This window comes from Pogona vitticeps, chromosome 5 (assembly GCF_051106095.1).
Source record: "Pogona vitticeps strain Pit_001003342236 chromosome 5, PviZW2.1, whole genome shotgun sequence".
Classification (NCBI taxonomy): Eukaryota; Metazoa; Chordata; class Lepidosauria; order Squamata; family Agamidae; genus Pogona; species Pogona vitticeps.
In genome coordinates, this window is record NC_135787.1 from 99,590,577 (window position 1) to 100,602,716 (window position 1,012,140).

The window sequence follows — 1,012,140 nt, forward strand, 5'->3', positions numbered from 1 at the left end:
GGAAAATCTGAATGTCTCGAATAAAACTCCTGATCAACAGGCTCCTTATGGATGCCCCACAGATTTGTGTCCTTTATACATATGAGAAGGAATTTATGATCTCAGAAGATATTGTACCTTGTTATGTTTGATATAAATCTTTGTTCCTGGATAACTTATAATAATTTTGTCTTGAAAGTTCAAAAATGAATCCTTTTCTTCCTTGAAAGATTTATTTAGCAAGCAAGCAACTGAGTAATTAAAAGCCAAAAATACAAAATATACTTGCAATATACAGTATGTAAAAATCACGTTAAGTATATACTTTCAAAATTGCAGCCTTCTATTACATATTTCCCTAGTTCATATGTGTAAATAATACTTCTATGATCGAATTTTTTTTTTGATTCCATTAAAATAAAAGCTTCTGTTTAGGCAATGTATAGGTGAAACTCAGTGAATCAAAATACAAAACAAAAAAGTTTTCTATAGTAAGAGGCTGTTTTCTTAGATAACACTCAGTCAGTCACCTAAAAACAAACTCTATTGCATTACAAATTGTTATTAAAATAATTCTATCAAAGCATAAGCAAAACTATTTATAAATGAGTCACATCACATTAAATATTTCTTGCTCAATATTTTCCCAGCAGAGATGTTTCCCCTGTTTGTAAAAAACAGTTGGCTATGTATTTTGGAGATGTCCTTCTAAACATGATGGAAATACCTGTTTTTATACACTCAGTGTTTCTTACACAAAACAATTATGATGCCAAACTTTGGCTTTCCCATGGGTAAGCAATGTTGGCTGGGTTGGTACAGCTGTGTGTTGACTCAGCTACCTGCCAAGATAGCTTGAACTCGGTAAAATGCCCCACTGGAATAATTTCATTAATGATATATTTGGAAAATATAATACATTTTTAATGACAGCTTTCAGCATTTTACATGTTCTACATTTCCCAATCAAACTCCACATTTATTTTTTCCTGCCATATGATTTCCCAAAACCTATTATTGATAAGGATATTGACAAATTTAACACTTCCACTGCTCCTCAGGGAATTGAAATATCTTTTTAGACTCTGGTAGATTGAGGAGCTGCATCTCTCTCTTTCTCTCCCTCCCTCTCTCTCTCTCTCTCTCTCTCACACACACACACACACACAAACACGCACACACGCACACACACACACACACACAGAGCAGGAACAGGTGATACCTTTATTAGACCATTAATAATAGCCAAATAAATTTTAAAAAATAAAGCTTTCGTGATAATTCATCTTCCTCAGGCTATACACCAAGTTCTCATGGGCAGCTCCAAAACTGTATGTTTATCATTTGGTTTACTTGAAGGGCCACTTGAAAAAACTGCCCACAGCCAGATCCACGAATTTAGTTGTAGGCAGTTTTTTGACCGCTCCTTTAAGAGAAACTAAAAAAATACATGTTTTTTTCCTTAAGTGTATTGTTTTCATTTACGTGGCAATAGTTGAAGTCACCTGTTATTTCAAGACATTCTCCTTTTTCTCATTCTCCATCAGCTGTTCAGTTCACCTTCGCAGATTTAGTTCGTCGAATGATAGTCTGTCCATGGACCTATGTGACTTTTCCACAAAAGCTAATTCCTCTTTTATCTTCTTGTTGGATTTTATACTCCTGTTGAAGTACAGAGCAACAGAGTAGAGATGGGCACGAACCACCAAAAGGGCAGTTCATCTTGCTTCGTGGTTTGTCAAAGTCGATGAACCATAAACAATGAATTTTTAAAGTTTTTCCTGACAAACTACAAATTGGTTTGTTGGTTTGTCAGCGCAATTTTTTAGCTCGTGGCTTTCTATTTTGAAAAAAGCTGATGCCCGGCCCCCACATCATACCCCCTTCCCACTGCCCCTGTTGCTTCCCTACCTTGTTCTGCTGCCTCTTCCTTCTCCTCCTCCGCCATCCTCTTTGCAGACAGCCGCCCAGCTTCCCTCCTGGGAGACTGGCCTGCCTTCTCTGCCCATGCCTCCACCTATCTGCTGAGAGGTGGGCACATGCACACAGGTGGCCAGCCAGCTACTTCTTTTCTTTAGAAAAAATTATAGAAGCAGAGCTGTGAATTTAAGACACCTTCCAAGGGGACTTGTCTTAAAAGGTTTCTTCCCTTATTTTGGTCTCTTTGCCTCTGTATATTTAATCAGATACCTAATGTAGTGTACTGGATAGAGTTAAGGGGATATGACTCAGGAGACATGGGTTCAAATCCTTGCTCTAGCTTATTGAGAGGGTGGAACTGATAAAACTAATCTTTATCTCACTATAAATTGCTATAAGTTGGTTCCAATCTAAGGGCACGTAACATATACATTCCTAATTAGGTCTTTCACAACCAGTCTCCCCACCATGCCTACAGAGGTTTCTTCTCAGTATAAGGGGATACAGTGGTGCCTTGACTTACGAATGTCCCGGCATAAGACCATTTCGAGTTGTGACCAGCTCCGGCTGCAAAATTTTGCTTCAACTTGCGGCCAGAGCTTCGAGTTGCAAACAAAAGAGACAGGGGAAAAGGGCAGGGAATTCAAATTCTTTATAGCTTCTTTATAGCTCTTTCACCCCCAAAGGTTAGTGTCTGCACATTTGCAGAGAGGCTTTGGACTGCCTGGTGCTGCTTTCTGCTTCTGGGTGAGTACATTTACAGGGTTTTGCAGGGTGGGTTTGGTTTTGGTTTTGGGGAGGTATGTTTCTGTGGTGTTTTTTTTTTTCATTTTTTTGGTTTGTTTTTTCAAAACAATGTATCAATGGGGCTGGCTGTGGGTGTGGGGGTGTTTTTTAATTTTTTTCCCAGCCCCATCACGTTCCGATGGAGCTGGCTGTGTGGGGTGTGTTTGTGTGTTTTGGATTTCCCCCCCAGCCCCATCGCATTCCGATGGGGCTGGCTGTGTGTGTGGGAGTGTTTTTTTATTTTTTTTCCCAGCCCCATCATGTTCCAATGGGGTTTGCAGTGTTTGTTTGTTTGTTTGTTTGTTTGTTTGTTTGTTTGTTTGTTTGTTTGTTTGTTTGTTTGTTTGTTTGTTTGTTTGGTGATATTTTTTTTGGTCTGGAATGGATTAACCACTTTCCAATGCATTCCTATGGGAAACGGTGCTTTGATATACAACCATTTTGAGTTATGCCCGTCTTCTGGAATGGATTATGGTCGTAAATCGAGGCACCACTGTATTAGATCAGCATATGAGAAATGGTACCTCCTAAAGCAGTGGTCCCCAACCTTGGGCCTCCAGATGTTCTTGGACTTCAACTCCCAGAAATCCTGGCCAGCAGAGGTGGTGGTGAAGGCTTCTGGAAGTTGTAGTCCAAGAACATCTGGAGGCCCAAGTTTGGGGACTAGTGTCCTAAAGAATTGTTGTTAATAGTATTATTCTTACCTTCCATAAAAGTGTTCTGTTTATTCTTTAAACTTATTTTCTCAGTCTGTTCCCTCTTTAAGAAGTTTCTGATATGAATCAGATTATGAGCTAATACAGTGGTCTCCAACCTTGGGCCTCCAGATATTCTTGGACTACAACTCCCGGAAGCCTTCACCACCACCTCTGGTGGCCAGGATTCTGGGAGTTGAAGTCCAAGAACACCTGGAGGCCCAAGGTTGGGGACCACTGGGCTAATAGACTATCCAAAGTTTAACTGCATTGTTTTATGTCTATCTAGCTCAATTATTTTTTATAAAATGTTTGCATATGTAAACTTTTTTTTCAAAAAATATTCTAAGTTGTAACATTTTGCTCATTGTACTATATCTCTAATTTCCATGTACATAGCAAAATTGGGTAGCTCAGCTGAATTCTAGCTGACATGGGAATGTGAAATGCTTACTTGGGTGTAGTTAATTATCCAAAGGAAAAGAGCACAATGTTCATATTTATGTTTCCCCAACAAAGTGATGGTGATGGTGGACAGAAAGCATCTGCCCACTGCTGTTCCCACAGATACCTGCACTCTGAGCTGAAGCAAGGTTTAAGGACACATGCTGGCTGGAGTGACTTTTAAGAAGAGCCAAGGCAATAGCTGCAGGGCAATTATTGTGCTCCTAATCATCCAAGGAGCATGAAATAGGTTGGCACTACCAATGGAAGCACCCCGTTATTTTCCTTCATACAGACCACTTCATTAAACTTTCTTCAACAGTGGGGGACCACCTTTAAGGCTAGAGTAATCTCCATGCCAAATTAGTCCATAGACTTTGGTGAAGCTGCCAAGTTGGGAGAAGTTATGCTTGTGTTCATAGTGTAGATATTTGCCACCCACTGAGAACCAGACTGAGAAGCCATCCATTCATGAATTTATTCTATTTATTTTATTACATCATATCAGGTAAAGTTCCTTCCTGAAGACTTGAGCTGCAGCTGAAAATACCTCCAAGCAACACTTTCAAATTTAAGTGGTCTTTCCATTAGTCAAAATCTCACTCCTGCTGTTTCTCCAAAATCTCATGGTGAACATGGTAACAGCTTTCACATTATAGACTTTTAAAAAATGACTTTAAATTTAGACATATTTATTATATGGTCTAAAATCTGAGATCTGGTGTTGCGGCTCAGTGTTGGAGAGCATCTTTTATAGCGAAAAGTTCTGGCTTTAGTCTCTAGTATGTGCGGCTGAACACATTTTAGGTAGAGCAACTGGTAATGGCTTTTGATTGACACTACAGTCTCCAGGAACCAACGCCATGGCTTGCTATAAGACAGTTTCCAAAGAAGTAGCTGTGTCAATCTGTTTCAGCATGTCAGCAAAAGAGAAGGGGGAAAATTCCAAATATTGTAGCACTTGAAAGACTAATATTATTTCAGTGTGAGCTTTCTGGAATTAAAGTCCACTTCCTCAGACACTGGAGTACAAGTATATGCCTGATATGTTTATGCACATTCCCATCACCAGGTAAGGATACAGAAAACAGATTAAGTGGCAATGGTTCGTCAACACAAGAATGGGACTATCAAGCTCTAAATTAGTTTCATTAGCAAGTCCTAGCCAGAAAATTGCCAGGAGGACTTGGCTATCATAGGAATATTATGGAGGTCAGAGTCTATTGAGGAAGGCAAATGTTTCACACCCAAAAGATACTACAAAAGCAGGCTTATTCATATGCATAGTGTGCTAAGAATCTTTGATCTGTATTGAGGCCCTTAAAGATTCATTGCAAGTTGTTTATATACCAACTTTCCCTCAAGCCTCGCTTTGTTGTTCCATTTTTTTCTACAATAGCCAATTTGATGTTGATAACAAGGTGTCTTTGAAGAGTGACTTGTTCTGAAATTGGTTCATCCACGTTGCCATTTCTGCTGTCAGGTTTGTGTTAATTTATTTTTTGTTTGAGTGCAGAGACTGTCCTGTTTGTCCTGTGTAGACAGTGTGGGGGCACTGCTGGCAGAAGATGGCATAAATTACGTTAAAGAAGGAACTATAAACTCTGCTTCCCACATAAGACATGGCACAAGGCAACCTCTGTACAAAAGATGGAATGAGCACAACTCGGACATTAGGGTGTGTGTGTGTGTGTGTGTGTGTGTGTGTGTGTGTGTGTGTGTGTGTGTGTGTGTGAATGTATGCAAGTTCATAGAGAAGAAGTTATTAGATGATGCAAATAATCATGATGGTGACAATGACAATAATTAATCTCATCTGCACTGGTTTTCTACATGGTGAGAAATTGCTGTCCTTCCTTATTCCTGAGCAAAGCAGATGTTCTTAACTGAGAGTGTATAAGGTTGATAGTTGTACTATGTCCCTTTGTTTTTTAACTGTTACTGCTGACTAGGGATGGAGATGTGTGGTCATGTAAAGAGAGTTGTCTTCCATGCTTCTCTTGAGCAATGCAGTCCTTTCTGCACGTGTAGACCCACATAAGTTTAGTTTCTGCGATGAGCTATTTCTCACTTTTAGTTCTGAGTAGATATTTAGCAGGACTGGTTGTGAAAATGTGTACCATATATTCCCCATACCTGTTGCCATTTTTTACCCCTGAAAAATCCAGTACTCCTTGCTTGGGACTATATGACTTTTCCTCAGTCCTGTGAAACTATGGAGATTCCATAAAATTTGGTCACAGCTTGGGCCTTAGATACCTGAAGGACCGCCTCCTTCCATACAAACCAACTGGGCAGTTAAGATCTAGCCAGGGGTCCCTTTTGAAAGAGCCTTCCCTCAAGGAGGTAAGAGTGATGGCTTGTAGACAAAGGGCCTTTTTGGCAGCTGCCCCCGGTCTATGGAATGCCCTCCCAACTGAGATTCGTCTGGCGCCGACGCTGATGACATTTCAGCACCAGGTCAAAACCTTCCTGTTCCAGAAGGCTTTTAATTGAAATACAGTGGTGCCTTGCAAGACAAATTTAATTTGTTCCGTGTTTAATGTTGTCTTGCGAAAAATTCATCTTGCAAAATGAGTTTTCCCATAGGAATGCATTGAAATTTAATTAATGTGTTCCTATGGGCAAAAAAAAAAGTCAGAACAAAGTCAAATTTGGTTTACAAAGGGTTTATTAAGTGCTCTTTAAAGCCATACATATTGTGCAGATGATTTTAAAAATTTCAATCAAAAAACTTTAACTTTTTAAACGTCATAGAAAAACATTTAAAAATCAGCAAACATGAGGCAGGAACAAAAAACGGAAAACATTTGTCTTGCGAAGCACAGCCATAGGAACGTTTGTCTTGTGAGTCATCACCCCACCCCCACCCCTTGCCAAAACCATTTGTCTTGCGAGTTTTAGAGTATATATTTTCATTGTATTTTAATTGCTTTATCTTTTTAATTGTATATTAATTGTTGTAAGCCACACAGAGACCTTTGGGTAGAGTGGGCAGCAGAAAAGTCAAACAAACAAACAAATTAATAACAACAACAACATTGTTATAGGCTGTATATTTTTAATTGTTTTTTCGTGTTATACTAATATATATAATATATATAAAATAATATTTGAATATATCTGCTGGTCAAAACCATAATAAAGACTAGAATCAAAAATCTGTATTGGGCTAATATTATCTGCTATTAGAGATAGGCACAAATCAGAATAATGGTAATTCATTTTGATTCATGATTATTCAAGGTCAACAAATCATGAATTATGAATTTACGATTTTTTCTGACAAATAGAGGAATTGATTAATCAATTTGTTTTAACTTAAAACCCCTACAAAATGTCCCTGAAGCACCTAGAGAAACCAAATTTGCAGGCCAGCGTCTACTGAACCTCCTCTACAAGTCCTCCAAGTTTGATGAAATTTGAGCTTTAGACATCCAAGTTATACAGCCACAAAGTGGGTCCCCAGCAGCTGACTTGAGAAAACCCAGTCTTCACCAAACTTGGAGAAACTGTAAAGAAGACTCATTAGAAACTTCTCTGTGATGTTGGTGTCTCTAGGTGCCTGGAGGGAACTTTCCTATGGGGGCCCTCCTTGTGGGTGTGTAACTCGAACATCTGAAACCCAATCTTCACCAAACATGGAGGTATTGCAGGGGAGAGGCAGAGGAAGCTTCTCTGTGATTTTGGCATTTCTAGGTGCCTGGGGAGCTATTTTATAGCCAAATGAATGGATTAGTAAAAAATCACTAAAATTCATTGATTTACATTCATCAGGGGCATTGATTCGTATAAATATGAATCAACAAACTAGTGATTTTTGAATGAATTTCAGAATGAATTTGGGATTCAGTTTTTAATTTGTGCCCTTCTCTATCTGCTGTTTCTTTTTAGGTATAAGGTATAAGGACTAGAGATGGGGGTATTCATATTTGTATACAAATGTGAATATCCCCCCACAGGTGGAGCTCCAGTATGCATGGGTACCACCTTCTGAGCATTAGTATATAGTTCTCTGCATGAACCTCCACGTCAGTCCTTATTAGAGATAAGAATACCCCCCACAGGTGCAGATAATGAGGGTCTGGCCACATGAGGCCAGACCAACCACTCACCATTCTGCCGCTGCTGTGGACTCTGCTGTCCCTTCTTATCGCTCTGGAGCTTGTGATGGATTAGCCACTCTTCAACCTGGCAGAGAGGCTCATCATCCCACCTTCTGCCAGGAGCGGCTAATCTACTGTGTGCTCCAGAGTGATAGGTAGGGAGCCTGGAGCCCACAGCAACAACGGACAGGTGAGTGGTTGGTCTGGACTCAGGGGGGCCAGACTCTCATTATCTGCACCTGTGGGGGGTATGCATATCTCTAATAAGGACTGACAGGGAGGTTCATGCAGAGAACTATTTACTAGATGCTCAGAGGGTGGTACCAATGCATACTGGAGCTTCAAAGGAGCACTTTGGTGTGGCTGTGTGAATTATCATCATTAGTATTATTAATTATAAAGCAGATGATTTTGGATTCTCAAAACTAAATTACCCATGAGAGCTTCAGTTTTGGGCTTTTGAACTAAACTGTTTTCTGTTGGAATCACGATTTCTTTCAAGTGGCTTTTCTGTTTACAGGTATCTCTGCAGGCTTCACTTTGAGCCTTTCAGGGTTTGGGTTTTTAAATATATACAATATATATTTGACAAGTTACAGCAGTGTGGAAAATAGCCTTTTGGGACTGTAATTGGCCACACTGACTGGGGAATTCTGGGACTTGTCATTCAGAAAGTAACATTTTAAAATTCTGGCAGTGGCCAATATCCTATTACAAAGTAGACCCATACAAAGTAGCAATGCTGCTCCATCAGGAGTGTTCTTCTGGATCAAGTCTTCTGAAATGGCTGTGAAAGGGGCTTAAACATTTACAGAAATGACTAGAAAAGTCCCTGCAGGAAAAGATGCAGGACCCATGTGCATGTCAGAGCCAGACTTAGGCCCAGCTTCAGTACACAGACTGATGGGTTTTACCATTTAAATCTCTCAGGCCCTTATATCAGCCACTGGCAGTTGATTACATTAATTGGCATTAATTGACACCCAGAACATTAAACGGCATTGGTCACCCTGTATGATGACCTGCTCAGGGAGGCTGACAGGGGTAAAACATCTCTGTTGGTCCTCCTTGACATCTTGGTGGCCTTTGATACCATAGACCATGGTATTCTCCTGAGGAGGCTCTCCAAGTTGGGAATTGGTGGCCATGCATTTGCATGGCTCCGATCCTTCCTCGGGGACCATCCTCAGAGAGTACAGTTTGGGGAGAGGTTTTCAGCCCCATGGACCCTCAATTTTGGGGTTCCGCAGGGTTCGCTCATCTCCCCAATGCTGTTTAATATCTACATGAGGCCACTGGGTGGGGTCATCAGGGGTGTGGGGAATTGTGCCATCAGTACACTGATGACACTCAGATCTACATCTCCTTTTCACCTACTTCAGTGGATACCGTTCTGTCCCTTCAGCGCTGCTTGGAGTCTGTACTGCAATGGATGCAGGAAAATGGGCTGAGGCTGAACCCAGACAAGATGGACGTCCTGAGAGTGGGTGGCCTCACCGTCAGCGGTCTGGGGAACTCCCTCTCTTTTGGGGGGGGTGACTCTTACTGCTAAGAGTGTGGTCCGCTACTTGGGGATCCATCTGGACCCGGCGCTCACCATGGAAACTCAGTTGGCGTCAGTGGTCCGTACAGCCTTTTTTCATCTGTGGCGGATAGCCCAGCTGTGACCCTATCTTGATGTTAGGGCGCTCACCACCTTGGTACATGTGCTTGTAATTTCAAGATTAGACCACTGTAATGTGCTCTACATGGGGCTACCATTGAGGTTGATGCGGAAACTCTGTGGTGCAGAACACGGCAGCCAGACTCCTTAGTGGAGTGAGAAAATATCATTATATCTTTCCCACTCTGGTCACTTTGCATTGGCTGCCCATTCCGTTCTGCATTGACTTCAAAGTTTTAATGCTTACGTATAAAGCCCTAAATGGTTTAGGGCCTCGATAATTGGCGGAACATGTACTCCCACCAAAATCAACCCGTATCACCCAATCGAGTCAGGAGGTGAGGCTGAGGAGCCTGACACTGAGGGAGGCCAGGAAGGAAAAAACAAGAAACCAGGCCTTCTCGGTGGTAGCTCCTTGCCTCTGGAATAACCTTCCTCCGGGGATTTGTGTGGCCCCTTTGCTGGGCATCTTTAAAAACCAACTGAAAACATGGATGTTTACGCAGGCCTTCCCTCAGTTAATACTTGATTTCTTTTTCTTCTTATATTTTTCTTCTCTCTCTCTTTTTCCATCTTGAATAACTTTTCTATTGATGTTTAAAAATTTTGCTATATTTTATATGTTGCTATATATGTTGGAAGCCGCCTAGAGTAGTCGTTCAACTAGATAGGTGGGGTATAAATGCAATCAATCAATCAATCAATCAATCAATCAATCAATAAACAGACAGACAGACAGACAGACAGACAGACAGACAGACAGACAGACAGATAGATAGATAGATAGATAGATAGATAGATAGATAGATAGATAGATAGATAGATAGATAGATAGATAGATAGATAGATAGATAGATAGATAGATAGATAGATAGATAGATAGATAGATAGATAGATAGCTTGTGAGACAAAAAGTAATTAATAGTATGCCAAAAACAAACCTATTGTGCCTGGCTATGCCAGAATCATAATGTGCTATAGTTTATCCAGCCCTAATTACAATCTCACCAGTCAACTTATTTTGATTCATTACATCTAAGCTCAAAATATTGCAGAAAGCTGTAAAAGCTTATGAAAGAATTGTTACATGACTAAATGAAAGGTGTCCTCCACATTTCCACATTTTTCAAATATAGGCATTGTTTTTATGAAGAGTGGTGTAAGCACATATTATGACATTCTTACATGTGTAAAAGGAAGGTGTCCTTCACTTTCTGGCACAGTGGTTAACTGGACTACTGCAGTGAAGACTCTGTTCACAACATGGCTGGTTCAGAGTTGACTCAGCCTTCCATCCTTCCAAGGTCTGTAAACTGAGTATGCAACTTGCTAGGGGGTGGGGATAATTGAATTGAACTGTAAACCATCCATAGCGTTTAAGCACTATGGGGCAGTATAGAAGTAGGACACTTTTTCTTTTTTTCTGAATAGTTTTCCTCCTTATTTCATGCAATGGTTATTGCAAAATGAAGCACCCAGTCACTTGGTTACAAAAATATTTGCAATAGAGATGGTTAAGGATGTTCTTAAGTCACTAAGTGATAAAAATGAGATTAACAGAAGTCACTGTTAATATAACTCAACAACATTATGATGATTTAGGAACTTTTGTACTTATTAATGGCCAGAATCCTGTCAATGTTTGTGTAACTTTTTTGTAACTTGCTCTAACTAATTACATTCAAGTGACAACCCAGTGTGTATCATGGTTGCACAGTTATGGATGTGACCATAGAAATTACCAAAATATGCCTTAATATCGCATCAATTAGTCAATCTTACATAAATCACCAATAGAATTCTAGCCAATGTATGGCTATATGTATAGAAAACAGGAAAACATATATCTATGCTATGCACAATTGAAAAATAACTGTTTCAAAACTATATTGAACACTATTTAGGTTATATTGTAATCTAATATATGTTTTGAATTGTGGTGCTGGAGGAGACTCTTGAGAGTCCCCTGGACTGCAAGGAGAACAAACCTATCCATTCAGAAGGAAATCAACCCTGAGTGCTCACTGGAAGGACAGATCCTGAAGCTGAGGCTCCAAGACTTTGGCCACCTCATGAGAAGACTCCCTGGAAAAGACCCTGATGTTGGGAAAGCGTGAAGGCAGGAGGAGAAGGGGATGACAGAGGACAAGATGGTTGGACAGTGTCATTGAAGCTACCAACATGAATTTGACCCAACTCTGGGAGGCAGTGGAAGACAGGAGGGTGTGACATGCTCTGGTCTATGGAAGAGTCAGACACGACCGAATGACTAAACAACAAAATATATGTTTAGATTATATTAATTTAAATATAATAATGTATTGTACATAAATATATTTTATTTATATTTGAATAAATTTATGGTATGTCTTTCTTTTTTTCATATGGTTTGCATATGTTCTGTGGCTCAAAGGAACTTTAGAAATATTAGAAGAATTATTTCAGCAATAATAGAAATGGCATACACTTTTTCCTCAAATTGTTTTTATTGGATATAATGAAAAGCTTATGGGAAAAAACTCATAAGAAAGCTAATAGTTGCTGTTTGAGTTCTATTAACTGTTCACCAAAAAAACCCCCCCAAAAAACTCATGCACAGTTCCCAGTGGATGAATGACTAAGAAAAGTTTAACATGCTAAAGTTACAGAGAGGTTTTTTTAAATAATATATAATAATAATAATAATAATAATAATAATAATATATATATATAGGATTCATCTCCGTTTGTTTTATATTGGATCTATATAATAGGAATCATGTACTGCTCTGTATTTATTTGTTTTGTATGTCTGAAATTCCTTCCAAGAGTAAAGATACAAGAAAAGAGGGAAAAGTCCATTAATAAATACCAGTGCACATTCTTAGCCACAACTATATCCATATATAGACACAGCAATTACTATGCACCCTCCCCCAAATCAGGGCAGCTCTAAAAAGAGTGCTGCTGGAGTTGTGGCATCTATGCAGGCAGCCTTCATACTGAAGAACAACTTTTACATAAAAGGCGGTCTCCATGTGAACAAGGCTCAGCCTCTGATTCAGTCCCTCCAGCTCCATCCACTTGTATGGTGGCTTCCAGCAAGTGTGAGCTTTTTCTCCATCTTTTCTTTCTGTTATATATAATATTAAGGAGGAAAAGCCTTCGACAAAAGTCTTGAATGGAAAGCTTAACTCATCAGATGTCAGCCACTCTGTCTAAACTAAGAAGTTGTCAATGGTGAACTTAACGTCTTTGCTGATAACCTGGCAGGCAGGCAAAAGGCAGTACTGTATTACAACACGGGAAAGGGGCAGACCAGACAGATGTTGCTGCCATGTGGAACTGTTACATGAGAGCAGCTAAAAACAATATCTATCCATGTTCTTTCAAAGAGGTGGTCAGATGGTAGGGCAGAAATGAGTTTTCCTCTTCAAAGCAGCATCTCTTCTCAAATCCCAAATCTCTCAGAAAACTACTGTTCCTAATCCTAGGAAATACAAACTCTGATAGGGAATACTTAAGAGAACAGTGGTGTTTAAAATGAATCAGTCTATCAGTCTTACCTGGCTAAATCCAGGGAGGCTAACTCTCATTATAACACAGCAGCTGACAGTTCTGATTGCCTTCTGTGCAGGTACTTCCCATTTCTAGACATGTATTGTAGATTCAAGGAATGCATTTGGAAAACTGACACAAAGTTTCATCCCCACTTCAAAGGAAATTCCCTTGCCTTTATGCCAACCCAGTTTCCATTTCACATGCTGCCCATTCCACTGACAATCAAAGATGTCATCTTCCGGGAGGTTTCTGTTCCTTCTCTTTCCCAGTATGTGTTGAGACATTTCTTGACTCAGGCACTAACCCTGTCCAGGAAGCAAGCATGTTCTTATTGGTAAGTGTTGTCTTGCGTTCTTGATATGGACATTGTGCTCTTCTTTCTACGGGTTTATTTGTGAGCAGATGTGAACACAGTATCACAGAGCATGAAAATTCACAAGGACCTTTTTCCCATTTCATAGACAGAATGCCTGATCCAAAAGCCATCTTGTGGACTGTAGGGCTTCAGGTGTGACAATGTCTTAAGACATGTGCAAGTCACTTAGGACTGTCTCTTTTCATAGATCCCCTGTAACAAATGATGGGCAAGCTTGAGCAAAAGTCAAGTTCAAGGTGCATGTTCAGCTTGCCCATGTCAACCACACAAGGCGTCTTCTGAATATTGTGATAGCCGGGCCAGTCATTTACACCCTTGCTTGCCCACAGTTCCTATAGCAGATCATCTCATTGAGAACTGTCAGAAGGAGCTATTGAAGTAGTCTCATATATAAAAAAATTATTTACTCCCCTGAATAATGGTCCAGATTGTTCCAATTAGTCCTGGTGAGTTATCCGGCTGATACGACATTCCAATTAGTTAACAGAAAGTAGGAGCCACTCTTACAATAATATGCCTTTGACAAGGCACTTAACTTCTTGAACAGAGTGTTTTTCCCTGGACAACAATTTTCCGAAGGTCAAAACATGGAACAATAAAGTCCATGTTGTCTTTTTTCTTCCTTGACCTGCCTTAACTGGGTGCTGCCCTGCAGTTGTATAACGTCTGACAGATTTGGCTCCCTAGGAGCCTAAACCTTCTATCTCAAATTTAATTCATGTTACAGTATTCATTTTAATTGGAAGGCAGATCACACCTTAATTTTTGAATACTGGTCATTAAAAAAAACTTCAAAGGATCCAAGTTTAAATTAAAAAATACATGTAAACAAGGAGCTATACCTCAGTGCTGGAGCACTAGCTTTGCAGATGATCTCAGGTTCTATCCCTGGAATTTTGAGGTAGGTCTCTTAGAAAACGCTATGTGAAACCCCAGAGAGCTTCTGCCCATCAGTGTAGACAACACTGAGCTAGTTGAACTAATGATCTGCAGCAGGGAACAACTGTCAAGCCATCAGTCGTAAGCACAGAAGCAACTGGGAAATGGTCAGCCATGGGTCAGACTCTGCACTGTTGTGTTCACTAGAGGGAAGTCCAGACAGTAATGTGCATAACTCACAATTCTTGATAGATTCTGGGTGCCCTCAGTGGCTTTTATTCAGGCTGTCTTGAGACCCACCTCATTCCAGCTTGCTGATATACTAAAATGATGGAGAAGCACTTCTTTTCTCAGTAAGGAAGTAGAGATACCGTTGCTTGAGACTCTGTGACTGCACCGAAATGTTTTAATTCTTTGCACTGGGAAGATAAGCTGGCACCTTCTCTTAAGGGGTTTTGCCATATGATGAAAAACATATTGTTTGAGCAAGCTTGTTTTATCAAATGGATAATTTTATTTGATGTATCTGCTACACTTATCTATTTTTATTGTGCACATTTTAAGTTTTTTTGGGGGGGATTTTTAAAAATATGATGATTGGCTTTAATTTTATATGTCCTGAGTGGTCCATAAGCACCAGAAAGTTGGGATGCGACTTTATCTATATTGATTTCCATTTATCTATACAGTATAGATTTTTTTGGGGGGGGATTTTTAAAAATATGATGATTGGCTTTAATTTTATATGTCCTGAGTGGTCCATAAGCACCAGAAAGTTGGGATGCGACTTTATCTATATTGATTTCCATTTATCTATACAGTATAGATTTAGATTTTGATGATTTGGTTTAGATGTTATGTATAGGCCAAAGTTCAGAGAGTAAAAGCATGACTCAGAACTGAGTGCACACTGAAATATGGAACCCTCACTTGCTGATCTGGCTTGTCTTTTGTCCTTCTATATAACTTGCCAAACAGAGTGAGTAATATTATGAAAGAAAAACAGTCTGAGAAACCAGCAATTTAATGTTTCTTCTGAGGATACTCAAGTTTGTGAGTACTTGTTTCCAAGCAATGTTCATGCAATATTTATCTCAAGGCAATGCTCCAAGGGCCATGGACGGGCAAGTGAACTAATAGTTAGTGATATATTTCTAAGCAAGTTTCATTTTAGCAAGGCCAAGGGTATTTCACTTTTTGACATTTATATTTTATTTCTTCCAGAACATCAATTTAAAGCAGGTAACAATAACAGAAACATTAAAGCATGATTGCAATTAAGTTTAACTAAGTCTCTGGGCAATACATACTAAAAAAAGGCTGCCTTGTGATAGGAGTGTCAAGTTCAAATTGGTCAGGGGGCCAATTTTTTCTCTCAGACGACACTCCCAAATACTTTTACCAAGAATTTGCCAGTTCTGATGAAGTACCAGAAGATAATCTCTTTAAAAAAACAACAACAACAACAACAACAACAACCTCTTACCATACTGAATCCCTATGTTCTCTTCATCTACAGCTTCCTCCCCCACCCACATTTCTGCACTAGGACCTCTACTACATTGGCACCCATCCCAACAGTGTTGAACTCCCCATTGTTAAAGTTGTTTCCTCACATACCATGGCCTGCCCTTCAAAATCATCTCACATGCCAAATGACTATTTGCCCCCACCCACCCCTATCATGCCAGCTCCAACATTCCTGTCATCCAAATGTACTCCATCACCTCTGGCTGCAAATATGGACACTTAAAAAACATGTTCTGCTCCGCTTGACTGTACAAGGCCTGCTACTGTCCTGTTCTCTCTACCCTCATTCATAACTGCAGCACTAATGAAAAGCAGATGTGATAAGAACCTGCTGCTGAGTCAAGAAATTATTGGACTGCCCTCAGAGACCACAAGGGTATGCTAAGGACACTAGGTCTTATGGCTGAGAGCACTGGTTTATGATCACTTAATTTGCTAAAAATGATTTGTGTAGTCTTCATCATTCAGCTTCCACTCACTTTAATTCAAACCTGGACAATTTTGATTTCTAAGATTTTAAAATGATGTAAATTTTATAGTATCTTTTGCTAAAACATTGCTATTATAGTTTTCATTGCTGTTGCCTTCTATTTCTGAAAATCGTGGCATTGGAATGGCAGACTGGTTATCTAAAGCCCACAGAAATTAAGATGAGTTTTCCTACTACCATTAATTTGGATCAGATGTAAGTGTTTTATATGTTTTCACTTTATGAATATGGTAAGCTAGTATTGCACTATTGTATGTAGAATTCATTAACAGCAATGGTCTGTGATCTATTTGTGTTAATTATATAGTTAGATTAAACGATATTTCAGTTTTCAAAACTATTCTGAGGTTTAATGGTGTTCTTCACACATTAAATTCTTGAGGTGTACATGAAAGTGGATTTCACTGTCAGAGGACCCAACCCTTTTTCATGTGTTGATTTTATGAAGATGTTCTATTCATTGAAAGGGACAGTGGTGCTGGCCCATTTCTCCCTTGCTCAAAGTCACATGGCCCCTGCCAGGTAACTATGCCTTGAGCCTGTACATATGAATGAGGAAAGTCTACGCATGTCCATGCAGATGGGGTTCCCTGACTGTACTGGGTTCTAGCTCCTGAAGAAGTCTACACTCAGCAGGTTGTGATTAATGCACGAACACTGGAGATCAGAGAGGTGGAAGCTGAATCATACCATTAGGCTAAATTTTGGGAGTGGGAAATCAGGGGTGACCATTTTTCTGCCTCTTATCATTTTTGCTGCTTTGGAGAATGGCCCTACGTTGTACAGTTTGACAGAGGCAGTTACTTTCCCAGTGTAGGTAGGAGGCCTATGTCTGTGATCACTCCCTCCCTGAAAGGACAGCAAAGGTCCCCACCTGCTGCCTGAAAGCAAGTAGAAGGGGCACCTGCTTGCCAAGAAATGGGTCACAGCAATTTCAGTCTACCACAATTACCCCAGTGGTACTTGTAATGGTGACAGCAGAAGAAGAATCTGCAGCACTGCACATGCTCCCTCTGACAAGGAAGATGGTCAAATGATTCTGATGTACTGTATAGAACTGGAGTGTTCAGAATCAGGCCACATTTAAGAAATAACTACAAAACCAGCACAGGTAATTTTGCTAGTCATTCTTCCCATAGGACCTGACCCCCAGGAGCCTCAGAGTCAGAGAATTGGAGACTGCAATGCTATACAGTACAACTGAGTAGTCTTGTCATCTTCCTTGGACAGTAAGTATGCATGGCCACAGACAACACTGGCAAAATCAACCACTAGAACAGCCTTTTCTCTTTTTAAAATTGGGCACCAAGACCACCATGAGCACCATTTTTTGATGAGTGCGTGGCTCTTTTTGGTCTCTTGCAAGCTATGGGCAAGGAGTGCCACTGACACCACCACTTCCTTCTTTTGAGGAATGGAATCACCGTTGTCACAGTTCTTAGGGTGATGGAATGCCAGTGTTGTCTTATGGCCACTTCCTTCCCTGGCAGTGAGGCCATTCTCCTTCTCCTCCTCATCTAGCAATGTCGTCATCGTTTAGTCATTTAGTCGTGTCCGACTCTTCGTGACCCCATGGACCAGAGCATGCCAGGCCCTCCTATCTTCCACTGCCTCCCGGAAATGTGTCAAATTCATGTTGGTTGCTTCAATGACACTGTCAAACCATCTCAGCCTCTGTCATCCCCTTCTCCTCTTGCCTTCACACTTTCCCAACATCAAGGTCTTTTCCAAGGAGTCTTCTCTTCTCATGAGATGGCCAAAGTACTGGAGCCTCAGCTTCAGGATCTGTCCTTCCAGTGAGCACTCAGGGTTGATTTCTTTCAGAATGGATAGGTTTGTTCTCTTTGCAGTCCAGGGGACTCTCAAGAGCCTCCTCCAGCACCACAATTCAAAGGCACCAATTCCTCAGCGGTCAGCTTTCTTTATGGTCCAGCTGTCACTTCCATACATCACTACAGGAAAAAACCATAGCTTTGACTATTCGGACTTTTGTTGGCAAAGTGATGTCTGCTTTTTAAGATGCTGTCAAGGTTTGTCATCGCTTTCCTCCCAAGAAGCAGATGTCTTTTAATTTTGTGGCTGCTGTCTCCATCTGCAGTGATCATGGAGCCCAAGAAAATAAAATCTGTCACTACCTCCATATCTTCCCCTTCGATTTGCCATGAGGTGATGGGACCAGTGGCCATGATCTAGCAATGTAGGAGGTGCCATCACTGTCAAAGCACAATGTCAGGGGCAGAACCTTTACTTCTCCACTGGAACAGTGGGAGAGCTTGGGTTGCCTTTGGGCAGCGGCATAACTTCAAAGGAGAGAATAGTGTGACACCTCCTCCACCACTAGTACTTCAAGGGGTAGACAGCCTTCCTGCAATATATGTGAAAATACCTAGATTTAAAAACTGATGCATTATAAAGACACCTATGCGACATAGCTCACAGGAAGCTGGGTTTGACTGCAACCAATTGCAGTCAAAATTCAACTGTATACTTGGGAAGCCTAGATTTGCATTGTGTGAAATATACCCAGTGTAGTGGATAGAGTGACAGATTAGAACTCTGGAGACCAGGGTCTGAATTCCCACTTGGCCATGGAAATGCCATGTGGAACTGGTAAAACCACTCCTTAACTATGTTACTTACCTTGGATGCCTCTTAGGGTTGCTATAAGTCACTTCCAACTTGATAGCACATACCTAACTATTGTATGAAGTAGCTGACGGATTCAGGAGAAAAAGTTGGTATTTTTCCCCTTCCCACCTGATCATTTCTCCTTATTTCCATACTGAGCAGACACATTTCTAGAAAATTAATGAGTAGTTGGAATGCTCTGACAAATATTGTGCCCCCAGGGTGCTATATCACATGCAATGCAGCTTGCAGTGCCAAAAGGTATGAATGGAAACAGGTACCAGCATTGTAATCATTCCAGTCCCCAAGAATGGGCAAGTCTTGCCTAAGGACAATCCGCCAGCACAGGAGCAACCTATAAATGTCATCGATATCTTGTGAAGGAATGGTTTGATCATTCAACAATAGCAAGGCATATAGCAGTGAGTTAATTCTTCCACTTATAAATCTCTGTTTCATATAAATGCTATTTGGCTGTCATCGCATCACTAGAGCAACAGAAGAAATCAATATTCCATTTTTTATAAAAAGGTCCTCATCATTTCCATTATTTCAACCAAAGCATATATAGGAAAAATCTACTCAGGTCTGAAGAATAAAAGGATTCATTCATGTATCTATGAAAGCTTGGATGATTAACATGACACCTCTGCTATGATTAATACCCAAAGGGGCAACAGTCACCATTACCCATTAACTCAATGATACTTGTTCAGGGTGTGGTAAAACAAAGTGCTTTTCTCAGGCTCCATCAAGTGAGAAGGAAATCTGCATTATCCTTTATATTATTTCCTAAACATTAGCCGCACCACTCAAAAGTGGTGTCAACAGTGACAGAAAAATGCATTCCTAAACAAAAATACCTCAATTTGGGTTTCACAAGGTATGACTAGGTCTGTATGCACATTGAAATATATATCCTGTTCAAGGCAATGCAGTGCAATGCACTGAGAGTTCAAATGTGTATCTGAATGTAAAACAACCCACTGTTCCTGGTCCAGCAAGTGCTGACATGTGTGAAAATATGCTTACATTTGTGGGTCTCCCAGAGCTTGGAAGACTGTGGATGTGACGAGGGTAGTCCGCTCCGCCTTTTTCCACCTCTGTGGATTGCCCAGCTGCAACCTTACCTAGACACGGGGGCGCTCACTACCTTAGTACATGCGCTCGTAATCTCTAGATTAGACTACTGTAACGCGCTCTACGTGGGGCTCCCTTTGTAGCTGATACGGAAACTTCGGGTGGTGCAGAATGCGGCAGCCAGACTCCGCACAGGAGTGAGAAAATGCCAACATATCTCTCCTACTCTGGCCATGCTGCATTGGCTGCCCATCCGTTTCCGCATTGACTTCAAAGTGTTAATGCTTACATATAAAGCCCTAAATGGTTTAGGACCTCGATACAGTGGTGCCTCGCTTAACGAGCGCACCGTATAACGATGAAATCGCATAGCGATCCATTTGGCCGCCGGAAGCCGGGAAATGGCCCAAAATGGCCGCGCGCAGCGTTTTCGCGCCCTCGTTAAGCGAGGCGAGGGCGCAAAAATGGCTGCCAGCCATCCTGAAGCTTCGCTGAACGGTGAGTATTTGGCCTATTTGGAACGCATTCAACGATGTTTAATGCGTTCCAATGGAAATCCCTGCCCCGTTCAGCGATGCTTCAGCATAGCGAAGGTTAATCCGGAACGGATTAACCTCGCTATGCGAGGCACCACTGTACTTGATGGAACACCTGCTTCCACCTAGATCTACTCGGATCACCCGCATGAGCCAGGAGGTGAGGCTGAGGAGCCTAATGACGAGGGAGGCCCGGAAAGAAAGGACACGAAACCGGGCCTTCTCGGCGGTGGCTCCTCGCCTCTGGAACAATCTCCCTCCTGAGATCCGCGCGGCCCCCACTTTGGACATTTTTAAAAGTCAATTAAAAACATTGCTATACATTCCCTCCAGTTAATATCTGACTTTTCTTTATTCTCTCCTTATGTATTTTCTATTCTATTATTGTATTCTGTTTATTACAATATGATTTATGTAATTGTGTGTGTTTTTTATATTATTTCACTGTTTTTACTGTATTGGAAGCCGCCTAGAGTGGTCTTTTAGACCAGATGGGCGGGATATAAATCATATAAATAAATAAATAAATAAAATAAACTTAGTGCCTTATTTGCTTTTCATTGGTGGTTTAGGTATCTATCTGCAAAGCCAGAGGTTGGGAGTTTGTTTCCCCATTGTGTCTCCTGGGAGAAGAGCCAACTTGTGTGACCTCGGGCAAGCTGCACAGTCCCAGTACTATGTCCCCAGAAGAAGGGAATGGCACACACTTCTGAGTGCTCTCTACCTGGAAAGCCCTGGAAAAGGTTCCCATAAGCTGACCTGATAGCATTCAATCAAACTATTGCCATTACTATTCATGAAATCATAAACAGAGATCAAGATAGCTGTAACTGGAAGAGGGGAATTGTCAACCAATGTGAGCATCTAAGTGTCACAGCAAAAGCTTCTCTCACCTCTGGGATTATGCAGATGGTCTCACTTTGCTTGGTGACTGGTAATCAAGATGTAAGCACAGGATTCCTTTGGAATCTGATGGCATAACTTCAGTTTTTTCTGTGCAACATACTGTGTACGTGCTCTAGGCTGTCTACAACATCTGTTTCAGGTCTGAGTCTATTATTGTAATTCATTATCTACCTCTTAACATTACCTTTTGCAACCATGCCCTCCCCCCAAATGGCCCTTCCTAAATCCAGTGGAGATAGAGTTGACCACCTCCATGCTGTCACTCACCATCCTATCACTTTAGATCATAATAGTAGGCTCCCAGAAATAACACCACTAATACCTCTTGTAAGCATTTGTTGTGTCTTAGATCAGTGGTTCTTAACCTTTGTTACTCGGATGCTTTTGAACTGCAACTCCCAGAAACCCCAGTCAGGACAGCTGGTGGTGAAGGCTTCTGGGAGTTGCAGTCCAAAACTCCTGAGTAACCCAAGGTTAAGAACCAGTGTCTTAGATTTTAGTTTGAAGAAAAAGCAATAAAATATTAGTTTTCAGTGCAGGGTGAGCTGATTCTGTGCCCTGCCTCCACAATGAGAAATGATGGGAAAACCTTCCCGGGTTTGACTTGTGTGCAGATGCAAAATCAGAAATGCAGTTATAATTTTTAAAAAATACTACTCTTCCCCACTCTCGCAGGGGGGAAGTCTTATGTGACTTATGTACTTGCAGAGTCTGCTGTTCAGCTGCTCCCTGTGGACAGACAATGTCAAAGTCCCTGTATGTGTGTTTAATGCTTGAATCAGGTTTGGACTGAATAGAGGATTGTCCTTTTTGGAAGAGGTGTCATAGCCATCCTACTTCCCTGAAGTGTTCAAACTCCTACTCAATGGCAGTGTTCTCGCCCTAATTTTGAAAGGATGGTAGGGATATAGGCACACATGTAAACTAAATATCCAGATGTCCCCAGACGTATACTAGAGCAGTGCACGCTAGACCACTATTTATTATTTAGGTATTTGCTTATGGGTCCATAATGTATAAATACATTGCCTTGAATATCCCCATGCAACTAGCAGTATTGTATGAGGACCTGTGATGGTACTGGGTCCGTGTGGCCATTTCTGGACAGGATTTACATGTATGTCAATATTTTTTGCCATCTATTTAACCCTGCATGCACTAAAGTGAGTGTCTGAACTTAGCTAGCATCCAAACCCCAATCTCCTGCCTTCCTGGGACTCAGCCTTCCTGTTTGGGAACCCAGAGTGTGTTTCATGCTAAGGGTAGTCTGTTCCCAAGGTCTAGGCAGTGGCCCTGGTTGCTGGATCCCTGGCTGGGAACTTGGCTTTATTAACCTGTAGCTGGTGTGTCCCACCTGCCCTCACACAGCCATGGTGTAAATGTGGGATTCCCTTTTGGATACTGCTTCCAGAGTTATTATCCAACCCAAGTCTCCAGATGGTTGACTTAAAAAATTTTTTTTTAAAAGGACTCAAGAAACATGTTGCAGATACAGTTCTATTTAGCCAATATATTTGGGGGGTTTCCAGACAACCAAAGTGGTTTAGGTATGGGATGGCTAACTATCCACCTGGATAGTTTCCAAGCCTCCAAAGGTATTAATTGGACCCTGGTGACAGGCTGGGATGGACCTGAAAGTCATCAGGATGGCAGCTTCCTAGAAACAGATGTGAAGTCTAGTATTTGTGGTGAGAAACACCAAGGTTCATGTGTTCTTTTAACCACTGTGTTTTGGTGGCTATAATTTTGTCAGGAATTTGTTTTGAGACAGAGAGCTTTCCATGCTCAATCACTGCTTGGAAACAATTTTTTCTTTTTCCACTTGGCAGTTGAAACAATACCACAATTTACATGTGAAGCTCCAGCCTTCCTCTGCCTCTCCCCAGCCCAAGGCAGACTCTTACTGTATTGCTTGGATGACAGCTTAAAAAGATAGATAGATGGAGCTTGTTCACTCGTATTCTTTTCAACCCAACAACATGAATAATGTGCATGACCAATGGGAACTGACCCCATGACCAAGTCAGGAAAATATTGAAGTTCACATTTCCTTTACAGCCCAAACATTGGAGGCGGCGGGGTGGGGTGGGGAGACTGAAACCTAGATACATATCTGGTCAAACATGTCAGTTCAGTAATAGGTAACCAAAACAGAAAGCTCATGAAAAAAACATATAAACTTGGTATAATATACAGGCAGGGGATGCCTGTCACAAAAAACCTCCCAGGAGAATGTCTTCGTATAAGACTTTTTGACTCCAAGCACAGAATTTTGAAAAAGATTTCATACATATCTCTGTCTAGTGCCACTCCAGATCTGGGGGGAGGGAGAAAAATCTCTCTTATATCCCCAGCTTAATCTTAGGTAATGAATTGCTGTGTATTATGACAGATGGGCACTTTGGGTTCACATTAATTAGACCCTAAAATCCAGAAATATCCAAAGTTTAATCTCTCATTTACTTGTATGGTGGTGATTCAAAAGATTACTATCTTCTATGGGTGTCCCAAAGAGAAGCATTTGCCCTCTGAAATTCTACATTTATTTATTACTTTAATCCACCCAGACAACTGTACTATGTTGCAGTGGTGTGTGCTATGTACACAAATAATAACAACATACCACTATGCAGCTTTGTCTCCACTGGAAAGAATTCCTGTGGTCATTCTTACTGCTTTCATCTGTCACAATCTGTTTTGCTGAATTATATATTAAACATGCAGCTGGATGGATAGCTCAGTGAGTTACGTAGCTGACTGAGGAACCAGAGGTTGGGAGTAGAGATGGGCACAAATCGGAAAAATGGTGATTAATTTTGATTCATGATTCATCAAGGTCAACGAATAAAAAATGATAAATTTACAATTTTTTATGACGAATCGACAAAGTGATTTGTCAATTCTCCTTTGACTTTAAAAGCCTACAAGACGGCCACCCAAACACCTGGAGGCACCAACATTGCAGGGAAGATTCCCCTGACTGTTATCTACAAGCTTTCAAGTTTGGGTTTCAGACATCAAAGTTATACATCCACAAATACACCCCTAGGAAAGTTCCCCCCAGACACTTAGAGATACCAAAATTGCAGGGAAGCTTCCCCTGACGCCACAATTCTCCCAGGTTTGGTGAAGATTGGGTTTCAGACATCCATGTTACATACCCACAAAGTGGGTCCCCCAGGAATGTGCCCTTTAGCAGCTAGCTTCGGGAAACCTAACCTTAACATTTTTGTACCTCTGAGGGTGTTTCTGAGATCTGCAACTGCTTATAATAGTGTGAAATTTCTTGAGATTGTTCCCAAAGCCCCAATGAATATGGGGACCACTGAAGTGTGTTTCATCCACAAGCAAGATGTTTCGATTGCCAGCTCTCTGTATTATTTTTTTTTAATTTTCAACTCCAGAACCCCCCAAAATTGCAATGTCAATGATCCAGACTTTTCTTCATTCTATTACTACTTGATGCTTTTGAATTGTGGTGCTGGAGGAGGCTCTTGAGAGTCCCCTGGACTGCAAGGACAACAAACTTATCCATTCTAAAGGAAATCAACCCTGAGTGCTCACTGGTGTTGGATGGTCAAGCAATCTAGATGTAAATTTCAAAGGGGAAGGGCCTGCAACACAAACTAACTTGTTTGCTTGTTTGTTTGCATGCTGACCAATTAGTGGGAGTTTGTTGTTCCCAGGTAGGGAGGCTCCACCCCTGTTTCCGGCCCTCCTGGCCATGAGGTGATTGAACCACCATTGTTGGTCACCATTCCTGCACACGCTTTTCAAGATGTAACACCTCCACCCTGGCTCTCTGAGCCTGGAGACCTCTCCAGCCACGTGGGCCAAGGAGAAGGATATAGTTTTGCTACTTTTCACTTTCTGTATAATAATAATAATTTATTGTCATTGTAAGTATATACACATACAACGAAATTCACATATCTACCTGAAACCTTCTGAATGCTTATCTACGTGAGTAGAATATAGATTTCTTCCTTTTATACAAAAAGGCCTCATGAGTGTTATTTTTTAAGTGCTAGTGTTTGGTGAGGGGCGGGTATTAAAAAGGGGAACTTCTAGCTAATTCTGCCCAAACCGGCTGGCACTTCTTGCTGTGCATTTACAGTACTGGAATTCACATGAGCTTCAGTACAAAAATACTCTCTCCAACAACTGGAAGGACAGATCCTGAAGCTGAGGCTCCAATACTTTGGCCATCTCATGAGGAGAGAAGACTCCCTGGAAAAGACCTTGATGTTAGGAAAGTGTGAAGGAAAGAGGACGACAGAGGATGAGATGGTTGGACAGTGTCACTCAAGCTACCAACATGAATTTGACCCAACTCCGGGAGGCAGTGGAAAACAGGAGGGCCTAGCGTGCTCTGGTCCATGGGGTCACGAACAGTCGGACACAACTAAACAACAAACAATTACTACTATGTCTGGTGTGTCATGTACAAGGTGTCTATCAGTTTCCATCCAGAAATCCCACAAGATCCTGACTTCCTCATTTTCAGACACCTTCTCTATTTGATGTTGTCATAGGTTTTTGCAAGCTGGCATAATGTTTGCATAATCACCAGTGCACTAATTTTGCAACTCATGTCAAATTTTGTAATATGTTTGTGCAGTCTTTGGACATTCATAGATGAGATGTGATGTCATTGAAGCAACCAACATGAATTTAACCCAACTCTGGGAGGCAGTGGAAGACAGGAGGGCCTGGCGTGCTCTGGTCCATGGGGACACGAAGAGTCGAACACAACTAAATGACTAAACAACAACAACAGATGAGATGTGACATAGTTTCATATTTTTCTTGGCAGAATTGGCATTTTCTGTTACCACTAATTCCTAGATCTTAGCTTTTATCACATTGGTTTGGAGTACTTGTTCTTGTGCAGCAAAAATCAAGCCTTTGGTTCCTTTCTTCACGGTCCCCAGTTTTAGCCATACCCATGCTGAATTATGATCATGCTTTCCACCAATATTTCTCATGCAGTGGTTTATTTTTTCCAGCTGTTTCATTTATTTTCAAATTGTTATTTCTTATATTGAGCCTTTGTTTCTGTTGTTTTCAAAATATTCCCCATCTTCCCCACCTTAAGTAATTTTTCTGTAGTTGTACCAATATAATCATTTAGACTTCTTTTCTCCTCATCTACTACCTGCTGCATTTGCAGCAATCCACAGCCTCAAATTTATTATGATAAATATAATCTGTCCACATCACATTTTGGATGTAGTGTGTAATGCATGTTCATTAATTTCCAAATATTTTTGATCCAGTTCTTCTAATTCATTTGGGGTCACATCTATTATTCCAGATGGGTATCTAGTTATTGGAACTGCCCATGTTATTATCATTTATTTGTATTTCCTCCATTTAATTTTGATTTTATGATTTCCCACAGCCTTTTGATGAATTCCCTTTCTGTCAGTTCTTTAACTTTTGTGTGCACAATGTTATCAGCTTGTTGATCCAGATAATGGCTGATCTGGTATGGATTTCTGTGTATTTCCTCTTATAATAATTGATGGTTGGTGGACATAGTTGGTCTGGTTTCTCAGCTGAGACCTGTCTGGCTTGGGAGACCCTTCAGGTAGCAACATTACCACCAGCACAGCTCTCAACCTCTGAAGCACACAAATCTCCTCCTGCCTCTATAAGGCCTGTACCCATGGAGGGGTGGTGGTGGTTGTTGGGGGTGGTGTGTTATTTTGTAGTGATAATAAGAACAAGGAGAAGAAGGAAAACGATAACAACAGGAATATTGACAACAATCTTGAAAAGCAGATTTTGCTTTTCCAAATATTGTAGATGGGTTATTGAGTCTGAAGGAGAGTAGTTAGTCTCCTATTTCTGAGAATTTTCTTTTGTGTTCTGTAGGCATTCAGGACTCAATGGGGGGGGATGAAAAACCATACAATATAGAAAGAAGATTGCCTTGCTTGAGATTCAGGACTTTTTGTGCCAATTTTCATTGAGTGGATCTAGAGTAGGAAACAAAAAAGACACAAAGATACCTCGGTTCAGTTGATGATCTGCAGACATCATCATGCTTTGTATGAGGTTAACACATTGGCCTAAATCCAAAACACTGCTAATACAAGGAAAACAGTGCACTTGGAGAAATACAGCTGGCTGTATTTCAGTGAGTCAGAGCACTTGGCAGCAAACACAGGGGTCAGGAATTTGATTCCCCACAGTGCCTTCTGAGATAGGAGCCAGCCTGTGTGGCCTTGGGCAAGCTGCATGGTCCCACCCCCCACCCCTGAAAAAGGAAATGGTAAACTGCTTCAGAGTATTTTGTGCCAAGGAAACCCTGGAATCAATTTGATGGCATGCAAGTATAATTAGAAGAGTTACAACAGATTTTCCAACTGTGCCAGCAGTATGTGCATGCACTAGCAGACCATATTGTGCTACTGACATCATCTGCATCAATTGTATGCATAAATCTCATTGACTGATGTCTACAGGACAATCTCAATGTAGGAAACTTCTGCTTAAAGGTTGTAGCTGCGTTCTGTTCCAGTGATGTGCAAACACTCCTGGCAGGATGTGGCAGCTGCGAGCAGGCGGGGTAGCCCCTTATTCTGCTGTTTCGCTTAGAGGTAGAGCATAAGATCAAAGGGTTATTTTAGCCAATCCTAGTTACGATTAGGTAACTAGTATCCTATCTGTTTCTCTCATAACATACTATGTAATCATGCTAAGTCAATAAAAGAGCCCTCAGGGCGTTGCCAGTTGGCTCCACTGTTCTCCCTCTAAGGCAATTAGCCTTCCTTTGTTCCATGATCACCTACAATTGGAGCCCGAACAGGGACATCACCTTAGACAATCAAAGCAGCTCACCTTGCCCGGCACGGGCTACAGACGAGTCCTCGCATCCTCTTTTGGATCCCAGTGAGTATTAGTTCAAGATGGGAAACACTTTCCCAGCTCTTCAAAATCAACATAAGAAAGACCTGATTTACTTACTCCATAAAGAAGGCCACCATGGTGTATCTGCCTCAGTAGATGATTTAATGAGAAAAATAGGTACTCATTATCCTTGGTATCCAGAAGAGGGCAGCTTTAAGCTTTCAGATTGGGATGAAATTGGGAATAAACTGCACAAAGACCCTGTTGCTCCAGTTAAAGTCCTCCATACATGGCCTCTTTGCTGGGAAATGATTTCAAAGATCGCAAACCCTTTGTTAGCCCAGTCTTTGGCTAACCTTCCAACAGCCCCTCAGATTTTGCCACCCTCTAAGCCACCAGATCTCCATGAAAATAGAAACAATCCTCCTTCTTATACAGCTCCTACCATTCTTCCAACGACCCCTTCTTCCCTTTCTACCCCTCTCCCTCCTTGTTCAGCCATGCAGCAGATGTTATCTGATGTTATGGCCCAAGGAAGCCCGGAGGATGTTGCTGCCACCCTCCCCCTTATGTCTGTTTGTCCTGTGGTTCATGACAATCAGGGACAGTGTGTTCATGAAAGTCTTCCCCTTGCCACTTTTAAAGAGTTGAAAAAAAAAGTGTAGTTGAAAATGGTCTCCATAACAGTTTTACTCTTGGGCTGGTTGATGGGCTACAAGGAACCGGAAATCCTATTCCAGCTGACTGGAAAGTCTTGGTTAAAGCAATGTTCACTCCTGCTCAATATGTATTGTTTATGCAGGAATGGAAAGATGGTGCTGCTATTCTGGCCATGGATAATGTACAAAACAATAATGTTAAATGGAGATGGACTCTTTGTCACCATAGCACAGAAGATTACCATCCCTAACAGGGGATTGGAACAAGTGGATGACATTGTATAAGCAGCCTGGTTAAAAATCCCAGACAAAGATACCCCTTTAGGGTCTTTTGCCAACTTGTGTCAGGGTCCTACAGAGGACTATATGTCTTTCATTAACACATTGCAAAGAGCAATTGAGCAGCAGGTGGAGAATACTGAGGCTGCTGATATTCTGATGAAACAGCTGGCGTTTGAAAATGCTAACATGGATTGTAAAACAGCCGTTCAGGATATTTACAACAAGCCTAAGACTAATATTGCTTCTATGCTAAAATTATGTCAGAACATTGGGACAGAAACTCACGAGACACAGCTTTTGGCCACAGCCATGGCTACCTCCTTGAACCCTGCCCGAGATCATAAATGTTTTTCCTGTGGCAAGGAAGAGCACTTCAGACAGGAATGCAGATCAACCCCTCAAAATAATAATCTAAAAATTACCCCCAATGTCAGAAAGGTTATCACTGGGCCAATCAATGCCGGTCTGTTCCAACACCCGGAAACTCCAAGTTGGGTGGACCTCTAGCCCCGGGTCAAGTGGGGGGAACTCAGTGAATACTACCCCAGTTCAAGAAATCTGACCTGCTACTGTTAAAAGTGCCAGTCATGATCTGATCACAGCCGAAGAAGTCAACTTTCAATTCTCTCTAGCTATCTACAAAGTCAAAACAGCAGATCATGGACCAATACCCAAAAACAGTGTGGGTCTCATTCTCCACCACTCTAGTATCTCTGCATGGGGTTTATTTGTTGTCAATGATAATTTCCACATTGAGGCAGAACAAGGCCTATGATAATCAGCAGCCACACTTGACAGGTGTGCAAAATGCTGAATCATGCAGTCTGGGATGATGCAATGTCCACACTGATTGGCTGTATGTAAATGTGCATGTGTATAACTGTGTGGACATGTGGAGAAGATGTATGGATCTCTTCTAATGAATGTCATGCTGTCACGCTGCCAGTTTGTACTGCCGAACTTCTGTATATGCTGTAAATACACTTGGTGTTGGAAGAAGCTGTCTTTGTCTGTGTGAATCAACTGGGCTGTCTGGACTGGAACAAAACTCTGCTAACTTACATCAATATTTGTTGTACCAGGCATCATTGATGGGGATTATGAAAGACCCCTAATTATTCAAATCTGGTCTAATATACCGCAAGTCCTTCCTGCGGTTGAATCTATCACTCAGTTGTTGTTTCCATTAACACTGATGAGTCCTTCTACCAACCCTCATAGTAGAGGTTTTGGTTCGACTCGAGTTGCTGCCTTAACTGCTATTGAGCACTCGCAGCCCTGACTCCCTCGCTTGTTCTTAATAGCCTGATTGATACAGGAGCTGACGTTACCATTACTGCAAAGAAAGACTGGCCAGAAAGCTATCCCACCCATCCAGTGCATGGTATTTGGGGAGTTGGAGGCTACGAGAAAGCCCAGAAAAGCCTTCAGCCCGTTGCTCTGGAAAGTCTAGGTGACTCTCCTAGACAAATCACAATCACTCCTTACATTCTGTCTATTCCTTTTCCATCTGGGGTCGGGATCTCTTGAAAAGGGTTGATGCAAAATTGCGGACAAATTTATAACACAGGCCTCTACACAATCTGACACAGCCTTGCGATTAATATGGCTCCTTGGACCACCTGTTGTAGGTGATCACGCAACAAAGGAAGGCTAATGATGTGGGTGATCACAGAACAATAGGAAGACGATTAACCTTAAAGAAAGTACAAAGAAGATGACCACAGATGTCTGAGCCAGCAGAGCTTAAAAACAATGCCTTGAGAATTCTTTTTATTAACTTAGCATGATTACACTGAATGTTGTGAGAATTCAGATAGGATAAGTAAAGGTAAAGGTTCCCTTGACATTTAGTCCAGTCATGTCCGACTCTAGGGCACAGTGCTCATCCCCATCTCTAAGCCGTAGAGCCAGCGTTTGTCTGTAGACAGTTTCCATGGTAACATGGCCAGCACAACTAGACCCGGAATGCCGTTACCTTCCCACCGTGGTGGTTCCTATTTATCTACTCACATTTACATGCTTTTGAACTGCTAGGTTGGCAGGAGCTGGGACAAGCAATAGTAGCTCACTCCGTCCCATGGATTTGATCTCATGACGGCTGGTCGTCTGACCTTGCAGCACAGAGGCTTCTGCGGTTTAACCCACAGCGCCACCACATCCCTTCAGATAGGATACTAGTTACCTAATAACCACTAGGATTGGCCAGAGAAAGTCTTTGAACCTATGCCCTAACTCTAAGCAGAAAGGCAGAATGAGAGGTCACCCCACCTACTGGGAGCTGCTGCTTCTCTGCACTCACTGTAACAGATAACAGCTAATGGCCTTGGGCAGGATTTTCTCACAACCTGTCTGGGTTGATCAACGGCCATTGTCTAAAGAAAAGCTCCATGCAGTGGAGGCCTTCGTTAAGGAGCAATTAGATCAAGGACATATAGAGTATTCCACCAGTCTGTGGAATGCCCCCATTTTCACCATCAAAAAGAAATCTGGGAAGCGGTGTTTGCTACATGACCTTCGGGAAGTTAACAAGCGCATTCAACCTATGGGCCCTTTACAATGCACTTTACCTAATCCAAATCTGATACCCCAACACTATGAGTTAATGACAGTAATTTTCAAGGACTGTTTCTTCACTATTCCTTTAGCACCACAAGACAGGGAAAACATACCTTTACAGTCCCTGTGTACAACAATTCACAACCTACTCAAAGATATCAGTGCAAAGTCTTGTCTCGGCGAATGTTGAATTCCCCGACTTTATGTCAACATTTTGTGGATCTAGCCCTACAGCAATTTGGAACATCCTGATTTGCATGTACATCATTACATGGATGACATTTTGGTGGCTGGGCAATCCCTCCCCACCACTGTCTATGATTCTCTAGCTAACTGCTTAGAGAAATAGGCCTTCACATAGCTCCAGAAAAGATACAAACCACACCTCTGTTTCTTTATCTACGGCACAAACTGTTGCAAGCTACATCTTCTCCGTTCTTATCAGAACTAAAAACTCCATCTCAATTTACATTAGTGCAGTTGCAACAGTTCCTCGGGCACTTAAATTGGGCTCGTACATTTTGTGCCTTCCTATTCATAAATTGCTGCCTTTGTTTAATGCACTGCAGGGACATCAGTCTCCTGCTGACTCTATACCCATCACCAAGGCAATGAAACATGCCATACATCAAATTAATGCAGCCTTGTGATGTACCATGGTTGACCACATTCCTTCTTTTGGTCCCTTGCAGCTGGTGATCTTGAACATATCCCAATTGCCTACTGGGTTGTTGTGTAGCCCGAAGTTTAACAAGGCCATTTCTGTAGCAAAATGGCTTTTATTTAATCTAACAGTTCTCTCTGAAATGTTTACTCCACTCTGAATGCGATTACAGACCTTGTAATCAAAGGATGCCATCATGCCAAACAACTCACAGATTGGGACCTTCTGTGTTGTTACCTATTTCCAAAGCTGACCATGATCATTTAATGTCTACATCACTGACTTATCAAATTGCTTTTGCAGACTATATTGGCGACATACATTTTAATCCACCTAAAGACCCTCGCCTAACATTCATTCAAGTACCCCTTCGCTTTTCCTCTCCTTTCACTGCTACTCCTCTCCCTGATGCACGAACTGTTTTTACTGGTGGTGTGCCTACCAGAGACGTGATTACCTTTCAGCAACCTCCCAGAACCTGAAAAACCTTTTTTACTTCTACTCAGAGCTATGCCCAACGTGCAGAACTGGCTGCTGTCATCCTTGCCGTTCAAATGTTTCAAGATCAACCTTTAAATCTCATTGTAGACACTCAATATGTATTTAACGTTCTCACTGATCTCTCACATGCCTACCTTTTTCCTGCTCTGGACTTCTTACTTTCCCTGTTTTTGACTTTAAAAAACCTCCTCGCTACCAGATTGCAACCTTTTTTTGCAGCTCACATCCCATCTTGTACTGGATTTCAAGATGCTGTCTCAGAGGGAAGTCATCATGCAGACTCTCCTCTTCATTCCTTGTGTCCCCTCTTTTACAATCCTATTAACAACCATTTCTTTTTTCATCAGAGTGCTAAACAACTCTATAAACAATTTTTTATTCCGCTTTCTCAAGCTCAAGGCATTGTCTACTCCTGCTCTTCCTGTTTCATGTCTCCCATTTCCTTTCCTTTTGATGCTATTAACCCACAAGGAACAGATGCCAATCAGGTTTGCCAAATGAATGTTACTCATATTCCTACTCTTGCGCCTCTTTCTTATGTTCATCTAACTATTGATACTTTTTCAGGATACATTTGGGCTACCCCTCTTCATGGCAAGACCTTCGCCATGTCATACAACATTGTTTACATGCTTTGCAATTATGGGCTGGCCTCAAGCCTTAAAAAAAATTGTAGAACGAGCACACCGTTCTTTTAAATTTCTTCTTTCAAAACAAACAAAAAACAGAGGGATTAAGGCCGAAGATGTTCCAGATGTACAATAGCATTATTCACATTAAATCATCTAACTGTATCTGAAGGTCAGCATAAGTTGTCACCAGTAGAGAAACACTTTTCTAAAGAAATCCCCATGGAATGGCCACTGGTGATTTATGAGCAACCTTCCAACCTTCAGTGGGAGGGTCCAGCCCCTTTACTTGCATGGGGTCAGGGCTATGTTGCTGTGTTTACTCCCACAGGTCCTTTGTGGATCGCAGCTTGATGTGTGAGGCCATATCGTGGGAAGAATGAGTTGGCATCACAACCTGCAGAACCCGATTCCGGAATTCAACCCAGTAATGGCTCTAGAGCAGGACCAGATGACTGTGCGTCGCCAGAAGCATCTGGCCCGACCTGAAGGTACTTAGCCCAAAGTTACTTGGGGGATGATAAAGACGCTGAATGCTGATGCAAAAAGAGCTCTAAATCAGCAGCAGATCCCAGGAACTCATGAAACTTTTCTAGCAGCCATTATCTCACAGCTGAATGCCAACTCCGTGATACTGTTACATTGTGTTCTCATTCTTGGAGCAGTTCTCATAGGTGTCGCACAGGGTCAAGACTATTTGCATGCCCGTCTGCAATTTAACTTATGGGAAAGGTTGGCAAAAATTGTGAACGGCTCTCACTTCTGTCTATAGGAGGCATATGCTATGCATGGATTACTAAGAATTTCCTTAATTCCTCTCTGTAAAGAACCTTGCAACATTACTAATGACACTTAGTTAGGAAAATGGTTGAATGCCACTGTCATTAAGTGCACTAATTCTCCTGACTGGGGGCGAACAACAAAATCACTACCCATTGATGCCTTTTCCCGCTACACCCCTTTTGTAGCATCTAATGAAAGTACTTCATGTGCCAGAGTCATCAACTGTTCCTCTGACATTTGAATTTCTACAACCAAAGCCACATGGAATCGTACACGTGCTGTCGACATTTCTTATAACTTGGCACATATAATCCTACCTACAGGGTGGTTTTTTCCATGCAGTCAATGTACCTTTAGCTACATTCCAGCCAATCTCTCAGAAACACAATGCTGTTTTAGTAGATTAGTGATCCACTTAATGCAACCTTTTGCCTTGCAGAACTCCTCAAGTCGGCTGAGCTGAGAAAGCTTGTCTCTTGATAGCACTTGTGATGATTATGTTACTTTGTTATCCAAAGCAGAATATGTTTTGCTGGCTGTATCGTTTGTTGGCATTCCTGGCCTTGCTCTTCATGATTCTCACACTCTCGCCAACATTGCGTGCTCCTTAGCTAGAGACATTAACTGCACTTCCACTGCTATTGCCCTGCTGAATCAATAACAACGGCAACTACGTGATGCTATTTTAGACAACCACATAGCATTGTATTATTTCATGTTGCGTAATCACATTGGTTGTGAGTGTTTTGCCAATCTCTGTTACATTAATTTATCTGATAACAGTCATGCAGTAAATAATCAGCTTGCTCAGCTTAGACAGCTTACCAATAACATATGACAGGACATACTTCCTTCCTAGTGGGACAGTTTGTGGTCATGGCTACCCCACTTTGGATGGCTTCACACTGTGTTAATGTATAGAATTATGCTCCTCATACTCCTTATATGTTCATGTTGCTTTATTCAATGTATACCAACCTTCTTTTCCATGATAACTACCAGTCTCAAAGCTTCGTCCTCAGGCCTTCGTCGAAAAGATTTATGTGTGGTTCACAAATATTTGAAAGAATATGTGCCTTTGCTTAACAAACAAACAAAAAGGGGAAATGTGAGGTAGAGCATAGGATAAAGGGTTATTTTAGCCAATCCTAGTTACGATTAGGTAAGTATCCTATCTGTTTCTCTCATAACGTACTATCTAATCATGCTAAGTCAATAAAAGAACCCTCAGGGCGTTGCCAGATGGCTCTGCTGGCTTGGACTTTTGCTGCTGACTCCTTTGTTCTCTCTCTAAGGCAATTAGCCTTCCTTTGTTCCATGATCACCCACATCTCAGCATGTTTATTGTGTATACTTGTTAGAAGGAAGTGGGCAAAGACACTGCCTTAAGACTGTGTAAGTATACACAGTACAGAATTAGGTTTTGACTAGTGTGTTGGCACTTGTGCTGGAAAAATGATGCTACTGGAAAGTGCCCATAAGTCTTTCATCTTCTATGTCATAACTTTCCAAAAGCAAATTTTGTTATTCTGTAAAACGCTATGCATCCTGATAGCACCATTCTTATCAAGAACATTGTCATAAAAAGTGGCACTTCCATACGTATTGATGAAACTTGTATTACTCTAAGTAGATCTAATGTGTACAGTTTCAAGGAATATCTGTGTAATGTCCCAGGTTGTTAAAATCTGCTTGACTGTAATTCATTCAGTGGACATAAATATGAAAAGGGCCAAGTTACCTGGGCACATTTAAATGAAGATATAGGTCAAAATCCTATGACTTAGTGTAGCAAAGCACACTAAAGTGGCCCCATTGAATCAAGGGGGGGAGTGTCGAGAAGTCAAATCCTCTATAAGTTCCATTGATTCAAATAAGCCTACTCTGATTGCTGCTTACTTTAGCATAGTAAGCACATACTGTACTTTAGCATAGTAGGCCACAGTTACAGTAAGCTCATTTAAATTACTGGAACTTACTGGTTCACTGCGCTTATTGTAGTGCAATTTACTATGCTAAGCAACGGGATTTGGGCCATAGGCATAAGCATAGTATGTGCCGTTTTAGAATAAAGGTTCTCAGCTCCCACTCTCTAATTTGATGTCACATGACTCTTTGTGTTTCTCACCACAAATACTAGACTTCACATCTCTTTCAAGGAAGATGCTATCCTGATGACTTTCAGGTCCATCCTAACATGTCACCAGGGTCCAATTAGTACCTTTGGAGGCTTGGAAGTGGCTAGGTGGGACTAATATCTGTGGCACTACAAAGCATTAGGGGCATTGTAGTCTCCCAAGAGGAACCTTGTGTGGAACACAAGGGCAGGGAGATTGCAGTATCCTTAATGCTGTGCAGTGCCACAGAACTTAGATCCATCCATCCAGCCCTCCTTCAGCAGAACTCAGAAATAGAAAGATTTATGCTGCAGCAGTAAGTTCTATCAAGAAGGCTTTTTGGAGGGAGCTTAATTTATTTATTTTGTTTATTTATTTTATTTATATCCCGCCTATCTAGTCACTTAAGACCACTCTAGGCGGCTTACAACAAACGTAATACAATATAATTAAAACAATTTTAAATAAGGAGATAAACTTTGGACGAGATGGAACAGACACTGGGAGAGAGGAAAAAGAGGGAAGATCAGGAGTTGGCTGAGGGGAAGGCCTGCTGAAACATCACTGTTTTTAATTGTTTTTTAAAAATACCCAGCGAGGGAGCCGTGCGAATGTCAGAGGGAAGGTTATTCCAGAGGCGAGGAGCCACCACCGAGAAGGCCCGATTTCTTGTCTTTTCTTTCCTGGCCTCCCTCGGCATTAGGCTCCTCAGCCTCACCTCCTGACTTGCGCGAGTGACACGGGTAAATCTTGGTGGGAGTAGGTGTTCTGCCAAGTATCGAGGCCCTAAGCCGTTTAGGGCTTTATACGTAAGCATTAACACTTTGAAGTCGATGCAGAATCGGATGGGCAGCCAATGCAGTGCGGCCAGAGTGGGTGAAATGTGTTGGTATTTTTTCACACCACTGAGGAGTCTGGCCCTCTTAAGTCCCCAGAATCTTGGTTGGGGCAATACACCCATCCTTCTGGGTGACATAATTTTTAAAACAGAAACAACCCATTCCTGTTCACAAGTACAGTTGCGCTGTCTGAGAACATCAGCTGAAGTCTTGGGGAATTCTTATGCTTCTCTTTGTTTCCAGACGGTGAGACAGGTCTCTGGGTTAGGAGGAGAAAAATTAATGTGTGTATATAAAGAGTCTCTAAAGTGTGGGCAATAATTGCCAGCCATTCTTAGCTGTCACCCTGGCTCACTGCCTCAGCACAAAGGTGTTGACTGGGTCATGTGTCTGCTTGGTTCTCAACTCTTTCTGTGATACCCCAAGGAACCGCCCCCTGGTCTCATGTTTTGTCCCTGGAATGTCAAGGAATGGTACTTTCCTCACCTGGCAAGCCTAGGATACATTGCAACAACCTCTTTCTGCTCCATTTTTTCTGTACTATTTAGAAATGAATGTCAAGGATCAGTTCTGAGTGAGTCGGGGCACCTCATCTCAAATTGTTGGAGTCATGTGCTCCTGTGCTCAGAGCACAGGGCATCTATGAGAAGATCTCACAAATAGGAACATAGTTAAATGTTTTGAATTCACTCTGATCCTAAACTGAGGCCTTTGTGTCCCAAATGACTTCCCTTTTCCTCTGATCAAAAACCCCCTGTTTGCACCAAACTGCTGATTTATTGGGTGATATGTCCCTCATGCCTGTTTTTGCTTCCTCCTGGACTGGAGGCAAGCCCATTCTACAACATTTGCCTCCTTGCCTGGCAGGGGATGTGCAGTCTACCATCTAAGCCAGGGGCCTTTCCAGGTGACAGAGAAAATACATTCATGTCCACTGAATGAATGTGCACCTGTAGAGCTACACTGATTGGAGGCTGGGCCCTGATTCAGGCTATAGACCCATGTAGGTTACAGGACCAATGTTTGTCCAGAGCTGATGGTTCTCCAATAATGTCTCTGGTTTTAGCATAGACATTATTGGGGAACCATCAGCTCTGGACAAACATCGGTCCTGTAACCTACACAGGTCTATAGCCTGAATCAGTAAGGCTAACATTTCCTATTTCACAGGGGATATAGTGGCCAATCTCCAAAGAAATGGGTCCAAAAAAGTCTTGTGCTTTAGAAACAGAGTGAATCCTTAGTGAATTTGCATTTAATATGCATAAGAAAAGGAATAGAGCACCTTGGGAGTGGAAGAAAATTGGATAGGTAGACCCTTAAAGTTGACTGAGTTAGACTTTTGCAACTGAGGTGGACAACCACTTGGTATGCATTAGAAATGTATATTCTTCACCCAGTATTCAATTGACCTCAATGAAGCATTCTATAGACATTTTAGACAACACATCTCATCAATCACAGTCATAGTTGTGATGACTGGAGCTGATAGACATTGTTAGTCCAAAACAACTGCTGTAGATTATAGCAATCTTATAGATTTAGCCTGTGATGTTTATTTGTTTTTTAAATTTAACCCCCATGGTAAAGCTTGAGTAACTTACCCCTACTTAATTCAGCTTAATTTGACCCTTGTGGCACTCACCTTAAGGACAGGAGGCAGCATTCTTTATAGAACCATGGAGATGTCATGGAACACTTTATAATTAGGTGGTAATAGTATGAAGCAAGGTAACTGATTTAAGTTAATTCCAGTGATGAATTGGTAACTGTATTAAGCCAAGTGAACCATCTTAGTTTCATAACTATATCTCAAATATATGTTGTGTTGAAATGTACTTGCTTTTTCTTCAGCTCTGTGAGGATCAACATCACTTTCAAAGGAAAGGACAGCCAAGTAAATCTTACATGCACATTCAGAGATACAAATAAATCATTTGTTTTTAAAAAAACGTACAGGAGACAGAAACTGACCTGTGGTGTGGGATGCAGGGGGTGGAGGGAGGGAGACTCTTCACATTTGTATTATTGTTTGAAAGACATGGGCAATTTTCTGCCAGCATATAATCCATAGTAGCTGTTTATGCTTAGGTGTCAGGCTTTTGACATGGTGGAGAATATTATAGCCCAGTATAACATTTGGCTTTAAATTTTGGCAGTTAGAGGCCCAGCCTTCTAGATCGGCAAAGGCAACATGGTTTAACACATGAACTAGGCTTGTCCATGCCAAACGGAATACAAGCGGTCCCTTTCAGAGTCTTAATGAAATCATTAATTATGTCAGCAACTCAAGCGATAGATCTTCACACACTTCAAACTGCTTAAACAACAGAGCAGCTTTGGATATCTTGGAACTTTTGGGGAAGGGTCTTCTTTACATGGATATGGCCCGGCCTCAAATAGTTGTGCTATTCCACAGATTTCTCTTCAACCGTCCCTTGGCCTTCACTTTTCCATAAAAGAACTCAGCCGGCATTTCAACGGAGAAAGTTGACAGGCTACTTGCATGCTGTAATGGTGCCATGATGCAACCGAGGCTAACTTCTTGGACCTGAAAATATACCACACATCGTACTCAGGAGGCGACTCTTTCAATAGCCTGCTTTCATTTTTGTTAAAATTTACTCTGAGCTCCTTTCCAATATTTAAAGGTAGTTCTTAGCACCTTCCAGCACCATTTTTCTTGATATAAACATTCACACATGTTTACTTTCTTGGAGACTTTGCTAAAAAAAGATTGGCCTCTATATGTATGGGCCAGTATCTGGGCTTATGCTGAGGCGGCAGCAGGGGGTGGGGGAGGAGGAATTCAAGGAAGGAATGTTTCCAGTTAATGTGGAGAACCAGCCAGCTATATTTTCAGTGATAATGAAAAATTGGGAAAAGTTAAATATACAAAGCTCCTGTAGCCTGTGCTCATTTCACCCTTTTAATTTACTTCACTCCAGTAATATCATTGATGGAACTTTAAATGTAAAGCTATTTCTAAAGTATATAACTATCTCTTCTTCTTCAGTTATGCCACTTGTCATCTCCTTTTTTGCCTCTGATCAAAGAAAGTAAATGAAAATGAAAGTACCTGTGTTAAAATCGATTACTGTATAAGCACATCCTGGGCAATTCAACTAACTCATAACAGCAAGTTGGAAATGTTGCTTTTTGGACAATTCCCAGCATCCTCCAGGCAGCAGGATGCTGGGAGTTGTAGCCCAAAACCTTAAGTTTTTCACATTATTTATCTCATAGCCTCAGGTGTGTGGAATACAATGGCATCCACAGTTTCAGAAGAAAGAGCAACACAACTAAAGAGAGTTGTCATAATGAACAAGCTTCAAGAATGAAGAATGAACAGGGCAGAGGATGACTTCAGCCAGCATTCTCAGATACTAAGATTGCTTCTCTTCCTCCTCCAGGTGATAAAGAAGGTGAATGATCTGGCTGGCTGGGAGTGTTAGCTGCAAGCAGAGCACCCCCTTCTTCCCTCTTGTGGAGCAGGATCAGGGAAACTCATGTCCCCTTTAGCCAGTTGTTTGGATTGATCCTTCATTGTTCTAGTTGGTACTGTAATTAGCAATGTTGACACTCGATGCTTCACTTGTTTTTGGTTAAGCTTAATTGAAATTGGTGTACCCTAATTAACCATGACAATCATAGAATCATAGAAAAGTGTAGTTGGAAGAAGCCTACAGGGCCATCAAATTCAAGCCCCTGCTCAATGCAGGAATACAATGAAAGTATATCTGCAAGGTGATTATCTAAGTTTTTCTTGAATGCCTCCAGTGTTGGAGCACTCACCAACTCCTGAGGTAACTGGTTCCACTATCGTACTGCTCTAACAGTTAGGAGGTTTTTCCTGATATTGAACTGAAATCTGGCTTCTTGAGTCCATTGTTGCATGTCCTGCACTCTGGGGTGATCAAGAACAGATTGTGCCCCTCCTCTGTATGACAGCCTTTCAGATATTTGAAAAGTGCTATCAATATCACCACTCAGCCTTCTATTCTAAAGGCTAAACATGCCCTATTCTTTCAGCCTTTTATCATAAGGTTTGGTTTCCAGCCCCCTGACCATCTTTGTCGCCCTCCTCTGAACTTGTTCCAATTTGTTAGCATCCTTCTTGAAGTGTGGTGTCCAGAACAGGACACAATACTCAAGATGAGGCATAGCCAGTGCTGAATAGAGGGATAGGAATGCCTGGGTCTGAGCATGCAGTAGCCATATTGGTTCCAGATGAGCTTAACTATGTGTTTTAGTTTATCTAGGAGGAGCATCTGGAGGTGGCATACACAAGTAGGCCGGGCAGAGCAAAAGGGTGAGTTTCTGCCTCTGCAGCAACAAATTTTTGTACCTTCTAAGCATCAGTGACCTGGGTTGCCCCATTCAATTTATGCCTCTGCTTTCAGAGAAGAAAAAAGGATGTGTCTTTCAGCTCTTGCAAATGCCACTAGCCAGAAGAAACTCTCTCTTCCTTGGACAGCTCTCTTGGGAGCACCAGCGTTGACTGGATTGGGTCCATTTGGGAACGGAAGCAAGGAAGATCACAAAGCCTCTCAGTGGGCATTCACAGGAACCTCTGGGCATGCCAGTTGGAAGTGGGTTCCTCCTCCTGTTCCTTCCCCACACTGAGAAGTACAGGGCAGGAGGAACAAACCTGGGGCCTAGATGAGGTCTTGGTGGAACGCCTCTACCCAGTAGCATTAGGGAGAATGGACACTCATCTTGGTATCATCCAGTCTGTCAAGTATTTGAGGTGAAGGAGTGCCCCCCAACACCATTTCATTTCCCCCTCCCCTGCCCTACTGCACAGTTACACCACACTGAGTTAACATCTGAAGGACACGTGTGTTCATGTTATTAAACAAACAGAGAGTAGAAAAACCTGCTTGATGATGTTAAATTTAAAAGTAGAGCGCTGAAGCATAAACAGTAGTTGAAAGGGTGGATGAGGCAGCAATTATTGCAAGTTTTCACAAGGCATGCTGTGAGAAGAATGCAAGTCTTTTGCAGAAACTCATAGTAAGAAAGAGGTACCCTGAAAATCATCTCATCCAACCCCCTCCACAGTGCAAGCTCTGCAACACCAGTGACCAAACACCTTGAAGGAAATTTGCTTAACTGCCAAACAATGGCCACTCTTAGGAACAGGAAGAATTTTTTCTAATGTTTTACTGAAAACACATTTCTTTTCAATTTCCATCTGTTGGTTCTGCTGTCTTTTAGGGCAGTGGGGAACAATTCTTTTCCATTTGGCAGCCTTTTGGCTATTTGAAACATGGTAACCTGTCTCTTTTAGCCTTTTGTTTCTCACAGAAAGTGAGGAGGAATTAAGGAACCTTGTAATGAGGGTGAAAGAGGAGAGTGCAAAAAACGGTCTGAAGCTCAACATCAAAAAAACTAAGATCATGGCCACTGGTCCCATCACCTCCTGGGAAATACAAGGGGAAGATATGGAGGCAGTGACAGATTTTACTTTCTTGGGCTCCATGATCACTGCAGAGGGTGACAGCAGCCATGAAATTAAAAGACACCTTCTTCTTGGGAGGAAAGCGATGACAAACCTCGACAGCATCTTAAAAAGCAAACACATCACCTTGCCAACAAAAGTCCGCACAGTCAAAGCTATGGTTTTTCCTGTAGTGATGTACGGAAGTGAGAGCTGGACCATAAAGAAAGCTGACCGCCGAAGAATTGATGCTTTTGAACTGCGGTGCTGGAGGAGACTCTTGCGAGTCCCCTGGACTGCAAGGAGAACAAACCTATCCATCTTGAAGGAAATCAACCCTGAGTGTTCACAGGAAGGACAGATCCTGAAACTGAGGCTCCAAGACTTTGGCCATCTCATGAGAAGAAAAGACTCCCTGGAAAAGACCCTGATGTTAGGCAAGTGTGAAGGCAAGAGGAGAAGGGGACGACAGAGGACGAGATGGTTGAACAGTGTCATCGAAGTGACCAACATGAATTTGGCCCAGCTCCGGGAGGCAGTAGAAGACAGGAGGGCCTGGTGTGCTCTGATCCATGGGGTCACGAAGAGTCGGACACAACTAAACGACTAAGCAACAACAACAACCTGTCTCTTTCTATCTTCTTGTTCCTCAGTTTTACGTATGCACCCGCATCAACTGTTCCTTGAAGGACTTGGACTAGAACGTCCAGACATCCTCACCAGCACAACTAGTGGGGAAGGTTTCTGGGAGTTTTAGCCCAAGAACAGCTGGGGACCCAAGGTTGGGAACCACTGCTTTAGAGGAACACTAAAATATCATATAAAAAAAACAACCCCCAGGGCTCTTCATCAAGCTGGGCATTGCAGAACGTGGAATGGGGATTAGGAAAAAAAATAAGAAATAAAAACCATGCAGGCCAAATATTAAGCCCAAGGGATCTGTAGAGTGGTCTAAGACTAATGCTGCTGGTTAACAGAATCAGCTTAAGAGGTATGCAATTATTATATTTCAGGTGATAAAGTATGTGTTTTAGTCTCTCTCCATCTGTATACACATAGACATGTAGATGTACTGGAGATATGTACATCTCTACATGTAGATGTACATTTGCCCCAGCAGTCTCTGGCTTGCTGGAGATTATTGAAGAGAACAGAGATTTCTGCTTTGCAAGGGCTGCTAGATTCCCCCTTGTACAAGTGATAGGCAAAGAGGAACAGTGCACTGAACCACATCACATTCACCCCCAAAGCATAGTAACCCAATTGTTTGACAGTGCCGTGCCCAGAACTGGACAAAAGGTTTCAAGTGTGACTTCACTAATGTATAATAAAGCAAAACTATTATTTCTTATGTCATGGGCACTGTGTTTATGTTAAGGCAGCTCAGGAGTACATTTCATCTTCTCTAAAAGCAGGAACATCAGGCAAAAATATAAAACAAAAGCAGGAGAGAGAGACAGAGAGAGGGATGTTATGGCATCTTAAATACTAATAGCTATATTTTAATGTGAGCTTTCACGGATCAAATCTACTTCCATAGAAACTCACATTAAAATATAGTAGTTGCCATAATGTTTTATCTCTTGAAACATTCAGGAAAAAAAACAGGACAAGGCTATACGGTCCTCAATACAAAAGTTTCTTTTTTCTTTTTGTCTGATATGCTTACACAGACTAAGACTGCTACTTCTTCAAAAAACTCAAAAAAGCAAGGATCTGTAGGTATCTGTCCTGAGTTTCATCTTATCAGCTGAAGGTCATCAAGACACTTTTTGAAGCGTTTCCGGCTTGATGCTGCGATGAGACAGCAGCAGGAGGACGGAACTCCATCTCCTGGGCTGAATTCTGACCTGTTTGGGACCCCCGCTCCCCCGGAGGTTAAAACTGCCCAGAGACCTTTGAGTAGTGTGGGTGGCATATAAGTTAAATAAAAATAAAAACCACCCCAAAGAGGTGGTGAAATGGGGGAGATGCCTGTTGATCACGGGGGGGGGGAGCGGTTACCCCTGTTTGATGCAGGAAAGTCCCCAATCAACCAGCAGGTGGAAACAAGCAACTGAAAAGCTTGCTTGCAAGTTGTCTGCAACCGGCAATTGAGAAGAGATAAGCCAGCTAATTAACATCTTTATCATTGGGTGAGAAATATTTATAACTATACTGTTTTATGACTATCCCTGGACAAGACAATCCCTACAACAGAAACAGTGTCTCTTAACCTCACCATTTAAAGAGCAGCAATGAATCTGGAGAGAGGAAGAGATGCAAAGAGAAGCAAAGAAAACAAATTGGACACTAATTAGACATTTAATTATACTTCAAGTTTGGTATTACTCTGGCATTAGAAACTTAAGAAATCTTTCTCCTAAAATTATTATTAATTAAACAACTCTGGAGTTAAAGTGGTTATGTTATGGCTACAGCTATTTATAGCTATCTGCAATGTTGGCAAAAAGCCCAGAACATTGACCTTGAAGACTCTATGGAAATTCTGACTTCTTTTTTTTCCCTTCTCTCTGAGGACCGACTGAAATATAGACAAATTAACCCTCAAAAGTCTAATTCTCCAAAAGTGGAATTTTTCTTAAACTGTATCCTGAATTCTGAACTTGACTGGAACACAAGCCAGGATAGAATTAATACAGGAATGGACTGCTTCGGGGGCTGGATTACAAAAGACATTAGGCCATAAATACAAACATTGAGGGAATTATTTGATGAGCAAGTGTCCTTCTGCCTCCAAGCGGGGGTAACCGTACACGTCTGAGACTGGATTCAAGTTGAAAGATGACCAATCTATTAAAATAGACCTATGGAAGCAAGTATTGATGAAATTGGGCTGATTACCACTCAGCAACTGGACAACCTTCAATTGGATTACAATCATTTGATATTTGGGACATAATGCTACAACAAGAAAATTTTTGGGATGAAACAAAATCTACCCTTCAAGCAATTTTAGAAATAATGAGACCCCACAACAAAGAGGAAAAATTATTCAATGAGCAGTTAAAGAAGGACTATAGTCAATAGGAGACAGGGAATAATAAACAAGGGACTGAGAGGGTGGTGGATGATGTATGCCAATCAAAGGAGGGGCTGGAGAGAATCAGAGGAGAAAATGTAGGATATCTAATTCTAACCCTGGAGCCAAGGAGAATATAAGGTGTGCTAAGGGAAGATAAAGGGAGAGAACCAGCTGGTTTAATTAAAAATAGCCTGGAAGATCTATTGGAGATAGATCGAATGCAAAAAATGATCACAGATGGTACAAGGGATGGCAGAATTAAGAATAAGAATTGGGAAAAGACAAATAAGAGGAGGAATTACTAAGAAAGATGCAAAGGTGAAAAACATTAAGGTGGCCTTCAACACTGAAACACATATACACCTAATTTCTGGAATTGTAAGGGGACATATCTTACATATTACACAAGGGAATCAAATTGAAATAAGGGATCATTAATCAGGGATAAGGCATAACAAGGTAGTTAGTACTTAATTAACATATATTAGATATGATTGATAGAGATATGATAGAAAACTTGGATATAGAAATAGCTAAACAATTATATAAAGAAAATCTATATAAAATGCTTTAGATGACATTTATTATATATTAGGAACCTATGTAGTTATTATTGGTATAAAATACAAAGTGGGCTGGTTAAATTGCCTCAGAATTATATAGATTTGAAACCACAATTGCTTGTGTTAGGTACTTTATTAGAGGATTTTGAGAACACTGTATACTGTGAAAGCAATATTATGATAGTAGCCTATATTGTACACTAAAATACATACGATTGGTTCAATGTTTTAAAAATGTAAAGATTTTGAAGGGTCAACTAAGATACCAAGATGCAAAAACAAATAATTATAAGCAACCCATGTAACACGATGTTTAAAAAGCACAAACTGAATGTAGATAGACTGAAAAACTAACAAAATGTTAATTTTTTTAAAAGACACTTTTTGAAGCAAGTTCTCCTGTCTTCCACAATAGTCCCTCAAACTTCATGTAATCCATCAATCTGCTAATGAATTCCTTTACACAACACAGTTCACCAGCACAAGTCCTTGGACTGAGCTCTGTAGCATTAGACTAAAGACCTCCCTTCAGTATGACAGGTAAAGGTAAAGGTTCTCCTTGACAATTTTTGTCCAGTCGTGTTCGACTCTAGGGGGCGGTGCTCATCCCCGTTTCCAAGCCATAGAGCCAGCGTTTTGTCCGAAGACAATCTTCAGTATGACACAGGTCCATTAATGTGGACAGATGCTGAGGATAACATCTCCCTCTGTTGTTCTTATGTGTCATCATGTCAGAACCAATTCACAGTGACCCAAACAGAGTTTTCAAGATAAGTGAAATATTTAAGGAGTAGTTTTATTAGTTCTGCACGCCCAGTGATTTCCAAGAATTGGGCAAGGATTCAGAGCCAGTCCTCCAAAGTCCTAGTCTGTCATTTTGTTCACTACAACACAGTGAGTATTGTTACTAACTTAGAACTCGCCTTTTCCTTAAGCGGTTTGTGCTGGGTGGGTGGGTGTTTCAGAGTATAGGGACAAGAAAGCCTAGAGGCTGCCAAATAATGTCATCATTTCTGCTGATTTTAAAAATAAGTTCTGTAATCTGGTTTTTTTTAAAAAAAGTGCTCTAACTCAGAACTTCGAAAGCTACTTTTTTAAAAGTAATTTGTTCCTTTTACTTTTTACAGTGCTGAGTTTCTCAGTCTTCAGGTTAATTTTCATTAAAATGTTTTTTTTAATTCATAGGATTGATAACAGAATAGTATAAAAGTGATAATTCCTGTCAAAACGCTTTTAATACACTTAACATTACTTTAAAGGATAATTAGAACATGTTGCTCATTATGCTGATGAAACAACTTCTTTTCAACTTGTTGCATTACTTTTGAAATGTGAATTTGTTACACCCTTGTAACAAAAAGGAGTAACTAGTAACAGGTAACTATGCAGCTTGCAATTCATTGCTCTGAAGCTCTAATGCAGTGCCCTGAGCTCTGGCTCCACTCTGCCACTGCACCCAGTCACATCCTATATGTAATATATAGAAATATGCAGTTAACTCCTATTCAAGTTGTACTTGTAGGAACCTGACTTGGTTGACAGAGACCCAAGATTCTGCATAGCTTCCTCCTGCTCTCATCTGTTGTTTCTTAATACTGGAAATTTTAGAGAGTGAGCCAATTAGCCTCCCAACTGGCTAACTGTGATCTCATGCAGGTGTGCTGCTTCTTCCTTCCAGGGGAAGATGGGGTGGGAGGAAGAACAGGCAAAGGGAAGATGAAATGAATGGAAAGGGTTGTGATTGCAGAATTGCAATTCATCATAAAGGTGAGAGTGTGCAATAATTTCGTCAAGTCAGAATGGCCAGAGTCACAGAAGAGGGGCAGAAACTCTGGAATCACTAATAACAGATGAGCAACAAGGGGGTAAATAATTAAGAAACAAAGGGAAGATACAGGGTCCTTGTTCCAGCATCCTTCCTCCCTTTAGCAAAATATTTTACCAGGGAAGCACATTGGTGGTATCATGCAAAATAGCATTATAGAAAGATGTAAAATTTCTCTTTTGGACCACACACTCATTTTCACACACACACACACACACACACACACACACACACACACACACACACACACACACACACCTGATGGCACACAGGTGTCTCTCAGATTATCCATGGAACAGATTTTTGCACTTCTGAAGGTTTTCGTATCTCAGTAGTCCCTGTTGCAATGGACCTTATGGGAAGGAGCAGGGGAGGACTGCAGAGGAGAACTGTCTATCATGTACGTAGTCCCCGGCTGCAACCACCATGGACAGCTCACTGGGTTTAACCAGCTGGCCCAAGGCATTCATAAACTCCACTGGAGCCACACAACCTGATTTTGTTTTTTATCCCTCTGGAGTTTTGCCATGCTCCCGAGCAAATGCCAGCAGCGCTCACCATGCAGCTATATATAGAAGGAACAGACTTTATGAATTAAATAACTGAAACGTTGCCCTCTTCAGAATTGAAAGGCAATCGCCTGGTAGACACAGAGAAAGTCTACTAGTTTCTAAGAACCAGACAGCAGGTTTGGCAAAACACACTTCACTGTTTTTCTTTTTTCTTTTTTTCCTTTTTAAGAACTTAAATGTTTATAGCCATACAGCAAGAAAAATATGCGGTATAAAAACGGTTGCAGCTAAGAAAGCGGGAGCAGCTCCAGCCAGTAAAGTAAGGCCTTCCAACCAACTCCTTCACCCTTTAGTAACAGCAGGAAGTGTCTCCACACAGTACTAGGGAAATGCAGATGATTGCTGGCATTCAGGAAACCAACTGCTGATTAGACTAGACCATGTATGTGTTGAGGATCCCTTCCTAGCAGGCAAGATAGAGCATCCTGAACTTCTGCAATGGGAGGGTGACTTGCCCTTGAGTGAAGAGGTAAAGAAGATTTGTCATGCAGGTTGTTCGCTTCCTGAGCAGTGCTGTAAAACCAACACAAAGACGGAATCATACAAACACACCTATTAGTTGATTTCCCACCCCTCCCCCGCATGAGCTGGGAGAGGCATCTTTTCCTAGGCTGCAGTTCCTTGGAATGACTGGGATTATTTGGCTTGAGAGTTTCCTCCTGAGCAAACCTGTGGAGGATCAGCTGGTAAAAGCTTACTCCCCCCCCCCCCGGAGTCAAATGTGCCAAACCAGTTTGCCCAAATAACAGATAGGAAGGGCGTCCTGCAGAAGTTGGAAAGGGAGAGAGAATAGCAAGAAATGCTTTCGGTCGCTCTGCTCAAGCAAAATAGCTCCCTTCTCCCACCCCACTCCCGGCCAAGTTTGCTGAAGGCGTCTCTTCGGATTCCTCCCCAGATCTGCCTTTCATTCACAGTAGACTCTTAGAGCCATTTGATTGTATGGGGGGCGCGGGGGGGGGGGGAAGAGAAAGAGACCCAGTTCAGTTTTCGGGGGTGGGCGCTTTCCCAACTTGAGCAACCGAAGAGTCGAAATTGGTCGTCCAGGATGCCAAATTTAAACAGAACATGCTCGGAAGTGAAGCAGCGAAATCAGATAATGCTATTCTTATGGTCTGAAGTCGTGCAGCAGCCTGCAGAGAAGAGGCTTTCGCTGATGGGATCACTTCAGAGGACGCGGGCAGGCAATTATAAGAAAACGCAAGCAAAGGTGTCTTTGGAAGAACCCGGCTCAATCTTTGCCCCAAGACTTTCTCTTTTTTTCCAATTTAAAGGGAAAGGAGCAATGGGAAAAAAAAGGAGGCAGATGTATTCCCCAAAGAGCTAGAGTGGAGGTGGGACGACGATGCTGGGGAAAAGGCGTTTGGAATGGCATGGCTCGCGGCTCAGGCTTCCCTCGCCGTGTAACGTCGATCAATGACGCTGAGAGGATGGAGCGGGCCATTCCCTCGCACCCTCTATTTGCTCGAGGCGTGGAGAGGACGTGACCGTCGCCTTCCAATCAGCTCAGGCACATCCAAACGAACCCCCCCTCGTTGGAAGTCACGTGACCCCAAGGCCCATTCAAGACGGCTGGGTTCGTAGGTGCCTTCACATGCTCCTTTAAGAGAAAACAAGAGGGGTTCTTCGGCCCCACCCCAGTTTCCGTATATATATATTAAGGAAATCACCTTCTGTTTCTTCATTGATTCAAAAAGTTAGAGGAAAAAGAAACACCTGCTTTTATTTTATTATTATCATTATTATCAGCATCATTGTTTTTAAATTCTGCCCATTTATCAAACGCAGAATAAAAACTCCTCCAAGGTTGGGTTACTGGAGGAGTGTGTCAGATAGCAACCCTACTGCGGTTAGCTTGGAGAGGAAGGAGAGAGAGAAAGAAGGAAAGACAACTTTTTGAAACGACTCCTGAGAAAATCAACTTTTGTCTTGATCAGGCTGATCTGAGAAGACAGAGCAGTACTACTCAAGGAAAAGGTGAAATATTGAATTATGGGGTAACTTATTCTAAGGTTGTGTGTGTGTATGGGTACGCGTGTGCATGTGCATTTATTTTTTCCCCCAAGTATAAGCTGATTTTGGTCCTGCACGGTAAATTTTATATATCTGGCAGCATGAAATGGGAAAGGAGGAGTGCCCTATGAAAGAGGTCTCGTAATTAGGGGTGCATTGTTTCTTTGTTAAGAGTCAAGGACAATATGCTCGAAGAAACCAAGTGATTGATTAATATATAGCCTAACTCTTGTATTTGTATAGATCATAAATTTGTTTGAGTTGCCTGGATAACGTGTGTTTTAGTGTGTGGTTTGCCTTCGTAAACAGTGTAAACAAATATTGCGCCCAAACATTTTAAAATCGTAGTCCTGGTTACCCAACTTGAACAAGATGGCTTGAACGCAATGGGCCTTACCTGAGTCCTGCTAACTATACCTGCTGCTGGGTTTATTCGCAGGACAGTAATCCCACCTACCTGTGCGCATCCCTACCTGGGACTGATTCTACTTTAATAAGTCGTGTTCGTTTAAGTGGAAGTGGAATCTGATCAGATGTCACGCACTGAAATGAAGATTTTGCGCAATGTAAACATATCTAAATAGAAAACACTGAATTGGGACAGGTTTGCGTTGCTGTCAGAAAGCAATGTCTGTATATGTTAAAAAGCCAAATGACACACGTAAATGGTCGCGTGTGTTGATTATCCAGAGAATGATTTAATCACATTTCAAAGAAATATAATTCAGTCGGTAAAGTCTCCACTAGAAGCCCTACTGAAAATCAGCAGAAGCGGCCAGTGGTGCGCAGATCCCGTTCGCTTCGAGGAGATTTGCGTTAAGAGAACTTTCCGCAAGGGCTGCGATCTGAGATCGCGTTTCTGTGATAACATTCCGGTTGGGAATTTAGCCCCATTGAGGGTACACTGTAGAGGACGGGGCTGCAGACCATTGAAGTCAGACGGGATCAAAGCAGAGGACACCCATGAGCTTTTCAGGGTACCTCCTGACTGGCTGTAAAGAGGTTCAGACAAATTTTGCTCATTATGTCAACTGCAGCTTGACCTTCGTGTTCCGGCTCTCGGTGAGCCAGTAGAAAAATTATCAACTGCACCCTTATCTAAACAGGCCATGAAGCTGCAAAGCAAACCTTGGGTAAAGTTAACCAGCCTCCCAAGAATCTCAGTAGTACTCGCAAGCGTTAATCTGATCGGAACACGCGTCATCTTTTATTAGAGTAAAAACTCGAAGCTTCAATATCCTTCCCCCCCCCCCCCCCCCGTATTTTAATATCAGTTTCATCAACATAGCTCGGAGGCAGTTTCTTGCGCAAGGCATATAAAGAAGAAAGACGAGGTTTGCGCTACCTCTGGGGCGGGGCGGAGTATTTGCCTCCAGTTCCGGAGGTCAAGAGGACTCCTTCGGGTCTCACCCGGACTCGTGCTGTCATTTGGGCGCGAGATCTCAGGTGGAGAAAGTGAAGCCCGAGCCAGCCCGGCTTGAAAGGGTTAACGACATGGGGGGGGGCTGGCCAGCCTCCAGCTGTTCCCAGCTGTTCTCCAGTGCTCTGGCGATCGCGAAATACTACCCCAAACCCGGAACATTTTCTCACATACCCAGATGAAATAAAGGAAAGAGTTTTTTTTTTCCTCTCCCCCCCCCCCGTCCCCGCTCCGTGAAAATTGACACATTATTTGCAACGCCTCGCGGAGTCGGGGCTGGGTCGCCTTTCCCTCAGAAACCTCACTCCCGTCTGGGGAGGGAAGGAAGAACGAAAACTTTCCACAAATGTTGAGCTTAGTAGTCGCGTTGCAGGATTCCCACCAGGCACGGGGTGGGGAGGTGGGGGGTTCGAATGCCCGCCCTCCGTCCCTGCCATGAACGTCGGAATCGCACGCAATTAAATTTGCGCGCGTCCCCCCTCCCCGACTAAGCCCGCTTTTCAAAAGGACTCTTCCGAGGACCTTGCGAGAGGGGCGTCCACCCGCGGCTGGAGAAAGCGCGCCCCAGCGGGGAAGCGAGAGATGTAGCTGTAGGACGGCGGGGTGGCGAGGGGGGGGAGGGGGAGGCGGGTTAACTGGTCCCGAGAGGCTGCTCCGTGGAGTGTCTGAGGGCCAGTTCATGCAGGCAGCAGCTCGGCGGCTCCTCAGCGGAGAGAACGGGGGGACCCCTCTCCAAACATCTCACCCTGTGAGGTTTAGCGTTCGACAAGGGTTTGGGTTATTTTTCTTAAACGTCTGCCTGCAAGCAGAAAACTAGCATATCGGGGCTCGAGGCTGTAGCCCAGCCCGTCGCCTGTGGCGCCAACTTCTGCTTCGGAGCGCGGCCGTCCCGTTCCTTTGCCGCCTGAGGCGGCCGAGCCCCTTCTCACCAGTCCAAGCCTTGAAGAGGCCCTGGCGACCGTCCTCTCCGAGGCGGGTCCTCGGCCCGAGCGAGTTTACAGTCAAGCGGATGGCGGGCGGGCGGGGTATGAGCCGGGGAGGGGAGGCGAGGATGATTCTGTTGGCAGCTCCGCCGGGCGGGGGAGGCCTGTGGTCTCTCTGCCCCGGGCGGGACGCTCCGACTCCAACCGGGGCGCAGGTTCCCAGGGCGCCCTCTCTTCGCAAAAATGCCGCCGCTGCCTCTTCGGCTTCCTCCGCCTCCCCCAGCAGGTTTCCCAGCGGCGGCTCCTCTGCTCGTTGCTCCTGTGCTGCTGCTGCTGCCGCCGCCACCGCCTCCTCCTCCGTTTACATTGCTTTGTGTGCGCGCACACCGAGCCTGACAAGGAGGGAGGGAGGGAGCCAGGGAGAGGAGGCCACTTGTTGGAAACTTCTGACTCGAACGTGGGGTCTTGGGTCTTATTCCCGACGGAAGGTGCCTGCCTGGCTTTACGCCCGGCCGAGGCGAAGAAAGCCTAGGCGTGGGTGTTTGTGTTTTGGTGGCGGCTCCGGGGTGTCCTCCTGAACTCGCGGGTGAGCGGAGAAACTTCAGGCGAGGTGCTGCCCGCGCCTCGGTCCAGCGAGGCGCTCCGTGGGCTCGGGAGGCTTAGTGATTGGCTTGGTTGTGGGGGGGGGCGGGGGGAGTCCCCTCCCTTCCCGCTTCAAAGTCTCTCCCTCTCGCCCCATCTCTCTCTCCCTCTCATACATATATACACGCGCGCGCGCGCGCACCCTCTTTGCCCTCCACGCTCATCCGTGCTTCTCCTTCGCAGATTCCGAAGACCCGCAGCACCGCGACCATGTTCCCGAGGCTCTTCCGGCAGTGGAGTTTCGTGGTGTTTCTGCTGAGTTATTGCGCGCCTTCCTCGGGGAAATCACTGGAAGGGAACGGTCGCAGACTGTAAGTTGCTTCTTCCTCGAGCCTTAGAATGCAGATGGATGGGTCGTGAGGAGAGAATTTGGAAGCACGTGTGTTTGAAGACCTCCTGTAGCACCGAGGGCCTGAGTTTTCTCGACGTTCTCTCTCCCAAAAACACCCTGAGTTTAGTAACCCTTAGGTTACTAAATCTTAGGCACGTCTAATCTTAAATTGAGTCGAGTGAACTGACTGTCAAGTGAATGTGTATCTTATGAAGTCATGGATGAGGGATTCAGACCTCTGGATAGAAAAAGGAGAATAAAACTTCGCTTAGGTCAGGTTTAGTAAAAGAACAAGCCAAGAGTTATTTCTTGCAAAATCATGTCATACTAAGGTAATATTTTGCCTTTTTGTCATTGGTTTCCATTTTTTTAAAAAGCCTCAGTGGCTGTCGATCTTCATCTCCTTACTAAGACAGTTTCCCTTTTAAAAACATGAGGAATGTCTGGAGACACAGCATAATATTCAGAGGGATTGAGAATAATGGAGGTGAAATAAGTCTCACTCAGTGATAGTTGGCAATGCATGTGAGGAACAATTGCTGTCCTTAAAGGACATGGGTTGTGAGGTGGGCTGGAGAGAGGAGAGCCTCCCAGTATGTGGTTACATAGGTACACATAAGACTGTATTCATATTGCACACATAGGAATCCTACAATATCAAGCACACTGGGGACTTCAGATGCTAAAAAGGGGCTGTAGACATGTTGGCCTGGGTCCCAGAAGCATGGATAACACTGTGGGGGAGTATGCCTGGTACTTAAATCACAGACATTGCTTTCTCCCACTGAGGATTTGTGCCAGTTAGTATTAGTTCTGCCATTTTAAGTTAAATATGTGATTTGGAGAGACAGAGAGGATTTAAGATAAGTGAATCTGAGAAAGGATTCAAAATATCCATCCATGCATACTTGCACACTCTTAACACCATATTTGTTAATATGAATCATTTGACAGCAAACAAAACTCAGACAAACCACCCAGGTCAATAATCCCACACTGTGGTTAAATATTGATGCTGTGTCGATCTCCAGTTATCTGAGACCCTGATTTTGAGCCCTTTTTACTTTAGTTCAGTTACTCACAGGTGTGTGTGTGTGTGTGTGTGTAAAAGTAAAATCAGAAGGCTACTGTGAAGTGATAGTCATAAGACTATATATATATTATAAACAGATATGTGCCACCCTATGTATTAGCATGTACAATTACAGAAAAAAAAGTGATGCTACAGTATTTTAATAGTGGGAGGCAGATAACAAAGAGGTCCATTTAGCTAGGTTGGAAGTGGCATAGAAGAACTTTGCTTTAAAGGACAATCATTGAATTTTCTTAGGCAACAGGGATAAAGAACATACACAGAAGATAAGGCTACAGGACGTCCTCTGCCCATTAACACCAGCTGCCTGCCTTGATCAGCCCTTTGAATCCATGCGTAGATTTGTGTTGCAGCCCTCCCTTGACTAAAACGCCCTGGATTAGGACCGGTTCCATACATGATGGTCGTAATCAATGCTATCTTTCTTCAGAGGCTCCTGCTCCAACATATTGTTTCAACTTCTCTAAAAATGACTGGCAAAACTTGCACTCATATTAAATCCCATAATGAGTCATTGTTTGTGTGTTAAGGAATATTCCTGGGAAAAAAAACTACACACAATAGTAGTTAAACCCTTGCAGTATTAAAAAGAACAACTGTTTTGGGTCAAGGTTTGCTCGCATAGTTTGGTAGATTGCTTGCTGACAAAGCAGGCTGCCCAGAACAGAACTGGACCTATAGGTTCAGTCCTATAGTGCTAATTCTGTGACACTTCCCCCTCCAGAGTAATATCAATGAGTACATTGTAGGAGAGGGCTTTACATGAGTTAGTAAATATGAAAATGCCACCAAACCCACAAAGCACCTTACAAGTCTCTAACCCTTCTGGAGAGAGATCATTTCTTGGCATACGTATCCCTGCAAGCTGGATACGGGGGGCAAGCTGCAGTTCCTTAGCATGGTTTCTTTTGCGAATCAGGGAAAGAGAGCGAGGGATGGGATAGCTGTTTGAAGTTGTAGCGATCAAGACACCAAGAGTGGACACTTTTTTCTAATGATGACTGGTTAACCATTTTTCCTTGGGGGATTATCAGTATGTTTATGATGCTGAATTCATACCAGGTTCGGCCACATACATGAGATTGAACGATAGCTCTGTGAATGTGGTATTCAATGTATACAGTAATTTGTGTGGTACTTTTGGCCAGCGAGAAACCATAAGTTCTCAACCCTTCTCTCAAAATTGCTTACCGCATGTTAGCATTGCACTAACTACAGCTTGGTTTGGGGTCAGGCGTCTTTTAATCTAGCAAGTTTGCTAGCAGTCCAGAAAGGACCTCTAGTGGGTTATCGTAACAATTTGAAAATCTTTACTTTAATTGGCTCTGTATCTAAAGAATTTGTTCCTCAGCTAATACATCCAAATGATTAAGTGCACCCAAAAAGTACAGTTCGCTCTCGCTCCATATAATAATATGTATATAATAATATATTAAAGTTGCTTTACCAGTGTCAGCCCAGTAAGCTTTTGTTCCTGACAGAGAAAGATATCTAGAGGGAAGAGAGTGGACCTTTTAAGGCCACAGGTGATTGTGCCTCGGAACCATCTGTACTCACGGCCAACTCACTGATTCAAGGCAATGAATGACTTGTTTTTTGAAAAAAAAAATAACTGAGGCTATGAGTTCTGTAAATCAACAAAGATGTGAATGTGCCATGTAAATAAGCAAGCTATGCATGCTAAAGGAACAGGATTTTCACTCCAAAAAAGTGAGTGCATGTGCAAGGGATAGACAGAATAGGAAGCTACCTTAGACTGAGTCAGTTGCTCTATCCACCCCAGTTGTGGCAGCTCTGCCTGGCAGCAGCCATCTAAGGTTTTAGACAGGATTCTTTCCTTACCCAGCCTGGAAATCCATCATGTCCACTTTTGATCTTCTATTCAAGTACTAACTAGTCCTAATCCTGTTTAGCTCCTGAAATGAAGTATAATGCCATGTAATATGATGGTAATACAAATGTATGTCTGCGGTTTCTTCTTGTTTGTTGGTGCTAGAACTGCAAAGTATAAACATTAGCTGCAAGTTATCTAAAAGCGCACAACTTTTTTTGGTGCAATTTAATATTCAGTCCACGGAAGAGCGACCTTGCTGGGAACCTTGTCTTTTCCCTCCTGAAGTATCGAAGGAGGATATCCAAATGGCACCAACTTCTCAGTAACATGCAACAGCACTCTGTGGGAGATGGTCCCGTACAGTGACTGGGAGTACGGAAGAGCAGGGTTGTGCTTGATGAAGGTGGCACAGGAGACATTCCTCGTAGAATACAGGCCAGCCAGCCACACCACTGTTCTGTAATGAGGTCCCCAGTCCCTAGCCACCTCATTTAGAGTCATGGGAGGCTGACCTTGTCTTTTACACAGTTCTTTGGCCTAGCTTTGTTAGATTATAGCATTTGCCATGTTCTAGATTTTTCGTACAATCTTTATGTCTGTCAACATCAGCTAATAACATTCTCATGAAATCAGCCTGTATTTGCACACTGTCTACCAGATAGATATTGGAATTGAAATGTGTTACATGTTAGCACATTAACATTTAATTTGATCCAATAAATTGTTTTACAATAAAATTGTGAACATTTGATATCGATCATATCTTATAGCCTGACTGTATTCTGTGAAGTGGGGGGAAATGTCTAGGTTTAGATGAGATTTATAACAGAAGGATTTTCTTCCAGTGTACCATTATACTTTTTTTACACTTGATTTTTAAAAGAGTTACTATTTTAAAGAGTTTCCTTGAGAATAAAGTGCTTTTGGCTTCTGTGGCAATAACCCTCAAATCAAGAGGAAAGCAAGAACACCTCTCTAACATTAGGTATATGCCTATTAAAGCTGAAAAAGTCCCCCTGCCATTCAGCCATTGGCTGAAATGCTTTGAGGCAGCAATCACAAACTGACTGCTGAAGAAATAATGTCCAGTAGTAGAATACTGGCACATGATGTAGCTTCTGTGAGGGGGACCAGAGTCAGCTGGACAGGAAAAAAAAATCACAAATTGAGCCTGAAGTCAGAAGGCAATAATTGAGAGGAACGATATAAGAGGAGAAAGGGGGAAATTGAAAGCTGGTGGATTTACAAGTTTATTTGAACATGCCAGCCTGATCCTTCACTTCAGTATTTTGAAGGCAATCAAGCTCAGAATTTGGAATGTTAAGAGAGGAGATATTTTCTCATGAGAAAAGCCAATAGGGCTGTAACATGAGTCACTATGGAGAGATTGACAAAGATGATAAAAGTAGGCTAGACTTGTGTGGCAGCAAGGGACTAGATTCATCAACACGCTGGGTCTATTCTGAGAACACAGTCAGTAATTGTGATGGGGAAACACAGAACACAATGCCTGTGGCTATTGTAAGAACAGAATACTGCACATTTTTAGCATATATGGTAAAAACCTATGCAGTGTGCTGGTTGAAACCATACAACTTGTTCTGAGCTTACTTTTTCTTCAAATTCTTTGGTCTTCTGTGGTGTATTTTAAAAGGATTCATGTGTACATCCAGTGTCAATAATCGACATTATGCATAATATAAGCCTATAGGGCTTGAATTACAGCCTTTCTAAAATATAATTCATACTATTGCAGTTTTTAAGCTGGAAAATAGTTTCATTTGAGGATGACTCAATCACATAACTTTCACCAAAGTATTAAAATGATCACATCTGTAGGATCTGCAGGCACTGCATTGATCCCAATAATTTATGCATGCCTGTGCTTCTCTTGGTCACTACAATACCATGGTAACCTCCATGGACAGAAGCTATTAATTATAACTACAACTGCTTATAACTGCTGTTTTAACGCAGCAGCTTCAGTCATTCAGAAAAGACTATGAACATTACCTTACTAATGTTTTCAGGTCAGTATCATTATGCCCAGCTGGCTGTATAGCTTGGCAGTTTAGGGAGCCTGAGGATGGGAGTTTGATTCTCCACTGTGCCTCCTGTGAGAAGAGCCAACTTGTCTTGAGAGAGAGAGAGAGAGAGAGAGAGAGAAGTTTGCTAAAGGCTACCCAGTGAGCTCTCAGGTTCAAAGTGGAGTTTCCTACTCTGTAGTTCAGTCTCTCCTTCACCACATGCCTGGAGCAATGCAAATCATACCCAACAGTTAGAGCTTTTATAACTCCTGATAAAACTCCAGACACAATACTTTCCAATCAAGTCGCCCTTCTTATATGTGAGTCAACAGGTGCTGAGTAAACAAGCAATGAAAGATGTGTGAGCTGCCCATTCTCTATATAAGCCTTGAAAAGATGGGAAGTGCAATATTTTGGCTTTCATTTTATTATTTAAAACTACCCGAACTTAACCGTTACACAGCTAATTGCAAGTATTTGTGATTTTTAATAAAAGATGGGAAATGTTACATTGGAATGTATATTCTGAGAGCTGCCTTCCAAGAAGTAACTTTTCAAAGCAGTGGCCAAGCAGCTGTCTCTTTGTGCATGAATGTACAGCAAATTAGTAACTTTGGTATCTTGTTCTCATCACTGATATATCTTAAATCTTAGAACCAGAGAGCTGGAAGTGACTCTGTGGATCATTGAGTCCAGCCCCTGTCAAAGAGGCACCGTGGAGACTCGAACTCCCAGCCTCTGGCTCCACAGACAGATACCTAAACCACGGAGTTGTCTTCCTGCTCTTTGATGTAAAAAGTTTGCTAGGCCTAATGTACAAAGCAGTTGTTCATTAGCTGCAAGCAAAACAGCAGAGACATCCACTTCCCTGGCCAGTAGATGGTCTATCGTTTACAATACATTCATGCAACAAATAAGGTTATCATAGTGCCTCAGGGCTCTCTATTGTAAGCGGACTGGAAGGACAGCTGCATGTGGCACTCACTGGAACTGACTTACAATCCCACCTACTTTTTCTCCCCCTGCAATTCACAGTGCATCCACCTTAGCCTCAGGGAAAAAACATACATTTTTCCATAGTTAATTATTTCCCAGGCAGCCCTTAGATCACCTGTTGGACCACAATATGGTTTCTGTGGACCGTTTTTCCCTACCTCCCTGGTTATTCCAGTATGAAGTGCTTGCAAAATGTCTGGTTATACCATTGCTTAACTATCTTAAAAATTGTGAAAGTATGGGTTAACATACCCATTGTGTGATATAAGCAGCATTACTGCATAAAAAAATAAAATAAATAGAAAGCCAACACGTCCAGCTACTTTATAACTTTGGACCTGACTCCCTATGAGACCAACATCTTAGGCAAAATATACTGAAACCCAGAGGACTATCTGGAAATCACAGCTTTAGAAAGATTATTTTTTTTTCCACTGTAACCTCCAGAGTTCCCAGCTAGCATGGCCACAGTCCTTATTGTGTGAGAAATCCTGGGAGTTTTAATTTAATAAATCAGGCAAAAAACAATAGGAAAAAAAAAACAAGAACATTGTGGCAGCTTAAAGACTAATTACTATATCTTAATGTGAGCTTTTGTGGACAAAAATTTGACCTAATAAAGTAACTTTTCCAAGCTATGCATAATGTTAGACGGAAATAATACGTCTGTGCCATTAAGTCGATTTCACCTTGTGACAATCCTATACAGGATTTTCTAGGTATGGAGTACCCAGAAGTCATTTGCCATTCCCTTCTTCAGGGGGCACCTGGGACTGTGCTGCACAGGCCGGCACTTCTCACAGGAGGCACAATAGGGAATCGCCCTCCCTACCCCCTGCTCTACAACAAAGCCCTCAGCTCGCCAAGCTATTCAGTCAGTTAAAAAGGAATCCCAATATAGTTTTGGGGATAATGGGTTTGGGGAATGCTTACTCTTCTTGACTGGAAGAAAACATCTGCTAAAGTATAATTTTCCCCAAATCGTTAGGAATCGTTTAGTGACCGTTTAGCAATGGCTGTCTTTCTTGATTAGGAAAGCTCAATATGTCAACCTGTAAAATGATTAGCAAGTTGTTTCAACTTTAAACTTTTGGATTCCCTGGAAAGTGGCTAAGGAAAAAGTAGTTGTCATCCAAGATGTATTAGTTACACACCAAAGAGATGGAAGGTGCATGGCTGTTTTTCAGTGGTTAAAAGAGAAGAGTCAGGTTTTGCCAAGCTGGCTCAACAGCATTTCATTATCAATTTCATAATGCATGGGCTTTTATTTATTTATTTTTTCTTAAGCAGCAAAAGGACTGTGTCAGAATATCAACTGCTGCATGACAAAGGAAAGTCTTTGCAAGACACGCGAAGACGAAGCTTCCTGCAAAATTTAATTGATGGGGTGAACACAGCAGACATCCGGCCGGTGTCAGACGTGTCACCGAATCCTAAACCTGCCACCATTGCAAAGAACTACGCTGTCCGATTTGGCAGTGATGACGAAGGCAAAAACCTGACTCAAGAGACCAACAAAACTCAGATGTTCAAGGAACAGCCCCTGAGGACACCAGGAAAGAAAAAGAAAGGGAAGCCTGGGAAACGTAAGGAGCAGGAGAAGAAAAAGAGGAGAGTTCGTTCAGCCTGGCTGAGTTCCAGAGGATCTGGAAGTGGAATGGCACGGATCCCCCTCTTGAACATCTTTGGTACTACACATCTTGATGAAAGGTAATAACATTCTATAACCTGGAGGCAAAAGGGCAACGTTTCTGTTTGAAGGCTCCAACCAGACACTCATGTGGGAAATCTAGATGGCAGAATCTAAATGGGGCGGAATTCATTGCAAGCCCCAGAGAAAGCCAAGTGTAGCTGTGCAAGACCAATCTGGTTGTTCGATGCATTGGGCCTATTTAAGAGGGGAAGAGCCCATGATACTTAAATTTTGCTACTCAGAACAATCCCATCATGCTTCACAGTAAGGTTGTTTCCAGATCACATTTTTCTCTGCATCACACACACACACAAACTCAGAGGGAGGGAGATTGAAGTAGCTTCTTTTTTATATATATACCTATAGTAACTCACTCGACTTTTAAAGTATTTTCTCACCTTGGGAATCTATCCTTCTGAAGATTAGGAGAGGGTCTGCAGACATTATTGACACCGAGACACAGTAAATTACTCAGAAGCCAAGTGCTGAATAAAATTCCAGACTTTGAAGTTATTTGGTTCGATAGCAGCTAGCTAGCTATTGTAGTTACTCATCCAAGGAGTTGGGGAAATTAATCACAGAAAGATTTGTAATTCTCCCTTAAAATGCATTTCAGATCTATTACAATTTCTGTATTCATTAAACCTTCAGCAACATTTTTTAACACGAGAAACATTCGGGTGTTTGATTTGAACTTCACCTAAATTTGCACATATATGAGAAATAGGCTGTGTTTCCTCCTTTGTCTTGAACAGTTTACACCCTTAAACCCTTTCTGGGAGAACATGAAAAGTTTCTCTTATTAATATCTGCTGAGACTGGCCAGCCTTCTGCCATAATATTTTCCCTGCCATTAGGACTTGTTAGTTCAGTTCCAATTTTGCTGCCAGCTTGTCAAACAATTACATTGCTGCTGAAAAATGTTGAGTATTACCCTTGGGGTAGAGAGACATGTTTCTCTCATGTATGACAAGGAAGGGCTTTCAGGGGGGAAAAAAAGCTGCTTAAGAGCTGCAACTTTGTACACATTCCATAAGATCCTTTTATGAAATAATTTTGAAAGCTCTGTCTTTCATTTGCTTTTGCCCACAAAGAAAATATAAAGACATTAAATAAGAATTTGATCCTTGGGGTAAACATTTTGACACTGACATTTTCAGCATATTTACTGAGACATGCTACAAATTCAATGTGTGCTCCTTAGCCAGTGAGTATCTTCCTTATTTTGTAGGATTTGCATCCTGCCATTCCTCCAAGGAGCTTAGAGCAAATAACATGGGTTTATCCCATCTAGTCCTCACAATAACCCTGAGAGGTAGGTTACCGTGTGAGATGATAACCTGCCCTAGGTCATTTTACAAACTTGACTTCTGAGAAGGGGTTGCAACCAAGGCTTGGTATGTGTTCATACTCACCACTGGACGTTCAGGCTATAAGACACTCATCATACACCCTTGTCTAGACCAAGGAAGCCACTAAGGACCATTTGGATTTCAGTGGGAGCAAAGGCATAGATTTCAGTGAGGAGGATACAGTTTGCTGCTAAGAAAAACGTGAACATTAAATTAAATGCTCCTGTCCCCTTTGTAGGATTTTTGCCTGTCGCATGCAATAGGAAGCTATTCCCATTGAAGTATTTGCAAATTTTGTCACTTGGTTTGTTCTACAAGGGGCCTGTCAGGACAGAAAGGAACCCCGAGAAACAGTTGCACCATTTGGCGTAAAACACGCGGAGGTGGGCAGGCTGCCTCTTCCTCTCACTTTCCAAGATAATTAGTCCCTTGCTTGATGCCCTTTAATGTTTTTGCTAAATCCTGCAAAGAGCAGGCATCTCTCAACACCACGGCTGCTATTTTTCTGAATGATCCCACTACTCAATAGGTCAGAAATGACTTCTGTCCTGTTCTTGGAAACGTGATGGAATTGGCGGTGTGGTTCCTGTGTGGTCAAAGCCTACAAAACAGGCTGAGACTCTTGGGTGGTTAGAGGTGCCATGTCAGATATATCCAAACAGAAACGGTGTGGCAAGTGGTTATGTATCTGACAAAATAAGTTAAATCTGCATGGAAGTGAGCTGCTTATTCCCAGAGTTTTTACGAGATTTGTTTTTTTATGACTCAGGTTACTATGGCATTTATATCCAGGCAGTTTCTTTAACTGAGCTATAGATCAGTGGATTGTGTTATGAATATTGAACCAACAGAATACCGGGTATGTTATGTCCCCAAAGAAGTCTGAAACACTCCAACCGCTTATAGATCAGGGCTTGTCTCAAAGGAGTTTTTTTCTTTCATTAGAATACTTGATCAGCATAATAGAGCCCTGAAGGGCTTGTACATTCAAGATATTTAAGAGAGATTTTTGAGAAGAGGAAGTGATTAAGAACAAAAGCAAAATTATTTCTCTGCCAAATGGAATGTGGCGTTTTGGCTCCTGAACTTCCAAACGAATCTTTACATGATACTATGCTAATGAGTTGGCAGAAAATAGTCTTTCTACACTATTAATCAAATGACAGTCATAGAGATTAAGGAAAGATTTCCAAGAAAACAGTCCTTTGTGGTGTGTAAGGTCAGGCGCTGTCTTTTCATCACTCAGCTGCTACCGTTAATTACCGTTTCAACAGAAATATCTATTTTCCCATTCAAACGACTGATTTTAAAATGCAGTTGAATTACTTCTCTGCACACTAGCAAAGAAAAATCAACATGCGAGCCTGTTGTAGGGTAGTGCAGGAAATACACAGCATTCAAAGAAGTCCTTTATTTACTCAAATAAAAGTTTTTTAAAAAAACTGAAGAGGGTCATTCTTTAACAATTGATTGTGTGCCATCAAGTCAATTCAGACTAATGACAGCCCTTCCCAAAGTGTTCTAGTTACAATACGCTTACATGTGGTTTACCATTCCCTTCTTCTGAGGGTACTCTGTGACTGTGTACCTTGACTGGCTGGCTTTTCTCTTGGAGGCACAGTGGGGAATCAAATTCCAGACCTTAAAGCTAGCTGCTCCCATCCACTGAGCTATCCAACCAGCTGGTCATTCTTTAGAACATGACTGAAAAAAAAAGGAGGAGAAATCAGGGAAGAGAAATGGAACACTTAAAATGTTACTGAAACTGAAACTATGTGAGATACCTGCAGCTAGATTTCTCTTCTTCATTAACAACTGCATCAGTCACTCAGGCATCTAAAAACAATTCTGCGTGTTGTCTCTCTATATCACACACAGGAATGATTCTGTCCCGTGCTAAAATCTGCTGCTTTGGAGAAGTCATGCTACTTGAAATGTGTTTGGCCCAGAGCTGGGAAAAGTTATTTTTGTTAACCACAACTCCCAGAATCCCTCAGAGTAGTATGACCTCTGGCTGCCCTGAGCCAGGAGATTGTGAAAATTATAGTTCAAAAAGTAACATTTTCCAGGGTCTGGATAAGCACTTCTCATTTGTTTTTAATCATAGAAACACACAGCCTTAGAAACACTGTGTGGCGACATGTGTCCCTCAAAGAGTTGCAAAACGTAATAAACAAAAATGAAGCATTGGAAGATATATATAGGCAAATGAGATTTTATGGCTCAGTGGTATCCAGGCCATGTTCCATGTGTTATATTAATGTTGGAAGCAGCTATCTCTATTTCCATTGAGGCAATAAACTTCCTGCTAAAACAAGCCCTGTTGTTTTAGCACTGCTAAAACAAGGGGCTCAGATAGAGCTTTCTGTCATTCTTCTACATTCTTCATTTTTTTTTGCTCTGGCAAAATTTGTGTGATTCTAAGCTGAACCCTTAAAGATCCAAGTTATTGCCAATCAGCGCCACTTTTGGTTTTAGATTCAAATCTAGTTCCAGAATGAATCTCTTTGATTTGGATGCTGTTGTGCTCAGTGGGAAAAGCACATCTGCGAACAGTGTTACTCTCCTTCTGTGATCTTGGAGATGGGGAGACTTGCCACCTGCATGTCTTTGGCCCATTCAGAGCCAACTGTGGGTTTCCTTTTGGTGTTTCTTCTGAGGAAGGAGAAGTGATTTTCCCCCCTTGCAGGATAGTACTGATTTTGTGGTTCAATATCCAGCCTTTATCATGAGCATCAAAACAAAGGGAGAGTGGTTAATGGGTTGCATCCAATCCAGATGGTGGGCTGTCTGTGAACATGAAAGCCAAATGATGAACAGTTTAAACCTAAAAAAAAAAAAAAAACAGCTAATTTTGTACAAACCAAATGGCTGCATGACCATATTACTCTATCACAAATCTAAATCTTATAATATGCATACATATTAGCTGTATGATAGCCTTGTTAAGGATATTCTCATCTTAGTAAAATTAAATAAAAATTTAATAATGCCACTTGAAAGGGTCACTTCTCTTTCATTAAAGAAAGAAACAGAATTTGTCAGGCATCCCAATCCTGCACATTTCATGTACCATGAAATGCTACCAGCCTTGTAACTTAGACATCCAGACATGTTCAGTTAATCCTAATTCTCCCCCTCTCTTCTCACCCGCCTGGAGAACCACAAAGGAGCCAAAGGGAGAAAATCCACCGTTAAGAGGAATGTAGTGCATTACAAGTAGAACAAGTGGGGGCGGCACGGCATTCACTGGAGAGTCAGAAACATATTCATAGAAAAACCACTGATTCCTGCATGTTAGTTGAACAGGCCTTTCAGAGTTGAACTTTGCTTGGCTATGTCAAGGCCTTTGTTTCTATGAGGTGGCAAATTTATATGGCAGCCGCAGCTTTAATAGTTGGCTGCTTCCAGTGTGATCCAACCCGCTCCCACAAACTGGGTGATTAGTTTTAGTGCCAAATACTTCCCAAAATGTGGAGTGCAAAATGTGGCATAGAAGCATTCTGCACAAATGGGGTGACTCTGAGGTAAGAAGATCTCATGCGCCAGATGTAATTGCCCTTATATGGCTCCAGTGTGTTTTAATTTAGTGCAAACAAAGCACATTTAATGCCACCCAAAACTCTAGCGAACAGGAGAGGCTTGTGATGTTTGTAAAAGTGGCTATTAAGGCTTCTACAGGAATAGAATTTAATGCAAGGGCTCCCTGGAATGGTGGATAATAGGACAATGATATGCAGGCCAAGTAGATATACTAATTATTGTACATTTACATCATCATCATCTAGTAATATGAGGACAGGAGTCTACATTGTGAGTTTAGTGTAGAACTTCTATTGTTAGGTACCAGATGTAAACCTGTCTTGATTCAAATCAGCGGAAACATCCTCACTCATTGTCCAAAAAAGAAGGCAAGGACAAGGAACTTGAAAGTCATTCGAAAACTTGCAACCGGTTGATTGTTTCTTTCCCTCTAGATAATCCATCCCAATTCTGGTTCCCTAGGTTGTGTTCTACACCTCACTTCCTGTTTTTCAAGTAGTAAACCCAAACATAAATGGATCGACCAACAGTGGGAATATGGCAGCTGTGAAGGGGAACACATTCCCAGAAATGCATGCATAGTATACTTAAAGGGAGCTCACAGGGGTGACAAGCAGATTAAGAGAATACAGTTTAGACCAGAAAAAATATATATATAAAAGCCCAGTGGCCATTCTTAATAGGAAATATAGCAGAAAGTGACAAAGATGGCATGAACTGTCATACATAGGAAACAAAGCTCGACAGGCGTACATGGGACTTGGCTGCCTAGTGTAGATTTGGAAGATGGATGTTTTCAAGTTTAGAGCTCTGCCTCTGCTTTTGCCAGCTGGTAGATTTAACAGTATATTTTCAAGTCAACTTGTTTCTTTTCCAATCAATGTTATGGCCTTGATGGAGATTCTCCAGCTCACACCTAGTTTTGAGATTTGTTTCAGTGGAATTATATTAAATGGTCATTAAAGTGTGATGCATGGCTAATAACTATGTGTGTCTGGGGGTGGAAGTGGGGGACCCAGCTGCAAAGAATCAGCCACTTGGAATCAATCTGCAATATTTCACATTGCTAATTTCATTGTCTTGAAAGCCATGTACAGTAGAGCCTGAGCAAGAAAAAAAAAACACAGCATGAATATATCCAGTGTTCATCATCTCTTCCAGCAGGCACACCCTGTTTGTGAGACGAGTCATGTTGTGTCCAGTTATTTTGTGTGGAAAAAATAATAATTTTCCCCTTTTCTCTTGCTTTTCTTTGCAGGAGGCGTTGACATCTTCAACCAAGATCTTTGGAAAACACATTGCAGTATTCTGTAATAGTGAACATATGGAAAGTGTTAGAAATATTTATTATCTGTAAATATTGTAAATGTATCAAAATAAAACCTTCGTCCCAGATGCTATCCAAAACTGCACATCTGAACATTGTGAATATTGAGGGAATTTTTTGTGCTAAGACAATTCTTGTCACATTTACCATAATTTATTTTGTTGAATGATGTATTTATTTCAATGAACTTTTATCTTGGTGCTGCTGACTTTCTATATTTTTTGTAACATAATGCACTTTAGATATACATTATGTCTTACATTGATAAGACATAAATAAACTATTCCTGTTTTTAATCTGTTTTTAATGAGTTGCCCAAGTACAATTGTTCCAAAACTATGTTCTTCCATGCATGTGTAAAAAGGCAGTATTTTTACAATTTGTAAAAAAAAAAAGTCCAATAAAATATAATCTAATTAAAGTTATATCATGACTCAGAGAGAGAAATGTGTCCTCTAGGACTTTAAGGACAAGGAACAATCATTTCCCCCTTTACAACATCTGAAAATAGTCTTTAAACTTAATATGTTTACATTGGTTTCAGTTCCATTTTCACATTAGCTTTTAGTTAAAAATCACTTACAGTATATTGTGCTTCAGTATTTGGCACTAAGTCAGCAGAGAACTTGAAGTTGATGTCTATTCCTTGTGGAGCACAGTTCTGTGTACAGGAGGAAATGCTCCAGCCAGTCTTACATGGGAGCACAAACCCAAGTCAATGAGTGTTAGCCGAGAGTTTCCCAAGACAGAGAACAAGGGATGAAGAACGAACTAAGAAGATGTGGAGGGCGAGTGTGTGTGTGTGTGGGGGGGGAGGAAATCACTGCTCCCCAGCCTTCATCTAGCACTGAAACTCTGGCTGAAGACATACAGATGAGGCAAATGGGATTTTATGTAAGCCAGGAATCTATTGCTGTTTGGATTCTGTGATCCGAGGGACTTTCAGAGTTCTCTCATTAGACAGAAAGTTTCCCGCCTCATTCCAAGGTTATTTCCAGATGCTGCTACTTCTATTACTCAGGGATAAACTGGAATTTGGAATAGATTCTATCTCTCCCTCATAGGCAGTAGTGGAAATGAGGGAGATGAACAGATCTATAGTGTTCTTAGGTGATAGAAATGCTACACTAGTACCCCTGTGAAATCTGTGCTTAAGATGTTTCGAACATATTTTGGAACATGCTTTCTGTAAACCGTCAAGAGAGGTGGACAATTTTTAATCACTAAAAAGACCATTTAATGTTTCTTGTGCTATATTTTGTGTTGGGGTTGCCAGGTCAGTAGCTTCAAATTCCTTGAGATTTCAGGGCCAAAACCTGAGACCAGATGACGTGTCCCTCTGATGGCAAGAATCACATCTTGTTTAGGACCCAAATATTTTGTGTTCAACAAACATGCAAATACTGTCTTGCTGAGCCAGTGAACTCTGGTGCTATCTGCAAAGTGGGGAGAAGACAGGGACTGAAAGCCACTACACAGAATAAAAACAGACGTACTCCTCTGCCAGCTCACTTGCCCTGTGATTTGTCTCCCTGCCTGCAGACCCAGAGAAGCATAGCAAGTGCCCTAACTTTCAGATGGCAAGCTGAGATATATGCAGAGCCTAGTGTCTAAATGCAGAGATGATGCTGGGCACTTGGCCAGCTCAGAGGTCACTTAAGTCCAGGAGAACACTTAGTCAAAGCCTAGTTTGAAACTGAGAGCTAAAGCAAATGCTCTCCGGGCAATACACAAGAGCACGTGGATAAAACACAAATTTTGAGGAATAGAATAACATACTGTTTGAGCTTCAAGGCATGTTAAAAGGAAGAGGCAGAATCTCATTCTTCATACAGACTTCGAGTGCCCATATACATTCATCACAACTTCATATACCTGTATAACCATGTCCTTGTTTAAAAGAAAAAAGAAGAAAAAAGGGAGGGGGGAGCCGAACTCTTTTATTTATTCCTGCTAGTGTAAATCTCAGCAGCAAATTGACGCTAGTGAGGGAGTCACCTTTTGCACTTGTTGTATTAAAGTTCTATGACGTGACGCATGAGCATGAAAGACTGCATCTATTTCTGAATTAGCAACAGCTCATCTCTGAAGTTTTCATTGATGGACTGACACCAATGTAGTTCTTCCGTTTGATTATGGCTGAAGAGTTAGGGCTTGTAAGATGGTGGTATAGTTTGCACTGTGTCTTGCTTGAAAAACAAATGGAGACCCTGATTTCTTAACTTCTGCCACACCCAACTGTCTGCACATTTACTCAGAGCGGAACTGCCCTGTTCAGTAGGCAGAGTGAAGCTGAGTGCTTCCATTGGCAGGGCTGCCCACTAAAAGGATCTTACCCCTGTCCTCCTTGCCTTCTGCATGGCTCACTTCGCCTCATACTGTTGCCTGCCTGCTCTTTGTGTAAAATTTATAAAGCTCTATATACTCAAATGCTTGTTTAGTATCGTGTGACATTTTGATTGATCCTAACAAAGGTCTTACCTGGTTGTGGACTTTTAAATGATCCTGGGAAGTTTCCTGGAAATGAGGAACATGACACGGTGTTCAATATTTTATACAAAGGTGTGTACCCTTCCAGAAATACACAATACTGAGTGACAAAAGTAGAGATGGGCACGAAAACCAAACCAAAACAAAACAAAACAAACCCCACAAACTCAAAGTGAAGCAAAATGCAGAACTTTTTCCATCATTGATATTTTGTTTCATTTTGTCCCTTCAACCCAGAAAGCCCCCCTTCACGGGCCCCGGCAGGCCTTCTACTGCCCTCTGTCGCCACTGCCAGCTTGTTTTTTAAAAAATTCAAAATTCAGCATGGTTCGTGGTTCGTGGGTAAGAATGGGGGTGTTCGTATTCATATATGAATACGAATATTGCTGCACAGCTGGACTTAATGAGGGTCTGGCCCCTGAGGCCAGACTGTCCATTCACATGTCCGCTGGCAGCCTCACTCATCCTTCCAATCGCTCCTGGAGCATCGGTCGGCTAGTAGCTCAGCAGCTTTGCAGAGAGACTCATCATCCCTCCCATTGCCAGAAGTGGCTAGCCAAGCGGGGTTCCAGGAGCAACTCAAAGGAAGAGAGGGGCTGCCACCGGACATGTGAGTGGATGGACCTAATCATCCTCATTAGGTCCAGCTGTGCGGGGGTATTCGTATACCCCCATCTCTATTTGTGGGCACTGATGAACCCTGAACCATCACAAACTGCCATTATACTGGGCTGAGTCCATCTCTATTCTAAAGGTATGTTTGTCTTTTGCACATGAAGAGACTGAAATTTCCTTTTAAAACGTCTGTCTGGGAGGACGCATCTATTTGTGATGAGGCTAGTCTGTAGCAGTTAGTTGTGCAAAGATCGGAATGGGCAGTCTCTTCTTTGGGTGTTAATTTCTGCCACAGCAGGAGTAACAGAATGATCCAAGGCATGCCCAGTGCAAGGAAGCAGTTGCCACCAGAGGCTGCTTGAAAAGAAGCAAGGCCAGAACAGAGAGCCACACAAAGGTACAGCGGCAAAATTCCTCTTTGGGATCATAGAAAGTTTAATTCATTTATTGACTGATCTCTTGCAGCAGACTAGCCACCCTCTCATAGCATGCGCTTTGCAAATTACTGATGTAATGGGTCTGAAAAAATTTTAAATGGCTCATACGAATGCCCCTAAGGATTTCTTGGAAAGAAATTGCTTTGATGTAGGTAGAGACATATGATCTCCTGCTGTATTACAGCCAGTGTCAAATGTTAAAGGTCTAGCTTGTATCATTGCTTTATTTCTGACTTACACGATCCACTGTGTTCATCTTTTGGACTCTTGATTCATTAGGTTTGATTGTTGTCCAAACAGGATACTTGAGTCACTTGAGATATTTGAGAGGCTTCAAACATTTCCTTTCACTTAGAATTTAATTTTTCTTTTCAGACAAAAGGAAAGTGGCAGATGTTTAAACATCATGGGTGTTGCCTTAAAAAAACAATGGCTGAATAAGATTAAATTATTGAAAAGCTACGGAGCCATACTCGCTGGTGTCCAAGTTTATTTCAAACATGGCTTTTCAGTGAAACATCTTCCCATTCACACCCACCATCTGCGCAGAGCACTACAAAAACCTCGCAGAAGGGCAGATTTTTGAATGCTGCTCCAAAGTTCACTCGCTGGCTTGATATTCTATAGTGTGGGAAAGCCTTATGAAGTGTACAGAAATTCAGTGTGAAAAGTAAACTGGGGACAGTCCTTTATTTAAAGGATTCATCTTCAAGAGCAGGAGTAGCATGTTGAGAATGCATTGCAAATGGCTTTGGATCAACAAAAATAGAAAGAAAAAATGTATGTTTAGTGATGTCCCCCACTTTCCCCTGCATCGTGAGTTTGAAAGCAAGCATTGGAGATATTTTTATTGGACCCCAAAAAGTCATGGGCATAAGCTAACTTTTGACTTTGTTTGAGTCTTCACCAGGCTGGGCTTTACAAAGCTGGGGACAGTGGAGGAAAAAAACACAACCTCTAAAATTTCCAAAATCCATAGCTAGATGTGCAGACCAGGTTCCCTTGCTTAATGCAAGCTCCAAAATGACCTACCGCCTCTTGATGGGTTTTTAGAGCCCACATTTTGACAAAGTGCCTGATCTGCACCTCTGGCCATGGATTTTGGAACTTCTATGTTCTTAATCCACCAACCCCACTCTGTAGTGAAGATCTACACAGAGTCAAAAGCTGCTTTATGTTAGGGATTTTTTAAAATGGTTTAATAAAGATATCACCCATTCTTGCCTTCAGATTGTGTACCAGGACCACATTTTTTTTTCCCTTTCTTTTTTATTATGACTTTGGAAATTTATATGGCATATGACTAGCTAGGGCTGGTTCCAAGTCCCTGCCTAGGAGATGACGTGGCCAGTTTGCCTTCATTTCATCCTGAATTCCATTGTGCAATGCCCCCTTTGTTAAGGGCAAGTCACACACAGGAAAGCAACTTCCTGAGTTACGATGATTTGAGTCAGCAGCAAGTGACCATAAGATACGCAGAAGTAAAATGAGAAATTTCAATCCCAGGAAAAGACTTAAAAATAAAAACAGCAAGTATGTAATGCCACTAACTATAGTGTAGCCACATCTGAAAATGGTGACTGCTTGAAAAGACAGAGAAACGTTCAACAGGTTGTGTATGTATGTATGTACGTATCTGTGTGCATGTGCATATGCGCATGTGTGTGCTTTAACAAGTAAAGAATGGAGTCACGATTTTGTTTTGCAGTAGGAGCAAACATTGATTCGTTTCTGTAGAACTCAAACAACATAAATAAAATCAGTAATTCAGATACTAGTCTAAAAAAAGGAAAAATTAGACAGGCTTTTCCCCCCTCAGATGTCTTTTCCTTAGGTTGGTCAGGACTTTATGGGAGAGCACTCGCACTGTACACGTTGCTGAAAATGAGGCTGTAAGCCAGAAGAGCTACTATAAGCTAAGATATACAGTGATATCTTTTAAAACTCCCAGTCTTACTCTGGTCTGGCTCCTCTTAAGTTAGTTTGACATGGGATCTACCACCTGTTTCATTTTCCTCTCCATCTCTAAATGGAAGCTCACTGAGGACCACAGGAAATCCGTATCACCAGTGGTGGTACCCTTACTAGTGGGCTGCCAATGTGACTGGAAAGCACCTGGTCACATGGACCACGTGGAGCTCGGTTCCACACTACGGAGAAAGACTGCTGTGGTTTGCAACCCTTGGGTCTAGCAAAGGGCCCAGGAAGATGCTTATTGTAACGAGCGGCATGAAAATGGAAAGACCAAAATGGAAAAAGATATCTCAGAGGAAAAAGCCCCGTATGATGCTGCCATACTGATGTGCCATGCCCCTGCTCTTTTTGGTTTAAGAGCAGTCTTGCTGCTGTGCCATAACTACGTATGTAAGAGGAGGAGGAGGGAATTAGCTGCAGCTTTGGCCACTGCACACAACACAAGCCCTGGTGAGGTTTGAAATGGCACGAATGCACAATTTTAAAAACTCCACCAGAGCATTTGTCAGTGGCCAGCCAGTACTGGGAGGCCTCCCAGCTATTGAAAGTGCCTGAGTTGGGCTCCCCAAGTGGCCAAAGAGTCCCTAGAGCTGTGCCCTCAGGCAGGAACAGGGTTGCTGCCCAGTCAAGGAGGGGACGCTTCCCAGCTACCTTGGCACTGGGCAGCAGGCAACGTTGTTCTTGCTGGGCTGCGCGGGGGGGGGGAGGAGGGAGAAGAGACAGTTCTATTGACTCTGTTTCCACCAGATGTCAAATGGATGAGCTGCTGCCCAGGTCCCAGTACTATCAGTAGTGGTGGGAAGCCTCCCATCACTGGCTGGTTAGCAGGCTGGTGTTTGTTCTGCATTCTGCTTTAATCCAAGGAAGTGTAAAACAGATGGTTTTGCACCTGTTTCTGGATAGCTGTGGGTTATCTGTCAGATGTAGTTCCCGCCTTGGTTCACATGTGCTCCCATGTGGCTTGAAGTCCCCCAGTGGAATCCTTCCTTTGGCTTCATTCTGAATAGCAATCCTCAAGCAATCAACAAACCTACATGCACAGCCTGAGAAAGCTCCTTTCTTCTTCTTCTTCTTTTTCTTCTTCTTCTTCTTCTTCTTCTTGGCCAACAGCTCCCAGAATCCTCTGGGCAGAATGGCTCATGACCCTGATGGCTGGGGATTTCTGGAAGCTGTAGCCCAAAAAAGCTAACCTTTTCACTCTGTGCCGATGTAAACCGGCTTTTAATGATTCACTGCCATTTGGAACAGTGCTCTACTGGCACTTCAAAAACAAGCACCATTTTAATTTTGCTTTACCCTCCCAACTGCGCAACACAATGTTACCCAGTCACTGCGAAGCCCTCCAGGGCAGCAATTATGTATTGCATTTTCTGTCTGCACTCTTGATCTTCTAGCCAACCATGGCGGGTGGGGTGGGGGAGGTTTGGGATGGGAAGAAGCTTGGCTATGTTGCTGCCATCCAATCAGCAGGAGGAATACTGTAGTTATGGTATTTGAAAGTTTAAAATATCTTGTTATTCAAACATAAAACTCAGTGCTGGTGAAAGGTGCTGGAACAGTATCTCAGGATACCGTAGGCTTGTTTGAACTACAGCATGGATGCTGCATTGGCACAAGAAGAGCAACCTTCCTGTAACGTTGTGCCATGCCCAAGTGGCTTAAATGTAAACTTGAATAAAGGGGGGGAAAGGACCACCTCTAAGAAAGAGGTGGAGAGAAGGCTGTTTTAATGTAGTCAAGGACATTCTACAGCCCTTAATGGGGGCTAACGTATTTCTCAGTTTTCTACAGTACAACCTCCATGCCCAAGGCATTGGATAGCAATCACAACAGCTAATTTCAGCACCAATTAACTCCACGACATATTTAAAACAAAATAGCACCTTAAAAACACCTGAATTTTAAGATCAGAAAATGAAAACTTGCTGGAACAGTATGGCTTTTTCTTGAGATATATGTGTGTAAGACAGCAAGCAGTATGTAAACTTATACATTTGAGAAATTTCAGAAATATTGCACCATCCTTGACAAGACTGTCCTAGTCTCCCATGTCCTCAGTCTTGTCATCATTTTGAACTGATGAGGCACTCAAAGCAAAGGCCCTACTTCTCCCTCTTCTCTCTTAGCTCTCTACAGGAAAGCAGATGATTTCTCTGATGTTTCATTGTCATGGTTCCTGTGCTTTAGTTTCTTCCTTATCGGAGGTCAATTGCGGATATTGTTGAAGAGCTCTTCCTTGACTGTCAAAATCCAAGTAATTTTTCTCTCTCATCGGTTGCCTAGCCACCAGATTTCTTCTCCTAATAGACTTGAAAGCAGTCTCCCTCGGTGGGTGGCCCTCCAATAATCTCCTTGTCTTTGGCATCGGTTGGCACCTTGTAGCCCAGCTTCATGAATAGATCTTCTAGACTTGGGCTGATCCGAATCCTGGTAGTATTCCATGCCATGAGGCAAGCCTACCCACAAGGTTTGTATTTATTTGGTCTGGTGCTTAAAGAGGGATGAAATTCTCAGGTGGGGGTCAGGGGGCTGGGACTGCTGGGAAACTGGTCTATAAATAGTTGCGTCCTTCTCAAACAGTAGCCATCACAGTGTTTTCATTTCCTGTACTACTCACACCAGGCATGTCTAAAATGTGCCAAGTATATCTTGTATCTTTGTCCATTGCCAAGGAAGTATTTCCTTATCAAGACGTCACTGAGTGGAGAACTCAATCCTTCTGCAAAAGGCAGATCTCAGCCCTGAAACAAGTAAAATATTAAGAACTGTGCATTTTCCTCACTAGTGACAGAATGACGTCTGACCCATTTTTGACCACCACCCCCCCACACACACAGCCTATTGAGATCTGCTAGGTGGTGCACTGACAATTCCCCTTGTCTTTTGAATACCAGGCAGACAACAACAGGCAAGTGATCTGCCAAGGTCCCCGTGGGCCCAGCATGTAGAGCCCAATCGGGCTGCCTTCAGCTTAGTGGAAATATGATGCAGGCGCATATTCTACTGTGTTACATATACATCTTGCTGTTTTTAATTCATGGAATCCAAGTGTTGTACATGGAATTCCCTGACGATCTCACATTGAAATACTAAGCAGACTCAGGCCTGCTTCACTTCACTATGGTTTCTGCATTATGTATTTTCAGGTCATACCCAGGGACAAAGTTTTTCATGCTGGCTGCAGATTCTGAAAGTTATAGCCCAATTATTTTTTTTAAAAAACGATTCCAGTTTTTCCCTGGATGCCTGAAATAAAACAGGGAGCACTAACAACAGATGGAGGCAGGGACCACGTGTACTCAGAATCTATCTCCTGGACAGGATATAAGTAGCTTCCTTTAACTCAATCAGACCACTGGGTCCGGGGAGACCAGCATGGCTTATTTTGGCTTGCAGCCTTCTCAGAGATGGTTTCCGGGCTAGCCATTAAACTCCCATTATAAGGGAATGAGGCTTCTAGGGTGACTGCAGGGCCTTTCTGAAGCCCAAAGCTATATTAAAATTAAGAGGCCCCGTAAGATGATAAAGAATGGCATATAACTCTCACGGAAAGAACTTCATGTTATTATTGTTGTATCTAGAAACCCTTCAAAGATTCTGAGGCCATGAGCAATAGCTGACTTAGCTTGTGCATAAAGTCCAGCACAGAGTGGCTAGAACTGGAGGACATTGTAATGAGCCAAAGCAAGAAAACAAACTCTAGGCATGTTGCTGAATATATGTGGTTTGTTTGCTTTGTCCTTGGGATCAGGCAGCCTTAGCCAAAACCTAGACTGTAGTCTACAAATGAACAGAATAAGCTCTTGCTCGTTCTGTATAACCAGAAGCTAACATACAAAACAGAGTACTTTAAAATAGCATATTAAATTTTATGCAAATCACTTTTTCTCTTCTCTTCTCTTCTCTTCTTTTCTCTTCTCTTCTCTTCTCTTCTCTTCTCTTCTCTTCTCTTCTTCTTCTTCTTCATCATCATCATCATCATCTTCTTCTTCTTCTTCTTCAGCTTGGGGAATCTCCTCTGAATCTTTCTTTTGAGCCTATACCTTCAGTTGGCTATAATGTGGTGGTTTTCCCTCATTCCCAGACTGGAAAAGTTGACCAAGAAAAAAAAAGTCTGTCAAGTTTAATGGAAGTTATGCAGCAAACATCCCACACAATGTTTTGGAAACAACACACACCCCTCAGAGCCTCTTTTGATCTGTTTCCTGGACTCTTCTTTCTCACAATTCAACTAATCTTTTCCTCAGTCATTGTTAGCTAATTTACTGTGGAAAGTATTCATATACTAATGTTTTCTGTGCCCTGCCCTTCCAAAAACAACATATACCCACCCAAGATAACTGGGAACATTTTGCCATAAAAGGATAGTTTTAAAGGTTGGATTCCTGTCCTCTGACAGGCAGGTGCCCCTCAAGGCACCCAAGCCTTGAAATGCCAGGCCGTGTTTGCTTTGCAAAAAGCAGGATCTAATTTTGTGAACAGCGCACACATTCATGGCCCAGGGACTGGTACATCTCTTCTGCATGCCCTCTGGTGGTCACTCCCACAAGCTGCTATCCATTTTTTTGCACAAAAGGAGTAAGATTTTATTTGCGTTGTCTCTTGGGAAAATGAATACAAATGAAAAGACGGGAGACTTTAATCAACTTCTTCGTGCATCCCCCCCCAACCATGCACAAATGCCTCTCTGGCAGACCATGGCCACTAAATTCAATTTTAATTCAGAAGCATCCTCTCATATCAAAAGAATAAAAGAGGAAAATGGGTAGTTCATAAAGAACATAGTAGCCCCCCCATATAGTTTAATTGTCCATAGTCAGTGGCAGGATGGAGGAGCATTGAGGAACAATACATATTTCTGAGTGACAAGGTTAAGCATGTTATGGTGGCTGTAAATATCCCTGGGAGTGGGATGGACACAGCTTGTTTAAGCTTGGACTTACTATGCACCTTCCCTTCCCATTTGGTGCCACCTGTGCTTATTGTCATTGAAATGCTACCATATTTTGAGGTTTACAGGCACAGCAGGTTTCATGCGAAGTCTGCAGTGGTTAAAGAGAGTTTGGGAGCTTTTCCTAGAGTCACGGAATTGTGGAGGGGCTGAGGAGCAGATTACAGGAAGGGGCTTCTCAAGATCTAGGAAGGATCTTTTCACTCTGTGCTGAAGTTTTTCATTCTTGGAACAATCCTAAGCAAGAAGCTTTCCAGGGCTTATTTTCTGGTTATCTGTGATGAGAAAATCAATTTAATGAGTAATAGAAGGAAGACAAAAGGTGAACTCTAATGGTTAAGACCCTCCATTTGTTCTCTCACACATTATTTATTTATTTAAAATATTTTTCCCCGACCTTTCTCCTAAAAAAGAACCTAAGGTGGCTAGCATCATTTAAAAGACAATATTAAGAGCTAAAACAGTAAATTATTCAAATATTGAAGAAGAATTAACAACATTATATTTCAAATGTTAGGTAAAAGCATTACCAAAAAAAAAAAAAAAAAGACTTAGAAACAACAAAATATAAACTATCTTATTTATTGTTTCCTAGAAAGTCACTAAGGAAAAAAGCGTGCCTGAAGAGAACAGTAATGCAGAAGGATAGCAAAAATGGGGCCAGCCTGCTCTCCTGAATCCAGATGGTAGTCCCATATAACCAAAAGTATGCAGGTAACCCTCTGAATTAAAAGTATGCAAGTAGCACAAACAATTCTAGTAACTTCCAAATGACATTAATAATGATGTTCCAAAAGGTGAAACAGGTTTTGACCTTCCATTCTTAAAAAGTGGATGAAGGAGAGCACATTGGTGAAATATTGCTTGATAGGTTTTCATATTATCTATTGCTTTCAGAACAACCAAATTGAGGTTGTGATTATTGCAAAGTACATGTAAGATTTTTCTTTGTTGTTTCTGTTGCATTAAGGCTTGCATTCCTTTTCTGCCATTCATAACATTTGCTCCATTAAAACATTGGTTTAACAGCTTGGATTGCTCCAAATTGTTTCTCTTTTTTTTCCAGCATCTTCGATGCCATCTCTGTAAAGGATGCAGCATTGAAAGTGATTATAGTATGCATAACAAACATTTATAAAATTTGCAATTTTTCACATTATTTTCCTACAGCAACATTTTACAGTCACTTTTGTTAGCTCATAGGATCTTCTAAGAGATATCCTAAGTATTTACACTTAGAACTATGTCCTCTTGAATGATTTGTGCCATGATATCCATTATTTAATTCTGCATTTCTGGATAATTTGCATGTTGTGGAATGTGTTTACCTATTTTGGTCAATAAATAAATAAATATTACTTTTCTGTGGGTGGAGGAGACGGAAAGGGGGAGAGAGAGAGAGAATATGCCAATAAAATAAGGGGTGTCTTTCCTTCTCTTCAATATATGTTTCCTGCATAGCTAGTTTCTGATCATTAAAATCTGAATAACATCAGCACTTTATTTTAAATAACATTTGTTTTCTTTCAAGAACAGCAGCGGTCGTTAATGTGAACAGAGAAGCTGCAGTTTACACCTTCCTTTTTTAAAAAAAATCTGACATAGACACTGCTGAAACCTGGATCATAAATGTAGTGTATTTTGCAAAACTCTCTTGATTTTTCAACTTTTTCCTTCAAGTTTTTGAATCTGTTTAACATGTTGAAATGTCTTACTCTTTTCTGTGACTTTCAAGAACACCAGAGAAAAGCCTGACTTGTATGACTTGTATCCTAAAGTTACAGTTTTCTTTCACTTGTAGTATATCCCTATGTTCCAATTCTTCATGAACTTACTCACTTTGGTAATCACAGGAAGTTCATATAAGCCTAGCTTTGATACTAAATTACGTGTCTCAGTTTTAGTTGGTCTCTGAAAAACTGTTCACACTACTAGTTTACAGGACAGAAAATGAATGAATGAATGAATGAATGAATGAATGAATGAATCAATCAATCAATCAATCAATAAATCAATGACTATGAGGAGACAACAATGTCATTATATATACTGTCACATGTAAAAACAATGTGTTATTTTGAAGTGTTCACATTTCTGAGAGTAAATAACATGTACAAGACATTTAAAGATTTCTTTGTACTTTAGGGTGAGTTTGTTAAATCCTTTTTGAGGTTCTTCCCTATAGGTCTCTTTCCGACCTTTAAATTATCCTTCCTGTTCAGCAATCAAAGCAAAACTTTGTAGTAGGTTTCTATATAAAGGACTGACCAATTGGAAATTCATTGTGGAAAGCCATTCATGGTCATGGGTCAATTTTTCTGCCCAGAATCCACACAACACACAAAGAGAATTAGAAATTAGGCCTGAGTTAGAGCCTAGGTGGCCAATCAGCCATCTATCTGTTGTGTGTAGAATACTGTCTTTATTCCTTTATGCTTGTTTTTTTTTTAAGCAAGTATTCAAGAAAACAAAGATTAAATACGCACTAAGATTGTGATTACTGGCTGGATAGCTCAGTGAGTCAGAGCACCTGGCTGTGGAACCAGAGGCTGAGAGTTTGATTCCCCACTGTGCCTTGTAGAAGAAGAGGCAGCCTGTGTGGTCTTCAGCAAATTGTCTGCAGTTTCAGAGTGGAAATGTGGAGTTTGCCTTCAGAGGGAGGGAATGGCAAACCACTTCTAAGTACTCCATATCTAGAAAAGAAATTTACGTTGGAATTGCCTTTATAGCACATTGTTGTTGTTTAGTATCACCATCCTCATCAAGACTGTGTGTACAGTGAGAGACTGGAAAGAGGAAAGATGTGTTTTCCCATCACTTAGCTCAAAGTGATCTCATCATTTCACCCTTGAGAACAAGCACCAAGTCCTGTTCTAGTCATCACCGTAACTGCAAAGTAAACATTTTTTATTGCCAGTAGACAACTGTGCATCATTCCTGCTTGCTAGATAGAGAACACAACTGAAACTGAAAATCAGAACAAATTAGCATTGTATAGTTCTAATTGTTGCAAGCCACCTTGGGTCCTTTATAGGGAGAAAGGTAGAAATAGGGAGGGGAGAGTCTGTCATTCTCTAAGTAGAAGCTTTCATTATCTACCACAATTTTAGATGATAGTTTCCTAATCCATTCTAAAAACAAGGGGGGCACATACAGGCCTAGTAGGGGGTGTCCATTTGCCTCTGGCCGCATGGCTGCCATGCAATCAGAACAGTAAGAGGACTCAAATCAGGAAACGAAAAGACATTTATGGGCAGCAGTAAGTCCAGTTTTTCACAACAGTTGCAGATCAGAAAGCACATGCAAATTTTTACTGTGATTACTATGGATCACAGTACCCTGTGGGAAAATGTAGACCTTGCTATTGGGCAAAGTCAGGCAGCCATCTAAGACAGCAGATGCCAGGTTATGTGAAGCAGAAGTGAAGTGTTGAAATTATTTGTTCTTCACAGCATTCTCTGTGCTCCACAAACTAGCCAGTGTGTGAGGGGTGTGTTCCAACAATGGCTCCACCTATGTAGAACAATTAGAACAGCAACCTCATCCAGTCTGAGGTTGCGGGTGCATGCCATTGTTGGCATGCACCCTCAATTGTCCCAACATGGAGCCAATTCAAATTTTGGCAGAATTCCTTTTTCCCCCAGCCTCATTCTAAAGCATTTCTCTGGCACGGCAGTTTAGGTCTTGCATGTCATTGGTTTCACCCTTTTCTGAAGGTAATGCTGGTGACTGCTGTTTCCTGTGGATTTCCTAAAATTCAGCTCCTCTTCTCAGACTCTGACAGAAGCCACAAGAAAGGCTGTCTTGGTCTGGTTTATGACACCTAATTCTCTTCCTCTTTTCCATCAAAGCCTGGTGATTTATTGGTTTCTTTGAATGCATGCCAGGGATGAGTGACAAACTGGATGAAAGGAAATAAACTGAAACTCAGAGCCTGTCTACATTAGCATATAGTTATGATATATGGTTCCCTGATAGCACTGCACAGCACAGGAAAAACAACCTCATCCATTTGCGTTTCTACTTCAAACAATCCATCTTTCCCCTTTAAGAGATGACCCATATCTTTCTGACACAGGTCTAGGGCATGCAATCATTTTGGAACAATTCACTGAAATGCAAAATAATTTTTTATTCCGCCTTAGCAGAGTTAAAATAGATACGGACCTTTTAAGCACTGTCGGGATCACAATAACTTTCACAGTACCTGTGTGATGACCTACTGAGGGAGGCTGACAGGGGCAAAGTGTCTCTGTTGGTCCTCCTCGACATCTCAGTGGCCTTTGATACCATTGACCACGGTATCCTCCTGGGGAGGCTCTCTGATCTGGGAATTGGTGGCCTGGCTCTGTTCCTTCTTGGAGGACCGCCCCCAGAGAGTACAGCTTGGGGAGTGTGTTTTGGCCCCATGGAGTTTCAATTGTGGGGTTCCACAGGGGTCGATTATCTCCCCAATGCTATTTAACATCTATATGAGGCCGCTGGATGGGGTCATCAGGGGGTGTGGAGCATTGTGTCATCAGTACGCTGATGACACTCAGCTCTACATCTCCTTTTCACCAACTGCAGGAGATGCTGTTCTGTCCCTCCAGCGCTGCCTGGGGACTGTACTGCAATGGATGCAGGAGAACGGGCTGAGGCTGAACCCGGACAAGACAGAGGTACTGAGGGTGGGCACCCCCACAGTTGGGGGCCTGAGAAACTCCCTCTCTTTTGGGGGGGTGACTCTTCCTGCCAAGGATGGGGTCTGCAGCTTGGGGATCCATCTGGACCCGGCGCTCACTATGGCAACTCAGGTGGCGTCAGTGGTCCGTACCGCCTTTTTTCATCTTAGGCGGATAGCCCAGCTGCGGTCCTATCTCGATGTTGGGACGCTCACTACCTTGGTGCATGCGCTTGTAATCTCAAGATTAGATCACTGTAATGCACTCTACATGGGGCTGCCTTTGAGGCTGTTGCAGAAACTACAGGTGGTGCAGAATGCAGTGGCCAGACTACTTAGTGGAGTGAAAAAATTCCAACACATCTCACCCACTCTGGCCACATTGCATTGGCTGTCCATTCGGTTCCGCATCGACTCCAAAGCTCATGTACAAAGACCAGCGTGCAGAGCTGCTCAGCCCCCTCTGTGTCTGCAGAACCAGGCCCTGCTGCTCCAGGCTGCCTCATTCCCCTTCAACATCAGCCACCTGGCCTAGGGAGAGAGCTTTTATCCGGAGCTGCCTTTGGGGCCTGACCAGACCAGCGTGCAGAGGAAGCCAGGAACCATCGGCCGGCCACAGCCACTGGGTGAGAGGCAGTGGACTGTGGTTGGGCTCCTGCTGGATGCCAGCTCTCTTTCCCAAGAGAGCTGCTCAGCCCCCTCTGTGTCTGCAGAACCAGGCCCTGCTGCTCCAGGCTGCCTCATTCCCCTTCAACATCAGCCACCTGGCCTAGGGAGAGAGCTTTTATCCGGAGCTGCCTTTGGGGCCTGACCAGACCAGCGTGCAGAGGAAGCCAGGAACCATCGGCCGGCCACAGCCACTTGGTGAGAGGCAGTGGACTGTGGTTGGGCTCCTGCTGGATGCCAGCTCTCTTTCCCAAGAGAGCTGCTCAGCCCCCTCTGTGTCTGCAGAACCAGGCCCTGCTGCTCCAGGCTGCCTCATTCCCCTTCAACATCAGCCACCTGGCCTAGGGAGAGAGCTTTTATCCGGAGCTGCCTTTGGGACCTGACCAGACCAGCGTGCAGAGGAAGCCAGGAACCATCGGCCGGCCACAGCCACTTGGTGAGAGGCAGTGGACTGTGGTTGGGCTCCTGCTGGATGCCAGCTCTCTTTCTCTCTGACTCATTCATCTCAACATGAGCCACATAACTTTGGGGGAGGGGGAGAGAAGGGGCTTTAGAAATGTTTTATTTTATATATGTTTTAAATGTTTTTAAATTGTTATTAATTGCCATAAATTAAGAAGAGACCCACAGTGGATCTAATGGAACAGGAAGGGGGGAGGGTGTTGGAGGGGGCAGCCATTGAGGTGGTGCTGGGTAGGGGAAGGAATGGCGGTGGGGGTAGAACATGCCCGCGTAGGAGAAGAGAGGTTAGATATCTTACATCTATCCCCTCTTCTAGTTCTACCCCCAACCAGATGGTATCAGGCGACCATATCAGCAAACCCTCGGGCCACACGGTGCTGTTGATGAACGCCAGGTCAGTACAAAATAAAACTGCCCTCATCCATGATGTAATTCTGGATGAGGGGGCTGACCTGGCGTGCATTACTGAGACCTGGGTGGGAGAGGAGGGTGGTGTTCCCCTCTCCCAGCTGTGTCCGCCTGGGTACTCAGTCCAGCACCAAGGTCGCTCGGAGGGTCGGGGAGGGGGAGTTGCTATAGTCTATAGGAGTTCTATCTCCTTGACCAGGCTTCCTATCTCTTTGAGAGGAGGTCTCGAGGGCCTGTATTGTGTGTTGGGCTCGCGAGACAGGTTAGGGATTCTGTTGGTGTACCGCCCACCCTGCTGCGTACCAACAGTCTCCCTGCCTGAGCTGACGGAGGTAGTCTCGGACCTGGTGTTGAGGACTCCCAGGCTGTTGGTGCTGGGGGACCTCAACATTCATGCCGAGGCTCCCTTGACTGGGGCAGCTCAGGACTTCATGGCCGCCATGACAACCATGGGGCTGTCTCAATGTGTCATCGGCCCAACGCATGAGAAGGGCCATACCTTGGACCTGGTTTTCTCAACGGGACTGGAAGATGGTGGTTTGGATGTGGAGGGGCTGGTCGTGACCCCATTGTCATGGTCAGACCACTTCCTGGTCAAGTTTAGTCTATTAGCTTCTTCTTCCCTCTGCAAGGGTGGGGGATCTATTAAGATGATCCGCCCTCGGAGACTAATGGATCCAGATGGATTCCTGAATGCTCTGGGGGATTATCCGTCTGATATGGTCGGCGCTCCTGTCGAAGCTCAGGTCACCCTATGGAATAAGGAGATGACCCGGGCTGTTGACACGATTGCGCCTAAGCGCCCTCTCCCTGCTCGCCGAGCCCAGACAGCCCCTTGGTATACTTCTGAACTGCGGGCGATGAAGCGAGAGGGGAGACGGCTGGAGCGCAGGTGGAGGAAATCCCGCTGGGAGTCCGACCGAACACGACTTAGAGCCCATTATCGGGCCTATTTCGTGGCAATACGGCTGGCGAAACGGCAATATTTCTCCAGCCGTATTGCTTCCTCAGAATGTCGTCCAGCCGAGCTGTTTCGGGTGGTCCAGGATCTTCTTCAACCGGGAAATCCGGTGGAGGTCCTGGACTGCTCATCAGCTCGTTGTGATGAGTTTGCCATCCATTTTGAGGAAAAAATCGCTCAGATTCGCAGTGGGTTGGACTCCACAGTTACTGCAGAGTCAGAGGATGTATCCAGCGCACCGTGCTTTGGTCAGGTATTAATGGATGAGTTTCAATTGTTGAGACCTGAGGATGTGGACAGGGTGCTTGGATCTGTCCGTTCTACCACAACTCCGCTCGACCCTTGCCCATCCTGGCTAATTAGAAGATCAGCCAGGGGGGTTCGCACCTGGGTCCAGGAGGCTGTGAACGCCTCTTTGAGAGAGGGAGTGGTCCCTACCACCTTGAAAGAGGCGGTAATTCGACCACTCCTTAAAAAGCCAAACCTGGACCCAAGGCTGGTGGCTAACTACCGACCAGTAGCGAACCTCCCTTATTTGGGCAAAGTGTTGGAGCGGGTTGTGGCTGGGCAACTCCAGGCGCTGCTGGATGAAACTGATTTTCTAGATCCATTTCAATCGGGTTTCAGGCCGGGTTTTGGTACAGAGACTGCCTTGGTCGCCCTGTATGATGACCTTTGCCGGGAGAGAGACAGGGGGAGTGTGACCCTGTTGATACTCCTGGACCTCTCAGCGGCTTTCGACACCATCGACCATGGTGTCCTTCTGGATAGGCTGGCTGGGTTGGGAGTTGGGGGCACTGTTTTACGGTGGTTCCGCTCCTTCCTGGCTGACCGTGTCCAGAGGGTGGTGCTGGGGGACAGTTGCTCTGCCCCATGGCATTCATGTCATGGGGTTCCTCAGGGCTCGATACTGTCCCCCATGCTGTTTAACATCTACATGAAACCGCTGGGAGAGGTCATCAGGAGGTTTGGGCTGAGGAGTCAGCAATATGCTGACGACACTCAGCTCTACCTCTCGTTTTCCACCAATCCAGGTGAGGCGGTTTCTGTGCTGAACTCGTGTCTGGACTTGATAATGGACTGGATGAGGGTCAATAAATTGAAACTCAATCCAGACAAGACGGAAGTGCTGTTAGTGGGTGCTTCGCCAGACAGGCTGGAGGGCCATCTCCCTGCCCTGAATGGGGTTACACTCCCCCTAAGGGACAGGGTCCGCAGCTTGGGGGTGCTCCTGGACCCCAGTCTAACACTGGAAGCCCAGGTGGACTCGGTGGCCAGGGGCGCCTTCCTTCAGCTGCGGAAACTATACCAGCTACGGCCCTACCTGGACGAGCGGAGTCTCATGACAGTTACACATGCACTGGTAACATCCCGTATAGATTACTGCAATGCGCTTTACGTGGGGCTGCCTTTGAAGACGGTCCGGCGACTGCAGCTGGTCCAGAATCGAGCGGCGCGGCTGGTGAGTGGTGTGGCCGCCAGGGAACATATCAAGCCGATTCTGTATAAGTTACATTGGCTACCAGTTGCTGCCCGGGCCCAATTCAAAGTGCTTGTTTTGACATATAAAGCCCTAAACGGCTTGGGCCCTGGATACCTGAAGGACCGCCTCCTTCCATATGAGCCTACCCGGCAGTTAAGATCTAGCCAGGGGGCCCTTTTGAAAGAGCCGTCCCTCAAGGAGGTAAGAGGGACGGCTTGTAGACAAAGGGCCTTTTCGGCAGCTGCCCCCAGACTATGGAATGCCCTCCCGACTGAGATTCGTCTGGCGCCGACACTGATGACATTTCGGCGCCAGGTCAAAACCTTCCTGTTCCAGAAGGCTTTTAACTGAAATAATATTAGCTGTGGGTCCGATGGCAATTTTATATATATTTTAATTGTATTTTAATTGCTACATAATTTTATTGTATTTTAAATGCTGTAAGCCGCCCAGAGACCTTCGGGTAGTGTGGGCGGCATATAAATTAAATAAATAAATAAAATAAAATAAATAAATAAATAAACGGTTTAGGGCCTCGATACTTGGCGGCACGCATGCTCCCACCAAGATCTACCCGTGTCACTCGTGCGAGCCAGGAGGTGAGGCTGAGGAGCCTAACGCCGAGGGAGGTCCGGAGGGAAAAGACAAGAAATCAGGCCTTCTCGGTGGTGGCTCCTTGCCTCTGGAACAACCTACCTCCAGAGATTTGTGTGGCTCCCTCGCTGGGTATCTTTAAAAATCAATTAAAAACACGGATGTTTCGGCAGGCCTTCCCTCCAGTCAATTCCTGGTGCTTTCTTTCCTCCTTTCTCCATTGTTTGCCTCCATCTTGTTGTAATGTGTTTTACTATGTAAAAACTGGTTATATATATTTGTGTATTTTTTTGCTGTAAGCCGCCTAGAGTGGTCTTAACCGAACAGATAGGCGGGATATAAATAAAATAAATAAATAATTATAATAAATACCCTCAGGCCCTATAAAATAAGGTTGGTAGGGTACTGGCAAATGTCTGTTCAAAACAGAGGTATAATCAACCTGAAAAGTTCATATTTGCATTCCAGGGACATTGTTGAATTGAACTTGGATTCCAAAAGAATCAATGTGCCTTTTTACCAATTTTACCAGAAACATGAACTATTCTAGCTGCTAGAGAAGAGAGATCTGTCCACTATAATCCATTCTAAACTGTACTGCCACACTTCTCCCACCCTCCTTCCTTCCCTTCCTCTAAAGATGAGCAAGAAATGTCAGCTAGAGGTCATATATTCTGGAGGCTGTGGACATCAGCAGTGTTGTATTTCACTGCTTGAATACTGTCCTTAATTATTACCATGCTTTTCTCTCCCTCCTGCTGACATCACATTGGCTCATCCTGAAATTGTGATAGAATATTGTGCAAGGATTCCTCTCCCACACACACACATAAACTATTTCTTTAAAATATTGAAAAAGCTTTATTTTACATCAAATGCAGTTTCTATCTCAGTGAGTCCTGTAATTTGTTTACAAAGAACTTGGATAACAATGTTCTAAGGATAATCTTCCTTTTCAACTACTTTATTCATTTTTATTTGAATGTCATGTACATAGTGGAGGTCTTATCAAATGCGTGTGGGGGATCATTTTGCGACCTTTAGTCCCCAGGTTCTTGTAGCCAGCACTGCCATTGTGTAAGGTGGCTTGGATAGTATAGAGATTGGAGTGAATAAAGAAATTGTCCCACTTTTGGTCTGCATTAGATGTCCCCTTTAATATTGCCAATTGCAGTTATTATCACTTTGTAACTCATAGACAGGGCATCTTGATCCTTGTTCATCCTGAGGTGCTACTAAAAACTGGGTGGATTGTCTGATCAACACATTAGTGAGAGCATCAGTTTTCTAGGGATGTCTGCCACTTGCCTTCTTCTTCAGGCCCTTTCTCAAGAAATCACACCTTGACTCCATGGGCAAGACTTAGATCTGCCTTCCTGGAGTCAGGATAAATGAGCACATTGTGACTGGACATTTCTAGACAGTGTTCAGCAGCACTGATTATCCGTTTGCCCACAGTGCCACCACTAACTAGGCCTTCAAGTGGCATTCTATCAGAGTAGCTGTGAGTACTCTATCACTGCACTCTTACCATCACTCCAACCATTTCATCTCCAGCAGGTTCCCTGTGAACCAGAGGCCTATTACATTTATTCAGCAGAAGACGTTGCCTAGAAAGAAGTAATCATGACAATTGCCTCAACTGGTACTATATTCCAGAGATCAGCCTGGGCATAGAGGTTGCTCAGTAATCTGGAAAATCCTGAGAGGAGGGGCTTGATCCAAAGCCCTGTGGGAATGGGACTCTTCTAACGAGTCCTGAATATGAAGAGATAATGAGGCGCAGTCAGTTACACTCTCACTAGGTGATTACCTTTCCATGACAACGAAATCATACAGGACTCCCCTTCCTACCTATCCGTATTTCCATCTCCTCATCCACTTAGCCATTGTTCCTGAGAGTCCTCTTGGCATCTGCAGTTGTCTGAGCAATCTAACACCATGAGATGGGAGCAGATACACTTCACCCATGATCATTTCCATGATCTCATAAGACAAAACACTTACTAGAGGTCATGTCAGATGCCTCAGCCAAGATCAGAGGGCTTCAGTCTCATTTCTTACAAGTCTCCTTGCAAATCCTGGTGCATCAGCTACATTCCACAAAAGGCAAAAGGGGGATCTTGAACAATAGCTGAATGTTGCTTCCCCTTTACGCTTGCTTTCCCTCCAGCCCTTTTCAAGACTCTCTCCCAAGTCAGGCGAACCACCTCACAGCTACAGGGCTTCCGCTGCCAAGTATGAAGCAAGGGCACCACCACCACCCACTCGCTGCCATTTTTTTAAATGCAAGGCGCAGCAAGAGATCCGCCCTCCCCCTCTCTTTTCCACCCTCCCCACCAGCTAGATATGGATGTGTATGAAGAGGACTCATTCCAGGGAAGACGCCTTAGCAGTTTTACAGAGCAGGACCACCCAAAAGATGAAGTTCAGTCCTCACACACATCCCTCATAGGCTCCCTAATCTGCTGAGTAGCACTTCAGTCATTTTTGTTCCAAGAGTCACTCTGCCTCTCCGCTCCCACTCCCCACAAGTATGCATGTTTTCTATGGGAACCTTTTGGCAATTCTCAGAACAGATTTACTCATTCATTTAATAGCTGCAAATAAAAGTTTCATTACCATAGTTAATTATTTCACCAGTTCGGAGATGCCTGCTCTCTCAGCACATTCATTTAAAAGGGATTCAAATGCTAGCCTTGGAAAGGGAAAAACACAACAAGCCAGAGTGGCATCTCATTCCTTCTTTGTGGTGGGCTTTTTTCTTGGGTCATGAAAAGCATTTAACCCATTTGCTTTACCAACTGCATGCCTAAGCGCATGTGCCTAAATTGAAGCTTATTGAACAGAGATGAGCATTGGTTACATTTACCATATGTGTGGGCACATTTTCCACAATAAATATCATTAAAAAGGGGCCTTTTGGATTGCACCTGTGCTATCAGTCAATGCGGATTCAACAATCTCAATACAAACATTTCCTACTCAAGAGTGTTACTTCAGGATTTTACATATTGTCTAGACAAGGATCATGAAAAGTGCAGGCCACCTGCTGTTGCACAGCAGCTACAGTGAGCCTGTGTGATCCAGCCAATGATACGAAATGCTGAGAGTTGCACTCCAACATCTTGTTTCCTGACTGGACTACGAATGATGAAATCTGTCAGTCTCTCTTTCTTCACTTATCTGCACTGGACAAAAGCAATCAGGTGCAGATAATTCTAGCATAGGGAGGACCACATTGTACCTGTTTGTCATGTGACAACAACCATTTGTCACTCTGTTTGGCATCTTGTGGGGGCAAAGTGGTTCACTCTTTTTTCTGGTAACCATATGATGAACAGACCAATTTGACCCAGTTTGTTCCCAGGGCACCCCAACCTGCACCTTTTTGAGCCCCTGTTAGAGGCTTCTACTTTTTTGGTGTGAGTTGGTGCACTCTAGTTTATTCTGTTCCCAGCACTGAGAATGGACTAAAATTAAGTCCTGCAGCTCTCAAAGGCTCATTCTTGTTTGAATTTCCAGTACCATGAAATGGTTTAATAAATTAGCTGCTTCAGGATATTGGAAAATTAAACACTTCCCCTGCTCCACTACAGAGGGATTTTTTCCCCTTTGCCTTTGTGTGAAGTACTGATTGAAACTGTAGCTGCAGACAGTTTCACAAGGCAAAGCATTTATTTAAAGAGATTAATCTCAGTGGTTAAGTGTATCAGTGATAGTCTAGCACAAGCAAAACTAATAATTTCACTTCTCCTGCCACCCATCTCCCCCTGCAGAGGAGCAAGACACATGTACAATTGACAGCAGAAGGAGATAGAGGGTTGTTTGAGGTCAATATGCCATTTAAAAGTTTTTTAATGTCTGAGTGGAGTTGCAGTCTATTCTTTGCCCCAGTTATCAGGCATTTATTGAATGTATGTGAAACCAGTGCCTACATTAGTCATTTCTGTGAACCTAATGGAATACAGAATGTGTGTAGATAACCTGTCACCTGGGCACAGCTACCAGACATTGGGAAGAATATATGCAGATCAGGTATACCAATTGGTACACCAGATTGTGTTTTCTCTATATACAATCATGTTGGTGCTGAGTTATGAGTTATGGCCCACCTTTTTTTTCCTCTGGAAAGTTAATGAAACATAGCACACATGACAGAGTGCTGTCCTCTGAAGATGCCGGACACAGAGACTGGCAAAACGTTAGGAAGAACAACATTCAGAACACGTCCAAAGAGCCCGAAAAACCCACAACAACCATTAGATCCCGGCCGTGAAAGCCTTCACGAATACAGAGTGACAAATGTCAAGATTTTAGCTAACACTCTGGCCAGATCAAAAGCTTGGCTGAGAGCAGGCTTCATTCCAGGGAATCTCAGATATATACTATTTTATAATGTACAATTAGTTTTAAGTTGAACTATAAGTTGTCCCAATAAGGCAAATCTAACACTGATTTTATGCAAAATTTGTACATATGAAATTTTAAGTTTACTTCAAAAATAGTGTATTTTAACACACAAAATAAGGACTAATTACTATGGCTGGTTTTCAAAATCTTTCCATTTATGTGTGGATGGTAGATAGGATCTTTTTGTTGTACAACAAGAAACCCAGGGTTGTAAGCACTTGCTTCTGTATCACACATTATTCTCTCCCAACCTTTGCTTATTGAGACTGTTTTGAAAATGTGTCCTTGCACTATCAGAGACATGTCCTTCCAGTTAAAGGCAAACAAATTCAGTGCTTTCAAACTTGCAGTAGTTCCTGCAAAAAAATTCATTCTCTTTTCTCCCCCAAACCCTGGTACCTTTTACATGCACTCCTACTTGGCAGATTTTGCAATTTTTCTGACATCTGCAGGTTTGGGAAGCGAGAAAAACAGTCGTCTTTCCCCCTTATCCTGTGTTCTGAACATATTCACTGTCATATGTGTACATGTGGGCAGATGTATTCCATATACACCCAGAGAGTGTATATAAGTCCAAAAAAAAAAAAAAAAGAGCAGGGCTGCCTGATTCCTGTGCAAATGAATGCCAGCGCACTGGAAGAACATCAGGGATGTGGAGGTTAGAAAACACTTTTCAGCCTCCTTGCTGTGAAGATGATGGGAAGATCTTGGCACGTAAACAAATGTCAATATGAAGCATAATTACCAGCTATTAGGCTCCAATGAACTCATATGAAATTACTTTTGAGGAGTTATTTATTTAAAGTAGTTTTTGAGTTGACTTTCATGGCTATGCCTTCACAGAGTGCAGGATCATGGTATGAGGCTGTTTGGTTGTGAGACAGTGTTGAACTTGCAGTGAGGACAAATGAGACGAGCCCTTTGTCACCTCTGAATCTTAATTGGTTATGTTAGGCCCTTAACTGTATTTCAGGCCTAATCAACCCAAATTGACACGTACACACGTTCAACATCTTCATTGGCTGACATTTCATTTCTGGGTCCTATTCAAAGTGCTGGTCATGACCTTTAAAGCCTTTTATGGCTGAGGTCCAGGTTATCTCAAAAATGGTATATCCATGTACAAGCCTCCACATGTACTAAGATCCTCAAAGGGTGCCTTCTCTCAATCCCACCACTTTCACAAGCATGTCTGGTGAGGATTGGACAGCGGGCTTTCTCTGTGGCTGCTCCCAGATGATGAAACACTCTCTTTGGAGCTGCGATTGGCCTTTGCTGTCCATCCTCCCACCTGGAACTGAAAACTTACCTCTTTAGAAAAGCTTTCGGGGAGTCAGCAGGCAACTAAAATGCAGTGTTAAGACTTGATAGTTTTAAATAATGTTTTACCTATTTGTATGGTTTTAAATTTACATGAATCAATTGTATTAATGGCTATGTTTTTAATAAGTTGCCATTTTAAAATATTTTTCTATACTTTTTGGGTCTCATTCTCTATCAAGGGGAAAGGCAGGTTAAGAATTAATTTACTAACCAACTAAACAAATAAAATGGCTCTGACCCAGTCAGCTAACTTTCTGTTCAAACGTTACATATGCTATCTCTTGCAAAAGTTTTGGCTGCTTAGTTCTTGAATACCTGGATTGGAATCTAAGCAAATTCAGCTATATTTCTTGCACCAAGTTAACTCTTTCTGCTTTTTTTAAAATATGTTTTTCCTCTCTCCATCCTTGAACATCTTCTCATCCTTAATAATCTTATGACATACAAGTAAGCTACTGAAACCTCTCCACACTGTGGATAGGAGTACTTATTGAAATAAGTCAGTGCAGATGCATGTTGTACAAATAAGATTACAACTATTATATATATATATTCACCCCTTTTTTTCAGTTTGAGTTCTGAGAACATCCTCAGAGAAGCACTTGCTAATTCAAATGATGATTTCATCGCCAAACAAGAGGCTATTGATATGCAGAATATTAGTATTAGTAGTTCATAGTTTCAATGGTTTGCCAAGGCTTCTTAATTAAAGCCATGTGATGAATGCAGTCTAACAATGAATATTAAGAAAGTCAAGTTCATGGTAATCAGCAAAAAATAAACAATTCAAGAAGTGCAATTAAAGAACTATAATGGAAATATGGAGCATACTGGAAAATATATATGGACTGGAATTTTTTGGAGTGAACAGTGGGATCATAGGCACACAATGAAACTCTGAATAGGTATGTCTTAGAGCAGCTTGCTTAAGATGATGAATGTAATATGCAACAAATTTTTAAAAGTGGCTTTGGAAAGGACATTGTACAATAATATATATTCTCTTTCTACTGTATGAAATAGAATCTTGGGACCTTTAACACAGGGAAACCATTAAATAGAGGCATTTGAAATATATATGCAACTCAAGACATCAGAAATTATTGGGCTGAGAGAGTGACCAACAAAGTATTGTTGAATTTAAAAAAGAGATTATTAAAACTTCTCATTTACAGAAAAATAAACTGGAGAAAATGTGCATGAATGAGATGAACCTCTTTCCTGAAGAACGTCTGAGACAGGTTGCATAGGGCTACCACATCCAAAAGCAAAATAGCCATAAAGATGTCCAGTTTCTAGTAGGAGACAGATAAGAAGATGGTCCACAATTTTGTTTAGTTCATTTTTTAAAAAAAGAAGATTCTAAAATTCAGCAGCTTGTCCATAAACAGGATGGAAGGAACCTGAGAGCTGAAAATGTGGATGTGGAAGAAAGTGAAAGTAACACATATGTTGCCATCACTATGGTATTTTTTACACATTAATACTCTGCTAACTGGATATAGCTTTCTGCAATGCTTCATGCAACACCACGAAAGGAAAAGACCTGTCAATGTTCCTGCCAGTAGCAAAACCACACTAGCTGCACATGTGTAGTCCTGGCATTAACTTTCATGCTCTCAGCTTGGGCAGAGACGATGGTGAGCAAAATGCAACACCACCCACTACTATCAGCCACCAAATATCCAGGATCTAAAATATGTAAGAAGTGCTTTGCATGGACATCTTTTAAGACAAACACACAAAATAGTGCAAGGCTAGCTATTTCTTTTATTTATGCCTTGCTGTTTAAGAGAAATCTTCCCAGCTCAACCACATACTGTTCTCCTGAGGCAAGGACAGCAGAAGAAAGATACATTCCTTTGTTAAGAAGGTTTTGTCATGTCTTACAGTGCATCAACACTACACAGTTTTATCAACTTGATGCCACTGTGATGCTCATGGCTCCTTCCTACAGATCCTGGGAGGTGGGGGATTTTTGTTGTTGTTTTTTTGTTGTTGTTTTTTGGTGGGATACACAGAATGGCGGTATATAAGCAGCACACTTTGCTTTGCTTTTTGCTTTTCTTTGCTGCAGATTTCTCATGCACTCCCCTGAGCTCCAGTCCCTTACCAAATTAGATATCCTAAGATTCTGTAGGGTGGAGCTATGGTGGTTAAAATGGTTATCAAACTGATTTAATGAGGTAGTTTTGTATTGTTTTTTTTTTTTTAAAGACCCTCCCTTTGGGTTAATCAAACACCCTGCCAAACCTAGTTTTTCACTAGGGTATTTCCTGACAGATTTCCAGGAAAAGTCTCGATCACTGTTCCAATCCCATGGTGTAATTTAGTCGGGGTCAGAGCAAATGCAAGCACACACACTATTTTGTAACAGAAAGATGTGTTACTTATTAGCGGTCTGATGGTAACAGCAACAGAATGGCTCACCCACCTAGAACTAGAAACAAGCACTTTGCAGAGAAGACAGTTCTAAAAGTTAATGAGGGAAGCTCGTAGCTGACCCAGAATCACCAACATAAAGTTCTTCTACGCATATTTTTTTCACAGTGACCTTGCAAAGATTTTGTTTCCATAGTTTGCAGCCACAGGGCTGGGACAGTTTGGATGCAGGAGAAAGAGATTCTGCATTTCCACAAGAATCCGTCACTTCTGACATTTGGGGATTTATCCATGTGGGCTGCCAGATATGACAGTTCTAAGGCTGAACAAATATCACTCAGAACCTTTTGTACTGCCAAATTGAACAACAGACAGCATAGAGCATTTTGAGCAGGAGCACAGCCATGTGGCTAGACAATACCCAAAAGGACCTGGCCAGGGACTTGTTGAAGAGAATGAAATCGTCTTAACAGAAGTTTCCTCCCTCTCCATTAACAGCTGCACATTGGTATAGCTAAGAACTAAATTCTGCTGATATGGGCTTAGTTCCTTCGTTGCCTCTAATCCATGTTAGAGAGTTCCTGAGTGAACTATGGGCTCATGCACTATCCCTGACATATCTCCTCTTGCAGTCATGGTCAGAGCTTGAAAAGGTTACTTTGTGGACTACCATTCCCAGAAACCGTTATGAGATTGTAGGAGTCTTAATCCAAAAAGAAACTTTTCCAAATGGAGGTCTACGCTTTCCCGCCAAGTGAGCTCCTATACACCACTGCACTGATATCTGAAGGGACATCCTCTAATTAGTTTTTTCAGACCAGGAGCTGAACATCCACACACCCTTCCCACCAAGTCATAGATTCTGATATGAAAATCAAGAACCGCTTTATGATTTTTTTAAAGTGTTGGAAATGTAAAATACTATTGGGTGGACAGGTAGGGAAGCAGAAAATTATTGGAGATATGAAATGTTGAAATGTTGAAAAATGTATTTTGTGAGATATCATTTAAACTGGAATTGTGTTAATTGAGTATTATGTCTTAATTGAGTATTATGTCTGAAAGAATAAAGAAATGAAATGAAAGATAAAGAAATAAAATGAAAGATAAAGAAATGAAACATTGGATAATACATGTAATTACTGTAGCTATAATATGAGAAACACTGGAAGAAAACATGGTTATCTTAAAAAAGGACACATAAATTTGGCATGATTTTATAGTTGGACTTGAAATATGGACTGGGAAGCATAGATAAAAGAAGAACGAGAAGGTCCAATCAGGGAATGAAGAGATTAGTAACTATAGTAATTCTGGTAAAACATGTTAAGTTGTTCTTTTTTGTTTTTTGTTTTTTAATTCCAGTAGAATTGTATAAGTGGATGTAAAAGTACCCTCGTGCCCTCTGAAATTTTACCTTTCCCCTACCCATGTCCACTCCCCAAGCTCACCAGCCCCCTATCCCCAAATCCTATCCCTATTGATAATGAATAAAAAAGAAATAAATTTAAAAAGTCATAGATTCTGATTATGTGTGGAAGATTAAGAGATAACTATAGTTTCATGAGCCAGGTATGGTAACATAGAAAAACTGTTTTGGGGGCACTAGACTAGAGAAGAATCTGAGGAGTAAGTTACACCTTAGAAAAAAAGAAGGAAGGGAAGAAGGAAGCACATGAATCCATAGTTCTTCCTCAATCTTCTAAACATTTAGACTAAACCTGAATTAAGAAAAACAACTCTTCAATCATAGTTACTCATAGATCCAGTTTTTCCCCAATTTTCCTGTCATCACAAAACATCTGAAAGATTACCGTCCTCAGGACAGAAAACCTGTAATAAGACAGTCAGCTATCCTAACTTGTGGGCAACTATTGAGTTGTCCCCAAGGCAGCCATGTCTGTCTACAATAGCACAATACCTAACATAATCTATGGAAAAACCTTGCAGTCCTGCAGGGGGTGCATTGAGACTGCACATGAAGTCCTCATATCTCCAATTAGAACTGGAATTGATTTAATCCCCATGATTTTCACCATGCTTCTCATCTACACATTTTAATGCCAAATATATAAATAGCTTACGAAATAAGTCTACAAATGCTCTCCTAATGTTCTCTGAACATGAGATGTGTGTGGAATATTAGCCCAGATAGCTGTATTTGACCAAAACATGCTAGATCATGATGGATAGTTACTGTTTGACTTCATCTGATTGGAAGCATATCACAGCTATTTGATATTTGAGTGTATCTGACACCTTGGGTAGGTTTTATAGATGATGCTGGTTAAAATTGAAACAACTCAGGAGATGTCAACAATCCTAATGCAGTAGATTTCACATTGATATGATAAAACACAAATCTAGATATCAGATTGAAATGTTGGTGTTGAACCCTGAATGCCATCAATTACCCTTTGCTCTGGTAACTTCTTGCTTGGATTATTGCCATTGGTTGGGTAGGAAGCTGCCTTTGAAAATGGTACAGCAGCTTTCAGTACATCCATAAGATTCTCTAAGGTGGTTAACAGGGGTGGAGTGATCTGATCATTTATATTACACCCGTGCTTCATTGGCTTCTGGTCAAACTGGCCTCAACAGGACCAATTCAGAGTTCTGGTTTTAAAGCCATTACTGACCAGGAACTGCATTGCCTGAACTACCACTTCCATGAACGCCTTCTCAAATCTTGTGATTTTTTCAGGGTCCCTCCTCCAGGTATCCCTGCCAAGGGAAGTGAGACAGGTGTCTCTCAGGAAGAGGGCCTCTCCGTGGTCGTGCTCCAGTTACGGAACATTCTTCCTAGAAAGCTTTGCCTTGCATCTGCTTCAGAATTGTTCCACTGCCAGACATTTATTCTTCCAAGACTTTTAAAACTGTGATGTGAATGCTATGAATTTTAATCCATCTTTTTATTTTTCCTAATTACTTTCATTGATGAGGCACTATGTAGAATTTCTTTCCATAAACAAGAAATTTTACGCTACAAATTGTTGTGGATTTTTTGTTCTTGGTGTAAGTCATTATGGCATTTTAGTACCTTATTTTAACTGAGCCGCACAGGGAACATTGTTCTTGGGTGTCAACGGCTTGTATAAACACTAGAAATAACAACATCATTTCACATTTGAGAAAATGTAAATGCTTGTAAATATTCATTTCAGTTCTGATCTCAATGGTAAGAAAATGAATGTCTCCTCATCCAGGCATTGCATCCCAGGCATCCTAAGCCTTTTCAGACATTAGCCCTAACAAGGTTTCTAGGTGCAGGGAGACTATTCACTCGTAGCAGACTGTCTGCTCTGCTGACTGGTCTTTAAATTCATCTTAGCATCTCATTCTTTACATCGTCTGTCTGTTACACACACACCATTTTGCAATGATTGCTGAGAACTATGCCAGCAGTAACAACATGGGGACCAACAACCAGTTCTCAGGCGTTGGCCCTGAAATCCCAGATATTAGGATCTTGCTCACTTGGCATCTCTACTCTTTGTGCCTTCAGAAATGTCTGCTCCTGATGTGATATGCTCCTTGGACATTACTTGTGGATATCCAAATATTAAGCATGTTGTCCACAAATGGGAAGCTGGCATCCCAGAAGATGAACATACATAGCCTTCCTCCAAGTGATCAAAAACTCTGTGAAGTTGGATTTTGTATATAAAGTTGCAGGAACATAGAGTTTCCTTAAGCAGTTACTATTAACATATGGTCATCCAGACAAGGGGACCAAGCACGTGGTTTCAGAGGTAGGCTGGAAATCAGAGTCCTGTCCCCATCAATATTTTAGTCTTGTGAGTAGATGGCTACAAAGGACTGCTTTGATCTGCTTGAAGAACATCTTGTCCAACTGAGATCACACCAGCATTCCATGACTGTCGCACCTGACTTCAACCAAAGTAAAAGATCCTAACTGTTGCCCACTAACAATTTCACCCTCAACAATTCCCAGTATGGGCTCATTTGATGAAGGAATTATCACTGAGTCTCAGATTCAGGTTCCCCACCTGATCCATCTTTGTTAGTGGAGTCCTGTGTAGACTTGGTGCCATGTACAAAATGGTCCAAATAATCCTAACCCTGGTTAAAACCATACATGTGCATCGTGATATCAGTCAGTCCTTTGTTCTTGTCGGAGACTGTCCCCTTCAAGACCCAAAAATTAAATGGGTGTTACTACAGGCTGTATGGTCCAAAGGTGAAGTCTGGATTCCTATTTCACCCTAATGAGCCATCTAGGTGTCCACCACTAATGCCAGTTTCATTACCTCCTGCACTGTCCTGCCATGGAAAAGTCCACTTCTTCCAATTTGGTCGTCCAAAACAATCTCCAGGCCTCTTGCAGATCAGGAAATAACTATTTGCTATCCTGCTCAACAAGATATATCGCATTGCCTCTGTATATTTCTGCTGGTGAAATCTGACTTCTAGATGTGCTAGAAAATGGCCCAGTTCATCATGGATGGCTATCTGTAGTTTCCCAGTTCTTTCTTCTGGGTTTTGTTTTATTGCAGTTTTTCCAGAATTAGACCTGGCATGATAGCTCAGTGGTTTAGGTACCTGACTGTGGAGCCAGAGGTTGGGAGTTCCATTGCCCTCTTCCTGTTCAATTCCTGTGAGTAGAGCCAGCCTGTGTGGCCTTGGGCAAGCTGCAGAGTCCCGGGATGCTCCTAGAAGAAAGGAATGGTAAGCCACTTCTGAGCACTTCTGAGTATTCTGTACCTGGGAAACCCTGAAAAAGATGACCATAAGTCAGAATTGACTTGATGAATTATTATTATTCAAAAACACAAGGTATAGTCATTCAAAATTATAAAAACATTGACTGGTATTATATAACAGATACAAGTATTAACCAAAAACCTAAATATCTGTTAAATACCAGCACAATACGTATGCTGTTCCTAATATTGTCATTTTTGTAGCTCTGATTGTGTTATTTCTGAGATCTGCAACTGCTTATAATACTGTCTGAAATTTCTTGATATTGTTCCCAAAGCACTGAGAACTATGGGGACCACTGAAGTGTGTTTCATCCACAAGCAAGATGTTTTGATTGCCAGGTCTCTGCATTTTATTAGTTTTTCCTATTCTTAATTTTTCATTCTGGCATCGGCCAGAATTACTATGTCAACTATCCATTCCTTCGTTTTATTACTACTGTGTCTGCTATGTTATGTTCAAGGTGTCTATCAGTTTGGATCCAGAAATCCCACAAGATCTTGATTTCCTCATTTTCTGACACCTTCTCTACCTGATGTTTCCACAGGTTTTTGGAGGCTGGCAAGTTATATATAACTTGCATATATATTAGTGCACTGGCCATTATGCAATATATATATATTAGACATGATAGAACGGCAAAATTATATATATAGCATAATGGCCAGTGCACTAATTTTGCCATTCTATCATGTCTAATTTTGTAATCTGTTTGTGAAATCTTTGGACATTTGCAGATGAGGTGTGACATAGTTTCATCTTTTTCTTGGCAGAGTCAACATTTGCCCTGTTAGCACTGATTCCTTGGATCTTAGCTTTCATCACATTGGTTTGGAGTGCTTGTTCGTGTTCAGAAAAAAAAAAATCAAGCCTTCAGTTTCTTTCTTAATGGTCCCCAGTTTTATCCATACCCATGTTGAATTACGATCATGCTTTCCATCAATATTTCTCAGGTGTTGTCCATGTAGTGGTTTGTTTTTTCAATTGTTAAATTTATTTTCAAATTGTTTTTTCTTATTTGAGCCTTTGTTTCTGTTGTTTTCAAAATATTCTCCAGTTTCACTGCTTTAAGTCATTTTTCTGTGCTTGTATTTATAATCTTCATCACTTGAAAGTGATTTTATAATATTTGTTAACTTTATTCCATCTAGGTTTTGGATCTTGGAATAGAATAGAATAACACTTTGTTGTCATTGCATGTGCAACAAAATCACCAGAGTGCTATCCAGACAGTGCATCACTCATTCAGCTAAAACGCCATGTAAACTCCGTACAAAATTCCAATATAATACAAGGGCAACAAAATACATTCACATGCAACCCTACAATACGTCAGATTAAATCTTAACTGAATTTAGCAAAGTCATCGCCCTTGGATAAAAACTGTTTTAAAATCTATTTATCCTTGTTTTAATAGCTCTATATTGTCTTCCTGATGGCAGTAGTCCAACCAAAGAATGTCCAGGGTGGGAGATGTCCTTTCTAATATTTTGTGCTTTTTTAAAACAGCTGGGCCTGTACAGTTCCTCCAAAGTGGGGAGGGGACACCCAACAATCTTCTGTGCTGTATTAATCACCTTCTGGAGCAATTTTCTCTGGGCCACTGTACAACCTGCGTACCACGTGCACATGCAGTATGACAATACACTTTCTATTGAACATCGATAAAAGGACACCAACAGTCTCTGAGTGATGTTATTCTTCCTAAGCATCCTTAGAAAGTGCAATCTCTGTTGAGCCTTTTTCAGTAACTCTGAGGTATGTATGCTCCAAGTCATGTTCTCTTCAATATGGACACCCCAAAAACTGAAAAACCCTCACCCTTTCTACCCAGTATCCACTGATGAATAATGGTGGAATAGAAGCAAGTTCTTCTCGCTACTCCATTTTACTAATCGTTCCACCTTGTCCCTATACACAGACTCATACTCCTCTGAGATGAGCCCCACTACTGTTGTATCATCTGATAACTTAACAATGGTACTGCTGTTATAAGTAGAAATACAATCGTATCTATAGAGGGTATAGAGCAGGAGACTCAGCACACAGTCTTGTAGTGAACCAGTATTAAGGCTGAGAACGGTAGATGTATATTGACCTACTGTAACCGCTCAGACAAAAAAAAAAATCTATCCACATACAGGTGGAATATGGAAGTCCCAAATCCCTTAGTTTAACCACCAGCCTCTGAGGGAGGATAGTATTAAATGCTGAGCTGAAGCCCACAAATAGGACTTGCGACAGTGTATAGACAGAGCTGAATATTTGTCAATTCCAAATTTCATTTGGATGTCTTCACTAAATATACACGTGTTTAGCAGTGATTCTAACTCTGTGGAACTTTTTGCATATGTCATTTTAGGTTCTCTATGTATAAGAGATGCTTGATTTTATCTGCTTGTTCTGAAATATGGTAGCCCAATCCAATTTTATTTAATATTATTGACATGGGAATTAGTAAGATGTTAAGCAGCAGTGGTAATGACTATTACAATTACTATTGCTATTTATTATTAATAATATTATTTTATTTATTATTAATTAGTAAATTATTGTTATTGTTATTGTTACTGTTGTTATTATTGTTGTTATTGTTATTGTTATTGTTATTATTATTATTATCATTATCATTATCATTATCATTATCATTATTATTATTATTATTATTATTATTATTAGTATTAGTAGTAGTAGTAGTAGTAGTAGTAGTAGTAGTAGTAGTAGTAGTAAACACTAGGCACAGTCAACGTTATAAAAACATTGACTGGTATTATATAACAAATACAAGTTTTAACCAAAAATCTTGTATATGTTAAATATCAGCACAGTATGTATGCCGCTCCTAATATTGCCATTTTTGTAGCTCTGGTGGTGTGATTTCTGAGATCTGCAACTGCTTATAGTACTGTGTGAAATTTCTTTTTTAATTTTTTTTATTATTGTTAGTAATAAGTTATAGTCCTCTGGTCACATAACAAAAAAGAAAAAATTAAAAATTACCTATAAATACATCCAATAATTTTCTTATCTATAGTATACTAACAATATTTAAACATTTATATATGTTCTAACTGTAAATTTATTCAAACTAATAAAATAACAGCATTTCAGCCCATTTTCCAATTGATCTCCTACACCAGAGGCCAACAAGGGATTCCATACGTCTATAAATTTATCTTGTTTTATTTCACCCCTTCTGTGTGAAATTTCTTGATATTGTTCCCAAAGCCCCAATGACTACAGGGACCACTGAAATGTGTTTCTTCCAGAAGAGAGATGTTTTGATTGACAGGTTCCTGTACTTAGTTTTTCCAATTCTTTATTTTCAACTCTGGCATCCCCTGTAATTGCAATGTCAATAATCCCGACATCTTTGTTCTGTTGAGGGACCAGGACAGGCTGCTGCAAAGGTACTGGAACAATGTAAACACAAAACTTGGACTGTTGCTGAAAATTGAGAAATTATCAAATGTTAACATGAGGCCAACCCAACAGCCCATGGAGCTGCTGCTGCTGCTGCTGCTGCTGCTGCTTCTTCTTCTTCTTCTTCTTGTTCTTCTTCTTCTTCTTCTTCTTCTTCTTCTTCTTCTTCTTCTTCTTCTTCTTCTTCTTCTTCTTCTTCTTCTTCTTCTTCTTGGGGCATCCTGGGAATTTCAAATTCTACCCCAGTTCATTTAGTTAGAGCAGAACTCGGTACAGAAATGATTTGGGGTCTGATAACTGTAAGAATGGTAAAGTACTGGTGCAGAAGAAATAACTTAATGGAAGAAAGATTGCCCAAAATTTGTTTGGAGGAGCAAAGGTCAGCTAATCATGGAAATTCATGGCTGCAAAAAGCTTTTTCCAAAATTTGGTTTTACAGCACAGGCTCTAAACCAGTGGTGGCAAACCTTTTTGGGCTCGCGTGCCCAAACTGGGGGGGAAAAACCAAAAACAGCAGGTGGCGTGCTGCGGTGGCAGTGGCGGCGGCGGCAGAACTGGAAGTGGCGGGGCGGAACCAGAAGTGGCAGCAGAAGGGGGAGTTCTAGCACAGAGGTGCCTCAAGACCCCGCTCCAGATCCACTGCCAGTGCCAGCTTCTCCGGATCCACCTGCCAAACCGCCAGCACAGCAGCTGCAGCCACCTTCTCAGGTTTGGCTGTGTGTGTGGGGGGGAGCAATCTGGTGACTTATGACTCACATGCCGGCAGAAAGGGCTCCACGTGCCAGCTGTGGCACACGTGCCAGAGGTTCGCCATCGCTGCTCTAAACCCATTGTGGAAAGATACAATTCATATCTTTAAGCAAAGGTTTTCTGATGTAGGAGCTTAGATATAACCACTGTTGCATCCACAAAAACTACAAAATGGCTGGCCAATACAAAACAGTTGCACCAATTTGAAAATTATTTAACAGTCCCTATGAAAATGCAACATAGAAAAGCATATATGCACTTAAGATTTGAACAAATGGATACAATGATGAAATGTGGTAGGTTTCAGGGCATCCCTTTAGATCAGTGGTCGGGGAACTGGGGTAATTTTCCACAAATAGGGTAAAAGTGAAAATCCTGGGGGTAATGAGCAGAGCGCTACCCACCCATGCCCCCAACCCCTGCAGCCAAACCTCAAATTGTAAGCCACCTCTCCTTGTTACTTCCTTGGTTGCGGCAGGGCACTTGTAAATAGTTTCTTTCAGAGATCAGAGATTAGCCTTCTTGGTTGTTTAGGGCTTCACAGCCCCAGGCAATCAATCTGAGGCTTGTGAATGACTGCTTCTGCTGGAGATGAACGCAAGCAAGCAGGAGGAGGGAAAGGCTTCATCAAGCTTCTTTAAATGTACAGTATGTAGAAAATGGAGGGAGAGTGGGTAGGTGGCTGGGTGGATGTTTATGTGTGTGTGTGTGTGTATGTGTGTGTGTGTGTGTGAGAGAGAGAGAGAGAAACTGACTCAAAACTATGAAAAAAGGAACAGGCAAGCAAAACAGAAGGCTTGAATTAAGGCAGGAAGAAAGGGTGGTTTATTAACATGCTGTCTAGGTTTGTCATCGCTTTCCTCCCAAGAAGCAGAGGTCTTTTAATTTCGTGGCTGCTGTCACCATCTGCAGTGATCATTGAGCCCAAGAAAGTAAAATCTGTCACTGCCTCCATATCTTCCCCTTCTATTTGCCAGGAGTTGGTGGGACCAGTGGCCATGATCTTAGTTTTTTTGATGGTGAGCTTCAGACCATTTTTGTGCTCTCTCTTTCACCCTCATTAAAAAGTTACTTAATTCCTCCTCACTTTCTGCCACCAGAGTGGTATTATCTGCATACCTGAGGTTGTTATTTCTTCTGGCAATCTTAATTCCGGCTTGGGATTCATCCAGTCCAGCCTTTTGCATGTATTCTGCATATAAGTTAAATAAGCAAGGAGACAATATACAGCCTTGTCGTACTCCTTTCCCAATTTTGAACCAATCAGTTGTTCCATATCCAGTTCTAATTTTTGCTTCCTGTCTCACATATAGATTTCTCAGGAGATGGATAAGGTGTTCAGGCACACCCATTTCTTTAAGGACTTGCCATAGTTTGCTGTGGTCCACACAGTCAAAGGCTTTTGCATAGTCAATGAAGCAGAAGTAGGTTTTTTTTCTGGAACTCTCTAGCTTTCTCCATAATCCAGCGCTTGTTAGCAATTTGGTCTCTAGTTCCTCTGCCCCTTCGAAATCCAGCTTGTACTTCTGGGAGTTCTCGGTCCACATAGTGCGGAAGCCTATCTTGTAGGATTTTGAGCTTAACCTTGCTAGCATGTGAAATGAGCGCAATTGTACAAGAGTTGGAGCATTCTTTGGCACTGTGCTTCTTTGGGATTGGGATGTAGACTGATTGATCTTTTCCAGTCCTCTGGCCACTGCTGATTTTCCATTCATGATGATAAAAAAATAGTGCACTGGTCCTTTGATGTTGGGCTGTGGCACCAGGGTGGGTGACATGACCTTTAGCTTGGTTTGTTCCTTTTTGCACACCACACACAGAATGATTAACATGTTAGGAAAAGCCCCCCCCCCCCAACGCTGCATTGGCTGTCTCTAGCAAGAACGTCATTGCTAGCAGCACTCTGGCAGAGATTGATGATAATTAAATCCTCTGCGAACTAGCAAGGCACGTTGGACACCTTACTACTCCCTATACCACCCAATGGCTGTTGTGGAATGTGTTCCAGCAAAAATAGTGCACATCTTTATTAAATTTGGTGCATCCTGCTAGTTTGGCACATTGCCTGGCAGCCATTGATACTGATCATGTATCCTGCTAGTTTGGTACACAGCTTGTATAGATTCAATAAGATTTTTAATTCAAATAATGTATGATTTCTTTCCTTGCAAATCAAGGGGGTAATGTTGGTGTACATAAATTTGGGGGGGGGGGATAAAAGGGAAAAGAAGTTCCCTGACCCCTGCTTTTGATGATAGTTCGTGTGTTTGTGGAAATCCTGTTCTTGAGGACTTGGCTCATTATGTGCTTGATTGCCCCCTGTATATGGATATAAGAGAAAAATATTTTATTTTATTTATTAGATTTATATACCACCCATCTAGAACGTGTCTACTCTGTGCGGTTTACATATTTACAGCCCATCTTAAAGAAATTGGAATATAGAAGCATCCCAGAGAAATTCAGCTTGTTATTACAAACATCCAATTCACAAACAATAAATCGTTTAGTCGTTTAGTCGTGTCTGACTCTTCGTGACCCCATGGACCAGAGCACACCAGGCCCTCCTATCTTCCACTGCCTCCCGGAGTTGTGTCAAATTCATTTTGGTTGCTTCGATGACACTGTCCAACCATCTCATCCTCTGTCATCCCCTTCTCCTCTTGCCCTCAGACTTTCCTAACATCAAGGTCTTTTCCAAGGTGTCTTCTCTTCTCATGAGATAGCCAAAGTATTGGAGCCTCAGCTTCAGGATCTGTCCTTCCAGTGAGCACTCAGGTTCATTTCCTTTAGAATTGATAGGTTTGTTCTCTTTGCAGTCCAGGGGGCTCTCAAGAGTCTCCCCCAGCACCACAATTCAAAAGCATCAATTCTTCAGTGGTCAGCTTTCTTTATGGTCCAGCTCTCACTTCCATACACCACTACAGGGAAAACCATAGCTTTGACTATTCGGACTTTTGTTGGCAAGGTGATGTCTCTGCTTTTTAAGATGCTGTCTAGGTTTTTCATTGCTTTCCTCCCAAGAAGCAGACGTCTTTTAATTTCGTGGCTGCTGTCACCAGCTGCAGTGATCATGTAGCCCAAGAAAGTAAAATCTGTCACTGCCTCCATATCTTCCCCTTCTATTTGCCAGGAGGTGATGGGACCAGAGGCCATGATCTTGGTTTTTTTGATGGTGAGCTTCAGACCATTTTTTGCACTCTCCTCTTTCACCCTCATTAAGAGGTTATTTAATTCCTCCTCACTTTCTGCCATCACAGTGGTATCATCTGCATATCTGAGGTTGTTATTTCTTCTGGCAATCTTAATTCCATTTTGGGATTCCTCCAGTCCTGCCTTTCACATGATGTATTCTGCATATAAGTTAAATAAGCAGTGGGACAATATACAGCCTTGTTGTACTCCTTTCCCAATTTTGAACCAATCAGTTGTTCCATATCCTGTTCTAATTTTTGCTTCCTGTCCCACATATAAATTTCTCAGGAGATAGATAAGGTGTTCAGGCACTCCCATTTCTTTAAGGACTTCCCATAGTTTGCTGTGGTCCACACAGTCAAATGCTTTTGCATAGTCAATGAAACAGAAGTAGATGTTTTTCTGGAACTCTGGCTTTCTTCATAATCCAGCACTTGTTAGCAATTTGGTCTCTAGTTCCTCTGCCCCTTCAAAATCCAATAGAATAAATAGAGTCGTGATATTTGCTTTTAAAACTACTAGTAGAGCTAAGTATTTGGAAAATATTTGTGTAAATTGTCATAAAGATTTAGATGTATGAAGACAGCCATATGGAACATAATTTAAATGTCATATTTAAGTTTTATCATTGAATGTCAAGAGATTTTAGCTACAATTGTTTAAATAAATAATAATCATATTTACAGCCCCATATTAAAGTATTAATATTACCATTATTTTAATTCATTGTATTTTTACTGATACCTATGGCATGATAGTACTGTTGCTCTAGTGCATCGTATTAATTTCTTTTTAAAATTTGCAATGATCTGTTGATTATGCAAAAAAAGATTTTTGGGTGAGTTTCTTGTGCTATTCATCTTTAAATTTAGATGATTATTTTTTTAAAATGGAAACTGCCAGTATAGTTTTCTTGGCAAAACTGAACATTACTACTATATCACCAATTAGGTCTAATGAACCTACACACAAATTGTGTTGGTCTACAGACATGTAAAATCCATAGTCAATGTCTGAAGAAAATGAATTTTAAAAGTACAGTGGCTGGTTCGCAGTAACCATGAGGCTTGGAAACAGGTGGAGTTTGAGCATCTCAGTAAGATAAGAATTGTCTAAAGTGGGCTAGATTTCTAAATAAAGGAAATGACCTGGGTCCAGGCTAACTAAGACTTTTGTGAAATGGAGGGGGAGCAAAAAAAGAAATGAAGATAGTGCTAAGGGGCTAAACAAACCAAAAATATTTGATCACAAACACTGCACAGTGTTTCCTTCTGGATCACAGTAGCGAAAAGGATAAGCTCATTAGGGTTTGGGGCACCTGATCATGTGCTCACATGCATCCTTCTTTAATAGAACCTCAGAGGCTACAGTACATGGCTATGCATCCTTCTTGACTTATTAATTTTCATTTGGGAGAAGAAGAGGAAAAGAACAGATGCATCATTCCTATAGGGAAAAAAATCAAGAGGAGTCAGACCTGTCAAGTCACTCAACTGCACTTTCTCCCTTCTGCCTCTTCTCTTGCCTGCTCTTCATGCCAGACACTGCCTTTCAAAGTCTGAAGCCTGAACAAAGTTTGAAGCCCATCAGCCAGTCCAAAGGCAAGATACCTCTTCTCAAACTACAACTGAATCGAAGGCACATCTGAACGCTTTATCTCTGATTGCAGAATAGAAGACACTGACTGGCTGGAGGAGGAGGAACCTTCTCAGACTTTATTTGGCCGAAAGACTAAAGATTCCTTATACTACATGATAACAGAGTATATATCTATATCTTCCTTATATCTATGTGATAACAACAATTTATATACATATCTTTTATTTCAATGAGAGTCAATTTAATTTAAATCTTGTAGATTTAACTCCACAGATCCTTTAACAGAAACTTGCAGTGTAATTCCATACATGTCCAGTCAGCCGTACTGTATGTCCCACCGAGTTCAATGGAGCTTATTCTTACCGTAAGTGGGTGTAGAGTTGCAGCCTCAAAAGAACAGTCCAGTAAACGAGGCAGCCACACTATTGCCTTGATGCTCATTCAAGCAGCTTGCTTGATGGTGCTATGTCTTCACTCATAATGCTACTGTTCAGTTTGAACACAGTGAGCTTTTGTGAGAAATTAATGCTTGAGGACTCACTTCCATACTGATTACCACAAATTTTATGGAGGACAGAGGATGTAACATGTAATGACTTTGTGGCTGGGGCTATAAATTCTCATTAGTCTGCAACCACCTGATAATAGAAAGAAAGAAAGAAAGAAAGAAAGAAAGAAAGAAAGAAAGAAAGAAAGAAAGAAAGAAAGAAAGAAAGAAAGAAAGAAAGAAAGAAAGAAAGAGTGCTCCTAACTATATCAGCAGCAGCAGAGGGAATGCAACATTCAATTTCTGCACATAAGCATGGTTCTCCAGTGTCTGGGAAGGGCCCAAGATGTTTTACAGAATTTACATTTTCCATGCTGCGGTGAATTTGGAACCTCTACACAGCTAAGACAGAATAAATTTTACTTCGGCATAAACCTCTTGATCATTCCCTCCTTCAAATAGGGGAAAAGAGCACTGAGAATGTGGAAAGTGTAGAGCACATCATAAATCCAGGGACACAGGAACTCAAAAAGCTGCATAAGGCACATACGGTTTGCTATAAAGGAAGCACTGTGCTTTAATATTATTTTCTGTTTAAAAATCTACATGTGTGGTTTGGGACAAAGGCCTTTTGGTGTGGAAATCAGAAGGTTCAGGATTGGGGGAGGGGTCTGCCTTCTTACCAAAGGTATTTTTTTCCTCTAAAGAGACAGTGAAAAGATGTGCTTGGGCTTAGACAGGGCTAAAAAAAATGACAAAATGTGCCAGGTCATACACAGCACTGCAATCCGAGGAATGTCTACACTAAAGTAAGTTCCCTTAGGTCCTATGGGACTTACCTTACAGGTAAGCTTGTATGGAATTGCATCCTAAGTTTTTTCTTTTTAATTCAGTGAAGAACATATAGAAAACAAGTGTGGCGTAATTGACTGAACACTGTACTAGGATTTAGGAGACCTGGACTCAAATCCCCACTGTGTCGTGGGAACTCAGTAGAAGTGGCAAGCAATACATCTCACATACCTTAAAATCCAACTAGAGCCAACATAATGTGAAAGTGACCTTATGGCATGTAACAACAGAAAAGAGCTTTACGAATAGATTTTTTTTCCAACCTTAAGTAACATTAATGAGAATGCCAAGGATGAAAGGAGTCAATTTTTTCACATACAGTTATTGGAATAACTGTATTTATTCATAGTTTCTGTGATCCTCAGTGCCCTTATCAGCAATTCCTTAAATGATTACATCGGGATTTCCTGGTAGGTGATCTGTGTTTGAAATGTCATAGGGAGTCAGTAAACCTCTTAGTTATCCCAGGCATCTCAGTGGCTTCCAGTACTGTCAATCATGATATCGTTCCAGATAAGCTCACAAGAATGGAACTTGTGAACACAACATTATGATGGTTTCAGTCCTTCGTGGCAGGTGGCTCTCAGAAGGTGATGCTGCCAGCTTATGGAGGCACTCTATCTTGCACACGATGGAATTAAACAACAATGCAAAACCACTATGTAAGAGAGGCCACTCAGTGTTTAGGGACTTGGTGTCACTAATACAGTGGTGCCTCGCTTAGCGACGTTAATCCGTTCTGGGAAAAACGTTGCTAAGCGATAACATCGCTAAGCGAAATTAAAAAGCCCATAGAAATGCATTGAAACCCCTTCAATGTGTTCCTATGGGCTTAAAAACTCACCTTAAAGTGAAAATCCTCCATAGCGCCGCCATTTTTGCTGCCTCTTAAAAGAGGAAAAACAGCGGGTGGCCATTTTGTTTTCCCGGTGGCCATTTTGAAACCGCCGATCAGCTGTTTAAAAAAGGTTGCTTTGCCATGATTGCTTCCCCGCGATCATCACAAAGCGAAAAAACCCCATAGGGACCATCGCAAAGCGATCGCTTTTGCGATCATAAAAAGTTAGTCGCTAAATGATTTCGTTGCTCAACGGAGCAATCGCTAAGTGAGGCACCACTGTATGTGGATGACACTCATCTAATTTCCCCTTTTCATCTCATTTCAGGGAGGCTGTTGAACCATTGCCTGGCACAGCAATGACTTGAATGGGACCAATACTAACAGAATAAAACGGAATCCAGGCAGGCCAGGAGTGCTCTTGTTCAGTTAGAGCTAAACAAGAAATGCTGCAAACACAATTGTGTGGCATGGATTTTCATTTAAAATAATAAATAACAAAACTGGCAACACCTGAGACATATCTCAGTCTAGACAGGTCCCTTTCTATGCACCAACAAGGCAGCCCTTGGACAGAAGTGTCCCACAAAGTCTCTGTAGTTCCAAAGTCAAGAATTCAGAATGTTGCTGCCTCCTAAAATCTTGTCTTGTTGTCTAACATGCAAGAAGCCAAACATCTGAAATCAGTAAAAATTTAGAACTCTGGAATGAAGTCTAAAAATCATTCCTAATGTCTGCTGTAAAGAATTTGACCTCCCATTTCCCTTTGCACATATACAGTACATACATTGAAATCCATTACTGAAATCAAAGTGATTAGGGTCTAAATTTCAACTCCCTGGAGAATGGCAATGTCATGCCTGGTTGTTTTCCTCTTCCTAAACCAAAAGCAGATATCCTCTCTGTCCATTGGGCCAGTGGTCCCCAACCTTGGGCCTCCAGATGTTCTTGGACTACAGCTCCAAGAAGCCTTCACCACCACCTCTGCTGGCCAGGATTTCTGGGAGTTGAAGTCCAAGAACATCTGGAGGCCAAAGGTTGGGGACCACTGTATTGGGCAAACCCAGTTAGTTGACAGTGGTTACAGGAACACAGTTTTCAACAGACATGATGTACATCTCTGCCATGTTAGAAGAGCTATGCTAGCTTCAAATTATTCCTTCTTCTATTCAAAGTGCCAATAACAATATTTAAAATCCTGAAGAGTTAGAATCAGAATATTTTTAGGTCTATCTTCTCCCTTGCAAATCTCCCTGTCTACTGAAGGCATCTTTCCTGATGTACATTTAGTTTTGCTCTAACTGTATGTAGACTTTGGCATGCTCGTCCAGGAGAATCCTGCTTTAGTGCTTCCTCAATAGCTTTCTGAATGTTGGTGAGGACCTTTTCCAGTAAGTAAGTAAGTAAGTAAGTAAGTAAGTAAGTAAGTAAGTAAGTAAGTAAGTAAGTAAGTAAGCAAGCAAGCAAGCAAGCAAGCAAGCAAGCAAGCAAGCAAGCAAGCAAGCTAATTGGTTGGTTGGTTGGTTGGTTGGTTGGTTGGTTGGTTGGTTGGTTGGTTGGTTGGTTGGTTGGTTGGTTGGTTGGTTGGTTGGTTGGTTGGTTGGTTGGTTGGTTGGTTGGTTGGTTGGTTGGTTGGTTGGTTGGTTGGTTGGTTGGTTGGTTGGTTGGTTGGTTGGTTGGTTGGTTGGTTGGTTGGTTGGTTGGTTGGTTGGTTGGTTGGTATCCTGCTCCCATTAGTATCACAGCACTACTCTGGGTGGATTAAAATGTATAAAATAGAAAACAAAAAATAAAAATAGAGACACTAAAACCAACAACAATGACCCTAAAAAACTCTAGATGGCACTAACTAATCCCAGAGCAGATAGAGGAAAAGATGGGAGGGAAGAAGAGGAGTGAAAGAAAAAAGGGGGAAGGTGGTCTTCTGGGGTCGGTGTGGAAAGCGTCCCTGAAAAACAATGTCTTTAATTGCTCCCTAAAAGTCCACAGGGAGGGGGTAAGACAGAGCTCCTCCGGAAGCTGGTTCCATAAAGTTGGAGCCACCATGAAGAAGGATTTATGCGCCTCCCTCAAGGTGTCCACCCAGAGGAGCCTTGACTGGGAATGATCTTGTGGGTTGGGCAGATGACATTAAGGAAAGACGCTGAACCTAATCCTTGAACCTAATCCAGGACTCCACAGGCAAACAGTGGAGGGGAGGCAGAACCAGAGTAATGTGGTCAAATTTACTTGCACCAACCACTTGCTGCACTCTTGACCCACTGAAGTCTCTGGATCAGGTTTAAGGGGAGCCCCACATAGAGAGCATTGCTGTAGTTGATCTGGGAGATGAAAAGGCCTGCACCAAAGTCCTGAGAGAGTCCTTGTCTAGGTAGGGGCAAATTTGGGTGATTAGCCTAAGCTAGTTAAAGGCTGATCTGGACACGGCTGCAATCTGGAACTCCAAAGAAAGAGCTGGGTCCAGAAGAACACCCAAATTACAGACTAAACTGGAGGGGGAGTACTATCCAGCCTAGGGACCATCCCCCCTAACCTCTCAGAGGTTCCCCCTAGGAGCAAAGTCTTTGTTTTGTCTGGGTTCAGTTTAAGTCTGTTAGCCCTGGTCCATTCCAGTACTGCAATCAGGCAATGGTCCAGCATCTGGATGGCATCCACTGCAGAGGTAGTAACGGATAGAGTTGGATGTCATCAGCATACTGATGGCACCTTACTCCAAAACACCTCATGACTTCATCCAACAACTTAACATAGATATTAAACAGCATTGGAGATAGTGCCAATCCCTGAGGAACCTCACACTGAAGGGTCCAAGGTACCAACACCTCCTCTCCTAGCTGAACTCTCTGGACACAGTCCTCGAGGAGGGATCAGAGCCAGCTCAAAGTATTTTGCATTTTCAATATGTTTTGTGACTTGCCCTGAAATCTTTCAAGAATAGGTAGCACATAAATGTTTTAAAACAAACCAACAAACTTTCTACTGCCCAGTCCATCTGATTTAGCACCAACTAATGCATTCTGGAATAAGAATCTTTGGGCATCTTATTTTTAAGAAAATTCAATAACATTGCTAAAGATTCAAGCTTCATCTGTTCAACCTGTTGTTAGATAAATTAATAATATGATTCTATGATTTTTGACCTTAAAATCAGACTCTCGACATTTGAAAGAATCACCTTGACATTTCCAGCACTTCTAGACAGTTTTCAATATCTTTATTGTTTCTACACAAAGTCTATATTCCCTTCACAAAAATATTAAACTATAAGACAATATTATCAGTTGTCTCACAAAGGTTCTGAAATATCATTATGTAGCTTAATCCTGAGTCTCAGGGGATGCTCAGAACAATACATGTATGGTGCAAAGGGGTGGAAGAGGTAGGGGTCTCAGTGAAAACCAAATACCCAACGTGTGTAAGTGCTACTCAGAGGCCCCACTGGATAAACTCAATATCTTTAGGAAACAAAATGTGTTGTACCAAAACGTGTAACAACAACAGCAATAGGCATCCTGCATGTGCTCTTGTGGCTAGGAGAATAGCCTGAGCAAAATTCTGTCCATGGATGTTCCTGCCAGTGAAAGATGGCACATGACTTCTCCATGTAGCTTCGGTGCATCAATCAGGAAAAGTTCACACAGACAACAATTTGGAGATAGAGGGAATGAAATATGGCCATAACTTCATTGGTTGCAGCTGCTATAGCCCTGGCACACTGTTGGTGCACAGAGGATCAAAGCTTTAAGATAACTGTCTGCCTAATATAACCAGAGTTGCAACCTATCCAGGAGCCCTGCTGGGTCTGACCAACAATGTACCACTGTCCTCCCTACATCATGTTGTTTTCTTCTCAAAGGGAGGACAAGTGAAGCCCCAAGCCTACTCTTTCCAGGGAAATCTCTTGCGCTCTCAAAACAGACCTGAGAGAAAACTAGCTCTGTCTGGTCTGCCCACCTCCCTTAGTTAACTGGCTAGGGGAGCAGTTGTGTAGAACCCTTGTCAGCTTCATTTCCCCCAGGACTACCGCACTGCTACCCACAGAAAAGTCACTGCACCCCATTCTCCGACCCTACCTGCAATCAGGGCCCCTGATAAGTCCAGGGGTGTGGGGTATGTTATGTCCATGTAATAACCACCTTAGAACAGCTTTAGAGAACCACATATCACTCATATCCAATAAGACATACATCACTGAGTGATCCAACTTCTGCAGGGCGACACTCAGACCTAATCCAATTGTTAGTACCAACTAGAGTAGACCTGCTGAGCTCATTGTGGTATGGTAAATCAACAACATCATAAATCCTGTTGATTTAATTTCTTAAAATTCTAGTTGGGACTAGCAATTCAATATAGGGCTCACCTGGCAATCTAAGCAGATGTAAAATCTATTTTGCTGAATGAAGCTCAAGATAAGTTAGTAGTGCACAGTGCTAATTGGTTGGTCTTTATTATATTGTAAAGCTCCCTGCTTAACGTATTTCTTTTCAAGTAAAAAAAAAATTGGGATTTCAGCAAAGTTGAACAGTAAACAGAATAAACTGAACAAATCTTCTTAAGGCATGTTTAAGAGGAAGACGAACTCCTGAAAAAATGTGTGGTGCAACATAGCAACAAAGAAATCAGAGTTTTATTCCAAGGCGACCAGGTATATCATATGAGAATTGGTATAAGGAGAGATACGGTTGGGGGGGGGGGGAGAATCATGTTTCTATGTAAATGTCATTTTCCTATCCTAAGACAACTCCAAAAAGAAATACCCAGTAGCATAACTTGCATGCTCTGTGCCTCTCATTTTGCTGCTACCCTCCCCACCAAATTCACCACAAATGTCTCCATCACGGTCTTCCCTGTGGTGCTCTTGATCACCCTAACTGGGAGGGCTCTGTATCCCTGTAACTGCTCCTGTCAGTTCAGCTACTGCTGCTCTTTCTGGTGTCAGTGGAAATCAGAGGAAAAAAAACTGTTCAAATGATTCAGTTGGAAACTCTGTGGAGGGCAAAAGTGAAGCTGTTTTTTTTTTACAGCTCCTGCTTGTTTTTTGTTTGTTTTTGTTTGTTTGTTTGTATGCCGCTCCATTTGTGAAAGCACTACTCACGGGAGTTGACAATAAAATACCAAACCGAATACAGGCCCTCAACAAATAACAAATGGACTCAATCTAGTAACTATCCCATAACAGAGGGAGAGGGAGAGAAAAGAAAAATATCCACATTTTTGGTCAGCTGGTAACATACTCGCAATTACTGCAGGGGGAGGCTCTCTTGAATGACTTCCTGAAAGACATTTAACCACTTCATGAAGGCTGTGAGGGAGGAGGTCTGATGAATCTCCACTGGGAGGCTGTTCCAAACATGTGGGGCCGCTACCAAAAAGGTTCAGCTTCTTCTGGAGACCTTCTTTACCTCCCTTGGAGTGGGGCAGGCTGGTGTTGTTGGGGAGAGGCGCTCTAACAAATAACAACCATTAAGGGGTTTGTATATTAAGACCAGTACCTTGAAAGGCACGGGAAGCAGCTGGGCTAGCACTGGGAAAATGGGACCAAACTTTGCCACCCCAGTGATTAAGCTGGCTGCTGCATTCTGCACCCGTTTGCAGTCTCTGAGTCAGCCTCAAGGGAAACCCAACAATAGTTAATTCTCAAGATCACCAGTACATAGACTACAGTAGTCTCATCAAAGACAGACAGACAGACAGACACACACACACACACACACACATCGAGGTAGGAGTGTAACGGAGCAATCAGTTGAAGATGATTAAAAGCTAACCTCACCATGTCCACTATTTGATGTCCCTAAGAGAGGACCAAGTTCAAGATCACCTCAGTGCCCAAGAGGAAGGGTAACTCTTCCAGCACTCCAAACTGTCCAGGGGGAGGGCAGCCAATGACACCTCAGTTGTAATAATGTTAATTAACTGGAAGATAAATTAAATGAAATTAAAGCAGAATTAGATGCCATGATGTTTTAAATGACTTTAATAAATTTGCATTAGATTACAATTTTAACAATTTGTGTCAGCTGGTATCAGGTGCAGATCTTGTGCACAAGAGAGAATTTTAGCAGCTGCAGCTTTGCTTACAGAACACTAACAAGGCAGGTATAGAAAAGAACTGAGACTTTTAAGCGCATGCACTTGAAGGGCAGCATGAGGAGGTGTAAGCCTGATAGAGTATAATAATAATAATAATAATAATAATAATAATAATAATAATAATCATCATCATCATCATCATCATCATCATCATCATCATCATCATCATCATCATCATCATCATCATCATCATCATTAAAATCTGAGGTTAGAGAATGTGATTTTGTGAGTACCAGAATTACGAAGGTATCACATGACTTTTGGCAGAGCCACTGTTTTCTGCAAACAAGGGGCAATAGGAAAATGGACCTGTGTTAGCCATGGACAAAACACATAGATTCCTGTTTAGGCTTTAGTAGAGATGGAATGAAACCACTGCCCTTCTGGAGAAAAGTTAGACTTTAAATTTGAGCTGAATTAAGACAGATGGTGGGATTTTTACCCAGCCATTGAATCGTCCATGCAATCTGATGAAATAATAAAGATGCTAGTAAACCTGTTGCCTCCCAGAGGACATTAAACATAGGAGCTGCAATTGAAGCCCTGTAATTCAAAAGACACTTGGGGAGCAGGGGAGGAGAAGTGCAAGACATCCTGACAGCATGAGCACAACAGTTCGTGAAACCATCTTGATGTGCTCTAACTATTACTGCTTTTATAGGAACCCTATTAGTGGGTAATGCTTGGAGAACTGAGCTATGCTAGACATACCTGTTTCGGCATGTTTTGTTTTGTTTTTTTAAAACCTGAGCTCCATCTAAATGTATATTAATCTTTGCAAGAGCAAGCATACAAAAATACCAGACACTGCCTGTAAGTTTTTTGTTTGGGTTGGGGTTTTTTTTTAAGGTCCGTCTTGTAAGCAAGCTTAAATAGACACTTTGGTGCCAAATCATGTCAGTCAAATTATTATTGGCTCAAGATGTACTTTGCACAAGGTGTTAAATTCTTTACCTGCAGCATAGCGGCATTTGGAAAAGGTGCAAAAATTTTCCCTGACTTTGAGTCCTTTTTCCCCCTGTGTTTTCAAAGAAATCACCTCCAATCTCATCCATATAACTGAGTCTTGCAGTCCCAGGCAAGAAGAGCCAAACCGCAGGTCTCAGGGGGAAGAAGGCTCCAAAAAATAGAAACTGATCCACCAGAGAGCCAGAGTTAAAAAGCAATTCAAGTGACTCCCAGCAGAATGTGTTTAAATCCAAAGCAAACAAAAATACACCAATACATATTCCAGGAGTTCCCCACCCCCACCCCACCCGCTTACAAACATAAGAGACAGTTCACTGGCCATGGCCCTTCTATGCTCAACTGCGCACTACACTTACAACTGTGATTCTTTATATAGGGAACCCAATAATCCGTGTAGTATAAGGCGAAATACAGAGACTGGGAGAGTTACTTTTTTTCATACTATAGCTCCCAGAATCTCTGAGCCAACACAGCTGTAAGAAACATTCCAAAATATCTAGTCAATTGAGAATTTAAAAAGGGGAGAAGGGAATGGTAATTTCGGCTGACTCTGTCATTAGGCACATGGATGAAGCTGCCTTATTCAGCACATAGGGAGATGTTGAGAATAGAAAAATCTGGGCTAGCCAGCCCTAGGCAAAAATATTGTCCTGAGCAAGGAGTACCTGTAGCACACACACAAATCGAGTCAACCTATGGATTGTATCCATGATCCAATGGTGCACTTCCACATGATCCTGCTATCAGCCTCCACCAGACTGGATGGTCCCTCCCTGTAACGGGTAGCCATAACCTCACCTGTCCGTCACAGCTGGGCAGTGAATCATCAGCCAATGGTGTGACAGAGGGTGGAACTGAAGGGGAGGAGCTGGTATAAAAAGGGGGGTGAAGAGTGTGTGAGGGTAGATTGATTGAGTAAGAGAGTGAGATCTGGAGAGATCTGGTGTGAGAGAGAAAGAGGCCTGTGTGCCTGAGTGTCAGTGAGGGAATGTCTATGTGGTTGATTTAAAATAAGAAAGTGATTTACAAAGTGATTATCTTCCTGTGATTTACCTATTTTATTCTGTAACCAATAAACCAAATTTTATTTTTGAAAGAAACCCTTGTCCTTTTTATTTAAAGGAAAGGTTGGTGGCAGCAAGAGTGTTTAGTGGTGTGGTGGGCATTCTGAGAGGCCTGAGTAGAGGGTGACCTCAGAGTGGCTCAGTCACGTTACACTCCCTCTCCAGTGAGCAAGACCCCTGCACCTTGAAAATCTCTCTTTCTTGCTTATAATGTTTGATAGTAGGGATGGCAAGGGTCATCAAGTCCAACTTCCTGCCAAAGCAGGAAGTTCACAACTAAAGCATCTCTGAAATGTAGCCAATCTAAGCTCTGTTTAGAAACATTCAGTGAAGGAGAGGCTACCACCGATGAGGCAGTCCTTTCCACTGTCAAACATCTCTTACTGTCCTCCCTGCAAGTACAGAATGGCATTTTCACCAGCTTCAGCATTTGCTGGGATCTATCGCTGACCCACCTGCACTGAGTGCTTCAGAATCTCCTAAATTATTGGAAGGAATTATTGGATCTGTGTAGAAAACTAAGCCCATAACAATGGTTGTTCAGTGGATCTTCATAAGGTCGATGTTCAAGAACTTAGAGAGATATGGAATGGAGAATTAGACAAAAACATACTAATCTAAACAATGTAAAATTGTATCAAAATCTATATGGGATATTTCCTTAAATTTGAAATTGAGACTGATAAAAATAACAATATTCAGAGTACAATGGATTCTGCAATGGTTGTTTAGGAAGAGAGAAGTACTGCTGGAAATGCATCCTGGGCTTGACCAGCAATTCATTCATTTTGGTTTGAAGTTATCATGCTTTGAAGCTCTGGGAAGGAAACTTAAGGACTTTGGGGTCCAGATAGTTATTTCTGCCATCCTACCAGTGCTTGGAAGAGGAACTGAAAGAAAAAAGATCCTCTGAGTAAATGATTGGCTATGGAGGTGGTGTCGACAAGAAGGATTTGGTTTTTGGGACCATGGGCTAAGCTTCCTGGAAGAAGGACTGCTAGCAAGAGATGACTTGCATCTAACAAGGACTGAGAAGAATTTGTTTGCCCACCAGATGAAGAACTTCATCAGGAGGTCTTTAAACTCAATTGGAAAGGGGAGGGAGAAGCAAGCAATGAGTTAAGGGTAGATGAAGCCTTACACACAATACTGATGACATTTCGGCGTCGGGTCAAAACCTTCCTGTTCCAGAAAGCTTTTAATTGAAATAATATTAGCTGTGGGTCCAATGGCAATTTTTATATATATTTTAATTGTTCTGTATTTTTATTGTATTTTAAATGTTGTAAGCCGCCCAGAGACCTTTGGGTAATGTGGGCGGCATATAAATAAAATAAATAAAATAAATAAAATACGAGGAATGGACCAAACTGATCAAAACGGCAACAATAATAACATTAACAATAATCATCATAACAAAAATATCATAATAATAATCATAACATTTATAAAAATGTACAAAGACAAACAGGCCACAAATCACACACCCTCTGGTGTCTGTATACGAATGCCAGGAGTATGGGAAACAAACAGGAAGAATTGGAAATTTTAATTCAGGAGGGTAAGTATGACTTGATAGGGATAACTGAAACTTGATATTTTTTTAAACATTTTATTATTTTTATAACATACATACCTACAAGAAAGAACAGAAATACCTACAAGACAATAACACATAAACCTAACAAAACATACAGGCGGGGAGGTATTTCCCATACCAGCTTATCTATTATATATGTTCTGACTACAGAAATAATATATCCGTGTGCATCTGCACATGTTCTATTCCACATCCCTATTTGTATATCTAATTAGGTATCTAACATCCTAAATTAATAATAAATTTTGTAAGTTCTCTCGTCTTCATTTCCATCCATCTAACTCTCATCATAAACATTCCTCATTTCCTCTTTAAAATTACTTATCCACCATAATATCCACACAGGCCTATTCATTCCTCGATAATCTCCATTCTTATATACAGAAAACTATAATTATTATTCATCATCATTTCTGAAGTTCATAAGTCACAACACTTACCTAAACCTTAAATTCCATGTCAGGCCAAATTTGCTTATAGTATATTAGTCATGTTGCTTTACATATATATCTTAAACCAATTGATTTCTATTATTTATTCAGCAAGTAACTTCCTCCTTTCTAATTTTTATTTATCAACTCCAGTATCATCAAACTGGGATTGGCCTCTCTAATCTTGTCAACATTGTCACTATTATAATCACACATATTTAATGTCTCAATATACGTGCCTCACAAACAAAGTATCCACTATTATTGTTCATCATTATTTCTAAAATTCATAGGTTACATGTGCTTGTCTAACGTTAAAATTCATCTCTGGTTGAATTTGTTTACAGTATATTAATCATATTACTGCTTCAGCAGTATGTGGACCGAGAACTCCCAGAAGTACAAGCGGGATTCCGAAGGGGCAGAGGAACTCGAGACCAAATTGCCAACATGCGCTGGATTATGGAGAAAGCCAGAGAGTTCCAGAAAAACATCTACTTCTGCTTCATTGACTATGCAAAAGCCTTTGACTGTGTGGACCACAGCAAACTATGGCAAGTCCTAAAAGAAATAGGCGTGCCTGACCACTTTATCCATCTCCTGAGAAACCTATATGTGGGATAGGAAGCAACAGTTAGAACCGGATATGGAACAACGGATTGGTTCAAAATTGGGAAAGGAGTACGACAAGGCTGTATATTGTCACCCTGCTTATTTAACTTATATGCAGAATACATCATGCGGAAGGCTGGACTGGAGGAATCCCAAACTGGAATTAAGAATGCAGGAAGAAATATCAACAACCTCCGATATGCAGATGATACCACTCTGATGGCGGAAAGTGAGGAGGAACTAAAGAACCTTGTAATGAGGGTGAAAGACGAGAGTGCAAAAAACGGTCTGAAACTCAACATCAAAAAAACTAAGATCATGGACACTGGTCCCATCACCTCCTGGCAAATAGAAGGGGAAGATATGGAGGTGGTGACAGATTTTACTTTCTTGGGCTCCATGATCACTGCAGATGGAGACAGCAGCCCCGAAATTAAAAGACGCCTGCTTCTTGGGAGGAAAGCAATGAAAAACCTAGACAGCATCTTAAAAAGCAGAGACATCACCTTGCCAACAAAAGTCCAAATAGTCAAAGCTATGGTTTTTCCTGTAGTGTTGTATGGAAGTGAGAGCTGGACCATAAAGAAAGCTGACCACCGAAGAATTGATGCCTTTGAATTGTGGTGCTGGAGGAGACTCTTGAGAGTTCCCTGGACTGCAAAGAGAACAAACCTATCAATTCTAAAGGAAATCAACCCCGAGTGCTCATTGGAAGGACAGATTCTGAAGCTGAGGCTCCAAGACTTTGGCCATCTCATGAGAAGAGAAGACTCCTTGGAAAAGACTTTGATGTTGGGAAAGTGTGAAGGCAAGAGGAGAAGGGGATGACCGAGGATGAGATGGTTGGACAGTGTCATCGAAGCAACCAACATGAATTTGACACAACTCCGGGAGGCGGTGGAAGATAGGAGGGCCTGGTGTGCTCTGGTCCATGGGGTCACGAAGAGTCGGACACGACTAAACGACTGAACACACACACTTTGTATATTCAGCTCCAGTGTTAACAAACCAAAATTAGCTCTTGCCTCCTTTATTCATTCTTTTTTCTCCAGTTTTAAAATGCCATCTATAATATTTCTTAAAGACATTTTCTATACAGTTGACTAATTTCATGCCCATGTAGTCAGTAGTTTGATTTTGGAGCAACATAGTGTGGGATCTCTGATCGTAAATTTCTGCCCTCAGTTTTGCCCATTTCTCCCCCTTTGCATTCTTTCTTTTCGGAAAAGTCTTGAGATACATTCTCCCATCCCCGCACGCCCTTTTGTCTTTTTTAGTCATCCTTTGAAGAAAAGGAGTCTTCTTCTCCTCTCTCTGATGACCGTGGCTATTCCATGATTGATCTGTGCTGCTTTGAAACAATTTCCCTCTCTGATATTAAAGGCTGTTCATTAAAAATTGGGCTCAATTGTTTATCTTTGCTTTCAGTCTTTTCATCCAGAGTGGAAAAAGTCATCCTCAAGTCTGTTCTGATCTCCTCTAGTTGCACCTTAAAATGACTGATTATGTAAGATTGACATTCTTGAAGAAGTCCCTCGATATAATCCATTGTGGGTTGCAATGACGGGTCTCCCCCTCCTTCCATGGCCGTAGCAAACAACAGGTTAATTACTCAGATTACCCACATGATTTATTAGCTAGTCTGCACTTAAAGTCTTACGAGGGGGGAACCCCATGATTTACAATTCACCTTGTAGCCACATACAGAGTCACATAGATTAGATATGCAGAGTTATTTAGAGTTCTTAAGTCCTGACTTTATAGATTTATGGAAAGCCAGTTTCTCTGGGGGAGAGGGTTAAGAGAGAAAAAGAGCAGAATTGGTTTCATTTCCGAACTGTGATGCAGTAAGAAAACTCCGATGTTACAGTTTCTCAGGCATTAATGAAGTTATGCTGCTTGAGATCATTCCTTTTTGTCAGCTTTCACAAAGCAAATTTGATCTTTTACTTGCTGTGGCTTGGCAGCAGATCGTTAATCTCTGTTCTGCAGTCAGATAATAAATCTCAATACCTCCCCTCTCCGAGCAGCAAACTCACCATCATGGTGACTTCATGAGACAGATTGTATGTACGAAGGGAACTCTTCCAAAAAACAGACTGCCATCTGAGATTCAGCGGTTCCAAAGCCCCCACTTGCTAACAAGTCCCACTCTCCTGTGGTAACTTGCCTCCCCTTCTCCGGGGGGGGGGGGTCCCCTGACTCAGAGTAAACCCAGGGGAATCCAGAGCCTTGGAATTTCCCCTGTTCTCGCTGCTCACTGCTCCAGCTCCTACCGTGATAATTGAAACTTGATGTGATGACTCCCATGACTGGAGTACAGCAATTGAGGGATATAAACTGATCAAAAAGAACAGAGAGAATAAAAAGGGAGGTGGAGTTGCAGTTTATGTCAAAAATAAACATTCTTGCACAGAAATATAGGAGGAAGAGAGTGGCTGCCCCATCGAGAGCACCTGGATCAATCTAGTTGGGACAAAAAACAAAAGGAACTTGGTAGTTGGAATCTACTACCGACTGACCAATCAAAGAGAGGAAGCTCATGAAACTTTTGAAAAACAAATTACAGAGTTTTCAAAAAGACACAGTGAAGAAGTGATGGGAGATTTCAATTATCCAGATATATGTTGTGAGGCAAATTCTGCCAAATATGGTCCTTCCAAGAAATTTCTGGCATGTGTGGCTGATAATTTTCTCCTACAAAAACTGGAGAAAGAAACTAGAGGATTTGCTATCCTTTACTTGATTCTGACCAACAAAGATGACTTGGTGGGGGAAGTGGCAGTAAGGGGAACTTTAGGCAAGAGTGGTCATGTCCTTCTAGAATTCTTGATTTCAAAGGAAACGAAAGCAGAGTGTAGTCACACAGGTCTGCTGGATTTTTAAAAAGACAATTTGAACAATCTCAGAACAAGGATAAGTAAGGTCCCATGGTAGGAGATCCTAACAAGAGAAGGAGTCCAAGAAGGGTGGGAGCTTCTTAAAAAAGAAATTCTAAAGGCACAATTAGAAACAATTCCAGCAAGGAAAAAAAAGGGGGGAGTCAGTAAAAAAGGCCAGTGTGGCTTCACAAAAAGCTCAGGGAGGACCTAAAAACCAAAAAAAGACATGTACAGGAAATGGAAAATAGGCCAGGTCATCAAGGAAGAGTACAGACATGTAGCAAGGAAATGCAGGGATGGCATTAGGAGGGCAAAAGCTGAGAATGAGCTAAGGTTAGCTAGACACAGTAAAAGAATAAAAAAGCATCTTTCAGGTATGTGAGTAGCAAAAGACATAGTGGCACAGCTCCGCAATGAAGATGGAAAAATGATAACAGAGGACAAAGAAAAGACAGAGGTGCTGAATTCCTATTTTAGTTCAGTCTTTTCCCAGAAGACAGACTATGAACTTCCAAACAAATTGAAAGTGCATGGGGGGGGGGCGCAGGATTGCAGCTGGAGATACATAAACAAATAAACAAATAGTCAAAGAATACCTTGAACGAGTTCAGATCTCCAAGGCCTGATGAACTGCATCCGAGACTACTGAAGGATCTGGCTTAAGAAATCTCATAACCGTTATCCATTATTTTCTTGAAATCATGGGAAACGGGTGAGTTGCCAGGGGATTGGAGGAGGGCCAATGTTCTCCCTATCTTCACAAAGGGCAAAAAAGAGGAACCTGGGAACTACAGGCCAGTCAGCCTGACATCAATCCCTGGCAAAATTCTGGAAAAGATCATAAAGCAGTCATTGTGCAAGCACCTAGAAAACAAGGCAGTAATAACTAGAAGCCAACATGGATTTGTCAAGAACAAATCCTGCCAAACTAATTTGATCACATTTTTTGATCAGGTCACCTCCCTGAATGAAAGAGGGATGCTGTAGATGTAGTATATCTTGACTTCAGCAAAGCTTTTGACAAAGTGCCCCATGATCTCCTGATTAGCAAGCTAACTAGCTGTGGGCTGGATAGATCAAGTGTCAGGTGGCTACACAATTGGCGACAGAATCGTACTCAGAGTGTGATGATTAATGGGTCCTTCTCTAACTGGGAGGTACCCCTCTAACAAGTGGGGTACCCCAAGGCTCAGTCCTGGGCACTGTGCTCTTCAATATTTTTATTAATGACTTGGATGAGGGAGTGCAGGGAATGCTTGTCAAATTTGCAGGTGATACCAAATTGGGCGGAATAGCTGATACCCTAGAAGAGAGAAACAAAATTCAAAATGACCTTGATAGGATGGAGCACTGGGCCAAAAGCAACAGAATGAAATTCAACAGGGATAAGTGCAAAGTACTACACCTCAGAAAAAGAAAACAATTGCACAGTTACAAGATGGGGGATACCTAGCTCAGCAAAACCACGAACAAAAAGGATCTCGGAATTGTCATAGATTGCAAGCTAAATACGAGCCAACAGTGTGATGTGGCTACAAAAAAGGCAAATGCTGTTTTAGACTGCAATAATAGAAGTATAGTTTCCAAATCCCACGAGGTGCTGGTCCCCCTCTATTCAGCACTGATTAGGCCTCACCTTGAGTATTGTGTCCTGTTCTGGACACCGCACTTCAAGAAGGATGCTAACAAATTGGAACAAGTTCAGAGGAGGGTGAAAAGATGATCAGGGGGGTGGAAACCAAGCCTTATGATGAAAGTCTGAAAGAATTGGGCATGTTTAGCCTTGAGAAAAGAAGGCTGAGGGGTGATATGATAGCACTTTTCAAATATCTGAAAGGCTGTCATACAAGGAGGGGCAAGATCTGTTCTCGATCATCCCAGAGTGCAGGACATGCAACAATGGACTCAAGAAGCCAGATTTCAGTTGAATATCAGGAAAAACTTCCTGTTAGAGCAGTAGGATAGTGGAAGCAGTTACTTCAGGAGTTGATGAGTTCTCCAACACTGGAGGCATTCAAGAAAAACTTAGATAATCATCTGGCAGATCTGTTTTGATTGTATTCCTGCACTGAGCAAGGAGCTGGACCTGATGGCCTTGTAGGCCCCTTCCAACTTCACTTTTCTATGATTTCTGTGATTAATGTGGTATTGGGAAAATCCTTGGTATTTGCAGGTATTCTTGAATCTTAAATTATATCCCTGTCCTATGGGGTCTGACAAATGGGCAACAAAACTGGATTTTATGAGCCCATATGGTGACTAAGAGATAGTGAGAGCTTTGAAAGGTAAATATCCACCATCCACTACATAATGGTTGGAGGATCTGTTAGTACTGGCTACATTTGAACATATATCACACAGATCCCTGTTTCATGAGGACATTTACTTGGATATCTGGGAGGCCAACACTGATTTATATGCATAATTTGAAATATATGTAGGGATCATTATAACTATATTATGTTGCAGATTTATAATGGTTGTTTATGGTGAATACTAACATTATTCTATATGCAGTACTTTTATATTTTTGATCTGTTCTTTTATCTTCCTTTGCTCTGTTATGTCAATTTATTTTTATTTTTTTACATTATCTGCAAAAGTAAAAAGTAAAAAAAAAAAACCCAGCTCTAACTGTCCAGAAATTCTTTTTCATGATTAAGTTTAGAAAAATCTCAATTCTCATAATCTGAATCCATTGTAAATATTAGTTTGCATTCCATCCTCCGGGGTGACAGCAAGCTTATTCCATGTGGCAGCCCTTCAAATAATTTCCAGGCTAAATAAACCCAGCTCAGAGAGCACAGAGTACTGTCCTCTGAAGATGCCGGCCACAGAGACTGGCGAAATGTTAGGAAGAACAACCTTCAGAACATGGCCAAAGAGCCTGAAAAACCCACAACAACTATTAAACCCAGCTCTCTCAGCTGTTTGTTGCAGGGCTTGGTATCCAGACCTTCTGCCATCCTGGCCATCTTCCTCTGGACACATTCCAGCTTGTCAATATCCTTCTTGAAGTGGAGTGCCCAGAACAGGACACAGTATTTCAGGTGAGGTCTGACCAACGCAGAATAATCTAGAATGAATCAATGAATGCATGGCATCTAGAATATCTAGAATGAATGACATCAGACAGGAATTGAAAAAGGAACATATCTTAAAGCTATGTCACAGAAGTTCAATTTTTGTATCTAATGCTGAAACAAACATCAGCATGTGGAAAGGGGAGGTTAGCCTATAAAATACTTTAACTGTTAAAAACAGAGAAGTGTTTTCTTCACTCCAGGTCACTACAGAGAATTCCACTATTCAAACACCCAACCATGAAGCTCAGCTTTGGAACTCATCAAGTGCTTAGCTCACTGTTGTTTAAGGCTGGTGATGATAAAAACAGACCTCTTTTATCCTGCCTCCTCCATGCAGTCATTTCACTTTACTGCACAACACAGCTGGGTATGTTTGCCAATAGAATAAACTAACACATTGTATTACTTGCAGACGACACTCACAGTAAGATCATACACATGTCTGGTCAGAAGCTGGACCTATAATAACACTTTCTCCCAAGTAAGTGAGCTAAATAGGGTCAATTACATGTTGCTGGACTCAAATTCCCAGCATTCTTCACTACTGGCTATGCTGCAAGGTCTGGTGGGAGCTTCAATCTAGCAGCAGCACTTGGCCCACCCTAGTTGAGAGGGTTAAAGCCTTGGAAATCAAAGTGTTCACTAAATGTTTTTGAAAGCAAGAAATGAGAAGTGAAGACAAACAGTGAAAGGAATGAGTTCTTCATCTCATTGCAGTGATAGTCCTTCCCCAGCAGTGGCTCAAATCAAACATCAGCTTCCAGTATGATTTTAAAAAGGATTTTAAACAAAGGAAGTCTACTGGATGAGGTTCTAAAAAGATCACTTGTCATATGAACTTCTTAACACTTAGTGGCCTAAGGGAAAGCCACAGAGAGTGCATTCCTGCTCATTTTCTTAGCTCTCCCAAGAACAGTTGATGCAATCTACTCTGAGGTTTTTCTGGATTGTTGAGGGTAAAGATTAAATAGGAAAACTGTGTTTTATTTGCCTGACCAGTTCCTGATCGGTTCCAAGCAGCAGGGGTGGCAAACTCCTGCTCTCTGTCATGGTGTTTCTAATGTGCCATTTCATTTGTCAAGTATCTATGCATACTCCCACCTTCTGCTAGTACTCTGAGACTGTGTGACTTGTCCAAGGCCATCAACAGGCCAGTTCTGCTCCCTGGAGGCACAGTGGAAAATCAAACTCCCAGCCCCTCCCCTGTCGCCTGCTGCAGAGCTGTCCAAACATCTATGAGATCCAGATCTATTTATTTTCCTAATATCAACTCAAAGTGAAGCAACACTGATCAACAAATATGTCCATCTCAGGTAGAGAGGGAATATTCATATTCATCTCCCAGGGGAGATGAATATGAATATTGCCACCACAAACGGCTGGGCCCTTCTGACCCCCCCCCCCCCGAGAACTATCCTGATCCACTCACTGGGCTTCACATGGTCTCATTGGTAACATCGCACCAGTCGTGGATATTGCCTGGCCAGTCGCACCAGTCGTGGATATTGTCAGCAACTGAGTGGGGAGACTCATTATCTCACCTCCTCACCAGAGTGGTCAGCAGCAGAAGGAGGCGGGGAAGCACCAGCTGGGCTACTTCCACAATTGGAACGATGTTACTGACGACAGCTGTGTGCGCCACGCAAAGCCCGGTGAGCAGACCAGGCTGGGGACAGACCTCCATGACACCTGTGGTGCCACGCTTTAGATTTATACCCCCAGGGTTATTATTACAAAGCTCCCATGTCTAATCTCATCTTAACTCCAGATTATTTGTCAACTACATAAAAAACACCAGCCCAATAAAAATACTTACGGAATCTCACTGTGTACTACAGTGGTCCTCAACCTTGGGCTTCCAGATGTTCTTGGACTTCAACTCCCAGAAATCCTGGCCAGCAGAGGTGGTGGTGAAGGCTTCTGGGAGTTGCAATCCAAGAACATCTGGAGGCCCAAGGTTGAGGACCACTGGTGTACTATATCCTTTCATTGTAAGAGCCGTCCAATTTATTCCTGCTGTATGATTTCTGTTCCAGTCTGCCAAAAAAAAATCTCTTTGATTCAATGGTTGCTAAGTATGCTCAGATATCTTTGGTGAAGGACATTACAAAAATCCTGTCATATATCCATGAAAAGGGGGTCAGCTGAATTATCCCTACCCATATATGTTGAGTAAGTGAATAAACAATTTACATATTGACCTTCTGAATTACACAATGGCTTAAGTATCTAGCTGTGGATCCAGAGGCTGGGAGTTCAGTTCCCCATGACGCCTCCTTGACAGGGGCTGGATTTGATAATCCATAGGGTCCTTGTTTCCTCCTCACCTGGGAAGACCTCTGCTTTCTCAACAACAACAACAACAACAACAACAACAACAACGATGATGATGATACTAATACTAATACTAATACTAATACTAATGCTAAATACTAAATACTAATACTAATACTAATACTAATACTAATACTAATACTAATACTAATACTAATATATCTCCCTTTAGTATATAGTTGGCAAATTTTTCAGGGTGATATGCATTATTGGAATCACACACACACCCAATATCTTTTTAAAAATATGATCTCCGCAGATTTGTTCCCCCACTTTTTGGTGTGGGGCTGCCTCATCATTACCAATTTTTTGCAAATAGGAAGCAATTTCTTGAAAAAAAGAAATGCAGTCCTTTTTGCTTACCCCATGCCGCCAAGATCTGTGGTTGAATCAGCTGATATGAAAAACAATTTGGCCAACAAGAAGGTTTTGGGATGGCACCAAAGTAGTTACAATGAAAATTCCAATTGTGAAGGGTATCCTTTAGAATGGAACTTTATGAAAACAAAGAAACAAATGAGCATAACAATAAACTGATACAAAAACGGGCATATGTATACCATCTATAAACTTGCATCCCTGCATTATGAACGGGACTGCACACATTGGTATTATATTCAGTATCACAAGTCCTAATGATTCCATGGCTGGCTGCATAGCTCAGTGAGTTAGTTGTCCCAGAAGAGCCAGACTGTATGGTCTTGGGCAAGCTGCACAGTTCCAGAATGCCTGCAAAAGAAGGGAATGGAAAAGCCGCTTCCGAGTTTATTCTACTTAGAAAACCTTACACCTTTGAGACGTCTCTTGCCGCTTGGGCCAAAGTGAGGATAAGTCCCAATCAGCCTGTTGATCTGTTCACAACCTGTGATGGCCCCATAGTGGTCATGGCTAGTATGATGCCCTCAACCTGCTCAGAGGCAGCCTTGACTCATAACCATTCTTCTCCTCCAACACCAAAGCCTCAGAGACTGCCTTTACCAATTCAATTATGGAAGCTACTGGGCAGGAGGTCAGTATTATCCCTAAACTTGTGAACCAGTTTCTGATCCTCTAGTTCAGCTCAGATTGAGATGTTTCCTAGTGAGAACATAAGTCCTAGGAAATATAACGATACTCCCTTCAAGCCAAGTCTGGACTGGTGCAGCACTCATTAGCCAAGCAGGCATGTTGTTATATGCACATTACAGTGCGGTTAGGCCTACCCAGTTTACCCACACAACTCTCATTTATCCCTGCCAGGTTGGTTGTCTCACCCACAATGAAACCAAGGATGAATATAGTGAACTGACCTACTTTTTAAAAAAAACAGCACCACTCCTTTTACATACTGCCTGTTCAAAATATTTCACATATTTTACTTCACTCTAGTCTGTATGACAGGCCTCACAGACAGAGGAGGGTCTGGTGCTGAGAAGACAGTGGCTTGCTTAAGGCATCCCATGCGCGCGGGCACACAAACAGTTCATGGCTGAGTGGGATATGCAGAATTAAACATTAATGCACTACATTGCACACACCAGCTCAGAAATTTTATTACCTAATTCAAGAAAGTGAATTAAAACACTTTGTATGATCTAAGGCCAACAGTCCTGCCTCTTTCTCCCTCCCTCCCTCCCCCCCCCGACACTAGTCACTATGGTACAAAAGTAAAGTAGAGCAATTAGGATAGAAGACATAAGCTGAGATCTTAAGAGTTAATTCTCCCCTCGGACTCCTTATCTCTTTCCTCTGCACAGTTCTAGGCATAGCCTGCACCATGGGTGCCAACTGGCAAGGAACCCCCATAAAGCACCTACCCGGTGCCAGAACACAGCTGTGCTTCAGCCACACTCCCCCACTGTTTTTCCTGCCTTGTGTCTCAGGAGCCAAGTGCTGTGAGCTTTATACCAAGCAGACTGACAGCTCTTCTCTGCCAAGGAAACAAAGCCAGGAGCCAGCTGGGGCCAAGTCGGGGGAGTAAACCTGGCCCAAGACCTTTGGAAACTTGCATTTAAGTAAGGGATCCAACCAATTTCCCATTGCCATATAAACTTTCATCGCTCCTTTGCTCACCATCTCCCACACACTCTCACTAGGCTGGTGCCTGAGCAGAAGCTGCCAAAAGGTACGCGACAGTGAGATGCATTATGCACAGCATTCGCACATGACTGTAACATTCAGCAGCATTTAGAACCATCTGATGGGGGAGTTGTAAGGAGAGCTCAGACATATTATTGGACAATATAGATCCATTCGTGAGTATGAGTTGAACATGACCTTCAGGTACTTTCAGGGTATCTTGACCAGGGCTGGCAATAAGGAGCCAGAAACTGAGTCAAGGAAAGAGAGCCATGGAATCAAACAGGAAATAGAACTCGGCCAGAAGTCATCTCACTAGGAGGACGCATGAGTGAAATGTTTAGCTGCTTATCTGCAGGGCCACATGTAAAAGCCTGTGGAACTCTGAGCCATATTCTCTCAAGCAACTGAAGCCCCTTGTTTTTGATCAGCAATTGTCAAGAATTGCTTGTGAGTCCATTAGCCCCCAGCCTCTTCGTCTCTGACTCAGGCACCTCTCCAGAGTTTCCACAGCTGGATCTAAACTTGACACAGAGGAACCAAATAGTCTCTTTTTGTTTATTGAAATCTTCCAAACTTTTCTGATAAAATTACAAGCACGTCCTAACCATTGGTCTGTCATAAATTGCAACAGGACAGACTTCCATCTTAACAAGATGGAGGTAGAAACAAGATGCTTGACAGACTTCCAAAAAATGTATTTGGGACCTTTTAGGACTACTATTTTGATATTTAGTTCTGCATGTTTGGTAACCCAAGCAGGCCCTATCAGCCCCTATCAGACCACCTCAGTCCCTGCCTAACAGATGCTATAATGCTATGGTTTGAAGTTACTATGTCTATATTTTAAATCTAAATGCTGTACAGTGGTGTAAGTTGGATATATTTTGCTCATTTGGAAGAAACATCATTTCAAAACACACAATTTCCACCAAAGGTTTAATTTTTCCCATTACAGCCATTAAAAAAAATCTTTGAAGAAACATGTTTTCTTTTTTCTTTTTCCTTACAGACACTTCTCATCTAGACCCACATAAATCAGTGAGACTTGCTTCCAAGAAAGCATGGTAGAGATCAAACTGGAAATTTTGGTAATGGGATACAGGGTTCAAATGGTTGCTAAAGATAGAGGCTATATATTTATAATTTCTTTTATTAAATCATTTCTTACATTAAGTCATTTTGAGAATACTATTATTCTATGATGACCAACAGTGAAGTGTATCTCTAGTTTTAGGGTTTACAAACATATTTCAGTCCTCAGAGATTTCCAGAACTCAGAGAATTTAAGCTGTTTCAAAAGATAAGAATCCTATCTCTCTTCTGAAAAACAGAGCATCAATCCTTAACACCCAGTGATGTGCCAATTTTGAGTTTGACATTCATTCTAGTAACAGTATGAATCATGTAACTTATCTCTCACATGAACATGATGTTGGTTTAATTTTCTAACCTTGATTCCTGGAATCTGGACCCCCCCCCCAACTTTTTCCAAATACATTTCTTGGGTGAATGTTGTTTTGCTATATATGATGCACAGTCTGTTTTAATGCTCAGTTTTATATTTAGAATAGTGGACAGAAGTGTAAGTCTTATATGATTTGTGGGTGTCTGTGACTTGGAAACACAAGGTCCATACAGTGGAAGGTCTTTTGCCGTTTGGCAAATCAAATCTTAAAGCAACTAAAATGAAATTACAAGGAATGCTATGATCAAATCTCAGAATATGATTGAAAGCAATAGACTGTCATGCACATGAAATCCCAGTTGTATACTCCGCTATAGTGTCATTTACATCAGTAAGACTACACTACTAAAAACATTCCAAATTCTTACATTTTGGCTGTAGGACAAATGGAGATTGTATTCATTGTAGCAGGGGAAGTTGCCGCTCCCTCCTTACCACATTCCTGGCTCATTACTGTACATGAATCTAAGTAAAGGAGTGGGGGTTCTCTACCAAGCTTAGCTGGTAATCAGCTTATGCCTCAGAGGCAAAATGTTGATAAAAACATGTCCAAGGCATAACCCAAGATGCTATCCCAACCTGAGGAATTGATCTGAACTGTCTCAGCCCCTGAAGCGCTGAATTCCAGAGGTTGATTAAATGCCATTTCAAGATTAATATATTAAGCACTTGGCTCCAGTTTTCTTTGTCCCATAGGAATCAATGACATTCATTGGGAACCAAGCAACGTCCTACCACCCGCACAGCCATGCCCTGAATTTAATTCCTTGATCAAGCTAGAGTTATAGGCTCTACAGATCCCCATTTTCTTGTGGTGTTGTTATGTGCCATCAATTTGCCTTTGACTCATGGCAACCCTATGAATGTTCTAGTATCTGCTCCTATTTTTGCCATTAAAATATATTATTTAATGCGGCTGTGTACTATTTCTATACATCTTGCCCTACCTCACAGTTTGATTCCTGTTTCCTGCACAATGTTTCTCTTGTTTTGAGGTAATTATCCTGTTTGACCCCTGCCTACTTCCCAAAGTATTTTTCCATTTTGAGGAATCTATGTCCGTCCTCAACATCCTTGGTCACATGTTCACAAGGACTCACAACTACCTTTGGAAGAATGAATAAAACAGTCTAAATCCCATTACACAATAATACACTGTACCAAAGTGGCCCCAATGAACCATCAGAACTTACAGATGAGGTAACTCATAAAATCCCCATTGATTCACCGGGCCTACTCCACTGCAATTTACTATGCTAAGCAACAGGGTTTTGGCTAATATGCATGTCTGTGCCATACATACCTAGTACACCGCCTCCGAACAAGTTATAGTCAAGAACAGAGTGCAGGCAGAGTCAGGAAAGACCTATGGGTGTATCAAGTGCCAAACCTGAGTCTATTTAAAGCCATTTAAAGAACGATGTCTTCCCCTGCACCAGATCAACCCAGTTCAACTGAGGCTGCCCCATTAGGATGGGGATGGGGACACAAACACATGATATGAATTGGTACGATTATACCCCAAAACAACTGCCAGATTATGCGGGCAATGTAGTTGCACCCTCGGTAAGAGAATTTCCCCGTCCTGGAAGCCCCTCAAAACAACAGTTGTCTTCTAAAGCAAGGCAGTGCTTTCCCATATTTTCCTTAATATTGGTTTAAAAGGAGGGGGAAAGCCTCTGGAGGGCCCCAGGGGACTGAAAGTGGTCCCCAGATATACCACAGTTGCCCATCCCTGGTTTAGATGATAATATGAACCAAGGGAGGGAGGGAGCTAACTGAAGCCAGCATCTGATTGGTATCAAATAGGGTCATTCTGCTGGTGGAAACTGCATGGGTGAGGGGAAGTGGAAGGGAAACATACACACACATAAACTGCAATTCTTCCCCAACATAAAAAAACCCTAGAAACCTGCTGTGAGTAGCTGGTAAACCATCCCTGGCACCACCAGAGGCTGCAGCAGGGCAAAATGGAAATGCCCATGTTGCTACATCATGTTGAGTGTATGCCTTTCCAAACCATAGGAAGGAATCTAATCGTTAAGAATCCACTCTGGGCAAGGCAAATGGGGGACACACAATGTGGAGTTTAGAGACACCAGTGAGCAATAAGCAAAGAAGAATGAAAGATAACTGATCCAAAACCCCAGGGAATAATCCAGAGTGAGGTTCTGAAGAACCCTTTAATTCCATTTATTCAATGAGGTTGGATCATGTCTTCCATATTAATTAGCAGGCAGGGAGAGCTCTCTAGAATCAAAATGTCTCTGTTCTGAGTAAGAAACCACCATATCAGAAGATCCACTAAGTTTTGTAATGAAAGGATTATTTGCCAATAGTAAATTGAAATGAATAGTGCCATGTGCTATATTTTTGCATCCAGAAACTGAGACAATAATTGTCCAAATTAAAAAAAGTTTTCTTCTTTAAAGAAAGCCTTTTCTAGCTAAACTTGTCAAAAGCAGATTTTGAATCTCATGGCTTATGTAGCAACCCTCCCTTTTATTATATGCCCACCAGGCAAAATAGTTGTGAGCTTTGTGACAGAATCTGCAGTGGGGGTGGGGTATAAGCAGACTTAATTTTGTTGATTTTATCTATGAGGAGGAATCACAGAAGATCAGCCAGTGGAAAATGGGATTAAACTTGAGCATTATCATTACTTTTGCTTGTCCAACATTAATTGCTCATCTTCTAAAACATACTTAATTGCTTCTTCAGAAAATAATCATTCTGGATACTGCTATACTGGCTGATAGCCATCTTATTCTTAATCAATGATTTTAGGAACAAACTGGGCAGATACAGATTAGGGCTGTATCACAGTCCAGTTTAAGAACAGGATACAACACTTGAGGTTGGATTGGCAAAACTGTGCACATTTTATTGCAATATATTTCATGCAATGATCCAACAGTAAGTAGTGGATTTTCATATCAGTATAAAACCAGTAAGTGCAACTGCAGCAAGATCTTTCAATCAACGTTCCCTCTGATTTTCATCCTTGCTGGGTGGGGCTCTGCCCCTTGTGTGTGCGACTTCACACCATGCGTGTGCACAATTCTGCCCCTCAAGTTCCATCACAACCAGAACCAAAGGGGCTGAAATGATCTTTATTGGTGGCCGGAGGAGGAGGAAGATTGTCTGGAGGGAGACAGAGTCATGCACACTCACGCAGGCACACACCTTAGAGGGAACTTTGCTCCCAATATGTTTTCTACTATTAGGATTTCCCTACTGCAGTACCTTCAGTGGTAGGAGTGTTTTGTGATGCTATTTATGATGAGACTGCTATGGTCATCTGCCTCCTTTGCAAACCCATCCTCTTTATCTTTCAATGTTGTAATTTCTACTTATTTCTATTTCTGGTAATCATGGTGGTTTGATGTCCTGTCCCCAACAAGGCAGTGGAGCTTCTGCCTTATAGGAGGAAAGGGGCTGCTGTTGCTACTAGACATATATGTAGTAAGTGAAGGCAGCAGTCTCTCCCTTGTTTCTTCATGCTTCATCTTCTCCCGTGGATCAGTGCTTCTGGAACGGAAGGCTCAGCCAACAGATGCTGCTATTGTCTGGGGACTATGTTTGGGAAAGTTCCTTCGTTCCATTAATGGTATATCTGAACATCACCACAGGAAATCAGAACTTAAACAATAATTTAAATGATAATGAAAATAATTTAATAAAAAGAGACCTGAAGAAATATTCTCAGTTTAGAAAGGGGGATAATCCTGAGTCATTTCTCATTTCTTTTGAAAGGGCATGCTGGGACTTTAATATTATAACCCAAGAGAAAATGATCCTATTAAGATCACAAATAAGTGGAGAAATGGCTGAAATATATTCTCAGATGCCACAAGAACAAGCCAGGGATTATGAAACCTTCTAGAAACTAGTTTTTTGAGGTTTGGAATAAATACTGAACATCTTAGAAGGAAATTTAGACAATTAAAAAGCCTGAGGAATCATATGCTCAATTTGGGGCTAATCTAGTCAGATATTTGGAAAAATGGATAGAACGAGCTGGTGGGGAAACAACAGAGGATATGAAGAACATCATGGGTGTAGAACAATTTTATTCAATGCTGCCTGGTGAACTAAGATATTTAGTCAGGGACAAACAGCCAAAAACAGTTCAACAGACAAGTGAGACAGCATATTTTATAGCTGAAATTAAAAACCCAAGATTTTCTGAAATAAAATTGGGTGGTAGAACCTGGGAAGCCCAGAGATTTCCACAAGAACAAACTGGCAACTGGAAGCCATTTTAGAGACAGACCTTCAGAGCAGTACCAACAGAAAAATAAAAGCTTTGAAGGGAAGGGAGAAAAATCCCTAGATCTTGATCAAAGAAAGGTGAAAGTGTGCTTCGGATGTGAAGAAAAAGGGCATTTTATTTCAGAATGTTTAAAATCTAAGAATAAAGAATTTAGTCAACAGAAAGCAGGGGAAGTGTGTCAAAGAAGGTTTACTATGTCCAACAGCAGACAGAGGACTCTGAGGCAGTTCAAGATGGCGCTGTAACTAACACACGAGAGAGTCAGAAAAAACTGCCTCTGGCTCAGATTGTTCAATGCCACTTTATAGAAAGCAACATGGAGTTGATGAGATATTCTGGGGAAAATATTTACATTAATAATACAAAATATTTAGCATTAAGAGACTCTTGTTAGATAATTATATACCATACAGATATTATTCCATGGGAAAATATCATTCAAAAGTAGAAAATTACAGTTAAAGGAATTGGGACAGAATTGATTAATCTACCTGTAGCTAAAGTACATACTGTATAAACTATAAAGGATGGACTGGTGTGTGGAAAGTAGCGATTGTAGACTAGATCCCTACACCTTGTTTAATTGGGCTAGATTTAACTGAGCATGTCAAAAGTGTTTTGATCAATACGTGCTCACAGAGAGAAAGATAGAAATTTCTGGTGAATATAATGAGGTTCAGGAGGAAGACTTAAGTGGAAGTCAATCAACTGAAATAGCTGAAGTAGTAGCTGTAACAAATTCTCAGAAAAAAGTTTTAAACAAGAACAAGAACAGGATTCTACTTTGCAGCAATGTTTTAATCTAGTCAAAGAAGAACCAGTAACCCCTGAATTCCCTGAAAAATTTGGAGTGGACAGAGACTTATTATATAGAGAGGTTATGATAAAACCTAAAAGGGGAAGGGAAAGTATCCACAAACAGCTGGTTATCCCTTTTAAATATAGAGGGAAAATAATGGAAAAAGGATATTTAGACTCCTTTGAAGGTCATTTTGGAGACAAGTGCATAGAGCAGGGGATAGCGCAAAGTTATTACTGGCCACAGACATTTATGTGACAACTGGAAGGTGAGAGTGCGATTGATTGGACATTGCAAAGAACAAAAGTTTATGTGAGGTTAAAAAAAGGTAAAGGTTCCCCTTGACAATTTTTGTCCAGTCGTGTTCGACTCTAGGGGGCGGTGCTCATCTCCATTTCCAAGCCATAGAGCCAGCGTTTTTGTCCAAAGACAGTCTTCCGTGGTCCATGGCCAGTGCGACTTAGACATGGAACGCCGTTACCTTCCCACCGAGGTGGTCCCTATTTATCTACTTGAATTTGCATGCTTTCGAACTGCTAGGTTGGCTGGAGCTGGGACAAGCGATGGGAGCTCACTCCGTTGCGTGGATTCAATCTTACGACTGCTGGTCTTCTGACCCTGCAGCACAGGCTTCTGCGGTTTAGCCCACAGCGCCACCACGTCCCTTATGTGAGGTTACGAACTGTTAAATACAAAACCAACAAACTTGCAAGAGGGACAAAAAAGCTGAAAGACTTTAATTGTGAGACCCAAAGCAAAAGAAAGATTCAGAATAAGATTGCAGACGCATGGTCTCGAAAACCCAATGGATAACAGAAAGCAATGAGACGTGTTACCAGAAGACTGAAGAGTGAAGAAGAAAAACCTGTAATGACAAATATTAGAAGTGATACTGTAATCAAAGGTTCTGGTTATGTTCATAGGTCGAAATATAAAGTAATGCCATGCAGTGTTAAAATTAATGGCAAGTAGTAAATAAATGAAATGTAAATGTACTAGAATGCAAACTGTTCAAAATTAAAGGTTATAAAAGTGTATTAAAATGAAAAATGATTAAAAATATAAGTATATAGAAATAAATAGTAAGCAAAATTGGTGAAATGTATGATGAAAAGAAAAGTGATATAATGATAAAGATAATTTAAATATAAAGTAAAAATATTAATATGATGGTAAATGTGTTATAAGAATAAGTAGATAGATAGATAGATAGATAGATAGATAGATAGATAGATAGATAGATAGATAGATAGATAGATAGATAGATAGATAGATAGATAGATAGATAGATAGACAGACAGACAGATAGATATTGAATGGTTAAAGGGAAATAGTAGGAAGTTGTAATTGTTGTGCATGAGGGTAACCACTTAATGTTACCCCATGACACAAACCTTTCCAAGGGGCAAGGTATGTGATGGACAGCTCTGAGAACGCTCCTGTCTGTCAGGTCAGAGCTCTGATATGGGAGCCTATGACATGACAGAAGGGGCGGAACCAAGGAAATAAAAGGAGAAAGAAAGACAGTTAAAGACAGTTTAGGCAGTTAGGGCTGTGGTTGTGTTAGAGAGAAGAGTAATAGAAAGATAAAGAGATTGAAAAGATAGGACTAGGGTAAGCCTTGGAAAATTTATGTGGTTAAGACTGGAAAGAGTTAAAAGTGCTAAGAAATAAATAAATAGATGAATATATAAATACCTTGATTAAAGTGAATCTGCATAAGCAAACTTAGATGTAATCAAAACAACATTTATTGAATGAATAATAAAAGACCATCCACGATTTTCTTTATATGATTTACCTACAAACACATAAATAAAATTGTTATATTGGATAACACTGATCTAAGAGTCATATTTGGTACAGAGAGGAACATATCCTCTGGTGGCAGCGAAAAAGAGTGAAAAGTACTTGTTGTGCCCAAAAGGGAACCTGGGTGTGTAGAAAAATAAACAGGGGAACTGGGTGTGTGTGACAATTAGCATATAGTGCAAATTTGCTAATTGGACTGTCTACTATACAAATTAAGATTCCTGCATTTGAAGAACTGGGATACAGCAACCCTAAATCTGGAACCACTTTCCAACAAGGCAGCACAAGAGTGCAGTACTAATACTGTGCTGGCAGAGCAAACCAACATTCTATAAGGCAATTTTAAAATTCAAATTATAACTTTGAAACTGGACTTCAAATCAGCACCAAATTAGGTATAGATGTAGAAGACAGTCTGCTCTTGCACTGTAACACAGAGTTTGGGCAAAGCATTTTTGGTCATGATTTAAAAAAATAAAACTGTTCAGATCTCCCTATTCAGAAACAGGTGACCCTAAACCAGGCTTGTCCAACCCGCGGCCCGAGGGCCGCATGCGGCCCAGGTCAGCTCGTAATGCGGCCCAGTGCAATTTTTTATTTTTAAAGAAATTCCAAAGTTTCAACTTACACTGCTGGCGCTTGCGGGTAGAATGTGTCGGGGCATGTTACAACAGTAGAGGGGGAGAGAGGGAAGGAAGGAAGGAGTGGGGGGAGGGGACAGGGGGGCTGCGTGACTGCATTGCACCATCCCCATCAATAGGCAGACCCCCTCCCAGCCCCATAAAGCCACCGGAGTCGAAGCTGGCAGCCTATGCTGTCTGAGATCGCAGCTGCCGGCAAGCGCACTTGGAGCAGGGCTGCGAAGGACAACTAGGGCTGCCCCCCAATGCGGCCCAGACCAAATGTATGTGCGGCCCAAACCAAATTTTCATCTTCTAATGTGGCCCAGGGAAGGTGAAACGTTGGACATCCCTGCCCTAAACATTCCCAGATTTAAAATAAATCATATAAATTGAAAAGGATTGCTTACCTTGAAAGATAATGGTTGTAAGTTTTCAAAGTGGGACTCAGCTCCACATCTGGGCTAAGCAGAACTTTTAACCCTTTAAATCAAGACCCAATTAGCTGACTCTTAGTCAACCTTTAGGTCCTTCCAGGCTAAACAAGCTTATCAGCATGATGTTTACAAGAGGATTTTGTGTCTGGCTTTAAAAATGGAAACACAAAAAGAATATTAAATTTTTTAAGTATATTGAATATATTTTTAAAAATATATATTCAAAAAGAATACAGAACAAATACTCAGAAGCTCACTTGTTTAAGCTGCAAAAATACTGGTTTTTGCTTTGTGGCTGGGATGTTACTTGATGCTAACAGAGTTTTGGTGTCTCTATCCTGTCATAATTTCAACCATTCCACCCATCTTTGTCATGATACAGCTGTCTGGTAATTAAGAAAAAAAACTCCAAAGCTGTTATGTGCCATCAACTCACTTCTGATATTTGTTGACCACATGAGTTAAAGACCTCCCAAATGGCCTATCATTAACAGCTCTACTCAGGTCTTGCAAACCAACACCATCTCATGTTAGGTGTTAGGTTGTTTTCTCTTCCTACTGCCACCTCATTTTTAGCAATATTGTCTTTTCCAGTAACTGCTGCTCAGGTCTTGCAAACTAACCGCTGTGGAGTCCTTTGTTGAGTCATTTATTTATTTATTTTATTTATTTATTTTATTTCTATCCCGCCTATCTGATCATATTAGACCACTCTAGGCGGCTTACAGTAAAAACAACAATGTAATTTTAAAACTTTACAGCAGAAACTTAAATAAAAAATAATAATAATAAAGAACAGAATAAGAAAAAAGATCGTCAAGGGTTTTCTGTTGGGAAGGCCCGCCTATACATCAATGTTTTTAGTTGTTTCTTAAAAATGCCCAGCGAGGGAGCCGCGCGAATCTCAGGGGGCAAGTTGTTCCAAAGGCGAGGAGCCACCGCCGAGAAGGCCCGGATTCTGGTCTTTTCCTTTCGGGCCTCTCTCGGCGTTAGGCTCCTCAGCCTTATCTCCTGGCTCGCGCGAGTGACACGGGTAGATCTAGATGGGAGAAGGCGTTCCGCCAAGTATCGAGGTCCTAAACCGTTTAGGGCTTTGTAAGTAAGCGTTAACACTTTGAAATCAATGCGGAATCGGATTGGCAGCCAATGCAATGCGGCCAGAGTGGGGGAGATATGTTGGTATCTTCTCAGCCCACTGAGTAGTCTGGCCGCCGCATTCTGCACCACCTGTAGTTTCCGCAGCAATCTCAAAGGTAGCCCCACGTAGAGCGCATTACAGTGGTCTAATCTCGAGACTACAAGCGCATGCACCAGAGTGGTGAGAGACCCCACATCAAGGTAGGGCCGCAGCTGGGCTATCCGCCTGAGATGGAAAAAAGCGGAACGGACCACGGACGCCACCTGGGTCTCCATGGTGAGCGCCGGGTCAAGATGGACACCCAAGCTACGGACCCCATCCCTGGCGGGCAGGGTCACCCCCCAAAAAATGAGGGAGTTTCCCATGTCCCCAGGTGTGGGGGCGCCCACCCTCAGTACCTCTGTCTTGTCCGGGTTCAGCCTCAGCCCGTTCTCCTGCATCCATTCCTGTACAGCCTCCAGGCAACGCTGAAGGGACAGAACGGCATCTCCTGCAGTTGGAAAAAAGGAGATGTAGAGCTGTGTGTCATCCGCATATTGATGGCACTGCGCTCCACACCTCCTGATGACCCCTCCCAGCGGCCTCATGTAGATATTAAACAGCATTGGGGAGATGATCGACCCCTGTGGGACCCCACAATTAAGGCACCACGGGGCCGAAACATTCTCCCCAAGCTGTACTCTCTGGGGACGGTCCTCCAAGAAGGAACGGAGCCAAGCAAAGGCCCGGCCACCTATCCCCAACTCGGCGAGCCTCCCCAGGAGGATACCATGGTCAATGGTATCAAAGGCCGCTGAGATATCGAGGAGGACCAACAGAGACACTTTGCCCCTGTCGGCCTCCCTCAATAAGTCATCACACAGGGCGACCAATGCCGTTTCTTTCCCATGGCGCGGCCTGAAGCCCGACTGGAATGGATCCAGGGCATCTGTTTCATCCAGGAACGCCTGGAGCTGATCGGCCACCACCCTCTCGACTACCTTGCTTAAGAAAGAAACATTGGCGACGGGCCTATAGTTGCCAATTTCGTCCGCCGCCAAACTGGGTTTCTTTCTTATGGGCCTAATGAGTGTTTCCTTGAGGGCAGAGGGAAATCTACCCTCAAGGAAAGACCCATTAATTATTACAGTAGCCCATTCCGTTGTTGAGGGCCTGGCTGCCTTGATTAGCGAGGCCGGGCAGGGGTCCAAAGAGGAGGTGGTGGCACGACAGCGATCAAGCGTCCTGGCCACAGTGTCGGGCGATACGGGCTGAAAAGAGTCAAAAGACACCGGGCAAGACGGAGCGCTGGACATCCCAACTTGACTCACTGTATTCAAAAAAGGAGCGAGATCCCGGCGGATGGCCTCCACTTTGGATTTAAAAAATGCTGCAAATTGGTCCGGGGTAAGACTAGGGGGAGGCCTATCTCCCGGGCCAACTCCGGATAGGTCACGTACTATACGGAATAGTTCCGCCTGCTGGTTGGATGCCTCACTTATCCGGTTAGCGAGGTAAGTTCTACTGGCAGCCTTTACCTTAGACTGGTAAAGGTTAGTTGCGACCTTAACAGCTATACGATTGAAAACCGTCGGGTCCTTTCTCCATTTGCGCTCCAGCCGTCTCCTGACCCGCTTCGACACCCGAAGATCCTGGTTAAACCAGGGCGCCGGGCGATCTCTGCGGCGGAGAGGGCGTTTAGGTGCGATCGTGTCAATGGCACTAGTCGCGGCGGTGAGCCAGCCGTCAACCAGGGCCTCGACAGGAGCGCCAGCCAGGTCAGCCGTAACCACTCTCATGGCATCCTGGAATCCAATCGGATCCAGTAGCCTTCGAGGGCGGACCATGACAATAGATCCCTGCTCCCTGCGAGGGGGGAGGGCCATCTTGAGGAAGCATTTTATTAGGTGGTGATCCGACCATGACAAGGGGACCGACTCAAGGTCAGTCACCATCGGTCCACTCTCACTCCCATTGGTGGAAAAAACCAAATCTAATGTATGGCCGCCCACGTGCGTAGGGCCGTTGACATGTTGGGACATGTTCAAGAAGGCCATGGTCTCCAAGAACTCAAGAGCTGGTCCAGTGGGCTCTGCCCCCGCATGCACGTTGAAGTCCCCCAAGACCAATAATCTCGGGGAGCCCAGCAGTGCCGCGGAGACAAAGTCCACCAGTTCCGGTAGGGAAGTGGCTGGGTCGCGGGGAGCACGGTAACCCAGCAAGATCCCAATACCGTCCCTGGCCCCGATCCACACGTGGAGAGCCTCAAGACCTGGTTTTACCACCGAGGAGCGCCTAATTACTTCCAGGTTGGATTTATAAACGATGGCAACTCCCCCCCCCCGACCCTCTAGTCTGCCCTGGTGTTGGACAGCATAACCGGGCGGGCAGATGAGAGCTAGAGGGGGACCCCCCTCTCCGCCAATCCATGTTTCGGTTATGCAGGCTAGGTCTGCATCTTCCTCCAGAATAAGATCATAAATTAGCTGGGTTTTGTTAGATACAGACCTGGCGTTCAACAACACCAGGCGTAGAGTAGAGGGTTGGCTGGTCTGACTACCTCGGCACTGGAGGTTGGTCTCCATCTCAGAACAAGGAACAGCCTTTAAACATCTGTCCCTTGTTCTTCTAACACGAGTCATCCCATCTCACACTAGGTATTTCTCTTTTCCCACTTCCTCTTTTCACATAAACCATTTCCACCAGCAATATTGTCTTTTCTTGTCAGTTCTGTAGTTTCTTTATATGTGCAAGGGTAGAAGACATTCAATTTGCTCATTTTTGCTCTAGTGAGATTTCAGACTCGATGTGATAGAGCACCTGCTCATTTGCCTTTCTGTGGTATCTATAAGGTTCACCTCTCACACCATGCTTCAAATTAATTATTTTGTTCAATGTCTTTCTTTTAAATAGTAATGGATGATTTTTACCTTGGTTTCAAGTGACAATCTTTGCAAACTCCAAGCCCCCACCCCCATATTTCAAATAATGAGGGGTTATGTTTGTAGAGCAAGAGTTTGGAAATATGCTGATGACATTTCAGTGCCTGATCAAAACCTTCCTGTTTCAGCAGGCTTTTAATTGAAATAATATCAACTATGGGTGCTGATGGGAATTTTTACAGTACACATTTTAATTGTATTTTAATTGTTTTATCTTTTTATTGTATTTTAATTGTTGTAAGCCACCCAGAGACCTTTGGGTAGTGTGGACGGCATATAAGATGAACGAACGAACGAACAAACAAACAAACAAACAAATAGCTTTCAAATCTCCATTCTTCAGAGCACGCCTGGCAACATTAGTTTGCCTTAAAGGTTATGTTTCTCTGTTGTTTGTGTTGCACTACTTACATTTTTGTATCCTCATTCCACTAAGTCCAAAACAGCCTGTAAAAATATTTTGGCACAGAAGGACTGCAGCCACATCATAGCTGTTCTTGGTTCTGCCTTCTCCCAACAACCATGTTACAGATTGGGTGATCATCTTCTGGGATCCTCTAGCACTGAGTAATTCTACATACGGGAAGTTGCTGTTGGAAATTATGTCTGTATGTATACTATAAAGATTCATTCTAAAGTGTCAGGAAATTTGATTCTTTAAAAAAAAAAACCTCCAGTTTATGAATGTAGGATGCTGTCTTGTGCTCATTACCATTCACAAAGAGACACTGAGCAAGGGAAAATCTCAGAAGCTGACGCCTTTTTTTAAAAAAATCAGTTAACCAATTCTCACCCATATACAAAATAATTGTCAGGGATATTTTTCAACAAATTCTCTAGTTTTCTATTGCTTGGAGCCACAAAGTAATCAATGCTGAGAAGAAACTGCAGTGAGCAGAAAAGGGTATCCTATAGACCAGTGGTTCTTAACCTTTGCTACTTGGATGTTTTTGAACTGCAACTCCCAGAAACCCCAGTCAGCACAGCTGGTGGTGAAGGCTTCTGGGAGTTGCAGTCCAAAACTCCTGAGTAACCCAAGGTTAAGTACCAGTGCTATAGACCATCCTGACCACCGATATTCATGTTGTCAGCATTCAGGCTGCCCTTTGCTATGTAAAGCTTTGCATCCTTCTTCCTGCTGGCAATGCAGGCACAATATTGAATATAATGAGGAAAGTACCAGATGGAGATAGATATCCTATGCCAGTTCAATTTGTCAGCTAAATTAATATTCAAAAGAATGCCTGCTCATTTAATCCAATTTCACACATTGGCAGCAAATTCCATTGGCAACTCAATTGTGCATGTGGAGTCTGTAGTTCAAAGCATTTGAGGAGAAAGTGCCAAGGACAGAATTACTTTCTAACATGTGGCTTTTATAACACTACTTTGAATAATAAAAATAACTGGCCACTTGAAGGAACTGATGAGCTTTTCCATGTGTCTTCCAACGGCTGCCCCAATAACAAGGAACAGTAACATGTTAATAAGGAAGAACAGGAACACATTAGTTTTGCTGGTAGCATAATTTATTTAATTTATGTAAATATTTTTATCCCACCTTTCTCCTTAAAGGAGACCCAAGTCAGCATAAGTGTAACAAATTTTTGCTGGCCAAAAGAAATGAATAATGGAAATAATTCCTTTCCAAAAACAATGTTGCAATCACTTGTGTTTGTTTACTATTCTTATCTCTCCCCATATAATCTTTTGTTTTAGCTTCTCCCTGTTTTAGACCCTAAGATTTTCAAGGACAGGGGCATAACATTCAATGTACGTGCTAGCTTTAATTAGGTGGTGGTGGTGAGGCTGGTGGTGGTGATGATGATGATGATGAAAATTTGTTACTGTACTCCACTTCCATATAATCCAAAAATTACGGTGTTTATATTTCAGAGTAGTAAAACATTTTTCTGAAGCATACTAGAACATTTTATTGCTCCAATAACTTCATTGGCTGTTAGTTTGTAAACTTCATTACCACATCTGGAGATTACTCTTATTTCAGCATGTGCTGAACTAACCACAAGGAATTTTGGAGTTTAATTTGGTCATAAACATCAAGCTGTCTTGTTTGTGTTAAATGGCTTCTACTACTGCACACTTTGTCTAGAACTGGTCATAAACAACGAGCAGTAGCAACAGGCAATCTCAGATTGGGAGCTGGGGAGGAGCAGATGTCCTGTCTCCTGTAAAGCCTTACATGCTTATTTCCTTAGAAGCAGTTCTCAAAGGAGTGGCCGTGTTCATCTGAGCAAGCATGTCAGACAAAACAAAAAACAAAACAAACACACACACACACACACACACACACACACACACACACACAAAAGAAAGAAATTAAAACATTGTGGCATCTTAAAGACTAACTCCTATATTATTGCTGCACAAAAGCAAAGTAGCATTACATAAGGAAATTCTAAAAATGGGGATACATATAGGTTTGAGGGGGTACCTCCCTTCAGTTTTTGACTTTCTTATGAGCTGGTCATCAGCAGAAATGTTCTAAACATAAATATTGTTGCAAGAAGTGTCACCATCTGCAGTGATCAGGGCAACCTGAATGTTGATAACACCAATGGCAGCAGTCAAGATGGTCTACAGTCCTACAGCCGACAACTGCTTTGTTTTGGTGAGAAGTGGTTAACTGATGAAAAAAGGAGTCAATTTCTAGGATTTCTCTCTTCTGTAGTGTCACAATTGGGTATCCTGTAACATTCAGGCTGCTCATTGTTATCTAAAGCTTGACATCTTTTTCCCTGGTGGCAATGTGGGCACAATGTTGTGCAGCAATATCAGGACATTTCCTGGATTCTTAAATCATGGGTACAGAAGCACAATATCCCACATTCATCAACCAGAGTTTATTTGTTTGTGTGGGTTTTTTTTTTTTTTTTTTTTTTTTGGAAGAATTGAATTTTAATGTGAGCTTTCATGGATCAAGTCCATTTCCTCACCCACAAGTCCTAGTTAGAAACAGGCTTCACTGAAGTTAATATGCTTTGTTCCTAAGCGTTTGACAATAAGGTAACAATCTAAGTAACCAGTGTAGGCTCAGGTTTTGTCCAAATTGTGATCAAAATTATTGGCTCACTACTATCACTGAATCTCATATTCAGTGGAGTCCAGGTAACAATTAAGTGACTGATTTATCAGTATGTCCGCTATGAGGACACAGAGGTTTTTCTGCTGACATGTGTGTCCCTATAACCTGAAGAAAAAACATTTGTAACATGCTGTACGTGGAGCTGCTTTTGAAGAAGCTTCAATCTTGCGGTTCCAGTTAATTCACAACTGGCCAAAATATTGCCACTCAAGTTCTGAAAGAAGTAACCTGCTATTTAGCAAGTGACTTCTTTCAGAAAATGTGCTAACTTTCACAGTGTTTCAGGAGTTGGTGATCACATCTAAAACATCTCATCTTCAAAATGATTCCCTCCCTCCTCATACTTTTAGATATTACCCAATATTCCATTTTTTATTCTGTAGTAGATTTGCATCTACTACTAGGAGCAGAGCCATGATAGCCCACATGGGTATTCCCCATATGGGTTCAGACCTATCACCAGAACTTCTGCTATCAAGGCTAAGCCAAGCCCCACATACAGTATATCACAGAAGTGAGTACACCCCCTCACATTTCATAAATATTTTAGTATATCTTTTCATGTGACAACACTGAAGAAATGACACTTGGTTACAATGTAAAGCAGTGAGTATACAGCTTGTATAACAGTGTAAATGTGCTGTCCCCTGTTTTACTACCATTTGATGTGGCCAGTTGATCTCCTTTAACTGTGACATTTTACTTTGTGGTTTTATTTCTTCTGGCATTACTGCTTTAAATTATAAACTGCTTTGTAAACTAAACTTGGAAAACAAGTTTGTTCAAAGCATGGATGCAATACTGATGAATATCTGATGTCTTTAATCAGGAATAAGATACTCTACTGCTATGTGTATTTTGACTTTGTCTTTTTGTTGGGGTTTAAATGTATTTTGAAGTCAAAATCTTCAATATAATCTAACAAAATGTTTTTCACTTCAAGACAAATACCATGGACTCCGACTAAAGTAAGCCAGATGTGCAACTTATATCCATCTGGATATAATTGCAAGTGCACATCCTCATCATGATAGTCCCCATAATCAGCCTCCTTTGTTCCAGAAGATTCAAAAATGCAGTTTACCAGCTTAATCCATATCAATAAAAGAGTGAGTGGCCTGTAGTAGTAGTAGTAGTAGTAGTAGTAGTAGTAGTAGTAGTAGTAACAACAACAACAACAACAACAACAACAACAACAACAACAACAACAACAACAACAACAACAATTGCCAGCCTCCAAAAACCTGTGGGAACATTAGGTAGAGAAGGTGTCAGAAAATAATGACGTCAAGATCTTGTGGGATTTCCAGGTCCAAACTGATTAGACATTTTGAACATAACACACCAGACATAATAGTAATACATAGAATGAAGAAATTCCAGGGGATGCCAGAGTTGAAAATAAAGAATTGGAAAAACTAACAAAGTGCAGAGACCTGGTAGTGAAAACATTTTGTCTCTGGAAGAAACACACTCGAGCAGAGATGTCCAGCGCTCCGTCCTGCCCGGTTATTCTCGACTCCTTTCAGCCTGTAACACCAGATTTGGTAGGCATGGCGCTTGATCGCTGTTGGGCCACCACCTCTTCTCTCGACCCTTGCCCGGCCTGGCTAATCAAAGCAGCCAGGCCAGTAACAACTGAATGGGCCACTGCAATAATTAATGGTTCTCTCCAGGAGGGCAAGGTCCCCCTCGCCCTCAAGGAGACACTCATTAGGCCCATTGGGAAGAAACCAAATTTGGCGGCGGATGAAATTGGCAATTATAGGCCCGTCGCCAATGTTTCCTTCCTCAGCAAAGTGGTTGAGAGGGTGGTGGCAGATCAGCTTCAGGCACTCTTGGACGAAACCAATGCTCTGGACCCATTTCAGTCAGGCTTCAGGCCGCGCTATGGTACAGAGACGGCACTGGTCGCACTGTTGGATGACCTGTTGAGGGAGGCCGATGGGGGCAACATGTCCTTGTTGGTCCTCCTCGACATCTCAGCTGCCTTTGATACCATCGACCACGGTATCCTCCTGGGGAAGCTCTCCGAGTTGGGAGTCGGTGGCCTGGCACTTGCCTGGCTCCGCTCCTTCCTGGAGGACCGCCCCCAGAGAGTACAGCTTGGGGAGAGGGTCTCGGCCCCATGGAATCTCAATTGTGGGGTTCCACAGGGGTCGATCATCTCCCCAATGCTGTTTAATATCTATATGAGGCCGCTGGGCGGGGTCATCAGGGGGTGTGGGGCATCGTGTCATCAGTACGCTGATGACACACAGCTCTACATCTCCTTTACACCAACTTCAGTGGATGCCGTCCGGTCCCTCCAGCGCTGCCTGGACACTGTACTGGAATGGATGCAGTCAAATGGATTGAGGCTGAACCCGGACAAGACGGAGGTCTTGAGGGTGGGCGGCCCTTCCGTCAGCGGCATAGGTGACTCCCTCTCCTTTGGAGGGACGACCCTTGCCGCAAAGAGTGAGGTCCGCAGCTTGGGAATACATCTGGACCCAGCGCTTACCATGGAAACCCAGGTGGCGTCCGTGGTCCGCTCTGCCTATTTTCATCTATGGCGGATTGCCCAGCTGCGACCATATCTTGATCGGGGGGCCCTCACTACTCTAGCCCATGCGCTCGTAATCTCGAGATTAGACCATTGTAATGCACTCTACGTGGGGCTGCCTTTGAGGCTGACGCGGAAACTTCAAATGGTCCAGAATGCAGCAGCCAGGCTCCTTAGTGGGGTGAGAAAACACCAGCATATCTCCCCCACCCTGGCTGCTTTGCATTGGTTGCCCATCCGTTTCCGCGTTGACTTCAAAGTGCTAATGATCACTTATAAAGCCCTAAACAGTTTGGGACCTCAATATTTGGCAGATCGTCTTCTCCCACCCAGATCTACCCGGATCACCCGATATAGCCAGCAGGGGCGGCTGAGGGGTCTGACGCCGAGAGAGGCCCGGAAGGAAAAAACAAGAAATCGGGCCTTCTCGGCGGTGGCCCCTCGGCTGTGGAATGCCCTCCCAACAGAAATTCGGCTGCCACCCTTGCTGGGTGTTTTTAAAAGCCAGTTAAAAACTTGGTTATTTAAGAAGGCCTTCCCTCCAGTCAATTAAGTCTTTCTCTCTCTCTCTCTCTCTCTCTCTCTCTCTTTTTGTTTTTTTGGCTCTTCCATCTTGGTAATCCTCTCTTTAAATTAATTGTTTTAAATTGAAATTTGTAATTTTATGATTTTATATATTTTTATACTGTTTTGTTTTATTTTGTAAGCCGCCCCGAGTAGACATGGTCTAGAGGGGCGGGGTAAAAATCAAATAAATAAATAAATAAATAAAAACTTCATGGTCCCCGTAGTCATTGGGGCTTTGGGAATAATATCAAGAAATTTCACACAATATTATAAACTACAAAAAAAAAAAAAAGCCTTTGCAATATTAGGAGCAGCATACATACTGTGCCGATATTTAACAGATACTTCGTTTTTTACTTAAAACTTGTATTTGTTATATAATACCAACCAGTGTTTTATAATTTTGATTGACTGTGCCTGGTGTTTTTGAATAATAAAACCTTTATTGGCATAGAAAGCAGTAACATAAAACCAACTTTCTCCAGATCAGATTTCCCCTCCAGCTTTAGTAAAATTGAGGCAACATACCATATCCTGGTGGAGTGGACAATGCAAAAGCATATGAGCAAGGGTTTCCAAAGCACAGTAAGGCTGCAGGCCTTTCATCTTTCCCCTTGCATCTGGCAAGAGAAAAAGTCCTACAATTTTGTGGGAATGAAAAAAAAAGCAGCCGGTTGTCCAATTTTGAGGGGAATGTGAAAAAAACAATGGAGAACAGGTCTTATTAGCCACATTCCAGAATTCTTGAAATTCAATATCCAAAATTCTTTTAATTGTTTGAAAGGCTAGCTTTTGACTTAATGAACCTAAAGAATCGATATCTAAGCCAATCAAGTTCAGTTTTTTGAGAAGGGCAGTTGAAGGAGGATCAGAATGCAGCCAAAGTTGGTATAACAAGCTGTCTGGGTCTGGGCCAGAATTGAAACAATTTCAGCCCTGCCATTGTCTCCAATAAGGATAATCCAGTCTCAAGACAAAGCACCAAGTAGGGAACACATCTGGGTAACCCTAACACTTTACATAAAAACTAAGATTGTGTTCAATTGACCGGTCTATGGCATTTAACCAGATTAGAATACTGTAGCATTCACCCTTTGTTAGGTAATACGTCATGTATTATTCATGTTCTATGCTAATATGGTTGAGAGGCAGAGTTGAGAGATATGTTAAAAAGGCAGAGCCTGAGAGGAGGAGTCAGAGTTTGGAATCAGAGAGAGATGGTGAAAAAATACCAACATATTTCACCCACTCTGGCAGCACTGCATTGACTTCAAATTGTTGATGCTTACATATAAAGCCCTAAACGGCTTAGGGCCTTGATACTTGGCAGAACGCCTTCTACCACCAAGTTCTACCCGTGTCACTCGCGCGAGCCAGGAGGTGAGGTTGAGGAGCCTAACGCCGAGGGAGGCCCGGAAAGAAAAGACAAGAAATCGGGCCTTCTCAGCGGTGGCTCCTCGCCTCTGGAATAACCTTCCCCCTGACATTCGCGCGGCTCCCTCGCTGGGTGTTTTTAAAAACCAATTAAAAACACTGATGTTTCGGCAGGCCTTCCCCTCAGGCAACTCCTAATCTTCCCTCTTTTTCCTCTTTCTTAGTGTTTGTCCCATCTTGTCTAAAGTTTTTCCCCTATTTAAAATTGTTTTAATTATATTGTATTATGCTTGCTGTAAGCCGCCTAGAGTGGTCTCAATGAGACTAGATAGGTGGGATATAAATAAAATAAAAGAAAAAAAAGAAAAAGAAAAAGAGAGAGAGAGAGAGAGTTTGGGGATCTGAGGAGTGATTAGTCTGAGGAGGGATTAGTAACTTGTGATATTTAATATAGAAGATTAATACTGATACTTGGTGAATCTGAAGGAATATGCTTATGAATTATACTAGAAACTATCTGTAATCAATAAACCTGTTTTATTAAAAAGTCAGTACCAAATGGAGCTTTGTCTTTGCTAAGTAAAAAGTTGATAAAGAGATCAACTGGTGGCAGCGTGTGAAGAGAGGTTTTGGTTTACCTTTGTGAGCAGGGGCCACGAGGGGCAAACACCACAAATACCATGCAGAATTTGTGAGATAATTTTGAACTTAAAAATCTGTAAGGCCGCTGGGACATAGAGGTTACCTAGAACTGAAAAATAGACTGAGCAGTAAACCTAGCTACATTTAAAACCATTTTATGATGGGGGACCCGGGAATATTTATAATGAAAAAGAATACCGAGATATTGTACTGTTTAACCTGGTCAATATTGTTTCCATTTAGATTCCATAGAAATTGTTTCCATGACTTAGCAAAAAACAGTATTTTTAAAATTTATTCAGTTGTATTTTGTTTTTGTCCAAATACTCCACATATCTATTAATCAAGCATTTCAAACCAGGACAGATGTGCAAGATGATAATGGCATCATCTGCATAAAGCAATAATGGGACAAAATGGGCCCCCAATTTTGGAGGGTGAGCATCCGCATTCACTGAAAAAGGGGTTAGATTATTCATAAAGAGATTAAATAAGGAGTGAGCAAGGATACAGTTCCCTTATTGGTTGGAAACTGATTAGTTATCTCATCTTTCAAAGAAGATCTAACTTGACATGTTGTACCAGAATATAAGATTTTTATGAGGGAAAGAAGTCTTTTACCTATGTCCACATTTTCAAGTTTGTCCCACAACCACTCTCTGTCTACCAAGTCAAAATCTCCCTTTAAATCAAGGAAAGCTATGTACAGTTTAGAATTTGCCTCTTTCATTGTTTTATTAATAAGGTGTAGAAGTATCAGGCAGTTGTCTACTGTGGCCTTTCCTTTCATGAAACCAGTATAGACTGGTAAGTTTGTTTAGTAGATATTTTGCATAAAGCCTCCCAATTACTGATAATAAACTAATTGGTCTAAAGTTATCTGGGAGGTGGGGGTCCCCTTTTTTTATAGATGGGGTAACAATTGCATTAGCCCAAAATTTGGGAATTATCCTGGTACTGCTTAAAGCAGTAAAAGCGAGGGGCAAGTAACGAAGCCCAACAGTGCAGTTCTCATTTTAGTAAATCTGGGGGGGATGGCATCATGGCCGGCCACTTTCCTAGTTTTTAAATGAGTTATTAGTTCTTTAATATCTTCAGTGGTTACTGGTGGCGACACAGGAAGATCAGGTGACAAAAACCATCTTAGTGGTGCTATCACTGCAGGATCATGCACCTCCATCCTGGAGGAACCAACCACAACAGCCCAAAATAGCTTATTGTTTTTCTGGATCACTGCCTGTTGCAGCATGTTCCATTTACCTAGAAGAAATCTCTGCCTTTTTTTGCTTTTATACAATCTATTACATTTTATTTTAGGGAAAGATATTTGTGTAATGTGAAAATACTCAATTAACCCCTTTTGTAAACTTATTAGCTTTTAACTGCCCCTTTGAGACCAAACCGCTGTCAAATTCTTAACACTACAACAGGGATAGCTTGCAACTATATAATGATCCAGGAAAAATCAATTTCAGTGGTTCCCAATCTTTTTCAGGTTGCAACCCTTCTTTGTAATAGCCAAGTAACCTGCGCCCTCCCAAGCTTGCATTTTAATGTCCTAACTTCATCACGTCATAGAAAATAGAGGCTTCTTTCTTCACCAAAGGGCCTCTTTCTCATATGCACACATAACTGGTAGCTTTAATGTCTGGCTCCAAAAGGTCAATTAAAAATGATATAAAAAGGGCTACAACACATGACACACACACACACACCCCAAAATACTTTGTGACACCCCCCCTTGGGAACCAGTGTACTATGGCAATTGATCAGAAGGAACAGGTGGCCTCGGGGGAATGGGGAGCAGCAGCATATGAAGCCATAATACCTACTACACAAGTATTCCTGGGCCTTCAACTTTGCAGGTCCTGGCTGTGAGGATGTGGTTGCCAGCACTCTGGGTGGGCTGTTGGCGGCCATAGCTCCTGGGCCCTAGTAGGCAAGCAGGAAGGATAACATACTGGCAAGGGAGCTGGACCTCCTGAAAGGAGGAGAGGGTGAAGCTGATGCCAGGATAAAGGAGAAAGACTGGGAGGACTCAGGCACTTCCTTCAGGGAAATGGAAGGCAAGATGGAGGCTTCAGAGAAGGAGGAGGATGTGTATAGGATACCATAGGCCATAGAGGCTTAGGATCCCAGGCATTTTGCCTGCTGCACCTCTGAAATGACCTTGGAGCCTGTCTCACTGAACAGGAGCAACAACGCCCACTCTACTGAGGCACTGGCAATGAAAACACCAGCATGAGAGGCAGAGGCGGCTCCAGGTGGAGCAGAGGGGTAGGCACCAGGATCCTCCACGCAGCTCTATTGTCTGTTCTTGAAAAGTTTCCAACCAGTGGCATGGCTCACCCTCTCCTCTTGCTTTCAGAGACCAGGATTGTCAGGGCAGTCTGTGGCTTTAAGAGTGGACCTTCTTCAAAGGACATTCCCTGAGGGGTACGGTAATGTAGGAATCTTCCAGAGGGAGTTAAGGACAGTGTTCCTATTTCTGTTGGTTCTCAGTTGCAATAAAGACTGTTCTTGGTCATTCTCACATCCTGGAGTCCATGGAATTAATGCCAGGAGACTCAGCCACCAATGATCTCACCAGAACCAGTAGTAGTGCTCTACTACACCACAGGGGTTTCGTGATAATTACTCCATTTAGAATATCTGGAGACACAAGAGCTTCAGAGACTATTTGCCTTGCTTATACTCTTGTACAACATTCAGCATTTGATGTCTGCCTTGTTTACACCTACCTATTGAAATTCAGCAGGATTCTGCTGCTAGCAGGACCTGTTTCTATTTTGATATCATTGGTGGTTCATGATCAGAATAAGAAAGAGCACCCTATAATTTAAGGATAAAGTGCCTCCCTCTGGTACCATGAGGTGCCACCCGCCGTGATCACAACTTTATGGGACATACCCATCAAGGTATTTATAAGGCCCAATGCTTTGGTCCTTTGAGAATCAGATTAAAACGCAACTGGTCCAGAAGATTTTGGAGCTTAACTGATTCAAATTTGCCGTCCTCCAGCATGCTTGCTTCTCTTTTTTTGTCATATTTTCTGATTTCCTATTCAGTTTGTCTTTGATGCTATTTGAACTATAGCTTACGAGTTTTTGTGAGTTTGCACACAGCAGATTAAACATGAGTTTTGAAAAACCACACAGATAATGAATAATATTTTCCCTTGATATGTGTGTATGTGTGTGTGTGTGTGTGTGTTTGTGTGCTGATGAATAAGCTAACAATAATTGAATATTTCCCAGTTTTTCCATAGGAATTTCTGGCCAGAACCTTGCGTTGGGGGCAGGGGGGGGCGGTGAGAATGGGGGGAGGGCAGACTTACCTAGATGGCCCTAGTTGCTGCCAAGAAGTGTTCCCCTGGGCTTGGGATGCTCAGGCAGCGGGAGAAAGAGGTGGAGAATGACAGAGATTCTCCTGCCGGCCCTAATTGGCCAATAGTGAATGGAGTTCCCTTGCCAGCCTGGCATTGACTGGTAGGGAAATTCAAATGAAAGATTTGCAGGGCAGGCAGAGCAGAAAAAGAGGATTTTCACTCCAGTCTGCCCTCTCAGCTTAAATGACATACAACTGCCTCCATCCAGTCTTCTGCTCACTGACAACCCTGTTAATAAATGTCAATGTGTTTCTACGGGAAGCAATATTTAGCCCCTCCCTCTTTGCTATCAAACTTAAGTTCCAATTATTTAGTAGCCTTTAGGTTCCCAATTAGCTATATTGTACTGACAACCTTTACTTTGGGGATATCAGCACTTTACATGCATGTTTTAAATGAGTAAGCTGTACTTAGGAATACTTAGTGCTAAGTATATAAACTGCTTTGAGGTTTACCCCATTGGAACAAGAAGGAAGTTAATTCATAATTCAGACATCAGCTGTACTCTGTGCCACAAACCTATAGCTGCCCACCAGAGACCCACTAATCCCAATAGCTGTAACCTAACCTCAGAGTGGTTACTAGCTTTACTATATAAACATACATTTTTAAGGAAGAATGTGCTTGGCCAGTTTAGGCAGACTATCAATTTCAGAAATGCTTTTTGGGAGATGATTTCTAAAGATAATTCAAAATGCTACATTTAACATGTATACCTAATCAACTGCTTAGAATTTTAGAAGACTGGATTGCCCTGTACACATTTAGTGGCATCATCATCATCATCATCATCATCATCATCATCATCATCATCATCATCATCATCATCATCATCATCATCATCCCTTCAATGGGCACAGGACTTGTTGAGGTGGAGGGGCTTGCATGCTCCAATGAGGTTGAGAGCTATGGGTCTCCCAAGCCAGACAGGTCTCAGCTGAGAGGTCAGACCAACAGTGTCCACCAACCATCAATTATGATGAGAGGAAATAAATAGAAATCCATACTGGATTGGTTGTTGCCCGGGTCAACAAGGACCGCATCAGATGCTATTGTCCCTGGACATCTGGTGACAAATGGGCTACAGGGCCAAGCAGAACCTGTTGAGGAAGCAGACAGGCTTCTGCAAAACTACTGGAACAACACAAATGCAAAACCTGGACTCCTGCCAAAAAACAAGAAATTATAAAATGCTATTACAAGGCAAACCCAGCAGCCTGTGGTTAGAAAAAAAGAATGAGGTAAATCTGGAAAAGAAAACACCCAAATAGTGACATAACTAAACAACGATTAATGGACCAGAGAAGGTCTGTCATCTGGAAAAAAGTGTTTTCAGAAGTAGAACTGCAAGAACTAGAAAAGGTGGCAAAAAAAAATCAACACAGAGCAATGACCATAATAGAGAAGACAAATGGAGGGTTGAGGTAGACACAATAGTGGAAGAAAACCTATAAATAGAGGAACAACATATGGAACAACCCAAAAATTATGAGTTGACAGAATGGCAGATGTCACTGGGGCAAAGATAATAACCCATATTTGGCAAAACACAGAAAGACAAAGGCTCCCCATTTTGCACTAATTACAAAGTAAACCAGTAAAAGATCTACTGAATGATGCAAATGTAGTAATCAGAATAATCCCAACCAACATGTTGAAGTAAATAAACCAGCTCATGTATAGTGTGCGACCTATCCAGAACTGGTTCAGGTGATAGGCCTCCCCCTAGTTTCTCACCTGGCCAGTTTGCAGCCTTTTAAAAATCTAAAGTGGAGGTCATCCGCCGGGACCTCTCTCCTTTTTTAAATACAATGAGTCAAACAGAGATGTCCAGCGCTCCGTCTTGCCCGGTGATTTTCGACTCCTTTCACCCTGTGATGCCTGATTCTGTGGACAAGGTGCTTGATCGCTGTCGAGCCACCACCTCCTCCCTTGACCCTTGCCCAGCCTGGCTAATCAAAGCAGCCAGGCCGAAAACAACAGAATGGGCCACAGCAATAATAAATGGGTCTTTCCTTGAGGGCAGGTTTCCATCTGCCCTCAAGGAGACACTCATTAGGCCCATTAGAAAGAAACTTAATATGGCGGCGAACGAGATTGGCAGTTATAAGCCCCTCGCCAATGTTCTTTTCATGAGCAAAGTGGTCGAGAGGATGGTCGCTGATGAGCTTCAGGCCCACTTGGATGAGACAGATGCCCTGGATCCATTCCAGTCGGGCTTCAGGCTGCGCCACGGTACAGAGACAGCATTGGTCGCCCTGTACGATGACCTGTTGAGGGAGGCTGACAGGGGCAAAGTGTCTCTGTTGGTTCTCCTCGACATCTCGGCAGCCTTTGATACCGTCGACCACGGTATCCTCCTGGGGAGGCTCTCCGAGTTGGGAATTGGTGGCCTGGCATTAGCCTGTCTCCGTTCCTTCTTGGAGAACTACCCCCAGGGAGTTCAGCTTGGGGAGAATGTCTCAGCCCTGTGGAATCTCAATTGTGGTGTCCCACAGGGGTCGATTATCTCCCCAATGCTGTTTAAATCTATATGAGACCGCTGGGTGGGGTCATAAGGGGGTGTAGAGCCTCGTGTCTTCAATATGCTGATGACACCCAGCTCTACATCTCTTTTTCATGATGCCATCCTGTCCCTCCAGCGCTTCCTGGGGGGCGTACTGCAGTGGATGCAGGAAAATGGGCTGAGGCTGAACCCGGACAAGACGGAAGTACTGAGGGTGGACTCCCTTGGGGTTGGTGGCCTGGGTGTCTCTCTCACATTTGGGAGGTGACCCTGGCTGCTAAGAGTGGGGTTCACAGCCTGGGGGTACACCTGGACCTGACGCTCACCATGGAAACCCAGCTGGCGTCGGTAGTTCGCACCGCCTTTTTCCACCTTTGGTGGATTGCCCGGCTGCGACCCTACCTTGACATGGGGGCGCTCACTACCTTGGTACATGCTCTCATAATCTCAAGACTAGACCACTGTAACGCGCTCTACGTGGGGCTGCCTTTGAGGCTGATGTGGAAACCTCAAGTGGTGCAGAATGCAGTGGCCAGACTCCTTACTGGAGTGAGAAAACACCAACATATTTCTCCTGTTCTGGCCATGCTGCACTGGCTGCCCATCCCTTTCCACATTGAATTCAAAGTTCTAATGCTTACCTATAAGACCCTAAACGGTTTAGGACCTTGATACTTGGCGGAGCTTCTGCTCCCACCAAGATCTACTCAGATCACCTGCATGAGTTAGGAGGTGAGGCTGAGGAGCCTGACGCCAAGGGAGGCACGGAGAGAAAAGACTCGAAGCCGGGTCTTCTCGGTGGTGACTCCTCGCCTTTGGAACAACCTTCCTCCGGAGATTCGCAAGGTCCCTACGCTGGGTACTTTCAAATGCCAACTGAAAACATGGATGTACATCCAGGCCTTCCCTCCTTTCAACTACTGATTTCTTTTGCTTTGCTATTTATTTATTATTTATTTATGCCTGCACTATTTGTTATTGTTGTATGCTAATGTTTTTATGTTTTTTTAATTATTTTGATATTCTGTAAGCCACCCAGAGTGATAGAATATACCAGAATATACCAGAATATACCAGATATATGATACAGCTACCATAATAACCATGGAAATCGGTTACAAGCTGCCAAAAAAAAAAAAAAAAACTAGACAACTCCTGCCAAAATGGAAAATTCGACTCGAAAAAAAGACATATGTAAAGAAACTCAAGGAATGCAAATGGATGATATTGTAATAACAACTGAAATGATTAAGAGGCAAGTAAAGACTGTTAAAAATTGGAGTGTGCCTGGTCCAAATGAGCTGCACGGATTTTGGTTAAAGCATTTAACAAGTCTCCATCAATGAATGGCAGTACAATTTAATCACTAACTTCAAAGGTCTACAACTGAAGATTGGATGACAACAGGCCGCACATTTCTGATAATAAACAATCATCAAAAGGGCAATGAACCCAGTAATTATCAACCAATTACATGCCTTCCAACAATGGTCAAGCTCCTCACAGGAGTACTTGCAAGATCAATATATAATTACTTAACTGAAAACTCCCTATATCGAACTGAACAGAAAGAGAACTTTAAAAAGGCACAAGGCACAAAAGAGCAGCTGCTTATTGATAAAAGGTTACTGAAGAATGCAAAGAAACAAACAAAAAAACACAAATCTTAACATGGCCTGGATAGACTAAAAAGGCATTTGACTGATTGCCACACAGCTGGATTAACATCTGCCTAAAATTTTGGGATTAGTAAAAACATTCAGATGTTCCTCAAGAAAATCATGGAAAATGGAAAAGTGTCCTAATAGCCCAGATTGGGCTATTAGGTAAAGAAATTGGGGAAGTTAGCATTAAAAGAGGAATATTTCAAGGGGATTCTTTGTCACCACTGCTGTTTAACAACTCACTAAACCCCATGTCAATAATTTTAAATGAAACTGGATTTCAGAACAAGCAGGAAAAATCAATAATCTCTTATACATGGATGAGCGAAAACTATATTTAAAAAGTTCCATGGAAATAGAATCACTGTTAAACACAATGCAAATCTTTAGTGAAGAATCAAAAACAAGATGGAATAGAGTTTAAAAATATCAATATTATAAAACAACTATCAATTGATGAAAATTAAACATATCTGAGAATACTAGAAGCAGATAACATTGTGCACACAAAAGTTAAGGAAATGACAGAAAGGGAATACAGTATATTAAAAGACTGTGGGAAATCTTAAAATCAAAATTAAATGGGGGAAATACAATCAAAGCTATATATACTTGGGCAGTTCCAGTAATTAGATACCCAGATGGAGTAGATGGTACCCAAAATGAATTAGAAGAATTGGATTGAAAAGCATGGAAAACAATGCATCATGCACTACATCCAAAAAGTGATGTGGACACATTATATTTACCATGGAAAATTGGAGGCCATGGATTACTGCAAATACAGCAGGTAGTAGAGGAGGATAAAAGAAGCCTAAATGACTATATCAATTTAAACACAGAAATATTACTTAAGGCAGTAAAAATGGAGAATATTCTGAAAACAATAGAAACAAAAGCTCAATATAAGACACAACCATTTGAAAATAAATTTAAAAGTTGAAAAAACAAGCCACTACCTGAGAAATATTGATGGAAACCTTGATCATAATTCAACATGGGCATGTCTAAAACTGGGGATGATTAAGAAAGAAACCGAAGCCTTGATTTTTGCTGCACAAGAACAAGCACTCCAAACCAATGTGATGAAAGCTAAGATCCAAGGAATCAGTGCTAACAGCAAATGTCGACTCAGCCAAGTAAAAGATGAAACTGTATCACACCTCATCTATGAATGTCCAAAGATTGCACAACCAGATTACAAAATTAGACATGATAGAGTAGCAAAATTAGTGCACTGATCATTATGAAAAAAAAAAAGTATGCCAATCTCCAGAAACCTGCGGGAATATTAGGTAGAGAAGATTGATTGATTGATTGATTGATTGATTGATTGATTGATTGATTGATTGATTGATTGATTTGATTTGATTTGATTTGATTTGATTTGATTTGATTTGATTTGATTTGTATCCTGCCTATCTGGGCCATCAGTCAGAAAATGAGGAAGTCAAAATATTGTGGGATTTCCAGATCCAAACTGATAGACACCTTGAACATAACACACCAGACATAGTAATAATAGAACGAAGAAATGTCCAGATCATTGACATTGTAATTCCAGGAGATGCCAGAGTTGAAAATAAAGAATAGAAAAAACTAACAAAGTACAGAGACCTGGCAATCAAAACATCTTGCTCGCAGATGAAACATACTTCAATGGTCACCATTTTGCAGATCTCAAGAATAACACCATCAGAACTACATACATATTGCGCCAATATTTAAGTTTTTGGTTAAAACTTGTATCTGTTATATAATACTAGTGAATGTTTTTATAATTTTGACTGTGCCTGGTGGTGGTGGTGATGGTGATGATGATGATGATGATGATGATGAAGAAGAAGAAGAAGAAGAAGAAGAAGAAGAAGAAGAAGAAGAAGAATTTATACCCAGTGTGCTGTAGTGGACAGAGTAACAGACTAGATTCAGGAGGCGTGGATTTGAATCCCTGCTCAGCCATGAAAACTCACTGAGGGTGGAACAGGTAAAACCACTCTTTAAATATCTCACTTACTGTACTTTGAAGGCCCTGTTAAGGTCACTGTAAGTTGGTTCCAGCTTGATGGCATGAAACAACAAGTTACCATGGTGCCAATTAATGAGAAGAATCTTTGCACAGTTACATATCAGATCAAAAACTGAAGCAAAGCAGCAGAATAGTAGTGTTTTTGGCAGCACTTGGCTAGCTTACTACATGAAAACATGCTGCTCCGCTTCCATCTGCACTTCATATCTGCTTCCTTGCTTCTGGTCTGTTTATGGAGCATCTGGAGGGTGGGAGGCATTTCTGTGGACCTTTTCTTACCAGTCAGTATTCTTCTTTTGAACAAAGTTTCTGTTAACTTGTTCAAGGACTGCATAATCAGCCCAGCCACATGCTTAATTCACATACCTAATTGCAGCTCTTTGCAAACACATGTCACAGAGCAGCATGTGCTATGTAAGCTCAGTTAATGTATATCAGCTCCAAGTTACCCTTTGTCAAATAATTATCTGCCTCCTTGTTGTTGTTTAATAATGAGTGTACCATTCTTAAATTGATTCAAAACCTAAAATTCATAGGTAAGTCAGATTTTACAATGTATCAATGTGCTTAGAAACAAGCGGCCTTAAACATTCAGCTGGAAACAGTGCCGAAATGATATAAAAAGCTCTGGTTGCTGGATCAGATCCTAACTATTGAAGGTTATCTTCCGTGATGCTTTTCACAGTTTTGCTCAGAACCTTGTTATATTGCTGAACAGGCATGTGGTAAGGAATCTTTTTGGAAAGCGTCAGTGCTGCAAACTATCTGGTCAGCTTGTCTGATCCATGTGTGTTGCCTGGCTTCATGGCAAAAGCAACACTGAAAATAGCATCCTGACAGGATTTTCAGTTGGAAAACCACAAGAATGTGCACACTCTCTTTTTCTCTCTCATGGTATGGCTTGGCATCCTGCAAGCAGCTGGTGTCATCTGGAAAGTTACAGTATTGGAACTAATGTCCTGTGTCTCCCTTCTTCTTTTTTTTAAAAAAAGTGATTTAGAGCTCCTAAAAATAGACGAGAGGCCTACAGGCATTTATGTATGCCAGGGGAACCCCTCATGCACTCTGACCACAGACAAAGTGATGCTAAAGGCACCGGTTTTGTAAAGGTTATTTTTAAAGGAGGATACCCTTCAAGATTAAGGAAGCCGTAGCAATGAGAGAAAGGAAAAGGACAGGGATTTTCCAAATGGATGTTCTGGAGAATGATGTGGATGCCAAGGTTTCTTTTGCAGCCAGAAAGATTCAGAAATGTTACACAGGCTTCCGCCCATTCCCTCCTTTGATTTTTATTGAGAAGAATTTAGCTGAGAGAAGCCAAATTAACTGGGGGCATGTGTGTGGGCCTCTCTGTATTTCTAAAGCACGTGCAGTTGCTTAAAGAAGAACACCAGTGCTGCATATTCCAGTTAGCAGATCATGTGGTCTGGATTTTTCATACTCATTTTGCAATCGGAGTGACAAGCCTCCCAAAGGGATTCTGCTGAGATCACTTACTCCTCTCAGCAAGTTCCCTGCCTTTACATGAAAGGAAAGGAAACATTCTTGTTTTAGTGAAAGATGTCCCAAGAATACCCATCAGCTGACCAAGACCTGAACCTCTAATGAGAGCTGGAAAATAAATCGGAGCCTTCTTGAGCGCTTCTTGGTTCATGTACCAGTTTAAAATCCCAGTTTCAGAACAGAGGCCGGAAGTATCCAACTCATTCTAGAAATGGCCAAAAGTGTAGGAGCACCACTTTTTACAGGAACCCACCCCACCCCCGCCAATGAGACTCCATAACTGAAAGGGGACTCTTTTTCCTCCATGTAGAACCTTCACGGTCTTCAATGCTACAAAGATATAGGGGTCAACAATCTCACATCCCTCCATGGGTGGGGTCAAAAAGTCCTCTCAGGGTGGTCATCAAAACATGGGAGAGTGATTTAAGCACCAACCAGCCATTATTGTAGAACTACAATATATGCCCAAGTCCTTTGGTATTGAGCCCAGGTCCTATGAGGCACACCCTCAGCCTTTCAGTCCTGGAAGGATGATTTCCTTCACTCCCTTGCTGTTCCCCAAATTCTCGGTCTCCTCACCTGAGGATTCACAAAGCAGTCTGGGTGACACTCAGTTCCTTTCCATTCTTGCCGAGCTTCCTTACTCCTGGCTCCTGGATACTGGTTCTCCTGTAGCTGCAGGTTTCACTCTAGCTTTCTCAGCCACTGCCACTGTCAGCACCAAACTTGGGTTGCTATGGGTGACAATACAGGGGTTGAGGTGGCTTTGGCAGTTTTTCCTGGGCACTCTGGTTCCTCAGTTGCAGGCAGGACAAGGAAGCCACACCCTCAATCAAGTTGCTATTTCCACACCTTAGTCCCTGAAGTCAATTCTCCACTCGTCCTCAACCTCCTCCTCCTCTGTCTTTATGGCCTTAAGTGCTCCCATTTCTCTTCCCTTCTCCCACATAGGCATGGGCCTGCTGAGGTGGTCTCTTCTAAGCAAGTTATTCTGCCAGGAGTAGAGGCCTGACCCAGTAAGTCAGTCTCATCAGTTCTAGAGTGGAGGGGTCCTTAATATCTCCTCGAGCAGATTGGGTCCCATAGAGTCTACTGAGCAGTCTCCAGTCGCCCTTTGCTCCAGACCATCACCTACCTCCCACAAAGATCTATTCCATTTGTCAAGGTAACCTAGATGCTACCTAAAGAGTATGGTGACAAGTCTCTTTTTTATTTAAAACATCAGGTTGGAATGGCTCCAAAAGATGATGCCACCTGGATATATGTTTTCTGATGACAGTTCTAGTTAAACAGTTCAACCATAATAGCAAAATGGCACAGAATGAAGAGCAATGTAAGTTGTTTTGTTTAGTCGTTAGGTCGTGTCCGACTCTTCATGACCCCATGGACCAGAGCACACCAGGCCCTCCTGTCTTCCACTGCCTCCCAGAGTTGGGTCAAATTCATGTTGGTAGCTTCAATGACACTGTCCAACCATCTCGTCCTCTGTCGTCCCCTTCTCCTCCTGCCTTCACACTTTCCCAACATCAGGGTCTTTTCCAGGGAGTCTTCTCTTCTCATGAGATGGCCAAAGTATTGGAGCCTCAGATTCATGATCTATCCTTCCAATGAGCACTCAGGGTTGATTTCCTTTAGAATAGATAGGTTTGTTCTCCTTGCAGTCCAGGGGACTCTCAAGGGTCTCCTCCAGCACCACAGTTCAAAAGCATAAATTCTTCGGTGGTCAGCCTTCTTTATGGTCCAACTCTCACTTCCATACATCACTACAGGGAAAGCCATAGCTTTCACTATGCGGACTTTTATCGGAGAGGTGATGTCTCTGCTTTTTAAAATGCTGTCTAGGTTTGTCATCACTTTCCTCCCAAGAAGCAGGCATCTTTTAATTTCGTGGTTCCTGTCTCCATCTGCAGTGATCATGGAGCCCAAGAAAGTAAAATCTGTCACTGCCTCCATATCTTCCCCTTCTATTTCCCCAGAGGTGATGGGACCAGTGGCCATGATCTTAGTTTCTTTGATGTTGAGCTTCAGACCAATTTTTGCACTTTCCTCTTTCACCCTCATTAAGAGGTTCTTTAATTCCCCCTCACTTTCTGCCATCAGAGTGGTATCATCTGCATATCGGAGGTTGTTGATATTTCTTCCTGCATTCTTAATTCCAGCTTGGGGTTCCTCCAGTCCAGCCTTTCGCATGATGTATTCTGCATATGTTAAATAAGCAGGGGGACAATATACAGCCTTGTCGTACTCCTTTCCCCATTTTGAACCAATCCGTTGTTCCATATCCAGTTCTAACTGTTGCTTCCTGTCCCACGTATAGGTTTCTCAGGAGATAGATAAGGTGGTCAAGCACTCCCATTTCTTTAAGGACTTGCCATAGTTTGCTCTGGTCCACACAGTGAAAGGCTGTACTTACTGTACAATGTAAGTACCACACTGCAACCAAACACTGTCAAATCTGGGGCTTATGTTGTGGATGTGAGGTACTTCCATTCCTTTTCTCTTCACTCTTTGTTCCAGTGCAACAGTCAGTAAAACATTCTTTGCTCACTGAGCATTCTCAGTCTTTATTAGCCTGTCTTAAGTTCATTCTCTGTTTCATATGTTTGTTTTGAGGGGAGGGGATGAGGTAAACATATGTGTGCTGAGTCCTGGCTCCAGCCAAATATTTGATATTTTCTCCCGATGGCAGTGCAGTGCAGTGGTTAGAGCATCACACTAGGACTTACAAGGAGACGTGGTTTTGAATCCATGCTTGCCATGGAACATATTCAACATAGGTCAGAAGAAACTTGAAAACACATGGCAACAACAACAAATGACTGGCAATGGGTAAATTTGTTCTGTTCTTGGCAAAATGATAAATAGAGATGGGCACGAAGCACTAGTTCAGCTGTTTGTGGTAGTTAATTTTTTCAGCCTAATAGGAGTTCACTGGTTCCCGAACTCGCCTCTTCTGGTAGGCACCCACTCAGAGGCAGCACCTGGAGGAAGCTTCACAAATCTGTGGGGTTTTTTCCCTGACTTTCTTAGTATCTCTATATATCTCCTTTTCTCTTTGCAGTTGCTTCCTTTCCCCCTGCATCTTCATGTCACAGGTTTTTTCCTCTCAGTTTATTCAGTGTTCTGTTCTATTGAGTTTTTATGGAGTTATTTGGGAGCTCCTTCTACTCCTGGAGTTCTCTCCCTAAATATTTATTATTATTATTATTATTATTATTATTATTATTATTATTATTATTATTATTATTATTATTATTATTATTATTATTATTATTATTATTATTATTATTATTATTATTATTATTATTGGTTTGAACTTCTATCATTCTAGAGTTAACCCACAAGACTGACCATGGCACTATATGAGTCTCCCATTATGAGCTGGCTCAGGTGTTAAGATCATCAGGAGATCTCTCGGTCCCATCACCTTCACAAGTTTGTCTGATGGGGGCACAGGAGAGGGCCTTCTCTGTGGCTGTTGCAAGACTTTGGAACTCTCTCCCACAGGAGGCCAGAATGGCCCCATCTTTGCTGTCCATCTGCAAGAAGGCAAAAACCAACCAAGCCTTTCCTCAGTAAATAGCTCCTTTTGTGTGATTTTTTTAGATTGTTATGCATTACTGCTTTGACTGTATTTTAGTACTATTTGTGTTTTCCTTTTTTGTGTTTTCCATTTCTCACAGTGGCATTGGTTTTTCTTTTTGAATTGTATACTTATTGTTCTTAACTGTAATATTCCCTTTCAATGATGCAAGATGCTTCTTTTTCGTTCTTGGCTTTAAATCAGTGGTTCTTAACCTTTTTGAAAGAAACGCCCCCTTGAGCTGTTGAGGAAGTTATCATCACCCCCCTCCCCATGGTGATGATATCTTAGCCGCTCAGAGTGGTATAGATTTACCAGATGAGCGGGATATAAATCAAATAAATAAATAAATAAATAAATTATTTATTTATTTATTTATTTATTTAAGACACTTAAATCCAATGACCCCTGAAAACAAAATTAAATTCCAAGAAAATGAATGCCCCCCAAAAAGTAACATTTAATGATTTAGTTGCAAGTGAATTTTAAGACGCAAAAAGAAATATAAAAAGGGCATAAAAACAAATGCAGGAACTAAAAATTTCAAGACAAAAAGTCTGAAACTAAATTAAAATTGGAGGAAAATATATATTCATGCACACTGTAAAAAGGCTGCAGCCATCTTCACAGGTTTGGCTTGCTCCAGCGCCCCCCTACAGCCTCCCTTCTACTCCAGCGCCCCCACACCGCCCCTTTTAATTCTGCCGCCCCCCTGAAAAATGAAATTGCCCCCTGGGGGGCATTATCGCCCACGTTAAGAACCACTGCTTTAAATATTGTTTTTTAATGATGTTAATATCCATTGTATACCCATTGTTTTCTACCTTAAACATTGTCTTTCACTGTTTTAAGATGCCTCAAGGCTTTTTCAGGGAGAAAGGCAGGGTAAACATATTTTAAATAAATAAATAAATAAATAAATAAATAAATAAATAAATAAATAAATAAATAAATAAATAAATAAATAAATAAATAAATAAATAAATGAGTGGTGTAGGAAACAATGATGCAAATTAATTCAGAGCTCGGTAAAAACAGCTTTTAGATTACAACTTCCAGAAACCCCCAGTCAGCATGGCTTCTGGGGTTAGTGGACACCCTCAGCCCCTGGTCTTCCTGTGTAAAAGACTGAAGAGGGTTGTTGCCTGTGCTTTTGAAAACCATTTGAAATCTCCAGGAGAGTGGGACCCCCTAAGAAAACAAGACCCATAGAGGAATCTGCTCACATTCAAGCAAATACTAACAGAAGCCCCATTCTGACCTTACCCCTCAAGAAGTCAGTTACAGCCCTCTGCCCTTTCTGATGTTGATCTAATGACTGCATAAGGCTATGATCTCTTCAGACCATTGTTATGTAAGCAACTGTCTTTTCACACTTTGCAGTTAATTTGCCCTTGGGTGGATGCTATGTTCTTTCTTCAAATCAGAGTGTGTGTTTCTGTGTTTTTAACGGTGTTTAATACAACCTCTGTCAACAGGAGAGAGAGTGTTGAGGGTCTTTCACAGCTGAACAGATGCCCTTAGGGGCATCTGTTTCTCACTCTGGCTTCACTTCAGCTCTGTTTCCTCTATCTCTTGACCTCCCAGAATGCTTTTGAAATTTGGGATGCCTCTGTCCTTTTTCATCAATGTCCTGCTGTGCAGGTAAATGATTCATCACCTCTCCTAGAAACCTTTTGATTTATCTGTATTTTACTATCTCTCCCTTCCACCCCATTTGTCTCCCTGCCTCCCCTTGTTTTGTCAGCTTTGTGAATGAAAGGAATTTTCCAGTGACGGAGATTCCTGGATTCCTGTAATTTTCCAGTTAGATTTTAATGAGTGCTAAGCCTATAGGATATTTTGTTTTGTTTTGTTGTTTGACTATCCTGGTTGAATGCATCAGCCATTGGGGTGGGCTCTAAAAGTTGCCATCTGCCTCCCCTTCTTCTTCTTCTTTTGGCTAGAGGCCAACCAAGAGATTCAGGTCCCCTGGATTCATCCTGATCGATTAAAAGTCATTTAATGGCCAAGTGTGATCAGACCTCCCATTAATCAAACCAGCATAAGTGATATGGATATTTAGTTTGTCATACTGCAAATATTTGTGGTGGGAGGCTCAGGATCCAAATCATATTCATAAAGCATCTAGAAAGGTGAGTGTGGATCTGGGAAGCATTGCTGTTTGGGAGACAGTGTCATGTTGTGTTTCTTTATGCCTCATTTGTCATGAAGAGAAGTACAACTTTTCTTGTCCAGGGGTCTGCAGCAAGGACTTCTGAATGTTATCAAGGCTTAGTGTGGATGAAGTCAGTGATCAAAATCATTATATTTGGGTAGCAGAGATGGTGCTGGTTAAGATAAGAACTGAGCACTTTGAAGAGGCAAAAATGTTTCTCCACACAGATTCTTGCTTGGTGTGCTCCCCAAGAATATACATGAATTCACATGTTCTAATAATCCATGCTGGTCTGGATAGCACTGTGAGAGGAAGTGGGGATCCTGTCTAGCCTTGAGTAAGCTGCATGGTTCTAGAGTTCCCCCAGAAGAAAGGAATGGTAAACCACTTCTGCGTGTTTTACACTTAGAAAACCCTTGATAGTATCCTAGGGAAAGACTCACAAGAAAATATATCAGTTCTTTCACTGGATTTTGCTACATCATTTCTGAAGTGAAGCTGCAGAACATTGAGACTCAAGTTATAGATGTATGAAGTGAAAAATCAAACAAAGATGGGTAAGTCCTTGGAAGCTGGAAATGAGATTTGTGAAATAACTGGTCAACAAGGTTTTTTAACCAATGCTTAGTATCACATAAATGTTATTACACACACGCGCGCGCGCGCGCACACACACACACACACACACACACACACACACACACACACACACACACACACACGATTAAGCTGAGCAATGCTCTAGTGAATTCAGCAAAGAAGCAATAGCATAACCATCAGTGAGGCATGCACCAATAACAGGAATGGAGTAATATTGAAGTCCAGAATTCTTTATGCATTTGCAAAGCATGATAGCTTTTTCCCTTTCTCCTGACAATGATGACCAATGATTATCATTCTCATTGGGACATTTTTCTTTTTTCATCCTGTCTTTGCAGAATAATATGGATCATTGCCATTTGCAGCAGATCCAGAGAATGAGATTCTTCATTTAGCAGTTATTCACATCAACAGTCCAATTAATGATCTTCTGCTTCCCTGGAATGACCTCCTTCTATATGGGTGGCAAACATGTGTTATATTTATTGATCTGGACTGTGCATGCATGACCCTGAACCCACAAGGATGCCTTGATACTATTTGGCTATATTAATTCAATGCTGTCTCCATCCTATGGGTCTGAAGCCATTGGTGCCCTGTCCTTCTACCATAGCACGGGTCATAAGCTGTACCAGAATTTGGGGGGTGGGGGGCTTTTTCTTTTCTTTTCTTTTCTTCCATTCCCTTCCTTTCCCTTTTTTCTTTCCTTTGCAAGCACAGCTCCCAGAAATCTGCTGCCAGCATAGGTCAGTCACAGTAAAAGGTTGTTCTTCCAAGTCATCGCAGCATCAGCATGTGTCACACCTTCACAAATGTAAGACTATGGCATGATGTTGCACAGAGCCCTGTAGGCACGGTAGCCTGCCAATGTGTTGTCTCAAGGTGTTCAGCAGAGGGAGGTCTGGGAAAGAGAGATTCCTGGGGCCTACTTGCCTCATCTATTCAGGGTTAATTGGCTGGGGATTTGTGACTCAGAGACAAGTCTCTTTTAGCACAACTTGGATGTGTGGAGCTGTGAGGAGGCAGGAGAGGAATTTGCAGCTGCTCCTTGGCTCCCAGCCAGGTAAGGACCACACAAAATGGAATGACTGGTTTTACCATAAACGCTCGTTCCATAAGGATGAGGTACCTATATTTGTTGGAACAGGTTGTTTAAATAGGATATCCTATGATTGTGTGCAGCTCCTCCAAATCAACTCTTGTGCCTTTTCCTGTCCTCATGCATGTGCAATAGTTATGCAATATATTTCTACAAAGCACCTTGCTTCTAACATTGTTCTTTATCTTCATTACTGGTTTATTTAAAGTGTGCCTTTTTTGCTGCCTTAGGGAGAAAAAGGCCATTTTGATCAGGCATGCTCAAAAAAGTTTGGTAACACTAATGATGGCGATTTCTCAGGAACTCAGATTGCGCATGACTTGAACAAAGTTTGCTGCCTTTAGTGACTGAGTGTTAAGTCAAAACTAAAATGGATTTCCCCTCACTCAGCCCTCTCCCCTATGACATCAAGGTCAGAAAGGGTATCTCAAGGGCTTTGGAAAGGTTCTCATAAACACTGAATGTTTAAATTATGATTAAGTCATGTTTACCAGTTAATTGTGCAGTAAATAAAGCTGTGGCTTTCACCTTCCAGTCATAGCATGGCAAGTGTTAATTAGTATTGAGAAACTGGCAGCAAGCCAGTCGTTATGCTGCATGGGAGGTTGAGAGGTACATTTTGGTTATCAGTTATGTTGACATGTGCTGAGCGTTGTGGTTAGACAGCATACCCTAACCTCCTAGCTTTAGTATTCCCTGTTATGAAAGGCCTGCTGTTTAAAATACTTGGCTCACCATCAAACTCAGAGAGTCAGAAGATCAAGAGCAATTTATTTCTGTTTCCATCAGGTTTTATGGGAGCTTTTTCCCCAGTGGGAAGGCATGGGAGAGAAAGAGAGAGCATACACCAGTATTGCTCACTATATGACTACAAATCAAATACTGTGTAGCTTTCTCCTAACACTTTTGCATGAGAATGCAAAATGGTGGTCTTCCTAAGACCTGGTTTCTCCACTTGTGATAGCACGTGATTCCTACTTATCAGAAGGGCTAAAGGCAGTAGTAGGGTTGGCCTTATAGTGAGTCATAAAGGCTCCAAAAAGGAAAGACAAAAAGCAAGCAAAAATCCTTTGGTGGGGCAGGACGATGAAATGTCTTGGTTTCGTATAGTAAAATGCTAATCACAATGGTAACAAATTCATATTCAAAGTATCACCAAAGTGTGTATAAAAATGCATACATCATTATCGTACATACTGTATGGATGTCTAGTGATATTACAAAAGTTTTGGCATTTCCAAAACTGTTCATCTTATAGGGAAGATCTAGGGGTGAAAACATACCCCTCCAGCTCTTTTCTGATAATATCGTTATCTTTAATATTATAGCCCTCCACATATTCACAGGACATGTGGAGATGTTAACTGTAGGCTACCCCTGACCACCAGCAGAAACATGGAGCACTCCCTCCCTCCCTCCCTCCCTCCCTGACAAGTGATTAGTTAGGCATCCTTCAGTCTCGAAAGACTAGGTAACGTGCTCTGTATGGAGGACTTGGAACAGCGTCTAGTGTGGCTGAGGAGGCCAATTCGAGAGTGACTATCCCTTCCACACTGAAGACAAATCCAATCTGTCCGCTGTCCAGCTCCCTGGTTTTGCTGCTTTTGTGACTTCCTCTTTGCCTCAGCCTGCTGGGCAAGGGTCTCTTCAAATTGGGAGAGGCCGTGATGCACTGCCTGCCTCCAGGCTGAACGCTCAGATGTCAGGGTTTCCCATCTGTTGAGGTCTATCCCTAAGGCCTTCAGATCTCACTTGCAGATGTCCTTGTATCACAGCTGTGGTCTCCCTCTGGGGCGCTTTCCCTGCACTAATTCTCCATACAGGAGATCCTTTGGAATCTGACCATCAGCCAACCATGATAGCTGAAGTTTATTTCCTTTTATGGGTCTTAATATTAACACTTCGTTTCCAGGATTAAATACTCTTTCCCTGGCCCCTTTTATCATACCATTGTTTTTGTTTTACTTGATTGCTCTTTAAATTCTTGGCTGCTAGCTCTAGAGCAGGTTTGTCCAACCTGCGGCCTGTGGGCCACATGCGACCCAGGTCGGCTCGTAATGCAGCCCAGTGCAATGTTTTATTTTTAAAAGAAATTCCAAATTTTCAAGTTACACTGCTGCCGCTTGCGGCCAGAATGCGACCGGAGCACGTCACAACAGTAGGGGGGGGAAGAGAGGAAAGGAAGGAAGAAGCTGGAGGGGAGGAGAGAGGGGGCTGTGTGACTGCACTGCGCCATCCCCGTCAATAGGTAGACCCCCTCCTGGCCCCATAAAGCCACCCGAGTTGAAGCTGGCAGCCTCTGCTGTCTGAGATTGCAGCTGCCGGTAAGCGCGCTTGGAGTGGGGCTGCGGAGGACAGCTAGGGCTGCCCCCCCCCATGCAGCCCAAACCAAATTTTTGTGCGGCCCAAACCAAATTTTCATCTTCTAATGTGGCCCAGGGAAGGTGAAAGGTTGGACACCCCTGCTCTAGAGACTGTTGTAAGGAGTTCATCAGTTCATCAATGTATGGGACAACTGATTCAGGACCCTCTTCTCTATGTTCCTCCCCGTTCTGATGAAGTATATGTAAGGGTCCTCTATCTTTCCTACCAAACAGTAATTCAAAAGGGCTAAATTCTGTAGTTTCCTGGGGTACAGATCTACAGTGGTGCCTCGCTTAATGAGCGCACCATATAATGACGAATCCGCATAGCGATCCCTTTTTCGGGATCGCTAATGCGGAGGCATACCGACGGTCGCAATGGGCAAAACTCGCATAGCGACAATGGGTAAGCATTTCGCTTACCGATCTTCGCTTTGCGATGCCCGCGGATCAGCTGTTAGGCGGTTCCAAAATGGCCACCGGAAGCCCCAAAATGGCCGCGCGCAGCGTTTTCGCGCCCTCCCCTCGCTTACCGAGGGCGCGAAAATGGCTGCCGCTATGGAGGAAACTTCGCTGAACGGTAAGTTTAGGGCCCATTGGAACGCATTAAACGATGTTTAATGCGTTCCAATGGATTTTTACGTTCCGTTTAGCGATGTTTTCACTATGCGAGGCACCACTGTATATGTGTATAATAATGGTTGCAATTTACGGTCCCAATCATTTGGATTCTCAGCTGTGTATGCTCAAATCATCCTCATTAGGGTACCATTAAATTTCTCCACTGGCCCATTAGTCTGGGGATGAAAAAGGATGATGTGATGTGAGTAATCCCACAGACTTGCCACAGTCTTTTCATTAATTTGGGTGTAAATGAAGTCCACAAGTTGGTAATTATCTCAGAAGCGAAGCCCATGTGACACATATAGTTCATTAGCGCATCTGCCACTGTCTCTGTTTCAATATTCCACAATGGTACAGCTTCCGGATACCTTGTGGCATAATCAATTATTGATAAAATAGATCTATTCCCCCGCTTGGTCACTTTGGGTAGTGGTCTAAGCCTATTCTTTGAAATGGTATCAAGATGACAGCTTGGCCTTGGTCTTGTCATTCCCAGTCCCTTGTCTTTGGCAGGTGTCACAACTCTGACAATATAACTTGATCTGCTTCCCCATCCCAGGCCTATAGAAATTTTGAGCAATCCTTTGCTTGGTCTGTGAGATCCCTAGATGGGCTGAAAATATGTCTTTGCTCACCTTTTCTACAATTCTCTATATATATTTGGAAGGAACTACTAGTTGTTTATGTACGCTTTCCCCTCCCCTCATAGGATTCTCTAGAACCTCTCTATGTAATAGGTCTTCTTTTATACAGTATCTTTCAAGGTTCTCAGGGGTCAGGGGCCCTTCCTTAGCTTGTCTAAAGCACTGGTTCTTAACCTTGGGTTACTCAGGAGTTTTGGACTGCAACTCCCAGAAGCCTTCACCACCAACTGTGCTGGCTGAGGTTTCTGGGAGTTGCAGTTCAAAAACATCCGAGTAACAGAGGTTAAGAACCACTGGTCTAAAGCATTCACTTAAGGTAAGGTCTTCCTTTTGTTCTTTTCTGAAAGATAGATTATTAGGATTCCTCATGGTAATTAGCTGAATCACTCATTTCTCTTATTTCAAGAGGATTTTCATATTTTTCCTCAGGGGCTTCACTTTTGCCCTCCCTGGGAGCGAGTTGTTACAAAAACACTCTTCACATGCTCAGATAGATCCAGTCCTATTAAACATGGGGCAGGAATTTAATCGGATATGGCCACTTTCCAACTTCCCTTCCACCCATTATATTTAATGGGAATTTTAGCCAGTGGCAATACCACTACTTCTGCTCCAGTCCCTTTAATAGAAATATTTTCATTCTCTACCATATTTTCCTTAGGGATTATATCTGGGTGACACACTGTGATTTGAGAGCAAGAGTCTATTAGTGCAAGATACTTATTATCATCCATATAAATAACTTCACCGGAGCTACGAAGAAAATCATGGTTACATTCTATCAAGTAGCATTGAATTACCCTCCCCAAAGGAGGTTCTTGCTGTTGTCTCTCTGCCCTCACTGTTACTGGGGTTGTTATGGCAACAGTTTCAACTACCTCCGTGGTAGTTCCCAATATATCTTCTTTGGCTGACTGGATTTTTCCCCATTTTGTTCATTAAAGTCTCTTGTCTTTTGGGTCCGACATTGGACCCAAAATTGTCCTTTCTCCCTGTACCCATAACATAGTTTGTTGGCTCTGGGTTCAAAATATAGGACTTTGCTAACTTTTCCCTCAGAGCTATTATTATGTTGTTGGTGACTCAGCTCTGGGGATGAGCGCTTGCCTTTAAAATGGCTTCCTTGGGTATTTCTGAGGTATTCCTTACTATATGGGGTCCCTCTCTTCCTGTCCTCCCACACCTTACCACCAATTTTTACTCCAGAAAACCTGGGTTTTCTTAATTGAATTAATGGAATCTGCATTTTTACTTGCTTCAGTACATTTCTAGGATTTTTGTCTTTCACTAAATAACGTAAATCACAGGTAAAATAGAATAGAATTGCTCCAACCTTATCATGTTTTTCATTTGATGTAATGAAGTGACATTCTTCTGCTCCATCCATTTCTCCAAGCATTGAACTAATTTAGCCCCCAACTAAGAATAAGATTCATCAGGCTTTTTGGTCAGGGCGCGAAATTTTTGCCTCAGGTGCTCTTCATTATTTAGCATAAACCATTTTTCTAAAAGTCTCTGGCTTGCTCTAAAGGCATTTGTGAATACAAATCTGCTAAACCTCCACTTATTTGGGATCTTAGCATGATCATCTTCTCTTGCTCTTTCACATTAAAGTCCCAGCAAGCACACTCAAAGGAAATGAGGAAGAACTCGGGGCAGTCACCTTTTCTATATTCGGGAAATCTCTTTAGGTCTATTTTTGAGAAATTTCCCTCAGCATTACTGTTGTTATTATTGTTATTTTGAGATGCCAGTTCCAATTGTCCCATTTGTAATTGAAAGTCCATCTCTTTTTGTCTTTAATCCATTTCTCTTTGTCTATTTTCTTACTCAATAGCCGTTTCTCTCTCTTTTAATTCCATTTGTCTGGCCTCAGCCTCTGCTTTGATTTTTAGGTCCTGAGCTTTTTCTTCAGCCCTAGCTTTTACTCTAATTTCTAATTCCTTAAGCTTGAATTCCTGTTGCAACCTACATTTTTCACTCTTGGGAGCTTAGATCACTTTCTCTCCCTGAGGCACCCTCCTGAGTCTCCTCCTGTTCCACATCTAGAGGAACTCGACTTCCCTCCATTTCCTGAGGTAACTCTTGTGCCTCTTGAGGGTCAATTACTTCAACCACTATCTTTTTGCTTCTTTTAGGTGGCATACTTATATATGTTTATTTGAATAAGAGCTGGTTTAATCTGCAGTGATTGTCAGGCCTTGGTTTAAAATAATCTTTCTTTCTATGTTACTGTTATTATGTAGCTCCTCCCTTGGCAGCTTAAGATGGCTGCACTTGTTCTGGCACCCCACCAGCCACACTGTTCCTTGGTCTGAGACACATTCTTGCCTCCAGACACAAAACAACTTCTGATCTTTTTCAAGCCTCTGCTTGTTCCTATTACCTCAGACCTGTTTTGACCCTGGCTTCCACTTTGTCTCCTCAAGTGCTCTCTTAATTCTTGGAGCCTTGGATTCTAAGTTAGCCCACTGGGTCTGTTCAACTTCTGAGGTAACTTCCACCAGAATTTTTCTCTCAGAGTCTTTCCCTATCTTTAGTCCCCCCCCCCAAGATCTGCATTCAGGAGACCCGCTACTAATCTTTTCCACAAAAGCTCTAGTGAGTCACCCATTCCTTCATGACAGACCTCTCTCAGACTAATAGGTACCTTTGACTCAGAAAAATTCCCTTTTAAACTTTTGTTTTACTGGACTCAATTCATATCCCACTGCTGATCACCACTTGTGACGTTTACCCATGTGGCCCCTGACTGCTTCACCACACAAGGTGATCTTAACCAGCTTATTACTATTAATTATCTCTTATCACTACCTCCCTGACTATCTACCCCTCTCTCTACAATTTCTCTTCTCCACTCTCCACAACCATCCACTACTCTCTTTTTTTCTTGCCAAGCCCCTTATATCTGGTGACTCCGCCCCTCCACTCCTCTCATAGGCTCATGTAAATGAGACCCTGAATGTGATTGACAGGAGTGATGTGGGGCGACTGCCACAGGTACTAAAGTGGCAGAAGCTAAGAGTGAATCCCATCAATTCCATCTGTAAAACCAAAGCAGGAATGATGGCTTCAGCATGGCTTACTAGTACACATCAGTTATGAAAGTAAAACTGATGCCTAACCTGTCATTTCTGGGATAGTTCTTTAATTTCCCCACTATGTTGTCTCTCCCTTTATGTAATATAACAAGATGGCAATTGGGTCAGATTTTTGAACCGAATCAAGAGATCTCACTAATAGTGCAAGCCCAAGATACCAAATAACTATCTTCTTTCATTGTTTTTGCAATTAGTGCAAAATATGCTTTGAATATAACCACTGTTATGCAAAGTAGCATGTGTTTTTCTCTTTGATGCATATACACAGTGCAAGCACGACAGGATGGAGTCAATCAATCCAGTACTATACTTACTGCAAAGCAACCGTTATCACGTATTTCAGTCTTGCACATTTTATAGAAATGGCAAAAATAAATAAATAAAATCAAAGCCTGGACAGTTCACTTGTTCACTTCATGTCAGAAAAAACATATTTTTAAAAAGGTTTCTTCTAAGGCAGTGGTTCTTAACCTTGGGTTGCTCAGGTGTTTTTGAACTGCAACTCCCAGAAACCCCAGCCAGCACAGCTGGTGGTGAAGGCTTCTGGGAGTTGCAGTCCAAAAACACCTGAGTAACCCAAGGTTAAGAACCACTGTTCTAAGGGACATACCATTTTCTTTTTCCTGACATTTAAATACAAGTAATGAATAGTAAAAGTAGTGATGATGTATATAATAATTAGAGTATTTGTGGTTCATAAATATGCTCAAGATGGTGTTAATTAGGTTATTTACAACAAAAAGATTTAACATATAATCATATTTAATGAAGTTTTTTTAAAAAGTCTTGTATTATACTTTTAGTATACTGATTTTATCCATAGAATTCCTAGGAGCAACATACAGTACTTAGGTAAAGCACATAGACGTGTTTGTGAGTTCTCACATTTACGTACAGTGTAACATTGAAATTCAATATTTATGTGCCCATATTCTATGTAACACCATATGCCAGTGTGCTGTGGTGGTTGAAATTTCACAGTGGGACTCAGGAGACACAGGTTCAAATTTGCATTCAATTGTGGAGCTCACTGTGTCATTTTTGGGCCATCTCCCCTACCTCATCTCTCTTGATCTCCCTGGCTCAGCCTCCCTTCCACTTCATAGGTTTGTTCACGGAGAGCGAAATGCACACTACTTTGATCTCCTTGGAAGAAAATTATATATGTAATAAATAAAGGGAATATAGGAGTAGAAACCCAGAGAACGCTTCAATTTTGTACTTTGCCTGTAATAGGTGTGCAAGGCAGATATTGATCAAAAGCAAAATCTAGCAATGTAAGCAAGAGTAAAGCACGAATGAATATACAAGAACTCTTATTTAAACTATCCAGAAAACAAATACAGTAATTTACAATAATATAGATAAAAAACTCCATCCTTGATTTCCCCAGACAAGTCTCCAACATGCTCATATTAGCCGCTGAACACGTTTCAAACTGCTGAATGAATGCCCCTCTTGATATAGCTTGCAGCTTTTCTAACTTGAGTTGGGGGGAGGCATTTTAAAATCCCAGGTCCGTGTACCACTATAAAGTGAATTTGCAGTCATTTTTAATGGGTCTCCAGGACCTTGCTTTGAAGTGATGACTCACAAAGACGATTTTGTTGAGCCAACTGCACCATAAAAATATAGCGTGTGGTTTTGAGCAGTAAAAGGTTTTATTATCCTGCTCACTTCCTGTCATGAAGCATTGCGTTAAATTGTACTTTTAAAAAGATTAATGACCTATTTGCTGTTCTCCACGCAGTATTGGCCATTATAAGAAGGAAAGAAAAAAACATGTTATCAACATTAGTGTTAATGAGAAAGAAAGAAAGAAAGAAAGAAAGAAAGAAAGAAAGAAAGAAAGAAAAATCAGCTCAGCAAAACATATTCCATCCCAAAAATTAAATATGTTGCCTTTGTATCAACTTGCCTAATGATGTAATTCTAAAAGAGCGAGAATATTGAGGCCGTACATGACAAAGCAAGGAGATAACTAAAGAACATGCAACATATTGCCACCTGTCATGCACTTGTTAAGATGGCTGTCATCTCGGGGGGGGGGGGGCTATAGACGGACAGATGGACAGACAGACAGGCAGACAAAAACACAAATTTTAAAGAGCTTTGTTTAGGGGGAAAAGAGTGGGGGACTAAGGGAGATAAATAAAAATATGTGTATCATTTGCTAAACTTACAAATAATATAAACAGAAGACCTGTCGAAGAATTTGAAAAAAGGGAGGAAATTATTTGGATTGTTTAAACAAATAAAAGGGGTGCAGAGATAATGTTGTATAAATACGCATATAAAGGAAGATGGATGTTAACAATAAAAATGTGGACTAAGAATAAGATAGAATTTATGATGAGCAGAGTATATATTTCAAAAGGTGAAGTAAATTTAAAGCATAAAATAGTATGTTTAATATAAAGTGGAGAGTATGTCATGTATACAAATGTCATGCGTTCTTGATATGCAAGAATTGTACATAAACTCACTTCTGTTTTCACAATTCTTCTTTCTATATCTTTATTTCAAAAACATTTTAAAAATTAAAAGATGTGTGTCAGGAGAGGCATTTTTTTCTCCCTCATCACTGCTGTGAATTTCATTCATTCATTCACGACACGAGCTGACAGGGCTAGGATTGATCTTTTACCTGTGGGCCATGTTAGCCTAGCTGATTGAGCTCTTATCTCTTTCACAGCAGTCCAACTGGTCCTTAGAAGTTCTGTTTAACCTCTCTTTTCATGATTTTCTTGTGAACAAAGGGACAATGGAAGACACCTTATATGGGGGTCGGACTACTGCGCCTAATAATTGTCACCTCTGACTGCAGTGATGTGGGGTGGACATTCTTCCAGCATTTAATATTTTTTTCAGAAAATTATTCATTCTTTTAGAAAGGAAGTACAGTAGTGATGTAGCAGTTCATCTTGGAGTTATTTCAACCTCGTATGCTCCCTTATTAGGTTTGATTGGGACTTTCAATCAATCCAGCAATAGGCAATTGTTCCTTCCCTGTCTCTCATTTTGCAAGTGTTATTCCCCACTCTTTTTTTAGTCTACTGGTAGTTAGAGTGCAGTTAGTTATGCAGTTATATATTCCTCTGCAGGAAGCTGCTGGAAGCAAGCTGTGAGTTTGCTGAGAAGTGTTCCTGATAAGCAGTTGTTTATGTTCAATATGCCACTTTTGTATTGGTTCAGATCTGTGAGCAAATTAAACCTTTTAATCTTTCTCTTACAAATGACTCAGAATGAGTTATTGAGACTGTAAGTGCCAGATGATGAGACAATAAGAGATGGTCTACTCCAGGTAGATTTTAAATTAATTCTTCTCTGTAAGTCTCTGCACATTTGCTGCACAGCTAGTGGTGTTTTCTCACCAAAATCCATAACTCTGCAACGGCTAATAGATGCCAATATAATGTTACTTTTGCTTCTTTTCTGTTCTTTACAATTATAGGCATTTCGTTCATCATCCATCTAGGTTTTTCTTTTATTTTTATTACAGGAATTCCCATTGTGCTTTCTAATAATATCTCTGGTTTCAATGCACAGTTCTTTTGTTTCATGGTTAATTGAATTTAGTAATGCGAACCTGTTCCTTAAGTGGACTTTAACTTCATTGGGAATGAAATTAAACTGCAGTATACACTTACACATAAAGTCATTCACGGTTTGGGCCCACATGACTTGTCAGAGCATCTTTCCCCAATGTCATCTGCCTAACCCACAAGATTATCTCAGGCGAGAGTCCTCTGCGTTGCCAAGGGAGGCCTGTAAGTCTTCAAGGGCTTTCTTTGCAGTGGCTCCAAACTTGTGGAACCAGCTTCCAGAGGAGTTTTGCCTGGCCCCGCCTTGTGGGTATTTAGGAGGCAACGAAAGACGTGTCTCGGAGAGACTTTCCACACCAACCCTGGCTGACTGCCCATTTTTCTTTTTTGTCTGTGTTAGTTTCTGTATGATTGGTTTGTGCCATCTGCCTTTAACAGTGATTTGCTAATTGTTTTTTGTGTTTTTATCTCAATTTCTGGTTTTATATTATATTTATTGTAAACCATCCAGAGTAGTGCTTCGGCACTGATGGGAGTGGTAAACAAAAAAACCAAAAAAACAAACACACAAACAAATAAATAAGCAAGCAAGCAAGCAATATACAAAGAAGAAAATCAGAGTTTTGGAAGTGATGTTAAACTAAACTTCTCCATTTTGCATGATATGTTTAACCACGGCTTAATTATATCATAGCTTAACAAACCAAAAATTGTCCTAGATTGCCTAAACTACAGTGGGTTGAATCAAACTATCCATTATCTAAGAGTTCAGCAAGAAACTGCTGTATCATCTTTGATGTTTTATGCTTTCTACTCTACTTGGGAAAAGGCTGTAAACTGAGCAGTAAAAAATGATACATCTGCTGTGCTACTGTGTGTATGTACTGTATTTACTCCTCCACCCTTGAGCTTGTCCAACAATATTGGCAGATTATCCACCTGGAATGAATTGTTGCAGAGCTCCATTTTTTTGTTTGTTTATTTGTTTAGATCTAGCAAGTGTGTGAGGAAAAAGTCAAGTAGTGTCTCCTCTGCTTCTCAGCATCAGCCCAAGCCTGTGTCTGGAGTCAGCACAGCTGCCCAAATTGTGAGAAATTCACAGTTCTTATAGATTTGCCTCAAGACTTCACAATTCTTAATTACTTTCCATTAAATGTTTCTGACTTAATGACAACTCTTTCCAGAGTAGAGAGCACTCAGGAGCAGTTTATCTCCTCCTCCTTCTGGTGGCACTCTAGGACCAAGGCCATACAGGGTGACTTTTCACCTACAAGACACAGTAGGGAATTGAACTCCCCACCCTGGGCTCTCCAACCAAATGTTCCGACTCACTGAGCTATCCAACCCAGATCTTAGAAACATACACAAAGTTTCTCATGCCTACAATTCTGAAGCTCTCTTCTTTGGATCTGAACTCTTTATTCAAATAAAGGTGATGCCCTTCAGAGGCATCCATTTCCACTAAGGTTTATAATCCATGTATCCTCCTTCCCTCCACTCTCCGCATTAGCTATCTTGGTCCGAAAGGCTTTAAATACCATCATGTTAATACGGTTACATAAGAAAGTTATCTTCTGTATTACAACATTTCATTTCCGTTAGACATCCATGATGTAACTGATCATTCCCCAGCGCTACCCCAATACTACAGAATCAACAAACGGGAGCCTGGCATGACCTTCATATATGATTCTGGGGGTGTCCACTTTCAATACAGGCAGCTCCTAACAAAGCACCCTGAAATACTAATGTTACAAGTTTTCAGTTCATTTATATCTTGAAGCTTACATATAATGCCACCAAAATGCCTGATGCTGCCATTAAAAACTCCCTTAAGCTGGCCATTTCCCTGTTCAACTCTTTAGTCTTCAATTCTAGGCTACATTTTTTCCTATTTTTTTCTTTTCTTTTCTTTTCTTTCTTTCTTTTTGGTGAAGAAGAGAAGCTTACTAAATTCATCTACTTTACAGCATTCAGTTCTCGCAACCTGCTAGCTGGCTATCCTGCTCCCATAAAGAGGTTTTATCTTAGCTATGCTGCAGGTCTGGTGGAAAGATGTCAGACTGCAGCCAAAATGAAGACCACCAGTGCTTAATAAATGGCTTTCAACTCCATTTATAGTCAGGTTTGGCCACCATTTATAATAACCTTTGGTCAGAATCAAATTTTAAAAATTAAATTATAGACGCCAGTGGGAAAACATAGAAAGCCAGACTAAAACTTCCCCCATTTATTAAATAAATTCAACCACAAGTGCTTCAGGTTCATACTTTCCTACTCAGTGAGACAAACTACAACCAGGAATAAGTCTAGAAATGTGAGACGGATGACATCGTTACCTTAACTGAAAAATCCAAGATTTATAATCAAGTGCAGAAAACTCAAATAAGGACAGACATTTTAGATATTAATTAGCTCTTCTTCTTCTTCTTCTTCTTCTTCTTCTTCTTCTTCTTCTTCTTCTTCTTCTTCTTCTTCTTCTTCTTCTTCTTCTTCTTCTTCTTCTTCCAAGTTACTTCAGTGCAATGCAGCCAGTTTGATGTGGCAATTGTGTATTTGCTTTTTCTCTCTCTGTGTCTTTTAATAAGGTTAGGCTTATAAGGGCAGGCTTGCTGCCATTCAATGTTCTCTCTCTCTCTCTCTCTCTCTTTTTAAAGGAGTTGATTAAAACAGTGTTTATAATATTACAAGTCTACACTTAGTTGAAACACAAGCTATGATGATGGAGAGATGGTGTGGCATGGGTTTAGGAAAGTAATAGCTATTCAGAACACTCCCAATTCCATTTTTATGCCCAAACTGTCCGACTGGGATCTGCTCTTTCTTCACAGAAAGACAGTAACAAAGAAGGCCATGCTGGCCTGTCCCCTTGTCAGCTTCTGCCTTTTTCCAAATGCCATGAATGACCCAAATGCATACATTCGGGGACTCTCTCCTCAGCCTCATGCCCTCTCTCTTTGCTTTCTGTGGTGCTGATGTTGCTCAGCTGCAACATACATACAAACATTTATCCCACTGGAATGTCTACCAGAATGGCAAATTTTAGATAAATTCTTCTGGGTGAGATTCAGGCTTCTCGTCCTTACCTCACTCATGAGGTGGCTGAAGAGGGTTTCTCCATACCTTGTTTTTCATTTTAATGGCAGCTGAATGCCCAATCCTGCCCATGCTTCCCACACTTTAATTAAGGTTCAAAGAAATATGTCATAAGGTAACTGCTTTCACTAGGCTTTTTCAGAGCAGAAAGTATGAGCAGCTAGAGAAACTGCAGAGGGATCGTAGTCATCATTTAGTCGTGTCCGACTCTTCGTGACCCCATGGACCAGATCACTCCAGGCCCTCCTATCTTCCACTGCCTCCTGGAGTTGGGTCAAATTCATGTTGGTGGATTCGATGACACTGTCCAGCCATCTCATCCTCTGTCGTCCCCTACTCCTCTTGCCTTCACACTTTCACAACATCATGGCAGGTATAGTGGTCATTTTGAACAGATAGGCGGGGTATAAATAAAATAAATAAATAAATAAATAATATCAATGAAAAGCGAATCCATCCAAAAGAAATATGGAAGAGTCCTAAGGATGGGGAAGAAAGATGGAAATATCTTTCCTATGGTAGTAAAACGTTTTGGAAATTGGAGGGTAAACTATGGCACAACACTAGCTTTACCTTTATTTGAGATTTACACACAGCACTACCTCTCTCCTTCTAGCTAAAGGTTTAAAGGGAACAAGGTATATTACAAGGCAAAATGTATCTTTAAATGCTTTAAATGCTTCCAGCATTTTGGAACATCTGGTGAATGCTGAACCTTGAAGAATGACAACAAGTGCCGAGACAAATGTTCTCAAAAGTTTTTTTGGGGGGGGAGAGAAATGTCCAATTTATTTTTTCTTACTTCCTTAGAACTAGAAGGCTACTTTACAGAATTGGTTCCAAAATTTAGTTGCTTTTTTAAATGGCTGCTTCTCTAGAATGAAAAAGTGTGGAGGAACAAAATGGCATCCATACATTTGTGGTGCTGCCATATGCAGTAGCAGTGCAAGAAATTAAAAAAAATCTTTTTGGAAAAGAAAATAAAGCTGTGCTGCAACCACAACTAAAGTTGAGCAGCACCTCTGCTAAATTACTGAGATTTTCTCTTTCCCTTGAATAAATGCGGCAATTTTCCCTCCCAATTCCTGCAAATGGAATAGAAAATTTGGAGTGGCCATATGCTCACAGCTGTTATACAAACAACTCTGTACTGAGATAGTGAACACTGTACCAGATAGGACTGGGCAGGGAAGGGCACTCTGTCTTCAAAGTTCAGGGAGCTCTTCAGCCCTTGTCAGATGGCTGTGACAGCATCAAGCTATAACAAATCTTTCCTTTGACAAGTATACAATGATTTTCTCTCTCTCTCTCTCTCTCTCTCTCTCTCTCTCTCTCTCTCTCTCTCTCTCTCTCTGTGTGTGTGTGTGTGTGTGTGTGTGTGTGTAATGTGAAGCTCTCTCACCTATCCTAGTGCCATGCTATCACTGGAAGAGGAAGGTAGCAAAATGTCAGTTTCATTTTTTTTCAGCAGAAGACTTTATGCAGGGTATTTGGGTTCCCAGCATATACAAAATCTATAAAACAAACAAACAAACAAAAACCACAAGAAGGATCCAGCCTGTTTCTTGTCATTGCTTGGTAAGAAAAGAGAAGAAAGCATGTGAGCACTGCAGCTGAAGGGGTTGGTGGATTGGAAGAACTAGGAAAGTGAGACAGGATAGCACCTTTGATCTTGCCTAGGGCCTGGCAGAGCCACTTACAGTGGTTCAAAGAAAGGTGCTTCATTAAAATCTCATGAAAGCCAAATCAGAAATCAATGTGGTAAGGGCTGACAAAGAGAAATAAATGTGTACCTTTCCTCTTCTAGGAGATCTCTGTTGGGAATATTCTTTCTTTTTTCGCACTTGTTTGCAGTGGTTGACGAAATCACTGCCACTAGCCTTAGCATGAGATAAAGCCTGATGATGACATCAATATAAAAAGCTGATCTACAAGCACTTTCCAGGAAACAACTGCTTTTAAAAGCTATTACAGTCCGTTAGTTGAACAAAGTGTCCATGCGTGATAATCACAATCGATTACACATATTATTCTTGTAATCAGAGATTCCTTTTTAACTATGAATCAGACTTTGCCCATTCACTCAGGCAAGCTTTCCTGGAGATAAAGACAACTGTGTTTTCTTGTGACATTGAATTGAATACTATTGACCACCGAGGAAAGAACAATAAGTTTAATATTCCTAATAGACTACTTAAGAGGAAAAATAGTTCCTGTAACATGCATCTACGCAGGGACTGATATTTTTACCATAACTATACAGAATTTATGGGAAAGAGAGAAACAAGCAAGGATTTACTCAGGAACATGTTTTTTCTTCAATTTGAAGGAGACTCTGAAATTTGGATCTTGCTTAGTTGAAGACAATGTACACACTTCAATGGAACAATGTACATCAACTATGTTTTAGTGTTCTCCTGTGCATTTGGCCTTATTTTAGCTACTGGACTCGGTACAAACATTTTGGCTCTTGCTCTCTCCATAAAACAAAGCTTCTTGAAGAAAAACCAACTGGATATTCTTCTCCTAAGCATGACCGTGGCAGACCTGCTTACACTTCTCCTGATGCCCTTTGTGCTGGCTTCAGTCATCTACTACACATGGATCTGGGGAGATGTGTTCTGCAAAATTTTCCAGTTCTGTTCAGCTTTTTCCTTAGCTGCTAGCATCTATTCTCTCTGTGTTGTCTCCATTGCTAGAGCTCGAATCATCTTGAGACCTTATCAGACTCTAAAGACTACAACCTTGATCTTCATGCTCATCTCAGTATGGACGCTTAGCTTTGTGGTCAGTTTGCCACTGAGAATCTATGCCACAATGGAAACAAGACTTTCTACTAATATATCATTCTGTGTACCTACTGTGTACCAGCAACACTACGAAGTACTCCTTAGCCAGTTCATCCTATATTATCTCATCCCCATCTCAGTTATTGCATGTAACTACATCCGACTTGTCCTTTTCCTTCAAAAAAGCCCAGTGATGTCTGTGGTAAGTTCTCGAAATACGCGGAGGGCTTCTATAATGATTTTTGCTGCCACTGCCACCTTCTCCGCCTGCTGGCTTCCAGTTTATATCTTAGAACTATGCATCTATTTAAAGATCTATCATCATAGCTATATCTGGGACTCCTTCTATTTTGCCTGCAATATCCTCCAGTACCTTCATCCCTGTGTCAATCCTGTACTGTATGTATTATTAGCCAAGCGATACAGGGATCGGGAAAAAATATTGCTATGTTGCCAAAAAAACAGAGTGCACCCACAGATCCTCAGTGTAACAGAACCCACAGAAAGAATGTAAAAAGAGAAGCTGCTCTTGCATTTTAACTAAATAAAAATCAGATTAATTTGAAAGTGAAGGTGAATTTGGAAATGCAATATAAAAGAAAAGCAAGAGAAATTAATAATGTATGATCTGTTGAAGTGGGATCAAGAGTTGCACATTCCCATTTCTATGTGCTGATACAGTATCTCAAAACACTAAAATGTCCCATAAGTGAATCCTTATTTACGGTTAACAAGTGACCATTATCTTGATTTAGTATGTATAGGACACAAATAGACTAAGAAATTGGAAAGCTAGATATTTACAACTTCCTCTCCCCCATCAGAAAATGGATGGTAATACACTTTCAGATCTGCACCCGGCTTGAAAGTTCTTCAGTATAGATAGGATGACATCTGCACCAAGATGCTTATTTTCATCTAAAAAGCAATGTACATATAACAGATTTCTTCCACACTGTTGCGATTTTTCCTCTATGGATCAAAGCAATAGTCTGTATCAACAAAGACAGAGAATTGTTGCAACGCTAAAACTTGTTAGCCATATGTCACAGGATCTGAATCACTTTTTCTAGTTTATTTCAAATAATTGTTTGTTGAAACTATTGTTATCATCAATGTTACCTGAGTAACTGGCAAATAAAATTATTTTAAAACAGCAGAGTAAAATATTGCTTAATACACCCACAAAGTTTTGCTTCAGTTTCCCCAGAACTGCTGGATAGCTCAGTGGTTTAGGTTTCTGGCTGTAGCACTCGCCCTTATTATGTTAAGTAGTCATACATATTCATGTTGCAGGCTAATATTGCTCAGAGGTGGAGCTGAGAGATATGTAATAAAGAGGCGGAGTCAGAGAGAGAGGAGTGAGTCAGAGTGGATAGATAGAGTGTGGTATTTGGGAGATCTGAGGTGTGATTAGAGTGAAGAGTGAATAAGAACTGTCAAGACAAATAGAAGGTTGAGATTGATGATAATAGAAGTTACCTATGATTAATAATTAAACATCTGTAATCAATAAACAAGTTTTATTTAAAAGACAGTAAAGTTTGGACCTTCATCTTCATTCTTTCATAATTAATGTTGTTTTAGTGATCAACTGGTGGCAGTGGGTAAAAAGGAGTATCGGTTTGCCTTCGTGTGCTCTGCGTTTGGAGAGTCAGGCAGGGGCCACGAGGAGCGAACGCCACACTGGCCATCAAGCCAGAGGCTGGGATTTTGATTCTCCCCTATGCCTTCATGACAGTGGCTGGACTTGATAATCCATAAGGTCCCTTTCAGCTCTGCAGTTCTAATATGATGATGATGATGATTGTTGTTTTCTGTCATCTGCCACAAATATGAATAGACCTACAAAAGAGTAATAGTGATATTTAGTGTTGAAATAGTACCTGAAATTATTCAAAGTGATTTACACAAAATCTTTTCATTAATTTTAGAAGACATCTTGTAAGCAAGCCCATTGCCATTTTGCTCATATTGAAGAGGGATGGTAAAGACAGACAAAATGACTTGCATAATGAGTAACATCATGATAATTGATATGGGGACTCAGTGGCTAGAATCCCATTAGTGCTCATGGAAGGTATGCATAATTTGCTGCAGCTAAATTGATGAGGTCCTGGGGGATGTCTTGCTTAGGGAAATCCCAGCACTTCATCAGTTAGGTGCCTCAGCAAATTACACAAACTTTACACACACACCAGTAGGATTTTGCCTAATAGCTAAGAAAGTATATGAACTTTGTCTGATGATGACACAGCTCTCTATGAATAAAGGATCGAATTGTTTATATATCCCAAACCAGCAACTAAGGCAGAGATTGTACACCTTGCATCACTTTGTAGCTTCTGAATGGCTTTTACAATCTTTTCTCAAATCTGGAGGCCAGTCTCTGTCTGTGCTTGATCCTTCTTAAATGACATATTGAAAACTGAATTTTATTTCTAGAAGGCTATTGGATGGGGAAGGGGGAGGCTAGCTTGTATTTGTTATTTTATGTTTACTTTTTCTGGCATAAACAGCCTGTGTGGATTTGATTAACTTTCACTTTAAAGGAGAGACTCCACCAATGTGCACATTGGGATGCCAAACATTTCAGGGCCCCATCGCTGTGCTCAGCCACCCCAGGAGATTGCTTTCAAAACCTGTGGCAGGAGATGCAAGGGATCTGAAAGCGAAGGCAGGGGTGAAGGCAAATTCTGAGCAAGCAGCTTTCTATAACTGCATTGTGGCAGAAGGCAATGCCGTGAGACATAACAAGCCTGTCATGTGACAACAAACTCCCATCAAGGTTCAGCACATTCTTGTCAGGGTTCTCCTCTTTCACTGGGATATTTTGACTGGAGGAAGAGTGAAGCATTGATCACGGAGTTGTTGACATGGACCGACCTTCCTTCAAGTTTAACCACCCTGAAGATCATGTAATTCAACAGGCTCCGTTCCAGAGATTTAATACTATTAATGTAGATGTCTTCACCTCTGGCATTAAAGCTACACTTAACCTTTGAAATTACTTACTTACCATCCCCTGCCTTCAACCCATCCAAATTCTAGTTTTTCAAAAACTAGTCAGCTTGTTTTAGATGTAAAGGTGCAATATAGCTCACTATTTCAAATGTGCTCTTTCAGCAGCCAGCTCAGATCCATCATACAGGCCTAATTCTGCTCTGTGCCATAACTTGAAAAAGTCTGGTGTTTCTCTTAGGTCTTTGATTCCCAGCTGGATCAAAATTTAGCCTGACTTTCTCAATCTGTGGGCTAGAAAACCAAACCACAGCAGTTGTAAAAGTAACATTGTCATTAGCTTTACTGATTGACTTTCACGGTGTTGGGTGGATTTCCCAGGGTCTGTGAAACCTTGGAACATCTGGGGAAGAGGTTCCCTAAGGAGGGAATGGCTGATACATAGATGCCATTTCATTCTACAGCAGGAGGCAGCTAGAAGCCTACTCTTGAGGTGGGGGGTGCAATGATATTCAAGCTCAGGAGATATAAGAATATATATTCTTTTTATAACAAGTGCAATTGGAATGGTCTGTTTTTCCACAGGATTCAAACTAAAAGACCAAGTATGGAAGCAGTAAAACACATTCATGTAAATTTATCTCATCAATAAATTGATCATTCCAAGTTCACACCGTCTTGTAGGAATACACAAAGGAAACATGCAGTTTACTTTAAAATCCCAAGTCTTAAAACTTAACTACTCTTAACATCAGCATCTGTCCATACACACACTGTAATGGTGTTATAGAGTCAAAAGTATGAAATCTCTTAAAGAAATGACACAGGAAGGCAAGATATAGAGAAAGAAGTGCTCCAAGGCAAAAATAAAAATATATATGAAAATACAGAACATAATTGTGCAAGTATTACATGAAAATGCTGTAATTCTTTAAATTTAGAAAGACTGAGGTTATAGTCAGGCAACAATTTGTTCCATGGTTTGGTCTACATTGCGGACAGGGTGATGTGACAAACCCAGACCTACTGGGATATGCCACAGTTTCACTAAGCTGCCACCAACCATTCCCTATAAGAAGTCACACAGACCAGGGATGGATTTTTAACAAATAAAAGAACAAGGTTTATTAAATAACACACAGGGAAAAATAAAAGGATCAAGTGAATAAGATACAGTAACGTGGCTTAGTCTCAATCATACATACACACAGTTTGGTTCACACAGAACACTTAACTTGAAGCACAGACCCTGAACCTATCAGTTCTGGCTAACCATACAGACACCTGAACCTATCAGGTTGGTACTGACTGACACACAGTAGTACCCTGTCTGACACACAGACTCCCACTCAAGCTTCTTCTCTCAGCTCTTCTCCAGCTTCTTCACACACGCTCCACACATATATACAGTACAGCCCCTCCTCCTGATGTCCCGCCTTCCACTCCCCATAGGATGGAACTTTCCCTCCAAACCCATGACAGACAGGTAACATCACTGCTGTATGTAACAGGTGATTCTCTCTATTTCCTGGTGACCACATATCATGAATGAGCCCCTCCCTGGTTGATGCCAACTTTCACTTGTTTAGATCCCTTTCAGAATCTACTGTTTTTTTGTTTGTTTTTTTGTTCATGTAGGATTGCTCCATGTTGGTTTGAGTCCTGCGTGTATGATTGCTGAGATCACAACAAAGCAGATGGCATAAGCTGTTCCTTTGCTTAGGTGCTGAATGAACTTGAGAAATGGAAAGTTTCCTTCCTGCTCACCTGTGGAGGGGAAAGAAGATTTTTTCCATTTCTTTTTAACTGTTGCTAAAGCATTAGTGATGCTCTGAATGTTTTTGATGTTTTTACAATACCCTTCCAGTGCACCACTGATGTGATGTGTCAGGAGGGGATTTTGCTTTTTCCCCCTGTCTTTCTTTCCCTTTAAAGGGAAAGATTATTCTTGGTTGTGCTAAACAGGACCACTTTAGGCGCTGTGCGGTCAGTCTTTGCAAATGACATACTGCACCTCAAAGCGCTCATTTTGCATTATCTAGACCAGTGGCTCCAACTTTGGGTCCCCAGATGTTCTTGGACTACAGTACCCAGAAATCCTGGTCGGCACAGCTAATGGTGCAGGCTTCTGCAAGCGTTAGTCCAAGGCTGGGATCCACTAATCTAGACCAATCCAGGCTGGGATAATAGGGCCATTTAGTCATACTCTTACTTACTTGAGCTAAACTCTTCAGCGTTTAAAATTCACACAGATTTTTTTTCAGTTAGGCCTGCTTTCAACAGCAGTGTCTCTAAAGACACAAGATGTAAGGTTACAAAATGAAAATGCCTGACTTAATTTCATATAACAAAATGCTCTGTGTGTATTCATTAATTTCAAATTAAATAGACTCAGTTCAGCCTATCATCCATCACCATCTCTATACCATGCAGATGAATTGTTCAAACACTTCAAATGAAATAATCATACAATGAAACAACTTTAACCAGTTACCAATCATCATCAGAGACAGAAGAGACTTAATATAAATAAAGTCAGTCTCCTTAACAAAGGTAATATAATATTAGCTATTAGCAGAAATGCCAGCCTTGCCTGGATTGTTTCATTCTTATGGGCTGTCAAGTCACCTTTGACTTATGGTGACCTCCTGAATTAGTGACCTCCAATGTCACCAATCATTACAACCCATCCTCAACTCTTGCAAACTCAAGGCTGTGTCGTCCTTTATTGAGTCCATCTACTTCTTATTTGGTCTTCCTCTTTTTTCTGCTGCCTTTAACTTTCCCCAGAATTATTTTATTTTCCAGGGTGTTTGGTCTTCTCATAATGTGCCCAAAATACAATAGCTTCAGTTGAGTCATTTTTTGCTTCTCGAAAGAGTTCAGGTTTAATTTGATCTAGCACTTATTTGTTTCTCTTTCAGGCAGGCTAAAGTATTCACAAACCTCTCTTCCACCTCCCTATTTTGGACAAACTGATTTCTCCCCTTTCTTTGACAGCCAGCTTTCATATCAACACATAATAATTTGAAATACCATAGTATGGATGATCTTGGGCTTAGTCTCCAGTGACACATCCTTGAACATTTGTACAGATAGTTTCTGGTTCCTTCATCGATGACCTTCCAAGTCTCAGCCTCTTTCTGATTTCTTGGCTGCAGTCTCCATTTGGATTCCACAAGGAATACAAAATCTTTACCTGTTTCAATTTTTCCACTGTCAACATTCATGTTAGGTAGTTCTTCTGCTATCCCTTAGTCCCCAACCCACCCTTGGTGCTTTCTCTCTTCTATCTCTCCACCCCTTTTCCCTTGTTAGTCTTGTTCTCTCTCCATCCCATTTCATTCAGACTGTTCTAGACTTTGCATGGACGGAATAATCTGCCCTGGTGGTCTTTCCTCCTCCAATCCTGCTTTGTTTTGCGGGTGGGGGGTGTAAAGGGGGAAAATAATCACCATTGTCTCTGTTTTCCTCCACCCATTGTAGTCAGTGTGACAATCTGAATCTGCCTTTCCCAACCACTGTTTTACATAATCATCTGGCTTAGCAACTTCAGGCAGAGGGCCAGCCAAGATGATAAACATCAGACTGGATGTTGGAAAGGGTCCTATTTCCACTTGCCTTGCCCAGGTCAAAGTTGTTTGTGAAGCTGGGAGAGGCAACAGACAGGGGCTATCCAGCAGGCAGTCCGGCCGGCTGGCCCCTAGATAGGCAGCTTCTTCTTTTTTCCATGGGCTAAACCTTCCCTGAAGGCCAAGGAAGATGTCTTCACCAGTCCCTGCCTCTTGACTTGTGCAAGTAGCCTTACTCTGCATAATATTATGAGGTAATTTTGCACTGGAAAGAAAATATGGGTTTAGGGTCAAACTGGGTATTAAAGGAAATGAGTATTCCTGATGATTAATGTGTTTTCTCTCCACCAATGGAATTTTCTCAGAGAAGGCACATGCCATGAAAAGCAGATATCTTTCTGCACTTAAGGGAGAACCACTTCTAAATACTTGCTAAGCATATCATCTAGTTTGACTTTTAGGTATATCTAAAAAGAAGTGGCATAGCATCCTGACTATCGTTCTACCACTGTGAAATATGATAATATATTTTCTATAACCCCCCCAATTCATTTTGGAAAACAATCATTAACTGAGAAGTCTTCCTCACATGTTGTTGTCATTATCGAGAGCAGTTGCAAACAGATTACTTCTGCTCCTGACCTTCCATTGCCAGAAGCCCTGCTTCCACCACCACAATGCATTTTAATCTCCCCTCCTATCATCTCCTCTCTCCCCCACTCCTTTTCCTAGGACAGAAAAACACAACTGCTGTTCTGGGCTTTGGCTGGCCTGGAAACTTGAGGGAAATAGCTCTAGGACACTCTCATAGGGCTTTATCAGTCTCTTACCCCCATAAAAATGCAGCACTTACTGAATTTTGATGAGAGACATGAGAGAAGCTGTAACTCCTATAAGGTACACATATGGGTGGGGTTTAAGGCATGATTTGAAATGCTGTGAGTAGTATACAAATTTATTCAAATAAATAAATAGGTCTGACTCTGAACGTAATCCTGAAATGCTGCCATCCTCTTTAAAAGTCTTTATTCATTCTCCTTTCCCATCATACAGGTGGGAAGCAGTAAAGATTGCAGCTTTATCAAAACAGCCAATTTTTGTGATTTTGTGCTTAGAACTGAAGAATTTCTAGATCCAATGATTTATGCTCTATGTCATGTTGACCTTCCACCCATCATCATTACTGCTGTTTTCATTTTTTCCAAGACAGTTTGTGTGCTAATCCAAACAAACCAATAATGAGAAATGCCACTTGAAAATTAAATAATAAAAATACAGGTCTGGAGCACAAAAGCATATAAAACACAAGAGTCAGGAAAGAAACAATTAAAAATTACTCACATGAGTTACAGAGTAAGGCCAGGATCCTGTTGCCTAAAGAGAGTGGGTGGAGTATCATGTAAGCATCTCCCCTGCTCCCCATTCAGGCTCCCCATTATGTGCATATTGGAAAATCAGTAACCCAACAAGGAGCCTACTGGAGCTGGAGGTTAATGCAATGCCACATCTGTTCCAGAATTTTTAAACACTGCCTAAAAATGGAAAGATGGGGTTTGATACAGTTTTTATGAACTGTGCCCTGGTTCATTCATTCACACCACAGGCTGTGCATAAATAAAAGGGAACAGGAACTGAGGAGGACTGTGGGTAATTTATGGAGCAAGAGGAAACACCATAAGATTCTATAGCCTCTGAAACAATATCGGAGTAGTGACCAATTACATCCTGTTTTGTCTTGTTATAGAGCACGCAATGTACTTGGCAGCTGGAAGTGAATGCAAAGTATGCTGTATACAGAAGATGCCCTTGGCACATCAGTCTATGCAGCGAACTCACTTGGAATCTCTCCTTTGATCAGGAATTGTCAAGTTCTCTGTGGTGGAGAGATTCCAGAAGGGAGAGAAAATGCTATGCCTTGTGGTGCAGTGGTTAAACCGCTGTACTGCAGCCAAAACTGTGCTTACGACCTGGGGTTCAATCCCAGGTAGCCCGCTCAAGGTTGACTCAGCCTTCTATCCTTCCAAGGTTGGTAAAATGAGTACCTAGCTCGCTTGGGGGAGGGGGCAATGTGTAGCTTGCATAATTGATTTGTGAACTGCCCAGAGAGTGCTTGAAGCACTATGGGGCGGTATATAAGCAGCACGCTTTGCTTTTTTTAATGCATGTTTTATGAATAACAAGCATGAATGTGCATTAGATCTCTGTCTCAAACTTTTCCACATAATACTGGAAAACGAAAGCTGGAGTGGCCATGGAGGGAAGCATATGTGCTTTTGCACCCTCTGCGTACCTCAGTCCCCTCCCCTTGTGTTTAGTAAATGCTCAAATAAGCCTAGTATCAGACTATTCTATGCTAAGCACCTGCTTAGGAAGGACAACCCTTCCTTGAGCAGCCTAGTCTAGAATGGGACTTCGGCATGCAGGGGAAAGGGTTGAACTAAGGCTGGCTCATAACCAGTGTGGGGGCAGCCTACCTGAAATTTAGGGGTTATATACTCTCTCAGTTTTGCTCCACAAGCTGCTCTTGAGTTGAATCCTTGCCATTTTCCTACTGGGGATTCCTTACACTGATGCTTTTTTTAAAATAATGTGACTTTTGTATTTGCATTTTTAAAAATATATTTTCAAATACTCTATAATCTGCCTTGAGGCTCTCCACTGAGGGAAAGCCAGGGTAGAAATTATTAAATTGATTGAGATTCCCCCCCCCCACTTAAGGTTTGCTTATTGTTGGAGTTGTCCTACCATGATGTTTCTGCTATCTGAAGTGGCACCATCTCTTTGTTGATGAGAAGGAGAGAAGTTGAATTGTGACTCCCACATATGTACAGCCAGATATATTCTGGGGAGGAGAAGAAAGCAGAATGGTTCAGTGCCAAACTGTCCTCTCTCACATCCATATAATTGGAAAGAAGGAAGATCATGGTCTGAACTCACAGCAGCTTTTATTCATTATTTAATGTATTTACTTCTTACAGCAGTAGACTTTTCCCTCCACAGAACACTAATATCCTTTGTTAGATTACGGCTGATGCCAATATTTAACATGGGGGATATGGGGAGAAATTTCCTAAATTCACCTCCTTGCTCAAGCAACAAAACTCACTGCATGATCCTAACTCAAATATAAGATTTCAATATTTGAAAGTCCACTTCCAATTGAGTTTGTGGCCTCCCCTCAGTTTTATTGTGAGTATAGGGAGCCACCCTTTGGACATCACTGGAATGGCAAGCTTCATTACACCTTTCCATACAGGTTGATGCCTTATGAGCTTGCTTTTACGAATGTGCTGCTTATTAATTTGGCACACACAGCCAGACTTTTAAAGTGCTACCCTGAGGAATAGTATTGCATCTGCCATATATGTACTTCGCAAGGGGTGGCGGGAATGATTAATTACTGTTTACACACATTTTGACCATTTAAAAATAAAGATTGGCTATTAATTACATGCTGTGCCACACACTCTCTTGTAGTGCTCATACAATCCACGTCTAGGCCTAAACTAAACAAGCATTCATTCACGTTGTGTCATTTCCCCTTCTGAAATCCTGCAGGTGTCGATTTTTTTTTTTTAAAAAAAGAACAAATCCACCCTGTCTATGAACTGCTCTTTTGCCAGACAATATATTACCAATTGTGTTCAGTTAGAAAAAAAGGAATGTTCAGTAAAACAACCACAATCTAAAGAAGATCCGACCACCTACTGGTTTACCTACAAAAATGATACATTTAACAATATTATCTAGCTTTCAGTTGGCTTACTCACATTTTAACTATGTGAAAGTAAAAATGTTGCCCAGATATTAGGCATAAAGTTTTCAAAAACAATTAAAGAAAAATGAGACACATTGTACTGTTGCATACATACACCTAGGGCTATTATGTTTGTGAAAAAGAACTGGTGTGGGAGGAAAAGCAAATGGACTGCAGGCTACAGGGGTGTCTCACTCTAAATGTGTGATGCAAGACTGGCTATCTGTTGGAACTCTAGTGGTCAGTCTTCCCTATCTTATATGCTACCAATCAAAGAAATGAATTCTATAATAACTACAACAACAAAAAGTCCACTGCATCGCAGTTTTCTCAATGACATTTATATGCTTCCAGGCATTCTGTTATGAAATTTATAATTTAGGGTGCCTTTTAGAGAGTTACCAATTGTAGTCAACGTTGGGAGTAAGCACCCCCATAAAAATAAGTAGTTGAACATTGTAGTAACAGTGTTATTATTTTTTTGCAGTAAAAACACAGAGATAATGCATTCCTAGTAATTGTTATGAAAACCCGTGTCTTGCCTTGATGACTCCTGAATCTGCCAGCCCATGGTCAAGTCCCACTGGTATGAACTGCTGTGTTACAGCATGGAATCCACACCTCCATCTGCCTTCAGCCTTATAGCTGCAAATAAACTCAGATGTTACAAAGCAACATAAAACTCATGTGTCCTCCTTCAGGAGAAAAATAAAGTTGGGCAAACACTCCGCTGACAAATTCCATCATGTATGGTAACCCCATTATTCTGAACATGCACAATTTAGCCATCATTTACAATTTCATAAGAATTTTTGTCCTGCACTGTTTTCTCAGCCGAGGTAGGCAGCAGGAGGAAACCAGATGCTGCTCTACAGCCTTTATGCACAGAGAAGGACCTACACATGTATTGTGTGCTTGCACAAGAGCTAAGAAAGTTTGCCAGACACAACACAAAGCCTGACTTGGATTGAGTATGGAGTGACTTTGGTCTATTGTAAAGATTCTATTTCTTTAGTCCAATGGTTCCCAGTTTTGGGTCATCAGAGTGTCTTGGACTAAAACTCCTCGAAGCCTTCACCACTAGCTGTGCTGAGAGTTGTAATCAAGAAGGGATTTCTGAGAGTTGTAGTCAAGAACATCTGGGGACTTAAAGTTGGGAATCACTGTGCTAGCCAGATATCTTATCCAACAGACAGCTTTGAATGTCCGTAAGTGGCACCAAGTGTTTGAGACATGACAGGAATTCTGCTGGTGTTCAGTCTCACTGCCTAACAGCTTTCCTGCTCAATTAGATCACAGAGGTGGTTTTAAGGACTCTGTAATCCTAAGTACACCTGGGGTTGCTCAGAGTTGTATGCCTGCTGTGACAATCATGAACATGGTTCAGTATCTAGCTCAAAGCATGTGGCAGGATATACATTGTTCTTGGTTTCATATACTGACTAGGAGACAGTGAGGTATCAGTGAGAGCTCAAGATAGCACTATCACAATTGGATATTATCTGATCAAGTTTGGTGTCTTTTGCCTTTTACCCTTGAAAGTGCAATGGGTCTATTTCAGTTCTCCACCCCCAAAAGGTGATGGGTCTAGATAGTCCTCCTGGTATCTCCTGCAGAGTATCTTGCAGTTTTCACTGGTGGTTCTGCAAAATCCATTGTCTCTGCTCCAAATGGAGTGATGGCATAATATTCCCTGACCTAAAATTTAGAGTCACAATTGCTCACCTGCAAAAACCTCCATTGCCTTTGCAGAGTGTCACCCAGAAGAGCGTTTTCAAATAATGAGCAATCCTTTTGTATCAGGTAAAAATCTCAGTGAGCCCCTGTGACAATTCACATCATCTTTTGCAGATAGGCTTCTCAAATTAAGGTTGTGTTATATCATACTTAACCAGATGAACAGTATCTTATGGCCCATGCTATTTTCTAGAGTGGTATATTCAGACAGTGGTCCTCGGGGCCGCCTGTTCTATCCCACGTTGGGGGAGGGGTCTCAATTGTCTTTTATCTCTCATTCTTTTTAACATCTCCATGATGTCACTGAAGGAAGTTAGCTTTCAGCTATATGGGTGTCACACTGCTGTACCTCTTTTTTTGCCCCCATCAGCTAGTCCCAGGGAGGCTGAGAACACCCTGATGCCTAGAACTAATACATTTAAAACACAGCACTCCTTGATAATTTCCTTTATTTATTTTGTTGTGGTGGCCTAAAGTGATGATAATGACTAGTATTATAATGGCAAATAACTTAAGAATACTCTGGGTTTGTTTTTTTAAAAGTAACATTTACTTATTACTTAAGAGCATTATTTAGGGGACATCAGCTTTGGCCATATATGTTAACTGTAAAAAATAAAGAAAAAAAGGTTATACACTACCAATGATTAATTAATATGTTAATTTTTACTACTGAGTAACCACTAAGAACCATTATGTTTCTAAAAATATGAAAAGAAAAAATATATATAAAGTATTACATTTTAGCTTTTCAAATATTATCGCCATACTCTGGAACAGTTTGGAATGAATGAGAGCAAACAAGCTGAGGCGTAATCTAGATAAAATGGAAGTGCTGTGGGTAAGAGGATCTAATGATCTGTAGGGAAATGTGAGGCCATTGTTTAATTAGATTGTACTCCTTATGCAGGGCACTGTTTACAGTTTGAAGGTTTTTTTTCTGGATTTGACAACATCTACTGAAGCACAAGTGGCAAAAGTTACTAGAGGTGGTTTCTGCCATCTTCAGCTGCAGCCCTATCTGCAGAAGGTAGACCTTGTTAAAGTCACCTCTACCTTGGCCACACCCACTCTAGATTATTGGGGCTGCTTTAAAAACAGCTGATTCAGAATTCCGCCAACAGGTTAGACCATCAAAAGATAATCCATTCTGTACCTCCAGTGTGTTTTGGGCTCAATATAAAGAGCTAGTTGTTGGCCTCAAATGCCCAAATAGCTTGGGACCAGGATATCAGAAGAACCACAGGTGCCGAAATAAACCTACTTGGACTTTAAGATCAGCCATAGAGACCTTTGTCATAGATCCATTATTTAAGGTTTATAGGCTGGCAGGCAGAAAATGACTTTCTTTGAAGTAGCTTTATTGAAGGGGAATATCTTGAGAAGGTTAGCTTAAGAGCAGTGATTCCCAGCCTTGGGTCTCCAGATGTTCTTGGACTACAATTCCCAGAAATCCTGGCCAGTGCATCATGGTGAAAGCTTTTGGGAGTTTTAGTCCAAGAACATCTAGGGACCCAAGGCTGGGAACCACTTGTTCATGACAGCTATGCTTTCTCCATAATATCTACTTTTGTTTTCTCCTTTGACCAACTGTAAGGGTGGCCCGTGCTACTTAATAAACACACATGAATACAAGAATCCAGAACTGAGTGGAAAAGTCAATTCAAATCAAGACAATTTTTATGTGTACGTAACAAATCAATTAAGACAAAAGGCAGCATTTCCCACAACGTCCCAACTATGAACACTCAAGACCATGTATTTCTTCATGTGGGATCACTTGTGTAGTCAAGCATTCAGTTACCCTACTGGACTTACATGATTCCCTTTCCACCTTGGCTCCAAGCATCTTCCATCACTCAGCAGCATTTCATTAAGTGCCCTGTCATGCCTGTCAAATGGTTTAATTAATGGATGCCGCACAAGAGAACATTAAATAGTTTTAAACGTTGATGGGGTGCATGGTTGGATGGGAGAAAAGGAACTATTTCTTCTGTGAACCCGTCAGCCATCCAGGGCTACAGAAAAGTAAATGGAAACACCGACAGACTTTTCTGCAAATTTTCAACATTTAACATGAGGTAATGTATTTCTATAGCTTTAAGTCATGTGTGGCAGCTGACACCAAGGCTCCAGGGAATTCCAGCAGAAGGGTGTAGGTCTCCAATGAGAAAAGGCAAAATATTTCTAATTCAGCTAAGACAGAACCCTCTATACCTGTGTACCTCTACAGGGCCTGGCCATGTTTACAGCACCTAACACACATTTATTATCCTTAAAACATATTATCCACAAGGCATGGTGGCAATTAGTGTGGGAGACAGTAGCTTGGCACCACTCTAGCTGTTGTGGCTCCATTCTAACGAATTATGGGATTTGTAGTTTGGCAGGAGACTTAAAGTCCTCTGCTAAGGAGTTCTAATGTGCCCTCTAAACTTCAGCAGAGAATCTTGTCCCTCACCAAATCACACATTCCAGGGTTCCAGAAGACACACCTATAGCAGTGAGAGAGCTATCAAATTGCTAAATAAATGAGTAGAGTGGGATTTTATCTAAGGCTTACTTGGAGATCCATGGCTGAGGACAGTCTTGAAGTAGACACTCCCTAGGTCATACTCTCAGGGCCTTTTACAACACATATTAGAAGCAGTTTTCACTTTTGTTGGTTTATGTCAGATCAATATTTTGGTTTTAATGATCAACACCTCATATCTGGGCTTTACACTGCACTGACAGTGACCATATATGTAACAGTCCAGATTCTATGAAAGTTGATTTAAATCTCATATAGAAAAACAGAGTCTGTTGCTCTGACCAGGGATATACTGGATTCAGCCCTGCATTTTAACCTCACAAAGCAAGAGGATGCTGTTAAGCGTTGTATCTGACCCTTTTAACCTAGAGATACCAGGGGAGGAATCTGGGATATTTGGCATGCAAGCAATGTGTTCTATCACTGAAATGCAGGCTCCAATACAACTGCCTGCCTGGACTAGACAAAGATTCACTCAGCTCATCATCTATATATGCATCCACTTATTTGTTAGAATCCCTTGAGAACGCCAATAGCTGTTTCACACAAGTTTTGTACTTCAGTTTAAATATGGATGTATTTCTGATGTAACAACTACCAAAGCAGTCCAATTCTGGGCTGCTGATCTGCCATATATAAAAATGGATTAAGGTCAGTTGATACAAGATATTTTTATCCACCACCAAATTGCTATCTTCCTTTTCCTTTCTTTTTTTTTTTTTAAACATGCACACGCTTAATGTAGCGGTATTTCAAGGAAATTCAAGACAATCATTGAGAAAAACTGATCCACATAAGTATTTTATCACATCATAAAGTCATGCAGATAAAAAGGCACTAGATGCATTTCTAAATCTTTTTATCGTCCGATTACATAGCTGTATTCATGAAATTTTACAAGCTGTGTTTATGTGTTTCACTTGTAATTGTGAGTTTCCCCATTGCTTACATCTTTTTTTATTTCCTACAAAATATGGGAAGAAAGGAATAGAAAAGCTGTGTAATATTTTTATTGGCAGTGTCAGGAGCTGTCCATCTGCACGTACACTAGGTCATGTTCAAATTTTTGTCCCTTGGTGATATCCTTAAACATGTGACTCTTATGAAAATACCACATCAAATGTACACATTTATTATTTCATTTACATGCTTCCTTTCTTCCACAAGATGTAAAGCTAGGTACACCATTTCCTGATGTTTCCCCTACTGACACTACCAACTGGGTTACAGAAAGATGCCTGTATTATTGCACCAAAGTACAGTCTACATATGATGCCAAGACTTTTCTCTTTCAGATTGCAGGGAAGGGATTTGATAACCAAATACTGCCAGGAAAGCAGACTTAATCTTGATTTGGCATACTGTTTTCATATATGCAAAGAGATTTTCCTTCCATTGGGTAGGATTCAGACATCAAACTGCAGGTGGAAGTTGCATAATCCAGGAAAGGCTTAGGAGTGGATTCCATGCGCATCCGTAAACTGTGTTTACCACCTAAAGATGAGAGTGCAAGCTTCCTATTGATCTATCCATGCAGGAAGGAGGTGATATACATCCTATCCCATATTATGCTGCCTTTAAAAAAAATATTACACAAGCATTTGACATTTTGGTAAGGGCCTACAGTTAGCTCACGCCAAAAGCAATGGCTCACGTATGACGTACACCAACGAAAACGTCTATGCATTTCTGCCTCAGCTGCCTTGATTTGTTCCAAAGCTGTTTTCTTGGGGAGACGTCAGGGGAGGAGATAAACTTCACGAGGCAGATGAAGCAGCAAAGGGAATACCAGAAAGATTTTTTTCCCAGAGTTCCTTTAGAAAGCTCTTGGAATGGAGCATAAGAATAAATATGACAATTTGGCTTCTTGGTGCACTTCTTGCAAATAGTGTTAAAATGGTTTACAGCACAGTTTTTGTGACTTCGCAAACTGAAGCCTGATTTTACTAACTTCTCAGGAACGGTTGCAACCATCCACGTCTGACAAAGAGCCGCCACCTTCCACACATGATGGAAAAATTCCACGCAGACTGATCTTTAGGAGGCAGTGCTTGTGATAGAGCCTGATCCAAATGTATTGTTTTAAGTTAAAGTTTTACAGTGTGGTTAGCAGCAGGGGTAGCAAGAAATCATAATTTCTCTGTGACAGTGCAGCAGCAGCTACTGGTCACATTACATCAAAGGCAGCCTATCTCTCAACACCCACTGTGGGGGAACCACAAAGAGAGAGTCTTTCTTGCAGAGTTTTGCCAGTATACAAACACTGACAGAGTTTTGAATCTGATATAGCAGGGCTGTTCTCTTCTATCCGTAGAGCAGAACTAGAATACCTGCCCACTCTGGTTCTTTTCTGTTTGATTCTCCCACCAAGCACAGAATTATGGTGAAAGCTTTGATCGGTCTTAAAGCTTAACATGTTGTATTCAGGAACAGAACAAAGTAAAAGCAGCAAGTGACACTAGTAGTTCTTTCACAAGATAGTGAAATATTTCAGCAATATAATTTTCTTTAAAGGGCTAAGCTAGGCATGACAACAGCATTGTTCAAATTGGCACTGACACAATCACTGGTGGAAGTCTAATTTTAACAGCAAAAAAAGCCATCTCCCCTGCACTTATTGGAATTTCCCCATCCACCTCCTACCTTCCCACTGCCTAAGGCTTTCCTCCATATTGTGCACACTTCCAATGTCAGAAATCAGGGGAGGCAAACTAACAAGTTGGGTGGGTTTACCCCTTGTGGAAGAATTCCACAAATGGACCGTCCATTTTTTAAGCCTGTTGTGTGATTACATTCAGCTCTTTTGGAAATACAAAGTCTATAGCTGTTGTAACTAGCTTGGCCCCAAAGCAAGTAGCTTGTTCTCTATGTAACCATCCACTGAGTTTAGTTATTTCTTAGATTACGACATGTGAAATATCTTTGAGATCACCTTGCTTCTTTTTCTCTTCTCCAACATTAGCAGAAAGGAGGCTAATACATAAACAAATGAGTGGTTCAGAAAAAGAATCTTACACCTAAGTTGACAGAACAGGTTGCAGAATTCCTTTTAAAGCAGCCACAGAAGTGCATTTGCTATGTATGGAAAATCACACTTTACACAAAGTCCTGGCTGAGCTGTGATTATAGTAAAAACTGATTGATTCACTGAAATGGGACCCAAAATTCTTATTTGGCTTTTCCACTCCTTAGTCAAAATACCCAGTCACAGAATCCCACATTTTTTCAGTCACTCAGACCAGTGAATGGCCCAGATCAAATATCTTTGCTAACTTTCTATTCTCACTTGCACTGAGCACAAATCTCCACTGCTTTTTCTGTGAACCCTGGCTCCCATAATTCAACCACTTTGGCGATTCTGAGGACAGCCAAAGTCTCCTGGTCATTTTAAGTGATTGAGCCTACTCTTCCAGCTCCAATGGGGAGGGGGAGGGGGAATCTCTCTTTCTCCTTTCCTTCAGATCCTTGCCCAGAAGACACCACTTTCTGTGGTGAACCACAGCAGAAAAATGTTGCACTTCTGACTGCAAGGTGTCTACTGCAGATGGAAGTTATATGCATAGGTGCACTTGCCTTCCAGCTGAGTCATCGTCTGTTGCAGACAGGACTCACAAAGAGCAATACAACCACTTATGGTGTTTTTACATATTTCTAATAAAATAGCTCATCAATCATATCTTTCCAAACCATCTTGACTGCACATGCCAAGTAAACCCCATCCACACAGACGTAATTTTCATTACTGTGTGCCTCATTTGCTATCTTCAGCTGGAAGCAAAGAAACAAAGCATTTTGGCCCTTGCTCTTGCTAAGCTTCTATATACAATTTCACAAAGCTGTCGTCTCAATCTGTTTACCTTCATCCTCAACTGAAGCAATGCTTAAATACACAGTTGCCTTTATGCATGTTATCTTTTCCCTCCCTAGTTTTGTCACTCACTGAAGCCAACTGCCTGTTTCCCAGAGCAGAGGCCAGTACCTGCACTATGTACCTTGTTAAGAGTAAATCAAATTAATAACAGTAATAGCAACACGGGAGTAAATGGCATCTGGAAGAAATGATGGCTAGAGGAAGAAACCCCTTGTTCTGCAAATATGGACATTTATGGGCACAAATAAGATGGTTGTGTTTACAATCAGATCAAATTTGGCAAGTAGATGGAACAGACCAACATATTTTGTCCAAAGGTTGGGAAGTGCCTAAGTGATTCCCAGCTGTCTGAAAATATATTATATTTGAGAAAAACCCGGTGCTCCAAGCTCGTAGACAATGTGACATCTCTCGTCAGTATATAAATCCCATCATTGTGCAGAGTGCAAGTCAAATTAAGGCCAGATTTCGATGTGTTTTCTTTGAGGTAGAGCCATTCTTTGGTGGCAGTATTATAGGACTGTACCATTAACATGTCCTCATTCTGGCTAGATTTTTTATTTGACTCCAGTTCATGGATGCAACCTCCAACTATGTAGATGGTTTCCTCCACTGACAGCATCTGTTGCTTGCGGATGTGGACGCCACACAGTCCAAAGTTAGTCCAGTTGTCAGAGGTCGGACAGTACTGCAAGACACTCAAGTTGCGCTCTGCAATACAGAGAAAATGTTTAATGCAGAAATCAAACTTCAGCTCCATTCTCAGTTGGAGACCAAAGCACACACTTGTAGCTTGGTTAGCTGCTCTGTTTTAAGATCTACAGCACTCCATCCTTTTCAGAATGTGGACAAAGCATCCCTACTATCCTCTGCAGTATAACTATGATAAGGCAAGTTAAAAACAATACATGCAGTAAACAGACTTTTGTCCATTAACTTAATTAAGATCATAATGAAAGCAATGCCAGCTATTTGTTTGCTAAACTTCATATCTGAACTAACATGTTCAGGGATAACAAACTGGACACAGTTTCCAAATATTTCCAGTAACTCTTAACATTCACTCTTTGCTAACATTTGTATGTTTACTTGGCTCAGCCAACTTTTCTAAAGTGGAAAAGCCATTCTTGTGTGGGGCTACTTTACTATTGGATTTTAGCCAGTGTGTCCATTTCGGACATTCTTTTTATAAACTCAAATAGTTTTTTAAAAATTAAAAGTAAAATAGAATAAAAGTGATTTTGTTACCTTAGACCAAGAGATTTCAGTTTGATAGTATATTGCATGCTCAGATTCTCCTAATACACGGAATCTTCTCGTAACTATTTAACAATGCCCCTCCCTCCAGCAACATCTGCTCAGTCATTAAGATCTGGTGTTCTTTTGGGGAGTGTGGAGTCTTTTGCTGTGTTCCACATTGGTACAATAGTCTGTGGGGACACAGGAGAGGGCTTTCTTGGGTATATCACCCCAGCTGCAGAGTGCTCTTCCCTTGGAAGCTTGGTTGGTACTAACATTGCCCTTACGTTGGCACCAAGTTAAAGCTGACATCACTTGAGCATCTGGGCTAGCGAGAACATATCTTGTTTTTCAGCCAGTTTTACTTTGTTTGAGTTAATGGTTTAAGCTGTGTGTCAATTACTTATACTTGTTTTGGAATTTCGTTGACTTCATTGATTCCATCCTACCCTGAGATCTGCTAATAAAGTTCAGAAATATTGTAATAAATGAATAAAATAACTTTCCCAAAATTCCTACTCATATCCACAGTCATGATGATCAAGAACTTGATTTTACATATTCCATTTGTTTAAAATGCTACAATAGTTAAAAGGTACTAAACAGTCACCTGCCCCAAATTTCTTAAATTGACACTGCTTGATTTGCTTTGACTACCTTGAATCTATTTGAACTTGCAGCTGTAAAACAAAACAAACAAACAATGATTCTTTCCTGATCCCTGCCTTACCTCGGGTAGTGTAGCCTCCCATGACATAAATCTTGCCTTTGCACTCACACGCTGAAAATTCTGCAAGTGGGTTTGGTAAAGATGCCACAAAGTTCCACCAGTCATGTTCTGGGTTGTAACATTCAACATTGGAGAGGGACTGCCCACCAATTGCATAGAGTTTTCCACTGACCGCCAAGAGCTTGAAATTCGATCTGTACAATAAATGAATGAATAAATGAATAGGAGAGTAACCAAAAATCTCCATCAGGATATTCATCCAAGCTACTAACAAAAATATAATCTGTACACCTTGAGGTTTACCCTACACAACTTATCCTGGAGAAAAAGTCAGGTGTCACAGGACTACAGAGAAATGTCTTCAAAAGGCAGGGGTCCCCAACCCCTGGTCCATGGCCCGGTGCTGGTCCATGGCCATGGCAGGACTGGGCCGCAGAGATATATCTCCCGCCCCCCGCATGGACTCACCCACCCACCCCATGCACGCACAGCCTGCCACCCACATGCACAGGTGCCCTGCCCACCCGTGAGCACCCTCCATCAGCGCGCCCCACCCCTTTGTTCATGCACACGTGCGCATACACCTCCCCTCTGTGAGCACACACCCCTCCTTTGCACATGCGCACAAGCGTGTCCCTCCATGAGTGCACCCCACCCACCTGCAAGTGTGGGGGGACCCCCCTACAAACATCCCCCCCAACTGGTCCACAATTCAGAAAAGGTTGGGGACCACTGTTCAAAAGGGATCGAGGGGGAGAAAGATACTGGACATTTCTGATTGATCTGTCTGATTTTAACACTGAAGAAGATATTGTAACAGATTGTAACCAGTTTATTTAAAAGCATTTTGTTGCATGTGGTTCATAGCAAGAGCCACTTTAGATGTGTCCATTTTTAAAATTAGGTCATCTGCTTAGTGGATTGCAGAACTGCTGTGGATGTGATTTATCTTGATTTCCACAAAATATCTGATAAAACCCACATCAAATTTTATGCTGGCAACCTGGTTGGGTTAGAGAACCATTAGGTGTCTGCAACTAGGCAAAATACCACTCCCAATAATTGCTGATAATCAAACAAGGGAGGTTCCAGAATTGGGTGCCACACAGTTCTGTTTGGGGCCCAGTATCTTTCAATATTTGGATCATCATCCTGGACAAAGAGATTGAAGGAACCCTTGACACAATGCGAAACAGGACTAAAACTGACAAAGTGGAATTCAGCAGATACCAGTGAAAAATTTCTGTTCAGGGAAAGACCAATAAAAATTCAAAAATTCAAATTCAAATAAAAATTCCAGGTAGGTGGGGCTTGTTAGCCTTGGAAGGCAGCCCATCTAGGAGAAGGAAAACTCCAATTTCAAACCTCCACTGCCTTGTGGCTATATCCACCAATGGAAAAGGCTTCAGGAGTTAACCTAGAGGCAACATCCGGAGCTGGAGTCCTGGACGCAGTTCGTGACTATGTACAATTATGCTCTGGCAACTCCTGCAACGTTGTTGGAACCAGTTGTACTGGCTTTTGCCTTTCCATTGGACTATTTCAGTAACGTGGAGAGGAGGGATTTTCTGCTTGGGTAACAGTCTATTATCCTTATTATTTTACCCAGGCTTCATACTCTGGAGAGGACACAACAGCTTTGCATACAGCATCAAAATAACATGGGAAGTAGCAGTTACCGGTTATAAGTATTTGCTCAATTGGTGTAGAGCATGACACCAGGGACTACTTCCGATAGTGGGAGAGGTCATTGCACCTCACTAGGTAGATACTGCCCACCTTAAGCTGGGCAGCCCTCAACCACTAAGGTGCTGCCTTGCCATGGTCTGTTAAATTCACGGGGTGCGTGGGGTTTAGGGTGAAAGCTAACAAGCAGATCGATAACCTTGCACCATGCACCAATCATAAGAAAACTTCTGCCCTAAAGTTGGGCACCTGGAATGTTCGGACAATGATTCCTGGCTTTTCTGAGGACCTGCAGGAAATAGATGACGCCTTTCAATACAACTGTCATTGACATGGAACTGAGTTGGCTGCAGATGGCTTTCTCAGCCACACTAGATGCTGTTCCAAGTCCTCCATACACAGTCTCGAGCCTGAAGGATGCCTACACAAGCATACAATGGAGAATGCCTGGTTTGGCAATAATATACAGTTGTGTTCAAAATTATTCAACCCCCACTGAAATTGAATGTTTTGGCCATTTTGACATTGATTTTGATCATTCAGTCATCTTGCTTACATTTACATGAAAGAGGCACTTGTAGGTCAGAGAAATATAACCTTAAGTTTATAATGAAATAACCACAAATGTCTTTTCTGTGCTCACATCATTATTAGTTTTTGTTCAACCCCCAAGTGACATTCAATCTTAGTACTTAGTACAACATCCTTTTACAGTTATAACAGCTTTTAAACGTGAAGCATAGCTTGACACAAGTGTCTTCCAGCGATCTACGGGTATCTTCGCCCATTCTTCATGGGCAAAAGCCTCCAGTTCAGTCAAATTCTTAGGCTTGCGCACTGCAACTGCTTTCTTTAAGTCCCACCAGAGGTTCTCAATCGGATTTACGTCTGGTGATTGCGATGGCCACTCCAAAATGTTCCAGCCTTTCCTCTGCAACCATGCTCTAGTGGACTTGGAGGTATGCTTGGGATCATTGTCCTGTTGAAAGGTCCAACGTCTCCCAAGCCTCAGGTGTGTGACGGACTGCATCACATTTTCATCCAATATCTCCTGGTACTGAAGAGAATTCATGGTACCTTGCACACGCTGAAGCTTCCCTGTACCTGCAGAAGCAAAACAGCCCCAAAGCATTATTGACCCTCCGCCATGCTTCACAGTAGGCAAGGTGTTCTTTTCGTCATATGCCTTGTTCTTCCTCCTCCAAACATAGCGTTGATCCATGGGCCCAAACAGTTCTAATTTTGTTTCATCAGTCCACAGAACACTATCCCACAACTTTTGTGGTTTGCCCACATGACTTTTGGCATACTGCAGTCGACTCTTCTTATTCTTGGGAGACAGCAAGAAAGAACCCCCTGGGGGTTCTGGCATGGAGACCTTCATTACGCAGTGTGCGCCTTATTGTCTGAGCTGAAACTCTATACCCACATCTGACAAATCTTTTTTCAGTTCCTCAGCAGTCACACGGGGACTTTTCACCACTCTACGCTTCAGGTAGAAAACAGCAGTTGAAGTCAGCATCTTCTTTCTTCCACGACCAGGTAGCATTTCAACAGTGCCCTTTGCCTTGAATTTGCGAATGATGCTTCCTATGGTGTCTCTTGGTATGTTTAACTTCTTTGCAATCTTCTTATAGCCATTGCCCTTCCTGTGAAGACAAATCACCTCTTCTCTTGTCTTCCTGGACCATTCTCTTGACTTCACCATGTTTGTAACCACACCAGTAAATGTCTAGAAGGAGCTGAGTATCACAGTCCTTTTAAAGCTGCCTAATTGGTGCTTATTATGCTTGATTGGTGCTCGGTGACATCCACAGGTGTTTTCAATACCTGATCGAAAACACCTGAATGAACCTCTCTTCTTCAGAGTGGTAGTCTTTAAGGGGTTGAATAATTGTGGCAATGAAGAAACCACAAAAGAAACATTTACTACTGTATTATATAAACAATTGATGTTATTTTAGTTGCATTTGGTTCTTTAAAACGTCCTTGTAGGATTTCATTCTGAATACAATTCCAAATGTACACTATAGTCCCTAAACCCCTTTACAGCATTGGGGGCTGAATAATTTTGAACACAACTGTACATAAAAAGGACATCAAGACTGAAGGTGTAAAAAGAAAAAGTTAAATCTGAGCCAAATTAGAGGAGGCCAGAACAATGATCAATGACTCTACAAGAAAATATTCAAGGAACTGGGTATGGTCCAGGGAAGAGAGAAAAAAGAGGTGCAATAATATTCCTCAAAAGTCAACTACATATAAGAAACCAAAGGAACCAGTTCTCTGTTGCCCCAGAGGGCATAATTAGATCTAATGAGATTAGGTTACAAGAGCATAAATCAGCAGAAGATTGTTGGTGGTGAGCAGTTCGATTTCTCCTTGCCATGATCCTGGCAACAATTTCTTCCCTGTCAGATGCTAAGCCCATTTCAATGGAAGACTCTACAAGTGCCAGTAGGAACTTTGTCAGGAAAAATAATGGATTTAATCTCTCCTCCCCAGTTCAAAGGCTGCTCAGTCTCTCCCATAACAGGAATATATATATATAAGTACACTGTCATTACATGTCTTTCTTTCAAGTTCCTTCCTGCATCTGCTGAATGAGTAAATGCTAGAGGTGAAATTAAGACAATAGGCTATATGTCTACTAGAGCATGTGATAGTGAGCAAGAGCTTTGGGGGGGGGGAAGGGTGTTTTTCCCCCTTTCCTTTCTAGATAGAATTTTCCTTCTTTTAACAACAACATAACAATGAAAAGCATTATCCCTGTTTGAAAAACAGAACAAAAAAGTCAATAGTTCTAGAGCTGACTTTGCTGACCTTTACAATTAGGTCACTGTGTACCTCTCCATCCTCCTATAATATTTTCCAGCTGAAAGCATCTGGGTTATCTGCACAGTGAGAGAGATGTGAACAACAGCAGCAATTACTTGAGGTCACTCATTTTCAAAGTGTCACATCTGTCTTGGAATTAGTTTTTGCAAATACAGAATGGTAGACAAGGGCAATGTGAAACTGAAGGGAACCAGACATCTAAGACTGATTGACAACATGCACACATTTGCTATAAAAGGGCATAAGACACTATTTCCCTTGGAAAAATTAATAATACAATATTTGAATTTTCCAACCTGTTTTATTACTAATTAATTTGGGTTAGAATCCCAAACTCAGCTTTATGTTTGCATACTAGCATGGCACAGAATTTAAAAGCCAGTATAAATGTTACTACTGGAGGCTGTCAAAAGAGGGATTAAGAACTCTATCACTCTTGATTTAAACCACGATTGTAATAAAAAAACTAATTTAAATAATCAGAAAACTGATTTTTTTAAAAATTTAAATTATGATTTTTAATCAATTTGATTTAAATCATATCCATCCTGTGACAAACAGAGGGCTGGTTCATCTACGCATTTAGGTAACTTCGTTGCTGCAAGCAATGAATGACAAGTACCAAATGCAATCAACTGTCTCCGCCAAATAATATTTCTGATTAAAATAATATGAATGTTTATTGGTGGCATCACCTGACAGCGTACAAAGCAATAGCTTTGCTGATGCTAAACTGACCTGGATCTGGTCAGAACTTGGATGGAGATGATCTGGAAGCATATGTTATCTGTCTCGAGTTCCATAACAATAGAAAGGTGAGACATAATACTACGTGGGGCTGCCTTTGAGGCTGATGCGGAAACTCCAGGTGGTGCAGAATGCGGCGGCCAGACTCCTTAGAGGAGTGAGAAAATACCAGCATATTTCTCCTATTCTGGCCACACTGCATTGGCTGCCCATTCGGTTCTGCATCGACTTCAAAGTTTTAATGTTTACTTACAAGGCCCCAAACGGTTTAGGGCCTTGATACTTGGCGGCACGCATGCTCCCACCAAGATCTACCCATGTCACTCGTGCGAGCCAGGAGGTGAGGCTGAGGGGCCTAACACTGAGGGAGGCCCGGAAGGAAAAGACAAGAAATCAGGCCTTCTCGGCGGTGGCTCTTCACCTCTGGAACAACCTACCTCCAGAGATTTGTGTGGCTCCCTCGCTGGGTATCTTTAAAAATCAATTAAAACACGGATGTTTCGGCAGGCCTTCCCTCCAGTCAATTCCTGGTGCTTTCTTTCCTCCTTTCTCCATTGTTTGCCTCCATCTTGCTGTAATGTGTTTTACTATGTAAAAACTGGTTATATATATTTGTGTATTTTTTTGCTGTAAGCCGCCTAGAGTGGTCTTAACCGAACAGATAGGTGGGATATAAATAAAATAAATAAATAATTATAATAAATACTGAAAATACCGATCCTCCTTATCTCAAAAGAGAATGATTGGCCCCACCCACTTTTTAAAGTTTGGAAATAATAATACAGGCTGCAGCGGCTGAAATAATGATCCTCACAAGAGACCTTCGAAATGGGAAAAACAGTGACTTTGTCATAAACTGAGCATGCATGGTACAGACTTGCCAGGCAGATTATACCATGTACTATAGGGGCTAGGGAGAATTACAGGTCAACAAAAAGGTTCCAGCTATTATGGAAAGAGTAAAAAAATGGTTTGTTTTAAAGAAAGTAAAGGAGTGATAGTCCTCCAGAAAGTGGGACATTTTGTCATGTATCTCCAGGGAATTAGCACAAACTGTGAAATTACTGGTGGTTTTTTTTGTTTGTTTCATTTTTGTTTTTTGCTTTGTGACCAGGAATGGTCCTACTTTCTGTTACCAGAATTTTGGTGCCTAGATCCTCTCATAGTCTCAAAAATTCCACCTGTCTTGTCACTATACCATTGTTTGGTTATTAAGGAAAAAACCTCCAAAGACGTTATGTACCATTAAGTCACTTCTGATGTGTGGTGATTATATGAGTTAATTATGTCCAAATGTCATATCATTAACAGCTCTGCTCAGATCTTGCAAAGCAACATCTCATATTAAGTTGTTCTCTCTTCCTACTGCCCCCCCTTCTGAGCAAAATTGTCTTTTTCAGTACTTTCTGTTCAGGTCTTACAAACTAACAGCTGTGGCTTTCTTTATTGAAACAATCTGTCTCGTGTTAGGTCTTTTCCCAACAATACTGTATTTGATGGTCATTTCTGTGTTTTCATTATACAGTGGTGCCTCACTTGACAACGTTAATTTGTTCCAGCGAAATTGCTATAGAGCGAAAACGTCATCAAACGAAATTAAAAAACCCACTGAAACGCACTGAAAACCGTTCAATGCGTTCCAATGGGCTGAATACCTGCTCATCCAGCAAAGATCCTCCATAGGGGTGGCCATTTTCGGTGCCTGTAGTGCAAAAAATCAGTCCTAAAAACAGCGGGGGCATTTTTCTTCAGCCGGCGGCCATTTTGAAACCCGGGGATCAGCTGTTTACTGATCGTTGCAAAGCGAAAATCGGCAGGGAACCGATCATCGCACAGCGAAAAAAACCCATTTAAACCATCGTTTTGCAATCGCAAAAGCGATCGCAAAAACGTCAACGTTAAGCAGATTCATTGTTAAACAGGGTAATCGTTCAGCAGGGCACGACTGTATGCACATGGTAGAATAACCTCAATTTACTCATTTTTGCTCTAGTGAAAGTTCCAGCTTGACTTGACTGAGCACCAACTTTTCTCCCTTTATGGTGGTCTGTGGTGTCTGTATGGCTCTTCTCCAGCACCACATTTCAAATGAATTTATTTCCCCCTTTTTCTTTCTTTCTTTTTTTTTAACATGGTATGGATGATTTTATCCTTGGTTTCCAGTAACAATATTTGTGAACTTGGAGACCTCCATTTTTTTTTTACACTTCAAAAGGTAAGAGGTCATATTCTGGAAAACATGTACACAACATGTCCATAGAACTTTGGGTCTGATACAGCTTTTCTTCCTCAGATTGCCTACCCAAAGGAAAGGCTTTGAAAACTGGAATATAGCTTTCTAGTCTCTCATTTGGCAGAGATGGCATGTCAACATTAGTTTATTTGAGTTGTCTCTGCTAGACAAAGGCTTGCCTTCTGCACCCCCACCCTCATCGCCCTGTATCAAAACCAAAAGTTCCTTTTCGGCTGGGAATAGAGATAAAAACATAAAATTTAATCTATGCACTAGATGTGTCAACTGGAGCCCGCGAGGCACCACTGTATTATCTAGTGGTTGGATGACAATGTTGTCCTCAGTTCCATCAGCCATCTTATGGTTGTAACTTTGTAATGATCTAATAAAGTTATTCCCCACCCTTGCCTTCAGATTATGTACAAGGATGACAAGGCCTTTCCCCCCTTTTTCACTGAACTATGAAGGACTTCCTGGACAACGAATCAGAGCACCATCTGCAGCCAAAACAAGGACATTTAACACTGCCTAAATAAGACTGCAAACTGAATTCCTGATTCACAGCCTGGAAGTGACTTATTACTCATCACAGGAAGATGAATATAGGGAATTTTACTTGCATATCTTCAACAGGGAGCCATGATTAGGTTTATGTCAATGCCACGTAACAATTGCAGTGGAACACCAACCTTGTTTGCCACTAAATACTGCTGGAAGAAAAAAAATGGTAGCCTAAATAGACATTTTTAGAATATGTTGTTTAAAACTAGATTAGTCAGTCCTTGATTACCGTTTTCAGCTAACACATATTTACAACTTAGAATAAAAAACTTCAACATAGAAAATACAAGACGTTCAGAGCCCAAGCATCTTCTTTCAGGGTATAGTTAAAGAGAACGGCATAGTAGGAAGATCTGCTCCATCCAAAGGTGACAAATCAGTGCTAATCCAGCTTCCTTGCGTTTTGCAAGCTGTTCCTTGCGTTTTGCAAGCTGTTGAGCTAACTAATATGCTGTTTATCAAATGCATGCCATATTGCTTTTATTGTCCTTTAAATTATCACTAGAAAAGGACATATCAGAGCTAGCAATGACACATATGGAAGATAACTGAATTCTTCCATCAAAGATCCTACCACTTGTGAGAAATGATGATCAAATGTTTATCAAGAATAAGGCAGCACTCATATCAAAAATTTACTTTATTAAAGGGTTTATTAAAGTGTTCTGCATTTGAAAGGCTCGCTAAGTTACTAATGGCATATGCAGCTTGGAACTGGGGGCAGAGGGAGACTGGAAGAGACCCTTTCCTTGTTTAGTTAGCCCTGACTAATGCAAACTTTGTATATTCTCAATGACTACACACCAATGAGACAGTAGCTAAGAATTCAAGCTCTACTTGCATTAGTTCAAAAATACAACCGAGTGGAAATTATCCTTCTATGTCTTTCCTTCCAGATGCACCCCATTGAAGATTAAACAAGAAGACAATATTATAAATTATTACTTCTGTGCGAAGGCAGCCTCCAAGTTACTTGCTCTTTCCAGCCTCTCAGTAGCTGAAATGAGTCAAGTATTTCTAATTCTTTTTCTATTACACAGCAGCTCAAATGTACATTACAATATTGCATTGTATTGATACAGAATCCATGAGAACTTGCAAGAACGTCATCCTATCTGGCTAAATGTCCTCCCTAAATTGCCCAAGAAGATGGAATTAGGCACAGAATTTGCAAAACTGGAGGAAGTCTTGTGGGCTATTCACTCTAACCGCTTGTTTAATATGAGAAATGCAAGTCTACAGCTTGCCCAGTGGGTAGCTGCTAAAGAATCTGCTCCATGGGAGCATCTACCCTCCCTATAGGCAAGAAGTGGACACCCACTCCCATCTGAGCCTCATGGTGTAGTGGTTAAACTGCAATACTGCAGTAAAAACTTGGCTCACAACCTGGGTTCAGTCTCAGACAGACAGTTTGAGGTTCATTCAACCTTCCATCCTTTTGAGGTCGGCAAACTGAATACCCAGCTTGCTGGGGGGAGGGGCAAAGTGTAGCCTGAGTAATTAAATCATAAACTGCCCAGAAAGTGGTTTAAGCATTAAGGGGTGGTATATCAGCAGCAAGCTTTGCTATCTTTTTTTATTTTTTGAGGATGCCACCCACATGTGGGCTCTGTCCAGTCCCCAAATATTATTTCTTTTAAAAATTATTTTTATTTGAAAAAGCCCTCTAGTGGCAAAAAAGAGTTTTTTCAAGATGTGAGAGGCCCAAACTTGTTGGGTAGCTCTAGTCTAACAGTGGTTCTTAACGTGGGCGATAATGCCCCCCAGGGGGCGATTTCATTTTTCAGGGGGGGCAGTAGAACGAAAAGGGGCGGCGTGGGGGCGCTGGAGCAGAAGGGGGGCGCTGGAGCAAGCCAAACATGTGAAGATGGCTGCAGCCTTTTTACAATGTGTATGAATATATATTTTCCTCCAACCTTAATTTAGTTTCAGAGTTTTTGTCTTGAAATTTTTAGTTCCTGCATTGCGGTTTGTTTTTATGCCCTTTTAATATTTCTTTTTGAGTCTTAAAATTCGCTTGCAACTAAATCATTAAATGTTACTTTTTGGGGGCATTTCATTTTCTTGGAATTGAAATTTTTTTCCAGGGGTCATTGGATTTAAGTGTAAGTAAGTAAGTAAGTAAGTAAGTAAGTAAGTAAGTAAGTAAGTAAGTAAGTAAGTAAGTAAGTAAGTAATATTAATAAGATATCATCACCATGGCGAGGGGGGCGATGATAACTTCCTCAATGCCTCAAGGGGGCGTTTCTTTCAAAAAGGTTAAGAACCACTGGTCTAAAACATCGAAAAATTGCTTCTCATACTCCCTAAATGGTATGAAGAAAAAGTTTAAGCCAAAATTATTATTTTAAAGAAACTTGTGTGGCTTGAGGTGCAGGTAATGCATTTCAATTTGCTAATCAGTTCCACTGCATGTGCCTTTTACAATGGCTCTAATCCACAAACTGGTGTTTGTGTCAGACTGGACAACTTGCCACAGCTAACTGACAGCACATCTCAGTTGTGTGTCTACTCACACATGCAGCAATGCAACAGAGATATATCTTGGTGCCTCCCTAATTAACCATGACAATCATAGAAAAGTGAAGTTGGAAGAGGCCTACAAGGCCATCAAGTCCAACCCCCTGCTCAGTGCAGGAATACAATCAGAGCAGATCTGCCAGATGATTGTCTAAGTTTCTCTTGCATGCCTCCAGTGTTGGAGCAATCACCAACTCCCGAGGTAACTGGTTCCACTGTCATACTGCTCTAACAGTTAGGATGTTTTTCTTGATATTCAACCGAAATCTGGGTTCCTTTAACTTGAGCCCATTGTTGTGTGTTCTGCACTCTGGGATGATCGAGAACAGATTTTGCCCCTCCTCTGTATGGCAGCTTTTCAAATATTTGAAAAGTGCTATCATATCACCCCTCACCCTTCTTTTCTCAAGACTAAACATGCCCAATTCTTTTAGCCTTTCCTCATAAGGCTTGGTTTCAAGCCCCCTGATCATCCTTTTCGCCCTCCTCTGAACTTGTTCCAATTTGTTAGCATCCTTCTTGAAGTGCGGTGTCCAGAACAGGACATAATACTCAAGGTGAAGCCTAATCAGTGCTGAATAGAGGGGGACCAGCGCCTCATGGGATTTGGAAACTATACTTCTATTAATGCAGTCTAAAACAGCATTTGCCTTTTTGGTAGCCACATCACACTGTCGGCTCATATTTAGCTTGTGATTCCAAGATCCTCCTTGCTTGCTGTTTTGCCGAGCCAGTTATCCTCCATCTTGTAACTGTGCAATTGGTTTCTTTCCTCAAGATGCAGTACTTTGCACTTATCCCTGTTGAATTTCAGCCCAGTGTTCCATCCTATCAAGGTCATTTTGAATTTTGTTTCTCTCTTCTAGGGTATTAGCTATTCCGCCCAATTTGCAGGTATGAGCTGCAAATCTGACCAGCATTCCCTGCACTCCCTCATCCAAGTCATTAATAAAAATATTGAAGAGCAGCAGGCCCAGGACTGAGCCTTGGGGTACCCCACTTGTTACCTACTCCCAGTTAGAGAAGGACCCATTAATCATTATGCTCCGAGTATGATTCTGTAGCCAATTGTGTAGCCACCTGACACTTGATCTATCCAGCCCACACCTAGTTAGCGTGCTAATCAGGAGATCATGGCAAAATGCTTTGTCAAAAGCTTTGCTGAAGTCAAGATATACTACATCTACAGCAGTCCCTCTGTCTATCAAGGAGGTGACTTGATCAAAAAATGAGATCAAATTAGTTTGGTAGGATTTGTTCTTGACAGATCCCGTGTTGGCTTCTAGTTATCATTGCATTGCTTTCTAGGTGCTTGCACAACGACTGCTTTATGATCTGTTTCAGAATTTTGCCAGGGATTGATGTCAGGCTGACTGGCCTGTAGTTCCCAGGTTCCTCTTTTTTGCCCTTTCTGAAGATAGGGACAACATTGGCCCTTGTCCAGTCCTCTGGCACCACACCCGTTTCCCATGATTTCAAGAAAATAATGGATAGCAGTTCTGAGAGTTCTTTAGCTAGTTCCTTCACTACTCTCGGATGCAGTTCATCTGGCCTTGGAGATCTGAACTCTTTGAAGGTGCTAAGGTATTCCTTGAATATTTGTTTATCTATCTCCAGCTGCAAGTTAGATAACCTAATGAAAAAAATCAGTTGGACTAAAACATCAAAAAGCATTTCTTCTGAAATTCAACTTAAATCTACCCTCTTTAATTTAAATCTATTCCATCCCTTTACTGAGTTCATCTTGGGATCATCGATTATCTCTGCTGCCTCCTGAGAACCCATTCTAAACAGTCTACGTTATTTTACGGAGCAGAATTGTTCGTTCATGTTGGTGACACAACAGTCCGTTCATGCAAGTAATTGGACAATTTCTGAACCTGTTTGAGGAGGTATTACCAGTTGTCATACAAGGGACTTCTACGTGAACAAACAGAAACAGAAGGAACAATTCATCTGAGATCACTTAGTAAGACATGCAAATGACAGCTCTCTTCATGTAGCTTAAAATTCTATCTGCCTTTTCTGCATGTGCTTTACAGTGCTGACTCATGTTCAACTTGACCAACAAGATTTTGTTCACATGTTCTTTTATTAAGCCAAGAATTCCCAATCCTATACTTGTAATTTGATTTTTGAGTTATATTATTTGCCTCGATGTGGAACTTTATGTGTCTCTTTTGAATTTCATCTATTTAGCTTCACCACAGATTTCCACTCCATCAAGCTCATATTGAGTTATATGCCCATTTCACGATGTATTAAACAGTTCCTCCTAGGTCTGTGTCACCTGCAAATCTGATAAAGGATTCCTCAACCTCTTCCTCTGGGTCAGTGAAAAGAAATGTTGAGGCCCTGCAGCATCGCATGCAAAGCCACTGACTCAGATCAATGAAGAGCCGCAGATGAGCATTCCTTTATGTTTTCTAACTAGCCAAAAACCCCCACACTAGTGCTACCCTACTGCAGTGGTGGCAAACATTTTTGCACCCAAATGCCCAAACAGGGGAAAAAGGGAAAAGAAAAAACCAGCGGGCGTTGGCCGGTGGCAGCAAAACAGGAAGTGGCGGTGGAAGGGGGAGGTGCCTCGAGACCCCACTCCCGATCCGACACCAGCACCAGCTGCTCCAGATCCTGGCCCAACGCCTGTTGGAATGCCAGCACCATGGCTGCAGCCACCTCCTGAGGTCTGGCTGCATGGAGAGGGGGAGTAGTGATCCGGAAATTTATGGCTCGCATACCTACAGAAAGGGCTCTGCACGCCAGCTGTGGCATGCGTGTCATGGGTTCACCATCGCTGCCATATTGTGTACATTTAACCAACCTAACAAAGCTTTGCCAGCCACCCCCTTGAAAACTGGTCTGTTTATTCCACAGTGACAAGGTTGATTTTGGTAACTATAAATTGCTCAGTCTTCCAAGAACTGTTTTGCGAGCAGGTGCATGGCTGGCTGGGCCCAAGCATGCTGTTTGAAGACAGCACATAATAAGTGCAACCCAAAGGCTTTACCTTTTCTGATTCATTGAAGCCATCTGACTCCACTCATTCAGACATGGGTTGTAACAGTGGGCTGCTGATATTTCTTGGCTAGTGACGCGGTAGCCACCAACAATGAACAAGTAGTTGTCCAAGACTGCTGACCCATAACCTCGTACGTTGACCAAGTCTGGAGGTAGGTTGTTTGGCAGCGGTAGCCACCTCTGGGCCAGCTCGTCATACCTCAGCATGGAACATGGCGGGTCTTCCTGGGAGTGCTGGCCCAAGGGAAAGGGTCCCGTGAAGTTGCCCATGGCCACCAGGACGGCAATGCCTTTCATGCGCCTTTCTCTCAGCTGCTGCCTCAGGGTGGCAGGTAGGAGGAGGTGAGGGCGGGCCTCAGGTCTGCGAAGCACCTGGTGGTAGTGGTCAGCCATGAAGTCGAGGCAAGTGTCCTGCAGGTCTTGGAGGCCATAGATCTGGGCCAGGTGGTGAAGCTCCAGGCAGTTGGCCAGCCTGACCTGGGAGAGGAGGAGGCGCAGCAGCGGCCGGACCTGCAGGTAGGAAGCCGCCTCGACCAGCTCCTCCAGCAGGGGGCGCTCTTCCTCCCGCTCCAGCCGCGCGAGGCAGGAGGTGTTGATGAAATCCAGCACCAGCTCCAAGCCCAGCGCGCTGAGCCCCCCGCGCAGCTGCTGCACCTCCGGGGCCGGGCCCGCCGCCTCCCGCATCCCGGAGCGGTACAAGGCTCGGAAGTAATCGCTCTGCTCGATCAGCTTCCTCTTGCAAACCGGGAAGGACCGGTCGCCCAAGCGGATCTGCACCACTTCTTCCTCCGCTTCCCCTGGAGAGCCATCGTCGTCCTCTGGGCCCGGCTCCTGCGCGCGGGACATCTCCCCGCAGCCCACCCCCGGCTGCCCCCCCAACCCGCCTCACCCGCAGCCGTCCCATAAGCCACGCTCCTCCCCCTCCTCCTCCTCCCGGACTTCCTCCTCCTCCTCCTCCTCCTCCTCGGTCTCTTTCCCCACCCACTACCCGGCCGGGAAAAGAACAGGACGCCGGGAAAGCGCGGGATGCGGAGACAGCCGGGCTGCTTTTCAGTGGCGCCTTGCAGCTACTCTCCGCCGAGGGGAAAAAAGCCCTAAAAAGGCAAGGCTGCGACGCACCGGGCGGTGCAGTCTAGGGAGCGCCGCCGCTGCCCTTGCTCTCCTGCTCTCTTGTTCCCGCCTCGCCTAGCAAGCTGGCCTCACAGCCGCGCGGCCAGGAGCCCCCCCTCCCACGCACGGGTTGACAACCCCACCGCGGCGGGGAAAAGCCCGCCTTGCTCCGGCCGCCGCCGCCAAACGTTGGTGTCGGACATTCTCTGTGGAAGGGGAGAGTCGCTTGGGAGGACGTGGAGGGGGGGGCGCCTTTCCTCGCTTGCCGGAAAGCTGGTTGCCCGGGCGATGGCAGAGCTATGGCTGCGGCGTTGTGGGGGCACCAGCAGCCTGCATTAGACCTCCTCACGGTTCCTGAGGCGTAAGCCATGCTCCCGTGTTTTCTGAAAGGGTGGAAGTGATGTTCATAAACTCAGTAAACTTTGCAAGATAGGCCAGTGATCCCTGTGTTGAATGCAGGAGAAACTGAGGACCACATCATTATTATAGCCTTCAGGTGTGTATAGGGTCCTCTCAGATGTCTGAGATACCGCCTCAAACAGTTCTGTGAGGTATAAAGGTAAAGATTCCCCTTGACATTTAGTCCAGTTATGTCCGACTCTAGGGGGCGGTGCTCATCCCCGTTTCCAAGCCGTAGAGCCAGCATTTGTCTGAAGATAGTTTCCATGGTCACGTGGCCAGCGCGACTAGTCGCGGAACACTTCCCACCAAGGTGGTACCTATTTATCTACTTGCATTTCCATGCTTTTGAACTGCTAAGTTGGCAGGAGCTGGGACAAGCCACGGGCGCTCACTCTGTCAAGTGGACTTGATCTTACGATTGCTGGTATTCTGACCCTGCAGCACAGAGGCTTCTGCAGTTTAACCCGCAGCGCCACCACGTCCCTGATGTGGGCTAGTCTAATGTATTGCCAATATGAGCCCTATTATATGCATCGTAATATTATGGATATTATAATATCAGTATGCATCCACTGCAGCTATGCCGGGCCCCCTCCCTGCTAATGTTTAGAAGGCAGCTCAAAACACTGCTTTTTAGGGAGGCCTTTCACCATGACACTGCTTCATGTCACACCTCTTGCCCTGTTCATAAATACCTAGCAACCTCTGAATATGTAACAGCAATATTATGTAATCCAGATGTGAATTAGAACAGAGGCTGAGGATAAAGGCTTGCAAAAGACCATCCACTGAATTAATGGGCAATGCAAGAACCAAATTGGCTGGGTTTATTGTCCGCAACACTGTCCTCCTGGGTCAGAAGGACCTGTCCTATAGTCAGTCCCATAGGAATCCTTCACATTTATATACTGTAAATCACTGCTTGGATGCAAGTCTGCCTGACTCCGAGCCTTATGGAAAAGCAGTGTCTTTAGTGTAAGAATCAAAAGCAAACTAGCCTAGGCCCTAGGCAGTTCAGAACAGATGTGGCTGACTTTTCAAATACAGTGGGGTCTTGACTTGAGAACTTAATCCGTATTGGAAGGCGGTTCTCAAGTCAAAAAGTCTGTAAGTCAAGTCTCCATTGACCTACAGTGCATTGAAAACCGATTAAGCCTTAACAGGCCGTTTTTGTTCCATTTTGGTTTTTTTCTGGTCTGTAAGTTAAATCTCAGTCTGCAAGTCAAACCTAAATTTTGCGGCCAGAGAAGTCTGTAACTCAAAAAGTCTGTAAGTCAAGCCGTCTGTAAGTCAAGGGTCCACTGTATAGACACAGTTACCATACTGCTGTGAGCAATATTATAGTAATATGTTTAAAAAGTTACTTTTTCCAGCCACACATCAATGAATCCATCAGCCAGTGCAGATACTGGGTATGCAGGCTTAGGGAATTCTGGGTGGTTCAAGAAACTAACTTTTTCCAGCTCTTCTCTTACTACAGTAACATTCAGCTGAAACACTGCATATCCCTAAGGGGTATCCCCTAATGTTTGCTGACAATCCCTATCTGAGCCAATTGCTTGTTTATTGAGCTGGCTACATGAGGAACACTACTATATTCTCAGTAGATAGCCTGAAGAAAACACAAGTCATGGGCCAGGGTGTGGACTCACTGTTACATACAGCACTGATGTTACCTGTCTGTCATGGGTTTGGAGGGAAAGTTCCATCCTATGGGGAGTGGAAGGCGGGACATCAGGAGGAGGGGCTGTACTGTATATATATGTGGAGCCTGTGTGGAGAAGTTTAGAAAGCAGAAGCTGAAGGAGAGAAGAGAAGAAGCTGAGAAGAAGAAGCTGGTGTGGGAGTCTATGCAGAGATGCCAGAGGAACTGCTAAAAGACTTCGCTGAGTTTAAAAAACTGGTGTTTGCCAGACATGGGATAAATGCGGAACAGCTGAGGCAAAGATTCAGGTCACTCACCAAGAAACCAGAGCAGACTTTTACCCAAGTGGGGGCCCAACTGGTGAGGCTGCTAGAGAAATGGCTGTCGCAGGAGGGGACAGAGACCTTTCAGCAGCTCAAAGACCTGATAGCGCTGGAACAGTTTTATTCAGTCCTGCATGGGGAACTGAAGTTCCAGGTGAGGGAAATGAAACCGAAATCTGTGGCCGAAGCGGCAGAGATCGCAGATTTTATTTCCCAAATAAGAAAGCCCTTAGGTGAGGGGAAATCGATAGGTAAACCTAAAGAAACCTACAGCAAGTACTCTCAGGGACCAGGGAAAAACCAGCACGGGGGAGGGGCCCATGGTGAAGGGAAGCCCTCAGACACGAAACCAAGACCTCAGATTTTGGAGGGAAAACCAAAACCAGATGAGAAAGACTCCAAGTACAGCAGAAGATGTTATTTCTGTCAAGGAAAGGGCCATCTAATCTCAGAGTGTGAGAAATTGAAGCAGCTAAAAGGAAATGTGCCTCATGATTTGAGTGGAACCAAGCCAAAAGCTGTGTTCTGTGTCCAGAAAGAGCAAAGCTCCTTGCCACTGAGGGAGCCTGTTGCCATGGCTACTCAATCTGGAACAGTTACATCTGCTGATCAGGCCGGGGAAAATGGTCCTCTCGTGGAGGTCAAGTGCTGCTTACTAGTGAGAACAGATTCGCAGTTGTTTGAAACAGCAGGGGTGGACGTAGGAATACTTGACCATCAGTATAGGGGGCTAAGGGATACTTGTTCCCAGGTGACCCTGTGCCATCCAGATATTATTCCTAGGGAGTATATAATCCCGAATGAGAGCCTAAAGGTGGCAGGGATTGAGGGACAGGTGATCTCGCTGCCAGTAGCTGAGGTACCTGTGAACTTTCAAGGCTGGAGGGGAGTTTGGCGGCTAGCGATTTCATCGACTCTGCCAGCAGCCGTGCTCGTGGGAAATGACCTGGCTGAACATGTGAAACGGGTGCTAGTGATTACACGCTCACAAGCCACCACGGGGACAGTTCAGGGGGGTACTGATGAGCCCGAGACGGAAGCAGAGGGGAGTTCAGAAGCTGTGGTGGAAACCTTAACCACAGACAGCCGATTTGGCCAGGAGCAAAAGGCAGACGCCACTCTCCAAAAGTGTTTTGAACAGGTGACAGACGCCCAGCTAACACCTGAAACCCCAGTGAGATTTCGAGAGGAAAAGGGAATTTTATATAGAGAGACCCTGAGGAATATCTCAAAAGGGGGAGATGGGATCAGAAGTCAGCTAGTGGTACCTGAAAAGTATCGCCCCATGATCTTACAAAGGGGGCACTCTGACATGTTTGCTGCGCACTTAGGGGTGAACAAAACAGCAGAGAATCACACAGAATTTTTACTGGCCTGAAATAGGGAAGCAGATCAAGGAGTTCTGTAAACAATGTGATGTGTGGCAGAGGCAGGGGAATAACCGTGACAGGACCAAAGCAAAGTTGTGCCCTTTGCCTGTGATTGACACTCCGTTCAAATGCATAGGGGTGGATATTGTGGGACCTTTGCCCAAGGCCACAAAGAGGGGGAACAGGTTCATTCTCACCATTGTGGACCATGCCACGAGGTACCCTGAAGTCATTCCCTTAACTAACATTGAAACGAACACAGTGGCAGATGCCTTGGTGGGGTATATGTCCAGGATGGGATTTGCCTCAGAAATAATCACAGATTTGGGCGCATCGTTTACATCGAAGCTCATGAAACGGTTATGGCAAATCTGTGGAATTAAACACAAGGAAACCACTGCCTATCACCCAGAAAGTAATGGGTTAACAGAGAAGTTCAATGGGACTCTGATGCGCATGATTAGGGCTTACTTGGCGGAGAATCCAAACAATTGGGACCAGAAGCTGCAATCCCTTTTGTTTGCTTATCGATCAGTGCCACAAGCCAGTACCGGGTTCAGTCCGTTTGAACTTTTATTTGGGAGAAGGGTGAAAGGGCCCCTTGATTTGATCAAACAAAATTGGGAGCAGATCACCCAGGATGACCCACAAGACGTTGTGACATATATAGACTCTTTAAGGAATGACCTAAAGAGAAACCTAGAGCTAGCAGCAGAGACCCTGCAAGCTCAAAAGGTCAGAAAGAAAGCTTGGGATGACCAGGAAGGCAGGGAGAGGCACTTTAACCCAGGGGAGGAAGTGCTTTGGCCTAGGCCCTGCAAAGAGAGCAAGTGTCAGCTGGGTAGCCCAGAAATAAAATACTTGGGTCACATAGTAGGGGGAGGAGTGATAAAACCCCTAGAAGCCAAAATAGAAGCCGTTCGTGATTGGCCCAGGCCCAACACCAAGAAAAAAGTCAAATCATTTCTTGGGTTGGTGGGCTACTACAGAAAGTTCATCCCGAGGTTTAGCGAGATAGCGACTCCGCTGACCGATCTGACGCGGAAGAAGACTGATGACCGCATCCCATGGACCAGCGACTGTGAGGAGGCGTTCCAGAGGTTGAAGGAGGCCCTCATCAACTATCCAGTGCTGCGTGCTCCAGACTTCAACCGGGAGTTCATCATCTACGCCGATGCGTCTAACTGCGGGGTAGGAGCAGTTCTTTGCCAGGAGGATGAAAATGGTGACCAGCATCCAGTGTCCTACCTGAGTAGGAAACTCCAAAAAGGTGAGAGACATTTGGCAACCGTGGAAAAGGAGTGCCTGGCCATAGTATAAGCGATCCAGAAGGCCAAGCCTTACATCTGGGGAAGACATTTTATTCTGTGCACTGACCATTCACCACTGCAATGGTTAAAGACAATGAAAACCCACAATAGTAAACTTATGAGGTGGGCTTTGAACCTGCAAGACTATGACTTTGAAGTGAAGGTGGTCAGAGGGTCAGTGAACTGTGTTGCTGACGCCTTGTCAAGAAGACCCGAAGAATGAAGACGGCGAAGGAACATGGACTATGTATATATTTTGGTGACCAAAAAGTTAAATGTACAGTGGTGCCTCACATAACGATGTTAATTGGTTCCAAACAAAACATCGTTATGTGAAAACATCGTTATGTGAAGCACCATTTCCCATAGGAATGCATTGGAAACCGGTTAATCCGTTCCAATAGGAATGGATTATCCGGGTTTTTCCCTCCCCCCGTGGCTTGGATCTGACCCACGGCGGCTAACTCAGCCATGGCTTGACTCCCTAGAGTCCGGCCATGGCTGGGGTAGCCGCCGTGGCTCGGATCCAAGCCGCGGGGGGAGGGTGGTGGGATTGGAATGCCTTTCAGGCATCCCGGGCTTGGATCCCACCCGCCGCCGGTTAGGGTAACCGGCGGCGGGTGGGATCCAAACCCGGGATGCCTGAAAGGCATCCCAATCCCACCACCCTCTCAGCCTGCCCCCACAGCTTGGATCCAAGCCGTGGGGGGTCGCTGGGAGCGGACACCCCCCCACCCTGCAGCCGCCGCTTGAAGCCTCCCCGCGCTGCTTTCCCCAGCCATTCTCGGACGTCCAGGCGTCCGAGAACGGCTCGGGTAGGCGGCCCGGGCAGGCTTCAAGCGGCGGCTGCAGGGTGGGGGGGTGTCCGGAAGGTTTCCAGGCTTTCACCTGGAAACCTTCCGGATACCCCCCCTCTGTCCCCGCTGCTGGTAGCCTGCCCGGGCCGCCTACCCCAGCCGTTCTCGGACGTCCAGGCGTCCGAGAACAGCTCGGGTAGGCAGCCTGGGCAGGCTTCAAGCGGCGGCTGCAGGGTGGGGGGGGTGTCCGGAAGGTTTCCAGGCTTTCACCTGGAAACCTTCCGGATACCCCCCCCCCTCTGTCCCCGCTGCTGGTAGCCTGCCCGGGCCGCCTACCCCAGCCGTTCTCGGACGTCCAGGCGTCCGAGAACGGCTCGGGTAGGCGGCCCGGGCAGGCTACCAGCTGGGGCTGGCTGACGCTTCGGAGGAGCCGCGGGGAGAGGCCTCCCCGCGGCCCCTCCGAAGCGCCGGCCGGCATTCTCGGGGCAGGCGCTTCGGAGCAGCCGCGGGAGAGGTCTCCCCGCGGCCGCTCCAAAGCGCCCGCCCGGAGAATGCCTGCAGGCTGGCCGGCGATTCAGAGCGGCTGCGGGGAGACCTTTCCCGCGGCTGCTACGAAGCGCCGGCCAGCCGGCCGGCATTCTCAGGGCAGGCGCTTCGGAGCAGCCGCGGGAGAGGTCTCCCCGCGGCCGCTCCAAAGCGCCCGCCCGGAGAATGCCTGCAGGCTGGCCGGCGATTCAGAGCGGCTGCGGGGAGACCTCTCCCGCGGCTGCTACGAAGCGCCGGCCAGCCGGCCGGCATTCTCAGGGCAGGCGCTTCGGAGCAGCCGCGGGAGAGGTCTCCCCGCGGCCGCTCCAAAGCGCCCGCCCGGAGAATGCCGGCAGGCTGGCCGGCGATTCAGAGCGGCTGCGGGGAGACCTCTCCCGCGGCTGCTACGAAGCGCCGGCCAGCCGGCCGGCATTCTCAGGGCAGGCGCTTCGGAGCAGCCGCGGGAGAGGTCTCCCCGCAGCCGCTCCAAAGCGCCCGCCCGGAGAATGCCTGCAGGCTGGCCGGCGATTCAGAGCGGCTGCGGGGAGACCTCTCCCGCGGCTGCTACGAAGCGCCGGCCAGCCGGCCGGCATTCTCAGGGCAGGCGCTTCGGAGCAGCCGCGGGAGAGGTCTCCCCGCAGCCGCTCTGAATCGCCGGCCAGCCGGCTGGCATTCTCAGGGCAGGCGCTTCGGAGCAGCCGCGGGAGAGGTCTCCCCGCGGCCGCTCCAAAGCGCCCGCCCGGAGAATGCCTGCAGGCTGGCCGGCGATTCAGAGCGGCTGCGGGGAGACCTCTCCCGCGGCTGCTACGAAGCGCCGGCCAGCCGGCCGGCATTCTCAGGGCAGGCGCTTCGGAGCAGCCGCGGGAGAGGTCTCCCCGCAGCCGCTCTGAATCGCCGGCCAGCCAGCCGGCATTCTCAGGGCAGGCGCTTCGGAGCAGCCGCGGGAGAGGTCTCCCCGCAGCCGCTCTGAATCGCCGGCCAGCCGGCCGGCATTCTCAGGGCAGGCGCTTCGGAGCAGCCGCGGGAGAGGTCTCCCCGCAGCCGCTCCAAAGCGCCCGCCCGGAGAATGCCTGCAGGCTGGCCGGCGATTCAGAGCGGCTGCGGGGAGACCTCTCCCGCGGCTGCTACGAAGCGCCGGCCAGCCGGCCGGCATTCTCAGGGCAGGCGCTTTGGAGCGGCCGCGGGAGAGGTCTCCCCGCGGCCGCTCCGAAGCGCCCGCCGGGGGCCTATGGGGGAAACATCGCTATGCGAGTTTCCTCCATAGACTGCCTCGCTATACGAGGCAGTAGTTTCCCCCAGAAACCCCCTCGCTATGCGAATTCATCGTTAAACGAAGCATTCGCTAAGCGAGGCACCACTGTACCTGTTTATTAAACATGCTTGGTTTGTATGAATAAAGGTAACTTGATGTATTGTAAATGGTAAATGTTTAAATGCCTAATTGATATGTTTATCCTAGAGTAAGTATGGTAGTGTATGTTATTGTATAACTGTTTTTGTATGTTTTGGATCCAGGTTGTTTTTTGGAGAAAAGCACTTTAGCTTTCCCCCTACAAAACAACTTATAAAGAGGGGAGGTGTTACATACAGCACTGATGTTACCTGTCTGTCATGGGTTTGGAGGGAAAGTTCCATCCTATGGGGAGTGGAAGGCGGGACATCAGGAGGAGGGGCTGTACTGTATATATATGTGGAGCCTGTGTGGAGAAGTTTAGAAAGCAGAAGCTGAAGGAGAGAAGAGAAGAAGCTGAGAAGAAGAACCTGGTGTGGGAGTCTGTGTGTCAGACAGGGTACTACTGTGTGTCAGTCAGTACCTACCTGATAGGTTCAGGTGTCTTTATGGGTAGCCAGAACTGATAGGTTCAGGGTCTGTGCTTTATTTAAAGGTGTTCTGTGTGAACCAAACTGGTGTATGTATGATTGAGACTAAGCCACGTTACTGTATCTTATTCACTTGATCATTTTATTTTTCCCTGTGTGTTATTTAAATAAACCTTATTCCTTTGTTTGTTAAAAATCCATTCCTGGTCTGTGTGACTCCTTACAGGGAATGGTTGGTGGCAGCTTAGTGAAACTGTGGCATCTCCCAGTAGGTCTGGGGTTGTCACACTCACCTCCCTCTATTACCATCTCCACACAAGAATTGGAGGTTGTTCATGACTTTGTGTACCTTGGCTCAACCATCTCTGACACCCTCTCTCTAGATGTCGAGCTGGATAAACGCATTGGGAAAGCAGCCACCATGTTCTCTAGACTCACAAAGAGAGTATGGCTCAATAAGAAACTGACAACACATACCAAGATCCAGGTCTATAGAGCCTGTGTCCTGAGCACACTCCTGTACTGCAGTGAGTCCTGGACACTGTGCCCGGCAGGAGAGGAAGCTGAACACCTTCCATATGCGTTGCCTACGACGGATTTTTGGTATCACCTGGCAGGACAGAGTTCCAAATAGAGTAGTCCTAGAACGAGCTGGAATTTTCAGCATGCATACATTACTGAAACAGCGACGTCTACGCTGGCTTGGGCACGTTGTGAGAATGGCTGATGGTCGGATTCCAAAGGATCTCCTATATGGAGAATTAGTGCAGGGAAATGGCCCCAGAGGGAGACCACAGCTGCGATACAAGGATATCTGCAAGCGGGATCTGAAGGCCTTAGGAATAGACCTCAACAGATGGGAAACTCTGACATCTGATCATTCAGCCTGGAGGCAGGCAGTACATCACGGCCTCTCCCAATTTGAAGAGACCCTTGTCCAGCAGGCTGAGGCAAAGAGGAAGTCACAAAGGAAGCAAAACCAGGGAGCTGGACAGGGGACAGATTGGATTTGTCTTCAGTGTGGAAGAGATTGTAACTCTCGAATTGGCCTCCGCCACACTAGACGCTGTTCCAAGTCCTCCATACAGAGCACGCTACCATAGTCTTTCGAGACTGAAGGATGCCTACTAGCTACTCCACAGTATGGCTGTCCTGTCTAATAACAGTGAATGTGCCCTAATAGCCACAGAATATTTTTCAATTAATTTGAGAAGATGTAAATCTTCCATTTACAAGCATAAAAACAGGCACAGAAACAGCCTGAATTCAAATTGGCAGTTTGAGGATGGGAAAAAGATCTGGGACTTGTTGAGTATTAACCAAAATAGGAAGGAGGCAGCCTTTGTTTAGAGAAGGACTGCACTGTCTAGTATCTGGGAACATTATACAGGATTAGCATCTTGTTGAAGGGGTGTATTTGCCTCTGCTGTTCCATTACTGGAAGACTCAACCATGATGGCTGTTGTATTTGATTTCCCAAGTGGATAAAACATGCTAGAATGTGGATTTTTGAGCACTGCAGTATCACACTGAAACACATTTCCGGCCTGATTTTTCACTGGAGGCACAATATATGGTTCTATGACTCTATAAGATCACTAGGTTGATGTGCACTTTTTATTAAGAATTGTAAGAGGGAACAAAGAAGCGTAATGTGAGAGAGATAACATTTATGCAAATAAAAATGTAGTCTTCAGTTTTATTTGATGATCTGGTCAGCAGGAAAATTATTAATTAAGTAAAATTCTGTAAATAGTTGTCAGCCCAGGTTGCCCAGCTGTTGACAGAAAGCAGTGTTATTTTGTAATTATTACAAAATAACACTGAGCCATTCTACCAAGCAGGTTTCCTTTCTAGATACTGTATCACTGAGCAACTACAGAAGGGATGCATACATACCAGATTATATCATCAACTCATTGTTGATAATATAGTTCATGTTGATGATATCTGTTCAGAACACACAAGAAAATCTATTGTTTACAACAAAATTCTCAGACACAACAGCATCTGCTCTGATCTTGAATACAGAGATTTGAAATTCATGCATTTACAGCAGGAATTACTTAAATCCTAAAACTATAGTATTTTTCAGTGAAGCTAAAAAAGCAATTGACAGAGCAAGTCGAGCACATTGAAGGAAAAAACCCAGAGCGGAAGAGAAAAAAGGATGGGCTAATTCACATTGACCTTTACCTTATGTAATCATTGAAAAATACTTCAAATTCACCATGCAAATTCCATAGTAAATTGTGAAATATTGTCTAATTTAGTCGCTCACTTAGCCCAACTCCCATCACCATACAAAACTCACCTGTGATGGATTACTTCCTCAAAATGCATATCCTGAAAAGTTATTTGTGTCTACCTGTTAATAGAATACAGTATTAATGTTATCAACACCTTGAATAGTCACTACCTGTGTTAAAAACACCACTGTCACCTTGGACATTTATTACCAGGAGTTAATACGCAAGTATTACTTTTTGTTTCCCAGTTGTTCTTGGTCCTGCTCCTATCCCCCCTACACTGTGTACATTGTATAAAACTCTGTAGCCCAGATAGTGTGCTTCATGTGTCTGAAGAGGTGGGTTGTGATCCATGAAAGCTCACACTGAAATAAATGTGTTTGCATTAGAAGGTGCCACAATTTTTTTCATTGTTTTTGCTGAGACAGATTAAATGCTTATTCCTCTGGAAAATGTTGTATTGTAGAACATATTTAGGGGAACAGGAGCCAGCAATACGTTTTATTTGCTACTAAGCTGTTGGCTTCCCCCTCTCCCCCAATTATTAATGCTTGAAAGTTTGACATTTGAAAAGGCCTGTTCTCAGGTATTTCTCGAAGTCAAAAGCCAAGTCATGTTCTAATCACAGAAGGTATTATTCTCCATGGATCAAGGAGCACCAGAGTCAGTGAGGTACAGAAAGAAAACTGTGTGTTCTCAGGTGATGGCCGTGATACTCAATCCAGTTAGGGTAGCCCGCTAGAGGTTCCAGAATGGAGTCTCTTTGTCCCTGCCTCAGGTGAAGAGGTTCACTGAATAAACCCAGGGTGAGGCAAGTAGAAAACCTCCTCTGTGTGGGCTCATTCCTTTCGAGTTGTGCATTTGTGAGGGCTTTTTGTTCTGTGGAGCACAGAATGGTGTCTTATTGCACATTATGGATGTCTCTACATTCTGTATCTTACTATGTTGTTTTAATAAGGTGGATTGTAGTTTACAGCCTAATCATAAGTCAGAACCACCTTGCTTGATCAGGCCATAGCCTAATCCCACATCCTGTTTCAAGCAATGCCCGATTAGTACAGTGCTGAATTTGGCCCAGTTGCTTACCTTGTCATCTTGGGTTACCACACATAAATATGCAGGGTGCAAAAATGACTTAGTTGGTCAGAAAACACAACAATGATGATAATGATTGATGTTGAAAGGGAGAGCTTCCTCAGCATAGTGATGCTTCATATAGGTTAGTTTGAATCTTAGTTCGGGCTGCCGAAGCACATACATGTTGGTTTTTTATTCAGCTGAACAATTATGCTGTGTTTTGATATTTTGTGTTAATAAGTATCTGGGAGTAAGGAAACAAATCCAGCACCATCCAGCCAGATACCTCTGGAAGCTCACAAACAGGCTGTGAAATCATCCCACCCACCCTTAGTTCACCCCATCATCATGCTATACAGGGAATTCTGCTTGCCATTACCAAGTGGAAAATTCAATGGTAACAGATTCTGCAGTCTAAACATGCAAGGTGAGAAGAACGTCCTCCAACATTTGCTCTTTCTTCAGGAAAAGGTGAGCAGAGCACATTAAGCCATGATTTAGATCCCCTCCCCTTCATTCCAATTCCCCATTTGTAGGAGTGTGGAGGAGCATTTTGAAATGCAAGTAGCCCATGCTGTTAAAATACCAGCTGAGTCCTGAAATGATCGTCTAATAGTGGTATTGAGACAGTATGGGGTGGGGTGAAAATAATAACGCTACAAGTATAGGTTCCTATCCTATATCTTCACACAAAAAGGCTTCTTATTTTCTGTTCCTTATAATTTGACTTCTGTAATTCCTACATGTGAGTTTTAAAGCAGAGATGTGTCACCATTGAAGACTGGAAAGCTGAGTCTGATTTGGGGGGGGGGGGGGCGCTTCATACAGCATGCATCCATGTGCATCATATACCTTTATTCATTTGTCTGTTGACAGACGTATACACTACAGCACCCCCAGAAAAGCAAGAACACTCTTCCTCCAAATTATCTCTCTCTGTAAATTTCAATCTTAGCACTGAGGACTGGAAAGTTGAAACTTGATGGGACATGCTGATACTCTCCAGATGCTGAGGAAAGAGTCAGAAAGCACTGAACATTGGACAGTGCACACCACTGTATGCTTGGCATGGACAAGTTAGTAGAAAGTAAGGAGGCAGATACATGATGGTTTGAATGGATGTATGAAATCTGTGCATTGGAAATGAAGATATTTGTTAAGCAAATTGGAAAATGACATTCACAACAGTGGGGAAAGGTGATGAGTAACTTGTCAAGTTGTGCTGAATGTGATCGGGTATGAATTGGGTTCTCTCCAATTCATTATATGTGTTTTCTGCTCTACATTATGTATGAATTAATTAACCTGAAACAAAAAAACAAAAACAAAATGGGTTTCATGATTTCAGTTCTCTTTGGCTCCTTGGCAGGAAAGGGGTTAACTACCAGGCACCAGACTTCAAGAGAAAGGAACTCTGCTGCCATTCTCTCTGAATGCAAGGAGAGTGTGCAACGGGAACAGTCTTTGTGCTAGCAATCTGCCCCCATATCTATCTGCTCCCATAACCAACCTTAAAGCAGCCACAAGTCTAACAATGTAATTGTGCATGAATTTGCAAATACAGTAGGTCTTTTCTGTGTTTAATGTTGTGGAGTAATCCTGCCTGTCTTTGTGCGAACAGAATATATGGAGAACAAGGAACAGCCACATCCACAGAGTTCAGGTAAGAAAAGTGATACTGTGCTTCAGTTGAGTTTTGCAATGGCTGCATTAGTGCGTGTGTTTTAATTGTTTCCATCTTTTATGTCTTATGCTAATCCATTATGTACTATCTATTTTCCTGGGAGATGAAAGATCAAATGTCAATGTTTTTGGAAACCTTGAGATGGAGGATTGATATTTGTTATACTTACATACAGTACCTATTCGTTGCAGGCTGAGAATTAAAAGTCTGGAGAGAATCAGAATTATGAGCCAACACTTTGTTTCTTTTACACAGAAATCTGGCGGCAAATCTTCTTATAAGAGGTAATGAGATAAACATGATCCATAAAAGGGAAGTGCAGTGATGAAATAATGAATAAGACTCCAATCCAGCACCCTTGCACCTTGCCTGGAGGTAGGGTTCAGTGGGACATATCTCTGAGTAGATATGTGTGGGATTGTATTACTAAATTAATAAAGTACATCTAACCCTGCAGTAAATAAAAGCCGAAATGAAAAGTGACGGCTGATGTCAAAACCATTACTGAATAACTTAATGTAATAATTTCACATGATTATAATTATATAAGTTAAAAAGTGGTGACCGATCATAACCATCTGCTGCACATACTATTTATTCAGCAGAATAAATACTATAGAGGTAGAATATAATTATATATGACATTATGCTTGTAACAGCCCAAATAAGACACAAGCAAAAGTATTGTGGCATTTTTAAGACTAATGTACAGTATACAGTAATTTATTTCAGTATGAGCTTTTGTAGATAACAATGGATTTCCACAAAATCAATCTGCAAATCACAAAAGCTCGCAGAAATAAAATTATTGGTTTTAAAAGTGCCACAAGACTTCTCTTTGTGTTTGTTTTGCTGTTGGAGCGGTCTAATATGGCTATCTTTGTGACAACTGATCATTACTGTGTGAATTTTTTCAGTCCTATTGACTAAATTAGACTAAATATAACAAATATAAAGCCACTTGGCTTTACATAACAAATACACAGCCACTAGACACTGTTCCAAGTTCTCTATTCAGAACATGTTACCATAGTCTCTTGAGACTGAAGGATGCCTAATCTACCTAGAAGCCACTTGGCTACTGAATGGAAAAGTGTTGTCTGTATTGTTGTAACTTTTTATTTACCACTCCAAACTTATGCCATAAGAATCTTTTTGGCCACATGTAAAACTGTGCCTTTGTGGTCATCTCTTTCCATTGTTCAAAGATGACAGTTGTAGATAGGTTGTCACCATATCTTTTGAAATCTAACTTGTGATCAAAAAGACCTATCTGACTACCCTGTTCCCCTGAAAATAAGACCTAACCTGAAAATAAGCTCTATTATGACTTTTCAGGATGGTCGTAATATAAGCCCTATTCCAAAAATAAGCCCCAATTAAGTGAAACCCCGCCCTCCACCATCGTGCAGCAACCAGAAGTTGACATGACTGTACAGTGGTGACTCGACTTACGAACGCCCCTACCTATGAACATTTAGACTTACGAGCAGCTCCGCTCACAAAATTTTGCTTTGACTTGTGAGTGGAGCTTCAATGTACGAACAGAAAAAGGCAGGGGGGAAAGGCGGGAAATTCAAACCATTGGTGGCGACAAGGCCGCTTCTTTGTAGCTCTTTCGCCCCAATGGATAGAGCAGGGGGTCAGGGAACTTTTTTACTCCTGGGGTGCAGGGGGAGGAAGGAGAGGCGGGGACAGCTCCGGATCGCCGCTGGGTGCAGGAAGCCAGTGCGCTACCTGTCCATCCCTGGTGTGGGTCTACTCATGAGTAAGGCCCACGAAAGACCTGCGGTGGTGGCGCAGGAGGAGGAAAGAGAAGCAGGGCGGCTTCAGTTTGCTGCTGGGCACAGGAAGCTTTCGGTGTGCTTTAAAAAATTTTGGCATTGTTTTTGAAGTGCTGGAATGGATTAATCCTGTTCCCATGCATTTCAATGGGAAATGGTGCTTCAACTTACGAACATTTTGAGTTACGGCCACTGTTCCAATATGGATTAATTTCGTAAGTCGAGGCACCACTGTGTTTGAAAAAATATAGATTGTTGTACATGAAAAAAATAAAACATCCCCTGAAAATAAGCCCTAATGCATTTTGGAGCAAAAATTAACATAAGACCTGTCTTATTTTCGGGGAAACACGGTAGTAGAGGACAATATACATATGTAGTGTACTCCACAGATATCCAGGAGTGTATTGATACATACATTTAAAGAAAAATGACTAGCAACAATAACAAAGCGACCTAATAAATGCTCAGGAGCATCCATGACTTACAGAAAGTTGAGGGCAGCTGAGGCACAGAATGTTCAGAAATCGGATTTAAAAATTCAAAAAGAAAACAAAAACAAGAAAGGAGGGGGAGATAGACCAGATTGAGACCTTGACAGTGTATCACAGTGGTTTGTGAAGGTAGACACACACCAATCACATCCATAATGGAAGAACATGAGATGCCACAGAGTTCTGTGAAAAGTACCACCCTTTCCTGTGCATGTTCTCCTGGAACTAAATCTTATGGTGTGCATTTAAGGTTGCAATTCTAAACTCACATAGCTTAGCATAGCCAGGGTTATGTTAAGTAGCAGATGTGTAGGGATAGCTAGGCAATTTAAGTACTATAATTAAATTAAAAGATACAGTTAAGGATGTTCACAATAAGTAGGACAATTAAAAATAAATGTGACATTCTACCAATTTAAGAAATAACTGAACTGTTTTGTTTCTACTACAGTGTTGCCTGATAAAATTTGTCTATTTACTGCTTATTTTGCCAGGTCTACTCAGATTAAACATAGTCCACATAAGACCTTGGAGAACAACTTAAAGTGCCCAATAACTGTTTGAAATACAGGAAGGAATCAGTCCTTATGTTCTTCAAAGACTCTTTCATCATTCCACAAACTCCAGAGATGGGCGTGTGGGGTGACATTGTCCCAGGCAATTGCAAATGCCTTCCTCATTCCAGCACACTCGTATCCAAAATATCTTGAGTATATGCTGTGTGAAGGTTGTGCAGTCCAACAGTGTCATTAACACACCACAGGAGGCGCTCTCTGGTGGACAATGCTTCTGCTTTGGAGAAGAGACTTCTGCCAGTCTCAATCCGCAGATAAATTTCTGCTAATGGCCATGTTGGAGGTCTTTCTGCTTTTGAGCTTGGTGTGGAGAACAGACTCCCTTTGCTCACCCACTACTTTTTTCAAAAACTGTTGGATCCGACGATTCCCAGGCCTTACCATTGATCTGGAACATTCGCAGAGGCGAGGAGCCCACGTCCTCAAGTTATACACAGAACTGACAGCACAACAGTGCAGTCGGAAATGTTGCCTCCTGAAAAATGGTAAGGATTTGTTTACTTCCTCTGTAAAGAATGAAAGTAAGTAGTCGTTTCTAAAAACAATATTTTATTTTTTTACTTTCATCAAGATATGAAATGTATGTGCCAAATCTGTTTTCCTGTGCTCTGTCACATGCTAGAAGATGGCTGGGGAAAACGTTGCCCTTCATAGGTTGTCGAACGGTAACTCAAGCCAGCCCGGACCAGTTGCTCTACTGGCTAGGACTTTGGAGATTTGAAGTCTAATTCCACAAGCCAACTGAAAAAATAGTGGTGCCCCAAACAAAACGTTATAGCTATGAAACTGGGCCTTGGATCAGCACCTAATTTTGCACAGATATAGCAGAAAGTTTGCTCTTGCTCTGTACCAAATTTGGGGATGTTTGGGCAAATAACACTGTTCTTACCTCATGCAGAAGCTAGCAACCAGCAATTTACAGCCCATTGGAAAAAAAGATGAAATCCATTTATAAGACAAAATTTGCTTACCTGAAAAAGAACACATTCATTTTAGCTGCTTTTTTCATTCACAATAATTGAGCAGTTCATGGCTCTAATTCAGACATTTTAATTAGTGCTTTTACCTAAAACATATGAAATCTGCTGGCTTTTTAATAACTTTGAACATTCTAACCTGACTTATTTGCATAGCATAGCATTCTGAGCAATCAGAATGTGTCTGGAGTCAGCCAGGCAGCTATACAGAGCAGGTGTCAGAAGCCTTTCACTTTTAACCCTGTCATGGTGTTCGGTGTGAAAGAAACCATTTAACTCCTTCCTGGCCAAACATTTTTAAATCCAGCCTATGAGAATATTTGAAAAGATCCATTCAGGAGCCAGGGACATACTGGAATTCTGATGCAAATGCACCCCCTCTAAAATGTCTGGCAAAAACTCTCTCCTGATTACTGTTCCCTCTTTGCCTCCAGCTGCTTGACCCTGCATCACCATGGCTGCAATTCTTTTCAGCCAGGCTTGAGGCAATTGGCAGGTAGAGGAAAAGTAATCCAAGCAGCATTCTGCAGTTGGCTGGTTTCAGCCTCCTGCCACTGTTCTTGAGTATCTGGACAGATCCACATGATTTTCTAGATATAATCCTCCCTAAACCATTGTCAGATCATAGAACCCATTTGCACCCACAGACGACATCACAGAAATAATGGCACCTTCAGTGCATGGCATTGCAGTGGCGCAAAAATGCGACTCATGGATTCATGTAATTTTTCTGCAGGGTCATCCCCAAACCATTTTCCAATGACCATCAGTGCCCATGGACTACAAGACAGAAATCATGGTTCTCCCAGCACATGGCTTTGCGGTGACTCAGAACACCAAACCAAGGCAGAAATGCTCATGGAACCACATGATTTTTTTCTGGAAGATTATCCCCAAACCACTGTCCACTCATAGGTCCCATTTTGTGCCCATAGATTACAATACAGAATATATGGGTTCCCCAGCACATGGCTTTGCAGTGGTGCAAAAATATGGATCCAACATATGGATCCTTGTGGATCTACATTATTTGTATGCAGGACCATTCCCAAAGACTGCACCACAGGTTTGCGGTGATGCAAAAATATAGATCTGATTCACTATCTTCATGGAGCCACATGATTTTTATGCAGGATCATCCACAAGCCATTGTCCAGTCATAAGACCCATCTCTGCCCACACACTAAAACACAGAAATAGTGGGTACCTGAGCACATGGCTTTTCAGTGGCGCAAAACACCAGTCCAAGGGAGAGATGCCCATGATTCCACATTATTTTTTATGTAGGATTATCCCCAAACCACTCTTCCATCACAGGACCCATTTGTTCCTGGTAGACACCACAGAAATAATGGGTCCTTCAGTGCATAATTGCAGTGATTTAAAAATGTGGATATGGATCCACATGATCATCCCCAAACAACTGAACAGCCATAAGTCCCATTTGTGCCCATAGATTACAACACCGAAATTATGGGTCCCTGAGTGTATGGCTTTGCATGGGTGCAAAAACACCAATCCAAGGTGCAGATGATGATTATGATGGCAATGACAACAACAACCTTAGAATTGCAGAGCTGGAAGGGACCTTATGGATCATCAAGTCCAGCCCGTCAAGGAAGCACAGTGGGGAATCGAACTCCCTACCTCTGGTTTCGCAGCCAGAGACCTGAACCAAATTGTTATCCAGCAATTCTTGGATCGACATGATTTTTATATAGAAGCATCCCCAAACCACTATCCAATCACAGGGCCCATCTGTGCCCACAGACTACATCACAGAAATCATGGGTCTCCGAGCACATGGCTTTACAGTGGTGCAAAAACATGGATCCGATGCACAGATTCTCATAGTCACATGATTTTTATGTAGGATCATCCCCAAAGCACTGTCCAGTCATAGGCCTATTTGTGCTCATAGATTACAACACATAAATCATTATTCCAGACATATTCTGATTAGTCAGAATGCTATACTATGCAAATAGTTCAGTCATTTAGAATGTTCGCGTTTCCATTATACAGTGGTGCCTTGACTTACGAACTTAATCCGTATTGGAACGGTGGCCGTAAGTCAAAACATTTGTAAGTTAAAGCACTATTTCCCATAGGATTGCATTGAAAACCAATTAATCCATTCTGGCTGAAGGGAAAAAAAAAACCAAATATAAATAAATAAATAAAAAATAAAACACTCTAAGTCCCACGTTGGGACTGCAAAAATAAAAATCCAAAAATAAACATTGGAGCAAGTCCCATGCTGAGACTGCCAAAACAAACAAACAAACAAACAAACAAAAAAACCAAAGCAACACAGAAACGTAATACCCCCCAGCCCAAACCTACCCTCCAAAACCCACCCAGAACAATTTTTTTAAAAGGAAAAAGCAGCACCTTACCAGTCCAAAGCCTCTGTGGAGACTTCGAAAGCACCGGCACCCGGCTGCTTCTCCTTCCTCCTCCTGCGCCGCTGCCACACGCCCCGTCCACGGAGCCCCTCTGACCCATGCCTTTGGCAGTGCTTACTCACGAGTAGACCCACAACATTGGTGATACCTACTCATGAGTAAACCCATGCCAGGGATGGGCAGGGAACACACTGGCTTCCTGCGCCTAACGGCCTGCTCTAACTGTTGGGGCGAAAGAGCTACAAAGAAGCAGCCTCTTTGCCACCAACTGTATTTCCCGCCTTTTTCCCCTGCCTTTTCCCGTTCGTAAGCCAATGCTCTGGCTGCAAGTCAAAGCAAAATTTTGCAGCCGGAGTTGTTCATAAGTCAAATTATTCGTAGGTCAGGCCATTTGCGAGTCAAGGCACCACTGTATATGCATGGTAGGATAGACTCAGATTACTCATTTTTTGCTTGAGAGTTCAGACTTGACCTGATTGCTGAGCACCCACTTGTTTGCTTTTCTGGCTGTCTTTAGTATCTCAATCAATACATTTTAAATGACTTGATTTTTATCCCTGTCTTTCTTCACTGTCTTCCTTTCACATAATATGCATGATTTTGATCTTGCTTTCCAGTGACGTTCTTTGCTAACTCCAGCCTCTTCCTTTTAAAAAAGAATTCAAAAAAGCAATGGGGCATACAGTGGTGCCTTGACTTACGTACGTCCCCACTTATGACTATTTTGACCTACGACCAGCTCTGGCTGCAAAATTTTGCTTCGACTTGCGACCGGAGCTTCGAGTTACAACCAAAAAGGGAGGGGGAAAGGGAGGAAATTCAAATGTACTAACCATTGGTGGCAAAGAGGCTGCTTCTTTTTAAGTGTTTCGCCCCAACGGTTAGGGAAAAGGATGCAGTGGCAAGGGGAGGCAGCGGCATGTCCCTTGGCATTCCTTGCCGCCCTCCACAGGGCCGATGTCAAAGCTGCTGCTGGGTCCCAGTCCTCGGCGTGGAGGAGGAGGGCCCCCCGATCCCAGCTCCTGGAGGAAGGGTCCTCCCGCGCTGCCTCCTCCTCCTTCATGGCGTGGTGTGCCAGAGCCGGTGCCGTAGTGGGAGGCAGCATCGGGCACCACCGGCGGGCGAGTCAGCTGCTGCTCAGGGGCCCAGTAGCATCGGCGGCATCGGCCCCACGGCGGCGAGGAGCAGCGCCGCCCGACGTGGTTGCCCCAGCGAGCAGCCGCTGGAGCAGCTGCCATTGCCGGAGGCGTCGGGCACCCCCAGCTGGCTCCAGCGGCTGCGTCGGGCCTCGGCACACCTTGCCACCCTTTGCTGGGCCGATACCATTTCTGCTGCTGGGTCCATGAGCAGCAGGTGGCTTGCCCGCTGGTGGTGTCCAAGACCGCCTCCCACTCTGGCACCAGCGCTCCTTGCTGCCCTCCACGGGGCCACTGCCGCCGGCACTGCTAGGTCCCTGAGCGTAGCGGGCTCAGCTCGGTTAGAGTGAGTGTCATCGGAAGAGGCTTGGAACTGCCTAGTAAGGTAAGGTGCTGCTTTTTGCTTTTTAAAAACTGTTCTGGGAGGGTGCTGGAGGGTGGTTTTGGACTGGGGGGCTTATGTTTCTGTGCTGTGTTGGTGTTTGTTTTTTGGTGATTTTTTTTTTTTTTGCAGTACCAGTGTGGGACTTGCTCCGTTTATTTTCAGTGTTTCGTTTTTTTATTTTTATTTTTATTTTTTGCAGCCCCAGCGCGTTCCTATGGGGCTTGCAGTGTTTTATTTTTATTTTACTTTTTTGGTGATTTTTTTTTGGTCGGAATGGATTAATTGTGTTCCCATGCATTCCTATGGGAATGCATGCTTTGACTTACTACTATCTCAAGTTACATCCATCTTCTGGAACAGATTATGGTCGTAAGTCGAGACAACACTGTATTTGGAAATGTACACAACATACCCATAGAGTTTTTAGTCCAATATAGTTTTTCTTTTTCAGCTTGCTTAACTCAAAGAAAGTGATATGAAATTGGAACATAGCTTTCCAGTCTGCATTTGGTGGAGCGGGCATGGGAGCATTAAACGAGAGGTTAAAGCATGCGTATGTTTCTCCATTGTATGTGTTGTACCTACTTACACCTTTGCTTCACCATCTCATTAAGTCCGAAACAGCTCAGAGGGATTACAGCCACATCCAAGCAGTTCTCACTTCTTTGTTCTCTCAGTAACCACTATATACTGTAGATCATATGCTCATCTTCTGGAATCTTCTACCATTGGGTAATTCTATATAAGGAAAATTTCTGATTGGATTTGTGGTAGCATATGTATATTTAAACTTTTGTGTTAAAAAGCCAGGAAATTCAGTTCTTCAAAAAACTTCATTTATGAATGTGGGATATTGTGCTTCTGTACCCACAATTCAAAAAGCCAGTAAATGGCACAAAATTGCTGCATAATATCAGGCCCATGTTGCCAGCAGGAAAAATGATACCAAGCTTTACATAGCAAAGGGCAGCCTGAATGTTGACAACAGCAATGGCAGCAGTCAAGATGGTCTACAGCACTGGTTCTTAACCTTGGGTTACTCAGGAGTTTTGGACTGCAACTCCCAGAAGCCTTCACCACCTGCTGTGCTGACTGGGGTTTCTGGGAGTTGCAGTTCAAAAGCATCTGAGTAACAAAGGTTAAGAACCACTGGTCTACAGGAAACCCTCTTCTGCTCACCAACATTCACGCTTGTGTGACTCCTATTTTGTTGACATTCTGTTTGCACATCTGTGTTATGTAAGGCTGATGATGCCAGCAACTGTTCAGAAATTTTTAAATAATTCTGATTATTCCTGAAGCTCTTGAATCCCTTTGTGTGTCTGGGAGGGCTGTTGGAGTTCATGGGACACAGATAATTTTACGAGTGAGGGTGATTTTGGAAATTAAAGATACCACCCACCCCATGGACCCACAATGGCTTCCTCACAATGGAAGAGATTCTGGGGAACCTCAGGACTTTGTGGTAGGAAGGAATCAAAAAATTTCTGTTTTCAAAAACTCACCATGTTTGATGATGCCACCAACCTTCTGCAGCATAGTTCTGCAAACAGGATTTTCAGCCATTAGGTGTTGTTGCCCCACTGCCATTTCTTCACATGATGTACATAAAGTGTACATCATGTGAAGAAATGGCAGTGGAGCTGGGAGAGACTCAGGAAAGGGCAAATTGTTCTGTGACAGTCTTAAATTTTGTTATTACTAGGCCACATTTCCAAGTAAATTTTTAATATTATTATTTATTTAAAATACTTTTACCCCACTTTTCTCCCCAAAAGGACCCAAGGCAGCTGAATTTACATGTGCCAGTGGCAAAGCTCATTAGGTGAAAGAAAAATGCAATTCACACTTCCCAGCTCATAGCTTCCATGTGTAGCAACTCCTCAACACATGATATATTGGAAAGAGATGCAACCTGTGAAATGTTTTCAAAGTTTTACATGAAATTTTTACTCCTGTGCCTAATTGGCTTGCATGTTGCATTTTCCCAACTGGTGGTCCCCTTTTCTTTGATCTATAGGACTAAGTCACCTCCCTGTGATTACTCAGTTCTGTGATCCTTAGCTTCACCTTTTAAAAGTCCTCCAATTCTATCTGTTGTATTCCACAGCAATACTTTGTTAGTCTTTTGAACCAAGCTTTCAAACAAAGGGCAGTTCTGTGTTACACAGTTAAGTCTCAGACTTTAGAGCAAGATACATGCTGGTAAGATAAAAAGGAATGATTGATATAAGAGCTAATAGAGTAAGCTCATCCATTACAGAAGCCCTGAATTGGCAAAGCAAAACTCACATTTAAAGGTACTTATCCTGGTAGGTAACCCTGCCAGCATACTTAATTCTGGATTGGGAATTTTGGACCATTGTCAGCTTAGTCTAATTTATGTAGTCAAATATGTACGAACAGAGTTAAATAGGGTTACCAACTCAATAAAAAAGTTTTTGATCTCTGGTTCTGTTGCAAGAAGTTTCTGTAAAAATCAAATCTGGGCCAGTTGCCTAATTTAACTCTCCCCCCTCCCCCGGCAAATCTAGACTTTCTTGGACAAAAGTCAGTAGCATTTTAATTACTACACAAATCTAAATTATGTGTGTCATGTCAGTAAATTTGTGTGCCAGGTTGTTGACTGGCAAGTGGCAGGCTACTGTGCATAAATGCATGCTCTCCAGTAAAAACCTGTGTCCTCTGGTAACACACAAGTCTCTTGGTGTGTAGAACAGAATGGAATGTGCCTTCCTTCCTTTTAGGATAACCAGCCACTTTCCTACACAGTAAATAGAAACACGCCTGAGTTTGTGAATTGACAAGAGATGCAGCCAAGCCTCCCTTTGATAATTATGAGAGGTGCCTACAGACAGTCTTCTCATTCACATATTACATCTTTCAGTGTATAGATACTTGTAACATGCAAGTCTAGTAATGTGTGCATAAAAGGTAATGTACACATGAATAAAGGGTAATGTTTATATACAAAGTAGTCAACTAGTAAGCACACACAGGGTTTGTTACCACTTAGTTTTGATTCCATTTGTTTAATATTAAATGCTCAACTTTTAATGTGCCTTATTTTTATTATGCTGTGAGATTGAACAAAAAGCTCATCCTGTTGACAGACTATTCCAAGGATAATGTATTACAGCGCAAAGGGGATTACAACCCCTCCTTTTAGATCTATTCAAAGTTTTTTTTCATTCCCTGCTTTTAGTTTCCTGTAACTTGGCAGTTTTCTACTATGAAACCAACCACTGGAACCTTAACTGCTTGCATGTTTATTGTCCAGCATTGGAGAGCTGTATACTGAAGCCTAAAATCAACGTTGTGTTATACAACATCACAGCAGGTAAGGTATTCTCAAGAGAAGGTTGTGTGCCATTTACAAATATGTGTTAAAATATTTTTTCCAAATTAAAGGACACTTTAGAAGACAGAAATTTGGAGCACATGGGGATAGAGGACGTAACCATACTCCACACTGAATAATTTCTGACTAGCGCTTCTCTGAATTATTTTATTTAAGCTGCTATTGTTAAAAAAAAAAGGGGGGGAAAGACCTCCCTTACATCCATCTTGCCATGAACTTTTGGAATTTTTAAGTTCTTCACACTGGTACAAGCATGATGAAGTAGTGCTTTGATCCATGAAAGCTCGTGTACTATATGATGATTTTTTTAAATGGTCTACAAAAGTATCACCTATTTTTGCATTTGTATTTTATTCTGTTTGAACCACATGGTCTCCCTTACATTTGTTCATTAAGATGCATCATTAGCTCCACAAAAGTACCAGAAAGTTTGCATTATACATCAAAACAAGATAAAAGTAAAGAAAAAATAATAAAAGAACAAATAAAAAGAATAAAATGTAGTGGCACCTTAAAGACTGTCATTTTTTTTCAATGTGAGCTTTCGTGAACTTTGCATTTCCAATGTGCCTAAATTTATTTATTTATTTATTTATTTATTTACTTACTTACTTACTTACTTACTTACTTACTTACTTACTTACTTACTTACTTACTTACTTACATCCCAATCCCAAAGAAGGGCAGTGCCAAAGAATGCTCCGACTACCGTACAATTGCATTCACTTCACACGCTAGCAAGGTCATGCTCAAAATCCTCCAAGGCAGGCTTCAGCAGTATCTGGACCGAGAACTCCCAGAAGTACAAGCTGTTTTTTGAAGGGGCAGAGGAACTAGAGACCAAATTGCTAACAAGCGCTGGATTATGGAGAAAGCCAGAGAGTTCCAGATAAACATCTACTTCTGCTTTATTGACTATGCAAAAGCCTTTGACTGTGTGGACCACAGCAAACTATGGCAAGTCCTTAAAGAAATGGGAGTGCCTGACCACCTTGTCTATCTCCTGAGAAAAGCTGTATATTGTCCCCCGGCTTATTTAACTTATATGCAGAATACATCATGTGAAAGGACAAACTCCGATATGCAGATGATACCACTGTGATGGCAGAAAGTGAGGAGGAATTAAATAACCTCTTAATGAGGGTGAAAGAGGAGAATGCAAAAAATGGTCTGAAGCTCAAGATCAAAAAAACTAAGATCATGGCCACTGGTCCCATCACCTCCTGGCAAATAGAAGGGGAAGATATGGAGGCAGTGACAGTTTTTACTTTCCTGGCTTCATGATCACTGCAGATGGTGACAGCAGCCGTGAAATTAAAAGACGCCTGCTTCTTGCTTCTTGGGAGGAAAAGGATGACAAACCTTGACAGCATCTTAAAAAGCAGAGACATCACCTTGCCAACAAAAGTCCGCATAGTCAAAGCTATGGTTTTTCCTGTAGTGGTGTCTGGAATTGAGAGCTGGTCCATAAAGAAAGCTGACCACTGAAGAATTTATATTTTTGAATTGTGGTGCTGGAGGAGACTCTTGAGAGTCCCCTGGACTGCAAAGAGAACAAACCTATCCATTCTAAAGGAAGTCAACCCTGAGTGCTCACTGGAAGGACAGATCCTGAAGCTGAGGCTCCAATACTTTGGTCATCTCATGAGAAGAGAAGACTCCCTGGAAAAGACCCTGATGTTAGGAAAGTGTGAAGGCAAGAGGAGAAGGGGATGACAGAGGACGAGATGGCTGGACAGTGTCATCAAAGCTACCAACGTGAATTTGACCCAACTTTGGGAGGAAGTGGAAGACAGGAGGGCCTGGCGTGCTCTGGTCTATGGGGCCACGAAGAGTCGGACATGACTAAACAAATAAACAACAACAAGGCCTATTGAGGTGTTATATATATAAGTTAACTCAGTATGTAAGGATGTGAATGTGCTAGCCCCCACTCCCACAGTCATTGGGCTCACCTGAAAAGTGGGAGAAGCACTTGAATGCCTTGAGGCTGTCTGCATGGTGGCAAATGCTAATTCCTCAAGGTTGTGGCTCTCCTGGAGCACCTCCACATATACAAGACATTCTGCACCTTTCATGTAAGTAAAGAAGTTGGGGGGGAGGAGACTCCATAGCACGCTCCTCTTATGTGTTTGGTTAACCATTATAGAGAACCTCCAATTATATGTTGCCAAAAGAGAACAGAAGAGGATGCAGGTTTGCATAAAGTTTCCCTATGTTCACTTTTATGTGTAAGTGCAAATTTAATACATGGCTGTAAGAAATAGAAATGGAGTATCTGTCACAGAATGGGAGGGAAACTCTGCCCAAGTAATTGTGTGCGTGATCAGTCTGCTGTCTAGGTGTCAGCTCTTCAGTAGCCTACTAACTCTGAAGCCTTCCTTGGAGCTTCTGATCTTTCAGTGGGACTTGGACTGGAGAGGTCTTCAAATTCACACATATGATTGTCTTTTGTAAACAAGACACTTGACCACCCTGGTTGCAGTTCCATAAACCAAGTTCATTTGGAGCAACCTCTCATGCCATTTGGTTGCTGTGCCCAGCACATTCTTTTGCTATTAAGGCACAATTAGATCCTCTGCCGGGTTTGAAGGAAACAAAGTAAAGGTGCTGCTGTTAGAATCCAGCTTGAAAGAGCATTTATGAGTTTCCTGCATGAATGTATGACTATAATGGACAACTGTGTTTCAACAGCATTTTCACTGTGCTTGTATGTTGTTTGATGCCTTCAGCAGTGCCAGCCAAAACAAATAGAGCTTCCAGACTAAATGAATTTTAGGCATGCTACAAAGTGTAATTAGAAAGGTGTATTTGGGAAGGGCACTGCCATTAAACCAACACTTAATGTTTGGATTGTGCCTTAACAGGGGTGGATCCAGATGTCCTTGTTTTTCAGAAGCTCTCTTTTAAAGATATGAATACCAGGTCCTCTTTTAATAAAGGGGAAAGGCATGGAAGCGCAAGATTCGTTGATTCAGAAAAATGCCTGAATGCAACCACAAACTCAAGGTACCTTCCCCATGAGATCTCATCTTTCACAGTCATGCAACAGCTGGCTACAAACAGCACCAAGACAAATCCTGCAGATCAGTCCACCCAACAGACTACATCCACTACAAATTCAGGACCTACAACTGCATTACTGAAAGGCCATTTTACAGACATTATTTCAGAAAATAACCATTCAACAGCCATCTTTGACAATGCAACATTTCCTACTTTCTTATTCACCTTTGTCAAGAGATTGTCACATATACCCAGCCCAGCCCATATGAATAACAGCAAACACCTGAATGAAACCAAAGGTTATAGTGGAAGGAACAACACCTCTGATGACCAAGGCCAGACACCAGCTTGGAAAGGGAAGGAAAGGTGGAGCTGGTTGTTTCCAGTGGGGTTTTGTTCTTCGGTGACCTTCATTTGCTGTTGCACTATTTTCCTTGCAAGAGGATGCCAGAGAAAGAGGAAGGGCTGCTATAGACCAAGGCGGAGAGGAGTGTCAGCATCCAGGCAAAAGTAGTTTTTAAGAGCAAACATTCCAAAAAGAAGAAACAGCTGAACAACTTGCATTTCAAATGGGCAGATGGAGTGGAGTGACAGATGGGGAAGAAATGAAAATGTAGTTTTGTATATGTAGAAAAAATAAGCAATTTTGGGATTAGTTGCAGATATTGGAATGCCATTAAACTAGACCAGAATATCTAATATTTTAGCTTATGTGCTTTGTTTTGATAGGGATTATGATCACCATGGGATTTCACATTATGTGGGATCTTAAGATTCGTGTCGACATTACAACAAAATTTAGCATGAGTAGTTCCATTAAGGGGCCATGCAAAAAATGTATCTACACTTAGGACATGTTCAAATACAATTTCCACCTTCAGCACCCCACCCCCTGCAGTTTTTAAAAGAAACTTATGAGAAATTCTTATCCTGTTACACCTGTCAAGACATTGAGGTTGTAAGAAACCAAAAACCATTTAGTAAATTCATTGCTGTGGCAGAGCCAGAATCAAAGACTTCTTGACTCAACCATGAGGCACAAGATTACAACCAGAAAGGGCCCACCAAAATATGTAGCAACATCGGCACAAGATTATAAAACGTCAACTATCTGTGCATGGCATTCATGGCAGGTGATACGATAAAAGCCACATTGCAACTGTCACTTCACTCTTGTAGTTCAAGGAGCAATGTGCTCCCCTGTTTCATTTCTGCTTCGCTGTCTGCTTTATAGCTTACTTCCAGTGGATAAGCTTGCCCAATATTTGCATGCAGCTGGCTCCTTCCTCCCCTTTATTTCTATGCAGCGTTAGCAAGATATTAAATCCTCCCACAAGCACCTGAATAACAAGGTGGAATAGCATATTAATTCAAGGCCAAACCTCTCATTCAAATGTTCAGAATAGGATTAAACTGAGTACATAAGGAATAAAAGCATGACAGTCCTGCCTCTCTATTATTGCTTTCCATGTGAGGAAGGTGATGAGGGGTAGTGCTGTTACACTTCCTTTTATTTTATTTATTTATTTATTTATTTTATTTATACCCCGCCTATCTGTTCAAAATGACCACTCTAGGCGACATATAAAAACACAGTAAAATGTACATATAACAAAAAACCAATATACTAAACAATAACAATAGGTAACCAACAATAAACAATAGACATATTTTTCAAGATGGCAATATAACAAAAAATAGATTAAAGAAGAAGAGATTAAGTGTTATCTGGAGGGAAAGCCTACTCAAACATCCAAGTTTTAAGATGGGTCTTAAAAATACCCAGCAACGGGGGCCCACGAATCTCTGGAGGAAGGTTGTTCCAGAGGCGAGGAGCCACTGCCGAAAAGGCCCGTTTTCTTGTTTTTTTCCTTTCGGGCCTCCCTCGGCGTCAGGCTCCTCAGCCTCACCTCCTGACTCGATTGAGTGATCTGGGTAGTTCTTGGTGGGAGAAGGCATTCCACCAAATATCGAGGTCCTAAACCGTTTAGGGCTTTGTACGTAAGCATCAACACTTTGAAGATGCGGAACCGGGTGGGCAGCCAATGCAGTGCAGCCAGAGTGGGTGAGATGTGTTGTTATTTTTTCACTCCACAAAGAAGTCTGGCCGCTGCATTCTGCACCACCTGGAGTTTCTGCAACAGCCTCAAAGGCATTTTCTCAAATGTTATGTTCAAATGTTCTGCCAGGCTACTTCATATCCCAAAGCATGTAATGTCAAGTGCTACAGCCAGTGCAGCAGGCTATGAATATCCACAGCTTGTTCTGAGATAGCTTCCAATGACTTTTGACTCTTAGTACACACATTAGCTATTGCCTACTGTATTAATTCTAGGTATGCAGAAAGACAAGAGTACTTAAATGTTAAAATATATTCCTCGAAACATCCTTTACCGGCACCTTCTCGAAAGGAAATGTTAGTTTGAGACATCTCATTCTGGACATCGCCCTATACAGGTATTGCTTACCTGGTTTTATTTTCCAAAATGTGAGCAGGAGAGCACCCAAGTCCCTCCTTCTTTTTGTCATATTTTTCACATGGACGGTGAGACGTCTGTAGAGAAAGGAGCCTGTACATGAGCCAGTACTCTCCATTTGAAAAAAAGCGATGCCTGAGAAGGCAGGATCAGGAATTCCCCTGCTCATACATAGGAGAAAACCAGGCAAGCAATACATCCGTAAAGCTGCCTCAATCATTTTGATTTCATCTGCAAAAACCCCTGAATAGAATAAATGCAATCCCCAAAATATCCAACCACCTGAGAACATAAGGCTGGACCACGGTGCTCAAGTTTGCTGATATTCTGGGACAAGTTAAAAAATTGGAGGCAATGCAGTCACTTGTTTAATAGAGGTAATATTAAGGTTGTCAAGAACAGACTGAATAGGATTGTAAAATTTATTATGTACCTCTTCACGTGTATACATGCATTTCTACATGAAATGGTTCTTTTCTCTACAAGCCATCCAAGTTTAGTAGTCTCTTGACAGAGTTCTTATACTCTGACATATTCTTCTCTGTCTCTCCTTCATTTCTCAGTGCTACCATCGACTTTTTGTAAGCCAAAACTATATCTGAGTCCAGAAGCTCCTGTCTGCTGACTTCCTGAGTTTTCTCAGCAGCTTTTATTCGAAGCAGTGTGTCTAAAGCATTCCTCTCAGAGGTGCTGTTTTCCCAGATGTATTCCTCCATGTCAGCCTCAGTCTTTTCTTTTTCCCACTCTTCCATTTTCTGAAAAGGAAAAAAATGTTTTAGAGACAAAGCTGAAGGAAATGGTCAATACTTCAGAAATTACTCCAGTCATTTAGGGTGCTGCCTTTCAAGAGAGTCTGGTGGTCTTTTGAGAACTTAGCAAAATGTTCCTCAGTGAGGCTTCTCAAGGACAGTTTGATCTCCCAAACTAATTTTCCTCTGTAATATGCAGCCACATGGGTAGAAACAATCAGACCCCCCACCCCATCCATGAGACCCATCGCACAGGGGTGCTTTGGAAAACACAAGTTCCACAAAGGACAAGATAATTTAGCGGTATCCCTGATGGTAAAGGATAAGATGGCAATGCTATGGGTACAAAGTGTTTTGTCCATTCTGCTGATAATAGTGTCTTCATAGATCAAGTGTATATACTTATGCAGAGACTGACATAATATCAAAGCAAGTTCATTTCAGGATAGGTAAAGAAGTCTGTGAAGCATTTATCCTTCGCTATGTCTCAGAAACAGCTGACGAGCAAGAAGAAACCATTAAAAACTTAACTGAACTATTTGCTGTCATCTCAATGAAGCACCTTCATTAGCTGACAATCCCATCTGAAAATGCATTTGATCAACTATCTTTCAATCAGCCTATTAATCAAATATGCTTACGTTGAATCATAACCTATCTTGTCCCAAAGGGATGGTAACCAAAACTACCTCCAGTGGAACAGACTAAAAATTGATCAAAATCAGTAATGTTTCCATGACCATTCACAGCTTTATCCTAACACTATAAGGCCAGTCTGAAAGCTAGCTTTAAAAATCTGGTTTATAACTCTTGTTATCCAATGAGATTCTAGTGAGTCTTCAGCGGGAAGCAAGTTTCAGAACTGAGGCACAGCAGAGTTACACTCTTCTTTATTCCTTTGCTTCTTACCCAAAGCACAACAGTATCTGAAGCATACCGAAGGAGACTGGCTAAAGTATGATGAACATAGGCTATAATTTATGCTTGAGCAGATTTGAATACTATTTAATTATAAAAATATAGCAAAACCAAAACATTCATAGAACAACCAGGTATGACCTCGCTCCCCATATACTTCTAACTAACTGACCAAGCTTTTAGCTGGTTACCAATTAATGCTTGCTGCTTTACTTTCAAAAGTTGCCAAAGAAGCCTTCCATCCACTGTGCACAATAAATTGAGTTTACACGAGCCTTATGTTGGACCATACTTTCCATTATTCCCAGGCAGCATAGGACTCACAGGGGTTATGGCTTCTAGACAAAGGTTTCTAATCAGCTGTAAACAAGCATAAAAATTGAAACAACAATGCAGCGACTGTTCAACAGTATCTCCGCTATTCCATATCCCAGTGGTTCCCAAACTTTTTCAATTCGGGGCCCCCTTGAGTAGAAGCACCAGAGGCAGAGCCGGAGCAACATGGGGCGGACATGAGGCAAAGAAGCCAGAGCCGCACCAACACCTCAGCAAAGAGACAGAGTAAGGATTCTATGGTGCCCTTGGCTGGGTTTGGCAGCACCCTGGGGCATTGCAGCACACATTTTGGGAACCCCTGCCTTATCCTTTCATGTTTCACTAGAAACGGTGCACTTCTGAAAGTGAAACTTTGTTTTGCCACAAGGTGGCAGCAAATATTCACCAGTGTAATTCTGGCATTGAGAAGTCAGTGCTAGACTATCCATTCAAGAATTGTCATAGAATTAACACTTTCTTCTGGAAAAACTCTTTATTATAGTTGCTTCCTCCTTGTTATAGTTGCTTCATTGTCACCACTTAAACTATATGCCCCGGAGCAAAGTCTCCTCCCTGCTTTCATTCTGCTGATGTCTTGCTTGATGTTGATAATGCAAAATCCCACATATCAATCCTGTATGTTTACATATTAGTCTACAGCGAGATAGCTGTGGTAGGCAATTTCAGCAACAAGAAAAATAAAACAAAAAAATTATGGCACTTTTAAGATTAATCAATATATTCTGGTGAGAGTTTTTGTGGATTACAATCCATTGCTTGTGACTGAAGAAATGGATTGTAAACTACAAAAGATCGAACTGAAATAAATTTGCTGAGTGTTTAAAATGCCACATCAGTTCTCTGTATTTTCTTGATATATATGCCCATGCCCCTAACAAGGCTTTGACAAGTTGGAGCTCAAAAAAAGTGAAGAAACACACCACTAACTGATTTATTGCTTTCCAGTAAATGGTATAAATAAAGCCCTGGGTCCTATAGATCCTGTTTTACTTGGTGTCCACTTTGAATAGTATGTTGAATATATGGCTTGGAAATAGGCTGATTTAATTAGAATTGCTTATAGGGAATGTTTGCCTTTGACTCTGGAACAGTGAACCAGTTGTCTCAGTTGAGTCTGGATGATAAACTCTTGGAGCCCTCTCCCCTCTGGAGGTGAGCTTAAAATCCATTTGGGTGAGAAGAGGCCATACCTTTCCAAGAATCCTGAATTAGACCACACTACTGTGGTTGGATACTGACTGTAAGTTGCTCTGACTGAAAAACAAGGTCCGCATGTATGTATGCAATGAAATACAAAGACTCAGAAGCTATGATGAAGGACTTATTTCCACACAAGATGGTGATACTGATATGGAGAATTTAGTGGTAGAATGCTCAGGGTCAAATCCATTTTCAGCCAAAACAGTTCACTAGATGACCCTATACACTTTATAGGGCTGCTATGGAGTTTAAATGGAGCCAGCCCTACATAGATCACCTTGCACTGCTTGGAGGATGGGCATAATAGAAAATTAAAAGTCCAAAGAACTCTGCCTTGTCAGAAATCAGCATTACAGGATAGGGAGAGTTATAATTGATATTCCCAAAGTCTCCTTGTGAGGAAGGAGTCACTTGCAACATACAGGAAGTGATCTGATGCCTCTTTGAAAGTGGGAGGGCTCCCACTGCTGAAAAGGTGCTCCTTAAAATATCTCCTATAAAAGAATAGATTTCTCCAGGTTTTAGCTGGTGGCAAGCCTTTTACTCCTCCTTTTCTTAAGAAAAAAAATGTCACTAAACCAAATTCAAGTGGGTCTGGGGAATGAAAGTATCTTCTAAATGACTCAGTGGTGGAGCTGTGTGATCCCACTGACTTTCATGGATCACTTCTTGATGTCCAGTACTATAAAGCATGGCATCCTTCTGAATTGCTTCCATGGGTCAGGAAGCAGAGGCATGGCACAGTAATGATTCCATTTGTATCTACAAAGGAAAATTTAGATGGTAGTATTCAAGGATTTTTGTTCTAATCAATGGTATTCAATGTCTAGTTCAGCATCCTGTTTCCCAAATCCAGACCAACCAACCAAATACTTCGCCTAGAGTGGTCCTCACTGACCAGATAGGCGGGGTATAAATCAAATAGATAAATAAATAATAAATAAATATTATAAGAAATCCCAAAGCAGGATGTGATTGTAAGAGTTCTCAACTTTCTCTAATGCTGTTTAAAACCTATGCAAAATTGCTTAGTGAGGTCATTTGGAGGTCTGAAGGAAGGCATCACCAGTATACTGATTACATCCAATTCTGCTTCCCCTTTTCATCTAACCCAGATAAAGCAGTGGATAGAACTGGCGCCTGGAATCTCTAACAAACTGGATGGTGGCCAATTAACTGAAGCTCAGTCTTGACAAGACAGGAGGTTCAGCTAGCCAACAAGGGTGGGCTAGGAACTTGTTTCTAGTTTGCTTTTGTAGAAGCCCCATTTATTGTAAAAGACGTGGTCTGCAGTTTAGTATTAGGGGTTCTTTTAGACCTCATTGTGGATAACCAACTACTATCCACAACATGAACTTTCACTACTTCCAGTTAGTGCACTAGCAAAGTCCATTCCTGAAAAATATAGTTCCTCCTGTAGTTGTCTGGGCTTTCAGCCCAGAACAAATTAATCAATGCATTGTGAGGCAAACAGGATTACTTTGAATGCAATTCATTCATACTATCACCCATGTAGAAAAGTATTTTATTTTGATCCCTGAGCCAAGCTAGTGACCGTTTTCACACATTTCAGAATTATCAGCAACAAGCTAGAAAAGCTCTATTTCATCGTGTCTTGTTTTAGGAGCAATCAGTCTTTAGAGTCCTGACAATCATGTGTGAGATTGTTTGGATGACCAACCACATACACACATGCCCCCACATCCTGTTTAAGATTGTTAAAATGAAAGCTGCTTTAACCACAACCCCATGCATTACAATAATCCAAGGCAATGCCCCCAGCTGAGTGGGGAATTAGGGGTTCTCTGCATCTTATCAAGCTTCCACAGAAACACTGGAACAGGGGAGGGAGGCTAACCTCATCCTCGCCATAATGAACTGGCTCAATACAGCTGAGATGGAGCACAGTTAATAATTCTCGTGATCTTGCCTGAAACTGCTGGAATAGGATGAGTCCTTACCTTCCTCCCAACTGAAGGTGAAATGGACCACTAGAGTTGGTGCGAAGTTAAAACCTCTCTGTACCCCAGCACTGCTACTGGGAAGAAGCTTTAATATTCACCTCCCCCCCCCCCCAGAAATCAGCTAGGAAAGCAGGAAATGAAGGGAAGGCTCTTCCTCTTCCACTTTCCCCATACAGTGGTGCCTTGCTTAGTGACGTTCATCCATGCAGCAAAAATCGCTGCTAAGCGATTTTGTCGCTAAGCGATTTTTAAAAGCCCATAGAAACGCACTGAAACCCCTTCAATGCGTTCCTATGGGCTCCAAAACTCACCTTAAGAGAAAATCCTCCATTGCAGCGGCCATTTTCAGTGCCTCTAAAGCGAGGCAAAACAGCGGGCGGCTATCTTGGAACTGCCGATCAGCTGTGCGAAAATGGGGGCTTTGCAATGATCGCGGGGAAGCGATCATCGCAAAGCCCCCATTTTCGCACAGCTGATCAGCGGGGCTTTGCGATGATTGTGATCAGCTGTGCGAAAATGGGGGCTTTGCGATGATCGCTTCCCTGCAATCATTGCAAAGCGAATTTTCCCCATGGGGCCATCGTAAAGCGATCGCTTTTGTGATCGCAAAAACAGCGTCGCAAAGCGATTTCTTTGCTATGCGGAGTGATCGCTATGTGAGGCACCATTGTACTTTTAGATCTGCTAAGAAACAAGGCACAAGAGCACTGTCATCCTCATATACCTGCGTCCCAGCGGAATTCAGCTTCCACTGATGCAGGAAATGAGAAACATGATGCTTCTTCTTACACATCCAATTTCTGTGGATTCTTGATTGTTCTAAGTAGTAGGATACATAAGAGGTCCTGATTCATGTCAGAGTCAAACTCCCAGTGTGCAGCTGTTCGGCAGGATGGAGGAGCCACATATCCCCGAGGGGAAGAGGATGACTTGCCTCACATGCCTTGTGTAGCAGTGACAGCACAGACTGTGGCAGAGGAGGGCAGAAGAAAGGAATTCAATTTCCCCTCCTGCCCCAGCCTGGCTTGCTCCGCTTTTCTTAAGCCACAAGAAAGGCCAGAGGACATTTGATCACTGGTATCTTGTCCAGTGTGACCACAATTTACCCCAAAGCACACAGTGAGCTTCACAACTAATCGGGAAGTTGAACCTTGACCTTTCTGCTCCTGTTCTGCTCTACACGCCACTACACACTTGCTCTCCATTTATGCTGTTCCATTCTATTTTGTTGCTATGCTGAGAATGTCCTTACCAAGGAGAGATTTCCTCCTGCACATTTTTATCTCAGAAATTAAGAATAACCACAAGTTTAAAGCTGCCAAAAATGTATGGAAGTGTCTTCTTTCTGAAGGATCACCTCTGATCATGGAAAAAAAAAACACTCAATGTGTTGTAGCGGGCCATGAATTTTTCATTGAAATCAAAGACAATTACAACTGATGAGGTCATAAAGTATTCATGTGGAAGTTGAAAGGTAATAAAAGGGCACAGGACTTCTGTGTATTCAATACACACCAAGCAGTCACACAAGAAATATCATATGGCTGAGTCTTCCATCACTAAGTAACGCTAGAGCGAAGGACAGATGTGCTCATCTGGAATTAATGACCCCAAGTGCTGAGCTTACCGCACTTATAATCAGTGTATGGATGGCTACATTAAAGTAGACACCTCTACACCAGCCGCTGGGGGAATGTCGCTTTTAACAGCACGCTTTGCATTTAACATCGTAAAAATCTGTTTTTATGAAAGTACATGTAAGAAGCACCTAGTTCGACAGAGTGCAGCTAAAAGAATTCTCTTCTACAGCAAGGCCTTCCATACCATTTTCCAGAGATCACTAAAACTAGGCCTTGCAGGAAGAGGATCAGTGCAGGCAGGCAGGCAGGCAAGCTTTTCCTGGAACGGTGAAGTGTTTCTTCTTTTCTTGCTGTTAGAGGATGGAGGTGTTCTTAGGATGTGCTCTAAGCCAGACACTCAGTTCGTTGCAAAGAGGGGCTGAGCCTCCTTGGTGATGGAAAGAAGAATGAACTAGGGACTTTTATTTTACTTTGGGGCAGTACCAGCTAAATCCAGTTATTAATCGGAATCAATGGGGCTCACATAAAGGTGACTTTACGTCCTATTTATTTGATGGCCTAGTTGGGACTAACAGTTGGATTTAGTCCTGTACAGCCAGACTATACAGTGGTGCCTCACAAGACGAAATTAATCCGTTCCGGGGTTAATGTCGTCTTGCGACAGTTTCGTCTTGCGAGCTGCGGTTTCCCATAGGAATGCATTGAAACTTAATTAATGCGGTCCTATGGGAATTTTTTTTAAGTCACTTACCAGTTAGGGAGCTGGGGAAGCACCATCAGAGGACTGGTGGAGACCCCCATCGCCCAGATCGCCACCTTAGGAGGTCCCCCGGGGCTTCCCTTGCACCATTGGAAGACTGGCGGGGGGTCCCTCCAGGACAGCAGCACTTGCACAGGCTTGTCCAGCACCATTTTTGAAGATCACACCCTTTTCCCCTGCCTTCGGTAAGGCTCCGAATGGAAAAATGCTTTCTTTTTTTCCCCTTTTTCCATTCAGAGCCTTACCAAAGGTAGGGGGAAAGGGCGTGATCTTTAAAAATGGTGCTGGGCCGCTCGCCTGGAGGGACCCCCCCACCAGTCTTCTGATGGTGCAAGGGAAGCGCCACAGCAGCGCTTGCAGAGGCTTGTCCAGTACCATTTTTGAAGATTGTGCCCTTTCTCCCTGCCTTTGGTAAGGCTCCGAATGGAAAAAGGCTTTCTTTTTTTTCCTTTTTCCATTTGGGGGCTTGCTGAAGGCAGGGGGAAAGGACGCAGTCTTAAAAAATGGTGCTGGGCTAGCCTCTGCAAGCACATTCGTTGTGCGAAAAACACCCATAGGAAGAATCGTCTTGCGAGGCACCAAAACCCTCACTGGAAAAACTTGCCGGACCAATTTGTCTAGCGAGTTTTTTGTCTGGCGAGGCAATCGTCTTGTGAGGCACCACTGTACGTCAATTGCTCCTCTACTGCCAAAGTGTATATATTGGATAGGGACAAGCAGAAGTCAATTCCTGAGTCGTAGATACTTTTTCTTTCCATTCAACAGGAAAGTTCTAAAGTGTCCTATTTTAGATTTTGAAAGCTCACCTATGATGTTAAACCTGATATCCATGTTTGTTGGTCACAGAGTTTTATGAAAAGGCATTTTACTAGGCATCTCGTACTACAAGAGCTTTATTATTCTCTATGAAAAACAAATCACAGCCTTAAACCAGAATTGGATCTATTTGGGCCTTTCAGTGCTCCTCTTTTTCCATCAACGCAAACAAACTACAAAATGATCAGAATCCTGTTACCATCACAATCAGGACTGCTGTGGAAATTTTCTGGCTTTAAATCATGCCCTGCTCTGTTGCACAGCTCCCAAAGTCTTTCTAGGATGAAGAGGATCCTTGGAAATCTCTACAGCCTGGCAAGGGGGTGGGTTAGGAAGCTTTTCATTTCCCAAGATAGACGTGGTTTGGCCACAGCTCATGAAATCATTGGAGATTTGTGGAGTAACTTACCCAAACAGGATTCCAGCCTATTCACACATAGCATTTAAGTGAACAAATGTGTCAGAAATCAAGCATGGCTGTCATAATGGTCATACAAAGATTCTTACCCATGCTTCATGAAATAAAACTGTAAGAAGGTACACTGCATAGTCATAATTTTGTTTCTTTAAAGGGCATCTAAAAGAAAAACAAATAAATTAAGGTATACACTCCAATATTTAAATCTCTCAATTGCTTTAAATAATGGAAATGAAAATAAAGAATACCTTGGAGAACTATATCATTTTAGTTTCCTTCACAAAATGTTCAACTTTAAAATTTCAGATCACATTACTTAAGTTTACTTAATTTACATACTATTTTTCCAAGTACTGGAAAAATAGCAAAATTTGCCTAAAGCATCTGCCAGTACACAGTGCTTATAAAAATATGTTATTGCTTTATCAAAATATCCCCCGTGTGAGGGAAGGGTAAGGAGACAAAAATATAATTTTACATAATATTAATATGAGTAAGTAAAACAAAAACCATGTTTTCCATCAAATATATTCATTTGCATTTTCTATTAAGACAATAGGCAATTAACTAGGCCATTCATAGCCTTTACCATATCAGAGTTCAGAGTCCTCATAACTAAGCATCTTTGTAATATAGCGCTAGTTGCTAAGAATGGATAAAAATAGACATTAGTAGCTAAGATCTTAACTACCCACATTAGACAATTTTCTCATGTTACGATACCTGTCTGTTGTAATGGTAAGGGTATCTGTGCCCTTGCAGTACCGCTCTCCTACAAGTTTAATGAGCTTCTTCTTTGCATGGTCATCCAAGTTAAGGCTTGAAAGTTTAACCTGAAGAAAAATCAGTCTCTTAGAAAGTCCATAGCAAATGTAATGTTCAGAATATAAATTCACACCTTACATTCAAAATAAGTTGTTCAAACTTATTAAGCAACAGCAGAGTAAGAGTAAGCACATCATCTGATTCTGGTTTTGGGCCTTGCCACACATGACAATAGTTTCAGGTGAGAGTAAGAGATTAAATATTTCTGACTTCTATACAGAAGAGGAATGGACAACTGTGCTGCCCCCCTCAATGCTGTTGGATTGCAACTCCTATCAGTCCCAGCACAGCTAATGGCGAGGGACACTGGGGGCTGTGGTCCAGCAACTTCAACAGAGTTATTATCTCTAGTCTTTTTTTTTAATGATTCAAGCAGAAATTGACACACATGAATGGACCTGAAGCCCTGTAAGATTGAGGTTAAAAAAATCTTTTTAAAAAAATCACAGTTCTGATGATGACAACGACTTCTGCATTTTGGCACAATGCACTCCATACTATCCTAGCTACTGGAAACCTTGACTGTAGGAAATAAACGGAAAAAAGATCACCAAAGACTCTTAATGGGAAAACCAAAGATTGTATTTAAGCAATGAACAGCTAAAGAGGGAAAGTCTCAGGATGAAAACTAAGAGGCTTTTACAAAGTTATTAAAACAAGTACTAGGCATGAAATCCTAAGTGAAGAATAAACAAAGACTGAACATAATTTTGGGATTAAAAATAGATTTGAGCTACTCAAAGGCCCAAATCCTCTTGAACAGACATGCAAATACATATTTTTTGGAGGCAAAATGTTCCAAGTTAAGAAATCACAGACATTATCATCTGCGTACCAAGTCATACAAATCTGTTAAACTGATACTGTCTATGGTGATTTCTTAACTAGGGGAAATTTGGCCACAAAAGTGATGACATTTGTGCTACACCAGTGTGAAAACAGAAGACGTAGGCCAATGTGAGAACAATCCTTGAACATGAGATTAAAAGTCTGCTGAAATATGAAAAACTGTATTGCATTTGTATCTTGAATACAGTGGTGCCTCGCACAGCGAGGTTAATCCGTTCCGGATTCGTTTAATGCGTTCCAATCAGCTGATTTACTCACCGTTCAGCGATGTTTTGCAATGGCCGGCAGCCATTTTCGTGCCCTCCCCTCGCTTAACGAGGGCGCGAAAACGCTGCGCGCGGCCATTTTGGGGCTTCCGGCGGCCATTTTATAGCCGCCGAACAGCTGATCGGCGGGTCGCAAAGTGAAGGTCGGTAAGCGAACCGCTTACCGACCTTCGCTCTGCGATTTTCGCCCTATGCAGGCACCGTTTTGCGATCGCATTTGCGATCGCAAAACCGTCCTCGTAGAGCGAATTCATCGCTCTATGAGGCGCCCGTTGTGCGAGGCACCACTGTACTGTGTTATGATTTACAGTGCAATCCCGGCTTCTCTACTTAGAAATCTATGTGATTTTCACTCAGGTAAATGTTTATGGTAGTGATGGGAATCTCTTTGCAATCCAGGAGCTGAATTTCCTCTTAGGAAAGCCTTAGGGATACATATCAGCAGTAAGTGTAGCTTAAACAAATGAATGACCATAGGCATCTCTCTCCTACCTGGGTTTTTTCCCACTAGATGAGTTAGTCAGGTCTTGAGTCATAAAATAGTTTATAAAAATATACCTGATATGTATACATTTATAATTTTGTTCATTTTTAAGCTTCTGATGAAGGCCCTGCGAAACGCGTTAAGCTTTTTGCCACACAATAAAGACGCCACATATTGTTACCTATTCCAGACATCCTGAGACTCTTTCTCTTTGTATCTTTTGGTTTTTATTGGATGTTCCAGTTCCCTACAACTTGTTTTCCCACTAGGCATACAAATCATAATTCTCAAATCTAGACAGGCTTACTCAAGAGCAAAGATGTAAAATTTCTGCAAATTTCCATTTTTTCAAAACACAAAACAAAACATTTTCCCCTGTTTTTTCCCCAGGAAAAAAAAATGAAGTTTTTGGAAATTTTACATCTCTACTCAAGAGTGGGCTCCAGAACAAGAACTACAGAGTAAAAAACACAGTTTAGTTCCATGCAAAAGCTTCATTCAGATACCTTTCATCAGTCTCTCCAGGGACTCCACCTATCTAACAAATTTATAGCCTGCCTTATGTCACAAGTCCTTATATGGGTTACAGAGTCATATAAGAGAATTTAAATGAGAAATCTCAGAAGTGGTTTACATTTCCTCATCCCTGGCATATAGGGCAGTGGCTTCAGAGGCATTCTACACAGCATAAAGCAACAGAATTCTGGACAGAACCACTTGAGAAAGCAGGCTGTGTGTGGTCGGGAAACCACCCTGCTGAATGCTTTCTGGAATAAGATGTTCCCTAGATATACTTAACTGGCATATAACTGAAGTTCTGCCACTGCCTTCTGTGTGATATGCTAGATTATTTTATGCAGTAAATATCTTACTTAGAGACCAATGAAAAATGTGGTCCTCTGTCCTTGTAGCTAAAGTGTGATTCAAAATTTTACCTTATTCAGATCTGGGTAGGGACTGCAAGTAAACATGCAGAAGAAACGTTTCTGCTACTGGACATGACAGCAAAATTTTTAATGTCTGAAAAATTGTTGTGGCCAAAACCACCATCAACCTCATGGAGCACAGCTGTCAAACAGGGCTTCTGTAAGTGTCTTGGAATGCCTTTTATCTGTTTAGGCTGATATGCCAGTTATGACCATATCAGGATAGACAGAGCCTGGCAGCAGTTATTTATGCTTTACTAACCTTACTATGGCTATCTTGGTGTACCCTGCAGGGCTCCCACAGAAAACAATCAAAATGATTTAACTAGCTCAAAACAGATCTTTATTATATTAACTAGCAGTGGTCCATATGGTCATATGATGCCTATATTTGCAGTTCTACTCCTATTCTCTCAGGCATTCAGATTTTTCTTCTAATTTCCTACAGGGTTTTTCATTTATTGTATAATTTATCACAACAAATTAACCTATTTATTATGCAAGAGCCCACTAAACGTTACTATAGCATTTAGTACATATAGTGCATAACAAAATCAAACAGCAAGGATGACATCTCCAGAGATGGTAATGACTTTGTGCCTAGCTCAGTAGCAGGAAGCAAGGCAAAGAGAGGATCCTGCTCTATCACCATGGCATCGACGTTACCATAGCTCCTAATTTGGGGCCCTAACTACTGTTGAACTATAACTCCCAGAATCTCATTACCATTTGCCATGTTGGAGATGGAGTTACTGGGAGTTAGGGTCCAATATCTGGGAAGCATATCTGAAAATCAAAAGGCCTGGGGGCTTCTTACCATTTAATCCACAGGGATAGCAGGAAGAAGACTCTGCATCAATGTGCTTTGAGCTATGTGGAGAAAATATAACTCGAATCCATTAGGCTAATTACAGTTCCAGGCCTGGATCTGACTGACAAACCCACTAGTCCAATTTCTTTGGACACTGCCATGCAAAACTTACAGAGCTCCTCACTTGATCTAGTAGCTTAAAGCAACAGTACTGACAATTCTACAAAGGTACTCCACATACAATCCGGGGAGGTGGTGGCGCTGCGGGTTAAACCGCAGAAGCCTTTGTGCTGCACGGTCAGAAGACCTGCAGTCGTAAGATCAAATCTACCAATGGAGTGAGCCCCCATCGCTTGACTCAGCTCCCACCAACCTAGCGGTTCGAAAGCATGCAAAATGCAAAAATGCGAGTAGATAAATAGGTACCACCACAGTGGGAAGGTAATGGCGTTCCGTGTCTAGTCGCGCTGGCTACGTGACCACGGAAGATTGTCTTTGGACAAACGCTAGCTCTATGGATTGGAAACGGAGATGAGCACCGCCCCTAGAGTTGGATCATCACAGGCATCCTTCAGTCTCGAGAGACTATGGTATTGTGCTCTGCATGGAGGACTTGGAACAGCATCCAGTGTGGCTGAGAAGATCAATTTGAGAGTGACAATCCCTTCCACACTTAGGACAAATACAATCTGTGCCCCGTCTAGCTCCCTGATTTTGCTGCTTTCGTGATTGCCTCTTTGACTCAGCCTGCTGGGCGAGGGTCTCTTCAAATTGGGAGAGGCCGTGATGCACCGCATGCCTCCAGGCTGAATGCTCAGATGTCAGGGTTTCCCATCTGTTGAGATCCATTTCCAAGGCCTTCAAATCCCGCTTACAGATATCCTTGTATCGCAGCTGTGGTCTCCCTCTGGGGCGATTTCCCTGCACTAATTCTCCATACAGGAGATCCTTTGGAATCCGACCATCAGCCATTCTTGCAACATGCCCGAGCCAACGTAGGCGTCACTGTTTCAGTAGTGTATACATGCTAAAAATTCCAGCTCAATCTAGGACAACTCTATTTGGAACTTTGTCCTGCCAGGTGATACCAAAAATGCATCGGAGGCAACGCATATGGAACGTGTTCAGCTTTCTCTCCTGCCGTGCATGAAGGGTCCAGGGCTCACTGCAGTACAGGAGTGTGCTCAGGACACAGGCTCTAGACCTGGATCTTGGTGTATGCTGTCAGCGTCTTATTGAGCCATACTCTTTTTGTGAGTCTTGAAAACATGGTAGCTGCTTTGCCAATGCGTCTATCCAGCTCGACATCTAGGGAAAATGTCAGAGATCGTTGAGCCAAGGTACACAAATTCACGAACAACCTCCAGTTTTTGCATGGAGATGGTAATAGAGGGAGGTGAGTCCACGCCCTGGTCCATGACTTGTGTTTTCTTCAGGCTGATAGTTAGTCCAAAGTCTTGGCAGGCCTTGCTAAAACGATTCATGAGATGTTGGAGGTCTTCAGCACAGTGGGCAACAATGGCTGCATCATCGGCAAAGAGTAAATCCCGCATGCATTTCAGCTGAACTTTGGTCTTTGCTCTCAATCTAGAGAGATTAAAGAACTTTCCATCTGATCTAGTCCGGAGATAGACACCTTCTGTTGCAGTTCCAAAGGCATGCTTCAGCATGACAGCAAAAAAGATCCCAAACAGGGTCGGCGCGAGGACACAGCCCTGTTTCACTCCGCTTTGGATGTTAAAGGGATCTGATGTTGAGCCGTCAAAAACTACAGTGCCCTTCATTCCCTCATGAAAGGACCTGATGATGCTAAGGAGTCAAGGAGGACATCCAATCTTAGGAAGTATTTTAAAAAGGCCATCCCTGCTAACCAAGTCAATGCTTTTGTAAGGACTATGAAGGCCACTAAGAGTGGCTGTTGTTGTTCCCTGCATTTCTCCTGCAACTGTCTGAGGGAGAATACCATGTCAGTGGTGGATCTATTTGCTCGGAATCCGCACTGTGATTCCGGATAGACTCTGTCTGCAAGCACCTGGAGCCTTTTCAGCACAACACGGGCAAACAGCTTCCCTACAACGCTAAGAAGAGAGATGTCATGGTAGTTATTGCAGCCACCCATGTCTCCTTTGTTCTTATACAATGTGACAATATTTGCATCCTTCATGTCCTGTGGTACTCTACCTTCGCTCCAGCAAAGATGAAAGATTTCATACAGTTTGGTGGTGATGGTCTCTTTGCAGCACTTCAGCACTTCAACAGGGATGTTATCCTTTCCAGGAGCCTTGCCGGAGGCAAGGGAATCCAAGGCCGCTTTTATTTCTGCTAAGGTTGGTTCACTGTCCAACTCTTCCAGGACAGGCAGGCACTCAATGTTATTTAATGCTTCTTCAGTTACTACATTCTCTCTGGAATACAGCTCAAAGTAGTGTTGCACCCAGCGGTCCATCTGCTTTGCTCGGTCTTGGATGAACATGCCTGTAGCAGACTTCAGGGGAGCAGATTTCTTCTGTACTGGACCTAAAGCCTGCTTGATCCCATCATACATTCCCTTGATGTTACCTGTGTCTGCTGCTAAATGTATCTGAGAGCAGAGCTGAAGCCAATAATCGTTGGAACATCTCCTGGCAGTCTGTTGGACTTGGCTATGAGCAGCTCGAAGATCTTGCAAGTTGTACTCAGTAGGGCAGGCTTTGTATGCTGCTAGAGCTCTCCTCTTATCCTCGATGGCTGGAATCAACTCCGAGTGGGCTTCAAACCAGTCGGCCATCTTTTTGGTCTTCTTGCCAAATGTGGACAAGGCAGTGTTATAAACAGCATTCTTGAAATGTTCCCAACGTTCAGGTGCATTTGCCTCAGCTGGGCCTAGAAGGGTTTCCTCAAGCGCTTGGGCAAATTTCTCCACTTTTCTCTGATCGTGAGTCTTGCTGATGTCAATACGTGGTCTTCCTTCCTTTTTTGTGTGGTACAGTCTCTTTGTTCGCAATTTTACTTTACTACACACCAGGGAGTGATCAGTATCACAATCAGCACTCTGGTAGCTGCGTGTGATCGTAATGCTAGGAAGGTTTGAACGTCTAGTGAGGATCAAATCGAGCTGATGCCAATGCTTGGATCTTGGATGTCTCCAAGAAACTCTGTGTTGAAGCTTCATATTGAAGAACGTGTTGGTGACACAAAGACCATAATAGCAGCAAAACTCCAGCAAGCGTTGGCCGTTTTCATTCATCTTTCCAATGCCAAAACGGCCTAGACAAGTGGGCCAAGAATTGTGGTCAGCACCAACTCTAGCATTAAAGTCTCCAAGAATGAACAGTGGCTCTCTCTCAGGGACTTTTTTGATAGTAGCAGCCAGATCGTCATAAAATTTGTCTTTCACTTCTGTTGTGGATGGCAGTGTTGGTGCATATGCGCTAATGAGGGTGACCAGTCCCGCTGATGAGTGGAGCTGCAGAGACAGGATTTTTTCACTCCTCATAGTAGGTGGAACAATGGATCTCAGCAGAGTATTTCTGACTGCGAAGCCAACACCATATTCCCTGGTCTCATTCGGTGGTTTTCCCTGCCAGAAGAATGTGAAATTTTTTCTTTGACAGATCCCGAGTCTGGCAATCTCGTCTCTTGCAGGGCAACAATGTCAACCTGCAGTCTACTAAGTTCCATGTCAATGACAGCTGTCTTGCGCACATCATCTATTTTCTGCAGGTCATCAGAAAAGCCATAGTCAGAAAAGCCAGGGGTCACTGTCCGTACATTCCAGGTGCCCAGCTTTAGGGCAGGAGCTTTCTTACGCTTGTTGCATGGTGCACGCTTATCGATCTGCTTGTCAGGTTTCACCCTAAACCCCACGCACCCCGTGAAGTTAACAGACCGTGACGAGGTAGCACCTTACTGGCTGGGGGCTGCCCAGCTTAAGGCGGGCGGTATCTACCTAGTGAGGTGCAATGACCTCTCCCACCATCGGAAGTAGTCCCTGGTGTCATGCTCTATGCCAATTGAGCAAAGACTTATAACCGGTAACTGCTACTTCCCGTGTTGTTTCGACGCTGTATGCGAAGCTGGAGTGTCCTCTTCAGAGCACAAAGCCTGGGTGAAATAATATGGAGGATAGGCTGTTACCCAAGCAGCAAATCCCCCCTCTCCACGTCACTGAAATGTTCCAATGGAAAGGCAAGAGCCAATACAACTGGTTCCAGCGATGTCGCAGGAGTTGACAGAGCGACACGAACTGCCTCCGGGATTCCAGCTCCGGATTTTGCCTCGAGGTTATCTCCTGAAGCCTTTTCCATCAGTGGATATAGCCACAAGGCAGTGGAGGTTTGAAATTGGAGTTTTCCTTCTCCTAGATGGGCTGCCTTCCAAGGCTGATGAGCCCTATCCACCTGGCCTGCCCCCAATAGCGCTGAGGTATGGTCCACCCCCTAAGGTTTTCCTGCCCCTCAGGTGTATGCAATGCTGTTTGGCTTTCCTATTTACCAGATTGGAGTAAAAAGCGCTTCTAATCATGCTCATTTCAATCTCTCTCCCCCCCCCTCAGCTCAAGCAGTTAGTGAGAACAAAGGGAAGGTAGAAAATATACCTCTCCCAGAGAAAATGTGCTCCCAAAATGGATCATACCTCTTGCCTGAGTGTCCCCTTCGAGATGGGGCCCAAAGGCCCTGCACATGCTCATTTCAATCTCCCCCCCCAGCTCAAGCAGTTAGTGAGAACAAAGAGAAGGAAGAAAAATATACCTCTCCCAGAAAAGAGGTGCTCCCAAAACAGAGCTTACCTCTTGCCTGAGAGTCCCCTTGAAGACAAATTGTCAAGGGCAACCTTTACCTTTACCTTACTCCACATACAATGGAAATCCAGCTTCAGGCCAATATGAAAAACTGACATGATACCAACCGGATTCTAGATTTCTCAGAAAATATCAACTACATCGTTTTGGGCTGGCTGGATAACTCAGTGGTTTAGGGTATCTAGCTGCAGAGCTGGAAGCTGGGAGTTTAATTCCCCACTGTGCTTCTTGCAAGTAGAGCCAGCCTTGAGCAAGCTGCACAATCCCAGGGCACCCCCAGAAGAAGGGACTGATTAACCATTTCTGAGTATTCTCTAACTAAAATCCTGAAAAGGGTTGCCATAAGTCAGAACTGATTTGAGGGCATATTTTTATTTATCATTACAATCTTCCTTTTGACACAGCTCTGGGATAATCTTTCAGGAGACTGAGAGAAGAAATGGATACTTATGGGCTCTCCTAGATCTGTTAAAAGTTTGAAGGAGTCTGTAGGATTACAAGATCTGCATTTCAAACATTGAGAGGACACCAGGTTCCCCATCCCTGCCTTAAATGATCGGGGTCCCTGTTAGGGGGTCACTGTTAGTGCTCTGCGTGGGCTGTTGGCCCTCACTCAACCCCATTCAGAGGGCCCTGAGAGACAACGTGATGACCCCAGAAAGCTTTGTAGAATGAAAGCTGTCAGCTGCTAAAGGACCTGGTAACCAAGTTAATCTGGGGAAAAAAGTGGTGAAGGTTGAGCTGGAAATAAAAAGGGAAGAGAAACAGGAGCTGGAGGTCAGCGAGAGGGGACAGAAAGGGAATGCTTCCTCAGAGACAATGGGAGATAATAAAGCTACTTCAGATGAGGAAGAAACCTGGGGAGAAGCCACAGAGAAGCTGAAGTTCTACGCTGAGGGGGACTTTGAATACCAGCTGGAAGAAGGCCCCTGGTGAAATGTCTTCATAGAGGCAGAGGTAGCTAAAGGGGCAAGTGGTGGGGCTCTCATGTTTGCCTTGCCAAAGTCGCCATATCAACCAGCCTCCACCTGGTGGTGCAGGAAACTGACAGGTCACACTACCTCAACTCTGACTCTACTCTGAACCCTGGCTGGGTTGTGAGAATTTGTAAGTGCCTTAAGGATGCTTAAACCTTTTGACAAGACAATTCCAAAACAGATGACATGTACCCAGATCTGCTCTGGTCACTATGACCACAAGGAGGTGACAAACCAACAGGTGGTAAGCTGGACCATACTTCCAGACTTAAATCAGTGCTCACATAAAGAAACGTATCTCCATACAAAACACTCCCTATACTGTACAGAAAAGACAGGGAAGTCAGGGACAAGGATAAATTAGATGTTTTCAGTGCAACGTGCTCCCTTCCTATGTGCAAGGGGTTTCTTCTGTTTGGAAGAACTTGGTATTTTCCTCTTTTTTCCTAGAACAATGGATCCAAATACAGCTTTATCAATCACTGAGAAGTATGATGCAGTCCCCATTCAAAGCAGTCTCAATGCCATCAATTTTTTTAACCTTCAAACCCTCCCTGCCCAACCCTCGCAGCAGATTACGTTGGCAGAGGATTAATAGAACACCACCACAAGACAGGATTATCAATCACGTCTGATCCGATCATTAGTGCTAGGAACTGCCATATGGCTGGCTGTTTCATGTTTAATAATCAACACTCAGGCCATCTTACGTGCAGCCTATTTCAAAAGACCTATCTGGGAGAAAAAGGCACATTCTTTTCCTGTCAGACATCTAAATGAAGTAAGACATTTACTAGCAGAAGTAGCTAGCTGAGGACAGGACAAGATATTGCTCCATATCTACCACAAGAGAAACAAAGCAACATACTTCCCAGGATTATTATCAGAATTATTAAAAACAGAATCACTACATAAATGCCACAGTTGCTTCTTTAAAAAATTCCAAGCTTCTGAAATTCATTCATCCTAATTCTTCCCATCTCTCACTGGCTCCAGTCTCTTCTTTAGATCTTAACCAGAAACCTTAAGATCTTTTTTTCCTTAAAACAGAAAAGGTATATTGAAAATTGATGTTGGGAAAAAATTCAAACTCATTGTTGTTGGCAATTTAGACTGTTTTGATATGATGGGACGCACTGACAAGGAATTTTCAAACTCTGTGAAATTCCCTGTCAACAAGCCGAGAGAGATAAAACACACTTTCCAAAGCCACTTGCTTTTTGTAATTCATTTAAAATACTCAAGAGATTTTTTTTTCCTTTGGTGAACCAAAGCAGACACACAGAGCAAGCAAAAAAGCACTGCACTACAATTAAGAAACTAATTACCCAGGTAGTGCTTCTAATTCTTAAAGAAAGCAGCAGTCATTCTTCTTTGAAGCTATTATATCTTCCGTACCATTTACAGAGTTTTGTGTAACATCTCTTGGAGCTTACTTACTCTTAGAGTCACCACTCTTGCTTTAGCATTACGAATGGATGGGCCAGCAGAAACATAGTCTACAGTATCAACTTCAATGGGAAAATGCTGCAAACATTTCTCATCATTATCCAGGACAGCTGGCCATTCTGTGCAGAAGTCTGAAGAGTGAACAGGTGGAGTAAAATCACAGCAAGCTTTTTAGTAACAGCAACTGCTAGTCAGCACAAGTTAGCCTACAAAACTGCATTTCTTGATTCTATGAGAAGTAGTCAAAAAGAATGCACTAGGTCAATATGCCAATTGTTTAAATGTATAGGAAAAGCTTGAAAAGTAACTTGTGTAATAAAGGGGGTGGGGAGTACACTCCTATAAATTCACAGTTTACCCCATATACCTTTACCATTTACTTCTTTGGTACTCCATTTCAGCAGTTTTACAATGTGGGGGATAGAACTGAACCCTCAAAAATTTTATAAGGCAATAGCCAGTGTCTTGAACACTATTCCCTCAGCACCACTTTTTTAATTCTCTCCTCCAGGACTGGAGCAACTGTGAAACAATACTTCCAAGTCCCATCCCAGAGAGGCGGCCCAAAAGGATACTAAGGTTGATAGTAATGAAAGCTACTGAGAGGACCAGGAGAACCAACAGAGATGGACTCTACACCAAGATGACCAAACCAACAAGAGAGCCACATACTCTCTATGAATGGTTGCAATCCCCACTTGGGCTGTAATGTTCCAGAGCAGCTGAAGTTGTGCAAAGTTCCTACAAATTCCTATCCTTAATTTGCTTCTTAAACAGAACTCAAATGTTGAGAGGAAACAGAATAGTTTGCCAGGACTAAATTTATCTTAACAGTTCCCTGGTATTTGTCATCACTGGAAAAAAAATCCGAAGCTTACCTTTAAGAGCAGCACAGTGTTTCCTGATGGCAGCTGGCGTCAGATGCAAAAAATTGGGGATCTGAAAAAGTTGTATCAGAAAAAAAGATTCAGTCTGTACTCATAAAGCAGCGTTGCAAACCTGCAACTGCCCACAAAAAGAAATTTCCTGGGCACCCAAGTGCTGTGTGGGGATAGCTCTAAAATTAAGGTGGCCTCTCTTTCTTATGCTGCTTGATCCCAACAGCATTACTCTAACAATACAATAACAGAGGCACAGTTCACTAGAGAATAATGTCATGTGAGGATAACAGACTAGTCCCACTATTCAAGTCAGGCTCCATGTCAACCAAATGTAAACAAAGCTGAAACAAGGTTTACAAGAATCTGAACTGCTACCATTAATAATGCTGCGCCATCTGCAGAATATCCATCTCCATCTGCACCATGAGAAATCATAAACTGCTTCTTCATCTACAAAGAACACCAGGAATACTATCCGTGTTACACAGCTTCTTAACTGTCACAGATCTATCTTAGAGAATTTTGGGATTTACAAACACACAGAAATCTCTAGAAATCTCTGCTGAACAGCACTAGAGACATAGTGTTAATTGCCTAGAAGTAACTACAAGTTTACTCTGGTTACTACTAATCATTACTAAGGGTTTACAATTACTAAGAGCATGAAGACTACTAGTTTGTTCTAAGGCCATAATCATGAGGCCCTTTAAACACTTCTAAAAGAAATGTATGTTTCTTTAACATACAGACAAGCTGATTATTCTAACCTCATATTTGTGGTAGATTAAGAGATTATGTCTTATCAAATTGGTCACCGTTGCCTTATTCAATATCTTTCAGTTAGCAAAATGAAACTTTACCTTTATAAGTTCCAGATTGCCTTGTTTTGGTAGAGATACACCATTCACTGGGTAGCCCATCCGAACAGGGAGGGGCACAGCAGAAGGCTTAAAAGCAGCAGCAGCTGGGTACACGCTTGTCCAGTCTTGATCTAGTTCCATTTTTTCAGTCCTAGGAACATGATTCTAATGAAAGTTTTAAACAAAAATCCAATTTTAACAGGTATAATATATCATTATCTGCACTTTTTTGATAGAGAATTTATTTATTTATTTATTTATTCTATTTATATCCCACCTATCTGGTCACTGTGACCACAGAGTATAAAGGATAATGTTGTGATCTTGCTTTCAAAAAGGTAGCCATATTAGTTTGTCTCTGCAATAACAAAGGAAAAGTATTATGACACCTTTAGAATATATTGTAGGTGAATTTTTGTGGATTACAACCCCCCCTTTTCAGACATGGAATACCTGAACTACAGATTTAGTATACAACATACCAGGGAGGGGGACTTGTGACTTGATGTTGAGTCCCACCAGCAACTTGAATCGGACTTAAGTTTTGCTTTTGTTTTTTAAAAGACTTGGACTTGACTTGCAACTTGGGTCCATTTTTCCAAGGGAGGGTTTTTCAGAGAGTGGGGGATGAAGGGCTGAGGCACCCTCCAAGGTGTAGCTGCTGCTGGCTCCGGCCCTTCTCTTCTTGGACTCTGCAACCAGAAGAGGAGGCAGCAGCAGCACTTCCACCTTTGTCTGCCCAGGCACCACTGTCACCAGGAGGCAGCCAGGCGGCCTGGCAGGCATGAGAGCAGCACCAGTGCTCTTATCTGGAAGCTGAGTCATGGCAACTGCACTCCTTTCTTATTAGGTTGACTCAACAGCCAGATAACCTCACCCAGATGACTGAGAATCCTCACAGATAACACCAGCGCTCTTATGCCAGCACGTGACTCGAGGCTTGGGACTCAGGACTTTGACCCAAAGACTTGGTCTTGGGACTTGGACTTAAAGACTCAGGCGGGAACCCAAAGACTTGCCAACATCCTTGCAGCATACATGAGTGTGGGCACCAGTAGAACCAAGTGGAATGACAGCAGTATATTATTTATTTATTTATTTATTTATTTGATTTATACCTCGCCCATCTGGCCTAAAAGGCCACTCTAGGCGGCTAATACCATGTAAGGAAACTCTGGGTGATTACCAGCTCATTTCTTAGCATAAACATACTACTGACATTCCACTTGATTCTATCTTCATACTGACACTATAGCATGTATGCTGTATATAAATCTATGGCCCAAGTCTAAAAAAAGGATTCCAGTAGTATACCTCAGCATTTGGCAGGGCAATACAGTGGTGCCTCGCAGAACGGGTGCCTCGTAGAGCGATGAATTCGCTCTACGAGGCCGTTTTTGCGATAAACGGTGCCCGTATAGGCGGGAAATCGCAGAGCGAAGGTCGGTAAGCGAGCAGCTTACCGACCTTCGCTTTGCGACCCGACAATCAGCTGTCCAGCGGGTCCAAAATGGCCACCGGAACAGCCGAAAGGGGCCAGGGTGCAGCGTTTTCGCGCCCTTGGTAAGCAAGGGCAGGGCGCGAAAACGCTGCGCGCAGCCATTTCGGGGCTTCCAACAGCGATTTCGCACCCTCCCCTTGCTTACCAAGGGCGCGGAAACGCTGCGCCCCGGCCCCTTTCGGCTGTTCCAGCGGCCATTTTGGACTCGCTGGACAGCTGATCGCAGCCATTTTCACGCTCTCGTTCTGCGAGGGGAGGGCGCGAAAATGGCTGCCGGCATCGCTGTACGGTAAGTAAACGTGCCAATTGGAACGCATTAAACGTAGTTTAATGCGTTTCAATGGCTTTTTTACTTCCATACAGCGATGTTTCACATCGCTGTGCGAGGCACCACTGTATATTCATACAACTGGTACATCTCTTCGAAGCTTCAGCACTAGTTGATCTGTCTTCAATAAAAACAAACTATTTATTTATTTGTTCAATTTCTATACCGTCCATCTGGCTACAAGGCCACTCTTGATGGTTCACAACATGATAAAACAAGAAATAACATTTTAAATTAAATCGCAACATGGTAACAGCATAGAAATCAAATTAAACCTATCAGTCAACTTAAATTATGAAAAAAAAACTAAGAAAAAAGACTAGGTGAAAACAACTAATAAGACAGGGTGGTAGAACAGATAGCTTTTGACAGCACCTCTGTGCTCTGATAGTGCAAGATTTGCAAAAGCCTCTTTGGAACAGCCATCTTCTGAAAGATTTCTTGAAAATTCCCCATGAAGGGGCCAGGCATATTTCGGGTGGGAGATTAATACACAGGTGGGGAGCACCTGCCAAGAAGGCGTGGTTTCTGGTCTAAGTTACAGTTACATCTGGAAATAATTGGACACTGACACAATTTTCATAATTCTGGCTCTGTACAGCATCACAATGGATTTGAAATGAAATCATCAAAATACAATTGAAATGCAGACTTTCATCTTTCATTCAGCTGGTTGAACAAAAATATATGAAACACTGAAGAATTGCCACCATTTTCATACACAGTCCCCTTATTTCAGGGGCTCAAACGTAATTGGACAAATTAACACAATCATATATAAAATCTTCATCTTTAATACTTTGTCAAGAATTCTTTGCAAGCAATGACTGCTTGAAGCCTGAATGCATGGATATGACCAAATACTGGGTTTCCTCCTTTGTAATGCTTTGCCAGGCCTTTACTGCAGTTGTCTTCAGTTGTAATTTGTGATGGCTCTTTCTGCCTTAAGTTGTTTTCTTCAGCAAGTGAAATGCATACTCGATTGGGATCAGCCGACTGACTCAGCCATTGCAGAATATTCCACTACTTTGCCTTAAAAAGCTTCTGGGTTCCTTTCACAGTATGTTTTGAGTTACTGTCCATCTGTAAAGTGAAACACTATCCAATCAACTTCACTGAATTTGGCTCAATCGGAGCAGACAATATATCCCTATACACTTCAGAATTCACCTGGCTGCTTCTGTCTCCTGTCATTTAATCAATAACACTAGTGACACAGCGCCACTGGAAGCCATGCATGTACATGCCATCACACTGCCTCCACCGTGTTTTAAATCTCTGATGTGGTATGCTTTAGATCATGAGCCATTCCAAGACTTCTCCATACTTACTTCTTCCCATCATTCTGTACAGGTTGATCTTAGTTTCATCTGTCCAAAGAATGCTGTTCCAAAACTAGGCTGCCTCAAAGATTATTATTTTTTGGCTAAGTCTAATCCAGCCTTTCCATTCTTGAGGCTTATAAATGGTTTGCATCTTGTGGTGAACCCTCTGTATTTGCTCTTGTGAATTTGGTCTTCTCTTTATGGTAGACTTTGATAATATGCCTACCTTCTGGAGAGTGTGCTTTACTTAGCTGGATGTTGTGAAGGGTTTTTTCTTTACAATGGAAAGGATCCTAAAATCAGATACCATTGTTTTCTGGACGTCCAGGCCTTTTTGTGTTGCAGAGCTCACCAGTGCATTCTTTTTTTCCTCAAAATGCCACTCCTAATGTTCCTGCTACCTGTCTTATGGATTTTTCTTTTCTTTTTCTTTCCTCCCGCAGTCCAAGGATAGTCTGTTTCATTTGCATCAAGAGCTCCTTTGAACACATGTTGTGGGATCACAGCAACAGCTTCCAAATGTGAATGCCATACCTGGAACCAACTGCAGACCTTTTACCTGCTTAACTGATGATGAAATAATGAAGGAATAGCCCACACTTGTCCATAAAACAGCTTTTGAGTTAATTGCCCAACAACTTTTGGTCCATTGGAAAAGAGGGCGCTATGTATTAAATCCCCTTCACGGATTGCTGCCTTGTTGTGGTGAAGGGGCTTGAGTAATTCAGAGAAGCTATGGGCTATGCTGTGTAGGGACACCCAAGACGGACTGGAGAATTCAGACTAAATGCAACCCATCTGGAGCAGGAACTGGCAAGCCACTCCAGTATCTTTGACAAGAAAAACCCACAAACAGAAACAAAAGGCTATGGCGGATTGCCCAGCTGTGACCATATCTTGATCAGGGGGACCTCACTACGTAATCTCGAGATTAGACCATTGTAACACACTCTACGTGGGGCTGCCTTTGAGGCTGACGCGGAAACTTCAGATGGTCCAGAATGCGGCAGCCAGGCTCCTTAGTGGGGTGAGAAAACACCAGCATATCTCCCCCACTCTGGCTGCTTTGCACTGGTTGCCCATCCATTTCCGCGTTGACTTCTAAGTGCTAATGATCACTTATAAAGCCCTAAACGGTTTGGGACCTCAATATTTGGCAGATCATCTTCTCCCATCCAGATCTACCCGAATCACCCGACATAGCCAGCAGGGGCGGCTGAGGGGTCTGACGCCGAGAGAGGCTCGGAAGGAAAAAACAAGAAACCGGGCCTTCTCGGTGGTGGCCCCTCGGCTGTGGAACACCCTTCCAACAGAAATTCGACTGGCACCCTCGCTGGGTGTTTTTAAAAACCAGTTAAAGACTTGGTTATTCAAGCAGGCCTTCCCTCCAGTCAATTAAGTCTCTCAAGTTTTTCCTTATGTTATTCTATCCTGGTAATCCTTCCTTAAATTAATTGAAATTGAAATTGTAATTTTTATGATTATATATATATATATATATATATATATATATATATATATATATATATATATATATATATATATATATATATATATATAATTTATACTAATCCATTTTATTTTGTAAGCCGTTCCGAGTAGATATGGTCTAGAGGGGCCGGGTAAAAGTAAATAAATAAAATAAAAGCTATGACGCTGGAAAATGAGCCCCTCAGGTCGGAAGGCATCCGACATGTTCCTGAGGAAGAGTGGAGGACAAGGACAAGTAGCTCCAGAGCTAATGAAGTGGTTGGGTCAAAGCTGAAAGGACGCTCAGCTGCAGACGCACATAGAAGTGAAAGGAAAGTCCGATGCTGCAAAGAAAAATACTGCATAGGAACCGGGAATGTAAGATCTATGAACCTTGGGAAGCTAGAGGTGGTCAAACAGGAGATGGCAAGAATAAACATTGACATCCTGGGCGTCAGTGAACTAAAATGGACGGGAATGGGTGAATTCAATTCAGACGATTATCATATCTACTATTGTGGGCAAGAATCCCGTAGAAGAAATGGAGTAGCCCTCATAGTCAACAAAAGAATGGGAAAAGCTGTATTGGGATACAATCCCAAAAAAATGATATAATGATTTCAATACGAATCCAAGGCAGACTTTTCAACATCACAGTAATCCAAGTTTATGCACCAACCACCGATGCTGAAGAGGCTGAAACTGACGAATTCTGTGAAGACTTACAACACCTTCTAGAACTGACACCAAAGAAATATATTTTTGTCATTATAGGGGACTGGAATGCTGAAATAGGGAGTCGAGAGATAAAAGGAACAACAGGGAAGTTTGGCCTTGGAGTTCAAAATGAAATAGGGCGAAGGCTAATAGAGTTTTGTCAAGAGAACAAGCTGGTCATCATAAACACTCTTTTCCAACAACACAAGAGGCGAATCTACACATGGACATCACCAAATCGGTAGTACTGAAATCAGATTGATTATGTTCTCTGCAGCCAAAGATGGAGAAGCTCTATACAGTCAGCAAAAACAAGACCTGGAGCTGATTGTGGCTCTGATCATCAGCTTCTTTTAGCAAAATTCAAGCTTAAACTAAAAAAAGTAGGAAAAACCACTGGGCTAGTCAGGTATAATCTAAACCAAATCCCTTATGAATACACAGTGGAAGTGAAGAACAGATTTAAGGAACTCAATTTGGTGGACAGAGTGCCTGAAGAATTATGGATGGAGGCTCGTAACATTGTACAGGAGGCAGCAACAAAAACCATCCCAAAGAAAAAGAAGTGCAAGAAAGCAAAGTGGATGTCCAACAAGGCCTAACAAATAGCAGAGAAGAGAAACAAAATGCAAGGGAGATAGGGAAAGCTACAGAAAATGGAATGCAGACTTCCAAAGAATAGCAAGGAGAGACAAGAAGGCCTTCTTAAATCAACAGTGGAAAGAAATAGAGGAAAATAATAGAAAGGGAAAAACCAAAGATCTGTTCAAGAAAATTGGAGATATTAAAGTAACATTTTGTGCAAAGAAGGGCATAATAAAGGACAAAAATGGTTGGGACCTAACAGAAGCAGAAGACATCCGGAAGAGGTGGCAAGAATACTCAGAGGAATTATATTAGAAAGATCTGGATGTCCTGGACAACCCAGATAGTGTGGTTGATGACAATGAGCCAGACATCCTGGAGTGTGAAGTCAACTGTTGAAGTGCTACACTCAATATGCCAGCAAGTTTGGAAAACTCAGCAGTGGCCAGAGGATTGGAAAAGATCAGTCTACATCTCAATCCCAAAGAAGGGCAGTGCCAAAGAATGTTCCAACTACCGTACAATTGCACTCATTTCACACGCTAGCAAGGTTATGCTCAAAATCCTACAAGGTAGGCTTCAGCAGTATGTGGACCGAGAACTGCCAGAAGTACAAGCTGGATTTCGAAGGGGCAGAGGAAGTAGAGACCAAATTGCTAACATGCACTGGATTATGGAGAAAGGCAGAGAGTTCCAGAAAAACATCTACTTCTGCATCATTGACTATGCAAAAGCCTTTGACTGTGTGGACAACAAACTATGGCAAGTTCTTAAAGAAATGCGATGCCTGACCATCTTATCTATCTCCTGAGAAATCTATATGTGGGATAGGAAGCAACAGTTAGAACTTGATATGAAACAACTGATTGGTTAAAAATTGGGAAAGGAGTATGACAAGGCTGTATATTGTCTCCGTGTTTATTTAACTTATATGCAGAATACATCATGCGAAAGGCAGAACTTTCTGCCTTTCACATGATGAATCCTAAACCAGTATTAAGATTACCGGAAGAAATATCAACAATCTCCGATATGCAGATGACACCACTCTGATGGCAGAAAGTGAGGAATTAAAGAACATCTTAATGAGGTTGAAAGAGGAGAGCGCAAAAAATGATCTGAAGCTCAACATCAAAATAATGAAGGTCATGGCCACTGGTCCCATCACCTCAGTGCAAATAGAAAGGGGAAGATATGGAGGCAGTGACATATTTTACTTTCTTGGCCTCCATGATCACTACAGATGTTGACAGCAGCCACAAAATTAAAAGACTCCTGCTTCTTGGGAGGAAAGTGATGACAAAACTCGACAACATCTTGAAAAGCAGAGACATCACCTTTCCGACAAAAGTCTGCATAGTCAAAGCTATGGTTTTTCCAATAGCGATGTATGGAAGTGAGAGCTGGACCATAAAGAAGGGTGACTGCCAAAGAATTGATGCTTTTGAATTGTTGTTCCGGAGGAGACTTTTGAGAGTCCCCTGGACTGCAAAGAGAACAAATCTATCCATTTTGAAGGAAATCAACCCTGAGTGCTCACTGGAAGGACAGATCCTGAAGCTGAGGCTCCAATATTTTGGCCATCTCACGATAAGGGAAGACTCCCTGGAAAAGACCCTGATGTTGGGAAAGGGTGAAGGCAATACCTGAAGGTTAGCGATGAAAATACAAATACACCTATAAGAGCAGCTAAAGGTAGGTGGTAGTAAAAGAGGAAATAAGTGAAGATTATTTTTAAAAAATATGTCTATTTCTGTGATGGTTTAAGGAGACTATTAACTGAACAGTCAAGTGCCAAGACAAAGGCAGATTTGTCATTATTATAAAAAAATAAGGGGTGTGACAGGGAGCCATGGCAATTGAACACATTTGTCAACATTCTCCTGGGAAAAACCATGCTCACAAAAGCAATCACAGTATTTTTCCTTTGTTGCCTATTGTGTAACAAAGCACACACTCAACTCCCACCCAGCACTGAGGAAGAATTACCAGCCAGCAGTACAGATGGTCTTTATATTGTGTAGGCCTAGTAGGGTTTTGGCTACTGGAAGGCTTAGGTTTGCACTGTCAACATGCTGATGTAAAATATTACATGTCATTCATATACATCCTAGGCCTTTACCTTTTTCTTGTGTCTTTCGCGCCATGGGGGTTCTCTCTCTCGAGCTGATTTATCTGTGATGCAAGAATGTTTTAGTGGAACATTTATTTACAATTTCTTGATTTAACATCAATGTCCATTCATTATACAAAACTATGTCAGAAAAAGAGCCTCTAAAAACCCCATTTTTCAAGCAAAACTTCAAAAGCTGTCCTATACCAAGTCAGCCTACGAGCCCACTGCACTAAGTGGCAACAGGTTTTGGGGTTTGTTCCTGAATCCTACCTTGTAGTGCTGGGCAGTGAAGCGAGAATGTTCACTGCACAAAGCATGTGTTCTGCTACTAAACTATGATCATTCCCTGCTCCAAGATGTAAGACTACCAAACAGAACCCAATAGCATGAGTCAACCCTTGGATGTGACCTACACCACTGGTTCTTAACCTTGGGTTACTCAGGAGTTTTGGACTGCAACTCCCAGAAGCCTTCACCACCAGCTGTGCTGACCGGGGTTTCTGGGAGTTGCAGTTCAAAAGCATCTGAGTAACAAAGGTTAAGAACCACTGAGCCTACACCATAGCAACACACAATACTGCTACCTGGTCAAAATCCAGATTCATTAATATTTGCAGTTATGGTCAGCCATTGAAAATAAAATATTACAAAAGTACTGAGGCTGTCCTACATAAGACTTGCAACTTCCCCACGCATAAATGTGTACAAAGATTTTGTGTTGATATATTATATGCTGCCAATTAGATTCTGACTTATGGCGGCCCTATGAATTAGTGACCTCAGTGCGAGTTACTTCTACGTAGGGCAGCGTGGACTCGTAATCCTATACTACGTAAACGACATTGAGCTCTATAGGGCTTACTTGCAAGTAAATCTCGTAAGACAACTCAAGCTGCCGTTGCTGATACAGAGCGGCACCTCACCCCATACCTTTTTCTCGCCCGGTATCCACGTTCAAAGCGCTCGAGTAGAAAGCAGAGTTCTCCCTGAGCCAGAAAAACTGCCACTGCCTCCGCAGCAATCCACTAACAGCAAAACGGCCTACACGCGCCGCCGCCATGTTTGGAGCGGCGCGGTCCAATGACGTCAGCGCCGGCTGCCTCACCCTCGACGAAGGGCAGCGAAAAGAGTGCCCAAGCTACAACTGCGCGCGCGCGCGCGCGCGCGCGTGTGTGTGTGTGTGTGTGTAAATTGCTGCCTCACACACTCTCGCCTTCGGAGTGAAGATGCTCTCACGCCGCAGAGTCCAAGCCAACGGATGCGGGGGAGGGCCATTGGGGGAGGTGGAAGGAAAGTCAGTGCCTAAGAGCCAGAACTTCAAAATAGGTCGCCTAATATGTCTCAAGATTATTTAAATGCACGAAGTGTGCAAAAGATCATTTTAATTTCATAAAATTATGTTTTGTCAGTTGGCCCCTTAAGTAAGACATAAATATACTTATCTAAATACTCAAAAAAACCCTCTTTTTCCTGTTGATTACACCTTGTTCTAGCAGTCCACTACAGTACGGGGTGGAAAATATGGAGCCCTGAGGCCAAATTTTGCCCAGTTTAGTTCTGCTCTCCAGGCCTTCCCTAGTATCCCCTTGATGAATTACAGTAGCTGAATGGCAGTTCAGGTTATAGACATTCATTGTATGTGTTGCACTGTTTAAAAACTGACAGTTTTCCAAATGGGATGTGGACTTCCAGTTAACTCCAGGTTTTATTGTTTGAACTTTGCAACTTCCAGAAGATACCTGGATATAAAATCAGCCCACTGATCCACTGAAATTACCCCTGATGTAAGACTTTAGTCATAAGTTATCAGTGATCACATGATCCTTGTCTTTCGTACCCAGTTGCACACATTTCCTATGCAATCTTATTATAAGATAGACCCTTCAGTCCCATTCACAAGAGGAAGGCAGATCTTGATCTGGACATGTCCAACCTAAGTCTCATTGTTTCCAGTGGGTTTATTCTATGTAAATCTAATTCTGAATTTACTGAATTTTCTGCAGTGGTGTTCAGTATCCATTATTCTAAGAGAATATGCTGCAGGGACCTTACAAACCATTGTATGCTTCTCCATTTTTGGCATTTACAGTAAGTGATCCACATTATAAGGCTCTTGCCTGCCTCCAGCCATATGAGACCTTCTATAAGATAGCTGGATTTTGCATATTGTGTATATCTTCTGTGGTTCCTAAGTCTTCATTGGCCAAATTAGAAAGGTATTCTTAAATTACAGCAAGAAGACTAAAGTTCCATCATTATGTAGTTCAAAATGCTATTGATTATTTTAAGTTTGAGCCAACATAACAAATGACCATGATTTATTTTTGCAATTGTATCAAATGTTGCCTCCTGAATTATAGGTAGTAGAATGCTGTCACTTTGGACTTTCAGGTACTGGTGTATTCCCACCTGCCTCTTTTCCAGGTGTTGATGTTGGGTCCGTAAGAAGTACATTTTTGATGAAGTGCCGTTTGTGAGTAAAACAGGCACTGCTCATACAGCCTTACTCTCCCACGTTCTCTGTTCACATATGAACAGCACCAAATGTTTTAACTTTCTTGACTGCAGAAGTGCTGCATTCTTCTCCTAATTTTGGTCATCCTTTTCTTCTAAAACTTTGAACATCCACGATATCAATTCTAAAATGCAAATTAAAGCTGCAACTGTTGTTTTTGTTAGGTGCTGCCAAGTTGTCTCCAACTTATAGCAACCCTATGAGTGAGCAATCTAAACTCAACATCCCTGCTCAGCTCTTGTAAACTGAAGCTTAGGGAGTCAATTCATCTCGGATTTGGTCTTCCTCTCTTCTGGCAACCTTTTCCAGCATTTTTATCTTTTCCAGAGAATCTTGCCTTCTCATGTTGTGCCCAAAGTAGGACAGCCTCAGTTTCAAAATTTTGCCTTAAGGCTTGATTTGAACTAAATCTCATTTGTTGATTTTTCTGGTGGTCCAGGGTATCTGCAAAGCTCTCCCCCAGCATTATATTTCAAACAAATCTATTTTCCCCCTGTCAGCTTTCTTTACTGTCCAGCTTTCAAACTCATAGTGATCTGGAATAGAATATTGTGGATGATTTTGGTCTTGGTCTCCAGTGACACATCATTACACTTGATGATCTTTTCTAATTCCTTCACTGCTGTCCTTCTAAGCCTCAGTCTTCTGATTTTTTGACAGTAGTCTCTCTTTGGGTTGATAATTGAACCAGGGTGTACAAAATCTCTAATTATTTCAGTTTCTTCATTGTTCATACTAAAGTTGTGTAGTTCTTTTGCAGTCGTGATTTTTGTCTTGATGTCGACCTAAAAGTCATTGCAAGTCATTACTGCTTTATGCCAGTAAGATGGTATCATCAGCATATTTTCAATTGTTTTACTCCTCTGTCTGAATCTAGTCTGGTTATCTGTATGATATGTTCTGTGTACAGATTAAAAAGATAAGGAGATAAAATGTACCGCTGTCTGACACTTACCTATAGCAGTGGTTCCCAACTGAGTGTTCTTGGACTTCAACTCCTAGAAGCTTTCACCACTAGCTGTGCTGGCCGGAGTTTCTAGGAGCTGAAGTCGAAGAATGCCTGAGCCTATAGGAAACCATTATGTCTCCATATTTTGTCCTTACAGTTGTGTTGTTGTGTAGTCGTGTCCGCCTCTTCGTGACCCCATGGACCAGAGCACACCAGGCCCTCCTGTCTTCCACTGCCTCCCAGAGTTGGGTCAAATTCATGTTGGTCGTTTCAATGACACTGTCCAACCATCCCGTCCTCTGTTGTCCCCTTCTCCTCTTGCCTTCACAATAACCCAACATCAGAGTCTTTACCAGGGAGTCTTCTCATGAAATGGCCAAAGTATTGGAGCCTCAGCTTCAGGATCTATCCTTCCAGTGAGCACTCAGGGTTGATTTCCTTCAAAATGGATACGTTTGTTCTCCTTGCAGTCCAGGGGACTCCTCTCAAGAGCCTGCTCCAGCACCACAATTCAAAAGCATCATTTCTTTGGGGGTCAGCTTTCTTTGTGGTCCAGCTCTCTGTTCCATACATTACTACAGGAAAAACCATAGCTTTGACTATGCAGACTTTTGTCGGCAAGGTGATGTCTCTGCTTTTCAAGGTGTTGTCTAGGTTTGTCATTGCTTTCCTCCCAAGAAGCAGGCGTCTTTTAATTTCATGGCTGCTGTCACCATCTGCAGTGATCATGGAGCCCAAGAAAGTAAAATATGTCACTGCCTGCATATCTTCCCCAGTCTATTTGCCATGAAGTGATGGGACCAGTGGCCATGATCTTCATTTTTTTTGATGTTGAGCTTCAGACCATTTTTTGCACTCTCCTCTTTCACCCTCATAAAGGGGTTATTTAATTCCTCCTCTTCTGCCGTAAGTGTGGTATCATCTGCATATCGGAGGTTGTTGATATTTCTTCCGGCAATCTTAATTCCGGTTTGGGATTCCTCCAGTCTGGCCTTTCCCATGATGTATTCTGCATGTAAGTTAACTAAGCAGGAGGACAATATACAGCCTTGTCGTACTCCTTTCCCAATTTTGAACCAATCAGTTGTTCCATATCCAGTTCTAACTGTTGCTTCCTGTCCCACATATAGATTTCTCAGGAGATAGATAAGGTGGTCAGGCACTCCCACTTCTTTAAGGACTTGCCATAGTTTGCTGTGGTCCACACAATCAAAGGCCTTTGCATAGGCAATGATGCAGAAGTAGATGTTTTTCTGGAACTCTCTGCGTTTCTCCATAATCCAGCGCATATTAGCAATTTGGTCTCTAGTTCCTCTCCCCCTTCAAAATCCAGTGTGTACTTCTGGGAGTTCTCGGTCCATATACTGCTGAAGCCTACCTTGGAGGATTTTGAGCATAACCTTGCTAGTGTGTGAAATGAATGCAATTGTACAGTAGTTGGAGCATTCTTTGGCACTGCCCTTCTTTGGGATTGGGATGTAGACTGATCTTTTCCAGTCCTCTGGCCACTGCTGAGTTTTCCAAACTTGCTGGCATATTGCGTGTAGTACCTTAACAGCGTCATCTTTTAAGATTTTAAATAGTTCAACTGGAATGCCATCATCTCCACTGTCCTTGTTGTTAGCCAAGCTTTCTAAGGCCCACTTGACTTCACTTTCCAGGATGTCTGGCTCAAGCTCAGCAACCATATTATCTGGGTAGTCTGGGATATCCAGATCTTTCTGGTATAATTCCTCTGTGTATTCTTGCCACCTCTTCTTGATGTCTTCTGCTTCTGTGAGGTCCCTACTGTTTTAGTCCTTTATAATGCTCATCTTTGCACAAAATGTTCCCTTAATATCTCCAGTTTCTTGAACAGATCTCTGGTTTTTCCCTTTCTATTATATTCCTCTATATCTTTGCAGTGTTCATGGAGGAAGGCCCTCTTGTCTCTCCTTGTTATCCTTTGGAGGTCTGTAACTTTCCCTATCTCTTCTTTGGTGGTCTGTAACTTTCCCTATCTCCCATGCATTTTGTTTCCCTTCTTTTCTCTGCTATTTGTAAGGCCTCGTTGGACAGTTTTTATTGTTGCCTCCTGTACAACGTTATGCGCCTCCATCCATAGTTCTTCAGGCACTCTGTCCACCAAATCGAGTTCCTTAAATCTGTTCTTCACTTCCACTGTGCATTCATAAGGGATTTGGTTTAGATTATACCTGACTAGCCCAGTGGTTTTTCCTACTTTCTTCAGTTTAGGCTTGAATTTTGCTATAAGAAGTTGATGATCAGACTCACAATCAGCTCCAGGTCTTGTTTTTGCTGACTGTATAGAGCTTCATCTTTGGCTGCAGAGAACATAACCAATCTGATTTCAGGATTGCCCATCTGGTCATGTCGATGTGTAGAGTCACCTCTTGTGTTGTTGGAAAAGAGTGTTTGTGATGACCGGCTTGTTCTCTTGACAAAATTCCATTAGCCTTTGCCCTACTTCGTTTTGAACTCCAAGGCCAAACTTACCTGTTGTTCCCTTTATCTCTTCACTCTCTACTTTAGCATTCAATCCCCTATAATGAGAAGAACATCTTTCTTTGGTGTCAGTTTTAGAGGTTGTTGTAAGTCTTCATAGAACTGGTCAATTTCAGTCTTCTCAGCACTGGTGGTTGGTGCATAAACTTGGATTACTGTGATGTTGAAAGGTCTGCCTTGGATTCGTATTGAAATCATTCTATCATTTTTGGGATTGTATCCCAGTACAGCTTTTCCCACTGTTTTGTTGACTATGAGGGCTACTCCATTTCTTCTACGGGATTCTTGCCCACAATAGTAGATATGATAATCGTCTGAATTGAATTCACCCATTCCCGTCCATTTTAGTTCACTGACACCCAGGATGTCAATGTTTCTTCTTGCCATCTCCTGTTTGACCACATCCAGCTTCCCAAGGTTCATAGATCTTACATTCGTGGTTCCTATGCAGTATTTTTCTTTGCAGCATCGGAATTTCCTTTCACTTCTGTGTGCGTCTCCAGCTGAGCGTCCTTTCGGCTTTGACCCAACCACTTCATTAGCTCTGGAGCTACTTGTCCTTGTCCTCCACTCTTCCTCAGGAACATGCTGGATGCCTTCCGACCTGAGGGGCTCATCTTCCAGCATCATATCTTTTATCCTTTTATTTCTGTTTGTGGGGTTTTCTTGGCAAAGATACTTGAGCGGCTTGCCAGTTCCTGCTCCAGGTGGATCGCGTTTAGTCAGAACTCTCCACTATGAGCTGTCCTTCTTGGGTGTCCCTGCATGGCATAGCCCATAGCTTCACTGTATTACTTAAGCCCCTCCGCCACAACAAGGCAGCAATCCGTGAAGGAGGTACTTGCAGTATACAGTACATGGTCAAATACTGCATTATTTGCTGCAGGAGTAAAGTAGATACATTTACTTTTTAAAAAATTGATCACATGATACAATGCGTTTGGTTCTTTTTCTCCCAATGTTGAGGGTTTTTTTTCCTGAATGACTTTTCATTCATGATCCTGCGAAAAGCTGTTTTGTTGTCCAAAAGAATGTCAGGGTGTGACTGTGGATGGTATTTGGTAATGTACTAAGCTGGGCATGATGCAGTGGATAGTAGGAACATGTACCCCTGTGATCTTTCTCATCAGTCACTCACAAATTATTTTATTTAAAACAAACTGCTGAGTTTAGTGCTAGGTTACTTTTGTCACAATTATATACTAGTTTTGTGCTAGATCACCTCTGGACAAAAACAGATAAAAATCAATATGAAATAGAAACAACCCCAATAAACAGTCTACTCTCTGGTGTGTGTGTGTGTGTGAGTGTGAGTGTGAGTGTGTGTGTGCGCGCACTTTTACATTATGAATACTTTGGAAGACTCTCCCTTTTCCCTAATGCTGTGCACCACTTTAAACAGCTCACTGGTTTTGCCGTGGGGCATAAAAGAGCTGGGAATCAGTAGAGGGTGGTATCAAAGAAAAAGGGGGATGTGGGCTGTCTTGCAGATCAAGCCACTGCAAAGTGGGTGTGAGTGTGGACAATGGCACCTGAACCATCCACAAGTCTCTGTAGGATCACCTAATCCAAACAGAAGTTTAAAATGGTCTGTGAATCAATCCACAGCAAAACGTAAGGCAATATGACAACAAAGAAAACCTGGAATCTAGAAAGGATGCCAGTCCCAAGAAATTGGCTTGTGCAGAAGCCACCTTTGCCCTCTTTAAGTTGTCTTGAAGTGTTTTCAAACCCTATGCAAAAAGATTCAAATTTCTTCCATAATTCTTCCTTCTCTTCCGAAGTTTTAATTAATTAAAATGTAGTAGTATAATGAAATAGCTAATGATAATAATTGCATGTCTTCAAGTAAGATTCCTTTAATTAGGTGCCAGCCCTAATTGCAACATGAGCTAAAAGTAAAGAATTTGATCCTTAAAACAGCAGCAACTTTCCATTCTCCTGAAAAGTCATTGAACATTGCTGATGAATGTCCAATGTCTATTTAATGATACCAATCAACGTCTAATGACTACTTTGGTGTAGCCATCCTTCAGTCTTGAGAGACTATGGTATCGTGCTCTGTATGGAGGTCTTGGAACAGCATCTGATGTGGATGAGGAGGCCAATTTGAGAGTGACACTCCCTTCCACACTGAAGACAAATAGAATCTGTCTCCTGTTCAGCTCCCGGATTTTGCTGGTTTCAGGACTGTCTCTTTGCCTCGGCCTGCTGAACTAATACCTCTTCAAATTGGGAGAGGCCATGCTGTACCGCCTGCCTCCAGGCTGAATGCTCTGATGTCAGGGTTTCCCATCTGTTGAGGTCCATTCCTAAGGCCTTCAGATCCCACTTGCAGATATCCTTGTATCACAGCTGTGGTCTCCCTCTGGGGCACTTTCCCTGCACTAATTCTCCATACAGAAGATCTTTTGGAATCTGACCGTCAGCCATTCTCACAACATGCTCAAGCCAACGTAGACATTGCTGTTTCAGTGATGTATACATGCTAAATATTCCAGCTCCTTCTAGGACTATTCTCTTTGGAACTTTGTCCTGCCAAGTAATACCAAAATGTTTCATAGATAATGCATGGAACACGTTCAACTTCTGCTGTGCACAAAGGGTCCAAGACTCACTGTAGTACAGGAGTGTACTCAGGACACAGGCTCTATAGACCTGGATATTGGTATATGTCATCAGCTTTTTGTTAAGCCATGCTCTCTTCGTGAGTCTAGAGAACATGGTAGGTGCTTTGCCAGTGCGTTTATTCAGCTTGACATCTAGAGAGAGTGTGTCAGATCATTGAGCCAAGGTACACGAAATCATGAACAACTTCCAATTCTTGTGTAGAGATGGTAATAGAGGGAAGTGAGTCCACACCCTGGTCCATGAGTTGTATTTTCTTCAGGCTGATTGTTGGCAGGCTTTGCTAAAACGATTCATGAGTTGGTGATGGTCTTCAGCAGAGTGGGCAACAACAGCTGCATCATCGGCAAAGATGAAGTCCAACATGCATTTCAGCTGGATTTTGGTCTTTGTTCTCAATCTAGAGAGATTAAAGAGCTTTCCATTTGATCTAGTCTGGAGATAGACACCTTCTGTTGCAGTTCCAAAGGCGTGCTTCAGCATGACAGCAAAAAAGATCACAAATAGAGTCGGTGCAAGGACACAGCCCTGTTTCACTCTGCTTTGGATGTCAAAGGGATCTGATGTTGAGCCATCAAAAACTACAGTGCCCTTCATTTCCTCATGAAAGGACCTGATGATGTTAAGGAGTTGAGGTGGACATCCAATCTTGGGAAGTATTTTAAAAAGGCCATCCCTGCTAACCAAATCAAAGGCCTTTGTAAGATATATGAAGGCCACTAAGAGTGGCTGTCGTTGTTCCCTGCATTTCTCCTGTAACCGTCTGAGGGAAAATACCATGTCAGTGGTGGATCTATTTTTATTTGTTTGTTTGTTTGTTTGTTTGTTTAATTTCATTTATACCCCGCCTCTCTGGTCGTTATGACAATCTAGTAGCTGGAAATCCAGTGTGATCAGTAACAGTAAATATGCTTACAACTGTACAGTTTTTGTATTCTCGAAGGCTTTCATGGCGGGGATCTGATGATTGTTGTGGGTTTTTCGGGTTCTTTGGCCATGTTCTGAAAGTTGTTCTTCCTGACGTTTCGCCAGTCTCTGTGGCCGGCATCTTCAGAGGACTGGAGTAGGAACTCTGTCCATGCTCTGTTGCTCTTTGTTGGATAGTTGAATATTTATATCTATGGGAACAGCTTTTGTCCTTTTCAGGAGATAGGGTGATGAGCATGTTTTTGTTGTGGATGTATTGTTGTGATAAGTGGGTGAGATTATCTGTCACTGGTTGATGGGTGTCTTTAGCTGGTCTCTTTTGTGCAATGATCCCTGGTCCTTGTGGTTGGGTAGAGTTCATTGACCTTCTGCAGGCTGTATGTTGCAGTGATGGAAGTCAGGCCTTGTCCAGTTTCAGACTTTCCTTTTTTGTTGAAGCTATGCTGATGCTTATGGATTTCAGTGGCTTCCCTGTGCAGTCTAACATAATGATTGCTGGTGTTGTTCAGTACTTCAGTATTTTGAAATAGAATTTCATGTCCAGCTTGTTTTAGGGCATGTTCAGCTACTGCTGATTTTTCTGGTTGTTTTAGTCTGCAGTGTCTCTCATGTTCTTTGATTCTGGTATGAATGCTGCATTTTGTGGTTCCAATATATACCTGTCCACAACTGCAAGGTATCCGGTATACTCTTGCAGTGGTGAGGGGGTCCCTTTGGTCCTTTGCTAACCATAACATTTGTCGTATTTTTGTGGTGGGTCTGAATACTGTTTGTAGGTTGTGTTTTCTTAAAAGTTTTCCCATGCGATCCATGACCCCTTTGATGTATGGTAGAAATACTATATTTGTGGGTGGCTGTTTTTCCTCTTCAGTTTGATGTTGTTTTCTTGGTTTGATGGTTCTTTTGATTTCATTCTTGGAAAAGCCATTCACTTGTAGGGCCCAATTCAGATGGTTGAGTTCGGTGCTGAGAAACTGAGCTTCACAGTTCCGATTTGCACGGTCTACCATTGTTTTGATTATGCCTCTTTTTTGTTATGGGTGGTGGTTGGAGTTTTTGTGTAGGTACCGGTCGGTGTGTATAGTTTTTGCTAATATTTTTGTTACTGCTCGACTATCAATGGGGGAATTCTTTTCCAGTGCCTTACAAATGATTGAAACATACCCACCATAACAATGCTAGAACACTTAGTATAATTGGAGCAGGAATCAAGTAACAGTTGAAGCTCAGTGTACAAGAATTTATATTGTCTCATTATTTGAAAGCTTTTTACCACTGTTATCTGATACCTCTTCAATAAGAATAGGCCTAATATTGCAAACAGTAATTCTTGCCTTCTTTTATGTAGCTCAATGGGGGATGTTGAGCATTACAAGTGTACAGTGTCTTCAGTACACCAACTCATTCATTCTTTCTAGTCATTTAAATTGAAATAATGCTGAACTATGGATTTTGCACTTTACTGCATTGATTTTTTAAAAAATTCAGTCATAGGGTTAGTTTAATTATGTGAGCTTGCAGGTTATAAGCCGTACTAAACAATAAAACCAAAACATATTCTAACACTTTAAACTTTTTACTATGCAAGCCTAAATCTGGTTAAGATGGTGAGTCAGGCTTGCATGATAAATTTTAGATTCCACTGGCAACACAAAGTACTTGCACTGAACTTTGAATATAAGATAGATATCCAGAATGATTCTGTGAAAGCTGACATTCCTGGTTCCAATGCCAGTGGGGCAGTGATTCTTTTGCCGGCTGTAATCTGACTTTAACATGAGCTATCCAAGGTGCTGAACCCTATCACCAAAATAGATTCATCACTTTGGATAATCTGGACAAAAACATGGAGTGAATTGATTGTTCCACTGGCATTGGAGTCACCAGCTTCACTGCTTGTACTTTCCTTCCAAATACATTTTTAAAAGTGTATTTGCCACTTCCAGCAAGCATGGGTCACTAGTTGGCCAGATAAATTGGAGAACATGCTCTTGGCAATTCTGATTTTTTTTCTCTTTGGCTTTTTTCTTCAACAAGGAATCTCCAAGAAATCAGCTGGGTTGGTGATATCAATTTAGTGTATTTAAGGCACAAAACATGTTGAAATTGTCCTGCATAGGTTTCGATAAGTCCTCACAGGAATTTAAGGCAACTGAGTTTCCTGCAGATTATGTAAACTAAACTTTGCTGGTGCCAAGTCTAAATTCAGAGGAAATAAGAAAACTATGCTTAATCCACGTGTTTAGAATTTGAAGGGGGGCAAAGGGGGAAATCTGCTGAGCAAAATCATGCACTAATCACAGGCACGCTAGGAGAAAAGCCACGTTTGCCAGACACAGAATGATACTCTATAGGTTTTGTGCCAAAACAAAACGAACAAGAGAGATGTAGGGGAGGTCCTTTGGATGGGTAAGGGTGGGACTTGATCAGCCAGAGGGCAGAACCAGACAACTCTCTCACTGTGGCTATCCTTCGATCATGCCATATGGAGCAGAGGGAAGCGCAAAGAGAAAGAAAGAAGCAACATGCAACAAGAGAGGGTATGTGCTGCTTTCCATATGGTTTCAGGTTTTGTTTTGTTTTTTTGCAGTGTGCACGCATCAAATCAGGGGGATGAATTAGCAGCAGCTTTTCTCAGCAATGACCCACTGCAAACGATCAGTCATTTGCTTCGCACTCCAGCCAATTTTATTTGCTTAAAGATTTGAGCAGGCAATGTTTCTATGTCCTGCTTGGTCAATTCATTCTGAAATCATATGTTTGGTGACAGAAAAGTTTCCATGCCTTGCGAGAAAACTGAAGAACTATTAATGCATAAGAAGTGCAGTTGGAATTACTTAATGTGTGCCATATTAAGTAATACATCTGTTTAGTAATCAGTCAGTTTATTTTCTCATTAATCCAAACAAAATCTCAGGATGAGATTTGTTTTGGCAAAAGATGTAAACCTGAAATTCTCTCCTAAAATCCTCACATTCTGCTGAGGATAGGGCAGATTCTGTGGTATATTCTCTTTTAAAAGGTAAAGCAGCTATTATGAAAACTAATTTTATGGTTTGGACAACGGTGACAGAGTTTACTTGTGTTTTTATGTCAAATGCCTGGATTATTTTGCTTCTTTTTTGTAATGCACCTGAGGGTTAACTTGATCAGTATCTGTAGGAGAAAGTAATTTTTCAAAACAACAAAAAGAGGTTTCCAAAGAATTTTGTCATAATACACACCAAATGGAGACAGTGGAAATGTTAATCTTGTATTTGGGTGGAAAAGTTTAAAAGGCCCTGTCTTTCTGCCTGTCTGCAAAAGAACAGGGACTCATTGGGTCTGATGTTTGCAATCCAACTGGGGAAACAGAAAATATATAGATAGCAACCCACCAGAGTCTACTAGGTTTTCATAAAGGAAATCTGCCTATTCACTTAGTTACAAACAAAACAAAACAAAAACCCAACAAAATGCCAGTACCTACATATCGGTTACTCTGTCTCTGTATATATACACACAAATCTGCTTGAGGTTATAACTATGCAATAAATAATAGATGAAAGCTATATCCTTCCCAAGCCTCAAATGTATTGGTTTCTACAAAAATTAATGAATGGATTTACATACCTGACACAGCACTCACTTAGTATAATGGATAATGTTTCCATATCTTTGTTGTGAGTCTCAGTTTTGACAGAAACTTGAGAGAAAGAAATACATCAGTTGAAATACATCACACTGAGCACATGTTGGTCTTGCTCTTTAACATGAAGACAATTTACATGGCAGCAAACCCAGGTGCGCCCTAAGGAGACTTTGTCAAAACCAGTTTCCTAACAGACATACTGCAGTTCCCTTTTCGGTATCTCCTTGAAACAATACTATCTGAGAAACATCTCTTAAACCGGACTGAATTTGGGGAGTGAGGGCGGAGGAGGAAGTGTTGTTAGAGATGATACCTATTTCATTTCTTTGTGCTGCTGTAAATTTTTTAAACCTTAAGCAGTGTATTGAGTTGTTATGAAATGACATCCTAGTCGTGGTATCCTAGTGTGTAAACAGCACACATTTTGTGCCCTAACTTCCTTTGTTTTAGCAATTCAACTCAAATTATTCTCTCACTTCCAAGCCTTCATCTCTTCTTTTCTACCAGCTATTACTTGAGACTGCTATTATCTAAGTATCTTCTTCTGATTTAATTTCAGAATCCAGGTAACAGGTGACAGACTGACTGCACACAGTGCTGGTGCAGATGATTTCCACGATAATGCTTGACTTTTTACTGGGTGGCTGGAGAGCACAACAGTCAGAGGGGATATGCAATACCCTTTATGATTTTAAATATTGATCACGGTGAGCAATACTCCTGCTTCATTACAGAATGTCATATGGAAATGGTGAAACTGGTGGCCACCCAATGTATAACCTTTGCAGTAGGATTCAGTGTTCTGACTCCCGAGTGGGGAACATGAGTGGACACAGGAAGTCTGCAACCTTACTGGAAGTGCAAACAACTTTGAACAATATGCAGTACTCTTCTGTGGCCCTTGATCCTGATTCTTTGGTGACAAATGGATCAAAAATTCCTTCAAACTCCGAAGAGGAAAACTCGCAGGATTCTGCTTTGCAGATAAACAGTGAATCGATGCCAGGGAGTGAAATCCGCCGAACCCATGCGAAGTGCTTTTATGGCCCATACTTAACCAAAACTAGTATGCAGGGAGATGTATACAACTTTCTGGAACGGCCCAGTGGATGGAAGTGTTTCATTTATCACTTCACAGTGTAAGTACTGAAATTTTTGTATTAAGATTTTTGTATTACACTAATTTTGAAGAGCACATGAAGTGTTTTTCCAGAAAGTGATCCATTGGCTTTAAGCCTTCCAAATATATTCTCTGTGAATGGAGATCAGAGCAGATGCTACTACCAAAATAAACCAGGAATATGGGAACATACTCATCTATCTGGAAAGTTTTGGTAAACCTAGCTAAATTTTTGGCTTTCCTTTCAATTTCTTAAATGTTTTGCTTCGTGTGGAATATCAAACATCACTTTGCATTTTGTTTTAAGTACTGTTTTGTTGGTCATTCTCAAATGTATGCACTTAAAGATTTGCTTTATCCAGGAGAACTTGAAGAGAGACTAAAATCTGGCCTGTGGTGGAAAATACTTCAGTTCAACGTTTACTTAACTTAGTTAAACTGCTATTGTTTCAGTGTCAGTGTGTGCATACATGAATGCATGCAGGCATAAACTTTTCATCTAACACATGGGGATAGTATGAAAATATCAGATAGGCTGTCAGGAGTATTAGGAAAGTGCACAAGGAATTATTTTGCATTTAGAAAATAGTATTAAAATGCTAAGCATTGTTGCAGATTCATGCAAACACCTGAATGGAAAGTATGGTTGCAGCTACATGGTCAAATACTGTTGGATTTGCTGCAGGTGTAAAATGGATGAAATTAAAAATTTTTTACAGATCACATGATAGAAAATGCAAATTTGAATCTGTCCGGCCCTTTTTGCTCCCAGTGTGGGTCCCCCCCTCCCTGCTTATGGGGGGGGGTTCTCCTTTTTTTAAGACAGAATGATTCAGACTTTTCCCTGTGTGATCAGTTATTTCGTCCCAATAAGAATGAGTGTGTGTGTGATAGTGGATGGTATCCTGGTGACATACTAAGCTGGGAATGATGTTTTGGACAGTGAGAACACATGCAACTTTTCCCCCTATTCACTCTGAAGTACTTTTTATTTTTTTAAAAACGAGTGACTATGTCAGCACTAGATCACTTTATTACTATACTGATGTATTAGTTTAGTGCTACTTCACATTTGCATGGACAAAAAAGGATAAAAATTAATATGAAATAGAAACAACTCTGATGAGCAACATCAAACTACTATGCTTCCTTGGTGTGTATGTATATGTTAGTACATTATAGAGACCTTTAGCAAACTGTCCCTTTCCCCTTGTGCCATGAAACACTTTAAACAACCCACCGGCTTTATAGTGAATCATAAAAGGAGAGCCACAGATAGGCAGAAGGTGGAAAGAATTGAAGTGGGGCTGCAGGCTGTGGCACAGGTCAAACGGCATCAGATTGAGGGGCCAGTGTGGACACTGGCTCTGAAACAATGTGCTGTTGCTGTGTGATCGCGTAATGCAAACAGAATTTAAAAAATTAGGCTTGCTGGTGTAATCACTGGCTTAGGTTTTTATTTAAATATGACAGAACCTTATTGAATTAGAAATGGAATGCTGTATATTATTGGACGTGTTTTGGTTTGACTGAACCTTGTTGAATTACAAATAGCATGCTGTATATTATTGGAAAGGCTTTGTTTTAAAACTTTGAGAAATTTGTGGGAGTTATGATTCAGTCAGATTGGCGTTGCATACTTAACTGAATTGGTGTCTCAGCCATAAACATAATTACAGATTGTCGTGTCTTTTGGATAATTCAGATGGTCCCAGTTTTGATTCCCAGCATCTTTAAAAGATCTCTAGGCTGAGATGAAGCTGAATGTTGAAGGCCTGTTCCCTGTAAGAGTAGGTGGTACTGGGTTCCATAGCCCAATAGATTGACTGAATACAAGGTGGAAATGGGACTGCTGGTTCTTCTCTGCAAACAGTGTACTGAAACTGAAATACAGTGTTACTCCCCTCTTTCCTTGGTTATTTAAAATAACTTTTAAACTCCAAGAGGCTTACATAGCAAAACAAAGCAAAAACAATGAAACAACAATACTCAATAAACAAGAAGCATTAGTGATTTTGCAAACTAATAACCAGGTCTCAAACCTGAAATCATCAGCCTAAAACACACTTCAGGAGAATATAAATGTTGATATATAAATAGAATATAAATATGTCTGCAGAGCTTTCCTAAAAGTTTATAAAGGGATAGGAGATAAACTACAGGGCCTTGGCATCCTTATTGAGAAGGTCCTTTCCATTGCACTTCCCAGTGTCCTCAGCATCAGAAGAATTGGAAGAGTCTCTCTGGTTAAGCTTGCAACCTGATGTGAATGAACATGGGTCAAAAAAATTTAAGGCAACAAAACCATGGTGGGGCACTTGAGATTCTCCACCCCATTATAGCTCCATTATAAGATTTTAGGAAAGCCCTGCAGACCTGTTTGTTTTATAGGACTAAAACTCCCCTATGAATCCTGACTGTTGACCATACTGACTGAATGGTCATGCTGATTTTGGAATCTAACAATATCTGGAGGCCATAGGTTGCTTTCCGTCCATAAAACGGTGAAACCTGCATTTTAAGTTGATGAGAAATTCACTGCACCAACCTGTTCCTCCATCTCTCTCAAATATTGGAGTGACAACTGCATAAGGTCTTTCCCAGGATAGGATCCCTGGTATACGAAGCAGGACAGGGCCTTCCTAGAAAGGCATTCCATATGTTAAAGTAACATCTAAGGATAGGCCAGTTAGGGATTGACTTTGATTTAATGAATGATGTGTCATGGTCTTTGCCTTGCAATACTGTGTGGTGAGATTACTGATCTACGGTACTCAAACATCTTCAACAGTAATTAGACTTGAGTGTTACCATGGCTTCTAGTGTTATTTCATTTGAATAGTTTCTCGGGTTATAGAACACGTGACCTAAAATGAGCACATTTTGATCTTTCTTTAAAACATTTATTTATTTATTTAAGCTGCGGGACTCAACAGATATATTAAAGATATACAAGAAAAAACAATGTTCTTAGAAAGCAAATCACTCAGTGGCTCAAACCTGATGAAAGGTGTTGGTTTTCTCTGCACAGTAATGTCAATGAATAATTATGGTAGGGAACTGATGTACTTCCTTTTTCTGTAATGTTTTCTTGATGGTCCTCTTTCAACTTTTCTTTCAAAAAGCTAGTAGAAAATGACCGCCAAACAATGACAAAAAGCTGAGATGAACAGAAACCCAAAATGCTCTCCTAAACCCTAGCTATTACAACATCCAACCATCTTGATAGGTCTACACTTCTACCTTCAACAATGCTGGGGGTAGGGTTGCCAAACCCTTTGTAGGTCAAAATCCGTGCATGGCTCTTATGTCCCCAAAACATCAGTACAAAGCAAAAACAGTTGATTTCACACATGCACACACACATCTCTCTCCCCATCTGTGTCAGTCTTCTGGAATGTGCTAACACCCTCCCTGACTACCACATGGAGCTCCCATAGCAGAAGGGGCTGGCCGAGATACCACCATCACAGCAGGGGCCACCACACTGCCAACAACATCAGGGCCCTAGTTGAGTCTGATACCCATCTTTCGCAGGACACTTTCTGGAAACAAATAGTTGCACAGTATTTATTTATTTATTTTGCGAAAATGTGTATAACTAAAATTGCGCTGCTCAGATCCATGCAATTGAAGGGAGAAGTGTATATGGCTCTATTTGAACTTAATGCAGAGAGTAGCATTTATAGAAGTCCACAAAACTTAATGAAATGAGTGTACAGGATCAGCCCGCAATTAAATATGGTTAGATTTCATAGACACCAGAGACTATAATGCAGCAAATAGTGTCTTTCTATAGTAGACAGTAACAAGGAGAGTATTAAATCAGAAGAACAGGAATTGCTTATTAAACATCTAAATTAACCCTCAAAGATTGGTAAAAATATTTATTATCATAAATAATTATTATCAGGACACATAAAACTTATCTTTTATTATTGTCATTAGTGTTTGGTTTAAACATGCTGGCATATATCCAGGGAAATGTAATTGCACGAGGGTAAGGCCTTTTGTGTTAGCAGCTGTGTATTTTCACATTTAGTGCAAGTGTGGTATCCAGTACGGGTTTTGTTGTACAAGCAGCTGCACAGCTAGCTGTGCAAAGAGTTGTACAACAGTTGCATTACCACATGTACTATGGTAACCCAATGCTACTACAAAATCAGGGATTTTTCATTCTTCATCATTACATTGGGTTTAGTTCACTGTCAGCCCAGAAGTTAAAAGGTTATTCCAGTTTTATGCAAAATGTCTTAGTCTGTACCCAGGTAGTATTTATTTTTGAAAAGTAAGGGAAAAAACAGCTAAATTCTTCCCCCTCCTTAAAATTCTATTTATACCTTCTTGGTATCAAACTGAGTGGTAAACAGTGGGGCTTCTGCTTAAGTGCACATAGGATTGTGTTATATGAGAATTAATTGCTGCAGTCAACAGCGGAGGACTAGCATGTGGATGACGTTTACCACTATCAGTCAAAAGGCATTGTACAGCTATTCTACTGTTCTCCTTAATGGAGTTTTGCAGAAAAGATAACAGACAGGAGAAGCAGTGCGAAAACACTGGAAGGTGACAAGAACAAGTAGAAGATATTATCATCTGGACTCTCTTCCGCTCCCCATAAAAGCCCATTAATGGGGCAGGATGATAGCATAATAAAGGTCTTGCCTGGAAGCAGTCCAGGTGATACAAGCCTTATCATATCGCTGCTTCTTGGTGCATTTGGTCTAAGTGTGGGGTGATGACGGGAGGCAGAAGGATAAATATGAGGCTTCCTGAGAGATTGAACCCGAGCTTGTTTTTTTGTAAAACAGCCTTCAAGTTCCTGCAAGGAAGGGGAGATCATTGCTACCACTCCCCAAGGCAAAATATTGGTTTAATATGAGAATGAGGAGCTATCCCTGTGCAACAGGGCGGAAAAACTTTTTAAATTTCCAAGGCCTGTTTTCCCACCTGCCAATCTGTCAAGAAGTGACTCCCTCTCTGCCCCCCCAGTGCTTTTAAGGGCCTGAAACAAGAAGTAGGTAGCAGTGTATTTCTGGCTTTGTAAAAACACTCTTTTAACTTCAAAAAGGTGCAGCAGAGGGGCTTGCTGACTCTTGTTTGGAAAGCAAATTGCTGTTCCCCGAGGCTTCAGCATGTATACTGGCTTGGGGTGGGGTGGGGGAGGATATCCAGGAGTGGTCTGGTGAGCTGCAATAATAACAATAACAATAACAACAACAACAACAACAATAATAATAATAAAACAATAACAATAATAACAATAACAATAATAACAATAATAACAATAATAATAATATCATCACCAGCTATTTGTAGCTGGTGGACTGCGAAATGGCTATAACAGTCATTCTATTCAAACCAGCTTTCCTTTCTCTTTATTACCATTCTCCTTCCACTCTCCATATCACTGTAAATAAAATATAACAATGAACTCTGCCTGTGAGGAACGAGAGCTTGCTGAGTGAAGAGGACAGGACCTCATTTCAAGGACTATACTTACAGCATATAATCATATCTAAAGCTTAGACAGATTTCATTTCTGTAGATTTAAATATGTGAATAGTCATGGCTTAAGCCTATTTGGAGGTAGGACTTAGTTGTCTTTCTAAAAAAAAAATTGAAATATGAATTACTGGTGATGAGAGCAGATTGACCTTTCTTTTCTACATTTATATCAGAGGCATTTCCCAGCAATATTTACTGGAGAGCTGACAATTCAAGGCTTCTTGTGTACTGGAATAAATAGATTTTTAAGAGCAAAATTTGGGCCTTGTCTAGGAAAACAAAACATGTTTCAGAATATTAAGTTGACACAGTGGCCAGCAAATACTTCTCCCATTGTACTTTATTCAAAATAATAATAATAATAATTCTGTGTATCAGAACAGAGATGGTACGTAATTGTAATTTTATTAATATACACAATCATTTCACTTAAATTATTAAAGCCAAAGCAAGCAGTCCTAGTTAGGATGATTTTGAGATCATCTTCACTTAAAAGCTTTTTAGGCAGAGAGTCAAAATACACTGTCATATAGATTATTAGTGTAATTATTCCCTCAGGTGGCTGAGTGCCTATTAATTTGTAAGCAAAAATAGAGTCACCCAAAAATATGGTAGGCGCTTCTGGAGATATGGAAGACAAATTAGGCAGAAGGACACATGTTTTTGAATTACAATAAAAACACTCACACGCACATAGAATATTCATGTCAGTTGAGCTGGGGATTGGAGGGAGGAGTACAGTTTTGAAAGAAGCCACAGATTGGATGGATTAAGCAACAAGTGACATTAACTGTGTAACTAGAAAATCATTCATGTTCTTTGTGGAAGTAGAGTGCCACAGAAGAAGGGACTGGTAAACCTAGTTCAGAGTACTTTGTACCTAGGGGACCCTAGCAAAGATCACCATGAGTTGACTTGCTGACAAATAATATTAAGTAGGCATGTATGGACCTGATCCTGGAATGGAATGGCTGAATATTCCCACACAGACCCAGATTAACCATTAAGCAAAATAATCTCATGCTTAGGGCATCAACAAGGGAAAGGAGCATCACACAGGTTTTGTGTGTCCTCTTTAACAATTCACATCCATCCATCCAAATCCCTTGGCGCTCTCTCTCTCTCTCTCTCTCTCCCTCCCTCCCTCAAGAGCCAACTCCCCTACCTAAAGCAATTGAGGTTGAACTAGTAAAAACGAAAAAAGCATAAAGACTCACCTAGTGAGAACATTTGAGCAGTATAATTTAGAATTTTGCGTAGTGCAATTTAGGCAAATATTTGTTCTAAATTATACTACTCAAAAGATGAAAACAGGGTATAATCTGGAGTGTTGTTGTTTTTTAAATGTGAAAGGGTTGTTCATTATGTCCCATGCTGATATTTAATAATATGACTCTTGCACCACACTGTGACTGGTGGATATGGGACTTCTAGTTTAAGCAAAACAATAACCCAAAAATAAACTGTGAGGCTGAAATTTGCAAATCAATGGGTAATGTGCAGATGAGGAAATCTAAAATTTTACAATAGGCTTATTTTTGGAAACTCTCCTACAAAAGGATACACAGAAACACTCCCTAAGTAAAATTGTGTAGTAATTAACATGTGACATCTCTCTCACACACACACTTAGTGTACATGTGGGAAGACACCACTGAGATGATTGAGGAACAAGTACAAGCAAGGCTAGGATATACTCCAGTGGTTTATCAAAGTCAGGGTTGTTGCCATGATGTGCACTGAAATTTTTTAAACTACAGAATACTCTTTTGAATCCTCCTGAGTCTGACACTGGAACATACACTGCCTCCTTCTGGTTGACTTAGGAATGGGGAACAGTTGTCTTAAGGCAAAGACTGTGCTTGCTTTCTATAAAGCCAAACAAGCCACAGACTAGGCTACTTGGTGGCCTCCTATTGTTTTGAACTACAGTTCCTACCAGCCCGATTCATTCCAATCCATGGGCAGGATAAAGGAAATTGTAAGGCAAAAAAAATCACTTAATGTTGCAGCAGATTAGGTAAAGGTAAAGGTTCCCCTTGACATTTAGTCCAGTCATGTCTGACTCTAGGGCGCGGTGCTCATCTCCGTCTCCAAGCCGTAGAGCCAGCATTTGTCCATACACAGTTTCCGTGGTCATGTGGCCAGTGTGACTAGACACAGAACACTGTTACCTTCCCACTGAGGTGGTACCTATTTATTTACTCCCATTTGCATGCTTTCGAACTGCTAGATTGGCAGGAGCTGGGACAAGTGATGGGAGCTCACTCCGTCACGTGAATTTGATCTTACAATGGCTGGTCTTCTGACCTTGCAGCACAGAGGTGTCTGTGGTTTAACCCGCAGTGCAACCACGGTTGCAACAGCTTATTACTACACAATTACTACACAACTTTACTTTAAGCCCTTATCCTCCAGAGGAAGCAGAGGAAGAGGAAACAGAAGGAGAGCTGTGTCTGGGAAGACATTTTATTTGGTGTGGGGTTGTTTAGGCTTGTGGCCTTTTTAGGCTGGCAAGGGCATGTTTGCTCTGACCTTTGTTCTCCCTGACCACATAGTCTGAGGGGGCTGGGTTTTAACTTTAAATAAGTGCTGCCAGAAATTCTCGGATTTTATTTTTTATACTCTAACTTGGTAAATAGGAAAGACAAATAGGAGTGCATACACCTGGTAGCAGGGATGTTTTAGGAGGATCAGAACCTAGATTTAAATGTAATGTGTAGTCCCAACTGGACTTGATCCATTCACTGAACATCACATTAAGCCAACAAGTATGTAAGTCCCATTGACTTAATAATGAATAGGCAAAATATCGCTTGTTGGCCACCAGTGGCCTGAGGCCATTTTTATAGCCTCCAAACCTCACACTACTCTATGTAGATTATTCATGGCTTAATAATTGCAGAGAAGTATGAACTCCAGGTAACTACTGATTGGTAATTAATTGCTTGCTTTTGTTTTCATGATTGGTCAGTAGGGAGATAGCATGGCTTTGTTTGCACATCTGATGTAATGCTGAAAGAATTGCATGTTTGGAGGGATAATGCTGTACAGGTAGAAATCACCTTTCCCTTAATGTGTGATCTCACCATCTGTCTGCTGCCAATCAATACTGCTTGTAGCGGAACCCAAAAGATGATGTCATTCCTGCATGTCAATCAGAGGATAGAGCAGGAGGGGCAGAGTCAGAATGACAGTTGGAGAGTTGGAAGAGACAGTTAGAGGAGAGTTGGAGTGAGATAGGGATAGAGAGAAGTAGGGACAAGAAGATGTGGAGAGAGTGCTAGGGTTTAGGAATAGATAAGAAGGGGTTAAGAAAAGAAATTGAAAGATTGAAATATGTGGAACAAGCAGGAATGAATATATAAACATAATATGAGAAACACCAGTGAATGAATACATGAAACATATATTTAATTCTCCTTATGGTTTTGTTCATTAATAAAAGAATGTTTGACCAAACCCCTGATTCCGAAGTTCTATGACCAGCTCCTATATGTGTGTGGGATTTGAATTGGTATTAAGAGAATACCTGGTGGCAGCGAAAAGGGCGTATTTACCTTTGTGGAGCCCAATGATATAAAGGGCACAAGGGGGATTGCCACACTGCTCTATAGATCTTTTCCATAAACAGATTTTTCATTAATTTCATTTCACATTATTGCTTGGGACATAATTGAAAATAAAATTCTTGTTTTAATTCTTGCTTTCTCATTAGCCACATCACCATTACCAGCATCCTTGTTTCAAGTTATTTGTTGTATTGCTCATTAATACTGCCTTGCTGTGCCAAAAAACTTAAGGAATTTCTCTCTGGCTCTCTTTTTTGTCCAGTTCTAATTTAGCCACTTGGAAATACTGACAAAAATAAAGAGAAAACCAAAGCATATCTGGAAGCTTCATAGGAGAAATGTGTAGCTGAAGATATTGACTAGAGATGGGGACGAATAAAAAAATGGTAATTCGTTTTGATCCGTTATTCATCAAGGTTAACAAATCAATGAATATGAATAGACAAATATTTTTCAATGAATCAATTCATCAAATTTGTCTGAAATTTAAACAGCTATACCACTGGCCCCTGATGACCGAGAGACACCACATTTGCAGGGAAGCTTCCTCAGAAGCTTTTCTACAACATCTGAAAGTTTGGTGAACATTGGATCATGGACCCCCAAGTTATGTAGTTACAAAGGACCCCCCAGGAAAGCTCCCCTCAGGTACTTAGAGACTCCAGAATCACAACAGAGCTTTTTATGTCTTTCTCCAACAAAACGCCTACCAACTTTGGTGAAGATTGGATATTGGAACTCCGAGTCATTCGCCCACAAATTGGGTCCCCCCGGGAGAGTTTACCACACATCACAGAAGCCTATGGCATTGAGGGAGTTATATTTAGCTCCAGCAGAATGAGAGGTCCCTTTGGCAGAGGCATGTATGAGGCATCGAGTTTCTCTTCAGCTCAGCATAGCATTATATTCACCAGTGAAGTAGAGTTTGCCTTCAGGAGGACTGGAGGCAAGAGGTATTTGGCAGCACAGCAAACTTTTTGGCTCCGTCGGGCACTGAGGAAGTTGGCAGCAGGAAAACAGGCTCTTTTAGCCCTATCGGGCACTGAGAGAAAAGGCAGCAGGAAAGCAGGCTGTTTTGGCACCATTGGGGCATTGAAGTAAGTTGACAGCAGCAAAGTAGAGTGTGTTGCCCCATCGGGCACTGAGGTAGTTGGCAGCAAAGTGCCGTGTCTTGCCCCATCGGGTCAACATACTACAGTGGTTAATCCGCAGGGCCGCTGGTGAGCTGAGCTAATTTGTTTGGGCAGTTTGTTCTAACTTCTGCCTACGTACTGAGTTGGCATGGGACTTAAAGCAGAGTGTGTTGCCCCATCGGGCACTGCGGTAGTGGGCAGCAGCAAAGTACTATGTCTTGCCCCATCAGGCACTGAGGTAGTTGGCAGCAGCAAAGCGGCATGTGCTGTCCCATCAGTTAATCTAATGGTGGTTAATCCATGGGGCTGTGAGGCTTTTGGAGCCTGATCATGGCCACAAACTGAAGCAGTGCATGGGGCGATGAGGTACCACCTGGACAGGCTTGGGTGGGGCTCAGCCTGGCCCTCTTGGCATGGGGACGCCTGGACAGGCTTTGGGTGAGGCAGGGACAGGCATGGTTGGGGATTAGCAAAAGGTGGCCATGGAGGTGTGTTGTTTGGTTTTGAAAACAAAAGGAGGCAAGCAACACTTACTAGCAGCAACAATAACACCATCAGATGAATTGCTCCACCTCATAGGGAAGGTACTACTATCGGTGTCAGCGGTCCATATCTAGTCATGCTCACCACATGAGGAAGTTGGCAGCAGCAAGGTAGACTGTGTTGCCAACAAAATGTTGGCAAAGTGTTGCCAACTGTGTATTGCCAACAAAGATAGCCCTCAGAGGTTTAGAGGGGCTTGGACTAGCTGGCTGTCTTGGCATGGGTTGAAAAACCAGATCAGGTCTGTAATCTGAAGCCGTGTGATGGGGCAATGGGGTGATGCCTGAACAAGCTTGGATGGTTGATCCATGGGGCCACTGGTGAACTGAAGTTATTTGTTGTGGTGGTTTGTTCCAACATCTGCCTTCCTATTGAGTCGGCATGGGACTGAAAGCAGAGTGTGTTAACCCTTTGAGCACTGTGGTAGTGGGCAGCAGCAAAGTACTGTATCTTGCCCCATCGGGCACTGAGGAAGTTGGAAGCAGCAACATAGAGTGTGTTGCCACATCAGACACTGAGGTAATTGGCTCCAAAGTAGGCGGGAAAGCATGTCTTAATAGGAGTCAGGCACTGAGGCAATTGGCAGCAAAGTAGGCTTTGCCCATTGGGTGTGTAGTGGCAGAAATCTCCAACATTGATGAGCAAGAGGGTGGTGTTTGCCATCAAGGTGGCATACGGAACACAAACTTCCAGAAAGAATTAATTATTTAGTCAAGTATGATGTTTTTGACTGCCAGGAAGGGCTTGGGTCAGCCCAGCCCTCTTGGCAGATGGAAGCCAGGAGGACAGCTTTGGAAAACCAGATGATCAGCTCTGCAGTCTGAAGCCATGCAATGGTGTTGTTTGTTTTGTTATTGATGAAGAAAAGGGATGGTGGTTATTGTTGGCACAAGATAAACCCTGCAGTCTCAAGCCATGTGATGGGGTGATGCCTGGACAGGCTTTTGGGCCTCATTGGGGCACTGAGGTAAGTTGGCAGCAGCAGAGTAGAGTGTGTTGCCCCATCGGGCACTCTGGTAGGCTCTTTTGGCACCATTGGGCACTGAGGGAAAAGGCAGCAGAACAGACTCTGGTCTTCTTCAGCAACATCAGATTTGCCTGCAAAGGAAAGGTTTTTGCCCCAGGAGGTAACTGAGGTTGCTTTCAACTTCCAACAGCACCAGCAGCACCATCAGATGAACATTGTCAGTGCTACTAACAGCGGTTAATCCACGGGGCTGTCAGAAACAGATCAGATCGGCTCTGCAATCTGAAGCTGTGCAATGGGGCGACACCTGGACAGGCTTTGGGTAGGTCTGAGACAGGCCTAGGAAATTCATCTGTCACAGTCCCCAATGTCTAACCAGACTTGCTGAAACCTTCAAACAAACAAGGGTGCTCATTTAGAACTAGAAAGCTGAGGATTGCTTGCAACTTGGCTGCTGAGACCACCCGGATGTGATAAAGATAGCCCTCGGATGTTTGGGGGGGGGGCTTAGACAGGCACAGGTTGAAAACCAGATGAGCTCTGCCATCTGAAGCCGAGCGATGGGGCGATGCCTGGACAGGCTTTGGGTGGGGCAGAGCAGACAGACCTTTTCGAATGTAGCCCAAGTGGAAGGAGCTGCAGGATTAGGAAATTATTCAAATGGCCAGCAACGTCATTGACTTTTTGCCCCATCAGGCACTGAGGAAGTTCACAGCCAGAAAGCAGGCTTTTTGGCCCCATCGGGGCACTGAGGCAAAAGGCAGCCACAGGAGACTCTGGTCTTCTTCTTCTGCAACATCACATTTCCCTGCAAATTTATTTAAGTTTGTTCCCAGGAGACAACTGAGCTTGTCAAAGCAGCAGCAACAGCAGGAGAACAGGGTCCGACTGCAAGGTGCTACTAACGGCAGTTAATCAGGGTGGCAGCAGAAGATCAGCAGTTCGGATCCATGCAATGGGGTGACCTCAGCTCTTGTCCCTTGTTCCTGCTTCTGCCTACCTACTGGGTTATACTGCTGCTGCTGAGCCACTTGGCTTGTTGATCAGATTCGGAAGGTCTGCCAACCTACTCAGGCAGTAGCCCGAGTGGACTTTGGAGCACCGTGTTGGCATGGGACAGCCAGACAGACATTGCGTGGGGCAGAGCCCTTTTGGCACAGGGATTCCTGGACAGGCTTGGGGGGCAGAGGAAAGGGAAGAGGCAGAGTCAAAAGGAAGGAAGCAAAAGGAAAGGAGACTGCACAACTGCAGCAACATCAGCAGATGAAGAGGGTCCAAGGTGCTACTAATGTAATGGTGGTTAATCCACAGGGCCGCTGGTGAGCTGAGCTCCTGTAGTTTGTTGCAAATTCTGCCTACCTACTGAGGCTGTTGAATAGCTAGGAAGCTGGAATGAACAGTCTGCCAGTTTTGGGTGGGCCTCAGACAGGCCCTCTTTGGCACAAGGGATGCCCGGACCAGCTTGAGGGGCTTGAGACAGGCCTCGTAGGCACTTGGATGCCCAGACAGGCTTGAAGGCAGACTCTTACCTTCTTTGGGAACATCACATTTGCCTGCATTGTTCAGTTTGCCCCCAGGAGCCAACTGAGGTTGCAGAACAACAGCAAAAACAGATAAATAGGGTGGTGGTGCTACAAACGCAGCAGTGGTTAATCCACGGGGCCGCTAGTGAGCTGAGCTCCCATAGTTCCAGGTTCTGGCTCCCTGAGGCAGTAGGAAGGTGGAATGAACAGCCAGGAATTAGGAACGAAGCCTGAGTGGACTTTGAAGCACTAATTATAGCCCTTTAAATAAGCAGGCCGGCCGGCTGGCCAGAAAGAACTTGGCCCAATGATGCATCTTCACCCAACAGGATTTGTAAGGCCCTTGGGCCCGATTCTTGGCACAGAATCAGCAGCAGGCAAGCCCAAGGCAGCTGGAGAGGGATGCAGGACTTGGGGCCAATATGGCCCGAGGAGGCTGGAATTGATGCCCGCACGGGTTGCACATAGTGTGTGGGGGGGATGCCTGCACAGGTTTCACATAGCAGCAACATAGACTGTGGCATTGCGGGTTAAACCGCTGAGCCACTGGGCTGGCCTATCAGAAGATCAGCACTGCAGTTTGAATCTGTGTGATGGGGTAAGCTATGTCCCGCTGCTTTTCACTCAGCTTCTGCCAGCCTACTGGGGCAGTAGAGAAGGTTAGGAGGCCAGAATGAACAGGCACGAATAATTGGAATGAAGCCCAAGGAGGCTGGAATCATGGTGGAATACATATAAATATGCATTTCCGAGATTTTCCAGAAATGAATCAGCGGATATTGATCCTGGAGATGGGGGGGGGGAGCATGTCACACACAGCACATCTCAGGAGGAAGGAGCACATTGGTCAGGTTTGGGTGGGGCTGAACCTGGCCCTCCTGGCATGGGGATGCCCAAGGAGGTTAGGACCCTGAAGTCAGCAAGCATCATTTGAGAATCAAGCCTGAGGAAGTTGGAATGAGCGTGCAGGTCTTTTGGAAGTGGAAGGAGCTGCAGGACTCGGAAAGTCATCATAGCCAGCAACGTAGACTTATGGAGTGGACCCATTGAGCACTGAGGAAGTTGGCAGCAAGGTAGACAGTGGTGCTGTGGGTTATACTGCAGTGCTGCTGAGCTACTGGGCTTGTTATAGGCATTATTGTTGTTGCTGCTCCTGCTGTTGTTGTCCATCTTGGTACGGAGGATGCCCGGACAGGTTTGGGAGGCAGAGCCCAGCTCTCAGGGAATCAGTAGCACCAACAGGAGAAAAGGGTCCAAGCCTGGCGCTACTAACGGCAGTTAATCCGCGGGGCCACAGGGCTGTCGGAAACAGAGCAGATCAGCAATCTGAAGCCATGCAATGGGGCGACACCCAGACAGGCTTTGGGTGGGTCTGAAACAGGCCTAGGAAACTCACTTGTCACAGTCACCAACGTCTAACCAGACTTGCTGACAACCTTCAAACAAACAAAGATGCTCATTTAGAACTAGAAAGCTGGGGGAGAAGTGTTGCAACTTGGCTCATGAGACTGCCCGGATATGTTAAAGATAGCCCTCAGAGGTTTGGGGGGGGGGGGCTGAGACAGGCCTAGGAAACTCATCCTGTTCCTGTCACTCACCAGCAACGTCTAACTAGACTTGCTGACATCTTCAAACAAGCAAAGATGCTCGTTTAGAACTAGAAAGCTGGGCGGAATTGCAACTTGGCTGCTGAGACTGCCCAGATATGATAAAGAAAAGATAACGATTTTGGAGATTATGGAGGGCTGAGATAGGCTGGCCCTCTTGGCACGTTCAGGATGCCAGGACCAGGTTTGGGTGTGCCAACTGCCAAGAGGCCTGGCTGGCCCTTTTGCTATGTTTGCGGATGGGGACAGGCTCTGGGTGTGCCAAGAGGGTTGTCTGGCCCTCTTGTCATGTTCAGGGGTGCCGGGACAGACTCTGGGTGTGCCAAAAGAGGGTTTAGCCTTCAATGCCAAGAGGGCCGGCTTGGGTCTGTGCCAACCAAAGGCTGTCTGCATGTCACCCCATCATCACCATATCACCTGGCTTCAGATTGCAGAGCTGATGTGGTTTGTTTAACCTGTGCCAGGCAGGAGTTCTTTCCTCCAGGCAGGCAGAAGGTGAAACAAACAGCCCACTGGGACTATGTCACCCAGCAGGCAGGCAGGTACGACTTGGTTGGAACTTGGCCCGAGAAGGCGACTGGAATTGGCAGCTGGAGTTGGTGCAGGTTTACAGGCCAGCAGGCAAGTAGGCAGGTCTTTTTTCTTTTTTTCAGGAGGACTGGAGGGTGGGCAGGTGGGCGGGCACAGGCAGGCAGGCAAGCAGTGTGTTAAGAGAGAGACTGTCATTGGAACCCTACCTCTTTGGGTTCATTGAGGGGAAGCCCAACAAGGGAAGGTTCACTTTGGTGAACGACAGTCTCTCCACAGTAACGGGAACCAAATGCAAGTGGCATGGTTGGAGTATGTCTCCAAGTTGGGAAAACACGTGCTCGTTCTGAACGCTGGGGGGGGGTATGGAAAGGAGGTCCATGGCCACATTGGACAACTCCTGCCATATGACTAGTTTCCTAGCCCAGTAATGGAGGGGATCTGACTGGTGGGACTGAGGGGGCTCAGCCAGATATTCCAGCACCATTATCTCCGCCAGATCCTCCTCAGCTGGCTGTCTTTTCTCTGAGGCAAGTGCCAAGGTCACGACAGAACTCCAGTCATGTTGGTGCTGGATGGAGCCTTCACCAGGTGAAGTCCTCCCCTGTGGTTCGGGCAAACCACCCTGCCCTCGTAGCCTGATGTTCTCAGCCCTCCATGCAAGTGTTGTGCCCCCAATGCCCTGCGGACCTCAATGGAGAGCTCCGTTCTCTGCTCCTCGAGGTCTGAGGTGTGTGCTTCCAAGCCCCCCTTGATTCGAGGATCATACAGGCAGGCCATGTGGTAAGCTCTGTTGCTATAGACAGGATGGAGTCACTTCTGCACGCCTGCCTGCAACCTCTTCACCAAAGCCCTGGTCCATGGCAGGAGGGACGATCCTGGTGCCACAGCAGTCTCCAGGGACCAATCGAGGGCATGACCTGCCCCAGGCTTGCTGTATAACCACACAAGATATCTGTGGTTTCCAGGAAGTGCTTGAGCACCTCCACCATCTGGGAGACAGCCAGCCAATCCATGGCACTGATGCCCACCTACCTCCCCCCCCCCAGGGAGAACGGGCATGGAGGATGTGATGAATATGGAGGCAGTTTCCCAGGTTACTGTGCTCCCTGGGTATATACTGATGATGATGGAATGTCCTGTGAGATAATACATGGCACACCCATGTTGCTTATTGGTAATCATGAAATGTGGGTAAAATTCCTTCCCGGCAACCATCAACTGGTGGCTAACAGACATCCATAGCAAGGTGAGCAACTCAACAAGAGAAAGGTAAGGGAGAGGTTCTTTGCTAAAACCCAGCCCAGGCTCCCTTGGGGAGATGGTTCCGCTGTTCTTGCACTTACCTTATGGCAGGGACTGATGGATCTTTTGGAAGCACCACATAGTGTCTGTCTGATTGCTCCTGCTCCTCCTCCTTTGTCACTCCATCAGTGAAACTCCATACCTGCTCCTCCTCCTCTATCACTCCATCAGTCAAACTCCATACCCAGCCCAATTCACTGGGGGACCAGGTTGTAGGAAGCAGTGGGGGGGGGGTGAAAAGAGGGGGCAGGGAGTTTTGGTGGCAGCTGAAGGGGAAGAGGAGGAGAAGCAGAACAGCCTGGCTGGGGAAAGTGTATGGTTGCCTTTTCAATGCTGTCACTGCACCAGATTGTTAGTACCAACACAGGCTGGTAGGGTGGAGGAGAAATGAGAGAAAATAATGGGGTGTTTAGCTTAGCCTCTCAACCTTGGTGCTGTTAAATGTCAGGTCTATATCCAATAAATTCCAGCTAATACAAGATCTTATTCTGGAAGAGGATACAGACCTGGCCTGCATAACCAAGACATGGATGGGCGGGGAAGGAGGTGTTCCCTTGACTCTTGCCTGTCCTCCCGGTTATGCAGTCCAGCACCAGGGTAGACCGGAGATCAGGGGGGAATTGCCATTGTGTATAAGGACACCCTTGAGGTTGTCAGGCTCTCTGCTGTGGTGATGCCAGGCCTAGAGGCTTTCCACATGTCGATTGGGGCCAGGGATGGTATTGGGATCTTGCTGGTATACCGTGCACATCCAGCCACCTCCCTACCAGAGCTAACCAACTTCATCTCTGCTGCGCTGTTGGGATCCCCGAGACTGATTGTCTTGGGTGATTCCGGCTCTTGAGTTCTTGGAAAACCATGGCTTCCTTGGACGTGTCCCAACATGTTAACGGCCCCCACACATGTGGATGGCCACACCCTGGACCTGATTTCTCCACTGAGCAAAGAGAGTGTGGTCCGATGGTGGCTGACCTTCAGTTGGTCCCCTTGTTGTGGTTGGACCACCACCTGATAAAGTGCAACCTCACAGTGACCTTCCCTTCCCGTGGGGAGCAGACACCTATTTTTATGGTCTGCCCTCACAGGCTACTGGATCTTATTGGATTCCAGAATGCCATGAGTTGGATGCTGACTGACTGGCTGGTGCTCCTGTTGCGGTCCTGGTCGATGGCTGCCATGCCACTGCTGCCAGGGCTGTAGACACAGTCGTTCCTTAAAAGCCCTCTCTGCCACAGAGCCCACCCAGTGCCTAGGTTTAAACAGCAGTTGCGGGCTATGAAGCGGAACAGGAGAAGGTTAGAAAGGAGGTGGAACCCGATGGATAATAACTTAAAAGCTGCCAAGGTCGCGTCTAACCTTTACCTTGCTAAGGTAAAGGTTGCCAGGAAATCTTACTTCTCTGTCCGAATAAGCGAAGCATCCAATCAGCAAGAGGAACTTTTCCGTATAATACATGATCTACCTGGAATTGGCCACAATGATTGGCCTCCATCTAGCATTTCTTGTGACCAATTTGCAGCATTTTAAAAATCAAAAGTGGAGGCCATCTTCCAGAAGCATGCACCCTATTTGAAAACAGTGGATCAAGCTGAGACATCCAGTGCAGCACCTTGTCCATTGAGAATTACTCAGTTTCAACCTGTGATGCCCACAGAGGTGGACAAGGTCCTTGATCCCTGTTGAGCCTCCTCCTCTTCCCTGGACTCTTGCCCAGCCTGGCTAATGAAAGCTGCCAGGCTAGTGACAACTGAATGGGCTATTAAAATAAAAAAATGAGTCTCTTCTTGAGGTCAAGGTTCCTCTTGCCCTCAAGGAAAGACTTATTTGGCCCATTAGGAAGAAACCAAGCTTGGAGGCGGAAAACATTGGCAATTATAGGCCCGTCGCCAATGTTTCTTTCCTCAGTAAGGTAGTAGAGAGTGTGGTGGCCGATCAGCTGCAGGCTCTTCTGGATGAAACCAATGCCCTGGATCCATTTCAGTTGGGCTTCAGGCTGCACCATGGTATGGAGACAGCATTGGTTATCCTGCTGGATGACCTACTTAGGGAGGCTGATGGGCAAAACATCCTTATTGGTTCTTGATATCTCAGCCAACTTTGATACCATCAACCACAGTATCCACCTGGAGAGGCTCTCTGAGTTGGGGATCGGTGGCCTTGCTCTTGTTTGGCTTTGGACCTTCTTGGAAAGTCAGCTCCAGAAAGTTCAGCTTGGGGAGGATGTATCTGCCCCATGGTCCCTCAGTTGTGGGGGTACCACAGGGTTCAATCCTCTCCCCAATGCTGTTTAACATATATATGAGGCCGCGGGGAGGTGGTCATCCAGGGATGTGGAGCTTTGTGTCACCAATATGCTGATGACACCCAGCTTTACATTTCCTTTGTTCCATCTGCAGTGGATGCCGTTCCATCCCTTGAGCGCTGCCTGGAGACCGTCCTACAATGGATGCAGTCAAATGGACTAAGGTTGAACCTGAATAAGATGGAGATCTTGCGGGTGGTTGCTTCCAATGTCAGTGGTTTGGGGAACTCTCTCTTTTGGGGGAGTGACTCTCACCACAAAGAATGTGGTTCGCAGTCTGTGGGGGTCCATTTTGACCCGCACTTACCATGGAGGTCCAGATAGCATCTGTGGTTCAGTCCGCCCACTTACACCTTTGGTAGATCACCCAGCTGCATCCCTATCTAGACTCGGGGGCACTCACCATGTTAGTCCATGTGCGCACAGTCTCAAGAATAGACTACTGTAATGCTCTCTATGTGGGGCTTCCTTTGAGACTGATGTGGAAGCTTCAAATGGTCCAGAATACAGTGACCAGGCTATTAAATGACGTGCAAAGATTCCACCATATTTCCTCCAACCTGGCCAGCTTGCACTGGCTACCTATTCGCTTCTGCATAAATTTCAATGTGTTGACTATTATGTACAAAGCCCTAAACCATTTAGGTCCTTGATACTTCGCAGAGTGCCTTCTTCTGCCTAGTTCTGCCCATATCACCTGTTCTCATCAGGCCGGGCAGCTGAGGAGCCTAACGCTGAGAGAGGTCCAAAGGGAAATTTTTTAAAAAAACGGGCCTTCTTGGCAGTGGCCCCTTGTCTCTGGAACAACTCACCTGTAGAGATTCACACGGCCCCCTCACTGAGGGCCTTTAAGACCAATCTGAAGATATGGCTATATTGGCAGGCCTTCCCTACAGCCATCAGCCAGCCTATCTCTTTTTTTCTTTTTTCCAACTTGGATTCTGTTGTTAATTTGCATCTTATTACATATATATTTCCATAATTTCTTTTTTATATTTTGTGTAAACTGCCCAGAGTAGACGTGTTCTAGATGGGCAGTATATAAGTTTAAACAAATAAATAAACAAATAAACAAATAAATAATGTTGTTGAGAGGAAACATCATTCCTCTCACCTTGGGGCCAAGGTCCTCTTCTCAGGCTCAGCTAGGAAAATGCTAAGCTCCAAGAACTTACAGGGCCCTTGAGTGACAAGGTCATCCAGCAGCCTCATCCAAAATGCTGCCAAGGTGGTCAGGGGCAGGAGTGTCTGGAGATGATGGCGAGGCCTGCCTGGGCTGCGAAATGGAGCTGCACACCCATGTCATTCAGCCTACAAGTTCGTTCCCTTTTTAGCCATGACAGAGGTGGTTCATTTTCTGTTATGTGGGACTTTTTTCCTGAAAAGAAAATACAGAAACTATTCTTTACTGAATGGAGAAAAATTTAGAAAATGGACATCCCCTGCTTCATCATATTGTGTTCTGAGATTGACTTCTAATCATCCTCCCTACCACCGGGACCCCTCCAAGCCGCATACTTGTCTAGTTTTACTAATCAGTCCATCTGGTGGAGGTCCACCATCTTCTCCCAGATGTTTTCATTGCCCAATACAATGTGACCATCAGCCTGGATCCAAAGAGGAAGGGAGAGAAGGCCTTTTGTAGGATGTTCACACCTTAGGAGCAAGCTGCCTTATTTCAGGGTCCTGCCTGCTGTGCAGATATTTAAGGCCTGCAACAAGACAAAGGAAGGGCTGGGGATGGACTGACATTAGAATTCACAATAGAATCTTCCTGCAAGACCTTCCGTGGGCTACACCAGTGGTCCTCAACCTTGGGCCTCCAGATGTTCTTGGACTACAACTCCCAGAAGCCTTCAGCACCACCTCTGCTGGCCAGGATTTCTGGGAGTTGAAGTCCAAGAACATCTGGATGCCCAAGGTTGAGGACCACTGGGCTACACCTCCTTCAAAAGTCACCTCTTTTTGCATTTTTTTCAAAAGGAAATGTGATTGACAATCCATTTCTCATAGGAAGTGGAAACAACGGAGAAAATTCCTTGGACGCCATGGTATTGGATTATTACCTGCCAGTCTCTAACATTCCATTCATAGGCAAAGTGCTGGAGAGGGTTGCTAATCCCAGAGTCTTCTAAGAGGAGCATTTCTCCTGATGGTAGGGGGACCACAGCAATGGGTACACCTAGAGGCAGTCAGTGGGCTGTAAGTCGCCCACCTCAGCTATTCCTCTTAGGGAGGATGCTGCTGTCCCTGGGTGACTTCAGGGGTAATTTAGCTAAGCATGCAGTACCTTGGTGTGTCAGGCAAAGGCTCCCTCTCTTTCTCCTGACTGCTGTCCTTTTCCTCTTCTGATGAATCCTGTGACTGAGAGTGACGTTTTAAACCCAAGGCTGCCGTGTTCCCCAAATCATGTCTGGGAGCAGGACTAGCCTATTCTTTCAACAACAAGAAGCAAGGGAGAGCCATTCTAGGAGAGTCTGAGGTCTGAACCTAGAAGGAAAACATTGGGTGCCCCCAGAGGTAGAGAAATCCGGGCCTTTCTTTCCTTTTCTTGGGGGGTAATATTCTCCCACCATCTTCGTAATCTCCACAGGCTCCATGTCACTAGAAGAAAGAAGCAGCCACATGAAATGACAGACAAGCTCTGCAGATGGTGGCTCCATCTAGGCCAGGGGTCTCAAACTCAATTTACCTGGGGGCCGCTGGAGGCAGAGCATGGGTGAGGCTGGGCCGCATCACATTTTTCACCAAGTGGAGCAAGAGTCCGAGGAAGCCGCCCAGGAGTTTCCTTATCCCAGCTGGGGCGCGTGAGCCCTCGTCGCCAGCCACGACCCCCTCCAGCTCCTTCTCCACTACCATCACCACCACCACCAGCAGCAGGACGAAGAAGCAGAGAAGGGAGGGAGCGCTGGCGACTGCCTAGCCGGGGGAGAAGGGCACGACATTAAAATTTTTAAAAAAACCTCACAGGATTTGCCTTGCCAAAGGAGAAAAGCTGCCACCGGTACCCGCAAAATTAAACAGAGTGAGGCGGGGGCCCCCACAGGTGTGTGCACGCTCGCACACAAACACACACACACACGGAGGTCCAGCAACCTTCCTCTGAGGGCCCCCCTCAAAAAAAGGCGCACTCAGCAGCAGCAGCTACCCCCACCACAACAGAGGAGCAAGCTTTGTGAGGCGAGCCCAGGAAGCCTCCAGAGCCAAGGCAGCTGAAGCAGGACGAAGAGGAGGAGGAGGAGGATGCACCGCCGGGCACTGAGGTGGCCACTGGCTGGGCTGGTGCTGGGGGTGCTGAGAGAGAAAGAGAGCCAGAGAGCCACTTCCCTGGAAGAGGCAGCAGTGGCGGCAGCTGCTGTTGGCGGCTTAGAGGTGCTCTTCAAGGATGGGTCGGGAGCGAGCCCCGCTCTCAGGCATTGCTCAGTGGCGGCTCGGGCGCTTGGGGAAAAGGGCCAGCAGCGCACCTCACTCGCCGGCTCTCCACCAAGACAGTGCTTCTTGCACCCTCCATCCGGAACTGCAGCCTGCCAGCCAGCAGACAGGCGGGCCAGCTGGCGGGTTGCAGTTCCGGATGGAGGGTGCAAGAGGCGCTGTCTTGGGAAAGAGTCGGCGAGTGAGCCGAGGCTTTTTTTTACTCTTGACAGCAGAGGACGCGTGAGTGCTTCGGGGGGGGGCAGGCAAGACGGGGGCCACAAACTAGACCCCTGATCTAGGTCAACACTGCAAGAAATGGGACACAGATCTCCTGCTCATGAAGCACTCTGAAGACAGCAGTCACAACTCTCTTGGCTCCCTTTTTTGAGCGGCTGCATAGTGACCTCTGTTTACACTGGGATACCCTAGCTGGAGAACAAAACTCTAAGCAGGAGCAATTGAGCATGCTGCCCATAGACAACAAGTCAGGATTCTTGGCTGTTCCTGCCTTTCAATTTGCCTGAACCTCAAAAGACCCAAACCAGAAGGGGGTACCTGTCTGGAAGGGAAGAAGGGCTTCACTTCTCATCCTCAATACTGTTGGTGTCATCCAGTGAGTCTCCTTGTTCAGGGGAGTCCTGCATATCTGGTTCATCTGTTAGTTTGTTGAAAGACAAATCATTCTCCAACTCAAACTCAGTTAGACCTGGAGTATTGTGTACAGTTCTAGTTGCCACACCTCAAAAAAGACATAGTGGAACTGGAAAAAGTGAAGTGACTAAAATGATGACTGGGCTGAGGCACCTGCTTTATGAGGAAAGGCTACAGCATTTGGGGCTCTTTAGTCTAAAGCAGGGTTCTCCAAACTATGGCCCCACATGTGTGCGTGTGTGTGTGGGCATCCGTCTGTCCATAAGGGGGGCATGAGTGCGCGCGTGCAGGCAGGGGTGTGTGTGCAGGAGGGTGTGCATGTGTCTGTGTGTGCATGCATGTGGCTGCACATGTGGGTGCGCACACACATTTTTGTTCCTTCAGGCTGCAAAAAGTTTGAAAACATCCAGTGTGGCTCTCACTGTAAAAAGTTCTGCAACACCTGGTCTAGAGAAAAAGCACTTGAGGGGGGACATGATTGAGATGTATAAAATTATGCAGGGGTGGATAAAGTGAATAGAGAGAAGCTCTTTTCCCTCTCACACAATACCGGAACCAGGGAACACTCAAATTGAGTGCTGGGAGAGTGAAAACACACAAAAGAAAATATTTCTTAACCAGCATGTTGTTAGTCTGTGGAACTCCTTGCCACAGGATATGGTGATGGCATCTGGCCTAGATGCCTTTAAACGGGTGTGGCGATCACCCTGCTTTGGCTCATGTAGGAGATTATTTACATACACCAATGGGAGCTGTTGGGAGGCGGAGCCAGAGAAACTAGAAGGGAGGGGTGAGAGAGAGTTAGTTACAGTCAGAGAGGAGAGTCTGACATGAGAAGCCAGTTAAGGAGCTTGAGTCAGAGATGGGAGTCTGAAGTAGAAGTTAGTCTGTAGGAGTTAGAGCGTGTGGTATAGCAAGGAGTTAAGGTAGGCAGTTAAAAGTGTGGAACTTATAGGGAGCTAAGAGAGTTAAGAGTGAAGCAAGTTATTACTGATCTAATGAATACAGCTTAACGAGCGCACCGTATAACGATTAAATTGCATAGCGATCCGTTTTTTCGGATCGCTAATGCGATCGCACAACGTTTTTCCCATAGGGAAAAATTCGCTTTGCGAAGACCGGTAAGTGAAATGGTGGGGAAGGAAAGTTGAAAGATTTATTATTTATTTATTAATTTATTATTTTATTTTATTTATTTTATTTATATCCCGCCTATCTAGTCGATAGACCACTCTAGGCGGCTTACAACATGGGATAACACTATAAAAACAAAAGAGTTACATAATAGAAAACTTTCAACCATTGGGTTAAAACATTAGGAAAGAAAAGAGAAGGGGATCAGGAATTAACTAGGAGGGAAGGCCTGCCGAAACATCAATGTTTTTAATTGCTTTTTGAAAATACCGAGCGAGGGGGCCGCGCGAATATCAGGGGGAAGGTTGTTCCAGAGGCGAGGAGCCACCGCCGAGAAAGACATAGTGTTGCATGGCTGCAGCTGAAAAGATGACCACCCACCCTCTGCAGATGCATGTAAAATGGAGAGCTTGTCCTTATTTACCCATGGGGAGAAAGACTGTTCGACATCATATGTATTGTACTTCTACGGCTCTGGAAAACTGTAAGAAATGTCTGTATTTGTAAGATTTAAAAAGAAGAGGACTGTTTGTTGTATCAGGAGACGATCTCCTCCCCTCCCCTTTGGCCATCCATCCAACTTTCCAGGTGTGAGCTACTTGAGTCCCCATTAGGGAAGCTAGCATGGGTGCCAGGAGGACAACAGGCACAAGGTTCTGGCTGCAATGAGAGAACCCTTTGTCCCATGGTTTGGAAATGGGCTGGGTTGCTCCATTTTTCCAGCAACCGCACAGTATCCAAGCAATTGCAAACTAGCCTGATCTTTATCCATATATAAACATACCTTTTTAGGTTTCTGAAAGGGGCTCCTTTTTTTCTTTTCCTTTTTTCAGTATGGTTGGATTGCTTTTTCTTTTTTCTTTTCTTTCTTTTTTGGTTTTTGCTTGTTTATTTGTTTTGGTGCAGTTCTGCCATACATGAACATTGATACTGAACCAAAGCAGATCGCTTAGCTGTCACTATCCTAGGCTGCAGCAGGATCTAAACTTTGACCAGGTAAAAAAGAGGCTACTATTGATGAAAACAAAACTCAGCTTCCTCCCACTTCCTCTGACAATTCGGCTGTCTAATTGCACCCCCTCTTTCTGTTTGTCTAGTTTTCTATGGTGAAGGATGATGATATTGTATAACACCCAGTCAATCCTGCTTGCTGTGGGAGAGACTAAAAAGACCATGGGCTTATGCCTCCTGGCCACAGCAGTACCTCCCTTATCTGGCTTGGTCCCTCCCAAAGAACAGGAGAAAGAAGCCACCAACAAACCTTGTGTTCTTTCCCTTGTTGGTAGAAAGGGCAGAAGCCTGAGAAGGAAGGCTGCTGGCTTATGGTATCTAGTCAATTCCCTTGTGGATTGTAAATTTAAAAGATCTAAACAGACCTATTAGAAAAGGCACATATTTGGCTCTGAAAAGGCACATTACAGAGAGGAAACTGAGGCAGTCTTTCGACCTTTGTGAAATCAGGCTTCAAAGGAACTGCTTTCTTAAATCCTGAAGGCATGCAAAGCAAGCTAAGCAGCTGAATCCCAGAGTTGAGAGAAGCTCTTGCATTCAGATACTGTATGTGCTGAGGATATTCCACTTCCAGTCAGGAGCTCTTTGGAACATCTATTTTTGGTTCTGAGAATAGTCTACCTGGCAAGATTAGGAGAAGGGAAGTGCTTTCTGCCCCTTAGCTGCTTGATGTCCCCCTGCAGGTCCTGGCCTTCTACGGAATCCTAGGGACAGAAATCATCCCACTGTTCATTCCTTCCTTTCAAAGTTGAGCTTTCCCTATCCCAACACCAAAAGTACCTTCATGGGGGCTCCCTCCTCCCCATCTTGCAGCATCCCAGAGTTATATGTTTGAGCTGCTGTCATTCAAATGAGTACTTTCTCTTCTAGCTCCACAATTTAGTCTCATAGACAGGGATTTCTTTCTTATCATGTCTGGATGCTTCTTCAGCACTATATGTTTTGATTTGCTCCACTGTTGGGACACTAGAATTAAAAATGACAATGTGTAAGAAGCCATGAAGTAACAAGGGAAACCTACTGGACAAAGAGCCAGCTAGCTTTCCAGTTTTGGAGAGAACAATGTGGGCTCCATCTCCCCATCTCCAAAGTGAGAGATCAATGTGCAGTTCACATACACCAAAGGAGGAAAGCCTTCCTCTGCCCATTCCTTCCTTCCCACACTAAGGAAAAGATACCAATCCGGTACTGGGTGATTGAACCCCAATGTTGGGATTTCAGCTGGCAATCACATGCACCCAGCCAGAACCTCCACCCCACCCATTCCTTTCCTCCCCTGTAGAGAAAAAGGTACCTTACTGGATAGAAAGAAGGGCTCTGTGTCTCACTCCTATTTTCCATCTCGGTAGATATTCTCTTCATAACCACGAGAGGCTGTGACTGAGAGGGGAAAAATGCATGTTTGGTTGCTCCTACCAAAGCCCACCTCTCCCTTTATATCACTTTCAATCCCCTCCATGGATCTCATTTGTTCATTCTTTAAAACAAGGGTGTTGTTCAGATAAAAGCATATTGCAATTTAGGAAGTTAGTTTCAGCATTGGGTGCATATCACCCTCGGGAATAAGTGTGAGTAAGCCCGACAGGGAAAACCCTGTGGGGACAAGGGAGAGGGCCTTACATCTTTTCCCACTGGTGACATTTTTCACTGCAGCTCCACCCACCATGCAATTGTTTCCCACCAGCTTCTACATGCTTTTTTGTTTGCTGAAACACAGTTGGAATCTTGCACAACTGGTTGAAAAAAGGATGATGGCAAAGCAGAAGAAGTGGTGAGAGAAAAAAAAAGATACTTCTCTCCACCTGCCTCCTGCAGATTGCACCCTCCTGTTGCTCCTTCACCCAGGAGAAATAGGGATTCTTACCTGTTTGTGAACCTAAGGTGAAGTCAAGCCCTGGATTTCCTCACTACACACAATCTTAGAAGGAGAAGGGAGGAAAATTGGGTGGCTGTTTCATGTGGGGACAACCTTTGGTTTCTTATCTGTGCTTCAGGAGATGTCTGGATGTCGTATACCCTTCTTTCTTCGACACCGCTGGCTCTCCCAAACTCTTAGGGACTGAAAAATGAAGGAAGCCAAATAGTGTAAAATATAAAAATCATAGAAAATCCAAACAAGATGAGACAAAGGACCATGAGACCACTCCTGTGGTCTGTACCAGAGGCTGGGCAGATGGCTCAAGGAAACTCAAATGCTATCATGAAGGTAACTGTGATCTGCCACCATCAGCTTTTCAGTGAAGAATCAGTGGACAAAGCAACTGCTATGTAGCTAGAAAGGGTAGAAGTTGGTTTTTGGGAGAACAAGAAGAAGACATCACAATGTCTGGTAGAGCCTGGAAAGTGTAGTCCAGAAAAGAGCAAACCTTCCACTTTAATGCCAGCCATAGAATCTCCATGTCCCTATTCGTTCTTCTCTTTTCATTCATCTCCTTCTTCCCTGGCATTACCTTTGAAGGTCAGTCCAGCCTCCCTGGGATAGGGGTTTCCAGACCCTGGGAACAGTCTCCCCAAAGGTTCCCATTCTTAGCAAATTTAAGGATGCAGAACTGAAAGGAAGTCCTGCCCTGCCATCAATACGAACTCTTTTTGGTGTGTATTGCCACTGCCTGTTCCTGAGGAATGCAGTCCACCTTGCTGGTGAATCAGTTATATGGTTCCATTTCAGTGTCATTGAGCAGAACCCAGTGAGGAATCCACTAGATTGCTTTTTTGCACATATGCGAGTGAGTGTAATTTTTAATCCTGGCCACTGAATCCATAGGACTTTGGCTGTCTTCCCATCCAGCAACTCATTAAGTGGGTCTCCTCTCCCTGGAACCAGCAGTTGGGTTGAGACCCCTGTGTATGGATTTCAGGGGGAGCTGGAAAGCATGTGAGGGAAACTGAGTGGTTCTCGGCCTGTGCTTGTGATTTCTGAGCAGGGCGAGCCCAAGAAACATCACTTGGGGTGGCAGATACAGCTCTGGGGTGGTACCTCAGCTTCTTCAAGCAATTCAATCAGACCTGAGTAGTTCTTGGTCAATTCAATATGATAAGGGGTGAGTGGGGTAGCTGCTACTGTGAAACAAGATGGGAAGGGAGAGTCCTGAGACTGGGTTGCCATTAGCACAATTGCCAAAGCCAGAACTGATAGACTAAAACAGACATCCAGGGCTCCCTTTTGTGTTCCTGTGCAGATAAATTCAGGTGGAGTTTTCTCCCACCCCATCCCAAATACATTTGCGGAACTTCACTTCCCTCTGTTTCTTATATGGTTCCTCTTGTGGATCAGAGAAGGAATTGAGTCTTGAGTGTCTTGAAGGGGTCAGACCCAAACTCTGCTTCAGCCAGCTGTCATTACAGTCCCTGGGCACTCTGCAGCCCCAGTCTCCACTGCCTCATGTTGGGCACCCTGAATGAAATCTTGATGACAACAATGATCACTGCCAAGTGACTTGGCACAAACCTCAGTGTGTCTCTCTGGGAAAGGGAAAACTATCTGAGACACTCGAATGCATTTTACATTTGCAAAATGCTTTTGTTTCAACTTGACCCTTTCTTTCATTCCATGTTAATGGTCTGAGTGCTCCTCTTCCAGCACTTCTGACCATTACTTAACATGGAATGAAAGAAAGGGTCCTTCTTCCAGGTCATCCTACTCCAGCTCCCCACCCCTACCCTAGCAATGAGGTAGCATCTCATTCCATGGCCACTGGGGATCTTCAGATATATCTTCAGCTGCCTGGGATTGAATCCCAAGTTGTGAACATGGTTTTGGCTGCAGTACAGCAGGTTAACCACTGTGCCACAAGGTGCAGGGAGGAGAGCATGGGTTAGCTTGGAACCCTGTTGTTATGGCAACCATTTAAACAGCCATGGCTCTGGTATCCAAAGCAGCAACAGTCAATTTTTGAATCTATACAAGAGCTGTCACTGAAGCTAGGCCTGGTCATGAAGGTTGCCAACTACCTTTCTGGCACTGCTCTTGATAGTGGTCGCGATGACCAGATAGGCGGGTATAAATAGAATAAATAAACAAACATTCTGACAACTAGAAAATATGCTTTTGGTTACAGAAACATAGTTGCCTATGAGTGATAATCACTTCTGCAAGTGACACACACACATGCTGTTCATATTTCTTTGTTTTTCTTTTTGTACTGCCCCCCACCTTTGAAAGTGATCCTCCAGCATCACCCAGAAGTGAGGGTCTTAAGACTTTTGGACAAGTTTGAGGGGTGTTTCCTTTCCCTTTCCCATCATGAATGTTGAAAACATGGAAACTACCAGCAGGATTTGGGGATGTAGGGCAGCTGGGCAACTCAGCCAAGGAATTCTCCAGGTTTCCCACCTCAAGGGGCACTGGGGCTTTTTTGGCCCATTTGTGTTAGAGAAACATTTCTGATAACTAGATTTGTGTCAAATTATGTTCCTTGTATTTGTGGGCATCCATTTCATGGAGCAACTATGTCCTGTTTTTGAAAATATGCCCCTTAATTTCTCAGAGTTGAGAAGACTTATTTGGACTGACCAGTGTAGGGGTCATGGCAGTGTGTAACTGTCTCACTGGCGCAGAATTCTTCCTCAGGCTGTAGACAGTGAAAACCACCTTGTCAGCAGACTGATTTCTGTCTGAAATGGGGCATTGATAGGTTTTCCTTTTCTTTCCCCCCTTTTTCAGGGGATTAGCGCTCTGGGGCCAATCTCATTGTTCAAGAACTGGTGCACCAATGGTTTAGGTGTAAAGGATGGTGGAGGGCATGGATCTTTCCTGCTAACAGAAACCAAATAATGCTGCAACCCCTACCCCCCTTTTCTTGTTGTAGTGGGTTTTTTTTCTCTTGTTGTTTGGAATACTTTTCCCAAAGTTGGATTTTGTTCAAGTTGAGTAAGGAAAATACACCTCATGTGTGTCACCCCACTCCACATTCCTCCCCTCCACTCTAGCACCCACTGTGACCCCCACCATCATGTGAGCAGTCAATACTCATCCTGATCCATCTCAGAAAATGAGCCATGGCAGACCTTGGTAGCAGCCAAGGACGATTGGAGAAAAAGGTGCCATCAAACAGTGGTAGCCAGAAAGCTTCAGAGGAGCTTCTGTTGGTGATTAAATCCAGAAGACGAGTGAGTGGGCCAGGTCAGAACCCTGTTGTCATGGCAACCATGTAAATACCCACGGCCCTGAAATCCAGAGCAGGAATGGCCAGTTTTTGAATGTATACAAAAGCTGACACTGGAGCAAGCCTGGTCATGGAGGTTGCCATCTGTCCTTCTGGGCCTGCTGCTGTATTTAATAGCAAAACATCCTAACAATCAGAAAGTGTGCTTTTAGTTACAGATACAAAGTTGTCTGTGGATATTCATCAGTTATATAACTAAAATTACAATGTATTTCCCTTGAGTGGGTAGATTGGAACCACAAAGCCAGCTAACTTCTCACTAGGACTTGGCAATTTCAGGCTTCCAGATCTCCCTACTTTTGGATCCCCCCCACCCCCTTCTTTAAATCAGGCTTGGACAGCCCTTCAAGTCAAGGACACCTTCAAAAGGAGGACTGTTCCCCTGGCAAGATCCATTCAAATGGTGGTCTGCCAATGGTAAAAGAAGATATGAGACTATCCTATAGTAGTGGACAGTTCTGTCATTCAATAAAACAGAATGGCAAGGAGGTGCTAAGAAGGAACTGTCAGTGGATCACTTGCTATTGCTGCCCTCCAACATCTGTTGCTTGAAGCTGCTGCCTCTTTTGGCCTGATGATAGATGGAGCACTTGTCACCCCAGAGCATCAAGCCTTGTTTCTTTTCTATTCCCAGTACATGGCACAATGGAACCAGTGCTCAGCAGAGCTTGGAAAGACAACATTTTGGACTACAATGCCCAGAATCCCAAATGGCCATGCTGGCTGCAAGATTCTGCAAGCTGTAGTCCAAAAATTACTTCTCTATGCTTTCTTGCCCAGACTTCATGAGAAGGATGTTCTTATTGAAATGGAACAAAAATGAACACACAGGTATACAAATACATATACATATGTGCCCCTCCCTGACAACTGCCTAGAGTTACTTCTAACCTCCAGCTGACTCAATTATTCATGACATCACCTGGCAACTTGGGAGCTTTGATGGAGCTAAGCTCGCAATGCAAAATCTGCCACAGAAACCAGAGATCAGTGTTGTTTTACATATGGGATTGCTGCAGAAGAGAAAGCTAGGTTTGGTGGGTTCTGCTCCTCCATCAATGTAACACAGAGACACTTCACCTTAGGTGCCTCAAAAGACAGTTCCTTTCAACCAACATAGTGCTGAGAATAAATTTTGCTGCTAGTTCTGGTGTTTTATCAGAGACAACCACATCCAAACCTCTCCCAGTCTTTGAGATTGCTTCTGTTACCTCTGCCTTCCATCCAGTGCTATGTTGACCCTGCTGGTATTGTTTGAAACAACATAAGCCCCTTTGTATTTAATACATTATGAGAAGAACCACCTTGATGAAACTATTCTAGCATAACCTCCTGGCATAATGACTTGTTTGATTGCTATGTAAAAAAAAGTCAAGGATAATTTATTTTAGACAAAACAAAAGGAATTTATTTTGAAAAAATAAAGACATGTAGGGTGAAGGAAAAGAAAAGACTCTGGATATGTAAACAACAGCAAAAAACAAACAACCTTCAACTTCGTATTTCTTCACCAAATATATGCCTAAATCACGCCATAGAGAATACTCTCTATGGCAACAAAAACCAACTGCCTCAGAAGTCAACTCTCAAAACCAAATAGCTGCCACATTTCACCTATCTCCTTCCCTATTCATTCAACAACCAATCAGCATTCACCACCATACATAAGTATTCTAACAACCATTTGCAAATCATTGCAGCATTCTTCCCATGCATGTAATTCTACTTTTGCATACAGCCATCTAAACAATAACACACAAATATTACAAATTGTTGTTCTTAAGTTTTCAGAGAAGACTATCTTCATCAGCAGCACACTTTGCTTTGCTTCATCACATTCATTCACCATTTAAGCGAGGGGTGGGAGGAAGTAAGCAGTTAAGGCTGAGCAGAAGCATCATGCAGGTTTTTCCCCCAGTGCCAGATTTACCATGGAACATGGTGCAAATGGTGTAGCCTCCTTAAGAAGTCACATCCATCCATCCATCTTGGGCTTTTCACTCCCTCCCTCAAGAGCCCCAAGAAAACCACCTCCCTACCTAAAGCAATGGAGTTTGAACCAGTAAAAATTTAAAAAGCATAAAGACTCACCTAGTGAAAAAACTCATGTTTTGAGTGAAACGATCAATCATCGTCACCATCACTTGTTGTTTTTTCTTTCTGTACTTTGGGAGGTTGGGTGGGGATGAGGATAAAAAGAGCTGCTGGTCTTTTGGACCTATGGCTTCTCCACTTTATGTGCAAGCCAAAGAACTAGCAGCAACTGTTAAGGAATGTGAGATGGTGTCATGAGTGCTTCCGAAGATCTGGACCCAGAAGGGTTAACTGTGGCTGAGGAGAATGTGGAGAGATTGGAAACAGCTGAGCAGCCTCCACGTTCTCCCTCCACAGCAGACAGGCTTCGGGGCAGGCTTCGGAAAAGACTCAGGGCAAGAAGAGCAGAGGATCACTCTAAGGCTTTCCACAGGGACCTGCGTTCACCTAGCCCTGAGTACTAGCAGAATAGAGAGCTTTCCAACAGCTCAAGGATCTGTTTTAGGATAAAACAAGCTTCAGTGAAGCCAGAAACTTCATGGAAGCAAGGAGTCAACATCTTGGCTGGCATCCACGTCTCTTGTTCCTGAACTCTGGACCTTGACCCTGGACCTGTGCTGCTATTGAACTTTGGACCTTGGCCCTGGACTATGTATTCTGAACTCTGGATTCTGGCTGTGTATCTGACCCTGGACTTTGACTTTGGACTGCACTCTGTAAGTTTGTTTTGGAACTCTGGTTTGCATTCTTGGTATCTCTGACCTTGGACTTCGGCTATTGTAACCCCCAGGAACGTGACAGATGGCCATGGGCTGGTTTGCCATCACCACTCCCTTAGTGAATTTTCATGGCCGAGTAGGGATTTGAACCCAGTTCTCATGAATCCTAGTTCAATACTTTGTCCTCCACATTATGCTGGCGGTGAATTGATCTATTGCCTACAAATTTCACATGCTTTCAGACTAATGTTACTAAAACGTTTAGTTTTGCATCTTGGGTAAAGGTTATCTATTTAAATTTGTATAACTAAAAAGAGTGTAAACTTTGTAAAAAAAAATCCTAGCAGAGGCTGCTTGAATTGAAAGCAATATCTTCATAAATGAGCCATATGATCTCTTTTTCTCAGTAAATATAAAGATGATTTTACAAAGAAAAAACTTGTAGATATAAATACCAAGAAAGTGGAGCTAGAAGATAAATGACACTGAAGTAGGACATGACAAAGCGAAATGTGGACTTTCAAGTGGAAACACGATGTTGGAAAACGCAGCATTGAAATGGGGTGCCAAGAGATGGTGGATGGAACATGTTACCCTACTTACTCAGAAATTTCCATCACAATTGGTCTCATTTGGCATTTAATACCTCCTTCATATCTTAAAGTATCCTTTAAGGAAAGAAACATGATCAAATATCATTCAAGTTTCCTAGTAATAAATTATTTAAAATTATTTATTTCAGAAGTTGAGTGAGGATAGTTGTACGCCATTTAATGTTTTACATTAAAAACATCAAAACATAAGGCAACAATTAGTTTAGATCTTGAATTGAAAAGAAATAGGGTTCAACTAGTACAGAACAGTCAGGTTGTAGTAAGTTTTGAATACAACTCATCCTTGATGGACATCAAGATTCTTCTGTCTGGCCTGAGGTATTGTTTCACAAATTGCAAATACTGTAGGATGAAAAGTAGCATTCCCAAGGTCATGGAGAATTCGATATGGAAGCTCTGGTAAGCCACACTATTTATAGTGAATAATAAGCTTTTAACACCACTGTTGTATCACATTCCCTAATACAGTTGGAATGAGCTCTTGATAGTATGGGGAAGGGGAATTGTCTGAATGTCCTAAATGAGCCTCCTCTAATCTGGTTAGAGATGCTTCAGACTAAAATTCCCAAGCAGCTGCTCTCAGTTAACAGGGCCTTCTACATTAAATGTGATCTCTTTACTAAACCTGGTACATTCCAGCAGTCAAAGTGATGTGAGGCCAGAATTTTGAAACAATGCATCACAAATAACCATGTTAGTTATATGTGTTACTTTAGTAATGAGGGGCTAACAATGCTACTTTGAACATTTCACAACTTATATAGCTCAGTGAGTTGGAGTAACTGGCTTCAGAGCCAAAGGTCAGACTTCTAACCTCTATTGTGCCTCCACAGAGAATGGCCGGCTTGAGTAGCCATGGACAAGCTGTGCAGTCCCAAAAGAAGAAAGGACTGGTAAATCACTCTAGAATGCCTTATACCCAGAATGACTGCAATAAACATAGTCTTGACACTACATAATTATCATTTTATTCAGTTGTTTTAATTTGTTTTATTATAATGTGAATCAGTTATTCATTACTTCAGGATGTAGCTTTCGGAAGGCATTTTCAAGGCATTTGGAGCTATTTTATCCATTTTTAATTTTTTTTAAAGGATTCTAGAATCCAGAAAGTTCTACCTGGCAGAGAGACACCTTTCAGACACCAAAAATGTGGCTCACCTGGAAGAAAGGGCTCAACTGGAAAGCTCTGAGGCTGAGCTAGGCCTAGCTCCACCTGCCTTCCTGTTCAGAAAGGAAGGGCCTGTTCTCATTGCTGGAATAAACTGCTAGAGGGATTGGTTTTTTTTTTAAATTCAGGCTAAAGTCACATGGATTTTAGCCCAAGTCCAAAACCTTTGGGGTAGTGTGTGTATCCTCATCCTGCCGCTGTTGCCTCAGACTCCCTGCTGCTGCCACTGCAGGCTCCCCTCTGCCATTGCTGCTGCCACAGTCTCTTATATGAGGTGGGTTCAACAAGAGTGGGGGTAGTGAGAATGGAAAGGAAGGGGGAAGGACAAGAGGGAAAGGGTCAAGAGGTGAGGGTGGGAGGGCACAGCAACAGGTACCTGAGAGGTGGGCAAGTGAGTGAGCAAGAGGGCAGCGGGATGGGTGAGAGGACAAGCAAGCAAGGGGGCAACCAGGCAGGCAGAAAATGAGTGAGGGGGGTTGAGGGGGTGGACAAAAGGGCGAGCAGGCGGATGGGGGGCAGTGAGTGAGTGAGGTGACCTGTTGAGTGGAGGGGCAAGTGAGTGGGCAAAGGGGTGAGTGGGTGGGTACAGTTTTTTTTTCAGGAAGCTCAGTGTTTTAGCTTTTTTTGTTAAAAATCCTATCTGATAGCTGGAATAAATATAAAAAGTGGATGTGGTGTTCACATATGCAGAATTGATTCCAATAAATCGATTCCACATCCACCTGAAAATAAACAGACCTCTGACAGGGAAGCTGAAAAATATACTCTCCTGGCACAGTGCTCTGCATGTTTGCATACCTTGTGTGTACACTAAAATTCAATTCATTTTTAAAAAGGAGAACCTGGAACAACAGCTTTTTTTTTCTGTCAGTGGGATCCAGCCCAAAGCTCCACTGGCAGAACAGAAAGACTGGGCTGAGCTAGGGCTGCCTCTGCCTAACTTCCTATTCAGAAAGAAAGTGCCAGCTAGCAGTTGAGTAGAACAGGAAGCTTGGGAAGAGTTAGGCTGAGCTCAACCTCAGAGGCTTTCAGCTGAGACTTTTCTCCCAGGTGAACTACACTGAAATGTCTGTTCGTAAGACAGAACTCCCAGCATGGGGAATTATGGAATTTGTAGTCCAAACAATTTAAAAATCTCATTCCGGCTCCTGCATTTATCCCTAAACTCTGAAGCCAAGATTTTAGTGTTGTCAAGGAGTGCATTTGCATAGTTAAAGCTCTGGAAATGTCTGTTTAGGCTACCATCACACACACCTTAGTTACATCTAGAAATGTGCACAAACTGCCAGTTGAGCAGTTTGTGCCAGTTGGTTTATCACCCAAATAGGTGTTTGGTGATTCTGAGCCCTGTCTCCTCCAGCAGGTGCCCACTCCAAAGCAGAGCCTCAGTTTCCCTGCCCTGCCTCCTCTGAACCCTGCCTCTGAGTAGGCACCACTGTTCAGACAAATAAACAAACTGGCATGAACTGCAAAACCAGCAGTTGTTGTCCATCTCTACTTACAGTCATGGCTAAAAATATTGGCACCCTTTTCTATTTTTTGTCAGAAAATCCAACCCTTCTCTCAGAAAATTGTTGCAGTTGCAAATGGTTTGGTGCTCCCATGTTCATTTCTTTGGTTTGCGTTGGAACAACCCAAAAACACAGAGAAGAAAAGTCAAATCTGATACAATTACAATGAAGGATTGGTTGAATGGTTGATACAGAACCCAGATTAACTTCCCAACAAATTCAAGCTGATCTGCAGACACAGAGTACAACAGTGTCAGCTCGCACTATCCGTCACCATTTGAATTAAAAGGGACGCTATGGTAGCAGACCCAGGAGGACACCACTGCTGACACAAAGGCATAAAAAAGCAAGACTGGAGTATGCCAAAACTTATGTGACAAAACCACTATCTTTCTGGGAGAACGTACTGTGGACAGATGAGACAAAAGTTGAGCTTTTTTGGTCAAGGACATCATGGCACTGTTTACAGAAAAAGAAATGAGGCATTCAAAGAAAAGAACACAGTCCCTACAGTCAAACATAGTGGAGGTTCAAAGATGTTTTGGGGTTACTTTGCTACTTCTGCCACTGGATGCCTCAACTGTGTGAATGGTATCATGAAATCTGAGGATTATCAAAGAATTGGGGGTGCAACATAGTGGCCAGTGTCAGAAAACTACATCTCCACCAGAGGTCATGGGCCTTCCAGCAGGACAGTGACCTGAAACACACTTCAAAAAGCACTCAGAAATGGTTCCAGACAAAGCACTGGAGAGTTCTGAAATGGCCAGCAATGAGTCCAGATCTGAATCCCATGGAACATCTGTGGAGAGATCTCAAAACAGTAGTTGGGAGAAGGCATCCTTCAAATCTGAAGGCCCTGGAGCACTTTGCAAAAGAAGAGTGGTCCAAAATTCCAGTAGAGTGGTGTAAAAACTTATTCATGGTTACAGGAAGTGATTGATATCAGTTATTTTTTCCAAAGGGGGTGCTGCCAAATATTAAGTTAAGGTTGCCAATAATTTTGGCCAGTGCATTTTTGAGTTTCTGTGTGGAATTGTATCAAATTTGACTTTTCTTCACTGTTTTTTGTGTGGTTCCAAAGCAAACCAAAAAACCCCGAACATGTGAGTACCCAAACATTTGCAATTGCAACAATTTTCTGAGAGAACGGTTGCATTTTCTGACAGAATTGCAAATCAGATGTACAGTCATGGCCAAAAATATTTTTGGCCATGACTGTACACCCCATTTGGATTACTGTAATGCTATCTATGAAGATGGTTGAGAAACTTTAGTTGATTCAAAATGCTGCAGCCAGACTGCTGATTGGGGCCAGTTACAGGGATCATCAAACTCCCTTGATAAAACAACTTCCCTAGTTGCTAGACCATATCCAGACCCAATTTGAAGTGCTAGTTACGACCTTTAAAGCGTTACAGTATATGGCCTGGGTCCAGGACTTCTACCTGTTTGAAGGAGCATATCACCCCATATAATCCTCCCTTGTTTCTGGGATGTTTATGGGAGGGCTTTTCGTGGTCCCACCAACATTACAAGCACATTTGCTGATGACACAAGAGGGTGTTTTCCTTACAGTTAACACAATCAATGACCAAAAAACAACAACACAACATAGTAAAAACCCAGCACAAAAAAGAAAAACAAAATAAAACAAAAACTTCTTAACTTATTTACTGATGCTCTTGCAATCACAATCTTTAACACTGAAATTCCACATATCCTAAGAATTCTGAACAACCTTATTAAATCCTCAGGTCTTGAAACCAATAAAGGCAAATTCAAAATTCTAGCTCTAAATATGCCACACTTCTATAGGGAGAGCTTATTTAATTTAAGTGATGTATCACTTCCTTCTTCCCCTATAAAATATATTGGCATTAATATTACAATCCAATCCTCTAAGTTTACCTCTTCTAATTATAACCATTACTCCCTCACATTAAACAGCTTTTGGACAAATAATTAAAATTAGCCATTTAACCAAACAATAGATTACATACAAGAAATCTATTACATACAAGAAATCAACATTGAAGAATAGATTACAGACAAGACATCTATTCTAAAAGAAAAAAGGTTTTATTATAAGGTAAAAACAATAACAATTAACGTAAAAAGCATTTCAGTTACAAAGATTGCATTTTAGGATTTTTCAGGCATGGCACAGCATCCAGCAACACGCAAATAGGGCGGAGAAATGCAGCTGTTTCCCCCCAACCAAGATTTTGCCAGTCATTGTGATGACAAAACATGATCCAAGATTGTGGAATCTAAGGACCCCTCTCTTCTTCTTCTTCTTCTTCCCCCTCCCGCCTCCCCTCCCCTCTCTGAGAGCTAAGTATTTAGACTCTTTCCTTTGATTTTAGAACTTGCGTTTCATTTTTGCATATTCGGTGGGAATCTGGCATCAGGTCACTTCAAAGAGCTTTTGGAGCACCTCACTTGGGCTAATCTTTCAAGAAGAGAGCTAACTTGTGGATTGCCTTCTTCCCTCCTCTTTCAATCTGTAGAAGTGATAATACGTATATCTCTGTCACTTCTATGGTTATCTGGCTCTGGGTCCTGCGCCCTCCCTGTGGAGTTGCCCCTAAAGGCAGGTATCTTCACATAGACACCTCCTTTGACATTGGAAAGGTCAGGTCAGCAGCGGCAATGGCAGTCTTTATTTACACTAACAGACGCATTCACATGTGCCAGTACTTGCTTACCACAACTTTTTTAAAAATTTTTATTTTCCTTTTTATTTTAATTATTGTATAAGTTGTAATCCTGAGGTCACATAACAAAATAGAAAAAAGTAATAATTACGTATAAATACAGTTACACTTCCAATGATTTTCTTATCTATAGTATACTAATATTTTTTAACCATTTATATATCTTCTATTTCTAACCCTACAGGTATTCAAACTAACCAGCATTTCAGCCCATTTTCCAATTGAATTCCTGCACCAGAGGCCAACAAGGGATTCCATACTTCTATACATTTATCTGGTTTTATTTCACCTCTATAGAGTTTAATGCAATAGGTCAGTTTTTCCATCAGAGCATATTCCATCTCTGATGGAAAAACTGACCCATTGCATTAATAGGTCCATATTCTATTTTGAATCTTGGGCAATTTCATTACGGGCTCCTCCTAATATAATCGCAGTTAGTTCTTTCTTCACAATGTTTTCATTCCCTCCCGTAAATAACGAAAAAAGTAGCAAAGTTTCATTTGAGATTATTTTTTCTTTTGTTATACTTTCCAACCACTTACCTCAGACCAGACAATTTCTACTCTTGGGCATGTTAACCGCATATGTTCCAAAGTTTCTTTATTCCTGCACTTCCTCTGACACATGTCTGATATTTATTTATTCTATTTACTTTTACCCAGGGTATAAGTACCATCTATGCAATACTTTTAACACAATTTCTTTAGCTTGAGATGAAACTGATTTGTAAGGTTGAGAGGTCCATATTTGTTTCCATGTGTTTTTTAATATCACAGTTATCTATCTATCTATGTATATCTCAGATATTTCTATGCCACCTTTCTCTCCAAAAGGACCCAAGGCAGCTCACCCTGGGCTAGTGGTAAACCAGACCGCCAAAATATCTGGAGCCCTATCTCCCCACTTTGTGCCAAGGCCTCCAGAACTCCTGGCAGAAAGTGCAATATTAAACTGCCCCGTTTACTGCTGAGGACTCCATTTTCTTGGAATGCATCCTGCGCATGAAGAGGGGCATGTACATGGTCACTGGGAGATCGGGATCAGATGCTGTAAATATAAAGTAGCTGCTTTATTTATTTATTCAATTTATATGCCGCCCAAACTACTTGTTGTTTCTGCTCCAGTTTGGGAGGTTTAAACTGAAGAGCCATGGGATGATTACCTGATTGATCCATACGTTGGTGGTCATGATCTGCTCACGTTCATTCTAGGGCAGAAGAAAATGAAAGATTGCTATTGAACATATGGATAAGACACATTCCGAAGAAATCATATATGAATCAGTTCAATGGTTTTTGCACCAATGCACCGTTGTTCTTGTCTCCTGGTGGTTTCCTTGGCGGGGTATAAACGCAGCTGCAGCAGATGAAGTATAACACCCTTGGTTTCCTGACCCCAGTTGTTTTATCTGAAGAAAGGTCTTGGGTTTTCTCTGGTAGGCCTGGTTTAAATCCCCCCCCCCCAGGAAAGCCGCCTCCACCTCCAGAGGACTCCCTGGCCTTCCCTGCCACCTATTTCAGTCCCCAACCTGTTAGAATACCTTACCTGATGTTGGTATCATTTGAGCTGCCTCAAATGACTCTGGGAATTGCATTTCCACCTCAAGCCCAGAGGAAAAAATTGTGGGCAGTCAGGGAACTTCTTTACTCCTGCGGCGCAGCTCTGGATTGTTCACTGTTGTTGTCTCCTGATGATTCCCTTGGCGGGGTATGCCCCTCTTTTGCTGTGTTCTTGTCGTCAGTTGTCATCAGTTTCAGGCTCTTCTGCTGATCGTGACGCTGTCACGATAATACAGCAGAGGCAGCACGTGATGAACTGCCTCACTTTCCATGGCTTCATTGAAGGCTTCATATATGAATCAGTTCAATGTTTTTTTCACCAATGCACCGTTGTTCTTGTCTGCTGATGATTCCCTTGGCAGGGAATAAATGCAGCTGCATAATACCCTTGGTTTCCTGACCACAGTTTTTTTATCAGACGAAAGGTCTTGGGTCTTCTCTGGTAGGCCCGGTCTAATGCAATACTGGTTTGTTTTTCATGTCCACACAAAGAATAAAAACGGAGGTGAGATGAACCTGCAAATGCTTACCAATCATCATCATCATCATCATCATCATCATCATCATCGCCATCATCTCTGACTTCAAACCTCCACTCCCTTGTGGCTATATCCACTCATGGAAAAGGCTTCAGGAGTTAACCTTGCAAAATCCAGAGCCAGAGTCCCGGAGGCAGTTCGTGTCATTCTGCCAACTCCTGCGACATCGCTGGGACCAGTTGTATTGGCTCTTGCCTTTCCATTGTACCATTTCAGTGACGTGGAGAGGGGGGATTTGCTGCTTGGGTAACAGCCTATCCTCCATATGATTTTACCCAGGCTTTGTGCTCTGGAGAGGACACTCCAGCTTCACGTACAGCGTCAAAACACTAGATGCTGTTCCAAGTCCATACAGAGCACGTTACCATAGTGTCTCGAGACTGAAGGATGCCTATGAAGTTTTTAAGTTTGTCTCCCAAACTGTCTTGGATCCCATATTGTCTCCAAGTTGTTTATCTATAACACTTTTATAAATTACTGAAATTAACCCTGTGTTCCTTTTATTCCCTATCTCTATACAATATTTCTCTATTTCTGTTAATGGTCTATTTGAGCCTGGTGTTTTATGCAGTTGAGTTGCCAAATTTGTAATTTGGGTTATCTGATACCAATTAGTTACTATATGCCTAGTTTTCTCCTGGAGCTGTCTGATTATAATAAGTTTTCCTTGTATAAACAAGTTTCATATTCTATACATTCCTCTCTCTTTCCATTGTTTAAATTGTGTGTATTTATCTTGAAATTTAAATTTAGCGTGTTCTGATATAGGACATAATGGAAATATAGAGGGATATTATCTTATATTTCCTCCATATTCGGAGTAATTCTTTAGTAAAAGGATTCTGAATTTGTTTCTCATTTGTCAAGATTCTTTCTTTATATCTTCTCTCTCCATTCTTGCCCATTCAGGAGTCTCGCAATCTTGTATAAGTTTGATTACTTGGGCTATTTGGAAAGCTTCATAATATTTTAATAAAAATGGAGCCTTCCATTTCTACCTGGGCCAAACTTAACTGGGTTTATGAATCTCAGGGATTTACTTTTCCCTGCAATAAATTTTTCCAATATGTTTTGCCGTTGTTTTATCTTTTTCATTTCCAATTGTAGAGGGATATTTTGAAATAGAAATAGAAGTTTTGATAGGACATGAGCTTTTACTATTGCAATTCTTCTCAATAGTGTTAGGTTTAATCTTTTCCATTTTTTAATTTTTTCCTTTATAGAACTAAATACTTTTTAATAGTTCCTATAGACTAGTTGCCTTATATTTTTTGTTATCCAAATTCCCAAATATTTGAAACTTGAATAACATAGGTCTAAACCTGTTTTTTTCTTAATTTCTTTTTGTTCTAGGATAGGAGTATTTATGCATAGCAATTTAGATTTATCATAATTAATTTTTAATTAATATTTGCACTCACCATAGAACCACGTGTGGCACTTGTTAGAAAAAATATTAATATTAGAGGAATAATGGTTAGAAATAAACAGCATAAAATTAATTAATATGCTGATAATATACTTTTATTCCTAGAATCCCCAATGGAAAGTATAGAAACATTGAAACAAATGTTGGAAGAATTCAAAAGTTATACAGGACTTGCTTACCACAGCTGGCTTACCAGCCAGGAGAAATTGGCTGTGAGAATTAGCCAGCAGGAGGGCTTCTTAAATATTAACACCAACAGAGACGGTTCACATATACAGGAGTTGGTTTAAATGAACCAATTCCATATCCCCGTTAAAATAAATGGCCCTCTGGTGGAAGAATTAAACACCTCACTGCTACTAAAAAATACTCCACAATTTCCTGTCAAATTAATCCATCCTTCCACATGTGTCATGTATTCACCATTTTTACATCAATTTAAAGCATGCTAACCTGATTTACTCTCTGAACTGTGTAGGTGGCTCGTGATTTGTGCTGTGTGACTCATTCCACCTATAGAAATGCAGACAGGCCCCCGATCAATACTTCTTAAAGTCTTGCACCAACGAGACATCAATTCTTTCCTTCATCTGACCCCAGCCGCATGCTATAGGGGTATTATGAATATTAAATAGTAGCCACCACATTTTGTCTTGCAGGGAGGAGTACGAAAGGTTTCCAGCATATTAGAGCTTTGAACCTGGGAATTTGAATGTTTAATACAATATGTGTCTTGGTTGGTGATACTAAAAACAAGCTAAATAACACCACTTTACTCTGTGTAATCATGTTAGACCTTCATTTATTCTTTTTATCTGTTTGGAAAGAGTTATCTTAAATTCCAATATGCATTCTGAGAAATATTATTTTTGGGTTGGGGCTAAATCATTCTGTCTAAATACGTAAATAAATAAACAAACAAACAAACAAATAAACAAATCCTAATTAGGATCACAGAGTTACATGCAGAGTCACATGCAGATTGCTGACTGGAATTTTAGGCTGAAATAGAAAATTGAACATATTTAACCTTTGTGGTATCACAGAAGTGAAGCCTTTTATGATATCCAGGAGTGGTTTCAAAGATTGCAAAGATCATACGTGCAAAGGTCATGTGCTCATGCAACAAAAAAAGTTCACAAGTTGGAATACTTATTATATGCCATCGAGCGACATCCAGCCTATGGCACACTTTCCTCAACCTTGCACGACAGAGCATGTGAAATTATAGCGGGACCTGAGATCCCCAGCTTGTTTCCTTTGGGTCTATGTGCAGCCTGAATTGCCACCTCCTATGAGCAAGTACCAGTTAGCCTTGCTTGTATTACTTCACAAGATGTAATGTATGATGATTATGTTATAGTATTATGATTGCACACATTCCAGTGAAATAGTACCTGTTGCTTGTGTTGCTGTTTTTAATTAAAGATTGCTACATTGTAGGTTGGATTTGATATTTGGAGCAGGATGGAGATGACTGGGTTTCCTGAGAGGCTTACCTTCAGTTTCCTCTCAGGTGAATACATACCGCGTTGCTAGCAAATTGCTTGGGTTGACTTGGGCTTTGTCCAGTCATTACATTTTCTATTGGATCATTCCCTGAGACAGAGAAAGTAACCTGTTGGAACAACATCTCACTGGATGCTACACTTATCATGGCCAGGGCTTTTTCTGTGTAAAGATAAATGAATGATATCTAATTGCACATTGACTTGGAAGTGAAAAGTTCCATTGAATTTATTAGAATTTACTTGTAGGGGCACAAACAGAAGTTAGAGACCGTTCATAATTAGTGCTGAAAGCACGTTAACCTTCCAGAGAGGCCTAGAAGTAGTCTTGCCATGTGTGTGAAATCAGACTTTAAAGGAAATCAGCATTTAAATTCTGAAGACCAGTCAACAAACAAAGCAAACTAATTTGCATAATCTGAGAAGTGAGGGAAGCCATTACATTCAGATGTTCCCACCTAAGATTTTTTTTCCTCTTCCAGTTGAAAGCTATCTCTAATGCCTGCTTATGGCCTAGGAGAAATATATTGTTTTTCCTTATCCCACACAGCTTTTATATTAACAAAACTGGTCTTTATACCACAGCCCTACACATTTATATGTATTTTCAAAAGTTATTATCCTCAAGTTAGAGGACTTCTTCCCAGATAAGCAAGTATTAGGTTTCAGTCTTAGGAGGGTAGTCTCTTGTCAGTTTCTCAAGCAAGTTTTGTTTCATATACTGTAACAAGAAGTTCTTAGAAGCATCTTGCACAGGGAGGGGAGACTCTTACTGTTTCCTTGGAATTTTAGCTAAGAACGGTATGTGGTTTAAGCATCCCAAGCTGATGGTGGGGGAGTGAAGTGACCAGGGGCCTGCGCAGCAGCCCTGCTTTCTTCTGTCTTTCATTGGGTTTTTCGGGGGGGGGGGTAGATTGTGAAGAATGCTGAGAGGGGAGGAAGGCTAAGGATCTTTCACTAGAAAATGTGACAATGGGACTTATTTCTATGCTAACATGCTCAGGAACAGATTACACAAATAGAGATGGAAAAAAAAATTACTCCTAGAATATCTCTGTCGGCAGGGCCACTCCCCTTCATAAATTCCCTCCACTGAATATATAGCCTGAGGTGACACCATATTCAGGAAATTTTAAGTAATTTTCTACTTCTCTACAAACTAAAGACTAATCTGTATGAATTTACTGTTTCTTCTCTTCACACTGCCACATCAAGGTATTCATAGATTACCTAACAATATAACTGAGTGCTCACAGTGTGTCCAGTAAAGAAAATAATATTTCTGTTGAACTCTGAAACATGAGTACAGTAAGTGTTGTATGTGGTTATTTACAATTTGCTTATGGTGGGCATGTTTGCTATCAATTGAAAACACAGACTATTTCAGCCTATGACTTTGTTTTTATATGGACTCCGGTCTGATTGTTTTTGATTAATTATGTTGTTATCTCAGGCTTCAAAATTGCTGTAAAACATGTGCTAAAATTACTAAAAGAATATATTATTCAAGAGAGAAGGAAATAATGTTATAAATTGTTTTTAGATTTAACTTGGGAAAACGAACAAGAGTGCAGTCCTATAATATCATCTTCTAGTCCCACTGAGTTCAGTAGGGTTTACTCCCAGGAATGTGGGTGGAGAATTACATCCTATGTTGTGGACAGGCCCCTTGGAGAGGTGAAGGCAACCACAACTCTATTGGACCCCTGCCCTTCCTGGCTCATAAAAGCTGAGTGGATAAGAGGAGTGTTGAATGCCTCCATGCAGGAAGGTAGGATCCATGGTACGACCTGTGCTTAAAGGAGGCATTAGGAAGACGATTGTTGAAAAAGCCCTCCTTGGATTCTATGATATTATTTATTGGCCAGTCTAGAGTGGGCCATGGCTTGAAAGCTCCAGGTGTTCCTGAACGAGACAGGTTATCTAGATCTACTTAATCCAGCTTCAGACCTGGTTATGGGATGGAGAATTCTTTTGTCCCTTTGGTGGATGATCTACACTAGGAACTGGACAGGGGAGTCTGTCCCTCTTTGTTCTGCTGGACCTCACAGCAGCTTTTGATATCATCAATCATGGTATCCTTCTGGCCTGCCTCTTTGGGATGTGACTTGGGGACACTGTTTCACAGTGGTTCCTGCTTTTCCCGGAGGGGAGAACTCAGAAGGTGGTGCTATTCGATACCCAGGGGATGGGTGTCCTTCAAGGTTTCTGTTTGATCCCCTATGCTATTTAACACCTGCATGAGACTGTTGGGAGAGGTTGTCCAGAGTTTGGGGGTTCACTGTCACCAGTTTGTGGACGACATTCATACCATATCTCTTCTTTCCATCTAAATCCAAGGAAAATGTTTCAGCCCTAGATCAGTGTCTGGTGTCAGTAATAGACTGGATGAGGGCAAATAAACTGACACTTAATCCAGACAAGACAGAGGTGCTACTCTGTCGAAAAGCAGATCAAGGAATAGGGTTGCAGCCTATGATGGATGGGGCTACACTTGCTCTGAAAACACATCTGTGCAGCTTGGGGGTGTTCCTGGATTAATCTCTAAGCCTGGATGCCCAGGTTTCAACAGAGACTAGGAGTGCCTTTGCACAGTTAAAACTACTGAGCCAGCTGTGCCCGTTCCTGGAAAGGTCATAATGACGCATGTCATCGTTACATCCCAGGTGGATTACAGTAACGGATTTTACGTAAGGCTGCCTTTAGAAAGGGCTCAGAAACTTCAGCAGGACGAAAATGCTGCAGAAAGATTGCAAACTGGTGCTGGTTACAGGGATCACATAACTCTACTGATCCATTTCTGGGCACAATTCAAAGTGCTGGCTTTAACCTCTAAATCCCTCAATGGCTTGGGCCCAAGCTGTCTCAAAAATTACATCTCCCTCTATGAGCCTGCCTGGGTGTTAAGATCATCAGGGGAGGCCTTTCTCTTGCTCCTCACAGGTGCGCTTGGTGGGAACACTCTTCCCAGACTCTGGAACTCCCTTTCACAGGAAGCCATGCTGGCCTTTTGCAAGCAGACAAAGTCCTTTCTCTTCAGGCAGACTTTTCCTTTGTGACTGTTTGCCTGTCTGGGAGAGCTTTGTATTTTGGTGCTTCTAAATCTGTTTTTAGTCATGCTTTTTTTACCAAACATTTTAAATAAAATGTTATTATTTCTTTTTAAATCTTTAAACAATTTCCTGTTTTTGGGTTTTAATGTTGTGTTTTTAACCATGCAAGCCACCTTGGCTCAATTTTTTAGGTACGTAAAAGACAGAGTAAAAATATTTAAAAGAAAATAAATTTAATTTAATAAAAATTAAAAGAAAGTTGCTGCAGTCCCCAGAATAATGGTTGTGGGAAAAAGCAGAGAAGGGGAGTGTCATTACTTGAAAGGGGGGAATTATTGAAGAAATCCAGAGACTTCTCGAGAGCCTTCTTATGGGGGGAGGGGAACACCAATCAGTGTGAATGGAAGGATCACTCAAGTACGAAATAAAATAGATTGCACTAAAGATAAAAACCATTTAAGCATGAACCATTCTGCTCCAACTCCCCTTGTCTGGACAAACTGTATAATGTACAGGAGTATTGGTTCATATACTCTGTAAAGTTTGGATCTTATATTATGCAAAAATCATGGATCTGAGCTTGTTGTGGCCTAGGATTTACTCTCTTTTTTTTTGTAAACCAGCTGTGATCCTCGGATTAAAACCAGCTGACCTTTTCTGCTTGACCCTAATTTGTAATTGCACAGCTTGTTATACTAATAACAGATTGCCTTTGTGCTGCTGTTAGCGTATTTGAAGCTCTTGGTTCCAAATATATTTATCCACACTGAATCTTCTGTTAAAGTAGTTAACACCATATCTGTTTAAAATTCCTATTCCTGGGAGTTAACAGAGACTCGGAACACTTTAGTGATGCTTTTCACAGAATAGCACGGCCTGGTTTCCTGAGTAACCTGTAAAACAGAATTGTTTTGCTCTGGACAAAACACACTTAGTTAAATTGCTTACAAGAGGAGAGGACTGAATTGAGGGAATTATGCCTTGTTGTACTCACAAAAGCCTTAGTCGTTTGTAGCAAAGTGGCCACATCACCATTGCAACCGAGAGGTTTTGTTTTTCATAAAGCTGTGGCTCTCCTGCCTGCCTCTTTATATAGTATGGGTATCCAAACTGCAAACGTGTCACTTGGTGTTCTTCGTGATATGATGATCCTCCTTTATGCCTCTAACATTTTGCATAGCTTTCTTTTGACTTTGAACTTTCTCTTTCATACTTTGTTACTTAAGAAGCTGAGAAAATAACAGTAGCTCCTATCCCATCCTAGCAAGAGCGCAGAATGTAAACCCTTTAAAGACAAGCATAGCAATTCTTTCCCCTCATCTCACAATGATATGCTACTATATTTTGAACTCTTTCCATTTTAGTTTTCCCAGAGAGCATGGGTCAAATTCTGAACACTTGTTCAGGTTCAGATCATACCAGCACAGACCATCGAACAGGAAGGAATCTTTGAAGTTCAAGTAAATTCAGTACAGTAGTATTTGTCCAAAGGAGCCCTAAACTTTTGAACTGAAAAAAGGATAATTTGCATCCCCTTTTACTTTACCCTCCTTTTTGGTAAGGTAGCAGTCTGTATGAAAATGGCACACATCTTAGAGTCATCCCCAGTATGAAAGCTGCAAAGCTGCAGAAGAACTGTTACTCAGACTAAGGAGGTACAAAAAGTATTTGAAGACTTTTAAGAATAGCGGTGTGCTGCAAAGTCTCCTCTTTCCCAATGCACATTATCTTGAACATTATTAATACAGCTAAAGCAAGGTAGAAACAACAAAACTTAGACCTCATAACTCCCTAAATCCTAACTCAACATTATTCTCAGTCTCTCTCTCAGTCTCTCACTCTATTCAGCTAAGAGAAAGGAAGCTAGAATGATGAGTTTTATTCCACAGTCCCTGTCGCAAAACATAATGATTGGGGAGGCTGCTGATAAAATGTGCCCCAGGATTAGAAAGTAAATCTTGGTGTCTATACTTTATATCTCCCTCTCCCTCTCCCTCTCTCTATCTATCTACTTTCCAGTGTTTTGGGATCTTTACTAGTTAACTGCTTGTTTCTCTGAAAATTTCACAATACTGGTTTTCATCTTCAGACTTTGTGGATGCATCATTTGCTTCCATAAGATGCTTCTATATAATACTACTGCTTGTTCATTTTTATGATTATAATTGTTTCAGTGGTTTTGCTCTGGTGGATTGATAAGGTTCTTAGATTGGTGTTTGAGTCATCCTGTGCCAAGGCACCAGTGCCCCTAGATTTAGAGTGGAGGCAGGATGCTACTGGAGACATATATTTTTCTAGAGAATACAAGAAATACAATACAACTAACGTTACCATAATATATTATGGGGAGTGGGGGAGGGCAACATTATTTTTATAACAAATGCAATCATAGTTATCATTATTACCTTTTTTTAAAAAAAGTATAACTACCGTAATTATTTCTAACATCATTGCTTTGGGAGCATTTCATGGGATTTGAGGCCACTTTAATATTTTAAGTGTATTTTGAATATAAAAGTAATTAAAAAGTAACACATCGATCATACATTATTTAGATAACAGGTTTTAGTGTGCTATTTCTCACATAGCACAACAGTCTCATTTTAATGGTGATAAGGTGCTTTAAAACAAAAACAAAGTAAAAGCTTTGAAAAACAACACTGAATTACAACTCACAAATTAACTTTTTAAAAAAACTTGTTTGTAGCTCAGATTTTTCCCATTGTGACACCCGGACATGAGAACATAATTCTGCAGTGAATCCTGGAAGGTGCAAAAGAGATAGCTGAATGCAACAAAGTTATTTCTCATCCCTGTATGATGATTTAATATTTAATATAATGAATATGAATTAATTAATTTTATGCTAACAGTGTTAAACATTAGCATGAACACAATGATTCACATTTAACCCATTTTAGGTTAATAAATTCGAGTGGAGCTCTTTTTCTGCATTCCGGTTCCATATACAGAGGTTTTCTAGCTCCATCCTAGGCTTATCACTGTCTCCATGTGAAGAAGGACAATCTGAAGAGAGCATGTAAAGCGTTTCCACATGAGCAGAAACATTCATTGTTCAGGGTGACCAAACATGTAGAGAAGTGGCACATATATGGCTTAGCTCTCTGGCCGTGGAGCCAGAGCTTGGAAGTTCAGTTCCCATTGGGCCTCCTTGACAGAGGCTGGACTTGACGATCCAGAGGGTCCCTTCCAGCTCTGAAGTTCTAAGATGATGTAGATGTAGCAGACAACATGGCTAGAAGTAGAATTAATTCCTGCAGGTAACTATGAAACTATGCAACTTATGTTAATCAGTAGTAGGGATGAAAAACAAACTTGCATGTGACAGTCTCATGAAAACAGATTTTTCTGTACCTGCCAAGACTCATTGAAAGAAAACTGTTTCCCATTTGAGAGGAACACCATTATTTCTATACTCTTCCATTTATATTGGGAGCAACACAACAGCAAATGTAGCCTGCTGGTCACTTTCTGTTTTTGAAAGGGAAAAAAAATCCTGCATGAATAAATTCCTGGCATAGGTCACCAAGGCGACCAATGCCTTCTCTGTCCATAACCAGGCCTGAAGCCAGATTATGCAACAGCTACCTCAACATAGATGTTAAAGTCTAGCAAAGGAGACTCTAACACCAACCATGATACCAGCTTTAGTTCTGGTTGTTGTTCCATGGGGTGAGTAGTACACCAAGAGAATACCTATTTTGTCCCAGGCTTCTACTTTCAGAAGCATACATTCAAACCCAGGCAACTCTGCTGATTTTCATTAAAGATGTTCCAGGAGGGCATCATGCCACATATATCTGGAAGTTCCAAACAAAGCAAATCCCTTTTCCTTCCTGATCGTGCTGACTTGATCCCATAGCCTGCATTAGTAGATTGGCTATGGAAATTTTTAATGACTTTTCTACAGACGTGTTGTCCTTCTCCTGTATGAGAATAGGATATGGGCAGATACACCTTTAGTAATTGTGGACATACCTGAGTGATTGGTATCTGTCTCTCTCCCTTTAAAAACTGTATTCTTGTGGATGAAGAGGGAATTAAAGTCAAACTGTATAAAACACAGTCCTGTATATTACTCAGAAGTTGGTTCCACTGAGTTTAGTGGGGTTTATGGGACCTGAGAAGGTAAATGAATATCGTTCTGCAGCCTTAATTAATCATGAGTATCTAACAAGGCTGAAAGGAAGTTGTCATTGCCACAGAATGCAAGGCAATGAACAGATTTTCTCAGTATCAGGATTTAGCTCTGCTTTCCAGCTGTACAGAATTATGATCATAATGAGTGACAATCATAAATGTCTCTAAATATTTGCAAAATAATAACATTCTGACACACATTAAGGAAGATGCTTATCAGACAGAATAAATGATGGCAACTAGTCCATGTTTAGGTACTATGAATAGTGCATCTAGAAGTGTCTGCTGTTGAATTGATCATGATACTGAAAAAGGAAAAGGAGGCTAATTTTTAGATTAAAAATGGCAAAAGTCATGAGGGAGAGAAGTAAAATAGTGGGAGGGATTTCCATAATCTTTTTCTAGTCAAGTTTTATTGCACAAAGTTGAACTTAAATGGCAACTTAAAATCAATTTAATGTTTCAAAGTTTGCCTCTTCAAGTTTAATTGGCTTAGACTTTTAAACTCAGTAACAATTAACTGAACTTTTCCATTAACTTTTCCTTTTCTGTTAACTCTTCTATGTCTGATGAAACCTTATTAAGAATACACAGCACAATAAATAAATTGTATAAAAATAATTCAAGGACAACTTAAAAAATAAGTCAAAGCCAAATATGTTTTGACTATATGTCTTCTTCAGTGGTCTGCAATTAGACCCAAACAAAGAGAATAAATGATGGACAAATACAAAGTGAAAAACTGAACTGCTCAATTACTGTGCTAGAATAACAAGATGCAAAAATATCCATCACCAATTCTCACTAGATGAAAATGTTAACGACATCATTTTATAATACAGTGGTGCCTTGACTTACAAACATCCTGACTTGCTACCATTTCAAGTTACCACCAGCTGCGGCCACAAAATTTTACTTCAATTTGTGGCCAGAGCTTCCATTTATGAACAAAAAAGGCAAGGGGAAAAGGCGAGAAATTCAAACTGCTAACTGTTGGTGGCAAAAAGGCTGCTTCTTTGTAGTTCTTTCGCCCCAGCAGTTACAGAGTGTGTGATTGGAGGAGGCTTCGGACTGCCTGGGTTCTGCTTCTGAGTGAGAGTGTGTTTGTTTGCAGGGAGGCTTGGGACTGCCTGGTAAGGTAAGGTGCTGCTTTCTGCTTTTTAAAAACTGCCTATTCTGGGTGGGCTTTGCAGGGTGGGTTTGGGCTGGGGGGGTTATGTTTCTGTGCTGTGTTTTGTTTTTTGTTTTTGTTTTGCAGCCCCAGCGCCTTCCGATGGGGCTTGCTCCATTGTTTATTTTTGGGTTTGTTTTGTTTTTAAGCCCCAGCACCTTCGGGGCTTGCTCTGTTGTTTATTTTTGGTTTTGTTTTGTTTTTTGCACCCCAGCACGTTTCTATGGGGCTTGCAGTGTTTTATTTTTATTTTTTGGGGGGTGGGGTATTTTTTTCTTCTGGACCGGATTAATCGTGTTCCAATGCATTTCAATGGGAAATGGTGCTTCAATTTACAAGCATGTCGAATTACATCCATCTTCTGGAACGGATTATGGTTGTAAATTGAGGCACCACTGTAATCTTCCAGTTCTAAAGACATATAAGAAAATGTTCAAGGTATCGTTAACATCACAGGTAAAATTCTTGCTGTATTGTCTATCAGATTTTAGGGTTAACTGGCATATTGACAACTTGGTTCCTAACTACAGTAAAAGCAGCTCAGTGTAAACAGTAACGGTAGAAGTGACATAAAATTACAAAACAAAAGATGCAGATGAACCTGTAATCCATAAAAATGAAATTATGATTCAGAATCCCAAATATCTTCATTGTCAGGGCCTATGGGAGCAATGTAGAGGACGTATTCAAAATACTTCAGTTCTAGCTGTATTCTTAATCCAGCAACATTCTCCAGGATCTGGAACTTGAGGGTTTTGTCATTGTTTTTTCTATGGCCAGCAATCATGTTGCCTACAGCAAGGACACTTTGGGAGTTTATTTTAAAATTTTGTATTTCTTTGAAAGATTAAGTAGGGTGTACCTTTAATGCTTTTCAGAGTTCCACATTACGTTTTTGCTTATGATGCAGCAAGACTGTAAAACTGAGTATGTGAAATATGATTGAAAATGAGTTGTGTTATTTTCCTTTTCAATTACTACATTTTTCTTTCTTTTTTCTTCTTTTTGTTCTTCCAGATTTCTATTGGTGCTGGTTTGTTTAATTTTCAGTGTTCTGTCCACTATAGAACATTATGCAGAATTTGCCACTGGGACACTGTTTTGGATGGTAAGTGATCTAAGTATTGAATAAAATGGCTGTAATGTAATGCTGTGTTTAGATCTTGGATGAAAAATTGAACTAGGCAAGGCTAAAACTGAAATTATTAATTTGTTAAGTCACAATTATTAATTTGTTTAGACACTCCTGCAAGATCATCTACACATTAACATGTCCTATTGCATTAAGTGGGTCTTGCCCTTGAATAGCCATGTCAAGGCTTCTACTATGAGGCTACAGTTTTGTATTCTCTTCAGAATAAAGGTGCAACTACACTTGGAAAAATGTGGGAAATACTATGGGTTTTTGGCAAGCTGATTTGCATCCCCCCCTTTTTTTGCTCATGGATATGTGACATTAGACTCTAAGTTACACATTCAAAATACGGAAATTCCTTTAATATCTCCAATTTTCCTGAATAGATCTCTGGTTTCTCCTTTTCTATTATTTTCCTCTATTTCTTTGCATTGTTCATTTAAGAGGGCCCTTTTGTCTCTGCTTGCTATTCTTTGGAAGTCTGCATTCAGTTTTCTGTAACTTTCCCTATCTCCCTTGGACTTTGTTTCCATTCTCTTCTCTGCTATTTGTAAGACCTCGTTGGATAGCCACTTTGCTTTCTTGCATTTCCTTTTCTTTGGAATGGTTTTTGTTGCTGCCTCCTGTACAATGTTACGAGCCTCTATCCATAGTTCTTCAGGCACTCTGTCCACCAAATCTAGTTCATTAAATCTGTTCTTTACTTCCACTGTGTGTTCATAAGGGATTTGGTTTAGATTATACCTGACTAGCCCACTGTTTTTTCCTACTTTCTTCTGTTTAAGCTTGAGTTTTGCTATAAGAAGTTGATGATCAGAGCCATAATCAGCTCCAGGTCTTGTTTTTGCTGACTGTATAGAACTTCTCCATCTTTGGCTGCAGAGAATATATTCAAACTGATTTCAGGATCGCCCATCTGGTGATTTCCATGTATAGAGTCGCCTCTTGTGTTGTTGGAAAAGAGTGTTTGTGATGACCAGCTTGTTCTCTTGACAAACCTCTATTAGCCTTTGCCCTGCTTTGTTTTGAACTCCAAGGCCAAACTTACCTGTTGTTCCTTTTATCTCTTGACTCCCTACTTTAGCAGTCCAGTCCCCTATAATGAGAAGAACATCTTTCTTTGGTGTCAGTTCTAGAAGGTGTTGTGAGTCTTCATAGAACTGGTCAATTTCAGTCTCCTCAGCATTGGTGGTTGGTGCATAAAATTGGATTACTGTGATCTTGAAAGGTCTGCCTTGGATTTGTATTGAAATCATTCTATCCTTTTTTAGATTATATCCCATTACAGCTTTTCCCACTCTTTTGTTGACTATGAGGGCTACTCCATTCCTTCTATGGGCTTCTTGCCCACAATAGGAGATACAATAATCATCTGAGCTGAATTTGCCCATTCCTGTCCATTTTAGTTCACTGACACCCAGGATGTCAATGTTTATTCTTGTCATCTCCTGTTTGACCACATCCAGCTTCCCAAGGTTCATAGATCTTACATTCCAGGTTCCTATGCAGTATTCTTCTTTGCAGCATCGGACTTTCCTTTCACTTCCAGGCACGTCCGCAACTGAGCGTCCTTTCGGCTTTGGCCTAACCACGTCATTAGCACTGGAGCTACTTGTACTTGTCCTCTGCTTTTCCTCAGTAGTATTTTGGATGCCTTCCAACTTGAGGGGCCCATCTTCCAGCGTCATATCTTTTATCCTTTTGTTTCTGTTCATGGGGTATTCTTGGCAAAGATACTGGAGTGGCTTGCCAGTTCCTGCTCCAGGTGGATTACGTTTAGTCAAAACTCTCCACTATGATCTGTCCATCTAAGGGTGTCCCTGCACATCATAGCACATAGCTTCTCTGAGTCACTCAAGCCACTTCGCCATGACAAGGCAGCATTCCAATTTTTTACGTTTCATAAAAAGTAAGCAAAAATAATGCAAAGAAATAGAGGAAAATAATAGAAAAGGAAAAACCAGAGATCTGTTCATGAAATTTGGAGATATTAAAGTAACATTTTGTGCAAAGATGGACATGATAAAGGACAAAAATGGTAGGGACCTAACAGAAGCAGAAGACATCAAGAAGAGGTGGCAAGAATACACAGAGGAATTATACCCGAAAGATTTGGATGTCCCTCAAGGTTGCTGACCTTGAGCCAGACATCCTGGAGAGTGAAGTCAAGTAGGCCTTAGAAAGCATGGCTAACAACAAGGCCAGTGGAGGTGATGGCATTCTAGTTGAACCATTTAAAATCTTAAAAGATGATGCTGTTAAGGTGCTACATTCAATATGCCAGCAAGTTTGGAAAACTCAGCAGTGGCCAGAGGACTGGAAAACATCAGTCTACATCCCAATCCCAAAGAAGGGCAGTGCCAAAGAATGCTCCAACTACCATACAATTGCACTCATTTCACACGCTAGCAAGGTTATGCTCAAAATCTTCCAAGGTAGGCTTCAGCAGTATGTGGACCGAGAACTCCCAGAAGTATAAGCTGGATTTCGAAGGGGCAGAGGAACTAGAGACCAAATTGTTAACATGCACTGGATTATGCAGAAAGCCAGAGAGTTCCAGAGAAACATCTGCTTTTGCTTCATTGACTATGCAAAAGCCTTTGACTGTGTGGGCCACAGCAAACTTTGGCAAGTCCTTAAAGAAATGGGAGTGCCTGACCACCTTATCTATCTCCTGAGAAACCTATTCATGGGAGATGGCTGGACAGTGTCACCGAAGCTACCAAGATGAGTTTGATCAAACTCTGGGAGGCAGTGGAAGCAGGCGGGCCTAGCGTGCTCTGGTCCATGGGGTCATGAAGAGTTGGACACGACTAAACAACAACAACAATATGGAAATTAATCTGTTGTGTTGGAGCAGGGATGATTAACTTGTCAACTTTAGCCAGATCTGTGACACATGGCAATCTCTGCAGCCCCTAAGCTAGTTTGCTGATTTCAAATATGGTGGAAGGTGGTGTCTCACCACTTTTGTTAGGAAAAGATTCAATCACCAGTTCTGTAGATTTTTCTTTGTGGAGTGGAAGTGGAGCACCATCATGTTCTGTGTAGCGGGCAGGGAAATGCCTTGACTTTGCCTTGACAGTGAACCTCAGTGCTCATCTATTCAGATAATTCAGATAATTTTAAGCATATATTAAAACATTTTTTAAAAAATGAAATAAAAATTAAAAATGTTATGGCACCTTAGAGACTATTAAATTTCAGTGAGAGCTTTTGTGGACACAACCACTTCTTCAGATATATTAAAATGAAGCAAAACCACAGGTATATATAGGATAGCACAGGAAATGGATTAGCAAAATGACACTATTGGCACAAGTCATTGACAGTAAGTATACGGATAACATAGATATCCTGGTTTCAGTGGATGGTCCTGAAGTTCCTATGAGGTGTGAAGTAGCATGAAAGCTCACATTGAAATATAACAGTATTTAAGGTGCCACAACCTTTTGGCGTTTTTATTCCATTGAAAAAATTATATGGATATGGTTGTACAGACTAATATGGGTACTTCCTTGAAAATTCCAGATGCAAAACTGATTCTTATAGCTAATGTTAAGCTGATTCAGTGCCCCCTTACCTAGAAATAAGCCTCTGGTAGGTATTACTGGCATTGTTTTTTAAACTGGGTTCAACTTTGAAATAAAGCTATAGAAAAGGTTTCAGATTTGAGTATGGTTGAAGCCCCATCACCAGTGTGTCCTCTACTGCATTTTCTGTACTGGTCTATGGAGCTTGACTGGTAAAATAATTATCATTCATTATGGCAACAGCCATCTATGTACTCATCAATTTCTAAAGCAAACAAAAGAGGTAATAGTCAACACACCCACTGGGTCTCTCTTCTTAACTGTAATGGTTCCAAAATGTTTCTTCCAACAAACCTTGGAAACTGATTTCTCTAAATCCTCTGAATCCACTTAGAAAGTATATACCATTCCACACAAACAAATGATTCTGCCTATTCTAAATGTACTGGTTCTACTTTATTACATGCTTTTTCCAGCAATTAAGAATGAAGTTCTCTCCAGTTTCTGTTATTTGAGTTTATTTACAGTATTTTCTAACTTCTACAAGACAACTTGTCTGATTATAATCAGTGCATTTATGCTTACCTTTTTCAAAGGTTCATATTTTATGACCACAGTTTAGCAAAGCTGTCTGTTTATGAGATTCAGCAGTGGCAGGATTTTTTTTTCTAGTTTAGGAGTAAAAATTGCTGTAGATTCTTGCCATGACTAAGAAAATTTACACTGAAAAAAAGCATTCATTGCTTTGCATAAAGAACATAATAGATATTTATATTGGTTTTTTTTTAAAAAACAAGATGTGATATTGCATTTTTAAAAAGATTGTACTACCCATGTAATGTTTTTATTATGGAGCTTATACTGGTGTCAAATAAGGACCAAATCCAGCCTGCCTCCTGGTGCCATCTGGCCCTTCACCTATCAGTGGAGAGAAGGTACAGATGAGCACTACCTGTGATGAGGGCAGCAAGCATTTGTGTTTCTTAAGATTTTGGTCTGCTGTCTCGCACCTCCTAATAAATCTGATTCTTCAGCAAAACTAGTTCCTAGTGGAGGCTATAGTGTTCTTCAGCAGGCTTAATGCACATGAAGTATGTAAGCAAATCTCTTCCTTTTCATAGACTTGAGCCAGGATAACTGAAAAAAGCATCCTTCCAGAGTGCATTGTTCAGTCCCAGCCTATTCTGTCAAGCATCAAGTTACATTACTTACACTTCTACTTTGCTTTACATAGAGCAGTGATTAAGAACATTTATGCCTGTTCCTTTCATTATGTAACTTCTTACAATTGAAGGGTTTGGGGCTAAAGCCCATTTTCATTCATAGAACTAGGGTGGCATAAGGGATAGAGCATCAGATTAAGACTCAAGAGATCTGGATTCAGCTCCCCTCTTGGCCATGGAAACTCACTGAGCAATGACAGTGGTAAACCACTCTTTGGGCATCTCATGTGCTTTGAAAACCCTGTTAGGTTGCCCTAACTCAGAAGTGACTTGACAGTAAATCATGTGCCATACCATGTAATATCACACCATACCATTTTTATTAAAAACCTGACTTTGTTCTGTGTTTAAACTACAACTCTCAGTCCACAGAAGAGCTTTGAGAGACAAATCCAAGTCATGCCTAAATCAAACTGAAAGAATCAACTAGAGAAAACTCACAGAATTTTTGAATTTAGGGTTCTAACAAATCACCTCTTCTTAGATCCTTCCCTACTCAGAACAGACCCCTAAGGGGAAATGTGACTTCTGTGGATTCATGAAATGTGTTTGTTAGTTTGAGGAACTCAAATGATATACTTGCACTTTGAAATTCTGGATATTGTACCCTGCTTTTGAGCAGGAAAATGGAGTAGCACAAGACTTATTTTAAAGGCTTATTAATTAGAGTGGACCCTTGACTTACAGACGGCTCGACTTACAGACTTTTTGAGTTACAGACTTCTCTGGCCGCAAAATTTAGATTCGACTTGCAGCTGGAGAATCGACCTACAGACTAGAAAAAAAAAACCAAAATGGAACAAAAACGGAACAAAAATGGTGGGTTATGGGATTAATCGGTTTTCAATGCATTGTAGGTCAATGGAGACTCAACCTACAGACTTTTCGAGCTGCAGCCACTGTTCCAATATGGATTAATTCTGTAAGTAGAGGGTCCACTGTAAGGCCAAAAAGCAGTATGTCAAAAATATAAAATTCTAGCCACTAATATATAATAAAAACTAAATGTTACTTATCTAAAAAGAATCATAAGCACATTAATCAATAATTAAAAATTATTAAGACACATCAGAAGAATATCTCTTATCCTTGGATGAAGTATAGTGCCTACCAGGATATAAGAATCCTTCAGTTTCCTCTCCTCTCCTAAAACCCTATCTGAAGGGTTTCCTGCATTACCAGCAGGAAAAAGGATGCTAAACTTCATATAACAAAGGGCAGCCTGAATGTTGACGACAGCAATGGCAGCAGTCAGGATGGTCTACAGGGTACTCTCTTATGCTCAAAAAACCACTTCTCTGTTTGAGGAGTGGTTAACTAATGAAAAAAGGAGTCAGCTTCTGGGATTTTCTGTTTTCTTCATGTCACTTTGTGAAACACATTGAGCAGAACAGGGTATCCTGTAGACCACCTTGACTGCTGCCATTGGTGTTGCCAACATTCAGGCTGCCCTTTACTGTGTAAAGGTTGGCACCCTTTTTCCTGCTGGCAGTGTGAGCATGATATTGTGCAACAATGTCAGACCATTTCCTGACAGGTTGAATCATAGATACTGAAGTACAATATCCCACATTCGTAAACCAGAGGATTTTTTTTTTAAAAAATAATTGAATATGATCCAATGAATATGATCCAATTAGAGCTCATAAGCATCTTAACAATAATATTATCTATTTTCATTTTGTCTATTTTTCATTGTGTCTATGTTTCTGGGATTTCTCCCTCATGAGGAACATCAGTTGTGTCATTGTCTATCACCTAACAGGGAAAATTCCTTATCACTCTTCTTAGTACAAGCAATCTGCTGTTGAAGGCTAAGCTGACGTTAAACAAAATACATACTGACCTAGACTGGGCAATTGATAATATACAGTATATGAACGTTTGCTGCTAAAGACACATTTATTGTCTTCTGTAGCCACCTTGTGGAACAAGGAGGTACAGCAAGAGGGAAAAATAAATATTGAAATTAGTTTTACAGATGATGCTATAGAGCAGCTATTCTCAACCTTTTTTTGTTTTTGACCCAGTCCATAAACACATTATATATATAGTATGTACGTATGTATGTATGCATGCATCTGTGTGTGTGTGTGTGTGTATGAGAGAATATAAAAGCAAAGTGTGCTGGTTATATACCTATATACTGCCTCATAGCACTTTAGCACTCTCTGGGCAGTTTTACAAGTTGCAGGCTACACATTGCCCCCAGTGAGTTAGGTAGTCATCATTTTACAATCTTCAGAAGTATGGAAGGCTAAGTGAACCTTGGGCTGGCTATCTGGGATTAAACCCTGGGTCATGAGCAGAGTTTTGGCTGCAGTACAGCAGTTTAACCACTGCACCACAAGGCTCCTTCCTACATAAAACAACAGGTTTTCAGCCACTGATTTAATGGGTTAGCTTTAGTTAGGATTACCAATTAGATTCAGGCCCATGTGTTTAGAAACAAATTGTGTTTATAATGTGAAGGTGACATTTTGAATGCAGAAGAGACCTATGAATCAATCATGCCCATAAAAGTTCTGGGATTGGAAGTCAATGGCCAGGATCCTGTTGCTGATTTATGTTTACACCAGGGAAATTACATAAATCTCAGCAGCATATTCTTGCTCATTACCAAGGTGCTGGTTGCATTCCTGGATGTCCCCAATTATATGATTGGATGCATTCCTAGGAACATAACAAGCACCTTATTAATGAGCAGATGTTTGCCACCAAGAGATGCCCTTTTCTTTGCGTAAGCATACATTGGTATTGTCGATTTTTAATATTTGATCAGGTCTGCTTTATTAGTCACTTAAAAAATGATGCAAAACCAAACCTGTAATATTATGGTCTGTTTTGTACAGCAGTGCAGAAATCTGGTAGGTGTTCTGTGGATGCCAGCTCACTGAACATATATTTCAAATTCCCTAGTTTTGGAAAGACAATCTACAGCCTCCACCCGCCCCCGTGAAAAACAGTTCAATTTCTTGATGGATTAAGCAGAAGCAAATTAACCTCCCAACCTTTCTGTAGCCCTTCTCAGATCATTGTTCAGTGGGCAATGAATAGAGGGATTAAATATATGGCCCACATACACTGAGCTGAACTTTGGGGCATAGCTTATATGTGAGGATTACTTTCACACTGCCAGCCACTCAGCCTTTTCATGGTTTGCTATACTCTGACTTCCCAATTGTGTCTCTGTTGGTGTATGTGTATGAGATAGAGCTGGCATCATGATGTCATTCAATCAGAGAATGGCTCCACTAATGAACGACATTTTGTGCTTGCAGGAGTGATTGTTAAAGAGTTTTTTTCAACTGTGTGCATGTATGTGTCTATTCTTACTTCTGGAGGCAGTGGTAGAGAAGGAGGCTGGGACCCAGGCTGTATCTTGGCACTGACCAAATTATTTCTGTTGATATAACCTGGAGGGGGTGGTTTTCTTTCTTCCTGCACCCACCCATCCTCAAAATCTGTCCCTTGTTATTTTGATTGTAATTTTGAGGCCAAAAGGTAGAATATTAAAAGAAATGGGGGTGGGAGAGTCAATTATATTATTAATTATATTTAACATAGTTCTATACCTTTGTTTACCTTCATTGTTCTCCAGGTAGTTGAAATATAATCAAATTGTTATAAAAGTGTAATGTATATACCCATAAGTCTAAATCATCTTCTTTAATTTCAGGAAATTGTCCTAGTGGTGTTCTTTGGTGCTGAATATGTGGTAAGACTCTGGTCTGCAGGTTGCAGAAGCAAATACGTTGGTATTAAAGGAAGAATACGTTTTGCTAGGAAGCCTATTTCAATAATAGGTAAGACCTTCATTAAATATCAAAGCCTTTGTTGGCATCAAGTCCTTGGCTGTTTTCAGTTATCACAGGAATAATGTTGGCTCTGTGAACATTTGAGTTGTCAAATGCTTCTAGATAGATATTCGTAAATAAAACCGCTTGGCAGTAGTAATCATAATATATGTCCTTAATTAATAAAATGTTAGATGGCCTGAGGAAATTCATGATTCTCTTACCTTTAGCTTCTGTCCTTGTAAAGATAAGGAACATCATGCTGAACCATTTATTTTCAATTCTAGTCTTTTCTCTCTGAAACGTGCAGAAAATTGCAAGCTCAAATGCAATTGAAAAGCTAAGAGGAAAACACTGCCCGACTCAGTGGGGATTCTGCAGATGGCAATAGTAACTGAATGCACTGGAGCCTAGTAGTTTCAAAAAAAGAATTCATTGTGGTGATGGGGGTATACAGGAATAAAGGGATTTGGGGACTAAAACTGAGAGAAGAGTCTGAAATAGGCCGAAGGGCATGATCCACATAGCATGCTGCAGTGGCAAGGTTTAACAGCAGTCCTGGAGGCTGCAGCCCTTTGGGAGTATGTCCTAAGAAATCGGTGGCACTCAGCTGAGAACTAGGTGCATATGATAGAAGCAGGACTTGGCATGGATCAGCATACTTGCGTATGCTGTGGTAGTGAGGATTTAAAATGCAGATCAGGAATGGAGAGTTTCGTACTGCTGGATGGATCACTGCTTTAGGTATCTGGCTGCAGATCCAGAGGTTGTCAGTTCAGTCCTCACTGTGCCTCCCAGGTTTCAGTGATCAATAGGGTCCCTTCCAGTTCTGCAGTTCTAAGATGATTATTATTATTATTATTATTATCAGCAGTATTTATTTATTTATTTGACTTCTATGTCACCTGCACTCTGCAAGAGTCACTACTACCACTACCACCACCACCACCACCACCACCACTACTACTACTAGCACTACTACTACTAGCACTACTACCACTACCACTACCACTACCACTACTACTAGTGGTGGTGGTGGTGGTGGTGGTGGTGGTGGTGGTCCCTTAGTGTAGATAGCCTAAGACCACATATGCATTTCAGCAAGAAACTTAAATTGATTGTCCTTGTTTCAACTGTGAGAATTAGGTAACATTTGTGCTGCACTGTGGCTAAAAATATTAGGCCAATTTTCCTTAGCAGATTGCAAAGAAAGCAGTGGCACTGATGGAGTTGCAAGTTTTGAGCTGCGTTCACTGGGAGTCAATGGATCTCTACATTTAAGGAAAAGAAAGTTGTACAAGTTGTATTAAAGCAGTTCCAAAAGTGATTCTGGTCTTCACAGTTAGGGTGTTTCCTAGCATCCTAAGAACTTTTTTGTCTTACCACTCACCAGAGAACTTGTGAATAGTTAAATAATTCACATTTGATGGTTGTTGTGTGTTTTTCGGGCTCTTTGGCCGTCTTCTGAAGGTTGTTCTTCCTGACGTTTCACCAGTCTCTGTGGCCGGCATCTTCAGAGGAATAGGAGTAGGAACTCTGTCAATGCTCCTGTTCCTCTGAAGATGCCGGCCACAGAGACTGGCGCAACATCAGGAAGAACAACCTTCAGAATATGGCCAAAGAGCCAGAAAAGCCCACAACAACCATCAGATCCAGGCCGTGAAAGCCTTCGAGAATACAATTCACATTTGCTTAACACCTTAAAATGTTCAAAGCAGTTAATGTACAACATTTCAAAACATTTGCAATAGTCTTATAGATCGGATCAGTATAATTGTACCCCTTATTGCACATGCAGGAACAGTTGACAGAAAGTTGTCTGAGTAAGAGGTCAGCTACATGGGAGTTTATTGCACTCTGCTGTCCCATGCTGGAACAGTTGGAATCACTCTAAAAATGTTGACTACACAACATTTTTATTAGAGCATTCCAACTTGTCCCTAATGAAGACCAATCTGTCCCTGGTTTATCTAAGGTTGGGGTCTACTATTTATTGGGAAAAATTAAGGATCGGTCCAAATGAACAGTTTTCTTTATGTGTGATAAGGTTTATATTTCAACAGCATATATACACTGGAAACATGATATTGAAAACTGCATTGACTTAGTAATGGTGCTGAGGATTTTTGAATAGTTCTGCCATCCTACCTTCATTGAATTGCATTTCCCCAAGTGCCATGGGGATTGATAGTGTTTACTAAACCAGTTTAACTCTGAAGAATGGATATGTCTCTAGAGGTTACTAGCTTTCTCGCTCTGTTCCTAGAAGTGACTGAAATTAGGTGCCTGTGCCAAAAACTGTAGCCAAAACGTAGCATAATGATCAGTTGTAACTCTAGAGACATAAAATTGCTTTGGGTTTTTTTAATTAATGATTTTCATCATTTAAAAAAATAATAATCATTGTGGTGAAAGCATATTGATTTTCTCTCACTGTTATATGTAATCCGTCAGAAACTGAAGATAAATAAGCAGAGATGACAGAAGAAAGAATACTTTCACAATGTTATCTTTGAAAAATCCACCAATTTTGGTGGAAGGTTTCCTCCTTAAGTTTGGATGCTTTTAAAATGCATTAATGCTTTTCAATATCTATCAACAGATCTGATTGTCGTTATAGCTTCTATTATTGTTCTGAGTGTAGGATCAAACGGACAAGTGTTTGCTACATCTGCAATAAGGTATGTCACACATTGTTTGCTGCATTGATGACAGAACATTTAGAAATCTGCTGCTAGTGAGATTTTTGAGTAAAATCTGCCAAAATGTCTTAGCAGTTACATGATGTTATGACCCGACCAGATAGGCGGGATATAAATAAAATAAAATAAAATAAAATAAAATAAATAAATAAATAGCCTTCATTTCTAAACCATTATAGTTCCTGTTCCTGTTATAACACCTAAAAAGCTTTGCACCACACTATTTCTCTTGCACTAGATATGCCAAGGGCTTCGTATTCTACTGACTGTGCCCTACAGTCTAGAAACAGACAGGGAAACAGCAGAAGAAGAGAAGGGAGAAGGAGGCAGAGAAAAGGAGAAGGAAAATATGTGATTGTTCACACACATAATTCAACTTCATTACAACATTAGGTCTAGAAAGGGTGTACCAAAGCTTTCTAGAAAGAACAAGGATTTCAAAGGATTTGAAATAATGGAAGTAAGGTCGTGGTACAGAGGCATTCTGGGAGACAGTTCCAGATAGAAAGTACATCAAGGGAGAAAAAGAGGAGAAGCGTTAGAGAGCAGGACACATGTTGTCCATTACGTTTCAGTATATTTTGCTATCTCTAACTATTTGCCCAAAGGATTTGGTATTATCTGAAAGACATCCTGGGAATCAAACGTGTATGTTCATGCATCAAGATGGATGATCTCAGACTGTGTTATCAGTATCCACAATAACATTCTTGTCACCTAGTGGTGAGAGCTTCCCAGCTATTGAGAAGATGTATTCAGGCATAACAATGTTTACTAGTATATGCAGTTACATATCCCATGTATGTTGCTGTGGGGAAAGCATATGCTGTATGTACTGCAAAAGGAATCAAGATAATTGTGGAGATTATAAATTGAAGATGAAAGGCAGCAGAACCACCTGGAGCCACAAGGAGCTATGGTGGGAACAAGAGGGTGGGATGGTAGTTGCTGGTCTCTCCCAATGACTGTCCCAGTTAAATATAAATTCAAAGACAGATATAATATTAAAATGGAGAGAAAAATAATATTTCTCTTGCAAGTCAAATGGTGAGCATAAATACTTGCTATGCCTTCATTAAGAATTTGAGGAGTTTCTGGGAACCAGGTAAAATTGACCTCAGGAACTCGATCTCTCCCACATTAGCAGTCTCTACCCTGTAAATTATGTATTTGGTTGATTGTACTGGAATGCTCCCAAATCCCCTGAGAGCACTCAGAACAAATATCTGGAAACTGGCAAGAACTTTTGTGGATTCTCCATGGTAAAATATATTCAAAATTCATTTTCTTAAAGGGGGATCCGGTTTCTGCAGATACTTCGCATGCTTCATGTAGATCGACAGGGGGGCACCTGGAGGCTCTTGGGATCTGTTGTCTTCATACATCGTCAGGTATTCTGTATGAAAAGTGTATTGAGTATGAGTGAAAAGCAGTTCAGACAGGAGGAGAATTCTTCTTATCGAGCAGGTTGAAAGAATAGCATTGTTGCTTTGCATGATAATATTTCACCTGTCCTGTTTATTGAACACTCTAAAAATCAACAAAAGGGTTATATAAATAAAATGTATTGTGAAACAAAAGGCAAAAAACTATTATGTACATAATTTAGTCTGGTTCAGTGTCTATTCAGTGCTTCTTGGCTTGTCTCTTGTATTCATTAAATGGAGCACTTCTTGTCACTGTCCAGCAATAGCCTGCAAGCATTCATGGAAGGGCTCCATTTGCCCTGAAACTGTTGCAATGTCATGGTGAAATTGCTGGCTGTGCTTGTCACTCACTTCTCTGCAGTTTGGTGGGAAAAAAAATCTAAATGAGAGTGCAAAAAATGTATTTTAATGACATGTTGTATCCAAGGCTTTTGTACGCCTGGAGGAAGTTTTCCACCAACAACCTGTAGCTGTTTCTGAGAAAATTTATTGCCACTAACTGGAAGGCTTTCCATGCTGTCTTTTCCTTGCCATGCAATGCATGGTCAAATGCATCATCTCAAACAAGTTCATGAATCTGAGGACAAACAAGGACACCTTCTTTTTTCTTAGCTTCACTTAACCTTGGAAATTTTCCATGGAGGTACTTGAGAGCTGCTTGCATTTTGTCCATGTCCTTGACAAAGTTGTTCATCAGACCCAGCTTGATGTGTAAGAGTGATAACAAAATCTTCCTTTCTTCAACAAGTGGTGAAATCTCAACACTTTTTCTCCCAGGCTCCAATGACTGTCAGAGCTGCGTATCTGTTTTGATGTAGTGGGAATCTCTTGCACAACTGTCCCATTCGCAGAAAAAACAGCAGTAATTTGTGTGTTCAATCTGCAGACCAAGCAAGAGAGCAACAGCCTTCACATCACCACAAAGCTACCACTGATGTTGGTCATAGTTTATGCAGCTCCAAAGTTCTTTCATGTTGTCATACGGTTCATTCATATGGGCTGCATGATCAACTGGAATTGATGGCAAAACATTGCCATTATGCAGCAAAACAGCTTTAAGACTTTTTTCAATGAATCAATGAACAGTCTCCACTCATCTGGATCGTGAACAATATTGAGGGCTGCTGTCACACCATCAATGTTATGGCAGGCTAAAATTGTTCTGCCTAAAAAGCAAGTACTGTCAAAACCCAGTCATAGATTTATTACTAGATCCAGTCAGTGATGTGTTTTAGTCATTTGTGGTTTAAATTGAGGTCCTTTCCCATTATAACTCACTTATCCTTCACCGTTCCCAAGTCAAGGGTTGCATATACTAACCCAATAGCATATCTTGAAAACTAGAGCCAATCAACAATTTAAAGCATCATTTTCATTCTCAGTGACCCAGAATTAGTAAAGTTGGATTAGATTTATTTAAGAAGCATTTTGGCTGTAGACCAGTGTTATTTGCATCTGGCTCCAAACTTGTCCAGAATCTGTTCAGTGGTTGGGCAATGAAGGCTTTCCATCATGTTAGGATTTGAGTTGATTTGGGACAGGAGCCGGAATTTGTATATTTTTGCTTTTGAAAAACACAGTGTTAGTAGAGTTGGTTGTATCTGCAGGCAGCAAATATAAAATAAATGGTAGGCCCAGTTCAACACAACTACAGTGTATTCACTTGCTAAATCTGAATCATTATTCATATCCTTCAGTGGCACTCAAATACATTGTGTATAACTGTGTTTGGTCTCAGTTTTCATAAAATTGAAATATTTGCTGTAATATAATATCTAGCTGTAATACAATATCTATTCCCCAAAAAGCTAGCCCTGGAAACAATTCATTTTGCGGTCTTGCATATGGTCTCTGTGAATTTGAGCAGGAATAGAGTACAGTGGAACCTCAACTTACAAACTTAATTCATATTGGATCGGTGTTCGTACATCAAAACATTCTCAAGTCGAAGCAAAATTCCCCATAGGAGCACATTGAAAACCATTTAATCCATTCTGGCTGGTTTTGGTTCTTATGTAGAGGCGCCGTTCGCAGGTAGAGGCATTAGTTCCCATAGGAACTAATGCAAAGCCAGTTAATCCGTACTCTACCACTAGGGGGAGATTTTTTTCTTTTTTCTTCTTTTGACCTAAGATGAACTTAGGTCAAAAAAAGGGCAGGAAAGGAGGGAGGGAGGGAACATCTTGTAAACACAAGACCTTTTAACCAAAGGACCCTTAGCACTTTTTAGTTTTAAAAAGGGGCAGGAGAACACCTTTTAAACAGAACACGTTTTTTCTGTTCGTAAGTCAAAGTTCCGTTCACAAGTTGAAGCAAAATTTTGCAAACAGAGCAGTTTGTAAATCGAAATGTTCGCAGGTAGGGACATTCATAAATTGAGGTTCCACTGTATTCCCATATCCAGGATTAGAGACCAAATTGCTAACATGTGCTGGATTATGGAGAAAGCTAGAGAGTTCCAGAAAAACATCTACTTCTGCTTCACTGACTACCCAAAAGCCTTTGACTGTGTGGACCACAACAAACTATGACAAGTTCTTAAAGAAATGGGAGTGCCTGACCACCTTATCTGTCTCCTGATAAATCTGTATGTGGGACAGGAAGCAACAGTTAGAACTGGATATGGAACAACCGATTGGTTTAAAATTGGTAAAGTACGACAAGGCTGTGTATTGTCTCCCTGCTTATTCAACTTATATGCAGAATACATCATGCGAAAGGCTGGACTGGAGGAATCCCAAACTGGATTTAAGATTGCCAGAAGAAATATCAACAACCTCCGATATGCCACTCTGATGGCAGAAAGATCATGGCCACATTAAAGAACCTCTTAATGAAGGTGAAAAAGGAGAGTGCAAAAAATGGTCTGAAGCTCAACATCAAAAAAAAACCAAGATCATGGCCACTGGTCCCATCACCTCCTGGGAAATAGAAGGGGAAGATATGGAGGCAGTGACAGAGTTTACCTTCTGGGGCTACATGATCACTGCAGATGGTGAGAGCAGCCACAAAATTAAAAGATCCCTGCTTCTTAGGAGGAAAGGGATGACAAACCTCAACAGCATCTTAAAAAGCAGAGACATCACCTTTCTGACAAAGGTCAGCATAGTCAAAGCTATGGTTTTTCCAGTCGTGATGTATGGAAAGTGATTTTTTGGCTGAGCAGTTAAATCAATTTTTCAGCCGTTTTGAGGTGGAAACAGGAACAACCATTATTCCAGCACCTACTGTCTATAATACATCACTAGAATCTACCATTGACAGACAACCACTACTACTGCAGATTTCAGATGTGAGACGCGCTTTTCAGAATATTAACGTTTGAAAAGCAGCTGGACCAGATGGAATCACGGGACGAGTTGTTAGGGGCTGTGCTGCAGAATTAGCTGGAGTTTTTATGGATATTTTCAATCTATCCTTGTTGCAGTGTTCTGTCCCCACTTGCCTGAAGACATCTATTATAGTACCAGTCCCCAAGCAGTCAGCTATGGTATCTCTCAATGACTATAGACCAGTAGCTTTAACATCTGTTATTATGAAATGTTTTGAGAGATTGGTGCTGGATTACATTAAGGCTAGACTTCCACCTTCTTTGGACCAATGGCAATTTGCATACAGGAGAAATAGATCTACTGATGATGCTGTGTTCATTGTACTCCATACTGTATTGAGCCACTTAAACAACAGGGAACTTATGCGAGGCTGTTCTTTGTGGATTATAGCTCTTCTTTTAATACCATTCTACCAAATAGGTTGTTTTTTAAAATGATCAACCTGGGATTACCTCAGAAGATCTGTATGTGGATAAAGGACTTTCTGACAGATAGGCCACAGTCAGTAAGGATGGGATCTCACCATTCTTCAACCCTGGTACTAAGTACAGGAGCTCCCCAGGGCTGTGTGCTAAGTCCCTTCCTCTATTCCCTGTACACACATGACTGCACCCCACTGTATAACAACGACACAATTATTAAATTTGTGGATGATACGACAGTGGTGGGGCTCATAAATAAAAACAATGAGTCTGCTTATAGAAAGGAAGTACAAGGGTTAATACTTTGGTGTAAAGAAAATCATCTCACACTTAACATCAAAAAAAACTAAAGAACTCATAATTGATTTTAGGAGGAAGAGAAATGTACATTTACCACTGTACATAAATGGCGAGGAAGTGGAGAGAGTTGGTAGTTTTAAATTTCTGGGCACTTACATCTCAGACGACCTCTCATGGAATATAAATGCCAACATGCTAGTGAAGAAGGCACAGAAGAGGCTGTATTTCCTGAGAATGCTCAGCAAGTTAAATTTATCTCAGCATTTACTTCTGTCATACTATTGTAGCACCATTGAGAGTGTCCTAACCTATGGCATTCTGGCATGGTTTGGGAGTAGTTCTGTAGCGGACAAAAAAGCTCTACAGAGAACCATTAAAATTGCCCAGAATATCATCGGGCTCCAGCTACCAGCCCTGGATGACATCTTCACATCCCGCTGTCTGAGGAAGTCACACAGCATCCTGAGAGACTCTTCCCATCCTGCTTATAACTTTTTTGAACTGTTGCTGTCTGGCAGAAGATATAGAACAATTAAGACTCGGACCACACATTTTCTGAATAGTTTTTATCCCAGAGCTATAATTGCACTTAATAATGAGCTTAAAGACCACCAGTAGTGAATAGTTAGTTGGACTGTGTTACTTGGCCTGCGGTGTAGATGTTTGTATTTTTAGTGGGGACTTTTAGTGGGTGGGGAGTGTTTGGGGAATTTTATGTGTGTGCATGTGTCTGGTCTCTGAGTGTCTGTGAATTTCATTGTATGGCTATACTGTGTATATACTTACAATGGCAATAAATAAAATAAAATAAAATAAAATAAAATAAAATAAAAATGGAAGTGAGAGCTGGACCGTTAAGAAGGCTGACTGCCAAATAATTGATGCTTTTGAATTGTGGTGCTGGAGGAGACCCTTGAGTCCCCTGGACTACATGGAGAACAAACCTATCCATTCTAAAGGAAAGCAACCCTGAGTGTTCACTGGAAGGACAGATCCTGAAGCTGAGGCTCCAATACTTTGGCCATCTCATGAGAAGAATAAAGGAAAAGACCCTGATGTTGGGAAAGTGTGAAGGCAAGAGGAGAAGGGGACGACAGGGGATCAGATGGTGGGATAGTGTCACTGAAGTTACCAACATGAATTTGACCAAATTTGGGAGGCGGTGGAAGACAGGAGGGCCTGGCGTGCTCTGGTCCATGGGGTCACGAAGAGTCGGACACAACTAAATGACTAAACAACAACAATATCTAGGATATGCTGCAGGTAGGCACAAAATCAGTGTCTGCAATACACCAGAATGCTTATGGATTTCACAAAGTTTACAGTTGCAGAAGGAGATAACAGGGTTTACAAGAAAGTTAATACGACCGGTATAGCGAGATGAGATGAGTGACAGAGAGAAGAAGCAGATAGGGGAAGATGATGTAGTTGGGGAGAAGAAGATGCTATCCCAGGTTAGGCAGGTTCTCATCATTACTATTTCCTAAGTAGATCTTTGAATTATATTTATATAATACTTTATCATATTCTCTTAGAAAATTCTGTGTTATGTTAACGTAAATCTTAGTACACGCCTTCATGTTTCTGATTGTATGTTTCCCCACAAATGTATAGACATAACTTCCTATCTGCTTTCAGTTCAGATGCTTCCTAATAAAATGATGTTTCTATGGCCATCTTCTTTCCTATGTAATGTCAGTCATCCTTCACAATCTTGTTTTCAACCTTGATTCCTGCTTAGTTTCACTGCAAACCATACTATTTACCACTAGAGATGGGGACGACTCATCATTTTGGTGAGTCGTCCCGCTTTGTGAGTCATCAGAAGTTGACCACTCACGAAGCACGAAGTTGCCCCCATTAAGCGACAAAGTTATCCGTCAATTTGTGGGGAGGTTATTAAAAAACCTACTCTGATCCCACCCCCCAGTGCCACCGCTACCTCCCACTGCCACCGCTGCCACCACCACCCACCACCACACCACCACCGCCCCCTGCCAACACCCCCTTACTGTAATTGTTGCTACCATTGCTGAGGCCTCCATCAGGCATCCGCAGCTATAGCATATAAAAAGGGAAATTAGCTGACCTTTGCAAACATTGCAGCTGCGGATTCATTTAGGGTAGGGAAGCTGCAGCTGCCATCTTTGCAGCCTGGATTCCCTTAAGGCAGGCTAAGGGAATCCAGGCTGCCCTTTGCAAAGATGGCAGCTGCAGCTTCCCTACCCTAAATGAATCTGCAGCCACCATCTTTGCAAAGGGCAGCCAGTTTCCCTTTCTACAGGCCGTGGCTTTGGATGCCTGATGGAGGTTTCGGCAGTGGCAGCAACAATTACAGTAAAGGGGTGTGGGCAGGGGTGGGGGGCTAAAGTAGTGAGAGGAAGGGGGTAGGCTATGGGGGTTGGATGTGGGGGTGGGTGGCTGCCTATCGTCTTGTCAATCTGCTGATCGACGGCCAGCAGGCAGAATGGTGTTTTTTAATTACGAAGAACGAATAAAAATGGGAAAATATTCATTGATCCGTATTTGTTGGGACTTAAAATTTGATGACTACAGATTGATGCAAATCAGCTATTTTCGTCAAAAAAGCCAATCGGTTTTTATATCCATCCCCATCTCTATTTACCACTCATTTCTGTTGTGAGTTCTGCTTCCTGTTCTAAAACTCTTCTCCCAAACAAAAGGGAGATGCAGTGGTGCCTCGCTTAGCGATGTTAATTGGTTCCAAAAAACATTTCTATGGGAAAACATCGCTAAGCGAAACACCATTTCCCATAGGAATGCATTGAAAACCGGATAATCTGTTCCAGTGGGAACGGATTACTATCCTTAAGCAAAAATCGCCATAGGAAACATCGCTAAGCGAAAGGTGGTTCCCCCATTGGAATGCATTGAATAGGTTTCAATGCATTTCAATGGTTTTGACAGGTCCATTTTCGCTATTTTTAAAGTGTCTTAAAATGTTCAAAAACTGTTTAAAATGCTTGGAATAGTTAGTGCACCTTGTAAAACCTTTGCAAACTTAATTTGGCTTTGTTCTGAGTCTTCGTTAATTTTTGGTGAATTCCCCCCCCCATTGGAATGCATTGAACTGTAGGTCAAACTGTAGGTCAAACCTACAGTTCAATGCATTCCAATGGGGGGGAAATTCACCAAAAATTAACGAAGACTCGGAACAAAGCCAAATTAAGTTTGCAAAGGTTTTACAAGGTGCACTAACGATTCCAAGCATTTTAAACAGTTTTTGAACATTTTAAGACACACTTAAAATAGCGAAAACGGACATTGCTAAGCAAAACAGGGGGACCTAAACTGTCATCGCTAAGCGAAGGAAGGTCCCCATTGGAAACATCACTAAACGGAGTGCAAGTTCGCTCCAAAAACCTCATCGCTAAGCAAATACATCGTTAAACGAGGCAATAGCTAAGCGAGGCACCACTGTACAAACAAGTTCTCCTTGTCACTCAGGAGACAGAAACAGTGATGCAGGATGTGAGGAAGGCTTCCAGATTTGCAATGTGTAAGTACTCCTGGATCAGGCCCTGCTTCCAAACAGCCAGTTGGCAGACATGAACATTTTATCACCATAATCTTCTATGCTCAATGACACACATTTATAAAGAAACAGCACTTAACCTCTGTAATTCATACTCTGTCACATCCAGATCAGAGTACTGTAATCCAGTTCTTCAACAGCAGCCCCAAGACGTCAGTTCCAATACCTTATTCGTAAGGTTACCCTCAGAGACAAAACTGAAGCCACAGTTGGCTAAAAATATGGCGGCCACAGTTTTGGTTAATGCTAGTAGATCGTGTCATGTTACACCAATTGTATAACAACTTCACTAAGGGATCTTCCACTCAAGGCAACATTTCCTCCTTCCTTTCTCCCATCTGGTTGCAAAGAAATGCAGGTTTTACCACATCCATACCCTTTGAAAATCCACTTGTTTTAAAACCTTTCCCCTTTATGAAATCTTAGAGAAACCTCACAAATGTTTTAGAGATCCAATTTTCTGTTGAAGATTCTCTTCTGGGTCTTTATTTGTTAATTGAAATCCTATACAAATAAACCATGCTGAGCAATGAAATGAAAAGCAAAGAAAGTCACAAAAAAGCATTGGACTGAAACAGTCCTTGTGTCATGTGGATGGTGGGAAAAATACTGATAGGATCAGTGCAGAACTTGGCATTTTTACAAGAACAAATACTCTGTCTGGATAAGCCCTAGATCACTAAATTAATTCCATGATTAATTCAGATTGTTGATTTTGACCTTTAAAAGCCCCAGCCAGTCTGAGACCAGAACAGTTCCAGAAATGCCTTTCTCCACTATAAGACCCAACTGAACAACTTCACTCATCTTCTGAGGCTGTGCCTTGAGTTGCTACACAGTCAAAAATGTGGAGTTCTGGGTTTAAGAACCTTTTTTTCTCCATTTATATTACCCAACAGCCTCCCATTGCTGACACTAAAATAGAAGTCTTAGCTTGCAGGTGCTACAAAGCCTCCCCCTACCCATTTTTGCTTTAGTGCCTCACTCCATTGTTATTCATTTTTTCATAAGCAATAAATAAAGTTTTATTTTGTTGAGGCTTTGCAGAGTGCAAATCTTAAAATAATTTTAGGCTGTTGCTTGCTTTCTTTAGTTTTCAGGCTTCTGATTTGTTTCTGTGCTATAACACAAGTTTCTTTCCGATGACTGATATTAGTATTTTAGTCTTGATTGAAAGCAGTTTTTAATATCGTTATAAGGAAGTAGGGTACAAGTACATGTTAATAAGGAATAAGCAACTTAATAAATAATAAAGGAAATTAAAAAGTAAAAGCATTTTTGCAACGGTGTGAACTTCTAATTGCTAATTATGCTTTGTTTCCTTTTAGGAGTTGATAACCACACTGTATATTGGATTCTTGGGACTGATCTTCTCATCGTATTTCGTCTATCTTGCTGAGAAAGATGCAGTGGATGAGGAGGGGCAAACCGGGTTCTCCAGCTACGCAGATGCTCTCTGGTGGGGTGTGGTAAGTGCCTTTCTTCCTTGGATTCAATCCTACAGGGTTATTTCTCTCTGAAATATTTAGAACTACAGATTTAATCATTTTCAGTGGGTGAATGAGGAACTAGAAGCAAGATAATTAGTACTGAACTATTTCAAGAAGGCTCCCTCCCAGTGCTTTTTAAAAAGACCTCCTTGTCTGCATTCCTATGGCTCTGGGAAGGAGCTGGATTTGTCTGTCTACAGATTAAACAATTCAGAGGCAATGCAACTGAAGTCTTCAGACAGTAGAGGGATTATCATGCAGATAATAGAAAAAAAATGTTTTCTGTCACTGCAGAGACTGGCACCAGAAACAATGGGCTCAAATGATTTTGAATAAACTGTAGGGATAACATCTTGATGATATAAGCTGTTTGGTGTTGGAACAGATTGTACCAGACAGTGATGTACAGTACTGGCTTTCATAAAAACTTTTTAAGCAGAGGCTTGATGGCCACCTATCAGGGTTCAAGGTTCCTGTATTTGACAGTAGATTTCTTGTAGTGGCAGGGAGTTCAGTTTGAAGATGGTTGAGGTCCTTCTTAGTTCTGTAATTACTGTATGTAACTGTGAATTATTGATTTGAATATAATGAACATTTTTAAGAGCAAAGAATATCAAGTTAAATAGTTCTTTAATCCAACTACCCAAAATGTCTTTCAAATCTTTGGCTATTTTGTGTGGAAAATCTTGAACTTGGATCATTCCCTCCCCCCCCCTTTTTTTTGGCTGCTCTTGGGTATGTTGTAGCTTGGATGAGGAAGGTTGAACTTGAGCTAAAATGATTCCCCATCTTAACGTAGAGCCTCATGTGGTCTCTCCCACTGAGTTTTGTTCCTGGCTTCACAATTAGTCTTGTACACACAATAAAAGTAAGCCAAATGCATCTGCCCCCTCTGCCTGTGCTTTAGTTTTTTAAAAATCCAGTCAGATGAACTGGAGTCTGCTCTGAAGATCTGGCTAGGGACAGTTCTGCCTCAACTTGAACTTTGTTATTTATATAGATAAACCAAGAAGCTGTACTATAAGCCTAGGCATTTGCTAGAAAAGTGAGGGAACATAAAGTTGGGACTTGCTTCCTTCCCCAATTGAAGCCAAGTCCCATTTCTCCCCTAAAATATATGAAATATATACTAATCTATACATTGGAAGTAATTTAGTGTATCCTACTAGGATGTTAGAGCTACATTCTTGTATTTCTAAGTACCATATATGGGTGTAAAATCTAGATAGTAAAAAAAGCTGACAGGAAAAAATGATTTGTTTGAAATGTGGTGATGGAGGAGAGTTTTGCAGATACCTTGGATTGCTAGAAAGCTGAAAGGTAGCTCCTAGATCAAATCAAGCCTGAACTATGTCTGGAGGCAAAAATGTTAAAACCAGAGCTGTTGTACTTTAAGCACATTAAGAAAAGGCAGGATTCTCTGGAAAAGATAATAATGCTGGGAAAAGTGGAAGGCAAAAGGAAAAGAGGGAAACCAAATGTGAGATGGATACTCCCTAAAGAAGCCACAGGTTTGAGTTTACAAGAGCTGAAGAGGACTGCTGAGGACAGGGCATTTTGGAGATTGCTCATTCATAGGGTCTTCATAAGTTGAGGGCTGACGATGGCACTTAACAACAAAAACTAATCAGAACTGTAGACATCCACTTTCAGCACCAGACAAAGAGAATGGGCATTCTGAAAGTTTGAGCCCTAACAGGATTAGGTACATCTGGTACGAGAGAACAGGAATTGAATATAAAGTTTGGGGGAAATGTACTAATTCAGGAAACCTTTATGTGAATTATTTTTTATCAATTGAATAGGTGACAGTCACAACTATTGGCTATGGTGACAAGGTGCCACAGACATGGATTGGCAAAACGATAGCATCCTGTTTCTCTGTATTCGCCATCTCTTTCTTTGCCCTTCCAGCGGTGAGTGGAACAAATTGTTTTATATTTCAAAATTCTAAATTTTGGTAATCGTTTTTTTTAAATGATGAAACAAGGCAGAAGCTGATTCTACAAATAATCCATGTTAGGGTGTGACTAAACAGTGAGGGAAATGCAAATCAACTTGCATTCTCTCACTGTGAAGTTCCACTGGGACATTTGATTCTCTTCGATATAAGTGGCCACACAGACAGAAGAGAGAGAAAAAATCCTTCTAATGATCGTTCCATTTGAAGTGCCACTAGGTGGTGTAATTCAAAGGGACTGCTTTAAGAAGGCTTTCCATCCTCAGTGACTCTATTTCCTCATCTTGTTTTGCCCGCCACATAGCTTGTTGAACTGTAATGAATAAATAAATAAACAGGACGTCCACTCAGGAGAAGCTGTTCAAAAAGAAAAGTCTTGGGAGGTTTTGCTGCCACTGCTTGTGTTTGTGTGCTCTCTTTCTTTCCTGGTCCTCCCTTTTGAGACAGAAGGTGAGGGGAAAGGTGCTTTGCTTCAGCACTGCTTTGTATGTGTGTGTGTGTGTGTCCCTGGTTCTTCTTTCCTTTCTGCATTAGATAAAGTGAGGGGGTTCAACTCTTCCCCCCCCCCCCGTGCCAAGCTAGTATATCAATGAAATGACTCAGTGCTAAACTCGTTTATTCAGAATATATATGGGCAGTTGTGGTAACATGGGCAGTTGTGGCATTATGTTTAGGGACTGCAGGAATACTCACTCCCATGATCTGTCCCAAGTGTCCCAGAATATATATATACACACATATATAGATCAGCCAAGCTGATCTAGTACTAAACTAGTAGTATTTCTTATCAATTGATAAAAGATCATGGGAGTGAGTATTCCTGCAGTCCCTAAACATAATGCCACAACTGCCCATGTCACCACAACACACAGACATGCCTCCCTATCATTTTACAGAATGAAACAACGGTTCACATGGGGAAAAGTCATTTAGAGTTGTTCCAACTTGAAAAACGTAGTACCCTCCAGCAGCAGAGGAAAAAAACATGTCAGGAACAAAAAGAGTCAGACAGATTCAAATTGTTCTTTGTGTCATGTGACCAGTAAAAAAAATAGAATTCATCTGTTTTATACCCGCAGCAAATCCCATGGTATTTGACTGTGTATTTGCAGCCTTAGTGTTGGGAAGATGTGATTCAGGTAGGCTTTCACATCTGAAAAATCAGAGTTCAGAGAAATCCTATGTTTGAGACTAGAACGCCAACAGTAAAAGAAGGTAGTCTGATATATAAATTCTGGGTGGTTACAGGAGCTCCTGCTGTGAGACTTACATACCATCAGCCACCCTTAAGGATTTTCTTCTTCTCATAGCAAGTTATTTGCCCTCACGCACCTCATTGAAAACAAGCTACACTGTACATTTACTGTACAGTACACATAGTTTGAGATACCCAGCCTGGTGTAGTGGATACGTAGAGTGATGGACTAGGACTCTGGAAACCAAGGTTTGAATCCCTGCTCAGTTATGGAAACTCACTTGCACAATGAAACTAGTAAAACCACTCCTTAAATACCTTACTTATCTTGAAATCCTGATTAGGGTCACTAAAAGTCAGTTCTGACTTGATGGAACATAACTATAAGTAGTTTATAAGTGAGTGTCAGGGAAGGAAAGCTCACTGGAAATTCCATAACTCATCTTATTTCTTCAGCATTAATGGAAGTTTTCTTTAACAGTTATTTATCTATTGGCTTTCAGGGCATCTTGGGTTCTGGCTTTGCACTAAAAGTACAACAGAAACAACGTCAAAAACACTTCAGCAGGCAAATACCTGCAGCAGCATCTCTAATTCAGGTAAATACATGATTGTTAATATTTTAACATCCCAAGAACGGAAACTAGTAGAGCAATACTCTAATTGTGCTGGCGTTAACTAGGGAGGGATTGACTCATGATTCAGTAGCTCAGATGCTTTCAGGTTTGTGGGAGGCTGTCGAAGTGAAATTAGCATAGATTACCATGGATATTAACATTAACATGTATCTCAACCTCGGGTCTCCAGATGTTCTTGGACTAAAATTCCCAGAAACCTTCACCACTAGCTGCACTGGCTAAGAATTCTGGGAGTTGTAGTTCAGAACATCTGGGGAATCAAGGTTGGGTACCCGTGCTCAAGGTGGAGCCCTTCTTAAAATAAAGTTACAACAGGCTGGGTGAGTAGAAGTCAGCAGCAGTAAGGAGGCACAAAGCTGTTGCTGTGAGACATATTGGTGACCAATGCATCACTAAAAAAATTTGCGTAACATTTACATAAACTGACGTACACGTTTAGAAAATCATGACCATTCTTTGAACAGAAATGTTTTGCATCTCATCACAGCGGAGAAGACGGTGAGCCCATTAAGTTTTGCTATCCTGGAGTTAAGTGTCGACGGGCAACGTCATAGTCTTTGCTTTAGGTTTTTTACCTTTCAGGGAGACTTGGAGTAGGCAGCCCTTCAGAGAGAGGATGCCGTCAAACACAGGACTGCCCTCTGATAGCCCTTCAACAAAGGACTGAGAAATAGAAGTGATAGTCAGCCTTATGCAAATTAGGATATATGAAAACATCCTCATGATTATTTTTTTGCAGCCATACATATATATGTATGTATATGTATGCAAATACATACATACTTACTTACTTACTTACTTACTTACTTACTTACTTACTTACTTACTTACTTACTTACTTACTTACTTACTTACTTTTTTTTAACTTTTATTACTTTTTTACCCCCCTAGACAAAGTCTACTCAGGGCGGCTTCAAAACATAAAAACATAACAATGTAACAAACACCATAAAATCATCCAAAACATCATAGCTTTAACACTTATTTAGAGAACTGCCAAAATGAAATAACTCAGAAAACAAAGAAAGAAGATCAGCTAATTGATGGGAGGGAAGGCCTGCCCTGAGAATAACCCAAATTTCTTGTGTCATCCCCAAGAAATTGGTTCATGCCCAATAAAATGTCTCAGCCTTCAGGTGTCGCCACACTCTGCAACAGGCTAACCCAGCGGCCCCTCTGGAAAAATCATACTAAGCCACAATGCTGTATCTGGCAAGGGAGATACAACAGGAATACTCTAAGGGCGTTATGACCAAAATAGATATCTCCGGGATCGAAGCCCTTAAAAAAACACACACACACTTCTGACTCTGCAAAACCACTAGTAACAATAAAAGAACCAGAAGAACACAGATAAAACCACATACAAGGACGGCAACAAAGATGATCTTGAAACTAAGCCCTAGGAAGAAAGGCCGAAAGAACTGGACCTGTTTAGCCTTGAGAAAAGAAGACTGAAGGGAGGAGGCAGAAGGACATACATACATGCATGCATGCATGCATGCATGCATGCATGCATGCATACATACATGCATACATGCATGCATGCATGCATACATACATACATACATACATACATACATACATACATACATACATATATACATACATTGTATGTGGATTTTTGCAATACACACTTCTACAGTAACACACTTGTGCATGAGCGATCTGAAGGTAATAACAGCTGCAGCAAGCAATATGCATAAGAGTTCTGTGCAAAGCTCAAAAACTGACAGTAGAAGAATGGAAAATTCCTTCTGTGTAAGCTTTACTTTGGAAGTAAGATCATTCTATGCTTGAAGACCTTGAAGAAATTTGGATCACTATTTTATAAACATCCCTAAAGTACAGAGGATTAAAAACTGCCAGGTGGAAGTGGAGAACAGTCCTTTTGAATTTTCTAAGTGCTAGCATACATGTGTGAAAAAAGAGCAGTTTAAAATGCACTTGGATCAGGTATTTAATTGATGGATGGCAGTGGAGGAAGATAGATTCATAGTTGTAGTTCAGCCGTCCTGTTTTTATGGTGTCGTTATGATCTGGTAGTCTTTTATCTGAAGTGCATTTTCAGGACACCCTCTGACATTTAAATCAGGAAAAGCATCTCTTGTGAATGGTAGAAGCAGTGGGAAGTTCCCAGCGCAGCGGAAGTTGCTCTGAAGTTCAGTGGCTATGTCATTCCCGCTTAAGAGTCTGCTGAATTTACCAGATATCATTGTAACTTTTAAAATTCTAAATATGTTAATGAAGTAGATACTGTGAAAATAGTTGAATCAACCTGAGTGGATGCCATGCATCATAAGGGCCCCACCAGCATGGGCAGCAAAGGCCTTCTGAACATCTGACCAGTAGCAGAAAGTCTTTTAATAATAATCATATGTCATCAAGTCAATTCTGACGCATGGTGACCCTTTTCAGGGTTTTCCATGTAGAGAATACTTAGAAGTGGTTGACCCTTCCCTTCATCTGGAGGTGCCCTGGGTGTGTGTGCAATATACGCAAGGCTACCCAGGTGGGCCGTTCTTACAGGAGCCACAGTGGGGAGTTGAGCTTGCGTCCTCTGGCTCTGAAGCTGGATACCTAAACCACTGAGCTATCCGGCCAACAGAAAGGCTTTTAGAGCCTAGTATATTTATTTATTGTTTAATTAATTCCTATACGGCCCAGCCGACCAATGATCACTCAGGAGAGTTTACAGCAATAGCAGTGGTATAAAAGAAACATAACATAACATATTCAGTGCAATAACATTAAACTAAAATATCATAACATCTAAAAACACATTAATTAGCTTTACGAGGCTGGTGCTCTCAGTGACTCTTCAGTTGGCAAGTTTTGAAAAGCCTGCCAAAATAAAAATGGTTTAGAGATTTCTTAAAAGACAACAGAGAGGGAGGCTAGGTGGATTTCAGATGGCAGCTCATTCCACAGGCAGGGTACAATCATCAAGAAGGCCCGGCTCCTTGTTCTCTCCGTCTGGGCCTCCTTCAGGGTTAGCACCCTCAGTCGGCCTGCCTGGGAAGTGTGAGTAGGATGGGCAGCACCTGTTGGGATAAACCTGATCAGGCCTGCTTTGTGCCCTCATTCCCCTCATTCTGCAGAACAGAATCAAATACATGTCAAACCAAGGTATAATAGGCTGCCTACATAGTGTAGTATGGTGTTTGCACTCAGCCTTTGCCATTCCAGATGTGTTGAACTTCGACCCCCTCCCCCGAAAGACCTGATCATTAGGGCACACTGGCTGGAGATTCCTGGAGGTGGTATCTGAAATATGTGTAAGGCAAAAGGCTGAGAAGCACTGCTGTCATGCATACATGAGTGACATTATTCCATATTTTGAATTTGATTTGAGGTACTCCTGCCAGAACTGGAGTTAACTTACCATTTCATGAACTCATGACAGAGTGCAGAGGCAGCTCAGGTGCTTTTGTTGTTTCCAAACTGATGGAACACTAGCTCTTCCATTTTCCTGTTCTTCTAAGGGAATAAGTGTAGGAAAGAAGCAAGAAAGACTGCATTACATCTATATTTTTTCTCAACATCTATGGTATAAATCTTGTGCCTTGCTTTTATAGGTCAAATAACAGAATTTGCTTATACTAGACAAGTATGTAATTTTTTTCACTTTATATATGATTTTAGCAAGAATTGGTTTTGTGTCCTGCAGACTCTGTGGAGATGCTATGCAGCAGAGAAATCATACAGCTCCACAGCAACATGGAAGATCTACATTACACCTGCTCAAAACACAAAGAAAACCCCTGCACCATCTAGCCCAATTCTCAGAAGACAGGTAAGGAGGAGCACTTTTCTTTCTTACCTACATTTGTACTTCATTTATTTATTTGCTACTCTGACATTCCACCTTACCTCCAGTGAGTTCAAGACTGTGTATGCCTCATTTATATCCCTGCACTTTCAAGACACCAGGGTGTAAACAGATGTGTTTGGGGAGAGCAAAGGTGCTCAAGACAGGTGTGAAGTGGACCCTGACTTGCTTTGGTCAACATTTGTGTGTGTGGTTCTGCTGCTATAGATGTTGTCATAGCGATCTGATGAGGTCACACGATCAGGCATGCAACAATACATGACCAGCAGTTTGCCATATTGCTATGGCAGCTTCTTCAGTTGGAGCGCCACACATATAAACATTAAATAGGAACATGGAGCTTTATAATGTATGTGGCAGTTGAATGTGGTGCTGCAACAGCCAATATGCATAGAAAGTTCAGACATACACAACATCCATAAGATGTACATTAACATTGTGGGCACCCACTTCTTAGTAAGTTCTGAATGGAAAATATGCTATTTTAAATAAATTCTTTGCAAATCCTATGTTGTCCACACTTGCTTGCTTAGAAGCTGAAATCATCAGATGATACTTTGTTTTTTGTATGAGACACGGTGTTCTACTCTGCATTACAGAGCAAAAGATACAAGAGAAAAGGAAAACCTGGACGGGACAATGGTTCCACATCTATAATAAACCCAGGAGAGACAGCTTTGTCAATTCCACAAATTACATATGATCACATTAGTGATCAAGAAGACAAGAAAGAGCTGAGCTTCTATCTTGATGAACCAGGAGGTAATAACTTTTGCAGTGGCAGTGAAGTAGAATGCCAGTTTCATTTTCTCCTTTCAGTCAGTGGCATAGGTCTTACTTAGTGAGGACCTATATTTTAAGACTGCCCAGGACAGTTTACATAAGTAAACATTCTTCAATCTGAAAAGAAAAAAAAAAACCTACATATAGTAAATCATATGTCAAGGAGAAAGAGTTTAGCTCAGCTTTCTACCTTACGCTTAATGTTTCGATATGCAGGGAATGTGTATGGAGAAAAATTCACCATGTTACCCCTCTGGCTACACAACCCAATCACAGATTTACCATCTTTGTGAGGGTCAGGCCTTCTGGCAGTTTGCCAACAGACATGGACAGTTGAAGAAGTTTGTATTTCTAGATTTTAAGGGAGATGCCATAAGTCTTCTAGGAAATCATGAACATTAAAAATGTGAAAGAATCCCATTAGAAGTAAAGCTGGATCAGAGGTTTGCACATCAGAACTAGCAATGTTACTCCTGAACAAATAGGAAGGAAGGACAGGCAATAATATCTTGAAGGAAGAAATAACTGTACATATCATTCTGAGGAAGGTGATGAGGAAAAAAAACAGCAAGGGACAAATGAGAGCAGCCTGAAGCAAGATATTGTGACAGTGGGAGACTGGAGTAAGAGGCTGAAACTCTGTTCAAGTTTGTGTCATGTAAAGTAGAAGTGTGCTATGTATTGCGCCAGCATTGTGCAATTTGATTGCACAATTAATCACATGGCTTCCATCACAACTGTTGTGTGGCAGGCACACAGAAGTGCTTTGTGAATAACATGTCCACCTTGCTGAACTTTTCACTAAGGTTGTTGATTCTTCACAACAGGATTTCAGCCAGAGTGGAAGGGGTCTCTGGTCACAAGACAAATACAGTGAGAATCTATATGTTGAACATGTGATAAGCCAGGGCACGTTGCTAGATGGTACGTAACTGAGAAAGTTGACCAAATGAAAGGGAGAAAGTGTGGATTTTGGAAATGGATTTTGTTCCATGAAAGCTCCCAGGAAAATAAATCAGTTATGTCTTTAAAGCACCAAAGGATTTTGTCCATTGCTTTTGTCTCTCTTCCACTCCTTTCCATCTTTTAATTTGGTCAACATACTGAAACTAATACAGCTACTTTTTTTTTTGAACTAACTGAAAATACTGCTGCCTCCAAAAGGATTCATTAGTTGGAGAATTTTACAACATACATAGAACAGTGGGTGGAAGAGATGAAGACTTAGCTGGAAGAGGAAGAAAATGAGCTGTGAGGCATTTAAAAAAAAGGAGCCAGACTGCATCTAGATGAGAACCAGCAAATCATAAAAGCAGCAAATCATAAAAGCAGAGAATGAATGTAACCTTCAGCCATGTAATAATAAAGAAGCTGCCCCGAGTAGATGTTGTCTAGAGGGGCGGGGTAAAAATCAAATAAATAAATAGATAGATAGATAGATAGATAGATAGATAGATAGATAGATAGATAGATAGATAGATAGATAGATAGATAGATAGATAGATAGATAGATAGATAAAATTGAAAGTAGCTAATGAGTGAGATGTCAGAAATGAAAATGGAATGGGAAGATGGGAGGAAGCAGTGCTTCGTCACTGTGGCTTCCAGAAAGAAGCTGGAAATAGAAGTAAAAGATCTGAAGGCCCACACAAATTAGGCAAACATGCATCATGATGAAGCCATTGAACAGCTCCAGAAACTACAGACCCAGATAAAGGATGGCATGCAGGAGTTGGATGGCCCCTGGGCCTCCTGAGAAGAAATTTGGGCACATCACAAAGAGAATGAAAAGCAGACGTAAAGCATGGGAGCAGAGGTTTCCAGTTCAGAAGGAGCTACTGAACATGCTAGATAATCAAGCTCAGCAAGAGAAGAATAGGCTAGCTGGTAAAATTGCCAATAGTAGTAACACAGTAGCTATGATCTTGGAGTGAAAGCAATACTTGGTGTATCAGATAGTGCTGCTGGAGCAGAGCATGGGGAGTTACATTTTTAAAGTAATGCCTATAACTTATTACACAAAGAATGCTCACCCCAAAGTTTATTATCATGAACAAAAGAAACTCTTTTTAAACCAACTTGTTACATTATTTGTTAAATTTTCCATTGCTCTTTTTAAAAAAGAGTTCCTTTTTTTAAAAAACAGTCTATCTAAAGAGTAAGTAAATAGTGACAAAGAGATATGAGCCAACTCAGTGGAGGATTCTTCTAGAGATATCTTAATTGCAGTATTCCATAAAGTGATGTATCAACAGGACAATGGAATAAGAGTAGACGTCTTTGCCAGACTCATGTACTGTATCCTTCTCATCTGGTTTGACAGATGCATCAAAGGTTAATGATATGCAATCACAAACTGTGATATACCATATAATTGCAGTATGCCACTTCTGTTAAAAGATAAGCCTTAGTTTCCATTTCTAAGGAGTTTAAATCATGACAAGAGATAACCTTAATCCTGGCCTTCCTTAGGTGGGTTTTTCAATCATGAATTTTACTATCAAAACTTCTGTTGACTTCATTCTCTTGCTCCACTTATCAAAATATAATTTTTTCTTTCCACACCCATTCTTGCTCTCTTGAGTCTTTCCTTTTCCTTTGTCCACCCACAATCATACCCTTAATTACATAGCTCCATCCATTGATAGGTGATGTCAGAAAGCAAAGTATCTCAATCAAATCTTTGAATTTTTATGACTAGTAAACAACTTTGAGCAAGGACCTGAAAGTGTCATACAGTAAAATAACAAAATGCAATAAAATAACAATCATAAAAATACAAAATCACTGTCTACAACTGCAGTCTGTGTCCAGGTTGTTAATGAGGGACAGATACAGGACTTATGCACAATTCACTGCTGAAGATGATCATAAAGCTATCTGAAAGACATATGTTGAGCATGTGGTAAGCCAGGGCATGTTGCTAGATGGTACGTAACTGAGATGAAATGAAAGGGGGGGGACAGGAAAAAAGTGTGGATTTTGGAAATGGATAGTGTGTATGGGGTGTTAATTAGTCAGGCAGCATAATTTTTAAACTATTTTAAATTTATTTTCATGTTTTAATTATATTTCTGTTTTATTTGATTTTCATTATTAGCCTTTTTTGCCATTTTTGAAGGAAACCTGGGATTTAACTCTGATCCCCCACTATGCCTCCTGGGAAAATAGCCAGCCTACATAGCCTTGAGCAAACTGCACAGTTCCAGGGTGCCCCCAGAAGAAGGAAATGGTAAACCACTTCTGAGTACACTATACCTAGGAAATCCTAGAAAGGGCCACTATAGGTCAGACTTGACCTGACAGCACATAATTATTGGATAGCCAGTGCAGATAATGGAGAACAAGTATACAAATATGTCACTAGGTTGTGTGGTTCTCAGCATTGTGTACGAGATGCAGCTGCAAAGCTGTCTGCAAAGGCATTCCATGTAGAGTGCATTATAGTAGTCCAGATGCAAAATTCCTGAGGCTTGGATCACAGTGTCAGGTTATCTTGGTTTAGGAAGAGCTGTACCTGGCATATCAGGCACACCTGGAAGTAGGGACTCTTAGCCACTTTGGCCACTTGTGCCTCCTAGTGATAGATCTGGTTACTTTCAAGCTACATCAGTGTTCATTAATTGGAAGATCAAGTCTGTACAGAACAGGATATATCTGCACTTTCCAGATGTGGGAACTACTGTATATACCAATAGTGGCTCTTTGCCAGGATTTAGTGTCATTTTCCATTCATTAAAGCCTCCAGGTCCTGATGCAGCTCTTGCACTACTTCACTAAATTTAGATGCAATGATCAAGTTGAGCAGGGTGTTATTGGCATGATGATAGCATCTCGATCCAAGTATCACCCTATAAGGCATAGGCATTATTGTTACATGAGCTTTCTTGGAGCAGAGCTAGAAAATTGATGGGGTCAAGAGTGACTCTAGGTTTTGGGGAGTCCTGACCAAGACCCCTCAATGGTGTGGCCTAAAGCTGTAGGTCTTCCTTTGCTTACCCAGAAAATGTACGATTAAGCAGTGAAAAATCTACACCAGCACCTCCTGTTCTTCATTGCTATTGGCACTGAATGGAAGGGTAAGTTAGTGAGTGGCAGTTGTTGCTCTAGGATAGTGGTGCTGTGTTAACTGCTTGAGGAGCTGACCCATGATGCTGGCCTGAAGTGACATGAATGTGTCATGTGAGCATTTCCTAAAGCCTCTCTACAGCCGTTTCCTCAATCAAACTGCAATAATAGGGTCCATGTGGACAAGATGCTTGGAAGAGCTAAGAGAACTGAATGCTGGAAGAGCAAGAACACTAGTGGAACTTAGTGCTGGCAACCCTTGTGCTGTGAATGTGATTTGCAGGTGTTCATGCACTGCTGTGTATAATAAACACAACTCAGTGGATGTTGAATCATTATTTGTTCTTTAGAAAATAATGGATGTATTCTTAGACTAAGAAGATTAATGCCCCCAGGGATTCTTCTAACAGATGGAATGTATTAATCACTGCCTGCCTCTTAAAGCTCTTGTGTTCAAGCAATTACTGTTAAATTTATCAAAATTGCCAAGAACATCAGAATGATGAATGTCTGCTGGGAATAGAACAAGTGTTCTCTATTTGGTGTTAAGGTCTTTGGGTTGTTCAGTGTTCTGTTTGAATATGATGTTTTTACGATCTAGGGGGATTTCTCAGTAACAAATATGCCTATGGATTTCATAATTATGAATCCCCTCCTTATCCGAATCCATGGTTGTTAATAAAGCTAGTAATAGTAATAAAATCAACACTAATGGTTTGAAGGAAAGGGGGTGGCAGTCAGCCCAGGAAAGAAGTAATCATTGATGGACTTAGAAGCATAGGAAACTGCCTTCTATTGCTGAAATCCTGTTGCTTAGTGTAGTAAATTGCACTAGAGTAGGCCCTTTGAATCCATAGGATTGGATGAGTCAACTCCTCTATAACTTCTCCCCATCCTTTTATTCAAATATGCCCACTCTAATCATGACTTACTTTAGAATAGAGTAAGGCCCATTTGAATCAGTGGAACAGTCAAATAAATTAACTCACTAAATTCTCATTGATTCAATGGGGCTTCTCTAGAGCAATTTACTACACCAAGCAAGAGGATTCTGGCCATTGTCTCTGGCCAGTGATCTGTCTAGCCCAGTAATGTCAGTTTGGACTAGCAGTGACTCTCCAGATTCAAGCAGGAATTCCATGGTGATCTTTCACTCAACCAGTCCCCCCACTTCTTAGCTTCCAAAATCAGATAGGATCATTGTGTTCAGAGTAATACCATGGTATGCTGTGCTAGATTAGTGATAGAATGGGCAGCATTTTTAAAATTGTGGACCTTTCAAGTCTGTTATGTTTGGCCAGTTCTTCTAAATGAGGGAAACTGGAAAATAGGGTTTAAAAATGGACTGCATTGCATTCTAACAAGGACTATGTTATTTCTGCACTTTAGAGAAGTTCCTTTAACTATATCCTAACATACAGTTGTAAGAAATGTTTATGAGAAATAGTAACTCAAGGTATGAAGGATGATTCTCTTAAAAAAACCAACAACTTTACAAATATATGTCCAGAAGGTGTGTATGCCTGTGTGCATGTGTATGCATGAAGTAAAACAAGGACACCAAGAGCCTTGCCTCGTGGCTAAAACTGGATTTCTCAAAGTTTTGATCCTATACTTTGTGGTGTTTAGTTGCTTGACATTAATAAACCTTTCATTCCTACCTCATTTTTTTTTCTAGTGGTTGTAATACCATTCTGGTGATCTACAGTTTTAGTGGTAAATTTCAGATGAGAAATCAGGATAACATCTGTTCCTCTGGCAAGCTATCAAGATGGATAATGTCAAGCCATAGGGCTGTGGCCCCTGATATCATCTGGTCCTCTGCCCAAGTGCTGACAGCAGTGCCTCGAGAGGGTGTTTTCAGAGCTGGCTTTGCTGAGTGGGGGATTTCCTGGCCAAGGAAATCAAATGTGTAGCAAAGCCATCCTGACGGAGGCACTGGATAAAGAAGCATTATTCCAGGGGATGGAACTTGGCTGGGGACTTCTGTGGGCCACATGATTCAAAAGTTCATTTTTCCATGTCCAGAAGCAAAAAACAAAACAAAACAAAAAACATTCTCTGCAAATATATATCTGGCTGATCTAGTAGTTTTGCACCATAAGTATTATGTTGAATTATTTCACTGTCTTTACAAGTACATAAAATCAAGGACAGTGACATAAATAGTCTTATTCTGACCTGCAAATCTCACATTTTTCTGCAAGACTCTTCAGTCCCCTTTATCATCATCATCATCATCATCATCATCTTAGAATTGCAGAGCTGGCAGGGACCATATGGATCATCGAGTCCAGCCCTTATCAGGGAGGCACAGTGGGGAACTGAACTCCCAACCTCTGATTCCATAGCTAGATGCCTAAACCACTGTGCTATCCAACTTGGATCATGACCATAACTCAGCTGTTAGGACAAGTACTCAACAGAAATGGTATTTTTTTTTTCAAGCTGCATATGCTGGGAGCTTCTGAACAGATTGTAAAATGAATGCCACCTTCTTCTATCTTTTTCTCACTCTTGTCTGATACTGTCCCAGTCAAAGGCAAGTATACATTTAGATTAAGGAAAGCAGCTTAAATGCTGAGATGTTTGCCAGGTAGAGATGCAGAATACCTGCAAGGAGGGCACAGATTTCTACCTGGAGAAGGGATTATGGCACAGGAGGGACTTTCCATCATCAGGATAAGTGAGTGGACATAATTCTCTCAAGCAGGGAAACCATACTGAATTTATAGCAATGGGATGATTACTATTCCAGTTGCCCTGTTGCCTCAACCTGATGCAGACAAATGTGGTCCATTGCTTAAATACTGTTTTCCCTCTGTGTAGATTTAAGAGCAGTTAGAAAACATCCAGTGCTGACTTCTCTGCCTTTTCTCCAATATCAGTTTAGAAACAGCACTCTGTGCCCAATTTAATTGAGTTGAGAATATGACCTCTCTGAATACATTGCACCCTTCTTCCCCACTAGGTCTTACAAGGATGTTCAAGCAAACAGGTAGGTTGGAAAGAACATTTGGGATGTTAAAAACATTTTGTAGAAACAAGATGCAGGTTGATAGTAAATGCTCTATACAGTATAGGTAAGTTAGCTAGGTACTTGTATTTTGTACATCGTATATATACAGGGGTAGGTAGACTTGCTAATGGCTATATATACCTCTTACCATTAATCTTTCAGGCTTCTTTATGTCTGATTTATTACTTTACTGAAGCAAGTAATTCCCATATTTTTACATTTTTATTTCCATTTGTGTCTGATGTATTCAAATGTTTAACAAAAACTGGTGTTCAGTTTAATTGTTGTGATCTTTTAGAGAGAAAACAGAGAATCCCAGTCAAGGAAAATGCTGACTTTCATGCAGACAAATTAAATTATATGCATGGTGAAAAGCTGGCTACTTGTTCATGTATCTTTCGTGGGGAATGTGTGAGTGTGCATGTACACATGTGTGCATGTGTGTGTGCGTGCGCATGTGTGTACTACAGTTTCCTTGAGTATGAATGACCGTATGTTTTAGGAATCCATTAAGGTTATGCCTAGACAGGGGAACAGTTCCAGGTTGGAATGGGGTTCAGCAGTGACAAGGGGGCTTATTTGAATAGCATTTAGATCAGTGTTCCCATTCACATGGAAATGTACTCTTTGTCTCAGTTTTGGGGCAAGAGACCACATACACCATAAACAGCTGCAGTTGCTATCCTCCTCTGTCATTTATATAGTCTTTTCCCTGCCTCTTCCATGAAACTGCCCTTCCTTTGATCCCCTTGATGTTTCATTGCAAGTGACATAGTGCTGAATTCCTTTAATTTCTCTGTAACATGCAGTACTTATCTGAACAAGAGACTGCAACTAGATGGGAAAGCTGTCTGGAGTTTTCTGACACAATGCTGTTGTCTGATAAAATGTTCAGAGCAGAGACAATAGAAGAGGAGGAGCTGTTCCCACTCTACACTGCCAAAGGAGGGTGGACAACTAGTAATCTTGGCTTCTAAATAAAGCCACTGGAACAATGGTTGATCTGCCAAGACTGTGGAAAAGAGAAAGGAAAAACAATCTGAGCTGTTGTGGGCTTGCAATGGAGCCCTTTTTAAGAAATGCTTCCAGCTCCACGTGAAGCTGGGAGCATTTCTGAAGGAGTAAGCCATGCCACATTCTATTGAGCATGTCAGCTTCAACATCACTCTCGAACACACCCACCGCTGCTGGTGTAGAACAAGATGCATGCTGAAAATGGAAATGAAATGATACGATCCCAATTGCTCCAAAAACATTAGCCCCTGCCAGTGAACCAAAAAGCTCCAAATGACCAAGGAGAAAGGCCAGGATGGTCTATGATTAGCTGTACATTGTATACTCACTGGAAAATACATCAAACTTCACTGTGCCACTTGGATAAATTGCAATATAATCACATCCTAAGAGTCTGACTAGACTTTTTATCTTAAGCAAAATCATGTTCAGCATAATTATTATCATCTTATTAAAATAAAAAGTCAAAGATGCCCATTTTATGTTTATGCTGATTTCCTAAATTTAGGCAGTTCATAAATGCCTGCACTGGCTGTCTAATTTTCAGCAATTTGCCACTGAGAATCATGCTGATTTCCTTAAATGCAAACATAAATGCAAGAGGATTTAGCTCATATAATTTAAACTTTTAAAAAGCAGATTTTTTACAATTTAAAAATTGTAAAAATGGGTCACAGACCGCATGGGGAAACTTTTGAAAAAACACAGCCTACAAACAGTATTCAAGCCCACCACAAAAATACAACAAATGTTACGGTCAGCAAAGGACAGAAGGGACCCCCTTACGACTACAGGAGTATACCGGATACCTTGCAATTGTGTCCAGGTATATATTGGAACCACAAAACAAAGCATCCACACCAAAATCAAAGAACATGAGAGACATTGCAGACTAAAACAACCAGAAAATCTGCAGTAGCCGAACATGCCCTGAAACAAACTGGACATGAAATTCTATTCCAAAATACTGAAATACTGGACAACACCAGCAATCATTACGTCAGACTGCACAGGGAAGCCATTGAAATCCACAAGCACCAGCAAAACTTCAACAAAAAAGAGGAAAGTGTGAAGTTCATCAAAACTTGGCTCCCAGCTCTCAAAAATACAGCGTGGAAAAGGTCAACGAACTCTACCCAACCACAAGGACAGGGGATCATTACACACAAAAGACCAGCTAATGACACCCATCAACCACAGGAACAGATAATCTCTTCTCGTTAGCACAACAATACACCCACAACAATACACACGAATCACCCATCTACAGAAAAAAACAAAAGCCTATCCCACAGCCATAAATACTGCACCCCCAAAGCCAACTACACCAGAGCACAGAGTGCTGTCCTCTGAAGATGCTGGCCACAGAGAGTGGCGAAATGTTAGGAAGAACAACCTTCAAAACACGGCCAAAGAGCCCGAAAAACCCACAACAGCCAATTACAATTTAAATTAAAAAAATAATTTTAAAAAAATTTAAATCATGATTTAAATCAATTTGATTTTAAAACAACAACAACACTGATTTTATCCACCCTGTTGGGTTGTCAGATTGGAACAATCTGAGGTATCAGAACTATTTGTAAATATTGGTTTCAGCTCTAAAAACATTTATGAGCAATAATACTTCCAGGTAAAATGTGGGAGGAACAAGAGCAATATAATATTGAAAAAATTAATAGACTTCAGAAAGTCTAAAAAATCCTTCAATATCAGTATTTGAGTTTCTGAGGGTATAATCTTTCTGTGGGGATGTACAGGATGCTGTCAGAAGTTCTAATGCATGTTATTCTTTGCTTCCCTTCTGCTTTCCTTCTCTGGCTGTTTGTGTTTTCATGAAGGCCGACAGCTTTCTTGGTCATCTTTATCTATCTGTGCTGCAAGCTGTCCTGTTTCACCAGGTACAAGAGGGGTCATCTACATGTTGTTACATATTTTACGTGTGAGGGTTATTTGATTACAGCACAAATAACATCTGAACAACTGACTGAGTGTTTCAAAAATCTGTGTCTTGTTAATTTGCTTTGGCTCAGTCTTGCATTCATTGCTCTCAGAATGCATTTCAGATGCAGCAAACACTGATGCTGTGTGACTTGCCACCCATCTAGCTGATATGTTTAGAACAGGCTCTGTCAGTTTCCTGCAATTATTATACATCTTTATTTCAGGCTCAGCAGACAGGAGATTTAAACAGATAACCCATTAGTACTGCAAAGCCCTTACATTCTAAGGTATCTGGAATCAGTGGTATGTGGAGCCATATGATTTATCCGTTCTTGATAATGAACATATATTAAAATAACCCTATAATTGCTTGCTATTGTTGTTAAATTGCAAATTTGCTATAATTCAGGGCACAGTAGTTCTACTCAGAAATGATTAGTAAAATAAGCATTCAGTTGGAAAGTTTTTCCAGCCAACATATCAAAGGCTGCAGCACCATATAAAATTAAGAATGTTTTAAGCCACACTTGTATTTCATGGGAAAGCATACACATTGAAGTCAAATGGCTAGCTTCTGCATTGTATATGATAACAGAATTTGTGAAAAGATGGCATTTTTCTTGAAATTGTGTATTAATGTTGACAAATGAAAAGAAATGATGGACAGTCTTTAAAATGTGCAAAAGATGCAAAGAGAAAGAGAGCAATCCCTTTTTAAAGCAATTGTACCGAGCAGCTGAGTTGAGCTCACTCTCTGGCAACCTCCTTATATTTCCTGGGCTCCTACCTCCCAGACAAATTCCCTGTTTTTAGTTTAAGGAAATTCCCCCAGTGTTGTAGATTATATATCTCAAATGGACATCCAGTTAGACTCAGGCAAACTTTAAAAGGAACATAAAACTTTTCTTCACAATACTGTAATAAGGTCATGAACCATACATTTTAAGTGGCTGTCTAAGCTACAATAGCTGTTTAAATTATATCTGTTCATGCATACCCTCTGAACTTCAACATACTTTTAGTTAACATGCCGTTGCACTCCAGATATCAGCTTATCTTTCTCTTCCTTTCGTCAACCATTTCTGTACTGACTCAAAGACATCTCTCTCACCCCAGACAGCATGGAAGTACTAGTCTTTTTGGTTTTGCACAAAAGGGAACACCTCTTCTTGGTTTCCCATTCAGGTTTCCCTATTTGTGTTTTCCAGAACGCCAAAAGCCTTCTACTGGTCAAAAAAAGCAGAGCCAAGGCAAGACTGAATCTATATATTCCAAAAGCAGGCAACAGTATTGGGTGTCATGGGGTGGTGTTTCATTACTAGACCTATGCAGGCTTTAGTTTATGTTATTGCATTCAAACAAGTCTACTCCCTGGCCCAACCACCCCCACCCCCGAGGCAAACAAAACAATCCCAAGAAATCCCCATTAAATATATATCCTTTAATATAATAAATAAACTGTAAATTAACCAAATACCATTTTATTTAAAAAAATGAATCCAACAGGGAAATAGTGCAAGCACACATGCGTGCAAATACATGGCAAAATTATTTTTAAAATATACAGTTTCTCTCCCCTGAACCAATGAAGTCAAGAGAGCACATAAAGGCAAAAAATACAGTCAAAGCTCTCTCAACCAAAACTGCTAGAAAAGGGGAAGATTTCTCTTCCTGCTGCAACATGATGCCTTTTCTTTTCTTCTTTGAGTCCAGCAGGCACTAGCAGGCAGGCCAAGCAACAGCAAAAATGAAAGGAAAGGGGCAGAGACATGGGGAAGAGGGAAAATCCACAGAGAAACTGTGGAGAACACCCCCCCCCCAATCCTAAAGAGACACGCTGACACAGGCTGCCTGCCTGGAAACAGCTAACATAATTCCAAGAAATCCCCCCAAAATTTGAAAAAGGAGGCAGAAATTCAAGCTGCTGGTGCAGGCAGACAGTAATTCCAGATGAAGGACACCAGGATTTCAGCACACAGTAATTGCACTCAATGACTGGATCAAAAAGAGCTTTCCTCACCAGGTGCCAGGCTGTTCTGTATGTTCTGATTGGCTGCTGACTGTCTTGCAACAGTACTAACTGGAACATTTCTCAGGCAATTTGACAGACAAAAGGGTGCCAAAAGGTGACATAAAAGAAACATGTATCGTATTTTTCCATGTATAGGATGCCCCCTTGTACAAGACACCCCCACTTTTCTAATCCAAAATTAAGAAAAATAAGTGGGGCTTAGCAGGTCTAGAGGGAAAGGGATCAAAGCGCTGCAGGATCACTTCAATCGCTGCTTTCCCCTCCACTTGTTTTTGTTCTCTCCTCAGCTTACTTCCATGTATAAGACGACCCTCAATTTTTAGTCTAAAGATTTTATACAAAAGTATAGTCTTATACACGGAAAATTATGGTATATTTTCTGTAAACACAAATCACTTAATGTTTTAGAGGCTCTCTTTTGGCAATATCCAAAAGAACACAAACTAAAGCCTATTTTGTGCTTCGGGCCTTTTGTCTATACAACCTTCCACAGACTGTAGTCAGTTGGGGTAAAGAGCCAATGAGAGTTGGCAATAAAGCTGTCTATAACAGCTGTAAACTCCTCTGCCCCACCTTGCTCACCGCACCCCAGGGAGCAATCTGAAACAAAAATAACCGATGCTTTCAGAAGGGTACAAAAAAGTTATGTCAGTGTTTGTCACAGTTTGGACCAAGAAAAGATTTATCTCATGTGGATGGATGGCCAGGGTCATCAGTGATTAATCAGGTACATTTTGGAGAACAAATGCTACATCTATTTACTATTTTCAGGCAATGGGTAAGTGAAACCACAGGTATTGATCCTATAGATATAGCAGTCCTAATGTTATAAAATTAATGATATTTTTCTAACATACTGTTTTTCAGATCTAATATTCCAAGCTTTTAATAGGACATAGTTAAATAGATTATCATATTAAACCAAGAACTGAAATTGAAAAAATAGCACATTTGTAAAACCAGATAGAGTAACTCCACCCATTAAAGCCTTTTTCCTCAGTACTGAATCAGTTGCTGACAGTCTACCTGAATCAAAAGTTCTTGCCTTTATAAAGGCTCTTGTAAAAGGGAGTGTCACAGTTTGAGAGCAGCCTTGGGCCCCTGTGTCACCCAATATGCCTATCAGGATGGCAGAAAAGAAAGAAGGGCCTCCTGAGAAGATTTTGAAGCAAAAGAAAGAACCATATTTGAAAATAGTCACAGCAGAAGTACAGAGACCCGCAGAGAATAGTTGCTAATTCCCCACCCTTTCTTATTAACTGGTATTTGGAGTCTCAATAACTTACTCTGAGTCATTTGTAGAAGAAATATTGAAAAACATTACTTACAGTTGCTTGAAATCACAAACTTGTGTATGCTGCTTTCTTTACTGCACACATACTTAGCAACAAAATTAACATATCAACAGCAAACAAACAAGTGCCTCCGGGGTTCTCTTTGAAACCAAAGACTAGAAAGAATTATTGACTAGTGCTGGATAGAAAAACAGTCACCGCAGGCCAGAGAAGTCCCCCCACAAACTAGAGATAGCATGTGAGGTTGCAAACAGAACTCCAGCACCCCTTCTCAAATTTGCATACAACCACTTTTTGGAGTTCCATCTTGGTACACAAACTCTGGAAGTGGTCTCTCAGAAGGTGCTTGGTCAGAATGTTTGCTCTCATCTATGTGGTATGACACCAGATTATCTGAATGACACCTTTCTCTGGCAGGCCATGCACCAAGTGGGATCTCACGCCAATGTGCTTGGTATATGCATTATTTTTGTCACTTTGTGATAGGTTGATGCAGCTTCTTGTTGTCTTCCATCACCTGGATTGGCATTTCTTCATTTATCTCAGCCATTCAGCAGCTCTCCAGCCAAAGCAGTTGGATATTTCAGCTGCATCATTGAATTCAGGCTCTGTGAAATACAAAGCTAGAACATCTTTTCTGTAACAAGCCCATGACATAGCAACATCACCATTCATGAACAGATAGTACAGGCATGATCTGTACTATCCTCTGCCCAGCTTGCGTTAGTGTACCCTACATGCTTTGGGTTTTTAAAATCGGGTCTTAACTTACAATCCATGGTCCCTTTCAAATATCTAGCTACTTTTTTTAACAGATGTCCAATCATCCTGTGTTGGCAAACTAACATTTCTGCTTAGTATTCTTACAGAAGTAGCTATATCTAATCTATATCCACTATATCCACTGAGCCTCGTGGCGCAGTGGTTAAAACGCTGTACTGCAGCTAAAACTGTGCTCACGACCTGGGGTTCAAATCCCAGGTAGCCGGCTCAAGGTTGACTCAGCCTTCCATCCTTCCGAGGTCGGTAAAATGAGTACCCAGCTTGCTGGGGGGGCAATGTGTAGCCTTTATAATTAAAATTGTAAACCGCCCGGAGAGTGCTTGTAGCGCTATGGGGCGGTATATAAGTCCAATAAATAAATAAATAAATAAATAAATAGTAGTGGTTGTGAGGTACAAAAGCTTGCCTAAAGCTGTTCTGTGTTTATTATTACTTGGAAACAGTTCACTTTACTTTTCGTTTTCAGAAAAGCTGTTTGCATTTATATTGTTACACTGTGGGCATCTTGGAGGCTTAATTTATTTATTTATTTTATTTATTTATTTGATTTTTACCCCGCCCCTCTAGACCATGTCTACTCGGGGCGGCTTACAAAATAAAACAAAACAGTATAAAAATATATAAAATCATAAAATTACATATTTCAATTTAAAACAATTAATTTAAAGAGAGAATTACCAAGATGGAATAGCCAAAAAAAGAGAGAGAGAAACAGAGAAAAAGACTTAATTGACTGGAGGGAAGGCCTTCTTGAATAACCAAGTTTTTAACTGGCTTTTAAAAACACCCAGCGAGGGTGCCAGCCGAATTTCTGTTGGGAGGGCATTCCACAGCCGAGGGGCCACCGCCGAGAAGGCCCGGTTTCTTGTTTTTTCCTTCCGGGCCTCTCTCGGCGTCAGACCCCTCAGCCGCCCCTGCTGGCTATATCGGGTGATCCGGGTAGATCTGGGTGGGAGAAGACGATCTGCCAAATATTGAGGTCCCAAACCGTTTAGGGCTTTATAAGTGATCATTAGCACTTTGAAGTCAACGCGGAAACGGATGGGCAACCAGTGCAAAGCAGCCAGAGTGGGGGAGATATGCTGGTGTTTTCTCACCCCACTAAGGAGCCTGGCTGCTGCATTCTGGACCATCTGAAGTTTCCGCGTCAGCCTCAAAGGCAGCCCCACGTAGAGTGCATTACAATGGTCTAATCCCGAGATTACGAGCACATGGACTAGAGTAGTGAGGGCCCCCCCATCAAGATATGGTCGCAGCTGGGCAATCCGCCATAGATGAAAATAGGCAGAGTGGACCACGGACGCCACCTGGGTTTCCATGGTAAGCGCCGGGTCCAGATGTATTCCCAAGCTGCGGACCTCACTCTTTGCGGCAAGGGTCGTCCCCCCAAAGGAGAGGGAGTCACCTATGCCGCTGACGGAAGGGCCGCCCACCCTCAAGACCTCCGTCTTGTCCGGGTTCAGCCTCAATCCATTTGACTGCATCCATTCCAGTACAGTGTCCAGGCAGCGCTGGAGGGACCGGACGGCATCCACTGAAGTTGGTGTAAAGGAGATGTAGAGCTGTGTGTCATCAGCATACTGATGACACGATGCCCCACACCCCCTGATGACCCCGCCTAGCGGCCTCATATAGATATTAAACAGCATTGGGGAGATGATCGACCCTTGTGGAACCCCACAATTGAGATTCCACGGGGCCGAGAGCCTCTCCCCAAGCTGTACTCTCTGGGGGCGGTCCTCCAGGAAGGAGCGGAGCCAGGCAAGTGCCAGGCCACCGACTCCCAACTCGGAGAGCCTCCCCAGGAGGATACCGTGGTCGACGGTATCAAAGGCAGCTGAGATGTCGAGGAGGACCAACAAGGACATGTTGCCCCCATCGGCCTCCCTCAACAGGTCATCCAACAGTGCGACCAGTGCCGTCTCTGTACCATAGCGCGGCCTGAAGCCCGACTGAAATGGGTCCAGAGCATTGGTTTCGTCCAAGAGCGCCTGAAGCTGATCTGCCACCACCCTCTCAACCACTTTGCTGAGGAAGGAAACATTGGCGACGGGCCTATAATTGCCAATTTCATCCGCCGCCAAATTTGGTTTCTTCCTAATGGGCCTAATGAGTGTCTCCTTGAGGGCGAGGGGGACCTTGCCCTCCTGGAGAGACCCATTAATTATTGCAGTGGCCCATTCAGTTGTTACCGGCCTGGCTGCTTTGATTAGCCAGGCCGGGCAAGGGTCGAGAGAAGAGGTGGTGGCCCGACAGCGATCAAGCGCCTTGCCTACCAAATCTGGTGTTACAGGCTGAAAGGAGTCGAGAATAACCGGGCAGGACGGAGCGCTGGACATCTCTGCTCGATCCATTGTATTTAAAAAAGGAGAAAGGTCACGGCGGATGGCCTCCACTTTGGATTTAAAAAACGCTGCAAATTGGTCAGGTGAGATGCTAGTGGGAGGCCCTTCACCCTGACCAATTCCGGATAGATCGCGAACTATACGGAAAAGTTCCGCCTGCTGGTTGGAAGCTTCGCTTATCCGGTCAGCGAGGTAAGATCTTCTAGCAGCCTTTACCTTGGCCAGGTAACGGTTAGTTGCGATCCTGACAGCTATTTTACTATAATCCATCGGTTTCTTTCTCCAAGCGCACTCTAGCCGTCTCCTTATTCGCTTCATCGCTCGTAGATCCTGACTATACCAGGATCCTGGCCGAGCTCTGCTCCTGAGAGGGCGTTTGGGTGCGATCGTGTCAACAGCCCTAGTAGCGGCGGAGAACCAACCATCGACCAGAGCTTCGACAGGAGCGCCAGACAGTTCTGCTGGAATCCCTCTCATGGTATCCTGAAAACCAATTGGATCCAGTAACCTTCGAGGGCGGACCATCAAAATAGATCCATGCTCCCTCCGAGGGGAGAGCGCCATTGTGAGGTTACATTTTATTAGGTAATGATCTGACCATGACAAGGGGACTGACGCAAGGTCAGTCACCATCAGACCACGCTCATTACACTCGGTGGAAAAAACCAAGTCGAGCATATGGCCACCCATGTGCGTGGGGCCGTTGACATGTTGGGATAAGTTCAAGGAAGCCATGGTTTCCAAGAACTCAAGAGCTGGACCGGATACCTCCACCTCCGCATGGATGTTGAAGTCACCCAGGACCAGAAGTCTCGGGGACTCCAACAGTGCCGCGGAGACGAAGTCCGCCAGCTCCGGTAGGGAGGTGGCTGGGTCACGGGGAGCGCGGTAACCCAGCAAGATCCCAATACCATCCCTAGCCCCAATCCGCACATGAAGGGCCTCCAGACCTGGCTTCACGACCGAGGAGCGCCTAGTAACCTCTAATGATTTTCTATAAACAATGGCAACTCCTCCCCCCCGCCCCTCCAGTCTGCCCTGGTGCTGGACTGCATAACCTGGAGGGCAGGAAAGGGTCAGAGGAACCCCTCCTTCCCCACCCATCCAGGTCTCAGTTATGCACGCCAGGTCTGCATCCTCCTCCAGAATAAGGTCTTGAATAAGCTGGGATTTATTGGATACAGACCTGGCATTCAACAGGACCAGGCTCAGAGTAGAGGGCCAGCTAGACTGCCTACCTCGATACTGGCAGTTGGTCACAGTGTCAGAACAGTGAACAGCCTTCAAACATCTGTTCACTGTTCTTCTAACACAAGTAGACACTGTGCCAGCGCCATATCTCCCTCTCCCCGTAATCACACTGATGTTGGAGCCCTCGCTGGGGGGGCAGGCCCTCCTCTCCATGTCAGATAGAAATAAACTAAATACAGTAAGAAAAATAAACAAGTAATAGTTAAGTGAACATTAACATAAAATCAAATAATTAACAATATTTAAAATTAATCAACTATACAACTAAATAATCAGTGAGATAATAAAAAGGAAAAAAAAGAATATACATATATATACATATATACACACACACATATACATATATATACACATATATACACACACACACACATATATATACGCATACATACACATATACATACATATATACATGCTATAAACAAAATAAGCCCAAGTTTCTCCCACACACAATTGAACCTGTCCCACCACACACTGGCCGCAGATCTTCCTTCCCTCAGGGAGGCTGTTGGAGATGGTTTTGAGTTTATGGGGGCGAAGGCCCCAAGCCGAGCAGTCAAAAGCAGAGGCAAAGCAAGCAATAAAATCTGAAGGAGGGGGAGCTGATGGAGAGCTGCTGGAAACATGGCAATGGGGGTACAGTCAGAGAATTCCCCCTTAAGCATTCCAGGGTCCTCTGTTGGAAAGGCACCTCCCTTGGCCATAGGTATTGATGACTCCCAGTTCCAGACAGCCCCCCAGAAAAGTTCGCAAAAGAGTCACCACCACAAGCTGGCACCAGCTTCACTTGTCCTCAGCCAGCCTCTTGGTCCCCGACTCCAGGCTCACCACACCTCCTCCAGCTGGCGTCCACAGTCTCTCCAGGGCTTCATCATCCAGGCAGGTGGGGTCCTCTACACCTCTCCACACTGGGCTCGTCTCCGAGACCCCAGCGCCAGGCCACCAAGACAAAGAGGACCCTTCAGCTCTTCCAACCCTGCAGCACCAAAAGGAAGCTCCCACAACGCCGAGCTCCACCTCACTACAAACAGGTTGGCTGCCTCGGCCCTGATCTTCTGACTCGCACCAGCAGCCTCCCACTGCAATGTATGTAATTAAAGAAAATGAATCCCTTCAATTATTGTGCTGGAAAACAATCCTTCTCTTTCCAGGCAACTCACTGCACTCCAGACTGCCTGCCTGTTTCCATAACGGCTGCAGCCGCGGCGGCGTTGTTGTTGTGACAAACCCAGACCTACTGGGATCTGTCACACAGTTACACTAAGCTGCCACCAACCATTCCCTTTAAGAAGTCACACAGACCAGGGATGGATTTTTAAACAATAAAAGAATAAGGTTTATTTTAAATACACACACAGGCAAAATAAACAATCAGGTGAATAAAATATAGTAACGTGGCTTACTCTCACTCATACATGCATACAGTTTGGTTCACCCAGAACCCTTAACTTGAAGCACAGACCCTGAACCTATCAGTTCTGGCTAACCAACAGACACCTGAACCTATCAGGTTGGTACTCTGACACACAGAAGTACCCTGTCTGACACACAGACTCCCACAACAGCTTCTTCTTCCCAGCTGCTGCTTCGTCACAACCCAGTGTCTCACAGTGTCTTAGCATCTTCACTTCACCACACAGGCATCACATATTTATACAGTACAGCCCCTCCTCCTGATGTCCCGCCTTCCACTCCCCATAGGATGGAACTTTCCCTCCAAACCCATGACAGACAGGTAACATCAGTGCTGTATGTAACACCTCCCCTCTTTATAAGTTGTTTTGTAGGGGGAAAGCTAAGGTGCTTTTCACCAAAAAAACAACCTGAATAAAATACACAACAACAGTTATACATACCATACTTACTCATACTTACATTCTAAGTTAAACCATAGCAATTATGCATTTAAACATTTACCATATACAATACATCCATTTACCTTTATTCATACAAACCAAATTCAAAAAAACCAAGTACATTTAACTTTTGTCATCATTATATACACATAGTCCATGTTCTTTCGCCGTCTTCATTCTTCAGGTCTTCTTGATAAGGCGTCAGCAACACAGTTCACTGACCCTCTGACCACCTTCACTTCAAAGTCATAGTCCTGTAGGTTTAAAGCCCACCTCATAAGTTTGCTATTGTGGGTTTTCATTGTCTTTAACCATTGCAATGGTGAATGGTCAGTACACAGAATAAAATGTCTTCCCCAGATGTAAGGCTTGGCCTTCTGGATCGCGTAGACTATGGCCAAACACTCCTTCTCCACGGTTGCCAAATGTCTCTCACCTTTTTGAAGTTTCCTACTCAGGTAGGACACTGGATGCTGGTCACCATTCTCATCCTCCTGGCACAGAACTGCTCCTACCCCGCTGTTAGACGCGTCGGTGTAGATGATGAACTCCCGGTCGAAGTCTGGAGCCCGCAGGACTGGATAGTTGATGAGCGCCTCTTTCAACCTCTGGAACGCCGCCTCACAGTCGCTGGTCCACGGGATGCGGTCATCAGCCCTCTTCCTCGTCAGATCGGTCAGCGGAGCCGCAATCTCGCTAAACCTCGGGATGAACTTTCTGTAGTAGCCCACCAACCCAAGAAATGATTTGACCTTTTTCTTGGTGTTGGGTCTAGGCCAATCACGAACAGCTTCTATTTTGGCCTCCAGGGGTTTTATCACTCCTCCCCCTACCATGTGACCCAAGTATTTTATTTCTGGGCTACCCAGCTGACACTTGCTGGCCTTTACCGTTAGCCCTGCTGCACTTAACCTCTGCAGCACTAACTCCAGGTGTATCAGGTGATCTTCCCAGGTATTACTGAAGATCCCTATGTCGTCAATGTAGGCCACTGTAAAGTCACTGAGCCCTGCCAAGGTCTGGTCCATCAGCCTTTGGAATGTGGCTGGTGCATTTCTGAGACCAAAGCTCAGGACTCGAAACTCATAGAGACCAAAAGGGCTGCAAAAGGCAGTCTTTTCTTGATCCCTGGGATCAATTCTTAATTGCCAATATCCCTTTACCAGGTCCAATGATGAGATGAACCGACAACCCCCTATGGTTTCAATCAGGTTGTCTAGCCTGGGCATTGGGTAGGCATCAGGAGTGGTTACACGGTTTAATTTCCTGTAATCGACACAAAACCTAATGCTCCCATCAGGCTTGTCCACAAGGACTATCGGAGAGGACCAAGGACTAGAAGAGGGGACGATTATGTTCTCCCTCAGCATTTCGTCCAGCTCCTTCCGCACCTTGTCCCTATAGGGTCCCGTTACTCGGTATGGGGATACTGCCTGCGGGGGTGCATCCCCTGTGTGGATCCGATGCATCACTCCCTTCACTATCCCCGGCTTGTTGGAAAACACCTGTTGATATTTACTAAGCAGCATTTTTAGTTCTTGCTGCTGGTCTTGGGTGAGTGCAGGACTGATCTTTACCTCCTCTGGGTTGTATTTTACTTCCCCTCTACCCTCCCAGAAGGGTAATTCCGCTTCCTCACTCTCAGCTGCTTTTATCGCGAATAAAACCCTCTGTTCCCCTCTGTAGTAGGGTTTTAGGGCATTCACATGAACCACCCTCCTTGCTTGGTTCTCCTCCTGCTCTATTAGGTAGTTCAGGTCTGACATCTTGGAAATGACCCTATATGGTCCTGCCCATTTGAGCTGCAGTTTGTTCTCTCTGCAGGGCCTAAGCCAAAGCACTTCCTCCCCTGGGTCAAAGTGCCTCTCTCTAGCTTTGTGGTCATACCATGTTTTCTGTCTGACCTTCTGAGCTTGCAGGTTTTCTGCTGCCAGCTCTAGATTTCTCCTAAGGTCCTTCATCAAGGTGTCTATGGAAGTCACAACGTCTTGTGGGTCATCCTGGGTGATCTGCTCCCAATCTTGCTTGATCAAATCAAGGGGCCCTTTCACCCCTAAGTGTGCAGCAAACATGTCAGAGTGACCCCTTTGTAAGATCATGGGGCGATACTTTTCAGGTACCACCAGCTGACTTCTGATCCCATCTCCCCCTTTTGAGATATTCCTCAGGGTTTCTCTATATAAAATCCCCTTTTCCTCCAGAAATCTCACTGGGGTTTCAGGTGTTAGCTGGGCTTCAGTCACCTGTTCAAAACACTTTTGGAGAGTGGCGTCTGCCTTTTGCTCCTGTCCAAATCTGCTGTCTGTGGTTAAGGTTTCCACCACAGCTTCTGAACTCCCCTCTGCTTCCGTCTCTGGCTCATCATTACCCCCCTGAACTGTCCCCGTGGTGGCTTGTGAGCGTGTAATCACTAGCACCCGTTTCACATGTTCAGCCAGGTCATTTCCCACTAGCACGGCTGCTGGCAGAGTCGATGAAATCGCTAGCCGCCAAACTCCCCTCCAGCCTTGAAAGTTGACAGGTACCTCTGCTACTGGCAGAGAGATTACCTGCCCCTCAATCCCTGCTACCTTCATGCTCTCATTTGGGATTATAAACTCCCTGGGAATAATATCTGGATGGCACAGGGTTACCTGGGAACAAGTGTCCCGCAGCCCCCTATACTGACGGTCAAGTATTCCTACGTCCACCCCTGCTGTCTCAAACAACTGAAAATCTGTTTTCACCAGCAAGCAGCGTTTTACCTCCACAAGAGGACCATTTTCCTCAGCCTGATCAGCAGCAGTAGCTGTTCCAGACTGAGTAGCCATGGCAACAGGCTCCCTCAGTGACACTGAGCCTTGCTCTTTCTGGACACAGAACACAGCTTTTGGCTTGGTCCCACTAGAATTCTGAGGCACCATTCCTTTTAGCTGCTTCAATTTCTCACACTCTGAGATTAGATGACCCTTTCCCTGACAGAAATAGCATTTTCTGGTGTATTTTGATTCTCTCTCATCTTGTTTTGGTTTTCCCTCCAAAATCTGAGGTCTTAGTTTCATGTCTGAGGGCTTCCCTTCACCATGGGCCCCTCCCCCTTGCTGGCTTTTCCCTGGTCCCTGAGAGTACTTGCTGTAGGTTTCTTTGGGTCTACCTACAGATTTCCCCTCACCCAAGGGCTTTCTTATTTGGGAAATAAAATCTGCGATCTCTGCGGCTGCTGCCACAGATTTCGGTTTCCTTTCCCTCACCTGGAATTTCAATTCCCCCTGCAGGACTGAATAGAACTGTTCCAGTGCTATCAAGTCTTTAAGCTGTTCATAGGTCTCTGTCCCCTCCTGCGATAGCCATTTCTCAAGCAGCCTCACCAATTGGGCCCCCACTTGGGTAAAAGTTTGTTCTGGTTTCTTGGTAAGGGACCTGAATCTTTGTCTCAGCTGCTCCGCATTTATCCCATGTCTGGCAAACACCAGTTTTTTAAACTCTGCAAAATCTTTCATCAGCTCCTCAGGCATCTCGGCATAAACCTCAGCCAGGCTACCACTGATTAAAGATCGCATGATGGTCATCTTCTCAGTTTCCCTCACTGAGAAGTCCACAAACGCTCTTTCCACTAAGGAAAAGAACACCTCAGGACAATCTCCCTTGTGGTACACAGGGAATTTCTTCAGGTCAGCTTTAGACAATTGGCCTCCCTCAGAATCCCTATTATTATTATTGTTCTGGTTCATCAGTTCCAGTTTTTTTAATTCAAACGCCATTTTCTCTCTCTCCAATGCCAATTCAAATTGTCTCTGTCTCTCTCTTTCCCTTTCCTCCATTTCAAATTGCCGCTGTTTCTCTCTTTCCCTTTCTTCTCTTTCCCTTTCCCTTTCCTCCACTTCAAATTGCCTCATCCTCAGTTCATGCTGTTGGGCTATGAGCAATTTTCTAAGTTCTGGGTTCTGCTCTCCTGTGCTGTCACCCTGCACTGAGCCAAATTCATCCTCAGAACCTTGGTCAATCTGGGGGTCTTTCACGTCACCCATTTCTGACATCTGGCTTCGAGTCAAGGGCATAATCCCCCCTCAGAACAGGCTGCTTTAAAAGTCAAGCCTCAAAATAAAATGACCACTTTTTTCCTTTTTGCCTCAGAACCAGCTCTCCCTAGAGATTGCTGCTGTTCTTCAGCACTAAACTTGCAACAGTATCGAGTCAGAGCCTACCCCCCTCTGCTGGGCCTCTCAGCTGGCAAGCTAGCTCACTGTTACTACGCAGATTTGCCTCAGCTTTTTCCCGCCAAAACTAGGCTGCCTCAGAGCACCTTAATCTAAGTCTCCCCAGTTGGCACGTTCTTCTACTAGCGCACCTCCCCGTGAGGTACACCTAGAAGATTACCTACGCGCCTCAGACTGTCCCTGACTAGACCCCCCTTGCTCTGGGCACACTTGCCAAGGCTTTGCTGGACCACTGGACAACTGGACCAGTCGTATCCCACACGCTGGACACCAATCAATGTGACAAACCCAGACCTACTGGGATCTGTCACACAGTTACACTAAGCTGCCACCAACCATTCCCTTTAAGAAGTCACACAGACCAGGGATGGATTTTTAAACAATAAAAGAATAAGGTTTATTTTAAATACACACACAGGCAAAATAAACAATCAGGTGAATAAAATATAGTAACGTGGCTTACTCTCACTCATACATGCATACAGTTTGGTTCACCCAGAACCCTTAACTTGAAGCACAGACCCTGAACCTATCAGTTCTGGCTAACCAACAGACACCTGAACCTATCAGGTTGGTACTCTGACACACAGAAGTACCCTGTCTGACACACAGACTCCCACAACAGCTTCTTCTTCCCAGCTGCTGCTTCGTCACAACCCAGTGTCTCACAGTGTCTTAGCATCTTCACTTCACCACACAGGCATCACATATTTATACAGTACAGCCCCTCCTCCTGATGTCCCGCCTTCCACTCCCCATAGGATGGAACTTTCCCTCCAAACCCATGACAGACAGGTAACATCAGTGCTGTATGTAACAGTTGTTGTTCTTACTCCCAGTGATAGTGGAACAGCAACAATTGTAAAGTTTGTTATTGTTGCAGCAGAGATAAAATAAAAAGCAGCTGCAAGAGAGGGGAGGCATGGAACCTAAAATAAACAAAACAAAAAAAAAAGCGGAGAGAAAGAGACCAGAGAGAAAAAGAAAAAGAAAAACGCGTACCCAGCAGGAGGAAAAACACAGCCTCCTGCTATCGGGTCGCCATCTTGGTAATACCAAGCCATCTGGAAGGGTCCTTCCACCCTTAATGTCTCTAGAAGCTCAACTGTCTTTTGTTAACAAATATGACCCATCTGAATCCCTTTTAATTTTTATGCCCAGATAATATGTTTCATACCCTAACTCTTTGATTTCTACTTATTTGTTAAGATGGTGTGTAATCTCTTTGTACTCCTGTTCCTTTTGAGTACTACAAGTAAGTCATCTACATATGCAAGGATACAAGTGAAATGTCTATTGATAGTTTAGATACACAAGCACTGAACTATATCACCTTGCTTGAAGTCTTGTTGCAGGTAACATTTTCAGTTTCTCGTTCCTTATCTGATCAGCTTGCTTCAGTCCATGTAGCCTTTCTTTAGCTTACATACAAAATCAGGATGTTTCTGGTTGATGGAGCCCATATGACTGACTGCTCCATATGTAGGTCCTCTGCAATCTCTCCAAGTAGAAATGCATTCTTGACTTGCATCTTTCTGGAGGCTGCTACACTCAGGAGCATTCTTATTGCTGCGGTTGACAACAGGAGCACAAGTTTCATCGAAGTCTTCTCCATAATACTTTTGCAACTACTAGTAGGCATCCTTCACTCTCGAGAGACTATGGTATCGGGCTCTGTACGGAGGTCTTGGAACTGCGTCTGGTGTGGCTAAGAAGGCAATTCGAGAGTGGCAGTCCCTTCCACACTGAGGACAAATGCAATCTGTCCCCTGTCCACCTCCCTGATTTTGCTGATTTCGGGACTGCCTCTTTGCCTCGGCCTGCTGTACAAGTGTCTCTTCAGATTGGGAGAGGTTGTGATGCAACACCTGTCTCCAGGCTGAACACTAAGATGTCACATTTTAGGTTCCTAAGGCCTTCAGATCCCACTTGCAGATGTCCTTGTATCGCAGCTCTGGTCTCCCTCTGGGGCAATTTCCCTGCACTAATTCTCCATACAGGAGATCTTTTGGAATTCAACAGTCAGCCATTCTTACGACATGCCCAAGCCAACGTAGACAGCGCTGTTTCAGTAATGTATACATGCTAAAAATTACAGCTTGTTCTAGGACTACTCTATTTGGAACTTTGTCCTGCCAGGTGATACCAAAAATACGTCAGAAACAATGCATATGGAAGGTGTTCAGGTTCCTCTCCTGCCATGCACAAAGGGTCCAGGACTTGCTGCAGTACAGGAATGTGATCAGGACACAGGCTCTATAGACCTGGATTTTAGTGTATGCCGTCATACTCTCTTTGTGAGTCTAGAGAACATGGTAGCTGCTTTCCCAATGCGTTTGTCCAGCTCAACATAGGGAGAGAGTGCCAGAGATTGTTGAGCCAAGGTACACAAAGTCATGAACAACCTCCAATTCATGCGTGGAGATAGTAATCGAGGGAGGTGAGTCCACGCCCTGGCCCATGACTTGTGTTTTCTTCAGGCTGATTGTTAGTCCAAAGTCTTGGCAGGCCTTGCTAAAATGATTCATGAGTTGTTGGAGGTCTTCAGCAGAGTGGGCAACAATGGCTGCATCATCTGCGAAGAGGAAGTCCCGCATGCATTTCAGCTGGACTTTGGCCTTTGCTCTCAATCTAGAGAGGTTAAAGAGCTTTCCATCTGATCTAGTCCAAGAGACAGACACCTTCTGTTGCAGTTCCAAAGGCCTGCTTCAGGCCTTTTGCAACTACTCTTGCCTTATAGTTCCTTCTTGTGTGTCTCTTCCTTTGCAGTTTTTATTCATCTGGCAGCTTCAGCTGCCAGCATCTGATCAGTCTTCTTCCAGCTTGCACGCTTATTTATCTGTGGTGACTGTGCAAGGTATATGAGGAACCAGCACACCTTTGTTGGGTCGTAATGAGTGTCTGATGGCTTATTCTGGAGCATGTTGTGGTGCTTCTTCCAGCTCAACAGCCTAGACAGCTGCATCTGTGTCATCTTCTCTTGGTGTACTATTCTCAGTGTGTCATTGCCTTTCTGCTTCATATTTGACTCAGGTTGTAGAGTGATTCGCACAGCACCATCTAGAAGAGGACCAATACACTCATCTTTTGTTCCTCTGTTGTCTGCTTTCTTTTGTTCATAAAAATGAACCACATGCTTTACACTGATTTCACCTGTTTTTAAGTTCATCACTTTATGCATATATGAAGACAAGAGCATAGCCGACCAAAATAGTCTATTCATTTCTAGAGTCCAGTTTATGCATTTTCTGTTTTGATATATAATCATATGTCAAGCTTCCAAAAACTCTGATATGTTTTACACTTGATACTCGGTCATGCCATAGCTCAAATGGTGCTTTTATGGTGCGTTTTATCAGCAATCTGTTCTGGAGATACTTGATTATCATGACTGCATCATCCCAAAATTTGTTGGCCATATGTAGGCACGCTTCTTGTTGTCTCCAAAAGAGCTCTTAGCTTTCTTCCAGCTATTCCATTTTACTCAGGAGCATGTCCAGTTCTCCTGTGCAAAATGCCTTGTTCCTCTAGGAAAACATCTGTATGATGAAAAAGGTATTCACCACCATCTGGATTGTCTTGGGTTTTCTTTCACATGTGTTGCTTATCATGGCCAGGTGCTTCTTCAACATATTATTTGTCTCACTCTTCTTCTTCAGCAGGTAGGTGACACAGTACCTCAAGAAATCATCCACAAATTGTAGTACATATATCTATTATGACCCAGTGATGGGATATTGAGTGGTGCACAAAAGTTAATGTGTATCAGATCCTGCACCCTGGTGTTTCTTCTCTCAGTCCTTAGCAGGAATGAGGACCTAATACTCTTTTCTGTGATACCAATTATACACTTGGTTGTGTTGATTGCATCATGTGGATTTATCTTTATACCTGTAGTGAGTTTTTGTTTTTGTAGCTCAAGAATTGCTTTTGGATCTCTGTGTGCAAAGCGGCAATGACACAGCTCCATGCTGTTGCCCTCTTCTCTGAGCTTAAATTGTGTTGATCTGCTGCTATTCATCTAAAAGACTCAGTCTATCGACACCATCAGTTTAACTGCATGACAATATATTTCACCATCTTTCTTTACTGTCAACTGTCCATTTTCAAAATGTATAGAAAATCCTTTATCATCCAAAGCTGATGCACTTATTGTAGCATGTTGCATTATAGTTCAGAAACAAACAATACATAATTTATGGTATTATACGTAACTTATTTCATCTGAGAGATTACATTGCAGAATGCCATTCCCCTTTCCTTCAGTTTTCACAGAATCACCATTACCAACTTAAATATTTCAACTGGATATTTCATCAAGATTTATAAAAAAATATTTTTGTTGTGTACAGTGGCTGGTACAACTGAGCCAATGATCCAGTAACTTGGTTCCTATTCATAGATATAGGCCATGCATGCTTTGTGTTTATACCTCTTTCCAGCATTTCCCATTGTCTCTCTGTTAGATTCAGGCTTTACATATTTTCTGCAATCACTTTGTTCTTTTTATTTAAAACTAGTACAGCTGCTATTGATTGAAGAATCTCTTGGGAATGGGCAATCTTGTGCCATGTGACCCATCTCCCCACAACTCCATGCAGCTGCATGATTGTCTGTGCAGTGTTTCTCTTCTATTGCCTTTCTACTCAGTATGAAATCTGAGCCATTTTCCATTTTGGTCTTAGGGGATTCTTTTTGGTCTATGCACTTGTCCCTCAGACAATACACACACTTTTGGAAACTTAGGTTCCCTAATAGAAATTGCCTCTGATTTAGAACTGGAAAAACCATAGGATTTTTCAAGTGCTTCTAGCATCACTTTGTTAGCCTTTAATATAGATAATCTGTTTATCTGAGAGGCTTTATGACATTATTGCTTTTCTTCATTCCCATCTTCCAATTTAGCTTTTATCTATTCATTTCTTCGACTTTGCTTTTGAAAACATTTAAAGCTCTGTCAAAATATAACCTTTCTTTCCATTTAAATAAGTTAGGATATATTAACTCTCAAAATTTACCAAAAATAATTTGACATGATCAAGATCAATTTTTCCTTTCTCCTACTGAGCAAGTTTGGTTAGTAATCTTAGAAAAGAAAGAATAACTCTTTGTCTTCAGCCATTTTTAAGGTGTTTTTGGTTAAAAATATGGGGCTGTACAAATGTGATAATTCTCAATGTGAATTCTTACAAGAATTCTTGGAAGATGCAAATTCTCTAAATTTGTCTACAAAGCCCCATGGAATTCTTTTTCATGCCATGTTGTTACTTACTCCTGAATAAACATATATAGGCTGGCACTATAGGTCCTTAAAAGCAGGGGTATTTTGTTAAAAGCCTAAACACAGCTCATAACCCTTTAAAAATTTAATCCTAACATTGCTATTTATATCTGGAAATTATTGAATTTTGCAGCTGGCTGATAGAAAATCCAGTCAGTTAGTAGGTCCCTACAAACCTCTGTGCAGAATGTTTGGCAGACAGGAAATTTGAAATATTCTGCACTTTTGTTTAGGCAGAACAGAAAAGCTCTACCTTATATGTCGTATTTGGCCTGCAGGGCCAGATCATCTAGTTTACCGGAACTTTGGATGTGACTTACTTTTTTCTTTTCAGAAGGACAAGGAGACAAATCAATAGGGTTTATTATATTTTATTGTATTTTTTTGTAAGTGGTGCCATATTTTAGTATATGATTTTATTGTATAATACGACCCTAGTATCCATGAGGGATTGGTTCCAAGCCCCCTGAGGATGCTGAAAACTGTGGGTAATAATGAATGTTTATACACAGCATGGTAAAAGAAAAATCCAGAAAAAAAACCCTAGTTTCAACATGTATTACCAGAACTGGCCACTAGAAGGAGCCAGAGACCATGCTACGTATTCTTCAAAAACAAGAATACATAGCATGGTCTCTGGCCCCCTCTAGTGCCCAGTTCTGATAAATAAGAGCCTCTTGGCACAGTGATTAAATTGTACTGCAGTCAAAACTGTGCTCACGACCTGGGGTTCAATCCCAGGTAGCCGGCTCAAGGTTGACTCAGCCTTCTATCCTTCCGAGATCAGTAAAATGAGTACCCAGCTCTCTGAGGAGGGGGCAATATGTAGGCTGCATAATTAACTTGTAAACCACCCAAAGAGTGCTTTAAATGCTATGGGGTGGTATATAAGCAGAACGTTTATCTTTTCTTTGTTTCTGCATCATGAAAATATGTATTTCTAGTTTTTTCCTTTTAATATGTTCAGACCACAGATAAGTGAAACCAAGGGTGCTGATTCCATGGATACGAGGGCCCTACTGTATATTGGAACCACCCTGAGAGTGGCAACGCTAATGGGGCAGCGTAGAAATGGAAATAAGATAAAATAAGCAAGCCACAGCCTAAAGCTGCATCTGATCTGTTTTTGCTCCTTTGTGAACTTGCTTCTCCAAGGCGAGTGATGTAGGACTGAAACCGTCTGGTCCCTCAAGATGCTGTGTCCCAAGATGGGGACTCGGCCAGCTCCTCAAAGTGCTGGCACCGTCCATGTCACTTTTCCTTTCTCTCCTTCATGTCTCTAGTATCTTAGAAGCCCTTGCTGCACCTCACCTGGGGAAAGCCCATGTCATGAAGCCCACTTTAGAGGAGATTAACTGCATTTTGGCCTTGCCTATTTACTTACTTGCTGCTTATCCTAGAGTGTCCAGTTGCTTTAGGCCCTAAAATAGTAAATTTACATTGCTTGAGGCTTATGTTGCCATGAACTGGTATGCAATTGAAGATAGAACTGTAACTGTCAGGATGGCGGGCTTGATAAACCAAACTTGAAGAAGGAAAATTAAGAAATGCAGGGCTGCATTTTTCAGCTGTAAACACTGCTCACCCCTACTAGGCAGGGTGTTGAATGTATCAGACAACCTACTCATCATAAAAAAGCAGTTTTGTACACTCATGTACACTCCTTGTCATAGTGGCAGAAGTTCACTAACATTCACATACATGTTTTCACTATCATTATATCCATTACCTTTTTTAGCCCTGCAGTGCTGATACTGTATTAATATTTTGGAGATAAAGTTGTGTGCCTTAGTGCCCAAGATTTTCTGTGGACACGGTGTAATCATTCCTTTGCACTGGAGCCCAGCCTCCTTTCCCTCAACTAGACAGGTAGTTTCTTCTGGACAGCGATACTCATGTGTCAGAGGGCCTGCCTTTCAGCAGTGGATAAGGAAGCCAAATGGGATGGTGGGGTGTTTGGACAAATGAGCTATGGGGTTGCAAGGATTAAACAATAGTAACTCGTGCAGTTTGAATGGAGTCTCATGGGCAATGTGAGGCTTTAGGTTTCTGCTTTCTAATGTTTGTCTCGTCCAATTTTTTGTATAGTAAAAAAGCGCTTGGAAGGGAACAGTGGTGAAATGTCACGGGCCAACAGTTTCACCGAAGATATGGACCTCATCTCTGAAGAGGCGCCTCTGCCCGCTGTGTCTGATGTGTCACAGTAAGTACATCAATTTTTTTAAAAATGGCATTTTAAAATGTTACATGATTGTATGAATACAGAATTGGATGTGTACCAATTTGGCTGTATATTGTTTGCTAGCCAGGAGATAATTACAGCAGACTTTAACACTGAATAAAATTCAGAATACCCTTGTGTGTGTAGCAGTCTAATTGAATAATTGAGTCAGACAGTGGCAGCAGGAATTAGGTTTTCTTACCCTTCCCTGTTTCCACAGTGACTCTTCATTAAGGAGCAGGTTCTCATTGTTCTGCATATGTAAATAACTATCATTTGCTTTAATGTGTTTTTGGAGCATCACACTGACATAGTCATGCACACCTGCACAATGGTAAAACACTACACAAAATAATTGGGTACAATTGTTTGTGTAATTATATTGCAATGGACCTGGACATTCCATTGAATTAGGTTGTGCTTATATGAGCCATAATAATTAAACTGAGGTCCCTGTTTACTTTTTTTAAATTGTTTTGCCCATTCATATGAGTATTTATCATATGTGTCAGTGAAACTCCTCACCAACCCCTCCTTCCATATATAGTCATATGGAAAGTGCATTCTGGTAGTATTTCATCTCTGTGCGCTATGTATTTGTGGAAAATATAAATTAGCAAAAGGAACTAAAAGGTATAATAAGCTGTGTGTGCATGCACATAGCTCTGTAGAAAATGTGGAAATTTAAAAAAATGGGAAATTGAGTATTCCTAACACATTAGTTTCATTTCCAAACTATGACTGAGTAATTAGAACTCCAAAATATGGAGAGAAACGAAGGATGAGGAAGTCAGAAGCATGCCTCATTTGAAAACTGAGTATTATATTATTTAGCCTAAATCTAATTCCTACTCCCAGCTAGAGTTAGACCCATTGAATCAGTTGCTGTGTAGGTGAATCAATAGCTCTGTAAACCCCACTGATTCAAGAGGTCTCCTCCAGTTGGAAATGCCAGTCGTATTCAGGCCTTAGCTACCCTCTGATTCGCAAGTCTATTTTTTATTTTTATTTTTTGGTCTGTGAAGTGACCAGTCATAATAGAATGGAAGTACAGTTTTTACTGTTTTGCTCTTGAGTTATGTCATACTATTTAATTTAAATCTGACTTGGCACAGTTTGTGCTGAATGCCCACTGTGGCTTAGGGCCAAACATGGCATTAATTATATGAATACACTTAACTTGCATTTCTTTTTAATGTAAATATCAGCCATGGGAAAGACTAAGCAGCTTTGGGCCCATGGAGGGTGGGGTGAGGATATTTAACTCTTTCTATCCTTGTGATGATGCCAACAAAAACGGCCTCTCCAAAGGTGCTTTGTGCATTTCATGAGAAGCCCCAAACTAGAGGTTTCCCTTGACATGCAAATCACACTTAGAGAGAGGGAGGCAGTTTTTGATAGGAAGAGGCCATTTCATCCCTCCCCCCCTACGACCCCATCCATTGCGCTAATGCTGCTCAGGTTTCCCCAGGATAGCTATGTACAGAACAAGAAGTGTACCTATTTGCATGAATATAATCATTACCATGACCAGTTTGGACCCAAGTTAAAATAAATATTGATTTGGAGTCAGTCTTTACATCTAGTTCTGAAATTTCTTGAAATGAATGGGGGGGGGCAGAAACATGGGGGGGACCTTTTTTTTCCAACAAGGTACTTCTCAAGGCAGATGGGAACCAAGGTTTTTCTTGGAGATGGAGATTAATCGTCTTTGAACAGGATGTGTATGGTTGCATCTTACTGGCACGGTATTTTAACTGTTGCCTCTTGGTCTGTATGGGTGTCTGTCAGCTGTGGACTTCAGAACAACCAGAGGTTAATAGAGTTGTGTTTTGTTGTTGATGGGTGTATATGTATTGGAAAAGTAAATCTGGTAATATACTGATACTATACACGACAGAGCCCCTGGGGATTTTTCACTCCAAAACGATGTGGTTGGTTGCTATGCTAAAACTGGCAATTTGCAATTTTAATAGTAAGGTTGGTTTTATATCTCATGTGTGACTCAGTGGATTTCATATACTAATCTTTTGAGCTGATATAGTAAGTGTTGATTTATAAATAAATGCTTGCGCCTTGTACAGTGTGAAGGCTGGAAAATGACAGCTCTGTTTTGACTCACCCCCTCCACATCATGTAATAGAGTACAACTTCCTTTGTGCCTTAATGGAATTAAGTGGCGAGTTTTTCTGTGCCTTCTTTACCTCATTGGCGACTGCCGGCAAAGGCTGCAAAACACGAGACCGAATGGCATCAGACTGTGAGGGGGAATCACAATATACATGATGAAGGGAAAAGGGAACCATGCAGTTTCAGTCCTACATCACTTGCTTTGTAGAAGCAAGTTCACGAAGGCGTAAAAACAGTTGAGACATTGTTGGCGCTCTGGTTCATATTTGTAAAGGATTTTATTTTATTTGCTATATTAAAATGAGCTCTCACAAGTTGTGGCCTGGGCAGGCAAAGGGACAGAGGAGTACTCAGGAGATCTGGGTTCAAAGCCCTGCTTGGCCATGAAAACTCACCTGAGATAGTGGCACTGATAACCCCCTCCTTGAAAATGCTCTTATGGTCACCATAAGTTGCAAGCAACTTTATTGCCTATAGCAGTGGTTCTTAACCTTGGGTTACTCAGGTGTTTTTGGACTGCAACTCCCAGAAGCCTTCACCACCAGCTGTGCTGGCTGGGGTTTCTGGGAGTTGCAGTTCAAAAACACCTGAGCAACACAAGGTTAAGAACCACTGGCCTATAGCAACATCAAGAGACTTTGAGAGACATTATTTACTAGATGTGAGCCGTGGTTACAACTTGCGTTAGAAAACCAGTCTGGTGGTGAAGGGTCAGAGTAGACGGACTGTATTGGTGCACATGATTTACCAATTGGTCACATATTTATAGTTTAACCTTTCTGATTTTGACTGATATATTTCTGCTACTAACCCTCACTGTGCAAGTTTACGTAATTACATTATAACCACGTATGTACATCACGGTCCTTAACTACCTGTTTCTTTTTTTAAACACAGCCGTATAACCAGGTAAGCTTATATTAATGCACTGAAATCTGCTTGGAGTGTGGCAACAGTGTGGTTCGTTTTTATGCTTGATGCATTTAAAACAAAAATTCTTAGGTCTGTTAGCCCATCATGCTTCTCCTGGTCACTTCTCATCGAATCTTCGCAGCACCAATACCTGATAGGAAACATGATGGGCTTGATTTTAGCTAGGAATGAGCCTCCTTACCTTTTTTTGAATGCTGGAGCTCAGAAGTAATAGGTTCTGTGTTGTTTGAAAATACTTTGAGCTTGCTGATAAGCCTAGCCTTCTGAGAACAAGCAGCTTGCTGGTAGACTTAGCTCATTCACTCCCACTTTGCTTTTTTCTTCATGTGAGAGGCAGAAAAATGCTGGAAGGAGATGGGTTGCTATACTGTGTGAAACCAGAACTCTATCTGGTTGCTGCCAAATATGGTAGGATCAGGAGCCAGGTACCATGTTAAGGAAAGAAAGGATCAAAGCAAAAGCAAATGGTCTGTGTACGCTAGCATGCTGCTTATTCACAGTAAACTGGGGGAAATCCATGAGTCATGAGCACCTGTTACACGCAGACACAGCCATTCTCTTTAGATGTGATGTAATAAATGTTGTTAGGCATTCTGATTTGAGTTGGAGTGCTCACTAAGAAGAACTGCTGTGTGGTCAAATTGTTCTCTGTTGCCTGTACATGCTGCAAAGAGAATGTTGAGATGTGGTGGTATGTGTTTGTTTTCCAAACTGATGGCATGATTATCTCAAAGATACCATGTGAAATATGTTGCATTGTTTATAAAGTATGCATTGAGTAAAATACATATGCTTCAGGGCTTCAGTTACTCCTTTTCAATGTTTTATTGTTTCAATGTTTTAATCAACAATATAATGAAATGTTTTAAGTTTTTTAAAAAGTTGTACATTTCAAGATACTCCGGATTTACAAAAATATATTCTCTTGTTGGTAACTCTCTCACACACATCCATAGATGCCCATAGGGCAAACCAGTATTCTTATGGTGATCCTTGATCTTTCTGTCTACTTCAGGGGTATCCAAACCTTTGAGAATGAGGGCCATATCGTATCTTTTCTACATTTTTGAGGGCCAAAGGAATGTGTGTGTGGACACATGCACATACGTCCAGCCACACAGCCACACACATAGATGCACGCACGCAACCCCTGCACGCACACAAACTGAAGGGAATGGGCCGGATAAAACGGCAAGGCAGGCCAGATGTGGCCTGCGGGCCATAGTTTGGAGACCCCTGGTCTCATTATATGCCATTTTGATGCTGTTAAAATTTTGTTATAATGGGGCAAACTGGGAGCAGGTTCTTTCTGAACTTCAGACATTAAAGAGAATGATGCTCTTCTTACTCAACTATAAAAAGAAAGCTGAAAGCCCTTGTACCAGTTTTGAACAAACCACAATAGTCTCCATTATACCTGAATGTGGGGGAAGTGGTTTCTTCTAACAAACCAACTTTGCTGAGATTGAATGGGTGTTTGTTTGAAAGTGGAAGCAAACGTTTCCTGTCTTCTTCCACCATTCAAAAGGACAAGGGGCAGTAGGCACATGAGCCAGTCTGCTATACACACACATAATGAAACCTAATGAACAACAGTGTATAGTGATTGCAGATGTAAGTGGAGGAGCAGCAACAGGGAAGAGGGAGGTACTAGTCAGCATCCTTCCCAACGCCCTTCCTCTAGAGCAGTGGTTCTTAACCTTTTTGAAAGAAACGCCCCCTTGAGCCATTGAGGAAGTTATCATCGCCCCCTCCCCACGGTGATGATATCTTATTTATTTATTTATTTATTTATTTATTTATTTATTTATTTATTTATTTATTTATTTATTTATTTATTTAAGACACTTAAATCCAATGGCCTCTGAAAACAAAATTCAATTCCAAGAAAATGAAATGTCCCCCAAAAAGTAACATTTAATGATTTAGTTGCAAGCGAATTTTAAAACGCAAAAAGAAATATAAAAAGGGCATAAAAACAAACCACAATGCAGGAACTAAAAATTTCAAGACAAAAACTCTGAAACTAAATTAAGATTGGAGGAAAATATATATTCATGGACACTGTAAAAAGGCTGCAGCCATCTTCACAGGTTTGACATGCTCCAGAGCCCCCCTACTGCCCCCCTTCTGCTCCAGCGCCCCCACACTGCCCCTTTTCATTCTACTGCCCCCCTGAAAAATGAAATCGCCCCCTGGGGGGCATTATCGCCCATGTTAACAACCACTGCTCTAGAGTTCCAGATAAACAGGAGGAAGATCAAGAATAAACTCATCATGCTAAGAAATAATCACTTTACTGCATTGACTTCACATGGTACCAGTCTTCCTGACTTCTATGTCTCAGCTTCAAAGGGATGACTGCACTTGAAATTTTGCCCTTTTGAATTTCTCCATGGATTTTAGGTCCAAGGTACCTATGTCTATTTCTGAGGGGGAAACACTATATTAACAATTCTCTGTTGTTATATTTTTTTCATTTTTAAACCAAAGTTTTCAGTTCCTTCAGTTTATCTGTTTTCTCACTTTCTCTGCTATTAACGTGTGTGGATTAGAGGTATGCAAAAGTATCAGAAGCAGATACATTCATTAGTAAATCACTGCATTAAAAATAATGATGCATTAATATAGGTGGGAGCCAGCATATTAGAGTAGGATTCAGAAGCCATGGATTCAAATCCCTAGTCAGTTATGGAACCTTGTTAAAGGGATTTTACAATGGTAACATGCCAGGGGTGTTGTAGGTTAGAAGTGAAAAGTTTTTGCCTGCCTGCAGAAGGACAGCAAAGAGGTCTCCTGTGGTAGGGAGTTCCACAGTTTGGGAGCAATGACAGAGAAGGCCATCTCTCATCTCCTCACCAAATGCACCTATGAAGGGGCTGGGATGGACAGAAAGGCTTCCCCTGATGATTTTAAATCCCAGGTTTCAAAAGGGTGATGCAATCTTTCAAGTACCTTGGACCAAAGTCATTTGTACTTAGTCAGTACCAATAAAATAGATGATTGGAATACGCAAGCACAGAGAAAGCTGTGGCATATCACATGCTGCAATTTGCAATTACAGTAGTTTTAGAAATTTGCCTTGGTCAACTGGAATTCAGAATTCAGAAGGGTATGATAGCGCAAATCTAAGAAAGAGTGAATGAACACAAAACCTTCTCGTTCTTCTAACACAAATACTGAAGTAATAGTTTGTCATACCCTTCAGCATATCATCAGTGAAATGAGGATATTCCTGTGTAATTCTAATATGCCTCTTCTCACGCATGCTAAGGATAACTCGATGAGAGCAATCCTCCCTCTTAAATATTGAAGGAGGTTCTATGCCAGCGGCACACTGTACTTATTCATATTGCAGTGCCTTATATTAGACTAGAGTTGCATTTCTCTTCTTTGAAATCTGAAGAATGTTTAAAGGACGTTTATTCTTCCAGTTCTGATTCTACAGTTTATCGAATGTTGAGAATACAATGGCAATACAATGATTTCAGCTATATTGTGTAACTCATTCTAGTGAACTGTCGCTAGCTAAAAAAGCACCAGTTGCATAACAAGCGCCTTGTTAGTAGCCATTTGCTTCTATGAGTTACAGAACTGAACTTGGCCTGCAAACATCACCAACAGCATTCTGACTAATATTTATTTGATGGGTGGACAAAACGGAGGAATTAGTACCCTGGAGCAGTGCTTCCATTTACCAGCAAGTGCCCCTCAACCAAGGGAAATCAATCTGTCACTCTGAGATTTTGGAGACCTGGGAGTGGGGTATGACCTTCTATGGACTCATGCCGACACAATTTCTGAAATTCTGATGATTTTCCGGTATAGGTGCCAATTAATCGGATGTATCCTTCTGGCCTTAGAAATGTGTTTTGTGTTTAAATGCAGAAGGGTCTTTAAATGCAGACTAGGCTCTTTAAGTTAGGGTATTCATGCAATTATGATCATCATTGTTTTTAACCTGCAGAAGGGAAAGTAAAATTGTGATTCTCAGTGAGCATGTATGTAATGCTCCAGTTCTGCAGTTCTTGCTGCAATGCTCCTGGGAGGAAACCTTGAACAAGTGAGAGCCAGAGATAGCGGCTAACTGTGTAATCTGGATGTAACTGTGCTTTCCATGAATAGATGCAGGCAGCAACTGGGCAGTGGGCTTCCTACGAGGGGTTTATTCTTGCCAGGAGAACGGGACTCTGGTGCATTTTCACAGTTGATAACAAAGAGCAGCAACAGTAGCCTTTCTCCGAATCTCTGGTCAGAGTACTGCCTGTAAAGATTTCTTTTATTTTTTCATTTATAGTATTATTGTTTTAATACTTTTGTAAAGTCTTCTGGGAGACTGTACACCTGGAACCCTGTAGAATGAATAATAATTCAGCTGAGTTGCTGTTCCTTCTTCCTTCCAGATAGGAAGCACTACCAAAAGCACAGGGATTGAGTACATCTGAGTGAAGTAATTTTGATGCTTGCATCTGCTAAAGCAAACGGAGGAGGGCACTGTGATTCTCCATACTGTTGGACCACAGCTCCCATCATCCTTAGCAAACATAGCCTACAATAATGTCTCTGCAGGATGCTGGAAACTACAGTCAGAAAACGCCTAGAAGTTCACAGTTGCCCATGAAAAAGCAAGATAATGGCTGAAATCTGTTGCCTGAGTTCTCATGCAGAAGGCAAAGAGTGTAACTTCCAGCGCCTTCTAGCTGATAATTAATGAGTCCTCACTCAGATTCTTGACCATGCACCAAGCCAGTCAGTGCATGTTAATTGCCAGCTAGAAGTAACAGAGCAATAGAATTTGAGCCCCTGGGAGATTTGTGTTGTGGATGAGGGCCATGCTGCTGAGGAAGAACACTTAGCACATTTTGCTCAGTAGGGCAAATAAGAACAGAGAGAAAGGTGTGTGATTCAGATCAGGCAAACAGCATGAAAAATGAAGAGGTCCCTATTCTAGGGTTGCAAGTCTTTTCTTATTTGCCTGCATAGGTGAGCATGAACATTTTTAGGAGATTTCTCCCCTTCATGTGAGGGTACAGCAATTATTATTTGTTTTCAAAAAATCTGCAAAAGCTTCTAATGCAAAATACATTTTTGGGTGCAAAATGCTATTTTTTATGCAGCCTCATTTCCTTTTTAAAATCATGCTGCTGCAGACAGTTCTATCAGGAATGATAAGGATGACAACTGCTGCGTGTAATGGGTGCATTTTGCCACATACAAAAACAAACAAACAAAAATTCTTATTTTTTGCCTCTGTCTCAGAGGACAGGGATTTTACTCGGACTTGAGGGGCATTTCCCCCTCATGCCAGTAGCTGGTCCAGAAGCAGTTTTAGCCATCTTCACAGCTCTTGGATGCCCCACCTCTGTGACCACACAGGGGCCTAGCCCCATGACACCACAAAGGCCCACTTACTGGACCCAGGTTTGGTGCCCTAACATTTCTGGGAATGGAATGCTCTTGACCTGGCAGCACTCAGAATGGGATCTATCAGAAGCACTAGCAAACTGAACAGGGATCTAGGTAAGCGCTAGATAGGCAGACAGGTTATGGGACATGGAATGATGTCTAATCGAGCCACTTGTTCTCCTTCCTCAGTCAGGAGAAATAAACTACACAAATGCTGTGCTCTGAAATTGCCAGTCTGAAGGTTGTTTTGCCCTGAAAACGACACATGAAGTTATGTGTAACAAAAATAATACTGTTATTTGTCAGTAAAAACCATGACAAATAATGGCAGATGGCACCTTTTGGACATTAGAGGGCACCCTGTCATAATAAAACGGAGGAAATATGTCCCCTTGCCCTAGAGTATTTCGCCTTTCAGCACTCGTTTTTTATAAAACTAATCATTAAAGCAACTGTGGTTAATGTATGTTTTAGACAAGAACTCATACTATGACTGAGTTAGGTGATCACAACAGTTTGACTGAATGTTAGGTAATTTTACTCTGTTGTATCATGCTCTCTTCAGCCACACATTGGCTGAAATACAGTAGTAAGGTTGCAACTAATGTAGGCTTGTTCAATCACTTTGAATCTGATGAGTCAACACTCATGCATATTCCATTAATTCAGTGGGCCTACTCAAGTTGTGACATACTGCTAGATTTTAGCTACTGTTTACCAGCATTTTAATAAAAGTAAGTATTAATTACCTTCCATGCTGGTCTTCTCAGGTATGATCATATGGTCATATAGCTTGTACTTTGGACTGTTTGCGGTCTGGCCTGATGCAAGTTATTTCACAGTGATCACAAAATGTGTGGGGAACAGTGCTCCAGCCTGACTCTGACCCATATCCAAAGCCAAATAGGGCCACTTCTTTTGGGGGGCGGGACTGGAGTGATTTCCGGATGGATGGATGGATGGAAGGATGGATGGAAGGATGGATGGATGGATGGATGGATGGATGGATGGATGGATGGATGGATGGATGGATGGATGGATGGATGGATGGATGGATGGATGGATGGATGGATGGAGGGGTCACTTTAAGGGAGATCACTCCCAGCAAAGCAAACCTTTTGAGTGATCAGATGTGCACCTTTCTCACTACCTGATCACACCATCAGATGAAATCAACAACAGTGACAAAGCATAAGTGGTTTGAAGTGTAGAGTCAACATGTGGCTTGGTTGGCTAACTTTTGCTAAGATTGTGAGCATGCCATTTTGACCACTACATTCCCCATATGCCCAATTTTAATGGGAGAAAAGAAGGAAAGGCGGAAAGCAAAGTTCTGTGTCATACTGATAAGAGGCAAAACGCACAGGTAGTATTGATTCCAGACAGGGACAGTGCTCTGCTTCTAATGACAAGCTATATATACAGTGGTTCTTTCTGCTCTCAGAACCCATTTGCTTTATTGAGGTACATGAATGTTTTGTGTGTTATGAGGTGAGAGAGGAGACGTGTCATTAGTCAAATATGGAAGAGATTTCTTCTTCGGTCATATCCAGCAAAGAAAAACCAATGAATCAGACTGAATTTTTCTTGAGTCAGTCCCCTTTTCTGTCACAAAAAGGGGTTCTATTATGAAAACTGTCAACAAGGCAACTGAATTTTGTTCAGAATGAGGGAAAACGAGACAGCAACTCCTTGAGAAAAACAGAGAAAAAGGAAACTGGCTTTGATTCATCCATCCCTTTTGAAACTTCTACCTACACTTTAGTTGAGTAGAGGCTGAGTTATTTGTTGCTAGAACAACAAAATGGGCAGGTTACTGTTCTGTGAGGGGAAAAAAAGTATGGACTATTTCATGTACGCTGCCTTCTCAACCTCCCCACAAAAGCTTGAAGCATGTTCAGGTGAATTGTTTTTTAGAGAACCCACAAAACTACAGATCTCAGGATTCCCTAGGACAGGATTATTGCAGCTAAACTGATACTAAACTGCTGTAACTGTATAGTACAAATGCACTCTAATTTAGTTACTTTTGGAAAATAAAGAGTTAATTTTTAAAAAATTATGTGATTATAATGGCGACTAACTACATAGGAAATACTGGAACCTTAATTGTAAGTAGTTACACTTTAAAAGCAACTTTGCAAACTCTGTCTTAAATTATATCTTTCCAATATAATGTTTCATGACTTATATTTCATGTTTTGATGTTTGATCTGTCTCTGACAACTATTCTGTGGATGCATCTAACATGAGCAGTTCAGTGGTAAGCATCTACACTATCTACAGTATGTCATCTTGAAAAAGCAGAATTACAATTACACCTAATACTCAAACTTATATGTGTAACGTCCTTTGCAATGAAGAATGCTGGTGAATCTACATGCCAGAGGTGCTGTTATGAGTTAAGGCTGTTATATGGAAATATTTATGTGTTAATTTCTTAGACTATGAGCTTTATTTACATATTTAGGTTTCACCATCATGATCAAGAGTAGGAAAAAATGATACTGTCTTCAATTTTTTTTCTTTTCTAACAAATAGCAAATACAGTTTTTTCCTCTTTGTTGTGTTAAAAAGCAGGTATGTACATTAGATAAAAATGTCAGTTTCCAAGGCCCCCTTCTCCTCTGTTATGAAATTATACATTCAGTGATGCTATTACTATGTTCTCTTAAAAAAAAAACCCACACACCTCTCTGCCTAATAAACAGCTTAGCTGTTTGTATTGCAAAGGCAATTTATCTCTGGTCTCCGGGTCAAAATGAATGTATCAGACAATTGCAGTACAAAAGCTTAGTGTATGACCACTCAAGCCTACAGTTTGTGCACGCTATATTGGTTCCTTAGCCTTTCACTCCATGTGACTGTTTGACTTTGCAGTGTGCTGTAACGGCATTTTTCATAAGTTACTGATACTTATCTCCTCCTGGTTTACTTTAGCAGGCTTGCGTACAGCCAGATGCAAGCTAGACTAGATCACTGTGTTGGCGTCTACTTAGTCAGCTGTCAAAAATACATTGCTTTTTTATACTCCTCGTTTCCTTGAGTGGCAGGGAATTTTCAAGAGAAGCAGCTGCTTTAAAAGGTTATTTTCCTCATAAGAAGGCGGCCTTGGACACTTATAGCACGGATTCACAGTCTGCCTTCGAATACATGTAGTGATCCCACTAAGTTGGGCAGGATGTGTAATTAATAAATAAATAAATAAATAAATAAATAAATAAATAAATAAATAAATAAATAAATAAATAAATAAATAAATAAATAAAGCAAGCAAGCAAGCAAGCAAGCAAAGAATAGCAGTCAGTCAGCACTAGGTCTGCAAAATCATTTCTCCAACAGAACTCCAGAAGCCCTCTCCGTCCAAGACTACTTCTTCAAGAGCTGGTTGCAAAAGTTGACGTTTCTGTTCTGTCGATTATATCCACACTGCCATTTTTTTAAAAAATGAACAGTGGCCACAGGTTCATCTTCCACATATATGAACTTACACATAGAAGTTTCACTCCACCTGAAGTGCTGCCAAGACAGAGCTTCCTTTCAAGGTGTCCTCCATTTGAAAAGCAGCCAGAGTGAGCACATGGACAGCAGACGCAGCATGTACAGTACTCAGATCCCTTGGACACAATATTTTTCTCTTGGGTGATTTTAATCTTGTTTCTGCCTCTTTAAATATAACTTAACATACGCAGTTTTGTGCAAATCAGCACCTCCTTTTTAGGAATGCATGCCCCTTTTCAATGATTTGTAAATAGCAGGAATGTTGGCAAGTCTTTGGGTCTGAGCCCCAAGTCCAAGTCTTTGATATCAAGTCCCAAATCTGAGTCTGGGTTTTTGGTACCAAGTCTCAAGTCCCAAGCATCAAGTCTGAGTCCCTATTAAAAACAAGCTTTTGTCCCCCAGAAAAAAGAGAGGGGTGAGTGGGTGTTGAGTAGCAGGTTGAAGCCAAGACATTGGGATAAACCCTGAGTCAAGTTTGAGTTGAGTCTCTAGTGTGACTTAAGTCCAACTTGATACGAGTCCTGGAACTCAAGTCCCCATCTCTGATAGATAGATATCCTGTTTCTAGGCAGTGTTCAGAAGGCATCCAAAAATGTAGTCTTGCAGGAGAATCAACCATTCATGTTCATATAAGCAAGTGCCTTTTTAGTACAATATACATGCAGAGAGTTTGGACTACAGTGCCTGTAATTCCTAAACATGTTTGAATTTTTTTTTTTTTAAAAAAAGATCTCTTTGGACATTCTCATATGACCAATTTTCATTTCTTTCCTAGGGATATATTGCCTATTCCCTTTTCAACTTTATAGACCAAAATCAGTAACCTGGATTATTCTCAGATTTTATTATTCCTGTACTCTCCTCCATTCTGTCCCACCCCTCACAATTATATATGAGCAAGGTATCCTTAAATACCTGGCTATGATAACCATGGTTCTCAAGCTATCTGTCTCAGATTTTTTATCACCTTTGACAGGTATGTGATACTACAGAAAGTCCAGGCAGCTGTTGTTTTTCTCAGCCTGCTGTCAAATTTTGGATCATTTAGCTATAGCTTCATGTACCAGCTCCAAATGAATGATGTTCTAATGGTGTGTATGTCATGAAACTGAGAGCAACCCTACTTGTCTATAGTAGGTGTGAGCAAGATTCTAACTCTCCAGATTTTGTTACACTGCAATCCCCATCAGCCCTAGCCATTGGAGCTGATGGTAATGAGCACGGGGAGATGCAGTCTAATGACATATGGAGAGTTATACATTCCCCATCCCTTTTCTATAGACTCACATATCATGGAAGCATAGTGTAGACATATGTTTTCATATTTATTGGTTTTCAATATGTATTGGTGTTCAGAAATAGTATAAAATGTCTTAAGCCATCCTTGGGTAGTTATCAACACTGGAGGTGAAAAAAGCTGCCATTCTGAGGAAGCACTTAAACTCGTAATTGAATGCTAGACCACCCACAGGATGTTTACTCATTACTCATGGTCTGGTTGCAGTGAAGGCAGGAGGGTAAGCTCTAACTTTACAAGTTTGATTTCTCCTGTGTACAATGGGGTAATATTAAATTGCAAATGTTGAAAGTATTCATACATTAATCCAGGCAGTAATCAGTGTTTTTTTTCCTTCTAGAATATATGCTAAAAGTAAAACAAGAGCCCAGGAAAAAAAAATGCTTCACCATAAGCTTTCAAAACATTGCAGGCCAGTCTGGGTGCTAATTCAGAAAGTGTTTTCTGCATAAATGTATGTATGTATCCTGTCTGATTTGAAATCAATGATGTATGGGTGTCTCTGCTTCCTTGTACTGGCAGATAATGGAACATAGTGTTTACCTAGCTCACATTGGAATCCACACTCTTGGCTTTGTGACAACTTGTTTTTAAATTGCTTGTTAGACACTTAGCCCTATTCAGGCATTCTGTGTTAGAGCCTGCAATGAGGGGAGCATGCTAGCTTCGATCATGCAGAAGTGACAGCCTGAAGACAGAAAGCTGCAGTATCTCTGTAGACTCCCCATTTGAAACAGAACAGGAAAATTTAAGGTTTGGGAGAAGGTGGAAGAACACAGTGCCATGGGACCAGGAGAACCACCAGCTTTGCTCTGTCTGGGATTCCTGACCATTTTTATGTAATTCTTTTTTGTGAAGACTTTCTCTTACTGCAAGGAAGGGCTACTCTTCACAAACAAGTAAAGTGTAGGCATCCTTCAGTCTCGAGAGACTATGGTAACGTGCTCTGAAAAGAGGTCTTGTAACACCATCTAGTATGGCTGAGAAGGACAATTCAAGAGGGAGAATCCCTTACCACACTGAAGACAAATACAATCTGTCCCCTGTCCAGCTCCCTGATTTTGCTGGTTTCGGGACTACCTCTTTGACTCGGCATGTAAATGCAAGTAGATAAATAGGTACCACCTTGGTGGGAAAGTAATGGCGTTCCGTGTCTAGTCACACTGGCCACGTGACCACGGAAACTGTCTACAGACAAACACTGGCTCTACGGCTTGGAGATGGGGGTGAACACCATGCCCTAGAGTCAGACACGACTGAACTAAATGTCAAGGGGAACCTTTACCTAAAACACTGTGATAATTCAGATAAAGTCCTTTCTCAGTTGTCTGATTCAGCTTTTGAAAGCCTGCCCAAAGTAGACCCTCCCTCCCTCAAACATTTATCTTTGGCAAATTTAGAAAACTGATAACATTAACTGGAGTATCCGACATCTCCTCTTCAAACAACATTGTGAGGAAGGCATTAAAGTCTTATTGCAAAAAGGGGTTCTCTACCAATGTCTCCACCAGTTTGTGCCCAGGAGAAAGGTCAAAGTCTTCTATCTCTGGTCCTGGTGGAACTGGCAGCAAGGGCACTTGGTCTGTGTCAGTGTCTTCACCTCTTGGATTCCAGGCTCCCAGCTCCAGGAGCTCCCACAGATTGGTGTTCCTCCATGCCCCATCTCCGGCAGATGGAGCCACTTCTTCCTCTCCTTCTTATCCTTGGCCAACTCAGCCTTCTCCTCTCAATTCTCCTTCCCCACTCTTTCACCTCTTTTTCACCAAAATACAAGGCCTTCTGGGGTTTCACCCCTCTCCTCCTTCTCTGAGCCTCTTGGTGAGGGATCATCATTTTTTCCCACTTGCGGGTCCAGGTGGGAAAATCCTTTGATCCTTTTTCATTTCCACTTCCCCCACTTCTACTACACCCTCTGTGAATCTCCTCTATATATACCCAGGCTCGTGGACTCTTCTCTTCCCACCTTTTCGAGATGATTTTTCTCCTCCTACATGCTTGATTCCACTTTTCTTATTGGTCTAGCCTGTTCCTTCAAAGGAACTTGACATCTTGGTCAATTCTCTCCTGCGCTCTTTGCCTCCCATTCTCCTCTTTCTCCCAGGGGTGTAGTCGCTTTCCTGATTGGCCCGGATTTTTCCTTCTGAGATTCTACAGGTTTCTCCTATCTCTCTGCTGGAAAGGATGGCACTCAGGCCAGAATGGTATCAGACCAGCCTTCCTCCTCACACTTGTCTAGCCTCCCTTTATTGTGATACAACCTTGAGCACATGCTAGTTGCCCTGTACAGCAAATGGTAAGGGATTTCCATGCCAGTAATTGATAGTTTGGGCATGTTTTACACTGCTCCTGGGCACTGCTTTTCTTATCCCCCCCCCCTGTTGCTATTAGGTGTCCTTCATGGCAACATGTACCTGATGAGGCATTGTTTCTACTGGTGGGTGTCAAGGGGTGTAGGAGTGGTGCATAATATGAGTGTGAGGGCAATAGGCTGAGTCTACAGACAGGGATGCTGGGGGCTCAGCATCTCCCATGACAGTGAACTGTGACATTTCTAATGGACGCAAAAGATTGTTGTGGTTCTTGGATTCCAGTATAAGCCTTGACCTGACCTGGAACAATGGCCTCTGCAGCCCATGGCAAAAGAGCAATCTGCAGCAAATGTACACGTCTCCCAATGAATATGCAAGGTAGGCACCTATACTTGTATATGAGATGCTTAGCAATGCAGTCTGACTTTTCCTGCTGCAGCCAATACTGGCTGGAGCTTCCATCACAGTAGAACAGCTTTTTCTAACCCTTGTTACCCATAGGAACAAGCTTCTATACCTCTGTCTTAAGAATGTACTTCATAAGCACAGAACCAGGCTGCACGGATGGTAAGTGTTACTGCTGCATGGACTCATATCACGCCGGTTCTGAAAAATTTATGCTGGCTGCCAGTTGTTGCTCGGGTCCAATTCAAAGTGCTTACTATGACATTTCTGTTTAGCCAGCATTTTAATTAAATACAGTAGTATTCTCTAGCTGGCCATATGAGCAGCAAGATTTATTAATATTAATGTTTTAATCACTGTTTTTAATATAGGGTATTGTTATAATATTGCCTTTTTAAAATGGTTTTAATGTTTTTAAAGTTTTAACATTGCTGCACGCTGCTCAGAGACCACTGGTAATGGTGCAGCTAAAAAATCTTATAAATAAATAGTATAAACAAATAAGCAACAAAAGCCACAGCCATAGTTATTTTTAATTTAAACATTTCTATCCTGCACTTAATACACTGCTTTTCTAGGTAGGCTTCATTGTTCCAATAAAACGATAAAAATACAACATTTTAAAAATCAAAGTAAAAATGTCAGAATATGTAGCACATAATGCATTGTGAGTGACAGCTAAAAGCCAAAGGCAAACCTCAAAAGCTTGGCAAACCCACAGCATCTTTGCAATATCCAAGTTCTCTCATATATATATGCTGATATATATATATAAGTAAAACAACCATTAAGATATGGTTTGTGTGAACATGATTGCAGGGATCTACAAGCAGAGAGAGAACTTGGATATTGCAAAGATCCTTATGTTAGACAGTCACCCTAACTGGGCATTGTTTCATCTGTTTATTCAACATGCTGGCCCTATCCCTCCAGTGTTATTTTCCTTACATGGAAAACCACAAAGGGAAGAGGCTCTTGTATGTTCAGATCTTCTCAGTGCAAGATCTTGTCCCTTGATTTTCCGCCATTCTTGCTCAATTCAGAGAACACACATGAAGATGCTCTTAATTTGTTGTATTCTATGCAAGGAAAGCTGTATGGTGGTAGAATATGACTAGCACAACACTTCCTTTCTTGTGTGTTTCCTGACAGGAGAACAATATCAGACATTGTGAGCTTATCTTATACACCTGTGTACCATAAAATATTTTATGATGAATGCAATGAATGAAGAAACTTTTGTTTGCTTCTGCCCTTAGTTGGTGGGCTTTGTTAAAAATGATCTCTTTTTCTATGCCAAAATGTCTATTAATTTAAAAATGCTTGAGGCAGTTGCATTTTCTGACAAGGAAAACTGCTGGAAATGTTACTGAACTGTGGGGATGAATGTGTTCTTCTGTTGGCAAGCGTTCAAGCTGGTAATGGTCAGATGATTCAGGCTAGAAACATCTTATGCTACCTTTCCTTTCCTATGTGACTAACGGAAGAATCCCTGGGCTATTGTCGCACCTTCCCACGCCAGAATTGTCCCGTTTTCTGAAATGCTATCGTGACGAGGAATCACAACATAGCTCTTTCCATATGGCAAGGGTTTCTGATATAATTAGTGTGGTGAGAAAAATATTGCATTGTGCTGCAGCAGTTCCCACATTGCCAATATAACCATATGTCCTGAAATGTTCTCTTATTTATTTGACTTAATCATTTGCAAAGGTGGTGGTGGGGGAAATCCCAGCTGAGCCATACTTGCTAGTGTACATTCATGTGATAATGTAATCTTTGTGCACATGTGCATCATACCAAGTGGAAGGCTCTTTCTGCATGTATGCACCATGTATATCAGGGGTGTCCAACCTTTCACCTTCCCTGGGCCACATTAGAATATGTTTTGGGCTGCACATAAAATAAAATAACAGTAAGGATACCCATGATGCGTGCATGGGAAGCAGCCCTAGCCATCCTCCGCAGCCCCAATCCAAGTGCGCTTACCGGCAGTTGCGATCTCAGACAGCAGAGGCTGCCAGCTTCAACTCCGGCTGCTTTATGGGGCCAGGAGGGGGTCCACCTATTGACGGGAACGGCACAATGCAGTCACGCAGCCCCCCCTCCCCTCCTCTCCCACTCCTTCCTTCCTTGTAACTTGAAACTTTGGAATTTCTTTAAAAATAAAAAATTGCACTGGGCTGCATTACGAGCCGACCTGGGCCTCATGCGGCCCGTGGGCCGCGGGTTGGACAAGCCTGATGTAGATTGTCTGATAGGAACAGAAAGGCACATACAACAATAGTGGTACTCCTTTGAGTTTTGGTCTTTTAAGAAGGATGTGATGCATGTTATCAGGGCAAACATAGCAAGACTCTATGTGGCAAATAGTCCTTATACAGATGATCTGCAAGCTGAGTACAGCCTTTGGGTCTCATGGGAGAGTGTATTTCGCCATTTTGTTCCTTTCTATAAGTAGGAAATAGCTGTCATAATTTTTCCATCACCAGGAAGACTTTTGGGGGGGGGGGTAGAGAAGTTGCAGCCTTGTTCAGAGATGTAGGGGAAAAAAGATGTAGGGAAAAAAGAGGGAATGTGAAGATGACATTTTCCACATCACCCAGGGTTTCATACAGTAACTCTTGCAATGGATTTTGGAGGTTCCACTTTCACGAATAATAACCATGTGCTATCAAATTAATTCTGACGTATGGTCGCCCTTTCTAGGTAGAGAGTACTCAATAGTAGTTTACTATACCCTTCTTCTAGGGGCACCCTGAAATTGTGCAGCTTGCCCAAGGCCACACAGGTTGGATCTATGCACAGGAGACACAGTGGGGAATCAAACTCTCAACCTGTGCTTCCACAGCCAGATACCTAATCCACTGTTATTGAGTCTGTGACCGAAAATATATACTGCTGCTGCTTCTGCTTCTGCTGCTGCTTACTTCTACTACTACTACTAACCCACTGAGCTGTGCAGCCAGGAATTCCCAGTGTGGTATAGGGATTAGAGTGATGGACTAGTAGGACTCTGGAGAACAGGGTTCAGATCCCCACTTGGCCATGGAAACTTCACTGGGAGAGCAGAACTGGTAATACCACTTCTTAATATCTCATCTACCTTAAAAGCCCTGTTAGGGCTGCTGTAAGTTAGGTCTGACCTGAGAGCACACATTCAGAAAATGTTTTTCATTATCAAATCCTTGAGTGCTTGCAGTGGTGACCAAATGCACAATCCAGAAGATTCTGAAACATACTTTGGGGGGGGAATGTGGATTGGCGAATTATGATGATAAGCTTCTGAAGAATCCCAGCATTCTCTGGGGTGCAGTTCAGAAACTCCTGCACTGGAGCAGGCCAGGGTATCCAGTCTGGCTTGTATTTACCCTGCTGAATATGTAGTGCAGTGATTGACCTGTTTGTTACCCTGCGATAAAAGGCCTTTTTATTGGGTTGGGAGTTGTTTTCTAATGATTATAATAAAGCTGCTGTTTCATTTACTGTAACTCTTCAACCAGTGTAAGTGAACAATTTGCTGCTCATGAGTAGAAATTCATTTTTATCTTTAGCGCTGGAACATTTCGAAAAAGTACATTGTGGCCCTGGTTAAAATAACTGTGCTACAAGCATCTAATTAGAGCCTCTGAGATCACAAACCGAAACACTTCCAATTTGTTTGCACTGTGTAAGAGGCAAGGAATGTGGTGATATCATGGGTGATTATGCCAAGTGACATAAATAATGTTTCTTCCTGGTGCTGATTTTTTTTTAAAAAAAATTAAACAAAGGCCTGTTAATTGGTTTTACTATAATGAAGCCTGGATGTGAAAATTTTGTTGCTTTTGCATTTTATATATTTTGTAAAAACAAAAGCTACTCTTTGTATATATACACACAATATTCCTGCACTATTCTTTGATTCAACGGATGTTGTGGGTTTTTGAAACAAAAACTGATTGAATTTGTTTAAGATATATGACAATAAGGCGAGGATGCATGTAGGGTTGCCAGTTCTTTCTCCACTTTAAGCTCCTTGGAGATTCTTGTGAGGTGGCGAAGTGGGATAAGCCATTCTGGGCCTCTTAGATGTAGGGCAGGCTACCAGTGTTAATAATAATAATTCATTAGATACTGTCAATAGCACATGAGGGACACAGCCTGTGTCCAGTGGATGAATTCCAAGGGGGAAGACAGAAGTTGACTGAAACGTAAGGGAGCAATGGGCAACACTTAATTAAATGACTGAATATAATTTGTATCCTACATTCCATCAGCATACCCAAGGCAAAGTCCAACAACAACCAAATCCCACAGCCGGGCAATACCTTTTGTCACTAAAGTTGCTAATGTTTAATTGAACCAACCAGAATGTCACTAAATAAAGTGCAATCTTTCCTCTCCCCCAGAAGTCCAAATACAGTAGATGTTACTCAGAGTGTAGAATGGGGATGGGGAACAAAAGAAGACAGAAACACATGAAGAATTATGTGGAGGGTATAGCCATAAGGTTTGCAGCAAATGTGAGAACTAAACAATAGAAAACCAAAAGATACCATGAGACTGAAGAGAAAGGTACTTTTTAGAAAAAGTAAGCAAAGTGGCAAGGCAAACCAAGTGCCAAAAGACACAACTTTCTTAAATTGGAGGCCATTTCTACAAAGTACAAAACTTTTTGAAGAAACTGCACTGCACTTTATAGGACATGATGTAGCTCTTGGGAAGGAGGGATCGTAGTGTACTGTGCAGTGCAGAGAGCAGCCTCTAAAGTAGAAATAGTTTTGTGCCCCACAAGCTCACAGGGGACAGAAGGTTTCATTCTCCTTCCCCATTGTATTTGGAAGATACATTATACAGTGGTGCCTCGCTTAATGAGCGCTTCGTTTAATGATGAATTCGCTTAGCGATGACTTTTTGGAGTGTTTTTGTGCTCTGTTTAATGATGGTCCCTATGGGCGATTTTCGCTTAGCGATGTTGGGACCATGCTTCGCATAACGATTAAATTTTGGGGTCCCCTCTTTCGCTTAATGATGGTTTAAACAGCCTCATGTTTGCTGTTTTTTAGATGTTAGAAATGAAAAGTAACATTCCACTCTATGATAATATAAGACATTCTTTGTATGTTGGAAACATGTTCACAATTCATACTGTGTGGGAAACTTAGGCTGGCTGTTTATTATTTTCAAGCAATCAAGAAAACAGATTTGTGTGTGTGCGTGTGCATGTGTGTGTGTGCACAAACAAATGTGGTGTGTGTGTGCACGCGCATGTGTACACAAACAAACGTAGTGAAATATCCCTGTACAAAACTCATTTTCCTTTTATTGGGAAGTCAAAATGTTTTTGCATATAACATGTTTTGTTGTTCTTTCTCCCTTGGCCTCTTGCTAGGGTGCTGGTTAAATCAGAAGTCCTGTGAGAGAGGAACTAAAAATATTAACACAGAGAGTTGGGAGACAGAGTCTTAAGGCTTTTTCTTTCTTTCTTTCTTTTTTGTGCCTATGCAGCAGAAATCTTGAATGAGTTATTTTTAGCTGTTTGTTTTCCCTCAGAGGGGTAGATAAATGAAATCAGCTGTGACAGACAAGATTTCACTAGCGTGTAAGAGGCTGATAAAATGCAGAACCAACAAACAAACCCAGGTTTCAGGCAGACTAAAGATACAGCAAAAGTACAATAATGGAATTCTTTTTGGAGAAAACAAATAAGAAAACCTCCCCAGGCAGTTGGATTTGAAGAATGTCATCTAAAATTCTCATTAAATACAGCTAGCCTAAGATTATATGTTAGCTCTTTGGAAAAAAAAAGGAACAACCAAAGGTAGGTGAAAGTTGGATCTGAGGAGAGGGGAGAAAAAAGCAAGAGGGAGAGGGAGAGACAGCAACCACAGTCGACTTCAGATGGCTTGGTCCATGTCAATATATGTCTAATATCAGGGCCAAGAAGACTGGGTTGCCTGTTAGCGAAGCGGGGAATAATCCCACGGTTCTCCTTCTTTTTTCCTTTTCTTTGTTTCAACTCTTGCTCTTTCAATTGTAACATAGCTTTGAGATTGTAGTATTTTGTTCATATTGACACATTTAAGAATTGTATTGAGTGGAGGATTGACTGAGCAGGGTGGGACAACATGTGTCATATTAGAATCAATGCTGGCTTGGTTTTATGTGGCAGCTATGTCTCACTTGTTTCAGTGTGAGTGATCTCGACAGTACTGAGAACCAAAGAGATTAATTTGCATATTTTAAAATTTGCATTTCCCCTTAATAGAATCAAAATCAAAATCAACACAATAAAATTCAAATAAATTCACTAAATAAATATATGTCACATATACCTAGAAGATTCATGAAGTTACTGCTTTTAAGTTTCAAAAATAAATTTGTATATCATTAGTGCTCGATGATAAATAGTATTTCTATACCGTGAATGCACAATTTAGATCCCTAGCGCTTGCACGTACTTCACTAAGACTGAAAAGAAACAGCCACAGCAGCACCAGCATGAGCGAATCCCGATTCTTTCTTTTTTTGTGATGCACAAACAGTACCCTAACCAGAAAGATAAATAGGAAACAAGCAGAGTTTCCAGTTAGGCAGGCCGGATGACTGAATCATGGAAGTCCTAAAAAGGGCTCCCAGGGTTTGTGAGCATGCAGTCTCTTAGTCACCTGTTACTCAGCCCTACACTATACCATAACTTCAGATGTGAAAAAGGAAGAATTTTGCACCTGAGCATTTGCAAGTTGGAGCAGGCACCTTATGTCAGTTAAAGATCTGATAAAATGGAAGTTGCTGAGGAACACTGAGGTAACTGTCTGATACTCATGGCATGTCTTCAAAGGAAAACTGTGACCAAGGTAAAGCCACAACAAAAGGACATGAATGATGCACATCAGTCTTTACATATTCTGAAACCTCCAAAGTAGAAGAACGGGGAAAGAAGAATATTGTTGCCACTCTACAGTCAGTACAAAGTTACAGGATTAAATCTTAAATCCTGAAGAAAATCTGGAGGGAGGCCATTTTCAAAATGCTTCTGTGAGAAAGTCCTCAGGTCCCCCACTCCCAAATATTCTGTGTGCTGTAAAACTTCCTAGAATAGTTGGACCAAAGCTGATTGGGCCACACAGTGAAATCAAAGGTACGAGCAATGCTGCCCTACCCTGCCTATAGGTGGATTCCTTTCTGCAGAAAAAATCCATTTTTCCCCAGTAAAGGGAGGATCTACTGATAGAGCAATCTTCCCAAAGAATTGCTCTTCCCCTAAGTGGATACTTACTCCCAGTTATAATGAATCTTTTCTTGACTGTGCTGGACTCTGCTCCTCCTTGGTGCTGTGTGTGGCAGGCACCGCCTTTTCACTTTTATGACCACTCTGGCCATGTCTGAGATTGTACTCGAAGTACAAGATCAAGTACTCATCAGTCTTTCAAGCTAACAGATTCCGAAGCCATTTAAGCCTTTATATCTAAACACCACCATGATGAATTGCACCTGGGAATGGACTAAAAGAAAATAACTTTTGAAAAGTTCTATATAACTTTTTTATTCTATGTACATCTTTATAGGCAGTTCCTACGTGGTAATAACCGAACCTGGAAGTTACTCTTGCCTGCATAATGAGCAAACTATCGGTGCCTTTTCCTTCTTTTCTTCTGTGCATCACCTTTTTTTCCTCCCAGAGTGAAGACAGAGCATATTTAATTACATTGGTATAAAATTCTCTTGTCCCAGTATAGTTCTGAAGCCCTGCCTTACCTTCTGCAGCATAAAGATTCTGCTTTAAAAGTAGGGCAGGTCAAAAAGGTGTGAAATTTCAGTGACGCCTGCTAAACAAAAGGAGTTGAAGAAATATCTCCCCTTCCCCCTCCTGCTCTGGAATGAATATGGTGTTTGCTCATGGGTGTTGCTGCTATTAACATAGATTACTGAGAGATCATATTGCTTTGGAACCATTGTATGCCATCATGAGAGGAACTGTGCATAAAATGGTCTTGACATTTAGCTCTAATAATCTAGTTGCAAAGGGCAAGCAACAATCCAGTTGAGTAGAAGATGAGCTGTCATAATTCAAAACACATTGCTGAATTCCCATTCCTCTCCAACACTTAGCTCTTTATTACCTATATTTAACATTCCTTTAAAATCCAGAATAGTGACTGAAATTTTGCTGATGAGAAAACTGAGAATTTAGGTAATGGCTTGTTCCCATGAGCAGTTGTACTAAGAGGATGCAGTTGACCTTGCGTGCCTTTTAGCAAATTGGTCTTCCTCTGTCTTCTGCTGAAGTTAGCTACGGTTCCACATTGTTTTTCAACACACAGTACAATTACGTTTGACAGTAGTTGTCATTTTATGGCTGCAAAGGGATAAGACAGAAGTGAGTTGTATGGCAGGATTGGTTAGGGAAAACTAAGGACAAACTGGCAGGGAATGTGCAGATGTGTCTGATACAGTGCAAAGAGAGCCAAGATTCTGGAAACAAGAGACTAAAACAAAAAAAGAGAGAGAGAAAAGCAGGTTTTAGACCTAACCAAGAAGCATGTCGTTCTATTGTGAGTTAACCACATCTTCCCATTTCTTTTGAAAGCATCTGTTGACATCTGGAGTTGGTGGTAATTCAGGTGGCCTCTGGTGAGTTTGTATTCCAAAGCCAAGGAAGAGCTTGAGATTATATTTATGTCAGTGAGTGAATGTGGCATTGAAAATGAAGTAGATTGAATTGTGTACTTGGATAAAAATTAGCAACCGGAACAAATATTTGGTGAGATTAGGCAAAGCCATCCTGGTCAAAAGTGTGAACTAGGTCATGAAAAGATGGGCCTTTCACATCTAAGTTTAAGAGCCAAACCACAAGAGTCTCTCTTTCATGCAATTCATTTTCTTTCAGTGATTGCTGGACAAGAACCTCTAAAACACAAATGATTTGTGTTTATAAAAGAAAAGTATATAAAGTTTCATGATTCTTTTATGTAACCTTTCAGAGTCCTTTCACCCTTTTCTGTCCTAAGAAATGTTTCAACAAATAGAATTGTGAGGGCTGTCAGCAGCCAATCAGAACATCCAGGGGAGTGGGAATTTTGAATTTGTAAAAGGGTTTGTAACCTAGCCAGGAGCTATCTCTTTTTACTTCAGTCATTCTGGGTGGGATTACTGTGTGCTGAATGTGGATTGCTGCTTGTCTACCTTCTTGCTGTGCCTCTTGTGCACAGAAATACCGTGTTTCCCCGAAAATAAGACAGGTTCTTATATTAGTTTTTGCTACAAAAAACGCATTAGAGCTTATTTTCAGGGGATGTTTTATTTTTTTCATGTACAGCAATCTACATTTATTCAAATACAGTCCTGTCATCTTCTTCTGGTTGCTGCACAAAGGTGGTGGGCAGGGTTTCACTTAACTGGGGCTTATTTTGGGGGTAGGGCTTATATTATGACCATCCTGAAAAATCATACTAGGGCTTATTTTCAGGTTAGGTTTTATTTTCGGGGAAACAAGATAAGAAAAAGCCAGAGGCATTCCCCAAGAGAACCAGAAAAAAAAGGAAGTGTGAAAGTGTTTGCCATAAATATCTTATAAACCATATTCAATAAGAAAGCCCCCCCCCCATAAACTTTTGCCAACACCACTGACAGGATGCGCAGTGAAGCTCTTTGCCTTAAGTACGACTGTGACATCAATCTGTTTTGAATGGTCCTAGTTAGTTTGTGGCCACAGCACCTGTCCTGCGCAATACTGTTCATATTTTACAAGCATGCAGTCATAGTGGTGAGAAATCAGAGAAACTTGATAGAGCATGTCTGTTTTTTAAAGTTGCCTTTCTTAAGAACTTGCAATTTATGTTGCTTATCTCAGGCTCTTTTCGTACTTCACTTTTTCAATGCAGAATTCAAATATATTTTGTATGAGCCTTAAAAAATGTATAAATTGTGATTATGGTAAGCACACAGAAACATTGCTTGTACAATCGCAGTCATCCAGAATTTGGAAAACTTGCTCGTTTGAACTGCAGTTCTCCTAGCCAGCATGGCAACTGAGAGTTGTAGTCTGGAAAGTAACTTTTCAGGCTCTTCATTCTTAATTGTACCAGATTGACTTCTGCTCCTAGAAAACTGGACATTGTGTGATGAGTCCCAACCCCATGTTCTATGTGACTGCAGCTGATTCTCAGCCAAGTACGAGGCACGGGTTGTTTCATTAGATTGCATCTGCCCTCCCTTGTGCATCTGGTAGTATGTGAATCTGAATGGGCATCAGGTGAGCATTGCACTATATTAAGGTTTAGCTCCTGTTGATGTAGTGGACATGCCACTGGATTGTACAATTTCAGTTTGCAAGGAGAGACTCATATAACTGAACATTCTTCTGTACAAAAAAAGTTTCTAGTCACATTGAAGAACATTTGTCAGGGCAGAATTTTACTTCAGATTCTCTTGATGTGTTCAAACATCCCTCCCCCCCGAGAACATATTCCACAGTTATTTGTTCTTCACAAGCAATATAATTCTGCCAAAGTTCATTAGCTTAGTAAGAAAAAAAAAACCTATGGCAAATTGGTGCGCTGCTTCTTCCCTTCCAGTTGAAAATATTGAAATAACTCAGATTATAAAACTGATGAGGAAGGTACTGGAGTACAAGGTAGAATTACCAAATGTTTTGAGAATACATATGATAATATTATCAGTTTGTGACTCTGGAAGGGCTGACCCCTTGTCCTTCTGCAAATCAGATAGGTCTTTTGAGGAATGTAAAGGGAAGTTGTTTTGATTCATAATAATGAAGCAAAACAATGTTCAGGTGATCCGGGAATCCTGTGAGGAGTTCATGGGTCAGAATGTTTTACTAGTCCTCTAAAGATTTTTGTTGTTGTTGTTTGGTACTACAGTTGGCACAGTATAATACGTACATTTAAGATCAAAACAGAAGTGAAGATGCTGAAGTCTTCCCAAAATGAAATGGACACTGCCAATCATCTAATAATGACTGCTATCATTAACAGCAATTTGGGTAGATATTGGACCTGCCATTAAAAAAAATAAAGATACTAATAATGCTAGTATCAAATATTTACATAGCATCTAATTTAAAATAAGCTTTTACAAAGCATCTCACATATAATTATAGAGATAGTTTGTATTTAATGTATTTTTAGTAAATTACTCAGTTAACTAACAAGGTAATCTCTGTAATCTTTGAAATTGGTTTTAGTACCAAGATTACAGGGTTGTACTTCCTAGGTCCGTGGGCCAGGAGCCAGGGTTCAATACAGAATATTGCTCAGTTCCACTCAGCTTGTATTGCTCATTGATGCTATAGCTCATTGGAGCCTTGACACTCACCACAAAGCATGAGTCAGCGACACAGGGCGCAGCATGAATAACCATGTAAACCTTAAGATAATTCTATGTCACCATAATTCATATGGTCGTACCATTGGAATTATAAATATAATTTAAAAGTAGTTACACTGCAAAAGGAGTAATGTAAATCACTCAGGCCGAAATTTTGTTGGTGTAAATTTACTCCACACAAACTGGATATCATAATCCAGTGACACATATCTTTCATGTAATTTAAATTTAAATTTTTGTATTTCTTCCCCCTGCCACCTTCAGATTCTGAGACTCCCAATGATTCTCTTTTGTCTTTTGGAAGCTATTGAGAGCCTCAGGACAGTGGTGGTGGTGGAGAGCCTTCAATATCGGAAAATCCTGATCTGGCACTGGGACCACTGGTGTTGATTTTCCAATATTAAAGGCTTCCCCTGCCCCACCCCAAGATTTCCCAACAGCTAAAATAATACCTATGGGGCCCTGGAACCTGGAGAGGGTGGGACAAAAAGTTTTTAATTTGATTAAAGATATCCCTTACTGAATGATGACATAATCCAGTTGGTGCAATGTAAATGTATGCCAACAGGATTGCAGCCAATAAACTGCTATCATAATTTCCACCTAACTGCATCAATTTTCCAATCTCTGGCTGGCAAGAAGCACTCTTCAAGTTGCTAATGCATACTATTTGCTTTAAAGATTTCAACTGCCTGTCCAGGTGCCAAGATAAGTAAAGCAACACTATAAGAGAACCAGCACATTGTCCTCATCAGGGAAATAATCTTGCAAAAGAGTGCCACTTGAAATTCATACCACACAGGAATGTGCGGGGGAGGGAAGTAAAGCAATATATTTACAATGGCTTGAAAAATGTGTTTTACAGTGTCACTAATTAATAACAAGGATTCCACAACATCTCTTTGTAGACAGAGCAAAAGCCTGTGGCAGATTTTGCTATTTCTCATTCCTGCAAACATATGTTAAGCTGGTGTGCAGCTTTTGACATTTTTATTGACAGTACAGTTGGATTCACTTCTAGAAACATGCTGCAAAAGAGGAAAATTTATTTATTAGCGTGCATAGGATGAAACTTCATGCCCTGTCAGATGTGCGTATGGCTGGTGTGCAATGGTGAACCGCTGTTTCTGTCCTCATTTGCCTTCTTCTGCTTCATAAATAAGTAGAACTTCCTTTGTTAGATCAGACCAAATACGCCATCTGTTCCAGTATTCTAATAGCATTCAGTGACTTACTCAGAGAAAGGAAATAAGTATATGTATATGTACCCTGTTTCCCTGAAAATAAGACCTAACCTGAAAATAAGCCCTAGTGGGATTTTTCAGGATGCTCGTTATATAAGCCCTACCCCCAAAATAAGCCCTAGTTAAGTGAAACTCTGCCCTCCTCCCTTGTGCAACAACCAGAAGAAGATGACACAACTGTATTTGAATGAATGTAGATGGTTGTACATTAAAAAAAGCATCCCCTGAAAATAAGCCCTATTTTTTTGTTTTTGGAGCAAAATTAATATAAGACCCTATCTTATTTTGGGGGAAACACGTATGTATGTATGTATGTATGTATGTATGTATGTATGTATGTATGTATGTATGTATGTGTGTGTGTGTGTGTGTGTGTGTGTGTGTGTGTGTGTGTGTGTGTGTGTGTGTGTGTACGTATGTATGTATGTATGTATATGAAATAAAGATCAGACACATGTCAATTGCATTTTAACTTTAAAGAAACACTGAAAGGAAAAAAAGAAGAAGGGAACAGAAAGATGGAATGGGAGACTGGTGTGGAGAAGATGGGTTTATCCATTAATGTTTTTGCTTTCAGTTCCTGCAGTTGCTAGGTAATCATTTTCTGCTTGATACCTGTGTGCATGGGTGCTTTGATTTTGATGTGACTGTATGTACAGTATATTTGCAGTAAGATGGTTTCAATTCATAGTTTTACTGATGCAAGCATGCTTTCCTGTGTGTTTGTAAAACACTGTAAAGGAATTTGGAGATCGTACATAGACATTTTTTGCTTTTTTGCTATTTTTCAAACACTCCTCCCCCAGTGCACATGCATATATCTGTTCACACAGAAAGATTCTTGATGTAGGTGTTCAGTTACACTGCGACTACTTGCTTGTAGTGTCTCATTAATGCACACAGATGCATTGATGAATTAATAGGAGGTAGAACATGAAGAAGGGACGTGGTGGCACTGTGGGCTAAACCGCGGAAGCCTGTCTGCAGGGTCAGAAGACCAGCAGTCATAAAATCGAATCCACGTGACGGAGTGAGCTCCCGTCACTTTGTCCCATCTCCTTGCCAGCCTAGCAGTTCAAAAGCATGTAAATGCAAATAGATAAATAGGTACCATCTCGGTGGGAAGGTAAAATGGCTTTCCCTAGTCACGCTGGCCACGTTACAACGGAAACTGTCTTCGGACAAGCGCTGGCTCTACGGCTTGAAAACGGGATGAGCACCACCCCCTGGAGTCGGACATGATTGGACTAAAAATGTCAAGGGGAACCTTTACCTATTAGAACATGAAGAACCTCAAACTTGTGAATAATATGGACATGTTGTTCTACCCAAAGTTTGGAATTAAGATCAGAAAACATCTAAGTCCAAAAATGATTAGTAAATCCTATTGAGAAGAATTCCAGAAACTTCCTGCCTTAAATTTAACTCATCTAGCATATTTGTGGCAGATAGGCTTCCCCAAACTGTTCCTGTCATTATTATTGTTACTGGATTCACATTAAAGCCATGATTTATGAACAAAATCATGTAAATTTAAGCCAGCCCTGAATGTGATGCACACATTGAACTGCTGGATGGCTCCGTGGTTTAAATTGAGATTGGGAGTTTGATTCCCTGCTGTGGCTCTTTGACAGAGGCTGGATTCATAGGGTCCCTTCCAGCTCTGCAGTTCTAAAATGATGGTGGTGATGATTAATTTGGAACTACAGCAGAGTCAATCTTAAACCTTTTGTTTTCAATAGCAGCAGCCAGTCAGATGTCCATTGAATAAGTCACAAACAGGGTATGTAGGTGGCAGACTTTTATGTTATTTTCTTGGCCTTTTTATGCATATTAAGTTTTAATCCTAATTCCTACACCATAATGCATGCCCAATTGAGTTACTCCTGTTGCTTTCTCCCCAGAATGTGATATTCAGAAATATTTTGCCTGTGAAAAAGATACTCCATTCATTTATGAATAATTTGGATCTGTATTGTGAAAACTCATGTTAATTCAGGTGGAAAAACATCCAGAGCATGTTATGCAATTTGCATGAAAAAATTTTTAAAAAAGAAAAAATAGGGGTATGTTCCATTCATTTCTAGGCAGGAATAGAGTTAAAAAGATAGATAAATTTGCTGTTTGTCTCATAAAAGAATAGTGTCAGCATGTAGCCTGGAGATGGAGGTCTAGCTGCATGGGATGCAAGCCTGTTCACAACTCCGTACCATTTGCAACTCCAGATCTTGAGATCATTTTGACCTGTAAGGTCGTTCTCAATTATTGGCTCAGGGAACGGCACAAAGGCAGTATTATGCGTCTAGTCAAAACAGAGTGAAAGAGACTCTGGAACTCATCCAGTAGGGTTTGAACTTTTACTTACAATACCTCCAAAGCTTCTGTTTACAGTGTGCTAATTGCACTGAACAATCAGTATTGCCCTTTATATGCAATTGTGTATGTTGTTAAGTATTGCTTCATGTCTTACAGTTTCTGTACAGACTGCTACTTAATACCTAATGGTTTGTTTTGATCCCTTCTTAATATTCTAAGTAGGCTGCATCTCATTTCTTAAGAATATAATTCCCAGGATCCCCTGCCTTGTCATTAAGATCCTTCTGACGTTTATTTTTATCAGCTTGTTCTTCTGTACTTTCTCCCATGCTGATATGGTTTCTCCCATGATGAGCCAGATAAATCCAAAGGCTTCCATTAACACCTTTTCCTCTGGGTAACTCACTTCACTCATATACTTTTTAAGCCAGTCTGATTTCTCATGACATCTGTCACTTGTCTGTGAAACATAACAGTGAAATATATCATGTTGGGAAAGTCTTTAAGCCTATCTGGCTATATATGGGAGCAACTGCAAACACAGTTGTGTGGTATGCGTGTTAGTAAGGTAGTGCACAAAGCTTTACAAATGCAGCACACATTACCTTTGATGGCTTTGTGGATACTAAGGTAGAAAAGGGGACAGAACTGCAACTAGAAGCAGTGCTGGCTTAAGCAGTAAAGTATCTGTGATAGTCCTCTGATAGTTTTCAGAGCTTTGTAATTTGTTAATTAATTTGCTTTTTTTTGTAATTGGTTACTAGGAGGAAACTATAAACTCTGTTTACATATTTGATTTTGCAAACATGGAGGCATGGAAGATGCACTTGTAAATGCCTTATTGTTTTATTGCCTCCAAACGCAAAGCTGATCATTTGGCTGTTAGGGCCTTGAATCTCTCTATACTACTGTAAAACTTCAAACTATAACCTAATGAGGTCATCCTCCATCTAAGGCAGAGATTCTTAACCTTTTTTAGTGGTTAGCACTAAAGTTGGCACATTGAGTCTCAAAATTCATTCTCACACTTCCTTGAAACTCCTGCCAACCTAGCAGTTCGAAAGCATGCAAATGCAAGTAGATAAATAGGTACCACCTTGGTGGGAAGGTAACGGTGTTCTGTCTCTAGTCGTGCTCACCATGTGACCATGGAAACAGTCTTTGGACAAACGCTGGCTCTATGGCTTGGAAACAGGGATGAGCACCGTGCCCTAGAGTTGGACACGACTGGACTAAATGTCAAGGGGAACCTTTACCTTTACCTTACCCCTTTGAAAAAAAGTGTTCCAGTGTATTTGTTAGAAAATTACATTTATTGCAAAATAATTTATTTACTGAAAAACAGATACATATACAGGTACTGACATAAAATTAAAAGAAAATTTCATTTTTAGTTGTCAATTTGTTGTTTATTCATAATAATATTTTGAAAACTCACTCCCTCTTTTGAAAGAGTTACACTTATGTCATCACTTGCATTTAAGTCATTTCTATTTTTTGTTTTTATATGCAAAAGTGATGAAAATCTGATTTCGCACAGATTAGTGGTAGCAAATGGTAGAAGTGTCTGCAATGCTGCCTTCGCCAGTTGTGGAAATGGTTCTAACCGAGCACGCCAGAATTGTTTTATGTCCAGTTTTTCAAATTCTATTTGAATACATGTATTGGGCCATATTTCAATAAGATTGTCTTTTCTTAAATTACAGTGGTACCTTACTTAATGATTGCCTCTTTGTGATGAAGTTTTTGCGATTGCTTTTGTGATAGCAGAACGATGTTCCTATGGGGAAAATTTGCTTAACGACGATCAGTTCCCTGCTTCATGAACCGATTTTTCGCTAAACGATGATTTAGAAACATCTGATCGGCGCTTCTAAAATGGCCGCCTGCTGTGCAAAATGGCTCCCCCGCTGTGTTTTCAGAACAGATTCTCCACTTTACAGGCAGCGAAAATGGCTGCCCAATGGAGGATCTTCGCTGGACTGTGAGTTTTCAGCCCATTGGAATGCATTGAACCGGTTTCAATGCATTTCAGTGGGCTTTTTCATTTCATAAGACGATGTTTTTGTAAGACAGCGATTTTCGCGGAATGAATTAACATCGTCTTGCGAGGCACCACTGTATCATCTATGAATTAAGGTAAAAAAGAAATCAATCTATTATCCATCTTTGTTCTCTGCCAGTATCTCCCATGGGAAAATATCCACAAAAAGATGCACTCAATTGTTGCAAATGTATTACAAGTTCAGGCAACACTATGATTTTCTCATTTTCCAGAACAATTTCATCAAGCAAGGGAAAGTTTGCAAAATTACCATTTTCAGCTTCACGTATCCAAATTTTTAATTTTTCACTAAAGGGAAATATATAGCATTTTACTGTGTATAAAATGACAATTTATCCTTAAATAATTAGACAAAAAATTGAGGGTCATTTTATGCATGGAAGGCAGCCACTTTTCTTTGCCTTTTGCAAAGCCATGGGGCTTTGCAAAAAGGAAGGGAAGGCTCCCTTCAGATAAAGCAGCAATGAAAGGGCTGCATGATTTCAGTCCTTTGATCCTGAAGCCCTTTCATGGCTTCACGAAGGCTTTCATGGCTGGGATCTAATGACTGTTGTGGGTTTTTCAGGCTCTTTGGCCGTGTTCTGAAGGTTGTTCTTCCTAACGTTTCATCAGTCTCTGTGGCCGGCTTCTTCAGAGGACAGCACTCTGTGCTCTGGTGTAGTTGGCTTGGGAGTGGACAATTTATGGCTGTGAGATGGGCTTTTATCTTTTTCTGTAGATGGGTGATTAGTGTGTCTTGTTGTGGGTGTATTGTTGTGATAAGAAGGAGAAGAGATTATCTGTCACTGTGGTTGATGGGTGTCATTAGCTGGTCTTTTGTGTGTAGTGATCCCCGGTCCTTGTGGCTGGGTAGAGTTCATTGACCTTTCGCACGCTGTATTTTTGAGAGCTGGGAGCCAAGTTTTGTTGAGTTTCAAACTTTCCTCTTTTTTGTTGAAGTTCTGCTGGTGCTTGTGGATTTCAGTGGCATCACAGGGATTCATGGCTGATTTACCCACTCCCTAAGCCCTGTGAAAGGGCTGCACAATTGTTTTAGCAGCCATGAAAAGGCTTCAGGATCAAAGGGCTGCGATTGTGCAACCTTAACCTTTAGCTTCGCAAAAGGCAAGGAAAAGCGGTGGTCAAAGGGAGCCCTTGATCCCTGCTTTTCCGTTCCTTTTGCTAAGCTCCATGGCTTAGCAAAAGGAAGGGAAAAAAGCAGGGATCAAATTTTCTAATTTGGGGTTAGAAAAAAGGGGTGTGTCGTCTTATACATTGGGTCATCTTACAAGTGGAACAATATGGTATTTTCAGTAGCTGTTAGTATGTTCTTACCATATCCTTGCAATTATATATTTAATTCATTCAGGTGAGTGAAATCTGCTAAGTAGGCTAGTCAAAGTATTGCATCTCTTCTTTCAAAGTTTTGAACTACATTACAATTTTGATTGGTAAGAAACTGAATGATTTCCTCAAGCATTTAAAAAATCCTTCTTAGCATACGCCCCTTGCAGAGCCACCTTATGTCAATGTGACAAAGAAGCACAGTGAAGTCAGCACTGATTTCTTCTAAAGAAGCACGGAAGATACAATGATTAAGTGCTTGCCCTTGGATATAAATTGCTACATTTACTGCAGTAGCTAAGTGTTGTTTCTCTGGCAAAGTTTTCAGTGCAAGTGCATGATGGTGCATCATGCAATGTGTTATTGTAACTTGTGGTCCTCCTTTATTTATATATACAAAAAAATTGGGAGTGTTTGCCTAACATCACACAGGCACCATCAGTGCAAACTGAGCCTATTACATCCATTGGTATTTGATGTTTCAAAAAAAATCTTTAATGAGATTAAAAACATCAGTTCCTTTCGCCAACAACTCCAGGTGCCTTGGCCTGCTGCATTAACATTTGTGCACAACAAAGTGCATGTTTCGAGCAATTTCTCATGGTACCGGTGAGTGCATGTGCACTGATAAAGTAGGGTGGGTAGTAGTGGAGATCATATCGTTGGAGCATCTGGTCATAGCATTTGCCAGTATGTACGTACTTACATCAGCCAGAAGTACATAGTACAGCGGAGTCAAATTCATATAGAGACAGCTTTAAAATCTAGAAGTTTTTAAAAAAGCAATAGTTACCATTCGCACCACTAAAAATGCGTTCTCCCTATATCTGTGGGGGATCGGTTCCACGATTTACCATGGATGTCTGAAACCACAAATACAAGGGAACCCTATATGCAAACCTGAGAGCAGGACAAAGGCCACAAGGAGATGAGACAAAGCCACAAAGGGTCACCCTTGTTTACAGGGCCATGGCAAACTTCAGATAAATGAAACTGTGGATACTGATCCCATGGATATGGGGATCCTACTGTATTTGATTCACAAATAATATATAACAGCCACTTTCTGCTTCCAAAGCTAACTTTTGTCCCTCAGGCCTCATTCACTGCTCTTTGTCCAGTTCTCTCCACTCTCACACTTTATTTCCATAGTCTTGCTCCCTCTCATGTTTTTTCTTAGTGTTGAGGTCTCTTTCAAACTGCTGTAGTCTCTTCAGCGGGCATTCCCTTCTCCAGAAACAGAGTGGGGTTGAAATTGGGCTTGAAGCGGTGGAGGCATGGCTAGGCTCCTTCTGTTTGGGCCCAGTCCACTCCACAGAAGGCTCAAGACCAGGCTGACCTAAAAGTCCTCAGGCCAAGCTGCAGTACGTTTGTTGCATGTTTGGGGTTGTTTTTTTCAGGTATCCTGATGTCCCTCTAGTATAACAGTAATGAGAGAGGACCTCTGGACACCAAGCACCCTCCTTCCACACCAGCCACTCTTGAGCATCAGCCCACACTTTTCACACCTCTTTCCTCTCCCCCTCCCTTTTACTCTCCTCCCCATTGCTGATCTTTCTTCTCCCTTTATACTGCCCCCTCCTTCCCTCCTTTCGAGTTTCTCCCTCCTTCCCACCTTTAGAGACTCCTGAGATCTGCACAGCAGACGTAACAATCTCCGTCATCCCATTTTGGATAGTACCCCCATTCTGGTTGCCTGATGCTTGAAGGGGCTGTGGAAGGCACGGAGATCAACCCTTGCCATGGGCCAATAGGCTCCTGCTGGTGAACAAACACTTCCTATATTCTATGCCCAGCCCTACTAGATACGTATTTGAGTTGGAGATCTCGTGGAACAATCTTTAGTTGCCACTGAGTAGAGCAGTTTTTAACACTTTATGAATGAATGCATGTGAGGTTTTTGCCAGTAGAGTGTATATTTTAAAAAGTGCTTGAACAAAGAGTGCCCTGGCACAGTAGCTTAAACACATGTGAGATATGGAAGTCATATCCCTAACCCTATTAACTTGTCAGGTCCTGAATTTTATCCATCACAGCCAGCTTCATGTGTGTTCTTATGCTGGGGGTGGGAAAGGGTAAGTAGGTACCCAAAAGTTATTTTAACTATTTTGCTATGTCAGAAATACAGCCCTTAATGATTCGCTCTAATACTGCATGCCGCTCACCTGCAGAAATACAGTTTCCTCCGTTTTAATTTAAAAAATATGGTAAACCTCCCAGGACTATAGCAGTAACTGGGGAGAAATAATATTAAAAACTGCCCTGGCCTGCTCACTTTGCTAGTAAATGTTTCAATAATACTATCAATCTGAGATCCACTTATAAAAGTTTTACAGGCTTGAATTCCACTTCCATTGCAGATACCCTGAGTGCACATACGTTTTATACTTTTGTAACTCAATTTAAATATTGTCCTTTCTTAATTATTAGGAATGCTTTTAATTTTTAAAATATTAAACTTTCTGTTTTGCTCCAGTTTTGGGACAGCCGGGAATTGGCTAGTTGGATGGATAAAGAAAGGACATAAAGAACATTGAATAGTTTCCTGACATGGAAGAAGTTGTCTTGTGGCTGAAATCTTGTTGTGTAACTATACAAAGATGTAACATTTAGAGGCAAATTGCTATAAGTTAAGAAATCTTTGTAGCCATTATCTGTTGCGCAGTGAATCATGCAACTCAGTGTGTAAAAGAAAATAATAACCTTAGAACTACAGAGCTGGAAGGGACCCTATGGATCGTCAAGTCCAGCAGCTGTCAAAGAGACAAAGTGGGGTATTGAACTCCCAACCAGACCTAAACCACTGAGCTATACAGCAGTTCTATAATGTGAAGCAATTTGATACTACAAGAAGGGCCAAGTTTTATTTTTTAAATTATTTTCTTAGAGAAATATGATAGCTAGTAGTAATGTGAAATTTTGGATGAGCAAACATGCATGCGTCAGCAAGCAACATGGTGAAAAATTTTTGCTCTCTCTGAAAAGCTCCAGCGATAGGTTATATTCAGCAAACAAATATTTGGTTGCTGTGCCTCAGCAGTTTTGCTTGGGTCTGTTCTTATAGGAGACCTATATAACACCCACTGGTGTTATATAACAACACCTGGTTAGAGCATCCAACCAAATGGTGAACTGGCTGAATCAGATATTGGCTGAAATCCTGTAGATTAGCACAGTAAATCACAAGGCACATTGAATCAATGTATGGAGGAGTTGATTCACAAACACTCCCACTGATTCAATTGGCATAATCTAGTAGCAGCTTGCTATGCTAAGCAACAGGATCGTAGCCACTGAGTAAAAGTAGTTCAGAGTGGTTCCTTATCCCTCAGGTGTTCCAGCCTGTGATGGACAAATCAGGTTGTGTATTCCTTGATCTGCTTGACATTTCAAAAAGGTTCACTTAAAAAGGCTTTCAGCAAGACTTCCACATCTAATGGAGATAGGAACCAATGTGCTGAAAGTAAAATGGCTGCCAGTCTCTTATATATATCTCCTTCAAATGTTTTCTTTTCCTCTCTTTCTCCATGGTTGTAAAAGTTGTGGCACAAATTGGGAACAACTGGAAAAACTCCATTTATCCTGAAAACCTTTTCATAGTTTTATAGGCTTATTTGCTTACCACAGCGTGAGGTTTCTTCAGCTCTATGCAGCTTGATCGTTGGGAATTACAGAAGTGATTGCATAAGCCTGGCAACACTGAAGAAATTTATTACTGGAGAGATGTTTGATCACTTTCTAATTGTGAAGCTGTTGGCTTTATCTTATGTTATCTATTTCTAAGTGGATTAAATAATTTATAATCTTGGCCTATTAAGTGCTGGGGAATGCATCACACAAAGGAATCTGAAATCATGTGCTCAGAAAGATGGCAACCATTACAGTTTTAAAACAGAAATTCCCTTCTAATTATTTGCAGAAGAACATGAGACTTTTGCTCACATGTCCACAAAATATTAGAAGATTGAAAAGTGTGTGCCCGCTTATTCACCCCTTTGTAGAATGGTAAAGCAGAAGGCCCTTTTCACATAGAGTGTTGCTCACAGGGAAGGGCTCTTCCAGAATCCCAACCACCATAATATATCTTGGATATATCACAAAGTACAGAACGTCCTTCACAAGCTGACATTTTCTTACTTTGATTTTCTGCTTTCAGAGCCTCTCAGAGGGCACTCCATCCATCTCCCTCAGACCTCTTTTTTTCTCTTGGGTCAATGGAATACAGTCCAGAGAGGAGAATCTTATGTTTGCTTGGCATCAGCTCTTCAACTGCGATTACATTTGGTGCAATTCTATTTTGTGGTTTCAGGACTGGAGTAGACCGCTATTGCCAACCCATTTGCTTTGTTCATGCATGCTTTAGGGATTTTTTCCTTTGCTTGCCAAAGGTCATTCTTTCTTGGCTCTGGCTAGGATGACAAAACGTGCTCAGTCTAATGCTGGAGGGTGAGACCGGTGAAAACAAGCAATGTAACTTGTAATAGCCTCTTGATGTAAAGTTCCCTTTGTGTCTCTCTAATGTCTTAAAACATTAGTGTCAGTTGCATAACTGGCTTAGATGTCACATTTTTGTTCAACATATGAAATTCTGCCCTGAATTTCTTCCAAGATTTATCCAAAGGACCCAGTTTTGCTTTTAGAATGCCGCCAGTCCTAAAACAAAAGAGATGGTGGCTGCTCCATTGAACTGGGAGTTCTTTTGTGTTGTGCCATAATCAGAACACATTTCTAGTTCTGTGAAGAGTGAAACACACACGAACAATATTTTCCACTTTAAACTGGAAGGGAGGTGCCGAAGACTTTTGGATAGAGTTGTGCCCATGGAACAACAGTAAAAGACCACAAAACAAAACTGCTCATCCTTTGACATACATATTCCCAAGTACAGAGTTCATTGTTTCAGCTGTGTTCTGGAAACAACAGGCTATGTATGAATGTTCTTTTCTTGTGACAAAATGGTTTGGAATGGGGAAAGAGAAGAATGCAATGTTGATACAGTGTTGGCTTTTATAATTGAAAAAAAAAATAGTGAAAGATACAGCCACTGGAGCCAGGGCCACCATGCTTAATAGCTCAGAATTTCATATCTCTTTTTGAAGTTGGACACAGTGTTTTGCACATTGGCTGGATCAGAGGAAGAATGAAATAAATTTACTGGAAGAATTCAATTAAATTTTTAGGAAGTGGAGCAGACATAGCTTGTGAAGAACTATGAACAACAGTTCAGGATAATCAATCTAACCTCTCTTTAAAAATATAAGTGAAGCACAGTACATAGGAGCAGACACTGGCATCTTCAGAGGACAGCACTCTGTGCTCTGGTACAGTTTGTTTGGGAGTTGAGTATGTATGGCTTTTGTCCTTTTCAGGAGATGTGTGATTAGTGTGTCTTGTTGTGGGTGTATTGTTGTGATAAGGAGGAGAGATTATCTGTCACTGTGATTGATGAGTGTCATTAACTGGTCTTTTGTGTGTAGCGAGCCCCGGTCCTTATGGCTGTCCTCTAAAGATGCCAGCCACAGAGGCTGGTGAAACGTTAGGAAGAACAACCTTCAAAACACGGCCAAAGAGACCGAAAAACCCACAACAACCATTAGATCCCGGCCGTGAAAGCCTTCGCGAATAGCACAGCAATTGTTTAAACATTCTTGGATGCTGTCTCAGGGGAGAAATATCAGAGTTTTTACAGAATTTTCTATTATGGGTGCAGAGCTTCTCAAACTCAACTGCCATTTTCACTTCTAATTTAAAGTGTAATATACTTGGAACATTGATCTTTCTTTTTTACCAATCTTACTCGGTAAAATGTTACCTGAGATGGAGCTAGATAAATAAAAATAGAATAGCTAAAACCTACATTAATTAAAATTATATCTGAAATCAACCAACACATACTCCTTGAACTCTCAAGCTGATATGGGGAAGACAGAAGCATTAAGAGACATTGAAGCCACTATTAGTGGCCAGCAAGAATTTTGGGTTAAACTGAAAATGGCTCCTAGGAAAGCAAGAAAATAAGGCATTAAAAAACCCCTCAAGGCATTATTAGTGACAGGTGATGCCTACCAAAGTTGATGGGATATAAGTGTTCACAAGCATAGCAAATATATATATATATATTTGCTTATACTGTTTATATAAATAGAAAATTAAAAAAATTGGTTGAGAGTCATATTCCACCCTCAGACCAATTCAGTAAAAGTGGGAAGTGAAAGTTAAGGCATGCCTAGATGAAACCTATTGTTTCCCTACTTGACAATTAAAAATATAACAGCTCACTTGGCAGAACCTTTCAGCTGTCTTTAAAAGGAAATGGTGTGGACATAACACGTATTTATCAGTATAGTTTGAGTACTTGTCAATATAGTTTCTTATTGACAAAAGCCTAAAACAAGTCAACTCAGGGCATGATACCCTTTTCTGCAAAATAGATTGTGGGGGTGGGATGGGAGTGTTCGCCTTACAAGAAATGAGACTGAATGCCAGAAAGGTTGTATTTGCTGTGAATTGCTCTTGTGCTTTAGTGATTCCTCTCTGACAAACAGGGAAGTTCATTAGGTGAATTGCAAAAGTTTTGCTAGCTTCTTTTGCAAACAATTGTTTAGAGAATTCCCTATCATCCAAAGCACTATTCATTTCTTCTTCCTTAATTTTGGGTAACACATGTCCTCTTGCTCCTTCTTGACCAACAAAACACAAAAGGAGACCAAGATGGTAAAGAAGACAATGTCTAAAATACAGGCCAGAAACAGGCATTAGAGAGAGCTCATTGCTGGAGGATAGACTTTCTTAACTATTGTGAGCATCTAGTATCACATCATGAGCTTCCCTCTCCTCTGGGTTTATACAGCTAAGCTTGCTTTTTTAGGTGATTTGGGCAAAACTGGGGATTAAAGCACAGGATTCCTCTGAAGCCTGATTTCACAAACATGAGGGAACTGCCTCTATAAATCTCTGCAGCATTAATCTGCTTTCAGCTCTAATTATGGGCCATCGCTAACCTCTGTTTTTAACAGCAGCAGCAACTACCACATAGGTAATACTCATACTTTCTCTCTACTGTATCAGTTTCTTCCCACCACTCCTCAGGCATCCCTGACATAGCTCACTGTTGACCTCACTGACAAACAACACAACAGATGCCCATAAAACATTTTTCTTGTCATTTGTCTATAGCAGTTCCACTTTTTTCCCTTTTGGTCTTTGGATGCAAGAGAAAGAAAAAGATCAGAAGGATGAAATACACAAAAAGCATAATTGCAGTCATTCATGTCATACTGGAAGGACACTCACTGGAAGGACAGATGCTGAAGCTGAGGCTCCAATACTTTGGCCATTTCATGAGAGGAGAAGACTCCCTGGAAAAGACCCTGACGTTGGGAAAGTGTGAGGGCAAGAGGAGAAAGGGGACGGCAGAGGAGGAGATGGATGAACAGTGTCACTGAAGCGCCCAATATGAATTTGACCCAACTCCGGGAGGCAGTGGAAGACAGGAGGGCCTGGCGTGCTTTGGTCCATGGGGTCACGAAGAGTCGGACATGACAACAACTAAACAACAACAGGATTACTTCTGGGTATTCTTCTTGCTCAGTTGTTTTGTTCCTTAACTATATTGGATGGGCATAGTAGTCTGAGAAACGTCTTTTGGAGTCTTTTTCTTGTGGGTCTGAGCAGATGTGATTATATCAAAGGACTTGATTTTGTGGTGTGCTCAGGATGGAAGCTGGAGGCATGCAAGTATGTATATCAGTCAGTGGACTTTCAATAAAGTGTGGTGCTAAGATGTCTATGTATTTAGCCAGCAATATGTCATCTAAAGCCGTAAGGGCTTTTATGCTAGCTCAGTGTATTTCCTTCTAAGCTTCTGGAGGGAAGATTTCGAGGTTTGCCTACATCAGATTGTCTCTGCCCTTGTAATAGTGATAAAGTTGAATCAGTTGGTCATGTTCTCCTTTTCTTTGTACTTGCTGTCAGGAGCTTCGTATGGAGCTTTTATCACCTATTATCTGTAAATATCCCGGGAGATCAGAGGTGGATTATATCCATTTGCTACTCTCTGACAACACCCCTTATATTATGAGACAAGTGGCCAAATTCTGTGCTGCAGCAATGGTTATTCGTAATCAGATGTTTGGGTAGGTGATTTTAGATGGATAATATAATGCTTTTAACATAACACTGGCTGAGTTTTTCCTTATATTAAGGATATATGATGTTATATATATTAACCAGAAAGAAGGGGTTGTTTTATCATGTTTTAATGGCATTTTATTACCCTGACTGACTTTACAAAACTATAATTATATGTATCTATTTTATATTGATTTGGTTTTACTGGTCTTTGACCAAAGTATTCATTCATTCAAACAATGACAACAATGTAATACTAAATACTGTCCACAACAGAAAACAGCTACCTGTTTGCTGTCTCTCTGTACAAGTGTGAGGAGACAAATCATGTGGTGACTGGCAATGGGCATCTTCCTGTACGGCCATTTCTGTTTCTTTTCTTCCATGGACCTCCCCCATGCCTAGAAGGGGCATTTATAGCCATGTGTGGTAGCCAGCCAGACCTGACCCAGATGCTCTGCCTAGTCTGATGAGAGCAGGTACTATGGGGAGGAACAGTTAAAGAGCTAGACTGGATAGTAAGACACAGCAATGGGGGGGGGGAGAGGGGAAACGTGGTGGTCAGAAGCAGCAGATGTATATGCAAAAGAAAGAGAGTTTTGCGACAATGGCAACAGAGAGTTTGACAATGCTATGCTCTATAAGCCTTAAGGTAGATCCTTGAAAGATGCTACCTTTGCCACCCTCTGATGTCACTGCCAGTTCAGTGCCTACAGGATATGACTTTAGAGTCCTGGTCTGTATATGACATGAATCATATCCATGAAGATATACTGAAAATTTGTTATGTCTATTTTTAAGTATTCACCAGGAAATGAACAGAGACACATTGTCATTATGCCAATGCCTACTGTGAAGCTTTTCGTATTTTTGTAGCTGCTTGCACTGCCATTTGTATTTTGTAGTGTAAAACGTAGGCATGAAGATCTGTCAATCTGTCCTTGGTATGATGGATCAAACTTCAGTTGTGGGTGGATGTTGACTAGCTGACTTTTTCTGAGCATAATGGCTCAGAAGGATAGCAGAGTGAGAGATGTTTGCAGCCAGAGAGTAATTGCTTTTGTGAGCATCAAAATGAAATGATGCTGGTCATTCTAGACTTCTACAAATGTAAATATGCACTGCAACTGGATGCTTGATAATGTTTCAATACTGTCCTTTCAGGAATACAGAAACTCTGAATCACTGAGCTACTCAATTAGAGCCCCTTTTTGACAAATCTGAATTTATATCTTTAAAGTGGCCCTTATTTATAGGTTCATTGGTTATGAGCTCAGTGGAAATGGTTCGGTTTTATATTTTGTATAAAGATATAAGCAGTATACATTTTGAATAAGAGCTAATATTTGAAAACTGAAAATGTTACGATGCACATAATTTCTCAAATAATGATGAGTAGTGACCTGGAAGCAATAAAACTGATTGGCTCTTTGAGATAAATTATTCAAGAATGTCCATTAAAAAAAAAAACACAACCCTGAGATTTACACAGTGGAAGAAATGTTTCCCGAGGGCCTCCAAAATCTATTACTTGCAAATTCTTGCCGCAAAATTTAGCAATGCTACTGTGTCATAGTTAATGCGTATTTCTAAAAAGCTTCATGGAGAGCTGGAGGTGGGGAGGAATAATACAAACCTTTTTGTCAACGTAGTCGAATCACCCAAGGGTAGAACTATGTGATGAAATTCCATGCATTCACTTTTTAAAAAAGTTGATATTTAATACTCATCAAGCACCTAAAATTTTGATACTTAAAACTATAAAGCACCTAATTTTTTTCTAAGCAGTATATGGAGCTTAACATATACATAAGACAGTTCCTTCCCGCAGGCTCATAATCTGATAGAACAAGGAGGGAAGACTTGTTACAGCTTTCAATCTGGGTAAGATATGTGAATGCAGGCATTTTGGGTGTTATTTATTTCATACTTTGTTCCACTTTTTGTACAGTTGAACAAAGGGTTGCTGCCATTTTTAGGGAGTAAAATAACCAGGAGGTTGTGCTGATGGAAGAGGTGAAGGCGACGCAGAGAATCCTCGGATGAGATCTAAAGAGATTGTGTAAGACTGGGGGACTGTTCAGATGGTTTTCCCTTTCCTCACCCTTGAATTCTTTGTGCCAGAAGAGTTCACGGTTTGGAATCAGTTGTGAGTAACCTGCAGCAGGGTGGGCTGGTGACAGCAGAACATAATTAATTTCAAGCTGGTTTTCACTTTTTCAAGTTACTTTCCTTTCACTTGCCCTGGACACCCCCATTAAGGTATAGCTGTCATCTTAAAAAAAAACTGTCAGTGTTCACGCAGAAACGATTAACAGAAGATGAGTTGAAAGAAGTAGATGCAAAAGAATAAAGACTGTCAACCTCTTTATAACACCTGATTTACATGGTTATAATGTGGAAGCAGGAAGACAAGCAACCCCCCCCCATTGCACACATACACAACTAAGATTTTATGATCACCACCAGCACCAGCAGCATGTGGAGAATATACTTGCTGTAGGTTTGGTATGAAATTTTGCTGCCTGAACATTTGAACTTTACAAATATGCTATTCAGTTCTTCAAAAGACCTCTGGTTTATTAATGTGAAATATTGTGCTCCTTTGCCCACAATTCAAAATGTCAGGAAATGGTTCAGTACTGCTGCACAATATCGTGTCTGACTGCATTGCCAGAAGAAAAAGGATGGCAAGCTTTACATAGCAAGGCGCAGCCTGAATGTTGACAACACCAATGACAGCAGGCCAGATGGTCTATCATATACCCTCTTGTGCTCACTACCATTCACAAAGTGACACCACACAAGGGAAAAACCCAGAAGCTGACTTCTTTTTTCACCATTTCTCACTCAAACACAAAGCAATTCTTAGGGCAATTTTTCAACAAGTGTGAATGGTAGTGAGCACAAGACACCATTGTGAGATGCTGTTGGTTTGCAAGATCTGAACAAAGCTGTAAATGATAGGACATTTTGAAAGTCAGGGACTCATATAGTCAATGATATATTGATAAGATAACTGGAATAGATAACTGGCACCCAAATTATGCTAACATTGAGGCAGACCATCCCAAAATACAAAACAAAAAAAGAGTAATTTCAAGGCTTAAATGAGCTTCTAAATATTTATTTTCTATTTTTAAAATATATATTTTAAAATATTTTTGCATAGAAATAGAAAATTTTTAATGTCTGTTTGGTCAGAAAGATGTTATTTTTTTTCCTTCTCAGAGTTATTTAATTTAGCTTGGGTTCTCAAGCTGATACAGTGTTTGTTTACATGTAGATTATTGGCATTTATAAGAAACCCAGAAACTCAGATGTTTACTCTCTTTTAAATGGCTTTTTTCAAAATCAGTATTAGGGCCATGGATGCCTGGATTCCTTCCAAATTATGAAAAAACAGTTGGGACTAACCATTCTCTGTCAAGATAAGGAAGGTTGGTCTTTTCAATGTCTTTGATCTGTTTTATATCTGCAGACACAGAAGATCACTGGTGTCTGCACAGGGGTAAAACAGTTTTGCCTTTTAAAAAAATCATAACTTGAAAACCATTTGCCCAAATCTTCCAAAATTTGGCACAGAGCAAGAGCAGACTGTCTGCAACAACTATGCCAAATTTGGTGTTGATCTGAGTTTCAATGTTACAAATTTTTGTTTGAGTTCCCTCTAGTTTTTGAATTCTATGGAATGCAAAATATTGAGCTGCCACACAATATCTATTGCTGCAGGCTTTTGCAGCAATAATAAAAGCGGTTTTTGATGGAAGAAACTTTCTCAGATTGTTTGTCAAAAATATCTTTTGGTGGAAGACAGCAGAATGGAATATCTTCTTCTTTAAATCCATTCACCTGAGTCCCCGTAGCCCGCCACGTATTGGCTTGACAAGATTCTTGTTTTCTTTAAGAACACTGTACTCAACATCTCTGTAAAGATTCTTAGTCATCCAAGTGAGGTTATTTGGAAGCTGAGTCATGGCAACTGGACTTCTTTCTTATTAGGTTGAAACATTTCCCTACTTATCCAAGTTGCTTCTTCAGTCTGGGGAGAGTTGGTAGGAGATCCCTGATATATCCTCCTCATTGGTTTCACTTCCCCCTGGTCTGAATAAGCTCATTAGGCTGGCAAAGGAGGGTAAGTGAAAAATCCCACTTCTGCAGTCTTTCTTCACCCATTGTTGTTAAAAGTGGTATTTCTGGTGTGTGCAGTCCTGATCTTTCTGGGGATGGATGAAAGAGCAGCATGATAACTAGGAAACAGATTGTATCTAAGGCCTCTACTCCGTTTAGTAAGGGATTTTCTATACACATATGTATGGCCTCCCAGACCCCTCTCTCAAACCACCTATCTTCTCAGTCCAAAATGAGTACATCTTGGTCATCAAATGAGTGTCCTTTGTCCTTCAAATGAAGGAACACTGTTGATTCTGGTCCTAAGCTGTTGCCCCTCCTGTGCTGGGCCGTTCTCCTGTTTAGTGGCTCTTTGGTTTCTCTAACATAGAGCTCTGAACACTCTTCTTTGCATTGGACCATATATACTATATTGTTCCTGTTGTGTTTTGGTGTCTGGTCTTTTGGGTGGATGAGACTCTGCCTTAGTGTGTTTGTGGGTTTGAAGTGCATGGGTATGTGGTGTTTACAAAAAATCCTTTTCAGCTTTTCAGACATACTTGCCATGTAAAGAATTACCAGGTTTTTCGGTCAGATCTGGGCTCAAACTATTCCATTGTCCTGCCGGGTCAGGACATTGCCTTGTTAAAAGCCTTTTTTGGATATCCACAGGCCTTAAAGGCTGTCATCAGATGTCTGTCTTCCTTCTTCTTGGCTTCTGTGAAGGTGGGGATGTTTCTTGCTCTGTGGTTTAGCATCCTGGTGACTCCTAGTTTGTCTTGCAATGGGTGATGAGAGTCAAACCACAGGTACTGATCAGTGTGTGTAGGTTTTCTGTAGATTTTTATTCCTAAGCTTCCAGAAGCCAAGAAGAAGGAAGACAAACATTTACATCTGGGTCTCAGACTGTTCTGTTGTCCTGCTGGGTCAGGACATTGTCTTGTAAAAGGCCCATTTTGGATATCCACAGGCCTTAAAGGCTGTCTTGAGATGTCCGTCTTTCTTCTTCTCTCACCCCCAGTCCTTTGTCCTTCTAATGAGCCTATTCAGACCAGGGAGAAGTGAAACTAATGTGGAGGATATATCAGAGGTCTCCTACCAACTCTCCTGAGACTGAAGAAGCTACTTGGATGAGTAGTGAAATGTTTTCAACCTAATAAGAAAGAAGTCCAGTTGCCATGACTCAAATTCCAGCTATACTCAACATGAAGTTTTCTAATACTTCAGTATTAGAAAACACATCAACACAACAAAAAGCATGAGAAATAAATAAATAAACAAGCAAATTTTGAATTAGTCACTGGATACGTTTGTCCCCATTTTGAGTTGAATTTTATATCCATAGGAGAAATCTGGGCATTTGATAACAACAGCAGTCACTGTGCTAGCTTATGGATTGAAGCAATGTGCAGATGTCCAGAACACAGCCAATGTAAAATTACATAAATCCTCCCACCTTGTATGTGTACATGAAATTGGGAAAGAGATTTTTTGAAGTCATTTTGAAATGGTGATCCCAACAGATGTTTGGTCTTTTGTCAGTATAAGTTCCAGTTTTTGAAGAAGCCAACATTTCATAAGCTTCTAAATCACAGAAAGCAAATAAGCCACAACAGAATATAATGGATGGAAAGAAAGCTATATGAGAATCCTACATTTCTAGAGGATCAATTAATTGAGTTTCAATAGATAGCACTGTACTGTATTTAACTAAAATGTTGACATACATGCCCATTTGAAGTACTGAAGGAAATGAAGAAGGGTATAAATTAACAAAGAGAAGTTCAAGGTGGAGCATCATAGAGAAGTCTAGCAAAGAGATGACTAATCTGGAATCTATGCTTGGATTCCACCTCTTTCCAACATTTTAGTCAGAGTATCCTCACAACACCACACACACTGTTTTCCTGATTACCCCCCTCCCCAGCTCATATGTGTGTGCAGGTTTAGCAACAGTGAAGAGGGGGTAAGTTTTAGTGGGAAAACAACGGGAAAAGATTTTTAAAAATCCCCTACTGTAGCATCCATCCACATGGAGAGAGACAATTCTCCTCCCCTATTTTGTGTCATTTGCTTGTGGTTTTATCCATAATTACAATTTGTTTTTTTTTTAAAAATTAGTCCTTGGTTTATATATCAGAAAAAAAACGAAAGACAAATTAAAAAGACAGACAAAAACCTTGTGGCACCTTAAAGACTAACTACTACATTTTAATGTGAGCTTTTGGGAACAAGTTCACTTTTTCCAATGTAAGAGTGGGACTACATGGCAGATATTTATACATTTAGACATGAGGGCCTTGCCACAAGAGACTACTTTTTTAACAATGAGACTTTTTTTTTTCTGGGCACAACTTGTTGACAGTGTGGCATTTCTAATGACCTTTAAGACCCCCGTTAATACTCTGTTCCCCTCCCAGGAAGCATTATTTTAAATAACTTAAATCTGTGAGCTGGAATGTTGAGAACTCATTTAAACAGCTGAGAAATCTGTGTCACAACATTAAAATGTGAAATAGGGTGGCCAGCTAAATTCCATTCTTAATATTTATAAAAAACATGTGATGCCATTTGCTTTAGGAATTTGCAGAGCTTGAATTCCTCACATATCCCAATACAGTATATAAACCCCAGCACTACTTTTTGCAGAAATGGCTTGGTACACCTGGGTACCTGAAGGAATGAATCTAGCACTATGGTAATATCTCTTCTCTGAGAGCACCTGATATATGCAATGCTGAGAGTAATGAACCATGAAAAGTCTCTTCTTAGATTTTTTTCCCAATTATTATTACAAAATTATTGGAATTACGGTTGCAAAAACCGAACACCCATTCTCATGTCATATCAGCATCAGGCAAAACCCATTATTTTCCTTTAATTCTGAGCTTTTTAGCTGTGTGGCTGTTTATCCTGCTTATTTAAAAACTTTTGCTACTCTCAGATGGTATTATTTGTATGAGTTTTAGGAATCACATATTTTATTGTTTAGCTGCTCTAAGAAAGTGTTGAAGGGCCAGGTGAAAATGAGTATATCAAGCAAAAAATATGTAAGCAAAAAGAAAGGCAGTTGAGAAGGAACAACTAGAATTTCAAAATTGTACAGAAACTGTTCATTAACGTTACATTTATTCCTTTTAAAGATTGTATTTGTGCCATACTGATGACTGTCTAACAAAGTTGTAAGCCAGTTGAAAATTAATGCACTGTGTTGGATTGTAGCCTCTGAAGCAGAATAAATGGGTTTCACCAGTTAAATAACTTTCTCCACATCTGTCAAAAGAGCACAGTAGAAGGCAGTGTCTAAATCTTTTGAAATCTTTGGCTGTGCCTATAATGGTGGTCCAACAAAGTGGTGCATTGCACAGTGTGAAGTGTTTGGATTTTGCCCTTTTGATGTTAGATCTGTCTGAGTAGATGGCTAGATTTTGAGGGGATGGAACAGTCCAATTTGTTTTTATTCAAGCATAAGAATAAGATTCCTAGTTATAGACCCCTTCATGTGCCTAACTTTAACTTTAAATGGAGATAAATAAAAAGACTCAAAACAAGTGAAATAGATTTTCCCTGTTTGTTATAGGTTTTCAATTGAGTGACATCTGTCAGAAGCTATGCAGAAGTAGCCTAAATAGAAAATAAAATCTAAGCACCTCTTTTCTAAAAAGGTCATAGGCTTTGAATATTTATTTCACCTGTGTTGACACAAGCAGACAGACCAATGTGGGGGCTGGTATAAGCTGGGGGAAGGGAGGCGAGCAGGAGGAGGCTAGATTTGCAAAGCTAATCTTAAATGTCATGCAATAAAGAGTGTTCATCGACTTCATGTCCAAGAGTGATTTATCCTTCAGATCACAGCTGTCTCAGTCACTGCCTTCATCTGATCCTAAAACCATAAATGACTTCCATGGCTTTGATGTAGGGGGTTCAAAACTCAAAAGACTTTGATGTTTGTTTGAAGTTGATCACATAAAGGGGACAATGTATTGTGCTCTTTTTCATCTCAGGAGATGGGGGGGTGGAGTGAAGGAGGATGGTAGTAATTGCAAAATAGTGTGAAGTCTTTTCACCAGTGCAAAACCTCAATGGATGTTTTTGCTGTTCCTAGTTCAGAAATGAAGTATAAAACACTGTTTTGTCTTGCAAAGATTTGCTTTGTGTATACTGTTCTACTTTGTATAAGCTATTTACTTATCCAGACAGCAACATCAGTCTGAACAAATCTATACAACAGGTACACTTTCTAGATACTACTGTGAAGCTACAAGATGGACATCTTAGCACCACACTTTATTGAAAGTCCACTGACTGATATACATACTTGCATGCCTCCAGCTTCCATCCCGAGCACACTACAAAATCAAGTCCTTTGATATAATCACATCTGCTCAGACCCACAAGAAAAAGACTCCAAAAGGCGTTTCTCAGACTACTATGTCCATCCAATATGGTTAAGGAACAAAACAACTGGGCAAGAAGAATACCCAGAAGTAATCTTGTTGTTGTTTAGTCATTAAGTCATATCCGACTCTTCGTGACCCCATGGACCAGAGCATGCCAGGCCCTCCTGTCTTCCACTGCCTCCCGGAGTTGGGTCAAATTCATGTTGGTAGCTTCGATGACACTGTCCAACCATCTCATCCTCTGCCGTCCCCTTCTCCTCCTGCCTTCACACTTTCCCAACATCAGGGTCTTTTCCAAGGAGTCTTCTCTTCTCATGAGATGGCCAAAGTATTGGAGCCTCAGCTTCAGGATCTGTCCTTCCAGTGAGCACTCAGGGTTGATTTCCTTCAAAATGGATAGGTTTGTTCTCCTTGCAGTCCAGGGGACTCTCAAGAGTCTCCTCCACCACCACAATTCAGAAGCATCAATTCTTTGGCGGTCAGCCTTCTTTATTGTCCAGCTCTCCCTTCCATACATCACTACTGGAAGTAGAAGTAATCTACTGCAGGACAAACCCAGAAGAGGAGACGACCAAACTCCACTAGTTGTCCCTTTCAGCCCACCGCTGAGATCACTCACGTGCATCTCAAATGATCTCTGACAAAACCACGTCCCTCTCCCAGGCCTTTGGTGGCAGGCATGTGCTTGCTTGCAGACATCCCCTCAGTCTCAAGCATCTATTGACATGAATTGGGCTATACAACACTCATACAGAGATGGAAACTAAACTGTGCTATAACCCCAAATGCCAGCCCTACCCTCAGATTTCACATTGCTTCTGGCATGCAGCTGGACAGGCTTCAAACAGACTTGTTCATACTTATGGCACGATGATGGCTGCTCTTCTATACAACATATTCCCAATATATTGTTGGGAAGGTGTTTCAGAATAAAGAACTAGAGGATTCGTGTGTTGGTTAAGGCACAACCAAAGAAAGTTCAGTAATGGAAAAATAAATGGCGATTTCATAAGCTGGTTAGTTGGAAGCACTTGTGCCTAGCATAGCATGGTTTCCAATTATGTTCAAAGAACATTCATGCAGAAGATACTGCATATTTAAATGACATGTTGAACAGCAAAAGCAACCTTTGTCAAGGTCACTGAAGCTAATCCTTGATACTCAAGGATTATAGAGCTTTTCAAGGATTACTATAATTATCTCAGATGTGAAAAGGGAAGACTGTCAGCAATCAGTATATCCTATACAGGACATGGAACAAAATCTGCTTGACTTAATTAAAGCACCACACAAGAAAGTGACTGAATTTTTCACTTGTCATGTATCCACACAATGATCCTATGGTTCTACAGACAGAGGTATGCTCACTACCATATTGTTATGCCGAGATAGTCAAGCTGACTCGAGAAAGCCTAGACAGACGTGAACATTTCACACATGGTGGATTTACATTACAATATGTAGCAAACTATTTGGGTGAATTCCTGTAGACTAGATACTCAAACATGAATGGAACAATGGGATCTGGCCTGAGCCAAACAGCTGTCAGTAAGAAGTATCTCATTTCAGAATACATGTGCATGTTTCTGGAGCAATTGAGAATCATGGTCAATCAACATAGTGTAAAATGAAAAATCCAGATTGCCATCTGGCCAGAATAATAATAATAATAATAAAGATAGGCTCATGACAAAGGTCCGAGAGATGAACACTTGAGTGAATCTGATGCGTCACGATCAGGACCCTTTTGGCATGTATGGTCCTTGATGCTCAAATCAGACAGCTGACTTTGAGAAATGTCTTAGCTCTTCTTTTGAGACCATTGCTTTGAGTTCTTGCAAATGGAAATAGATCATTCTGGAAGAATAAGAAATTGGCACCTGCAAGGGTACTGGGGAAATATACACCGAGAAGAAGCCATATGAGGCCAATTTGTAGACATTATTAATGAAATTAATTTGATGCAGAAGATAAAAGGTAGCAGGAAGACATTTCAACTGCTAGCAGAATCTATATACTATGCAACTTTTCTCAAGGGTAATTATTTTCTTTGCTTAATAACATGAGGACATTGGAAAGCAAAAATATTTTACATGAGAACTGAGAAGTCTTGTCTAGGGATAATCAAGATCACCAAGAAGAAGTCTACAAGTGGAGGCTTACACAGGAAATTGATGCTCAAGTCTGCTGCATGGACAACATTGACTGTTGTCATTTCATAGTGTATCAGTATAGTAGTACTGTGCATTGGATTTGCAAATAAAATGCCATGCCTCATGTTTGTGGAACAAATGATAGCACAAGATTTACTGATACCAACAAGCTCAGAAGCTGAATTGAACAGAATGTGACTAATGTCCCTAACTAGATTGCATGCCTTCACTGGCTGGAATTCTGTGAGTGCTTCTGTAGATCAGGATAAAGTAGCTCCATCGAAACTGGGAAAGGACAAGATTAGACATGGGATATGAATATGAATAGCGGCACCACAGGTGTCACAGAGGTCGTTCCTTCCTCCCAGAACTGGACTGACCATTCATTGGTTGCCTCTTGTTGCATGAATATGTTGTTATTGACATTGGACCAATTTATAGAAGTAGCCCGGCTGGTGTTTCCCTGTCTCCCCATGCGGCCAACCACTCCAATGAGGAGACAGGATGAAGAGTCTCCCCCACAGCTGTTGAGCAGTTGGTTGTGCAGGGAGGCCTGGAAGCAGTGACTGAGCTACTTCCACAATTGGCGTGATGTTGATGATGACAGACATGCGTGCCACATGGTAACTACTTAATGAATCAGGTGGTTCTGAGGGGAGGGAATGAATTTCTATGGCACCTGTGGTGCTGCTATTCATATTCTTATCCTCAGGGGTATGAATACAAATAGCCCATGTCTAGACAAGATATATCAAGACATGTTGAACTGACTAGGGAAATTGAGGTATTTGAGAAGATACAGCACACCTGCCAAATGTGTTTCAGCTATCAGCACTAATCCAATGTCGCCTATGCTATGCTCTGAATTATTTTTCTTTCAAGGAAGGAAAATAGCTTGGAAATTACATATCACAACACATTAATGCTTAATTAATTAACTTTTTTATTAATTAAATAATTAAATAATTAAATAACTAATTAATTTACTTTTTGAATTGGGGAAATACCTTTAAGCTGTTAAATGTCTTAAAAATAACATTTTAAAATTAATATTAACAAGGTTTACACTCATCAAGTGTTCTTTGCATAATTATGTGTAAACCACCCAGAAAGTGCTCTAGCACTATGGGTGTTGCCTAAGTCAAAACAAAAACAACCATTTTAAAAAAATTGCCATGGTTGTGCCCTCTGCTGTATATTCATGTGTGTACTAGGCTCCCCATCCCACCCCCAAAGGCAATGGACATCCAACAGTTCTTACAAAAGACTGGATCTCTACAAAGTCAATAATAACCAGATGACTTTCAGTGAACTGTTTAGCAGACTACTTTGGTAGTTATTCCTGAAAGTATAGTCTTCTAAAGCTCATAGCCCCCTAGACTTATTCTCTTCCATGACGATATAGGTCACAATTTTCTACCATACCCATGGGACATTCACATACTGAAAACCAATGGCTTGTAGTGTCTCATATATAATTTAGTTTTTGAATCACTTTTAGAAGTTTGCATTTAGAGGAAAAAAGGTTTTGGCCTCGTGAAACATAAAGTTGGGTTAATTAGCATGGCCCTGCCCTAAGTATATCTATGTCTAGAGAAAGAGATGAATATTTTATTGTATTAGCCCTGCTGTAGAAACTGTAGAGTGCTGTGATACTTCTAAAGATCAATATATTTATTCAAGCATTTACCTGAAATTGGTTTTATCTTTATCTTTTTAGAAGGGTGTTACTAAATCATTCATAGGAGACTAGAAGCCAGTCATTTTTAGTGTTAAGAATATCTTGTGGAGGTGGTGAGATTGGCAGGTTACAGTGATTCCCATACCCATGCAGGAGAATGAGGCTGGGGGGGGGCGGGCGGGGAATAAAGAACCTTTATTAAAGACTGTACTTTAAGACTAGTATTTACAGTTTGTCTCAAAAGAAATGGATTTGAATGTAGTCTAAAGTGTTAGTAGTTCTTTACAGAACTAGTCTTTTTGGAGGAGTAATGGTTTCCTCTGCACTTGGGGGAGATGAAATGCTATATTTAAGATAGACAGAACTTCTCAACATGATAATTTTCACATATTTGGCCTCACTATTCCCAACCAATAATTGTCTTTTGAGATTTTAGTCCCGAGGGAGGGGTGGAGTCAGATGGGAAGGCTAGTTTTAAAGCAACAAAAAGAGCACTCATAGAGGAGCCGATAACAATTACAAAATTCAATCTACATGCAGTTCTCAGTAAATCTCACTGTTCATTTCAGAACTAATGGTTTAATTAATGAACTAATAATGATAATTCAACAAATTACATATTTTAAATTTTAACTATGAATAGTAACTAATTAGTCAGCCCATTTCTAATGGCCCACAGTTAATAAATTAATTGATGCTAACATCTAATGGGTAACATAACAAATTAATGTTCAAACCTATCATTTTCATTTTTCTAGCATAGAAAAATGAAGTGCAGCCATCTTCCACCCGGGAAAGATTATTTATCAGTGAACATTTCTAGGTTTCAGACAGTGTTCAGACAGAAAGTTAGAAAAATGATCTACATAGCCCAGAAGTTTGTGTACAAATGTTCTCATCAATGGTGAAACTGCTCATAACTGTCTAGTGGACTTTGGGCTTGGCTAGATGGTCAAAATGGAGCATGCGGAATCAGGCTAAATAGGGTTGCTTAAGGTTCGTTAATCTCACATAGAGGTGCATGGTTCAATCCTTGCATCCACATGCAAGGGTCAGGTGGTTTCAGATGAGGAAACCACACTGCACCTCAAGCAACTCTGCTTAGCACAATCAAGATCTTTTTTAAAAAAAAAGCTTTGTTATAGTATCCCCAATGCATCGTATCAGTTGGAACTATTAAAATGAAATGCAAAACCTTCCCCCCCAAGGTGAGCTTCCCTTTTTCCAAGGTAATTAAATGGAAAAAGGGAATCTCACCTTTTTCCATTTAATCCAAAGGAACAGCCAGACAGCCACTTGGGTTCGCTTCCAGCAATCATACACATTGAACCAAAAGGGAATGACCTAAAAAGCAGTAGTCCTTGACAGGGATCCACAGATATGCAGGTATGAACAATCTGGGGACAAGCTGGTTGGTGCTAAAAATTACATCATTGGGTCACCAGCAAAAGGACCAAATCAGCCCACCTCCAATGTGGACCAAGCAGCAGGACCAATACTTGTGTGCATGCAGGAATGTGTGCGAACGGCAAACATGTTTGCTGTTGAACTTAAGAATTAAAAAGCATTTTGGCCACGGTGACAAACACTATAAATTAAACATTAGCAGTTATGAAATGGCCATAACATTTGTAAAATAAAAACACATGTACATCTTGAACAGTTTATAATCTACAGTACTAGATGTTTCTTTACAATAATATTGCAGTCAGTTATCCATTCATTAGGTAAAATCACATAGGATATACTCAAAAGTGTCATCTGATAGCAAAAGAGTAAATGATAGAAAAACAAATAGGTACACTATAATTATGTTCTATAGCTGAATATCAGAATCAGGTAAAGAAAAACATGTTGCAAATAGTGTAAAAATTAGAGTGCAATTGTATTTTTTCTTACTACATGCTCATACCATGCAAACAATAATAAAGTCGTTATTAATGCCAATTATTTGTAGGCGAGTCTGTTAGGTTTCTAACACAGTTTTAAAATTTAAAATCAGATGCTCAGTTCAGACAACAAAACAAAAGATATAAAAATGTAGCTCTAACATGAAAATATAAGTCATAGAAATGACATTATGAAGTTTTGTCACCTTTTTAACTGGTTTTTGGTCTGGCTTACAGACTATCACAGAAATGGCAAAAACAACACAACACAAAACAAATCATTGCACAGAGCTACATTTGTGGTGTTTGCAACACGTCAGAAGTGAAAAAGGAAGAAGGGAAATCGCTCTAAGACTTGGTGAAGGATTATTAGGCAAAATAATGTGATTGTGAAGAGTGTGAGTGTTACTTCAGTCTTAAAATCTATAAATATTGTGCAAAAAAAGAAGTGTTAAGTTGGTTGAGAAATAAGTTCCATTTTTGATGTTTTGGAAAGAGTAAATAAAAGTAAACACTCAACCACAGGCTTTGTTTAATGAACCCAATGGACTTGCTTAGTTGGTAAAAGAAGTAAAAACACAGAGATGATGCAAAAAGTCATTTCAACCCATGTCGGGTTGTGGAAACTGAGGTACTGGCCTTTATTGTTCTAATGGTTTCTTCTGTTATTTAACACAATGTGTTCAGGCACAAAACAGCAGGTGAAGGACAGGATTCAAAAGTCACTCTACCTCTGTCATGTTGAGACTATGAGATTTTGGAGTCAGATTATTTTTTAACAGTGTATCATTCTTGTTTTAGAAAACATGAGTGTCTTACATTATTTGTCCTGCTAGTGGTGTTTTTCTGAACTTAAATAGATTAACAAATATGGTGTGGCTTTTTTCCAGTCCAAATTTCTAAAATCACATAATAAGCATGTTCATTGAGCTAGTGCCGTAGACATCTACTTTTTGATGTTTTTCAGTGTTATGATTTAGCTTGTGTGTCTCTTGCTGAGCATGTTTATGCAGTAGTGCTTAACTACATCAAAGCCACACCACCTGTTGAGATATGTTGAGATGGATGCCTTTGATTGGTGCAGTTGCAATTTTTTTTCATACAAAGCAATGAAATTTAATCCAAATCAAGGATGGGAAAACCTCTGCATCAAATTCATTTTTCTTAGATGAACCTTCTGTATGTTTGTCCTAGTTCCCAGGAGAGAGAATTCATTGAGAGGCTATATTTAAGGTTGATTTCAGTTTTAAGGGCCTCCAATGTGGCTAAGTGGTTACTCTTTTATGACTGAGGGTGTTTACTTGAAAATAAATACGGTATATAGAAGAGGATCTTTCCATCCAATGACACATTTGGTTCAGCGAGACATCCTTGATGATCTTTTCTGCTTCTTTCATAGCTGTTCTTCCAAGCCGCACTGATTTCCTCTGTAGAGTTGAGCTCCTTAGGCTTGTTTCTGACATAGGTACTTTGCTATGGTTGAATGAGATCTTCATCTATGAGCCTCTCTGAGTTGATTTTAAAAATGCAGTTTTTCTTTTCTGTAGTAGTAGGTGTATTTTGTATTTTTTTATTAAAATAAATAAATAAATAAATAAATAAATAAATAAATAAATAAATAAATAAATAAATAAATAAATAAATAATAATAATAATAATAATAATAATAATAATAATAATAATAATAATAATAATAATAATAATAATAATAATAATAATAATAATAATAATAATAATAATAATAATAATGCAGTGGTACATAGGCTGGTTTGTTCGAAGTACTGGGATTAGGTTTTTTTAAAATATAGCATTAAATAATTCTTTGTATTATATACTGTATGCATATTTTAAAAAAAATGTAAATAAGAGATGATGACAGGAGTGGGATCATAATCCTATAGCAAGTGACAGAGGAAGTTTAACCTTTTCTTTCCCTGCTGTGATCTTGATTAAAGTTGTTGTGTGTGTGTTTAGTCGTTTAGTCGTGTCCGACTCTTCGTGACCCCATGGACCAGAGCACGCCAGGCCCTCCTGTCTTCTACTGCCTCCCGGAGTTGTGTCAGGTTCATGTTGGTTGCTTCGCAGACACTGTCCAGCCATCTCATCCTCGGTCGTCCCCTTCTCCTCTTGCCATCACACCTTCCTAACATCAAGGTTTTTTCCAAGGACTCTTTTCTTCTCATGAGATGGCCAAAGTACTGGAGCCTCAGCTTCAGGATCTGTCCTTCCAGTGAGCACTCAGGGTTGATTTCCTTTAGAATTGATAGGTTTGTTCTCTTTGCAGTCCAGGGGATTCTCAAGAGCCTCCTCCGGCACCACAATTCAAAGGCATCAATTCTTCGGCGGTCTGCTTTCTTTATGGTCCAGCTCTCACTTCCATACATCACAACAGGAAAAACCATAGCTTTGACTATTCGGACTTTTGTTGGCAAGGTGATGTCTCTGCTTTTCAAGATGCTGTCAAGATTTGTCATCGCTTTCCTCCCAAGAAGAAGGCGTCTTTTAATTTCAGGGCTGCTGTCTCCATCTGCAATTAAAGTTGTTGCTTCAGGACTATGATGTTTTGGGAGGAAAGGTCCTTGATGCCAATGTGAACTTTCCTTCTGATGCATGTAGTAGCTTTTGAGGACTGTTCTAGAGAGAAGAAAGCAGAAAGGAATGGTGTTCACCATTTTTGTTTGTTTTAAACAGCAGGCATCCCTGCTTTACACATGACATGGCCAGACTCACAATGAAAGCATGGGTTTGCTGCAGTCACAGACAACTTGGGTTTTAGAATGAGCAGCAATTTCCATTACAGTTTTTACGGAACAATTTTGCTGTGAGCAGTTTTGCATGGCACTATCTTCAGCAAATGATGGAGATCAGAACGATCATAAGGAGCGCATTCCTCTCCCTACTAATGTTTGTTCTAGATTATTCTTCTCACTCCATTTTTACTTTGATTCTGAAACAAATGAATTATAAGTTTCTGAATACATATGTTTCTTAGTTACTTGCTAAGGACTGTCAAGTTGCCTCCTTCTTATGGCAACTCTGTGAATGAGTGACCTCCCAAATGTCTTATTAATAGCCATGCTCAGTTCCTGCAAACTCAAGGCTGTGGCTTCTTTTATTGAGTCAATCATCTCATAATCTGGTACGCATCTTTTCTGTTTGCCTTTGACTTTTCCTAGCATTATTGTTTTAACCAGTGAGTCTTCTCATAACTATGACAGACTCAGTTTTGCCATTTTTATTCTTAGAGAGAGAGAGTTCAGACATGATTTGATTTCAGGTTCACTTGGTTTTCTTTATGGCAGACCAGGATATCTGCAAAGCTCTCCTCCAGTACCATATATCAAACGATATTTCATTTTTAAATGTCCTGCCTTTCTTCACTGCTCAGTTTTCACATCTGTACATTGCAACTGGAATACAAGAGTGTGGATTATCTTGACCTTGCTTTCCAATGACACATTTTTACACTTGATGTCTTTTTTAGTTCCTCCATTGCTGTCCTTCTAAGTCTCAGTCTTTTGATGTCTTGGCTGCATTCCCTACTTGGATTGATGATTTAACCAAAGTATTCCTTAGTAGGTGACTGTTAATTCAAGCATCTCATTATTGCTTCTTGCTAAGGAAGAAAGGGTATTGTGGCATTTTATTGAAAACAAATATAAAGTTACTGAAGATAATCTTGGTCACACAACCTCTGAATGCAATTATTCCTATTTCTGTCTGTGTTTTAACAAAGGACAATGGCTTTAATGATGTGTTAACTCAATGATACATGTGGAAAAGTAAAATAAACCTATTTAAATAACTGATTACAATTAATTTCTTTCCTGACATCAGTGGGAAAACGGGGTGAGGAAGTCTCCGGACTGTGAGTCATGAAACACTGAAGCATGGAAGGTCATTTACAGGGCAAAGGAAGAATCTGGGTTGTGTAGCTTACTGCAAAGAGGTTGGATCAGGGATCTCATGGTGACATATTCCTGATATTAGTGCCAAAAGTAGTGATATTTCCTGTTTCTGTTTAATGTATTTTTAATTTGGTTATTATAGTAACACTAGAGCAACCATTCTCAATGGGGGAGCATATAGCCCTCTGGGGGCCCTTGCACATTTGGAGGGGGCCACAGACTGGAAACAATTTTTCATGCACCACCTTATGAAATTCGGTATGAAACTTATACAGTTCTGATGTGGGTTATATTTCTTTCATATTGTGTTTATGCCTGTGTCCAAAAAAAGGTTGAGCACGTCTGAGCTAAAGCTTGAATGGTTCCCGTTCTTGCTGTGGATGTTATAAGTAATCTTGGCAATGATTCCTCTTTGGTCAATGAAAACAAATCACTTTTACAGTGTTCTCCAAAGAAGTGGAAAGAAAAACAGGAGAAGAGGCTGATTGATTGATTGATTGATTGATTGATTGATTGATTGATTGATTGATTGATTGATTGATTGATTGATTGATTGCCACCTTTCTCACCATAGGGGGCCCAAAGCGACTCACAACAGATAAATTAGAAATTTGAAAGCACTATGTAAATATCACATTTAAAAAACAACAAAACATATATTAAGATTAAAACAATAAAGTTTAGAAACAATTGAAAAACATTTCAAACCTGTGAGTTGAAACCCAGCAGTGCAGAGATAGTGTACTGCTTAAAGGCCTGCCTGAAGAGGAAGGCCTTTGCCTAGAAACAGAGGGACAAGAGGGACGGGACCGACCTTACTTGTCAGGGCAGTGCATTCCAAAGCCTGGGAGCAGCCACTGAGAAGGTTCTCTCTTGTATTCTCACTAAGTTGGCTTAGGAAGGTGGTGGAACTGAGAGAAGAGCCTCTTCAGAAGATCTTAAAAATTCAGAAGGCTCATATGAGGTTATATGATCCTTCAAATAGCCTGGACCCAAGTTATATATAATGGACTGAGAAAGCACTGCAATTTCTTTAATGCTCTGTGTTCTTCAAAAATATTATTTAAATTATTAGGTGTTCTTTAATTTGGTTAATTAGAATCTAATGATAATTAGGTGTGTTGGAGATTAGAACCATACTTACTGTATGCCTCCTGTACTGGAAAATTGGTAAGTAGTTCCTCAATAGGATGTAGTTTGCCCATAATTTTTTTTTCTAGTATTGCAACAATGCTGTACAGCCCAAATAACTCCAGAGAGCATAGAGGCATACTATTGAAGTCTAGGAATGGCAGTACAGTAGGATCCCCCCTATGGGATTAGTATCCAGTAATCCATTTATCCACTATCTGAAAATACTAAATAAAAGCCTCAGATATATGTATTTCTACATATTTCCAGAGTGTGTTCATCAGACCTGTCCACTAGAGGGAACCATATACAATGCAATGTATAGCTTTCAAACTGCAGGCTTGGAACTGATCCCCTGTGGATACCGCAGTCCTACTGTATCTGGCAAATCAGCTGTAAGCAGGACTCATGAGCACTGTGGCCACTTGAACCTCCAACAACAAAGCTGCATCCAGGAGCATACCCAAGCTGCACACCTATTCCATTATTCTGTTGTTTGTATACAAACAAACAAATGAAAGTCAGAAGAACGACAAGCTGAAGCAATGCAGAAAAGTGCAAAGAAGACAAACCATGGCTAGAACTTGGCAAACTCATTTAAGGGGCTTAGTAGTTGAGTCCACTTCTTCGTAGTGGCCTCTGTGAATGTACACAAATGGGTTTATCCTGCGCCTGCGCAGGACGTTTGGAAGATTCTAAAGCTTGGGGGGGGGGAAAGGTCAATTAGTCATCGTCCCCAGCAGGGTATGAGCTCTGCCTCCTCAACCTTCCTTTCAGTTTCCTCTTTTCCACCATTCGAGTAAGACGTTAGGAACTAGAGCACTAAGGAAAGTTATTTTAGCCTTGTATTCGTGAAGGCTTTCACAGCCAGGGTCTACTGATTTTAGCCTTGCTAAATCTATCTATAAAATTTTTTTCTATATTTTACATTATTCTACTTGTTTTTCTGATGATAGAACCTCTAGTTTATCCTTTTTTCCCCCATTCTATCATCCCCCCTTACCTCAACGGTTTCCCCCCTTTTCTTTCCCCTTTTCTTTTCTTTTATGGCCCCTCGGGACTTTAAGAAGTGCTCCATTTGCCTTCGACAAATTCCACTTACAGATGGGCACGACCTCTGTTTATTTTGTCTGGGAGAATCCCATCACAGCCAGTCATACACCGCGTGCAGGAGTTTTTCCAAGGAGGCTATTAAGCTGCAGCTCCAACGACTGAAATCTTTTCTCTACGAAAAATCTCTCAACCCTGCTATGGAGGTTACAGCCCTCCCTTTGTTGAACCCTCCTTGCCAGGAGGCTGCTAAATTGGCCACTAGCCCTGTTGTCCAGTCTCTATCTAGCATGACTTTTTTACCTGTTTGTAACAGCCTCCTTATACCTCACAAAGGGGCCATTACGTCACACTCAATCACTCTTTGTTTCCACTGCCACCAACCATTCCCTCAAATAAAGCTTCAGGCCAAAGTATGATTTCAAAATAAAAAACTAAGGTTTATTGTGTACAAACGAAAGGAATGGTAAATCACTTGAATATAAATAATAAAACAATCACTATAATATTATAACTATCACACACCCACTCTCACAGACTCTCTCAATGTAGCACAGTTCTTATCTCTCAGTATCTCCAAGCCCTAACTCCCTAACTCAACCCTAACTCAACCCTAACTCAACCCTAACTCAAAGCCCTATCTGGCCCTATCTGAATCTCTCACACCATTCACTCCCCTTATATATAACAGCTCCACCCCTTATGTCCCACCCACCGTCACACCATTGGTAGATGACACACAGCTTCAGCAGTGACGGGCAGGTGATGTCATAGCTGTATGTAACACTGTTAAATCCAAGAACTCTAAAAACCACTTAAGCCGGCTTCTTCCAAGGCTCAGTCGTGGTCTACCGATCCTGCAAATAAGAAAAAAGACAAGAAGCCTAAGAGGCAAAAGGACTTAGCCAAGCCAGCTACCACACCTCTTTCTATACCTGCTATACCGATGCAGGATTCTTCAAGGGATGATATTGGGCTTTCCGACAGGGAGGAAGGCGCTATACCTCCAGCCCAACAAACTCATGATATTCTGAGCATGTCTCAGAGTTCAGGCCATTTTGGGGCTGTTGCATCATCCAACCCGGCCATAGCCCCTTTCAGCCCTCGATCTTCAGGGAGGGCAGATACCAAGACTGAGTCGGAATAGGAGTCTGTCCCATGCACTCCTAGGAAAAGAAAGGAGAAACGCAAGCATGCCTCTCCGTACCAGCCGTCCGGGCTTGAGGAGCAATATTAGCATCCAGAGGGTTTCCCTCCTTATGGTCATCCATACCCTGACCAGTACCATCACTATCCATACCAGGGTTATGGCTACCACGATCAGTCAGACTACCTGCTACCACCCTAGTACCCTCCCATAGCTCCTCCATGGAAAACGTTGTTGCAGTACCAAGGGGATGTCTCTACTCCTCAAGCTGCACCATCCCGAAAGAGACTGATGATACAGACGCCTTCCGCACCACCTAAAAGACTCAAATTTCATAGAAGCTGTGCCTCTGTACAGGCTACCACGCTGTACTCTGGTCCTCACAACCATGATACAGAACCTTTCTCTGTATCTACTCAATTGGATGCTGAACCTATACTATCAGCCCCGGTACTACAACCACCACTGTGGACTTCTCAGTCGTCTCGAGGTGCCAACTCATCATCTTCTGACGAATCCAAAGCTCCTGGTGCTGGTGCCACTGGCAATATCTCACAGTCCCCTTTGGAGGACTACACGTCATATGCACAACTTATCTTGCGCATGGCAAAGATATTAAAACTTGATGCACGAATTCCTCAAAAAGAACTGGACTTCATTTTTCATGATATGGAGCAGGACAAAATGCCTCCTCCTAGTTTGAGCCTCATGCCAGCACTCCTTACTTTGGTTAAGAACTCTTGGGATAGGTCGCCTTCAACTCTCCAAATCCCACAAAAGATTGAACACTATTACAAAACTCATGGTTCGCACTCTGATTTTCTACTGAAACATCCCATTCCCAACTCCATTGTGGTCAAGGCTACTCAATACAAGTCTCGCAGTAGATCTTCTACTATACCTGTTAATAAGGAGGGCAGAAAGATCGACTCCTTTGGAAAAAAAGCTTTACTCATTGGTGACGTTGCTTATTAGGATCTCAAACTACCAAGCTGCAATGGGCGGCTACCAAAAGCATCTGTGGGTCAAAATTCTCCCCTCGCTTCAAACCCTTTCAGAACCATTGAAGATCTCAATACCTATGCAGAGGCCAATACCCTCGCTACGTAACAAAGGCAGACAGTGAAGCATACCACTGATACCACTTCCAAATCTCTGCTTACTTCAATAGCACTTATACTACATGCTTGGGTCCAGGCGGCCAGCATCCTGGATGATACGAAGACCATGATTGAAGATCTTCCCTTCAACACTGTCGGGCTGTTCAATTCCAAAACAGATGACATAATGGATAATATCCACAAAATGAAGAAGAGTGCAAAGTCTTACATCCCATACCAACCTTATCGGTATCAGAACCACCTTCATACAAGAAGCCGTTCTAACAACTCCCTCAGTACCAGACTTTTCGGTACAGCAGGCAACAACACCATGAACGCTTCTACCAGCCGCTTCAATCCACCATGTTGCAACCTAAGCAGCAACAATATCAGGGCTCCAGACAGCCCTTCCAGAAATCCCAATGCAAGGGTAAGCCCTATTCTTAATTGCCCTGGTATCTCGACCAGACTCAGTCCGTTCCTTCCCCAATGGAAGAGAATTACATGAGACAAATTGGTTCTCACCATCATTGAGCGGTGATACACTATAGAATTCATGCACATCCCTCTGGCAAACTCCATCAAGCCCACCCCCTTCTCCTTGCCTTTACAAGAGGAAATCTCAGCTCTCCTCAGGAAAGGGGCGATAGTCATAGTTCCACCTGCTGACCCTAACAGGTTTTTGTCTCTCGGTACTTTGCCATCCCCCAAAAAAGATGGGGGCATTAGGCCCATCATGGACCTCTCACAGCTCAATGAATATATACTTTAAAAAAATTCTGTATGCTAACTCTGGACTCCGTTCTCCATCTTCTATCGCAGGGGAACTGGTTCACGACCATCGACCTCGAGGACTCTCACTTTCATATTTCAGTTCAACCGTCCTATCAAAGATTCCTCCAGTTCCAGTTCCAGCACACCACTTACCAGTTTGCCGCCCTCTCCTTCAGGCTTTCCACAGCCCCCAGGACATTTACAAAATGCATGGCCCCTGTTGTGACTTACCTCCGTACCAAAGGAATAAAGCTCTTCCTGTACATCGACGATTGGCTCCTGGTTGTCAGGACCTATCAGGAGGCCATTGCAGCCACAAGAACTACTCTTCTGGTCCTGCACAAATTAGGCCTACAAATAAATTCAGAAAAATCCCACCTAATACCATCACAACTCGTGAGTTACATAGGAGCACAACTGGATGCCCATCAGGCGAAAGCATTCTTACCACCTGAACCAATGGTGAAAATCTGTCGGGCAGTACACCTTTTCTGACCTCTCGGTACCATCACCGCTGTCAATGTTCAGCACTTGCTGGGCCTTATGGCTTCCACAGCATCAGTGGTTCCCTACACCAGGCTCAAACTCTGTTCACTTCAATCCTGGTTCCTGTCACAATTCGATCCCACAACAGACACTCAGCTGAAAAAGCTCTTGGTACCGCCACAGGTGGCAAACCAACTTGCATGGTGGGCCTGCCCCCACAACTTGTCAGTCGGCAGACCATTCCGGCTGCCTCCCCTGTCAATCCAGGTGATGACAGATGACAGCCCCTCTAGCTGGGGAGCCCACTGCCAGGAACTTCAGATACATGGACTATGGTCAAAGGGCAAAAGAATGCTCCACATAAACCGATTGGAAATGTTGGCCATCATAAAAGCCTTTCAGGCTTTCCTCCCGAGAATCGCGGGGAAAACAGTACAGCTTGTGACCGACAATACCACGGTCATGTACTACAATAACAGACAAGGAGGAACTTGCTCACTTGCTCTTCTTCACCTCACCATAAAATTTTGGGAGTGGTGTCGTACCCACCGTATTGCCCCTCAGGCAATACATATTTCATCGGCGGAGAACTACTTGACAGACTGCCTAAGCAGGCTCCCCACCAGGACGCATGACACTGTCTTCCGGAACATCTGCCTCAGGTGGGGTCAGCCGACAATAGACCTCTTTGCCTCCCATATCAATGTCAAGTGCCCCAGGTACTGCGCAAGAGCAGGCATAGACATGGCATCTCTTGGAGACGCAGTCATCATACCATGGTCTGGGGAACTCACTTACCTCTTTCCTCCAATACCAATGTTGCTCAAGACAATAACCAGGATCATCCAAAACCAAACAGACCCGATTCTCATTGCCCCATGGTGGCCGCGACAACCATGGTTCGCCCACCTGAGAGAGATAACACAAGAACTGTTCCACTTACCTGTGATACCGTCTTTCCTCTCCCAGAGCGATGGGCCAATTCTCCATCCCGATCCCTACATCCGACGACGTGGAGGATAACCCCGAATTCCGTGCAATCTTAAGTCAGGCTAGGAAGCCATCCACTTCTTGCCTGTATTGTAATAAATGGAAATCCTTCCTCAAATTCATTGAATCTAAGGGACTTACCCCACTCCCATCATCTCTCTCAACTCTAATTACCTTTGTCATGTATCTCTTTAACCTTGGGTTGGCACATTCCACCATTAAGGTCTACATTTAAGCAACAGTAGCTCACCAGCCTCTCGGATCTAGCTCCGCTACACTTTTTCCCCACCCCACACTCAAGAGATTCCTGAAGGGCCTGAAGAATGTTCGCCCCATCACAGAAATTTGTGCTTCAATGGTCGCTGCAGCTCATTCTTGAGGCGCTTACAAAGCCACCATTCAAACCCCTGGCTACCTGTAATGAAAACTTATTCTCTCGGAAGGTGGCATTCCTCACGGCAATTACATCCGCCAGGAGAGCTAGCAAGCTAGCTGCTCTCAGATCGGACTCTCCCTATCTTCAGATGCACCCTGTGAAGGTCACCTTGTACCTAGATGTGTCCTTCCTGCCCAAGTTGGTGTCGGAATTCCACGTAAAACAACCCATCGTACTTCCAACCCTATATCCATCTCCATCAACGCCGCTTGAGCGTAAGCTCCATACTCTGGATGTGAGAAGAGCCATTGCATTTTACCTCCACAGAACCAAAACTTTTAGACGTTCTCCACGTCTCTTCTTGTGCTACCATGGCATTAACAGGGGTGCACCTGCCTCTCCACAAACAATATCAAGATGGATAGTGCAATCGATACAGTTGGCATATCAGCTTGCACGCAAGTCAGTAACAGAACATCTTAAGGCACATTCTACCCAAGCTGTCTCTACATCGACTGCTCTACATCGCGGCATTCAACTTCAGAACATCTGCAAAGCAGCCACTTCGTCCAACCCTCTGACATTTGCCAAGCACTAGCGCCTCGATATCAGAGCCAAGAATGATGCCACATTCGGAAGGGTGATCCTGTCATCTCTGTTACCGTGACAGCCCTTCATCCAGCAAGTCAGCTTGCTAATCACCCATTTGTGTGCATTCACAGAGGCCACTACGAAGAAAGTTAGGTTACCTACCTGTAACCATGGTTCTTCTAGTGGACCTCTGTGAATTCGCATATCTCTCCCTTCCTCCCCGCTGTCCATCCAGGTACCATTCTATTTATTCACCCCATACGGTAACGGCGGACTAGGGAAAACTGAAAGGAAGGTAGAGGAGGCGGAGCTCATACCCTGCGCGGGGGGCGGGGAGAGAACTAATTGATCTTTTTTCCCCTAAGCTCTAGAATCTTCTGAACGTCCTGAGCAGGCACAGGATAAACCCATTTGTGTGAATTCATAGAGGCCCACTAAAGAACCATGGTTACAGGTAGGTAACCTAACTTTCTCCAGGCAGTGATTCCACCATGACCAGGATTTCAGCATTCTATGGCTTACAAAAATGCACTGGTTAACCCAATAATACATATTGCATGCTAAATTGTGCGCAAAATTGTCTTCATCCCCCCCCCCCCATTTAGAGGTATATGGATTTTTCTAAGACATTGGTGAAAATTGCTAGTAAACTCTGGACTCATCAAGGAAAGCAGTTCTTCACTTCTTTGGTGAGGTCCACTCTAACAGTTAGGGCTTTTCCTAATATTCAATTGAAATCAGGCTTTTGAAATCTGTCTTTAAAAAAAAAAAAAAAACTTTTCCTCACCTTTAAAGGCTGGTTTAGAGCTTCAGACAACACCTGCAGTTGAATCCATGGCAGTGCATTTGGCTTTAGGCAGCTTCTTGACTGGCCTTTTAAAAGAAGGCAAAGAAAATATTTTTTTTAAAAAAACACAAATTTATAACTAACATAGCAAATCAGCAATAGTCAAAAAGAATTGTTTTCACTTCCCCTGCCCTCTGCTGAGCAGACAAAGTAATTACTGTATTTTTCCGTGTATAAAATTTATACTTAAAAAATTAGACAAAAAACTGAGGGATGTTTCATATATGGAAGGCAGCCACTTTCCCTGCCTTTTGCGAAGCCACAGAGTAAAGCAGCCGTGAAAGGGCTTAAGGACCAAAGGGGTGCGGTCGTGCACATTTTCTCATTTTCTAATTTGGTGGTTAGAAAAGGGGGGTCGTCTTATACATTGGGTCACCTTATAAATAGAAAAATACAGTAATTTGCCAATATCCTGAAGTTGCTCATTTATTAATCCACTTCACAATATTGCCAGAAGCCATTTCTGTGTAAACAGTCAGACTTGATTAGATTGTTCTAATCAAGCCTGACTGTTCCTAATTGGCCCAGGCTGGCTCACTCCATGCTACTAGTGTAGCTGTACCCTATGTTACATATTCTCTTCCTGTTGCAGTTTTGTTGTGTAATGCACTGTGGGCACTGGACTGAATACATTTTGGTAATAGGGCAAGATGACTGCTCCCCCTGAAGGACACTGGCCACACGGCTAGATCCCTTCCCTGTACAGTACCAAATTCTACATAACCCATAGTCAATAAATTGTATATTTCCAATCCCATCACAAAACCTATATCTTGATTGTTTCTATCCCAAATTCCTTCTCCCTTTCCAACCACACTTTGGTTTTAGCTTGGTTTGTATGCTGCAACCTTGGCAGATAAAGCTCAGTGATTTGGAGCACCTGGCTGCAGAGCTAGGGACTAGGTGTTCCATCTTGACTGTATCACTTGGGGAAAGCAGCTGGCCTTGGGCAGAGTGCATCAGAAGAGGGGACTGGTAAACCACTTCTAAATCCTTTATACTTAGAAGGTCCAGAGAGGTCCCCAAGAGGAAAATGTAACATGGCTCAGGGGAAGGAGCACCGCCTGGTGGAAGGATCCACAAATAAGTGAAGCGCAGAGGCCAATGACAAAGCATCAACACTCCGCTCATAATTTTTTAAAGAAAAATAAACAAAGGGACATACAGGCAAATAACATAACTGGCAGAAGCAACACAAGACAGCTTGCCAGAAAAAAAAACTTTGGTACAGCCATGTACACAGGGCGCCACAATGAAGCTGTTGCACGATAAATCCTGCAACAAAAAAGTTGAAGCCTCCCAGAGGGTGGATTTGATGCAGAGACAGATCAAAAGATTCGGTAATGATCATGTGTCATCTGACAACCCAAAACCTAAAAATTTTACAAAAATTGAAATCAGTGAGGGAGAACTGGGAAATGTTTTGCTGGTGTGAGCACAGCCTCAGATTGATCAGCTGAGCTGTTTTCTGAGTAAAGACTGTGGCAATTATCTCTCCCCCCCCTTTCTAGTTATAATGCAGAATGTGATGCATCCATCTTGCACTTCAGGAAGCCTCTGTCATGTTCTCCCAGTCTTTTCCCCCTTCTTACCCGAAAAGCCCGAAACCCTTTAGCCATCCTTGTGCCTGAGATGTTCTGACTGCTTGATAATTTTGTTAGCCCCTTTTGGTAACTTATACAACTTTGCATTCTTTTTGACATCAGGAGAAAAGATTTGTACCCAGTAATTTTTTCTTAACAAATTAAATCCCAAGAAACAGTGTTTTTCTCCTCTTAATTAACACACTCACCTATAGCATTGTTTTTAAAGTTCACTTTGGGTTTGGATTTATGTTTTGAGACTGGGAGTCATATGTTGATACACATGGAGTAGTGCATCAGCATTAATGCTAACATAATACAGCAGGGAGAGACCAGACCACCCAGCAATGTCAGGGTTTCTGGGTGGCCTTACTTGACATTGGTTCTTTCTCTTGTAATCCGTAATTCTTAAATTGCTACCAAATAACTTCTTGGGAGAATATGGTCAGAATGACCCAGAAAGGGGGCTGTGGTTTCAATTTCAAAGCCACCCCAGGGTGTGTCTAATAGGGAGGGAATGTCAAAAACATCTTTGAACCCTTTTTCACCCTTCATCTGTCAATGTGAAGCTAACTGTGTTAAAGATGGCATGAATGTTAGTTCTTGAGCTTCTGGAAGAAATATCTGCTGGGTTTGCAGAGGTTTCCAAACTGTCTTATAATTGTTTGCTTGGAGAGAATTGTAGCATGTGAGGCTGCAGTCTTGCAGTACTAAGTTTAAATGACTTTGGGTTAAGCCCTTAGCATTTAACTACACATTACACAAACTACACATGTGTTTGTGAGTATGGTATGTTTAAAAGGCAAGGCAAGAGTTGGAAATTTGGACCAGAGGAGTGGAAGGCGCTTAACTTTGTACCCAGGAGTTGAGTTGCTGCTTCAAATCATGCTTCCCTTCCCCACGGTTGAAGTCTCCTTTCCTCTAACAGAGTTCCAGAAGCATTTTTGCTCTTGCAAACATTTTGGGAACCTCAGCACAGGACAGACAGCATATTTTAAAAGAGGATTTAGAACCACTTGTTAAGCATCTATTTTAGCTTCCTGCCATTTCAAGATCCCACCCCGCTCCAACTCAAAGGAGGCCTAAATATGCATAATTGCCTATATTCTAATTCATTCCTTGTTTTCTATTTTGCTCCTTAATCCTAGATTCATCATCTGCGCTCTCACATCATTCACATCAGATTGTTTGCTAGTTCTTAGATGCAGGCCTTGTTTTTCTTTTCCTAGATTACTCAATATAGCAACCTATACATTGGTGACACTATTTAAATAGTAATATTTAAAGAGTTAATATTTGATTTCGTTTCTTTACTAGTGGCCTAAGTATCCCACTGAAAAGGTTAGAAATCCACTAGTCCCTACCAGACCAGGCCCATATTTCGATGCTCTTTCTCACCTCATATCACCTCAAAAGAGGCAACTACATTAACTAACGCTCCATGATTGGGATGGTCAGAGTTGTATTATTTTGCATTAACTAGATGTACAAGTCAGCACCCCCCTCAGTAGTGCTCAATACCCAGGGGAGCTAGGACAGAATGAAAGAGAGAGTGAAGGGGAGGAAACTGACACAATTTCTAATGTGTATATCTTCCCTTTGCTGGCACATAAGACCAATATCGAATGTATTAGTATTTGTTCAGATGGTGCAACCCCTTGTGCTAATGCATACAATTTGATCCTTCTATGGAGGAGTTTGCAGCTGTTCTGTTTCAAGCTATTCCACCTGGCTGCTGTAGCAGTGAGAGGGTCCATTCAGATGGAAAACTGGCTGCTATTTGAACCATCTTCTTCCCAGACGTGGTGCCTGAGTCTGTCTGTTTTCTTCTTCCCTTCCCTTCCCACTGCTTTTTTAAAAGAGTCGCTGCTGTTGCTAGAAGACCAAAAGGTGGCGGGAAGGAGTGAGGAGTCAGCAGACATGCAAGAGGAAAATTGCTAATCTGCAATTATTCGCACCATGTTAAGGTAACTCTGCTATAGCCATGCCTCCTTCAGATCTGGATGGCTACAGAAAAGCTGCCTTAACAAGCTGCAAATAAGGCTGGTTGCAAATGTCCTAATTTCTCTCTCCTGACCCCTGTGTGGTTGGCTAAATTAAATTCAATGGGAAAATCCAACTACTTGGGTGCAAATTCACAGCAAATCAGTTTGCAGGAGATCCATTCTTACTTTTCCTGCTGTGTAGTCACAACCTCAATCTTTGACATTTTCAGTAAATGGATCATAGGTAGCTGGACTACTAATCACTACCAGAGATGGGGACAGATATAAAAATAGATTGTTTTTTTCTGATGAATATAGCCAATTCATTAAATATCCGTCAATCTGTATTTATGGGTTGCAGAGACCTCCACAAATATGAAGAGATGAATATTTACCCATTTTTATTCATCCTTCATATTAAAAAAACAAAACAAAACAAAAACACCATTCTGCCCAATGGCCAGACAGAAAGGCAGCCACCACCCCACACAGTCACCCAATACCACAGCCTACTCCCACCCCTTCCTTTCCCTACATTAGTTCTCCCCCACCCCCACCAACAGCCCCTTACCTTAATCCAAGCTGCCAAGGTCTCTTGGCCTAGTCTAAGCTCTGGCACATAAAAAAGGAGACTGGCTGCTCTTTGCAAAAATGGCGGTTGTGGCTTCATTTAGGGTAGGGAAACTGCAGCTGCCATCTTTGCAAAGGGCAGTCTGGATTCCCTTAGCCTGCTTTAAGGGAATCCGGGCTTCCCTTTGCAAGGATGACAGCTGCAACTTCCCTACCCTAAATGAATCCACAGCCACCATGTTTGCAAAGGGCAACCAGTTTCCCTTTGTACACTCGGTGGCTGTGGAGACCTGACAGGGACCTCAGCAGCAGCTATTAAGGTAAGGGAGTGTCGGTGGGAGTGGGGTGGGGGCTAATGTAGGGAAAGGAGGGGGTGAGTGGGTAGGCTATGGGAGTGACTGGCTATGAGGGGAGGTGGCTGCCTTTCGGCCTCCAGTCAGTTGATCAGTAGCCGGTAGGCAGAATTAGTTTCTGTGCTATGTGGTAAACTCTCCTGGGAAGACCCAATTTGTAAGTGAATAACTTGGATGGCTGATATCCAGTCTTCACCAAAGTTAGCAGCCGTGTTGGGGAAAGACATAGGAAGCTCTGTTGTGATTCAGGACTCTCCAAGTACCTGGGGGGGGGGGTTCCTCTTTGTGAGTATATAACTCAGGGGTCCATGATCCAATGTTTGCAATGTTTTATTCATCCTTCATGATGAAGGACTACAACTCCTTCAGGAGTTGCAGGAAAGCATCTGAGGAAGCTTCCCTGCATATTTGGTGTCTCTAGGTGGTTGGGGTCCAGTTTTGAAGCTATTTAAAGCAATGATGAATTGACGGATCAATTTGTCGATTCGTTGAAGTACAGTATATTTGTATCCATTGATCTGTTAACCTTGATGGATCACGAATCAAAATGGATCACCATTTTTTTGTTTGTCCCCATCTCTAATCACTACTGACTGAAACTTCAGAGAATTGCTGCTAGTTGGATAATACTTAGCTATAGACAAATTAATGGTCTGGCCATTGGGCAACCCCTGAAATGTTTGGCCCTGACCCTTGCTTGGTCTCACCTAGTATAAACTGACTTTGGGCATATTCGGAATTAGCCACACATGTATGCAGTGTTGAGCTTTTTCAAGTAATGCAAAATGCACTGCTCAGTAGGGGAGAGAAGTAACAACACACTTTGAAGTATATATATATATATATTTAAGGAGAAATGTTATACTTCAAAGTGTGTTGTTACTTATATATAAGAAAATGGTATGACAGAATCACTAGAGTTTCCTCACCCTGCCTTGCTGTGCCAAAGACACTCTGTTCAGGATCAAGAATGGATCACTGTGTAGAGTACTACGCCAAGTTCCAGTTGACTGTGAATGTTGTTGGCTCTTGGATTGTATTATGATAGAACTGCTGCCAGATCCTTAAGCTTAACAGTGCCACTGGGCTCCTAGTTAAATACAAATGTTTTCTTTCTGTGATTTATGGCATTCTGTCTGTGGATCTTTTATTTTTCTAGGAACTCAGTTTGAAAACTTGAGGCCAAATGCCCCAGACCGTCACACTGATAGGTTATAGTTCTGAGCAAGATATATTGGTCCAAATATTCCATCAGACCAAAGAAAATAGTTTGAAGTTGGCACTGATAAAAGCATGCAGTAGAAATACTGCTGACCCAGGTATGCAGACCGCAGCTTGCTGGAGTTAAGTACAAGACTAAGAAATTGAACAAGTGTTTTTGAGCCTAGATAATTTTATAAAGGTTCTTTTTGAAAACACTGTAACTTTTGCTGCCCAGATAGGCTGAAGTTAGTTCCAAGTTTTACTTGTCTTTAAAAATGAAATGATTGACAACATTCACATTTTATTTTATTCTACTGCTCATGAGTAAAGTTCTTTGAGCACTTCATAACACAAAATAGAAATAGGCAGAAATAAAATAAAATCACAGTTAACTACAAACATTTTACAGAGCAACATTAGTAAATCCTACATGAGAAAAAAGTAACACATTGTGGAGTTAATTACAGGCCAGTCAGTAAATGCTGTCTAAATTAAGACATATTTTCAAAGAAGAAGGAAGATATCAAACTTTCCTAAGAAGGTAGCTACATATCTGGGGCCCCACCAACAGTATGCATGAAGAAACAACTTAATGTTTCACATGCTCGGATCCCTAGTTTTTCTGTTTCGTGCATTCAAGTTCTATACCTCTCAAACATAGGATAAGTACATTTTTAAACATTCTTAAAAAAAATGAACTCGTAGGAAATTTTCCCTCATCTCCACCTGGACTTTTACAAGTTAAGCACTCATTGCCGGTGTCCCGAATGAAAGAGTGTGTTTTCATTTTCTTCCCCATTCCATTTTCTTTTCTTTTACTCTCAAGCTCTTTCCATCCCATATATAAGGGAACATGCAAAGCTGGGGATAAATTCTTATAAAAACCAATTGAAACAAATTTCTCCCCTATTCCTCCTAGAATTTCCCATGCTGCCCTGGATTACTGAATGGAAGAACTGCATGAGTGAAGTAAGATGACTCTTAAGGCAGAGTGATGCTGATGTGGGATCTAACCACATTAGTCACCTTACCTGTGTAAGAGCTTCCCTTCCTATGTTAACTCTTCCTGACATGAAATTTTTCAGACATAACAGAATAAGTACCAAATAAATGCTTTCAACATCAGATTGCACAGGAAGAACTAAGTAAATCTTAGATATCTCCATATAAATAAATGAGATTTTAATTAACTTTACTTGCTCTTATGCACTAGTTTCTGAACATGAAGAGAGTTTCTGTCCTGCTTCGTTCGGAACACAAAGTCAAACTTTGTTTGTGTGACGTATCAGATGGCATAAAATGCTTTAAGAGACCGAAAGTAACCACCTGGCTAGAGGTAACAGCTTGAGAACATGATAGCTGTGAATGAGGCAGTGAGCAGGTGAATGAATTGTTAACTCCTGCAGGCAAATGACTGGGAAAGGAAAAAAAAATGTAACTTAAAACCTGAGCCTCCCAATGCAAGCTGACAATCTTTGGCAGGATATGTCTATCAATACTACATTCAGTGGGACACCATATGGCTAGCTGCATTATGGAAAGTTTTCATAGTGCTCCTACACATTGCATTCACCTTTTAAAATAGATGCTGCTACATGCTATTAAAAAGCTAATGTTACAACATCCTTTCCTGTCTGCCAGCTGGGAGTTACATTACATGGACAGTAGCATCCAGCTTTTCAGCTCCTGTCTGGGTAATTTTAAGACACCTACATTGGATTTTGTTGTGTGTCATGTTTTATGGGACACAGCAGAATATGAATCAAACAGGTAGCAATGTCTGCTCTAAGGCCCAAATGACGTATGACATTCAGACAAGGGCAATTTCCTTCTAACCTTTTTTTTTTTTCAAATGAAAACCAGGCATAGAAAATTTGAATAGACACTGGAGAAGAAAGGAGCTGCTTAACCTTTTCATGACTGGATGCTTTTCTGTTTCATATTACCTTACCAAGCAACATTTACCTCCTTGGGGTGAAAGTGCTCTGGTTAGCTATATTCTTCCCTGCTAGGAAGAAAGATTGGTGGAAGAGATTTTTATTTGACTCTGTAAAGATGATTGGAAGTGAGAGAATTAAGTAGCTCAGCCCCACACCTAAACTTGTTTCTTTAAGATTTTGGGCTTTACATTCTGGGACCAAGAACACGCAGCTCATCTTAGTATTTGGTAGTGGTGGCAGCCCCATTGGCTCTTCACCCTTACACCCCCCACCACCACTACCGTCTCCATTTCCGTTCTCTGGCACTTAGTTGTCATGATTCGTGTTTGTTGCTAGTCTAGCTAGTCTAAATATCTCTCATAAGCAAGGACTACCACTGGGAAGGACTCCTGACTTGAGCAGCCAGCTCAGATCCTGCAGCCCAGCAGGTGTCTCCCATGGACTGGAAGGCTTGATGGTGCTCCCCTTTGAGTGAGCAGTATGTGGATGCCAGGTGGAGCAGTGAATGACAGCAATGTTGTGGAAGGCAGTGCTGTGTGTGACCTGTAGCTTTAGCTGCTATAATCAGGTGCTGCGAATGACCCGCAGTGATGTTGATGTCATTGTCAGCTGTCAGCCCAGCTAATTTCTGTTCATGGAACTACAGAAGAATGGTAGGTACTGTCCTATGACTTGCCTCAGATAACAAATAGGGTGGTGGGATTGTTGGTTGGCTGAAACGGATTATCTTGATCAGGCTCTGCTGATCAAGATTTAGCTGTGCAGCATGTTTATGACACATTGCATTTACCCTTAAGAATCACATCCATAGCCTGGGACTGTTTCTGGGTCCATTACTGACCCAAAGTGCTGTTCCACAGCTTCAGCTGATGTCACTTCCTTGCGAAATTAAACATGACTTATGCCTTACTTGCATCCTATAAGGCAGTGGTCCCCAACCTTGGGCCTCCAGATGTTCCTGGACTACAACTCCCAGAAGCCTTCACCACCACCTCTCCTGGCCAGGATTTCTGGGAGCTGAAGTCCAAGAACATCTGGAGGCCCAAGGTTGGGGACCAATGCTATAAGGGAATGCCCCTGAAAAGTGCTTGGAGGTTTCAATTCATTTTGAATACAGTTGGCAGGTTATTGTTGGGTAGAAGGTACTATAGTTGCAGCCAACTGTACTACCCTATTCAGACTGCACTTGCTACAAGTATAAATTAGCTTCCAATCGCAATTCAGAATATTAATCTTAATATTTAATGTCCTTAATGGGGTGAGCCAGAAGTCCTCAGCTGAGCAACCTCAGCCAAAATTGCGTAGAGGAGGGGAGTTATGAGACAAAAAACAGAGCAAAATATTAATAACAGTGAAAGAAACAGAATTGTTAAAACTGAAGTGAACAAAAATAAATGTTAAAAGGACATGAACATAGCACAGTATTCCGCACTCTATTAAAAGTCCTTCCCTCTGCAGCCTGATGATACTATAAACAATTTTGATGGGCCAAAAGATATTACAATACATTCCCTCTTCCCTATTTATTGCTGAGCTAAATTCCATTCCAGTGAGAACTAGGGACTGTAGCAGGAGTATATCCACCATACCCTCAGGGGAGAGATCACCTTTAACACTCTGAGGAAAGTATTATCTCACTGTACCCAAAACCCATTTCTTTAACCAATCTGCATTTTTAGAGTTCCTGTCTACTTTGTTGCAAAGGTGCAGAAAGTATATTTGTTTCTTTGTGTGTAACTTTATATTTACAACACATAGGTTGTTTCTTGGTGGAACAAAATGTACACCGCAAAAATGTACTAGATTGCAAAGTACTTAGCCAACCCACCCCATTTAATTTTCCCATATGAGATGGCATTATATATACAGTATTTGACACAACTTTTGGGAGGGTATTCCTTGATGGATTTTGCTTTTGGCTGATAATGCCAGGTGCATATAAAAACTTCTGTAAGAACTATCAGTGTCTCACACTGAAATAATGATACAATATTCAAGTTGCTTCATACTGTGTTACCTTGTAATTTTTATAGTATACCTCTAAGAGAGTAGTATTTTTATCTTCATGTTGCATGTGGAGGCCTGAGACTGAGAGAGGAAGATACCTAATGATTTCTTGATAAGGACAGGATTCAGTTTAGGGACTTCCTGATGTGTAATTTAATTTCTTGACCTCTGTACTCTTTCTAATTTAAGAAGTATACAATTCACAGAAATAGAATTTGAAGTGGAAGTAGAAATTGGAAAAGATTTAGTTAGAATACGATATAGCTAAAAGGCACAACAATATAGTGGGAAGGGTTTTTTTAAACTGGCAGATTGTGGTGGGGGTTGGGAGTTAGAAATGGATTTTTAAAGTAAAACAAATGATTTTAATGTAAAAGTCCTGGTTTGTGTCTTGAGATTGGCTGTACATGTATGAAAAGGGAGGGTGAAAGTGGTGAAAGATTTTTATTATGTGAGAAAAAGAGAACAAAACCGAAGGAAACATCTGGACAATTAATCTTTTCATTCTGCATATGCAACATAAAGAAAATTACTCAGATATTTGGGACGTGGTACCTGGAGACATAGAGACAACTTTATTGTAAGCAGAGTACTATAAAGGATCAAGCATGTAACTTGATCTTAAAAATGGGTATTACATTTTTACGTAGAAAGAACTGAGATATGTCTTAAATGAACTTGTCTAAGGACAAGGATGAGCTATAGATTTGTCTTCAGCATGTTTGTTACTATTTTTCTCAAGCAATGGTTCTAAATACATTTGTAAACCTATCTATCTGCCTTTCAAGTAAGTTCATGTCCTTGTATGAAAGATTCCATACCAACAATTATAGTCGGGCTGGTGTCCAATTACTGGTATGGGGATCCTGCAGCATCTGGTGGCCTGTTGCCTATTCCTTCAATGTATGCATTGCGTGCTAGTCAGTAATCACCTGAGTGAAAAATGAGATTGGCACAGTTCTTGAGATTTGTGAAACTTCACCCAAATCACAATTTTTTCTATATTTTTTTCGACGGGAAAAGTTTGAGAGCTTTCTCCTCCAGACCAAAAAGGACAATTAGCAGGATTTTCTTTAAATATTCTCTGCCACTCCCCAGTCACTGTAGATGATGGCAGCGCTGTTGCTGATGCTGCCAGCCACCAGAACAGGAAAAACGAGAAAGTAAAATCCTCAAGTAAGAATAAATAAATGTTGCTACTTCTGAAAACTGGATATAGCATTACATGCAGATGCCTGCAGCTAATAATTATTTACCACTATTTTCTGGAATATGGAGCAATGTAGAGAAATGTTAACAACTTGTGTTTCATGATGGTTAGTACAGCTGTGCAGGCCAGTCCTGTCATAGCCTCTGACAGAGTACTGTGAACTGCTGCTCTCCTTCTGAGCTTCTCCTCCAAACCGAAAGATTTCCTTCAAAACTGGCAGGCTCCTGACATCTCCTGAGCTTGCCATATAAAGAAGTGACAGACAACATCCACTACCAACACTAATGGGGGGGGGAGGCACCATCAAAATATTCCTCCCCAATTGGAGAAAGTCTGTGAAATGGTTCCACCAATTTCTCAGCCCATAAATAAGGTGGAGCTTTGTAAGAGGCATTTGTATGCAACAGTTTGTAATGCATGTATGTCTGGAGCACTTAATCTGATATAAGAAAAAAGCACTGTTGATCCTGATTAGACAAACATCACTCTATAATTCTGGTGTTAAATACTTCATACAGCAATATTTCAGCTTTGTGTAGATAGTAAGGCTAAAACAGCATATGATGCACAGTAGCATCATGCACAGATCCGCTGATATGCATTTTAAAACATAAGCAAAGGAAACAGAACAACTATCTGGTACCTTCCATTGCTCTCCCAACCCATTTAACTCAGGCTTTCTTTATATTATTCTTCCTTAGGTAGTTTTGGCTCACTGCCTTTGAGGATGGGAGACAATATGGAGTTTGGAACAGGTTTCACCTGACTACCTGATTGCCTTGCCTCTCAGCCCACCCCCTTTCACTGTGCCCTAACCCCACCATAAAAATGGGCACAGCAGTGGCAACCTTTGAATCTAGTACACTAGGATTATTCATTTTGAGGGCCACAGCAGAATGTAGCTCGTAGCCTTTTCACACAAAAATCCACTCCAACTAATCCCAAGCTTTTCTTCATTCAATAGAACATATGCCTATCCAACAGGGGTTTGATGAACCTTAAGAGCAAAATACAGCCAATGTGTATATGTTATAGACTGAAGGTGCAGAGTTTGCCATTTCCATCAGAACTCCAAGGAGTGAAATGAAGTCATTTTTCACAACAATATTCTGGACTGGCTCATAGAAACCTGGGCGGTTTCTACAGTTGATTCCAGCAATGTGCTAGTGCAGACCTGGGCAAAGTGCGGCCCGAGGGCCACATATGGCCTGCAACCCGCTCCTTTCCGGCCCACGGACAGTTTTGAACATCAAAACCATTTATAGCTTTTTGTCTAAAGTTGATCAGCTGCTTATCTTTAACATACTGCAAAAACCTCTTTAGTGTTTGTGAAGATTAACAAGTTTAAAATAAAAACAATCATAACATCACTGTTTCATTTTATTTTTAAGTAAAGTTGGTTCGGCCCCCAAACACAGTTCAGATTTTTCATGTGGCCCCCCTACAGAAATTATTTGCCCACCCCTGTGTAGCATAAGTCAACCTCTTAGTGCATTCTGATGGCCTTCTGGTACAGCAAAGGGAAAGTTAGATTTCCTTGTTTTTAATAACCATGCTCAGAGACTGTGGATCTCTGGCATGCCCAGAAGAAATATAGAGACGTCATATCTTGTGCCTGACCTTCTTAGCTATTGGGGCTACATTCCTGATAAAAGACTTGTAGATGGAACTACGTTCCTCAAAAGGGCCCATCAGTCTAGCATTAGCTTAAAATCCAGAGACCTAGCCCCAGCTTGGCATCACGTTCATTGGACAGTAGGGTGGAAGGGTATTGTAGAGTTTCTCATTCTGGTATGTCCTTCCATTAGAATGATAGAATTATTAAATTTCACTCAGTTCAGAGATATAGCTGAATTATTCATTAGTAAATAATTAGAGCAGTAAATCATGGAGAGACATGATGGCCAGCTTTCATTTCTTGTGAGTACTTTAGACTCACAGAAACCTTTAAAGTGTTTAATGAATTTATTTCTCATGTCACATTAATAGTTCTCTCACAGTAACCAGGTTGGAAATCACTCTTCAATTCTAAATGAGGAATTATGTGCCAAGGCTTCACTATAACATCCATTCAGTCTGTGTCTGGGTTGTTTTAATCTGTTGTCATAACCTTCTGTCCTTGAGCATGAGCCATGCAATAACTCTTGTCAACAGAAGATGAGCATAAGTTACATTTTGTATGGTAACTGTATTGCCACAGGATTTATTTTTCTGCACCGGTGTCTGCTAAAATGAAATCTCTGTCCCAGAACCGTCAAAGCAATGCACATAGCATGGAGATTACCTAATTAAAGTGCTGAGCACTGTGTGATTGGTGACTTAGCCAATGTTCATTTAGGTAAATCTCTGTTTTTCCTGCTGCAGTCACAACACCAGAGGACTTCCTGTTAATTATAAACCTGACTCTTCAATGATAGCAAATGAGGCAACCAAAATTTGGCCTGTATAAAGCCACCTTCTGACCTTTCTCTTTTATTGTGGTCCATCAATTCATATTATATTTATACAGTACTTCTGTCATAGTCAAGGGAAAGGACAGGTTTGGTATTTCCCAACCTTGTTTTCTGAACATTTATGATCCCAGTTAAATTGCCATCAGGATGTTGGGACGATCTGGCTGTGACATCTGCCACTGCATTAGTGTAAACTGGCATCAGTGGGATTGTTAAAAGCATAATACCCCTTACCCAGAGCACAGTTTGCTGTCCTCTGAAGATGCCGGCCACAGAGACTGGCGAAACATTAGGAAGAACCACCTTCAGAACACGGCCAAGAAGCCCGAAAAACCCACAACAACCAGCATAATACTCCCTTTGGAATTAAGGAAATGCCATAGCTTGAACCTGCCTTTTAATTGTATAGGTCTGGAAAATCGTTCCCCATGAAAAACATCCCCTAGAATATAATAATACTAGTGGCCAGAATCCTACTGATAACAACTAAGATAATATGTTAACTTTATATAGCTAATTGTGATCGGAGTGCCCTAACACATTGTCAGTTGGGCAAGACAAATTGCACAAACCTTACGTGAACCAACAGTAGGATTCTAGCCAATGATATAAGAAGCTGAATAATTAAGAACTGTTTAACCTATTTCCTCAAGTTCCATAAAGCCAAGACATTGGCAGCGAAGGCTTAGGCCCTGAGATGTGTGGTCCAAGATCAGTAATGATGTTGAGCAGTGACACAGATTATATGTGCTTGCAATGTACCATACACGTGTATCCTAAATATATTTATGGCTACTCATTAGACCCAGTTTATGAAACTTTTCCCTTTATTCTCCTTCCTGAGACTCTCTCAGATACTAGGGGAGATAATATGTAAAAACTTTTTTTCCCAAAAAAATTGTAAAAACTCTACTGCCAGATTCACTATCATTTTTTTGTTTGTTCAGTCGTTTAGTCGTGTCCGACTCTTCGTGACCCCATGGACCAGAGCACGCCAGGCCCCCCTATCCTCCACCGCCTCCCGGAGTTGTGTCAAATTCATGTTGGTTGCTTCGATGACACTGTCCAACCATCTCATCCTCGGTCGTCCCCTTCTCCTCTTGCCTTCACACTTTCCCAACATCAAAGTCTTTTCCAAGGAGTCTTCTCTTCTCATGAGATGGCCAAAGTACTGGAGCCTCAGCTTCAGGATCTGTCCTTCCAATGAGCACTCGGGGTTGATTTCCTTTAGAATTGATAGGTTTGTTCTCTTTGCAGTCCAGGGAACTCTCACGAGTCTCCTCCAGCACCACAATTCAAAGGCATCAATTCTTCGGCGGTCAGCTTTCTTTATGGTCCAGCTCTCACTTCCATACAACATGACAGGAAAAACCATAGCTTTGACTATTCGGACTTTTGTTGGCAAGGTGATGTCTCTGCTTTTTAAGATGCTGTCAAGGTTTGTCATTGCTTTCCTCCCAAGAAGCAGGCGTCTTTTAATTTCGGGGCTGCTGTCTCCATCTGCAGTGATCATGGAGCCCAAGAAAGTAAAATCTGTCACTGCCTCCATATCTTCCCCTTCTATTTCCCAGGAGGTGATGGGACCAGTGGCCATGATCTTAGTTTTTTTGATGTTGAGTTTCAGACCGTTTTTTGCACTCTCCTCTTTCACCCTCATTACAAGGTTCTTTAGTTCCTCCTCACTTTCCGCCATCAGAGTGGTATCATCTGTATATCGGAGGTTGTTGATATTTCTTCCTGCAATCTTAATTCCAGTTTGGGATTCCTCCAGTCCAGCCTTCCGCATGATGTATTCTGCATATAAGTTGAATAAGCAGGGTGACAGTATACAGCCTTGTCGTATTCCTTTCCCAATTTTGAACCAATCCGTTGTTCCATATCCAGTTCTAACTGTTGCTTCCTGTCCCACATATAGGTTTCTCAGGAGATGGATAAGGTGGTCAGGCACGCCCATTTCTTTTAGGACTTGCCATAGTTTGCTGTGGTCCACACCGTCAAAGGCTTTTGCATAGTCAATGAAGCAGAAGTAGATGTTTTTCTGGAACTCTCTGGCTTTCTCCATAATCCAGCGCATGTTGGCAATTTGGTCTCGAGTTCCTCTGCCCCTTCGGAATCCCACTTGTACTTCTGGGAGTTCTCGGTCCACATACTGCTGAAGCCTACCTTGGAGGATTTTGAGCATAACCTTGCTGCCGTGTGAGATGAGTGCAATTGTACGGTAGTTGGAGCATTCTTTGGCACTGCCCTTCTTTGGTATTGGGATGTAGACTGAACTTTTCCAGTCATCTGGCCACTGTTGAGTTTTCCAAACTTGTTGGCATATTGAATGTAGCACCTTAACAGCATCATCCTTTAAGATTTTAAATAGTTCAACTGGAATGCCATCACCTCCACTGGCCTTGTTGTTAGCCAGGCTTTCTAAGGCCCACTTGACCTCACTCTCCAGGATGTCTGGCTCTAGGTCAGCAACTATATTGTCTGGGTTGTCCGGGATATCCAAAACTTTCTGATATAATTCCTCTGTGTATTCTTGCCACCTCTTCTTGATGTCTTCTGCTTCTGTGAGGTCCCTTCCATTTTTGTCTTTTATCATGCCCATCTTTGCACAGAAGTTTCCTCTAATATCTCCAATTTTCCTGAACAGATCTCTGGTTTTTCCTTTTCTGTTATTTTCCTCTATTTCTTTGCATTGTTCATTTAAGAAGGCCCTCTTGTCTCTCCTTGCTATTCTTTGGAAGTCTGCATTCAATTTTCTGTAACTTTCCCTATCTCCCTTGCATTTTGCTTCCCTTCTCTTTTCTGCTATTTGTAGGGCCTCGTTGGACAGCCACTTTGCTTTCTTGCATTTCCTTTTCTTTGGGATGGGTTTTGTTGCTGCCTCCTGGACAATGTTACGAGCCTCTATCCAAAGTTCTTCAGGCAGTCTGTCCACCAAATCTAGTTCCTTAAATCTGTTCTTCACTTCTATTGTGTATTCGTAAGGGGTTTGGTTTAGATTATACCTGAGTGGCCCTGTGGTTTTTCCTACTCTCTTCAGTTTAAGCTTGAATTTTGCTATGAGAAGCTGATGATCAGAGCCACAATCAGCTCCAGGTCTTGTTTTTGCTGACTGTATAGAGCTTCTCCATCTTTGGCTGCAGAGAATATAGTCAATCTGATTTCGATGTTGCCCATCTGGTGATTTCCATGTGTAGAGTCGCCTCTTGTGTTGTTGGAAAAGGGTGTTTGTGATGACCAGCTTGTTCTCTTGACAAAACTCTATTAGCCTTTGCCCTGCTTCGTTTTGAACTCCAAGGCCAAACTTCCCTGTTGTTCCTTTTATCTCTTGACTCCCTACCTTAGCATTCCAGTCCCCCAGAATGAGAAGAACATCCTTCTTCGGTGTCAGTTCTAGAAGGTGTTGTAAATCTTCATAAAATTGTTCAATTTCAGTCTCCTCAGCAATGGAGGTTGGTGCATAAACTTGGATTATTGTGATGTTGAAAGGTCTGCCTTAGATACGTACTGACATCATTCTATCATTTTTGAGATTACTGTATATCCCAATACGGCTTTTCCCACTCTTTTGTTGACTATGAGGGCTACTCCATTCTTTCTACGGGATTCTTGCCCACAATAGTAGACATGATAATCATCTGAGTTGAAATCACCCATTCCCATCCATTTTAGTTCACTGATGCCCAGGATGTCGATGTTTATTCTTGCCATCTCCTGTTTGACCACCTCCAGCTTCCCAAGGTTCATAGATCTTACATTCCAGGTTCCTATGCAGTATTTTTCTTTCCAGCATCGGACTTTCCTTTCACTTCCAGGCACGTCCACAGCTGAGCGTCCTTTCGGCTTTGGCCCATCCACTTCATCAGCTCTGGAGCTACTTGTACTTGTCCTCTGCTCTTCCTCAGTAGCATGTTGGACGCCTTTTGACCTGAGGGTCCCATCTTCCAGCGTCATATCTTTTAGCCTTTTGTTTCTGATCATGGGGCATTCTTGGCAAAGATACTGGAATGGAATTGCCGGTTCCTACCCCAGGTGGATTGCGTTTAGTCAGAACTCTCCACTATGACCTGTCCGTCTTGGGTGGCCCTGCACGGCATAGCCCATAGCTTCTCTGAGTTACTCAAGCCCCCTCGCCACGACAAGGCAGCAATCCATGAAGGGGTTCACTATCATTTCACTATCATTAAATTGGCCATTATGTCAGCAACATAGGTCAACAGGTATCTCTTACTATGAACATACATCCTGTTTTTTATCAGCTCCTTGTCAGAATGCTGGAAAACTGTATTAGGTATGCTCAGACAAAAGAAATGAAATAGCTCCAAATTTCTGGAAATGTTGAAGCTACAGGAAAAAGACATTTTCAAAAATTTGGGGGTGGGGAGCAATGTTAGCAATAGGGCCATTTGCAGATTGAAAATCACTTTGTTGTTTTAGAAACATGAAATATAAAATTATTTGGTTTGCCATAAAATTATTAGGTTTGGCATAATACAGTTTATTCAGACAATAATAAATTGAATTTACGTGTGTGTGTGTGTGTGTGTGTGTGTGTGTCGAATTGCAAGGAACATATTTGATGTGGGTAGTTTATGAGGTATAGAGGAACACAGTAACAACTGAAGAAACCATCAATGTTTGTAAAAGTTAAAAAAGAGAAAGAATAGTATGTCTCCTCTACTTCTGTCCTCTGCAGTATGAAGCAAACATCAAGCGCTCATTCCCATAAAAAGAACTGATTAAAAAAAGAGGAGTTGAGCCAAGACTCAGTGAAAATACATGAAATGTAATATAGTCTCCTTTTCTGAGCTATTACTATCTGTGTCAGTTTCAATTTCTTCTGCTTCTTCATCTTTGTCTTCATCATAGTTTTCTTGGGTTTTTAGAAACTGGAGATTTGCCTGGACTGAGACATGCTTCTCTACCCTTTCATGTCAGTTTATTTCTTGGTGTGGTATGTGTCTTTCCAAATATTGACCAGTTTCCTTCACATAATGCAAAACGTGAAGGAATCTGAAGAAGGTGGGAGGCAAGGGGAGGTAAAGGCTGGGTAGTGCAAAAGCCTTGCCATCACATGGCAGCAGTGGATTTGGCAGAATTCCTGACTGCACCTCTGGACCAAATCCCCAAAGATGTTCTGTAGTCTAAAACCAGTTCTCTAGTCTACTACTTGTTTACCTCCCAAGTGGCAGTAGTCAAAAAGGTGAAGGAGAGGACAAAGAAATGGAGACGAACTCAAGTCCTGGTAGAATAGGAATGCCCATGACTTATTGACTACAGCTTCTCAAGGTCTCTTATATGAACCTCAGTGCAGGAGCCAACAAGCCTGTTGAGCTCCCCGCTAAAATGGATCCTACCCAGTGCCTCCCATGCCACTGGAGACGGGTAGCTTAACCTCTCTGTTTCCCCACTGCTGCATCTGCAGCCAGTCTACAAGGTCCTGGGAAAAGGCATGGAACTGTGTTTCTTGCCCCAGGTCAGAGAGGTTGGGCACTATCTGCCCCCTTGATCACCAGCCCAGTCGCCCACTTATCACTCCCCACCCATGACTGATCTTGTTTTTACAAGTGGTGATGGTGGTGGCAGTGGCAAATGTGAGGACTCACACACTAACACAACACTTTTGCATTCAGGCAAACCTCCATATGATCTTAGCCAAACTCCAAAAGAGACTATCACTTTGCCAGATTTTTCCAGAATAATCTTCATTGCCCAAGTCCAGGTTGTGTCCCTATGCCAACATGTATCTCTTTGCATCATAGACAATGGTGCACCCACAAGCCAGTACTGATGCTTGGATGCAGCCTGAAGCTTAAATGAAAGGAAAGTTAGCAAGACACTGCTCACTGTGAACTAATTTAAGCCCTGTGTGGTGATTACCTTCAATCTCCTGTCGTTTATAGTCCTGATTTGTATATTAAAAAAAAACTAATCAGTTTGCAAATCTAGAAGGAGTATTTTCCAAAGGCACTAAAAAGGAGTCCCAAGACAGGCAACCCTGCCTACAGGACCCTCACAAATTGATTTTTGGTGAGGGAGGAGCCATCCAAAGGAATGAAGTAAAGGTCTGAGCCGTTGGGAAATGTGGCAGCATGGGCCTGAATGGCTACTTCTCTGCAGGGACAAGCTGCTACTGGGCACATAGGTGCACCAGAGTCCACTCTGGTCTCTGTAAGACATCTTGATGAAGAGGGATATTATGTCCTGACATTACAGCTTAAGTCCCCAGTGCCGAGAAGACTCCCTGGAAAAGATGCTGATGTTGGGAAAGTGTGAAGGCAGGAGGAGAAGGGGACGACAGAGGACGAGATGGTTGGACAGTGTCATCGAAGCGACCAACATGAATTTAACCCAGCTCCGGGAGGCAGTGGAAGACGGGAGTGCCTCGCGTGCTCTGGTCCATGGGGTCACGAAGAGTTGGACACGACTAAACAACAACAAGCCCACCTGACCTGTCTTCTTGTAACCCTGCTACCAGTTCCCTGCTCTGAGGGCACCAGAGAATGCCAATGTGAAGGTTGCTCTTAATAGCTTTGTCACACAAATGTGATGGCTCCTAGGAGTCTCACTATTTTTCTATAGACAAATTTGCACTCCTGCAGAACAAATAGTAAAGGACCAAGGCTTGAGATGCTGGCCATGTGCTGGAACCTCACAGACTGACCCCAGAAAAGTTTCCACTGCTGTTGTATAGCAATTATGAGTAGATGATGTGATGGAATTAAGTATTACCTCAATTATTGTTCTCTCCCACATGCCCAGAGTTTCAATAGGAATAGCTCCATGTTGTATTAGGTCATGGTGGCAAGAAAATTGAACTTCTCATCCTGAAATTGAGATAGGGTGCCTGCAATGCTGATTTCATGCCTGGACCATAATATGCTGAGAAGGATATGAGAAGGATGGCATCAGTGACTAAGCCACCCATTAGGTAAGCAGGGGTTGGAGGACTCCAGGATGGGACAAAAAAAAAGGTTTGTTGTTATCTCTGTCCTGGGCAAAAGGAACTCTCATCATAGACCCATAACTTGTTGATTTACTTTCTTCCTTCTATTCCACAGTGAGTTTGTTTGTTTGTTTGTTTGTTTTGAAGTGCCTTCATTGAATTAAGGTGAATTTTTTAAAAGGATAATTACAATAGCAAAAAGGTGGTTTATATGTGCATGTGCATGTGTGAGAGAGAATAAGTGAATGTTGTGGAGGCTATATCTGTTCATGCCATGAGACACTTGACATGCTCGTGTGCAACTGTGTTAACTCTCCATTTCACTAATTTTTCAGTTTCTCTTCTGCTGTGATCAATGTGGGGGGAGGGGATTATTTACATTGGGATCAGGACAGGAATGTGTTTTCATTTGTGTTAGGGGATGTTCAGGGCCCAATGGGAACACCCTGAACCTTGCAATGCCTTCCTGATTCCCTTTTCTCTCCCCTCAGCCTTAGAGCTCTGACACCCAAGAGGTAGCCATCAGGAATTTCTACTGGGCTGGGAAAGGGAATCAATTTGGAGACGTTTCAGCTTTCTCTTTGGGACACCCTTCAAGAAACAACATTATTAGTTGTGCATTTCAGTAAATGTTTAGTTACTCCTTTCTTGAGTCAGTCAGAGCTGAAAGACACATTTTTTTCCTATCTTCCAGCATCTGTGCAATCTTAACTCCAAGATAACAGGTCTTTTCTGACAAGAGTAAATGGTTAGAACACAAAATTTAACCCAGACCCTAAAGAACAGTAGACCAAGGTGGATTCTGGACATAAGGAAATCTCCCATGTTTTGTTTTCAATAGAATTTAGTTATTTTATTTTATTTATTTATTCTATTTATATCCCGCCTATCTGGTCAGTTACGACCACTCTAGGCAGTCGTAACTGACCAGATAGTCACAATCAGAGCTGGGGCAAATGATATATACCTAGAACTGGGGAAAAAAAAACAATAACAACCCTGAAATGGTTTGGTTTTGAACGCTAGAATTGAGTGACATTAGGTGTTTCTGCACACAAATCCATTCCTGTAAACTTTCCATATTTCATTTAGGATGAGTGAATGAGAGAGAGAGAGAGATTTTGTTGCTGCAGTCATAAAAACCTGTGGGAGTTAGAAAGCCTTTCTAAATCCTGATTCCTGGGTCAGGGATCCTTTACTTCATCCATATTCACCTTCTGTCCCGTCTATGAGATACATTATGTCAGTAGCAGCTTCCCAGTGTTTGTTTTTTCTGCTGTCTATCAATAACGAACATAGCCCCAATGCTAGCAAACATCACAAAGTCAGTTAGTTCATGAAGTCAGAAGCCCTGATGGAGAGAAAGTCAACAATATTAGCCACAAATTAAAACTGACTGAACACTCAATTACTCCTTCAAGTTATTTGTTTAAACACTTCGGTACTGCAAGAATAACTCTATGGGGATGCGATTTTCAACCATTGCCTACAGCCCCTTCAGACATAGCCTGCATTTAAACCCTATTTCACATTTTAAGAAAATTAAGTTGCTATTGGCTAACATAATTTAATCTGCAATTTCACACTGGCAATGTAAACATTAGTTATAGGAGTTCAAACTTTCCCATGGGAATGTTACATTAGCTCTTTCCAACTGCTCTCTCTCTCTCTCTCTCTCTGTGTGTGTGTGTGTGTGTGTGTGTGTGTGTGTGTTTGTGTGTGCGCGCGCGTGCGTGTGTGTGCGCGCGCGCTCGTGGGCTCATGCATGCATGCGGTGATGGGAGAGCTGTTGCAAGACAGATACTTGGAAAATAATGTGACATGTTGTTCCTAGATGATCTTCAAAATAGTGATCATATGATGCTAGACTAGAGTAATGAGTTACAGAGTAAATTGCAGCACTTTCAATGTTTGTCTCCTTTTTGTACTTTCTAATTCCTACATTCTTCCTTTTACTTTTTTTTTTAAAAAGCCCTAAATAAAACAATTGTAAAGAATGATACTGATGCTTGAGTTCCCTACACGTAAGAAATATTATTTTCCTCTTTGGGACCTGAAAATAATATTGTCAAGCACTCAAAACTTGCCATACTTGGCACTTTTGTCAAATATGTTTTCAGTGTGAAATTGTAGCACAGAATAAAAAGATAACTACTTTGTATTTGTGTTTGCTGTAGGACATAACTTAATTCTTACCCAGAAAGATTTAGGATGACTGGGGGACACTGTGTATTATATTATTTACAGACCACTTTTCAAGCCATAATTGTTGCCAGAACAACCATAACAGTAATTTATTATAACATTGAAAACAAATTGAAATACAATTTTTTAAAAAAATTATTCTAAGACTTTCCATAGCTGGGTGACATGAATTTTCTGCCGGATGACCAATACTCCAGAAAGAGGACCTCCAATCTCAAAGGGCTCCAAATTTTCCCCTCTGAGTTTTTATAAAATGTGTTGTTTTCTATGTAGTATTAAAAAGTACAAGTCACCAATATTTGTCATGGAAGATGTAGGACATCAGTCAAGATGTTGGGCAAGAGCTTTTCTGTCTGTCTTTGAAAAAAGGTAAAACAGCACCAAGGACCTCTGACTGCAAATTGATGCAACTAAGTCCAGGGCATCTAGTGATAAAACTCAATAATGGCCCTCTCCAAACAGCATGCCTTGATTGTTTTGTCTGTGGTATATAAGTTATCAGCTGACAAATTAGATCTGATACTAAATAGCAGTAATATATTTAACAGTAAAACAAAATATAGCATGAAAAGTGAAAATATCAAATACTTGCCAAACGTTCTAACATACTAGAAGTAGCTCAGCACACTGGCTGCCAGGATTTACTGTGGGGTATCTTTTGAAGAAGAAAAGAAAATGGGAAAGAAATAGCTTTTCAGCTTAAATCAAAAGTAAAGGTTACAATCTCTTCACGACAGAGAAAATAAAATGTAATCTTTGGAACTGCAGAGCTGGAAGGGACCCTGTGGATCATCGGGCCCAGCCCCTGTCAAGGAGGCCCACTGAGGAATCAAACTTCCAACTCCTGGTTCCGCAGCCAGAGAACTGAACCACTAAGCTATCCAGCAGTCAGCTAGTAATCACCCTAACAGTATATTTAATTGTTAACAAAGAATGTCCATTTTTATATAATTTAATTAATTAATTTATTTTTTTATTTTATTTTATTTATATCCCACCTATCTAGTCGATTAAGACCACTCTAGGCGGCTTACAACAATAATATGAAAATATAAATAAAAACAGTCTTCAATAAAGAGAAAACTTAGGACAAATGGGACAGACATTAGAAAAAGGTAGAAGAGGGAAAGTCAGGAATTGGCTGAGGGGAAGGCCTGCCGAAACATCAGTGTTTTTAGTTGATTTTTAAAAATACCCAGCGAGGGAGCCGCGGAAAAAAATTGGTGAAAAAAAATGTCAATCCTTTGGTGTTACTAACATGTATTATATTTTCTAACAAATAGATCAAAAACTAGATTTGGAAAGAATTTTTTCATAAAGGTAGCAGTCCAGAAAATTTTAAGTGGAAGGTCTACAAAATAGATTGGACAATGTATTTTGGTTTCATATGCATCGGGAATCTACCAAGTATCAGGATAAAGCTTTTTCAGCCTTTATGATGGGAGAACAATAGATTTCTGTAAGTGCTCTGATATCAAGCAGCATGGATAATTATAGTTGGATCATCACATGCTGTGGAACACGATCAGGAGATCAAGCCAAATTTGAATCCTAAGCCGAGTTTGTAACTTATGTTAAATTTTACAGTTTTGAAAAGCTCTTCAAACTGTAACGACAGTTGCTTATTAAATAAATTCTTCCTTTTAACTCTGAGTAACAAAGGTTACCATGGTGGGTTTAATTCAAACAGATTATGATTTTATTAAGTTAACTAACATCTCCAATTTATCCAGTGATCTAAGCATTCAGATTTTTTAAATGTATTATATAATAATATCAAGATATGAGTTAAGTTTTCCTACATTATGCATTGGGGCAACAGGTAGAAAGAGATTCACCACAAGATGCTGCTTTTGACAGCAGCCACCCTTATTTGTAATTTTGCCTCTCTGTAATTGCTAATTAAGTTCTCCTCATTTGTAACTTTCTTCCATTTTATTAATATAAAATACTTGTGCATTTCATTAAACCAGTTGGTGTACAGGTTGATATGGGTTATATCTGTTCAAAATACATAAGTCAATAAGCTGTTGTACCTGAGATTTTACAGATGAATACTAGGAACTTGGTGAACATTTATTTCCACTATAAATATAATGTAAAATGGGGTGGTATAACTCTTCACTAGGATGATGTTGCTGTTGTTATTGTTCACATTTCACAGTTAAGTCACTTTGCCTGGAGCAGTCCTTGTGTGCTTTTCAGTAAAGACCTCATGAACCCAGGGGTTTGCAGACTACATATTTGAGATTTCCTTATTTAAATTTACAGTCCAAAGAATAATGTGACTGCTAACTGGAAAAGCATAACAACCAAAGGGTATCTGTTACAGAAAATCTGCATCACACAGGAATAAGGAAACATTAATATAAATGTCTGAAGGTTAAGCAGAAACTTACTTTAGGTCAATAGGTTCGTAGTTCTGATCTCTTTGTAAATTGGTGTATTTAAGTGTAATTGCAACCCTTCACAAGTCTACCCTATTTACCTAATTAGGTGACAACTGATCCTTATTAAGCATAGAATCATAACAAAGACAATAACAGGAAAATGTATCTGTAGGAGATAACAAACATCCCCTCTATTAATGCAGCAAAGAAAAGAAATCTTGAATATATTGTTGTTGTTTAGTTGTTAAGTTGTGTCCAGCTCTTCGTGACCCCATGGACCAGAATACGCCAGGCCCTCCTGTCTCCCACTGCCTCCCAGAGTTAGGTTAAATTCATGTTGGTTGCTTTGATGACACTTTCCAACCATCTCATCCTCTGTCGTCCCCTTCTCCTCTTGCCTTCATACTTTCCTAACATCAGGGTCTTTTCCAGGGAGTCTTCTCTTCTTATGAGATGGCCAAAGTATTGGAGCCTCAGCTTCAGGATCTGTCCTTCCAGTGAGCACTCAGGGTTTCCTACAGAATGGATAGGTTTGATCTCCTTGCAGTCCAGGGGACTCTCAAGAGTCTCCTCCAGCACCACAATTCAAAAGCATCAATTCTTTGGCGGTCAGCCTTCTGTATGGACCAGCTGTCACTTCCATACATTGCTACTGGAAAAAACCATAGCTTTGACTATTCAGACCTTTGTCAGCAAGGTGATGTCTCTGCTTTTTAAGATGCTGTCCAGGTTTGTCATCGCTTTACTCCCAAGAAGCAGGAGTCTTTTAACTTCGTGGCTGCTGTCACCATCTGCAGTGATCATGGAGCCCAAGAAAGTAAAATCTGTCACTGCTTTCATATCTTCCCCTTCTATTTGCCAGGAGGTGATGGGACCAGTGGCCATGATCTTATTTTTAATTTTTTTTAATTTTTTTTTATGTTGAGCTTCAGACCATTTTTGCACTCTCCTCTTTCACCCTCATTAAGAGGTTCTTTAATTCCTCCTCACTTTCTGCCATCAGAGTGAATGAATGAATTTATTTATTACAGTCGGGTGACCAGCTCATAAAACATATTTATGGCTAAAATATACAAAATGCCGTTTAAAGATGTACAATCAGTTCATAAAACATATTATGTGGTTAAAATATAAAATATCCAACTTAAAAAGTGTACAGCTAGTTCATAAAACATATTACATGGTTAAAACATACAAAATGTAATTTAAAAAGTGTACAACAAATAATTGTGTACTGGTTGTAAAATATGGGGTGAATCAAATACAGCATTTTTATAGCTATCCTTTGAACTATTGGATTGTCTAGGGCAAACTGGTTTGGACATGGTCTTTGGGTTATAAGGAGTCCTTCCTACATATTTGTAAAGATATGTAAGTATTTCTTCCCTTCGGCTGGAAACAGAACATTTCTCTATGCTCTACAATAAACCACCATCATGCTAAAACCAGTCAACCTGTGAACTCAGGAGACTATAAGGGAGCACTGTGCCATTGCTGCTGCACAAAATTTTGCTGCAGAGCATGTAATAAAGGAGTCTTGATCGGAAAGAAGTGTCTTGATGTAAAATTCATCAGGTCTCCCTGGATATCTGAGAATAATTGGGCTCAGGAGGTTGGTACGTAGATATCTATAGATAAGATAGTACAGTAAGTACCACATCAATTTTTTTGATGTTGAGTTTCAGGCCATTTTTTGCACTCTCCTCTTTCACCCTCATTACAAGGTTCCTTAATTCCTCCTCACTTTCTGCCATCAGAGTGGTGTCATCTGCATATCTGAGGTTGTTGATATTTCTTCCGGCAATCTTAATTCCGGTTTGGGATTCATCCAGTCCAGCCTTTTGCATGATGTATCCTGCATATAAGTTAAATAAGCAGGGAGACAATATACAGCCTTGTCGTATTCCTTTTCCAATTTTGAACCAATCAGTTGTTCCATATCCAGTTCTAACTGTTGCTTCCTGTCCCACATATAGATTTCTCAGGAGGTAAATAAGGTGATCAGGCACTCCCATTTCTTTGAGAACTAGCCATAGTTTGCTGCGGTCCACACAGTCAAAGGCTTCTGCGTAGTCAATGAAGCAGAAGTAGATGTTTTTCTGGAAGTCTCTGGCTTTCTCTATAATCCAGCGCATGTTAGCCATTTGGTCTCTAGTTCCTCTGCCCCTTCGAAATCCAGCTTGTACTTCTGGGAGTTCTCGGTCCACAAACTACTGAAGCCTACCTTGTAGAATTTTGAGCATAACCTTGCTAGCGTGTGAAATGAGTGCAATTGTACGGTGGTTGGAGCATTCTTTGGCACTGCCCTTCTTTGGGAATGGAATGTAGACTGATCTTTTCCAGTCCTCTGGGTACTGCTGAGTTTTCCAAATTTGCTGGCATATTGAGTATAGCACCTTAACAGCATCATCTTTTAATATTTTAAATAGTTCCACTGGAATGCCATCACCTCCACTGGCCTTGTTGTTAGCCATGCTTTCTAACGACCACTTGACTTCACTCTCCAGGATGTCTGGCTCAAGGTTAGCAACTACACTATCTGGGTGGTCTGGGACATCCAGATCTTTCTGGTATAATTCCTCTGTGTATTCTTGCCACCTCTTCTTGATGTCTTCTGCTTCTGTGAGGTCACTACCATTTTTGTCCTTTATCATACTTCGCTAACCGGATAAGTGAAGCGTCCAACCAGCAGGCGGAATTATTCCGTATAGTGCGCGACCTATCCGGAACTGGTCTGAGTGATGGGCCTCCCTCTAGTTTTTCACCGGACCAGTTTGCAGCATTTTTAAAATCGAAAATGGAGGCCATCTGCCGGGACCTCTCTCCTTTTTTGTATACAGTGAGTCGAGCAGAGATGTCCAGCGCTCCGTCTTGCCCGGTGACTTTTGATTCCTTTCAGCCTGTCACGCCTGATTCTGCGGCCAAGGCGCTTGATTGCTGTCGTGCCACCACCTCCTCCCTTGATCCTTGCCCGGCCTGGCTAATCAAAGCAGCCACGCCTATAACAACGGAATGGGCCACTGTACTAATTAATGGGTCTCTCCTTGAGGGCAGGTTTCCATCTGCCCTCAAGGAGACACTCATTAGGCCCATCAGAAAGAAACCTAATTTGGCGGTGGACGAAATTGGCAACTATAGGCCCGTCGCCAATGTTTCTTTCTTAAGCAAAGTGGTTGAGAGGGTAGTGGCCGACCAGCTCCAGGCGCACTTGGACGAAACAGAGGCCCTGGATCCATTTCAGTCGGGCTTCAGGCGGCGCCATGGTACAGAAACGGCATTGGTCACCCTGTGTGATGACCTGTTGAGGGAGGCTGACAGGGGCAAAGTGTCTCTGCTGGTCCTCCTCGACATCTCAGCGGCCTTTGATACCATTGACCACGGTATCCTCCTGGGGAGGCTCTCCGAGCTGGGAATCGGCAGCCTGGCACTGGCCTGGCTCTGTTCCTTCTTGGAGGACTGCCCCCAGAGAGTGCATCTTGGGGAGAGTGTCTCGGCCCCGTGGAGTCTCAATTGTGGGGTTCCACAGGGGTCGATTATCTCCCCAATGCTGTTCAACATCTACATGAGGCCGCTGGGTGGGGTCATCAGGGTGTGTGGAGCCTTGTGTCATCAGTATGCCGATGACACTCAGCTCTACATCTCCTTTTCACCAACTGCAGGAGATGCCGTTCTGTCCCTTCAGCGCTGCCTGGGGACTGTACTGCAATGGATGCAGGAGAACGGGCTGAAGTTGAACCCGGACGGAGGTCCTGAGGGTGGGCGCCCCCACAGTTGGGGATTTGGGAAACTCCCTCTCTTTTGGGAGGGTGACTCTGCCCGCCAAGGATGGGGTCCGCAGCTTGGGGATCCATCTGGACCCAGCGCTCACTATGGAATCTCAGGTGGCTTCCGTGGTCCGTTCCGCCTTTTTTCACCTTAGGCGGATAGCCCAGCTGCGGTCCTACCTTGATGTTGGGGCGCTCACTACCTTGGTGCATGCGCTCGTAATCTCAAGATTAGACCACTGTAATGCGCTCTACGTGGGGCTGCCTTTGAGGCTGCTGTGGAAACTACAGGTGGTGCAGAATGCAGTGGCCAGACTACTTAGTGGAGTGAAAAAAGACCAACATATCTCACCCACTCTGGCTGCATTGGATTGGCTGCCCATCCGGTTCCGCATCGACTTCAAAGTGCTGATGCTTACGTACAAAGCCCTAAACGGTTTAGGGCCTTGATACTTGACGGAACGCCTACTCCCATCAAGATCTACCCGTGTCACTCGTGCGAGCCAGGAGGTGAGGCTGAGGAGCCTAATGCCGAGGGAGGCCCGGAAGGTAAAGAGAAGAAATCGGGCCTTCTCGGCGGTGGCTTCTCGCCTTTGGAACAACCTACCTCCTGAGATTCGCATGGCACCCTCGCTGGGTATCTTTAAAAATCAACTAAAAACATGGATGTTTCGGCAAGCCTTCCCTCCAGACAATTCCTGATGCCCTCTCCTCTCCCTCTCCTATTATTTTCTCCCTCTCCTAAGGTTTCTTCTATTTAAAATTTTTTATACTATTTTATGCTGTTAGCCACCTAGAGTGGTCTTAACTGACCAGATAGGTGGGATATAAATAAAATAAATAAATAAATAATAAAACAATAATCATGCCCATCTTTGCACAAAATGTTCTTTTCATATCTCCAATTGTTTTGAACAGATCTCTGGTTTTTCCCCTTCCTATTATTTTCCTCTATTTATTTGCACTATTTGTTTAAGACCTTCTTCTCTCTCCTTGCTATTCTTTGGAAGTCTGCATTCAATTTTCTGTAACTTTCCTTTTCTCCCTTTCATTTTGTTTCCCTTCTCTTCTCTGCTATTTGTAAGGCCTCATTGGACAGCCACTTTGCTCTCTTGCATTTCCTTTTCTTTGGGATGGTTTTTGATGCTGCCTCCTGTACAATGTTACGAGCCTCCATCCATAGTTCATCAGGCACTCTAACCACCAAAGTTAGTTCCTTAAATCTGTTCTTCATTTCCAATGTGTATTCATAAGGGATTTGGTGCAGATTGTACCTGACTGGCCCAGTGGTTTTACCAACTTTCTTCAGATTAAGTTTGAATTTTGCTATTGTTGAGACCCCCTCTCAACATCAACCACCTGGCCTAGGGGGAGAGAGAGCTTTCAGGCCGGAGCTGCCCCTGGGACCGCTCCAGACCATCGTGCCTACACCCAGAAGGAGCCAAAGATCATCTGCTGGCCATAGCTCACTGTGTGAGAGGCAGTGAGTCTGTGGTTGGGCCCCTACTGGATCTCCCTCTGTGGTTACAGGCCTTGCGGCCTGCTGCTCCTGGCTGCCTCACCCCCTCTCAACATCAACCACCTGGCCTAGGGGGAGAGAGAGCTTTCAGGCCGGAGCTGCTCCTGGGACCGCACCAGACCATCGTGCCTACGCCCAGAAGGAGCCAAAGATCACCTGCCGGCCATAGCTCACTGTGTGAGAGGCAGTGAGTCTGTGGTTGGGCCCCTGCTGGATCTCCCTCTGTGGTTACAGGCCTTGCGGCCTGCTGCTCCTGGCTGCCTCACCCCCTCTCAACATCAACCACCTGGCCTAGGGGGAGAGAGAGCTTTCAGGCCGGAGCTGCTCCTGGGACCGCACCAGACCATCGTGCCTACACCCAGAAGGAGCCAAAGACCATCTGCCGGCCATTAAGAGCCTCGTGGCGCAGTGGTTAAAACGCTGTACTGCAGCTAAAACTGTGCTCACGACCTGGGGTTCAAATCCCAGGTAGCCGGCTCAAGGTTGACTCAGCCTTCCATCCTTCCGAGGTCGGTAAAATGAGTACCCAGCTTGCTGGGGGGGCAATGTGTAGCCTTTATAATTAAAATTGTAAACCGCCCGGAGAGTGCTTGTAGCGCTATGGGGCGGTATATAAGTCCAATAAATAAATAAATAAATAAATAAATAAATAAGAAGCTGATGATCAGAGCCACAATCGGCTTCAGGTCTTGTTTTTGCTGACTGTAGACAACATAATCTGATTTCGGTACTGGCCGTCTGGTGATGTCCATGTGTAGAGTCGCCTCTTGTATTGTTGGAAAAGAGTGTTTGTAATGACCATCTTGTTCTCTTGACAAGACTCGATTAGCCTTTGCCCTGCTTCATTTTGAACTCCAAGGCCAAACTTACCTGTTATTCCTTTTATCTCTTGACTCCCTACTTTAGCATTCCAATCCCCTAGAATGAGAAGAACATCTTTCTTTGGTGTCAGTTCTAGAAGGTATTGTAAGTCTTCATAGAACTGGTCAGTTTCAGCCTCTTTAGCATTGGTGGTTGGTCCATAAACGTGGATTTGCTGTGATGTTCAAAGGTCTGCCCTGGATTCATATTGAAATCATTCTATCATTTTTGAGATTGTATCCCAGTGCAGCTTTTCCCACTCTTTTGTTGACTATGAGGGCTACTCCATTTCTTCTATGGGATTCTTCCCCACAGTAGTAGATATGACAATTGTCTGAATTTAATTCCCCCACTCCCATCTATTTTAATTCACTGACACACAGGATGTCAATGTTTATTCTTGCCATCTCCTGTTTGACCGCATCCAGCTTACCAAGGTTCATAGATCTAACATTCCAGGTTTATATGCAGTATCTTTCTTTGCAGCTACTTGTCCTTGTCCTCCACTCGTCCTCAGTAGTATGTTGGATGCCTACTGACCCAAGGGGCTCATCTTCCAGCGTCATATCTTTTAGACTTATTTTTATGTCCATTGAGTTTTCTTGGTAGGGATACTGGAGTGGCTTGCCAGTTCCTGCTCCAGGTGGATCATGTTTAGTCAGAACTCTCCATGATGACCTGTTTGTCTTGGGTAGCCCTGCACAGCATAGCCCATAGCTTCTCTAAGTTATTCAAGCCCCTTCACCACAACAAGGCAGCAATCTGTGAAGGGCTTGAATGTATTACTATCCTTTTAATAGACTACATGCTGTATTTGATGTTGTCTTTTATAGCTTAGGAATTTAAGATAAGTAGGAGGATGTCAAATACAGTATGTAGTCTGTCTCCTAAGTGGATAAGGAGCTAAGTGGAATATGAGTTTGACAATAGACATTGGTTAGAGGTGAGTGATTAAGAGCAGAATTGATGAGCTGGACATCTAAGGGAGTGAGACTAACTAGCTAAATGGTGTGCTCACAAGGTGGTGGCCTTTGGCTAGCTACTGCTACCTCATCTATACATCCCTCCACCGCATGTTACACAGGGACAATAGCATAGGAGTAATGTATACGAGGTGTTTTAAGCAGCCATTTCATATACAGTGGTGCCTTGCAAGACATTGTTAATCCATTCCGCGGAAATCACTGTCTTGCGAAACCAAATTTCCCATAGGAACGCATTGAAAATTAATGCGTTCCTAGGGGAAATTTTTTTTTCAAAAAAAAGGAACTTAAGGGGTAGGGAGCTGGGGAAGCACTATGAGAGGACTGGCGGGGGGGTCCCCTCGCTGCGACCCCCGCTTTGGAGATCCCCCGCCAGTCCTCTGATGGTGCAGGAAAAGCCTCCAAAGTGCTCTAAAGCTGGCACGGGTGGTTTCGGGGCACCCCCGCCAGGGTTCTGATGGCTTCTCCTGCACCATCAGAGCCCTGGCAGGGGTGCCCCAAAACCACCCGTGCCGGATTTGGGGGTCCCCTGGGGCTTACCTTGCACCATGGGAGGACTCGCCCGGGTCCCTCTGCGCAGCAATCGGCATTTGCAGAGGCTTGTCCAAAACCCTTTTTAAAGTTCCCTCCTCTTTCTCCAGCCTTCGGCAAGTCTCGGAAGGGAAAAGGGAGAAAAAAGAGAGCAAAAAAAAAAAAAAAAAACCATTGTAAAGTGATTTCGTTGTTAAGCGGGGCAACCGTTTTGCGAGGCACCACTGTACTCGTTAAGTATTACCAAATATAGTAGCAGAAATACAGTATAATAAAATTTCCAAAATAACAGTGTGTTTTTGGCATGCGTATAGAAACTGCATAGTATCCATTTTTTGTCTTTAAAATATATACCTTCATAATAATTTCAATAATCCTCCCTTAAGAGAGAATGGTAAGTATCAATAGGCCAAGACAGGAAGTCCACAGGAAAACATGCAAATCTCTGGGTTAAGCCTTTCTCAGTCACACTGTTTTTGTAGCTAGGTCCCCCACTGTTTTCAGTAAGTGATAGCCCCTTAGCTGACCCTCATGTTAGAAGTTCTCTGGAGCCTACCATGGGAGGATATAGCTATGCCATGGACATAGCAAGTTGCACCTGCCCATCTCATCCTCCTGGCATGAAGAATTTAACTGTCAGCATCAGTCATTTGTCAGAAGTGGTAGTTCTGCTGCCAGCACTCTCTACTGTGGGCGTACCACAAGTAGATCACTATTTGGAGACTGTTTCTAGCAGTGTGTGTGCAATGTTCCTAGGTTTGAGAGGAAGTAGTGATGGTGGATGCCTATTTAAGGTAAAGCAGAAGGAAAAGAAACATTTCCATTCTTCCTAGCAAGAATCTGGTTCCTTGGTATTTGGGACCAGTCTGAAAGGACCCCACACATGTTCTTTGGGTTAGGAATCATTGGGCCAATGACTGTGTGGTTATCTTTGGGTTTGTCCTTTCTTGCTTCTTAGATTCCATTGCATCCTTCAGTTGAGTAGTCTTCATGGTGCCGCAGGGCGAGATAGTAAGAGGCCTGAGGGCCTAGAAAGGACTATGTTACCACAGTCTGTATGGTGGAGAGAGAAATGTTTAATGCACCCCTAAATCTGACACGACTAAACGACTAAATAACAACAATGTAAATAGCTTAGCAGAGAGTAGGTGGGAGTCTGATTATATGCAGTTTCAGCATTATTATTTTTTAACCAGTTGCACTGACATTTATTTTATTATTTGTGCTCTTAGAGAGAGAATGAGACAGAGGAAGGGAGGGAAGGAAACAGGGAGAGGTGGCTTTTATATATACATAAATAAACAGTTTTCAAGAAACAAATACCAGACTCCATGTCACCAGTTTCTCATCTAAACAGAAACCACCCTGGAAAGCCCCCAAGTTCAGCTAACATTAGGTCAAAGGGAGAATGCACCCAGATAGTAGTTAAGAGGCTCCATGATTCTAAGGCAAGATTAAGTGGTTTGTCTTGTTGCTTGGGGATAATCACTGCTCCGGACACCACAAAAATTGTTCCTTTGTTGCTTGTGTTCAAATGAGGGAGATACTGAAAGTAAATTATTTAGGTCAAAATTGCAGTGTCAAACATATGAGGCACACATGTTAATACTAAAACTGCCATCAAGCAAATTCCTTTGCACGGAATTCGTTCAGAAGCATACTAGCTGAATCGCATTTGAAATGCAGGGCTTCCCTCCCACCACCCAAATATTCCAACAGCGTATGCTCGTATGAGAGCATATGCTTTTTATACCAGCACAAATGGTTCTTCAGATTAATTTTTTTTTTTAAACCCAGCAATGTATTTCCTTGATAGATCTGGCAAGATCTATTTAATCCAATAATGGACAGTCAAATATCAGTGAGTGCTGATTAAGTAAGCTGGGGAATGGTGGCCTGGCCTTGCTCTTTGTCTCCAGCACCAAGTGTTCAGAAACATTCTGCTGCTGTCTCAAGAAAGGTGAAACTTTTTTTCCTGTTGAGCAACAGATTCCCACATGCTAAACACTTGGGACTACATTCTGTTACCCAGTGGAGCATGAGCATGCCTGTTACCTTGGTCCAGTAGGTTTGCGCACCCACCAATTTCACATTTCACAGACCTGAGACTAATAGATGGGCTTAGAATCAAATAAAAGGCTGTCAATGAGGGAAACAGATATTTGTAGGTAAGCACTGTTAGAAAGGTTTAAGCACCACGCGCCAACACTGTCAGTTCTCCTACATCTCCTCCTGCGCGCATATAGACATTTGTGTTCTCACATGTGAAATTCCACCTTCAGCTGTGTTTAATTCAGGATTTAATGTGGATTGGGTCATGAAAGATCTTGAGACAAGGTGTAGGACATATGTTCAAAGTTACGTTTCCCAGCATCAAAATAACTTAGACCTCTTGATGTGCACCAGGTGGTGGAGCTGTTGGGGTGAAAGATGAGAACTGAAGAAGCTGCTTCATGCTGTGTCAGATCTTATTCTGTGTAGCTCAGTTATGGACCTGTTTGGATGTTAAGATCTTCTGGAGTGGCCTTCATAAGAATACCAACAATTGTTTTTGCCTGTCTAAGAAGAAGGCAGGATAGGGCTTTCTTCTGTGTGACTCACAGACACTGAGATGCCTTCCCTTCAAAGTTGTGATCAGTTTCACTGCTTTTAAGAAGAGTTTAAAAACAGTTTTTAAAACTGGCATAGAATATCTAATTTGTATTCGCGAAGGCTTTCACGGCCGGGATCTAATGGTTGTTGTGGGTTTTTCGGGCTCTTTGGCCATGTCCTCTGAAGATGCCGGCCACAGAGACTGGAGAAACATTAGGAAAAACAACCTTCAAAACATGGCGAAAGAGCCCGAAAAACCCACAGCAACCAATGTCTAATTTGCTGAATTGTTTTAACTGTGCACTTAGAGCTCAATCAGACAGGCGTTTGCCCCACTGATTGGTCCACTGTGGGGACAGTTTGGTTTGCTCTTTTTTCCAGTGATCACATGACATAATCACTGAAGTAAATCAAACTGTCCCTAAAGTGGTCCTACTCACACCTTTTTGAGCCCCTGTCAGGGGCTTTTGCTTTTTTTTCCCCTTTTCCTTTCTTTTCTTTCCTTTCCTTTCCTTTTCTTTTTCTTTCTTTCTTTCTTTTTCTTTTTTCTTTTCTTTCTTTTTTGGGTGCAGATAAGATTGCTCTCCTTTGGTCCATTTCCAGCATGTGTGATTGCTGGTAATGGACTAAAAGTGAGTTCTCTCAGCTGTCAAGTTTCCTTCTGGTTTGAATTTCCAGTATTGTGACGTGGCTTAATAAGTGAGCCACTTTAGGATATGGGCAAATTGAACACTTCCTCTGTTGCTTGGTGGAGGAGCAGGGAAAATAATTAAAGAGAGAGAGAGACTCTAGTAGACCATCACTGATGCAGAAGGGAACGGAAGAAAATATTTTCTTTGGTTTCTTTAAAAAGTCCTGTCAAAAACTGCCTGCAGCCAAATTCACAGATGTGGCTGTGGGCAGTTTCCCGACTGACCCTTCAGACAAACTGACAAAAATATTATTTTTTTATTTTTTAAAAAGTGCCTCAGCTACCATCTACCAGAGTTTTTTTTTTTTTTTTTTTTAAATCAAACTGAAATGTTCAGTTTGCGCATATCTTGAAGTGGCTCACTTATTAAGCCACTTCACAATATTGGAAAGAACTGGGCCAAATAGGATGACTTGAGCTCTGATATGCTATTTGGATGTGAGGATTGCACGAAATGGCAGATCACACCTCCACCTGAGTCAAATGACTCAATTTAGGCAACGGCAGCCTGGTCCAAAAGAGCAAGTATAGGTGAGCTCTTTGTTGATTTTAATAGTTTTTATAGTGCAGTTATTTTTCTTTGATATTAATTATTTTATGGTTAAATTTGGATGAACTTGTTTTTACTGTTTTATGAAGATTGTAAGCTGTCTGAAGTGCTGGTTTGTAACGTAAAGGTGGGATGGAAATATAAGAAATTACTACTACTACTACTACTACTACTACTACTACTACTACTACTACTACTACTACTACTACTAATAATAATAATAATAATAATAATAATAATAATAATAATAATAATAATAATAATAATAATAAATAGGTCAATATTATCTATGCAACATTGGCTTTACAGATGGGATCATTCTCAGCTTTTCCAAGAGATGCTAGGAAAGGCAGGACCTTCTACATGGAAAGCATCTGCTCTATCACTGAGCAAACCCAACTCCATATCCTGCTGTTACATTCAGCACAGTTTCATTTATCCACCCTAGACTTTCTATACATTTTAAAAACATTATTCTTAATGCAAAAAAAAATTAAAATTAGAAATTAGAAATAAATAAATCAGTGATTACAATTCAATCGCGTATTGACACAGTTGCTTGACTGTGTATTGTTGAGACATGGCACTATATGGAGCAGTTTCAATGACCAACCCCATATTTCAGTGTTAGTTTTCCTTAGTGCTGAAATCATCATAGTTCCAGACTGAAAAATTTCGAGGCAGCCCACATTTCTGCCAATTTAGCTTTCAAGAGCCAAAGTCCCACCATTAATAAACACTCCATTTTGCACTGCAGGGTAGCTGAGACGGAACCAATCTCAGGGACACGGAACCCCAGGCAACTCAGACAAATGGCGTGCAATTTATTGCAGTCTGCTCTGCTGGCTCGCTTCACTTCCTTTATCTTACATCTTTATTCAGCCTGTAAAGATGTACAGTAGGTGGAATCTGTCAGGCATAAAGCCAGCAGGCAAGGCAAAAGTGGAGACGGCTGGCGTCGGATTGATTAAGCCTGTGCACGTGTCTGCAGAAGGCCAGACGTGAAGTTTAATCACTTGACCACATTACTTTCGTCTCTTTCCTCTGGTAGATAAACTGTTATGTGACATTTTAGCTTACGCATGGCACAGTAGTAGTATTCCTGTGAGTTACTGGGCAATATTATGCATGGTTACTTGGTAGTAAGTTCCAGTGTATTCAATGGGGCTTACACGTACGTAAGCAAACATATGGTTGGGTGCAGCCTCGTAGAAATATAAACAAATACAGATATTTCCATTCTTTCTCTAGCTATACTATTCCCTTGAAACAAATGTAGCAGATTTACACTGTTGTAGGATAGTTAATTAACACTGGCTAACAGTGTACTTCACTTGTTCATTATAGTAAGCAAATGTAGCTTGGTTCCAGGTGGTAACAAATCAATGAATGCAAACATTTACACAGATGTGTATGGGATAAATCAAACAAGTTGTTACATACTGTCAAATCAGAACTAACTTACAGCTACCCTAATAGCATTTTCAAGTTAAATGAGAAATCTAAGGCATGGTTTTACCAGTTCAACCCCTCCCCACAGATGAATTTCCATGGCAGAGCTCAGATCTCCTGAGTCCTAATCTACTCTTTCCACTATACCACACTGGGTACCCAAACATTAATGCCCACTAAAGTAGATCCAGTGAAATGGGTGGTCACGTAGGTAAAGGTAAAGGTTCCCCTTGACAATTTGTCCCGTCATGTCCGACTCTAAGGGGCGGTGCTCATCACTATTTCCAAGCCATAGAGCCAGTGTTTGTCCAAAGACAATCTTCCGTGGGCACATGGCAAGCACGACTAGACATGGAACGCTGTTACCTTCCCACCATGGTGGTATCTATTTATCTACTCGCATTTTTACATGCTTTTGAACTGCTAGGTTGGTAACTGACGTATAATATATCTCAGTTTCATTATATAGAATGTCTAAGAGTACAAGAGAGTTAATAGCAGTAGTTAGTTTGCTTTGCTTTGAGTAGAGCCACAGATGTGAATATATATACTCATACCCCTTAAAAGGTTGTTGTTGTTTCTGTTTATAGATCACCCCATAGTGCTAATGTACTCTCTCAGCAGTTTATAACATAAATATGTAAACAACACTTTGCCCCCATCCCCAGTGAGCTGGGTACTCATTTTGCCAACCTCAGAAGGATGAAAAGCTGTCAACCTCAAGCTGACTACTTGAATCTATCAGGATTGATCTCAGGTCATGAGCAGAGTCTTAACTGCAGTACTACAGTTTAACCACTGTAGCCTTAAGGCTTTTTTGTTCTCAACTGGGCAGGGTGTTAAGTTCATGTTCCCACATCTGAAACAATGGTTGACAGGCTTAGGCTTATTTTTGCACATAGTACCAGGCTTTGGCCATCTTCCCCATTCTGTGAAATAGCTGTGAAATATGGTATACATGGTGACCACTTTATTTATTTGGTAGATCTGCAATAATTGTTTTATACATTTTGTTTTCTACTTTTGTACAATAATGCATTTATTTACCATGTAACACTGATCTTCTTATATGAGAAAATTAAATTACACAATAATAACAGCCGGAATGGTGCCAAGCGAGGTAAGGCCAGCAATTATTTTATATGACCAAGATGCATGTCAACAAACAAGCAGAGTACAACTGAACTTGGCCGGCTTCCTGGAAAAAGAACTCCAGAAAGAGGGTCCAAGGATGGAGAAAACTTTGCTTCTTGTTAGCCACCCACATCACCTCAGGTAGAAGGATATTTGAAGTGCAACTTCTTCTGACTGCTTTAGAACATACAGGTGACACATGTAAAAAGGGGCTCTTACCACACTTGCTCAAGACACTTGCCTCTAAACAAGTCTTTAGATCACTTCTCCATATTCTGGGGAATGTTCATAACTCAAATTACTTGCCGGAATGCCGTGCAGTGACTCAATTCAGTGGCAGAAATCTAGCAGTAAGTCACAACTAGAGTCAGCTGATTGAATCAGTGGAACCTGCATAGGTGTGGACTTACCAAATTCCCATGGATTCAATTGGTCTACTCTAGCTGCAGCTTACTAGTGATTTGATTTCGCTAGTGATTTGAATTTGACCCAGGCTATTTCAGATTTGACCCACCTCAGTTCAGATCCAAATCAAAAGTGAAATTTGGAAGTCTGAATCTTTACATGTCTTTTTGACGTGCACTGAGAAAGCAAAATGCCCATACCTCTTTTCGTTTTTTACACAAGGATATGGAATACTGAGAAATGATAGTCCTTTCAGAAGGTATTTACAATGGCAAATTCCCCCCCCAAAAAAAGAGGTACAGGAGTTTTGCTTTGCTTTGTTGGTGCCAGCTGCCTTCAACATTGTCTTTAACACACTTAAAATGTGCTAATATGTGTACTACTTGTCAGTACCTTGTAGTAATGTTTGTGATATATGTGTGCCAATGAATACTAAGACTAAGTGTACAGTATACACTTCAAAGTGTAACTGACACATAGTAGAAATAGTTTGATATGCCTGATAGAGTAGAAACAGACAGAAGACAGAATATATGCATTAAATAAATAGCACTTGATGAAATTATAATCAAACCTAACCTAAAAAGCTAAGGCCAAAATTAGTGGGGGGGGGGCAGAGGAGATGCTCTTGCCTAATAAAATTACCACTGAGCACAACACACCCACCCACTCAATATTCAAACAACAAATATGAGGAATAAAGAAGGAAGGGCTGGGGCTCTCCCCTTGATCCCCTCTCTCCACCCTGGAGTTTTCCCTACACCCTGGAGTTTTCCCTATAATGTATGTGCCAGAAATTCTGTTGCAGAACTCTAGGGGTTACATCATCAGCAGTGGCAAATCGTGATAAAGGCAGTGTCAGGGTGCTTATGACTCACATGACATCATGGGCACCTCAAAATTGCCTGTTAAGGAAGCCCTTAATTAACGGTGATTTGCCGCTGCTGCTGCCATCATCAACATGCATAATAGAATATGAGCCACTGTCTGAATTTTCTTTTTTCCTGGTAGTCTGAATCTAGTAATTGATGAAGTAGTCTGAATTCCTTTGAACTAATAAGATCTGATTTGGACCAGATATAACCAGTTTGACTCAGGCTCGATCTAGATGGTTAAGAATCAGCCTGCTTTAGTTGAGGATTTGATCAAAACACTTGCACAAACCTCTGTAGTTAGACGGATGCTTCTGGCCACGTGGAGGGCCCCTCTGAGCCTGCTTTTGGATGGGTGTCATTAGTGGCTGCGCTGAGATGTCTAATATGTTTTGGTTGAATGTTGGAGCTCCCGAAATGAATAGCCAGTGGAGATCTCTGAATACGTAGAGGACATGTTCAGATTCAGGTCATAGTCTTGGTTTCAGGAACATCTGCTGAATCACACCAAAGGCCTGTTTTGTTTAGCATCTTGTTTCCTACAATGGTCATGGCCAACCACATGCCCATAGGAAGCCCACAAGCAGGATATAAATGCTGTCTTAGATCAAATTTGCTTTCTATTCTGGGGTTTTAGAGAAATCTCAACCGCAATGCCATGTAATGGAATTTTCTACTCATGAACATACAGTAATCGGCCAGGCCTGGTCAGGAAGAACAAGGAATATCAGGTTTAAGACAGAAGCATTCTGATAGTGTTCTTTATAGCTTACTGTATGGTTGTGTGCATCTTGCTCCAGAGCTTATATACAAAACTTTCTAGAGTGCTAAATCTGATTTGAAGTGCTTAGATGTAACAACAGGTCATTTATGGAAATCTTTCTTTGCTGAAGTTCTTAATCTAATGAAAAGGATAATGTATATGGGAGCAGGGTGGGGGTAGAGGATTTAAACAGCTAACCTTTGTGTCATTGATTGAAAAACTGAATGATTAGTGTGAAGGCTTTCTACTTCTTTTTTTTCATTTCCAAAGGCAGGAAATGCGCATAGAGGTTACTGTAGAATTTTTTTGTTGATTTCCAGTTTGAGAGGCAATGCTTTAAAATGCTGTTGCTATTTTATTTTCCCATTGCAAATAGAACTTTTCATCAGTAACTGTTACAAATTGATTTCAAAAGCTACAGAGCAAGCAACATAAGAAACTAAGAAGTTACAAGGCAACTTCATGTAGTACAAAATGTATAATAATTCTCTTTCAACAAGACTGTAATAATGCCATCAATGCCCTTCTGGCCTTTGCCAATCCAGTGAATTAGTGACCTACAAAAGGTCCAGTCACCAAGAGCCCTGTTCAGCTCTTGCAATCTCAGGGCCATGGCTTCCTTTATCAAGTCAATTCATCTCATATTTGGTCTTCCTCTTTTCCTGGTGCTTTCAACTTCTCCCAGCCTACTGGGCTCTGCATTATTACTACAAGTTGCCACATAGTACAGAGGGACAGCTCTCCTTACCTTAATCTTGCCATAGCAGTCAATAAAGAAATCTGGATTTTAAGGCAATTGATTTCCACCTCCCACCCCCAAACCAATGGTAACAGGCATTACAGGAGTGCTTTTTCTTTCTCATTTATTATAGCTGAAAATTTTCAATTGTTTGCAGCTTTATGATACTTAAAATCACAATATAGCTGCATGAAAACTGGGTGATGGTGGTATCTGCAACAACAAATGGGCTTTCCAAGTGGTATCCATTCCAATGCAAAATCCTCCCAACATTATATTTCACTTACTGGAGACCCTTCCTCACCCTGCTGGGGGGAGCATGGTGAGGGACTGGACATCATCTGGGTCCTTCCAGGTGGTATGCTTAATCATATCTTAATCTCCCTTATGTTCTTTGCAAGCCATCCCAGTGGAAATGATAGCCAGTACTGGTTGAGCCCTAAGGGAGAAAAATCATGTACAGTTTTAAAAGGAAAGGTGCAGATGTCTTAAACATTTTAAGGAAGAATGATTCATTTCACTTGGAAGCAATTTCTTTTGGGGGAGAATGTATAGATCATGCATGTGCTCTCTGGACAGAATGTTGCAAAGCTAGAACACTAGGTACTGGCAGCGGCATAGTGTGGGTTTCCAACACCTGGGGCAAGGCAAGTACTGTACTGTGGTGCTCAGGTCACAGGCCAGCTCTGTGATGCAACAGATGGGTGGAGTGGGGCACAGGAGGCGGCACCATGAAGCAGCTGCAGAGCTGCTCGAGGTCTGCACTGGCAGTGGTGGTGGGCCAGGCACTCCCTGGCAGCTTCGACTCAGACAGCCAGGAGAAGGAAGAAAAGCACAAGGAGCAGCTGTGGAAGCATGCTACACCTCCCACACATAAAAAGTCCCTGCTGCTGCCTCTCCCATGTCTTCAGCCCTTCCCATAGGACTGGTCCGAAATTCTGCTTGGAGCGGGGGTTGGGGTTGGGGAGAGACAAGGGGCAAAGCGCAGTGTCAAGAAAGTGCAAAACACTCACTCCTCAATACGGCAGGCCTGGGGCCTGTCAAAGGTTGCCATCGCACCCCTCGGGTGACACCTCTTCCCCCCCTTTCCCTCCGCCCCTCCACTCTGTCTCTGTTTGCCCAAGCAACACTGTCATGGCCACTGGAAGGACTTACTTTGGCTTTGGCCCTCCTGCATGGATGTAAGTGGAGATGGAGTGTGCCTGGCTGGTTCCTGTCCTCTTCTGGCCATCCTGCCAGGGGCTGCTCGTGCCAGCATTGCCTCAGCCACAGCTCCACGACTGCTTATCACCAGCTGTTGAAAGTGGAGCTGGGTTGGGGGAAGGTGAGGGCCCTAAAAATTGCACCACCTAAACATTTTGCACCCAGGGTGACTGCCCCAGTTTCTCCTGAAACCCAGTTTAAGGCTTTTCAAATAATGAGACACAGCAGTACTAGAAAGGGAAAAGAACTCTCTAAGGGTGCAGTTATACTGACTATAAGAACAGCTGTTGAGTCAGGTTTTGCATAATTAGAATCGATTTTAAAAATCTTGCCTACACAACACACAGCAAAGCCTGCTTCTTTTTGACTACAAATGAAGGTTATTTGAAGAGGCCAGTACGGACTTTCTAATTTACCACACAATGTCCCTGTAATATTAAATATAGTCCTTGTGGATTTTGGATGGCAGGGACATTGCTTTCTGTCTGTTTTCATTTTTTTCTTTTTTAACTTTAGCACTGCATCACTGTACTGATATTCCAGTGAAAACTGATTTAAAAGAGAGAGAGAGAAATGTAGGCATTCCAAGGGATGCCTAAAAGCTGAAGAATTTGATTTGAAAACTTATGTTTTGTTTGCCAAAGCAGTTTTAAGCTTTGGAGTATTTATATTGGAGTATTCAAGTTTTAAGCTTTGGCGTATTTACATTTTCAAAGTAGACCAGATGGGCGGGGTATGTATAAATAAATAAATAAATAAATAAATAAATAAATAAATAAATAAATAAATAAATAAATAAATAAATAAATAAATAAATAAATAAATAAATAAATAAATAAATAAATAAATAAATAAATATCTACTTGTGCGCACACACAAACACCCACACCTATATGGTTGTTGTGGGTTTTTCGGGCTTCTTGGCCATGTTCTGAAGGTGATTTTTCCTAACGTTTTGCCAGTCTCTGTGGCTGGCATCTTCAGAGGACAGCAAACTGTGCTCTGGTGTAGTTTGGCTAGGGCGTGGAGTATTTATGGCTGTGAGATGGGATGATTAGTGTGTATTGTTGTGGGTGTATTGTTTTCTGTGGATGGGTGATTAGTGTGTTTTGTTCTGGGTGTATTGTTGTGATAAGGAGATTATCTGTCACCTTGGTTGATGGTAGTGATCCCCTTGACCTTGTGATTGGGTAGAGTTCGTGACCTTTTGCATGCTGTATTTTTGAGAGCTGGGAGCCAAGTTTTGTTGAGTTTCAAACTTTCCTCTTTTTTGTTGAAGTTTTTCTGGTGCTTGTGGATTTCAATGGCTTCCCTGTGCAGTCCGACGTAATGATTGCTGGTGTTGTCCAGTATTTCAGTATTTTGAAATAGAATTTCATGTCCAGTTTGTTCTAGGGCATGTTCAGCTACTGCAGATTTTTCTGGTTGTTTTAGTCTGCAGTGTCTCTCATGTTCTTTGATTCTGGTGTGGATGCTTCGTTTTGTGATTCCAATGTATACCTGGCCACAACTGCAAGGTATCCGGTATACTCCTGCAGTGGTGAGGGGGGTCCCTTCTGTCCTTTACTGACCGTAACATTTGTTGTATTTTTGTGGTGGGCTTGAACACTGTTTTTAGGTTGTGTTTTTCCAGAAGTTTCCCCATGTGGTCTGTGACCCCTTTGATGTATGGCAGAAATACTTTGTTTGTGGGTGGCTGTTTTTCTTCTTCAGTTCTGTATTGTTTTCTTGGTTTGATGGCTCTTGTGATTTCATTTTTGGAGTAGCCATTTGCTTGCAGGGCCCAATTCAGGTGGTCAAGTTCAGTGTTGAGAAACTGAGCTTCACAGTTCCGATTTGCACGGTCTACCAGTGTTTTGATTATGCCTCTTTTTTGCCGTGGGTGGTGGTTGGAGTTTTTGTGTAGGTACCTGTCTGGGTGGGTGGGTTTTCTGTAGACCTTGTGTCCCAGTTGGAGGTCAGTTTTGCATAGGACTATGACATCTAGAAACGGGAGTTGGCCCTCTGATTCTTTTTCCATGTTGAATTGTATATTTGGGAGGATGCTGCTGAGATGGTTGAGAAATTCTTCCAATTTTTCTTCACCGTGACTCCAGATTGTAAAGGTGTCATCCACATATCGGAAACAGACTGTGGGTGCGAGGGGTGCCGAAGCCAGGGCAAGTTTTTCAAAATGCTCCATGTAGAAATTTGCTATAACCGGGCTGAGAGGGCTGCCCATGGCCACTCCATCTGTCTGTTCTCGAAAACCTTCGCAAATACATTATACCCACACCTATACACCATGTATTTGTCAGCAAGACAGTCTATGTCTGAAGCTTCAATAAAGCTTTGGATGGACCCCAGGTTCCTTTCAGAGAGAAGTCCATTGGAGGGAGAAGTGCACAAGATCAATCCAAAGAGGTCAGTTTGGGATTAGATACCAAATTTTGACTGAATTCTGTGTTCATCCCTATTAGCCATATTACTCAGGGGAGACAAAAACCAAGAAGAGTTCTGTGGCACCTTAAAAACTAATAAATTAGACAGAGATTTGTTTTTAGACAGAGTTTCAATTTACAAAATTTTCACTGCAAGATCCATAGTTATTCTGCAGCCAAAATACTTTTTTCAAAAGTAGAAATATCTGGCAAAATTCGATATAGTAGGATGAGGTGTGGCTGCTAATATGGGAATGCTGTTTTTTAAAAAAAGTTTATGTTTTAAATAGGAAGTCTAAGAGCCATACAGCCTTTGAAATGTAATCACATTGGTTGGCTTTGTTTAATAATCTCATTCCCAGTTCTGCATTAAATAGTTGTGGTTTCTACTTTTAATAATGATGCCACATAAAGATGATTCACTTTGAACAATTTCCTTATGTTTAGTTGTGCTCATTAGGAAATTCTGTGTTTCAAAGATCTTATCAAGCCTGATGACGTCTGTACTTATGCCATAATAGCAGTCTCCAGAGCCTTGCGTTTTAGCAGTTTCCAGTTCTCCCATTTCTTGTAAATCTTCTTGACTGTGCTACATTGTGTTACAGTCTTTGGTTAGCAAGAACGGAAGCCATCTTTGTGTACAGAACTTTACTTACAATTGTGAAATACACTAGGGGATAATTATTAAAGGGTGGGGGAGGACATAGGAGACGTGCAAGGGCCACTTCTTTGTGAAGCCAGGTAAAAGAATGTCTGTAAACATACAAAGTCATTCTTCAAAAAAATATAGATTTAAACACAGTGAGGCTCAAATTCTTCGGTAATCTGCAAGATATGAAAGATGGAGAAATGTAGTTTTATTTGCCTCTCCAGGTAGTCAGACTCTGACTATGAACATACCTGTTTCTATATTTTATTTCGAGCAAATGTGTATCTGACTTTACTCTGGTTAAAAGTTGGTGAGTACAATTCTCAGTCCAGTGCCGTCATGCTTCTTTGCCACTGTGCAAATGATTTATTTCCACTGGTCTCTCCACCCAGCTACTCATTCAGTTTGTACCATAAGTAGAAACCTATTTGTCCCACCTACCCACCAACTCAGTGCTGTACCACTTTTTTCATCCTGCCCTAGTGTCCTTTTTCATGTTGGCTTTTCTCTCCTCTGCAACCCAGTACTCAGCCCTTTATTCATAGGATAGAAATGTAGTTTATTTGGACTAGTACTCCAAAAATCCCCAAGCAACGTGACCTATTTAGATACAATCTTTCCAGTTATTTAAGAAAGATGGAACATGAGTAGTATCCCTGCAAAATATTGTGTTTCCACATTTTATTATTTTGGTAAGGCGTCTCCAACTTTCAGAATCCCACAGATAAATTCTTTGGGTTAAAATTCCCACAATCCACAGCCATCATGGCCAATTGTGATGTCATTTATCCAGTTTTTTAAGCTGGAAGATCAGAATTGCAAACATTCAATTTTTTAGGTCCTACCATTTTGATAAGTGGACTATAAGTCCCTGAAACCCCCAGGTAACATCTTTGGGGTACGACTTCCACATCTAGCACATCCAGTAGATATATAACCTATATCACAGTTTATCCTCATTGTGATTCAGCTTATTAGCACTATTGTCAAAAGGACTACAGATCACAGAATGGGCCGGCTTCCACGACCACTCAAAATGTAACCCATTCAGTTACTTCAGTATGCAAAATTTTGTGTTGCATACCTACTACTTGGTGTATAATTACAAAGATCTTCTACATTAAGATAGCTCTAACCCCAGGATCCCCACAGGTAAATTCAGTAGACTTCCAGAGTACTTGAAACATGTGGTCAGCGATAACTTATTTGGTCTGTATAATTTGGGAAATGGCTGTTTCATGTTTAAAGTTTTGACTGTTTCTATTGCAGGATTAAAACTCCCAGTATCTCCCAGGCAATATAACTTTGTGAGATATAACGCAGCCATTTGTATAAGCTGAGACATCAGTATTATCAATGCAAAAGCCATGTTTATAAGTCTTATAGTTTTGGACAATTGACTGTTTCAGTTAGAGAGCAACTACTGCCATCATAACCCAGCCAGCATGTTTCAACCATTTGTTTAATCTGTAATAGGGGTACTGTATTTATATAGGAATAAGAATACCCCAACACAGCTGGATGTAACAATATAACAAAGCTGGATATAACCATCCACTCACGTGTCCACTGCCACTGCCGGCTCCGCTCTCCCTTCCAATCACTCCGGAGCTCATGATTGACTATCCACTCCTGGCAGGAGGAGGGAAGATGAGTCTCCCTGTCAGGAAGATAAGTGGATAGCCAACCGGGAACTCTGGAGCGATTGGAAGGGAGAGCAGAGCCAGTGGTGGCAGCAGATGGGTGAATGGATGGTCTGACCCCAGGGGCCCAGACCCTCGTCACGTCCACCTGTGCAGGTCACGTCCACCTGTGCAAGTACCCCCATCTTTAATCTGAAACTTCAACAGTACTTGTGCAAGAGTTCAGATTTCTAGCTCTTACTGTTTTACAGCTCTTTTGAGACAAACATTCTTCTGTATTAATAAGATTTGTCCTGAACCTGAAATATCATTTTGAGTCCCTAGATGGCAGGCTTCTCTGACTAACTAAGAGGAAGCTGCAGTCAGCACTGAGGTGCACAGGAGTTCACATCTGATATTTAGGAGAGGGAAGTCCAAACAAAAAAGTTACAGTTTTTGAGTGGGTTCTTGAAGCTGCAATTTGTTTTTCAGATTGTTAGTAGACAGTATGAACTTGTGTGCTGAAGCTGGAAATGTTTGAAGAAAAGCTTTTAAAGTTGGTGTGTGAGGGAGGGAGAGGAAGAGAGAGGAAGAGGAGCCAGAGAAAGAGAAGTTAAGGAAACTTCGTGGGACTTATTGCTTGATAAGTTTGTCCAGTGGGTTAGCAGCCCTAAAAAATGTTGTCCTTCCACAAACTGTATATATATGGTAATATAGGCTCGGCCTCCAAGTGACTTCTTCCATTGAAAGGCGTTTTATATGTTGTTAAACTGCCATTTTAAAAAGCCACAAAATTCCATCTTAAAAAAAGACCACTCTAGTTTATGACTATGAGATACTGTTGCTGTGCCCACAATTCAGAATGCCTGGAATGAGCCAACATTGCTTTCCAATTTGCTTTTTTTTTTTCCATGTTGCCAGCAGGAAAAAGAATGCCAGTTTTTCATAGCAGAGAGTTGATGACACCAGTCTCAACTGTCAAGATGGTTGACTCCCATTCACAAGCAGAAACTAAACAAGGAAAGATCCCAGAAACTGACTTCTTCTTCTTCTTTGCATTAAGTAATCACAACTCATCCAAACAGAAAGCTCTAACTTGCCCCCTAACAATTTAGATAAATGTTGCAAAACACTGTAGGTCATCTCACTACAACTGTTACATGTGATGAGATAGAGTGTTCCCCACCTATATTCCCCTTATACAATTTTGAAGTTTGGGTTTGTGGAAGTCCCTGCCACTTTGTGAAATAAAATTCACAACTAGATATCACAGATAAGGAAGGATTACTTAACTATAAAACATATTGAAATGAAAATAAATCACCTGTTTTGTTACAGAAACTGAGTGGGCACCAGGGACAAACTTACAGGATGAATAAAGCTAACATATTTACTGTTTATAGATGGAAATAACTGGTTAAAATTCCTTAAATATAGTTAGATTAAATATCCTTGGTTACTGTTCGTAATACGTATGTAAGATGAACTCTCCTAGCTAAAGCTTTGCTATCTCAAAAACTTTCCCTGCAGATTAGAAGGTCCACTTTTCCCTGAGACCAGATTGCGCTGCACTCTCACTCCAGCCATTTCCTCATGAGGAACAGATGCTGTCCAGCTGACTTCCTCTGCCCCCTCCCTCAGCTCTTCCTGCTGCTTATGGATTCTACTGCCATTCATTTCTAAGGGATACTTGCCAAAGTTCCCTTTGGTGCTACTTCCACCCTTCTGGGCTCAGGTGCCCCTTTGAAACGGCACCCCAACCTCATTACACGGCTTCTTTCTCTCCCAGCCACCATCTCTCATTTCCTTCACATCTTCTTCCAGCAAAGACCTCTCATATTGAAAACCAGTCCCCTTTCTGAGCTCTACTCTGCAGTCACCAGTTTTCTTTCTGCCAACCATCTCCAGCTGCCTACCTGACCTTTTCTTTTCAACAGATTTGGACCAACTGTCAGTTGTGTTTTGGATAGCTTCTCTTTCGACTGGAGGGACCTGGCTTCAGGTTCAATTCAGTTTTATTATCTGTTCGGAGCTGTTGTTAAGGAATGAGCATAAACGGACAGACATAATTCGTTATACTTTATTTTAATGGATGTTATTGTATTTTTATGATATTGTAATTTGCAAGTTTTGTGAGCTATCATGAGTAGTAAGTGCAAAGCAATTGGAAAAGCAGGATAGAAAATGTTCTATATAAATATATAAATATATAAATAAATATGGGAGTGAGCATGTTTTCTAGTGCATGTCACACGTATTCATCATATGTATTTCACTATTAGTAAACTATTCCTTCCTGTTTCCAAATTTGTCAAAGGAAATTAAAAGGGTAGTAGAATACTTCAAAGGACAGAGAAGCCATGCCTTATTTTTTTAATATGAGGCAGAGATCATTTAAACATGATTTCTACCTTATTTTTTTTTTTTTGCTTGAAAAACACACCCTTTCATTTCTTAAGCTTATTCGAAAAGGTTTTCAATGCTGTTGTCAGACTTGCATGTCTTTTGCTGAAAACAGAACTGGTGGCTTAGGAAAAAGCTGCTATGACACCAAGCACACAGTAGTCTGCTGTCTGAAAGCTGGAGGGTTTGTGCCACAAAGGTCAGGCACCTAAGAAGAGAAGGTTTTAATTGGTTTTTGTGCTTGCCCTTTGCTGACCCATTGCTAGGCCTCTTTAACTCTTGTGGCGCAATTTAGGAAAGGGTGAGAAGGAAAAATGGAATTATTCAAGTACCATTATTCCTGTGGTAGAGTGCAGGTAGAGGCTTTAGTTACTGAGTAATCCTTTTGATTGCCTAAATAAACAATTGAGGGCTGCACATATGGTCAGAACAGAAAACAGAACCACCTCTCTTTTAATTTGTCTAATCTGCCAAATACTACATTATCTATGAACTAGACTCTGTGCATTCTAAATCCTGCTTCAGCACTTTCTTTGCATCAGCATGCTTTGCTGTAAACAGCAGACAAGAAATGCTATTGTATTACAGGGTGCACAGCTAGTCCTACCCTGCATATAGCTGAATTTCTTGTACTTTCTTTTTTTTTTTTGCTGAGAAATCAAAGGAAATGGTTGAGCCCGCCTAAGCCAGAGTATACACTGGTTTCTGCTGGATTCCACTCTTCCTACATTTTCTGGATAGATAGCAGAAACTTCTTTTAATGCAGTTTTTTCAAAAACTTACAAAGTGTGTGAGACAATATATACAAGTGAAACAAGTAACTATATATTGTCATATGTATTAGTAAGAAAATTATAGTTGGATTACTGTAATGAAAATCCAGCCTTGTATGTACCCCAAAGTAAGATATATAAGCCTTACCCTTAAACAAAGTGAAGTAGGTTGCTTCAGGAAAGGGTTTCTATGCACTGCTAAAGGTGGGAAAATATCAGTTATTTAATCATTATGGGCACAATCCAGTTTACCTTTGGCTGGAGAACACCCCATGCATTTAGTGTACGTGGCAAGAAAAGAACACCATCACCAATACCTCCATATCACATATAAGATGTCCTGATCTAGTCCGGCTCTCAAGATAAGGAGGATATTGCTTTTGGCTTGGCTCCAGACATGAACAAGGACAAGAAACTGCAGCATTCTCCTTGCCAATAAAGATTTGGCAGAGTTCTTGAACTGGCGAAAGTTGGGTGTGGATTTTATTTTTTTAGATTATGTTTTGTTAAAAAAAAAGTCCCTTTACAAAAATATTTATTTATTTATTTATTTATTTATTTATTTATTTTATTTTATTTTATTTATACCCCGCCTATCTGGCCCACCGGACCACTCTAGGCGGCTTCCAAATATAAAATCAAATAATAAAACATAGACAAATACATAATAATCAAACAAGAACAGCAGTAAAAATAAAAGGAAAAGTAAGAAGAAATCAAGAGTTGGCTGGAGGGAAGGCCTGAATAAACAGCCATGTTTTTAATTGGGTTTTAAAGGTGCCCAGCATGGGGGCCGCGCGAATCGCCGGGGGGAGATTGTTCCAGAGGCGAGGAGCCACCGCCGAGAAGGCCCGGTTTCGTGTCTTCTCCTTCCGGGCCTCTCTCGGCGTCAGGTTCCCCAGCCTCACCTCCTCACCTCCTGATCCGGGTAGACCTTGGTGGGAGGAGGCGTTCTGCCAAATATCGAGGTCCTAAACCGTTTAGGGCCTTATAGGTAAGCATTAAAACTTTGAAGTTGACACGGAAACAGATGGTCAGCCAATGCAATGCGGCCAGCATTGGAGAGATGTGTTGATATTTTCTCACTCCTGTAAGGAGCCTGGCCGCTGCATTCTGCACCACCTGAAGTTTCTGTGTCAGCCTCAAAGGCAGCCCCTCGTAGAGCGCGTTACAGTGATCTAATCTTGAGATTACGAGCGCATGCACCAAGGTAGTGAGCAGTTTGTGGTATCACACAAATCACCCAAACTGTCCAAGTTTAAGATGACCACTCCTTTATTTAAAAGAGTAAAGCAATAGATAGGTTGTTTGCATACTTTCAAAATCAGCCAGTATCTTTGTACTTGTTGTGAGTAATATGGTTTGCTTTGCTTCTCATTAAAGAAGGACACTAAATACATTTTAAAAACAATAACTCGGAGACCCTGAGGCAGGAACAGAGCTCCTCTGGGAAGGAAAGAAACTTGTGGGACTTTAAAATTTCTTGCTGATGCATCTTGTGTCAGGACAGCCTAAATCAATAAGAACAAGGAATTGTACAAGTATTCATGCCTATGACTAATCTAAACTCTTTTAATTTAAACAGATCTCCTATGACACTAACCCTAGATTAGAGAAGTAAATCTTCACTTGTCCTGTTCTTATGTACACGAAAGAGAAGATGCACATTTTTCTCCTTGCCTGCAAGAAGTTTTTTGTGAGACGTGAGATTTCACATTTCACATTTGCAAGGATTATTTTTTTTGCACAAATTAAAAAATAGAAACTGAATAAAAATAATGAGAACTGCATAGAATCATAATAGCTGCTCCTTTTTTCCGCAAACCTCTGAGAACTGGAATGAACAGATTGAGGGCATCTTTTTGAATAAAAGGTCATCAAAAGAGACTCTTAACGCTCTGCTGAAGATCCACATATATCTCTCCATTTGCAAGTTGCCTTCTAGCCACACTTACCTTTCCCACCTCTCTTTTGCTCGTAACAAACTCCCCATGAAAAAAGGGGAGGAAAAAAGAAAAAATCAACATGTTTTTCTTTGCTTTCTTAAGTGTTCAATTTGCCCATATCCTGTTTATTCACCATTTCACAATACCAGAAAATCCAGCTGGAAGGAGCCTTAGAAGCTTTGACAGTTGTGAGGCTCAATTTTAGTCCCTTCCCACTGACTGCATGCAAGGGGAATGGGCTAAACTAGAGGGCACCAACCCACACCAAAAAGCAGAAGCCCCTGACGGGCTGAAAAAGGACCAAGCTGGGGTACCCTGGGGCAAATTAGTCTTCTTGTCGTGTGGATGCTGGAAAAAGGTGTGGACTAATCTGCCCCAGCAAGGTACAGTACCAAACAGAGAACAAATGCCTGTCTGGACACATCCTTAGAGTCTGAGTAGGTCAATATGGGAGGAGGTACTCCTTCAAGTAACCTGGCCCTAGCCTGTTTAGGCATTTAATTGTTAAAAACTGCACTTTGAATTGGACCCAAAACTATGGCACTGCTCTTAGCTGTCTAGAGTACTCTCTGATAATGGTTTCATCACACAGTTGCCCTGCTTCATTCACTAAATTTCACAATTACCTTGGCTGAAGTTCAGTTGCTTAATATATTAAATCACACTAGTATAGGCTCACTGTATAATTGGGGAGTTGGTCACTTAACTCCTCTGTAAGATTCATTGTTCAAATAGGCCTACTTTACTTTACCATGGTGAGACACAACTAGAGTAGGCCCATTTGAATCAATGGAACTTACACCAAAGTTGACTCATTGCATCCCCACTGATTCAGTGAGCATGTTTTACTGTGTTTTACCACACTAAGCAACAGGGGTTTAGCTATTGTAGCATTCCTCTTTTCTTTTTCCAATGCTTCTTCCATTTTTTCCCCCAGAAAACCTTTCATGGAGCAAAAGACATGATAGGTAGACAGTACCTTGTAATAAGTAGCATGAAGAGCCATCTATCTGACAGTGGCCTTAGTAAATGAAATGTGTCATTCCCAGTATTAATTTGGAGCTTTAGCCCAATTGTTTAAAAAGGAATCCAGATCTTTGATTATTGCTTTAAGAAATAAGCATGGCCTGAAACAAGCTGTGTAGCATTTGACTTTAACGAATAAAGTATTTATTTGTAAAACAAGATCTCAGAGGTTAAAACTACAAGGAAGCAAACAGATTTCCAAGAGTCTTGGGGAAAGGTAAGCTTTCAGTGTTCAGCACAGGAGACGGTATAAACTTCCTCATGAGATTATTCAAGTGTTTCTGTAGAAATTCAGACCTCACTTCCTCTGCACTGGAGCTATTTTAATCGGAAGGTATGTATGCTGTGTCTGTAAATAGATAAATCACGTATAGTGTTAGATGTTAGATATGCCACATTCCATATGACCACTGGCATTACTCTCTCCTGTCTGCAGTTACACTAAAATTTGCACATTCTTAAAGACTACCCAAGGAGGAAATCGCATGTCAACTGCTAAAGAAGAATGTAACCTTTGTTTCTATATTTTCCTCACAGTCTTGATCTTTGACCTTCTTAAGTATGCATTTCTCGGACCACTTACACTTGGAAGAGTCTCAGTGGACTTTACAGACAAAAATGGTGCTTTTCCAGATCTAATGGTCTGAGCATGCAGTCAAAGTCACTGTGACTGAGATGCTTCAGGCACAGTAGGTTAACATCAACAATTTGCTCATGTATACAAGCTATGACAATATTGGTGTTTGTCTTATGACTAGTATCCCTTCCCATCAGGGTTTTCTCTTGTGCCCAGTTTGGCTCAAACCACAGTTTTATTTTAATTCTGTGTTTTATATCTTCAGACAGTTCTTCATCCATAATTTTAATTCTTAATTTTACCAGGAGAGCATAGAAACACTTCCTCCCATGCAGACACATGCAAGGATACATGCTTATGGCATATGATTAGTTTTTAGAGACATCTGTGTTTTTGGAATAACTTGCTGACTTTGACCCATCAAGTGATTATTATTATTAACATAGAAATGGGCCTATGTAGTAGCTATTCATGAAAACACAAACTGATGTATATTAAAAAGTAAGTAATCCTTTTGACCTGGTTTGAGAACATTGTGTTCTCATGAGAGATTATAACTGCTTTTTTGTAACCTCATATTGAACGTATCTGAGAGCAAGCCTTTGAACCTTCCCGAGAATATTTCTCAATAATTTTTGTTTGTTTGTTTGTCTGCTATTTGTTCTTGAGTTAAATCTGGAATGATATCCTTTCTGCCATCAAAGCAACGATTTCAGTGGTAACAGATGTAGGTGGTGTTGGTTATTTATGTACTTTGGGAGTACTTTTTAGGACAGTTAGGTCTACATTATGGATTTGCAGAAGTGAGCTCTGTTCCATGAAAAGCTTATCTTTTCCCCAAAGAGAATCTAGGTAGCTCACCAGATGGGAGGGAGGGAGGGAGAGAGAGATACTGTATGCTGTTATCCTGTTCTTTATGGAAGGACAATCACATAGGCCTTCCCTGTTCTAGCAGATCCCAACCCCTCCCCATTGCATGACTGATCACACAACTAGTATGAGACCAAAAGAGAGACAGCTGGAATTGGGGGACCACTTATGTGATCAACCTATCCTGGTCATATAACTCAGTGGCATACTGGCTGCTAAATTATAATGTTAAAACACAATTAAATAGCTGTGGTGCTCCTGGGCTTATATGGGGGGGGGCAGTTTGACAGTGGATAGTGGAGGTTGGCAACATTGTGGCTGCTGCCTTGGGAGGCCAAAAAGGCCTCACTTGGACCCCTGTGGAAAGTGCAGGCCTTTTTCTTGGCATTTCCCCTCTCAGCCTATCAGTGTAGTTAGGTAAGGTAAAGGTTCCCCTTGACAATTTTTGTCCAGTCGTGTTCAACTCTAGGGGGCGGTGCTCATCCCCGTTTCCAAGCCATAGAGCCAGCGTTTGTCCAAAGACAATCTTCCGTGGTCATATGGCCAGTGCGACTTAGACACGGAACGCTGTTACCTTCCCACCGAAGTGGTCCCTATTTATCTACTTGCATTTGCATGCTTTCGAACCGCTAGGTTGGCGGGAGCTGGGACAAGCGACGGGAGCTCACTCCATTGCGTGGATTCGATCTTACAACTGCTGGTCTTCTGACCCTGCAGCACAGGCTTCCTGCGGTTTAGCCCACAGCACCACCATGTCCCTATTATCAGTGTAGTTGGGTGCCTGGAATTCCCAAGCAAATTGGAGAGAAGAGATTTTCACTCCATGTGTCTGAGAAGGCTGGGGCCAGTCAGTCTTGGCCAACCTTGGCTCTTACTAAGCTTCAGAACGCCCTTCAGGGAAGGCGGGACTAACCACCTTCTCTGCTGTCCTTCCAACATCAGGCAAAGACCTTTTTATTCTAGCCAACTTTTAGAAACAGGCTAGCTGAAGAGAAAGAGGTATCTAATGGAGGTGAGGCTGCTGCGCCTTTTTTGTTTCTCTACAAAATTTTAGCGTGTTTCCAACTTGTTTTTTCTAATTTGTTTTAGACAAGAACATTCATTGATTGCATTTTGATATTAAAACTCACTGTGTTGTTTATTTACATACTTTTAAAGCTATGTTATGAGCTATATTTTTCCTCTATCGAGGCAAAGGCAGAATTTAAACAAATATGCCAAAACATTGTATCATGTGCTCAGATTGTGTAAGTGGAGGAAATGTTCACTCATTTCATACTCTTTTGTTTGTTATCATCAAAAGAACATTGTACGGAAAGGCATTGCTGTTAAGCAAGGCTATTAGCCACCCAAAAATTGCATTGTTGGTTATAGACCATAGTATGTATCCCAGGGCCTACTTAGGAAAGCAGAGTCGATGAAAGTGTATACTGGCTTAAAAGAGAGAACACCTAAATGAAGATCTTTTAAATATCCTATCTATTATATATTGCTAGGTAAAGGTAAAGGTTCCCCTTGACAATTTTTGTCCAGTCGTGTTCAACTCTGGGGGGCGGTGCTCATCCCCGTTTCCAAGCCATAGAGCCAGTGTTTTGTCCGAAGACAATCTTCCATGGTCACATGGCCAGTGCAACTTAGACACGGAATGCTGTTACCTTCCCACCGAGGTGGCCCCTATTGATCTACTTGCATTTGCATGCTTTCGAACCGCTAGGTTGGCGGGAGCTGGGACAAGCGACGGGAGCTCACTCCATTGCGTGGATTCGATCTTACAACTGCTGGTCTTCTGACCCTGCAGCACAGGCTTCTGCGGTTTAGCCCGCAGCGCCACCACGTCCCTGTTATATATTCTTACTTGGCCATTAATTTGCAAGCTCTAATTCTCATGGTATGCTATAACCCTGGTCATGTTACTGCTGGTTGTGATATACAGTTATAGACATGAGTTATGAACTACTTGAGTCACAACAACAAATGTTGCTCTGAAACAAAAATCTAGTGCTGGCCTAGAACTGCATCTTGACTTCATTGAAACATTAACCTCAGATTTTAGATGGAGGCGTCTTCTGATATGAGATTGATCAATGCATGCTGAAACCTTTGTCTTAGTCTTAGCTGTAATTCATTTTTACTTCGAGTAAAAAAGATAAATTTTAGAACCTTCTTGCCTAATCTTACTGTAAAATACATTGCTGTAACAAATATTTCTGGGAGTTTAACAAAAATGTATGGCACAGATTTCAAAGCCTACCATGTATTTATGTGCATTGATTTTTATTTTTTTTTGCCTATATGTATACGTTAATGATCAATCAAAAACAATTTTGGAAATGAGGTCAAAACCATCAAGATTGTTCTGTGCTCAGGGAAAGTTTATATGAAAGACTATCGATAATGGGGGAAACTACATGGATAAGGTATATGCAGAAACAGGATGTAACTAGTTGCAAATAACTAGTTATTTGTAACTAATATTTTTATATGTAAGGTAAATTTGTAGGTACTTATATAGTTACAGTAGTCTGGCCTCTCCAAATATCAATCCGTTCAAGTACAACCTTGTGCTGTTTTGTACTCTGTTCTGCATACTGAAGTTATGATATGGTGGATGAGAGGATAGTCTGCTTTGTGCCACAGCCAATATAGCATTTCAATTTTTAACATAACTTTTGTTACATTTAAACTCAGAAGTAACCTGTTAGTTACATTTGTAAATTGGTAACTAATATGTAGTTTTAGTGTCCAAACAGCTTGCTTAGGAAGCCATACAGTGAGATAGTTTTAGACTTAGTCAGGCTTTATGGAGACCAATGGAGATCAACAGAACATATAAGCCATGAGTAACTTGTTTCACTTATTTCAGCTCTATCATTCAAAACTTTTAACTATAATGACAAGCTGAGGACACAAGGGAAAGGAGATGAGCTAGTCATTTCCTTTGTTTCCTCCTTTTTTTTCTTTCCCTTTTTATTTAATTTGTTTTAGATTGGCTTTCGGGTGGTGGCACAAAGCCCAGGAAAGTGCAAGAACGACACAAGGTACCAGGAGAATTGCCTCTGCCATTGTTGAACAGCTGCCAGTGCTTTGCTTTCCAAAGTGCTGCTACCTTGGCATGTTGCAATATGGTCAGAAAGATGGACGGAAGGCGTAATGAAACCATGCTCCTCCCCTCTTCTTATGCGTTGCTGCTGCATCCAAAGATACTGCTTGACAAACAAATGAAGGCAAAGAGGAATGTGTTTTTAGAGGTGGAGGACTGATGAACAGGGCTTTTGAAATAACAGAGTGTAGGGGGTGCTGTTTTTCTGAGCCCCAAGAATAGCTTAGGAAAATGATCTCCTTTTTTAAAGACATGTTTGTGAAAAACCAGACAATTCCTTAATACCCTGTTTTCCTGAAAACAAGACAGGGTCTTATATTAATTTTTGCTCCAAAAATGGATTAGGACTTATTTTCAAGGGATGTTTTATTTTTTTTTAAATGTACAACAATCTACATTTATTCAAATACAGTCATTTCATCTTCTGGTTGCTGCACAAGGGAAGTGGGCGGGGTTTCACTTAATTGGGGCTTATTTGGAGGATAGGGCTTACGGTATATTTCAAGCATCCTGAAAAATCCTACTAGGGCTTATTTTCAGGTTAGGTCTTATTTTCGGGCAAACAGGGTAGCAGCGCCACAGATGCCATGGGGGCCCATTCCCTCCACCCAGAACCAGCTGGTCCACTCATCCTTCACAGTGTGATACTTGGCTCTGTTGCCATCATTGTCGCCTCAGTCACAGAAGGAGCCTGGCCATCTCTTCCCTGCCTCCCCACATAGCTGACCACTTATTGTCCGAGCAAGGAGACTCCTTATCCCACCTCCATGCCGCAGTGATCAGCTACACAGTTAGGCAGGGAACATCCAGTCAGGCTCCTTCCATGATTGGCGCAAAGGTGATGATGGAGCCAAGTGCCCTGCTGTGAAAGTTGAGTGGACCAGCCAGTTCGAGAGGGAGGGAATGGGCTGCCATGGCAACTGTGGTGCCACTATTTGTATTCATATCTATTCATATACAGTAGATACAAATAGCCCATGTCTTATCTTAATAAATGCTAAGTGTATTATCTACTTCAACTTCCATATGAAAACCTCAACATAAAAGAAAATAAATAACAACAGAGAAGCTGAGTGAGTTCTCTTATTCTGTTACATTTTTAAAGTACCTGTATAGGTATTACTAAAAGCACCAGACAGTAAGCCAATGACAAATGCAAGTAGTGAATCAGTACTTACTACTCCACAGAATAAAAAGAAGTCTTGAATAAAAGTAAGGAGCAACAATAACTAGGCAAGCACAGCTGTGTAGCAAACTACTTTGAAGGAACTCCACAAAACAAAAGCTGTCTGAAACTTTTCAGGCCTTGTTTACAAGAATTGGGTAGAATCAAAGTATTTTTAAAAAAAGGCAGTCAGCTTTCCAGGAAGTAATCTATATATTTCAGTTTGTTGATTTATCAGGAAATCTGGTCTTTGATCATCTCCCCTATTTTGTTGAACTGCGATGGAATCAAGAGAGGTTTATAGTACTTTCAATTCTTAGCACTTCAATGTTGGTGGCTCCCTTCTGATTCTAAGAGGTGGACTATTTATCAACAAAAGGGCTACCCATTCTATTTCAAGCATACAGCAGAGTTCTCTGAAGTAGAATAGTGTTATTCCTTAGTGCAGTGGTGTCGAACTGTGGCCCTCCAGATGTTCTTGGCCTTCAACTCCCAGAAATCCTGGCCAGCAGAGGTGGTGGTGAAGGCTTCTGGGAGTTGAAGTCCAAGAACATCTGGAGGGCCACAGTTCGACACCACTGCCTCAGTGTATTACAAAGACATGTCTGAGAGATGGCAGCTTTCCTGAAGCTACTCAGTGAATTCATGTCTCATTTGTGATTTTAAATCAAGGACTTTCAATCCAGAGCTTGCTTACACTCTTAGGCCCAAATTAGCATTATACACAATGTCTGGTCACACCTAACTTTCCTCTTTAAAAAATAATATTAAAAAATATATTTCATATGTGTTCATAATTTTAAATCATGCAACACTCTGATACAAAGAAAGAAAGAAAGAAAGAAAGAATCTCATAGAAACGCCTGAGGAAGCATTGTTCCATGTTGACCATGAATGTGTTTGCATTCTGTGGCACCATAGCCATCCTGTTGATCTGGAGATACACATTAATCCCAGTGGCGATGTAGTTCTGTGGGACTAAAAGTCAAATGGGTTAGAAACTACATGTCCTGTGGCCTTGTTCAGAATGATATTCTCAATAGTTTGTAGTCTACCCTTGTATGGAATGTTGGTGAAAATCTCCTCTATATCCACAGTGGCTAAGCTGGTTGATCTGGGAGGCTGTGACTAGCCTCTGGTTTCCTCAGTTATATCCCTTACATAGAATATTGGTGGGATATGTTTTGAGGATAGGACCTATATATCCAGAAACTCCAACAATCTTCTTCTTTTTTTTTTTTTTTTTTTTTTTTTGTATTCTGGGTGATAGCTAGAAAGAGCCTGGTTGAGGTTCTTGTGGCATGTCTGTCTGGATTTGGTCATATATACCTCTGGTGAATTTTTCAATGGGAATTCTTTTGGTACTCAACACTTGGGTCTGTGGATAGTAACATATAAAATGGAATGTATGATCATTGTCTCTCAGTCTCTTGAATGTAGTTCTGTTTTACTGCTCTTCTGTATCTGCCGCATTTTGCGTAGGGCAAACAGGACAATCCCTACACACGAAAATAAATGGACACAACTATGACATTCGAAATGGCAGCAAAATAATGAAAGATTGTACTGTTTTAGAAATTTCTTTTATAGAAATGGCTACACACAAAAGCCAGTTTCAGAATACTTCAGCTTCCCAAGGCAATCTGTTACAGATCTCAAAGTAATTGTTGTGGGGAAAAGAAATTACAAAGGAAAGTGTGTGCCAGGGAGGGAGAGAGGAAGTTGGAGTTTCATTCACAAATCCCAGTGTATACCTTGAGGATTAAACAAAGAGCAGGGATTCTTAACACATTATATATATTAATAAGCTCATTTTACCCAAATTCTTGAGTTTAGCTGTAGCCAAAAGTTGCATTTTTTATAAAAGACATTTCCATTTATACTTCAAAGACCAGCTGAAAGACAAGTAAATCATTCTATCATGAGGTTGTTTTAGTAGACTGTACTTCAAATATTCGTTGTTGGTGTCAATAATGTCAATATCATATTGAAAATTCATTACCATTGTTATAAATTTGTCATTTCTTTTCCTCATCTCATTTGGTTCCACTTTCTACCATCCACTCTGTGCGTACAAAAGTCATTTTCCTCACCCCATCCCATAAACAAATAATTGTATTTTGAGGGTTACAAACAAAAATGGCAGCCTCCTTTTTTCCCCCTCTAGCTCTGTAGCAGTTCTTTAATCTGGTCTTTAGAACTCTTTTTCAGTTCTTTGATGAAGGACTACTAGGAGTAGAGAGGAAAAGGAATGTTAATATACTGTCAATGTCTGTAGCAATGGGACATAATTTTTTTTCCTAGTCAGTACAAATGCAGAAGAAGTGATATCTTTAATTGACCATTAATAATATAAAACAAAATGACAAATGAAAAACAGTGAGCTTTTGATGATAAATCATCTTCTTCAAGGCTGTGCATCAAGATGTTGTGGGTAGTTCCAAACTTATATGCTGTTATTAATATACCAAATTCACATGGCTTATGATATTGAGGCGAAGTTTGCTTCTTAGGCGGAGACAGTTGCAGTATGCAAGTTGGTTTCAAGCTCCTCCTCAGCAAGCATCTAAATATAAACACAAACATGTAAAATCACTGTGTTTCTGCCTTTCACACAATGAATGTGAAAAGGAAATATTGCGAACTGGGCACTGCTCTTGGCTATATGTACATATATGTGCATTTGTTCCTCTCCTATGGTGCATTGGTTGGTTCTGTTTTCCCATTTACTTCCCCTATTTACACGAGCCTTGAGTGATGGAATAGAGTCACAAGCATATAGGCACCAGCGACTTAAGTGATAAGAGATAGCAGATAAAATGTAATTGATACCCCTCCCCAATTACCAAAGATCACAGATCACTGCTGTGCCATTTCATTACGGTCATAAATTTAAAATGGGAGGAGTCACAAGGGGTCAATGAAGTTTCACAAAAAGCTAAATTTGAATTAAATTTGAAGCATTCTCATCAGGCAGAATACCCAAAGAATTCCAAGAGAAGCAGAAAAAGATTGCCAGCACTTCTAGCGTGTGTATCTGTTGGGTGTACAGGGGTCATGGGTCTTTTCCACTTTGGTTTTAGCCTCAAGGAGGAGCAAATTTTCTTCTAGTTTTTATGTGTCTCAGAGTGGGGAGGGGGTGTTTGTGTAGGCTGCCTTAAGTGTTTTGTCATATAGATTTCTAAATATTTCCCCATGCTTGATTTCTCTGAGGCTGTAGTTTGTGTGCAGTTTTCAAGGAGGATCATAACGAAAGCTGTAAAGGTGTTCCACATTTCCCTACATTATTAACTGCTTGCACTGATGGCATTCTCTTCCAAAACAAAATTCACCCGTCTATAGTCACAGGAAAACCATCATCATCAAATGACTAACCTCAAACTGCACCTGTGTACTATTGCTCTTATCAGGTAACCCCTTTAAGAGTGCTGGCGGCCTAAAACATGACCTCTGAGGCTCTGCGTACTGCATTGCAAAGGAAGCATCCTTAGAACATTGACTCACACAAACAAACAAACAGGAAGAGACCAGGTGCTGGGCTCTTCTGAAGGCAAATAAGTCTCTCTCTTTCCCACTTTGAACCATTTTCAATAAGGGCAAACTGGGCCTCTATTATCTGAAAGAAAAAAGAAGGGAAAGAAAACAAGGTCTCAGCTGTTAGAGATCTAACATCCAACTGGTATAAGAAGGCAAAGCAAACAATCTAAAGGGATATGAATTGGTTCACATCTTCTTGTAAATTTCTATTGTGTCAATTATTTTGCTCTGTATTTGAAGTTGTTTTTAGTCCCTCTGTCTGATTTGTTTCATAGGCTAACAGAAGCCCATCGAACAGCTGTCAAAGTCATAAGGAGAATGCAGTATTTTGTAGCCCGAAGGAAATTTCAGGTAATAAATGCCAATACCAATGAGTTAAATGAGCTATTTCAGTGGTACTTGAAAAACTATGTGAAATGTGCACCAATCTGGGGGTGGGGGACCCACTTGTCTGTGCACTAAAATGTCTGTACAGAAAATGTCTACATAATGTCAATGCAAAACCATGGACACTGAATACCTCAACAGGACAGGATCATTTGTAAACCTTGTGAAATTTTGTGTCTGTTTCTCAAAGTTTGCAATTTCATTTTTGCAGTGATTGATACTATGGGCAACACAGCAGTTAGTACATTCCAAGCTTATTCTTGATTCAAAGAGTAGAGCTTTGGGACCAAAGGGAAGTAGTGCCTCATAGGTGAAGGTAGACCTTGTGGGAATGAATGATGGCTTCTAATAAGTCAGGCTTCTAAGTAAGTCTGACTCTGCCTTGTGGCTCAAAGTGGAATCTAATGGGCCTCAGAGTAGAACTAGCAAAGAATGCTCTCATCAGGACAAGGAAAAAATGGCTTCTCTCCTTGATTCCAATGTGAGTCCCTCCAGGGGGATCCCTGAAAATGACCCCCAAATCCTAAAAGAAAACTCCCCAGACCTAATGTAAAGCTTATTCCCTGGCTGGCCTCTCTGAAAAGCCAAGCTTATTGGTATCACATCTTGACCTAGAAGATACCATCACCTCCCCTCCTTTGTCTACTCAAGATGAAGGGAGATCCTGCTTATGTCACAGAGGGGAGGTATTCTGTTGTGAGGGCAGTCTCCATTCCTTGTTCTGAGAACAGCAATACACAAAGCAAGCAAACAAACAAACTCTAAGCCTAAGAGCTTGCCTTTTTTTATGTCCTTAACTGGGGAACTCTCTGGTATGTAAACCAAGCAGATGGGTGGTGGGTGGGATGGATTGTGTCTAGGATGAAACTAAATTGTATTAAATATTAAAGAAAAGAACTAAAGCACATCAAAGCAAACACTTAATGCAAGGTAGAAAAGTCACAGAGATAAGTCCTTGGGAACATGATTTAAAAATACAAAACTGATTCCAAAAAATAATAAAATGTACAGGTAGGCACTTCTATAATAACCAGCACAGCCTAAAGAATCATGATCTCTGATACAAAGTAGCCCATTCAAGCCCCAATTCTACTCGTTTATGATTGCATAGATGTGCAGCCATATATATTAGAAAACATTCCACAAGTGAAATAAAAAATAGGGATGCCCCAAACAAAAAATTATAACTGGACCTTGGATCAATACCAAATTTGGCACGGAAATTGCAGAAAGTCTTGCTTTGTGCCAAATTTGGGGATGTTTGGGCAAAGGGGTTTTGAGTTGTGATTTTTACAAAAGCAGCACTGTTTTAGTAAAAACACAAGTGACCATAAATCTACAACCTATTAAAAAAGATGAAATACATTGATAAGACCAAATTTGCGTACCTGGAAAAGAATCATTTTACCCTTCAGAATGATTGAGCCATTTATGGCTCTAAATTAATAAATATACAGTATACTCACTTTTGTTGCCAGCGGTTTAGATATTAAAGGCTGTCTGTTGCGTTATTCTGAGGGGACAGGACATTTACACTGTTATACAAGCTGTATACTCACTGCTTTACATTGTAGCCAAGTGTAATTTCTTCAGTGTTGTCACATGAAAAGATGTACTAAAATATTTATGAAATGTGATGGGGTGTACTCACTTCTGTGATATACTGTAAATAAATAACCTTAGAACTGCAGAGCTGGAAGGGACCTTATTAATCAATCATCCAGTCCAGTCTTTGTCAAGAAGGCACAGTGGGGAATCAAACTCCAAACCTGTAGCCAGAGACCTAAACCACTAAGCTATCCAGCAGTTAAAGCTGTTTATAATTAGTGGTTTTGAAAGCCTGAAATGCTCTGAAATTTGCTTAAATTTCCTTAAAATTTTGAACTTCTAAACTTAGCTATTTGCATAGCATAGCATTCTGATCAACCAGAACATGTTTGCAGTCAGCAAAGCAGCGATATATGGCAAGGGTCAGATGCCTGTCACTTTTAAACCTGCCACAGCATTCAATGTGAAAGAAAGCCTGTAACTTCTTCCTGGCCAAACATATCTAGTTCCCACCTGTGAAAATATTTTTAAAAATATTTTTAAAAGTAGATAACAATATTTTACAACTCACTCGTTTTAAGCTGTGAAATTACTGGGTTGGTTCATGTGTTTGTTTTCCTTTCCGTCTGGGAATGTCTCAGGGTTCCATGATTCCCCATACTATTTCACATGTACGTGAAAAACCTGAAAGAGGTTGTCCAGAATGTTGTGATCTGGTACCATCACTGTACTGATGAAACCCAATTCCATCTGCTTTTTAAGATCTTATTCTCCTCCACGACTGTGTAGGTCACAATTTTCTAACATACCCATCATATCCATGGGACATTCCCACACTGAAAACTAATGACTTCCAATGTATCATAGATAATATAGTTTCTGAATCAATTTTAGAAGTCTGCATTTAGAGGGGGGAAAAAGCTTTGGCCTCAAGTGGAATATGAAGCTAGGTTGATTAGCATGGCCCTTCTCTAAGAATACCTACATCTTTGAGGTGAATTTGCTTGGCTGTCCATGTCAGGAATGCGTCTCCTTAGAGAAGTCATTCCACTAGGGGAAGAAGCTAAACTGTAGTTCCCAACATCTGCCACCTTTCTATTCTAGAGTAGGTGAGATTTAGAAGGTGCATGAGCGGGCAACTATGGGCAAGCTTCTGTCTGTAGATTCCCACTTACTCAGTTAATTAAGCTTAAAGCTCTTTAGCTGTGTTCTTTGATCCATGCACACTGGCCTTACTAGGTAGAACACCCAAATAACCAAAAACAGCAAGCAATGCCATTGTGGCTAAGGCACATTATTTAGGCACTATCACCCTTGCCCCCAAGAATCACACTTGGGTAAAATATAGAATATTTATTTTAAAAGAATAAGAAGTTGTAAAACAAAAGAAATACAAAAATATACAATTGTACTGGTTAAATACAAAGCATCTAGGTATTAAGTAAGCTCCTGTAAGACTTTCCCATAAAACAATAAAATACTTACTAGGAGCTTTACTACTGAATTACTAGGCTATTCTAAGTAACCATGACTAAGTCTCCAATCAGTCGGTGAAGGCTGTAAACCTGTCATCCATGTTTTTCTCCTTCTCCAATTTACGCAAGCACACACCAATCAACCTCTCTTTCTATAACTGAAATTAAAGTCTCTGCTCCATGATGATATCCAATCATCATACAGTCCTTTGTCCACAAGTCCACGCCCACCTTGTAACTTTCCACAGCTCCTATCTCTCTTTCCCAGGCTGGTAAGCTGGTACCCCATTAGCAAGGAATGTTATGGTTATCAGTCCTGAGAAATGGCCTTGACTCTACTTCACAGGAACAATTAGATCTCTGGTTGAGATGAAACACCTGCAAGGCTTGGGAAATAAACACTCCAAAACCCATATCCTCACAGTCCACTACTGGGAAGATTGGCAACTGTCTTGAATGTCTTCCACTGGTGAATCATTTTCCACTTTAAATTGTTTGGAAATGGCCTTATAACCCTTCCCAGATCAATGGGCAGCAACAATTGCTTCTCTATGATCATTGCTGATATCTTTCTTCCTTGGCATTGTATTAACACACACTTGAATGCTCCTGACTAGCAAACTGCTAAAACCTTGGCTTTTACAGAGGTGGTCACATTTGCTGATGATCACTTACTCAAGGGCATTTGGTTAGCTGCACCTGACTGCTATTTAGCCTCTTAGTTCCTACGGAAGCAGTAAAGGTGTACTTAGTTTTTCACACCTGGCTTCTCCATTTTGGCTTTATTTTTGTAAAATAAGTCAAGACACAGTGTAATAAGTCATGTGTTGTTGTTCATCTGAGGTTGTATTTACCTAATTTTTAGACCCGCCAAGGGCCAGATGATTTTTTATTATGTCCTGATGTGGAAAACCACAACAGGGTATACTTTCATTTTCATATGATTGTATCTCCATCTTCCAGCCTCAGGTGTTGACAGTGGCTGGGAGAGCATTTGGAGAACTGAAGCTTGTGTGCCAACTACACATTTCCAATGAGATGCCGCATCTGGCCATAATGACATGCATTTTCGTTACATCTTTTTTGCACTAGTGTAGAGCAACATATGTGGATATGTTTAAAAAGTGTTTAGGAATTTCACTTCACCCAGAGCTGTAGCCAGACTATTGGCAAGGGAAAATCATAGGAAGAATTTTACTCCCTTCTTTAAACAGTTTCACCAACCTACCACGACATTTCTGACTATTTACAGAATTGGTTATTTCCCATTGAGCCACATATGATACAAAGCTTAAGTTGTAAGACACCTGATTCTAAATAGTGCCTGTATTACAACTGCATTGTGCAACCTTGATTAGAATGTAGCTAATAGTATTCAGAAACTTAGGAGCAGTCCAAACTGTCCTGCAGCCAGAGGTAGAAAGAGAAGCCATGGTAGCACATCTGTGATTTCAAGCACTGCCAGTTGCCCTACTAGCACTCCCACTACCACCCCTGCTTCTCCCAGTTGCTGCCACTTGTCTCTTGCTTCTGCTGCTCACCCTCACTGCTTCTGCCTCTCATTTAGAGCATGACTCTGTGGAAAGCAGCACCACCAGACGTACTGCTCTGCACAGGGCCTGCTATTTTCTTTGAAAGATCCATCAGAGCCAGGTATTGCTTGTAGCCTGTCCAGGTACATCTGTTCAACAAGATAATGATGCCTGGCTTTGAGAGGTCCTCAGAGCCTAGCATGTGGGAAATAGCTGACAACACTGTCTCTCCAGAGTGGTAGACGCTCTAGGGGTGATGTTGCACTGACAACAGTGCAGCTCCTGGTGGTCTCTCTCCCCCCCCAACACACACACACACACACACACACATGAAAAACCAGCAGCTCCCTCGTGGCTCTGTACCACCTAGTTGCATGTTCCACTCATTATGTGAAAAGTAGCTATTGCATTCAAATTAGGTTCTGGCTGCTCGGAATTCGGAAGGCAGACAGGCAGACAACAGGAAGGGGATGTTGGCCATCTGGCTGTCATTAACCATCTGTTTTTCCCCCTTTGTTTGTTTGTTTGCTGGTTTGTTTGTTTTTTATCTTAGCATATAATAGTCCTTTCTCCACCCTTTCAAATCTCTAAGTAACATTAAGTTGCTGAAGTGAAAGATAAGATAAGCAAAGACAAAGGAGGACAGAGAGGAAAGCCAACAGTGGCCCCTCCAGGTTTTTTGTGCCATTTTCTAGGGAACTGTCGGAATTCCCAGAATGTGTATTTCACACAAGGGCTCTTTTTCATGTGATGTGTGTAATATGTAGCCAGGCCCTCACTCTGGACTACTTGAGTTGGTTTCGCTCTCTAAGATCACAGTCAGGTTTGTTTTTATTTTTTTGTGTTTTTTTTGGGTACTTCTTGATTTTTTTCTGGTGTTTGCACTTAAAAGAAGCTGTTCAGAAAATGGGAGAAAAGATAGCAGATTAGTGGGGGGGCCCACTCCCTTTGTTGCTTTTATTCTAGATATTTATGACTTGAGTCATTCTAGGCATTTGACTGGGCTCAGCAAGTTTTCATCTTGCATTCCTTAACAACACAAATCTTTGTTCCATATGCACAAAGGAAGGTTTGGAAAAATAAACTTTATTGGGAAGGGAGAAAATTCATTATGCGTTTGGGTAGCCTTTCCCCACCATCACCACCCCATCTCCGTTTTTGTTTTCAGCTCTTTATAGCACGTCTAGGCTCTGAGCCAGTCAAATTCAATAGAGACAGCCCCCCAAATAGGTTTTTTTTTTGGGAGGCGGCAGGGATGTATTTAGACCAAGTACTCTGAAAGCACCCCTGCCAGTCAATCCAAAAAGCCATACTGGCACAGTTGTCCTGTGTGAGAGACAATGGTCTGCTTTTTTTTCCCCCTGACCAGAAAGAATGACATGTCAGCATCTGTAAGCACTGAAGTTGGGGGGGGGGGTTAAAAGCAATAATTTCGGTTTGAAAATCGAAAGTATAGCAGGCCTTCTCTTCCCTCCAAGCACACGTACACATTTGCCAAGAGACTAGTAAACCTGTGTTCCCAAAGCCATGGTCCAAGTAGACCCAGATTGCAGATGATTGACTAAACTAGTTTTATCTGGATGATTTTCTGGGTTCCTTGCTCTTTTTCTTTTTCTTTTTTTCTTTTCTTCTCTAAGATCTGTTTTTCCTCTCTGCTTTTATCTGCAATTTCTAGGATCCCATGGCTGCACTCCAAGCATGACTCCATCACACAGTGGAGGTGTTTAATGCATGCTAATGGCTCTGGCTGAGGCTGTGGTAGAGTGGAAACAGACAACACAACTAATGAGCTGTTGTTAGTTATTTTTCAATTACTAGATTTTTAGTGTACCTTCTCCCCCTTTTTTTCTACTCCCTTGAACCACAGCCAAAAAGGAGACCCAACTTGCCCCAGATTCCCCACTGAGCTTATGCAGATTCCAAAACAGCAGAAGCTAAAGCTTGTACAGTCTCTTCTCACCCTGCTTACTCCCAAATTCTCTGTGTTTACCCCATTAATAACAGCATTCTCATGTAAATTTGCCAGGTTTACTTTTTCTCTTCTTTAGTACTTATTCTTGGGCAACCCCAGTTGGTCTTTGGATTTTAGTAGCAAAGCAGTCTAATAAGAAATTAAAGCTAGATGTAAGGTGGGAGATGTCTGTGCTAGCTATTCTTTCTATTCAGGTTGATTTCTATTTAAACCTTTATGCTAGCATTGGGTCCTAGCTCTAGCCCACATCCAGCATGCAAAATGTATTCAGTTCCAGAGTGAGTAACATCAAACTTTTATGTAGAACGAAAGGGTTTCATTGTGGAAACAACAACAACAAAATATTTTGTCTAGAAAGAAATGTGATGATTATCTTAGAGAATTTCCACAGGTACCATTTTTAATTTTTATGTACTTTGAAAAACAGGTAGTTAGGCATTACACTTAAACACACACACACACACACACACACACACACAGACACTTTTGTGTATTTGTATATGAGAAAAGGTGTGAAGCAAATGTCCCATTGTGCACATAGGTATAAGGCTCAGCTCCTGCAAAGCCAACGGTGCTTAAAGTGGCTGACTCCCATCCCATCAACCTTAAAATCCTTGTTCAGAATCCACTGTGCAACTTTGATACTGAGCTTGCTTTGTTATATCATGCAGAGACACACACCCTTGAGAGAAGAAGGTAAATGATACACTTTTGACTTCTACATTATTGGCTTATTTACTATATGCATAGCATGTCCTGCTTTATAGATATGGCAGTGAGATGTGTATGTGCACCAGTTCTATCCACCATTTCAGGATGATGTTTGGTTCAGTCAATGTGAGAACAACATAGTGGGCCCTGTTCGTGCAACCTGATGTGATCCCTCTCTCTGTATCTTTTACCATTAAGGTAGACAGCATCTCTAGCAAAGGAAATCTGGAAAAATCAGGAAAGAATATTGTGTCTGTTATAAAGTTGGCTGCATTCCCAACCCAATATTTAATATGAGTTGCAGGAAGTCCATGTGGCTGTGAGTCCATTAAAAGTCAGCTCCCTGACTCTTCATCTTATTCGCTGCACTTGACCTGGGAAGGCAGTTGCTCTAAGTGCAACTGAACAACTCCAGCTACAAAACCTACTGAAGGTGTCTGAACTCATACTAGACGATACAGATAGCACAGCATTAAGAGCTGAACACATATAATAAAACATATTAAAGAGGTATGTGTGTAGGGATTTGGTATACTGTGTAATAGGTTGTAATGTGCCATCAAGTTCGCACTAACTTATAGTGACCCTAATAGAGCTTTCAAGGTAAAGTGAGCTATTTAAGGAGTGGTTTTGCCAGTTCCATTCCCCTGGTGAGTTTTCATGGCTGAGTGGGCATTCAAACCTAGCTCTTCTGAGTTCTAGTCTATCACTCTGTCTACTACACCACATTGGGCATCCAATAAATAAATAAATAAAATAAATAAATAATAAGAGGTCCCATAAAATCAAATTATAAGAGAGTTTTAATATTATATTCTGCTTATGTTTCGTGTTTGTATTAACAAAACTGTGAAGACTTTAGTTGCTAGTTGGAAATTTTTTTTGTTTCACGAGTGTGACGGACTGCCCCCCCCACTCCACCCACCCACCCAGCTTTCCACAGCTCTACAAAGCCAAGGATAATAGGGAGAATTCTGCAAATTTATGCAATTTTTTTCAAAAGTGGCCACATTTCAGCAGCAAACCACTAACATTTCTTTTTTTAAAAAAAAAACTATCTGAACAAGCATTTCCCACTTGTTTTGATGGATCTTCTCCCTGCTCTGCTTTCACATTTCAAAAGCACAAATATCCACTGAACTTCAGGAGAGCAACAGCAAAGCAAATGTAACTTCCACTTGATCCTAGGTAGCAAATTTGGCTCCCATGTCTTCCAAGTTGGTCACCCCTGTTTAACATTAAGGGTGACCCTTGCTTCTAATTTAGATAATGCATTTTCTTCAGAATGTTGATGGGAATTTCAGAAGCCACATGACCCAGGACAATAAACTGTTATCTTTAATGCTTTATGAGACTTCTGGGCGGGGGGGGGGGAATCTATGACACCAAGGTACTAGGAATTCCTCTAGTAGCTGTGCTCCTTTATTCCCCTAAAGCTGAGCAGGCCTGGGCCATCTAAACACAAACAATAACAATGATCACAACCAGCCAACCTTTGGAGAAAATGACACAACATTGATTACAGCAGTGTTCCTGGCCCAGCATCAGGAAAGGGTCCAGTGCGTCAAGAGACCCCATTGTCATGGTCAGACCATTTCCTGGTCAAGTTTAGTCTATTGGTTTCTTCTCCCCTCTGCAAGGGCAGGGGATTTATTAAGATGATCCACCCCCGGAGACTAATGGATCTGGATGATTTCCTGAATGCTCTGGGGGATTATCCGTCTGATATGGTCGGCGCACCTGTCGAAGCTCAGGTCACCCTATGGAATAGGGAGATGACCCGGGCGGTTGACACAATTGTACCTAAGCAGCCTGTCCCTGCATGCAGAGCCCAGACAGCTCCTTGGTATACATCTGAACTGCAGGCGATGAAGCAAGAGGGGAGACGGCTGAAGCGCAGGTGGCTGAAATCCCACTGGGAGTCCGATTGAACACGACTTAGAGACCATTATCAGGCCTATTGCGTGGCAATATGACTGGCGAAACAGCAATATTTCACCATCCATATTGCTTCCTCCAGCAGAGCTGTTTTGGGTGGTCCAGGATCTTCTTCAACCATGAAATCCGGTGGAGGTCCTAGATGGCTCATCAGCTCGCTGTGATTCATTTTGACAGAAAAATCACTCAGATTCACAGTGGGTTGGACTCCACAGTTACTGCAGACTCAGATTTGTCCAGTGTGTCATGCTTAGGTCAAGTACTAATGGATGAGTTTCAATTGTTGAGACCTGAGGATGTGGACAGGGTGCTTGGATCTGTCTGTTCTACTACCACTCCACTCAACCCTTGCCCATCTTGGCTAATTGGAAGATCTGCGGGGGGGTTGCACCTGGGTCCAGGAGGCTGTGAGCACCTCTGAGAGAGGGAGTGGTCCCTACCTCCTTGAAAAGGTGATAATTTGGCCACTCCTTAAAAAGCCCTGGACCCATGGCTGGTGGTTAACTACAGACCAGTGGTGAATCTCCCTTATTTAGGCAAGGTTGGAGTGGGTTGTGGCCGGGCAACTCCAGGTGCTGCTAGATGAAACAGATTTTCTGGATCCATTTCAATCAGGTTTCAGTCCGAGCTTTGGTATGGAGACTGCCTTGGTCACCCTGGACAGGCTAGAGGACCATTTCCCTGCCCTGAATAGGGTTGCAGTCCCCCTGAGGGACAGGGTCCACAGCCTTTGGGTGCTCCTGGACTCCAGTCTAACACTGGAAGCCCAGGTGGACTCGGTGGCCAGGGGCGCCTTCCTTCAGCTGTGGAAATTATACCAGCTATGGCCCAAACTGGATGAGCAGAGTCTCATGACAGTTACACATGCACTGGTAACATCCTGTATAGATTGCTGCAATGCACTGTACGTGGGGCTGCCTTTAGACGACGGTCTGGCGACTGCAACTAGTTCAGAATCAAGCTGCATGGCTGGTGAGTGGTGGGACCTCTAGGGAACATATCAGACCGATTCTGTTCAAATTATATTGGCTACCAGTCGCTGTCTGGGCCAAATTCAAAGTGTTTGTTTTGACATATAAAGCCCTAAATGGCTTGGGCCCTGGATACCTGAAGGACTACCTCCTTCCATATGAACCTACCTGGCAATTAAGATCTAGCCAGGGGGCCCTCCTGAAAGAGCCATCCCTCAAGGAGGCAGCTGCCCTCAGATTATGGAACGCCATCCCAAGTGAGACTTGTGTGGTGCCAACGTTGATTATGTTTTGGCACCAGGTCAAAACCCTCCTGTTCCATAAGGTTTTTAATTGAAATAATATCAACTGTGGGTCCTGATGGCAATTTTTAGAGCACTGCATTTTTAATTGTATTTTAATTGTTTTATCTGTTTATCTTTTTATTGCATTTAAATTGTTGTAAGCCACGCAGAGACCTTTGGGTAGGGTTGGGTGGCATATCAGTCAGTCAGTCAGTCAGTCAGTCAGTCAGTCAGTCAGTCAGTCAGTCAATCAATCAATCAATCAATCAATCAATCAATCAATCAATCAATCAATCAATCAATAGTGCCGCCAATGATACCACTACCCACCAGTGATTTGCTGAGTGTCACCACCAGGAGCGACATTCCTTTGACCATGTGGGCATACACCACTCTGTGGCTCCTTGCCACCTGGGACAAAGCTGTGCCTTTGGCCCTCAAGCTAAGACAGACCAAAACCCCATCCCCAACTCCCCCTTAAGGCGATTCCTCATACCTGGCGGTGAGAAGTTCCTGCATGCTGCCCGAGCACCACTGAGGTCCACTCCAATGCCCAAATCCATGAAACAAGTTATTCCAGAATTCTAAAAAAGAAGCAAGATACCATGTTACAACCTATACACAACTATTACACCACCTCCACAAACCTTAAACACCTACAAAAACCAACCCACTGTGCATAAAACAACAAATAAGGAGGGAAGGTTGGTGAGGCACAAAATGGTTGGGGAGCCTTTGAGTTTCTATTTTTAAGTCATGGAGGTGGACTGGAGTAAAAATTGCATCACTTTGGTCTGTCTGCCTTGAGGCATGCTTTTAAATTGATTCAGCCACCAACTGGGAAGCCACAGAACCCAGTGGCCAACCCTCTATCATCTTCCATGTCTGAAGCTTGCGTGGAACACATGCCATCCACCATTTCAGATGGATCCCGCCAAATCTCCCATCTGTGGCCCAGACTGCCTCTCTGGCCACAACTGGATGACCTTATACGTTGGTGCCACTCCATTTCCAATATGCTGCACTTCAGAACGGGAATGTATTTACTTACTCATTAGCTACCACTGCATCACACTTTTCTTCTGATGGGCTCAAAGTGGCCTGTACACTTCATCATTACAATATGTAGATCTAGCAGAAAGGGTTGCCTCCGTAAAGACTCCAGTGTGTTTCTCCCAACTCCCTGGTCAACATGATGACCCTGGGATGGGCCGTGTGCCTCCTCAAGCAATTTTTGCACCCTCCAAAACAGTTCTTTTAAAAAGCTGCCAAAAATCCACAGCACCATATGCTGTAGAAATTTGGTGGCCTGGCTTCTTGAACACTTCCCAGCTTTCTTGGAGGTGGGAATGTACCTTAGTTGATGTTGCTAACTCAAAGAATATTGGTTAGCATTATTCTTTTCCACCAGAAATATATTTCTGCATTTAATTTATTTTAACTACATGAAATCTTCAGTTGCAATATTTACTTCTTCACCGTAGATTGTTAAGTATTTGCTAATACTTGCCTCAGTAGTTAGGGACTGTATAGTCATCAGATTCTATGGGTCTCTGTGGCCAAAACACTCCCTAAACGTCAAGTCATGTAAAACAAAATAATAGTTCACAATTAAGATGATGTAAATATTCCAGTCAAAGGCTTTAAACAATTCAGGCCCCAAAGTTTGTTTTTGGTAGAAAAGAAAAGCATCAAACAATATTTATTGACTTAGCAACTTCAAAGAAGTTAAACCAAACATGTTCCAACCTCAGCAATCCCAGAAAGGAAACTATGCTGCTGAATTTTGGCAACTTTTAATAATCTGGCTGCAAGCGAAGCTGAAAACTGGCCCTTGACCCAATCAACATCATACAATCCCATTCTAATCACTATACCACATTGGGTCTGCTTACCAAAACAAACAACAGCAACAAACCCCTCACATCCTCAGAATTCCCTATGGCACAAGCTCCCCAAGAACAAAAAGAGTTGTGCTATTGCAGAGGAGGGAGAAGTGTGAAACTAAATAAATTTTTCATACGGGTGTATGTGGTGTCGCATTTGGGTGACACTAGTGTCACATTTTGGCATGCTTCTTGGGCTCCATGATCACTGCAGATGGTGACAGCAGCCACGAAGTTAAAAGACGCCTGCTTCTTGGGAGGAAAGCGATGACAAACCTAGGTAAAAGGTAAAGGTAAAGGTTCCCCTTGACAATTTTTGTCCAGTCGTGTCCGACTCTAGGGGGCGGCGCTCATCCAGCTCTTCAAGCCATAGAGCCAGCGTTTGTCCGAAGACAATCTTTCCGTGGTCACATGGCCAGTGTGATTTAGACACGGAACACTGTTTACCTTCCCACCGAAATGGTACCTATTTATCTACTCGCATTTGCATGCTTTCGAACCGCTAGGTTGGCGGGAGCTGGGACAAGCAACGGGCGCTCACTCCGTCACGTGGATTCGATCTTACGACTGCAAGGTCCGCATAGTCACAGCTATGGTTTTTCCAGTAGCGATGTATGGAAGTGAGAGCTGGACCATAAAGAAGGCTGACCGCCAAAGAATTGAGGCTTTTGAATTGTGGTGCTGGAGGAGACTCTGGAGAGTTCCCTGGGCTGCAAGGAGATCGAACCTATCCGTTCTGAAGAAAATCAACCCTGAGTGCTCACTGGTAGGACAGATCCTGAAGCTGAGGCTCCAATACTTTGGCCATCTGATAAGAAGATAAGACTCCCTGGAAAAGACCCTGATTTTGGGAAAGTGGGAAAGCAAGAGGTGAAGGGGACAACAGAGGACGAGATGGTTGGACAGTGTCACCGAAGCTACCAACATGAATTTGACTCAACTCCAGGAAGCAGTGGGAGACAGGAGGCCCTGGTGTGCTCTGGTCCATGGGGTCATGTTAAGTTGTGTCACGAAGAGTCGGACATGACTTAATGACTAAACAACAACAAAATAGTGTGACACTAAATACACTTGTATGAGAAACATTTTTAATGTAGATCCAATATTGCAATGATATTTATTGTTTCATATTGCCTTGTATTTATTTTTTGTGGCTCATTTTCCTTTATGCCACAGCCTTTGGTCACAACAAACAAATTTGATTAAAGAAGCTGTGTTTGTTTAGAAGTGGGAAAAAACAGCATGGATGGTTCCCAACTCAGCTTGGATTTATATAAGATGTATCTTGACATTCATATCTAATCTGTATTTGCAAAAGCCTACTAAGCATATAAATCTCCCTTTCTGGAAAGGGCCCAATCTCAAACCATAAAATAATTTTCCAAGTGTACCATAAAAACAGTAAATGATGTCCATAAATCTGTCATAATATTCTGAATATATTTATTTCATGTTAAATATTTATATCCTGTCTTTCCTTCTAAGAGTTGTAGAACAATGAAGGTGCAGTGATAAATTAACAATTTAGATCATCATTTATAATCTGACCCTGAAACGCAAAACACTAAGAAAGCAGTAAGAAATAACAGAAGAGAGCAACAATAAAAATTACACATGGTATATAAACAGCTTTTCGTGTGACATCTTGGGTTTGTACAGTGCAGTGATTAAGAGACAGCTGCAGATCAGAAAGTTCCATATGTGAGTCTCACATTTACTGTGAACTCACTGGATAGATTTAAGAAACCCACTCCTCCTTATTCTCAACACACATCCCATCTGTGCTATTGGTTTGAGTATAAGACAAGTCGATCTTAAGAAGTAAGGAGTACATCAAGATCCGGTGTGCACACTTCAAAGAACTAGAGAAATCCCAAAGTATTTACAGTGTTAACATCTGTAAGGTTCAAGTGTGTAAAGAAGACGCTAAATGGAGACTCTCATCTTTTCAGTTTTTATTTCTTCTCATTTCACAGCAAGCTCGGAAGCCTTATGATGTCCGTGATGTAATTGAACAGTACTCTCAAGGGCACCTCAATATGATGGTTCGGATAAAAGAACTCCAAAGAAGGTATGCAGTGCTATCTGTCATCCAGGATCCTATTGCTTACATGGAACAACATAAACCACAGTGACAAATTTGCACTAGTTTACTGTTGCTGCTTGTATTCCTCCCTGTTTGACAGTCATGTGACTTGGCACATAATAACAGGTGGCAAATCTATAATAAGCAACAATTCTGTGGTTTATGTTCTTGCAGTTACATCAGGATACATAAGGAATAGGATTATGGCCACTGAGTCAAAATAAATGTTTCCTCTGTTCCTGAAAAGATCCCCTGGGCTAGGAAAGAGGAACACATAATTTTGAGAGAAATAACTCAAAGCGTGGAAATCATTAAAACATACATAATGTAAGTCTCATTATAAGCACTATTAGATAATATGATGCTCTTCTTTTGTTTCTATGTAAAGCAGGTGTAGGTGACTAGTAGTTATCTAAATATTTCTCAGCTATAACTCCCAGCCATTCTATGCAGTAGAGCCAGTGGTGAGGTATGATGGGAGTTGCAATCCAACAGCATCATCAAGATGCCCAAATAAAATGGTTTCAGCTAGTGGCACACAGGTAATGGATCTAACTGTCTGATATTCTTGACTCCATGGTTATGAGTTTGAGCTGAGGCAACCACACATCTAAAGGAAGTCTGGAAAATGTACTTAGTTTCATCAAGCAGCACATGCATAGGCTCTCCACATGATCTGTAGCCCAAATCACAGAAGCCTTATTCAGTCATTGTGAAACAGTGCCTGAAATCCTGTTCCTATATGTAGTAAATCACAACTAGAGTAAGCCCACTGAAGCAATGAAACTTACAGAGGAGTTGACTCACCAAATCCCACTGACTCAGTGGGCCTAGTCTAGTTGCAACTTAATACAGTGGTGCCTCACTTAGCGACGTTAATCCGTTCCGGAAAAAACATTGCTAAGCGATTTCATTGCTAAGCAATATTAAAAAGCCCATAGAAACACATTAAAATGTGATTAATGTGTTCCTATGGGCTAAAAACTAACCTTTAAGTGAAGATCCTCCATAGGGGCAGCCATTTTCGGTGCCTCTAAAGCAAGGAAACACAGCGGGTGGCCATTTTGGTTTCCCGGTGGCCATTTTGAAATCACCAATCAGCTGTTAAAAAAGGGTCGCTTTGCCATGATCGCTTCCCCGCGATCAGGGCAAAGCGAAAAAAACCCATAGGGACCATCGCAAAGCGATCGCTTTTGCGATCACAAAAACTCCATCGCTAAGTGATTTCGTCGCTCAACAGAGCGATCGCTAAGCGAGGCACCACTGTACTCTAAGCAACAGGATTTCAGCCTATGTGTCCTGCATTTCCAGGCTCAGTTGAGGAGCCAACATAGAACCTTATTCAAAGTCTCATTTTCACTTAATAAACAAAACAAAAAGGGAGACATTGCTAGTATGGCCTCCTCATTGTGTATGGAGGTCAATCACTTTCAGAAGACTAAAGAGGTCAGGGGTGGGCAAAGTGCAGCCCTCTAGTCACTTCAGTTTTATTTGTTTGTTTTTGAACAGTCTTCTTAGCTTCCAGAGGGTCATGATAGCAGGGTATTAGTCTCACCCTTGGATAAATTATTAAATTAAATGCCTCAATTCCTAAAGAACTGCTTTATCTTATTAGATGCCTTTATCACCATACCACAAATCAAATAAGGTGTGGATTGAATGGTAATTTGACAAATTCTATTTGTACTGCTAAAGGGGGAGGGGGTTGGGGGTCCGCCAGGACTGTATACTAGCCCCCGCATCATTTAATCTTTACCTTAATGACTTGATAAAGAGGTGCTTAACATCAGAATTCCATGGACTAAAATTGGCTGAAACCAAGGTTTCTTTGTTGCTTTATGCAGGCGATGCTGTTCTTATGTCACTATTGATTTTAGGGAAACCAAGATCATGGTTTTTTCTAGACACATTCAATTAAACAAGTGGATAATTGATGGACAGCACACTGAGCAGGTCAAGAAGTTTAAATACCTGAACATTGTTTTTAGTTCAACTCTCTTTGGACCAGCCACAAACAGTCAGCAGTGCAGATGGCTTTCTTTTTTTTCTTTTTCTTTTTTTACACCAAGGGGACACAATTCGTTCCTGCTGCATTACAAGGAGTTAAGGCGAAATTTTTATCCCAGCTGTTATATGGTAAAGCTGTATGGATTCAAAGTTTTAATTCAGATCTTGAAACTGTGCTCTCAATGTTTTATTTATTTATATTATTTATTTATTTATTTGATTTATATTCCGCCCATCTGGTATATTCTACCACTCTGGGCGGCTTACAGCGTTTAATTTAATTTTTTCTCCCTTATTTACCTATCTTTTATTATATTTTGGTATGTTTTGTTAATAGCTGGCGTTTATGGATTAATGTATATATGTTGTTGTTAGCCGCTGAGAGTGGTATAAATATACCAGATGGGCGGGATATAAATCAAATAAATAAATAAATTAATTAAAATATCACGAGAGGATTACAATACAAACAATAACAAATGAAGTGCAGAAATATAGTAAAAATAAGCAGCAAAAAGAGAAGGGAGTCTCTGTTGTACTCTGTTTTTGGAAGGCCCAGGTGTGCCTCCTCTGTAGGACTACAATTAGAGGCGGGCCTCACATCTGTAGAGTGGAGAGCTTGGTCTCTTGCCTTTCAGTATTGGTTAAAAGTTGTGTATACTGACCCTTCCTTGGGTTACCTTTACGTCTTGCAGAAAGATGTTTTTATTAGTTCTTGGGTTAAGGGATTTTCAGCAAAATTATACTTACTAGACTTTTCTATGGACTTTCTCTACTATAAAATCCATTCTAGAACAAAGAATCAAAGATGTGGACTTGCAATATTCCCTATCAAAGATCCATGGATCTTGTTCACCAATACATCATGGCCAAAAATTTCCAAAGCATACTGTCCCCAAACACTGGCATGCTTTCTCCGGGGCCAGGTTCAATTGTCTCCCTTATGCAATGTTGGAAGAATGCTGTCACCGTACCCCCTATGATGGTTGGCTGTGTGCCTGTGGAGATGAAGTAGTTGAGTGTTTGACCCAAATCTTGTTTGAATGTAGCCTCCAAAGAGATGATTGTAACAGACTTCTCTGTCCTCTTGTGAGAAAATGCCCTGGAAGTCCGTTCACATGGTATTTGGAGTATTTGTTGGCAGGTACAAACCAAACAGTTACAAAGCTAAGTTCTTGTTTTCTGTCATATGATCTCATAAAAAGGCCTTATTAATCTAAATGATGACTTTTTCTATATATGTGCATGTTTTAATAATTTTTTGGACCTGTGACTGTATAAAGAATGAAACAATTTTGCACCTGTGAGAATAAAACAAACAAGAATTTATATCACTAACACAGGAGTAAAGGGGGGGAGGGTAAAGTTGTTGATTCTCTACTACTTAATGTGGGAGCAGAATGGGATTAGAATTCTACACATTCCTGTATAGGATCTTGGTTCACTGACTACATAATGCGTATATATATATGATGAGGAGGAAGATAAAAAATCCACTGGATAACTTTCTGATGTAAGTAAATTCTCTTTTTCTCTAGGCTGGATCATTCCCTGGGAAAACCTGGCCTCTTCCTTCCAGGTACAGATCTATAGGCTGCATCTGCTATTAAATTATATGGGTTGGAAGAAGACTATTCTTTTCTGGCTTGGATTAAAACTGCAGCTGATGAAACACTTCTTCCAACCTGCTGTATCTAATCCCCAAATACCAGCCTCAGCCTCCCAAAAACTCATTCCTTCCTTTCCCTGATTTATTCAGTCAGAAAAGAGGGAGGTCTTCCATTCCATTTCCTGTTCCAGGCACATTGCTACCATCTCAACAGAAGCAAGAGATGATGATCTGTAGTCTTCCTAAGGGCTATTGTCTGGTCCATTATTTCCCAAGGGCAGTGCGAGGAAGGGAAGGGCTTGCTCAATTGTATCAAGGATGTGAGTCAGGCCAGTAGTCTGTTCAACTCACCTGGCTTTGACTTCTTGTATGTTCAGTTAGCTTTGCAAGGTTCTGTTAGGATTGCGCCCCTCCCCCCAAGTTTTCCATCCTTAGTTCGTGTGTGGCAAGTAGGCACAGCATGGTCTCTATCCTATGAATAGCTATGCCTAATAAATTTGGTTCATGAAGAAACAGAAACATTTATTTCAGTTTGTTCTTGAAGAATATAGCAAAATACACAAACTGCATATTCAGGATAGAAAAAAAAGATTAAAGGAGAAAAAATATAGAAGTAAGTGTTGGCAGATTTTCCCATTTTCAGTTGAGATAACTTTTAATTAAGGGTATCTGAAACAGAATCCACAATCTTACAGAAGCTTAATTAATCTTGCCTTCTCAGTTATGCTGCTATAAATGTGTTTAACTTGATATTCAATTGTTTTACAAATAAAATATATTACACAGATTTTTATTTTTACTTTTTGCAATCCTGTTACCAATTAGCAGTCTGCTAGCTTCTACCTGAAACTAATTTAATCAGGTACATTTTTTCCATCTTATAAATGTACGCTTTCTTTTAATTTAGAAAAGGGTGTAGACAAAGGATACTATACAGTAGGAGCCAGACTGATCCGGCTGGAGGATAAAGTAAGTTTTCTTTATTTTTTAAGATGGCTCTTCTCCTTACCACAACCACTTACTGCCTGACAATGACATCTGCTGTATGTGACATGAATGCTGTATCTTGGCACATATTTTCTTAAACATTTTGAAGTATTAAAAAAGGAAAGACCCAATATTTGGGAGACATATACTCAAATTCACATAGATTAAGTTAAGGCAAAATATGTTTCACTCACATCATGTGAGCTGTGAAGAAAGCAAGGACTTGGGGATGATGAAAAAGAAACTTAGTTTTGGGAGTTTTTTATGTGCCTGTAAGTGAATGGGAACATAAACTTTCAAGGCAAAAGGTCATCTGGAAATAGTCTATTTGCACCTCCTCTCTATCTCCTGTTTCTGTATTCCTATAATTGGGGCTACTTCAAAGGAAAGACACCTCACCACATGTGTGGATGCTTTTCAAAGACAGAATACCGATAGAGAACTGTAAAGCTTATTATTGTTATTAATTTTTTTTTGTCTATCAGAGCAGTCACCAACTGTTTGTATCTGTGAGGCTGGAGTTAACCTACTTCCTGCCTGAGGATAGGCAGATTTTGGAACTGGAAAGGAGCCATGACTTTTCTTGCTCTAGATTGATCAAAGGGGATTAAGAGTTGTTAAGTGATTTCAGGCCCCACCTATCTCATTCAAGTCCATAAAAGGGACTTAGGGAAGATGATACTTTGTTTCAGCCACCGCCGTTTGGGGAAAGGAGAGATTTATTCCATGGAGGAGGATATGCTTCTCACACTATTAAGGGATTCCACCTAACTCACATGGAGGACTTTGTGATCTTAAGAAGATGTGCTGGGCCTAGCCTCATGGAGGGAAACTCAGGCTTAATCCATCTCTTTACTTAGGTTTGAGTAAAATAGGATAAATTACAGTTTATTATTTTCTGATGTGTTTTTGTTTTTGAATGCTGTAACCCTGTAATCATTTGCTTCTTCTTGCTTGAATAATGTGTTTTTGTGACCATATGAAACTTTTATTCTTTAAAATCGTCCTTTTATTGCTTCTTCTTTAATAAAACACAAAAATCTTTTTAAAGCAGTTGTCTGGAGGGTGAATGAGAGAGAGAGAGAGACGTGACATTACAGTCCAGTCCTAGCCTCATCCGAGCCACTGCAATTTTTAATATTTTTAATGGAAGCTGGTAGTAGCCTACTGTGATTTGTGTCTTGAATCCCCTGAAGCACGCACTGTCTCAAATGCTGAAAGGTGTGTTGGGGAGTGAAACATTCTCAGGCAAGTCTTGTAGCATCTCCTTATGTCTGCTTACCCTGAGTGCTCGTATCTCAGGATCAGTGGGAAGTGTGTGGCTGAGTCCAAAAGGGACCATGATTGTGACAGGATCTCTTAGAGTCCCCAGTTCTGGCACATGGGTTTTACGACAAAGAAGGAATTGCTTGAGATGCTGTCTTGAGAACTTCTGTTTATATAGAGAGAAGAATATTGTGTTGAACTGATGCTCAGGGTCAAAAACACTGTGCAAGAACTGTAGCTGAAGTGTGAGCTCAGAGAATGTCACCATATTGTGAATAAGGACAGTGGTGAAAAATAATGGAACCTGTTTTTAAGAGAACAGGAAAAAGTAGCATGATACGAGCTGGTGCCTGTGGAATATGCTTTTATTTATTTTTGTTTCACTCTTTCACTGGTCAAATGGATTTTAAAGGTGTTTAAATGGCTTCAAATAAATGTTTTTTTCCCAGGGCTAAGGAGACAATAAGTGAAGCAAAATAAACAACAATGACTCATTTTTTAAAGTAATTCCAGTCTCCAGCCAGGGACAGTGTGAGTTCAAATTTCACATCTTCAGCTATGATCCTGTTCTTCTTGCTGAGATGATTTAATCTCCTTTCTCCAGACAAGGTACTTCACTGGGCTGGTTCTAAATGTTTAGATGCCCAAGATGGAAAAATCTAAACAACATGCACACATCTTGTCCCACATCCTAACGTGCCACCCAGACCTCCAGAATTTCTTGTGCAAGTCCCACTGAAATGGGCAAGCACAGTCAAAATACAGAGATACCCAGGGATTTTATAAATGTAAAATCTAACATCTTGAGCTAACCTCAGAAAATAGCAGTATGAATAGAGGTAATGGGTCACTGTATAATGCACTCTGTATAATCTCTCCTTCAATCCATTTTTTTCTCTTCAGAATAATGCACAAAATGTTCATTATATGCTCTCCTATACTGCATTATGATGTCCCCATGAGGTGATTTTGCTGATTTCCTGCAGGTAACACTGCCAGATTGCAGTAGTGAATGAAGTGTCCCTAATTAAGTTAGATACTTCTTAAATTTATGTCTGTTTTATTTGGAACTAGTACTTGAATCTAGGTCCCTGTGATTCATTTATTTGACTTTCCATGGTGGGATTTTCTCAAAAATACAAGCCTCAGCAGTCCAACTGGCAATTTAAACCTATGATTACCTGAAGCAAGGGAAATAATGTGCTATGACAAACAGAGGTGTTTCACTACTTGAGGAGCTCCTCTTCTAAAAATATGCTAACTGTAATCATGTAATTTAATACTGAGGTGCAGTCTATGTAATTATATCTCTATAGCACTCTCTGTTAGCTGTTCCAATATCTGGAGCTTACATTACTTAACGAGAACCTCTTGTGCAAGTTATGCCTGCAGAAGAGTGACAACATCATTGGCAACAGGAGATTTTGAGGAATTAAAGACTTCCTCTTTCCATTCCACAGTTTCCACAGTTCCAAAATGATGAAACAGATTACTTATGAATCAGACAGCCCAAGGGAAAGAAGAATGGAGTCTTTGCCTGCCAAAAAAACTCCCTCTGCCAGTGATGTCATCACTGTTCTGCAGCCATAATTTACACAAGAGGATTTTGGTCATAAATTTATTTATTAAGTAAGGAACTTGATACTTAAGCAATTGAAAGTTGGCATCCTCTTCGTATCGCTATTATATTCTGATATATAGTTGTTATTTTAAAAACAGTTATTGATAGAGAATATAAAAATAGTACTGTTCCAAAGTGTGCCAGATCTAGGATTTCATTTTAGGGGACTTGGTCCACTTAACAAAAACAGTGTCCGTGAATCAATGATGTTCTCAGCTACCCAGGATATTTTCTACATAAAAGGAATGGCAAAGCTTCGGAAACAGTGGGCACTCTGTTTTTGTTATGCCTGATTCTGCCACTCCTGGAGTGATTCTTATTTTACAGTTTTTATGTGATGTGAATAGCAAGCATCCTTTTGGCTGTGGAATACCCTTGTTTGTAACTTAAAGTTTTGTGTTCAGTTTAAATTATGCTGTTTTGAATTATTAGTATCTTGAAACATAATGCTTATTTGACCTGCTTTTGCTCTTGCTTACAAATTACTCACATCGTTATGGTTGGTATCAGAGCTTCTTGTGGTTCTGTTCAAAAATTACATGGAGATCTTCAAAATGAGAATTGGGGGCCCCTTTCCTGCATCAGATGCATGCCATTTGGCTGAACCTTCCCCAACTTCAGCTTGAGCAGTTAACTTTAAATTATGGTCTGTAACTATTGAGAGATTCTCTTAAATATATTTGAACAATTGTTTCCAACATGATCTAGTTGCTGGCATTAGCTTCCATTTAAATTTGCAATCTGATGCCTCTTTATAATACACATGGGATTATAAATTGCCCTATTTTGGTTTTTCACTTAATATTTAGAATGGGGAAAGCATGGAAGGGGACGGTAAGGGGGAAAGCAGAGTAACCAGAAGAAGAAGAACTAAAACTAAGAAAGACTGGAATTGAAAAATGGAAAAAGTGTGCAGAAAACAGCTGTGTTGAATTTTGAAAAATATATCTATTAGATATTTTCATAATTATATGGCAATTCTTTGTGGTACTTACAGTTACAATCCACATTCACATTAACATAACGATTTCCACATTTATAGACAAACAAGTGATAACATGCTGAGCCAAAGGAACCATGTGGTAACATTTAAGATGGGCAAAAATGTTAAGAAAACTGAAGCAATAAAGCTGAAGTCTTTAGAGCACGGTAATAGACCAGGGCAGGTCTGAGCACAACACGTCTGCAAAAATAAGTACTTCCTTGCTGAGCAAAATAACAGCCTTTATTTTTGGCTGAAGTGAGACTAACTAGAAGAAAAGTGTGCTTGGGATAGATGTTAATCTGGTTGGCTTTTTCAAAGGGGTGTGTTACCCAAAATGCACAATGTGCTGTGGTTGAAACACTAGAATATGAAAATGGACTCTCTAAGATAGAATAAGAGCTCTGTATCTTCTGCACTGAGGTGGGCAACTTCTGTAGAGGTTGCTGGGGTGGGGGACGCTACATGCTGGCAGTGGGTGGAGCTGTTGCCACTGGTGGGTGGAGTCAGAACCACAACGTGCAACACCACTCCCTCTTGCACACATACACATTGCCTTTTAAAGTGGAGATTAATGGGTGACTCACACAATGGCCCGTTAAACATGTTGAGTATCACACCAAACACATATAGAGGTGCTGTGAAACTGTAGTAATGCTGCAAGTGACATCTGTTTCTCAAGGTTTCAGGCTGAGTTTCCCTGCACTCTCGCCGAGAGTAATTGCTTTTATCTGATGATGCCGTGGAACAAAGAAGAAATGCCAGGGACCTTCTATGTGCAAGGGCTGTGTTCTGTCACTCAGTGCAAAGATCGTTATTGGAACTGTAAAAACTGTCAAGATTAACTAGGATGTAATCCAGGAGACTTTTAGCAACGACTTCACATGTATGGGTAGGTGCAGGGAAGTCAGAAAAACAGAGAGAGCTACGCTGAAAGCAGAATAGTTATTGCTATTATGAAATATTAAAAGAAAGCCACAATTGTCCTCATCTTTTTCTTTTCTTTTTTTGAAAATGGATTCCCACATATATTTCGGAGTGGCAGCTATTATAGTGGCGAACAAATGTGTTAGTTTATGCATTTTGGTCATAGGCACGATTCCTAGAGAAGGGAGGGTAGCTGCATTTGTTTTTGCTCCTCACCCTACTTGACTTGTGTAGTAGAGGAAATAAAATTTAGGAACTGCATGGCTTATCTATGGTTGAGAGTGCTATCACAGGACCGAGGCAGAATGCCAATCTGTCTGCAAACAGTGAAGATGGAAGAAGATTTCTGTTTTTCAGGAGGAGTGACAATTTTGGAAAAGTTTTGGCAGAACCTGCTACTGGCAGCTCTTTGCAGTTGATTTTTTCCCTCTCTACTTTATTTTGGTTCTTTGAGAAAGGAGCAATGCAGTTTCTCTTTTTGTCTGCCAGCTGGCTCCTAGTCCCATTGCCAGTTTTCACCTTTAGAGCCCTAAGTGACTTGGGACCAGGTTGTGTGAAATACTTCTTTCTCCCACTGTACTTACCCAACTTTAAGATGTTCTTCGGAGGCCCTGTTCCAAGTGCCCCCTGCAAATGGAATCAAGTGTATTGATGAAAGGGATGCTATCTTGTCATTGATGGCAGCTTACATAGGGAGCCATCTTTGGAGAAAGACTTATGTGGTGTTACTTTGACGACCTGTTTGCGGCCAGTGAAAATTTTTTAAAATAACATTTTATTAGTTTTTCACTATATCTATATTCAATTCATGCTTGTTAAACATCGTGTTACATGGGTTTGCTTATAATTATCTATTTTTGCATCTTGGTGATTTAATCCCTTCTCCGATCTTCTAGCCATTTGAAGAACAAATTCCATATATTAAAGTGTTCCAGATCTTCTTTCTCTCTCAGTCTCAGTGTGAGTCTATCCATTTCTGGATAATCTAAAATCTTCTTAATTATCTCTTCTTCTGTTGGTATTTCTTCGTTTTTCCAATGTTGTGCAAATGCAATCCTAGCTGATGTCATGATATGCAGTGATAGGTAAACTGATTGTTTATCAAAATCCTCTGGTAAAATACCTAAGAAAAACAGTTCTAGTCTAAAATATCTACATTTTTAAAGCATTTTAACCCACCATGTCTGTATTTTAGCCCAATTTGTTTTTGCTTTTCACATGTCCACCATACAGGATAATAGGTACCTACTTTTTGTTCGCATTTCCAACATTTACTAGACATACTTGGAAACATTTTTGCAATTCTGTCAGTTGGTAAGTGCCACCTATAAAACATTTTATAAAGATTTTCTTTATACAAAATCGTCATTGTTATTTCTATTCTACAATTTCTGCCATTTCTCCAATTCAATATTGTGCCCAAAATTTTTAGCCCATTGTACCATTGTTTCTTTCACCTGTTCATCTTCCATTTTCCAATCCAAAAGCAGTTTGCATAGTTTCTTAATTAGTTTATCGTCTGAGGTTAACAATATTTGTTCAAGCAGAATTTGTTCTTTATAAAAGCTATCTTTAACATCTTTATTGTATCTAGATAGAATTTGCATTAATGGCCACCAGGACAAGCCTAATCCCTGAGCAATAAGATCTTGTTTTGGTTTTAATTTCCCTTCTATATCTAGTGTACTGTATCTTTATAGCATAAAATTTCCTCAGAGTTCCTGAGATTTGGCTGCACAAATGCTTCCATAGGTAAAAGCCACTTAGGTATTTTTATGTACATTTTCTTTTTTATCTTCTCCCATATTATCAGTAGTGAGTTTCTGATATAATGATTTTGAAAGTATCTATGGGTTTTGGCTTTCTCATACCATAAAAAGGTATGCCAGTCCAATTGTAGATCATGGCCTTCTAGACAGAGCAGAGCAGTCTAGTATTCCTCAAAGTGATCCATTCTTTAAGCCAGACTAAAATACATGCTTGGCAATATAATCCCCAGTCTGGTAGTCCGAATCCTCCTTTAGATCCTCGTAGCATTTTAAATTTAATTCTTGCCTTCTTCCCTTGACAAATAAACTTTAAAATCATATTGTTTAAATCCTCAAAATATTTCTTTTCTATTTTAATTGGTACTGTTTGGAACAAAAAAAAGTAGTTTTGGTAAGATACACATTTTAATTGTTGCTATCCTTCCTAGCATTGATAATTGTAAGTTCTTCCATTTTTCCAAGTCTATTTTTATTTTAAGTAATTTTACATAGTTGTCTTCTTCAATGCTTGCACATCTTGCGGTTAGATATATTCCCAAATATTTAACCTTTTTAACTATTTGTAACTTTGACATTTCCGATAGTTGACTTTTTTTGGTTGTTGTGGGTTTTTCGGGCTCTTTGACCGTGTTCTTCCTAACGTTTCACCAGTCTCTGTGGCCGGCATCTTCAGAGGACAGCACTCTGTGCTCTGGTGTAGTTGGCTTGGGAGTGGAGTATTTATGGCTGTGAGATGGGCTTTTGTCTTTTTCTGTAGATGGGTGATTAGTGTGTCTTGTTGTGGGTGTATTGTTGTGAAAAGAAGGAGAGATTATCTGTCACTGTGGTTGATGGGTGTCATTAGCTGGTCTTTTGTGTGTAGTGATCCCCAGTCCTTGTGGCTGGGTAGAGTTCGTTCACCTTTTGCAAGCTGTGTTTTTGAGAGCTGGGATCCAAGTTCTGTTGAGTTTCAAACTTTCCTCTTTTTTGTTGAAGTTCTGCTGGTGCTTGTGGATTTCCCTGTGCAGTCTGACGTAATGATTGCTGGTGTTATCCAGTATTTTGGTATTTTGAAATAGAATCTCATGTACAGTTTGTTTTAGGGCATGTTCAGCTACTGCAGATTTTTCTGGTTTTTTTAGTCTGCAGTGTCTCTCATGTTCTTTGATTCTGGTGTGGATGCTTCTTTTTGTGGTTCCAATATATACCTGTCCACAACTGCAAGGTATCCGTATACTCCTGCAGTGGTGAGGGGATCTTCTAAGATAAATACCAAATCATCTGCAGATGCTTGTAGCTTTCACCTTTTATTTTTATTCCTTTAATTTACGGATCCTGTCTCACATTCCTATTGAGCACTTCCAGGGTCTTGTTCTTTTTTCACATGCATACTGGTCAGGGTATGCCCACCCATGCCACCTTGGACTAGTTGCTCCCTGTTGTTGTTCATGACGGCTGAGGAGGCAACAACTGGTGCTCTGCCTCTTGATTACAGTGTATTCCATGCTTATATTTCCTGTTATGTGTTTTCAGGTTCTGATTCAACGTATGTGTGGATGATAATGTTTTTATAGCATGGTTCCCCCACCCACATTTGTTTTCTAATTTTTGCCCCTCTTTGGTGCAGTAGAGTAGCTGCTATACTTGCCAGCTATTCAGTGTGTATTAACACAGAGTGCTTCATAAGACACTGTCTGTTTACCATCTCCTGGCTTGGAGGGTAAAAATAGCCTTCAATGTAGGCAACTTAAAGATAGAAATAGATACCCTCAAATGTATCTTCTCTGTTGATTAAAGGTTCTTAGCGGGCTTGGCAGCTTGAAAATAGTTCGTACTGACTGAGCTTCTGATTGTGCTCTTCACATGCTGGCTTTTTCTACTCCATCCCTCATTAGCAATGCTTTCTTTAGATACCTACGAAAATATTTCTGAGGGTTTTAAGTCTACTTCACTTTGAGCAAGTCCCCAAGGAGGGCAAGCCAATTGGCTGGATAGGGATGGAGCAGAGACTTTTTTTTATCTTAAACATGGAGAGACAATGCACAGATCCTTGGCTTGGAGAGTGTTTTTTTTTTTCCTGATGCATGTTAATATTTTAATTATACCTTTATTATTTGATCAATTTTAAAACTACATGAATGTGATTAGGTAGCATCCTCTTCATCCATCTCCAGTAAGAGCTGCTGTGTTGGAAGACTTTTCTTGAATGGTAACAGTTACTGTATTCCATCTTAGAGTACAATACAAGAAGGTTTAAGGAAGGTGATGGTTATTCACATGGATACATTTTTAAAGCATTCTGATTGCAAACCTTTTTCTTCAGCTGCATGCCACAATGAGTAGAGTACCAATGCTTGATGTCATTTTGGGTGTTTTTTTTTTAATGATTTCTCAGATTAATATTAATTTGTACAACCCAAAGATGTTAGTGGAGTGTTTTGTAATTACAACATATATGCTCAAACTGTCTGGCTGATACATGGTCAGACATGGGATTCAGAGAGGTTGACAAGTACAGTCTAGGGAGTCATAAATGTTTTTTAAATGGTGAAGCAGTGCTCTCTGTTTAAAAGAAGCAATCATGTGACTGGTCCCAGGAAATATATATATATTTATATCTCACTTGTGAGGGCATGAATCGCTGAACTAGCAGTTCACGCCAGTTTGTCTTTCAGTCAAACAGGTGTTTGGCACTTCCCAGCCCTGCCTCCTCCGGCGGGTACCCGCTTAGAAGCAATGCCCAGAGAAGGTGGCACAGGGAGAGCACGGGAGGAGGCAGAGTTGGGGAGCACCAAACACCTGTTCAACACGATGCACTATTTAGTGGCTTGTGCTGATCTCTAATCATCTGTGATAATGATGTATTCAGTCTTATTGTCTGCTTCACAAATTCTTAAAATTAATCTCACATCATGATTTGTTCTTCAAGAATGCTTATTATATTATTTTATTATTATTATTTTATCATTTTATGCTTTTTATGCTTGTTTATATGTACTTATAAAGGTAAAGGTAAAGGTTCCCCTTGACCATTTTTGTCCAGTCATGTCCAACTCTACAGGGCGGTGCTCATCCCCGTTTCCAAGCCATAGAGCCAGCGTTTTGTCCGAAGACAATCTTCCGTGGTCACGTGGCCAGTGCGACTTAGACACGGAACGCTGTTACCTTCCCACTGAGGTGGTCCCCATTAATCTACTCGTATTTGCATGCTTTCGAACCGCTAGGTTGGCGGGAGCTGGGACAAGCGATGGGCGCTCACTCCGTTGCGTGGATTCGATCTTACGACTGCTGGTCTTCTGACCCTGCAGCACACAAAGGCTTCTGCGGTTTAGCCCTCAGCGCCACCACGTCCCTCATATGTACCTATATGAGATGCTAAATACTATTTTTTAAGATTGGTTTAATCTATGTTCTTGCATATAGCCTGATAGGCTACAAAGCAATAAAGTAGTATTCATATTCAGTCTTAACCAGATGGATTGTTATCAGGAACCAGAGGTCAAAAAGAGCAGATCAAGTGAGAAACTGGAGCCAAGGCAATAAAACCAGGAGCCCAAGCCAAGAGTCAGAGCTGAGGGGTCAAGGCAGGGAATAAGCCAGGTGTTGGAGCAAAGTGAACAAAAGTAAAAATGCAAAGGCTCAGTGTGAACATGATCATAAGGGTCAAAGAATGGACCTGAGATAGATTTGCTACCCAGGGAGATGCTAAATAGTGCAGCCCAGGTAGGTCCATGTTAAGACACTTGTGTGCAAAACTAAATATTCTTAACCTAACCCCAGAAATGCCTTAGAACTGGATCAGGCAAATCTAAGTGGTATTTGATTTGTTTCAAGTAAGTAATTCTTGATGCTGACCAAGGAACTCAAGCATCTAGTCATAGGTATTTCTGGATTGCATTGATTATTTAGATCTATTTCAGTCTAATTTTTGGCTTGGTTTGTGGACCAAGAAACAATAATCTGCAAGATCAGGAACATGCTGCAATGCTACCAGCCTTTCCTACCTCTTCCCCATGCTTGGGGGGAGCACAAGATGACATTGCCCACAATGATTTGCTCTGAAAGGGAATCTTCGGAACAAAGCATCAGGTTTGTCCAGTACTCTAGAGTGATAAAAGCAAGGAAAGCAAGAAATCTGGGGGGAAAAATCTTCTAGGATGTTTTATTACCCAACTGCAATATGTTATACATTGGACCCACAATCCAGGTCCTTGTTCATACTATCCAGCAGGCTGGCAAGTTTGTCTACACCAGCAGAGAAATGAATTCCTAAATCTCACTGACTTGTTTAATGGTTTTATTGAGCACTGTGCCCCCAATAAATCTTTTGTTTCTTTCAAAATATTTCTGGTAATGGTACCAAAACTCTAAAACAGCTTTTCCTGAGAGTTTTATGCTGCTGTATCATTTCTGGTTTCTGGGATCGTGCTAAATCAGTTTCATTAGGCCACTGCCAACAGGTAGTTGGAGCTGGGAGGCCCCCCACCCTAACATTTCAGCTGAGGCACACCCACCCACACCAGTTCAGGTCCTGAGATGGATTTTTGAGGAGAGAGGATGAAGAACCTTTGCTACTGTTTGAATTGGGTTTGTCAATTTTAGTATGGAACACACTTTGCTAAACTCTATATTGTTTGTTTACATTGTATTATTTTGTTTGGGGAGCTTAGATTGTGCCTATAGAAAGGTGGGACACAAATACTTAAAATAAATAAAATAATGTTTTTATTCATAGTTTTCCAAACATATTAAAGGGGTTGAAAAATTTTATCTCCATAATCTGCAGAAGTAGGAAAATATGATTTGAAGTTATAAGTAAAATGAAATTCTTGCTTCCCTATATTTCACAACAGGACTTTAAATATTGTCTTTCATTGTTGTAAGCTGCCTTGGGTCCTTTTCAAAGAGAAAGGCAATGTAAAATGTTTTAAATAAAATAAAATAACAGTGCATTATGAATTGGCTGCTTTGAGAACGGTGCATATGAATCGGATTTTTTAAAAAATAACATGGACTTCATGAAACTCATTTGAAAACTGATTATTCTTTTAATCTTTACCAAATGTGACCAATGTATTCAACAAACAGCTATGCTGAGTTTGTATACTCACAGAGTCCTGTATAAATAAAATTCATAAGAGGAGCAGTTTTACTAGTGGAGAAAGATTAATGAGGTCTATTTTATGTACTGTATACATTTACCCATAATAAGCCTGCTTACATGAATACAAAAACATGAAAATCCATTAAAAATGTCAAGATTATTTTAATTCAGTAATGAAAGGGAATCCTTTGCTTGAAGTTATAGCTCAAAATTATATTGCTCATTCATGAATTTTATGTTTAAGTGGCTGTTTCCAAAAATGTCACAGTAGGAGGGGAGAAAAGTTCATTTTCCTTGGCTGGTTCTCTGTAGCTGTTCCTGCGTTCATTTGGTTTGGCTCAGGCAATGAAGTGCTACAGACTGAAATAACTTCTTGTATGTTGACAACATGTCCCTGTAAATGAGAATAAGCAAGGAAAGCAAAGTCAGGGCCACTTTACCTATGTAGTGGGTTAAAGTGGTAGAATGCGCTTTTAGTGTTTCATGCTGCAGGTAGGATCACATTTTTGTACACTGCTCTGTATAAGAAGGAAAAACTCTCTGCCAATCAAAAGACGAGGATAAAGGAGAGCATGCTGCCTCTTGATGTGAAGAAACCGCCTTTCACTGTCCCTTGTTGTGTTAATATATGCCATTGTTTCATCATTCTCAACATGCAAAATAATAATAATAAAAATCCCATGATCCTTCTGTCTCCTACCCCTTCTATCCTAATTACAGTACTTACTCCCCCCCCCCCCGACTTCTGGAAAATGTCCTCCGTCTCACCTTTTCCCCATCCAACTATGCTGTTTTCTCCTTCCAGTCTGATGTCCACCTGTTGCATTTCGCTAAAACTGTCTTCAGAAAAATCTGTGATGACCAAAGTTTTTAAAATCATTTTTGCGGTGAGAAGATTGCCACTAATTTTTCAGTCTTTTTGCTGAATTTGAGTTATACTTTCTGTCTTTTTTGGCTGGCTCTCTTTTTATCTACCATATCTAGTAATTCATCGAGTTTTCCCACAGAAGGAAGCTTTTCACCTCCTGGGGATCCTCATAACTATTCTTGGATTCCTTCAGGCTCCATTTTTGGCCATCTCCTCATCTGTCTCTGTGCATCGATCTTGGGTAACTTCACCAAACTCCATGCCTTGCACCACCATATCCTTGCAGTACTGTCTCCAAAGTTTGCACTCCTTCCATTAATACATTTCTTCATGCCTTAATAATAGTTCTTCAGTTCTTCATAACCATTTGAAATTCATTATCCAGAAAGGTACCTGTATTAGTCTGTCACAGAAAAAAACAAGCAGTCTTATTGCATTGTAAACACCAGATCATTTTATAATGCCATAAACGTCTGTGATGTTACTGTGGAAATCTGGGTCCTGGTTTTCCGGCAAGGAAACAGGCTAAGATGTACCAGTTGAACCAATGTCTGATTTTATTTTGCAATGCCAAAAGATAGATAGGTCAGCCGGGCCTTCCTCTTAAAGCAGAGAAAAGGTCCCAAATATACAGAGAATATATGTTTTATAATAATTATAGACAAAGAGCCATAAAGTACTACATTTCTATTGGTCACCTGAACCACAGTTTTGGATCCAGCTTCCCATTGGGCCAAGGATGCCCACTACGTTAGATCATTGGCTATAGAGAAATATCCGTACTGTGCCCCCATGCTACCTTGACCTGTGGTCAGGATACGCCTGAATGTCTGGAGAGGAGAATTTCTATTTCCCTTATCTATTGATATCTTTGTGTATGTTCTTCTTGGGCCCTGGATGTATGGCGTTCAAGAATTGTGATTCACTGGTAAGTGTTAAAATACGGATTGCTGTCTTCCTTCTCCCTGCATTCCAATGGTGGGCCATCTGTGCCATTTGTTACCTTAAATTGGCAGTCCTAAGGCAGGAGAAAGTGTTACATTGTTATTCTAGGTGAGACATACCGGTAAATGCTATCTGCTAGGTGTGAATGTTTCAAGGTTAGGCTTTGTAAGATTTGTGAGGCCTGGTATTTTTCAAGTATCATGTCAGTTCTAAAATATGGCTTCTTCGGTGTCTGAAAATGTAGAATATTCTCCCTCCGGTATCAGTATCATCAGATGCATGATGAAGATGGCAGATTTGTATATACAGTGGTGCCCTGCTAGACGCTTACCCCACATGACATCGAAATCACTTGATGATGACTTTTTTGTGATCGCTATTGCGATTGCAAAACAATGGTTCCTATGGGTTTTTTTCCCGACTTTACGTCAATTAGGTCCCTGCTTCGCAAACCATTTGTTCGCTAAACAATGATTTTTCCGGCTCCGCAAAATGGCTTCCCTTCACAAAATGGCTTCCTTCCCTTTGCAAAAGGGCTGTTTTCTGGACAGAAGCTTCGGAAGACAGCGATTTTAAACAGCTGATCGGCAGTTCTCTATGGGCGATCTTCACTGGACGATGAGGTATTTCTCCATTGGAACGCATTAACTGGTTTTCAATGCATTCCAATGGGTTTTCTTCACATAATGACGAATTCGCTGTACAGCGATTTTAATGGAACTGATTATCGTTGTCATGTGGGGCACCACTGTATATATGCCCATGTAGTTGGATGAAGATTGCAAACAGGGGCACCAGAAAAACACTGAAATGCAAAACAGATTTATGGTGATAAGTATGTGGACAACAGTCATGAATAAAACAGCACTTGGGTACTAAAGCCTATGGCTACGTGGATCACATAAAGCAATGAATCAGTCTAAAATAAATGGATGTGCCACAACATGCGATTGTCCTGGTGTGTAAGCTACACTATCTGTTCAACATAGATACAGAACATTTGAAAAGCTGGCTTAGATTCAGATGAAGGAAGAGTGGAAGTTTGTGGAAGAAAAACCAATAGTTTAACATATACAGATGATACCATATAACTGGCCGAAAGCACCAATGACTCAAAACAACTACTAATGAAGTTTAATAAAAAAAAGTGCAAAAGCAGAATTAAAGCTGAACATTGTGAAGACAAAAAGAAGAGGTAAATGACTTTAACATTTACAATGAAGAAATAAAAATTGTTAAAAGATTTTCTATGGCTTGGTTCAGTTACCTGTCCAAATGGAAGCTGCAGCCAAGCCATCAGAGAAAGAGTAAGACTCAGAAGGGCAGCTATGAAGGAGCTAAAAAAAATAATTAAGAGCCAAGGTGTATCACTGCAGATGAACACAAAAAATCCATACTGTGATATTCCCATGGTATGGATTACTATATATATATATGGATGTGAAAAAAGGACAGTGAAGGAAGCTGACAAGGAAAAAATGGTTGTTGTGTCCTCTGAAGATGCCGGCCACAGAGACTGGCGAAACGTTAGGAAGAACAATCTTCAGAACACAACCAAAGAGCCCGAAAAACCCACAACAACCATTAGATCTCGGCCATGAAAGCCTTCGCGAATACAAAAAATATATAATAATTTGAAATATGGTATTGGAGGAGAGATTTACATATACCAGGAAATGTCAGAAAAATATATAAGTAGGTGCTAGATCAAAGCAAACCTAAACTCTCAATAGAAGCAGAAATGACTGAAATCAGTGTATGATCAGAAGACAAAATTTGCTGGAAAGGCAATACTACTACAGGGAAACATTCATTCATTTGTTCATTCACTCATTTAAATATTTTACCCCACCTTTCTCCTTGAAAAGGACCCAAGATGGCTTACAATGTTGAAAGACAATATTTAAAGTTGAAAACAATGAGTTTACAGTACAATGCTGGTTAACATCATTAAAAGACAATATTTAAATCTAAGACCAATAAGTATAAAGAGGTATCTTACGTCATTAAAAGACAATATTAAAGCTAAGAATAACAAGTATACAAATATTTTTTTCAAAAATGCTTCTTTGAGAAATGGAAAACACAAGTAGTACTGAAAATCCAGTCAAAGCAGTCATTCATAACAAACCATGTAAAATCACACATAGGTACCTAGTTGTGGAGAGAAGGCTTGCCTGAAGAGAAAGGTCTTTGCCTGCTTGAGGAAGAATAGCAAATATGTGGCCAGTCTGGCCTCCTGTGGGAGGGAGTTCCGAAGTCTGGGAGCAGCAACAGAGAAGGCTCTCTCCTGCGTCCCCATCAGATGCACCTGTGAAGGTGGCAGGACTGAAAGAAAGGCCTCACCTGATGATCCTGAAAGCAGTGGGAGAAGAGAAAGAACAAATATGAGATTAATTGATGACATAAATGAAGATATTGAACAATAGGATCTTTTGGAGGTCACTAATGTATAAGGTTGCCATATGTTGGAAGTGACTTGACAGTACATAATAACAACTACTACAAATACTATAACAACTTCAGTAGTAACACAGAGAATCTTGCCTTGATGAGGTGACACAGACAGTGAGATAAAAAGCCTTTAGAGACAGAGTAGAGACTCTCGATGAATTCTTGTTTGGGTATTTTAAATTGTATTCTATCTTTGCAGATTTTGTGTTCAGGAATGGCTATCTTGAAGTCAGTGACAGTAGTCCTATTTAGTTGCATTTAAAGCATATGATCTCCCATCATGATGAGAGTGATATAATACTATCTCCCATCTGTTATTGATTGCAACATATGCAAGCTACAGTGTGAAGAGGAAAAGACTCTGTTGAATCCGCATGGGTCCTCGTGTGAGCCAGAAGCATATGCATGTAAGGTGAGCTATTTTGCACATCTTGCAGTAAAAAGATACAACTTGAATGTTGCTTCCATACCCCCTCACTAGGAAATAAAGAGACAAGATATGAAACTATGAAATACAGGGTAAAAATAGCCTACAACTTTAGTGAACTATTTAAATCCCCCAACCTGCAGTAGTGTCTGCGGGTTGTGCATACCTTGAGTCCAGGAGTAGGTAGGTGGTCAGTCCTACCCACATCTCCTGTGCAGACCAGGTAAGCCACCCGCCCTGGGGCCTTGCTGCCCGTTCCAGCCTTGTCCCAGCTGGCCTGGCCTGATCTCGGGGAGGTCTTTTCAGGACTATTGCCATCCCAGGTCCAAAGACCCAAGGAAGTCACAGCTGGAGTCAGTTTCTGAGTGTTTTGCCATCTACACCCTCGAATCACATCATTTGTGAGACCCAGCCGAGGCCCCACTTGCCTAATAGCACCCTCTGGGGTTCACCATTATCACCCACCCCAGCATTACTTGCCACATTGTGACCTATACAGGTCACCGCTGCCCAGATTAGCCCAGGCATTCCCACAGGCAAGCAGGATGGTTTAGACCACTGGTTCTTAACCTTGGGTTACTCAGGAGTTTTGGACTGCAACTCCCAGAAGCCTTCACCACCAGCTGTGCTGACTGGGGTTTCTGGGAGTTGCAGTTCAAAAACATCCGAGTAACAAAGGTTAAGAACCACTGGTTTAGACTAAATTTGATTTAATATGCCAGTCACCTAGGCCAAAAATTCCTACCCGGCCCCAAAGAATTAAGGTAATCTCACTCTGGACCTATAGTTGGGCGGGTAGCTTGAATGACTCCAAAGAAGACTGCATTGCCTTAAAACCTCACTCCTTGCCCATTCATGCAAAGCTGAGATGGGCTGCAACAGCCTAGCTTTTGCACCTGGCAGGAATTCAAGAGCCCTTTCTTCTGATTCCTTTCCATAGATGTCTACCAGGGGAGTGGAATTTATTTTAACGTACACCGATAGGTACTCTGTTGTAGTGGCACACCATAGTGTCTTACCTCCTTCACCATGTGTGGGGCAAAGTACCTCTTCCTTTTCAGATGCTTTGCATCATCATACTGGAGCCGGCATTGTCAGGGATAGCTCCATATTTCTTAAAACATAATTTTACCTTAACTGAGGGTTATACACTGAACCAAGAATTTTTGGAAATTGTAATTTCTCTTACATGAGAAGAAAAGTCTCCTCTTTCCATCCCACTTTCTTGCTTTATGATTCCACAAAGCTAAATAAGTGAAGATCAAGCTAGTTTACAGATCTTTATGTCCACTTGCCTAATTCCATTGAACATGATAGAATTTGCTTCTAAACAGTCATGCACAGGATTGCACTCTGAGAAGTTGCAGCACCTTTAAATCATTTGATAAATCACCCAGTTGATTGGAAACTTTGTTTAAAATGCCTGAGTACCAAAGAGAGACTGTTTTAAAGGGCAGTGGTACTGTTTCTTAAATTAAACGTATAATACGTGGCCTTCATTTCACTCTTGGAGAATGGCCAGTTCTTGGTGGTTTTTCAGCCAATGTTGGTAAATAAGGTACAGTTCTCAGTTTAGCTCCTGTAGTGTACACTTGTGGGCTAGACCAAGAATCCTCAAGCATAACATGCAGGTAGATGTTGATGTAAAGATGGGTTTTGTTAGGGATGTGATCAGTGCTCACAAAATGTCTTGCTCTTGGCTATTTTCCAGTCTCGCCATACTGAGATTCCTTGCTGAGAATTCCCCCTCTGCAAGATTTCCTGGCCCCTCCCAAAAACTAGACCCTGCTGGTAAACCCCCCCCCCCCCCATTTTTCCCCTCCGTCTCTCATGCATTGTTCTGTACAAGAAAGTGCTAAATTTTGCACAGCTTAATGTTCTTTCCAGTGAATCCTGCAGAGGAAAAATTCCATTCTGCACAAGAACTGTCACAATTTTGTACAGCTTGATGTTTCTTCTGCCCTTTCCGGGTGAAACCTGCTCATGAAAGATGTCATTATTGTGCGGTTTGGCATTTCTTCTAGAAAAAAAATGAAAAGATGACCAAGAATTATCAAGGTTTCCTGGTTGGTCGTGAGGGTGGGGAATCTCACCCAGATAAATTTTGCTGTAAGAAAAAGGGGAAGCCCCCCTCCTGTCTCTCTCTCTCTCTCTGAAGGTGAGAGGCTGTAGGATTCATATCCCAAGAATTTGTGATAATTCTGCTTTAGTTTCTTTCTTTTTGGAAGACATTCACATACCAGAATTTTTTATTTCCCACATTTTATAGCATGAATTTTTATTTCCCACATTCTATAGCATGACTATCAGTCATCAAATAGATATTGCGTCCTTCAGGAAGTTCTAGTGATGAAGCTCAGATGCGCTGTTTGCAACCCAGGTTTAGCACCGTTTCACCTGTCAGGAACTCAAGAGCCTCTCTTTCTGATTCCCTTCTCTGCATGTCCAGACAGGAATATTGTTGTAGAGGCACAAAAAAGTCTAACTCCTGCCCTCTGAAAATGTTGGCCACAGAGACTGGCGAAACGTTAGGAAGAAAAACCTCCAGAACATGGCCAAATAGCCCGAAAAACCTACAACAACCATCGGATCCCGGCTGTGAAGGCCTTTGAAAATTTCCCAAGGTTCTTGCTTGCGTATAAAATCTACTCAGGAGCAAGAATATGTCCTCTTCATATTAGCAAGAATATGTCCTCTTCATATTAGCAAGAATATGTCCTCTTCATATTAGCAAGAATATGTCCTCTTCAGACCTGTTGCTGCTTCAGCGGGCAAAGGAACAAGGGAAGGTTTCTCTTAACTATGCCAATAATTTCAAATTTCAGATTTCAGGACATTAGGATAAGTCGACAATGCACTTTTGTTGCCTAGTTGACAGTACATTGTTGCCCAAATGTTTTCATAGTTCTCACATTCTTTGGGGAAGCTCCATATATTTTTGCCAAAATACAATGATTCATATGTGAGTCACCTTTTTGTACAAAAATCTCTTCTGCAGATTTTTTGCAAAAACTCTCAGACTGTGAAATAGGCATAGAAACTCTTGTAATCTTGTTTATTTAATACATTTCTATACCACCCACCTAGTGGAAGTCCACTATTCTGGGTGGGTCACATCCAAATTAATCACACACACCCACACACACCCCACACAAAGAACCATATGGACAAGTACAAGAAGAAAAAAACCAAATAGCAGCAGCTAAATAAAATTTCAAACTAGATACTATTGGCCAAAAATGTCTGCTGCAGAGTCAGGATGTCCTTGAAGGCTTCTTAGAGCTCTGTTTTGACCAGCTTTCTAAAATTTAAGAGGAAGCGGTCCCTGGCACACCTTCAAAAGCAAAGTGTTCCAAAGAGTCTTGGCAACAACTGAGAAGGCCCAATTCCTAGTCAAAGTTCTCCAGGCCTCTCTTGGGGTGACCACTAGTAGCAAAAAAGCGTGGAAGAACTGGGTAGTGGATCTTTGGGAAAGACGTTCCAACAGGAACCAAGGTCCCAAACTGTTAATGGCTTTATAAGTCAATGCTAGCACCCTTCTTGTAAGAATGAATTTATAATCTGAGTGAGTGGTTTTACAGTGTGCAAGCTCCACGTTGTCAGCCGTAATGGACCAGGCTGAAACTGGTCCAATAAAACAACAAGATATCCCAGTATGATCAACTGGAACACTAGCAGAATCAAGGTTCCTGTGATGGCCTTGATCTTAGATCAAAAGTGAGCTACAAAATGGGTTGCAAGTGATTACATCGGCTTGAGGCCCATTATACTGTCCTGGATTAGTGAGATTTCAGAGCACTCAATAGAATGCTGCCTGGTGATTTAAAGCTTTGCTAATGAGCTTGATTTGATAGGCTCTCTTCACAGTTTTATAGAATTACAGTATTTGCTGGACATCTTCTTTAATGCAGCCAGGTTCACATCCGAGCAAACTTTCCTCCAGTTGCCCTCCAGACTTCTTGTTTGTTTCATGGCATGTAGTTCATCCATAAACCGAGGTGAGGGGTAAGCCTTGGGATCAGCCCTGAAACATGGAAGGCATTTCGAAGCAATCATGTCAGTCACTCAAGTCATCAGTGAATACCATTTGGAGACCCGAGTTTTGACAGGAGCACCAACCAGGTCAATCAGAAACCTTCCAAAGGCATTCTGAAAATTGTGTTGGATTCAGTAGCCTTTGGGGACAGGCCATCTTCACAGGTCCCATTTCTTACCTAAAGTCTTTCTCATTTAAAAGAACAAAACAAGCATGGCTTTATATCCCTATTGGAAGCATTCTTGATTAACTGAGAGAGAGGGAAATAGAAGCACAGAGTGAGAAGAAGAGATGTAATAGAGCGTGAGTGTTTAAGAAGGGCACTGAAGAATCTGATATATGGTAAGGAGCTGGGAGGATGATTAAAGGCTGGCATACTCTGAGGGGTTTAGTTAACCTTTAGTTGCAGGCTAGAATGTCAGAGTAACAGGTAGCATTTGCAAATTAGAAGAACAAGAAAAGAAAGGCAGAATGAGAAAGGAAAATAATTTCTTCCATAGCTGTGATAAAGCAAAGATTGTAGAAGGTGGTCTGTTACTCAGAGGCCTGCTATGAACTGGGAATTTGTCCGATGACTGGAGTACCAGAATTGTTCCTTACAAATTATAGGTGCGTGTTGCTACCTTGGCCTTGATAATTATTGGGGATATGCCTTTTATTTTTTAAAAAATCTATTTATTGCCAGTCCCAAAATCCTACAAGAATTCACCAGGCAAAATTCTGGCAGTTCCGGCCCACAGATCAGCACCTACAAACTCCTACATTTTGCTCTACAAAAGCAGGGCCTGTCTCTGAGTTTCCATGGTTATTGTTGTAAGCATGAGTCTGTCACGTGGGACTCTCAGAATGCTGAATTATGGGATATGTAGTGGAAGAAATCTGAAAATCCCATGCCTGTTATTGGTTGTCACACTAGAGAATATGGGGTTAAAAAGCCTTGACCTATATGGCTTTTTCCCTTTTTCAATGCTAAATATGGCTAAAAATTAGTTGCTGACCAGGGGTTTGAACTATATGATTAACACATTGTACAATATAATTTTCATGTTCCCAACATTTTTTCCAAATTGGCACTGGGTTAGGCGACATTATATTTATAGGTTGCTTGTCTACTTTTGCAACTAAAGCAGTGTGTGTTTTTTTCATTTCAAAAAGAAGTGTGTGCACATATCATTCAGTGTCCAGTACTATTCCTGTCTCTGCTCTCACTGGTCTTGAAAAGTACAAACAAGCTCTTCTTCATTTCACTAGAAAATTTAAAGTGAACTTTACTCAACTTCAAACCAAAACAGCCTATTCAGCTTTAAATAGAAATTACCGTATTTTTCGCTCCATAAGACGCACCTTTCCATAAGACGCACCAATTTTGTTAGGAGAAGAAAACAGGAAAATATAATCTGTTTTCTTCGCTCTATAAGACGCACAGACTTTCCACCCCCCTGTTTTGTGGGGGGAAAGTGCGTCTTATGGTGCAAAAAATACGGTAATTAACTGTATCAGTTAGCAGTACCAGAAAGATAGAAACAATGTACCAGTACACTTCATGAAGCTGCAATTAAAAGACTGTTTTCACAGGATGTGTTCTTGTGTTGATGAATGCCTGTTAAATAAATCAGCAACAGAACTATTTTCCAAACTATAGAATTTAAGAGGCAAATCCTCAAGGAGGGGTGGGGATGGAGAAATTAGGAGATGTAATAAGGAGCAAGTATCATATCCAAAGTAGACATAAGTGCTCTGGGTATTTTCTTCATGGGTTTTGGAGGGGGGGGGTTGGTTGGTTGCTCCTATCATGCTGCTGTTCTGAGGAATGATCAGTCTGAAATCCTACCAAGTGTGATTGTTTGAACAGGAAACTGCTGTAGAAGTTTAACTACACCCAAGGAACTTGCTGCCTTTGGATCATAGTCACATGATATTTAACTTGTTACAATATATTCCTGTTTTGGAAAAACAGTAATGCACCATCTCCGTATGGGAATGTCATTGCAGTACTGTCTAAATGCAAAGACAACACAAGCAGGGCCAGTCATGGAAGGTCTATAGTTCATTGTATAGTATAATTAATGGCTTTTTAATAACATTCTCACCATCATAGAACTGCAGAGCTGAAAGTGACCCAATGGATTATCGCATCCAGGCCCTGTAAAAGAGGCACGGTAGGAATCAAAATCCTAATTAAAGATGGGCATGAGTTAAAAATTAAATTGCAAAATTCATCAAAATTCCCTAATTTGTCAATTCATATTCACCTGAATCAATGCCCCCCAATGAATATAAATCAAAGAATTTTTAGTGATTTTTGATTTGTTGATTCATTGGGCTATAAAATGACCACCCAAACACCTAGAGACACCAAACTTTCAGAGAAGCTTCCCCTGACTTGACTGTACACTCTCTCCAAGTTTGGTGAAGATTGGGTTTCCCCAAGTCAGCTGCTAACGAGCACTTTCCTGGGGGTACCCATTTTGCAGGTGTATAATTTGGATGTCTGAAACCCAATCTTCACCAAATGTGGAGGGTTTGTAGAGGACTGTTGGGAAGCTTCTCTGTGATTTTGGGGTCTCCAGGTTCTTGGGGGACCATTTTATAGGGTTTCAAAGGCAAAAACAAATTGATGAATCGGTTCATCGATTCTTTAGGGAAAAAATAAATTGGTTATTTGTGATTCATCAACCATAACGAATCATTAATGAAAACAAATTGCCAATTTTCTGATTCATACCCGTCTCTAATCCTAACCGTTGGCTCCTGATACAAAGAGCTAAACAACTGAGCTATTCAGCAGTTCATTAATTATAAAGTAGTGTATTAGTTCTGTTTTTTGTGTGTGTTGGGGTAACATGGCAAGAAATAATAGCTGATGAGAGATGCACATTTTTTGATAGTTCACCTGTGGAAAAAAGTTTTAGTCCGATTCCCTGCATGTTCCTTTTATGTACAGGAACACAGTAAGAGTGCTGAAATGGATGTGTGAGTATATCTGGACAGAGCAGACACAATTGCAGACAAGCCACTTCACTTAGAAAATTGGAGCACAAACTTTACAAAGTGTATGAAAATTGCAAAGTGTATGAAAATTGAAAATCTTGATCTATCCAGTTTTTGAGGCTATGTTTTCTTTTTCTTTTCTTTTTTTTACTCCTTGACTTTGAAGTGACACCTTTGACAGCCAAGCAAGGGTTTGTTTCTGGATGGGTTTCACAAACTTAAACATCGTAGCCTTTCTTATTTGCTGCTCTGTGCCTCTGCAGGATGAGCGTTCTGCTCTTTCTGCCTGCTCATAATTCCATAGCTAAGCACTGGCTTCATTTCCTCTCAAGCTGTGTCTTTGTATGGACTCGCAAACCCCCTTGTTTTTATAAATAATTTCAAAATTGCAGGGTACTTCAAAATCAAAAGGAAAAGACTTTTTAAAAATCACCATGTCCCTATATTTAGAGTGTTTGCTAGCTGTCAAAAGGATTTTCTGTTGTATCAGGCCCAAACCATTGAGGTTTACCATTGCTTATATAGCATTTTATCCCGATAATGTTGATCCATTTCTCTATAACCAACATGACTTCTTACACTTTGATTTTCTGACTTTCTGACATCTTTCAAAATCTGAATAGTGACTGAATAGTATATACTTCAATCAACATGTAAGTGGCAAGAAAAAGTCCAGGTCTAATTTTATTCTTACTGCTTAGGGAGATGCAGTCCCTATTGGCATCATATCTCATTGAAGGCAATATTTAGCTCTGGTGGTGGTGGTGGTGGTGGCAGCGTGTGTGTGTGTGTGTGTGTGTGTGTGTGTGTGTGTGTATGTGTGTGTGTGTACACATGTATACTGTACATATATGCTTGTACTCTTTTTTTTTTTTGCCCTGCAACTCAGCTAGTTTCCTGGTCCAGTTCCATTTCTAAATATAGTTTCTCACATTTTATGCAGGAATGTTTGCCTATGCAAAGTAAACACCTTTCTGTAAGCCTCCTTTCAATGGATAATATTGACTTTTGAAATTTATTCAAGTCTACTTTACTCCTGAGAACTAATTAAGGAAAAATGAATTATAGCCTGCCCCTTCCTTTCTGGTAATTGGTTAGATTTATTTTTCCATTAGAAGGAGGTCATTAATTGATATGTTGCTCATCATTAAATGCAGATGTACAATTTCTGTTCTTTTAATTTTAAATGAGTGTAGTTAGACTCTGATGTCCTAGTAATAGTGAGAGAGCTGAGAGGTCCCTGTTTCAAATCTTCCCTTCTGCCATGAAATCCATGAAGAATGGCCTTCAGCAAGCCATTCTTTTTTTTTCAATTCAGTCTTACCTTTTGCAACATGGGAATAATAAAATTGGCTTGTCCTAATTGGTTGTTAGATGGATTATTTACTTGAGACAGTTTATCTGAAATGCTTTCAGTGACTATAATGTTACATTACATCTTTCTTTCTTCCTTTCTTCCTGTCAGAAGCACTTCAGTACAATTAATAAACATATCGGATAATTTTCACCCAGAAAAGGGCAACATCAGGAACATCTGTGGCCTTTAGCATCGTCTACCATAGCATATATTGAGGGGCATACTTTTAGTGCCTTCAGGGAGTAGCTGATTGTTAGCATCAATGTTAAACAAAATAGGAGCCAATGTGTTACTGTGTGGTGGACCTTTCTTTTGAATCCTCAGTCACCTGTGTTCTCCTTGAAAATTAATGAAAGATCTGTGATTTTGCAAAAGAGTTGCTATTGCTTGTTAGATTATAGAATTTTTACAAATTCTGTTGTGGGATAATAAGTTGTTTCACTATATCTATTAGACAGTTAAGAATATTTTTTCCAAGACTTTGTGAAGGAGACAAAGTATTGAGATTAGCCTGATTTTTTTTTTAATCTGTTGCTTCTTTACCTGGTTTCTAGATGGCAGTCACTTGTGTCTTTCTCCACATTTTCATGATCCAGAGAGTGTAAAGAAAGTTATTGCAGAAATTAAGGAACCACTTTTTAGAAAATCCATGCTAAAATGTTTTATCTATTATACACAGATGTTATCCAGGCCTGCTGCCTTGCCAGTTTTGCAGCTACCAATGCCTTTTTCCAATTTGCTTAACGCTGATTGGTCTTCTAAGGTCATTGCTGTCTAGTTACTTGTTTCTTTCCAGCTTATGTTCTGATTTTCTGTGACAGTGTTCCATTTAATGAGGAGCTGATATGCTATGAGATTTGCTGAAATGTTTGCCTGAATAAGACCTTTAATTGAGTTGCTCTTAAGCTGCTTAACAGTGAGCTTAACAACGGTTTAATGAGTGGCTAAGTTAGCTAGAAGCATCACATTTATCAATATATTTAAACATAGCCAACAGAAGCAGAAGCAGGCCAGATAAATATATATTCTGATTATGCTTTCAGGTTCCAGAAGAGTATCTCTGTTAGTAGCTTGTAGCAAAAAATAGCAGAGACTTGTGACACCTGAAAACTAACACATTTATTGTGGCATAAACTTTTGTGGATTGGGATCTATCTAATCTGACAGGCTGTAGTCCATAAATGTTTATGCCACAATAAATTTGTTAGCATTTAAGGTGTCACTAGACTCTTTTGTTCATGCTGTCAATCTGTCATATGTATATTAAGAGCAACAGTAGCTGCTTTTTTAAAGCATTGTAAAGCAGCACTTCCCTGGAAAAGACCTTGACGTTGGGAAACTGTGAGGGCAAGAGGAGAAGCGGACAACAGAGGACAAGATGGTTGGATAGTGTCATCGAAGCGACCAACATGAATTTGACACAACCCTGGAAGACAGGAGGGCCTGGTGTGCTCTTGTCCATGGGGTCATGAAGAGTCAGACATGACTGAACAACTAAACAACAGCAAAAAGCAGCATTAAATTCCTTTATTTATTTATTTATTTATTTATTTATTTATTTATTTATTTATTTATTTATTTATTTATTTATTTATTCATTCATTCATTCATTCGTTTGTTTGTTTGTTTGTTTGTTTGTTTGTTTGTTCGATTTATATCCCGTCCATCTGGTATATTCTACTACTCCTTTCCTTTCCACTGTGCTATACTGTATGCTTTGTAATAGTTATGTGTCTTAGACTCCTGACTTTTCCATTTTAAATATATCTGCTAGCAATAGTATTTAGGATTTCATCTAAACTATAAAATTGCTTCTTAAAAGAGAGCAAGATTTTGCTTCTAATTAACAAGATTTTCTAACGTTTGTTCAGCAAATGTTTTATTCATACTGCAACTATCCTGTGTATATGAGTTGGGTTTGAGAAGCTTGGAAAGTAGACATGGAGCCATAATTATCCACATTACATTTGGGAAAAGTAAGGTCACATGAGAAGAATCAGAGTGGAAATTGGATGCAATCTTCACACTCTTATAGTGTAAGCATTTGGCATTCTAACAAGTGGAAACAAAGTTCATATTGGGTTCAGTAACTTTTGGAGGAAGATTGTGGCAAGGTAAAGGTAAAGGTTCCCCTTGACATTTTAGTCAGTCGTGTTCGACTCTAGGGGGCGGTGCTCATCCCCCGTTTCCAAGCCATAGAGCCAGTGTTTGTCCGAAGACAGATTCCGTTGTCACGTGGCCAGCGTGGTTTTACACGGAACGCTGTTTACCTTCCCACCGAGATGGTACCTATTTATCTACTCGCATTTACATGCTTTCGAACTGCTAGGTTGGCGAGGAGCTGGGACAAAGTGACGGGAGCTTACTCTGTCGCGTGGATTCGATCTTATGACTGCTGGTCTTCTGACCCTGCAGCACACAAAGGCTTCTGCAGATTAGCCCGCAGCGCTGCCACGTCCCTAGAGATTGGGAAGATTGTGGCAGAATACTGTAATTGGTAGCTTTGTAAACATTTACAAACCAAAGTGCCATAATAATGTAGAATGAAAAAAAAAAACCTTCAAGCAAAAGGCACTTCCAGACTCATATCAAAAAGCACAGGAATTGTCTTTATAACTTTGCTGTCAGATGTGCAAATGCACACAGCGAGGTCATTATGCACAAACACATTCTGAAGCTTGCACCTAGCCCATGCTGCAGTGTGACAAACAAACGCACCACTGCAGTACTCACCGACAGAGATGCACAAAACCATGCTGTAGTGTATCACATGTAGGATCATTTTCATCTTCCTCATCTCTTCACTTAATGGTCAGTGAGGTGTACAGGTTGGTGAAGGAATATCTGTTGTTGTGTAGGCTATAAGATCAAACAAGGATCATTAGTACTTTAGTGTACTACCTGACCACCAGACTGCCATTGAGGAAATACTGTAGATCTCTTAAGTCTTCCAGGAGGCAATATGGAAGGCACTGCTATATCTGTTAACAGTGGCAAGAAACTGACAGTTTCATGTTTCGGTGGGGTTTCACCTAACAAAAAAGTGAGGAGCATAATGCCTTACACAAAGAGTCAGTGGAATGTCACTAACCCTTAGCCACATGACAGTGAGAAAGAAAAGTAATAAGCAGGCAGAGTTATCCTGATAAGTATTGCTGTGGCCTGTTGTCAGTCAGCTTTACGTTCCTTCTGTGTCCTTTTTTTAATGCTTTTTATATGCTGCTATATGTTAAATTTGCTTATTCCTCCAGAGCAGTGCTGGTTGTGAATCATCATCCTTCTTCCTGAAGGTTCTGCTGAAGAGTCGCAGCTTGTGGTTCTGCAAAAACTAAAAAGCACAATTCCCACATTGGCCCAGGAGGCCACGATTCAAGATTGTGTAGATACAGTATATCACAGAAGTGAGTACACCCCCTCACATTTCATAAATATTTCAGTATATCTTTTCATGTGAAGAAATGACGCTTGGCTACAATGTAAAGCAGTCAGTATACAACTTGTATAACAGTGTAAATGTGCTGGTCCCTCAAAATAACGCAACACACAGCCATTAATGTCTAAACCACTGGCAACAAAAGTGAGTACGCCCCTAAGTGACAATGTCCAAATTGGGCACACAGTGTTAATATTTTGTATGGCGATCATTATTTTCCAGCACTGCCTTAACCCTCTTGGGCGTAGAGTTCACCAGAGCTTCACAGGTTGCCACTGGACTCCTCTTCCACTCTTCCATGATGACATCACAAAGCTGGTGGAAGTTAGAGACCTTGAGCACCTCCACTTTCATTTCAGGATGCCCCACAGATGCTCAATAGGGTTTAGGTCTGGAGACGTGCTTGGCCAGTCCATCACTTTTACCCTCAGCTTCTTTAGCAAGGCAGTGCTCAATTTTGAGGTGTGTTTGGGGTCATTCTCATGTTGGAATACTGCCCTGCAGCCCAGGCTCTGAAGGGAGGGGACCATGCTCTGCTTCAGTATGTCACAGTACATGTTGGCATTCATGGTTCCCTCAATGAACTGTAACTTCGCAGTGCCAGCAGCACTCATGCAGCCCCAGACTATGACACTTCCATCACCATGCTTGACTGTAGTCAGGACACACTTGTCTTTGTACTCCTCATCTAGTTGCCATCACACATGCTTGAACCAAATACAGAGGTGCCTCGCTTAACGAGTGCCCCGTTTAATGAAAAAATCGCATAGCGATGGCTTTTTTGCCATCGCTTTTGCAATCACACAACGATCTTGCCTATGGGGAAAAATCGCTTTGCAATTTTTCCCCGTAGGCACCATTTTCCCCCAGCTGAGCGGCGGGAGCTTTGAAGCCCCGCCGCTCAGCTGGGGGAAAATGTCGGCAGTGGGCTGCGGCCTCGGAAGGACCTCGAAGCCACCGTCCCCTGCCGACAATTCCCTTCTGAGCTCTCAAAGGGGCCCCCTCCGATATTGGAGAAAGCCCTTTGAGAGCTCGGAAGGCTCTCAGCGGCGGCGGGGGAAGGGTACGGGGGTGTCGAAGGCTTCCAGGCCTTTGCCTGGGAGCCTTGTGGACACCCCCCCACCCTGTCCCCACCACCGGCAGCCTCCCCGCGCCGCCTACCCCGGCCGTTCTCGGACGCCTGGAAGTCCAAGAACGGCTGGGGAAAGCGGCGCGGGGAGGCTTAAAGCATCGGGGACAGGGTGGGGGTGGATTGGGAAGCTTGAAGCCTACCCGCGCCGCTTATCCAGGCCGTTCTCGGACTTCCAGGCGTCCGAGAATGGCCGGGGTAGGCGGCGCGGGGAGGCTTCAAGCTTCCCGATCCACCCCCCACCCTGTCTCCGATGCCGGTAGCCTCCCCGCGCCGCCTACCCCAGCCGTTCTCGGACACCTAGGTGTCCGAGAACGGCCGGGCTAGGCATTGCAAGGAGGCTTTAAGCAGCGGGGACAGGCTGGAGGGTGGATCGGGAAGCTTGAAGCCTCCCCGCGCTGCTTACCCAGGCTGTTCTCGGACTTCCAGGCATCTGAGAATGGCCAGGGTAGGCGGCGCAGGGAGGCTTCAAGCTTCCCGATCCACCCCCCACCCTGTCCCCGCCGCTTAAAGGGTAACCGGCGGTTGGTGGGATCCAAGCCCGGGATGCCTAAAAGGCATCCCAATCCCACCACCCTCCCCCCGCAGCTTGGATCGGAGCTGCGGCGGCTACCCCAGCCATGGCCGGACTCTAGGGAGGTAGCCGCCGTGGGTCAGATCCAAGCCGCAGGGGGAGGGAAAAAACCGGATAATCCGTTCCAATTGGAACGGATTAACCGGTTTTCAATGCATTCCTATGGGAAATGGTGCTTCACATAACGATGTTTTCACATAACGGTTTTTTTACTGGAACCAGTTAACATCGTTATGCGAGGCACCACTGTAAGTTTATCTTGGTTTCACCAGACCACAGGGCATGGTTCCAGAAATGCATGCCTTAGTCTGCTCATCTGCAGCAAGTCCTGGAGACCAATTTAATGCAGTGTGTGGCGTATGGTATGAGCACTGACAGGCTGACCCCCACCCCTTCAACCTCTGCAGCAATGCTGCCAGCTTTCATACGCCTATTTCCCAAAGCCAACCTCTGGATATGATGCTGAGCATGGGCACTCAACTTCTTTGGTTAATCATGGTGAGGCCTGTTCTGAGTGGAACCTGTCCTGTTAAACCGCTGTGTGGTCTTAGCCACCATGCTGCAGCTCAGTTTCAGGGTTTTGGCATCTTCTTATAAACTAGGCCATGTTTATGTAGAACAAAAATTCATTTTTTTCTGCTCCTCAGATAGTTCATTACCATGAGGTGTCATGTGGAACATCCAGTGGCCAGTCTGAGATATGTGACACTAACGGGTCTCATGACAGGAGGGAGGGAAAATGGCTACTTGGGCCCAATTTGGACATTGTCACTTAGGGGTGTACTCACTTTTCTTGCCAGCGGTTTAGATGTTAATGGCTGTGTGTTGTGTTATTTTGAGAGGACAGCACATTTACACTGTTATACAAGCTGTATACTCACTGCTTTACATTGTAGCCAAGTGTCACTTCTTCAGTGTTGTCAGATGGAAAAAAATACTAAAATATTTATGAAATGTGAGGGGATGTACTCACTTTTGTGATATACTGTATGTCCAATGTTAAGTACAAGAAACTCCTGCCCACCTGAGATTTTCTATCCCAGATCCTAGTATTATATCCTCAGAATCACCTATTCTGCATGACAGACTGAAGGCTAAAGGTTGGGGCAATCTGAATATCTGGACAAGGTGGTGCCCATTCTGGACAAACTGGTAAGCAGGTGGATACTTGGAAGGAATGGCTGCATAGCTGGTTTAGGTCTATGGCAGTGGAGCAAGAAGCTGGAAGTTCAATTCCCCACTGTGTCTCCTTGAGAAGGGCTGGGCTTGATGATCCAGAGGGACCCTTCCAGCTTTGCAGTTTGTGGTTCTAAGGGCATGCCTGCAGTGATGTGGCAAGAAAAATACACTTCTAAGCCATAAGAATATCAGAAGAAGTAAAATTTGAGCCTTAATATTGGTCACATACAAGTATTCTGCAAACATTGTTGCAATTATTACTTTATTTTATTATTTCAGATAATGAAAATTGCTTATTTCCTATTGTGTATATATGCACTAAATCATGAATATAGCAACATGGTTTATGAACAGACCATGCCATGGCCTGCTGCCTGGGAAATCCTTTTACGGAAACTTTAATTCCACAGCGAGAGAAATTTATATCGTTGATATTTATATCTATAGATTAAAAATAGTTAGACATTATATATACATGAGTAGTGAAGCATGGCTTATGTACGAGGTTGTCCCATTAAGCCAGATTCACTGAAGGAAGAAGGTTTGCAGTAGAAAGTCCATAGGGAGCTGTTACGGGTGCAAGTGATAAATATGTCAGTGAATTGTTTGGGGACTTAGACTACACACCACACCTGAATCCCATATAGAGCCGAGTCTTTGTGGGGCTTCCAGAAAGAGTGACAAAGTTTTCAGGCTTCAGTTATTTAAGGCTGTTTGTAAGGAGAACTTGGCTCAACGTTGGTAGTTCTCTCAATCATTATAAGCTGTTTTCTTGCTCATTCTACTAGCCCGTGGTTTTGGCAGTCAGTGACATCCCTCCCATAGGAGGAGATAAGGCACTTTTTACCATGTCATTGACCAGAGGCAGCCGCAGAACATTAGACCGGCTCCTGACTGTCGAAGTTGAAACTGCTTTAAAACAGCAGGGTCAGCCTGCTTGCAAGCAAACTGATATTATCGCATTAGTGGTGGCATTTTCTGCAAGGCATAGAACAAGAGAGTCATGGGGAGGAGGGGAGAAGAAAAAGAAACATTTACTGTATCTTTGTCCCTCTGCCTAACTGTACGATATGTAACTGATTACATATTTTCCTCCTATATTTAGAGTGGTAGTTCCTGTTTACCATAAAGTGACCCATAAAGAAGACGGCGGGGTTTTGCTTTCTTGCCAGTCGCCTATAATTTCATTTATCCTCTTTCATTGGTTGCTGCAACTAACTGTTGGCTCCAGATCCCATCCAAGCATTTGGGATGTGCCTGGTAAATAGTAAAGCCATGAATTGTCAAAAGCTATCAGTGTACATATAAGCAAAAAATGTTGAAGCTCCTGGTACTCATTGAATGGACAGGCCCAGCTAGCAGCTAAAACAAACACAGAGAGCTTAAGAGTATGAGTTTTTGAATGACAATTCCCAGAATCCCCCAGCCAGCGTGGCTCCTTGGAGTTAAAATCCAAAGTATACCTTGTTCTTCGATCTGCAACAACTATGATAAAGGCTTAATGACTATGTGAGAGGATAATGGGAAAAGCAGAAATAAGGCTACAACCAAAGGCCAAACACACAGCTTCTATGTACTGCATATGTTGAAAATTCAGCTCCTACCACTTCCATTTAAAAGACCTCAAGGTTAGCTGAGAAATAAAGATGGGATGGGGGCCCTTACCGGTAGGAACAGGGAAGATGAAGAGACTGGCAAACCATAAAATCGTCTTCTTTGGCAAAACTCTCTACTTAGCACAGTTGTCTTCTTAATAAAAAGCTAGAAGTCATTGCATCTACACTTCAAAGAAATAGATTAACCATTATCTGATGGTGTACATCTGATGTGGATACAGGAGAGGGCCTTCTCTGTTGCTGCTCCCAGACTTTGGAACTCCCTCCCACAGGAGGCCAGACTGGCCCCATCTTTGATGTCCTTCCTCAAGCAGGCAAAGACCTTTCTCTTCAGGCAAGCCTTCCCTCAGCAACTAGAACCTGTGCAGTTTTAGAAGAGGTAGCCATGTTAGTCTGTGCAAGCATGTCTACTATCTGTGTGTGATTTTTATATGGTTTGTTATGTATTACTGCTTTGACTGGATTTTCAGTACTACTTGTGTTTTCCATTTTTGGTTTTCCCATTTCTCAAAGTAGTATTTTAACATATTTGTATACTTATTGTTCTTAGCTTTAATATTGCCTTTTAATGAGGTAAGATGCCTCTTTATACTTATTGTTCTTAGATTTAAATATTGTATTTTAATTATGTTAACCACCATTGCATACTCATTGTTTTCAACTTTAATATTGCCTTTCAATGTTGTTAGCCTGCTTGGGTCCTTTTCAAGGAAAAAGGTGGAGTAAAAATATTTTAAATAAATAAGTAAAAAAAATAAATCTGTCACCCAGTAAAGAAGCTGATTGATATACTTTTTACAGGAGCATTTCTGTAAACAAGAGTTCAGAGATTTTTTTAATCAGTGCTGATAATACAGTTATCACCTTCTACATTCTGTTTCACTCCGTCTCAATTTCCCCAGCATGTAGGCTGTGCATATAAACTTGTGGACTAAATATTGTACTCTGAGTGTCTGAGGGAATGGATAATAATTCACAAAAGTTCACAATGAAATAAATCTGTTAGTCTCAAACAGACTGCAATCCATTTGGTTTTATATGGTTTTGTGTGGGGGTGTGTGTTTAGATATGCTGGAATAGGTTAAGAAAGTTATCTTTCTGAAAATCTTATGGTACACAGAACTTGCCACTTTAAGAAAGAGGCTTAAATAGCAACTCCTTTGTCCTTGGGTATGGCTTCCTTAGAAAGCTAGCTTTTCAGTGAGTTCAAGGTATATTCTTTTCATTGCCTGCAAGCTTGGTATATTTATGCAGTAGCTTTTAAAAAAATCTCTTATGTTTTTCAGTAAAGAAAGATTTTATTTTCCCAACATTTATGTCTATGTGTTCCTACCTTCTAAAAAGTATAAAAATACCCACTGTTCATGCAGGGATGTTGGCAAGTCTTGGGGTCCAAGTCCCAGGCCTCGAATCCAAGTCACGTCCATACCTGGGGAATTCTGGGAGTTGTAGTCACAGCACCTACCATCTTGGACTTGTGTGTCCTTCTGCAGCTGCCATAGAGGTCTCCCGTGTCCATGCGTCTGGCTACTGGGTCCTTGCGCAAGAGCTAGGAGGAGCTCCAGAGCAGGGAGAGCAACCCTGGGAGTGCATTCCTCTATGTTCTCCCTACCCTTCCACCACAGGTTTTGTTTCTTGATGGCCAGGAAGGGGGGAGCAAGTGAGCGTCGCCTAGGGACTTCATCATGCATCTCGAAAAAAATGGGTCCAAGTCAAGAATAAAGTCTGAGTCTTTTCAAAAAAAGGTCCGAATCAAGTCACAGGTGCCACTTAAGTTGGACTCAACTGCGAGTTGCAAGTCTGCATCCCTCATGTCATGTGACTAGGCATGTGACAATAAATGCCAACACCAACTTCGTCATTTGCAGCAATTTGCCATTGAAGTGTATGGCAATTGACCTAATGAGTTATTGTTCAGCTGTATCTTGGCCAGTAAGGGATAATTTCATTCCTTTTCTGGTATATCTGTGAAGTTGTAATTGCCTTTATATTTGTGATAATATGTTCTCTTTGAAAATGGAGGAGATCACATGGTCCCAGTGCTAGCTTGTGTTGTGCCTTATGCTCTATTATGGGTGTTTAGATAATGGTGAAATGATTGGGAGAAGAATGTGGTTTGTACTTTAGGCCAGAGGTTTTAAGGAATGGATTGTTTGTTTTTAAGTTACTAAAAATCCATCTACTAGTTCTGAAAAATTAAGAAGATCAAAAATTGTAATTATAATGCTAACTAATGGAGTGGTTGGTTCTGTATACAGTGGTGCCCCGTATAGCGAGGTTAATCCGTTCCGGATTAACCTTCGCTATACGAAAACATTGCTGTGTGGGCAAGGAAAGCCTATTGGAACGCATTAAACTTAGTTTAATGCGTTCCAATAAGCGTCCAAACTTACCCCTCCAGTGATGTTTTCGCGTCCGGCGGCCATTTTGGAGCCGCCGATCAGCTGATCGACGGCTCCAAAATGGCCGCCGGATGACCCGAAATGGCCCCCTATCAGTGTTTTCACGCCCTCCCCTTGCTTACGGAGGTCGCGAAAATGCTGCGGGGGGGCATTTCGGGCCATCCGCGGCCATTTTGGCCGCCGGACGCCCCAATCGTCGCAAAGCGAGTGCGGCGATTGGGGCAGATCCGTATAGCGATCCCCAAAAAGGGATCGCTATACGGATTCTTCGTTAAACGGTGCGCTCGTTAAGCGAGGCACCACTGTATTGCAGAATTTGGTTACATCTCATTTTTTATTCCGAGCTAGAGGGGAATTTTTTGTGCAAATAACACAGACTGTAAAAAAAACAAACAACATCTGAGCGTTGTGAGTGAAATTTTTTATGACCTAGTTATAAGCTTCAGAAATATCACGGTGATTCAGCAGCTAGGTTTTTTGAAAGCCTTACTTTATGCAGCAAAGGAGACATGGCAGAGTTATCCCTAAACAGCTACTTTTAAAACCAGGCAGCTAGTAAGGGCAGGGTTACACTATGACAATGAATCGGGAGATAAATTGGTTTAAAGTCACATGGTAGTAATGTGATTTTGGGGTTAATGTGTGTGTCCTCTTGGGAAAACTTTTAATCCATGTTTTAACTGTGTTTTATATCTATCAAGGGGGCTATAGGGGCTTTTAAAATCATTGCATTTGAGGCTTTGTCCTGTACCTTCCTATGCTTTCTCTGGCTGGCTTTCACAGCTACTTGCCGCTGCTGCTGCAGTGTTATTTTTAATATTGTTATTTATTTATTTATTTCAAACTGGAGCAATACTAGTTCAGTATTGAAGTTTGAAAAATTCCGATGTACTGTAAGGTTTCCCTGCAGCCAGGGGCACACTCACAAATCTTTAACAGTGTGCGCGTGCACACACACACACACACACACACAGAGAGAGAGAGAGAGAGAGAGAGTGGATGGAGAAGGAGGGAGGGAACTGGCAGCCAGGGCTGGGCAGAGGGAAGGCACACCAGTGAATGGCAAGCAGAAACTGAACAAAGAAACTGACACACCCAACAGCTTCTAAGCTTGCAGAGGAGGAGGGAACACTTTCCCCCACCCGACCCTTCTTTCTTTGCTGGAAGTCTTTTTTTATTTTATTTTTTAAATTAAACTATATTCTGTGCAAGCCTTTTGGCACAAGCCTATCCTGTTCTTCTGATTCCCTCCAGCTTCAGTTTCAAGCAGGGGGAATGATGTGCAGGGGGAAAAGTGCAGAGAGGCTCCGACACTGACAAGCACACAAAATGGCTCAAAATAAATCACATTCACAATTGAGTTAAAATAAACAATGCCTTCCTGGCCGTTTGAAATACCTCTCTTTCCAAACAAGAAAACCCTTCCCAGCCAAAATGTGTGTTTAACTGTGTATTGTGTAAATGGATATTTTTTAAATCGAATTCAAGCGTGCTGGGCTTGATGCAAACCCAGGAGTATTTCAATGTGTAACAGAGGTCCTTTTCTCCATCTCTCTTTTTGCCTCTAGAGTGACAATAGGGAGGAAGCTCTTGAAGAGTGGGGCATGATTTGATTCTCTAACCTCTGGTTACTAATCCACTCAAGGTCATCCCATGAGCTTCGGGACTGAGTGGTATTTTGAACCCTGGCTTGCCCAGTCCTAATCAAGTACTCTTTCATTTCACTCTGTTGTCTGTGTAGAGCAAATAGAAAACAGTAATATTCCCAGAATGTTGTTAGCATTCTTTGAAAACAGTCAGTATTACCTAAGAAACTTTTGAGATAACATATTCACGGTTTAAATCTTACAGTGACATGAATTCCCACATATCTAATTAGTTACACTGGGAATTGGTAGCATCTATAAATGCTTTCCCAACTGGGACAAGCATTTTGTGTTTTTTTTGTTGAAAAAGGGGATGGGGAAATTGTCTAGAGAGTTTGGCATTCCTAGTAAATTAAAAACAGTTCATAGCTTTTCTTTTTAAAGAACAGCAGAAATTCAGCATGGCAAGAATGTAATAGGAAAAAAGGGGGGGTGGAGGAATGATGGGAGACAACCATGATTTTGAAAAAGAGTTGGCCAAATACCAGGGAAGTACTAAAACCATTGCTCATAAAACATCCAAAATTTCTCATTTAAAAAAGGACAAACAATTATAATGCCTAGGGCAGTAGAGAATGGTTCAAAGTATCAGGATCATTTACCCCATTTTTGCAATTTTGTAATAATTTCTTGATGAAATGTGTATGGTCTTACATTACTAGAGGCCTGCTACCAGCATTAGGTTGGTAAATTACTACAGATACTGTTCTTCCTCTCAGGCATCACATGGAAGGATCGCCGTTTGATTCCAACCATGGAAGAATCGCTTCCTAATGTCCATGATGCACTTGTAGACTTCAGATCTAGCTCTACACCTTTAGTGGCCTAAGGTGAAGAAATATACTACCTCCCATTCCCCTTGTCCTCCAGTATACCTGAAGAGGTAGTATAATTTTGGAAGCCATGTGATAAAAATAACTATTTTCCAGCACAGGTGCACTATGGGGAGGGGGGTGTCTCAGAAGAACAGCCTGAAGGATGTCATTGCTCTCCTCCATCATTTGCTGCCTGAGATGTTTGCTTCCCTCTGACTAGTGGCAGGATCAGCTCTGTCTGTCTCGCTGTTTTTTTCATTCTTATCAACTTCCAGCTTCTTGTGCATCTTTCCTTTCTTTCTGTCATCTTGCTCTGCCCCTCCTTGATCTCATCCCCCCCTTCATGCATATCTTGTGATTTTTCACTACCATGTGCACAACACACTGCAAACTATATCTTTAGATTTCTGAAGCGACAATAACATTTACACTTTCTGAAATGCTGTGTGATCTTCTACTGATAATTATAGGGCAATGCACAGTTCATAAAGGTATTCTCCTGTATCAGTGGTTACCAGCTTCATTCATTCATATATGTATACATTCATGTTTCTATTACACACTCATGCAAAGGAAATACAACAAAATTAATTACAACGAAAAGAAGAATATAGCTCAAAGATTTTACGATCATATCAATTAAAGTAACAATGAGATTTTCTCACATGCATTTGTTTCCATCTGAAATCAGCTATTCTGAAAACACATTCTCACAATCATTTAAAAAAACTGTGTTGCTGTGTGCCATCAAATTCCTTCTAACATAAGCTGACCATATGACCTCCAGAAAGTCCTGTGTCAATAGCCCTGCTCAGCTCTTGCAAACCCAAGGCTGTGGGTTTTATTAAGTCAATTTATCTCCTTTGGTCTTCTTGCTGCCTTCAAATTTTCCTCAGGATTATTGTTTTTTCCAGTGAGTTGACTTCTCATAGTATGATATTTAGTACTGTTTTTCTTCTGGAAGACTTCTGGTTTGGTTTCATCTAGAACCCACTTACTGTGTTTCTGGCAGTCCATGGTATCTACAAAACGGTCCTCCAAAGCCACATTTCAAATGAATCAATTTTTTTCCTGTTGGCTTTCTTCAGTGTCTAGATTTCACATCCTTACATAGTGTTCAAGAACACCATAGACTTCACCTTCATCTCCAGAGACACATCTTTGCACCTTAGGATCTTTCCTAGTCCTTGTATAGCCTCCCTTCAAAGTCCCAGTCTTCCAATTTCTGAATTGATAACTGAACCAATGTACAGAAAATCTTTATCCATTTCAATTTCTTCATTGGCAATTTTAAAGTTATGCAATTCTTATGTACACATGATTTTTGCCTCAATAATATTCACACACAGCCCTACTTTCATATTTTCTTATTTCACCTTCACTACAAGTCATTTTAAGTTGTTATTACTTTCTATCAGTAGTGTGCTATCATCTGCATTCGTTTCGTTTCGTTTAGTCGTGTCCGACTCTTCGTGACCCCATGGACCAGAGCACGCCAGGCCCTCCTATCTTCCGCTGCCTCCCAGAGTTGTGTCAAATTCATGTTGGTTACTTCGCAGACACTGCCCAGCCATCTCATCCTCGGCCGTCCCCTTCTCCTCTTGCCATCACACTTTCCTAACATCAAGGTTTTTTCCAAGGAGTCTTTTCTTCTCATGAGATGGCCAAAGTACTGGAGCCTCAGCTTCAGGATCTGTCCTTCCAGTGAGCAGTCAGGGTTGATTTCCTTTAGAACTGATGGGTTTGTTCTCCTTGCAGTCCAGGGGATTCTCAAGAGCCTCCTCTGCATACCATAGATTTATTTACTGATTTTTTCCACCATATAAAAAAGGCCATTAGGTTAAAACTTGACTTTAATTAATAGACAAGCTAAAGGGCAAGAACCAGAGGGATTGGCACCTTAACTTGTTTTACAACTTCTTTCAACTCAATGTAAATAAACTTAAATCTTCAGAGCATAAATGTATACCTAGAACCTGTTAACATTTTCAAACCAAATTGATCTTAAATAACTAAACTGAGGCTATTACACCTTGGCTGTGTCATGGAAAAATAAGACTGAATGGGGAAACTGCTGGATAGCTCAGTCGTTTAGGTCTCTGGCTGCAAAGCCAGAGGTTGGGAGTTTGATTCCCCACTGAGCCTCCTTGATAGGGCTGGACTTGATGAATCAGAGGGTACCTTCCAGCTCTGCAGTTCTAAGTTGATGATGAAAAAAATAATGATGCTAGGAGTAGATAAAGGCAATTGGAAAAGAGAAAAAGAGGACTGGCTCAACAGAGGAAGCCATGGCCATTAATTTGGAAGACCTGAACAAGGTTGCTAATGCTAGAACCATCAGGAGAACACTAATTTCCCATAAACTGGAAGTCTCTTGATGGCATATAACAATAACAATTTGAAACCAAATGTAGATGGCATGGACTAGACATGGGATCCCTGTGGATAGGAATACAAAGCTCAGCACCACAGGTGCCACAGTGGTCCATTTCTGCCCCCTAGAAGCAGCCTGGCCCACTCATTGGGTATCTCACAGCGCTCATGTCCAATGGTGGCAACATCACACCAATTGTGGATGTGCCGTAGTCCCGCCAGTGCTGCCTTGCCTCTCTCCAGAACAAACTGCTCTGGTGAGGAGGCAGGAAGACAAATCTCCCCACTCAGTGGTGATGAGTGGTTGGCTACGGCAACAGGCAGGGCCATGCCGGCGGGACTGTAGGCAGGGCAGGGCCACGCCAGGCCACACCGGCAGGCTGGTTCTAGGGGGTGGGAATGGACCGCCGTGGCACCTCTGGTGCCAAGCTTCTTATTTGTATCCTCCGGGATATGAATATGAAGCTCCCATGGCTAGCATGAACACAACTTCCATGTACAGTCCCTTTTTCAAAATATAAGCAGCAGCTGAGGAAACGGAGAAGATATTCTTTCCCCACTCCCTGCCATGGTCCTGACAAAAAAAACTATTCCTTATTTAAACTGCTGTGTGCTTCAGCAGAGGAGCTTCCATTTGTTCCAGTGGAGGCTACCCTCCTGCCATTGAGTAGCTTCAAGGCTGTCTTTCCATCTCTTCCTTTTTACCCTTTAAAAACCCAGCCTCTAGACTCACTTCTTCAGTGAACTGTTTGGCTCAACTGTATATTCGTCATCATTGCTCCCTTATATGAATCATCAATATGCATAACTACATTTGCATCTATTTGTCCCTTTGCCTGTATCTCATTCTGTTGCCACAGAGTCATAGATTATATGTCCCTCAAAGCAGAGTTGGGATAAACGGTGTCAGAGGCTGTGGCTGATATTTTTCTATTCCCCCCCCTTGACAATAGATGTCCCTATAAATATTTAAATTAATAATATTTTGATCAAATAATTATTTGTCACACTATTTTGTAACTTTATTTTTATCCCCATATCGTTTTTATTGGATCTATTGTTTAATTATTGGTGTTTCCCCCCACACACTTTCATTTGTTTTCCTTTTTTTGGTCTTTAACAAGCCTGCTGGCTATTACACAGAGAACTCAAAATGAGTTCTTTTAATTATTATTGATTAAATCTCCAAAAGCAAATATAAGACTTGAGAAAATGATAGAAATTAGTCCCCAAACTCTTACACAGATGTACAGGGCAAATGTGTTGAATTACTGTACTTTTCCTATGTTTGTTAGCAGACACAGCGTTAACTTAGCAAGAGAAAGCAGGCAGGGCTTTAACTGAATCCCCCCCCCATCCTCCCTCTTCCTCCCTCCCTTGAGAAATCCCTGAGGTCAACATTGTAATAAACAGCAGGAAGGGTCCAATTTTCTGCACCTGTGGCCTTGTTTGTCTGCACTTTTCTGTAGGTGAATGAGCACCAAGGACGCAGAAAGGAAGTGAATTCAATAGCTGCGTTTAAAAACTCAGCGTGATAATCAGCAAGCACTCAGGTGAAATAGTGTTAAAACTCTGTTCTTAAGAGAGTACTAATAGGGATGGAAAGCAGCTACAAACTATGCAGATTGGAAATTTAGAGGAAATAAGGAAACAGCTTTGTTCAAGTCCGCCTCTGGCCACTGTGCATGTTCATAGTAATTGGCCTGTTTGAGCTGAGCTGCATTTAGGCTGTTACGCCTGATATAAACTTTACACCTGGAATCACTGGCTAGAAATCAACTACAGTATTACAGAACAGAATGTTTTATATTTTTTATTTAAAAAACTCTTGTGAAGGTTACTGGACAACAAAGGGGATAAATCCACTTCATATTGCACTCGAGTATGAAATGATTATTCACAATACCTCTTAGCAAAATTCACGAATTCATAGCTATGGAAAAGACTTTTATCAAGCAAAACGGGTTTATGAACAATTTGTATAGACCTGGGGGTAGAGAATCATGGGAAATTGATGACTGATACCAAATAGCAAACAGGTTCACCAAAGTAAGCCATAGTTATTTATTTATTATTTGCAGTTCTTTTTTAAAAAAAATCCACTTTACAAATGTGGGAAATTGTCCTTCTGTATCCCCAATTCAAAATGCCAGGAATGGCCCGATATTTCTGCACAATATTGTGCCTATTATGCCAGCAGAAAAAAAGATACCAAGCTTTACATAGCCAAGGGCAGCCTGAATGTTTACACCAATGAGACCAGTCATTGGTGCAAACAGTCATCTCAAGCTTTTTTTGGCCACAGCTGTAAACACAATATGAAAGACATGTAGGCAAATCAGGATTGTATAAGTCACATAATAAACATTTTAAGGTGATGTGTACAGAATTGTTTCCAATCTGTGGTCCACTTCAAATGTGCCAGTGATCCTCAGGAGGCCATATGGTCTCAGCTGAAAATGGCTAGTCTACGAGAAACTCCATTGTGCATACTACCATTCACAAAGTGACATCAAGCCAGGGGAAATCCCAGAAGCTGACTCCTTTTTTCATAGTTAACCAATTCTCTCTCTAACACAAACCGACTGTCAAGGTTGTTTTTTGACAAATGTGAATGGTAATGAGCACATTGCCCTGCAGAAGTCTGCAACATGTATCTTCTTTGGAACACTCTTGCCTGTAAGCCTGTGTAATTTACCATGAAGCAGTTGTTTTTCCCCATTTGAAATGTATTTTTTCAGGATCAATATTTCAGTCTCTGCAGCCTGAATTCTTTCCAAATTTAAAAAGTGAGTGAGCCAACCATTCTCTTTTAAAGGAAGCAAAATTGATCTTTTTAATTTATTTGATCTGTTTTACTGGAGACATTTAGGGTTACTTGTTTCTTCATGGAGGGAGGGGTAAAACAGTTTTACTTTTTAAAAAAATCATGATTTGAAAACCTTTCTCCAAATTTGGTACAGAGCAAGAGCAGACTGTTAACTATATCTGTGCTAAATTGGTGCTGAGCTGAAGTTTAGTTTCAAAGTTGCATTTTGTTGCTTGGGCAATTGCCTTGTAGAATGTTGATTTCTCTGCTGCATACACTATTCCTGCAGCGATAATGTGTACAATAACAGTTTGTGTTCATTTATGCATTCATCGATCCATGATACTGATTTAAGAAGTGAATTCCCTAAATGGGTAAACATCCTATAAGCACTTTAGAGCCTCTTACAGACTTGTGAATTGCTAATTCTGTTTATCCTGTTCTGAAGATGCAGTGACACACAGCTAGTGTGGATGTATCCTATATGTTTGCGTTTAATTTTGATTTTATAACTGTTATGTGCATTGGTTTAAACTGCTGTTCGATGATATGTTTGTTTAAAGTGTAAAAGTGATCTTTTTAATTTATTTGATCTGTTTTACTGGAGACATTTAGGCAAATCTGGCAGCCAGATGGGCAGTATAAAAGTCAAGCAAACAAACAAATAATCAAGTATGTATGTTAAAGATAATCTCCTTATGTTATATTCTTTGTTATTTTTATCTTTCTAATGACATTCATGTCCTACTGTCTTCTAATGAACTTACAGCAATATGCATGTGTACATGTTCTGCCCCTCTGCTTGCTCCCCCTCTTTATCTTCATGACAATCCTTTGAGGTAGGTCTGGCTGAGACAAAAACTAGGCCGGCATCACTCAGTAAGTTCCAGAGTGGCAGAATGAGGACTTCAGCCTGGATCTCCTAGACATAACAGTCACTGTCCAATTATTAATGAAGACCATTCATAGTGCCATGTGTATCTGAGATGCCACCTGAAAGGACATTATGATATTGAAATATAGAGGCACAGTCTCTATCAATATAACAGGCACTCTGAACATCTATCTCACTTGTTGAATTTTTTTTTAAAGTAATGCTACCACAACAACTGTTTTTAGTGGATCATTAGCATTTCCTATTCTGCAGTTCCTCTCTTTAACCTCCCTCTTAGAGAGAAATCAAAGGAGGGGAAAACTCTTTTCTCCTTACACAGAAATTTCTCTATGCTAGATTTTGTTTTTGCAAGAAATCTCATGGGATTTCTTGTGTAATTCACAGTCATCTTCTTTTCCTTTTGGAAACAGCACTAATCTATGCAGAAAATGTCATATTTCCTACACAAGTCTGCCAGAAAGAGCATTGACCTGTGCAGAATTAGGCAGTTTCTTGCATAAAAGAGCAGGTTAAAAAATTGGGTGGCGGGGAGGGAGAGACCACCAAATTTCACAGACATAGGGAGGAGTCCTTCCATGGCAATACTTGGAAAATTGATGAGAATAAGAGGTTTTTGTTGTTTTTGTTTAACATATTCTTCATATCCTTGCCTGCAAGGTAACTTCACATAGGATTGTGCTGCAAATAACCTATATCTGGAAACAACTGCTCATTTTTGCAGAGAATTGAAGGTCATATGATGGTCCCCATGTTTACATATGATTACTAATGTGAGACATACTCCCCCCTCCAAAAAAAGAGAAGGGTTATGCTTTCGGGGAAGAAGGCGAAACAAAAATAAGACTAAGAGGTATTGTCTGCTTCGTATTTGTTTGGGAGATTACCAGATATCCCAGGGTTCTCCAGGTAGGGTTAACAAAGCATTGCTCCTGAAAACAGGGTATTCACAATATCGGGCAGTGGCTGTTTGGTAATAGAGGGCAAAATGAAGCATTGATCTGACTCAGTAAATTAGAGTTTGGTGTGTTCTTGTGAAATGGGCACTTGTCATTGGTGGTGGCTTCCACGTTTCTAGTAGGATGTGTGAATGGAGCAACAGCTTCACTATGGTTTGCAGCCTCAGGTTATATGCTGATGATACAGTGATACTCTCAGAAAACCAAGATAATCACCTTTGGTAAAGGTAAAGGTTCCCCTTAACATTTTTTTTTGTCCAGTCGTGTTCGACTCTAGGGGGCAGTGCTCATCCCCGTTTCCAAGCCATAGAGCCAACATTTTGTCCAAAGACAATCTTCCGTGGTCACATGGCCAGTGCGACTTAGACACGGAACGCTGTTACCTTTCCACCGAGGTGGTCCCTATTTATCTACTTACATTTGCATGGTTTCGAACCGCTAGGTTGGCGGGAACTGGGATAAGTGACAGGCACTCACTCCGTTGCATGGATTCAATCTTATGACTGCTGGTCTTCTGACCCTGCAGCACAGGCTTCTGCGCTTTAGCCCACAGCGCCACCATGTCCCAGTCACCTTTGAGCATAGACCAAATACTTGGTCTTGGTCAATTAATGGCCATCGTATTGAGCAAATTAACAGCATCCAATACCTTGGGTTAGTTCACTTCTCCAGCCTCAGAGGTCTAGGCTTCAACATAGTGAATACATGACAGATCAAAGAGAAAGATCCACAAACAGCATAGCAAAATACCATTGCTCTCAAGGAGGGTTCTTTGTTCTGGAAGCTCTCAAACCTTATAATGCCAAGATGTTAGCCGAACTGTTATATGGTTCATTCCTGGGGCCACTTAGCTCCCATTTTGTACACCATGAAAGCGTCCAATCCAAATGTTTAAGAATTATCTTACACATCCCTATATGTGTGTCAAATGCCAAGTTGCCTAAAAGTTGGAACCCCGGGCAGTATTCTATCTATACATATAAGGCTAAAGGGACATCTAAATTCGTAAGGTCTATTCCCTTTAATACTCTATGACCATTTTCAGTCCAACTGAGTCAAATTTGTCCAGAGCTATATGCTGAAAATTGGCCTTTCCCCTCAAGCTCTCTTATCTTATGGAATAAATCAGGCAAAAAAATGTTATATGGAGAATTGAGGATATAGAACATCAAACTGACCTTTCCAGTATACATAATATTATAGTGAGGGCTTATATCTAAAACTCTGCGGAATTGGCAAATTATTTAACATCACTAAAGTAAAAGCCTTTAGAAGACCTTGGCAAGGTGCTCAGCCCTTTATTCTGCTGTACTTGAAAGGAAGCACATGAATATCCCATTCACTGAAAGGCTTTGTACCTGCTCCTTAAGGGGGATTGAGATTACAGAGAACATGTTCTTCTCTTGCCCACATTATGAGGTGGCACATAAGGAGAACAACCCCCCTTCTGATTTTTTTTAAAAACTCCCGATCATTCAAAAAACAAACAAACTTGAGCTTCTTCTTTCTGATGTGGACCCCAAGATCACTTACCAAGTAGCCAGATTCTGTATGGTAATATTCAGGTCTTTGAAATTCTACAGTAACTAGATATTAGCTTTTAAATTGTGCTATGATGTACTGTATTTGGAATTCTGGGAATTTATAGAGGTTTATTTTGCAGTACATTTGTTGTAAGGACTGTAACAATAAACTGAACTGAACTGAAAGTTTGTAATGCTTCACAGTAAAGCAAACCTTTTTTACCCGAGGCAAATGGAGTGAAAAATTGTGTATATTTATATACACCAGGGTCTACAAATCAACAGTAATCACAACATCTTCATTCCTTTTAATCAATGTATGTTCCTGGTTCTTGTCATAATAACTTGCGCTTTCTGTGATGTTTTATTTCTTCTCAGCATCTTTTTTTAAATTTTATTTTATAATGCATATAGACATACAAAACAAGCAAAAACATATAGGCGGGGGGGAGGCATTTCCATACAGTGTTATCCATTATATAAATCTGACTGCATCAACCTTATTGCTCTTAAATATTTAGTTCAATATAAACCATCCTAAAGTTATAATAATTCTAATGATTGATTTTTTATGGATTCTTTCTCTTGCATTCTTAGATAACCAATTACAGTATATCTCAGGATATCAATGCTTAACAATCACGAGAACAAAAGATATATTTATCTAACTTTAACTGTATAATCATATTATAATTCATATATGCTTAATATCTCCATGTGAGTGTATTATAATTAATAATCTCCAATATTGTGTTTGCTCTAATATACATCTAAGCATACATATATTTCATATCAATGAGGAAACCTAGCATCTTTTACTGATACTAGCAGAGTACACAAGGGGGGCAAAAATCATTGTACATCCCGCTTCCACATTCTATTGCATAATTATAATCATCATCATTTTGGGGGGGGGGGACTTCTTAGACAGCCAGTCCCCTGGGGACCCCCTGAGACTATGCAGCTTGTCCAAGGCTACAGAGGCTGGCTCTTCTCCTGGAAAAGGAACTCTCGGCCCATCTATCTCATTGAGCTATCCAGCCAGCAGCTCCTTATGTAACCAGTCAAAGATGACTAGATGATGACATCTCAAATGGGTGTCCTTCCATCCACAGAGAGAGCCACCAAAGTCAAATGCAGCCCCATGACTATAGGTTGTTTTAAGTACTAAGCAAGCTAAGTAGTTTTACAGCTCATGCTGATTTTTTACTCACAAATTGTCTCGATGACTGTGTCCTTTCTGGTCACTGAAAGCACCAGGATGTGTGCTTCAGGAAGCCTTTAATAGCTGAAAATTGCCAATGCTGGTCCCACCACCAGGGCTGGAATTGTTACCACTGATAGATTAGGCATCCTTCAGTCTCGAGAGACTATGGTAACGTGCTCTATATGGAGGACTTGGAACAGCATCTTGTGTGGCTGAGAAGGCCAATTCAAGAGTGACAATCCTTTCCACACTGAAGACAAATGCAATTTGTCCCCTGTCCAGCTCCCTGATTTTGCTGGTTTCGGGACTGCCTCTTTGCCTTGGCCTGCTGGACAAGGGTCTCTTCAAATTGGGAGAGGCCATGATGCACCGCCTGCCTCCAGGCTGAATGCTTAGATGTCAGGGTTTCCCATCTGTTGAGGTCCATTCCTAAGGCCTTCAGATACTGCCTGCCTGTATCACAGCTGTGGTCTCCCTCTGGGGTGATTTCCCTGCACTAATTCTCCATACAGGAGATCTTTTGGAATCCGACCATCAGCCATTCTCACAACATGCCCAAGCTAACATAGATGTCGCTGTTTCAGTAATGTATACATGCTAAAAATTCCAGCTCAATCTAGGACTACTCTATTTGGGACTTTGTCCTGCCAGGTGATACCAAAAATGCATCCAAGACAACATATTCAGCTTCCTCTCCTGCTGTGCACAATGGGTCCAGGACTCACTGCAGTACAAAAGTGGGCTAAGGACACAGGCTCTATAGTCCTGGACATTGGTATATGCCGTCAGCTTCTTATTGAGCCATACTCTCTTTGTGAGTCTAGAGAACATGGTAGATGCTTTGCTAATGCATTTATCCAGCTCGACATCTAGGGAGAGAGTGTCAGAGGTTATTCAGCCAAGGTACACAAAGTTATGAACAACTTCCAATTCTTGCGTGGAGATGGTAATAAAGGGAGGTGAGTCCATGCCCTGGCCCATGACTTGTGTTTTCTTCAGGCTGATTGTGAGTCCAAAGTCTTGGCAGGCCTTGCTAAAATGATTCATGAGTTGTTGGAGGTCTTCAGCAGAGTGGGCAACAACAGCTGCATCATCGGCAAAGAGGAAGTCCCACATGCATTTCAGTTGGACTTTGGTCCACGCTCTCAATCTAGAGAGATTAAAGAGCTTTCCGTCTGATCTAATCCGGAGGTAGACACCTTCTGTTGCAGTTCCAAAGGCATGCTTCAGCATAACAGCAAAAAAGATCCCCAAAAGGGTTGGTGTGAGGACACAGCCCTGTTTCACTCCGCTTAGGATGTCAAAGGGATCTGATGTTGAGCCATCAAAAACTACAGTGCCTTTCATTCTCTCGTGGAAGGATCTGATGATCTTAAGCAGCCGAGGTGGACATCCAATCTTGAGAAGTATTTTAAAAAGGCCATCCCTGCCAACTAAGTCAAATGCTTTTGTAAGGTCTATGAAGGCCACAAAGAGTGGCTGTTGTTCCCTACATTTCTCCTGCAACTGTCTGAGGGAGAATACCATGTCAGTGGTGGATCTATTAGCTCGAAATCCACACTGTGATTCTGGATAGACTCTGTCTGCAAGCAGCTGGAGTCTCTTCAGTACAATACGGGCAAGCAGCTTCCCTACAATGCTGAGAAGAGAGATGCCATGGTAGTTATCGCAGTCACCCCTGTCTCCTTTGTTCTTATACAATGTGACAATGTTTGCATCTGTTACATACAGCACTGATGTTACCTGTCTGTCATGGGTTGGAGGGAAAGTTCCATCCTATGGGGAGTGGAAGGCGGGACATCAGGAGGAGGGGCTGTACTGTATATATATGTGGAGCGTGTGTGAGGGAAGCTGGAGGAGAGCTGAGACAAGAAGCTGGTGTGGGAGTCTGTGTGTCAGACAGGGTACTACTGTGTGTCAGTCAGTACCAACCTGATAGGTTCAGGTGTCTGTAGGGATTAGCCAGAACTGATAGGTTCAGGGTCTGTGCTTTAGTTAAATGCGTTCTGTGTGAACCAAACTAGTGTATGTATGATTGAGACTAAGCCACGTTACTGTATCTTATTCATTTGATCATTTTATTTTCCCTGTGTGTTATGTAAATAAACCTTGTTCTTTTATTTGTTAAAAATCCATCCCTGGTCTGTGTGACTTCTTATAGGGAATGGTTGGTGGCAGCTTAGTGAGACTGTGGCATCCTCCAGTAGGTCTGGGTTTGTTACATTGATTGGTGTCCAGCGTGTGGGATACGACTGGTCCAGTTGTCCAGTGGTCCAGCAAAGCCTTGGCAAGTGTGCCCAGAGCAAGGGGGGTCTAGTCAGGGACAATCTGAGGGCGCGTAGGTAATCTTCTAGGCGTACTCACGGGGAGGTGCGCTAGTGGAAGAACGTGCCAACTGGGGAGACTAGATTAGGGAGCTCTGAGGCAACCTGTTTTGGCGGGAAAAAAGCTGAGGCAAAACTGTGTGAAATAGCAGTGATCTAGCTTGTCTGCTGAGAGGCCTAGCAGAGGGGGTTGGACTCTGGCTGGCAACAGTTGCAAGTTAGTGCTGAAGAACAGCAGCAATCTATAGAAGGCTGGTTCTGAGGCAAAAGGAAAAAAAAAGTGGTCGCTTTATTTTGAGGCTTGACTTTTGAAAGCAGCCTGTTCTGGGGGGGGATTATGCCCTTGACTCGAAGCCAAATGGCAGAAATGGGTGAAGTGAAAGACCCCCAGGTAGACCAAGGTTCTGAGGATGAATTTGGCTCAGTGCAGGGTGACAGCACGGGAGAACAGAACCCAGAACTCAGGAAAATACTCCTAGCCCAACAGTATGAACTGAGGGTGAGGGAAATGGAGGAAAGATTAGAGAGAGAAAGAAGGGAGGAAAGGGAAAGGCAATTTGAAATGGAGCAAAGGGAAAGAGAGAAACAGAGGCAATTTGAAATAGAGAGAATGGAAAGAGAAGAAAGATTAGAGAGAGAGAAAATTGCTCTGGAAAAAGAAAGGATGGCGTTTGAGTTGAGAAAATTGGAACTGATGAATCAGAACAATAATAACAATAGGGATTCTGAGGGGGGCCAATTGTCTAAAACTGACCTGAAGAAATTCCCTGTATACCACAAGGGAGATTGCCCTGAGGTGTTCTTTTCCCTAGTGGAAAGAGCGTTTGTGGACTTCTCAGTAAGGGAAACTGAGAAGATGACCATCATGCGATCTTTAATCAGTGGCAGCCTGGCAGAAGTCTATGCAGAGATGCCAGAGGAACTGATGAAAGATTTTGCAGAGTTTAAAAAACTGGTGTTTGCCAGACATGGGATAAATGCGGAACAGCTGAGGCAAAGATTCAGGTCACTCACCAAGAAACCAGAGCAGACTTTTACCCAAGTGGGGGCCCAACTGGTGAGGCTGCTAGAGAAATGGCTATCTCAGGAGGGGACAGAGACCTTTCAGCAGCTCAAAGACTTGATAGCGCTGGAACAGTTCTATTCAGTCCTGCATGGGGAACTGAAGTTCCAGGTGAGGGAAAGGAAACCGAAATCTGTGGCCGAAGCGGCCGAAATCGCAGATTTTATTTCCCAAATAAGAAAGCCCTTAGGTGAGGGAAAATCGATGGGTAAACCTAAAGAGACCTACAGCAAGTACTCTCAGGGACCAGGAAGAAACCAGCAAGTGGGAGGGGCCCATGGTGAAGGGAAGCCCTCAGACACGAAACCAAGACCTCAGATTTTGGAGGGAAAACCAAAACAAGATGAGAAAGACTCAAAATACACCAGAAAATGTTATTTCTGTCAAGGAAAGGGCCATCTAATCTCAGAGTGTGAGAAATTAAAGCAGCTAAAAGGAAATGTGCCTCATGATTCGAGTGGAACCAAGCCAAAAGCTGTGTTCTGTGTCCAGAAAGAGCAAAGCTCCTTGTCACTGAGGGAGCCTGTTGCCATGGCTACTCAATCTGGAACAGTTACATCTGCTGATCAGGCTGAGGAAAATGGTCCTCTTGTGGAGGTCAGGCGCTGCTTACTTGTGAGAACAGATTCTCAGTTGTTTGAAACAGCAGGGGTGGACGTAGGAATACTTGACCATCAGTATCGGGGGTTAAGGGATACTTGTTCCCAGGTGACCCTGTGCCATCCAGATATTATTCCTAGGGAGTATGTAATCCCAAATGAGAGCATAAAGGTGGCAGGGATTGAGGGACAGGTGATCTCGCTGCCAGTAGCTGAGGTACCTATGAACTTTCAAGGCTGGAGGGGAGTTTGGTGGCTAGCGATTTCATCGACTCTGCCAGCAGCCGTGCTCGTGGGAAATGACCTGGCTGAACATGTGAAACGGGTGCTAGTGATTACACGCTCACAAGCCACCACGGGGACAGTTCAGGGGGGTACTGATGAGCCCGAGACGGAAGCAGAGGGGAGTTCCGAAGCTGTGGTGGAAACCTTAACCACAGACAGCCGATTTGGCCAAGAGCAAAAGGCAGACGCCACTCTCCAAAAGTGTTTTGAACAGGTGACTGACGCCCAGCTAACACCTGAAACCCCAGTGAGATTTCGAGAGAAAAAGGGAATCTTATATAGAGAGACCCTGAGGAATATCTCAAAAGGGGGAGATGGGATCAGAAGTCAGCTAGTGGTACCTGAAAAGTATCGCCCCATGATCTTACAAAGGGGGCACTCTGACATGTTTGCTGCACACTTAGGGGTGAACAAGACACAGCAGAGAATCACACAGAATTTTTACTGGCCTGACATAGGGAAGCAGATCAGGGAGTTCTGTAAAAAATGTGATGTGTGTCAGCGGCAGGGGAATAATCGTGACAGGACCAAAGCAAAGTTGTGCCCTTTGCCTGTGATTGACACTCCGTTCAAATGCATAGGGGTGGATATTGTGGGACCTTTGCCCAAGGCCACAAAGAGGGGGAACAGGTTCATTCTCACCATTGTGGACCATGCCACGAGGTACCCTGAAGCCATACCCTTGACTAACATTGAAACTAACACAGTGGCAGATGCCTTGGTGGGGTATATGTCCAGGATGGGATTTGCCTCAGAAATAATCACAGATTTGGGCGCATCGTTCACATCGAAGCTCATGAAACGCTTATGGCAAATCTGTGGAATTAAGCACAAGGAAACCACTGCCTATCACCCTGAAAGTAATGGGTTAACTGAGAAGTTCAATGGGACTCTAATGCGCATGATTAGGGCTTACTTGGCAGAGAATCCAAACAATTGGGACCAGAAGCTGCAATCCCTTTTGTTTGCTTATCGATCAGTGCCACAAGCCAGTACCGGGTTCAGTCCGTTTGAACTTTTGTTTGGGAGAAGGGTGAAAGGGCCCCTTGATTTGATCAAACAAAATTGGGAGCAGATCACCCAGGATGACCCACAAGAAGTTGTGACATATATAGACTCTTTAAGGAATGACCTAAAGAGAAACCTAGAGCTAGCAGCAGAGACCCTGCAAGCTCAAAAGGTCAGAAAGAAAGCTTGGGATGACCAGGAAGCCAGGGAGAGGCACTTTAACCCAGGGGAGGAAGTGCTTTGGCCTAGGCCCTGCAAAGAGAGCAAGTGTCAGCTGGGTAGCCCAGAAATAAAATACTTGGGTCACATAGTAGGGGGAGGAGTGATCAAACCCCTAGAGGCCAAGATAGAAGCAGTTCGTGATTGGCCCAGACCCAACACCAAGAAAAAAGTCAAATCATTTCTTGGGTTGGTGGGCTACTACAGAAAGTTCATCCCGAGGTTTAGCGAGATTGCGGCTCCGCTGACCGATCTGACGAGGAAGAAGACTGATGACCGCATCCCGTGGACCAGCGACTGTGAGGAGGCGTTCCAGAGGTTGAAGGAGGCCCTCATCAACTATCCAGTGCTGCGTGCTCCAGACTTCGACCGGGAGTTCATCATCTACACCGATGCGTCTAACAGCGGGGTAGGAGCAGTTCTTTGCCAGGAGGATGAAAATGGTGACCAGCATCCAGTGTCCTACCTGAGTAGGAAACTCCAGAAAGGTGAGAGACATCTGGCAACCGTGGAAAAGGAGTGCCTGGCCATAGTCTACGCGATCCAGAAGGCCAAGCCTTACATCTGGGGAAGACATTTTATTCTGTGCACTGACCATTCACCACTGCAATGGTTAAAGACAATGAAAACCCACAATAGTAAACTTATGAGGTGGGCTTTAAACCTGCAAGACTATGACTTTGAAGTGAAGGTGGTCAGAGGGTCAGTGAACTGTGTTGCTGACGCCTTGTCAAGAAGACCTGAAGAATGAAGACGGCGAAAGAAACATGGACTATGTATATATTTTGATGACTAAAGGTTAAATGTACCTGTTTATTAAACATGTTGGTTTGTATGAATAAAGGTAACTTGATGTATTGTAAATGGTAAATGTTTAACTTAGAGTGTAAGTATAAGTAAGTATGATATTGTATGTATAACTGTTTTTGTGTGTTTTAACCAGGTTGTTTTTTGGTGAAAAGCACCTTAGCTTTCCCCCTACAAAACAACTTATAAAGAGGGGAGGTGTTACATACAGCACTGATGTTACCTGTCTGTCATGGGTTGGAGGGAAAGTTCCATCCTATGGGGAGTGGAAGGCGGGACATCAGGAGGAGGGGCTGTACTGTATATATATGTGGAGCGTGTGTGAGGGAAGCTGGAGAAGAGCTGAGAGAAGAAGCTGGTGTGGGAGTCTGTGTGTCAGACAGGGTACTACTGTGTGTCAGTCAGTACCAACCTGATAGGTTCAGGTGTCTGTAGGGTTAGCCAGAACTGATAGGTTCAGGGTCTGTGCTTTAGTTAAATGCGTTCTGTGTGAACCAAACTAGTGTATGTATGATTGAGACTAAGCCACGTTACTGTATCTTATTCATTTGATCATTTTATTTTCCCTGTGTGTTATGTAAATAAACCTTGTTCTTTTATTTGTTAAAAATCCATCCCTGGTCTGTGTGACTTCTTATAGGGAATGGTTGGTGGCAGCTTAGTGAGACTGTGGCATCCTCCAGTAGGTCTGGGTTTGTCACAGCATCCTTCATGTCCTGTGGTACTCCACCTTCACTCCAGCAAAGACGAAAGACTTCATAAAGTTCGGTGGTGATTATCTCTTTACAGTACTTCAGCACTTCAACAGGGATGTTATCCTTTCCAGGTGCCTTGCCAGAGGCAAGGGAATCCAAGGCCACTTTTCTTTCTGCTAAAGTTGGTTCACTGTCCAACTCTTCCAAGACAGGCAGGCACTCAATGTTTTTAATGCTTCTTCAGTTACTACATTCTCTCTGGAATATAGCTCAGAGTAGTGCTGCACCCAGTGGTCCATCTGCTGTGCTCAGTCCTGGATGATCATGCCTGTAGCAGACTTCAAAGGAGCAGAGTTCTTCTTCATTGGATCTAAAGCCTACTTGATAGCATCATACATTCCTTTGATGTTACCTGTGTCCACTGCTATCTGTATCTGAGAGCAGAGCTGAAGCCAATAATCGTTGGAACATCTCCTGGCAGCCTGTTGGACTTTGCTACGAGCTGCTCGAAGAGCCTGCAAGTTGTACTCACTAGGACAGGCTTTGTATGCTGCTAGAGCTCTCCTCTTTTCCTCGATGGCTGGCATCAACTCCTCTGAATGGGCTTTGAACCAGTCAGCCATCTTTTTGGTCTTCTTGCCAAATGTGGACAAGGCAGTGTTATACACAGCATTCTTGAAATGTTCCCATCGTTCAGGTGCATTTACATTAGCCGGACCTGGAAGGGTTTCCTCAAGTGCTTGGGCAAATTCCTTCACTTTTCTTTGATCATGAGTCTTGCTGATGTCAATACGTGGTCTTCCTTCCTTTTTTGTGTGATACGATCTCTTTGTTCGCAGTTTTACTCTACTACACACCAGGGAGTGATCAGTATCACAATCAGCACTCTGGTAACTGCGTGTGATCGTAATACTAGGAAGGCTAGAACGTCTAGTGAGGATCAAATCGAGCCGATGCCAATGCATGGATCTTGGATGTCTCCAGGAAACTCTGTGTTGAAGCTTCGTATTAAAGAATGTGTTGCTGACACAAAGACCATAATAACAGCAAAACTCCAGCAAGCGTTGGCTATTTTCATTCATCTTCCCAATGCCAAAATGGCCTTAGCAAGAGAGCCAAGAGGTATTGCCACTGATAACAGTGCAATTTTTGACTAGAAAACACTTTTTCTAAGGCAAAAGGGGAGCCCTAGGGAGTCTTGGGAACTGAAGGGGGGGGGGAGAGAGAGAGAAAGCAAGCATTCAATTCAATTCAATTCAATTAGACATCATCGTCACAATCTGATGATATGTCCTAGTTTCACAACCTAAAGTTCCACCAGTGGGATTTGATCCTATATTTCCTTTCCAGCCTTAGCCAGCTCAGGTATCAGAGATAAAAGCTAAGGATTTTGAAATCCCAGGGCCATTGTTTGTTGGCACCTTCTTCAGTTTTCTCTCTTTGCTGCTCTAAAACAAACAAACAAAGCAAAATACTTTTTTCAATTTACCCAGTCAGCACAAGGATACATTTCACTATCTTGAAAAAGTGGCTAAGAAAGCGAGGAGGCACTGTATGATCAGCTGTACTCAATAGGCATATTTTAGTAAAATAGAAATCTTTGTTGCTATTGAAACATCTGACCTCATGCACACAGCTCAGGTTCGACCCTGTCATGCACATCAAATCTTATAGATGCACACTTGCACAATCTCCAGTGCCAAAGTGATAGCCAATAATAACAGCAATAAAACAGCTGGATATTTGAAAGACCCAACCATAACATGATGTGACACACAGCAGTGCTGAAATTACGCACATTCAAGCAGATGTGGTATCAGGAGAGGTCTGAGTTCTGCTCTGCAAGACATTTGAGATGTCTTGATTTGCAATTATTTCTAATTGTTGTTTATTACTGCTTCAAGTGCTATTAATAATCTTCTGGTAAACCTTGCTTATGTGCACTGATACTCTGTTTCAAGCTAATATGACACCATGCCTTTTCATTGACCTTAACAAAAAAAGAAAAAAGAAAAGAAAAGAAAAAAGCCTGGGAGGTTGTCAGTGAATATATACCAGACTTCAGTGCTTCACTCTTGACATGTAAGCAGCTGCCTCTGGAGCGTAATGGGGCACCTGTAGGAATGGATGGGGTGCAATGGCTCAGCTGGATCCCCTTGCCATAAGCCAGATCATCAATTTGCATGAAAGCTGGGGCAACAATATGAAACCAAGTATTATGTCAGAAGAGATAGGCTATATTTAGGGTAGCATTGTTTTTAGTTTTAATCTGCAGTAGTTTCAAGATTCAGGGTGAGTAATAGAAATCATATATGAAGCAGGCTATATATTCTGGCCGTTGCATAACCAAAAGACAGTTGAGATACAGTGAACTGGAAAAGGGGTGCAGGAAATCTTGGATGGGGTTGTACTGCCTCTGAAAATCCAGGTGTATGAGATAAATATTGGTGTCATCAATGCCCAAGACTGTTTGTCACCAGCTGTGATCCTAGAGATGGTGAACCTTGTCTGGTTTTATATCCAAGCAGGATGCCTTTAATGTTCTCAGCATGAGTCTGTCTTTGAAGATGATTCCAAAATTGTGGTTCATACACAATAAAACAGTGAAGATACTTGTAGAGGCCAAGCAAAAGCACACCCATTCTGTGTCAGTTAGACTGACTGCTTATGTGCTTCTGAGATGAATTGGAAAGTACTGTTCTCAGTCTTCAAAGACTAAACAATTTGGGATGTGGGTCACCTTTACCTGTATAAACCTGTCCTTGCATGAAGATCAGTATCTGAAACCCTAGTTCATCATAGAAACGGCCTGATGCATATCAGGGGCAGGGTGCTTTTGAGTGGTGGCCCCACAATTAAGGGATTCACTTGCCCCAGAAATCAATGTGCTTCTCAATCATTTAAATTTCAGTTTGCATTTCATTCATCACTGTTCTTTGGATTAGTTTATACATTTCATTTTAAGAGGTATACATATTTAAAATTGATGACTTTCTGTTATATTTTATCCTAGAACCATTCAGTGATGGCTAAAGGCTATTGTTTCATATAAGATTGATTAGAAATCTTTGAATCAATGAATGGAGAGACATAACTTAACCAGACTTAACTGGTTTAGTTCACAATGGCTCCTCCAATTCTATAAGACAAAATGAAGTGTCTGTGATTTGGAAAGCTGCTGACAAAGGATGCCACCCCCATCTCAGATTCTGGTATCAACAGATACTTCCTTAGTATGTAGAGAATCAGAAAATTATTAGGGAGTCTGACACTCATATCCAGAGGTATTTCCAAGAGCCATGTTTTATTTTCCTTAGTTAATGGAGAAGTTAATGGCTGATGTTCATTCCTCTGGAGATATGTAAAGGACTGCAGTTAGCAACGTTTCAGCACTGGTGGTAAAAAGCCTGCCGCTGACAGGGGCAGCCTGGCCTACACTGATGGGTTTAACATCCTTCTTTACACAGAAATATGCTCCCTTTCCTGAGGTTCTCTTTCATCTCACAGCCCCACCTCACAATATCCAGTAACCACCAATCTTATGTTAATAATTTTCTATTCCTCTACCTACTCAAGAAGGAAAATATAAAACATCAGGTAAAGCTCTTTTAAAGTAGGATACAAACACTTCATCTTCGTTTTGTAGACAATAGGATTGTTTTTAATCCATAGGTCCCCTTGTTGTAAGCATCACTTTGGAACAGCACCAAATCTGACACACATGTGGCAAACACTGCTCTTGCTCTGTGCCAAATTAGGAGAAGGGTTTTTGAGTTACAATTTTTAAAATTACAACTGTTCCCCAACCTCTTGCAGAAACAAGTGAACCTATATGTCCTCAGATTTATAACAGATCACATGAATTAAAAAGACCAGTCTTGCTTATCTTCAAAGAGAATGGTTGGCCCCACTTGTTTATTTTTATTTGAAAAAGCTCATGCTGCAGGGGCTGAAATTTTGTTCCATAAAAAGGCTGTTCAAAAGAGAAAAACAATGACTTTGTTACACTGGTTTACCAGCAAGATCATTCCAAAATAGATACAGTACATTGTTACAGTTTTCTGTCTGGAAAACTGCATGACAATGAAACGTCATGGAGACAGAGTCAAAAGACAGATTTTCTTTAAAGAGTAAAAACAAAAAAACAATTTGATTTAAAGAAGGTAATGAAGTGATAGTCCTCCAGAAAGGAACATTTTGCCATGTATCTCCAGGGAATTAGCAGTTAACAATTTTGTCAGGAATATTTAAAGTATTTCTGCATTAGAAAATTATAGAGCAGTTATGTTTGTCCCAGCCCTGAGTACTTTCAATAAATACTTCTGAAACCAGACTCCTCACACAAGTCTTCAAAGGGGAAATCAACTTCATGTCAGGGGCAATCTGAACTTTTGACCCTTTCAGTCAGGACCCAATTAGCTGACTCTCAAAAGGAGAACTTTTTAACCCCTCCCTGGACAAACAGGCATTAGAAAGGGGTTCTGTGCCAGATTGTAAAATATTTCGAAATATATTTTTAAAAGAATAAAGAACAAATATTCAGAAATTCATTTGTTTAAGCTATGAAATTACTTTTTTGCTTTGTGGCTGGGGATGGTCTTATTTGATGTTAGCAGAACTTTGATCCTATATCTTGTCATAGTTTCAGCCCTTCTATCTTGTCACTATATATTTGTTTGGTAATTAAGAAAAAAACCCTTCAAAGATGTAATGTGCCATCAAGTCACCTCTGATGAGTGATGGCTCGTATTCATGTTAATGACCTCCCAAACATCCTGTCATTAACATCTCCATTCAGATCTTGCAAGCCAACAGCATCTCCTTTCATTTTCTCTTCCCACTGCCCCCCCACTTCCTAGCAAAGCTGTATTTTTTACCTTCCGGTTTTACAAACTAACAGCTATGGCTTCCTTTATTGAAACAATCTGCCTCTTCTTAGGTCATTCTGACTTCCTACGCCAGTCCAACGACCCCCCCCCCTCCCCACCCCCCCAGCTCCCACACTTTCCCGGCAATATTGTGTTTTCTGGTATTTTTTATTTTTTTTAAAATTTGACAAAAACACAAAAAAGAGAGAGAGAAAAGAAAAAAAGGAACTAACCCCTAAAACTGACCCGACGCCCCTTTGGAGTCCGGGACTCCAGCTTTGTTAACCTATCTGCTCCCCCAATTTCATTTCCAGTATGTGCTAAATGTGTATACATACATCATAAAACTTTGCCCTACACTCCTATCTTCTTCTGGGCCCAAGAATATATTAGTTCCCAGCTTTGTTTTACATAGTCTCTTGGTTGTTCCCGTAGTGCTTCTGATAGGGTGTCCAGTTCTGCTATGTCCCATAGCTTCTTTAGTAGCTCTTCTGTCGTTGGAACCTCTTCAGTTTTCCATTTTTGAGCCCAGAGTAATCTAGCTGCTGTGAGTATATATATAAGACAATGCTTCAATTTATTATCATTAATGCCTGATATGACATTCAATAATGCCATTTCAGGTTTTATATCTAATTTCTGCTGGGTGATTTCTTTTGCTATATCCCATACCTGTGTCCAATAATTTTTGACCTTTTCACATGTCCACCACATATGATAATAAGTTCCTGCATTCTTTTTACACTTCCAACATATGTTGCTGCTGCCCTCTGATATTTTTGCTAATCTTACAGGTGTATAATGCCATCTATAAAACATTTTAAGGATATTTTCTCTAAGATTTGCTGGTTTCAGCATCTTATAGTTTTCTTTCCACATCTTAGTCCAGTCATCAAGATTCACACTGTATCCAAATTTTTTGCCCATTTTACCATTGTCTCTTTCACCCTCTCATCCTCTAAATCATATTCTACTATGTATACATTTTTTTTATTATTCTTTCGTGCATATATATCCACAATCTATCCACTTTTACTTTACCCTCAAAGAACCTCACCATCCTGTCTTTTTTATATCTTGATTCTAGTTTTGCCATTGACCACCAATTGACAGCTATACCCATTTTTTCAAGCTCTTGTTTGTCTTTTATCTTCTGCTCATTAGTTAACAGATTTTTCATATGTAGTTAGCATCCCTTTCTGGTTCAAGGTTTTTAATGTGAACGCTTCTATGGGTGCCACCCACAATGGTATTTTCTCATAAGTTTGTGCTTGAAATTTTTGCCATACCATCCCTAGGGCCTTCCTAATAATGTGTTCTCCAAACTGTGAGTGTTCCCTATATTTCCCATACCATACATATGCGTGCCATCCCATTTTTAAATCGTGCCCCTCTAGTTTCAAAGGTCTTTGATTTTCTAAAGTTATCCATTCTTTAATCCAGGTCATCGCGGAGGCCTTATAATATAATAACCAGTTCGGCAAGCCCACTCCCCCCCTTTCTTTCAAATCTTGTAATAGTTTAAGTTTTATTCTTGGCTTCTTAGATTTCCATAAAAAAACTGATGTTAATCTGTCCAAATCCTTGAAATATTTAAAATTCAATAGTATTGGGAGATTTTGAAACAGGAATAGGAGTTTAGGTAAGATCATCATTTTTATTGCTGATATTCTTCCCATGAATGTGAGTTGTAGTTTGTTCCAATCCTCCAGATTTTTCTGAATTTCTTTCTGCATTGCTAAGTAGTTTTCTTTCATTAAATTGCTTGGCTTTTTGGTGATGATCACTCCTAAATATTTAATTTTTTTCACCGCCTCAAAGTTTGAATTCCGTGCTAATTTTTGAACATCTTCTTTCTTTATGTTTTTTGTCATGAATTTGGTTTTTTGATGGTTTACTTTAAATCTGGCCACCTGTCCGAAAGCTTCTATAATTTCCAATAACCCTTCCAGATTTTCCAAAGGGTTTTCTAGTATTATCGCTAAGTCATCTGCATATGCTTGTAGCTTAAATTCTTCTCCTCTAATCTTGAGTCCTTTAATTACTTCGTTATCTCTGATCTGCTTGTTAAGTATTTCCAGTAATAAAATAAATAGTAGGGGGGATAATGGGCAGCCCTGTCTTGTTCCTTGTTCAATCTGTATATTCCCAGTTAGGCTTCCATTAACTTTTATCTTGGCTACTTGCATAGTATATATTGCCTTGATTGCTTGGAAGTATGTTCCTTGGACGCCCATTCTCTTCAGTAATGATAGAATAAACTCCCAGTTTACATTATCGAAGGCTTTTTCTGCATCAAGGAAGATTAGCATCATTTGCTTTTCAGGATGCATTTTGTAGTATTCCAGTATACCAATAGTTTACTGGAGGTGAGAGGATCTCGAAACACTCTCCTCTCCTAGGATAGTTAATATAACTAGTTCAAAACATTAGGTTATATTCCATGGCAAAAGGGTTATATGTTATTGTTCAGCAGTTCTAGCAGGCTTTGTATTCTTTGTTATGCCAGTTAAGAGTAGAAGTGAAAGTCCTTATCTGCGTTAGCATATGAAGCTCTCTTCCAAGGTGTTACCCAGTCAGTTCCCCCCCCTCGCCCTTTAGTTCTTGCAGAGCACTCAAGATGTTTTCTTTGTTATTCCAGTTTCTTAATTAGCAAGTAAGTGGCGGGCAGGTGGTTTAGCTAGCTTCTCCAGACATATGGGGGAAATAACCCCCCCCCTTTGCTTATAGCCGCTTGTTCCTCCTCTTCAGCAAGGGTAGCAGCAGTTGCGGAAGCGTGCTAAGGGTTTTTTTTTTCCTTTCTTTCTAAAGAGAAAGGTGGATGTCCTGTGCTTTATTGTTTCCGGTCAATAAAGTCTCTCACTGAATACACATCTGGGTTCATGGGGGGTTGTTAATTACTCACTTTCTCCCGGGAAGTTTCTGGGCGCACGAAGCTAGAGTTTCGGAGTCCTTCCGCGGAGTCTCGCAGCTTTAAAACGCCATGTAAAGATGGCGCCGGCAGGATCTCTGTCTAAGGGGGGAGATTTCCCGAGGAAGGAAAGTTGCCAGCTCCCCCTCCTCGGCTTTCTCAGCCCCTCATCGACTGAGGGGAACTTCTCCTAGCACCCCTTACCCCAACAAAAAAAATTTGAGGGGAGTCGATCCTACGGCAGCAGCCAGTTACCGGGAGACCCGATTCCTGCTTCTTCAAGCTGCTCCTGGCTCCACCCACGTGTTTTCTGGTATTTTCATTATATGTTTATGGTAGAACTTAGGTTATCCTAATGAGTGAACTTGGGATAGCCTAAGTTCACTCATTTTTGCTCTACTGAGAGTTCCCACATCACTTGATTGCTCACCCTTTTTTTCAGCCTTTCTGCTGTCTGTTGGATCGGTAAGGCTCTCCTCCAGTAGCACATTTCAAATGAGTTGGGTTTTGTTTTGGGTTTTTTTTTGGTCCTTTTCTTCTTCACTGTCTCTCTTTCACATAGTAAGGATGACCTTGGTTTCCAGTGACAATCTTTTCTGTGCCTTTTTTCATTTCAAAAGCTAAGAGAAAATCTTTTGGGAGACTTTCACACATCATGTTTGTACAGCTTTTGGTAAGATACACCTTTTCTTCTTCAGATTGCCCACCCCAAGGAAAGGTTTGGAAATCAGAACATAGCTTTCTAGTCTGCATTCTGTGAAGTGGGCATGGTAACATAAGTTAACCGGAGAGGTTAAAGGGTGCATATGTTTCTTCATTATATGTCTTTCAGTTACTCAATCCATTGCTTCACCATTTCATTAAGTCCAAAGTCCAAAACAGCCCTCTCCCAGCAACCATAGTACAAATCACATGCTCATATTCTGGGATCCTCAATAGTGGGTAATTGTACATGAAGGATGTTTCTGTTGGAATGTGTGTGTAGTGTTTGTATACATAAATTTCCAGTTTAAAAGGCAAGGAAATTCAATTCTTTTTTTAAAAAACCCTACAGTTTATGCATGTGGGATATTGTGCTTCTGTATTCACAATTTACAATATGCCAGGAAATGGCACAATATTGCTGCACAATATTGTGTCTGTATTGCCAAGCTTTACATACAAAGGGCAGCCTGAATGTTGACACTAATGGCAGCAGTCAAGATGGTCTATAGGATATCTTCTTGTACCATTCATACTTGTTGAAAAACAGCCCTGACTTTTGGGTGTTTGGGTGAGAAGTGATTAACTGATGAAAAAAGGAGTCAGCTTCTGGGATTTTCCTTTGCATCATGTCATGAATGGTAGTGAGCAGAAGAGGGTATCCTGTAGACCATCTTGACTGCTGCATTAGTGTTGTCAACATTCAGGCTGCCCTTTGCTATGTAAAGCTTCATTTGTGCAGCAGGATCAGGCCGTTTCTTGATGTTTTGAATAATGGATACAGAAGCACAATATCTCACATTCATAAACTGGATGGGTATTTTTTAAAAATGAATTAATTATAAGGAACTGAAGAGCACAGTGATCCAGGGATCTCTGCTGCAAACAGCACACACGAACATTTAAATGGATGAATGAAGCTGTCTTCAACTGAGATAGATTTCTAGTTCATCTGTTTTAGCATTGTATGGTTTGTCTGAAAATTATTGTTCAGGAAGCAAGGACTTATGGTCTGTCCTTGACCTATGCCTCTAACTTAAGTTTCTAATACTACATCAGCTTCTTCAGCTTTTTAAAAATTCACCCCATCATGAATCAATGATGCCATGGAAATGATATAAATGTGGTTCACTTGCAGTGGCTTAGCTTTCATACAATCTGTCTGAATATTAGTTGGGATAATAAGAATATTTTTTCTCTCTTTCAAATCGCCAGTTAATCTGAGTTGCATGGGACCCAGTGAAACTGGTTTGTTGAGCAGTATCATGGTGCTGGTCCAAATTTGTGTAGCCAGTTATACCTGATAGTTCCAAATGGGCAATTTAGGGGTTTTTAGCCTGACCAGGTCTTCGACATATTATGGCTTCTGAGCCACCAAACCAGAACCAGACCATTAACCAAATGTGAAGGGGGACAGTCCTTTTATATGCTTTTTGAACAAAGAATTTCAGTAGATGTAGCTTTGATATCCTTCTGGCAGGAGTATTACAGCTTATCGTAAGACTGTCAGTTTTAGCTTCCTATGAGAGAAGCACAATAAAATAGAGATTGCTAAGTAGTGGCATTTCAGCAGGTGGTGCTGTTTGCTCTGCAGCACTATTTGGTTCTTACAATGCTGGATCCCCCTCCCATCTTAGTGTTGGGAGGAATGGGGCAACACTGTAATATGTTGTCAGACCACTGCAGTTGCAGTCAATATGAAAGCTAAGTCACTGCAGGTGAATCATTTTTATATCATTTCCACAGCATTACTGGCTCAGTGTGGGCTGGATTTGCAAAAAGCTGAAGAAGCTGGTGTTGTATTAGAAACCTACGCTGGGGGCATAAGTCAAGGACAGAGCATAAACCCTGAACAACACTGTGTTGCAGTCCTCTATTGATGTTCTGATTATCTATATCTTTGCTTTAGTTGAGTTCTAATTAACTATAGAACTGATGGATGGTTGCTAATAGTATGATATTCTTGTTTTGTCGTGTTGAGTTTCAGTACAGGCACGAAAATTACTCAAGAATGGCATAGCGGAGAAAGGGGGGAGGGAATGATTATGTCAGTCATATGGGGTAACAAAAGGGGTGTGGTGTTAGTAGAACAGACAAAAAAGGAGGCTTTGCTATAAAATATGTATCAGAAATACTGTACTTTTAAATCTATATTAGCTTTTGGTTAGTTGATACACTGGAGAAATAGCAGCCAATTTCTCATTATTTACAATCGAATAATCAGAATCCACACACTGAAACATTGTTTAAACTCTGAGATAGAATGGTAGCTGACAAAACGATTCTTGATTCTCATTGCTTTGTAAAGAAGAAGTTCAGTTAACATACATTATTTTACTTAGATGTCAATTTCGAGAGTTTTGTTGCATTCCGGTGCTGAGATGTGTGCACAGGAGCTGATGTGCTTCCCAGCAACTGCCACGGTCTTCTATCAGACAAAGTAAATATACTATCAGAGATCCCAACTGAGGAAAGAAAAAACTTAAAAAACTTATGTGGATCATGAGATGCAGTGGCTAGTTCTTGCAAATAACCAGTAGTGTACTACTGTATTTTCTTCCATCTTTCTTCTTCCCTGACTTTTTACTTAAAACTATGATCCTAAACACCTGTGTTTGGTAGTATTAACTATAAAGAGGCAATGCATATTTGCTTATTTTCCCTCCATGAAGAAAGGTGTATTGTCACATTAGGATACTTCCCACCACCACCAAAAAAAAGTGAATTGCTGCATGGCTTTTCCTTCTTGCATGAATTGTTGTTGTTGTTGTTAAGAAACAGCACTTAAAAGAGATAGAAACTATAAAAGGATTTCTTCTACAAAAAAAGTCCTGACGTGCAAAAAATGCACAAAACCTCTCACATTCTCAACCAGTGGGGTGAAATCATTATAAATGTTTTGTTCCCATCTGCAAAAATGAATATTCAAAGATTTATATCCGTAATTAATAAACAGCAGTGAGAATTACTTCCAAAATAGACTGCGTAGAATAAAAATGCAAAATTACAATTCGTAACACACGTAATAAGTGGGAAGAAGCTTGATGTTCCTTTGATTGAGAATCATTTTTTATTGCTGCCAGGACTAATCTCTGGGAAGTTATATGCCAATGGTAAGCCAGCAGTGGTTGAGTCCAGAGCCAAAGGAAGTAGGGGTATCCCTTCCCTGCTTCCCCCCTTCTTCTTCTTCTTCTGCCATTCCATCTTCTCCCTCTCCCTCTCCCTCTCCCTTTTCGTCTCTCCCTCTCCTTCTTCAAGTTCATCAGGCGACCTGGGGAGAGGCAGATGGCGGAACCGTCATCATCTCCTGCAACTAGAGACTTTTGAAATGAGGGTGAGAACCAATTGAAAAGGGTCACAGGTTGCAAACCCCTGATCTAAAGTCAATATGTGGAAATAAAATCATTGAAATATATACAATGTCAGCGTGGGTGATTGGGCGGTTGTGGTCGCATCACCATATTTAATGCTGCTAAATTTCCAGGAGCTTTACTCAGAAGCACACATAGGTGAGTGGGCTGATATTCGTTTCTGGAGCTCTTTAACCTCCCCAGATAAAACTGGAATTCCTAGCATTCCCAAAGAAGAAAGATCAGTAAATCAGTCTGTAATATATTAGCCCCCATAAAATGCTATTTTATGTGGTCGAGTGGTTGAATAGACCAGATGGGCGGGATATAAATCAAATAAATAAAGCAAATAAATAAATGTAAAGGTAACGATTCCCCTTGACATTTAGTACAGTTGTTTCTGACTCTAGGGCGCATGCTCATCCCTGTCTCCAAGACGTAGAGCCAGCGTTTATCCAAAGACAGTTTCTGTGGTCATGTGGCCAGCGCCACTAGCCACGGAATTCCGTTACCTTCCCACTGAGGTGGTACCTATTTATCTACTTGCATTTACATGCTTTCGAACTGCTAGGTTGGCAGGAGCTGGGACAAGCGACGGGAGCTCATTCCGTTACATGGATTCAATCTTACGGCTGCTGGTCTTCTGACCCTGCAGCACAGAGGCTTCTGCTGTTTAACCTGCAGCGCCACCACATCCCGAGTATTTATGTATGTAATCACACATTAATAGTTTCTATGGTCTAGGGGACGTGGTGGCGCTGCTCTATTTATAAAATTTAGATATTTCAAAATGTTTTTGAAATGTTTTTTAAAATTTTTATTTATCTTAATAAATTTTATTTTTTAAAATATAGTTGTGAATAGTTTCTTAATTTTAATTGTTTGGAGGCAAAGAAATTTGCAGCACAGTCTTTGCAAGTTCTGCAGTGAGACCTATATTGAACTGCACCACCCTGGACTAATATGCAAATTCAAGCACACTTCTCATATGTGTTGCATGGTTGTACATTACTGATTTTGCCAAAATGGGCTCTGGTATGGAGAGGAGGAGGAGGATCTTATCATCATCACCACCACCACCACCACCACCACCCCCCAGTAGATTTTGCACTTTTCTGAATGTCGTGATGCAATTCTTGGCTTTAAGTTGTATCAAGATACATTTAAAGTATTGTGTTGAGAGAAAATACATATTAAATTGCTGTGTTTGAAACAATGCAGCTAAATGTAGATCTGGCATAAACAGATTTATGGGTGTCTGCCCAATAACCACAGAAGTGATACTAATGGAACACAGACTGCCTCCATTCATTGCAGACTTTTAACAATTAGTTGCTGTGTCTCTGTGTTATTCAATCAAGAAAACAAAATACTGGGCACAGTTCTTTCTTTTTTGAACAGATTTCAGCCATTCATTATCTCTCAACAAGATTTACCTTACAGTGTTATTCTGAGGGTATGAAGGGGTGTAAAATAGGATTGTCCCATCTATATAGTGCTCTGGATATCATACAGAAAGGTTCCGGTAAAAGTATGAAAGACTGTAAAGAGAAACACAACAAATTCCTGTCAATGAAGAGCACAGACACTACTGAGGATTAGCTCATAAAGATTCTAGTTCTGATTGAGGTCTACCGTAGTACAGTAGCCTGATTTAACAGATGGTTGTCCAAAATGGGGTATACATTGACAGCTGTTCCAGCTGCATCCTTGAGTTGTCAGTGCTTATGATTTAATGGGACTTCGGTCCCCATCTGTCACTCCTTTTGGCAGCACCATGCTGGGCAATTTTCCATTAGATCTCCAGTGACCAATTTCAGCCTAGAGTAAAAAGCCATCTGATAGTGTGTATCACACATACATTATCCAGCACGTGGATGGTCTCAGTGTTGCATTCTTGATTAAACACCTGACATATTCTGTGCTTCTCATATTTTGACAGCAAGATCCAGGTGGCTGTCTTTATTTCAAGGCGTGGAAAAAGCAGCAAGCCTACTTTTGGAATCCAAGCCCCAGTGGCTGTCTTCCACTGCTCATCAAAATTCACTGGGAGCATACACCTGGCATACAGTTTAAACTCTAAAAACAATTGAACAGTTGAGAGAATAGAATGGCATGGGTATCTAGATTTCATGCGACACAACTCCTGCTGTACATAGGAATGTTATTGCTCTCTCTCTCTCTCTCTCTCTCTCTCTCTCTCGTGTGTGTGTGTTTCTGTGTGTGAGAGAGAAATTTTTAAAACTGACTGTTTTAATGAGATAACTTTGTGAAGAGTAAACTTCATTGCAGTGACTATGGTTTTCCCTTCAGGGTTCTTTCTGGTTGGCCATTTGGTTATGGTGAATCCCAAAAGGCTTGTGGATTAAACACAAAGGGTGGTTTGTAAAGAAACTTGCTGTTGATGGATTAGGGCAGTGTGCCTGTTGTAACCAGACCCACAGTGCAAGTTCATTCATTTGGAGTACGGGCACTCTGACTCTTATTATGCTCCCTCCCAACTCTGCTCGCTGCCATCCAGCCAGTGAAACTTAACACCTCCTGAGATTTTATTGCAGATCGCAGTTCACCAACAATGTGTGTCATGCTGTGAAAAATATAGCTATAAATCAAAGTCAGAGGTAAAGTAGAACACTAGCTTTTCGAAAGGGCCTATTCCAAGCTGAAACTAAATAGATTTGTGTCGTGTGTGTGCATGAGAGATGTGGATGAATGTACAGCAAACAATGCTTGTGGCAAAGCAATTCGATTTTCTGTGACCATTTTTTTAAAAAGCATAACTATATAAAAGTTTTTTAAAATGGCTATTTTTGAGAACAAGAAAGAGTGAGGATTGCTATTTGCTTGAAATGTAGAAAATCAATGAACCAGCAGATTTTAGTCAATTAATCCATCAATTACATTTCTAGAAATAATTTACTTTATTTTGCATAATTTAATTTCCATAAATTATTCCCTTATTTTTTGAAGAAAAAAAGACTGTGATAAATTATCCACAGAGAGAGAATGTATTGAGTGAGCAGATGTGCATTGCAGCCCTGCCCAGGGTATAACCTCCACTGAGGGAGATCCCACTCTTCAGTTTCAACAATAAAATTACTTTACCAACCCAATTATTTTGGGTTGCTCAAAAAAAAAAATCACTTAAGAACATGGCCAAACTGCCTGAAAAAACTACTACAACCATCGGATCCCAGCTGTGAAAGTCTTTGAGAATACAAAATTACAAAACATTTGTGTTTCTTTCAGCCAGGGTTGGGACCATGCTTTTTGGAGAAAGGGGATTAACTTCTCTGCTGTGCATTTTTCATGCTGTACACTCTCTCAACTGATTTTTGCCTTACAAAAGGGAATATATACAGGTATCTATGGAACGAAAGTTAAACTCCAACACTCCATCCTGATTCAGTCCTCTGCTTTTCAGCTTTAAAAAAGAGCAGGTGTTTTGATCTCTGATCTTCTGCTTTCACATCAGTTTTGAGACTTTAGGGGTATTCATGCTAGGGCACAAAATGGGAGGAGGACGGCAATAGGTACCCCACCACAAACCTGAGCAACCCTTAAATGGTCCTCCTTTGCAAAGAGCTGCCACTAGGAAAGAGGAAGGAAGAGCAGGGAGGGATGTTTATCTAAAAGTAGTTTCGGTATATCTCTGCAGAGCCAGAGATTGGGGGTTTGATTCTCCACTGTGCCTCCTCAACAGGGACTGGACGTGATGATCCATAGGGTCCCTTCCAGTTCTGCTGTTCTAAGATTATTACTAAAGCATTGTTCTCATTGGCAAATACTGTAACAGAACATTACTTGAAGAGGTGGAGAGTCAGTCAAAAGGGCATAAGAACCTTGTCAATCAAAGGCTGTGACTACACATGCAAATACAGCAACATTTTGCTCCACCTATAAAGTGGATTTGGGGGTTGGTCAAAAAATCAATTGGATTTTTTAAAATGTCTGCATGACTCTCAAGGCAGATTGAATTCCTTCCAGATTATCCTGTGCCAAATCAGATTTTTTTTCTCTCTGCCTTCAGAGGGCTGAATTCAATTGTGTTTTTTTCCACTGCAGAGGTTCATAGGAAGATGGGGGGGGCATGTCCTTAGGTAGTGTTTTCATTTGATGAAAGCACTTGGTGTGTTCTTCAGGGCAGTGAAAGCACAGCCCCAACCTCATTCCATTCCTCCATTGTCCTCCAATGTTCTTAATTTTTTAACAAAATACATATGTGCTTGAATTCTATGGAAAATCATGCTTCTGAAGTGAGCCTTTAAAAACATTTCTTAAGCTATTTTATACTGCTCTTAAGAGGCACAACAGGTGTCTCAATTTGGATTGAAGCACAAAATCACAATAGGATCACTGAGCATTATTTCATTTAGTATTTAATATATTTCCAGATTATTAATATAGTCTAGGACTGTTGAACTTTCAAAAGGTGCTAACGCTGAGCTTTGCTATGTATGTGTTGCTGTAAGAGTTTGCCAAAAAGTGTCAAAGAGTCGTGGAAAGAGAGGAATTAAATAGGATCAAATTGAATAGAAATTATACTGTGTTGCTCTCTGCTTTATCAGCAATGAGGCATTGCATTAATACAATGTTTTATTGGTAGATGTCCTTTGCACCAACAAATACACATACGCAAAAGTGGGCTGGGGTGAAAGACGTTTTGAATGCTTCTGTAACCACGGAGCTTTGCAGCTGACCAACCATAAAAGGAAAAGACAGGCAGGGCCAGAGGAAGGAAGGAAATAAGAGGAGTGGGTGGGTGGGTGGGATTGTGGGTTGCATTGCAAACAACATGAACGGGAAACTCATGAATCCATCTGCATTCTTGTGTGTCCACAGTTTGAGATTTGAAACATAATGCAGGCTGCGAATCAAATTGCAGCAAAGCCGAATGCTTCCGATTCATCTCTCCAGTGTAGCCACAGCCTAATAATGGGGCCCAAGCATAAATCTGTCTAAAAAGTACTCCAGCATATGCCAGATCACAATTCACCATATCCCAATGTAATCCTGTAACAAAACACTGTCCAGACCCATGGATGGATTAAAAAAATTGTTCTTCATTGTGTTTCAGTTTAAAATCTCAGGCTACAGTTCATTACATAGGATTTTCTGAAGAAGTGAAACTGTAGAAAGGGAAACGCATGACTATGAATTCAATTCAATTCAATTTATTGTCATTCAATGTATATACACCGTGTACACATACAACAAAATTCACAAAGAATACTCCGAGACTATACCAAAGACACATTCACACCCTCATAACAAAACCTAAATACCAGAACCCTGTCTAAACCTCAGAGTATCTACACAACACACAACACAATAGACCAAGTAATAATAATATAGTCCAACGACTCACTGCTGGTAATTCTTAAGTTCCTTGTTATGTTCCTTGTAAAGTGCAATTATAGCTCTAGGATAAAACTGTTCAAGTGTGATCTCTTTTTTCCTGAGAAACCCAGACCTCTAAAAACACTAAACTGATAAATAATGGATCCTATGCTGTTACAGTTGATTTTACATTCTTCCATTTCTATTGTTTCATCCAGAGATTAGAAAGAACTCACTGGCCAGATCCAAGTGTCCATTTACATTTCTGTAGGTGAAATCATACAAATCACAGCAGAAAATTGCTGCTAATTAATGCGGTGCTGGTTTTATTCCTGCATGCATAATCAATACCTTGTTAATTGCCCTGTTTCCCCCCAAATAAGACCTAACCTGAAAATAAGCCCTAGTATGATTCTTCAGGAATGCTAGTAATAAGCCCTACCCCAAAAATAAGCCCCAGTTAAGTGAAACCCTGCCCCTCCACCATTATGCAGCAACCAGAGGAAGATGACATGACTGTACTTGAATAAACTTAGATTGTTATATATGCAGAAAATAAAACATCCCCTGAAAATAAGCCCTAATGTGTTTTTGGAGCAAAAATTAATATAAGACCCTGTCTTATTTGGGGGAAAATGCGGTAGCAACAATACACCACTGTAACAATTTCACTTACACAAGCAATAATTGCCAGTTGGTTTATGGCCAACCAGAAATTGCTGGGTCTCAAATAATTGGGGAAATTACTGAACATGTACCTCTAAGGAACAATGTAAAGCAGTGGTCCCCAACCTTGGGCCTCCAGATGTTCTTGTACTACAATTCCCAGAAGCCTTCACCACTGCCTCTGCTGGCTAGGATTTCTGGGAGTTGAAGTCCAAGAACATCTGGTGGCCCAAGGTTAGACATGGTCTAGAGGGGCGGGGTAAAAATCAAATAAATAAATAAATAAATAAATAAATAAATAAATAAATAAATAAATAAATAAATAAATAAATAAATAAATAAATAAATAAATAAATAAAGGTTGGGGACCACTGATGTAAAGTCTAAGATGGTTTTGCTGTGAAATTAGTTCTAGTTTGCAACTCTGGGAGGTTTTTTTCTGGAACAGAAACTCTGGTTTGCAGGCAGTCTGTGGCATCTCTCCCTCCCCCCCAATCATAGGGACTTTGGTAACTCAACAGTTTTGTAAGTTAAATTAATTCAGGGGTCTGGTTTACCTGAGACTATGATTGGATGATTGGATGTTTCTTTAACTGCAGTTACAGAGTAAAAGTCCATTTTAGAGAAATGAGTGCTAACTGTAAACACTTCGGAAAACTGAGCTTCTCCACTTGTCATATTTTATTTGATTCTGATTTGGCAGTAAAACTGGTATTTACTTAACACTGGATGATCTATGCCTGGAGAAACTAGATGCCTTCTGTTAGCAGGATTTACTTTAACAAGGCAAAGGTCAGGACCTCAGTGAGTTCAGGTCAGGTCCAAAAATGTGTGAACAAACTTGCTGCCTGTTCCATAGGATTAAATGCCACCATCTGATCGTATCAGTGTTTCGTACTGAGTTTCATGTCTCCACCATGCATAAGATAGATATTTGTAAATATCCCCTGTAGACTGCCTGGATAACAGTTTGAATTTCAAACTTAGTGAAAGGATGGGATAAGTATGCATGCCTAACTGTCCTGATACATCTTGTAGTAATTGTTAGGCTAGGCTACAGCAATGCTTAGAAAAATCTACCAGCCTCCAGTTTGGTCTCAGGCTTAGTTTTTAAAAGTTAAATATTAAAACCCGACATGGTGCTACAAGACTATTGATTTTCAAAAAGCATTTGCTAGCAGTCTTTTCTACTAGAAAGTGATTGGTAGGATACAAGGTATAAAAGGCTAACAACTGCTTCCTAAATTACGAAGTATCTTACCAATTCTTCTATGTGATCAGTTGCACCAAAAAATACAGTATAGGCTGAAAGTCTTTTCTGACATTTTTAGCCCCATTTTATGGAAAGGTTCTTTAATGTTCAGGTCAGAGGGCTAATTTTTCAAATGCTAAGTAACGTAGGCCTCTTCCATTGCTTCCCCTCTTTCTTGTTAAACTGTTCTGCTGCCCTGGCAAAGGGTGACACCATTCCCAGGGCATTCTAGGGCCATTCCCTCCACCTTGCCCCAGTGCTTCTGCAGGGTAGGTTCACCCCCCTCCACCACGAATTGGTGGGGGGAGGATTCTATCTCATAATGCCCTAGCCTTACACAGAGACACTTTTCTTTCCAGACACTTGTCTGAATAAGTGGGTGTATCCACAGAAGCTCACTTTGAAATATAACAATCTTTAAGGTTTTCCAACGGTTTGGGGGTGTTTTTTGTTTGTTTGTTTGTTTGTTTGTTTTTTGCTTTTATTTGTCTTGATCTTCCAGGCATTGTGCAAGTATCCTCAAAGGACCTACCACAGTAGCTGGAAGAGAAAAGGTGGGGGGGACAGAATGATGACATTGCGGGGAGACAAGTTTGGATTCCTAGTATTTGAAAAGTGAGGTGGGGGCCCCAGAAAATTAAGTTGTAGAGGAAAGTGGCACCACATATTAGTTTCGAGGTGTAGTTCCAGCCATGAAGGACAGCAAGATTGTAATGAATGGACTTGTACTGATTCGTTTATCATCTTTATGCTAATATGTTTATTAATCAGCTTCTCAGAGTGGCATTCTTATTGAAACAATGACTTCTGTTTGACCTGTCACTGCTTTTTCTCTGGGAAAGAAATGGCATGTCTTGATGTCTCAGCAAATCTCTGAACAAGACAAAGCATCTTGAGAGTCTAATAAGATAATCAAATTGGTTTCTGAAAGGGGAAACAGAAACATTTTAAACATGAATTAAGAATGGCTTCTTGCATATCACAGTTCTTGTACAATACACAAAAGGTAAGTAACTTAATTGAGAGTCCTGTGCTGCAGGGGGACGGGCACGTGAGGTGAATGGCGTGATCATGATTCATTAGATCCTTAGAAAAAGCAGGGCTCAGCCTCCAATCCTTCAGTTCTGGCTTTTTAACCTTATTAGAAATGGAGGAACAGCTCAGAGTTGAGAGAAAGCAGAGCTTGTTTGCAAATACCCTGATTTAATATTCCTGATCCAAATGCCACCTTTGTTGGGGGAGTATTTTATTACCATTGTCGGAATATGCAAGTCTTTAATCACTGTGTTTGTTAATACCCTATTTATTACCTTCACGTGCTGAATGTTAAATGTGCTAAATTCCACATGTGAAAGTACTTAGTGTAATCAGGTAATACATTAGCAAGGTGCTGCTCACCTGTCAGTCTTACAGAAAATGGGGATATTCCAAGCAAAGTACTGAAAAGTAGAAAGGGGGGGGGCAGAAGGATCAGAGTAAATGGGAGATTTTATTGGGCCAGTGAATGACTCTCCTTCATTGGCTCTGTCCCAAAAAACTGCCAGACTCTTGCTGTTTTGCAGGCAAAAGAAATAAGGCAAATGTGTGTTAGAAACTGCTAATGTCATACTTGCAAGTGTTAACTCACAAGTAAGAAAATATGGGGCAAAAGATTTTTGGGAGGGAATGTTAATATAGCCTAAGATTATGTATCTACAATTTATTTGAAGTCTGTGTGAATTTGAGGAGTGGGATAGTTAAATGGGTATAGATAGCAGAGTAATATATTGGCAGCGACTGGGCAAAACTAACCATGACAATACTATGCAGCTTATCTGAAAAATACCATCTACCCATCTGATTCCTCATTCCACACTGTCCCGCAAATCTTGTCTCTAAAGAGGCACTATTTGTTTTCCCTGCACCCATGCCACGACTACTGTGCCCCACATCATGGGCTACCCATAAGAAGAGAGGAAGAGTCAAGTGTCATGACATCCTCTTGAGACAAGTTAAGTTTTGACTGCATATTATGGTGCAAGCTTGGCATCATTTTCTGCACAGTTATGCCTTTGCTATTGTGATGGCTTGTTCTTAAGGAGAATCAGGAAGGACATTTGTAAGTAATTATGCTAGCTTTATCAGAACTCTTAACTGAAGCAGGAATATCCAGATGTGCTCCAGATTTTCACTGGAATTAGTGGCAGCTCAAAGAAATAGAGACCATATCCTCATTCCACATAGGAAGTGTTAGTAGTGTTTTTTTTTAAAAAAATTAACATTCTTTACCAATGGCTGTGCTGGCTAGATTCAGATGAAAGAGGAGTGAAAATTGGTAGAAGAAACAGCAGTAGTTTTAGACATGCAGATGACACCATCTTGCAGAAAGTGACAATGACCTTAAAAAAATCTTTTAGGAAAGGTGAAAGAAGAAAATGCCTAAGCAGGGCTGTAGCTGAACATTAAGAAGAAAAAATAATGACTTCAGAAGAGCCACACAACTTCAATGTTGACAACAAAGAAATTGAAATAGTTAGAGGTTGTGTATACCTTGGTTTAATCATCAATCTGAAGGGAGGCTGCAGCCAAGAAATCAGAAAAAGACTGAGACTTGGAAGGGCAGCAATGAAGGAATTAGAAAAGATAACCAAATGTAAGGACATTCACTGGAGACCAGGAGGAAGATCATCTACTACACTGTTGCAGTTCCAGTCACCATGTATGGGTGTGAAAGCCAGACAGTTAGCTGTAAGGAAACAAAATTGATTTGTTTGAAATATGGTGCTGGAGGAGAGTTTAGCGGATACTCTGAGTTGCCAGAAAGACGAACAAGTGAGTCCTGGATCAAACCAAGTCTGAACTATCTCTGGAGGCAAAAATGTTCAAAGTGAGGCTGTCCTACTTTGAGCACATCATGAAAAGGCAGGAAAAAGGCAGTAATGCTGTGAAAGGTGGCAGGCAGCAGGAAGAGAGGAAGACCAAATACCAAAAGGTCCCCACAGGCTTGCAGTTACAAGAGCTGAGCTGACAACGCATTTTGGAAACTGCACATTCATAGGGTTGCCAAAAGTCAGAGGCTACTTGATGGCACATAATAACAACATGCTGGGTAGACTTATGTGAATTATAATACAACAGCATCTAGATAGCAACCCTGGTTTCAACCCTATAGCAGATATGTGATAAACTTTTTATCCTGAGAAAGAAATGTCCTGTGCTTCAGTAAAATACACTGTGAAATCTAACATAGGAGTAAGGAATTCACTCTTTCTCAGATCTGCAGAAAGCACTAGGAAATGGCCTCAAAAATTCATTTCACTTTTATCTTCAAAAGTCTTAAAACAAGGTGAAGGAAGTCCTGATATTTGATTTCGATGTGTTATTTTTGAGGACCAAGACTCAACATGCTAATATGAGCTGAGCCTAAATCTTCCAGAAATGCAGACCTAATTCATAATGCTTGGTCTGCTTTGGCAACAGACTTCCGTGCAGCAAAATGTTACCTACCATTAGAAGTCTAATATCATTAGAAGGTCCTAATCAGTAACCCCAAGGCCTCTTTAAATGCAAGTCTTTTGGCCTGCTGATAGAAGGACATTGAGGAGGAGGCCAGCCTAGACTCCCTCCAAAGGGAGTTCCAACAACTGGGAGGGGCTACCTAGAAAGCTCCCAAAGGCTATGAGGACAGTAGGGCAGAGAGAAAACCCAGTTTTCTCTTCAGACTCGCAGAGGTTTATATAAATGGCATACAAGAGGAGTCCCCTGAATTTGAGAGATACATCTATGGATAACTCATGATGATCACCTGAGTGGAAAGGGGTCTGAAAGAAATAAATGGAAGTTATCCAAAGCACTCCTCAAATTACCTCAGATACATACCTTTTAAAGTGGCCTGAGAGATGGAATCTCTCCAGCAGTTTCCTTTATTTCTGTGGTGTATACTGCAGGTTTCCTTTGCTCAACACCTAGGACAGAAATACAATGGATGCTGAAGAGAACAGGCCCAAGAGGGAGAGGATACATGGTAATGCATGATGAGCCATGTACAGCATAGACGTTTTCTTCCCCTTTATTCCAGTTTGCTTATCTTCAGTTGCTCTGGAATTAATGAAGCTGTTTCTCTTCTTGTTTTGTTTTCATTTTCAAGAATTTGAAATTATGAAAAAATTCTTAATGGTTTGGAATTTTTAACTGTGGACTTGATGTATATCTGGTGGCATCCAAATGGATGTCAAATGAACTGTAATTCTCAATCTTCAATAAATGTAACTCTTTTAATGATAGGATGCTTTCAAATGCACTGTAGAGCCAAATAGAGAAAATTCAATGGCTTTTTTGATCCCCTGGACTGCAAGGAGAACAAACCTATCAGTTCTAAAGGAAATCAACCCTGAGTGCTCACTGGAAGGACAGATCCTGAAGCTGAGGCTCCAGTACTTTGGCCATCTCATGAGAAGAAAAGAGTTCTTGGAAAAAACCTTGATGTTAGGAAGGTGTGACGGCAAGAGGAGAAGGGGACGACCAAGGATGAGATGGCTGGACAGTGTCTGCGAAGCAACCAACATGAACCTGACACAACTCCGGGAGGCAGTAGAAGACAGGAGGGCCTGGCGTGCTCTGGTCCATGGGGTCACGAAGAGTCGGACACGACTAAACGACTAAACACACACACACAGACAGCCTAGTATGCCAGACAATAGGTCTATTTGCAGTAAATCCATAAATACTTAAAATGGTAAGAGAGTAATCTGGTGAAAGGCAAGCAAGCAGTCAATACTCACCATAAACTAGATGAGACATGTATGTTCAAAAATTACTGGCTACCAAGAAATGCCAAGGTGAGTCGTCATATTTTAACCCATGTTATACAGTATTAGTCTTGTTCAGTGCTATTGGTACTTAATAGAGGCTGCTAATTAAAGGCTGTCAATTTTGTTGGGAAGAATAGTGTGTGAGAATACTATATATATTGATTTGTGGGGCAATGTAGTTGATCCGATTTGATAGGAATGATGTCACTGCAACCTCAGTAGGTGGCTGGCATCAAGTAGGCCTGTGAAGCAGGTTGTAATGAAGCCAATGCTTGCACGCAGCGCTTCTTACATTGCTATATTAAAGAAGTAAACTGCAGTAGCTAATTAGCTTTTTATAAAGCAGTACCTCTGACCTTGGGGCGCCTGATAGTCTTTGACTATGATACCTAGAAGCATATTGCAGTCTAATATCATTTATCTAGCTAGCCTATATATTATGAACCTGGTTTTCAGAGGGAAGTGTAGGTGTTTCCTCCTTTAGATGCGGAAAGTCAGGTAACAAATACTCTGTCCAATGAGTCAGTCAAGTTAAAAATATGTTAATAATGCCAATTTAAGAAGTTACAGTAAATGTTTTCATTTTTTTATCTTGTCATCAATAGGCAGATTTCTCGGACTTCAGCTCCCAGAATTCTCCAGGAATTTCCCCAGTCAGAATTCTGGGATCTTTAGACAAGAAATTAAAGTACTCACAGGAGTTTTCAGCTAGCTACAGCTAAGGAATGAAGTCTCCATCCGCCATTTTGTTCCTGTAAAGAAGACAGAGGAAATTGGTGGGAGGAACTAAGCTCTGTGGGAGCTACAAGGAATTAGAGGACTGACAGGTTCTCTGGCTATTAGGCTCAGTAACTGTGTTTCTCAAAAAATGGCCAATTTTTAATATGTGCTTCTATTTGTCCTACTGTTTGTGCCAAATTCTGTGCTGTTGATTTCAATATTAATTCTGCTGAGTACAAGACATTACTAATAGTGAGTGGATCTAATCTTTTGACCCCAGGATATGGTATATTTTGTTTGGCCAGTAGAGGAGTTTTTTTTCCTTGCTTGCTTTGGTTGGCTGTTTGAATTTCTGCATCCAATTTTTTATCCCCCCCCCCCCATGTATATATATCACATAGCAAATAAATTCAGTGGTGATGTAGGCAGCAGGATATGATGTGAAGATGAACAATATTCCCTGTTGCTTATATTTTCTTTCATTGTTCTTAATTCTTTTTTTTAAGTACATATTTTTACAAGGTTAGCACTACATCATCTTTCAGTCTTCCCTCTCTTTATGCATTGATGATGTTTGCACACACATGCTCTCTGTCACATGCATACAGTAGCTGAAATCCTGTCACTTTGTTGCACACATGGAAGGGAAATGGCATAGCATTCAATAGCTTTTGTCCAGCAATTAATGAGACTCTACTGGGATTCTCATGTATGCAGTGTGGTGTGGTGGACAGAGTGTGACACTAAGACCCTGGAGACCAGGGTTCAGATCCCCATTTGGCCATGGAAGCTCACTGGAGGAATGGAACTAGTAAAACCCCTAATTAAATATCTCACTTTCTTTGGAAGCCCTATTAGGGTCACTATAAATTGGTTCTGACTTGGTGGCATGTAACAAACTAATTGAGGTTCTCATGGGAACACCTGCCTGCTAGCTTCCCTATCCTCAAGAATCCCAGTGTTGTCTTGTTAATTGCCAGCAGGACAGTACTGAAAGTGACATTCTTTGCCTTCTACCCATGTAACAAAGCAAGAGGATTTCAGCCACTTTCTGATTCAACCATATTTCTGCTGTAGCAGGAACCTGCCACTTACATGGGCTTACAGAAGGAGAGATCCATAAGAGAAGGTCACACATATGGGAAAAAAAGGTGAAGAGAGGAAACTCCCATAACCATAACTAACCTCTCTCTTGGAAACTGGAGGCACTACATAGTATCTTGGCAGCAGTGGGAGGAGGAGAAGAAAAGGCAGAGAAAAGCAAAGGATAAGGGAAAGAGGGATTTGTGTGTGTGAGGGTGTTTATACTCGGTGAACTAGCTATGTCTGAGGTCCTTCAGTGTCTCCAGCATTTCCTTCCCTACCCCTTCGCTTCCAATTCAAAAAGAAGCAGAGAATGTGCAGCTGCTGCAGCTACTACTGCTGTCACCTCCTTCTTTGTCACAACATTTGGCCAACAATGTCCAGCCTTTCCATCCTGATCATGGAACATTTTTTGGGCAAAATGAGAAATTCCTTGGTGCAGAATGGAAAGTTTTATTACACGGCAAAAACACCGATTCCGTCCAGTCTCTCTCTTTCTTTTTTCTTTCTTTTTTTGTCTTGTCTATGCATTTTACCAATTAGCCAGCCCTCTCCCCTTCTCATTTATGTAGCAGCTTCTCCTTATCTGGTTTCTGCTTCCTTTCATTCTTCCCCCTCTTCTGATAACTTGCCTATCTTGCTGGCTTCCCAGCCCAGTGCTATTCTAGAGGTAGATTCAGCACCACATTATTTGCTAAACAGGAAAGGATTGCAATGCCTATATGTGCATGCCTAACACTTTTCTATGTGTCATGAAAAATTGGGATTAATTCATGTGTTCATTTCAGCTGTCGGCTGTGACAACTGACAGTCGGCAGATCAGCAACAGTAAGTGTTGTAAGGGGTGAGAAAAAGGGGTGGGGAAGAGGCAGTGGCAGAGGAAGGGGAAAGGGGGTGATGTAGGAGGAAAATGTAACTAATTTGACACTGTCATGTAAGCACTTAAAATGCACCTTCCTGGGACAATTTTAGATTTTCATATGAGTTATGACTGCGAATTCATCTGTGACAAAGAGCCAGGGAGCAGTACAAAGAAGTTCTATGTAATTGAGCTCTCAATTCTTTAGTCCTCTTAGCATCAACGTCTGATCTTTGGATTTATTTATTTATTTATTTATTTATTTATTTATTTATTTATTTATTTATTTATTTATTTATTTATTTATTTATTTATTTATTTATTTATTTATTTATTTATTTATTTATTAATACCCCGCCCATCTAGTCATATAGACTACCCTGGGCGGGTAACAACGTAGCTTATAACAATTTACAGTTCAAAATCATGACAATATATTACTAAGAAACACAATGATCCAAGATGGGAGAAACACAAGAAACAAAAATTCAGACAGTGGATGGAGGGAAGGCTTGCTTGAACAGCCGGGTTTTCAATTAACCTACTCAACTATTTTGAGATGCTATCTTGATGGCAATGTGGACCATGTCTCCTCGCTTGCCCACTCTCTGGGGCTTTCTTTCAACTGAGTACCATTTGAGCAAGTCTCTGCTTATTAAAACAGTTGCAACTCTTTTATTTGGTTACTGTGGGCCGTTTCAGTTTTGATACATTTTTAAAATATTCCACTATTGAAGAATTGCCTTGGTTTCTTATGATGTTATTTTATTGTACCATGCATTAACATGAGAAGCTGATAATATGTTTCTCTATTGCACAGTTAATACATTTATTAAATTAAAAAAGGATGAGAGGATTATACACACCCATTTCAGAAATACTAGTGTAATTTGTTTTGTTGTATTTAATTTTTCCCCATAGGCCCTCTCTTCTTTCATACTGCTTATGCATCAAAAGCAAGATCCTTGGGACACATCTGTCACTACTTAAAGTTATGGTTATGGAAGTAGAACCTTCTCTTCAGTTTAAAGGTGACCATCCCTTTGATGGATGTGCTCAGCCTTCATCCGGTTTGATTGCTGTTGTTCAGCTCTTGTTCAGATCTGTGTGTGAACAAGAATGTCTTGACCTGAGATCCTTTTTAATACAGCAGGGATCCTTGATATAAACCATCAAAGGAAACCTTTGATCTTTTGACTATCTTTTAGCCGTCTGCAGCACAATGCAGGAACTATAACGGAAAAAAACAACCCAAGCACTGCATTCATTAAAGATTCAGCTCCACTTGCCAGCAAAAGGAATCAGCACAGAAAAGAATCCTTATTTTTTTAAAAAGAAGTTTTTGTTTTTGCAGGGAGTCTTTACCAGAGAAATTTGTGTACTGCTCTTTGCATCTGATAAAGGCAACATGTTTCATGCATTAGTACAGATTTTAAAATGAAAATTTGAATTATTTTGATCATAGTTTTAAACATAAAAGCACAATTTAATGTTCAGAACACACAGGCAAAAATCAGTTACACATCTCAAACAAATTTAATTTCAAGGCCATTACATGAGAACCATGTTAAGGACATATTCCAGTCCTGGAGATCTAAGGGAAGGCCACTTCCCATTTGCTTCTCCAGTGTACCTTCATATCTTCTGGCTTTTTGTTTGTTTGTTTATCCAATTATTCTTTCATTGTGTCACAGACACCTTTTGACTAGAGATGAGCATGAACTGGAAAACTGATGATTCATGATGGATTGTGGTTTGTGGCTGGCTACTCATGAACCATGAACTATAATGAACCCCCTCCCCCCCTAAAAAAAACCCTGGTTTGCAGTGTGTTCTTCAGGTTCATGCAGGGGGATGCCCCCACCTGCTTGCCCCTCCCAATCCCCCCTCTTGTCTTGAAGCTGCCGCTGCCATCCTGAGAGGCACGAGGCCCGGCTCCTTGCCCAGAAGCTGGGCCTGCTGCCTGTGCATATGGACCTGCCTGTCAGATCTGCTGCTCAGAATAGTTGGTTTAAAACATTTTGAATTACTAAAAAGGAGGTTATTTAGAAGAAATTATTGTTAGTACAAGTGCTCATAAACCTCCAAATGGTAAGCACCATTTTCTCCAGTGTAAGAATGTTACAGTTTTCTAAAACGATGATGCCTGTTGCTGACATACTGTGTTGTCTATCTAGAATCTAAATCTAAAGCATGTTTTCGTTATAACCATTATTTATTTCACATCTGTAGATTTGTGCAAGTCTGTTTAATTAATCTGCTAAAATGTATATGATTAATAAAATACAGTGGTGCCTCGCATGACGACATTAATTCGTTCCGCAAAAATCACTGTTGAACGAAAATGTCATCATGCAATTTTAAAAAGCCCATAGAAACGCATTAAAACCCAATTAATGCATTCCTATGGGCTTAAAACTCACCGTCCAGCTAAGATTCTCCATAGCGCGGCCATTTTCACTGCCCGTGCAGCGAGGAATCCGTGTCAGAAAACAGCGGGCAGCCATGTTTTTCACCCGGTGGCCATTTTGAAACCGCCAATCAGCTGGCCGAAAATCGTCGCTTTGCGATGATCGGTTACCGAAACAGGGAACCGATCATCGCAAAGTGGAATTCCCCCATAGGGAACATTGTTTTGAGATCTCTTTTGTGATTGCAAAATCTTCAATGTAATGCGATTTCGTCATCAAACGGAGCACTCGTAAAGCGAGGCAGCACTGTAAAATGTAACAAATCCATGGACACCTGTAAGAGTCAAAATGTAATAAGCAAGACAAGGGAAAGCAGAATTTCAGGTGCTCTGGATTGATTTGTGGGGAACCACAGTTTCACTGCTGTCCCCAAAAGTCTTTGAAGGCAGTATGGATCTCTGCTGCAACCTTCCCAACTGTAGCACATTCTTAATTTCATTCCTATGTATAAAGGAGGAAAAAGAGGATTTAGCTGAGGCATGAAGCACAGCTCTCTCCTCCTTCAACAGGATGTTTTGCCTAGCCAGCTCATTGCTATCGTTCAAGAATATGACTCCAAGACAGATCATAGAAAGTTACTTTGCAAAAGGAATGGTTATTTCTCATTGGGCAAAGTAATCCATATTTCAAAAAGAAGAAGTAAGTAGTCTAAAGAAAGCCCATAGAAAGCAATTGTGTTCCCTAGAGAAACAAGAACAAATAATGAATAGCTATTCTTATATGAAAATTATGTACCAGTTGATGCATCATTTTGGAAAGGGGTTATTTACAATATAAAGTAATCAGTTGCAAGTAACATCATTACTCATAACATGTTGCTTTTAAGTTCTCTTCCAACCTAAACAGGAAGAGGTTTGCTGCCTGACATAAGCTGAGCAAATGTTTTGTTGACAGATTTTAATAGGGGACTTCTGTATTATTCTCCAATTGTGTAATATATTTCTTCTAAAATTCTTTTAACAGTAATCGTGGTTATTGCTTTCTCTTAAGAAAATGTAGTGATTTATAGTTCTAGGAAAATGAAAATACTGACAGATCCAGGGGCAAGCCTGGAAGAGAGTGAGTATATGTAATAGATAAGCGTGCAGTGACTGCCTCTGTACATAAATATTTTTCAGAGGAGAAGAGCTTGCATGCAAGTCAGATACTGTGGTGTTGCACAAAGGTAAAACAGCACTGTTGTTGCCTTTGGTACTAGTTCTGGACTCACATACTGAAAAATGGCTGATATATTTTTATATTTTGTGGACAATTGCATCAAGTCCTTTCAGTGTTTGCTCTCCATTTGATTTCTCATTCTAATGTTAGTTGCTTCCTGGCTGAGATCCTGTTTGTGGTGGTACCCCACCTAAGGGTGATAATGTCATTAGCCATGGCGAATTTTGAGAAATAAAAAAAAATCCAGTTCCCCTCAAAGGTCCCTAGGGTCCCATGAGGAAGCCATTAGGGACTGAAGGATGGTGGGGGATTTGATTGCTGAAAAATCATCTAATTGGTGACAATTTTAGGACAGTAAAGACTCTCCCCACAATTTTTCATGCCTCCCCGCCAGCTAAAGGGATCCCATGGGTGCATCAGGATCTTAAAAAGAATCAAATAGTTTTTATTTCCCCCAAATCCCCAAAACAGCTGACATCAGCCTCAGGCTTAGACACTGTAAATATTTCAGCCATTATGTCACTTCTGCAGTTCTTATTGCAGTTTAATAATAAATAAGTGCCTATAACACATAAATACCAATAAATGATAAGTACCAAGTTTGGAGTGCATTTGGGAGGCAAATGGCACATTCGTTTAGTTGAAAAGTTATAGAGACTTGACATTAAATACCACCGAGAGCAGGAATACAAAGAGCTATAAAGTGAATAATGGCATAATCCAGCACTAGGTTTGTTTTTACCTGTGAGCATCGGTGGATAACTTGTGGCTCTACAGGTGATATTGGACTCCAGCTCCCATCGCCCCATCTACCATGGTCACAAATGATGAATGCTGTGGTCCAACAAGGTTTGAACACAACTGACTTAGATTTTGGAAGGTCTGTGATGAGAACAGAATTAAAAAAAAAACTTTAATGGCGAATTCAGTTTAATGAACATATTATGGCAAAATGATAATGATGGATGAAGACATCTATCACAAGCCATCAGAAAGGGAACATTGTTAGCCCCTTGGGTTGCTCTCCATTACTTCTTAAAGCGTCATGAAGAGGTTCCATTGTGACAAGGAATGTGATAGCCTTCATGTCATTTGAAATCAGTAAGCCATCATCAAGATTCAAGACCAGTGGTTCCCAATCTTGAGTAACCCAGGTGTTCTTGGACTGAAACCCCCAGAAACCCTGGCCAACACAGCTGATAGTGAAGGCTTCTGTAATGCGCTCTACGTGGGGCTACCTTTGAGGCTGCTGCGGAAACTTCAGGTGGTGTAGAATGCGGCGGCCAGACTCCTTAGTGGGGTGAGAAAATTCCAACATATCTTGCCCACTCTGGCCGCATTGCACTGGCTGCCCATCCGATTCCGCATCGACTTCAAGGTGTTGATGTTCACGTACAAAGCCCTAAACGGTTTAGGGCCTCGATATTTGGCGGAACGCCTTCTACCACCAAGTTCTACCCGTGTCACTCGCGCGAGCCAGGAGGTGAGGTTGAGGAGCCTAACGCCGAGGGAGGCCCGGAAGGAAAAGACAAGAAGTCGGGCCTTCTCGGCGGTGGCTCCTCACCTCTGGAACAATCTTCCCCCGGACATTCGCGCGGCCCCCTCGCTGGGTATTTTTAAAAAGCAATTAAAGACAATGATGTTTCGGCAGGCCTTCCCCCACCCTCCCTTAGCTAATCCTGATTTTCCTTTTTTCCTTTTCTTAGTGTATAATTTTATGGTTGAAAGTTTTCTTCTTTGTAAATTTGTTTTTAGTTATTGTTGTACCCCTGTTGTGAGCCGCCTAGAGTGGTCTATTGACTAGATAGGCGGGATATAAATAAAATAAATAAATAAAATAAATAAATTCTGGGAATTATAGTCCAAAAACACCTGGGTCACTTAAGATTGGGAGCCACAGCTCTAGACGAATTACTACCTTAGTGTCTTTATAAGGCTTCTATTGGGTTTTCAGTAGGGGAGGTGGTAAAACAATAGAGCTACCAACACAGAATTTTGATTTCAAAAAAATTTATATAGGGAGCTCCTTTTTCTACAAAAAGGCAATGAAAGCTCTTCCAAACATCTGTCACCTGTCACTCTTGAACTAGTTGAGAACAATCAATGTTACAGTGACAAAACTGTGACACCTGTCTCTAGGGATGTAGGAGAATGTCGCTGGATGATGTTTTACTATGAACATACCTAACACTTTATCTTCCAATCAACATGAACCCAAACACAATTGCTTTCTGAAAATATGCACTTTTTTGTTGATTTATATAAAATATAATTTGTATATTATGAAAAAAATGCAAAAATTTGACATATTTGAGAAATATGCCCACAAAATCACTTATGGTTGAAAATCAATTCACTGTTCAAAACGTACATTGAAATACATAGAGCTGGAAAAGTCTATGCACAAATGCAAATACAATGTATACAAAAATAATGCATACATTTTTGTTTAAACTTTAAAGAAACTATTTCTGAATCAGTGTGGAAATTGCATAGAACATATTTAGTTGTGGAAATCTAAGAAACTGTTCAAAAATGAACTTGAAAGATTCATCTATCCCTGTCTGTCTCATGTTGACAAAAGAAAATTAAAAAGCACATTATTGAAGCACTTTAAAGACTAACAGTTTTATTTCCAGTGTGAGCTTCCACGGATCAAAGTCTACTTGCTTAGACACAAGGAGTGCAAATACTGTGCTCTCTATATCTGTACATATAACCATGACTGGATGAGGATACAGATAATAGACAATGTGACAATGGTTTGTTGAAATTGTTAATTATTTCACAGGTCCTGGTCCAAGTTGATGGACTTGGCTGTCATGAGAATCCTCCTGTTTGTGGGACAGAAATCAGAGTCTGTCAACGGAGACGACTCTTTTATACCCAGAGAGAATAACAAAACACCATTAGTAGCCACCTACAGTTTCTACTTGAGACCCCTGAGGTGCATCATCTATAACAGTGGTCCCCAACCTTGGGCCTCCAGATGTTCTTGGACTACATCTCCCAGAAGCCTCCACCACCACCTCTGCTGACCAGGATTTCTGTGAGTTGAAGTCCAAAACATCTAGAGTTGCAAGGAAACAGTGACAGGAACAATCCTGTCACAAACTTAGATGCCAGTTGTGCCACCATATCTACACTGCCAACAAAATCAAGGGCAGTAACAGTTGGGAGTCTATTAACTTGTTGATCTTCTGAGACGATTTATGCCATCTTCTGCCAGCAGTGCCCCTCGATCTTCTGTATAGGTAAAACAGAACAATCTCTATACAAACAACAAAACAAAACAAAAAATAATCATGAATAGACACAAATCTGACATCAGGAATGGCAACACAGAGAAACCAAAAACTCCTAGCATCTGATGAAGTGGATTTTGATCCATAAAAGCTCACATTGAAATATATTTGTTAGTCTTTAAAATGAGATGGCAGTGTCCCTCCTTCTCCTCCCACCCACCGCCACCCCCGCTGCAACATGCTGAGACAGACTAACACAGTGGATACTTTGGAAATAACTTATCAGAGTCAGTTGCTGATGTGCAACTGTAGTCTACTTTGTAGTGTCCCAGAGTGCATTTTCTATGGTAATCTGTTAACAACGTTGTCAAAAAAGAGTTACAAAAAAAGGGGGTGGCAAATTGTTGATTTTTGCAGACTTATTTGGAATATTCTTGACAAATAATATTTTTATCAAATTATGTGTTGTTCTCGAATTATAATATTTTTATTAAATTCTGGCATGACAGGATAGGCCAACAAGTTTCATTTCACCGAGTCTTCAACACTACCCACAAAGTCATCGTATATCTAATTCCTCCAAATACATCATTTAGTAGTATGAGTAAGAGGAAGGTGACAAGAGCTGTGATATATTCTCCTAGTCTTAAATCTGCATCTGGAAATTCTGCATAATAACATAAACAGTAGCAGCGGCATAAGCCATATTAGGGCACAAAGCTCTTGCTCTGATGCTGATCCTGGATCTGTAATACTGATGGTATATAAAACATTATTTTGAAGTATTGTTGAACAGAAAGATTACTAACAAGAAAAGGGAACTCACTAAACACAGTCCTTCATACACCATGGGCAGGCTTGTGGAATAGTTAATTGAAAACAGCCTGGTGAAAAGCCCATTAACTATTATGAGAGTTTGGATCAGTAGTGAACTGCCAGCATGCCATACTTAGTGTCTTCAGAACATAAGAAGAGCTCAACTGGATCTCATCAAATATACATTTTTTTCTAATGCGGCATCCTCTTTCCAACTACAACCAACCACAGGCTTCAAGATGCGCTATAATGGCACCAGCTCTCCCAGGATGTAGATGTTTCCCTGGCTACTGTGCTTACTTAATTTAGGAGACCTGGCTTCTACTAATTTTTAAAAATCTTCTTCTAAAACTGTCCTTACTGGTAGTAAATTCTATAGGTTACTTATATGAGAGGAGCTTTATACATGTCTGTCTTGAATCAACAGCCCAGCATCTTAGTTGTTGGCCCTGAATTCCAATGATATTGTCTAATTAATTTGTGTAGGGAGACTGATGTTGATAAACATGGAAGATGTCCATTTTCTGAGAAATGTTAGGTAATCACAATAGTGCTGCTCAGATATTATTTCTACTAATGCTAAATTTTACACATTAAACAAAATGTGAAAGCCTTCTGCATCTGTGAATCACAGTGCTTTATTCTACACTAATTTGATCTCATCTCAAGTACTGTGTCCAGCTGCAGACAGCACATATTAAGAAATATGTAGACAAATGAGGATGGGTTCACAGGAGGGCAGTGAAGACAATCAGTGGTTTTACAGAGGTCATGCATCCTACTTTACAGAGGATAGTTTTCTATCTGAAGAGCTCTCAAAGGATAGCCCTCCACTGAAGAGCAGCCAGAGTCTGCTAGAAGGGTGAAGACCCATAAATAGGGAGATCAGGAACCTGAAAGTTGTCCATCAACCAATAGTATCCAGACAGCAATCTTAGAAGGCAGTCAAATGACCTAATCCTTTTTTTCCCCCATTATGACAAAATGAATTTTATTTCTATTTAAATCCTAATAATTATTTTGAAATCAACATCTAGATATAAATGTCATACTGTATAACTAATGGTGAGGAATTTTGTCAGTTGTTGTTTACATCTGGGGGAAACACATGTTTTTCTCCCTGGGGTTAAAGAGTTGGGGTTTTTTCCTTTCTGGAAGTCTTCAAGATTCCAAGAGCCACAGAAGCTGTGGAAAATGCCCCCCCAAAACACCAAAAACAAAGTCTGAAGTGATGATAGGTCCGCTTCCACTTTTGAAAGTGGGCATTTGGGGGTGCTACATAGTATAAAGGATCTCTTTGTAAGGTGAACTCTAGGAACCTTCCAGAAGCTGCACTTCACCTTTTTTTTACCAGAAAAAGGAGGAAAAACCAGGAAAATTGCTTTGGGAGGTGCATGCAGCCCGAGAACCGCACTCTGCCCACCCGTAGCCTGAACTAAATTAATGAAGGGAGAACTGATAGATTAGGTTCACAGATACAGTACATAAGTTCAGTCTGAGAGACAAGAATCACAGGCAGATAAGTATGGCGTCCATTTATTACATAAATTGGGGCTTGAATAACAAACAGAAATTAAGCAAATTGAATATGTTTGCAGAGTACCTCTTATTCTGCATAATTCTGCTGTTCCAATTTTGCACTTTTTATTCGCATTCTAATAATAATAGGGACTTCTAACCATTGTCCACTTTTGAAGTGCAGTGTTATTCTGAGTTGGGTGACTTCTTTCCTGGGTAAATGTTCGCTTGTTTGTTTGTATCTCACCTTTCTCCCCTAGTGGAGTCCTAAGGTGGCATAGGAAAAAAAAAAAGTTAAAATCAACAATTAATTAAAACAAATTGATTAAGATTGGAACCTATAATATATACAGATTTCAAACATTATTTTAAAACTATAACTTTTAAAAGAAAAGTTATAGTTTTAAATAATGTTTGAAATCTCAAAAACCTCTCTGAAGAGGTAGGTTTTCAGCTGCTGATGGAAGGGAAGGGAAGGGAAGGGAAGGGAAGGGAAGGGAAGGGAAGGGAAGGGGGCAACCTCACCTCCGGCATGAGTGAGTTCTATATTGTGAGAGAAACCACTGAAAAAAAGATATCTTGGCACCTTGCCAGATGTGCTTGTGAGCATGGTGGGACCTGGGGATCTTAATAGATGTGAGGGGTCCTCCAGAGCAACACCGTCTTTCATAGCCTGGACCTGAGCCATAAACTTGTATACCTTTCTCAAGAGAGCCAGCCCACAGAGAGGGCCTTTCCATTTGATTTGCCTTTTTATCCGGAGTTTCTGGCAAAGAGTTTACAGAGAGATAGAGAGATTACATGTAATCTTCTGGAAACTCATGAAGACATTTTCAGGAAAATAGACACCTTGCGTTGTGAAATTAGTGGCTGATATTTGTTGCCTGCTTTGTGGTTTGTATGTCATTTTAAAAGGTTTTCTTACTATACTACTTTGTCCTCAGTTGACTTTACTATATATATTTTCAATCAGGATTCTAAGAGCAGAGTTTTGTGCTAGATAAAAGGTGAAATGTGTGTTTTAAAGTTTTAAAAAAGGCAAGGCAATTATAAATGATACATGGTGTAAAAGGGTTGGCAATAACTAAGAATCAAGCTGAAAATGAATCTGTTTCTCTTTTGCAACTTTTGAATATTATGAATATTTTGTTTGATTGATGGGTGCTCGTATATGTTAGATAGGTGGTATTTGTCATCAGCACTTGATATTTAAAAATTTGTCAGTTTTGTGAGATGATACATAGGGTGAGTAATTTCAGACCTCGATTCATGATCGAAAATAGTAAATTCCCCAGTAATTTTTAATTAATTTTCCACATTGAGTATTTTAAAGTCAGTGCAAAGTTTTGATTCCAAGATCAAAATCCAAGGTGCATATTTTGAAAGTACATTGCATTTCAGTCTTTTAAACAAAACATATGTGTTCATGTGAAAATAGTTCAACTGAAAGCCATTCTTCCAATTTAAAATTATTTAGAAATGTCACACACACACACACACACACACACACACACACACACACACACACACACACACACACACACACAGAGAGAGAGAGAGAGAGAGAGAGAGAGAGAGAGAGAGAGAGAGAGAGAGAGAGAGAGAGAGAGAGACCTAAACCAGGCAGCACATTATCCAGTTACACAGTCATCCCTTGTGGTAACAGCTTCATTACAGAAATGGGCAATATATCTTTAAAGTTATGAAACAAGAGTGGCATGATTTGTTTTGCAGAGGGTGGAGTAAGAATGAGGGTAAGGCTTGAGGTGTGGTTTTTCTTTCTGCACAGTGCATATAAGGTCACGGACTGGCTGGCTCCAGTCAGATTACTGCCCTCCTGTCTGCAGACAAGCTTTTCAATAACTGTTCCAGGGGACTGTTTCCTAAAAAACTGCACACACTGAGAATGGCCCATCTTCAGGATAATGTGACAGGTTTGTGTAAACTTACCGCAGAAGAGAAACATTCAGTTCATTCTCAGACTATTATTAGTCATTATTGAGGTCATAGACAGGAGATGTATGCCATAATTAAAAGAGAAGATAATAAAAAGACCTGCTTTGCTGTCATTAAAAAAAAAAAAGAATGGACTTGCTGCTTCCAGCCAAGTCTAGCAGTCTGTTTCCAGCAATAACCCGCCAGCTGCCTTCAGAAGCTCACAATTAGGGCATAAAAATAATGTTATCCTGTTGCATTTGTTCTCAAGCTTTCTGTTCACAGGCTAACTTTTGCTAATCACATTTGCAGATTCTTCTTTTCGTGCCTCAAAACCTGGGTGTGAGCTATGTGGGGTGACATCCCAATTTAGATATGTATTGTGGGGCTAGCAGAAGAATGGAGACCTGGGCTGGTAGAAGATTCCTGAAAACTGGGGGAAATTATGTTCAGTGAGTGGACTTTCTCTCAAGAAAGGTACATTCCCATATACTTCTGGAATATCCCCTAGTTTCCCCTGCATCAATGCCCACAAGTATGGCAAGGTTCCTCAGCTCTCACTGTAGCATTTTTGAGTGGCTGGAAGGTCTGCCAGAGGGAAGAGGAAGTTGTACCATCTCACTTGTCTCTGCCACTCCAGGATACATTTGGATCCCAGGCAACCAGTTCTTAGAATATGGCACTTATGGCCCTGAATAATAATCATAATCTATAATCATAATTTTAGAACTGCAGAGCTGGAAGGAACCCTATAGATCATCAAATCTAGCCCCTGTCAAAGAGGCACAGTGGAGAATCAAAACTCCCAACCTCTAACTCCGCAGCCAGATACTTAAACCACAGAGCTATCCAGCAGTTCTAGACTGAATCTAGTGAAAATATTGTAACTGATTATAGCACTTTTCAAGTAACCCCATTAGTCTATGTCAGCATATACTGTACCATTAAATAAATTAAACTAGCTAGATGGTTAGTGACAAATAAGTACAACAATACATGTAATTTGAAATAGAACACCTACCACAGAATATGTCCTATATGAACCAAATATTTTCAGAAGTTTCTGTTTATCAATCCTAATACAGTTTATTTAGAGAATATTTTATATACCCAGAACAGTGCAAGCTCCTGATTTAAGAAACATTTAGGCAAGATCATCTTAATGGGTGCCCTCCCTGGTTTTGCTACTTGTCTCGCCTATTTTTCTGCCAACAAAGGAAGCTATTTTTGGAATTCCTCATAGGATATTTTTCAAGTATCCTGCCACATTTGCAGTTATCTAAAGTTCACCTTCTTTTTTCCCTTGCCCTTTTTACCTCCCCACCCTCCTCCCAGCTGAGCCTCATCTAAAATAAATTTAGACAAAACTGAACAAAATCAAAATTTCTGTTCCTCCAGCACCTCTCATCCTGAGGTACATCCTCCTGGCTGAAAACCCAAGAAAGCATAGCAATTCCTCAAGACCTAACAAATCTAGTACTGTACTGGGGAAAATGTGATAGTTAATAGCAGACACCAGTCTCTTTCTGGGTCAGTCAACAACAACCACCAGAAGAAGAAGGGGCAAGGGTAGGGGTTACTGCTCTTTCCTCTTGCTCACTTCCTCAGATAGATAGTGAACAGGCAAGAAGAGTGAGGAGAGAAGAGGCAAAAGAGCAGTGGTTCCCAATCTCGGTTCACCTAGGTCAGTGGTGTCGAACTGTGGCCCTCCAGATGTTCTTGGACTTCAACTCCCAGAAGCCTTCACCACCACCTCTGCTGGCCAGGATTTCTGGGAGTTGAAGGCCAAGAACATCTGGAGGGCCACAGTTCGACACCACTGACCTAGGTGTTCTTGGACTGCAACTCTCAGAAGGCTCCACCACTGGCTAGGTCCAGGATTTCTGGGAGTTGAAGTCCAAGAACACTTGAGTTACTCAAGGTTGGGAACCACTGCAACAGGGGACAGATAGAGAACTTTGATCTTGGTGGCCAAACCTTCAGGCCTCATACCAAGCCTGATAAGGGCCAGAGATGATGAAACTTTTCAACTGCATGTGCCTGGATGTCCACTTCCAGTTTTGTTTTTGGAGGGAGGGCTTTGGTGACCTTCAACCCCCTCTAAAAGCACAAAAACAGAAAAATTAATGGGGTTGTTCCGTACTTCTAAATGCCTCCTAGAGACAGAACTTTTCTGTGCTGTCACTGACCTCTGAAGCAGGCCCTGACTCCACATTCCTCTTGGACCACCCACCATAACTTACATATCCAAAGATACAACTGTGCGAGGCACACCCCAGTATTTGGCTTATGATTTAGCTCAGGTGCGTGGTATTTTTACTTTATTTTTCAAAAATGTTTTCTTTAGGACATGCATTTTCTATATGCTTGATACTTGCCATGTGCAGAAGAAAGCATCCTTGTACTTTGTAAGTTACAGAAACTTTGCTTGTGGTTAATTCTTGCCTCAGAGCGTAAAGCTCTTAAAGTGCCAGGTGGGTTATTGTGGTTTCTTCATCTTCAAATTTAAGGTGTTTTCATTCCTCTAGTTTTCCCCTCCTTTGTGTGTCATCATTTTCAAAGCACGCTCTAACTTTGTGGGTTATTTCCAGCAGTATGCTTCTGTTGGGACATTTCCTCAGTCCCCCTCCCACCTGCTGTGGCTGTACAGGTTTCTACCTTGAGGTAACGTTTTCAGACAGTTAGGTGGGGAACTCACTTTGATGAGGTTGCTTAGATATGGGCACATATTCACCACAGATTGTTGACATGTTTGTCATAGCTTGATGTAAAGGCAGACAGGATTGTGGTGTAGCCCTTTACTGTGGCATGACTTAAAGCTCAGATATGATTGTTCTCTCCCGCCAACCTAGCGGTTCTAAAGCATGTAAATGTGAGTAGATAAATAGGGACCACCTCGGTGGGAAGGTAACAGCGTTCCGTGTCTAAGTCGCACTGGCCATGTGACCACGGAAGATTGTCTTCGGACAAAACGCTGGCTCTATGGCTTGGAAACGGGGATGGGCACCGCCCCCTAGAGTCGAACACGACTGGACAAAAATTGTCAAGGGGAACCTTTACCTTTACCTTTTTATGATTGTTCTGCTGATTTCTTCCACAACTAGGCCACTAATCTATATAAATACATTCCAAAAACCAACTGTACTAAATTTCTGGAGAATTTGCTTCTGAAGAACTTCAGAACCCAGACAACATTTCCCTCCTCAGTTTGTTTTCTGCCACCCAAAAAACAAACTGTGGAGAATTTAGGTTGCAAATCGGACTTTACCGTTGTTTGGCATAATTTAAATGTGGTTTAAGGAAGCAGTTATGCTTGATCTTTTACTTCTTTCACTTCTCCTTAGTCTCTTGCTTCTTTCCATCACTAGTATGAACTAATAATATAATTTTATTATCTGATCTGATTTTTTAAAAAAGTTTTGGCCCTTTTCTTTTTTGAACTACCCTCAATTTCTTGAAGAAATCCCTCTAGAGCAGTGGCTCCCAAACTTAGATCCCCGGATATTCTTGGACTACAACTCCCTTGACATAAAGGTTTGGGGAAATTAGTCCCCAGGGCAAGGAATTAAATATCAATGTGAGGAGCCTGAACTTATACAATTGTCTACAGATGCATCCTAAGCCTTTTGCCTCATTTTCAGTCTGAACCCACCCCAGGTATGACAGTTACATACATTTTTAAAAGATTAAACATCAGACATGCAGGATATAATTTAATCAGTGCTGCAGTATGGAGACAAGAGTTAATATTCCTCTGTGTCTCTCCTTTTGCATTTGAATTTTTTTTCTTTTCAAAAGTGCCAACACATTTGCTAACTGCATGAATAATTTCACTTCCATGTTGGGCTTTTTCTCTGAGAGACAGTGACCTATCTGCATTATATTAACATAATACATTGAAAATACCTATGGAAAAAAGGCTCTGATTTTCTATAGAAGGTCAGCTAAAGGAGTGGCTTGGGATCTTCTAAAATATATCAGCTCCTCCAGGCTCCAGGTTTGCTCCAAAAGTCACCACCATAAATTCCTAGGCTCAGCATGAGACTCAGGAGACCGGTTGTACTACTCATGTCTTTATACCATAGCTGCAGAGAAGGGAAGGGAGGAGCCCAAACTATCCCAGATTCCAAGATGACCCTACTGCCTCCTCAGCATCACTTCTATATGCTTGCCAGTGCCTCCTGGCCTCGTTACACATATACTCTTCAGGCTGGGTGTACCTGGGCCACAGGCAAATTCTCACACTGCTCCTGTAGCCCCTGGGTTTATTCCAGCTATCTCTTGCCTGATTCTGCTTGAAGTCCTCACCCACTTCTCTCTCAGGTTGGTAGTTTCCCTGTCTGGTTGCCTGCCATTCCCATGGATCTGTTCCGCCTGCCATTCCCATGGATCTCTTCCAACACTCCATCTCACCTTAGTCCCAGTTTTGCCAGGGCTTGCATTAGCTCCACATATGCAAGTAGGCACCTATTGCTGAATGCTGATGTTGACTATTTCCCATGCCTCTACAGAGCAATAGTTCTTACTTCCTCCCTCCCTCCCTCCCTTCCTCCCTCCCTTCCTTCCTTCCTTGATGGACCTCTTTTGCTTGGAAGTTTAGCAGACCATTTAATAAAAAATTAGTAATACTACTATTCTTAGATCAAATCACACCTTTGCCTCCCTTGTGTTATGTTTGTTTCTTTTTTTAACTTCTGCAAAGTGGCATGCAGTTTCATCAGATTTTCCCCTCAGTTCACATTCAGCATTCATCCTTCTTTATTTGGATTTAAGGATGGCAAGTGATAAAACTCCTGTCTTGTATGGTGTTGGGGGGACTGTAGTATGTTGTTTTCTTCCCCTTTCAGCCTCACTCTCAAAACTAGTTCTATATTATAAATATTGCAGGCCTTAGGACCCCTTTAACTCTTATATGATGGTGGGGGAAATCCTGATTGCATGAGTGACATATCTTGGAAAACACCAGTCCAGGCCAAGACCTTGTTTGCCTGTTCAGCAATCCATCCTTTGTTGAAACAGCTTTCATCTCCATCCTCACCAAAACAATTAGCATGCAGAGCCAAATACAGAGAGTCTTGATTGTAATGAAGACTCCTGGCAAACCACTAAATGAACCTTGCACATGATCAGGAGTCCACAGACTCAGTCTAAGAACCTCTGCTCTTGACTTCATAGATATCCCACTAGAGAAAAAAAAGTGTTTCATTTACTGAGCACTCTGCTAGCTCTTACACAGTGACATAGCAAAGCCTTCATATTGTGCCAGGGCTCTCTGGGCCTACCCACCGGCATTTGCTTAAAATCTAAAGTCTTGCTTAACCTGAGAGAAAAGTGAATAGAAGTGTTCCTGGGAGTATTCTGGAGTGTTTCTTTAACCATTACACAGAGGAGGAACAGATATATCAGGAAAGGCCTTAGGAAAATGACTTTTCTGGAGTAAGAACTGCTCGGCCAGTACAACCATTGGCCATATGTGCCAGGGATTCTGACAGTTCTCATCCAGAAAAGTAACTTTTCCAAGCCCTGCACCAGGAATTAGCAGAAACACCATTTTATATACTGCGGACATTATTTATTTATTTATTTATTTATTTATTTATTTATTTATTTATTTATTTATTTATTTATTTATTTATTTATTTATTTATTTATTTATTTATTTATTTATTTATTTATTTATTTATTTAATGTCCCTCCTATCTGGTCTTGCAACCACTCTAGGCAGCTTCCAAATACATACAGTACATAAAAACAACAAAATATAACACAGAAATTATTACATTGAATGACAAATTCTACAAGATGGGAGAAAATAAAAAAGAAAGAAAGAAAAAAGAAAGAAAGAAAGAAAAAGATCAAGTATTGACTGGAGGGAAGGCCTGCATAAACATCCATGTTTTTAATTGGTTTTTAAAGATATCCAACATAAGGGCTGCATGAATCTCCGGAGGAAGATTGTTCCAGAGGCAAGGAGCTACTGCCGAGAAGGCCTGGTTTCTTGTTTTGTTTTGTTTTTTTTCCTTCCGGGCCTCCCTCGGCATCAGGCTCCTCAGCCTCACCTCATGAGCCCTGACATCCCTTTCCCAAGAAATGAAATCCTAAGTGTGGCAGTCCTTCCTCTCTTCTTGTACATGCACTTCTAATCATTTAGGTCCCACACAATAGAGATGAGCTCAGTAAATACTAGATGCTTTTTTTCTCAGCTCCCCATCTGCAGTGTGACGATAGCCAGCAAATGGCGAGGAGGTAGTATGCTGGGTCTATGCCACTGCCAGTGAGAGATAAAACTCCTGAGTCTTGCTCCCTCAAATCCCTTCACATGGAAAGCAAACCAAAACAACACGACAGTAACCATTAGTCCAGCACACATTGTTTGCTGTGCAGGAAGTGTTCAGTAGAAGAAAAATGGGTCCCTACTTTCATTCTTGGAGACGCAGAGTGTGTAGTAAACAGAGTGATGGGCTAGGACTAAAAAGCTCAGCCACAAAAAAAAAACCTCATTAGGGATGTGGAACTGGTAAAACCATTCCTTTAATACCTCACTTACCTTGAAAACCTGATTCGGTTTGCCGTAAGTTCTGACTTGACAACACATAACAACAACAACTTTCATTCTTACTGGTCGTTTATTCCAGTCTAGTGCATCAGCATTCACTGTTCATTGTGCAACACGCACAGATGAGGCTAGTTAATGTTGTTGTTCATCTTACTGGTTATGTGAACTGCTTTGTAAAAATTCATTGCTGATGAGCTTCTTTATCACATCCTATAGCAGCATACTTTAAAATTTGTATCATCCAGAATTTTGGACCAGGAATAAATTAAGTATGTGCATCTACTTCTCATGCAAGTATATGCGATAGAGAGTTTAGAGTTTCTAATTCTAGAACTGTCTGCAACATTTGTAGTCAGAAATCTATCAACAAAAACCTGCTGTGCTTCATAAGCTCTGTCTTGCATGAAACTAGGTGGAATTTTCCCAGGATGTGTGTCTCTTGTGGATGCTTGTTGCATCTTGTCAGAGCCTGTGGTGGAGGTTAGTGAAGCGCATGATAACATCAAACCCTACAAACCTAGAGCCATGGGAATGTTTTTCTGCATGAATATTTTAGTACACAAAAGCTGCTTAATTAAAATGAGCTCACAGCAAATGACCATGAAATAATCACACACTACTTGTTCATTTCAGCTAGAGATGCATCCTTATTTTCAAATAAATGTTAATAGGCTTTTATATGATTTTTTAAAAAAATTACAAAACTTTTAAAATTATTATTTAAAGAAGTAACAACAATAAAAAAAACCCTACCCAATCCAGGCCTATATTTTCGTAAATCCAGTTTGTTGGCATTTTTCAGGGGTGCCTAAATCTTGCTCCAAAGGCTGTTCACCTTCTGCAGCCTTCTGCACCTCTCCTCCCACGAGTCCTCTGGACACCTAGAATTTGGATCAGTTATATAACATGATGGCCTTACCCCATCACGTTTGAGAGCCAGTGTAGTATAGTGGTTAAAGTACCGCCCTCATTCTGATCACAAGCTACCTGTGGTTGATGGTTTCATGTTGATATGATGAACAAAAGAGACCAAATCTTGAAGAAGACTTCCAGTTGTGCACTACTATTTTAACAACTGTTCCCCAAGACACCAGGAGTTGGTGAGGCCTTTTGCTATGCAAGAACCTGCACATCTGGCAGCTACTGCATCAAATGGGAGTTCCCACCCAGGGGTTTAAGTACTAGGAGGCAGAAGTGGAGGCAGTTAACATTGTGCAAGTGCATAATTGTTGCCTGGATACCAGCCTGCCCCAAGAATAACTATCCAGTCAGCAACCACACACTTAAAAGTGCTGATTGGGGCATTCCCTTTTTGCATTGCTGTCTCCGAGCACTAACAGCATGGACAAGAATTCTGCTTTTTTTCCTGTGCTGTGGCTGGTAGCAGTTTCATCTGTAGCCAACCATTTTACTAGCCATTGCTGCTTAATAGTTCTAAGTGACTTACCTAAAATTGGGCTTTTATTTACATAGGGCTTTAATTCATCTGTCTTCAAATATAAACCTACCTTTGCTAGAATGCAAAAAGCATTGTGTTATATATGTCCATGGTTGCATTTCTTGGGCCTGCGTTTATATACGTGTATCAAATTAATTTAGAGACAATTTGTGAGTAGTTTCTGGGCTTCCTTATTAAAGAGCAGAAATCTCAAAAGTAAGATATTACAGGCCTGTGATAGAATATGGAATAAAAACCATGAAAGAACTGGGGTAATACAGTAAAGTGGAATAACACTATGTTCATGCTTTCTTTTTATCTATAATTACATTTTTAAAATAAAAATACCAGTGTAAGTAAATTTTCAAGGGAGGGGAAAAACCTTTAAAATAGAACAAATTTATTTTGAGGTTGAAAAAGGCATCATTACACTAAACATTTTAAGGATCTAACACACACACACACACCCCGTGATTTGAGGAAAAAGTGAACGTTTTGGTGTCTGGTTGGATTGGAAACAGCTGTGGAAAGTTCAGAGGTATGGAGAATTTCTGTTTCTAAATTAAGTTTAAATATGGGAAGAAGGCAGGGAGAAAAGATTATTTCTGTTTGAAAAGCCTTGGACTGGAATGTTTTCATTCTGATTCAGAACCATGTTGATGATGATGATATATTTGAATATTCAAACTATTTCATCCCTGTGGTCTCAGTAATCCTTCCAAAAATCCTACGAAGCAAGTCAGAATTACTTTTCCAGCTAGCTCCAAGTTTAGGGAGAAAATGTGTCATCAACAGGACTGCTCTTCCCAGCAAGTGTTTCCTCTTTACGACGGCTACCACTACTTATTTCCTTCCCCTCTTCCTCAGTGCACACAGGTGCCCAGATGGAAAGCACCCAAAAAGTAGATGTTGCTCCATTTCTTCACTCTGCCACTCACTCTGTGCTTGGAAAGGACAGGTGAAGAGGGAGCAACATCAAGGGTCCAGCTAGGGGGTGGCAGCAGGATTCTGTACAGTATATCCCTTGATAGATGGTTTCCCACTGGTAATGTGTGATGATCTCACTAATTCTTCATTACATTTCTATCTTGCCCTTAACCAAGAAGCTGAAGAAAGCTTACATGCAGTTCTCGTGGTTTAATTCAAATAAAGAATCAGGACAATGCTACATAAAAGGCATCGAAGATTTACATTGAATCCCAACTCAGAGTCAAGGACACCTTTGATTAAAGAGGCCAGATGTTGGGACACCAGGCTGGTGGCTATCTGCTCACCATGGCTTCATTTCAAATTAGAATCTTAAGTATTCTCTAATGAGTATAGCTTTGGGAGAATACAGGCAATCAGAACTTCAGATAAGCACATTCAAACTTAGACTTTATGGGTTTGTTGCAACATTATAGCGTAATGGATAATGCAGACCCAAGTGACGCTCTTGATCAACAGAAAGGAGGGAGCTGGAAACAGGGTTATGGAACTGGGATCCTACGTCGTGCTTTGCGAAAAGCAGTCAAATGACCTTCAGAACACAGCCAAAGAGCCCGAAAAACCCACAACAACCAGTCAAATGAGTCTCTGTTGTTAAAAAAAAAGTGTTTTACACACCAGGAAACAGCTTTTAGTGAATGAGTCAGCAGTACGCTCAGTAGTAATCTTTGTGGAATCAACCTTTCAGAAACCACCGGAACTTAAAATAGGTATTTCCTTACAAGCAGAGGGCTATGAATGGATAAGTGATCTTAGTTCAAATAAACTCTTTCTCCTGCTACTGAAACTTCCAGCTACACTCGAATCTTCGAGCAACTGGTTGAAAGAAAATAGGGAATTTTTCAGAGTTGTCACCTTCACAAGTTTATACTACTTTGTTAGACATTTCATAAATATCACCATAGTTCATTATACCTGAAAGCAGATATTTACCCTTATGGTTTCCAAAATCTCCAGGCCATATATTCTTTTTTCTTTAACACACCAGTTTTTCAGGCCTATGGACAATACAATCTATGGCTTCAAAATGCTGCCCATCCCCTAGTGCTAATGTGATTGTTGAATCCTTGTATGTCCAGCATTACCACCACAATGTCCTCTGGCCACAGGCAGTTCCCTCAGATTTTTTTTTTTTTGGGGGGGGGTGCCTTCCTGCTTGGGCCATAGCCTGGCCCCACTTCCTTGCTTACATTTTTTCTACTTTCTATATCTATTATCTTTCATTTCTTGCTAATACAGATATAAAAATGAATAGGGAAACATCACAATTTACTGCATAAAGCTACATATGATTACTGCTAGCCAGGATTCCAGAAGACCCTGACTAGGTTTGGTTTCTATTATGTATGAGAATCTCAGTGCATATGTATGCACCACTCCGTAGCTTCCTGTATTAGGCACAAGTGACCCTATGTGAAGATCATATCACAACACTACAAATAGGATATGACTGAGCATTACTGAGATTAAGTACAGACAACTGAAACATATATCAACCCATGCAAATTCACATATTTAAATCAGTACAAAAGTTTAACCAAGTACAAATTACCTCACAGAAGAATTAGCTCATCAAGTGGTTACTTTTGAAAAAAGAATTGCTTCTAAAAAGCCCTGCATAGACAAGCATTGTTAAATCTGAAGTTAATGGTGCCAAGGCATCTGAGGATGAATCTGTGCATTTCTTTTCCTGCACTTCATTTACTTGAACAGAAAGATACCATTGATTGGTTAGAACAATGGGTTTCTTAAAGAGCAGGCTCAACACTTTTACAAGGAATCAAAATTAATTAGTTACTTAAGGAGCATTTGAGGAAGAATCAGCATACGGGATGATCCAGATGTGTCTGATATTAAAAGAGACTCATATCATAGTTGGTTCTACTTTTGCAGTCCCTGACTCAAGTAAATCTGGATGAATCCTTGTATTACTTGCTATTATACTACCCTTTCAGATTTTTCATACTCTTAAATATCCCAGCGATCATTTTTTAACTGGTAATGGCATTACTGATGGGGGAAGGAAAGTCGTTTTGGGATTCATGTATAGCCTGAACTCTAAATATTTCACCTTCCTTATCTTCACTGATGCTTTTTAAAGAAGGCAACTTATATCTGGGGGAAGGGGGAGATTTAAATAGTGGCCTGAATTACATAGACAGCAGCATTCAGTGAATTTATGTCTTTTCTTGGACCCATTGTCACTGATTTTGGCATGCTGAATTTATGACTCAGCCTGATAACAGCTTTCAGTCATGCACTGGTGCCTCTGTTACTTTCTATCTCCAATGATTGCATCAAATCTTGTTCCTGGGTCTTGATCCCATTCACATTAAAAAGACAGTCTTCTGGGAACAAAAACAACAGACTTTATTAAATGAGACTCTACTCTTGAGGTAGGTGGAACTCATTAGCCTGGGAAGGCAGCCCATCTAGGAAAAGGAAAACTTTGATCTCAACCCCCGATGTGGTGAGGAGAATGAGGAGGCGCCGCCATCACCCATGCGGCGAGGGAGCAGCCCAGGTAGGTAAGACTCGTTAGCCTGGGATAGGCGTATGCATAAAAGACATAAGCTATGTAAAAATACTCTCAAAGGTGATTAGAAAAGAGATGGTAATAACTGAAATAGAAAAGCATTTATGACCTTAAAATAGCTTAAATATGACCAATTAAACCAAAAATATGACTTTACAGTTTTCTGAAATTAACACCCAATTTTTAAAAATCTGTGTTTATATACACATTTTTTTAAAAAAGATTTATTCTTCTTCACTTCCAGGAATCAAATAAACATTTTGAGGGTAAAATTGTCATACTTGGATTAGTTTTCATTAACATCAGAATTGCATTGAATGATCATGTGCACCTTGACATTATCAAACTTAAAATTCCTTCTTTTGCCTGCCAGTATATTCTTGTATTTGGAAAAACTCTGTTTGATATCACAAAAATTTAAAGGAACAAATTAGAAAAAAAGCCCCATCTGGAGAAAATTCTGGCTCATGGTCATCAAATTTTGTTTTGAGTCAATTTAGAATGTTACTTATTTTAAGTATTGAATAACCCAGATTAGTTTGCAGCACTCTTTGCAGTTTATTACTAATTCTTCATTGTGGTCGTCTGTGAATTCACACAAAAGGGTTAACCCAGCGCCAGCGTTGGTCCTCTCGGAACATTCTCGAGCTTTAAGAGAAAAGTAACAAAGTTTAAGGCTGCAGCTACCGCGCATGCTCTGCCCGCTCAAGCCTCAGTTCCATTTTTCCGCCTCTCACTTCGAGCTCCTTAAAATTATCTTTTTCTGACTGAATTTTTCGTGATTTCGACCCGGATTTTGATCTGACTACGTGAACTGTCATTCCCTCTTGACGCGGACTTGATTTTACGGATTTTGCTTTGGATTTTTCCTCTAACCTGGCTGCTTCGGGCTTTCCCGCCTTTTTCTCCAGATCGCCAACGGCTTTAGTGAGACCGGTAGGATCATCTTATGTCCCCCTCAGGCCCATTTAGTCGTTGCAGGGTCTGTTCTAGAAAACATCCTTACCACGATGGCCACGATTGGTGCCTTTTTTGTTTGGGTGAATCACATTCTACACCGGGGTCTCAAACATGTGGCCTGGGTGCCATTTGCACCCCCCCAGATGATAGTTTGTGGCCCTCACCTTGTCTGCCCCCCCAAAGTGCCCACACATCCTCTGCAGTCAAGAGTTTAAAAAAGCCTTGCCTCGCTCGCCGGCTCTCTCCCAAGACAGCACCTCTTGCACCCTCCATCGAGGACTGCAGCCTGCCAGCCAACCTACCTGTCTGTCAGCTAAGGAAACTCCTGGACGGCTTCCTCGGGCTCTTGCTCCGCTTGGCGGAAAATCTGATGTGGCCCAGCCTCACCCAGACTCTAGCCTCTAGCGGCCCCCAGGTAAATTGAGTTTAAAACCCCTGTTCTACACGATCCTGCATTCATTGCAAAGCATTCACCAAAGCGGCTTTGAAAGCCGGGCAACAATGCTTGAAATACCATCTGTGGGAACATACATTGTATTCCACTAAACTGTCAGAAATGGAGTTAGCTTCCCCTTCAGCTACCCTTACATTGACGATTGGTTGGTGGTCTCCCCATCCAGGCTCTGAAAGACACAAAATTCATTCTGCGGTTGCTGCCAAAACTAGGCCTCACCATCAACATGAAAAAATGTCACATCTCGCACCTTCCAAGGTAGTGCATTACATCGGAGCACGACTGGACACTATCAAAGGCCAGATTTTTCTGCCCAAGGACCAGATACAAAAAACTTGCAAGGCTCTCAAGAAGTTTCGGTCAAGGGCCCGTGTGAGAGCAAAACATGTCCAACACCTGTTAGGCCTCATGGCTTCAACTACTCTGGCCTTGGCCCATGCACATCTCAAATTGCGGTCCCTGCAATCATGGTTTCTGGCATACTTCAATCCCATGAGAGACAGTCAAAGAAAACACCTTCGAGTAACTCCAGAGCTTGCATCACAGCTCCAGTAGTGGAATTACACTTGCAGATAGGCAGACCGTTTCGACTACTTCAACTCACGGTGCAGGTGACAACAGATGCCAGTCCGACAGGGTGGGGAGCACACTGAGGTCAACACAAGATACATGCTCTTTGTTCTGCTCAGGAACAGATCCTCCACATAAGTCATCTGGAGATCATAGCAGTCATCAAAGCCCTCAGAGCTTTCTTTCCCATGGTGCAGGGTCGTGGTGTTCAATTAGTGACAGACAACACCACGGCCATGTACTATATAAACAAACAAGGAGGGACTCGCTCAGGATCGCTTCTCTACCTTGTGATTCACCTTTGGGAGTGGTGCTACCAGCACCATGTCTTTCCAGTAGCGATACATGTGGCCACGACAGACAATGTGTTGGCAGACCAGCTGAGTCGTCTCACATGTCAGACACATGAGTGGGAACTGAACACCCAGGTGTTCCAAGACCTCTGTCACCTATGGGGGACCCCAACTGTAGACATCTTTGCCTCTCATCGCAATGCAAAGTGCACCGAGTATGCATCCAGAGCCGGCCTAGGCAAGGACTCGTTAGGTGACGCATTCATGATTCCTTGGAATCACGGACTCCTCTACATGTTTCCTCCCCTTCCTTTAATACAGAGGGCTCTAGTGAAGCTTCGTCACTCACCTGTAGGAGGGATCTTCGTAGCACCATACTGGCCTCGGCAAGTATGGTTTCCAACGTTGATGGGGATGTCCTCAGAGTTCAAGAGACTACCAACATTACCTGATCTCTTGACACAGGATGCAGGCAGGGTGTTCCATCCAGATGTGGACACTCTGCATCTAATGGCGTGGAGGATCTCCCTGAAATCAAGGAGGTGTTAGACCAGGCAAAGAAACCCTCCACTGCTCTACTTTACAGTTATAAGTGGAGAAGTTTTTTGAAGTTCACTGAGGCCAGGGGTCTTGTATCATCTCCTGTGTCTCTCTCTACGTTACTGCAATACCTACGTTACCTGTTTGATTTCAAGTTGTCCCTTTCCACTATTAAAGTTTATCTAGCTGCAATCATTTCTTTCCAACCTAAGGATTTAGATTCTTCACGTCTGTTCTCCCATCCTACAGTTAAAGCCTTTCTTAAAGGACTCACTAATCTGAGACGTCCAGTTCGACCACCAGTTCCACAGTGGTCTCTTCAGTTGGTGTTGCATGCCCTTACTCGTCCTCCCTTTGAGCCAATGGCTATGTGTGACCTCAAGATGTTATCTCTTAAGTCGTTGTTTCTTGTTGCCATCACTTCTGCCAGACGGGCGAATGAACTTGCTGCCCTTCGTTCTGACCAACCTTTTCTACAGTTTTTCAAAGATAAGGTGCTGTTACACCCTGATGTCTCTTTTCTACCAAAGGTTGTCTCTGACTTTCACCTCAACCAACCTTTGTTGCTTCCTATTTTGCTCTCTGAGCCTACGAATGACACCGAGCGCATGCTCCACACCCTTGATGTCAGGAGGGCTCTGGGCTTCTATGTTTCTAGAACCAAGGACTTTAGGCCATCTAATAGACTTTTCCTCTGCTACTTTGGGAAAAAGAAAGGTCTCTCAGCATCGTCTTCAGTGCTCTCCAGATGGCTTGTCTCCACAATCTCGCTTGCTTATGAGCTTCAGCATACGTCTCCGCCTGAAGGATTTCAGGCTCATTCCACCAGAGCCATCGCTTCTTCTACAGCCCTACTATGTGGCGTTGATGTACCTGACATCTGCAGGACTGCCACCTGGTCTAATGTCTCCACTTTCATCACTCATTACAGGCTAGACCTGAGGGCCAATAAGGAGACAAGTTTCGGGAGAGCGGTGTTGATGTCTGTCCTCCAGTGACAGCCCACCAACCGTTGAGTAAGCGTGCTAATCACCCTTTTGTGTGCATTCACAGAAGACCACGATGAAGAAAGAGAGGTTACTTACCTGTAATCATGATTCTTCAAGTAGTCATCTGTGAATTCACACAATCCTGCCTGGCCTCCCCTCTATCTGTCACTGGCTGTATCTAGCTCATGCTCAGGTACCTGTGGCGGATAAATGGAACTGAGGCTTGGGCAGGCGGAGCATGCGCAGTATAGGCAGCCTTAAACTTTTTTACTTTTCTCTTAAAGCTCGAGAATGTTCCAAGAGGACCAACGCTGGCGCTGGGTTAACCCTTTTGTGTGAATTCACAGATGACCACTTGAAGAACCATGGTTACAGGTAAGTAACCTCTCTTTTTGCAGCCACTTTCCCCTTTGCTCACTTTAAATCATCTTCAGTTTGTTTCACAATTTTCAGTGTATTGCTAAGTTCTCTTCCTGCAGTTTCAAGATGGGTGATTGTTCTTGAGAATCCACTGAAGTTAGATTTTATCTGCAGTATGCCAAGGTTTCAGAAAGGAATCTTGCACAGTCTGATGAAGAAAGATTCACAACAGTCAAATTCTTTAACTATCCACTGCAAGGAATCATAATTTGTGGAATAATACATAGCGGCATCTAGCCAAGTTCCCCACACATCACAACAGGCTGAGGAGGGAGAGCCGAATGTCTTTCAACTTTTATACTGAAGGTAGAGCTTTGATTAGCACTTTTTTCCAGTTTGAAATTATCTTATCTATGTCAAGATAGTTGCTTCGAATCTCTTTGACTGCTCTGTGTAAACCATGTGCAATGGATCATTTTTGGATAAAGAAGCTTAAGTCCTTTGGCTGCCTTAGTCATATGTGGTATCTGTTACAAAGAGGAGGATGTTTCCCCTTTTTACACCATCTGACCAGAGTAGTTTCATAGAATTGTCAAAAAGCATAGCAATAGTGGAAATTGTTTACTTTTTGCAGAGTTTTACATGTTAGAAGAAATAATTCACCAGGCTTGTCACATTTCAGCATGCCAATAATAACACTAGATACATATCTTCCATTTACACCACTTGTTTCATCTATTGAAACCTGTATCTTATTGTTGTCAACACCAAATCTTATATTTCCTAATTCATCTTCATAGCAGGCAGGGATGTAATTTTTCTTAGAGTTGATTCATTTGGAATTGAGTGACTGGTATAGTTCTTCAAGAAATGTCTGAGGCTACAGCTACCTAATTTATTTAAATGAATATCTGAAGTAACCATCATTGTATAGAGATCCTTACAAAATTCTGACTGGGTATTTAATGAACCTGCAATAGAATAAGAATCTCTCTCAAAAAGGAAGTATTGCTTGTTTTCCGTGTTTTCTTACTTTTTACATAAAACACTTTGGGTCACACATTAACTTCACACAATTTACCATTTACAAAATGAGTATCATCATCACTACTGAAAATCAGCTCTCCAAACTCTTGAACAAAATGCCATAATTTTGCACTTATTGGACATCGACTTTTAAGCATGTTGAAATCATCACGAGGGTTGTGAAGAAATAAAATATAACATTTGCTGCAAAATTAAGCAGAAATATGTCATAACACTTAAAAGGGTTCAAAATATGGCTTTCCAGGCAAAATAGAAAAACTTGTAATTCTCACAATTACTCATAAACATGTCTTAACATACCTATAAATTCCAATAAAGGTTGCAGAAGAAATATGACACGGCATAGGAATCTTCACCCTAGTACTGTAATAACATTCTAACAGAGTGAAACTGGAGAAGGAGGAGGGCACCTCAAACCTTGGATCTTAACCAAAGTTCTATAGACATGCAATTTGTTAATCAGAAATTTTAGGAACTTAGTAATAAAAAAATTGAAGTTATTTGCAAGTTACATCAGGAAATGGCTATTTAAAAATAAATTTTTATCAAGTGGAATGGAATTCGAGTTAGGGTTATTTGATATTTATTTATTTATTTATTTATTTATTTATTTACACACACATTCATGCATGCTAGAGCACTCTTTGAGTGGGTTACAGTTAAAATAATTAAGGGGGGTGTAGAAAAAGTAGCGCTGAAAATAAAAGTGCTTTTGAAAATGAGGGTAGAACAGCAGTTTTTATAAAGGCATTATAAAACTATTAACCATCTTCCCAGCCAAGCAAGTCACTGTATGTAAACACTGCCTAACAAAAGGAATTACTTTCATGTGCGGCAGTCGAGCTGTGGGAGAGTATTGAAAGTGTATTGAAGTAATTATTTTAGAATTGGTAAGATGTTGCAGCATGTTAATATACCTAGAGATGGTGTTTGCAGGTCTCATAACATGCACCTTATGTAGCTACAGTACTCTGTTTTACAGGATATTGGTGTCCAGATTTATTACTTTGCAAGAATTTATTCATCCATGGTTTGTGAATGTTAGCCATAAACCTATATTAACTTTGTTGTTATGTTTCTTCAATTTGGAACTGACATAGCAACCCTAAGAGGGTTTTCAAGGTAAGATATTTAAGGAGCCATTTTATGAGTTATTCCAGGCCAATCAGGGGTTTGAACCCTCGTCTCCTGAGTCCCAGACCAATACTCTATCTATTACACCACACTGATTATCCGTAACATGACTATTAATATTAAAACTGATGAACTATTCAAGTAGTTAACAGAACTGACCCCAATAAGACTGTAAGGCTTGATGATTTCTACAGAGAATTTTATAAAGCATTTTTAGATAATCTTAAAACATCAATATTGTATCTGTTTAATTCCATTTTAGAGGGCTGCCCATTACCTCCCTCATGACAAGTATCACATAGTATATCACAAAATCCAAAGGACATAATAGAAATTAATTATTTCAAGATTGTACATTGGTTACTGCAATGTTAACAAACAGATTTTGAGAGATCATAGGATTTTATATGGGAAACAATCAATTTAGCTTTATTAGAAAAAGACAAATTGTTGACCCAACCAGGAGGATTTTTAAATATAACTTACCGGAGCCGCAAGAACAGATAAATATCTTTTGCTATGGCATCATTTGATGTAATGTAACTTTTGATAACCTAGAATAGAGAATAGGTGAAAAAATGGAATTAGGATTCTCCTCTCTTACAGGCCATATATTCTAATCATAAAGCACAACTAGAATTAATGGTATAGATTCTCTTCTAATAAACTGGAGAACTATACAGGGCTTGCGCTGTAATCTGGATAAACAGATGCAATTCAGGTACTGGAGGGGCTGTTGCATTTTAAATTCCATTAATTGAAAATAATTGAAGGAACAATTTAAATAAGTTAACTCAATTGGTTTGAATAATTTTACCTCCATCCTCAAAATTGTAGCCTAAGCTGCAACAGTTGTTGATCCAGTGGAAAAACTGTTAAATTTAGGTCATAATAGCCAAAACCACTTGACATAAAATTATATAAACTGTTAACTGATGGATCTACATGACACTGCTTTGGGCTTCATAACTATATGGGGAAGAGATCTAAACTGTAGTTTTGATGTGGATATTTGGAAAAACCTATAGAGAAAATCTGAATTTAAATCTGACTGTAATCCTTTTACATGGCATAGTAAATCGCAACTATTCTAGGTCATTGAATAAGTGGGGATTTTCTGATTCGGTTTTTCTGGTAAGTTCTATTGATTCAACTCCAGTTGTGATGTACCACACAAAGCAACAGGATTTCAGCCAGTGTCAGCTGATGTCCATATGCATAATTTTAAAGTCATGTATTGTTGACATTGTGCCTCACTCAGATTAAGTTCTTTTAATAAACAATTAGTTCCTTAACATATGTTTTTTTAACATATACATGAAACCACTGGGAGAGGTTTCACAGAATTTGGGTTGGTGTCACTATATGCTGATGACACCAAATTCTGCCTCTTCTTTCTATCGAATTCCAAAGAAACTGTATCAGTTCTAAACCCAGTGTCTGATGTCTGTAATGGGCTTGATAAAGGAAAACAAACTGCAACTTAATCCAGACAAGACAGAGGTGGTCCCGGAGGCGGGGCTTTGTTGCGGTGCTGCCAGTAGCTCCAGAGAAGTGCTCTTTCTGGAAAAACTGGAACCGTCTGGTCCGGGATCCCCCCTTTGAAATGGGGATCGAAGGAGAGTCTAGGAGAAGTCTCTCTGAAGCAGATGGTGAGCAGCAGAAGGAGAAGAATGAGAGGCAAACCCGGACTTCTTCCTTCTGAAGAGATCACCCAGCATGGATTGGAGCAGGAGCCATATTTGGCATGGAGCCGTGAGTAACCCTTTATCAAGGGAGAGGAGAACAACCAATAAAAGCTTAAAATATATAACAACTAAGTAAGCTGACGCCTTTGATTTATGAAACAGCCCCATTAAGCTGTAAATAAGAATGAAAATATTTGCTTCAAAAGTGAAACTAACTCTCCTCCCCAAGTGAACTCTTAATATAGCAGGCTGGTTTCAAAGCCAAGAGAGTGAGATGGAAAAATAAATCTTATGTTTCTGGAAAAGAAACCCAGATGGTAATACCATCGGACAGGATTTAAGAGACGTGAGTTTTGTGAATGCAGTTTGACTGCGACATGTTTCTCTTTGCCTTTTCCTGGACTCTGTGAACTGTTAAAAACAGAATCTGGTTGTTTTCTGGAGAAGAAAGAAGGAGCTGACGTGGTCGACTGGACTTAGGAGCACCAAGGGGTTAATGGAAAGATCATAAGACGGGCTTCAAGGACAACTACTGGACAGTTTGAGACTCTGTGATTGTTGTTTTGTTTGCCGGACTGCATGTGAGACTGATAATAGAAGCTTGCTAAACTCGGGAGAAGAAGAAATAATTGTGCCACTGTTCTATTTGATTTTGAATTTGCTGGGTTAAAAGTTGATTTTTATATTATAATGTTTGGATGAAGATTGGAGGGAGATCTAAGGGGAGGTTTATGATTAGGGGTTTGGATTGTTGATAAAATTGTGGAAACTGTTGAAGGATATAAAAGGGGCGATCATTGTGGTTAAGGGCATAGTATTATCTATACAAATCCCATTCAATGGAAAGCCTGAGATGGCCTCCAAAAATTTAAGACAACAAATGGAGACTTGGTCTGTTCAATCCCAAAGTTCTGGAACAGTGGTACAAGAAAGAGAAAAGGAATGGCAGATTATTATGCAAAAGACAATAATAATAGGGTTTCAGCAAGTGAATGAAGGTTTCGGCAAAACAGAAGATCTGATGAAAGTGACAAAAGAGGGGACTTTAGATGTCAAACAAAACTTAAATGAAGCTGCACAAATTTTAGAACCGTCTTTATTGGGCACGACACCAAGTAACATAAATTGGATAGAGAGTTATCCAGTGACCTGTGCAGCTTCCAAAATTAAAAAGCATTATATAAAAAATCTCAAGAAAGCAGAGATGCTGAAACAAGAGAATCTTATTGTGAAAATATGGGAAGTGACAAAAATGGATATTCTGTCAGATGGGCTGAAAAACTGTTCAATTCAAAAGAAAACTGAACAATGGGATGTATTGTATAAATGGCTGCAGTTACCAGATAGTGTTGGAGTAACATAGAATTAAACTAAAATTAAATGATAAGATGAAAGCAGGAGGGCAATCAAACTGTGAAATGCAAAAAGTTGATTTGTTATTGTAATATGAATTGATTGGATGATGGTATACTCTGTGTTCTCCTATCCCCCTAACCCTTTTCCCCTCTTCCCTATTTCCCCTTACTTTTTGTATTCCCTACCCTGTCCTTTTGTTTCTGATCACAAACAAAAGGACAGGGTGCTACATTCAATATGCCAGCACGTTTGGAAAACCCAACAGTGGCCAGAGGATTGGAAAAGATCAGTCTACATCCCAATCCCAAAGAAAGGCAGTGCCAAAGAATGCTCCAACTACCGCACAATTCCACTCATTTCACACGCTAGCAAGGTTATGCTCAAAATCCTCCAAGGTAGGCTTCAGCAGTATGTGGACCGAGAACTCCCAGAAGTAAAAGCTGGATTCCGAAGAGGCAGAGGCACTCGAGACCAAATTGCTAACTTGCACTGGATTATGGAGAAAGCCAGAGAGTTCCAGAAAAATATCTACTTCTGTTTCATTGACTATGCAAAAGCCTTTGACTGTGTGGACCACAACAAACTATGGCAAGTTCTTAAAGAAATGGGAGTGCCTGACCACCTTATCTATCTACTGAGAAACCTATATGTGGGACTGGAAGCAACAGTTGGAACTGGATATGGAACAACTGATTGGTTCAAAATTGGGAAAGGAGTACGACAAGGCTGTATATTGTCCCCCAGCTTATTCAACTTATATGCAGAATACATCATGCGGAAGGCTGGACTGGAGGAATCCCAAACCGGAATTAAGATTGCCAGAAGAAATATCAACAACCACCGATATGCAGATGACACCACTCTGATGGCAGAAAGTGAGGAGGAATTAAAGAACCTTGTAATGAGGGTGAAAGAGGAGAGTGCAAAAAACGGTCTGAAACTCAACATCAAAAAAACTAAGATCATGGCCACTGGTCCCATCACCTCCTGGGAAATAGAAGGGGAAGATATGGAAGCAGTGACAGATTTTATTTTCCTGGGCTCCATGACCACTGCAGATGGAGACAGCAGCCACGAAATTAAAAGACGCCTGCTTCTTGGGAGGAAAGCGATGACAAATCTTGACAGCATCTTAAAAAGCAGAGACATCACCTTCCCAACAAAAGTCCGAATAGTCAAAGCTATGGTTTTTCCTGTCGTGATGTATGGAAGCGAGAGCTGGACCATAAAGAAAGCAGACTACCGAAGAATTGATGCCTTTGAATTGTGGTGCTGGAGGAGACTCTTGAGAATCCCCTGGACTGCAAGGAGATCAAAGGTATCCATTCTGAAGGAAATCAACCCTGAGTGCTCACTGGAAGGACAGATCCTGAAGCTGAGGCTCCAGTACTTTGGCCATCTCCTGAGAAGAAAAGACTCCCTGGAAAAGACCCTGATGTTGGGAAAGTGTGATAGCAAGAGGAGAAGGGGACGACTGAGGATGAGATGGCTGGACAGTGTCTGCGAAGCAACCAACATGAATTTGACACAACTCCGGGAGGCAGTAGAAGATAGGAGGGCCTGGCGTGCTCTGGTCCATGGGGTCACGAAGAGTCGGACACGACTAAACGAAACGAAACGAACCTTGTCCTTAAATAAATACTTTTTTTAAAAAAAAGACAGAGGTGGTCCCCTCATCCAGAGGAAGGCTGCCTACAAATGACACTAAACCAACCAACCAACCAATCAATCAAAATGTTCAAGAGAGAGAGTAATGGGACTGGTATTTATCTGCATATGTGATGGCAGTGTACCTAAGTGTTTGGTTTCTTGACACAATTATTTAAAGCAGTGGATTAAACAATAACCTAAAACTATCACATTTCCTCAAGCCTCTAATTTTTTCTCCTTATTCCTGGAATCTAATGCAGTCGTATATCAAAAAGATTTAACCAATTTTCTATATCTAGTGGATATACCATAGACGGATGGTAGAACATTCTTCAGAAAGATCACATGACATTTCTCTTGCTTTTCAGTGGGGAAAGGATTTGGGCTAGAGATGGGCACAAACTACCAGTTTGGCCAATGACCAAACAGGTGTTCCATGGCTCAATGCCCCACCTTCTCCATCGGGCATCCACTCAGAGGCGGTGCCTGGTGGAGACAGGGCAGAGAAACCAGGGCACTGGTTTGAGTAGATGCCCACTGGAGCGGGCTGGGAGCTGAACTGTGAAACACCTGTACAGCTGTTGGCCAAATCTACACAAACCACCAAACTTCCACTTCATGCCCATCTCTAGTTTGGGTCATGAGATTAATGGAAAAACTGATTCTACATTTCCAAACAATGACCAATGACACCAACTTCAATAATTTCTTGCTCAGATAGTATCACTTTATTCAGTCTTAAAATAGTAAAAGTATATTACATCCTCCTCTTTCCACCTATACTAACTTTTGGAAAGACTTATTGACTAGAAGGTTTATACTGTCCTGCAATTCCTAGTGCTCTAAAGCGCCTCGTGGCTCAGTGGTTAGACTGCTGTACTGCAGCCAAAACTGTGCTCACGACCCCAGAGAGTGCTTGAATAATATTGAGGCTTTGTCAACTAAGCCCTCAATATTATTGTTGAGTAATAGTGGTGTTTCTGCTGTCCACAGTTGTTTGCATTTGAATAGTATGAACGTATAATAAAAACCAGAAGCTTTGCCATATTCAACACAAAAGTCTGAGGAGATGTTCGAAAGTGTTCAATTCAAGACCTCTGATCATGGAATTGCTCATCAGTAAATTTACAGTACAACACTTCTGGACATGAAGGAGTGGCCAGCTGCACGCTGTTGCCCATGGGATGCCTGCATGTACTTGCAATGTTTTCCCACTATTCAGGGAGGCTCCTTCTATGTAACACATAAACTTCTGGTCAAAAATAGTCTAATCATTTTAACATTTTTAATTTGCTTGAACTTTATATTTCATAGATGTTCATAATTTTAAATTGTACAACACTCCTCCAGGAGAGAGAAAACAGATGCCAGGGCTGAGCAAGAATGAACAGGGAGAGAGAAGAGAGAGAAGGGGTGTGGGGGAGGGGGCAAAGACTGGGGATTCAGTTTTTCTCGGGTTTTTAACTGAATTCCCTAGTCTTCGCCCCCACACATATACCCCTTCTCTCTCTTCTCTCTCCTCCCTCATCCTTGCTCAGGCCTGGTATCTGTTTTCTCTCTCCTGGAAGAATGTTTACAACAGAACGCAAAACCAAACATAGGCCACAAATCACTGCATGTGAGAAGTACCACACACCGAAAATATTCAACCAATGAATATTTAGAGTATTCTACTTGTGAAACTGATGTTTCATTCATTATTTCATTCTCTTTCTATGTGTCTGACGAAGTGGACGTGTCCGTGAAAGCTCACATTAAAATATAATTGTTAGTCTTTAGGGTGCCACATGTTTTTGTTTTTGTTATGTTTGTTTCTTTGGATATTGCCTGAAATGCTTGCACAGACTAACATGGCTACCTTTTCTAAAACTGAAATAAATGAGACTCTAATTGTTTTATGGTGCCATTAACTCTAAGCTTTTTAACATCATTAACTAAGGAATGAAAATGCTACCAGTGTTCAGGGCTATAAATTAAGCTGAGAAAACCTTTCTGTTTACTGAAACAGTAAGAAAGGCTGCCAAGGCAGATCTTTAAGAGAGAGAAAGCATGCAGGAAAAAATTGAAGTACATCTATACTTCCCACTGGTCAGGGCCAGCCAAATTTTTCAGGAAATTGAAACATGTTTGCTTTGTAGTGACAGGTCTTTCAGATTGGAAAAGATGGCTTGAATATGTTTCCCATGTGTCTGACAACCTTGGAAATCACTGAACAGTCACCAAGTGGTTTGTTATCTGTCTGGATAAATGGAGAAGGAATGATGAAAGCTTTATTGAACCATTACTGTTGAAGTAATAGTATGATGGTTCACACAGCGGTTGTTTGGAAAGCGTCAGGGATTTGGGAAACATTTGCTTTTATTTCTATAAATAATTCACCCATTTCTCCATATTTTAAATTGTATGTTCAGAATGCATTTACTTATGTGTAATGATGTAGCTGAGATATGGTGAGTAGGTTGGTATTCCACCTCTTGTGGCCACAGTGTAGACTTACGTGAAGATGTTACCATGATCATTATTTTCTTTTCATTCTCCTCCCTAATAATCCCTTCTATACAGCCACAATACATTGAGGGTCAGATGAGACGATACAGACAGCACATTGTTAAAAGCAAAATGCATGATAGTGTCTTGATGGTATGATTCCCTCCAAGTGTTGTGCCCAAGCATTCAGACTTACAAATCAAGTTTCTGTTTACTCCTGGTGACAAATCATGAAATAAAGCAAATTGAATTGCAAGGTGTGGAAGGCAAGAAAAGTTTGTACCGTGGTAATTAAAAATCTTTGGGCCTTAAAGATATTCCTTCTAAAAACATGCTATCTGTATTGTCTGTGTTCATTCTGCATTGATGTTTTCAGGTATCCAGCATGGCCTCAAGATCTTTTGCACAGTTAATCCCCATGGATTTGGATCTCATATGATTGTAAATGAAATTCTGAATTTCTACACAAAGTAAAAAAATGAGGGGCTGCCCTCACTGATGCTCAGTGCAGATTTTAAAAACCCTTTGCCCCATATGAACCAGCAAGCCAGGTTGAAACCCCACCAATAGGTGTCCTCTGTCTCTCGAAGGCACCTTTTTGTTCCTCTACAAACAAGATGTAAACTATAAGGCCCGATATTTCTCTCAGCTTCCCAATTTCAAGGTTGAGTGTGGGACGTTCTGTGGCCCAAATGGTGCCATTCATCCACAAGGGGCAGTGATCACCAACCAGAGAGGAGCCCTTGAGATTTGCTAGGGTGCTAAACTTTGATTACACTGTGCATAGAATACCAGAATTGTCGTGCCTGATCACTTCCTAATTTATAAAAACAAAATATAACTGTGCAATGCCAGCGTCTGCAACTGGGAAGCAAAGTTAAAAAATTTAATTGGCCTAATTTCAGTTAGTGTCCCTTCTGTGTTTGTTGGGTCTTTGTCCCATGCCATCAAGTTTCACATCAGTCTGCAATATTTTAAACATGTGTTATAAATAATATTCATTTTCATGTGCAGTTTTACCAGACACTTTTGTATGACGTTCCCACCAATATAAACAGGACTGTAGGCAACTTTCTGTACTGTAAAAGTCTCTGCATATACTGAGGTGAGAAATGGATCATAGAATTTTGCAGGTAAAGGCTAATTGTGTTCCCATCTGCTTTTTTTATCTGCAAAGTGTGAATTAGAGTTAATCCTTTAAAAATGGAGAACTAATGATATTCTAGCCTTGGTGTGTTTCCAGCCAACTGACAAAAATAGCTTTCTATGGGGCCACGTAATTCTAGACTATCTCTTCCTGTACCTACAACCTGCTAGAGAGGTGAAAGTGAGGAGTCTCAGTGTGTGAATGCGATGGTGTAGAGATTGAGATATTCTTTGTACAAGAGGAGAGATGAACATGCTCTGGGTGTTCAAAGTTGCTTTCCAGCCTCAGGGACTTTCTGGGGGCCATATATGGAACCAGAAGTGATGAGGAGGTCACTTTTGCTTTAATTTAGTTTTGGTTTGGTTTAAGATTTCTGGATTTTCACAAAAAGAAAAAAAGAAAGAAAAGATTTTCTGTTTAAACAAGGTGTGGGAGTAACAACTCATTTTGGAAAAGAAGGGTCTTGTGTATGGACAGGAATATTACGGTGCTGGCTTTAGGGGCTACAGAAGCAGCCTGCACAATTCTTACCCCTGAACTATGCACAATCTGAAGAAATGCCAGTCCTGTACAAAGAATCTGATTCTACTTGACCCAAATTGGAATCATACCACTGGCACTTAATTTTAAAGAGGTGAGAGACCAATGTTAAAAGTGAACTTTGGAGATGGCTGACAGAATCTGGGAAGCATTCAGATCACCTTAAATCTTCCTTAAGGGATGGCAAAAGTGCCCAAAGTGGAACAGGGTAAAAACAAACCATGAGCATAACTGAAAATGATAGTCATATGACTTAAGAGTCTGTGCAGAAAATGCACACTACAGAGACATCTGGAGAACAACAGCATGTAAAAGTGTTCCTGTGCTAATGTTAGAAGTCTCCAAACCAAAATGGGAGGATTGTGGTCATGGTGGAAAGCATAACGAAAATGTCAACCCAGTGTGTGGTTTTTGTTAAAAAATAAAAAGCCAGTTCCGTGTTTGGTGTGATGCAAAAAGCTATTGAAAATCTTTCTTTATTCTTATCAGAGCATTGCACAATTTAAAATTAAGAATGTATATGATATATACATAAGTAAAATTAAAAACAAATTAAAATGTTAAAATAATTATACTTTTTTTGACCAGAAACGGGCTATTTCAATAGTGTTATCTCAGCCATTTGCAAGATCTTCTTTTGTACACGTGGTGGGACATAAATTGCTTCCACTGAAGTATTGCATTGATTTAACTGCTCCAGGATCAGAGAACAAGCCCCATTTGCCTTGATTATTCTTTGATCTTACTTCTTCACTTCAAAGTCTATTAAGTGACTTCCAGATGGTTCAGCAAGAGTCTTATCCTGCATTCATCCATTTGGCAAAGTGAATTGTTTTTCATCTCCATAGGTTTAGCCTCACCTCTTCTAGTTTAATATTTAGACCTTGAGATGTGTGCAGAAAACTCTTCCTCAATTGTAGTTGTTGTCTAGTGGGTTAGTGTCCATAAAGTGGATGTGTTTGGTACTGTATTACTTTGTTTCATTCATTATTTGCTAGGATTTCTCGACATACTTCTGCAGGGTCAATGCCAGCCAAATAATTAAGAGCTACATCCACTTGTTTGGCATGTGCTGATTTATACCATATGGCACTATCATATTCTGCTGTGGAATAGCACAGGGACAATGGTGATGTTCTTATTGTTTGTGGGTGTGCGCCCCAGTCAAACCAAACCAATTTCCTAAGTAAGTTAGAAAAATATTTTCTATTAAAACAAGGTGTGGGACTCACAACCTATTTCAGAAGATAGGTGTCTCCCCTCTGGATGAGAAAATTGGGGGGGGGGGTTGCTTCAGGGACTGCAGAAGCAGCCTTACACGATCCTTGCCCCTGAACTATGCAGAGTCTGAAGACAAGCCAGGCCTGTCTGAACCCTGGAGATGTCTGACAGACTCTGAGAAGCTTTCAGATCACTATCTTTCCACTATCTGGCATTCATCATGGGGGACCAGTTCAGATCTGCCCTCCTCAGCTACTGTCACTGCCTCTCCCTGACAAACCTCGCAACTGGCACTTTCCTGCACCTCCTTCCAGCCATCTCTCTCTTTCTCTTCCAGCTCTCCTTTTTAAACCCTCACTACTACGACTTCCCTTCCTTCCTCCCTTTTACCTTCCTCCTGCCTACCTTTGATTGATATGGAGTCTCTTATGGTCTCCACCTCATCCACCCAGTCTATTGGAGAGCTACAAGTTAGGAAGTCCTCTCTGGGGGTGTGAGGGGAGATCTGGCCTGCTACCACCAGCAGGCAAGCCATCCATAGGGGTATCTCCTACAATGTTACTCATTCAAGTATGACTCTGAGGTATGATGTTGTAGGACTTTGCTCTTCAGTGGAGTTTAGTGCACAAATTCCTGTTGCAGTCTCCACCCCACCTCAAGTCTTCCTAGATCCAGAAAACAGGCCCTCTCTTAGTTCAGGAAAACTGCCTTCAGTGGTTGATTTTTGTTTTTTCTAAAGGCTACCGAGGACAATTCAGACTATTTCTGTTATCCTCATCACAACTATTGTATTGGCTAAGGGGTAAGGTCATGATGAACAACAATGTACTTCTCTCCATCTATTACCATTCAATCAACTTTATAGACCAAATGTTCACAAAAGAAAAAGAGAACCACAAACTAAATATTTTCAGACAAGAATTCAGAACATGTTATCAAGCTTGAGAGATCAGAAAATCTTCCTAGGCAAATCAACACAAATATTGAAGAATCAAGAAGAATTCTGTGAATCTCTCAAATGAACTCTCAAAACAAAATGGAGCTTGGGAGAACCTAGAATGTAGAAAAATATCGCTCATGGGAAGAGTGAGGACCTCCTCCTGGTTTAGGTAAAGAGCGGCAAAAAGGGGAGGGGAAAATGGGGGAAAAAGAAAGGCTTTCTGTCCCTTTTAGGAGAACTTGAAGTCTAAATTAAATCAGAAGGAATCTGGAATCATTCAAAATAGAAGTCCAAAACAAGAATGTCACCTTTATGTCTGAGTTTCTTGATAACAGCTACCACAGAGCCTGGGGCATAATTCAGATATGTTACAGTACTTGTAAGTGCCACAGTGTAACTCCATTTGACAAGATTCAGCCAGTCAACTTTTTTCTTCTTAATTGTTGTCAAAGTACTTCTCATTGATAATTCCTCAGGACACGCAACCTGGTTTCTTTGTAAAGGTTCAGCCCTTTCAGCCCTTAGGGGAGCTTAAGTCCCTGCCATCTCCCTATTTCAGAGCCCCCATCTGAAACATGGTCTGGATAGACTGACTAAACAAGAACCACACCACACCCATGCAGGTTCACAAGCCTCGTATATAGTCAATATGACTACTCAGGTTTATGGTGTATCACCTGTTTTATTATTTATATTTATACAAATCAAGGGTCTTCACTATCACAAGATACACAGTGATGTCAATAATGTGTATTGTCATCGTTGTAACATGCTATTTTATTTTGTGCAAAGGGACATGGGGAGGGGTCCTGGATTAAATGTTTTCTTCATATTGCTCATTGCCTTATGATGAGACAGACCACTAAGTCAGTTTAGTTCAGTCTGTACAGTAAAACTGACTGGCCCTGGTTCTCCAGATTTTCCAGTCCTCCCTGGGATGCCAAACTAGGGACTTTCTCCATGCAAAGCATATATTCTACTGCTGAGATACAGCCTTTTTTCCAGAAGGGTCATAAAAGTAACTAAGCTGGTGGTTTGGGGGTGGGGGGTTTAGGGGGTGGTTCTGACAGATTGACTAATGTTACTTTTCCATAGGCTCTTAATTTTTTTTTCCTAACTGCAAGCCTCTTTTTTCCTCCCCAGCTCCTCCCAACCCTGGTGGCTTAGGCTTGACGTTTTCTTTCAGCGTGGCTGAACAGCTTTCTTCCTCTCCCCATTTAGAAATGGTTCCTGCCAAATCAGATATATTAAATGACACAAGAGGGATATTTCTCCTTTTAAAGAAAAATAAATCATTGGAAGTTCATATCAGGCAAATGTATGAATTTATTGCCTGGCACCGTATCCTGTACTATGAGTGAGCCACGTGCCATGGGTGTGTTCAAGTGTGGAGATAAAAACTCATGTTGGTTTTGGATGGTCTTTGCTTATATAGATGCGTATTTGGCCTGTGTGGGCCGGAAGGGAAAACGATGACCTGAAGAGCCAAGCACAGAGCCCAGTTAAAACATTTACACAGCTGAGACCACGAACCTCTTCGAGATGTAGAAAAAACATTTGAAACTATGAAACGTCTCTGAGGCAAGCAGTGCCAAAGAAATTTGGAGAACTGAGTCAAGGTTTTTTTTTTCCGTACTTGCCTGTTACAAGAATGTCTTCTGACTGTCTTTCAAAATGTATGTGCTGAATACGAGTGAGCAGTTGATGCCCCGTAGGTCAATCCAGCCACTTGAGGGGTTTTAACCAACCTCCTGGTCACTGATCCAAAGGTGAAATAGATGTGAAGAGAGACATCTATTAACAAAAGGTTTTGCCAGCTTCGGAAATAAGAAGAAGCATTGTTCAGTATTTTGTTTTAAAAGTGGCCCTTGTTGCTAGCTGGAATTCTGTGCAATGAAAGAACAAAAATAGTACAAAAACTCAGTGATGTTGAAATCTCAGCTGTAGATTATCACACATGGGAGGGCTCAAGTCAAGTCACTTCAAGATTAGTACAGAAGCTGGGTGGAAGGTTGAGTCAGATCAACAAATTAGATCCAGAGACGTTCAGGTATAGGCAGGGCTTGGGAATCAAACAAGATGTTAAGGGAAATGCTTATTACTTGAAATAAACTTGTTTTCATAGAATAATAGACTCACAGAATAATGAAGTTGGAAGGGGCCTATAAGGCCATCAAGTCCAACCCCATGCTCAATGCAGGAATACAAATCAAAACAGATCTGCCAGGTGGTTTTGTAAATTTCTCTTGAATGCCTCCAGTGCTGGAGCACTCACCACCTCTCCAGGTAATTGGTTCCATTGCCATACTGTTCTAACAGGAGATTTTTCCTGATGTTCAACCAAAATCTAGCTTCCTGTAAGTTAAAGCCATTTTTGTGTGTTCTGCACTCTGAAATGATTGAGAAAGATCCTTCCCCCCCCCCCGCATGACAGCCTTTCAAGTTAGAATATATTCTACCATATCTCCCCTCAGTTTTCTTTTCTCAAGGCTAAACATGCCCAGTTCTTTCAGTCTTTCCTCATAGGGCTTGGTTTTCAGCCCCCTGGTCATCCTTCTTGCCCTCCTCTGAACTTGTTCCAATTTGTCAGCATCCTTCTTGAAGTGCAGTGTCTAGAACTGAACACATTACTCGAAATGAGGCCTCACCAATGTCGAATAGAGGGGAGCTAGTACCTCATGGGATTTGGAGAGTATACTTCTGTTAATGCAGCCTAAATTAACATTTGACTCTTTTGTAGCCACATCAAATTGTTGGTTCATACTGTATTTACCTTGTGTCTACAACAATTCCAAGATCCTTTTCGCTCATAGTATTGCTGAGGCAGATATCCTCCATCTTGTAACTGTGCGTTTGGTTTCTTTTTCCTAGGTGCAGTACTTTGCACTTATCCCTGTTGAATTTCATCCTGTTGTTTTCAGCTCAGTGCTCAAGTCAATCAAGATCATTTTGAATTTTGTATCTGTCTTTCAAGTACAGTATTAGCTATTCCACCCAATTTTGTGTTGTCTGCAGATTTGATTGGCATTCCCTGCATTCCCTGATCCAGGTCACTAATAAAAATGTTGAACAGCACTGGGCACAGGACTGAGCCTTGGGATAACCCACTTCTTACTTCCTCCCAGTTTGAGAAGGAGCTATTAATCATCACCCTCAGAGTACAACTCTGTAGCCCACTGGGGTATCCACCTGACAGTTTTTCTGATTTCTTCAGAAAAGTGTGCCACAGAAATTAGATTTGCAAAGTAAGCTTGTGTTTGCCTTCCAGTGTTCAATTATAAAAGAAAAGCAAGGCTCAATGCAATATAAGATAATAAAGCAAAACATGCAAATATCTCTCACTACTTGAGAAACCATTGTTTTTAAATGTGTGTTAGGTGTGATACTTAGTTTGATCTTGAGACATGAGTTCTGTCCAAAGCTGCGGCCAGAATCATAGAAGGTAATAAAAATATGAGTGGAACGCTTGCATATTGCCCCATAGTGCTTAAAGCACTCTCTGATTTATTTACAACGTAACTATGCAGGCTATACATTGCCCCCTCACCCCGCCAGCAAGCTGGACACTCAATTTACCAACCTAGGAAGGATGGAAAGTTGAGTCAACCTTGAACTGAATACCTGGGGCACTCAGATCATGTGCAATGCTCCACTGAGATACTGAAGTTTAACCACTGCATAGCAAGGCTCCTCTTAACACTGATAACTGGGCATGAATTTAAAAATGAATTCATAAAAAAATGGCTGAATTTTCTTAAGGAAATGTTTTTTTTTCCGTTTTCTTAAATAAATAAACTTCTTCATAAATGCGGGGTGAGCAGGGACACAGTTACATGAACATCAAGTGATGTTTAAGACAATAGAAGTATTAAGTGAGCTATGAAAAGCTCAAAGGGGCTTGCTCCAACTTGGTGAGTGGATGAATGAGGGCTAACGTGAATAAATATAAAGCACTACATATGAAAGCACAGCATCTTAACCTCACATAAACGCTGATGAGGTTGAAACTGGTAGTGATGAATAGTGAAGACATCTTGCTATATAACTTTATACAGGATTTTAGTGCATGGTATGAAGAAATGAAAAACACCTCCCTGCTTCCATTATATACAAGCTGGTGTGAAATTTATTGGTGATAGATCCAAGACAGACAGACAGGAGCACTTCTTCACTGAACACCAAGTTCACTATCTTATTGCTGAACGACAGAGTAGAAAAACAATTAAATACTGTATTTTTCCATGTATAAGATGCTACTTTTTCCTAAAATCACTCATGCAAAAGGCTGGACTGGATAAATACCAAGCTAGAATTAAGATTGCCTCAGATATGCAGGTGATACCACTCTGATGGCAGAAAGTGAGGAGGAATTAAAGAACCTCTTAATGAGGGTGAAAGAGGAGAGCACAAAAATGGTCTGAAGCTCAACATCAAGCAAACTAAGATCATGGCCACTGGTCCCATCACCTCCTGGCAAAAAGAAGGGGAGGCTATGGAGGCAGTGACACATTTTACATTCTTGGGCTCCATGATCACTGCAGATGGGGACAGCAGCCATGAAATTAAAAGCCACCTGCTTCTTGGGAGGAAAGTGATGACAAACCTAGACAGCATCTTAAAAAGCAGAGACATCACCTTGCCGACAAAGATCCACATAATCAAAGCTATGGTTTTTCCTGTCGCGATGTATGGAAGTGAGTGTTGGAACACAAAGAAGGCTGACCGCCGAAGAATTGATGCTTTTGAATTGTGGTGCTGGAGGAGACTCTTGAGAGCCCCCTGGACTGCAAGGAGATCAAACGTATCCATTCTGAAGGAAATCAACCGTGAGTGCTCACTGGAAGGACAGATCCTGAAGCTGAGCCTCCAGTACTTTGGCCATCTCCTGAGAAGAGAAGACTCCCTGGAAAAGCCCCTGATGTTGGGAAAATGTGAAGGCAAGAGGAGAAGGGGACAACAGAGGACTTGGGGCTTGGTACCAAAGAATTCTCAACATCCCTGGAGAGTGGCAGGGTGATCTGGGTGCTATTTATTTTATAGTAATTATTTCTAAATGTGTTGTTGTTGTTTAGTCATTAAGTTGTGACCAACTCTTCGTGACCCCCTGGACCAGAGCACGCCAGGCCCTCCTGTCTTCCACTGCCTCCCAGAGTTGGGTCAAATTCATGTTGGTAGCTTCGGTGACACTGTCCAACCATCTCGTCCTCTGTCGTACCTTTACATATAAACCAGCATATGCATGTGTTATGCAAATGTCCAGTTTGGGTGTACATGCATCTAGCCTATTTCTTCAGGTTCTTCCTTTGTTCAGTCCCTTGCTTATTGTGCATTCTTTGACATTTTGCTTTTGTGTCCCTTTATTTTTAATTTCCCTTTCTTTGCCCCCCAAAATCTATTTCTGTCCTTAAGTCCTATGTCAGGTTTCAGACTGACAATGTTCACTTCCTTTACAGAAACTTGATCACGTATGTGTATTGCTTTTCCTCTGTTACTTAGAACATTCATGATCAACATTCTGTGACATTACAACAACTCATCCAATCAGTGTTAAGGATCACTACCATAAGCACAATAAATGCAAGCCGCATGCATGAGTTACAGTTCCAGTATTCATCAAGACACTTAAAAGGGAGAGGTTAGACCTGCCCTTACCCCCAGTCATTGCTTTGCTCACGACACCAACTCTGAAGGCAGCAGTTCCTGCTTGCATGTAGACTTTGCTTATGAGCAAGAACTCTGGAAAATCCAAGGTTTGCTAGCATGTGGTGTCTCTCCTCTTCAAAATCCTCATTGCTTGTATGAGCAAAATAATAAATGGAGGGGAGTGGGATTAGCTGTTCCCCTCTAAACATGTTGACAAGCCCAAAAGCATTACTGCCTGAAAATGATAATTTGTATGAAACAGAATCTGTCAATGCCTTCTCTTCAAACAAGACTAGGCAATACTACTAAATAATTAGTATTTAATATATTTCATTACAGTTGCTTAAATAACAGTCAGAGGAAACTGTGACTGATCTGTGGGAGAGGTAGCAGTTATCCTTTATTCTCAGTACTGTATTCAGGTCCTCATGAAAATCGGTTCCCAGTTTTCACACCCAAAGTTGCTATTCACCTCAGGAGGGATGTTATCATCTAGAACCCACCACCCTTCCTTCCTTCCTTCCTTCCTTCCTTCCTTCCTTCCTTCCTTCCGGAGAGGGGGAGGTTTTCCTGTTTTTCTACCTGTAAGTTGTGCATAATAAAATCTGGACTGAACTTGCAGAATTTCAAAACAACAGCCCAGCATATCTTAATTTATGCATGATCTGGTTTTTACACTAATCTTAGTGGAACACACGAGACTCAGTATGAAAGTGGAGGGAGTGAGATGCAGTTTGCGCTCCAAAGAGGCTCAGGGAAAATACAAAACAAAGGTGTGGGAAGGAGATCTGTGCAAGTACCATTGTCTTGGAGGGATAGAGTATGCCTTACAGTGGCAGCTGGATTGGGCAGGGAGAAGGGGGGGTAGTGTTGGAATAAAAATGTTCAATCATCTCCCCCTTAGACCCTCTACTGACACAAGCAAATATAGACAGCAAAAATCCTGTTAAAGCTCAGGCTGTTCTTTTAGTACAAAAATAGTTCAGTACAGCTAAAGATTAAGCCACCTTTTTATTCCTTGGCCAGTACTTGATTATTATTGTTTATATTTATGGGTTTTTTAAAAATGGTTTTCCTGTTGTTACAGATGAATTCTGGTAAATATTTATCCTTTGCACTTGTTGTAAACTTATCTTTTGGTCTCCTGGGAATGGTAGAATTCCAGCTGTGCAAAGATCTCCAGCATTTCAAAAAGCAGCAAGAATCCTAAATGTAGTCAAAGGAGCAGGAGAGGCGAGGGTAGTTGTGTGCTTCAAAAGGAGGCTGCATGGAGCTCTGGAGCTCTGCTGTTCTTGGATCCCAAGGATGTTTGGCTTGGCTGGAGCTAAAAAGCTACAGGGCACTGAAATTCAGACAGGAAAAGGGGGGTGGGGTGGGATTTTTGCCACTTAAGAAATCTGAGGACATTTCCCTGCTTCCATTTACGGAGGGAGGACTGAATTGAGGTGGCCACAATTCACAACCTTTTTTTCCTCTTCAACCTCCCCCCCCCCGGGTTTTGTTTTTTTGTGTGTGTATTCATTTATTCATTCGTTCGTTCGTTCATTCATTCGTTCATTTGTTTGTTTGTTTGTTTAACTGTTTGCACTTTTAATACAAGCATTAGTCTACTCTGCCTTCCAGTTCATGTTACACAATGGCTAAAATACTGTGTCACACACAAAGACAAAAAAAAAAAAACAGACAAAACGTTGTGATCCTGTAATGACTAACTACTGTATTTTAATGTACATTTTCATGGAGCAAGTCCACCTCATACATAAAGAGTGAGACTATACAGTATGACTGTCATATTTATATCGCCCCACAACCAGGTGGGGATACAGATAATGGACAAAGTAAAAATGGTTTGTTAGTAACAGTATAGGCTATCAGGCTTTGAATAATGTCATGTATCAGTCTACAAGGGAACTATAGCATAGTTGGCACATGCAGCAAACTGGAAATCATTGTTGTATTTCACACTTGGTAATGTCATCAAACCCTTGATAGATATTCAGTTCTTTTAAGTGGGTCTCCAACATTCGTATATATCTTATATCAGCTGTTTCCCTTTCTAGTCTTGTTTTGTAGTGCTTTTCCCCCAAAACAACAACTTTCAAGTCATCCAAAGAGTGCCCAGGTAGGTTGAAATTTTCTGAAACAGATTTTTGTGTATTGCCGTTCTTGATGTCCAATAGTTCTTTTGCTCAGAGATTGCCCTGTTTGTCTTGTGTAGAGTGTAAAAGGGCATTGTTGGCAAAGGATGATATAGGTCACGTTAGCAGAGGAGCAAATAAACAGGTTCCTGATGTTGTATATGTCATTGTTATGGTGTATAATTGTCTTTGTAGTAGGAGTTATTTCCCGTCTCTGTATGAGTGTTATATAATCTGTTGTGTGTCAACAGTTGCTCGAGATTAAAAGGTTGTCTCCAAGCAAGTACAGGCCTGCCACCAAGGGCTTGGGAGAGCCTCTTGTCAAAAATGGGTTGAAGATGGTTAATGATGTGTTTGATTGTTCTCAATATTGGTCTGAGGGTGACAACTCGAGGTGTTCTGTTGGTTTCTCTTCTGGGTTTGTCTTGCAATAGGTTGCTGCTGGGTATTGCTCTTGCCTGGTTAATTTCATCTTTAACCATATGAGGTTATTTTAGTCCGAGAAATGCCTTTTGTACATCCTCAGGTTTGGAGTCTTTTTCTTGTGGGTCTGAACTGATGTAAATTATATCTACGTAAGGACTTGACTGTAGACAGTAGGTTTGTGGTGTGTTCAAGATGGAAGCTGGAGGTATGCATGTATGTGTTCCAGCCAGTGGCTTTTCAATAAAGCATGGTACTAAAACGTCCACATTGCAGCTTCACTGTAGTATCTAAAAAGCACGCCTGTTGTGTAGGTTCATCAAGACTGAGGCTGATGTTAGGATGGATGCTATTGAAGTCTCAGTGAAATTTCTCCATGGCTTTTTTTTCTTACTGTCCAGATAATAAAAATGTCACCAATGTATCTCAAATAGAGGAATGTGTTTAGGGTACAACAATTAAGAAAGCATTGTTCCAGGTCAGCCATGAATATATTTGCATATTGTGGTGCTATATAAGTACCCACTAATCTGATAACGCTTGCACAGATTAACATGGCTACTTCTTTGAAAATTAAAGTGCTATGATATCAGAAAAATCTTGGTTTAGATAATATCTCTGCCTTGAATTTGTTAGTCTTAGCCAAGCCACTGTGTCTTTTAGGATCAAACTAGATGAGATGCTGAGCTGATCATTGGAAAGGACAGCTCAGTTTCTCTCCAGTGATGTAATGGATGCTTGAGCAGTGAGGCATGCAAATGAAACATGCCCTCACTTTCTGGTGACCAATCAGAAAAACAAAGCAAGCTAATTTGCAAAAGGTAGAGGCAAGAAAAGCTTGTAGTAGGACAGTTTATCACATCAATGATTCATCTTATACAGTAAATGCAAAGCTAATCACCCTCAGCTCTCCTATGCGCAATATAGGAATAATCATATTTCATTTATGCAATGTAGGGATAATAATAATAATAATAATAATAATAATAATAATAATAATAATAATAATAATAATAATAATAATAATAATAATAATTATTATTATTATTATTATTATTATTATTATTATTATTATTATTATTATTATTATTATTATTATTATTATTATTATTATTATTATTATTATTATTATTATTATTATTATTATTATTATTATTATTATTCAGCAGTCATACTAGTCCAGAACTGCTGTAGGGATTATCCAGATAGTGTATGTGAGGTACGTTTTAAACATATGACATGTGTGACACAAATGCAAAGTATTATTTTATATATTTTACTTATACAGTTCTTTCCTAAACAGTTTGCTGTGACAGTTCTAAGTCACCCTAACCCCATCCTAGGAATCAGCTCAGAGTCAATTGAGGCAGAGCAGGGCTAGTGAGAGCAGTGAGACCTGCAGTAGTCAGGACAAAAACCTGCACAAATGCCTGAAAATAGGTCAAAAATTGCATTCTTTCTGGGCTTTAAATCCTCATACAGTATGATTACAACTTGGAGCAGGGGGGCAGCAGGGAGGGAATTGCAGGCAGGCCCTGGCTCCTTTTGTATCTTCCACTGCCTGATTCTGTTGTCTGTCATGTCTTAGAGGAGAAGGTCTGAAACAGTGAGGCTGCTACAGTTCACGTATTGATTCTGCAGTTGTATGGGCTTCTAAAGATTCAGCACAAAGTTTAATCAGATTGTTGCCACTTTAACCTTCCTTGCTCTATACTGTCAGACTCCTGGGATCTGTATTTGGTAGGATTGTTGAAATCCCTAATCTTTACCTAATATTTTTTTTTTAAAAAATCCCCAGAATTCTCTAGGATGGAGCTGTGACATCTAAGGTAGTATCAGACTTCTGTAAAAGTATGCTGTGTTACATCTGTGTTACATCAAGTCAGAACGAACTTACCGTGACTTGTAACAAGCTCTCCAGGGTTAGAGGGATATTTAAGGAATAGTTTTACCAGTCCTCCTTCCTGGCAAATGTCCATGGCAGAGCAGGGATTAGGATCCGGCTTCCTCAGTCCTAGTAGTGCAACACAATATCCACCACACTGGATACCTGTATGGTGTATGGCGCCTAGTTAAATCACATAGGGAGCCTGTTTGCTCACAGTAGGATCCCTGCTTCAGACCTGCTCCTCCATCATATGGGGACGAGGAAAGCTGGAGCTCCAGCAGACGGAAGAAAACCTACAAACAGGTTTGAGGTTTCTGGCAGAGTTTGGGATAAATTGTACACAAAATAGACAACTGATATGCAATTGTCAAGTTGTTGGATAACTTCAGTGACTGGATAGACACTAAACAAATATTTCTTTATTGTCTGTCTAGAAAAGAATTAGAAAATGGTAGGAGTCAACTTGGAAGTGAAGCTGATGGCCTGCCATGTCACTTAACTCCTGCTAAGCCATTTGTGCAACACCAGTTTCTTGCCAGCTGTAGTGGGTGCAGAAAGGATCCTGTTATCCCCTAGCAAGCAATAACTGTTGTGGAGAGAGTCAGACACCTGCATCCGAGTGTCAGAGTCCCTGGTATGAGATAATTGTTCCCTTGCAGACACAAGCTCAGAGCAAAAGGGCAAAGCAGCTGGTCATACCATTGCCCACTGCAATGGGAGGTGGAAGGGTGAGCACAACACACTGCTGTCCTCTGCAACAGAGGAAGATTGTGAATAAGGAATTGAAAAAGCAGTGTGTGGTAGTGGTGGTGATTGTAGGGTACCTCATTGTCTGCAGAGTTTTATTTTTGTGCCTCGTAACTAGAAACACGGGCGGAGATGTTTCCTTTGGAAGTCCAGTTTCTCTGTAACATATGATGTTTGGCCGAGTGATGCTTTGTGTAATTAAATATAGCATTTCTGTTGACTTAGAAAACCCTTTACGTCATTTCAGTGATGGTGCTGTGGTTCCATTTGTAACCAAAATATAGTATTTCTTTCCAAATGACACTTTGTAGCATGAGAATTGTAAGCACAGGGCAGCGGTCCAGCTGACGATGGTAGGAGTCAGTTTTGACCAAACTGAAAAAGCTGGGCTGGAAAATCCGGCAAAAGCAACAGATCAACCAATGCTGTGTATTTGTGCGCCATTTGTGGCCAACTGTTTCCGAAGATGAATATCAGGGTTTTCCAGAAATATTCAGGAAGAAGAGCTGAGACTAAAAATATTCAAATGGTGTGAAAACTGAAAACCCATTTGAAAATGATTTTACAACTGTCTTATGTAACCTTGTAGAGTTCAGTTGCACACATACACACACATGTGCACACATGAATATGTTTCCATTTCTGACTCATGTGAGCAACTCCAGTGAGCTATCAGAAAAGCAAACATTTTATAAACATTTATCCAAGAGCAGCACCAAAAATTATCCCAAAATAACCTCCAGTGAATACTATGCATACGTTTGTTAGTCTCTGCGTTAAAAAAAAGTCTGCAATTTAAGGAATCCCAAACCTCCAAGAAAGTTAAAACTGGAATCTTGAAGCTACATCTATTCTGCCTTTTTTTTTTTCTTCAACTCTGGGTGGGATCAGACAGGGTTTTAGATTGCATTTTGGAGTTCTGACAGCATGGTCTGGTTTGTTCAATTTGCCGGCAACCAGGCAATGTAAGCGCGAACCAGCCTGACTCTGCTCCATCCCCTGTCCAAACCTTTTCGGTCAGGGCTGCCCTCTTTTTGGAGTGGACCCGTGAGGTTGTGACTGGACAGAAGGATCACTTTAAATGCTCCCTTTCGAGTTCACACCCTGGAAGCAACCCTTTCCAGAGCAATCCAGTAGAGTCCTTATTTCCACATCTGATTGCATCCTCTGTCTCTTTATATAAATATGGTTGTGACAGGCTTGAGGAGGAGCCAGAAGCTATCAAAATCTCAGCACTGATCAGAATCCTTCTTTGACCCAGTGCCCCCCTTCTGGGACTCCAAGCAGGCAATTGCTGACCCAGCTGCAAAGCCTATTCAGCTGTCCTGGGGTTTAGAAATTCTTTTTTTCTGTCAAAGGGAAGCTGAGGGCAGTATCAGTATCTCACATACTTGGGCAGGAGGGATCTTTATGCCTTTTCAGGGCACATTGGCACCAGTACTGGTCTGATGGGGGCCTGTCAGGCAAATGCTGGAGCATCCCACTTGAGAAAGGTTGGCTGTATATGATGAAAAGGAGTGAACTCCATCCTCCACCACACCAACTGGTTGTTGGCCTTGGTGTACTTATAATCTATCAATCACAGCTTTATTTACTTATATCCTGTTCTCTCTCCAAGAGTGGCATTTATGATTAGAAACATAAGGACTGAATTAAGGCCATCTAGTCGAGCATTGTCAACACTGGCTGGCAGTCACTCTCTCGGGTTTCAGACAGAAGATTGTCCAGCCCTACCTGGAGATGCCAGGGACTGAATCAATGAACTTCTCCATACAGAACATGTCTTTCTGCCACTAAGCTACTAACACCCTTTGCACTATTTTTTCCTTTCAGAAACTCTGCTAACTGGTCAAAGGAGGCTAGTGTGTGGCCCGAGTCCCCACACAGTGAGTTTCATGGATCTGTAGAGATTTGCACTTGGGTCTCTTCCAAACCTCATCAGAATCTCTACATGTTAGCCTGATTTATGAACCAATGAAAAACTTCTTTAATAGACAAATATGGAATATGAAATAAATAAATAAATAAATAAATAAATAAATAAATAAATAAATAAATAAATAAATAAATAAATAAATAAATAAATAATATAAAACAGTAATTAACAATGGAACTAAGTTTCAGCTCTGCTGTTGATTGATATGACTTACTGGCTGCCACTTTCTTTCCAATTTTCCCTTTAGCCTGCATGTTCTCGGTTTTTTTGGATCTTTGTATTGTAAGATAATCACACTAGTGCAACAAGCACAATGTCTGAAACCAGCAGGTATTATCACAGTTACTGTTATCACATGAAGTTGATTCTAGTTTACAATGACTGTCCTAGGGTTTTCCAAGTATAAAAATACTTAAAGTAGTTTACTGCTTTCTCCTTCTGATGGTGCTGTAGGATTGTTCCCATGGCCGCACAGGGGCCAGGACATGTACTCCCATCAGCCACACATGCTTTGGGTGATCTCAGCTAACTCTTCTCCCAGTAGGCACAGTGCAGATTTGAACTCTCAGCCCAGCCCCCTGAGCTATAGCAGCTCTAAGAAAATATAGGTTGCTGTAATTCTTATCATAGGAAATAATCTTTCCTTCAATTCCTTCCTTCTTTCCTTTCTGCTTTATAGTAGACTGAGTGATGCTACAGAGTGCCATCAGCCCTATTGGATTGTTCTGAGAAGCCCTTGGAAGACTGATCAAGGGGGCTATTTCTGAGCCAAGGCAAGTCTAATCATGTTGTAAAGTCAGCCTCAGTATACACAATTCATTCTCAACCTAATAAGCCTCCATTATCCCATTTTGAGAGTTCTATTCAAGCCTTGCATCTGAGGTTAAAAGTGCCCCACGTCACTTAATTAAGGTACATAATCACAAAAGAAAATGCTGCATCTTTGTGTGAACACTCAGCACTTGGATAATTAGCTTATATATGGCTCTGAACCCAAGACAGATCTGAATTTTAGTCCTGGGCATGTGTTCATAACTGTAATTGCGGTGCACAATTTCTCCTTCCTCCTTGACTGGCGGATTGTTCTAAAGATAATTTCAGTGACAATGATAAATGTGTACCAGGCACTCAAACTGGGAGCCTGAGGGCCTTTGCCTGGTAAGTTATTGTGAGCTGAGTGAACTTGCAGGCCCCTCGAAGCATAGAGAAGAATGGGGGTGGGGGTGGGGAAGAGAATGCAACATCAGTCACTGTGAGAAGTGGTCATATGAAGCCAGGCCAATGTAAATACCATTTACTTCTTCTACTGAGAAACACCTATTGCTTCTCATTCAAGTTGCTAAACCCCAGGGATCCTGAGCTGCGGAATACATCCTGCATGTCAAGATTTGGCTACAGTTTTCCATAGATCCAGCCTGACTTTGACAATGAATCATTCTGATTATTCTACTGTGTCATTCTGGCAGGAGAAAATGCCTTTCTGAAGCATAACTGCCAAAGAAATGTTATTCATAAGACAGTTGGATGGTGGCAGGAAATGGGAGGAACGTTTATTGTTGTTGCTTTTTTATTATTATTATTATTATATTAGAAACAAACATACAAGACATACCAAACATACACACAGGGAGGTGTTTTCCATACAATCATATCTAATATATAGTCTTGACTACATAACCATATTACCCTACTAAAATCTTTAAACCATATTATATTCTCCACTCTGTGCATATATGTATATATACACACATATATTTCACATTAAATCTTCCATTATTAAATTCAGCAAAAGCCTTTCTAATTTGAAGTGATTTCCATAATATACTATCTAATATATAATCTTAACTACATAACTATGTTACAATACACATGTTTACTTTTCACTCAGCAATTTCTGTTATTGTATTTAACACGGACATTTCTAGTTTAAAAATTATATATACTTATCTACCACCTATACAAAAGAGAGTCCAAAGTTGCTAACAGTATTTTAACCTGAATTAATCTTAATATATAATCTTAACTACTATAGTACACATATGTTGATAGACAGACAGACAGACAGACAGACAGATAGATTTCAGTCAACAATTTCTAATATTGTATTCAACATGGACATTTGTAATTTAACAGTTATATATACTTATCAACCACCTATACAGAAGAGAATCCAGAATTGCTGACAATATTTTAACCTAAATTAATCTATATGTATATGTGTATCTTTCAATCAACAATTTCTGTTATTATATTCAACAGGAACATTTCTAGTTTAGAAGTTATATATACTTATCTACCACCTGTACAAAGAGAAAGTCCCAAATTGATTACAGTATTTTAACCTGAATTAATCTCTAACATCCTTTTTGCCATTTTTAAAGTGCCATCTATAGAACCTTTTTAAACCATTTTCTCTCAAATTTACTGATTTAATCCAACTGTAATTATCATTCCACCTTCGAATCCTGTCAAATATGTCTAAATTATAGCCAGAATTTTGTACCCCTTCCAACCTCACTACCTTCCCATTTTCCTTCTTTAAGTTCTCTTCTATGAAACAAATATACATTTTTGAGTAATCTTCTCATTAATATAAATCCCCAACTCATCCACCTGACCCTCCCTCTCATGCAGGCCCATTATTTTAGCCTCCTTTGATCTTAAGTCTAAAGTCTCTCTCTCTGCTGCTTCCGCTGCTCCGGTGAGCTGGGCTTCCATCTGCATATTCTCCCCCTCCACTTTATATCCTGAAATCATCGTCTTAATTTCAAGGGTCTGGGTATTCATGTGATCCTTAAATTGATTGGCAATGTTTATTTGAAACTCCTGTATGTAATTCTTGAAGGGATCTTCCATTGTAAGTATTGATGGGCTTGTACATTAAATAAGGGCTGTCCTTTCTGCTTTTTAAATATAAATTTAATGTGTAATAACGCTTTCTGCTACAGAGTAAAAGAGTTCTTCGGTTTTCTCCCAAGTCCACCAAGTCCAGCTTTTTATTTATTTATTTATTTTCTTCTTTCCTATACTCCCAATTCAGTCAGAAGCCATAAAATAGTAAAACCATTTATCAGTTCACCCTCATGTTAAATGAGTCACCCAGACTCGGACTCCCAGTAATGCATCCGGTTGTTAATCCAACTTCGGCCAGGAGCAGTTTTAATTTACAATCCACCGTTTGCAGCTCATAGCAAGATTGCTTAAGGTGTGAGTTCCTAATCTTCTTAAACCTCTAATTTTCTCTTTCTGTTTTTGTCAGATGTGATGCAGTAAATATTTGCCGATGTTTCAGGGATACATCAGGCTCCTTTGCCGCTTTTGTTTATTTTTCTCTCCTTTAAAGTCAGCCTCTTAAGTTTGATTTGTACTTGCTGAAGCTGAATAAAAAATAAGTTACTCACTGTTCATGCAGTCAGGCATAAATCTTCTTCACACACCTCCCCTCCTGGCAAAGTTAGGCAGCTGATTCACCAGACATGGTGTGACGTACACCCCGTGTCCCTGTTTGTTTGTTTCTCTCAACCCAAGGGTCCATGCTGGTGACGTTCCTTCTTTCTCTCTTGCTGCCACCACTGGATTTCTCTAATCCACACAGTAAAGAACTTTACTCTTACACTTGCTGCCAACAGCAGAATTAGTTTTATTAAAGGGGTATGAAAGGGTAACTCAGATTCACAGATGGTCTTTATTGATTTTCATTAGATCACACTCATTGAAATATTATATTTCATGTTCCCCATTAGATCACTTCTTGTTTACTTATTTTCAATTTAACCTGTGTATATTTATTAGTAACAATTCTCTCTCTATCTCTGACTATCTATCTCTCACAGCAAACCTCACTCCTTCCTCTCTCTAACTCTCCAACTGTCAAAACTCTGCCTCTGCCTCTCCTGTCCTCTCAGTGGCTTATGCACATGAGGTTCCGCTGTGATTGACAGGAGCGACTTGGGCCTCTGCCACACATGGCATCTCCTGAGCCAGTTGCTTTGAGGAAGGAGACTCACAAAGACAGATTTGCTGTCTGAATTCAGAGGTTTCCCAGCCCTACTTGCTGCAAATCCACTCTCCTGTAAAAACTTGCCCCCTTTCATTTCTGGGGGGGTCTGCTGACCCAGAGTTTACACAGAGGTTCCCAGAGCCCTAGGATTTGCCTGTTATCACTGCTGTCACTCTGCCCCCGTTACCTATTGTTGTTTCTTACAGGAAATTTTAATGTAATATTAATGGATAAATATTTTCACAATTGACATACCATAGAGGGTTGTGATTATGATGCTTTTAGGTCGAGGTCAATGCTGCTTATGGGAAGAACTGAGCTTGGGGACTTCCCTCCTCTTTCTTACTTCCCGTTGTCAGGAATAGGAATAAATAAGTAATTAGATTTACCTTAGTGGTTCCTGACTTGCCTTTATGTGCAACGTAAGAATTATGATTTACAACAAACTTGCTGTGCTAAACAAGTGACTCAGATTTTGGTATTGTCTTGTTTAGCATGCAGTTAGTTTCCTTAAACCATGAAGTCTTGGTTCATAAAACAAACCAAAAATTTGTTAAGTGATCCACACACACGAAGTGTGCAGGTCAGCTTGGAACAAGGCAGTACTGGGGTTCACACAAGCAGATCCAGCAGAGCAGAGCACAGTGGAACAAAAACACACCAACATTTAGTGGTAATATTTTTAAAAGAACCCTCAGGAAGCAAGTGGTGTTTTTGTCCCATTTTTGTTGATGCTAGCTTTCAGCCTTACATTGTGTGTACACTGGAATGCAATACCAATATTGTGAGTTCAAGGAAAGTTGAAAAAATGGTCAGTGTGAACAGGCTCTAAATTCTGGATCATTCCTGCTTCCAATCCCTTGGGAAATAAGGAAAGAGGAGAGAGTGCAAACATCTTTGCTTGTCCACATAGCACCTAATCATGTTTTATCATTATACATGAGTGTTCATGCAGCCTTGGAAACACTACTTCCCAGCAGTTCACAATGTGTATTCATAGGAGATAGTGACAGAAACATCAATCAGATATACTCTTTATAAACCACCATTCTTCCACTGAGTTCAAGAGATAAGACAACCCAAGTGGTCTTCTATGCTATCACTGACAATGTGCTGCATAGGTTCTGCAAGATGATTTTAGGAGTTGTGCATTGGACCATGTCTTAAGAGACAAAATTTAAAGCCAACCCAATCCCTGTTAACACTGCTTAAATATAATGAGTTTATTTTAACATGGTTAGGTATTTTTCAGGGGCCATGTCTCATCTTTTGGCCATGCATAAGGGAACATTTCATGGATGCCACAAGAAATCCCGATAGCAATATGCTATCCATTATGGATGAGAAAAATAAAATTACATCTGAGTGAAATAAGGCTTTTAAGGCCCATTTTATCGGAAGACACAGTACCTATTAATAATTAGAAAATAATTGTGTGGCATCAAATTAATTCCAATATATTAGTAGTCCAAATTTAGCAGATGTCTAAAATATGGGGAAACATATTTATTGCCACTATCTGTAAGCCTAGAGAGCATTGTAGAGTTTTAAAGAAGAACTTACCAAATATTGGATTGTGAGGGGCATAAAAGGCACAACAGTTTCTCAACACAGCTGCACCTGGACCCACATGTTATATTAGTAAAAGCTACTTGCCCTATTCAGGTATGGAGGCAGAAAGAGACACAAACAGTACCCCCGATATCTCATGTGCCAGCTCTACTTTCAACATGTGTAGTTCAACCGAAAATGGATTCTTTGTGTCTTCATAGGAACATGCATAGAAACCTCCTTACTAGTGAGGACACCTTACCAGCTGAGTGTTAGCACCTTGTTGCAACTGGGTGTTTTTGTTTCCTTTTATATTCTCATATAGTACCTGACCCTCAGGTAAGCATTCAAAGGCTGCATGCAGCCATTACATTGTTAGATTAACGTGTCATACGGTACTTGGCCTTTCAGTAATAAAACATTAAAACAGAAGTGAATATTTGTAAGCAAAAACATTATAGAAATTTCTTGGACAACTTGATTCCCAAGCAGGAACCAAACAACATAATCCACTGAAATGTTCTTCTGCACATGCTGGGTAGGTTGTGCCCTAGTTCTGCTTTGTTTGTTTGGCTGGTTTCTTGAAACATCAGGCTTTTTAAAACAGAGTTATCAAATGAGTGTTTAAAAGCACTTGAAGAACCTTATACACTATTACAGTTAAACCTTTAAAACCGAGCAGACAGAATTTGGGAGCATGTGGAAAAATACTATGTGTAGAACTGTTGATTGGGGTTGTGTGTTTTTGTTATGTTTCAAGTCTGTGGACTGAGGGCTGCTAGGTGACAGATTCTAAAAAGCATACAATTGCTTTAATATTCCTTGATGGTGTCCAGGTGAATGTCTTTGAACTTGACATGACTAAAGTTCTGGACTGCATTTAAAAACATTTTGGCCTGAATATTGCTTTTGGGAGTCTTTTGAGAGTTTACACACGCGCGAGCACACACACACACACACACACACACACACACACACACACACACACACACACACACACACACACACAAACACAAACACACAAACACACACAAAAGCACTTTTATTTTTTAATTCAGAATTGTTACTGTTATTGCTGTGTGCCGTTAAGTGGCCTCTGACTCACTTTCACTAAAGTCATTTCAAGTCATTGCTGCCTTCTGCCAGTAAGATGGTGTCATCTGCATATCTTAAATTACTGATGTTTTTTTCCACTAATTTTTACTCCTTTTTCATCTGATCCTGGCTCCCTGTATGATATGTTTTGAATACAGATTGAACAGATCAGGGGATAAAATGCACCCTTGTCTGACATCTTTGCCTATAGAAAACCATACTGTCTCTCCATATTCTGTCCTAATGGTAGCTTCTTATCCACAACACGAGTTACACATCAGGACAATCAAATGGCACAGCACACCCATTTCACAACAATCCAAAGCTTCTCATTATCTACATAGTCAAAGGCTTTGCTGTAGTCTATAAAGTCTGATCTTTTTCTGAAATTATCTCCAGTAGCCAACAGATATTTGTCATGTGCTCTCAAGTGCCTCTTCCTTTTCAGAATCCAACTTGAACACCAGCCACTTCTCACTCCATATAAGGTAAAGCCTTTGTTGCAGGATCTTGAGCATCACTTTGCTTACATGGGAAATTAAAGGAATGATCCTCTAGTTACTGCACTCCTTGGCATCTCTTTTCTTAGGGATTGGAATGTATGTTGAGCATTTCCAGTCAGTGAGTCATAGTTTTGTTTTCCATATTTAGAATTATTAGTAGGAAGTTGTTAATGTATTTATAAAAGTGGAACCAATGGCTAGAATGCAAAAAAAAAATGCACAAAACGCCCTGAATCTCAGCCACTGGGGCAGAAATCTCAGAAATTATTTCTTTTAATTTGCGAAAGAAATAAGCAAAGGTATATCCCTAAGAATGTGTGACAAAAAGAAGCATAAAGCAGAGAAGAACCTCAGTAAGTGTGGTAAATATAATTTATGGTTGGTTGTAAGTGTATTTGAACTGGATTTAGGGCCTTTAGCTGTGTTAAAAATAGTTCCTGAGATATATGTGACAGTAATAACTCCTGTCAAAATCTTTACACACTGTCACTATGTGATTTTTGAAAATAATTCCCAAATAAACTAGTAATATTCTCTTCTGCAAAATAATATCCCTTTAATTAATACTTATACTATTAATGTTTTATCTTGCACCAAAGCCTAGTGTTACAGCCTATCAGTAAGATTTTAAAAATTTGCAACCCAGATTAAGGAACCCAAATCTATAAAGCAAGGGCTGTGTGTTTAGTCGTTTAGTCGTGTCCGACTCTTCGTGACCCCATGGACCAGAGCACGCCAGGCCCTCCTGTCTTCTACTGCCTCCCGGAGTTGTGTCAGGTTCATGTTGGTTGCTTCGCAGACACTGTCCAGCCATCTCATCCTCGGTCGTCCCCTTCTCCTCTTGCCATCACACCTTCCTAACATCAAGGTTTTTTCCAAGGACTCTTTTCTTCTCATGAGATGGCCAAAGTACTGGAGCCTCAGCTTCAGGATCTGTCCTTCAAGTGAGCATTCAGGGTTGATTTCCTTTAGAACTGATAGGTTTGTTCTCCTTGCAGTCCAGGGGATTCTCAAGAGCCTCCTCCAGCACCACAATTCAAAGGCATCAATTCTTCGGCGGTCTGCTTTCTTTATGGTCCAGCTCTCACTTCCATACATCATGACAGGAAAAACCATAGCTTTGACTATTCGGACTTTTGTTGGCAAGGTGATGTCTCTGCTTTTCAAGATGCTGTCAAGATTTGTCATCGCTTTCCTCCCAAGAAGAAGGCGCCTTTTAATTTCAGGGCTGCTGTCTCCATCTGCAGTGATCATGGAGCCCAGGAAGATAAAATTTGACACTGCCTCCATATCTTCCCCTTCTATTTCCCAGGAGGTGATGGGACCAGTGGCCATGATCTTAGTTTTTTTGATGTTGAGTTTCAGACCGTTTTTTGCACTCTCCTCTTTCACTCTCATTACAAGGTTCTTTAATTCCTCCTCACTTTCTGCCATCAGAGTGGTATCATCTGCATATCGGAGGTTGTTGATATTTCTTCCGGCAATCTTAATTCCGGCTTGGGTTTCTTCCAGTCCAGCCTTCCGCATGATGTATTCTGCATATAAGTTAAATAAGCTGGGGGACAATATACAGCCTTGCCGTACTCCTTTCCCAATTTTGAACCAATCAGTTGTTCCATGACCAGTTCTAACTGTTGCTTCCTGTCCCACATATAGGTTTCTCAGGAGACAGATAAAGTGGTCAGGCACTCCCATTTCTTTAAGAACTTGCCATAGTTTGCTGTGGTCCACACAGTCAAAGGCTTTCGCATAGTCAATGAAGCAGAAGTAGATATTTTTCTGGAACTCTCTGGCTTTCTCCATAATCCAGCGCAAGTTTGCAATTTGGTCTCGAGTTCCTCTGCCTCTTCGGAATCCAGCTTGTACTTCTGGGAGTTCTCGGTCCACATACTGCTGAAGCCTACCTTGTAGGATTTTGAGCATAACCTTGCTAGCGTGTGAAATGAGTGCAATTGTGCGGTAGTTGGAGCATTCTTTGGCACTGCCTTTCTTTGGGATTGGAATGTAGACTGATCTTTTCCAATCCTCTGGCCACTGTTGAGTTTTCCAAACTTGCTGGCATATTGAATGTAGCACCTTAACAGCATCATCTTTCAAGATTTTAAATAGTTCAACTGGAATGCCATCACCTCCACTGGCCTTGTTGTTAGCCAGGCTTTCTAAGGCCCACTTGACTTCGCTCTCCAGGATGTCTGGCTCAAGGTCAGCAACTACATTGTCTGGGTTGTCCGGGATATCCAAATCTTTCTGATATAATTCCTCTGTGTATTCTTGCCACCTCTTCTTGACGTCTTCTGCTTCTGTTAGGTCCCTCCCATTTTTGTCTTTTATCATGTTCATCTTTGCGCAAAATGTTCCTCTAATATGTCCAATTTTCCTGAACAGATCTCTGGTCTTTCCTTTTCTGTTATTTTCCTCTATTTCTTTGCATTGTTCATTTAAGAAGGCCCTCTTGTCTCTCCTTGCTATTCTTTGGAAGTCTGCATTCAATTTTCTGTAACTTTCCCTATCTCCCTTGCATTTAGCTTCCCTTCTCCTCTCTGCCATTTCTAAGGCCTCGTTGGACAGCCACTTTGCTTTCTTGCATTTCCTTTTCTTTGGGATGGTTTTCGTTGCTGCCTCCTGGACAATGTTACGAGCCTCTATCCAAAGTTCTTCAGGCACTCTGTCCACCAAATCTAGTTCCTTAAATCTGTTCTTTACTTCCACTGTGTATTCATAAGGGATTTGGTTTAGATTATACCTGAGTGGCCCAGTGGTTTTTCCTAATCTCTTCAGTCTAAGCTTGAATTTTGCTATGAGAAGCTGATGATCAGAACCGCAGTCAGCTCCAGGTCTTGTTTTTGCTGACTGTATAGAGCTTCTCCATCTTTGGCTGCAGAGAATATAATCAATCTGATTTCGATATTGCCCATCTGGTGATTTCCATGTATAGAGTCGCCTCTTGTGTTGTTGGAAAAGAGTGTTTGTGATGACCAGCTTGTTCTCTTGACAAAACTCTATTAGCCTTTGTCCTGCTTCGTTCTGAACTCCAAGGCCAAACTTCCCTGTTGTTCCTTTTATCTCTTGGCTCCCTACTTTAGCATTCCAGTCCCCTAGAATGAGAAGAACATCTTTCTTTGGTGTCAGTTCTAGAAGGTGTTGTAAATCTTCATAGAATTGTTCAATTTCAGTCTCCCCAGCAGTGCTGGTTGGTGCAAAAAAAGCAAGGGCTAGGGAGAGATTATTTTAGGTGAAACAGCAGTAAATGGATTTCTGATAGGGCTATTTGAGCAAACCATTCTAAGTGACCCCTGTCTCGCCCACCCCCCTGCAACCAGCCAGAGTGAACTGGAAATTGTTTTGCCTTCTTATAGCCTTATTTGGAGTTCTGTTTAAAATAAGAATGGTGGCAGGGAGGGGGGGAATGTGACCATGGCCAACTCCTGGCAAATATCTTAATCTCCCATCCTCAACCAATGGCCCTGGAAGTAGAAATAACCTTTTTTAAAAAAAAACCTTATAGATACTTTTCTTGCTCCCTACCATTCCATTCATGACAATAACCTTTTGCAGGTGCTTCCTTTCACTTCATGATTATACCCTGGGATTTTTTTTAAAAAAACTACCACTGTGAGAGGTTGCTCCATTTAACATATTTAAATTATAACTTAAAGGTGCATCCTGTTTACCATGTTATAATTACATCCTGGACTAAACAAGCCATTTTGGATACTTTCCAATCTATTGTAGTCTATCAAAATGGAGTGTGACATGTTAGGAAGTTCAGACAGATAGCAAGCAGCCAGTAGTAAAAGTTAAAAAGCTCACATTTCAATCAGACTTCAGTGCACAAAACTGGAAGAGAGGTTTATCTATCTTGGAAAACAATAAAGAATGTAATTTGTATCCTGATTGAAGTGCTTGGGAATGCTAATAATCTAAGCAGATACTTCAAACAAATGGCATTTGCCCCGCCTTTAGGAAAGTGTTCCTAACTTAAGTAGAACATTAAGGTTTTGTGGAAAGAACAGCAGCTTGGAAGCACTGTTGTGTTGTATGATGAAACCAGTAGGCTGAGAAATCCAGTCTAAATCTCATTTCTCTCATTACACTCCCCTAGGGCGGTCTTTTGCAAGTCAGTTCCTCTCAAATTCCCATGACCATCACCATCTATACCATCTATATATAAGACCCTTGCAAAAATTGTTGGTTCCACTCATAACCACCCCATAGTGCTAGAGCATTCTCTGGGCAGTACAACATAATTATATGAGGAACACTTTGCCCCCAGCAAGCTGGGTACCCATTTTATGGATCTCAGAAGGATGGAAGGCTGAGTCAATCTTGAATTGGCTACCTGAACCCATCCCAATCGAACATATGTCATGAGCATAGGCTTGACTTTAGTTTGATCACTGTGCCACAAGGCTCCTTATTAGAGATGGGGGTATTTGTATATGAATACAAGTATTCCTGCACAGGTGGAAATAACGAGGGTCCATTCATGATTTCGCCACTGCTGCCAGCTCTGCGGAGGCTTCCTGTCACACAGTTGTCCACAATAGACTAGCCACTCCTGGCATGAGGCGTGATGACAAGCCTCTCTGCTAGGTCGTAGAGTGGCTAATCCATTGAGGACAACAGCGTGATAGGAAGCCTCTGCAGAGAATGAAAACCGTCATTCTTTCCACCTGTGCGGGGATATTTGTATTCGTATACAAATATCCCCATCTCTACCCCTTATCATGATGGTTTATAGATTGTTTTCCCCCAGAAAGTGTCCTGCATGAACATTTTAAGATCCCTTTTAGAGGCCCTTACACAGATAAGGGGCTGCTGATAAGTATTGAGCCTTTCCCAGAAAAAAATTGAGCTATGAAGCTGTAACTGCCACACTATTCTACATATGCCACCAGGAAGTCAGTGCACTTGTGACATCTGTCCTGCAGCTTCTGAAATCCCTGCAAATAAAATTCTTCCAACTGCTGGTGTAACCACTCATTTGCAGCATTAGTTGCCTCCAAAACACTCCCAAATTGTTGTCCCTTTAGGTGCTTTTTGATTTTGGGGAACAGATAATAGTCAGAAGGAGCCAGGTCGGGAGAATAGGGTGGACGGGGCATCACTTGAAAGCCTAAGGAGGTCAGTTTTGTCATTGTCTCACATGCAGTGTGTGACGAGGTGTTGTCATGCAACAGGATGACACCTTTGGAGAGCTTTCCTCGACGTTTTTTTCCTTAATGTTTTGCCTCAACTTCATCAATAAAGCACAGTAATATTTTGCATTGATGGTTGAACGTGCTTGAAGCGCTAAAGCAGCACGCTTTGCTTTACTTTGCTTTGAACCCTGTTGGAGGTAGTCCCTTCTTATTCCAAAAAACTGTTGCCTTTTTCTTCTGCACTGACCTTTGCACTCGGAACTTCTTTGGCCTGGGGGAACCACTGTGCCTCCATTCCTTAGACTGTTCCTTTGTCTCAGGATCATAACAGTAGATCCATATCTCATCACCAGTTACCAGTTTGCCCAGGAAATCTGACTCATTTCTTGCAAAATGTTCCAAAACAGCCACCAATGACTCCACACGTTTCCTCTTTGTTCGGTTGTCAAAAGTTTGGGGATCCACTTTGCTGCCAGCTTTCTTATTTCCAAGTCGTTGTGGATAATGGCACCAAATTTCACATGGGATATTGCCAAATATATAGCAATACATTTGGCTGATATTTGGCGGTCCTCCATGATCATGTCATGGATGGAATTCACATTTGCAGGCACAGAGACAGAAACAGGCCTTCGACTGGGTTTCTCACTTTCAACACCAAAATGGCCAGTTTTAAAATTGACAACCCAACATTTAACTGTTGCATATGAAGGGCCACTGTCACCCATAGTTTGTGACATTTCATCATGGATCTGCTTTGCACCTTTCCCTTGGAGAAACAGGAACTTGATTATGGTCCTAAGCTCTTCCACATTGAACTTTTCTGGAGGTGCTGCCATGTTCAATTAGGAGCTGAAAATGAAATATAAGTTAAAATCATAGGTAGTTAATTTTTTCACCATTGAATATAGGCAAATTGGCCAATACACTCTGCAATTTATAGCTTCCTAGCTCAATTTTTTCAGGGAAAGGCTCAATAACTTATCAGCACCCCCTCATAGCATTTTAAAGCTGACACAGCATTGTGGCCAGGAATGGGAGGTAGGGAGTATGTGGCTCAGTTTCCACCTCAGCTGTGACTACATTGGATGACCCACAGCAAGCCAACAGTTCACCCTCAAGTTCAGTCCCCATCTGTAATGTAGAGATAAAATTTATAGCTGTGCATAAAAGGCCCTTCAGGATTTTCCATCTTTTTTGAAATAAAAAAATTGTTGGTAACCTGACATCAAGTAAAGATTCGAAAAATGGATAGGGAACATCTGTCAGCTACCACATTTATTTTCTGTCACATCAAATGAGAATGATCAAAATTATCACAGCGTACGTTTTCAGTACAGCACTACTAATATGACTGATCTTAACGTTCTTTGTATGAAATGCGCATTGTGTGGCAAAGACACCCATAATGCACAAGAAGAAAAAGAGAAATGAACAAGCCAGTCTTCCCTTAGCAAATTCTGTTTATCTCACCTCAGCATCTCTATACTGGCCTCACCAGTGACTATGGGTGTAACTACACTAGCAAGCCAAATACGAGCTATTTGGTTTTGCTGTGGCTTGATTTGCAGCCTATTTTATGCCTCTGTTCAGCTTAAATGACCAGACAGAGACTGTGGATTGTTTCAGTGCCAGTGTCCACATTGGTCCTCAATTTGATATGTTTTGATCTGCACCACAGACCCCCTTTCCTTTGATCCTGCCCTCTGCCGATCTCTCCTTTTCTGGTTCATTATAAACCTGGTACTGCTTAAAGTGTTGCATGGCACTAGGAGAAAAGGACACATTTTCAAAGTTCTCCATAATGTACAAACACATATGACAGAAACATAGTACAGTACTGTGCTGCAGTTTGTTGGCATTGTTTCTATTTCATATTGATTTTTATTTGGGTTTTTTTGTCCATGCAGAAATGAACTAGCACTGAACTAGTACATCAATGTAGTGACAAGGTGATCTAGTGCTAAACTCAGTAGCATGTCTTTAAAAGCAAACAAGCAAGCAAACAAAAACTTCAGGGCAGCTAAAGAGAAAAATTGCAGGGGCCGTGTTCCCACTGTCTAAAACAGACCTGGGCGAAGTGTGGCCCGAGGGCCACATATGGCCTGCGAGCCACTTCTGTCCGGCCCACGGACAGTTTTGAACATCAAAAACATTTATAGCTTTTTGTCTAAAGTTGATCAGTTGCTTATCTTTAACATACCGCAAAAAAAACTCTTTAGTATTTGTGAAGGTTAACAAGTTTAAAATAAAAACAATCATAACATAACTGTTTCTTTTTATTTTCAAGTAAAGTTGGTTCAGCCCCCAAACACAGTTCAGATTTTTCATGTGGCCCCCTTATAGAAATTAATTGCCCACCCCTGATCTAAAACATCACACCCACTTTAGTACATCACCAGAATATAACACACAGTCAGCCCCCCCATCCTTTTGGAGAATGAAACAACTGATCACAGGGCAGGATGGAATCCGTTCAAATTGTTCTGACTTGGAAAAAAGTAGGAGCCCCAAGTGATGGGGGGAAGGAACCGTCACACTGGGAACAAGAACAGTCAGACAGACCTGAATTGGGTTTTTTTAATCACGTGATCAGCTTTTAAAATGTGGATTTATCCCTTTTACACCTGCAGCAAATCTCATAGTATTTAACCATGTACCTTTAACCACTCACAACCATTTCCTGGAGAGAAAATGAGGGAGGATCCCCCCCCTTCTTCTGCAGAGAACTCTCTCTTCCTGGCACTTTTTAGGAGAAAAAAACAATGTTGGATTTCTATACCCTCTCCCCCTTTTCAAAACTGTAAAGTAAACAATTGAAGTCTTTCATGCATGAAACAACATCTTTCATGCACAAGTCTATAGTCTGATATTTTGTGCAGAGTAGGACAGATAGTTTGATCTGTAGAAAAACAAAAGGATCTGTCATAAAAATGGCAAATTGGCTTTATGCTTACTAAGACTGAACAGATCTTCATATACCAAAAGACATCTGCAGAATAGGACTTCAAAATACCTACCAAATTCCCTCAAAGTGTCATTCCCTAGTAGGTGTAATGGACACATTGTTATTCTATCATTTTCTGCATTAAAATGGAGAGCTTTATTTGTGCACAACGAAGTTTTATCTTATATAGGCTGGAAAACTCTGACTCTAAAAGCTCCACTGAAGTTGTTTTCGGTACAGGAAATTCCTCCCTGTTTTTGACAAATCCTCTCAAATTCCACACACACACACACGTGTCATTTAGTAAGAGGTATAATAAACATATTGTTGTTCCACTGTTTTCTTCACGGAAAAAGAATTCCGTTTGATACTTGATTCACAACTCACTCCTGCATTGTGCAAATTGGAAAATGTTTTTAAAAGCTTCTGCTGAAATTGCTTTTCCAAAGTTCCCCCAAAGTAACATCCAGTGATCAGTCAATGGCAGACATAATAGACAAGTTGTTGTTCTGCTGCCTTCTGTGCAGAAAAAACAACTCTACCCTGTGTAGGATGCACTTTTATTTTGTACTGTCAAGAAAACGGCATCTTCCAAGCTTACCGAAAATGTGTTTTCTTGCAGAAAGTCCCTCCTTATTTTGTGCAGGGTTTCACCAGTCCTGTGCAACAATCTTAGGGAATTTCCAGTGGAATAGCTTCATTCCGCACATGACTTTGCATTTTCTACAGAGGAAAATAGTGAAAAAGGGAGGGGGGAGAGTAGGAGAAGGAGACCAGGCGTTCCACTCTTGTGGTGGCAGCAGGAACTCTCAGAGGAATCGAGCAATTTTCAGTGGGGAATACTGATATCACAAGACAGGGACATTTACCAAGAATTAAATATTTTTCATGTAGTCATTACATCCCTCCTTCAGTTTGTGTCTCAGGCCATTACCTATATTGCCAGTGTTTCTTGGAGAAAAATATATGAACTCATTTCTCATACCAGGAATCACTATCCAAACGCTTCTCCAGTACTATTCCAGAAAACTGGTATTCAAATGGTCTCCCTCTGTGTATGTATCCAGGGAGTGGTGGGAGGTAGAACCATGGCCAATGCAACCAGTTTTAGTCTAAAGTGCCCAGCGTATTTGAAATGATTGATTGTGTACATGCAATTTTAATCATGCAGGCTCCCTGCATGGACCAGAACTGAAACCCAGACAGGGCAGGACTGTGAGCTTTGTGAAGAAGCAAAATCTAGGGCCAGTGTAATGTGCATCATTGGTTACGTCTATGGACATAATCACTGTCATCCATTGATGTGGAAAGATTTCTTTGAATCCACTTTACTGCAGAAGGCTTTTCTGTGCTTTTGACATGTTGTGTCAGTAAAACTACATCATTTTGGTGTTGTTTAGTTGTTAAGTCGTGCCCGACTCTTCGTGACCTCATGGACCACAGCACGCCAGGCCCTCCTGTCTTTCACTGCCTCCCAGAGTTGGGTCAAATTCATGTTGGTAGCTTCGATGACACTGTCCAGCCATCTCATCCTCTGTCGTCCCCTTCTCCTCTTGCCTTCACACTTTCTCAACATCAGGGTCTTTTCCAGGGAGTCTTCTCATGAGATGGCCAAAATATTGGAGCCTCAGTTTCAGGATCTGTCCTTCCAATGGGCATTCAGGGTTGATTTCCTTCAGAATGGATAGGTTTGTTCTCCTTGCAGTCCAGGGGACTCTCAAGAGTCTCCACCAGCACCACAATTCAAAAGCATCAATTATTTGGCAGTCAGCCTTCTTTATGTTCCCACTCTCACTTCCATACATCGCTACTGGAAAAACCATAGCTTTCACTGTGCGGACCTTTCTCTGCTTTTTAAGATGCTGTCTAGGTTTGTCATCGCTTTCCTCCCAAGAAGCAGGCGTCTTTTAATTTCGTGGCTGCTGTCTCCATCTGCAGTGATCATGGAGCCCAAGAAGGTAAAATCTGTCACTGACTCCATATTTTTCCCTTCTTTTTGCTGGGTGATGGGACCAGTGGCCAGGATCTTAGTTTTTTTGATGTTGAGCTTCAGACCATTTTTGTGCTCTCCTCTTTCGCCCTCATTAAGAGGTTCTTTAATTCCTCCTCATTTTCTGCCATCAGAGTGGTATCATCAGCATATACAGGTTGTTGATATTTCTTCTGGCAATCTTAATTCTGGCTTGGGATTCATCCAGTCCAGGCTTTCGCATGATGTATTCTGCATATAAGTTAAATAAGCAGGGAGACAATATACAGCCTTGTCATACTCCTTTCCCAATGTTGAACCAATCAGTTGTTCCATATCCAGTTCTAACTGTTGCTTCCTGCCCCACATATAGATTTCTTAGGAGCTAGATAAGGTGGTCAGGCACTCCAATTTCTTTAAGAACTTGTCATAGATTGTTGTGGTCGACACAGTAAAAGGCTTTTGTGTAGTCAAAAACTATAACATTAGGAAAGCTATGGCTTTTCCTGTAGTGATGTATGGAAGTGAGAGCTGGACCATAAAGAACGCTGACTGCTGAAGAATTGGTGCTTTTGAATTGTGGTGGTGGAAGAGACTCTTGAGAGTCCCCTGGACTGCAAGGAGAACAAACCTATCTGTTTTGAAGGAAATCAACGCTGAGTGCTCACTGGAAGGACAGATCCTAAAGCTGAGGCTCCAATACTTTGGCCATCTCATGAGAAGAGAAAACTCCCTGAAAAAGACCCTGATGTTAGGAAAGTGTGAAGGCAAGAGGAGAAGGGGATGTCAGAGGAAGAGATGGTTGGACAGTGTCATCGAAGCTACCAACATGAATTTGACCCAACTCTGGGAGGCAGTGGAAGACAGGAAGGCTTGGAGTGCTCTGGTCCATGGGGTCATGAAGATATCGGACACAAGTAAACAAGTAAACAACAACAACAAAAAGCAAGCTAGTCCTAGCAACTGCCCAATAAAGGAAATCCATGTGCAGCAAGGGAAAGCTTACCATCCCTCTAGATAACTACCCATTGTTAAATAATAATTGTTCTTTTGACAAACTGTCTTTATTGCTAAAACATTTCTCCTAATCTTCAACTGCTGTCAAGAGTAATGGGGGAAAGTCTGAACAGCTCTGCAAAGTTCCCATTCCCTCCTGCTTTCCCAGTCCTGGTCCATTCTTCTCAGGTTAAACACACATGGTTCCTTCAGCCTTTCTTCACAAGATAGGTCCCCCTACCCTTGAACATCTTCACTGCTTTCCTCTGAATCTGCTCCAATTTGTTTACCTTCTTGTGAAACTGAGCCTGCTGAAGAATAAAGGCAGAGACCATTACTTCCTATAATGTGGAAAAGATGGCTCTACTACTGCAGACTGAAACTGCAACCCTATCACTCTGCTGACGAAATGTTCAGCTTGTGATCAACTACGATTCCAGGATCCTTTTCACATGTACTGCTTCTAAGGGACCCAACACAGGTGTCCTGCATACTTACACCTGGGAATTCATTTTATTTGTTTGTTTGTGTGTCTCCTTGGCCTAAATGCAGAACTCTGCCTTTGTCTGTTTTTAATCATTCATTTTGTTAATTGGAGCCCAATTCGCCATTCTGTCTAGATCATGTTGATTTTGCTCCTGACAGTTGTCTCGAATGTTAATTATATCTCTCAGTTGGATGCCATCCACAAATTTGATAGGGATTTTTTTCCCAATCCTTCATCTGCATTGTTGATTAAAATGTGTTGATGAGACCCAGGCACCCCACCTGGACCCACTGATGAGCACTCCTAGAATGTGCTTCTTCAACCACTTGTGAATCCACTTGTTGACAGCATTCCCACAATCTACTGTATTATGTTAGTAATCTACTTTTAAAACCAGAAAAAAGAAATTAAGGTTAGTCTGACAAGATTTATTCTTGACAACTTCATGCTGGCTTCTATTAAACATTATATTATTATTAAGCATATGCTTCCACAATTCAAGCATTACTAGCATCTCTGCACAAGGAGAGAATTCCGTAACAAACATGCTCAATCCAGAGGTGGGTTTCTTTTAAACACATCTGGACCAGTTCATGTGTTATTATAATAAGATTTCTACGAAGGACCTGCTTGGTTAACACCTGTTTATTATTTATTTATTTATTATACTTATACCCCACCCATCTAGTCATAGACTACTCTGGGCGGCTAACAGCAAGTAAATAAAACAATATAAAAGTAACAGTGATTTACGACAACAATAAACAATCATTCATTCATGATGGAAAAGAAAGAGAACGTGCTACCTAATTTATTTATTTTTTAAAGAGCTGTAGCAGAAGTCAAGTAGTGCCAAGTCAAGATGTGAAGTCAAGATGGCCTTTGAATCTGAAGCCTTTCTCTTTTCTGTGCACCAATAGGTGTTGTGGTTGGGATACCCAGGGTGGTGCAATGGATAGAGTGATGCACTAGGATTCAGGAGATCTGGGTTTGAATCTCTGCATGGCCATGGAAACTTCCTGGGGAGGGTAGAATTGGTAAAGGTAAAGGTTCCCCTTGACATTTAGTCCAGTCATGTCCGATTCTAGGGAGCGGTGCTCATCCCCATTTCCAAGCTGTAGAGCCAGCATTTGTCCAAAGACAGTTTCTGTGGTCACGTGGCCAGTGCAACTTGACACGGAACGCCATTACCTTCCCACTGTGGTGGTACCTATTTATCTACTCACATTTTTGCATGCTTTCAAACTGCTAGGTTGGCAGGAGCTGGGAGAAGCGACGGGAGCTCACTCCGTCACGTAGATTCAATCGTATGACTGCTGGTCTTCTGACTTTGCAGCATAGAGGCTTCTCTGGCTTAACCCGCAGCGCCACCATGTCCCAACAGAATTGGTAAAACCACTCCTTCAATATCTCACCTACTTATTAGGGTCACTATAAGTTGGTTCTGACTCAATGCCACATAACACACCTGCGGAGGGTGGGGTGGCAGTGCTGTCACTCTTTTGGAGAGCTGGATGTATGATATTTTCTCATGTTGGTGTATAAACAGCCAAAACCATAAGAACATACTGCATTAAAAAGGTCCACATAGAAAATTTTTGGTTTTGAATCATAATCTACTTTAACTGAGATATGAAAGCCATTTCACTGCCAAGCATGTTTTGGAATTCCTCTTGCCTTGTGGTTTTTCATCCTTTCTTTAAACTTCTGTCTGACAATATGAAAAGTCAGTTAACGGTACTAACAGAAATGGGATTTGGAATATAAGCAATTCCTGTGATGAGAGCAATAATGAAGTGGTATGGAACTGTTCTATCTTATTGTGGCTTTCTCTGAATTTCCTATTGGGTTGTCTGCATGTGTAATTTTGGTTTCTAACGCTACCACCAAAAGTCACATGGCTAAACATTGATTTGAACTACATTTTCTGTAGTAGTCTACTGCTGCTCAAGTAGAATATACAAAGGCTTTTCCTTGCCTTTTGGAAAGCTGCAGTTTTATTTGTCCCTTATTAGCTTACATGAGCTGAACAACAGCTAACTAGGTGCAGACTGAACTCATTACAGTCAAAAGAGCTTCAGGGACATTACATGGACCAATATGGTATAGGCAGACGTTGCCCAGCAGGATGCTCTAAAATGGAGGATATGGTACACTTTCTAACAGAATGTATGCAGATCTAAGGGACCAATATCTAAAACCCATAACAGCTGGGATCATGAACACTTCCCCTCTATGAACCATCCTACTCCTGCTTGCTACTATATATCCTATACTATAGGACTGCTAAATTTGTTAAATAAGCCATGAAAAGATGGTACATTGCCTGCTTCATAAATTCTTCAAGTTAATCTCACCTTGATTCTTTTTTTAATGCTTATTATATTTTATTGCTATTATTTTATCATTTTATTCTTGTTATGCTTGTTTGTATCTATAAAACATTCATAGGTTTAAGTACCACAGATACTGTATACAGTATAACTATAAGCTTACTTTTTATTTATTTATTTATTTATTTATTTGTTTGTTTATTTATTTATTTATTTATTTATTTATTTGATTTATATCCAGTGTTTTTATATTCACTGCTTTAGTGGGAGCTCCCAGATACAAGGCTCTTAGTACCATTAATCTGAAAGTATTCTGCAGCTCTTTCCCCTCTCTGTATGTTTTTCTCTAAGAAAAAAAAATGAGTTTAAGAGATATCATGCTCTACACATACAGAATTTTATTTTATTTTTTATGAATATCCTGCCTTCTGCTCTCTTTGCAGGAAGGTTCAGCAGGGGTTCAGTTATCAAGAATCATGCCCTTGTCGAACAAGGATTTTCACACTTCTAATTTCTATTTTTTAAAAAGCTTCCTGCTTACCCCTGTTATCTTATTCTGTAGCCTTTTTCAATAATTGCTGAAACTCCATGCCAATATTCAGGTACATAATGAGGCCCATTGAGGTGATTGGGGCTTATTTCTGGGCAAAACAGTGCATTGGACTTCAGCATTCTCACAGGAACAAGTGTCTTTGAACAAATAAACACACATATAGAGCATCCATTTAGGGAGGAAAAGGGAAATAGAGAGGAGAAAGCAGTGACCCAAGTGGGGGTGGGAGGTAGCAGGAAGCCACAGAGAGAGAAGATGTCCGGGAACCACAGACAATTGCTTTGTGTTTGAGTAATAAGAGATTAACTGTTGAAAAAAGGAGTCAGATTCTAGAATTTTACCTTGCTTTGTGTCTGTGAATGGTACTGAGCACAAGAGGGTATTCTGTAAACCATCTTGATGGGTGACATGGTTGTCATCAATATTCAGATCGACCTTTGCTACGTAAAGCTTGGCATTCCTTTCTCCTGCTGACAACAAGGACATGACACTGCAAGGCCATATTGAACTATTTCTGATAGTTTTGAATTATAGACACATAAGCAATATGCTATATTCATAAACCAGAGTTGTTTTGTTTGGTTTGGTTTTGAAGGATTTAATCTTTCATTATGCTCTTCAGATGTTAAGATAATCAGCCTATAATCTTCTTGACACACACACCATGACATTTTAAAAATTAGAGTTGCATTGCCCACTCATTAGTCTTCTGGTAGAGAATCATATTAGGGGCATGATAAAGTATTAATTAGATGTCAAGCAATTTCAAATCTGAGTTCAATGACAGACTCATGCTGTGGGTCTAGTCAATTCTTCTATTGTCTCTAAATGTCTGTAGCAGCTGCAGTAGATGACAGGATGGGTATTCCACAGAGCAGTTGTGGGATACGTGTGACTCATATATTTCTTTAGATTTTCCTTGCCATAATGGGAAGGTCTCTTGAATTATGCAAATTCTTTCTTCTCTAGTACATGCTGTCTATCACATTCAAGGGATACATAGGCTAGTGAGAGATCCTGAGTGGAAGTCCACTGAACTTTGACTATCTCTACCTTCAGTCATTAAGAACCACAAATTATAGAAACTTTCTGTTTCTTTCTCAGTAATACGAATAGAGATGCTAGATGCTGATCTCTGTAGATATTCTTTTATTTAACCAAACTGGAATGAACAACTGCATGATGTGGAGTGGGGGTTGCACCCACTCCATTTCCCACTATCACCCAGACCCTCACAGACTAATTGCAGACAAAATAATTTATGGAATATTTACAAATAGTATTTAACCAGAGAATGGTGGTGGCATTTATAGGTTGATTACTCATTTCATTGTTGTCGATTGCCATGATTCATTTACAAACGGGGAAGCCCAGCAATGCTCTCCAGGGACTCACCAAAAGCTGGAAATGTTAACCCTTTGCATTCATTGTCAACATGAAACATGTTTCCCACTACTTCTGCGGCTATCTCTCTTTTGCCTGTTTCCTCATCTCATGCCATTTATCAAACTTTAAATTCTCACTTTTGAGAAGGAGGAAGAAAAGCTCTAAAACAGATGCCTTGGAATAAGATAGACAGGCACTGATTGCTCCCTTTCTTCTCCTTAAAGGCAAGTTTTTGGGTTTATTTGCTGGTGATGATAGGGAACAGAATAAAAGACTTCAGGACTTTGGGCATTTTGAAGGAACCACTTGAAAACCTGAAAGAGTTTTCCATTTTGGAAGAGGGGAATAGGTTCACATCACTAATGTTTTATGTATAGGCATAGATTATTTTATTTGTTAAAGAAACAACCCCCTGTCCAGTTTACATTCACTCTGAAGCTCACTTTCCTCTTTCTTTCTTTCTTTCTTTCTTTCTTTCTTTCTTTCTTTCTTTCTTTCTTTCTTTCTTTCTTTCTTTCTTTCTTTCTTTCTTTCTTTCTTATTCAGGGATTTACAGTATCATTTCTGTTTTCAAACATTTGAACACAAAAGAAAACAGAAATTGTTTCAAGTCTTTCCAATCTCTCTTTTCTCCCTTCTTTGCCTCTTTCCACCTGTTGAGATGTTTCCACTGCAGGATAACAAAAGGTCCCTTAGGAGCAGCCTCAGCTGTTGGGAGTGGAAAATAAAAACAATGTTCATAAATAGAGGCCAGCACTGAGGTTTGCCTTAGTCTTTTGCTACCATGAAATCAAATTCCTGTAGTTACCACATGCCCACCGGTTGCTCTGGCTTGTGGATTCTACTCCAAGACTCAGCATTATGGAGATAGTGACCCACTGATTTTGTGCTGATGGAATTCTTTAACCCTGGCCACCACTGTTTTTTCATCAAGAGTCAAATTATCACCTTTGCCCAATTTTACATCACTTGAATTTTATGTACAGTGTTCTTATCTTGTTGGATGGACCACAATACTCCCACAAGGAGGTAAGAGGGATAGCTTGTAGGCAAAGAGCCTTTTTGGCAGCTGCCCCCAGACTATGGAACGCCCTCCCAATTGTGATACGTCTGGCGCCGACGCTGATAACATTTCGGTGCCAGGTCAAAAACCTTCCTGTTCCAGAAGGCTTTAATTGAAATAATTTCAACCGTGGGTCCTGATGGCAATTTTTAGAGCATATATTTTAATTGTATTTTAATTATTTTACCTTTTTATTATATTTTAATTGTTGTAAGCCGCCCAGAGACCTTTGGGTAGAGTGGGTGGCATATAAGTTAAATAAATAAATAAAATACTAGTTAAGCTAGTTTGGGGCAATCAGTGCTGCTGCTCTGGCCAAAAACTGGATAGTGATTCAAAATGAGCAAATATCAATTAGTATATTGGCAGTGGCTGGCAGAATGTTCCATTTTTATATAGTCCCCATACTTCAGTGCTTGCCATTAGATCCAGAGGACCGTGAGCAGGAGCAGAATTAATTCCAAGGACAGCCAATCTGTCCCACTTGCTCTTGAAATGTCTAGTCTGGCTGCCACATTACATGTTGTTTCCTTGTATTTCTTCTGGGTAGGCTACATCTTTGTGGCCTGAAGAGACCAGATTCCCAACCCTAGATCTTATCTGTTGTTTAGAGAGCCCTTTGTCATCAATTTTTCCTCTCAGCAATGTGATGTTGTCTGAAAGTCTTTTCTTTTTCCCGTCACCTATGCCTTTAACTTGTTTCCCCTTCTTCCTATCCTCCTTGTCCTTATTTTTTTTTAATAAATTGATTTTCTCAGTAAAACTTTTAGGTCCTGACTGTATTGTTTCTCTCAGGAACCTTGTAGGGACATTTTGTTATCTCTAACCCAAAGATCTTAAATCCTTCATCACATCTTTCTGTTAATTTGGCAAACATGCTAATTTCTGAGCCAGTTGTATTGGATTGGTAGCAGCCTGTCCACCAGAGTAAGAAACAGAGCTATTGACTGAAGTGTTTACCCTAACATCATAATAATTCTCCAGTCAAGAGGCTTTCTTGAACAGGGAAAAAAGGTTCCCATATCTATAGAGATGTGAATCTTGGTCAAGCATGTGTCTGAATTTTCTAGTTGAAAAGAAAGCTTGCCTCTGAACTGGGGTCTCACTTTTTCCCCCTAAATAGTAAAAGTTACAACACTGAGCAACTTTTTTTTTAAAAAAAATGTGATTAACAGGACATATGATATGGGCCTTATGCAAGTGATTTTGTGAAAGAGAGGGCAGACCTGTATTTAAATTCTGAATATAAGTGTTCATTCAGGTAATATAAGTGAGGGGAAGATGTTGGGATTTGCAAGGAAGAATCATGGGGTGGAGACGGAACGGAAATCTCTTTATTATTTTCCCTTTGCAAACTGGATGTTTTTCATCTAGTTGGTCTTATTTCCATTCTCAGAGCCCAGCTTTGCTGGCAGAAGAGGCACATGATCACATTTTGACTTTCATCTGCCAATTTCTGTGACGCCATATTAGCATTACAAGAAAATGTTTGCCTTGTGGCATATAGTTCCTCTCTTAGTTGCACAGCAGATAAGATCAGTGTGTAAGGCATGCCATTACATACTAAAGGTCTCATCATTCCATTTAGAATATGCTTTGTTGTTATTTTTTAACAAAGCACATTTTATGCTAGTAGGAACCTCCCAGCAACAGAGGGGACAACTGTGAATAGCACACATGTTGCACATGCCATCAAAAGTAATTGAAGCATTTCAAAGGTACTGAAATATTATTAAAGGCGACTCTAAAGACATTTGTTGCAAGCAGCAACTGGGATCAACCCTTAGACATGTCTAAAACATGTGTCATCTATTTAAAGCCATATTCCCTGGTGATAGTAGCTACTCAGAAGCCTGTCTTGAGAAGAGCCCCCCTCCCCGTCTCTGTCTCTCTTTCTGCAGAAACCAGATCAGAAAGAAAGAGACAATTCAGCTGCAACCTGCTGATTAAAGCATCTTCAACCGATTAACTGGGCTTTAAAAAAAAGATCAAGACGTGGAGCCAGGACTGTAAAACTTGCAATTTCTGTGTCTGTGGCAAAATGCTAATTCTGCAGCCCAGCCCAGGGAACTAGCACATTGTGTGAGGGAAAAACAAAACAAAACAAAACAACCCAAGTGGGGAGCTTCAAGAGCACTGCTTCTCAAATCCTGGGATGTCACTACTCATGTGTCTTCTGAGCAAGAGCATTACGTTTTTATCATGGAGGGAGGACAGCCAGCTGCTGCTGCTACTGCTGCCAAGGCCACATGTCCACCCTCGATTGGAGAAGCATAGGGCCCATCAAAAATCATGGATGGTGCTGCCCTGCTTTGTTGCTGAGCTCTCATTTCAGGTTGGATTCTTAGGTAGCTTGTGACCAAGCAGTCCACACACAGCCCAAGTGTGTGTGAGGCTCCCTGTCCCCACCTCCTGATCAACTGATGAAGACTCCATGGTTGGAGCCAAAAGATGAGTATATTTTACCTACTTGTCTCTTTCTCTTGCCCCATCCTCTGGAGTGCAACAGGACCTATTAAATGGAAATAAATCTTGTAAGATTTTGAGTTCTAGCCATGCATTGGCAGCACAATCTTGGTTGCTTTCAGATCAAAAATCCTCAACCTTGGTTGTGCCCATCCAGCCTGGTTAGTAATATGGAAAATGGGATTTAAAATGAAGGTGTGTGCTGACAACAGTGGTTTTAAGAATAAATTTTGTACCAAATTATTAGTTTCTGGTTTAAATTAAACTGTAATCCCCTCGGACATGCTCTTTTGATCTCAGTAAATAACCACTCTTCATGCTGAGTGAGTGCTACCGACAAAAATATACCGATCTAGAGGTTTGCCTTCCCCAGCTCTGTTGCAGCCCAGGCCCTTGAAAGCCAAAATAATAATCAAACAACAGATCTGGGATGCAGCACGCCAAGAGAACAAGCCGAAATTCTACATGATTTGCAGGCAGGTGCCATAGCAATTCTTTTGCCCCAGCAAATTGACTTTTTGGCTTGGAATAGTGCACAGCTTTCACCTTGGTCATTTCAGGTTGTTACCCTTAGTGCTATTAGAAGGAAATATATCCTGTATATCCTGTATTCCCAAAGCCTTCATACTTGTCAATTAGGCATGGTTGATACTTTGAATGTATCAGATTTTACTGTTTATTTTATAAGGATGCCCAATGCTTATATATTTATCCAATTTTCTGAAAAATTCCCAGGTAGATGAGTTTTGCGTCTACCCAGTTCTCTCTGCCCCTTCATAGACTGCTGCCTTGTCATGGCGAAGGGGCTTGAGTAATTCAGAGAAGCTATGGGCTATGCCGTGCAGAGACACCCAAGACGGACAGGTCATAGTAGAGAGTTCTAACTAAATGTGATCCATCTGGAGAAGCAACTGGCAAGCCACTCCAGTAAAAAGCAGAGACATCACCTTGCCAACAAAGGTCTGCATAGTCAAAGCTGTGGTTTTTCCATTTGTGTTGTATGGAAGTGAGAGTTGGACCATAAAGAAGACTGATTGCCGAAGAATTGACGCTTTTGAATTGTGGTGTTGGAGAAGATTCTTGAGAGTCCCCTGTACTGCGAACAGAACAAACCTATCCATTCTGAAGGAAATAACCGTGAGTGCTCACTGGAAAGACAGATCCTGAAGCTGATGCTCCTGTACTTTGGCCATCTCATGAGAATAGAAGACTCCCTGGAAAAGACCCTAATGTTGGCAAAGTGTGAAGGCAAGAGGAGAAGGGGACAACAGAGGACAATATGGTTGGGCAGTATCATCAAAGCTACCAACATGAATTTAATAAAACTCTGGGAGGCAGTGGAAGACAGGAGCGTCTGGCGTGGTGTGGTCCATGGGGTCACAAAGAGTCAGACACAACGACTGAACAACAAGAAGTTCTCTCTGATCTCCTCAAGCAAAAGCACAACTGAAATGACTAAATTCTGTCCAATAGTAAATTACTCCACCAACCATGTTAGAAATCATGCACTGCTATAATAAATACACATATTGGTGTCCTATATGTAATATTCTTGTGGATTTCCCGTGTTTATAAATGATATCTATTTTGTCTGTTTTGTTTTGTTTCCTAAAAGCACGAAGTTTGCTTTTAAAAATGGATTTAAGAAGGTGAAACAAAATTTTCTCACTAATGTACCTTTTTCCCCACACATTGGTTATTGTAATGTGTGGAGATTTAAGGATATTATCTTCCCCTACCTGTCATCTCACATACAGTTTAGAATGCTACCATTTTATCCTAATTTCTAATTCTGTGTAATGTACAAAGAGTGTAGATTTTCACAGGACAGTGTTCAAATCTGGAATTGAGTATGGAGTTGAGTATGTATATGTATATAGAAAACCTTCCCTACCTTTTTTTTAATTTTTATTTTTAACAAGGGGTGACAAAAAGGAAAAAGGGAACTGAGGTTCAGAGGGAAGAGGAAAACAATATCATACGCCCTATGTTTTGTGCCCACTTAATTATACATTCTTTAACCATTTCATCTTACATTTTAATTTCTAACAGATAGTTATACATTTTCTTAACTATTTTATCTTTTGAACCTAGTAAAAGCTTACCAAACATTGTTTGTTCTGAGTAGAAACCTTCTATTTTGTCTTTTATATATCTAGATTCCAGCTGTGCTCTTAGACCACCAATCTATATAAATATTCTGTGTGTCTAGCTCTTCTTTAGACCTTATTTCACCATCCTTTTTAAATAAATCTTGATATCTTAAAAGTTTTGCTTTTGTCATGAGATTAGGTTGTGTAAAGGCCTCTATAGGTGATACCCATACAGGTGGTTTTTTTGATAAATTTGTTGTATAATCTTTCTCCACATTCCCAACAAAGCTTTTGCTCTTTGTCCTTTTTATACCATAGATAAGCGTGCCAGCCTAGCTGTAAATCATGTCCTTCCAAGTTGAGTAATCTATCATTTTCTAAAGTTATCCATTCTTTTATCCAATCTAAAATACAAGATCTGTAATACAGAACCCAATCTGGAAGACAAAAGCCAGCCCTCTGTTTGGCATCTTGCATTGCTTTAATTTTAATTCTTGTTTTTTTACCTTGCTATACAAATCTCATGATTGTCTTATTAAGTTCTTGGAAAAAAGACTGTTTTAATATGATAGGGATTGTCTGAAATAAGAATAAAATTTTTGGCAAGACACTCATTTTAATCGTCGCAATCCTTCCCAACAGCGATAATTGTAGTTTATCCCATTTCTCCAAATTGTTCCGTATCTCCTTAATCAATTTCATATAATTATCTTTAAATAGTGTACTAGTCTTCTTTGTAATTTGGATCCCTCTTTTCCTCTTGGAAGTTCGTCTCCTCTACTAACTTCTGCCATTCTTGTTCTCTTATATTTTTAATAAGTATTTTTGTTTTCTTTTAGTTTATTCTCATTCCTGCCATATCACCAAAGTTTTTCAACATCGCCATCAGGTCTTCTATTGAATGCACAGGATCTTCCAGTATAATAACTAAGTTGTCTGCAGAAGCCTGAAGTTTATAGGTTTGGCCTTTTACTTTCAATCCTTTCAATTCCTTTTTATCTCTGATTTGTTCGGTTAATATTTCTAGAGTCAAAATAAATAGTAGTGGAGAGAGTGGACACCCCGTCTGGTACCTTTTTGTATTTGTATTTCTTTCGACAGCTTGCCGTTAATTCTCACTTTAGCCTTTTGTTGGGTGTATATTGCCTTAATTAGCTTCAAAAATCTTTCTCCAACTTGCAGTTTCCAGCAAATATAACATAAAATTCCAATCGAGATTATCAAAGGCTTTCTCCGCATCCAAGAATATCACGGCCATCTGTTTCTCCGGATGTGCTTCATAATATTCCAGGGAGTTTAGGACTATCCTTATATTATTTTTCAGAAACCCAGACTGATCTTGATGTATTAACTGAATTAAAATTCTTTTCATTCTGGTTGCCAGGATGGTCGCATATATTTTATAATCCACATTCAACAATGAAATTGGTCTATAATTTTGAATTTCTTTGCCCTCTGTATTTTCCTTGTGGATGAGAGAGATTGTCGCTTCAGTCCATGTTGTTGGTATTTTCCCCTCTTCTTCGACACATTCTAAAAGCTTCTTAAATGGCTTAAGTAATACCTCTTCCAGTTCTTTATAATATTCCGCTGGTAGCCCATCTGGACCTGGTGCTTTCCCGTTTTTTTGGTTTGTTTGTTTGTTTTGAGAGCTTCTGTAATTTCTGCGTATGTTAAGGACTCATTTAGGGACTGAATTTGTTCTTTAGTCAATTTCATTTTGTTGTGTTTCCATATATATTCTTTCTGAGCTTCTTTATCAACTTCTTTTTTCTTGTATAGCTTCCGATAGAAGTCCTCAGCAATCTTTTTTATTTCTTCCTGTTTAAATTTGTCCACTCCTTTTTCATCTTTCAAAGTTCGTATTATTGTCTTCTCCTTCTCTTTCCATAATTTATATGCTAACCATCTTCCCGGTTTATTTGCTTTCTCAAAAAAAAAATTGCTTTGCAATTTTGAACTTCCTTGCAGTTTCTTCAGTGAGTAATATATTTATCTGGTGTTGTACAAATTTTATCCTCTCTTTCAATTCTTTATTTGTTGGGTTTTGTTTCAGCTGCCTCTCGTCTAAAGCTAATCTGTTTTCCAGAATCTCATATTTTTTCTGCCTTTCTCTTTTTTGTTTTGCTGCAAATCTTACAGCTATTCCTCTTAAAAAAAGCCCTACTTGCCTCCCAGACCATAAACATTAAGGTATCTGATCTCATATTCTGTTTTTAAAAAATCAATTTCTTCTTTTGCTTGTTTCTTGAAATCTTCATTTTTAAGTGAAGTGTATTAACCTTCTAATTAAATTCTCTTGGTCTACTACCTACTTGTAATGAAATTGGATTATGGTCTGCAAATGTATTAGGTAAAATATCTGTTTGTTCCAATTCTTTCATTAAGTTTGTTGATATCCAGCGTGTATCAATTCTTGACCATGATTTGTGTCTATTAGAGTAAAAAGTATAATCTCTTATCCTTGGATTACATGTTCTCAATGCATCTATAATATTTATTTCTTCTGCCAGTTGTAAAAAAATTCTTGAAATTGTGCTTCTCTTCTTTTTACTTATTTTTTCTGATTTTGTGTCTAATTCTTTATCAAAGACAGCATTAAAATCTACAATTACACAGTAGTGATAATAATCTTTATTTGCCAATTCTCGTTGCAGTTGTTTGTGGAGGTTTTCCTGATTTCCATTTGATGCATAAATATTGACGATTAGCAATTTCTTTCATTCTCTTTGAATTTCCACCATTAATATCCTTCGATCATGTGAGGCAAAAATCAGGTTTGGTTCTAATTCTTTCTTAATATAGCTAGCTACACCTTTCTTCTTTTTACTCACATCCGAGGCTGCAAATAATTTCCCTAACCTTGGCCATTCTAACAGTTTCAAGTCTTTTCTTTTCACATGAGTTTCTTAGATGCATATAATGTCAGATTTCTGTTTCTGCAATTGTAGAAAGATTTTCTTCCGCTTTTGGGGTGAGTTTAGGCAATTTACTGAAATTTACTGAAAAAAATCTTCATTTGTTTTCTAGACATCTTGTTGCAGATTACTATCCTTTTGTTTTTTCTTCATCATGCTTCTAGTACATCTTGGCTCAGTTGCTTCTTATGAAAACCTTCCCTACCTGATGTGCTAGGTGGCTACTAGTACATTCTTCAGGATTAAGACAAGGCTTTCTCTATAGGGCCACTTCCCAAGATCTTGTTGCAGGATGGTCAAAACTGTGTTATTCCTTCTGGTCTTTGATTTTAAAAACATTTAAATAAGATTTTTGTATGCCACTACGCATCACTTTAAGGGTCCACTTGGGCAGGAAAGCTGATAATAACAATTTTAAATAAATTATGCATAATAAATAAGTGGTACAGATAACTTTTTCAACGTAGTATCCTGTCACTCTGTTCCCACTTCATAAAATCTTCACGCATAGATTCAGACTTAGCTTTTCTGGTATTATCAAGGAGGTTAGAAAACATATCACATTTAACCCACAGTTCTGTGTACATGTACCTTGTAGCAAGCCCTACTGAACAAGTAGGGATTAGTTCTGAGTAAACGCACACACACATATATACATACATATATACGCATAGACATATATGGAAAAGACTGAAACGGATGTTCACAAGCGTCAGAGAAACCCTGACATAAGCTGTATGAATTCTCAAGACTATCAGACACTCAAATCTAATTAGCAGAGTCACAGTTCTTGCCTATAACATAACTCAATGTCAGTGGTTCTTAACCTTTGTTACTCGGATGCTTTTGAACTGCAACTCCCAGAAACCCCAGTCAGGACAGCTGGTGGTGAAGGCTTCTGGGAGCTGCAGTCCAAAACTCCTGAGTAACCCAAGGTTAAGAACCAGTGCTCAATGTAATGGTTCTTCATAAAGGCTGAAGCTCCTGTTTTATTGTCTAGGAGTTTAGCAGTATCAGTCTCAGTTTGCTCACAGCATAATATGGAAGACATGGAACATGAAATATGAAATCACAAATTAATATTTCGACAGTATAGATATAATGCTGTCTCAGCACTATTATTGCCAAGTCCTGATACTCTTCCTCCTTCAATTAAATTAACTTTTCCTCCTTTTCTCCCAGCATGGAAAACGTTAGTGCAATTCTAAGATTTTGTTAATCTCTCTCTCTCTCTCTCTCTCTCTCTCTCTCTCTCTCTCTCACACACACACACACACACACACACACACACACACACACACACACACAATCTCTTCGGACTCTGGATTGCATCTTAAGCAAGCATCTTGACAGCTGTGAATATATATATATTAAAAGATATTAAAAGCTCTTACACTTCTGACAGTGATATTCTGCAGTACTTTAAGTGTAAGTTTTCATGGACTTACAGAAGATTAAATCAAGCCTGATTTGCTTAGTATAAAATATGAGAAAATATTTCTAAAATACCCACCTTTCTTTTATTTGCTTTTAGTAGTTAAACATGGCAAGAGTTACACTGAAAAGTCATCTGATGCTAATTGCTAGCTTATTTCAGAATGCCTAAGATCAGTAGCTGGATAGAAAATAGAAGCTTTCACAAGTCTTCTCCAAACCTAGATAGACAGACAGATAAAATTAAAATGGATTCAGATAAAATACAACATGCTGCTGGGTGAGTGTCTATACCGGATCTGGATCCAGGAAGAGTTAAAGGGGCCTTGGTGATAACTGTTGAAGGAAGGGGGATTTTCCTCTAATGCTGAAACCAAGTAACATAGAGGCATCCCAGAACACAGTCTGCTTTCCCTCGGATAGCTTTTTCCATTTACTGACACCCAGAAACTTGAAGATGTGGGCCCGTATGCAGTGATGTTACTCTGGAAGAAGAGCCATTGCACTCATAGTTATGCATTGTCAGAGTTAGCACAAGGGCATTGTCCCATATAGTGCTAGGCAAGCAATTGCATTTAGCCAATCATGCATCTGTTCACCTATGTGGTTGTACAGCTGAATGTGCACGCTCTAACACAATGATCCGGGTAGGTGGGACTCGTCAGCCATGGAAGGCAGCCCATCTAGGAGAAGGAAAACTCCGATTTCAAACCTCCACTGCCTTGTGGCTATATCCACTCATGGAAAAGACTTCAGGAGTTAACCTCGAGGCAAAATCCGGAGCTGGAGTCCCGAAGGCAGCATGTGTCGTTCTGCCAACTCCTGCGACATTGCTGGAACCAGTTGTATTGGCTCTTGCCTTTCCATTGGACCATTTCAGCAATGTGGAGAGGGGGGATCTGCTGCTTGGGTAACAGCCTATCCTCCATATTACCTTACCCGGGCTTCATGCTCTGGAGAGGACACTCCTCCATTCAGAGCATGTTACCATAGTCTCTCAAGACTGAAGGATGTCTATGCAACACAATGGTGTAGCCAGTGCAAGGCCTTCAGAAGGGGGTTTTGCTCCACTGGTATTATGTTAGCTTTTGGGTGTAGTGTTTTGTCTAGAGATGGGAACAAACCAGGAAACTGGTGGTTCATGATGGGTTGTACTTAAGCATTTTGTTTTTCCAGTCCCTGCTGGGGGGAGGGTACCTTCTCCTGACACTTCCACCATGAGCACATGATCAGAGGCAGCAGCAGGCTCTTGGCAGAGAAGCCAGGCACACTGTCTCTGAGGATGGCACTTGCAGTGGGAGCAGGAAGGTGGGGGTGATGGGACGGTGGGTAGGGGGCAGGCAAGCACCCCCTTTTACTGAAGCAAACACCAAAGGGGGGCAGTTTGCCATTTTGTTTTTGTGTTAATAATATTATGTTGTCTTCTTAGCTGCATCTTTTTAGCCACCTGGAATCCTGCACTAGAAGAAAGGCACAATATAAATAAAGACAAATTAATAATAGCACATAAATCACTTCTTATTCTATCCATTTTGTATTTATTCAGTTTCAGATCTAGTTCATCTGAATTCTACATCAATCTGTGAATTAAAACACACACACATTCACATTTGCCTCTGGGTACAGTTTCCCTTCAGAATGTGAATGTTTGCGTTAAATTCTTTAATATATGTATTTTTGAATGCTGTTTTCTCTGATAGACATATTTCTGTACACAGATTTTGAGATGACTACTGCCCTATAATTACTGGTTTTTTAAAGACTCTCATCCACATATTATTCTAAGGAATTAGTTCAGTTCACTTAAAATTTGAGACCAAAATAGAATTTTCCCTGTACCTAGTTATCTCTGTATCTATACTGTGTTGAATGCTAACTTGTTATCCTGTCTCAGCCAGTCATTGAAAACAAGATTGCAAATGGAATTTACACATAGTTTCAGTACAGCTGTAAAGTTAAATCACAGTTAAGGACAACAAAGGAGGGAAAAGGGAGAAATTCATTTTGTATGGGTCATGGCCTGCTTTCAGCCTTTATAGGAAGACAGGAATCTCACTTGTACTGAGGGAGAGCCTCAGTCTCTCTAGTCCGGTATTCTGGATGATGACTGGCCCCAGTTCTCCAGAGTTTTCAGGCAGATCATTTTCCAGACTTGCCTCAGGAGGTCAAAAATTCAATACTGGACCTATCTGTGTATGAAGTGTGTGCTCTACCACCAAACTACAAACATTTCCCGTTTAGGACTATCGCAGCTGTACTGGCCAGTTCTGTTAGAAAGCCATAGGAAAAGTCCCTCATTAGAAGAATCCCATCAAACAGATTTTGAAACTCAAGAGTAGATCTGGCCAACAAGTGGCACCACCTGTCCCTGTGGATTCAAGCTTCACCTGTCACCCCTACTGTCCATAGGGGATTCTGCTGGTGACTCAGAACCACAAGAGAAGGAGGCTGAGGGTATTCACTGTAGGGTGTTTGGGGAAAGTGCAGCGTGTGTGCAGAGATTCCCTGGCTTTCATTCTCATGCAGACATCTTCCATCTCCATCAGGTTGCCTGTGCAAATGCCTCAAAAACAAAAGGCATGCTAAGCAATACTGTGCTTGTCTCTGGCTAGGCTAGGTACTATACTGTATTACTAGAGTAACATAGTAGAGCTGCTTGCATGATGTAGTCCAGCAATTCATAAACCAGCCTACTGAAGGATAATCATTGAGGCATCATTTATAAATAAATAGTTAAATCAGAACCTCTTGCATCCACTCATGTAAGAAGCTTCCTGCTCTGAATCGACCTGATTCACTGCTTGCTTGCTTATTTCCTAGCTATAGAGGTGTAATAAATTTTGCTGTCTATGCTGAAGCTTTTCAAACAGCCGTTAGTAGTAAAGTCGATGAGACTATTAAAAATACAGTATGTTAAGTGTTTCAAAGCTCCCCTCCCCTTAAAAAAAGATCTCTGGCCTTGGCTGTGTTGAGGACAATGCTGCCCAATCTCTCCACTTGGCATGATAACAACATTTGGTCACTCAAATTTCCTGCAGACAAAGGAGTCTGCCTGTCATGTCCCTGAAAACTTCACTGCTCTAAGCAGGCTTCTTTCCACTGTAAAGTCACATGGAGAACAGTAACTTACTTAGAAACACAGGATGTGGGCTTTCAGGGTGGGTAATCACAGTCTTAAAAGGAAAGCATTTTAAATGTGTTAAATGTGCTTTCATTTTAATTTGCACCGCATATATTTTTATTGATCAGTTAACTATAGTGAGCACAGAAAAAAGAAAAACCCAAAGAATACAATATTCTGACATTTTGGGTCTAGTATCAATTTAATTTAGAAACTAAATGCATCTCAGCAATTGTGAACTAAGAAACACTGTTGAATTCACTGAAATGATCATGGCCTGAAATGTCTTAGGGCCCCAAGAGGGCAGATAGGGAATATAGCTGGTCCTTTTAAAAAAAATCTCTGTTTGAATCTCCTGCTTCTAGTGATGATTGACTGCTTTCTGTCTGTGCACAGTGGAAATGTTGGTACTGATCCAGCCTACATGGGGAAGCTATCACAAAATTGTGAATTTTTAGGACTGAGGGCAGCTCAAATAAATACGGGCCTTATTTATTTAATGAGATTTCAAGTCAGGAGAATGAACATCAAGACCAGATGTTTGCGGTGAATACTTGTTCAACGATGCACAGATGTACGAGGAATTGCCATGAATACAGAAGCTGTATGTGTTTTGTTTCAATAGTTTGGAAAATCTTCAGTTGTAACTGCTGTGGTATTTATTTTTAGGGGTTTAAGATTTTTTTTAAAAAAAAATCACTGTTTGTCAAGATGAAAAAAGATGTCAGACTTCAGCAGTGCTTGCTCCGAGATGGTTCAGATTGTCTGATGTCTCTCTTGGGAAAAGGGACAAAGGGGTGTGTGTGTGTGTCAAAACAAGGAAGCTCAAGGTTCAAAAAAGAGAGCCCAGGATGCAAAGGCACCAGAGGCATGTGTGTAACCAAAACTAGCGTGTGGGGTTGGGGCAGTCAACTCAGAGGCATCAGTACAATGTTGGAAGGATCAGGCATGGGTATGTGGCAGTCACTGTCTTCAGTCGTTGTTTTGAAAAGAGGTCAGGAATTTGAGTGGACTTCTGACCTTTGAGATGAGTTCTAAGGAACAAACTATGAGATCAGCATTTGGCCTTGTCGGTAGGTGGTCAGCAGATGAGATGGCCATCACTGGTGTTCCAACTGGTATGAAAGGAGGTGCAGGAGTTCAGATGCTGCATTTTCATGTCTTCTGAGAAGCCCACAGGCAAGACAAGAAGTGCAGTAGTAACCTCTGTAAAAGAAGCCGGGAAGGTGTGGCCTTCCAGGTATTTTTGGATTGCCATTCCCATCAATCAGCCTAGGTCAGCACAGTCAATCAGAATGTGGGCACTGCAACCCAGAAACATCTGGCAGGCTGCAAATTCCCTTTCCCTGGTGAATATAATAGAGTCACCATTTCCCAACCACAACATTTCATCTTTTCATCACACTTTCAAGTCTGCTATCCCGGAGCATCCTAAAGAAAACAAGTCAGGAGACTAGCCACCTTATTTTCTGAAAGGCAGTTGCTGGACTGGAAGATGAACCACAGTGGAGAGCTGTATGGGATGTTCTTCCATCCACCCTGGCCATATCTGGGAACTAGGGAAGCACACCAGCACCAACCAATTAAGAGTCAATCTGCTTTGACTCAACTCCCAAACACAAAGTAAGATTTGAAGATGCAAAGGTTTGCACATTCTACGAACTCTCACTGGAAGGCCACAAAACCTTTGTTCTGCCTTTTCAGAATTGGGTGAAAATGGCAAGCGTTGTGACCTCTTCTGAGAAATAGATATGAGGGTAATAGAGATTTGGAATAAATGGAGACAGATATTAACTCCTGGAGTATGTCCTGTAACTCCTATAATAGAGTTGGAAAAATCCCAAGATACGGGGTAAAGGAGTTGACTCGTTTCGTTCATTTAGTCGTTTAGTCGTGTCCGACTCTTCGTGACCCCATGGACCAGAGCACGCCAGGCCCTCCTATCTTCTACTGCCTCCCGGAGTTGTGTCAAAGTCATGTTGGTTGCTTTGCAGACACTGTCCAGCCATCTCATCCTCGGTCGTCCCCTTCTCCTCTTGCCATCACACTTTCCCAACATCAGGGTCTTTTCCAGGGAGTCTTTTCTTCTCATTAGATGGCCAAAGTACTGGAGCCTCAGCTTCAGGATCTGTCCTTCCAGTGAGCACTCAGGGTTGATTTCCTTTAGAATTGATAGGTTTGTTCTCCTTGCAGTCCAGGGGATTCTCAAGAGTCTCCTCCAGCACCACAATTCAAAGGCATCAATTCTTTGGCGGTCTGCTTTCTTTATGGTCCAGCTCTCACTTCCATACATCACAACAGGAAAAACCATAGCTTTGACTATTCGGACTTTTGTTGGCAAGGTGATGTCTCTGCTTTTTAAGATGCTGTCAAGATTTGTCATCGCTTTCCTCCCAAGAAGCAGGCGTCTTTTAATTTCGTGGCTGCTGTCGCCATCTGCAGTGATCTTGGAGCCCAGGAAAATAAAATCTGTCACTGCCTCCATATCTTCCCCTCCTATTTCCCAGGAGGTGATGGGACCAGAGGCCATGATCTTAGGTTTTTTTTATGTTGAGTTTCAGGCCGTTTTTTTTGCACTCTCCTCTTTCACCCTCATTACAAGGTTCTTTAATTCCTCCTCACTTTCTGCCATCAGAGTGGTGTCATCTGCATATCGGAGGTTGTTGATATTTCTTCCGGCAATCTTAATTCCGGCTTGGGATTCCTCCAGTCCAGCCTTCCGCATGATGTATTCTGCATATAAGTTGAATAAGCTGGGGGACAATATACAGCCTTGTCGTACTCCTTTCCCAATTTTGAACCAATCAGTTGTTCCATGTCCAGTTCTAACTGTTGCTTCCTGTCCCACATATAGGTTTCTCAGGAGATAGATAAGGTGGTCAGGCACTCCCATTTCTTTAAGAACTTGCCATAGTTTGTTGTGGTCCACACAGTCAAAGGCTTTTGCATAATCAATGAAGCAGAAGTAGATATTTTTCTGGAACTCTCTGGCTTTCTCCATAATCCAGCACAAGTTAGCAATTTGGTCTCGAGTGCCTCTGCCTCTTCGGAATCCAGCTTGTACTTCTGGGAGTTCTCGGTCCACATATTGCTGAAGCCTACCTTGCAGGATTTTGAGCATAACCTTGCTAGCGTGTGAAATGAGTGCAATTGTGCGGTAGTTGGAGCATTCTTTGGCACTGCCTTTCTTTGGGATTGGGATGTAGACTGATCTTTTCCAATCCTCTGGCCATTGTTGGGTTTTCCAAACTTGCTGGCATATTGAATGTAGCACCTTAACAGCATCATCTTTCAAGATTTTAAATAGTTCAGCTGGAATGCCATCACCTCCACTGGCCTTGTTGTTAGCCAGGCTTTCTAAGGCCCACTTGACTTCACTCTCCAGGATGTCTGGCTCGAGGTCAGCAACTACATTGTCTGGGTTGTCCGGGATATCCACATCTTTCTGATATAATTCCTCTGTGTATTCTTGCCACCTCACAAAGGAGTTGACTAGTGTTTTAAAAAGAAAACAAATATATAAATGGTAAGAAAAATTAAAGCTAAAGAACAAATAAGAACCAATTTTGCAGAAGAAGAATTTAATTGGTTAAATGTAATGCAGCTGGAGTGGTGGGTAATAGTGAGAAATTCAAATTAATGGATAAAATTGACTAAGTTTGAAGATATCAGTGAAGATGGAGAAATGGACAGATGGGAAAAAAGAGAAAGGAAGAATGGGTGTAATTTATATTATTCTGATAGATCAGGGGAAACAGAAGTTATAAAAACGGTATGGGAAACATATAGGGAAGATAGAGAAAGAGGACTGGAAAGAAATTTGAATTGAAGTTTTTTTAAAAAAATATATGTCAATTAAAATAAAATTATTACAAAATGTTGTGGAGGTGATATTTAACACCAGTAAAATTAAATAGTACTATTCTGAATATTCTAAGAAATTCTGGAGATGTAACAAAGAAATCGGAACATATTTACATTTGTGGTGGAACTGTGAAGTTATACAAAAAGTATAGGTCAAAGTTTTTGAAGAGATTAGAAAAGTATTGGAAATTAATATTTGAAATGGTACAAAAATAGCACACACACAAAAATAAATGGTGATGAATGTAATAACAGTGGCTTGATTGCTTATACAGTAGCAAGAAACTGGAAGCTCAGTTGGGATTTTCAGCTGAAGAATGGTATAATAAAGTATGGAATATTGTAATCAATGATAAATTTACTTCCGGAATTAAACTTTAAAAAGGAGATATAAAGATAAATTTATTTTATAAGAAAAAGTATGTAAGATACAATGATCCCCATGGTGAGGGATGCACTAGTATTTTCTTTTCATTTAGTGAGCAAATTTATGTATTACTATGTATTTTGTTTTGTACTGTGAAAAAAAAAAGAAATAGATATGGGGATATTGCACTGTCACTGCTTGCTTGTTTATTTGCTTGTTATATGAGGAAATGGGGCACAACTTTATTGCTATAATAATTACTTGGCAGAATTGAAAGAGACTTATCTCTTGCAAGGGAATTAAGGCTGCCAAGTTTAAATGGAATAGTTGCACAGAGTTTGGGGCCTCCGTATGTGTGCGTGTGACATGCTTATCCCCATGTTCCTTTCTGAAGATGACAGACAGCATAGTAATGGGCCTTGGAAACAACTCTTTCAAGGGATAGGTTTAGTGTTTTGTATGGAGGGGGAGTCCTGAAATTGGGAGGGGGTGATTCCATTCTGGAGACAATGGCATGTATCAGAAAGGTGTCGTAAGGCAACATTTCAGAAAACTGCAACGTTTCAGAAAAATAGGTTCGATGGCTAGGAAGTCGTGATACTTTGAAATCTGTTTAAGACTTTTTGGAAAATGAAGCATGGCCATTTTGGAAAAGCAGCCATCTCACACTCCCATCTTTGCCATCTCACCTCATCTCATCTGGACTTGTCACCTCGCCTACCTGCTGTCCTCTGTTTCTCTATAGTTCAGCACAGCCCACCAGTCCCACAAGGGGAGAATTAATGACTGTTTTCCTTGGGCAGCTGGTTTCTACCTCCCTTCAGTGGTTCTATCTTTCAGAAAGAAAGGAAGCTGAAATCATGAGTTTTATCAAAGCCACAATCTGTTCTTCCGGACAGAATGATTGGAAAGCCCATGGTAAAATATGTCCTAGAATGAGAAGTTGCACCTATCAATCATTCAGCCTCATGATGCAGAGTTGCGGTACAATTCCTTTTTGCTACAGAATAGAAATACAGATACTCACAGAAGATGATAACTACAAGTTCTCCAGCCTCCGCCCCTTTCTCATTAACTAGCACTTCCGTAAGTATGTGTGCAATAAGGCAAGCAGCACACTTAAGTCACTCTGAGACATTTGTAGGAGCAAGAATAAAAACATTTCTTTACTTACAGTTACTTGAAGTTACAGACTGATGTATGCTGCTTTCTTTTCTGCACACATACTAAGCAACAAACTGAACAGATAAACAATAAACAAATAACTGCCACCAGCAAACTAAAGAATGGGAAAGAAAGCTCAGCAGAGAAGTTGGGCTTTCTTGGAATTCAGAGGCTGGAAAGAATGATTGGTTAGAGTTAGATAAATAAACAATCGCCCCAGCTTAGAAAAGTCCCTCCCAGTGACTCAAACCACAGATAGCATTCAAGGTTGCAAATAAAAGTCCAGTACCTCACTCCCTCCTTCTCCTGTCTTCCACTCAGTGTTTTTACCCAACTCCCCCCCCCAAAAAAAAACACTTGTTTTTTTCTTTGTTTCATCCTGTCTTTCAAAAACTGAAAGCCTCCAGAAGATTCAGCCAGAGTTCCACCCCAACTTGGAGAGAAGCCTGTGTGACATTGGGAAATATGAAAGCCAGTCTGAGTTCAGCTTTTGACTTTGTTTGAGTTTTGCTTTTCTCCCTTAAGTTTGGGGCAAAACCTCTATGCATATTATGTGAGAAGGAAGGAAAGAAAGAAAGAAAGAAAAGAAAAGAAAAGAAAAGAAAGATGGTTATTGAGTAGACAAACCTGTTCTTCCAAGATGTGTCAGTTTGAAAGATGTGTCATTATTGTTGGCTGGAAGCCAAAAGCTGGCAGCAAGAACTTGTCATAATGTGGCAAGCAAATAGTTTAATCATGACAAATATTTATCTTAGCCTCAAAGCTGAGATGGTTGTCACATATTTGTCCCTGCCAAAATAACTGGGCCTGTGTCAGGACTGCCCTTTACTTAATGTCATTAGAATTCGTGGACCGAGTCTGTAATTGCAAAATAAAACTTTTTAATGCTTCTACGTGATGAAACAATACATTATCTTTCCAAATCTAAAAAAGATAGAAAGATCCATCACTGAGGCATTCCCTGACCCAATGGTATCTCCTGCCTCCGTAAGGACCCCACGTGATCTATGAGGTTTAACTTCCAAGCCTCGTTCTTGAGAATCCATGTCTTGAGTCTCAGAGTCCCTTCTGAGCCAACCTGACAGAAGATGGCTAAGCATACAAGGTCATAGGTCTGTTTTAAAAATTACATTTTTATTGAATGGAAGGCACATACCTAGGTATGGCTACATCTTTCTTTCTCAAACCAGTGATGGTATCTCAGCAGGTGTGATACGGTGCAAACCTTAACACCCTCTGTTCAAAGATTACTGTTATATAAGCCATAACATGTAGTTTTGTAAAGCAAGGAGAGAAGGGGCAGCGGGGGTGGGGGGGGAGAGAGAAAGAGCTCTATGTTCTTCTGTAGCCCATTGATGGATAATAAACAATAGCCTCTAAGCTCCACCAGACTGTTTGGGATTACAAACCATTTTTGAAGGGTTGAATATGACCCATTGTTTTAGTCATAAAGCCTACACTTAGGACTTAAACTGATTCCATCTCATTTGCAGAAAACTGGACTTCTAGTAATCTGTAACAGAGAATTTTCCACACATCCACAAAAAAAGACACGTAAGCCATGGATGGATATCTGCCACAATACTGTATGCTATAACTCTGTAGTATTAGACAGATTTTCCAAAAAACACTCTTGAAGCGGCCCAAATCAGAAAGATGTAATTCAGTAATGCTTGAGACAGACGAACGCTACTGAAAACATGATATGGCAATAGAAGTGGGTTCCAAAAGTCCTGTTTTAGAGCTTTTCATGTGACCCAGCTTTGCCTTCCCCACTTCCACATGGAGTAGGGCATTCTCAGGCCACCCTTTTATGTGAGTGGTTTTCCTGTTACTGGAGACTTGCAATGCTTTAGTAAGCACTGCTTGTTTGTTTGTTTGTTTGTTTAATATGTAGATAATAAGCTGAGAAGATGGGGATCAAGAAAGCACAGAGGGAGCTTCAGTCTCCCAAAGGCAACGCCATTCCTTTACAGCTGCCCAGCATTGCAAAACCTCAAGTCCTTTTCTCTTACTCTGGTCAAAACAGAGTAAGAAGGGGGGGGAGTCCATTTTTTTATATTAGCTTCTGCACATGTAGATTGGGAATTATGCTGAAATCCTATTTATCTTGCCTATCATAGTGCCTTTTAACTCAAAACCAAGCTGATGGGGCATACTTGACTTTTTAAAAACATCTACTCTTCCATGTCATTTAAAAAGGCAACAAGAGTATCTAAGAAGGATGTGGCTTTTCTCAAAGTGCAATACCACAATTTGCTATTAAGAGGGTAAGTGCTTCAAACAAATTTTCACAAATTGGCAGATCCAAAATAAATTGCATGAGGTATATCATACCACTAAGTCCACTTTTGAATGTAAACACTGTGTCCATCCACACTAACATGCGTTCATTATTCAACAAGGAGTCCTATCTGCTTTGCCCATCTATCTTTGAAGATATGTATATTGAACATGTGACACCAGAATGCAAGAAAGCAAAATACCTTGAAGAGTTGAAGAGCTGTAATTTTGTTGTCCACCTGTGTGCTAGTTGCAACTGTTCACACAGTCATTGTGTTCACAGTTGCCATGGGCAAATTCATTAGCTGGTGGCCTGACCTGAATAAGAGTGAACAAGCAGAAATTTAATCAACGCAAGACAGAGATGGGACTGGTCAGTCAAAAAGCAAAGCAAGGAATGTGCTGGATAGGGTTACACTCTCCTTGAAAATTCAGGTGCATAGCCTGGGTGTACTTCACTTATAAATTCTTTTCTGCGCCTGGATGTCCAGCTCTCAGCACTGGCAGGACATGCATTTGTGCAATTAAAATGAGTGTACCAGCTCCTCCCATTTCTTGAGAGGCCTGACTTGCCTACATTGACACATGTCTTAGCTAGCTCTTGTTTTAATTACTGCAATGGCTTCTATCTGAAGAAAGTTCAGAAACTTCAGCTGGTGCAAAATGCTGCAGCCAGACTGCTGGCAGGGGATGGCTAACAGCATGGTGTGACATACACACCCTTGCAGCATCTTCGCTGGCTGACAGTTCGTTTCAGGGCCCTTTTCACAGTGCTGGTCATAACTTTGAAAATTGTATATGGCTCAGGAGCAAGCTGTCTGAGAGACCGTGTGTCCCTGTAGGAGCCCCCCATGTATATTAAGATCCTCAAGGGAATGCCTTCTGTCAGTCCCACCACTTTCACAAGCATGTCTGGTGAGGACCCAAGAGATGGCTTTTCCTGTCACAGCTGCCAGACGGTGGAATTTGGTTCCTCGGGAGGTGAGGCTGGTTCCTTCCCTTCTTTCCTTCTGCCAGCAGCTGAAATTGCATCTCTTTAAAGAGACTTTTGAAGAGTCAGCAGGCAACTAAGATGGGGAGGCCTTTTAAAATTGGATCTGTGGTTTTTCGATAATGTTTCTAAATATGATGATTTTAAATTTTAATTGGTTTGTTCAAAGTAATTGTTGATTTTAAATGTTTGCACATTACCTGGGGTCCTTGCTAGGCAAGAAACAGAAAATGGAAAGTGTGTGTGTGTGTGTGTGTGTGTGTGTGTGTGTGTTCATTCCTACTGATGAACCTCTGTGTACTTTGCTTGAGACAGCAGACATGCAGTGGGCCATTGGGGCCATTCTCAGAGTCTTGCCAAGAGCTTGTGATCTGCTGGCACAAGCCTTCAAGAGCTCAGGGTCACTTCCATGTCATGACACAGTGGTAGAATGGTACCTTCTGGAGGAAGAAAGCACAATGTCAGTGAAAGAGAAATGTTATGCACATCCTAATCAAGAACACAGAAAGTGACAGCAATCTCCACTAAAAACACATCCTGCTCTGGCTATCTCCTGTAACACAGTCAGTAATAACCCATTGTGAGCGGCCCCCACAGTCCATTAAGACACAGAGGGTCTTTGTCGGAATAGGCTCTTTTATTAGAGCAACCTAACTGTCACAGAGCCAACAGGGCTCAATCAAAAAAAAAACCTTATACAGTTTTATGGCCACCAGGGAGTTAACTGCACTCCCATACAGTTCAGGTCAACAGGCCCAGTCCACAACAGTCTCTTACGGGGAGGAACGGAGCACTCTGGCAGTACCTCCTGGGCCATGAATGCCTTCCCATCTACAGTGTCTGCCTAGCAGTCGTCTTCTTCCTCCTCACTCTCCTCCTTAAATCTCCAGCCCTCCATGCTCATATGTCTAACCTCTAAGGCATCGTTCGCATCACTACCCAAGTCCACAGGTAAACTGCAGGTTGGGGATCTTGTCCTTACTCTCAGGGAGGTGGAAAACACAGTTTCATCCACTGGGGAGCAGGGCTGGACCCACATCCGTAATACTACGTATTTTGCTGTTCTCCGTGAATATTTAGGACTTAAGAAACATGACGTCCTTGCACTAGAGTGTTTGACAAATATTAGCCAACATACTGTTTGCTTCATATTTAAGCGATCACCAGACACAACTGGGTAAAATAAGGACAGCTCCATTTATCTTTAAATTTCCTTTCTTTCTTGGGTTCTGTCAAGCTCTTGTTTTTCAAAAATATTGTTGTTTGTGGTTTAATTTCCTCTGGGCTTTTTCATTCTTTTTGAGCATTATTAAATTGGAGGCAAACAAATCATCTTCTGAATAGCAAGCAGGACAAGATAAAGGTTCCTATGCTCAATCAAAACATATTGTTTCCACATGAAATCTTGTAAGTTTGGGCAATAAATCTGCACTAGTATCTGTGAAATTACTGTTCTCAGTAATATTGACAGCCCCAAGTATTTCAACTCCTCACTATTTAAAAATGACAATACAGTGGTGCCTCGCTTAACAATGTTAATTCATTCCAGCAAAATCGCTGTAGAGTGAAAACACTGTACAGCAAAAATAAAAAACCCATTGAAACGCATTAAAACCCAGTTAATGTGTTCCAATGGGCTAAAAACTGGTGGCCATTACGCTGATCGTCGTAATGCAAAGAATCGGTTCCTGAAGCAGGGAACCAATCATCGCACAGCGGATTTTGGCCATAGGAAGCATTGTTTTGCAATCGCTTTTGTGATCGCAAAAAAGGCATCGTTAAGCAGATTTGTCATTATACGGGGCAATCGTAAAGCGAGGCACGAGTGTAATATTTTATGTTCTCCTTTCAAGGTTCTTTTAAAGGAGAATTTCCAGCTGCACAAATGCCCTGTCAGATCCCCACATCCCTGATGAGCTAAAGACAAATCTTGAGACCTCATGGCCCTGGTCACATGAGGGAAATGTTTTCTGGTTCTTCTGATACTTTCCATACCTCTGTTGTACTGAATCCGTGGTCATGTGGCTGATTGATACATCAATATATCATAAACAAGACTCCTTCTAAGGAGCATGACTGTGTGAATGGGCTTGACTCCGCTCCAGACAGCTTTCCTCCTTCCCTGTGCAACCACAGTGATTATTTCCAGCCCCTTTTGTTCTAATTGCAACAGAATCCCACACAAGGGGGGGCACTTGCACACAGGGACATGGAAATTAGAGGGAACATTGATCAGGAAGGGGATTCTGTTTAATAAAGTGTCCTCTGTTGCACTGGCTGTCCTGCAGAAATGCTCTGAACACAGTATACTTCGGCTGTCCATGCAGTACTGGCAGTCACCCCCGTGACATTGCCAATGTTTCAATATATCTTACCATAAAAGAAAAAAATATTACTCATCAGTAATGTAATGGCAGACACACACACACCCAGTGACATACTTTTTCTGACGTATCGATGTATTGGGCACTAAAATAAAATACAAAAAATGTGTGTGCCACACTAATGGTGGCCACCTTCCTGGATTCAATTCTGAAAAGAAGCAGTGCAGGGTGTACACACAGGCAATCCCTGTAAGGAATGCACGAGTACAACAAAGATACAAAATAACACAACCTTCCTGGCAAGGGGGAAATGTTCCACAGCTGTACCGCCAGCCAGGAAAATGTCTCGATCTTGTCTCTGCGTTGTGTGACAAGAAAAAAAGCCAATGAACTAACTGAAGGACAAACTAGGGAACATTCCCCTCATGTGACCAGGGCCTGAGTGATTTTTGGTGTCTTTTAGACCAGAGGTCATCAACCCCCAGTCCGTGGCCCAGTGCCGGTCCATAGCCTGAGCTGGACCGGACCATGAAGCTAGACCTCCTGCCCCCCGCATGTGCTCCCCTCCTCACAGCTGCTTTGCCCACGTGCATGCATGCCAGCGCCAGCCTGAACACTCCCTCACCCCTTCACACATGCGGCCGAGTGCCCGAATGCCTGCACGAAGGGGTGGGGGAGTGCTCACACCAGCGCGGGCAGGTGGGTGCTCCCCCACCGCTTTGTGCATGCGCCCAAGAGCAGACCCACACCCACGCACACCTGCGGGGTGGGCCACTTTCCTCAGAGGCTCAGCTGGTCCACGGTCCCAAAACAGTTGGGGACCGCTGTTTTAGACTACAGATATAGGGTAACAGTGTTACCCAGTGTGATGTAGTCAATAGAGTGATGGACTAGAACAAAGGAGACCTGGGTTTGGATCTCTAATTCAACTCATGAGATAGAGAGTGGAATAGATAAAACCACTCTCAGAGCAGCAGCACAGGCTGCCGATCCATTTTCAGGGAACAAATCAAAGTGCTAGTTCTAATCTGTAAAGCCCTAAATGGCTTGGGTCCGCTCTATCTCAAGGATCACATCTCATTTTATGAGCCTGCCCGGGTCATAAGATCATCAGGGGAGGCCTTTCTCTTACTCCCACCACCCTTTGGTGGAACACAGGAGTGGGCCTTCTCTGTTACCACACCCAGACACTTTGCTGTCCTTCCACATGCAAAGATCTTTCTCTTCAGACAGGCTTTCACTTAGTGAATGGCTATGGGGGTTGTTAATGGAGTATTGTGCCTTGTTGCTTTGAATCTAGTTTTTGTAATTCTTTTTATGATGTGAGCTGCTTCGTGTCGTTTTTAAGGACATACAGAGAGAGAGAGAGAGAGAGAGAGTCAGTAGGGCCTGCAGACTTGCCATAGTGATGGAAGTGAAAAAGAGGAGGTTCCAGTCCAAAAGAAGAAGCTGTTTAATATAGTTTGAGGGCAGTTTGAGTTAAAAATGGAAACCAAGCATTCCTTATCCCTTCCATAAATTATGTTCTGTGACACTACTTGTCATTTAAATTTTCAATAAGTCAATATGCATGAACTGCCTAATCTTTTTCTCTTCCTCTAACTGCACAACTATAAAATTCCAACTGCACAGGGATTGTTGCTGATTTTTCGGGCTGTTTGGCTGTGTTCCAGAACACGGCCAAACAGCCTGTAAAAAACCACAACCACCATCAGATTCTGTCCGTGAAAGCTTTTGAGAACATATTGCACAGGTATTTTTTCCCTGAATGCTCATCTTGTGTCCAACGGCACACTAAAAATTATCTTATCTCCTTGTATTGGCAAGGCAGAACTGTAATCATTAACAGCATCTAATTACAGAATGTATATAACATTTCTCATTTTTAGCAGATTATTGGGCAAATCTTGTTTCTGTGTTAATATACTTTCTTGTCTGCCCCTCTGTGGGGAGTGGGGGAAAGCTGGATTCCCCTCCCCCATTTATTGGTCAAAGATATGTCAGATTTGTTTGTTGTTAAGTGACGTTATTACTTTGGTTTCCCTTAAAGTGAAACAGGGCTGGATTGTCGTGTCATCTCTTTGGAGAGCAGGGAAGGCTGCATTTTTTTTAAAAAAAATGTATTTGTAAATGGCATTTCAGTTCATTGGCTTGCCACCCAAGTAACACAGAACTGAATGGTTGGAAGAACCATTGCCAGTGCCACTCTGGTTTAGTACTGTCGCTAACTCATAATGGAAACTGAACTACTGTATTACAGAGTGATCCTGTCCGTACTTTTAAATAAATAAATAAATAAATAAATAAATAAATAAATAAATAAATAAATAAATAAATAAATAAATAAATAAATAAAATAAAATAAAATAAAATAAAATAAAATAAAATAAAGCCAGCCCATAGCAAGAGTCTGGAAAGGTGTAGGTAAGCATGGGCTGCTTCATGATGGCCTGTATGCCATGTGGTTGACAGAAAATGCAGCAAACCAGGCTTTTCCGAAAGTAGTCCAAAGTGCGAGATAAAGGGCTGTCTGATCGCATCCAAAGTTGAAGATATCAGGAACTCTGGCCACCTCTTTCATCTCTAAAGAAAGGTATGAGAGGGAAGGAAGCAACATCAGCAACCCTAAGAATACCAATCTAAGGTTGAAGGGAGGTCAGCACCAGCCTGAGGAGACAACGGGCAGTCTAGGAAATCTGATGATGTCCTCCCTCTACTTTTCCTCAAGCAAAGGCATACATCTCCTCGGGCATAAACTAAGCTGAACCCAGTCATTTCCAATATAATATTTGCTAAAAAAATGTATCTCCCATACACTGGCCACCTTGCATTGGTTGCCCATTTGTTTCTGCACTGATTTCAAAGTTCTTACAATTACTTATAAAGCCCTAAATGGTTTAGGACCTCGATATCTGGCAGAGCACCTTCTCCCACCCAATTCTACCAGAGACACTCATTCTAGCCAGGCCAGGCGGTTGAGGGGCCTAACACCGAGAGAGGCCCGAAAGGAAAGAACGAGGAACCAGGCCTTCTCGGCAGTGGCCCCTCACCTCTGGAACAACTTGCACCTAGAGATCCGCCTGGCTCCCTCTCTGGTGTCTTTAGAAGTAAACTAAATACATGGCTATTTAGGCAGGCTTTCCCTCCTGCTGTATTTTAATATCTATATTTTTACGTCTTGGATTTTCGTATGTTATTGGTTTTATTGTTTTTAAACTTTGTTATGCCACCCAGAGTGGATTACCTGTCTAGATGGGTGGAGTATAAATCTCATAAAATAAATAAATAAATAAAATTTACCAAAGAGAAATTTCACTTATCACATTTTTTTTTCACGGCAATTCTGCTATCATTCTGCTGCTATTACTGTTACATTTTCTACTTCTCTGAGTGAATTTCAACTTCAGTATATGTCACGGAATGTGTGAACTCTACTTAGCCAGTCAGATTAGGCTATGTGCTAATGCCACTGAAGAAAATGAAAACTAATTTACATTGAAGGTAGTGCTTCCCTTATGGGTCACATCGGAAATTGGCAGGAATCCTATGGTATTTGAGTAAGATTGGCATAACATACTGTGGCCGATTACAGCTAATTGATGGAGTGCCAGACTACATTGTGATTGGGCATGTGACCAAACATTTGACCAAGAGGAAGCCTGGCACTTCATCGGTTAGCTACAAATAACTTTGGCAAGTTGCACAGACCTTACACAGACACCAATATGATATTGGCCAACAGTAATTAATCAGATTACTTCCCCTTTCCAAGTCAGCATGGTATCAAACAGGCAAAATTTAAAAAAAAGTTTCTGTTTCTTTCTTTTGTCCTCTCTTATATCACTTTTTCTTATTTCCTTTGTTCAAAGGTGTTTATATGTAGTTTTGGCATCCAATTTTTAACATGATCATAAAACTGCCTGTCTGTCAAGAAGGAATGTTCTGTTATTCTATCCCACTGTAATGCCATGCTGTTTTGTTTGTATATCCATACAGACAAATAACAATGATTTCCTAGTTAAACTGCTGTACTGCAGCCAAAACTGTGCTCACAACCGACGGTTCAATCCCAGCTAGCCGGCTCAAGGTTGACTCAGCCTTCTATCCTTCCGAGGAAGCACTATGGGGTGGTATATAAGCAGCACGCTTTTGCTTTGCTTTACTGGTATTGGGTATATAAGTTCACTGTGCATTGCACCTGCTGAAGATGCTCTAGCAGCCAAAACCGGAAATGTACATTAGGACTTCCTCTCTCCAAAAGTCAGGAAATAAAAGTGGAAAACTGTTATGAATTAAGGATCTTGATGACAAAATAGGGTAGTACAGGAGGAAGGGGGGTAATTGATTTTTTTAAAATGGACATCAGGAGACTGTTTTGTCCCCCATCCCTCTGCTTAACACAAGTGATCATAAATGGACACCATTATCTTAACTGTATAACCCACAATCCCATCTGCCTGTTACTCAGAAGCTGGAGAGAAGGCTGCCTTAAACCAAACAGGTCAAGAAGGGCCATCAGTGGAGGAGGCGAAGAATGACATCAGAAATGGAGGAGAGTGTTCTTTGTGCTGAGTATTAGCCCTGCCTACTCCAATTCCTGTCAGTGATAAATGGATGGACCAACAGGTCTTGTCAGTCCTACATACCCCCGACCCCCCACACACACACACGCACACACGAGCCCACTAACTTAATTCTCCTTTTTTCCTGCCTTCCCCTGCCCCCTCCTTCTGCAAGCCTTCAGCTGTAACACTGGGGTCTGCAGGGGTACTAAAATGTGTAATCTGAGATTCTGGGCAGTTCTCCCTTCTAAAGCATTTGTGGAGGAGGGAAGTTAAAAGGATAAACACTGTCTTTAGATGAAATACTATTAAACTCTTTGCAGTGTACTGGTTAGTGCATGCCAGCCTCATTTAAACTAAAAATCTTTCTCATTTCTAATGATCTTCTGGCTTTGGGGAGATCAAAAAATCACATCATAAAAACCAAGACCTCTTATGTGAAGTTTGTCCAAGATATGAGAGTTTATCAAGATATGATATGTTTTTATGTGTGTTTGATAAGAAAGTAGAGAAAAAACAGAAAGATGAAGGAAATCAATGGTGATATGCAAACCATAGGCTGAAAACAAGGCCAGAAAAGTGGAAACTCAGTTGAGGTTTCCCTACTTACGATAGATAAGACTATTAATCATAAAGAAAATAGTTCCTCTGCAGCCAAGTTAACGTTAGAAGCAAAACGTCCAGCCTAGATTTGGTCCACAATGAGTACTGGATAGTTTTCCACCAATTCTGAGGTAAGGAATGCCGTGGAGGGATCAGGGGTCACAGAAGTTAGATTTCATATGGGACACCAGACTGAGTAAAGTTGTGTTCACCATTTTCTGAAAGTGACTTGTTTATAAATTAAGGAAAATAAAGGGAAAAATGCTTCCCTAGATCATACATTTTGCAGAGACGGTATATCAACCATACCTTTGGAAAAACCTCTTCATGAGTAGAAATCTAGCATAAAGAAGGAAGATTTAGGTAACAGAGCAGACCCTCTACATGTCCTGCATTCAGACAAGTGTGCACAGCAATGCAGCTTCGTATTCTTTCTGGCACTGAGCAGATTTCTTTTCATTCATTCAAAATAGCACCCTTCCCCCTTTCGTTATTTCTTCACAACAGAGAAATCTGAAGTGTATTCTGTCTTGAACAGCATTGTTAGAAGAATGCTTTAAAAACAGCTAGTGATAGTGATTTATCACGATTATATCATATAATTTCTCAATACCTTTAGGAGAATATCATGTTTTTATCCTCAAAACAAGTCTGTGAGATACTGGTTTGCTGAACGCTGGCCTGCTCTGAAGCCAAGTGAGGCAGGCACCTCAGGTGACAGATGATGGTACCAACGATGGCAAATACTCACTTATTTCCACTGCTTTCTGTTTAGGGTGTTGTTTTGTTTTTTTACAACTGTGTTTAAAATATGATCATGTGCAGAATCCCTTGTTTTGCAATAAGTAACAATGTGGGATTCTAATCCTATTTGTGTGTGTGTGTGTGTGTGTGTGTGTGTGTGTGTGTATGTGTGTGTAGGAGGTGTGTTTTATTTGGGTGCCTTGTCCATTTCACTGTGTTTTATTTGGGTGCTTTGTCCATTTCCTCACGTTTTTCAAAAGATGTTGCACTAAAATCAATGGGGCTGACTCTGAAAGAGTGTATGGCATGGCTGCCTTCATTTGTCATTGCTTAAGCATTCAAGAAGCACATTGGCTGGGTTGTTTACCACATGAAACAATATAGGGCCGGGTTATTTTCAGGCTGCAAAACTTGGCCCACCGACAACCAGCTTGGATGGCCATACAAGATGAGCTTAAGCAGATTGGCACAGAGAAGGAGGCAAAAATAGGCCTCTGTCCGTAGTGTCAGCTTGAGCCAGGCTGCTGTTTTGTTTAGTGTCTGGAAAGCCGGTTTTCTTAATTAAACCAGCTTTCAATTTCTCCCTCCCTTTTGTTTTATTTATTTTTTCCAAATGAGGCTGAGGAAATGAGAAACTCAAAGAGATTCCTGTTCACTGTGTGTACACTGCTGTAGCAACTTTTTGCATAGCTATTGTGTGCTCACTTGGCTGTTACCTTGTTTAAAATGAAACTAATGCATGTTGATAGATGGCATACCATGGATATGTTTTATTTTTTTTAAAAAAAATGAAAAGAATAAAGAAATGAGAGAGGATTTCTCAAGACATAATCATGCCACCATCTAAGAACCAGGTCGACAGCATTGCTTTGTAATGTAGGAACTCAGGCCAAAATTATATATCATGAATTCTCTGCACAAAGTAGTTTTCTTTGATAGGCAAATGGCTATGGATCTGCTTCTTTGATTCATTTATCCTCTTTAAAATCAAATAGGTGGAAATGGGCCAGAATATGAGCTAAAGCTTGCATCCTTCTGAAGGACACAACTGTTTCTCGTTTCCTTGGGACATTTTTTTCTGAGCAAAGGAAAATTATAGAGGTTTTTGTTATCACTGTGCACTAGCTAAAGGAAAGTGAAGACTCTTTAATGGGAGAGTTAATTGTGTGTTTAAATGTTTCCTTCAGAAATAAATGGCATTTGGAATGCACAGCTTTGCTTGGATTGTAAAAGGTAAAGGTAAAGGTTCCCCTTGACAATTTTTTTTTTGTCCAGTCGTGTTCGACTCTAAGGGGCGGTGCTCATCCCCGTTTCCAAGCCATAGAGCCAGCGTTTTGTCCGAAGACAATCTTCCGTGGTCACATGGCCAGTGTGACTTAGACACGGAACGCTGTTACCTTCCCACCGAGGCGGTCCCTATTTATCTACTTGCATTTGCATGCTTTTGAACTGCTAGCTTGGCGGGAGCTGGGACAAGCGATGGGAGCTCACTCCGTCACGTGGATTCGATCTTATGACTGCTTGGTCTTCTGACCCTGCAGCACAGGCTTCTGCGGTTTAGCCCGCAGCGCCACCATGTCCCTTGCTTGGATTGTACCTGGTAATTAATTAAGATACTTCACGGTAGTAACATTTTTGTGAATGTTTTCTTCATGTGAACCACAACCTTGAATTGCAATTGGCAAGAAGGAGGCGGACACCACACAGGGATAACTTGTCTTCATCTTTATTAATATTTATGACCATCATGCAATTCTCAGTCATCAAATATACAGAATGAAAGTCATATCTTGGCTTCTGCCCACCTGAAGAACTGGTCTTGCTGCCCATGCTGCTCTATGGGCAATCGGATTGTGCCAACAAAGCATTCTGACAGAATCTTGTGTGGTGGTCTGCACAGCTGGACTAAGCCTAGGCCCTTTCTTCAGCCATTGTCCCAAGAGTTGCAGGATGGTCTTTAAAAAGGTTGTCATAGTTACAGAGGTGCTTCAGCTATGCTAAGAAGATCTACTGTCCCTGTTTAGAGCAGATTGGGGCAGACATGTAACTTCACCCTCTCTGGGACTTAACTGTGTTGATTATGAGCGATTTCCCCCAATTCTGTACATTTCCCTAAAGGTATATACCAAAATGTTGTTATATACTACATTGAAAAAAGCATACTCACCTTCAAACAAGACAGATGGCATGAAAATGTCACGTATCAGTGGATCTGGCAAAAGAGTCTTAAGAGAACAGGTGGCACATTTTTCCTCTTCTTGCTCTATCATCTCTCTCCTATGGAAAATCCCATATATTTTGAGAGAGTGGCAGAACATGAGGTGAAAATATTTGTCCTGTTATCATTTAAATCACTTCAGTAGTGGAGATAATGTGTACCCATCCTGACCAGCTTCTTCCTTCATGAATTCATGTATTTGAAGCAACGTGTATTGATGAGCATTACTACATCTTGTGCAAGCAAATTCAACAGTATAGCACTGTAATACCTTTTAGACTGTAGGTTTTCAGACAGAGACTATCCTTGTTGTTGTCTTTATTGTTCTTATGTCAGTCACACTGAAGATTTTTCAACAGAAAAGGAGGGCAAAATGCTTTAAATCAATAATCAGCATCATCATGCCACACAACACAGAGCATTCCGCATTTGGCTCTTGTTTCTAATAGCAGTATGTAAGGATGTACATGCTGAAGAATTTTATAATTTTTGACTCCTTTTTTAATAGGTTCCTCTTTCATTTTATTTCATATTTGTGTTTTGTTTTGTTTTTGTTTGTTTGTTTGTTTTGTATGCCAGCCCTTCCATTTAAAAGGAAAAGGAAAATCTCTCTTGGGTTCTTCCATTTCAAAATTCCCATTTGTGTTTCTTGGTATTAGTCCTAATTAAGTCCAAAAAAACTCTTGCAAGGTACTGCAAATTAGAAAAAGGAAAACAACACGTGCGCACACAGATGGAAGAAACTAGCAAAATTAAAAGTATATGCACAGCCCCCTCTTCTCAAAGTAGAGGAAAAAAAGCAAACAAACATAAAAAAATATTATCAAAGCTGTGCCCAACCAGCTTTGTGGAAGAGGGAAACAAAAAAGAATATGAAACTTGTTTGTACTCCTTTTTCGTTAATATAAATCACTTATGTGAATCTAGAGAACATGGTAGCTGCTTTGCCAATGTATTTATCCAGCTCGACATCTAGGGAGAGAGTGTCAGAGATCATTGAGCCAAGGTACACAAAGTCATGAACAACCTCCAATTCTTGCATGGAGATGGTAATAGAGGGAGGTGAGTCTACGCCCTCACCCATGACTTGTGTTTTCTTCAGGCTGATTGTTAGCAATTGTTTTAGCAAGTCTTGTCAGGCCTTGCTAAAACAATTCATGAGTTGTTGGAGGTCTTCAGCAGAGTGGGCAACAACAACTGCATCATCGGCGAAGAGGAAGTCCCGCATGCATTTCAGTTGGACTTTGGTCTTTGCTCTCAATCTAGAAAGATTAAAGAGCTTTCCATCTGATCTATCTAGTCCAAGAGATAGACACCTTCTGTTGCAGTTCCTAAGGCATGCTTCAGCATGACAGCATAAAAGATCCCAAACACGGTCGGCGCGAGGACACAGTCCTGTTTCACTCCGCTTCAGATCTCATAGGGATCTGATGTTGCGCCATCAAAAACTACAGTGCCCTTCATTTCCTCATGAAAGGACCTGATGATGTTAAGGAGTCGAGGTGGACATCCAATCTTGGGAAGTATTTTAAAAAGGCCGTCCCTGCTAACCAAATCAAAGGCCTTTGTGAGATCTATGGAGACCACAAAGAGTGGCTGTTGTTGTTCCCTACATTTCTCCTGCAGCTGTCGGAGTGAGAATACCATGTCAGTGGTGGATCTATTAGCTTGAAATCCACCCTGTGGTTCTGCATAGACTGTCTGCAAGCACCTGGAGTCTCTTCAGCACAACAGGGACAAGCAGCTTCCCTACAGAGAGATGCCATGGTAGTTATTGCAGTTGCCCCTGTCTCCTTTCTTCTTATACAATGTGATATTGTTTGCATCCTTCATGTCCTGTGGTACTCCACCTTCCCTCCAGCAAAGAGCTCGGTGGTGATGATCTCTTTACAGCACTTCAGCAGGAATATTATCCTTCCCAGGTGCCTTGCAGGAGGTGAGGGAATCCAAGGCCGCTTTTATTTCTTCTACAGTTGGTTCGCTGTCCAACTCTTCCAAGGCAGGCAAGCACTTGATGTTATTTAGTGTCTCTTTGGTTACTACATTATCTCTGGAATATAGCTCAGAGTAGTGCTGCACCCAGCGTTCCATCTGCTGTGCTTGGTCCTGGATGATCACACCTGTAGCAGACTTCACAGCAGCAGATTTCTTCTGTATTGGACCTAAAGCCTGCTTGATACCGTCATACATTCCCTTGATGTTACTTGTGTCTGCTGCTATCTGTATCTGAGAGCAGAGGTGAAACCAATAATCATTGGAACATCTCCTGGCAGCCTGTTGGACTTGGCTATGAGCAAGTCGAAGAGCTTGCAAGCTGTATTCACTAGGACAGGCTTTGTATGCTGCTAGAGCTCTCCTCTTATCCTCGATGGCTGGAACACAGAGGTAACTGTTAATTCCATGTTCACTTGTAGTATCCCCTCAATTGCAATGGTTTCAAAAGTTTATCTGTTCAGAAACTCCTTTGCACCCACCCTAAAACCACTGCATATTGCACAGTTTGCTGTTCACATTCTAGAACTGTACTTCCCAACCTTGGGTAACCCAGGTGTTCTCAGATTGTAGTTCTTCACCACCAACTATGCCATCCAGACTTTCAGGGAGTTACAGTCCAAGCGCACCTGGGTTAGCCAAAGCTGGAAACCACTGTTCTAGAACACAGCATTCATTTTTTATCATTATGGTTGTCCTCAGTGACATGAGAATGTGTATTAGGGCACACCAGCCTCATATGGCAGTACCTAGTAGGGCATGGGTGACCCACCAGCTTTCTTGAACAGCAAATGCCATCAGTCATTGTCAAGGCAGAGACCATAGTGAAGAATCATGAAATCTAACACTGAAGAGTGTCTGAAGCTGCCCACTCCTACTCTAGGGTAAGACTGGAAATGGTAAAATGACTTTCAGACAAGCTTATCCACTATTACTGATGTTCTCAGTGAAAATGTCTAACCAGCCTCCAAAACACCCGGGCATTCTTCAGAATACTGCTGGAAAACCATTGTGGTGGGTGGCTATGACAGAAAGATACTAAACAACCTATGATGGAACTTGTGAAAGACCTGAATTCATAATCTGGTTTCTGCTTAGTGGGAATTCAGGGCACTTGCAAAGAGGATTTAGAATGAAAGAGTCTGCTTTAATTTTTAACCTTCTGTGCTAATGGTATGCCCTAACAATGAACTTTAGCTGTTCATTTTGGTTCTTACAGAATTGTTCAAGAGGCCAAGCATGCAGGCAACCTAGCCAACTGGAAGGGAGCAGGGTCCTGGGTCATATAAGTAGCATTTCCAACTATTTTTCTCTGCTTTGCTTGCACTGGAAATGAATGCAACAGTCCTGTAGTTATTAAAGCAAAGCAAATTGTGCTGCTTATATACTGCCCCATAGTGCTTCAAGCACTCTCTGGGCAGTTTACAAGTTAATTATGCAGGTTACACATTGCCCCCCGCCCCGCAAACTGGGTACTCATTTTACCAAACTGGGTACTCATTTTATCCTCGGAAGGATAGAAGGCTGAGTCAGCCTTGAGCCAGCTACCTGGGATTGAACCCCAGGTCGTGAGCACAGTTTTAGCTGCAGTACAGCACTGCGCCATGAGGCTCTTATTACAGTCTTTGGCTTCTTTCTTTGGAACATAAATGTATACTGATACCTGTAGTCTGTGGGCCACTATTTTGCTTTAGACTCCTGTTAACATATTCTTGTTAGGATTTTGATAAAGTCAGTATAAGTAGCTTAATATATCTCTGTAGCTCTTCCCTCTACATTTGGTGATTTATTTCTCCCAAATGCTTTCAGAATAACATTTATTTTCTAGATTTTCAAGCTCTTCATCAACAAATTCTTCCTTAATGGAATCTGTCGTCCTTATACATCCTCTATATAGTTTTTTAATCTATTTTTTCCATTTTCTATTTATTTTAGCCTAATTATATAACATATTGAACTGCAATTCAGCATCTTGGTTTAAATTTCCCTTTGATTTCTTGGATTTTATGGAAGAGAGTTTTGTTTTACCATTTTTGTTGTCTTCTTCTTCTTTTTTTTTTTTTTTGCAGTGTTTATTATCATTCTCTTTCTCCTAACATGCAATTCACTGAAAATGTTTATGTAGGATTCTAATTCTATTTCTGTCACTGGTTACTTTTGTTTTCGTCCATCATGAAGAATTTTAAAAATTTCATCTGTCCTCTGAAGATGCCATCCACAGAGACTGGTGAAACATTAGGAAGAACAACCTTCAGAACACGGCCAAAGAGCCCGAAAAACCCAAAACAACCATCATCTGACATCTATTAATTTTTTTATTTTCTTTTGACCAAAAACATGGTCTTTTTTGCATTCTTCAATGATAATATCACTGATTTTCATTCTCAGTTCTTCTGGATCAGTTGAGTTTAGTGAAACAAATATAGTCTTTATATTCCTCAGGGGAATTATTTAAATTATATTGGGCGCTATAATAGTTTTAATGTTCTACTGCAGTTTTCTTCTGATCCTTTAGATTAAGAGTTCGTGGGTCTGCATCATAGTCTGTTCCTTATCTTGTTTTTGAAGAAAGATGATCTCCATCTTCTGATTCCAATTATGTAATCTATCTGATTTCTGTCTTGACCATCTGGTGGCAATTGTTAAGTTGTCTGAAACATGTCTTTGAAATAAACCATTCGGCATCTATAGCTGAAGCATAGACTTTAATAACGGTTATTTTCCTAGGCTTTCCTTGGAGTCTGATTGATATTATTGGACCAGACTTTGCATTATATCCCCTGACTGCTTGTGCTACATTTCATATCACTATAAAAGACACACAATTCCTTCTGAGTTTGTAATTTTCTGAATAAAATACTTCGTAATTGTGTGATTCAAAATATCCAATTTCAGTCCACATTATTTCACTCATACCAAACATGATAACATTTAAATTACCCATTTCTTGTTTTATGATTTCCAGTTTATCTTGATTCATATTTTTTTACATTCCTTATTCCAATTATTAATGGCATGGAACATTGGACCTTCCTTTTGCCTCTGTATCCATCAGCAGCTGTGGACAGATATTCCACTTCGTATTTAGATGCTTTGTTATAACTCTTTGCTGTTCCCCAGTAGTTGATTGAGGTTGCCACTAAACACTGGATAAACTACACTTGGATCCACTGTGGTCCACATTTTTAAAAAATTAGGTTTCCATGAATGAAATCGCTATAGCCATCCAAAAAACAAACAATTTGCAGAAATCACTAGAGGCAGAGAACTGTTTTTGCACAGCAGAAGTTATCTCTGACAGTGTGCTTATTGTCAGTGTCCACTGTGACAAACCCAGACCTACTGGGATCTGCCACACAGTTACACTAAGCTGCCACCAACCATTCCCTATAAAAAGTCACACAGACCAGGGATGGATTTTTAAACAGTAAAAGAATAAGGTTTATTTTAAATACAAACAGGGTAAATAAAACAATCAGGTGAATAAAATAAAGTAACGTGGCTTAGTTTCACACACACCAGCATACAGTTTGGTTCACCTAGAACCTTTAACTTAAAGCACAGACCCTGAACCCATCAGTTCTGGCTAACCAACAGACCCCTGAACCTATCAGGGTGGTACTCTGACCCACAGTAGTACCCTGTCAGACACACAGACTCCCACAACAGCTTCTTCTTCCCAGCTGCTGCTTCGTCCCAACCCAGTGTCTCACAGTCTGTCTCAGCATCTCCTCTTCACCACACAGGCATCACATATTTATACAGTACAGCCCCTCCTCCTGATGTCCCGCCTTCCACTCCCCATAGGATGGAACTTTCCCTCCAAACCCATGACAGACAGGTAACATCAGTGCTGTTATGTAACACCTCCCCTCTTTATAAGTTGTTTTGTAGGGGGAAAGCTAAAAGTGCTTTTCACCAAAAAACAACCTGTATAAAATACACAACAACAGTAATACATACCAAATAATACTTACATCCAAAGTTAACCATAGCAAATATGCATTTAAACATTTTACCATATACAGTACATCAATTTACCTTTATTCATACAAACCAATTCAAAACCAGGTACATTTAACCTTTTCATCATTATATACACATAGTCCATGTTCTTTCGCCGTCTTCAATCTTCAGGTCTTCTTGATAAGGCGTCAGCAACACAGTTCACTGACCCTCTGACCACCTTCACTTCAAAGTCATAGTCCTGTAAGTTCAAAGCCCACCTCATAAGTTTGCTATTGTGGGTTTTCATCGTCTTTAACCATGGCAATGGTGAATGGTCAGTACACAGAACAAAATGTCTTCCCCAGATGTAAGGCTTGGCCTTCTGGATCGCGTAGACTATGGCCAAACACTCCTTCTCCACGGTTGCCAAATGTCTCTCACCTTTTTGAAGTTTCCTACTCAGGTAGGACACTGGATGCTGGTCACCATTCTCATCCTCCTGGCACAGAACTGCTCCTACCCCGCTGTTAGACGCATCGGTGTAGATGATGAACTCCCGGTCGAAGTCTGGAGCACGCAGGACAGGATAGTTGATTAACGCCTCCTTCAACCTCTGGAACGCCGCCTCACAGTCGCTGGTCCACGGGATGCGGTCATCAGTCTTCTTCCTCGTCAGATCGGTCAGCGGAGCCGCAATCTCGCTAAACCTCGGGATGAACTTTCTGTAGTAGCCCACCAACCCAAGAAATGATTTGACTTTTCTCTTGGTGGTGGGTCTAGGCCAATCTCGAACAGCTTCTATTTTGGCCTCCAGGGGTTTTATCATTCCTCCCCATACCATGTGACCTAAGTATTTTATTTCTGGGCTACCCAGCTGACACTTGCTGGCCTTTACTGTTAGCCCTGCTGCACTTAACCTCTGCAGCACTAACTCCAGGTGTATCAGGTGATCTTCCCAGGTATTACTGAAGATCCCTATGTCGTCAATGTAGGCCACTGTAAAGTCACTGAGCCCTGCCAAGGTCTGGTCCATCAGCCTTTGGAATGTGGCTGGTGCATTTCTGAGACCAAAGCTCAGGACTCGAAACTCATAGAGACCAAAAGGGCTGCAAAAGGCAGTTTTTTCTTGATCCCTGGGATCAATTCTTAATTGCCAATATCCCTTTACCAGGTCCAATGATGAGATGAACCGACAACCCCCTATGGTTTCAATCAGGTTGTCTAGCCTGGGCATTGGGTAGGCATCAGGAGTGGTTACACGGTTTAATTTCCTGTAATCGACACAAAACCTAATGCTCCCATCAGGCTTGTCCACAAGGACTATCGGAGAGGACCAAGGACTAGAAGAGGGGACGATTATGTTCTCCCTCAGCATTTCGTCCAGCTCCTTCCGCACCTTGTCCCTATAGGGTCCCGTTACTCGGTATGGGGATACTGCCTGCGGGGGTGCATCCCCTGTGTGGATCCGATGCATCACTCCCTTCACTATCCCCGGCTTGTTGGAAAACACCTGTTGATATTTGCTAAGCAGCATTTTTAGTTCTTGCTGCTGGTCTTGGGTGAGTGCAGGACTGATCTTTACCTCCTCTGGGTTGTATTTTACTTCCCCTCTACCCTCCCAGAAGGGTAATTCAGCTTCCTCACTCTCAGCTGCTTTTATCGCGAATAAAACCCTCTGTTCCCCTCTGTAGTAGGGTTTTAGGGCATTCACATGAACCACCCTCCTTGCTTGGTTCTCCTCCTGCTCTATTAGGTAGTTCAGGTCTGACATCTTGGAAATGACCCTATATGGTCCTGCCCATTTGAGCTGCAGTTTATTCTCTCTGCAGGGCCTAAGCCAAAGCACTTCCTCCCCTGGGTCAAAGTGCCTCTCCCTAGCTTTGCGGTCATACCATGTTTTCTGTCTGACCTTCTGAGCTTGCAGGTTTTCTGCTGCCAGCTCTAGATTTCTCCTTAGGTCATTCATCAAGGTGTCTATGTAAGTCACAACGTCTTGTGGGTCATCCTGGGTGATCTGCTCCCAATTTTGTTTGATCAAATCAAGGGGCCCTTTCACCCCTAAGTGTGCAGCAAACATGTCAGAGTGACCCCTTTGTAAGATCATGGGGCGATACTTTTCAGGTACCACCCGCTGACTTCTGATCCCATCTCCCCCTTTTGGGATATTCCCCAGGGTTTCTCTATATAAAATCCCCTTTTCCTCCAGAAATCTCACTGGGGTTTCAGGTGTTAGCTGGGCGTCAGTCACCTGTTCAAAACACTTTTGGAGAGTGGCGTCTGCCTTTTGCTCCTGTCCAAATCTGCTGTCTGTGGTTAAGGTTTCCACCACAGCTTCTGAACTCCCCTCTGCTTCCGCCTCTGGCTCATCATTACCCCCCTGAACTGTCCCCGTGGTGGCTTGTGAGCGTGTAATCACTAGCACCCTTTTCACATGTTCAGCCAGGTCATTTCCCACGAGCACGGCTGCTGGCAGAGTAGATGAAATCGCTATCCGCCAATCTCCCCTCCAGCCTTGAAAGTTGACAGGTACCTCTGCTACTGGCAGAGAGATTATCTGCCCCTCAATCCCTGCCACCTTCATGCTCTCATTTGGGATTATAAACTCCCTAGGGATGATATCTGGATGGCACAGGGTTACCTGGGAACAAGTGTCCCGCAGCCCCCTATACTGACGGTCAAGTATTCCTACGTCCACCCCAGCTGTCTCAAACAACTGAGAATCTGTTTTTACCAGCAAGCAGCGCTTTACCTCCATAAGAGGACCATTTTCCTCAGCCTGATCAGCATAGGTAGCTGTTCCAGACTGAGTAGTCATGGCAACAGGCTCCCTCTGTGACACTGAGCCTTGCTCTTGCTGGACACAGAACACAGCTTTTGGCTTGGTCCCACTAGAATTCTGAGGCACCATTCCTTTTAGCTGCTTCAATTTCTCACACTCTGAGATCAGATGACCCTTTCCCTGACAGAAATAGCATTTTCTGGTGTATTTTGATTCTCTCTCCTCTTGTTTGGGTTTTCCCTCCAAATTCTGAGGGCTTGGTTTCATGCCTGAGGGCTTCCCTTCACCATGGGCCCCTCCCCCTTGCTGGCTTTTCCCTGGTCCCTGAGAGTACTTGCTGTAGGTTTCTTTGGGTTTACCTACAGATTTCCCCTCACCCAAGGGCTTTCTTATTTGGGAGATAAAATCCGCGATTTCTGCGGCTGCTGCCACAGATTTCGGTTTCCTTTCCCTCACCTGGAATTTCAATTCCCCATGCAGAACTGAATAGAACTGTTCCAGGGCTATCAAGTCTTTAAGCTGTTCATAGGTCTCTGTTCCCTCCTGCGACAGCCATTTCTCAAGCAGCCTCACCAATTGGGCCCCCACTTGGGTAAAAGTCTGTTCTGGCTTCTTGGTGAGGGACCTGAACCTTTGTCTCAGCTGCTCTGCATTTATCCCATGTCTTGCAAACACCAGTTTTTTAAACTCTGCGAAATCTTTCATCCGTTCCTCAGGCATCTCGGCATAAACCTCAGCCAGGCTACCACTGATTAAAGACCGCATGATGGTCATCTTCTCAGTTTCCCTCACTGAGAAGTCCACAAACGCTCTTTCCACTAAGGAAAAGAACACCTCGGGACAATCTCCCTTGTGGTACACAGGGAATTTCTTCAGGTCAGCCTTAGACAGTTGGCCCCCCTCAGAATCCCTATTATTATTATTGTTCTGGTTCATCAGTTCCAATCTCTTTAATTCAAACGCCATTCTCTCTCTCTCTAATTCAAATTGCCGCTGTTTCTCTCTTTCCCTTTCCTCCATTTCCCTCACCCTCAGTTCATGCTGTTGGGCTATGAGTATTTTTCTGAGTTCTGGGTCTTGCTCTCCTGTGCTGTCACCTTGCACTGAGCCAAATTCCTCCTCAGAACCTTGGTCAATCTGGGGGTCTTTCACTTCACTCATGTCTGCTATCTTGCTTCGAGTCAAGGGCATAATCCCCCCTCAGAACAGGCGGCTTTAAAAAGTCAAGCCTCAAAATAAAACGACCACTTTTTTCCTTCTTGCCTCAGAACCAGCTCTCCCTAGAGATTGCTGCTGTTCTTCAGCACTACTTGCAACAGTATCGAGTCAGAGCCTACCCCCCTCTGCTGGGCCTCTCAGCTGGCAAGCTAGCTCGCTGTTGCTACGCAGTTTTGCCTCAGCGTTTTCCCGCCAAAATCAGGCTGCCTCAGAGCACCTTAATCTAAGTCTCCCCAGTTGGCACGTTCTTCTACTAGTGCACCTCCCCGTGAGGTACACCTAGAAGATTACCTACGCGCCTCAGACTGTCCCTGACTGGACCCCCCTTGCTCTGGGCACACCTGCCAAGGCTTTGCTGGACCACTGGACAACTGGACCAGTCGTATCCCACACGCTGGACACCAATCAATGTGACAAACCCAGACCTACTGGGATCTGCCACACAGTTACACTAAGCTGCCACCAACCATTCCCTATAAAAAGTCACACAGACCAGGGATGGATTTTTAAACAGTAAAAGAATAAGGTTTATTTTAAATACAAACAGGGTAAATAAAACAATCAGGTGAATAAAATAAAGTAACGTGGCTTAGTTTCACACACACCAGCATACAGTTTGGTTCACCTAGAACCTTTAACTTAAAGCACAGACCCTGAACCCATCAGTTCTGGCTAACCAACAGACCCCTGAACCTATCAGGGTGGTACTCTGACCCACAGTAGTACCCTGTCAGACACACAGACTCCCACAACAGCTTCTTCTTCCCAGCTGCTGCTTCGTCCCAACCCAGTGTCTCACAGTCTGTCTCAGCATCTCCTCTTCACCACACAGGCATCACATATTTATACAGTACAGCCCCTCCTCCTGATGTCCCGCCTTCCACTCCCCATAGGATGGAACTTTCCCTCCAAACCCATGACAGACAGGTAACATCAGTGCTGTTATGTAACATCCACCTCTTTATTTATTTACTTTTCCTGAAGTAACCTAGCAATACAAAGCTTTTTTAAAACAGAAAAACATTATGTTTGCAGAGAACAGGCACTTGGTTGGGAGGAAGCTAATCTCACAAGCAGCCCCTTGTCCTCCGATGAGATTATTATACTTTTGACCTCTCAGACTTTGGAACTCCCTCCCACAGGAGGCCCAGTTGGCCCCATCTCTGCTGTTCTGCCACAAGCACACAAAGACCTTTCTCTTAGGCCAGCTCTCCCTCAGTAAATAACAAAGGGAACTAGTACATGCACTGAAATCTTAGGTCAAAAAGAGGGAATTGTAGGCACAGAATTGTCATGTTCCCAGGAGGTTTCAACAGGCAACAGTCCAATAAACCAGTCCAATATCAGAATTCCAGGAGATGCAAAGCAGATACCAAAATGCCAAAGCCAAAACACAAACCCTGGTCAGAAGTCAGAGTCCAAAGCCAAGGGTCCAGAGAACAGGGTCCAGGATAAGCAGGAGCATGGATGCAAGCCAGAGTGTTGACTTGTTGCGTCCACAAACTTCCAAGCCTCTGGGTGCAAATTTTATAGCAGCAGCAGTCATCTAAACATTTCATCCTGCTAAAACTCAGGGCTGGTCGACCTGATGTTCCTACGGGAAGTATTCATGCGATCCTCTGACCTTCGTGTCATGAGTCTTTGCCAAAGTTTAGCTCTCACTCTGGCGATTTGGGGAGGAGAATCTGGTGATGATTCAGCTGTCTGTGCTTCTAATTGCCCAGCATTTTCCTCCGCTGTAATTGACCCCTCAGATTCCAGATCTTCTTCGGCTGAACTCATGACACTAATGTAGAAAATATAATGTTCTTTATTTCATTTTTAAATGCCCAACATATTTTGGCCTATCGGCTTTCTTCAAGGGCTATAATAACATAAAAGAATTACAATTACAACATTATAACTTATTAAAGACAATATCTTATAAATAAATTCATATATACATAATTCTATATCACCTCCATAAAAATCAATTGTATTCTTATGTTAATTAATAATATTTTTGTCTTGAGTAGTGCATCAATATGTTAAAATTAGAAAGGTGAACATAACAAATTTCATTTACTCAAATGTAGCCATATGAATACTGAGCAAAGCAGTTCAAGCATTTACACCAGAGAAGGCAGGCTGAAGGTTTGCAAACCTTTCCTGTTGATTGAACCATATGGGTGAAAGGTATGGTGACGGTATCCCTTCTCCAGTCCCTGAAAGGAGACTTTATGGACTAATACTAATTCCCTTATGCATAGCTCTGTGAAGAGAACTGAATGGTGGAGACACAGATTACGTAATTCATAATAAACGTTGATTGAGTGGCTGACTACTGACTCAGAGCTTTCTTTGACATGATAAATGACACTATGGTACTGTTTATAGTTCCCATCCCATGGATTTCACTATGTAGGCCCTCAGGCTCCCTGCATGGAGCATCCCTCCTGCTTCAGAGGGCCTGCCTGCCCCAGCCTGTCGGCCTGTGTAGAGGGGAGGCAGCCAGCCCTTGGCTGCTGGAAGGGCAGCCAGGTCTGCTGGCTTTGAAGATGGGGGCAGCAGGGGGCAGTAGGTAGCCCCATAGTGGGGGGGGTGAGCACATGGGTTTGCTCTGTCTTGGCACATGTGCCAGCCTATTAGATGGGCAGCACCTGTGCAGTCCAAGTCTAAAGCCTCTCAGGGCAGGGGCAGAGACTCAGACATGGGCCTTGAGACTTGCAATTCAAGCCCCAAGACTCACACTCAGACTTGGGACTTGGTCCCTAAGACTTACCTGTATTTTTTTCTCCCCACTCCTTTCCTTCTCTCCTCCTCCCTCTTTCCCTTCCCTTCTTTTACTCATCCCTTTTTCTTTATTCTAGTGCATCTGTCCCTCACAGTTCTTGGCTTTCATTTTTCTTTTCCCCTTTGAACAGTGTTGGGAAGAGAAGCATGTTCGCAAGTATTTTTAAAGTATTGTGAAGAGCAGGTTTTTATTTTTAAAAAAGTGCTCTCTCTTTCTCCTGTCAAACAATTCCAAGCAGGAAATGGCCCTTTCTCTGCTCAAGCCTTCTTTCCCCTTTCTTTCCTTACACGAGCAAGGTAGTGGGGCTATCTTCTTTTGAGCAATGTATTCATGTTGTTGCTGCTACTGCCGCCGCCATTGCAAGAGATTTATTGAGAAGCATTTATTTAAAAATTCCAAAAAAAGGTACAAGTAAAATGGCTACAGATCTCAAAAACCTGAGCTGTTAACAAAGTAAATAAATCTAAAACACCTTTCCCACATGATGAAACAATAAAGACTGAAGCAATACAGGGATCAGTACATTTAAAACAACCATGGCAGCGAGATGCGGAAAAACGGATTAGCTGGCCAAATGAATTTATGTTACCTGTGTGCCATGTGAACAGAAATTCACAAAACATTTTAAATAACAGCGGATTCAATATAACTGCCATGCTTTTGACATGTGTGATTGAGTCCTTATTTTGAAACAGCCAAATACAAGCTCAGAGGAAGATACTACGTAATTTCTGTTTCCTTTGTATGTCATAAATTTTAACCAACATAGCCAAGTGTGGGTTTTTTTTAAGCTACTGTTTTATTCTTATGCAAAAATGAGAAGGCTTATGTCATTCTTCAGCTAATCAAATAAATCATATAAATGTATTCAACTAAATCTGCAGCCTTCTATATGTCTACACAGAAGTAAATTCCATGGGGTTCAGTGGGATTAATTCTGATTAAAAATTTATAGGCTTGCATCTGAAGAGTTGTTTAATCCAGTAGTAGCCTCTTTTTAATGATACTGTGGAAGAAAAGAAAGAACCACTAAGTATTTCCTAGAATTTAAGTTCAGCCAGTAGATATTTAATTCCAAAAGCTGCAATGACACACTAGCCAATAGCTCTGCAAAAATTATCATTTAGACCCAGGCCTGGGACAATCTTCTCTTCCTCACCCCACAATTTACCCCCAAAGGAGATATCTGTGCTAACAAATAGCAAAGGCTGAGGAGGAGGAAACAGGGTTCTTGTGTGTGCTGATTCAAAAAGGAAATGTAGATGGAAACCCAAACAAATGAAAATGTGTTCAAAGTAGAAGCGTGAATGTTCCAGGTCACCAGGGTACTAACACCTAACCTAAGAATGGGTGGGTATGTTTGGGATAAAGGAAGGGAGGGCAGGGAAACGATGGATTTTCATAGATAAGTTTAGTGGAATGAAAATAAACAAGAATGAACAGGAAACTGACGTGATATAATCACATGGACCACACATAGTTCCTCACCCCCATTTTAATATGCATTCTATATGTCAGAGTAGTTATTATTCATGAAAGTTCAGATAAGTCAGACCTTATACTGTATAGTAAATGACTTCATTATTAAATTTCCCTTTGATCATAAACAGGGCCAGTTGATTTATTGTTGGGTGATGGGGGTGTTGGCTTTGAACCCCTAGGCATAGACAGACCTCTTGCCCTCGATGCCATCTTAGTTCCTCCCCAAGAGATCAGAAATGCTGACTTCCCTGCCTCTGCTTCTATCACAGATGCTGGGGGTCGAAGGAGGCCAGTGTAGCCAGTCTTTCAGGACAGCCATGGACTTAGTGGTCCCACCCTTCCCTCTGGACTGGCTCCTCATTCTGAGCAGCTTGCCCCTCGGATTTAAACCGAGCTGCTTTCATGCTGCCCTGACTGTCTTGCTGTCTCAACTATTTAAGCAACCGATGCCTAATTCGCCTCCAGCGCAGCATCCAAAACTACTTCAATATGCAGATACTGTATGTACATACCTTGGCACAGTAGAGTGCTTTGCTTCGTACTTGTGCAGTATCACAAAGGAAATTTTGGAACCAGCATCAGCTGGCCCAGGGTGTTGATCAGCCCGGTGTCTGTATACTCCCTGGCAAAAAGCACAGGAAGGTGTGAAATTGAAAGCACATGGCCTTGCATGCTATTCTTGGCACAACTGTGATGGGGGGGAAGCAAAGAAAAATTGGAAAGCCTTCGCAAATACAAAAATTGGAAACCCTAGAAGGACAACTATAATTTCTTTACCATGGCTTGGTAGATCACGAAGTGTGCAAGACTGGTGGAGGGGTCTTGCTACCTTTTAAACTCAAGAGCAATTTAAATGTTCTTAACTCAGGAGTTGAGATGAGCACAAACCAAACTACGAACCAGAAAAACTCCCAATTCAGCTGGTTCGTGGTTTGGTTTGCGACCCAGGCTGGGGTTTCATTTTGCTTCAGTGACATGGATGCCTGCCTGCCCTCTTTCCACCACCTCCATTGCTACTCTATCTGGTCCTGCCGCCTTCACTGCCACTCCCGCCATCATCGGAGACAGCAGGCTGGCTTCCCTTCTAGGAGCCAGGCCTGCTGCCTCTGCACATGCACATGCAGCTCAGCTGATCAGAGCGTATGTGCAGAGGTGTGTGCATTGGCAGAAGGCAATGACTGACTTCCCTTCCAGGAGCACAGGTGCTGCCTACTGCACATGCAGCTGCCTCCCACCTGATCAGGGCAATCAGCAGGGTGTTGGGAGCTTGCATAGAGGCTGCATCCCACCTCCTTGTCATTGTGCTGCCACTTCAGGGTGACAGTGGGGTGGCAGGGGTGGGGCAGCAGGGCAATAGGGGCAGGTAGCCCTCCCCTCCAGGCACAAACAGAAAAGCAAATTGCAAGCTGGTTCAGATTTCTGTTTGGTTTGTCGTGGTTCCTGGTTTGTTGTTCATAGCTAACCACAAACTATCACAAACCACCATTTTTCAGGTTCATGTCCATCTGTACTCAAGAGTTGTTGAAACTGACTTGATACCTCCTTACCTGGAAATAATTTCTGTTGAACTCCAAAAGACTTAATTCTAAGTAGGTAGGTTTGCACTGTTACTCATTTTAGAAGCATGATGTGCAGGGTATGTGAGGGAAAGCCTCTTCAGTTGTTGCTCCCAGGCTTTGGAATGCACTGCTCTGAGAAGTTCGCCCCCTCCCTCTTGTCTTTCTGTCATCAGGTGGGTTTTTAAGCAGTAAGGAACATGTTGCTATTAATGTACAGATTTTTAATTCTTTTAAATGTTGGTTTGACTCTCAATGTAAGTTTGTTTTTAATATGATATTTATATTTTTTAATTATTGATTGTTTTATAGTTTTAATTCATGTGAGCTGCCTTGGTTCCCCTGTGGGGAGAAAGGCATCATATAAATAAATAAAATTAGCTGCAATGTTCTACAGTATATTTTGAAGGCTATGTGATTTCATATATTATTACCCCAGCACACATTCCGTTTAAGATTGTTTGTGAGTTTACAAGACCACTAAAAGTAGCATTTGAAACGTATTTTAAGATGGTATCGTCTGTGATCTATGTTTTGTGTTTCTCAAGTTGTCTAACAGAGAACTTTAAAAATGTGGCCCCAATTTTTACTTTAAGAAACTCTGTTACAACCTAAAGACACTAGGTGGTGAAATTTTGCTAGCTTTATCTGAAACTCTTCTGATCTCCCTTAAAATTCCACTCATATTTCACCTGTAGGAAAACTGCTAAATGTACTTTGAATTTCACTGTACACTAAACTTTGGAGAGTTTCATATTGCTATAATTTTTTAAACAATCTGATTCTTCTATCCCACTACACATATATAACTTTTAATGCATTATTTATTTAACTGACAGCTCAAGCTACATTTCAAATCTTTCTTGAAAGAGCAGGAGAGTCACATGTAAAATATGTTGTGAGTATTTCAATGTGATAAGGAGCAGCTGTTAATTGCTGCTTGCCAGTGGACAGCTGCCAAGCTCACCTGTTTCCACAGAGTCTGCAAAGAGAGTATCAGGTCTCCCTGAACAATCTAAGGGTTTGACTGCCTGGCTTTTATCAAAAAATTGGTCTAGATCCATTGTTTGATAGTGGCACCATTTCCTTTAACTGATGCAATGAGCAAGAAAACAGAGGTCAGCAGATCCTGAAAATTAGGACTCATGATCAATCAGTTGCTTTCAGGAAAACAGCCATTGTCTTCAATTCATTCCCTAATGAAGTCATTCTCAACTGTTTTTTGGCCATGGCCATAAATACAATATGAAAGAAATATAGACTGTATCAGGATTTTATAAGTCCCGTAACAAACTTTATGTTGTAATGTTTCCTATTGCAGAATTGTTTCCAATTTGCGGCCCCATTCAAATGTGCCAGGGCCCCCAGCAAGTCATATGGCTCCCATTGATAATGGCTGCCCTAGTACAATACTTACTTTACATTAGTGATACCTCGTAGATGACCTAGCATCAATTGACCTTATATTAGGTTTGGGTTTTTAGCTCAGAAAACGTCAGGATTTCTGAGAGAATGTGGACTTCTCTAATCTTTCCACAGTGGAAGGGAGAAGAGGAATGCTGGCATTAAGAAGAGCCTTTAAGGCCCCATTCTGAAGGCCTGGCTCTGCTCCCACTGATAAGTACAGAAATTGTAGTGTGCAATACCTCTTGGAGCAGTTTATTAGATGTACAGTGGTGCCTTGCTTGACTATGTTAATTCGTTCCAGCGAAATCGTTGTAGAGCGAAAACATCGTCAAACAAAACAAAAAACCCATTGAAATGCATTGTAAACCATTCAGTGCATTCCAATGGGCTGAATACCTGTTCGTCCAGCGAAGATCCTCCATACGGCACCCATTTTCAGTGCCTGTAAAGTGAAGAATCCATCCTAGAAAACAGCGGTGGGCGATTTTCTTCAGCCGGCGGCCATTTTGAAACCCAATGATCAGCTGTTTGCTGAACATTGTAAAGCGAAAATCGGTTCCCGAAGCAGGGAACCAATCATCGTGAAACAAAAAAAAACATTTAAAACATCATTTTGTGATCGCAAAAGCGATCGCAAAAACCTAATTGTAAAGCAATTTCCTCGTTAACCGAGGCAATCGTTAAGCGAGGCACGACTGTATCTGTTACCATGCATTTACATTCAGGTAGCAATAGATGTTACCACACATGTTCAGAATTGTTCAGGTCTTAAAGATAAGACCCACATCACCTTCTCATATTTCAGAAAAGAGCTTCCCTACTGTCATGTACTCTTCCTGCTCCCCCCAGAGTTAGGTTTGCTTGAGAAAGACTAGAGGAACCCAATATTCTTAAGGTGCATGTAAAAATATAGTGTGAAGGCAGAAATAAATTTAAACCCTGTTTCTATGTGCTGATCATCAAAAGGCACAGTAATTGAAATTGAAACTCAGATTATAAAAAGAACATATATCATAAAATAATCAGCATAAATAATTACTAATAAAAATAAACTGTATGTCACCATTATGTACAAGTGTTGTTTCCCAGGTTCCCTATGGAGCAGATTCTGCTTATTCTGTTTGAAACATAATTGACTTTGTTCTGTGGTAATTTGCTCATGTTGTCGGAACTCTGTGCATAATGACTTTACTTGGGCAAAGCAATATCTAAGGTGAAACAAAAATATGGTGGTAAGTTTAGTTAATATCATTTTTCAGAATTTGCACATCTTTATTCCAGGTGTTTTCTTTCTTCCTCTCCCTTAGCAAATGACTGACAGCTTGGCTGTGGCACTTGTACAAACAATGTAAAGCATTATCTTATTGGAAAGCCTAAAAGAACTCTATGAGGTGCAAGCCAAAAAACAGATGTTTGAAAATGTGTACCACAGAGGCATGCACTATCAGAGCCAAGATTTGTTGAGGTGCCCTGTCAAGTGGACACATGACAAGGGGAACAAATTATGCTTCATTTGAGGATATACCTGTGGGGGCCATGTGTGAGAGGTGTATGTATGTGTGTCCGCCTGTGCGTGGCTATTTGTTTCCAGAAAACTAATGTTTTAGAGACAATTGCATGTTGGTATTTGGAAATGTGTGGAGGTATTAATGAATATTGGTTCCAGTTCTCTGCCAAATGTATATTCAGAGGCAAATGCATATTTGCTGCCTTAAAAATGTGGGATGGCCCTAAGTTGTATTTACCAAGTGGATCTAACTGAAAAGTTTCTTTAAAGGAAGCAGTCCCTTAATAGTTAAAACTGGGATGGGGATCTCTACAGAGCTCTACTTTATTCCCCATGCTGTTTAACATCTCCATGAAACTGCTGAGAGAGGTTATTCAGGGACTCAAACTAGATGTCACTGATACACAAATATGCATCAGCTCTGTATCTCCTTTCATTAAATCCAAGTGAAACAGTGAATTTTCTTAATTGGTAGCTGGGCACAGTAGTAGACTGGATAAGGGCCAATAAACTGATAATCTAGATAAAAGGAATATTGAGTGTATATTTTGAAAGGATGTGTCCACCCTAAAGGATGAGGTACATAGTTAAATTTGGAATCTGTCAGAAGAAGCATAGGCTAGCTCAGTGGCTCAGAACATTAATAACTCAACTTGGTGAGTGTCACATACAGCACTGATGGTACCTGTCTGTCATGGGTTTGGAGGGAAAGTTCCATCCTATGGGGAGTGGAAGGCGGGACATCAGGGGGGAGGAGCTGTACTGTATATATATTTGGAGCTTGTGTGGAGAAGAGGAGTTGGAGTCTGTGTGTCAGACTGGGTACAACTGTGTGTCAGTTAGTACATACCTGATAGGTTCAGGTTTCTATTTAGGTAGCCAGAACTGATAGGTTCAGGGTCTGTGCGTTACCTTAAAGGGTTCAGTGGGAACCAAGCTGTTGTATGTGTGTGATTGGGGTTATGCCACGTTACATTATCCTACTTACCTGATTCTTTTATTTACCCTGTTTGTTGTTTCAATAAACCTTGTTCTTTTATTTATTAAAATCCATTCCTGGTCTGTGTGACTCCTTATAGGGAATGGTTGGTGGCAGCATAAGTACAGGGTGGCATACTCCAGTAGGTCTGGGGTTGTCACATTGATTGGTGTCCAGCGTGTGGGATACGACTAGTCCAGTTGTCCAGTGGTCCAGCAAAGCCTTGGCAAGTGTGCCCAGAGCAAGGGGGGTCTAGTCAGGGACAATCTGAGGGCGCGTAGGTAATCTTCTAGGCTTACCTCACGGGGAGGTAGGCTAGTGGAAGAACGTGCACACTCGGATTGGGGGGACTAGATTAGGGAGCTCTGAGGCAACCTGTTTTGGCGGGAAAGGGCTGAGGCAAAACTGTGTGAAGTAACAGTGATCTAGCCTGTCTGCTGAGAGGCCTAGCAGAGGGGGTGGATTCTGCCTGGCAACAGTTGCAAGTTGGTGCTGAAGGAACAGCAGCAGTCTATAGAAGGCTGTTTCTGAGGCAAAAGGAAAAAAGTCGTCGTTTTATTTTGAGGCTTGACTTTTGAAGGCAGCCTGTTCTGGGGGGATTATGCCCTTGACTCGAAGCCAGATGGCAGAAATGGGGGAAGTGAGAGAACCACAGGGAGACCAAGGTTCTGAGGAGGAATTTGGCTCAGTGCAGGATGAGAGCACAGGAGAACTGACCTCAGAACTCAGAAAAATGCTCCTAGCCCAACAGCATGAACTGAGGGTGAGGGAAATGGAGGAAAGATTAGAGAGAGAAAGAATGGAGGAAAGGGAGAAACAGAGACAATTTGAAATGGAATTGGAGAGAGAGAAAATGGCGTTTGAGCTGAAGAAGCTGGAGATAATGAGTAGAAATAGTAATAACAATAATAATGAGGGGAACCCAGGGAATGGGGAAGGCAGCCTGTCTAAAACTGACCTGAAGAAATTCCCTGTGTACCACAAGGGAGATTGCCCTGAGGTGTTCTTTTCCCTCGTGGAAAGAGCGTTTGTGGACTTCTCAGTAAGGGAAACTGAGAAGATGACTATTATGCGATCTTTAATCAGTGGCAGCCTGGCAGAAGTCTATGCAGAGATGCCAGTGGAACTGCTGAAGGACTTCGCTGAGTTTAAAAAACTGGTGTTTGCCCGACATGGGATAAATGCGGAACAGCTGAGGCAAAGATTCAGGTCACTCACAAAAAAACCAGAGCAGACTTTTACCCAAGTGGGGGCTCAACTGGTGAGGTTGCTAGAGAAATGGCTGTCTCAGGAGGGGACAGAGACCTTCCAGCAGCTCAAAGACCTGATAGCGCTGGAACAGTTTTATTCAGTCCTGCATGGGGAACTAAAGTTCCATGTGAGGGAGAGGAAACCTAAATCGGTGACAGAAGCGGCAGAGATCGCAGATTTTATTTACCAAATAAGGAAGCCCTTAGGTGCTGAGGGGAAAACTGTGGGTAAACCCAAAGAAACCTACAGCAGGTACTCTCAGGGACCAGGGAAAAACCAGCAAGGGGGAGGGGCCCAGGTTGAAGGGAAGCCCTCAGACATGAAACCACCAAGACCTCAGATTCTGGAGGGAAAACCAAAACCAGATGAGAAAGACTCCAAGTACAGCAGAAAATGTTATTTCTGTCAAGGAAAGGGCCATCTAATCTCAGAGTGTGAGAAATTAAAGCAGCTAAAGGGAAATTTGCCTCATGATTTGAGTGGAACCAAGCCAAAAGCTGTGTTCTGTGTCCAGACAGAGCAAAGCTCCTTGCCACTGAGGGAGCCTGTTGCCATGGCTACTCAATCTGGACCAGTTACATCTGCTGATCAGGCTGGGGAAAATGGTCCTCTTGTGGAGGTCAAGCGCTGCTTACTAGTGAGGACAGATTCGCAATTGTTTGAGACAGCAGGGGTGGACGTAGGAATACTTGACCATCAGTATAGGGGGCTAAGGGATACTTGTTCCCAGGTGACCCTGTGCCATCCAGACATTATTCCTAGGAAATATATAATCCCAAATGAGAGCTTGAAGGTGGCAGGGATTGAGGGGCAGGTGATCTCACTGCCAGTAGCTGAGGTACCTGTGTGCTTTCAAGGCTGGAGGGGAGTTTGGCGGCTAGCGATTTCATCGACTCTGCCAGCAGCCGTGCTCGTGGGAAATGACCTGGCTGAACATGTGAAATGGGTGCTAGTGATTACACGCTCACAAGCTACCACGGGGACAGTTCAGGGGGGTACTGAAGAGCCCGAGGTTGAAGCAGATGAGGGTAGTCCCGGAGCTGTGGCAGAAACCTTAACCACAGACAGCAAATTTGGCCAAGAGCAAAAGGCAGACGCCACTCTCCGAAAGTGTTTTGAAAAGGTGACAGACACCCAGCTAACACCTGAAACCCCAGCGAGATTTCGCGAGAAAAAGGGAATTTTATATAGAGAGACCCTGATGAATATCTCAAAAGGGGGAGATGGGATCAGAAGTCAGCTAGTGGTACCTGAAAAGTATCGCCCCATGATCTTACAAAGGGGGCACTCTGACATGTTTGCTGCGCACTTAGGGGTGAACAAAACACAGCAGAGAATCACACAAAATTTTTACTGGCCTGAAATAGGGAAGCAGATCAAGGAGTTCTGTAAACAATGTGATGTGTGTCAGAGGCAGGGGAATAACCGTGACAGGACCAAAGCGAAGTTGTGCCCTTTGCCTGTGATTGACACCCCGTTCAAATGTATAGGAGTGGATATTGTGGGACCTTTGCCCAAGGCCACAAAGAGGGGGAACCGGTTCATTCTCACCATTGTGGACCATGCCACGAGGTACCCCGAAGCCATACCCTTGACTAATATCGAAACTAACACAGTGGCAGATGCCTTGGTGGGGTATATGTCCAGGATGGGATTTGTCTCAGAAATAATCACAGATTTGGGCACATCGTTTACATCAAAGCTCATGAAACGGCTATGGCAAATCTGTGGAATTAAACACAAGGAAACCACTGCCTATCACCCCGAAAGTAATGGGTTAACGGAGAAGTTCAATGGGACTCTGATGCGCATGATTAGGGCTTACTTGGCAGAGAATCCAAACAATTGGGACCAGAAGCTGCAATCCCTTTTGTTTGCTTATCGATCAGTGCCACAAGCCAGTACCGGGTTCAGTCCGTTTGAACTTTTGTTTGGGAGAAAAGTGAAAGGTCCACTTGATTTAATCAAACAAAATTGGGAGCAGATCACCCAGGATGACCCACAAGATGTTGTGACGTATATAGACACTTTAATGAATGACCTGAAGAGAAACCTAGAGATAGCAGCAGAAAACCTGCAAGCTCAGAAGGTCAGACAGAAAACCTGGTATGACCAGAAAGCCAGGGAGAGGCACTTTAATCCAGGGGAGGAAGTGCTTTGGCTTAGGCCCTGCAAAGAGAACAAACTGCAGCTGGGTAGCCCAGAAATAAAATACTTGGGTCACATAGTAGGGGGAGGAGTGATCAAACCCCTAGAGGCCAAGATAGAAGCCGTTCGTGATTGGCCCAGACCCAACACCAAGAAAAAAGTCAAATCATTTCTTGGGTTGGTGGGCTACTACAGAAAGTTCATCCCGAGGTTTAGCGAGATGGCGACTCCGCTGACCGATCTGACGTGGAAGAAAACTGATGACCGCATCCCGTGGACCAGCGACTGTGAGGAGGCGTTCCAGAGGTTGAAGCAGGCGCTCATCCAGTATCCAGTGCTGCGTGCTCCCGACTTCGACCGGGAGTTCATCATCTACACCGATGCGTCTAACAGCGGGGTAGGAGCAGTTCTTTGCCAGGAGGATGAAAATGGTGACCAGCATCCAGTGTCCTACCTGAGTAGGAAACTCCAGAAAGGTGAGAGACATTTGGCAACCGTGGAAAAGGAGTGCCTGGCCATAGTCTACGCGATTCAGAAGGCCAAACTTTACATCTGGGGAAGACATTTTGTTCTGTGCACTGACCACTCACCACTGCAGTGGTTAAAGACAATGAAAACCCATAATAGTAAACTTATGAGGTGGGCTTTAAACCTGCAAGATTATGACTTTGAAGTGAAGGTGGTCAGAGGGTCAATGAACTGTGTCGCTGACGCCTTGTCAAGAAGACCCGACGAATGAAGACGGCGAAGAAACCATGGACTATGTATATTTTGGTGACCAAAAGTTAAATGTACCTGTTTGTTGAACAGGCTTGGTTTGTATTAATAAAGGTAACTTAATGTATTGCCAATATTAATGTGTAAATGCATAAATGATATGTTTGACCTAGAGTGAGTAAGTATGGGATTGTGTTATAATGTATAACTGTTTTGTGTTTTATCCTGGTTGTTTTTTTGGAGAAAAGCACTTTAGCTTTTCCCCTGCAAAACAACTTATAAAGAGGGGAGGTGTCACATACAGCACTGATGGTACCTGTCTGTCATGGGTTTGGAGGGAAAGTTCCATCCTATGGGGAGTGGAAGGCGGGACATCAGGGGGGAGGAGCTGTACTGTATATATATTTGGAGCTTGTGTGGAGAAGAGGAGTTGGAGTCTGTGTGTCAGACTGGGTACAACTGTGTGTCAGTTAGTACATACCTGATAGGTTCAGGTTTCTATTTAGGTAGCCAGAACTGATAGGTTCAGGGTCTGTGCGTTACCTTAAAGGGTTCAGTGGGAACCAAGCTGTTGTATGTGTGTGATTGGGGTTATGCCACGTTACATTATCCTACTTACCTGATTCTTTTATTTACCCTGTTTGTTGTTTCAATAAACCTTGTTCTTTTATTTATTAAAATCCATTCCTGGTCTGTGTGACTCCTTATAGGGAATGGTTGGTGGCAGCATAAGTACAGGGTGGCATACTCCAGTAGGTCTGGGGTTGTCACAGTGAGACAAGATAGTTATGACAATCCATTAACAATGCATACAGGTAGAAGATATTTCAGTTTTTATGTGCCAGGATGGTGCAATTCCTCTTGGTATGGTGTTATTTAAAACCTTTTAAAGCAACCGTTTTCCTTCAGGCAAAAACGCTTAAGCTATTACTAGTTCTCACTTCAATTAAATCATTAGAACAGTGAAAAATTACATCAAAAGAGAAATAGCAGGGAATAGCCTCTACCAAAGCCCTACTGTGCACTTGACAACAATATCAAGAAATGCTTTCTAATCATCTGGGAGGGCCTTAAGCTAGTTTCTGTCTGTCTGATCCCATTTTTCTGCCTTTAGTGCTATTAATATTGTGTCATTTAGACAGGTGGCCCTCTTTCTAATTTCAGATCATTTCTTAAATAGTGTATTGAGCTAGGAGTGATGGCAGTCAAACAAGCTCTTCAAGAACCAGGCTGTATCTTTTTTTTTTTTGTAAGAGTTAACCCTTTAAACCAGAGGTGGGGAAATTTCCTTTAGGCTTAGGACTGCATAGGGCGTTGTATTGGCAGCCAGGGGGCTTCATATCTCTGTGTGCATCTGTGCACATATATATCACTCATCATCAATGCTCCCTCTAAGCTGCACATGTGCACACCCACACAGTGCTGCATCAGGGCCACGTAACTGATCCAATGTTGCCGCCCATTTGCTTCCAGTCATGGCTGGAAGCCCCTGCATAGGGTCCCAGCATTCTGGAAAATTAAAGGGAATGTTGCTCATCATACATACAGGTGTACATCCTAACACACTGTAGGAAGGCAGATATACCTATATGCATGCACAAGCGAGAGGAGCCACAGATCAGTGGTGGAGAAAAAATTTTGCACGTGGAAAGCCCAGTTTATTCTTCAGTATCTCCAGGTAGACCTGGAACACCAGGAAATAACTGCTACAGTTATAGCTGGTAGTACTAGTCCAGATAAACCAGTGGTCAGATTCAGTGTGTGGCATCTTGTAATGTTCCTGTATCATTAGACTCTCTCACATACAAACACTCTCACACACTTATGCTCCCACCCCACATACTACCGTTGAATTGTGGCAGTAGGGAGAAGCCTTTAACATAAAACACGTCCTGGCAGTATTGCATAGTGTAAATGAGATGGAGGCCAGATTCATGTTTTTAATGACCACCACCATCACTACAATGTTTTGTAGACTGTTGAGGTCAGAAAGAGGCTCAGGTTCCATCCCTATCCCTCTGTTGTTGATGATGTCGCGGTTCTCTCTGGTGCAAGGGTGTTTGTGATGGGACTTCTTCATGAACCACTGAGCTCTATGAGATCATACCATCTCTCACAGGTTTTCTGGCAAGGTCAGATGTTTTGCTAAAGTGCTGGCAGTTCTGATAGGGGAGAGATGTGGCGTGAGGGAGGGAGAGTCTGGCATCAGTAGTGAAGAAGTGGAACATGTTTCCAGATGTAAAATATATGTTGAAACAGTACTGGGGGCATTTCAGCAGCAGTCCTTCAGTATCCTGAACTGTTGAATTATCAAATCCCACAAATCTTTTTTCTTCTTTAAAAAGAATGCTTTGTATTTTTAAGTATTACAGTGCTGGAAAAAATGACATTCTCAGGGCCCTTCTCCTGACAGAAATGCAAGAATACAGTGATGACAATATTGCATAGTGTAAATGAGATGGAAGCCAGATTCATGTTTTTAACCACCACCACCATCATCACAATGTTTTGTAGACTTGTAGTTTTGCAAGACAAAAATAATTCATTCCGCGAGTCGTTTCGTATTGTGAAAATTTCGCCTTGTGAAGCGCGGTTTCCCATAGGAATGCACTGAAATTTAATTAATTCATCTTATGAAGCACGGCCATAGAAAAATTTGTCTTGCGAGTCACCAAAAAAAACCACTTTCGTCTTGCAAGTTTTTTCATTGTGTGAGGCATTCGTCTTGCGAGGCATCACTGTATATAGAAACTGACACTTCTGACATTGAACTGAGTGTATCTGGCTTGAGGGTCAAGATTCTGCCAAGACAAGCATTCAGTCAAGAGTCCAAACTTATCCACAGCATTATTTGACATTCTAATTTGGCATAGGTTATTATTTTACTAATGTTAGGGAGACTGCAGTTAAATCTCTGAAATGTCAAACCTTGAAACCATGCCTTTGCCGGTTTACAAACATTCATGTGTGTGTGTGTGTGTGTGAGAGAGAGAGAGAGAGTGAGTGAGTGAGTGAGTGTTCTCACACCCTACACAGCTGTGTCACCATCCTGCTATGCAGAGGGCATAGCCACAGCAGGAACAGCTCACTTTGAAGTCACTTCCTTGACCTCAGCTAGATTCTGCTGAATCCTTCTGTCCCTGGCATGCATGCTGCAGCTGTGGACACGGGAGAAATGGAGAAATTGCTACGACAAGAGTATAGACATCTTGGGCTTCCTCAAAGCTTTGCATGAGGATGGTGGTCATTAAAGAGATGAGATGCGGACAGGTTGTCTTGGTAAAACCATTATGTTCAGCTAGGATGGCCACATACATATCATCAAAATGGAAGACAGAAGAAATTAATGGTCAGCATAAGACTGCATATGCAAATTTATATGAAGAAATTGAGAAATTAAAATGAACACCCCATTTGCATTATGCCTCAATAATAAAATATTGGCTGTCTTCCAAGAATATTGTAGTGAACTAAATTCCTTTAGCACAAAGGAAATGTTAACTACAAGATGCAAGTTTCTGTATTTCATAAAAACATCATAGCAGAGGATTTGGATTACTGACCATTGGATGCAGATGATACAAGGTTTAAGGCCAAACCAAAGATCATGCATCATCTTAAATTGCAGCAACATCTTAAAATTAATACATCTGACCACATGGTAGTGTAATAAGCCAGGGCTTTCCATCACATAGAAGTCTGTAAGCACTTTCAGCTGAAGACAAATGAATCCATTTTTCCAGCTATCTCTAGCAACATGAGGGAGTGTAAAGTTGGACCAAACATCCTCAGCTTCCTCCCCACAATTACAGAACTGAATACCAGAACAGAGTCAGAAATTTTGGATCCATGGATAAACTCACCAGCACAGAAATTTTGTGAGGCTCTTTGCATGGAGCAAAGAGGTTAATGGGATAGGTTGATGGGATTTTTTAATTATCTTTGCACAGCTTCCTTTACATTAAAAAAATAGTCATCATAATAATTTGTACTAATTATTCAGCTTGGTCAAAATTAGCTACTAAATATTATTTTGACAATATTGGTGTTATTAAACAATGTTTGACTTACCCGCTTTTAAAAGGATTGATTACATTTCAATAAATGTGTATCACCACAATCTCAAAGTGCCGTAGAATCTTTCTGATATAAAAGAAGTGTGACATAGTTTTTTGACATAATTTTTAAAATGTGCACTATTAAGGAATTTAAGAGGTGTGATAAGGTAGAGATTGACAGAGAATTGTCTGCATTGTAGCCATATTGTAATTCTAAGGATTTGAAGATGAACCCCACATGACAGTTGAAGTGGTATAGTAAATTTTATGTAGTGCACCCACAATCCACCAGTGCAAATATGAGCAAGTGATAAACTATATGCTTTGCTTTTTGGCTTTACAACAGGTCACACAAATTGACCAAAAATTGAACGACATCCTGAATGCTCTTCAGATTCAATTTGGCAAGCAATCATCAGAGTGGACATCATCTGCAACCACCCCAAGGACCAGGCGGTTAAAGTCTTCAACTGATTCTCCTCCAATGAGCCGTAAGATGTAAAAACTGCTGAAGAAAACTGGATCATCTTCTTATTCTTTCACAACTTACTATAGTTGTTGTTGAGATCTAAGTCTGCCAAGGGTCAAATGGTTCCGTGAACAAGGATAAGGCAAACTGCCAGCTGCCCTTCCTTTTAAGCTATATTCCTTCATCCTTTTTCACAGCATCACATGGATTCACGATGGACTGGCAATACTCTTGCAGGACCAGAACCTGTGTGGGAACATGAGGGCCTCCACCAAGCAGAAAAAGTAGTCAACACCATATGTTAAAATGGATGGATGGAGTGTTTAAAAAGATGTACCAAGGCTCTAGTCTTGTCTGGAAGCACTGTCTTCTGATCTGGATGCTCTTTGCCTTGTTCAACAACTACATGGCACTTGTCACTCATATGTAACGAAATGCTCACTTTGCTTGCTCACAGGTGTTTATTCCCCTGTTCATACATATTACAGCATTAACCCTTGACATTGAAAGCAGATGCCAGCAGCTTGAAACAAACTAAGCTCTGGATTTACATTCCTTCCCCTCCCCTAAATACGAGGTGTCTGTGGTGCAACTATCATGCAAGTTACATGGATCCTAATGTAACATATAACTAAGGCACGGTCAAATCGAAGATCACTGGAGGCTTTGATTTTTCAGGCTTGCACAATAAGGACTGAACCATTTAAGATTAGGACACACAGCCACCAGAAAAAAAAAGAGTGGAGACACATTGGCATGAATCTCCCATTAATTTTTTGCTGCAATGTCCTATTTTATGTGTGACTCTGTGTGTGTGTGTGTGCATGCGTGCATGTGTCTGTGCACCATCAAGTCATTCTGACTCATAGCAGCCCCTTTAGAGTTTTTTTTTAAAGGTAGAGAGCACTTAGAAGTGGTTTCCCATTCCCTTCTTCTGGAGGCACCCTGGGACTGTGCAGCTTGCCCCAAGGCTACACCAGCTTCCATTACTGGGATGCAGAATGATGAACTGAACTCCCGGCTTCTGGCTTTGCAGCCAGATGCCTAACTCCTTGAACTCTTTCAAGTCAGTTTTGCTTCATAATGAAATGAAAGTCGCCTTTCTCTTGGCCAGCAGGCACAATATATATGAAATGCTAATTTCCACAAGAAACAGTGATTAATACGTATATACAAAATTCCAGTACAGTGGTGCCCCGCTTGACGACAATAATCCGTTCCATTAAAATCACTGTTAAGCGATATCGTCGTCAAGTGAAAGAAAAAACCCCATTGAAATGCATTGAAAACCGGTTCAATGCATTCCAATGGGCGAAATACCTCATTGACCAGCGAAGATCCTCCATAGGGGAAGCCATTTTTGGTCACTGTCTTCCGGAAATAGGTCTGGAAAACAGTGGGTGGCCATTTTGAAACCCGATGATCCGCTGTTTTTGATAGTCGTAATGCGAAGAATTGGTTCCCGAAGCAGGGAACCGATTGTCGTAAAATGGATTTTCCCCATTCAATCATTGTTTTGTAATCACAATAGCAATTGCAAAAACCTCATCGTGAAGCGATTTCATCATGGAGCGGGGTAATCGTCAAGCGGGGCACCACTCTTTGGGCGGATTGTTGACAGCCAAGCCACAGTGGGTCAGAATTTGCAGGACAGCAAGGGGCTTCCTGCAAAGAAGCTGAACAGCAAAAGAGGTACACTACTTCTAAGCAAAATCAACTTGCACATGAAACAGAAGCATACTGAAACAGAAAGTAATGGTTGACAATTTATATTTTGAACAAAAACCTATTGTATCTATTAGCAGTAAATATTTCATTTGAAATAGTCATTTTTCATTCAGAAGAGAAAAAAGAGATGAAAACCTATCTCTCTATTTTTGTTGGCATGTCTGTCTTTCTACCTTTTGGTATTACACGTGGCTGCTGCAAAATGGATCCAAATAATCCCATTTCTTAAATACAGGTTTTTCTACAAATCTATGAAAATAAATGTTTAGCATGATTATTGTAATCCATGACTATGCATTTCCTTCCTCACTCAAAATACAGATTTGAAAGACTTGCAGCACATTGCACACGTACTATTACCTGGAATTTTATGTTTTCCACTTTATTCGAAAGCACTGATTACATATCAGATTCTAGTCACTGTTTCAAGCTGCACACACTGTTGATCATCCAGGCCTATTATTACACATCATTCTCCCGTTCAAAAATGTATCAGTTTAGTTCAGATTGGAGTAGAACATAAAAGCATTGCAAGGGCATTAACCCTTTCTTGTGTGTCATGCTCCCTATTGAAAACACAAATACAGCGCCATAATTCTTCTTAGACAATCCCTGTCTGCATAATTAAAACCATCACTTTTTTAGTCATTCAACAATATGTATAAATCAAATAAAACAAACATTCAGTCCCAAGCATCTGCAGTTGAAAGAGGTTATTGCTAGTAAAGCTCAGAAAGTCTTGAAGAACTGCTGCCACTTGGAAGAAATAAACCTGGGCTATAAGGCAGCTTTGTTGGTCCATGATATTCCCAGCATTCTACAAGTGGGCAAAATGAGTCCTGTAATTGCTTTGGGCAGTCTAAGCATTACTGGAGAAAGCTTGTCTTCAGAGAATTTTCTTTTTGCTCAAACTCCATAAGTTTAGTAATTAACACACTTTACATCTCCCAAAGAACTCTGGCTAGTGAAAGGTGTCAAAACGCATTAAGTAAATAAAATGTATAAGTAAAAGAAGTCCAAAGGAGGTTGCCCTGCTTTCTCTCCAGCCATCTCCTTTGCCTTTCCAAATTGAACCTTTTGGAAGTGGTGTTGGCAGCAGGACCTAAGGTCAGCAAGGAGACAAAGATCTTGTTCTGAAGAGAATGGTAGCCCAAAGCTCTTAATATCAAAGATTTGGACACTGTATCTCATTGCTGCCTCGACTTCAATGTAGGCTTTGCTCCCGTGCTTTGCCACTGGAAGCACGACACATAACATTGCCAGGGCCTCTTGGCTCAGTGCTCTTGAAGCCACTGAACCAAGAGGCACCGTAAACAACATTTTCGTCCCTCTCAATTTTGGGACAAAATGGCAATCAGGAGGATTTGTCTTTGGAAAAACCTCTTGAGCCGGGCGTAGGATTCAAAAAAAGGATTTGAGTTTGTGAAATAAAGATTTGTGATTTTTCTGGTCACTGCCACGCGATTCCAAAATTTTGGTGCAATCTCGAATTTATTTCAGTTGCGATACTCCAGATACAGAGCCTGTATCTAATGGAAGCATATGTAAATCCACATGAAGTAAGTCTTGTGGCTGAACTCTCCTTCATGTGTGACAGCACTGCTACATATTGCAACAAACTATGTTTAATTTTTGTAAATAGACATTGCATAAATGAGTTCCAGAAGCTCTAGTAGCTATTTGAAATTAAGTAACTTTGTAAATAGAGTATATTGTTGCACTTTGACCTCATACTGAATATGTTGACTGAAGTAGTTTCTTTGAAATGTCTGCATATAATTGCCTATATAACAAAATAACCTTACTTTGCACTTTAGAAAATAATTTTAATGTACGAATATTGGTAAATATTGTAAATAGCATGTATCAGTTTAGAAAATAATTTTTTGTTTATTAAATCCTCTTTAGAAATTTATTTTGGCTTAGAGTTCTTCATGGAAAGAACTGCCTGGCTGTTGTCTACATTCATCCCTTGACGAATACCATCATTGAAGTATGAGTTACCCATGAAAATGTATCATCACAAATGTGACCCTTATACATAGGTCTTTCATATTTCATCAGGCCAAAAATAAACTGTGTGATAGCCCATGACTGGCAAGGGGAATTTTTAACTACTTGAGTGGCTCATTATCACAAGGACAAGTGTCTCTCTGCTCTGGGATTATACAGGTTATCTTAGGGTGTGACCACACAGAAGCTTGTACCAGGTTGATGCAAACATTTCTATACTGCACCCTGGCATTTAAATCACTGTGACAGTTCATATAGAGATGTTTAATTATCCTGGGAGGGTGCATTTGTATTGTCCACACATCACACCACCACCCCTGCTGCTTCTTCTTCATCATCCTTTTCTGCCATTATCTCCACCCTCTTATTCACCTCTTTTGTTGGCATTCAGATTCCTTCTCTTATTTTTTTTAATGTTTAGCAAGTGAAATAATGCTGAACTGACAAGACATGGTAAGCATCTGTATTAGTATTGTATCAGTTTAGTGCTGTAGTGGTAAACTCTTTCTCTCTCTCTCTCTCTCTCTCTCTCTGTGTGTGTGTGTGTGTGTGTGAGAGAGAGAGAGAGAGAGAGAGAAATGCAGCAGGTAAAAGGAGTAGGGCTTAATATCCTTTTGCTGACATTCCAATTTCTCAGTCTTTATAATGTTCTTATTGTTTTTATCATAAACATTTGAATTAGTGCTGTATCAATCCAGTGCTTCATCAGTTTACAAAGTACATTACAGCTGTAGCCCTGTAGAAGGCAGAAGGCAGGCAAAATAAGTTAGGTTCACTCCCATATAATGATATTGCATACTTATGCCGAAAGATCAGATCTACTTACAATTAGTGCTAACCTCATGTAGTCAATAGAATTAATATCAAAATAGTCAGAAACACAGTTTGAACAGCAGAACAAACACCAGTCTAGTTGCTTCCTTACTTTGTTTGGTGACCGGTCTTCAAAACTGAAGCATGAGATTCCTTTAAAGTATGGCTTCACAAACACAGGACAACCTCAGTGACCCCTCTTTCAACATTAATGTGCTTTCAGCTCTAATTATGGGCTACCAGTTCACTGAGTTAGTTGCCAAATATAACAAAATGCTACATTTACAAATACATAGAGTATGCAGAGATCACACCTGCAGAATCATCCAGTCATATATTCTGCCTAAATTAGAGATTGTTACAGGTAGAGCATTTCCAGCCCTATGATTTGATACTACGGTTGCTTTCACTTAATCCCAGTTGAGTTCTGCACCATCACAAATTAAACACTGCCACAAAAAAGACTGTGGAGTTCATTCGAAATCTCTTTCACAATTTTGGGCTCTAGTCAGACTTTGTTGTTGTTACTTTTATTTATTTTTTCTGAATAGCAGCTCTCCACACCCAAAACTGATGCCTGGTTGCATATTACTCAATGCACTGGAAAATAGCAACAGCCGTATACTGCACAACAAGGAAAGCAGGTTACTTGAGTAATTTGGTTATCCTGCGCATGAGGAGTTATGCACAATCCAGGAAATAAGTTCACTATCAGTCCAGTTTGTGGGGGGGAAAAATTAAACCTGACAAACTAAGAAGCACAGGACAACAAATTGTACTTACTATTTACAATGTTCATCTATAGAAGCATTGTTTAAGGTGTATATAAGGTTCCTGTTCAAGCCAACTGTAAGAACTATGTTGGTGTAAGCTGAAAAGGTTTATGGGAGCAATAAGATTCTGGAGTAGAGTTTAGTACACTCTTACTTTCCTAAATGCCTAAAAGCAACATTTGTGACATAATGAGGTATATTTCAAACTTCCTGCTCAAACTTCCTGCAGAAAATTTGGGGGGGGGGGGCGTCGAACGTACTGAGGAAAGCTGGTGATATTTCATAGAGAATTCCTGCAGGTCACATTTCTCAGAAGAACACAGCGACTACATCAAAAGAATGCAATGGAAAGAAGCCATAATTCAGTGGAAGAGCATACACATGGACTGGTTAAGGACCCAAGGTCAGACCATGGCATCTACAGTGTATATTTCTGACAGAACAGCCTAAGCCATTGAAAGTAGTTGACACATGGAGAAGACAATATGGGCCAATAGTAAGGCTCAATTTTATGCAGTTTCTTAGGTTCCTAATGCCACTGAACTTAATTATTATTCTAACAAAATCTCCAAAAAGGAGAAATCAGGATAGATGACTGAGGTGTTAACTTCTGATGATCATAAAGAAATGTATTTAAGTGAAAGAATAAATAGTGGATGCCTTATATTTCTATCTGAAAAACAACAAAAAAAAAAACACAAAAAACGCAACCCTGCTTTGTTGAAATACATGAAACAAACAAAACAACGGAATGAACAGAAAGGTATCAAACTTGCTTGCACAATCACTATCTTTCTATTTAAATTGTCCCTGTGACAGCAAACAACAATGCACTGATTGCTACTTATAAACAGAAAAATCACTAAATTAAGAAAGGTGGAAAGCTCAGGTTCCATTTAGGACTTGTAGTCTGAGAACATAATGATGTGTAGTATTTAAAGAGATTACCACAAACCCTGAAGGGATTATTGTCTAGCCTCCGTTGTTTAAGCAGTAATATTTACTATAAGCAGATCATGTCTGGAAAATTATCATAATTTCACCTAGTTATTCCCACACTTAGAAGGCTTGTGGAACAAAATATTTTATTTATTGTAGTATAGCATTTAATAGGGTTGAAATTCATTCTTCTTTCTTGTTTTTTTTTTATAACTTCATTGGGAAAAAAGACATTTATGATTCACAAGTTTGTTTTGTGTTAAGTTCTAATTTTTTAAATGTCTAAATGTAGGAACAACAGTTTTCCAAGCAAGACAAACTACCTATCAGGTCAAGTCATTAGTTACAGCTTCTATGTAAATATTTCTCAATTAAGAATTTTAGAAATGTTAACAAGTACCAACAACAGGCAATCCTAAACAATATAGATGTAACAAGAGACGGCAGATGAACAATCAGAAATCTGATAGGTAATAACCTTCAAGAAAGAAGAAATTGTAATTTCATAGCTGCTTTAACTTTAATGTAGCTTTATTTATTCAGTAACATAATAATCACAAATAATAACATTCATAAGAACAGAAAACAATAGTTTCTACAGCATTTAAGAGTTCTAAAAGTAGTTTATACACATTATCTTCCTGTAATCTTTACAATATGCATGGAACATGTGTTTGTAAATTGGGGGAGGAGTCTGATAAAGGCCAGCTCATGCAAGGCCAGCTACTAATTCTGGACAATGTAATAGGCAAGAATTGAACTGAGAACTTCTTAATTCACAACTTAATCACCTAGCTCTCACACTACACCAGGGCCTGTCCATGCTCCAAATAGTGATGTAAAAGTCGCTTCTACTAGACCTACATGATTGACTTATCATTCACTAAATAAGGATGATGGGTCAGCCATATTTTGACATCTCTGTAAAAGGAGTAACAGCAACAATTAGCATTTGTATGGCAGGAGGTGCTCATGGGTGCTGCTACCCTGAGGTAAGAAATATTCAGTAATTCTTAAAGCCATCCTGTATCTTATTATTTTCCCTATAGTGTGCATTGTAGGAGTAAGGCAGTGTGAGCCAGCAGCTTGCTTGTGGCCTCCAGTCTCAGTGGCTGAAGGAAAATCCAAATGAGGGATTCTTGACTCATAGCCTACACTCTTAGCTAGGAGTTCTTGAAATGGTCAGACATAAAAGAGCCAAATTGCCATCTTGCCTAAAACAAGCTAATTTGCCAAAATACTGATTACACTGTGTTGGTCATTACACTCCTGTTTCCCTCAGAAAAGAACAGACTTGGCCATCCTGCAATCATCACTCAACTTTAGACCATGTTTGCATTCTAGTTGCTAGTGTGACATTCAACCATGTGGTAAACAATCACTGTCAGACATAAAAGAGCCAAATTACCATCTTGTCTAAAAGAAGCTTATTTGCCAAAATACTGATTATGCTGTGTTGGTCCTTATTATGTTCTATTATGGCCCCTGAATGCTTCTGTTCAAAGAATAGTGTGTCTTCTCATATTATTGTCTTTCCATAGCCCTTCTAAGGGGGAGGGGGTGTTTCAATATGGCAGGGTGGCGGGAACAAAACCAAAGCTAAACCATCGTCTGATGTCATTTGATCTCTTCTTTTTGAGGGTGGCCTGTCTGGGAACAAATCAACCTTCATGTAAGCTTTAAAACAAAGGCAGATTCTGTGATTAATGCCAACCCTTTATAGAGAATTTTGCACTCTACAATTAATGTCTCTTCAATCAATCCAATCCTACAAGTACTTTTTCCCATTTTAATGAAGAAGAAGAAAAAATCTATGGCAGATGTTTGTCTCAAGCGCTTCATTTCCTCTGCATGATGTTTTTATTCTTCATAACATTGTGATGCTCCCTATTAAATTTGTTTGTTTTTTCTTAGACATAACAGCCCATCTGCCCACTGCAATTTGTAATACAAATGTTACTGAAATGCAAACTTCCTATGAAAACAAAAATGACCAATTATAATATTTACCCTGTTATCACTCAAGTATAAGGTGGCCATATATTTACATTATTAAGAAATGGACATTAGAAAACATTGATTTCAAAAGGTGTAGCATAGTGCAATTACACGTATTTAGCAATGGAGTTAGAAGACGAACTATTATTGCTACAACTATGATTATTATTTCTCTTTATAGGCCAAATTTCTGGTACTTAGTGTAGTAAATCACACTAGAATGGCCCATTAAATCAATGGGGATTGGGTGTGTCAATTCCTCTGAAAGTTCCACTGATTTGAATTAGCACAGTGGGTTGCAGTTAAAGTATGTCTATTTGAATCAATGGAATTATGGAGTCATCTCACCATAAACCCACTGATTCAATGGGCCCATTCTACTGTGATTTACAACACTAAGCAACAGTGGTCTATTTTCTCTTCTCATATGAATGTTTTTAAAAATTAAATTAGTCCTGTGCAAAATACACACAAACCCAGCAATGGAGTAGCAACAAAATGAAATACTTCAGTTAAACCTTGGAGTAATGCAGCAAAGGTGAGTCAACTCTGAGTTTAGAGACAATTAACACCCTATGATGAATACATGACACACTGCATAGTGTCTGCTTTTTCTTATTGAAGAATACATGTGCACTGCCTGTACTTAAATCAGGGCCAGTGGAAATCTGGATTGCACCATGGCAGCATATTGTCTATCCTAAAACAAACAAATAAAACATAAATTTCTCTCTGCATGTTGCCAAGCCTGCAGAAAGAGGTCACTAACTCTGGTGGGTGGATCAAAGTTTATCACACATTGCCTGTATATGTTACCAAAACAGGATAGCTGATATTAGTGTATGAATGAAAAAAATATTAATCCCATTACCAAAACCAGTAAAAGAGAGATGAAGTATAAAAGTGCCTCAACCATAGATTTAAACATACCCCAGACCAACAGGTGCTTGGAAAGGTAAACAATTGCCTGAGCGTGAAGGCTGGAAACACAAGATTTAAACGGCTTCCCCCTCACCACCACCCCATTTCAGTTTTATTTTTCTTCTTTATCTGTCTCCCACAGCCACTGACAGCTGACCTTTAGAGCTCTAGAGAGGGGTTTCAGCAGGTGATTTACTAACAGCTGTGCCAAGCGACAAAATGGAGAAGGTCAAGGGTCACCCCGCAGTGGATCCCAGCAGTGAATACAAGACCAGGATTTAATTAAATAAAGATGCATTGCCCTTTTTATTGGTGGCTTTTTGCATGTGCACACACACACTCGGGCATGCACATACATTCTGTTTCTAAAGCCTGCACCTGGACATTTCTCCTTAGATACATCCCGTTCCCCTCCCCACCTACCACCACCACATACACGCAAACACACCAGTTTCTCCCATGGACAATGCACACTGGAATCTTACACTTGCAACTGAGCCCTGAAATGCAAACGAACAGGTGGTGAGCAGTCAATAAACAGATGAGAATGGCAGCTGACAGCTTACAGCATTCCTTTATGAACCTCAATATTCATGAGGTGCTTTCTGGTGTGTATCTCCCCCCACCATAAGTAACAGGAATTTTTCCTCTGAAGCCTTCTCCTTCTGTACTGTGTCTTTCAACAGGTCAAATTAGTCCTGGCTCTTTGTCTTTCTCATAAACTTAGATGACCCTTTTCTTATCAAAACACTTTTTTGTTTCATTGACAATGCCTTGGGTGTTTCTTTAATCAGGATTTCACCCCGAACTCCATATTTGTATTCTAAACATAATTTTGTGACAGCTTTACTCCCAAGGGCCCCATGAGTCTCCTGAGTATACACACACACACACACAAACACACACACTTTTTGACACACCTTATTTCTCACAGCAACATTTTGCTCAATCATGAACCTCCTAATTCAATCAGATAGCTTGCTCCTTCCTTCCTTCCTCTGTTGCCACCTCTATCAATCCTTTTATAGTTTACTGTCGAGCCAACTAGGAAAAGGCAGCAGCTTTCCAAAGTTCTTCACAATGTATACAAAAATATACACACATGTTACAAAAATATATGCCTGGAAGCAGCAGCAGCAGCAACAGCAAAAAAAAAAAAAAAAAAAAAAGGAAGAGATCCCCCAAGAATCAATTAAAAAGGCAAAAAAGGGAACGATCCAATGCATGCAGACAGACAAAAAAGCAATCGAAGATGGAGGAGGGCACTGGAAGCTCAAGACAGGAATCCCCACAATGAAACAGTAACCAAAGGGCAGTCTTCACTGAGATCTAGACCTTTCTACAGATTCAAAAGCACCTACCCCACTTCCAATTCTGACTGGCTGCTGACAACCATTGGTCATATCACCATATCTCTGCAATAACTCTTGCAATGCCATTGGATGAAAAAATTATCAGATGATTTGACATTGCAGGGTGAAAGAAAGGTTACAAAAAACAGGGCACATGAAAGAAACACAAAACTTTCATGCACCTTTCTTACATTAAAATGTACCATCTGCATTTTAGAGATTTTCTTTCAGGAATCAACAAAAGAACACTAAAATGGCAGGACCCACCTCTTTCATGTTTTTTCTTTCTTTTGTTAAAATACGAAAGTCTCATCTCTAATAACCGCTTAGTAAGGTGGTCATTTGGAAGATATACAGGCAGCTGAAATGCCTTGTCTGACCACGGAGACTTATATTGCATGGCTTACATTGGCTACTTGCACAGCCCACTTATGGTTCAATAAATAAAACCAGACAAGTTAGTTATGACTTCCGCAGATTCCCAGAACAGTCACATGGAAGCCTGCATAAGTATAAATCCAAGTGTCCGTCTAATAATATCTCCCTATGCAATTCCAATATTTGTTTTTAACTCTCATGCATTAAGATCAGACATTTTAGTCTCCCTGAAACACATTTGTTACAATACCTAGAATATAGATATTCTACAATATTACCAACTATAGAGTTGTAAACAATAGCCTATGTCTCGGCTGTTTATTTCCCTTCACCTCAAACAGTAAAAATGCTTGGGACAAAAATTGTCCAAATAAATCGATTGCTTTTTGCCATGTTGCCACTTTTTCTCTTATAGAATATAATATACTAGGGCCAAAAAATAAATAAAACATAAAAAATAAACAGTACCATGCCACTTGTTGGCAAAGCATGGTGCTGAGAAGCAGAAATGAATAACTTGGGTAGTCAGCATATTGGCCTTGATGAAGATTTTCAGAGCCCATTGGAATTCTGGAAAAATCAGAAAATATTGGAGAACTCGTAATACACATTTCCTCCCTTTATCTTGAAGCTAGAGTGTAAAAACAGTTATTGTCTACAGGAGACAGCAATGTGAAGATTAAATCAACTGTTGCCATCTTCAAACTTTCCTTTGAGGTATACATTTTAGCTGTGAAGTATAGTCACTGAGGGCAAACTGTCCTCCTAAATATATCTCATTCTTCAGCTTGTTAGAACGGCTAATATAATTTTTGAATTGTTAAGCAGAAAAAATGCAATAGTCACATAAACATACATTTCAGAGGCCACATGAGTTGTTGCAGCAAAAATAAACAAGGCAGCTGGTAGAAATGCCGGAGAAATCACATGAACCCAATTGAAACACTGAGTAAAACCTCAGCATCTAAAGGTTCTGAGGAATCAAATGATCTTCCCTCTGATCCTAAAAAGACAGGATCAGATTCTGTACCAGGACTTTCCCTGAGGAGAGGAGCACTGTAACATCAAAGTCCCTGAATTAATCAATTCACCCAGCAGACAGTGGAGGGAGGGAGGCCTTTTGTCTTGTATTTGTTGTTGTTGTTTAGTCGTTTAGTCGTATCCGACTCTCTGTGATCCCATGTCTTACCACTTCCTATGAAATGCTGCCACCTCCTTCTTGGTTTCTTCTCCGGGCTTACCTTTACAGTCTTAATTGCATGCAAGCACAAGGCAATGGTATTAGCTGAATGGCAGGTTGTTACAGCAAGTAGGCTAGTTGTATTACTTCCCTCTTCTTCACTACAGGCAGTAATTCTATTGTGTAGGACCTTGTGGCTAAATATCCCTTCACACACAAACACAGACATTCCTAGATCATAAGAAATTAAAAGGACAAGGAGAAAGCTTCTTGTCCTAGCTACCTTCACAGGTCTTGTGATCTCATTTACTTTTCTCCCTGTTCGTGCCCACCATTTAATGGCATGCGTGAGTATTGCATGCTGACTTCCATGCTGCCAGCAATCCATCCAAGAAACACACATTTCTTTTATTTCATCACAGACCTCCCCAGAGATAAAACCAAAATAATTGATGGAAGTAATGGCATAATGATAATGAAAGCTTATAGCTCAGTTACGGTACTTTTAGAGAGCCATCCTTTATTACAGCATCTCTGCTATGTCACTATTTATATCTCGGAACATCTGCTCCAGCAGTGAGATAGTTTGCTATGAACATTTCATATATTGTGAACAGAGGCAGGGTATTATTTACTTAATTGTTCTGTCCTGAGTAACTAAGGCAAGGAGTAACTAATTGTCTACCTGATCTCTCTCTTTGTATTATGGCGTGACTACACTTGAATTAAATCAAGAGTCGGTTTAGGTTTTTAAGAAATTAATATAACATTGCGTGTTTTGGGGCAGGTATGTGTGTCCTCATGGAAGCTGTCTTTCTCCAACTGATGGGATCTATGTGAAGCCATGAGGCCAAAGGGAGGGAACAGTCCCATGTTCTGGCAAAGGGGAATTCTGCAGGAGGTGGCATCAATCCAGAGAGGAGAGGAGAGCAGGTTCTTGGCAAGTTACGTGGCAGAGAAAGCAACTTCAAGGCTCCCTTCACTGGTGTGCCAGAGGAGATCATGGGAGCAAGAACTGCAAGTTTCAGAGCAGCTGTGAGGATGATGGCGGCAGCATGTCCCCAGTCTCCTCACATTTCTTAGTCTTTTAATTTTTAAAATAGAGGTTTTAGACTGGCATAGTGATAGATTGATACAGGGCTAAAATAGAAACAGAGAGAGGAAAAAAAGGAAGAGTCTGGATTGCAGGGTATCCTGCAGTTCAAAACTCTTTGTACTTGACACCCGTTTCCACAAACCTCACAGCCCCCCCCCGACACAATTAGCTCCAACAGATATTTTCACACATGGCAAAACAAGTCAGAAAAAAGCGTGACCAAAATTGACTTAAAAGAGACAACTCTCTTGTGAGTGTTTAAAAAAGACAAATTCTCTTTCCACCACCAAAAATGCACACTTAGCTGTATGTCGTGTAGTTATGGCCATTTTTAATTTCAAGCATGGTAATGCTGACAAAAAATAAGAGTATTACAATGTTTGTTTGTTTGTTTGTTTGTTTGTTTGTTTGCTTGCTTGCTTGCTTGCTTGTTTGTTTGTTTGTTTGGCTTTTAATATTTTTATTCTGCTTTTCTCCTTTAAAAGGACACAAGGCAGGTTACAACAGTTAAAATATAGCATTTCAGCTAACTATGGTGAGTATACAATATAAAAAAGATCAAATGAAAACAATACTAAAAACATAGTAAAAATACTTAAAATATACATAAGGACTACCAAAACACATTCAAAGTGGTAAGGCACAACAATCCGTTTAAATACTCCACACAGCAGCCAGTCACTAAAGGAAAGCTTGCCTGAAAAGAAAGGTCCGTCCTTCCTTCCTTCCTTCCTTCCTTCCTTCCTTCCTTGCTTGCTTGCTCAAGGACAGTAAAGATGGGGCCAGTATGGCCTCCTGTGGGAGGGAGTTCCAAAGTCTGGGAACAGTGACAGAGGCTCTCTCCTGTGTCTCCATCCGATGCACCTGTGAAGATGGCAGGACCAAGAGAAAGGCCTATCCTGGTGGTCTTAACACTCAAGCAGGCTCAAAAAGAAAGATAGGTCCCTTAAGATAGTTTGGGCCCCAAAAAGGTTATTGCAAAAATTATTGAGTAGTGGGACCAGAGACAGTAAGCAGGCACTTTCAATTCCGTTCTTCTTCTTTATTTGCAGAGCTTGGGAGGGGAAATTGACTATGGTGCTCAGAATCCCCAAGACCAGCCATTCCTAAAGGGTTTTTTTTTTCTTGGCCACAGCCATAAACACAATATGAAAAAAGCATAGGCCAAATCAGGATTGTGTGAGACAGACACATAACAAATCTTATAAGCTGGTATGTGAAGAATTGTTTCCACGGTATGGCCCCCTTCAAATGTGCCACAGCCCTGCATTGAGAATGCCTTCCCTAGACCAGTGATCACCAACCTTGGGCCTCCAGATGTTCTTGGACTACAACTCCCAGAAGTCTTCACCAACACTTTTGCTAGCCAGGATTTCTGGGAGTTGAAGTCCAAGAACATTTGGAGGCCCAAGATTGGGGAACACTGCCCTAGAAAACAGAACCAAAGTAATCAAGTTATGTTTGCTTTTTACAAAGTAACAGAGCAAAAAGAAAAGCAGGCAGAACCCACCTCCCAAGGTGATTGCAATCTTACAGCAGAGCAGACATTGCTCTTGTGTATCACCAAGTCTCTTCCAACATATGGGAGCCTTGTGAAATAACAGTCACAAAAAATTCTGTCTTTAGCAGCCATGTGCAGGTTTTGTAAGCTCAAAACGTCCTTTTTTGAGTCCCTCCATCTCATATTTGGTCTTCCCTTTTTTTTCTCTTCCTTCAACTTTCCCCAGCGCTATTGTCTTTCTCAGTGAGTCTTGTCTTTTCACGATATGTCCAAAGTATGTTAGCCTACGTTTGATCATTTTGGTCTCTAGAGAAACTCCAGGCCTGATTGAAACTAAGACCCACTTATTTGTCTTTCTGATGGGCCATCGTATGAGCAAAGCTGTTCTCTAACATCATATTTTGAATGAATCCATTCCTGCCCCTGCAAACAACTTTCTTTACTAACTTTCATATCCATACGTAGTAATGGGGAACAAACAGACATTACAAGGAACAGTATGAAAACAGCAGTCTGGTATCTTCTCTTCAGAGATATAAATCTCTCTGTCTTGATTTCGCTGTGTTTCTCCAGAGTTCCACTTGCATTTTCTTCCTCTCCTTGTTTCATATCAGGTGGAAAGGGAATATCAGGTTGCATGGAAATTCACATGTATTTTGGCACACACTTTTCTGACACACATACTTTTAAAGGCCTCTTAGTGTATGCCTTTTGGACACACTTCCCCATGACATGCTGCCACCATGCAGAATTCTCCAGCTACTTCACTGGCTGCTTCTAAGGCAGGTGGGGAAAGTAATGATGACACAGCACACACAACAGAAGCAAGTAGAAACACGGGGATCTGCTGCTTCTCTTGGCAGACACATGGCTCTGAAAACACCCCTCCACATTACCATTATGGAGAACAAAATTGATATCACGAGGGCTTGGGTTGGTTGTGGTTGTTAATCTCTGGTTCACTGGACTTGATTGTAGACCCGTAAAATTCAGGTGCTTGTAATTCATGTGCGTGCAATGGCTAATGCCTCATGTCCCGTGTCTCTTCCAATTTCCTAGCCACTTAAATAGTGTGTTGTCAAGGGCCTGACATTCCTGCAGAGATTGATAGCAGCCCCCAGATCTCTTTTCCTCCTCCTCACATTGAGGGAAACAGGTCAAATAATACCATCTGCTACCTCTGGGATTCTTACACATGCATTTCAGTGCCTGCTGCAGACATGATATCATGTCTAGAATGTCAATCAGCAGGTTGCAAGGGCCAAATGGCCAATATTTAAAGAAACATAACCACCAGGGTTCTGTGGTGTGGTAAAACACATGCATGTGATTGGGTTTTTAATATAAATTTTCCAGAACTCTTCAAAGCTTTCTCTGAATTTCCTTTTACAACACCTATTGCCTATCAGTCTAATGTCTATAGCCTTGTGTGGGGTTTATCATTTACTTTGGGCTAAACTCTCCAGCAACCAGCTACATGCCCAGCAAGGACCCAGATTCCAAGGAGACCAAGTCCTAGTACACCAGGGATCTCTCCTCGCTTCACTTCATCCATCAGCTGTGCCCAAATATGAAGGGCTTGGCTTCCCCCATGGATTTCACCCCTTTATCTCTTAATGGTTTTGTGACCTCTTACACTTTCTATCAATAGTCTGTGGGTTAATTTTTAATATCATGGCTGATATTCCAGGGAAGGCTGGAAGCTACTGGCAGGGAGCTTTAGAGAGAAAAGGAGGCAGTAGCTCTTTTTCTCACTCCCTCTTTTCCCCCACTGACAGGCATAGAGGTACATTCCTCTCTCATACATATGCACCAATAGGCAAAAAAGCTGACATTTCACTCTTGTTCTGTCTTCACACTGACACTTCTGGGTGGGCATTCTTTTTCTTATCCATTCATTTATTTATTTAGAATATTTTTACCCTGGCTTCCTCCTTGAAAAAGACCCAAGGCAGTCCTTGAAAATCCCCAGTCAGCAACACTGAAAGACAATATTTAAAGTTTAGAACAATTAGTATACAGCAGCGGTTAACAATATGAAAAGCCAACATTTAAAACTAAGAACAATGACTATAAAGAGGCAGCTTACATCATTAAAAGGCATTATTAAAGCTAGAAACAATATGCATACCAATTTTTAAAAGGGGGGTTGTCACTCTGAGAAATAGAAAATCCAGAAATGAAAACGCAATAACAATCCATCTAAAAATCACACATAGGTAGTTAGATTGCTGAGGGAAGGCTTGCCTGAAGAGAGCGGTCTTTGCCTGCTTGAGGAAGAATAGCAAAGATGGGGCCCAGTCTGGCCTCCTGTGGGAGGGAGTTCCAAAGTCTGGGAGCAGCAACAGAGAAGGCTCTATCCTCTGTCTCCATCAGACACATCTGTGAAGGTGGAGGGACCAAAAGAGAAAGGCCTCTCCTGATGGTCTTAACGTGTCTCATAATGAGAGATACAGTCTTTGAACTTGCACCCAGGTCATTTAGGGCTTTATAGGTTAAAACTAGCATTTCAAATTGTGCCTGGAAACTGATTTTCAGCCTGTGGAGGTGCTATTGCAGAGGGGTTATGTGATCCCTTTAACCAGCCCCAGTCAGCAATCTGACTGCTGCATTTTGGACCTGCTGAGGTTTCCTGGCACTTTCCATTGGCAGCCCCACATAGAGTGCATGACAGTAATCCAGCCAGGAAGTAACTAGGGCATGTATAATGGTGGTCAGATCAGATCTCTCAAGAGATAGACATAGCTGTTAATTGTGCAAATGCACTCCTGGCCACTCCCAAGACCTGGACATCCAGACTCAGCGACTGAATCCAGAAGCACCCCCAAACTTTGCACCTATTTTTTTTCTAATGAGAGTGCAATCCCATCCAGTACAGGCTGCATCCCTATTCCTTGATCTGCCTTTTTGATTGACCAGAAGCACATCTGACTTGCCTGGGTTAAGTTTTAATTTATTCACCCTCATCCAGTCCATTACTGATACCAAACACTGATTTAGAGCTAAAAGAGTTTCTTCAGATTTAGGTGTTACTTACTTAGTTACTTACTTACTAGCAAGGAGTTGATTCCTCTTCACAACCAGAGAAACTGACCTGGTTCTCTCCTAGCAGCTGGAACCATCTCCATAATTAATTAATTGTAGCAGAGGTGAGCACACACAGTTCTTCTTCCATCCATCCCATACTGACCCCTCTATATCTGAGGCTATTGTTATGGACGGGGAAATTTGTGTAGTGAGACCTTAATCATAGCAGGGCCCTTGGTTACACCATCACGGCCACCAAGCCTGGGCAGGAGGGAAGGAGCATCATCTGCCCCTACACGCCCTTGTCCAATAACATAAAGTGAAAGGAAGAGGGAGAGGTTTCTGAAACAAATTGTCCTTTCTCCACAACCTTGAACTTTGGGACACCAGTCTTTCTCACTTACTAGTGTTGTCCTTGGTGGTGGTGTCTTTAGAGAAGAGAATAGCACCCACTCAGACAGAAGGGAAGATTGTCCTATTGAACAGGGACACAGCTGAAGGGAGGGCTTAGGCTGTCCCATGCTGCTGATAACCTTGGTGGCTTCCAAGAATTAAGACTGTTGTTATCTGCACAACACTACCCTACCACTGACCCATCTCTTGCTCTCAGGTTCAGATGTGCTTACACTGCCTGAAAGCACAGGACTGTAGAAGAAAGGGGATGGGCAAAAGAGTATCTTTATGTATCTCTTCCCCATTCTCCACCAAACCCTACTCCAACAAGACATTCTTGAGAAGGAAGTTGGTCATATTTTTTTAACCCCAGTTATAACTTTGGGCATAGAGGAAAGCAGTATTTGTCTATCTCAGAGAAGTAAACAGATTACAAATGGAGAAGCCCCATCAGGTTAGGATGAACATGAACGGTCCAATGTATTTTCATCTATTGAACCGAGTGGGAAAAAGTGTCAAAGATGTTTCTACAATGACAAATATTGACTGTCCATTTTTCTTGCCAGTTCTGTCTTGCCAGAAGTGTCTACATCTATGCACCAAATCTATTGACCAAGATCGACTGGGATTCCTATTCCATGCTTTAGTGGAGGAACCTGTCTCTTTGCTGGCGTTGATATGCACAGGGGGAGTGTAGCATTGTCTTCAGAGGCTAAAACAACAGACGTTTTGTGACTTCCAGGTGGGGCTTCTATTGTGTTATCACCCTGCCTCAATTCTGGTCTGGTCTTCCACATCTAACCCTCTCAACTTTTTCTCACCACAAACAAACAAATAAAAAGTAAGGAACAAAAGACAGAATTGCCTTTTAAATCACTACAGTTTAGAGATACTGCTGCAATTCCTTAGGCTGCCAAGTTAAAAAGAAACTGCTCTTCATAAATACTGCTACTACTAGACAGTTCCAGAATCTTACGAGTTCACTCAAGTTTTGTGTAACTTGCCATAGCTAATTGCAACTAATAGATGAGGTGGCAGAGTGCACTTAGTTACGTGATTGGCCACCCACCCGATTGCCAACCACGATGCACCATTGCACCTTGTCAGTTATCCACATTTAGGTGCAGCAAATTATGCAGACCTTATGTGAAGACCAACAAGATTCCAAACAGCAAATTAAGAACGATTTATTTGCATGAGCTAAGAATCTAAGCATGTACAAGTAGCTTAAATTGGTACTTTAACACTTGTGACGTAAGTAAAAACAGATACATTTGCAAGATGGAGGATCTCTATTCAACAATAATAAAAGTAATAGACACGTGGAAGTGAGCTATCAATGCTGGGAAAAGAAGAGGTATTGCTGCAGCAGGCTATGTTTTGCCACATGACTGGCAAAATCAATATAAATTATGCAGAACAACAAACAGTGCATACTACTTTCTGCCACAAAATGTGGGTTATCCTGGCACAAAAGGTAAGCAATTTTATTTATTCGTTTTGTTCAGGGTTTTGTTTTGTTTTGGTTTTTTGGCCACAGAGGCTGCCCAGTGTGACCTTTTAAACAGACACACTGTAGATCATAAGAATACAACCAATTACTACTGGTGCTGGCAACAAGAGTTCTCTCAATCCCTGTAATTATCGTAATACTATAATTATCTCTGACTGTGATAAGCTCCAATTAATAAGCTTCAGACTTGGAGTATATGGTTCACTCCACTTTTCTCTGCTTCAGCTCTTTCCTTACTTATCGGAGTTAAAGCTTGTAATTTCTGCATTTCTCAGGGCATGAAGCTTGCTGAATACTGTCATTGTCCAGTGGGAATAGAGACTGGTACCAGCCACAGCTTGCCCTTTACAAGCTGCTTTGGTTATCCCAACACAAATGACAAAGAACACTAGCCTTTGTAAGATTTTGTTGATACCCTACAAGGTTTCTGATCAACCATTTTCCACCTCTTTATGGCAAACAAACTACTACTATTGGGTTGGTTCACACATGCATTTAACTGAAAGACTAAACAGAGATGAGCTGCCAGTGTGTTAAGTAGGATCTTTTTAAAACTACCACCAAGTTTAAAGTCACGTCTCATGGTTTTATTTTGCTATATTATTTAAAATATTTCTGCATCACCCTTCCACTCACTAAGTGCTCAGTGCAATTTACAGTAAAACCATAAATAATTCCAGTCCAAAAAGAAAAGAAATTTGATGTTCTAAAATTTGAACATCACCCTTAATCAGAACAATCTTGGTAGAATGATACAATGTTTACCCAGACTTTACAGAACTCAATTTTGGAAATGACAACTTTCTGGGAGCATATTTTTGGGAGCATATGCTGGCTGACCCTGGAAGTTGTATTCCAAACAGCAACATTCCCAAATTTTGGTTTGAAATGATTATTCAGACTGAATAACACTTATTTTTCTAGATTTCTAGAATCCATGGTCTGGCCTACATATTGTACCACATGTATTCTTTGATGCTTAGACATGCAGTCTTTAGTATATGATTCCAAAATATAGTGTGAATTGAAATTCAGAGCCAGGCCATCAATCCAGTACAGTTCCCACACACCACTTCAACCCATCATTACTAAGACACTCTTCTTTTCCATTTGAACAGTATTTAGTTGGAAAACCAGAGGGAATGGATGCTCAAAAGCCAACAGCAGCAACAAAAGGGGAGGTGTACCTGCTAAATGATCAGGGAAGAACAATAGTGAAACTCGTGTTCTCTCTGTATTTATTCTGTGTTTTGCTCCCAAAACAGAAGACGACATAAAATAGCATCTTTGTGCTGCATAAAGCAAACATCTGAAAAAGGAATGTATCTCAAGATACCTCTGACAGTGAGGAAGCCGTGAGAACAGGGTGTCTACCTTTAGACATAAGAGAATGCATTGCCTTTTAAAAAAAAGCAAGACTCAGTTTTTACACAAACTACAGGCTTCAGAGCTGATGATTGATATTGCTTTATTTTGATCTCACAAGTTTGGCTCAGCCCAGGTATAAGGATTAAATTTTAATTAATTGATGTGATACTAAATCTTAGGGGTCAAACTAAATGTTAGTGTGAATTTGGAAGCAGCAACCTTTAAATTATGAAATACATCTGTTTGTAATAGCAATGTGTTTCCTACCCTCCATATATAGCTCTACTTTGTTCTGTGGTTGCTTATTGGAAAGAATAGTTTTTTTTTTCATCGGCAAGGCTGATGAATCCCATTACTGGAGGAAAAACTTGTTAATCACAGGAAAATCCCTGTAATACAGTGGACCCTTGACTTACAGATGGCTTGACTTACAGACTTTTTGAGTTACAGACTTCTCTGGCCGCAAAATTTAGGTTTGACTTGCAGACTGAGATTTGACTTACAGACCAGAAAAAAACCAAAATGGAACAAAAACGGCCTGTTACGGGATTAATCGGTTTTCAATGCACTGTAGGTCAATGGAGACTTGACTTACAGACTTTTTGACTTGAGAACCGCCTTCCAATACGGATTAAGTTCTCAAGTCAAGACCCCACTGTAGCTAAATTGACATTTAGTCTGTGAAGGATACCGTCTTGTGCTTACTACCATTCACAAAGTGACACCAAACAGAGGAAAATCCCAGAAGCTGACCCTTTTTTTTAATAGTCAACCACTATAGTCACCCAAACACAAAGAAATTGTTGGGGCTGTTTTTTGACAAGTAGATTCCTTGTTTAAAAAAAATGCCAGCAAAATTGGTCTTTTGAATTTATTTGCTCTGTTCTAAATCTGAGGATGTTCATGATCACTTTTTTGTCATTGCTACATAGAGGGTAAAAGGACCGCACTGTGAGATGTTTTTTAGGCAGCAGGCAGGTATGCCTGTCCCTCTGAGATATGTTAAAAAAAACCACTGGGCAAAAGTTAAAAATAAAAAATAAAAAATGCCAGCTCCTTGGGCATGCCAGTAGTAGTTCTCTTGGATCCAAATCTTGAAATATGTTCCGTTGGTGCTGAGTATCCATATTCTTACCATTTCATTTGTTCTCTCTCTCAACTGACAGAGGCATTCTATTGAGAGCGCCACCTTGCGCCACGAGAGCCTTTTTTGTACCAGTCCAGGCACAGCTGTTCCAATGCCAAGAATTCTTTGCTCTCTGGCTAGCCCTTTTGACGCTGCCAGCGAAGCTCCGATTTCAGCAAAGAATTTGATGGTTGTCTGGTAAGCATATAACTCATAATAGAAGCTTTGTTCCAGGGACACTTCAAAACTCCTGGGCTCCCTTATAGGGGTGCAGCTTACTGGCTTTCAATATATTACATTATATTAAAGCTATTTTAAAATATATATAAATTGGACAGATTATAGGGGCCTGTTAGATCCAGATAGGGAGGCTAAAATTCTCAGCTAATTTTATGAGTTCACTAACAATGACCCGCCAGCTTTGATTTTTATACTAAGCCCAGTGGAATCTGGTTTGTAAAAAGTAAGTAGTGCTTGGCTTCTGTATGTTACACTGAAGGATGCCTTGCTGAGACCACTTTAAAAAAAACAGGTTTCATTATGTTTACAGTCCCAGAATCAGAAGATCACATTTGCTCTGCATTCAAACATATAATCTGATGATACCTATGAATTATATAAGGTTATATCTATTAACGGACTTTTCCCTTCCCCCCCCCAGCCCAAGTAGCTCTTCCACCTCCCACCCCTAGTTATAAAGAAGGTTGGAGCCACCTACTGAATGGAGTAGACTATGATGCAAGGGAGCAGGAGAGAATCCCAAAACCAGGCAAAGGAAAGCATGTGCCCTTGGTTTGCAGGGATGTGCCCTCCTGCCTACCATAGCCTAATCCATTCAATTACCATTTATCCTCTATGTGACATTTTGTTGGAAAGACAAAGGCTGAGAAAGAATGCAGGTTCTCCCTTCCCATTTGGGGGGTAGGGGTTCTGGATGTGGTGCCATGAGGAAGAGGGGCTGGGAAATCTGATTCCAGCAGCCTAGTCAAATGGACATACATCTCGAACAAGCGCAGAAAATGTTCCCTCCCAATGATAAAAAGATCAGAGTTGTAGAACGGACAGCTTTGCAAAGGGTGGAAGATACCCATTATGTCTTCACAGTCTGTGTACTGTATTCTCTAACTCAAATGAGTAGGACGTGGTAATAAAGGAGAACAAAGTACATAATGATTGGTATATGGAACAGTTTCTAGGGACTCCACTTACTGTTGCTTCCAGGTTTTGTGGGATGTAGCAAGATACACTCAATGCCAAAATTTAGGCTCTCCTTTCCAAGCTACTACTGCCATATTTCTTGCCTTCTGTCCTGCACACAGTTTACCAGAGTCACTCAGAGAGCACAAGAGAAAGCAAGGATGCGAAAGCATGGAGGAGGAGATTCCAGAAAGTAGTTTTTTTGAAGGCTTACAAGTTATATTTTTTGCATAATGACCAGTGCACTAATCTATCTATCTATCTATCTATCTATCTATCTATCTATCTATCTATCTATCTATCTATCTATCTATCTATCTATCTATCTATCTATCTATCTATCTACCTACCTACCTACCTACCTACCTACCTACCTACCTACCTACCTACCTACCTACCTACCTACCTACCTACCTACCTACCTACCTACCTACCTACCTACCTATCTATCTATCCATTTATTCATTCATTCCATTTGTACCCCGCCTATCTGGTCAAAACAACCACTCTAGGCGGCTCTAATTTTGCCACTATACCATGTCTAATTTTGTAATTTGTTTGTGCAGCCTTTGGACATTCACAGTACAGGTGTGACACAGTTTCATCTTTTTCTTGGCAGAGTCAACATTAGCTGTTACCACTAATTCCTCAGATCTTAGCTTTCATCATATTGGTTGGAATGCTTGTTCTTCTGCAGCAAAAATCAAGCCTTCAGTTTCTTTCTTAAGGTTTATTTTTAATTAATAGCTGGTGGTAGCAAAATGCCCCTTTATGGATTGCTGCCTTTTCGTGGCGAGGGGGCTTGAGTAATTCAGAGAAGCTATGGGCTATGCCGTGCAGGGACACCCAAGACAGACAGGTCATAGTGGAGAGTTCTGACTAAATGAGATCCACCTGGAGCAGGAACTGGCAAGCCACTCCAATATGTTTGCAAAGAAAACTCCATGGACAGAAACAAAAAGCTAAATGATATGACGCTGGAAATTGAGCCCCTCATGTCGGAAGGCGTCCAACATGCTACTGAGGAAGAGCAGAGGACAAGTAAGAGTAGCTCCAGAGCTAATGAAGTGGTTGGGCCAAAGCCAAAAGGACGCTCAGCTTTGGATGCGCCTGGAAGTGAAAGGAAAGTCCAATGCTACAAAGAAAACTACTGCATAGGAACCTGGAATGTAAGATCTATGAACCTTGGTAAGCTGGATGTGGCCAAACATAAGAAATCAAGAATCAACATTGACATCCTCGGCATCAGTGAACTAAAATGGACGGGAATGGGTGAATTCAATTCAGACGATTATCATATCTACTATTCTGGGCAAGAATCCCGTAGAAGAAATGGAGTAGCCCTCATAGTCAACAAAAGAGTGGGGAAAGCTGTACTGGGATACAATGTGGGATACAAAAATGATAGAATGATTTCAATATGAATCCAAGACAGACCTTTCAACATCACAGTAACCAAGTTTATGCACCAACCACCAGCCTGCTGAAGAGGCTGAAATTGACCAATTCTATGAAGACTTACAACACCTTCTAGAACTGATACCAAAGAAATATGTTCTTCTCATTCTAAGGGATTGGAATGCTAAAGTAGGCAGTCAAGAGGTAAAAGGAACAACAGGAAAGTTTGGCCTTGGAGTTCAAAATGATGCAGGACAAAGACTAAAAGAGTTTTGTCAAGAGAACAAGCTGCTCATCACAAACACACTTTTCCAACACCACAAGAGGCGACTCTACTCATGGAAATCACCAGATGGGCAATAGCAAAATCAGATTGATTATATTCTCTGCAGCCAAAGATGGAGAGGCTCTATACAGTCAGCAAAAACAAGACCTGGAGCTGATTGTGGCTCTGATCATCAGCTTCTTATAGCACAAATCAAGCTTAAATTGAAAAAAGTAGGAAAAACCACTGGGCTAGTCAAGTATAAACTAAATCAAATCCCTTATGAATATACAGTGGAAGTGAAGAACAGATTTAATGAACTCGATTTGGTGGACAGAGTGCCTGAAGAACTATGGATGGAGGCTCATAACATTGTACAGGAGGCAACAACAAAAACCATTCCAAAGAAAAGGAAATGCGAGAAAGCAAAGTGGCTGTCCAACAAGGCCTTTCAAATAGCAGAGAAGAGAAGGGAAATAAAATGCAAGCGAGATAGGGAACGTTACAGAAAACTGAATGCCGACTTCCAAAGAATAGCAAGGAGAGACAAGAGGGCCTTCTTAAATGAACCATACAAAGATAGAGAGGAAAATAATAGAAAGGAAAAAACCAGAGATCCGTTCAAGAAAATTGGAGATATTAAAAGGAACATTTTGTGCAAAGATGGACATGCAAAGGACAAAAATTGTAGGGACCTCACAGAAGTAGAAGACATCAAGAACAGATGGCAAGAATATACAAAAGAATTGTACCAGAATGATCTGGATGTCCCGGGCATCTCAGATAGTGTGGTTGCTGACCGTGAGCCAGACATCCTGGAGAGTGAAGTCAAGGGGGCCTTAGAAAGCACGGCAAACAACAAGGCCAGTGGAGGTGATGGCATTCCAGTTGAGCTATTTAAAATCTTAAAAGATGATGGTGTCAAGGTGCTACACTCAATATGCCAGTGAGTTTGGAAAACTCAGCTGTGGCCAGAGGATTGGAAAAGATCTGTCTACATCCCAATCTCAAGGAACGCAGTGCCAAAGAATGCTCCAACTATCGTACAATTGCACTCATTTCACATGCTAGCAAGGTGTTATGCTCAAAATCCTCCAAGGCAAGCTTCATCAGTATATGGACCGAGAATTCCCAGAACTACAAGCTGGATTTCGAAGGGGCAGAGGAACTAGAGACCAAATTGCTAACATGCACTAGATTATGGAGAAAGCTAGAGAGTTGCAGAAAAACATCTACTTCTGCTTCATTGACTACACAAAAGCCTTCGACTGTGTGAACCACAACAAACTAGGCAAGTTCTTACTAGAAATGTAAATCTAAAGCAGGGCAGGAAACATTTCACCTTTGTCCATGATCAGAGTTCACTCTGATGGCAGAAAGTGGGGAGTAATTGAAGAAACTCTTAATGAGGATGAAGGAAGAGAGTGCAAAAAATAGTCTGAAGCTCAACATTACTAAGATCATGGCCACTGGTCCCATCACCTCATGGCAAATAGAAGGGGAAAATATGGAGGCAGTGACAGATTTTGCTTTCTTGGGCTCCATGATCACTGCAGATGGTGACAGCAGCCACAAAATTAAAAGACACCTGCTTCTTGGGAGGAAAGCAATGACAAACCCAGGCAACATCTTTAAAAGCAGGGACTTCACCTTGCCAACAAAGGTCCGCATAGTCAAAGCTATGGTTTTTCCAGTAGCGATGTATGCAAGTGAGTGTTGGACCATAAAGAAGGCTGCTGACGGCCGAAGAATTGATTTTTTTAAATTGTGATGCTGGAGGAGACTCTTAAAAGTCCCCTTGACTGCAGATAGAACAAACCTGTCCATTCTGTAGGAAATCAACCCTGAGTGCTCACTGGAAGGACAGATCCTGAAGCTGAGGCTCCAATACTTTGGCCATCTCATGAGAAGAGAAGAGTCCCTGGAAAAGACACTGATTTTGGGAAAGGTAAGAGGAGAAGGGGACGACAGAGGACGAGATGGTTGGACAGCATCATCGAAGCTACCAACATGAATTTGGCCCAAAACCTAGAGGCAGTGGAAGACAGGAGGGCCTGCCGTGCTCTGGTCCATGGCGTCATGAAGAGTCAGACATGATTTAACGACTAAACAACAAGTGGCAAAATATGGTTTCTTACAACATCTTGCTGAAAGAACACAATCTGTCTCATTGTCTTTTACATCAGTGCACGATAGGTAATTCATAACAGCGCAAGTGAATATAGTGGACAACAGTGGGAAAACTTTACCAGATTCTTTTATGAGATACTCACGTTTGGATCAAGCAAAGTGTTTTTCATTGTGCACCTCTTCTGCAACTTACCTCAAAATATTGGTAGTGGCCCTCAGTTTCAATTCCCTGTTGGCATTGTCCCAATAAAGTTCTCCTCTTTCTCATATCCAATAAAGCAATCCTTTGGTTTTTACTGTTTTGGTAGGGATGAGGATCGATCAGTCATCCTTGCATTGAAAACAAGGGATGTCAAGACTTAACATGTATGTTTCTATTTTGCTTGGCCATAATATCAGTGTATTATGAAACATATTTTGAAAACACGCGAGAAATGGGCAATGATTACTGCATTGGGTATTAAAGAGGTTGAATCTCTCTTTTAAAAGTTCACAAAATGTTTCCAGCCTGCCTCCCCACTTCCCCCACTTGAGAAGCTGCTAAGCTCCAAAAGAAGAGGGAACGGATCTGGCATCTTTGGCAACAGAATCTGGGAGGCTCCACCTTGCTTTTGATTATGGGCAAAGGTGAAATGTTTCCTGCCCTGCTTTAGACTTACCTTTCTAGTAAATGAGGCTTGGTGATGCCTAGAACTTGCTATGTGAACTCCCCCATTTCTTGCTACTGATCCTTGTGGCTTCTCGAGGGCTGCTCCCTCAAGGGGGCCTGCTGCCCAAACTAATTAGGCAGAAAAGAACCCAGGCAGGAAGTGAGGCACACCAGTGAAAGCAGAGGTTCGTGGGGCTTTGAGGGGGGGAGAAAAATTGGCTAGTTTTACACTTAACTTTCTGTTTTAATTTCTGTTGCCTCTAAGGACACACACACACTGTGGACGTACTGACTTAACAGTCAATCTGCCCCCATGGAACTACAACTGTATGAGATGGTCTAGTGACTTCTGTTAGGGAATTCTCAGCACCCTCACCGCACCAGATCACAATTTTCTTTACTTATTTATTTTTGGTACGGAGGGAGGGAAAGCTGTGATAGCATAACAAATTTAAATTTGATATATTCTTATAATGCCATTGCCCCTCCTGTAGGAGAGAGGGATATGGTTGCGCTGCGGGTTAAGCCGCAGAAGACTCTGTGCTGCAGGGTCAGAAGACCAGCAGTCGAAAGATCGAATCCACCCGACGGAGTGAGCTCCCATCACTTGTCCCAGCTCCTGCCAACCTAGCAGTTCAAAAGCATGTAAATGCAAGTAGATAAATAGTTACCACCATGGTGGGAAGGTTACAGCATTCCGTGTCTAGTCGTGCTGGCCACATGACCACAGAAACTGTCTTTGGACAAAATCCTGGCTCTATGGCTTGGAACCGGGGATGAGCACTGTGCCCTAGAGTTGGACACGACTGGACTAAATGTCAAGGGGAACCTTTACCTTTAGGAGAGAGAGAAATTCAAGAGCAGCATTCACAGCTGTTTCACTCCTTGCTTGAGAGATCTTATGATTTACAAAATTATATGTGTGGAAGTCACTGAAACATGGAGTTGCTGCATATTATCTCTATTTCCTTCACTGTTAGCTTTTCCCATGCTCCATTTCTTTATGAAATGAAAGTTTATGTGACATGTGGAGTCTCTGCGTCCAGTTTGAGCCCCTGAAAAATCATAATTCCTGGTTGCATCCAGAGGTTCCACATCTAAGAGATTATCTCATCTTCCCAATATCAGTTGTCATGCAGACAGTGACAAGCAGGAGACAAGGCTCAAATCTTCTGCCCAAACATGCTTTCAAATGATGTCCCCCAACCTCAGAGACACATACCTTTTTCTTTTTGAAAGTTTGGATAGGACTCATGTGTTTAAAAATATACAGCTAAAGTCAATAGACCAGCTACAGTTTTCTTTGGCATTCACATTTTTTTTTCTTCTGCATGAGTCTCTGATCAAGCAAGCGCCAGTAAAATCTGTTGGATATCTTTGGCCAGATACTGCATGTGTGCATTTGACACAGTGAGAAGAGTTTGCCAATCAGCTACACACCACTTGAGAGATACCCTAAGGTGCTGCAGACAGCTTTAGAGAGTCAGAATCCTGAAGCTTATCATAGGAATGACTCCAATAAAGCAATCAAGTCATTAAAAAACATGTCCCTGTTCTGTGTTGTTTGTGGCAATGGACTGTTGGCTTGCCATAACATGAATACAGGAAGATGGCATAGACAGCTGGAACAGCCCCCTCACCAAGAAAATTGTGATAAGGTATCTTGGCAGCCCATGAGCCACCTGTAGAACAGAGGCATGAGGTTATACATTTTGTCGAGTGAAGTAATTTTATTTCAACCAATTTTATTTATTGCTTCCTCCAATAATGCACCACTAGTCCACAAAAGCAGAGATCATAATGGCAGCCTAAAATAGAAAGGTCTGTGCAAAGGGAAGTATATGCACTCTCCATAGCTTCTGAAAGAACCCCCTGTAGTGTCTGAAAAAGGTCACTCTTCAAAGAGCCATCTGTAATCTTGTCCAAATCATGCACACAGGCCAGGAGTCAAAGGGGTCAGTTTTGTGACAGGACTTGCAGTCAGCAGAGGATATTCTCCCCTCCTTAAGAGAAAAGGAACTCTGGATTTCTATTAATCACAGGAAGAACTTGGGTTTACAAGAACTGGGCGCATATTGCAGCAAATTTCTTTAAAGGCCTGGAGTGAGTGCATGTGCAGTTGCATGGTAAAGAGTAAAAGCTTAAGTGGCTCTCTCTATGCTTCCTTCATCAAGGCCTCACTTCATGCTTTGCCTTGCCAAAATGGCATGGCAACTGTGCTTTTGCTCAAGCTCCACCTTTCCATTTCAAGGATACCCAGTACCTGTGCAGAACGGGAGCCAAACTGTAAGGCCAAATAGAGCTTGGCAGGCTCCTATGGAAGTACTATACAACTATCCTATCCAAAGCTATAGTACTTCTGTTTGCCTCTAGAGCCGATGCTGGCAGAAAGGGATGCACTCTGTGCCCTTGATTCTTGAGCTGGGTGATGGTGGGGAAAGTGGGTACCCAAACAATCCTAGCAGCTGCCCTGACAGTTGCTCTTTCTGTGCTCTGTGGTTTGTTGGGGATAGCTGAGGAATGAACACACACACACACAAACTCTTTAGCTTTTCACGAGGTCATTTATGAGACAATGCACTAATGCTGATGTTGGTTAACTAGCTCTTTGAGAACCCATTACTTTAAATACATCTCTGAATCCCACGTTTGTTTGCAGCCCATCTCTTGTTACAAGGGATGCAAGCAAGAGGTTTAGCTCTTGCTTACACTACTACCCATTGAAAACCAAGCAATCTGAAGCAACTCATAGCAACAGATAGCAACTATGAGGTCAAATTCCAAATTCAGGGGGAAATTTTCACCAGCAGATGTGTACAGGAGTTATAGCCCAAATGCCCCCTGCCCTGATTCTCCTTGAGAAAAGGCAAAATAATATAGAGATATATCACAAAGTGAGTACCAATGTGACATCTCCCTTATATATAGGTATACAGATATAGATACATGCATATATGCCCACACTATATATACTGTATATTGACCAGTATCCTTTTCAGCAAATGTAGATGGAAGGGCAATTGCATCAGCATTCTCTTCGCCCTGCCATGCAATCTGCTGCACAACTCATCTTGCAATCAACGTGAAAACAGACACATTGCCTACATGATTGCTGTGCCTTGTGTCACCTCAACACGATATTAGCCATGGTGATGAAAAGTAAAATATGGCAATGAACATTAAATCAGGATAATTTCTAATTATAATAAATAAGCATGACTGCTTTATGTTACTCCCTATTTTATCTCAAAACTGCCCTTGTGTGGTAGGTTTGGCTGAAAGGTACCGACCAGTCAACAATACCAAGAAAGTTTTGGGTTTAAGCAGGAATTTGAAGTGGGTCTCCCTGTTCCAAATTCACTGCTATGACCATTAATTACATAAAACTGGCTATCTCCGCTCATTGTGTAAATATAAATAATGAAAAAGCTGAAATACACTGGTAGAAAAACAATGCAATAATGCATATGCTTAATGTGCATAATATGCTACATTTTATAAATGAAGATTTGCAGTATATATACATATATTTGCATAACATGATCATTAGGCTATCCCAGATTTGGAAAAGTGATCTATGGCAACCATCCCTCAGTCTGAAGCGGTTCACTCCAGACATAGATAGCCTTGCAAGAACTAGATCTTCAAATGATTTGATAAAAATAGGCTATTTTGAGAAACCCAGATAGTACTTTGCAAAGAACAGAAATTACATCAAGGATTACCATCTGCTTCTCTCACTTAGACAGCTCTGTTTCTGTGAAAAGAATCATTTCCTTAGATAACTGTATTGCTTAGATCATCATATAAATCATGATTTGCAACCTGCCATTACAACCTTTCTCGGTCTCTCTTTCATTTGCCTCAGAATACTTATCACTACCTGGGAAAAATGTATTCTGCAAAGATGTAAGGTGTTCTTGGCCTGAGTAGCAGTAACAAATTACCCCTCTCTTGCTGGCCACACTGCACGTACACAGTAGCAGTTTGGGATAGCACAGACATGGAACAGCTGGAATGTTTGGGTTGTTAAGATTGGAGTAGAAATAGTGGGGTCCATATCCCAGCTTAGTTACGAAGACTTCTGGGGGGTCCTTGGCATCAGGCTATGACTATGCTGGCAAGCCAAACTGGAGTGATTCATCTTTCCTGTAGCTTGATTTGCAGCCTTATTTACACTTTTTGTTCAGACTAGATGATCACACGAAGAGTGCAGATTTTTTTATGCCAGTGTCCACACTGGCCCCTCTATCTGATATAGATCCATAGCACAACCCCCTCCCTTTGATTTTGCCCTGTGCCAATCCTTGACTCTCCTTTTAAGGTACATTGTGAAGCCAGTGGGCTGTTTAAAGTGTTGCACAAGGCTAGGGGTAATAGAAAGTTTTCCAAAGATTTCCACAAAATATAAGCACATACACACATAAAATGGAAACATACCAGTCTGCTGTAGTTCATCACTGCTGTAGTTCTTTCTATTTCTCATCAATTTTATCTCATTTTTGTCTATGAAAAAGTGATCGACTGCCAAACTAATATATCAGTAGAATAATATGATCTAACACCTAACTCGGACATTTGTTTTAAAAGAATAAAATACTTTGGGGCAACTAGGGAGAAAGATCATGGGGTGGGTGTTCCCACTGGCCAAAACATCATGCCCAGCTTAGTAAATCACCAGAATACCATCCACATTCATGTTCCATTTTTCTGGAGAGCAACAACTCATCACAAAGACAAATCCATTTGAATCATTCTGGCTTGAAAAAAGTAGAAGCCCTCAAGTGGCAATGGAAAAAAAACCTCTGTTTAACCTCTGTTTTTTGTTGTGCTCCTTTTGGTTGTGACCAAAAAGGGCTGGACTGATGCAAACTGATATTTGCATCATGTGTTCAGTTTGGTTGTTTTTTAATGAACTGATCCGTTTTACACTCACAGCAAATCCCACAGCATTTGACCATGTAGCTGCAACCTTATTTTCTTAACCTATCCTCCCATCCGGATAGCAAAGATGAAACAGGAGAGGCTTGTGCATGCTTTTTGGAAGAAAAAAGTCCACACAGAGAGAATCCTAGCATATTAAACTTAAGTGATATGTTAAGCAGATTCTGTGATTCTTTCCAACACTGCTTTAAACAAAACTAGGGTGGAGCAGAAGAAAGATATGTAGGGAGAGGCTGCTCAGCCCCTTCCCCTCTCATAATCTTCCATCTTAAAATTTTATTTTACTCCTGAAATAAGTGGGGTGGTCTTGGTGGAGATGCAGTCATACTCTGTGGCTGGCCTTTCCCTTCTACAGATGAAAAAGCAGTTTAGGGTGTGTGACGTTGACCCAGAAAAAGCTCAGAAAGGGCAACGCTGAGCAGGCTCTTCCTCCAACTCTCAAGTTCCTCCTGGTACAATAAGAATCAAAAGACTGCTTAATGTTTGTTTGTTCGTTTGTTTGTTCGTTTGTTTTATCATTTCCATTTCTATAGTATCCCATAGTGTTTTCATTCTCTGGGTGATTTACTTTGGGAATTAAGGGAAAGGATTCTTCACTATATCCTTATCACATTAATATTCAGAATGCAGGGAAGAGGTGAGATCTATTTATACACAATTGCAGATTCGCTCCCTCTCTTTCTCCTCCCCCCTTTAGATACACACATATTTGATCCCACACCTACCTTACGAAATACTGTGCAGTCTTTATGACATCATGCAGTTCTGCCAACTACCTAAAAATCAATAACTTCTACCCGCCCCTCTAACAAAATAAAAAAGTTTATTGCTCCTTGTGGTGGCCAGCCCACATGTCACTCCTGTCAGTCATTGTAGAGCTCTAGTGCAGGAGCCTATGACAGGACAGGAGGGGCAGAGACAACAGAATTGGGAGAGACAGAGAGTCAGTTAGGGAGAAGGTTGTGAAGAGTTTGGACAAGAGATTGGAAAGTTGGTGTGTTAGAAAATATAAAAGAGTTAAAAGTAATAAGAAATACATAGACAGTCAGAATATATTGAGACCTTGATTAAAATGAATGAATACCAGCAAGCTTACATATAAGCTACCAGTTGCTGCCCGGGCCCAATTCAAAGTGCTTGTTTTGACATATAAAGCCCTAAACGGCTTGGGCCCTGGATACCTGAAGGACCGCCTCCTTCCATATGAGCCTACCCGGCAGTTAAGATCTAGCCAGGGGGCCCTTTTGAAAGAGCCATCCCTCAAGGAGGTAAGAGGGATGGCTTGCAGACAAAGGGCCTTTTCGGCAGCTGCCCCCAGACTATGGAATGCCCTCCCGACTGAGATTCGTCTGGCGCCGACACTGATGACATTTCGGCGCCAGGTCAAAACCTTCCTGTTCCAGAAGGCTTTTAACTGAAATAATATTAACTGTGGGTCTGATGGCAATTTTATATATATTTTAATTGTATTTTAATTGTACATATCTTTATTGTATTTTAAATGCTGTAAGCCGCCCAGAGACCTTTGGGTAGTGTGGGCGGCATATAAATTAAATAAATAAATAAATAAATAAATAAAATAATCAAATCCCCATTTATTGAATGAATAATAAAATAACATCCATGATTTTTCTTCTGTGATTTACCTATCAAACTATAAATAGACCTTGTTATATTTGGCAGCAATAGTCTGAGATTCATAATTGCTACAGTGAGGGTAATACCCTCTGGTGGTAGCGAAAAAGGGTGAAAAGAGCAAGTTGTGTCCGAAGGTGAACCTGTGTGAGTGGGAAAACAAACAGGGAACACTGGGGGTGCGCGGCACTCCTTTGTAAACAGAAGCTGTTAGGCAACTAATTCTGGCCTGGCTTCTTCGCCTGGCAAGGAGCACTGAACAGCTGTCTCTTGATTTGTGGGATTCTTGTCAAAAACACTCCTATCACACTTACTTATCACTCAGCCACCTATCTCTACTTCTGCCTTTTGAGTCTAAAATAGTAGAATTTTTAAAAATTCAGTCTGAAATCATAGCTCTATCAGAAGTAGTAATTATAAATGCTTGGAAGCATAATGTGGAAGAAAGGGTTTGGACTGCGCTCCATTAGCAGCTTATTTTCCCATGCTAGGTTTCACAAGAGTACAGGTGTTTGCCTCTAGTGTCCTGGCTACCCTCCAAGCACTGAATGATGGAATTACACTTTGCACACCTGAATTGCAACCCTTACCCTCCCCAGCCCAGTGTGGATGTATGTGTGTCAGCAAGGAGGAGTTGGGTCACAAATATTCTTGAGCACCATTACAGTTTGTAGCCACTGAAGTCACATAAGACATGGTGGAATTTTAAACTGCAAGAAAAATCTTTCAGGGAGAGAGAGAGAGTTGGAAAAAAAAACTGTCCAAAAAAACGTTTCCAAAGTATAATTAAAGTTGCCTGGTAAACCAACCCTCTCAATTAAGAAAAGTGCCTGGTATGAAAACCACTGAGAGTGTGGAGCTTCTTGAGGAACTTCTGTGTAACCATTAAGACTACCTCAGTTCTCCAAAATGAGAAATGCTAACTAACTCTGAAATAGTGTCGTCCTTTTTATTTTCTATGGAGGCTCATGGAGGGATTCAACAACTGTTCTGTGCAAAACTTTTGTATTTTCCAACTGTTCTTGAAGACAATAATCCATAAAACAAAGAAATACAACCCAAGGCCACAAGTGGCTAGTCTTAGCTTCATGGGCTACATCCAGATAGATGGTTCATACTAGCTGTTCTGATAGTATGCTAATATCTACATAGCAAAGTGTGCTGCTCATATACCACCCTATAGTGCTTAAAGCTCTCTTTGGGCTGTTTAGTTGGATTATGCAGGCTACACATTGCCCCCCATAGTGAGCTGGGTACTCAATTTGCCAACCCTGAAAGGTTGGAAGGCTGACTCAACCTTGAGCTGGCTACCTGAGCTCATCAGGATCTAACTCAGGTCATAAGCAGGGTCTTGACCATAGTACTGAAGTTTAATCACTGTGCCACTGGGCTCCACAAGGGGAATAGCCAGTGACTTCTTGCACATTCAAAGGATGTTGTTATTGTCTTGTGTGTACATTAAGTTCCGTCATACTAGTGCTAAGAACTATACTTTTTATGGAGAGTAATTTTAACATGGGTAGTGAAATAGTGGATAACTGGATTTTTCAAGGCTCCTTGCACATGAATTATATCCCCTTTGCAACTGGGACTATTCAATGGGATTGCAAATAGATGATAACTTCATGTGTGCCCCCAGTATAACTGAGAGCAATTCGACAATAAATGCCTCCTCTGGAAGCAAGCATTGAAAGTTTTTCACAATTAATAATCCATGGTATGGGATGACCATATAGTTGACCACCCCAGTGTTAAAAATTGTGGAATCAAAAGGCAGAACAGCAGCAGTGCCTTTTGTTTGCTACTGCGAGGAGCTGTCCAACTGGACATATCCCCGTGACAGGCACAATGAACTGAAACTCAGACCTTTTGGTTTGATAGAACTCACGTACCTTGTAAACCATAGGGAGAAGGAACACTTTGGTCCCCAAAGATTTCTGATGAGTCAAAAGGTGAAGGCTGGCTCCCTCCGTTGTGGCTTGTAGCAGCTCATCTGATGTGTCGCTCTTATCAAGACAAGGACTGGGACTGGAAGCAGTGCTGAGCAGGGAGCAGATACTGTAGATCTGTCGGCAGCATTAGTGCAAGTTGGAAATGAAGTCAAGTAATAATGCCAGAGGCCATTTGATTCAGCATCTGGATAACAAATATAGCAAACTGGTAGTGCAATCAAGAGAAAACAAGCACACTCAGAGGGGGAAACACCTGGAGAAAAGTGAAAGCAGAGCTGGAACTAACCATTTTTCCTCCCAGTCCAAGTGGTGCTATTTCCCACCCATTCCACCAGTAAGAATAAACACAAGCCCCTCCCAAAGAAAAATGAAGAAAAGAAAATGGATCCCCACTCAAAAAGGGGAAAAAAGTGCTTTTTTTTTTTTAAGGAAAAGGAAAGCAACTAGGACCAGGAGGTATTGTCATTTATTTTCCTAACTTTCATCAGTAGACTTGCTTCTGGAATTTAAATTTTGGCATTTTGAGGCAAAGCCCCAGTTCATCATCCTTGTCAGAGCCCCTAGACAAAAAGTACAAGGCCAATATTTGCCAACCAGTACCCAAGGCCTGTCCAGGAAGTGTCTGCGTCCAGGGCAGGGCAGACAAGACAGGGCTACTTTGGGATTGCAAGTCCTGCTGGGAATGAGGTGGGCCACCTTGCCTTTTCTTGCTCCATTTTGAGAAAGATGGTCACTATCCCAACAGATTTTTAAGAGGAATGTACACCCACAAACACGAGTGCTTGGGGATATAATTTTTTTAAATTTACTTACTTACTTACTTACTTACTTACTTACTTACTTACTTACTTACTTACTTACTTACTTACTTACTTACTTACTTACTTACTTACTTACTTACTTACTTACTTATCTAAAATAACATAATAAAATCTTCATCCCTTTTTAATTTTGTGATCAAAATCAGCACTCTTCTATCTACTTTCCTACCTGCAAGGGGAAAATATGAAGAGATTCTTCCTTTCCCCCATTCCCTGTGAAGGGAAAAACATATGGCAAGAGATATAGTTGAACTCCTCTCAAATCCTCTTTGGGGAGAACACACACAAAACACAACAAGAAGTGTATATACTGTATATACCCACAGAGCCCTAGACACACACAGCTCTGACTGGCTGGATATTCTAGGAGTTGTTACTGGGGTGGTGAAACATTTCCCAAGCTCTGTGAGAAACACTTGTCCTTAACAGACTGGGTCTTCCTGATTGTGGCATAGTTTTCTCCCTGAAGTGCTTGTTCTTTTAAATGCAAGGAGTTTTCACTCTAGGAACCATGCAGTCCTGCTAACAGGGACTGCCTAATGTGATTGCCCTAAAAACATACATCAAGTCTCAAGCTTGACCTTTGCTGTATTTGGTTACTATTTCAGCTGACTCAGTCACTACATTATCCATTAGTGCTCATGAAAGCTGTTGGTCTAGTTTTACCACCCATCTGACTTGAGACCTTCAGTTAAGCCTGTTTGCAGCTTCTCCTGCTACCTGTTCAGTCTAGTCTGTCCTCTGTCCATGTTCTCCTCAGAGTGATCTCCAGCCTTGGGCTTGACAGCTGATTAAATATTTGACTTCCTCCTCTAGCAAAGAAGCTAATCCTATGCAAAGAAAACTGACCAGATTCAGACCGTCCTTGCTGTCTCTGGCCCCACTGCATTCTTCCTCTGGCTGGGATTCTAGCCCTTGTGACCTTTGGTCAGAAAACAGCAAAACTCAGAGATAAAGGGGAGATGACCAATGTACAAGGTTTGGAAAAGTTGCCCTGGACTCATATAGAACCTAGTTTAGGAAACAGTTACATGATGATGACAATGACACCACATTATAATCTGCTTCTCATTTCACCATTTAACTTATGTACAACTACGAGAGAGAGAGAGAGAGAGAGAGAGAGAGAGTTCGTTCCATCTTTTTAGCTTCAGAGGATATAACAAGATTCTCCTTTGTGACTTAAATTATTTTGTTTGCCACTTACAGTTGCGATGTGTTGTGTTACACTTGCTTGAATGACAAGTTGGTTTGTAATAACATGCCCGTTTCATGATTTAAAATAAAAGTCCATATATGTGTTTACTTGAAAGTAAATATCATTGACTTTTGTTTCACTTCCTCCCAAATAAGGGTGCAGAGTTTCTTTAACTGTGGATGATTGGGCCACAACACTTCTCATTGTCAAGACCTGAGTGGACCATGTGGTTGGATTTCATCTATTGCATATTTAACTACATATGGGTTTTTTGTACAGCAGAGACTTGCGTTCAGTCCTTAAGGAAGAAGTCTCTGTTCATCATAATCTGTTTACAATTTAATCATGTAGCAACATTGCAAAGCTTTACTGCTACATTCTTGAGAGTTTTCTCCTCACTGTTGTCTTAACAGCTGTTAAAAGGAACAGGAAAATAAAACCAGTAGTTGGGCCCACTACAATATAACAATAATGATTTCTCATATCTTCTACCAACATCAACATTAATTCTAAAAAAGATAATATCCTGAGATACTACCAGAAAATAGGAAACAGATGTCTTCTACTACTGCATCTCCAGTTGGAACCACTTGTTGTATAAATTCCATTCAATTGAAATAGAGTCCAATACTATAATTTTGTACATATTTTTGTAAATGTTTTCCTTAAGACTTACACACAAGGGACACTGCACCAAAGCCAATCACAAATTTCAGTTGGTATGTTCCATTCTGAATCTTCCATTTTCCTTGACATATCTAAAATTTAAATTCACCTATGTCCATGATTTCTCTGTAGAAATTGCTCATTTGGTATCTCCATTATAGTTGTTCCAGAACCAGTAATTATCTTGGAATAACTCACTTTCTTAAAGTGTATTTACAATACAGCCAGTCTGAAAATACTCAAATGTGCATATCACAGTATGTCAAGGTTGCCCTGGTCAGGCTTCCCCCCCCCCCCCCCGCTCCCAAGCTGACTGTGCCCCAGTATTTGGCATGTGATGTGGCTGGTCAAAGAGGAAGCCACACCATCAAATAGAGAGACAGCTCAGGCCAACACCTAGAAGGCATCCAGATATGTGGGTCCATAATAGAGGAGCCACCCACTATAAGTGAAAGGCACATGAAAGAAAGGGGCGAACACATAGGAGTGATGGGAGGAGGGGAGGAGCCAGGCAAGAAGGGGCAAAGATTGTACAGGTAGATAACACCCTGGAGAAGGGAGGAGGAGGATGACGATGTGAGTGATGAAGAGACTCTAGGAGATACTGATGAGACTCCATGTGGAGGGGAGTGTGCATTTGTTGATCTCCCCATGTACTGGTCACCACAGAAAGTGCCAGACTACATTCTCATGGAACTAGAGCAGATGGAGAACGGCCTCATCTCAACCCAGAAGAGGAAGAGGCATTACAAGTGGCAGACCCAAGAGGCCCCAAATAGAATGGGGACAGAAACCCAAGGGTACCCCAGAGAAAAATGTGCAGACTTTGTGGGAGGCACCATAGTGCAGTTTCAACACAACCCAGGGAGGGTAAACAGAACTACTCCCAGACCAGCCCCTAGGGACATGGAAGGGTTCAGGGCAGAAATCACAGCCAGAAGGGGCAATGAATTTGTAAATACAGTAGTTATCTGCAATAAAGGATCGAACTGAAAGTACCCTATTTGATTGGCACTTATGTCACTTCCCCAAGTTCCTTTCAACACGGGGGTGGGGGGCGGGGGGGAGGCAGACATCGTACAGAGATATGTTGCTCAATACAATAACTTAATTCTCCAAATGCCTTATTGTATTTAAAGAAATCATTTGCTATCTCAACACATTTGCTCTTTTCCCATGCCTGGAGTTCATCTCATATCCTTGTTCCTGATTTCGTCATTATGTTAAACTACTACTATAAGAGACAAACCAGGATTAAACTTATAAAATGTAATATGAATATACACCTTTGTTAAGTTTCTTTATAACTTTTTCATGAAGGGCTAACTACTAACATATAAATGACATTATGTTCATCACCTCCGAGGGCCTTTACCTTCGTAAGGAAGACAATGCCAAGTGGTGACTGGGAAAGATACTTCTCCCAGGAACACCTCCTGGGAGTCCCTAGGAGAAGTCGAGACTGGTCAAGCACCTTCACAACAACAACAAAAAAGTGACACAAGTTGGCTCGATATTTCAGTCATAAAGAAAACTATTTTAAAACATGAGAGATACTCTAAGATACTTTAAGTTGGGCATCTTGTTGTTTTGCCTATAATGTCTAATTGTACATGTTTATTTGTAGTACTGTATTTGAGCATGTGCTCTCCATAACTAGTAAGCCTGTCTTGCTCGATGCTGTTATCTCTGTAAGGGACCTCATCACAGATGAGACATTCAGTTGATAACAGCAAAATGCTGTTCAGCCCCCTGCATGACCTATGGTTCCCAAGTATACAGGAGCTGGTCATCCCTGCCATAAAATGCTGACATACTTACAATGTATGCAAATCATCCTACAAAGAATAATGTGCCAGCATGTAAATTGCAATTTGTGGCAAATGCTTCCAAGGTTTTCTAGGCATCCAGAAGTTGCTGAGCCTTCCCTTCTTCTAGGAGTGCCTTGGGACTATGTCGCTTGACAAAAACAGGCTGTCTCCTCTCCTACAAGGCACAGGTGGGGAAGTAAACTCCTGACTCCACCATCTCACTGAGCTGTCTAGCCAGCAAAGGCTCTAAAGTGTTGTATCAATTATAGTAATTACCTGCCCTTTGCTACTGATTCGCTGCTAATCTCTTGCAAAAATGTTCTTGAGGGAGACAAAGGAGAAAAGCAATCTTCCCCTTTCTGTCCCCATTCTTTTAATTATTTTAAGGATAATTGAATTTCAGAACCAAGAGTGTTCACAGGCAGAGCTACAGATGCAAAAAAGGGTTAATTAGCCTTCCTGCCTGCCAATCCTCCTCTGTTTATTTTCCCCTTGCCCTCCCAATCTATATTGGTGAACTACTAGACAGCGGGTGTTAGCCAAAGTAGCATCTGGTTCCGACTTGAATCAAGAATCACAGATGGGGAAGAATGGTTGCCCTGCGGTATGGATGGGGAAGCAGGTGAACATACATTAAGAAAGCCCAAAGTGCCCTTCCTCTGAGAGAGCGCGCGCGCACGCACGCACGCACGCACGCACGCACGCACGCACGCACGCATTCCCTTCTCCCTGCTTATCTATGAGAACCCTTGTTGGATGTGGCCATTTGCAGCATGAGGGTTATCTTTGGGCCACTTGCTGAATATAGGTCCATTGATGTGGCAAAAGCACATGTAAATGTTTTTAAGGTTTTCTCCCCCTTCCCTCCTCCTGCCAGCTAATCCAAACACCCAGGGAGAGAATGAATCAGTGTTTTTGCTCGAGAGAGAGAGAGAGAGAGAGAGAGAGAGAGAGAGAGAGAGAGAGAGAGAGAACACTGAGGTGGCAGTTGCACAGAATGTCCTGCTGCTTACCAAGTCCTGTTCAGGCACGTAATGATGTACCATTCAACAAAGATGGCACTAACATGGTAATGTGAGGCATCTGTCCAACCCCACCTTCTCTATGCTCCACTTCTCACTAGAGTAATGTGTGTCTCTTGGCTATGCGAGTTCTGGCTTCTGGCAAGACTGAACTATAACAATTTCTTCTAAACAGAAACTTAAATACCAGGTAATATGCTAGCTTTCTGTTTACAATGATTATTGCTTTCTATTTTTATTATTATCAGTAGTTACACCATACCATACCATACCAGCAGCAGCAGCAGCAGTAGTAGTAGTAGTAGTAGTAGTCGTTGTAGTAGTAGTAGTATGGAAGAGTGTTGAATCATGTAAGCCAGCTGCAGTCAAAAGAGGGACAGCCCAATATAAATTTATCACTTCAATAAGAATGGGGAGTAAAAGTACAAGGGCCACTTCACACATTTTTAAATGTGCAGCTCAAATTGCACAGTCTGGATTAGTGCAGGCATGATATCAAATACAATGTGAACATCGAACAGATAGGCCTATTATAGTTACTTCCATATCCTATATACGTATATGGAAGCATAAAATATACCATCTTTTATGTTTCAGTTTTATCTCTCTCTCTTTCTCACGTATACACATACACATTCCAGCAATAGCCAATAATATCTGGATGTAGAAATATGTGACATGATGAGATATTATTTTCTACAACTATATGTTTTGGGGAAAACCAATAGGAACTTGTTATGAGATGCCGTGTTTAGTACCAGCACAGTGTCAATCATTATCCACAAGTCAAGCCTTATGATTTGTGCAGTTAAAACATGTATACCATAGAGGTGAATTCATCCAAATGGCATGTTTGTACACTCAGTTACTTCAACTGGCTTTCCAGAAGCTGCCTCCTTTGCCCAGAATCCGCCTTGCATCATATTGCTCAGTTTAATTGAGAGAATAAAATCTGGCAAGAGAGTAAGACAGAGAACTCAAAGCAAAACTTCCGCACATAAGCTTAACTGACAGAAGCCCTAATCAGGTGTTTGGTTGACAAGAGGTATCCTGTACTCCCCATCCCCTTCCTCTCCTGTTCTAGGGCCTTCTTATACATGTCAGTAGAAAGCAGGGGCCTCCATGTCAGATGAAACCCTGATTCCCAATGATTCTAACTCACATGGAGAAATACCACAAAGGCCCTCACTTCAGATCTGTCATCTGCCACATCTAGAAGGGTGACGCAAGTGGCAGCTGAGGACATGAGGCTATCATGATCCTCCTCCTCCTCTTCCTCCCATGTTTAATCTACAAGTGAAGGAGTGGAATAGTTGCAAGGGAAGTTTTGCCCAAACAAATGTGCAGATAGAGGTTCCTTAATTTATCGGTCCTTCATTCTATCTCTTCATAGAGGTGATAGTCCTCTGTTCTGTGGCAGACACAATTAGCCTCCAAAGTGTGAGAGGTGTTACTTGTTACATTTTACAGAGGGAGAAGTGAGTGGAGGACAGCTTGTGTTAAGGCCTCCCACTATGCTCTATAGCTCAGACCGGACTGTAACCCAGACCTCACAAGTAGCAAGCAGGTCTTCGCCAAGGGGACCACACAAGCTTGCATGCTGTGACTCCTCTTCTAAGAGGTCTCCCACAGGTATGTATACTGAATTTTTCTCTGGCATATATGTATTCTTCCTGCTTCCTCCCTTTTTCACCCATACGGAGAAGTAAACATAAGATGTAGAGGGTCTCAAATTGAGAACATTCCTATATGAAAACCATCGTGGGGAAATAGGTTGGAACAGCAGTGGGCCGCAAGGATATTTTGCAACCCCCAGCCCCTCACACATTCACTCAGAAATTTAATTAAAAAAAAGATTTGCTCAGGAAGTCCCCTTATGTACTGTAGGGGATGCGGAGGGCAATTCTGCCATGCTTTGAGCTTTCCTCCCTGCACTTCTGATCCAGCTCATGTCACACAGTTTTTTTAAGCCACTGTGAGTCACTATAAGACAAAAGGGGGAGAGGGGTTACCTTAAGAAGACAATTTTAAAAACCTTTGATTCAGTTAACAAAACCCACAGTATCTTCATAATAATAATTAAAAATCAGTTAAGAACAACATATAGTATTTTTTAAATATATATATATTACAATAGACAAATTAGCAACGTTGCCCATGCTGCTCTGTTTCTCTTCCAACCTCTTTGGGAGTGCAGTCTTCAAGCTATAGGAAAATCTGAAAAATGACCCTCAGCCCTGCTGAGATTGCCCACACCTGAGTTAGAAACTCTTCATAGTATGCTAGCTTTCTAAGTGCAAGGATTTTGAAATGCAGACAAGCTTTAAACATGAAGCAGTTCTGACAAAGCTACTCAGCACCTATGATTATTCTGAACATCAAGCCAACTTTTTTGATCAAGCTGAAATGTCATAATAATCAGCATATAAACAAAGCAGCACAACATCTTAATGTGATTTTTGTATGCATTCAGACTATTAAGGTCCTTTGACAGAAGTAAGCTGAAACTACTCAGTTTTCCATGAGCACTTTTGGCAGAGTCAGGTAATGGCCTCCATGCCTTTGGTCTTGCTGTTTGGGTCGCTCATTTGAAGAATCCATGACAAAGGAAGCAACAGCAGCCAGGAAATGATGTAGTAGAAGCAGCCACTTGCTGCCAGAGGAAGCAATGGTCTCAGACACAGATTATACGTAAAAGTAATCCTACCTACAACACAGATATGTTTAAATACAACAGGCAAGATGTTTTGGATTCTGACTTTTTTAGCTACTCTGAATCAAAGCATTGTATACCTCATTAGAGCTTGGAATATTATTTCTTATAATAATCCATTGTGTATTGAGTTGATAAAATTGGGTTTTCCTTTGTGAATCACAGTAGCTAGCTGTCCAGATAACCATCTACAAGAGTCAACAGGAATGAAGCAGAAAGCTCAGCTTGCTGGTAGCTCCAACAACAGAAGCTGCCTTAAGGAGTTAATAAGGTGCTAATTGGCAATTTCCATCTCTCTCTTTTTTTAGTTAGTTCTTCCAACTGTCCTAACAAAAGTGTGTTCTAGTGCAGAGTTGAAACCTTTAAAAATAACAAGAAACTGTGTAGAAACCAGGATGCTTACTTAAGGGGAACTGAGAACAACAGAAGGGCAGCAGATCAAGTGATAATACTGGGCAGAAAACAGACAAAACTGATATCAAACCGATTGGAACAACTGTAAAGCACTCCTGCTGGCTGAAAAAAACAAAACAAAATTCTCAGCTCAGAAAAGACTATTCCACAACAAGTTTCCCCATATTGAGCTCTATGGCATGTAGTCATTGGATTTTAATTCAAATTCATCTGTGCCGAGTCCTACATAAATTACAGAATAACTGGACAATATAGGAACCCACAGATTGGTTAGACTTGTTACAAGTTATACAGTACCTCAAGAGGTCTGGTTTAAACTATTTGGAGATTACATTCTCCCCTTCTGATCCTGTAATTTGAGAATCTCTTCAGTCAATGCAATAGTCTTAATTGATTTCAATCTATTCTGCTTCATTCCCAAACCACAAATAACATGGAGTTCCAAACACAGCCCCAGAATGTCAGTGCTTTTCAGCAAAGTCAATTCCTTTCTACATTTGACTGCTAGATAAAGACTGTACATTGCTTGTGACCCTTTGCACATGGCTTTTTGAGTTGTCAAACACCATTTGGAAATAGCACCTCCGATTCTGTTCATATCCTCTGCAGTTTACAAGATTCTCTGCTTTATTTTTCATTAAAAGTCTATTAAACCCTTTCAAAAAATCTCAACACTGCTGGTTTGTAGTATCTTGATGCCAAAGCAAACATATTTAACCAGCTTTCACAATAAATAACAATCTTATGTTATTATTTCAATGAAGCATTGCAGTTGGGTTAGGATCTATCTCCTTGTCAAGTTCCTTGACCCAGTTTCTAGCCCCCCTGTAAACCTAATAAAGTTGGGCAGGGTAGGGGAATACCACAGCTAACCCAGCATAATGTAACATTTCAGATAAAATTAATCTTGTAAGATCCATAAGGAATAGCATCATATGTCTATGAGAAGCTTTTCCCCATAATATCATCACCCCCAAAATCCGGTCATACTTACTGGGAAGTAAGTTCCACTAAAGTCAATGGAGTTTGCTCTAGCATCAATGTATTTAGAGTTCAATGTGCTTTTTCCCACCCTTTTTGTAGACAACAAAAAGAAATGCAAAATGTAATAAAGTTTAAAGGCATAAGCTGGCTGGATAGCTCAGCAGTTAGGTATCTGGCTCGGAGCCAGCAGTTGGGAATTTGATTCCCCAGTGTGCCTCCTGGGAGAAAAGCCAACCTATGTAGCTCCAGGCAAACTGCACAGGCCCGGGGCACCCCCAGAAGAAGGGAATGGTAAACTACGTTTGAGTACTCCTTACCTGGAAAACCCTGAAAACAATCACCGCAAGGATTGACTTGACAGCACATGGTGATGATGATGATGATGATGATTACACACAGTACTTAAACTGCTCACATGGAATCTTTCTGTTCTTTGTATAACTGTGGCATTTATTAAAAACAAATGCCATACCCATGAATATGGCTGCCATTGCTCACTGTGGATTGGTCTGCTTTTTTCACCCCAGTGGCCACAGGAAGAGTGGACTAATTTGACCCAATGGCATCCCAGTCCACACCATTCTGAGCTCTTGTTAGAGATTTCTCTTTCTTTGATACAGGTATGTGCAATCTGGTCTACTCTGTTCACAGCACATGCAATTACTGGGAACAGACTAAAAATCGAGCCTTGCCCTAAGAAGGCTACATTAACTTCGGCCACCACCTGCTTCTTACATATGTAAAACCAAAATCATGTAAGTGAGCAAGGCTTAAGGCATGTCCAGACCGACCCTTTTGGTGCAGCCTGGTGTGGTCTAAATAGGATCAGCTGAGATCAGGGGGAGGAGCCATACGCCACCTATTGCTATCCTCACACCCAAATGGCACTATCAGCACCAAGCAACCCTTTTTCTGGTATCTTAAAGTGGCAAGTTTCTGCAAAGGTGGAGAATAGACCCATCAACATATCCTTCACAAAAAGCTATGACAGCTCAGTAGAGTCTACATGTCAAGAAAAAGTATATCTCTGCTAAAAATGAGGGGGGGGGGGGAAGCTAACTTGTATTTTTGCCTTTTTTGGACCAAGGTGTTGGAATGCTTTGCTTTGCACTTTCCACAGAACATGACCATCATGACCATGGATTCTTGTAACTGTAGGAGAGAAAGATATTCCCAGCTCTGACATCTGCCTGCCAGTGTTCTTTGCACGTCCTGCTTAGGGGTTTCATAGAGGTACCTGGAGCCAAAATGCTCTACCAGATGTGCTTGACAGATATGTCAAGGAACTGGTTATGTCCTTCTGTGTAGGTGCAGAGCAGACCTTGGTGCTGAACTTTTATCTGTTGTGCAGAGTACCCAAAGTTTGGTCTGCAGTTAGGTGAAGCATGTCTCAAACCATAGCAGGAACACCAGAAAAAATAATTTCATCATTATTAATAGCATGCCAGGGGCAGGCTAATTTATGCTGTATCTCCCTTAGTCTACTTGTTATAAATCTTTTTATACTACCCTTTACTGAGAACTCCCAGGGTAATTTTCAGTTTTAAAGCTACCAATAAAATAAAAACGACAACTAAAAAAATTGAAACTCATAAAACACACAAGCTAAAAGACAGCTCTTAAAGGCCAAATCAAAGCCCTGAATAAAACTATAATTATGGCTAAAATCCCTGGGAATTTTTTAAAGTCTTAGCCTGGCATCAAAGATCAGGTAAACCTCTCTGAGGAAACTTCCTACAGCTGGGATACCATCACTGACAAGGTTCTCGGGCTAATAGACATCCACCATGCCTCAGCCAGCAAGGCACTTAGAAAAAGTCTTCCAGTGAAGATCTTAATATACAGGAAGGAATATATAGAGATAAAGTGGCCGTGGGTCATCATCTGCAATCCTGCTGGACCATTATCCAAGTCTGAGAAATATGTACACTTGCAGGTGAAGAATTGTTCTGTGAATACCATATTCCAGAATCGTCCATTCTTGATAGTTTTTCTACTAGTGTTCCAGAGGAGAAAAACGTAAAACATTTCACCAGCCTTGATCAAGTTATATCATCAGACAGATAAGGTATTTTTGCCATTGGCTTTGGAAAAATTACAAGGTTATGTGCAACACTAAATCTGATTTCAAAATCCAATTATAAAGATGTTGGATGAAAACCTCTGTTAATCACTGTTAGTGTTTTGACTTAATAACTACAAACATTTTAACACACCACCCACTCAACTTCTGGGTTTGATCCTGGCAATATATGCACCTGATCCAATTTCAGTGAGGGAAGGGTTCAGCATGGCTGCAAATGTGCACCTTTTCACATTGATAATAGGATTTGGATCAGCTTTCTTGGAGTGTCAATAAGCTCTGCTAGATACTGTTTAGTTGATCTTCCAAAAGGCATTTCCTAAAGCCCTGCATCAAAGGCTGCTGAGAAAAATTTCTAGTCATGGAATAAGAAAAGAGACCATCTTGTGGACAAGTATAAGTTGAAAGAACAGGAAGCAGATGAAATAAAATAAGTGAAGGGATGTAAACAATATAGTCTTTTAAGGTTCCATAGTGGAACAGGTCCTTTGCAATTCCTCAAATGATCCAGAGTTAGGGATGATTAATAAGGTGGCCAAATTTACATATAATACCCCATTAGTGTTTAATGCAAACAAGTAAAGCAAAGGAGAGCTTCAAAAGGGTCTCTCTAAGCTGGTAGAGCAGGCACTAGAAAGGCAAATGCAGGGCAAAGTAAACAACATGTAGTCAGAATGTGACTGATCAAGATGCACACACGAAGGTGATTAAAGGGAAACATGACGGAGGTATAAAAAATCATGCTTGATGTGAAGAAAAGCGATAAAGTTTTTCTCCCTCATAACAGTAGAACCTGAGGATATTCAATTAGTCTGACTGGTGAGAGAACAAGACAAGTAAAACAAAGAAGTTCACCACGTAAAACACAGTTAAACTATGAAACTGATTATCACAATATGTTGTCATAGCTGCCAACATGGGCAGCTTTTAAAGGGGACTGAACAAACCCATGGAGAATAAGGTATGAATGGCTGCTTGTAATGTTAATATTGGTTACCTCCAATATTATGTTTGTTTAATATGCCACCATTCTCCTCATGGGGGATTTAAGGTGGCTCATAGTCAATTAAAACAACAGTTTAAAACACAGTAAGAAAAGGTATTTAAAAAAATCTAGTAGAAACAATATCAAAACCACTATTGGATTGTTCCATGAGTTAGGTATCTGACTGGGAGTTCAATTCCCCACTGTGCCTCCTGGGAGAAGAGCCAGCCTGGGTAGCCTTGGGCAAGCTGCATAGTCCCAGGGTGCCCCCAGAAGAAGGAGGCACTCTCTACTTAGAAAATCCTGGAAAGAGTTGCCATAAGTCAGAATTGACTTGATGGCACACACCACTTGGAAACATAGCTACTTCAATTCAATAAATCCCAAAGCAGCCCTGGTTTATCCAAATCAATCCAAAGCCTGCCTAAAGAGAAAGGTCTGTGCCTGCTGGTGGAAGGACAAGAGGAGGGAACCAACCTGGCTTCCTGGAGAAGCCAACTACACAACCCAGGAGCGGTCACTGGGATCCTCACCTAACTAGCTGGGGGAGAGAGGTCCAAGAGAAGGGCCTCCTCAGAGGATTTATGCCTCTGGTACTAGTTGCCAGAGAACATAAGCAGGAAGATGAAGTTGCATTCATGTCCTACTTATGGGCTTTCCATAAGCATCTTACTGTTCACTCTGAAAACAGAATACAGTACATTACTATATAGGCCTGAGATTTTATATACAACCAGCGGAGGTATCACTTCTGCTGATCCATTAATATATTTTTTACTTTTAGAAAAAAAGTTAAACAATTTTTAGATATACATAAACACACGCAAAAATATATTATAATTCTATAATAGTCTAGAAGTAATAATATATGAGGTTGTCCTGGTATGTTGATTCTACATGCTTTGTGAACAACTGAATGGGGGTCCCGTTTTTTATTGTTCTGGTCAGTAACTGGAAAGACTCTAGGATGGTTGACAGATTAGTGTTGTTGGCTTTGAATTAACACTGGCCAAAATCCTCTTGCATAGTACTTACAGTGGCATACCTAAAGTTAAGACACCACCGTAGAAATCTGTTGCTTCGTGAGTCACACAATTCAGTGGACAACAGTGTCTATGGTGATGTCTTAATCAGAGGCATTTTGCCTCTGAAGGTTACACCATTAGCGTTATGCCAGGATAACTACTATACAAGAGGATTTGGGCCAGTGAATTTGTTCAAATTATTTAACATATTAAACAACTGTAATGTGAGTCCGCCAGGCCAGTTGCTGTTTTTGACTAGCTTACAATTCCACCAGCTACTGTTCTGTTAGTCCTCCCACGACTGTTCCATTCCTGCTTGAAGGCCTGAGGCAGGGCTTTGCCTTTTCACAGCATAAAGTCAAAAGATGTTTGTCACTTCTCCCCTTCCCCAAGTTGGCTTCCACCACAAAGTAGTTCTGCCATCTCTTGTGGTGTGTTAAAATTCTGCTATCTCAAAACAAAGTCTGTCTGTCTCTGTCTGTCTGTCTATTTGTCTGCCTTTCTGTCTGTCTTTAACTAAACCCTTCTTTTCTTCCATGAGCAGGACTCAAAATGACTTAACAATTAATAGATAAAAGGAACAAAAGTGTATAAACATTTACAACACCATTTTAAAAGGTACAAGTAAAAACAAAATGCACCCCACTTCCAGTGAAAACTCTTCCCCAGCAAGCAAGGACAGTTGCTGAAAGGTTTTTGCAGGAAACCAGTCTATGTTTCCTCGGTAAGGAATTCCAAATTGTGAGAGAAGCCATAGAGCAAATCTTCTCTCCTGCCTCACAAGGGGACAGGGCCTGTCCAAAAGGCATAACTCTCAAACAGACTTTTAAAGAAAACCTTCCTTGTTTTACAATATCTCCTTAGTGTTGGTCACTGTCTCTTCATTTCTGTACGATGTCTCTTGACATTTGGTAGAGTCTAGAATCCTGGGAACTTCATTTTCACAGATTCCTATTATTCAGTCACTAGGCTTCTGTTTCATCAACACAGTTAGAGGCTAGCCTCAGCCCCACTCCTTTGTCATTGCTTTTCACGTGATGATGGAGGAGTCTGAAAAAAAGTACTTTCTGCTCATGTGTAGGCTCCACGCATGACCAAGAACCCTAGAAAATCTGGGTTCTTGCTTTTGCGTAGAGCCCACACACAAGTAGGAAACCTTCCCTCTTCAGATTCCTCTGTTGGTGCATGAACAAAGTGATGAAAGGGGAGGGTGGAGCTCGGTGCTCTCCTGTAACCCTGTTGATGGAATCAAGGGTTCTATCAGCTAAAAAGGGCTAAAGTTACTACACTACAGGACTCCCAAACTGCCCTCTGAGAACTCCCTGGGAAGAAGCCAGAACTGTTAAATAAGGCTTATTCTGTAGCACAGACCTTTAGGCATACTGGACGACACAGCAACAGAGCAGGGAAGACTCTTCCCACCCTTACTGTTTGTCATTACAAGATGGTGGTGGAGAGTGCAACAGCCAACTGCAACAGCCAACTATACACAGTTGCTAGTTAATATTTGCCCTACCATAGGGTACTGATATTAATAGTGCAACCATGCATTTACATGGTGCTTACTAGCTGTAGCACCGCACACCTCCAGTAATGCCTGGATGGCATAGAGGCCCACATGTATGTGCCGCCATGCCTTGGCAACTGGCAGTCTTCATAGTGAACTGTGCCATCCACTTCCACTATGTATAAGTGTCTCCATGTTTGTTATACACTTCTCTGTAAACACTGCTTTTGTGAGATACATTTCACATGACAGCTGTTTTCAAATCAACGTAAGTTTCAGCCAATGCTCTTTTTGCCTTCATATTCTAAACAGAAGAAATACAAAATGTCCTTCTGGTGTGTGAAAATGTCCTTAGGAGAACAAGAAGGAAGAAAACTAAGGCACCAACCAGAATTTAAATAACATGCCTGAAGGACAGATAACAAGCTTGAACTGCAGGAAACTGGTTCTCCCTTTGTCTTCCAGTCCGGCGCCATGACCACCCTTCCCCCGCCCCTGAAATAGATCTGAACAAGATTAAAGAAATACGTTTCAAAGGCAGAAGAAGCAACGCAGACGAAGAGACTTCTTTAATTACTACACGGAGAAGACTCCTCTGTCCATTCCTAGATTTACTTGCCACTCCCATCCTTGGGAAAGCCTCAGTCTGCCAGAGGGAAACTCCCACGTTGACTGATTGTTGCTTATTACCTAGCTTAGAAAAGATGGTGGGAGGAGGCAGATCTGGGAGTAATGATGGCTTTAAAAAAATACAACCTCATCCTGCATATTTACTTGAAAGTTGGTCCCACTGAGTTTCATACACATTTCTCCCAAGAAAATGTGCCTAAGACTGCAATCCCAGTCATGTCCTTATTATAGTCTCTTATTTCTAAGGGCAAAAAACAAGATAGAGATCACTATAAAAATCATTAATATATGGTGTTTTGAAGTGTTCAACGAGTATCCCACATGTTACCTTGTTATAAACTCACAGAAATTCTCTCAACTGAGCTAAAGCTACTAGGTTTTGCAGAAGTGGGTGTGGCTGACCCTAAAGTTAGCTTGAGGCCACCCAGTGAGTATATACAGCAGAGACAAGCTTTCGAAGCAAGAATTTACAACTTGGTTTTTCAGCCTTTTAGCCACCACATGTTTCTATGTGTATGAATATTTTAAAGTTAGGAATCCCGTTTTTCCCCTGTCTAATATTCTGGAGTCTTTAAAGATGGTTTCAAAAACAAAAGGCTTCCTCTGTCTATCAGTCTGTTTCTAACAGCGACTAGCTAGGTGTGCCTGAAAGCTCACAGAAAGAGCTCCTAGACAACAACCACTATGTTCTGCCTTTGTATATTCCGGATGGTGTAGTAGTGCGTAAGAGTGATGCCCTAGGATTCAGGAGACTTGGGTTTGAATCTCCACTCAGACGTGTAAGCTTACTGGGGTATGTGGAACTGGTAAAACTGCTCCTTAAATATTTTACTTATCTTGCAATACTTATTAGGGTAGCTATAATTGGTTCTGACTTGAAGGCACACAATTTTTTTTCCTACTGCCTATGAGCAGTAACGTCCCATGTAGCTAAGCTATTCAGTAACTCACACATTTTCCCTTCAAGTATTATCTAGCCTCTATTTTACATATCAAAATAAGTCCCACAGAGTTTATGGGACTCATTTCCAGGTAAGTGGGCATGAAATACCAACCTGACTCAAGTAAACTAGGGTTGATAATCACCATAAGAACTAACCATGTATTTTGTGAAGACACGTGCAGTTTAATAAATAATAATCACGTGACACCAAGTCCATTCTAACTTACAGTGGCCCTTTTTAGGGTTTTCCAAGTAGAAAATCTTCAGAAGTGGCATACCCTTCCCTTCTTCTGGGGCACCTTGGGACTGCACAGCTTGCCCAAGGCCACACAGGCTGGCTCTTTCTAGGCGGCATCAAACTCCAAATCTCTGGCTCCACAACCAAATACCTAAACTACTGAACTATCCAGCCAGGTCTCATATGCAGTTTACGCATAAAAATATCCCCTTCCCACTCCCTTATTTTATCCTCCTAAATTTCTGGGTGTCAGACTGCTTTTAATATTAGCAATATGCAAGCAAAGCCTGTTAAAATTTGTAGCTATCCAGCTATTTAAACAAACAAGCCAACACAATATTTCCTATCCAAGAGCCAGTCACCCATCAACTGCAAAGGCTGAATTTTTTTTCCTGTTCTGTGATGTTCTGATTAAGACCTCTTTCTTGTTTCAAGGAAAGCCACTTTCAACCAAAGTATTTTCTGTTTATTTACACACACACATACACATACTGCCCCGCCATGCCATTCCTTGTTTGCCATCCTTTCTGGTTATGAGGTAGGGGAGGCAACAGCTGCAGGGAAATAATATTGCATCAATCTGAATCTACTACATTGCTTGCCAGATGTCCTTTGTTTGTATATTTTTAAGTATATGCACTGCTCCTATTTCAGGACACAGTGGCTCCCTTCAGAACACTGCCAGCAGGGTGAAAAGGAGTAACTGACTTTAATTTACAGGAAGATTGCACTCAAGAGAAGGTGAAAGTGAGAGGAGAACCAGGGGATCAACAAGAGTCTCCATTTTGCATATAAATTCCAGTTGAAGGATCTCAGGCAATGTTATCAGGTAAGGAAAGAAATTTCACAGAGCTGCTGTCGTTACTGTCCATTCGAAGAACAACAGTCTGAATCAGATCGAAACAGTTTCCTGTATTTGTATAATATAATATCTTCCCCAAGTGTCATTCTTTTTAAGAAAGGTGGAGTGGAAATCGAAGAAAGACCAGGATGTTGCATAACATTAGGCACAACCAGAATTTTATGGATGCTTATTCAGAGTAAGCACCACTAAATTCTATGGGGCTGACATCCGAGAAAGCATGCCTGAAATCATACTGCATTCTTGTACAGATAATCCTCTAAACTACAGGTGGCTTGTTGTAATAAAAGCAAATGCATCCTCCCTGGTAAGGAAATCCCATTGAAATCGCTGGATCACTGGGACCTGCACTGGATTAAGCATATTTTAGAGGACAGGGGTTCTTGGATGCACAGGCTCTCCTTCACCCATGAACGCTGTTCTGAACTCTTAGCTCCTGCGATTCCCTTGCCACTCGCTATGTTAATCTGGGGATGATGGGAAGTACAGCCCCCAGCCTATGTAAAGGACGGGGTTTCGGGGAAACTGCTTGAAAGCGTGCCGAGAGTGTTTCGGCATTCAAATCTTGCCACGAAGCAGCGGCCGTTCTTCCTTTTCATCCAGACCCCCAGAAACGCTTGGCGCAACCCCATAAAAACAGGGGGAAGGGCGGGGGTTACGCAGCCCAAGGGCGGCTGTTGATTTCCATTTGGGCCCAACCCGCTACGGAGAACGAAGGAAGACGCCGCCGCCGGCTAGAGCGCTGTTTGTTGGGTCGGGCCGAAACAGCGGCGGCAGCAGCCGGCAGGAGCACCGCCGAGGCGGCAATAAAAGCGAGGCGAGGGAAAGCGGGCTTCTCAGGCTTACATTCAAATCGCAAGCCGGACCAATGAGCGGAGAGGCAGGTCCTGCTCCAAAGCGACTCCGAGCTGCTGCGGCTCCTGCTCCGCCTCCTCTCTCTCTCTCTCTCTCTCTCTCTCTCTCTCTCTCTCTCTCACACACACACACACACACACACACCCCAGGTCCACCTTAAAAAAAAGGTCGTCTGGCTGAGCTTCGCGCTGGTCTGTTTAAGGCTCCTTTTGCAGACTCATTGGTTCAACCGACGCCACTCCGGTTTATAGTTTCTGATGCGGCCGACCTGGGGGGGCGCGGGGAGCAAGCAAAGAAGGATGCGGCGGCAATCCTAAAACGCCTCTACTGAGACTTAAGGCCTATTGAGGTTCAGTGAGGCTTGTGAGTGAACACACACCTAGGATCGGGTAGCCCAGGATAAGATCTCGTCCACATTGACATTTCACCGAATTGCAAGGGACTTGTCTTTTGAATACGTCGGGACGGGTCGGACCCGCACTGAATACGGGGTGCGACCGCCCTTGAATCTTCTAGATCATGTTACGGGGGTGTCAATAGTGTGAACATTTAACGGGTTCATTTGCGCAAGAGACCATTGACTGCGTTGCAACTTACTTGCGAACAAAGTAGCACAAAGATTGGCAAGAAACTACGCCCGAAGGAAGACTTTCCACAGTCGGGTTGCAACTCTAGATAGGATTATTATGTTACGTGCACTTGCCGGAGGGGCGCTGACTTACAGGAAGGACCAATACTTCGGAGTAAACATGTGTCCGGATCATGTGTCCGGATCTGGCTGTGCGGCCCTTTCGATGTGTAGTGGGTCGTCGGAGAGCAACATACACACACACATACACACACGCACCGCCCGATCCGAGGTATAGTCACTCGGAAGAGAGTCCCACGTTTTTCAGCTGCGGTTGTTAAATCTTGGGTCTGAATGCGAAACAACCGTCAGATCGACCTGCAGATCTTGCTGTTTTCTAACTAGGAGGGATTTTAATCTCGGTTTAAGATTACTCCTAAATTAATTTTTACAGACGGACACGGCTACCTCTTCTAAACCTACAACTGTTTGTTTTAATATGCTTTTTCAAACCCGATGCCTTCAGGGCAGTGAAGTGGGCGGGCTCTTGCCGGGTGGGGGTGGGGGCGAGGGGGGAAGAGGAAAAGGAGCGGCTGCCACTCGGCTACAATCTGAACGCCATGATTGTTGTTACACTTTCCTTAGTGGCGGTGGTGGCGGGGCGGGGCTACGGCAGTCTTTCGGGTCGCCTGTCTGCCCGCCCCTCCTACTGTATTTTTTGCATTTTCTTTTCGTGGCTTTAAGAGCCGAGGCGAGGAACGTTTTCCTCAGACACTCGCCTCCCCCCCCCTCCATCTTGATGCGGTTGGGGAGCAAAAGCCAGGGTAAAAATAACCCACTTCGGGTTTCTCTTGTATACACGTAGCAAAGGGGGGGGGGGTTGGAAGAGAAGAGTTAGTGGAGGGGCGAAAGGTGGCTTTGTCTCGCCTCTTGCCGACGCGGGGAAAACGGGACCTTCATTTTGTCGCCGACTTTTTGTCCTCCGGACAAAGTAAAAGCCTGGGTGCGGACCTAGGTGAAAACTGCCCCCTCCCCGGTAACACATTCGCCTTGGGGCGAGAGGGAGACGGACCCTGCGCCACTCCAAAGCCTGCCCAGGCTTACTCAGAAGTTAGGAGCACAGCTTTCCGTGGGGATAAGTGCGTGAGCCAAAGGCTGCCGCCTGCCTCACCCCAGATACGTATTTTTCGCCTGGGCGTTGTTTACTCAGAAGTAGAAGCCGCCCAGCCTGAGCTCAATGGCGCTTCTTCGCCACTACGCGGAAGGGTGTCGTCTTCGGGTTTGTTTTTAAGCGAAACAAGCCCCCGCTCCTTCTCTCTCCTCCCCCCCCTCCCGAGCTCTCCGACAGCGAGCAATGAGGCGGGGAGTGACTTCGACGAGTCTCAAAACACTCGCTGGAAGGCACGCTTTATTAATTACATCTGCTGTCTGGGAGAGAGCGAGTTGGGAAATCTTTCCCTGTCCTTCGTGATGGGCACGACGACTTCAGAGGACTCTCTTTTGCCTTAGGGTGACAGCCCTTTTTTTTTTAATTAAAAGGGGCCGTTGGTAATAAAGCAGGATTGCACCTTTAGAGCCCCCCCTTTTTTTTAACCGCTGATCACCGTCCCCAGAGGAGCTTTGTCCGAGGTTTCTTCTCCCTCCTAGCAGTGCGAGAAACAAGAGGGTTTTAAAGCCTTCTTTGGGGCGAGTCTGGAACGGGCAGGTCGACGGTGTTTAAAAGTGTTCGTGACGGAAACCACAGAGGCTAAGAACAGGTCCCGATCCCTTGGCAAATGGGTGCCCTTAAAAGTTTTGGGAAATATGTGCCCGTTTGAAGACGATGCCTCCCAGCCACGTTCTCTCTCCCCCGCCTCTTCCCCCCCCCAAAAAAAAATCAATAAAGAGGGATTTTTTAAAAAAAGGATCTCTCCGTTCCTCTCTTTCTGAAGCTGACTGTGGAAAGGAGGAGTCACAAGCCGTGGAGGGCAGTAAAGGAGGTGCTGCTGATCCACCATTCGGAAAGGGGGGGGAAGGAAGCCAGGGAAAGAGGGCTGAGTGATTTTTCTGAGTAGATGGGGGAGGGGGAAGAGCCATAGTAAAATCCTTCTGGGTTAATAGCCAGGTCGAACCAGTAATGGGAGGGGCTGTGTGGGATAATTCCACCCTAAGCACAGAAGTGCAACCTTTATTTATTTTAGCAATGTATTAATATTGTGACTATCCTTCATGGAACTCACGACAGGGACTCAGGATGATGTGTACCCTTGTTTCCGTCCCACCTCCCCCATTTTTAACCTCAGAACAATCCTGTGAGCTAGATGAGGCTACGGGGGAGTAGCGGTATGTCATAGGCCCGAAGTCACTCAGTGAGGCCAATGAGTGGCCCCCAAAGATCAAGTAAGGTGTTGGAAGATGTTTTTGTAGCCATTTCTGGTTTGGGAATGCCCAGTCAGCTGCCAGATCAACCTCTACTGTGATATAAACAGAATTCTTGGCCGGGTGTTAGGGCAAAGCCTGGCAAGAGCAGCAGAGGCAACAGGCACACCAACAATGTCCTCCGTGGGGAAGTTGTCCAGTTGTTTGCACAGAGTAAGTCCCACTGGTCCTTACAAGTCAAGGTGAATAGGATCGTGGCCCCTACCAGTCAATAGTGTCTGCACATTCAGGGGGCAGTTACACTTCCAGTGACTACGCCTGAAGATTTCCCCTCCCCCTTGCATAGAATGAAGTTAGGAGAAAGAAAATGTTGTTACTAAGGCTCTATTGTTGCTGGTGGCATAATTATTTATTCATTTATACCTCCATCCTTTCCAACAGTTCAGAATGGACAATCATCAACATAAAAGCACAGTTAAAATCACAAGGTTCAAGTACATGAAATAGTGAATGAATTACACATATCTGCTGAAGTACATCAAGCAATATGGACAAACAACAGTAGAAGACAATTCAAATGCTTGTTTATTCCCTGAAATATTATGTCTCAATGACAAGGGGAGGAGAACAAATGAATCTCTAATATAAAGGAGTTCTAGAACCACGGTGCTACCACCAAGAAAGCCCTGCCACGTGTGGCAACTCTACAAGCCACACATTGCTAGGGCATCACATACAGTCTTGTTTACACAAGGTGGCACCACCACCAGTGACCTGCCTGTATGAAGTGTTTGTTTTTCCAGTTGCATAGCTCACCCTGTTTTGTAACAAGAATAGGGCAGCATACAGAGGAATATTGTGTTTTATTTTAAGGACCTATCAGGCAAGTTAAGGTGAAAGATAATAGGACTTCCCCAGTAAAGCTGCTTCCTTGGGGCCAGTGCTCCAAGGGGAATAGGGTTGTCAGCTAACTAGAGAAAAAGCCATTCTTGCTGTGCTGCTCTGTCTCCTAACATCAGTTCGATCTGGAACAACCAAGCAGGCGAAGCTTTACGTTGAATAGAGACAATTTCTTCAGCTCTAATAATGAATAAGGATAGAGAAAGGGGTACAGGGGGTGGGGAGGGAACTGGTGAGTTTTACAGCCTTGTGGGAATGTGCCATTCAACATTTTTGCCCTCACACACCGCCACAGAATTCTGCTGCCTCATAGTATTCCAATCAAATTATACCATTACATTTGATGTAGTAGAATTCTGTTGGCACATTAGAGCCACGAAGCCATGATTCACACATGCAAACCAGCCTTTGATCTTGCAGTGGTGAGAATAAATGTGGGGTATGAATCAGACCCAAGTTATCTTTGGTCACAGGGCTCTGGATTTTTTTTATTTTGCAGAGGTACTGCTGGAGTTATAGAATAATCTGAGGGTTGTGTTTTATGATTCCAACAGTGTAAATACTATTAACAGACCAATTAAGGCAGAAATTATGGTTTTTCTCTTCACCTGCCACCCTCCCCCCCCCCCCAATTTTTTAGTGGTACTCAGAAAGACCTCAGTTTCACCTCTAGCCTCTTGTTGGCTATTTGTGTGAGAGTTGCTGTGTGAATTACTTCAGTGTTCCTTTCTGTAATAGAGAAGTTTCCTCAGTTTGGGGTCAAAGTCAGAAAACAAAAAGATAAGATGTTTCATCAGGGTGTTACCTGTCCATTTAGAATTGTGCATTTCCCTGAACAGGATGCCCAAGGCTTTTCACTTAGTACGGGCAATTTAAATCTAGTGCAAAATGTTTTTGCTGCCTAAATTCCACTTCCTTCTCAATCTTCATTGCTTCATGGTGAATTGGGCACAGTAGGGTGCTTATGGCTGAGAAACATGGATGTGAACTGTTTTCAGAAATGTGTAAGATTTTATAAAAAATATCTTTTCCACAAAGCTTTTACCATTCAGGCTGGATAAAATCAACATTTTTAAAAAATAAATTGATTTACATTGTGATTTAAATTTTTTAAATTGATTTTTTAAAGTTAATTAAGCTTTAAAAAATTAAACTTAAATTGTGATTTACACCAATTTAATTTTAATCAAATCCACCCTGCTACTATTATGTTGATAATTTTTTTTGCCACAAACGTTGCTTGTATAACTTTAAATGGGATATGCATATCTGGCTTACAGGTTTGCAAAGGGAGGACCCAGAAAGTGCCGAGTTTTTCCTAACCCTTTTCTTTTTAAACTACTAATTTCTGAGTTGTGTTTCTTAAGGAAGCTATGAGAATGCCCTGACAAATGAAAGGTTCCTGTATAATTGCAGTCTTTGGGAGGAAGGTGGGGTAATTTTGCCACACCTTTCAGTTGGGTGTCATTGGATAATTCAAGCACTGGTGATGCAGACACGTAGCAATTAACTTCCCTCAGACATGGCCTGCCCAGAAACAACAGAGGAGCCATCTCCTCTAATGACAAGTAGTTTTACGTTTGCATGTTCTCCAAATGAGCCTTTGAAGTGTGCCTCAAGTGTCCCTTCTTTCTGTTGCTTTGACACTTGCTGATCCTTTAACATGAAGAAACAGCTGATGAAGCATTTCTAAGCAATGGCAAGGCAGCCTGAGATAGTTCAGTGCTGGGTGTGAAATATTTAAATAGGGAAGCCCTCTATCCCGGCACCTTGGCACACTTGAAGCATGGAGCACAACTAGCTGGCAAAAGACTTATCAAAACAGATTGGGTAGGAGAGCTGACAAAAGTGACTCCAGCTGGTGGCTGGAGGATTCTGGGAGATGTAATCCGAAACAGTAACTTTTACAGACTCAAGCTGTTATTGCACTCCTCCCAATGAAACTCACACAAAACAATTTCCTAGGAAATGTATCAGGCCTATTTTGCTTTTGATAATAATCATGTGCTGTCATCAATTCTGACTTATAGCAACCCTTTTCAGAGTTTTCCAGGTAGAGAATAGACAGATGTGGTTTACCATTTACTTCTTCTGGGGGCACCCTAGGACTGCTTGCCCAAGACAACCCAGACTGGCTGTACTCACAGGAGGCACAGTGGGGAATCAAACTCCCAACCTCTGGCTCCGCAGTCAGAACTCTTTTATAATGGCCAAGATCTGCTACATCAATTCTCACCATAGATAAAAATGATGACAAAGCTTTGCCCGTATGTTACTGCTTTTAAATACATAGCAGGACCCATAAGTTAATGTTGGTAGCTCTACTGCCCTAACCCACAAACAGGTGCATTGACACCACCAGTGAAAAGGGTGCAATCCATCCTAGTGCTGGCAAAGCCCCACATATGAAGGAACCAGAACAGAGCTCAATACAGACTGGTGCTCCATTTGTCTCTGTATCAGAGACCCTGAGCCATAATCAAGATGGGTGGGGGGGTAGTGTGAGTATGCTTCCATACTTCCACATCATTCCCACCCTGTACTCTATCTTTGTGCTAAACGTATTTGAAGTTTTAGTTTCACTTCAGGGCTCTCTAGCATAATTCCTACAGAGTGCCGCCCCCCCATAAATGTCCTATGCGTGTTCACCTATATGGTCGTTGGGTAAAACTGCATTTGGAAAGCTGACATCCTCACAAGCCTCATTCCCAGCACCCCATGTGTAGGGATGTTTCTTCAGAGCAGAAGTCTGAAGAGACTGTCTAAATAAACACTTTTCAGTTGAACACTGTAGAGCACCAATCTGCTTGGGTTCCCAATCATGAGCAGGCTCCCAAAGTTATTCAGCAAAATATTCTTTCAACTCTACTTCAAATATGCCGAGGTTTAGAGAAGTACTGTATTTTTCCGTGTATAAGATGCCCCCCACTTTTCTAACCCAAGATTAAGAAATCTAAGTGGGGCTTAGCAAGTGTAGGGGGAAAGGGATCAAAGCGCTGCATGATCACTTTGATCCCTGCTTTCTCCCTTCATGCTAAGCCCCGTGGGGCTTAGCAAGAGGAAAGGGATCAAAGCTATCCCACAACTGCATAATCTTTTTGATCCCTTTCTGCCTTATACAGCCACAGGATTGCTTTGATTCTTTCCCCCCCTCCTTTTGTTAAGCCCCATGGGACTTAGCAAGCAGAGAGGAAAGCAAGGATCAAAGCAATCCTGCAGTGCTTTGATCCCAGCTTTCCTTTTGCTAAGGATTAGCAAGTGGAGGGGAAAGCAGGGATCAAAGCTGTGCAGGAACAATTAGATCCCTGCTTTCCCCTCCACTTGTTTTTGCATTCTCCTCAGCTTACTTCCATGTATAAGACAACCCTCATATTTTAGACAAAAGTATAGTCTTATACATGGAAAAATACAGTACTTTTGCGTGTTGCTTCCTGTGGGGTGGACAGACCTCTGTGCATGTACTGTGCACATTTCAGAACTGTACACATTTAGAAAAAATACCCAATTGTGGCTTTAGCAGGACCATCTGAGAAAATGCACTTTGCATTTTGCTTCATGGTGACAATCTTGCATACACTAGAAAGGTACTTAAAAAGCAACAACAAAGGGTGGTGTTTCTTGAACTGGGAACATTGTGGTGTGGAAGTAGCTTTCCTTCTCACTGCACTGTTTTTCCTCAAAGTAGAGCTTAACCCACCTTCAACCCACCCCTGTGGCTATTTGTCTTGGAGGAGGGAGAGAAGGAAACTTTCTGATGTACATAACTAGGAAATGATTACACTTCCTTTTTGTGCCATGACCTGCAAAACACACAACAGCGAAGTCACTTGATATATATATATATTTATATTTATATATGGCAGTTTTCTTTATTGATTGCTTGATGTAGAACAATATCAATTGGCAACTGTTTTCACACATTACAAAAAAATATTAAATTGGCTCAGTCTGCAATCATTTAAGCACAGCCATATTAACAAAACAACACCCCCCTCCAAAAAACACACACACACAACTAAAAACAAAAACCCTACCAAAGAGAGCATTTACAAATGCACAAACACAGACGCCACTTTGGCTTTATGGGAAAATATCTTCTAGATTTTTTTAAAAAAATCTTTTAACATAAATAAGTTAGTATAATTTCTCAGTGTCTTTACAAAGTTATGTACACAGGTACATTTCAATTTTTTTAAAAAAAAACATACAGGCAATGTAGAAAAAAAATACTGTTTAAAGATGTCATATTCCTTTTTGTTTACCCACCCATGAACATCAGAGAAGTGAGTGAGATGAAGAGAGATTGAAGTTCAGGGTTTATTAATTTCCCCTCCATTCTATTCAAAACATGAATTTTAAATTATTTTTGAAATCATTTAAAGTTAACATTATATAAGGCAAATATATATATATATATTAGGAGAGGACATTTAAAGGGTTCCAGAACTGGAGCCCTTTATACTGCTACATAGTAGAAACAAAGCTCCTACATAAAATTTAAGACACAATGCCATCAGTTATTCTCCTGCACAATCCCCATTAAAATGAATCTACTCCTCCACTGGTCCCATTCATTTTAGTGGGGTTTAGTGCAGAAAACATCTCACTGGAATGTGTCCTTAATGAGCAGAAATTTCACCAACAGATTCCATCAATCTGCTGCAGCCAGTGTTAACATGTTTTTAAAAAAAATTAAAAGGGGCAATACATCCTTAAAAAAAAATAATTAAACATATATGCTGCTTCTCTTCATACAGATCTCTGCCTGCTGGATTTTTGGAAGCAGTTTTTAAACCCCTCACCCTTTATGATCTCCACCCCAACAAAAGAATGGGGTGGGGAGGAGATAGAGATTTATGTGCTACATAATGTAAAAACTATATACACAGGTAGTACAATGAAGCAAATGAGGAAAAACCTAATTGCAGAATGCTACATCCGATGCTTTACGAGGCAGATCTTTTTAAGAGTGCCTAATCTTAGTGTTATTCAATTACAGATTTGTTTTATTTCAGTGCTTGTACAAGTTCTCCATCCCATGGAGAATCAGTGATAACATTGTTTTCTTTCCTAGATAAACTCTGCATCTTCCTTGCTTCATGAACCCGATGCCTCCAAAAGAACAAGGAAACAAAAGTTCTTCATTCTGAAACGAAGGAAGAGAGAGCAGTCATAAGATGGGGAGAAGGGCAAATGCTGGTTTCGTTATTAGACTAGAAGGAGTCACAGCTAAAAAACACCCAGCAGGCCACTGTTTTTGCTGAAGGTAGAACACAACTCAACTCTGGGTGTGGTGGCACAAATGCTGTACACAACTCAGCCAGAGGCTGCTAGATATAAATATTGTGTGCAAGTAGGCACACAATGTAAGGTGTAATTAGTTTACCCTATCAGCCAGTGCTTTTTAATTATTTATGTGTTTTTACAAGTCCAATAAAGAGAATCAAGTTTGTCAGGTAAACAATATTTTATCAGATTCTGGTTTTTCAGAAGCCCCCAGATTTGGCTGTGCAGCACCCATCTATTGATGGAGTCTGCCCTCATTCTGACCACAAGCACTCAGGTTTCTGTTCATTTATTGATGTATCAGCATTACTGTCCTTGAGACTTTCCAAGTCTGCCAGAAATAAAAGCAGCGTGTCCCCTGCTGCCAAGAGACTCGCAGTGCACATGTTGAAAGGGATTACAGCAGGCAAGACGTTATTTCGTATTTATTACTTGTCACATGTATCTATTTCTTGTTATGTGCCAACAATTTGTTTCCTGCTAATGGTGACCCTATGAATTAATCATCTCCAAATGTCCTTTGTTCAGACTCACACTTCTAGCCTACCAGTGAGCAAAAGACAAGATACATGAAACCCCTCCTCCCCTTTTATCATGAAAATCACCCTGCCATATAGATCAGGCTAAGAAAGAAGACAGAGACTGGCCTAAGGTCACCAGGTGGGTTTCATGGCATGGAGGGAACTTGAACCTGGATCTCCCAAGTCTCTAATCCATACACTACACTGGCTGTCTGAAGTGGGACCGGGGTCCTGCCCAAGCTGTATTCCCCTGAGCCTTAACGCCGGCCCCCTTCAGGACACCAGTCATCTCTCCGATTAAAATTTGGCAGGACTCTCCACAGGTGGAACACATTGAGGGTTTTAAAGAGACAGTACAAAACTGGGTGCACCACACAGTTTTCTGGAGGATATGGGAAACACTGGATGCAAGATCATGGCCAGACCTGTCCTCCCCCCCCCCACTGCAATTGGTCCAAAGCAAGGCTGTCATTTCCCTTCCCAGTACCCAAGTAAACAGTCAGTAGTAGTTGGACTTGCACACGTGTCCCTGTTCACCCTGGGAGCATGAGCGTCTCATAACGACGTAGTTCCTAATTTAATCTCTTGCACTGGTTTGCCAAGCATGTTTGTCAACTTTTCTGCAGCACTCTTGCTCTGGAAATCTCAAGCCCAGAGGGTATATTTCCCCAATTCCTGTCCTTAATTAGGAGTTGCTACTCTTCTCATAGCTTGTTGCTACTACTAATGTTGCAATTCAAAACACAACCATGAGCTGTATAGGGCTTCTGAGAAAAAAACACATCAGGCTGTAATTTTTTTGCAGATAGAAGTCAACCACGTGTAGAAACTAAATTAGACTTTATATTTGCTAGGGAGGAATGTTGGGGAGGGGGAAAAACAGTTGTTTGGGGCTTTTCCTCCACATAGTCCTTAATATTAAACCGAAACTGCTTCTTGCAGTTAAGAACAGAAAAAACATTGACCCAAAAAAGTATATTTGATACAAGTGAAGCACCCAACAATTACAAAAACCTGATTCTGTACACAATTACACAGAAGTAAGTATTCTGTGGGGCTTGTTCCCAAGTCAACATGCAGCCTTATGAGTGCAGACTTCATCAGCAATATGTTTTCCTGGCTTTGGTGGCACTTTCAAATTATACTGACTCCCATTTAAATATGTGGCGTCTGCTTGTGAGTAAATTTGGATCAGGCTGCAGGTACGCTTCAGACCCTGTCCTGATCACAAGGTATCCTCTCATGCAACCAAGCTACACTGACCAGATTGATTACTGAAGTTTACCACCAAACTCACTTTTAAACAGCTATCAAGGTAATCTTAGAATAGATCCTTTCCTGCCACCTATACAGATTTTAATAAACGTGAATAGGAAAAGGAAACCCACCTAATAAACAATTTACGTTTGACGCCGCCTTGGGCTGGATTTCTTGGGCGTTTGTTCCACTGAGCTGGCACTGGAAGAGCCTTCTGAAATCACCTCTTCTGTCGTGTTGGCTCTTTTGTTTCGAGGAGAGGAATCTGGGGGGAGGGTTAATAACAGGGGGCAGAAAATACACTTAATACTCAATTTGTGTGTGTGTGTATTAATTTGCCAGCTGGGATTGTGCTAAATATGGACACAACAGTTAAAGAAAGAGTGGGAGAAACATCAGGGAAGGCAGTTTTTTAAACATCTATTTGCATCAAAAAGCAGGGGAAGCAAAGCTGATTATTGCTATTTGTTACATCAGGCACAGAATCATACTTGGTTAAGGAACCGAACAAACAGACAAGCCTGTGGTCCGGATCCTTCACTTCTATTCCCATAACGGGAAGACAGCAATTTCCAAACCACCTATCCCAGAGTATTTTCACTGGCCTCAGCTGGGATTCAACAGAATAAACACAGCTAATAAACATTAGAAGCTTAACTTGCAGTTTTCAGGTCCCTCGAGATTAGCACTCTGGTCGAGAACACATATTACTGGAAAGCCAGCATTGTCGATTTCAACACAGCCTGAAAGTTTTGGGTTAAAGTCTTCAGACCAATTTAGCCTCTCGTGATGGCACTTCCACATTTCATGGGGCACCATCAGCACCCCAACTATTTAGATGACAGCAACCCAGAAGAAGGAAACTGAAACACCAAGGTTCCAGCTGATGCCACCCTAATGCATACCATCTATGGTTGCTGTGATTGGTACATAATTACATATTTTAAATTAATATATTTACTTCCAAATAAAATCCTCCAGTTTCAAATTGAAATGGGGGGAGGGGGAGTTACTTGCTCAAATAACCACTGGCTGAGATTTTTTTAAGATTAGAGCGTTGAGGGGCAGCCAGCTACAAGGGCCGCATAAAGCCTCCACCTACAGAAGACGTCTACCTCTCCGCCTAGCCGCTTACCAGCTCAAGACCACAGGGAAACGTCGGGGCCCCTCTCCCCACTCCCCTTGCGAGCTAGCCACAGTCGGTGAGGGGACGGCCATCGGACGCCCAGGCAGAGAGGTCCCTATGGTCTCGGGCGCGGAGGGGGGCGCGCGCTTGTTTTCCGCACCGCTCGCCTCTCCCGGGAAGGTCTCCCCCTCGGACCCTAAAGCAACCCAAGAGGGATGGAAGGCGCTGAGGGGTTCAAGGGGGCACCGCAGAGGAGGAAAGCCCCTTACCATCCGAGGCGGGTCGCTTCCTGGGCCCCGCGTTCTGGCCGCCGAACTCCGCCGGCGCTCCGGCCGCCTCCGCCTTTGGAACGGGACCCAGCCCGTCCTGCTCGGCTGCCTCGGCCTCGTCCTCGCCGTCCCCCGAGATTCCCTGAGAGCGCCTGAAGCCCGCCGCCGAGGGGCAGCTGCCGTGGACCCCCGAGGGCCGCCGCTTCTGGCCGGCCGCTTTGGCGGCGGCGGCGAGCCTGGGGGGTCTGCTGTAGAAGTCGGGCAGGGCCTCCTTGGCCACGGCTTGCCACTCGTACCGGCCTTCCAGGGGCTGGTGGCGGTGGAAGTCGAAGTTCCACTTCCTCCGGCTGGCCTCTTCCAGGTCGCGGCTGTGCTTCTGCAGCTCCCGGGCTAGCTCTTCGTGGTCGACGGGGCCGAAGAGGTTCCGACAAGCCGAGGGCTTCGGGTAGTCCGCCTGCCGGGCTTCCATCCGCTCCAGGGTCGGGCTCCCATTCGAGATGCGTACGTGGGACATCGCCCGAGGCGCCCCCAGCTTTCGGTGCTGTCCACGGCGGTTGGAGGGGAGTCTTGGAAAATCGCGAGCGAGAGAGACTCCCCCGCGGGTCGCCTCGCTCCCCCTCCACCTAACCCCCCCCCCGGGGACGATCGTGTGCGAACAGAAAAGGGTTAAACACCCACACAGCCCACAACCCTACCGTCACTGAGAGGGAAAGTTCCAAATCGAAGAGAAACCCCCGCGGTCCGCCGTCCTCCCACCACGACGGCCGCGCAACCCTTGCATAAGCCGAGAGGCGGGGAGGGGGCAGGAGAGGAGGCGAGGAAAACAGAGGGGGGGGAGGACGGGAGAAAACACACCGGGGTTCCCACCGAATGCCCCCCTCGATGACGGGTCAAGGGTGCCCGCCGAGGGTGCGGAGGAAGAAAAGAGGAGCGGGAGTCAGGGGAGAAATGGTTAAAAAGAAGCAGCAGCTTTTAAATAAATCTTTCTGATGCTGGCTTTCCCCCCCCCCCCGCTCCTCCGCAAATCCTAATGGAGACGGCGGCTCCCCGGGCGCAATCCTACGTTTGCAAAGTGCGCGTTTGCAAAGGCTCGTCCGATGTCAAAGCTCGGCGGCGGCGGCGGGTTTTTTTTTCTTTTCTTTATTTTTTTTTCCAGGTTCGAGGGGGAAAAAAACAAGGAGGGGAAAAGAGGAAGGGCGGGAGAGAGAGAGAGGGAGAGAGAGACGAGCCTCTTTTCACACAGTTGCCCAATATGGCGATTGAAGGGAGGCTGACGGAGAAGAAAGTGATTGACACGGCCCGTCTATTTAAATAGAGGCGGCGCGCCATTGGTCCGAGCCGCAGGCCCCGCCCCGCCCGACGCGCCGCACCCCGGGCGAGGGGGAGCCTTTTTTTAAAGGTGGCCCGGGAAGGGTGGGCGCGCGCGCGCCCGTCCGTGGGCGCTGCGTGCGGGTCGCGTCGCCGTCCTCGCCGCCGGGCCGAGGAAGTGAAAGAGAAACCGAGCGCTGGGGGCGGTTTTTATTATTATTATTATTATTATTATTATTATTATTATTATTATTATTATTATTATTATTATTATTATTATTATTATTATTATTATTATTATTATTATTATTACTTACGCAGCCGGCCGAGCTTTGCAAATTCTGAGTCGGTTTTTAAGATCGCCTCCAGTAGTTCTCCTAACTCCGGGTGATTAAAAACAAAATTATGGGTTGACTGTGGACGCCCTGTTTTCCCCTCTTGCGCCCTGTCGTGGGAATCCTCACGGGCCGCTAAGGTGCGTTAAATCCGCGGAGTTAGAGCGCAAAAGCCGATGCTGCCCTCCCGTCAACAGCACCGTTCGCTATAGGAACGCGGCGACGAGCCGCTCTCGCTTCACGACATGGTTTTGCCTGGCAGGACCACGGCCACGGAGGCGACCCCGGGCGGCTGGGCCCGGAGCCTTCGCGGGACGCCCAGCAACCACCCAGCACTTGGGGAAACGGGTTTGGCGTCCCCAAAAAGCCTGCCCGCCCTCCCGCTAGGCCAAAAGGGACCCTTCCGGGGCCGCACAGGTCACCCACCCCTCGGGGGCTGAAGAGTACAGCGAACCGCTTCTCCTGACTGGTAAAGGGTAGGATGAAGACAAATCAGGCGTTTCCCATGTCAGGATAAAGGGGCCTTCCAGTTTCAACTCAGAAAAAAAAAGGATGCATCAGCTTCCAGAATGGCGGAGATGGGGGGGGGGGGGACTATTAGGTCGCTGCAGCATGTATTCTAACCCCCAGTCAGACTTGTTTTCTTATGGTAGTGATTTATGCTTTTGGTTCCTCCACCAAAATGCATGCAATACCTTGACACTCGTCCCCTGAAAGTTAGATAGATTTTGCCAGAAGGATTATTAGATGAGCACCATTGTTGATCTTTGGCAAGGATGGAGAAGCTGTGGACCTTCAGATGTTTGGCTACAAGAACTGCTGGATAGTTCAGTGGCTTAGATAGCTCTCTGGCTGCTGAGCCGGAGTTTGGGAGTCCAATTCCCCACTGTGCCTCCTTGACAGGGGCTAGACTCTATGATCCAAAGGGTCCCTTCCATCTCTGCAGTTTTCATTATTATTACTATTGCTACTACTACAACCCACAACATTCTATCCCACTGCTGTCTGGAAACATCTGGACAGTTTCCACCTTGATGTATATTTGCATCCACATCTGTTATCTAAAGAGAAATTGTTTCCCAGCAATTAACTTATGAGCATGGAAGTTAATTTGATGGATTTAAGTTTATTGAATAGCAATGCTGCACCTTTGAAGTAGGGGGGAGACTTAAGGGAAGAGGTATGTAGGTGAAGGAAACAAAATGCTTCCCCAAGTAGGAATTCATTCAGAAGCACAGTATGTAGGTTTCTCAATACCAGTAAATCTGCCGTAACTCTGTCAGGCAAGACTACATGCTGCATTCACATCTGATGCAGAGATGTGACAGGATTACCTGGCCTCATCCTAAAAAGGGCTGATTAGAAGGAAACAAGGGTGAAACAGACTCCTTCAAAGATGCAACAGCCAAGAAGACCCTTGGCTACAAAAATGCAAATCATGATTCGCCTCTTCCATCTCTTGTGAGCTTCTATCCAATCATGACAGTGTGGGGAGGAATCTCCTTGTTATATCTTAACTCTCATATTTGCAACAAAAGTAATGGTTTTACTTACTGGCTCAGTGGGATTCCAACACATAGTTCTTGTCTTCTGGAAACACAAGTCAGGAATTCAGTGAGGGGATAATTAGAAATATTGTTACCATGGAGTTGATACAGAGATTAGCAGATATGCGCAGGGGTTTTTTTTATACTTCAGAAGAACACATGAGCATTCCCACTCAGGAGGCAAGGCTGATTCACATATTTTATTACTGTACAGCTGGTTCACAGATGCATGCTCATTTCTTGATGTTTTTCCATGAACAACTATTGTCATTATAGATACTAAACCAATTCCAAAATTACCACTTTTTTATCATTGAGTAGACAAGTACAGAGAAGTGATATACTGGCATAAATGTGAATAACTATACTGTACTTTCAGAAGTTAATAGGTGAGCTAATTGAAACCCACTGCATTGGTCACCATCATTGATGTATTATATCAGGGAATAGATGCAACTGCAACCCTATTAATTTTGCAAATCCTTTCAGCTCTCTTCAATGCCAACATCGTACTATCCTTCAAGAGTCTCTCTCTTTAGACAGAATTGCATGGTGACTCTAGTCCAAGGAGGTGGGGGTTGGGAACTGTAGTGTGAGGGACATACATGGTCCCTAAAGTGAAAACACACCACCCCTGGGCTTCCCAGCAGCCTGCAAAGACTCCACAAGATCTCAGTGTTGGCTCAGAAAATTTCCTTGTGCTCTAGGAGAGGGAGGCAATTTTGTCACCTTTTGAAAGTCTTCAAGGCCCTCCACACATACCACATGCTTGTTTGTTTTAATACATGGGCGCGCACATATTGGACTCTAAAGGGTTCTATGGCATTTATACCAACCTTCTTCCATTTCCTACTCTCTAGGTTGTTTAGAGTTTAATATCCATCAACTTCAACCAATATGACCAATAGTAAGAGGAGAATTCTGGAACCGTAGTCCCAACTATCTGGCAGTCACAACATGAGAGAAAGCTGCTAAGAAAAGTCGTCCAGAAATCCGGGTGACAGCACAGATTCCTCAGCCTTGGTTTTGCTCCAGGGGTACATTTGGAATGTCTAGGATGTTTTATGGCCAAAGCTGCAAAATGCCTGTCATAGGGTAGGTGGCAGACAGATGCAAACAGTGATAAAATGGCTGCAGCAGTGGCATGGCAAATCACAACTTTATTATTGCAATAGGGCAACCATTTTGCAAATAGCAAAGTGGTGAGGCTCTATAAAAGCTACATGCCACAGAACCTAGAAGAGCTGGAGTCTTGAGTGGCAGAACCCACCCACAAGAAATATTGTTTGAACCCGTTTTCTCCTCCAACGCAACCCATTTCACAGAAGGCAAGTTACCTAATTTCCTCCAAATAAATTCCTTGGAAGCTAATTTCCCCAAACTGACAAGAAAATTATCTCAGAGGAAGTTTTTTCCAGATTCATTACCCAAATAAATAATTAACTCAAACCATTCATTTCCTCTCTGCCAATCAACTCTCCTTACACCCCAATCCCTTTTGCCCTCCCTCGCTGGAATACCCATTCAAAAACTTTTATTATTCCAAGAATCACCCCATTCTTTCTTTCACGTGCACTTCCAGATGCAGCCACAGACCCCATCCATTCACACATCTATAACATGCACACATAACCATGTGCCCTGTTTCGTGATTTTGCACGTACACCTCACTGCTTCAGTCCTCCCTGCTGTTTCCTGTCTTTCTTGTCTCTGACATACCCACAGGTCTGTATGCTCTTGTTTCTCACGTACCCCCATGGTCACATCTGCAAATCTCCCTATGGCTCCTGGCACTTGCTTCCATCAAGATGCAAAGGACCCCATTTCTCATCCATCTTCTTTTTCTCCATCCACCAACGCATTTCATTCATCTCAGTCCCCTGCTTCTCTTCAGCTGAAAAATCGTGTGGCTGTCCAAACAGAAGAGAAGTGTGGTGGTGGTGGTGGTGGTGGAGATGCCCAGCAAAGACCATGAGAGGTGCGGCAAGCAGGCAAATAGAACAACAGCACAAAGACAGCAGTTGACAACCCTCCCCATCCCTCAGAGAGCAGATAGACTCTGGGCTGTGAAGAGATGGAACTGAATGTGTCGTGAAGATTTGGGCGAGGTACACATCTTTTCCTTCCTTCCTGCTCCTCTGTGGGAGGCTGTGGAAACTCTAAACAAAAAAACTCCCGGAATTGGTATTGGTTATTACAAGGCAAGAACAGTTGATCACTGAGGATGCCTCTGAACAGGTTTGTCTCATTCACTAGCTGTGTCCTTATTTAAAAGGGGGAGACCTTGCTGTAGCCATTCTAGTTACATCTTCTAGATGGCCCCCCTTGCAATACAGACGGCAGAGGGCTGCCTTAAAAGATGGCTCAGAAGCTTCAGCTAGTACTGAATGAGGTTGCTTGTGGGGCTAAGCTGGGCATAACACTGACTTTGATTCTTGCTCTGTTTCCAGGCCTAATTTAAAGCATTGGTTGTTACTTTAAAGCTTTAAACAGTTCAGGAGAAGTTACTTGAGGGAACACCTGTATGAACCTAGATGGGCCTTAAGATTAGAGGTTCTAGTTAAGTCCTTTCTTTTCCAGTTAAGATCTCTTCAGGGGAATGGGTGTATATAAACATGTGGCTTTCTTAGATGTGGCTACACATGTATATTATCATCTACAGAAAGTGTAGTTTGACTTTGTTTTCAAAATGGGCTTCAAAGACAGGGATATTCTAATCTTTTAGTTGGATAATGATGAACATCCATTTTTAACTGTAGTTTCAACTCTTTCTGAAAGTTTTTATTTTATGCCATCTTATAGTGTCCTTCTCAATATTTCTATTTTATGTTTTGTTTCTGTTACTGTAATGTTTTAGATCACATTATTACTGTATTTTAAACAACCTAGAAATACCTTTTTAATACCTCAAAAGGAGTATCAAAATAACGAAATTTTTATAACTGTTACATGCATTTAGACATCCAAGTCACAATTTACTATTAGAAGGGACGAAGTGATGTGAATAAGCCAGAATTTGATGCCAATCATGGTCCTTTGAGGAATATATACAAAGACTATGATTATCAGGTTTGAAACAGATAATGTATATTAAGTAGTTGGCTGGATAGCTCAGTGGTTTAGGTATCTGACTGCAGAGCTACAGGTTGGGAGTTTGATTCCCCACTGTGTCTCCTAAAAAAAGAGCCAACCTGTGTGGCCTTAAGGCTTACTATTTTCCAGGAATGCCAGCAGAAGAAGGGGCTGTGTGAAAATGAGAACTCTCATACTATTGTGAGAGTGTTATTCTCAGGTACAGGTACAAGTAACTAGGTTTGAGATGGTAAAGAGAAAGGATAGAGGAAAACTAAATGCAGACAGCACTGACTGTGACAATTACATGATTAATATTGGCCATTCAAATAGCAAAACCATCCTAATATTTTTCTTATAAGTCAGAGTTAAGTGGCCCTTCTGACTTTAAAGCTCACACCTCTAAAAAAAAGATGTGTTACATCCAAAAGCAGTCTGTAAGGTTTCTTGGCCAATAAGTTCTTCTCCTTCCTGCACTTCTTTTTCTATTTATTTTATTCTGAATGATTAGCTGTAGTAATCTATACTTTTTGTTTCTCATGATATGACTTAAATCTTCAGGCTTTCTGCTTTTCATGGGTAGGATCCTGGTTCTTCTTCCCTGTCGTTTGCACAGTGTTCCATAGCGGGGTTTCATGACCAGGGGATGAAATTCCCATGCCCTGTTGTTGCTTGTGAGTAGCTGTTCAAAGTTGGGATGTTTCTGTAAGCAAGCACAGGCCAACTGCCCATGCCCTCTAGGAGGAAAGAGACTACAAGATAAGTTGTAGGTATTTGATTATATGTTAGAGTGGATTCAGCTGGGATCTGTAGGTGGCAACCAGGAGTGAGTTACTATTTTCTAGGTCTGTCCAGTAATAAATTGGGGGGGGGGGGGTTTGTACCTGGTGTGTGTGGTTTTTTTAATTTGGATTTCTCTGACACATTTAGTTAGGTTGGAAATGCCTGATGTAAATCCTGAAGTTATCCATTTCAGTCCACCAAGTCCAAACACTGTTGTAAGAAATGGCCATAGATCAATGGTTCCCTGGCCTGAGTCCCCAGATGAAATCTCCCAGAAGTCTTCAGCGCTCACTGTGCTGGCCAGGACTTGTGGAAGTTGTACTCCAAGAACATATAGGAACCACTGCTCTAGATAATGACCTTTTGAGATATATTCTGAGTGGAAGCTGGAATATGGAAATATGTGTAAATGGTGGCTTTTGATATATGATGGTGTTTTTATGAAGTTGCAAAACAGTATCAAGAAAATGAACCTGCTTTGTGTCAAGGCTCAGACTGATCGGTGAGGCAAATGTTGCCAAAGTCCTGAGGATATTTCTCTAGTCATTCATGTATACGAGTACAAATGAGAAAGATATTAGCAACATATCTCAGATAGAGGCAGGGTTTTTAGGGATAGGATCCAAGAAAGGATGCTTGCAGATCAATCATGAAAATGTAGGCAGGTTCTCATCAAAGTTCACATAATTGTAGGCAAATGCAAAGTGGAATGATTTGGTAGTTAAATGGACTGTAATTCAATCTGCAATGATATTTCTGATACCTTATAGTCGATCTTTTTGAGGGAAGTTGGTATAAAAGGCCTCAGCATCATAGTAGCGTAGTGTTCTCTGAGACAATGAAATTTCCTCAGGAAATCACAAGTATAGTATCCCTGAAGGAACGGAGTCTATATAGTCCGATATTCCAACAAATGTTGTTGTTGTTTAGTCATTAAGTTGTGTCCAACTCTTCATGACCCCATGGACCAGAGCAGTCCAGGCCCTCCTGTCTTCCACTGCCTCCCAGAATTGGGTCAAATTTATGTTGGTAGCTTCGATGACACTATCCAGCCATCTCGTCCTCTGTCGCCCCTTCTCCTCTTGCCTTCCCACTTCCCCAACATCAGGGTCTCTTCCAGGAAGTCTTCTCTTCTCAGGAGATGGCCAAAGTATTAGAGCCACAGCTTCAGGATCTGTCCTTCCAGTGAGCACTCAGGGTTGATTTCCTATAGAATGGATAGGTTTGATCTCCTTGCAGTCCAGGGGACACTCATGCTGTTAGCCACCTAGAGTGGTCTTAACCGACCAGATAGGCGGGATATAAATAAAAGAAAAGAAAAGAAAAGAAAAGAAAAGAAAGAAAGAAAGAAAGAAAGAAAGAAAGAAAGAAAGAAAGAAAGAAAGAGTATCCTCCAGCACCATAATTCAAAAGCATCAATTCTTCAGCAGTCAGCCTTCTTTATGATCCAGCTCTCACTTCCATACATCACTACTGGAAAAACCATAGTTTTGACTATGCAGCCTTTTGTCGGCAAGGTAATGTCTCTGCTTTTTAAGATGCTATCTAGGTTTGTCATCGCTTTCCTCCTAAGAAGCAGGAGTCTTTTAATTTCGTGGCTGCTGTTACCATCTGCAGTGTTCATGGAGCCCAAAGGGTAAAATCTGTCACTGCCTCCATATCTTCCCCTTCTATTTGCCAGGTGATGATGGGACCAGTGGCCATGATCTTAGTTTTTTTGATATTCAGCTTCAGACCATTTTTGTGCTCTCTCACCCTCATAAAGAGGTTCTTTAATTCCTTTTCACTTTCTGCCATCAGAGTGGTATCATCTGCATAGCTGAGGTTGTTGATGTTTCTTCCGGCAAGCTTAATTTCAGTTTAGGATTCTTCCAGTCCAGCCTTTTGCATGACATATTCTGCATACAACTTAAAAAAGCAGGGAGATAATATACAGTCTTGTCATACTCCTTTCCCAATTTTGAACCAATCAGTTGTTCCATATCCAGTTCCAACTGTTGCTTCCTGTCCCACGTATAGGTTTCTCAGGAGATAGATAAGGTGGTCAGGCACTTCCATTTCTTTAACATAATTTGTTGTGGTCGACACAGTCAAAGGCTTTTGCGTAGTCAATGAAGCAGAAGTAGATGTTTTTCTGGAACTCTCTGGCTTCCTCAATAATCCAATGCATGTTAGCGATTTGGTGTCTAGTTCCTTCGAAATCCAGCTTGTACTTCTGGGAGTTCTCGGTCCACATACTGCTGAAGCCTACCTTGGAAGATTTTGAGCATAACCTTGCTAGTGTTTGAAATGAGTGCAATTGTATGGTAGTTGGAGCATTCTTTGGCACTGCCCTTCTTTGGGATTGGGATATAGACTGATCTTTTCCAGTCCTGTGGCCATGGCTCAGTTTTCCAAACGTGCTGGTATATTGCGTGTAGCACCTTAACAGCATCATCTTTTAAGATTTTAAATAGTTCCACTGGAATGCCATCACCTCCACTGGCCTTGTTGTTAGCCATGCTTTCTAAGGCCCACTTGGCTGTACTCTCCAGGATGTCTGGCTCAAGGTCAGCAACCACACTATCTGAGTTGTCCGGGACATCCAGATCTTTCTGGTATGGTTCCTCTATGTATTCTTGCCACCTCTTCTTGTTGTTCCTGCAAAAGGCGGCTTGTAAGGTACTCCAAACTCTGCTGTGCGTCAGGTAGAGTCTCAAGGCTTGTTACCAGCATATCAAATTCACTAGGCAGACTGCTCAGAATAACAAAAACCTTATGCTGTTCAGTAAATTGCACATTCATTAGCTCTAATTCATTGAAAAGTCCTTTCATTGTTTGTAAGTGCTTGGATACGCTGTCACGGGGCTGCAACTTACATTTGTAGAGTCTTCTGGTCAGCGATATCTTTGTTCCTGCTATTTCTCTAATGTAAATATTCTTAAGCCGATCCCAGACTGCCTTTGCTGTAGTCAGTCCTTGAATGTGAATTAATTGGTTATCTTCAACGCAAAGCACTAAGATACTAAGAGCCCATTCATGATCTCTTTCCTGTTCCTTGTCAGACTGCACTGGGGGGTTGTTCACAAACAGCCATAGTCCTTCCCTCCTCAACAACATTTCAGCTTTGACAGCCCACGTCTTGTAATTGCTGTCATTCAGCCTGGTTAAAGGAAATCCTCCCATGCCTGCTGCATTAAACGCCATCCTGTCTGCTCTTTCAGTTCTCTGTTTTCTGTCCCCTCCTGGGCTAACAACAGACGAACTGCCTTCTTCCAAATCTTCTAAATCACTTTCTTCTTTCATCTAGTGATTTATCACCCACGGTACTCACCAGCCGTTCTTCACTTCAATTGGCTTGCACAGAGCACGTCTCTGGGCCCATGACCTCTCTTAGCTTCTTGCTGTTTAATGTGCAGAGTTCTCTGATTGAAGAAAAACACATACACACTCTTCTTCTACAAAAAGACACGTGTATTAACAAAATACATACAAATATATAAAGTAGCAAATCTTCGGTGTCGCAGCAAAAACAGAGGCAAAATGCATAGAGGATAGCAGCATAGAGAAAGGAGAAGGAGATACATTCATGTTCACTTATATACAGTTGAACTGATGCTTCTGTCCACTCACTTCATGTGTTGCATCATCTTCCTTTACATGGGTGTTGCATCATCCACAGATGATGCATCATCTTCTTCATAGTCACTGTGACTCAGCACTTGCACAGGTGATCATCATGGCAGTTCATTAATATTACAGTCTGGAACTGTTCAGGCCTATAAAATTTTCAATACTCAATGTCTTCCACTTCTGTTAGGTCCCTACCATTTTTATCCTTTATCATGTCAATCTTTGCACAAAATGTTCCTTTAATATCTCCAATTTTCTTGAACAGATCTCTCTTTCCCCCCTTTTTATTATTTTCCTCTACTTCTCCAACAAATATAGTACTCTGAAATTAAAAATCAAATTTTGAGATCCAGAAAACCCTGCTTCTGCTGGAATGCAGTCAAGATTATGGCCAGGACAGAGAGGTTCACATGAAGAACCTAGACACACTATATGATCTCCAGGGGATTAATGTGCTGATGGCTCGGGAAAATCTCCCTGTCTGCTCCATTCCCAACACTCTGAATTTTCAATACTCTGACAATGTCTTCCGCTTCTGTTACTTCCCGATTCCTGCGTGTTCCAGAGAATACCAAGACTCACAAGGCTGCACATTTCAATTTGCAGGCAAATCTTGCCAGGCAGAAAAATACCAACAAACACAAAAGGATCCAAGGCAAGACCTGTCTTTCGCACCAACAAACCCTCTCCCAGAATAACCAAATTGCTGTAAAAATATCATTTTATTGAAGATCTTGCAAAAAGTAAAAAAAAGAAAAAGAAAAAGAAAATAAAGTTTCAATTTAAAAGTTATAAAAGCAGTGAAAAAACCTGTGAAGCCAATATTTGTACAAAAAGGAGACAAGGGCAATTCAAGAATAATACTCAGAGAAAATAATAAAGCTAACTATCCTGTGCTAATACTTACAATACACCAGGAATGTAGTATACAGGGCATATACAGGGTGCAGACTCAGCAGCATAGCTGTCTCATTAGAAAAGTTAAGCTGAAGTAACTAATTTCTCTATAACATTTTTATACCCATCATCCACTTTTCTAGCTCTTTTGAAAGTAATCCACCAAACAGATCTTCAGTTACCCCAAACTTTCCAGATGGAAACTTTTCTTCCAAGTAACTCCACTCATCTGGCTATTATCCTCCCCTCCCTTCAATTTAGCTAGAGTCAATTTCACTTAATTAAGGTATCACACAAAGAAGCCTTTTGACTGTGGGTCCCACCAAATAACACCATCTGTGAGTTGGCTTCTAATTAACAGAGTACAGAGTTTTTTATGTGGTGGGATAGGGGTGGGAAAAGACAGGCTGACTGACAAGGGAATGCCATTGGAGATCTGAGCTAACCTCGTTCCAAGATAGAAGGGTTCCTCTGACTAGCAGAAGTGGCTCTGAGGTGAAAATGGCTCCTGTGAATTGGTCTTATAAGAAGAAGCCACTCCCCCAGAGCCCTTTGAGCCATGTGTTTGGCTACCTGACCTGCCAATCCAGCAGTCTCTAGATCCCTCCCAGGGTTGCCTAGTGCTTCTGATTGACAGAAGTAGGCTGTTGGTGGTGGGGAAGAGAAAAATGGGCAAACAAACCAAACACAGTGGAGTCTCGACTTACGGTCGGCTCCACTTACGTACTTTTCGACCTACGGACTTCTCTGGCTGCAAAATTTAACTTCAACTTGCGGCCGGAGAATCTACCTATGGACCAGAATGGGGAGGCGGGGAAAGCACCAGATTCAAATTTGGCGCTTTCCCTGCCTCCCCCTTCCAGTCCGTAGGCTGTAGGTCGTGCCTCCGGATGCCTTGCAGGGCTTCTCTGCCACCATGGGAGGCATCTCGGAGGCCCCCCGCCGCCGATAGTGCTTCAGAGCATCCGGAGGTCCCCTGTTGCCGCCGCCACTGGGAGCCATGCCACACCCGGCTATCCCAGGAGTCCAAGCATGGCTGGGGTTGCCAGGCGCAGCGTGGCTCCAAGTGGTGGCAGCAGAAGGGTGGGGGTTCTCTGGATGCCTTCCATGGCTTCTCTGCCTGGAAGGCATCCAGAGGTCCCCCACCCTGCTGCTGCCGCCAGGAGTCCTGCCACGCCTGGCAACCCCAGCCATGCTTGGACTCCCAGGAGTCCAAGCATGGCTAGGATAGCCCGGCACGGTGCGGCTCCTGGCAGCGGTGGCAGGGGACCTCCGGATGCCTTCCAGGCAGAGAATCAATGGAAGGCATCCGGAGACACCCCACCCCACCCTGCTGCCACTGCCACTGAGAGCCTTCGGAGCTCTCAAACGGCTTCCTCCAATGTCGTGGGAAAGCACTTTGAGAGCTTGGAAGGGAAACAGGCAGGGAGAAAAGGCTGGAAATTCTAATTTCCCGCCCTTTCTCCCTGCCTTCTTGCCTTCCAAGCTCTCAAAGAGCTTCCTCCAATGTTGGGTGGAAAGCTCCGAAGGCAAGAAGGCAGGGAGAAAGCACAGGAAATTCGAATTTCCAGCCTTTTCTCCCTGCCTGTTTGCCTTCCCAGCTCTCAAAGGGCTTTTCCCCTGACATTGGAAGTAGCCGTCTGAGAGTTCTGAAGGTTCCCGGCAGCGGTGGCAACAGGGTGGGGGCGTCTCCAGATGCCTTCCATTGCTTCTCCACCTGGAAGGCATTCGGAGGTCCCCTGCCGCTGTGCCGGGCAACCCCAGCCATGCTCTGACTCCTGGGAGTCCAACCATGGCTGGGATAGCCTGGCGCGGTGCGGCTCCCAGTGGCGGTGGATCTCCGAAGGCCTTCCCCACCACCATGGGAGGCCTCTTGGATTCCCCCCCACACCGCCGGTAGTGACTCCAAAGCATATCGCGGCAGCGGGGGACCCCCAAGAGGCCTCCGGCAGCGGCGCCGAAGCCCTCAGAGTCCTCTGGCAGCGTTGATGGCTGCAGCGGGGGAGCTCTGAGAGTTCTCCAACAGCAGCAATGGCGGAGGCAGGGGACCCCTTGAAGACTTCAAAAAGTTAAGGTGATTTTTTAAAAAAATATTTTTAATTTTTGTGTGTGGGAGGGGTTTCTTGGGCCAGATACAAATTAAATGGACTTTAATTTGGACTTTACGACCTACGGACTCCGTTCCAATACGGATTAATTCCGTAGGTTGAGACCTCAATGCATTACTTTAAGAGTTTGTTGGCTCCATTCTTTTCGGTTCCTTGCTTTTGATGAGACTGACCCAACCTGAACTAATGAACCAGCAATTTTTGGCAAACTTCCTGGTTCATTTTTTGGGTCATGCCTATCTCTAGTGAAGGGGAAACAGAATCTGAGGATACATACAAACCAATAGAACATTGTAACTCTTGCAGTTCAGTTACATTGACTCCATTTCCCACCTTTTTCACCAAAATAGATACTGGACAAGCCATCTACCACAACATTTTCACAACCTCTGGTGTGCTGAACTTCAGAGGTGAACTCTGTAGACAAATGCCCTCTCAGCAAACACTGGTTATGATTCCTCAAGCACGGAAACCACGCCTAAGGAGCATGATCTGTTTGAAGCAGAAACTCTTCCCCACAAATAAGGTCAAAATTGTGCAAATATCCAAACTATTGCAAGCCCCTCGTTCTCAACTCATTCTTACTGAATTATTTTTTTAATGGAGTGAAAGCTTCTTGCTGATGAAAGGAATAGGATTAATACTTCATCAGATCCACTCTACAATAATACATCATTCAGACCAAACTAATTTGCATCAATCTGGGTCACGAATGACTGATCAACATTTGGAGCCATCAAAAGGGATGCTTCCACTAATTTGGTTTTCAGAGTGTCAAAGACCCAGTCTATTTCATTTTCACTAGCATAAACTTTTTACACAGCTTGGGTAAGAGGGTAGCAATGGTAATGAAGTGAGGGATGAATTTATGGTAGCACCCTGCTAAATCCAAGAAAGATGTAACCTGCTTTTTATTGCGGTACTGGCCAATCTTTGACACTGCGATTTGGCTTCAAGGGGCTGAACAGCATGATATAGGGATACAACTTCTTCATGCCACAGATAACATTTTGAGGCTTTAATGGTCAGTCCTGCCTCTTGTAAATACTGTAAGATGATTTCCAAGTGTTGCTGGGGGGCATCCGTGCATGCATGTGGAGGGACATGTGTGCAGGCAGGTGTCCATGTGTGGAGCAGTGCGTGCATGAATGCAGGCATTGATGTGCATGTTCCATCAGCCCTCAAAAATGTTGAAAATATATGATGTGGCCCTCACCCTCAAAGGTTTGGAGATCCCTGCTCTAAGGGGATCTACCACTAGCCCTTTGTGAGGTTAAAAACAAATATATACTTGGCGTTTTCAAGAGTCTCAATGAGATGCTGCATTATGGTAGTGATACCTAAATGGTGAACCAAGGTGCCCTGGGGTTCCACCCAACCCAGCCAGGGATGCTATGGAATCTTCTAGTTTTTTCCACCCACCCACTCTTAGTATCACACAGTATTTACTTCCAGTTTTTCTCTGTCCTTGCATGATGGAGAAAGGGAACTCTGCCCAGCGTTACCAGAGAACTGGGGTTCCTGCCCCCCTGTTGGCAAAGGACCCTTCCCCCTGCCCCTCCAATACATATTTTCCATTTTACTGGAAGCCGCTTCCCTCAGATAGGTCAGGCCATGAGTGGATTTCTATTAAGCCACCTGTATATAGCACAGTCTCCATGGATTGCTGCCTTGTTATGGCGAAGGGGCTTGAGTAATTCAGAGAAGCTATGGGCTATGCTGTGCAGGGACACCCAAGACAGACATGTCATAGTGGAGAGTTCTGATTAACATGAATTTGACCAAACTCTGGGAGGCAGTGGAAGACGAGAGGGCCTGGCATGCTCTGGTCCATGGGGTCACAAAGAGTCGGCCATAACTTAACAACTAAACAACAACATATAGCATAGTATCTGGTTCTGTGTAGTGGTCAGTCCTGATAATACAACTTGGGAACATGTATTTGGGGTTTTATTTTTTTATTTTTTTAAAATCAGACCGTATACTGGTAAGTACTGATCCCACAGATATGGTGGTTCTACTTTATTTGGGAGCCATGACCAGTGGCCAGTAAGTTCAGGGAGCCATGAGCTGAAAAAGTTTGGGAACCAATGGTTTATGGGCATGGAATAGAATCAGGCTGGGTTATCTGGTTTAATTTCCCGATCCATACAAAATCTCCCTTTCCTTTAGATATTTTGAAAAGTGTCTCTTTTTAATTCATTTTTTAAATATTTTAAACATCTTTTTGATACAGTCATGACTGGAAAAGCCCATGAGCTTTGGGAATGCTAATATTTCTTTAATTTCCTTTTCAATAGTCTCAGCATGCATGACAGTAACCCAATAAGGAGGAGATTGAATGGCTAGACAGTTACCAGTAAGGACACTATGCTGAGCCAGGGTCATTCTACCTGGCTTATCTAAGAAGAGAGAATGATAGCACTGTGTGTCCTCATACAGTCTTTCTTGCTCATAATTACTCATTTCAGGAAGCAAATGCAACTCTTCCAGTCCCCCTGATTCCTGAAATTCTACCAAGATATCCACAAAGTCTTCTCTTTTTTCCTTCCTGGCTAGGCATATAAAAATCCCAGCATTTCTGGCTACATAAGATTTTGAACTGTTAACATGGTACACCCTGGGTTTAAGTCCTGTGCTGCTGCATTCAATCACTTAATTTACAGCACTTATTTTCTCTTTCACCACAAAGAGATCTTCCCCCATGATTTGTGGCTTGCTGTGTTTAACAGGACTTAGCACCAAACGTAGTCCCAACATTTAAATCCCAGTGTTTGGCCTTGGCATCATAACAAGCTTTTTGCTTGTTTTGAGCAATCACCAAATTTTCCAGGGCTATCTCTTGCACCTGCTTTAACCTCTGCTGCAGGTGGCTAACAAATTCTGCAACAGGGACTTTGCAATTTTGCTCTCCCAATCCTCTTCCAAGACAACCTCATTTGGACTGAACCCCCTCCCCTTGCTCCCGACTCTCTTAGGGAGCAACATGGGATGCAAACAGCAGACAAGGTAAGGCCCAATTCCAGTCTTTTAAACATTCCACAATATAAACATTAATCAATTTCTACAAAGTGTGTTGTACCCTTTCCACCCCTCCATTAGCAGATTGATGGTATGCAACTGTGGATCATTGTTTCACCCCAGCAATCACACAAACTTTTGTCAGTGATTTTGTGGAGAAATTACTGCCTCGGTCCAAAATCAAAATCTGGGGTGAACCCATGTAACTGATAACTTCTAAGAAAGCTCATGTGACATTTCTGGCAGTTTACACTAGCCAGTGGAACAGCCTCAGCATATTGGATGGCATAATTGATAGGTTAAAATTTTCCCCATTTTTGGTTGCAGGCTCAGTAGGGCCGAGGAGATCTATTCTGAGATGCTGAAATGGCTGAGGGACTTTAGGAGGCTGAAAATAAGCTTTCGTCTTGTCTTGAGGGTACCCAACCCTTTGACACATATCACAAGAGGAGCAATAAAATGTCACCTGTTTTTCTTTTTTTTTAAATTTTCTTTTTATTATATAAATCCATCCATGCTGATTTAACATCTTGCCACCAGGGTACAGCTTATAATCATTTGTAAAAAAAAACTACTACACACATTACACTCCTAATCTATACAACATCCTTCTAACCATTGATAGAATAAGTCCCATGTTTGATAATATTTTGTATCTTCTTTTCCTTTGATTTTCAGTGTTAGTCTGTCCAATATCTTTTTAATTTCTTGATCCGTAGGTGTTCCTTCATTTTTCCAGTACTGTGCATAAATAATCCTCGCAGCTGTTAGAATATGCAGTATTAAATATACATTTTGTCTATCAACACTTTCTGGTATTATACCTAACAGAAAGAGCTCTGGCCTAAAATCTACATGCTTTTTGATTATTTTAACAAGCCATGTATGTATTTTGTTCCAAATTTTTTTTGCTTTATCACAAGTCCACCAGAGGTGATAATAGGTTCCAGTTTTTTTATGACATTTCCAACATTTACTTGACCTATTTTGTGATATTAGGCCAATAGAAACAGTAATTCTAGCCAGTGTTCTTTTAACCCCTAAAGGCCCAGCATATCGACATCATGAGCCAATTTCAGGACTTGTTCTGTGAAATGCTTAGGGATGACAAGCTGCTTTTTCCGGACTCAGATCAGTCTCTCCATTCCCAGCAAACTCTTAGTAAAGCAATCCATCTTGCTGATAAATGTGTACAGTCAGTCTTTGGACAAAGAAGGGGGAGCTTAATCTGCTTTCTCCCTACGTTGAGATAATGTAGGCAGTTGTTCCACCTCCTTCCCAATTCTCTCTTGCACAAGTCAATAGGTCTAAAATTTACAGGGCAGTTGAAACCTATTAACACTTCTTTCTCATTTATTTATTTATTTATTTATTTATTTATTTATTTATTTATTTATTTATTTATTTATTTATTTATTTATTTATTTATTTAATGTATACCCCGCCCATCTAGACCAAAGTCTACTCACCAGTTTCTTGATATAATTACTCCTAGGTATTCTCCCATCTGTCTGTGAGGTCACTTCCTGTTTCTTGTTCTTCATTCTTACTTAAAGTGCAGCAGGTCAGAGAGGCCCACACTTAGCTACACTGCTCAAACTTTCCAGGTGTGGATAAGCTCTAGGAGGGTCAAATGGGCTGATGGCTGAGTGAAATCCTCCTGTCCAGTATCCTCCCAACATCTTAGTTCATTTTGACTAAGCAGTGCTTCATGGCGTTATACAAATCCACAAGGTTAAGCTCTTTGACTTTCGCACCAAAGTAGAAATACCAAAAAAAATACCCGCTAAATGCATAGGTTCCTGGTGTTTTGAACCCTTTTACTCCAAAAGAAGTAAAGAGCTGTAAAATCTTACGTTTTATTAAAGATGATAGAAAAAATCAAAAGGAACAAAGTTTCCAAATAGTTTCAAAAAGTACAAGAACAGTCAAAAATTATGGCGCAAGCAAGCATTCAAAAATATTTGAGGCAAAAACAATTCCAGAACAGTCCCACAAGAAAACAAGAGATAGCTATCCTAAACTAGTAGTCACATTCTGGCAGAACTTCAGCATAGTATTCCCCTAAGAGATAAGTAGGCTAAATTAAGTCATTTCTCTCTGCATTTTTGTACTCACCAGTCCAGTGTCCAAAACCTTTGAGATTTGCCAATCAGGCATCACATTGCCATGAACCTTCTCTAAGGAAAAGTAACTTATCCCCCACTCCCTTTACCTCTGCTGAAACTTTCTTGCTCCTTAGCTCGGCTCCAAGGAGCAAGCTCTGGCCTTGGAGCTTTCATTCCCACAGAGGTAAGTCAGGTGTTAATGCCTTCCAATTAACAATGGACACTTTCTCATCTTCTCTTGGTCAGTTCCACTCAGGCACAAACTACAAGGCCTGTGCTTCAAAAGGGCAGCCAAAACCATGATCCCCTATTTTTCAGTTTCTTGACAAAAGTCACCTGTAGAGGCTTATGTTACCATTTTTTAGAGAACCATTTCCCCCTCCTGCAGTAGCTTTAAATAAATTTCCTAGGTAATAAACAGTGAGAAGAATCCTGTTTTTTTTTTAAACATGATGAATAGGAATTGCAGAACACACAGCTGCCAATTAATGAGTTGTCAGTCATGTGTCCAACAAGTGTCCAGCACCTCACCAATGGGAACTTCCACAATTCTTCTTCTGTACATGTTAAACAAACAGGTTCTGCCAGTACGTTTTTCCTTCTTACTCCTAATCTTTAGAATTTATTCTCAAAAGATACAAGTTCACAATACTAGAGCTGCCACACCCAACCAGCAAATTCCAAATAGTCTTAAAAGAAGGTCACCAATCAGAAGTTCTGGACTTCAGGAGGGTATGGGAGAAAAATGACACATATAGTAAATAGATATTGGATGTGCTCATTTTGTAGGAGACCTAGCTGCAGAAGAGATAACTTAAGATCAAATGTAAGACTCTGCTAAGCAGCAAAAATGGTGGTCAGTTCCTGGTTTGCTGTGAGGTCAGAGATACGTGAGCTATCTTCATGATATACAGTAATGAATGAGGGAATTTTCCACACACTTAAATGCATGCAATAGGATCTAGCCCCCAGCACTAAAAGAAAGTGTCAAGGTCTTATACCTCATGTTAACTTGTCTGCTTTGTAGACCTAATTTACATAAAACCAGCAATCTCTTATGTTAAGGGAAAGTCCCTTATTGCATAAAACCAGGGCAGTCTAGATTAAAAGATAAAACAGCCTAGTTGAGAACACTAATGATTTACAAAATTTTATGTAAAATAGTTTTCATTTTGCCTCTTATATTCAAATATGAAATCTGATTCCCATATGCCCAACATTCATGGAGTAATAAAAGACTCATATATGGACTGGTTTTGTATACTTTGCAGAAACAAACGTTTCACTCCCTGCATCACTACACCTGTACATAAAACATTGCATGACTATGTTGCCTGCATTATTTTGAGAGAGAAAACATTACTGATGTTGTTCTATAAAATAGACAATCTAGATCAGATAAGAGCAATTTGGCCAGACTGCTCTGGCAAAACATAGATCTTATAATATATTGTTCTAATTTTTAGTGCATCTAGTCAAATTTAGTCATTACTCCTGAAACATTGCTTTGAGGAGAGTCATTGGGATTGGGGTTATTTCCCCCTATTTTTCTGTATTTTTAGAGGGGGTTAAAAATATTATCAATTTTCTTCTCCAAAAGGATGATTCTCTGCATGGAAGGAGGGTTTCTTTTAATGTAAAAACATTCAGATAATCACCTCCACCGGCAGACTGCAGATCATGCATACCAGGAAATGCTGGAAGTGATTCTGCACAACCTGTAGCAAGACCCAGAATTGTCAACACTTACTCAGCTGCTGTGATGTCATACCATTCTGCAAGCACAGGGCACAAGCTGATTCTTCCACACATTTTTATTTGCATAACTGTTATTTTGTACAGGTGCCCAGAATTTATTTGATTTTTGGAATTCCTGTCTCCTCCTGGTGGTAGTCTAAAAGAGTCACTTGGCTAACAGCCACTGGCCAAACTACAGTAGTCTATTCTCTATCAATTTGACTGTTTTTCTGTCCTCCTTGTCCAACAGAAACAAGGGGAAGTTAGTTCTGTAGAACAGGTGTAATTGTTTATTTATTTTCTTTTTTTAAGTAAAATTAAACATTTACCTTTAGTTTCCCAATTTGAATGATCTTCAAAGGAAATTGCATCTCATTTTCCTATATTTAGTGTTCTAGTTGTTTAGTAAAAGCCTAGCTGTTGGGATTTATTTTATTTATTTATTTATTTATTGGACTTATATACCGCCCCATAGCGCTACAAGCACTCTCCGGGCGGTTTACAATTTTTAATTATACAGGCTACACATTGCCCCCCCCCAGCAAGCTGGGTACTCATTTTACCGACCTCGGAAGGATGGAAGGCTGAGTCAACCTTGAGCCGGCTACCTGGGATTTGAACCCCAGGTCGTGAGCACAGTTTTTTAGCTTGCAGTACAGCATTTTAACCACTGCGCCACGAGGCTCTTTTTGAAGGGAAGACCACTAATAGCTAAGGTTCTGTCTTGTCCAGCCAGTAATGCTCCCTTCTGCTGTGACCCTCACATCCACTTAGCTGGGAATACTAGACAATACCTGAAATACGTTACAGTATTTTGTTCCATTCATCTCTCTTCTTGGCAAATTGAGCATATAAGGAAACCTGGCCCTGGTCATATGGGAAGGTCATTAACCTTTTTATCCTACATCTAAAGAAAAATTCAGGGCAACACAGAAGGCTTCTGCTTCCTATGAAGAAAGGGTTGCAGGCTTACAATGTCTCTAATATAGATAAAAAGATCTGAAGTATAGTACAGGTGAAGACATTTCTACTGGCAAGCAGCATAGCTGCTAATATGATAACACTTTTCTACAGAAAATGCCTTCTCTCTGGGTCCTGCCGGTTGATGTTCGGAATGGTAGTGTCATGTTTCCGGGGATTTTAACAGGCAAAAGTCCAATAAACCAGTCCAATATCAGAAGTCCAGAAGATGCAAAGCAAATACCAAGTTGCCAGAGCCAAAACACAAACCGTAGGCAGAAGTCAGAGTCCAAAGCCAAGGGTCCAGAAAACAAGGTCCAAGATGAGCAGGAACATGGATGCAAGCCAGGGAACTGAGTTGTTGCTTCCACAAACTCGAAAGCCTCTGGGTGCAGATTTTATAGTAACAGCAGTCATCTAGACACCTCATCCTGCTAAAACCCAGGGCTGGTCGACCTGATGTTCCTATGGGAGGCATTCATGTGGGCTTGGGATCTTCGTGTCATAAGTCCTTGCCGAAGTTTCTCCCTCACTCTGGCTACTGGGGGAGGAGAATCTGGTGGTGATTCAGTTGCCTGCGATTCTGATTGCCCAGCATTCTCCTCAGCTGTAATTAACCCCTCGAATTCCAGACCTTCTTCGGCAGAACTCATGACAGGTGGCCATAGACTGTCCATGGGAGTCTAAGATATTTAAACCCAGCTCCTAGAAACTAAGTGTTAGGGGGTTTAAAGGTTTTGCAGGCCCACTACCTCCTTCATGGACTGTATAGACCACAGCAAACTATGGCAAGTTCTTAAAGAAATGGGAGTCGATCTATCTCCTGAGAAATCTATACAGTCGTGTCCCGCTGGACGATTACCCTGCTCTACGACGAATCCACATTATGTCAACGTTTTTGCGATCGCTTTTGCGATCAAAAAACAATGCTTTAAATGGGGGAATTTTGCTTCACATTGATTGGTTCCATTTTGGGAACTGATTTTTCGCTTTACGACGATCAGCAAACAGTTGATTGTCGGGTTTCAAAATGGCCACCGACTTTCAAAATGGCCCCCCGCTGTTTTCTAGAACAGATTCCTCGCTATGCAGGCATCGAAAATGGCCACCGTATGGAGGATCTTCGCTGGACAGTGTTTTTTTCAGCCCATTAGAACGCATTGAATGGGTTTTCAATGCATTTCAATGGGATTTTTTCGTTTCGTTTGACAATGTTTTCGCTCTACAGCGATTTCGCTGGAACAAATTAACATCATCAAGTGAGGCACCACTGTATGTGGGACAGGAAGCAACAGTTAGAACTGGATATGGACTGCAAAGAGAACAAACCTATCCCTTCTGAAGGAAATCAACCCTGAGTGCTCACTGGAAGGACAGATGCTGAAGCGGAGGCTCCAATACTTTGGCCATCTCGTGAGAAGACTCCCTGGAAAAGACGCTGATGTTGGGAAAGTGTGAAGGAAAGAGGAGAAGGGGACAGCAGAGGACAAGGTGGTTGGACAGTGTCATCGAAGCGACCAACATGAATTTTACCCAACTCCGGGAGGCAGTGGAAGACAGGAGGGCCTGGTGTGCTCTGGTCCGTGGGGTCATGAAGAGTCGGACACGACTAAACGACTAAACAGACAGATAACACTGTATCTAGGCTACTGTCCAGAACCAGGCAGAGGTGTCACATCTTGCCTGCACTGAAATGACTCTGCTGCTGCTTAAGTATGTTTGGAAGCAAACATGTAGTACTTTTCTTCCTGCACTATAAAACACTGAACTGTTTATGATCTAGATATGTGTTGGACTGCCTCTTTTTGCCAGTGGCTGTCCATCCACTGACATCACTTCTTCAGGCTTTATTTCTGGGTGCTCCTACTGCCCAGGTGTGCCAGATGGTGACTGGAGAGCTGTTTCAATTATCACCTTTATCTTTGAAACACGCTTCCCCAGCTTGATGCCTTGGTTTCTGTCCTTTGGAAGCTAGGGGGCCAAATCCACTTTTCTGGGCATTTAAGAACCATTTATTAAATTTTTAACATGCTATTTCTGTTTCCACTCATTGTATAATTGGTATGCCTACTTTACTTTTATTATTTTATTTTTATTACACCTCTGCTGTACCTTACTACATACCCTTCTTGGAAACATACCTCTGTGTTGAAGGGACAACACAAGGATGTGATATATGACTCACTTAAAAAAAAGTTATTTCACCTTTATGGACTATTCCCACCCAGCCAAAGAAGGATGGAACCCCTGATGGATGTTTGGCAACATCAACCCTTTTTTTTCCCCAGCAGTGGCAACAGCCTTCCTCCAATTCGACATGCCGTCAAATATTGAGGCAAGTGAAGCCACAAAAAGCAAGACTAGGGCCGATCAAGGTGTTTTAGACAGCCATTGCATTGCCTTGGTGACATGAGCAAGCTAAATGTTCACATGTGGCAATAGTGAAATAGTCACTTTTTCCTCAAGGCCTACTGGCTTCACTGGCGTCAGGTGGTGGTGAAGTGGATTTTTCCCAAGCTTTTCAGGAGGGTCGATTAGGTATGCCATCCTCAAGATGGTGCAGCAGATGTGCCCAAGCCAAGCCACTGTTGGAGGAACCCTCTTTCGAAGCATTACACTTGCTGTCCTCAGTATCCCTCCCCTACTGTCAACAAATCTCTTTTCTTCTGGCCAGAAAATGCCCCGGCTTCATCTTTACTCCCATTCAGTAATTCCTCCTTAGGAGTTTTGTTCTTGATTCTGTTTTGTTCTTGAAGGGTGTGGTTTGGGTTTTTTCTTTTATAATGAGCATCCAAATTTTACAGTTTTCCCTCTGTAGTAATCTAATAAAATCTTTGCTGTTTGACTCTTTCAAATTAACTGATGCTTAATTTTTCTTAGTTATGTATTTTTAGTATAGGTATTTCTGAAAATGAACACAATAGAAACCACACACACACACCATTCCAATATTCCTGGAACTCTCCCACATGTGTATTTGCCATGATATAAGTTGACTGTATTTTACTATATTTTTCCAGCAAGCAGAAAAACATGTATTTCCAGCCCAGGAAAAAAAAATTAAGATCTCAGTTGCATGAGGATTTTTTCTTTATTGTCCCTGCTCTGAAATTCATTAAGGTCTCTAAATATTTTAAGGGATGCTGTTGCTTTTAAATTTTAAGAGACAAAAATCATCCTGCCATTCCACCTTAAATAATTTGCCACTGCATGGGGAAAAGTTTGTAGTGACCTTACAAAGTGTTTTGTTTACTCTCCGCCCTCAATCACCCATCTCTGTAGCAAATAAAGACTGGAGAGGAAGTTGTCTGGCATAGTAGCAGTGAGAGGTGGTTGGAGGATGGGATACTACATAGCTGCAATGCAGAGTTCTCCAAATATCAAAGCGCCATCATCTTGCAAAACAGAGAGATTGCGAGCAAGCAAGATTCAGAAGGCAACTTTTTAGCTAAACAGAAACATGGTGTACTTTTGAAAGGGAACTTGACGTTTTTTATGAGCTCTGGCTGGAAATGACAAGTGGTTTTACTACCCCCAACCCTCACAAGTCAAGTATTTGGAATTTTCTCTTCCTTCTTTACAGTCCCACATACCCCTTAAAACTTTTATTTTTCAAGGAGAAAATTAATTTAGTTGAAAGGAAAGCAAGAAAGCAACCCAGTGTTAAACATGGTTAAATGAAAATAATTTGATTTAGACCTACTGCATCTTCTGACCAAGGCAGATGATGCAGGCCAATTTCTGACTGTTTATAATAACAGCCCACTCCTCAAATTTCAAAAAATACCAAACACTGTTCGAGAATTATCTTAATTCCTAAGACCCCATAAAACTAACAAATGTATTTTATTATAGTTACTGGAGACCAGCCAGCATTATTCATGTCATTCATGTCTTCTAGCATAACCATAGCCATTATCAGCAGAAACTCATAAACTGATGTGATACATCCACAGGTTCATGATGAAATGTTCCCCCAGACTAGGACAGCACTGGCGCCAGCCCCAAGGCCTCAGTCCTTGACCTGATGCCCATATTGGAACTTTGTCTCTCACCACTGCTCCCCCTTTACATATACATGCTTTTTTGGCAATTTGTAGATGGCACAGCCAGTTTTCTTTAAAAAAAACAAAAAACAAACCCAGATAGGATTCTTGAGAGAGGGCTTCTCAAATCGCAGCCACCAATTAGGGTGAAATGTTCAGTTGTCCTGAAGACATCCAGGAAATTTACCTACCTGTTCTGATGTATTCTATCGAAAATTTGAGGGTAAGGGGTGTTCTTGTTCTGGCTTATTTGTAATATTCCCTCTAGGTCCAAAAACAGCAATTGAGGTAAGATAGTTAACAAAGAGCTATTTATTAATTGGTATTTATCAAGGATGGGCAACTCCCTCAATCCCTCACCAGTGGCTATTCTGGCAAGGTCTGCTAAGAGTGGTAGGCCTAAATAACAGTTACCTATGTATCAAGTGGCATAAACAGTAGGCCCCAGCCAGGGAACAAGTTCACTGATCATCCTTCCAGCTTCAAGGTGTAAGACTAGTTTCCTCCTGCTAGAGGTCTTCTGAGAGTCAGTCCTCAGGAATCAAGAACAAGTACTGCTTATGCTGTATTGCAGACCTGGGCAAAGTGCGGCCTGAGGGCCACATACGGCCTGCGAGCTGCTCCTATCTGGCCCGCAGACAGTTTTGAACATCAAAAACATTTATAGCTTTTTGTCTAAAGTTAATCAGTTGCTTATCTTTAACATACCACAAAAAAACTTTTTAGTATTTGTGAAGATTAACAAGTTTAAAATAGAAACAATCATAACATCACTGTTTCATTTTATTTTTAAGTAAAGTTAGTTCAGCCCCCAAACACAGTTCAGATTTTCCATGTGGCCCCCCTATAGAAATTATTTGCCCACCCCTGCTGTCTTGTGTGTTTGAAACTGCAATCCTTTAAATCTCCATACAAAAGTGAGCCTCACTGAGCACAGTAGGTTTTACTCCTAGGTGTGGTTTGCGGTCCCAGGGTGACGTGACTGAATGGGCTAGATGGAGCTTTTCTCCTTTAAATCCCCTTATATCAAGAAACAACCAGAAAGACTGCTAAAATGTTCCATTTGACTGGAGCACTATAAGGACTGACTACCGTAATATTTCCTTTTTTAAAAATGAGCTTGGCGTAACTTGTTCTGTGTGGACAGTTTTGTTTTAACTGTTAACAAAGGCAGATCTTACTACAGTACAATGAGATTAAACAGTTGCCCCCACAATCCTGGTAAACAAGTTTCTCAAAGGGTTAGATTACATCCAGCCAGGATGACTGGCGTTTGTTTTTCTACTGTGCTCGAACTTGGAACCTTTCTGGGAAGGGGTTGTTATTTTCTGCCAGTGTTTTCTCAAGTTCAATTCTTGAGGTTCCTAAGTGATGACATGTTCTGAAAGCAACGCCTTTTTGGCACAAGTTGCATGTCTGTGAAAGGGACACTGGCCCTGTTTTTAAGAGCTGTTCATAAATAAAATCACCCAATGTCACATGTTATATTTTCCTGAAATGTTTAAAGTCTTCAGTGCATGAAATCAGATGATGCCTGTAAATATTTTTTTTACTAAAACTCAAAATCTATGTTTTACATAAGGGAGCATTTTGGTAAAGGTTGTTTTCTCTCCCCCCCTCCCAGTTTAAAAAAAAAGCAGTTTTTTTAAAAAAAATATTTCAGCAAAAAAGTAATTTGTGGGGGGGGGGCAAAGAGAAGCATCCTATTTATGCAGCAAGAGCTAGACTGAAAAGCCCTTGCTGCATGGAACAAAGAATAACTCTGACACCATTATCACAAACACTATAACAAACTCCAAAATGTTTCTGTGTGGCTCATTTTGGATTGAAGGAAAGTCACTTGTTGATGTCTGCCTGTTGGCCAACACTCGGGAAACCGCCAACACAAACAACCAAGAAGAAAACTGGATTTCTCTTATCTATACTCAGGGAGCTGGCACCGGCAGAGAAAGAATTGAGACACATGATTCCTTATCAATAGTGCAAAGTGATGTTATAAATTTAAGAAGAGTATACCTCTTGGCCCTCTTGATGGTAAAACCAAGTGTTAGTTAAAACTCTTTCTGCTTTCACTGCAGGAGCAGCCTAAGACATTTTGCTGCTTGAAGCAAAGGACAAGATGGCATCCCCTCACCTGTCCATAAAATGAAGCTGATTGGTCTGACAGTTGCGTCTTACTTTAACACTGGTAGAGGGATAGCAATTTCCACCATCCCTTTTTGGCACCAAGCTTGTTTAGGAGGCCCACAATAAATTGTGCAGCCTTCTTCCAACATCCGGAGTTCATGAGGAGCAGCTAGGATTCTGCCAGAACGGCCCCGCCTTGCAAATCTACCACCTAAAGCAGTCATCTAACCCTCTCTAAAGGTAAGGTTGTCCCTGTTTCGTTTCTGACTCCTTGCTCCCATCTGTATAATGTATTATTTATTTATTTATTTATTTAAAATATTTATATCCCACCTTGCTTCTTAAAAAGAACCCAAGGTGGCTTGCATCATTAAGACAACAACATTTAAAAGATAAAACGCTACGTATGCAAATATTTAAAAAGAATTAAACAAGTATTACATTAAAATCAGTAATAAAGTTAATACTAAAACACTTTTAAACAATAGAACACAACAATCCATTTAAAACAACTCTCTCAAACCACTGGTCATCAAGGGAAAGCCTTCCTGAAGAGCAAGGTTTTTGCCTGCTTGTGGAAGGACAGCAATGATGGGGCCGGCCTGGCTTCTCGTGGGAGGGAGTTCCAGAGTCTGGGAGCAGCAACAAGGAACCTGCTCATGCCACTACAGAACAGTGATTTCTTGCTTTGGTGTTTCTTTTCTTAATTGGATAGACATATTGTGAAGGACAGGAGGCTAGTGTGCCGTCCTCAGCAAAGGATAGACAAGAAGAGACATTCGGATGTGTAGAGGGGGAACTCATAAAAATAGAGGAGGAGGAGGTTAAGGGTGAAAAGGGGATAGAAGTGTGCTTAGCAGAAGATAACGAAGGAGAAAAAGGGAAGGATCAAGATCTGATAGTGTGGGAGGAAGCTATAAAAGAGTGGAGTGAAGTGCGGGAATTTAGAGTGGAATCTGACAAGAGGGAGAAAAACACAAAAGGACAGCACGGTGCAGACAAATGGGGGTCAGGAAGTGGCTAGTAAGGTCTGTGATCTGTTAAGAGAATTCCCAAATCTTAAAAAAGGAAGTGGATTGCTCCCCGATCCTGCCTCTCCCAGTGGTGAGGGGAAGGTGGTAAAACCTATAGAATGGACAGTCGGGGTTTACCCCTGCAATCAAGGTGGAGGGAAGAAAGTGATTCATTCCAATCCTTCCTACAACAACCCACCTCCAGAGGGAGATTGGGCAAGACACCCCTGTTCTGGGATGGTGTGTGCAGTGAGGAGCGCCCCCATGAGAATGATGACTGACCACGAGCACTTTGGTCCGGCCCCAATGTGAGAAGCAAAATATTTACACCAGAAGTGAAGATTTTGACTTATAGAACAATCCCTGAGTTAAGCTGTTTCGATCCTTTTAACCTTGTTGATCCAGAAGCTGATGAAAATAAAGTTGAAGCTGTTGGACATTTTAAACCATCTCCGTCTCTCATTTCCACCAAAATGAAGGAACCGTCACCAAATTCAGAAGAACTTAATCACACATATGTATTGAATTGCTACACAGTCATCATATTCCAAGTCTCCAAATCTATCTAGCCTAATTTGTACAATATGCAAAATATTTGCTAATTGTTCCAGATGTGATCGTTTAGAAAGAGGTTAAGCAACTTTTTTTATCTCTTCCATCTCTTAAGACATCCTTTTCAGTTTTTTTAGGAAGGAAACAGACTAGATGATTTTTTAAAATATGGACCAGTAACATATATTTGAAGTCTCAAAAACAAAATGAATGAATTAATTTATGTATATCCTGCCTTTCTTCCATAGAAGGGACTCAAGTTGGCATAGAAGAGCTAAAAAAATATGCTTGAAAGCACAATAAATTAAGATATTAATATTAAAAATGATTAAACATAAACAAAACATCACTAGTTAAAAAACAACACAAATTTAAAACAGCTAAAAAAATCTGCTGCATCTCCTAAAAACTACAATCTTACAAGTGTATTCAGATATCAAAGCCCAGCTTAAAAAGGAAGGTTTTCATCTGCTGGTCAAAGGACTGTAAGGAGAAAGCCAGCTTAGTCTCATAAAGCAGAGAATTCCACAGACTGGGAGCAGCCACCAAAAACACCTCCTTTTGTATTCCCATCAAACATGGTGGTGGTGAGATCGAGAAGGCCCTCCCCTGAAGATCCCAGAGATGAGGGTGAAGACATGGGGACATGGAATCCTTCAAATAACCTGTACACAAACTGTATAGGGCTTTATAGATCATAACTAGCCCTTTGAATTAAACCCAGAGACTGCCTGGCAGCCGGCAAGGCTGTTGCAACTAGGGAGTTGTGTGATCTCTCTAACTGGCTCCAGTCAGCAGTCTAGCTCCAGCATTTTGAACCACCTGAAGCTTATGAACCATCTTCAAAGGCAAACCCAGGGAGACTGCTTTACAGTGATCCAAAGGTGATGTAACTAAGGCATGTGTCATTGTAGCCAAGTCTGACATTTCAGGAAGAGGTGCTGTGCTACGGTGGTTCTGCTTCTACCTGCAGGGCTAGTTTGAGAGTGTGACACTGCAGGACTTTCGTTTAGCCCCATGGCTACGGAGCTGGGGGATAGTTCAGGACACCATTCTATCCCTTTTGTATTTAATATCTATACAAAGTTGCTGAGGTGTGGTCATTAAGGGTTTTGGTGTTTGGGGCCATCAGTATGCTAATGACATTCTGTTCTTGTTCTTTTTGTCACCAGAATCAACTGAGGCTGTGCAGGTCCTGGATCGATGCCTGGATGCTGTAATGGGCTGGAGGAGGGCCAATGAACTGAAGCTGAATCCTGTCAAGATGGAGACTCCATGCACTGATGCTTTCCAAGTCCAGGAATTGACCAAGCAAGCTGCCTGAGAGGAAACTCCCTAAAGAAACAGGCACATAGCCAAGTGAGCACCTGTCTTAGGTGGAGCTCCCAGAAGGAGCAGATGAGTAGCTGGAGAGCATTTTGGGGTCCAACTATATTATTGGGCACCTTCAAAGAAATAAATATGTTTCTTTGTTCTCCATCTGAAGTGGAAAGACTGCCAGGCAGCCGGCTCCATATTGGCCTTCAACATGCATAGAAACCATCTCTAGGAGCTTCTGCACTCAACAGAAGGAGACATTCCTCCTTTTCTTTTAGGTAATGGGAGGCAGCTGAACTATACCGACAGTATGTAAACAGGCAGGTGATAATGAGGCAAGAAACAACATCATTGCTTCCTAGAGGAATGGCTGACAAAAACTTTTAAAAGATACCTGGCAGGGAGATGTGCCAGTGAAGATGTTTTTCTTTAAACCGAACAGTTAGTCAAATCCTTGTGTGTGAACATCTACGGAAATTGCATATGTGTGTTGTATCTGCATCACCGTAAACATTGTAGTTATGTACAGTGTACTTCCGAAACAACAAAGAAAGTGACTTCATCATGTTCAGACCTCAGCAGCAGCAACTGGCTTCAGGGCTACAATTCTATGCACCCATGTTTGAGAGAAAGCTTCATCGAACTGTGTTCTTTTGTAAAGCACTACAAATGTGTTAAACATCATTTTCACACCCACCCGCTTTTCTAAGACTGATGTATAGTCATGTACTTCCAAACTACTTGGGATTGCTTTGTAAGCAAAAATCAGGAATTAATGTAAATCTAGTTTGTGTAATACTGCATTTCCTACACACTTGAGTGTCTGAGCACCGTTTTGAAGACATCAGGCACAAGCTTTCCAAAGGATCTTCTGAGGAAGCCCCTTGATTTCAACAGAGCTTATTAGGAAAAAAATTCTACAGGATTTGTGCCCTTGCTGTTTAATGAGTGGTTTCTTTTATTCTGTTCCTGTTGAGGTCATTACAACCAAGGCTGGAGAAAGCTCAGCTAAAATAGCTGCATTTTCTGGATAAGCATTGGTATCAGCATTTGGCAGGTAACCAGAATATGCTGTTCCATCATGTTAATGTTTTGTATCTTATAAGAGAAGTAAACAGCCATAAAACCCATAGCCTGAATCCAGGGAGAGTCCTGCTGTCTAGGCCAATACTGATTAAGAAATATAGTATCGCAATTACTGGACTGAAAAGTCTGCAGAGTGAAATCTGAGAACATCAGCAATGTAGGGTAATAAGAATTACTATTCAAACTGTTGCACCCACACAGCACTTATTTTTCATCTGAAACAATTCTGCTCTTGGGGAGCAGTTGTGTATGTCACATCCCCTTCACCCTGAGACTAGTGCAGAGCTGTTCTCTGAGAGTCAGCAGAATTCTTCCTCCACTATGTACAAATTTGTGGTGATTAGTAACATGCAGCAAATAATCATTCAGGATGTTCATGGTAAACCTAAAGGGAAAACGTACTTCTGCTGTAACAAAAGACAGAGTCTTGAGTGCAGTAGAGATGGTTTCTGTGCCTGCTGAAGGCCAATGAGGAGCCAGCCTTGCTGCTAGTCTTCCACTACAGATGGAGACTAAAGAAACTAAATTATTTTCTTGAAGACGACAGAATTAATTTAGGAGGAAGTGATTTAACGGCTACAGACTATGGGCCTGTCCAAACAGGTATATAGATCACTAAGAATATACACCCCTTATGACGCTCTTAATGACCTTGTTGTTTAGTCGTTGTGTCTGACTCTTCATAACCCCATGGACCAGAGCATGCCAGGCCCTCCTGTCTTCCACTGCCTCCCAGAGTTTGGTCAGATTCATATTGGTAGCTTCAGTGACACTGTCCAACCATCTCGCCCTCTGTCGTCCCCTTCACCTCTTGCCTTCACACTTTCCCAACATCAGGGTCTTTTCCAGGGAGTCTTCTCTTCTCATGAGATGGCCAAAGTATTGGAGCCTCAGCTTCAGGATCTGTCCTTCCAGTGAGCACTCAGGGTTGATTTCCTTCAAAATGGATAGCTTAGTTTTCTTTGCAGTCCAGGGGACTCTGAAGAGTCTCCTCCAGCACCACAATTCAAAAGCATCAATTCTTTGGTGGTCAGCCTTCTTTAGTCTCCAGCTCTCACTTCCATACATCACTACTGGAAAAACCATAGCTTTAACTATGTGGACCTTTGTCGGCAAGGTGAGGTCTCTGCTTTTTAAGATGCTGTCTAAGTTTTCACTTTCCTCCCAAGAAGCAGGCGTCTTTTAATTTCTTGGCTTCTGTCTCCATCTGCAGTGATCATGGAGCTGAAGAAAGTAAAATCTGTCACTGCCTCCATATCTTCCCCTTCTATTTCTCAGGAAGTGATGGGACCAGTGGCCATGATCTTAGTTTTTTTGATGTTGAGCTTCAGACCATTTTTTGCGTTCTCCTCTTTCACACTCATTCAGAAGTTCTTTAATTCTGCTATGTGTGGAATCCAGTGCATGTTAGCAATTTGGTCTCTACTTCCTCTGCCCCTTTGAAATCCAGCTTGTACTTCTGGTAGTTCTCAGTCCACATACTGCTGAATTCTACCTTGGAGGATTTTGAGCATAACCTCGGTAGCGTGTGAAATGAGTGCAATTGTATGGTAGTTGGAGCATTCTTTGGCACTGCCCTTCTTTGGGATTGGGATGTAGACTGATCTTTTCTAATCCTCTGGCCACTGATGAGTTTTCCAAACTTGCTGGCATATTGAGTGTAACACCTTAACAACATCATCTTTTAAGATTTTAAATAGTTCAACTAGAATGCCATCACCTCCACTCGCCTTGTTGTTAGCCATGCTTTCTAAGGCCCCCTTGACTTCACTCTCCAGAATGTCTGGCTCAAACTCAGCAACCACACTATCTGGGCTGTCCGGGACATCCAGATCTTTCTGGTATAATTTCTTTGTGTATTCTTTCCACCTCTTCTTGATGTCTTCTGCTTTTGTAAGATCCCTACCATTTTTGTCCTTTATCATGTCCATCTTTGCACAAAATGTTCCTATCTCCAATTTTCTAGAACAGATGTCTGGTTTTTCCCTTCCTGTTATTTTCCTCTATATCTTTGTATGATTCATTTAAGAAGGCCCTCTTGTCTCTCCTTGATTTTCTTTGGAAGTCAGCCTTCAATTTTCTGTAACTTTCCCTATCTCCCTTGCATTTTGTTTCCTTTCTCTTCTCTGCTATTTGTAAGGTCTCATTGGACAGCCCCTTTCCTTTCTTGCATTTCCTTTTCTTTGGGATGGTTTCTGTTGCTACCTCCTGTACAATGTTATGAGCCTCCATCCATAGTTCTTCAGGCACTCTGTCCACCAAATCAAGTTCCTTAAATCTGTTCTTCACTTCCACTTTATATTCATTTGGTTTAGATTATACCTGACTAGCCCAGTGGTTTTTCCTACTTTCTTCAGTTTAAGCTTGATTTGTGCTATAAGAAGCTGATGATCAGAGCCACAATCAGCTCCAGGTCTTGTTTTTGCTGACTATATAGAGCTTCTCCATCTTTAGCTGCAGAGAATATCATCAATCTGATTTCGATATTGCCCATCTGGTGATTTCCATGCATAGAGTCGCCTCTTGTGTTGTTGGAAAAGAGTGTTTGTGATTACCAGCTTGTTCTCTTGACAAAACTCCATTAGCCTTTGCCCTGCTTCATTTTGAACTCCAAGGCCAAACTTACCTGGTGTTCCTTTTATCTCTTGACTCTCTACTTTAGCATTCCAATCCCCTATATTGAGAAGAACATATTGGTGTCAGTTCTATAAGGTGTCAAGGCAGCAATCCCCTTCACAGATTGCTGCCTTGTTGTGGCGAAGGGACTTGAGTAATTCAGCGAAGCTATGGGCTATGCTGTGCAGGGGCACCCAGGACAGACAAGTCATAGTGGAGAGTTCTGACTAAATGAGATCCACCTGGAGCAGGAACTGGCAAGCCACTCCGGTATCTTTGCCAAGAAAACTCCATGGACAGAAACATAAGGCTTAATGACCTACATACTTAAATTTGAATTTGTTTGCTGTTGCCTCTGGCTTTTCGCCCTCCTTTTTTGCTTATTGTTATTACGTGATTTTTACTTGGTGGTGGGTATGCACTTCTAATTTTTTTGGCTGCCCACAGTATTTAGTGGTTCGCCACTTAATAGGTGGGATATAAATGCAATTAATTAATTAATATAAGTGGTCACTTTGTAAACCAGGACATGCATAATCCCAACTGGCTATCTATTGCCCCCTACTGATATATTTAAATACAACATCCCTGTGTTTATTCTGACATACTGAATTGCCACTTTGATGCATATCTTCCAGCATATCACCATGAAAAGCGGGGTATACTTGTCACTCCCCTATTCAGAGACCATTGCCCTCTCCTCCTGTGCTGCTAAACAAAGACAATGGCTTTGTTTAACCTGCAATATACAATATGAATTTATTATGAAATTTCTGGTCTTTCAAAAACAGGGAGACATTCATTTTTGATCAGGAATGACAATACAAGAAGATCCCACGGGAGGGGATCAGGGCAGTTCCGCAGAGTTGCTTTTTAAAGATATCTTTATATCACCCTTCACCTGAAAAGTTTCCCAGTGTTCCCTATTTAATGTTGATAATGTAACAGGACAGGATGACATTAACTATTCCTCCCCTAGCCCTGCTGAATCAGACAGACGACTAATATTACCACTTTGTCATTTGAAAGGTAAATGGCAAGGCACTGATGCAACAACTGAGTGCAGTTCAGAACACTGAGGTAATGTGGAAGATTTATGTTCTAAACTGGATGAGGTAAGCTTGGCAAGTATGGACAATTACTTTGACTCCACCTTTCCAATGATGTCATCAGATTTAGTTTCTGTTAGGTCGAAACTAATTATCAGAGGCTTGGGAGGAATGCACATTTAAATATGCATTGCAACAGAAGCAACAAGACACCATGCAGAGTGGGTTGAGCATCTAGCCACATATCCCATTAAAAATAAAGACCACCATATGCATTTGGATGCACAGCAGATTTATTCCTACAGTACTGAAAAGCAAAAGCATCTGAGGCATTCAAAGAGTTTTGCCCCGCCCCCACGCTGACATCTAAAGACACAGGACAGAAAAGCAGAAATTTCTTCAGAAATGCAGGAACTAGTTTTACTCCCTCCTTACTGCTGTTTTATTTGCTTGGTGAACCTTGTGCAGATGCCCGAGTCTGCCTTAACTCTTCTAGCCTGAAGTTGCTCATAGCTCCTTGTACCTAAAAAGGGAGAGAGAAAGAAACCAAAGTGGGTCAGACTAAATGTTGCTTTTCAAGATATAGCTAAACCCGTTGGGGAGATGAAGATTTAAGGGGGCATCATCAATCTGTGCAAAACAATGAAAAGCTAAATATAAATATCTAATACAATCAAGAGAAGTACAATAAAAAAAATTGGAAAATTTTCTGATGCCATATTTTTCCATAGAAAATATTCTACCCTATATATGCCTACATTTATCGCTTCGTTTTGGTTTGTTTCCAGCCCCTGTGATTGTTAGAAATGAACCAAAGTGGAGCTTGCAGCTTGAATCTGCCTTCCTCTTTCAATTTCTGGTATCATTAAGTGGCTCAAGAAGACCGCCACTTCAATGGTATTTGGAAACTAAACACTTCCTCTACTCTGTGGAGGGACACAGAAAGTAAAATGTGTGTGCTTTAAAACTGTATTAGGGCAGCATGCATGTACACATGAAAGAAACATAAAAGTTTTTGGTATGCCCTTTTGTAAACATTAATCGTTCATGTTTGAGGCTCTTTTTCCACAATCATTGAAACATGAATTACATAAAAAAGAGCCTCTGTTCATTCTGTGGGTCTTTCATTAGAACAAACAAAGTGTGCTATTTATATGCCAGCCCACAGCACTTAAAGCACTCTCTGGGTGGTTTACAAGTTAATTATGCAGGCTACACATTGTGTCCCCCCCCCCGCCCCGCAAGCTAGGTACTGGATTCATTTTACCGACCTTGGAAGGATAAAAGGCTAAGTCAACCTTGAACCAGCTACCTGGAATAGAACCCAGGTTGTGAACACAGTTTTGACTGCGGTACAGCAGTTTAACCACTGTGCAACAAGGCTCGTGACATGAAAGGCCCACTCTAGGTACAGTGGTGCCTCGCTTAACGATCGCTCCATTGAGCGATGAAAACGCTTAGCGACAGAGTTTTTGCGATGGTCCCTATGGGGTTTTTTCGCTTTGCGATGATCACAGGGAAACGATCATGGCAAAGCGACCCTTTTTTAACACCTGATCGGCGGATAAATAAATACATAAATAAATAAATAAATAAATAAATAAATAAATACATACATACATACATACATACATACATACATACATACATACATACATACTTACATACATACATACATACATACATACATACATACATACATACATACATACATACATACATACATACATACATACATACATACATACATACATACATACATACATACATACATACATACATAGAGTTGCACCAAGGAAGGACAAGCTACATACATAACACAGCAAAAGTCAAGAATCTGAGGAGCAGCCAAGGTGAGTGACCTCAGAGCTTGGGCACACATATCACCTGTATCCTTTTCTACCTCAAGAAGTACCAGAGAGAAAGTTTAGCAAGCTTCAAGCTTAGAAGAAAAGGGGCAGAGAGAGAGGGGAAACAAGATGTGTGACCTGGGTGACTGACCATGAAGAGCAGATGCAGATGCACACAACACATGCACATCACCTTCCTCTCCTCCCACAGTATTATAGCCTCCCAAGCACAGGCTGGTAAGATTGAATTTGGACCCTGCCCTCTCTAGGAAGGGAAGCCAAAGGGATGTTCGGGGGCACAGATGAAAGTCTCTTCCCCCCACTCCTGAAATGGGCAGCTCAGGCAAAATCTTCCTCTTATTAGTTCGGTACTCCTTATAAAGACAATGACTTGCTCATCTATGTTGTCTTAGTCATGTAGTCCAATGTTATGCCATTCAGTTCCCATCCAAAGAGAGATCATGTAGGGATCACGGCATATGGCTAGTTTAAAAAAGAGGAAGCAAAATCAGAAAGGTGTATAAGGAAACTAACAATAAGTCTGGAAAAAGGAAAGTTTTTACAATCTAAGTGTATATATAAGAATTTATCTAATGGAACTATTGACTCTGGTCCCACATAGCACCAAACTGTGTGCTTTGATCACTTGTTTAAAATCAGATGTTTGGCCAAGGTCAAATATTGCTTCCCATCCCCTAGCAACTCAGTACCTTTATACTTATACTGCTGTTGAATGCCAGTTCTGTATCGAATAAATTCCAAATTATTTATGATCTTATACTGGAGGAGGATGCAGACCTGGCGTGCGTAACCAAAACATGGATAGGCGGGGAGGGGGCCAACCCCTGACCCGTGCCTGTCCTCCTGGTTATGCCATCCAGCACCATGGCACAGAGTGGAGGGGCGGAGGGGGGAGTAGTCATTGTTTATAAAAATACTCTGAAGGTTACTAGGTGCTCCACAGTGGTAAAGCCAGGTCTGGAGGCCCTCCACGTGTCAATAGGGGCCAGGGATGGTATTCGGATCTTGCTGGGTTACCGGACATTCCGGGACCCAGCCATTTTCTTACCGGGGCTGGTGGACATTGTCTCTGCAGCACTGTTGGAATCCCCGAGGCTTTTGGTCTTGGGTGATTTCAACATCCATGCAGAGGCAGAGACTTCTGGCCCAGCCCTTGAGTTCTTGGAAATCATGGCTTCCTTGAACATGTCCCAACATGTTAACAGCCCCACTCACGTGGGTGCTCATATGCTAGACCTGGTTTTTTTTTCCAACAATTGGAGCGAGTGTGGTCTGATGGTGACTGACCTTGTGTCGGTTCCCTTGTCATGGTCCAATCATCACCAAATAAAATGTAACCTCTCAATGGCCCTCCCCCCTCGCAGGGAGCAATAAACTATTTTAATGGTCTGCCCTCGAAGGCTACTGGATCCCATAGGATCCAGGTTTCCATGAGACGGATTCCAGCTGATCTGACTGGTGCTCCTGTTGAGGCTCTAGTTGACAGCTGGTTTACCGCTGCCACCAGGGCTATAGACACGATCGCTCCTAAACACCCTCTCCAATGTGGAGCTCGGCCCATGTCCAGCACTCCGCCTTGCCCAGTGAGTATTGAATTCTTTCAGCCTGTAATGCCAGATATTGTGGACAAAGCACTTGATCGCTGTCGGGCCACCACCTCATCCCTTGACCCTTGCCCGGACTGGCTCATCAAAGCAGCCAGCCCTATAACAACTGAATGGGCTGGAGCAATAATTAATGGATCTTTCCTGGAGGGCAAGGTTCATCTTACCCTCAAGGAGACACTCATTAGGACCATTAGGAAGAAACCAAACTTGGCATCAGACAATATTGGGAATTACAGGCCCGTTGCCAATGTTTCTTTCATTAGCAAAGTGGTGGAGAGGGTGGTGGCCGATCAGCCTCAGGTTCATTTGGATGAAACAAATGCCCTGGATCTGTTCCAATCAGGATCCAGACCACGTTATGGTACGGCATTGGACGCCCTGTTAGATGACCTACTAAGGGAGGCCAACAGGGGTAAAACATCTCTGTTGGTCCTCCTCGATAACTCAGCCACCTTTGATACCATTGACCACGGTATCCTCCTGGGGAGGCTCTCCAAGCTGGGAATTGGTGGCATGGCATTTGCCTGGCTCCGATCCTTCTTGGATGATTGTTCTCAGAGAGTGCAGCTTGGGGAGAGAGTTTCAGCCCCGAGGAACCTCAATTGTGGGGTTCCACAGGGCTCAATTATCTCCCCAATGCTATTTAATACAGTGGTGCTTCGCTTAACGGGCGCCCTGTTTAACGACGAATCCGCATAGCAATTACATTTTTGCGATTGCTTTTGCGATCGCATTGCAATGATTTAGATAGGAAAAAATTGATTTGCGATGATCGGTAAGCTGTTTCGCTTACTGATTTTCGCATAGCAATGTTTTCCTAACAGCTGATCGGCGGTTCCAAAATGGCCGCCGGGTAAAAAAAACAGGTTTTAATGCATTCCTATGGGCTTTTTTATTTCGCATAGCAACGAATCCACATAGCAATGATTTTTCCAGAACAGATTATCGTCGCTATGCGGGGCACCACTGTATCTATATGAGGCCGCTGGGTGGGATCATCAGGGGGTGTGGGGCATCGTGCCATCAGTACGCTAATGACACTCAGCTCTACATCTCCTTTTCTCCAACCACAGTGGATGCCGTTCTGTCCCTTCAGCGCTGTCTGGAGACTACTGCAGTGGATGCAGGGGAATGGGTTGAGGCTGAACCTGGACAAGATGGAGGTCCTGAGGGTGGGTGCCCCCATCATCGGCGGTTTGGGAAACTCCCTTTCTTTTGGGGGGTGACTGTCACTGCGAAGAGTGAGGCTCGCAGTTTGGGGATCCATCTGGACCTGGTGCTCACCATCGAAACTCAGGTGGCATCAGTGGTCCCCTCTGCCTATTTCCATCTTTGGCGGATTGCCCAGCTGTGTCCCTATTTTGATGCTGGGGCGCTCACCACTCTGGTCCATGCACTTGTAATCTTGATATTAGACCACTGTAATGCACTCTATGTGGGGCTACCTTTGAGATTGATGCAGAAGCTTCAGATGGTGCAGAATGCGGTGGCCAGACTTCTTAGTGGGGTGAGAAAACATCATCATATCTCTCCCACTCTGGCCGCTTTGCATTGGCTGCCCGTTCAGTTCCGTGTAGATTTCAAAGTTTTAATGATTACGTATAAAACCTTAAATGGTTTAGGGCCTCATTATCTAGCAGAATGCCTCCTCCCACCTAAATCTACCTGTATCACCCGATCTATTCAGGAGGTGCGACTGAGGAGCCTATGGCCAAGGGACGCCCGGAAGGAAAAAATAAGAAACTGGGCCTTCTCGGCAGTGGCTCCTCATCTTTGGAATAACCTTCCTACAGAGATCCGTATGGCCTGCTCGCTGGGTATTTTTAAAAGTCAATTGAAAACCTGGCTGTTTAGGCAGGCCTTCCCTCCAGGCACTACTTGATTTATTTTTTCTTTTTCTTTTCTATCTTGAATTATTATTTATTGTTGTTGTAAATCACTGTTACTTTTAAATTGTTTTATTCACTTGCTGTCAGTCACCCAGAGTAGTCTATGACTAAATGGGTGGGGTATAATAATAATAATAATAATAATAATAATAATAATAATAATAATAATAATAATAATAATAATAATAATAATTTATTGTCATTGTAAGTATATACACATACAACGAAATTCACAGACACCCAGAGAACAGACACATGCACATACATAAAATTCCCAAACACTCCCCACCCACTAAAAGTCCCCCACTAAAAATACAAACATCTACACCGCAGGCCAAGTAACACAGTCCAACTAATTATTCACTACTGGTGGTCTTTAAGCTCATTATTAATTGCAATTATAGCTCTGGGATAAAAACTATTGAGAAAACGTGTGGTCCGAGTCTTAATTGTTCTATATCTTCTGCCAGACGGTAACAGTTCAAAAAAGTTATAAGCAGGATGGGAAGAGTCTCTCAGGATGTTGTGTGACTTCCTCAGACAGCGGGATGTGAAGATGTCATCCAGGGTTGGTAGCTGGAGCCCGATGATATTCTGGGCAATTTTAATGGTTCTCTGTAGAGCTTTTTTGTCTGCTACAGAGCTACTCCCAAACCATGCCAGAATGCCATAGGTTAGGACACTCTCAATGGTGCTACAATAGTATGACAGAAGTAAATGCTGAGATAAATTTAACTTGCCAAGCATTCTCAGGAAATACAGCCTCTTCTGTGCCTTCTTCATTAGCATGTTGGCATTTATAGTCCATGAGAGGTCCTCTGAGATGTAAGTACCCAGAAATTTAAAACTACCAACTCTCTCCACTTCCTCACCGTTTATGTACAGTGGTAAATGTACATTTCTCTTCCTCCTAAAATCAATTATGAGTTCTTTAGTTTTTTTGATGTTAAGTGTGAGATGATTTTCTTTACACCAAAGTATCAACCTTTGTACTTCCTTTCTATAAGCAGACTCATTGTTCTTATATATGAGCCCCACCACTGTCGTATCATCCGCAAATTTAATAATTGCATTGGTGTTATACAGTGGGGTGCAATCATGTGTATACAGGGAATAGAGGAAGGGACTTAGCACACAGCCCTGGGGAGCTCCTATACTTAGTACCAGGGTAGAAGAATGGTGAGATCCCATCCTTACTGACTGTGGCCTATCTGTCAGAAAATCCTTTATCCACATGCAGATCTCCTGAGGTAATCCCAGGTTGATCATTTTAAAAAAACAACCTATTTGGTAGAATGGTATTAAAAGCAGAGCTATAATCCACAAACAACAGCCTCGCATAAGTTCCCTGATGTTCTAAGTGGCTCAATACAGTATGGAGTACAATGGACACAGCATCATCAGTAGATCTATTTTTCCTGTATGCAAATTGCCATGGGTCCAAAGAAGGTGGAAGACTAGCCTTAATGTAATCCAGCACCAATCTCTCAAAACATTTCATAACAACAGATGTTAAAGCTACTGGTCTATAATCATTGAGAGATACCACAGCTGACTGCTTGGGGACTGGCACTATAATAGATGTCTTCAGGCAAGTGGGGACTGAACACTGCAACAAGGATAGATTGAAAATATCCGTAAAAACACCAGCTAATTCTGCAGCACAGCCCCTAATAACTCATCCCATGATTCCATCTGGTCCAGCTGCCTTTCGAACGTTAATATTCTGGAAAGCGCGTCTCACATCTGAAATCTGCAGTACTAGTGGTTGTCTGTTGATGGTAGATTCTAGTGATGTATTATAGATAGTAGGTGCTGGAATAATGGTTGTTCCTGTTTCCACCTCAAAACGGCTGAAAAATTGATTTAACTGCTCAGCCAAAAAATCACTGCTGCTACACAGACTGTTTTTGTTACTCTGCCCCGTGATTTGTCTTAGGCCATGCCATACTCGACGAGTGTCAGAACTCTCAAGATGTTGCTCAATTCTCTGGCTGTACATAGCTTTGGCATCCCTAATGCCCCTTTTCAGTTTAGCTCTGGCCTCTCTGTACTGTAGTTCATCACCAGAATGAAAAGCAGCATTTCTAGCTTTTAATAAAAGGCGCACTTCTCTATTTAGCCAAGGCTTGTTATTAGAAAACACTCGTACTTGTCTGGTAGTAGTAACAACATTGATGCAGCTTTTGATATAAAACAGTACTGTCGAGGCATAAGTATCAACATTGTCCTTAAATAAATACATGCATGCATGCATGCATGCATGCATGCATGCATGCATGCATACATACATACATACATACATACATACATACATACATACATACATACATACATACATACATACATAGTTATAGCTTCTTCAAAGATGCGTACATACTCTGTGTATTTCTTTATTCATTTTACACTTTTTTAATGCCACACCTCTTTAAATCAATTTCAGACTTCTGTGCTACATAAAATATTCCCAAGAAACTGAAGATAATTTTTTAAATTAGATTTGAACTTGCTCAGTTACAGTTGTACTTCATGGTGCCTAAATGGCAGTAAGAATAGAAAAAGTAGGGGATCATGGAAAGAAGAGATGAGCTAAGGCTGGGTGGCGCTAGCCATTCAGGCTTGGGGAAAACACAGGGAAAGGGATTAGAACATAATGTTTACTAATAAGTAAATAAATAATAAACTTAGACTGAGGTTTACGGAGAGAGCCCTCAGTTTACCCAGGTAGCAGGGCAAACATTTCTTATCATCAAAATGTAGTAGGAGGTTTCTTTGTTTTTGACTATGCCATGGTGACGAACATTAATACTGTACTAACGGTACAGTTAGTGTAGTGCATTAAAGCACATGTTAATGTTAATGGGTTAGTTTGGAGGACTCATCTATGTTAACACACTGAGCATTTTGCACTGGCATTGCGAGGTCTACCGCTCTGTCGTGTCAGGATTTGGCTTTCAATTCTCAGACCTTATCAAGCTCGTTATTAAAGTCTACGGTTCAGCAGTACAACAGCCTTCCAGACTCAATATGAGAACAAAATGCCATCAACATATTGTTAATGCCTCACTCTATATACAGTGGTGCCTCGCACAGCGAGGTTAATCCGTTCCGGATTAACCCTCGCTGTGTGAAAGCATCGCTGTACGGGAAGGAAAAAGCCATTGGAATGCATTAAACTTAGTTTAATGCGTTCCAATAGCAGCTTTACTCACTGTACAGCGATGCTTTTCCAATGGCCGGCAGCCATTTTCGCGCCCTCCCCTCGCTTAACGAGGGCGCGAAAATGCTGCGCGCGGCCATTTTGGGGCTTCCGGCGGCCATTTTGAGGCTTCCGGCTGCCATTTTGGACCCACCGAACAGCTGATCGGCGGGTCACAAAGTGAAGGTCAGTAAGCGAAATGCTTACCGACCTTCGCTGTGCGATTTTCAGCCATAGAGGCCATCGCTCTGCGATCACATTAGCGATCAAAAAAACGTCCTCGTAGAGCGAATTCATCACTCTACGGGGCGCTCGTTGTGCGAGGCACCACTGTACCTGATTATATCAGTCATTGGCTTCACAGAAATGTTAACAAATGTGGGTATCCAGATGGGACCCCATAGTCCCCAAATACCAACTTCTAGAACTGCCCCGTGGGCAGGAGAGAACCTCTGTATAACTTTCCCCTTTTCTCACATTATGGGGCCAATCCAGTAGAATGCCATGGCTGATATTCTCAATAATTGCTGAGTAGTCAAGGAGAATTAAAAGGGTTGCAATCCACCTTTTTCTTGACAAAGTGCTTTCATTAGGCTAACCTACTTTCTTTTGCTGTCAAAATTAGACCTGAGACAGGACTGAAATCAGTTTGGATAATTTGCTTCATCCAAGACAACCTGGAGTTGGAGAGCTGCTACTCACTGAACTACTTTATCCTTGATAGTTATATTTGCAATTGTGAAATCATTAATAAAATCTTCCAAAATCAAGGAGGATTTTAAAAGGAGTGACTAAAAAAACCCCACTTCCTTCAAGGCAGATGAGCCACTCCTCTCAAGCAGACACTAATAATTTTTAGCACTCAGTTATCCAGTTCCCTGAGGTTAGCAGTAATTAACAAAAGTTGGGCAAGAGAAAAATACAGACAGCCTACTAGGCCCTTCCAAATATCTTGCTTGCATCTTCTGGCTGCAACCATTTTAACTGATCCTGTACACCTAGATTAAGGCTGCAACTACGAGTCAAATACTGCAGGATTTGCTTCAGATATAAAACAAATGAACTTGATTTTTTAAAAAACTGATTACATGACACAAAGGCCAGTTCAAATCAGTCCATCCCTTTTTGCTCCCAATGTGGAGTTTTTTCTTGGCCACTGGGGGCTTCAATTTCTTCAGGCTGGAGTGATTTGAAAGGGTTTTCTCCTGTGTAAGCAATTGTTTCATTCTGCAAAATGGCAAGTCGATTGGCCTATCAACAGACTCCTAAACCTCAAACCTGGTACAGAATCTCAAGGCCAGAGCAAAATATTTTCTGAAAACAGAGATTCTCTGTAGACAACCACCTATCATTTCCAATGGTCCAGTCTACACTGATGCTATTCAGATGCTCACAAGAACAAGGCAGAGAGGTGGTTATGTATGACACATGGCCGGTGCTGAGCCACCTAAATTAGCCTGTTATTACCAGGGCACTATTTTTGTCCTTTGTGAAAGACAGCAAAGTATTTGAGGAGTTGACCCACCTCATCCATCCATGTCTCAATAATATATAATATATATCAGGCAGTCTTGCCACCCACCCCCCCATTCCACTCTAATTAAGAAACAGCTTTTTTTTACCATAAATATGTAGTATAGAGTTGTTATTTTGTTGTTCTTTGCTTTACTGTGGAGTGACCTAGCATTAAAAAGCAGCACCGCTGAATGAAGACTTAATGTGACAGGATAATTCAAAATCTGTTAACGGGGAAAGGATTGGGAGAGGGGAGAGGGCTTAGAAATCTCACTGTTCTGCCCTTTGTATGTAGCAATGACTCCGGGATTCAGAAAGAGAATCTCTCATGAAAGCCATGTTTGTGTCTGCTGCTACTCATTTGACTTAGGACAAACGAGGGCTGCTTATGCACTTCTGTACATGCGGACAACATCTTAAATGAAAATGATGAAACATTCCAAGCATGAGCTTTTCTAATAATGATAAAGTGCCATTTCTTCCTTTGATTTTCTTGAACTGTCTTTCAAAATCAGCACACGTAGGTCAGGGCTGCACAAGCTGTTCCTTGTTCACTTTCTGTCTTCTAATATTCCCACCACCATCGCTCTTCTCTTCAACCACCTGGAAAAAAATAATCAGGAAAAACCAGTCTGCAGTTGGTATGCATTAACTGAACAAAAACAGCAGGTTTTAAATTCCTTTAGGCTTGTTTTTGTTTTGATGAAAAGAAGTTGGCCGAGAAGGAACACCACACCCATTCTCTCCACCCTGGCTGAATCGGTGCACCTGTTATTCTGCAAGCCATGAGGTGAGGAAAGGGGCCAAACGTGAACCTGGTGCAACCGAGGTGAGAGCAGGACACAGTTTCATGAATATTAAGAGACCTGCACTCATCTTACACCCACACTGATGTTTGACCCTGCATTTTAATTTATTTTTGTTATCTTTCAGTAGAATAATATTTGCCTGGATTCCCATTCAGGGATCAGTATTGTGCACTAACTGTTTGAAGGGGTGTGGAAGGAACCCTGACTGTGGCATGTTTTGGTTTCAAAACAAAAATATCTTAAGCTTAACTCTTCCTTTGGTTGAAAAGTAAATAATAATACATTGCATGGAGCACCTACCTATATGGTAAATATAAGTGGATGTAAGGAACTCCTACAGCTGGGATGGGTGGTAAGGAAAAGAATATTCAAGAAAGAGTACAACAGCAGCTGGGGGAGAATTATGCAATTCCTCCCTACCGTTTCTTTGTTCCAAACAGCCCCATGGAGGTGCTTTAACCTTTTCCTTTTTCCTTTTTTTAAAGCAATGAGTTATCCGGTACTCACATGGTTTTGTAAGATATAGCTAAACCAAAATTCAGACTTTGCACTCTCCATCTGTACTTTGAAATGCTACCAATCCAACAGTTGGGATGATAGGCAAGGCTCCTGTTGTTAGCTCTCTTTGAGTGGGTGGGTGTGAGTACAAGGATCTGTGGAAATGGGAAATAAGAAAAATTACTCATTCATACATGGATGTTATGTCTCTTCAAGTTACTTCACACTGATTATTGCAGGAAGCAATGAGTAGTCGCTATATATTGTATATGAAAGGGGTTAGAGAGGCAAGGTGATATAAAAATTCCATGTGCAGTATTGTTGTGCTCTCCCACCCCCCTTTTTGGTATGTTATGGTATGTTCCATCAAGTCAAAAACAAGAAATAATGACCCTAACAGGACTTGCAAGGCAAGTGAGTGATTTTACCAGTTCTGCACCCACCCCCATGAGTCTCCATGGCTAAGGGATTCAAACCCAAGTCTCCTGAATCCTAGTCCATACCTCTGTCCACCACATCATACTGGGTTACTACTTTCTTTTTTCCTTTTTGGTATAGGTCCTATAGTATGGAGATATCATTTCCTACTGAATTTTGTTTTTGAAAAACTTCTATATGTGGCGTCTGTTTGTGGGGCCAATGGCACACTCCACACATATTGTGGAAAAGTACAGAGAGAGAGAGAGAGAGAGAGAGAGAGAGAGAGAGAGAGAGAGACTTTAGACATGGGTGAGGCAGGGGGGGAAAGAGCAAATGTTTTTGGAGATATTTAAAGAAATTCAAGATAGCTTGCATATACACACCCACTTATTTTTTGGGTGGGAAATGCTTCTTAAATTAGCTTTTTAATTCCCTATTATTGAAACCCAAAACAAACAAGGGTGCTCTTCAGTCATAACACCAATTAAAATTAGTGTTGAACATATGGAATTAAAAGCAGCCTTCAAATTATATATATATCTAGGACTTTTTAATATGCAGGTCCACAAATAGGAAGCAGCAGAAAAGGGGGGGTGGCAAGGGGAGAGAGACAGCAAAATCAGCATGAACCAAATGTGCACTTCATTGTATCAGTGACTCTACTACATCAAATATGTTTCCACATTATTCAAATAGCAGGATGTTACCCAGTATTGCAAAAACATGTCCTATATTATAGGACTGGGGACCCTTAGGTGCTCCAGAGGTTTTATACTACAGCTCACAAAAATCCTGTGTCACTGATTATGTTCCCTGAGGCTGAGAGGAGGTGTAAGCCAAACATTCAGAGACTGTAGGTTCCCTGCCTCTTATTATCATTCATCCACACCACCATTCAGTCATATTGAGTGCAAAAACACACACCAATTTGCCATGGATATCACAACAAAGCATCTGGTGTGATGCCTGTTACATACAGCACTGATGTTACCTGTCTGTCATGGGTTTGGAGGGAAAGTTCCATCCTATGGAGAGTGGAAGGCGGGACATCAGGAGGAGGGGCTGTACTGTATAAATATGTGAAGCGTGTGTGGAGAGTTTAGAACACACGGAGACACTGTGAGACACTGGGTTGTGACGAAGCAGCAGCTGGGAAGAAGAAGCTGTTGTGGGAGTCTGTGTGTCAGACAGGGTACTACTGTGTGTCAGAGTACCAACCTGATAGGTTCAGGTGTCTGTTGGTTAGCCAGAACTGATAGGTTCAGGGTCTGTGCTTCAAGTTAAGGGTTCTGGGTGAACCAAACTGTGTGTATGTATGAGTGAAACTAAGCCACGTTACTTTATCCTATTCACCTGATTGTTTATTTTTCCCTGTGTGTATTTAAAATAAACCTAATTCTTTTATTGTTTAAAAATCCATCCCTGGTCTGTGTGACTTCTTAAAGGGAATGGTTGGTGGCAGCTTAGTGTAACTGTGTGACATATCCCAGTAGGTCTGGGTTTGTCACATTGATTGGTGTCCAGCGTGTGGGATACGACTGGTCCAGTTGTCCAGCGGTCCAGCAAAGCCTTGGCAAGTGTGCCCAGAGCAAGGGGGGTCTAGTCAGGGACAGTCTGAGGCGCGTAGGTAATCTTCTAGGTGTACCTCACGGGGAGGTGCGCTAGTAGAAGAACGTGCCAACTGGGGAGACTTAGATTAAGGTGCTCTGAGGCAGCCTAGTTTTGGCGGGAAAAAGCTGAGGCAAAACTGCATAGTAACAGTGAGCTAGCTTGCCAGCTGAGAGGCCCAGCAGAGGGGGGTAGGCCCTGACTCGCTACTGTTGCAAGTTAGTGCTGAAGAACAGCAGCAATCTCTAGGGAGAGCTGGTTCTGAGGCAAAAAGGAAAAAAGTGGTCGTTTTATTCTGAGGCTTGACTTTTTAAAGCAGCCTGTTCTGAGGGGGGATTATGCCCTTGACTCGAAGCCAGATGGCAGAAATGAGTGAAGTGAAAGACCCCCAGATTGACCAAGGTTCTGAGGATGAGTTTGGCTCAGTGCAGGGTGACAGCACAGGAGAGCAGAACCCAGAACTCAGAAAATTGCTCATAGCCCAACAGCATGAACTGAGGATGAGGCAATTTGAAGTGGAGGAAAGAGAGAAAATGGCGTTTGAATTAAGAAAACTGGAACTAATGAACCAGAACAATAATAATAATAGGGATTCTGAGGGAGGCCAATTGTCTAAGGCTGACCTGAAGAAATTCCCTGTGTACCACAAGGGAGATTGTCCTGAGGTGTTCTTTTCCTTAGTGGAAAGAGCGTTTGTGGACTTCTCAGTGAGGGAAACTGAGAAGATGACCATCATGCGGTCTTTAATCAGTGGTAGCCTGGCTGAGGTTTATGCCGAGATGCCTGAGGAACTGATGAAAGATTTTGCAGAGTTTAAAAAACTGGTGTTTGCCAGACATGGGATAAATGCAGAGCAGCTGAGACAAAGATTCAGGTCCCTCACCAAGAAACCAGAACAAACTTTTACCCAAGTGGGGGCCCAATTGGTGAGGCTGCTTGAGAAATGGCTATCGCAGGAAGGGACAGAGACCTATGAGCAGCTTAAAGATTTGATAGCGCTGGAACAGTTCTATTCAGTCCTGCATGGGGAATTGAAATTCCAGGTGAGGGAAAGGAAACCGAAATCTGTGGCAGAAGCCGCGGAGGTTGCAGATTTTATTTCCCAAATAAGAAAGCCCTTGGGTGAGGGGAAATCTGTAGGTAAACCCAAAGAAACCTACAGCAAGTACTCTCAGGGACCAGGGAAAAGCCAGCAAGGGGGAGGGGCCCATGGTGAAGGGAAGCCCTCAGACATGAAACAAAGACCTCAGATTTTGGAGGGAAAACCAAAACAAGATGAGAGAGAATCAAAATACGCCAGAAAATGTTATTTCTGTCAGGGAAAGGGTCATCTAATCTCAGAGTGTCAGAAATTAAAGCAGCTAAAAGGAATGGTGCCTCAGGAGTCTAGTGGAACCAAGCCAAAAGCTGTGTTCTGTGTCCAGAAAGAGCAAGGCTCAGTCTCACTGAGGGAGCCTGTTGCCATGGCTACTCAGTCTGGAACAGCTACCTCTGCTGATCAGGCTGAGGAAAATGGTCCTCTTGTGGAGGTAAAGCGCTGCTTGCTGATAAAAACAGATTCTCAGTTGTTTGAGACAGCAGGGGTGGACGTAGGAATACTTGACCGTCAGTATAGGGGGCTGCGGGACACTTGTTCCCAGGTAACCCTGTGCCATCCAGATATTATTCCTAGGGAGTTTATAATCCCAAATGAGAGCATGAAGGTGGCAGGGATTGAGGGGCAGGTAATCTCTCTGCCAGTAGCAGAGGTACCTGTCAACTTTCAAGGCTGGAGGGGAGTGTGGCGGCTAGCGATTTCATCGACTCTGCCAGCAGCCGTGCTCGTGGGAAATGACCTGGCTGAACATGTGAAACGGGTGCTAGTGATTACACGCTCACAAGCCACCACAGGGACAGTTCAGGGGGGTAATAATGAGCCAGAGACGGAAGCAGAGGGGAGTTCAGAAGCTGTGGTGGAAACCTTAACCACAGACAGCAGATTTGGACAGGAGCAAAAGGCAGACGCCACTCTCCAAAAGTGTTTTGAACAGGTGACTGACGCCCAGCTAACACCTGAAACCCCAGTGAGATTTCTGGAGAAAAAGGGGATTTTATATAGAGAAACCCTGAGGAATATCTCAAAAGGGGGAGATGGGATCAGAAGTCAGCTGGTGGTACCTGAAAAGTATCGCCCCATGATCTTACAAAGGGGGCACTCTGACATGTTTGCTGCACACTTAGGGGTGAACAAAACACAGCAGAGAATCACACAGAATTTCTACTGGCCTGACATAGGGAAGCAGATCAGGGAGTTCTGTAAACAATGTGATGTGTGTCAAAGGCAGGGGAATAACCGCGACAGGACCAAAGCAAAGTTGTGCCCTTTGCCTGTGATTGACACTCCGTTCAAATGCATAGGGGTGGATATTGTGGGACCTTTGCCCAAGGCCACAAAGAGGGGGAACAGGTTCATTCTAACAATTGTGGACCATGCCACAAGGTATCCTGAAGCCATACCCTTGACTAACATCGAAACTAACACAGTGGCCGATGCTTTGGTGGGGTATATGTCCAGGATGGGATTTGCCTCAGAGATAATCACAGATTTGGGCGCATCGTTCACATCAAAGCTCATGAAACGCTTATGGCAAATCTGTGGAATAAAGCACAAGGAAACCACTGCCTATCATCCTGAAAGTAATGGGTTAACTGAGAAGTTCAATGGGACTCTAATGCGCATGATTAGGGCTTACTTGGCAGAGAATCCAAACAATTGGGACCAGAAGCTGCAATCCCTTTTGTTTGCGTATCGATCAGTGCCACAAGCCAGTACCGGGTTCAGTCCATTTGAACTTTTATTTGGGAGAAGGGTGAAAGGGCCCCTTGATTGGATCAAACAAATTTGGGAGCAGATCACCCAGGATGACCCACAAGACGTTGTGACTTACATAGACACCTTGATGAATGACCTAAGGAGAAATCTAGAGCTGGCAGCAGAAAACCTGCAAGCTCAGAAGGTCAGACAGAAAACATGGTATGACCACAAAGCTAGAGAGAGGCACTTTGACCCAGGGGAGGAAGTGCTTTGGCTTAGGCCCTGCAGAGAGAATAAACTGCAGCTCAAATGGGCAGGACCATATAGGGTCATTTCCAAGATGTCAGACCTGAACTACCTAATAGAGCAGGAGGAGAACCAAGCAAGGAGGGTGGTTCATGTGAATGCCCTAAAACCCTACTACAGAGGGGAACAGAGGGTTTTATTCGCGATAAAAGCAGCTGAGAGTGAGGAAGCTGAATTACCCTTCTGGGAGGGTAGAGGGGAAGTAAAATACAACCCAGAGGAGGTAAAGATCAGTCCTGCACTCACCCAAGACCAGCAGCAAGAACTAAAAATGCTGCTTAGTAAATATCAGCAGGTGTTTTCCAACAAGCCGGGGATAGTGAAGGGAGTGATGCATCGGATCCACACAGGGGATGCACCCCCGCAGGCAGTATCCCCATACCGAGTAACGGGACCCTATAGGGACAAGGTGCGGAAGGAGCTGGACGAAATGCTGAGGGAGAACATAATCGTCCCCTCTTCTAGTCCTTGGTCCTCTCCGATAGTCCTTGTGGACAAGCCTGATGGGAGCATTAGGTTTTGTGTTGATTACAGGAAATTAAACCGTGTAACCACTCCTGATGCCTACCCAATGCCCAGGCTAGACAACCTGATTGAAACCATAGGGGGTTGTCGGTTCATCTCATCATTGGACCTGGTAAAGGGATATTGGCAATTAAGAATTGATCCCAGGGATCAAGAAAAGACTGCCTTTTGCAGCCCTTTTGGTCTCTATGAGTTTCGAGTCCTGAGCTTTGGTCTCAGAAATGCACCAGCCACATTCCAAAGGCTGATGGACCAGACCTTGGCAGGGCTCAGTGACTTTACAGTGGCCTACATTGACGACATAGGGATCTTCAGTAATACCTGGGAAGATCACCTGATACACCTGGAGTTAGTGCTGCAGAGGTTAAGTGCAGTAGGGCTCACAGTAAAGGCCAGCAAGTGTCAGCTGGGTAGCCCAGAAATAAAATACTTGGGTCACATGGTAGGGGGAGGAATGATAAAACCCCTGGAGGCCAAAATAGAAGCAGTTCGTGATTGGCCTAGACCCAACACCAAGAAAAAAGTCAAATCATTTCTTGGGTTGGTGGGCTACTACAGAAAGTTCATCCCGAGGTTTAGCGAGATTGCGGCTCCGCTGACCGATCTGACGAGGAAGAAGGCTGATGACCGCATCCCGTGGACCAGCGACTGTGAGGCGGCGTTCCAGAGGTTGAAGGAGGCGTTAATCAACTATCCTGTGCTGCGTGCTCCAGACTTCGACCGGGAGTTCATCATCTACACCGACGCGTCTAACACCGGGGTAGGAGCAGTTCTGTGCCAGGAGGATGAGAATGGTGACCAGCATCCAGTGTCCTACCTGAGTAGGAAACTTCAAAAAGGTGAGAGACATTTGGCAACCGTGGAGAAGGAGTGTTTGGCCATAGTCTACGCGATCCAGAAGGCCAAGCCTTACATCTGGGGAAGACATTTTATTCTGTGTACTGACCATTCACCACTGCAATGGTTAAAGACAATGAAAACCCACAATAGCAAACTTATGAGGTGGGCTTTAAACCTACAGGACTATGACTTTGAAGTGAAGGTGGTCAGAGGGTCAGTGAACTGTGTTGCTGACGCCTTATCAAGAAGACCTGAAGAATGAAGACGGCGAAAGAACATGGACTATGTGTATATAATGGTGAACAAAAAGTTAAATGTACCTGGTTTTGAATTTGGTGGGTATGAATAAAGGTAAATTGATGTAATATATATGGTAAATGTTTAAATGCCTATTTGCTATGGTTTAACTTAGAATGTAAGTATAAGTGAGTATAATATGGTATGTATAAATGTTGTTGTGTATTTTATACAGGTTGTTTTTTTGGTGAAAAGCACCTTAGCTTTCCCCCCACAAAACAACTTATAAAGAGGGGAGGTGTTACATACAGCACTGATGTTACCTGTCTGTCATGGGTTTGGAGGGAAAGTTCCATCCTATGGAGAGTGGAAGGCGGGACATCAGGAGGAGGGGCTGTACTGTATAAATATGTGAAGCGTGTGTGGAGAGTTTAGAACACACGGAGACACTGTGAGACACTGGGTTGTGACGAAGCAGCAGCTGGGAAGAAGAAGCTGTTGTGGGAGTCTGTGTGTCAGACAGGGTACTACTGTGTGTCAGAGTACCAACCTGATAGGTTCAGGTGTCTGTTGGTTAGCCAGAACTGATAGGTTCAGGGTCTGTGCTTCAAGTTAAGGGTTCTGGGTGAACCAAACTGTGTGTATGTATGAGTGAAACTAAGCCACGTTACTTTATCCTATTCACCTGATTGTTTATTTTTCCCTGTGTGTATTTAAAATAAACCTAATTCTTTTATTGTTTAAAAATCCATCCCTGGTCTGTGTGACTTCTTAAAGGGAATGGTTGGTGGCAGCTTAGTGTAACTGTGTGACATATCCCAGTAGGTCTGGGTTTGTCACATTGCCATACACCTGTAAAAAACCACCACTGCTTACCAAATAATAATACATTGCATGAATTGTATTGAAATGGGACCTCTATTGCAGCATTAGTTACACATGTAGATGAAACATGTGAGGAGTGGAAATCATCCACTGTGATTTCCGTGACTCTCTTAAGTATGGAGCATGATGGATTTGAACAGGAAAGACTCCTACATTTGTGGAGACTCTCAAAGTACACTTGGTTTCCGGCAAATTCTGGGTTTCATCTCAAGTGGAGAACTCCACAGTGTGCCTCTCAAAATGGTCTGTATCCCTCCACAGAACTGGGCAGAGGGAATGACTAGCCAGAAACTTTGTTGAGGCAAATTAGATCCATTTCAGTCATTTGCACAATTAAACCTAGTGCACCAGCTGCTCCTAGTCCTGCCAGAGAGGTCCGACCTGGCCACAATGGCACATGTTCTCATTACATCCTGGCTGGCTTACTGTAGTACACTGTACATGGAGTTGCCTATGGAAACTGTCAGGAAATTTCGATGGGTACAAAATGCAGCAGCCAGATTGCTAACTGGGGCTGGCCACAGGGCTCACATAACCACTGTGTCACAGCAGCTGCACTGACTGCCAATCACTTTCCGGCCTAAATTCAAAGTGCTGGTTCTAACCTATAAGCTCTAAATGGCTTGAGCATAAGCTATCACAAGAACTGCATCTCTCTTTATGGGCCTGCTCAAGTGTTAAGATCATCAAGAGAGGTGTTTCTTTCGGTTCCACCACCTTCACATGTGTGTTTCATGGGGACACGGAAAAGGCTGCCTTCTGTTGCTGCTCCAAGACTTTGCAACTCCCTCCCACAGGAGGCCAGACTGGTCCCATCTTTGCTGTCCTTCCGCAAGCAGGCAAAGGCCTTTCTCTTTAGGCAAGCCTTTTCTTGAGTGATTGGCTGTGTGGATGAGGGGTTTGAATGGATTGTTGTCTCTTACTGCTTTGAGTGTGTTTTGGTGTTGCTAATGTTTCTTTGTATGGTGTTTGTTTAATCCTTTTGTACTTGTATATTCACTATTGTTAGCATTAAATACTGTATTTTAATAATGTAAGCCTCCTTGGGTCTTTTGTAGGGAGAAAGGTGAGGAATCAATCAATCAATCAATCAATCAATCAATCAATCAATCAATCAATCAATCAATCAATCAATCAATCAATCAATCAATCAATCAATCAGTTTTTATCTACAGTACATGCATCTTTAATGCCTGAATGTAGTTAAAGTGCTTGTATGCTTTATGTGAAAGCAGAAAGCCTACAAAATGGGAGGCACTTCCCAAAAACAGAAAGAGCTGCAAGAGCAATAAAAGATGTATGAAGAGAGAGCATTTACCTGGGATAACTGTGCTACTTTTAAAGCACATGTAAATAATGGGAAATTACTGGTATAATACTCTTTATTATTGGTTTACACTACTGAACTAACTAATAAGGGATGGGAACTTGAGTTGCGGGACTCACTATCAAGTTATGTCACACAAGTGACTTGACTTGGATTTGACTTGGATGTGTTTCTTCCTCCCAATTACTCGTATTTGACTCATGACTCGGAACCCACCCACATACCCTCCCTTTTTTTTCTGGGGAAAAATGCTTATTTTATTTTATTTTATTTGTATTTATTTTATTTACTTTATTATTATTTATTTTAATTAATAAATAATAGCCACCTAGAGTGGTTCTAACCTGACCAGATAGGTGGGATATAAATAAAATAAATAATAATAATATGATTATTGATTACTGATAACTGATTATTTCAATAGTATTCTGTTATTTCTGTTTCTTACCTTATGTTAAATTTTGACATCACTATATTGTTTAATTGTCTGGTGTTTTCTTTGGGTTTCTTTTCTCTCTGATATAGAGTGGAAGGCTTGCCCTTCCAGTGAGGGGCCACTGAAAATCCGAGTGATTATGGGTAGAGAGAGATATGGCGCTGGCACAGCCCTACCCGTGTTAGAAGAACAGCAAACAGATGTTTGAAGGCTGTTCGCTGTTCTGGGACTGTGACCAACAATCAGTATCAAGGTAGCCAGATCAGCCGACCCTCCACTCTAAAACTGGTGCTGTTGAATGCTAGGTCTGTATCTAATAAATTCCAGATTATTTATGATCTTATACTGAAAGAGGATGCAGACCTGGCGTGCATAATGGAAACTTGGATGGGCAGGGAAGGGGGTCCACCCTTGACCCTTGCCTGTCCTCCCGGTTATGCTGTCCAGCACCAGGGCAGACTAGAGGGGCAGAGGGGGGTAGTCATTGTATATAAAAATACTCTGGAGGTTACTAGGTGCACCATGGTGGTGAAGCCAGGTTTGGAGGCCCTCTACGTGTTGGTAGGGGCTAGGGATGGTATTGGGATTTTGCTGGGTTACCGTGCTCCCCACAACCGAGAATTTCCTTACCGAAGCTGGTGGACTTTGTCTCCACAGCACTGTTGGAATCCCCAAGGCTTTTGGTCTTGGGTGATTTCAACATCCATGCGGAGGCAGAGATTTCAGGTCCAGCTCTTGAGTTCTTGGAAACCATGGCTTCCTTGAACATGTCCCAACATGTTAACAGCCCCACTCATTTTTTTCCACCAATTGGAGTGAGCGTGGTCTGATGGTGACTGACCTTGTGTCGGTTCCCTTGTCATGGTCCAATCACCACCTAATAAAATGTAACCTCTCAGTGGCACTCCCTTCTTGCAGGGAGCATGGACCTACTTTAATGGCCCGCCCTCAAAGGATACTGGATCCTATAGGATTCCAGGATTCCATGAGAGGGATTCCAGCTGATCTGACTGGTGCTCGTGTCGAGGCTCTGGTTGACGGTTGGTTTACTGCCGCCATCAGGGCTGTAGACGTGATGACTCCTAAACGCCCTCTCCAATGCAGAGCTTGGCCTGTGTCCTGATTCAATCAGGACCTATGAGCGATGAAGCAAACCAGGAGAAGGCTAGAGAGCAAGTGGAGACGAAAACCGACGGTTTACAATTGGAAAGCTGTCAGGGTCATGACTAATCTTTACCTTGCTAAGGTAAGGGCTGCTAGTCGAGCTCACCTTGCTGACCAGATAAGCGAAGCTTCAAATCAGCAGGATGAACTTTTCCATATAGTCTGGAATTGGTCTAGGTGATAGGCCTCCCTCTAGTATCTCACCAGACCAATTTGCAGCATTTTTAAAATCTAAAGTGGAGGCCATCTGCCAGGAGCTCTCCCCTTTTTTAGATACAGTGGATCGAGCAGAGATGTCCAGCGCTCCGCCTTGCCTGGTGAGTCTTGATCTCTTTCAGCCTGTGACGTCAGATATTGTGGACAAAACACTTGATCGCTGTCGGGCCACCACCTCATCCCTTGACCCTTTCCCGGCCTAGCTCCTCAAAGCAGCCAGGCCTATAACGAATGGGCTGGAGCAATAATTAATGAATCTTTCCTGGAGGGCAAAGTTCATCTTACCCTCAAGGAGACACTCATTAGGACCATTAGGAAGAAACCAAACTTGGCATCAGACAATATTGGGAATTACAGGCCCGTTGCCAATGTTTCTTTCATTAGTAAAGTTATGGAGAGGGTGGTGGCCGATCAGCTTCAGGTTCATTTGGATGAAACAAATGCCCTGGATCTGTTCCAGTCAGGATTCAGACCATGTTATTGTACAGAAACAGCATTGGTCGCCCTGTTAGATGACCTATTGAGGGAGGCTGACAGGGATAAAACTTTTCTGTTGGTCCTCCTCGATATCTCAGCCACCTTTGATACTGTCGAGCAGAATATCCTCCTGAAGAGGCTCTCCGAGCTGGGAATTGGTGGCCTGGCATTTGCCTGCCTCCGATCCTTCTTGGATGATTGTTCTCAGAGAGACCAGCTTGGGGAGAGAGTTTCGGCCCCGTGGAACCTCAGTTGTGGGGTTCCGCAGGGCTCGAATATATTCCCAATGCTATTTAATATCTATATTTATTTATTTATTTATTTATTTATTTATTTGATTTATATCCCGCTCATCTGGTAAATCTATACCACTCTGAGCGGCTAACAAGAACATATATACAATTATAATAAAATAAATTAAAAATCAATTAACAGAAAATGACAAAAATCATAGATAATTGCAAATAATAAATAGATAAAGGAGAGAAAAATAAATTAAGTTAGATTAGGTGCTGGCAGGAGGGAAGGCCTTGACATACAGCCATGTTTTCAGTTGAGTTTTGAATGTACCCAGCGTAGGGGCCGCGCGAATCTCAGGAGGGAGATTGTTCCAAAGGCGAGGAGCCACCGCCGAGAAGGCCCGGTTTCGTGTCTTCTCCCTCCGGGCCTCCCTCGGCGTCAGGCTCCTCAGCCTCACCTCCTGGGTCGCGCGGGTGGTCCGGGTAGAGCTTGGTGGGTGAAGGCGTTCCGCCAAGTATCGAGGTCCCAAACCGTTTAGGGCCTTATAAGTGAGCATTAAAACTTTGAAGTCAATACGGAAACGAATGGGCAGCCAATGCAGTCTAGCCAGGGTAGGAGAAATGTGATGGAATTTTCTCCCTCCGGTAAGGAGTCTGGCTGCTGCATTCTGCACCATCTGGAGTTTCCGTATCAGCCTCAAAGGTAGCCCCACGTAGAGCGCGTTGCAGTGATCTAATCTTGAGATTACGAGCGCGTGTACTAAGGTGGTGAGCGCCCCCGAGTCAAGATAGGGCCGCAGCCGGGCAATCCGCCAGAGGTGGAAAAAGGCGGAGCGGACAACCGACGCCACCTGTGTTTCCATGGTGAGCATCGGGTCCAAATGTATGCCCAAGCTGCGGACCCCACTCACCGGAGCCAGGGTGGCCCCCCCAAATGAGAGAGAGCCAACCAAGCCACCAACCACGGGGGGGCCCACCCTCAGGACTTCCGTCTTGTCCGGGTTCAGCCGCAGGCCATTTTCCTGCATCCATTCCAGTACAGTCCCCAGGCAGCGCTGAAGGGACAGGACGGCATCACCTGCTGTTGGTAAAAAGGAGATGTAGAGCTGGGTGTCATCAGCATACTGATGACACAGCGCTCCACACCCCCTGATGACCCCCGCTAGTGGCCTCATATAGATGTTAAATAGCATTGGGGAGATAATCGACCCCTGTGGAACCCCACAGTTGGAGTTCCACGGGGCCGAGACACTCTCCCCAAGCTGAACTCTCTGGGGACGGTCCTCCAAGAAGGAACGGAGCCAGGCTAACGCCAGGCCACCGATTCCCAACTCGGAGAGCCTCCCCAGGAGGATACCGTGGTCGACGGTATCAAAGGCCGCCGAAATATCGAGGAGGACCAGCAGAGACGTTTTGCCCCTGTCGGCCTCCCTCAGAAGGTCATCATACAGGGCGACCAATGCCGTCTCTGTCCCGTGGCGCGGCCTGAAGCCCGACTGGAATGGATCCAGGGCATCTGTTTCATCCAGGAGTGCCTGAAGCTGGTCTGCCACCACCCTCTCCACCACTTTGCTCATGAAAGAAATATTGGCGACGGGCCTGTAATTGCCAATTTCGTCCGCCGCCAAACTAGATTTCTTTCGTATGGGCCTAATGAGTGTCTCCTTGAGGGCAGATGGGAATCTGCCCTCAAGGAAAGACCCATTTATTATTGCTGTGGCCCATTCAGTTGTTTTCGGCCTGGCTGCTTTGATTAGCCAGGCCGGGCAAGGGTCCAAGGAGGAGGTGGTGGCCCGACAGCGGTCAAGCACCCTGGCCACAGAATCAGGCGTTACTGGCTGGAAAGAGTCGAAAATAACCGGGCAAGACGGAGCGCTGGACATCTCAGCTCGATTCACTGCATTTAAAAAAGGAGAGAGCTCCCGGCGGATGGCCTCCACTTTAGATTTAAAAAATGCCGCAAATTGGTCAGGTGAAAAACTAGGGGGAGGCCCATCACCCGGACCAACTCCGGATAGGTCGCGCACTATACGGAAAAGCTCCGCCTGCTGGTTGGACGCTTCGCTTATCCGGTTAGCGAAGAATGATCTACATGCAGCCTTCACCTTATTCAGGTAAAGGTTAGTTGCGACCTTGACAGCTATCCAGTTGTTGTCCGTCGGGTTCTTCCTCCATCTACGCTCTAGCCTTCTCCTAATTCGCTTCATCGCCCGGAGCTCCAGGTTGAACCAGGGCGCCGGACGAGTTCTGCGCCGGAGAGGGCGTTTGGGCGCGATCGTGTCGACTGCCCGGGTGGCAGCGGTGGACCAGCTGTCCACCAGGACGTCAACAGGAGCGCTAGCCAGGTCAGCCGGAATCCCTCTCATGGCCTCCTGGAAACCGATCGGATCCAGTAGTCTTCGAGGGCGGACCATAGAAATAGGCCCCTGCTCCCTGCGGGGGGAGAGAGCCACTGTGAGGTTAGATTTTATCAGGTGGTGATCTGACCATGACAAGGGGATAGACACAAGGTCCGTCACCATCAGACCACTCTCGCCCCAATTGGAGGAAAAAACCAGGTCTAGCGTATGGCCACCCACGTGGGTGGGGCCGTTGACATGTTGGGACATGTTCAAGGAAGCCATGGTTTCCAAGAACTCAAGAGCTGGCCCAGTAACCTCTGCCTCCGCATGCACATTGAAATCGCCCAAGACCAGAAGCCTCGGGGATCCCAACAATGCCGCGGAGACAAAGTCAGCCAGCTCCGGAAGGGAAGTGGCTGGGCCGCAGGGAGCACAGTAGCCCAGCAAAATCCCAATTCCATCCCTGGCCCCTATCGACACGTGGAGTGCCTCTAGACCCGGCCTATGAGGCCGCTGGGTGGGATCATCGGGGTTGTGGGGCATCGTGCCGTCAGTATGCTAATGACACTCAGCTCTACATCTCCTTTTCTCCAACCACAGTGGATGCCGTTCTGTCCCTTCAGCGCTGTCTGGAGACTGGACTGCAATGGATGCAGGAAAATGGGTTGAGGCTGAACCCGTACAAGACAGAGGTCCTGAGGGTGGTTTGGGAAACCCATCATTGGTGGTTTGGGAAACTCCCTTTCTTTGGGGGGGGTGACTGTCACTGCGAGGAGTGAGACTCGCAGCTCAGGGGTCTATCTGGACCTGGCGCTCACCATTGAAACTCAGGTGATGTCAGTGGTCCACTCCACCTATTTCCATCTTTGGCAGATTGTCCAGCTGCGTCCCTATCTTGATATTGGGGCGCTCACCACTCTGGTCCATGCGCTTGTAATCTCGACATTAGACCACTGTAATGTGCTCTACGTGGGGCTACCTTTGAGATTGATGCAGAAGCTTCAAATGGTGCAGAATGCGGAGGCCAAACTCCTCAGTGGGGTGAGAAAACATCAACATATCTCTCCCACTCTGGCCGCCTTGCATTGGCTGCCCGTTCGCTTCCTCATTGATTTCAAATTCTTAATGATTACATATAAAGCCCTAAATGGTTTAGGACCTCGATACCTGGTGGAATGCCTCCTCCCACCTAGATCTACTCATACCACTTGTTCCAGCCAGGAGGGGCAGCTGAGGAGCCTAATGCCAAGGGAGGTCCGGAAAGAAAAAACAAGAAACCGGGCCTTTTCAGCAGTGGCTCCCCATCTTTGGAATGACTCCGAGATTCACTTGGCCCCTTCGTTGGGTATTTTCAAAAGCCAAGTTAAAACCTGGCGATTTAGGCAGGCCTTCCCTCCGGGCACCACTTAATTTATCTTTTTCTCCTCCATCTTGAATGATTGTTTATTGTTATAAAATTGTTGTTACATTTTAATTGTTTTACTCTATTTGTCGTGATCCGCCCAGAGTAGACATTGTCTAGATGGGCGGCATACAATTTAAATAAATAAATAAATAAATAAATAAATAAATAAATAAATAAATAAATAAATAAATAAATAAATAAATAAATAAATAAATAAATAAATAAATAAATAAATAAATTTTAATAGGGACTCAGACTTGGGACTTGGGGCTCAGGACTTGATACCAAAGACTTGGACTCAAAGACTTGACAATGTCCCTACAATTAGCAACTTCAGTCTGATGTCCATGCCAGCACAGGGCACTGATATATTCAGCCTGCAGACTTGGAATTTGTTTACAAAGTAAGTTTTTTTAAAAAAACCAAATAAACTGAATATTCTTCCAAATGTTGTTAAAATCTCAGAGGGTGTATGACAGAGCTTCAATTAAAAGCTCCTGCCAGAAAAAAGACAAATAATAATAATAATTAAAGTAAGATTCTAGTCACATCAAAAATTACTTAATTCTCATATTGAAGCTTTCAGAATATTATCTTCAGGCCAGAGTCTCCGGAGACTTTTTTCAGAGGCAAGTCATCTATACAACAGCAATGACAGAAAAGTTGTACTAAAAAGGCAGGATGCACACTGTACAAACCTAGTACTGCTTTCCACGAAATTCACCACCTGTATTAATCATTTAATTTAAAGGATTTTCCCGTAGAGTGTAAAGATGCATGAGATTAGATGAATTATTGGGATAGTATCAAACAAGACACAAAACAAAACAACGTAAAATAAGAAATAAAAACAGTGTGCCTTAAAGACTAACTGCTATATTTTAATATGAGCTTTGGAAAAATAATTCTATTTAGTAGTACTGACAGGAAAGAGCTGTGGAATTTAAAGCAGGTCATTTTCATACTATAAACACTAGGCGTCACTCTAAACTTCAGAGGGGAAATCAGAAGGAAAATCAACTGAGGGGCTGAAGACAGTTTTGCTTCTTTTAGTGACATGGATCCCATTCTTTTAAGAAGTCTGAAGTCAGGAAAGGTTTTCTATAGCAACTAGGCCAATTCATACTTTATAGATAATTTGATTGTTACTGTCCTCATGATTTGCAACTTAAATGTACCTGAAAGCTTGGGCCTTAACCAACTATGTGCCCTGCACTTGCATGAAAGTTTCTTTGATGTCCTTATGAACTACCTGACAGAAGTCTGTGTCACCTCATATAGAAATATTTGACACCTAAAATTATAGGAATTGACATGATTGCAACAGACCTGGCCAAATAAAAAGACATTTGCACCCTACGCAGCCTTTGTTTAAGTCTTGCTATATGTGGCAAGATGCTCCTGACACATAAAAGAGCCACATTCTGATATGACTTAACAGGCTGCACTTTTATTTTCCTATATATATATGAAACTGGTCAAACACACACACACACACACACACACACACACACATGTATATGTATATACATATTGTTTTCAACTCTACTGAAGCCTGCCAACTTTTATGGCATTTATTTTCCCTCAAACTACCAAAATACACTCCCGTATGCCTGCATCCTATAGTTGAGGATTGAAAAGTTTTAGGGCTCCCTACTTTCAATCAGAATTCCATTTTCTTGTCACAGATCATTTGAAACCTATTGTGTTACTTTGATATGAGGTTTATTTGCATGTAAAAAGAGGACCCATACTATTCACAATCGAGCAGATTTCTATTTCCCATCAGAAGTGCAAAGGAAACCTGTAGTGCCACAGAATCTGCACATTAAAAAGAAAACAGAATTTTGAACTCAACAACAACCAACTGCAAAAGAGGAAACAGAGTTGTTTTAGATTTAAGAACATGTGTGTGCTGGGAGCAGAGAGGACAAACCCACACAAGTAACACAGAAAGGTAGCCTTTTGAACTCATAATCAAAAGAGTCAAATTAAATACACAAGCCAAGTACAAACATTCTCAAGCACTCACAATCTTCTCAAACAGCAAATGATAGGCAAAGAGTGAGGCGAGGCCTCTGCTCTCTGCCTGGTCATATCTAAATATCCCTTCTAATCCTTCCCCAGTCCACAGTCCTTCTTGTTCTTTCACACAATGCCAGTAAGTAAGAAGTGTGCCACCTGAGTATCTCAGAGAGCTTACAAGCCCCATTAGGAGTTTCAGACTGAGCGGTCCTCCCAGATGCTCTGCCTGAATACCTATCCTTGGCCTTCTGCTGGGCAAATATTGCTGCCCCAACACACTAGCTACACAGATACAATCAGTGCAGCCACATAGCAGAAAAATGACAACATTACTGGGGGAAGACCTGAAGAGAGACATTAGGAACAATAGCAACCATGTGGTCCACAATATGCACTCCACTCTATGAGGAGTGTGTAAGTAATGCTGGGGCACAGTGTTTTCAGAGAATTCTCCTCCCAATATATACTACGTAGCAATCACTTTTTTAAAAAACACCAACAGAAATTAGCTGAAATGTGGAATATGTTTCACAAACATTTGCACACTCGGTAAGCCAGTTCTTTCCATTATTTTTCAGGACTGTTGTTGAAAGGCATGCACGTGCACACCACTGCTAAAAGAAATCAGGCTGCATTCTCTTGCACTGGGTTCAGGGCTGAAAGGATTAGACCAAACTACACCACAGAAAAGGTGTTCCTGCCTTTGAGTGTAGCTGTTGTTCCCAATTCACTGCCTAACTTTCAGGAGACAAACATTTGACTGTCACCACACGAGGGTCTGTCATTCTGTCACTCAAGGGATTTCTCAAAACCCTCCTAAAAGCAGGAGCAGATTGGGAGAACAATGTCTTCCAATGGATGTGCAAACTGTACAAGAGAATAGAAGAGGAACTGTGATCATTTGGGGTGCTTTTACATGGAAGTATTTGCAGTGAAAGTGTGACCTTGCAAATGACTTGGTTTTAGAAAAAAGGTAGCAAGCATTAGTCTGTGCAAGCATTATAGGCTAATACAAATAGGAAAAAATGAATAAAGAAAAAAACATAGTGTGACATTTATCCCGTAGCCCCTGCTTGTTTCACTAGCCTGAGGCCACAACATGTTCTCTTCTTTCTGGTGCCACCAGTTGACCTCTGTCAACACCCTTTAATTAGAAAGACTGAGGTCCATGCTGAGTATGAAGTTAAATAACACAGGTTTATTGATTTCAGTTTGCTTAAACAGGTTCTTCACAGACTTTAATGCATTCATTAGATTATTAATATCTTGTTTTTCTCTTGACTCTTTTAGCTCTCTATAAATTCCACCCTCTTAGCTCTCTATAAGTCCCTCTTAACTCCTAATTCTGCTGCCCTCTCTAACTACCACAGACTACTTCAGATTCTCATCTCTGACTCTCTCTGACTAAACTCCCCAAACTCTGACTCACCCCTCCCTCCTGGTTTCTCTGGCTCTGCCTCCTAACATCTCCCATTGGTGCAGGCTAATACTATTACATACTGTATATGGAAAGGCAGGGTGTCCGCTACACATGGTGACACTGTTACGTTTTAATAGTGTACAAGCTTTTGTGGATAAAATCTACTTTCTCAGACAGAAGAGAGATATAGAATGGTAGATTTTTATACATTTATACATAGCATTAAAATACGGAGATGGTGGTTGGTGGGTTGGTTAGAAAGTTGCAATGCCTAAGTCACTGTGGTATTTAACAGTGGGGTGATAGTCTCTGTTTGATATTCAGATCTATTCCATTGAGGCTTGTACTGTAAAAAGGTGTAATCCCTTGCATAAAATAACAATAGCAGAAACAATATGAATGTTAATTATACTAAGGAATGTGGCTTTTTACAGTTGTTAATGACCTTTAAGATACTAGTTTGACATTCACTTCCTTTCTAGGAGGCTTTGTAAAGAGCAACAATGGTGGGTAAAATACTCAAGGCAATAGATGACAGCAAGAAGAGTTTGGTAACCAAAAGGTACCTTTGAAGCTTTTAAGGTGGATCTGTTAAGGAGGAAAATATATCTGGGAGATACAGCAGGGGTAGTACAATTATTGTAACATTTTATATTTGATAGTGCTCTAAGAAGCCTCAACTAATATTGAGTCCACTGAGATGGGTGTCCAGCATGTGTATATATTTTATCTCAGCTGTCTCCCTCTGCATTCTTGTTTAATGTTTTTTTCTCCAAAATAGCCACTTTCAGATCTTGTGCAATGTCTTAGTAAATTAATATGATGTGAAACAGGTTTCTGTTCATTGCCATTCCTGATGTCCAACTTGTGACCATTAATGCTTTTGTGTAGAGATTCTCGCATTTATTCTATGTAGAGTGCAAATGGGCATTTTTGGCAAAAGATAGCATAAACAAGATTGGTAGAGTAGGCAAAAATGCCCTTAATGTTGTGTGTGACATTGTTAGGCTCTGTAATAGTGTTGCCAGAATAATATGGTGGAAGAGTTGGCATCTGGATTTACAGCAGGGTTTAGTCCCCATCCTTGTGTCACTGTGTGTAATTGTTTGAGATGAGGGGTTGTCTGTAAGCAAGTATAGGTTTGCCACCAAGGGCTTGGGAGAGTGAAGTGTTCTTGTCAAGGATGGGTTGGAGATCACGTATGATGTGTGTGAGTGGTCTCATATGTGGAGTAAAAGTGACAACTAGTGATATTCAATCATTTTCTCTTCTGGGTCTGCCCTGAAGCAGGTTATTTCTGAGTAATTTGGTGTAGCATACCTTAGGTTTTCTTTTATGCTTCTGCAAACATTGGAGGTCCCTGAGCAATTTAGGATGACAAAAACAACAGAGAATACTGCCCCTGTATTTGTAATAACTGTTTACATAACTATCAAAAGGGCAAGAACCTTGTCATCTTTTCCATCTGGCCACATGCATCCTGCAAGCAGATTGAGATATTGCCACCCCATCCCACCCTTTGGCACTACTTCTAGTACTCACTATCTGCATTCAGCCTTGACACTGAGCATGTGGAGAAAGTGGCCATGTGCCTTCGTCCACAGAAGGCAAGCCTCTGTTTCAAGGGCTGCCACAGGACAGCCCTCTTTTTTGAAGGTGCCCTCTCTTTGTTGGGCTGCCCAGTGCAAATCTGATTTATAGAAAGAGAACCATAAAGAAGGAGATCAGGCACCCTGGCATTGCCCATCCACCTTCAGCAGCACCTCAACACCAGATTCAGCAGACATAGAGGTCACCCGGTCACAGTCTCTCTCACCCTAGTGAGACCTGTTTTAAATCCAAATTTTGCATCAGTCTGATAAAACTGTATATGTAATGTAATGCAAACTAGGGTCCTTTTTGTCCCCTTTATTGATTATAAGTAAGAGGTCATCACTGATGAGCAAATCTAATCTATTCCCATGCATGTATATGGAATTAACGGAACTTTATTTCACTTCTTAAAGAAAAAGGGGAGCAGCAGAGCCCCTGGGAGGATTTTGAGAACACAGTTTAAAAATATATTTTTGAAAAATTCAGATGTTACATGGACTAAACTGTGTGCTGGCACTCACTTGTATGAGATGGTAGAAGCACGACTAGTTATGGCTTAAAGCCTCTTCTCCTCCCTCTCCTTTTCTCCTGCTGCAGTTCTGGTGACTCAGATTCTCCAGAACGATCTTGGCTCAGCAACACACACGATCTTGGGGTGGAGTGGGGGGGGGTTTGAAAATGCCAGGGGGGAAAATCTAGACCTCTACTTCAGAATATGCAAGAGCAGGAAGAATGAGGAAGAATGAGGCCAGATCTTAGCCCTCTCTTCCTTCCTTCTTTCCATTCTCAGATCTTCCCGTTATTTTTGGCTCCTTCTTTTTTGGGGGGGGGAGGGGGGAGGACACAAACGTTCCTACAGGGCTGCTTGGTTCAAGAGAGGATATCCCATTCAAAGGCAGGGTTCCCAGTGGTTGGTGTCACACATACACACCACACCCGTCCTCCACTCTAAACAGTTGTAAAATGTTTTGTACAGTTTGTCTGACCTACATTCTCTAAGATGGTGTGGCCAGTATTATATCACTGCCCTACATTCTCTATTTGAATTTGAAAGGAAAAAATGCCAGGGAAGAAATGTCCAATTACCATAGTCTGCAATTCTGTCAAAAGAGGAGAGCAAAACAATTTGCCAGTGAAACTCATTAAACAGATTTTTCCATGCACACAGCACACTTTTCCAACTCAGGGCTGACTACAAATCACGGTCTACAGCAGGTATGGATGAACATCCCAGTGTTTGACCTGAAAATGACTGAGCTGTCATGAATGTTCAGTTCAGGAGCTCTGAAGAGCCTCAACCTTTTGCAGACATAAAATTCGCACCATTTCCCCCTTATTCCTTCCCTACAGGGGGTGCATGTCATCACAGCTAAACTGGCTTCCGAATCCCACAATGATGTTGCATGGCATCCAAACTGTTTCCCAAGCTTTCTCTGCCAACAGAGTCTTATTCTTCTTCTTTTCTTTTCTCTTTTTTATTTACCTTGAATCTGTAATTTTTTTGCTTCTCATTACCTGTCTAAGCATTCTTCCCTTTTGAATTTATGTGTTTTATGATTTTGTGGTCCTTATTTGTTTATTTTACTCCTTTTTCATTGCTCACCCTCACAATCCAATGAATTCCTAGCATACTGCAAGAAATCCATATTTCAAATGCATCTCTTTTTAAAAAATCATTGCCTGTGTTAAATTCTAGGTTTCTGTGCCATGTATAAGAAAGGAGAATATAAAGCACTATAGAATTGGGTTCTCAAAGCCAAGGGAAGCTGCTCCAGGCCACCTCTATCCTGACTTCTATTGCTCTTTTCATTTAACCAACAGCATGTGCCAGTGGCTTAAAGCTGCTGACCTGGCAAAGTGCCCACAGTAATATCCCCTTCAGGTCAGGAAACAGCCATTGAAACAAGAAGGTTAACAAATAACTAATAAATATGTAATTATGTGTTAATTGATATACTGTATCAACCAGCTAAATCACATTAGGAACAGACCTCAGGCATGCTCAGAATGCATTCAGTTCCCTTCCATCTGCTAGCCATGGGGTTACCTTGCTTTTCTTGAAGGTCCTCTGGGAGCATAAGGCAACATTCATGTACTGTATATTGCACCAGCAGTGGCCAAGATCTAGAAGTCTGTGTGGACACAGGCCTCTTGGCCTTGGAGTGCTGCCCCTGTGCCTCCCATGCTCATTTTTAAAAACTGGAATGTGCGGGGTCAGGGGGTTAAACCTGGAAACAACTTTTAAGGCTGGCTGGAGAAGAGGAAGCTACTGCACTGAGTGTCACCAGGATCCCAGTGAAGCATCTACCCCTAGATGCTCGCCCTAATGCCCCTTTCCACCTGAAAACAGAGACATTCTTTCTGATATTTTCTCCAGATGAAAGCTCTGTAAGGCTCAGTTCCAACCTCACCATGGTTCTAGACATGCCCAAACTGCTACCTGCCAATTATCTGCACCCCAACCTAAGATATTAGATTTCACAACAAAGGGAGAGAAACAGCAGTGATGTCTGCAGGAGTGAAGCAAGCAGGGCACTCAAATTTATGTGAATGGGTCGAACACCTTACTACAAAATGCTTTGTCTATTCTTGTCCAAACAGTGGTGAAGTCTGGAATAAATTTGTATGGGCAGTCTCTCAATATTTCCCCCTTAATTTTTCCCCTCTATGTGAAATATGCAATTAATTGACCTGAAATTACTGCTTTGCTTCCTTTTCTAAGTTCAGTTCAAGATGTTGAATCTAACTACAGTCTACAAATGGAGAGGTTCAAACTCACTTTTGGAGTGACCACACATAACACCAATTTATTGTCAGACTGAGACCCTGTCTGGAGACCAGGCTGATCTCAAACCTGTGGATCCAGCTGTAGACAGTTTCTCAACCAGTCCTTTAACACAAATCAAAGATTCCCCTCCCCCCTACTTTTTATATAAGTGATGCAACACATCAGTGATGGTCTATCAGAAACTAAAACAAAAATATCACTTACTCTACCCCTCTGCTGAAGAGCAGAGGAAGTGTTCAATTTACTGATATCCTGAAGTGGCTTGCTTATGCCACTTCACAATTTTGGAAATTCAAAACCAAAGCAGCCAGAAGGCTCAAATTTGAACCATCCTCAGTGATAACATATTCTGGAAACAGAACAAATGAGAGCAAACCTATCCATATTTTTTTTTAAAAAGTAGAAGCTCCTGACAGGGATTTGAAATATGTGGGATGGGGCGCTCTGCTTCACTCCAACAATATCTTATGATTGCTGGGAAAAAGAGTAAACCAATCCACCCCCATAGCAGACCGAACAGCAGGACAAATGCCTGTCTGACTGCACCCTGAGACACAGTGTCAAAAGATTCTGTGTCTAGTACTGATGCTGACATACAGCCATCTTGACTCACAGCCATTAATGGCTCTAGTCTCTCCTTGGTTTATCCATCCCCTTCATCAACGATCCAGGATGCTGGCTATCACTGCATGTTGTGGCAGTGAATCCCACAGTATAGTTATGTTCTGTGTGAAGATGCACTTCCTTTCATAAAGTATATCCTGATTCTCCTGCTATTCAGCTTCAGTGGATGATTTTAGATTTTCATATTTTGAGAGAAGAAAAGCTTCTCTGTATCTGTTTTCTTCACAGCACACCTAGTTACATATCCCATCATAGATCCCACACTTGCCTGTTGATCTAATTTAAGAAGCTCCAAACATTGTAACATTTGCTCATAGGGGAAATGCCTCAATTAATTAATAATTTTGATCTCCCCTTTTTCCAGCCCAACAATATCTCTTTTTAAAGAATGGTCACCAGAACTGGATACAGCATTCCAGATGTGGTTACACCATGGATTTACTGTATATAAGGGCAGTAGGGTCCATACATTGTTCATAAATGAGGTACAGGTGAGAAGTGGCCAGGTTTGCTGATGATACACAATGATTTAGGGAGCTGAGAAGGAAAAACAGATTGTGAAGAGATCTAAAACAACACTTTCCCAACTGGATGAATGTTAAATGAAATTCAGCATAAGTATGTGCAAAGTAATGTATATGAAAATAAGAAATCCCTACTTCTTATAAATATTGATGGGATCTGAGCTGGCACTGAATGACCAGGAAAGGGACCTTGGGGTGGTGGTAGATCATAGGTCAAGAAACAGGGGTAAATTACCCCAAATGGGGTAAAAGTGAAAATCCTGGGGGTAATGAGCACAGTGCTTCCCCCCTCCCTCCCACCCCCACCCTCTGCAGCCAAACCTCAAATTGTAAGCCACCTCTCCCTGTTACTTCCTTGGTTGCAGCAGGGCACTTCTAAATCCTCCGTTCTTTCAGAGAGATTGGAGATAAGCCTGCTTGATTGGTTACAGCTGTGGATTAGCCCCAGGAAATCAATCAATCAATCCGGGGCTTCTGAATGACCGCTTCCTCCGGAAATGACTGCAAAGAAGCAGGAGGAGGGAAAGGCTCAAGGAGCAAGCAAAGGAAGGAGGGAAGAAAGGTGTGAGAGACCAACGACTTCATCAAGCTTATTTAAATGTATGTAGAAAATGGAGAGAGAAAATGGAGGGAGGGAGGAAATGGAGGGAGGGAGGGTGAATGGATGGATGTGTGTGTGTGTGTGTGTGTGTGTGTGTGTGTGTGTGTGTGTGTGTGTGTGTGTGAGAGAGAGAGAGAGAGAGAGAGAGACCTATTCAAAACTATGAAAAAGAACAGGCAACCAAAAGAGAAACCTTGAATTAAGTGCGGGGGGTGGCTTTTTGAGGTGCTGCCTAGGTTTATCATTGTTTTCCTTCCAAGAAGCAGGCGTCTTTGAATTTCATGGCTGCTGTCACCCTCTGCAGTGATCATGGAGCCCAAGAAAGTAAAATCTGTCACTGCCTCCATATTTTCTCCTTCTATTTGCCAGGAGGTGATGGGACCAGTGGCCATGATCTTAGTTGTTTTGATGTTGAGCTTCAAACTATTTGTTGCACTCTCCTATTTCACCCTCATTACAAGGTTCCTTAATTCTTCCTAACTTTCTGCCATGCTTTTGCGTAGTCAATGAAGCAGAAATAGATGTTTTTCTGGAACTCTCTGGCTTTCTCCATAATCCAGTGCATGTTAGCAATTTGGTCTCTAGTTCTTCTGCCCTTTCAAAATTCAACTTGTACTTCTGGAAATTCTTGGTCCACATACTGCTGAAGCCTACCTTGTAGGATTTTGAGCATAACCTTGCTAGCGTGTGAAATGACAGCAATTGTATGGTAGTTGGAGCATTCTTTGGCACTTCCCTTCTTTGGGATTGGGCTGTAGACTGATCTTTTCCAATCCTCTGGCCGCTGCTGAGTTTTCCATTGAGGATGATAAAAAAGCACACTGGTCCTTTGATATTGGGCTGTGGCACCAGGGTGTGTGACATGACCTTTAGCCTGGTTTGTTCCTTTTTGCACACCACACATAGAATGATTAAAGTGGTAGGGAAAGCCCCCCCCCCCCAATTCTGCAGTGGCTGTCTCTAGCAAGCATATCATTGCTAGCACCACTCTGGCAGCCACTGATGATGATTAAATCCTCTGTGAGCTAGCAAAAATTTAATGCAACTTGCTAGGCACGTTGGACACCTTACTACTCCCTATGCTACACCATAGCTGGAGTGCAATGTGTTCCAGCAAAAATAGTGCACATCTTTATCAAATTTGGTGCATCCTGCTAGTTCAGTACAGAGCCTGTGTAGATTCCGTAATATTTTTAATTCAAATAATGTATGATTTCCTTCCTTTCGAATCAAGGGGATAATGTCGGCGTACATAATTTTTTTTTTGAGGGGGGGTAAAAAGTAAAAAGGTTTCCTGACCCCTGTGGTAGATAGTCTGAGACATAGCTCTATGTCCAAGACAGTACAGCTTAAATGAAGTGCAGGGTCATTTCCCCTCTAGCTGATTCCGAGACTGAACTCTTTTACAATAGAATTGTTTCATATATTGAGAAAGTTTATGTCTTTGCCACTGCTGTACAGTTCAAGCTTAAACATAACACACGCACACACACAAAGTCTCAATTAAGACCCTTCTTGGCTTAATCAGTTGCTTACTACCAAATCATAGATAGAAATTGTAAAATTATTCACAATTAATTTAGCCAAACTTTTTTCAGTCTGTGTATGTGTGTGAGAGAGAGTAAGAAAGACAGAGAGAGAGGGAGGGAGGGAGAGGGAGATTCAGGGATTTGCCTAGATGACTAATCAAAGAGTTCCAAAGCCTTGCAGAGCTAAAATAAACAACTCAAACACGTGAGAAAGTGGTCACATTGCAGCTAAGCAAAAGAGAAGCGGGAACTGCAAATTCTTCCACACAAAGATGGTCTTATAGGAAAGAAAGGTGCAGGTGGCATACAACCAAATGTTTTCCAAGCTGAAAACAGAGTACATGAGAGCCTGAACTTCAAGTTCCACACTGAGCACAAAGCAGTGTAAGCAATGTCTCTCGCCTGCATACCACCAAAGTAAATGATACAGATCCCAGGAAGAAGTAAATATTATTTAGAGAGCATATGCTTGAAATATATACATTTCATTCATGATGTTGTCTTCCCTGTTTTTACACCTCTTTCACATCAAATATATCCCATTATATTCCTGATTGTCTGTATTCATGGTGTATAAAAACAAAACCCAGGGCTACTGTTGCAGGCACATAGTAAGTTTGACAGCTCTTTTATTGGTGCAAAACATTCTTGGTAGCAAAATAACACTCAATTCCTCTGTGCTTATGCTTCTACCCCCACAATACTCCTGCAGATCTAGAAACCTAGCAGTCATAACAGAGGGAGAGTTTTGGGTTACAATAGGGAGTGTAGGGAGGGTTAAGCAGCCTCACCAATCCCCCTCCCTCAGTAATGTAATGCAAAACGAATGTTTTCAAGGATGATTTGGACTGGCTACTGGGTTATTGCTATGTATACTGTACTTGCATTGTAACATACACACATTATTTATTGATTTCATTTTTACTGTATTTTTTTTACCCTGAAAAAGGTGTTTGCAATCTGAGCCACCACATGTGAACAAATTAGGCTTAGATGGTTTGCTCCCTGTCTGTCCCTCCAGATAAGCCCAGGCCATGGTTTCTGTCCCCATTTTATGCCCATATCTGGTGCATTCAAGTATCCTGAATGCACCAGACTTCAGAAATTACTAGTCTCCCTAACACAAGAAAGCTACCTGGCAATTTTGTGAGGACTATTAAAGCAGTGTCCAGACATATTCCCTGCACTCTCTTGTCCAAACCTCCAATTTTACAATACCCTTCTCTTCTTAGATGTGAACACCTTAGAAGCTTATTCCTTCTTCCCCCATAACAAGTGAATGCATTTGGTAGAGAATGAAGAATTTAACAATGCTGATCAGGGTGAGAACACAGACATATAAGGCCACTGTTCACCTCAGACTTGAACAACATGCTAAATACTTCATGGTGTAATCCATATTTGTAAAACACAACAGCCTAACAGGATTGTAAAGTTTCAATATGTAATTATACATATGGAGTGAGATCTGTTTAGTTCTATGACTTGGACTTTGGCAAAGCATGTGGGGTATGCATGTACCATATTTTTCCGTGTATAAGACTATACTTTTGTCTAAAATTTTTAGACTAAAAATTGAGGGTCGTCTTATACATGGAAGTAAGCTGAGGAGAGTACAAAAACAAGTGGAGTGGAAAGCAGGGATCAAATTGTTCCTGCAGGGCTTCGATCTCTGCTTTCCCCTCCACTTTCTAAGCCCCACTTAGATTTCTTAATTTTGGGTTAGAAAAGTGGGGGCATCTTATACGTGGGGGCGTCTTATGCTATGTACAGGGTTTTTATGCTAAACCTATTATTACATCATAGAGGAAAAACAAACTGGTAGTGATAACTATCATTGAGTTACTTTTTGGACATTTGGCAAAGAGCAGAAAGCATGGAGAGAGATTCCCCAAACATTCAAATATCAGTCAACAGTAATCTGAAAGTGTGTGTTTTTCACTTTGGTTTTAATCCAGAAATATTCAAGATTGAAATAATGAATTATTGTCTCCATTACCCCTTTTTGTACCTTCTATCTTAGGAGCTTATCATTTCTTCAGTGGACTGTGATAACATAATTTTGTCCAAATTTAAATGGCAGTCTGAGGCTATGAGGAAATATAGGGCCTAGAGGGCAGCTACTTTTGACCCAAGGGTTAAAGTGATCTCAGGCAAACACACTGGCACCACATCCCAGCAATGGAGAAAGTCATGGCCCAAATCCTGTTAGGCAGTCTTCCAACAGATGACTTCACTCGTCCTTCACAATTCTTACTGAAAAAGATAAAGAAAAAGATAAAGGAAGAATGGGACAATGGATTCTCGAAGGCCGGGATCTGATGGTTGTTGTGGGTTTTTTGGGCTCTGCAACAGAGCATGGACAGAGTTCCTATTCCAGTCCTCTGAAGATGCCGGCCACAGAGACTGGTGAAACGTCAGGAAGAACAACCTTCAGAACACAGCCAAATAACCTGAAAAACAGAAAATGGAGAGACAGAGCAGTTTCCTATAGGCAAAGGTGTTGGAAAAGGGTGAATGTTATCCCCTTATTTCTTTAATCTGTACACGGAATGTATCATATGGAAAGCTGATTCAGAAAGAGGGGTGAAAATCAAGGAAAGAAGATAGGCAGATGACACCATCTTATGATAGCAAGTAACAATAACTTGAAATGACTTCTAATGAAAGTGAAAGAAGTGCCAAAAGTGCAGGTGACCATTAAGACAAAAATCACAACTAGTGAACAACTACACAACTTTAATGTTGACAATGAAGAAAATGAAATTGTTAAAAGATGTTGGTTCAATCATCAATCCAAATGGATATTACACCCAAGAAATCAGAAGGCTGAGATTCGGAAGGGCAGAAATGAAAGAATTAGAAAAAATAATCAAGTACAGTGGTGCCCCGCATGACAATTATAATCTGTCCCATAGAAATCGCTGTTTAGCGAAATCATCATCACGCGAAAACCATTTCCCCATTGGAATGCATTGAAACCTGTTTAATGCATTCCAATGGGGAAGATATCTCATCGTCCAGCAAAGATCGCCCATAGGGAAGCCATTTTGCGAGTGCCGATCAGCTGTAAAAATGGCTGTCCTGCAAAGCATGGGTCTGGAAAACACAGGGCAGCCATTTTGTGGAGCCGCCGATCAGCTGTAAAAATAGTCATCTTGCGAACAAACAGTTTGCGAAGCACGGACCAAATCGTCATCAAGTGAAAATCGGCCATTGGAATGACTGCTTTGCGAATCACTATAGTGATTGCACAAAGTCATTGTTATGCGGATTCTTCATTTAGTGGGGTCGTCGTCTAGGAGGTACCACTGTATAAGAATGTGCCACTGGAGACCAATGTAATCTCTAATTTTCAGCCCCTGTAGGTGGGGCTCTGCTTCTTTCTTGCGGCTTTGCCCATGTCCGTGCATGACTCTGTCCCCCTTGTGCACTGGATTTTGTCACGACTGGAACCTAACACGATTGCTACATGGAGAAGGAAGACAGCTGTGTGGGGGGAAGTGGAGTCATGCATGCACACACCCAGCTTAACAGGAACCTTGCTAGAGACCAAGGCCAAGATCATTCACAACATTGTATTCCCGATTAATATGTACGAGTGTGAAAGCTGGACAGTGAAGGAAGCTGACAGGAAAAAACTGAGGCTATCCTACTTTTGGCACATCATCAGAAGACAAAATTCATTGGAAAAAACAATTAATGGTTTGGGTGCAGTGCCACCCCTGAAAATGGAGAAAGGCCGTGTTACAATTAGCTCTTAGGCATCCTTCAGTCTCGAAAGACTATGGTAACATGCTCTGTATGGAGGACTTGGAACAGCGTCTAGTGTGGCTGAGGAGGCCGATTCGAGAGTGACAATCCCTTCCACACTGAAGACAAATCCAATCTGTCCCCTGTCCAGCTCCCTGATTTTGCTGATTTTCCAATTCTCTGGATTTTATTTTTATTTTTATTTTTATTTTGTTTTATTTTTATTTTATTTTTATAGCTGGGATTTGCTATGTTCCTAATTACCTTAGTTTATGGAAATGTATTTGAATGCTATGCTTTGCAACAAACTGAAAATCTCTGAATTCTTTATTTTTCTAATAAAACAATAATTCTTAAAAACTTATGTTTGGTCTCTTGAGCAGATAACCTGCTTAATTATTTTACTTTTTAGGCCACAAGTATGCTACTGAGTCCATTTAATTATCTGAGTTTTGCTGGTCTTGGCAGACTCTAAGACTCATAGTTTTATCTTTGGTTTCTCAGTTAATTGTTAATTGGGAACAGACTTGGGAAAAGGGTGTCAGTGGGATGGCCTGGCTGTAAAAGGACTCACTGCAGCTTTTATAGGAGTACACTGGACCCCGGAACCTCTCTGTTCCAGCCTCAGCATTCTCTTAGGAGAGCTGTGTGCTCACAACCATCAGCCATTCTCACGACATGCCCAAGCCAACGTAGACGCCACTGTTTCAGTAATGTATATATGCTAAAAATTCCAGCTCATTCTAGGACTACTCTGTTTGGGACTTTGTCCTGCCAGGTGATACCAAAAATTCGTCGGAGGCAACACATATGGAAGTTGTTCAGCTTCCTCTCCTGCCGTGCACAAAGAGTCCAGGACTCACTGCAGTAGAGGAGTGTACTCAGGAGACAGGCTCTATAGACCTGGATCTTGGTATATGTCATCAGCTTCTTATTAAGCCATACTCTTTTTGTGAGTCTAGAGAACATGGTAGCTGCCTGGGAAAGCCTGGTAGACTGGGTCTACCAAGGGAAGCCCTCCCCTGGTAGGCCTGGGCCTACCACCCTGGGAAAGCCCAGTAGGCCTGGTGTACCCTGGGAAAGCCGCTTACCCTATGCCTAAGGTAGAAGACCTGTTAGAAAGACTTGGGAGGGCCGAGTTCTTGTCATGTATAGATTTGATAAAGGGATATTGGCAAATTCTGTCAAGCTCTATTGATAAAGAAAAGACTGCTTTTGTCACCCCCAGAGGATTACGGTATTTCAATTTACTAGTCTGTCGTTTGGTTTGCATGGAGCAGCTGCTACCTTTCAGAGATTAATGGATAGAATTTAGGAACCTGTGCGGGCATTTGCAGGGGCTTATATTGATTATATTTTGATTTACAGTAATAGTTGGAAGAACATGTGGAACATTTAGAAAAGGTGTTGGTTGAGCTGAGGAAAGCAGGACTCAATGTGAATCCTTCTAAATGTAAGATTGCAAAGAGGGGAGTGAAATTCTTGGGACCCCAAGTAGAACAAGGGAAAATTCAACCCGTACAAGATAGAGAAAATATCAGATTGGCCACCACCTGGGAACAAGAAAGAAGTTCAACAATTTCTGGTACAAGCAGGTTATTCCTGCCAATTTGTTCCTAACTTTACGGGGACTGCAGCACCCCTCACTGATTTAACTAAGAAGAGGGTAGCCAGTAGAACTCTTTGTTGGGTAACCAAGAATACAATCCCTTCCTCACCCCTTTTTGTGAAGAGAAGCTAAACATTCAAGTTGATATTAACAGTTTCTTAGATGTTCTCAGAAAAACAAAACATGGAGAATAATGATGACTCCTGAAAGAATTCATAAAGTTGGAGTAAGTATGAAACTATGCAAAGGAAAGTCAAATGCCACTTAGGATAATAGTCATCAAAGCATATCCAAAATTGGGCTTCTCGAAACAGCTGAACAGGGTCCTCATGAAGTTTCAAGATACAGTACTCCAGATCTGGTTGTCGCAGTCTCTTCTCTCTCTTCTTGTTTTTAGTAAACCCTCTAAGCATCTCCATCACTTCATTCTCAAAGATTTCTGGAGCAGGCTTTGCTTTGAATTTCCATGTTCAGTAGCCCTGGTAAGGGCTGTCATAGTGCAGTGCCTGTGTAGACGTTCACTGTTGCCCAGTAATAGATATCCCAATCATTACTTGGCTCATTTATCAGGCAATCATAAAGGGCCAGCTGTTTTTTAATTCATTTGATTCAGTTTTTCTTTGGCAAAGAAACCGAGGAGGAGGCCGTTCTCTAGCATGCCCCTCTTGCGGCTCTCGTACAGCTGCCTCACCCACTTTGTCTCCAAGGGCTCCTGCAGCCAGGCCTGCCAGGGCAGCAGAGGGATCTCCAGCAGGTCCTGTCCGGAGTCGGAAGGAGCGTCCTTCCAGCAGCCGCATCATGACAGGCAAAGAGCATGGCCGGGAAGGAGAAAGAGGCATCAAATCATCAGCGTCACCATGTCGGCTCTCTCCTCGGCCACTCTATCCCTCGCTCCCTACCATAGACATGTGGCTGGTCTGACGGATGTAGCTTGTAGAATAAGATGGGGATTTATTGAACCAAAAGTGTTATATCAGTTGAAGGAGATATTAAATAGCCTACCCAGTAGATATGCCCGACTTCAATATACCCTTTATAGTACAGACTGATGCATCAGACAGAGGCATCGGTGCTCTATTGACCCAAGTTTGAGAAGGTATAGAATATCCTATCATGTACAGTATTTAAGTAAAAAATTGTCACCATGAGAACAAAGATATGCTACCATAGAGAAGGAAGCATTAGCAGCAAAATGGACTATACAGCCACTGAAGTATTACGGTACTTATTAGGAGCTCCCTTCACTTTAGTTACAAATCATGCACTCTACAATGGTTGAATAGAATGAAAGATACTAATCCAAGGTTAACTAGATGGTATTTATGTTTGCAACAGTTTGCATTTAATGTTCAATTTAAGAAGGCTAGCACCCATGTTAATGCTGATTATTTTCCCCGACAGGGTGCATGGGAAACTGCCTTGGAAGAGAGGATGGCCCACTTGTGAGGGGGGCATGCGTGCGAAGGAGAGATTGGAAAAAGAGAGAAAGAACAGAGTGAGCCATCCCCTTGAATAAAGACGTGGGAGAAAGAGGGAGAGATAAGAGGAAGAGAAGTAATAGAAAGGGAAGAACTGATGGTGGAAGAAAGAGAAGGAAAACACTCAAACGGGAAAGAGGGAAAGGTCAAAATCTCTTTGGCAGAGGAAGGAAAAGGGAAAAAGGAGGAGGAGTTAATTCTGTCGGTGCGGGAAGAGAATGTAAAAGATCAAAAGGGGAGGTGGGTTTTCAGTATAGGGAGAAAAGAGACAACGAGAGGGGAGGAGAGAAACTAAAGACGATGAGCTCAGATACTGGAAAACGTGGGTTATTGGAGGACTGTCCTAACTTAAAGGTGGGAGGATTGTTGCCAGACCAGGAGTTAAAGAAGGAGAAAGGATAGGTAACGAAGACGCAAGAATGGACAGTTGTGGTCTTTCCCTGAGGACAAGGTCATTGGAGGAAGGTAATCAGACCGGATCCCACCTTCAATCAACCCACGCAATAGGGAGACTGGGTCAGACATCCTTGTTGCGGCACGATATGCACACTGCGGAGTGCTCCACTGAGGAAGCCTACAGCCTGAGAGCGGTTTGGACCAGCCCCTCAATAAACTTTCCTAATTTACAGTCAGGATTTTCATCATCACATTATGGACAATTACCTGATCTTAGCTGTTTTGATCCTATAGAAGTTGTTGTGGAATCACCAAGTGCTAAAGCAAATAAACCTGTTGATCTTTCAAAAGAGGTTCAGTGGTTATTTCCCACCAAAAAGGAGGAACTGCTCCAGACGTCTAACGAACCCAATCACAATTTTCTTTATGCTTTTGTCAGCATTTGGACCAGCCAGGAGGAGCAGTGCCTCATTCTAAAATTTTGGAGTAGGACATCCATACTGCTACAACAATTAGGCCCCTATGCTTAGATACTCTATGTACCTCCTTAATGCTCCCCTCAGTTGCCTTTAAAAAAACCCAGACAAATGTAATGTTTTCCTTCTAGCAGAGCTGCTTCATTTCTACTGTATGCTTTTGTAATACAACAATTACCCTGCAAAGAAATGTTATGATGTCTAAAATTCTAGTTGCTCCATCTGAAAAGGCATTCTTGTTCAGCTGGAAAAGGCACAGTGAAAAGCTGTATGAAGTATTCAAAGTGTGGTCACACAATAAATTTGCATGATAACTTTATGGTATGGCCAAGTCTTGTTTTCAGTCCAAAACATCTCTAAGGTTCAAGCAGAGGACAGAGTTGCAAAACTCTGAAGGGGAGGACAAGACAGAGAGATACAAAGCAATAGAACCTGTAGCAAAAGTCAGCATTGGGCCTGTCCACTCAGGGTGCAGCCAGCCAGCCAGCTATGTCCCTTTCTAGGATTACACTACATTCCGTTACCCCTCCCAGGTTCCCATTTCCCATCTCAACAGTGAGTCAGAATTCCATGGCTATGGAACAGACTCGGTCTTCAGCAAGTAATTGTTGCTACCTTTCTATACAATGTTGCTTCCCCTACCCCGTCCCCTTTTCTGTTAATTTCCGCAAATCCCTAGTTCCCTCAAGTCTGCCAATATTTCCTTTACATGTGCTGTTGATGTTGGGGTGATGTTGTTGTTGCTTTTTGCACTCTTGTTTGCAATTGCTGTGGCCGGTAACTTATCCAAAGATCTCAAGTGAACTAAGCCAGTTCCCCTTAATGTGTTGCAGCAATTGGGTGTGTGTGTGTGCTGCTGCAGAAATGTGCTGGCATTCCTGCCATCTAATCACTTCTCCTTCCCGGAGTTTTCGAGGAACGTGAGATGTTGAAAAACAGGTTAACCATTGCCACCTCGCAGTTCCCTTCCACCGCGGAGTAGGAATTTGAACCCAGGTCTCCCCAACCCCAGCCTGCCCCTCTAACTACCCCACTACGCCAGAAAGGCTCCCTGCATACTGGAATGTTCGCATAATTTGTGCACACGGAGCCTCAAAAGAGTCCGCCTGTTTTTGTGTGTTTTTAAATAATAAAATATATGCAGGATTCAGGGGCAAGCAGCCCCCTCTGCCCTGGCGTCGACGCCCGTGTGGCGGTATTTTTTGTAGGAGGAAGGGGGGACGAAGAATTGGGATGCATGGGATGCGTCTTTCCTCACGTCAAGGGGAGGGGAACAATCATATTTTCATCCCCACTTTGTTTGGCTCCTCTTTCTCCAGCCCTAGGTCACTCTCTGAAAAACGGCATGTGCGTGCCTATCAGACCCCCGCGTTTGCTATTTTTGGCAAGCCGTTTCCCGTTGTGTGTGTATGTACGCGGATTTTGGGGTGGGGGGGAGAAAGAGCCAGTCACGTTGCAGTTCCACGTGCCAGTGGGGGAGCCTGGCCCAGAGCCCGGAATGTGAAAGTTAATCAGGCGAGGAGCAAAGCAACAGATTTGCAAACTTCAGGGAAGACGCGGGGGGGGGAGTTAGGGGGGAGAGAAAAGAGGCGGGTGGGGAAGAGGGGTGAGAGAGGGACACACCATGAGGACAGCCAACGTATGGGAGGGTTCTGGCCAGGCTTGCTCTCCAGAGAGCCGCACAGCACAACAGCTGCACGATATTATTGAAGGAGTCCGGCTCCGGCCGAATGTCAGCTGAACCACCCCGCGAAATTTGAAAAGTGACACGAACGGCCATCGGCAGCCTTGCCCCTCGGATCTTACGGGGGCTGCTCCCTGGGCCCAACGCAAAGGCAGTTTTCTTGGCCGGCGAGAGCCCCGCCTTCCATGTAAGTGAGTTCCCTTTTGCAATCCACCACACAGGAGACGATTTGCAACCCGCCAGCGTCTCCCGGCGCCCGTGGCGAGCCCTCTTGCATCAGTCCCACTAAGCTCTAGAGCAGTTCCGGTGCAAAACTAGTCGTTTGACACAGAAATCGATCAGCGTGCAAGGAATTGATTGCACTAACGGGACATCAGTGAGTTTCATGTTTAGTCATGTCAAGGGAATTTATTCCCATATTACTGCAGCCTTGTTTGTAAGAGAACTGAGTCCTCATTGTCCTGCCATCTCTAATCGATTCCTGGATACATTTAGTGTTTACCGCGTGCGCGCTTTTGGCAGGTTTTGTTGTACTGCGTTGTGACAACCTGGTGTTGAAAAATCGATTGTATTGTTTCTAGAAACACTACCGGATAAACAAGTGAAAACAGCTGCAGAGTGAAAGCTGAAATCCTCTACTCGCTCCTCTGTGGGGATAAGTCCCATTAAAATCATGGTGCTCACCTTTGAGTAGATATATGTGAGATTGCACACGCTTAAGTCAAGGTAAATTATCCTACTTCATGAGTTTGGCCTGACATTCCCTCCCATTTATTGTCAACTGGGGGCGAGAGATTTTCTCTCGGAGGGAAATACAGAGTTTTGTTCGAGAACGTAATATGATCCGTGGCCAACGTAGGAAGGTGGAAAATTTCAAGGCGTTGCAATCTCAGACTGAACGCACTAGATTCAAGTCTCAGCCCTGTCTGCCCTTCTGTGGATTTACCTCCTGTGGAATTTGATGGATTTAAGAATAGAGATTATTTTTTTAGTACAGTATAAAGGGCCCGGGATTGCCTGGACCATGGCTGCCACCATGCGCCTACTCCCTAAGCAGTTTGCCCGGTTAAACTGTCACTTTCTTTCTGCGTAACAGAATTAAGCCCCCCCGCCCTTTATTTGCTGCGTCCAGGGTGTCTCTTTTGCGCGACAGATCCTCTTTCCATTCCTCTGGTGAAGTGGGCCGTAGTGTGGGGATGCTTGCAGCAAATCAACTCGTTTTCGTTTTGCCACAAGATCCTATGTTTGGGTTGGATGCCTATTACTTATGAACGTTTAATGTTCTCAGAGTTGTATGCTTTCTCCCTTCCTTGGGCTAATACGACTCTCGATTTTGTAGTAAAGCTATGCCAGCCCTCTGTTTTTTTTTGGGGGGGGTGTTTTTTTTTAGTTACTAATTTTTCAAGTTGATTTGCTGTTTGCAGAAGCTGCAACCGTTAAACCGTCAACTAAAGGCTTCGCCGGGCAAAGTCCGCCCCTCTAGCCTTGTTTATCCTCCTGCCATGAGGTGACACAAAGGTCTCGTTCCTATAGGCTGCCGGTGACGTCTATCACGACACACCTACCAAACAGTGCCCAGCCGCGGGGGAAAGTGGCGCGCTGCGGGCCTTGCGGAACCGTAGCCGCTTTAAGCAACGGAGTGAATTCGTTTGGCCTTAGCAGTGTTGAGTTCGTTCCGTTACAGCTCTTGGTGTTGCTGAAGCAAAGGGGCCGGACGTGGAATTACTGTAATCCTGTGACTCCACGTGGCAGTTAACATAGGCCTCCGGGCACTATGGATGTTGTTGCTCCACGGCAGGGCTGACCCAAGACATTTTGCAGCCTGAGGTAGAACGACGGATTCTCTGCTCAGTTCTGAAATCTAATTGTAAAATTATGAATTTTTTTTAATGAAATGTTTTTGAAATATTACAAATATTTACTGTCATAGTATCTGTTGCAGGGTTCCAGGTGCTGCTTTGTAGGAACTAGGGTAGTATGTTTCATTTTTCACTCCTGCTGCTTCTGTTTATAATACACGTGTGTATGGTGGAGTGGGTGTGAGAAATGGCCTGTAAGTGGTAAGATCAGAGGAAGAGAAAATGCAAAAAAGTACAGACTGTTATGTATGCATGACTCTCCAGTCCTTCTCAGTAGCCTATGCAAGATGATGCTATGTATGTGTATACCTACCTATATACGTGTACGTTGTTACAGTGACAATGTATAAAGCTGTTGAATGCAAGCTAGTGTGTTTACATTTACACCAGCAGTAATTGAACACACCCTAGTGATGGTTGAAAATGTGTCCATTTTCTCATGTATAAAAAGATAAGAGTTGTGTGGCCCTTACAAAATACAGTGCTGGACGGGCAATACCTTTATTAGACCACTAAAAAAATATCTAGAGTCTGTTAACTTTTGTGGATCAAAGCCAGTCTCATGATGAAATGTGAGGGTGGCTTTGCACACGTTGCTAAGGGTCTGTCTTTTTTCCAGCACTGCCATGTTGTCAGGCAGGACATACTGTAATGGGAAAAGTCTGTTTTCTTGCATAGAAAAGGAGGTGTTTAAATGGAAAAAGAACACCCCATTTGCTCCTGTAAATTAGGAGATAAGTAAATTTGCCCTCTTGAGGCTTTTTATGTAGATGTCAGCTGCTACCGTTTCTTATGATCACACACCAAGAAAGTTCAGTACATAGTTTCTCCTGAATTCCATCCATAAGTGCTTGATTCAGTGTTGTGTCATCTGTTGCTAAAATCCAACCACTCAAATCACATTGTGAATAGAAGTTGGCTTTCTTAAAAATTAATACATCCCATGTACACTCACCTGGCAACAAACTCCGTTGAGTGTTGTGTGTCACTACTTAACATGCAAAGGAGTGAGATATAAGGTTTTTCTTATTTTGTCTAATTATTGGAATAGACTGACCATAAATATTAATTTTATTTAACAGCACAAATCTCTGATGCATTTCAAATGGGAGCAGTTATAAACTACAATGCTGTGCCCTTTGGGGATCAACAATAAGTACTGTACAAGCAGTTTCCAAGTTCATTGGAAAGTGTACATTAGTCTGAAAGATGCTTGCTAGTTGCTGAATCTACTTGCCTTCATTAGTATTCGAATACACATCTATTAAATTACACTGTTATAGTGGAAAATGGATGCTTGTATCTGAAATGGTGGGAACTGTATTCTTCAGTGGAGCAGTCTCATGCAGTGATGTCATTATTGCTGTACTGTAGTGACACCAGCTCATCTTCCAGCAGCTCTGCTTTAAAACACAGATGCAGCAACCAGAAAAGATGATCAGCCTAGCCTTAGCCTTTTCCCGCAAAGACCCTGACCTTGAACATGCCCCACCAATCAGATATTGGCCTTGAGGGATACCCCCCCAATTGTGCATGCAAGGAAAACACCAAGCAGGAGACGAAAAATTAACTGTTGTGGTTATCAATTCGTTCCCTTTTTTCCCCACACACAAAATGGACAAGCAGAAGTGCAGGACTAAGGCATATAAGAGTAAACATGTGAACACAAACAAAGAATATGGTGTTATATTAAAGTCTGGCAAAACTTTATTTGAGGTGACTTTTCTTGGACTACAGCCATTTCCTCACATGGAGTGTCGCTTCAAGCAGCAGGCAGATGCTTACATAAATTTGAGGAGAGGGGAATTAGGAACATAGAAGTCGAAAAGGTGCAAACATCCATCATTGTTTTAACAGACATTGGCTGGGAACGGGCCAAGGACATTGCTGTATAGAAAGATAAGCATAACAACAACTGTGGTGATGAAAAGTTTTTACATCCCAAGAGAGTTGAGTGGACTACCAAGGGAAAGGTGGTGGGCGACTCGTGAGGGATTTCTATAGGGAGGTTGGGCAGCCCGTTGCTTCGTCTGGGGATTTCCTGCAGCGATGGGCGGCAAGACTCGACGGGCCTTAGGGGTCCCTTCGAACTATATACCATTATGACTCATCCGGGTTCAGTAGGACTTCATGCCAGGGAAACAAACTAGATCACGGCCTTATAGCGCAATCTTTGGCGTGTGCCTGCTCAGAAGTAAATCACGTGAAGCAGGCGATCTTCACGGGTCTTAGGTACAGGATTGAAGTTCCCTGGATTCTTCCCGATTTAACTTCGCATGTAGAGGAAGACACCCTCCACAGACCCGAGTTCGGGTCGGTAACTTTCTCAAAGCCTTTTTAGGATAAACTTTCGGGGAATGCCCTCGTCCTCTGAATATTATTTCCTCGGGATCCTCCGCTAAGGTCGAAGGGAATAAACCCCTTCGACCTTAGCGAAGGATCCCGAGTAAATATACTCAGGGCTCCACTGCGCAGCTCCGCGATTTTTGTTCCTCGTTTAACGCGCTTTAATTTCGAGCGCTCCGTTTTTCCGGGGGAGTTGTGCATTCTCCCTGCTGAGAAAACTTTGCAGTCGCGCCGTGCAAAGAAAAGGAGGCGCGGCGCCCTCCAGTCTGCTTGGAAAGGAGGAGCTCTGCCCGATCTTCTCTGCGTGCGGCTTAGACGGAAACAGCCATGCATCTATATAGGATCGGGAGCCGGGGAGGGGTAAAGAGAAACGAACAATTCCGCCGGAGCCCTCCTCGCCCTCTTCAGCTTGTGCTGTTGTGGGAAAACGGAGCCGCTTTCGCCTGGCCGAAAGGGAGTTTGCAAACGCCTCAAGCGGGGGAAGCAGATGGTGCGGGAAAATGACCGGGAAACTATTTTCCTGTTTGGCTTTTTTCGTAGAAGAAAGGAGAGAAAGCAGAACCTCCTACCAAGTTGTTTCAGATCGTTCTCATGTCATCACCACCAAACAGCAAAGTGAGCATAAGGGTTCCCAGTTCCTACCTAACTAATCAACCGCTTCCATAATTTTGTCTTGCACTTAAGGTCCCCAATCTCGACGTCAAAATTCAGGATAAGAGTGGTTGGCCCTCTGTGGTGCCAGCTTGACTGAAGATGCTGTTAAAAGATTATTTTCAAAGGAATTTGCTGCGGGATTGTTTGAAATAGTGCAATGATAGGTCTTGCTACTGTTGCTCTCTTGATGGAGGTGCAGTAATTTAGAGCCTATCTCTGGAGATGGTTAATTTTTACTGTTGACATTGCCAACAGGCCAGAAATAGAGAAAACCCCTCTGGCTCCCTCTTTTGATTCTGCACATTGAACATGCAAAAATCCAAAAGATGAAACAAAACTTCTCTTACCACTTAGGATTCGATAAGGGAATGCTGAAAAATGAAAAGTGCATCTTAAACTACCCTTTAAAGGTAAAAAGTAAGCAAAAATTACTTCTTTGGCAAGTACTTAATGATTGAACTCCTGTTTAAGTTGGCATCATGTAAATTTACATCTGCTGAAGTTTGCAGCGCATTGTGTCCAGGCAGCCAGAATTGTGCAGTTTGATCACATAGTTCATATCTGGAAGTGGTTTGTGTATATTCTTCCCTGCTGCAATTTTTTATTTCAGTTTCTTCAGATTATGCATGCTTACCTGCACAACAGGACTTTAGCCATCATACTACTTTTGGAATATAACTTAGTTAGACCTTCTTACCCCAAATATTAGCATCATAGTATAATTTAGTTGGAAGGGGCCTAAATCCACTTCTCAATGTGGGAATCCAAATCAAAGCAGATCTGACAGGTTGGGTGTCCAGTTCTCTCTTGAATGCCCCCAGGATTAGAGTGCTCACTACCTCCCAAGGTAATTGGTTCCTTTGTTGCACTGCTCTAACAGTTAAGAAGTTTTCCTGGTGTAAGCAGCCCCTTATCTCCAAAGAGATTTACGGGGGTGCCGGAGACTGGGATGAGTCCGAAATCCAGACAAACCTCTGACTGCTGAGCAGAGCCCTTAGGTCTCAGCAAGGTCCTATCTAAACTTCTTCCTCAAAAGCCAATCTCCTTCATTAAGAAAGCAACACACACAGACAAATCCATGAGTTATACTCAGAATAATCTGGCTCTAAATCTTTGGTAGCAAACACACATGGCCAATTAGACATTCAGCTAGTCTGTACAAGAACCAATGCATGCAGATCAAATCATTACTGCTTTATTGAAAATAATTGCTTTAGAAAAGGTTTCAGTTGATGGTAAAATAGTTCAGTAGGTACATTTTCATATCAAGACAAACGGAACACTCCCCTCCCCCACTCCAGCTATAAAAATAAAGAAAAGGAATTATGCTGACTAATAAAAAGCATAACACAGTCCATCTCACGTGTCTTGGGTCTTCATAGGCTGACACTAGATAAAATCCAGTTGACTTCCATCAGTCCATGGTAGGAAAAATAGTCCATAGCAAAGTTATAATCCATTATGGGAAAAAGCACGTGTCTGACCTTTCTCAGTCCAACTCCATCTTTTTCCAACTCCTTACCAACTTCCTTCTTCTTCCCAGAATTCTTCATAAGGAACACCCCCTCCTGGGTCTTGTTGTCCCGCCTAACTTTCTCATGAGAGCTTGAGAGTTGTTATCAAGTTTTGTAGCAGAATTATTTTGACTATGAAAGTCTCTGCTCTCTACTCATCTTAGCAACGAGATAATCAGAGAGCGAAGCTTCTCTGAAACAGCATGAAAAACTTTCCTACTACAGAACAGACTTTAAATCAAGATGGATGCTATTGGGACAATCTTAGGACTACATATCCCATTCTAATACACATAAAAACACAAATCATCACACCTGGTATTAAGCCTAAATCTGGCTTCTTGTAGTTTGAGCCCATTATCACATGTCCTACACTCCAAGATGATCAAGAACAGACTCTGCCCTTCTGTATGACTACATTTCTGTCATATCTCTCCTCAGTCTAATTTTTTCAAGGCTAAACATGCACAGTTCTTTCAGTCTTTCCTCATAGGTCTTGGTTTCCAGTCCCCTGATCATCTTTATTGCCCTCTTCTAGTCTAAACTTTTTCCAATTTGTCAGTATGCTTCTTGAAGTGATGGTATCCAGAACTGGACACAGTACAGTGGTGCCTCGCATAGCGAGGTTAATCCGTTCCGGATTAACCTTCGCTATAGCGAAACATCGCTGAACGGGACAGGGAAAGCCGTTGGAACGCATTAAACATTGTTTAATGCGTTCCAAAAGGCTCCTTTACTCACCGTTCAGCGAAGTTTCCTATGGCCGGCAGCCATTTTCGCGCCCTCGTTAAGCGAGGGGAGGGCGCGAAAACGCTGCGCGCGGCCATTTTGGGGCTTCCGGTGGCCATTTTGTCCACCGAACAGCTGATCGTCGGGACTTCGTTTTGTGAAGATTGGTAAGCGAAACGCTTACCGATCTTCGCAAAGCGAGTTTCGCCCTATCTAAAGCTCGTTGAGCGATCGCATTAGCGATCCCCAAAAAGGGATCGCTATGCGATTTTGTCGTTGTACTGTGTGCTCGTTAAGCGAGGCATCACTGTACTCAAAGATGAGACTTAACCAGTGCTGAATAGAGGGGAACTAATACCCTGTTTCCCTGAAAATAAGACCTAACCTGAAAATAAACCCCAGTATGATTTTTCAGGATGCTTATAATATAAGCCCTACCCCAAAAATAAGCCCTAGTTAAGTGAAAGTCAGCCCTCACCACTGTGCAGCAGCCAGAAGATGGCATGACTGTATTTGAATAAACGTAGATTTTTGTACATGAAAAAAAATAAAACATCCCCTGAAAATAAGCCCTACTGCTCTTTTTGGAGCAAAAATTAATATAAGACCCTGTCTTATTTTTGGGGAAACACAGTAGACAGACTATACTTCTGTTAATGCATCCTAAAATTGTATTTGCCTTTTTTGTAGCCATATCACACTGTTGGCTCATATTCAGCTTTTTATCTACAGATCCAAGATCCTTCTCACTCGTAATATTACTAAGCCAAGCATCCCCAATCTTGTAACCCTGCATTTCTTTTTCCCCCTAGGTACAGAACTTTGCACTATTCCTGTTAAATTGCATTCTGTTGTTTTCAGCCCAGTGCTCAAGCCTATCAAGATCTTTTTGGATTTTGTTCCCATCTTCCAAATTATTAGCTATTCCACCCAATTTTGTGTCATCTGCAAGTCTGATAAGTATTTTCTGCACTCCCTCATCCAAGTCATTAATAAAAACATTGAAGAGCACTGGGCCTTATGGTACCCCACTTGTTACCTTCTCCCAGTTTGAGAAAGAACCATTGACAAAACATTGTATGAGTATGATTAATTAACTGCATTAATTTTAACTGTTTATTTCCAAGCTCTGGGTAATCCTTATGACATTAGACCTGAGTATCATGTGTACAGCAATATAGAACAGAACCTGACTGAACTTTTCAGGGTTCACTTTAGAGTAAATACATTTAGGATTATGTTGCGGTTGCATATAAACAATATTGCAGCTGTAATCTTTTATCCACATACCCAGAAATAACTGCCACTGGGTAAGTTCTGGTTCTTTAAAACATTTATTTATTCAGTGTAATGTTAGATAAAACATTAAATACAAAGAGAGAGAGAAATAAGAATAATATTACTAAACAGTTTTAGGCTTTCTTTGTATCCCCGTTTTCTTTGTCATATTGTTCTACAGAATGTCTTCCCAAAACATTTACTGTTGTTTTGTAATCCGTGCACGTGTTCTGACGAAGTCATAAAATCTGTAAAAAGGGTATTATGTCCCAGGAAGGCACCTCTAGGCAAAGATCCTGTTGTTGTTTTCCTTTTCTGGAATAATTTCTCCAAAGTTGCTATTTCCCGTGATTTCCTCCCGCCCCCCCCCCCCCAATTTGAAATCTTCAGTATTTTCCAATCTTCTGCTAAGTCCATTTTGGCTACTATTAGCATGAATGAGTGCTTATGCAACAGATTTTCATTTTTACCAATGATGAAGAAGAGATCTTTTCACAATGGGGCATTGTAGAGGTTTCACCTAGTGATTGAAGGTTGTAATCCTCAGAATACAGTGGTGCCTCGACTTATGAATGTCCCGACATACGACCATTTCGAGTTACTGTACGACCAGCTCCAGCTGCAAAATTTTGCTTAGATTTGCAGCCAGAGCTTCCAGTTATGAACAGAAAAAGGCAGGGAATTCAAATTGCTAACCATTGGTAGGTGAAGAGGCTGCTTTTTTGTAGTTCTTTCGCCTCAGCATTTAAGAGTGAGTGTGATCAGAGAAGGCTTTGAACTGCCTGGTAAGGTAAGGTGCTGCTTTCTGCTTTTTAAAAACTTCTGGGTGGGTTTTTCAGTGTAGTTTTGGGCTGGGTGGTAGAATTATGTTTCTATGCTGTGATGGGTCTTGCAAGGTTGTTTGCTTTTTGGGAGTGTTTCCCCGTTTCCAATGGGTCTTGCACGGTTTGTTTGCTTTCTGCTTTGCTTTTTTGCATTTCTGATGGGTCTTGCACTTTGTTTATTTTGTTGTTTTTGCATTTCCGATGTGTCTTGCATGGTTTGTTTGCTTTTCTCCCTCCCCCCCTCTGCCAGAACGGATTAATCATGTTTCCAATGGGTCTTGCAAAGTTTTTTTGTTTGTTTGTTGGTGGGTTTTTTTGTTTGTTTTTGTGATCTTTTTCATTGGCTGGAACGGATTAATTGCATTTCAATGCATTCCTATGGAAATGGTTCTTCGAGTTACGACCATTTCGAGTTACGACCAGAGTTGTGGAACCAATTAAGTTCGTAAGTCAAGGCACCACTTTACATGGGGAGATTAAATTATTGACTATTTATAAATTCATTTTGAATTACAATTAACTCATTTTAAAAACAAGTAGCAGCTATGTTCACATTTCTTGTGGTCCTTAATGAGCATGCCAGCTTTCAGATTTCTGTATACCATAGGATTGGATCTAAGCATTTGAAATACACAGTTTAAAATCCTGTTAGTTATGCCTACTGATGTAATACAATTGGTGCAAATATCAGTGGCAAATTGCAGCAACCTAAGAAGTTAAGTACAGGGCAGTGATGGTGGACTTATGGCACGTGTACCACCGCTGGAACGCAGAGACCTCTCCGTCTGCATGAGAGCCATAAGTCGCTGGATCCCTATCCCTCCACCCACCACAACCGAACCTCAAGATCGGAAGCCACCTATCCCTGCTACCTTCCTTGCTTGTGGTACTTGCAAATCAGGCACTTGTAAATCTGTTCTTTTGAAAATCATAGATAAAGCTGCTTTATTGTTCACTGCTGTAAAAGAGTCGACAGCAGTTAATCCGGCTTGTGAATTGCTACTTCTGCCAGACGTGACTGCAGGCAGGAGGAAGGTGCAAGAGAGGGAAGGGTAAGATTGTAGAAAATTTTGGGTGTCTGTGTGTGTGTGTGTGTGTGTGTGTGTGTGTGTGTGTGTGTGTGTGTGTGTGTGTGAGAGAGAGAGAGAGAGAGAGAGAGAGAAAGAGAGAGAGAGAGAGAGACTGACGTTCATAAAACTGTGGGAAAAATGATGTGACTTCAAGCAGGAGGGAAGGTTCTAATTAAGGCAGGAAGGAAGGTGCAAGAGAGGGACGGGTGATTTCATCAAGCTTTTTAAAATGTAATGAGAAGCAAAGGGGTCATAGCAAGCTGAAGCAACTGATTGTAGAAAATTGAGGAAGGGATGGTGGGTGTGCACGCGCGCACGCACAAGACTGTCTTTCATAAAACCACAAAAAAGGTACCTTCCAAAGTGTGTTTGTGAGAGTGAATGAGTGAGTGAGACTGACATAAAACTGTGAAAAAAGGAACCTTCCAAAGTTTGCTTTGATTGCAACACCAAACAAAAGGTCTTACAAACAAAAGACTGTGGTTTTCTTTAATGAGTTAATCCATCTCATGTGCAGTCTTCCTCTTTTCCTACTGCATTTCACTTTTTTCTGCATTGCTGCCTTTTTCAGTGAGCTTGTCTTCTCATGATGCCACTGTAATACAGTACCCTTTTTATTTTAGCTTCTAGTGAGAGTCCACACTTAATTTGCTTTACAGTGGTGCCTCGCTTAGCAATGTTAATCCGTGCAGCAAAAATTGCTGCTAAGCGATTTCATCGCTAAGGGATATTTAAAAGCCCATAGAAACGCACTGAAACCTGATTAATGTGTTCCTATGGGCTAAAAACTAACCTTAAAGCGAAGATCCTCCATAGGGGCAGCCATTTTCGGTGCCTCTAAAGCGAGGCAAAACAGCGGGCGGCCATTTTGTTTACCCGGCAGCCATTTTGAAACTGCTGATCAGCTGGCCAAAAATGGGGGCTTTGTGATGATCACTTCCCTGCGATAATTGCAAAGCGAATTTTCCCCATAGGGACCATCGCAAAGCTATTTCATCGCTATACGGAGCGATCAATATGCGAGGCACCACCGTACAGTGGTGCCTCGCATAATGAGCGCCTCATATAGCGACGAATCTGCATAGCGATCCCTTTTCCGGATTCGCTAATGCGGAGGCATCGCGTCGGCCTCAGTGGGTGAAACTCGCATAGCGAAGATCGGTAAGCGTTTCGCTTACCGATCTTCGCTTTGCGATGCCCGAAAATCAGCTGTTCGGTGGCTCCAAAATGGCCGCCAGACACCCGAAATGGCCGCACGCAGCGTTTTCGCATCCTCCCCTCGCTTACCGAGGGCGCGAAAATGGCTTCCAGACCCAGGAAACTTCGCTAAATGGTGAGTTTTCAGCCGATTTGGAACGCATTAAACAATGGCTTTTTACTTTCCGTTTAACCAAGTTTTCACATAGCGAAGGTTAATCTGGAACGGATTAACCTCGCTATGCGAGGCACCACTGTACTTATCTTCCTAATAAGTCATGATATCTGTAAAACTCTTTTCCAACACTACATTTCAAATAAGCGAAATGTATGTATACACTTTGTGTAGTGTATAAAATGTAGGTAAACACTTTAAAAGCTTGCACTCCTAGATATAGCTGCTTTTCTGAGGGTGGTTTACTTTGAAGGAAACAAGTTCAGGATTTCAATGTACTTATTAAGCTTTATAAATAGGGTGCATTTAATTAGATGTTGAGGTGGATAAATCCATTGGTAAAGCAGCTACCGTGTTTTCTAGACTCACAAAGAGAGTATGGCTTAACAAGAAGCTAACAGCATATACCAAGATCCAGGTCCTGAGCACACTCCTGTACTGCAGTGAGTCTTGGACCCTTTGTGCACAGCAGGAGAGGAAGTTGAAAATATTCCATATGCACTGTCTCCGATGCATTTTTGGTATCACTTGGCAGGACAAAGTTCCAAATAGTGTAGTCCTAGAATGAGCTGGAATTTTTTGCATGTATACATTAGTGAAACAGCGATGTCTACATTGGCTTGGGCATGCTATGAGAATGGCTGACGGTCAGATTCCAAAAGATCTCCTGTATGGAGAATTAGTGCAGGGAAAGCGCCCCAGAGGGAGACCACAGCTGCGATACAAGGATATCTGCAAGCAGGATCTGAAGCCTTAGGAATGGACCTCAACAGACAGGAAACTTTGGCATCTTGAGCATTCAGCCTGGAGGCAGGCGGTGCATCATGTCCTCTCTCAATTTGAAGAGACACTTGTCCAGCAGGCCGAGGCAGTCCCAAAACCAGCAAAATCAGGGAGGTGGACAGGGGAAAGATTGCACTTGTCTTCAGTGTGGAAGGGATTGTCACTCTCGAATTGGCCTTCTCAGCCACACTAGACGCTGTTCCCTCTATTTAGAGCACATGACCATAGTCTCTTGAGACTGAAGGATGCCTACACGTACACAGCAGTAATTTTGCATTATGCTGTTGGCATCGTCATGAGAGAAGAGTTGGTGAAACTATTGTCCTTGCCTGGGGAAGAACATAAGGCAGAGATATCGACAATGCTGTGATGGAGGCTTTTTTGTTCCAAGACATAAGAGCAGAAAAAGTAGTTTCAGTTACTAGTGATGGGGCACCTTGCATAGTGGGGATTACATCTGGTTTCATACAGTTCTTTGTTAAAGAAGTACAGTAAAACATCCGGTCATTCAGTTTCATTGTATTATACATCAAGAAGCTCTTTGTGCCAGAGAAAATAGCAAAAATTAGATAATATCCTCAGAGATGTCACAAAAATGGTGAATTACATCATGGCTCGTGCTCTTCATTTTCAACAGTTTCAAGAACTTCTTGATGGGGTCCACGCACAGTATAATACTTTACTTAAGTACAATAATGTCCGGTGGCTGAGCAGAGGATGAGTCCTGGAGAGATTTGTACCCTGCTTGGATGAAATTAGGTTGTTTATGACTGAAAAGTAAGAATATCCACAGCTCACTGATACAGCCTGGTTTACCAATCTCATGTTTTTTTACAGATTTTACAGCACACTTCAATATACTGAACAAAAAACTGCACGATTTAGGGAAAACAGCAAAAATGATGTTTTGTGACATCAGAACATTTGAGAGAAAACTGCAGGTTTTTGAGAAAGAAATTGAAAGTGGGCAGCTGAAATCTAAAAATGCATTTGGAAATTTCTACATTATTTACGGACAATTCTACAAGCCATCAGGAAATCTACAAGGAATTTTCTAGCACTGTAGCAGCTGCAAAGGAGAATTTTAGGAACAGATTTTTATAGTTCTGTAAGATGGAGACAATCCTATTTTCTTAATTCTCCAGATAAAGTAAAATTTGAAGAACTTGATCTTTCCTGTTTACACTGGTTAGATTTTAGGAATTTCAATAAAACTATCTGGAAAAATAAGTTCTATGATCTGCATGCAACACTGGAGAAGACAGAGTGCAAAGGGATGATAAAGGACAGCGCAGTTGGTAGTTCTGAAAATGAAATCCTTAAAGTGTGGAATTCTCTGCCAAATAATTTAATGAAAGCACTTAGGATTGCTCTTCCTATTTTGTTTGGGGCATTTTATGCTTTTGAGCAGCTGTTTTCAGCTTTGAATTATATCAAATCTGATACCAGAAACAGACGGACAGATGCTGTGAGTGCTGCATGTGTTGCTCTCAAACTAACAGCGTATGAGCCAAGGTTCAACAAATTATCAGCATGCATACAACATCAAAAATCACATGTATTGTGCAAAAGCATGCAAAATTTAAACTTTTGCCTAATGCAGTTTTGCAATCCAAGACACTAGTTTAGGAGTTGTTTAAAGTGTGTTAAGTAAGTTTAGTTTTCTTGTTTATCTTGCTCATACTAATACAGGTTGACTTTTACTTTTACTAATCCAACACCTGTAGAAGCAGGGAAAGGAACTGGAGTAAGGCATACAATTTCAGTCTGGCAAGTAATCATATTACAAGTTGAGTATCTCTTATCAAAAAATACATGCACAGAATTATTTTAAAAGTTTGTATAAATTACCTGGCTTCAGGCCATGTGTACAATGTATTACTTTAATATATTTTTCCATTTAGTAGAGTTGATAGGCTTTTTTCAATAAAAAAAGTTTGTATCATCGAAAGCTCTGTTATGTATTTATTTTAAGAGAAAATGTGTTGATTATTTCAGACAACTGTATGAGTTGTTTTTTCTAAACTAAAATCTCAGTATTCACATTTAATTGCAATGTTGGCACTTTGAAAGACATAATTTGGGTTTGTGTTGTAGTTTGGGCACTCAGGCTCAAAAAGGTTTGCCATCACTGGTATAGGCATTTGCTGTTGCATGCCAGTTCTATTACTTGGTGTGCAAAAGCTAGGAAAATTCACCACTGAGATTGGTACCAGTTGTGTTATGCCAGCATAAAACCTCAATAGAATTTTGGCAAAATCCTCTTTTATTACTATGAATTGTTAAGGAAAATACCTAGAGTGGTTTGGAATTTCCTAGGAGCTACCATGGACCATACCTCCTGTGGCAGATCTCTAAACACAGCATGACACTTTGGCCGTCAATACAGTGGTACCTCGACTTACGAACTTAATCTGTATTGGAACGTTGTTCGTACGTTGAAAAGTTCATAAGTCGAGGCAAACTTTTCCATAGGAATGCATTGAAAACCATACCAGCTGTTTTAATCCGTACCAGCTGTTTTTCGTTCTTAAATCCAGGCGCTGTTCTTAAGTCGAAGCATTAGTTCCCATAGGAACTAATGCAAAGCTGGTTAATCCATATCTACCACTAGGGGACGAATTTTTAAATTTTTTTCTTCTTTTGGCCTAAGATGAGCTTAAGTCAAAAAAAGGGCAGGAAAGGTTTTTTTCCCTTTGTTTCATAAGTCAAGGCACTGTTCGCAAGTCAAAGCAACTTTTTGCAAACAGAGCCGTTCGTAACTTGAATCGTTTGCAAATGGAGATGTTTGTAAGTCGAGGTACCACTGTATTCTACTACAAGTCCTAGCTAGTGCAGACCCATTTAAGTAATTGCTGGATTGTCAATAAACACTTGCGTAAATTCCACTGAGCCAGTGGATCTGCTGTAATTGAGATTAACAGCAGGATGCTGTACTTTGTGTTTTCCTTCTTGCACTAAGAAATCTAAATGTACCCTCTTCTTGGCAGGGAATTACGGCTTTGTTCTCTCATAAATGAGAAGCTGAAGGGAGGAAAGATGGAGCCAAAACCTGCAAAAGCAAGTCATGCAAGAAGAAATCTTTTTGGTCCTGTGGACCATGATAATCTGCAGCAGGACGTCCAGAACATGTTGTGGGCTAGCATGGAGAGGGCGATGCAAAGATGGAACTTTGACTTCTTGCAAGATAAGCCAACAGAAGGCCTTCTACAATGGGAAGAATTGCCAGTCCATGAGGTTCCCACTTTTTATCATAATCTTGTGATTGGGCAGGGTTGTTATCCTCTGCAGTCCATGAACTGGGATGTAACAAAGGAGACCAAAATGTCCCATGTTGGCAAAGTGATGAAGAAAACAAAGCCTGCCAAAAGGATAGCAAGGAAGAAGGGTGTGGCAGGGAAGAAGCGAAGGCAGACATCTTTTACTGGTATGTAGAATGTATGTTTGTTTGTTTATTCTATTTCTAGCCCACTTTTCCAGCACTAGCTGGCTGGATAGCTCAGTGAGTTAGACATCTGACTGTGGAGCCAGAGGTTGGAAGTTTTATTTCCTATTGTACCTCCTGGGAGAAAAGCCAACCTGGGTGGCCTTGGGCAACATGCACAGTTCCAGGACACTCCTCAGAAGAAGGGAATGATAAACCACTTCTGAGTCCTCTCTACTTAGAAAACTCTGAAAATCCTGAAAAAGGGTTGCCATGCGTCGGAAGTGAATTGACAGCACTTGATGATGATAATTTCCATTACTGGGTAGTGCTCACAATAGCATATCATCTATCACAAAACATATAAAATAATCAAAAACAAATAAAGTGATAGAATTGTTAAATTTAAAGAAAACCAAGCAAGACCTTAACCACCAGTTGAAATCACTACAGTCAACTAAATAATACCATAAGCAGTTTGGAGAAATTTATCATGGTAAATGAAGGAGGGGGCCATCTGTGTCCCAGAGGCTTATGCAAAGAGGAACTCCTTGTGGATGAATGTTGTGGTATAGATCAGATGTCCCCGGCCGCGGAGACATAACCTCCCACCCCCGCACAGCTCCTTTGTGCATGCGCACACAAGCGCTCCCCCACCCCTTCGCACATGCGCACACGTGCCCCCAAGCCCTGTGCCACTCTTTGCACATGCGCAGAAGCGCACACACACTCCTTCATGCATGCTCACAGGCGTGAGGGGATGCCCCACCTTCCCCAACCGGTCCGTGGGGTTAAAAAAGTTAGGGACCTCTGGTGAAGATGACTGAGTGTAGTTAAGAAGCTTTAGGCCTCAGTTATTTTGAGTGCTGATGTGATATAGTGCAGCGGTCCCCTACCTTTTTGGAACCGCGGACCAGTTGGGGGGGGCTCTGTGCCCGGGGGCATGGGGCACCCTTGCGCTCACAGGTGGGCGTGTCACGCTTGCAGGGACATGTTGTGCTTGTGGGCGCTGCACAAGTGCGATGCACCTGCCCGCGAGTGTGACACGCCCACTGTGTGTGCACGCGGGAAGGCGGAGATCCGTCTCCGCGGCCCAGTCCTAGGAGGCCAACAGACCAGCATTGGGTCACGGACTGGGGGTTGGGGATCCCTGGTATAGTGGATAGTCTGTCAGACTGTGTCTCGTGAGACCTAGGTTCAAATCCCCACTTGACTGTGGGAATTCAGTGAGTTTGTCAATAGTAAAGCTACTTATTAAATATCTCACATAGAAACCCTACTAGCGCCCCTATAAGTTGTAATTGGCTTGATGGCACATAGCATGTTCTGTACTCAAATCTATCATCTGTTCTTAGTAGAAGGTAGAGAACAGTGATAAATCTCTATGCCACCTATGAGTAAAGCTCCTAAAATGTATTTCAACCTATATTCTTTCAGTTGCTCATATTCTTGTGAACTCACAAAATGAGCACTGATATATGTGAGCTCTTTTAGTCATACCTTTTCTCTTTCCAGAGGCCTTTCTATGAATGTTCACAATAACTGTGGGTTTTCTTTTCCATTGAATGTGCTTCTTATGCTGCACAGCAGTACGTGGTTCACCAGTGTACACCTTATCCCCCATCACAAATCGCTGCTGGAATAACTTAATTAAATGGGCTTTGCAGATCCCACAGAATTCTAGGGGCCTTGCCAATAAGATGTTTCTTTGGAGTAATTACAAGGCATCAGCTGCTGGCAGGAATGTGGTCTTTATTCATTGCCAGTTGGGGATACTGAAGGTTAAATGATCATGAGAACTATTTCTTCACCTCATTCCCTTTAGCACTGCTTTTCTACTTTGACAATTTGCCACTCGTTCTTGATTGGGTAGAGGATGTTATTTTTACTGATGTGATTCATAATTATTCTGTACAGAAAATGTCTGTGGGAAGGATAACATTTATTAAAATATGTTTTCTTTGCTGATACAAGCCCTTCTAGCATTGATACAGCAGCTTTCAATCCCAGCCCTGTTGCCTACCAGTGGTGTCGAACTGTGGCCCTCCAGATGTTCTTGGACTTCAACTCCCAGAAGCCTTCACCACCACCTCTGCTGGCCAGGATTTCTGGGAGTTGAAGGCCAAGAACGTCTGGAGGGCCACAGTTCGACACCACTGGAACAGTGGCATTTTATTCTCATAGTATCCTGGATTGAAGCCCTATACCTGTGGGGCACTCTCTATTTCAGGCTTAATTCACCTGAGGATAGAATTGTACATACTGCTCTTCCCTTCCTGAGATAGACCTTTCTCATGTTATTATGTTTTGTTGTCATTCCTTTTATAGCACCTTCAATATGTGTGGCATGTTGTACTTGTATACAGTATGCAAAAAAGACAGCTCCTTTAAGCCATGAAGCTTCTTATGTGAATTTCAGCAGGACGAGAGACATGAAATAAAGGAATGAGTTTCACATCCCTGCCATTCCCATTTGCCATATCAGAAAGACTTACTAAAATAATGAATATGAAGTGCTTAAAACATGGATTAAGCTCGCGAATACCCTGTTTCCCCGAAAATCAAACCTAACCTGAAAATAAGCCCTAGTATGATTTTTCAGGATGGTCGTAATATAAGCCCCACCCCAAAAATAAGCCTCAGTTAAGTGAAACCCCGCCCTCCACCATTGTGCAGCAACCAGAAGAAGATGACGACTGTATTTTAATAAATATAGATTGTTGTGCATGAAAAAAAAAACATCCCCTGAAAATAAGCCCTAATGCATTATTTGGAGCGAAAATTAATATAGGTAAGATAAAGGTTCCCCTTGACAGTTTGTCCAGTTGTGTCCAACTCTAGGGGGCAGTGCTCATCTCCATTTCCAACCCATAGACCTAGCATTTGTCTGAAGACAATCTTCTGTGGTCACGTGGCCAGCACGACTAAACACGGAACGCCATTACCTTCCCTCCGTGGTGGTACCTATCTATCTACTTACATTTTTGCATGCTTTCAAACCACTAGGTTGGCAGGAACTGGGACAAGCGACAAGGGCTCACTCCGTCACGTGGATTCAATCTTATGACTGCAGGTCTTCTGACCTTGCAGCACAGAGGCTTCTGCAGTTTAACCCGCAGTGCCACCACGTCCCTGTCTTATTTTCAAGGAAACACAGTATTAGAGAAATGTGTCACTTTTATAGTTTGTTGCCACACAAGGTTTCTCATTTTACATCTTAGCATAAATGTTTTCATAAGCATTTTATTGCTACATTAATTGTGTAGAAGCCAGTGCATCAATTGAATATAAATTTAGCAAAGGATTTCAGTGTTATCTTCCATAGATTACAGTTACAAAAAAGCAAATTACTTTGCATATTTATTAGGCTTTTTAGTTATTGGGATCTATACAAGACACACACTCCTTGAGGGCCTGAGTTGGTAGAGGCTTCAGAGTGGCCCGCTACACCCAGTTTTGCAAGACAAAGCCCCGGGAGGTTTCTGAAAGCAGTGCTTTGCTGGGGGGGGGGCGGTGTGTGTGTGCTGTTCTCCGTTCCCTGCCTGCCTCACAGCTGATTGGTGCAGGGTGTCAGAGGCTTCTCTGGGCTTTCCCAGCAGGTAAACAAGCAGTGGAAATGCACCCGGGGAAGCCTCTGAAGTGGCGCTTTGCCATGGGGGTGGGTGGGTAGCAGGCACAGGCCCGCAACGCCCCGCACCAACCCCCCATGGCAAAGTGCTGCTTTCAGAAGTCTTCCGGGGTTTGTTCAGCAGTGGAAAAGCACCTAGGAGGTTTCTGAAAGCGGCACTTTGCCGGGGGGGTGGCGGGCCTGCCACCCACCCCGCAGCAAAGCGCCACTTCAGAGGCTTCCCCTGTGCATTTCCACTGCCGGTTTACCTGCTGGCCAAGCCCAGGGAAGCTTCTAAGACCCAGCGTCAATCAGCTGTGAGGCGGGGAGGGGGAAGGACTAGAGCGGAGAAGAGCACAAAAAGGCTGCCGACTCCCTGCTAGGTGCCAGCTCTGAGTTGTTTGGTGCTCTTTTTCCGGCTTTTCTGGGGCTACCAAGGCACTGTGAGGAGCCGGGCTCAGTCTACAGTATCTGGTAAGTGCGTTTTTTTATTTTTATTTTATTTTTTTGGTTTGGACTTTTCCCCCCATAGGAACGCATTAATTAAATTTCAGTGCATTCCTGTGGGAAACCATGCTTCGCAAGACGAAATTTTCGTTAGACGGCATTAACCGTGGAACGGATTATTTGCGTCTTGAGAGGCACCACTGTACAATTTAAATTTTAAAAATTCTATTTAAATAATTTAAAAATCTATTTTTAAATATATATTGTAATTTAAATCAGATCCACCCTGCCTTTTTTAAATCACTAAAAAAAATTATATGTTAAAGTTACAATTAGAGTAGTCCTGTTTGAATCAGTGACACTTATGTAACAGTTGACTCACCAAATCCCTATTGATTCTATGGGTATACTAATTTACTACACTAAGCAACAGGATTTTGGCCAATGAATGTTTAATGCATTTGTAGAATAACAGTTTACAACTATTCAGATGTCCACTGAAGCAGTTGTTCTTTACACCTGCATGGGTATCATACTTTTGAGGGGCTGGCTGATGTAGCTAGGGCTGGACAAATGGTTCTCATACCCTCAGAATGTTTGCAGTGCTGTCCTACACCATATTTATTACATGCAGAAAATAAACACAGCCTGCAAAGGAAACTTCATTTTATTGAATGCTTCCAAGTCAAAAAAATCTGTGCACATAATGAATGAACACATCAGGGAAAGGACAGCACTGGGCAAAATCCCATTGCATAACTACATGGGTAGACCTTGACAGTGCATCCAGGGTAGTTGCAGTAGTGCTGAAGCAGAAGTGCTGTCCATGAAGCCCTTCTACTGACATTTTGCACTATTGGTTGCACTGGGGATGCATGACCAATTCCACAATTGAATAATGGAATTGCTTGTTGTCGGTCATAATGCCCAGTACATTAACACGGGAATTATATCTGCATAAATAGGATTTTGCCCACTAGATCAATCTGTATGGTATGAAAGCTTTGTCCATGGAGGATCCCCCTCCTTTTATTTTTTTGTATATGCAGGAGAGATTCTTATTGCCTTTTTCTGCACAGTATAGAGTTGGTCTCAGCAGCAACAATACAGACTGTATTCAATGTGCAGTATCTAATTGTTCATTTGGTTTTGCACAGATTACTACACAGCGAAGAAAGATAACAGAGTGGCTATGCAAACTCCTGTGAAGAAACTGGCTATTTAGAATGGATCATCATACGTTGGATCTACCTCCAGATGTTTTTCAAAGAGAGTATCCAAACTAATATAACATTTTGAAATTGTGTTATTCACAGAGTAACTTGTGGAGCCTCACTCAGAGCATCATATCTGAAAATAAAAAATGGGAATCTTTCAGAACATTTTTAAAAAATTCTTTCATGAGAATGCAGTTAGGTCAGACAAACTTTTTTTAAAGGTTGTAATCAGGAAAGAGGCTAATTGTATCAATGTAACACCTCAGTGGATACTGTTTATCAATATAAAGAGTTAATGTTCAAAATACTATGTATGAACAAATTGTGAGTACCATTATATGGTCTTGCATGTTGTATGTTTTTTTTAAAAAAACTTATTTAATATATTGGCTTTCTTATTGTGAAAATCAATGATGTTCTCTACCAATTAAGTGAACTTATTTTTGGCTGTTAAAAGTTTAGACACCATATCAAAATTTGATTGGTGTAACAGTGAGCCTATAATTTTGCACTTAGAAGTTTATTATGCATATAGTTCCTTAATCTTGCATCAAGACACAGCACCTGTGTTTCAACTTGACTATTTTTCTAACTGGCTTTTCAGAATAGTGTGCCATAGAAGAGTAAACTATCCCCACTTGTTCCATACTGAAGCATTACACCAAGGTTTAATTACAGCCTCTTAGTATGAGATCTCAGCATAACATCTTCTCCTGAACAGTGTGATCAGCAGAAGGATGATGGTGCAGCTCTTGTTGAATTTGCACATCTTCATATTGTAGGTGAATTATAAATCAGAATGTTTCTCCATATAAATAATTCTCAGTTCATCGAAAATTAGCTCTTCAAGGAGAAGAATGTTAATTTAGCGTTTTGCCTTGCTAATTTTCTACAAGCAGGGGATTTCCTTCTGTGGGAAAGCATTAAAACATGATCTCACACCTGTAGGTTTAAGTGGCAGCACATGATTCTCCTGAACATGTAGTTCTCCTTTTTGCTAGTTAGATTAATAGAGTCCCAGTCCTATTGTTTTCACTTCTGCTGTTGGTTCATTTGGGAATGATCTGTTGATGTTTCCAATTATGCCATGCTTGGGCCTGTATGGCCCATGAATGTTGCTTCTGGAGGTGAAGAACAAAATTACACCGTCCCATAGTTACATATATTATGCTGTATAATGGAAATCTTTCTGTTTGTTGACTCTTGGAAACTAAAAAGGTGTTGCTGATAGCCTGTGATTAGTTAAGAATTTTCTTCTTCTAATGAAAGCATCTACTGCACCAAGTTTCTTTCTCCTTTTGAGATTATGCATATTAGCTTCCTTCGTTTGCTGATTGGTCTTCAGGATGTTATTCTGTGAAGTTTGATTTCACAACTGAAAATACTGTATCAGTTACTTCTGTCTGGCATTAACAGTAGTAGGGTAATGGTAGCTTTATTCAAACTCAAATTTGACAGGTGCCACGCCCCCTTTTGGACCCCTGCAGCGGAAGGGGAGGGACTTCCGGCGTCCACGCTCGACCCAGGCCCCTTCCGGCGGAAGGGGCTGGTCGAGCGGTGACGTCGGGGGTTGTGGGGGTCACCGTGGGCCTATAGGGGTGTATTCCTAGAGTCTGGGGTCCCCCGTGACCCTAGGGTGGCCTGAGGATTGGTCCCCGAGGGGTTGTGCCACCCCCACGGCCCTGTGGACCAATGGGGAGCGGTTGGAGGGGCTTGGCTAGAAAGGGTGGCCCTAGGGCATGCCCCAGCATGCCTTTAGGCCCTGCATGACGTCAGGGGTTGTGGGGGTCACCGTGGGCCTATAGGTGTCTTTTCCTAGAGTCTGGGGTCCCCCGTGACCCTAGGGTGGCCTGAGGATTGGTCCCCGAGGGGTTGTGCCCCCCACGGCCCCTGTGGACCAATGGGGAGCGGGTGGAGGGGGTTTGGCTAGAAAGGTTGGCCCTAGGGCATGCCTCAGCATGCCCTAGGCCCTGCAAGGGTGGGAAAGTCCCAGGGATTTGCAGAGAAGCTATAAACTTGGTTCGGGACCCTTCTGCGCGCTCTTGCGGCTCTTTGCAAAGGTCTTGTGGCTTTAAAGACATGGCTGACAAGGAGAACAAAGCTCCCGAGGCAGGCCAAAAGCTTACGGGAAAGCCCGGGAGGCATTTGCGTCCCAAAGGCTACTATTATGGGCCGGTGGGATTTTCCATGCCGTTGTGTCCATTAGGAACTCCTACAAGACTAAAGGCTAGCCTTCCCAAAGACCCAGAAAAGTTAAGAAAAAAATGCAAGTCTGCAGAAGACGTATTTGTATTTACCGCAAAGCCTAAGCAGAAGCCGAAAAACACAAGAAAACCGGACTGCACACTGATGTGGGGTGATGATGAAGATGCTGAGCCTCAGTGCGTTGATGGCGAACAAGGGATAAAAAGAGATTTACAGAAGCCGCCGGGTTTTGCGGCGATTGACGATGGTGCTGAGCAGCAAATGTTGGCAGAGGCTCCAGACGAAGGCTTTGAGAGTGATAAAGAGAACCAAGTCAACCTGGTAAGACCAATTTTCTTTTTAAAAAGTCTTATTAAGGGTTCCGTTATAAGGGCTTTAAATGCCATAGTTAAGGATTTATGCTAGGGTTGGGGGGGGGAGGGGGGGCGGTAAAGGGCCTTTTAAAAATGACTAAAACCTTGTTTCATTTTCAATCACAGGAGAGCTTGTTTCAAGCTCAAACACAGGAGGGACCTGAACATGATGGTGGTGGTGATGATGATGATGATGATCTTGAATGTGACTGTGGATATTGGGCGCACAGAAAGGTCCTGAAAGCGGCAGGTTGCAGCCCTTCAAGAGAGAATACTTCCTGAATGACTATATAACCTGCAAATATATCCTGTATTGTGTGTGTGTGTGTGCTTCTACCTGTAACTTCTGCTGTATTGCGTGTGTTTCTACCTATGTCTTCTGTAAAAGCTAAAATGTCTGCCCTGTATTTCTACTAGCACTGAGATTTAGATGTATGCTTTACAATATTCTTGTAATATACTGTCTTTTAATAAAGAGTCTTTATTGTACCATACATTGCTCATATATGTGCTAATGGCTGAGCTGGATGCACGGGGGAAATTATTGCACAATATCTATTATACACCCTCATCAGCGGGGAGTTTTGGAGGTCTGAAGCCTCTCTTTAGGGAGGCCAAAAAACAGGTGAAAACCTTGAAACTCGGAGATGTTTCTCGATGGCTGTCCGACCAGGATGCCTATACGTTGCATAGGCCTGCTAGAATTCATTTTAAAAGAAATAAGACCGTGGTTTCCAAAATAGATGATCAATGGCAGGCAGATTTGGTTGATATGCAACAATATGCTCGGCACAACAAGGGTTGCAAGTATATTCTGGTCTGTATAGACATTCTTTCTAAGTACGGCTGGGTAAAAGCGCTCAAAGGCAAAACAGGCAAAGAAGTGGCCAGAGCCTTTGAAGCCATTTTCAAACAAGATGGAAGAAAACCTGACAAAATACAGACGGATCGTGGCGGTGAATTTCTAAACAGACCTGTAAGCAGTTTATTCAAGAAATGTGGAATACAGCATTTTGTCACCAATAATGAGGTCAAAGCAGGGGTTGTTGAGAGGTTTAACAGAACATTAAAAACAAAAATGTGGAGGTATTTCACGGCTAATAACACCTGCAGGTATGTGGATGTATTACCGCAGTTCCTTAAAAGTTATAACCATAGCCTTCATAGAACTATTAAATGTAGGCCTGTAGATGTGAATCATCACAATGACATGGTCGTCTGGAAAAGAGTCTATGAGCCCTCTGTTGGAACCAAAAAAGAAGTTCCAAAACTCAGAAAAGGGGACCGTGTGAGGGTTTCTAAAAGGAAGGGTGTATTTGATAAGGGCTATGAACAGAATTTCACCACCGAGATATTTATTGTGGACCGTGTTGTAAAAGGTACAGAGAGACCTGTATATCAGCTAACGGATTATGATGGGGATGCCATAATCGGGACTTTCTATCCTGAAGAACTGCTGAAGATCAATGACAGGGAAGACCGGTTGTACAGAATTGAAAAGATTTTGGGCACAAAAGGCCGAGGTCGAAGAAAGCTCCACCTAGTCAAGTGGTTAGGTTGGCCTAGTAAGTTTAACAGCTGGGTGTCAGCCTCAGAGGTTTCTGAGGTCGTATAGGGACAGAGAAGCAAAATGGGAGATTATGGTTTTTACATCACACTACCCAGCAACGCCTGTAAGAAGGTTTTTCCTCAAAATACAAATGCCAGCTTTACGACAATGTTGCCCAAGCCCTTAGATTTGATTGGTGTTTGGGAAGTTGGTCTAGCAGAGATACAGTATCCTCGGAGCTGGTACACACTCCTGAAAAATACCCCATTTTCAATTTCTGAGGGTACAAATAAATGGATCTTTCAGTTACACAGGGGCTATTACAAGGACATTCCTGATCTTCTGAACAACATGAATGACACTATAAAACAAGCTATAGATCTACAAGAAACATGGTTGGCCTACGACCCCGTCATGGGGAAAGTTAGATTCACAGGCCCTGAAAATTACTTATTTTCAGCGGGTGCTGAGTTAGCCCACATTTTGGGGGCCCCACCGGATGTGCCCGTCAGAAAAATACCGCATGCTGCAGACCTTACTGGGGGATTCAGTTCCTTGTACGTCTATACAGATATCATCGAGCACCAAATCGTGGGCGACCATGCTGTGCCTCTGTTACGCTGCATCCCCGTCAAGGGAGAAACCTACGAATGTGTTACAATTACCTACGACAAACCGCATTACGTGTTGATGAGCAAGAACCACATCAACACTATAACCATTGAAATAAAGACGGATCAGAACCAACCCGTGCCATTCACTCTGGGGAAAGTTGTTGTGCGGTTGCATATACGTCCCAGAAAAGGCTGTGTTTAGGAAGAGATCAGAAGGACGCTAAAATGGTGGTGTTGAAAGACTACGGGGATGTTAATGTTTATAGAGCGTACTATAAGGCCCAGGCAGGGCGTGGCCTCCCCGGTTTTCACGGATCTGTAAACATGTACGGAGCAGGACTGGGGGGCATTTTTCGTGGATTGTTCCGAAAGGCCGTCCCCCTCTTGAGGAGAGGCTTTGAGTTTATTAAGCCCCACATTAAGACGGCCGTACATAATATCGCCGGAGACGTCGCGAGTCATGTTATGAAAAAAGTGAGACCCCAAGAAGGCTCAGGACTCACGTACATGAAAAGAAGGGGTGGAGTTAAACGAAAAGCGGGTCATCTACGCCTAGGTCCACCTAAACGGTTAAACAGCGGATTGCCTCCCAAAAAACGTCAGAAGCTTGAGAACAGGAAGAAGAAAGCAAGCCGTAAGATAAAGGGTCTGAAGCGGTGCAGGGGAGACATATTTTAAAATGGCGTTCATTCACGGCTCCTCTGAAGAGTGTGCCAAATCTGAATTGGATATTTTTCAGCTATCACCTACACAAACCAGCGTGGAAAGCTGTATGTATATAGAGGTCCCTCCCTTAGCAGCGCTAACACCCAACGGCCAAATAGAGTTTTATATAACTGGTAACAGTGAAGATTATATCGATTTAAACAATACCTTGCTCTACGTGGTGTGTAAGATCACAAAAGCAAATGGGACAAACATCGCTGTGGATGCTAAAGTGGGCTTTGTAAATTATCCCATTGCCTCGCTCTTTAGCCAACTGGACGTTACCCTTGGAGATCGGCTCATCAGTCAGAGTAATAATTGCTACCCCTATAGAGCGATGATAGAGCTGCTTATGAATTACGGCGCTGACAGCTTGAGCACCCAATTTGCGGCGGGCGGCTTTTATAGAGATGGTTATACAGCCATGGAACAAACCACCGTCGCCCCCAATACCGGAAACTGGGGTTTTCGAATGAGAGCAGAACACACCGGAACCAGCAAGAAATGGGATCTGATGGGGCCGTTGCATAATGAGCTATTTTTTCAGGAGAAAATGTTACTGAACGGCGTAGATGTGAAAATCAAACTTACCCGTAGCAAGGACATGTTCTGTCTGCTGAGTGGTGATGCTGGTGAGCACTACAAAGTGGATATTTTAAACGCCTCTCTGTTTGTCAAAAGGGTGAAAGTGTCCCCAGGAGTTCGCATAGGACACGCAGAGGCCCTTCTCACCTCTAATGCAAAATACCCCATTGAACGCGTGGGCATGAAAGTATTCAGCATACCTGCAGGAAGCCTTGTGTGCAATCAAGAAAACCTTTTTCTGGGGCAGTTGCCTAAACAGCTCGTCATAACTTTTGTCGACAATGAGGCTTTCAGTGGTGCATATGACAAAAACCCTTTCAATTTCCAACATTTCAATGTTAATTTTATAGCCTTGTACGTTGATGGGGTACAAGTTCCAGCAAAGCCCCTCCAGCCTGATTATGCAAACGGACTATGTATCAGAGAGTACATGCAGCTGGTACAAACCTCAGGGAAAGCCATGAAGGACCAAGACATTTTCATCACCCCTAACGAATTTCCACACGGATACACCCTATATGCCTTTGACCTGACACCGGATCATGGCTGCTCAGAACATTATTCTCTGATCAAGACTGGAAACCTTCGAGCTGAGATCCGTTTTGCCCAACCCCTAACGGCCACTATTAACATGCTCTTATACGGGGTATTTGACAATGTGATTGAAATCAGCCATAGCAGAAACGTCCTCTTTGATTACATGTGAACATGAATACGTTGCAGCTATTAAGCGTGTTACAACGAGATAAGACCTTTCTAGATGTGTACCCCTGCGACCTGTTACCAAGGAACCTTATTACCAAAAGACCTACCGGAATAGTGGTGAACACCCATCCCCACACGATGCCTGGGGAGCACTGGCTGGCCCTCTATTTACCAGCTGAGGGGCCTGGGGAATTTTTTGACTCATACGGCGTAGACCCAGACAACCCACGGATCCCTGAAACAATTACAGCTTTTTTATGGCGTCAGGGCAAAGAAATAATATTCCAGAAGAGACAGCTACAAAACCCTTTGGCAGTGACCTGTGGCTATCACTGTGTGTTCTTTTTACAGAACAGAACAAAAGGTCTGCCGTTTGACCAAATTTTAAAGTTGTACTCAGAAGATGCGACCAAAAATGACCGCATGGTTGTAGAGTTTGTCAAGAACAGGAAAATTCAAACAGCACCCCGATCCTGCAAACCGTTTCATCATATTCAAGCCTGCGGCCCCCAGTGTAAAACATAAAATGTAAGCTGTGCATAAATAAAATAAAAGACAAAAGTTAAATGTTTTATCTGTCTTGGTGTTTATTAATGTGTTTTATAAAGTGAGCCATTCAGGCTTCTTGACTACCGGTCTCACAGGTGTTGTTGGAAGCTCCTTGACGTACAGCCATTCTGGTCTCTTGAACTGTTTCTTGGGCCGGACAACAACCGCCATGGCAGACGGAGAGGAAGAAGGTGTTGCTGCTGATTTCATCGCTTCTAATTGTTCTCTAGCGGTTGAATTCCCCACGATAGACGTAGGGATATTCAGTTCGGCCAGAGCTTTAAGAAAAACATCCCACCCTTTGGGTTTTCTCTTATCAGAAAGGGCGGTAGACTGGGTGATCCCTCTGACCAGGTCCAGAATATTAGAGCCAGGTAAGAGCTCTCCCTGGTACTGGAAGGACCCTTTGTCATCCCATGAAGAGATCTCTTGATGTTGCCTTAATTTACTTAGCAAAATCTCTGCATTTTTCTTGTAACGGTTGGGAAGGCTGTCTAACACCTCTTGAATAACAGAGGGTAGGGACTCTTGAGGGGCAGGTGGAGAGGGGAGAGAAGCCGAGGCTTGTGGAGGCTGTGGCATTGTTTTTTCCATATCCTCCTGCCTGGTCAGCGCTAAAAACCTCTGTAGAACGCCATTGTAAAGCTTAGCTTTTTCATACTCTGGCAAGTCTGACCTTAAGAGAATTTCTCTCATCTCAGAATCCAGGCGTCTGACCGTGGCGGACCTGATGTTTTCTGGTACGCCCCTCAGCTCTTGTAGCTGAGCACTGGGGACCAGATACATCTTTTCAGCATATTCCATTACTTATTAGTTAAAAGACTGGTTATTAGAGGTACAGCAAAGCCCAATAAGGGACCCAGGAAACCGCCAGACTGCTTCACCAGGTATTTTTTCCTCCGTAGGGGGACCCTCTTGTTACTCAAGGTTTTAATTAGTGTTCGTTTCTTCTTTAAAACACGTACCTGATGAGGTGTTAGAGCTATCTTTCCTTTTAAAGTATTCAGAGCAATTTCTGAAATGGCCGTGACCAGATCATCCGAGGCAGCACATAAAATGGCTTTTCTCTGTCGCAGTGGGGCCTTAATAAGGAGTTTCAAAAGCGGGAGGTTTCGCCTTATACATTCAGACATGTTAACTGGTTGCCGAACAGGCGTCAATAAAGAAAAGGGCTCAAAGCAACCGTCTTTTGTTACCTGAAGCAGATTTCTTCAATGTATAGACCACAGGCCAGTCAGGAGGGAAAAGTCCTGTTCTCAGTCTGTAAGGTTCAGGAGTATTGGCATTTAAATCTACCAACAGATAACCGTGAGGAGGTCTTGTCGCATCTGCAAATGCTTCCATGAAGAACTGTCCGTTTCGTGGATACATCTGACGGGCTAGTGTGGCAATTTGCTGCTTATCCCTGGGATTTTTAAAGAGGACTAAAAACTTGGCGTTCAGACTAATGCTTCGAGCGGCCCTTCCCTGTGAAAAAATGTTCTGAGTAATTAAAAAAACACTTACGTTCCTGTGATGCACATATTGTGTAAATAACTTTTCCACTTCCTTATTATCAGAGGCATACTGCATCAAATCGTCCAAAACCAAGAAGTTTATTGTAGTTGGGGGTAACAGAACATCATCATCAAACTTTTCCGGCAAACCTTCTACAAAACAAATACAGGGATATTTACAGAGAAGAGTCTTATATACAGGTTGCCAACAGCCATAACACCAGATAATATTTTCAGGCATGTCAGAAAATACATTGCGCGCGTTGTCCAGCATATTTTTTATAAAAAACGTTTTTCCACAACCGCTCGGCCCTGCTAGGATAGCTGAAAAAGGATGAACCCACAACATCTTCAGTTCAGTAGCCATAAGGCAGGGTTTTAAAGTCTTCGACAATAACTCTTTTGTCATAAACCACCTTTTGAGTTTTTCTTAAAAGCTTTGTATGAATCAACCACTGGCGCTTATCCCTAACAATTCCTGGTTGCTCTACCACTATTTCACGGGATGAACCATCTCGGTTGTCAGAATCGTACGTAAAAACCAAATCCCTGAGACTATCAAAATTAATTTTTTCAGAGTTAGCAACATTCAGTGTGATCCCTTTGACCTTCATGCATGCACTACCATCACTGAGTTTATACCCATAAGTTTTAGGGCCTCCGGACACATATTCTGTAATGTGCAAGCCTTCAGGAACTTCACTCGTGAGGTCCCCCAGGTAGTCCCCTAAGGGTGGTTTCCATTCACCCTCCCGTTGTACAAAAATGACAGAGTCTGTATCGTGATAGAGAACTCTATCCTGCAGTTTGTCAAGCAGATTGTAAAGCTCCAGACGTGCATAAGCAGTGGTAAAGCAGGCTATGAATTCATTTTTCCTACCCTTGGTGGCTAATCTGTCAGCCTCATGTTTCCATGTCACACAGACAGCATCATCCGCCAAAAATTCAAACATTGACACTGTGTAAGACTCTGAAAATAGGAGGTTGAAATATTCATCCGGATCTCTGACCACCTGAGTGTTAGGCAGATTCGTTCTCTGACCAAACTTTCCCCACAGAGAGTTTAGAAACAGTTTGGCTATCTGTCTTTTTGCGGGGTTTACAGCAATTTTATCTTTACGTAGGGATATCCCCTCTTTCTTTTTATAATCATCAATATATTTGTTTTTATCTCGTTCGCTGACACACCATGCGGGATAGCCCGATGCTTCCTGTTTGTGGCGAAGGTGTAGCTCTATGTAATTTGAAAACAGGTCCGCCGATCTGCTTTCAAAATGCCACACCTCAAAGATTTTCAAAACCTTGTACCCCTTTTTTATGGCAACGTTCAGTTCGATAGTACACCAGGTACCCATCAAGGCTCTCTCCTCATCAGTATGTTTACAAGGGTCTCTCTGGCGGCTTTCTGCACAGGTGGCACACAGCACAAACATAAGTTTTCCACCAACCCTGGTGGGCAACACTGGAAAAAAGAGACCTCTTGGTGGTGATATTTTCGCCTTTACGAAACCAAAGTATGCAGACACATGTTCAAAATTCTCAAATATGATTTTGGGGTGTCCCAGAGGATACTCTTTAGTTTTGTTGACATAGGGGTAAAGGCTGGTAAAATCATAGTAAAGAATCTGCTCTTCTGGTTTAGCTCTGTAGTACAAACGGATCGCGTTTGTACGACCCCCAAAGAGAGCTTCCCTAGGTACTAAGGGCTCTGGAAAATCAGCTGAAGCAAGGTAATTTTTGACAGCGCTGTCGCTTCTTACCATCTCTTTCCATTCATGCTCCCAAATTGATCTGACTTCAAAACCCTTGCTTCTCAAAACGGCTGTCCTTTCCTGTGTAGCATTGAAAAGAGCCCCATAGGTTTTTCCTAACAGAGGATTCCAATCCTCAGAATGGTAACAGAGGGCACAGCCGTGGAAAAAACATCCCAGGAACTCTAAACATATGCCCCTGCCGTTAAGAACCATATAACCATCTACATAAAGAGAATCGATACAAATTTCTCCACCATTCAAGGCGTGCTGTACCCTGGTTTTTTCTTTATGGGCAATATAAGACAGCCACTGTATCGATGCAGATGAATAGCGTTTGCACTGGCGGTGATAGTTGTCTGGATGTGGGATTGCTATTTTATTTTTCTCCAGAAATTTGAACTTGTACATGCTAAGACACACGCCAGCTAGGGTGGGGTATTGAAGAGGGTCTATGGCAAACCATTCATATTCCCCGTCGTACCCTTTCACCATCTTCTTTGTCAGGGTCATAATTTCATGGCGATACTTTGTGCAGGCCTGTACCAGGATGTTAACATCCTGCTGGCAGTAGGCAGCCAATTCTCGCTGCAGGTTGAAGGTTTTTGTCTTATTCTCCTCATGCCACTTTAAGAAAGCCTTCTGCTCAGAAGGCATCATGTGTTGCACTCCATAAGCTTCGGGTGGTGGTAGGGGACCATCATACTGTTCATTTTCAGGGGTGTTGAAGTAATGAGGGAAATAACCCTTAGACTCCTGCCTGAGGCCTAGGCATTTGGGTAATTTTGATAACCCCATTGGTAAATGACATAGAGAATCCATGAATTTTATATCAAGAGCCGGCACGGCTATTGTTATAAGTTTTCCACCTTGAGTAATAAGTTCTACCTCTAGTTTTTCTTTGACTAGCTGATTGAGAATGAAATATCCATCATAACCTTTTGAATTATGGGCTATAAACGTTGTGCCCTCAAAAACCCTCCCTTCTGTGAAAGTCCGAATAAAAGCCTCGATGCATGACTCGCCTCTGAATTCCCATGATTTATCATAAGGCCATGCCTTTTTTTTCTCACCTTTTTTCTTGGTGTTCCCAGAGTCAGGCTCCACAATGCTCTCGCTATATGAACTGTTATCATCATCATATTCTTCACTCTCCTCCTCCTCCTCTTCCTCCTCAGCATCCTGTTCAAGGATATCCTTTATCCAATCGGGCACCCCCTTTTTCACAGAGGCCTCTTTTTTAAAGTGTCGCACAGTCTCACCCCAAAAAGATCTGGCGTAACAATAATTGGGGATGTGTAACCCCGTGTCTTGTCTTGATTCTATATCATAAAATATATAATGGGTTGAGATCTTTGGCTCTTTAAGTGGGCGCATGAAACAGAAGTGGTTTACCTCTTCTCCCCTAGGAGCCCAGCAGATATTACATACCCTGCCTATACAGTCCTTTGTGAAATGCTCTGCATTTTGAAAACGACCGCAGTCCTCACAAAACTTTCTATAAGTACAGGGTACCTTGTTCTCTGCCGCCAGCTTGGTGTGTAATTCTAAGCATTCTCTCGACCTGCATTTCATTTTGCAACACTTACACTTCTTCATGATGTTCACATTAGAAGCGCAATCTTTTCTTAGACAGAGTCTACAGAAAAATATACAGTCATGAATATGAGAGTACAATTTGTGGCAATATTGACAGTAATTACGAGCCCCAAAGAGTCCCTTTATATTAAGAACTCCATAAAAGTGATTATCATGGAGAAGCAACGTATACGTTTGTGTATACTTGTGTCCTTGTGGTTTAAACAAGCCCCAGCCTTTGTCGCCATAGTGTGCAATCTGGATATTGACCTGTAAGTGGTCCTCAAAAAGAGGGATGTCAGACAAAGAAACCTCTTTGTCTACAGGCCAGTGGACTGCCTGATACAATTGCAGAGCTCCATGTGCCAACTCTGCATCTGTTGGGACCTTTTTAGACATTACACGAACTAAGCTTGCTCCAAAGCATAGTTTACTGTTTACATCAGTGAAATCGATTAGATGTTTCCTTTTCTTATTTATAATTGCACTATAGGGGATAGAGCGTAAGGCTCTTGGGCGGCTGCCCCCCCTAGGAGGTCTCACAATGGTTACAACTAATCGTAAAACCCCGTCTAAACAAAGTTCCATATTACTCTGCAAAAGATTTGCTAAGTTGGAGAGAAACTCGTCAGCGTCTAGAGCACCCTTGACCTTTTTCACTGAAAAGAGAGGCCTCTGCATGTTCCCACCCTCAAATCTCAGCTGCACACAATCGCCAGGCTCCAAACTTTCATTAACAACATTAAGAACATCTTGAACCGCAATATGTAAGGCTGAAACGGCTTGTGCATAGCTTGTCACATGTTCCAGATTTACGAAGCGAAATTCTTGCGCTATATGAATGGTGTGGAATCTTTCATTTTCCCACCCCCATCTATTTGTGATTTCTGCATACACCGGGGGGTTTTCTGCATCATGTTCAGGTGTCTGCAGCGAAGAGTCTGGAGGGTGTTCTTGAGACTGTGTACAACTAGAAGGCAGAGAGCCCCCTGGTGGATATTCTTGAGACTCTTGGTTGTTAATACCTACAACCCCAGAGTTCTCAGGTGTCTGCAACGCAGAGCCTGGAGGGTATTCTTGAGGCTGTGTACAACTAGAAGGCAGAGAGCCCCCTGGTGGATATTCTTGAGACTCTTGGTTGTTAATACCTACAACCCCAGAGTTCTCAGGTGTCTGCAACGCAGACCCTGGAGGGTGTTCTTGAGGCTGTGTACAACTAGAAGGCAGATAGGCCCTTTTCCTACGTGCAAGCATTTTCTTAGCCCCTCGTAACAACTTAACAACTCTATTGTGCCAGTACAGTTTCGCTGTGCTTGGTTTCCTCCCCTTTTTTTTCCCAGGCTGATGGCCAGGGTGACCCCTTCTCATTGTACCCCTTTTGGTTGTCTGTTTTACATCAGGATAGCCTAGGCCTATTTGAATTTGAGAGGACATTGCACAAGAAAAATGATCCATGTTTTTAATAGCATCACAGATGTTCTTCATTTCTGGCATTTCTATCATAAGCTGATCTAGACAATCTTTGGCTGTGTTAATCATATTGAAAATCATTTGAAAATTTTTATACCAACAAACAATTTTTGAGGTGTATACAGCTAAAGCATTTCCATCAATTTCAAACAACCCCTCTTTTTTCCTACCCTGCACCGCTTGAGATTTTGCAGATTTTTTTCCACCATCCCCACAGGAGGCCTTGGCTCCATTAAAGGCCTGAGGATTCCACGGTTTGCTGCAGCCAGGTCTTTCACCAGTAGCCGGTCCCTTCGTCATCTGCGGTTGTGCTGAGTTTTTGCTCCTATCCCCACAGGAGGCCTTGGATCCATTAAAGGCCTGGGGACTCCACGGTTTGCTGCAGCCAGGTCTTTCACCAGTATCCGGCCCCTTCGTCATCTGCGGTTGTGCTGAGTTTCTGCTCCTATCCCCCCAGGAGGCCTTGGCTCCCTTCAAGGCCGGGGGGGTTGCTGATTTGCTGGTACCCGGCCTTTCGCCATCCTTGAATCTTTTTGGGGGAATTGCCATATTCTGAGCTAGAAAAGAAACAATGGGTCTTTTAAAGGGGGGGGCATTTCAGCTCTCTCTCTCTCTCTCTCTCTCTCTCACACACACACACACACACACACACACATTTGTTTTAAAGGGAGGACCCCCCCCGTTAAAAACGCAGGCAGATAAAAAGGTCTTCCCTGAAAATGTACAGAACTTACTCTGATCAGCATTTACTCTTTTAAAAGTATAACCACGAAACTGGAACCTGTCCGTCCTTGGAATATTATAGCTGGTTGATGGTACAATAGGATCATTTTGTGCAAAATATTCATCATCCTCATAGCGAAAATATTTCTCTGAAAAAGATATAGTATTTCTAAATCAGTAGGGGTTTCTAAAAATTAAAAAGTCCCCCTTAAAACTCATATGTTAATGCTCTTACCCAGTGATTCGCTGGATAATGACCCCTTTTCCTGGTGATCCCCAGCTGCAGAGACAGAGGCATGTTAGAACAGTCTTGACCATTGCAAAGAAAAGCATATTTGACACCCCAGGGTTTAGACTGCAACATGAATACTATCGAGTCACAACTTTATACTATTGTTCGTAATTATCTTGAAATTAGTTTAAAAGAAGCCGAAAATACAAGGGCTAAATCAGAAATGAGCAATCATTTGAAAAATATCGACTCTTTCATTCAAAAACATTTTGAAGGTTCCGTCGAAGATCATTTAAGAAAAATGCAGATTTCCAGCCTGACTGAACTCTGTACCGCGCTTGTTTTAACTACACAATATGTTTTTCAAGAAAGAATTACTTTTGGGAGAATATTTACAACATTAGCCTATGCCTCATGCATGGCAAAAAAGCTTGAAAAAAACACAAGACCTTTGGAACAAAAAGAAATTGATTTTCTCTCAAGACAAATAACAACATGCATAACTGCGCAAGACAGGTCTTGGAGCTTTCTGAATGGTGATCTGGTATGTATTTACACAATATTCTAATGTAATAACATCTTATGTTTTTCTATTCTATAAAATGTTTCATTTCTTTCTCTCTCTCTCTCTCTCTCTTTATTTTTACAGAGAGGTGAAATAATGAATTTTCTAAAACCACGATCAAGAATTGCTATATTTTGGAACTGGCTGCTGGAACTTGTGTTACCTAAAAACTATTTCTCTGGCATGCAGTAAATAATATATATATTTATAAACTCTACGCTGTGTCTATACATTTATTTAAAAAGAATATTTACATTTATTTAACAGGTTTTAAAATTAATCTATCTCTTACCCATTTTTGCACGGTTAATCTGATTTTTAATGCGTAAGTCTATGAATGAAAAAAAAAAACGTAAATGAATAACAATTTTTAAAAGGACAGTCCTATTTTTAAAAAAGTGCTAAATCTCATAATATTCAGCTGAATTTGTTACTCACCTGTGGTATATTGGTCAGCTTCTGTGCAGTTTTCAGGAGGTGTGATAAAAGGGACTTTTATATATTTTTCAAGGGAAGCAAAAGTTTTTTTCTGATCCTCTCCTTAAGCCTGTTAAAGGAGAAAAACATCTGGCAGGATGTTGATTTGCAAACCTACGCAATTACTGTGAAACAACATCACCTCATTACCACATCATTTAAACGGATGCACGTCATTTAAAAGGAAATTATTGCCAATACACAATAAGGGGATGTTGATTGGAAAGATACACAATTCTCGAGAAACAACAGCCTCTCTCTCATCAATAACTGTTTGAAAGGAAATGATAAGACAGGCCTTTGGTATCTCAGCTGAACAGAGGGCCCACCCCCCCCCCATTTTTCATATTACCATTTCAGGGCATTTAAAGTTAGGAAAAATGCTATTTTGATATTAGAATGCTAAGCAAAAAAGGGAAAATGAATAAATGATTTATTTTTCACCTCACAGCCAAAACAGAGCTGAATCTGTGTAATATATTACATTTAAGGAGATGAATTTCTATAGACTTAAAGTTAAACCAGCTTTTAATTCAAACATTTATTCTCTGTGAAACTTTTGTGACCCTTCCTGAAGGTGTGTGGGGTGGGGGTGGGGGTAGTTTAAGGAAGCAACACCATTTAAAGTTAGAAAAAATGCTATTTTGATATTAGAATGCTAAGCAAAAAAGGGAAAATGAATAAATGATTTATTTTTCACCTCACAGCCAAAACAGAGTTGAATCTGTGTAATATATTACATTTAAGAAGATGAATTTCTGTAGACTTAAAGTTAAACCAGCTTTTAATTCAAACATTTATTCTCTGTGAAACTTTTGTGACCCATCCTGAAGGTGTGTGGGGTGGGGTGGGGGTAGTTTAAGGAAGCAACACCATTTAAAGTTAGAAAAAATGCTATTTTGATATTAGAATGCTAAGCAAAAAAGGGAAAATGAATAAATGATTTATTTTTCACCTCACAGCCAAAACAGAGTTGAATCTGTGTAATATATTACATTTAAGAAGATGAAATTCTGTAGACTTAAAGTTAAACCAGCTTTTAATTCAAACATTTATTCTCTGTGAACCTTTTGTGACCCATCCTGAAGGTGTGTGGGGTGGGGTGGGGGGTAGTTTCAGTCAAACATCTGGCAGGATGTTGATCTGCAAACCTACGCAATTACTGTGAAACAACATCACCTCATTACCACATCATTTAAACGGATGCACGTCATTTAAAAGGAAATTATTGCCAATACACAATAAGGGGATGTTGATTGGAAAGATACACAATTCTCGTGAAACAACAGCCTCTCTCTCATCAATAACTGTTTGAAAGGAAATGATAAGACAGGCCTTTGGTATCTCAGCTGAACAGAGCTGTATAGTATTTGTATGTATAGTATTTGTAGTCTCAATCTGACTTGAAAAATTATTGTGGGAAAAGCATAAATGATTTATTTTTCACCTCACAGCCAAACAGAGCTGAATCTGTGTAATATATTACATTTAAGGAGATGAATTTCTGTAGACTTAAAGTTAAACCAGCTTTTAATTCAAACATTTATTCTCTGTGAACCTTTTGTGACCCATCCTGAAGGTGTGTGGGGTGGGGTGGGGGTAGTTTAAGGAAACAGCACCATTTAAAGTTAGAAAAAATGCTATTTTGATATTAGAATGCTAAGCAAAAAAGGGAAAATGAATAAATGAACAATGTATGTTCCATTAAAAGCTCTTTATTAAAAACCACATTTTATTACAAGGAAAATGTATAGTATTTTGTTTTTTGTTTTTTATTCATTCATGCATGCTTGGACTGCAATAATAATGATCATTGTGTAGTTCTATTGTTAATTTAGCAATGGCTAGATATTTTTCATCTGTTGACCTCAAAAGTCTTTTTAGCAATTTATAGGAATCCCCTGAAACTGACAGGCATTTAATAATATTGTGTATGTAATTTACATTTCGATTTGTCATACAGAGCATCTTATTTCTGAAGGCTGCAAGCGTTATAATGAGGATAACTTTTTTATAGCAGAGTTTTTCACATATCTCGTTCAACATCTTGGAATAGTCAGCTTCGTTCCAACCTATGCACGGGTGCGCTTGTTGTGCACAAATATCTTCCTGGCATCCATAGCACCTTTGAATCAGATGTTCAGACAAAGCGTCTTTTAGCATTGCGAAGAGACAGGCCCTTGTAAGGGCCTGCATGTCCTTGTGTTTTTTCAGAGAAACGCCTCCGGCTTGCAAGTGCTGCATCTCCTAAAAATCAAAGAAGGGTTTTAGCACACAGAATAAGCATCTATAGCACACCTAATAACCATCTATAGCACTCCTCTACCACCACCTTTTCCCACAGGTTACCTACCTGCGTTTCAGAAGCTTTCTCATTATAACATGATGATTCCCCAGGATGACACGGTCTGACAGGGTCTTCAAGACTTTTTAATGCTACTGGAGGCCCATTTTCACTGTCAGAATCTGTGCTCATGTAGCGCTTTCTGGGTTTGGCAGCGTCCATGGATGCATCGGCCTTTTGCTCCTCTACCTTTTGGCATGCCTCGGGAGCTTTGTTCTCCTTGTCAGCCATGTCTTTAAAGCCACAAGACCTTTGCAAAGAGCCGCAAGAGCGCGCAGAAGGGTCCCGAACCAAGTTTATAGCTTCTCTGCAAATCCCTGGGACTTTCCCACCCTTGCAGGGCCTAGGGCATGCTGAGGCATGCCCTAGGGCCAACCTTTCTAGCCAAACCCCCTCCACCCGCTCCCCATTGGTCCACAGGGGCCGTGGGGGGCACAACCCCTCGGGGACCAATCCTCAGGCCACCCTAGGGTCACGGGGGACCCCAGACTCTAGGAAAAGACACCTATAGGCCCACGGTGACCCCCACAACCCCTGACGTCATGCAGGGCCTAAAGGCATGCTGGGGCATGCCCTAGGGCCACCCTTTCTAGCCAAGCCCCTCCAACCGCTCCCCATTGGTCCACAGGGCTGTGGGGGTGGCACAACCCCTCGGGGACCAATCCTCAGGCCACCCTAGGGTCACGGGGGACCCCAGACTCTAGGAATACACCCCTATAGGCCCACGGTGATCCCCACAACCCCCGACGTCACCGCTCGACCAGCCCCTTCCGCCGGAAGGGGCCTGGGTCGAGCGTGGACGCCGGAAGTCCCTCCCCTTCCGCTGCAGGGGTCCAAAAGGGGGCGTGGCACCTGTCAAATTTGAGTTTGAATAAAGCTACCATTACCCTACTACTATTAACTGCATTTAGTTCTGATTACAGGCTTTCTGCAACATCTGTCTTTGCTCAGTTTTTTAGAAAATGCATGCAAGCAAGGTCTTTATTTGCATCACATTTAATGTGGAGGAAACAATGATAAAGCAGGGGAGCAAGGAACTTCATTCCTTGTGGGGTTCATAAGAGCAAGGTGAATAATACCAGAGAAGGGCTGTTTCAGGTCAGGAAGTTCAATGAGAGTTCAATGGCAGAAAGCAATGAGAGAAACTCTTAACATTCTTAAATGACTTCATTCTATAGAATCAGTGAAAAATATCACCTCACCAAAGACTTCCCATAACCAGAGTTTGCAGTCACAAAAGAGAAAAGTATTGAGGCCTGTTTACAAGCGGAGAATGGAACATAGGAAGATTATTGAACATTTGACGGTCAGTAAGTGTCACTTGTGGGTTTTTTGTTTGTTTTGTGGTTTTGTTGTGTTTTTTTTTGCCTAGAAAGGTTTCAACAGATTGTACAGCACACCTGCAGTAATTTTTGGGACCACGTGGAAAAGTGCCTGGACCACCTCTCAGATCTTCCCAACCAAATATTTGCTCCCAAACTAAATGAAAATGGTACAAGTTTTTTTAAAAAACCAAGAGCATAATGTAGTGATATATGCTGTTCAGGGCCTAGTAAAGCTATCATTGGCTTTGAAAATAATGGCAGCAAAGAAACTGCACTAGGAATAACTCCTGAAATGAGAACACTATCATATCTTAGCACACTGAATGTCTAGACTGCTGATTCATCTGAGTGTTGTTTATTTTATAGTTTGACAAATGTAAATACTGCTGTTCGCAGCTCTGTTTTCCTATTGACATGGGTTGGTGTCCTGCATCCAGACTGAAGACAATATGTGATATTCAGGATTATCTCATATGCAGAAGACAAAATTATGACTATCTCTGCCTTGTTCATTGTCTGTTTGCCATCATAAAGAATCAAATCTCAGGCATAGACGTCATTCCATTGAATTCCTTGACTGCAACTAGGCAAGCCATGCTTCTAAGAGGAATCTGTCTTGGAAATATTCCAAATACAAGTTCATTATATTAAAAATGCATAGAATTTTATGAATTGCTTATGCAAAGTCTTTATAATCAATCATGTTTGTTGATATACTGCTTGGCATTTTTATATATATTGGCTATAGCTGACACAGCATCTATTCAAAACTATATACTATTAGTCTCTCTCCCCCACCCCTTATTAATGGCTATGGAATTGTTCTAACAGTTGCAAACTACTGTTTCTTTTTTAGTGAATCCTACAGCAGAGGTTAGCAAAATTCATCTTAATATTTAGACAAATCTTTATCATGCAAACAGTGATGTGTTGTTTTGTCCCCATAGAAACTAATTCTGCCTTGCTTTGGACTGTTCTAATGTTGTAGAATTTAGATGATATGCTCATAATGTTAGTTTATTGTATAATTTGGTTATGAACTGTGGATGTTTGCTATGTTTTTAATAAAACTGAGTTTTTACTTAAAGTTTTACAGCACTGGGTTGAAACTGATTTGTTGTCTGTTAAGAAGTGAGTCTTTGTACCTATATTTTAGATGTGGGTTTTGCTTCAAATGTACTACGAAAGACTAGCCTTCCATTTGAAGCATCTTCTCCCATCAAAATGCCATCTAGTGGGAACATACAAACACACATGGCTCTCCTTGCAAAATTACCAGCTGTAGTAAACAAAAAAACTGCAGCAACCTGCAACAAAGTTGCAGCAACCTGCAGTAGCTGGCTGTAAGCTGACCACTATTTTAATTTAATTTCCCATAAGTCACTGACCTTGCATGCATAAGTGGGTAGTATGCCCCACTGTGAGCCCCGCCATTCACAGCAGCTTCAGAGGGAGCTCCATTTCGAATTCCAAAATTCCACCAAAGCCTCAACAACAACATCAGGGTTTATTGAAACGGGAATAGGTGAAACATATAGCACAAGGAGCTCCTTTCGGAATCATTCCCTTCACTTCCTCTAAGTGCATTTTAGAATCCAAAAGTCCCCTGGTTAGGGCCACCAGCCCATTTTTGTTTCCCTTCATTTTTAGCAGATTAAGTCCTGATGTTCACCTCACCATCTGGGAGGGTTCATATGCCCATAATGAAGGTATATGAATCCCAGTTCTGACTGGTGTATTATTGCCCCCTGGCCAGGTGTTATCTTTCGGCTCTGTTTTTTAACTCCGGCTCCCGGCAGTATTGTAACCAGTTCATTGGTCTGGGCTTGTTGGTAATATCTCTGGATTTAAGCACCTCTCTGCCTCTTTTAGGGGTACTCAGTTGTACAATAACCCTAATCTAGGGGTCTTCTTTGTAAACATGCTCTCAGTCGCCTGGCAGCTCTAGTTCTTCTGGGGGGTGTTACATACAGCACTGATGTTACCTGTCTGTCATGGGTTTGGAGGGAAAGTTCCATCCTATGAGGAGTGGAAGGCGGGACATCAGGAGGAGGGGCTGTACTGTATATATATGTGGAGCGTATGAGGAGACGCTGGGATGTGACGAAGCAGCAGCTGGGAAGAAGAAGCTGGTGTGGGAGTCTGTGTGTCAGACAGGGTACTACTGTGTGTCAGAGTACCAACCTGATAGGTTCAGGTGTCTGTTGGTTAGCCAGAACTGATAGGTTCAGGGTCTGTGCTTCAAGTTAAGTGTTCTGTGTGAACCAAACTGTGTGTATGTATGAGTGAAACTAAGCCACGTTACTATATCTTATTCACCTGATCATTTTATTTTGCCTGTGTGTTGTTTTAAATAAACCTTATTCTTTTATTTGTTTAAAAATCCATCCCTGGTCTGTGTGACTTCTTACAGGGAATGGTTGGTGGCAGCTTAGTTAACGTGTGGCAGATCCCAGTAGGTCTGGGTTTGTCACATTGATTGGTGTCCAGCGTGTGGGATACGACTGGTCCAGTTGTCCAGCGGTCCAGCAAAGCCTTGGCAAGTGTGCCCAGAGCAAGGGGGGTCTAGTCAGGGACAATCTGAGGCGCGTAGGTAATCTTCTAGGTGTACCTCACGGGGAGGTGCGCTAGTAGAAGAACGTGCCAACTGGGGAGACTAGATTAGGGTGCTCTGAGGCAGCCTGTTTTTGGCGGGAAAAAAGCTGAGGCAAAACTGTGAAACAGCAGTGATCTAGCCTGCCTGCTGAGAGGCCCAGCAGAGGGGGGTAGACTCTAACTCGCTACAGTTGCAAGTAGTGCTGAAGGACAGCAGCAATCTATAGGGAAAGCTGGTTCTGAGGCAAAAGGGAAAAAAAAAAGTGGTCGTTTTATTTTGAGGCTTGACTTTTTAAAGCAGCCTGTTCTGAGGGGGGGATTATGCCCTTGACTCGAAGCCAGATGGCAGAAATGGGTGAAGTGAAAGACCCCCAGGTTGACCAAGGTTCTGAGGATGAATTTGGCTCAGTGCAGGGTGACAGCACGGGAGAACAGACCTTAGAACTCAGAAAAATGCTCCTAGCCCAACAGCATGAATTTAGAATGAGACAATTGGATAGGGAGGCCAGAGAAAGAGCTGAAATCAGTCAGGCAGAGGCAGATGCCAAGAAAAGGGGAATGGCCATGAGGATAGAAGAGATGGAACTGGAACACAGAGTTAGAATGGCACAATTAAAATTAACATTCCTAAATAAGAAAAATAACAGCTTATCAGTTGAAGAAATTGCGGAAAGAGAAAAGTATGAGGCTCAGGCCAGACAAAGTGAGCAAGATCTTGAAAAATATACTCAGCAAAAAGACATTAAATTAAAAGAAATCAGAGATAAGACTGAAGAAAAAGTAAAAGAGATAAAAGCTAGGGCTGAGGAAGAAATTTTACAGATCAGGGCTGAGTTTGAGGCTAAGCGAAAGGAGCTGGATTTGAGAATAAAAGGGAAGAAATTGCAGCAAGGGGGAGGGGCCCATGGTGAAGGGAAGCCCTCAGACATGAAACCAAGACCTCAGATTTTGGAGGGAAAACCAAAACAGGATGAGAAAGACTCCAAGTACAGCAGAAAATGTTATTTCTGTCAGGGAAAGGGCCATCTAATCTCAGGGTGTGAGAAATGGAAGCAGATAAAGGGAAGTGTGCCTCAGGATTTGAGTGGGACCAAGCCAAAAGCTGTGTTCTGTGTCCAGAAAGAGCAAGGCTCATTGTCACTGAGGGAGCCTGTTGCCATGGCTACTCAATCTGAAACAGCTACATCTGCTGATCAGGCTGAGGAAAATGGTCCTCTTGTAGAGGTCAGGCGCTGCCTGCTGGTGAGAACAGATTCTCAGTTGTTTGAAACAGCAGGGGTGGACGTAGGAATACTTGGCCATCAGTATAGGGGGCTGCGGGACACTTGTTCCCAGGTGACCCTGTGCCATCCAGATATTATTCCTAGGGAGTATGTAATCCCAAATGAGAGCATGAAGGTGGCAGGGATTGAGGGGCAGGTGATCTCTCTGCCAGTCGCGGAGGTACCTGTCAACTTTCAAGGCTGGAGGGGAGTTTGGCGGCTAGCGATTTCATCGACTCTGCCAGCAGCCGTGCTCGTGGGAAATGACCTGGCTGAACATGTGAAACGGGTGCTAGTGATTACACGTTCACAAGCCACCACGGGGACAGTTCAAGGGGGTAATGATGAGCCAGAGACGGAAGCAGAGGGGAGTTCAGAAGCTGTGGTGGAAACCTTAACCACAGACAGCCGATTTGGACAAGAGCAAAAGGCAGACGCCACTCTCCAAAAGTGTTTTGAACAGGTGACTGACGCCCAGCTAACACCTGAAACCCCAGTGAGATTTCTGGAGAAAAAGGGGATTTTATATAGAGAGACCCTGAGGAATATCTCAAAAGGGGGAGATGGGATCAGAAGTCAGCTAGTGGTACCTGAAAAGTATCGCCCCATGATCTTACAAAGGGGGCACTCTGACATGTTTGCTGCACACTTAGGGGTGAACAAAACACAGCAGAGAATCACACAGAATTTCTACTGGCCTGACATAGGGAAGCAGATCAGGGAGTTCTGTAAACAATGTGATGTGTGTCAAAGGCAGGGGAATAGCCGCGACAGGACCAAAGCAAAGTTGTGCCCTTTGCCTGTGATTGACACTCCGTTCAAATGCATAGGGGTGGATATTGTGGGACCTTTGCCCAGGGCCACAAAGAGGGGGAACAGGTTCATTCTCACCATTGTGGACCATGCCACGAGGTACCCTGAAGCCATACCCTTGACTAACATTGAAACTAACACAGTGGCAGATGCCTTGGTGGGGTATATGTCCAGGATGGGATTTGCCTCAGAAATAATCACAGATTTGGGCACATCGTTCACATCAAAGCTCATGAAACGCTTATGGCAAATCTGTGGAATTAAGCACAAGGAAACTACTGCCTATCATCCTGAAAGTAATGGGTTAACTGAGAAGTTCAATGGGACTCTAATGCGCATGATTAGGGCTTACTTGGCAGAGAATCCAAACAATTGGGACCAGAAGCTGCAATCCCTTTTGTTTGCTTATCGATCAGTGCCACAAGCCAGTACCGGGTTCAGTCCGTTTGAACTTTTATTTGGGAGAAGGGTTAAAGGGCCCCTTGATTTGATCAAACAAAATTGGGAGCAGATCACCCAGGATGACCCACAAGACGTTGTGACATACATAGACTCTTTAAGGATTGACCTAAAGAGAAACCTAGAGCTAGCAGCAGAGACCCTGCAAGCTCAAAAGGTCAGAAAGAAAGCTTGGGATGACCAGAACGCCAGGGAGAGGCACTTAAACCCAGGGGAGGAAGTGCTTTGGCCTAGGCCTTGCAGAGGGAACAAACTGCAGCTGGGTAGCCCAGAAGTAAAGTGCTTGGGTCACATGGTAGGGGGAGGAGTGATAAAACCCCTGGAGGCCAAAATAGAAGCTGTTCGTGATTGGCCTAGACCCAACACCAAGAAAAAGGTCAAATCATTTCTTGGGTTGGTGGGCTACTATAGAAAGTTCATCCCGAGGTTTAGCGAGATTGCGGCTCCGCTGACCGATCTGACGAGGAAGAAGACTGATGACAGCATCCCGTGGACCAGCGACTGTGAGGAGGCGTTCCAGAGGTTGAAGCAGGCGCTCATCAACTATCCAGTGCTGCGGGCTCCAGACTTCGACCGGGAGTTCATCATCTACACCGATGCGTCTAACAGCGGGGTAGGAGCGGTTCTTTGCCAGGAGGATGAGAATGGTGACCAGCATCCAGTGTCCTACCTGAGTAGGAAACTCCAAAAAGGTGAGAGACATTTGGCAACCGTGGAGAAGGAGTGTTTGGCCATAGTCTACGCGATCCAGAAGGCCAAGCCTTACATCTGGGGAAGACATTTTGTTCTGTGCACTGACCATTCACCACTGCAATGGTTAAAGACAATGAAAACCCACAATAGCAAACTTATGAGGTGGGCTTTAAACTTGCAGGACTATGACTTTGAAGTGAAGGTGGTCAGAGGGTCAGTGAACTGTGTTGCTGACGCCTTGTCAAGAAGACCTGAAGAATGAAGACGGCGAAAGAACATGGACTATGTATATATTGATGACAAAAAGTTAAATGTACCTGTTTTTTGAACTTGGTTTGTATGAATAAAGGTAAATTGATGTAATGTATATGGTAAATGTTTAAATGCCTAATTGATATGGTTAACTTAGAATGTAAGTATAAGTAAGTATGATATTGTATGTATAACTGTTTTTGTGTGTTTTATCCAGGTTGTTTTTTGGGAAAAAGCACCTTAACTTTCCCCCTACAAAACAACTTATAAAGAGGGGAGGTGTTACATACAGCACTGATGTTACCTGTCTGTCATGGGTTTGGAGGGAGAGTTCCATCCTATGAGGAGTGGAAGGCGGGACATCAGGAGGAGGGGCTGTACTGTATATATATGTGGAGCGTGTGAGGAGACGCTGGGATGTGACGAAGCAGCAGCTGGGAAGAAGAAGCTGGTGTGGGAGTCTGTGTGTCAGACAGGGTACTACTGTGTGTCAGAGTACCAACCTGATAGGTTCAGGTGTCTGTTGGTTAGCCAGAACTGATAGGTTCAGGGTCTGTGCTTCAAGTTAAGTGTTCTGTGTGAACCAAACTGTGTGTATGTATGAGTGAAACTAAGCCACGTTACTATATCTTATTCACCTGATCATTTTATTTTGCCTGTGTGTTGTTTTAAATAAACCTTATTCTTTTATTTGTTTAAAAATCCATCCCTGGTCTGTGTGACTTCTTACAGGGAATGGTTGGTGGCAGCTTAGTTAACGTGTGGCAGATCCCAGTAGGTCTGGGTTTGTCACAGGGGGTTCTGTCTCTACGTGGTAGCTTTCCTGGGTTTCCTCTAAGGCATCTCCCCTTTATGTCCCCTAGCTGCCAGAAGAGCAGTTGACCCTCATCCTATATGGGGCATACCCTTTCACCCAAGTCTTGTGTCACCTCCCCAGGAATGTCAGTGAGGGTCCTAGATTCCCAGGTCTTGGGTTCGTCTAGAACTAATTCTGGGAGCTGGTGGTCTTAAATTTTCCCAGCTTGGGGGAAAGGGAAGACAGCCTGCCTACCAGGGTATCAATGATGGTGTCTTCCTCCTCGCAGCCACTCATACTTCCTAATCCAGGATAAAAGTACAGTGATGCCCCGTATAGCGAGGTTAATCCGTTCCGGATTAACCTTCGCTATACGAAAACATCGCTGTGCGGGTAAGGAAAGCCTATAAGCGTCCAAACTTACCCCTCCTGCGATGTTTTCGCGTCCGGTGGCCATTTTGGAGCTGCCGATCAGCTGATCGGCGGCTCCAAAATGGCCGCCGGATGACCCAAAATGGCCCCTATCAGTGTTTTCGCGCCCCCCCCTTGCTTACGGAGGTCGCGAAAATGCTGCGGGGGGGCATTTCGGGCCATCCGCGGCCATCCGCGAAAACACTGATAGGGGCCATTTTGGGTCATCCGGTGGCCATTTTGGAGCCGCCGATCAGCTGTTCGGCGGCTCCAAAATGGCCGCCGGACGCCCCAATCGTCTCAAAGCGAGTGCGGCGATTGGGGCAGATCCGTATAGCGATCCCCAAAAAGGGATCGCTATACGGATTCTTCGTTAAACAGTGCGCTCGTTAAGCGAGGCACCACTGTATCTGACTTCTGCACAGCAGTATCCACTGAAAATGGGTCACCAATGCCCCCAAGAAAAGTTACCATAATCCAATGCAAATTTACTTGTAAAAATCAATTCTTAGTTTTCAATGAAAGCCATTCAGCAAGTTTAGTAGGGGCAATAAAAGTGAAAAGTCCTCTCCTTGGAATATTTTGGCTAAAGCTTCTAGCTTGCTGTATGTGTGTGCGTGAGAGAGAGAGAGAGAGAGAGAGAAGGCAATTCATTTCTGTCTTGTTTTTAATGGTTAGGAAGTTTGTTTGGTTGTCGGAAATGACAATAACCCCACATAACCTATTGACTTCTGACTCCACCCAAATTCTTGGCATCTTTTCAAAATGTCCTGGTGAGTGTTTCAGACATCCGCAGTGTAATGCCAAGTAACTGTTTTGTCTGTAGATGTGGAACAGAGATTAGGAAACTGATGATTGTCTGCCTGTTAATGTGTTCCTCTAAAAGGACAAAAACCACACCTCCTCCAAACAACCTATCAGAAGTGGAAATGTACAGTATTCCCCCACCCTTACAAGTATTATCTTTATTGAATGTTTATGGGTCTTGTGAGATTCTTTACCTGTTTCTTCAGAGCAGAAGCTGATTTGTCCTGCTCTTTCATACTAAGGAACATTTGATGGCATTGCTAGAAAAATTAAGCCTACTTCTCAGCATGGTGGCAAACTTCATCTGGATTAGGTGCTCACATTACTGAATGTTCCACTGTACAAAGCAAAGAACAGCAGCAGCAGCAAGCCTCTTAGTGGAGACTTAGCATGTCATTTGATGTATAATGGCTGCTACCCAGTTTAATGAAAACTGCATGAAATTGTCCATTCCATGTGCAGTTCCTCTCTTGCATCTGCTTGCAGAAGAATCCAAGAACCTCTTGGGGCACGCATAAATCGCTTTTGCTTAAATGGGGTGATCTCAAGTTTACAAAGCTACAAAATGAGATTACTAGGACAAATGTAAAGTGTTAAGAGTGCAGAGCCTTCGTGCGCCACATTTTTCAACATGATGTTGATCAATATATTTAATGTAACATATGTAGTTTAAAAACAGTAGGGTTTCATTGAGCTCTTCTCTCTGGCATGTTTTTGTTGCTATTTACAATGGTACCTTGATTTACGAACTGAATCCGTATTGGAATGGCGTTCGTATGTCGGAAAGTTAGTAAATTGAGACAAACCTTTCCACAGGAATGCATTTAAAACCATTTAATCCATACCGGCTGTTTTTTGTTCGTATGTCGAGGCGCTGTTCGTAGGTAGATGCATTACTTCCTATAGGATCTAATGCAAAGCCGGTTAATCAGTACTCTACCACTAGGAGGTGATTTTTAAAAAATTTTCTTCTTTTGACCTAAGATGAACTTAGGTCAAAAAAAGGGCAGGAAAGGTTTTTTTTTTTTCTTTCCTTTTTTTTGTTCGTAAGTCGAGGCTCTGTTTGCAAGTCGAGGCAACTTTTTGTGAATGGAGCCGTTCGTAACTCGAATCATTTGCAAGTTAATTTTACTTGTAAATGGTCATGTCTTCCAACTCATCTCAGTAGAGCTTAGCTGTTAAAGGGTAGACTGTGTGACACGCCCTTTGCTACTGGAAAAGAAGGAATTCAAATAATGGGAGATCTCTAGTAATGGTCTTCCCAGCCCATTTCTCCAAACATTTCCTGGCTTACCAGCAACCACAGCAATAAGGCCTAAAGCAGAGGCTGCTGGAGATGTATGAGTGGATTTGTTTAACTGTCCTTGTCTTGAGTTGTCCAGGACCTGAGCGGCTCTTGCCAAAAGAAAGAAAAACACTGATGTTTCGAAGGCACAGACCTCTTCATTCATTCGCTGATATAGTAGGGGAGGAAACTGCTTGCCTTGCACCAGGCAAATGCAAAAAGGACCTCCCAATTGAAATTTCATAGCCAAAAATGAGGTGACCAGGCAAATCTCCAGCTTGTGAAGGATGGAGACTGGCCTTTCCTATTAAGTCTCTCAAGGCTGCTAGCTTATCAGACAACAGCCTGGGATGTGCAAGTCACTGCATAAACCTTGGTGCTCAAGTATGTGAGTTTGATGATTGATTGGCCTTTCCTTTTTGTCCTGTGCCAGGAACGTCCAAGCTTTTCAGGCAAATGCCTACAATTTCTTTTTCGTGCCTCTGTGAATGCACACATATGGGTATTGTCTGCGCCTGCGCTGACTCAGAAGATTCTAGAGCTAAAAGTAACAATTTTATGGTGTGATCCTCCACGAGGTATATGCTCCTCCCACCCACCATCTTCCCTAGTTCCTTTTTTCTGCCGAGCTGAACGGTTCTCAGGAAAGATTGAGCGCTTCGCTATTTGCCTTTTGGCTATTTTTCTAGGCTCTTTTGAGCTTTTGTTTGTTTATCTTTACTCTAATTAACTACTTAGTGATCCTCCGCGTCTTTTGTTTGCCTAATTGGCTTCCCGCGGTCTTTTTATTCCCTTCCCTTTCCCCTCCCCCCGACCTTTGCTTATGGCCTCGCCGTCTCCTTTTAAACATACGACCTGTGCAAATAAAATTGCATTTTCTGACGGTCATAGTCAGTGCCTTTTTTGTTTGGGCGAGGAACATCCGACCCATTCGTGCCCTGCTTGTAAAAACTTAACCAAGCCGGCACTTAAACAGAGGCTCCAAAGACTTTGGTCTTACCTTTGGCAAACAGCCATGAATCCTCCTACTGCGTCTTCAGAAGTGGCTAGATCTCCTGCCCTTTCAGCCGAAAGACTTCCAGCGGGCCAGTCTACTTCTGACTCTACCTCTGTGCTACCAGCTAAGGACACTGCTGAGAAAGCAAAATCGTCTGGTAAGCACAAGTTGCCCTCCTCTCAGAAATCTCGAGCGCACGATGCAAGTTCGAAGAAAAAACCCAAACCTGCCCCTGAGAGGCCTAGAAAGGACAGACTTCCCCGAGTGGAGCCCCCTCAGCCTTCTCTGCCTTCTCCCATCCCCGAGGAATCATCCAGAGAAGCCCCTGACTTGGCCTCGGATGGAGATGAACCCCATGATGTCGCCCCCCCACACGATGCCGCTCCAAACCCCGAGCATTGGCCTCAACGCGGCTGCGCCACAGTCCAGCCCGGCCTCAGCCCACTCCAACCCTGACTCAGGGCGGGCAGCTGAAAGCTCGGCATCCGATCTGGAAGTTCTTCCCTCACCTTCACGGAAGAGAAAGGAGAAACGAAAGCACCTTTCCCCACCGAGGTCTTTTCCATCGCAAGGCGATTTATGCCCTTTTCCAATGGTGCCATACCATTTTGACCCTTTCACCCAACAAACCCTGTATGAAAGGTACCAGCCTGAACAGGCTAAACGGCCCCGAATGACGCTGGAACTCCCCCATGCCGTCCCCTTCATGGACTCGAATCGCCTCTGCGCAACCACTTCGGCCCCGATGGTTTCGGCTTCGCCTGTATGCCCTGCCCCATCTAAGCCAATTCCTCTAACTCGAATGCGAGACAGAGTTCATGAAGCCATATCCCTACGTCCCGCACCATCAATGCCAGACCCAATACCATCTCATGGCCCTTTTGAAGGCCTGCCAATCCAACGGCACGAAGCTCCCCTGACAGAGGGCTTCGGTCCATCAGACTACCCTTCATCTCCAGGCTCCCCTGCATCTTCGGAGGCACAATACTCTGAGTCCTCCCATGAGCCTGAGCTTCCTCCTCCAGTCCCAGATACGAGGGGCAGCCATGCTTCGTCCTCCTCTGATGACTTCTCCTCCTATTCTACGCTTATTTTCCAAATGGCACAAGCCCTGAATCTCGACACCGAACAGCCCTCGTCCGCGGATGCCGACCTGGTGTTCGATGACATCAACCAGGAGCGTCCCGTTCCGTTGAGTCTCCCCTTTAACAAATCCATCCTTCAACTTATTAAGGACACTTGGGGAAAACCTCCTTCCACTATGCAGATTTCTCGCCGCACTGATGGCCTCTATAGGACCCACGGTGTCAATGCCGAATTCCTCAATAAACATCCAGTGCCTAACTCTGTTATCGTCAAATCCAGTCAGGCCCAAACCCAGGCTAGGTCCAAACCTACCCTTGCCAATAAAGACGGCAGAAAAGTTGACACAATGGCAAAACGAATTTACTCTCTGCAAGCCTTTTGCTCAGGAGTATCAGTTACCAGTCAGCGTCATCTTTGGAATCAAGTTTTTTCTCTCATTGACTCATCTCCTGAACCCATGAGATCTGATCTCATCAACATCCATTCGCAAGCCATTTCTCTCGCCAAGTATCAGAGGATTGTGGCGTGACACTCCGCTGAGGCCGCTTCTAATACTTTGGTTACCTCCATCTCTATTCGACGCCATGCCTGGCTCAAGTCCTCCACGATCTCTGATGATACCAAATCCAGAATCAAGGACTTGCCCTTTGATGGTGCCAGCCTGTTTAATTCCACAACCGATGATACCATGGAGGACTTTCATAAGCGCGAAACTGTGTGCTCTTATTCTGCTCAGCCATCTACCTCCTACCAACGGCCCTTCTACCGTTCAGGCCAGTTTCATCCCAAACAATACGAGAATCAGTGGTTCCAACCTTATAGACAGTATCGTCCCCATCAAACCGACAGGTCCTTACCTGCCCCTCAACCTCTGATGGCATCATACCGACCTCAAAGCCTACCTCGTCAACATCAATCCTTTCATAAAGAACAACGAAAGGGTAAGCAATATTGACAATTACCTATGCCTTCCTTTTCTGACATTCCTCTTTACCCACTGAACTGTACCAGACTGGCCCCATTTTTTTCATTGTTGGCAATCCATTACCTCAGACAAATGGGTTCTATCCATCATAGCATCTGGCTACCTCATAGAATTCTCCGAATTACCTCTGTTGGGGTTTATTTGATACACCCCCTACTCCTCTGCTCTGCAGGACGAGGATACCAAACTTCTCCAGAAACACGCAATTTTTCCAGTCCCTACTTCGGACTCCCCTAATGGTTTTTGTACTCAAAATACTTTACTGTTCCTAAAAACGATGGAGGCCTCCGCCCCATCCTTGATCTCACTCACCTCAACCATTTCATATCTCCTTGCAAATTCCGCATGCTGGACTCTATTATCCCTTTGCTTTTGCAGGGAGACTGGTTCATAATTATTGACCTGCAGGACGCCTATTTCCACATCTCCATTCATCCGGACCATCAGAAATTCCTCTGGTTTCATTTCAACGGCACTGCCTTCCAATTCTGTGCCCTCCCATTCGGGCTCTCCACCGCCCCCCGGACTTTCACCAAGTGCATGGCTCCGATGGCTGCCTTCCTCTGGCTGCAGGGAGGAATCCCTACATCGACGACTGATTGATAGTGGTGACATCATACCACAACACCATAAAAGCATGAGATACAACACTCCATACGCTTCACAGTCTCGGGCTCAAGATCAACCTCAAAAAGTCGCACTTGATCCCAAAGCAGACGGCCAAGTTCATAGGCATGGAGGTAGACTCCCTCCGTGCAAGAGCTTTCCTGCCTCCAGACAGGATCAGGAAAATTGAAAAGGCTGTCAGCCTTTTCCAAACACATCACTCTGTCTCGGCGCATCATTCCCAACACCTGCTGGGGCTCATGGCATCGACGACGGCTATCGTCCATCATGCCAGGCTCAAAATGAGATCCCTACAGGCATGTTTCCTTTCCCTGTTCGATCCCGTTACACATCTTCCTTCTGCCCTACTGCCGGTGACACCAGAACTAGCCTCCCAGTTCGACTGGTGGACTCGCCCAGACAACCTTCTCATCGGCAGGCCTTTCTCGCCTCTCAGACCTTCCATACAGGTCACAACCAACGCCAGCCCCACGGGATGGGGCGCGCACTGCCTGCAACACACAGTCCACGGACTCTGGTCAAATCAAGAACTGCACTTCACATAAACGATCTAGAACTGTTGGCAATCATCAAAGCGCTCCACGCCTTTCTTCCCCTCATCCAAGAACAGGTAGTGCAGTTGGCAACAGACAACACCACTGCACTCTTTTATGTCAACAAGCAAGGAGGTACCCACTCCCCTTCTCTGCTCTACCTAGCTGTCGACCTCTGGGAGCGGTGCTATTCCCACCATGTTTTCCCTATTGCAGTCCACATCTCCACCGACGACAACACCTTGGCAGACTGGCTCAGTCGGCTACCAACGAGGACACACGAATGGACTCTGAACTATGTCATTTTTTAGTAGCTGTGCCGATGATGGGGTGCTCCCTCACTAGACCTCTTTGCAGCCGATGCCAACAAGAAATGTCCCCAATTCTGCTCCAGAGCGGGACGGGACACCAACTCTCTAGGAGACGCATTCCTGATGGACTGGTCTCAAGATCTCCTTTACGTATTTCCCCCTCTGCCTCTAATCCAGAGGGTAGTTGTCCGTCTCCGACAGGACGGAACCAATGCGATCCTGATAGCCCCGTACTGGCCCTGCCAGCCATGGTTCACTCACCTGGTCTTGATGTCGTCGGACATGCTCCGCCTTCCTCTCCACCTAGATCTCCTCTTGCTTGACCACGGCCTCGTTCTTCACCCAGACGTCGCCTCTCTCAGTCTTGCAGCATGGAGGATACTCCCGACATGATGCAGGTCCTTCTTCAAGCCTGAAAACCTTCCACTACCCTCCTATACGAAAATAAATGGAAGTCTTTTCTAAAATATACTCATGACAATAACTTACCTGCCATACCTGTCTCTTTGAAGACTCTGCTCGCTTACCTCCTGCATCTCTTCAGTTTCGGCCTTTCCCAGTCCACATTAAAGGTCTATCTTTCAGCCATTATGGCTCACCAGCCGGATGATTCTCCCTCCTCCAAGTTGTTTTCTCACCCAACTGTCAAGAAGTTCCTCAAAGGGCTCAACAACATTCGCCCTCCTCAACAACGTATCATCCCCCAGTGGTCACTGCAGCTGGTTCTTAATGCCTTGATGCGGCCTCCATCGACCTCAAATTCCTGACTCTTAAATCGGCCTTCCTTGTGGCAGTCACATCAGCCAAATGGGCTAGTGAGCTCGCCGCTCTTTGAGCCGATCCTCCCTTTATCCAGTTTCACCTCGATAAAGTGACTCTTTATTTTGACATTTCCTTTCTCCCGAAGGTGGTCTCCAACTTCGACCTCAACCAACCCATCATACTACCCTGCTTCTTCAAGTCTCCTTCATCACCCCTAGAACATATGCTCCAAAATCTCGATGTCAGACGTGCCCTGGCTTTCTATGTCGAAAGGACAAAAGTTTTTAGAAAGTCCAATAAACTTTTTCTTTGCTTTTACGGCCCAAACAAAGGGGCCCCAGCCTCCTCTCAATCCATAGCATGTTGGATTGTACAGACTATCTCCCTTGCTTACAGCTTGTCAGGGAAATCCCCTCCAGAACATTTTGACAGCTCATTCCACCAGGGTGCTGTTCACCTCTACTGCCTTTCAACGTGGCACCGAGGTTCCTGACATCTGTCATGCCGCTACATGGTCCATACCGTCCACGTTTGTCAAGCACTACCATCTGGACGTCAGAGCACGCCAAGATGCTGCATTTGGCAGAGCTGTCCTGTCATCCTTCTTACTGTGACGACCTACCAACCGGTAAGTGCAGCTTGCTAGTCACCCATATGTGTGCATTCACAGAGGCCACAAAAAAAAAAGAGGTTACTTACCTGTAACCATAGTTCTTTGAGTGGTCCTCTGTGAATTCACACAACCCACCCATCCTTCCCCTCTATCCAACATGGGTTGATTATATAATTAATTAATTCTTTCCTTCATATCCAGTGGATAAAATTTAGGAACTGGGGAAGATGGTGGGTGGGAGGAGCATATACCTCTTGGAGGATCACACCATAAAATTGTTACTTTTAGCTCTAGAATCTTCCGAGAGAGTCAGCGCAGGCGCAGACAATACCCATATGTGTCAGTTCACAGAGGACCACTCAAAGAACTATGGTTACAGGTAAGTAACCTCTTTTTATTCAAGTTCCAATGGCACTCATAGAAGCCTGCAAAGTGAACACTGATGGGAGGGTGGCTGCCCTACTAGGAAGGAGCTTAATGTTTTAAAGGCTGCTCAAACAGCAGAACAATCCATTGCTCTGGCCTTGACCATAGACCACAGATCTTTGAACCCTACAAGCCACACAATCCTGGGAATGGATGGGGCTAGTTTGAATGTAGATTGGATGTTACATTTTTGCCAGAAGGGTCCTCACTCCATGGACTTTGACTGGGTACACTGCATGGTGAAAGAACACATAGCACATTGAACATAACTTGACGGTGCTCCATTCTCTCCTGTGGTTCCTCTGGGATAGGGCAAGTGACAGATAAGTATACCTTACCTATCACTTCATTTGCAATAATGCCCAAGGAAAACAATTGGATTTTTTTCAAGATAAGACAAAATGAACTAAATTCCTTGACAATTGTTGCTGTGGCTACTTCAGGCAGGGTGTAAATAGACACAAGGCAGACATCCAGAAGCACTTGGCAGAGGATCGGACGCCCCTAGAAAACCTATTTACAGCATGTGGCTGCTCTGTCTCACTATTGGTTGAACAGAGGGAGGGGAGCAGATGTCCGAGCCAAAGCCAGTCTTGTCATATTCATTTCAAGACACACTCAGCAGGTGGGCAGGTGCAGCAGAATGTGGTACCAGTTCACTTCTTCCATTGTCCTTGGACTTAAAGAGAAGTAATTATTCATGGCTTGACAACAGGACAGGTGACCCGAGGCATTTCATAGCATACTGCATGGGACAATTCCTTTCTGCTTCTATTTGGGTAACTTTTAATTGCCATGCTTGCCTCCACTGTGTTGGCAGAGAATGGTTATCCAGAGCTTGCCACTGAGCAAGCTGCACCAGATCCTTGTGCTTTCAGAGGTTCTTTTCCAGAAAGTCTTGTTGTAGTCCAGGGATGCATTATTCCCAGCAAGAGTCTAGGTTCACATCATGTGGCTAAGATGACTGGTGAGTCCCTTCACTGGGGAAAAAGTAGCATAAAAATGAAACAAACAGGATTTCAGTGCCCTTTCAGGGCAGGCTCGCCAAAACCACTCCCAGCCACTCCCAGTGCATCAGCTCCATCCCAGAACGAGAAACAGATATCTTGCCTACCCTGTACCAGCCTGAGGAAAAGAAGAAAAAGACACAGGAAGCCCAAATCTTTTTTATAATCTAGAGAGGAGAGACTCAAGTATCATTCACCATCCTTTGTTTCTGTCCAGCTTTGGCCTTCCTTTTACAGACTGCCTGGAAAGTCCATATACACTACAGTGGTGCCTCGCATAGCGATTGCATCGTATAACGATGAAATCGCTTTGCAATGAAGATTTTGCAATCGCTTTTGCGATCGCTTTCCAATGTTCCCTATGGGGGAATTTCGCTTTGCGATGATTGGTTCCCTGCTTGGGGAACAGATCATGGCAAAGCAAACAGCTGATCGGCGCCTCGAGAAGAGGGAGGGAAGGAGGGGTGAAGCGCCTGGCCCCAATCCCCGCGCGCAGCACCCCCTGGGGCGCCGAGCCAGAGAGCAGTTGCGGCAGGAGGCGCTGCAAAGGAGGAGGAGCCCGCTGGGATCAGGGTGGCAGTGGCTGGATGGGGGGGCGGCACACCAGAGACCCCCTCTTCGCCCGCCAAGGAGCCCGGGCGTCCGGGGTTGGTTCACTGGCAGTGGCTGGCATGCCCCTTCCCGCCCCTCCTCCCCACCCCGGGTAGCTGCCTTCCTCCAAGCCCTCGCTCGCCGGAGAAAGACCCTCCAGCCCACCCGTCTGTGCCCTAGGACAGCCCCAGCAAGGAGGCCAGGCGTCATCCGGGGCTGGCTGGCTGGTGAAATTTTGCTTTGCTATGATCGGTTCCTGATCATAGCAATGCTTTTTTAACAGCTGATTGGCGGTTTCAAAATGGCCGCCGGCTGTTTTCTGGGACGGATTCTTCACTTACCAAGCAGGGAAAATGGCCACACTATGGAGGATCTTCGCTGAACGGTGAGTTTGAAGCCCATAGGAACGCATTAATCACGTTTTAATGTGTTTCTATGGGCTTTTTTGTTCCACATAGCGACGAATCCGTATAGCGACGATTTTTCCAGAACGGATTATCGTCGCTATGCGGGGCACCACTGTATCTTCAGTTTCAGTTTGGAAAAAGTGGACATACTGCAACTAATTCAGGCTTTTAAAAAAATAATCTTGAAGGATAGTACTTAGAAACATTTTCCATTATTGACACATATCCACAAAACCCACAAAACTAAAATGAACACTTATTGAATATGTGTGTATAAACTGTGATCTCTTTTAAAAAGACCCAAACACAAGCTGTGATAAGAAAGAATCAGAACACTCTTTACACAGAAAAGAAACAACCATTTTTATAAACAATGTGCTATCTTTGTTAATCATATGATTTGTGTGTATTGTACACGGAGACACTAGAACTACAGGTGGGAGAGTAGATTATAAACCCCAGAACACACCAGTCAGAATAGCTACTGAGCATTATAATCCAAAAGGTAACTTTTCCATACTCTAAAGAAAGGTCCTTTAGCAAAGAGAGTAAATGGGTTTTCAGTAAATCATACTGAGTTTTATAAAATATATTTTACCAGGAATGTATAATGGCATGTTTTTGTCTCTCTTGTCATATGTAATAAATAGGCTCACAGCTTCATCTAGTGGAAACCAAGATATTTGTTTGGTACTGAAGTGTTTTATCATTATAATTCTCATATTATGTACTTACTTGCTGAAATCCAGTAGTTTGTTTGTTTGTTTATTGTTCTGAAATTCAGTAGTAAGTCACAACTAGAGTTGTTGTTACGTACCATCAAGACACCTCAGATTTAGGGTGACTCTGTGAATGAATGACCTCCAAAATGTTGTGTCCTTAATAGCCCTGCTCAGTGCTTGTAAAGTAAGGCTAAAGCTTCCTTTCAGGAGTCAATCCACCTCATATTTGGTCTTCCTCTTTTCCTGCTGCCTCGAACTTTTCCAGCACTGTTATCTTCTCCAGTGAATCTGGCCTTCTCGCGATATACTCAAAGTACGACAGGTTCAGGTTTTTTTTTTCATTTTTACTTCCAGAGAAATTTTTATTATTTATTTATTCACGTCAGGAAGAACAACCTTCAGAACATGGCCAAAGAGCCTGAAAAACCCACAACAACCATTATCAGCTTGGTTTATTCTCCCCCACCCAAATCAGTCATTTCGCTTTGAGGCATGATCTGAGTCTCTTTTACTCTGTGGATTGCACAGTCCAAGTCTTTCACCTTCCCATTGTAGTAAGGTGTGCCGTGGATTGGTCCGGTCTTTACTGCCTCTTTCAGCTGTTCACACGACTGCTGGTACTCAGGGTTCCCTCTGATGATCACTGGCTCCTTCCGCGTTCTCTTCCGTCGACTGGAGTTCATCGGCCACTCAGTTGTCACTGGACGTCCTCTGTTTGTCATTTGTTAGTGACGTCTGCTTTAAGTCTGGCTTGGGGCTTCACTAGCCCAATTAAACAAGGTGCAGGAATTTGATCAGAGATTGCCACATCCCGAATTCCAAACCAATCTCTATAGCTTATCTTTACTTTAGCCATAGGTAAAGTCACTGGAGTAGAACTTATTCCCTTGATTGTAACAGTCTGGTTTGGGAGAATTTGTTCTTTAGGAATCACAACAGGATGAGACAGATTTATGTTAGAACAAGTATCAACCACTCCTACAGAAGTCTTCATTAATAAAAATCCTTTCCCCAGGGTTATGAATTAAAATATCTTCGGCCTTTACTAGAAAATAATGAACGACCTGGGCTAGTGGCAGATCAGAATTTTCTGTTCTGCAAGTTGCCATGGAGATAGAACTACCATTGTTACAGCCTCCCTCAGTGGCTTCAACTGGTTTTAAACCAGGTGTCTCAAACACACAGCCCACGGGCCATTTGCGGCCTGCTGGACAATAGTTTATGGCCCCTGCCTTGCCTCCCCCCCTGAAGCACCCACATATCCTCTGCTGTCAAATGTCAAAAAAAGCCTCACCTTGCTTGCTGGCTCTCTCCCAAGACAGCGCCTCTTGCACCTTCCATCCGGAACTGCAGCCTGCCAGCCAGCTCGCCTGTCTGCTGGCTGTCAGGTTACAATTCCGGATGGAGGGTGAAAGAGGTACTGTCTGGGGGAGATCCAGCAAGCGAAGCATGCTGCCGGCCCTTTTCCCTGAGCGCCTGAGCCACCGCCACATGATGCCTGAGAGTGGAGTTCGCTGGCCTGTCCTCAAAGAGCACCTCCAAGCCGCCAACAGTAGTTTCCACCGCCTCTTCCAGGGAAGCGGCTCTCTGGCTCTCTTTCTCTCTCAGCACCCCCAGCACCAACCGGGCCAGCGGCCGCCTCAGCACCCAGCGGTGCTTCCTCCTCTTCCTCCTGCTTCAGCTGCCTCGGTTCTGGAGGCTGCCTGGGCTCGCCTCACAAAGTTTGCTCCTCTGTCGTGGTGGGGGTAGCTGCTGCTGCTGAGTGTGCCTTTTTTGAGGGGGCCCTCAGAGGAAGGTTGCTGGACCTCTGTATGTGTGTGTGTTTGTGCACATGTGTGCGCATGCACCTGTGGGGCCCCCGCCCTGTTCTGCTTAATTTTGCGGGCATGGTGGGGGCTTTTTTCCTTTGGCAAGGCGAATTCTGTGGTTTTAAAATATATATATATATATCTTGCCCTCCTCCCCCCAGCTAGGCAGTCGCTGGCGCTCCTTCCCTTCTCTGTGTCTTTGTCTTGCTGCTGCTGCTGGTGGTGGTGGTAGTGAAGAAGGAGCCGGAGAGGGTCGTGGCTGGCGATGAGGGTGTGCACACCCCCTCCTCCTCCTCGGAGCCCCAGCCAGGCTAAGGAAATGCCTGGGCGGCTTCCTCGGGCTCTTGCTCCACTTAGCAGAAAATCTGATGCAGCCCAGCCTCACCCAGACTCTGCCTCCAGTGCCCCCCAGGTAAATTGAGTTTGAGACCCCTGTTTTAAACAGTACACTTTTTTGGTCTGTCCATCCTTCCCATTTTGACTCTTATTTTTGTTCTTCATACAATTAAATTGTAAGTGACCGAACTCTCCGCAGTTATAACATTTGTAAGACCTTCTCTCATTCTGAGGAGATCTGTTCAATTTTAACTTTTCCTCAGGGTTCATTTGGGTCTGAGAACTAGGCTGTGCTAATTTAGGTGAAGTATTAACCTGGCCTTCTTTTCCTGTTGTTTTGCTGAGGTAATTTTTATTAAAGGGTTTCTTATTGTTGTCCCAGTTCTGCTTTTTAAAATCTACCTCAGAGAACTTATAGCCTTGAATCTCCCCAATGTAATCAGCTGTTTCACCTGGTTCTAATAGATTTTTAGGATTTTATCCTTAACTAAATAACGCAGTTCCCTAGGCAAGATAGAATAAAATTGTTCCAATCCAATCATGTTTTTCATCTACTCAAGAGAAGTGACATTTTCACGTTCCATCCATTTCTCCAAGCATTGCAGCATTTTAGCCCCTATCTGAGAATAAGATTCCTCGGGCTTATTGGTCAGGGAACGAAATTTTCACCTCAGGTGTTCTGCATTGATACCAAATCTAGAAAATACCATTTTTTTCTATAGGCTTCAAAATCTCTAGCCTGCTCCAAAGGCATCTGAGAATACAGCTCAGCTAAATTTCCACTTATTTGGGATCTCAAAACCATCATCCTTTCATCATTCTTAACATTAAAGTCCCAGCATACTCTCTCAAATGAAATGAGGAAGGATTCAGGACAATTTCCTTTCCTATATTGGGGAAATTTCTTTAGATCAATCTTTGAACGATTTCCCTCATTAGTGCCGTTATTATTGTTATTCTGAGCAGTTAATTCTAATTGTTTCATTTGTATTTGAAATTCCAATTCTCTTTGTCTTAATTCCATTTGTCTGGCCTCAGTTCTCTCCTTTTCTCTGATTTCTAGTTCCCTGAGCTCTAGCTCCGTAGCTTCAGCTCTAGCTTTTTCTCTCCCCTTAATCTCTAGTTCCTTGAGCTGTAGCTCTTTAGCTTTTTCTTCAGCTCTGGTTTTTTCTCTAATTTCTAATTCCTTCAATTTAAATTCCTGTTGTAATTTCCATTTTTCAAAATCTTGGGAGTTTAGATCACCTTCTCTCCGTGAGGCACCCTCATGAGTTTCCCCCTGTTCCACAGCTAGCGGGTCTCCATTTCCCTCCACTTCCTGAGGTAAACTTTGTGCCTCTTGAAGTTCAGTTACCTCCATTACAGTAGTTTCTATGGACGGAAAAGAGCAGATACGGATTAAATGGTTTTCAATGCATTCCTATGGGAAATGCAGATTCAACATAAGAACTTTTCAGCTTGAGAACCACCTTCCAATACGGATTAAGTTCTTAAGTAGAGACCCCACTGTACTGGCTTTTTAGTTCTTTTGGGTGGCCTAAATATGTACTTTCATTGATAAGAGTTGGTTCCTATTGCAGAGTTAGTCAGGCCTCTTTTAAAACACTATTTTACTGCTGTTTTCTTTTTCCCAGTATTTTTCTGGTGTACTATGTAGCTCTCAATCAGCAGCTAAAGATGGCTACACTTATTCTGGCATCACGTCAGCCACGACAGTTTCTTTGTCTGAGGCAACCTTCTTGTCTCCAGCCACTAAACAAATTCTGTTTTCAAGCCTCTGTTTTTTATATTCCTTTTCACCTCAGATCTCTTCTGACCCTGGCTTCTGCTTTTTATCCACAAGCGCTCCCTTAACACTCAGAGTCTTGGATTTTAAGCTAACCCACTGGGTCTGTTCAAATCCTGAGGTAACCTCAAAAGGAATTTTCCCTTCAGAGTCATTCCCTGTCTTAGTCCCCCCTCAGATCTGGGATTAGAAGCCTAGCCACTAAGCTTTACCACTAAAGCTCTAGCAGGTAACCCACTAGTTTACCACAGACCTCTTGACTAAAAGATATCCTTGACTCAAAAAAAATTCACTTTGACTGGATTCTTTTGGATCCCACCGCTGGACACCAATTGTGACATTCGCCTCTATGAAGCACTTACTTTTTGTGCCCTCACAAAGGTTCCAGTCTTTGTTTCCCTCACTGCCACCAGTGGATTACCTCTATCCACAATATAAAAGACATTTGTCCAAACACTTGTCTGGTAAATGCAAACAGAACTTATTTATTGAAGTGTAGCAAAGTTAATAATAATCACAGATGTTCTTCAGTTTTCATTGTACACAAGCAAATCATTCACAGGTCTCTCTATACATATTTTCTTCATGCCATATAATTAATTACCACCTTCTCTATCTATTTATCTTAGCCAGCTTAGCTCTATTAATTTCTGTTCCTTCTCTCTCTGACTCTCTGATTTTGACTCTTCTGGCTCACTCTTGACTGACTCCTCCTCTCAGTCTCCGCCTTTTAACCTCTCTCTCAGCTCTGCCTCTCCACCACATTTGCATAGTACATGAATAATACATGACTTGTTTTGCATAACAAGGAATGAACGCTACACTGCCTTTCTCCTGAAGAATCCAAGGCGGATTACTGTAAATTCAGGCCTGATTAGATCTAGGACCCATTTGTTTGTCTTTCTGACAGTCCAATACATCTACAATGCTCTCTTCCAGCACCATATTTCAAATTAATCAAAATATTTTCCTATCAGCTTTCTTCACTGTTCAGCTTTGAAACCCATACATAGTAATTGAGATTAGAATAGTGTGGGTGATCCTGGCCTTGATCTCCAACTTGAAATAGTTCTATTTGGAATTTCTTGTTTGTATTTCATCTATTCCTGATGATTTATTTCTTCCCAGTGCTTTCAGAGCAGCTTTTACTTCATTTTCTAAAATTGCAGGTTTTCCTTTCTTGGGAATTGGAATTTCTTTACATTTAGTTATCTTTTCTAGTTCCTTCTGAGGAAGACCAATAGGGGCAAAGTGTCTTTACTGGTCCTCCTCGATCTCTCAGCAACCTTTGATACTGTCGACTGTACCCTCCTGGGGAAGCCGTTGGGGCTGGGAATCAGTGGTCTGGTCTGGCCTTGGCCTGGCTCTGGTCCTTCCTTGAGGACTGCCCCCAGAGAGTGCAGCTGGGTAAGATGATCTCTTCCTCTTGGACTCTAAATTATGGAGTCCCTCGTGGATCAACCATTCCCCCCCCCATTATTTAACATCTATATGAGACTGCTGGGAGAGGTCATTCAGAGATTTGGAGTTTCATGCCACCAATACACAGATGACACCAAGCTCTATCTCCCCTTCCACCCTTCAGTGGATGCTGTCCCATTCCTTGAGTGCTGCCTGGTAACGGTTCTGGAATGGATGGGGTTCAACAGGCGGAAATTGAATCTGGACAAGACAGAGGTCCTCTGGGTGAATGTTCCTGCTGCCTGTGGATTCGGTGCTTCCCTAACTTTTTTGGGGGAAAGGCTATTCTTCCAAGAAGGATGAGGTTCATAGTTTGGGTATTTTATTCAGTGGAATCTCAGATAGCATCTGTGGTCTGGTCCAACTATTTCCTTCTCAGGCACAGACTGTCCACTCATGATTTCACTGCTGATGTGAGCTTGTCAGACTTCCTATCGCACCATTGTCTGCAATTGATTACCCAGTCCTGGCAGGAGGCGGGATGACAAGCCTCTCTGCTAGGTTGGAGAGTGGCTAATCCATTGCAGAGATCAGTGCAATAGGAAGCCTCTGCAGAGCCGGCAACAGTGGCAACAGTGGCAAAAATCGTGTCTGGACTGTCCGGTCCCAATGGGCCAGACCCTCATTATTTCCACCTCTGTGGGGATATTTATATACAAATACCTCCATCTCTAATAGTAATCTGTTTGGTTGTTTGAAACGTGTATGTGAGGTAAATTGGCATTGCATTGGCTGCCCATCTGTTTCCGTGTCAACTTCAAAGTTTTAATGCTTACTTATAAGGCCCTAAACGGTTTAGGACCTCGATATTTGGCGGAACGCCTCCTCCCACCAAGGTCTACCCGGATCACCCGCGCGAGTCAGGAGGTGAGGCTGAGGAGCCTGACGCCGAGAGAGGCCCGGAAGGAGATGACATGAAACCAGGCCTTCTCGGCGGTGGCTCCTCGCCTCTGGAACAATCTCCCTCCGGCGATTCGCGCAGCCCCCACGCTGGGCACCTTTAAAACCCAATTAAAAACATGGCTGTTTATTCAGGCCTTCCCTCCAGCCAACTCTTGATTTTTTTCTTACTTTTCCTTTTTATCTTTACTGCTGTTCTTGTTTGATTATTATGTATTTGTCTATGTTTTATTATTTGATTTTATATTTGGAAGCCGCCTAGAGTGGTCCGGTGGGCCAGATAGGCGGGGTATAAATTAAATAAATAAATAAATAAATAAATAAATAAATAAATAAATAAATAAATAAATAAATAAATAAATAAATAAATAAATAAATAAATAAATAAATAAATAAATAAATAAATAAATTGTTGGCTTCACTAAACTCTATGAGTCATTCTCCTGCTTAATTTTTGGCCCCTAAGCCAAGTTTTCCAACAACATTTGGTTCTTACTTACTTACTTTGTATTCCAGTCAGTTATAATTACAAACGTGTCATATTATGGTGCATGAACAATTTCCTCCCTGATACTTGTGCAATAGCTTTCTGTTTCATCTTCTTCAGCATTTTTAGTTGGAGCATAGACTGGAATGATGGTTACGTTAATAGGCTTTCTAAGAATTCTGATGGATATTATTTAGTCAGACTTTGCATTACAGCCCCTAACTGCCTGTGCTACATCTTGACTGTCTTAGACCCACTCTGGTCCTTCTGACCTTGTCATTCCCACAGCAAAACATTTTGTAACTGTCTGACTGAAAATATCCAACTCCAGGTCACTTTAGTTCATTTTCATCAAGCACTGCAATGTTCAAATGTTCCATTTCTTGCTTTACAGTTTCCAGTTTACCTTGATTCATGCTTCTCATGTTCCATGTTCCAATTCTATGTGTTGTGCAGCATCAGACTTTCCTTTCACCTCTGTGCATGTCAGCCACTAGTCATTCTTTCGGCTTTAAACTAGTTGTGTCATTAGTGACAGTGCGATTTGTACTTGTCATTTGCTCTTCTCCAGTAGCTGATTGAGTGCTTTCTGACCTTCGAATCTCATCTCCCAGTACAATATCTTGTTTCTGTTTGGTTTGTCTCATCATAGCATTTTCAAGGTTAGAAAGATTCAGCAGTGGTTTACCATTACCTTCTTTTGTGTAGTACTAGCAGAAGTTACCTTCAGTGTCATTGGTATTGTTTGTGAAAGATCCTCTTCTAATGTCACCTTCAGCTATTGCTGCCCAGGAGCTGATCTCGAGAAGTTTCTCCAACCCCATCACCACTGGAACTATCCAGTCTCTTCTGCTGATGTGGCTGTTAATCTTGAAGAAGGTGGATGCATCATAGCCTGGTGCCTCAGCTGTGAACATTCTGCCTTGCGTAACTCTGCTAAGGGTCCAGGATCATAATGGAATCTAGCCTTCTCATAGCATTGCACTCGGCTTCTCTGACATGCTCAAATCTTCTCACCATGTTAAGGTGTGCATTCAAGAGGGGGCTACCTCATTTACATATGTACAATATTGATGCATAGCAATTATCTTGAGCCTCAAATCACATTGTGCAGCAGCATGAATTGGTATGCTTGGGTGCGGGTAAGAAACATTCAACCTTCCCCTTAAATTATTTCTTTACCGTGAGGAATGAACAACAAGAGGCAACATTTAAAATAATATTTCCCAATCCATTGCCCTCCAAATATGTTGGGCATCATGAATCCCAGGCAGCAAATATGGCAGGAGTTGCAGACTAGTTAGAGAAATGGACTATGAGACTTAGAGTGACTTGGAAGTGCTTTTAGAGGAAACTGCTTCCTGGTAAGGAAAGAGGAGGGCAGTATATGTGACGGCTTGGCAGAAAGGAAAAATGTCAAAGCTTTTCCTTGATACACTTTGAGCAACTTGGAGGTTTCTAAAGTCAATGCGTTATGAGGACACTTGAAATGATAGCAAGGCAGAAAATATCAGGTAAGAACAGACATTTTAGTGGACCACAATCTCTTAAACACTGTTTAACAAGGATTTTCATAAATATACTACATTATTTTCAGAATACACTATATCAGATTGAATCTGGTACATATCCTGAGATTATGGAGTTTAAGGATGGAATTTATAGCCTTCTCTGTTTTCACCATAAGAAAAGAGTCTGCTTTGGAAATCCAGTGTCACTGAAACGAAATGTCTTCTTTTGTTTATCCCCACCATATGCATCTTCATATATTGGCTCTCCCCTCTTCTAATTGCTAGGAGCCCCATGGTGACCGTTGCTGAAGAAAATAATCCCCTTCAACAATCACACAGCACCATAGCAACCAGGACGTCAGCATGAGACAGCTGCAGGTTACCATCCTAATTTCTGTCTTTCCCCAGGATCTGAAGCATTTGAGGTGAGATGGCAATGTGTGTGCCATGAGCAGTGAGAACCCTGGAGAAAAACAACAGCAGAAATATTCCCCAGCAGAGCGACTGCAAAGGTAAGGAGGTCTATATGAGCATTGTTCATTTGCTTTGTAGCACTCAGCCTGAAATGATGCATTCTGTACATTTATTCTTGCTGCCAGCTGTGCACCGAGAAGGGGTGACAGGAAAAGCAGGAACACAGCTACAGAGACTTAATGAAATTATTGATCCCCCAGGGTGGCAATTGCTTTTGAGTCACATGCTGCAAATACTAGGTTATTAACTAGCTGCCCTCAAAAAAACTGTGTTGCTGTCCATGGTACTGCGGGTTTTTTAAACTGTCAAAATGAATTCTAAAAGGTCCTCTACTACCCAAGGAGGAAAGACAGATTTCTCTTGCCCTTCATGTATTAAAAAGCAGGCTCCACTGAAATACGTGAGTCCTGCTGTCCGATGTAACTACTGCTAGTAACTATTCAGTAAAGTAGAGGGTTGGAAACAAAATATTTTCATAGGATGAATTGATTCTGTTGCATAACAAACGGGTACTCTAAGGCGCAGGTTAACATTTAAATAAAATGGAAAAGAAAGCTTGATTGTCAGGTCATGAAAGAAGGAAGCCACATGATCTATCTCCCATGTGATCATTTTTAGGAGGATAATGGGGGATGGGTGCCAAATGTGAGCCCAGAGCAAAACATTCTCATTTTCTCTTTTCAGGAAAAGAATGTACAATATATTGTACTTCTGTATGAAAACCTAAACTGAATTAATACCCAAATGTAGGACATTTCAAAGTAACTCTGAATGTGCTTCTGAATACCACTATCATGAATGTTATATCATCCAGATCTCCTAATGGAAAATTCGCCTCATCTCTGGATTATGATTAGAGGCAGGTATGGTCAATTTTCTGTTCTTCATTCTTGTGAATGCTGTGATAGAGGAGAGCTTCCTTACTGATTTGGAACAAATGTATTTTCCTTCTAATTATGGTTTGGGATTTTTTGTGACTATTGCTAGGCTGCTTTTAAGGTAGATCCAAATAAGGAAAATGCATTGGAATATTTATTCCATATAAACAGCTATTAATCCTTAAAATCAATAGGACAGTCATGTTTCCCCAGTATTCTGCATTGATATCATTGATGCAAGAATGATTTTTCTTCTGAAGCAATGTAATCTAAGGCATAACTAACACAGAGACTTACTCTGAATGATAGTTGTAAGTACAAACACGAAGGTAGGTTTCCTTCTTCCATTATCCAAGAAACATGCCTTAATGTTTCACAGCTGTTGTTCTGTTGCTTTTCTGTGCAGCTTGCATGTAGAGAGTCCCGGTTTCACTCCCTGATATCTCCAATTAATATACGTAGACTCTTGGATAGGTGCTGCCAGTCAGAGTAGACAATATTGGACAAATGGATAAATAATATGACTCCATACACTGTTGCTAGCATTCCATCATGCACAGCTGTGTACAAAGATAAGATTGCTGCATCTAAGTGGATGGCTCCTATATGTAGGACAAGTTTCAATGTGCATAACACAGAATTCATGTTGCACTACCAGGGGCAGAGAGCAAAAGGACACAATGACAATAGTATTCAGGTTTAGGATAGAGAATGCTGTACTTTGATTTCCTCCTGAAAGTTAATTTCTTATGAATGTGCCCAATTTTTTTAATAAAATCACTAGTCCCTGAGTACATGTAAGAACCCTTACAGATATGATAAATTTTACTAGAAAACATTGACTTAAACAGTTGCAGATTTCACTAAAGATAGATTTCCTTGAAAGCAAAATTGAAATAACAAAACATAACAAAACAGAGGCTCTGTTCATACACTTGCTAGTAAAAGATAATCCTAGAGATGAATATCGGCCATCCAATTCAACTTAATATTTGACACAGTAGAGTGGGGCAATTTCTAAAAAGAAAAAGGAAAATAGACCCCAATTCAAAAAGCAATTTTGATTTAAATCTCTCTCAGATGGAATGCTCTCAGTAACATAATAGAAATCCAAGAAGCTCCGATTACCTTCCTAAGCCGTCTTATCCAGCTATGTATCTCAACTCCATGAAATTACAGACAGATACCTTCATGACAGCTATGAAGTGGACAGATTTTTATTAGAATGACTAAGAAATGGTTGGGATTTATCAATGTCAACATTTTCTCTAGGAGTTTAGTTTTTACATTTTGTTCATTCTTTTTGTATGCTAGTAATATACCTCTATACATTTTGCTGGTACAGATTCCATCAAACTTTCAAACTAATTCAGAGCTCTTTGTATTCTGTAAAATAGATATGGAATCCCATTGCTTTATTTCACTTCTATCTTTCATATAATTATTTAACATGAAAACAGATATAAAATCAACTAGGAGCTATGGCAATTTGCTCTAAGATAACAGAGCTTGTATTGTTCTCGTAAAACCTTCATTATTGTTATTATGAAATGCTGTATGTATTTCAATTTTAATTTTTCAATTGAGTTATGTTGATTTCAGCAGCCATTTTGGATTTTAAAATTTTGGTGTCACACAAGGCTGAGCAAAATTAGCTAAACAGCACTGTTTCAAAGATAGGTTGATGGTGTTCTGAAGCTAGCATTAGACATCCCTGTCATCACCCTCGGGTTTATGATGCAACACTGAAATGTACTGATCAGGCCCAGAAAGAATTGGTTTTAGTACATTAAAAAAAGTCTCAAACATTCAAGGAAACAAACTTCCCTCAAATTAAGTGGAAACTTAGGAATTCTCTCTCATTAAAAGAAAGTACTTCTTCACACAATGCATACATACTCAGTGAATGGAACGTATTAACACAAGATGCTTTCCAAATGTTTAGATGGTTTTGAAGGGTGTTAGCTGCAGAGAGGGTGAGTCTGTCAACAAATGATTAAATAAATAACAATATTTTAAGCAGGCTGTTGGAGATTTTTTTTTTCTTGCTACAAATCACCTTTATACATTGGGAACCAAAAACAATATTGCCAACCATGATTCAGTCTATGTTAATTCAGTTAATGTATTTTTAAAACCTGCTGAATGATGCTGAATTTCAATGACAAAGTTGATGCAACTTGACCTTGCTCTATATTCTTCTGGAGAAAAAGCATCTCATGCCTATGAACATACTTCTAAAAGGAGACCATTTTTGCCAAGGCTAAATGATGTATCTTTGATGAGTCAGCGCACTATGCTTTCAGCTCAGACACCAAGAGAGCTGAGAAAGGGATGTCTCCTGTTCAGATACTTCAAGGATACAGCAACTGTGCTGAACTTAAATCTAGGTTATTATCAATAACTGTGCAACGCTATTATGTGCATAACTAAGAAGTCTATTTAAATTTGGTGACATTTATTTATTCTCAAGTGGTATGTACAGAATTCCTGTTTTATGTATAGAGTATCTATGTATCTCAGGATCTAACCATTTCTCCTGGCATTTTCCTAGAGACAGTTGATATTATGGCATATTGGAGCAAGGAAAACTGTTGCCACAGTGCACTCTAGGCAAAGGCAGAAAGGCTTCGTCTTATTGATTCCATGTAAGCATGCTCTGAGACACAGCCTGCTTACTTTAACATGAAATGAATACAGTATAATGACAGGGTCCCCCAAGCATCATCTTGCCATTATTCATTTATGGATTGCTACAGCATGTCACTGTATTTGTTCATCTTAAACTTTGCCTTTCCAGTCATCTCTCTTCAATGTTCAGACCACCAGATCAGTGACATGTCTTGGCATGATAAAGGCCACTTGGTGACATCTTTGTCCTGTCAAGCATTTCATGGGCTTTGTAAGTACCCTGCTAGAGGCATGAGGAGGCAGTTAAACTTCTGGTATACAATAGGAGTGGCAGTATCCATGGCCCTTTGGCAAGCTAAAGGCCTCATAAGGGGTCAGGCCTTGCTCATCTGATCCAAAGCCTCCAGTAGGCTGAAGAGAAGGCCCCATGACAGACATCTGAGTGGAAGCCTGGCTCAGCCCAGTAACCTCCTCTACCATCGACATGTGTCACCTGAAGATCTCACCCTGGCTACCAGAGATCCTTTTAACAAGAGGTGCCAAGGAAATTATTGAGGACTTCCATATCTAAAACTCATGTGTGGCAGATGAGATTTAATATCTCATCTGCCACATCCCCAGAGAGAGAACTATAACCAGGTCTCAGTATTATTAGCAATGCAACATTTCTTGTGATGGGGGATGTTGAAGGAGAACTATGAAAATATTCTTTTAGGATTTTTAATATTATTATTATTATTGTTGTTGTTGTTATGCTTTTTAATAGGCTTGTGATTCTTTAATTTTGGGGGGCTTAATCCTAGCCTAACGAGTTGCCATGGACTGGTTAGCACTGGTATATGTTACAATAATAATTATAACTATTTTATTTTATTTCATTTTCATACCACTGTTGTTTTAAAAAATATTAGTGGTGCACTACAAATCAATACAGTTAATAAGATGATAAAAACATTAGTACACACTTAAAATATTAAATTTACAATAAAACCACAGAAAGTAATTCAACATCCCAATGTAAGGAAATGTTAATATTTATTCATTTAATCAGCATGCATATTGAAACATATCACCAAAAGGAGAGAAGATCAGGTTCTTTGTTCTTTATCAAAAATCCATGTTCGGAGATGAAAGACAGCTGTCCTTACATATCCTGCATTAAAACAATTTTAGCACATATGTAAAGATTCAAGTTTTATTCAGGAGCAAATATGAAAATTGTGAAATGTATGCAGGTAGTGAGTATTCTGTAATATAAATGAATGTCATATTCTGGAGCAGGTCAGCTTGAGAGGTACAATACATGTATTATTTCACTCTGATTGTACACACAAGAAAACCCCAATCCCAGGACATCTTCCTGGTATATTACATGTCAAACATATGAGCCATGATTATTCCTGCTCAAAGCTTGAAAACACATCACTTTTGTGGACTAAAACTTCCAGAATTCTACAGTGAGCACAGTTACTGTTAGACAGTGTGGCCCAATCAGTGACCATGAAAACAGATGTTCTGGAAGCTAAGGATCAAAACAAATAACTCTGGTGTTGCTCCATCTTCACCATTATCATGCAGGTGATAAGCAGGTCCTTTCTTTCTGTATTCCACTTACTATGCACACACCCTCTTGAACTGGAGCAAAAGATTTGTGTATTAGCTGGGCTTAATCGAATATGCATTTAAAAGCAAAGCATGTGTTCTTTCTGCCTAATGATTGGCTGTCTCGCTCTCTCCATGCAGCTCTTTAAAGGAAAGACTTGAATATGTTGCTTGCTCATGACATGGATAACAGTGCTGCGCCTTTCCTCACTCCTACCTCAGGTCTGCTCCTACAAGAACACCATCATGTAGAAGTATTAAATCCTCTGACAAGCAATGAGATGAAGGAACCTGGGCTTGGGAAAAACATCACAGCCTTACCTTTTGGGTTGATGCCAGGAGAAATTGTAGCCACCAGCCTGCTGTTTGGGCCTTTGTGGTTGCTCTCTGTCTTTGGAAACTCTCTGGTTTGCTTGGTGATCCACCGGAGCAGAAGGGCCCAATCTACTACCAATTACTTTGTGGTATCCATGGCCTGTGCGGATTTACTCATCAGTGTAGGGAGCATGCCCTTTGTGCTCCTTCAGCTGGCTTCTGGGAGATGGATGCTTGGGAACATGATGTGCAAGCTAGTCAGATATTTTCAGTATCTCACACCTGGTGTTCAGATTTATGTGTTGCTTTCCATCTGTGTGGACAGATTCTACACTATAGTCTACCCACTGAGCTTCAAAGTGTCTCGGGAAAAAGCCAAGAAAATGATTACAGCATCCTGGATTTTCAATGCAGCACTGGTATCTCCGGCGTTCTTTTTTTTCAGGTCAGGCTGGGACAATCATTGTAATTTTTTCCCTCCACATGCATGGGAAGGGACTGTTTACAGTGTCATCCACTTATCAGTGGCTTTTCTGATCCCGTCAGTTCTTATCATTCTCTTTTATCAAAAGGTCATCAAATATATTTGGAGGATAGGAACAGATGGTAGAACAGTTCGAAGAACAATGAATATTGTTCCAAGGACAAAGGTGAAAACAATCAAGATGTTTCTCATGTTAAATCTAATTTTTCTGCTGTCATGGCTCCCATTTTATGTGGTCCAACTTTGGCATCCACTTGAGACAAATGACAGAAAGAGCTCCTTGGTTTTTGTGTCAGTCACATGTCTGTCCTTTAGTTCCTCTGCCTCAAAGCCCACCTTGTACTCCGTGTATAATGCCAACTTCAGGAGAGGGATGAAGGAGATCTTCTGCATGTCCTCCATGAAATGCTACCGAAGCAATGCCTATACCATCACCACCAGTTCAAAGATAGCTAAAAAAAATTACATTGGGATCGCAGAACTACCTGCACCAGCCAAGACTCTTTCCAAAGACACTATATATAAGTCATTTGATAGAGAAGCAAAAGAGAAAAAACTAGCCTGGCCAATTAATTCAAACCCCCCAAATACGTTTGTCTGATCAATTAGTTCTAGTTTCAACCACTGTTGTGTATAATCAGATCAAGAGACTTCATCCATGACTCTGAACAAATGAATAGGTCAGGGGAGATGCATGCAATTTAGCAGGGACAATAAATGTTTTATTTTATTAAATGCATTGATTTTATTGTATACTAGATTTTTCCCCCCATTTAAATCACAGCCTGCGTTAGAACTATTGTCCTAGCAGGCATGGACAACCACATCAAACTTTTGTGTGCTCTCTGTATTTAAGTTCATTTTGTAAAAACTGAAGAATATCTATAAATCAGGCAATTATGTAAAAAGGGAAAAGAGCAGATCCGTCAAGAGCAATGCTGCAGAACAATTGTTAATGCCAAGTTGGAAAAGTGAACAGACACACTCCAACGATTTCTATTTACCAAAGGTAAATTCTTCTTTCCAGGGTCAGCTTGGTAAAACACTGCCCCACCTTTGCCCTGTTATGGCACCAGGGGAATCTGCTAAAGAAATGCCTTTTAATGTTTTGGTGGTGTACACACACATGTATTGGAGCAATCTGAATGTCAGCCTCCTTCCCTGGATCTTCTGAAGCTGAAGATCTAAGGGCAAGTTGACACCTCTTCACTTTAACACACATAGTTGTGAAATGCCAATGCCCTGCTTCCCATTCCTATAATTGCCTTTGTTGACAATAAATGCTGCTGACTACATTTGACGTTCAGCTCCTCTTTCAGTAAAACCAGATCTCCTGTTAAGGCAAACATCCCACTGAATATTCTTAGCACAGCCTTGTGATCAGCTTATTAACATGGCCCAATTCAGGACCGCAAAGGCATGTTGCAGACAGCTTGTGGGCAAGAACCTTGCAATTGGAGGCAGGCAGATTTATGATTTTGGACTGCTGAGGGAATTTTAAGAATCATAACCCCCCAAAACACCAAGTCCCCACACTTCAACTTGCAACATACAGGAGGAAAGCCATGTGGTCCTTGTATACAATCCCAAGGCAAGTGGAGAAGGAAGGGGTGTGTGTGATACATCTATTAGACCACCCCCCCCCCAAAAATGCAAAAACCCCCAGTAGTTTTCATTCCATACACCTGCAAGCATGAGGGCCAACTGAGGTCACCTTCTTCCTCCAACCGCTAGGTCATGTTCTTAATTTGGTTGTTATTAGCTTAACTAGTGGGTAAACTGTATTTTTTCCTGACTTCTCTGATAGGTTTGCTACGTTTTGATGTTGCCGAAGAGAAGGAACTTTTGTTTCAATGTAAGGCAAAGAGGGTGGGGAATGCAGAGTGGCTGGCAGTCTTATTTCTAACAATTAATTTAAGCCCAGCACTCCTGGCTTAATGTTGCAGCCTTCCCTTTTGAATCTGGCCTAGACTTCTACCCATGATTTTTGGAAAATCTTTAATTTTTACTGCACCATCCACAGACAAGATGGATGAAGGCCTGTATGGTCCAAAAGCTAGCATTTGTTTGTGGTTTCATTGGTGCTCTAATAGATGTATCACACTCACACCTTTGCCTTTGACTTTTCCACTTGCAATATGTTGTCATTAACTACCCTTAGTGTGCATGTAAAAATCACAAATATGCCAGGATATCTAATTTAATCTTTGAAGTGTGGAAGGGTATGAAAAACCTTTCATCAGTTTGCCATTTTACTACTGTTGTACACATCCAAAACACAGTTCTCTTTATTTTCCTCGTCTACTTTCTGTAATGCATCACAACATGTTATATTTGCTTATTTCTAGAGAAATATTTATGAAGAAGCTAAATGGCTTTTGTTATTATAGATGGGTAAAGGGAGGTCCCATCTATTTCAGGAAACCCCTAGGTGGACACAAAATGTCTCTCTGCATCTTCCATCGCCACTGGATCTCTTTTGCAGACAACTGGGACATTGTCAGAGTGAAATATAGTTTTGCACCCACTACAACAGTGCACCTTGCTATTGATTCCATCTTCTGAGTATCAGTTGTAATAATTCATTTACATGGAAGAAGGTTAAGGGATATATTTAGAGGCACAGGCTGGCAGCAGAGTCGTCGTTCAAGTTGGTCAATATAAGTGGGCATATCTGCAGTACAGATTCTATTGAGTTAGCTTGCCATTTCCCCTCCTTGGGGGGCTCGGAGGACTGTTCTTCTGTGACAAAAGCTAGCAATAGCTTGTGCAGAGGATTCCAAAGTGTGCACATTTGTATCAGTGAATGAGCACCAGAACTACATCTCTGGGGCCCTCTCCAGCTGCCACTCATTGGGGGTCCTATCTCTGGGTGCTGGGAGCCCTTGCGTGTTGCCGTGTGAAGGAGCCTGCATAGCTGAAGCTGCTAAGGTACTATGATAAAGGGCAGGCACAGCCCTAGTCACCTCCCTTGACCGTGTGCACGCATACAAGCACATCCATATGTCCACATATATAATGTATGCAGTTTGGGACAATCTGCCGACTGATCTAAGCTCAGGGCTGGTCCTGCCATTTTAGGCAAAGCGAGGCAACCACTTCAAGCAGTGGGGGGGGGGCAATGGTGTCAGTCCCTCAGCTGTTTCTCACCAGCCTCCTGGCTATTCACATCTGTTTGTAAGAGAGAGGGATATGAGCCACATAAGCCTGTTCTCCTGGGATCCCATCATCATCATCATCATATCATGTGCCTTCAAGTCAATTCTGACTTATGGTGACTTTTTTCAGGATTTTCAAGGTACAGAAGTGTTTTACCATTCCTTTCTTCTTGAGGTGCCCTGGGGCTGTGCAGCTTGCCTAGCCTGGCTTTTCTCCCAGGAGGCACACTGGGGAATCAAACTTCTAACCTCTGGTTCCACAGCTAGATGCCTAAACCACTGAGCTATCCAAATCTACCTGTTCTCTCAAGCTCAATGGAGGATACTATTCTGTCAATGGCACTGAGGGTGCAGCTGTCAGTCCAATTGATTCTGAATGTAGAGAACCCTTCATTTTGTCCTCTGGTTTTCAGGCAGCAGAATGCCTTGGTCTGGCCATAGCTAACTTGGTTTTTCAGTAGTAAAGAGCTTGTAATTCAACGTACTTAGAGCCCAGCCTTCTATAATTTTTTATTCTTCCATCAGCCAAGCAACTGAAATTTTTCCATTTTCCCCACTAGATGGTGTGGTTGGAACTGGGCAGATGTGACCCCAGCTATGGATCTCATACGCCAACTTCCATTCCACAGACAAGAATATTTAAAGGCGGACACAAGAATAACTGAGTAATCTCACGAAGTTACAAACAGAGCATATGGTGGAAGAATTAGGTTTGGTGACCTGCTGTAAGAAAACCTGGATTCTTAACACCCTGTGAATGACTTTACTTGCCAACTAAAATAAGAATACTCTGTCTGCATGTGACATTGTCTGCAGTGCTGTGATTTTAATACCAAACAGTGGTGTCAATTCTGAATCAAGACCTCAGCCCCTCTTCTCAGAAAACCTCTCCTTCCCCTTCTTCCTATTTGCCATCATCTCTTGGAGGTATGTTGGCATCATAAAAAGGAGGACAGGTCTTTTCTACCTTTAATAGCCGTATGGGAAAGAAAACTGAAGCATACAGTGGTGACTCGCTTAGTGATTGCCTCGTTTAACGATGTATTTGCTTAGCGATGAGGTTTTAGGAGTGATCTTGCGCTCCGTTTAGCAATGTTTCCAATGGGGGGATTTGCATAGCGATGTTCGGGACCTTGCTTTGCTTAGCGATGACAGTTTAGGTCCCCGTTTCGCTTAGCGATGTTTTTGACAGCTCCGTTTTCTCTATTTTTAAAAGGTGTTAAATTGTTTAAAAAGGGTTTAGAGTGCTTGAAATCGTTAGTACACTTAATAAACCCTTTGTTAACCAAATATGTCTTTGTTCTGACTCTTTTTGAATTTTTGGTGATTTTTTTTCTCCCCCATTGAAATGCATTGAAAAGGTTTCAATGCATTCCAATGGGGGAACCGCGTTTCGCTTAGCGATGTTTCCTATGGCGATTTTCGCTTAAGGACAGCAATCTGTTCCCATTGGAACAGATTATCCGGTTTTCAATGCATCTCTATGGGAAAATGCGTTTCGCTTAGCGATGTTTTCCCATAGCGATGTTTTCCCATAGCGATGAATTTTTTGGAACCAATTAAAATCGTTAAGCGAGGCACCACTGTATGTAGTTTGAACGACAACCTGCTCCTGCAGAAATGTCTTCTATGCATCTATTAGAGATTCTGGAATCCTGCCCTCCATTTCATATGAACTCAACCTGTAGGCTTCCTACTCCCTACAGTCCCTCCTACTTCCTTATAGCACAGTGGTCCCCAACCTTGGGCCTCCAGATGTTCTTGGACTACAACTCCCGAAACCTTCACCACCACCTCAGCTGGCCAGGATTTCTGGGAGTTGAAGTCCAAGAACATCTGGAGGCCCAAGGTTGGGAACCACTGCTATAGCAAGTGCAGTTTTAGGAACTATCAAGTACTGTATTGAGCTCTGTCAGTTGTGACTTTTTAGTTTCACTGACCATACCAAGGCTAGGCAATCATACCAAGTGTAGTATTGCCAGAATTTGGCAGGTGAGGAAATCAAATCCTCCCTCATTTGTGGCTAAATATACTCTTTCCTTCTCTTCAACTTACCACACAGATTTGGGAATGAGGGGAGGACAAAATGTAACAAGTGGGTGAGATGTAATTAATGTATCACAAGGATCAGTGAGGACAATAGGAGTAAGGGATGAGTTTTATGTATATATATGATCTAGCTGGCTAGGATGTCAATTATATTTAACACTTATCAACTATTTCTGAAAAATAAAGCTGCCCTGCTACTGAAAAAGATATCCCAGATGATCCTCAATGAGGAATAATTGTAGAGCTTTTGAAAATAATTTCCCCATTAACTCTGGCAAATCAGGAGCTAGCTGTGTAATATTGTGAATCAATTTTGGCGGCGGCAGCAATAACAAAATAGGGCTGCTCACGATTCCTTTTCAAAGCTATTCTGCAAATTTGGCCTAATTTTAGCTATTATGAAAAATGGAATGACTAAACCTCTTTGCAAATTAGTTCTAAAATTCTGCCTTCAACTATCCCGCTGATTTCCAGATGAGCTGGTATAAGAGACTGTCATAGAGACATCACCTCCATTAACAGAACATAATCTGGTTTACCATTCTTTCTCATAAAGTGGAGATATATATGACTAGAACTTATACCTCAGAGACCCTGAGGCAGAGGTGAGCACCTGGCAGCTGTAGCCCTTCAGACTTCTTTGGTCTAACAATGCCAGCAGTCCTAACAAGTAATAAGTGATGGAGCTATGGGAAGAGAAGAAAACCCCCAGGGCCACAAGTGGCCTGAAGAACTTCGGTACTGGGAAAGGTGAAACCTTGCTAGGTGGCAGGAAACCTGGTTAGGCACATACCTCCATACTACTCTGTACATTATCGTTTTCTAGGCTCAGCAGGGCTAGGCTTGGTTAGTACTCAGATGGGAGAACATAGGCAATATCAGGCATCCCCAGCTAAGGTAGGGAAATAATCCCACCTGAAAAATCTGGAGTCACAAGAGTTGACAATGCTGAGCTAGATAGACAAATTGTCTCTCAGTAGACTTTCTTGTGTTTCCTAGGTCCAGACACAGAATTAATTTCAATATAGATGTGCCAGCACCAACTTGATAGATTTCTTTGCAACAGCCAAAAGAAACTGTAATCTTTGTTTCAAGACCTCATGATGGCGAACTACTGTGAAGAAATCTCCACCAAGAATCTCTTATATACACTGGTGAATATTAAGTATCATTCTGAATAGCTTCTGTTATGTTCAACAGAATACAGTGGTGCCTCGCTTGACGAGGATAATTCATTCCGTTCAAATCGCTGTTAAGCAAAACCCTCATCAAGCAAAATTTAAAAACCCATTGAAATCCGGTTCAATGCATTCCAATAGGCAAAATACCTGCTCGTTTTGCAAAGATCCTCCATAGGGTGGCCATTTTCTGGTGCCTGTAAAGCGAGGAATCTATCCTAAAGCACAGCGCAGAGCCATTTTGCACAGTGGGCAGCCATTTTAGAGCCACTGATCAGCTGTTTTAAAAGTCGTCTAGCGAAAAATCGGTTCCCGAAGCAGGGAACCAATCATCGTTAAGCGATTTTTCCCCATAGGAACATCATTTTGCGATCGCAATAGCAGTCGCAAAAACTTCATTGTAAAGCGGTTTCATCGTTTAACGAGGTAATCGTTAAGCGAGGCACCACTGTAAATAAGTTACAAACCAACTTGAATTGGTAAGCCTCCCAGATATA

General features: G+C 41.8%; 9 protein-coding genes, 5 long non-coding RNA genes and 1 other non-coding gene across 18 annotated transcripts; 9 read left to right on the forward strand and 6 right to left on the reverse strand.

The window, feature by feature from the left end:
* Positions 1-47,448: 47,448 nt before the first annotated feature.
* On the forward strand, positions 47,449-68,493 carry PTHLH (parathyroid hormone like hormone). Of its 4 annotated transcripts, none has more exons than XM_073000919.2 (4): positions 47,449-50,851; positions 54,056-54,183; positions 61,441-61,863; positions 68,000-68,493. In XM_073000919.2, exons 2-4 carry the CDS (start codon positions 54,083-54,085, stop codon positions 68,007-68,009), a joined length of 534 nt encoding a protein of 177 aa, XP_072857020.1. In that variant the 5' UTR covers positions 47,449-50,851; positions 54,056-54,082; the 3' UTR covers positions 68,010-68,493. The 4 variants fall into 4 exon arrangements, with proteins under 4 accessions (XP_072857020.1, XP_072857021.1, XP_078250270.1 ...); XM_073000920.2 differs by lacking the exon at positions 47,449-50,851 and adding an exon at positions 53,666-53,816; XM_078394144.1 differs by lacking the exon at positions 47,449-50,851 and adding an exon at positions 53,667-53,816 and having other exon boundaries at positions 61,444-61,863.
* Positions 65,835-73,790, reverse strand: LOC144589470 (uncharacterized). Its single transcript, XR_013545593.1, has 2 exons — positions 69,848-73,790; positions 65,835-68,049 (listed from the first exon to the last, which is right to left on the reverse strand). It is a non-coding gene; the product is annotated as an uncharacterized LOC144589470 (long non-coding RNA).
* Positions 73,791-189,031: 115,241 nt separating this feature from the next.
* LOC144583282 (allatostatin-A receptor-like) lies at positions 189,032-189,802 on the forward strand. The gene has a single exon (XM_078376800.1). It carries the CDS (start codon positions 189,032-189,034, stop codon positions 189,800-189,802), a length of 771 nt encoding a protein of 256 aa, XP_078232926.1.
* A 14,987-nt stretch (positions 189,803-204,789) lies between these two features.
* KLHL42 (kelch like family member 42) lies at positions 204,790-224,211 on the reverse strand. Its single transcript, XM_073000918.2, has 3 exons — positions 223,284-224,211; positions 209,689-209,882; positions 204,790-208,430 (listed from the first exon to the last, which is right to left on the reverse strand). The coding sequence occupies exons 1-3, from the start codon at positions 224,138-224,140 to the stop codon at positions 207,985-207,987; spliced, it is 1,497 nt and encodes a 498-aa protein (XP_072857019.2). The 5' UTR covers positions 224,141-224,211; the 3' UTR covers positions 204,790-207,984.
* Positions 224,212-236,738: 12,527 nt separating this feature from the next.
* Positions 236,739-253,352, forward strand: MANSC4 (MANSC domain containing 4). Its single transcript, XM_020785789.3, has 6 exons — positions 236,739-237,010; positions 237,545-237,586; positions 237,799-237,891; positions 240,380-240,945; positions 248,572-248,706; positions 251,595-253,352. Exons 4-6 carry the CDS (start codon positions 240,669-240,671, stop codon positions 252,245-252,247), a joined length of 1,065 nt encoding a protein of 354 aa, XP_020641448.3. The 5' UTR covers positions 236,739-237,010; positions 237,545-237,586; positions 237,799-237,891; positions 240,380-240,668; the 3' UTR covers positions 252,248-253,352.
* Positions 253,353-254,618: 1,266 nt separating this feature from the next.
* Positions 254,619-285,207, reverse strand: MRPS35 (mitochondrial ribosomal protein S35). Its single transcript, XM_020785800.3, has 8 exons — positions 285,032-285,207; positions 284,108-284,160; positions 276,060-276,224; positions 275,197-275,257; positions 274,310-274,449; positions 263,675-263,784; positions 263,041-263,110; positions 254,619-254,965 (listed from the first exon to the last, which is right to left on the reverse strand). The coding sequence occupies exons 1-8, from the start codon at positions 285,159-285,161 to the stop codon at positions 254,690-254,692; spliced, it is 1,005 nt and encodes a 334-aa protein (XP_020641459.3). The 5' UTR covers positions 285,162-285,207; the 3' UTR covers positions 254,619-254,689.
* Positions 285,208-294,415: 9,208 nt separating this feature from the next.
* LOC110074991 (potassium voltage-gated channel subfamily KQT member 1) lies at positions 294,416-829,546 on the forward strand. The gene is made up of 19 exons (XM_078394146.1): positions 294,416-296,165; positions 297,816-298,395; positions 351,949-352,039; positions 360,502-360,628; positions 363,222-363,300; positions 364,616-364,712; positions 373,687-373,827; positions 375,654-375,764; positions 377,507-377,602; positions 381,312-381,437; positions 382,073-382,235; positions 389,296-389,322; positions 392,199-392,258; positions 413,429-413,543; positions 545,849-545,924; positions 560,254-560,348; positions 563,909-563,949; positions 564,887-564,948; positions 781,939-829,546. The coding sequence occupies exons 2-19, from the start codon at positions 297,992-297,994 to the stop codon at positions 782,092-782,094; spliced, it is 2,067 nt and encodes a 688-aa protein (XP_078250272.1). The 5' UTR covers positions 294,416-296,165; positions 297,816-297,991; the 3' UTR covers positions 782,095-829,546.
* LOC144589471 (uncharacterized) lies at positions 499,252-782,015 on the forward strand. The gene is made up of 2 exons (XM_078394145.1): positions 499,252-499,389; positions 773,101-782,015. The coding sequence occupies exon 2, from the start codon at positions 774,020-774,022 to the stop codon at positions 777,554-777,556; it is 3,537 nt and encodes a 1,178-aa protein (XP_078250271.1). The 5' UTR covers positions 499,252-499,389; positions 773,101-774,019; the 3' UTR covers positions 777,557-782,015.
* On the reverse strand, positions 727,167-740,151 carry LOC144589472 (uncharacterized). The gene is made up of 2 exons (XR_013545594.1): positions 740,063-740,151; positions 727,167-738,149 (listed from the first exon to the last, which is right to left on the reverse strand). It is a non-coding gene; the product is annotated as an uncharacterized LOC144589472 (long non-coding RNA).
* A 15,218-nt stretch (positions 829,547-844,764) lies between the features above and the next one.
* On the reverse strand, positions 844,765-850,771 carry CDKN1B (cyclin dependent kinase inhibitor 1B). The gene is made up of 3 exons (XM_020785790.3): positions 849,393-850,771; positions 848,129-848,262; positions 844,765-846,079 (listed from the first exon to the last, which is right to left on the reverse strand). The coding sequence occupies exons 1-2, from the start codon at positions 849,904-849,906 to the stop codon at positions 848,141-848,143; spliced, it is 636 nt and encodes a 211-aa protein (XP_020641449.1). The 5' UTR covers positions 849,907-850,771; the 3' UTR covers positions 844,765-846,079; positions 848,129-848,140.
* Positions 850,772-864,734: 13,963 nt separating this feature from the next.
* On the forward strand, positions 864,735-930,788 carry LOC140707452 (uncharacterized). The gene is made up of 5 exons (XR_012087536.2): positions 864,735-866,063; positions 877,005-877,293; positions 879,791-880,992; positions 884,667-884,752; positions 929,163-930,788. It is a non-coding gene; the product is annotated as an uncharacterized LOC140707452 (long non-coding RNA).
* A 2,850-nt stretch (positions 930,789-933,638) lies between these two features.
* Positions 933,639-947,380, forward strand: LOC110075002 (uncharacterized). Its single transcript, XR_013545596.1, has 2 exons — positions 933,639-936,615; positions 947,215-947,380. It is a non-coding gene; the product is annotated as an uncharacterized LOC110075002 (transcript).
* Positions 947,381-951,387: 4,007 nt separating this feature from the next.
* LOC144589473 (uncharacterized) lies at positions 951,388-953,939 on the forward strand. Its single transcript, XR_013545595.1, has 2 exons — positions 951,388-951,729; positions 952,860-953,939. It is a non-coding gene; the product is annotated as an uncharacterized LOC144589473 (long non-coding RNA).
* Positions 953,940-999,183: 45,244 nt separating this feature from the next.
* GPR19 (G protein-coupled receptor 19) lies at positions 999,184-1,005,993 on the forward strand. The gene is made up of 3 exons (XM_073000915.2): positions 999,184-999,386; positions 1,000,033-1,000,211; positions 1,004,601-1,005,993. Exon 3 carries the CDS (start codon positions 1,004,624-1,004,626, stop codon positions 1,005,857-1,005,859), a length of 1,236 nt encoding a protein of 411 aa, XP_072857016.1. The 5' UTR covers positions 999,184-999,386; positions 1,000,033-1,000,211; positions 1,004,601-1,004,623; the 3' UTR covers positions 1,005,860-1,005,993.
* Positions 1,003,699-1,005,255, reverse strand: LOC144589474 (uncharacterized). The gene is made up of 2 exons (XR_013545599.1): positions 1,004,781-1,005,255; positions 1,003,699-1,004,010 (listed from the first exon to the last, which is right to left on the reverse strand). It is a non-coding gene; the product is annotated as an uncharacterized LOC144589474 (long non-coding RNA).
* Positions 1,005,994-1,012,140: the final 6,147 nt, after the last annotated feature.

Bases quoted from the DNA above. Each gene is read 5' to 3' on its own strand.
- PTHLH (XM_073000919.2), top strand. From the start codon at position 54,083: ATGTTCCCGAGGCTCTTCCGGCAGTGGAGTTTCGTGGTGTTTCTGCTG. The intron at 54,184-61,440 runs GTAAGTTGCTTC...TTTTTTCTTAAG, and splicing joins GAAGGGAACGGTCGCAGACT to CAGCAAAAGGACTGTGTCAG.
- LOC144583282 (XM_078376800.1), top strand. From the start codon at position 189,032: ATGACCGTGGCAGACCTGCTTACACTTCTCCTGATGCCCTTTGTGCTG.
- KLHL42 (XM_073000918.2), bottom strand. From the start codon at position 224,140: ATGTCCCGCGCGCAGGAGCCGGGCCCAGAGGACGACGATGGCTCTCCA. The intron at 209,883-223,283 runs GTAAAGCCTTTG...TTTATTGTACAG, and splicing joins GCTTCAATGAATCAGAAAAG to ATCGAATTTCAAGCTCTTGG. The intron at 208,431-209,688 runs GTAAGGCAGGGA...TCTGTATTGCAG, and splicing joins GGGAGGCTACACTACCCGAG to AGCGCAACTTGAGTGTCTTG.
- MANSC4 (XM_020785789.3), top strand. From the start codon at position 240,669: ATGCTTCTGCTTTGGAGAAGAGACTTCTGCCAGTCTCAATCCGCAGAT. The intron at 240,946-248,571 runs GTAAGGATTTGT...CCCTGCTTTTAG, and splicing joins ATGTTGCCTCCTGAAAAATG to TTTCCTGTAACTTGGCAGTT. The intron at 248,707-251,594 runs GTAAGGTATTCT...GTGCCTTAACAG, and splicing joins GTTATACAACATCACAGCAG to GGGTGGATCCAGATGTCCTT.
- MRPS35 (XM_020785800.3), bottom strand. From the start codon at position 285,161: ATGGCGGCGGCGCGTGTAGGCCGTTTTGCTGTTAGTGGATTGCTGCGG. The intron at 276,225-284,107 runs GTAAAGGCCTAG...AACTTTCATTAG, and splicing joins GCGAAAGACACAAGAAAAAG to AATCATGTTCCTAGGACTGA. The intron at 263,111-263,674 runs GTATCGTAACAT...TTTTTCTTTTAG, and splicing joins CTTACCATTACAACAGACAG to ATGCCCTTTAAAGAAACAAA.
- LOC110074991 (XM_078394146.1), top strand. From the start codon at position 297,992: ATGTCATATGGAAATGGTGAAACTGGTGGCCACCCAATGTATAACCTT. The intron at 363,301-364,615 runs GTATGTCACACA...ATTTTCTTAAAG, and splicing joins TTTGCTACATCTGCAATAAG to GGGGATCCGGTTTCTGCAGA. The intron at 564,949-781,938 runs GTAAGTTTTCTT...GCTTTACAACAG, and splicing joins TGATCCGGCTGGAGGATAAA to GTCACACAAATTGACCAAAA.
- LOC144589471 (XM_078394145.1), top strand. From the start codon at position 774,020: ATGCCCTTGACTCGAAGCCAGATGGCAGAAATGGGGGAAGTGAGAGAA.
- CDKN1B (XM_020785790.3), bottom strand. From the start codon at position 849,906: ATGTCCCACGTACGCATCTCGAATGGGAGCCCGACCCTGGAGCGGATG. The intron at 848,263-849,392 runs GTAAGGGGCTTT...CCCTCCCCCCAG, and splicing joins GAAGCGACCCGCCTCGGATG to ATTCCTCTCCTCGAAACAAA.
- GPR19 (XM_073000915.2), top strand. From the start codon at position 1,004,624: ATGTTGCTTGCTCATGACATGGATAACAGTGCTGCGCCTTTCCTCACT.